This window comes from Natator depressus, chromosome 11 (genome assembly GCF_965152275.1).
Source record: "Natator depressus isolate rNatDep1 chromosome 11, rNatDep2.hap1, whole genome shotgun sequence".
NCBI classification, from domain to species: Eukaryota; Metazoa; Chordata; order Testudines; family Cheloniidae; genus Natator; species Natator depressus.
Window position 1 is genome coordinate 48021308 of NC_134244.1, and position 1131592 is coordinate 49152899.

At 40.2% G+C, this 1131592-nt stretch overlaps 1 protein-coding gene and 2 long non-coding RNA genes across 4 annotated transcripts; 2 read left to right on the forward strand and 1 right to left on the reverse strand.

Moving 5' to 3' along the window:
• The first annotated feature begins 20475 nt into the window (after positions 1-20475).
• Positions 20476-252166, forward strand: ZNF804A (zinc finger protein 804A). 2 transcript variants are annotated; one of them, XM_074967734.1, is made up of 5 exons: positions 20897-21010; positions 83553-83708; positions 188541-188684; positions 243121-243251; positions 247497-252166. In XM_074967734.1, exons 2-5 carry the CDS (start codon positions 83673-83675, stop codon positions 250771-250773), a joined length of 3588 nt encoding a protein of 1195 aa, XP_074823835.1. In that variant the 5' UTR covers positions 20897-21010; positions 83553-83672; the 3' UTR covers positions 250774-252166. The 2 variants fall into 2 exon arrangements, with proteins under 2 accessions (XP_074823834.1, XP_074823835.1); XM_074967733.1 differs by lacking the exon at positions 83553-83708 and having other exon boundaries at positions 20476-21010.
• Positions 237242-605169, reverse strand: LOC141996050 (uncharacterized). Its single transcript, XR_012641471.1, has 4 exons — positions 605057-605169; positions 488909-489015; positions 390443-390527; positions 237242-237286 (listed from the first exon to the last, which is right to left on the reverse strand). It is a non-coding gene; the product is annotated as an uncharacterized LOC141996050 (long non-coding RNA).
• Positions 605170-699370: 94201 nt separating this feature from the next.
• LOC141995609 (uncharacterized) lies at positions 699371-743918 on the forward strand. The gene is made up of 4 exons (XR_012641370.1): positions 699371-699507; positions 705670-705808; positions 736221-736374; positions 743584-743918. It is a non-coding gene; the product is annotated as an uncharacterized LOC141995609 (long non-coding RNA).
• Positions 743919-1131592: the final 387674 nt, after the last annotated feature.

The window sequence follows — 1131592 nt, forward strand, 5'->3', positions numbered from 1 at the left end:
ACACTGCTAGAAGAAGAAGTTTACTCATCCTGTGCAGTAACTGCAGTCTTTGAGATGTGTGTCCCTGTGGGTGCTCTACTACCCACCCTTCCTTCCCCTCTGCTTCAGACTGTTCTCTGTGGAGATGTTGTTTGGGTGGAGAAGGAACTGAGGGTGTTTCACTTGTACATCTCTGTATTGCCTTGGTATTCATCACGAGGAAATATAGGGTTCATATGAGGGCCAAACACTCACTGCTAGTGGAAAAATCTGACTGAAGGCTCAAGAGGCTTATGTGCACCTGGAAGTGGAGCACCCATAGAGAGAGAGACGTCTCAAAGAACTTTTAATTACTGCACAAGGTGAGTAATGTTGTCTGTGGGTGGGATGGTGGTTCCCAGGTCTGTATGTGGAGGTGGGAGGAGAAAGTGGGGCTCCAGACTCCATGTTATAATGTTAAAGAACAGTGTTCTGTTACATAGGTTAGGTGAGATAAGGAAATTTCTGGTCTACAGGTAAAGGCCGAGAAGGAGATGTAGGGGCAGAGTTACAAAACTTAACTTGAAAAATTTTAATAACATTACATCTTGTGTGTTTTTGCAACACAATTTATTTCTGAGTAAATTACAGGAGATATCTTTTTTACTGGTGCCTAAAGCACGACTTGAAAGGCTATTCACATGCAAAGATGCTGTTCATTTTAATTGCACTATGCACTTTAAACTCAAACTTAACATTTCCCAGTGACTGTAGTGTCTGTATGTTAAACTAAAGCAAAATCTTAGGTATTTATCTGGTTTCCTACCAGTGTGGCAAATAAAATATATGCTCTTATTGGCAGACTGCCTTTGAATTAGAATTTCAGCATATAAACCTAAAGAGAATGCTTATCTCTGTCTCTAAAGCCCTGACTTTGGCACATGCTCAACTTTACACACATCAGTAGTTCCTTTGACTTCAATAAGAGTACTCACTCGTATAAATATAAGCACGTGCAAAAGTGTGTGCAGGACCAGGGCCTAAATACCCTTCGCAGACCATTAAAAATACAGTCCAGTGAAGACAAAAACAGCAGTAGCAAAGCAACAACCGCTATGCACCCAAAATGTGCTTTGAGACCTGTAGAAGACACAGTCCCTGTCCCAAAGAGCATATTGGTCTACAAAGAAACATGAAGCATGGTAAGGGAATACAAGAAAAACATGGTGGAAGAGCAGTGAGGAAGGGAGAACGAGGATTGGAACAAGAGGAACACGTTACCTAGGGTCAGATTGTGATATTCCTGCTATTGTTTAATAGTACTTTAACCCTTGAGTGGACATAGTGACCACTCCCATTAATGGGACTATTCGGGGAGTACTTGCCAATGTGAGTAAGGATATCACAATCTGGCCTTTAGAAAATTATGCATGCAAACCTTTTTATTTTAACTCTTTGTATTGTAATTTAGTCTCCCATTTGGCACCGAAAAGCTCCATGGCCATCCTTTTGAAAGAATGTTGTTACAAGGTAGAATTTGACAATGGCAATGCAACTAATAATAGTAATAAAAAAGTAAATAATATATTCTACCCTCTGCTTGTTGTTCTGAATATTAAGACATGCTTGTGAGGCTGTGTAAGATGAAGGTCTCATTGGACATGTTAGGGCATAAATAACTTTTTTACTTCTTATTATTTTTAATTTAGCAGCCATTTGAACTTTACTTAACCGCTTTCACCTGGCTGTTCCTTGGGGAAATGAAATATATTTACCATAGCTTAAGTGTAGCAGACTTAACTTAGGTACACAATAAGCTAATGATCTCTTGGGAAACCACTGTTATTATAAGAAGCTTACAAACAGAATGACGTTAAATAGTCACATAGACCCCAGATATTTATGACCTGCAATGAGACCTTCTGACATTAAGAACCTACTGTTTTTTTTAATCTGACGCTTCATTAATCCAGGGCTGACTGTGACTCTTGGTGTTTAAAGCATCCTATGTTTCTAATATATATGATCTCTTTTCTTCTTGTAGTCAAAAAGGCAGCATTCATTTTCTCTCTAATATATTATCTATCTATCTTGCTAGTTAGCTATCCACAAGAGATCTCTAGTTCAAGTATTTGTAGCTGTCAGGCCAGCTGACAGGCATAGGTAAGGATTTTAGTTTGCTTACTTTTAATTTTCAGTTCAAAACTAGGACTGGTTTATGATACCCTTATTCAAGCTTAGTGGCAATATACCCTTCAAACAGTCTCATTTACTTTAATGGCAAAAGGCACTATTCCACATCACTTAAGGGTAAGCACCTGATCCTTAGAAAATTTAATAGTCAGCAGCGACTAGCGACTACATCACATAATGCTATGTATGCGTGTGTGTGTATATTATATATATATAATATAACCATTGACTTCATTGGAGTTTTGAACAAGTGCATGTTTACAGTCGTCAGCTCCTTCTTTTATTCTCCAGTGTTGAAACCCACCTCCAATCCAGAGTTGGGGCGAAGAACTGGAACCATATAGGGCTTCCTGCATAAGACCTCCTGGGTCCACATGTCAGTTCCCCAGCACTAACGATCAGGGGGATTATTCCATATTTCACATCTTAAATAACCCTATTTTGAAAGTGTTATAAAGATCCAGCAGTCTTTATCCCTGTAATACTGAAGGTGAGCAAAGAATACCATATTGTTGACTTTTTATTCTGAATGAACCACACTGATTCAGATCAGTGTTAGAGGATTCATGGCCAGGATTGAGGATAGAGGATTGAACAACCCCTAAGCGAAAAGCCTTCCACACTTAGGTGAATTTCACCTACTGTGTAGAGCTGTGTTCTAGGAAAGTCCCTTCAATGTAAAAGATAGTGTTCTGACTATAGCTAACATAATGATAACATAAATATAATACAAAGACAATAAAAACAAGAGCATGCTGGCAGTTAAGAATCAAATAACAATAAACTAAAAAACTGAATATTGATAAAATCCAACAATTATAAGGGGCCATATGTCATGATATAGTTTTTATAGCAGAACGAATAATACAGATAATGAAAGAGGCACTGTTTACTGTTTACCTTCAAGGAGCGAAATGAGCAGTGTGATATCCACATTTGCTCTTCTCTTTTCCTCCCACAAAAAAGAAAGAGAAACCCTAACCATCATTTTGTCTTCCATCCTAACATTGCTCCCACCCAGACTTAGATGAATTCTAGTTGTACATAATATATGCATCATATAGGGCAGGGGAAAACGGTACAAAGGTAAAAGTTTGTGAAAAATTTCCACAGTATCCTTCTTGCTCTTCCTCTCCCACACCCCATCCCTCCGGCAAAAAATTCCAAATGCTTTGTAAAAATCAGACTTGATTTTGCTCACTTCTTTTCCATGATGACTGTAGCTCTGGATGTTCTTAATAAAAGCATAGTTAGGCAAAGTCTAGCTAGCTAACTGAAGTCTTTGAAGTATTAATACATTGAGTTACATTTGTTAAGGCAATAAAAGCTTTATACTGTGTTCTGAAATACTGGAATTCAATTCACGTAGTTTATCAAGCTCTATTTTTATTTTGTCTTAAGTCTGATGTTATCAAGGTTGTTTGTGTTCCAAAATTGGATGAGTTTTAGCAGTAGTTAGCAGTTGGTAATAGGAGTCAAGAAGAGAGATTTTTAACACATTCAGAATGTTTAATTTCCCCTCCATCTGATGATAATAATTTAACATGTAAAAAAATAACACAAAATTATGTGGATTTAAAAAAGCCTCCCACACACCTTATGGAATTCAAATACTGTGTGGGACTGGAACCACGAGTATGTTCAGTAAGCATGATCTCCAGAAGAATATTTTCATTTAAGAAAAAATGTTAAATTAAAAATTAATGGTAGTCGATTTAGTCAAACACTCTGCTTTCCTAACATTCAGATTATACTCATTAAGATACCGCGTCATTTAAATTAAACAAAAAATTTTGCTGAGGGTGAAAACTGTAAAACTAAATATTTGTTTATTCATTGTATGAATTTCCATAGTAGGAACACAGTAACATAGTAAATTCTAGAGTGAAAAGGAGCAAGGGAAACTATTTTTAGTGCATTCTTTTTGAATATTCCCTTAATTGAGACTTTTAAGTCTAGAAAAAGTATTGAACTGCAGGAAGTGATACATAATCTCATAAAGACTGCAAATTTTCATTGTGCTGCAGAGAGCTGGTTTAGCTCCTGATTCAGAAATAGACTTGGCACCACACAACCAAGATATCTAGTGTGCTTTACACATTCACATAAGAGACTGATGCAGATGACATACCATAGATAAATGTGGGGAATCCTAACCCCATCACCATCCAATAAATAAGAAACTCTGTACTTGCACTATACCAATCTGAGCCATTTTTAGGAACCTATTTGAGACTCATATACTCAATGTGTGTTAGGTATTTTTAAAAAGGAAAAAAATGATAGAAACTTCCATCTTATAAACGTATACTATGTTAATTATTATTATGAGCTGGGTAAAACCTTGTTATGTGCTGGGTTAAAACCCTGTTGAGCTTGATAGGTATGAAAGCCCCAACAAAGACAAAAGGTGTGTGTACTTGCTGAGGAGCTTTTGGGGCTGAGTATTGTTTTCGGTAAGTATGTGGGGGAATGTGAGAGAACACACACATACTGACAAGACAAGAACAGAGAGGCAAAGGCAAGAAAAGGCCAACCAGCAACCTGTAAGCCACAGGGTGACCCTGGAAAAAGCTAGAGAGGAGTGGGGGTTTTTTTGGGTCTGGTGTTGGCTAAAGGGCTTAATGTGCTGGTAAACTAAGAGACTGCTCCTTTTTGTTCTTGGGTCCTTCTCAGAGACACAGGACTTTGTACATTCCTTGTAAATAGCAAGACTGCATCAAAGAGATAACTGACTACCACCAAGTTCTACTTGTATTAGCAATTTAACTCTCTCTAGTCTCCCTTGCCCGGGGGGGAAGAAGGGACAAAAAATAATAAAAGAATAAAAGTATGGATAACTATTCCCCTTAAGATGCCTCATGGAGGTTTAAATTAAGAATGTCAAAGGAATATTGGGGTAGTTGCTACTGCCCATTATTGTTGTTGTAATAATCTCTACCTTTTCCCCCACCATATTTTAAATACAAAGCATGAGACAGCTGTAATGCCTACTTAAAAGGGATTTGTTTCACAAGAAAAAAAAAGTGAAATAGAGGAATAGGGCCCTCAGTCCCAACAATCAAACCTTCCTGCAAATCTGGAAAGAGGCCAGCAATACAGGCCATGGGAAGCATTTGAAAGATGGAGACAACTGCACCTGACTATTTGTCTGCATTGTTTAGACTGTGTACTATGTCTTCACTGCCACTGCTGCCCCATTTGCACCCACTAAACTGTTTTTGGGGCCTCCCTTGGGTACTGTAACAGGGTGGCTTGGTCCATGGCATGGACCACCTGTGGCTAAGCCAACCCTGATTAAGAGGGTGAGTCATATCTGGTATGAATCAAGTATTCCCAGGATCAAAAGGATAGGAAGTTGCAGTGGTGGGGACGGGGTTGGTGGGGGAGAACAGAAATTGCTAGGAGTGAGCAGGCTGCAGAAGAGTCCTGGGATTTGGGAGGTAAGACTCCAGCCAGGAAGGTGCTGGGAGCAGCCTGCTAATGCAGGAGAGACTCTGATCAGGCCATGGAAAGATTGCACAAGCTTCCAGGCAGGGAAGCCTGGGAGTAAGAAGAATAATGTCTGTTTGTGGGACTTTGAATTTTATGTTGAGTTATTTTCTGTGAATCAACCCAGATCCCAAAGAGGGGCGTTTTGACCTTAGAAAAAGTGTGTGGAGTCTGTAAGAAGCCCTTTGAGGGAGAAATTATTAGCAAAGAACTGCAGAGGCTTCCCCTGGCCGTGAGGGGGTGCATGGGAGATGGCCAACTGTGCTACATCTACAAAGACACTCCAGAATTTGGCCTTTTGGTAAGTAGAGTTTTGCTTATGCTAACATAGGCTTTCAGAGGTTTTGGTTCATTCTGAAACATATTGCTCCTAGAAAAGCTCACAAGTGAAATAAAATATAGAGAGAAATCTTTTCTATTCTAGGATGTTACAGTCAGTAGCAACATATGGAATGACATAGGAGAGAGGAAAAAGATGCACATACTAATCTGAATTGTAGCTAGATATGCACTTCTCCCTCTACAGCCCCTTTGTGTTGCTCATAGAATATATTAAGTAATTATACTACCAAGAAATTTATCAATGGCTCATTTTTATACTATGCATCTACTGATGGTTTTCATTCATAAATCTAAGGTATATGTTTTTATGAGATGGCACTAATTGAAGCACTGAAAAGTTACCAGGGATATTGTCAGCATACTTAGCCAAACATGTTCCTTCCTGTAGAAGGTAATCGTGTGCTGCCGGGCACAGGAAAATACAGTAATAAAAAAAAGTTTATACAAAAGGCAGCCTCAGAAACACTGCATTGAATTTATCTTCCTTAGACTTATGATGGTTGAAAGTGTCTTAACCCATATAGCATTTACAGTATTAGTAGATCACTTAAGAATGGTTTATACATTCCTTTTTTCTTTCTGCTACAAAAGGAAATCTTCTAGATAAGATTCTTTCATTACACTCTTATCCCCTTCCGGAATGGATGGTTTAAGAGATATAAAATGAAAGAGTCTTTGACCTTTATGGTCCAAATTTTACCCTAAATCGCGCCCATGCAATTGAAGTGATTAACTGATATGATACAGGGCCTGATCCAAAGCTCACTGAAGTCAGATGCAATCTTTCTATTGACTTCAGTGGGCTTTGGATTGGACCCAAAGTGCATGGAGTTAGATGGGTTGCATGGTTGTTACACGAGGCCCAACTGGTTCCTTGCCCAAACTTAAAATTAGGGTGTTGGTATTTGCCCTTCCCTCACAAATTGTCTTCCTCATTGGTTCTCATCCCTGTTACAACAAATTATGACTGGTGAGTAAACTAGGGATGAGAAGTGAGAACAAATTTTGCAGGATCCAATGCCAATTACAGCCTGAAACCTACTAGACTAAAGATGAGACATTCCTCTGAAATTGTGAAGGAAAGCATTATGTGCTACTATTATGGATTTTAACCTGGGTGATTTAGAAGTGCGTGAGGCTATGTCTCATTCTCAGCTTAGTCCAGCAGACTTGATATTGCAATGAGTTTCTCTGAACCCTCACAGTTCTGCTTTCATCAGTGACACAGATGTGATGCGTTAGAAGCATCTGATCTGGGAGAAGGGTCGTGGTCACTTGATCCAAGAACTAAGCAAAACTGTGAGCAAGAGGGACAAGCTGTGTGGAATGGTCCTGAAGTACTTTATTCCTATCAGGATCTCCATGTGGAAAATGGGTGACTGGCTAGTAAGCAAAGACCTGCATGTAAGCTGTTTACTGATTTTTGTGTTCTTTTTAAAGATATGTTTTCTCCAATGCTTTTAGCCTGTATACCTGTATAAGTAGTACTTTGCTTTATGACAGCTGGCTGGTCACTGGTTAACCCAGTCATTGCCCCTGAGATGACAGGACTACAGGTGTTGAAGTGAAGTAAGACCTGCTGAGATAATCACCGTGAACTATAGGAGTCTGCAGCTAAGTTCCTGGTTTGGAGAGATTGGCTTGGGGGATCTTGCACTGACAAAATTATGGCCCTGAAAGAGTTAGAGGTGCAGTTACTTTGGGAACTGTGACATTCAGTTTTTATTGTAAAAAATAAAATCCTTGTATTAGTCCTTTCTCTGAAAAGAACGTAGAGGAGAAAATGAAAACATTCATGCCAAAAAATCTTAAAACAAACTCTAATAGTTTATTAGAAGAACAAAACTCTAATACTTGATTATAAGACATTAAATACGGTCTGCCTACCAATATAACATACTCACTCGTAAACAACTGGATTAATAAGTACATTAATAAGTAAATGTTGTGGTCTTGAAAAGTTCTGGACTGACAGCACTGGAGATTGAAGTCCTGTTTATCCACAAAACATTAATATTAATTATATCAACATTTCTGACACTTCAAATTAGTATATTATGAAAAAGACTAAAATATTTGTTCTTCAAATGATATTTACAACACAAAATAAAAGAAACATTAGCAAAATAATGTATCCTAGTATGTAGTGGTAACATTCTCTTAACCTTAAACATAGGCCTGTATGAGTCGTCAAGTAACCACCTCAGAGTACATTAATCTTGACTAAAGATTGAATAAACATTAACTAAATAACAAGCCCCTGTCCATTTTTCTGGTTTAATCCTTACATTCCATAAAAGTCTGACTTCATTACCTCACTGGCTTTTCCTCTAGTTACTAAGAGCTGTTGTGAAATGGGCATCAAGTTAATGCTGAATAAGAGCTCTGTGTAAGCCTGAAGCCATGTCTTTCTCAAACAGAAGTTGGTCCAATAAAAAAATATTATCTCCTCCACCTTGTCTCTCTAATGTAATCCTGGTATATGTCATGTAAAGAAAGTCTGTCCATTATCATGATGTACAACCCTGCTAGGAAGCTATCTGGCCCCTAAGGACTGGATGTTTCATTTCAAGAATCAGGGCATCTCACATTTTCCTGTTTAAATTAAATTGCTAGAGATTTTTGTAATAGCTCATAAGCAGGATTTCAGGTTACAAACCCAGAAGCTAACTTGTAGGATCTGTTGGCTTCAGCGGTGAAAAGTCATTGATTTCTCATGTATTTCTGAATACTTTTCCAGCAGTGTACACAACCCCACCAAACATGCCTAACCGAACCACAAAAACTAGAAGTGCAGACAGAGAGTAGGACTCTCTAGCTCAGGTGCAACTGTGCTTGGAATATGGCATTCAGTTCCTGGCACCAAATTATCAACAAAATATTGACATATTGGGAAGGAGTTCAGAAAAGAGCAACAAAAATGATCAGTGGGCTGCAGGGATTAATTTATGACCCAGTATTAAAAGAGCTAAACAAGTGTGTAGTCTTTCTGAAAGACAACAAAGGGGCATAACAATCTACAAGTATTTGAAGAACCTGTAGAGCCAGGGTTCCCTCTTGGGAACCATCTTGTGTGTATTTGCTTTGAGGATCAGCTTCCAAAAATGGTGACAAATTCAGGATGCTAAACAAGAGTGCAAAACAGTGTGAGGATAAAACTGGAGAGCAAGGAAGACTTGCAGGAAGGTTCCCCCACCCTCCACAAAATACACAGTTCAGAACTCCCATAATAACAAAGCTATCGTTCAAGAAATGAATGCCTCATCCCTGGAGGTGTGTGTGACATAAGAACATCCTCCTCTGCCAGCTTGGGACATGAGGGACTGATCTCAATTCAGAGATCAGCAGTGCAATAAAAGCAAAATAGCTCAAAAGCAAAGATTACATGCTATTGTATGAGATAAAAGCTATTTGAGAGCATCATATTTCTACTTGAGTCAAATTTCTGTATGTGGACCCTTTAATATGGCTCTATGTAATACCAAAGCCAGTTGTTTTGGTATTAACATTTTAAAACACTATCTATTTCAAGCTCCTGGTTACATGGGTTTCAGATGTACCCATACAAATATACTTTTGGATAAAAATTAAAATATTCTACAAGGTTTCAGCCAGGGAGAGATTATTTTGACAATTCAAAGTTGTCCATATATATTTTTTTTTACTTAAACTGCTAAAAAGGAAATACTGGCTTTTAGAAACTATCTTTATTTTTAGAACAGAAATTGACTTTGTTTCTTATAATGATATTCTACAGGCCAGAAATCCATAATGTGCTCAAGGCCACTTTGAGATGGCTATTTTAAATTAAACACTTAAGTTATTAATGTTTTGAAAATTGGCTTCTGTTCCCAATAAATTCTTTTTATAGTATTTTAAATATGCCTATTTGTAATGAATATTCCTTCTGTATGGTAGACAAATATAGTACATTGTGAGGTATTAAGGGAAAGATTTAAGTAACTGTTCTAATCAGTAAATAGGGCGTCTCCCCAAATATGTTACAGGTACTGACCACCACTCAGGATTATGACCATAATGAATACTTTAAAAACTATTTGAAATACAGCACATGTCTACATGTATTTAAATCACAGGCCATGTCAGCTCCTTTGCTTCTGGTTTATAATGTAACTCATATATTTTCATGTAAGGAGTTTTACTGCCTTCTAAAAGTTGTATGGTAATAAAAAGGGTAAATTAACTATAAAAATATGTTCAAATAAAGTCAAGAGACTAATTTAAATCCAGAACTGAAAACAAATATAGATTTAGGACTCAAACTGCAGCTGGTAGGCACTTCAGTTTCCACAAAAAAAAAAAACAACCCAGAAGTAATTGATGTAAATATGTGACATGCTCTAATGCTTAGGTATAACCGGGTAAATTATGACTGTGATAGTCTAATATATGAATGTCCTGGCTTTTGAAGGTTTAAATCAAACTCTTAATATCTGTACAAAACTGTATTAGCTGTTCTTTGTGTAGGCTACCGTGTTAAGGGTACAATTTAATTGTACTTGGCAATGTGTCATGATATTTAACAATATCCTTATGCAGTATATATCTAATATACTGTGTTCATATCAATAGTACAAAAAAATTACATTCTGAAAGTGACCAATGTGATGGGGAAATGGCCAAGATTTTCAAAAGTGACTAGTGATGTTTGGTGTCTCAGTTTTTTGGGGCCCAACTATCAGCACCTCAAATGGCCCTGATTTTCAGAAAAGGCTGAGCATCCAGTCTCTGAAAATAAGACCCCTTTAAAGTGTCTCACATTGGGCACCGAAAGCCAATGGTCCTTGTATTTCCTTTCCCCTTCTTTTCTATGATCTTTACAAACAACAAGAAATGAGTTCTTATAATGTGTAGTTGAGTCTCATATTAGATACTATGAATTTTAATCAAATATAATTTATTTTCCTCCATTTGATCTCCTATTTTTACTGAAACATTCAAGAGTAATGTATCCCTACTTTCTGACCTATTAACACTGTCATTTCTGGTTAAATTCAGCTGTTTCCACTGAAAATTATATTATTGAACTGAAAATGATGACGTGAAATAGTGGTTTGGGAGAGGTTATAATTATTACTCTGTCCTTGCAAGAATGATTTCAAGGTTTTCATTTGTCTTTTTTATAAGTGTAAATAGAAGTTCAGTGAAGATAGAAACGATTTTTACACATCCTTTCACTACTCTTGCGCTAATATATAATTCTGTTAATATTGAGATTTGAGTTGAGAGCTGAACCCCTCTGATCTGAATACCATGCAACTGGGGAAAGTTTGGACCCAGATCCAGGTCCTGATCTGAGTTTTGTGGCTGATTCCTACATTTATAATGGGCTTCCCCTAAGGGCACTCTGTGCCTGTGCTGCCTTTGAAATAGTCAGCACCATTCTAGAATAAATTGTAATCTTAGAAATGGCAGTGGCCTCATTGGCTCATTATTTAGTTAACTCCCTTTCATAGAGGTGCAAAGCATTGAAAGGGCTGCTTGGTGCCTGCTAGTTCATGGTTTACAGGCTCAGTGGCCCACTGCTTCTGGAAAGACTGAAGGTCCTGATTTGGGTATTGTGCTAGCTTGTGAGTCAGGTCTTTCAGAAGTTCTCTGGCTTTATTGCATTTGCCTGTAAAGTCATTGTGGCAGGACGCACCTTGTGCTGAGTTTTATGAAACACAGCTGGGATCACACACTGTCATCACTGTATCCAGTTCATTATGGAGATCAGGGAGAATTTAGACATTTACCTGGGAATACATAGTAGGCATTTCTGAAATATGTCAGCCTGACAATAATTAATGGCATAGTGTAAAATTAAACAGTAATAAGGCACCAACCCAACATTGTATTCACTCAAGGGTTCTAAAGGAACTCAAATATGAAATTGCAGAACTACTAACTGTGGTATGTAACCTATCACTTAAATCAACCTCTGTACCAGATGGTTGGACGGTAGCTAATGTAATGCTGACTTTTTTTTAAAAAAGCTCCAGAGGAATTGCATGATGGTAAGTCTAACTTCAATACCAGCCGAATTGGTTGAAACCATAGTAAAGAACAGAATTATCAGACGCAAAGATGATCACAATGTGTTGGGGAAGAGTAAACATGGCTTTTGTAAAAGGAAATCATACCTCACCAATCTATTAAAATTCTTTGAGGGCATCAACAAGCATGTGGACAAGGATAATCTAATCAATATACTTTCAGAAAGTCTTTGGCAAGGTCCCTCACCAAAGTCTTTTAATCAAACTAAGCATGCCTGGGACAAGAGAGAAGGTCCTCTCATGGATCAGTAATGGTTAAAAGGGAGGAAAGAAAAGATAGGAATAAATGGTCAGTTTTCACAATAGAAACTGGTTCATCAGGGCAGATGCCTTTTATCTAGAGCAATTATGTTTCAGTGGTTAAGCACGTAAATCAACAACCATCTTTTGTTAGCCCTTGCTACCCACCTTTGGACTTTCAGTCCAAGCTGGATGCAAAAGCACAACAGAGGAGACAAATAGCCCCCACATTTAAAATGGAGTTTACAGTTTGGTAAAGTCACATACAGAAAGTTCAAAATCTCATACAGAATTTATAAATCGTCACTGCGTGTAAACTGGTCATAATATATGTCACATGGGGACAAGGTTTAAAGAAGCAATTTATTGACATTTAAATGACTGCTCATTGGAGCAGTTAGTTCTAAAGCATGTGAGAGGTTAGGCTCTTCTCAGCTTAGTCTTGAACAAACAAACCAGAGCTGGTTCAAGAGGTAACTATAATTGAACGTCTGAGTAATAGTATCTACTTACTACAGAAAGACTGAGGGAGAATTGTTGAATAAGCTGGACTATTAAGGGATTAAAGAGTCAATGAAGGAGGATAAAGACTATATAGAGAAGCTAAATGATTTCTGTGAATAAGACTTTATTGTAGAGGATGTTAGAAAGCTACCTGCCCCATATTCTTCTTAAATAATGAAGTTCAAGCACTGTCCGAGATTTGAGGTATCAAAAAAGCAAGAGTTGGAACAAAATAACTAAAGGTATGAATTTCAACAAATGTAATTATTGCAGTTCCATTTACTTCCACTTACTGTGCAGACAAGCCCTAACTAGTCTCAGGATAAGAGGTAAAATATTAAACTGGCTAAAAGAACAGGAGTACTTGTGGCACCTTAGAGACTAACAAATTTATTTGAGCATAAGCTTTCGTGGGCTACACGAAACTGGCTAAGAGACAGAAAACAAAGAGCCAAATCCTGCAAAGATTTATCCATGTAACTACTTATATGAGCAGTCACATTGAAGTCAAGTAGAATTACTCACATGGATAAATCTTTGCAGGACTGGGCCCAAAAAAGTAATAGGAAATTATCAATATTTTACATGGCAAAACATCATCAACAGGGTGCCCCAAGAATCTGTTCTTGAGCTGGTATAGTTGAATATATTTGTTAATGATCTGGAAAACACAGTGAGCAGTGATATGGCAAATTTCATAGATTACACAAAATTGTTTAAATTAGCCAAGTCTAGGGAAGACTTTGAAGAACTCCATACACGGCTAATAAAGCTACATAAATGCAGAGCATGCAAGGCAAAATTCATTGCTGATGAATGCCAGGTGATGAAGCAGTAATTTGAACGGATCTTACATATAGTGGGTTCTAAATCTCACTGTGTCAACTCAGGAAAAAAAGCCTTTGTGTTTGATTGGGATTGATTTTTTTAGAGAGAAAATAACTAATGGGAGAAGTGAGAGGTATAAAATAATGAATAGTATAGATAATAGTGTAGAACTGAGCATGCCTCTTTAACCTTTCCCTTAGCACAAGGAAAAGGGACATGAAATGAACTCAAAAAAAAATGGAAGGCCTAATGGAAGAAGTTTGTTGTGAGAAGGGACTGCGAACTAGGATAGCCCAATGGAAAGAGGCTGTTTTAAATATATGGGGTGGCTTAAAAAAGGCATAAAGTTGTGAATGGGACAAACAGATCCCTAGAAAGACTTTGCTGTATCCTTGGGCTGGTTCAACTCCCACTGAAATCAATAAGAGCTTTAATGGGAGCTGGATTGGGATTCTTGTGAGTGTTGAACAGTTGCTAATTTCTACCACCATTAGGTGCATTTCAGTGGTGGGTGAAATGATTTCTTCACATAAAGCTATTTGGTATTCTGTAGTTTGTAATATGCTTTGAGAACTATTAAGCAAAATGAAGAATATGTTTTTACTGAAGAACAAATTGTACTAAATTATGCTTGGATTATTTATTAAATGAAGAATGTTGTTAAATATTAAATGGCAGAATATTGAGCACTATATCTGTCACAGATAGAAAAACTACCCACTGTGTGTTGATTAATACAACTCATTCATTGTGTTATGGTCCCAAAGCCTTCCAGCGATTGTCACAAATCCATCTCCTGTATCTGGGTGCTAGGGTTTGCATTTGCAGTTTTGCTTTTTATATATATAAATATATATAGTCCCACAACTCCTTGCAGGCTATTCAAATGAGGAATAGGGAGAATATAATGGGGCATTGGATGGCTAGTATCAGGTTTGATACTCTCATGAAGAGGTGAAGGATTGCAGATTGAACAAGGCAGAATGAACTAGAGTATCCAAGACCGTAAATTTTAGAGGAAGAGTAGAACAATGAGAGTGGGGAAAAGGACAGAAAGGGAGAAGCTTTATGGTCTGTAGGAATCATAGACTGATAGAAGGTTAAGGGCTGAAGAAAGGGGAGGGAAAGAGCTAAAAAGTGTATGGTCAATAATTGAGGAGATGGCAGACGCTTAGGAAGATGAGTGAAACCAGGGGTGGGAAGACAGATATGTGGGGGAGGGGAAAAGAGATAAATTGGGCAAGAGAACATGAGGAAGGAGAGTCTGACTACTGAGTCAATTATTACAATGCGTAGTTCAGTCTGGGGAGGAGCAGAGTTTGACAAGAGAGGCGACTGTGGAATTGAATAAAATTTTGTCCGAGACAAGGTGGCAACCTTACCTTCATCACCAGCAAGAAGTGTCATAGCCTTCCAGATATTCTTCTTTGTTACAGATCACAATATAAATTGTTCACAGACTTGGGTGTATGGAGTAGGCCAGTCATTCACAACCATGATGAAAAGTTTACAATACTTTCTGGAACTAACTCTTGTACACAAGGAACATGGGTATGTCTGCCAGAAATCTGAAAACATTACATGCTACTGAAAATGGATATGTAGTAGGAACATAAGAATTACTATACCTGATCAAATAGTGGTCTGTCTAATCAGGTACCCTGCATCCAACAGTGGACAGTGTCAGATACTTCAGAGGAAGGTACAAGATTCCCTGAAGTGGGCAATTATGGAAATAACTTGTCCATAAGGAAATTTTCTTCATAACCCCAGAAGTTGGTTGGCCCACTATTAACATTGTATTTAGAAGTCCAAAACAATTTTTGTTCTGCTCAGTCCCTGCAAATATTTTTCTTTGTCTTATTTCAAGGAAGGTGATTCCTAGTTCTTTTCATTTTTGTTGTTCTCCTCTCTCTGTCTATTCATTGTTATCTTCTTAAATTTATGGAACTTTTTAAAAAACAATTATGTAGGAGTTGTTGATATGAATTGATAGAAAGTACTACTGAAAGTTAAAATTTCTATGAAAGGAATAATAAAAGAATGTTGTCACCATATGATAGATAATTATATAACCCTAAGGTGTGTCAGTGTGGCTACAAAACAACCTTCCCCAGTCACTGCTGAAGACAGCAGAGTTTGGCTTAAAATGTTAAGATACTGTAGAACCATTAAATGAACGAGTTGAAATTGGCTTAAGGGAAATCAGTTTTGTCTCAGTGATTCCTATTTTACTTACATGCTCCACAATTCAAGATATAATTAGATCTAATCTTTTATCCAGTCGTTATACTAGGATAACTACATTTTTAAGAGTTTGCACAAAACCTCAAGACTATTTATTTGGGAACCAGAGAAATATAATATTAGTGCTGTGATTGTGTATGTTTTATATCTGGGGTTCCCTCCCCAGACTGTCCATTTTGTACATTATGTCTAGTTTTAATTCCCTCGCAAAAAAAACATTTCACACCTGGAAACTTTAATTCACTTTTGCATGCACTGGAGGGAAGTATTAACAAATGGTAAGAGCAGATGCTTGGAGTCAGAATAATTTGGTTCCCAGCTCTGCCATTGACTTGCTCTGTGAGCATAACGCTTGACTTTTCAGTGTCAGTATACCCATCAGTACTATGGGAATCCTGTAATTCCTTCCTTCCATAGAGCTGTTGTGTGGTCCGAATAATTGATATTTTCAAGATATTCTAACATCTACTCATAAAAGGCACTATATGAGTGCAAAGTATTATAAGATATTGTATCTGTACGTAGTATGCACTTTGAATCACAGGTCAGGTGGCTTTTGAATATTACTTTATCCTTGGATTTTTACTTCAGTGGAGTATCTGGTTTTATTATGGATGGATTTTTATAAATCAGTAAATGTTTGCTCACTGCCTATTCTAAATGGCCAGTTCTTAATCATTTTACTGCTTTTTCAAAAAAAAGGAAATAGACAGTACTTTATTATTATTTGATCCCACCATCAACATTGTGGTCACATAAATATTACTATAATATGTGCATTCTAAATTTATTAACAATTGCTAGGAGCAATGAAATCACAGAAAGCCAGGCATTTATTTTCTTCCTGGACTTGTTTTACCTGCTTAATATTTTGTCATCCCCCTAAACTAGTCCCAATCCAACTGTATTGATTTGTCTGTTAGAGTACTTGACATTTGCCCTATGTACTGTCCATGTGCATTGTCAGCTGGTTTCATTTATTTGGTTCCCAAGCAGTCTGATGATTATGGGAAAGAAACTGAAAAAGCTATTGCTGACAGCTGCTATTAATGTGCTTGGGTCAGGTACTTAGCAGTAGTGTGACAAAGGCCCAGGATCATAATTTCTACCATCAATAACATATTAGTTGACACAAAGGATAAAGCATGAAGAACACACAGATTCCGTGGAACATCATAGCCAGCATGGCAGCCAGAGAGAAAAGCTATGAAGATCATGACAATTTGGGAAGGTAGAGTTACAGTGGTAACACAATTATTTTAAGTGTTGTGTTTATTGCCATACAACTGACATACTTTACTGCTGTAAACTATTGCTTCCAGAAGTTTTAAATGGACAGTTGATATTAGCACATCAATATTTTATATCAGAGTCAGTGCACTCGGTAAAAGTAACTAAAACAAAACTACACATCTTTCGGATGCCTGGACATGATACAGAATTCCCATACCACTTCTACATAGGAAATACCCCTGTAAGGATTCACACACAATCTTCTAACATCATCTCTTCTCCTGTGATGTTCTCTTTTCCTGCCTCCTGCCACTTCCTATGATTTATTAATATTTATTTTTTATTTTGTAGTAGTTCCCATAGGCCTCAGTCATGGTCAGAGCTCTATTGTGCTATGCGCTGTATAAACAGATAAGAAGACATGGCCCTTGCCTTAAAAAACTTGCAGTCTAAACTTCACAATTGGCATTCTGTCTTCATAACAAGGAAATAAATGTATCTTGCCACAGTAGATTGTTTGCATTAAGGGACCAATCCTGCACACCTTATTCACATCAGTAGTCCTACCAAAGACTAGGTTTGGGCCAGTGTGTTGTGATACTAAATCTACCAACCATTGATGATGGTGAGGTGGCTCAAAACCCATATTATTTTGTAATAATCTCGCTACTTGCTTTTTGGGGGGGGTTGGGGGGGAGCAGTGCATGCACACGCATAGATAGATTTTACTGTCTATTTTCTGAAACATTCCTGTAACAGTTAGTAGCAAATTCTGACAAATGTCTCACCTGTCACAATGTCCTACTTTCATCATTTGATTCATTGGTGCAACAGCTAGCAAATTCTGATGGATGACTGACACCTGCCAAAATTTACTACCTACTGCAAGATGAGAACTAGAGAAGATAGCAAATTCTAATAGGAGGAAGGCTCCTATCATAAATTGTTGCCTTCTGTATCAAGGATACAAATGGTAAAGATAGGAAATTCTGACAGGAAAGTGACACCCATCAGAATTTCCTAGAAGCAGCTTCCTTATTTCCCAACACAAACTGATAGGATCATCATATTTTGCTTGCCAGGAGCAAATGCTGGCTGAGAGGCATTTTGTGATGTTACATCATGGTTCTGAGTTAATTCTTTTTGCTGCAGTTCCCATTTTTAGCAATGGAATCAATCTTATGCCACAAAACCTGACTCCTAGCACTAAACAATGAATGTAAAGTGGACTGGAGGGGGGAAAGGGGCACCTAGGAACATCTTAATGTTATGTGTAATAAAAGTGCAGGTGGCTGAATCCACAGGAAAAACAAGGTTTTGTTTTGTGACAATGTTGAGTTGTTTGCATGCAAGATCTGTTTTATTGGTATTGAAAGGAACGAAGCACTAGTTCTTACCATTTATTAACTGTTGGTAGGTTTTAAATATTGGCTAGATTTGGGGAAAGTAAATAATAGTGTCTCTTATTTAGTGTTTTTCATCCATAGATTTTTCCAAGTACTTTATAAGGGGAGGGTAAGAATCGTACACATTTTAAAGTTGAGGAAGGTGACTTGATGGTGATGACACGGATCTGCCACAAACTAGGAATAGAACACAGGTGTCTTCATTTCCATCCTCATTCCGTAGCAAGGGGACCACAGTGCCTCGAAGTCAGAGAAAACCACATAATTAGGTTCACAGCTCAGTGGGGTATAATAATATCTGCAGTTAGAAAAATAAAAACAACACTGTGAAGTGCTAGAAGAGTGTTTCAATGTAATTTGAAGTGTTCAAGGAAACTGTAATCAACAACGTGATGTAGTTTTACTAGATTTTTTTAATAAAACACTGCATCACCCATGTCCAACCCTAACTAAACAGTCTGTGATGTGGAAGTTTTGTAACATGGTCTTTATTTTAAAGATTCCCAGACTCCCCCAAGCGGATACACTAGAAAATATATCAGCTGAGTGTATTGAAAGACTCCTGTCCCTTATCAGTAGTAATAAACAAGCAATACCCCCTCCAAAAAAGCTGAACTCCGATCTATGACAAGTTTTCCCATTACCTGCGCTGTAACGAGTGTTCTTTTCAAGAAAGCAAGATTGTTTTCCTCACCCAACGTATTTTCTGGCCCTGCCCTTATTCAGTTTCCCCTTAACACGGGGGCGGCTGATCGGTCGACGAAGCCTGGATCCGTTTGTAGCCGGATAAAAGGTAACACTTTGCTAGTACGTAGCATGGTCTCAGTTTTATGAAGCGAGATGCCTGGTACCTATTGTGTCTTTAGGAAGTGATTGGCATGGGAGTAGTAGGAGCATGGACCCAGGTTTTGTCCAACTTCAGTAATGCCGTGAGTGACTTGAAGTGTACAGGGATTTCCCCAGTTCTACCCCACTGGAGGGCACAGGAGAACCCAGAGTGACATTTGCCCTATGCCTAGGCACAGCCCATGGTTCTGAAATCCTATTAACCAATTAAGACTGCCCGGAGAGAGAGGGGAATAAAACTCTCAGTCCATCCACTAAAGGACTGGTCCCCAGGCTGCCCGCTGGCTGCTATTGATCCCTTTAAGTGCCTGCTAATGAATCCCGTATGCACTCCCAAGGAGCCACGCTCAGAGGAGCTAGAGGGGAGAAGAGCAGCACGCGGACCGCCCCCGCCCCGCGCAGAGCCCGAGCCGGGGAAGTGCCGGGCGTTGTGCCCTGATCACCTGCCCAGGACCAGCGGTCGCGGCCGCAGCAAAGGCCAGCACTGCACCAGGGCTCGCTGGGCTCGGGGAGCCCTGCCCCTCGGCCGCGGTGCTAGAGCTGCACGGTGCTGGGGGGCAGCCTAGGGAAGAGGACGGGGCAGCGGCGGCGAGCTCCCTTGTCTCCAGCAGCTGGCCTGCCAGTGCCAGACCCCTCCTAGAGTGGCGGGGGGGGGGCTGATCCCTGCTCCCTCCTCTGGCTGGCTGTCCCCGTCCACAAATCCCAGAGTAACCCGAGGCTACACTAGAAAGCGCCCCCCCAGGTTGCGAGCCCTGCCCGGCGGCGAGCGGCGGCCGGGGACGCTGTCTCGGGCTGGGCTGCTGTTGGGCTCTAGGAATTTGCTGCAGTTGAAGCGAAGGGCTCCCAGCCAGCCAGGGCCGGGGGCCGCCTCTTCTGCTTCCACTTTCCCGTTGCCCCCGGCCTGGTTTCCTTCGCTCCTTCTCCTTTACCTGCGCGGCGGCGGCGGCTTGGGTCCCCTGCCCGCCTCCCGCTGCGGCTGGCGAAGTGGCTGGGGCCGAGACAATAGCCCGCGCCCGGGGAGGGGAAGCGGGGGGGAAGGGCTGGGGGGGAGGGGGCGGGAAGGCGGCGTGTGACAGCTGTACTCCTCTGACAGCTCCCGGGATCAGCCCAGTGGCTCTCTGCCATTGGCTCAGTGCAATGGACCGGCAACGCTGCGCGGTATAACAACACTATGCCTGTGAGAGGCAGCAGCTCAGACTCCTTCAGCCAAGCCACGGAGATGCTGCTGCCGCTCCCGCCGCTGCGCCGCCGCCGCCTTCGCCGCCTCCTCCCGCCAGCGCTGCCCTGAGACCGCGGGAGACTCCGGCCCGTGCCCCCGGGCGCCTGCAATTCCCGTGCGTGTCTCGGAGGGGCACCGAGCTCTGCCAGGCGGAGGGGTTGGGCGGCTGGGTTAATTTTCGAGATTAGCCGGAGCTGGTCGGTGTACATGCCGGCGGGGCTCTGCTTCCTCCGGTCCCCTCAGCGCAGCACAGTCCCTCCGCCCGCCCGGGGTCCGCCTGAGCTGCCGGCACGGGGGTGCATGGAAGCGGCTGCAGTGGAGGCGGCGGCTGCCCCATGGAGTGTTACTACATTGTCATCAGCTCCACGCACCTCAGCAATGGGCACTTCCGCAACATCAAGGGAGTTTTCCGAGGGCCCCTCAGCAAGAACGGGAACAAAACTCTGGTAATGTCTCCTTTTCTACCTCCCCCCCACCCCCCCGCATCCCTCCCCAGCAGCGGCTCGACGTGCAGGTTGCTGGGGGTGCACTGCCATTGATGCAGCCCGCTGTAGTGCTGGACGGTTCTGGGTAGTGTGTCGCTGGTGCTTACGGTGTAACGGGGACCTGGTCCCATCTCTAGTGGCACGGCTGGTTGAATGACTCTCTTTCTAGAGCACTGAGACTCCCTTCTTGGGATAGGAGTTCCCACTAATTTTACATATTCACTCGGACTCCCCGTGGACAGGACTTTAGCCACCCCAAAGAGCTCCCTGCATGTTCTTTTAGCTTTCTCCGATTTGGGGGTCTGTGAATAGGGATCCCAGAAACCCAGCTTGGAAAGGGCATGCAGGCTGCATGGCTGGGTGAGGTGTCACTTTCAGTCCTTTAACCTAGGATTGCAGAGTCTTTAACAAGCTGGCAACTTACCTGGTGATGCTCCCAACACACACAACTCAGTAAAATGGTGTGGATCTCCAGTTTGGAATCGAGTATGATGGGTGATTTCATCTATCCAAGATGTCTATGCCAATTAGAAAGTCTTTGGTTTTTAGAAAGTAAGGGAAGAGACAGAAAGAATCAGTTGTTTGAGGCCTAAACTTCCTGAGCCGGGAGAGTCAGTTGTTCAGGAATGACTTCAGAATCCATCTCATTGGTAGTATAGACAGTTTTAACACAGAATTGCTTAGGAGTCTTGGTTAGATACACTGGAAAGGCTTGGTTCATAGCCTGCGCATTAAGATTATATTTGTATAAAATGTGCAGTACTTCATGTATTGGTTCGGCATCTCTTCAGATTCCAGTAGTTTTGTTTACTTGTTTGTGCTCAGAGCGTTTTGGTTTCTGGATTTACTGGATATGAAGTCTTATAGTGTGAGGAGACTGGAAGGATGACGTCCATGCTTACAAGTGCCACACTGCCCATGAAAATATAGGTAATGCAGGAACACTACAAACTGAGTGAGTTACTTCATGTAACAGCTCAATGAAAATGAAACAAAGTATAAGCAGATATCTGCAGGATACCACAGAACTGGAAGTAGGACTTAAACAATACCGTTTATCACTCTCCTTCATCACCTTATTCTAAATTTCCTTTTGTTAAAATGGAATAGCACTTGTTCACTGTATATTTCCCTGGAATGCATGACCTGTATTAACATTTGCTAAAGTTGGCAAGCTTGCAGTTTCTCCCTAAATAAAGAGATTAAGGCAAGCTTTTGAGCCAAGTCGTAAAAATAGTAACTACTACAAGAGTATCTGAAACGGTCTTTGGTTTGTCCCAAACTGAAGGGCTACTGATGTTGGAAAATTGATGCAAGAGGTATTTCAGTGGCATATACTTTACAGTCTTCTTATTAGGGAAGTATCCTATTCCCTGAAATTAAACAGATAATGGTAGAATTCTTGCAATTATAGTCAATACATGTATTTAGTGGCTAGGTTGCAAAATCAAAAATCCAGTATAGAAATGTTTGACAAATTGAAAATTTGGTACAAAATAGTGCCTATATTAAACTGACTATTGAACTACTGGAGGAAATATGAGTCAGGCAAGATTAATTGATGAAAAGTCTGATACAACTTTTGAACTGTGTGTTTATGAAGTAATACCTATAATTTATACAACCTCAGCTGTACTATTGTCTCTTCTCTTAAATATCTGACAACCTTCTTTTTAATGCTTATGTAATAAAATAGCTTATAAAATCAACAATTCTGTTTATCTTAAATTCAAGTAATTAGTACCTAAAATAATGTTGGAAAGAAAGCATATGTGTTTAATTTAGTAATTTCAAATGAAGTGAATTGCACAGGGTTTCAAACATTTAGTTATTTTCATTCTGAAAGTAAATGTAAAGTTACACCGATATTTGGCAAGATATTCACACACAAGAGAACTAAGTACCAAATATGCTATTTATTAAATGAATTGCTATTGAAGAGTTTAATGTAAAACTTTAAACCTAATATATCCCCTTTGTCATATTCAACTTGGAATATAACTGTAAAATAATTATCCAGTAAAAAGGTTCCTAGTTTTTTTAAAAAGGAAAATTAAATTCTTGATTTCAGCTTCTATATTCTTCAAATAAATTCCTTAACATACAAAACAAATGACATAAAGTAGAGATACCAGGAGTAATATTTTCTCTATGAGTAATTTCAAATTAAAATAATATTTAGCTGTGATCTAATCTGGTTTGTCTATATAAGAAGGATTTTTAAAGTTCATTTATATTATGAAGGAGTTAAATCACTATAAATAATAAGGAAAAGCTGCAATAACTCTACCTCATGCGCTAAACAATAATTCACATTTTACTCAGTTTCTGTTTGTAAATCAAACATTAAATCATTTCACAGAGAATCAATCACTTTGAATATAAATGGACTTCATTAACATGTTTTAAAGATGTAAATGTTTGTTTTAAGGCAAATTCTATATTATGGCCTTGGGAGTTTTCATAAGAATACACTGTATTCTCTTGTAGTCTGATGTCCTCCGTCCTTCGACTCCTTGCCCATCCTCCTGAAATGTGATGGGATGGACATAATCCATTCTTAAAATATAAAGGATACAAACAGTGTAAGAAGAGCTGAAGCATGTGCCTTTCTCTTTTGCTCTAAGTCATTCAGTTCATTGTCATTTACACCTCTAACCCAAAAGCTGAGGTTGCCAACCCTCCAGGATTGTCCTGGAGTCTCCAGGAATTAAAGATTAATCTTTTAAATTAACGATTATGTCATGTAATGAAACCTCTAGGAATACATCCAACCAAAATTGGCAACCCTACCAAAAGCAGATTGTCAAAGTGACGGTTTTCTTGTGAGTTGGGGAGAACACTAAAGCAACTGTCTATATAGTGTTGAATCATTTCTGTGAAAAAGTTAGCATATATTAAGACTTACTTTGCCTATGCCCTGAAGGGATTAATTATAATATTCTGCAAGGAAACAGGAGACTATATTTGCTAAAGTTATCAAAGACATCTCCCAAAAAGCAGGAAAGGGAGGCACATACACAAAAGAGGGAGTGGGAATGGCTTTTTATCCATATTTTTGTGACATTGAAATAAACAGTCTGAGTTGGATGGAAACAACTTACTGATTTTAGCCCACCTACCAAGCTACAGTAGCACTCTGGGGGTAGGAGTGGAAGGGCCCCAGAACTGCTGCTGGAAGCTGTTTTTATTTTGGAGTAATTTGTACCACTGGCCAATAGGGGTCACTGCTGTGCAGAATGTCTTCCTGCCTGCCCACTGCTCTAGCTGCCCCTTGCAGATTCATCTATTTCCTTCTGTACTCTGCTGAACTGCATGGCAGAGTGAGAAGCCTGCCCAGAGAGCTGCGTTCACTAGTGAGCGTCCCCCCTGCTCCCTTGGGTGAAAGGGAGAGGCAGAGAGACTGCTCTGTGGACTTCCACTTTGTGTGCAGCACAGGCAGAAAATCTCCCCAGGGCTTCCCCTGGTCTTCTGGTGGGACAGGATGGAAAAGCAAGGCAGAGCCTCAGAGCTTCTCTCTGCTTCTTGGTTAGGGAGAAGCAGAGGGGCCCTCCAGGGCTTCCTATAAGGGTTAGATGGGGAGGAGAGATGAGGCTAAGAGTTCCTCTCCCCTCTAGGAGTAGGGGAGGAAAACCTCACCCTCCCACGTCTCCTCTGGTGTGGAGAAGAGGCAGAGACACACCCCTTTGAGACTTTTGGTGGGGAAAAGGGGAAAGTATAGTCCCCACTTTCCTCAGTGAGATGGAGGAAGAACAAGTTCCTTGTGTGCCCACAGATGGGGAAGAGAAGAAAATCAGTTGCTTCCACTGACACCTCTGGAGGATAACCTTTCCCCAGCCCCCAGGACATCAGTAATTCTTTTTGACAGATATGGCAATTTCCCCAATATCAGTGAAAAATCATACTGAATTAAGTTTAAGTAACAGTGGAGTCGATTGCATTAAAAATGCAAAGTTTATGTGTTATTGTGGAATTGTATGCAACTTGTATAGGGGGAGACGTGACCAGCGTAAACCCTGGGAAGCGTTATGATCTTCAAAGGACTATTTGAAACAATTGTGCCAAATAAGAATGAACTTATGGGACAAATAAACATAGATGGGTTTCCCAGGAAATCTCTAGGGGGAAATGTATACCAGTGTACCCAGACTGCAAGAACTCAGACGTAAGAAGTTTTGTCCTGAGGAGGGGACTTTTGTCGTCTGATTACTTGTTCCCAAAGTCGCAATATCAAAGACCAAACTGTATAAAGGAAGGACTCTCAGATTCATGGGTGCGCTTGTTCTGAGCGAACAGCTATTATAAACATGTAATCACAGAAAACCCCTTGGTGAGGCTTGAAGTACTGATCATCTGTCAGCATCTTTCTTGGAGTTAGGGTCGTCTTTGGTAAGCTTATTAGCATGTGTTCTTTACTTTTTTTAATATGTTTTCTCTGTAAAGCTTTCATCTTAAGAATAAATGTGCTTGCTTAGATAGAGCTTTGTGGTAACTTCTAACTGTGGGCAATTATGGTGTTTATAGCCTCTCTCAGGCCTGTTTAGTTGTCTGACTTGCTGGGGAACTCACAGTGTAGGCAAGGAACTGTACAGCCTGAAAAAACCTTGGTTATTAGAAAGAGAGTCTCTGCCTAAGAGGGTGATGGTTGAGGAGCCGGGAGATGCAGATGGAATTGCCCTGAACTGTGACACTTATATTGGAATTTTAGGAGAGGATGATGTGGAAGTGGAAGAGAAAGAGAGAAGGAGCACATATAAAGGGAGAGAAAGAAAGAAAGGCTGCAGAAAAGAGGGTGTGATGGAGTAAACACTGAGAAGGGCTGCAGGGAAAGTCAGAACATGGAGAAAGGGGATGGTAAGAAGGAACTAAGACAAGTGAAAGAAGGGAGTGAAAGAAGAATGGATTTAATCAAACCAGAAACTATTATAAAAAATGAAATAGAAAAGGAAGCCCCAAGAGAATGTGTACAGGGAAAAGTGAGGCGGGGGAAAGTGAAGAAGGGATAGTGAAATGAAGAACATAACCAAAAGAGACCTAATTGGTTGATTTTTAGATGCAAATATGTTACCCACACATTACTGTAGGTTTTATGTTATGTGTATATGATATATATGCGTAGGCATCTTTGTATATTAACACCACTATGAGTGCCTGAGTAATATATTAACATATTTGGAGCAATCTAGTTTTGGTGAATCTTAGCCTCATTTAGTCTTCATCTGTGCCACTTGCCACTGACATACATTGAAGGTAGGAGTTTGGTGGAAGAGGGACTCAAACTCATTGTCTGGCTATACTGAAAGAAGAACAGGAGACATTTGACATGGGTTTAATCAGGTCACAACTTTATTATTAGATGTCTGGGACTACCTGGCAGATAAAAGTGTACAGTGCAGGTAACCCCATGTTTATTCCATAATTACCCGGGGTGCTTTTACTAGCTCCCCGTCTTTTTCCATCCAGGTCCCTCCAGCACATCCCTTGCCGGGACCTAACCATCCATCCTCCCTCCTCATAGGAGGGTTCAGGGGGGCTATAATAATGGGGGTTGGCTCCCTGCCTTACCAATCATAGGAGTCCCCAACCGCTCCCTGTTCGCTCCTTTACCGAACACCTCTTTTTAAGTCCTTTTCCAAGCCATTCATCCGGCCACTGTATACCTTTCCTATAGAATACCGGCACTGGACATCTGCCACAAGGGAGACACCAGCCATTAGCTTGGCTGCCTCCTCCCCAAACGCAGTCAGGTTCCCAGACATCTCCTACTGCTCTCTTTTATATCAGTCAAAAACATGACAGCCTCTAAGTCTGAAAGATGAACCCCATTCTCCCAAAACAATTCTGGTGCCCCATATACTATACCACGATGTGAAATTACTGCCCCTCCTAGGGTCCCAAGGAATTTTGGCCACCTCCCTGTTCACATACCTCCTTGCCTTGTCCACCCTGGGGCGGGGGGGGGGGGGGAATCATGGCTCCCCGCCAGATCCTGTGCTGAAGCATGTCTGACCATACAGTGTTAACTCCTGGAAAAATTTCAGGGATCAGCCTCAAGTCCCTTCTTGCTTTAAGCATTAGTTCTACCCCTTTAAGCATTCCCAAATAGTTTTTCCCAAGGTGTACCACAATTATATCTGGTGGCCGCTGACTGGCCCGCCTCAGCCTGTTCCGTGCAAAAGGGAGGGTTAAGGCACAGGGCTGCCCCTTTTAAGCCCCTCATTCCCAGGGGATGAGTCAGTGACCACGCTGTCCTTTTTGCAGCAGTTATCACTTCCCCCCCACGTCATAAAGCACAGTTCCCTTCATTTGGCCATCCAGCCGAATTACCTCTCCTCCACCGCTTAAAGGGGCAGGGTGGTCATTCTTTGGAGCATAGCCTCTAAAATCCTAAAATTGCCTCAGATTGTTAATATAGCAAGTTCATTGAAAAAGGTTGGGGATGGAGTCTCTGGACTCTTCGTTAGAGTTTATCCTTCCACACCATACATCCTACCATCTGAAGCATTTGTTTTCGGACTATGTAGAATCTCTTTTTGATATTTATTCTACTATCTATTATGTTATAAACCTGTTCAAAGGACTGAAACAGTAGTTAGTTTTGAGGTGAAAAAGGAGAATTAATTGATTGCTCTTTGCTGTTTGTGGGGCACAGGAGCTGTTTGAAGAGACAAACTTAAAAATGAAGAAAACCATACATGTGAATGTAATTAATCAAGGAAAAAAATGTCTGTTTTGGGCCACCGAAGTTTCTTGTTATAAAACACATTTAGTTGTGTTTTGCAAGAACCAAAACTTTTGTCCTAATGAGTTTGCTTTGTAAACCATTCCACTTGAGAAAAGTGTGCTATACAAAACACAGAAACATGACACATTTATACAAGGAAAACATTTCAGATGCATCTCAAAATATATTAATTAATCTTTCTGATGGTTTTCCAAATTTGTCTTCCTATATTTACTCATTACCCAAATTATTTGTTTAAAACAAAGGCTTAATATTTTATTCCCATTTTTCCTCTTTTTAATCTTTGATTGAAGTCCTAATGTTAAATCACAGTTATATTACTAAAATAGACTAATGTACTAATCATAGAATATTAGGGTTGGAAGAGACCTCAGGAGGTCATCTAGTCCAACCCCCTGCTCAAAGCAGGACCAACACCAACTAAATCATCCCATCCAGAGCTTTGTCAAGCTGGCCTTAAAGGCCTAAGGATGGAGATTCCACCACCTCACTAAGTAACCCATTCCAGTACTTCATGCGCCTCTCCCCCTCAGTAGAACAGTTTTTTCCTAATATCCAACCTAGACCTCCCCAGCTGCGGCTAGAGACCATTGCTCCTTGTTCTGTCATCTGCTACCACAGAGAACAGCCTAGCTCCATTCTCTTTGGAACCCCCCTTCACGTAGTTGAAGGCTGCTATCAAATCCCGCCTCACTCTTCTCTTCTATAGACTAAATAAGACCAGTTCCCTCAGCCACTCCTCATAAGTCATGTGCCCCAGCCCCCTAATCATTTTTGTTGCCCTCCGCTGGACTCTCTCCAATTTGTCCACATCCTTTCTGTCGTGGGAGGCCAAAAACTGGACTCAGTACTCCAGATGTGGCCTCACCAGTGCCAAATAGAGGGGAATAATCATTTCCCTCGATCTGCTGGCAATGCTCCTACTAATGCAGCCCAATATGCCGTTAGCCTTCTTGGCAACAAGGGCACGCTATTGACTCATATCCAGCTTCTCGTCCACTGTAATACCCAGGTCCTTTTCTACAGAACTGCTGCTTAGCCAGTCAGTCCCCAGCCTGTAGCAGTGCATGGGATTCTTCCATCCTAAGTGCAGGACTTTGCACTTGTCTTTGCTGAACCTCATCAGATATCTTTTGGCCCAATCCTCCAATTTGTCTAGGTCATTCTGGACCCTATCCCTATGCTCCAGCATATCTACCTCTCCCCCCAGTTTAGTGTCATCTGTGAACTTGCTGAGGGTTCAGTCCATCCCATCATCCAGATCATTAATAATCACAAGAGTTTGATTTCATTCAAGGAGAGGAGAAGCTGGGTTATGAAAGCTCATATTAAAACACAAATACAAAAGAGAAAACAGAAAAATACAAGCTTCTTTCTCTTCCTCTCGAGATGGCTCCAGAATATCAATCCAACTTTAACAGTCAAAGCAATAGATCTAACTTTGATGTAACTCATTTTAATGTCAACAATTTTATATATAAGTGATAATTAAAGCAGACATCTTTTGTTTGGTCATCTGTTCCATATATTACCATTCATTATGTATATAATAATATTTATTTTAAATAAATCCAAAGAAACTTTCTGCTGCCCTCGATTCAATTTTAATTCATGATCTTTTTGTTTTTTAAGTATTAGCTAGCTGTGGGCTGCAACCACTTGCCACCATTAATGACTTTGACGGAATTTTCCTCAGTAACTATTGTTTGCAGGATAGGGTCTGAATTTAGAACTCATTGTAACATTACGGAAGTCCAGTAGAAGTCTTTGCATTGACTTAAATGATATTTGGATTGGGGCCTAATAAAAAATTTGCAACAAGCTGTTCACTTTCTTTTTGGATCTTCTAAACTTACATACAATCACCATTTAGTAACCTCTTTGTATGCTCTAGAGGTCAGGTCTAACTAATCTGTCTTCACAATTCATATTCCCAAACTGTGGCTGCTCTCTTGCAATTTTTTAATCTCATCAGGGGTTGACAAGTTGTGTGAAGGGATACCTATCTGGACAAATAAATCAGTTGTTTGGAGTTAAGGACAGGCTGATTTGTTAAGCCCCCTCAGAAATGTCCTTCAGAATTGCAAACAATATTTTAAGGGATTTATTCTAGTTACACATGCAATTCCCTACTAGATCAGAGGGAGAATTGACCTTTAAAAGTGGTCCTCTAAGTAGCTAGTCTGCTAATTTTCAATTGGAGGGCTAGATCCTCAGCTGGTATCAGTCTTTGGAGCTCAGTTCATTACAGTAAAGCTAAGATGATTTATAGCACCATTATAAGAGTTCAGAGTAGAAGCCGTGTTAGTCTGTATCTGCAAAAAAAAAAAGGAGTACTTGTGGCACCTTAGAGACTAACAAATTTATTTGAGCATAAGCTTTCGTGAGCTACAGCTCACCACTGAATGCATCAGATTAAGTGAGCTGTAGCTCACGAAAGCTTATGCTCAAATAAATTTGTTAGTCTCTAAGGTGCCACAAGTACTCCTTTTCTTTTTTCTAAGAGTTCGTTAGTCTTTTGTTTTATTTTTATTGTTATGTGACATTTTGCATTATTTTCTAAGTTTCTAATGACTATCTTTAAGGACCTGCTCCTAATTCCAGTGAAGTCAATGGCAGAAGTCACTGGCCCCAATCTTCTGCTAGTATAAATTGCTAATCAAATTTATGCCATTTGAGAATCTGGCTCATTTGACTTTAGGACTCAATCCACTTCCTACTGAAGTCAAAGTTTCATGGCTTAGGCATCTAAATAAGTGGTCATATTTTCAAAGATACATAACACATGCAGCTTTCATTAAGGATGGACAACTTATTTAAATACTTTAATATGTATTTGAGTGCCCAACTTTTAGTCACTCACGAAAATTTTGGCTTAAGTGTTGACTACAGCTTCTGTGATTATTGGTATGAGATATCAAAATAAGTATCTTGTATATCTTTAAATGTCTGTCTGTTTACTGAATAAGTCTTTTATGAATTTAAAAAAATAAATTGTAAGTCTCCGATTCCCAGGGTCTATTGATGTTTTTATAAAAACTCCATGGGGTTGAAAATAATGATATACTAGTGCATTCTGAGAATGCCATCTGTTGCTCAGGCTGTTTGTTGTCTTTGTCTCTTCTACATTTTTAGAATACTGCTGTATTCACAGCTCAGCTAAAGTAAATAGGTTTTCATGTCCACCACAACATATTTTATGATCAATTTTATTACAAATATTTTCAGTTCAGTACATTTAAAAAGTAATTTTTAAAATCACTTTCCTGTAGTAAAGTAATGGAGTTAGCATAGTTCAACAAATAGCCATGTAAGTGACAAATTCGTTGGAAATACATGTATAATACAAACAAGTAACTAAATCTGCCATAAATTTGTGTTAATTATTAAAGAAAAAAATCTCAGTAGACTGCTTGCCATATAGTGTAGATTCCATTGTTGAAAATAAAATAAAATAATTAAAAAGTTCACTAAACTTGTGTTCTCTGTCATTCTCTGCTATAACTAAATGTATTATAATCTACATTTCCTATCCTACATTTTGATATAATTTATTCTAATACCTCATTTCAATTATTAGAGTAAAATTGGCTACCTATAGACTGAATCCTTCAAACATTTACTGCTGCATGTAGTGTTTACTACTGTGAGTAGCCCCATTGTTTTCAAAATAAGACACGTGCTTCTGGTTGGAGAATCATGGATACTGACCAGCTAAAGCCTCAATTTGGCAAAGTACTTAAGCATAAGCTTAAGTCCCAGTGACTTCAATGAGACTATTTGGATGCTTAAAGTTACCCACTCACTTAAGTGCTTTGTTGAATCAGACCATACTCTTTGTTATATTTACCATTGTCTTCTATGAGATACTTCATGGTAGTAAATACTAGATCTGTAGTGCACATTTGAAGAATTGGGTCTTTGATCTGTAGCATGAGTGTATTTTACAATGGCTTAAGCAGAATTTTACAGAATTTGATATACCATATGATTTTCAAGTTGCACAACATCAAATTGGATGTTTAAACCTGCATTCTTCTGTTGTTTCTAATCCATCATCTGGACTTTTTAATGCCATTTAGTATTTTAATATGCTTAGGTAATCTGGGTTTAAAAAAGTTCAAATCTCATCTATATGACAGTTCATGTGAATGTCCTAATTCAATAAAGTATTAAAACAATGCAAAAAGATAATTATCCTACTCAGTTCAGCTCTAATAGCTAATCACACTTACATGTACAATAATTGTAGAAAACTAGTCAGTCATTAAATAAACAGAATGTTTTTATAAAATGAAAATAAGTTAAGATCTAAAATCTGTTCTTGTCTATTTTTAGAATGCTGACTAAAATCTTTGATAAGAATTTTAGTTGTGTAATATGTTTTAGTGATGTTCATAAGTTTTATTGAAAAAAGGACATTTTGAAACTGTTCTATCCACAGGAAGGTTATAGTACATTGACTTCATAGGAGGCTGTTTTACTGTGAAACCAGTACCTTTCTGAAGCTCCTGTGGGTAATAATAGGAACCAAAGGTTCCTTGTAGCCACACCCACATTAGTCCGTTCCCTTGTCTCTGCCCCAATGGTGACACACAGATGCATTGTTATTCCTGAAATGATTGTCCTTTCACTAGTGCTTGGGGAATTTGAAGAGTACAAGAAGGGTAAAAAAAGCTCTCAGTTGGCTATATGTGAAAATAGTCAAGAGGAGTGCTTAAGACAAATGCTGAACAAGGCCTCAATGCTGCAGTTAGCTCCATTATCCAAATGGAGGCCCATTGATTTTAGTTTCAGAGTAGCAGCCATGTTAGTCTGTATCCGCAAAAAGAAAAGGAGTACTTGTGGCACTTTAGAGACTAACAAATTTATTTGAGCGTAAGCTTTCATGAGCTACAGCTCACTTCATCGGATTCATGCAGTGGAAAATCAGTGGGGAGATTTTATATACACAGAGAACGTGAAACAATGGGTGTTACCATACACACTGTAATGAGAGTGATCAGGTAAGGTGAACTATTGCACTTCCTGGGGCGGGGGCTGATTGGGCAAAGCTCATTACACTGTCAGGGTCTAAATCTATAAAGGAAAATGGATCTCTGAAAAAAACTCTGAGTTCTATGCCATAGGCACTGTAAAATTCTCAAAGCCCACAGCAGTGGAATTCCCACATAATTGCCTACAAAGTGACCCTGGCACTCTCCTCACAACCACTGGCTTCAGACAGTGTCTCTGCTTTACAAGCCTATAATCTTTTCAGGTGCTCTGCTGTTTTTTCTCCTGTATCTCCTGTTTGCACAAGTCTATTCCCATGCAAATATGTTCTGTGAGGTGATCCTCTGTTATTCAAAGGCAAATAGATTGCAATTTCTATGGTCTAACATTAAAAGGCATCAAAAAGAAGGCAGAATAAAGGAGATGTGTCTCACTAGAGGACATCAGCAGAGGGACAGTCATGGAGCATGGCATTATTAGATGCAGTTACTGAGCTGGGTGCCAGTGCATTGGCATTTAGGTTTAGCCTCCTGGCTGTTGTAGTTTATGCAGACCACTTATACCAACTTTATTTAGGCACTAGCTGGCAAATAAGTGCAGTGTAATTTTTGCCAACCATATCCCTTTCTGGATCAGCCACGTCACTTAGAGAGTTTACACATGAACTCACAGAGCCAGTTTGTGAAACTGCAACTTAAACCTATTGTGCAGAAGAGGAGAATCTCTTCAGACATATAGAAGGGGTAAGGTTCAGACTTACAGAAGGGGTAAGGAGTAAGGTTGCCAGTGGTAAGGTTTAAAAGTAATTTTACACAGGTACAGTTGGCTCTGTGTGTTGCAACACACTGGACAATCAAGTCCACCGTCGATGAATATCTTTCTAACTCGGGATATTCTTGCTCTTGTAGCTAAATTAGATCTTCTGTAGTTTAATAACTGCAGTCAAAATGCCTACATAGTCAGATCTTGTCTTATGAAGAATTATTTTAAACTAATTATTTTTTGTTTGCTTGCTTGTTTCTAAGTGATTTAGTGGTCATGACAAGTACCAGACTGACAGCTCTGGAGACCTGTCTTTTATCCACAGAACCAGTACAGCAAGGATAGCCAAAGTGCAAGTGTCTCTATAAAATGATTCATCTGTGTGCCTCCACCTGATCTGGAGGGACTACTTCTAAGGGTTGGAAAGATAGTTCTCTATGCATACCTAGCCGATCCTTAGCTTTTATTTGCTGAGTTTCCAACAAGAGTGCTAGATACTGAAAAATCTATGAACACTAATTAATCTGGTCATTTAAACATTCACAATCATTTTACCTCATAATTCATCAGCCTGAAATTAAATAATATTCCCTAAATAAGAAGATTATTTGGATAAAATATTTTGTTAGACCATGTCCATTATACAGTATAGGATTTGTCATAAAAGAGAAAAATGGGTAAAGATGTTCATTTTCCAATCTTATGACTGTCCAGCTCTGTCTTTCAAAGTCTTAATGTTAGGCAGTTCATAATTTGCAGGTTTACCTTCCATCCATCTTCATAAAACTACTTTTCAGTGGTAAAAGAAAATTAAATGATCTGCAGTTTTTAAATATCATGTCTGGTTAGATTCAGTTGCTTCTAAATTTATTCTCCACTAATTGCTGGCTGTGCTGCAGAGGAGTGGAAGGGTGAAAATGAAGAGCACCTTATGATGTGTGAACAGGGAATGATCAGGAAGAAGTCTGAACAGCACATTGGTAGCAGCTGCAAAGGAACATTCCTCCTTTTCATTTAATGTAGTCCAGGAGTAAATTTATCATCATCTGCAAAGGCAGAGATTCTGTAAAGGTAGTTACCAGCTTTGATAACAAACTTCTTTAGACCGGCAGACTTGTCAGTCACTTGACTTAATCAATTCAGATGTCTCATAGCCTCAACTTAAAAGTTATCATTTTGTATCTAGGAATTTAATATTTGGACTACATATGCTCTAACATAATTTGCTCTTAACACAGTATTAATACAGATGGTGGAAAGCGAAACTGACAGAATTCATTAAAAACATCTTTTAATGAATTAAGTCAGAGAAGACTTAAAATAAAACCTTTGGACATAGTAAATTATAACACCCTGAATGATTAATGCAAAGTTTTTATATTTTTTTTAGTCTTAAAATTATAGCATGTAAAGGTATTAATTGAGAGAATGATATGTACAGAATGTGACATTACAAATACTGTGGCTTGCTTCCTGGGCCAAACAATGTAAAGCAAAGAACATATTTTAAATGCTATTGTAAATAACTTCATATTGTGCCACAGACCAATAATTCAATATATTTGTTACTGTGGTCTGGAGAAACTTTTTCAAATGTGCTTTTTAATGTTTTTACAGTGATAAGTTGATTGAAATAATGAATTTTGTAACTTCACTTATTAAATCTGCTGTGGAAATTAACAATGCAAATAAATATTTCATAAAAATTATTCAGAAATAATTTACAAAACTAAGGAAGCTTCTGTTTTTGTTTGAACAATGAACTGTAATGATTTAGCAGAAAATAGTTCTGACACAATCCAATAACTATTAAAAAGCAGCAATTCATTATACTGCATATTTAATTTAAATTATTAGTTCTTTTAAACAAATTATGGTAGCTGTCATGGTGGGCTTAATATGCTACCAAGTTAGTGATGGAATATATTGCTCAGTAGTTCAGGATTCTGCCTTTTTCATATTGATCTGTCAACAGCAGCTGTAATTTTGGGAACAGTTCTCCCTAGAAGGAAGAAAAATGCAGAGAATATTTGGCTGTTCTTTTGCTGCAGAATTGGCACACTAAATAATTTGACAGCCATTTAGCTGTGGGGCAGCCAAAAGTTATATTGCTCCTTCTCTCTCCCCCACACACATGGACTCTGCAGAGCACTTAACAAGGCTTCTGGTGAATGTCTGGTGTTGGGGTGTGTGGAGGGATGAGGAAAACATTAGCAAACACATATTGCCAGATAAACAAATGACAGTTTCAGAGAGTCAGCAAACAGACTTAAAGGGAATGACAAAGGTATTGCAGCAAGTTTAATTTAAAGAGACCCTGCCAAGGTTATCTCAAGTTTCACTGGCATAGTAGTGTTTTGTAGCTTATTGAATGGTGCAGAGATAAGGACTTGCTACCAACAGGGTAACTGTTTAGCATTTTGAAATCCTATGAAAACACCTATGTTTTCTCTGGGGTATAAAGTGTCAAGACAAAATAAGTAGGAATAGTCCTCTGAAGTGTGCTGATTCTATTGTTATGGTGGCAATTGCTGATGAAGGTACAGTGCAGGTAGACTGGACCTGCTCTATGAACAGATTAGAAGTATATGCACAAAACAATTTATGATGAACTCATAACTGATAAGAAACAGACACAGGGTGGTGAAAGGAAGCATTTAAAAATACTTTGTAAAGAACTCAGAATTGCATGGTATTGACAGAGTATTAAAACTATAGCTGCTGATTAAACTGTCCCCTCGATGTTCTTCCTGTCCCAAGAACATTACCTCCCTGCCCTTATACAAGTGTGAGGGGCAGCTGGCATAGCTGGCAAAGGAGACATCTCACCAGCTTTCCATGAGTGGAAAGTTCCCCTGCACAATGGGAATTCTCCACTAGCTTTCTCTGCCCACTCTAAGGTCATTTTTGTTCCACTTACACTTAGACTGTGCAAAGTGACCCGAGTTTACCAGTAAATCTAGCCCTAACTGTAATTGTTGAAGCTCTGACTCAAAGATCAGTCAGATCACTAAAGAATGCCCAGTTAATTGTCTTGTTTGTGAACGGTTTCATTTTGGGGATCCACTAGCTGAGTTAGAAGGATCTGAGTAATTGAGTCTCTGTCTATGGAAAGACAGTGTTGCACTTTTCACAAATGTGATGTAGTGCTGAGAATTTCTTCAAAATTAATTCCAATTTGATTTTTATGCATATCTCCAGAATTAACAATAGCATTTTACTGCCTAAATTCTTCACATGAAAATGAGAAAACGGAACATAATCTTGATGTTGGTGAGGCTCTTAAAATATATTTAAAGAAAACTGACAATATACACTTTTTTTGGAGGGGGTGGGGGGTGCACGCCGCTACATGGGGTAAGAAAGCATCAAAGGCAACATTGTCTAGATGGATCCAATTCTGCATTTCAGAAACCTTCAAAGATGAGGGAATTTGATTTCATTCAACTAGATCAACTACTTCATCCTGTGCAGAGGGACTCAGGGTATCAGCAGAAAGATATGTGTAAAGAGCCCTGGTCTAACTCTGATATGTTTTCCATACCCTACTACAAAGATCTGTCCTCTTGAATGGCTGCTTTGAAAGAAGGATTCTCTATGCTGTGTTAGGAATAAGGAACATAAAGAAAAGAGAATGTTCTAATTCTTTTTGTTTATCTATTTATCTTGTTCCTCCCCTAACTAGGCCGTTCCTTTACTGAACTGGTGCAAGAACCAGGGGCAATTGTAGTCCTCATATTTGGGGGTGCTCAAAACTGCTCCCTTTGAATATCACTGGGGGTGCAAATTACCAGAAAGAGGTGGAATGCCATAGCCCTGTCTGCTCTGCTTTGGCCCTCAGAGCTTGCCTGCCATGGAAAGGAGAGCATTGTCTCCTGGCAAGGGATGGTGCATGAGCATGCTTCCACTGTGCACTCAGGAGATCTGAGAGAGATTTTGTCTTCTGAGGTAGAGGTACATTGTGCCTTTAAGGTCGTGTGGTTTTGCACTACACACTATTTTACATGTGAGGAATCTGAGACAAATTGTGACTTTACCAAGGTCACAGAAGAAGTCTGGTGGTAGAGATGGAAATAGAACCCAGGTTTCCTGATTCCCAGTCATGTACCTGAACTGTGAGACCATGCTTCCTCTCCTCCTTTTTCCAAACTAACAGATTTTTAGTAAATGAAAAATTCACCTCCGGAATAGTATCAGTTCCTGGGTACATCCAACATAAAAAGGCCCACTGGAGCACAATGCTTTATAAGTACATTGAAGCCATATGGTCTATCATACTTGTAATATCACCTCAGTGGTTTAGAAATAACATGTTTATTAGCTATAATTACTTTGAAATTTTCATGCAGATGAATAGCCATAAGTGCTAAGTATGGTTTGGAGTTCCATGCAAAGCTTGTCACTGCTTTGCAATGTAGTTTAGAAACAAGACAGGGTGATTAAAAATTAAACATTGTAAAGGCTCTTAAGTCGGCTCCTTTGTGTTATCAGAGTTCTACTCTGATCATTACTTACAAATGCTGCGTCTTCTAACCTGTGATATCTGCATAGGAAAAATATGTTTTGGAAAGGCCATAAACACCTTCCTATTCATTCAAGGTTTCCCTTAAAGTAAGGAGAGGGATAAGAAATAAGGGAGGAAAGCATAGTTCACCATGAAATAAATACTGATACTTGAATATGTATTATGTGCTGCATATTTATAAAATTATAATAGAGCTGAAGTGTTGCACTTGTTATCATAGATTTGAGATTGATATCCTGACAGTATTTCCCCCTACATGCTGCACTGCTGAGTGTCCATAAACCTGGCTCTGGTAACATGCAGGCTCTTTAGGTGCAGTAGCATCTTCTCCCACTGACTCATTCGTAAGTAGCAATGTTGGGATTAGCCAAATTACTTGCCTTGGAACTTTGGCTACTATGGCCTTGGTAAATTGTGAATTACAGTCCTGATGCCTAAAATGTTTGTCTTAATTGTTGTTCACATTCAGAACGTAGAGCATGCTTTATCAGGATCCAATAGAAAGGAGCAGGAACTGTATTTACTGTTTAACTACTCACCAATCACTTATATTTCTTGGCTACAAAGTTAGAAATAGAAACAACCTCTTAGGTTAACCTGTCCATCTCCTGGCCAAAGCAGGATTGTTTCCTATAGTATATTGTCTACTATTTTGTCCAGTCTACTTTTAAATGTTCCCTTCCTTGAAGAAAGTGGAATAGTCCACAAGATGTTCCATCCCACTATTAGGAAGCATTTCCTGATACTCATCCCAGATTTCTCCATTTTTAGTTCCACTTTGTTACTCCTAGTTATGCCCACTTCTGTGTCCTCTGTTTAAGCTGTTTGTATCCCCAACACTTACTAACATCTTTGCTGAGCTACGTGTATTTAGCTATTTCAGTTTTTCTTTATATGTCAATCCCTCTAACTCTAATTATATTTATTACTGTTCCTTGAGCTTGCTCCAGTATTTCCAGTATATATGTGTTAAAGTGATACCTTCAGCTCATTACAATACTCCAGGTACAGTGACCCTAGAATTCTGTGTGTATTGCTAATGATTGCATTTCCATCTAGATGTCAAGTATCAGGGGGTAGCCGTGTTAGTCTGTATCCACAAAAACAACAAGGAGTCCAGTGGCACCTTAAAGACTAGCAGATTTATTTGGGCTTAAGCTTTTGTGGGTAAAAAATGCACTTGTTGGTTTTTTACCCACAAAAGTTTATGCCCAAATAAATCTGTTAGTCTTTAAGGTGCCACTGGACTCCTTATTACCATCTAGATGTTTTTGGCCTAGATTGTATAACCTTTACTTATGTTGGTAAGCACTTATTCATGTAAGTAGTTTCACTGACATCAGTGGGACTACTTAGGTGAATAAGTGCCCACCAACATGAGTAAGGGTTTCACAATCCAGGTTTTAGTATGTGTCTTGGTGGTGGTTCTCTAGAATTTTTTCCATTATTTCATTAGGAATAGATGTAAGACTCTAGTTTTTCCTTAAGCTCCCAGGCTGAGATTTTGAAAATAAATAGTTTTTCACTAGCTCAGTAAAGCTATTAGATAGTCTCCTTACTATCCTAGAATATGTGTCATTCAGACTGGCTAATATGTGATTATTTGTATAGTAGAACCTCAGAGTTATGAACACCTTGGGAATCGAGTTTGTTTGTAACTCTGAAATGTTCGTAACTGAACAAAATGTTATGGTTGTTCTTTCAAAAGTTTACAACTGAACATTGACTTTATACAGCTTTGAAACTATGCAGAAGAAAAATGCTGCTTTCCCTTTTATTTTTTAGTAGTTTACGTTTAACACAGAACTGTACTGTATTTGCTGCCTTTTTTTTTTTTTTTTGAGTCTCTGCTGCTGCTGCCTGATTGCGTACTTCTGGTTCCAAATGAGGTGTGTGCTTGACTGGTCAGTTCGTAACTCTGGTGTTCATAACTCTGAGGTTATACTGTATGTTTAAGGTATTGTTTGATGTGATTTTTAGCAAGAATTATTGTATAGGGTCTTTTTCCATATTAAATGCTCAGATTTCCTTTCCATATTTTTTTGTGTGGAAGACCAATTAAAAACAAACAAACCAAATATTAACTACCATTTGTGAGTCATCAGTTTCATCCCCCTCTTCATTTATTAGTGAACATACTGTCTCATATTTCTTTCCCCTTGCTCTACTTGCAAAAGCCCTTTTTATTTCCCTTAACAGCTTGGCTAGCATTAGCTAATTTTGCAGTCTTCTTATTTTTCCCCTGCAAGCGTTAACTGACTCTGAATATTCCTGTTGATTAGCTCTTCTCTTTCCTATTTTTAGAAGAGATTTTCTTTATCCTTAGATCTTTGATTAGTTCCTCAGTCCACATTAACTGTCTACATTACCCGCAGGATCGACGGGCAGCGATCGATTCAGTGGGGGTCAATTTATTGCGTCTAGTCTAGATGCTATAAATTGACCGCCGAGCGCTCTCCCATTGACTCCAGTGTTCCACCAGAGTGAGAGGCACAGGCGGAGTCGATGGGGGAGCATCAGCTGTCGACTCACCGCGGTGAAGACACCACGGTGAGTAGATCTAAGTATGTCGACTTCAGATACGTTATTTACGAAGCTGAAGTTGCATAATTTAGATCAATCCCCCACCCCAGTGTAGGCCAGAACTAATTCTTGTTTCATGCATTCTCCTGTTTAGAGAACCAGATATAGTGTGTTAGGTGTAAGTGAAATGTTAGCTCTTCAGCACTGTAACTTTTGAAACATCTCTTCTGTATAGATTTGAACCCTCTCTACTGATATTCTGACTGCAAGAATTATTTTACTAAATTCCACTGGGCCCAATATATCATAAACTTCATCACTTATTATTTACTATTGCTTCTTCTTTTTCTAGCATTTTCCCCATGATTAGAACAGATCTATTAAAACTATACAAAAATACTCTTCTTCTAATACGCACACAGTCTCTAAGTCTATATTTTTTATCTTATATCTTCCTTATTTTTTTATCTAAAAGAAAAACTTAGAACTACCAAGATGTGCACATGCTTAATCTGAGTAATCATATTGCTTTAACACTCGACCTTCACTGCCCAATCCTCTCAGTACAGATTGGCACACTTACTTGTGCCACCGCTGATATTTAGATTGTAAAGTCCTTGGGACAGAGTTTGTGTCTTTCTGTGTCCCATATGTAGCACCTTTCACACTATGGGGTGCCACAGAATAATAAATAATGTCAGCTTCCTGTTCTTCATTATTTTTGTTTTGGGTCAACTTCACTGCCTTTTATGTCACCTTCTAGCCTAGATGCAGAGGAAAGAAAGCCTCAGAGATCATAAGAAACTGCATTTCAAAAGTGTTATTGACTAATACAATATATTCCCAGACCGTTTTGTATTTAGGCTACATTGTATAACTATAAACTGTATTCCCAGAGTACCTTGTACTCATGCTAATCTTTGTTGAGGAAATCTACTAAAAGTTAAATTGTTGTAACCTTTGTTCTTCTGTAAGAAACAAGATGTATGTTCTGTTAACACTTGCCAAAAATGAATAGTGTGCTAGGTACAGCTGGTGCTAGGGATGGTTGGGACAGATGTCTTTGTACCTTGTAAAATATGTATGAAACTAGATAAGAGAAGGGGAGTAAAGTGTGCAATAATATAGTGATATTTGTGGAATCTTCTAGCTGCTGTAAACAAGGGGAGTATAAATATGAGCCAAATTGACCTAATAATGTAATTGCTGCAAGCCTGTTCTCCAGATAGGTAACTGAGAAGAGAGAAGTTCAAATTTTACCAATCTTTAATAAACTGAGTGAGCTGAATTATCTGATGTCTATCAGTAAGAAGAGTTGAACCCTCAATAGTGTGCAAGGCAAAAAGCCTAGTTACACTATGTAACAGGACAGTTTGTCCTATGGGCTGGAGAACGTGGGGCTGAGCTAATCTGATTACCGAATAAACCCCAATTGAAGGGAATCAGGCAATTCCCCATAAAGAGCAGGAGGAGTCTGTAGCAAAGCGGGAGAGCTAAATTTAAGTGATGATAAAGTCTAGCAGGGGAAAAAGCTGGAGTAAGCTCCAGGCAGGCAGACAGAGACCCTGACAAAAGTAGGGAAGAGATGGAGCGACTCAGATGGAGAGACTCAGTTCTCAGAGGAGAACTTAGAAGGCTGGGTAAGAAGTAACCCTGGGAAAATTGCAGCAAAGGTACTGGAACAGACCTAACTGTTCAGTGGAGGGCCCTGGGCTAGAACCCAGAGAAGAGGATGGGACGGAGTTCCCTTACTGGCCCCAAGAAGGGGGCATATAAACCCCTCACAACGATTGTTGTGCCCATCAGGGAGGCTTAAGGCTAAGGAATAGCCCCAGAAAAGGCAGAAGGATTTTGTTTGTGTTAAAGATATTTTGTGACTTTTATGTTTAGACAAATTTGACCCCAGCAGTGCTGAGTTACTGACAGAGAAACTGCTATAACACTGCAGCAATCATCTGCTGGTGGCACTAGCCCAGTGAGAGAGCTGCTATGTAATGCCTGGCATACGGGGGTGAACAATGTTGATCAGTAATCAAAGCACGTACAACCAGATAGCCTCATTATTCTGGACTGAATGATCAGGGGCGGTCAAACGAAATCTATAACGCTGCCATCTGCTCTCACAACCAAATGATGGAAACTGCACATAATCTCTTCTTCGGAATACTCCAAAATCTGTTAGTGAAATATTTTAACTGAATGGATTTTTTCCTTCTGTACTGGGTATATCCCTACTTCTATGCCCCCTGTCTTTGGATTTCCCCACTTGCCACTTCTCTGCTATAAAGCTTGCCATACATATCATTTCTGGAGAGAAATTTCTTTGCCTATGAATATCTTTCCTCTCAGCAAGTCTGGATATCACTCTTTTGTGTAAGGTGTTCTCAGTTACCTTCCGTGCTTGTGATGAGTACTGTTTTAGGTGCTCCACATGTGGAGTTTACATCTTTCTCCTTAAATGTTCCCAGTTCGAGAGTCATCTAGTGTATACTGCTTTGGAAGTATGTGTCTGGAAAGGGAGCACAGGGAATTTTCATGACTGGTAGTTCTGAAGACTATTTCAGTAGCTGCCAGGTGGGATGCAATCTGTTTTGTTACGAAAGAGGGCAATTCTTCCCAACAGATGCTAATCCCATCTCTCTGGCTTTTTATTCCATGAGGAATGGAGATTAGCAACAACGCCTGTTACTGCTGTCACGACTGCTGCCTAAGAGCTGCAGTAGCCTCACCAACCTTAAATGAGGATGAATAGCCTGCAGATTTATCTCATGTTGCATCATCAGCCTGTCCTCTGACCCTGACATCCACTTCCCCAAGACATATGCAGACATGCATAGTGCAGATATGGTGTACTGGGAGTGGGGGAAGGTCCTAAAGGAAAGGGAGCTGCTAAACTCTTCTCTGCTATGTAGCAGAACTTCTCTGGTTTTGATGTGGCCAAAGCTCTTTGGCCACAAAGGTGGAGTGCCTCTTAAAGAAAATAAACTTCTAAAGACATTTTTCTTTAACTTCACTGTATATATCAGGATTCTATTCATTTCATCTTCTCTTTGCCTTTTTCTCAGTTTCCATTGTAGTGTTCTGTTCATGGTATGCCTTCTGCTTCTTTTTATTTGTTCATGCTGCATTTCTTTCCTCTTATTGAAAAGGAACTTTGTTTGTTTATTATTATTTTTTTTTCTACAGCACATATCCTTGTATTATATTCCCTCTCCCATTGTCCTCTCTGGTAGTCTTTCTTTGTGTCTTCCCTTTTTCTATTTCTCCCTTGCCTCTTCTCTTTCCCTTTCAGTTCTTTTCATGGCCTCTCCTTCTGCTTGCCTTGATTTTTTTTTTTTTTTTTTCATTTTCCTTCCTTTCCTTTCCATCCTACTCACGCTGTACTTCGGGTTTCTTTTCAAAAACAGGTGCCTTTTTAAAAATAGATTATCTGCTTTAGGTCAATCAGTTAATGAGAAATTCAGGCTCTGGGTTTTTGTTATGGTATTTTTTCTTAAAAATAATAGGAAAAGAAGCATTTTTGATTATTCAGTGAGAATAAAGGTCTCTAATATTGTCTTAATTGCACTGCTCATTAATTTGTTAGATCTGATATAGACTTAATGATATTGCAGCTGGTACTCAGCTGATTAAAAAACTTAAGTCTTTTTATATTTTAGTTCTTGCAGTGGAGAGAATGGGAAAACTAGATTAAAGTTCTCTTTAATTGTTGTTTTTAAAAAGTTTTTTGCATTTTGTTCTTGTGACTCCCTAGTGTACCCTTTAAATGGGAAAAATCTTCCAAAATACTTATGTAAGTTAATATGTATGTATGCTAGAGTATGTTAATGGGAATGGGAATTTCTTATTCAAGAACAGGGTTATTTTCCTGTGCCCTGCCCATTTAAAGGACTGGAACTCTGCTGACAAGGTTTGGAGGTAAGGCTTAGGTGAGCAGCGTGTGATCAGACCAGAACGTGGGACTTTTGCCATTTAAAACAAACAAACAAACAAAAACCCATCCAAAACAAAACAAAAAAACCCCACCCTTAATAAAATGTTCCTGTTTTAAACTGTCCTCTGTAAAGGAATGTAACGTTTGGTGAGCCAACCCCAACAGGTTGAACTTCAACGATCTAAGCTCTTTTCGAAAAGAAACCTACCACTGAAGTTGCTGAGATTGTTCCAAGAAAAGCTGCCAGAAGGTAATGCAAACGGGAAAGTGATTTTGCAAAAAGAGAGGTTTTTTCTTTTTCTTTTTTTCTTTCTCGTAACAGAGACACAAAAGACAATGGGGATTAGAAACAAGTGACCCAGGGACATAGCTGAGTACCGTCAGTGTTTAACTTCCAAAATCTCTGAGGTGTATTAGCCGGGGAAGATTTAATTGCTTGCAAGCACTGAAGCTGTCAGAGAATTAGATGAGCCTCATGGAAGAAGGAGGACTCTTACACCAGGAAAAGGATGAACATTTAAGAGAAGTCTATGCCTCTTTGGCCATTTGTGATTTAATCTGATAAAGGAAGAAAATATTTAAATAGTATAGTGAGCAGGAAGAGTTAGAAGTTCAGGGATTGTCTACATTGCTGGAACTAAAAGATCAGATCATATAGCCCACTAGTATCCCCGAGGAGGAGCAAACTGAAAAAATCAAGTAGACAATTCAGAAGAGTACGCTGAGAAAATTAAAGTTGCTTGAAATACATTGACAGGTTTCAGAGTAGCAGTTGTGTTAGTCTGTATTCGCAAAAAGAAAAGGAGTACTTGTGGCACCTAAGAGACTAACAAATTTATTTGAGCATAAGCTTTCGTGAGCTACAGCTTACTTTATTGGATGCATTCAGTGGAAAATACAGTGGGGATATTTATATACACAGAGAATATGAAACAATGGGTGTTATCATACACACTGTAAGGAGAGTGATCACTTAAGATGAGCTAATACCAGCAGGACGGGGGTGGGGTGGGGGGAGAAAACCTTTTGTAGTGATAATCAAGGTGGGCCATTTCCAGCAGTTGACAAGAACCTCTGAGGAACAGTGGGGGGTGGTTTGGGGAAATAAACATGGGGAAATAGTTTTACTTTGTGTAATGACCCACCCACTCCCAGTCTCTATTCAAACCTAAGTTAATTGTATCCAGTTTGGAAATTAATTCCAATTCAGCAGTCTCTGGTTGGAGTCTATTTTTGAAGTTTTTTTGTTGAAGAATTGTCACTTTGAGATCAGAAATCGAGTGACCAGAGAGATTGAAGTGTTCTCCGACTGGTTTTTGAATGTTATAATTCTTGACGTCTGATTTGTGTCCATTTATTCTTTTACATAGAAAGATCACTCTTCTTATACTGTGTATGGTAACACCCATTGTTTCATGTTCTCTGTGTATATAAATCTCCCCACTGTATTTTCCACTGAATGCATCCGATGAAGTGAGCTGTAGCTCACGAAAGCTTACGCTCAAATAAATTTGTTAGTCTCTAAGGTGCCACAAGTACTCCTTTTCTTTTTGAAATACGTTATTTTTCAGGAAAGCATGAAGGAAATTAAAAGCAAAGAGAAATGAGTCATCCCCACTCCAGAAAATAAAACTAGTTTTATTAAAATTCATATTAAAATACTCTAACAGACATGAAACTTATGCTGCATATATAGGTATGTACATGTAGGTGAGTATAAAAGATAATGAGCTTGCACAATGGTCAGTTTTAATGAGGTAGGCAGTTAAATACCCATTCATCAAAATGAAGTCCTGATTGTGTAGAGGAACTAAATGTCTGGAAAACAGCTATTGTGTTAGAAAAAGGCACTTAATGAGACATTCAGCAACTGAGGTAACATCTTTAAAAAATATTTAGTGCTGCTCAGAGCCTGAGAAAGCACCTTTTTAAAATATTTAAAGATTAGAATCACTTAGTGGATAGATGGCCAACTTCTTATGGAATATACTGTATTTAATGTTACATTCACTCAAATGATAGAAAAGCAACTCTTAATATTTTATATTTAGAGCCACTCAGAAGCACAACTTATAAAATATGTTAAATGTTTAAAGGCATTCAGAGGTCAGAAAAGAAGCCTTTTCTTTCTATTGCATTAAACATGTAGAATGGCTTAACAGTGAGAATAACGTTTAAAATATATAACATTCAAACCCTTTTATATGCTAGAAAGAAAACAAGCTCTCACACTGTTGACTACTTTTGGTCAGTATTGACCTTCTAGTACTCTTGACAAGAGGTACGAGTGTCAGCCCTGGAATTTTGACAGAATTCTTGTTTGGATGTAACTATATTATGCCTAATTCAACTCCCCTTACGGTTTTAATTAAAATAGATATTCTTCGTGTCTACATTTCACTTCCTAATGTGTTGGATAGTTTGGCTGTCTTTCCCTGTAGAGATGATTACATTTCAGTGGTAAGATGTGTTCTTGTGCAGTAAATATAGGGCTAAATCTATAAATACTTGCTTATCGCACATAGGTTCCAATCCTGCATTTGCTCACTGGCTCAACTTACACTTAACTTCCCCTGAAGTGAAAGTATATACTCAGTAGTAGTTTAGATAGCAATAGTTTCATATAAGATAGAACATTTCATTCACTAGCTACTACTAATCACAGCGCCTACTATTATGAATAAGTCCCATAGTAATTGTTTGCAGAATTGGGTCCCTAATTTGTAAAACCCTTTGAAATCCTTCTTGATGAAAAGGGTGAGATAGTTGATCAATTTGTGTGCGTATGTGATTGTTACACCGAGTATTAGGAACCATTATGGCATATTAATCAATATATGCTATAGTTTGCAGCACAGTTTGTGTGGCCAATTGAGTGATTCTGCCCTGTATTTTAAACATTGGGATTGCAAAAGGCAGATCAAGCCTCAACTAATAGGAGATTTTCATAAGGTTCTAAATTTGGTAATTTTCTTCAAAAGTAGACATTTCCAAATATAAAGTCTACAAGGGCCTTTATTCAGCGTACACAGACAGTTCTTAGGTAATCACATAATTAAAGGAATGCCGCATTCTATGCAGTGCATCAAAATCAAACCCACCTTTGCAAATAGAAAAGGAGGACTTGTGGCACCTTAGAGACTAACAAATTTATTTGAGCATAAGCTTTCGTGAGCTACAGCTCACTTCATCGGATGCATTCAGTGGAAAATACAGTGGGGAGATTTATATACACAGAGAACATGAAACAATGGGTGTTACCATACACACTATAAGAAGAGTGATCACTTAAGATGAGCTAAATACCAGCAGGAGAGCGGCGGGGAGGGGCGGGAGAAAACCTTTTGTAGTGATAATCAAGGTGGGCCATTTCCAGCAGTTGACAAGAACCTCTGAGGAACAGCGGGGGAGGGGTGGGGGGGAGATAGCTTTACTTTCTGTAATGACCCATCCTCTCCCAGTCTTTATTCAAGCCTAAGTTAATTGTATCCAATTTGCAAATTAATTCCAATTCAGTAGTCTCTCGTTGGAGTCTGTTTTTGAAGTTTTTTTGTTGAATAATTGTGACTTTTAGGTCTGTAATCGAGTGACCAAAGAGATCGAAGTGTTCTCCGACTGGTTTTTGAATGTTATAATTCTTGACATCTGATTTGTGTCCATTTATTCTTTTACGTAGAGACTGTCCGGTTTGGCCAATGTACATGGCAGAGGGGTATTGCTGGCACATGGTGGCATATATCACATTGGTAGATGTGCAGGTGAATGAGCCTCTGATAGTGTGGCTGATGTGATTAGGCCCTACGATCGTGTCCCCTGAATAGATATGTGGACACAGTTGGCAACGGGCTTTGTTGCAAGGATAGGTTCCTGGGTTAGTGGTTCTGTTGTGTGGTGTGTGGTTGCTGGTGAGTATTTGCTTCAGGTTGGGGGGCTGTCTGTAAGCAAGGACTGGTCTGTCTCCCAAGATCTGTGAGAGTGATGGGTCGTCCTTCAGGATAGGTTGTAGATCCTTGATGATGCGTTGGAGAGGTTTTAGTTGGGGGCTGAAGATGATGGCTAGTGGCATTCTGTTATTTTCTTTGTTGGGCCTATCCTGTAGTAGGTGACTTCTGGGTACTCTTCTGGCTCTGTCAATCTGTTTCTTCACTTCAGCAGGTGGGTATTGTAGTTGTAAGAATGCTTGATAGAGATCTTGTAGGTGTTTGTCTCTGTCTGAGGGGTTGGAGCAAATGCGGTTGTATCGTAGAGCTTGGCTGTAGACAATGGATTGTGTGGTGTTCTCTGGGTGAAAGCTGGAGGCATGTAGGTAGGAATAGCGGTCAGTAGGTTTCCGGTATAGGGTGGTGTTTATGTGATCATCGCTTATTAGCACCGTAGTGTCCAGAGAGTGGATCTCTTGTGTGGACTGGTCCAGGCTGAGGTTGATGTTGGGATGGAAATTGTTGAAATCATGGTGGAATTCCTCAAGGGCTTCTTTTCCATGGGTCCAGATGATGAAGATGTCATCAATGTAGCGCAAGTAGAGTAGGGGCATTAGGGGACGAGAGCTGAGGAAGCGTTCTAAGTCTGAAACCTTTGCAGATGTATTTGTCTAGCAATATTGGGGTAATTGCCAAATACAAGTTTCTGAATCAGTGAGTAAAGTGTGTATGTATTATAGCACATTAGATATTATATTACATACAATGTGTACTTTAAAATGTTTATATTATTGCTTGTATTGCCATATGACACATTGTGGAGCGAAGTGTTTCATATTTTATATGAACAATGATTGAATGAATGGTTCTCTTGTTTGCTGAGGGCTCAACACAGGACCAGAGTGGAGAGGAGCAAAGATGACTTTAAGCCACTTTTATGTGCTCCTGATCCCTGGATTGGTTTGAAGCTACTCTCACTTATTTCAGGCTGCCCATTGCCCCAGGAGGGCAATTCCAGCAGCTGGGGATCAGCTGGCACTCACATGGAAGCTGTAGCTCCAAAGGATTCCTCTAGGTAAGAGGAATCCTCTGGCCTACCAAGTTATGGCTGCTTTGTGCCAATGGACTAGCTCAAGCCAGCTGCAGCACATCTGTAAATCTGGGCCAGTATTTATATCTATACTGCTGTAGTGTATATTCTTTCATCAGGAATGAGTTAAAAACCTCCCCCTGCAACCAAAATATATAACTCATGTATGCATAATGAATCTCAGGACCAATCTTGTAAGCTCTTATGCATATGCTTAACTTTACTCACACAAATAGTAACACTGAAGTCAGAGGAACTACTCCCATAGTTAACTATGTGCATGAGTGTTTATGGGATCAGGGCCCAAAATTGCTAAACTGGGTAAAGTGCACATACATTAGATGTTATGTTTACTTTAATATTAATATCTATTATAATATTATTTTAATTTGGTTTGTAATGTATTTGATAAAGCAAGAGTGGAATAAAGTAACTTTATTTAAACCCAGTATTTCAATTTAAGGAAGTATAGTATGTTTCTGTTCTATCAATTTTCAGTAACTCCGGGCTCAATTCTGACCTCAGATATATACCAGGAACTCCTTTTTGAAGTCAGTCAGCTTTCTCCAGCCACTAAAATCCATGGGAGTAGTGTTGGAGTAAGCACTCCAGAACTGGACACAGTGGAAATTGTTCATGCATGTATGAAGGCAGAATCTAGCCCATAAGTGCCTGTCATTTATCCAGATGCCCACTTCATCACAAACTGGGGACCAAATCCTGCTGTTCCTGTGACTTCAATAGGAATAATTGTTTAAGTGAGGTGAACAGGATTTGACTTTTGATTGCATCTTCCATTTTTCCAGCATTGTTCTGATTCTTTTGTTCAATGATTATATTTAAGCTATTTAGAGATATAATCATCGAAATATCTAACTTTCTAGATATTGTACTATTAAGCATAATTAAAATTCCTAAGAATGAGCTGGATATGTTACTTGCTTTTATTAAGCAGTCATTAAGCACTGTAGCAAAGTAACCTAGTACTTTTGTTCAAAGCATTGTAGAGAGAGTCAGAGAGTCAAGCATCCAAAATAACATGGCAAAAATTAATTTAAAGCAGAGATTCCTCCCACACCTACCAATGTAGGGGGACAGAGGGAAAAAGATTCTAGAGATGTCTAGAGATTCTACTCACTTTCTCCTCTCTAACCCTAAATATCCTTCAGGGCCCCCTCTGCTGCAGTCACACTCTTTTCACCCTAAAGAACTGGCCAAGACGCCTTTTGGAACCATGTAAATGTAGCTCCTTATTTGGCCAAAGTGGTCACTGACTGAATACTATAAGGCACTCTGTCCTTCTAGGAGCTGGGTATCATTGCCAGGCCTTAAGAAATATATCACTGGTGGAATCCTGGTCCTACTGAAGTCGGAGGCAAAATTCCCTCTGAATTTAACCGTGCCAGGATTTCTCCTCCTATGTTTAGTAGTTGCTATTAACCCATGACTGTGTCTTTCTGTTTGCTCCATAAAATGCTTTTCAAACACTTGCAAGCTATAATTAATAATGCAGTATGCAGTACAACTTTTTTGTAAGTATTTTTTCTGTGTTGCCGGAACAGAATATTATTTATATATGTGCAGAACCTTATAATAACTGAAAGCATTCTGAGACTTTTGTGCAGCAGAAATGTTATACATGTGAGGATACAAAAGGCTAATGTTTTTGTACCCTCCCAATTCTTTTGGAGAAAATCAGCCAGCGAAGAAAACAGTTTTGGCAGATTATATTAGTGTTTGCACAGAAATTGAAAACTTAATTATAATACCACCTTCTTGTATAGCATTACATCCTGTATCACTGTCATGGGCAGTACACTTTTAACTTTCTACTCTAATCAGCAGCAGGATTGGTGATACATTCTTCTTTAACCACTGATTTATTCCTTGAGAGGACAGCTCTCCTCAGCAACTAGACTTAATAATCACAAATGATATGATTTTTTGTTAATGGCCTGAATTGTGCCCTTCTGTGCATCTGGAATATTGCCCACTTATAAATTGTTCAATAACATTTGAGTAAAATGTATAGGCATGTACAGATAATTTCTAAAATTCCTTCCTATATGATGATGCTGCCACCTGACTTGTCTCTAATATTAGAAATTCACAGGCCAAATAATATTATCTATATAGTTAAAAACAGGAAAAATATAATTAATGGACACCCTTAATTGCTGAATAAAAAATGTATTTCCTATGCAAGTACAGATAATGTGGGTTTTTAAGGTTAGCCTATGGAAGAGCAAGGATACACTCAGCCACAAACCAAGGAAGCTGATTGTGCACACTTGTGTCTTATTCTCCTTGTCTAAGGAGTCAAAGCCAGCTGATGTGTACTTGTCAGTCTTGTCCATCATAAAAGCAGGAAATTCCTCTTGGTTTCAGTTGAGATTGTGTGTACCACTGAGCAGTGATGTTGCCATGTGTGCTGACTTCTGTGCCAATAAAACTCTGTAAAACCCATGAACAGCTTGTCTTTCACTTTGTCTATATCCAAAAGTTAATCTCCAAATTGAGAGAGTGGCTTGATCAGATAGGAGTCAGGAGTTCTGCAAGCAAACCAGAGTCTGCCCCATCTATTGAGGGCAGTTGGCCAGTGAACCAAAGTCAAATAACAAGAACTGGCTGAACCATTTGATGCAGCAGAACATTGGGGGTAGGAATTGGATTTGCATATGTAGGACTCTTGGCTTACTTTTGCCATATGTAGTCAATACAGGCGAGATTAACTGGCTCCTACCCAGACCCAGCATAAGGACAAGAGTAGTTCAGCACAGCTAGGTACAACAGTGGGATGCCAAAGCCTGGAAATGACCATTAGCAAAACCCTGGCAGGCATAAGTGAAAAACACATGACTGCCTTGCAGGGTGGTGGACTACAGGGACATGTTTGTTGTCTGACATCGGAGAAATCTTGTACTGATCTGATTTGCTTTGGCTAAATGCATAGTCAATAGCTTGTTAAAGATATTCTGCTTTGGGGGTGTTGGGGGTGCCTGAAGTGCCACTCATGTGGAAATAATTTTGGACTGCATATCTTCGCAATTAAACTAAAAAAGCCCCATAACTGAAATTAATTAACTTCAGATTACTTTTCTGAAGAATTCCTTTTGACGCTACTTTTCAGAGAGAGTTGCTAATTAAGTAGAAGATATTTTAATAATCAGTTATTTGGTGAATGAAGAAAAGTGTATTTTTCAATCCATATGTTGAGACAATATTCTCCCTCCCCTCACACATTATTTCAGAATGTTTCCAAAATGTTATGAAAAGTTTTGCTCCAGAGAATGTCGGATGCCACATAATTGCACATAGTAGCTGTCTCCTGCTCCACCTGTGTGTGTGTGTGTGTGTGTGTCTTTCTCAAGTCACTCTGGATCAGGACATATAGCTGAATGAAAGACAGACACAGGGATAGATTTAAGTGGCAGGCCTCAGTTAATTTAGTACCTCTCCCCGTTATCTGACTGCTCCCTCTCTCATATTGGGTGTTTAACTGGGTTCAGTACCCCACCATATAACAAGTACCTTGGAGGAGACTATTTTCAGCCTAACCCCGGGGCTGGGCTCACTTCTGAATATTCCTGCCCTCCCATCCATGAAAAAGGTAGGATGTACCAAGGGAGACTTCTGTCTGTGAAGACTCTGATCTACCTTCCCTTCTCCTTGCAGGCAAAAGATCTCTCTTACCTCTTAGCCTTTGTCTGCACTGGACACTGAGCACAATATTTGAAGAACTACAGATTACAACATTATCTCCTAGCATTCCTAGTAGTATTCTTACTACTTTTAAACCTAAAGTTTGCCTCTATGATGCTGCAAGGATGATGAAGGCCATTCCAGACTCCTGCCAATGGTAGAAAAAATTCCTTCCTGATCCCCAAAACAGGTACTTGGTCAGATCCACAGCATCCTGGAAACCCAGCTCATGAAGGAATGAGGGTTGCGTGGCAAGATGGCTCCTAGATACCTGAGAAGGCTTTAAATGAGAGCAGGGGCTGTGAGAGCGTCTTGGGTTCCCTAATCCCCCATGGCAGGCCAGTGGGAGGCAGAAAAAACCTGAGGCACAAGTCAGCTCCAGCATGTCTGGGAAAGAGCTCTCCCCCCCCCCCCCTAAAAAATTTGGCAATCCCCTCTCTGGTTTGACCAAACTCTCCACACTGAGAAGGGGAGGGGTATTTGTTTGTTTGGCCTGGATACCATGACCCCCTTGTTTCTGTGTTTCTCTCTCAGCTGCAGTGGAAACGAGTTAATGGACAGAACCATCTCTGGGTGTGTATATATATTTTTCCCTACCCCCAACAAGTGGGCAGCAGCATTTTGGTACAGACTAATCATGCTATCCTAAGTTGTTTCAAATTGCTGCTACTAGAACAAAGCCATTTTGCATACGTACAGGCACAGTTCTGTTGACTGATGATTTTCTAGTTTGGGTGATTGGAAACAATAGGCAGGTAAATACAAATATCACCAAAATAGTTTAAACTATTGCCTTTTTAATATTAAATTTTCTGTGGGAAATGGTGCCTAACAATGAAGTTTGGATTATTTAAAAAAACTTTATTATGTAATTGTGGTGTTTAGATGTTGCTTGTAATTATTAGAATTGGGAGCACTGGCTGTTGGGAGTCTGAAAGAACAGGAAACAGGAAGGAGCGGGGAAGAGTTGAGAGGCTGGGAGAGAGGTACAGAGGGTGCAGCAGCAGCTTGGTAAAGAGGTTTCCACTTTGAAAATAAAGTCCTGTTGCAGCTTGTTAGTACCTTGCCTGGGTGATACAATAGTAATAGAGATGTGCCATATATAATCTCTGTGTTGTCTGAAATGTTTGTTTCATTCATTTTTCTTTCATTGCAATGCATAAAAGATTTAAAACAAAATCTAGTTTCAGAACTTAGGATGTTTGACATTCTAGTGGCTAATTTCCACCTATGGTAGGTGCGTCTTTCAGAACCCGCTGAAATTAAAGGAAGAACAGATAGGCTGTGAATTATTTTACATAGGGTTTTTCCTCAGGTGATAATTTAGTCAGAAGGGCCAGCACTTTACACTTAAATGCATACCATTTTTTTTTTTTTTTACTTTAAACCACTTGTACGGTCCCTTGGGAATTAGCCTAATAAGAAAACTACACATAAAATGTGAATAGTTTCATGTAGGACCATTCCTTTACAAAGGAAAGACAATTGTAGTAAATTAATTATTTGCAAAATAGTACTGAGTATTATTTTACAATTTAGAATTTCTGATATTTATTAAATTGAAGTGACAATCTATTAGTATTAAATAGTTTATCTAGGTGTACAGTACATCCTGTCCAATGCTTGTAGAAGCCAAGGACTTTTAGCAAGAGATCAGATGCAGTAATGAAGTAATGAACATTGTAGTTAAGAGTGTCCTTTATGTTGTAGAACATATCCAGGGCTCTTTTCGTTAATATTTTACTTGCATACTCATGCCTTCATTTTAATACAGGGGTTTTTTTGGCCGGAGGCGGGGGACGGACGGACGGGGACGGGGGAACATGGAGAGGATGTATCTGGAAAATGGCCTGCAGCCCTATGGAGGAAAAATAGAAACCATAGCATAAACCAAACACTTACCAGTAGAGTTAGGCTGAAACTACCCCTAGGGGCAGTTATTCCATAGTTGTCCACTGCTGGGTTATTTGCACTTTCCTCTGAAGTATCTGATACTAGTTGTTGTCAAAAACACAATACTGTATTAGATGAATCATTAGTGTGATGTGGTATGGCAGCTCCCATGGCTCTGACAGAAGTCAGGCACCGGCAACAGGGCCGTATCAATGTATTTTAAATAAGCTGTCCAAACCCTAAAATTCTGTTATAAGTTAATGCAATGCCATCTCTGTGCAAAGACAAACTCGACATTTCAATAAGCATTACTTTAAGCCCTAAAGAGGGATGCGTTGTCTTCAAACAGACCCTTTGAAAAGTTTCTACTTCAAACAGCAATGGTGATACTTTCTATTAGCTCCTAAATATATCTAAGCAATCTCCAAGGGGCTGATTTTTGTGAATCACTGCATATTAGGTACATCTACATTTTTACATATATGGAATCATTTCGGTCTCTGAAGTGATACTCTGGTGTGAAGAGATATGCAAACCTGATACTGGGCCATGGCAGAAAGGGGTTAGTGATATGGCTGGATTCAGGAACTTAGATGATGCAGGCAAGACCAGTTTATCTGGTGCATCAAGCCTTGAGCTAATAATCAGGAAGGAACAGAAGAAAAAGGAGGTAGTAGACTTAAGTGGCAACTGCCCTAACATACATAGATGCGTAGAAGAAGCTTGGTTTACAGACCTGGGGCAACGACCAGCTGCTGAGACAATGGGATTCCTTTGGAAATAAACAGACTCACCATGTGGTGAGTGAGGGAGGTAGACCAGGACTCTCCCAGACAAGGGACAGTCTGAACACAAACTCTATTTGAGTATTTGTTTCCTTTAAGAAAAGACTCATTTGGCTACTGTACTTGGGGGAGAGTGGCCATGTTTCCCTGAGGAAAGGGAAGGCATAGACTAGATGTGAACTAGTTTCCTTCCCTGTCCTACGCGCCCCCGTCCCTCCTCCTGGAACTGACTGTACACCAAGCTCAACTCAGGCAGGGGTACATTATTGTTTTTTGGTTGTTTTGAGTCAAGAGGGTTTTTTGTTTTCCCTCAACTCCACCCCACCCAGAGGTGTATCTTCCTTTTTGACCCTCACTGTGATCAGTTGTCACGCAATCAGCATGACATCTTTACATCTGAGTATGCACTCTTGACATTTTTCCCCCTCCCCATCAGTTTCTAGAAACTTCCATCCACAAATAGCCCATCCCCAAAGGGTTCACTAGAAGAACCTACTCACATTACATGCCTTACAGTGAAAATGAACCTGTTGTTCAATGCTAATCGTGCATCCTTCTATGTCATGTGGGGTCTCCGTAAGCTGCCTATCACATGGTATCTAAGTGATCTGTTAGTATTAGACATTAGAACTATAGCTGATAACCAATTTTCAAAAGTGCAAATGGGAAAAAGTGGAGAAGAGAAGCAAAAAGAGAAAGGGAAAAAATAGTGAGATGTTGGCTTGTGAGCAGTAGGGGAAGAATGGAAATGGCTGGGATGAAAAGAGAGTATCAAAGAAAATAATGGGGATGGGATGGGATAGGAGATCAGAGACAACAAGGAATGAAGAGAGAAAGGTATAGAGAAAGGAAAAAGAAAATATGTCTTATGAGAAACTGTCTCATATCAGAAACAAAGAAAAAAATCACTATCAAGAAAAAAGAAAAGTACTCCTTTTCTTTTTGCGAATACAGACTAACACGGCTGCTACTCTGAAACTATCAAGAAAAGCAGCAGGATGTGACAAGTGATAGCGGAGGGCTGAATCATCTGAAAAATATGGAGCATGACCTTCACTTCTAAAACTATTATTCCTGTTTTTTGTGATTGCTGGACACTGAGACTGTGGCATATTTGTGAAACAAATCGGACATACCATTGAATTGACTTTTTACGTAGGGCTGTGTATGTATTTATTGTAGCAAGATAGTCCGTAACATTTATTTGTACAATGTGTGCATTTTTTTAAACTACAGCTGATAAGTTAATAAGAGTTTGAGAGATGGAGAAATATTTTATCTTAAAGATAGGATCCACAATTATTGTGATTTTTGTTCATGTACCCTTCTCAGTTTTTAATCTGAATTTCAGTTGCTTCCTTCTTGTGGGCTGTATGGCAGAAGTGAGGGCATTTTGTTTGTTAGTTTGTTTTTAGGTGGGTTTTGAATGGAGTGAGGCTGTTGGCTTGGTGACTAGATTTGGAGAGCGCATGTCAAGTGTAGAGGAAAGCATGAAAGAAGTAGGCACAGGAATGGTTGGGTGAGGAGATTTAATCATGATCTGACTTAAATCAATGCAACCCACAGTGGACTCATTAGAATCCCTTCCCCCCTCTTCCTCACAGAGGAGAAGTTGAGGGGATTAAATGTAGTTATATATATTTTTGTTGTGATTGATATTCTGACTTGGGGGCAGCTTAGAGAGTGTTCATTTTAGTGTCTATTGTACAATATTGACAAGGGCATCCAGAACATGGGACCAGTGATTTTTTTTGTGCATGGTAGAAATCATAGCAGTGAGTTATTTTTCTTGATTAAAGAAGGATTCATGGACCATGATCCTGCAAACACTTATGCACTTGAGTAGTCCCACTCAGGGGGGAATAAAGTTGCTCACATGCATAGCTGCAAGTTTTAGACACTGAAAAGGAATCCTGTTTTGGCTTTTTACCATAGGCATTTGTTCCCCTTTCCTCTCCACTGTTAATCCATTCCCTTTGAACAGTCAGCTTTCCAAACCACTTCTTACCTCTGCTGTGTAACTTGCAGGTTTTCGCCAGGTTCTGTGAGGGAGACTGCTGACTATGGACTTCATCTCCCAAACCGCTCTATTCATATTGTGGGTAATCTGATTGTGGTTGTAAGTAAAGGCAGGATAGTGTCAACTGCTGAGCTCTAGCAAATACCTCTCTCTCAATATACAACAGTTTATATCTTTAAGGGATTTATTAATTTCTTTAAAAAAATTAAGGGACAACGAAATGGGAAACAAACATATTAATCAGTTTTTGTTTGGTTTTGAGTAATCCAAGTACTTATGATTGTTAAAATACACACCACAATGGGGCAGCAGTTAGCAAGCCTAGGTTGCCTGAGCTCCAGTATAATGTCACAGGTGTTGTATTTGCCTTTCTTGTAGAGGATGCTAATTATTTTATTGTATTTGTGGTTACTTCTGAAGTAGACTAAATTGTATCTGTGTTTTGCAAACTGTGCTCATCCTGGTGTTGGTTATGCATTTAGCAGCCGTAATTTAGGTGGATATCTCTGATCTAAAAATGGGCAAATAGGATTGAGGGAGGGAAATCCAGAGATTTCTCTGATACTGATGTTTGTGTTTGTATATTGTTTTATATGTACATTTTTAAAAGCCTTGTGTGTGTGTGTGTGTGTGTGTGTGTGTGTGTGTGTGTGTGTGTGTGTGTGTGTGAAGTGCACATTTAGGTATATTTATTTTAGCTATTTTGAAATCATAATGCACACTTTAATTTGCAATTAGAGAGAAGGGATTATATAGCATGTGCATTGATGACTACAAGGCACCCTTTGTAATCTCTCTCTAAATGCAGATTAAAACAGTACAGAATAATTACTCTTTTCTTTTTAATAACATTTTCTTACTTCCGTTAATTTTACAATGAGTTATTTCTTTTCTGTTAAAGACTAGAATATTGCAGTATGGACTTTTCATTTTCATGGAGAGAAATACTACATTTTAAAAAAATTAAGAATACCTTTGGAAAGCAAGAAACGTTTATTCCAATAAAACAGTGTTACTCTCCTTGGTTCCTATTTTGTGCTCTGATCCTGAAAACAACTACACACACACGGATCTTTACGGGGTGTGTAGTCGTATTAACTCTAGTGGAACTATGTGTTCGTCTAAATGTTTGCAGAATCCCAAGTTTACTGATAACTGTAGTATCTGCAAAAGGTGAAGAATTTTAAATATTGAACACAACTCATTATTCTGCATTTTTTTTACAATATCCATATCACTTAGAAAAATGCAATTATCCATTTTATAATGATGACAGCAATAACATAATGGGGTTTGCCATGGTCTATAATTTGATAACAGATGGAGTAGTGGGTCTGGTATAATGCTAATGCATTAGAGACTTATTCTCTGCTTCTTGGGATGCTTGTTCCATGCTTTCTTTTACTCATGAAGTCACAAACATCACTGAAAACAGATAAAGGGCAGTGCATTATGGGGGTGGAGAGGGAAGAAGGCTTTGCTAATTGACCTTAAAGTACCCATTTATCTATCAGATTTATTTTTTATCTTTGTAGAACTGATTTTAAAGGAATAAGAATTCCTTAATGGAGGGAGGGAGAAGTAAACAAACCCAAATTTATTCTTACAGGGTAGAGATTTCTCCAATTTTATTGTAAATCTTAATAAACATAAATGTGAAAAAGTAAACAGAAAACGTTCAGTTGAAGCATTTTTCTCAAAATGTGGTGGCTTTATGGCTCAATTCAGCAGATACTTAGGCCTATGAGTAGATATACACACATGAAAAGTCCCATGAAAGGCAAAAGGATTACTTATGTGTGTAGCATTTGGGAGATTGGGTCATTATAATATAAAGTAAGCATTATAAAATCTATCCCAAAGTATCTAACATGTTTATTTTGAGATGATGAATAACCAATCCAAATAAGGTTGCAACTTTGTTATAATTTGTGACAATTCCCCACAGGGTCCTTGTCCTTACCCTAACACATTCTCAGCTGGTAGTCTTGATTGTGCAACAGAAGCAAATAAAATACAGGCGAGGAGGGAAATAAAAAGCCCCCAAAACAAAAACTGGTGATTAAAGTGAAAATGTACAATATTTCCTGATTTTTAGAGGTGCTGACGCCCCCTCCCTCAGTGGGGCTGCAGCTATTTAGCCTTATTGAAAATCAGGGTGACATTGCGCAATGGGTTTGCAATGTGGTTCTTCATTCTAAAGCAGTAAAATGCTACATTTATACATGCGACTCCTTAGAGGAATTACAATCATCTTAACTGGGAGTATCTGTTAATCATTCACATATAGGGGAATGTGCATGTCATATAGCTGATCACAAATAATCCAAATTTGAATATATTCCCTTGTAGGTTCATCTGTATTGTTTATTTAAAAGCCTTCTCCCTCCCCACTCCGAAGGCACATTTGCTGTTTCCCACTAATTAAGGATCCAGAAAAAATGCAGAAAAATAATTTGTACTGGGACAAATCCTAGCTCTGCCATGCCAAACAGAATGGAGCTGTGTGGCTCCTACTGAAACCCTTTGCGTCAGCTGGTCAGCACTTAGATGGCTGCCCCTCTGTCTTGCTGGGGTGTGGAGGGTAACTTCAGCATAAGGCAGACAGGTTGCAGTGCTTCTCCATTGCATCCATCTGAGGGAGGAGGGAAGGCTATCCCAGGCCAAATGACACCTGAAGAGCAGACGCTGAATTCCAATATTGGGCTGTATGACCCAGAGCTGGTGGAGGACAGATCAGGGAGGTGTGTCAGGGAATGGGTGAATTGCCACTCTTTTAACCAGCTGGAAACAGGGAGGTGGGGAGCGAGAAGCTTCACCTCCATGCACCCAGACCTATCTGGCTGTCAGCACTGGATAAGGGTTTTGACCCCGTGAAAACAAATTTTCTGCATTTTCCCTGGATCTTTAATTGACAGAAAACAGCATTTGTGTCTGAAAGAGAGGCTTGTATTTGTTACAGATTTTGATGCAATTACAAGCAAATATTTTTAGCTTAATTAATTGAAATGGCCTGTTGAGTTGGCAGCTAGGGAGCAGTTTGGGCCCACTGGCAACTGGTAAGAACAGCGGAAACTATCCATTTTCAAAAACAACCCCCAAGCCATCTAAAATAATCCTTTAATTTTTTAAAAGGGGGACACACCTCATATATGTGGGGAGAACAGGAGTGGAATTTCTTGATGGTCACGCCATTTGGATTAGATTCCTACCTCTTCCCTCTCCCTCATTTGCTCCTCGCCCTGCTTCCTTACTGAGCTCAGGAACGATGGGCATTGATCAGGCCAGTGTAGAACCTGGTTACGTGGCAGTTAGTTTCTAACAAGCTCAGGATTAGACTCACAATTATTTAAGTGAAACTAAACATGTTTTGCTTCCAAGTACATGAAAATTTGTGAGCACATACAATAAGTTTTCTTCCTTTGAAACAGGAACAAATCAAACTTAGGGAAGTGATGTGTGAAAGATGTTTCTGTTGCTTCTTCTTTTTTTTTTATTGGGATCATTTTTATTTAAAGTCTTTCTTTATAAAGCAATCACTTTATTCACAGAGTATTGTCACATTGAATCAAATCTAAAAGGAGCTATGTGACGGAGGGTTGCTTTGGAGAGTTAAGCAATAAGGCATGGCAGATTGTGTGGTAGTATTGATTAAAGAACGCCTGAGGTATATTTCTGCAAGTGCTTCCAGCGACCTCATGAGGTGTGGTGTACTCAGCACAGCCATCTGGTCTTGCTGTGGTAATAGTATTAATATTAAAGATTTTTTTTCAAATACTCTGACAAAAGGTTAATCCAAGATTTATTTATAATTGTGAAAATATAAAAATCTGTTAGCAAATGCAATAGTTAATACATGTTTCACGTTATGGGTATTGCTGTTCTCCCAGGCTCTTCCCCAAACAGATGTTCCAATCTTTTTTCCTCTTTTTGTAAAAGTCCTTCTCCTCTGTCCTATACTAATTATTGTTATTACAGTAGTGCCTAAGTGCTCCAGTCATGGGCCATGACCCCATTGTGCTAGATACTGTACAAAGAGAACAAAGAGATGGTCCCGGCCCCAGAACTTACATTTTCCAATCCCTCTTCTCTGCTTCGCTGTGGGTGGGCCTGTCAAGGTAGCTTCGTGAAGGCATAGAGATCTGTCTCTCTCACCAGCCGAAGTTGGTCCAGTAAAAGATATTGCCTAACCCATCATGTGCAGTTGGACCAAATCTGCTTCCCCCAGTCAGCAGAGGCCAGGCAGTGCATGTGCCATTGGGAATAGAGCCCTGCTGGTTGCAGGACAGCATGTTTTTTTATGGGCTGTGGGATGTATCCATTCAAGTAGGGAAGCTGCCGATAGGGAAGTGAGGGGAACTTCTCTGCCACATACTTACTGTATGTATATTAATCTTATTTCTCTTGTGCTTAGTTTTCTCATTGCCGAACACTCTACCACAGTCTGCCATAAGAGTCTTGTGCTGCAGCATTACCTTCTCACTAGATATCAGGCTAGTTCATAAAACAACTTGTGCTCTTTAATTTGGACTTGTATTGTTATCAATCGCCATCTTCCTCAACTCACTTCTCACTACCACCAAGGGTTGCCAAACCTCCAGGATTGTCCTGAGTCTCCAGGATTAAAGATGTCATGTGATAAAACCCCCAGGAATACATCCAACCAAACTTAGCAACCCTACTACCACCTCGACTCCATCCCTTTTATCACACATGTAGAAGAGTTTACAATCTAAGCCAAACTCCTTTGCTGCGTTCCCCATCCATCATGTTTCCTGCTGTCAGCACAGAACATCGAATTTTTTTCTTACCATCATGTAAGCTACTTCCACATCTCTACCATTCAAACATTCAGTGTTGCTACTTTTATAATATGGGTCTTCTTTGGCTGTGAAGGTCATTGCTTTTTCTCTCACTCTTCATTCTGGCCACTAATTCCCTTGACCCTCTAGAGACAGGTCTGATGCTGACCACCAGAAATCCTACTATCCTGTGGCTGCCAGATTTGAAGTGGTAAAAATTCTGGCATAGGCATTCTGGCATACTTCCACAGTTAGCAGTGATCCCTCGCAAAGAGGCATACAGGCCAGTCTCACCTCTCCTTATAACTGGTATCTACTACTATGCTTTGGTAACTCACCAAAAAAAAATAAACTGTTTGCACTGAATTAATCACTTTTGCACCAAAAAAACTATAGTGTATTGGTTGGCATCCCTGACATCCACCACAGTGAGAGGGCCTTTCCCCAGCTAAACTAAGTATAGGCCCACTCTCTTCCCGCCATGTTGCCCCAGCCCTAGTAGATCCAGAATTTTCCTTTTCCTAGTTAAACTGTCCTCCTGGACTGGAGAGCCCCATCTGCCATGAGCTGTCTAGTCATTTTTAAAAGGCACCAGATACCCACCTTTTACACCTCCATTTTTGGATTAAAACAAACAACCCTGCCACATGAAGATATGTGATCAGGAGTTTGGCTATCATAGGCTATCAGAGACGTTGGTCTTTTATAGGCATTTTATAGATGTTGGGAGCTCATTCCCACAACCTCATCCCAACCATATCAGCCCTTTTTGGAAGCTGATCCTTTATATTAGGGGAGGGAAAAACCTGTTTCAGTGGGTTTTTTTACAGGTACCATGTGTGCCGGTGTGCACGCATTGTGGGGTTTCACTTTCCTTTTATGCATTTAGGTAGGGTATCACTTTGGTAGATGACTCAATTAGCAAGGTCAATGTTTCTTTGTAAAGTCAGAACTTTATGTATATATATACTTTGTATATATGGCAGGGAGCCAAAAAATATACTTACCCGATAACTGAAGCAGCTGATGACAATATTACTCTCTTGAGCACAAAAATGCAAATAAAAGTTACTAATATAGACAGACAATCCATATAATCTCTCTATGACTTAATAATAGGGCCAGGGAATTATTAGAAATAAATCACTGGATCTTGTCCACAGGGAAGTGAGTTTAAACTACTAGACTCTCTATCTATCCAGGAAAGCCTTTACATTAGACCAAAAGGGCATCAGGTTTGTAAAAAGGTTTAAATCTCAACATACTGAAAATTCATAGTGTCTTAACTGGCTTTGTGCTCTGAAGATGGAAACCTGGCCCTGTTGAAGTCAATGGCAAAGCTCCCATTGATTTCAGTAGGCCCACCATGTCACTCATAATAAATATTTAAAACTAGTTATCAGGTGCCAGTCAGTGCTTTGTGTGGCACAGCTAATCCATTTGATTTAATTTCTCCAAATAAAATGTGAACCTTAAAGAACAGAAATATTTGTTTAATCATTAGGAATAGGTTATCCAGTTATGAATGTGGTGTGCCATTATTTTTTACTTGTATGACTGAGGTTTCAAACCATCATTTTTCACCCTGTGGCTATGTGTTGGCTATTGATTATCATTCAGATTTGTAATGACAGTTTCCATATATATTAAACTATTTTTGTCACTGAACTTTATACTTGATCATCTGAGTTGACACAGTTATAGGTTTAGTATCTAATGTTCTATACAGTAACTTATGTGTGAAGGCCTCAAAGAATATGCTAAAATGAAACTGTAGGAAACCCTGCATATGAGATTCTTGTTTGCTGCAGCGATGATGAAAACCTTTCTAGAAATGATTCCAGTCACCTGTTCACATTTCACTCTGAGCGTTTCTCAGCATTTTAGTAGCTTGCACAGAGATACTCTTTGTAACACACAGACATTACAAGTGGTAAACAGTGACATCCAAGACGGCCAAGATATTCTTTATTTTCAAAATATTTTGGCCAGTTGATTGAAAAGCAACAAAATATTTGTGCAAAATTTTTTGAAAAATATTTGAAAACAAATTCACTAACATTTTCAAAGTTATCAAGTAGGCACTATACTGGGATAATATATTAGACAATGATATCCAAGGAGTGTAATTTAACTATGTTTTATATAATTGGAGGGGTGAGTGTACACATAGTCAACGTAAGCTTCCATCCTTCTATCTGTTGTTTTAGTCCTATGAATGATCTTAAAGGCTTTATTATCTGAGGTTAGGTGGCAGGTTTCTAGTTTTTATGGGGTCCATTTAATAGATGTCTATGATATTTTGTGGGAGAGGATCAAAATTCTCACTTTTCCAATTGTATTTCTTATGAATATGACTATTTGTAATACACATAAAATATCAATAAAAATAAATTTGATAGACTGAGAGAAGACTATTTTAGTTCAAAATTAAACAGTCATTCCCTAAAATAGCTATTTAAAACATAATGTAGGATAGATATTGCTATATGCTTTTTCTAGCTGCTCTTCAGGGTTATTCTTGTTGCTACAACTAGCTGAAAGGCAAACTTCAGTGCAGAGCTTTTAGTCTCTGCAATATTAAAACAATCATCATAATCTAACATTTCAAAATACATATAGTTTTAGGATATTCTGCTATGTAAATACTCAGCACAACTATACTCTGATAGGATACTTCTGCAGGTTAAAGGAACTTGTCGTCAATGAACACGTCTTTTTTTAAAGCACAATCATCATTTCTAGCTGTACTTTTTCTGTTCTGTCCCTACCTTTCATATATATTTTAGAGAAGGAAGAAACAGTGCTTTCATTTGTTATATAAGAAATCAGAAACTAGTTATTTGCTGTATTATCTACAGAGAGTCTCTTACCGCTATTCAAACACTTTGCTATCTCAGAACTGAACTGAAGGTGGCTGGGAATATGAGATAAGTAACCTCTTTCTTTTCCTCCCATCCCTGTTCTTCTGTCTCTAGTAATGGTTGCTGTTTTCTTGTAGACATTTTCTTTTGTTTTTTTTACAGAAGCGATCCCTTGAATAGGCATTTTTGTATAATGTATGACTTTATTTTAAGGATATTAACATTGCTTCTGCAACAAAAATAAAATAAAGCCAGGAATTGGAATAGCAATCTAGGAAGTCAACAAAGTTTACTGGGCAAAATTATATAGTACTGTATGTTGTATATTGAACCTTTCAAGATCCTTTCATATCAGAGGATCGTCATGAGCCATTTTGGCAAAACTAACAATCTTGTAGCACAAAGAAAATGTACAGAAACTTAAAACAGTGCAGCATCTTTTAGTTTGCTAAAAAGGCATGTCCATGTACATTGCTGAAGTGCATGTGTACAATATCTATGGATATTGCTTGATTCCAATGGAATACAGCAAGACTAAGTCTGAATGGGAAAAAGTTGGGAGGAAATCCAGAAGTAGACTACATTTCTTAATAATTATTGAATTGAAACCTTGAGAATTCTGAATAGACAAGTGAAGCGACACATATGGAAATAAGGGGCCCATGGCATACTGGGCTGAAATCCTGCACCAAAGTCCATTGGTTTCTACTGCACATCAGCACTGCATTCTTCTGGAAGCTGGACATTCTGTAGAAGCAGGGGATGCACAGAGAAACATTGCCTAAGTCCAGGTTGAAAGTGAATGATATGAACAACAAAGCCAGGGGTGTACTATTTAATTCAGTAAAAACCTCCATTTGCAAATGTCCCTTCTTTCATTCTTGTGCTTCCGGAAACTGCCACAGAAATCAAAGTTTTGTTGCTGGGCTGAGTTGAGTTCCTGCCGGCTAGCTGAGAGCCTTCTTCATCTCAACTTTCCTTTCTCCTACTGTCTCCTCCTCTAATCCTTCCTTCCTCATGACCTCTTGTCTGTTCACATGGCCTGGCAGCTTTATGGATGGGCTTGGGGATGTTTTCAGAGGTTTTTTCCTGTTGGGTAGCTTGACTGACTGTGAGAATCCATAAGAACCTTCATCCTTGTCAACTGTTTTTTTTGTTTCTCTCCACGACATAACACAGCTTACAGGGTCATTTGGCTCAATATTATTGTTTATTATACAAGCAATAGGTGTGTATGTGTGTACCTTCCTCTGAGTAGTTCCATTGAAGTTAGAGAGAAGTCAGAGTTAGGAATAAGGTTCTTTTCAATGCGAGTAAAGGTTACCAGAATAGTAGTCAGCTTTTTCCCAGACAGAGATGATCCCACCCCTACCTGAATTTTGCTCCATTTATTGTATTGTCCCTTCAGCATTCTGACTGAATATTTACTTTGCTTGGAGAGAAGGAGGGAGCATATCAGCAAAAGCTGGGCTGTTCTTGAAGAAAGCTATTTGTTCATGCAGCTGATATCAAGAGAGTGTTTACAAAATTGTAATCTCAGTTTGAACGTGACGTTTCTTTTCTGTGGTTTTGGTCCCGTCAGTGTTAATGGTTTGCTCCTCTAAAGACGAACAGAGGAAAATTACTGAGTGTCAATCAGGACTTCTTTTTGCCCTGGAACCAAAACATTTGTAAAACATAAATGTGAGAATATTCTTCGCGCATGGTTACTAGTTCAGGGTATCACTGTAAATGCTCAGTAATGCCAGACCTGTAGGAGAGCTCTGTGTAAACTTGAAAGTTTGTCTTTCTCTGCAACCGCAACTGGTCCAGTAAAAGATATTACATCTTGAGATCCACCTTGCCTCTCTAATGCTCAAAAAAGACATATAACATTGTAGGGTATATAGATACATATTAAGTATTCAGTAGTAGCAGTTGGGGGTGTAATGGGAGTGGGGAATGAAGTCCTCAGTGATTACCTTCAAGTAATTATCTTCAGAGCCAGTTTGAGACAGTGAGCAGAATTCAGAGGATTGTATTCTGCCACCTTTGCACATTCTAAATCATACTTTAATTCCTGAGGAGTCCCACTGATTTTAGTGACGCTACTTGTGGAGTAAGGTACTATTCACTGTAAGTAAGGGTGGCAGAATCTGGTCCTAACTGAAGGAGAAAAGTGGGGGTATGGTACTTTTGGTGTTTTGTTTTAGCTGGATTTCCCCTATTTAATCAGCAGTTATATGCAGAGTGGTTATGTGATAAATCCCCTAAACACACACACACACACACACACACACACACACACACACACACACACACACACACACACACACACACACACACACCCCTTGTGCACTGATTTGAAAAAAATAAACAGGCAGATTGGCCCCATGCAATTTTAACTAGATTTGTACTTTTTAACCATCAACTTACACAGTCTGGCCATGAAGCATTTTGAAACAGAAACTGCATCACCATCTACAGGGATTCTGAGGAAGGTTCTTCAAGCATTCGCCAATAAAAGAGAGCAGGTGGCTCCGAATTGGTTTTATCCAGAAAAAGCATTCTAATACATTCATTCCTGTTTTACATCCCTGATATTTAACATAGATTTTTCATAGTGCATTCAAACTGATTGGTATATTTAGAAGGTTTATAGCATATGTTGGCTCTTTCAGCAAGACATTGATATGTTTACTTATGTAACTCTGGATTTATCTTCTCTTTAATCCCATTGTGTTTTGCTAAACACCTGTTTGTATTATCTGACATGCAGAAATATGCTAATCTGTCCAAGTGGTGAGCTTTTGAGTCCTATATTGCTTAAACTCGGGCATGTCTAAGTGGTGGGGTAGTGGGGTGTGCTCTATGGGGGTGTGATTTCTAAAGCACACTAATATGTTGTGGATTAATTAGTCTGCAGTAAAGGTTCCTAAATGCACTTTACCATAGTACTGTTTCAAATAGCATTACTTTAAAGCACACCAGCAGGGTCTTCACACACCAATTAATACACATCATGTTAGTGCTCTTTAGAAATGACACCCCCATAGAGCACATGATCTCACAAAGTAGACAAACCCTCAGAGGCTTGCTTATCCAGAAGAAATATTGGTAACAGTTAAAATATCCTGTTCTTTTGAATAATGTATGTATCACAAGTATAGTGACTGGCTTTACAGGGCATGTAGAGCTGTAGACTTGTAAATGTTGAAACAGGAATAATCTCTAAAGAGTCTGTCTTCATTTGTTAGTTAGCCTGGTATTTTACATTAAGTATCCATGAACATGGTTGCCTGATATCAAAGGGGAAAAGTTTCAATTGTTGATCAGTGAAAATACAGAAAAGTATTACATGACTGAGACAATATTTACTGATTAATTTTATGTTTTCATATACAGTCTTTCATATCTTGCATTGTACCAGAACATATTGCATCTCTGAGGATAGCTGATATTTCCACTGTATACGATTGAAATGGTAAATATTCAAGAATTCAGTTAAAGAAAACGTTATTAAATTGCAGGCATCGGTGATGGCATTTTGAAAGGCTAAATTTCTATAAGGTTTTAGTTTTTTTCCCTTTTACTCTCCTCTCCTCATCCTCACCTGTATTAGTAAGTACAGAAGCTACATTATCGTGAGTTTTTCCTACTGTGTAAATACTTGCAGCTTTTTAAAGATCAATTTAAGTCATGGAAGGCTTTAATTTGCTTTCTCCAAAATAGGTCCTCTGTTGTCCTATTTTTCAAAGCAGTGGTGCTCAGACTTTTCTACATCAAGAGCTGCATTGACAACACATTAGAAGACCCAGAACCACACACAATTTGCATAATACATATTTACATGTATTTTACTTTTAAAAATAAGTGCATTAAATTATTCCTGCTTGGCTGAAATAAACTTGTCTGAGATCACCAGCAGTAAAAATTTGCAGTTGGACAGCTTTGTCCTCTACTTGAAATCACAGGGAGAAGGCAGCCACGGGCTATATTCCAGGATTCCCTGGATCATATCTGACCCTCAGAGTGCACTTCATAAAGCAAAATTGTTGGCTCTTGTTGTTAAACAGGCTGCCCTGTCCTGATTTTCAAATTGAAAGGCAGCAGACCTATGCTATAAACAAATCAGATTCAGCTGTGGTGGAACCGGTATAGAATCATAGAATCATAGAATATCAGGGTTGGAAGGGACCTCAGGAGGTCATCTAGTCCAACCCCCTGCTCAAAGCAGGACCAATCCCCAATTAAATCATCCCAGCCAGGGCTTTGTCAAGCCTGACCTTAAAAACTTCTAAGGAAGGAGATTCTACCACCTCCCTAGGTAACGCATTCCAGTGTTTCACCACCCTCCTAGTGAAAAAGTTTTTCCTAATATCCAACCGAAATCTCCCCAACTGCAACTTGAGACCATTACTCCTTGTCCTGTCATCTTCTACCACTGAGAATAGTCTAGAACCATCCTCTTTGGAACCACCTCTCAGGTAGTTGAAAGCAGCTATCAAATCCCCCCTCATTCTTCTCTTCTGCAGACTAAACAATCCCAGTTCCCTCAGCCTCTCCTCAAAAGTCATGTGTTCCAGACCCCTAATCATTTTTGTTGCCCTTCGCTGGACTCTCTCCAATTTATCCACATCCTTCTTGTAGTGTGGGGCCCAAAACTGGACACAGTACTCCAGATGAGGCCTCACCAATGTCGAATAGAGGGGAACGATCACGTCCCTCGATCTGCTCGCTATGCCCCTACTTATACATCCCAAAATGCCATTGGCCTTCTTGGCAACAAGCGCACACTGCTGACTCATATCCAGCTTCTCGTCCACTGTAACCCCTAGGTCCTTTTCCGCAGAACTGCTGCCTAGCCATTCGGTCCCTAGTCTGTAGCTGTGCATTGGGTTCTTCCGTCCTAAGTGCAGGACCCTGCACTTATCCTTATTGAACCTCATCAGGTTTCTTTTGGCCCAGTCCTCCAATTTGTCCAGGTCCCTCTGTATCCTATCTCTGCCCTCCAACGTATCTACCACTCCTCCCAGTTTAGTATCATCCGCAAATTTGCTAAGAGTGCAATCCACACCATCCTCCAGATCATTTTATGAAGATATTGAACAAAACCGGCCCCAGGACCGACCCCTGGGGCACTCCACTTGACACCGGCTGCCACCTAGACATGGAGCCATTGATCACTACCCGTTGAGCCCGACAATCTAGCCAACTTTCTACCCACCTTATAGTACATTCATCCAGCCCATACTTCTTTAACTTGCTGACAAGAATACTGTGGGAGACAGTGTCAAAAGCTTTGCTAAAGTCAAGAAACAATACATCCACTGCTTTCCCTTCATCCACAGAATCAGTAATCTCATCATAGAAGGCGATTAGATTAGTCAGGCATGACCTTCCCTTGGTGAATCCATGCTGACTGTTCCTGATCACTTTCCTCTCGTGTAAGTGCTTCAGGATTGATTCCTTGAGGACCTGCTCCATGATTTTTCCGGGGACTGAGGTGAGGCTGACCGGCCTGTAGTTACCAGGATCCTCCTTCTTCCCTTTTTTAAAGATTGGCACTACATTAGCCTTTTTCCAGTCATCCGGGACTTCCCCCGTTCGCCACGAGTTTTCAAAGATAATGGCCAATGGCTCTGCAATCACATCCGCCAATTCCTTTAGCACTCTCGGATGCAACTCGTCCGGCCCCATGGACTTGTGCACGTCCAGCTTTTCTAAATAGTCCTTAACCACCTCTTTCTCCACAGAGGGCTGGCCATCTACTCCCCATGTTGCGATGCCCAGCGCAGCAGTCTGGGAGCTGTCCTTGTTAGTGAAGACAGAGGCAAAAAAAGCATTGAGCACATTAGCTTTTTCCACATCCTCTGTCACTAGGTTGCCTCCCTCATTCAGTAAGGGGCCCACACTTTCCTTGGCTTTCTTCTTGTTGCCAACATACCTGAAGAAACCCTTCTTGTTACTCTTGACATCTCTTGCTAGCTGCAGCTCCAGGTGCGATTTGGCCCTCCTGATTTCATTCCTACATGCCCAAGCAATATTTTTATACTCTTCCCTGGTCATATGTCCAACCTTCCACTTCTTGTAAGCTTCTTTTTTATGTTTAAGATCCGCTAGGATTTCACCGTTAAGCCAAGCTGGTCGCCTGCCATATTTACTATTCTTTCGACTCCTCGGGATGGTTTGTCCCTGTAACCTCAACAGGGATTCCTTGAAATACAGCCAGCTCTCCTGGACTCCTTTCCCCTTCATGTTAGTCCCCCAGGGGATCTTACCCATCTGCTCCCTGAGGGAGTCAAAGTCTGCTTTCCTGAAGTCCAGGGTCCGTATCCTGCTGTTTACCTTTCTTCCCTGTGTCAGGATCCTGAACTCGACCATCTCATGGTCACTGCCTCCCAGATTCCCATCCACTTTTGCTTCCCCCACTAATTCTTCCCTGTTTGTGAGCAGGAGGTCAAGAAAAGCTCCCCCCCTAGTTGGCTCGTCTAGCACTTGCACCAGGAAATTGTCCCCTACGCTTTCCAAAAACTTCCTGGATTGTCTATGCACCGCTGTATTGCTCTCCCAGCAAATATCAGGAAAATTAAAGTCACCCATGAGAACCAGGGCGTGCGATCTAGTAGCTTCTGCGAGTTGCCGGAAGAAAGCCTCATCCACCTCATCCCCCTGATCCGGTGGTCTATAGCAGACTCCCACCACTACATCACTCTTGTTGCTCACACTTCTAAACTTAATCCAGAGACACTCAGGTTTTTCTGCAGTTTCGTACCGGAGCTCTGAGCATTCATACTGCTCCCTTACATACAGTGCTACTCCCCCACCTTTTCTGCCCTGCCTGTCCTTCCTGAACAGTTTATAACCATCCATGACAGTACTCCAGTCATGTGAGTTATCCCACGAAGTCTCTGTTATTCCAATCACGTCATAATTCCCTGACATCACCAGGACCTCCAGTTCTCCCTGCTTGTTTCCAAGGCTTTGTGCATTCGTATATAAGCACTTGAGATAACCTGCTGATCGCCCCTCATTCTCAGTATGAGGCAGGAGCCCTCCCCTCACAGACGTTCCTGCCTGTCCTTCCTCCCGGTATCCCGTTTTCCCACTTACCTCAGGGCTTTGGTCTCCTTCCCCCGGTGAACCTAGTTTAAAGCCCTCCTTACTAGGTTAGCCAGCCTGCTCGCAAAGATGCTCTTCCCTCTCTTCGTAAGATGGAGCCCGTCTCTGCCCAGCACTCCTCCTTCATGGAACACCATCCCATGGTCAAAGAATCCAAGGCCTTCTCTCCGACACCACCTGAATACCATAAATACTGCTTCTGAGAGCAACTAGTTTTCTGAGGCCTATGAGATGTGACAGTATTCTGTTTAGCTGATAAATTGCAGTGTAGTAGGAAGGATGCTACAATGAGTATTGATTTCTTTTCTGCATAGAACTCATTTTGCTACAGCTTGTGAATTGCCTTCATGAGCTGACAATCCATTAAGGATCACTTTGTGTGTCTCTTCCTTCATTATTGCTTCTTTTACTGCTTTCTGCTTTACTGCCTTTAAAATACATTGTCAAAGCAAAATAAAATAGGTAAGAGGGGAAACTGTAATAGTAGCAAAACAAGTTGGTCCCTGGTAAATGACTTTATTGAAAAAAGTATTTTACTGGGCAACTATGTGCAAAGATGACTTTCTTTTGAAGGTGCTAAACATATTATATTAAAATTCTTTTATAGTAGTATAACTCATCTAAAAATTGTAATTCTGTATCATACAACAGTCATTTTATTATATAATTTTCAAGTCAAAACAGCTAAAACTTCTGTGGATATTATTATAGTCTTACCGATTCTTACTTGCCAAATCAGAATGACCTAGAATGAATAGACTCCAATAATTTCTTAACAGATCTTACATTTCTCTTCCTATATGCCCAGCATTTCTATTTCTTATTTGGAATGAGTGGACAATTTATATCTGTCAGTATTATTAGCCTTATTGCCTTTTCAAGTAAACTGTATAACTCTGGTGGTTTGAATGTCTAATGGCACAAAAGCTGTGATGTAGCTAAGAAGGAAAATGAAGTTTAGGAAATCTGCAAGATGTGTGTTTTTTTTCTTAATCAAGCTATTATATTAATTAACTGTGGATATTTATGTGGAGGGAAGGGGCTGATTGAAATCATGTAATTTATTGTTTTTTTCTTTAGAACAATTGCCCCCTAGGTTGTAATATTGACCAAACAATGGGCCAAGAGCATTATATTATGCAGATGAGGTCTTTGTTCTTTTTACTCTAGTGGGTAATTGATTACTTCATTTACTAAAAAAATCTTGCCTGTATATGTTTTATTATACCCTTTAAAATGTCTTTTTTATTTTCTTAAATAACTGTGGGAAAATCATGTCGCATGTCTCTGCCTCAGTTTCCCCAAATGATACTGACCTGCTTTGTAGAACACTTTGAAATCTACTGCGGAAAAGTGCTATATAACAGCTGGCTGTTGGTGGTGGTATTTATCATTCATTATTAAATATGCTGTTTATCTCTGAGGTTTGATTTTTTTTTAATTTAATTTTAGACAAAGAGCCCTGTAACTATAGCTGTGTGAAACCTGCCAGTTGGGTTTCAGTGAACCCAAACTGGGTGATTTCAGGGTGTTCTTCATCCTGTGAAGTTTGTGTGGAGTTTTGGGTTCAGGTGAAGCCCACAACTCCAGGCGATCCTCTGAGATTCCAACTTCTCTCAATACCCACTGACCTCAGTCGTGCGGGCTTCTGCTTCCATCTCTGAATCAGTCCAAATCACCATCTCTGAACCAGTCCCCCAGGTCTCCTCCTCCTTGTGACCCTTCTCCTGCCCCAGCACGCTCCTCCAACACACAATTCATGATCTTTTGTACAAGCTGATGTTCCACTTCTGGATATTTTCCTTCCCTCCCCCCCACCCCCTTACCCTTCTGATTTCAGAGTCATTTCCAAATCCCTATCATTTACCTCCCTTGCTTCTCTTCAGCTGGATCTGCCTAACAGCCTAGAGGAGTTAAGTTCTGGTGTCTGTTTATAAAACTGAATTGGGAGCGTGAAACAGCTTTTGGAAACTTGAATATTTCTTGGCTGCTGTGGAGTACCATGGGAAGGCCAGATGCCCTGAAACTAATGTGTCTTCCTTTGAAAAGCATGGCGCCAGCTGGTGCACTTAATGGCATTTTGTTCGCTTCCAGGCCCCTTTCTGAAGTTCTAGTTTTATATGAGGGATGAGGAATGGATAGTGCTAAACAGCTCCCGATTTTCCTCTTAGCAACTAAAACTATGAGCAACTAAAACCTTAAAAGGTAACCCAAGAAATTATGGCTGGGCGTAGACACCAACTAAACGTAAGAAAACCAAAGAAACGACAGTGCGCGTCTGTGTGTGTGCGCGCGTGGGGGCGTGTGTGCTTCAGCTGCTTTTCCCTCCAAACCAGCTTCTTTGCTTTTAACTCATTTTATTTCCCTACCAGGGATTATAGAGACATAATCGACCAGTCAGACTATGTCCTAGAACAGTCTCAGTCCATAGTTGTGTTTATAACACCTCTGGATAACAATCCACCTTTGGTGTAATTTGTTTAAAAGAAAGAGATCAGAAAGAAATACAATAAAGCCCAAGAAGAAGAAGGGATCACATGTGTGGCATGAATACACAATAGCTGATTTTTCTCAGGTTTACAGTGATGTGCAGCACAAGGCATTGGTCAGACTACAGCTCTCTTATAAACAATGTTAAGGTTTTTCCTTTGAGTTTCCTGGCTTTTGTGAGCATGTACTATAGCGTTCACTCTTCTAAATTTGATTAAAGTCAAATCCTTGACTGTGTTCGTGGAACAGCAAGAAACACAGAAGTAAGAGGCATGTGCCATTACTGCTTATCATTGAACCAGCTGTGGCTTCAACACCCGCTACATGCTTAGGAGTGTGGCCAGTAACCTTGTAAATTAATTTGTATTAAACATAAAGATGCTTGAAATGGCACTGAAATAAATCAATCTCTGGGTCCTTGTGAACTTGTGTTGTCTTGATTGTCTTAGTGAAGGTTTCAGTCCATTAGCCCAGTGAAATGTTAATTCCCAGTTTTCCTGCTGGAGCGGCAAATCTGTCAAAGATAGTTGGAAAGACTGAATTTTCTCTTTAAAGGCAGTCCCCTGCAGAGTGCAGATAGTTTGAATTTCACATACATTGAGCAAAACTTTTTTTTTTTAAATTTAGGTATTTTATTATGTATTTTATCATAGCAGTTACTAATTTATCCCGATATAGGTAAACTAACTGAAAACTAACTTACTTGGCTTGCCTTTAAGATCATACCAGTGCATTTGCTGTTCTGCTTCCTCCTGTTACCATAGTACTGAAGTCCTAGTGATTGGGATATTTGAATAGTATTATAAAACTGCGAATTCAATATGTTTGCCAAAAATGTAACAAACACGCACAGAGAAGAATATCCATATAGATATGTCTTGCAAAATCGTCATGAGAATTTAGCAGCCCAGACAAAAAATACACATACCAATGCTTTATTACAGTGATTGTTAATGAGAAAAATAACAGCATTTCACTCCCCCATAATAAATTACTCACCCTCAACAAGAATCAAGCAGAATTTTCCAAGCCCTGGCTCTTGCAGACAACACCTGGAAACTAAAATTAGGGGGTAGGGGAGTGTACTGAGGTTGTCTGTAAAGTTTTTGTTTTAAATTAAAAATAATTTCTGCTTTTAGATATGCCCTTTGCACGATGTTAGAGTGGTTGCCAATATTCACCTTCATCTTCTTTACGCAGTATGCTAGATGCCAGAGTTTCTCTATGCATACAACTGGAAATATCTGTAATATCTCAGATGCCACTATGCTGTAATTAAATGTGAACTGTTTAATATCAGCTATTATATATTCTGGACCAGTAATTACATTATTTCCCATTTGGGCAAATTCTGTGCCAATTTATGACTTGTGCAATTCAAGGTCATAGTTGGTGTCCTGGTATTCTCTTCCTATTGACAAAGAAATATTTACTGAAGCCCTGATCTTACACCAATGAGGACATTGGAAGTTATGCCTTTGATCTCAGAAGGGGGAGGATCAGGATATTATTTTGATTTTTTGTTTATTTTTTGTTAAGTTCATCAGTCTGAATTTTAGTGGGAAGTGTGCTGTATAGAACACACACTCTTTAGACACATGCTTATGTATTTAATAACAGTTAATCATATTGCTAAGAATTACCTTATAATAGGCAACAGCTTTACTAATGGCTTTTCTTTTAGAGCATTTTAAATGTTCTTTAGAATCTGTTTTTATGCAAAGTGGGTCTGAATCACTCATTGTGATCTTAATTTCACCAGCCACACGTTTCCAGGTGATGATATGTAATTAATAGCAGAGCATCTGACAATGTATTTTTCATTTAGTAATTAAAGACACTGAAAATTTTGCACTGCAAGCTTTTATTTTTTAATTTATCCTTGGTCAGTGTAAAAGCACCAGAAACTTCCAGGACTGCATGAAGATGAAAGGGAATATTTTTAGTGTGTGTGTGTATGTTTAGCTGCCCAAAGACCTGTACATTGTCAGATCCCTTGCAAAATATTTATTACTCCATCCAAAGTGGAGCTGATTTTGTCTGGCAAGGAATTTAGTTATATGTACGAGCTGATGGAGAGAAGGGAGTTGCATTTTGTAGATAAGGATTAGGAGGAAACACTGTAGAGGTTTTCCTGCAGGTGGATAATATTGGGCCAAGTACAAAGCACTGTCTCCACTTCTGCTGGTCACTATGCAAAATACTCTACAAATACCCTCCATACAGTTCAAACTGAATGAGAGAATTGAAAGATCAAGGACAAAAAGAAAGGGAGGTTCTTGGGAGAGAGAAGTAATACCTGTGAGGAGCCAGCAGAGGCTTTATTAAAACTAACTTTGTGAGGAGAAAATAATATTATGACATTTCATTAAAATTCATGTGAGATGGACTGAGACAGCTGTCAGGGAGGGCTATTTACGCATCCTGGGGCTTATGTGCTGTAGTCCTGCTGAGCCAGCAGGTCTCGGGCAAGACAGCCAGCTGCCTAGAACGAGGGGAACCAAGTGTCTTTGCATTTGGCATATAGGGGACCCTGGCTAGCCAGCTCCCCTCATTATTCCAGTCCTCAGTGCTCTGAAGTTTGAGTGATACATTCTATCTTTTGGATAATCAGAGTTCTAATGTACAGTATGTGTGATCATTCCTTTGTAGTCATCTGAGTTTAATGTCGCATTGGTACGTTTTGCTAATTTTAACACATTTTAAAAATCAAATTATATTTGTGCACTTATCTCAGTATGATTGGTATATATTAGTTCATGGTTCTTAATACCAATAAGTAAAACATGTACGGTAAGTAAATTAAAAAGGTGTATTAGCAGCTAAAGATGTAGCTAGGTGTTATGAATAAATAAAATCACCCATGTAAAATACACTTTTTTCAAATCAATTAGTTTCAATTACTTTCATCTAATGTAAATTAGCCTAAGGTTGTTACGATTTCAGAATTCTCTTTTGTACTGTAACAAATGGCTTGATTTCCTTTTTAAAATATATATACTAGTGGTATAAAATACTTTGAAGTATTAGATCTATCACTTTAAAGGCACAGAAGAGCTTGAAAAAGAATAAAATAAAATAACCTCCTCTCCCCCTACAAAATCAAGCAAAACTTTCAAAGGAAACTATCTGAAAAAAATAGGGGAGGGGAGAGAAAGGTCAGTAAATTGATTTTTATCCCTTCAATAACTTCCAATAACAGCACATTTAAAATAATTAAACTAGTCTAAAGCAGCATAGTTATAAAAATGAATATTGACCGTGAAATAAAAAAAGGAAATTGAAATAGTAATATCTTACATTTATATAGTTTATTTCATCTTGAACCTGAAGGATCTGAAAGCATTTTATAAACATAGGCATTATCATTTAAGGCCAAGTTCTGATAACCTTAATCAGGAGAAGTAGTATTGCTGACTTGTGGTAAGGTGCTGCTCAACATCAGTCTGGGAATCAGTCTGGCCTTTTGTTTTTTATTACTTTGTTATGCTATTTCTCAAATAATTCAACCCGTACAGTATGATACTCTACAATTATTTTTCCAAACTTTAGAAACATATTTGTCATATCTTGCATACTAAGATCTATTACTACAATATAGGATTATGTGGTCACAGGTTATTTCTCATATTATCCATTAAATATTTGTTTCACATAATAGACATATATGGGTAGCATGTTATAATATTTACTTTTTTATTGAAATAACTTTCCTGTAATAGAGATTGTACATCCAAATCAGAGTGGAAGCACGTTGGCAATGTTCAAACTAGTCTGTGCTTTGTGGATTAATAGAGGACTACAGTCTGGAAAGGAAATTGCTCCTTTTTGTTAAGACATGAGCCTGGAACTCAGGAGATCCAGGTTCAGTTCCTAGGTTTGCTACAAACTTCCTCTGTGACCTTGGGATGAAAACATTAATAGGAGTTGGAGGCCTGACTCCATTAAGATAATTTGAATGTCCCAGCCTTTATCTTTTTCTACCTCAGTTCCACCATCTGTGAAATGGATTATGATAATATTTTGCTTCTGTCATCCTTTGTCTATCTTGTCTGTTTAGACTGTATACTATTTGAAAGCGGGACTGTTTTTGAATACGTTTGTATAGGGCCTAGCAGAATGAGGCTTCTGATCTTGATTGAGGCCTGCAGGTGCTAATGTAATATTAATAATAGTATATTCTCTCAGACTTGCAATTATGCTCCTTTCCAGAATACTCAATATACTAGAAAAGCCTAAAAGGGAAAAAGAAACAGAAACAATAATAACAAGTTTTCATCAAACAATCAAAAGATATATCTACAAATTAGGGGCTCTATCCATGCTAATTCTCAAGTTTTGAATATCTATAGCGAAGGAGATCAGCTGTTAAACAGCTTGCAAAGTATATGCATATATTATTGGAGAAAGAGAGAAAGAGTCTGTCTGTCCATCTAAAGTGTATTATTCAACCAGTTTAGAGGATAATGATAGTGGAATCATTTTTTTGTTTCAAAACTTAAAAAAATAAAATAAAAAACACACATCCCCCAAATCTAGCCCAAAAGGTAAAAGAGTGAAAGAGTTATGTGACTAGTAATGGTGATTTAGAGTGGAAACTCAATTTTATCTACAGTTAGCTGTATAGATTCATTTTAAATTATTTATTTCCATGGGAAGGTCCTTTAGAATTTTTCCCAGGCTGAAACTTATCCAAACTGGATTTTCAGGCTGAGAGTTCTTAAGAAGAATACATTTCTAGAATCCTTTTGGTTGTCAAACAGAAGTCCTCTTTTTTGTAAACCCTTCATAATGGCTCAGCTGAGATGTTGGGGGCCACTAATCCTGCTGTTGCAAAGAAGGCCTCCCTTCTTTAGTGCTGATGGTTCTCTTCACTTCTGCCTTGCTAGCTTTCATTTCTGAGGTATTAGCCAAGGAGAGCATTTCAGCCCATATGGCCTCCTTAAAAATTCTTCATGAGCCTGACTCTTGTGGGATTTGGGTGAGAGGAAAGGACAGATTTGCATCACCACAAAGGCCAAAATCAATTTTATCTGGCCATATCCCAGTGGGAAGTATCCCATCACAACAAGGAGTAGCCTGTATGATGGCTTCTGCAGACTATGCAGTAGAACCAAGCAAAATTTGGAATTTCCCACAGGAAAACCCAGAGCGGGATGAAAACTTGAAACTTTCATGTAATAGAAATTTCAAAACATTTGGATTAGGTAATATTTCAATGTTTTCATTGTGATATTTTCAATTAAAGCTAAACATTCTGGTATTTCCAAACCTAAATCTTTCAGTTTATTGAACTGACCCAAAATGCATCATTTTGGGTCAGTTCAATATTAAACTGCATTTTTCCACAGTGGTGTGTTGCTTCATGGGAGGTGTAGTTCATAAACCTGATGTACCCATTATTCTCTATGTGCTAGGCTCCCTGGCTGGATTATATCTCCCTTAATGCACTGTTGCAGGACTTCCATGATGTACCCTGCAGCTCCATCAGAGGTTCAATCTGCATTGCCTTATGGGATGTGTATAGTACTCCAGTACTTATTCCAGTTTGGGATCATTTGAGCCAGGGAGTTTGGAGATATAAACCCAGAATAAATAGCCATTTTTTCCCAAAAAATTCTAGGTAGGTGATTTGTTTGTTTTTGGCGCAGAACTAAAGTTCAAACTTTTGCTGTTCTGCAGGTAAATATGGTCTCAGCTGGTCTATTTTTATCCATGGTAGAGCCTGGCACCCATTAAGTCTCTGGGGGACCCAAGCTGTAAACAGTGTTTAAGGACACTTCAATTCTTTGTGTGAAGAGAGGTAGAGTCTGGAAGTGTGCATGCACTAATAAAGAAAAAAATATGGGAGGGGCTTTGTATGCAGCCACTGTACGCTTGTCTGGATAGTTTAAGGGAATGTGACAATGGCATTGCTCCTGGTGAACACCCTGCCACTGACATTTTTAGTACAAACTTTTGTACACCTCTGCAGTAAAGATTTAATAACTTGTGTTGCTTGTTGTAAGTTGTCTCTGTTATAATGTGTTTTTATTTTATGGGGAGGTTTACTGAATACAGTAGAATGGTCAGCAGCCAGTCTACCAATTTTTTTTTTTTGTTATGACTGGTGGGAAGAAGCCAGAGACAAGGGACTTTGTGTGCGGTGTAGGGAATGGGGTACTGGGACAGGGATAGGGGTTTTGGCTATGTAAGGATTAGGCAATGAGCACTGATCGTAGGTAAGCCTTGGATTGATTGATTGAGAAAATCTGTATTTTACTCATCCCTGGGGGTATAAGTGGTGTGTGGGGGCAAGTGGCTACTTCTTGATCTCAGGGTAGATTAATGCACAGTTTCCAAAGACAAACAGAGCGGAGGTACTGACAACACAGGTACTTGACTGCTGACGGAAAAGAAATGTGTGCTGCCAGGGTTGCAAACATGTAGATTCTGGATGATTCCTGGATCTTAAGGTTGCAGGAGTTTTGTGGGAGAACAAGGAGTACACCATGATATGGGGATTGCTGACTACAGGCTGATGTGGTCCATTGCATGTTAATTGCAGGACATGATGTGTACAACCGCCTGAATAACAATTATCTCCTACCAGCCACATATCTCTTCCTGTTAAAAAAAACTAGGACATTCAATGGCAAAAACTATGTCAATACAAAGTTAAGGTTGCTTGGTGGTGTATCATTCACTGTCAAAATGTTGAGTTGAGCAAAACTCAGGAAATGCACAATTAAAGATTACTTTGGGGGGGGCAGTATCAGAGGGGTAGCCGTGTTAGTCTGAATCTGTAAAAGTGGCAAAGAGTCCTGTGGCACCTTATAGACTAACAGACGTATTGGAGCATAAGCTTTCGTGGGTGACTACCCACTTCGTCGGATCCATGTGAGGGGGATGACACAGTTGTGCATATGATAGGAGGAGATCTATGTTTTGCGCCCTTTGACGTGTGTGACCAAAAGGAAGAGCTGCATGTGTACCTTCAGGATATGTATGCATCATTTCAGTGCATAATTGTATAGGTTTTGTCAGTAGGAGGGCACAAGCCTTTTATTCAAAGGCTATTGTCAGCAGAGAAGTGAAAGGGTTCCAATTCTTTAATGTTGGTTAAGAGAAAATGTAGGTTGAGATGGCATCCTGTAAATGCAAGGGAGTTGTAAAAGGCTTTTAAATGCTTCTTAAATTTTCTTAAATTGTATATGTTGGGCATTCTTTATTGGGGGGGGGTTGACTAAGTGTGAGTGTGTATGTATGCTAGCATCTGGAACCTGCTGAATCCTATAGTGCCAGGGCCCAGTGTGAGTATGTGCTATGTACACATTGAGGCATTCCTCAAAGAGGAAAGTGAAAAAGTGGTGTGGGCAACTCCTCCCTTCACCCTTTTTTGTCCTTTAATAATATTAGAAGGAATTCTGTGAGTGAATAGGTTGTAAAAGGAGGTGAAGACCTTATACACTTCAGCAACTGTGGCATTGACAGAATAAATGTATATGTATTAAAGGCGTATATTGGGACATTGCTGAAAGAGGGCAGAGTTAAGGTTGAATGGGGAACCCTAAACTATGCATTTTCTGGTTTTCAGAAGTTTGAGTTTTGCTCAACTCAACGTTCTGCAAAGGAATGACATGCTACCAAGCAACCTTAACTCTGTGTTAATATATTTTTTGCCATTGAACATAACAGCCTTCTGTGTTAAAGATCTTATTAAGGCAGAAATTCAAGGATATTGCATCTGAGTGTGAAGATAATACGAAGACACTACACAAATTACAAACCTATCCTATATAGTTAGTGTAACAATATAATTAGTAGTTAGAATAGTATAGTATAACCTATATAGTTAGTAGACACACAACAGGCTCAGTTAAGGATAGAGGAGTGCTGTGTGTGTAATGGCCATCATACAGTAGACCAGTGGTTCCCAAACTTGTTCCGCCACTTGTGCAGGGAAAGCCCCTGGCAGGCTGGGCCAGTTTGTTTACCTGCCACGTCCGCAGATTCGGCTGATCGCGGCTCCAGGCAAATGGGGGCTGCAGGAAGCGGCGGCCAGTACGTCCCTCGGCCCGCGCCACTTCCAGCAGCTCCCATTGGCCTGGAGCAGTGAACCACGGCCACTGGGAGCCGCGATCGGCTGAACCTGCGGATGCAGCAGGTAAACAGCCCGGCCTGGCCCACCAGGGGCTTTCCCTGCACAAGCAGCAGAACAAGTTTGGGAACCACTGCAGTAGATAATTCAACACAATGATAAGTATTGTTATGGACTAGTATAACATACAGTAGAAAGAATAAATATTCCCAAATTGGAAATACCTAAAGCAGGGCTTAATTTTAATACAAATTATAATGAATGTTTTACAGATTTGCATGAATTGTTTGCAATCTCATACTCAAACCAAGATAATGAAATCTGAACACATGGATTTAAGCTTTGGCATAAATAACATGAGGACTCTAAATACATCAGACTGCCTGTAATGTATGGAGATGTTTTACATTTTACAGCTACAATCCCTGGTAAGTGAGATTTTAAAAAATATATAAAGAGTCTATCATAAAAGTAAGAACTCTTAATTTATTGTAGTAGTGTATGGAGTTCTTTAGAGGAGATTAATCCATCAATAAAACAAAGTGTGCACAGCACTCTTGTGGCACAGACATCTGTCATTCAAACAGATGTCACCCCATAAACCTGCAAATATAACCCTGTTCTCCATTCTTTATGGATAATAGAATTCTTTAGGTAGATTTACTTGGTGGCATTTGTTTAAGTGACAGATGTTCATGTCATAGTGCTATTCAGTGGAGAGTTGACCTTATTTTTTCGGGGTAGTGGTTCCAGCTCAAGCATTTTAATTATATGTATGGAATGTATGTATACCTTCATTAAAATTAAACTCTATGCATGTTCTTATGCACAAATTGTAGTGTATGTAAGTGATGCTCTGAAAAATAAATTCAACAATTTGGTCTCAGGGCTGGATTCTGGCCTCCATTTTCTGCTTGTATACATCAGGAGTAACTCTGTGAAATCAGTGAAGACACATAGTTGTAAAACCAGTGAGAGATCAGAATCAGGCCCCAGCTACTCCAGGTAGATACTTGGCAGTCATGTAGATACTGTTTGCTGTAGCAGAGACCTGTCACAGCCAGAGGAGAGTCTGGAAGTGTTCTCTCACCAGCTACATTCAGCCCTATCATATCTTTTAAATTGAGGCTATGGCTACCGTACAGTTTAAATCAATATATGTGGATGAATTAGCCACCCCTCTGAGAGACATAATTTATGCCAGTTTAAGCACTGGTGTAGACAGTGCTATGTCGGCGGGAGAGCTTCTCCCACCAGCATGGCGACCACTGCTTGCTGGGGCTGGAGTAGTTAAGCCAACAGGAGAGCTGTCGCCCATCAGCTTAGAGCAGCTACACTAGAGAGCTTACAGTGGTGCACTGATGCAGCTGTGCCGCTGTAAGCTCTCTAGTGTATCCATAGCCTGAGTCTTTAAGGAAGCCTTGTCAAGCGGATACGCTTGAGTGCAGGTTCTCGTTCTTTGCCCCAGATGAGTCTCTTCCTTCCCATTCATCTTACCAGCTCCCAGGCTTGTGTGTTTCAAGTGGACTCCATGCTCCCCTTAATTTGCCCTCACTGAGTACTCTCTGCTGCTAGGACTGAGATTTCAGAAGCAACCCAGCTGAGCAGTGACTTGCATTCAGCAGATCCCTGCACAAAACAGTGACACCCAAGAAGACTCAAGAGCTGGAATTTTTTCTTCATTTTTCAAAATATCACACACAATCCAAATGGAGACGATATTTAGGAATAACCTAGATGGTTATATAATTAAATGTTTTAAGACTACAAGGTTAGTTCACTAACACGCTTATTATATGGCACTGGTTTGACTGCTGGTTGAATACTATGTCCAGTTCTGGTGCCCACAATTCAAGAAAGGTGTTGATAAATTGGAAAGGACTCAGAGAAGAGCTGCCAGCATGATTAAAAGGATTAGAAAACATCCCTGATAGTGATAGACTCAAGGAGCTCACTCTATTTGGTTAACAAAGGGAAGGTTAAGGAGTGATTTAATTACAGTCTGAGTATCTACGATGGGGAACAAATATTAAATAATGGGCTTTTCAGTCTAGCAGATAAAGGTATACCATGATCCAATGGCTGAAAGTTAAAGTTAGACAAATTCAGACTGGAAATAAGGAATAAAATTTTTAACAGAGAAAGTTAATTAAGCAGTGGAGCAATTTACCAATGGTAATGGTGGATTCTCCATCACTGATCATTTTAAAATCAAGATTGGATGTTTTTCTAAAAGGTCTGCTTTAGGAATTATTTTAGGGAAGTTCTGTGGCCTGTGTTTTGTACAGGAGGTCAGACGAGATGATCACAATGTGTCCCTTCTGGCCTTGGAATCTCTGAATATGTGAACCTTCTATAGATTTTATTGGAAACTGCCTTTGTTCAGTAAATCAAACAAGGAAATATCCAAAACCCTCCTCCACAATACAGTGATGTCCTTGATTTCATTAGGCCCACTGCAGTATGAACTGTATCTTGTCAATTACTTTTTTTTTTTTAAATGCTGAACTCCCAGTTGATTTCCATGGGGAGTTCTGCACCTAGATCAATGGCACAATATGCCCCATTATGCCCAGAAACCTATAGCAGGTTTATTTTGCTCATTATACAATCTTTGGTTCATGGTTCTCTCTAGTTACATTGTGGTAGAAAGCACTTTCCATGTGGTACTTCAGAACTACTCCACATTGTACAAGGAGCTGCATTGACTTACTATTTGTATATTAAGGGAAAGCAGTTTATTATTGTTATTTAACTTGAAAGCAAACACATTTTCAAAAGGAGTGCACTTTTGACTGCTTCACTTTGCAACTTTAATAGTCTTTTAATGTATGTTTTTGGGTGGGTTGGTATTAATATGGTGGTGCCCCTAAGGTATGCATTCAACAAACCTAGAAAACAGCATGACATTACTTTTGTAATCAATTTCTTCCTACTCACTATTTTCACCTTATTGTTTGTTGCTGTTATTTGTCACACCTTACCTTAAATATAGATTGCTATCACTTGAAAGCACTTGACAGGTTTTACTTCCATAAGTAATTCCATGAAATTTAATAGAACTTCTTCCATGGGTAAAGTTACTCCCTTGTGCAAGTGTTTACACGGTCAGGCTCTTAGTTTGTAAACACTTAGGTAATCAGAACATTCATTTTTTCAGTGCTTAATTAAATGCCTATTGTAGTTTTGGGTGCTACATTAATAATGATAAGAAAACAGCTCACATGGCCAACAGTTTAGCTCTTGTGCATTGATTTCAGAATTCAAACTCTTTTGTTGTTAGATAAAAATATGGTGCAAAGCACATTTAACAATAGCATGTTTTGCATTACATAGTGAATGTGCCGTCTCTGAGACGTCATGAATTTTCATAAATAATTTTAATAAACTTCAATTATTTTTACATTTTGTTAACACCATCACATCCATATATATAATATATAATTTTCTCTGTTTCACAGTGCCCATCCATAAGACTTGATTCACTTTTAGTAGCACAGAGATCTAATACACTGTCTAAAAAAAATTCAGGACTAGATTATGCCTGTAATCAATCTCTGTGTAAAGGATAGCAGGTAATCCACCTGTGTTTCTGGGAGAAATAATCTACAGCTTGCCCTCACCAGAAGCAGATAACAGCCACTACTGCCCCATCCCAGCTCAGTTATGCTGGCCTTTGTCCATCTTAGCCTACTCCTTGCCCTCATGCCTGGGGATAGCGAAGTAAAGGGTGTATAGCCCTCCCCTTCCTGCATGCAACTGCATTGGGTTTATGGGGAGTCTGCTGGATGCATCCAAGGCCCCAAATATGTTTCTGGCACAGTATTAACAATTAACCAGGTTTGAAAATTGAATTAATATTTTGTCCATTGTATGTAATTTATTTCTGTTCTATGTTTGTTTTTTCTAATGTTTTACTTTCCCATTTATGTTTACTTCAATACAAAATGTCTCAAGAGTTTAAAAATTGTTCATTTGCTTCAGGCCGTAAACTTTCTTTTTAGTACTCTGGAGAAACTCATTATGATGGATAAAGCATTATGAACAAATTGATAAAATAATGATTGTCAACTGACTGTTTATGATTTTTTTTTAATTAAAAAATTTTGTTGAATAAGTTTCCTTGCAATTCTGTGAAATAATTTAACTTAAAGTGAAAGAACGCTTGGCTCATTTTATTGAATTCAAGAAGGCAATTACTGGTACAGGTCAGAAATTGGTAAGTACTTCGGATAAAAAATTTCCAATTACACAGCTTTTTGAAAATGTTTGCAAATTTCTGGATTTTAAAAATGAAGTCTGTTTTCAAAAATAAAGTTGGTTTTGAAAAGCAAACTTTTTTATTGAAAACAAATGTGTTGGTTTCTTTTTTTTTTTTTTCATTTAAAAACACAGAGAGAGAGAACACTTTGAATCAAACAAATGGTTCCACAAAATATTTTATTCAGGAAATGTTGTCAAAAATGATTTTGTTGTCAAAAAAATTTCCATGCAGCTGTAATAGTTTTGCATCTACATAAGGTAAATGTATCCTGTTGTAAATTTGGGGCTTTGTCATTATATGGATTATGAATGTGAAAAAAGTTACACACATGCATAAGTTTCAGAGTAACAGCCGTGTTAGTCTGTATTCTTGTTAAACCCTGGATTTGTGCTGGAAATGGCCCACCTTGATTATCATACACAATGTAAGGAGAGTGGTCACTTTGGATAAGCTATTACCAGCAGGAGAGTGGGGTGGGAGGAGGTATTTTTTCATGCTTTGTGTGTATATAATAAGATCTTCTAAACTTTCCACAGTATGCATCCGATGAAGTGAGCTGTAGCTCACGAAAGCTTATGCTCAAATAAATTGGTTAGTCTCTAAGGTGCCCCAAGTACTCCTTTTCTTCTTACACATGCATAAGTGTGTGTCAGATTTTTATTGCCAGGTGTTTTGGGAAAGGAAAGAGAATGTGCCTTTTTCTTTACACACCATGGTCTAGCTTATCTCCAACATACAAGCACCATCCTTCCCTGCCCTGATATACTCCCCTTATGCTGGGGGCTATAAGTCATTTGGGCTTTTGGCTCATGGAGAGTTTCCCTGCAGCTTCACCACCTTAATTCTTCCCCTTCTTTTTGCCTTTCTGCCCACACCCCTTCCCAAGTTATATCTCCTCTTCCCTCCACACCCCAGCCAAAATTATTAGTTGTGCATGTTTGGTGTTGTGTTGGAAAAGTAGTTTGGTAAAGGGTTGCGTGCAGAATGGCAGTTAATGTTAGTGATGGAAAGCAAACATCCCTAGGGGATAGGAGTGGATGTAGTGGTACATGTCCTGTGATGTATAGTGGTGGGGTAATACTAAGGTGTATGCTAATGGGTGGAGGAGCAGAAGGTCTGAACTCGTAAGTGACTTAATATTTCATTTCCTTATTTTTACAGGTTTGTTAGGGTTCATACACACTTTAAAAAAACCTACCCACTTCACAACAGAATTTTGTATGCATTACTCTCTCCTAGGGTTTTTTAATCCTTAATTGTGGGTTAAAATTGGATAAACTGGGAGAATGTGAACTTATACAGAGTGGTGCAGCTACTGACAGAATATTTTATCTGTTGGAAGCAGCTTATGAACCCCTCACCAGTCAGCAGCTGCACGTGAACCTTCTCTGAGGTAGGATAAAATCTGACAGAAAAGTGTAGCTCCTGACAGGGAAGGCTTTATGTATTCCTGGCCCTCCCAAACAGACTTGTGTGCGCCGAGTCCCAAACAGCCAATCAGGTCTGTATGCACTGAACTTTCATCAAACATGTTTGTGTGCACAGCACATAAACATCAAGCTATAATGTGAATAACTTTTAACAATTACGCTAAATCAAATTTTTTAAAAAATATCCCTGTTGCACCAGTTCTCCACAGGATACACCTGTCTACCAAGTTTTGTGTTGATAGACCATATTATCTAGAGATAGCAGTCAACAATGAAAAGCAGGACTGCCAAGGAAAAAGTTCAGCTAGAGTCCAAATACAAGAATTCCTATAAAAAAAAATTGAGAAAGGAACCAAAAATACACTTACATTTCAAAGGGCTTAAAAACTAATCCTGCAGGAAATTTCACACCAGTTGGCCACCCACATTTGAAACAAAATAAAACAGGGATATATCATAGAATCATAGAATATCAGGGTTGGAAGGGACCTCAGGAGGTCATCTAGTCCAACCCCCTGCTCAAAGCTGGACCAATCCCCAATAAAAACATCCCAGCCAGGGCTTTCTCAAGCCTAACCTTAAAAACCTCTAAGGATGGAGATTCCACCACCTCCCTAGGTAACACATTCCAGTGTTTCACCACCCTCCTAGTGAAAAAGTTTTTCCTAATATCCAACCTAAACCTCCCCCACTGCAACTTGAGACTATTTCTCCTTGTTCTGTCATTTGCTACCACTGAGAACAGTTTAGATCCATCCTCTTTGGAACCCCCTTTCAGGTAGTTGAAAGCAGCTATCAAATCCCCCCCTCATTCTTCTCTTCCGCAGACTAGACAATCCCAGTTCCCTCAGCCTCTCCTCATAAGTCATGTGTTCCAGTCCCCTAATCATTTTTGTTGCCCTCTGCTGGACTCTTTCCAATTTTCCCACATCCTTCTTGTAGTGTGGGGCCCAAAACTGGACACAGTATGCCAGATGAAGCCTCACCAATGTCGAATAGAGGGGAACGATCACGTCCCTCAATCCGCTGGCAGTGCCCCTACTTATACATCCCAAAATGCCATTGGCCTTCTTGGCAACAAGGGCACACTGTTGACTCAGATCCAGCTTCTCGTCCACTGTAACCCCGAGGTCCTTTTCTGCAGAATTGCTGCCCAAGCCCGTTCAGTCCCTAGTCTGTAGCGGTGCATGGGATTCTTCCGTCCTAAGTGCAGGACTCTGCACTTGTCCTTGTTGAACCTCATCAGATTTCTTTTGGCCCAATCCTCTAATTTGTCTAGGGCCCTCTGTATCCTATCCCTACCCTCCAGTGTATCTACCTCTCCTCCCAGTTTAGTGTCATCTGCAAACTTGCTGAGGGTGCAATCCACACCATCCTCCAGATCATTTATGAAGATACCGAACAAAACCAGCCCGAGGACCGACCCTTGGGGCACTCCACTTGATACCGGCTGCCAACTAGACATGGAGCCATTGATCACTACCCTTTGAGCCTGACAATCTAGCCAACTTTCTATCCACCTTATAGTCCATTCATCCAGCCCATACTTCTTTAACTTGCTGGCAAGAATACTGTGGGAGACCATGTCAAAAACTTTGCTAAAGTCAAGGAACAACACGTCCATTGCTTTCCCCTTATCCACAGAGCCAGTTATCTCGTCATAGAAGGCAGTTAGATTAGACAGGCATGACTTGCCCTTGGTGAATCCATGCTGACTGTTCCTGATCACTTTCCTATGTTCTATTTTAAGCTGATTTTGGAATGCTACCCTAACTATTGAGTCACTCACTACCAGGTGCCTCCATAGCACTCAGACCATCTCTCTTTCCACATTTAGGGCCTGAATCTGTGAAATTCCAAGAACATTTAGTAAGGTATTAAGCACCCTCAACTCCCACAAACTCAGTGCCTTGGAAAAGATGTCTTGCCAGATTGAGCCCTTAGTGCTTTCATCTGTTTCCTCCAAAATCAGACCTAATTTAAGAAAGGAGCAGTATCTTCATGAATGATCCTGTAAAAGCTGCTTTACAGAGCCCTGCTAGTTTGTGGCAGTAAGGCTAGGATTTTTAAAACTGCTCAGTATTGGCTTCACTCTGCTCCCAGTGGCCTCTGTTGACTTCAGAAGAAGCGGAATGATACCAGTGCTGAGCACTTCTGAAGATCTCAATGTAAATATAGAGTAAATATCTCTGTATTTCTGGGAATTTATATCAGATTGGGAGTGGGAAGTGTGGTTGTACCTATGTAAATAAATAAATAAAAAGGTTCATCCTTGAAATACATTATAATATGAAAATCGCAAGGAATTCTCCAGGACAACACTGCAAAATGTTGTCATGTTGCAGCTGTATCATTATGGATGGGGGAGGTATTGTTTTTGCTCACAGGGCTCAATTCACAGAGGGCTGGCACAAGTCTTATGCATCACTTAAACTCCACATTCAGCCTTGTATAGCTAACTGCACAGGGATGAATTTCACTCATGGTGTATATTGAAAGTAATATCCATTGCAAATATTTCCTGATTCCTGCCCTTAGCCTAATAACTATTATGGTGCCAAAAATCTTGATTTATATTAACAGCAGTAGAAATCCAGACTATGTAATGTATGAAGTATAGTTGTAGACATGTTGGTCCCAGGATATTGGAGAGACAAGGTGGGTGAGGTAATATCTTTTCTTGGACCAACTTCTATTGGTGAGAGAGACAAGCTTTTGAGCCATACAGAGCTAAGAAGAGCTCTGTGTAAACTCAAAAGCTTGTCTCTCTCACCAGCAGAAGTTGGTCCAAGAAAAGATATTACCTCAATCATCTTGTCAGACTGTGTAATAACATTCTTATATACTCTGGGCCCCAACAGCTGGTTTCCTCTTCCTACCTCCCTTAGTATCCCTAATCCTTCTGTAAAGAATCATGCTTTGGAATGATCCCTCTCATAGCTTCTGCTATCTATGCCAAGAAGTTCTCTGGAATGATCATCTCTCTGTTCTTAAAACAAACACTATGGTCCAACTCCACTTCCCTCATTCCCCTCCATCTTTGCTTCTTTTCCAAATTATGCTATTGAGAGATGCTTAATCTATATCCCCCCTACCAAAAAACAAACAAACAAAAAACCAAACAAACCACCCTTCAATCTCTGATTCTTACACACTCATACTCTTATGGTTTCCCTTGAATATAGCACAACCCCAAACAACCAGTATATTAAAATTCTTTTATAACTCCTTCCCACAAAAATGAAGTCTGAGGAACACCCTAGATCTGAATTTTTATCTCTTATAAATAGCAGACCCTTACTAGACTCTCCCCAGTTCCTCAGTTAAAACCAGTTGTGTTCCCTAACATGTCTTCCTAATTTCATGTATTGAGATAAGGAGCTCCTTTTAGCTACCAGTTACATAAAAAAAAAAATGCAAGCTGATTTTCATGGCAGATGAGTACCCAGAACCAAAAGAATTTGCTAAGCTTATCAGCTTCTGTGAATGTTAAATGCTAAGACCCAACTGCTGGTGGAAATGATGGCAAGAAGTCTCATAAAAGGGAAAGAGGGAGAGATTTATAAATGTGTCTTTCAGAGGTTTGAGTCTTCTTTTAAAACACGCAATTACTTAGGTATATATTGGTGCTTGATTTGGGCTGTTTCCTCCCCCCCCCCTTCCATCTTAACATGATGAAATTCTGTAGTTTATGTAAGATTATTCAACATAGGTATACGGTGAATGTATTCCTTTATTTAATGTGGATATTGAAAAATAAATCCTCATCAGAGTATTGTACAGCAGAATAATCTATTCCAAGGCAATGCTTAAAATGATAAAATCTGGTGGGTTAAAATGGGTAACAACTCTGAATGATAGTTTTCACAGGAAATAATGAATACTGACACTTTTACTTAATAATTACACTACAGTAACAGTTTGGCTTTCTCAGAACAAAAGGTTAGGAAGGAGAATGTGGAAAATTAATGATAAATGTATCTAAATTAGATGTGAAGCCAAAATTCATCATCTCCATTTAGAGAATGACGCTTCCACAAATAACAGAATTTTAGTATAATTTGGGGTCAGAGAGAAGAATTAATTGTAGCTTGCTTTCAAAATTAAACCCATTTGTATATGCATATTCCCCAACCACTCCTCCTGTGCATATGTTTAAAAGCAAGGAAATACAGAAAACAAGGAAATATGGAATCTATCCAAAAATTAATTCCTCAATTTTTCATAATGATTTTTACACAGTTCCAAAGAAAGACATAAAAATATAGAAAAAGCATCTTTTAAAATGCAACCTAATTAGTGTCATGAATAACACTTGCTGTGCTCCCTCATCACTGCTTCACTTCCTCCAGTACTAGCCCATCTGGATCTCCAGCATATTGTGGTTGCAGAATAAAAGCTAACTGGATTATGTATCAAATAACATGCACAGCTATGCCATGGAAAAGGGATATATACTAATGCTGACATTTATGTATCGGGCATTCAGAATAAGAATCCTTGAATGGATTTAGTTCCTCAAAATTACTTTTTCCCTTTAATGAAATATGAAATATTTGTATTTGGACTATTTTAAAAATATTATTTTAAATTATTTATGAAAGAAATAAAGTGAAAAGTTTAAAGCCATTTGCTCACTCTGTCACTTTTTCTTTCTTTCTTTCCTTCCTACCTTTCCCCCACTCCTAATATGATAGGGAAAGGACCAGTTCCTACTCTCCTCCCCCAGCTGTTAGCAGATCTGAAAGATAGTTTTTCCAACAGCAATATCTAGCTTTTGGCAGACCTCTTGCACAGATACTGTGTACTGGTTCCTGAGGGTCTTGCTTCTACATCTGTCATGGGATTATCCTGTTGATAATATATGTGGGCTGTTAACTCTTTGGGTTTTGTTTTCCTTCAAGTACTAAAACAGTTTTTTGTTTAATATTTCTGAAGGTGAGTTTGGGCTTCAACAATATATATGGCTTTACAGTGCTCATCTCTGAATGAGACAGGAGTAACTATTCTCAGCAGTTTACTAGGACATTTTCTGATGAACAGAAGCACATTAAATGAGGCCCATTAATGCAGCCGACTGTATTGTGAAGCCTTCATGAATACCACCTCTGTTAGGTAACCTCCTATCTTAAGTAGACATGGGAGGGTATCCTCAAGGTTAGCATTATAATTTGGTGTGAACCCTTGGGTGATTCACTATAATGTGCAGCTTTTTGTTGTTTTACAACTTCACGATACTTTAGCTGATAAAACGTAGAGATGTTTTTGGTTCCTCAGTCTGAGAAACAAAGAATATGCCCTCTTCAGTGAATCATCTGGTATCATTTAACCATGTCAAACTGAAGCAAGCATAATGTCAAAAACTTACGATTTTAAGTTATCACCCATATGGCAGCAAAAACCCTGTGTTTATGCTGAAGATGCCAAGTAGCATATTTAAATTAATTACCAGTCCTCTTTGTGTAGTTGCCAGTAACTCTATTTTAAAACAACACTGAAGTTCAAACACATTTTGCTTATTGAGTCACATAAAAGGACACCTCAGAATGAAGGTGTTCATTTCCCTACCCTATTTCAGCTCCCCAGCCAGTGCAAGCCCCCACCTTTCAGCTGGGAGAAGAAAGGATCTGTGTTGAATATAAGGCATTTCCTAGCTGCACTAATTGATGTTTCTGTGTATTAAAATAAAAAAGTGAATGTTTATAAATGAATGTTTCAGAGAGTCCAAGAATCTCCAAATTATCTGCCCACCAGGAAGGTTCATTTAAATGGATGTTGTTTTTTAAAGGACTAAGTAATTACATTAAGGTCATATTCAATTTTTTGTTCCATACTAAACAAGCAAAACTCCTACATTTAAAAAAAAAAAAAAAAAAGCAATACACAAAGCAAAGCATTCCAAATCAGGAAGTGACAATAAGGTTGTCTCTGCATTAGGAATTACACTGATCAGAATCTCTGTCTATGTTTGTAATCTACATTTAAGATTATAGTCAGTCACTACCCCAAAGTGGGCAGACATTTAGCTCTTTCTGCTGAACACTTTATAGGAGTCCTGCCACTAAAGAAAACTTCTTTGTGAAATGAAGTAAAAACAATATTGAAAAGCTACAGCAGAGCCGCTCATTGGAGGCAGCACAAACTATATAGCTATTTAGTGGGCCCTTTCAGAATAGGGAGAGACACAGAAGGTTCTTTATAATAGTGGATACTCCATCCATCTCCCTTCCCCTTGCACACAGCTCATTAAAGCGTATGGTGCCTTCCTTCAACCCCACTCAAAAAAAAAAAAAGAAAAGTAAAAAAAAAATTCTTCTCTGCTGTCCACAGAAAAACAAATCATTCATTGTCTATACTGAAGAATGTGTCTTCTTCTTAAACTGCTTTTAAGCAGCCCAACACTAGTAACCCTAGGCATGGCTAGCTGAGGATATAATATTTGAAAAGTATTGTGAGTGTGGCATAACATTTGAAAAATATTATCTCGAGTTATGAAAACTAGTTTAAGAGCCTGGGCATTTTCAGCTCTGAGAACCAGGGACTCTTTCAGGCTGAGAGATGAAGATTACATATGGAAAGGGACTCTGAGCTTTGATGTGACAGAGACTGTCTGAGTGCATGTAGTGAGAGAAATCTTTGCTGTCAGCCTCTGCATTCAAACACAAATTATCTTGCTTTACTGTTAAATCCCACTCTGTTAAAAACCTCTGTGCAGGAATGATTCATTTATAAATGAAAGTAGATTAGGATAAGTATTAACCATGAGTCTTCTGTCCACTCATTTCTCTCCTGAAGAAATTATCCACTACTTGAGTTCAAGTGCGCTAGCTGCTCTGCACCATAACAATCCATTAATCTTCAAACTTCCAAAAGTGTCCTTATGTGCCTTCATATTTCCATCATCTTCAGGCTGCTTAGTCTGTAAGTCTCACTAGGAACTGTAAACACTTGCAGCGTATTCATATTAAGGCTTCAGGAGAACGTTACAGGCCTGTAGCAGGTGTTTTATTAAATAAATATTTGGGGGTTGTTCCAATTAATGAGTTGTAAATGTTACCTTGCAAATTCCTAATTGGATCAACATGTATTACTGTGCTTTCTCAGATAATGTGAGGTACCCTGGTGTGAGTCTCCTTTCTCAAATATTTAGTGTTCGAAAACATCAAACTCATATTTTTACAGATGTGTGCACTTTTTTTTTTGTGCACACCAATTCACCCAATGTGTATATACAAGTCAGAGCTTTGGTACACGCAAATGTGTACACACAGTTTGAAAAACTTGGTCTCTGAATTTAACAGCTGCAATAATAGAACAATTCCTTGAATATACAGATTTCATTATGTATCTGATTAAAGATCACTTTTATATAAAAGGAAATAAATTGTATTCTTGGCACATGTATCCATGTTATACATGTATAACAGTAAGAACATCATAAAGGCAAATTTGAAGCTTAAAGTTTCAAAAGTTATTGGGAGAAATCTATTCAGAATTGTTTTGCTTTGTATTTAATCCCTGTGTTTATATGAAGTGTGCCATATTTTACACAGTTGTGTATCTTGTGCAATCCCACATCATTCCTTTTCTGTTTTTAATGCAAATCTGTGCCATTGGATTCTTCAGTATACTTTTTAAAATAAAGGGAACTATATATATTAGTCCATGCTACTCAGAATTCAGATACCCTCCCCCACCCCCCCCAGTCTATTGTGTCAGGCTTTTATGTAATTGACAAGATGATTATTCTCAACGGGGTCAGTAGGATGTGTTTTTAAAATCCCTAGATTAGGATAGATTGTAACCAATGACTGCAAGCAGCCATTGGGTCAGATCCTCTAATACAGTCAAATGCACAGATTGCAACAGGTCAGGGTTGGTATGCAAAGGAGGCTAAAAGCTTACCTTTTCACTTCCTTGATCCTCCTGCTTCTCTATGCATTACTAATCTCTTGGGCTGCTCCAGCATGTGCCAGGGTATACTGACAAGGGATCACAACCTGCCTGGCATTCAGCGTAGCACAGGGGCAATCCAGCCACGCCACCGTCTCCTTGTTATATCAGCAGCAGGGAGGGCAGTGGCAAAAGATAATCCTATACTGATGTGACAGCTTGGAAAAAATACCCTAATATTGGGCTGCTTCTCCTTGGAATGGTTAATTGACTTTACATCTGGATTACTCTGGCAGTGCGGTACAAGGCATCTCACCTCAAGGGAGGATTTGGCACATTAGGTTTAATGTTCTGACAATTCCATAGTAAATGGTTTGTTTTTTAATATTACTATACAAAGAGTGAATAAGCCAGTCTATGTTCAAAATTAGTATTTCTGTACATATATGCAATCCAGGAAACTGATAATTCAACATGGCACTTCATCTCCTTCCTGTCTAGCATACTGGGCCAAATTCCTCTTGGTGTATTGGATTGAGATACTTTACTGGAATTTATGCTTGGGACAAATTTGACCTTTTACATTTAGGCTCTACATTGGAATGATCTATAAAGAATGCTATCAGCATTTCTGTGTGCTCTGTTATTGTGTGTCAGGGTGCAATGGGATATGTTAAAGGAGATTAAGAGTTAAATTTAAATATGTATATGTTTGTTAGACCCTTTGTTAATCAGACAATATTTCGGTAATCATATAAATTAAAGAATGAAGTGGATTATTTTGTGGGTGGGTGGGTGGGAGATTAAAAGAGGTAACAACTGAATTTTGCTTTCAGAATCATGTCTGTGTCCTGTTGAAGTAAATGGGAGTCTTTTATGCATCTGAGGACAGCATGAAAACCGACATAGAAACACTTGAATAGCCATGGGAGCAGGAGGACTGGAACCTGGGTCTTCTTCCAGGAGAGTGTCCTGACCACTAAGCTATAGAGTCCCGGTCACTCTCTCTGGAACAATGAGTATTTAATTATTTCATACAAAGTGGAACAGTTTCAAAAGGCAAGATGGAGGCCCCTTCTTCACCCTGTAAATACCCTATAGCCCAGTGGTTAGGGCACTACTGTGGGAAACCTGGGTTCACGGTCCTCCTTCACATCAGGCAAAGTGGGGATTTGAATCCAGGTCCCCCACATCCTACATAACTGTTCCAACCACTGGGATATGGGATATATATGGGGAGTAGCAGCTGCACCAGCATTACTGTTTGTGAAAAAGGGCTGATCGGGCTTAGGTGCCTAACTCCAAGAGAGCAGTCATGGCTAAGCATCCCAAGCAGAGATAGACGCCTCCCTCTGGCCCAGAGTTAGGCACTTCAGTCTCTTTGAGCCACACCCCTCTCCTTGGCACATCCTCCTAGCTAATTTAGGCAGTGCCCACTCAGCTCACTTGCTTTTGTGAATCCCATTTTTAGGGGCTGGAGACTCCCCATTCCTTGTATAGATACCCTGGGCCCCTAACTCAGGGTTGAGGATTCCTCTAGGTGGCAGGGTGCCTAAAGTCAGGCATTGCAATGCTGAGCCTAAGTCTCCTTTGGGAGCCTTCACCATTTATATGTAATTAATTTCCTAGTTCTTTACAAATAAAATTGGGTAGAAAATGGTAATTTAAAAGCCAGATAATGTGTGTGAAAGATTAAATGTTATAACGCAGTACCAGCGCAAAACGCAGGGTTAAATGATTTTATCTAGTGCATGGCAATTAGTGGTAGCATTATTTTACAGGTACCAAGTCAGCACTCATTTTTATGTTTTGAGAAACATCATAGTCTTCTATTTTGGCGAGGCATCTGCTGCCCTCAGGACTAGCACCATGTGTTTGAATTTACAGCAGACTTGCAGAGGATCCCTGGAGAGCTTCATCACAGATGCAAGCCTACTGTTGGTACCCACAAGAATCTGTTCAGTCATCATGGTGTGCGCAAGGAGACAAAACTACACAGCAGAAATAATTCATGACGATGCACCAAAAAACATTAGTCTGAGGCGCCGTCTCTGGAAGTTTATAGGTTCTGACATCTGACTCTGGTTTTGTGGCAGCCCTGAGGATTTATCAGCAGTACCTTATCTCCTCCCTATATCTTCCAAAAAGTTCAGAAAATTTACAGCTTCAGACTACAGTCTGCAATGTTATTGAATTTCCCAGAAGTGTATTTAATTACTCACCAAAAAATCCACTAAACAATCACATCTATTTTGACCAACTAAGAGCGCATTCAATACTAATGAATATCTTTTTCATAACAAGAGGTGCTACATTGCCTTTATGCATTCCCAAAGCATCTTCAGGTTCTAGTTTAGATCTGTGCTGAATACAGCCTAAAAATTTTGATCTTTGCACTATCCCTCCTCAGACTCTGTGCACTAGATTTTCTCCTGCACCACAGCTCAACTCTATACCAGGGAGAATAAGCGTGTCTGGGATTCAATTCTGGGGGCCACCCCTGAGATTCACTTATTACAGCGATGGGATGTATATAATTACTTAGATAACATGGCAGTTATTTAATGGCATAGTTAAATGGTGCTTGTGTATGTAGTGGCAACATTCATAATTGATGCCTTGGACCATCTATGCCAATTCCATGTATCCTTTCTGCTTCGATGTAAGTAGAGGGGATGGTGATTGGTTTCATTCTACTTTTACAACTGGGATGGAGAGTGACAAAGATTAGCAGTATCAGCTCTGCAGCATGGTCTTTCCTATCCTACTGACCTGCTTAAGCCTCCCTCTGTGCACACTGCTCTGTGGGTCTGCAGGAATGAGATCAGGAGATGGTTACTCATTGTGGCCTGATTTCCCTCCTAAAATTAGGCTATCCTCACCAGCATAATCCTAGACAGCGAGCCCCATCTCCTGGGTGACTTCCACCAGCAAGGAGTAGTGATGCCATCAAGGCAGGGAAGAAATACAGAATTGCTAAGGCCTGTATACATATAGCACATGTATGGTGCTGAAGGTCCAGACTATTCTATGGAAGAAGGAGGTTTATGGTTTGTAAACCATTTTTCCCAGGCTCCCCCATCCTGAAATGGAACAGTGAAACTGGAACTATGCCAATCAAAACGTTCAGGAAATGTGCAGAGATTCCTGCTCCATGCAGATTTTTCCTGCATAAGGGAAGACTTGACTTCACGGACTGGAAATGAGTCTTGCTTATTTTTGGATGATCTGTTTTTACCTAATTGCCTGCAAGATAAGTTGGAACATTAATGTAGAGGCATGTGTTAAGCAGTGGCAAACCTTGGTCCAAGTTGCTTAAAACTGTAAATAAAGTGTAAGTAGCTTCTAATGGGATATTCATCCTTGCCGGTTACACTCATAAATACAGAACCAACAACTTAACTACAGTGGCACAAGAAAAACACCTGGTTTTCAAGGCTTGGGCAGTCCATGATGGGCCACTTGGGTGACAGAGACAGAAGTGATTCTTCTTTTTTTCCCCCTACTCTGTCCTTTCTTTATTTTTTTTCCAAGAGCATTTCATTTGTGAATGTTTAGTGACACTAATATTGATACTGAAAAAATACTTGGATACCTCAGGCCAAATTTTTTAAGCATTATGCCCCCTAAAATTGAAAATACTTGATATATGCACTGGGGTAGATCGTTTGGACAGTGTATTCTTTGGGAGAAGGCCTGTATCTTTGTCTGCATTTGCAAAATACTTTTTTAACAATGCTGCCTCTGATGGGACACAACTGAGGGTATCAATTCAGGACAAATCCTTACAGTAGGGCAGTTACAGCCGAAGGCTGGGTTTCCTTTACTATTAAGGCACACCAAACCAGCCAAACAGAGAGGACTTCAGTCTCACCCCACTGGCTAACCAGAAGTCATACCAGCAATTCCCTTAGACACTCCAGTTTCTCAGTATCACCACCAGTGCCTCTTGTTATGGGGATGAATGATTATGAAAACCAATACCCCAGTAAAAGAAGAAAGGTTCTCGCGATCCCAAAGGACCAATCCCCAATCCCACGTCAATTTACAAGCCAGATCTTACCCACAAATCACGCTGTTGCCAATCCTTCAGAATCTAAAATCTAAAGGTTTGTTCATAAAAAGAAAGAAATATAGATGAGAGCTAAAATTGGGTAAATGGAATCAATCACATACAGTAATGGCAAAGTTCTTGGTTCAGGCTTGTAGCAGTGTTGGAATAAACTGCAGGTTCAAATCAAGTCTCTGGAGTACATCCACAGCTTGGATGGGTCATTCAGTCCTTTGTTCAGAGCTTCAGTTTGTAGCAAAGTTCCTCCAGAGGTCAGAAGCAGGATTGAAGACAAAATGGAGGGGTTTCCAGGGCCTTTTATATCCTCTGCCATGTGGAAGGACACCCCTTTGTTCTTACTGTAGAAAATCACAGCAGCAAGATGGAGTTTGGAGTCACATGGGCAAGTCATATGTCCATGCATGATTCAGTTCTTTACAGGGAGAACGGCCATTGCTCCCATGCTACCTTGAACATTCCCAGGAAGACTTCTCATGTGGATTGGAGTTTCCCAAAGTCCATTGTCAGTTAAGTGTTTCTTGATTGGGCACTTACTCTGCAAATTCCTTTCTCAAGAAGCTGACCAAATGCTTCACTAATGCTACTTAGAATCAAACACATTGATATACAAGTACATAGCCAATATTCATAATTTCAACTACAAAATTGATACATGCATCCAGATAGCATAATCATAACCAGCAGATCATAACCTTTCCATAGACACCTTACTGGACCTCCTTTGTACAAGATTTGGTGCAATTATGGGACCTTGTTTGCAACAATGATCTATACGGTCACAGTTCATGTCAATAACATCACAACATTGTACAACAGAAGTGCTAACACAGTCCAAGTAATACACAATAAATGCTAGTGAACAGAAAATGAGGCCCCATGACTCCCGTTTTTACAAACTGCTTTTGCAAATGGTAGCACTCTTAGTTTTTCTGGCAAATTAGCCAACTGATATTTTCTCAAAGTTTTCTTAATTTATCGAATGAAGAAAATATGTTTGATCTTGGGTGTCTGTACCTCTGGCCAGTTCAACATAGATCTGGTCAAATTTCTTTCACAAGTAAAGTTTGCAAAGAAAAGTTTTCACAAGAAAAGTTTGCAAAGAACTTTTAAAAATATGAAAATTCTGACTTTTTGGACTAGATTTATTATCATTATTATGTCTGAAAAATGTAGTTTCCTTTTAGTATTGGGATTTAGTTTTCTGAATTTTGAGGTGCTTTTTAAAATGAAATGTTCTTCCCTTCATCTTAAACTTTCTGAATATGGCTCTCTCTTGGGATCTAATAATGGGATTTTAATATTTATACCCATTATGAATATGTTGTGTTTTATAGAATTCAGCGTATAATAGGGTTTAGTCATTTGGGAAGAGCTAACGAACGATTCATGGGAGTATGCCAAAAATAGCCTGTATGCTGTCTTTAGGACCTGGTCCAACTTTTATTAAAGGCAATGGAAGTACTCCTTATGACAGGGTGTCAAATGCTAGCTTGGAAGATATAGGAGATGCAGAGCCATTTTGTTGACTCCTCCCAGCAGCCAGAAGAGGTGAGTAGTATTATATCTGTCTCAAGAAAATAAAAGGGTTGAGAGTTTCTCTGGGGCAGAGATCACTAGCAGCAGAGTCAGAAGTCCTTCAGGCAGAAACTAAAAACATGGACGTTCAGGCTGAGATTTGTTTGTTATTTAAGTTAACAATTAAGGAAAGCCCTCTGGAAGAGCTAAGTTTGGGTAATATCCAGTGTGTGCATACCATGCTAGGAGCATAATGGGAACACCACCTGCTTACCCTACCGTTATTCGTAATAGGAGTTGGACTGGGCCCTTATTCAGGATTCATTATAATCTGCTTATTTTAATGATGTGTGAGTATTTTACAGCATTTGATTGGAACTGCCAAGTGTTAGTTAAACATTTATATTTCAGGACTAGTGTGATGAGGTTTGTAAGGGCTTATTTCCATGTTGTATATAAATGAATTAACTTTACTTTCTTTTCTCTAGTGATTTTTTTTCTTGTGTTACACATAAAGGACTCTCTATATTAAAATACTGAAATATTTGTATCACTAAGATATGCTTCTTTGTTATAGTATATGGTAATCTGTTTATACGACATACACACACTACATTAAAAGAATATTATTGTTGCAAAGTCAAAAGCTGTCAAAAGTTAGGAAAAGCCACAATTAATGTTGCCTGTACAATCTTAGTTCACCCCTCCACCTTGTGTGTATGCATTATGATACAGTCTTTAATTAGGTGATCAGATAATATTTTTTCCACAGGACCCCTGCCTTAGTTCTAATGCCCAGCATCACAGTGGCCTGCAGCAGCTGGGAGCAGCAATTGCAGAGAGAGTCCTACTCAGTCCCTACATCCCTAGACTGGCGCATGCTCAGTACAGACAGAATATTGAGAGATTTTAGTTGCTAAATTCTAACCAGCCACTACTGAGCATGTACAAACCATTTATTTTTTTTTTCAGGGGCTTCTAACTTGTCCAGATTTAGGCAGTTTCTCTTGGGGATGGCAAAAGGCACATCTCTGACACCAGGGCAGCCTCCCTGGCAAACTTAATGTCCTGCTCCAAAGCATGGAGGTGCTAGAACTTCTCAGTGAAAATGTTGGAAGAATTTTTTAAAATGGCCCAAACAAGGTATTTCCCCCTAACCTTGTTCTCAGAATCATTTTTGCTAAATCTTTCCAAAAAATAATTCAGGCTGAGTCAGAAACTCAGTATGGAAAATTTCGGACTGAATATTTAAAGTTTGGCAAAGTTGTAAACAACAAAACACGGGGCCTAATAATGAAACAGGTCAGGCAACCTTAAGTATAAGTGTTCAACCAGCTCCACATATAATATACTTTGGTATTTCTCAGTAATCTAGCTCCTTCATTTGCTTATGCTCTTGTACACAATGCCAGTGGTACATCAGTGCGAATGGAAATCAGTTGCTACCACTGTCCCTAAGTATCCTGTTCAAGAGTAATTGGATTTTGAGTAGGAAATATCTTTTCTTCTGGAAAAGAATTTACCTTGAGGTAAGTGTTCTGCCATGTGCCAATGGAGATACATTACTAGAGTTGTGTACCAATACTCCTTCTCCTCAATGTGTTCCGCTCTCAGATTTCGTGTTACAGCTTACACTGATCCCATTCTCTCTCATTAAATCATATTGTTTTTATTAATGTTTATGCTGCTGTTCACACCTACTGAAAACAAGTTATTCAAAAACTACAAGTTGTTAGAATAAAGCAAAGTTAGTCTCCAGTGTTTTGACTCAGCTTGTTTTAACTGCCACTATGTATAGTTTGCTTCCTCTAAAAATAAAATAAAATGAAAACCTGAGATAAAGCTTTAAAAAGTGATGAAGGAAAAAAATCATAAAATACCACACGGTGTTAAATGCTACAAAAAGCACTTTCTTTGTAATTTAGTTCTTCATTGTCTCCTGGGCCCACTCCAACAGAATGATAAAAGGAAAAGGTGTAAATTCAACAACACTGTTCCTTCCCCAAATTTATATTTCAAAATCATTCCATATACAATGTGGAATGGTAAAATATGAGCATGAGAATTTTTAGTGGGATTACTTAAAATTGCAATCACTTTTTTTCTGATGGTTAAATAAAATCCAGTCATAGGAGCAATTTTACCAGTATTCTAAATCAATATTTCAAAGTCCTGGGACTAGTTTAAAATCTTGTATAGCAAATATTTATTCTCTGGGAAACAAACACAGTAAATATTTCCTCTCTAAGTAAAGTCATTTGCAAATGGTTGTTTTGTTGTATAATTACAGTAGACAATTGAATACTATTAAGAAATATAAACTATTTGCAGTAACTGATATAGTCTTACCAACTAGATTTTTGCTTTTAGTAACTAAAGTTAAATAGACCTTTCTTACTGCTACAATTATTGCATATTTTGATTTATTAAACATTATTTTAAGCACTTGTTTAGATTGGAATAAAACATGAGAGGCGGGGCAGATGGGGGAGCTATTTTGGTCAAGTAGTGATGATTCAGACTTCACAAATCTCCCAATACTTAGCTTTTAGTAATTATGATATGTAAATTATTAAAGTAAATATGCAGTGGCTTCAATTATATCTGTAGGCAGCTGTTACAATTAAGGCCCTGATGTTTCAACCGACTGCAAAGCTCCATTGACTTCAGGGGGCGTCTCATTGCATAGCAGTCTGCTTGCATGTAACAAGTGGTGGAATCGGGGCCTCTGAGCACAATTTTGGTGTCTTTACTAAGGCAAACTCCCATTAGCTCTGAGACTGACTACAGAATTGGGCCCTCTATCTTGTTCTCCCATGTCATGCTGTAATAAAACACCTAGGGGTAAACATTCAAAGTGATGCATGAAATCGTCATGCACAATATTTGTGAACAAATAATATTCCTGTGTATATTGAGTGTTCACGTAATTAGGACATCATATCCTAAAAGCTCAAAGGAGTTTAAAGAAGAGCAAGCATTTGATACTGGTCTAGTAGTAAACTTGCATGTATGGAAGTGCCTGACATGGAGTAATGGACAAGGAGTAATGGTCTCAAGTTGCAGTGGGGGAGGTTTAGGTTGGATATTAGGAAAAACTTTTTCACCAAGAGGGTGGTGAAACACTGGAATGTGTTACCTAGGGAGGTGGTAGAATCTCCTTCCTTAGAAGTTTTTAAGGTCAGGCTTGACAAAGCCCTGGCTGGGATGATTTAATTGGGGATTGGTCCTGCTTTGAGCAGGGGGTTGGACTAGATGACCTCCTGAGGTCCCTTCCAACCCTGATATTCTATGATTCTATGATTCTAGCATGGTTGACTCTGCACCCCTGTTTCCCCTCACACACATTGTCTCAACACTACCATTGCAGTGTTTCTTGCTCCTCCATAACCTAGGAAAGGCAAAATTACTGGTACTAATGTACTGCTGGTATTAGCCATTAGGCGTATAGTGCTTTTTTTCCAGAATGAATTATCTGCGGCAATCACCCCACCCAGAACAGATTTTATTTTTCAATTTCAGTTCTGTTAAATAATGATACTAGTGGTTTTATTTCCCTTTCTATCACTTTAAAATGAAAAAAAAAAAGACTAATAGAATAGAGCATTAATCTCAAAACAATGTAAAGATAAAACTAAAATAAAAATTAATCAGAGGTTATTAAATTGTCCATCTTCCACTGTTCATGCTAGTATGTATTGTCTGCATATGAATAATATGTCTTGGAATGCTAAATTTTGTTGTTTTTTGTTTTGTTTTGTTGCCAGAAATCCACATATATATAGGGATTTGGTATTAAAAAGCAAGTATGTTTTTGGACTAGGGACAACAGTAGGGGTTTGATACTCAGTTTCTCTTGACTCCTTGATACTGTGGAACCATTGATACAGTATTGCTTACATAACTGATTAACCAGAAAAGATATTTTAATGCAGTATCTTGTCTGTTCACCTGCCTTACCAGAAGTTGTAATACATAACAACAGATGAAAGACAGTCTCACTCTTTCCGGGAGAACTGTCATCCCCCTCCTTTCGTCTGCAATGCCTCTTTAGAGGTGTTGGCTATGGGAATTCATCAATTATTTTCTAACTAGATCAAGCTGTAGTTAATTTTGTGTTTGAATGCAGACATCTGTAGTACAGTGACAAACTAAAACTAATAAGGGAGGACAGCATCTCAGTGAAGAAAGTATTTTAAGTATTTAGAATGTAATGCAAGGTAACCATGTATCGCATCATAAACTGTTTATAATATAATCATTGCTAATTTACATACACCAACGTGATCATAGTGCAAATAAGGTAAGTTAGCATAAAGGAAATGTATGATTCCTACCCTGGTTATTGCATATTTTTTTAAATAGATATGAGAATTTTACTAAAGCCAACTTAATGGATATTTTTTAGCTGTGAACAGATGTTTTATTGTGGTCTAAGTTCAAGCAACCATCCTTAATATTGAAATTCTGGGACACAACTGAAGCAAGAGTTCTGTATTTCAAACATAGACAGTAAATCACTGTATTTTGTGGTAAGATTACTAAATCAATGTTCCTATGCATTAGAGTTAGCTCCAGATACATTGTACACCCTAGGGCATTTTTATTTATTGTCAAATAAATTTTCCAAAAGAGTTGAAAGTTCTGAACCACATAACCCCCTTCATTTTGATCTTTCTATCAGATGTAAGAAGATGTGGATTTGTTGTATAATCAAATGCAATACTCAATATCATTCCCTCTCACACATACGTAGAACATGCCCACCTCTTCAAGTACACATAATTTTCCTTCTCCATTTTTTGTAGTGTGCCCTGTAAAATTTGTGGAATGAAGCTCGTAACTTTATTTCATTTAATTTTAATACAAAGTGTCTTGGGACAAATTCAATGGCTAAATTAGTAGTTTAAGTAAATAGATTTATTTTGGATATAATATCTGGCACTGCCGTCAGAATCTGTCCCAGTGGAATTGAGTGGGAGTGCAAATCAGCACTGAACTTGCTCCTTTCTTTCTTAGATAATGCCCTTCACCTGGAAGGACCCCAAAGCATTATTACAAATGTAACAAAATCATACACAAGAGGGATCGCGGTAGTCATGGAAATTTAGATCCCTCTAAATGTAGTAGCACTTTAAGGGTCATATCCTGCACAATTTTAAGCCAAAGTGCATTTGCTGCTTACCTCAGTGGGAGCAGGATCAGATCCTAAAAGCATGCTGAGTACTATCCACTCTTCTAAAGAGGAAGTGAGGAATAACATAACAAACTCTAAGGGGCAGGAGGTAAGAAAGCAGAATGTAATTACCCAACCTGGAATTTCTCCAGGAAACTGAAGCTAGCATAGAGTGTTATTTACAATTCTGAATGGCTGTGCATCAGGCTAAATCCTTTTACCTATAAGATATTTGTACACTCCTTTGGAGTCAGTAGATGTAAATAGTCAAGGATTTTCCTGTGTGGCTAATATGCAGACATGTTTGCAGAATCACATGGCTTTGTTGAAGCTCTGGCTATGTCTACACTGCTGCAGTAAGTTGACTTACGCTACCCAACTCGACGTACGTTAGATCGAGTTACCGCGGGGTCTACACCATGGGGGGGCAACAGGAGAACTCTCCCATCGACTTTCCTTACTCTTTTTGTCAGTGGGGTGGAGTACAGGGGTCGACTGGACAGTGATCTGCTGTCGACTTGGTGGGTCTTCACTAGACCCGCTATATCGACCGCCGGTGGATCAATCTCAGAGTGTCAATCCCATCTGCAGTTTAGACCTGCACTGTGATCATTAACAAAGTGTTAAAATGATCAGCTTTCCACTGATAAAAATTTATTATTGCTGCTAATGGGAATTACCGTGGTCATCGGGTGGGTAAATAAGCTAGCTGCAAATAATGTAAAATTTTATTTAATTTTGATAAATTGTTTATTATTATTCAGCTGTTCAAACAAGTTTGCTTGTGTATATCAGCAAGCACCATAAACCCATTTCATTGTCCAAAAGAAATCTACTATTAATCATTGATCAGCTGAATTGTAAAATACTATGAAAATATGGACAGATAGTCAATTTTGTTAGTTGGTTGGCTGGGTTTTGGAGGGGTTTGGAGCTTATTTTATTGTTCCAATTTCAAAGAACTGTACTATGAAAGAAAACACTCACCTTGGCAAATAAAAACCTCATTGAAATCTCAGCCATGCATAGTTTCCTTGCTTCTCAAAACAAGGCTTTTTCTGTATTTGATTTTTATGGATTTTTTTTTCAAAAAACAAATAGATTATATAGTACAAAGCATTTTACAACTTTAAATATAACTCTCTCTTCCCCACACATGCACCTTTTCATAAATTCAAATGAAAGCTTCCAGTCATCTAAGTAATGTACCCCACACCCTAGAAATAGTTAATGAACATTGAATTAAAATCTACAAAGACAATAGAGTTTGTCTATCTTTGAAATACTTTCTAAATTTTGAATAGCCCTGTTCTTTAGTAGAAGTTATGCACCAGTCAAGCATGTTAGAGTGTCTTCTTGTTAATCACAAAAGCTGGTCTAAAAACTCCTCAGGATTGGGACCAGTTATCACATGTCTGCTTTAAAGTGCATTGTTTCACCATGTTAACCTACTGAATATCCTTTAGTGCTCATCTTGCATCAGGGAAGGTAGGCAAGCCAGCTCTTGTAAGGACATCACTGTCATTCTTTGGCTGGCCAAAAAGACACATTTGTAGCGTGAGTAGCCATCACCTTTACTGTGCAATCTAAGGGTTGTTTGTACTATCTCTGTTCTGGCAAAATTCCTACGAACTACAATAGGAGTTTTGCCTCACTAATGAGTACAGGTTCAGTCATCTCCACAAGGCCCCCAAGTGCCTGGGAGCAATGGATGGGTAGGCATGTGTTAAATCTGGTACTCCCTCAATGTTCTCACAGCAAGCCACTGGGCTGGTTCTTGACATTTCCTTTGCAAAAGTGTAAATGTGTTTTCCAAGAGGAAGCAGGAAGTAAACTTTGAAAAATGTTTTGCCATTGTTGACTGACCATCCTCACAGTGACCTTTTGTAATCACTGCTGAGGTAGAAAATGGAACAGTGTACACAACAAGAAAGGTGGGAGGATTAATAGCAGCTAGAAGAAATTAACTGTTTGGCTGTGTAGGAAACAAAAGAATAATAATCTCCACATTAAAACATGCTGGCACAAGAAAGTGTGGGAAAATGTTCCAGCATACAGGCTGGAACAGGAGCTGCAGATGGCCTTCAGTAGAGCCCTGAGACCTTGCCATGTGTGTGTTTGGAGTGAGGGGCTACTGAAGGTAGTTCCGACTCCCCAGAATCCTGTGAAGTTCTTTCCACAAAGTCAAATTCCATGGGATTTTTGGAAGCGTGGTGTACGGATTTCATCGTTCATGGTCAGTGTATTTAGTCCCTCAACTCTCTGATGTTTCTGTAACAATCTGCCAGAGGCTGTCAGCAGACCCAAGGGCCAGGTTCAGATAGCTAGAGGTCTTTATTAAAATTAACAAACACCACCAGCTCGAGCCCCCGTGCAGAATATCTGAGATCACTAAATATCTTACTTGGGTGCTCTGAATAGACAATATTTTCTACTCACAAGCACAGAATCTGTATGAAACAAGGAGAACTTTATTCGGGGGAAAGGGAACACAACAATAACATGACTAAAAGAATAAGTAAAACACCCCCTTGGTAACTTAGGCAGTAGTCTGTTAACTCTGTTCCTCATTCACCTGTGTGAACGTCCAATAGGCTGATGTTGCTTTACCATGTCATTTCCCCATCTGCTAAACCCCACTCAGAATTCTGTATCAGTGGATAGCATAGTCTCAGAGTTCAGAAATACACTCAGGCACAGATGTCTCCAGTCCCTTGGAAAGCTCTGCCTAGTCCTGTCCTGAGGCTGCACCACCTGACCCAGCAGTAATGATTTCAGCTTTATTTCGTGGCTGAGTAGGAGGGGCCTCAGCAAAGTTAACTCAAGTCTGCTGCTGTCCTCTGTGGTTTCAGCAAAGAGTCCTCTCTCCATTGTACCCCCTCGAGGCACCACTTCTGCCTCACCTCTTGTTGTGAAGCCCTCTGCAACAGCTCTTGCAGAGAAGACCTCAGTCTGTTATCTGTTGTTGTGATGATTTCTCAACAGCACAGGGGCCTCAGCAGAGGGGAACCAGTAGCAAGTAAAACCCTTGATCAGACTCCTTGCCATATATTAAGGCCCCTTTTTCCCCCTCTCTATGTTTAGTTCCACTACTGCACCAATTCTGCATTTGTGTACAGTTATGGTGCCTCCCAAAGTGTCACTGAGGAATTCTGGCTAGAAAGTTTATGCAAATACAGCTCTCTCTTTAGCTATACGTCCTCCCGTTCACCAACAGATGGATGCTGAGAGCTTTTACTCTGTAGAGCTTCAGACCACAGGGCTTACGTTTCTACTTGAATATTTGATTAAACTATTTCTGGCTTCAGATAAATTATAGGTTAATATTAACAAAGTCGCTGTCTATTCACCTATCTATCTAAAAATGATTCTTAAAGCTGCATAAATATTGTAGTAAGCTGTGTCTTGAAATTCCACTTTAGTACTAATTTTGAAACAATAGAGAGTGTTAGAAACTGTATATTTTTCACCTCTGCAACTGGAGAGAATCAGAGGTCCTGTTTATGCTACTTACTATTAATAGTATCTGTTTTAAAGGCAGTTTATACTTCAAAGCACTGTGCAGCCATTTAGAACTGCAGTTCTTGGCTAGGTTATTAAATCAATCATCTAATTCAAGAGCATATTGCTGTGAGAAAACCAGCTGGCATAGTGCAAAGCTAGTAGGAAAACAATGGAATACAATTTTAGAGGGCAGAGTTGGTTTTACTACAATAGTTCTTTGGCAGGAAAGATAGAAAAGTGTTGGTTTTCTATTAATTAGAATAATAAGAACTGTGTTGTGGCTGTTAATCCATTACATGCACTCACTGGTGAGTAGGACATAGAAGGTCTCTGACTCACAAAGAATTCTTCCAGAATTCTTTTCATTGGGAAAGCACATGCCAGAGCAGGTTTTAACAGATACAGTGTGTGTTCTCCATCAGTTGATTCATATTCAGTGGAAGGCATGGAATGGCCATGACTCCAACTCTCTCCAAAATCCTTTCCGGGAATCTTATACTAGGCTAGAATTTCCCTTCCTGCTGCTTAAAGAATACAAGGACTCGGACAGTGTGTAGCCACCTCACTGTAACAAAAGGGTGGCACATGTGCATAGTCAGCCACAACCTAGCACAAAGCCTATTACCCCTGCAGGAGTGAGTCCAGTACACTAGGTGTGGATCTTACAGGCAATGAAGGCTGCAAAGACTTAAGTTTTATAACACTGATCAAAAAGACTATATCATGTATATTTTTTCTGTATTATAGTAACATATTTACTTTATTGGGGGTTGAGAGAATGTGTTGAGAATCAGTTCTTACCTGACTGAGCCCCAAAACATACATGCACACGGAATTTTTCTGCTGTTTAAAACAGACTCCAACAAGAGACTGCTGAATTGGAATTAATTCGCAAACTGGATACAATTAACTTAGGCTTGAATAGAGACTGGGAGTGGATGGGTCATTACACAAAGTAAAACTATTTCCCCTTGTTTATTCCCCCTCCCGTTCCCCCCCGCCACTGTTCCTCAGACGTTCTTGTCAACTGCTGGAAATGGCCCACCTTGATTATCACTACAAAAGGTTTTCTCTCCTCCCCCCCCCACTCTCTTGCTGGTATTAGCTCACCTTACCTGATCACTCTCGTTACAGTGTGTATGGTAACACCCATTGTTTCATGTTCTCTGTGTATATAAATCTCCCCACTGTATTTTCCACTGAATGCATCTGATGAAGCCTCACAAAAGCTTATGCTCAAATAAATTTGTTAGTCTCTAAGGTGCCACAAGTCCTCCTTTTCTTTTTGTTTAAAAAAGAATAATTCTCAAAAAAAATGCTACATGGGTTCAGTTATTGCACCTAAAATTTCTGGGCCTAATTCTAAACTGCTAACCTGTATTGATTAGTTAGTACGTACTCCACATTGATTTCTGTAAGACTGTTTGTGGAGTAAACTACTATTCTACATATGAAAGTGAGAAGAGCCACTGCCACCTGCCATGCATACAGTCACAAACCACTACCTACTGGAAGTAAAATTTTATTCTGCTTTTTTAGGGACACATTCATCTATCCTAATGAACGCTGAGAGACAGTCTCAATGGACATTTTCACTCCGTTTGTAGGAATAGACATATGCATATTCAGTGTTAATGGAACAATGGCAGATTGCTAGTGTTATCCAATAACAGGATTCAGTGTGCATGCACAAAGTACACTTAAAACCATTTTAAATTTACCAGATCTAATCCAGTCTTCTTTGAATCACAGATAAGTACATCTGTGCTCTCATGAAGACATCCATACCAATTTTTAAGTTTTCCTCAGCACTCATAGATAGAGCTGGGCAAATTTACTTAATTGTTTGTTTATTTAGGCAAATAGTAAATGTGCCAAAAATGTGTTTTCTGGGAAACCAAAACAATTCACAGATTTGGGTCAAAGTTGGGGAATAGTTTAAGCTGGAAGAAAAAGGGAAAATTGTTTCAGAAAAAGTCAAAATGGTTCATTTTAGTCATTTCAAAATGATGATTTCTCATTTTGAAACAGTTTCATTTTTTAAATGTAGCTATGCTTATTTTAAAAAAACAAGACAGAAAATGAAATGAAAAAATATTTGTTTCAAGTTGAACAAACTATTTCCATTGGATGTAAATAATATTTTGTGGGGTTTTCCTTCTTGGTTAGAAAAAGCCAAAAAAAAAAAAGTTTTGCTTTGAACGGAGCAGATTTTTTTAAATTTTTCCCAGTTTGGCCTCTGAAAAATCAATTATTTGTTCAGCTTTATTCATAGGTGCTAGAGCTGCTCCAGAAAGAGTCACACTTTTCTTTATTTAGAAGAAAGACTGCATTTCTATTCTTCACATTCACTAATGGCCATATGCACCACATCTGCTAGTTTCTCTGTAGATTCCATTCTCCCAGCCATTTACTTGGGCTTTTTGTGGGTTGGGGCAGTTGGAGGTCCCCCTGAGAAAGTGCCTGGGTAAACAGCCTTATCATGAAAATCTGAAACTAATAAAATAGCTAGATATGAGCAGCCACTGAAATAATGATCTCCCTGGCTGCCAGCCAGTCTCCCTTTTCCAGTATATGACCTATTCAGCACTAAAGTGTGTGATTTAAAGGTTGTCACAATGTCTGTCAATGCTGTTGTACCATATCTCAGTTAACAAATTTCTGAGGGATCAAGTAAGAATGCTACTCTGCGGAATTGTATTATTCAACACCAGGGCATTGATTGGAAAATAGTCTGGATTAAAACATTCCTCTTACACGTGGATCTGTGAAGACATTGTATTTGTAAATATCCATACTCTTTCAGATTGATTCTGTCTACCTCTAAAAATACTTTCATAAGCAATATTTATCTTACAGAAATGAAATGTCCTCTAATGTCCAATCCTATGAAAAAAATCAATGAAATATCTTAGGATGGATTTTTCTCTTAAATGTTTTCTCATAATTTCCCATTAAAATGACTAGACAAGCTCATCATTTGTCATCTTTTTCCTTCTCTACCGCCATTTCTGTCACTTAATGAAAAACATATCCATGCTCATTATTAGAGACCTGAAATGGACAAGCAAGTATGAATTTCAAGTAGAGCACTTCTAGAGTTAGGTAGATGGGGCTTTATTAACTGATCTGTTCTATTTGGCTGAGATTTTGTTTTGCTTAGATTAAAGTCACAGAGGAAGAGGGCCAAATTGGTTTCAACATTTCCTGAAAGTCTGCTAGGAAGACAGTCATTCTAGTGCTATGATTATAGTGTAAAAGAACATATTTTCCACATTCCATAGTAACTGAATTGAAACAATGTAGAATGCATTCTTATTATTTGTCATGTGGAAAGCTGAAGTTAAAAGTATAGTTCCTCACAGAATACAAATCTTAAAGTAACCAGCTTCCTTAGTTAGACTGATCGCCTAGAGGACTCCCATACAAAACATCTGATATATAGTAAAAAAAAAAAAAAAGTCCTTAATGTGACTTATTAACTACTACAGTACTACTCTTCTGTGCATGTAGTTCAAAGCTGGCATCCAAAACAGTGGCAAAGGGCATCAGCACTACATGCCATTAAAACTATGTTTGCAAATTCAATCTGGCAGCAATTACTGTTTTCCTGTTACTCAGATCACTGATAAGAGCTCCATAGATGACAACTTGATCCCTCTGAGACACTGTACGGAGCCAATGGTGAAACTATACTGTAGGTCACATCAGCATCCAAGTTCTTTGTTTCTAGAGAGTTATTCTGTGCTTTTTTATTTGAAAGAATTTGGGCTAAATTCCTTATATCTTAACTTATGCAAAATTGCTATTGATTTGAATGGAGCTTTTGCAAAATGTTGCCCACTTATTTAAAATTTCCATCATTTCAGCACAGCCATGGCATTTGGCTGTATTCTTATCAGGTCACACATCCGAACAGGATTGGGTTCAGTCACTATTCAGTTGAGAAGTACTGAGTGAAATTTTAAGGTGCTTCAGAAAGTGGTGCTGGTAATTCAGGAGGTGACCTGTTTTAGAAGCAGCACTGAATCAATGCCTCATCATTACAATAGGGCAAACTGTGTTATTCAGCTCCCTTCTTATGGATGTGACAGAAAACTGAGATCTTCCTAACCATGTGTGATTATTATCAAACCCTTAGCCACATTTTTGTAACATGTAGACTTAACTCTCAACGTCCACAGATGAGTCAGGTGAGGTGTTTGAAGCTTTGTAAAAATTGGCTAGGTAAGTGAAACCGGGATTCACCATGAGGCTAGGGGAATTTAACAACTTTCCTCATTTCATGTTTTATTGTGACTTTTGCTCAGCTCATTAAGATGCTGTGATGTGTGACTTTTTGAAAGTGGTGATTGCTATTTTGGGACAAGCACAACTTACCACTCCAACACAGAAAGGAGACCAATTTCCTGTGCCCCTCCCTAAACAGACCTCTTGTTTTCTTGGAGGCATCTTAAGAGATCAGGATTACATCAAGCAAACTTAATTTGAGTACTACCTCCTGTGTGTATAAAGTTATATATTGTCTCACTGGCAATTTGATAGTTTTTTAAATTAAATATAAAACATATGTTAATTTAGTATCAATGCTGAGACTTAACATGCTGTGAAGTTGGGGAATTGAAAGTCATGATGTTCTCATCCAAAAAGGCCATACTGCTGATTAAGGTCCAATCCTGCACAAGGATGTAGAAACACAGAGCCTAGCTCCTGCATGGAGTTCCACCAAAGTAATTGGAGAAATGGTCAGCTTTTGTAGATCTCTTTGCATTTTGGGCCCTATTATTAAAATTAATGCTATGAACAGTCAAATACAGTAAAGTAGAAATTTCTACACATAACTGGGGAATAGAGGAGTTTAACAGCTTTAACATTTCATTCTGTGTCATTTTGTGTATTGTTAGAGATGTGTTGACATTTCTGCTTGTCGGAATAGCTTTTTTACTTTCCATCATAGCCTGAGTGTTATAAAATGCTGCATTAACCTTTCTAACAGGCTTAGGTGTGACACAGAAGATCTATTTTACAGGAGAATGTATTATTCATTAAGTAAATAGTAGATGCAGTAAGAAAGAATTGTCTGAACACTAGAACTTAATCAAGGCAATTACAGTTAGAGATATTAATACATTACTAGGCACAACCATATAATCATTAAATATACTTGGACATTTCCTTCAGGAATTAAAATGACTTAAGTTCCAAACAGTCATTTGAACTGAGCAGGCAATGTCGGTTCCTCCTCCCTTTTAAAGGTTTTGTAAAAACTTAAATATTGGTTGGAAATAAGCTACCAGCATTTGAAGAACAATTTCTTGAAAAAATAAAAGGAAAGAAAAAACTTTTCATGTTCAAAACTTCCAGCTCTTTGGAAAGACTCTCAGCTAGAGGTCTAGGTCAATTCTAAATACTTACAAGGAGGGAATTCTGCCACCATTTAAACCTGTGGACATCAGTAGGGTAGCTGGGGTTTAAATGACAGCAGAATTTGTCCGAAGTGTGTGTAATATTGACTACTATGGAAAATATGTAAAATTCATAATTGTTCATTAAAGTAAAGAAAAGGATTTAGCATGTATATCAGAACATGAATTTGTTGTGTAACTTAATTTACTTCTACAACAGTTTTTTAATTAATAACCGTGTTTTTTACAACCTTGTCATTATTTCCCTACTTGAAAGATACTATTCATTATGGGCTAGATTTCAATTCTAGGCACAGCCCTAATTGAGTCCCATTGATTTTTTTCATTGAAATCACTTAGGCTTTTTTGAAAATTCTCCTTCGGTGTGAAATCCTGAAGTCAGTGGTAGTTCTGCCATTGATTTCAACGGGGCTAGAATTTCACCTCAGATCTCTACATTGTTGCCTTAAAAAATAAATTTCCCCATGTTTGTTTATTCCCCCCCCCCACTCCCGTTCCTCACATGTTCTTGTCAACTGCTGGAAATGGCCCACCTTGATTATCACTACAAAAGGTTCCCCGCCCCCCGTTCTCCTGCTGGTAATAGCTCACCTTACCTGATCACTCTCGTTACAGTGTGTATGGTAACACCCATTGTTTCATGTTCTCTGTGTATATAAATCTCCCCACTGTATTTTCCACTGAATGCATCTGATGAAGCCTCACAAAAGCTTATGCTCAAATAAATTTGTTAGTCTCTAAGGTGCCACAAGTACTCCTTTTCTTTTTATGAGAACAAAGGCTTTTTCTCCAGTAGAGACCATGCTGTTTTTGTAGCATGGTTTCTATAAAAATTCTATCTGTATACATTGTGGGTTTTAAATTTGTCATACTCTGTTTAAAATTCCAGTTAAACAGTCCAATTAGTCAACTGGAATTGAAGAGATTACTTTGTTTTTGTTTGTAGATATTTCATCAAAGAGTAAATAATTTATGTATGAAATCTGCACTTCCAAATACACAGGCATTCGGTTTGCTGTACAACTAATAGGCTAATGTATCGGTACAATAAGAACATAACAAGTGAACCCAAATCTTAGACTCTCAATTTATCTTACTGAGTTTTAACATGGAGGAAAAGAGACAAGAGGAGACAGTGACTGCGAGGCCAATAGTTGTCATATTAAGAATGTAAGTGTGTGTGTGTGGGGGGGAATTTTTGGGGATTTTTCATTAAAAAGTGTAAAGAAATTTTAATGAGATGCAGTTCAAGGGAAGTGAACTCCACAACTTAAGTCCATCACAAGAAAAGCATGATGAGCTGATGACCCAAAAATTTACAATGGGATTCTTAATAGGCAGATGATGCATGAGAATGGAAACTCCTCAAAACATATTCTGTCAAATAAATCATTGCTACGTCCTGAAATAGCTGTAAGTGATAGAGAAGAATTCCTCAGAGCCATTCAAGAGGGAGTTAAAATAATGAGGTGATGTTGTGAAGTTCACTAGGGAAAAGTATGGCACAGCATGTGAGAACTGCACAAGTTAAAAGAACATTTTCCAATAATCCAACATTTCCAATATGCAGCTTTCAGTGGAAAAAAGTGTGGTCAAAGGTAATGACAAGTGTCTTAACCTGAATAACTACCTCCTAACAAATGCCTTCAGTAAACAGGGATACAAGTGAAGAGAGAGCACCCTTGTACCAATGATCTATAGTTTCCTGGGGATGAAAACCAGAGTAACTCAGAGGTGGCATTCAACAGAACGCAACTAACCGTCACCTTCAGCCCCCAACTAAAACCTCTCCAGCGCATCATCAAGGATCTACAACCTATCCTGAAGGACGATCCCTCACTCTCACAGATCTTGGGAGACAGGCCAGTCCTCGCTTACAGACAGCCCCCCAACCTGAAGCAAACCATGCACCATACCAACAAAAACACTAACCCAGGAACCGATCCTTGCAACAAAGCCCGTTGCCAACTCTGTTCACATATCTTTCAAGGGACACCATCATAGGACCTAATCACATCAGCCACACTATCAGAGGCTCATTCACCTGCACATCTACCAATGTGATATATGCCATCATGTGCCAGCAATGCCCCTCTGCCATGTACATTGGCCAAACCGGACAGTCTCTATGCAAAAGAATAAATGCACACAAATCAGACGTCAATAATTATAACATTCAAAAACCAGTCAGAGAACACTTCAACCTCCCTGGACACTCGATTACAGACTTAAAAGTCGCAATTGTTCAACAAAAAAACTTCAAAAACAGACTCCAACAAGAAACAGCAGAACTGGAATTAATCTGCAAACTGGACACCATTATATTAGGCTTGAATAAAGACTGGGAGTGGATGAGTCATTACACTAACTAAAAACTATTTCCCCATGCTAATTTCCCCCCTACTGTTACTCACACCTTCTTGTCAACTGTTTGAAATGGGCCATCCTGATTATTACTACAGAAGATTTTTGGTTTTTTTTCTCCTGCTGATAATAGCCCATGTTAATCGATTGGTCTCGTTAAGAGTTGGTATGGCAACATCTATCTATCTATCTATCTATCTATCTATCTATCTATCTATCTATCTATCTACTGTATTTTCCACTGCATGCATCTGATGAAGTGGGCTTTAGCCCACGAAAGCTTATGCTCAAATAAAATTGTTAGTCTCTAAGGTGCCACAAGTACTCCTCATTCTTTCTGCTGATACAGACTAACACTGCTACCACTCTGAAACCTGTCACCCAAGTGTTTCTTTAGGACAGAGACCAGACTCGCAGGGTAAAAGTGATACAGTTCCATCTCATCAGCACACATACTTATGATACTCTATTCCTTGTTTAGAAATGATCTTGCCAGGAGCTTCTCTCATATGCTGAACAACATGATAGACAGGACAGGTTATTGAGGGACTCTTTATGCTCATGCTGACAAGATATCAAACTTCAGTTCCTGGCCCCAGTTCCAGCCCAGGTTCTAAAAAGCAAACATCCCAGTCACATCACAGAAGTCAGTATTAGAGCTGATCGGAAAAGGGGAGGTATTTTTACAGAAAATTTTGAAAAAATCAAAAACTGAAATATTTTAGCTGAAAACCAAAATATTTTGATTTGGCAATGCCACTGTGGTAGCTCATGGGCCTTATCGTTCAGGTGCCCCATGTTCCCATTCCATATAAGCCAGGGTCTCTGAATGGATTACCTCTCCTTTGGGTGCACAACTGTCCTCTTTCTTGGTGAGGGGAGGTGGCACATCATGGGAGATGAAGTTCTGGTGAGGAGCCAAGCACCTGGAGGAGAAGGGAGACATAAAACAACTAAATGATAATGGCCATGAGGCACCCTCGTGGCAGATCTGAACCAAAACTTTTCAGTTTGAAGGTATTTGCTTTTTCAATTAAAAGAAAAATCTAAATTTTCTTGGGAAATTTTTTTCTTTGCAAAAAGAATTTGTTTAATCAAAAACTCAACATTATGTCACAAAACAATTTCAATGGAAAAATTTCAACCAGCCTTAGTCAGCATCCACTGATTCCAGTAGTTATTGTTACATCTTTCCTTTAAAAATATCAAATGCAACTAAAATATGCCAGCTGAGGATGATAACTAATATAACCAATCAATAACTATCGTCTGAACCTCAATGGCTTTCTGATCAATCGCATAGGTCTTGTTCTCACTATAGTTCCTTCTGCAGTAGCTTATTCAGCTTCTGAGCTATATCTGAAATCAGAATCCTGTGTCTCTGTTCCTAGTGATTTTCATTACCGGTGAATAGGTAGGCATCTGTTACTTCTGTGAGCAGTTTTCTGTATGTCCTTGAGAAACAGAGAGAGAGAGAGAGCAAGTATCCTCTTCGGTTTTGTTTAGATGTCCTTTGTTCCAGGAGATACTGTTACAGCTAGGAATGTGGATAACTTCTTGCTGTGGCTGGCAACCACACGGAGCATCCTATTAATACTAAATAAGATCTGGGACTAATAACTGTACATGGTGCTACTAATTCTACACCTATGTGTTTACTTTTTTATATTAAAGGGTCATTGCATCAGTGATTTGGGACAAGACAAAAAAGAACACATGGCATTAATATGCAAAGGGAGAAAATGAAGTAATATCTTCAGAAACCACTTGCACAGTGTTTCAAATTTGTAAATTTGTGGGAAGGAGAGTACAAGTGAGGAAATGTTTTTACTGTAGTTAAACAAAATTGAGTAAAAATGAAGCAGATTTAGTCCTTGAGTGATGGATTAGCTTAACACCAATTATTGCTCTATAGAAGATATCTAGTCACCAAATTTTGTCTTCACTGTATTAATCATTCAAAAATATTAGTTTAAAAGATAGAAATGACTGTAAAACATCAAATATCAACACTGATTTACTTTAACCCCAACCACCAATAAAATAGATATTTGATAATGTTTCATACTTCGGTTGACTGTAAATGACCGAAAGACAGTGTGACAAAAGTCAGATTCAAACTTTTTGCGCCAGACCTATGCCCATTTTACAACAGCTGAGGATCTGGCTCTTCATATCAAAACTGTGCTTGCAATGTTTCCATCCACTAAATCTCATTGTAAAGAAAGCTTTTCCTGTCTTTTGTCCACCTTGTGTACTCACAAATATTTCAATGACTGTGCTCTTCATACAGAACATCTAAAAACTGTAATAACTTTTAAAAGTAAATAAATACATTTATTAGGTGTAGAGGATAAAGAATGAAGAAATCATACATATTTCAAAAAATGCTGGAAAACAAAGTAGACAGAAGAAGCGAGTTTACATTATATGAAGCAGATTACATATTGTTTTCCAATCACACTTATTCAACGATCAGTGCTATTTAGTTCTGATTATATAAACAAAAGTCCATTATTAGTGTTCAGGGGAAAAAAAATTTTATTGAAGAATTATAATAATTATCTTTCTTACTTTATCTTGCAGATGCTTAAAAGGGACAGAGAGATTTTGCTCCCTAGTCTGAATCAGGATTATGGGGACAAACTCCCAAAGGGGGAATGAATAAATAAATAAATGAACTCAACATCGTTTCCACTGTTCACTGTCACAGAGCACAACAAGGCAGGTGAGCCTTAGTACTTGGTTCTCATGCATTGCAGCATGACAAATCAATGCAGAAAGGCTAGGCAATAGACATGCTAGTTCCTCTGAGAATGCATACATCCTCCCCTCCCCACCCCCACCCCCCCAAAGGAATTCTTCCTCTTTTGAGGAGGAGAGCCAGTCGTCCAAATCAAAGTTAGACAATCAAAGAGTAAAATATATCTTTTTTTTTTTTTAAAAGAGGCTAGCCCTCTTCTGGTGTGAGTGTACTGATGGTTTTGAAAATACGTTTAGGAGGACTGTGGACACTATACACAAGCTAAAGTGATCTATCCCTCCTCATTCATTCTGGGAAGGTATAAGAGGGGGATAATCATTTGCTGCCACACCTAAAAGGCTTTTGTCCTTAGCTGCTATCAGTCACCATACCCTAATTAATAGGCCTTCATTCCTATCGGTCCATGTGCCTTAATGTCCAAGATATTGTTCCCAGCTACTGTACAGGTTGTGGTGCCTCAGCACCGCCAGCTCCTCCTCCAGAGCACCTTAGCTTGGCTTCCTTTGACCAGCTGTACTGAGAGTGTCCAAAATGGGGGCTTGAATACTGCCCTGATGCACTGTAATAACAAATTATAACAAAACAAATTGAGGATGAAATGTTCTTGTTTTCGCATACCAGGCTTATGTCAGGCACATATTATTCCCTTATTGGTGTTTTCTGTAGTTTAATATGTCATTCGGGTTTATTCTTAAATGGATAAACATGCTCAGATGACTCAGAATCAAAACCAGACTGGGGTGGGGGACAGCGTTTAGAAAGAAAAGGCAACACATCAGCAGCCTGTGGCACAATACATCTGGAGGGAACTTCCAAGTCACCAGCAAACTGACAGCCACTTGCTGGGTATGAAGCCTGCCAAGGAGACAGATGGCAATGTTGAAATAATCTCTGTTGTGCCTAGCATCTAGGTTTTGTGAGGAGAAGAGGAACTTAGGGCAGCAACATGTTGTAGAAGAATAAATAGTATCCGCTACTACCTTTTTATTTTTTAAATTTTGTTGATACGAAACTGAGCAGAAATCTTTCAAATGTTGCATTACAAATATAAGTTAGAAAGGCAAGAATTGTGTATCTCCTTGGAGTGGATAAAACTACAAGAACTGGAGGTAGTTTAAACTAGATTTATCCCCAGTAGACACTATGCAAGGAAATTATAAAATAATAATATCATCTCTGGTTGAAAAAAATACATTGTATGAATTTCTTCTACAGAACTACCAGACAGTGTGAACCTAGTGGAGACTAGGTTAGAGAGAGGAAATGATCCAGCATATTCTCCAGAGAATTGGCAGGATCTATGTGCTCACCATTATCAGGAATGAACGATTCTTCTCACGGAGAGAACAAATGTGGAAGATTATGATTAGGTGTTTTGTACCCCAGGCTTGCACAATGAAGTAGACACAACGTTCACAGCAAAATGTTAGGGGGAATGCCACGCTATAGAGAATTGTCTAATCTGTGCTGAGATTAAGTTGATTCAGGATAATTTGCACATGCTAACCTAAGAATTTAAAAGAAATTAAGCCAACTTGGTGTCCCTGTGCTGCAGTGCTTATTTGTAATACATTGCTTGCAATTTTGATTGAAACCTTTAATTTTTGCTGAAATGTGTGACGGGCTGAGGCAGGAGCAAGGAGCCCTGGGGCACATGTGGATACATCAGCGAGAAGAAAGACAGGAGGCAATGAATGTGGTTTAGGTTGCAACTATATTCACTTAAAATATCTGGGAGAACCTGGCAACAAATTGATGCAGTGCAGGTCTTTATCATTCCTTAATCATTTCCACAGAGTCTCCAACCTGCGACCCTGACCCATTTCTGGGACCCTGTTGCCCTCTCCTCATGTAAAGTCAAATGGGGCTAGACAGGGAGAGGTTGGCCCCATGCTGTACCTGTGATAGGAGCTCTGAAGTCCCCCTTCCACAGCTCCCTAAAAGGGAGAGGGTCAACTCACCACTGTAACAGATGTAGGAGCCCCAACTGTCCCGCCCCCCACCTTACTCAGCTCCCTTAGGGATGCTTTACTTCAAATCCTTTTAAAATCCATTTTATCTGATAACTTCATCCCTTCCTTACTGAGTACCTCCACTGGACATCTGCCACAAATTTTACATAGAAGATTGCAACGCTATAATCTAACCTGCCTACTCCACCTGACTGGGTCCCAGACCTACTGTGGGGAAGGCAAAAAAAAAAACCCACCCTGCTTTGGTCAATCTGAAGGTAAGGGACAAATTGCTTTCCAGTCCCACAGAAAAAAAAGGGCAACTAGTATACTGCCCACAGTGGGTCCTGAGGAAGCAGAGTCCTTTTGGAAATGTAAAGGGTGGGTGGGTGCTGTCATCCCAATCCAGGTAAAAGAGGGCTTTGCTAGGGCGACATGGGGTATAAATATCTCTAATCTTCCTATAAGGAGGAAGAGCAGCACCCTCTCCTGACCTGGTCCAGCTCCTACTTGCTCTGTACAGGTAAACATTCCACTTTCCTCCACCTCTGCTACTAGTTGTGGGGTGAGGTGTGGGGGGGAGGGGGAGGGGAAGAGGGCTTAAAGGGGAAACCACCCTTTTCCAGCCAAATGGACAAGGACCCACCCCATTGAGCTGCAGTGAGCAGAATGAGCCAGCATTACTTCTGAGTGTAGTGAGATCAACAGTATTAATTCTCAAAGTAACTTACGGCATATCTTCACTCTTTTAGATTCAGAAACATTTATTAATACTGAAAATTAGTACTAACTTTTAAGTGCAGTGAATGACATGGTGGGTTGAACTCCTGAACCTCAGAGAAGATTTTTCTGCTTCATACTCATCTATTACTCCAACATTTTTCCCAGGGAGTAAAAGAGACTGAAGAAAGGTGGTGGAGAGGGAGGCAAGAAAAGAGAGTGAAGAGGAAAGTACAGCAGGCCTCAAGTGCTAAATGTGCACTGGCTTCCACAGATAACACCTCTGTAATGGCATTCTGAATACATTCTGAATTATAAAAGGCAAATTTCTATTATTAGTAACAAGGCTATCACAAGAAGTAGTGAGACTTCAGTCACAGAGTTCTTGATATGTACTTATGAAATTCCTTATATGTGAAAAAGATTTTTAATCAAGAAAGCTTTTCAAGTCTCCTTCAGAATAGCTTCTTCATGGGCTGTTAGGCAGAACAGGAAAGGCATCTACTGTCCTTAAAATGATGTATGCCTGATTGAGAATCATGGCACTGATTCTAGCCAAGCTAGCAAAGACTATTAATGTCATCTGTACAGAGCAGAACTTTAAACAAATCTAAGGCATTGCCATGAGAGTTTAAATGGTGTATCCCTTTAGGGTGAAATTGAACCAGTGTAGAGGGCTAGTGCAAGGCCGTCAACATCAATTGAAACTGGGTATATGCTGGTGTGGAAAAGTCAGTCACACAGTAGGGAGCCTCCGTATCCCTTGTGTGTCATGGAGGTGGGCTGTAAACTGACTTATCAAAGGTTTCAGACTATCATGGAGGAATCCACTGCAGGTGGCTCTGTTGATTCACTGGCTGCGATCTCCATGTAGCTGAAGTGTCATTGGTGATAAGGATGAGCTAAAGTCTGCCTGATAGGGAGAAGTGGTGAATTCAGTTTTCCTGAACACACCATGAATATTTGGTCTTCGTGTGGAGAGAGGTGAATTTTACCCTTAGTGTTTGGATAGGCTTATATTTTCTTTTAGGCCAGACCACACATGGCTGTGCAAATGAAGGGGATGTACAGCTGCAGAGTTATAAAACAGACTGAGCTGATGTTTTAAAAAACAGTCTAGTATATTTTGCAGACACAGACTAAGCGATGGTGTATTCTGGTTAGCAAAGTTTTACAAATATTTATTTTGGTATAGTTTACGTAACTCCCATGTGGCTCTGCCAATTGTGCCTATCCCACATCTAGGGTGATAAAACCTTTTTTGGCATTTCACAACATCCTGGATGTTCTCTCTATACATTGTGTAGAACTGGGCAGGATTAAGGTTGCCTGGCTCATAACCACAACAACAGGTTCCCAGAGATTCTGGAACCCACATTGCTGATCAAAATAAATGCTCAATACGTAAGTCAACTTTCCCTCAAAAACCAATAGCGTTCCAATTCAGACACCAGTGGTGGGAGGACTATAAAGACAGTTCTATGGATTGCCACTAAGTGGGGTCTCAGTGTTGCCTCTTGTTTACTCCAGGGAGTCCTGAGGTTTGGAACCCTGACATCTTTAGAGAAACTTCCAAACCACTCAAGTTGTAACTGACATCATAGAAATGCACCAGTCATACATTCACTCAAAAGGGACAGATCATGTTTTACAAACAGGCTTATAACTTCCCCTTTATATTTGGCACTCAGCAGCTCAACTTTGAACACCATTATTTTGTCACACAATATCTGGGAGTAAGGTTAAACTCTAACTCAGAGTAAAAAGTTGTCTTCTCCTAAAATCACAATCCTGGGGTTCCATTTTTATATGCAGGTCTATCTTTCTCACACCATATACTTTATACACCAAAGAAAAAACAGCCGCATATTTTCATTTTTTATTTAATATTTCATCAACTATGTTTTTCTCAGCTGCACCATAGGAAATAAAAGTTATAGAAAGGAATAGTTGGCACACCCAAGAGTATTTATAAGTAAAAATGAATCTGAATGGACAGATCATAGCAATGGAGAAAATGTTTCAATTACAGTGGGGGACACTTAACAATGTTTACTGTTTTGAAAGCGTCTATGGATTCCAGTGATATTCCTGCTCTTTATAATGAGGAATTCCACTAGGAATAGTAGAATATATCAAAATAGAACATATTGTGAAGAGAAACCAATGTATATTTATCTAAGATCCTAAGATGGAAGCTATTTATTACAGTTGAAGTCAGTGGTAAAAGTAGATTGAAAAATGAAGGGAAGGTCTCATTGAACCAGCCAAAAGAGAGAAGGAGCGCTACTTACAGAAGTCAGGGAGAGGACAGAAAGCTCTCCTTGCTTTTAGCAGAGGAGGAGGGATTTGCACTTCTTTACAAGCTTACTTCCTCCCCACTTTCACTTACCTTAACCCTTGACTGTAGCTATATATATATATATATCACAGCTACAAGTCCTCATAAATTTACACTGTCCCACTTATCTTCATGATTTTGTTCTTTAGAAAAAAGCAAAGGTATCATGGCTCTTTCTGGCTGAGTAACTTAGGTTGGCTTACCACACATCACAGTAAAGTCTGAATGGTATCTTCTAGATGCATAAAGATTTTTTTTCCTTCTACAACCAATTTAATTTTTATTTCATTAGGGAATGTGGATGGCAAATTCTGCACTGACTTGTATTTGACCCTTAGGATGGGATTTTCTGACACTGAAATGGTTATGTTTGAACTTCCACTGACTGCGGTGGGAGGAACATTAGGCCAAAGGTCAGAGCTTTTTAAAAATCCCACATTTAATGTAGATTGTAAATAAGTTAACATTGTCCATTTATAGCGGCATTTTCAGAGCTGTTGAGGAGCCACAAATCCCATTGAAGGCAATGGGCACTGCACAAGCTTAGGACTTTTGGAAATTTGCCTACTGACCTCTTAACCAAATTGATTATGCTGCCTCAATCAAATATTTACATGAATTCTCTCTGAGCACTAAGTATTATGTCACAGTAGGATCACCCCACATTGACAGTACATAAAAGAAATGCACAGCACATTGAACATTAGATTAACGATAAATAGGCCATTATAGATTGGATGATGTGCAGAATTATGGAAACAAAGTTTATCCAGATATAACGTTGACTTAAAAATCATTGATAGATTTAAATCAATGACAGTAAAATCTTATTTCATTTTTCGCAAGATGAAGAATAATATATTCTAACGGCATATATTATTTTTCTGCTTTTTAAAAGTGGTAGCAACAGTGTAGTAACTGCATTCTCGTTTTAGTTGAATATGTCTTCCAGGACCTGGGCTGGAGGGACAGATAATGTTCTGCAATACAACAAGCACATTATTAAAATGACAGATGACCAGGAAATTAAATCTTCTCATCCCACAGGACATTTTCAAATGTTAAATGAAAGCATCTGCAACAGAGTTGTTTGTTCCTATTAAGGGCACAAAGACCAGAAACTTGAGTTATCAAATCCAAGTTCAGTTATTATGCTGTGTATCTGTGGAGAAAGACATATCAGAAAAGTACAGTGTGTGTTCTCCACAATGGGTGGACCTCACACGATATTGGCAGATTGGTTGTGATTTGTGTCTGTGGGTTTTGTTGTTCCTCTGAAAATTACCTGAATGCACCCATATTTCTTTGATCTTGAGACTGGGCTGGAAATCTCATGCAAACAGGCTGTCTCATGAGATCTCCATGTTTCCTTTTTGATCTGGGCCAGAAATCTTGAGAGAACATACCATTTTCATGGTTTCCCTTATTTTGTGCTTATAGTGCTCACTAAAGGCACAAGTTGTAAGAAAATGTAAACAGAAACAATGTGACATCTTTAGCTCTCTTAGAAACACAGGAAACATTCAGTGTTTTCAGGACAACAAAGCCAAACACTGATACAGAAATTAAGCCAATTTTGGGAATCCTCAAAACATGTGCTAAGGTAGGCACTTGCAGAACGTGACTATCATCAATCATCCTGGCATTGTCTTCATGGCAGTCTGCCTTTTAGGTCCCTATCACCTTCTTTCTTACAGACATGCACACCCTGTGATAAGAAAAGGAGTACTTGTGGCACCTTAGAGACTAACAAATTTATTTGAGCATAAGCTTTCGTGAACTACAGCTCACTAAGTGAGCTTGAGCTGTAGCTCATGAAAGCTTATGCTCAAATAAATTGGTTAGTCTCTAAGGTGCCACAAGTACTCCTTTTCTTTTTGCGAATACAGACTAACACGGCTGCTACTCTGAACCCTGTGATAGTGTGACTGCTTCTGGATTTCCACAGGATTAAAGTGCCAGTCCAAAGCCTCAGGATCTGTTATGTTTCCTAAGTATCACTGTGTTAATCTGAGTGTGTGTGTGTGTGTGTGTGTGTGTGTGTGTGTGTGTGTGTGAGAGAGAGAGAGAGATGACAGCTGGTAATCCATTAGGATGTACATGAGATGAGCAAGCATGCTTCCTCTTCCAAAATATTCCAGCTGGGGGAATAAAGGTTCTAGCAACACCTGGAAGAGCTATGGGGTGGGGAAGAGGACTGGCAAGTAGCTTCTTCGACAATGGATTTATTGGAAACATATATTCTTTTTCAAGAATTTGAAACACAATCCATAACATTCTATAGAAAGAGAATGATATTCTTGTAAATTATATAGAACTCTGCTGGTTTGATCCTTGTTAAATCATGTAGGACTTTCCCATGGGAAATCCCACAGGGGCAATGCTAGGTTGTTCTAGATTTGGGGAACCTAATTGTTCATATTCATCACATCACTTTGCTTTTTGACCTTTGGGTTTGTCAGCAGTAGCTTGCATGATGATTGTGAGGTACTGGCTACCCACCAGTGACTGACAAGTTTTCTCTCTCCTTGTCCATGATAGTAGTGGGAGACAGAGTTTTTGGGTCCTCTATAGCATCAGTACTTGTATAGAATCAATGGGTGTTAAAGACTGTTAAAAGCTTATAATTCTCAACTATAGTATGTTCAATAATCCTTTTCAAAATAAACTACATGGGAAATGACGAGACTTATTAATAAATCAAACTTTCAGTGTTTTAGAGCCAAATAAGCTTTGTCACAATTTTTGATGTTTTATATAGATCTATTTGATTTTTGATGTCCTTTGATGTTTTATATAGATCTATTTTAGTGAGGAGCACTATTAAATGTCACTCAGAGAAACTTTGAAACAAGTACCTTAGGGGCTCAGTCCTGCTCACATTGAAGTCAATGGGGGTAAGTGCATGACCGGTTGAATTTTTGTTTTGGTTATAAACACATTCAACATTTTATTATCTCATTAACAAATAACTGAAATCCGATTTGGGCAGGATCAGATCCTCAGTTAGTATAAAGAAAAAAGAAAAGGAGTACTTGTGGCACCTTAGAGACTAACCAGTTTATTTGAGCATGAGCTTTCGTGAGCTACAGCTCACTTCATCGGATGCATAGCATTGTCACACTGCATTGACTTCAGAGAGCTATAACAATTTATACAAGTTGAGGATCTGACCCTAAGTATCTGCATTTCTGGGTTTCAGAGGGACTAGCTAAGGACTGTAGTTAAAAACGGTTTGAAATACCCGACCAGGGGTATTCTATCTGCTACCCAAGATCCATAAACCTGGAAACCCTGGATGCCCCATCATCTCAGGTATTGGCACTCTTACAGCAGGATTATCTGGCTATTTGGACTCTCTCCTCAGACCCTACGCTACCAGCACTCCTAGCTATCTTCAAGACACCACCAACTTTCTGAGGAAACTACAAATGCACTGGTGATCTTCCTGAAAACACCATCCTGGCCACCATGGATGTAGAAGCTCTTTATACCAATATTCCACATGAGGATGGACTACAAGCTGTCAAGAACAGTATCCCTGATGAGGCCATGGCACACCTGGTGGCTGAGCTTTGTGACTTTGTCCTCATCCACAACCATTTCAGATATGGGGACAATTTATACCCTCAAGTCAGTGACACTGCTATGGGTACCCGCATGACCCCACAGTATGCCAACATCTTTACGGCTGACTTAGAGCAACACTTCCTCAGCTCTCATCCCCCAGAGCCCCTCCTCTACTTGCGCTACATTAATGACATCTTCATCATATGGACCCACAGGAAGGAGACCCTTGAAGAATTCCACCAGGATTTCAACAATTTCCACCCCACCATCAACCTCAGCCTGGACCAGTCCACACAAGAGATCCACTTCCTGGACACTAAAGTGCAAATAAGTGATGGTCGCATAAACACCACCCTATACCAGAAACCTACTGACCGCTATACTTACCTACATGCCTCCAGCTTCCATCCAGGACACATTACACGATCCATTGTCTACAGCCAAGCCCTAAGATACAACCGAATTTGCTCCAATCCCTCAGACAGAGACAAACACCAACAAGATCTTTATCAAGCATTCTTAAAACTACAATACCCACCTGGGGAAGTGAGGAAACAGATTGACAGAGCGAGACGGGTACCCAGAAATCACCTACTACAGGACAGGCCCCACAAGGAAAATAACAGAACACCACTGGCCATCACGTACAGCTCACAGCTAAAACCTCTCCAGCACATTATCAATGATCTACAACCAACCCTGGAAAACGATCCCTCACTCTCACAGACCTTGGGAGATAGGCCAGACCTCACTTACAGACAGCCCCCCAACCTGAAGCAAATACTCACCAGCAACTACGCACCACACCACAGAAACACTAACCCAGGAACCAATCCCTGTAGCAAACCTCGTTGCCTACTCTGTCCCCATATCTACTCTAGTGACACCATCAGAGGACCCAACCACATCAGCCACACCATCAGAAGCTCATTCACCTGCATGTCTACTAATGTGATATATGCCATCATGTGCCAGCAATGCCCCTCTGCCATGTACACTGGACAAACCAGACAGTCCCTACGTAAAAGAATAAATGGACACAAATCGGACATCAGGAATGGCAACACACAAAAGCCAGTGGGAGAACACTTCAGTCTTCCTGGGCATTCTATAACAGATTTGAAAGTAGCTATACTTGAACAAAAAAACTTCAGAAACAGACTTCAGAGACAAACAGCAGAACTAAAATTCACTTGCAAATTTAACACCATTAATTTGGGCTTGAATAGGGCCTGGGAGTGGCTGGCTCATTACAGAAGCAGATTTCCTCTCTTGGAATTGACACCTCCTCATCTATTGTTGGGAGTGGACTACATCCACCCTGATCGAATTGTCCCTGTCAACACTGGTTCTCCACTTGTGAGGTAACTCCCTTCTCTTCAGGTGTCAGTATATTTATGTCTGCATCTGTAACTTTCACTCCATGCATCTGAAGAAGTGAAGTTTTTACCCACGAAAGCTTATGCTCAAATAAATCTGTTAGTCTTTAAGGTGCCACTGGACTCCTTGTTGTTTTTGTTTGAAATACTCACTCAACACCCCCATATACTTTTTTCTTAGTTGTTCTTAATTTTCTCAGAGTAATTCTTTCAAGGTATGAAATTTCCCATGCTTAGGCTCAACCCAAAGATGTATTATTTTGGAAAGTCTGGACAAAATTGTAATTTCCTGATATGATTCCTGTACAGTCCACACTACTGGGAACTTGCCAAATATCTCTGTGTAATATAGTTTAAAACCAGTGAATACTAGGTTTCTCTATATCTTGGCTGTTTCACTTCAATGATCCTTAATATGCAATGTTTCACTTTTCAAAACTGTCAACTTTTAATTTTAAGAGGGAGGAAAATAGCAAAAACATCTTAAACTAATCAATATTTGGCTTTTATACCTGTGTAAATACTAAAGTTATACACTGTTTAAAATAGAAAGATGAACAAATCACATGTAGTGTGCTGATGCTATCTTCACCATATGATTTTATTACACAATCCACTGTAAGAAGAGCAGCCAATAACTACAAAATGAAAATGTGCTAACAGCGATTGTATGTCTACATACAACACATATGTATGTCTACATACAACACACTTGAATGTACAATCAATTGAGTTTTATAGTAGGTTAACATTCTGTAAATACCTGCATTTTAAAAGAGCTTGATTGGGTATTCACATAGTGTGTATTTAGAGCAATGGAATGGTAGTCAGAATTGGGATCTTAATACAAGCTGAACCAATAGCTGTGTCTTTGACTGCTTAAGATCAATTGACTACATTGAGCCTTAAACAATTTGTGTGGAACAAACTTAAAGGTGGGTTGGGAAAAACCAGTTGCTTACAAGAGGCTGTATTTGACCAAAAATAGGTAATTTTTAAAACTGTGTGTATGTATTTATATACATGCTGCTATTTACACATGTTGCTATTAAATTAATAAAATTATAATATATGAGAGATGGCTTTATGAAAACTGCAAACACTGTTGACACAGAAATGTTTTTCCCTTTGTAGTATCATTAAGCTATCTAGTGGAATAATGTTTATTATTGTTACTTACCTTTCTTTGAGTTAAATTACGAACAAGTTTGCTACAGAAATGACTTCAGACTACCCACATCTAGAAGTGATCACATAAAGCTGAGGCTATAAATTCTGACAACTTGACCATTTGCTGCCATTTTATTTACTGTAAAATAGTTATTATGAAGAAAAGCATACCAGCAGGCAGTCCTGACATCAGTGTTTTCTTGCAAACTCAGATAATCTGTACATCTGAGGGCTATTATTTTCTTATTTTATAGTCACCTTAAAGAGATGTGTACCTGCAAAAACAGCAACTATATGCAATCAATTGGTTGCTAGAAGTTGTTATCCCACTAGGATGTTTTCTTTTATATATGAGGTGGAACATTAAATTTAAAAATTAGCCCTGCTGTGAAACTAATGACAATCTTCACTGAAAAGTGTCAATCCACTTCTGACAATTTTTATTTTGCTCTTCACATAAAGAAAGATTGTTTGAAACAGCTATGTAGCACATACTAACTATAGACCTAATCCTGGTTGTCTTACTTATGCACATGAATAAGTAAAGCAAATTTGGCCCTTTATCTTCTGATTTATGCATCTGTGAAAAGGTTGGGAGAGAAATAGAGGTTTCCCTGATTCTCCTTGGAAGATTATAAGAACTTCAAAACTTTTTGAAGTGTACTCCTGCTGTGCTGCTTCTTTCCTTCATGTTGATTGGCAATTTACATGTCAGACACTGGTGAGGCTAGGCAGATTTTTGGAACTTCAGTGAGCCAGCATGAGAAAAAGGTGTACTGTGGGAGTAACATTGATAACCCTTTAACATCATGACAAGAAAAAGAAATGTTGGCACACTGGGCCCGTGCTCTGAAAGCTAGGTCTGTGCTAGGAAATTGAGAGTCTCTAGGCATCCTAAGGTATAACAGTGTCAAAACGAGTATAAAAGAGCAAAGAGACCAAGACTGAAAGAAAAGAAAGGGAGAGTCACTAACAAGAAAAATAGAAGGCAAGAGACAAACATGGAAATTATAGTTGCTCAGGTACTAGGTGATGAGGGACACAAATATGTAGATGGGAAGGAAAAACAGGAATGAGAAGATGAGGTAAAGTTGTGTTGGGTATTTTGGGGGGAGAGAGAGACAGGGAGATAACAGTGTTCCAAAAACATATTCTGCTGCTTCTCCCTTAAAGTCAATGTTGTTGCACTGATGAAAAATTATGATAGAATACTTATCTTTTTAAACTTTGGATTCCCTATCATTTTGTACCCAACTTTTCATTTTTCTTCATGTGTTTTGTCTGCCGTCTTCTTCTTCGTCTTCTTCTTCTTTCTTCAATATAGGTTCAGTTTGACAGACAGAGAACTATTTAATCACAGCCAGTGTCTTCATGCACTACTTATTCTCAGCATTGGTTAGCACTAGTTGTCTGGCAAATGTAAGACTGGCGAAAGTGATCAATTCTGGGTAACCCTGCCACCCTTTCTGGTCACATGGACTAGCATTTGTTCATTCCAGAACACGTATGCCTTCATGTGTTCATCCATTAGGACATTGGCAGTGACAGGGAGGAGGGAGGGAGGGACCCGGAGAAGAGAGTGAGTGACAGTGAGAAAAATGGAAGCCTATATGAAAACTGAGCCTAAAAGAGGGAAGAGTCAAGCACCAAAAAAAGGAAGAGTAATACACAATAAAAAGAGAATGGAGCGAGGCAGCTACAGACATAAGAGGAACCACAAAGACAAGCAAAACTGACACAGAGGAAAAGAGTGAGCTAACTATGATAATCAAAAAATATTGTCTCATAGGTTTAGTATTCCACATAGATTTTGCACTTATGTTATATGGGCTCCCAAAATTTGGAGGTTGGTTGTCAAAATGTGCCTTTTAGTAGCTCATTATTCTATTAAAATGTGTTACAAATCAGTTTACTAATCCCTGAACCACATATAAAACTAACATTGTTAATAATACCAATTGGCATTTATAGACTGCTTTCCAACCAAGGACCACAAAGAATCTCACAAATAGTCTGAGCGTAAGGTGCTGAGTGTCCTTGGCTACCATTAACATCAATGGATGTTTAGGGAGCTCATCACCTTGCAAAATGGCTTTCACAATGCCAATGTGAGGTAGGCAAGCAGTAATATCCCCTTACAGGCAAGAGTGGAATTAGTTCCTTCATATTGTGTCCTTTAGTTGCTTTCTATCTGAGAGACTTCCTGATCAGATACTCATTCTTTGAATTATAGTGAGCCTGAGTCTGATCTCACGCTGTTTTTTCCTCTAGATTGGTATTATTCCACATTTTATGTCAAGATGTTGACCACGCAGCTGAAGTGATACATGATTAACATTTAGATTTTCCCTCAGTCTTATTCTTTGCCCTGAATATGAATGATGGCATTCCTTTTCTTTTTGCTTGATTTTTTGTTTGTTTGTTTGTTTCCCTGTGCAAGTGCTGTAAGTGAAAGCTGGTTCAGGTTTATTTTGTCAGAGAATATTAATGTGGGAAAGCTTTTGAAAGTTTCCAAATGAGTTTGAAAGTCAAACAATAATGTCTTCCCTGTGATTATACTAAAGTAGCATTAAGGACAACGTAAAAGTAGCATAGCAGAAAGCACCATTGCAATATTTGCAGTCTTTCAAGCTTGCGACAGCGGAGGAGAGGTAAGGTTTATTAGAAATTTGCTTCCCAATGGTTTTGCCTTCTCTCCTGTTGAATGTCACTTCATTTTCAAAATGTACTCTGTCAGACCATTACTCTGTTGGGGTATTTGCATACATTAGCACTGACGGATGAGAAATGATTGAAGAATGGTAGCGTAATGAGTTTCCAAAGAAGCATATGAAATGAAATTCACTACTGCTGTGGAAGACGCAGTATGATAAAAATCTACTCAGAAAGGTGCTCTCTCGAAGCCAGGGACACTTGCTTTCCAAAGTGAACACTGCAGCACATCTTTTAAAAAGTTCAAATTAATCTGTTGCTTATTTTAAAAATAGCTCTTGTAGTGTTTTTTTTTAACTAATGTTACACTGTTTTCATTCATAGGATAGTTGGTGCATGATAAAAGATGCCGCTGTGCATACTTCAGTGTGATAAACTACCTGATAGTTTGAATTTATGTGTTTCAGCTTGGCACTCAGGCTAATGATCGGACTATATTAAGTTTAAGGGCAATATTAGTTGCCTCTAATGAGCACAAAAGAACAAGGAGTTGATGGTTTCTGGCTAGTGTCAAGATTGGTTAGGTAAAATGTATTTGTGGATGATCACGTATGGTAACTGATCTCTGCCAGTCTCTTAAGACCCACACCTGCTCTCATTGAAGTCAATGGGAATTTTGCATGTCTTGTAAAATCATCTATTATCTATGTATATCTTTTCCAAGGCCCAAAATGATGCATTCCATACATCAGAGAGCCTTAGGACTTTTTGCAAGTTATATGCAATTTTTGGAGCATGATGTTACACGGATTATTTGGTATGGGTTGTTTAAAGTGATACTATTTACCACTCTTTGTTTAAATAATAATAATAAAATATATTATCAAATAAAAGTAACACTTTGTTCTGACATTGTCATTTTTATCTGAAGAGTTCAGAACACTTTGCAAATATCATTACCCCAGTTTTACAAATGGAAAACCAAAGCTCAGAGAGGTAGGACGCATGTCTCTTAACTCCCTGTTCCATGTTCTAAACACTTGGCAATGCTGCTTTATAAAGTTTGTGAGAGACAAGACGTGTGAGGCAATATCTTTTATTAGACTATCTTCTGTTGGTGAAAAAGACAAGCTTTCGAGCTTCACAGTTGAAGCTTGAAAGTCTGTCTCTTCTACCAACAGAAGTTGGTCCAGTAAAAGATATTACTTTACCCACCTTGTCTCGCTCATATCCTGAGACCCCACGTGGCTAACAACACTGCAAACAACTGTTATAAAGTTTGTTATACTTCCTAATAGTTCCTAAACTAAGGGAGCAGACCCGGTTTCCTTTGTTCATGCTGAGTCTTCAGAATGACTTCAAATGCATACTTACCTAATACAATATTCATCAATAGGAGTAAGGGTGGCAGAATTAAGAGCTAAGTGAGCAATATACGTACAGCTTTCAAATTTTATTAATTTACCTTTCCAACTGGGGGGAAAATGAAGTACAAATACATTTAGGTTGACGTGGCAAAACTAAACCAATTTACCATAAATAATAGTATAGAATTCAAGGTAGCTTGCTCCTTTGGAATGAGAAATAGCAGAGTTCATGGCATCTGCAAATATATTTCGCGTCTAGGCAATATAAATAGCCAGGCAACTAATATAAAGAAACTGAAGGCTGAACAGGTTATTCTTGCAGTTGAATAGCATGATTGGTTTTCATAATCTGTTCACCTAATGCTGAAAGGAGAATGCAAGTATATGAAGACTGTAACTATAAATCCTATCCTGCATATGGATTGGTATTCTATCCTTATGCATCAGAACATGTTTACTAAGATGGCTAGAAGAGATATAATTCACAAACTTGCATTGCTCTTCTGGGTTGGTGGGAAGCCCAGGATGTACTGCAAACCTTAGTAAACCAACAAATGATACTGTAGTATTATAGAATGGCTCAAAGGCTTTCTTAAGTATCAGGTCACTGAAAGATTTTAATAGGAGCTGATCCCAGTCATACGCAAGTAGAATCTGGGGCCTGATTCTTCAATTCTTATATGATTTCACTGTTGTCCATGGGACAAATCACATGAGAAAGGATTATGCATATGAATAAGGGTTACAGGATTGCACCATTTAAGTGCGTTAGTTTTTGTCTAAAAATTTCATAGTTGTGTTACATCAAAAGGGAGACAATAAGGACATTGTTTTAATTGCTCACTTTGTAAAATACTATGTTTTAAGACAATTGGAGACTTTATTTTATAACAAATGAATGTTATGAAGAAATAATGGAAAAGAAAGAAAAAAAGTTCACATTTGCAACCAATATGGACTGAATATTTTTCTAAGCTGTTAAGTTAATTTGGTGTCTATGAAAGGTGTTGGATAGACCTTAGAAACTATGTATATCCCGAAAACATGGTATAGCATGGTTGGTTGAAGAACAAACTTTCCTGTATTTTCCCACAGCTGTGTTCCAAATGGAACCATTTCCAGAGAGGCAGAAGTATAGCTTCCATACCTATTCAGGCTTTGGGCTCTCTGCTGACACTGCTATCAACATGACCTAGTCAGGCCCAACATGATATTAGTTTGGTGATGTACACAGCTCTTCCCTAAGTAATGAACCAAAACCAAATAGCATCATGAGGGATTTAGTTAACAGGTTGGGAAAGATAGTAATGTTGACAAGGCATCCGTTGAAAGTCCAAATTCAAATTACCCAGTAATAATGATACAAATAGTTTCAGCACATTGATATGCTGACAAGGTAAGATGGGATGTGGTACGGAAGTGCTGCTTACAGGAAGGAATGGATAATTTAGTTAGGGATTGATCCTGCTTTGAGCAGGGGGGTTGGACTAGATGACCTCCTGAGGTCCCTTCCAACCCTGATATTCTATGATTCTAGTAGCTCAAGAAATAACATAAAACAAACAGTGTTTGCAATGCTGCCGTGTCTTTTTTACAGGTGTAGTACTGCATTTCTGGGACCTGGCTCAAAAACCATTATTAACCATTATTTTTAGAAGGGGCACAGGTAGTAAATTACCTGCCCCACTGATGGGCCTCTTAGTATCTCTTTATTCAACTCTACATTATTTTCATAAACCTGTTTGGGCCGTTACAGCTCTCTTAAAAAATATAATACAGTGAACTTGTTCTTTCTTTTTAAAAAGCTCCTTTTATTATTTAGTCATAAAGTTGTTGTAAACCCTTTGCTTAGATATGGATCAATGTCATATTCTGAGACTTAATGTGTACAAGGCGTTAAATTCACTGAAGTAGAGTATGCCAGAAAATAGTATTAGAGCCTTATTCAAAGGCTTACTTTATAACAGTATGCATACAGGCTTTTGTCAGTGTAATTGCTTTCTTTGTGGCCTATTTTACAGAGGATCATGAACTTTTTGTTACCAGGGCTAGACAATGTGGTCTGTTACCCTAATGGCATATTAATTACCACTTTTGCTGAACCAGCACGCCTACAGAAATTGGAACATGTTGTTAAGCGTCATGGCAGTAGTTACAGCTGAGACTAGAAGTCAATTCTTTCAGTCCTGTTTCTTTTGTGGGGTGCTATGGAGACATTTAAGATATTCCCCATGAGAAATACAAACTAAGAGCTTTTGTGGATTTATCAGTCTCGACCCTCATATTGTGCAGCTGAGGTATTTTTCGGGTATTGTAGCCCTATTATGGGAAGTTCAGACCCTGCTTAAAAACGCTAATCATTCACCTGAGTGAACTGTCAAAACAGAAGTCTTGGGAATGGACTGACAATGTCAGCATGTCTTTGGATTAGCTAAGAGAAATTTATTATTTTCAAAGGTTTGACAATATTTAAATATATTGTGTACAAACTTAAGGTGACATCATAAAACACAGTGTTGGATACATATCCTGAGCCAGAGCTTGTTCTGTAAACCTGTTCTACTCCGTTGGCATTAGTAGATTCTGCCCTGGACTGTGTAGGTATGTGAGAGTGTAAGTGGGAGTGAGACCCACACATTTACTCTCTTGCATGACCTCTACAACCCTTTAGTCTAGTTGCACAGGAGTAAAGGGACCCTGTGTTCCCATTACACTTCCAGGCAGTTATCTTGTGAATTAAGATTCAGATCAGTTCATTTTGGAATGAACAAAATTACTAATATGTGCTCAACATAAGGCACCTGATAAATAAACACAAAGGCAAGTTAGCCTCACAGATTTCCATGCTTTCAGTTATAGAGCTTACTGAAGAAAAATGGGGAAACAATTTCTTCCTATTTTCCCTATTTTTTTTAAATTAAAAATGTTCTTCAAATTTTGAAATTTGAGAAATGTTGACCAACTCTATTGATTGAGTCTATCCCAAGTCTTTAATTGTATAGCTATTTATTTTATGTAGCTTGGTAAATGGCAGAAGATATTAATCAAATTTAATATCCCTCCCTCTTGTCTGCTCCCTCTTCTCCCTCTGTGCAGGATCTTGGTGATTTCTTTAAAGAAAAAGTTGTTAAAATCTTGAGCAACCTCCTCTTTGCCCCTCATTCTCCCTATCTCCCTGCTCACCGTGCCTTTTCCACTGCCACCGAACACTGCGTCTCTCCCCTGCATTCCTTCCTTAGCACTTTCACTTACCCCAGTAATCCTGTTCCTTCCTGTCTTCTGACCTCCGTCACACTCATACTCACCTCGGTCTTCAGCGTCTTACTTTTCTCAGGTTCCTTCCTGAGCAAAGAAAAGAAGCCTTGACCCGACTTTCCTGTAAAATTCCCATCTCCTCTTTTCTTCCACACCCATTGAGCATGCCACCCACAAGCACCAGTATTGTTCCCTGCAACACCATTCTTGCCCCTCTCCAATATGGCATCCACCCCTTTACTCTACCACTCTCACCAAAATGTCTAATGATCTCATGGCCAGACATCAGGGCCTCTATTTTATCCTCATCCATCTTGACCCATCAGCATCTGTCAGCACTGTTGGCCATACTCTTCTTCTTGAAATCCTGTCCTCCCTTGGCTTTTGCAAGGGAGGTGGGGAGCTGTCATTGCTGGTACCAGTTACATCTATGAGTTATGCACACAGCTACTCTGCACTAACCATCCTGTCACACTGTTACTTCATCTGTCTTTCCCCTGCCCACTTGTTTGTGTAATTCATCTTGTCCTGTCATTTAGACTGTAAGCTGTTTGGGTCAGGGCCTGTAATTTACTATATGTTTGTGTAGCACCTAGCACAATAGGGCACTGACCTGGGTGAGGCACCTAGGTGATGGTACAATAAAATAATAATAATTAATAATATCCTGATTAGCACTATACCACAATGAAAGACAATATAATCTTTGAAAGCTATAGACACCTGCTACCATTTGGTTTACAGGTCAGAACATCCATTAACCTCTCTCACATATAAAATAGGTCAATTTTACATGACATATGATCCCCTGAATTGTCAGTTTGAGTTTTTGTTCCATGCAATGGCTTTTGGCAGTTGTGTGAAGAGCAGTATATGCAGCATAATATTATTAAGTAAATCTCAAGAGTCTCAAGATCCCCAAAACAAAGACTGCGAAAGCATAGTTCTAGGCACAACTGCATAGTATTCCCCATAGATCCCATAATTGGGATCTTCATAATTTTTTTGACAGGCATGATAAAGGTAATAATCTTCACGCAGCCTCTGCTATCAGAGAAAACAGAACAAAGGCTAAATGAAAGGGTTTGGGGTAAGCAGATCTTGAGACAAAGTTAAAAAACAAACACTTGTTAATTGATATTTCAATTCTTTTTCCTTGTTATATGAATTATCTTTTGGGGGCTTCTAAAGATTGATTTCATGGAAATGAACTAGTCATTTCTTCAAAACCTATTGCTCACTAGAGCTGGCCAGAACCTGGAATTCCCATTCCACAGGAAATTCCAATATTTCCAAGCATCCTGAATTGGGCCAAAAAATGAAATTTACAAATTTACAAAGGGAATGGGAATACCAAACTTTTGTTTAGAAAAAAGTTGAAATGTCACATTTCATTTTGACCTTTTCAAAGCATTTCCAAGGCTCGCCGAGCTGTCTGGAGCCCTGACAGACCATTAGATGGGGAGCTGGACAGGCCTGGGAGCCTGGCAGCTTGGAGGGGGAACTGCCTGGCAGGCTGCTGGGGAACTGGGCAGACAAGCTGGCAGGAAAGCACACTCAGAAACCTTCCTGGCTCACAGGGTTCCCCAGGAAACCTACCTGATTTTTCCTCAGAAGGTTGTTGAAATCATCACATTCCCATGGAACAAGTCAACAAAACTAAAGGACAATAAATTTAAATCTGATACAAGGAAAGACATTTTTACCCAACAATTAATTCACTTGAAGAATTCACTGTCACATGATATCACTGAGTCCAAGATCTTAGCAAGTTTTAAAAAAAAAAGGTCTTAAACATTTATATGGAGAAATAGAAAAGCCACAGTTAAATTAGATAAGATTAAAAAATGAGAGAATAAACCTCATGCTTCAGGGCAAAAGTCAACCTCTGTGGTGTGAGGAAGAAATGTCCCATATGGGCAGGTTATTTCATAACTGTCAATTATGGGATAGCTTGACCTTCCTTTGAAGTGCTGGATACTGTCAGTGACAAGATATTGGACTAGATGAACTATCAGTTTGAGGTTATGTAGTTATTCCTGTGTTCCTATAATTCAAGTATTTGGCAAATGTTGAGATTTTCAGATGGTCTCTAAAAGCCCACACAGTTGTCAGCTGTATCTGTCTGGGTGTGAAAAACCACTTTTGTGAGCACAAACTAGGTAATTATGTACATCTAACTTTGCACATGCAAATGACCAGATTTGCAATATGTATTTGCACATGCAAATATAGGTTTGTGGCAGGTAAACCACAAATAACAATTGTGTAGCGTTACAGAGGCTTTATTAAAACATTGGACTTGAAACAGAATCCAGAAATGTGGCTCTAAATAAACACTATATTGCCATATATCCCAGTGTTTGATACAATCATAATATCACACTGAGTCCATTATATTCGAAGTCTAATGTCTCATCAGTGAATGTAACATAATTATGACTGACATTTGTTTAGCTAGTTTTGCTGTTGCTTATAGAATTTAAAACAATCAGATCAGGAAAGAATCTAAAATGGTTAGAAAAGGGATAAAATAGCCTTCAGAAACTCAGAAGAGTATTTTCATATAGGTTTCAAAAATAAAAATATCTGGGGTATTTGTAATACTAATAATAAGTGATGTCCTTGAGTGCATTATACCCCAAATGGATACATTATTAAATACAGTTCTCACAATTTTTAACTTTGATTTAATTTTTTTTATTTTTTCTTTCTGTTTTATCATGAGATTTATATAGCTGGTTAGAAAAAAAGAGAAAACCAGGAACTGTACATTTGGGATCTGCTTTACTAGAGCAAATGGAAAGCTGTGCGTGTGTGCCTGGGTGTGGGTGAGGTCATGCACATGCGCACGCCTACTGAAATCAGATGTCTAGGCGCTAAGGGAACATCCTGTTTTGGCAATCAAAATAAAGTAGTACATTCTTAATGATATGGGCACAGGAGAGGAAGGAGTTGGAAGTTTTGCTGAAGTCAGTTATCTAGAGGTGTTAAACTCATTGAACTGTTTATATTAAATAAGGATTTAAGTCTTCTCAGAAAATTCCTTAGTGTTTTTATGGTGAAATACAGAGACTCCTTTGTCAGTCTTTCAATCTAATCATGGTGGAATGAACTGAAAGTGCTAAGATGCCTTAACTGACTATATGGACCAAGGTGGAAAGACTTTTTTCTTTTAACTTTAAGTTAAAATGAAGAGGGAGGAGTGAAAACATTACAGGAGGAATGAGTCCTTTTGAAAATTACGCTCAGGAAGCAAAACATAGTATATAGGGTTCCATTTTTAAAATGTGTGTCAGGGGATTTAAACCTTTAGGTTAGCCCATGAGTCTCACCTTGAGGACGTTGATGATGTGACTATTCACATAAGTAGGCTGTTGCCTCCGCTTCCCTCTGGTCCCACCAGATATTTCATTTACAACACTTAGATAACCAGAATGATAGGCGCTTCAGAAGGTAGCTCAAATACATTTGTAGACAGAAAGAATCATCCACTCTGTGTACCCTGCCTAAAAGACACAGCTAGCTCAGGGAGCCAATGATCAGAGGAATACTAGCAATGTGTTAAGGTGAGCAAGGAGCCTTTCTTTGATCTGTGCTAATCTTCCAGCTCTGGCCATATCTTTTATGGAGAAATGATGATCAAGAGAGAGGAATGAACTGGCTGTTTACAGTGCTGTTGCCTTTGCCCTCACTTTTCTTTCCCCTCTGCTTCTTTCATCCTCAGTTTCTCTTCTTTCTTGCCCCATCCAGTCCCCATTCCAGCTCTTCTTTGCTTTTTTTTTCACTCCTCTTCACCCAACTTCTTCTTTGCCTCTTTCATCTTTTTTCCTGTTCTTAATCCTCTCCATAGTTGTCCCTCAGTCATATGCTCTATGTGAAGAAGAGAAGACTTCAAAGTGAAATTTACCATCTTTGGTAAGGTTCACTTTGCTACTCTATTCTCTTCGTTGTGTAAGTTTCAAAATGAAACTTGCCAAAGCTGGTAGATGCATCTTTGAAATTTGCTGTACTACAGACACAGCACCCTGGATAGGGTTTCCAATTTTGGTTGGACATATTCCTGGAGGTTTCATCACATGACATAATCTTTAATTTAAGAGTAATCTTTAATTCCTGGAGACTCCAGGACAATCCTGGAGGGTTGGCAACATACAGGACTCTGATATAACTACAAGATGAGGGCTTAATTTTGCTGTATAAGCACTTAAAAGCAACCAAATTGGTAAACATCTTTGTTTTTAAAATTAGTATTGAACAGGCAAACAAAAACAAAACCCTCTGGTCTGATTTTTACAGCCAGTTTCTAAGTCCCTGAAATATAGCATACCCCGGCATAGAAAATATTAATTGTTCATCTCTCTTAACATTTTTAATCTTTGCAAAAGTGATGGGTCATCGCTTACTGTCCTATTGTTTTAGTCAACATTAAATTCTTTGAAAACTAAGCCCAGTATTTAATTGCAGCACATATGAGAGGAAATTTTGATAGTAATCAACATGAACAGCAAATAAAAATTCACATTAAAGGAAATTTTGCTAGTAATGAACATAAACAGCAAATAAAATGTAAATGAATGTGATATAGTGTTTAATAGCCTGAAACATGACAGATGAGGGCTTCTGAGGATGAGCTAGCTGTAGCCATTAACCAACGTACAGACAGCAACATGAACTAAAGTAATTAAAAATTGCAATATATTTTAAAAAGATGAATTTCTCTCACTTAAGTCTAAGCAGATTCAATCAAAATTTAATTCAGCAAGACCACAGAATTTCATGCTTCTTGTACACAACAGTATGCAGTTGAGTGGGTCAGTAAAATAAAGGCAGATGGCAATGGATTAACTCTGTTTATTGCAATGCAGCCATTACAAGCTTCAGTCAAATAGCGAAACATAGTTTGAACAGTAAACAAATACATTAGAAATTTATGGAATTACAAGCAGCAAGATTATGCCTAATTGCAATATACTGGTTTATGTGTGAAGCAGTACAAGCCCCAGCAGTGTTGGGGTGTCACAGAAACTGTTTTTAGTTTTGGGTCACACACCTGGCATTTCACTTTGGGTTTCAGGTCAGAACAAAAGCAAAACTGATACATTTTGTATTGTTTTGTGTGGAGGCCAGAGTTTCACATGATTTCTATCCAAAATCATAAATGATCCATTCTATTTTGATTGCAGTTGGGCCCTGGATCACAGTAAATTCCTCTTAGGATTGTTTGAAATTTCAGGTTTGTAAAGTTTCATTCATCCTGTAAATTGTCCTCAGCTCTAAGTGTGTGTGAATGTGCATGCATGCACTACTCCTCTGTACTGGATTGTAACAGACCTACTCAGGTGTTTGGTTTGATTTCTCCCTCCAGTGACTGGAGTATAAACGGGATGAAAACTCTGTTACTACTGAGAATAATGAAAATATTTTCCATTAACCCTTTTAGTTAAGTGACAAAAGCCTGCACTCTTGGATTGAAAAGATCATAAATTGTATTCTTTATGTGAATCTGGCAATCAGGGTGCCTGTGTATGTATGTGACAACAGATCCATTACAAAACCAAGTTATTTCCAGCATAGCAAAGATACAGAAATCAAATCTGAACAGATGTTGCAAAGCTACTCTTCAAGTAATAATACAAGCATATCATGATACTGTATGGTATATACTTAGTAAATCACTGATTTCAGTTAAAAACAGTTCAATGTCATTGTGGGAGGGGGGAGGAATGGATATGGGAATGCTTTAAAGCTGGAGATTCAGAAAGCTGGAGGTTTCATGCAGATGTTGCAATAAACTAATTTTTATATCTGATGAATATGCATTACCTCATTTTAATTCCCCTTACTGTCAAATCCTTCAGTTCTTTGTTCTTGGCTTCCCTCCTCCCCCGAGCCCATGAAATCCATTATTATTACGCCATGCATTCTCTATCCCCTTCTTCCCTTACTTGAATGTTCCCATCCCTCCTCCCCAGTTTAGCTACATCTTCCCTTTCAACTTTCCTACTCACTGCTACCCAAATCCTCTTTCAACTTGCCCCCTGTCCCCTGTATGGCTACTCACATCTATGCCCCTTTCAGATTCCTCCAATCTCCCCCCACCCGCACCGCTCCCTATACTTCTCAATTTTGCCTTTTCCATTCCCACAGCTATAGTGATGATGCCCCACCTCACAGCACCCAGTTTCGCTGTAATCGTAATTCTGTGGCAGTGAGCAAGTTGAGACTATCCTGTAGGCCCATGGTGGTCTCTCTACCATAGAGTCACTGCCTAGATTCCCTTCCACACAGCTGAGGTCTCCCAGTTCATCTGAGAGAGTAAATAGGCTTGACTTGCCAAAGGTTTGACTTGTGTTTTTTTCTATTCCCTAAGTGTCTCCTGTTGATTTAGAATATATTGACTCAGCCCCTTGTGAAGGTGCACATGGCTCACATGAGATGTGCCAGCACAATAGTATTTTATTGAAAAATCTTTGTGCTTCTTGCAAGACAACTGCAATTCCTAAAGATGATGCTATTAAATGTAACATTGCATTTGTTCTGTGAACGACCTTTTTCCTCCTCCACACTGACTGAACATTGAAGCATAACTATCAGCTTCTTAGGGCAACCTAATCTGCAAATTTCCAGACTGGAAATAGTTTGAATGTGGGCCATATACTTTTTAAGTGGTGCTGTGAGAAGGACATACTGCATGATAAATGGTGCATTTTCTATCTACCATTTTCTGTCATGCAGATTTTGACTGTCCTTGCCCTTTTGATGCCCTTTCCACATGTCTTGCAATAATTCAATCTTTTTTGTTTATGTTACATGACATACATATGTTATACATGAAATATAAGCCAAAAAATTTGACATTAACATAAAATATTTAACCATTCCACTGATGCATGCTGCTGCTGCAGTTGAATAGGGCACTGTTATTTTAAGTACAATAGGTACCATTCCAGGTACACCAACTGACACAGGAGGTTAATTTTATACTACACACCTGATACATTAGGCTTTCCTGAAGTTGTTTGTCATATATGGCAGGAATAGGAAAGACCTTGCACTTCAACTTGTCTAACTACATGTCTGAGGAAGGATTTTTCTTTGCGTTGATCCTTCAAAACTATAATCTACCCCCACTGTAACCACCTCTGGTGATGGGGTCTCAACCACTTCTCAATATGGTTAATTCAGTTGCTTTTACTACTCATGTCAATTTTCTAACATCAGACCTCAATACTTTATTAATTTCAATCCATTATCATTTTTGTGTCATTTTGGGGTGTAAACATGATTCAAATAATAATAAAAAAGACCGGAGTTCTGTGGGATGATACCATGGGGAAAGGTCATGAAATTGAGGAAGCGCTGCTTGTTGATGTGGTTGTTGAAGGTGTATAGATTGGGTGTTTTGTGGGCAGTAGGTAGTGAGAATGTGGAAAAGAGATTTCAGTAATAAGTATAAAGTAGACAGTGCTTCCATTAACTTGGTAAAAAGCATAGCCTGGGGGCTAAGCAAAAGCTGGGCTTTTTCCCTGATAGCTTATTTAGCTCCAGTTACAGTTCCTGCCCCACAAACACGTAGCAGCTCAAAGTCATCATCTAAATATTCACATTTTAAAAGGTTCAAAATGATCATTTCCTTGGAAAAGCATTGTAATGGAAGAGTTCAACACGTACATAAATGCACTGCTTTTGCTGCATACCGTTCTTGCATGAAGCTGGCTTTTTAATCAACTTTCCCAAGAAAAAGCAAACAGAATTTCTTTTCTTGACTTCCTTGCACATTTTTAAATAAACTGAGTCGGGAGATTGTGGAGGAGGGACCTTAGCTAGTGTTGATGGGTTAATTTAGTTTCTGGATAATTCCAAATCCATGAGATTGATATTTCTTGGTCTGTTAGATTTTTCATAGTGAAAAACGTTTTCAGCTTTTCTTTATGAGCCTGTGCTGAAGTAGTACATCCAAAAAGATTACATTAGTTGTTCTGGTTTGGAGTTTTATTTTCTACATAGACAAACATAAATTAAAATGAAAAGTGTGCAACCATTGCTTCTGGTTGATTTTTTTGGCCCTGTATTCTCTGAGCAGCTGATGCTTAATTCTCCGTGACTCACAGCCGTTTCCTTGTGTTGCATGCAGAAAAACAAGGTTTTACCAATGGACAAAATTAATTGGTGAGCCCTTTCCCTCATAATGATTTATTTCCTCTATATTGTAATTTCTTTTACTTGCACAACATCTGAAGCACTGGGGCCATTTTTCAGGCTGATCTGGTGGACAATGGCATGCAGATGTGCTGAACAACATATTCACTTATAGCAGTAAGTTGAAGATGATGGACTGTATGCTAACTCCCATGCAGTGCAATATGTATATATTTGGGTAGATTTTTAAAATATATTAAATTGCAACCTATCAATATCTTACTTTTTTCTTTTTTAGATAGATGTAGTCATTATTGATTCTGATAGGGTGTATGGGTCTGAGCATCCAGATGCTTAAACATTTAAGTAATTTTACTCACATGAATAGTGTCTTTGAATTTAGTGCTCAAGGGTTTGCAGGACTGTGCCCCATATGTCTTGAAATCCTTGCTAAACAGATGCTGATCCATGCTACTGTGTTAACTACTGTCTCTTGCAATTGAACTGAAGAGTCTGAGTCTGAATAGGGTGCAATTAATTCAAAGTACTGCAGCTAGATTACTTAATCAGATGAAATTCAGACATCACATTATTTCTAAACTCCTATTTTTACCCTGGATGCCTGTAACATTTTACATGGGCATCAAAATTTTGCACCTGAATTACATAGCCAAAAAGTGCTAAGATTTTCTGTGTCATCTTTTAGATTTAGATCACTCTTTGCCCTTTTTCACTGTTAGTTCAGATATGCTGACTCACCTATCATTTGTACCTCCTACTGTATCATTCATCTCCAGCAATTCATGATTGTGCTCTAATGCTATGGTAATGGGTGTGGTATACAAACAAAGGTCTATGATTCCTGTTAAAGGTATCTTACTGGTCCTCCAACCAATTTAAACAAAACACAGGTGAAAGCACAGCTTTCATTGAGAGAGCAAAGGGAGAGACTGCTTTCCTAGTAAACTTTCAAACCCCTAGAAGGGAAAGGGGTGACTCATGCTCTTCTTCCCAGGCCATGAAAGAGGAATGAGAAATAGGGTTGCCAACTTTCTACTTGCACAAAACCGAACACCCCTGCTCCACCCTCTGCCCCACCCCTTCTCTGAGGCCCCTGCCCCCTGCTCACTCCACCTCCCCGCCTCTGTCACTCACTCTCCCCAGCCTCACTTACTCACTCATTTTCACTGAGCTGGCTTAACGGGTTGGGGTGCGGGAGAGAGTGAGGGCTCCAGCTGGAGGTGCGGGCTCTGGGGTGGGCTGGGGCTGAGGGGGTTTGGGTACAGGAGGGGGCTCTGGGCTGAGGCAGGGGATTGGGGTGTGGGTGTGGGAGGGTGTGGGTTCTGGGCTGGGGCAAGAAATTAGGGGTTGGGACGTGGGAGGGGGTCAGGGATGCAGCCTCTAGGTGGCTCTTACCTCAGGTAGCTCCCAGAAGCAGTGGCATGTCCCCTCTCTGGCACCTACACAGTGGCATGGCCAGCCAGCTTGGCACACTGTCCCATCCGCAAGCACCACCCCCGCATCTTCCATTGGCGGCGGTTCCTTGCCAATGGGAGCTGTGGAGTTGGCTCTTGGGACGGGGGCAGCGTGCAGAGCCCCCTGGCTGCCCCTGTGCCTAGGAGCCAGAGGGGGGACATGCCACTGCTTCCCGGAGCCACGCAGATTAGCCACGCAGGGAGCCTGCCTTAGCCCCACTGTGCTACTGTCTGGACTTTTAACAGCAGCCCAGTCAGCAGTGCCAACCGGATCCTCCAGGGTCCCTTTTTGGCCGGGCATTCCAGTCGAAAACCAGACACCTGGCAACCCTAGTGAGAAACCATCCCACCCAGAAAGAACACCAGGAGGAAGGACTTTTGTTATCATGGTTTGAGTTTAAAGACATTTTTGATTTTGCAAGACTTTGGCAGGTGGATCCAATGGAACTGGTGCCAGAAAATTTAAAGGGACCACCAAGAAATAGATTGGGTTCAGGCAACCCACCACAGTTACACTTTTATAATTGAAAGGGCTTTTTCCTAATTGTGCTTTCTTCTTGAGAATGGGAAGTAAAATAGTTTTCAAATGGGGCAGCCAGATACAACCTTTTCTTACAGGGACAGAAGGGATTCTGAGGTGATAACTATAAAAATAATTTTATAGTCAGATGACACTGTGAAATAATAAAATGACACTTGTCTATGTTGTCTGACTGAACTATCTATTACACATTTTATTGTTCCTCTCCAAATCCCCTGTCTCTGTATTCTGGTACTGCACCGTATAGATTCCTACTAGGTCTGCAAGTGTCCACCATATGGGAGAAATAGCCTGATTGAATAAGAAGTTGATTGGTCATTTTGATTTCTTTAGTCAGCATACAAACGTAATAGTGAGTTCCATTTTAGATAATATGGATGTGGACCAACTTCAGCATTCAGATACATGCAAGAATCTCCCATTCAAATTCACACCATGACTTTATGTCTTCAGAGAGAATTCAGCCCTACACATTTAGTTTACCCATTTGTGCAAACAATTTTTTAAATTGAATTTGGTAGTTCTAGAATGAAACTGAAAAAGTACTTGAAAGTTACATTGGACTAAAAGTATGGGTTTGAAATGCAAATGTTATCTCATCCTTAAATTCTGGATTGCGGAACGGATAGTCTTTTGGGTAAATCAGGAACTCCTGATTCGAATCTTGGCTCTGCTGTAAACTACACAGTATCCTTGGATTAATCACTTCTCTTTGCCTCATTTTCTCCAGATATAAAATGTAGATGGTAATTCTTATTCTTGTGGAGCTAAATTAATAGTTTGTAAAGCACTTTGAGATTTGTAGAGGGAAGGGCTTTATAGAAGTGCAATATTATATTGTTATTGTGACACTATATTGCTGGGCAAATCTCTCACTGTTTCATTAATGGCCCATGAATGTTAAGTGTTTGGCATGCCTCTAATAATGTTAACTTGTGTCTGTACACCCTTTGCTGAAGCAAGTATCAGCAGCCTCTGCAGAAAGCTCTCCATCTGAACTTCCAGGGCAGTGGTTCTGTTCTGTAAATAGTACTGTACACTTTGAGGAAACAAACCCTCCAAAATTAGTGCCAAATGAAGGACCTTTGTACCTTGCGTGTCTGTGAAGCTTAAACTGAAAAAAGAAAAGCTGAGTAAAAACCAAGAAGCAGTAGCATGGACTGACTTTTAAATGTATTCCTAATCATATTGCTATTCCTCTGGCATAACAATAGAATGCTTGAAAAATAAAATTGCAGGACACAAACCTCAGATGTCAACTTGTCACCATGTTACATTTAAAGTAGTTATTAAAATCATTATGCTATCAACTTGTGAAGTTTAGCTATACCAAATATAGCAACCTGGTTTAATTGCTCACCATTTTACAGTGAGTGAAAGAAAGAGAGGGGGAGGAGAGAGTGGAGAAAACTGTATGTTTGCAAGTTACCGTCCAAGGCCTTTTTTCTCATTAGAATATAAAAAGTCCAGTAGAATAAATTAAGAATAATATGTACCATCAGTTCTGTCTTTGAATATAGAATATAATATTATAGATGAAGCTGTCTAGCTGTCTACATAGTTTCGAATAAAGGGTCTTACTGAGATCTTTCAGTAATACAAGCACAATACATGTTGACATGACACTGTAGTTCCAATACTATAACAGTGCTTTTCTCTTGGGGAATTAAATGAAATTAAAATGAATGGCTGTATCCTGAAAGAAGAGCCAGGGACCAGGTTCTAACCTCCCACTGATGTAAAGCTGGAGTAACTCCACTGAAGTTATTCCAGGTTTACACAAGTGTAAGAGGGATCAGAATTTGTTCTTAGATTACTTCAATAACTGCCTATAGAAAAGATTGAGAGACAAGTTTAACACAATATAAAAGATGGAAAATAATTAGTAATTTAGAAGGGGAACTAGTTGGAAGAATAATCCCTCCACCAAAACACTTCTTCTACTATTCCCATAAAACATGAGTTTATTATAATTTGAAGGAACTGGGGAAAAAAATAAACAAATGAACACCTCCACCAATTTGTGGAATTCCCAGTACATCATTGCTTCTGTGTATCTGTCTCTTAGGAGATGAGCTGTCTTTAATTATTCAAATAACAAATAATCATAATTCATAAATCCTATTTTTTTCAGTCTTTCACAGTGGATCAAACTCATAGTTTTACTAGCTTTGAATAGAGCTGGTCAAATACTAGAAAACAGCGTTTGCAAACAGTCATTTGAATTCAAAATAGCTGGTCATTCAATTGTGTATGTGCTCCTTTTTATTCTTTATTTGTAAACATTTGCATTAATGAGCTTTTAGTCACACAAATGGTTGGAGAATGACTTATTTTTGCATGGACTCCCATATTTGCCTGTAAACAATAATATTTGCTATTCATTATTCTGGTTAATAACAAATAGAAACAAAACCATGTGATTTAGGTGACAAATCTGCAGTAATTAATAGTAATGGTGAATAGTCTATGCAACAAATTTCAGCCTATGAGTGTTCATGAGCTGTTTGAAGCTTCACAACAGATTTGTAAAAAAAAAAAAAGTTTCCAAACAGAAAAATGGCATGAAATAGTCCAACAATTTTTTTATGAAGATGTCAACAAGCTGTAGGGCCTGTTGCAAATTCTGCAAAAACTTGGGGGAAATCATCGGACTCAAGTCTCCCTTACTGCCAAAAGTAAAACTAATGTCAGTGTAATTGGAACATCAGAGAAATCTCATTGAAGGAGCAACCCTAGTTTGGCATTCTGTGTGTTTTCACTTACTAGTAAAATATGGTAATGTGACACATCACAGGCTGATTCATTAGCCTATATGCATCCATTGTTTGAGGTCAAGGTGCATTAAAGAATATTTAAAATTCACTGCTTTGCACATCTTATCAGCTTCCGATAGGAAGTCTTTTGAGGTGAAGCTGTGGATAAGTGTCTTTTTGTTCTTTTTGGCCAGTAAAGTTACCTCTGTCTATTGGTTGTTTCTTTGCACAAATGAGTCAGCAAAACTCCATGCCATAGATACATCGGTAAAAGTTCTTTCCCTTTATGATCCTGTTTGCAGGAATGGAATTTGACACTGAGCTCATTGACACAAATATAATGGTGCAATGCCAAAAATACTTAGTGAATTATAGGTGTATGAACCAATGTTCTTTCCTCCCACTGTGTAGTTATTATTCTATAGCTACTTTAAATGTCTTTTAATTTAACATCTCCCTCTTTGACTGCTAGTGGGTAGAGCTCTGAGTAGATTTAAGATGGAGGATTTTACCACGAGAGAGAAATTTCTCTCTTATGGAGACTTTATATTTCTTTTTTGTTTTCCTTGAGCTAAGATCATCTAGACTAAAAGTACAGTACATGTTTTGTTCCATATGTATGAAAAAGAACATGCTATAGTGTAGTAGCTGCAGTTTTATCCATCTCTTAAAGCTAAATATAGAGTACCTATACTCATCCCTTCTTGGTCAGAAGAAATGCCATGTCTGTGAAGCCTGTGATATGTTAGAATTTTCAGAAGTCTGTTTATAACTATTTGAAATATATGGATGGAAGTGATGAATATAGCAGCCATTCCAAACAAATTTTACTGGAAATCCTGCCTTCTGTGGTATGCTATCATATTCAACGTATATATCCATAACAAAATCATTTGTACTCAAAGTACGGAAGCTAATTCTGTATAATACTATAGCTGGGTCTCTTCTATACTAAACTCAACTACATTGTAGAAGGACAACACTATTACAGCCTGAAGTTTACAGTCTGTTCAATGACTAATTAGTGTATGTCCTCATTCAGATACATCTTTAGGTGCTATAATACTTTGGCTTTTTCCATGTTAGGTGTTGTGATTATCTGTGCTTCATTCATCATTGATTACAATCTCAGAGATGCATAGGGAAGTGATGGACTATCCATACACGGAAGGCTCAATCCACATGCACCTGGGCTCAGTATAGGTGAGGGTTTGGGGGGATAGAAATGGCATTAGTTCACTTTTCTGCGTCCACCAATCCTGGGGCCCAGCTGAGCTAATTTACACAGGCAGGAATGGCTCCCTCTGAGCCTTTCCAAGCCAGGCTCACCCCTTCTATTCCTTGATATGCCTCCTAGATTAGTCTGCGTCTGGCAGGAGGGCAGGGGCTGACACGGGCAGAGGGGTGATATAGAGTTGAATACATTGACTTTATGCTATCTGAGGAATCCCTCATGCTGGAGCAATCCTCGACTGCTATAGGTTCCCTTGCACTTTGCAAAGCAGGATTAATCCCTGAATATTGAAATATATTTAATTATTATTTTTTGAATGTTTGCATTGTTGGTAGTGTCTGAAGGGCATAACTCAGATCAGGGCCCATTTTGTACAAACACACAGTCGGAGATAGTCCCTACCCCAAAGAGTTTACAGTCTAAATAGACAAGGCAGACAAAGATTGGGAGATGAAGCAGAGGCTTTTGCCCAAGGTCACACAGCAGGTCAGTGGCAGAGCTGGTACTAGAACCTTGTCACCTAACTCCTAGTCCACTGCTGCATTCACCAGACCATACTGCCTCAGTGACATAGAGCACTTGAATATTTCACAGTACTCACTCAGGTTACTCTGGCATTTAGACTGTCTATGGGCTAAAGTCTGGGTTTGAGGGACAGTCATTCTTGGGTAGCGGCAATATCTAATAAACGTGTCAGAACAACTTCAGGGGTGCAGGAGAAAGCATGCCCCAAAGAGACACTTACTGCACACTCAGAGAACTTACTCCTCTTTCACAAGTCCCCAACTTGCTTGCTTAGTTCCTTGGGGATGTTGAATGTCATTGGCTGCACAAGCCAGCCCACAGTTGTGTTCAGGGAGTCCTACTTTCTGCATGAGAATGCTATGTGGGAAGAGGATCTTGACACTGCCTCTCTACTCTGCTATCTATTAATGTGCTACCAAAAGCTATCTGTATAGACAAAGATCCTCTAGAGTTTGTAAAATATAAAATGTAATTATGGTATTACACCTGTAATATATTAGTATAAGGATAGTTTAAATTGAAAACAGGCAGGGCGTTCAAACATCTTAATGGGTCCTCCCTAACCTTGACCACAAATAAAGCAATCATAGACATATTTCAACTCCTTTGCAGTACAAATCCATGGAAAACTATTCCAAAGAACAAACCAATTTCATCAAACTGCAAAACTAGGGACTGGTTGAAAAGTATTTAACAATGGAGAGGAGACCTCACATGGCTGACACTAATTTCTCTGTTTATTTTGAACCTGAAAGATGCTCAGATACCACCATTTGAGGGCACAGAATAAGAACTTGAAAGGACAAAATTGATACTGAGAGCTGAATTTTGTTAGCCAAGGATAGGGTGACCAGATGTAAGGGACAAAATATCAGGACACATGGGGGAAAAAAAAAAAAAAAAAAAAAAGCAGCCGGAGTTGCCGAAGCAAAAAAAAACCAAGAACACCCTCCCCACCACACCGCCCCCCCGCCGGAGCGGCCAAAGCTGCAATATCGGGACAAATGGCGTCCCGACCGTGCATCGGTCGGGACGCAGGACAAACAACTAAAAATTGGGACAGTCCTGATTTTATCTGGATGTCTGGTCACCCTAGCCAAGGACTGCCCTGTCTGTCTGAGCCCTTACTGTTCCAGCGTATACAGCCAAATTAACTAAACCATCTATGAGACGCAGGAAGCACTGACGGCTGGTCATAGGATGGACACAGTTCTATAAACCTCAGTCATCAAGGGCTCCTCTGCCATCCTTTGAGGAATTATCTAAAGAAAGCTTTAATAACTAATTATTTTGGAGATCTCATCTTTGATCTCCTGGAAGCTCAAAAAATTCATTGCATTTACAGTCCTGAGGAGAGAAAGAGACCAGATTGCAATCATGTTCACACTTCCTGATCATGTAGGTTAATGCTGGCTGCATCTCCTGCCAGCTACCCTGGTCAGCTGGTTTAATATCACATCATCTTGAGATCTAAGAATTATGTTCTGTGTGCATCTGAAATTTTATGACTTGCTCTTTGGGGCATGGGCTGTCATGTCTGTATGTTTTGTACAGTGCCTAGCACAATGGCGTCCTAATTGTATTTGCCTCTAGGTGTTACTGCATGTGACAAAATACACCCCTGTATCCAGACCCTACACACTATTTAATAATCTTCATACAACGTATGCCTTGTAAGGTATCATTTGAAAACTCAATTTGCTGATCAATATTGTCCTGATAAAATATGTGTGTTAACGTTGTATGTGACATTATAAGATTCCCCTGCATGATGTTATTAACACATGTTCCAAAGCCCACAGCCCTGCCCAGGCAGAAGTCAGGTCTGGCCTAAACAAAGAAAGAAATGTGTGCTTGCCTTAATTTACATTTAAGCAGTAAACAGAGTCATAAAGCAGAGAGGGAAAACAAAGGAAGTTCAAACAAAAGGAAAAAACCAGCAGGGAACATTCTTCCATGTAGACTCTTTGTCTCTTGGGTCTCAGCTGAAAATGTTTTTTCAAGAGGGGGACAGTTACCCCAAGTCACTCTTTCCCTGCCCATTGCATTCACTGCACCTGAAGAGACAAAGGAAGCCACCACTGGATTATGGGGGAGAGGGTGCTGACCTAAGAAGTTTGGTCAGTAAGACTGCTGAAAGCAGAGGGTAAGAAAACTTTGCTTTGAATCTAATATGGTTTATTAAGTTAGAACATAAGAACGGCCATACTGGGTCAGACCAAAGGTCCATCTAGCCCAGTATCCTGTCTTCCGACAGTGGCCAATGCCAAGTGCCCCAGAGGGAATGAACAGAACAGATAATCACCAAGTGATCCATCCCCTGCCGCCCATTCCCAGCTTCTGGCAAACAGATGCTAGGGACACCATCCCTGTTCATTCTGGCTAATAGCCATTGATGGACCTATCCTCCATGAACTTATCTAGTTCTTAGTTAGGCACCAGTAGTCACTTTATCTTTATTTTTCTCGTAAGCCTCATTTCTTGTAATCAGGTAAAATCTGTCTCTTTGTAGTTAATAAACTCGTCTTATTGTTTTATCTAGTCCAGTGCATTCAAGTTGAAGTATATGGGTAACTCCATTTGGGGTAACAAGTTTTGAACATATTATTCCTTTCAAGGAATAATGGACTGAATGTATTTGTCATGTCCAGGAGAGGGTGGGGCAGTACAGGACATACATTTCTGGGAAATGGGAGTGTGTTGGGGTCACTTGGTGGTAGTCTTTAAGGCTGCTAACAGCTAAGGTGTGTCTGGCTGCCTGCAGCACACACAGAGACGTAGCTGGAAGAGACGTACATGCTAGAGACTGTTTGTAAACAGTTCAGGCTGGAAGCTACAGCAGCAAGGCAGTGTAAAGGGCACCCCAAGTTAGAGGTCAGGGGTGACACAGTTACTCATTAGTCTGCATTATACCCTGGTATGTCACAGTGTACGATAGAGACATATATTAAATAATATAGCTAATAAACTTTTCCCTCTTATGAGTATACTGTAATTCAGATCGCACCTATTTGTTTGTAAAACTGTGAGGGTAATTGCTTCTTATAGATACTGAGATAATGTATGTTCTTTGCTATCTGACATCAGTTTAAGAAGGCAAATTTGCACAAGTAGCTGCCATAGATGAAATTTTGCCCTTTATCTTTCAGTTGAAAATGCAACTTTCATTCTTATAAGAAATAACATGAAGATTATCATTACAGGAAACAATAGAAAAATCTTGCACATCCTCTGTCTCCACAACTATAAAGAGATTCAGAGGTTTGAAGATGTCAGAGGTCATTTAATGAGACAAAATATGTGTGTGTGAGGGAGAAAGTTGACATTTTTATTAGTTGAAGTGACATTAAAACATGTTAGTTATGGGGAGTAAACTGGATGTATTTTTATAATTCAACTAGAAGCACAGTGTCACTCCATCATTACAATGCTACATTACACCTTCTATAAGTTACACAGCGACAGACCAACATATTGTGTAAATTCCGATGTTTAATTCATATAAACAAATTCCTTCAGTAGACATTCTGATGACAGCACTTGTCAGATCACATAGACATTCAGAAGCCGGGGGCGGGAGAGAGTAACTTTCATTATGTGATAAAAGGGGGCACAGTAGATAAATATGTTTAAATTGAGGCAGATATTGAGTAGGCTGTTGATAAAAATGACCGCTGAGAGCTTTGCTCACATTGGGTCACTGTTGTTCTTTGTAGATATGCAAATTTTTCAAAAGTTACTAAGTGATTTAGGGCCTAGTAGGCTTTTCAAAAAGTGCTTAGGCACGTTAGGTGTCTGACTCCCATTGCTACAGACTAGGAACCAAATGGCTAGGCAGCCATTCTTCAGAAAAGGACCTAGGGGTTACAGTGGACGAGAAGCTGGATATGAGTCAACAGTGTGCCCCTGTTCCAAGAAGGCGAACAGCAGTTTGGGCTCTATAAGTAGGAGCATTGCCAGCAGATCAAGGGACGTGATCATTCCCCTCTATTCGGCATTGGTGAGGCCTCATGTGGAATACTGTGTCCAGTTTTGGACCCCATACTACAAGAAGGATGTGGAAAAATTGGAAAAAGTCCAGCGGAGGGCAACAAAAATGATTAGGGGACTGGAACACATGATTTATGAGGAGAGGCTGAGGGAACTTGGATTATTTAGTCTGCAGAAGAGAAGCATGAGGGGGAATTTGATAGCTGCTCTCAACTACCTGAAAGGGCGTTCCAAAGAGGATGGATCTAGACTGTTCTCAGTGGTAGCAGATGACAGAACAAGGAGTAATGGTCTCAAGTTGCAGTGGGGGAAGTTTAGGTTGGATATTAGGAAAAACTTTTTCACTAGGAGGGTGGTGAAGCACTGGAATGGTTTACCTAGGGAAGTGGTGGTATCTTCTTCCTTAGAGGTTTTTAAGGTCAGGCTTGACAAAGCCGTGGCTGGGATGATTTCGTTGGGGATTGGCCCTGCTTTGATCAGGGGGTTGGACTAGATGACTTTCTGAGGTCCCTTCCAACTCCGATATTCTATGAGTCTATGATTTCAATGCTGGTCAGATGCCTAACCTGCATAAGTGTTTTGAAAATTCCACTAGACACCTAGCTGCATCTTTATTGCCTAACCATGTGTCACACGGTACACACAGGTTCCCTGCCTCGCGTCCCCATGCTCTTGTGCTTAGGCTGGTCAAAGAAGGTGTCCCAACGCCTCTTTCAGTTGTTTCACCTGTGTCTTTTTATTTACAGTGCTTAGTGCAGCCCCAATTCCCCCAACGCTGATCCCCACACAGACCCTTTTCTGGGTCTTCTGGCCCCTGAGGCTCCCTGCAGTCGGTAGAGACAGAGCTGCAGTCCCCTGTCTTCTCCCCTGGCTAGCCCCTTTACTGAGCCTTTCCCTGGGCCTATATCCTCCCAGGCACCAGCCCAGCTGGCTCCACTTGGCTCAGCTGATTCCCCTGAGCCTGCCCTCGTTAGGGTCTGCAGCTGAGCTCCTTGCTGGTGTCTGGGCCCCTGCACCTGGCTGCTCTGCCGGGAAGCAGAGGAGGAGCCACCCCGTTAGCAGCGCATCCAAGGGGTTTATACCTCTGTCCTGCCACACCATGTTTGAAAATCTAGCCTTAAAGGTACGTTTACACGGCAGCTGGGAGGTGTGAGCAGAACTAGCAGAACGTGCCCTAGTTCTGCTCCAGCTAGTGCACTAAAAACAGCAGTGTGGATAGTGCAGCGTAGGCAGTGGCTTGGGCTAGCCACCTGAATCCAAGCTGCACAATCCCCTGGGCCTAAACGTGGGTGGCTAGCCTGAATCGCAGCAGACTCCACGGTGTCCACCCTGCTGTTTTTAGCAGGCTGGCTCAAGCAGCGCTAGTGTGAATCAGTCTACCCATGCTGGGAATCACACCTCCCTGCTGTAGTGTTAACGTCCCCTAGGAGCCTAAACCCATTTTCAAAAGTGACTTAGGAGACTAAATCTCACAGATTGTCAATGAAATTTGAGCTCCTAAGTTCTTAAGTCACTTTTGAAAATGGGACTTAGGCACTTTGAAAATGTTACCCTTCTCATTGGCACACTTTAGAAATGTGAAGTAAAAAAAATGCATATGAATATTCTTAATTTCATTTTGCCAATTAATTTGCAATGAAAGTAGCAGTCTCTGATTTGACATACATAGCTAATGTATGTAATGTGAGATTGATGAAAGGTGTCACAAAACATGTTTGCTTTAGAGTAAAAAAAAGTGTTCTCCTTAAATGAAATTATCCACTCTGAGAGTCCCAGTAATGTTTCAAGTTGCTTGTCCTTTTTTTCCATAGGAATCATTGGTTAGGAATGGCTATGAATAAACGAGTAGAGTTGAACAGTCGTTTCTGAAGCATGAGTGTGGCTGTGTAAGGCAAACAACAAACGTTGATTATGTGCTACAGCCTTCTTCACATCACCTGACCCCTGTACATCTCGCAACAGGCAGCTCCTCCTCATCTCATTACTGCCATTGTTAAAGACAATGGCTTCCCCACTCAGCTCCTACTAAGGTCAGACACATCAAATAGATAGGTGCTCTGCATTATCAGCTCTGAATTGGATGCTGTACCAATCCTGAGCTCCATTATAGTCTGATAACAAAACGGTTGGTATATTTGTGACTGGCTAAAAAGACATAAACAGTATAAAACAAATGCTTACAAAGGAGAATTATTCAGCCAGAATGTTGATAATCAAACATTCCAGAGTGCTGAAGGACCCATGGAGTCATGAGCATGGATTGCAAAACTGCACTCTTTGTTGTGTTTGTTTACTGGTTTTTTTTATACACAGTTGTCGTCACTAAATGGTTGATGCTCAACTGATAATAAAATGCCAACACAAAATGGTATTGGTAATCACAGAGATTTTAACCTCTAGCCCTTTTATACTTCCAACATGTACGAGCATTGGAAGATAGAAATAGTAACATATTATTTTACAATAGACCATTGCTCGGGCTGCAGCATCACCTTTGATCTTACAAAGAAATGTGCCCCAAAATCAGTCTCTGCTCTTGAAAGGAAGCAACCTGATATTGTATTCATACGTAATTTTTAAGAGCCTGATTCCAGCAGCCATTTATTTAAGAGAGTAGGTACCATATGTTTAGCAGTGGAAGGACAAGGGTCTTGGTTAGCAATGGTGAATGTCACCTCCAGTGGGCTTAAATCATGTTAGTTTTTTAACCTGCTTACCACTGTTAGCCAGCACTGTGTGGCAGTGGAATAGTCCTGCACTGAGATGCAGTTGATAGTTAAGTACCAGAGGGGTAGCCATGTTAGTCTGGATCTGTAAAAGCGGCAAAGAGTCCTGTGGCACCTTATAGACTAACAGATGTATTGGAGCATAAGCTTTTGTGGATGAATACCCACTTTGTCAGATGCAAGTGATGCTAATTTACAGTAGTTAAAATTAAATCTATGTTTGCACATTCCTATAGGTGAAAGCAAGGAATCCCTTTACTATGTCAGACCAAAATAAAAAGGAGAGGGAATGAAACAAAAAAAATGGGAATTTTAACATAAGAAAACCTGCATGACTATTTGTATTCTCTCACATTGTAGTGGTGGAGGCCGTAGCAGTACCTAGAGATGGCAGATGGCATTGGGTTGGCAGTAGTACATTGTGTTTTTTCCCATTTGAATCAGGTCCAAGTTAGTTGTGACTAGAGCTGGATGAAATGTGTCCAACATTTTTCTCCACTTTTTTTTTTTTTTTACAGCACTGCTAACTGAACGTATTTTTTAGTGGTGAATGCAAAAACTTTAGTTAGCCTAGTCTCAGCAAGGTAGGTCCAACTGAGAAGTACATGCTAGTTCTCTGTAAGCATACGACTTCAAATGGTATGGTTTAATCCTGAAAAAAAAATCGACAACTTACAAAGTAAGGCGATAGTTCCACAAGAGTGTATTTGACTAAGGTGCTGGTGAGCTGACAGTGGTGGAAGTGAAATTGTATTTAAACAGTCATGTGGTCAATGTCTGTTGTTAATATTATACACAATGAAGAGACAGTAAATTGTCCTAACAGTCTGTGATGCTAGCCATCTATGAAAAGTGTTAATTTATTACTTTGATTCAGTGGACTATAATGTAATTTTATATAACACATTGTCTACTCTTGAGGGGTGTGATGTTTAGTCACATCAACAGGAGGCAAAGTTAAAAAATAATCAATAACACAAAGAAAACATCTCCAAAGCATTTGCTGTCTGGTTGTGCGGTGGTTTAATACTGTGCATTTCTAGTTACATTAGGTCACTGTTCTAGTGCTTAGCCTTTTTCGTGGCTGTTTGCACACTGGCCATGCCATCATCATTCTGTTCACGTAAAATTAGTACATTCAGCAATCTAGATATGTCAACTACATTCTAACTGGAAAAGCAGGGCTTGATTCCTCATTGCCATTTGGCCCTCATTAAGCCAGCTACACTGATAAAAAGTGTATGCTAATGGAGATATTAGGTTTTAAAGGAGGTGTAAGGCCAAACCATGCACCAGTAAATAAATGTTCTGCTAAGAATTTCAGGACCTGTCTGCAAGGTGAGTTACTGGACATAGTGCGAGTTGGTGTGCTGTAGATTTGCACCCTGGCTTGGCACATGCTAACTGGCTTCATGGTAATTAATTGATCTGTAAATATTCATGGTAAATAGACCTAATGGCCTGTGATGGAATGTTGGATGGGGTGGGATCTGAGTTACCCAGGAAAGAATTTTCTGTAGTATCTGGTTGGTGAATCTTGCCCATATGCTCAGGGTTTAGCTGATCGCCATATTTGGGGTCGGGGAGGAATTTTCCTCCAGGGCAGATTGGAAGAGGCCCTGGAGGTTTTTCACCTTCCTCTGCAGCATGGGGCCTGGGTCACTTGCTGGAGGATTCTCTGCTCCTTGAAGTCTTATACCACGATCTGAGGACTTCAATAGCTCAGACAAAGGTGAGAGGTTTTTCGCAGGATTGGGTGGGTGAGATTCTGTGGCCTGCGTTGTGCAGGAGGTCAGACTAGATGATCATAATGGTCCCTTCTGACCTTAGTATCTATGAATCTATGGACCCTGCTGCTGTGCACTAAATGTTCTATCGTGCAATTTGGCATTTCAAACGGGAATACATCAAAGCAATTTATGGGACTCTTAGTGTGTGGTAACAGGGTCCACACAGCTAGTTAGTGTGCTGTGGATTCATACCCTGGCTTGCTGCTCACTAACTCAATATATAGAGCCTTTAGTCTGAACAGAACTAACTGAGAACCAAAGTGAAGCTTGAAAAAGGCAAGACTATTTGGTAAAGACTATGAGAGGTTATAAAGAAATAAAATAATCAGGTGAGAAGCAAATCCTCAGAAATCTGTGAAACCCTCAGCCTTTTCCAGAAAGCAGATATTTGAATATTAAGAGAGCTGGAATACAAAAGAAAAGTTCCAGTCCTATATAGAAGAAACAGAAATTGCAACTGTAGGGCTCCAAAGTTCCAGTCTCACATTGCTACATAACAAGAGAAGTTGTTTTTACGTCTGTTTTAATGTTCCTGTGCTAAGGCTCTGAAAATCATTCAGAACTTATTGATTGGTAGTTTAATACTTCTGATGTTTGCCAGTAACTTCAGTGATTTTTCTCCTTGAACATCCCAAGTCAGTCTATTGAATTAACAAGTAAATGAGTAACCAAGATGCAGAATATTCAGTTTGAAACTGGGAAAGGGCGGGGTGGGGGGAGAGGAAGGAGTGAGGGGAGGAGTGTGGATGATAGTGAAGTTGTGTTTTATTGAATAACACACATTAGCCAAGTCTTCACTCTGGAACATGTCTTTGTAGGGCTTATTACGTGACTCTTAGGAACCTAGTTCATTATGTTTGAAATGTAGCTTATAAATTGAGGAGATTTGGAAGAAAATGTAGAAAAACTACATTATTAAAGTCCTGCCGTGCTTGTTCATTCTTGCCCTCTGTCATGCTATAACGTGTCTTTCTATTTAAAAGCAACATTATGGCAAAATCTGCTGACGTGATAAATGACAATGTCAAAGAAACAATTGAATACGCATTGTCAGCCCAAAAGGAGAGTAACTGAACTTGTTAATATAGGTTTTGTTTTTAGACTTAAACGCGCACTCATAAACAATTTGGTTTCATACTGTGACCAACTTCAGAGCTTAGAAACAGGATTGGCCAAAGAGATGAAATGTGTGCAAGCTACTGGATTTTACCTCAGTGAAAATGGACCCATTTTAGTTTATTCTCTGCACTTCAATAACCAAGAGTGTACATTGGAAATTTACATGTTGGTGTAGACATGTCTTGAAGCATAAAGTACAAAGCAAAAAACATGTGGTCCTGTGAGGTGCTGAGTACCCCAGTTCCCATGATTTCCACCATGATTTCAACAATTTCCATCCCACCATCAACCTCAGCCTGGACCAGTCCACACAAGAGATCCACTCTCTGGACACTATGGTGCTAATAAGCGATGGTCACATAAACACCACCCTATACCGGAAACCTACTGACCGCTATTCCTACCTACATGCCTCCAGCTTTCATCCAGACCACATCACACGATCCATTGTCTACAGCCAAGCTCTACGATACAACCGCATTTGCTCCAACCCCTCAGACAGAGACAAACACCTACAAGATCTCTATCAAGTATTCTTACAACTACAATACCCACCTGATGAAGTGAAGAAACAGATTGACAGAGCCAGAAGAGTACCCAGAAGTCACCTACTACAGGACAGGCCCAACAAAGAAAATAACAGAACACCACTAGCCATCACCTTCAGCCCCAACTAAAACCCTTCCAATGCATTATTAAGGATCTACAACCTATCCTGAAGGATGACCCATCACTCTCACAGATCTTGGGAGACAGGCCAGTCCTTGCTTACAGACAGCCCTCCAACCTGAAGCAAATACTCACCAGCAACCACACACCACACAACAGAACCCTAACCCAGGAACCTATCCTTGCAACAAAGCCCGTTGCCAACTGTGTCCGCATATCTATTCAGGGGACACCATCATAGGGCCTAATCACATCAGCCACACTATCAGAGGCTCGTTCACTTGCACATCTGCCAATGTGATATATGCCATCAAGTGCCAGAAATGCCCCTCTGCCATGTATATTGGTCAAACTGGACAGTCTCTACGTAAAAGAATAAATGGACACAAATCAGACGTCAAGAATTATAACATTCAAAAACCAGTTGGAGAACACTTCGATCTCTTTGGTCACTCGATTACAGACCTAAAAGTGGCAATTCTTCAACAAAAAAACTTCAAAAACAGACTCCAACCAGAGACTGCTGAATTGGAATTAATTTGCAACCTGGATACAATTAACTTAGGCTTGAATAGAGACTGGGAGTGGATGGGTCATTACACAAAGTAAAACTATTTCCCCATGTTTATTCCCCCAAACCACCCCCCATTGTTTCTCAGAGGTTCTTGTCAACTGCTGAAAATGGCCCACCTTGATTATCACTACAAAAGGTCCCCCCCACCCCCCGCTGTCCTGCTGGTATTAGCTCACCTTAAGTGATTACTCTGGTTACAGTGTGTATGGTAACACCCATTGTTTCATGTTCTTTATGTGTATAAATCTCCCCACTGTATTTTCCACTGAATGCATCTGATGAAGTGAGCTGTAGCTCACGAAAGCTTATGCTCAAATAAATTTGTTAGTCTCTAAGGTGCCACAAGTCCTCCTTTTCTTTTTGCCAGTTCCCAATGAGAGCTAAAGTGTGGCATTTATAACACGGTCCTGAGTAGAGGGTACTGATCAGTCACAATGCTGTGGGAGAGCGCTGGAAAGACTGACCCTCAGACAGGCAAAGTCTTGTTCCTTGAACAGTTGGCTCCGCCTGTGATAGGTCAGCCTGGCTCCTGTGGGTTGATACTGAATGGGTGGCTTATCCTTTTACAGTGTTTTGCTACCAAAAATGGGGGCAGGAGGCACTCCCAGGTTTACGGAACTTAAGGTATGTCTATACTAAAATAGTAGTAGGCACTTACTACAGTGGCCGGTGGGCTTTTCCCATCACTGTAGTAAATCCTCCTTTCCAAGAGGTGGTAGCTAGGTTGATGGACGAATTCTTCTGACCAAGAGGTGTCTACACCAGGGCTTACATCAGCTTAATTACATCACACAGGGCCTGCAATTTTAATTATATCACACAGCCTTGAGTGATGCAGTGAAGCCGACCTAACTGTGTAATGTAGTGCAGACCAGCCCGTAGAGACTGCTGTTGTGAATAGTCCTTGTGCAACTCTACAAGAATTGGGGCGAAGTCAGTTCAGTGGGAATAGAGAGCATTCAACACCACTCAGGAGTAGGCTTGAGCTACATAGAACATTGTTATATAACAGGTTTCAAGTTGAATTTGTAAAGTAAATTCAGTATATGTTTGTTTAAATAGAAACATTCATCTATAGGAGGATTAATTTAAAATCCTACTTTCCTGTGTTCCTATCTTCTTTTCAAATTAATTTTGTAGAAATGCGAGATTATGTTTCATTTTTAGAGAATGCTTCCATATTTCAGATAATGGTTTTAGGGCTGTAAAGCAATTTAAAAAAAGAATCACAATTAATTGTGTGATTAAAATAATTAATTGCAATTAATTGTGCGATTAATCGTGCTGTTAAACGATAAGAGAATACCATTTATTTAAATATTTTTGGATGTTTTCTACATTTTCAAATACAACACAGAATACAGGGTGCACAGTGTTCACTTTATATTTATTTTATTACAAATATTTTCACTGTAAAAAACAAAAGAAAATAGTATTTTTTAATTCACCTCATACAAGTACTGTTGTGCAATCTCTTTATCATGAAAGCTGAACTTACAAATGTAGAATTGATGTACAAAAAACAGCAGCATTTAAAAATAAAACAGTGTAAAACTTTAGAGCCTACAGGTCCACTCAGTCCTACTTCATGTTCAGCCAATCACTCAGACAAACAAGTTTGTTTACATTTGCAGGAGATAATGATGCCTGCCTCTCATTTACAATGTCACCTGAAAGTGAGAACAGGCGTTCTCATGGCACGGTTGTAGCTGGCATCGCAAGATATTTACGTTATATGCGCTAACGATTCATATGTCCCTTCATGCTTCAACCACCATTCCAGAGGACATGTGTCCATGTTGATGATGGTTCTGCTCGATAATGATCCAAAGCAGTGTGGACCGATGCATGTTCATTTTCATCATCTGAGTGAGATGCCACCAGCAGAAGGTTGATTTTCTTTTTTGGTGATTCGGGTTCTGTAGTTCTGCACTGGAATGTTGCTTTTTTAAACCTTCTGAAAGCATGCTCTATGCCTCATCACTCTCAGATTTTGGAAGGCACTTCAGATTCTTAAACCTTGGTTCGAGTGATGTAGCTATCTTTAGCAATCTCACATTGGTACCTTCTTTGTGTTTTGTCAAATTGGAAATGAAAGTGTTCTTAAAATGAACAACATGTGCTGGGTCATCATCCAAGACTGCTGTAACATGAAATATATGGGAGAATGTGGGTAAAACAGCAGGAGACATACAATTCTCCTGCAAGGAGTTCAGTCACAAATTTAATTAATAAATTATTTTTTTAACAAGCGTCATCAGCATGGAAGCATGTCCTCTGGAATGGCGGCCGAAGCATGAAGGGGCATACGGATGTTTAGCATATCTGGCACATAAATATCTTGCAATGCCAGCTACAAAAGTGCCATGTGAACACCTGTTCTCACTTTCAGGTGACTTTGTAAATAAGAAGCAGGCAGCATTATCTCCCATAAATGTAAACAAACTTGTTTTTTTTAGTGATTGGCTGAACAAGAAGTAGGATTGAGTGAACTTGTAGTCTCTACAGTTTTACACTGTTTTGTTTTTGAGTGCACTTACGTAACAAAAAAATCTACATTTGTAAGCTGCACTTTCATGATAAAGAGATTGCACTACAGTACTGTATGAGGTGAATTGGAAAATACGATTTCTTTTATCATTTTTACAGTGCAAATATTTGTAATAAAATAACAATATAAAGTGAGCACTGTACACTTTGTATTCTGTGTTGTAATTGAAATCAATATATTTGAAAATGTAGAAAAAATCCTAAATATTTAATAAATTTAAATTGGTATTCTATTGTTTAACAGTGCGATTAAAACTGCGATTAATTGCAATTAATTTTTTTAATCACGATTGATTTTTGAGTTAAAATTGTGAGTTAACTGCGATTAGTTGACAGCCCTAGTTTTCATAGCATGCCTTATATTACTCTGCTTGTTTTGAGGGAGATGCTTTTTAGCTTCAAATAAGTATTTAAACATATATTAAAACAATTTACATCTTCATGTGTACTATCTCTCTCGGGGATATTTTTTAAATTGCCTCACACTTCTACTCCAGACTCCTCCTCTCTCTCATTTCATTATTTTGAAAGGGAAATGTTTCACATTTTTATGTCATAATTATGCGATTATGATGTCATAAACAATGAGATTATGACTAGGATTGAATAGGCAGGAGAAGAAGACTGTTGTTCCTACGTGCAAATATTTAACTAATTTGTGAGAGGAAATACTGCAGGAGAGCTTCCTGAAAGGTAATGAATTTCCATTCAACTGTTCTGGTCTCATTATCTTTAAGACTGAGCATGAAAGGCCAGCAATAAAAACATTGTATTTTCTGATTTTCAGGCTGTGGAATGCAATTTAAAGTTAACACAGATTTTAAAGTTAACACAATCTCTAATAAATAGAAAGAACTACAAACTTTGAAATACTCATATCTCCTCTGCAATGCTGCTGCTATAAGTGTTAATCTTTAATTCAAATGTTTTTAAAAGAATTCCAAAAAGGAAATATTCCATTCATAGAGAAGGCAATTATCATACAACATCTAAGCACGCTTCTGGAAGCAAGTCACTGCTTCTTTAAAAATGGAAACCGAATCATAAACAGGGTATGTGAATAATTATAGGGTCAGGTCCTGAAAAATCTCATGCAGGTTATTCTGCTGATTTCAGTGGCAGTTTTCTATGCAAAGAGACTAGGCCAACAAAGAGAAATTTAATAAGCCTGCAGTGACAAGCTGATGTCTTTGTTTTTCATTATAGTAAATTGTGTATCAGTTAAGAGTTGCAGCCCTCTTTCGTTCAGCAGCATCACATACACTGCTCAGCCATACATATTCAGGACAAAATTATCCACCATGACCACTGATTTAGTATACTTCGAATTTCTGGGTGCCCAAAGTACCTCAAATTGGACACTCAAAACTAGAATATGTTTTTTGCAAATGTTGACAAAGGGGACTCCTGGAATACTCTCCATGGGACTACACCTTGGCTGTTCAGATGCTGAATCGAGCACAAAATGCTGCTACCTGTTTATTGAGGTGCTAATTTGGCACGGTGTGCCTCTCTTTCGGCAAGTGAGTAATCCCACTGAAGTGAATACGTGGAGTTTTACATAGAGAGCACAGAACTGTGGTGCCTCATAACTGACTTTAAGGTAGAGTTCAAGATGCTGTTTTTGGCCTGTGAAGCTCTAAATAGGTCCTAATCAACACTGGGAAAGGAGGATCAGGAGAGAGATTACATTAGTCATAGAATCATAGAATATCAGGGTTGGAAGGGACCTTAGGAGGTCATCTAGTCCAACCCCCTGCTCAAAGCAGGACCAATCCCCAACTAAATCATCCCAGCCACGGCTTTGTCAAGCCTGACCTTAAAAACCTCTAAGGAAGGAGATTCCACCACCTCCCTAGGTAACCCATTCCAGTGCTTCACCACCCTTCTAGTGATTTTTCCCCCTAGTATCCAACCTAAACCTGCAACTTGAGACCATTACTCCTTGTTCTGTCATCTGCAACCACTGAGAACAGTCTAGATCCATCCTCTTTGGAATGCCCTTTCAGGTAGTTGAGAGCAGCTATCAAATTCCCCCTCATGCTTCTCTTCTGCAGACTAAATAATCCAAGTTCCCTCAGCCTCTCCTCATGTCATGTGCTCCAGCCCCCTAATCATTTTTGTTGCCCTCCACTGGACTCTTTCCAATTTTTCCACATCCTTCTTGTAGTGTTGGGCCCAAAACTGAACACAGTACTCTAGATGAGGTCTCACTAATGCCGAATAGAGGGGAATGATCATGTCCCTTGATCTGCTGGCAATGCTCCTACTTATACAGCCGAAAATGCTGTTAGCCTTCTTGGCAACAAGGGCATACTCTTGACTCATATCCAGCTTCTCATCCACTGAAACCCCTAGGTCCTTTTCTGCAGAACTGCTGCCTAGCCACTCGGTTCCTAGTCTATAGCAATGCATAGGATTCTTCCATTCTAAGTGCAGGACTCTGCACTTGTCCTTGTTGAAACTCATCAGATTTCTTTTGGCCCAATCCTCTAATTTGTCTAGGTACCTCTGTTATCCTATCCCTACCCCCCAGCGTATCTACCTCTCCTCCCAGTTTAGTGTCAACTGCAAACTTGCTGAGGGTGCAATCCACGCCATCCTTCAGATCATTAATGAAGATATTGAACAAAACCGGCCCCAGGAACAACCCTTGGGGCACTCTGCTTGATACCGGCTGCCAACTAGACATGGAGCCATTGATCACTACCCGTTGAGCCCGACAATCTAGCCAACTTTCTATCCACCTTATAGTCCATTCATCCAGCCCATACTTCTTTAACTTGCTGGCAAGAACACTGTGGGAGACCGTATCAAAAGCTTTGCTAAAGTCAAGGAATAACATGTCCACTGCTTTCCCCTCATCCACACAGCCAGTTATCTCATCACAGAAGGCAATTAGGTTAGTCAGGCATGACTTGCCCTTGGCAAATCCACACTGACTGTCTTGATCACTTTCTTCTCCTCTAAGTGCTTCAGAATTGATTCCTTGAGGACCTGCTCCATGATTTTTCCAGGGACTGAGGTGAGGCTGACTGGCCTGTAGTTCCCCGGATCCTCCTCCTTCCCTTTTTAAAAGATGGGCGATACATTAGCCTTTTTTGAGTCATCTGGGACCTCCCCCAATTGCCATGAGTTTTCAAAGATAATGGCCAATGGCTCTGCAATCACATCCGCCAACTCCTTTAGCACTCTCGGATGCAGCGCATCTGGCCCCATGGACTTATGCTTGTCCAGCTTTTCAAAATAGTCCGGAACCACTTCTTTCTCCACAGAGGGCTGGTCACCTCCTCCCCATACTGTGCTGCCCAGTGCAGTAGTCTGGGAGCTGACCTTGTCTGTGAAGACAGAGGCAAAAAAAGCATTGAGTACATTAGCTTTTTCCACATCCTCTGTCACTAGGTTGCCTCCCCCATTCAGTAAGGGGCCCACACTTTCCTTGACCTTCTTCTTGTTGCTAACGTACCTGTAGAAATCCTTCTTGTTACTCTTAACATCCCTTGCTAGCTGCAACTCCAGGTGTGATTTGGCCTTCCTAATTTCACTCCTGCATGCCTGAGCAATATTTTTATACTCCTCCCTCATCATTTGTCCAATCTTCCACTTCTTGTAAGCTTCTTTTTTGTGTTTAAGATCAGCAAGGATTTCACTGTTAAGTCAAGCTGGTCGCCTGCCATATTTACTAATCTTTCTACACACCAGGATGGTTTGTTCCTGCAACCTCAGTAAGGATTCTTTAAAATACAGCCAGCTCTCCTGGACTCCTTTCCCCCTCATGTTATTCTCCCAAGGGATCCTGCCCATAAGTTCCCTGAGGGAGTCAAAGTCTGCTTTTCTGAAGTACAGGGTCTGTATTCTGCTGCTCTCCTTTCTTCCTTGTGTCAGGATCCTGAACTCAACCATCTCATGGTCACTGCTTCCCAGCTGCATGGGAGTGGACATTAACAGAACTGTTAACAGTCTGGAGGAAAATGGGGATGCTCCCTCATCCTCATTTTCCCTCAGCACCTATGTGTTGGATACTCGAGAAATCTCTCTTCCCCTCCCTATGTGACACTAGCAAACTTGGATCAGCAGAGGCACTGAAGTGTCCTTAATTTAAGTGACATAAGACTGGCTACAGTGCATCTAAAACTCACTCCTTGCCTCATCCAGAGTCTAGATTTGTTAACTTTCCATGCATATTGAAAAGTTATCATTTTTATCTTGAACATTAATTTATAGATTAAGCGTGGGCTGCAGGCCAGTGATTAATGGCTGTTGGTGGACTAAGATTATCTGCAAATATTATCAGTCCTTTGGCTGGGCAGTGTATTTGTGTTTGCTTAGTTGTTGGTATTATTATGATTGTTTACTATAATTATTTTAATTATTTGAGGGTACCTACCTCTCTCTATGAATAGGTACTATATGAATTGGAATGTATAAATAAGTAATTGTATAGCCTGCTGAAATAATAAACAAAGTATTTGGATAGTTGATGGAAAAAATAGGTTAATTTGAAAATATTTTTACAAAACAATCACACCTAAAACAAGACCTAATAGGGTCTGCCCAGAAACAAGCATTCCATGGACAGAGGGTTCGACTGGGTATTGTGATCAGGTGCGTGTGTGTGCATGTGAGAGACAACAGACCAGATAAAACTGGAGAGACAGCTGGAAGGAGAAGCTGAAAACACACAGTCTGACCTTAGAAGAAACCTGGGAAGAGGTTTTTTTTGTGTCAGGGTTGCAGGCTGAAAAGAGTGTTCTTGGTGACTGTGAGCAAAAGAAATGGTTTCCTGCTACTGGATTCCTTCTGCTCTCCCAACTGAAACATCCTCAGGCCCTCAAACTTTGACTAGCTGCTTGAGTGAAAAAAGGGTCAACAATATGAATAGAATCAGTTACTTCGCAGTCGCTATTGATGTCCTTCCAAAAAAACCTGTGACTTTGGTTCTGGAGAATCTATTCAAATGGCAATATCACTGTTTTACTTTTTTCTTTTCTATGTAGTAAATCTGATGCTAAAAGTAACAACTTTCTCATGCAGCATGTTCGTACAAATATTTTTAATACTGTATTTTATATACACAGTGGACTCAACCAATCATATGTGAGACTGGTTTTGAGAGGATAAGAATTATGAATATACAAGAACAACATGGCTCTGTAGGACGACAGGACGTGTCAGCATTGATTTTTCTGCCACTTTTATGTCTGACCTTTTGAATTCTAGTTGCTCATCTTTAAAGGATTTAGTTTGTAACGAATTAAAGATGCCACAGGACAACTGCTGACTCAGAATCCTAACACAAGAACTGATTGATGAACTTGTGCTTCATAATAATACAGACTTAAAAGTGTTCAGAAATATTGTCCATAGATGGACAAAAATACCCATTTTATTGATAAACTTAATCGAAAAGCTGGCCATGAAAAGGAAGCCATTTATTTGATAAAGACAGAAGTAAACTCATTAATTTTAATTTACATTTTACACCATTTGGGAATTGCTTTGGTGCAGTTCACAACTGAAAGCAGAAACAAAATACATCAAGATACTAGATAAATCAGTGCTGGCAAAGCCAATTACTAAAATACCTCTAAAACCTTTAGAAGTTCACTACCTCTGTTGTGGATTAAATAGGGAAAAATATGTGTGCATTAGTTAGCACCTCCTGGCAACTTTAATATCAACATTCACTATTGACAGGTTCCAGAGTAGCAGCCAGGTTAGTCTGTATCCGCAAAAAGAAAAGGAGGACTTGTGGCACCTTAGAGACCAACAAATTTATTTGAGCATAAGCTTTCGTGAGCTACAGCTCACTTCATCGGATGCATTCAGTGGAAAATACAGTGGGGAGATATATAAATCTGTATTTTCCACTGAATGCATCCGATGAAGTGAGCTGTAGCTCACGAAAGCTTATGCTCAAATAAATTTGTTGGTCTCTAAGGTGCCACAAGTCCTCCTTTTCTATTCACTATTGAGTAACCTTCCACCTTTTAAAGAAGTAAATTCGCTGTGTGAAGCAGTGAAAAGCCTTCCATCAGCGTGACGCATTTTACCACATGATGGAATCCAGTTTGGGTAGACAAATGCTATAATTTTTTCACTGGAAGCCCTGCACAGACACATCTACCATAGTAAAATTTAAATTCCTTGTGTTAATTCAGTTTGTATCAGATACAAAGAAGTAGAAATATACAGTTATTCAGTATAGTAATAAATTTTGAAAAAGTAGCATATTTTATAACCACTAAGAAATACTGACACAAACCAGCAATCAACATCTGAACTTTTAAGAGGCACTGAAGGAATAAAAACTGAGGATGGGAGAGGGAATGCTTGTTATATTACTGCCCAGTATTCCCGCCTAAGAAACCTTATACTTGATCACAGACATGCCCTCCTTCCACAGCAAGTAGGCAATGGGGAGGTTCCTCCCACACTCAAGAGACGTAATCACATGCACAGTGGCTAAGTATGCTGTTTTTATAAAGTCCTTCTTTTGAATGTGTGCTAATTGGCAGTCAGAAATAAAACTCTATGGATTTTAGCCTACAGTCTGAGTCAGCTGGCTGCACTGACATGTTTTTCTAACACAAGACACCTGGCCACTAGGAACTTGATTAGGACCCCAGATCATTTCACAGTCACCAGATGTTTTGGTCACTAATGTTTTGGTCACCAAACCAAAGCCCTGAATCCAAAAGACCTTCAAGTTTCAGGAAAGCGAGATGTAAACTTTGCAGTTTGACCCTACACTACAAAACTCAGTCGATATACAGCCACCACAGTAATTAAATCGCTTTTGCATGTCCACCCTATGCTCCTTGTGTTGTTGGTGTGTGTCTGCACCAGAAGCACTTGCACTGATTTAACTGTCAGCGTGGGGCACTGTGGGACAGCTTCTGAAAGGCAGCAACAGTTGATGTAAGCAACACAGTGTCCACACTGACACTGTGTTGACCTAACTAAATTGACTTAAGTGCTACACCTCTCGTAGATGTGGAGTTATTAAGTAGGTGTAGTGGGCAAGTTACATCGGTGGGAGTGACATTTTAGTGTAGACGCTTACAGAATTGGGTCAATGTAAGACTGCCTTATGTCGACTTAACTCTATAGTGTAGACCATGCCTGTCTGCAGTCACTGCTGCTGTGGGATAGATTTGAACTGATAAAGTACAGGTGCTGGGCTCCATAACCTCTTACCAATTCTCTGAACCATCCAGTCTGCTTAAATAAGCTTTGTTTTAAAAGTAGGCCTTTTAAATTAATTATTAGAGCTTAACTTCTGATGATTAAACTGTAATACATTGCAGTCCTGCAAACCTTACTCATGGCTCCTGCACAGCCAGAATCAAGAATTTGGCTTCCTTTTTAACAAAATGGCTGCTGTAAGTAGTGGGTTTGGAAATGCTAATTTCACAAACATTTCATGGTTGGCTCATGCTGAGAAGGAGAGTTTCTTTGTGCACGATTAGTTTCCATAGTGCTGAGCATGCTGCCTTTTTTTTTTTCAACAATTGTTTGGTGCTGTGCTGGGCTTATTTCTTCAGTGCTGCTGTAGTTCTTTCAGCTTGAAGATGAAGAAATCTTTTTCCTGTGCAGAGATGGCTTAAGGCGAAACAGGGACTGGATAAACCAAAAATGTGGGGCCCTCAGGAATATCAACTCCTGTGGAGGATATGCCTCCCTCACTCCACACATTGATCTCCTGCCATTAGCCCTGCCCTCCCAACGGACTTATCTTGACTTTTACTCTCTTTATCATTTCTGCTGTTTGGGCTTCTGTTTTCTCCCCCCCCCCCCCAACTCCCCAGGACAGGCACTTCTTTTTCTAGGTATGTCGCTGATTCTTTGGGCCCCTCAGATTGCTAAATCCAAATCCCAGGGATCATGCCTTATTTTATTCTTTTTTGTGGGCCACATCCATGGGAGTTTTGCCTTTATAAGGATTGAGTACAGACCTCAGGAGTCTGTCCGAAATCATGAAGCAGACGTTCATGCTGATAGGGCACTGGACTGAAACTGCATTGTACCTGGCTTCTATTCCTGGCTCTGTCACTTATCTGCTTTTTGACCTTTGGCAAGTCACATTATTTCTGACTCCTCCTTCACTCTTTTCTGTCTTTCTTACTTAAATGGTAAGCATTTGGGAGTGGTACTGTCTCTTCAATCTGTACATATAGTGCCTAGCAAATGGGATCCAAATCTCAGGCCTCTAGAAATGCTAAATAATAAATTACTATGAATATCTATGAAATATTTTTATAATGAAATTTCAAACTGGAACTTGTTCTTGGTGTTTGGGTGTTACTAAGAGAACTATGGCCAGCTGGCATGAGTGTTGCTCACCATAGTTTTGTGTTTCAGTATAACACGGCTATTATTCTGGAACTGCAGATGTGTGGTTCTTCGGTGGAAAAACTTAGAACTCCAATCTGATCTTATTTTCTGTCATGTCATGGATTTATTGCACATTGTTAATGCAGCCTCACTCCCTCCCTCATTTTCACCCACCTTTAGTTTCAGTGACAATTTGACACTCCCTCTTGGAATTTCCCTGAAATCTTGCAGGTTTTTGACAGATCCACATTTTCAGAAAGGGGTGCAAAAAGTAGAAAATATGGAGAAGCTGGCCCAAGGGAACCATTCTACATGTATTATCTCCTAAAAAATGTGGATTAAAGTCTGAATGAACTCTTGGATGAATATTGAGTATATATATATTTTTCCTCTTGGAGTACAAGAGAGAGACAGGTCTTGCTTTCCATGTCATCTTTTAGACACAACTAACATCTATGGACAATGCAAAGCAAATTCTGCCTTGTTGCATGTTTGGCGCTGTCCCTCGGATAATACCCAAGGCAGTAAAACAAAATAAAATATTGCCACATTTCTGCCTCCCTTTTTAAGAGCCTCCCTGAAAAATCTATCATTATACAGTAACCAGCAATTTATAGCTGTTTTCCAGCAATGTTCCTGGTGTGATGTGTGAGGAACTTCAGCTTGTAGTAAAACCTGAGAGCAGTGTCCGTGTCTTTTGCACAGTTATGATCCTTTTGTTCATAGTCACCCATTTAGTGTAGGTTAACAGTTAGTTAGGTTAGAATAGCTTTTTTATTAAGTTTCTGTATGAGTAAATTCTTTCTCTCTCTTTGTCTCTTCTAAAGTTACTCAGTACTTGGCTTTAGGGCTGACCAAGCATCTCCCAGTTTTCAGTATTGCCCTTCATGTGAGGTGGCTGTACCCCACAGGATATGTCTGCACTGCAGTCGGAGGTGTAGACATACCAGAGCTTTAATTTAGCTACTGTGAGTATCAAGAGCAGTGAAGCCATGGCAGCATGGGCTTCAGCACAGGTTGTACAAGCCCGCCTAGGACCCTGGGTATTTATCTAGCCCATACTGAAGACCGTGCTGGCATTGCTTCACTGCTGTTGTTACTCATGCTAGCTAGATTAAAGCTGTCTTACGTAGTTCTACACATGCAGTGACAGACATTCAAAATATTTCTTTTGCCTTGGTGAGAGACATATCACCAAGAAATGCTCAGATTGCCATTCATTCTCAAAAAAACTCTAAATGCAAGAGGAGTTTGCTTAAAACCTTTTCTTTTGTACATATCCATGAGACCTGCTTTGGAGCTAGACAAACAAGACGATCCTGGATCTGAGCAGTCTTCCTCCAAAAGTGCCCCAGTGAGATCTACATTGCGCTTAATTCCCTTCTTCCTCAAAGCATTCTTCAGCTGCTCCTGCTCACAAGTCTTCATTCATGAATGAAGGGGATAGGATGCTGCCCCACTTTTCTAAAGAGTATAAATGTAGATCACTGTCTGAGGGACAAAGAAAGAAAGAAAGAAACAAAAAAAATTCCTTCCAGTTGTCTTATGTGGAACTGATACAGATACAGGTTTCTGATGAAGAGCAACACCAGTATATCCAGTGCCATCTCTTCATCATTGCTGAATGAAGTGGTGGTCACAGTTCCACCCTCTCCTCCCAATGACTGAGACCATTCAATAACTGTTTCACAGGATGGAAGAAGCACTAGAAAAACCCATGGAGGTAGTGTAAGAAAAATCACACAACTGTTAGAGATACTGCACACCTCTTTGCCAGCAAGCATCCTAACTTTGGCTCCGGGGCCCTCTATCTGGGATCACACTGCTGCATTTGTCATTTTCAAATATCAGAATAACTAATTTAAGCTGTCATCTTTGTTCCTCCAGATATTTTCTTTTACCTCACTTCTGGTAGCAATGGAAAACTGAAGGAGAAGATTAGGGTGGTAAATACAGTAGGTACTCTAGAGCTATCAGGTTTAAATCACTATTGTTGGAATGTAGGCACAGGATCCAGGTTAATAAAATCATAGATTTTGAGGCCAGAATGGACCATTATTTTTTATTAATTATTTTATTTTATTAATATTTGTACTACCATAGGACCTTGGAGTCTTAGTCATGGATCATCATCTAGTCTGACCTCCTGCATCACACAAGCCAAAGAACCTAACTCAATAATTTAAGCATCAAGCCTATACCTTCTGGTTGAGCCATCGCACACGTTCATAATTACTTGATTTTTCAGTTGGGTTTTGGAGCTAGTTGGTTTTGGCTGAGTATTGGAATTTTAGTTTTTAACATCAGATACAGTTCCTGAACTTAACACTCCTCCTATCTGGCCTTTCAGGATGAATTTTATTGAATAATACTGGGTTCTGTTGGAAGAAAGATTCTCCTTCCCTGCAGGATAAGTGGAAAGCTCCAGGACTGTAAACTAGAATCTCTCTCTTGATTAATGTTCAGGCTGGAGCTTTTTCCTATCTACTTCAAGTAGAATTGAAGGCAGACACATGCAAGCCTGCATATGATTGTTTTAGACCTGCCCAGTGCTAAGGTATCCTTTCAATGACTTGATATTGAAGTACTTGTGGCACATAACTTCATAACACATAAAGTAAGGCTAGTACTGATGGGTCCCTGAAGCTATAAACAGATAGAAGAAAGATGGTAAATTTCCATGAAAAGGTTTAATGGTCTAGAAAGCCATTGTAAAACGGAATCGGAAAAAAGGTCTAAAGAAAAATCACTGAGCCTTCTGTTGGGATTTCATCCAGCATTTACTTGAATAGGCATCATTTTAAATTCTGAAGTGCTCTCTGCATAACAAACAAATGGATTGTGAAAACTCAGTGGACATATTTACTTTAATTCAAAATACAATTCCTCAGTAGGTCAAATGTATAATATTCACACTTTGAAGTCATTGATTTGTGTTTAAATAACAAAAGGCTTAGGGTTATTTATTTGAAAGGAAAATGGTTTGTAAATTGTAACCAATCAAAGATAAATTTAAAAAGGGGGTTAAGAGGAACATATGAACTATGTCTGATTTTTAATTAAAGAGACTACTATATTGCCATTTTTCTTTTATTTTAGAAAAATCTTTTAAAGGTGGAAACAGGAATAGTCAAGAGTAAAATTAAAAATGATTTTTTTCCCAAATCCTAGAAAAAGAGAGGAATATGGAACACTGAGATAAAAATCTATGGCCCCAGAAAAATATGATTAAAACATTGCACAGTCGCCACAGGAAGGTGTGAGTTTGATTGATAAGAAGAATGGACCCTGATCCTGCAAACAATTTCATACCTGCTAAGTTTTACACAGGAATAGTCCCATTGACCAGTCATGTGCATAAAGTGAAGGGCATGCATATTTGTCTGCATTATCAGGGCCCGTTTTTTTGTTTTGTGCCCATCCTTTTCCTTTTCTTTTCCCTTTTCTGTCTCTTGTGTCTTGTCTTGTTCTTGTTATTTAGATTCAATCTGTGACTAATAAAAACATTGGTTTTATGGAATATGCACCTTTCCCCCCCTAAAATTTCATATGCTGGTGTGTGATGTCTCCCTGAATACTACCTGATAATGTCTATTTAACAAGGAGGTAGCTCAACATTCAGCAGAAATGGCCTGAGTTTAAGGGGCCAATTGTAACTTATGGAATTTTAAAGTGTACATCGGAGCTGTCATCCTCTTTAATGAAGTGGACTCTGGTGGGGCAGCTATTTAGTAAAGATGTGGCCTATTACTTGGAACAAGATGGAGTACTGGTTGCAGGAACCAGTGGTCTCAGAGGGTTTGTCTTCACTAGGGTGTTTTCCCCTCAAGTTAATTGACTGCCAGTTAACTGGGGGGTAGTTAATCATTTTTAAAGACTAGTCTGGACACTCCCAAAATGTATTTTTCAGGGCTAAAACCATTTGCAGTTTACCTAGACTGTTCCCACAGTTTTTTTTTAGCTTGGAACAAATGTTTGGAGAGTGTCCAGATTAATTTTTACAAACAACTTAACCACCTCCAATTAATTGGCAATCAGTTTACTTGAGGTAAAAAAGCTTGCATAGACCTACTCTCTTTGGTCTCCAGCCTGTAATGAAGATGACAAAAATTGTAATCTGCTTCATTTTAGGCAAACTAGATTCACCCTTTGTGCTCAGTATTACCGTTCAATCCCATCCTCATTTGGACAAAGTTAGGACATTTTATTAGGGACTAGGTTCAAAGTTATTTAGGCACCTAGTATGTTGATAGGTGCTTTGTGGGATTTTCAGCAGAGCCAAAGCGGGTTATGTGCCTGACTCTTATTGAAATACCACTAGGTGCCTATCATCCTCATTAGGCACCTGAATATCTTTGTATATCTGGCATTAGATGCTGCCTTGGTCTCAGTGGCTGAAAAAAAGATGGGGAAGACATAGAAAAAAAACTTTCCTCTCCTCTGCATCTGTGCAGAGTGTCAAGCAACAATGGTAAAGAATCACAGAAAGAGGTACTTTCTCCTGACACTGAGCCAAGAACTTTTTTAGAATAAGGAAACTGCTATTAAGCCCATAGAGTTAATCTCACTCTTTCTGTTTTACTTCAGAGCATCTGCTTAGAACCTTTCCCAGCCCTGTTCTGCATGGACCGTATGAAGCTAGTGCAAGCAAAGTAGAACAGCAGATATGCGCTCCCACTTCACTATCCTGTCCATCACCCCCACGACAGCCCCAATTTCGCTAATAGTAACTATTTAAAAAAAATTGTGACAAGTAATGTTATATTTTTTGATACAGTTCCTGACTTAAAAAAAAGATTTTAAAGGACCAGAACTTCATAAATAATAACTACGGCTGAGCTATATGTACAACTGTTAGCTGTAGTGGTGAAATGTTAATCAGGTTATTTTATAAGAAGATCCATTATAAGGTTTTGCAGATGAAAGTACTGTTAATGAGACAGGCAAGACTGGTAACAAATTGCTGTCGCATCACAAGCCTGCCAGAAATTTAGTTTAGCTTTAATATTGTGGACCAAATTCTGCATTGATTCACATGTTATTGAGACTAATTCTGGCCCCAGATTGAGCTCCATTGACTTCAATGAGATAGAATGGGGTGTGGAAGTTGGCCCTACGTTTTTAATTTTCCATCACTCGGGAATTTGGTCTTCCAGAATGACAGCATGGCACTGGTACATGGCTCATTAATAGAATGTTTTAAAAACTGCTTCTAATTTCACTCCCATAGCTTTTCTTTCCACCTGCAGATGAACCCCTATATAAATGTCTATTTGGAGCTTTTATACTGTATATTAATATCTTAGCAGAGGGAAAAGATTTTAATAGGAGCTGAGTGCTCAACAGCTCTCAGTATCAGGCCCATTATTTTAATTACAGTAGCCTATATAAATGTACACAAAGTTTTACAAAACACAGTAAGGTTCAGTAGGTTCAATTCCCGATGGCTTAAGTAAGAACAATTCCAATTACTTACATATTGCATAATCAAGATCTGGTTGGATAAGCCAGTAGGATCACTATTAGCCCAACAAATCTGACTGGGTATACAGTCCAGCATGAATCAAGAGGAGATTATGGAATGGTTTTGCTTTGTGTATCAAATCTCAAAAGCAGAAGGTTACTCATAAACTGGAGCAAATGATGTGCCTGTGTGATATAAGAGTCCTAGGATGGCACACTGTGTAGGTCTGCTGCACTGTGGAAATCCTGGATGAGTTTTGTAGGTTCCTCTTTATGATGACATTGGAGGTCCCCAGGCTCAGAATGATCAGAAATTTCAATGTCCATGATTTGTCCATGATTCTTCTGACTCATAACTGACTTGACAAATATGGTCTATCCCAGGTAGTTTTTGGTTTTACATTTAAAGTGAGTCACACTCCGGATCTAGTGTTTGGAATGGGTCTGATGCTGAAGAGGCTATAATTATATAACTATAGTATTGTCATGGACTGATCATTATCTCTTCCTGTTTACTGTTCTCTATTTGTTTTAATGGTCTTCCAGAGAAGGCCAATGGAATTTCCCTTCAGAATGCTATATGAAAAATGCACTGTCACACAGACTGACTCTTGGTGCTTTGTTAAAAGTGGCAGATGTCAATTCTAGTCTGACCAGTTACAACACCAGAATTTCAAGAACATTTGCCATGGGTATGTGGGAAATAAAGAAATGATCTTTTGCCTCCTCCATAGTGTCTGAACACAGCAGAACAGTTCTAGGTGGTGGATAGGTTGGTTAATTTGAGCCTCCACCATTTGGAAATTGCTGCTTTCATATAAAATTGTTCTGATTTGGATGGAAGGTACAGGACAAAATCTTGAGGAAACAGACAAACAGACTTTTCTGCTTAGATTTCAGCTAGTGATGCTTTTCAGGACAATGCCTCCTCACTGGTCCCATGTCCCTGTTGGATAATAAAGTCATGAGATAGTGGGTCCCTTGCTGTTTGAGATTATCAGTGCCGCTTTGTCTAAGAGTAGGATGCCAGATAGTGTGAAAAAGTCAGGGTGAGGCTCCATTCAAGAAAATATCACATGACTATAATTACATCCTCCATTTTATGGGCAAAATCAAGAGTATGATAGCCAAGCAGCTATGGCAATATCTGCAGTCTTCAGGTTTCCTTGATCCTGGTCAGTCTGGTTAAACTTGGGTATGACACTGAAACTAAGTAATGACCATGGTCAGTGATCTCCTTAAGATGTGGAGCTGACCATGTTAAAATCAATGAATAATGTAATTAATATATTTAATTGTGAAATTACTTTGCATTGCTCATTGCCTGATAGAGAGGGGGGAGCTTTAAAAATAATTAATCTTATTATAATTAATTTGGATTGTGTTAGTTCTACTTCTTACTTTATTCCTTTAAGTCCATCATATAGATGACACATTGCTTACTTTCAGATCCATCAGTCAGAATGATATGTGCAGATATTTAGACAAAAACATTAAATTCACACATAGATATCAATACAGACAGTAAGAATTGCATTACTAAATTGTACTTTTTATGCAGTGAAAGCTGCTTCTACACTCTTTCTTCATAAAGTACCTAAATGAATCTAACAGAAATGAAAGAATTACTGTATTAATTGTGCCCACAGGTATTCCAGTTAATTGACTTTAGACAAAAGTCTACAATTTTTTCCTCTCTCCATTTTCCTTTGCAAAAGAATATTTTAAGCAGTATAACATTCCCTCATGTCAACATACATATTGTAAAGAACACACACTTTTCTAAATATAACAGAGATGGCTGGCGAATGACAATTCCATTTTGTGACAACTTTTGAGGTTTCAAAATTTGTTTTATTCTACATTGGAATGAAAACAAAACATTTCTAATGCTTTTGCAAAACAGAATTGTGTCAAAATGTCCATTATCAGATCAAAAATGTCAGGCCTTTGATTCAGGTGACAAGAGATTCCATCCTGGACTTCAGAAACCTTCTCTTTTGAAAACTTAATTGAAATTGGTATGTCTACACAATACATTTTGGCTTTGAAAAAACAGCATATCTTACATTTAGTTGAAAATGTTCCAATCAGCTTGTGACGGGTTGGGCCACCTGATGTACTGGGATTTCACTGAGCCTGCCTGCTCCACTTGCATGGGCTCCCTCTTCCTGTTTTGCTGAATTAGGCTCTCCGGCCTCTGGCAGCACACACACAGAGTCTGCAAACAGCTCTCTAGGAGAAGACTCAGCTAGGAAATTGCCCAGCACTCAAGTGTAGCTCCCCTCTGGAAAGTACACCGAAAATAATATTATCTTGCACTGTAGAGATATCTATACAACGTACGCTCATAAATTCACCCCCTCCCTCAGTGTGGAGAAAGATATGCACAACTTCTTGCCCCCTCCCTGGAGTTACAAATTGCACAAACTGGGTTTTATAATAAACAAAAACAAGTTTATTAATTATAAAAGGCAGATTGTAAGTGATTATAAGGGCTAGCAAACAGAACAAAGCAGATTACCAAGCAAATAAAACAAAACACACATACTAAGCTTAAAATCGTAAGGAGACTGGTAACAAGAAGTAATTCTCACCCTAAATGTTGTTTTGGGCAAGTTGCAGAGTTTCTGTAGCTTAGAGTTCCAGTTATTTCTCTTTACAGACTAGACTCCTGTCTTAGTCTGGACTCAGCCCTTGCCTTTCCCACCGCTCAGTTCCTTTGTCTCTTCAGGTAATTTCAGCAGTCTTTCTTCTTGGGCAGGAAGACAATGGAGAAGAGTCCTGTTTGCCTTACTCCCCAGCCTTAAATAGAATTTACATAAGGCAGGAAGCCTTTGGTTACAGTAGAAAAGTACCAGCAGTGTCCAAGGTGGTACTTTTTAACCAGGTGACATTATCACCTGAACTTGCAGTGTCAAAGCAACCATGAAACCAGGTTTATTTGCAATGACCACAGGAAGGAACTCCTGGAAGATGGGGGCTCCACATCTTGGAAGACTCATTGTCTTTTTCCTAATGGCCAATTAAGGCTGATTGCTTACTGTCTGGTGGACGTTTCCAAGTATAACCACAGTCGTAATGGTTACATAGTCAATATTCCTAACTCCAGATACAGAAATGATACATGCATACAAATTGGATAATCACATTCAGTAAATCATAAGCTTTCCAATTATATCTTACACGAGCCATCCTGCATAAAATATGTCTTAGTTATGCCATATTCATATCATAAGCATATTTCTATAAAGAATATGGAACATCACATCACTCAGCTCTCTACTAACAATCTTATATGGCTAATTAAGAAATATTAAGAAATGTTAAGAATTAGCCTTTGCCTACTGTAGGCCTTTATTCTGCAAGATGCTGAGAACAGGGCACCCGACACCTTGCAAGAGGTGCTCGGCACTTTCTAGGATCTACGTACCAAGTGCACAAAGTACATTTTAGGTGTAGGCACATAAAGGACACTGAAGGCCTGTTCTTGAAAGGTGCTGAAACCACATTCCTTTACCTTTTTGCCATCTTTGGAGCTGGGCCAGGGGACAAAGTAACCTAAAATGTACACCCTCACCATGTACGCTTCCAATCTGTGATAACTTTGGGGCAGTTAGCTTCCACCCCCCCCCCACAAGCTGGTGGCCTACTTGCTCTCTCACTTATCTTGTTTCTTTGGGGATGCTAACAAAGTGAGTCAATTCCCCACTCCTTTAATGCACAGAAAAATACCAAGCTCCTTGCCTTTTCCCATCAACTGACCACCTCCAAATCAACAGCAATAGGTCTCCAAACTTGGCTACTAGACACACTGCAGTGCTAGTGTTTATCTCATACTAAGGCCAAGAGAAATCCCCAAATGTACCATGAAACCAGAAAATCCAGGCAGAATACCAGCAAAGCAATTCCATGCCCAGGTTAGTTACAGTTAGTATGCCGGCTGATCGAGTCTGTTCTTCATGAAAAATGGGAAAGGTTTGCAATAGTATTTGCACTGAGACATAAAACCAAGGGTTTTGACCATTTGAGGTCTTTCCAGACTTCTGAAGCTTTTCTTTAAAAGTAGTGATGTTTCCCTAGTGTTCTGGACAGGTTTCATCTCTGGTTATTACATTCTGCCACCTTGGTTCCACTTGCAGTCTCAATGAGATGTAGCTGCATCTTTACTTTTGCAATATATTGTTGTTTAGAATTGCTGTGTATTTTTAAAAATTCCATAGCATATTTCAATGGTAGTGATCCCTGTATAATGACTGGTGTGAGTCTAAACACTAAGGCTGTGTTAGAGTTGTGGTGGCATGGTTACCATGGCCCAAGGAACTGCTATTTCTGTTATGATGCATTGGCTCTGCCAAGTGTAAATTGCCAAGTAAACTTCATTTCAGTTATAGTAGCCCCAATTGTCTCACTCTTATGATAAGTAGTACTTTATTCCAGAAGCAGAAATTAGGTGCTATTCCATGTGAGTAAAAGTAACAGAATCTGGCTCACTGTTTGATTTGTAAAGGGCTTTGCGATCCTCAAATGGAGTGTTACAGAAATGAAAAATATCATTGTCATGGTGTGTCACTGTTCCTATCTTGCATATTCTTGTACTTGCACGTTTCCCTCTAAATGGTCTTATACAACATTCTAGAGCTGTAATAATGCTCTGATTTCACAAATCTCTCCACCCCTTAATTTTGCACCTCCCCTCCTAATCAAGCAAAACCGGATGTGAATCCCTTTGGAGACCACCACCGCAGCTCCAGACCAGTTTCTGCAGAGTGTTGCAAGACATTCCATCCCCTCGGGGATTGACTGTGCTGCCCCCACTTCTACCCCAAGCTCATCCAACCTAAGCAACTATAGAAGTGATTTGAAATAGAGAGTTTCAGACATGCTAGTAACTGCAGGACTTCCAGGCTAGGCCCCCATACACTATAAATATATTTCTAAGTATAAAGTAGCACCTTTCTTTCCTGGAACTGATAGCTCACTTGGTTTTTATATGAAACTTAGTTTTTTATAAAATGTAAAAAATGTGTGATTTCCCCTTCCCTCATTAGAAACATGGCGCCATTTAGCTTCCATTCAAGACAAAATTCTGAGCTGATTTTGTTATTCTTTTCATGACTCTAACCCCCTAGTGCTATCTACTGTATCCTAACAGCAAATACTCAATCTGATTTTATTGTAAGAAATGAAAGTAGATGATAAAATAGCTATGATTATGCTACTTGTGAATGAATCAACATTTGCCAGCTGCTCTGCCACTTTGAATTATATTGAAATAAGTACCATTTTAAGATGCAACTCTAAAACTGAAGTCACTATGATTGTTACTCCCATTATTTATTTTAAAAAAACACCTCTGCTGAACTCCGGAAAGTGTTGCAAATTTATACAAGCTGTTTTAAAAACAGACTTTGTATGACATGCTTTTACAGTTGTTTATAAATAATTATAATAGGGAACTTTTTAGTTCATTTTTCAGAGGTAAGGTCAAGAATTATAAAATAAATATTCATAGTATATTTTTTCTTATTTTACTCCTTGAAAAAGCAGGTTGTTGGGAGAAACAGACTGATAGAAACTAAAGTTGGTTTAAGAAGCCTCATATTGATGGAAATTTCCAAATATTTAACCAGACAAATGTATTCTTTCCTCAGTGTACGCACTTGGAGTAATTAATGTTTATACCAATTGGAATGTTAGGGCCCGATTCTGATCTCACACACAGTGCTACAAATTGGGAGTAATACCACTGAAGTCAATGGAGTTACCCTGATGTCAAACTGATCTGAGATCAGAATCAGACACTGACTATGGTCTTCAAGAAAAAGCCATACTATTGTCAATGTATCTAGGAAAGAAAACATCAAGTAGGGATTTATAGAATTTATTCTCCAATAATAAACAAGATTATTTTTAACCCTGATTCTTTGCACGAGATTAATATATGAATGACAAGCAAGAGCTGTATTTCTTTTTTTACAAATGACAAATAACAAATTGAGGGGAAAAAATCATTAAACCTCTAACACAGAAATGATCCTTTAATTTATCTATCTGTGTATATTTTCAGATAGGTCATTCTAAGGGTGTTTTTATTATTTTCCATTTTGTATCATCATAATTCTTTGGAACTGTCCTGTAACCAGAGTAGATTAGTGGTTTTTTTTGGTCTTCATGCTTATTCTGGTTAGGTACACTATACGCTGAACATTTTAAGCATTGGTTATTTGACAGAAATTAACATTAACGTGATCTTAGGCATGATAAATATTTGGCCTTTTGGGGCAGAACTTTAAACAAATTGCTTCTCTAGACTTGTATGTGTCAGATACCCAAGAGTAGCCTTCATTTGTGCAGCAAATTGGAATGTGCACAACTGTGTGCCTCTCACCTGATATAGAAAAATATGTGCAGTGTGAACTGGTAAATATGTGCAAGCTTTTAGTTATGGCAGTATCAGTGTTGACAAATAGGATTAAAATGAAGAGCACAAATCCAGTTTCTAGCATCAGAGGGACAACTAAAGTTCTGCTGTTTTTGGGGTTTTTTTTTCAGGATTATGCTGAAAAGGAGAACACAATAGCAAAAGCCCTGGAAGACCTCAAGGCCAACTTCTACTGTGAACTCTGTGACAAACAGTACTACAAACACCAGGAGTTTGACAATCACATCAACTCATATGACCATGCTCACAAACAGGTAAGAGGAATCTGGTAGATATGTAGTCAGTCCAGGTGGCATTTTCAAAGCCACCTACAGGATTTGGACACGAGGATGATTCCCTGGCCCTGCAGAAGTCAATGGGAGTTTTACCATTTACTTCAGTAGGCAGGATTTCACCACTAATTTTCATAAAAATTAATGAGGAACTGGGTGTACAAATCCCTGAGGTGATTGAAAATCGCAGGCTTCAACTATGTCCATAGTTAGTAATCCCTAGAACTGAGAAATGAAATGTGCAGTTTGCTCAGAAATAAATCTTAAAAGATGTTTTGATGAGAGAACCTCCAAGATGACCTGACTGTGAGAGAAAATACCCAGGTCTATGGGAACTGTGTGCATTCTAAAAGGGAATGGAAGCATGGAATTATGAAACGTACCCAGGAAAAACATGAGTGGTTCTCAGTTTCTCAGTAGTTTGGCATATAAATAAATATTGTAGTCTATTAGTTAAATGTGCTCTGGGAAACAGTTCTTCCCAAAGATGCAGATAGGAAATTCTCATAAGAGTGGATTCTGCAGGATTGGGTAATTTATTGCTAAGTTTTCTTTTACCCCAGTTACATTTCTCAAATGAATTATAACATGTTTTTTTTAATGGATCAGTGATAAAAATATAAATAAGAAGAATACACAGGTTTTGACTCACAGCTAACTATGAGCTAAGTGTGAACTCTGAAATGCACATATTTGTGTTTTCAATACTAACCTTCTCTAAAATACTGCATGCCACTTTGATTATTTATGTTGCTACAGAGAATACTGAAATCATAGTGAGAAGCAAGGCAGTGGTGTCACCGGACCACAGGAACTGTGTTACAGGATAGGACCATTAGTCTATCAAATCAAGTATCCTGTCTCTGACAGTGATCAGAACTGTATGCTTCAGAGTAAGGTGTAAAACAATATTTTAGATATTATTTCCTTATTCGTAGTTTCAGTTGGATAGTTTTATTTGATGACTTTGATTCCTTGAGCTAGAAAGTACATAAAGAGTGAAGTGTAGGTATCACTACACCAAATGTAGTGCTGAGTCTCCTATGTTGCTTGCAAGTTTACAAAACATTTGTCTGTATTGTATTCTCATGGACCTCTCTGTGCCACTTGCACCAACATCTAACACCACCACAGTCTCCAGAATGATAGTTGCCCTGCCTTTTTTTCCCTCCAAAGCATCTTCCTAGGACACATCATTTCTCTCTTTCTCATCACTAGCAGGCATAAACACTACATTTTTAATTAGGTAGTACACAAATTACTCTATCAGCCCTTAAATGGTTTATAATTAGAGTTTATATAGAAGCCTACAGAGATCCAGCATCTTATTCACAAAACCCTCCTGTTAAAGGCAGGAGACATTTCTTTAAATGAGAACTAATTTTGTTTTTTGTAACACCATCCTGTAGTCATTTGTTGGCAGAGTTTCAAAAATTGGGTTTCAACTAACTGTTCTGCATTTTTATTTGGGCAACTCAGATGTGCAGAATACCTGGAAACTCATAAGAATGATGGTGGGCACACGAAAATAACTGTAAAAGCTTTGGCTATGTGCAATGAATTTCCCTTTTGGAATTTAGCGTCGCCTACTTAAATCCCATGTATATTCTTTCATTATGAGCAACATGAATCAAGCCATTCCAGTAGAACAATATATAGTATTAAAAGTAATCTATACATGTGTGATTTTTTTAAAATAAAAAGAAAATGTATTAAAAGACAATGGGTTAAATCTCCTGTGAACTTTAGATAAGACACAAAAATAATGAATATAGATCTTCCTCTTACGGCAGGATTTTCTAAGTCTCTCCTTCATAGGATTTACATCTTCATTGGCCTCTGCCAGACAGGGTTCTAAGGTGGACAGAGCATTGAGCCAAACTTTATGGTAGTGTTTATGTTCCTATGATCCTAAATTTAACTCGTCGGGTTTTTTAAAACAGTTTTCATAAAATAAGCTGATCCTAACTTCAGGGAAAAAGCAAGACTGAGACTCAGTAGGAACTGTCACTGACACCAAAGCAAGTTCTCTGTCCCCAGCAGGGACAGAACAAGCCAATTCACAGCACTCTCAGTCTCTGCCAAATTTTTAAAGCAAAGAGGACTCAGCAAAGACTGCAGCATTTGGTCTTTTCTCTATTAGTTGAAGATGGGATGAAAAGACAGTGTTTTAGATCCCAGAGGTCAGGAGTGAAGCTGAATAAAGACAAGTGTTCAGTGGTTAATATTTATATGTATTTATTTGTTTTGCAGTAGTGTTCAAAATGTGCTAGGCACTATACCTATATATGGGAAGGCATAGTCCTCATGAAATTTCAGCCCAAAACGGGGGATATTTTGTAAGGCCAGCTGATTATATGAGATTTCTGTCTGCATCCAAATAACAACCAGAAACTAGTCCCCCTCACATTTTGGATCAACTGTGAATACAATACCCTACTCGTAGGGATTCAGATGCATATTTGCAGTCTGAGTCCATCTGTAGAACAAAGTGCGTCCAAACAAAGTGATAATTCTCTGTACTAACACTGGCAAATTAGGATATTGTTCCTGAAATAATAGTAATAAATAATATTCACCCCTTATATCATGATTTTCATCTGTTGATGTCAAATTGTCTTACAAAGTTGGGTAAGCATCACAATCCCCTTGAAGTCAGAAGTTGTCTGTGCTCAGCACCGCTGAAATTCAGACCACTTATACACATGCCTAACTATAGCATCGCTAACTTGGGAATCTCGGAATATGGTGAGTTTTCTGATTTCTTCCCAAGTTTTTGAAAGAGACAAGATTCTTTTTGCATTTTTTAGTACATTCTGCCTGTCAGTGCCCTCTTCAGACATACCTAGTGAACTGCACTGACTTTGCCCCCCACAATCTTCCATCTTCATGCTAAGAGTCAGAGATATTTTTTGCCCCTGGATTTTTTTTCCAACCCTCTCCCCTCTACCTTCCTTTCTATCTGTCAAGGACAGAACATTCTGGGGAGAAGGTTGATACAGCCTGGGAATTCTCCTTCTCTAACAATAGAGCCTTAGCTGTGCCAGTGCTTCAGCAGGTGAATTAAGCCTAACTGGAAAATCAAAGAACTCCCATGCCTGTGTTCTGGCAGGCAGGTCTTTCCTCCCTCAGCTTCCATGAAGTCATTTTTTGTGGATTCCACTCAGCAGGCACCTAACAGTCATTTCACCAGGCCAGTTCTTGCTCCCTCTCTTCTCTTTCTGCTCCAACAGCCTGGGAACCACTTGTCTAACTATTCTCTCATTGCCTCTCCCACAAGACAAAGTTTCTGGACTTTATTATGTTCGTCATCCATATGGAGAAGTTAGATAAAAACATAAATACTCCTGGTTGCTACATAACACTACTTTATTTCTCAGTCCAGAATGATAACCCACAAGAACCCCAAAACAGACATAAAGCAGGCTGTTCCCTAAAAACAGAGAGGCCCAACTCACCCCACCCTATTCTAAACTGGCTGCAGAACTGACTCAGCTGACCCAGATCACATGAATTCCTTCAGAGACCCCTGTCCTGCAAGCTGGACCAGGAAATCTCGCACATGTAAAGTGGTAGCTTGTCATTTTTTTTAACCAGTTTCCAATATACCACAGACTGCAGAGCAACTATCTATAACCCCAGTGCCATCAAGATCGAATGCTATCTGGATGATCTACTGGTGATAGCACGATGCTACAAAGTGATAGCTTCCCAAACCATCAAATTCCTAGGGTATGGTGGTCTCATGGTGAACCATGAGAAGATTGCCCTTATCCCATCTCAGGAACTGTTACAGTCGGACGTTACTGAAGGAGGATGTTCTTTAAGACTTGCTACTTTCCAGCAGTTTATAGCCGGATGGAGCAGCATGATAGAGAATAATAAAACTATTTCCTTATCTGTAATTTTGTCCTCTTTGAATGCGAGCCTTACTGCTTTGTCAAGACCTGCCCTGATTTCTTGTGTGTGACAAGTCTGAATATCTGGCTTCATGATCATGGTAAGGGATCTTTCTCTTCAGGTGAGAGAGACATCAGAGCTTACTTTATTTCACACCTTTTTTTCTTGAGGTTCAGGCTGTTGCCTCAAGATCTAATTTATTTTAGTGTTTTCTTATTCTTAGCTTTGACCACAAGACCTGGGGAGTAACATCAGTACAGTTCACCAGTGCATCTGTAAAGGGTGCTTACAAGAAGTGTGGCCGGGGAAACAAAGACCCTGCCTCAGGAACTTGAAAAAGAAAAAAAAAAAACCACCGAGCAGTTCCAAGCACAAGGGAACAGCATCAGATTCCCATTCAGAGATGACAAAATCAGAGCTAAGGACGCTAAGCATTATCATTTAGCTCACTGTTTGACAGTGTGGGCCTAAATAGCTTGCCCAAGGTCCATGTCACTCTTCAAACTCCTGGTCTACTACTCAAACCATAGGATCCCTCTGTCTCTCATCTGTTGATAAAGAAGCATAGGATGAATACAGTGTTTGTCAATGAATCTTTCTGTTGATAAAGAAGCATAGGATGAATACAGTGTTTGTCACTGAATCTTTTCTTTTTTGGTCACATCAATTAAAACTACAGTAAAGGTGATCCTCGATTTACACATATTAAAAAAAATACTTGCTTCAAGTATAGGGATATCTGCCTTATCTCTTCTGACATAGAAAACAGTGATTACATTCATTTAGTGGATTGTGGAGACTCTGGAGGTATTTCTGTCTGGGCAACTGTCAACAATGTTACCTATAACTTTCTGACATGAGGAAAAAATGGGAATTCCTGTCGGTTCCTCAGAACACTTCAGTGTTGGGAGCAGCAGATGAATATACAGTATATGGCAATAAATGACCTTCATCTAACAGCCCGTGAGAGTCAGCACAGTGCAGTGTTTTGTTTTGTTGATGAGGAAAGCCAGATCACACAAGGTCTCCTGCATCAGTTGTTCCTTGAGGGACTTTTGTTTCTACAAGAACAAAGTGATTTTATATCTGAATTTGAAAGCCTGCAGCTCTGTCCTGGAACCTCTGACTAACCACCTGACACCACAGAAGCTTATCTGATCTTAGTTTTCCTCTGCCTCCAGAAATGCTCTTTCAGTATCAGGACAACACAAAACAAATAAAAAAGAACCACACCAAGATGTGGATGAAAAGTAAAATAACAGAGCTAATGCCAAAGAGAGTTTAATCATGCAGCTAGAGACATTCAACTACAGTCATGTGAGAGCAACTCAGGCACAAAATGGTCCCATTAAAGTCAGAGGCCATTCCTCAACATATGGCTCACTGAATGAAGATCACCCCTCCTTATATAATTAAACTACTTGTGCGCAAGGACCTAAGCAGGAATTATAGGGCGAGAAATGCCTGTGGGCTGCAGTAGCAGGTGTTGCACCCCACTCCACATGTGTGAAGATTTGTGGCCATTAGCTCTTCATAACCATGGATCCTCTGGCTTCTCTCTTCCTCTCAACATTATCTTCTCTGCACTGGCCTTCTGAGATACTGCTTTCTGATTATAGAGAATACCTGTAATATAGCCAATCAGAAAGCAGTCTTTGCTCATATTTGGGTGTTTATAACACCACAAACTTCTTCTGAACTAACACATAACAAGTAAGTGAAGAAGAAGGATGAAAATGAGATCAGTTTTACAAAACCACAATTTTACTAAGGTTTGAGATGACCCCCCAACACATTTTAAACTTAAGGTTATGTGCACCGACATAGGAAACAAATGTAGGGCAGCATATAATACAGTGGTGAAGGTTAACATGGTGACCACTGTTAGCATCTATGCGGTCAATTGTCTAATTCCTTAGACAATGTAAAAACAAAAAACACCAAACCTTGCAGTCATCTTTTAAGCTTCTTTTAAAAAAAAATCACAATGTGTGGATATTTTGTCTCTTTCTGAAAATAAATAAATATCCTCATCCATCATAGTGGATTCTTTCCTCTGCCAACTTCCATTCACAACATCCAAATATCATTGTTCTGAGAAGAAACTATGCTGTTTGAAAGGGATAACGAACAGCACAGCCCAAATTAACTCTTCACTTGAAACAAAACATGCTGTGTGTCTCCACTTTTCCATAACCAAAGGTTTCTTTAAAAAAAAAGAAAGAACACTTTTCAACAAAGAGGGTGATGAACAAAATGTCCGTCACAGGATGCATACCCATTAAGGATACATATGAGATTAAAGGTATTCCCCTGTTCTACGTAAGTTAACCAGAGCTATTGTGACCTTGCAGGCTTTCCGAAGGGAAATTCCCCATCAAGATCTATGCAAGAGAATGACTTGGCGCTCAGACTATATCTATTATATATCAGAAAATGCAAATGGATGTGTGGTTGTCAGCAGAGACAGCATTTGGGGCAAAACAGCCATAAGCAGTGGTGTGTTGGAATCTGATCTTTCTGTTATGATACCTCTCTGCTTTTTAATCCCTGTAACCTCAAAAAGACAGAGGCAACATATCAGAAATAGGAATTTTGCTTTGAATTTGACAATATTTTTTTTCTGTTACCTTTGCTGTAAAAGATTAAAAACCAAACAACCTCACAGTATATTTAGGGGTGATAAAACAAACCTCCATAAAATGTATTGTAATGAATCTACTGAGCATGAATAGGGCATTGCAATCAATCTGCTGACCGTGAATTTGCTGCTGTTCTTCTGGGTCCTGACTGGAGGATGATAGTAGGGTGACCCGATGTCTCGATTTTATAGGGACAGAACTGATATTCAGGGCTTTTTCTTATATAGGCGCCTATTGCCCCTCACCCCCATCCTGATCTTTCACATTTGCTATCTGGTCACCCTAGATGACAGACATGGACAAAGATCCTATGTCAATGGGGAGGGAAATTTGAGATCTAGCGGGACAGTGACAAAGGCAGCTGTACCTGATGGTTGCTCCAGGTGATGGGGCTGGGTCTCTGGGGCAGTGTACAGTTGAGTTAATCTTGGATTAAGAATAATGGGATTTATGTACATCGTATAGGTAAAAACATGTATGTAGTGTAAATAAACATACCAGACTAGCTTCCATAGCATAAATGTCTAACAATAGAAACTGACCTGCTGCAAAGCCCTAAAATCAACCACTTCTTGTCCGAAGACTAACAATATTTTATATTACTTTTTTCATGTCTGTCTATTCAAGATATGTCACATTCACATTACTGTCATAGGATCAGTCGAAGGCATAGGCAGCAAACTGTCTTGAGAGTGTTGTCACTGCCACAAAATACTGACTAGCTATTACTCACAACACCTTGGAACACTTGGCTTTTAAAATGTTGTCCTGTATTATAGCAGCATACTGGAACTGGGCCCTGTTCAAAGTGAAAACTTAAAAGCTTCAGAAGACTCCCAAGATCTCTTCCACATACAAAACAAATCCAAGGCTGTAGACACAAGATAGCAGACCAGAGTTCAGCAACCCCATAAAGGTGGGGTTCCATTTGGCCACCTTTTTTATAAAGTGAGGATGTTGAACTTCTTTCACTTCACTTTTATATCTTGCTCCTCCTGGTTCTGTTACATACATCCTGCCTTACCTTCACCCTGTGGAGATCCAGGTCTCCTATAACTCGGTGAGGGAGCAGGCTGGAGGCAGAGCCCAAGGATGGCTATTGTCTGCAGCATCATTCTCTTAAAGACACAGACAATCCCAATGCACTTGAATTCTGACTTATTCATCATTAGCTTTTGCTGGGCCACTACTGAACTCTGAAATCTGCTTAAAAAGGAGGAGTGGAATCAGAAGACACAGAGGATATGGCAAGAGTTGGGCTGCTGTTGAAGACTCTGTGGGCCATGAAGCAGATCAGTGGCACATAGCTTCTGCACGGATGGCTTTTGGCCCAGTAGGTTCTCTAAGAAATGAGAATTTCAGTGCCAAAGTCCCTGCCCCTTCTGCAGCAGGTGGGGAAAAACCCTATCTCCCAGTGGAATTATCAGGCAGAAACCACACAAATGGAGTGGAAACACCGATTTTTCCATTCTCCTACATGGAAATAACATAACTCCTGTCTCTTGGTAGATTTGGCTTACAGAAATCAGGGATGGAAAATATCTTTGGCATCATCCCGTCCCGTCCATTTCCTGCCAATGCAAAATACTTCTCTGCAGCTTATTCTGGTTTTAAATTACTTAAGTCTCCTCTAGTTTTAAATTACTTAAGTGATGGGGCTTCCACTACTTCCCTTGAGTTCCTGCAATCAAACAAGCAGAAAACTAGTTTTCAGATAGGGAGCAAATTTATATTGCTCCTTTCAGTTTGCTAATCACATTAGAGCACAGAGATATTTCTCATTTCTGTGTCTCCTGATGTGCAAGCAATCTTGACTCTCTTGAATGTTAATTAAACATGGACTGGGATTTAAAAGCTTTTATTTAAATTGAACCATAGGTAGCTCTCTCTCACTGTTGAAAATCACTTTGGCAGTTTTTCCTATATATTTTTTCCACAGAAGGAGCTGTTTTTCTTTATTGCCCATGGTAATGTTAAATTCAAATGGCAGCCACTATATATATATATATATATATATATATAGGGCAGCACAGCATGGGGAGGAGGTGACGAGCCCTCTGTGGAGAAAGAAGTGGTTCCGGACTATTTTGAAAAGCTGGACGAGCACAAGTCCATGGGGCCAGATACGCTGCATCTGAGAGCGCTAAAGGAGTTGGTGGATGTGATTGCAGAGCCATTGGCCATTATCTTTGAAAACTCATGGCGATCGGGGGAGGTCCCGGACGACTGGAAAAAGGCTAATGTAGTGCCCATCTTTAAAAAGGGAAGAAGGAGGATCCGGGGAACTACAGGCCAGTCAGCCTCACCTCAGTCCCTGGAAAAATCATGGAGCAGGTTCTCAAGGAATCAATTCTGAAGCACTTAGAGGAGAGGAAAGTGATCAGGAACAGTCAGTATGGAATCACCAAGGGCAACTCATGCCTGACTAACCTAATTGCCTTCTATGATGAGATAACTGGCTCTGTAGATGAGGGGAAAGCAGTGGATGTGTTATTCCTTGACTTTAGCAAAGCTTTTGATACAGTCTCCCACAGTATTCTTGCCAGCAAGTAAAAGAAGTATGGGCTGGATGAATGGACTATAAGGTGGATAGAAAGCTGGCTAGATTGTTGGGCTCAACGGGTAGTGATTCATGGCTCCATGTCTAGTTGGCAGCCGGTATTAAGTGGAGTGCCCCAAGGGTCGGTCCTGGGGCAGGTTTTGTTCAATATCTTCATTAATGATCTGGAGGATGGCGTGGATTGCACCCTCAGCAAGTTTGCAGATGACACTAAACTGGGAGGAGTGGAGGATACACTGGAGGGTAGGGATAGGATACAGAGGGCCCTAGACAAATTAGAGGATTGGGCCAAAAGAAATCTGATGAGGTTCAACAAAGACAAGTGCAGAGTCCTGCACTTAGGATGGAAGAATCCCATGCACCGCTACAGACTAGGGACCAAATGGCTAGGCAGCAGTTCTGCAGAAAAGGACCTAGGGGTTACAGTGGACGAGAAGCTGGATATGAGTCAACCTACCTGAAAGGGGGTTCCAAAGAGGATGGATCTAGACTGTTGTCAGTGATAGCAGATGACAGAACAAGGGGTAATGGTCTCAAGTTTCAGTGGGGGATGTTTAGGTTGGATATTAGGAAAAACTTTTTCACTAGGAGGGTGGTGAAGCACTGGAATGCCAGGTTTCAGAGTAGCAGCCATGTTAGTCTGTATCCGCAAAAAGAAAAGGAGTATTTGGGGCACCTTAGAGACTAACAAATTTATTTGAGCATAAGCTTTCGTGAGCTACAGCTCACTTCATCGGATTCATGCAGTGGAAAATACAGTAGGGGGATTTTATGTACACAGAGAACATGAAACAATGGATGTTACCATACACACTGTAATGAGAGTGATCAGGTAAGGTGAGCTATTACCAGCAGGAGAGAAAAAAAAACCTTTTGTAGTGATAATCAAGGTGGGCCATTTCCAGCAGTTGACAAGAACATGTGAGGAACAGTAGTGGGGAAAAATAAACATGGGGAAATAGTTTTACTTTGTGTAATGACCCATCCACTCCCAGTCTTTATTCAAGCCTAATTTAATGGTGTCCAGTTTGCAAATTAATTCCAATTCAGCAGTCTCTCATTGGAGTCTGTTTTTGAAGTTTCTTTGTTGTAATATTGTGACTCTTAGGTCTGTAATCGAGTGACCAGAGAGTTTGAAGTGCTCTCCGACTGGTTTTTGAATGTTATAATTCTTGACATCTGATTTGTGTCCATTTATTCTTTTATGTAGAGACTGTCCGGTTTGGCCAATGTACATGGCAAAGGGGCATTGCTGGCACATGATGGCATGACGGCATATATCACATTGGTAGATGTGCAGGTGAACGAGCCTCTGATAGTGTGGCTGATGTGATTAGGCCCTATGATGGCGTCCCCTGAATAGATATGTGGACACAGTTGGCAATGGGCTTTGTTGCCCTGGAATGGGTTATCTAGGGAGGTGGTGGAATCTCCTTCCTTTGAGGTTTTTAAGGTCAGGCTTGACAAAGCCTGGCTGGGATGATTTAGTTGGGGATTGGTCCTGCTTTGAGCAGGGGGTTGGACTAGATGACCTCCTGAGGTCCCTTCCAACCCTGATATTCTGTGATTCTATTATATATATATATATTATGATTTATAAGTCTTTATGATTTTTTAAATATAGCTTTTGATATATTAACATCAGTAGTTACAATTATAAGGAGTATTATCAAGTTTGAGCATGTTCATTATGTACTTCCACCACACAATGTCTGATTTGTAGTGTTTGAAAGGGATAAAGAAAAGGAGGACTTGTGGCACCTTAGAGACTAACCAATTTATTTGAGCTTAAGCTTTCGTGAGCTACACCTCACTTCATCGGATGCATTCGACGCTCATGAAAACTTATGCTCAAATAAATTGGTTAGTCTCTAAGGTGCCACAAGTCCTCCTTTTCTTTTTGCGAATACAGACTAACACGGCTGCTACTCTGAAACCTGAAAGGGATAGAAATGTTTCAGTAGAACTCTGTTATTTCTTCCTTCCACTCCATTTAAAAAAATGCTGACATTGCTGTTCCCGGAAGAAAAGCAAGATTGCCAAACGACAGCACAGCACTGAACCATGACGAAGGTGAGGCACAGAAATCAAGATTACCACTCTGCTAAAATGTAAGGATGTGACCAGAGCACAAAGGCAGAAAGAGAATTCCAAGTATGAGTTTATTTTAGAGATACTAGGCTAACAGACATGGCTTTTTTTGGAAATTGGCCTTGCCTCCCTGGTGCATAGGAGTTGCTCTATAAATAAAATTAAAGTCTAAATTATGTCTTTTGAAAGACAAGGTAATGCAGCAGGTTGCACTTTTAATGCTCTATAGGACATAATGCTTCCTGGGTGCAGAAGGAAATACACTTCTTACATTTAAAATAAATGATACAGGCAGCGCTCTCCACAGCACTACTGCTCTGCGCTAATCTGCCCCTGTGCAGGGGTGGAGACATAGTAACACCAGCATCCTGACATGCCCCCTCTGAAGTGCTGCTGAAATCTAAGTGCAAATATGAGACCCGGAGTGCTGCAGGGGGGAGAGAGAAGGGGTCCAATGGATTTACACCAGGATTGAATTTGGTCTGTCATTTTTTCAAATCACATGAAAAAGAAAGGAAATATCATTACATTTAGCAATTGACTCTTCTGCTTTACAGCCAAAATTCTAAATTGTATCAACTCTAAAAGGACTGTAAAAAGTGATGGTAATATTTTCCCTCTTTGTAATTATTAGCATCCACCCATAGAATGGACTAATATTGATTGATCAATCTAGATACACAACATTTATTTCAGGTCTTCTTTATATATCACACAGGCAAAAAAGCACAAAACCAATTATAAAAAAAATGTTTTGTTCTGCTGGTTCTCCTTTAATAACATGCCGGCATTGAACATTTGTAAATGACTGATGTTGCACTGCTTTATTAGAAATAAAATGAAAAAAGAAAAGGAATACTTGTGGCACCCTAAAGACTAACAAATTTATTAGTATCTAAGGTGCCACAAGTACTCCTTTTCTTTTTTGTAGATACAGACTAACACAGCTGCTACTCTGAAACTTGTAAAATGAAGTGAATCAATTTGTATTAGTTATTAACATACTTTATTTTCCAGTTTCAGAGTAGCAGCCGTGTTAGTCTGTATTCACAAAAAGAAAAGGAGTACTTGTGGCACCTTAGAGACTAACAATTAGGGGGAGAAATCATGCAATGTTTTCTGAAATGGCAAGAGTTGTAATTTAGTTTCCTTTTAGTACTCATATTACTCATAAGGTACATGCCAAGCAATGATTTGCTATTTGGTAGGAGCTGTCCCAGGGAATTTAGACTCCTTAAATTCAGGACTTCAATTTGTCAGTTTAGGTTGGGATATTATTGAGTAAAATATAATACTACACATGCAATTTTCTTGCAATTCTAGCCACTTTTATTTTCTCATTACCAAAGAAGCCATAAAAATGCATTTTTTAGTAATTATAGATTACTGGAAAGATATTGTATATAATTTCTTATCAATTTCCTAGCCAATGAAGGTTTGTTCTTGTCTAATATATACTGTTTTTCTAACTGGATTATTGGCTGTAATGAGGTGTGTTTAGAATAAACGTGGACATACTGGAAAAGTATATAGAATATTTAGTTCTATTGGAATCAAGGTGAATGCAAATAGAATATTAAACCTGTATACCAACGTTTCCACTTTCACTCAGCAGCCTGTAATTTTCTGAAGAGGTAGAAATAGTCTGTTTACTTACAAATCTTCTTTAATATGAAAGTTTCAACCTCATACTTCCACCCTGGCTATTAGCATTTCCTGTCTTATGTACAGCAATCTTTTCTTTGCAGCCCTTCCTGACATTCACATGTCTTGGGTCCATTCAAATCACTTCTGCTATCATATTTTACTTCCATTACTATAATCATGCCAGTCCCCACACCCTTTGTTACAGTATCAAATACAAGTTATTGACCTTACTTCAAAGCCTTTCATAACTTAGCCCTTCCTGAATTGTTTACTCATATTTTATTGTCTCTCTGATTCCTCTCTGCCAATAATGCAATATTTTATTACCCAATTGTCAATTTCTCCCATGATCACCACTGTGCTTTCTTCCATGGTGCACATTTGACAAGCAGTCTCCCTAAACTAATCTGTAAAGCAGAAACCCTTCAAATGCTTCCTCCAAATTCACTTCCACTGTATCACATAGGGTAAACTGACAATGAATAATAGTTAGGTATAGAACAGCTAAGATAATTAATGTCTCCTGTTTGTTTATATATATTTCTTAAAAAGAGAGAACCTGAATCTAACTGTGCCAGCATGCCTTCTGCTCACTGTTACCCTTCTCTTTCCTCTGCTTGTGTGTTATACCACCTTGCTGCATCTTGTCATAAATTAGATCTGACTGAGTCCTCTGGGCGTTACTGTAATATAAATAATAAATAATATTAATTCAAATTCATTAATGATTAATGCAGCTACTTTTAAATGCCCAGCTGCTCTGGTATAGCTTCGTCTTGTCATCATGATATGCTAACACTACCAAACATTAACATTAAAAGCTGATATTATAAACTTAGCCAACCTTCCTCTTCCAACTGCTGAAAACCTTATAACCCTTCTATGACATGAAATGAAGAGAAGACTTTCTTCTTAGATGCAGATTTTTCCCTAATTCCTTTTTGTTTGTTGCTATTATCAATAACTATTTGTATTGCAGTAGCACCCAGAGGTCCCAGTCTAGATCAGTGACTCCTTATGCTATATTGCATACAAACATATGGGTAGATACAGTGCCTACTCCCAAATTGCTTAAAATTAAAGTTAAGGACAGGCAAAATGTCACAGGCAAAAGGAGAGAAGGATAAGATAGGGCTTGTCTACACTGCCGCTTAAGTTGATGCAAGTTACGTTGCTCAGGGATATGAATAGGGTGACCAGATGTCCCGTTTTTAAAGGACAGTCCCGTTTTTTGGGACTTTTTCTTATGTAGGTGCCTATTATCACCCACCCCCATCCCGTTTTTTCACAGTTGCTATCTGGTAACTCTAGATACGAACAAACCTCCCCCCCAAATGACATAACTTACATCGACTTAATGTGGTATATACACCATGCTATGTCTATGGGAAATGCTCTTCCACTGACGCAGCCGGATTAATTACATAGATGGGAGAGCGTGCTCCCGTTGATTTTAGCGCATCTTCACCAGATGCGCTAAACTGACATCACTGCATCAATTGCAGCAGCGCTGATTTAGCACAGTACTGAAGACAAGCCATAGCAAATGGTAAATGTTTGCTTTGTCTGTACAGGGTGTAACACATACAAAAACACATTACAAGCATCATTAAGATTCGAAAGTCAAGCACTCTAAATTTAGGTTTCCTGTGCTACCTTGTGCATATGCATTATGCTACAGCCTTTAATTACATAATCACATACTATTTTTTCTACAGTGCGCAGGATGGCCAGTGTTCACTTAATGAGCAGCTAGTCAGTATTTTGTTTTCAGCGTGTACCCCATGCCTTGTTTACTACAGACTGCTCAACCCCTGCTCTGAAGTCAGAATTATTAAGTTCCTCCTGGGCTTTTCTGGGGTGTTGAGTGATTCACAAATATTCATGTATTTTCACGCCACCCAAATAAGGAACTGAGAGCATAAGGCCAAAAGTATACGCTAATTGTGGGTGCCCAATTTGGGAAACCTAAGACTTGATTTTTCAGGGTAGTCAGCATTACATAACACTTTATATGTTCAAAGCATAGTTCACATTGACTTCAGTTGCAACTGAGGGTGGTCGGCACTTTTGCAGAGCAGACCACAGGATTTCAAGTGTGTCACCCAGAAGAGTCAGTGTACACAATTAGTGTCCACCTATGAAAAGTTTGGTTTACCTGACTTGACTAGCATCACACAGGAACTCTGTGGCAAAGGCAGGAAGAGAATGCAGTTCCCCCGGGCAGCATTTAAGTGACTCTACCATGACATCATCCTTTCTCCTTGTGAAAGCCTCTACCTCATTAACTGCACAGGGTGGTCTAGTAGATTGGGTGTCAGCTGACCTGCATCCTAGTCCTGCTTTGTGATCTGGTGCCAGTTACTTCACCTTTCTGTGCCTAGGACATCCCTTCCAACTTCTGCAACAAATGAAGCAGGGGTCCTACTGTCAACAGTCTCTGTCATTACCCAGTCCTCCAGAGCAGGTTCATCCTGTACATTTCATGAGAGTGTGATTTCCTAGATTTTAAAATAATTAACAGAAATTCCCATCATGTGGGATCATGTTGACACCCACATACATTATCAGCAGGGTTGGAACCTTTGGATCCACTGCATGGACCTCCACCTCGTGAGCTAATAGAGTACCATGTTATCCTCTGTGTGGGCCAGCACTAGAAGGGAATAGAACACTTTGCCAGTGGGGTTCACAGAGGGGGGGTGACAGCAGAGGAATGGTGAGGTTCAAGTTCCATACTTCAGTTCCATACTATCCTCTGAAAGGGGGTGTTACAGTGCGCACGGAGTCTTCTGCCCATTCCCCCCAAGTATGACCCTCTTGTGCCCCATCCCCTCCAATCTGTTGCCATCCATGTCCTGTCTCTTTCTCATCCCTGGCTCCTTGTGCCAATCTTCTCACCCTCGGCAGTCACAGTCTCCACTTCTCAGGCTCCTCCTCCCAGGCTCCTTGCCCCAAGTCCTCTCTCCCCCTCTGCACTCCTAGTCTGTTTCCTTTCCCACTGCCAGTCTTCTTGCCCGGCCATTCCCAGTTCTCCCAGCCTCTTGATCCTTGTTCCGAAAGTCAGAACTCCACCCCTTCCTGGCTCCTCATCTGATCTGTCTCTCTCCTCCTGCTCCCAGACCCCAATTTCCCTCCCTAGGCTTCTCATCCAGACTCTCAGTGTCACCCCCTCAGAGGGCTGTCTCTTTGCTCAGCCTGTCCCAGTTCTCCCCTCACACCCTGGCTTCTTGTCAGATCTGTCTTCCCTCCCCCTTCACTTCATTTCCTCACCCCACTGGTTCTCATTCCCAGTGTCTCTCAGGCTCCCAGCCTTCCTCCCTCCCCTCCCCCTTCTCCCTCTGCAGTGCAACTCCCCGTCCCAGTTTTCCTTGCCTTCCTGTCAGCCTCTGGGCCCAGTCTCCCTCGGCCCAGTCTATTCCCCCAAGATCGCTGGAGGTCAGGTTCTTGTCCCCTCTGCATTTGAATCAGGAACCTTCATCCTTCACACTTCCTGAGCCCAGAAAAGACAGGCTCTCTGCTCCCAGTTCAGGTGATTGGACCTGGCACAGCCCAGAGAAACCCAGAGCTGCAATTGCAGGGAAGTCCTGCTCGTCCACAGGCTGAAGAAGGCTCAGTACAGACAGAATCTTCAGTGAATTTAGCTGCTCAAATCTAAGAAATCTCTATTGAGCATGTGCAAATTGCCGTTTTTCAAAGGATTATAACATGGGCAAATTTGGCAACAAGGCAACCACACATCCAAATTTCAGACCTGGTCCAAAACACAAGGGCACTAGAACTTTTCAAAGGAAAGATCACCAAAACGGTTTATTATGGGCACAACGATGCAGTTTTCCACCCTCACCTCATTCTCAGAAATTACTGATTTGGTTTTGCTGAAATTTTCTAAAACAGTTCAGCCTGAGGTAGACACCCAGCATGTAAAATCTCAGTCAAAGAGTTGAAGTTTAGCAAAGTTATAAGCTACTGAAAGCAAGATCTGATAAAGAGACGTGTCAGGCAACCAATAATAGGCAGTGGTACCAAACCCTCCGATAATAACATGATGGTTCCAAATATTTTTTACTTTTAGTAACAGGCAGCAATTATAATTTGATTGGCATTACTCTGAAAATTCTAATTATCTGACACATTTACATCCACAACTCTGTTGCTAAGGTATTTGCTTTTAAAGTAGCCACTTCTTATTATGAAGTACCCTTTGCTTTGGTTCTGCATAACTAGACAGCTAACAGCAGAAGAAAGATGAATCTGCTGACAAACCTGACCTGATTAACAAGAAAGTAAGCAAAGCAAAGTCATGTCAAATTATCTTCCATAAGAAAGAGATGGCAAGAAGGGAAGAGCCAAAGAGTGGCCAAACAGAAAAAGAAAAGGACCAGTGTTGAATGAAATAGAATGTTCAGGTTTTGAGAAGAACACCATAAATAACAGCATGAGAAAAGTATAAGACCTCTTGTAAAACTCCTAGGAAAGGGTTACTTTGAGTACAGTAAGGCTATGTCTACATTGCCAACTTGGGATGTGATTTCCTCTGATCGTGTAGATCAGGGGTTCTCTACCTTTTCTTTTTGAGCCTCCCGCCCCCCACCCCAACATGATATACAAACTCCATGGCCCACCAGTGCCATAACAGCTGTTTTTCTGTATATAAAAAGCCAGGACCAGTGTTAGGGAGTAGCAAGCAGGACAGTTGCCCAGGGTCCCACACCGTGAGTCGCTCAGGCTTTGGCTTCAGCCCCAGGTGGCAGGGCTTTGGCTTTCTGCCCTGGGCTCCAGCGAGTCTAACACTGGCCCTTCTTGGTGGACACTCTGAAACCTGTTTTCGACCCCCCAGGAGGCTCCAGACCCCTTGTTGAGAACCGTTGGTCTAGATCAAGCTCATCAAGCTAGCACGTATAAATAGCAGTGGAGCCAGGCTAGCACGGACAGTGGTCGCAGAGGCATGACTGAGCTGTACCAAGTACATACCCACCAGTTTCTGGCAGGTTTGTACTCAGTACAGCTCAGCCATGCCCCTGTGCTGCTACAAGTGCCACCACGGCTACACAACGACTTATACATGTGCTAGCTCGATGAGCCCCTGTATGAGTACGTATACATGAGCTGTAGAATCAAACACTCCGAGCATCTAGTGTAGACATAGCTTATAGTAACGTGGGATCAAATACTGCTCACAAAGGAACTTCAGTGGGATTTCATGTGACTATCAAAAGTTCAGTTTCCTTCGAAGGTTTGGGCTCTTGAGAGGGTCCTATTGACTTAAATCTAATGATCACGTGAAGAAGTGAGAGTTAGCAGGATTTGGACCTTGGGATAAAACTCACCCATGTGCAGAGGCCAGTATAAAAATAGGGCTTCAGCTGAACTTAGGTGGTGCATATGCCTTTTGCTGATCCACTGCACAGCCGTGAACTTCATTGTTGGTGAAGAATTAAATAGGTATTCTGTGATATTGTTCTGTGTGTGTCTGTCTATCTTCTGGAAAAAAGTGTACACTGGCAATAGTGCAAAATTAAAATAATGGTCGCCTGTGGGTTATTGTCAGAATGCAGCACAAATAATCTCGGTGGAGCAAACGGTTTGGTACTGCTGAGGAAAACATTTTCTTGCACGTTTACAACTGCTATCATTGACAATAAAATTACTTGAAATATGAAATAATGATAGTGTGCGCCCTAATATGCCAGAGACTTTCAGAGGTTTTGGCCTTTAGTACATTTTAATGGGTGCTTTAGAAATAACTATACAGAAACTGACACTTCCATTTATTAATCTGTAATTGTCCAAAAACAAATTCTGCTTTTTTCCCTCCCAATAGATTATGTTAATTATGCTGGCTTTTCTCCTGTCTTGACACCTTGGCAGCTCTTTTCAGCTTTTAAAAGTTGTGCATTTGTGACTGTCGTGCTTTGACTGGTTGTTCTTCCATAATGGCTTTGTCAGTTTAATTCTTACATCAAAGGTTACAATTTTATCCTCTGTCACAAGTATGTTTTCTATTAATAATGGTAGCTCAATACTCGCTGTTGCAGAGAGAGAGCAAAAATTAAATAATGCGTTTCAGTTTCCAAGCATAAGCATAAGGCTCTTATTTATTAAGACCTGTGTATTTGCCGTTCATTAAAGAAATGGGACTCTACAGTAAAGCTATTAGCTGTACCACCCCGTGTTCTGCTCTCATCAGCTCTCACCAGCTGAGCAGGGTTGGGGCAGCTCAGAACTCTGATAAGAGACATCCAATTAGCATCTGTTGTCTACAAGAAGAGCTGATTCTTCAATAGATGGCACTTTCCCCTGCATTGTGCTGCTGGAGTTGCTGTCTTTGCAGCATAAAACCAAGACGTTAACCGTTGTGCTAATTAAAGTTCTATACCACTTTTCTTAAGTACAAGGGTGTTAACTCTGGTGTATAGGCCAAATTCCAAGTCAGGTAATTAGATTCTGTTACATTAATCTCCCCTGCAGCTTCACTAGTTACAATGTTCTTCTTCACTTCCTGTTCTAAACAGTTGTATAGAACTGGTGTGCACTCTTAAACAGCTGCCATCTTCTACTCCAACAGTGGTTACATTTAATTGGTGAAAGGAGTGACCCTGATGTATCACTTATTTCCAGTACCTTCTACTGATTTCTGTAAGGGTAACCTAATGCCTAATAGGGAGCTATCTCTTTAAGATATGTTGAGAGGAGAACGGGGAGAGGAATGAGTTGTGTCTGGGTCATTGTTGGTAGGCAGATACGCAATTAGCATTCCATGCCCAGAAGTTTCTGGAACTAGATGTGGTCGTCTTGGACATGCTCAATAGGCTCCCTGTAGCTGAACTAATGGAATCCACTGAGGGCAAGTAGTTGGGACAGCTGCTTTACAAGAAAATATGTGACCTGTGTGGGTTAGGAGAAGCTCAGCCACAGGAGCAGAAGCAGGCTGGTTTCCCTCTGAAGCATTTTTCAGATTAGTGATATTGTTAACTTTCCAGCAGAGAGGCCCTGGCAGTTCTAGCTACAGAAATGAGAAATTGGGAGGGAAAACTAATTTCTTTCATTTTAATCGTATACCTTGAATGTTATTTGATTTTGGTCAAATTGCCTTAACCTGTAGTGTTTATCAACTGTTATTTAAATGTGATGATGGAGAAAAAGTCATCTATATTTTCTTAGTTTTGTATTTTTCTTGTAACAGGGTTAGTAATTTATATACTTAATACTGATTGGTTGGTTAATTTATTAACTGACTAGCTAACTGAACTATTCCAGCAGAGGAGGGGACTGAGTCTAGCTGGGTTCCAGTTGGAGATTTCCGCAAGCAAGAAGAAGGAAGATATTGCAGAGCTTTTGACTCAGCAGACTGTGTAGAACTGATGAACAAAGACTCTAACTGAGACCCAGGGGAACTCAACCTAAGCTTTTGGAACTCAGAGTTACTTTTCACTGTGTTTCTGTAGGGACTAACTTGTTTAGGGACTATTTTTTTCTTTTCTTTTTATTTATGTATAACTGTATATGGATTATGAAATACCCTTGCTATGTAGTAGAAATTAAGCTATTATTATGTTTTTGTATCATTATAAGGTTTTATAAAGTTTGTACTTCAGAATTAAGTTCATTCTTTGGGGTTTTTTTTTACTTGATTTTGGGGAGGTTTACCCTCTGCAATCCTTGCTGAAAATCCTCAGTGACTGAAATCTGGGTCTCCATGTGCTTTTCCGTAGGAGATGTGTTGCACTAGGAGAGAAGTGGTGAAGCAAATGCTGTATCACCCAAAAGTTACATAAAATTCTTTGATGTGTGTAAGTGCAAAGTTTTATTTTTGCACTAAAAAGCAGTATTATTTTCACTGTCATACAAAATCACTTATTTCTGGATTGTGGTTATGTCTAAGACTGAATTGTGTGAAAATAAATTTGCACTAATCAGCCTTAGATGAGTAGAATGCAAAATAATGGATTGTCTTAATTTCATGTTTTACAATGTTAAAAACTAATCTAGCAGGAGAATATTTAGGACAGCTTGCAGTGGGTTGGTAAAGTGGTTCTTTTTCTGGAGGCTGTGATCTTCTGCTCCAGAATCTAACCTTTCATTTAAAAAAAAAATCTTTAGAAGATATAATGGCAAAGATAACCTTAAAATGTAACACAAGTGTATCCAATTCAGTTCTTTCTTCCTGAGTCCGCAGTGAGTTTGAAACAACATCCATTAGAGACATCTGAATTACCTCTCCATTTCAAGGGGTTGATACTTCTGAAATATAAGAGCAGAAGTTTGTGTCAATATTATTGACTATTTCATGCTGATAAAAGCATGTAAGAATATGGAGGGATGAACATAAAAATCTACCGTGACTCGTTTTCGTGTTTCAAGAAGGTGGAGGTTGCTTTGTAGATGGAATTTAGGACAGTAATGCTATTTTTTCCAGTATGGTCCCTGGTGTATAATACAAAATAATGTGGTTGTGTGAATAACTGTCCCTATCTGTGCTGCAGAAATGACAGACCCAGAGACCTTGTGGGATGGTGGAGAGAGGACCACACAATGGTTAACGAAGCCAAAGAAAATGCAGGCAGCAGGGGGGAGGCTTTTGGAGAAGGTGCCTGACCTTCTCTTTTCTTTTTCTGACCAACTTTGAGAGCACTGCTAGACAGGTGCTTTCTTCAGCTGCTACCTTCCTATGGTGGGCAGAAGAGAGACTCCCTCCTGCATGCCTTGAGAGTTCCACTATAAGATAGTAGGGGCACCTGCCATGACTGCCCCTGCTGTGCACCTTGGAAGTTCTGCAGATTGGGATGTCCCTGCCCTGCAGTATTCCAAAATGTCCGCTCAGTTTAGGAATTCTGAAGGACAAGTGTATATAGCCCTTCCCCCTGCCCATTTTTAACTCCAGCAGCTCCCTAGCCACAATCCATTTCTCCCACAACTCCCCAGACTTGGCTCTGAAGAGTCCTCGCTCCCTTCCAGAAGATGCAGTAAGCCCTTCAGGGAGGGAAGGGAGCTAGAGCTAAATTGTAACAGCTGTCTCGGGGTTAATTTAGGACTGCAGGCAAGGCTGTTGTAGGCCATCTCTGAAAGGGAGGGAGTTGTGGCAGCAGGCGGCTGATGGTGTAGCGTTCCTCGCCATGATAGGCCTGGTCATATAATTCCAGTGGCCTTGTCATATAATTTAGATCTACTGTATTGCACAGTACAAGGGGCTTTGAGTATTATATTCTTCTTGTACTGTACAACTCAAGCCTCTTCTACAAATCAAAATGTTGCTAGTACTAAAAGAATGGCTGAAAGCTCTTAATGTGCTTGAGCATGACGTTAAGACTGAGGTAGCTGAAGTCACTTCCCCTGCAATCACATTCAGAGAGTCATTGTTAAAGAGCAAAACATAGTTAAATTGTACAAATGCAGTATCAAGTTGTTTAAATGAATACAAACCTATATTATTTATACTATACTTTATTTATAGTAGCTTTTCTCACACCATGGTGTCTGGGTCCCCTGAGAAGCATTGGTCATTTATTTTCTGGTAGTCTATGGACTCCCCTTTGTTTCCAGCCATTAAATCAAAGTAATAGAAACTGAATACATTAAATATTTGCCTAATATTACTTTTCATGGAAGCAAGGGTTGCTACAGTGATGTCAATTAAGTGATTGTAGGATGGGAGAGGAGATTGTGAACAGGAGAGGAACCATCCAGGAGAAACCGTCTATTACCATGTGTCCTACACTGTGTAATTTGTTTATAGTGGAAGTAAAAACCGCAGTGCCATCACTGGTACTAGACTGAGAGATCTGGATGCAAGTTGCAGATGTTCTCAATGTAGGACACCAGCTGGTATATTAAGAGTCAGCAGGAATCTCAGAGAACGTTACATATATTTAGTGATATTGCCACAGGCAGAAGATAGAGTTCAAATCATCATTGTGATGTGTTTCTGGGTAAGGAGACCTGATTTGTTCTGTAACATCTGGGTTTTTTTACGGAACTATTCACTGTTCTAATGTGTCTGCTTGTTTAGGAACATCAATACTTTTATATCACTTAATCTGTCATACAACACTGTCTCTGAAATGCCAAATTATATGGCTAAAATGTTCATCAGCACGGCAAAAGGATGCATTTCTGAAGTTTACTCCACCTTTATCATCACATTTCTCTTTTGTCATTACAACTACTCTAGCTTTGCAGAACTATTTCTTCCTGTGAGTTGATTGACAGTGTTACCAGCTATGTAACACCTAGGCATTCCACAGAACAGATCATCCTCAAACTGCAAAGATTGTCTAACCAGAAAAGCTGACACTTCAACAGTTATTTAAAGGACATAAAACTGCTATGCACAATCTCACCTGAAATATTGCTCTTATGGAAAATATTAGATGAAATCATAATTATGCAGCTTCTATTTTCGATAGTGAAAAATGCTGGGACTTGCAATCCTTAACTGGGCAGAGTTATGAACAATAAACCTACCTCATATCTGTGTTACACACACTTAACTACATATAATGCATCAGGCATTGAATTTTAGTCAATAAGTCATTCAGTGCAGCAGGGGAACAGTGATGCATCTAAACCTAGATTTTTATATCAGCTTTCTTTCTTTTCAGCTATTAAATGGCACTTGAAATTGTTAAGCAAATGTTTGTATTTGCTAGACAAGCTAAAACAATAAAGTATTGGTAGCTTTCTCAAAAAGCACTGAAAATCAGAGGTAGAGTGCATTTTGAAAACAGTGAAGGAAGGCTGTTCTGCACATGTGCTGTTTTCTGAATGGTATAGGATATGAGGTTTTTTAACGTGAAGAGTACAAGTACAGAAAGTAATTTTTCTTCAACTCCATTTTAAGCATTTGCCCAAAGCTATCAATAACACCTTCAACTTTTAGCGTAGAAAAATAACAAATAAGTTCCCAGCCCTCTTCCACCTATTTAAAATATTGGTACAGGATAGGATTCTATCCATTATAATACATTATTGAACAGCAAAGGACTGGAAGTCAGTACAGATTGGAAAGACCATAGAAAACACAAATTCCTGCAATTCAGTAGAACTAAGTACAGTAGGTTCTATATAAGTTATTGCCCAGTGACATTACATCAAAAGATGGCTTTTAATTCAGCTACTTTAAGACACTCAATAACACCAGTGTCAACTGTTAGCGAAACATAGTATTTAAGCCCGTAATCCTTCACTATGTTGCATATCAGAGTACTAGTGTACAAATATAGAACCCCATTAAAGTCAGTGGGACTCTGCATAAGTGCATGCATCTCCCTGCATGGAATCAAGTGGAGAATCACATCCTAAGCAGAACGTATCCTGGCTGAAGATTGAAACATAGAACTTGCTATATAAGTTATAATCATTGGAGTGTTTGTCTATAACTAAGTTTGAAAAGTTGATTGAATAATCAAGTTATGAATAATTCTCCCTTAGTTCAAGTGGTAGAGGCCTATGGCTTTGAGGCTGAAGATTGTGTGTTCAATCCCTGCTGACAACTGTGATGTCTGTATATTTATGCAGCTACTCTTAACTACATAAAGCTGAAATTTAAACATGAATGATCACCCACAAACTGGGAGCATGGACCTTCTCCCAAAGGTACAAAAAGCAGACTAAAAATCAATGTTATTTAATATTAGTGGTGAATTAACTCCATTTTACAGGTAAAGAATCTGAAGCATAGAGAGATTGTTAAACGCCCAAGGTCACAGATTAAGTCTGTGGCAGAACCAGCAAAGGAACATGGATGTCCTGATTCTCCATCCTCTATTATGCCCACTACAGCATGCTTTCACTTAGGGTATGTGTACACTGCACATTCCTTACAGTGTGTAAAGTACACACACTTCACACACCCCTGCCACAGATATAAATAGCAGTGCAGATGGTGAGGCACTGCTTAGGCAAGTAAAGACACACCCAAATCTTTAGGGTATGTACCCTACATGGCTCTCTGCATGCTCAAGCGGTGCCTCTCCCATCTACGCTGCTACTTATATCTGTGGCAGGGGTGTGTGAAGTGTGTGTACTTTACACACTGTAAGGAATGTTTAGCTGCCTCCCTGCTGCTGGAGTCTTTCCCTGCTGCCAGGAAATACTCTGGCAGTGGAGAAAGGCTCCGGAAGGGGGCAAGCAGCAGGGAGATACAAACTGCAGTGTGGGCATGCAGCCTGCTTCTCACTGCAGCATGTAGCTACACACAACCTACATGCCACCACCAGTGGTGTGCAGTGTAGACACAGCCATAGTTACAGATGCCCTATCACAGTAACTACCTGCTACAGGTTGTGTGACACGCATTCACTGGTTTGTGCTGCCTACTTTTGTAGTAGATTTTTATGGGTTTTAGCTCTTTCTGTATGTTTCCTACAAAGGGGAACATATGGCTCTTTGTCACTGTATGTGTTTTGTACCATAAGTGGCATATCCTTCTAGGAGGACTGGGGGGTGGGGGGGGGGTGGGGAGGAAAGGGGGAATTTGTGGAACAATTGACGCATTTCAAACGAGTCTTTCTTGTAGTACACATTTCTCTCTGTTAAGTCCAGAAACTTTCTGAACAGCCAGAGTGGAAGGATCACTATGCCCCATGCCGAGGAAAGAGTGCAATGAGTAAGAGTTATGATGAAAAAAATGAAATGGTGAGAAATTTCAGCAAAGGACTACACACTTTTCTCTGCTTCCACAAACAGGGAAAGCTCAAGCCCAAGAACCTGGCCAGGAGCTGCAGAAGAAGAAAATTGTCACTTGTGTTGCATGCTTCCTCCTTTTGCCGAACCCTATGGATTCCCAATAGTAGTTCTCTGATGCTGGAATTCTAGAGATAGGCATGGGGCTAGAGGTGGCAGGTCTCTGATGGATTCTCCTCCCACCCCCACTTGCAGAGCACAACAATATAATTCACTGTACCCTCAAATATTAAGTGCACCAGAAGTCCTGAAGCAGCAGATGAATGATCCCCCAACACCCTGGGCTTCTTCAGGAATTGTATTCACAGACTACATCATGGGTGGCTGTGTGAAGGCAGGGTGCCTCGGAACAGCTCTTTGAAATCTAAAGGCTTCCAAGTGATAGGGCACGGGGAGAATAGAGGAACAACACACACCTACAATAGAGGAAACTTCATGGATTGGTTCTTGTGGAGTTTGTACGGCGCCACATGAGAATAAACTGCATAATAACTAAATTGTTTTATTCTTTTCTCCCTTATGGATGTTTTCACCATAAGACTATCAAAAAATTGCATAGCTGAGAACGGAAGAGCGGGAGTGTCAAAAGAACACAGCTCATATGATTGAAGGATGAGCTGAAGAGCTCTTCTGCCAAATTATATTCAACAGTGGTAGCTGCTTCAGTTTAATAGTGTAAACCACGTGTGTGAGGAACCACATGCCTGTTTTGCAAAAATATATTAATGACAGAGTCCTGAGGTAAGGCTTGTTTAAGTGTCTGAAAATGCCAAGAGTTGCATTTGCACAGGGTGGTTGTTGGGAGATGGAATATTTTTGTGGTGTTTGAAAAGCTTGAACAAGGTTTTTGCTGTCATGGTTTTAAGACATTATTTCAGGGCTAGCTAATATTTTTCTTTGTTTCCATATGTGTCCTATAGAATAGTCGGGAGAGGGGCTTAAAGCACTTCCCCCCCCCAAAGAAGTAACAATTTTGATTAATAAAATGGTGAGATATTTGTTGTTGTTCTTATTTTCTGCTTTACAGTGTAGTATTTTAACCATGGCTGTCTTCAGGCTATCGTGTTGAGTGTAGACATTTTAAATCCATCTTCTGTATGGTTGAATTACAGAGTAAGTCCACCTGGTTAATTTCAGCACTTATTTATGTGTCATGTGGATAGCTTTTTATGTGCTTCTCTGTCTATTTTCAAAGATTTGGACATATGAACAGCTTAGATTTAGGAGCATAATGTGCTAGATGTTGCTTTATGGGGTTTTTTTAAATGTGAACCTCACCTTTTTATTGGAGAAATTTGTATTTAGAACAGGAAATTAGTTTCTTATATAAGCAACATAGCTTTTGTGGGCAGGGAAATTACATTATGTATCTTAGAAACTGTCCTCTGCATTTAAGAATGAAATGAGGTTAGGGTGACCTTTTAATTGAATGAAGAACTCAATATTTTTTTCATAACATATCCTAGTGATCTGTAGTTAAGGGCACATTTACCCTGGGCTTACAGAGTCATATTCAGTCCTTAGTTCTTCTGGGGTGCATTAAAGAGGAAAGTCTGTCCTGATATATTAATTGACATTGCTACCACTCAGTCATATAGCGAAAAACAAGTTCTGAATTAAAATATAGTTCTGGTTCATACAATTCATCTTATAAGATATGGTCTTAATTATTAGTCTTACTTTTTTCCATTTTTTTAAATCATAGGTGGGTTTTTTTTTTATATAACAACAGTTATGCAATGGATTATTTGGATTTGATTATTGAAGATAATATATGGTAAAACAAAAGAAAATAACCAATATCTAATTTCCTTGGGAAATTCTTTAGTGAAGTATAGTAAACATAAAATAGCACTGTGTGAAGAATGTAGAAGTTATCTATTAATTTTAGAACATAAGAACATAAGAATGGACATGCTGGGTCAGACCAAAGGTCCATCTAGCCCAGTATCCTGTCTACTGACAGTGGCCAATGCCAGATGCCCCAGAGGGAGTGAACCTAACAGGTAATGATCAAGTGGTCTCTTTCCTGCCATCCGTCTCCACCCTCTGACAAACAGAGGCTAGGGACACCATTCCCTACCCATCCTGGCTAATAGCCATTAATGGACTTAACCTCCATGAATTTATCCAGTTCCCTTTTAAACCCTGTTGTGGTCCTAGCCTTCACTGATCACAGAGCCTCCTCAGGCAAGGAGTTCCACAGGTTGACTTTACTGGGGCCATAGTTAAATACAGGAAATTGCAATTTGTTTTGAAAAAGAGATGCACAGAAGCAACAACCACTATGTTTTTAAAGGGGCTTGGTCAAAATGCTGAGTATAAAGAACCTGTACTAGGAAATGGAAAATGGAGAAAGAATCAAATTACTATGTATACAGTCAATTCACATTTGCAGACTAATGCTCATGGCAGCAAAATTTAGAAAGAGTTAATGACCCAGCGAGGTTAAATTAAAAAAAATGTATTTAAAAATAAATACTAGAGGAAAACTTTGGTCTGTTATAACTGGGGTCAGATATTAAATTAATTATTCTAAAATGTTTGTTAGTAAATCACTCCTTAAATCAGAACTATAAGGGAAAGTCGTATGGCCATCCTGACACCCTAGGGCTACTTTTGCTTTCATGCTGGTGAGCATTTACCCATATGAGAAACTCCAGCCTGTTTTACCTCTGCAGTCCCTGACATGCTATGTAGATGTCAAAGACATGCACACACCCTCAGCCACACAGTGTAGGCAGGAGCATGTTAAACGAGTAGCAAAAGGGAGAGGGAAAAAGAGGGAATATCTGAACCCTCAGCACAAAACTGAGATGTTGAGAAACAAACTTAATCAAGGAACCAAACGTGAAAAGAAGAAATTCTTTAATTGTCTATACACCAATGCTAGAATATTGGTACCAAACAAGAGGAATTGGAATCACTCATTAATGAGCATAGATTATATCTAGTTGGTATTACTGAAATCTGGTGGGATGATTCCCATGATTGGAATGTTAACACCATTGATTTTAGGAAATATCGAGGGGGGTAAATGGTGAGGGGAATGGCACTCTGTCAGAATGACGTGACCTGTTTCTGAGTCACTGATGACTCAGAAGAAAATGATCACGAATACTTATGAATCATGTCCTAACACATAAAGCACAAGATGGAGTATTAGTATTAGGTGTCTGCTGCAGACCACCAAATCACACTAGGGAACAGGAGGACCTTTTCTTTATGAACCTATCTATAATGTGTAGGGAAAAAAGGCGATCATGGGGGACTTCAATTTGAGTGACTTATGTGGGAATTCTCATGCTGCCAGTACTAAAACATCCCTGGAATTTCTAAATAATATAGATGGCAATTTCATAACTCATAAATTGAGTTGCATCTATTATGGGGGGAATTCTATATTAGCCCTCATATTGACAGATAAAGAGGAACTGATCACAGAGCTAAAATTAATGGTAACTTAGAAACAGGTGATCATGACTAGATCACATTTATAATGTGCAAACAGAATAAAGCCTAAACCAAAGATATATATAGTTGACTGTTTTAAAGGGCCAGTTTCAGAAAGCAATTAAGCAAATCAGCTGGGAGGAAGATTTTAAATAAAAAAATGTGATGATAATTGGGAATTATTTAAGAACACTTTGCTACATGCCCCAAAAGTCACAATCCCACAATCAAGTTAGAAGGCTGTGTTGGCTAAAAAGCCAACCTGGTTTAGAGGGGAAGTGAAGGCAGCTCTCAGAGCCTGAATGCCACCAAGACTTGGGAGAAAGTCTGTGTAATGCAGTATGGAAGCATCAGCACAGCTGTGAGACCTGGGACCAGTAATCACAGGTTTATAATGCAGTCTGGATGCCCAAGCACAGGCTTGAAATCACTGTCCTTGACTTAGTGTGCAGTGTAGACACCCTCAGTCTGACATCAGTCCTGGGAATGGGTGATATGGGACTCAATTAATAAAGAATTAAAAGAGGGTAATATAATTAATGTCAATCAACACAGGTTTATGGAAAGTAGATGCTGTCTAAATAATTGGGTATCTTTTTTCTGCTGAAATTACCAGTTTGGCTGATAAAGATAATAGAGCTTATGTAATATGTTTAGACTTCTACAAGACATTTGACTTAGTACCGCACAATATCATCGTTAAAAAAGTAGAAAGATATAAAATTAACATGGCACACATTAAGTGGATTAAAAGCTGGCTAACTGATAGATCTCAAAATGTAAACAGGAAGTCAAGTCACCATTTAACTGGTGTGTTTCGAGTGGAGTCCTGCAAGTATTGGTTCTTGACCTTACGCTATTTAACATTTTGATTAACAACCTGGAATAAAACATAAAATCATCACTGATACGGTTTACAGATGACGCAAAAATTGGGAGAGTGGTAAATAATGAAGAAGACACTTACTGACACAAAGCAATGTGGATCACTTGATAAACTGGTACAAACAAACGGTGTGTTTTATATGGCTCAACGAAAATGTATACATCTAGGAACAAAGACTGTAGGCCATACTTACATGATGGAGGGCTCTGTATCCTGGGAAGCAATGACTTTGAAAAAGATGTGGGTGTTATAATGGATAATCAGCTGAACATGAGCTCCTACTGCTGCGCTATGGCCAAAAGGAATAATGAGAATTTTGGATGCATAAACAGGGGAACCTCGAGTTGGTGTAGAAAGGTTATTTTACCTCTGTATTTGAAACTGGTGTGACCGTTGCTGGAATGCTGTGTCCTGCTCTGGTGCTCACAATTCAAGAAGGATGTTGATAAATTGGAGAAGATTCAGAGAAGAGCTACAAGAATGGCTAAAGGAATAAAAAACATGCCCTTATAGTGATCGACTCAAGGAGCTCAAGCTTAACAAAGATAAGATTAAGGGGAGAGTTGATTGCAACCTGTAAGTTCCTACATCGGGAACAAATATTTAATAATAGGCTTTTCAGTCCATCAGAGAAAGGTATAACATGATCCAAGTGCTGGAACGTGAAGTTAGACAAATTCAGACTGGAGATAAGACATACATTTATAAAAGTGAGAGTAATTAGCCACTGCAATAATTTACCAAGGGTCATGGTGGATTCTCCATCACTGACAACTTTTCAATCAAGATTTTATAGTTTTTTTTTCCCTAAAAGATCTGCTCTAATGAGTTGAGTTGAGGAAGTTCTGTGGCCTGTGACATGCAGGAGGCCAGATTAGATTATCATAATGGCCCCTTCTGGCTTGGGAATCTGTGAATTTGCATAACAGAAATTTGAAAAACTTGGGTGCCAGTAAAGCAGGACCCAGATCACACATTATAATATTACAATCATACATTCAAATATACATATTGGCCCTATAAATGGGAAATTGCCCATTAGAAAGACTGACAACCTACAGCAACATGCTATTCCATGGCTGAATGTGCTTTTGGTGCTATTGCAAGCACCTAGATAGGAAGCAATCTCAAAAGAAAGCCCAGCTCTCTCTCTCCCCTGTGAAGTGGTGACATTTCTCATCACGGAATTGCATTTGCTCTAGATTCTGTGGGACCATTCCTACAAGATGAACGCTGCTCAGAAGGAGAGGCTGGTGAGAAGAAATAGCTGCCAGTCCAATGCTGTGTGCAGTTCTGGCCATCCCATATAAAAAACGATCTATTATAAATGGAAAAGGTACAGAGAAGGGCAACAAAAATTGTTAAGGGTATGGAACGGCTTCCATATGAGGAGAGGTTAAAAAGACTAGCTTCAAAAAAAGATATGACTAAGGGTGGATATGATAGAGATCTATAAACTCATGAAGGGTAAGGAGAAAGTGAATAAGGAAGTGTTATTTACCCCTTCATATAACTCAAAAACCAGGGGTCACCCAAATAATTTAATAGGCAGCAGGTTTAAAACAAACAAACAAAAGAAAGTACAGTACTTCTTCACACAATGCACAGTCAACTTGTGGAACTTGTTGCTGGGGAATGCTGTGAAGGCCAAAACTATAACTGGGTTCAAAAAATAATTAGATAAGTTCATGGAGGATACATCCATCAACGGCTATTAGCCAATATGGTCAGGGATGCAATCCCATGCTCTGGGTGCCCCTGAGCCTCTGACTGCCAGATGCTGGGATTGGATGATAGGGCATGGATCACTTGATAACCTCCCTGTTCTTTTCATTCCCTTTGAAACATCTGGAATTGGCCACTGTCGGAAGACAGAATACTGGGCTAGATGGACCATTGATCTGACCCAGTATGGCTGTTCTTCTGTTTTTATGTGGAGTCACAGCAAGACTGTGGAGAAGATCAACGTGTGGAAAATATTCAGGTAACCTACAAATAACTAGTGAAGGGCTATTAAGCCAAGGTGAAGTAGAAGAGGGGATAATTCAATGGCATTCCAGGATAACCCAAACCATCACACATGAAATGATCCATGGGATTGGTGAACTGAGCTTGCTATTAATTAGACACAAGTAAGTAAACAATTTTGCATCTATGTGACCCAGCTGCTGCTCTCTGAAGTGCATCCCAGCAACACTTTTTGCACCATCTAGCTTACACCTGCCTTAGCCTCGATTGCCTTGTACAGACCTCCACACATGGGGAGCACAAGAGCAATTCTGAAAATAGCCTTTGGACGTCTATCCCCTAAACCAAGCCCCTCTTTTTCAGAATGGCCACAGTGCCTAGTTCCTGATTGTGCCTAGAACGAGCTCTTAGGTAGGTAGTGATGTTTACAGGGAACAGAGGACACCATACCCAAATTAGCTTTAATCTTCTTTATTGAAGAACATCTTTCAATGTTATTCAAAATTTTCATTTGATAATTAAAGAGCCTGCTCCTGCTCCCACTGAACTCAATAGGAGTTGTGCCATTGGCTTAATAGGAGCAAGATGGGGGCTCAAAGTTGTTAAAATAAATACCTTTAAACCAAGAGATCTAGCATATGCAACCACTTTCCAGATGTACAAATGTGTCTCAGCTTTATAATCTTTTCATTATCTAGTAAAATTAATTTGATAGGCAAGATGCTACTTCCATTTTTATACTGTTTTCTTTGGTTCCAGCCTTTATATTTATGAAGTGCTCTGCAGAGTTTTGCTGAAGCTAACAAAAAAAATATCCTAAAGCTTGCGGTTTGACCAGACTGCTTTTATACACATGGTTACTTACCAGCTATCATGATGAAATATTCAGTATGCAATACTCAGCAATTTTGCACCTTTTAAAAGTTGAATGTTATGGTCATTTAGTCAATCTTATATAACATATGTTATAAAAAAATCCTTCATTAATGCACCAGAAATTATTATTTGTAAAAGTACAGGGACCCTACTCTGATGCAGGATATGATGTTACTTGTACCCTGAGGATGACACATAGGGTAGGGGAGAAGAGGAGAATTGGGTAGAAGAGTGATATGAATTAGATTGACATAAGCCTCATGATGTTGGAAAATGCATGGATCTTTAAATGTTTAAAGTTTGCTTTTGTTTCTCAGAAACAAGTTACCTTGGGAAAAGCATGAAAAAGGAGAGAAAGTAGAGTAAGGAATCATTTCTTTTTCTTTTGTTAAATACACATGTGTATTATTGTATGACCTATTTAGTACAAATTCATATAACTTAACAATAAGTATCATTCTTTTGTGATAATTAAACATTATTCAGACATTTAACAGTGATGCCTGATTTTGTTCAGGGTTTTGGAAACAGTCTTTTTTTCCATTTAACTCAAATTTCATTTGTTTTCATTGAATTTACGTACGATCATCCAGATAATTTAACAAGAGAGGTACTTATGAGGAAAACAGACATTCCATATGAGGAAACAAACATTAAATATATCTAGTCATAAAATATGCTTGGGATCAGTGTGGTATTTTGTATACCTGCCCTACCAGTGCAAAGTCAGTAATTGCCCCCACCCCCGGCCCCCGTAAACAATAGATGTGCTATGACTAAAAAGTGAATTCTGAGCTGAATATTCAGGGGCATCACAAGTAACAAAAGGTGCTATTGATAGGAATATGTAAGATGAAAACAGAAATTCTGGGTGAATTCTTTTTTTCACAAATTATAGAGCAAATTAAAGTATTGAGTTTTTCTTGACCATGTTTATGAATGTATTATTTGTTTTGCTTACAACAATTTGTACAAGCTGAATTTTATTCCCAAACAAAATGAGTTGGAACAAAAATCCAAAATTTGTTTTGTGACCAAACAGTGTTTGTTTTCTGATTAAATAAAATTTGTGCCAGGAAGTAATGAAATTTGTTTGGGGGCAGAAGGAGAAGTATCATGTGACATCAAGTGACCTGAAATGTCCTGTAATGCCAAGGGATCAATCATAAAATAAACAGTGGCAATTAGAAATAGCAAACATGAAGCACATTGAAAATGGTTCACAAAACAAACCATAACCTAGCAGGTTTCATTAAAGGTTTTGGGCAAGTACTTTAAAAAGCAAAATGAATCGTAAATATCAAAATTGTTCATAAACAGAATCAAGGAAATGAAACAAGTTGTTAAGAATAGCTCCTCCAATCCTAACAATCCCCAAGGGTGAAATTCTGACCCTGTGGAATTTGGTGGGAATTTTGGCATTTTCTTCACTGGGGCCAGGATTTTACCTCAAAGAGGGAGAAGATTTGTATAAGGTGATCTTAGGAGGTATTACTAGGAGTAATGACATCAAACTGAGCAAAGGAACAGTTAGACTGAAAGCCAGGAAATATTTCCTACTTATGGCTGCTTATGACTGCATCCGAGGGCAAACATGAGGGAGGGAAGAGAAGGGGAGAACAACATCAGTATAAGAACAAATGGGTATAAATGGACTATGAATACATTTAGGCTGGAAATTAGATGTTTTCTAGCCATCAGAGGGTTCTAGAATAGCCGTCCATTAGGACTAGGGAGCAAACAACTTATCCAATTTTAAGTTGGGGCTTGATAAGATTTTTTGACAAGGTTGCCAGTGGTAGCAGGGGACCGGACTCAGTGACCCAGGAGGTCCTTTACAGGTCTATGCCTTATGTTTCTATGATGAAATCTATAAGGCTGTGGAATAGTCTCCTAAAGGGAAGAGCAAAAGCACCATCACTTGAATAGGTTGAGTAAGTCATTGTAGAATATATTGTAGGAAACAATTCCATATTGGCAGCATGATAAATTAGATGACCTAATAGTTTCCCACAGCCCCCCACTCTAATTCCTATTTCTGTGACTAAATCATTCTTGCTTCACTGGAGATAGTGCTCTTTTTCTCTCAAAATTTTCCAAAGCAATTTCTAGTTTAGTCTTCATGTGGAATCATTAAGTCCAACAATAATCAAGATTACTTATGTAAAGTTTTTTTTTTTGGTTTTTGTTTTAATATAGTGCTTACAGAAAGAGCTATCTTCTCTACTTTATATAATATGAAAGCTACATTTACAAAATGTTTAGAACTGCAGGTCATACTACAAAGTGATGACACTGCCATATTATACTCACCAAAGTAGGGCTAGGTCTCCAGCTGCACGATGAACTGAAACATATATACATGTAAACCAAGGGCATACTTTACTAAACATCTTAGGAAGCAATGATTTTTATTTTAAAAGGCACATGTTATTCTCAGTTTAAGTGGTTACAGGTGCCATGAAAATCCTGAGCTATTCAATTATTATTTGTAAGTGATTAAATCAGACCCTGTTTGAGAAAGGATACTAATCAAGCTTTATATCACAAGTGTGTATGTAACAAGTGGTTTGTCATTCTATTTCCCGTTATTAATAAATAAAAACCAATAAGGCATCCCAGTTAATAATGAATTTGAATAGCTCCATAGGCCCCATATTAATTAATTCAGTAATTATTGACTAGGCCCCATATTTATGAGTAACTGAGAAACATATTTTTGAAATGCTGAATCAAAGCACACAAAAAATCAGCAAGAAAATCGTAACAATGATTTATAAAATATACAAGATTACAAGTAAATTGTATTATATTTAATTTGTTCTATGTCTGCATTGCTTTTCTATAGCTCAGTATACATCCATTTCCTAAAGGAAACTTAAAGGTAGAGCAGGTGTGTTACTTGAGTATCATGGTCATTCATCAGGATTATAAATTATTAACATAATGTTTTCTGATTATTTTAGATCTCATGTTTTTCAAAAACATTAAGTAAAGTTCTTGCTTCTCTAGGAGGATACTGTATATGCAAAATTACTGTCAGATGCAATATTAATATAGCATATTAATTTTTGTGCTCCCTTCAGTTTCTGTTCTCTTCTTATCATGCTCATCACCATGGTATGTGAACACCTTCACGCTGTGCATTAAGTAACATCACAGTATGCAGTTCAGCACAAAATTTAAATTATGCTAACCAGTTCAAATAACTATTGTGCAATGTGTAAATCCCTTATTTCCACTAAATGCAGTATCTACACATTTGTGCAATGCAGGGATATGAAACATGGCTTCAGCAAAACATTGAGAGAGAAAAAAAATCCAAATGAGTTGCAAATACAATAACTCCTCACTTAACGTTGTAGTTCTGTTCCTGAAAAATGCGACTTTAAGCAAAACCATGTTAAGCGAATCCAGTTTCCCCATAAGAATTAATGTAAATGGGGGGGTTAGGTTCCAGGGAAAATTTTTTTTGCCAAACAAAAAACTATATATATATATATATACACACACACACACACACACGTAGAGTGTAAGTTTTAAACAAACAATTTAATACTGTACACAGCAATGATGATTGTGAAGCTTGGTTGAGGTGGTGAAGTTAGAGGGTGGGATATTTCCTGGGGAATGCCTTACTGCTAAATAATGAACTAGCATTTGACTGACCCTCAAGGGTTAACATGTTGTTAATGTAGCCTCACACTCTACAAGGCAGCAGGAATGGAGGGAGGGGAGACAGCATGGCAGGCACAGACAGACACACACACCCTGTGTGTGGGAGAGAGATAGAGATGAACATTGCCCCTTTAATAATGACAGGTTTCAGAGTAGCCGCCCTGTTAGTCTGTATTCGCAAAAAGAAAAGGAGTACTTGTGGCACCTTAGAGACTAACCAATTTATTTGAGCATAAGCTTTCGTGAGCTACAGCTCACTTCATCGGATGCATTCAGTGTGCATCCGATGAAGTGAGCTGTAGCTCACGAAAGCTCATGCTCAAATAAATTGGTTAGTCTCTAAGGTGCCACAAGTACTCCTTTTCTTATTGCCCCTTTAAGTACGCTAAGTACATTGCCTTTAAAAAAGATCAGGAAGTTGAGACAGCAGCTGCAGCCAGCGAGCTCTCTCCATCCTGAGCCCTGTCCTGTCCCCATCCTGCTCTATATGGAGAAGGGGTAAGCGGGAGGCAGGAATAGGGGGGAGGGGGACACCCTGACATTAGCCCCCAACTTCCCCCCTCCCCTGCACAGCAAGCAGGAGGCTCCTGGGAGCAGCTCCAAGGCCGAGGGCAGGAGCAGCACAAGGCAGTGGTGGGAGGGACAGCTGAACTGCCCGGCAATTGACAGCCTGCTGGGCGGCTGCTGCACAGGGAGTTTAGGAAAGCTGATAGAGGGGCTGCTGGTCCACCCTGGTTCCAAGCCCCCACCAGCTAGCTGCCACGGGCTGCTCTTCCTGCAAGCAGTGGACAAAGCAGACGGCTGCCAAACAACTTATAAGGGACCATTGCGCAACTTTAAACGAGCATCTTCCCTAATTGATCAGCAACGTAACAACGAAACAACTTTAACCGGGACTACTTTAAGTGAGGAGTTCCTGTCGAGCAGAACTGTTCAGCTGACAGAAGTAGGCTTGCACATTCTATACTGGATAGGACAAAGGTACAGGACTGGCTCTAGGCACCAGCAAAGCAAGCACATGCTTGGGGCAGCACAATTCCAAGGGCGGCATTCCGCCCCCCCCCCCTTTTTTTTTTTGGCTTGGGCAGTTGCGCTCTCGCAGTGGCAAATTTTTTGCTTGGGGTGGCAAAAAGCCTAGGGCTGGCCCTGCACAGGTAGGTAGACATGGAAAGTAAAGATTCTTGTTCGTATTGACTTAGCATCTAGCAGTCCTAACTGCAATAGCCAGTGCTTGGTGCTGCAATAGCCAGTCCCTGCCTCAAATTGCTTACAGTCTAAGTACAAGAGGAGGGAGAACAGTTGGATACAGCAAGCAGCCAGGGGGCGAAGGGGTGGGAATCACAAGGCAAAGATGAGAAAGTTGTGATGTTTGTGACAAGTGGCAGTCACTGCACACCAGCTGAGCTTTTTGGTTCACCACTTTAAGATTTAGAAGATAATATGCAGGAGATGGAGATTTTATACAACTGAAATGTTTCCATCTCACTTCCTAGAATGTGTGAGCAGGGTTAACTAGGGCTATGTCTATACTATGGACCTTATAGTGGCACAGCTTAAAGGATGAAATACATGAATTTAGAAAGTGTGCCGTTCATATCAGCAATAGCTTTTCCGGGGTGATATGGTTTCAAATTTGCCAGAGTGAAAAGTCCAGACAATACACATCCATGTCAGAGAAGGAAAGGCAATAGGAAATAGACTTCCTGAAGTTCACTCAGCTGGAGAGAGACGCCCAAGAAATAGAAAGTAACAATCATAATACCAATAATTAAATAAGACCTAAACACAATCTACGAGGAAATTATACACAGCAAAACTGATTACCAGCTGTGGGAAACATTGCAGAACCTACTTTAAAGGATCAACTTAGTTAACACTCAGACAACAAACAGACTATACCAACAAAGCTAAAAGTGGGTCAGGCAATAGATATGATGACTAAATTGTAATTTTTTCAGCATACCACTTCCATGGCATATCTGGATTTTCAGGAAAACATTAATGAAGTCCTACAACAAAGAATATCTAATGTAGAAAGAAATATTTAAACATTTATATACATAGTAAAATTAATATTAGATTGAATTTAAATTTATTGAAATAGAGGAAACTAGGGTCAAGTACGTAGAATTTTACAGGTAGGAGAACTGGGACAAAAAAAGTCCGAGTACCATATTCTACAAGAGCAAAGATTAAAAATCAGATATTCTTGGCTCCTGGTCATATGTTCAGACCACTAATCTAAATCATATCTGAACCCTTCTTTCCTCGCAAGATGGACTTTTGGTTTAGGCACTAGACAGACTCATGATTCATACCCAGATCAGCCACAGACTTCCTGAGCCTTGGGCAAAGCATGAGGTCAGATGTGCTATGGCTTGTATCACCAGATAGCTTGGTGCAAAGGGGACTTACGGCAGGCAAAAATCCCTCCCAGGGAATATGTCTGATTGCTACCTCTCTGTCACTTCCACAACAACCCCAGGTACAGAGCCTATTCCAGGGTGGAAGCAGGTACAAGCCCCATGAAGAAAGCGGAGTCAGGGCAGACCTGTGTCCTGGCAATTCTTGGGGCTGCTCTAGCTTGGGTGAGGGACTGCACAGACACACTGCAGTCCAAGAACAGGGGAAGCAAAAGGTGTTCAAATGCTAAGGTGATGACAGCCATATAATTACCTAAATAGAATCTTTTGAATCTGAAATTTGGGGACGGAATTCTCATGTGTCTCCCAAAATTTCCAATACTTTATGCTTCCAGTTAGGACAGAATTAAAGAAAAGCTTAAATCATGTCATTCATAGCCTTTGTTTCTAGTTACTTTAACAACCTACATTATAGATGAAATTGTATCTCATTGCTAATCCTCTAAACCATTCAATAAGTCCTCCACTCACTCAATGGACTTCCTACAAAAGTTCCCTAACATTCACTGACTTGGGCACCACTCCTCCTAGTAACATTGTTTTGCTAGAATATTCACACAGGGCAGAAATGAGACACAGATCAAGTAAATGTGTCTAAATATTCGAACACAAAATCTATTTAACCAGATCTAGTGAAAATAATCTTGTTTTACTGTGAAATTACTGCAATACAAAAACCTGAAAGTTTAACCATTTTAACCAGAAATTTAAACCATTTTAAAATGTAGTTAAAAAGACACTATTCTTAAATTGATTCTAGGTCAGATTAGTAAAATAAAATAAAGGACATAGAATAACAGTAGCCCATCACCCGGCTGTCTCATCTGACTGTCCCCCCAGTGCCATCCCTCCCCATCAAATGCTATAAGTCACCAGGGACAACTCAGCATCTTGCAGTCCCTAACGTCTTGCAGATTTTGCACTAAGCCCATTTGGCTTCCCCAGCTTCCACACTGCAGTTCGCAGTCCCTCTCTCAGCTCTTCTGCATCCTTTCAACTATTGGCAATTTAGCAATTAAACTCCTCATTATTTAGTCAGTGTGTAGCTTAGTCCACATGGAGGAAACCTCTGTTTACAATTTCACAAATCTCAGTGCTGCTTAGACAGTGCTTGTTTTTTTGTGCCTGTATGTAGGTGCAACCATGACAACATATTAGTTTAATTAATTTACCATAAAATAGCTAGGACTAAAAAAGTTATGAACTTCTCCCTTACCACTCACCTGCTTGCTCAATGCTTTACAACTAGCAGTTCAACATAGAGAAGGTTGGAAATAGTTCACTAAAACACTTTTCCCATCTGAATGTGATGATTTGACAAAAACATTTTTTTTTGTGGAAATGTATCCATTTCACCCACAGAATACAAAGTTGTTGAGTGGTTAGGTAACTCCTTGGGCTGCAGGAATCCCAGATTCAAGTCCTTGCTGCAATTCAGGCAGATCAGGGTCTCCTGCACCCCAATGGCTTATTGGCTGTTCTGGTACAGGTCTGTCTCAAATCTCTCCTGTTGGAGCTGTTCCATTTCGTATAAAAAATTCAATATTCATTGGGGGGTTGGTGTCTCTCTGTTTTTATCACCAAAAAAAAAGTTTCAAAAGGTCTCAGTTTTTGTCCCGAAGTGGAATGAATCCAAACACTTAAACCTCTAAATTTTTCATGAAATAGAATTCTTGGTTTCCAGCTAGCCCTAGTGCAAAGAGCATTATAAATATGCCACTACTATACTTGATCATTTAGAAACAAACAATTCTACAAACAGCTACAGTGGGAGTTTCAAGCAGTAATGGATATACCTTGTTCTTTATTACACAGTATATGAAGAATTTATGTAAAGTTGCTGGCAGAATGTGAGGGGAGTAGTAGAGCGCCCCAATACGGGCTCATCCCACATGGGAGACTGGAAATTCCCTACATTAAAATTCCCCTTAAAGGATTGCTTCTTCAGCAATGTCCACAAGAGGTAAACCCAATGAATGTTCACCTCACTAGCTAGGGTGTGACTTTGATGATGTGGAGGCAATGGACACACCTCCATACTATGGATGGGGGAGGACAGGGGTAGACCCAAAGCAGAAGAGTCTGGGCCATGATCTTCCCTGTTCCCTCTCCTTCTTCCTGAAACATGTATATATGGGGGAAAGGGGAGGACACTCTTCTTTCTCATTCCCTCCCTTCCCAGGTCAGTAGGTAGGTCAACTCACATGGCATCCAAGTAAAGGACCCTGACCCTGACCCAGAGAGGTCAGCTGATTGGGTCTTGTCTGACAGGGCAAGGGGAGAGGGGTGGCTTTTCCTTGCTCCTACTTGTGGGAATAGCCATTTTTGACTCTGCTTGCTTGTTGCTAGCAAGTAGTTATTTTGAGCTCTGTTCCAGTCCACCTTTCCCCGTGCATGGCTAATTACTGGATCTCCTACGATGCTGGGGGCTAGGCTAATCACCAAATTTTGTTTGGGGTGTAGCATCTAGTGAAACTGACAAACTTCTTTGTGGGGTTTTCACATTCCATCTGGTATCTCAGAGATCCAGTTTTGGGGGGCTAAATGACATTGTCACAACTTTAGTGGGTTGCAGGATGGTTGGTGGGGAAAAGGGGTCCTATGTGAGGTCCCTGTAACTCAGTGGGCTGCTTGGGCATGGGCCCAGAGCACAACAGTCCACAGTAGGGAGAGATGTCTCGTGCAGCATGTGGCTCTCCTAGTATAATCTCTCCTACCTCGTCTGTGGAGGAGTGGAGTGGGACAGGACTTTAGCTTCCAGCCAGGATCCTAGCAAGCGTCCATCACCCTCATCCCCATCCTCAGGTTAGTAGAACCCAGGGCTATTGGTGACCAGTTCAAATCCGCATTGGAACATCCATGCCAGGTAGTTGGGGGTGGGGAATGGGCCTATTGGTTTTAGGGATTTTAATAAAGTTGCAGCATCTACATTTAACCAGATTATGTTATTTCAAATATTTATAAAGTACCATAATATTATTCCTTCTCTCAGCTTCCTGGTGCATCTTGTTTCCTATAACTGTAAGCTTCCTGTGGCAGGGATTGTCTTCATTTAGCTTCTCACCCACGGCTGAGTGAGCACAAATAATGATGTGCTGAGTGTAAATTAACAAATAACAATATGCTATGTGAAGTGTCTTCTTTGTTCCGCTATTGGGAGGAGAGTTTGATCCCTCTGAAAGCGTGGAGGAGTTTGGGCCCCTAAACTAAAATGATGACAGATTTCAGAGTGGTAGCCGAGTTAGTCTGTATCAGCAGAAAGAACGAGGAGTACTTGTGGCACATTAGAGACTAACACATTTATTTGAGCATAAACTTTCATGAGCTAAAGCCCACTTCATGAGATGCATGCAGTGGAAAATACAGTAGGAAGATATATATATATATACATACAGAGAACATGAAAAAATGGGGGTTGCCATACCAACTCTAACAAGACTCATCAATTAAGGTGGGCTATTATCAGCAGGAAAAAAAAATTACCATTGCCAACTGTGTCCACAGATCTATTCAAGGGACACCCTCATAGGACCTAATCACATCAGCCACACTGTCAGAGGCTCATTTACCTGCACATCTACCAATGTGATATACGTCATCATGTGCCAGCAATGCCCCTCTGCCATGTACATTGGCCAAACTGGACAGTCTCTATGCAAAAGAATAAATGGACACAAATCAGACGTCAAGAATTATAACATTCAAAAACCAGTCGGAGAACAATTCAACCTCCCTGGACATTCAATTACAGACCTAAAAGTCGCAATTATTCAACCAAAAAACTTCAAAAACAGACTCCAAGAAGAAACTGCAGGACTGGAATTAATTTGCAAACTGGACACCATTAAATTAGGCTTGAATAAAGACTGGGAGTGGATGAGTCATTACACTAACTAAAAGCTATTTCCCCATGCTAATTTTCCTGTTACTCACACCTTCTTGTCAACTGTTTGAAATGGGCCATCCTGATTATCACTACAAGTTTTTTTTCTCCTGTTGATAATAGCCCACTTTAATTGATAAGTCTCATTAGAGTTGGTATGGCAACCTGCATTTTTCATGTTCTCTGTATATATATAATCTTCCTACTGTATTTTCCATTGCATGCATCTGATGAAGTGGGCTTTAGCCCATGAAAGCTTATGCTCAAATAAATTTGTTAGTCTCTAAGGTGCCACAAGTACTCCTCATTCTTTAAACTAAAATGAGCATTCAAGTCATGAATGTGCTATAACAAATTGAGAAACTGGACTTCTCTTCCCCAAACCTTTACTAGTTCAAGATGAGATGAAGAATGATGTTGCAGCAAAGGCACAGAATTGGGATTCTGGAGGTGAGAGTTCAATTCTTGGCTTTGCCAGACTTCCCAAGTGATCTTGGCCATGACGCAATCTCTCAATGTTTTTAATTCCCATCTGTACAATGGGGATAATTTTAACCCACATGGGTGTTAATAAAATGATCAATGGTGCTTAGATACTACAGAGATGGGAACCATTTAAGAACTAAACAGATGCAGAGAGAAGCATTGGTAAGCACACAAATAGGAATATACTGATAGACTTGAAGCACTGAACATTAAATTATTTTCGACTATTCTGATCTTCAGTTTTACTAATGTTCATTCAGGAATGAACTGTTACAAGTTAATGCTTTTTAAAGGTCTAATGCTCACTTTGATCACCTCGGTTGTGTGACACCTGTTCTGTACCCCTTCTGTGACTGCTTCTCCTTTAATACTTTCCAGGGTGTTGCCAGTCTCTCCACTTGGTTGGCTATCCTCTTTTCAAGTCAGAACATTTTTATGCTGATTAATGTCCTCAATCCGACTTCCTTGGTTGCCAAGTTAGGGAACTAGGTCAGAAAATGTATCACGAGTTATAGAGGCCATCCCAAATGACTTGCTCCTAAAACCTTTATGATGCACCTTTTTTATGGAAATGCTGTTTTACTGCTCTGAGCTTGAATCTAGTCTATGGAGGGCCTAAAGCAGGTGTAATCTAGAGTGGGTAAATTCCACATTTGGGGGAAGGAGGAGGAAATATTTCACTGATGGGTTGATTTTAAAATAAAATGACAACTGTCTGAAGCTACTTCGTAGTGTATTAATTGGGTGAAACCTAGTTGTGGGTTGAGTTCAAACCTCATTCAAACTTATGTTTGAAAGCACCCTTCACAGTAAGACATTTGGAAGAAACATTTATGTTACCACATCTAAAACAAGGCCTAATAGAATTTGCCCAGAAACTATCACTATGTGGGTGGTAAATTCCACTGGATATTGTGACCTGGTGTGTGAGGGAAGGAGGGAAAGCAAAACACAGAGAATGGCTGAGACAAAAAGCAAGAAAACCAAGTAGGAACTAGTGATCACAGTGTGACCCTGGAAAAAGCTGGAGAGAGCACTTGTCCTGTAGATGCATTGGCTAGGGACTTGGGGCTGTAAGCTAAGAAACTGCTCCTTTTGTTCTTGCTTGCTCCTGCATTTGGAGAAACAGGACTCTGTAAGTTCCTTGTAAATAAACAAGATTGCATCAATAAAAATATAAGACTCCATCAATTTCTACTTCCAACTGGAAAAATCCATCCCCAGGACTCTGAAATTTGACTAGCAGCTTGGGTTAAAAAGGGGCAACAATAGTATAAATCCCAGAGAGATGTATCATTGAGCAGAGGGTGGTATTGACTCTACTCCTAATATTACTCTAAAGGTCAAGCAAGAAGCAAATTTTGGTGTCACAGTAGTTTACTATGGTAGCTTTATGCCTCTATTGACCTGAAAATTAGTTCAGTGGCCTGGATATTTGTCAAAGTCAGAAAAATTCCACATAATTTGGTACAATTGTTAGTCTATGCTCAAGAGAAAAAAGGATTATAATAGCAGGGGTGTTATAAACCAGGAGAGCACGCTTAGTAGAGCAGAGAGCCCCCGCTATACCTGGCACGTACAACAGTTTTCCCCCACGTTCATACACTTCATGTAAGTTTCACTATTTTCCAATGAACTTATCTGAATTTCCTTTTGTTAAACACAGTCAACTCTCTTAACATTGGATTTATTATAGTTTTTAAAGTATCAAACATTTTAAAGTTTTTGGGATACCTTTGCTCATTTCTCCTTCTGTTACTACTGTTATCACAGTATTCAAATGCATTGTGTTCCACGTTTCAGTCTTTAAGTGTTGTTGCTAGCTTGAGTGTGTTTATTAATTTATGGCTTCTCCATGTTTTTAAGCCTATTAGTCTGAAGTGCTATTGTTACAAGTGCTTATATCTTGAATTTTTTAAAAAAGTATCACTTTGCAAGTTAGTAGAAGGCTTGTAGAGGTGATGTAAGAAATGCTCTTAATGCAGTTATGTGCTTTTGTTTCAGTAGGAACCTACTACTTGGATTAAATTAGACTTTCCAGCAGTAGAAAAATAGTATGTCTACTAGAAAATCTACTACAATTCTTTGAGGGGGTCAACAAGCATGTGGACAAGGGAGATCCAGTGTATATAGTATACTTAGATTTTCAGAAAGCCTTTGAGAAGGCCCCTCTTAAGCAAAGTAAGCTGTCATGGGATATGAGGGAAGATCCTCTCATGGATTGGTAACTAGTTAAAAGATAGGAAACAAAGGGTAGGAATAAATGGTCAGTTTTCAGAATGGAGAGACGTAAATAGTGGTGTCCCCCAGAGGTCTGTACTGGGCCCAGTCATATTCATAAATGAAATGGAAAAGGGGGTAAAAAGTGAGGTGGCAAATTTTGCAGATGATAAAAATTTGCTCAAGATAGTTAAGTCCCAGGCAGACTGCGAAGAGCTACAAAAGGATCTCTCAAAACTGGGCAACAACTGGACTGGACAACAAAATGGCAGATGAAATTCAGCGTTGATAAATGCAAAGAAATGCACATTGGAAAACATAATCCCAACTATACATATAAAATGATGGGGTCTAAATTAACTGTTACCACTCAAGAAAGAGATCTTGGAGTCATTGTGGATAGTTCTCTGAAAACATCCACTCAATGTGCAGCGGCAGTCAAAAAAGCAAACAGAATGTTGGGAATCATTAAGAAAGGGATAGATAATAAGACAGAAAATATCATATTGCCTCTATATAAATCCATGGTATGCCCACACCTTGAATACTGCATGCAGATGTGGTCATCCCATCTCAAAAAAGATATATTGGAATTGGAAAAGGTTCAAAAAAGGGCAACAAAAATGATTAGGGGTATGGAATGGGTGCCATATGAGGGGCAACAAAAATGATTAGGGATATGGAATGGGTGCCATATGAGGAGAGATTAATAAGACTGGGACTTTTCACCTTGGAAAAGAGATGACTAAGGGAGGATATGATAGAGGTCTATAAAATCATGACTGGTGTGGAGAAAGTAAATAAGGAAGCGTTATTTACTCCTTCTCATAACATAGTAACTAGGGGTCACCAAATGAAATTAATAAACAGCAGGTTTAAAACAAACAAAAGGAAGTATTTTTTCACACAACACATGGTCAACCTGTGGAACTCCTTGCCAGAGGATGTTGTGAAGGCCAAGACTATAACTGGGTTAAAAAAAGAACTAGATAAGTTAAGGAAGGATAGGTCCAATAATGGCTATTAGCCAGGATGGACAGGGATGGTGTTCCTAGCCTATATTGCCAGAAGCTGGGAATGGGCGACAGGGGATGGATCATTTGGTGATTACCTGTTCTGTTCATTCCCTCTGGGGCACCAGGCATTGGCCACTGTCGAAAGACAGGATACCGGGCTAGATGGACTTTTGGTCTGACCCAGTATGGCTGTTCTTAAGTTCTTTCATGTGTATGCAAATATTTGCTATGCACTACAAGTCCCAGCTTTTAAACTGCTAGTTATGACTGTATTGGCAAATACACAGTAAATACTAAGAGATGGATTGTAACTCTACAGCCCCAGTGAGTTCCCCAGGAACAGGGCAAGAACCAGATTGGGATGCTGATATTCCCAATGGTGTTGCAGCTTTCCTTTTGCTTCAGAGGAAAGCAGTCCATACTAACCCTTCTGATGGTCCAGGTTTTTACTTTCCTCCCCTGCGGAAGCTGAGGTGTATGTACATGGCCAGGGCTCTACCACCTTCCCAACCTCCTGAGCCAAAGAAGGAATAGAAGTCTGGGGCCAGATGCTCTCCCCCAGTGCACAGGCTCTGGTGATGTAGGTAACCCAGGCATGGGATAAAGGGCTCCTTATGCCTCCTTTCTACCCTGTGTGGGTGTACAGAAGGACAATCAATTGAGGTCTATATAAGTAGTAAAACATTGCTATGTTATGTCTTGATCTTTCAGCTGGATTCACGTGGTTGGAGTCTCAGTAAAATTAACGGGGTTCAACATGAATATAAGAGTCTTTTCATGGATCCAATGGCAGTACTGGAGTCTCAGAGTCAGCTTTCCCATTGCTCTGCACCATGTGATGTCATTCACCAAGTGAATTCAAAATGGATGTAGAAGAACACCTAGTCATAATGGTAGTATTTTACCCTCACTTTTCATCATTGTAAATGACTACACAAGGCACAGAGCAATGGAGAAACAGTCCTTTAGTTCTCTCAGTGAAATTTCTTACTTAAATTATCACTATTTGCTGAGCTCTCTACTTGCTAGGATGCCACATCTTTTGCTCTGGCTTTCAAAAAGAGAGGGAAAACATACATTTGGAGACTACATAAAGGTAACTCAGGACTTAGACCTGCTAACACCTACTGCAAAGTATATTTGTTATGACCATTACTATGACCACAGTTCCATTGACTATGCATACTAATATGTGTTTGCTGAATTAAGCCTTGCAACATCATGTAGAAAATGTATCAAATACACAGTGAAGATTAGATAGTAAGGGACCCTTTTTTAACCACTTACACTTCCTGTACAGGGAGTTGGCATGTCAGTTATAAAATACAAATCACATAGTGTAAGTTGTTAATATAACACTTATAATGATTATATCCATCACCATTGCTTATCATACGAAGGACCATCCAGGACTAGAGGAGAGGAGAGCAAGTCTGAAACAAAAAGTTCGATGGAGGAAAAACAAACATTCCCTGAAAAGTTAGCTATGAAAATTAAAGCTGCCTCCAGGCACCTGACACAACTGGCACCTACTTACATGCAACAATCAAACAGAATAATTTGATTACTTACCAACATTTAATGTTTCATCTCTGCTTAAACTTACATGTACTGAACAAATAGTACCTGATTAAGCTGATAAGAGGCTCAGATGGGCATCATGATATTTGCTTTGCAGTTCTGTGCTGCCTGAAAGAAATACTGAGTAGTAAGGACTCATTTGCATACAAGAGCCAGATATGCAGCTGTGTGCATCTGCCCTTTATCCAGCTCTGAATACAGCTGTCCAAGGAAACGTTTAACATCCTTTTTCGTGCTCATTATGTTCCTGATCCTGCACCATGCAAGGATCAAGATATCACATTGTGCAGTAAATACAAACATACAACATTGACAATTTAGGGCAGATTTTGAACCCTCTACTCACATTGGCGAGCAGTCTCTCAAAGAAGTAGCCCCATTAATTTCAATGGAAACCAAATCACAATATTTTAGTCATTACAATAATTGAAATGAAGTGCTATTAAAGGATGTTTTCTAATTTCTGTATAGCTTTGGCTCAGCTTCCTTGTGAAAGTTAACAAACAAACAAACCTTTTATCTTCAACAATACTGTATCTTCTCTTGTCCTATTGCATGCGTCTTTTCTTATTCACTGCATAAATTTCTCACTGGAGGAAAAACAAACATTTACAGTCAAAAATTACTGAGCTCTGCAATATGCAGTGAAGTCCCCACGTTTGTAATGCCAATGTGTTTTTTCTCCCTTTTATACATTTTTAACATCCATCACCATGCTAAGTGCGCAGAATGAATCTATGAAATGAACTACTATAAGTTTGAAAAGAGAGACATGAGTGCAAAGTGGGCACTCATCATATTAGCATCATATTATCTATTGGAAGACAAGAATACACAGAGTTAAGAAATCTTATGAAAAGAGGTCTCAAATGTTTGGTCTTTTGCTTTGGAGTACAGCTATCATACACCCAAAAGTCTTGCTTGAATTGTTTAACCTTGCACTTTTTTAGCAGAGTAACAGACACTCACTTTTTTGTTGACTATCTAGGGGAGCACACAATGGAGTAATATATGATTATTTACCTTTCAAATAACTTCATTGGACTCATCATGGTTTCTCTCAAAGGCATACACAGCTACCAGAAATATAATATGGAACTTGTAGAAAAAAAGTAGGACCCATCCATCTGTGAGCATATTTCACTTATCTGTTTCTCAACATGTTTTTTGGTATCTGAAAACATCTGAATAGACAGATGGAATAGCAGCAGCATCACCCACTATGGCAAAGACAGGCACAGAGCATAGCTAAATAAGTTGCATTTTTTTACAACTCAGTGAAAAAGAGCAAAATATTAGAGAGAGGAAATAGCAAAAGAAATATAACACACATTTTATTGGGCACTTCCGCAAACTTCATTAAATGCACTTCTGGTATGGGCCAGTCATGTAAGGAAAGACCTGAATGCACCTTGAATGACATGAAGTCAGAAAACCTGGCACTGTCACTTCTCTATGTCCAAATGGCTAGTGATCTTTGGCAGTGCCCTCATGTGCCAAGATCCACAAAAACGATGGCATAACAACTGGCTCAAAACTGGCCTGAGGCATTGCTTCATAGTCTATTTACCTTGAAACAAGAGAAAATATTGGCAGTGTTGTTATCGATTCCAAAGGTGACCAAGCAGTAGCATAAACATGTATATAAGCTGCTTGATTTAAAGCAACCTGCCCAACACCTGTTGATAATATGGACTGCAGTTAGGTTATCTGACCAAGAAAGAACCCATTTATTCCTGAATCTTTCGACACATAATTACCACCAAAATTAGCAGAAATTCTAAGAAAATAATATCCCTTTATTGACCAACAGAACTCGCAGTGAAAATCCCCCACTGAAATACACATCAATCCCCCACTGAAAACACTGAACTGAGCCAGCAGAGATATCTGAGCGAACCTTAATATCTGCCTTCAAAATCTATTCTGTCTGCCAGAATGAAATGCCACTGAAAGCAGAAGCCAAGAATTGCTGCTTGCCCAGTAGATAATCCTGCAGCCTCCTTGTCAATCAAATAGAATAGTGTGGCCATCTGATACCAGGTGTGGCTGCTGCCAAGTGAGAACAGAAGATACATCCTGGGTCAATGACACAACACATACCATTCAAACATCCATTTAAAAACTAGCTGTTTCAGGAGCCCAAGACACTCATCATTAAGCACCAAAGGTTTTTTGTTTTAAGGGCTGTTCTTCACTGCAACAGGTAGCTGAAGTTAGTACACTTGAGTTACTCCACTTGAGCTAGCCTAGTTTAAGTGAGAACAGAGTGAGAGTGACCACATTGTGAAACAACATTCTTGCTACACAAAGTGGTAGGATTAAAGCTGAAAAATTGTAACTCCAGCTGCTGCATGCCCATTGCATTTCTAGGGTGCATCAGCCCTAGCACCAGACAGGCTAGCTGGCCCAAGCATAAAGCACCACTTAATTCAAGCTAGAGATTTTTGTGCATGGATGGGAGTTGGACTATGGGGCAAACCTTGAGTTATAGCTCAAGCAGCAATGTAGTGAAGACAAGACCTTAAAGTAATACATTGTCTGCCATACCCAATTAATTCTCAAGGTAAGCAAGACAGTCTTCTTTTCACTCAGTGACTTCCAAAGTCTAGTGTAAGCCAGGGTGTCAAAGCCCAAGTTGCCAGCTGGCCATCCCAGCCAGGCCCTGCAGAAGGATGAAGAAAGCAGGGAAGAGGAAAAGTGGCTTCCTATATCAGAAATAGTTGTTATCCAGAAGTAGAGAAGGGAGACACTAGGTCCAGAGGAAATAACAGCTCTCCAGGTGATCACAACAGCAACACACACTTATGGGGCTCACTTATGAGGCTAGAGCTGACTCACTCTAGACTCAGTCTCATCCCCACATGTGAGGAACAAGGGTTGCTTTCCCATTTTACGTTCCCCCATCCAGCAGATACCCACCAGGCAGTGAAATAGGGCCAGAGACAGATTCCACTCATCCTGCTGGATTCAGAACTATTGCAGCTGCCCCTATTTCATTCCCTACAAGAGGGTCATGGCTGCAGGATCTGGAGCACAAAGTACCTGAGACTGGTGGATACCTCCAGGACTGTGCTAGGGTGGCTGCAACCTGTCCCATTGGGAAGCTCCTAGAATTACTGTGGCTTCCACTTCTGAGGCCACCTTCCTCAGGGCCTCCATTAGGGAAGCACTGACAGACCTAGGGCCTGAACTGGCTGGCTGGCTGAGGAGATCCAAGGGAATTCCTTGGGATTTGGTCCAAGTCAGCACGACCATGTCTACCCACTGAAGCGTAGCAAGGCATCCTGCACCGGAGGGCAGGAACAGAATGACTTCTTCCCTCCAGCCAGGATATGATGACCGTCACCCACTATGTGGCAAAGGGAGAGGGAGATTCAGAAGGCAAGGAGGAGCTGGCCTACTGGAAGAGGGTGATGGGACATTGACTGAAAACCTCCCTTTCAGGCTAGCTGAAGCCCCAATGAGGCAGGATAGGCTTTCTGAGGAGACAGGAGGGAAATCTGGTTACTGTTGTGAGCCACACTGTAAATGTTTGTTTTAATGTTTAATTTAAATAAGGTAGCATTGTGTTTGGTTAGCTCATGTATTTGTTTGAGTTGCAGTGGCAGCATGTGTTTGTCTTTCGGGATTAAAAGTGTAATTGGTTTGACTGTTTGCAGTTTGCTTAAAGTACAGTTAGATTTGAAAGTCTGTTCCATTTACATTTCAAGTGCTGTGTGTGGGTACATGAGGGTGTGTGGGTATGTCTGTGAATGTAGGTTTTCACTGGGCCTATAGTGCAACTTTTCTCCTCCCATTCTTGCTGCCGTTGCGTGTGTGTGTGTTGTTGGGTTTTTTGCCCTTGTCTATTCATTTATCCACCTGGTACTTTTATTCCATATCTGAGGGAAAATTGCTGATTTTGTTTGGCCTCCGGCATACACTCTGTACAATATCTTTATTTCTTTCGCTATCTAGTACAGTTTAGAACACTGTGGCAGTTGTGACTGAAGATTCAAGGCAAAAAGACAGCTGGAGATGTGTGGGCAATATGATGGGCTACATTTTCAAGTGTTATATGGGATTTTTAGTTGCAGGATTCCCATTGATTTTAATGGGAGCGCACAGCTAAAATACTATTCAATATTTTGAAATTTTTTGGTGTTGCATATCCTTGAACTTCTATTTTTCATGACAAACACACTGAAAAGCAGGACCTTGGATGTGGAGTTCATGTTAGAACAAAATCTGTATCACTGAAAGAATAAGAGTGCATTAAGGCAAATAGCTGAAATGAGATAGTGTGTGGTGTATGAGCTGGAAGAAAGGAGAACAATTTAATAAGGAAGAAGCCTCTCATGAACTATAAAAAGTATTAAACTGGCTATGTACAGAGCCAAATTTAGCAGGTATGGTTTTGGCTCACATTACGTGCAGCTGCAAGGTACATTATAGTACAAAAGGTCAGTGTGTGACTGTGGATCTTTGTGCAATTTTATAATACAGAAAAAACAATGAAAAAGGGGGAAAAAAACATTTATCAGAAAGTGGAGTATAGCAGATTTATCAGACCTGCACAAATGTTTTTGGGTAAAAGGTTTCCTACAACTTACACCTCACTTATAAACAAAGTCATGGCTCTTGATTGTTATATGCATATATGAAACTCATTTGCATTAACGGCTAGTCTCATTATTTATTACTACAGCAAAAGGAAAGTGGGTTGTGTGGAGAATTTAAAATGTTATGGGAAGGAAGGAATGGACACTAGCAGTCATGATGGAAGATATTTTTATAACAGACTCCTGGATGGATAGGGTATAAGATGTAGTGAGGCTGGTTTATATTAATATTGAAAATTTGAAGGGATTATAGAGACAGTCATCTAGGTCAGATACTGGGAAATTTGCTAAAAGCAAAGAACATAAGAATGGCTATACTAGATCAGACCAATGGTTCATCTAGCCCACTATCCTATCTTTTGACAATGACCAATATCAGATGCTTCAAATAGAATGAAAAGTACAACACAATTATCAAGTAATCCATGCCCTGTCATCCAGTCCCAGCATCTGGCTGTCAGAGGCTTAGGGACACGTAGAGTATGGGGTTGTGTCCTTGATGATCTTGGCTAATAGCCATTGATGGACTTATCCTCCATGAACTTATTTAATTATTTTTTAAACCCAGTTATAGTTTTGGCCTTCATAACATCCCCTGGCAACAAGTTCCACAGGTGGACTGTGCGTTGTGTGAAGAAATACTTCCTTTAGTTTGATTTAAACCCACTGCCTATTAATTTCATTGGGTGACCCCTGGAAGAAGATCTAAAAGATCCTTTGAAATCAAAATCTCTGGTTGCTCAAAGTCCTTTACTGCAGCCATGTTCTTCAAATTAAAAAAAAACTGGTAGATCTGAGACAAAAATGGTTTCACTGGAAGACCTGATTAAACTTTAATCTGAAACAAATTGCTTGTTTGCATGATTCATCTGGAGCAAAGTTTGTGTAGGGTGAAGAGAGGCACACCCAAACAAATAGATTTACTTGATGAATGGCAGTGAGACAAAGCTGTGTTAATTACAAGGCAATCTCAGATGGATGAATTGAGATGGTGTTGGAGAATCAGGTCAGAAACAAAAATATCTGGTGAGTTGGCATCCACTTCCAACTGGAGAGGAAAGCTCCTGATCCCATTGCATACATGGAATAAGTGATTACCTCATTGTTGGGAACAGAAGTGTAAGATGACCACGTCAATGATCTGTAGTAGAAATCAGCAAAATTTCTGTGAGAGGTATGGTTTTGAACTCAACTGGAGCACAAATTTTGCCATGATCTGGAAGCTGACAGTAACCAAGAAAAAGAGACTTATCATTTGAAGGAAACAACATTCTAAACTTTCCTTTTCTCAGGCTAGTAACACAGAAGATAACGGGTGTGGGTGAAACCTGCTTTCACAAAGAAAATGTGGAGGCAGCAGTTATGATTCTGAGCGGAGGCAAATTAAGGCATAGGTGCTCTAAGTCTGTACGTAAGGGAAAGTTTAGCTATTCACCAAGTCAGATACAGTACATTTCTGGATTGTTTTGGCCAGTGCATCAAAAATGTTTTTCACACAGAGCTGTTGTTTTTCCTTTCAACATAGCAGACAAAATTAATACCTGATGTAACTCCATTGTACTCCATGGAATTACACCAGGGATGAACTTGGTCTAAATTGTTTAAGTAAAAAGATAGAGCAACATACCATTACTCAGTAAATAGATTTCAGGAAAGGTCCATGCAGTAATCTGATGTAATATTTTGAATATTGCTGAACTACCTAAATGTGTGATTTCGAACATGAAACCAACAAAAGTGCAACTGAACTTTTTTAGTTGTTTCCCAGGGCTGTCAGGGGTTCTCTTTATATTAAATATTTTTATTATTATTTTTAACAGAGACTCAAGGAACTGAAACAGAGGGAGTTTGCTCGAAATGTAGCTTCCAAGTCAAGAAAAGATGAAAGGAAACAGGAAAAGGCCCTCCAACGTTTGCACAAGTTAGCTGAACTGAGGAAAGAGGCAGCATGGTGAGAGAATAACTACTAAAATGGAAAAAGCACTGGAAAAATAATCCCCAAACTATTAGTTGGGGTTGTGGGACACATGACTGTTAAGATCCTGAGCCCAGAACAGGGTGCACATATTTTTATGGCAAGCTCTAAGCTGTATGTATGCAGTAATTTGATCTGGCGCTTTGTGAAGAAATAAATGTTTAACGTTATTTTTTTAGTGGAGCTAAAATGACATGTATTTTTAGTTAAAAATATGTTCCATATATATTTCATAAAGCCAGGCACAGTGTTGAAAGCATTAGTGAACTAGGTCAAGCATTTGAAGCTTGGCATTATTTTATTGATGAGGAAAGGATACACTCTATCTTTCCTGGATGTAACAAATCTGTGTGACTTAGAGTTTGAACTGCTCACCTGGGAATGCATCAGGAAATCTAGTTTTAAATTTAAATAGCTAGAGAAACTATATATGGGAATACCTTAAAAGAAAATGTTCCTTTTCCTGAACACATCAGGGTAGATAGTCGAACCATAACAATCACGTCTCACGAGATGTATATTCTCTATTGAATCTGGAAATATATTCCTAGTTGATACTGATATTTCTTAGTTTGAAGTGATGGCCTTTTTACCAAAAAAGTACGTACTTACGAAACAGACAACTCAGTGTAAGAGAATTTGAACCACTTTCAGTTTGCTCCAACATAGATCTAACAATCACAGGAAAAAATTGGCAGTGGTTACTGTGTAAACGGAATGCTTATTCAGATGTTGTCTATGGTGGGACCTGCATCTCACGCGGTGAACTGCCACATTGTTCAGTCGAACGTGAGGTCTATAGTGTTCTGCTGAAAATTGGTAACATCTGTGTGTTGTACGACATATTGAAACAAAGTCCATCTAAACAAGTGGGCATGTCCTGGATGCAGGTAGGTGTGTATGGAATGAACAGTACAGTCACACAGTTTGTCATTTCTTTGCGGCAACATATATATATTAACGAGAAGTGGCAGGTTTTTCACTACTGTACTGTATCGAGGCTTTGCAACCGTCAAACAACACACAGCTAAATCCTTCTCTCTAACTCCCCATGCTGTGTTAGTGATAATACAGAATGGCATAGCTATTAATGGTATGCAGCAGATAGGATGAAAGACAATGGAACATTTAGTGATTTATATACTGAGTTGAAATTGCTAGCTGGACTCCTGGGATAGTGTATGCATCTAGATATGGCTATAAGTGCTTAAGAAGCACAATTCAGGAGCGTTACTTGCTACTTCAGAAAAAAGGCAAACGTATCTGTTAAAGTCTAACTATACTGTGAAAAGTGACTGTTTAAAATGACACTGAGATTCCATATTTATTCTATCTCAATGACTTGCATATTGAACTTGATTTGTTTACAAGCAAAAAATCTAATTAGTAGCTTTATAAACTCGTGTGATCTGAAAATCCTCTACAATTCATGTCCAGTAATATGAATTTTGCAATCAGAAATTAGCTTTTTATGTTTTTATTTATGGTACGTAAGTCCAGCTTGCACTCCCATACTGTGTTGACTCTTCAATGCTAACATAGTAAGTACCTCATTTTGTCAGTAAGCTAATATACGTGTGTTGGAATAAAGATATGTAGGTCCAAACTCCTTAATTGTGCCTAAAATATTTGGAAGTGTATACATGTTGTGAGCACACAAAACATGTTTGCTAGGAAAATTGGCATGTGTGTAAAATGTATGTAAGTACAAACTTTACTGACAGAATTAAAGAAGCTCATTGAAAATGTAGATGAAAAGAAAAAAATATAGTGAAGAGGTTGATGTCATTTTTGCAGTTACTTTTCTGATAGATAGATAGATAGATAGATAGATAGATAGATAGATAGATAGATAGATCTGTTGATTCCCATATATTGTTCTAAATAACTGAGAATAGGTTCAAAAGCAGCATTAACATTAGTATAATTTCAACTAAATGAAAACCTTATTAAAATATTTAATTGACAAAATAGAATGCAATGTACATTTTAGGACTAGGAGAGTCAAGAATCTGATCTAGCCTTATGGATTAATACAACTGGATCATGATGGGGGTGATCCTGTGTGTCAGGAATAGAGCAGTGAGCTGCCAATTATCTGTTTTTAAATTAGTATCCAAAACTATAGCAAACACTTTTCATTTAAAAAAAAATGTGGAAAACCCAATTTTGTGTCTAAAACAGAACACTTTCAAACAGCCCTAACTGCTCTAATGTGTTCTACTTCAGGTGGGCTTTGAGGAATTTTCAAAATATTCAGCTAGTGCAGAAGCCAGGTCAATCCTTCCCAGGAGGGTAGATTGACATGAACATGTAATCCCTGAGTTCCGTGTTCTGCAATGGCACACCCTATTGATTTCTGCTTGTAGTTCAGATATTAGTGACAATCTGTAAAGCCATATATGGTTTGGGATACAGTTAGTCTGCTGTGATGTCTTAGTTGTTAGTCTTAATTTGGCAGCTAGCCAGCCATTCTCAGATGAGTGCTCCCATCTCTTGAAACTGTTCCCCTGAAATGTTCATCAAATGCTGAATTTGGCAAACTTCAGGCAGTAGCACCAATTCAGATTTTTTTGGAGGGAGGAGAAATTCTGGTCCCTGCCACCCCTCCCCGCTGCAAGGCCCCTGCTTATTGCCGGCTCTCCCACAGGGACCCAGGCCTCCCTCAGCCAGTTGCCGCCAGGAGTCAAGTTCTTTGCTGACTCCCCTGTGCTCCACTGTAGAAGAACAGACTCTCCACGCTCCACATCACAACATAATTTGGCCTGCTTGCCCCTCCATCTAGGCAGAGGAGTGGCCAGGCCAAATTTGAGTTGTCCAATCCCATGCACCAGGTTGCAAACACCACTCACTGAAAGGTGGTCAAGTTGCTTTTCTGTCTGATTTAGCACAGAACCGCTGCTTAAAAGTGGTTGACTCATGGCCGCTCCACCCCTGGGCTTTGCAGCCTATGGACCTTTGAGCAAGTGCAAAACTCTTTGAGGAAGGGTGTTTGCCTCCTTCCCTTACCTCCCTAACTGTTGCCACTGAAGTTAGATCATATTGTAAAGCCACTTTTTTCAGTTAGATTGGTAACAAACATATTTTTGGCTTTCTTTCCATTCTGTTTTTTGTCAAATGCTTTTTTGGTTTTGAGGGGATGATGTTTATATGAAGGGTAAGACTGCATCTGAATGTTGTGTTCTGGCTGTATTTAATAATTATTGTATTATTGTTCTTATAGGAGCTATGCAAGGCAGTAAATAAACAGAGACAAAAACATTTTTGATAATATTAGCTAGATTAGGCTGGTAAAAGAAGTCAAAACTTAGTTCTCTGAAAGAGCTAGTCTAAAGGTATTTTCAGCCTATCTGGAGTTAGTTAACACAGGAACTCTCTCAGGTGAAACCCTTTTTTTTGTGAGATACCCACCCCAATTTCCAGCCAAAATAGATTAAACACAGATAGGCATACATGCTTCTGGATGATTACCTGTACTGAATTTTCAGGTTTTTCCATCATTACTTCAAATATCTTAGGTTTTCAGGTTTTTCCATCATTACTTCAAATATGTCAGTTTGATTATTCAGTTAAAAAAAAACAAGTGTTGTACTGCATTGTGAAAGATAGACGTTTACTGGCTGAGTTTCAAAAGTAACATGACTTATGGTAATGCAGAAATTCCCAAATTGTGGTCTGTAGACTACTGGTGCTCTGTTGGCTCTTCTCCTTCCTTCTTGTTGAGTCATACAGAACAGCTGGGATGAGGAGATGAAATCAAGAACAATAGTAGACAGTGTGATTAATTTTTGTTCATGAAGGATAAATCACTTATTGTACTAGGTCAGCTGAAAATACATAAATACTTACCTAATCTTATTTTTTTGCATGTAAGAATTTGATAAGGTTTTCACTATTATGTTTGTGGTCGCAAATAGGAGGAGAGGTTGACTGCGTGGTCACATATGGATGGGGAGGCAGTCTCTGTGAGAGGGAGGCGATTTATGAGACATCCTCTGTCCTACTATATTTTGCAGTAGGAAGAAGTTTGAAAGCCCCTGCTGGAATGTAGTCTTGTTTTGGAGCTATTGATTTAGAATAGTTAACCTGTCCCCCTAGAAATCTTTGGGGAAACAAATGTAACACAATGTTATGGAAATAATAGTACAGTGGGAAGGCAGTAACTCTGAACATCTAATTTCTTTGAAGTGTACTCATGGAAGGTTTTGTTTTGTTTTTTAGTGCTCCTGGGAGTGGTCCCATGTTCAAGTCCACTACAGTTACTGTGAGAGATAATTTCCATGAAATCCCACAAAGTACTATCATAGATGCTTCTAACAAACAACAAAATGTCAATTGTACTTTAATGCACAATGCACAGAATGCGAAAGATGTTACTTCTAGTGCTTTTTCTGCTTCGGAAAGCGCAAGTAATAACAAATCTGACACTCTCAAACTTGGGGATCAAGTACAAGGAGTCCATGGACATAAAATAGGATTCTCTTTTGCTTTTCCTAAGAAAGCATCAGTGAAGTTGGAGTCCTCAGCTGCTGTATTCTATGAATACAATGATGAAACATCCAGTGAACATGGAATTAGCAGAAAAAGTAGATTTGTTCCAGGAGCTTGTAATCTTCAGTTTCCATCAGCAACAGAAATAGTTTTATGCTCTGAGGAGAAACAAAACTACAGTCACCCACTGATGGAAAAATGTACTGACACAGCAGAAGCTTCTGAAGTTCAGGAGTCAAAACAACTATCCAGTAAGGAGAAAAATATAATACTAGAGAATACAGTATTAGTTCCAGCCGATTCTCATTTGAAACAACCTGTGTCTTGCGATTTGGATGACTATTGTGTTGATGTCAATTCACCAGCATTACAAGATCAATCACTGTCCACAGTTGCCATTAGTAATCAGGCACTACCTGTAGAAAGTCACAGTTCTGAGAGGTTGGGGAAAAAATCCCCAGCTCGTGATATCACTGATGATTGCTTACCTTTGCAAGACATCACAGAGGAAAACAATAAATACATTAATAGTGATTCATCCACAACTGAAGCAGAAATTAAAAAACTTGGCTCTGACCTACATATGTCATCAAATCCTGAAGGGGAGAGTACAGCCTTACAAAACAAACAAGAGACACATAAAAGACCTTGTGAACCATTTGTTCCTGTTCTGAGCAAACATGGATTGTCTGTTCTTCAGTGGCCATCCGAAATGTTAATTTACACAAATACAGAACCATCCATTTCATATAGCTGTAATCCTTTATGTTTTGACTTCAGGTCATCACGAGCAAGTGACTGCATGGAGAAAACTAAACATCAGTCAAATGTACATCATTCTCATCACAAAACTGAGTCCAACCAGAGTCTTGTTTTAGATGACACAGATAAATCTATTTCAGAATGTGCTGATTACAAAACAGAAATTAATAAAAATGTGTGCGACCAAGCAACATCACTTATAACAGATGTTTTGTTAGCTAAAAGCTGTGAACCTGCAACAAATCAAGATAAAATGTGCTTGGATGCCTCTTTCAGGACTGGAAAAACAGAAAAATACCACATTTCCAAAAGCCATTTACAACAGGACACCAGGATAGATGATAAACACAGCAAAGTCTGGAACAAAGAAACTCACAAAAGATGGTTTCACAAAAATAGGAAAAGGAAAAGGAGAAAATTATGTCATCACCATTATGAGGAAATAGCAAAAGCAGACACTGAAATTTCGTCAACAGCTGAACAGAAAATTAATTATGTCAATGAAGATAAACATCAGCACCTTCAAAATACTTCAGGGAAGTGCAGAGATGAAATTGGAAGCATATGGTTAGCTACAGAGCAGTTACAACAGTCATGTCAAAAACTTGGCATTGAAAACAGTGATCACAAAAGAACCATGTCCACATCAACAAACATACATGGTGACAAAGGCCAATGTGGGACCTGGAACACAAAAAATAGCTATGACCACTGCACTGACTCTGAACCTCTGCACAGAAAGTACAAAGCAAGCTCTCATAGGCAGTCAAAACAACTGACTTTGAATTCTGGAAGACATAACTTAATGTATTCTAGAACATTATGTAGCTGTAAAGTCAGAAGATCTAGCTGTAGCCCAGATCATAAATGTTTGGAAAAATGTACAAGTCAAAGCCAGTCCATCAAGAGAGCTTACAACTTTCTGACTGATGAACCTGAAAGATCCCATCGAAAGCGAAGACAACATACATATTCTTGTTCATCAGATGAAAGTTCATGTAGACAGGCATTTTTATCAGAAGCGTATCTCAGGCAAACAAGTAATTTAGCTGCACATTGTAAGCCTAAAAGGAAAAGGAGGAGAAAAAGATCTAGAACCCATCACATATTTGTCAACAAAGAACTAAGAAGAAATGAAAATCATAGACCTTCCAAAGGAAATTCTACATTAAATATTTTGGGGGAATTGTTAACACAAGAAAATATACAACAAACAAAAACTCAACCCATAAAAGATTATACAAAAAATATGGCGGAAACAACACAGCTGGTAGAAAACAAGTTGACTCTACAATCTGATGGTTTACTTTTATCAGAAAATAACAAGTCAACAGAGTGTTCAACAATGCAGAGCTCTCCAAGTATATTTTTGGAGCACTTCACGCATTCCTCTGCTTCTGTTATTGAACAGAGTGTTCTGACAACTGCAACACCAGAGAACAAGCTAGAAGAAGAAAAGAAACATGAAAGTGTAAGGGCTCGTGAAAGTCAAGCTCCCTATAAAGTGCCCAGTATTGATAGAAATGTGGAACAAACTACTCGAAAACCATATCTATGCCAACATGAAGTAGCAGAGACCATACCACAAGAAAAAATAAATGAGGCAACCAGTGAATGGCTGCGGTATAATTCAGGCATAATTAACAGCCCTCCACCTTTGTCATTCAAAGAAGCACATATAAATAGTCATGCCTTTTTAACCACTGAACAGATACTTGCCCCATTTACATTGCCTGATCAGACATTGATATTTCCCCCAGAAAACCATGGAAAATTCAAAGACTTGCAATGTGAGGCCTATCAGCAGCTCATGCAGCAAAACATGCTGGCTAACAAGGTGAAGTTTGCCTTTCCGCCCACTGCAATCCAACCTAATCCTCCTCTACAGCCTTTGCCCTTGCAGCAGCCCTTATGTTCTACCTCTGTAACCACAATCCATCACACGGTTTTACAGCAGCATGCTGCCGCTGCTGCCGCTGCAAGTACATTTAAGGTTCTCCAGCCTCACCAACCGTTTCTTTCACAGGTCCCAACCCTTTCAAGAACACCTTTACCTCATCTCGCAGTAGGACCTAGACTTTGCCCAGGAACCCACACAACTTTTGTTGCTCCGCCACAACTGCCACTAATTCCAACTTCTGTCCTTCATCCGAGTCACCTGGCTTTCCCCCCATTACCTCATGCATTGTTTCCTTCGCTGCTTTCACCGCACCCAGCTGTCATTCCATTGCAGCCCCTCTTCTAGGTCAAGTTTTCAACAATCAAAATGGAAAGAGCTGTCTCTAAATTAACATACTGCTATATGTAAGCACTCGTCAGTTTTGACAAATGGTTCTTTAAGTGACTGGAATAAACTGGTTAAAATGCCTCATTAATTTGGAATCATTTACTATAAGTGTAACAATGCAAATATGTATGTAAAGTTCAGCTCCATAATATAACTAAAGCACTGAATAGTCTGATCTAATATGAACTATATATATATATATGTATGAAAATCATGTCTTAGAATATGTATAATGTACATAAAATATATTTATAGTATTGCAATCTATGTTGTAAAGTATGCTCCTTTTGTTTTTTTATCTTTGTGAACCTGCACCTATTTAATGTTTAGACAAAGCTGATGCACTGTTTTGTACTATGTTTCTTGAAACTGTAAATCTAGTGACAAACTATCTCTTGCAATAAATTTTTGTTAACTATTTAAGTATATCAAAAATCATTCATTACAAGCCTCACGGATGAATAACATAGTCTATTCCTGCTGTGTTTGGATAATCAGGTTTCCTATCCTTCAATGATTTATCACCAAGCTCAGAGGCTAATGCCTTAAGGGTAACTGTCTTACCGAGCAAGGGACAAAGGGTAATAGATCTATTTGTGTTAGCAGTTTGATGTCACTGAGACAAATTTTGTCTACTTGTAGTATGCGGACAAACTGCTGACTGTTTGAGCCACTCTCTTTTCTATTAAACGAAAACCAGCTCTTTTAAAGTAACATAAATGGCACAGGGGAAAAAAAAGCAAGGACATTTGGAGTAAACTGTAAACCATATCTGCATTTAGCTTCTTCAGCATTAATAGCACTACATTTCCTGCCAGATGTCATCCACGTCTGCACATATGCGTGACTGAAACGACCAGAGTTGTTTTGCCATTTTGCTTCTGCAAAACCCCCATTTCCACATGGAAATGGAATAGCTGGTCATGCAACCGGCAGTGTGTGCACACAAACCATTTGTGTGTCTGTGGGGGTGCCCCTTTTGTGAGTGCAATTCATTTTATGTCTAAAAATAGGCACACTGAAATGATGATCAGTTCAGAAACTTCAGCCAAATAATTACATTGTTCCCTTGGTGGACACATAGCTCATGTTTACCTCATTGGGAGACGAACAAGCATATCAGAAGGGAGAATGTTTCCACCTGTGTATCATTTCATGTGATAGGTGGAAATGGCAAGGATATTTGGGCATATTTGAACTGAGGAAAGTCACAACCCTGACTGGAAATTTCCAGTCTTTTAAGGGGTTGAATCAAACTCTTACTATCAAATTAACAATTTTGTCTATTTTCATATTGTATGGTTCTAGAGCGTTTTGTCAAATATATATACACATACATACGTACACACACACACACACACATATATATTTAGTCCTTCAGACATTCCTTTCTACTACCCCAACCCCCTTATTTAGGTCTGATCTAATCCAGCTCTCATATAAGACAATGGGAATCTTTCTGTTGGCTTTACTGGAGTTGGGTTACGTCCATAATGATGACACAGCCTTAAATGTATATAGCCCTAGCCCGGCAACAGTTTTTTCATATTACCAGTCCCATTCACTTTAAAGGGGACTAGTCACATGGATAAAGAGGAGGGTTTGCAAAATGACCTATAGTGGCAGTAGCATACCCTCTTGTAATAAAATATAAGGGATAATTTAGAAATTTTGGTGGTTTCCTTTCTTCATTTATATGATTATGATAAAATTAAGTATAAGAGAAGCTCAAGGAAAGATAATTTTTGAAGAATATATTAAATAATTAATACCAACTTCACTCTTAAACGAGAGTAAAATGGCATAAATATATTGTTATATTTGCCATCTATAATACTAAAACTTACCTCTGTCAATAAAGCAAATTTTAATTTTATATTACACTCAAAAGCTATCTCAATCACTTTCAAATACAATTTTAAAGCTCTGGGGTCCACATATTTTACTTGGTGCAACATCTTGCAGGTACAGTACCATTGTAAAGAGGAAAATTACATTGCTGTGCTAAAGGCTAGTACATAGGAGCACTTTGATGGCCTGGTTTTCCAAGATGCTGAGAGGTCACTAATGGGTTGGTGGTAACGGGTGCTGCAGGTACTGAGCAACTTTGAAAATCTGACTAAAAGATTTTTTGGGTTTTTTTTTGTTTTCATCCCTCCAGTTTGTGGTTTCATGCCTAATTTTGTTTAATCTGGTATATGGAAAATGTAGCTTAACGGCTATTTCTGTCTTTTTATTTTGTGTGTGTGAAATGCATTTTTCATGCTTTAACAGTTTTAGACTAATTTCTGATTTAAGTAACAATTTATATTTAACACATTCTTTCGGGAAGGTTGGGGCAAAATAGGAATTTTATAACATTACAATTAGAAAATAAGAAGATACTGTGGGAAACAATTATGCACAGTTTATCATATTAACAAGTTTTATGCTGCAGCTAGTCAAAATTTCCCCAATTTCAAATTTTCAACAAACATTTTCATCCAAAAATCATTTTTTGTTTTAAAAAATCCCCAAAATTTGTAAGAAATTTTTCTACTAGTTCTATTTTATACTTTGGATTTTACACTTCCACTGGAATTTAGCTTAAATGTATTGTCTATTAAGGAATTTAACAGTTTTAAGATATTGCAAAATGATATATTATGTAGCGTAACTGCATTACCATCATGTATAAAGTTAATGGATATAAGTAAAATACCAATAACGAGAAGGTGTAAGTAGTCTTTAAACATTAATACCTTAAGCACTAGCACTGTTTTTTATATGTGACTTCAAATATAGACATACAGAAACGTTTTCTAATAACAAAGACTGAATTTCAAATTGAACAAGCGAAATTAAATGATTTAATAAATATTTCATCTGAGTTGCTCTTGTATTACTAAATAATCTTACTGGATACATAATCTAAGTGTAGTTCTGTATACTTGTATTTTCTGATTTTACAATCTCATTCATAAGTTTGGAAATCTTTGCAAGTGCTGAATAACTGAAGACACTACGATTCCTAGATACACAACCTGCCAAGTTTCTTAAATCTAATTAATTTCTTTAGAATGTTCAAATCTAATCAAAAAGAAAAGGAGGACTTGTGGCACCTTAGGGACTAACCAATTTATTTGAGCATGAGCTTTCGTGAGCTACAGCTCACTTCATCGGATGCATACTGTGGAAATTGCAGAAGACATTATATACACAGACACCATGAAACAATACCTCCTCCCACCCCACTCTCCTGCTGGTAATAGCTTATCTAAAGTGATCATCAAGTTGGGCCATTTCCAGCACAAATCCAGGTTTAAGAATAAATGGACACAAATCAGATGTCAAGAATTATAACATTCATAAACCAGTCGGAGAACACTTCAATCTCTCTGGTCACGCAATCAGAGACATGAAGGTCGCTATCTTACAACAAAAAAACTTCAAATCCAGAGTCCAGCGAGAAACTGCTGAATTGGAATTCATTTGCAAATTGGATACTATTAATTTAGGCTTAAATAGAGACTGGGAGTGGCTAAGTCATTATGCAAGGTAGCCTATTTCCTCCCCCCCCCCAGACATTCTGGTTAAACTTGGATTTATGCTGGAAGTGGCCCACCTTGATTGTCATGCACAGCGTGGGGAGAGTGGTCAGTTTGGATGAGCTATTGCCAGCAGGAGAGTGAGTTTGTGTGTGTATGGGGGTGGGGGAGTGAGAAAACCTGGATTTGTGCTGGAAATGGCCCACTTTGATTTTCATGCAGGTTGTAAGGAGAGTGGTCACTTTGGATAGGCTATTACCAGCAGGAGAGTGAGTTTGTGTGTGTGGTTTTTGGAGGGGGGTGAGGGGGTGAGAGAACCTGGATTTCTGCAGGAAATGGCCCACCTTGATTATCGTACACATTGTGAAGACAGTGGTCACTTTTGATGGGCTATTACCAACAAGAGAGTGAGTTTGTCTGTGGGGGGGCGGAGGGTGAGAAAACCTGGATTTGTGCTGGAAATGGCCCAACTTGATGATCACTTTAGATAAGCTATTACCAGCAGGAGAGTAGGGTGGGAGGAGGTATTGTTTCATGGTGTCTGTGTATATAATGTCTTCTGCAATTTCCACAGTATGCATCCAATGAAGTGAGCTGTAGCTCACGAAAGCTCATGCTCAAATAAATTGGTTAGTCTCTAAGGTGCCACAAGTCCTCCTTTTCTTTTTGCGAATACAGACTAACACGGCTGTTACTCTGAAACAAATCTAATCAGAAATGTTGCCTTTTAATGTTTTGCAGTTCCAACTCATATTGTCAATTTATATAATGTTTGGAATCTGATTCCAAGGTAAAGAAATAAAAATAAGTTACTGTTCCTTTAAATCACCAGAGTTGTTGGAATTAATTTATCTTCAGATTGCAATGATAAACCTAAATTAGGTTATAGATTTTGTTAAATGGCTTCCCATTCCCAGAACAGCTACACAAAGAAATGATTGAAAAGTTAATATGTTCCACTGAGATGAGAAATGTGTTTTTTTCCTGTCCTTGGAAAGCAGCAATTTGTCCAGACCATGACCTTCCTGGAGGCATACCATTTCTCAGGTAATATGTACCATAAAATAATGTTCTAAATAGGATTTTTCAAGCATTAAGAATCATAATCATCTTGCATTGTTATAGGCAGTTTGGACTAATTGTACACTTTCCTTTCTAATCTGTAAGTACACAGAACAGTTAAAATGCTATAATACATACAGAAAGCAGAAGAATCCGATTGTTCATTTTACTGAATTTAACCACAGATTATCCTAAATTTTAACTCTGCCTGAAAGGAATAAACTCACATGGGATTTCTGCAGGAATGAGCAAAATGATTTACAGATTGAGACATCTGATCCCCAGACAGTTGTAAAAAGCACACATTTTAGAGCCTGATCCTGCACAATGCTGAACAACTGTAAGCTGCTGAGCACCCACAAACGCAAACTGAAGTCACTGGGAGTTGTGGACACATCACCGCACAGTCTTGTGTGCCTAGTGTATTAGAGGAAGATGAATGTACTGTGTGCATGCTTAAAAGCTCTTCAGTTTAGAAAGCATAAAATTTAGGTTCACCTCATTATATTGGCATTTCAGAGATAAAAGGCAAATGCTTAAAATATAAAATTATACAAGGCCTCAACTATTGATGCTGCCCCAGCATTCTGAACATAGACTAACTTTATTCCAAACTTTCTTCACTCATCTTCATTCTTAAGGCTCTGGTTCACCAAATTTCTTAAATACATGCCTAACTTGGAGCACATTAATAGTCACATTGATTTCAATAGAAGTACTCGTGTGCTTTAAGGTTGGCACATACTTAATTACTGTGCTGAACTGGGGCCTACAGGAGAGATCTACAAATTAGCATCTATGAGAAATGCCAAAGTACATTTCTTTTCCTTTGTACGTGCAATGGAGAAAGCAAGTTTATCTTCAGCTATTAAAATCCAGCATCTCCAGCACCGTCTTGTTTCTCTTTGCATTCACATTTAACTCAATTTAACTCAAATATAACTGAACATCAGAACGATTACATTTTAGGGTTTTAAATATGCTCATTCTACTGCTCAGTTTAACTTCTCCATTGTCAGTACTGTAAAGAGAAGTTAAACAAATTGCCCTGGTCCAAATCAGTGGACATCTTTGACTTTACTGCAAAATGTTAGATAATGTTGCTTGGAACAATTTACCTTTTTTTTCTGCAGCCCTCATTTTTGACTCCAACAGTCCTAATTTTGAGACTCTTTTAGGGATTCATAATACTGGTAGTCCCACAACCATGGGAGATTTCTCTCAAAGGAGCTCTCATACTCTAACAGTGTGCAACAAAGCATCATTTATCATTCTTCTTTTTAGCTCTTGGTATAGGGCTGGAATCATGATACTAAAAAGTGGTTTCTGTTGAAATATGAATATTCTGTTAATTCCTGTATCAAAACTAGACTTTTTAAAATTATGTTTTCTCTTCTTGGGAGAGTTTCTCATACAGAGTGCTGGTCCCAGCATCTATTTCCCATATATATTTCAGTTTACTATATTGTGCTTGCTTTTATAAAAGTGCATAACTTCCCAAACTGCTACACTTTGTCTTCAGTATATTTTCTACAGTGTCTTTCCCCAATGTACATATTTTAGCAATCTAGTAATATGTATCTGAGAGCTCACTGTATTTAACGTATTGCTTTAAACATATTGGGCCAGCTCCTCAGCTGGCGTAGATCAGTGCAGCTCTGTTGACTTCAGTGGAGCCACACTGATTTGCTTGAGCTGAGGATTTGGATCACTGCGTTTTACAAATCTCCTAAAACATCCCAAATAAAAACTGAATCTAAGCAGTAAATCTGTAAAATATACATTTCTAGAAGCTGCTTGTTTGTAATGAGGGCTTATAAACTTTAACCTGTCAGTTATTTTGTTCTAAAGTTCATGAGCTGTACAGAATATACTGATTTGCATTGTTGTATACTGCCAAGTAATTTTACATATGCAAACTGTACCACTTCACATGTATATGCAATATGTTGTCTTATTGTAAAATTGTACCATGTTGTTTTAACTCTTTTTCTATTGAAATTAGATTTTGTTTTATAAAATAGAATATACAGTACTGTACAAATGTCACTAATTGCATAAATTACCATGACTTATTATATACTATGTACACAGAAATTTTGTAGATCATTTGGGTTTAATGTTTACAGTAACTATATACTTAAATATTATTTTATTTACACTATTCCTTCTCCTCCTTACTTTGAATATTTTATAAAGGTTTGTTCATTTCCTTTCTTTGTCATTTAGTGACATCAAAGTTTCTTAGAAATTATATTTGCAAATAAAATCTCAGCCTCCGCCCCCCCACATTTAATTGAAAAAATAAATATACCCGCTGTAACAATTCAAAGACTTCTCATTTTAGTTTCAAGCTTTTAAGTTTATAGATGTCCCATGTGCTCATATCCCAGATGGAGTTTTACTATTGACTTCTACAATGGAGTGGCACCATTGGCTTCAATGGGGATGAAATTTCAGCTTGGTGCTTAAAGAGGGGTCTTTATTTACTAAAACTCCACTAACATATTCAGTTTTCAATTTAATTCCAATTTGATATGAAATAAATAAGAGCACAAATCAGTAAAATGGTTAGATACATTTCTACATTATTATTTTACCTCTGTTGGTGCAAAGAATGGGTCTGGAGTTAACTGTCAAAACCCTTTTAATTTGTCTGTGTTATACATCATTGCAGTTTCAAACACTGTCTATCCTGAGTCACAAAGAGTTAAGTGCTCGTGCAGTTAATAAATGGCTTTCTCTCCATCCCACATGTTACTCAGCATGACAAGATTCATACAGTATTAAGGTGGTGTGAGACAGAGGGCACTTTACAGTGACACGATCACAGTATTTAAATGTTTCATTGGTGTCGGGTCAGGGGCCTGGAGCCCAAATCCAGAAAGAAGAGCATACTCACTAAGTTGCAAATTTTAGTAATGTGCAATAGATCTTCCATTACTTGTGTGAATTAGAAGATCAATTTTAAATTAAAATGGTTGTTGCTGCACTGCATGTCTGATAGCTTTAAAAGGGGAGGACACTGGTTTCAATTTTTAAAAAAGAATACAGAATGGATAGAAAAAAATCAATTTTCAGAAATGCTTTTCTATTTTGAAATAATAAGCACCCCTTCATGGAAAGATCACTGAAGCAGGCAAAGTTTTGGACCTTCTAATCATCCGTTATATTTTACACACACATTCCTTGCAGTTCCAAAGCAGTCATATGAGGAAGGTTCGAGAATAAAACCTAGAAGAAGAAAGTTCTGTTCTAAATGGGCCTGATCACCCTCTCAAGCTGGAATACATCAGAGGAGTAACTCAGTTTAAGTTAATGGGGTTACACTGGTGTGAAATTGGTGTCAATGAAAACTGAATCAGATAGGTAGTTTCACTTGAAAAAATAAAAAAACCCAGCAACATGAGGGAATGTGACCCCAAAAATCCTACATATAATGGATTCTTAGAATCTGTGATTATTAGGTCATTTCAGCTCTGGCAAGAATAGTACTATATGTCAACCTTTATTCCTTTTTCATAAAGGGCATTAATGGTGGTGACGGAAGGGAATGTTGGTAGAAGAAATGAAACCATAAGAGACATACAGGATGTGTGGCTCTGAAAGGAAAAGACCAGAAAAATCCACATCCCCAAATGTATTTGCTTCCGGTGGAAATATCACTGTGACTAGCAAGGTGGGTTTTAAATATATATTCTCACATGCACATAGGGATAGATTATCGCGGCATCACTTGCAAGTGATGTGGTTGAAACCCTTCGTTGGCTGCCTGTCTTCAAGTATGTGAAGGGTGTTGACGTGGTCGGAATAACGAAAGGGAGGTGACAATATTGTGTGATATATATCTCTATCTCAGTGGGCTGAGGGGAGATAGTTTCAGATAGCTTTTGGTGCTTTTCTGTATTTTGTACATTTTTCTCTTTCACATTAACAGTGCTATTTCGTTCACCAGCTGTGCTTTCTGCTAAAATGTCCTCCAACCAATTCTTGTCAAGAAGAGATAGGTTAATGAGAGAAGACCTGCATACAGTTTGCTTCAGTTTTATCTCCGGAGAAATAATTCAATAGAACTAGATTTCAGTGTACAACTTCTCTGTCATCTTTCTATTCCGTAAGTTGTTATTCTCTACAAGCAGAACAAAAAAAGAAAAGAAAAAACAGCCTTTTCATCTGGCACCAACAGTATACATCTGTTCTGGGGCCTCGGTGCAAAGGAAATTCTCAAATAATTAACTGTATTTTTCACAAAGGTGTTATTGATAGGTGGAAGCAATCTCACTATCACTGCACATTTCTGTATTCTTATCTACGTAAGAAGAAAGTACAGCCACTTTAAAAGTAGCATATGAGTAAAAGTAACATGAAAAAATGGCATTAGGTAGTTGAATAGGACATTTCATTGGTAAGTTACTGTATGGTTATGATTTTAAAACAATTATTTGTTTTAGTCAGATGCTTTACCATCTTATTAGACACAGTGCCTGGCATGCAGAGTTTTCTATGTAAAAAGGTTTTCCATGTTGGAAACATTTTTTTTAAAAAAAGGGTTAAGTAACTGGATGGGCATGGAGATGAATTACACTCTCACTTTGAGAGGAGTTTGTATCTCATGCACATTAGCTGAGATACTTTGGTGGAGCAGTTTGCAGAAGTTTAATCTTGATGTTGATCTGTTGCTGGAAACCCAGATGATATATGGAAATACAGGGACTAATATGCTGTGGCTGAGTACGGTTACATCAAAATGAGATCATACAAATGAACAGTCCAAATATGTGCATTAGAGATTCATGATTGTTGCAGCATTTCTACCAAATGTTTGACTTATGTAGGTAGAGGAATTCTATGAAGTCAGGATGATGTCCAATTGGCAGTAAGATGTTCTTGAACCAGATCACTTAGGCATTGAGGTCCACTGCTCCAGTCTGACTCTGACCAGGGTTAATTGGAATCTGTTTTCCATGTTAGCATTAGGCCTAGTTTGGAGTCTGCAGGTAGGAAGGGAGGAAATGCAAACTAAATAGTAGCCATTTGGATGGTTTGAGCCTTATGACTACTCAGCAATAATAACAAATTGTAACAAGACTTTACCTGGCATTTTACTTATTCAGAATACTGTATAGAGATTAACTAATGTACAGAGTTGCAAGTACTGTCATGGAAGTGCAGTGGAGGTGAGACAGAAGTCGGGTAAGACATGGACAGATATGATAATTTGTAAATATTGTGTTCCGTTGAAATCAGATTCCTGATTTTAAAGGAATAATAATTGCTACCCAGACTTGTATCTTGAAGGAAGACAGGGTGGTGGTTATACAAACTAGTTTGTTGAGGGCATTTGCTCTGTAAAAGACACCATGGACAAAAGCATGATGATGCTTGTGGATAAAGTGGACAAATAAGTGTTGAGGCTGTTATCGTTCACAGAGCTAAGAGGGCAATTTAATGAGCGAGAAGAAAAGATAAGAATGGAGGGATGGAGTTATGAAGGTCTTTAAAGATGAGGACAAGAAGCTTGACTAAACTGTACTGGGTCCTATAAAAAGTAATAATAGTTAATCTCCGGAAACCCACTACGTCCTTTTATCCATTTATTATTTCTTTTACTTTTTAACTCCTGGATGCTGAAGGGATGGGATTTCCTGACACAATGAAACGTGGTATTAGCATAAATAACAGGACCGCTGGATCTTTAGGCACCAAAGGGACTAATTACCTGAAAAGATTTCAGTAGCAAACACCTAGTAGAATTTTTTTGCGGAGAGCAGAGGTGTGTTAAAACATGAATGCAGCCTTTCTGCAGCTGCAGGGCTGAGGGGTTTTATTTGCTATTTAAATGTTTTAAAATCTCTGTGCGTCTATGTTATAGTGTGATGTACTGTATCAAAACTAAATTCTTTCCATCTGTTTTTCATTATCATGCAGCATTATGATGCTTAAGATGGCTGATAGATTTGATTTGATATCTCACAAGCAGATGTGTCAGCAGGAACACCTAAAAACTACACATTTTTGCAAAAACTGCAGTGACAATAAAAAATGTCTTACAAGATATTTTTAAATAAAAATTGATTTATATTTGATTACCAGCTTCTTTGGTCTTCTGATGAGTTACCAGCTGTCATATGCAATCACCTGCATAATCAGAAGGGAGGAACAGGGAGGAACAGGGAGGATTAAGCAGATATTACCACAGACCAAGATAAGAATTTCTGAGACACACTTTTGTATAATTCTAGCAGTAGAACCAATAAGTTATCTATAGGATTGGAAGGATTAGATTTTTATCGGTAAATGTCAGTAAAAATCAATTTCACCATGCACACACAAGCAGGCAAAAATATATTTCTATCCATAATAATAAAAATTTAAAGAGCAACAAAGCAAGAAAAATGCTGCTTGAGAACTTCTTAGAGTCAAAATCCAGAGATAAAGACTTCTGAATTAGTCGTTACAACTGGAATAGCAAATGAATCGTTAAAAAAAAACCCAGGTATGATTTGTTGATTTAAGGATATTTACTTTGCATAGTTTGATATGTGATATTGACAATTTTTGTTTAAATGGTTTATAAAGCTTTAACTTTTTGCATCTCAATGTCTACTATCATTAAATAATTGTCTCACCCCCCATAATTTCCTGAAACTGTGAAAAATTAAATTAATAAAAATCTAAAAAAAAATCTCACAAATAGACATTGATATTATATGTTAAAATTATAAAAAGATAAAAATGATGCCAAGCTTACTTATCTCTGGTCACCTTGGACAGTTCTGATTTTATCCAATAGAGGGCAGTGGTGTGTACATGCACTCTCTCTCTCTCTCTCTCTCTCTCACACACACACACACCAGTTTATTAAACATGCAAAAAAAGTGTTAAAATAAGGGAGTAATTTAAGGCTGAGTACACTTATTCTCAGTAAATTACACTGAGGTCCTGAAGAGAGTAAACTTTCCTGAGCATCTTAGGCCAACTGCACACTTCCTACTGTAGCGCTCAGTATAGCCTCACAACACAAAGGTCAGTGAGCTTCCCCTCCCTACACCTATCTTGTCAGTTGTCACCTGTGGTTTCAACGTCATACCACCTGAGTCATTACGTCTTCAACTCCTGACCATGAAGTTCAGATACTGCCTTACCCTGTTTCTTTTTGTTTTGAGGAATGGGGTGGCATCCACTAGGGGCAGGCAGGGAAAGGTGGGATTTATTCATGGATGGTGCAATGGTGGAAGAATAATGTTCCCTGTAGTATGTGACTGAAATTTTGCTGCGTAGGACTGTTAGATCTGGTACATCTGGACCCAGGAATTCACCACTTATCACAGAGCGCTAAGTAACATGCTGCTGAGTTGTTTCTTGTTCTGCCCATTCTACTGCTCCACTACTAGGGATTTTGACACATACAGATGCCCTCTAGTGGATAGACATGGAACATGCACAATTACATCACATACATTACAAGGACCCAGCTGCAGAACTCTTCCTCCTAATGATGAGCACTAATTCAACTGACCTCAGGGGTTCAGCTTGGGGGTGTTCTAGTGCAATGCATCTCTGTGTCCTTACAAAAGGACATGTCAAAATGACAGATGAATGAAACACTGTTATACATGTTTTCCATCTTTCCTATAGTCATTCATATTTCCACAATAAACATGGAACACTTCAGTTCATTGTTGTGTTGAACATTTTTATAAATCTGTAATTATTTTCCACCATGAAATAGTTACCAAATATTTGTATTCACTACATGATAGTAAAGTTCAGGATTATGTCTGCATTATTCATGAAATGATTAATCCATTTTCTTCAACAGAAAACTACAAGTTTTATGTACTCATGGCTGTGAAAATAAATTTATGATTCTGAAACTGACTGTTGATAAATTCATGGTGACTAGAGATACTCCTGATCTGAAATCTTGGATCCAAATACCCCCAAACGCTGGCAGTAAGAGATTATTGATTTCAAAAATCCAATAAACATGTGAATATGAATTTATTCTGAATCTGAGAAGAAACTGTTGTTTATGAATCTGATGCCACGTGGTAATGATTTCATGATTCTGTTACAAAATGTCAAGATCATGAATCTGATAATGAATAATTAATCTGAACCAAAGCCCTGTATTTTGAACTCTGGGGAAATTCATATTCAAATCCCAGCGTGTGGGTCTATTTCTGTCAACTTCATGCATCTAATTACAAATTCCTGAATCCAATAATAGATTCTGAATTTAATGTATTGTGTCAATGTGAGAAGGATTTTAACTATTTTAAAAAAATCGATAGTAGTTTACTTGTCTGATGAAACTGTTAATTTTCCTACCAGTTGCATGAACCTATAAATTTATTGAGAGTAGCATACTAAGAATACTGTGCATTTCTACATTAGGAATTGTATTGGAAATTCCAGCAAATAAACTATTTTCCCAGTCATTTTGTCAGTCATTGTGCCAAATTTTGTGTATAACATATAATATGCACTGCATTATAAAAATAAGAGTTGTAGGAGTTTGACAGCTGAAGTCTCACTCGATTATTTAAAATTTGCCCCCCCCCACATGAAAAGAGGGAGGTTTCAATGAGTTGTTGGGTTTTTGCTGTTTGTAATGAAAAGCTAATCATCCTTGGAGGAGCTTGATTTTGACTGCTGCTGAATTGGATTGTGATTTTCATTAAAAATCTGTGCAGTTTTTTATTGTATGGATGAATTTCCATTGTTTCAAGTGGGCCCTGTATTTTTATAAGTGGAAGAAAATGAATTGTCTGGGGGAAATATATGGAAAATAATAACCTTAAATAACAGATTACTGTGAATAATAAACTTGCAATAGTTCAGAACCCTATACGCGGGAACTTCATCTGAAGCTTTATGAAGTCAATAGGGATCTTTCCATTGACATCACCGGGTTTTAGACAAGGGTGTCAGAGGGATAAGGGTTGCAGTGTAACTCTTTGAGTTTAATAGGTGCATTTAGAAGGCTCAATCTCTTTTCTACTTTAGCTGTTTAATTGTAGATGCCACATCTTTATGTAGCCAAACTTCTTATTCTCTAACGTGGCTGTTCAGATACATTATATTTTTAAAGCAAATTTTGCCCTCTATAATTCATCATATTTTCTGACTATCCAAGTTTAGGTAGTAGAGAGACTATGAAGAAAACACACGAGGGGCACCAAATGAGCTATATTCACTACCTAAAAAATACATAAGCCTTGCCTTTCTGAATTTTTTTTTGTGTAGATAGAGAATCTTGCACTTTAGTGTTAGGGATTTCTGGTTTATATGTTGAAAATATAAATGTGGCTTGCCCATAGCTTCCACCAACAGACAGCATTTGGTGTACCTATTTGTGAAAAAACTGCTTCCCGCACTGCCTCCATGTTTATTTGGTAACTATTAAACGATGTGGCTAAGTGTCCAATACAATTCAAATGTTGGTTAGTTAAAAAAAAAAGACAACAAAACAAACTAGAGTATACTGTAGCAGAGAACTCTGCTTTGCTGGATAGAGATGTTACACGTCAATAATTCCTCTGAGGGTAACAAAGCAGAATTCCAGAAAGCTGTTCATGACTCACTGTATCCAGCTGACATTAAGAAAGTCAAATTTGGGAGAAGGATCAAAGCAGTAAAACAATAAATCACACCAAGTTCCCTGTTGGTTTGGGACTGTAATGCATTGAGACTCGGAATATCTTGGACCTTACGCTGTGGTGAAACAGATACTCAGTGGTCTAATTACTTCTCACCAAAACAGCAAAAGAAGAAGCAATAAACTCAAAAACTGGTCAAAGTTCAGTCAGTGCTCAGGGACATGAACTCCTATTATTTGACCTTATGTGCCAACTTGAGATTTTCAGAGGTTCTGTGCTAAGTATTTCTGATAATCAAGCCACAAATATTCCCTGATGTTTAATTGAAAAATAGATTTGGACCCAACACCCTGGTTCCAACAGCTCAAACTTGGGGAAGTTTGGATACAGATGCTAATTTTGCAGCTAGCTTTTCTCTCTCTGTAATCAAGGGGTGGGCAGACTTTTTGGCCACATCTGGGTGGGGTAATTGTATGCAGGGCCAGGAATGAAGGGCTGGGGCAGGGGTTTGAGGTGCGGGAGGGAGTGTGGGATGTGGGAGGGGGTGCGGTGTGCAGGAAGAGGCTCAGGGCACGGGGTTGGGTGCAGGAGGGGTGCGGCAGGGGGCCGGGTGCAGGAGAGGTGTGGCAGGGAGCTTAGGTCAGGGGGTCAGGGTGCAGAAGGGGGTGTGGGAGGGGGCTCAGGGTGGGGGCTGGGGTGCAGAAGGGGGCTCAAGGCAGGGGGTTGGGGTGCAGGAGGGGTGTGGCAGGGGGCTCAAGGCAGGGGGTTGGGGACTCAGGACAGGGGGTTAGGGTGCAGGAGAGGTTCAGGGTGTGGGCTCCAGCCCCGCGCCGCTTACCTCGAGCAGCTCCGGGGTGGCAGCGGTGCTCAGCAGGGCTAAGACAGGCTCCCTGCCTGCCCTGGCCCCACGCTGCTCCCAGCAGTGGCCAGCAGGTCCAGCATTGGCTCCTGGCGGGCGGAGGGGGCAGAGGGCTCCGCCGTGTGCTGCCCTTGCCTGTGGGTACCACCCTCAAAGCTCCCATTGGCCGCAGTTCCCCGTTCCTGGCCAATGGGATCTGCGGGGGGCAGTGCCTACAGGTGAGGGCAGCACACAGAGCCCTCTGCACACCCCTCCGCAGGGGCTGCAGGGACGTGGTGCCGGCCGCTTCCAAGAGCGGTGCGGGGCCAGGGCAGCCAGGCAGCCTGCCTTAGCCCCGCTGTGCCACGGGGCTGGCAATCCCGCGCACAGGACTGAAAGCCCTGATGGGCTGGATCCGGCAGTTTGCCCTCTCCTGCTGTAATGGGATGAATCAAAATCCAAGAATATCTCAACTTTGGCAACCAGCTCTAAATATTGTAACTTTGGCCTTTATCTCCCCAGGCATATGAAGTTTTAAAAGCAGAGATGTAGAGTGATCTGATTCTAACAAATCTCTGGTTTATTTTGGGGGTGTTTTTCTCGAACGCAATTCAATCTACAGTGAAATAACATATCAAACTTACTTTTTCAAAACCAAACATAAGCCCCCTACACATTCTTGATAACCAATCCCTTTTGCTTGTACAGACAGTAAAACCTGGCCAAATGGAAGTCATTTTCTGACTAAAAATCTTCAATATCAGTAGAAAATCACTAGAAATGGAAATGCAACATGCACATTACACTGAAGTAATATGAAACTTTCTTTCAACTCTACTATACATAGTTTCATCATATCTGAGTTCACCATAGGTAGGGACCACAGTATGGTACACCTATATCACTCATGTAATAATCCAAACAATGTAGATTCCAACAAACAGATGGTATCTAACTGAATAACTTTTGGGCCCCAAATTAAATGACATTCACCTCTAGTATTTGAAACCGGGTAGCTGGAAAAAAAGGGTTATGCACAAAAGTTATGGCAACCTTAGTATATGGCTAAATAAAGGACATGGAGTTGGTAAACTAACAGTTATGATAACTTGTAACACCACTATGCTGGTTTGTACCAGATACTCAGTTTTCCTGCCAAAAAGCTCCACTGTGAAATGCTCATGCATACCCGGTATTAGAAATTTCTAATGAGAGACTCAAACAGGCTTTTTTATGCCTGTTGCATTACACTCTTCATCAGTTTTTCTCTGTCATGATTAATGTTTTTCCTTGCAGCTACCTTAATTGTTTTTGGGGCTTGCAAGAGTGATCATGGTTACAGATGTTATGAATTTAAATCCAATCTGCACATAGACTATACTACAAGCAAACATTTCCATGTTGACATTTTAATCAACGGTTTTCAATTGTAAATAGATATCCTGCTAGAGTGAAATATTCCTGACCCAGGAGTGCCTGGGGGCAACTTCTACACCTTTTATTTATCCATTCTACCTATTAGTCAAATATCTGCTGTTAAAAGATGAGGCCCTCAGAAATACCAGGTATGGTATCTGCAGGATATCCTCCAAATGTTTGGCTTAGAGATGCTACCCTACTGGATATATAGTGTTTACCCTTGGAAGCCTCACCTTCACAAGACAGTATTCCCACCTATAAACTGATTAGATGTCCTGATTTATCTCAATCTTTCTTAGTTTGACTTCTGCTTTCCAAGTTTCTTGCTGCTTCTTGTCTGGACTCAGTTGTCTTATGTCATGACTGCATTTCACAGTAAATTGCCACCTGCCCTCATGCCGGTTTCTGAATATTTTCCTATCTGTCTTTAGTCTGTTGTCCCACTCATCTCCCCACTTACATCAGCATGCAATTCTTTAGCATTTACATCATGCTGATGCAACAGATGAAACAAACAGCCAGGCAGGAGTGGTTGCTGGATAATGATAGTTTATGAGGCAAAGCAATCCAATTAAATTAAAAAATGCTACTAACACAGCAATACCTGTCTCTCCATTACAAATACCCATTGTGAAATTCATAGCAATGCAGTAAAGATCAGCAAAAAAAAAAAAAGATGGAAATCTTACACATGAAATACCCCATAGGAGTGAAATTCACCCTGGGCAAAAGACTAGCACAAGGCCAAAGCCCCCACTAAAACTCCATGAAAGTTCTTATGCTGAGAGAACGTAAGTGGTGCATACTATTCTGTATAGGAGTGAAAGATGCTGTATGGGATATCCTCAATGTAGCATGACACAGTTATTTTGGGCCACACTCACTTGGAGAAGCAACTTACTCCATTAACAGCCCCACTGACTTAAATGTGACTTGTCTTGGAATTAAGTATTACCCAGCAATGAATAAGGTTATCTGACTCGGGCCCTTTATTAGAATTACAGATAATGACATAACACAACTGGCATGTTCCACCGACAATCAAGGTTGTCATGTAACCGGAACTAGGATGATAGAACACTGGGGCATTAAAATAAATTTATCCTAAAAATGTAGTAAGTCAAACTATGGAACTACTAAAGGATAAAGTGCCTGGGCTTCATATGATCTCATGCTATTTGACTTCAGTGAAGGAATAAAACACTGAAATAAAATGAAATGAACAATATGATTTTATAAGTATACAATGCACTCATTATAACCCTAATCTCATTCCACAGATCATCATAAAAGCCTATTAAATTTTCTGCCTCTATAAATTTGCCTCAAAAATATATAACATTAAAAAAACTAGAAAGATAGTTGTGGATATAATTTTCTTGTAAGTAAGCTCTTGGAGTATTATTACACAGTATCTGCAGTCCACTTTAACATCATCTGTTCATTTGGGAATTATGAAAAATAACTATACTACACTGGAGGAGAGAGACTGAGTTGACACACTTATGCCCTACCATGTTATATATACATATATATTAATTTTCTGTTAAGACTTTAGATGATAACATCTTTTTGTAAAATACGGTTATCCAATATTAAACTACATCATAAAATTGGAAATTAATATGTACATTCATATGTAAGAATAATTAAATGGTCTGTATTTAATCCTGTTTTAGTTTATACTATATAAGATTATGATTTATAGAATAAGATTAGCACAGTTACAACTGAATTCTGAAGATGTAAGAAATCTTTGTAGATAACTCATCCTTTATTATAATAAAGTGTTGACTAATGAACATTAATGATCCTGTATGTGCCTTCCATCCCAAAGGATCCTGAAACACTTCGAAAATTGTTAACATATTACTACCATAGTGCATCCCTATCTGGCATGATATGCAGCTGCTGTTCAAGAACAAGATACAGCAACATTATGCAACAACATAGTTCTCCGGCTATACCGAATGAAGGACAGGAGACACTTGATATGAATTTAATTAGGCCACAACTTTATTATTCAATGTGTGGAACTACCCTGCAGATAAAAGTGTGCAGGGCAGGCAACTCCATGTTCATTCAATAACTACCTGGGGGCTTCTGCCAGTCCCCCTTCATTTTCCATCCAGGTCCCCCAGCCAACCCATGGCTTGGACCTTACCACCCATCCCACCCCTTCACAGCAGGGTTAAAGTGAGCTATAAGAAAGGGGGGTTGGCTCCCTGCTGTACCAATCATATGAGCCCTGAACCACCCCCACCCTCCTTCCATTCCTTTATCCAGCATCTCCTTTTTAAATCCTTTACCAAGCCATTTATCTGGCCATTGGATGCCTTTCCTACAGACTATCTATACCAGACACACCCCTCAAATTACATAATAAAGCTGCGACATACAGCCCAACCCCTTTCCTCCTCACCATAATAAATCCTCCCTGAAACCCGTTGTGGGGAAAATGAGAAAAAAACCACTCCACCTAGGCCAATCTGGTGATGAGGGGGAAATTCCTTCCCAGCCCCCCTAAAAAGGGGTTTGGTCCTACCCAAACCTGGTATTTGCCACCTCAAGGGTAGGGAGACTGGATGATACTTTGCCTGCTGCATGGAGTAAGGGAGGCATGTCCCTTTTAACTCTTCCGCACTTATGTTCCCTTGGGACGAGTCAATTTGTTTCCACATGCAAATTCCCATGGAAAATCCGCAATTTTCTGGTCAAGAGAGTTTGGAAAGGGTTGTGTTTTTTTTTTTCACCCCAGAATGTTCATGGGAGAAAAACTGGATTTTCTGACCACATCTTCAGAACAAACAAACAAAGCATTTTATGAATGAGCCAGCACTATTGCAGTCCTGATATGCTAGTAGCGCTAATCACCTGAAATGGGCAGGGGTTGCGGGGGGTTGACCATGGCTGTGGAAGGGATTGGCCCCTTAAGGGAAGCATCAATGAGTGCTCTTCTCTGTATTCCAGCAAAGCTCAGAGAGCATTATGAATTACTAGGGCACAATGCCTCCTAGAGCTCCCATTGAAGTGATGTATCTCTGTATCACACCAAACACAGGCTTATGTCTTCAAAGCACAACTAAGTCTCAAGCTTGGAGAAGAGTCAGCTTTCAAAAGAAAAGAGTGACACTGCTTGAATCATAAATGACTTCCCAAATTTTAGAATGGCATTTCAAAACACTTCTCCACTATCTTCACTGTTCTTTGCAAAAATGACTTTTAAAATGGTTAAATGGAAAAGGGGAAGAGGGTTCCCTTTAGTTTAGAGGCAAATAGTTTGTGGTGTCAGGGACAAGTGAAGAACCCAAAACATGTCAAAAGAGGGTCCCAGATCCTACATAAATTTCCGGTACATGTTTGCAACTATTGGTATCTTTATTGTGATATACATTTTGAGGCACATCTGTAGCTGGTGTCAATTGTTAAAACTCCCTTGCCTGCAAGGATCTGCCTCTTGGTGTTTTAGGGCCTGATCAAAATCCCACTGAAGTCAACATAGAGATGCTAATTCACTCCAATGAGGTTTGGGTTTGGTCTTTATTGTATAACATATTTTGAGTCTTCAGTCTGCTCCCATTGAAGTCAATAGTAAAACTTCCATTGCCCTCAACTGGAGCAAAATCAGACCCTTGATTTAAAAAGTACATTAATGTACACCTAGAACTTCTGTTGACATCTGCAGGAGTTCCAAGTGAGGAATCACAGCAGATTGACTAATATGTTGTCATTTGTTTTTATAAGATCATGATACAGCTAATAGCACTTTTCTTAAAAGGCTTAATCCAGTTCACATAAAAGTTATTGGTAGTTTAAAGTCTACATGGGACTGACTCCCTTTAAAGCCAATGGGAGATGCATACAGAATTGACATGGAGAAATGCAATCCTGAAATGTGCCAGTCCAACTTCCATGAAGATGCCACTCGCCAACATTGGGGCTGAATTATTGGGCCACGATTTGTAACAATTTTAAAAATTGTTGTGGTATCATAACTTTTTCGTTTCTGATCAAGGTATAATATTATTTTATCCACTAGGGGCTGAATCCTGAACATCTTAGCCAGGAAAAACTCTCATTGACTTCAGTGTAATAGCCTGCTCAAGTCACGGCCTTCAGCAGCCTTACCTAAGTAAGTAGTTCAAGTCTGTTCCTCAGACTGCCAACTTAGATATTCTGTACTTTAGACTTGGAAGCAGAAGTTTACTTTCACTCCTAAGACTTGTTTTAAAAGTTTCCATTCCTTACACAGAGAGAAATAGATAATTTTGATCTTTCATGGCTTCATTCTTTTGGAATGGACCAAATTTTAATTCACAGTCTGTTTCTACAATTTAGTTTATAATTTTGACAACTGACATTTTCTGATCTTTGCAGATTTATTTTTAACAGCAACAATTATGCCAAATATTTATGCACTACATCAAGTAAAACCTTTTCACTTGTAGACGTTAAGGGAATTATTACTTGTATTGACTATTTTACAGTTGAATTGCACCTACTCTATCAAATAGAATGTGTCACAGATTTTCAAAACTCTTTTGTTTCTTCAAATTTAAGATATAGTTCAGTTACATTGGCAGATCTGTTCCAGACCTTGATTCAACATCTAGAGTTTCAAGTTGTTCTCATGGCCCCATTAGATTATCTTATTGATTTGCCTGGCATTGATTTACAGGCTGCTCTGCCAGCAGCTATAAGACCACAGACTTTGTCTTCCAGCCGCAAAATATATTTCAGTGTAGTTCTTTTCATATGCAAGGTTTTTCTCCTTTAACCAGCTCTGCGGTTTTAAGTCAGGTTTTCTTTTAAAAAAATCATTTCTTCAGAGAAATAAAAAAAAAATGCACTTAAGGTAGGTGCTTTTCCCACTGATAAACAGCTTATACAGTGCCACTAAAATTAACCAATTAATCTTAGAGAACAATAATTTCTTACTTATTTATTTGCAAATGCATCACTTTTTCAAAAGAAATAATTATATTCAGCCTTTTGAGTTTATTATAGAGCTAATGTATTCATCCTTTTGTCTGCACTTATGAACATTACTTCTTGAAATAAGTTTCTGCAGCAGTAAAATGTGAAAGTGGAAGTACACAAATGCGAAGAAGGCAGCTTTCTTTGTTACAGGATTACTGATTCTTGCACAGAAGCTAGCACCCTGTGTTCCTCTCTGAAGAAATAACCTGCACCAGCAACTGGAAACGCCATTAAACTGTGCTCACTGAATTTTCTCCTAATTCTTCCATCAGCTGAAAAGGGTGGATGCCTGTACTTATACACTGAAGTGACAGAAAGTGGTATAGAAAAGCCACAAATACCCCCAGATCTGTTGGAGGCTCGTGTCTAGATTTGTTGGGGTTAATCTGTCCCATGTTAGCACAGCTGCTGCTGAAGTCAGGCTTATGTATGTTTTTTCACCAGCAGATGGGAGGGAAAGGACATATTTCAATCTTCAATAGAGGAAAACATGCAGACAGATTATTGTCAACATTAACTTGCCCCATGAGGGTTTTTTTGGGGAGAAGGGACACAATATGGCAGATGATAATCTTCTCCTAAAGCTCAGAATTTAGACCCTACAGAGCACCTGCAGAGGGGCTTCAGCAGAGTGCTTCGAAGTCATTTTTCCTCACTTCACATCTTCCCTCACCAGCAACTGCAGGGAAGCAGTGTGGGCCACAGAAAGGAATGCAGACAAAATAGCTGTAATATCATTTGACAGATAAGCTCTCATTGACAGAAGTTGGTCCAATAAATGATATTACCTCACCTCACCCCACCCCACTTTTTGTCTCTAATATCCAGGGACCAGCATGGCTATTACAACACTGCATATATTATCTGACAGTAAACTCAAAGTACTGTTAGTTAAGATCCCACGGGAAGAAAATCTAAGCGAAAAAGGAGTTCAGGAGAACTAGCAGTTTCTCAAAGAGACAATATTAAAGGCACAACAGCTAACTATCCTGATGCAAAAAAAGACGAGAAGAACAGCGAGAGGTTAATAACCCCAAAATCAAAAAGGAATCCTTCCAAAAAATGGAAACATGGACAAATTGCTAAGGATGAGTACAAAAGAATAGCACATACATATAGAATGAGTTACACCTAAAAAAGGACAAAAACAAGAAGAAGTAGGTCTATAAATACATTAGGAGCAAGAGAAATATGAAGGGAAGTGGCAAAGGAGAATTTAGTGGCAAAGAAGAACTAATAACAGATGACATCAAGAATGCTGAAGTGCTTACTGTCTATTTTACTTCAGTCTTCAGTGAAAATGTTAATTGTGACCAGATGCTTAACACAATTAATATTGGCAAAGAGTCATGTGGCACCTTATAGACTAACAGACATATTGGAGCATAAGCTTTCCTGGGTGAATACCCACTTCGTCAGATGCATGTAGTGGACATTAATATTAACACTAAGGGGGAAGGAATACAAGACAGAATAGGAAAAGAACAGGCTAACAAATATCTAGATAAGTTACATACATTCAAATCAGCAGGGCTGGAAGAATTTCATCTTAGCATACTTAGGAAACTAGCTGATACAATCTTGGAACCATTAGCAATTACCTTAGAGAACGCAGGGAGGATGAGTGAGGTACCAGAAGACTGGAGAAGAACAAACTAAGTACCTATCTTTTAAAAGAGGAACAAGGAGGACCTGAGGAATTCTAAACCAGTTATTGTAACTTTGATACATGGAAAGATACTGAAACAAATTATTAAACAATCAATTTGTATGCACCTAAAGGATAATGGGGTTATAAGTAATAGCCAACACAAATTTGTTTTAAAAAATCATGTTAAACCAATCTAATTATCTTATTTGAGAGGGAGACTGGCATCCTAGATAGGGAGACGCTATAGATATTACATATCTCAATTTTACTAAGTCTTTTGATATAATCCCACATGACATTCTCATAAGCAAATTAGGGAACTGGTTGAAAAAACATACTCCAAGAGTAATCATCAATGGTTCACTGCCAAATGGGGAGGACATCTAGTGGGGTCCCATAGGGTCTGTCCTGGATCTGGAATTATTCAAAATTTTCATTAATAACTTAAAATTGAATGCTTATAAAATTTGAGGATGACACCAAGCTCTGAGGGGTTGCAAGCACTTTGGAGGACAGGATTAGCATTCAAAATGCCTATGAGAAATGCCCCCACCTATGACCCAGCCTCAGCTCCCTTACCCCTGTTTGTGTCCCCCTGTCCTGGAGTCATGGCCCAGCTCCTGGGGGTATGTGGGAGGCAGTGCTGACAAGGGTAAGGGAGGGCACCATGTAAAAGGCTTGGGGACCACTGCCCTACACACACACAGCCCACTGCTGCACTCCCAGCAAAGAACTGACATAAGCAATTACCATCAAAGTGGAATGCAAGTTGGATGCCAAAATTTAAACTCAGTACCACATGGAGAGAGAGGATGACAAACAATTAACTAAATGAAGTATAGAAACCTCCCTCCTAAAGACTAAAAGGTGTTATGGGTGGGCAATACCAGAAGAAGAGATCAAATATGCCAGTGAATGGTAGGCACACTAATATGAACTGATTGTAGAACCCACATGGTCATGCTTGGCCCAGGCATGTTAACTTTTGTATTGTGATGCTGACGTCTTTGTCTAGTAATGAACAGAATGTTCCTTTGATAGCGATTATCTGATCTACTACAGAACATTATTTACCATCTGTCATCTTAGTACATTGTGTCTTACAAGTTATGTTTATAATGTTTCTTTTCTTAGGGTATGTCTACACAGCAAAGAAAAACCCGTGGCTAGCCTGTGCCAACTGACTTGGGCTTGCGGACCTCTGGCTGCTGGGCTGTTTCAGTGCTGTGTAGACACTGCAGCTCAGGCTGGAGCCTGAGTTCTGGGACCCTCCCACCTTTCAGGGTCCTAGAGACTGGGCTCCAGCCTGAACCCAGAAGTTTACAAAGAAATGAAACAGCCCCACAGCCTGAGCCCAGCAAGCCCAACTCAGCTGGCATGGGCCAGCTGTGGTTTGTTCTTTGCTGTGTAGACATATCCTTAGTGTATTCTGCGCATATATATCTACTTCAATTACCTTTCTTCTGCATGCTTACTTTTTTCAATCAAAATCATTTATCAGAGGATTATCATATATATATTCTTCCAGTAGGTAGGTTATGCGCAGGTCAAAGAATACATTATTTATCTGATCCCAGATAAAAAAATAGAAGACTTAATTTGGAAGGTTAAAGGTATGTGGCAGTGAATAGGATAAGAATGTCTTTTGTTCTTAGATTCAGCTGTAGACAAGGGAACACCTGTTTTTCATCAGAGAGTAACTACATGCACCATTCCATGTATTGTGTGTTGCCTTATTCAAAAGAATGATTATTTTGTTTGAAACACAGGATGACAGATCTGAGATGAATATTCCCAGCAGTAATTCAGCTTGGACATGAAGCTTTTTCTGTTAAAGCAAACTTTCTTTGGGAAAATGCTATGCCTGCCTCCTTTTAAAGCTGCAAATCTACAGGGAGCAATTCTTAATGTAAAAGACTGACCAACCAACCAACCTGTTTAACCACCCCACAATATGTACCTATACCTTCTACAGTGCTCACTACTTTCACTCATGTTGAACCTATCTTCACCCCACTCCTCTGAAACCTCTCCATGACCCCTCTGTCTCTTTGTGGCTCTGTGCTCTCAGCAGCAATCTGAAATAAATAGTCTAGTCACACCACTTTCTCCTGTTCTGGACTTTTCGCTCTGCCTCCCTGCAGAGAGGATGGAGAAAGTCAGATGCTTTTTGTCTGCTGGTCATTAGGAGTTAATGATCCAATCATTGGGTTGCTCATTCACATGGGTTGGTGCTTGATGGCATATCTATCTCAGACATTCCCATAGGGGAGGTGCCATTCAGCAATGCTTCAGTCCTCCTATTCTGAGCACTCAGTGGGCAAACTGAGTCACACATCTTATTCATAAAAGTATTACCAAAATTCCCACATTCTCCACACCACCCTAGTTCCATAGTCCTTCATGAACACTCCCCTCCACAGGCTATGAACCAGGACTGTCATCTGCTTCAGCCTCCAAAGAGAGCCAACAGCCTCTTGCTCCTCATTTTCCTTACAGGTGGAGGCAAATAACAAGAAAATTGGAGGGTTCCCAGTGTGGCAAGATGGAGCCAGTCAGAACCTGTTCCTTTTCCTAGTGGCATAAACCTTTCCTCTTCCCTATCATTGTGCCACTGACACATACTCGGAATTAGTTATCTAATCGTTGCCTATTGAAGTTAACACTGGAGCTAAGGTAACCATGTGACTTTGCACCTTTCACTACATTAAAAAAAAAGCATAGGGTTATTAGAGTCCTCAAAATGAAATGTAGTAACTTCTTTGTGTTTACCACAGTTAATTAGATATCAGTTATCTAATGGACTGTGATATAGCTGAAAAGGGGAAGTGTTCCTTGGTGCCAAGGGAATCTGACTCTAGATAGCTCTTTATATTCAAGTTCAAGTTTACCTATTAAAGCTAGCCTGCTTAAATGAAACCTCCCACATTTTCAGTGCTTTCTAAAAATACTTTCTGTCTGTTCTGTTCTATAAAGGAGCATTTTTACTTATCTTTATTTGTCTTTTGCAATGGTCCCTGCATTGTGTTCCATTGCAAGTAAGAAGCTTCATTTGAAACTAATTCAATATAGCACTGTATCTTAGAGCCTTCCCAACAAGCGTGAAATTGTTTTATCTTCTGTGTTCTTGGTGCTCTGTGCTGATGAGGATAGTATATAGACCATCTGCTGCTGTGGTAACTCTTGGGATACTTGTCAAATTGATCGTGCTCCAAAACAACGGAGACATAGGAAAAAGGGAGCTTCTAATTACATTTTACTCAGAATCTTGTTTAAATCTAGGAAGTGGTAATTCAGAAATAAATAGCTTTGGTGGACATTTTAGAATTTTTAATTAACAAATTACTCTGTTAACACACACATTGTTTTCCAGGTGAGTGAGATTGTTTGCCCCTGGGGATTTTATTCCATATGTCCGGTATTCCTCCAGCTAAATATGTAACAAATTGATGTATTCATTTTGATTATATAAAGCACATGGGTACATAATTAAAAGAAAAGATGACATCTATTCCTACTTTTTCGTTAGCCCCTGTGGGCCCAACCCTCCATCAAAAATGAAGTACAAAATTGCCAGGATACATTTCTTTGGCTGTAAATAACTTCCACTTTTTCCTCAGATTAAATATTGTGCAGGTTTCTTCAAACAACAAAGTCATCAATAAAATAATTATAATATTTACTATTTGCAAAACACAGTTCAAATTCTAACTCCCTAGCCCCTCAGTGCTCCATAGTATGACTATTGCAAGGAGGTATGTGAAGAGTTCTATGAATTTTACACATTAGTTTAACTAATCTTCTGAAAATAAAATTCTGCTAATTGTTTAGTCAATATTTGACTTTCTTCTTTAAATATTTTTAAAGGTAGAAGTTCTCAAATAAAGGATACTTGGAAATTAATGCCACAACATTTATTCAACTGACATGTCTGTTATTTCATTGACATCTTAATATGTGATAGTAGCAGTAGAACGGGTGGAAAGCAAGTAACTGGTGCAAAGAAGGTAATAAACTTAAAGAAAATTAGCATAAAACTCTAAATAAATTTGAGGGGCACCTTTCATTTCACAGGCGTGAGGGAGAACGACAGAAACACGTTTCAATGTAGTTGTTCAAATAGTCTGGGAGTCACTATCTCCCACGGGGTCTGGATGGCCCTTGTAGGGATAGGGTTCCCCTTCTCTTTCTATAACCCTTCTCTAGGTGATCTTTTCAACTCATGTGGCTTCAACTACCCTCTTTATGCTGATGATGCCTACATTTTCTTCTTTATACTGACCTGTCTCTCCATTTCCATCCCATACTTCAGTCTCTTTCTCTATAACTTCTCCATCTTATTTTCACATTAACTTTAACATTGCAAAACCTCAAAACTTCATGAGCCAGATCCTGGGCAACTCTAATGATTCCTCGGCATCGCTACTGCTGTGTTGACTGTGCAATGCTATGGAAGAAGGAGCCAGATTCTACTATGACTAACACAGTTTCAACAGAATAGTAAGTTAAACTCCTACACTAGAGTATTTCTTGCTGCTGGTTAAAAATGGGCTTGAGATTCATTGCTCACAGCCAAATGCATATCTGGATGCATATTTCACATGTGCTCTGGTCTGGAATTTTGGTTTGGCCCAACTCTACTGATGAGCCAGAACAAATGCAGCTTATTTTGCAGCTCTCAGAGTTATCTGTAGGGCTAATAAATAGAAGAAAAGACTATTTACTTATAACTAAGCAAAACTGAGATGGAAGTGACTAAAGAACAATACACATTGAACTGCACAATGCCATTTTGGGAGTCACTTTTCCGAATCTAAACATACTCTGATATTCCTGTTATAATTACATACCAGTCTTTGTTTCCTACTGAAAGTAATAAGTAAGTACGAATTCATAAACAATTTTCTCAATTTGCTGACATCACAATCCAAGACTTGTGCTATATATATTCTTCATCATGTTAGAGTACATATTTTATTAGAGTTTCTCCTCACAATAGTTATGATGTGTACTATCTGTAATGTTTTGGTAAAGCATATTCTGGTATGTCATTCTGACAAACAATGACTTGGAAACTTCCCAGGAAACTTCATATACAGCTTATTGCTGGTTGAGAAAATAATACACATCGCCACTGTAGTTCCAGTCGTTTTACTTATCACGCAAGAGTTTCCCCTTTATTACCTCTGCATTTTCTGTGTTGCCAGGTGTGAAATGAACAGAATCATAAAATCAGACTTGTTTGGCAAATAAAAACAGCAGTACATCTGTAATAGTGGAATGCGAATAAAAGGAAAAGAAAAAAAATCTAGCAATAATTGACAGTTCAGATCTTTCATACAAATTACTGCATAAAAGATACGTTTTGTAAACATTCTAACTAAAAAAAATGATCAGTTATCTTGATTTGACAAAATACTTCTGTATTCTTAATTTTAAATACATGCTGGAGTCCCACTGAAGATAATGGAACTGCAGCACATCCTTAAAATTAATCATATGTTAAGTGCTTTCTTGAATATGGATGGCCTTGAGTACATGCGTAAATGCTTTCCTGAACTGCGGACTATGCTATTTATGATAAGTGTTATGACAGTTATGATGCTATAGACCTGATCTAGCTCCCAATGACTTTTTTGACATCAATGAGGGTTGGCTAAGGCTTTGTGTGATCAAGGGAGCAGGCCCTGCACTTGAACTCATGAGCTATTTGCAGAATGTCAGGTACCATTAACACAAGTGGGCTGGTGTCGAGACTGAATTCAAACTGAATTACATCTTGACAAGGGACGATAATTTTGTGGGAGATAAAATCCCCAGATGTAAATACCTGGAGATCCTATTTCATATTTTATGAACTAGAATTACAATGTAAAGACAAAAAGAAAAGGAGTACTTGTGGCACCTTAGAGACTAACCAATTTATTTGAGCATAAGCTTTCGTGAGCTACAGCATCCGATGAAGCGAGCTGTAGCTCATGAAAGCTTATGCTCAAATAAATTGGTTAGTCTCTAGTATAAGGACATTGACAGGAAAAATAAAACCAACCAACCAACCTAAGAACAGTCAGCTCTCTATCCTTCTTTTTTGGTTTGTTATATTTATTGCCCAATGCTCTCTAGTCATGTTTTGTTCAGAGTCTCATCTAGGTTGCCCTTGAACTCCTTGAAGCTCATTTTTTGCAGTAGCTACATACTACAATAATGACATTATAAACAAAAATGCATTAAATCCCCACATAAAAGATTAAATAGATAAAGCTGGGCTATTCAGAGTAAGGAGTAAAAAGGTTATTCTCCTGCTGTGCCTATGTAACTCAATGGTTCAACATGTGTTGCATGTTTCCCTTTACTAGTTCCACATAAGAAGATAAAAGCTTACTACTGCTACATAAAATGTCAAGTGGTAGAGGCCTGTGCTTTGGAAAGTGTTTCTAGCCCTGCCACAGTTAGGTGAAACTTTGGTGCCTAAAGACAGGCCCAAGCAAATCCACAGTTAGTTATCTAAATAAGCAGCTTGATTTTTTAGCTGCTGAGTACTGGCCTCTTTCATTGAGTTCAATGGGAGCTTCTCTTGCACAAGGAGAATTGAATTGAACCCTTCTACCGACACCTGAAATATTAAAATCAGGTCAATGGATATTTTTTTCCCTAAAAAGCTTTGTTAAGAAATACTTGGAGTCAATGGAGAGAAGAGAAGAGAATTAGGCTTGAAATATCTATGTTGTGGTTCATTTATAGGAATACATGATTTTTTGAAGGAAGAGGTATCATTATCTACAGTGGCACTGACAGCAAGGTGCTAGCAACAGGCTCATTCCTGAGGACCCTTGCTTATGTGAACAGTCCCACTGAAATCAAAGGGCCTTCCTGGTATGTGTAAGGACTACTCATAGGAGTAAGGGTTTTCAGGATCAGCCTGCAATTCATACAATGGTTAGGCTGGGCTCTGTGAATTACCAAAGAAAGGGCTGTAAAACCATAGGAAAATCTAGAAAATGAGAGGAAAATTAGCCCCCAATTTTAGACTCATAAATGATGGAAACACTCCATGTCAGTTGAGCAGAAAGCACAACAAAAGGAGACAGGAAGATGGAATAAAAGCAATTCTTTTGTAGATCCCTTCCCCTCACTAGGCACGTTTCTTTCGTTAGCAATTTAGGTGAGAGAACACTGAGTGATGTGATGCAGTGTGGTCCTGTCACCTAATCTGTGAATCAGATAACACTCCCATCAGACAAGATGCAAGCACATTAAAATGTATTACAGCCACGTTAGGGTGAAATAAGATACTTTATCAAGGATTCTTTAAATAAAAAGTGTTAACAAATAATCGATGGAATACCCTATGTGTACGTTACCGTGAAAGCTGTTTGTAGCATCTTAACCAAAGATAAACTGGATTGAAATGTCAAACTCAAAAAAGTTCAAGCTGAGATTTTCAAATACTTCTAAAGGATTTGGACCTTCAGTTCCCTTTAAGGAGATTTGGGCATCCATGCCCTTTTGAATTGGGGGCTTAAAATATCTCAGCCTCAGGATGTAAAACTATGTGTGAAAGGGGGGGACCCTGGAGTGGAACAAGGAGATAAAAGACATAATTTAGACAAGACAGTGAGAATAATAAAGAACCTGATACAGATTAGCCAATCCAGAGGATTACAGCCAAAGACAGATTGTAATAAAATTGCAGCACCTTATTGTGTTTGTACAAAAACAGCACAGTGCTCTCCAGAACCAATTTTACTCAGATAAACTACAAGCTAGAGGCATTATCTCTGTATGTGGCAGAGCAGGAAGAATGAAGACGGAAACTGTGGTACCCTGGGTAAGCCACTTCACAGCTGTTTGTTTTTTGTTTCAGCTCACACCCTTTGTCTCTCTTATCTATTTAGATTCAGCTCTAAATGTAGATTTGCCCCTCAGCACAGGGTCTGTCTTATGTGTGTGTACAGTGCATAGCATAATGAAGACTTGATCTTAGTTTGGGCCTCCAGACACTATGGTATTGCAAATAAATAAGTAAATAAAAGACTGAGCAGTGAAATTGAGCAACTCAAGGAGGGGGAATAGATTGTTTTTAAGAGTCATAGGTCAGACAGAAGTGGTTCTTCAGATGGAATTGGGAAAGGGGGCTGGGTGGCTGTAACTGAGGGGAAAATTGCCCCAGGTTAGATCCAGAGAAACAGGGAGAGGAAATGAAGAAAACATAGAAGTGGGCTCTAACAGCTACAATTTAGAGGCAGGAATAGGGGAGAAGGACATAGGAACATAAGAGCGGCTATACTGGGTCAGACCAAAGGTCCATCAAGCCCAGTATCCTATCTTCCAACAGTGGCCAGTGCCAGGTGCCCCAGAGGGAATTAACAGAACAAGTAATCATCAAGTGATCCATCCCCTGTTGCCCATTTCCAGCTTCTGGCAAACAGAGGTCAGGGACACCATCCCTGCCCAACTTAGCTAGCAGCCATTGACTGACCTATCCTCCATGAGCTTTTTTGAGCCCTATTATAGTCTTGGCCTTCACAACATCCTCTGGCAAGGAGTTCCACAGGTTGACTGTGTGTTGTGTTCATCTGCCATTTTGTTGCCCAGTCACCTAGTTTTGTGAGATCCTTTTGTAGCTCTTCACCCCTTTTTCCAGATCAGTTATGCATATGTTGAATAGGACTGGTCCCAGTATAGACCCATGGGGGGGGTGTCTATTTATCTGTCTCCATTTTTAAACTGACCATTTATTCCTACCCTTTGTTTCCTACCTCTTAACCAGTTTCCAATCCATGAGAGGACCTTCCCTCTTATCCCTTGACTGCTTACTTTGCATAAGAGCCTTTGGTGAAGGACCTTGTCAAAGGCTTTCTGAAACTCTAAGTACATCCACTTGATCCCCCTTGTCCACATGCTTGTTGACCCTGTCAAAGAATTCCAGTAGGTTGGTGAGGCATGATTTCCCTTTACAAAAAACATGTTGACTCTTCCCCCACAAATTATGTTCATCTATGTGTCTGACAATTTTATTCTTTACTATATTTTCAACCAGTTTGACCGGTACTGAAGTCAGGCTTATCAGACTGTAATTGCTGGTATCACCCCTGGAGCCCTTTTAAAAATTGATGACATGTTAGCTATCCTTCAGTCATTTGGTACAGAAGCTGATTTAAATGATAGGTTACAAACTACAGTAAGAAGTACTGCAATTTCACATTTGAGTTCCGTCAGAACTCTTGGGTGAACACCTTCTGGTCCTGGTGACTTATTACTGTTTAGTTTATCAATTTGTAGCTGCTAAAATGCCTAAGTGATTTAGCAGTATAAATATTATTTTCAAAGGAATTTAGGCACACAGGACTTTTGATGGGATTGAGGCTACCAAGTGTCTAAATCCCTTTTGAAAATGTTATTTAGGCTCTTAAATCAGAACACAGCAACACCTAAATACCTTTACAAATCTGGACCTAGGTCAGAAAAATTGAGGATAGTAAATCCATAGATAGTCATGAAGACAAAGAGAGAGGGGTTTTGTACTGATTCCTGAAACACCATGGGATGTCAATGAGGATTTTGAGAATAGCTCACACTAGGAATTCTCCATAACTTTCAAAAATACTGGTCAGTGGTTTGAGATCAGAGTGGACATATCACAAGAGCAAATTATAGGCTATGGAGCTACACTGATATATATCATCTGAGGATCTACCCCAATGCTTTTTAGAAGAGTATATTGGTTAATATCAGGTGACTGTAAAGAGTGCTAGAACCATGTTAGAAGCAGAGGGCAGAGAAAAAGGGGGTCAGATTAAAAGTTATTTTCTGAGACAATGTCTATTGCCTTTGAAGGACTTTTCTACATGACTGCAATGTTTTGACAAATAGGGACCAACTGTTTCAAAGGATATTAAGGATTTCTGATGAGTTCTGGAGTAGGAAATTCTTTAGTATATTTACTCTTTGAATATATAATGAGCTCAGCCACCACAGTGACGAGCAGAGTATAAACATATGCATAGACAGGCAGGCAGGCTTAGGGATTTTTATTGGGACCAACACTATGAAACCTAGATTTTATGTACACTTTTGAATGCAGAGAGGAAGAGTTGGGTTAGCTTCAGCTAACCCTGAACTTCTTCAATTTTACTCAGTACAAACTAAAGTGAGAGCACCTGCAGGGGTGATATGCCTGCAGGGGCTTTCACCCTCCTTAGGGTGCATGCAAAACTGTGTCCTGTCTCTACTACCCTTTTTCCTTATCTCCTGGTGTCATCAACTTGTGAATTTGCCTTAACAGACTCTTTTGGGGCTGTGCTCTTTTTTAGATTTTGATATCCTATGTCAGCTTAATGGGTTTATGTTTGAACACAGCCGGTCATTTGGCAGCCATAACTACCCAGGATTCTTGTCTTCCTTTCCCCCTCTGTTTAGGTATTCCTTTCTTGGCACAATAGTGGCAACAGATGTGATCAAATATAAAGAGGCATTTGGCATCAGCGTGTCAGTGCTGTCACAGAGGAGGGACTTCCTATAGATGAGATGCTGCTTGCAAACTGCCCATCTAAACTCACTTTGCTTGGCACCCTGTGTGAGCAGGCACAATGCCACTCTAGCAGCTGGGTCTGATCGTAGGCATCCAAGAGACCATGTGTGAGCATCAAGTGTGTGTGTCTGAGGGCAAGATTCCAAGACAAGAGTGTTACAACAGTTCTAGGGCCTGAGCTCCTGTGTCTAATTGAAGGGGATAGGTGATCCACTTTAAGGAGTCAGCTGTAATTGAAGAGAAAAAGAGAATAGTTATGTTCCTCTTAAGCCCAGGTTCTATGGTCATGGGAGTTTTACAGCTGCAAACAATCAAATAGTGTACTCTTAACATAGTACCATATTAATATAATTACAGTTAATTACATGCACTTCTTATGCCACTTTGGAGCTGAATTAACTTCTCTGGATTAGGAAGATCCTAATGAAATCTGCATCTCTACTTTGTTCTCCTTGGAAGACCTTTGTGAAATTATTGTATAATCCTGCTATAGAATGTCATGTTTGTACTGCATAGATCAAAACAGTGAGAACCCTTGCTTTAGGCTGATAAAAGAGAAAGAATCTTTAAACCAAAAACTAATGCCAAGGGTTTTGCTCCCCCTGCCTCAAAACACACACAAACACATGCACACCTGGGACTCACTCTGAAAAGCAGACAAACCGGCAGCAACAAAATGAAAAATTAACCAGACAGCCAGGCAATACCCCAGAAGTATAATCAGATATCTTCCTATGAGGCAAAATAGTAAGGGGTACATTTTCAAAGCAGAGCAGAAGGGATAGCATATTTTATGAATCATTTCATTTTAAGTACACAAATAGCAACTCTCCTAAATGCCCTTTTCTGTTAGCAAACAAAAGCTATGACACGTTGTGCTATGCCTGCGTCTATGTTGTCTATCTAAAGAGGTGAGTAGAGGCAGTTCAGGTACTCTTAAAATGTCACTGTCCATTCCAACAACTGCACTGTTGTAGTTCATGATTAGGAAACAGAAAGGTTAGCACTCATAACTATAGCTTTTTGAATCACACCCTCAGCACCTCCTTTTAAACTCTCTGCAATACCACAGCACGTTCAAAAGTCTTTCAGCTTATCCCGTGTATTTAACCTGAATTGCCCTGGCATCAGTTCAATTTGTACACCATGGCCGCAATGGCGTACTCCATGCAGACTGCAATGTGCGAACGATTCTCCCTCCTGACTTTCGCTCAGTAAAATGGCTCTTTATGGCTGGGCCTGTCTGTGACGTTCCAATCTGGTGTTGTCTGCACCAGTGATCTGCTAGGCCACTCCAGTCCTTGACTCTGGGAGCCAGCCTTACCCTGCTCTGCTGTGAGAACCCCCACTCCTGGGCTGTTCACACACAGCCTCTGGCATGTAAACTGCTCCCAGCTATTTGCAAGCAAATATAGATACATCTTAAGTGCTTATAAGTCAAAGCATAACAAGTCAGATTTGGTCAAATGAAATAAAAGAAAAACACATTCTTAGCTGATCTTAACACTTTCAATGTCCTTACAAACTTAGATGCTTCTCACCACAGGCTGGCTGGTTACTTTTCAGCCAGGCTCTCCTCTTTGATCAGTGGTTCAGTCGCTTGGTGGTGGTGGCATTTGTAGATGTAGGCGGAAGAGAGAGAGTGTGGCAAAGTCTCTCCCTTTTATCATGTCCTTTCTTTCCTCTTGGCTTTGCCCTCCCCCCCTTCAGAATCAGGTGAGCATTACCTCATCGCAGTCCCAAACTGCCCAAAGGAAGGGGGTGACTCCCTCGAGGGTCTAACAAGATTCTTTTGTTGCTGCCTAAGCCAGTGTCGACTGTTCCTGTGAGGCTGGGCTGGGTTTGTCTCATCCATGCCCTGATGAGGTGTGAACTGCCTCTCTGTTCTTGGAGAGTTTTTGCATGGGCTTGCTTTAAGCCATGAGGACACATTTTCAGCCTAATAACTAATACATGAAATTATAACCTACAACTTTACTAAAACATTATTGTAACAATTATGATAACATTACTATAACAGCCATGCTCAGTGCATTATGAGCCTTCCGAAGACACCCAACATGACAAACTTTGCATTGGATACCACACAATCATTTTATAGAGATGAACTTTGGGGTGTAGGGAGTTCCCCTGAGCTACAGAGCGTCACACTGTCCACTTGCAAGTATTTTGTTTTTGGAATGTTGCTGGCAATGGTGTCATAGTTCTGGTTAATTTACCCAGAGCAAGCCTGGGCTTAACTGGCTCATGAGACAAAAACCAGAGAATGAATTACACAGTTAAAAAACAACAAAGAAACACATATACACACATGTACACACACACACACACACAAAAACAAAAACAAGGAGCTGTGACATTCTTTGTCTCTTCTCTACAATAACTCTTTACTCTCAGCAACAGCATAAGAGAGTACTGTTTTCTAGGTTGGTGTTCTTCAATCAGTTAAAGAAAAGTATTTTTCCCCTAATAAGTGAAATAAGAAAACACTCCTGGCTTTTATCTTATCTTTCTTATACCATCAGTGCTGCGAATAGGAAACACTCATGTGTCCCCGATTTTGATCTGACTTATATCAGGGCAAAACAGGACTCAATAGAGTTACACCAGTGTAAAACTAGTGTGAGAAGAGAATTGAGCCTGGAATCTTGTTCTCATCAAATATATATTACCATTTACTGAAATTATAATATACAGTTAATTGTGCATATTGTTGGCACAGCATGCTGAAGATATAAAATGCTACTTAAGGCTAAATAATATTATCATACTATAGAATCATAGGAGTTAGAGATGGAAAATACTCTTTGGTCAGCTAGTCCATCTCTAGCCAGTGCACAAGAACATAAGAATGGCCACTCTGGGTCAGACCAATGGTTCATCTAGCCCAGTATCCTGTCTTCTGACAGTGGCCAGTGTCAGGTGCTTCAGAGGGAATGAACAGAACAGAGCAATTATCAAGTGATCCATCCCCTTCTCCCCATTTCCAACTTCTGGCAAACAGAGGTCAGGGACACCATCCCTGTCCAACCTGCCTAGCAGCCATTGATTGACCTTTCCTCCATGAACTCTGAGTTAGGCACCCAGATTTGGTACAGAATGCAAGGGGAGAGTTAAGCACCTAAGAATGGGATTCACAAAAGCCATCATGCTGGGGGGGGGGGGGGTGGAGGGGCTGCCTAAACTGGCCAGTAGAAATGGATGAAGAGAGGGGTGTGGCCTAAACCCCACTTAAAAGAATTAAGAGGCATCTCTCTCCACTTGGAATTCACAGCCATGAACCCTCTCCTGGAGTTAGGGGCCTAAAACAGGTCAGCCATTTTTCAAGGAAAAAAACCAAGGTGGAGGAATCTAAGGAATAGTTAAATATCCATTGGGCCAGAGAGAGAAATGGCTCTATAGCATGTGGTTAAGGCTCTTACCCTCATCCAGTGACTATTTAATTATTAATCCTCTTTGGAACAGTCCAATAGGAAAGACTGAGAAAGCCCAGCCCCCAGAATACCTCACAGCAAGGGGTTAGGGCACTCTGGTAGGAGGTGGGAGACTCAAGTTCAAGTCCCTTCTCTACATTAGGCTGCGATGAACCCAGGTCTCCCACTTAAAGGGTGAGTGTTCTAAGCATACGCTAAAGGTTATGAGGGAGAGACAGCTGTACCACTACCACCACCTCCTTGAACAGGTTTAGGCACTCTCAGAGCACGCCTACTGCATCGGCCCTTGAGGGCAAGAAAGATGAGGAATGCCTACTTTATTAATCCCACTGGGTTTAGGCGTGAGCTAAATGCCAGGCTGCTGGGATGTATCAGGATTTGGGTGACTGTGTGCATGCCCAGCCACTGAAATATAGGTACCCCAGCTTTTAACAGTCGAATCATAGGCACTTAGGGACCTTAGGCACCTGTAGGGTTTGGTGGCAGCTGAACAGAGTTATGTGAATGCCAGTCGTGCCTAAATACTGGGCTTAGATGCCTCTGAGGATCTGGTCTTAAGGCCTTACAGCACTGAGCGGAGCAACATCTAAATACTTTTAAAAATCTGGGCCTCTCCTATTCAAGTGAATGTGAATAAAAATCATATCCTAAAGCGCCGACTAACTGCCAGCAGCTACCTATTGCCTCTGAACAGAAACTAACAACTATGTTTCTTATACTTCCAGCAGCAGCATTCACTTCACCAGCCTTTCAATTGACTTGCAGTAATTCTGGTATATATCACTATACACGCATCAGCAGTAGCAACAAAGAATTCCCAGAGGATCTTCTCTGTACTTCACCAGTAGAAAGAAAATATATTTAACATTTTTACCTTTTCTTATAAATATTTTAGAGTAGAAACCAAGAAGGAAGTTGATGATTTCTTTTTGTGTTTAAGAAAATAATGCTACTTAAAAGTGGGTTTTTTTAAAAAAATAGTATTTGTATTTAATTACACTGAAAGGCAACATGATTTCATATCACTGGAAAGAATCAACACACTTTCAGTTGCGTAGCTCTTGCAGATTTAATGGATAATTAACAACCCTGCTTATAAAAATAGCTTGATATGTTTAACTTTCTCAGCAAGAGACAGGCTTATTTTAGGGTGTTTTTTTCCCTTGGGAGCACTGCTGCATATTAACATTTTCTCCCCAGTCATTGCACTACCGGAGTGAAATGCCAACAGTGGTAATATGATAGTAGAGTAAATGTCACACGTTAAAAGGACCACAAGAATACATAGTTGCCACCTGTAGAAATTGTTCTTTTTCACAGTGCAATGTAAAATTTATGAATGTTGTTATAATATTCTAGATGTGTCTGTCTGGTAATATCAGGCATGTAGTCAGGGTCCTGCGATATCAACTCCAGTCTATTTATTGTACCTTTTCTATTGTGCTGTGGAACTGTACAGTTACACTAATGCACTGTCACCTAGAGCAAAAAAACCTAGCCTCTGAATATTATTTATTGGCCTGGGAATGCAGATTACTTATGCAATTTATTACCTACTAATTTACCATCTGCTGGCTGAAGGATGGTAAAAGTTCACTATTTGTTTTATAGGAATTCATTATGCCATTAACCTTTCACTCCTATGGGCCATGAGGAAGAATTTCTTCAGTTAAATCACTCTTGTAATAATGCTCTCCAAATGAAAACAATGATTTATAGCATCCTCACAGAAAGTCTAATAAAGGTAAATTATTTCCTAATGCCCTATACATTGCAAATGTTTGCATAAACAAGTTGGTGGAATGCAAACACAGTTTCTAAAGGCTGTTTTATTCTTCTTTATAACATGGACATCAAAATAATTCTCACAATGTCTCACAAAATAATTCTCCTAAAATGTCTAGTTTTTGCATTTGAAAAACCAGGACATAGTTATGTGTTGTGTATTTTATATTGCTCTGTATTGTGTGTGGAGGGGGGAGGGGGGGTAAGAAAACTATTCTCATCTTTAGTTTACAACTAAAATGAGATTAAATCTCCTTTGATTTTTATTGTGAGAAGTGCCTAAAACAAAGCTGATGTAATTTAAAAAGCAATCAATAGTTGCTGACTTATAAAGTAATTCTGATTTGGGTAATAACTATAGTGGCTGCGTTAATATTGCTGATAGTTGGGTGGTATAGAACACAAGCTTGTTGAGCTGCGCTACTTGCTATTCTCCAGAGATTTTAAGGTTTAGATGAAAACTAAGCAAATTATGAAGATTCTTCCTGCCCAGCCTAGGTTCTTCTGGCAGTGGGAGTGGTTTTCACAAATATCCAGGCTTCAGCAGAGCCAACAATATTTGAATTTGTTATTGAAAAGCCTATAGGGTCAGATCCTCAGCTAGTGTAAATCATCATAACTCCGTGGGCTTCAGTTCAAAGTGCAAATTACTTTGCTCTATCAGTTTTAGAAGAAAATAAAATTATCTTTAGAAAGTACAGCTGATGTTTACATTCCATTCACCGAAGCCATATAAATTTATAGCAGCTGAGGAACTGGCCCTCTAAGTTGTGTCAGTTTCAAAAAGAATAATTTTAGGAGATTCCATTTTGCCCATGTTTTAGAGACCCTTATTTCTTCATCTTTCAGTTTTGGTCAAAAGCTTAAATGAAGCCATTTCTGCACTCATTACTCAGACAAATCTCCCAGTTAAATCTGGGAGACAGGAAGACAGAGTGTGAGGCAGTGGCGGGCAACGTGTGGCCTGCAGGCCGCATGTGGCCCATCAGGGTAATCCACTCGCGGGCCGCGAGACAGTTTGTTTACATTGACTTCCACAGGCACGGCCGCCCGCAGATCCCAGTGGCCGCAGTTCGCCATTCCCGGCCAATGGGAGCTGCAGGAAGTGGCCTGGGCCACAGGGACAGGCTGGCCACCACTTCCTGTAGCTCCAATTGGCCGGGAACGGCGAACCACAGCCACTGTGAGCTGCAGGCAGCCATGCCTGCAGATGGTCAATGTAAACAAACTACCTTGTGGCCTGCCAGTGGATTACCCTGACGGGCCGCATGCGGACCACTGGCCGCAGGTTGCCCACCACTGGTCTGAGACGTTCTGGTTGGCAATGCTCTTCTTCTGAGTGACATGACTAACACTTTGGATATACTGAGTTGAAGGAAGTTATAGAAGAGCCAGTGGCTGTGAAGGTTGAGGTAGACAAAAGGGTCCAAACCAGTGAAGGTGATATAGATTTGGGTATTGTAACCCCCCTTTCCTCCCTGGGTTATTTGGGAGCAGGCAACACACACCTGTGTGCCTGGGCGCCTGATGTTGTTGACATTAAAGAAGATCCTGAGTATACCAGTGGTGATGTTGGATAGGTGGTGTTGGTGACACTGGGCACTACTCTAGGTAACTCGGGAGGGTGGAAGACCACGAGTGTCAATGAAGCCCTCCTGCTCTAGGCCCAGGCAAACTGAAGCCCCTCCGTTCCTTGAGCTTTCTGTAACCCTGCAAAACTATGAGGAAGCTAGCACACAAACAGACATGTTTGCACACGGCTCGCTAGCCAAAACCAGCTTCGGCCGGGTAAACGTATAGATAAGGAAGAAATGTTTAACAACATTTACATTTACATATACATTTAGCAACAAGTATAACCAAATAAGGCAAGGCTTGAACAATGCTAATGAGGAAAAATGTAACTGGCTGCTTTAGATGATTGGCTGTGCTATTGTACGGGCCAACAGGTAATTGGTTGTATATGCTTATGTAGTTAAGTAGGAAAAAGGTATAAATTGTATGATGTAACCTGCATTTGGGGCCGCAGGATTTGAGACAGCTCAGTCTCCCTGTGTCCCTATTTGAAGCTTCAAATAAACTCTCTGCTTCTCCACCCCGTTGTGGTCACTGGCACGACGCATACCAGGCAATGAACCCCAACTGTTGCTTGCCTCGGGCACTCCGTGCCGGCAACAGTGGGAATTTCTCATTCACCCTTTACTCCTCAAGGAATTTGAATTTGGTGGTGCTTCCACCTGGCTGGCCCCTGTACACATGCAATGGCGTGGCTTGGGAACCTCGAGGAATAAACCTATTCTAATAATTAATAATATAATCTGTGGCATGGGAGTAACTCAAAAATACCAATTATAAATAATATACATCCCATATACTTAAATTAGAGTTAACACACCTTTACTTAACAACTTAAAAAAATCAAGGTATAACAGACTAAGATTAAATGTCACTACTAATTTAAATCCACAGGGGGAAGTTGAATAAAATCAATTAACGAATATAGCATACAATAATAAATGAAACTTATCTAACTGGCATTTTACACTGCCACCGTTTACCCCACCCCGGAGTGTACACTGCTCTGGTTTTCAGAGTCCTAGACACTTGCACGCGAGGGCGCGTCTGAAGATCTGCAGCTGGAGACAGCACTCTGTTGGTTCAGTCCAGCCAAGGCAACAAGCTACACAACCCCTCTGATGATTGGAGCTGGCCCCACCAAATGCCAGCAGCTCTGGGTCCTGGTTCGGTGAGAAGATCACTCTGGCTCTCCTCAGACTCAGACTCTCTACGGTGCCCCTTCCCTTGCAAGTACTTTCCCAAACAACAGTGTGGGGTTACTCACAGTTCCTTCACTGCAGGCCCACCTCAGTCAGCTCTAGGCACAGCAATAGTCTCTGCCTGGCTCCAGTGAAGCCACCAACAGCCTCTGAGGCTCCTTGCTTGATCAAAGACCCTGCAGGGTCTCAGCAGCAGCTCTTGGTATGGACAGAGCTCCACAGCAGCAGTCTCACTCCTTTTCCCAAAATGGAGTCCACTCCCACTCTCTCTGGATGTCAAAGTCGCTCCCTCTTTTCCCAAGGCATCATGGGAATAAAACTTTGCACACTAGGTAGAGGTGTCCCTAGGACAGCAACAAGAGTTTATACTCCTTTCAGAGTGTACCAGTTACTAACTAATGATTTAATTTACGATCTCTCTCTTCCTCCTATCATACTTCTTTACTATTGGCTCTTTATCCTGGTGTTTTTCTTATACCATGGTTATTAAGTGGCTTCTCAATCATAGAATCATAAGGTTAGAAGGGACCCAAGGGTCATCTAGTCTAACCCCTCAATGAAGCTGTTGTGGTGCATATTCCTTCTGTCCCTCAGTTTAGAATTAGTTCACAGACTGAAATTAAATAAACAAATAAACCACTTTCCTTTAATGGTATTTCCATCTATCTTCAAGGGATGCAAAGATTTCCTGCGGCTGTGAACAGATATTTTAAATTCAAGGCATGAACAAGTTAATTTTGGAACCAAGTCAAAAAAGTGTTAAATGATTAGAGTCCAAGTAGATAATTTATAAACAAGTAGAACAAACTTAATAAATGTTGCATTACATGGGGGAGAAAAAAAAGTAATGCCAGAGTCTTTTTTTTTTTAAAATGAGAAGGGCCCGATACCCCACTGCCTTGCACTTTGAATAGTTGTTTACACTTATACAAAGTAAGTGCAAAATGATACCAGATCAGAATGGCAGCATTTTAGGTAGTAGACAGTGGAAAATCAGAACCAATGAATTTCCTCTGCTTAAACTGGATTTATACCCTGCAGGATCTCTGACAATCAGACCATTTATTTTGGGGCCTACATATGGATTATGTGCCTAATTTTAGGGATGAAAATTAGAAAATAATGGCATATATCCTTATAGTGTTTTATATCAGTCAAAAAAGGTGAAGCATGTGGTAAACAGAATTATCTTAATCCGGTTGTTAGTTTAGGAAATAGGATTTAAATTGATTCCCAACATATTAGCAATTTTATGCTCTTTTTAACCTTTTTTATATTGTTGTTGGACTTAATAAAAATAACAATGCAAGACAGAATGAACATTGTTACAAGCATCAACAATCACAAATTACAGCAATTTGTAAGAAAACAGTTGACTGAAGATAAACAGTCATCTCTGATAAGACTACTCTACAACAGACCTGAGCTCAGTAATTTGCAAAACAAAAGCTCCATTTCCTACAATTGTGGGAAGCTTTTTAGGGCTAAATCCAAATCCCACCTAAATCAATGAATTTTTTTGTATTTTGGTGAGAGTTGGATTAGGCCTCAAGATAAAATGTCTGATGGGGGGATAGTCCAGTCGCTCACTCTCTCTCTCTCTTTTAAATGGCAAAAAGAGAAAAGTTTACCAGCTCCATCCACCTGCAATACAAATCAGTCAGCCTATCCCTGCTGTTTTCATCGTTTTAATCAGTGCAGTTATAATGGATCATTATGCAGACCAATCTGTGTACAACCTGATTACTGCCCATGTCTGACCAGTGGTACACATACCACAATTTGAGAATGGCTGTCCTCACCATTTCCTGGACACTCCTATAAACAGCCCTACTAACGCAGGAGGGCACTGCTCATAGAGACTGCCTCTCTCCTTACGTTAAGGCCAGCTGAACTAAGAACCTCCAGATATAAATGTGGATGGTGGCAGGATATTTTTGGTGAGAGCCCCTCAACTCCGGAGTATCATCCCTTAGCTCAGCATATCCCAAAGTGTAGGGTGGCACAGAAGGACTAGATGGAGAAAGGATCACAAAGGATATCTAAATAGCTGTATCGACCTTTAACACCATATAGCTTAAGGGAGTGGAGTTTATTTCATTTTTGTGGAGGCATGTGCCAGGTTGGGTAGGGCAGGGAGAAGAGCACACCTGTTTTTTTAAACGTTTGGTGAATGCAGCCAAAGCTGGTCCTACAGAGCCAAGACATTTTAATCTTTATTGCACTTTCCAAACTTTAAGTGACTATATAGGTTTTTGCTTTATGGGTTGGTTGGGAGGGGCTCCAGGTTCTGTTCCAGAGGTAGCGTTTGGGTCACTGTGTGAGTGTGTTAATCAATAATATTGTGATTTAATTAATTCATATTTGCCTAGAGCTTTTGATTGGTGTTTATAAATCCACATGACTATCAATGCACATCTCTACAAATGTGGTAAGATTTTGCAGTGGGAAACTTTCCTTAATAAATGTCCTCCAGGAATTACTATACTGTATGCTCCCAGAACTCTCAGTGGGGCATAATTCAGCATAATTCAGGAGCCAGTGGTCTTTTGAGATTTACCATGGACTTCAATGGCAGGTGGATTGGACCCTTAGGTGCAGATTTGTAAAAGTACTTAGGTGTGGCTGCACTCAATACTGCAATGCCTAACTGAATAAGGCTCCTCAATCTCATTTTCAAAAGGTATTTTGAGATTTAGTCTCCTCAATCAGGTAGGCATTGCAACACTCAGGACAGTAATATCTAAATCACTTTAAAAATCTGGACCTAAGTGATTTAAACATCCGAGTCCCCTTTCAAAGGGGACTTAAAAGCCCAAGTCCTATGGACTTTCAATAGGACTTAGGCTTGCAAGGGTTAGATTCGCAAGGAGGTCGTGGGTGGTGCAATGCTGAGCAGTGCCCTCCTGCCTAGTAGAATTCACAACCCCAACTTAGATGCCCAGACTCCCTGTGCAATTCACGGGGAGAGGTAGATGCCTAAAAAGTGACTCTGAGAAGCCAGTACACTGAGTGGGCAGCCTAAGCTACCCAATAGAAATGTCAAGCCCTACCCCTCAGAGGAAGTTAGGCACCTGACTCTGGGCTGGAGGGAGGCACCTGTCTCCACCTGTGATTCACAGCTGTGAACTGTCTGCTGGAGTAAGATGCCTACAGGAGGTTAGCCCTTTCTTAAGAAAAATTAAACAGGAGGTGGTGGTGGTAGGCCCAATAGCTTCAACAGGAGAGACAGAATACCCTGTAGCCCAGTGGTTAAGGCACACTCTTGACATGTGGGAGACATTGTATAACCTGCTCCAAAATAGGTAGAGTGGGAATTTGAATCTTTCTCTTCCACAGCCCAGGTGAGGGCACCCTCACCATCTTTTGTGAAGGCTAAATGGGCTTAGAATGTGCCTAAGGGGAATGCTAATAGAGTAAGATTGGCACGGGAACACTTTGTTTGTGAATTCCACTGGGGTTTAGGCATGAACTAGACAACCAAGTAGATTGTCAGTCTCAAGGATTAGGCAGTTTTGCATGTGCCCACCAGCAAAAATTTAGGTATCTAGGGGACTTTACTATTGGAAACATAGGTGTCTATGGATTAGGTGACAGGTGACTAGTGGTTTTGTGAATGCCAATGATCACCTTTGTGAATCTAGCCCTAAGTACCTAACTCAGTTTTTAAAGTTGTACTTGGTCCTTGCAACACTGAGCAAAGCAGCATCTGAATACCTTTAAAAAGCTGGGCCTTAGTGTCTGATGGAGTGATCAACGGATTATTCCATACAGGCCATATCACATTTGGCAGAGCTTTTATACTGTGATCTCACGCATGCACCCAGCCACGTCAATGGGAACAGGAATGGACCCGATAGCTCATGTTTCAGGCTGGGCTTTTCAAAGGGAACTAGGCTGTGAGCTCCCATTATCTTTCAATGTTAGGGCCTCTTTTAAAATACCAGCCTTCTGCCATCTTAAGGAGCATAATTTCCTTAAGGGATGGGCAGTTTGTACTAACAGTGGCCCAGTATTTTAAGAAGGAAGCTATATCATGAGCTCTTCAGAACTCTTTGTATCTGGTTTTTTTTTTGAGGGGGGGACCATTCATAATTCATACTTTTTACATAGTTTAGAATATTTATACAATATTTTCCAATAGCTAGTTCCATTATCCAAGAATATGATCCAGAACTAATAGCTTCCTGCTACCAGTTTTGTTAAAGATGCAATATGTCCTTAAAATAGTTTGAGGCAAAATTTTCTCCCCTACATTTTTATATAAATTTACATCAACATATGCCCGCATTAAGCCATTTACAAAGCTACAATGAAGCTGTTCATATGAATAATACAGGTAATGCCACATGGTTATGCAGTGGTTGGCTAACACCGATAGACTCACTTGACTACACCTCTGCAGCTATTTAACAAGTGAAAGGATACTCTTATTAAATCATGTTCCAAGTCTAGAGGAACTGCTATCCTTATTAGAAACCATCCCGCTTCTTACTGCCTGATTGCGGAGGCTTGTTCTGAACAGGAGAGTGTCTTTGATGCTGCTGGTTCAAACTCTGAATTGAACTCTTTTAAGATGAGCAATGCTGAAACAGCAAAAATCAGCTTTTAAGGAAATGGAAATCCTTCTCCATGGAATAAAGGAGTGGGTATGGCCAGGAATTAGAAATGGGAAGTCTACATTCCACATTCAGTACTCTCTGGGAGAGAGCCAAGTTGCCTGCAGGACAGTGGAGAAATTACTCAAGGATTTTTATTGGAGGAGGAGGAGAGAGCTAAGTAGCCACATGGAGGAGTAAGAGGATAAGCTGACATTATGTGTGGTTAATGACTGTTCCCAGGTCCACAGATGGAGAACTCAAGGAGCAGCAGTCTAATAAACCAAGACCAGATACTCAGCCATGTTGCACAATATTAGGTTCAATAGGGTGGTGAGGTTTCTTTAGTTTCTAAAACATTTTGAACCAATGTATATACATTTTATTTTCCCTTTGCGGGGAGGGGCAATTGGACAGTTAAACTCATTAATATACAAAGGAATTTTGCATCAGGGATTCATGTTACCTTTATAATTTGATAGAAATTGCTATATTTTCATAGGAGGAATAGTGCATATTTCTGGCCTTGTTCCCTCCCTCACCCCACCTCTATCACCCCAGCTCCTGGTCAAAACTGGGCTAATTCCTCCCACCTTACTCAACTATTCTTTTTGTTGTTATACTGCCCATGGAGCAGTACTTGTAGTTTTATAGTCTACAATAGAATGTTAACATGAGCGTAGGTATCCCAGAGAGGATGGATACTCCAACGATTAGGGGAATAGCCTAGGACTTAGGAGACCAAGGTTCAATTCCCTGCTCCACCACAGACTTCCTGTGGGCAACTTGGTTAGCAGATGAACCAAAGTCCCATAATGATCTGTATCTATAATCCTTTGTTATCAGGCTAAATCTTAATGTGGTGTTGATTAATAGATTGTGACCACTTTCTCTGACCCATAGACCCTTAGAAAATGGGTCTAAATGTCCAGGAAACCAAGAAAGGGAATACTTGTTACAGGTGTCTTCTGTGATTGATGAGATAATGACTTTTTGACAGCTGTGTTTAGCTTATCAGTTATATAAATTGAGATGCAGCACTTACAGGAGAGGAAAGTGATCAGGAACAGTCAGCATGGATTCACCAAGGGCAAGTCATGCCTGACTAATCTAATTGCCTTCTATAACGAGATAACTGGCTCTGTGGATGAGGGGAAAGCAATGGACGTGTTGTTCCTTGACTTTAGCAAAGCTTTTGACACGGTCTCCCACAGTATTCTTGCCAGCAAGTTAAAGAAGTATGGGCTGGATGAATGGACTATAAGGTGGATAGAAAGTTGGCTACATTATCGGGCTCAACGGGTAGTGATCAATGGCTCCATGTCTAGTTGGCAGCCGGTATCAAGTGGAGTGCCGCAAGGGTCGGTCCTCGGGCCGGTTTTGTTCAATATCTTCATAAATGATCTGGAGGATGGTGTGGATTGCACCCTCAGCAAGTTTGCAGATGATACTAAACTGGGAGGAGAGGTAGATACGCTGGAGGGTAGGAATAGGATACAGAGGGCTCTAGACAAATTAGAGGATTGGGCCAAAAGAAATCTGATGAGGTTCAACAAGGATAAGTGCAGAGTCCTGCATTTAGGACGGAAGAATCCCATGCACCGCTACAGACTAGGGACCGAATGGCTAGGCAGCAGTTCTGCAGAAAAGGACCTAGGGGTTACAGTGGACGAGAAGCTGGATATGAGTCAGCAGTGTGCCCTTGTTGCCAAGAAGGCCAATGGCATTTTGGGATGTATAAGTAGGGGCATAGTGAGCAGATCGAGGGACGTGATCGTTCCCGTCTATTCGACATTGGTGAGGCCTCATCTGGAGTACTGTGCCCAGTTTTGGGCCCCACACTACAAGAAGGATGTGGAAAAATTGGAGAGAGTCCAGTGAAGGGCAACAAAAATGATTAGGGGTCTGGAACACTTGACTTATGAGGAGAGGCTGAGGGAACTGGGAATGTTTAGTCTACAGAAGAGAAGAATGAGGGGGGATTTGATAGCTGCTTTCAACTACCTGAGACGTGGTTCCAGAGAGGATGGTTCTAGACTATTCTCAGTGGTAGAAGAGGACAGGACAAGGAGTAATGGTCTCAAGTTGCAGTGGGGGAGGTTTAGGTTGGATATTAGGAAAAACTTTTTCACTAGGAGGATGGTGAAACACTGGAATGCGTTACCTAGGGAGGTGGTTGAATCTCTTTCCTTTGAGGTTTTTAAGGTCAGGCTTGACAAAGCCCTGGCTGGGATGATTTAGTTGGGGATTGGTCCTGCTTTGAGCAGGGGGTTGGACTAGATGACCTCCTGAGGTCCCTTCCAACCCTGATATTCTATGATTCTATGATTCTATGCTGCAAAAGGAACTCCATGGGTCAATAGGTCACGAGAAAATAATTTTATTTGTCTCTTTTTCATAAACAAGTATGGTATATAAAGGGGTGAGTTTCTGAAGGATAGTTGGAGTGGATTGGACTGTCGGACTGCTTTCCTGCATTGCTAATGTATTTCCCTTTCTCTAGCATTCTCCCTAATCTCTGACTAATAATATTTGATTAATAACCTGACTGAGTCTGGGTTATCTGTAGTCTTACCAGTAATCTAAATTTAACCCGAACAGGCTAGATTCACGAAGGGACATAGGAACCCAACTGCCACTTTAGGCACCTAAATCCCAGAATAAGGCCAACTGCTATTCACAAAACCCCCTCCTCAGTTACCACCAAACCCTGTAAAGCGCTTGAACTCATTTGGCACCTATGTTTTTGGAGTGAATGTTCCCTATCACTCCAGGGGTCCAGATACCTAAACCCCAGAGCAATGCACAAACCAGGGGAAAATAAGTGTTCTTTCACCCAACAAATTTGCAGGATCTGATCAGAATCAGAGCTCAGCTAGTGGATTGGGTCCCTGTCGGTGAGCTCACACAAAACAGCCAGCAGGGGAGGGGAGGGAGGAGGAACTCCCTCCTAACCTTTAGTCCAGTGGTTGGGGCACTCACATCAGATGTGGGAACTCCCTCCCTCCCCCTGTTCAAGTCCCCCCTCTGCCTAAGGGTGCCCTAACCACTGGGCCATGCTGGGATATTCTTTGGAAAACTAATGAAAGTCATTGGAGCTGGGGGACTGGATGCTGCTTGTGCTCTCTCCTTGCCCCGATGACACATTATTTATCCACAGTGCAACATGTTCAACAGGAGAGACTGAGGGAGCCCCATATCAGAATACCCCATAGCCCTGGGGTTAGGGCACTCACCTGAGAGATATAAGATCCCTATTCAAATCCCTTTTCCTCCTGAGGAGGGTGAGGGACTTCAACCACAGGTCTCCCACATCCCACTAGGCTAAAAGTTATGAGGGAATTCCCCCTCCCCCTCTCCCAGCTTCTTAAAAAACAGCATCGGCATCTAACTCCAGAAGAGGGTTTGCAGCTGGGAATCCCAAGGAAAAGGTGCTACTTCCCTCCAGCCTGGATTCAGGTGCTGGACTTCCTGAGATGGGTGGGGCTTCACACGTTCCCTTCCTCAACATCTCCCATTGGCTAGCTTAGGCAGGGAGCTTTTGTGAATCCAATTCTCAGGCACCTATCTCCCTCCATTCATTGTGCAGAAAGCCTGTGGTGAGTCCCTAATTCAGGCTTTGTGAATCCCAGCCATTTTCTAGGCCACTAAGTTCCTTTGTGACTGTAGCCCTTAGCCTTCCTGGGTATGTATATACTGCAATTAAATGCCCACAGCTGGCCTGTGGCAGTTGACTCAGGCTCATGGGGCTCAGCCTATGGGACTGTTTTATTGGGGTATAGACATTTGGGCTTGGTCTGGTGCTTGGGCTCTGGGACCTGTGAACCTGAATGTCTACATCCCAGTGAGCCCAAGTCAGCTGACAACAGCCAGCAATGAGTGTTTTATTGCAGTGTAGACACACCCTCTGTGTCTCAGTTCCCCATCTGTAAAATGGGAATAATAGGACTTCCCTACCTGACAGGAATGTTCTGAGGAAAAATACATTAACGACTGTGACGTGCTCAGATACTATGGAGATGGGTACCATATAAGTACCTACAGCACAGCATGATTTATAAATCTCATGATAAAAGGTTTATTGGATATTTATAAGAATAATGAGAACACGCATAGATACCATACATAGGATTAAAATGTTTGTAAGGGCTATACGTTTGCATGTTTCAAGACATAAGCTAATCACTGAGAGCTTAGGAAGATACTTCCCCTATGCTATACTTGCCTATTTCAGTTCTCTTGCGCCACTCTCTGTAGTATCTGTTGCAAACTCCTCTCCTAGACAGAATATTGAACTCGATGAGCCACTGTTCTGATGCAGTGTGGCAATCCTTGTGTTCCTGTTCCTCATGCATAGATACCATTACCCCCAGACAACATGCACGATAGTAACTGTTTGTTCTGTAAGCGGCTTCAATGGGGCAGATTTGAACTAAACCAACAAAATGTGGGTGATACCATGTACATCTCTCACTATATTGAGTGAGATATTTTTGGGTTAAGGGATGGACTTGAGCATTAAGTACCAAACATCAGACTTGCACTTCTCGGAGTGCCATGCGGGATAAATTGCTTGCCAAAAGATGTGGTAACTGGAGTGATTGTGCAGACATATCTGTGCTAAGACAAATTGCTGGTATGCTGGTATTAATTTGCCATTACATTCTGATGCCAATACACCCATTGTAACAAAATAGAGTTATAATGGTGTTTAGATTTCTGGCACTAGAAGATCCTGATGATATGGGAGTATGAACCAAACCCAGACTGCAGAGGAGAAGCAGACAAAGAAAAGAAATTAAGGAAGATTAGTTACTGGAATTCTTATTTTGCAGAAAACTCAGAAAGGCATTAAAACAGACAAGTACATTAACAAATTTAAAATAAGCTTTTTATTACTTAATATTTTCTCACTGAAATTCAAAGCTTGGCAGTCTAAGTTCCATTGAAAGTGGAAATCTCAGCAGCACTGCATTAATTTTTCAAGCTTTAATGTGCCAGTCAGGGAATAAGTTATTACATCTGTTGCCCTCTGGGAGGAAGAATGAAAAGAACAAAAATGATTCTCCACCGTTAAGACGGAATAACTGAATAATAGCTGATTTAAGCAGCGGAATCGCAAAAGAAAAGCTTACAGCAGCTTTTGTGTCATCATTAGGAGTGAACGTTGCTCTGTACAACTAGTGTAGTGAGATTAGGAAACATGGCAGGTCTTATTTGTTCTTCTCAAGGGGCCCTTTACAATTATGGGAGAATTTCAAATGAGTCTCTTATGCGCTGCTGATGATAATCTATGTGAGAGATACTCTTTCTTCATGTTGAAATTACAGCCTGTATGCATTTCTTGTAAGATTCACAAGAGAAAAACAAGAGCTTCCCTGCAAGCTCCTGAGAACAATATGGTAGTTCAAATTGTAGGGCTTCAGGGCAGGTTAGCACATTGTGCCTGTCACTGTGTAGGGAAAGTCTGGCTCTTGGATAGCTTCCTGGGGCAAAGGAAATCAGCCCATGAAATTCTTGTCATTCTGAAAGGGAGAACATCTGCTGAATTCTTGAGTGACTAGTTAGCTGAAACCAGAGCCAGGGGTGCCTTTTGTTAATGATCATCTTCTCCAGTAGATGAAGTTATTGCTATATGAAGCTTCACAACATGGCAAGTGAAGAAAAACCAATCCTCAATGGAATAAACAAAGGTGGGGGAACCATATGTGTAATCACATATTCATGTGGAAGGGGAAAGAACATACACATTCACCTCACTCAGGAGCTACCGTAAGTTCCCTTATTGCCACTTATGCAGCACAGCCACCATATAGCACAAAAAGGTGTGTACAGCCTTGCTGCTGTGGAGAGGAGTTGGAAAATAGCCATATGATATTCCCTTCTCCAGATAGTAGTAACTCTCCCTCTGCCGGTTCCACAGACAGAGTGGGGAGGAGTGGTGGAAAGGGAGAAAGACATGACAGTACAGCAAGGATAACTACGCTGACTCTGGAAGGAGGGAAAGGAGTGCAAATGTCCAAAGAACCATGAGAAATGGCACTATTCTGTTACACAGCGTTTTCAGAACCCAAAGTAGTGGTAACTTAACTGTTTCAGTCCAGGCAGCATCAAGAATAAATCAGTGGAAACCCAGCACTTCCAGGTGATGATAGATTGATGCAAGTAAGTGTGCTCTTATCTAAAACTTAAATTTATTAGATTTAAGCACACACAGACAGAAGCAATAGGTTTAGAAATCCAAAATAAGTATCTATAATCTGAGATGGTATTGAGTAGTTTAGCAGCAGGTCAGCGATGGCTAGTTGCTCCCCTGCTGGGGAGTATGGTGTCAGGAAAGTCTCTCAGGATAGTTTCAGAGAACTGCTTCAAAGTAGACTCTATTACCTAGTCTTTTTATAATTAATGTTTACAAAACACACAGCTCATAGTGACCCCTACTTGGTCATCACCTTCCTAATTTCAATAAACTACTTATCAACAAAGCATTCCTAACAACCTTAATCTTAATAAGGTTCTATGTCACAGGCACCCAAATTCAACGTCTTCATCCATGTATTTTCTTTCAGTCTCAATTTATTTACTCTTTTCTCCCGTTGTCCCATTGTGATTAGCAAAAACTGCAAGCCTGTAGCTTGTATTTTACCTTGCCCCCAGAAACCCTGTTTTTTTAAATTAACCCTTAACTAGGTGGTGTTCTAGTTTATTAATTCATGATGGTTGAATGCACACAATATGGCTGCAGTTAGCTTAATCACATTCTGAGGTAACACACCCCTCCATTCCAGGGCAACAGCTCCTCCTGCAGATCCCTGGACTCAATGTTTTCAGGAGGCTCTGTCCCCTGCCATGTGCGACATAAGCACCAAGTACTATTATTGTCAGGTGAGTGAAGGGAGACATCATGGCTTCAGTAAAACTCATGTTTGGGACTCTTCAAATTCGTGTTTCACTTTTGTTTAAAAGAAAAATGGGAGAAGGCCTTCCATAGACTCATTTTCATCTGTATATTTTTTCCAGTCAGTCTTAGTTCAGAGGTTATGTCTATAGCATATTTGAATTTTTTATGGGTTGTCATTAGCCTGGGATCCAAAAGAAACTAATTTTATCTTAATGGGATGGTTGGACGACATCAGATTTTTCACATACACCAATGTTATCTCATTGGAATGACCATGCCATGTCAGGCATTCCATTCAGATTCACTCTTGGTGAAGCACTAATAACATAAGCTCAACAGTGCACAGATTTAAAAAACAAACAAACAAGGAAGTGTTAAAGCCAACATTTATTTTAGAGTAATGTTATGGGGCTAATGTGCTCCAATAAAAGTATGCAAATTAAAATTAAAGCTAATATAACAGTTTGATAAATGATTCCTTACAAACACACTAATCTAAGTGTAGCACTCTACCAAGGCTCAGAAGGGCCCATTAAAGATGGGATTTTAGCTTTTAATATCGCTGTTGTTTTAAAATGTACAATTCTTGGTAGCTTTCTGAGACTCATATTGATAATTTTCATACCAGCCCATCTGAGACAACAGGGGATGAAGACTTCATTAGATTCCTTTTTTCACTTTACACCACTCCACCTAATTCAAATGGATTAGAAAGAGACTGTGTCATATTTCAGGTTTCAGAATAGCAGCCGTGTTAGTCTGTATCCACAAAAGGAACAGGAGTACTTGTGGCACTTTAGCGACTTAAAAAATTTATTAGAGCATAAGCTTTCGTGGGCTACAGCCCACTTCATTGGATGCATAGACTGGAACATATAGTAAGAAGATATATTTATACATATATACAGAGAACATGAAAAGGTGGAGTAAGAGGCTAATTGAATCATAAAAGATTAGGGTTAGAAGAGACCTCAGGAGGTCATCTAGTCCAACTTCCTGCTCAAAGCAGGACCAACCCCAACTAAATCTATATAATATATGCAACCCAGTGCATGTTTTAATACTTACCTAACTAATTTAACAGTTCAGCACTAAGTCCCCATAGGTCAGATGCTCAGCTGGTGTAAATCAACACAGCTATTTCTAATGTCAATGGAGCTATGTTGATATAAACCATCCCCATTATCTATTTATGTATAAAAATTCTACACCAACTATTTATGGACCTATCAGTGTATAACAATAATACATCAAGTACATTTGTATTTGTACATAAGCATGGCAAATTGAATATCTGTCTATAGTCTTATGTATAACACTACACCAAGTACCTATATTCTTAAGTATAACCATACCACACCCAAACACTAAATATCTCTTCTTAATTGTCTGTATACTCACCTGTAAAAACCCCTATAAATTGAAACCATTGAAGAATCTCTGAAATATTGATATGTGAATTAATCTCCCACTGCGGACATACAGAGACCTCTGGGGTGACCTATGGCTGCTTCTTAACAATGTCCAGAAACACAACACAATAGTTCAGGAAAGCAAAATCTTTAAGTAGTGCTCATAGTAAACCAATTTATGAAGAAGCAGAAGATCTTCTGTACTGAAAGTTTAATCTCTCTCGGAGGTGGATTAAGAGTGACATATCCCCTTAAGAAGATAAGCTCAGGACAGAGCCATTTGGATTTTATGTCTGGAAATCCAGTCAGCACCCACACTTCATGAACAAACATGGTCTCTTGGCTGCCTATGGTTACAGCCATCTGTTTGGATGGCAGTATTCCTGCTCATAAATTTGACTGGAGTATTTCGCCTGGGCTTATAGGTGCCAAATAGCAAGAGCTTTAAAAGAGCAGATTGTATAACTTGACAAGTACTATATCTTCTATAGGAACCAGCTCGCATTGTGTCTGACAGCATTTGCACCATAAACATCCTTGCATTTGATGACATCTGTTGATACTAAAGTGTTAAAATAAAGGAGTAAAGACGAGTAAAACAGACATGTGGAGCACTCATAGCTGCCAAGTTACATTGTAATGGACACCTTAAAATATCAGTAAAGTCCAAATATCTGTAAAATAAGTCCAAATTCCATAAGCATTCTGAATGGAGAAAATCCCATGATAGAACCAGGTTCTATACCAGTGGTCGGCAACCTGCGGCCCGTCAGGGTTATCCGCTGGAGGGCCACTTGACAGTTTGTTCATATTGATCATCCACAGGCACAGCTCCCCACAGCTCCCAGTGGCTGCGGTTCACCGTTCCCGCAGCTCCCATTGGCTGCTTCCTGCAGCCGCTTCCCACAGCTCCCATTGGCCACTTCCTGCAGCCGCTTCCCACAGCTCCCATTGGCCGCCTCCTGCAGCCGCTTCCCACAGCTCCCATTGGCCAGGAATGGCGAACCTCGGCCACTGGGAGCTGTGGGGGGCCATGCCTGTGGATGGTCAATGTAAACAAAATGTCTCGTGGCCCGCCAGTGGATTACCCTGATGGGCCGCGTGCCAAAGATTGCTGAACCCTGACCTACGCCAAAAGGAGAAGCTTTCCCGTCAGTGCAGGAGCATCTTCCTAAGTGCCATAACAGCGGAACTGCACTGGTACAGCTGTGCTGATGCAGCACTGTAAGTGTAGACAAGCCCTCTGAGGGTTTTAGCTAGCACAAGGTGGAACAGATTGTTTCGCATAAGTCGTTACATATTTCAAGGGACCATTCAAGGTGAAGCGCCCGTTAACACCTCTCTAGTCACAGGGAGGAAAGCAAGGGGGGGTGAGAGATAGATTGTTGTAATAAACTTTAAATCTGGTGTCTCTATTCAGTCCGTGATTTTTAGTGTCTAGAAAAATTGTGAATCCTGTAGACTATCCTGTCGGATGTATCCTGAAGACTACTGGTTGATCCTCAGTTTTGGCATTTCTAGCTATTGTAAACTTGTCTTCCAAAACAGCCACTCCCATTTGCATCCTGTACCATAGATTATTGTATACTTAGTGTACTAATGAGTGTCATTAAATTAGACGACAACTAGGCAGTGTGGTAGATTAAAAACAAATCCCCAAACTGCTTTTACAAGTGTAGATCTCTAAAGCACAATACATTGCAAATCTAACAAACGCTAATGGGATGTTCCATATGGTGAATTAGAAGGTTCAGCTATGCATTATTGGATCTCATGGCAATAAGCCACAATGAAAGTGCTCAACTATCAGTGTCCCTTTCAACATCAGTCCAATGCAGTATACTACACATTTCTCATGAAACAGCAATTTATGGGGATTCTTAATATGCAGAGGGATAAGGTGCATCCTCTTACTGGAGTAAGCAGAATAATGAGTGGCAGGGTCTTTTAAAAGTGAAATCAAGATTGCGCCTTGAACAGCCCTGGAGGTCCCCATTTAATAAAATAGTTACCACTCAAGCTGATACTATGAAGGACAATTTTATTTCATTTTTCATACTCATTTTTCTACTAGTGCACAACATTTGGAGTAAATGAAAATATAAAGCATTTGATACCTACAGGTCTTTAAAGATTAGGGACTGACGGCATGGATTGCTGAAGACACATACTTAGTGCCTTAGTAGAGCAGACACATGCTCTTAATAGGCAATGAGTTTGGTACACTGTAGCTCAAACAGACAAAAAAATGTCCAGTGTCACATACCAGTGTTTGACTTTTAAAAAATAACCTGTTTTTTAACATAATACAAAAGAACTGTTCTATATTTTATACAATGTTCCTGTCACACAGAGGCTAAAATCAGATCTCTGCCCTCATTTAAAAAGGAATTTCATTAATTGGCCTTTTCTCTGGCAAATCCAGTTATTTTTCACTCCTACATAACTAAGCTCACTTGAATATCCCTTTCTGACATTCCTAATGAAAATGCTTTAATGATAGAGTGGTCTATTGTCATTTTATTAAACGTTGTAAAGGGCAGAATAAAAGCTATATGACATTAATTTGTAAGCACCTAGAGGATAATAGTGTTGTAAGTAATAGCCAACATGAATTGGTCAAGAACAAATCATGCCAGACCAAACTAATTTCCCTCTTCAACAGGATTACTGGCCTAGGGAATGGGGACAAGCAGTAGATATGATATATCTTGATTGTAGTAAGGCTTTTGACACAGTCTCACATGACATTCATAGAATCATAGAATATCAGGGTTGAAAGGGACCTCAGGAGGTCATCTAGTCCAACCCCCTGCTCAAAGCAGGACCAAACCCCAGTTTTGGCCCCAGATCCCTAAATGGCCCCCTTAAGGATTGAACTCACAACCCTGGGTTTAGCAGGCCAACGTTCAAACCACTGAGTTATCCCTCCCCCCTTACGACAGTCTCATAAGCAAACTTGGGAAATAGGGTCAATAAAATTACTACAAGGTGGGTGTAAAATTGGTTGAAAGACTTTACTCAAAGTGTAGTTATCAATGGTTTACACAAACTAGGAGGACCTACCTAGAGGGGCTACCATAGGAGTCATAGAATCATAGAATCATAGAATCATAGAATATCAGGGTTGGAAGGGACCCCAGAAGGTCATCTAGTCCAACCCCCTGCTCGAAGCAGGACCAATTCCCAGTTAAATCATCCCAGCCAGGGCTTTGTCAAGCCTGACCTTAAAAACCTCTAAGGAAGGAGATTCTACCACCTCCCTAGGTAACGCATTCCAGTGTTTCACCACCCTCTTAGTGAAAAAGTTTTTCCTAATATCCAATCTAAACCTCCCCCATTGCAACTTGAGACCATTACTCCTCGTTCTGTCATCTGCTACCATTGAGAACAGTCTAGAGCCATCCTCTTTGGAACCCCCTTTCAGGTAGTTGAAAGCAGCTATCAAATCCCCCCTCATTCTTCTCTTCTGCAGACTAAACAATCCCAGCTCACTCAGCCTCTCCTCATAAGTCATGTGCTCTAGACCCCTAATCATTTTTGTTGCCCTTCGCTGGACTCTCTCCAATTTATCCACATCCTTCTTGTAGTGTGGGGCCCAAAACTGGACACAGTACTCCAGATGAGGCCTCACCAGTGTCGAATAGAGGGGAACGATCACGTCCCTCGATCTGCTCGCTATGCCCCTACTTATACATCCCAAAATGCCATTGGCCTTCTTGGCAACAAGGGCACACTGTTGACTCATATCCAGCTTCTCGTCCACCGTCACCCCTAGGTCCTTTTCCGCAGAACTGCTGCCTAGCCATTCGGTCCCTAGTCTGTAGCGGTGCATTGGATTCTTCCATCCTAAGTGCAGGACCCTGCACTTATCCTTATTGAACCTCATCAGATTTCTTTTGGCCCAATCCTCCAATTTGTCTAGGTCCTTCTGTATCCTATCCCTCCCCTCCAGCGTATCTACCACTCCTCCCAGTTTAGTATCATCTGCAAATTTGCTGAGAGTGCAATCCACACCATCCTCCAGATCATTTATGAAGATATTGAACAAAACCGGCCCCAGGACCGACCCCTGGGGCACTCCACTTGACACCGGCTGCCAACTAGACATGGAGCCATTTATCACTACCCGTTGAGCCCGACAATCTAGCCAGCTTTCTACCCACCTTATAGTGCATTCATCTAGCCCATACTTCCTTAACTTGCTGACAAGAATACTGTGGGAGAGAGTGTCAAAAGCTTTGCTAAAGTCAAGAAACAATACATCCACTGCTTTCCCTTCATCCACAGAACCAGTAATCTCATCATAAAAGGCGATTAGATTAGTCAGGCATGACCTTCCCTTGGTGAATCCATGCTGACTGTTCCTGATCACTTTCCTCTCATGTAAGTGCTTCAGGATTGATTCTTTGAGGACCTGCTCCATGATTTTTCCAGGGACTGAGGTGAGGCTGACTGGCCTGTAGTTCCCAGGATCCTCCTTCTTCCCTTTTTTAAAGATTGGCACTACATTAGCCTTTTTCCAGTCATCCGGGACTTCCCCCGTTCGCCACGAGTTTTCAAAGATAATGGCCAAGGGCTCTGCAATCACAGCCGCCAATTCCTTCAGCACTCTCGGATGTAACTCGTCCGGCCCCATGGACTTGTGCACGTCCAGCTTTTCTAAATAGTCCCTAACCACCTCTATCTCCACAGAGGGCTGGCCATCTCTTCCCCATTCTGTGATGCCCAGCGCAGCAGTCTGGGAGCTGACCTTGTTAGTGAAAACAGAGGCAAAAAAAGCATTGAGTACATTAGCTTTTTCCACATCCTCTGTCACTAGGTTGCCTCCCTCATTCAGTAAGGGGCCCACACTTTCCTTGGCTTTCTTCTTGTTGCCAACATACCTGAAGAAACCCTTCTTGTTACTCTTGACATCTCTTGCTAGCTGCAGCTCCAGGTGCGATTTGGCCCTCCTGATATCTTTCCTACATGCCCGAGCAATATTTTTATACTCTTCCCTGGTCATATGTCCAACCTTCCACTTCTTGTAAGCTTCTTTTTTATGTTTAAGATCCGCTAGGATTTCACCATTAAGCCAAACTGGTCGCTTGCCATGTTTACTATTCTTTCGACTCATCGGGATGAGTCTGTCCAGGATCCAGTACTATTCAACATTTTCATTAATGACTTGGATAATGGAGTGGAAAGTTCAGTTATAAAATCTGCAGATGACATCAAGAAGGCTTGCAATTGAAATGACTTTTGACAAACAGGAAAATTAGTCTGAAATCAGCAGGATGAAATTCAATAGTGGAAACTACTACACTTAGGAAGGAAAAAAACAAATGCACAACTACAGAATGGGTAATAAACGGTTATGCAGTAGTACTGCTGAAAACCATTTGGGGGTTAGAGTGGATCACAAATTGAATATGACTCAGGAATGTAATGCAGCTGGAAAAAAGGCTAATAGCCTAGCATGTATTAATAGGAATGTTGCATGTGTGACATGGAAGGCAACTACCCTTCTCTGCTCAGCACTAGTGATCCCTCAGGTGGAGTACTGTGTCCAATTCTGGGTATCACACTTTAAGAAATATGTGGACAAAATGGAGAGTCCAGAGGAGAGCAACAAAAATTAAAAAAAAGTTTTAGAAACCCTGACCTCTGAAGAAAGGTTAAAAAACCTGGGCATATTCAGTCTTAAGAGGAGAAAACTGGTAGGGAGGGAACTAATAACAGTCTTCAACAGTTAAGGGTTGTTATAACGAGGACTGCGATCAATTGTTCTCCATGTCCTTCCTTCAGTGAACAAGAAATAATTGGCTTAATCTGCAACAAGAAAGATTTAGATTAGATATTAAGAAAACCTTTTAAGTATAAGGTTAGTTAAGAATTTAAATGGGATTCCAAGAGAGGTTGTGGAAAGCCATAGGAAGTTTTTAAGAACAGGTTAGACAAACACCTGTCAGGGTTGATCTAGGTTTACTAGGTCCTGCCTCAATGCAGGGGTTTGCACTACTTGAACTTTTGAGGTCCCTTTCAGCCCTACATTTCTCTGATTCTGTGATTAATACTTTTTCTCTATTTGTTTACATTTATTTGGAGAAAAAAATCCTCCAGCAGGGGGATATCCTTCCCTGCCGTGCCACAGATTTCCTGTAATGTTGGGCAAGTCACTTAGCCTATCTATGCCTAAATTCCCCATCTGTAAAATAAGGATAATAGTACTTAATCCTGCCTCAGCATCAGGAATGGACAAGATGACCTTCCAGCCCTACACTTCTATGGTACTTCCCTACCACACAAAGGTTAGGAGGATGATTACATTAAAGATTGTGAGGTGCTCTAGAGTACAGGAATATAATGGGAGTCATATGAGTACCTAAAACAGACAGAAAACATTCTAATTTTTGACTTAATTACAATATATAGTAATAGTCTGCAGCATTATAGAGCTTTTCGAAGCCAAAGTCACAAGGTGCTTTGCAATCCACATACCGACTGCAACAGTGAAATGCATCTTCATCTGGTGTGGAGAGCAGATACCTGTACATAGCACACGGTGCAATATTAATATAATAGACATTTTGACAAAGACCCTATTTTGAAAAAAAGGGACACTGTGTATTTCAAGTCTGTGCACAAACACTACCATGGTACTGTATTAAGATCTCATCCAAAAGACTCATGTATACTGAACTCAATGTGTGTGTCTCAGCCAATGACCTGACCTCACAAGAGTCTGAGGCTTTGGTTCTTAGGATTCTAGCTCTAATGCTTAAACTACGAAGCTCAGCCATTGCCTCTATTTCACAGAGAAAATAACTGAGGAGACACGTATTGTACATGTGTATATTCAGCATAAGAAAGGTGAAACTACAGGGTGATGTATTGAGTGTCCATAATTCCCATTGTGTCCATTCAGCATCTTGGCTTTGTGAAGGAGTAAAAATTATGCATATATGTAAGTGTTTTCAGAATGGGAGTCCACCTCTGTGGCTTTCTTTTCCAGCACATTTCAAACTTTTCTGAGATTATTAATTGAAGAGAATCTTCTCTGTTATACAGTTTCCAAGAACCTTTTGCCCTTGACCAGACAAAAGTGTTGTTGCTAATCTCGCAGATTTTCACAATGTTTGATAAACGCTTTGGAGCAGATTTCATCACATTCAGGTTTACTCTTTCTTCAACTAAGGCAACATCTCTCTAAGTGTAACATTTTTCTGAGTCAATTCCACTAAAACTAAAAACTGTAACATTTTCTGTCTGCATATTGTGTGTGATTATAGGATTAAACCTGAAGCAAAAACTTGGTTTTGCAAATTGCTAAAATCTCTTGCAAAAGCTTCTCTTGGTCTCCTTTAGTGAAAAAGATGTTCACACTCCACCAACTTGATTTCAGTTAAGACAATCTACTGTAACCAATTAGTTCTTTATTAAAGGTCACCATCAATTTGAAATTTAATTAGTTTTGATTAAAAAGTTAAATATGCTTTTAGGTACTATACTTGCTCCTAGTCTTCTTGCAAGTTTCTGTGGCTTTATGTCCACACTTTCCTATTAATTTTTTTCTCTCTCTTCTGCTTTGGGGAAATCTCTCTCTCTCTCTCTTTCACACACACACACACAAGGTAAAACTGATCACACAAATTTATGCCAAATGCACTAAGTAAATGATCTTGAAAACAATGATTCCCCTGCCCCTTTTAATCTCTTTCAATAGTATTTCTAGTTAACTTAGGTGTTATCTGTAACTTTTCAAACAGAAGTATGATTTTTAAGTTAGCATTCCTTTAAGTAGAAGTTGCTTCTTTGTGCATATCTATGGATGTGTCTACACTGCATGCTTCTTTTGGAGATAAGAGCATGCATACACACGTAGCCCCCCTAGTGCAGGTATGTGACAGGGTGTGCATATCCTGCACTAGCCAAGACCAGGTTAAACCCACATTATAGACAGCAGACTGCTCCATATGCTACAGCAGTATAAAGGGAGGAAGCCCAGATCATTTGGGGCTGGATACTGGAGAGAAAGAACCTGTACTGGGAGCTCCCCCTGAGGATTGGCTACGGGCCCCAAGAGCAGGGTTGGACCCCTGCGACCAACTGAGCCCCAGGAAGTGACCTGTGCGGCAGAGCCTGAAGAACCTGAAACCTCATGGACTGCCACACCTGAGACAACAGTAGGAAGTGACCCCGGGAGGGTGGGGGTGCCGGAGTGGTATCTCCCACCTGGGTAAGCTCAGCGTGTTTCAGTGGGATTCCCCATTGAGTCGGTGGTGGACTGCTCTGCCACCGCTAGGGCCCTGGCCCGGAGAAGTTGGGTGGGCCTGTCCCCCCACCCCCTCCGGCCTGGGCTGCCTGCTCCCCCCTTTGCTGGCGGCCCCTCGGGTACCAGCTATTAGGCCACAGTGCCCTGCGCCAAAGGGCCACCCTATTGGCTCGGGCCACCAGGCCACGCTGCCCTGCACCAAAGACACTAAAAAAGCAATTTTCCCTCTCTTGGTATTGACACCTCCTCATCAATTATTGGGAGTGGACCACATCCAGCCTGACTGTATTGGCCTTCAAATTGGTTCTCCATCTGTAAGTTAACTCCCTTCTCTTCATGTGCCAGTATATTTATGCCTGTATCTGTAATTTTCACTCCATGCATCTGAAGGAGTGGATTTTTTACCCACGAAAGCTTTATGCCCAAATAAATCTGTTAGTGTTTAAGGTGCCACCAGATTCCTTGTTGTTTCTGCACCAAAGGGCCACGCTATTGGCTCTGGCTACTAGGCCATGCTATCCTGGGCACCAGGGCTATTACCTTTGATCTGGTCCTTAGATCCTGGGGTGGTGAGATTGGAGACGGACAAGCAGACTTAACGGCACTGTCCACCTGCTCTCGGGACGGGGTGTACACACACCGCCACAAAGGTATGAATAGCAGAGTGGAACATGAGGCATGGCTTACATGAACAGAGTAAAGACATGCCTTAAGTACCAGAGTACATATCATATATGCACTGCTTGCCCAAGGTGTGCTCTCCGTCTGCACCACGTTTTGTTAGCAGCGTAGCATCCCACTGCTGGAGCCTTTCTTACTGCATCCCCTCTGCTAGAGACTTTCACCGACATGAAAAGATCCCACTTGCTTTTCACTACAGCATGGAGCGACACATACACTACCCACTGCCATCAGTGGTGTGCAGTGTAGTCATAGCCTACTAGTAACTGCTGACTATGATCAAATGATCAAAAAATGACTACCGTGGTGTGACTACAAAAATCTCTAAGACTATCAGAACAAACAGTGAGAAGATATGCTAGATTCCTCTGGGAATATCAAGACTTCATCCTGGGAGTTGAGTATTCTCAACATCTGTTATTTACTCAGCAATTTACAAGATGGGACCCTGTCATGGGGTACACCCACTGCTAGGGGGCCTCCTCCTGGGAATTAGCTCTTTCCAGGTCCATAGGCCCCTTCTTCTGCTTGTTCACATGCCCTGCTTCTTTCCTCTCTCTCTCTCTCTGAAACTCAGGGTGCTCTCTTTTTGTGGCTTGGCCCTCTGGACAGATCACTATAACCCTCCCAATCCAGGGTACCAAAGTCCCACTAGACGACTTTCCTATGCAGTATTCTTCTCCACTGCTGCGTCTGTGCCACTTCCCTGGTGGATGGCAGGAGAACCCATGCCCAGCCTGTGCTCCAGATTCCCGCTCAGAGACCCTCTAACAGAAGCCAAGATCTGTACTATCTTAAACCTTGTCGCCATTTCCCTGAGCCTTTCCCTACACCGTCTTCTCTATGGTTCTCTCCTTCACTTGCTAATGTCCAGACAGTAGCTACTGGCTCCTTCACTGCAGACCTCTTCTGAGGCCAGCTTCCTGGTTTTATATTAGCCCTGTCTGTTCCTTCTCAGCTGAGCTCCATCATCATTCAGGAGCTACTTAAGCCACCTAATTGCCCTCTGCTGTGGCCTGTTTGCTTAACTGGCCCCTTCTCAGCTTCATTAACCCCTTGTAAGCTAGTGTGGGATGAACAACATATCACAGGCCCTTTGAAAATGAGCACTTACTTCCATGTTTTCTCCATGTTATTGCTGTCTGCTCACTTCAACACTGCACAGAAACACCCAAATATTCAGTCATTCATTATTGTTAAGCCCAAGCATTCAAAATCATGAGCTGGGGTCTCAAATCATAAGATTGGCTTAAAAATCATGAGATGTCAAAAAAAAAGTTTGGTATTTGTCCTTTGTCTTCCGAGCCTTTAGGGTGCACCTGGGTTGTTTTTTCAGGCTTTTCTCCACCATTACAAGGGCGAGGAAATTAAAACAATAACAAAAAACGAAGGCTAAGATTACGACCTAATCACTTGCCTTCCGAATCACCAAATATCGTAAGATTGAAGAGCAAATAGCAAGAGTTGGTAATGCTGTTTACTGAGGCAAAGATGGGCTCCAGGCTGCAGGGGGGCTAGGGGGGCAAGGGATTCAGAGTGCGGAAGGGGGCTCCGGGTTGAGGCAAGGGGTTGGGGTGTGGGAGGGGGTGAGGGCTCTGGGCTATGGATGGGGTGCAGGAGTGGGCTCCAGGCTGGGGGGATGGGGCTGAGGGATTCAGAGGCTGTGAGGGGGCTGCCGGTTGAGGCATGGGGTTGGGGTGCAGGAGGGGATGAGGGCTCTGGGCTGGGGACAGGGATGAGGGGTTTGGGGTGCAGGAGGGGGGTCTGAGTTTGGGGGGGGCTCAGGGCTGGGCCAGGCTGTTGGGACGTGAGCTGACCTCAGGTGGCTCCTGGTCAGTGGTTCAGTGGGGGGGGCCTAAGGCAGGCTGCCTGCCTGTCCTGGCACCGCACCGCACATGTCCCAGAAGCAGCCAGCAGGTCCAGGTCCTAGGCAGGGGAGCCAGGAGGTTCCACGTGCTGCTCTCACCCACAGCCACCCCCCACCCCAGCTCCCATTGGCTGGGAACTGGCCAATGGGAGTGCGAAGCCAGTGCCCCTCCTCCCCCGGGCTAGGAGCCAGACCTGCTGCCGCTTCTGGGGTGCAGCATGGTGCCAGCCAGGACAGGTAGGGACTAGCATGCCTTAGCACCGCCAACCAGACTTTTAATGGCCTGGTCAGCGGTGCTGACCGGATCAGCCAGGATCCCCTTTCGACCAGGTGTTCTGGTCGAAAACCGGACATCTGGTCAATCTACTCATGCGACTAATTTACACAAGTGCTTAAAGGCTAGATTGTTGCAGCCTTCACTCAACAGAGGAATAAGGGAAATAAAACTTTCCTTACAATCCAGCTCTGTGCTGCTCAGATTACTAGTCCAAAGATGCTAGCAAGTGGGCAGGAAGGAAGTAGAAAAATGCAAAGTATGGGAGGAGATCTGGCTTCACCCTCCCACTTACTTGCCAAGTGCACTCTGGGGAATAACTGCTCCACAAAAGGAGCTGAAGGATCTTACTCCACTCCTCAGAGCATAAGGGGAGTGGAGAAGGAATTCTGTCTAACTCAGTTAATACTTTGTTCCCAGGGCAATGCAACTGCAAACTGACCCTTATTCATGGCAGACTCTAATCCTACAGTCCATCCCTAAGTGCTTTACTGGATTACAGCCTTAGAATCTTAACTCTTGACTGATTGCACAGATTTTATTTGTAGGAAGGTGAAACATTGAGAGACACAGGTAGGTCAGAGTTAAGATGCTGTTTCTTACTTAAAATATTTTCATCATGCAGAATAAAGACAATGGACTTCACAAAGGGGAACTTTAGCAAACTCAGAGAATTAATAGGTAGGATCCTGTGGGAAATAAGTCTAAGGGAAAAAAGAGTTCAAGAGAGCTGGCAGTTTTTTAAAGAAATGTTATTAAGGGCACAAGAGCAAACTATCCCAACGCACAGGAAAGATAGTAAATACAGTATGAGACCACCTTGGCTTAACCTGGAGTTCTTCAGGGACCTGAAACTCAAAAAGTGGAAACTAGGTCAAATTATGAAGGATGAATATAAAAAACCCAACACAAGAATGCAGGGACAAAATTAGAAAGGCCAAGGCACAGAACAAGATTAAATTAGCTAAGGACATAAAGGGTAACAAGAAAACATTTTAGAAATACATTAGAAGAAACAGGAAGATCAAGGACAAGGTAGGCCCATTACTCAATGAGAGGGAAAGACAACAACAGAAAACACAACAATGGCTGAAATGTTAAATGTCTTTTTGTTTGAGTTTTCACCAAAAAGTTTAGTGATTGGACAACTAACAGAGTGAACATCAGTGTAAATGGGATAGGATCTGAGGCTAAAATAGGGAAAGAACAAGTTAAGAATTACTCAGACAAGTTTGATGTCTTCAAGTCACCAGGGCGTCATGAAGTACATCCTAGTATACTTGAGGAACTGGCTGAAGAGATTAGCGATTATCTCTGAGAACGTGTGGAGAACAGGAGAGATCCCAGAGGACTGGAAAAGGGCTAATATAGTACCTATCTATAAAAAGGGGAATAAGGACAACCCAGGGGATTATAGACGAGTCAGCTTAACTTCAGTACTCAAAAAGATAATGTAGCAAATAATCAAACAATCAGTTTGCAAGTACCTAGATGATGATAAGGGATAAGTAACAGTCAACATGGATTTGTCAAGAACAAATCATGTCAAACCAACTTATCCTTCTTTGACAGGGTAACAAGCCTTGTAGATAGAGGGAAGCAGATGATGTGATGTATCTCAACTTTAGTAAGGCTTTCATACTGTCTCATATTACCATCTCATAAGTAAACGAGAGAAATATAGCCCAGACAAGCCTACTATAAAGTGGGTGCACAACTTGTTGGAAAACCATACTCATAGTTGTTATCAGTGGTTCACGGTCAAACTGGAAGGGCATATGAAGTGGGGATCAGTCCTGGGTTTAATTCTATTCAATATTTTCATAAATGATTTTGATAATGGCATAGAGAGTACACCAATAAAGTTTGTGGACGATACCAAGCTGGGAGTGGGTACAAGCACTTGAGGATGGGATTAGAATGCAAAATGATTTTAACAAACTGGAGAAATAGGATGAAGTAAATGGGATGAAATACAGTAAGGACCAATAAAAAGTGCTATACTTAGGAAAGAATAATCAATTGCACAAATATAAAATGGAAATGATTGCTTAGGAAAGAATACTGCAGGAAAGGATTTGGGGGTTATAATGGATCACAAACTAAATGAGTCAACAACATAGCACTGTTGCAAAAAAAAAGGGTGGTGGGAGAGGGGAAACATCATTCTGAGATGTATTAGCAGGAGTGTTATAAGCAAGACATGCGAAGTAATTCTTCCGCTCTATTCAGCCTCAGCTGAAATATTGTGTTCAGTTTGGGGCACCACATTTCAGGAAAGATGTGGACAAACTGGAGAAAGTCTAGAAGAGAACAACAAAAATAATTCCAGGAAACCTGACCTAGGAGGGAAGTTTGGAAAATTGTTGGGGTTGTTTAGTCTGGAGAAGAGAAGACTGAGGGCTTGTCTACACGTAAAATGCTGCAGCAGTGCCTTCACATGACTGTAACTTCAGTGAATATGCTACCTACACCAATGGGAGGGCTTTGGTGCACTGTCAACCTAGCACTGTCTACAACAAGGGTTAGGTCAGATAAGCGCATTGTTCAGAGGTGTGGATGTAGCTATACCAACTCAATTTCCTAGGGTAGACCAGGCCTGAGAAGGGACATGATAACAGTTTTCAAGTATGCAAAAGGTTGTTATAAAGAGGATGGTGATAAACTGTTCTCTTTATCCATTGACAGGACAAGAAGTAATGGTCTTCAATTGCAGCAAGGGAGATTTAGGTTACACATTAGCAAAAGATTCTTAACTGTAAGAGTAGTTAAACACTGGAACAAATTACCTTGGAATATTGTGGAATCTCTGTCATTAGAGGTTTTTAAGAACAGTTAGATGAACACCTATCAAGGATGACCTAGATAATACTTTGTCATGCTTCAGTGCAAGGGACTGGACTAGTTGACCTATTAAGGTCCCTTCCCTTTATGATTCTATGCCCTTCAATATATTTTTCCACTAGTAATTGTTGTTTTACTTTACTGACTGTAACTTTTAACAAATCTTCTGAGAAGACCATTATTCTTCTTCCTCATAGAGTTTTTTGCTATAACTTTACTTCCTGTATCAGTCTACAGGGTGATTACAATTTTACATGAAGTACTAGTGTACCATGCTATTGCAGTAGTTTCCCTTTTGATATTGCAATCTGAACTTCTTAATTCATGTTTTATCCTGCTGCAGGGAACCTGACTTGGAAAGGAAGGCCACAAATTGAAGGAGACATAAAACATTAAGATGTTTATCTTTAGCAACCACATATTCTTTTATTATTCTTTCCTTTCTGCCCAGTGCCACGATTCCTATCAAAAACTAAAGGTGAACTTTAAAGAAGAGCTACTTCAAGGGGAGAGCAATAAGTTCAGTGCATTCCTCCTAAAGGAGGGTGACAGTCTTTTTAATGGAGCCAACGATCCCAGCCATTCATCTTGTCCATGACTTCTATGACCCTTTTCCACTTTGAATTTTGTCAGTGAATGTAGTGTTATTGAGAGGCCAGACTGGCCTCTGGTAGAAAAATTAAGTCCCCAATTTTTCTACCAGATAGTGGGGAGTCAATGTTATCTAGTGGTAAGATCAGTGTACTGGGAGACTCAAGACTCTTGGGTTCTGTTACTGACTATGAAACTCACTTGCCCAGCTCTGTCACTCATCTTCTGCATAACCTTAAGCAAGTTACATGGCTAACATTTTGAGGAGTGGCCTCTGATATTGGGTGCTCATGTTTTTGAGATTCTCAACTTTATACAATGTGGGCCTCATATTTAGAAGTGCTCAGAGTCCAGTTGATGTCAGTAGGAAGTGCTGGTGCTCAGCACTGCAGGCTTCGGCACTCAGTATGAGCCAGGCCTTAGGAGATTCATTGGTGGCATTACTCTGTTCTTCTCTTTGGCCTTTAAAAGTGGTTTTCTGTGGCAGACAGAATTTGATGGCTTAGTTTTTTACTTGCAAACTCCCCTCCAACCCCCACCCTGCTCCTTGAAACTCTTCTTTGTTCCTGCACTGTGAAAAGCCCTGTTTGTCACTGCACTAAAACATAAAAAAAAGGAAGGACTGAGGTCCACCAAAACTTTTAGACCCCTGGCATTGTAGGAAATTGATCTGCTGGGTATGCCCACCTGATCCTCCTAATATGATATCCCCGTATCGAGAGGAAAGCATAGCTAGAGTCAAGTAGCGACAGACAATGTCTGCTGTATCTGGCCAGCAGCAGGCTGTGATGACTGACGAAACAGGCAAGGAATTTCTGTTTGGGAATGGCAGCAGGTCCTGTCAGCAAATAATAGATCTAATGTAAGCACTAGCAGTAGGGACAACAAACAGACAAGCTCTGGAGCATCAAGCAGTTATTTCATTATGAGAACTTTGAGGTCAGATATAGTGTGATCACTTTGTGCCCACAGATGATGTGGTGTTTTTGCCTTATTTTTCTGTGAGTTAATTCCAGAGCGTAGAGACAGACATTCTAGGAGCTGTGGGTGTTGTTTAAAAGTGAATCCATTCTACAACATGTAACCCAAGTTACAGCTTGATCTCACGTGTGCCAGAGCCAACATGGCATGATTTTTAGAATAACTGAGCACCTGCAACTCCCGCTGAAGTCAACCAATGCCAGCAGTGAATTTATCCCACAGGATGCAACAAAACCAACCACCAAACTAAAATAGAAACAACTTTTGTTTGATACTTCAATCTGAGCCATGGCTTGTCATCATTACTACGCAGCCTTAAAATTCAACATTTTACACATGCCTTCTTCACCTTTTTAGAGTGCTCTCCATTTCCTGCTAGCCCAGGCAGTGGTCCCAGCAGTCTTACTGGCCACCTGACCACCTGAGCCTATATTCTGCACTTACTCTCAATAAAATGTGTTTCCACCGTGTGCAGCCAGAAAAGGGTTTCACACGTGCTATTGCATCCCACCAAGCCAGGTGTGAAAGTAGCAGATCACAAAAGGATCCTATGATGCTGTTCACGTTGAGACAGCAAAGATTGTATAGACACTGACAGCAGAAGCGAGGAACCAAAAACTGTTTATTGGAAAAAGCCTATACTAAATATGGAAGGAGAGGTGGGATTAGTTGACTGGATCTTAAACAAACCATGAACCAAAAGAGCAAGGTTTGTTCATCTTTACTCAGAAGGTGACATTCTGGGCCCTGTGGCATAGAAATGATTAAAGCAATTCCATTATGCTGCTTAGCTAAGTATTAATATCTGTAAAGGTCTCCAATCTAATTTGTCTGGTTCCATCCCTAAGGAAATGTTTTTTTTCTATGCTGATCAGTATTTTCAGATGTGGGAAAAACTTAAAAATGGGCTGTCATTTTAAACTAACAACAGTTAAATAAACAACACTGCGTTCAAACCTTATGATGCCTATATTTTAGCTGCACCAAATGATAAATCTTTTCCTCTCTCTCTTTTTAGGGCTATAAGACCTAAAGACATCTCAGAGGGATATTTTCATCTGACAGACTGTTGAAAGTTTTCTATTCACTGCAGAGGAAGTATTTTCTAGTGGTAAGAGCTAGGCAGCCAGAAGTTGGGAGACTTGACTTCTGTCCCCATCTTTGTTACTGACTTGTGTAAATCACTTAAACTCATTGGGTGAAACCCTGACTTCACTGGGAGTTTTTCATTAACTTTAACAGGACAAGGATTTCACCTTCTGAGTCTTAATTTCCTTTCTGTAAAATGGGAATAAAGTAACTTTTGTAGTGTGTTCAGAAATTCTGGGATGAACATCGTATGAATACAAAGCATTGTGATAATTGTTATTTTTATTATATTATAATCAGATTTCACTTCAGTTATATGGTACCTTGGTATATTACACTATTCTTAACAGGAAGCATGAAACAGAGAAGTTTTCTTCATCTCTTTGTTCCTCACAAATATTTCCCTATGTCTTATACACCATGAAATTGTGCAGTATTTAATGAGCAGTTGAGAAGCATTTATCTCTTGACAAGAAGGAAGCTACCATAGTTCTTAGGCAACTACCATCACATTTTGCTATGTAAGCTTCACTTCTACTATAAATAAAAATAACAGAGGTGTATTGCCCTGGAATTCAATCAAGGATCCTGGGATTGAAAATCCTAAAGTTCTGTGGTACTAAAGTCTACCAAGCCCTGGTCTACACTATGGGGTTAGGCCGAATGTAGCTGCATTAGGTCGGTTTTAAAATTAATGCGTCTACACAACCAACCCCATTCCGTTGACCTAAAGGGCTTTTAAAATCAACTTCTGTACTCCTCCCCGGTGAGGGGAGTAGCACTAAAATCGACCTTGCTGGGTCGAATTTGGGGTAGTGCGGACGCAATTCAACGGTATTGGCCTCCGGGAGCTATCCCAGAGTGCTCCAATGTGACCGCTCTAGATAGCACTTTGAAGTCCGATGCACTAGCCAGGTACATAGGAAAAGCCCCGGGAAATTTTGAATTTAATTTCCTGTTTGATCAGCGTGGCGAACTCAGTAGCACAGGTGACCATGCAGTCCCCCCCAGAATCGCAAATGAGCTCCAGCATGGACCGAAAGGGAGACACTGGATCTGATCGCTGTAGGGGGAGAAGAATCTGTGTAGGCCGAACTCCGATCAAAGAGAAGAAATGCTAATATATATGCCAAAATCGCTCAGGTCATGGTGGAGAGAGGCTACAACAGGGTCACACAGCACTGCCACGTGAAAGTTAAGGAGCTCAGGCAAGCCTACCAAAAGACAAAGGAGGCAAATGGTTGCTCTGGGTCAGAGCACCATACATGCCGCTTCTATGATCAGCTGCATAGCATTCTAGGGGGGGACCCTACCACTACCCCACCACTGTCCATGGACGCCTGCAAGGGGGGAGTCTCACACAACAAGGAGGAGGATTTTGTGGATGAAGAAGAGGAGGAGGAGGAGGAGAATGCGCAGCAGGCAAGTGGAGAATCTGTTCTCTCCGGCAGCCAGGACCTTTTCATCACCCTGGAGCCAATACCGTCCCAAGGCGGGATCCCCGACCCTGAAGCCAGAGAAGGCACCTCTGGTGCATGCACATTTGTAACTATGGTACAGGGTTTAAAAGCAATTGTGTTTAATGTTTGATTTGCCCTGAAGAATTGGGATGCATTCGCGGTCAGTACAGCTACTGGAAAAGTGTGTTAACGTGTCTGGGAATGGAGCAGGAATCCTCCAGGGACATCTCCATGAAGCTCTCCTGGAGGTACTCTGAAAGCCTTTGCAGAAGGTTTCTGGGGAGGGCTGCTTTATTTCATCCTCCACAGTAGGACGCTTTACCATGCCAAGCCAGTAGCAAGTAGTCTGGAATCACTGCAGCACAAAGCATGGCAGCGAGTGGTCCTGGGTTTTGGTCGCATTCAAGCAACATTTGGTCTATATCTTTCTGTGTTAGCCTCAGGAGAGTAATATCATTCATGGTCACCTGGTTGAAATAGGGGAATTTTTGTAAGGGAACAGTAAAAGGACCCCGTTCACGCTGGGCTGTTTGCGCTTGGCTAAAAGGAATCATCCTGGAGAATAGCCACACGGTGTAGGGAGGGGTGAAGGGATCATCCCTGAGAATAGCCATGCAGTGGGGTGGGGGGAGGTGTGTGCTGCACATCCACCCAAAAACTGCAACCCCTCCTTTTAAATGTGAAACCCAACCGGCATTGCTTGCTATGGGAAAGGAGGGCGCTGCAGTTTGAAGGCGTAAGAAGCCAACCCCGCGTACCCTTTGGCTTACCATGGCTGACTGGAAACCAAATTCTGTTGCCCAGCCGTGTGTGATGTGTCACCATACCGGCAGGCGCTCAATATAAAAGGCAAAATGTGACCTTGCACCTAAACCACATGTGCTGTCTTCTGTGAATTGCCTGATTCACTGTGAAAGAGTGTCCCTTTTGTTCTCAGAAATGTATCATCTTCAATTTTACTCTCCCTTTTTATTCCCCCGCAGGTGCAAATGTTTCTATGCTCCCCTTATCATCTCCGTCCCTGAGGTTATCGCAGATTAGAAGGCAAAAAAACCACATGCGAAGACATGTTTTCTGAGCTCATGCAATCCTCCTGCACTGATAGGGCACAGCTGAATGCATGGAGGCATTCAGTAACAGAGGCAAGGAAAGCATTTGGTGAGCATGATCAGAAGATGCAGGAGGCGATGCTGAGGCTAATGGGGGAGCAAACGGACATGATGAGGCATCTGGTGAAGCTGCAGGAAAGCCAACAAGAGCACAGACCCCCGCTGCATGCACTGTATAACTGCCTGCCCTTCTCCCCAAGTTCCATATCTTCCTCACCCGGACGCCCAAGAACACGGGGGGAGGGGGGGGTTGAGGCTCCGGGCACCCAGCCTCTCCACTCCAGAGGATGGCCCAAGCAACAGAAGGCTGTCATTCAAACAGTTTTGATTTGTAGTGGGGCTACAATAAGCAATGTGGTTTTGTCCTTCCCTCCTCTCCCACCCCACCCCACCTGGACTACCTTGTCAGTTATCTCAGTTTTTTTAATTAATAAAGAAAGAATGCATGGTTTCAAAACAATAGTTACTTTATTTCCTTTGCCAGCTGTGATTGAAGAGGGGAGGGTGGTTGGCTTACATGGAATTAAAATGAACAAAGGGGGGGGGGGTTTGCAGCAAGGAGAAACACACACAACTGTCACACCGTAGCCTGGCCAGTCATGAAATTGGTTTTTAAAGCCTCTCTGATGCGCAGCACATCTAGCTGTGCTCTTCTAATTGCCCTGGTGTCTGGCTGCTCAAAATCGGCCGCCAGGCAATTTGCCTCAACCTCCCATCCCACCATAAATGTCTCCGCCTTACTTTCGCAGATATTATGGAGCATACAGCAAGCAGCAATAACAATGGGAATATTGGTTGTGCCGAGGTCTAACCTAATCAGCAAACAGCACCAGCGTGCTTTTAAACGTCCAAAGGCACATTCTACCACCATTCTGCACTTGCTCACCCTATAGTTGAACTGCTCCTTACTACTGTCCAGGCTGCCTGTGTACGGCTTCATGAGCCATGGGAGCAAGGGGTAGGCTGGGTCCCCAAGGATAACTATTGGCATTTCAACATCCCCAGTGGTAATTTTCTGGTCTGGGAAGTAAGTCTCTTCTTGCAGCTGCTTGAACAGCCTGGAGTTCCTAAAGATGAGAGCGTCATGCACCTTTCCCAGCCATCCCACGTTGATGTTGGTGAAACGTCCCTTATGATCCACCAGTGCTTGCAGCACCTTTGAGAATAACCTCTTGTGGTTTATGTACTGGTTGGCAAGGTGGTCCGGTGCCAAGATAGGGATATGCATTCCGTCTATCGCCCCACCACAGTTAGGCAAACCCATTGCAGCAAAGCCATCCAGTATGACCTGCACATTTCCCAGAGTCACTACCCTTGATAACAGAACGTCAGTGATTGCATTGCCTACTTGGATCACAGCAGTTCCCACAGTAGATTTTCCCACTCCAAATTGATTCCTGACTGACTGGTAGCAGTCAGGTGTTGCAAGCTTCCACAGGGCTATCGCCACTCGCTTCTCAACTGTAAGGGCAGCTCTCATCTTGGTATTCCTGCACTTCAGGGCAGGGGAAAGCAACTCACAAAGTTCAAGGAAAGTGGCCTTACGCATGCGAAAGTTTCGCAGCCACTGTGAATCATCCCATACCTGCAACACTATGCAGTCCCACCAGTCGTGCTTCTTTGCTGGGCCCAGAATTAGTGTTCCACTGTATCAGCCAGCCCCACTGCCGCCATGATGTCCCAATTGCCACAGCCCATGCTTTCAGGAACATCTGTGTCCATGTCTCCTCACAATCGTCCTTGTGCTGGCGTCTCTTAGCCAGGTTCTGCACATACTGCAGGATAATGTGCAAGGTGTTTACAATGCTCACAACAGCAGCGGTGAGCTGAGTGGGCTCCATGCTTGCTGTGCTATGGCATCTGCATGGGTAACCCAGGAAAAAAGGCACGAAACAATTGTCTGTCGTTGCTTTCATAGAGGGAGGGAGGGGAGACTGATGACATGTACCCAAAACCACCCGCGACAATGTTTTTTCCCCTATCAGGCATTGGGAGCTTAACCCAGAATTCCAATGGGCAGCGGAGACTGCGGGAACTGTGGGATAGCTACCCGCAGTGCACCGCTCCGTGAGTCGATGCTAGCCATGGTATTGAGGACGCACTCCGCCGACTTAATGCGCTTAGTGGGGACATACACAATCGACTGTATAAAATCAATTTCTAAAGGTCAAGTTCTATAAAATCGACCTAATTTCGTAGTGTAGACATACCCCAAGTGTCATCAGCTCAGAAAAATTATCTTTATTACTGTACACAAGTCAGAAATAAATTTCACAGACAGAGAAAAGTTTCATTAACTTTGCTATTCCTCAAAAGCACTGAAACTTATTTCTCAGGAGCAAAAGATTAAAGAGCAGCTAAAGGAAGATGGATATGTAAATACCAAGATTATTTTAATAAATGTTCATCTTTTAATCTTGCTGAATTTAGCTTTGATAGGTCAAGCCTACTCCTGAGGGTGATTATCCAATTTCCTTATCTGAACTAATTGTTTTATTTTATTTAATAAAATAAATTACATGGAAATTCATTAGAATGTGAAAATACAATAGATAAGGTCAAAGTAGCAGATGAACCAAAGACAAAATTGAAGATTGGATGAATTTTGATTCATTGAGAAAAAGTGCAGGATAAATAAAATCATGATTTGAAGAATAAAAATAGGAATTCAAAGCTCATATTGGGTTGGCAATATTGATGGTAGGTTGTTTTAATTAATATAGTATTTTATATGGACAAATGAAGAGCAATAAGAAAAAGGATTTTCAGGATATGTCTATAGTGAGTTAGGAAAGATTTTCTTGAACTGTATTGTAACTTACGTGTGTTTATGCTATCAATACATGGTTTAACCTCACTGACACTGGTCAGTCAAATTATATTTAGTCTGAATTAGTTTTAAACTGGGCTTACCATTCCCCCTTGACCTCAAAGTACAAAAGAATGTGATTTAATATGAGAAGTGTTTAAACCTTTCACAATTTTCCCAAATATCACATTTTAAGTTACCTGTAATGTATAATTCTTGTACAGGTTTCTCAATTTATTTGCCAGAAAGTGGAAAAGATATAAAAACAGGCTTAGCTGAAAGAGAATCCATATCATTTTCAAAGGGAAGAAAAGGTGAAAGAGAAGATAAAAGCCAGGCAGAATTAAAGTCTATACTAAAAAAGAAAACAGTGGAACAGAAGTGTTAAATGAGTGTTTCAGACCTTATTATTTATTACTTTAAATATGTGTACCCTTTTAGCTTCTTGATAAGTGGTTTAACTGGTCAGTTAATATTAAGTCAGGCTCTTGCAGTAGCTCCATAAAATTACTCACCTCCTCCCTGCCCCGCTTTTCAAGATTTGACATTTACAAAAGATTGCCACACAAAGCTCTGAGTGTCATAACAATAATTAAACTTACAATCATGAAGTAGAATACACACATACAAATTAACTCCTTCAGCGAGCAGCCTTCAGTAAACAAGGAGAGGTAATAACTTACTTCAGCAAGCAGACAAAAATGGAAAGACTCCAAAAAAATGCCACATTCCCAAACCATACCTCTCATTCCTTTCCAAAAACCCTATCAAACAAATTGAAAATGTTAGGCAACAGTAAAACAGTGGGGGAAACCCACTTTTAATACATTCTAAGGCTTAGTCTACACTAAAATATTTGATCAACAAAGGTTTGCGTCTACACACAAATTTGTCTCTGGCCAACATAAGTGCCCTGTTACAGTGATACAGGAAAATTGCCTCCCTGAACAAGATGGTGCTATGGTCAACCTACAGAGGTGGATGCAGTGCTTGTGTTGATACTGCATTACTTATGTCAATCCTAACAGTTGTCCACAGCTGTCTCACAATGCCCCACAATGACCTCTCAGCTCCCAATTGTGAATGTCACAGAGGCCCAAGGGACACAGAGACCAGAAGCTGCTCCCCACAACTCCCCCCTTTAAAATGCCTTTTCCTGAATGCCCAGCTTGGCGAGCACACCTAGTGTCTCTCACTCATTGTGTGCAACTGCCCAACTGACCATATTGGCTCCACACATTAGATGTGCTCCTGCCTGGAGTAGACAGGAGGCAATGAATTTGCTGGGCCCGTGGGGAGAAGAGGCTGTGCAGACACATCAACGGACCAATTGTAGACACACAGACACATACAAAAAGATTGACAGTGATGATCAGGACAGTGATCAGCAGCAGTGCTGCATGATCTGGTGCTGAGCCACAGACCTGCCACTTTTAGCTGTATGCCATTTGCGGCAGAGACCCCACCGGCACCATGGATACCTCTGAGGAGCCAAAGACACAGACCCCTGCAATAAAAAATGAGGAGAAAGAGGAGGGGTGGGGACACACAGCAGGGGGATCCAACTACGCATTAAGCCAGGATCTTTTCAAGACACCACCCCAGTCTAGCCAGTCTCTGCTTGTAGCTTTCTGAACATCCCTGTGTTCTCAAAGATGTGAGAGTCATGCACTTTCACTGACCAGCCAATATTGATAACAGCAGGCATCCCTGGTGATCCATCATGCTTGCATTACCATAATAAAGTAGTCCTTTTCTGTTGATGTACTCTGTGACAAAGTAGGCTGGTGATAAAATAGGTATTATTGTGGCCTATCACCCCACCACAGTTTGGGAATGCCATTGCTGAAAATCTATCCATTATGTCCTGCACATTGCCAAGAGTCACAGCAGGAGATGACTAATGGCCCTGCACACTTGCATGACAATGGTTCCCACCGTGGATTTCCCAGCTGCAAGCTGATTTCCCATTGACCACTTGTAATCTGGTGTTGCAAGATTCCACAGTGCAATTGTCCCTTGTTTCTCAACTATCAGTGTCACTCTCATTCCGGTGTGCCAGAGGGCTGAAGTGAGCTCGGCACACAGATCCGGGAATGTGGCCTTTTGCATATGAAAGTTCTGCAGCCACTGCTCATAGTCCCTGCCTGCATTACGATGTGATCCCACCAGTCAGTGCTCATTTCTCGGGCCCAGCATAAGCACTCCACACTCAGCACTGTTCACGCAGCAGCTGCAAACAACCTTGTTTTTTGCTATGTCCCTTAATCTGTCCTCAAAGAAGTTGCCAAGCCCTCCCTTGTTGTGGTTCTCCCTGTGACTCTACATTTTGATTTTATTGAAATTAAATGTTTAAAAACAACCCCAAACCAAAAAAAACCCCCAAACAACAACAAAAAACAAAAAAACCCTCCTGTTTTGTAGAAAATTTTGAAATGTTTGTTTTCATTCTGCTCTGGAATGGGAAAAAAATATTTAACCTCATGGAATTTCCCCAAAAGAGGACATCTGGTATCTGCCCAGTTCTATTTGTAATACTCTGCTGTACATGCATAGAAATGCACACTCCCACGTGGCACTCTTCATTGCCTATATCTACAGTAGCATATGGAAAAAAAACCCATATGATCTGAAAAATCTTTCTGCCTGATGAAGTAAAGTAGATGCATCAGCTCAGTTGGTTCATAAATATATGAATATTTGAACAGAGCTAGTTTCCAAAAGGGGCAATAGTGTATATACAGTTACATCATCACACACTCTTGCTAATAAAATCTTCCATGATAAGTAAAGATATTCGGTTGTTCTGAGATAGGCAGACCCCACAGATTTACACTAGGGAAGTGAGGGCAGGAGGATTGTAGAAGGCCACAACCCACTTTCTTGACAGAGAAAGCATTTATGACTGTCAAATCAAGTGGAAACTCCAATTCTGCCTCACTGGGGATAGCTGAGAAACTTCTATACATTGTCAGCCACAAACCCATATTTTGATGAAACAAACACTTTGGAGCATCTGTGGAAGTTGCATCTGTAGATGGAGTAGTATATAGCCCTTACTGACTGAAATAAATCTATTACAAATAAAGGCTATAATAGAAATTACTATTCTTCACTATTTGTTAAACACTGTCAGAGCTACATAATAGAGAGAAAGGCATGGTCTCTATCCTAAGGTACTCAGTCTACAAGGCAGATATAAAAGACGCATTAAGACATTTAGTCTAACCCATTACCCAATGCAGTGTTGTCTTCTACATGATATTCCTAAAATACTTTGAAATGACTGTAGAGATGAAACTACCACCTGCCCCATAGTCTTATTGACCATACCATAAAGCACTTTTCCTCTATATTCAGCCTACACTTCCCTTGCTTGGTTTTCTTTCATTAACCCCAGTTATAGTCCAATAGACCACCTTAAACAATATTTTACTGTCCTTGGTGTTTAAGTCCTCCAAATATTTAGAGATTGTTATATTCTCCCTTCACAAACATTTGGCTAAACTATACATATTTAGCTCTTTCATAGATTAATCCCTCCAGCCTTTTATAACATTATATACAACTGAAAGTGAAGAAAAATGCATTACAAGCGCTCCAATTAGTAATCCAAGCAGAACACAATTTTACCAAAGTACAGCAATCTAAATTTAAACAGAAGATTAATTTTCACTAAGAAAGATTACACTATCCAGTTGAAACACACAAGTATCAAAGCAAAATAAAATTCCCTCAGTGTGCCCATCAGTTTGGCTATATTTCAATTTTGTTAGAGCCCTGACTACTGACTTGAAACTGATTTGCACAGATGGGTTACTGTGTGGTGCCCAGGAGCATTTTAATCAAAAGATCTCCTAAATCTATTCAGCTGTAGATCAGGGCCCAAACAATATCTGTGTGAAGGTAAATACAAGAGGCAACAGAGATGTGCCAAACAAGTCAATGGCACTTTGAGCATGAGCTGTAAACCTAGTGGTACCCTACTTCTGCCTGAGGGCAGGCTAGGTATTTGCCTGTCTGTCTGTATATGCCCTTGTATGCATGAGGGGGTGGGAAATTGCAGTAATAAACAGATTATTCTGGCATTCCACATTTTTAAGAGTCTGTAAACATATTTAAAACATTTAGAAAGTATTTAGAACCCTTTATAATATTTTTATTTCAATTTTTAGGTGGTTTGATACTCTATTTAATCCTTTATTGGGGATAAAAGTAAATGTAACTTGAGGTATTTGAGGTTTGGAAGGTTTGTATTAGAAATCCTGTCAACATATAGATGGATCTGAAAACAGTTTTTCTATTTAAACTGATTTCCTGAAGAAAAAAAAAACACCTTGTTGAAGCCTATGAATATCAGCTTTACATTTGGAGATGGTCCCCTCTTGTAGTATTTGAGCATAACTGGATTCTCATTTCTATCAGTTTTTCCGTGAGGTAAGGTAAAGACAATCAAGCCTACTGCCTCTTCCTGATAGCTAAGAGCAAAGGAGGGAGGTCACGGTTTGGTAATACCATCCCTAGTCCAAACTATGGGCCTGTTTCACAACCCATTGAATTGAACAGCAAGGTTCTCACTGACTGCCCTGGGTTTTGGATTAAACCTTATTACCATATGTTGTAGTAATTAAAATCTTCACAAAATTTGTCACAAAACCATGCACACATTCCGTCTAAATAAAACAAAGTCAAGTTTTCTGTAATTATTCTGGAAAAATTTGCACAAACATGGTTTTTTGCATATGTGCACATCAGCAACGGTTTTCACAAGCAACCGTGGATTTTTTGAGTACACAAGTTTTAATAAGTGTATTAGAAGGTGGTTCCTTTAAAAATGTGACCTATAGAGTCTCCTGCTTCATTGCTGTTATTAGTGAAGAATACTGGAATTGCTGAAAAATTGTCGATGAAAAAATATCCCTTGAAAATGTGCATTTGAAAGCTCAATATCTAAATGCTCATATCTGGAGAGGAATAAGATTATATTAAAGATGTTAGTTATGTACAATGGATCAACAATAAACATTCTGTGGTTTTAGAATTCAATGGCTCCAAGGGAGTGTATTACGTATTTCTATCCAGACTTGCTTTTCTAGAAAACTTCTTATAAATGAGCATACATTGCCATATCAGAATAGAATGAAACATCTTCTATCTCCTAGAATATCAATGATAAAAAAGCATTAATCTTTTCTAAGTCAGTGAAAGAAACAGGGGACATGTTAACCCAAACTGGCGCAGAGAGGTGAACATTCCATCTCCCTCCATCAATAATGGGATTCATCCTAACCCCAGGCAGCTGGCAATACCCTCTCCTCTCCGCCCAGAAGATTTCTGCTGAGTGAGGGCAATTTGAATTCCCACTGAAGTCCTACCCATGGAGCCTGTTGAACACTAATCACATACCCCCGATCAACACAGCCATAATCCTCCCAGGCCAGCACCATTCACTTTTTGGGTGAACTTTTTACTCTGCAGGTTCTTCACCTGGCTTTCAACTGAGGGAAAACAGCAGAAATCCATTCTGAATCTGGCCCAAGATGTGGTTAATATGTGGTTAGAAGAATCTGGAACCAGAGGTGCTTTGGGGAAATGCTTGCCATTCTATAAGCCATGCTTCATCCCCGACGATGGTCCATAAGGAAAACAAAAATAGCCTGGGAAAGTTTCCGGAAAAAAGGAGAAGAAAGTATGAGTGGCAAACTGCTGGCTTGATACATTTCCTGGTTTCCTTTCCCCCTTTGAAATGAAAAATTGAAAAAAAGCCTTTCAGAAATAGGTTTTAAAGAGACAGAATTTTGAAAAAACACACAATATTCCCTTTTATTGAGATGAAAAAGTGTTGGCGATCCATTACTATGGCCACCAGGCAGCAAGACTGTGAGAGACAGGGAATAGTTTCAGGATCCAAGTTTCTCCTTATTAGAAGGTATCACATCTGATCCAGAAGCAGCATGATTACAGCATGTTTAGAACTACAGAGTCAAGACGTGTCTTATCTTTCCTCAGTCTGAATCACAGTACTCAGATTGGAAAACCTTCAGTTAGGAATCCTGGGTGGCCTTGCTGGATGCGGGTAAAGTTTGCCATATGTAGCATTGCCTTCCCCTTTCAGAGTCAGAAGCTCTGAACCATGGACAAACAAGGAATAGAGGCAGAGAACTTATATACTTAATAAGGTCTAACTTTCCCATTCCCCTCAATTATAGTATAAAAAGCTAAGGCTTGCAAAGGTAAATATGGTAGAGGATTTTGTTGTTGTACAGGAACATCTCATTATAGACTTGGATGGTCAATGGGTTTTTCTAAGGGTTAGGCTGTGCCTTTAAGCCCAGCCCTGGGCAAGCTGGATTACCACCAGGAAGCATTTTGACCCCTTTGAGGCACAGTTTCTTCCCTAAAAAGAAAAGGAGTACTTGTGGCACCTTAGAGACTAACCAATTTATTTGAGCATAAGCTTTCGTGAGCTACAGCTCACTTCATTGGATGCATACTGTGGAAAGTACAGAAGATCTTTTTATGCACACAAACCACGAAAAAATGGGTGTTTACCACTACAAAAGGTTTTCTCTCCCCCCACCCCACTCTCCTGCTGGTAATAGCTTATCTAAAGTGATCACTCTCCTTACAATGTGTATGATAATCAAGGTGGGCCATTTCCAGCACAAATCCAGGGTTTAACAAGAACGTCTGGGGGGGGAAGGGGGTAGGAAAAAACAAGGGGAAATAGGTTACCTTGCATAATGACTTAGCCACTCCCAGTCTCTATTCAAGCCTAAGTTAATTGTATCCAATTTGCAAATGAATTCCAATTCAACAGTCTCTCGCTGGAGTCTGGATTTGAAGTTTTTCTGTTGTAATATCGCAACTTTCATGTCTGTAATCGCATGACCAGAGAGATTGAAGTGTTCTCCGACTGGTTTATGAATGTTATAATTCTTGACATCTGATTTGTGTCCATTTATTCTTTTACGTAGAGACTGTCCAGTTTGACCAATGTACATGGCAGAGGGGCATTGCTGGCACATGATGGCATATATCACATTGGTGGATGTGCAGGTGAACGAGCCTCTGATAGTGTGGCTGATGTTATTAGGCCCTGTGATGGTGTCCCCTGAATAGATATGTGGGCACAGTTGGCAACGGGCTTTGTTGCAAGGATAGGTTCCTGGGTTAGTGGTTCTGTTGTGTGGTATGTGGTTGCTGGTGAGTATTTGCTTCAGGTTGGGGGGCTGTCTGTAGGCAAGGACTGGCCTGTCTCCCAAGATTTGTGAGAGTGTTGGGTCATCCTTCCGGATAGGTTGTAGATCCTTAATAATGCGTTGGAGGGGTTTTAGTTGGGGGCTGAAGGTGACGGCTAGTGGCGTTCTGTTATTTTCTTTGTTAGGCCTGTCCTGTAGTAGGTGACTTCTGGGAACTCTTCTGGCTCTATCAATCTGTTTCTTCACTTCCACAGGTGGGTATTGTAGTTGTAAGAATGCTTGATAGAGATCTTGTAGGTGTTTGTCTCTGTCTGAGGGGTTGGAGCAAATGCGGTTGTATCGCAGAGCTTGGCTGTAGACAATGGATCGTGTGGTGTGGTCAGGGTGAAAGCTGGAGGCATGTAGGTAGGAATAGCGGTCAGTAGGTTTCCGGTAAAGGGTGGTGTTTATGTGACCATCATTTATTAGCACTGTAGTGTCCAGGAAGTGGATCTCTTGTGTGGACTGGACCAGGCTGAGGTTGATGGTGGGATGGAAATTGTTGAAATCAGGGTGGAATTCCTCAAGGGCTTCTTTTCCATGGGTCCAGATGATGAAGATGTCATCAATATAGCGCAAGTAGAGTAGGGGCGTTACGGGACGAGGGCTGAGGAAGCGTTGTTCTAAATCAGCCATAAAAATGTTGGCATACTGTGGGGCCATGCGGGTACCCATAGCAGTGCCGCTGATTTGAAGGTATACATTGTCCCCAAATGTAAAATAGTTATGGGTAAGGACAAAGTCACAAAGTTCAACCACCAGGTTAGCCGTGACATTATCGGGGATAGTGTTCTTGATGGCTTGTAGTCCATCTTTGTGTGGAATGTTGGTGTAGAGGGCTTCTACATCCATAGTGGCCAGGATGGTGTTATCAGGATGATCACTGATGGATTGTAGTTTCCTCAGGAAGTCAGTGGTGTCTCGAAGATAGGTGGGAGTGCTGGTAGCGTAGGGCCTGAGGAGAGAGTCTACATAGCCAGACAATCCTGCTGTCAGGGTGCCAATGCCTGAGATGATGGGGTGCCCAGGATTTCCAGGTTTATGGATCTTGGGTAGTAGATAGAATATCCCAGGTCGGGGTTCCAGGGGTGTGTCTGTGCGGATTTGATCTTGTGCTTTTTCAGGAAGTTTCTTGTAGAAAGTGGTGTTGGAGAGCTGCCGAGCAACCTCTTGTTCATATTCCGACCTATTCATGATGACAACAGCACCTCCTTTGTCAGCCTTTTTGATTATGATGTCAGAGTTGTTTCTGAGGCTGTGGTTGGCATTGTGTTCTGCACGGCTGAGGTTGTGGGGCAAGTGATGCTGCTTTTCCACAATTTCAGCCCGTGCACGTCGGCGGAAGCACTCTATGTAGAAGTCCAGTCTGCTGTCTCGACCTTCAGGAGGAGTCCACCTAGAATCCTTCTTTTTGTAGTGTTGGTAGGGAGGTCTCTGTGGATTAGTATGTTGTTCAGAGGTGTGTTGGAAATATTCCTTGAGTCGGAGACGTTGAAAATAGGATTTAAGGTCACCACAGAACTGTATCATGTTCGTGGGGGTGGAGGGGCAGAAGGAGAGGCCCCAGAAGTCACCTACAAAGTCATACACATTGTAAGGAGAGTGATCACTTTAGATAAGCTATTACCAACAGGAGAGTGGGTTTGTGGCGGGGGGTGGGGAGAAAACCTGGATTTGTGCTGGAAATGGTCCAACTTGATTATCATACACATTGTAAGGAGAGTGATCACTTTAGATAAGCTATAACCAGCAGGAGAGTGGGGTGGGGGGAGAGAAAACCTTTTGTAGTGGTAAACAGCCATTTTTTCATGGTTTGTGTGCATAAAAAGATCTTCTGTACTTTCCACAGTATGCATCCAATGAAGTGAGCTGTAGCTCACGAAAGCTTATGCTCAAATAAATTGGTTAGTCTCTAAGGTGCCACAAGTACTCCTTTTCTTTTTGCGAATACAGACTAACACGGCTGTTACTCTGAAACCTGTCAGTTTCTTCCTTGTTTCCCCCTTACTCTAAGGAGGCAGCAGCAAATTATGACACCCTCCCTGTCTTGCTCCCAACCTTGCTGGTTCAGGGGGCCGCCTTGTTGGGTGATAGAGAGGGAGTCGAGGCTGCTCTGATGCTGGGAGCGTGCAGCACCTGTGTACTGCTGCATGCCCAGACTCAGACAAGCTGTGTAAGGGGAGGCCAAGTCATAGTCGAGCCCGAAGGATTTTAAAATACATTTTGACTGGACCAAGAAGCCAAAAAAAAAAAAAGGCATTTGTTTCTGAAACAGCTCTCAGTTGAGGTAGTTAAACATCTCACAATCAGGATGAGGCTTGATATTTTTCTTTAGATACATTACACTTTCTATCAATGAATCAGAGTGGAGAGGGGGGCAGATGACTATGTGGCTCACACTCTCTCTTATTTGCAGGAAGCACAAAGGCTGCTTTTGTTAGATGGGCTGTCGGAAAGCATACAGAAACAGGTATTCCTTGTTGCATGCTGACATATGCCTGCTGACAGAATCCAAGAAAAATCTCCAGACTGCTCCAATCCATTGCACTAGCTGTGTTTTGCATTTAATGACATGGTTGTGCAATTTTGCTTTGTTATGTACATAGGAGGAGGATGCTCGATTTGAGAAAATTTAGAGTGAATGCCTATTTCTTTTTAACTCTTCCCCTCAGGGACATATCATGAATCCCTTACTCCCATTTTGTGAGCATTTACTTGAACTAGTAGTTCCATTGAATTCAATGTGACTATTTAGGGGCATTATGCACCACTGTGAGCAAGGTTCATAGAACAAAGCCTACACAGATAAAGGCCCAGTTCCCTTAGTGAGACTGAAATGCACTCAGTGAAAGACGAGAGTGGGCAGAAGCAGCATTGCCAACCCCAAGCCTTCAAAAATCAGGAGTCTGGCCCCCTAAAAATCATGAGATTGCCTTAAAAATTGTAACATTTTTTAAAATGCATTGGGGGTTCTTTTCATTTGCCTTCTGGATATTGAGGCTTTGGTGTACACTCTGTTCACATTTTCAGGCTTTTCTCTGCAATCATGAAGTTCGGTAGCTTTGTTTGTTTGTTTTTGTTTGTTTGTTTGTTTGGAAAGAAAAGTTAAGATTCTCATGTAACCCATTGCCTTCAGGAACTGGGGATTTAAGAAAAAAATACCAAAGATCGTTAGACTCACAGTAACATTGTGAGACTTAATACTGTGAAAAGACAAAGGCAGCTTTAAGTCACCTTTATGTCCCTTGCTTTACAGGCCAGGACAGTCCTCTGATGTAAATTAAACACACCAAATCTTGCACACTAAGGGAATATATTTAAATGAATCCAGTGTTAGAGTGTTACCCCATGTGAAATCAGCACAGCTATACAAATCATAGAATATCAGGGTTGGAAGGGACCTCAGGAGGTCATCTAGTCCAACCCTCTGCTCAAAGCAGGACCAATCCCCAATTTTTGCCCCAGATCCCTAAATGGCCCCCTCAAGGATTGAACTCACAACCCTGGGTTTAGCAGGCCAATGCTCAAACCACTGAGCTATGAATATAGACATACTGTTCTACTAATCTACTCTTCATCCGTAACAACACACTTTGATTTTGAGGGCAGGAAAACATTCTAAATGTTGGAAGGAAAACATGTTGGAAGCAAAATACCCAGACACCAAGACTAAACTCCTCAGGTCAGGGAATGCTCTCTACTATGTGTTTGCACAGTGAGTAACACTATTCCAATCCTGGGACCTTTGATTGCTGCTGCACTACAATTCTAACTCATAATTAGTTAATTAGATCTGACTGAAAGTTTTCTGTAAACTTTTTTGAAGAGGGAGAAGAGGCAGAAAATGGGGGTTTTGACTGAAAGAAAGTCTTCACTTAAACTGTCTGCTTTCCTCAAAAAATTTCGACTTTTTGTTGGAAAACTGAAAATCCAAACTTAGAAGAGGTTTTGGAGGTTTCTGATGACAAAAAAAAAGTCTAAATTTTCCATTAAGAAACAGACAAAAACAATCCCCCAACTGGCTGTAATAATAATGAAATATATTAAAAAGGCTAAAAAAGAATAGCGGAAAAGTGAGATTCCCTTAGCTGCAATGGCATTACACCAGTGGTGAATTTGGCCTACATTAAGTATTAGGAAACTTCTTTTGGCACTAAGTTCAATAAGTGAAAACAATGATAATCATGTAGGAACCAGCACCTTCCCTAGAAGAATTTTATATAAAATTCAATCCATTTTTGGGTGAAGTATGACTCCTACCTTTTATCAGGGGCTGGGCTACAGACGGCAAGATATTTCTTTTAATCCTAGCAACTCTGATTTCAAAGGAAATGTCATAGGGCTTTCTATTTGACTCAGTTTTAGGCTGGAAACAGAAATTTCTTAAGGCAAGATCTTTCCACTCACCTGACAGGCTCGTGAAGAGAGCTGGGAAGAAAATTGCTCCTGTGAAAGACGGTACTGACACAACTACATGTTTGTGCTTGTATTTTTTCCTCTCCCTTAACATCTATATTATTCATGTACCTATTGTCTTGTCTGAGTTGTTCTCATCCCACAGGAGCATCGTAAATAAATGGCACAGTTTTACGTTAGACGTGATTGCAATGCTAGGAGTGTTTTTGCTCTTCTTGAAGAGCCTATAACCCACCACTCATTACTTGGAATGTGTGACAAACTCAAGCATAACACATTCCAGCTGTGATTGATTGTGGGACAAAGTCTGATCTCTGTGTACACGTACACACATAATATGAGTGGTTGCACATTGTGGTTACACCATACAGAGACAGATTTTTTTATTCACTTACACTGTCTTAAATCTGTACTAACTCCATTTATTTTGAAGGAACTATTTTCCCATTAGATCAGTATAAAGAATCAGGACCTGACACTGCCTGGGTATTTAGAATTAGTCATGTTATCTGGTCTAAACACTGGTTTTTATTTGTTTCTTATAATTGTACAGGGAAGGGTAGAGAGTTAGAAGCAAGAAATGTTTAAAACACAATCACCAATAGAATGGAGAAAGTGTACAGCTGAGAATGGGTTACTGTGAAAAATACACCCAATGAGAGGAAGTAATGCTGGTAATTCAGTAGGTGACACTCTATTCTCCAAGTCAGAAGATAGTGCTCCAACTATCAGTGCTCCAACTTCAGATTTTTGGTGAAATGGTTCCATCCATAATTTTTTCTGCTCTTTGTCAAAATTTACATGTTGGTGAAAACTTTCCAACTAGTCAGAAAATAGAATAAACATTCTGCTGATATTTTCAAAACAGCCCTAGTGGTGATAAATCAATCCCCATATTTATCACTAACTTACCCTATCAAGGCTGCGTGGCTGAAGATGAATTAATATTTGTTCATAACATTTCATCTCTAATATAGTGTTTTTCACCCACAGACCGCAAAATACCTTTACCAAGCAGACATGTATCCTTATCCCCATATTACAGATGGGGAAACTGAAGCACTGATAGGGAAAATGACTTGCCCCAAAGGTCTCACAGCAAGCTAATAGCAGAGCCAGGACTAGAATACAGTTCTCCTGAGTCTCAGGCCACTATGCTGCTCTCTGGGCCATGTCAATAAAATCACTTGTAAAGCCTCAGATACAAAACGCTACGGCAGGGCAAATTCTGAACCTACTCCTGCAAACCCTAGCTCACACGAATGAATCACCTAGAGGAATATCAAAATGTTAATAAAAATGAGCCCACTGTTTGCACAATTATATCCATCTTATTATGTTTCCTAATGTTTGATTCCTTTCAGAGTCCTGTACATTTCTATATTATGGAACTTTATACCATCTGAAGAAACAAATAAAAGAAACCAGAGGGAGCTGCTAATATGATACATCAAGTGCCCCTATAATATGACAGCTACTAACACAAAATGAAAGTCACTAATATAATATAAAAACCTCAGGTATGATATGCTGCCTGTATTGTACTGCAAACATTCATCTTATCTGTCCTTGACTTTCAAGAGCATCCTGGAATTAAGCTCAAAATCTCCCCTTCTCCTCCCCCCACTTCCCTCCCACCCCCATCTTTCCTGGTTGTTTCTCACTGAACACTGACATTTTCCAACTTCTCACGTACACCACATAGTTGACATTCTGAAAGTGCTAAGAATTTAGTGATAAAAATCTTGCCCATTACTCGTTCGAAGTTGTATCTAAAATGTTTGCCACAGTGCAAATAATAAACTATACTTAACTTGTGTGGGATTTATGGTGTGATGATGACAATAAGAGCTTCGGAGGGAATAATGATTTCACATCAGGAAGCTCAAGCATCTCAAATTGCTCAGCCCCTGGACTTTATAATAGAGATGCTTGTGAGTTAATGCTTGGAACACAATAGTACCAACAACAACAACAACAAACAGGGATTGACAGAAACCATTTTATACTCATGTAGCATGTTAATATTGTGAATGCAATTAAGGAAGACCTCATCAAATGTTATGAGAAATAAAAATGACAACATTATAACTGGTGCATTATTATTTGCATGACCATGATTCCTTGGAAGAGTGAGATAAAAAGCTTAGCATTTTAGCTTGTACTAATTTTTCCTGTTTTACTGCTATTTTGAATTCTCAAAGTAAAGAAAAAAACAACCTCCTGTGATTAAATGCCGTTGTGTCTATTATGGAATGGACAGGCGCATGCATGTTTGTATTCACAGTACCACATCCTACAATATATAAGTATTTAGCATCTTTTCCCTCTTGAAACTTAGAGTGGCAAGTCTCATTAGACAATATGATTTAAACAGAATAATTCAACTGGCTATCTGCAGAACTGTAATGTGTGTGCTTTGTTACCACTGGGAATTGCTATTTATTGTGAAGGAGGAATAATTCTTTAAATGGCTCATGTAAGGGATGATTCATATAGTATATCAGCACCTACTGGGAAGGTTAAAATTAAGGCTCTCTTTCTTTCTCACAGTATTTCCCTCATGAACTACCAGTATTTTCCTCATGAACTACCCTATTTATAATGTTTTATAATACACATATTTTAAACTTTGCATAGTAGATTGCAATTTCAAGGTATTTTTCTTACATATTTTCCTGTTTAAAGAATATATTATTTTTAAAAATAGCTAGTAAACAACGCTTGAAATAAAGCCACGATTCTGGAAGTGGTGGTGTTTAGTCCAATACCATCACTTTGTTTTTGTCAGATGACCAAAGAAATATGGACTATTTCCCAGTATATACAATATTGTCTGGGAAATAGTCCATTTCTGGATTTGTAGACTTAGCTTCCATCTAAACAATCAGGGTTTTAGTTTCAGATGATATATCTCAGTCTTGGGGAGGGGGATCTGCTTTGGCAATAATTTACTACCATTGCTCTCAGAGCCAGTCAATACTTGTAATTATATTTTTATGTCTATGTATAAATATTTTGCCCTGATCCTGCAAACATTTATGCAGATGAGTAATGCTTGGGGAGTGTTTATGCCGTGTGATATGGGAAGTTGTGTATGTAAGACCTTCTTTAGAGCCCTTGCCTCACTGTGTGCATATGAGGCATAGAACAGAGCATTCTACTGCTGTCTGGCAAATGGACAGAAGAACATTAAGATAGCAAAGTGAAGCATTCAAAAGGATGGCAACCCCAACATTAATGTTGCCTTGTTTGTATGCATTATGCATACAACTTTGCAGTCAGATTATCCAGTGTTGTTGGGCTCTGTTTAGCCCAATACCGCTGGAGTCAAAAGTGGCTTACAGTTATTTTTGTGTCCCTCATCCCCTGGCTGGCTCAGTCTTGGTTTATCTCCATTGGCTTCAGTAGGGTTGCACATATTTACACCTGGGCTAGTTTAGCTTCAGATACAGAATACCACCAAATGTCATAAGCCCTTGTTCAGCTGCACAGCAACAATGCACAAAGGTTTAACAGGACCACCACAAATAAAATTCAGTGTAAATGGACTGTAATTATTCAAAATGGAATCTGGGTTGCAGCTTGAGGAGAAACCTTTATCTTCACAGTTGCAAAAGCGTATAGAGTGCATTGAGTACATAAGTTGTCAGGATTTTGGTTTTACATCTTACCTGAAGATGCCATCCTCCAAAATACAGTTAATTAATAAGTATTTGTATTGCAGGAGCAATAATGAGCTGCAGTCAAGGGCCAAGGCACTGTTGTGCCAGAGTGTGTATAAATACATAATAAAAAAGACAGTCCCAGCCCCAGTGATCTTACAAGCTAAGTCAAGAAACAATAGGTGAATGCAGTCAACAGATGGTGGGAGCACAAGGTAACAGTGAGACAAAGCAGAGGGTACAGGGTCTCCTGGTGCCTTCATTCCTTTATTGTATTGCTCTGCATAGAATATTTATACTAAAATGAAGAGGATTCCATTAAAAGGGAATCTTTGAAATGTAAACTTTTGAAACCTCACTGTTGTTTGATTAAATCTAATTAATATGATTCACCTCAGGATGGCTGTAAGGAAAAAAAGAAAAAAAATCTTGCCCCAAAGTAACAAGAAATTGTACTTGAAACTTCTTAATGAACTTACTAAGTCAATGCCACTACAAGTCATTCAGTGTAACTTGACTTATATGCTTAGTTAATAACATAAAATAGTGCATATTTGCTACATAAATAGTGGTACCATTAGCTCAAGGGAGGAACATTATATTTAGCATAGGCTGTTCAAATAAAATTTGAACAAAGAAAAGTGTCCAAATAAAATTTTAAATAAATGCCGTTTGTTAGCTTCACTGTATGTGGGAGACAGCTGAAATAAATTGAAATTGGAACAATATCCTAGGGAGGATATTTGTTTTAATCCGCTCACCCTTCCCTAGGGTGATAAAGATATCTGTGACTAAATATAGTGTTCTGCACTACGTTTTTTTTAAATAACTGAGGGCTGTCAAATATTAGTGACATCGATGATCATTTTGACTCCTTGACAGCAGACAAATGGGTGGCCCTTTAGCTGGAGTCCAGCATGGTATAAATTTTTATGAAGTATTTTTGTAGACCTGAATCTGAATTTGTAAATGGCCTCCATTTTTACAGTTGGCTGAACTAACATCTCAGATATGAACAGCCCCAAACAGGTTTCAGGTTGTGTTTTGAAAGTCTGCATAAGTGCTAGAACCAAAAGTAAAAATGAAATAATGCCCACATTTACACCTTATTATTTATAGTTAGCACCTAGAAGCTCCAATCAGGGGTCAGGTCTCTAATGTTCTAGGCACTGTACAAACCATTGATTTTCCCCAAATCTACTGATTTTTCCAGTGACATCTGTTGTTTAGACGCTGATAGGACATACCTTTTAATGTCACTTCTTAATCTGATAGGAATTCCCAACAGTTTGAATGTAATTACTTGTGAGCGTGCATATTTTTCAAACTGTTTTTTATATTAGCAAAGTAGGGAGTTTTTAAAGGGCAATGAGAATACCATAAAATAAACTATTGCCATTTGGACTGCTGGCTCCATGCAGTTTTCATGAGAACACTCCCTCTCTTCATCTTAGAAATGCCCACTTTGAAATTGACAGCACTGTATGCCAGAGAAAATACAGCAGAGGTGTGGCTGGCATTCCTGAATAACCTTCAAATGAACTTGCTATAAAGAGAAATGGGAAATAACTGGCTAGTTTTTGAAAACAGCTTAGGGAGTTTTGTTCCATTGAGAGAATGTGCTTTCTACGTCTGTTAGAGTGAAAAATCTACTGGACATAGAATATGAAATTTCACTAGGTGAATCTTTAGTTTAAACATTAATGATGTGATTTAAGGCCAAATTTTGAGCCCCACATTAAACCAGAGAGCAGAGTTAGGATCTTAACATTTCAGACAATGGAAGTATTTTCACAAAAGCATAAAACATTGTGCTTTCTAATTCCACATTGGAAATAAGAATACAACTATTTGGTGAATTAAGAGTTAAACTTTCTAAATGCTATGGAATAATACAATAATACAGATTTAATTAGCGTTATATTGAAACAAAATGGGCAAGCTGAACTGTCCCTGAACCATAAATCTACACTCATTTTTCATTCTACAGTTTCTGTACTTTGATTGACTGAGAGAATCTGATTTATAAGAGCAACAATGCAGTTATTTCTCAATAACCAACCAGCAATTATACAAGGCAGTGCTCTTATTGCCTACTGCTGACCGACCTCTTCCCAGACACCTACAAACACATCTATCTCATCTTCTGAGCTTCAGGGATTAAAATATGAGAAAACCTTGTTTTGATCTTGAAAAACAGATTTAGCCAAATTTCAGACCAAGACTTGTATTCCATTTTATGTGAGTGGCTTAAGTTTGCATGGTTGGAATTGATTCTTAATTCAGATATTTGCATAAAAAGGAATTAGTTTTTGTGGTGAGCAATATTAAAGTTTCAACAGTGACAAATAGGAGGAGTCTGGGGTAGAAAACGTGACTTGGGTGGAATGACACTGTGAAGAAGGGTCAGAAATTGAGGCAACCATAACATTGTCTGGCTATACCGAAAGGCGGACAGGAGACATTTGACATGGGTTTAATTAGGCTGCAACTTTATTATTAGATGTTCGGGACTACCTGGCAGATAAAAGTGTACAGTGCAGCTAACCCCATGTTTATTCTGTAATTACCCGGGGTGCTTTTACCAGCTCCCCATCTTTTTCCACCCAAGTCCCTCCTGCAAATTTATTTTTGGGACCTTACCATACCTGGGGTGGGGGGGTAGAGAGGAGGTGGTAGACCCTCCCCCCAGCTCCCCTTTTTTTTCCATTCAGGTCCCTCCAGCAAATCCATTGCTGGGACCTTACCCCCCCGCACCTCATAGGAGGGTTAAGGTGGGCTATAAGAATGGGGGGTTGGCTCCCTGCCGTACCAGTCATAGGAGTCCCCAAGTGCCCCCCGTTCATTCATTTAATGAACATCTCTTTTTAAGTCCTTTTCCAAACCATTCATCCGGTCACTGTATACCTTTCCTATGGAGTACCTGCACTGGACATCCACCCCACACTTAAATAATGAGTTGCGATGTATAGCCTACCGCCCTTCATAGAATCATCGAATATCAGGGTTGGAAGGGACTTCAGGTGGTCATCTAGTCCAACCCCCTGCTCAAAGCAGGACCAATCCCCAACTAAATCATCCCAGCCAGGGCTTTGTCAAGCCTGACCTTAAAAACTTCTCAGGAAGGAGATTCCACCACCTCCCTAAGTAACGCATTCCAGTGTTTCACCACCCTCCTAGTGAAAAAGTTTTTCCTAATATCCAACCTAAACCTCCCCCACTGCAACTTGAGACTATTTCTCCTTGTTCTGTCATCTGCTACCACTGAGAACGGTCTAGATCCATCCTCTTTGGAACCCCCTTTCAGGTAGTTGAAAGCAGCTATCAAATCCCCCCTCATTCTTCTCTTCCGCAGATTAAACAATCCCAGTTCCCTCAGCCTCTCCTCATAAGTCATGTGTTCCAGTCCCCTAATCATTTTTGTTGCCCTCCGCTGGACGTTTTCCAATTTTTCCACATCCTTCTTGTAGTGTGGGGCCCAAAACTGACACAGTACTCCAGAAGAGGCCTCACCAATGCTGAATAGAGGGGAATGATGACGTCCTTCGATCTGCTGGCAATGCCCCTACTTATATAGCCCAAAATGCCATTAGCCTTCTTGACAACAAGGGCACACTGTTGACTCATATCCAGTTTCTCATCCACTGTAACCCCTAGGTCCTTTTCTGCCGAATTGCTGCCTAGCCATTCAGTCCCTAGGCTGTAGCGGTGCATGGGATTCTTCCAGGGGTGAAAGTAAGTCGAGTGACTTACCGGTACTCTGGGGCCAGCTCTGGCCCCCAGAAGGGGCGGGGCCTAGGGTGGAAGGGGCGGGGTTGAGGGGGTCAGAGCCAGTCCCAGCCCACCCTGTAAGGTAAGTGCCCCCCCCACCGGGGTAGCAGCAGCAGCCCGGGGTTCCAGCGGCTATTGGGGCGGCAGAGGCAGCTGGAGCCCCAGCCCTTTAAATAGCCCCTGGAGCCCCCGCTACCCCAGGGCTCCGGGGGCTATTTAGAGGGCCCGCGCTCCCCTGCTTCTACTGCCCCAGTCCTTTAAATAGCCACTGGAACCCTGGAATAGCAGCCATGGGGCTCCAGTGGCTATTTAAAGGGCCCGGGCGGTAGAAGCAGGGGAGCCCCGGGCCCTTTAAATAGCTGCCGGAGCCCTGCAGCCGCTACCCCAGGGCTCCAGCAGCGGGACTCTGAAGGCAATTTAAAGGGCCTGGGACTCCAGCCACTGCTGGGAGCCCCAGGCCCTTTAAACAGCCCCTTGGGGAAGCCGGGCTGCCCCAGTACGGTGCACTGGCTCTTGCTGATATGCTGTACCGGGGCGTACCGGCTTACTTTCACCTCTGGATTCTTCCCTCCTAAGTGCAGAACTCTGCACTTGTCTTTGTTGAACCCCATCAGATTTCTTTTGGCCCAATCCTCCAATTTGTGTAGGTCCCTCTGTATCCTATCCATACCCTCCAATGTATCTACCACTCCTCCCAGTTTAGTGTCATCTGCAAACTTGCTGAGGGTGCAGTCCACGCCATCCTCCAGATCATTAATGAAGATATTGAACAAAAACCAGCCCCAGGACCGACCCCTGGGGCACTCCGCTTGATACCGGCTGCCATTAGACATGGAAACATTGATCACTACCATTGAGCCAGCTTTCTACCCACCTTATAGTGCATTCATCCAGCCCACACTACTTTAACTTGCTGGCAAAAATACTGTGGGAGACCCTCTCAAAAGCTTTGCTTAAGTAAAGGAATAACACATCCACTGCTTTCCCCTCATCCACAGAGCCAGTTATCTTGTCATAGAAGGCAATTAGATTAGTCAGGCATGACTTGCCATGCATTAACAGAGCCCTTCCTGAACTCGCTCTGGGGAAGGCAAAAAAATGCCCAGCCAATATATTGGCAAGGGGAAAATTCCTTTCCAGCCCCCCTAAAAAAGGGGAGGCTAGCATAATGGCCACCGCAGGTCTTGACCAAACCTGGTATTTTACCACATAGATGGGGGAGAGAGTGGGTCCTGGGTCAGCCTGCTCCATGTAAAAGGAAGATTCAGGCACAAGGCTGCCCCTTTTAAACCCTGCATTCCTAGGGGATGAGCCAGTGACCACGCTGTCCCCTTTTGCAACAGCCATAAAGCACTGTTCCCTTCATTCAGCTAGCCAGCCAAACATACTCTATCACCACTTAAAGGTGCAGGGCGGTCATTTGAGGATATATCAATAAGGTGATCTAAAGAAGCCTTTGGAAGGATTCAAAGTAACTAATTAGCTTGCAAGTGAGGGAAAAAAAAACAAACACAAAAAACAATTACTTCTAATAGAAAAACCCAATATGCCAAAAGTTAAAACAAAGTACTCACATGGAATATTTTTCCCCCATCACTTACAGAATTTCAGCTAAGATCTCAGGGAAGCACCCCTCAAACTCTTCTTATAAATCTAATCACACCACACATATAAATTACCCCTATCAGTAGGGAAATTATAACACAGTCATTCTATATTAAATTGTAATATTTAGGGCTAAGTTTTAGTATCAGATAGTATAGGGCTGAGCCAGGGATAATGGCACAAGCTGCACCACCCAGAAGGCACTGTGTTTCAGACACTGTAACCTTAAGAGCACCCTAATGCCAGACGGCAAAGGTCTCCCTGGTTATGTAATCATGAAACTCAGCTGGCCTGACCAGCTTAATACACCTCACACACCATTGCCATGAAATGAATTTAAAAGGTGTCTTGTAATATATTATTTGAACACTCATAAAACACCAGCCATTAGTATCATGGTGAAATGTATGTAACAATGCTATTTGTTGTGAAATTAGTGATACTCGCTGATATTACGGTTTGGAGGCTAAACAGACAAAGAAGGCAAAGCAGGATTTTTCCAAACAAATGGAAAGGCAAACACTTCTTCTGCTCAATGGCAAACCAAGTGGCAAACCAAGCCAGGTGTCACCAGGGACAAGCACAAAGGGCTATTCATTTGCATTGGAGATTGCAGGAGGAGGGCATTTTAAAGACATAACAAGATCCAGGGCTTGGGAAGTTGAAGCTAGACAAATTGAGACTAGAAATTAGGTGATTTTTTTAAAACAGAGTAATTTGTCATTGGAACAATTTACCTAGGGACATGGTGGATTCTCCATCACTTTAAATCAGATACCTTTCTAAAATATCTGCTCTAGCTCAACAAAAAGTTGTGACTTGATGCAGGAGCCACTTGGTGAAATTCTAACGGTCTAATGTTATGCAAGAAGTCAGCCTAGCCCATCTGGCTTTAAAACCTATGAATTTATGACAAAGCGTAGAGGTGTCATACTCTTAACTTAATCCCTTGCATGGGTCTGTATCTAAATCTCTACCTAGCACTGCAAAATTTTTAAGTTGATAGGAAATGGAAATACTTATTAGCAGATTACAGGCAGCCAAGCAAAAAAGTGTCTCTGCCTTACTGTGCAAAAACATCCTGCACTTGAACATTAAAAAAACCCAAAAAACGATGACTGGCACATTCTATTTTACCACACCCTTCTCTAAGCCGAAGGTTTCTGAACTGTAAAAGTAGATCCAAGAGATGGAGACAAATTAGATTTTTCTTTCAGCAAAAGATAAACATCTGTTCCAAATATATTAAGATATCTACATTTTACTTCTAACTGGAGTGTTTTTCAAGGCAGAGCAATATCTGGTGCCAAAAGGAGAAGGGATTTAGTATAAGTGGATTACATACTTGTATGAAAGCAACTTACTCAGCAAGATCATTTCAACAAAGAGAAATTTGTTTTGACTCAGTTGAAAGATGCAGGTGCAAACTGTGAAAGGAGAGTGGCACAGGAAGATTATAAATTACCTAGGGTGGATTTAGACCAAATTGGAACCAAGTTAAAGCTCTGTATGCTATTCAAAGAAAACTGTCTTCTAATTATTCTTGTTAGATCATTGAGGACTACTGTGTACAATCCATTGACTAAACTTCTAATTAATAAAAAAAGCTTGAGTGAATCTGTATATGGGGTTGCCAGTTAGGTGGCAGGCTCACAGCTGGACTTCAAGCATCTTTACAGCCATTGTCAGGAAAAGGGTGTCTCAGAATTACCTTATATCAACACCTCTCCCACCATAAACAATGAGGAGTCCTTCTGGTACCTTAGAGACTAACAAATTTATTTGGGCATAAGCTTTTGTTGGCTATAACCCACTTCATCAGATGCATGGGGTGAAAAATACAGTAGGCAGGTATAAATATACAGCACATGAAAAGGTGGGAGTTTCCTTACCAAGGTGGGGTGGGGTTAGTGCTAACAAGGCCAATTCAATCAGGGGAATGGGCCACATCCACCAACAGTTGACAAGAAGGTGTGCCACAAGGACTCCTTGTTGTTTTTGCTGATACAGACTAACACGGCTACCCCTCTGATACCTCTCCCACCATAGGGGAACTAGGCATAATGCAGGTTAGCCAAGCATTGAATATAAAATCATCCCTTCCTTTGGGCAAGCATCTTTCTTCCAATTAATATATTTAAAGTTTCAAAACGATCTTGGGGATGGGTGGAAAATAGCCCACTATGTTGTGCTTAAGGAAGATTTCCTAAGTGACCAAAGATATTTACATATTTAATTAGGGAGAGAGAAGTTGGCACTGGCAATGGCCCAAATGTGCTGTGTCATTCTGCACAGCAGAAAAGATCAGAAGTCTGGAGTTTTTGATCTAAATAGGATCTCTTTCCCTCCCCATCTGAGTACCAAGAGGGCTAAGTGTTCTAAACACTTGTCAGAGGCAGAAACAAAGCAGAGGAGGGGGAAAATAACCATTTACATGAAGCAAGCTGATTACAGGTGAAAAAGGGAAAGGAAGGGTCTGTTAGCAAGGAATATGTTTGTGCAGACCCAAAAGCAAAAGGGAGTTAATTGGAGAAAGGAGCAGAGTTCACTGAGTTGACCACAGTTCCTGAAGGACAAAGTGAGTGGATCTTGCCCTACCGTAAGTGGGAATAGAGGGAGCCATAGTATCCAGTCTTGCTGAAGAGAAAAATAAAGAGTTCTGTGTTCAGAACAAGCAGTAGTCCAGGTTTATACAAAACCTTGAGTGTTAATAATGCTTTGATCACTGCAGATGGATCATCCAACGCAGGAATTTACCAGCAAGAAACTTCCACCACAGGCTTGTTTCAGTTCATGTCACTGAGTGATAAACAATGGCAGTTTTGCTATTGACTTCAGTGAGGCCAGAATTTCACTCTAAAAATACTGTCAGTTTGTTTACATTGACCAGCCACAGGCAAGGCTGCCTGCAGCTCCTAGTGGCCGTGGTTTGCCGTTCCTGGCCAATGGGAGCAGCAGGAAGCAGTGGCCAACAAGTCCCTGCAGCCCACGCCACTTCCCGCAGCTCCCATTGGCCGGGAACGGTGAACCGCAGCCACTGGGAGCTGCGGGCAGCCGTGCCTGCAGATGGTCAATGCAAACAAACTGTCTCACAGCCTGCCAGTGGATTACCCTGACAGGCCACAGGTTGCCCACCACTGCTCTAGAGTGAAGGATGTCATTCTGTCCTTATACATCCACCTTCCCCCTCCTGGTCTCTGGCCTCATCACATCCTTCCTTTTGTCCCCGAGTCTTCCTTCCAAATCATGTTTCCCTCTGTGACTCTATTTGTGCTTCCCCAGGACTAAGGGAACCCCAATCTTTATTGGGCCTTTTGGACCTTATATTTATGTTTGTATAAGACAGTAGAGAAACAAGTTTTGATTCTTGACTTGAAACTAGAAAATCTTCATCAAAGAAAGATTTCAGATGGCAACTGTCCTCTGCAATTTATTTATGAGTGATTTAATGATCCACAACAGAGCTCCTGCCTCCTTTGTTGACACACTGTCAGAGTTGGTTCCGTTCTTGTGCAGGACATTCATGCACTCCATATGGGAAAACTCCGGAGGATATTTGTGTTTACTACATTTTCCTGGTGCAGATATACATGAACAGTCTTTATTCAAAGGTCCCCTTTGTTTTTATTCAGTTGTACAGCTACAGTGCCCCAAAAAAGTTAAAAAAAAATAGATAGGCCCACTTCAACCATTTTAATTTGAAAATATGGCAGGCAAAGGGTCAGCTGGTATAAATCAGCATAGCTTAATAGCTTTCATAGAGCGATACAAGTTTTATACCAGCTGAGCTTTTGGCCCAAAGACAATACCTTGTTTTTAATATTACTTAAATAATGGTAATATTTAACATTTTTTTCATAAACTTTATTTGATAGCTTCTCAAGAAACAACACAAAAAAATCCCAAACAAACCAGGGTTTGATACTTCCCTTCTGGCATGGTGGTAATGGTGCTGTTGCTGTATTAAAAATCTCATTCACATGGGGACAGCTGTACTCCAGTGGGAAATCACCCCTGCAGGACAGTTAGGGTGTAAAGTACTGTATTCCCCACAAGGTCCTGAAGATGGAACCATCTTCAAAATATAGCTGTTGCTGCTGCATAGCAGCTGCAACTCCCACAGACAGGGATAGCTTGTGGGATGTACTGAATCAGTCCATCTCAGGTGCTCTGGCTGTGCCTGTTTCCTCGCCAGTGCTGACCAGCAAAGTAATACTTAAAATGAACTATCCTCTCTTTTTCCAGATCTTGCTCAGGACACTGCAGAAATGAGTCCCCACTCCTCCCTCTGCCCCCAAGAACTACCTCAAGTCCAACCTATCAATTCCAGACCCTTCTCTAACAGTATTTGTGGGTTGGCTCACCAAAATACAACCCATTCACATTTGTCCCACCAGGCTCATTCTGGTGGATGGAGTTCCTGGCCTCCTCCAACACTGGATTTAGTATGCCTGCCCTCTGTTGTCCATCTCCCATTATAAACTACTGGGAGATTACCTCATTTGGTGATGCCTGGTGCATCACCAGGCAATATGCATATCCCAGAGAGGCTTATACACTGTGTATAGAACCTCAAGGAAGTCCTTCTATCCTGTGGTAATGTGCTATGATATTCCAATAAGGAAGCAAAAAGGTGAAAGTATCTAGTATTACTTAGTCTACTGTCATCTGCTTATTTGGTCTCTGCACACTAGACTCATATCACCACAAGAAACATCATGTATAAATGATCATTAACAAACTCATGATTAACAGCAATCCTCCCTAATTACAGAGCTGGGTGAGCTAGGCAATGAACAATTTATTTAGCAAATGTAACTGTTTTCCCTGGTCTTGAATTATCCACAATCCAATCATGATTTCCCTGAATTACTTTGTTATTCATAATTGTTTGTCAAACCATTTGTCTGAAGAAATTACAGCCTGTGGATTTTTTCCACAAATTGAGTTCTATGAGTATTTGCTATCTATGATTCATCTCCTAAGTCACAAAGTGTTGTTTCCCATCCCTGATTGGATGGCTGAATCTTTTTAAACAAGAGACTAATGAACAATGAATAGCAAATAACAAATAACGAATACTTTTGTCTATGCATGAATACCCTTGTTCTCGTGAAAATACAGGTATTTGTATGAGTTACAGCACTTCCACAAACATTTGCATAAACCAAAAGGAGTCATCCAAACACCAAGAGGGGAAAAAAAATAACCCAGAAGGTGCAAAGATACAGAAGAATCAAATTGCTAACATGTTTCCCCACTGTTCAGCGAGTGCTAACTAGAAGTAGCACCAAATCTTCACAGTACCATGATGATAGCAAAAACCAGAGAGCCACCAGCTTTCTTTACCTTTTGAATTTAATTTGAATGAACTTGGGCCCAGTTTCTTTATGGGATTTAGGCACCTAAAAGCATTTGAGGATCCGGGCCTTGATGCTAATAAAGGTTAGGGAATAAGAGCAGACTTTCCCAATGGCCAGACTCCAAAAGCCTCATTCGTGCTGGCAACACCTTACTGTATAATTAGTCCACTGCACTTCAGTTGGGCTATGCAAAAAGTGAGATACTATCATCCAGAGTGAGCATGGGTGTCAAGTCTGGCTCATGGTAATTAATGGCCACATTGTGAGCTCCTTGCTTACATTCATGACCAGGTATAACACTGATATAGCTCCATCGACACGAATGTCATGTAAGTAACTATTCATTGATGTAGATAAGGTGTTCACAGTCTAGCCCTAATTAAGAAATCTGTTACGTTACACCACTGAAAATATCTAAGATTCATTTACCTTTGTGACTCAATGCCAGATCATCAGCCGGTGAAAATCAGCACAGCTCCTTTGACATCTGTGGATCTCTGCTAATTTACACCAGCTGAAGATCTGGCCCATTTTTATTCAACATTTTGGGTCAAATTCTCATCCCTTTATGTATGTTGAATAGCACCTTCCCTCTACGAAAAGTTCATTTGAAATCTATGGGACTGCTACCCAACAAGAATCAGCATCTTGGCCCTTCATGGTTGCCTGTTTTAGGCTTCCATTTCACCAACCCCCTTAAGGTGCCATTGCACTCCCATTCTTTACATAACATTCATGTAAAAGATTGTTCTCTCTTCACTCAATATATACCTATACCTACCTTTCTTTCTTCCCTTCTTTAATATAACATTGTTTATTTCAAAAGTTACTCTTAAGATCTCTGCTGTTGCTCTTCAGTGGAACAATCTGGGAAACTAATTGATTGTCACACTGTGCAATCAAAATACAGTAGATGGAAGCAGACCATAGCAAAGAAATAATGTTTGCATGACAGCATCTTAGAGGACCACCTGATGCATGGCAAGGCTTGGATTTTAAGAAGATTAACAGTGTCAACTTAGCATTTAGCTTTCAGCACAATAACAATCAATCTCCTTCAATTACTATCCAATATTATGCCTTTGGACTAATAGTTCTGAAAAATCCTCAAGGTAACACATTTCTGTGATTTTTTTTTCTCCTTAAAGGCACAATATTCACTTCCATTTATCACAGGATAATTTTGCCTTCGATATCCAAGTTAGACTTGCACATAGCTCCTATAAGAGCTATATTCATGAATTGTTTATACTTTTGTAAAATTGATTTGTGTAAGTTACATGGGAATATCATGCAACCTTTCTCTCTTCCTTAGCCTGAACAAACTGGTAGTCAAAAATACAATGAGAATAGTCTAAAACCACGTCTGGCCCCAAACTCAGAGGGTAGCAAGTAGAGCTGGTCAAAAATTTTGAAATTTTTCCATACCAACAAAAAAAACAATTTTTTCCACAAAGATTTTCACAAAAACCTTTCCACTTTTCAACCATTTCTAATAGCAAGAAAGTACCAAATCAGTGCCTTTGTTCTTTAATTGGCACAGTACTCCTGCAGCACAGAGTGAATGGCAGTATGTACTGATCTTCTGTGCTAAGTAAATAGCTCTGGGTTTTTATTTTATTTGGGGGTGGGGACTGGGAATTTCGATGGTTCCTCATGTTAACATACAGTACAAAAATACAAATTATCTTTTTATCTACTCTGAGATACTGAACTCTACAAGGTATGGAGGCTACAGTCCTTAGGGTTTCAGCGGGCTGCCAGAATCATTTAGAACTGGCAGCAACAGATCCAGACTGTGTTGAGCCCTCCCACACTATTGGTATGCTAAGAAACCAATCTGTTTCTCTCCACTATGCACTGATGGAGATTGTTTCTGTGTTGATAAATAAAGGGTAAGGTTTAGAGTGTGCATTAAGTCATGCCTGGTCAAAGTTAGGGAATTCCCTAAGCCAATATTTGAAATCTGTGCTTCTGTAGATGTTCTGTCCACATGCTAGTGTATTTCTGCATTTCATATGGATAAATGCTATATTCCCAACACCCTTTTCTGCCTGAGCAGAGATTAAGATACACTGGTGTAATTAAAACGGTAATGGTTTGAATTGACGCACGTGGGTTGTAAGCAAGATTGGACAGTTTGTAATATTTCCCATTTTCATTACAGTTTTTGTCATCATGAGAAAGGATACATGTTGTGTCATTTTCTCTCCTCATTACAAACTTTCACATAAAGATGATGTATCAGTAGTTTAATGCCTGGTTTTAATCACAGCACTGTGGTATATTACCTTGACCTTTCAATATTTTTTTAATTTATTCTTTTCATTTGCTATTCTATTTTTTCTTACAGGTTAATTGTGTTATTATAAACAATAGCGCAGTGAAATACCATACCATTCAAAGGGGAGAACATTGGAAAGATTAACAGTACAGCCTGCCATTAATTCACTGAAAACAAACATACATCAAAAGGAAAAAACATGAATCCATTTTTGTGACTGAGCTCTGTAAAGAAAGACCATCTCAGTGGCTAATTCACAGTGTCATGGAAAACCAGGTTCAGATACCATCTTCAATTTCTTATCCCCATGCTGTCAGGGGACAGTAATACTGCAGTATTACTTCCATAGCTAAACAGCATCCTCTCTGGTCAGTTAAGGAATGATGTTGATCAATTTCACTTTTTACCATAGTCTTTTCAATCTGAAGGACAGTGGGCATTAAAATAGAGGAAAATGAGTGCTTCCTCAGGTCTGTTAGATATGGAAAGAACTGTGGGGTGAGGGTGAAATATTATGAAAATTATAATTTAGTTCAATAAAAAAGCAGAGTTGAAAGTGATTTAAGTTTCTAAACAATGCATCACTTGTACTGCAAAAGTTTCTGTGATCCCAGAGCCAAGAAATGAAGTCCACTTAAGAATATACTCCGTGCCCTCACACACTGGCGTCCAAGATTACAGAATGCAATCATTTGCACTGCCAAATACATAAGATCTTCACTGATTAGGGCTTAAGTATACCAGGACCACCTGAGACATCTGCACTTATCTGAGATGATATAGCTACCAGTCTTCAAGGCAAAACACAAGAACTGAAGAGACCCAGAGAGTAGAATAGATGACATCCACTACAGACAACTCTCTGGAGATACAACAACAATGGATGATCTAGAAATAGAGATAAAATGTGGGCTTATCTATTTCTAATAGACTAGAACTTCGAGTCCCCTCTGATTCTAGATGGGCTCTGGATTCCAATACAAGCTCTTGCAATACTGCTGCTACTGCAAGCACAGTACTGCTTTCAGAAAATTATAGTTCTGGGAATTATGATGATGACGCAGACAGTCACCATCTTCTGGTGCTGGCAAGTTACTCCCTGATGTGCTTTTATGGGCAGATGTTTAATTCTGGGAATGATGGCATTACAGCATCTGGTACAACAGGAACCGATGGGTTTTAGAGGTAGAATACTGCAAAATAACTATCAACTTATCTAACAATGGGCTCACTGACAAACTGGTGCTTGTAGATATCTGCAGTTTGTGGCACCTATTCAGCACATCTAGTGAGGACTATTGATGTCTAAGGACCCTTTGCAGAATTCCAAAATGATTTAAAGCAACTGATAAAAATATTGGCACCTTCAGTCTGGTTCTTTTAATAAAATTAATGATTGCAACATGTAACTCCTTTCTACAGTCCACACAATCACACTGAGGAAAATCTATATTGCTGGTTTGTATATTATTAAAAAAATCAGACTAATGGACAAGAACATCTGCCCTTTGAACTATATTCACTGCCAAGGGGTATGAATTTACCAAGCCATTTCTATTTCACACTGTACAAATTGATGGCTCAAACAGAAACCACATAACTTTGCTTAGCTATAAAGTAAGCTGACAATTGAAAACCTAATCTCTGTACATTATTCACAAATCAGATTAATGGACATCTTATTTACCCCATGTGTATAGAGCCAAACGGAATGAGTCCACCAAGGTGTGAGGGTTTCTATTTGATGCCATACAAATTGATGGATCAAAAAGAAATTGCATGCAGTAACTCTGCTTATTACACTGACAACAGAAAGCAATACAAATGTTTATAGTTTCAGAAGCCCACAGTACACTATGTGGTTGAGAAAAACCCCAAACTCTTGATCTACTATGAAGACTCAAGTGGCTTTTAAGCATGTTAGCAAAGTTAAATCCTAAGTAGATTTCCTTTAACATTAACTATTCCAAAGGCGAGAATAGATTTATTCCAGTTGGGTTGCATGGGAAGTGTGCTGAATCAATGCTTCTCCTAACCAGACTAGTCATCCCCCACTTCCATCCATCTCCACCTACACCCAGGCCCCTCAGTGGAACAGGTATTAAGATGCTGAGTTTTGCTGAGATCCAGCTCCAGCCAGACTTTTCATCACTGGGGATTTCCCAACAAGCCTCTGCTGGAGAAGTCAGGAAATGAACTGTCTCCACCCAGTTATTATTTATATTACCAGTGTTCCAGAGCTCAAATTGAGATTTGGGCTTTGATGTGCTGTATACACACATAATGACAGGCTTTGCCCAAAGCCACTTACGATATGCATAAACAAAAAGCTCCAAGCCTTTAAATAAATATATAGGACATTCCAAGCCTTTATCCCCAGTTGTCCTATGGTGGGGGAGGAACAGCATTTTCTGCCTCCTAACACAACACATGAGGCCTAGCAGATCTCCTGGGACCAGACAAAGGCCATCCACATGAAAGGCCTATGACACTGCCAGCTCTGAGCTCTCACTAGCCCCCACCACCTAGTCCTTTGCAGATGAGTTCATTCTGTTTGTTTTCTCAGCCAGTGACTGCATCAGGGACTCCCCTTAAAGGGGAATCTCTACCATCAGGGACATTGAAATTTTACACAAGAAAATGGCTAGATATTGTGGTGGGATGCTCACCCACCCAATCCCTTCCTTCCATTTGCAGATCCCCAGGTCTGTGGAAAATCCCTGTTTGGCAGGAAGAGGATGCACCCGGGGAGGGTAGCTGAAACTTCCCTGGATTCTTTCTGGACAGTAAAGAGTGATCTGATTCTGAACATGGAAAGCTTGATTGGGTCAAAGCAATCAGAAACCAAGACTGTGTGACTCTTTGGGTAGCCTTGTTTGATCATTCATGCACATTTTGTGCAATTGCAACTGCACTGTGGGTGAAAATCAGCGTTAGGGGAAAAATTATCAACATTCATACTGACATTTTTTCACTGAAAGAGCAAATATTGTATTGACTCTCTGCAACCACAGCCCCTTCTGTCTGGGTGAGGGGTAGCCTCTAAGTCCTCTATAGCACCTTCTGCCAACTGTTGCCTGGAGAAGTGGTGGTCTCTCTTCTCACTACTCAGCTCTCAGGCAGATCTTGTTTTCTTTCCACCTCTTTCAGGATCACAGAAAGTCCAGCTTCCAGAGATCAGATTTTCAGCCCCTGACTCTGGGCCCCATAGTCCTTGCACACTTATGTCACAAAGGCGTTCAAGAGTCCTTATCCCCTTTTTATCATGGAGGGGAGGAGGAGGGTGTTCATACCATTTTCCCCAGTGGCTGGAAGAGGAACCAAGGCCCTCCCTCTCCTCTGGGTTCCAGCTCATGGACTCTATAGTGAGCAGACAAGGTCTGTCTATTCAGACCCACCCCTTCCTTTCCCCTCAACCTGTCAGCAGGGCATTTCCCACAGCCCCTTCCTGGCCCCACTCCATACCTATATTCTGCTCAGGATGTCCAAGGTTTCAGACTTCACCCCCCTCCTTCAGAGCCGTAACTCAGAGGATTCCTCCCTGGTGTTATGCAACAAATCCCAAACCTAAAATACAAACTTTAGCCACTTCTGCCCTTTCCAGACTTAAAATTTAGTCCTTCTGGGATCTTCCTGTCAGGCAGTTCTCAGAGAGCATGATTTTCCTCTCTCTTGGGTCATTCCCTACCTGAGTAGTCTCAGATCTTTTAAGGAAACCTGAATCCTTTCCAGGTGGTCCTGCCACTCAACCTACTTAACACAACCTCCAGGGGCCAACAGATAGGTTAATTGAGTTTTGAAGGTTGGGATAACCCTCTCAATACCAGTGCCCTCACAGAACTGAAAATATACACAGTATGCCTTTTATGGATTCTCTTGGAAGCACATTCTTCTCACATAAAGATGTGCTATACACCTAAGAGATAATAAAGGTAATATAATAATAAATACTTTCTGTTAGTAGTACAGTTGTATTACTTAGTGCTATTTGTGGTTTACTATAATTGAAATAGCAAATACTTAGGGGAAGAATTTTCTCTAAGAAAGCGGAGGCAGGTGGTACCAACAAGTAATTCTCAATAGAGTAATGTTGGAATACTTTGAATATTGAGCTATTCTGTCATTTTCTGCAAGGTCTGAATAGATCATAGAACCATAGAATCATAGAATATCAGGGTTGGAAGGGACCTCAGGAGGTCATCTAGTCCAACCCCCTGCTCAGGACCAATCCCCAATCAAATCATCCCAGCCAGGGCTTTGTCAAGCCTGACCTTAAAAACTTCCAAGGAAGGAGATTCTACCACCTCCCTAGGTAACGCATTCCAGTGTTTCACCACCCTCCTAGTGAAAAATTTTTTCCTAATATCCAACCTAAACCTCCCCCACTGCAACTTGAGACCATTACTCCTTGTCCTGTCCTCTTCTACCACTGAGAATAGTCTAGAACCATCCTCTCTGGAACCACCTCTCAGGTAGTTGAAAGCAGCTATCAAATCCCCCCTCATTCTTCTCTTCTGTAGACTAAACATTCCCAGTTCCCTCAGCCTCTCCTCATAAGTCAAGTGTTCCAGACCCCTAATCATTTTTGTTGCCCTTCACTGGACTCTCTCCAATTTTTCCACATCCTTCTTGTAGTGTGGGGCCCAAAACTGGGCACAGTACTCCAGATGAGGCCTCACCAATGTCGAATAGACGGGAACGATCACGTCCCTCGATCTGCTCACTATGCCCCTACTTATACATCCCAAAATGCCATTGGCCTTCTTGGCAACAAGGGCACACTGCTGACTCATATCCAGCTTCTCGTCCACTGTAACCCCTAGGTCCTTTTCCGCAGAACTGCTGCCTAGCCATTCGGTCCCTAGTCTGTAGCTGTGCATTGGGTTCTTCCGTCCTAAGTGCAGGACCCTGCACTTATCCTTATTGAACCTCATCAGGATTCTTTTGGCCCAATCCTCCAATTTGTCTAGGTCCCTCTGTATCCTATCCCTGCCCTCCAGTGTATCTAGCACTCCTCCCAGTTTAGTATCATCCGCAAATTTGCTGAGAGTGCAATCCACACCATCCTCCAGATCATTTATGAAGATATTGAACAAAACCGGCCCCAGGACCGACCCCTGGGGCACTCCACTTGACACCGGCTGCCAACTAGACATGGAGCCATTGATCACTACCCGTTGAGCCCGACAATCTAGCCAACTTTCTACCCACCTTATAGTGCATTCATCCAGCCCATACTTCTTTAACTTGCTGACAAGAATACTGTGGGAGACCGTGTCAAAAGCTTTGCTAAAGTCAAGAAACAATACATCCACTGCTTTCCCTTCATCCACAGAATCAGTAATCTCATCATAGAAGGCGATTAGATTAGTCAGGCATGACCTACCCTTGGGTGAATCCATGCTGACTGTTCCTGATCACTTTCCTCTCGTGTAAGTGCTTCAGGATCGATTCCTTGAGGACCTGCTCCATGATTTTTCCAGGGACTGAGGAGAGGCTGACTGGCCTGTAGTTCCCAGGATCCTCCTTCTTCCCTTTTTTAAGATTGGCACTACATTAGCCTTTTTCCAGTCATCTGGGACTTCCCCCGTTCGCCACGAGTTTTCAAAGATAATGGCCAATGGCTCTGCAATCACATCCGCCAATTCCTTTAGCACTCTCGGATGCAACTCGTCCGGCCCCATGGACTTGTGCAGGTCCAGCTTTTCTAAATAGTCCCTAACCACCTCTTTCTCCACTGAGGGCTGGCCATCTACTCCCCATGCCGTGACGCCCAGCGCAGCAGTCTGGGAGCTGACCTTGTTCGTGAAGACAGAGGCAAAAAAAGCATTGAGTACATTAGCTTTTTCCACATCCTCTGTCACTAGGTTGCCTCCCTCATTCAGTAAGGGGCCCACGCTTTCCTTGGCTTTCTTCTTGTTGCCAACATACCTGAAGAAACCCTTCTTGTTACTCCCGACATCTCTTGCTAGCTGCAGCTCCAGGTGCGATTTGGCCCTCCTGATTTCATTCCTACATGCCCGAGCAATATTTTTATACTCATCCCTGGTCATATGTCCAACCTTCCACTTCTTGTAAGCTTCTTTTTTATGTTTAAGATCTGCTAGGATTTCACCGTTAAGCCAAGCTGGTCGCCTGCCATATTTACTATTCTTTCGACTCATCGGGATGGTTTGTCCCTGTAACCTCAACAGGGATTCCTTGAAATACAGCCAGCTCTCCTGGACTCCTTTCCCCTTCATGTTAGTCCCCCAGGGGATCCTACCCATCCGTTCCCTGAGGGAGTCGAAGTCTGCTTTCCTGAAGTCCAGGGTCCGTATCCTGGTGCTTACCTTTCTTCCCCGCGTCAGGATCCTGAACTCGACCAACTCATGGTCACTGCCCCCCAGATTCCCATCCACTTTTGCTTCCCCCACTAATTCTTCCCAGTTTGTGAGCAGCAGGTCAAGAAAAGCTCCCCCCCAGTTGGCTCCTCTAGCACTTGCACCAGGAAATTGTCCCCTACGCTTTCCAAAAACTTCCTGGATTGTCTATGCACCGCTGTTTTGCTCTCCCAGCAGATATCAGGAAAATTAAAGTCACCCATGAGAATCAGGGCGTGCGATCTAGTAGCTTCTGCGAGTTGCTGGAAGAAAGCCTCATCCATCTCATCCCCCTGGTCCGGTGGTCTATAGCAGACTCCCACCACTACATCACTCTTGTTGCTCACACTTCTAAACCTAATCCATAGACACTCAGGTTTTTCTGCAGTTTCGTACCGGAGCTCTGAGCATTCATACTGCTCCCTTACATACAGTGCTACCCCCCCACCTTTTCTGCCCTGCCTGTCCTTCCTGAACAGTTTATAACCATCCATGACAATACTCCAGTCATGTGAGTTATCCCACCAAGTCTCTGTTATTCCAATCACGTCATAATTCCTTGACATCACCAGGACCTCCAGTTCTCCCTGCTTGTTTCCAAGGCTTTGTGCATTCGTATATAAGCACTTGAGATAACCTGCTGATCGCCCCTCATTCTCAGTATGAGGCAGGAACCCTCCCCTCACAGACGTTCCTGCCTGTGTTTCCTCCCGGTATCCCGCTTTCCCACATACCTCAGGGCTTTGGTCTCCTTCCCCCAGTGAACCTAGTTTAAAGCCCTCCTCACTAGGTTAGCCAGCCTGCTCGCAAAGATGCTCTTCCCTCTCTTCGTAAGGTGGAGCCCATCTCTGCCCAGCACTCCTCCTTCATGGAACACCATCCCATGGTCAAAAAATCCAAATCCAAAAAATCCGACACCACCTGCGTAGCCATTCATTGACTTCCACGATTCGACGGTCCCTACCCAGGCCTTTTCCTTCCACGGATAATGGATGCAGTGCTCCACAAATTGTATGCAGATAATGGAGACTCATTATTTGCATACAATTTGTGGAGCACTATTTATAAATATGGACTCTAAATACTGATATAATTGACATACACAAATTACAATAAACATTTTATGCCATGTTTGTGCATATACATTGAACACAGTAATAAAATGTGTATTTCTGCAAACTTTTATGACATTTAAAACTTTCTCTATGGTATGAAGAACACGAGAATTGGCATGCAAAAACAGACCAATGATCCACATAGGGCAATATCCTGCTTCAGATGGACCCTACTGCACACATTGTTTGGGACTAACTCCTTGTTCTGCAGAACAGAAGGGAGACTGTGATGCTGGGATAGGGGCTGCTGGCTGGCTGCAATGTGGAATATCCTGTAGAATGTGAGAGCAGCTCTCAGAAAGCTGATTAGATGCATGGCATGAAGGGATGCCCCAGACACAGGAGGAACATTACCAAAAAAGGGAGTGAAAGAAATTATGGAAGGAGGAAGAAGAAGAAGAAGAAACAAGGGAGTCAGAAAAACAGATAAAAGAATTTAAAAGACAAAAATGTTTGATACATTGCAGAATTTTGCTGTCTTATCCAGGCTGGATATCTACAAACATCTGATGTTTGTCCATTGTTAATAAGTCCATCCAGCTACCGTACTCTAAAACCACACAAAGGCCTGCATGTGCTACAGTATCAGATTGGGGAGAATTGCTATTAGTAGTTCTAACCCTGGGTAATTAGGATATCAAGTTCACAGTGAATGAACAAACGGTATCATTTCCAACTGTTTATCTCAGGTATTTCTAATGCAGGCTTATCTCTAGGTCGATCTAACAGGGACTGGAACCAGTTGCACAGGTTTATCATGTTGGTATAAAAGCAAAGTGATATCAAATAGATATGTGTACAGTGCACATTATATGTCATATTTCAGACTTCTTTGTTTGTTTCAGTTATTCCAGATAAACTTATAATTAACTGTTATTTCTATGTGTAATTGCAAAGGCTTCATAAATCTAACCCTTTAAAATTCAGAAAGATCCCTATTTTATCTTATTCCTGTCAATTAATGACATTAAACAGGACAAAAACTGTGAGACATCACAGAGTATGGAACGAAAATGAAGGAAGTTTTTACTTGCACACGAGTTGCCAGACATTGCTGTCTGCTTCCTTTCCTTTCGCTTTAATGCTGCATTGCTGTTCAAACAAAACTGTTGATAAATCATAATCCATATTTAATAGTGCTATGAAATATTCATACAGACTTACGTGGCTGCTATCATCAATGAAATGCCGAAATAATCTTATTTCTATTTCTTTAACACTTCTGTAGACGCACATAGAAGTGACACTTTTTTAAAAATCCATTAAAAATGGAATGATAAAAACTGCAGCAACATATTTCCAAACAAAGCAAAACCAAAGAAGAAAACTTCGAATTAAATGCAATAGAATGTTACAAGAAACGCTGAAATAATTAAATGACATAATTTATTATTGGTATGTTGCCATCGCTGTGCATGGCACTTTATAGACCTGTGGCATCATTCTGCTCCCGGCTGACTTCACTGAGCCAGGATCCAGCCCAGCATTACGCACGAGGAGTCTCATTGAATTCTCTTCCTGGACCCTTCCTGCTCAAGAGACATGTAGCCCCTTGCCTTATCTGACCAAGCTGTGAGAGACTGTCGGCCTGATCCAAAATTCACTGAAGTATCTCCATTCACTTTAATGGGTTTGGAATCGGGACCTATGGGCCCAATCACACCTATGATTACTCACGTGACTTCAATGAGATTACTTTCATAATTAAGGGTTAACAGGATTGGGCTTATTACACACTGAGTCTCTATATCATAGAAGCAAATGACGTATTAACGAAATCACACTTTTTTGGACATATTATATGCACACCTCAGGCCAGGTTCTGTACTGGAAAAAAATGGGGAAGATATGCATGTTCGCAAAGGTAAGATACATGTCTGAACAAGTGGCAGCCTTCTCATCACTGGTGCCTCGTCCACACCTATTGGTACTGTTGAAAGTGTACAAGAATACCTTAATATTCACTGACATGACCACTGCTGACATGAGAATTGCACCCAAATTTGGGCATAAGAAGTTCTCCCTAGCCAGATTTAAGCAATTAAGCAAAAAAAACCAAACTCTCCTCTCCTCTCACCCATATGTAAGAGAGATGTGGCGCTTGAGGCATGACTAAAGAGCTTAAATGGAAAAGAAACTTAATATTGCATATACAAGTGCTGAAGCTTTGGGCCTGATCTAGTTCCCGCTGAAGCCAGTGGAAAACTCCCAGTGATTTTTATGGAAAAGTTGGATCAGGTACTTTGAGAAGACTGATAAAGGGGGACAGTTTGAACAAAAGAGTATCCCTTGAGAAATCATATGTGATACCGAAGTACAAGGCAATTAGATTAGAATTTACTCAAGACCTTTAGAAGCAGGGTAAAAAAAATTTGAACAAAGTTTCATGGTCTGATGAAAAAAATTAACATGTTGTATTATACAGAGGAGGAAAAAAGAAGCCTAACAGCATGATGGAATTAATGTCATGGAGTGGACTGTAACTCTTCTAAAGGTGTAACCAAGCTGAATTTCACTGATGACACAACAGAGAGTGCAAGTGCAATAAATGAAGGGATGTCAACACCAAAACCAGTCCCACTGGGAAGGGAAGTTGGAAGGGAATTGATTTTTTAAACTATGGGAATGACCCAAAGCACACATCAAAACATGCACAAAACATACTGAAGAAATGAAAGCTCAAGTGTTCAGTGCCATCAGAAGCACCTGATTTGAATCAAATCGAAGGAATCTGAAGTGATTTGAAGAAAATCTAGCTGAGAAAACCTAGAGTAACAAAGAACAATGAAAGCACTGCACTGTATGGACACGAGGAAAGAGCTACCTTCAGCAGAAGAATATCAGAGTTACAAACTGAGCAGTCAACCACACACCTCATTTGGTACTGGAAGTACGCAATCAGGCAGCAGCAGAGCTAAAACAGAAAAAAAAAAACCAAAACAGTACAGTATTGTGTTAAGTGTAAACTACTAAAAAATGGGAAAATTAAAAAAAAAGTTTTGACAAGGTAAGAAAACTGTTTTTATGTGCTTATTTCATTTAAATTAAGATGGTTAAAAGCAGCATTTTTCTTCTCCAGGGCTAACTACAGTTTCAAAGCTGTATTAAGTCAATATTCAGTTGTAAACTTTGAAAAGAACAATCATAAAGTTTTGTTCAGAGTTATGAACATTTCAGTTACAGACAACTTATGTTCCCCAGGTGCTCATAACACTGAGGTTCTACTGTATTAATAAGAAATATATAGACTAGTGATTTTCAATCTTTTTTTCATTTGCGGACCCCTAAAAATTTTCAAACAGAGGTGCATACCCCTTTGGAAATCTTAGATGTAGTCTCCAGACCTCAGGAGACTGTGGACCACACACTGAAAACCACTGATATAGACAGTGTCGCAAGGAGATTTCAATGTGATAGAAGTAAATGGTGGGCAGCACACCAAATATTGAATAAAATGTCTGAGGAAAGAACACACACACATTGCAAAGGTGTGTTTGTGTGCATGCAAAACATACAGGTACACACTTTTGCAATAGGTATCTTTAAATGATAGACCTGGGTGATTAAATTTATGGATTCTTTGAAACTTTATACACACACACATGCTCATGTGTGTGCCTGTGTGTATATTATATATATGCATGCTGTGCATGCATACACACATCTTTTCAATAGGCATCTTTAAATGGTAGACTTGGGTGATATATGGTTTCTTTGATACTTTATTTTAAATAAAAATATTGTTGTCTAGGTATATAGAAAAGAGAGAAAAATTCTTGGCAACAGTAAAGTGTAGCAGTAATGTATCATTTGCAGATCATTTTCTATAAACTTGTGCATTACTCATAACATACAATAGAGGATTTTTATTAATTATATTTCTCAGCCGAGTTAGATGAATTGTGAAGATGGAATCTGAAAATATCAAGAATACTATAGAAGCTGGATGTTGTAAAGAAAAGCAATAAAAACAAATTGGTTACCCTAGGTGTAGTCTCTTTTTATTATGTTACTGATTATGAAGATTAAATCTGGTGGTTTTGTTTGGTTCTGTTTCATCTGGGAATGCAGCCAACTATGGCTAACTTCCTATGACAGGAAAACAACAAAACTTTACACATGTTAATAAAGGATGAAGGAAAAGACCCTTTCTAAGAACCAACATATTTTTTTCAAAAATACAGAGAGCATACTACATTACTACTCACACACAGAACATTAAGCTACATGAGGAAGCATACTGAGTAGGCCAAAGGCCAGAAGTGGGGCTAGTCAGAAAAAAAGAATTCCATTTCACACAAAAACCTGAGGTTTTAGCATCTGGACAAAATACAGACTCTTTCAACAATTTTCATGAAAAATGAGGGAGTGACCCAGCCTCAAATCTGCCCCAGAATAGCCAATAGCCCAGCAGTCAGGGGACTCACTTGGCATGTGGGAGACCCAATGTGAAAAAACTCAGTTTCAATGAACTAGAATTTTTTGACACACACACAAAAAAAGTTTTGTGAAAAAATTCCTGACTAGCTTTAGCCAGAATTTACAGCTTAATCAAGCCAAATCCCATGAGTTTTACCCTTTTTGGGGGGGAGGCGCAGGGGGAGAGAGAGGGAAAGAGCGTGGAGCGCTGTAGTCAAATTGAGATCATGAACAGAATCCACACTCCAATGAGTTTATGTTTGACACAGTTTAAGAGGAGAAAGTGGCTCTAGGCCACCTTTCTTCTCCCTTGATTCTGGGGCAACTATGGGACAAAACTGCTGTCACCATAAATGAGAGCAGCCTAGAGTTATGCCTAAACTATGAAAGCTGGAGTGATTCCACAGGAATGGCTCTTCCAGTGATATCTCCTTCCCAGTCCAACATACCATGCCCAGTGTGGTGGGAAGGAGAGAAGAAGCGAATGAGCTAAATGCACACAACAAGGGACTTTTGTTCCAAGAAAATAAGTTACAAAATTAAAAACCAAAATCAAGCATAAGATACAATTGAAAGGAAATAGGAGTATGAGTCTATGCTGTACCGAGTAACTGCATGATGTTGCTATTGTTATCCTGTCCTTCCTCTCTCCATTTTTATCTTTTTGTGGTGTTCACATGTTACAAGTCCTTCTAGCAGGGGCCATTTTTTTACTGCATTCTGTGAGACACCCAGTAGGTTTTTGGACATTCAAAAATAAATACTAAGCATGATGAGGTATAAAGCAGTTTTCAGTCACTTAGACATCTCTAATTTTAATCCAGTATGTCTAAGCGGCCTACTGCCAGAGCAGAGAGGCAAATAAATACCTAATGTCTTCTGCCATTAATCCAAGCTAGCTCAACTCAAAATGCACCATGAAAACCTGCCTCAGAAATTTTCACAGACATCAAGATAGTGCCAAAACAAAAACAAAAAAAATAAAGGTCATGTCCCACTTTGATAAACCTGTGTGGATGCTAAAGGATTTCTAATGAAACACTGCGTGTTAGTGGAAGCTGCATGAAACATAAATGGGGAATAACATAAAAGTTGATTTCAAGCACTTTTCACTCTGAAGTCAGATTTCACACAGCTCTGATTGTAAACACCAAGGACTAGCTTCTGGCATCCTTGCTCCCATGGAGTACAGCTTTATTTCATAAGCAATTTAACTGACTTCCCTAGGAAGTAATTGTATCAGAATCTGCATCCGGTAGTTTGCATAGTAATAGTCCTATTATATAGATCATGTCACTCTTACATTAAATAGTAACTTCCCCTGCAAACAGTCTCACTGAAATCAAGGGGGCCACATATGCAGTAAGGTACAAAGTATAAAAATTTGCCCCTCGGAAATGGGCCTGAGCCACAGAGCTTAGATTTGGATCCAAACTGTGCCAAAGATTGGAGGATGCTCAGATCTGGGGTCTTACGTGGGAGTTATCTATCTATCCATCTACCCCATGGTTTTTCTATATTGCTCAGCAATAACCTAAGCCAGATAAAGCTTTCTATACACCCCCACTCCAGCCTCAGTAATATCTTACTTAGGGGGCTGTGTCATGGGATTCACTCACTGCTATGGCACCTCCTCCTGGCTGCTCTGGGGATTAGCTCCTTCCAGATCCATTGCCCCCTTCCATAAGTCATTCGCTTTCACTGCAGCCCCTCTCATTCCCTCGGGCACTTAGCCCACTCCTTCTTTGTGACTTGGCCTTCTAGCTAGGTCACTATATGGGTTTCCCCTTCCAGGATATCAAAGTCTCTTTGGACCAACTGTCCAGACGCCTTTCCAGACCATCCTCTAATCTATGACTATGCCACTTTTGCAGTGGTGAGTTAGGAGTCCCAGGCCTGCCCACTATTCCAGGTTCCAGCACAGGGATCCTCTAATTCAGCAATCTCGGTCTGCTCACTCTCAGACCCCGCTGCTGCTGCCCTGTGCTCCTTCCCACTTCCCTTCTCCCTCAGTGTTCTGGCCCACCCATGGGGTCCAACTCAAGCTTTCTACTCCCAAGGAATGACTGCAGCCTCCTTCCCCTGCTGCCCCTTCTCTTCTCAGCTTCCTAGCTTTGTCCCAATCCAGCCTATACCTGCCCAGCTGAGCTTCCTTTTTCATTAGGTCTTGTCTAGTCAGCCTAATTCTCCCCCATGTGAGGCCTACTAGGTTAATTAGCCCCTTCCAAACTACCTTGACCACTTCAGGAAGGTGTGGTATGAACACACCATCATAGGTCAAAAAATAGGAATGATTTTCCACTGAAAATTTAGAACAAAATGAAAACACATAATTAATGTCAAATATTTTACAGAACTTTTCTGCAAAAAATAACTGAAGCAAAATATTTGCATTTTGAACTGAATGGAATGGAAATGAAATATCTTGGTTATCTGGCTTTGTTCTCCCTCCCCTGACTTCTCTCTTTTCTTTCCTTTTATCTCCTTTTTTCCCCCATTGGAAAGGGGGAATGACAGGTGCATTTGTACGGTCAAGGATACATTGGGCTTGCCCTCCCTCAAAACCTGGGAAGTACAGCTCCATGGTGTGCAGACAGTTGGACTATTTCCTGCTTGGGTTTCTGGTATCTTTCTACCATTCTGCAACAGAGCTTCTTCAGTCTCCATAACCTTCAAGACGAAAAGGGACCATTAGATCAATGTTGCCTAAACGGTGGGTCCAGACTTCATAGAATCATAGAATCATAGAATATCAGGGTTGGAAGGGACCCCAGAAGGTCATCTAGTCCAACCCCCTGCTCGAAGCAGGACCAATTCCCAGTTAAATCATCCCAGCCAGGGCTTTGTCAAGCCTGACCTTAAAAACCTCTAAGGAAGGAGATTCTACCACCTCCCTAGGTAACACATTCCAGTGTTTCACCACCCTCTTAGTGAAAAAGTTTTTCCTAATATCCAATCTAAACCTCCCCCATTGCAACTTGAGACCATTACTCCTCGTTCTGTCATCTGCTACCATTGAGAACAGTCTAGAGCCATCCTCTTTGGAACCCCCTTTCAGGTAGTTGAAAGCAGCTATCAAATCCCCCCTCATTCTTCTCTTCTGCAGACTAAACAATCCCAGCTCCCTCAGCCTCTCTTCATAAGTCATGTGCTCTAGACCCCTAATCATTTTTGTTGCCCTTCGCTGGACTCTCTCCAATTTATCCACATCCTTCTTGTAGTGGGGGGGCCCAAAACTGGACACAGTACTCCAGATGAGGCCTCACCAGTGTCGAATAGAGGGGAACGATCACATCCCTCGATCTGCTCGCTATGCCCCTACTTATACATCCCAAAATGCCATTGGCCTTCTTGGCAACTTACCTATGAGCTGCATGAAAACTCAATCTGGTTATGGGTAAATAATGCATCAGTTTAACGTTACAAAAATGTAACTGATATCATTATTGTTTTACACATAATATCAATCCTTAACCATGGAGGAACAAAGCCTCATGGCAGTGCGCACTCCTGTTAGCTGAGTTGGGCATGGGCAAATGTGTGAGCAGGAGGAGGACTCCTTCCCCACAAAGCTGACGTAGCCATTTGTGTCCCTTCACTATGGGGAGCGGACAAGAGAATCTATACTGAGGACGGCTCCTCAGGCTCCACCCCCACGTGCCACCGATTTCTCTGCCCTTTGCAAGGTGTCAGGCAGGAGTCCCCTGCACTGCCCTCCAGTTCCATTACAGGGAACCTTCCACTGCTGAGGGGCAGCCACAGGGCGAACAAGATTGATGGGTGGCATATTTTGAAGTCCTACCAATCTCTGATGAGAATTATAGCCTCACACGCTGTTAAAAGTGACACATGCATTATTTACTACTTATCTTTCAGATAACTTTGTAAATGTTTTAAAGTTATTTTTCTTCAATGCTATACGAAATGGCCACTGAATATTATATTTTGTGCAGCTGAGCGGTTTAGAATCCTTTTGCTACCTGGGAAAAACCTTTGTATGAGATGCTAAATCAGTAATTGTCCTTTAACAGAGACAGAAAGAAGAAATATGTTTCTCAAATACAGTGTGAATATAATTACAGTTATTAATTATAATTCTCTTTGCCAGTTGTCTCTGCCTGCAAATAAGATGATTCACAGCTTCCAGTTTGCACACACTGAGTTTACACTTGTTACATCTAAATGCAAAAGTTTGCTGCATCTGTGAAAGAACCTTTGTTCTTAATCTTCACAGAAATGAGGAGGGATAACAAACAGAGCCAGCTGGATAATGACAATGCCATTTTACAACAACTTGCAAGATTTTGAAATTTTGTTTTCATTGCACACAGAACAAACACAAAACCTTCTGAATATTTTTTGCAAAATGAAACTGCATTGAGACATCCATTTTGGATCAAAAATGTCTGATTTTCAATTTGAGGGTCTGTCTCTGGAAGCGACCGGATTGTGTCCACTCAACCTCAAAAACCACCCCATGGGAAACTTCAGTGAAATATTTTGGCTTCTACAAAACTGCATATTAAAAAAAGTAAAAAATATTCAGACCCTTTTTAGGAAATACTTTTAGGAAAAAATATATATGTCAGAAACCATGAGGGGGGTGGCCATGCCTATTGGTTGGAACTGCGGCAGCCAGGTCTAGTGGTTGGAGCCAGCAGTCAGGGTCAGAATCAGGAATCCAGAGAGGGGTTGGAGAAAAAGCTGGAGCAGGACTAGGAAGAGGGCAGGAGCAAGATCAAGGCCGGAGCAGGAGAGCCACAGTCAGGCAGGAGAAAGTTTCGAGCCCTGGAGTGATGTTGAGCAGACTGAGCTGCTGTTCCTAATGTGGAGCTTATACACCTGCCCTGAGAGTCACCAGACCAGTTCCTGACTTGTGGAGCCTAGCACAGGAGTGACTCGTTGCCTTACAATATATCTATGTGTATCTGTATTTAAGGTGTGTATGGAGTGCACAAGATCAAACCTTCTCTGTGAAGGGATTAAATTTAGGTTTGTAAATGCATATATATGGAAAGTTTATTTGTCTGTCCATAGTTAAGATGCCATTATAAAATGCCTCTATCCCCATATCTTTAGTTTGGCTTGCGTATTTTCAAAATTTCCTCCAAAAGCAAAGATTAAGGATAATTAATAAAGCCACTGCTGCATTCCAGGTCATTAAAAATATACCCATGTTTCATATTTTGATTTTTCTCTCGAGTTTGTTTATCACCCTCTAGCTTTAAAAAACAAACAAAACAAAACAAAAACCAACCTCACAAACACCAGACCTTTTACTGCTCCTTCAAACTTTCAAAGTAGCAAAATCTCCTCACAAACTTATGCACTCGCTGTATTTTCAGAAAATAGGCTGCTATTCATTAAAGTTATTTATCACATTTGCCAGAGTCAGGCCACTCCTGCTCCAATTAATGTCAACGGGGATTTTTTTGTCATTGATGTTACTGGAAGCAGAACAAAGTACTACAGGACAGATTCTGCTCTTAGTGACACCCATGTCAACCCACAGTATCTCTTAGTCTCTAAGGTGCCACAAATACTCCTTTTCTTTTTGAGTATCTCTACTGACATCTATGTTAATAGTCCAGGCTGGCATGGGTACGAATTTGGCGGTAAAGGCAAGCCTTTGTGAACATGTTGTCCTCTGTTGGATAATTATAGCTCAGAAAGAATGTAATTACTCTTGTTTAACTGATACTTAGCGTTAGTTTTCTTTTAGCTCAGTTGGTAGAGGCCTGTATTTTTGGACCAGATTATATTTCATTTTTGCAAGTTTATGAGATTTATTATGACAAGTTGGTTGGTTGGTGAGAGATAAGGCAGATTCATGCCACAGGAAATTTCTAGGACAAAAACGGTAAAATGATTTTAAAAGTTACCTGTATTTGAAAGCTAAATATAATTCTCTCTTGTGGAAGCTAATTTTGAAAATGTAAAGACAATGAAGAATGTGTTCAAATTCTTTAAACAAAATCACCACACAGATACTGCTGTCCTGTTCTTCTTGTAGACAGATTCTTTTCCCAATAATTTCAAAGTTATCACAGGAGAATGGACGTTGGTTTCAAGCCATTTTAAGCGTGGCCAGTACTGTTTACCCTTTAATTTAATCTGATGATCCCATTTCTTAAAAATTTTAAAATGGTGTCTTTATTCACCTACACTGACGGGAAAAAATAGTGTTACAAAACCCTGAGAAATTCCAGAACTCAGCCACATTTGCTTCTCTTCCCAAGGAGCCATTCTAGAAGCTTGAGTTCAGTCAGACACAGTGGCTCCAAGGCTGCTCAACCATTTCCATTCCAGATCTCATACATAGGGGAAGATGTGGGGGGACGGCTGGAGGAATTTCCTCCAGCAGGGGATTTCCTCCATTGTGCAGATCTGATGGGCAAGTGGCCACTTGGAACTACTAGTGGCACAAAGTGGGCCACCGCAGAGCTGTGAATTTGGACCACATTTCCTTGATTTTAAGGAACTAGGATTTGAAATTTATGCATCAGATAAGAAAACTGGTACTCTACTTAGCAACCATAATTGTTTTCGAAATAAAGATGTTTTTTAAAGAAATCTGTCTATCTACCTATGACTCAACAAAGCAAGCACTGCCAGTGAAGTTTTACCTCCCTTGATTTAATCACTTCACTTACAGGGTTTGATTTAATAAAGTCCACTACAGTTTAAATTCACATTTTTAATTATTTAATTGAGTGTGTATCAGAGCCAAGATGACTAATTTCTATGAATATTTAGTATCACACTTGATACTAGCATAAGTTAATAGTTTATAACTCAGGAGGAGGTAAATAGAGACAAGGGATAGAGGAGAATTTTGGTTTGCTTTCTGCCAAAAAGTATTGTCAACATCTTGTTGGCATCTTCTTTAGGTCACAGAGTGGGAAATGTATCCAATTGTTTGCATCCCTTATTACAATTATAAAAAATGAAGAAAAAAAGAAAAAAAATCATCTTCTTCTTTTAAATCTGTCATTGTTGAGAATAGGATCTGAAAGTCTTTTTTGACCTTGGGGGAAGGAAGGAACCCCCACACTTTGAAAACCACTATTCTCACTTTATATCAATGACACAATATTAAAAGCCTTCCCTCACTGATATTTCCAGCATCCTATTCAAAATTCATACTATATGCTGCAGATGTTTTTGCCAGTTTGAGTGATGCAATCACAGACCAAAAATCAATATCTGTGGAAGATTTGTGAAAACATACAAACCGTCTGGCTGCAAATATACTTGAGGTCCTGAAAAACTCAAAATCTTTTCCAGTTATAGAGAATTTATTTTATAAAATGATTAATTTGCCTAATTATGTTAAGCACTTTCCCCAAAAGTAATGTTTCAGACCAAAATACAAGTTTTTTTAAAAGGGATTTTGCACCCAGAAGTGGACTTTTTACAGAACTGGGATGGGGATGCTATGAGAATGTGTTAAATTGAGTTGGCTACTCTCCAGCAAGAAGAAAAGTTATTTTGGGGCAGCACATCTAATAATACAAGTGAAAACGTTAAGAGGAGGCATTACAATTTGGAGGACCCTTTTCTCCAGTGCTGTAATGTAAATGACCAGAATGCCATACCCTGTGATATGAAATCAGTGAAGGGAGAAAAATCTTCTAATGACCAGTAATCTCAGAAGAAACATGGCCATGGGAATGCCATGAGCTTTATAATTAGAGGAAAATTGTGAAAACTTCTTGTACAAAGTTCTGATACCTTTACTCATGATGAACAGTGTCTTATATCATAAGTAATGCCATTAAAACCAGCTCATGAAGTCGTGTACTATTCAGGGAGAGTAAGGATGGCAAAATCTGGCCCCTTGTTTGTACTTGGCATACATATTCACAGTAAAAATGTTTCACAACATTAATTAATTTTTTTGCTTCATCTAGATATGACATTTTCTCAAAGTTTGGTTGAATAAACTCCAAAATGTTGAGTGAACCCACTCCATCCAATACACATATGTTTTTATACCACTCTCAAACCAGAGTATCTTAGCACCTCCAAACCTAATAATGGTTCGCTCCTCCTACAAACTGAAGAGTGACCTCAACTGACTATTTGCTTAATGAGTACAATCCAGGCCCACGGATCCACAACTATGTTCATCTTTTTTTTTTCAATTCAGGTCTCTCTTGCAACCCTTTTATGCCATCCTTAACTTAGTAGTGGCCGACTCAGTTGTCACAGGCTACCTACAACCATCCATAGCTATGCTAGCTACAGCATCTATTATGTGATGTATTTGCAGTTCTGCTGCATTAAGATCTTACTATCAGTCAAGTTACATCATTTTTTCTTCACCATTTTATGATACTTTATTTCTGAAATATGTTGCCTAGTCCTGCCTATTTTATAGATGGGTAAATCATCTCTGTTCCACTTCATTGGGTAGATTTATCCTGGCCTCAGCCCAAACAGCTGATGGGGTATCAGAAAAATCAATAAACTCAATATTTCTGCAGTCTGTTCCACTCAGCTAAACCGTTATCACCCCATGTCTTTAAGACCAACTCAGATTGCTTTTGGGAAAACACCAAGCTATCTGCAGAAGCAGCCACAATTGACAGAAATGGTGACATTAGCACCAGAAACAGAATATTTGTGCAGACATCTTATACAATACATAATATAAGTGTCCTCTGCAATACAGATTTTTTTGGTGATTTATTTAAATGATATCACAGTTTATCCTCTGGTTGATTTGTTTTGGTAACAATACCTAAAAAAACACACAAAACCACACGTAGCTTCCCCTTTCTGGCTTCTCTTCATATTCAGTCAGCAAAATGATGTATTGTGCAGCTTTGATAGGTTTGACATGAATGAACTCTGACAAGGGACAGACTTTGTGAAAGACTGAAGTTAGTCATATAACAAATTGATAAGTGACTCTTTGCATCATGAAAAAGCCCTTATTACAACTATATCAGTGAACCACTAAAGAAAGCCTCTAAGTTGTCTAATATATATATATATATATATAATGTGTATATATATATATATATATATATATATATATATATATATTAGACAACTTAGAAAACAATATATATATATATTTATTTCAAAATGGAGCATTTAGGAGCTACATATTGTAGCCTAAGTCACCCAATCATTGTCTATAAATAAAGCCAAGGCACTGACCCGTGATTATTGTTATTTGTGTGTACTAAATATCACGTGAATTGGGGGGGGGGAAGCAAGCTTTGAGACATTCTCCCCGTTTGTGCTTCTATGTATTCTGTATTAAACCTGCATTTACTTCAGTGCATTAGTGATGAAACTGTATCATCAATGATATAGAGAAACCAATCCATCAGGTACACAGGAGTCCAGATAACCTGCTTATCTGGAACGAAGATATCTCTACCAATATTGACCACTGAAGAAAATCTTCAATCGCTACTTCATTGAACTGAGGGATATCACATTGTTTCATTTAATTTGTCAGAAATTGTTTCAGGCTGAGCTGAACTTTAGTCAATTAAAAAGCACATTCCCAGCAGAAGAATGAATGGTTTACATTTCAGATATGTACAGTGACAGAATTAATAGTGTGCAGTCCAGAGATATAAATATAATTAAGGGTAATTTCATTTTCCTAATGAGATTCCTTCTAAAAGAAACAGGCAGAAGCACTGATGATAGATCTGGGGCCTAGCCCTGTTTCCATTAACATAAGTGGGAGTTCTGCCGTTGATTTAAAAAGAAGCAGGATCCAACCCCTGGTTATAGAGTTATAACTTGCATGCAGAATGTCATCAATTAATGCTGCCGTAGGCACTTTGTACAGAAGTGCAAAAGAAATAATGGCTGCTGTTTAACAAGTGTCTGAGAGTTGTGTGATTTAGCACAACTTGTCAATTATCCATTATTATTAGTATCTAGTTGATGGAAATTTCTCCTGCTTGGGTAAAATGCATTAAATATCCTCTGAGTAAAGAGAGCAGAAGGAGGTCAAAGTATGTGCTAAACTGTGAAGGAAAAGAAACTGTTGAACTTCTGGTCCAGGAGAAAGAGTGGCAGCAGGAAATGTATCTGCTGCATCACAACACAGCTCTCCCAATTCCTGCACAGAACTCTATATGAACACATAGAAAGGGAGAAAAGAGGCTGCAAACACCACCAAACAAATCTGTGATTTTTTTTTCAAATGGGTGTTCACATACATTTTATAGCATTCGCCTATCTTGAATCATAACTTTCCTTGCTAATAACATGTTGCTGTCATAGATCTGTATTGTGTATCAGTAACTACCCCTGGATTAGTAAAGGAGTGGAACTGCACCACTTCAACTGAAGCTCTTAAAGAGACTGTGACCAAGTGAGCCTATAACTGACAAATGGGGTGTGGCCTGTGGTGGAATAAATTTACATGGGTTTGGATCCAATCTGATCAAACTGCTCATTGCATCCCTACTTCCAGCTCCTTAGCCTCCATGGAAGACTTCATTGTTCATGGGCTCCACCATTGATCCTTGGATGCAAATGTTGTGGGTACACAGGTTTCCACTTAATCCAGATCTGTTAATCTGCGGATCCTTAATCCATCCTTGTTACGAGGATTTTTTTAAAAAAATTCTTGTCTGTTTACAGTATATACCCTTAAACAATAGTATTGGTTTACATACAAATAAGATAATACATCAAAAATTGCCAACAACCTAAAATATTTAAATATTGTAACATGAATTCCTCCTGTCTTTGATGTTGGGGCAGGAATTTTTAAATAAAATTTTCCTCTGTGTGTTTCAATGAAAAATTTCTATCAGATCACTTTTGCCAGGTTTTTTTCCCACCTACCCAGAGGCCATTTCATTTTTGGTGCTGCTGTTTCAACATAAAGGATCCATGGAAAACTGGAAGAGAGCCTTTGAGTGTATCTGCATTAGAGGAGGCATGATGGATACAAAACCTACAGTCTGGGATGGGGAAGGCCTCATATTATTTCGTTTTTTGTTTCAGTTTGCTGCATAATGACAACATACAACATCTGAGGGGGCGAATTTTCCAAGGAAAGTATTGCACAAACTTGCCAATTATCCATTATTATTTCTATTTGTGACACTGGGAAAGGGCACACTTGAAATGGTATGAAACACACCAGGTTTCATGCTTCGCTGCAAACTCAAATTTTGGACAAGCTTTGGAAAAAAGAATACCTGTAGAACAGCTAACTTTTTAAGTGCACTTTGGCACAGTTGAGCAAACTGGAATTCAGTTTTGAACAGACCTGTGGCCCAAAGAGCTAATGTGATTCTGGGATGCATGAATATGGGAATCTTGAGAGTAGGAGTAGAGACGTTATTTTACCTTTATATTTGGCACGGGTGCAACTACCGCTGGAATATTGTGTCCAGTTCTAGTGCCAACAATTCAAGAAAAACGTTGATAAGTTGGAGAAGGTTCAGAGAAGAGCCACGAGAATGATGAAAGGATTAGAAAACATGTCTTATAGTGATAGACTAAAAGATCTCCATCTATTTAGTTTATTTAAGAGATGGTTAAGGGGTGACTTGACTTTGGTCTGTAAGTAACTACAAACGAAACAAATATTTAATATTCAATCTAGCAGAGAAAGTATAACAAGATCCAATGTCTGGAAGTTGAAGCTAAACAATGTAAGACTGGAAAGAACATCTACATTTTTAATCGTGAGGGTAATTAACCTTTGGAACAATTTATCAAGGGCTGTGGTGGATTCTCCATCACTGACAATTTTCAAATCAAGATTGGATTTTTTTTAATATATGTGCTCTAGGAATTCTTTTGAGGAAGTTCTATCACCCGTGGTATAGAGGAGGTCAGATAGGATGATGAGAGTGTCCCCTTCTGGCCTCAGAAGCTCTGAATTATAGTTTAAAATAAAACCCAGGCATTTTTGTTTCATGGTACAACCATGCTAAATTCACAAGATCTAAAAAACGAAGCCAAGTGAAACCCAACACATTTGGCTGAGCTTCACTTGGAGTACCTGGATCCAAAAATCCAAGGGTGTGAGCCCATGTGAATCAAAACAAAACAAATGTGTTTTTTTTAAAATCCCTGAAAAGCCAGTTTCGCGCAGCTGTATGTGCAGAGAATTCTCCATGCCAATCCCAGTTAATATATAGCTGGATGAAAATTCTTTCACTGGCATAAGTGAAAGGAGAATTTTGCCTTCTATCACTAACAAAATATTAAATTTACTTAATCCTTTTTGACAGTTGATAAAAGCACTCAGAAACACTGATGCGGTTTATATTAATCCTGACATTCTGCTGTGTTTGCCCAGCCCTACTTTTATCCTGAAAAATTCAGAGCAGGTTCTCAGAGATGTTCAAAGCAGATTTTCTATACGTAAATAGCAGGTGCTTGAACATCTTTATCATTTTTTTCATGCAACTAATGACCTTTATTGATCTCATTGATTTTTGGTGGGTATTTTGTTGTGTATGGTTTTTTTGGTGTTATATTATACGATATTGCTGCTCAACTCCTGCTCCTTTATGCTTTTTAGTATTCTCTCCATTAAGTGACATTTAAAATATGTTTTTCTCATGTCTACCTATTCTGCATGGCAATTACTTTAGAATTGCACTTACACTTTCATTTATTTTTTCCTAGAGAGAGGATATTTTGACAATGATTGTTAAAATATCAGTATTGTGACTCTTTACTTTCTGGACCTTTATCCTCTGTGACCCTCTTCAACATGAGTCAAGCAGTAGATCTCAGCCATATGTTATTTTTTTAAAACTTTATAGCATTTTCATAATTTATTTAAATATTGTCTAGTTTTCCTAAAAATGTTCAGTAAAATTTAATAGGGTTTTTTTCTTTATTTTTACTACTCTCATCTTAGTTTAGTTTAATTAACACATATGGCCAAATTCTGCAGTATTTATTCAGGCAAAAATTCCTTTGAAATCAATGGGGGAAATACATAATAATGCTGAAGGAATCACGCTAAATTATACATCACTAAATAGTACCACAACATTTTGTACAACCCATGTGTGGAGAAGACAATTCCAAAGTACTATGTGTGAAATCATGGTCCTATTAAAGTCTTTGGCAAAACTCACATCAACATCGATAAGTCCAGGATTTTCACTCCATGTTTCAAATCACTGTGGGCCAGATTCTACCACCTTATTCACATTGAGTAGTACCTCTGACTTTTTTATTATCTCCACTGAAATCATTACAGAATCACTGAGCAGCTGGGCACAACTTGGCCCATAGTGATTTGTCATTTTATTTCGGATTGCCCAATGTAAGATATAAATTCATGTAAGCCTTAAGCTGTGAAGTCATAAATATGATAAACTAGTAGGGAAAATAAGATTTATGATTTGTGGGACACACCTAAGGTATAAATATGCATAAATAACCGCACAATGTACAGAGAGTAAAACTCTGCCCTAATACATATACATAAAATTCCCACTGAGTGAGCGGTCTGATTTATGGTTTGGTATCAAAACCATGTGAAAATTTACAGCTTTGCATAGGATTTTAATTGAAGCTTGGTTAAACTCAGCATCTCCCTACCCCTTTTTTAATAAATAAGTTTGCTATGAGCTTTTGTGCTTGTTCAAACCAAAAACTTAAAAAGTAGAATGGAACTCCCAGGAATTGTAACCAAATTAAAGGTTTGCATGGATCCTAAAGATCTGCTCTCTGATATTAGTGCATTGAAATTTGCATACACACATCTAATGGAAAAACTGTAACAAGGCAGAATTTGGCTAGGCATTAAACAGGGGTACATGTACTATATAAGATCAGAAAAGATAAGCTTAGCTTTCTAAAGGCTGAATTGCGCCTTTAACTACACTCCCGCGGAAGGAATTAAGGGGGTTTAAGAACTCCCCCATATGCTATCCCAGGCCACCTGGCCCTTGAGTTTTGGTGTGCAGGAGTAAGAAAAGCTACTTCTCTGCTTCATCTCCAGAACAGGTGGGCAAGGAGGGTTAGTGAATGGATGATGCCTGGGCTCCATTCCCACTACTTGCAGGCCTAGGAACATGAGGCTGGCTGAGCATGTGCTTATCCATCCCTAAGAGTGAGTTTCTCAATGTCACTATCACGGAACTGTTCCTATGCAGGACCGAAAACAAGCCCCGTGGTGCCTAATTGCCTAGTGGTGCTTTGTCAGGGAAAGATGAGGAGACCAAAGTGCACTTTAGAGAAGCTTAAGGTTTTGAAGAAATTCTTCATTTGCAGCTTGATTCTACAATGAGTTCTGCATGGAATCGGAGTCCCCCCGCCCATAGAACTCCTTTGCACAGGGTAGTTGATGCTCAAAATAACTGAAGTGGCTGCAAGTAGCGCAGTCATCCCACCCCCTGGGAGGGTTATTCATAGTTTCCAAATGAAAAACAAGGGTGTGCCTGGGAGTTGGGGGATAAAGGAGGTTGGTGGGAAAATGGGAAGATAAAGACCCCTTTCAGAACAAAGCACAGAGATGCGTTACAATAAAAGGCAGTGTGGGAGAAGATAGTATTTATCCTTCTGCCACTCCTTCATTGTTCCCTGCCAGTGCCAATCTATCCCCTTCAGATCTAACTTTTACTTATCATCTGAACCTTCTGCCTCTTTCCCGCACAGCACTAGTTCATCCATACTATCAATTTACTCCATCCCTTCTGCACACAGCACTGGAAAATCCTACACGTCCATCAGCTCCAACCCAATCATCACCTGCTCAGGAACACCCACACATCCAACTCCCCACCCTCTTCTTACTTTGTGTCTTCACAGCTCAGAACCACCCATTCAGCTCTGAATCCTCTCCCATCTGACTTGTTACAGGAGAGCCCTACAAAAGAGAGATGTTTGTATCCACATAAACAATTGGCTGATAGATATGGTCCCAGCAGATGAAACTCAAGAACATGCAGCATAATTCTTGGGTTTTGTAGAATCAATAAAATGTATCATTGTGCACTGCAAATGGCTTCTTTTGTGCAGCTGTTTATGTGCAACCCTTAATATGACCGAACCACAGGAAATAAGGAAAAATAAGGGATAATTGCCCTACTATGTTTAATTCACTGCATTATTCCTGAGTGTTGGAGCTTTAAAGATGTGTCAGATAACTTGATTGAACCTGAGAAATCTTTACTGTCAGAGTCAGAACTCTATAAAATGTAATATGTACATAGAACGTAAGATATAGGATAGATTTGAGTGAATTTAGTGGCTTATTTCAATTTGTATCTCCACATATAGACCCTTCATTATTTTCCTGCACATTCTTTTAGTAAAAATTCAAGTTACTATTTCATATGTTGAGTCTTTATAAATATTCCTTTACTCCCCAGTGATATAGCAGAACTGCAGATTAATTAGGGAAGGTAGTGCTCAGTTTTATTCGGGTAACAATCATAGCAAATACTTGAAAAGTATTCATTAAGTCTTCAGACTAAAATGGTGTTGCCTTTGCCTGTTTAAATGAGCCAGTAACTTAGATAACTAAATATTTTGGCTTTACGACACACTATCTAATCATTAGAGCAATATTTCTCTGAGTATTAAGGGAAGGCAAGGTGGAACATTAATGAAAACTCGAAGATTAAGGTAAAATCCTGGCCTAGCTTCCTTCATAGCTCCTTTATACCTCAATCTACTTACTTCATAAATACATTCTTCACAATGAGGACTGTAACATATTGAACACACAGCATCCAAATTTAGCTTAATATTATTTGTACACACATTTCCCTCACACCTGCTCTTGTCCCACCTTTTAGGGAAATATATTGGGGCAAATAGGTCATGGAGTTGGAAAGACAAGTTGGTCTTAAGATTGGGGGAACATACATTTGCTGTAAAGCCACCAATACCTTCCTTCAAGTCTTGCACCTGATCACTGCTTCTCCAGACTCAAGGGTTGTGCTGACTGAATTTCTACTGATGCCAGTGTGGTACTTTTGATTATCATTAAGTGCATTTAAGAATTTTTGCAGAGTAACAAAGATAAGAAGGGTATACAAACAAGTCATCATGAGAAATATGCAATGATGTGTGTCTCAATTGTAGGAATGCAGATCTATAGAAAGAGAAGGCTGTGCCAAGAAAAGGAGACAGATCATCAATAGCACAGAAGCAAAGATGATTAAAAGATGTGTGTGTTGGGAGCAGAGGGGAAGCACAGATCTAGGTGTTATAAAAATATGATGATCCAGAAAATATGGTGTAAAACAATACAGCCTCTTTCTACTATCCATTTATAGGGTATTGTGAGTGGTGTATGATACCAATCCCAAACCTTTTTAAAAAAATATTTAGCTTCCTAAGCTATCCATGGAGCGTCCCTGGAGCTATCTATCAGTTTTATTGCATGCAGACTTTAGGATATTCCCCACACAATAAACTAAATCATGATTTTCTGATCATCAATTATTAATTCTATCTTTATCCACTGGACCAAGGAGGCCCTGGATTCTGTCTTGGACTTGGATAAGTAACTTGCCTATTATTATGGGACACCACAGGCTTACAGTAATTTGTCCAGTGACTTTAAGTGATTAGTTCAAGCAGTTTCTTTATTTTTGCTATATATCAATTTTACATGAAGTAAGCATTTTTCTTCCTCTCTGTGCAAATGGAGTGTTCCAGGAACAATTGGGAAATAAGTACTTTCTTGATTAACATACTTTAAAAAAAAAGTCACTCCAATACTCACAGTTTAGATTATGGGATAACTAAAAGAAAATAACACAAAACCCCTTACTTATCTGTAAAATGATGTTCTTTATAACAGGTTGGTGGCAGAATGGTGAACACAATGGAGACCAGAAAGAAAGTAAATTGTGTGGCAACTGTGGGTGAATACAGATTTACTTGTGTCACTTATTTTTCCACCCTTCTCCTTTCAAAACGCTACAACATTGGGACATCAAACTCATATACTTTATTTCCATAAAGAGCCTGCTTCTGTATTAACTTAAGCACGACTCATTAAGTGAAACAGGTCGTAGGCTGTCTAAGTACTACAGTATCAAGTAAATATTTTAGACATAAATTAGATACTTATATCCTGTTTCTTTTCTCATTTATATCTAAGCAAATTAACCCTGCTGAAATCAATGGAGTCACAACTACTTAAAAATGGCATACACAAGAGAAGAATTATATTTATATGTCTACTAAATGTCTCAGATGAACAACACCGTCTGATTACTATTCCATAATGAACCTCCATAAATCTATATAAGGTAACAATATCTAGCATACAGTGTACTCAATTCTTTGCCCTGCACTTTTCACTCAGATATTTCCTCAGCATTCTTTCCATAATGTTTCATTACATAGCAATGCTTTAGCGCTTTTCTCTTCAATACTGTTAAAAGAACTTGTTCGGTTTTTGTACCCCTCCCTGAGATAAGAGCAGTTTTTAAGTCAAATAGAGGCCCAACTTAAATGTATACCCCAAATTAAAAAACACAGTAAAAGAACTAAAAAAGAGCCACCGTGGCTTAACAACCATGTAAAAGAAGCAGTGAGAGATAAAAAGGCATCTTTTAAAAAGTGGAAGTCAAATCCTAGTGAGGTAAATAGAAAGGAGCATAAACACTGCCAAATTAAGTGTAAAAATGTAATAAGAAAAGCCAAAAAGGAGTTTGAAGAACAGCTAGCCCCAAAAACTCAATAGGTAATAACAAAACGTTTTTTTTAAGTACATCAGAAGCCTGCTAAGCAACCAGTGGGGCCCCTGGACGATCGAGATACAAAAGGAGCACTTAAAGACGATAAAGTCATTGCAGAGAAACTAAATGAATTCTTTGGTTCAGTCTTCACGGCTGAGGATGTTAGGGAGATTCCCAAACCTGAGCCATCTTTTGTAGGTGACAAATCTGAGGAATTGTCACAGATTGTAGTGTCACTAGAGGAGGTTTTGGAATGAATGGATAAATTTAAAGTAACAAGTCACTGGGACCAGATGGCATTCACCCAAGAGTTCTGAAAGAACTCAAATGTGAGATTGCGGAACTATTAACTATGGTTTGTAACCTGTCCTTTAAATCAGCTTCTGTACCCAATGACTTGAAGATAGCTAATGTAACGCCAATATTTAAAAAGGGCTCTAGAGGTAATCCCGGCAATTACAGACCGGCAAGTTTAATGTCAGTACCGGGCAAATTAGTTGAAACAATAGTAAAGAATAAAATTGTCAGACACATAGAACATAAATTGTTGGGCAAAAGTAAATATGGTTTCTGTAAAGGGAAATCATGTCTTATTAACCTATTACAAAAAAAAAAAAAAAAAACGAGGAGTCCTTGTGGCACCTTAGAGACTAACACATTTATTTGGGCATAAGCTTTCATGGGCTAGAACCCACTTCATCAGATGTATGAAGTAAAAGATACAGGTGCAGGTATAAATACATGAAAGGATGTGGGTTGCTTTACCAAGTGTTAGATCAGTCTAACGAGACAAATCAATTAACAGCAGGATACCAAGGGAGGAGAAATAACTTCTGAAGTGGTAAGAGAGTGGCCCATTACAGACAGTTGACAAGAAGGTGTGAGTAACAGTAGGGTGAAATTAGTATTGGGGAAATTAAGTTTAGGTTTTGTAATGACCCAACCACTCTCAGTCTTTATTTGGGCCTAATCTGATGGTATCTAGTTTACAAATTAATTCCAGTTCTGCAGCTTCATGTTGGAGTCTGTTTTTGAAGTTTTTTGTCTTTGAAGGGGTCAACAAACATGTGGACAAGGGGGATCCAGGGGACATAGTGTACTTAGATTTCCAGAAAGCCTTTGACAAGGTCCCTCACCAAAGGCTCTTACATAAATTAAGTTGTCATGGGATAAGAGGGAATCCTTTCATGGATTGAGAACTGGTTAAAAGATAGGGAAAAAGGGTAGGAATAAATGGTAAATTTTCAGAAGAGGGGTAACTAGTGGTGTTCCCCCAAGGGTCAGTCCTAGGACCAATCCTATTCGACCTATTCATAAATGATCTGGAGAAAGGGTAAACAGTGAAGTGGGAAAGATTGCAGATGACACTAAACTGCTCAAGATAGTTAAGACCAAAGCAGACTGTGAAGAACTTCAAAAAGATCTCACAAAACTAAATGATTGGGCAACAAAATGGCAAATGAAATTTAATGTGGATAAATGTAAAGTAATGCACATTGGAAAAAATAACCCCAACTATAAATACAATATGATGGGGACTAATTTAGCTACAACTAATCAGGAGAAAGATCTTGGAGTCATCATGGATAGTTTTCTGAAGATGTCCACGCAGTGTGCAGTGGCAAGCAAAAAGGCAGATGGGATGTTAGGAATCATTAAAAAAGGGATGGAGAATATCTTATTGCCCTTAAATAAATCTATGGTATGCCCTCATCTTGAATACTGCGTAAAGATGTGGTCTCCTCATCTCAAAAAAGATATACTGGCATTAGAAAAGGTTCAGAGAAGGGCAACTAAAATGATTAGGGGTTTGGAATGGGTCCCATATACAGAGAGATTAAAGAGGCTAGGACTTTTCAGCTTGGAAAAGAGGAGACTAAGGGGGATATATGATAGAGGTATATAAAATCATGAGTGGTGAGGAGAAAGTGAATAAGGAAAAGTCATTTACTTGTTCCCATAATATAAGAACTAGGGGCCAACAAATGAAATTAATGGGTAGCAGGTTTAAAACAAATAAAAGGAAGTTCTTCTTCACACAGCGCACAGTCAACCTGTGGAGCTCCTCGCCTGAGGAGGTTGTTAAGGCTAGGAATATAACAGCGTTTAAAAAGAGAACTAGATACATTCATGGAGTTTAAGTCCATTAATGGCTATTAGCCAGAATGGGTAAGGAATGGTGTCCCTAGCCTCTGTTTGTCAGAGGGTGGAGATGGGTGGCAGGAGAGAGATCACATGATCATTACCTTTTAGGTTCACTCCCTCTGGGGCACCTGGCATTGGCCACTGTCGGTAGACAGGATACTAGGCTGGATGGACCTTTGGTCTGAACCAGTATGGCCATTCTTATGTTCAAACTTACCTGAAATACAGGACTAATGGCAGGTCAGATAAATTGAACTTCTTTCTTAATTTGGATAATGTCATGAAGCTCTCAGTGTAATCTACAAGATTGGCCTCACTCAGCATTGCTCCTCACCTTTTATATATGGCTAATATGGGTTCACAATTTGCTGCTATTTTAAGTAGCAGCAGATGTTCCTTCCCAGAGACATTTTTAATCTTAATTGAGTTTCACCCCTTTGAAGTGAAGGCTGAGCAAGGTCTCACTCTCTTCTTTTTCTTCCGTTAAAGAACAAACTGTGTAAGGATTATAGAATCATAGAATATCAGGGTTGGAAGGGACCTCAAGAGGTCATCTAGTCCAACCCCCTACTCAAAGTAGGACCAATCCCCAATTTTTGCCCCAGATCCCTAAATGGCCCCTCAAGGATTGAACTCACAACCCTGGGTTTAGCAGGCCAATGCTCAAACCACAGACTCAGTGATCATCTCATTTCAATCATGTTTGCAAATTCATCCCAATGATTCCTCCCTACACAACAACAGACCAGGTCCAAATGGCAAACAGTGCCACTATTACAACACTAGTACATGTTAGAGCTAAACAGAGATTGAGGGGGAGGGAAATTGCAGACATTTTCAACCAAATGTCTCCCATAGAGAGGCAATCTATTCCTGGGTTAACACAAATGGTTATTTGCCAACCTGGTGTGTACAGTGTTCTGAGACAAAATAATATTTAAACGTGTTATTCTTTGTCATATGCCATGGAGAAAGTTTTAGATGCATTCATAACTACAGTGACTAGAATCATGATAGAAACACATTAACAAGTATGGCTTTATTGGGGCAGATTTGGTTCTCAGTTACTCTGGGGTCAATCAAGAGTAATTTAACTGAAGCCGATCAGATTACTCTGGTGTGTGTAACAGCAGTATTTGGCTGATTGTTCTGTAAAACTCCATGTGGCCGTTCTATAACGAGCTGTGGAACTGAGGAATCCTTATGGCTTTTCAGTTGTATGTAGACCACTTTTTGGAACTCCAAGTTAGCACTAAGTCAAATTATGTTCCTTTCTGTTCTGTCCAGATGACTATGTGAAACTCTGGTTCCACCAATAGGTTATAGAATCATTCTTCTGTAAAACATTTAGCTGGACTCAAATTTCATTCTGCATTTCCTCAAACTAGTGTTGGAAAACCTTGTTCTATTATGCCTGAAAATGCTCAATTACTTAGAGGTGATGTTGCTAGGTAACCATTTCACCTTCCCATTTTGCTGTTTAAGATGTGTAGTTAACCCACTGTCTTCCCAAGTTTTTACTCAAACTTTCAAATTGCCACAAAAAATGAAATATAAAGCTGTTTTGTTGCTCTTTAAATAGCTATTCGAGTTTACTAGTTTTGAGTTGAAAAACTGACTTTAAGACCTTTTGGAGAAAAAAAGGAATGAAGTTGTTTGAAACATTTAAAACCATTTTTTATAAAAATGCCATTACTTCAAAAAACAACCTGGGATGGAATATAGGAGAGTACAAAAGGTTACCAGAAAAAGAGCAAAGGAGACAGAGAGAAAAGAGCTTTACCTTTGATTCAGCAGAGCACTTAAATGTGTGAGACTTTCAGCACATGCTTAGCTGCTTTGCTGAACTGGGAGCTTTGAACAAAATATCTGAAAGGCTCTCTCTCTACATATATATGTATTGCATTTTGTAGGCTATACGAGATTCAAAACTGTATTGTATTGAAGACAAAGGTGATCTTTATTTTGCCACCTGAACTAATTGGTAGTTTCCCCAGACCCTAATTCCTAGACCAGCTGTGCTATCTATTGTCACCACATGAAATCTATTAAATTTTTACCTGGACTAGGTAGCTGAGCCTCATACAACTGAATGTTTGGGTACACTGGAAATACCTGTAGTTGTAAATTGGTTGTAAGTACTGACTGTCCTATCCCTGCTAAATTGTCAGGAAAGAGTTTCAGCTGATGTTTAAAACATTGTAAAATATTATTTTCTGGTTCCTCACTCCTCAGAAATGACACAGTGCCACATTAATTAGCATTTCAGTAGGGTTTTTTTAATGTTGAAATGAGGGGAAAATTCAGCAGAAATATGTCTCTCAAATTCCAAAAATAGCATATTATCATTGTTCTCTAAAAGGAGAATATAAATCTGTGTGGGTTTTTTTCCTGCAGATTTTCTATTTATTCAGATCCTGAAAATGTGATGTAAAGTTCTTGCCAGCATCGAGTTCTATATGCAGGACATAACTACCAATTTTATCACATAATTCATATACTTAATCCAAAAATTGGCATATGTTTTGTTTGGTCTGCACTATCAATGTTTGTATTTTATTACTAGTCACTGATAGATATTCCCAAGTATGCCACTAGATATGTGTGCACCATATTTGTCATTGCAATTTAAAGAAAAACCCGGTACTGGACATGTCAGACAGCACAAGTCATCTTTTCTTCTTTGTGGCTTTACAATATATTCTAGATGAGTCTTTTTGGCTCTGGTGTCAAGGACTAGAAGTGACAGGAAAATGCTAGTCTTTCATAGATCTTGGGAAAGTTTATTGCAGAACAAGGATGACTGACATTTTGTCATCCATTATGCTATGGAATTATTGGTTCATGGCTTCTAGTGATGCTCTTCCTTTTTTAGAATTTGGTGATTTTAGTTTTTGTGTTATGAGCATGTAGATAACATGTTGCATTTTCTTTTATATTGTATTAATGTATTCCACTGCTATTGCTAGTAAACAATCCATCTATACTGCCATTTCATTCAGTTCACTAATACCCTGTTGCCAAATTAATTTTCCTGTCCTCCTGCCTCCTCTTACGACTCCCTTCCCTCTTGTCAGTTCTCTCGCTACTCACCATCACTCCAGCCCTGTGTTCCTCCATTTGACAACCTCATGTATCGTCTTCACATACCAGCTCTTATGCCACTTTCACTTTGGTTCTGTAAGGAAAGGAATGAAAGAAACAAAGAGGCGAGGGAAGAGAAGGAGAGGAGATGGGTGAAAATAATTATTGTAACTACCAATGAATTTTTCTCTTCAAAAGACCAAATAAAATTGATAAAACAAAATATACCAGAGCCATCAAGAAACATACTAAATAAACACAAGCAACTGAAGAACCTTTGTTAGCCTTAGATTCTCTTTTACAGTACTTGTCTGGTTTTTGGCCTATTTTAAAATTGTTCATTAAGATTTTGTTTAAATTTATGATCCTGTATACATATTGGGATGTGAATAAGTTTATGCCTGGGAATTATCCATTTAACTCAACATGAGACCTCACAGGCATATATAGTTACTCAAGCGTGAAAGTGTTTGGATGATCAGGGCCTCAGACAGAGGATATCTTAGTTTTCCTGTAATGTACTATGCAGTTTATGGTGCTGTATAAGTAACAGAGCTGGCTGGAACATTACTGATGAAATTTCATTTTATAACGTGTTATTTTGTTGAGGCTGAAATGTTTTGCTGAGATGTATCAGTTTTGATGAAGTTTTCCTCGGGAATATTTGTTTGGTCAAGGACTTTCTGGTCACTTGACGCCAGAGAAAGAGAGAAAAGACCCAAATTGAAAAGCTCTGGCTTTTGATCCAAAATCAGATGATTTAGCACAATTCCATTTTGCAAAAATCATTTCAAAGGATTTGTTTTTATTGTACATTGGAATGAAAACAAATTTTGAAACCTCAAAAGTCACCAAAAAAGGAAATTGTTGTCCTCCAGACAGATCTAATAAGTGATGTTAAAATATTTTTTTTAATCATTGAATATATTGGTAATATGGACCTTGATACCATGGTGAAAGGACCACAGATTCAGGATGGTAATATAAAGCCTATGTTTTACACATTAGAAACATTAGAAATCTCTCTACAGTAATGAATGTTATTTACACAGCTTCTTAAATTGGCATGGTGCTTCATGGAAAAAATGAGACATGGCCCTTGTCCTGAATAGCTTTCAGCCTCCATAAATGGATCCATGCAAGCAGACCCTTACTTTCACATGTAGTCTTGCTGTAGTCAATACCCATGCATAAGTTCTGCCTGCCTAGCTCTAATAGGAAGATCACAACCTAATTTTTTATCATTTGTCATGTTTACATCTAAAACAGACCAAAAATGAGGGCAAGCTGTTAAGGGAAGAGTGGACAAAATTAGTATTAATAAGATTATGCATCCTTCTGCATTGTTTATTACTTTGTATAATACAGTGAACCTGAACTTTTCTTCTTTTCTTTGGAATTATTTTCCATCAGGTAAGAAATTTTTAACCTTCTCATCACGTGTATGAGTAATGATTGCTACATCATCTTCTGGTACCAGTAGTAGTTCACATTGTTTTCAAATGATCCATAATAAGTGAGAATTCCAGTTACTTTTTATATATGAGTTGCAATGATTTCTCCACCCGTCTTTCAATATAGCCTCAAATGGAAATATATGCATGATCCAAACAAAAAAGCAGCTTTGCTAAAACATTCTTTGTAGAACTGGTCAGTCTCTTAATATGTTATAACGAATGTAATGTGACACAAAGTGTGCAATACACACCCTATCCCTTTGCAACCTTTATGATGTTCTTTCATCATAGTTTTTTGTTTTATGTATATTTGTACACACACACACAATTATTTTGATAGTTTGTGATAGTATAATGAATCTGGACCCTCATTAGTAAATAAATAATGTTGTGATTTTTTTTCTGGTTCACAGAATTATTTAGTTAGAGTTCTGGATGCTACTTGAAGTTTGGAATTCATTTTCTGAGTACAGGTTCCCAGTGGTGTGTTACAGTGGCGGTATCCCAGATCACCAAAAGTAACAGCACTGATATTGAATACGCCTTCCTGTTTAAGTCAGCAATACATAGTAAGCTTTATTTCTTTGAGGTTGAATAGATTGTTTGGAGAGGTAGCTTAACAGGGCTTTAATCTTGTTGCTGTGTGCCTGTTTACTAGACTAACGAGCAGCTTAGTGCCTGTCTAAAGAGATTTTCAGTGAAATACAGAAATCTTTCAACTGGTCTTTCCTCAAACAAAAGGGGTGTATCTAGCAACTTCAAAAGGGTTATTATTTATGAGACTCTATGAATTTACAGAATGAAAAGAAGAGGAAGCTACTGCTACTAGATGTTCTGTGCCATCTCTCTGCAAAGTTCTGCCAAAAACTAAGGAACATCTGGGGGACTGAAATCAGTGCTTAATTTGTGCCAGGGGCTTGCCAGGACTGAGCCCCGGTACCTATAGGTTTGGCAGTTCATAGCCCTGGCACCTCTGGGCTCGCCGCATCAGTTATGAAAGAAAAAAATTGCTTGAGCCCTGGCACCTAATTGCTTGAGCCCTGGTACCTTTTTCATTACAAATTAAGCACTGACTGAAATTATTTTCTTCTAGATTATACGGCACCGAAACTATTTTTTGGAAAATTTCAGAAACATTTCTGACTGCTAGGAGACAGTACTTTGTGGCTTATATGTCACTTGTATTACCTTATGGTTGTTACTTTAATTAATTGTGCTGGATGTTAATAGTCATTTAATCCTACGTTGTACAATCCAGCAACCACTATTTTGTAAAGGTTAATGAAGCCTTTCAGCAATTATGATCTTTACAATACTCTCTGACCTTTGTAAAATGGCTTGTTCCCTTAAAAATTGCTATTGACAGTAAGTGATTCTTCGAGGGCAAAAAATGCATTTATAAATGTTGGAAGCAGAGACAAAGGATTATAGAGGAAGAAAAACTAAACAGAAGTAACATTTATTATCAAACCTTGTACGATACAGTACAATGAATTAAGAAAATGTGTGTATAAAAATTAATCTGAAATTCATCCAGATGGTGTACATAATTGCACTGAATAAACCTCCTTTATTCAGATTTATACTATGCCTTTCATTTCTCGGTGTCTCTGCTCTCAACAGTGCATCAATATCATTTAACACCCCAATGCTGCAAACATTTAGGCACATGAATAGTCCTCAGTGACATCCATAGTACTTTTCACATGCAAAGTGTCAAACGTACTTAAGTGTTTGCAGGATCAGGGACTAACTCCTTATAGCTTTTTGAGATAGCCTTTATTTGAAAGACACGAAAACAAAATAAAGATGGAACCATAATCCCCAAATCCAAATTCTGAAGATGCTTAAAATCTATGAATTCTTGTAATGAGCCAAAGCAAAAATCCAGATCAAAACTACCCCAAATTTTGAGGTGTTAGAAACCAGGATGGAATTCCTGATCTGGAATTTGCATCTTGAGCTTTTCTCAAATTGATTATTCTGTACATTAATATTAATATTTAAACAAACCTATTTTATTAAGCATTTTTTACTCTATAAACAGTTAAAACAACACCCTGATCTTCTTTATTCAAGAAAGAGAGAAATAATTATGGTGAAATGTTACTCATCACGAACTTTTAGATGGGACCCAGATCAGCCTTGAGAGTCAAGGTCAGCGTTAGGGGATTGTTGGTCCCAAAAAGTTTGTGGAAATGGCCCTGGAACGACCCTACCCAGTGGACATGCACCTTTCTGGACATCTTGAATATTCCAGGCAGTTCCTGAGTGAGTGAAAAATAATAGGCACCCATCACCAAAACCATTAAGGCTGAAAAATCATGCACCAAAGGCAAAAGCAATAGCTTTCCTATGAAGATAAAGCACCAGTGAAAATATAACTTCTTCACACATTAAAGAGGAGGTGGCTGGATATCCTGCAAGATATTATTTTCATGGAAGCAGAATTATGGGTAAGTGATTCTCATTCTAAAGATTCTGGGTGAAATCCTGAGTCCACTGAAGTCAGTGGCAAAACTTCCATTGATTTCAAAGGGGTTAGGGTTTCACCCTCTGTTAGTGCAGGAATTTCACAACTGGAGAGTAAGTAGCTCAGAAGTGCCAAAGGAAAAAAGTAGTGATATAAAATGAAGGCAAACACCAATTGGGAATTGCTCATCGTCTCTCACATAACATCAGAGAGCCAACATACATTTTTTTTCCTTGGCCTACTGAGGGAACAAACTGGTATTCTTCTTTCTTCACTTTTTTATCTCCTTTTTTTGGGTGTGTGTTTCACTATTTCCTTATTTTCTTCCTGCTAGGACCATATTAATGATGCACGCTGATGAGACAATACTGAGCCCAATCCCAGACAGTCTTGGATCACTGAAAGTATGTTCTTATAAACAAACAGCTGAGGGGCTACCCATATCCTGCTTTTTCATAAATGATTCATTGCAGCAGAAATTGTATGTAATCTTAAGTGCCTCAACAGTCTACACAACATTATAAATGTTGAACCCCTGGGACTTAGCTAAACTGAATAGAAAGCAGGTCTAAGGTGAGTCCACAAAGATGGCTTGCAGCTCACCCTCTTCCACTCCCCTGAGCCTGCTGCAGTTCTGTGCAGGCTGGTCTTCCTGTGCTGTGTCAGAGCATCTTGCAGGCAGCTTTAACTCATGCTGGACTGCAAAAGTCATAGGCTGGGAGAGAGGGTGTTGAACAGGCAGTCGAATATAAGTGTAGTGCACAGATATCTGTTTTCCTCAGGCCACACTGCCTTTCCCCCTTCCACTGGCAGCAGGGATGGTGAATGTAGTTTCCTACTGATGAGGAGAGTGATATCAAGATAAACCCTTTATTATGAACAGAAACTATGTACAAAAATGAGGAAATCCACTTTCTATTACTCTGTAGCTGAGGCTGTGACTGCCCTGTCCTGGGCTTCTTTGTTTCTGCGTATCTGTCCCAGGAAACCAAAGATTTTGAGTGTATTGGAGGTGTGGCATCTCTATATTTCGCAGAGGACTTACTCTATAGTATATCTTCCCCTTTTAAGATCCCTTTCTAAATTTCTTTACTGAATTAAAACAATATTAAACTATCAAACTATTACATGCACAATAACTAATGTTAGCAACCCTTCAGGTAGCTCTAAGACAACAATAGCATGTCTCAGTCAGTCTCTTTGGGCATTTCAGCAATCTTCCTGTATTGCAAACCATTTTTTAGGCAAAGCCTTGTCTGTAACAGACTGTTCAGCCTCATGGTTGATAACAGGGTCAGTTTGTGAATAGTTTTCAACATGTATGTCTCTTCTCATTTATGTTTCTCAGCCAAGTTGTCCAGTATCTTGAGAAGATGCTTATGATTCCTTCTTAATATGTTTGCCTTTTTCTGATCACTGAGTATGAGCGGGGTGGCTCCACTTTTATAACTGTAGCTTTGACAGGCCAGTGCTCATCTTGCCAAATTCTCACCAAGTTTTTGTTTTTTTAACTGAGGAAGAGGTCTTTCTCCTTTATAGTACTATTTTATCTGACTGTACTTTCCTCGTCTTTCCCTCACTATCACAGACTCCTTAGTCATCCTTTGTTTTTGTCCCATGTCTGGTAAGCAAGTATTTATAAGTCTGTTCTAAAGAAGCTCAGCAGCTCACTTCCCACATTGTAGCAGAGTACTGATAAATGTGGATCTTCTCTTGCATCCATTGCTTTTTTGAGCAAGTTCATCGCTACTTGTACCTGAGAATATCTGGGACTAGATGTCTCATGATGAAAGTTATATATTGTAGCAGAGCCCAGGTATTCCCTATTCTTGAACTGTGGTCCACTGTCAGTTGTTGGTATTCTTGGAATTCCATTATGTGTAAATACAGATAGGATGTGCCTGACAATTGTTGCTGCTGTGGTATCTTCAAGTGTGACCAGTTCTGGGGAAATGGCAAAGGAGACTATTATAACCAGGTGATCATCTCTTCTTAGGCTGAACTTTGTCCCATGGAACTGTGAACTGTTTATGTGGTTATGCCATCCCCCAGGGTGCAACCTAAACTGCTGAGCTCCTGCCTCCCCTTAACTGGGATACTTTTCTACACTGCTTTGCCAGTGAACAACAAACCTCTCCATAAAGTCACTCCCAGCTGAGTACATGAATGCTATGCCCAGCCAACCGTGAATAGGTACTGGCACACCCCTCAGTCCCAGACTTGCACCCCAGAAATGTGCATCTTGCTCTGTCCAGCACACGACTGAACAGAGCAAGCTCATTGATAGTTCATCATTTTATTTTAAAAAAAAGATTATGACTCAGCCTTTGTTAACCTTAGTAGAGATTCCCCAAACACTTCAACCAAACACACTGGCTTAAATAAAAGAATAAAACAGTTTATTTGCTATAGAAAGATAGATTTTAAGTGAGTATAAGTGTTTAAGACATAAAAGTCTGAATTGGTTACCAAAGAAATAAAAGACAAAACCACAATCTAACTCCTAAACTTTCCCAGGCTAAATAAGATTTGAAAGCAAAAAGGTGACTCTCACCCAGAAACTTTCAGCAGTTCATGCTAACTGGAAAGCCTTCCACTTAGGACCACTCCCTACAGTTCAATTACGTTTCTTTGTCTTTCACACAATCTTGCTGCTCTCGGTAGACATGAAGGAGGAGAGGTAAATGTGTGTTGGTTGTTCTCTAGTCTTATACACGCCTCCTCTCTTTGAGAATTATCCCTCCGCTGGGATGTAGACAAAACAGTCCCCTGTGTACATGAGATCAGGTGAATTGTACATTTCTTATTCACACCGTCTCTGTACATAAATATTGAGCTATCTCGGGTATGACATGCAAATCTTTTGTTTACAGTCCCCCTTGATGATGGATGGTTGCTTCAACAGCTAATAGTTTTCTAACACCTTTTGTCAGTCCTTTGTTGACATTGAGGAACTAGTCTGTGGTGGTTCCCCAGAATTACGTTTCAGTAACAAACCTATAGCAAAATCTCATAACTCAATATACAACAGGACAATGATGTTTAGCAGATTATGACTTTTCAAATGATAGCTCAGAAGGCATACTTTGTACAAAATTTACTATAACCATAACAGTAGTGAATATGGGGGTACAGGGTGTTACATGGGGTACAATGAGTCACAATGGTATCATTTGTTCTTTCTTCTGGGAATCGCTGTACTACTGACAGGAATTCACTTTTCCCTCTAAGCTGTGCACACACACACAGATCCTAAACCCCGCGCACATGGCAAAACACCGCACGCACAAAAATTTGCACAGAAGCACAAAAATTTGCACAGAATTAATTTTTTGCACACGCAGCCTGTCAAAAATTAGAGGGAACATTGGACATGGTCCACAACTGCTCATCATTTCTTCATATCACAATTCATCTCTGGCCAGAATATAAACTTCTCTAGCTCTCCTTTTTGATTTGGTCATTCGCAGGTACCCTTTGAGTATTTATTCCAATAGTTTCCTTCTCATCAGTGTGGGCACTATGATTTGTGTCTTTTTCAAAGGCATTCCTGAAATCATTGAAAGCTTATTTTTATAGTGAGAACATATAGGTGGGAAGTGCTGATTTTTTTCTTTCCTTTACTTACAGCTTGTATTATTGCTTGCAGCATTTTACCTTTAGCTATTTTTCGTTCAGTTCATCCCATATGCCTGGAGATACATTTGAACATGATGAAAGTGTCATGCTGTATGTTTACTTCTTATTTCAGATCACCAGGCTGTGTGTTGTCAGATGGAGCATATGCTCTTAAAAGCGTGTCTGCCATTACTGAATGGCATCCAGGTTGGATCTCCAGGGTCATATCATACTTCTGTATTCTCACAAGTAGTTACTGTGTCTAGATCAACTATGCACGTAGAACTTCTCCAAGTCTCTTTCTGTGTTTTGCAGTCGGTGGTTTATGATCATTTCTGCTTTGAAACTAAAACCATATTGAAAGTCATGAAACCTTGAACATCCAATGCCAGACCTGTGCATAGATCTTCATTGCAGCTGTAATAGCCCTAGATGCATACAAGACTGACAACCAATCAGTTCCATGACACTGAAACAACTCCAGGCCTTCCTTTCAAGGCATCTATGAAGATTTTGATGTCTTCCAATGGGTCACAAAATTGAAGCACTGAAGCTGATGTAAGGATGTGCTTTAAATCACTGAATTCTCTTTCGTGCTCTGGCTTCCATGCTCATTCAATGACCTTGTGGATGTCTTAGACTAGTTGTGCAAGCTGTATAGTTAGGTATGAACTTGCTGATATAGTTCAACATGCCTAGCTGTCTTTGAATTCCCTTTTTTATCTTTAGATCTGGGGATGTTCACTATTGCTTGAATCTTTGTTTCATCAGGCAAGATTCTCTTAGAAATCAGTCTCTCTCTCTCTCTCCCAAGTATGTTATTTCTGTTGTTTGAAATTGACATTTAGCCTTATTCGGTTTAAGGTTATTAGCTCTCTTTCCAGCGCTCTCCACAGTCATTTCTGATCATCCGTGACAGTGCTGCCACAAATCATTATGTCCTCAATGTATACTTTTCACAGCGGCTAGACCCTCTAGCATTCACTCACTGTATGGTGAAATACTTCAGGAGTGGAGCATATTCCAAAAGGCAGTCTTAGGAAGCAGTATCTGCCAAATGCTGTGCTGAACGTGCAGATGTTAGAGCTCTCAGTGTCCAAGAAAAATCCTGTCAACACATCTCCTTTGCTGAAGAATTTGGCTCCTGCCACCTCCGACAATATTTCCCTTCTTGTGGGCAAATGGCAGTGTTCTCTTTATGTGCTTTTGTTCAGCATCTTATTGTCCATACCCCACCATAGCTCTCCTCCTTTTATTTTTTTCTATAATTTCTAAGGAGTTAACCCTATCTGCTGGTTCTTCCAACCTCCAAATGAAACCATTTACTGTCAGGTTTTGCAGCTCTTCTTCTAGACTCTTTCTTAAAGCTTATGGATTTTTTTCATGCAGCACAGCATCTTCCCTTAATTGTATTTTCTGTGCTACTTTCTGGCACCCATTTCTTGTGAATACATCTTCATATGCTATTAATATTTTCATAACTGGCTCTGTGTTGTGTTTCTGTCTTTCTATGACAAACATCCTCTTAATGAAACAAAGCACCTCACATATTTGTAGGCCCAAAACTGGTTGCTTGCCTATGTGTATCACCACAAACTTATTTTATCATTTCCCAGTAGTATTTAAGTGTCAGCATGCATTCCCCCAACACTGAAATTGTTCCTCCATTATAGTATTTTACAGACACTTTTGATTCTTCCATCTCTATGTGCTCCTTGTATCTCTCTATTTCAGTTTCTGTTATTACATTTAGTTGTGCTCCAATGTCTATCCTGTATGTCACATAAGTGTCATTTGTCCACATTTTAATTAACCATCTGTTGACTTTTCAGCCTCCTCCATTATTGTGCTTAAGAACAAGATCTTCTTATTCACTCGAGGAATCCCTTTACCTATTTAATACATGCACTTTCCTGCTTTCTCTGTATATTTTGCCATACTAGTTTATTAAAGTTTCTACATATTTGCCTGAACGCTGGGGATTTCCTACATGCATGCTGGTTGCCACATTGCTGGCATTGTTTCCTACTTTTCATGTTTCTGTCCCTGGCCAATTTAATTTCTGTGAACTTTATCCCTTGCATGTTTAGCTGTGGTACTCGGAGTCATATGCTCTGTGCCTTTCTCTACACACTTAATTGTCTGGCTATACCAGGAGGAGGACAGGAGATACTTGATATGGATTTTAATCAGGCCCCAACTTTATTAGATATCTGGGACTACTCGGTGGATAAAAGCGTACAGTGCAGGCAACTCCACATTCATTCAATAACTACCCGGAGCTTCCATCAGCCCCCTTCATTTTCCATCCAGGTCTCCCAGCCAACCCATGGCTTGGACCTACATACACCTCCCATACACCTCCCCCCTCATAAGAGGGTTAAGGTGGGCTACAGAAAAGGGGGTTTGGCTCCCTGCCGTACCAATCACAGGAGCCTCTAACTCCCTGCCCCATTCCATTAACCAGCATCTCCTTTTCAAGTCCATTACCAGGCCATTTATTTGGTCACTGGATGCCTTCCTTCTGGAGTACCTGCACGAGACATCCACCCCACACTTACAAAATACATTGCACCATACAGCCTACTCCCTTTTCTCCTCATAATAGGTTCCCCCTGACACCATCTGTGGTGAAGGCAAAAAACTCACCATTCTACTGAAGCCAATATGGTGGTGAGGGAAGAATTCCTTCCCATCCCCCCTATAAAGGAGCCACTAGCACAAAGTCCACAGCAGGTCCTAACCCAACTGGATATTAGCAACTCCAGGGGAGAGACAGTGGGTGCTGTTTTGACTGCTGTATGGAGAAAGGGCTTCCAATGCCTGGGGTTACATCTTGTATGGTGAAATACTTAAAGCCTTCCACCCTCACATTCCCAGGGGGTTAGTCAGCGCTGCAAAGCTGACCACCATCCACCTTTTTGCAGCAGTTTCTGACCTCCTCCATGATCCCTGCCATAAAGCACTACTCTCTTCCTCCAGCAAGCCAGGACTTAAGGTGTGGTGTATTCATTTGTGTTTCTGTTTGTTTTGTTGCTTGGTATATACATATTGCCCTTTCTAGTGTCAGTTCTATGTCCCTTAGTGATTGTTCACAGACTTTTTATTGTTACATCCCAGGACAATCTAGTCTTTAATGAGTGTCTTTTAATATTCCCTAATCACATGACTGACTTTTTAGTTTTAGTCTGTGACAAACTCCTCTATTGTTTCCCCTTCATTCTGTGTTCTTTTCCTGAATATCTCTCTCTCTCTCTCTCTCTCTCTCTCATAAGTAACATTTTTGTCTAGGGACATGATGATTCTCAAACATTTTAATTATTTCTGCAGAGCTTTCTTCTTCTCCTTACCACCATCTTTATGGAATATGTTATATATTTCCAGGACTTCTGTGCCTACCACTGTTAAGAGCAGAGGAATCTTTTCCCCATCATCCAATTTATTTGCCCGATTGTTTCCATATACAGTTCAAATTGCTGTTTGAAGCTTTTCCAGGCACATCCAGCATTTCCCATGAGTCTCAGGGCTGGTGGGAGGTTTACTTGCAGTTGTACAGGCTCTGTAGGAACCATGTCAACCTTACCTTTCACTAGGTAATCCCACATGCTGTGCCTTCCATTCCTGGAAATATTTGACTGCCAAGCTGAGACCAGTGTCAAGATACTCCTTTTATTAGGAGCTGGAACTATGTACAGAAATGAGGTAACCAACTTTCTACTCCTCTGTGGCTGCAGCCTGAGACGGCCCTTTCCTGGGCTGCTTTGTTTCTGCCCCAGCAGGAAGTGTGACACCAGCAACCAAAGCCGACATCTAGAGTGTACAGCAGGTGTGGTATCTCCACACTACCTGGAGCACTTCCTCTATAGCACAGTCAATAGCATAAGAGCACCTATGTTTTGCCTTATACCACAGGAGGACCCCCTTATAAAAGCATGATCCTCTCTGACCCTATTAAGGTGGCTTAAGAGCTAGGTTCTGTCGGTGATACAGTACAAAGGTCAAATAAAAGTCACAGTTCATGCTGTTTTGGTTAGTTAAGCAAAAGTCATGCAGTCAGGAAACAGTGAGAATACCACATGGCTCATCAAAATAACAAACAGCGCAAATTTTAACTTGTGCATTTGATGGAATCCTGACAATGGTATAGGTCCATAACTAGATAGAAATTATAAAATTATAATAATAATGCAGCAAAGGCAGAAGTGTTCAGTAAATATTTCTGTTCTGTATTTGGGGAAAAACAGATAATATTGTCTTATCTATATATCTACTCTCTTTGGCTCACATGGGAAAACTTAATATTGCCATTCCAGAAATGCAATGCCTTTGTAATATTTAATGCTGTAAGAAGAAGTTCCATCAAATAAGTCAACTTGCGCATCAAGCTCAATTGAAACTTAGTTTCACAAATTAAAAAAAGCAAAATGTTATGAGTATATTGCTGTGTTATTAATAAGTGTGGTTATGTCCTTATACAGATGTATAGCCTTATATATTTCTCAGACATGGACAGTGCAATTGGAATGGGATTGCATAAATACAATATATTTACTTATCTCATTCCCAACTGGGTTTCATTGGCAGTATCTGAAAAATATGTAAGGCCATTATTGTATTTTTTAAGAATATTTGTGGACATTAGCATTGATTGGACATGATTTGTTCAATTTACTGACAATTTATTCATTACATATACTCTCTACATGCAGAAGCACTCTACTACCAGAGCTGTACTACTTATGTGTGTCTGTGGCTACTAGTTTCTTCACTATCAGGGTAATTTGACCTAAGTTATGCTACTCCAGCTACGTGAATAATGTAGCTGGAGTTGACGTAGCTTAGGTCATTGCAGTGTCTTCACTGCGCTGCATCAACGGGAGATGCTCTCTGCTGGTGGCAGACACGTGGAAAATGGATACTAATTTTCAGTGCTCTGAAGGATTTGTTGGTTGGTGTATGTGTGTGTTTGCGTGTGTTTGATTCTAAATGCTACTGATTCAGAATTAAGACTCTACTAGCACTGAGCTACTGCATCCTGTGGAGCTTTTGTGGTTTGGCATCTGCAGAGCCTAATTTCTGCTGAACAGAGCTTAGAGCATACGGCTCGTAGCCTTTGTGGTCAGCATTCTAGGCACGTACTCTAATGTACACACTGTACTGGTTTCTTTCTTTTAAACAATCAATGGCACTCAAGAAAATATACTTCTGAAACCTGTGGGATTTTAATTTTCTTTTTGTATAATTATTCTTTGTTCCAGGTAATTATATTTGTTAATAATACTGAAACAAGATTTTATGTCTTACACTACTCTTATAAAACTGTCATTTCAAATAAATTAAATCCGCTTTGAGAATAACAACAACATATTAATTCATCGAGCTCTGATAATGGCAAACTGATGTATTGTAAACTGATTAGGCAAGCCAACATTCTTAGACCTTATAGGCTTGACATTTACACTTGTTATCTGTCATATGATCATACATTTTATTTAGTATCAGAAGTATCTTAACTCCAGAGTCATCACTGTAATTATGTATGCATGGGACTGTTTATATATATATATATATATATATATATATATATAGTGACAAAGTTCCTCCTCTGCCTTGGTGGGTCCTGCACTTATTGGCGGATTTGCTCACCTCAGAGGTTCACAGCAGCCCTCAGTTTGGCCACTTTCATGGCTCAAATCTGCCATTCTCTCAGTTAGCCTCATCACTGGCCAGCATGGGGAAAAAGAAGAACAATCCCCGCAGTCTCTGGTGATCCACCTAGTGGATTGGGGAACAGGCCAGAGACCTTTCCCTCTGGTGGAACCCACAGTCCAGATCAACTCCTCTGGTATCAAATAGGGAGTTGGGGGGATGGAGGGAACCCAGGCCCACCCTCTACTCCAGATTCCAGCCCAGGGCCCTGTGGATTGCAGCTGTCTACAGTGGCTCCTGTCACAGCTGCGTGACAGCTACAACTCCCTGGGCTACTTCCCCATGGCCTCCTCCCAACACCTTCTTTATTCTCACCGCAGGACCTTTCTTCTGATGTCTGATAATGCTTGTACTTCTCAATCTTCCAGTAGTACGCCTTCTCACTCTCCGCTTCTTGCGCCTCTTGCTCCCAGCTCCTCGCACGCACACCACAAACTGAAGTGAGCTCCTTTTTTAAAAACCCAGGTGCCCTGATTAGCCTGCCTGTCTTAATTGATTCTGGTAGCTTCTTGATTGCCCACTGGTGTTCTAATCAGCCTGTCTGCTTTAATTGTTTCCAGAAAGTTCCTGATTGTTCTGGAACCTTCCCTGTTGCCTTACCCGGGGAAAAGGGACCAACTTAACCTGGGGCTAATATATCTGCCTTCTAGCACTCTCTTGTAGCCATCTGGCCTGACCCTTTCACTATATATATATATATATAGAGAGAGAGAGAGAGAGAGAGATTGATTGATTATATATATATCATCTATATATATATATATATATATATATATGAGATTACAAGGAACTAGTGGACATCCTATATTTAGGTTGCCCAACACATTCCATTTTAAAGGATTCTTGTAAACTTTTCTTTGAGAAGCTCTCACACCTCCATTGTTTCCTTTAAAATTTGACAAGTGGAATGCCTTCAGGCTAGGAAAGTGCCTTTTCATTGTCCCATGAAATTGCCAGGTTCCTTCCCTCCCTTATTTCCTGAGGAACACAACTGGCAGCTTACCATAATAACAATAATTAAATACACAAACATTCTCAAACCAGACTGCCAACGCAGCAGGCTTCCCTCTACTGGCCATCACTCTACTGGGAATGACTTGGAAGTACTAGAACAGATGTAGCTGGGAAATTGGGGGACAAGATGGGTTGGGTTCCTTCTTCCTGAGCCCAACACATGGTCCGGGTGTACTACATAGAGCAGGAGCTCCAGAAACTCCCAAATAGAGAGGGGAAAGAGTGCTCCAGGCTGGGCAGCTCCTGTCCCAACAACCAACCCCAGGACCCAGTGTTCCATCTCCACTCTGGGGCAACAGACATCCCTTGCTGTCAGCTAGTGTAGTTAAACCTATAGCTCAAGTAGTTGCTGTCTGTACTGCAGTGCTGAAAGTTCATTTGATTTTTAATTTGTTGTATGGGTTTATTTTTCTATTATTTTGGTTATTTTTTGCATTTCATTTATTTAATGACATATCTGTAGCATGAAGTGTATTTTTATTTTATTTAAAAAAAACTGTTAGGAAATTCCATTTTCCTTGAAATTCAAACATATTTGTTCTTCTTCCACTTCAGAATGAAAACAAATGTAAAAACATCAAAGTCTCCCATGAAACAATAATTCTGAGTTTTTGAGCAGCTTCTCAAAAGCTTGTGCGTATGGTTAAGTATTAGCAGAATCCGTTCCAATATGATGAAATAGGTTGTCCTACTATTAAGTCCTGTGACCCCATGTTAACTCACTATATTGTGGGCAGATTAATACATAAAAATGAATTTATACATAGTATTGTGTGTAGAAAGGTAATTCCATTTCACAGACGATTTCAATGATTTCAAATCTGGTTTCATTCCAATTTGGAATGAAACCCCCAAATGTATAATTTTTCATGAAAGAGAATTCCTGGACTCTATGACTCTGAGGCAAACTGCTGATGGGTTGCCTCACAGCCACAGGCCCTGAAAGCCCAGGCTTCCAAGGATCTGCAAACCTGGGAGGTTGGGAGCCAGTGCTCCGAGCTCCTTGCCCACTCACCAGGTGCTGAAGGAGAACTGGACCCTTGGAACCCCTGGCTAAACCAGAAGCCTCACAATTTGGGAGCAAGAGCTGTCAGGGTTTTCAGGCTCTCAGCTTCCTGTCTGCCTTCAGGCAAGGTGTGAAGGAGTCTGGGAGCTTAGGAGTTGGTGATTCCAGGCTCTTGGCCCCCATCAGCCCTCCAGGCAGGCTGCCAAAGAGCCAGGTTGGGGAGTTGCCTGGAAAGCAGACAGGTTTCTGAAGGAATACCTGCTTACAGTTTAGCAGAGCTTAATCCACATTGAATTGTCTCCATGGAATGTTTTGATTGAGATGACTAAGCATTCTCCAACAGAAAAAAATGTCTGTTAAAGATTTCCAACCAGCTGTGTTAATGAACAGCTAGAAAGTGAAATAAAGTGTCCAAAGCTGGAAAAATTCAAATTAAAATAGGCCATATTGTTTTTGGTGAGGGTTTTTTGTTTGTTTATTTTTAAATTGTCCTAGCCTGAAACCCCATGTTACTTTCAGAGCAACTTCATAAATATGTATGGTGTAAATCGTTATGGCCCCCAGCAGGACAGTTATATTAGCCTAGTGCAGTAATCTACCTCTGGAGATCTGTTTTCAAATCTTAGCCTAGTTACATGCATTCTCCCCCTCTGCCATCCCCCACACTCCCCTCCCCATCTTCATTTCTTTACTCCACAGGGCCAGAACATGGTGTGATAAGACTAGCAGTCACTGTTTAAGGATTTAGCCTGTATGTGGTATGGAAGTACCCAGAAGGTGACCCTAGTCAAAGAACTGCTAAGTGTGCTAAGGATGGTGCTTGACTGCTCCTAATCCAATCCACTGCTGTAAAGCTAAGATACCTTACTCAGCAGCTAGGACCATCTCTAGGCACCAGCAAAGCAAGCATGTGCTTGGGGCTGCACAATTCTGACCACCCTTTTTTTTTTGCCCGCGCTTGGGCAGTTGCGCTCTCGGAGCTTGGGGTGGCAAATTTTTTGCTTGGGGTGGCAAAAAACCTAGAGCCGGCCCTGTCAGCAGCTAAGCAGATAAACATTCTCTTGCTATTTTCTGCTCAGCATCTCCCCCTGCTCTACCTCTTTTTCCTGGCTGTTTTGAAAGCTGTCTCCAGACCTTTATTGTCAAACTACTACCTTTGCTGCTGCTGCTGTTTTCCTTTCCATATGAATGTGTGAAGAAATGAAATGACTGATCCTACAAATCCACTTGAGATATTTTACTCACATGAGTAATCTAATTGATCACTGTGGGCCTGATCCTGACAATGTGAATAATTTTACTCATGTGAGTAGTCCCTCTGAAGACAGTGGAGCTAGTCACAAGTGGAAAGTTGTTCACGTTAAGTAATTGCATGTTCCAGACCTCAACTGGTAGTCAAAGTTATCATTAACCTGGCACTTGATAGAGAAATGCTGAAAGGCAGATTAATATTTAATGAAGTCTCTTCTTTCAAATCTCTCCTTAAAATGCTGTGATACTGTGATGCCTACAGAACACTTGACTGTGGTTAGGCAACTGGAATGCTGTGACCCCGGCTTGTTAGTCCTCTCATAAATTGTCTCACTGTTACTTTGTGTTCCCCTCATTGTTGGTTCGTTGTATCCACCAGTTGTCTTCTATATAGACTTTAAGCTTTTTGGACTGGGAAATGTCATTTTACTATGTGTGTGTTTTTACAGTGTCTATTACAACAGGGCTCTGATCTCTGATTGGAGTCTCTAGGAATTTCCACAATGCAAATAGTAAATTATAAATTGTAATTTAAGTATCTAGACTGTCAATCACAAGTCTTCCTACACTATGCATGCACATTCCATCATAAGAGAAAGAAAACCTGCATGGCAACTAATGATGATAAACAGCTAGAAGTTCAGATACAAATTTATAATTTCAGAAGTTTACCCAGACTTCTTTGCTCTATAAATTGTACTAAAATCTTTATATTCTGCAAGATTTCCAATAAACTGTTGATTTAGTCACGTCCATAAGCATACCCTTTTTCTGAAGGATTTTAGCATATCTGCAGTTCTTTCAATGCTAGACAAAAGAATGACATACAAACATGTGCCACAATAACTGAAATAAATATTTGATTCAGTTGAAGTTTTAGGAGAAAGTTGATTTTAATTCTTATTTCATTCAACATGGACAAAACCACTAACTGGTGATTTTAACATTTCATTGGGTTTAAGGTACAATACAGTGCAGCATAATATAGGCTTTTGACACAGTCTAACATGACATTCTCACAAAAATACTAGGGAAATGTGGTCTAGATGAAATTACTATAAAGTGGATCCACAACCGGTTGAAAAACTTTACTCAAAGAGTAGTTATCAATGGTTTGCTGTCAAAGTGGGAGGACATACTGGCTCCAGTACTATTCAATATTTTCATTAATGACTTGGATAGTGGAATGAAGAGCATGCTTATACAATCTGTACGTTACACCAAGTTAGGAGGGGTTGCAAGCACTTTGGTGGATAGCATTAGAATTCAAAACAACCTTGACAAATTGGAAAGTTAGTCTGATTTCAACAAAATGAAATTTAATAAAAACAAGAGTAAATGGGGGATAACTGGCTAGGCAGTAGGACTGGAGAAAAGGATCTTGGGAGGGGGGTTATAGAATACGAAACAACAACATGATTCAGTTGCAAAAAAAGGCTAGTACTATTCTGGGTTCATTTTAGAAGAGTGTTGTATATAAGACATGGGAAGTAGTTGTCCTGCTCTATGGAACACTAATGAGGCCTCAGTTAGAATATTGTGTCCAGTTTGGGGCACCACATTTTGAGAAAGATGTGGACAAATTAGAGAGAGTCCAGATGAGAGCAACAACAATGATGAAAGGTTTAAGGTTAAAAATAAACATGCATGTTTAGCCTTGAGAAAAGAAGACTGAAAAGGGACCTGATAACAGTCTTCAAATATGTTGAGGGCTGTTACAAAGAGAATGGTGATCAACTGTTCTCCATGTCCACAGAAGGTAGGACAAGAAGGGTAAGGAAGATTTAGGTTGAATATTAGGAAAAACTATAATGATAGTTAAGTGCTGGAATGTAGGTTGTGAGCTCCCTATTATTGGAGGTTTTTAAGAAGAAGTGGGAAAAATGCTTGGCAAGGATAGTATAGGTTTACTTGGTCCTACTTTAGTGTGGAGGAGTGGACTAGATGACCTTCTGAGGTCCTGTCAAACACTACATTTCTATGATTCTATTACCATAAAACTAACCACCAGGTTACCTGCTTCATGAAGATCCAAACCTCTCACTGTCTCAAAATTAGCAATAAATAAATAAAATAAATAACTAAATAAACACATTTTCCAAACAACAACAAAACAAAAAACTGAAATCAACTGCAGCAGGAAAACAATTGACCATCAAATCCACTAAACTAGTAGTTAAGTTCCATTTTCTTGAAACTCTAATTACAGTTTTCAGAGTAACAGCCGTGTTAGTCTGTATTCGCAAAAAGAAAAGGAGTACTTGTGTACTTTCGTAATAAAAGCTCATACTCAAATAAATTGGTTAGTCTCTAAGGTGCCACAAGTACTCTAATTACAGTATGTTTCTCTTGGACAGCAGAGAGCTATAATTCAGAAGAACATTCAAAGGTGAGTACAGATGAAAAAGAGAGGGACAATTAGGCTGTGTGAAAAATGTAAAGACAAACTAGGGAGACTCATCTGTTTACTGATTTTGCAGCATGGTGATTTAAAAACAAAACAAAACATAACTATACACACACACACACAATTACACTTTTCACCTAATTAATTTTACACAAGTTACAACTGGCAAAATCAAAAGAAGATCTAATCAAAATGCCGATGAAAGGTATATTCACAAAGTTTTGATCTGAATCTTACTTTTGCCTTCAGCAGTCTTATTGTCCCAAATGAAAGATCTTAGCAGTGGAGGTGAATTGTACAAGTGTTAAATTTAAATTTAGAAAGTGCTAGATTGTGACACTGACTATTCACTAGGGAGTTAGAGGGAAGAGCTTCCAGGATACCTACACACTGGCTTCTTAGACTTTGGGTCCACACATGTAGAAGTGAGTGGGACTTTTCATCAGCTTACCCCTTCCCAGAGTAAGCAGGTGAGAAACAGGCAGAATCTTCGCTTGACTTCGCAACTTTCTGGCGGGAGTAGCTGAGACACCATGGGGGTTAGTAATCTATTGCTGCCATAGACCCTCAGTAAATTACTAGCACCCAGGAAGAAGGGAAGGAATTGCAATTCAGATGTGTCTCTGGTACTTCTAAAGTGCAATAAAAGACCCATTGCATGGCTGTGGCTGGCCCAGGCTTGTGGGGCTTGGATTGAGGGGCTAAAAATAGCAGTGAAAATCTATGGTTCCTAAGCTGTAGGGTGCACCCCCCTATGAAGGTATGGAGGAACATTTGAGGAGGCATGGTGGGGCCTGGGCCAGTCCCCAGGCCCCCAGCCTCGGCCCCAGCTCCACTCCCAACACCAGCCCTGGTCACAGCCCCAGACCTGCCCCCAGCTGCGGCCCTGGCCTTGGCCCCAGGATCCTGGCCCAGCCATAGCTTCAGCCCCAGCCTTATGCCCCAACCACAGCCTTGCTCCTGGTCCCGGCATCCAACCACAACTGTATGGAGTGGGGGAGATGCACAGGAGTAAGGGGAGGCACAAGGTAAAAGGTTTGTGTGCCACTGGTGTAGATGTTCAGGCTTGGTCTGGATCCCAGGCTCTGAAACCCTGCAAAGGGGGCTGGGTCTGAGACGTTCAGGCTCAGGCTGGAGCCCAGGTTCTATCCTGCTTTTTTAGCCCTGTAGCCTGAGCCAATTGCCTTGGGTTCTGAGATTCGGTGCCAGGGGTTTTTCTTGCAGTGTAGACATACCCTCTGGGTCAGTGCCTGCTGGGGCTACCGCTGGAGCGATACAGTTTACACACCATCCCTGGTCAGGGCTGTGCCTAATATCACAATCTAGTTCTGAGAACAAGTCACACGTTTATTTGGAAAACATCCATTCATTTCTATTGTTTGTGGATTCATAGATACACTTGCAGTTGTATGCTGCACAGAAGCACTTACTAGCTCCGTAAAGACACATTGTTTTTGTTGTTGCAGTGACAGAGACACGATGAGTGGAGATTTTTAAAAGAAATGCTTCAAACAAATGTTTTTTTTATGTGGAAAGTAAAAGAAAGATGTAAGAAAATATCAAAACAAACAAATCTCAGCGAAAAGGTGGTTGGTTTGGGCAAGGGGAGCAACAAAAAAGGCAGGAGTAGAAGATACAGATTGTTTTATACAGCTCAACTTCACAGTTCTCTTACTGTATGACTTTATCATCCTCTACTATCTTCTCCAAGTTAGCCCTTGCACTCACTAGAGCCCCAAACTGTGAACCTGCTGTACGCTATATTCACTATTCTGCCGAGGAGTTATTTTAAGAGTTTTAGTTAAAAGCTGAAGAACAGAACAGTGTTTTTTTCATATACTCTAGTTGTTCACAAAGGTCAACACAGCTCATCTTAGTACAAATGTTAAAGACTAAAACTGTTCCTATACAAACCTCCTGCTGTTCAAATGCACATCGGATTCCCATGCCGGGGGAGCTGCCTGTGCCAGCTCTCTGTCATTTTTCACACATGCATCTCTTTGCTGTGTACCAATTAATACTGGCTAATAACATGAGGTATGTAATATTTTTCCCAGGATGTCTGGGTTTTCACCATTGGATTGTGTCATGTTGCAATTTACATAACCCATCAAATTTATTACATGACATGACTAAAGGGCACACCACTCACTGCTTTTTCATGCACACACTTTCAGCTAGAATATAAAAAAACTGGACCCAGAGAATTCTTTAACAAAAGATTACTTTTTATGCATGTTATACATGATCCATGCATTCGAAAGCATCCTTATACAAAATATGGCAACATCAAAAAATATTTCAAATGTTAAGAAACCAAACAATGCTCTTGATATTTCTGATATATTAACTTTTTTTCTTCTATTGCACCTTCTATCAAGGATTTCAACAGGCATGAGAAATATTCATAAATTAAATGGATTTGGTTATTATTTCCTTTGATTTATCACATGCCAATCCTAAAACACTAGGATCAAGATTTTCAGAATGGAGTGCTGAAGGTCCAGAATTAAATACCTAAGAAGTGGCCTGATTTCTCATAGTGCTGCGTGCACGGCTTTAGCCTCTGTGAGCGCTGGGTTGCATTCTACTTCTCAGTGGCTCTCTGTGGGGGAGAATACAGTTCTGCACTAGCCTCAACACAAGTTTAAAATTGGCTATCAAGCTTTACGCATCAACTCAGCTATTTCCAACATGGTCGCAACAGCCACTATCTATATCAGTGATTCTCAAACTTTTGTACTGGTGATCCCTTTCACATAGCAAGCCTCTGAGTGTGACCCCCTCATATCAATTTAAAACACTTTTAAATATATTTAACATCATTATAAATGGTGGAGGCTGACAGCTCACAACCCCCATGTAAGAACCTTGTGACCCCCTGAGCAGTCACGAGCCCCAGTTTGAGAATCCCTGATCTATATTATCTATATAATAAGATACCACGAATGTCATTGTGTGTCACCCTGAAACTTAAAATGTCTCTAGTAAGTTTGAAGCAATGGAAGCAGCTACAAACATGGCTGAGAGATCTTTTCATTCAGAATATCACTAAATTGACTCATCACTCACAGTCTGTTACCATCCAGTTTTTAAGTTCTTAGACATTTTGACTTTACAGATTACACCTGGGTGCTGATACAGCTACAGTAAGGCATGCATCTATGCCATGCCAAAAGTCCTAGGCCTTTGTGATATCAGAAGTAACTCAATAAAATCCCTCATTACTAATTTACATGCAACAATTTCATTGGTTGTATGAGACTTCACAGCCCGTGTATTATTTGGCTCAACAACCACATTCATGCACCCAACCGTCACCTACACAAATCAAAAGAAATCTCTTAGCACAAGCCACCCCAATTCAAATCAACACAACCACTCACAAAACACAACCAGTACACACATTAACCCCCAAACATCACTCTGAAGCCTAGAATGTCTGTTGAGTCAGTGTAAAGTGAGGGAAACAGCTATAAGCATAGTTGTGAGCTCTTTTGTTTAGAATATCACCAGGTTCTATCATCATTGGGATTCACAGTCTATTACAATCCATTTTTAAGTTCAGTCATTTTCTCTGTGTGTGTGTGTGTGTGTTAGTTAAACACACATGATTTTATAACTACACTTGTTCAACAGACTGGTCTTTCAGCTACTGGTTTCCAAACATACCTCCAAGGAAACTGTTTCCCAGAAATTACAACACAGGTTCATCCAGATCAGTTTGTCTGGTCTCTTATGATATAATCTCTAAAACTGATCACTTTTTGGAGGCATAGGGCCAAATTTTCAGCCAGCCACAAGTGATCTCTGGTTTTGCACATACAATTGACTGAGCCTTCAAAAATGTGCTTACTTCCATTATTATTTGTATTACAGCGATGCCAATGAAGTACAGACCACATCAAGTTAGGCATCATACATACCCAGAAGAAGAGGTTTACAGTGTAAATGTACAAGACAGACAAAGGATGGGAAAAAACAAATATTAACATCATATAGCCTATAAAGAATTAAGGCAGAGTTGGCCCCAACCAAAGCCCCTAGCATTAAAGTCCATAGAAACTCTCCCATTGACATGAATAGTCTTTGGATCAGGTCCATTGAGATTACCTGACATGTTCAAGATCACACAGGAAGTCATTTACACAGTAGGGAAATGAAACCAGATTTCCCAAATCCCAGTTTTATACCTAAAGTACAAGACCAACCTTCCAGCTATGTGCCAAACCTACACCTGTCTACACAATTTGTGAAGCAAGTTCTCCAGCTTCATGGTTGGCATGAACAAACAGGCGATTGTGTGCACAAAATTGGTGTATGTCCAATTTCATAGACATGGAATCAATCCATCCAATTTCAATCAGACATGGAAGGAAATCTGAGTGTGCAAAATGAGATGGCAGAGAGCCAAGTATATCTGGATATGGAATAAGATTTTAAAATACCGGGTCTTATAACAGTGTTACTACACAGACTTAGACCATCAGTGCAAAATGTTGTGGGTTTTATTTTACTTTTGGTTAAATTCAGGTATTTAGTCAATACTACTGAGGCCCCAGAATAGAAATTTTAGCTCATTCAGATCCCACCCATTTCCAATAAACAGTGGATAAATAATACTACCCAGCTTTGGTGGCATTACTTCCAGCACTATGATCAACAAGCCCAGAGATTAAAGAAAGCACAGCATGCAACGCTGAAATGAATCAATAAGATCGAAAAGGAAAGTGGTACATGCTTGTTTTTGGCTTAGAAAGGCACTATTGATGAAAACAATATCTGCTTTGAGCAAAACAATGTAGCGGACAGGGGCAGCACCCACAGAGATAAATGGCCATGGCAATGTCTCCAAATGATAGGCCAGCTGTTCTCTACAAAAGATTAAAACGGTACGTTGGAAGGGATCAGTGAGAAATCAAACCGTAAATCTTGAAAGCACGCCACTAACTGTTCACACGACCCTGTCTGTTGAAAAACCTCTTTGAAATGCCGCATGGGGATTCAACAAAGAAACATGTAGAGACTCCCCACATTTTTTAAAACCCTTTGTTTTCTAGAGGCTGGAGGGGTCTTGGAATTTATACTCATGGAGCTGTGTGATGGGGTGTTCATCGCACACATGCCCTGGCAGGGTTAACCACAGGCTAATACGGGAGCCAATTAACCAGGCAGGCCACAGCTGAGGGGAATCCGGAGGTTTAAGAAATCCCCTGACTGAATGAGGGATCCCAGACGAGGAGGAACGAGCTGGTCAGAGTTTATAAAAGGAAGGAAGCTGATGGCGGGTGGGGGGGGGTGCAGGAAAGGAGTCCGCAGTCACTCCCTTGGAGAAGGGACGTATGTTTGGGGACTATAGAGACAAGTCCAGGAGGAGGGAGTTGTGAGGCTGGCAAACACAGAGACGTGGGGAGTCTCCGAAGGTATGGGAGAGGCTCAGGGGAAAGGCAGTAAGGTTCAGGAAGGAATAGTCTTTGGCGGCTGACTAGAGGGTCCCTGAGCTGGAACCCAGAGTATAGGGCAGGCCCAGGCTCCCCTACCAGCCACTGGGGAAGTGGCACTGGCTGGGCAGTGAATGGGCCCATTTGTAAGAAGAGACTTTGATAACCCAGAAAGAGGAAACACATATAGCGACCTGGCTGGAAAGCCAAGTCATGTAGAAGGAGTGCCCAGAGTCACAGAGACTAAGAGAGAGAGTGGCAGTAGGGTGTGCAGCAAGCAACAGAAGGGGGGCCTGCACCTGGAAGGAGTTAATTCTCAGAGAGGCCTGGAGGAGGCGCCCCTAGCGGTGAGTGGACCCTGTGGCAGCCTGACAATTTTTTTTTGTTATCTGCATTTATGTTTAGAAATAAAAGCAAATCCATGAAAATAATAAGAGGATAGCAGCCTAGTAATTTATGTAATGGTTGACATAGCTCATGCATCCAGGTTTACCCATTTTCCATTGACAACATCAAAATTGAGGACAGGTCTTGCACAGCAGTCAGAGAGTGGGAGGCACAGTAAGCAGTCTGACCTCAGGAGCACAATCATCGCTCCTTCTCCCAATAGCCATGCTTCAGTAGAGGTTTTGTGTTTTTTTTCTCCTCCATAATTGTAAATCTCCCAGTTGCTACTCAAGTCTAGTCCATAGAAAACATGCTATCTCATGCTGAAAAATTCAGATCAACATCTGGATCCAGATTTCAGATCCCCTAAATCTGAGATTTTGATACAGTCTGTTATAAAGATAAGTCGGTGTTTCCAAGGTTTGGATCTAGATTTCAAACTCTTCCCAAATTCAAGGATGTTCAAAGTCAGAACTTTCAGTTGAGCTTATATAATGTTAAATTAAATTAAAGTACATGACGGATAGTTCAAAATTCTCAAGAGCAAGGTAGAGTCTTTGCAGGGATTTTTTTTAAGTCAAGTGATCAAGTCTAGCAGGCTAGGAAGTCTGGGTGGTGGTTATAAGGCGGAGTGTTGAATCCAAAGCCTTTCTACTTGGCCTACTCCCGTAGGTTTAAAAGATGCTAGTGGGCATCCTCAAAACCAGCCTGCCTCAGAGGTTGTTCTCTGGGATCCCCAGTGTCAAAACACAATCAAGGGAAGGTTAGCTGGCTATTCAGAATGGCCAGCTTTAAAGAGGGTTTTGTTAGCTGGTTCTTAGGCTAGGTCTACACAAAATGTTACTAGCATAGCCATGTAAGTTAGAATTGTGATCTTTCTATGGCATAGCTTTGTCTATTTGGCTATGTTGCTTCCAGGGTAACTCCCCGTGTTCCCTGTTCTGATGGTGTCCCCTCAATAACAGTCCCTTAAGGAAAATTGGGCCTTCTGCTCCAGATCCACTGATGATGATACATCTTCCCTGTATAATGAACACTTAATACAAAAATTAAAAACAAATAATTGATGCCCAGATCCCCACCTCATGTCCCTTTGGCCAGAGGTTGCTATCACAATGCCAAGTTGTAGTCTTGTCTTTACCACAGACTCATCTTCTCTATACTCTTTGAGATAGTTGGGTCTCCTCAATAGGCAACCACACAGGGAGTAACATATCTCTGTTTCCATGTCACCTGTCTCTGAGATGAGCAAACTATTTTTCTTTGGAGCCTTCTCCCTTCCTCTGGTTTTGTCCTCCAGGTGGTTCTTTGTCTCTCTGTAGGGTCTCTCTGGGTGTTGTGTCTGCGAGCTCCTAAGTGTCTCCTATTCCTTTGTATCACTTGTCCCTATTGCACGGTCACTTTATGTGATTTGGGTGTCACTATACCCTTCATGACTCCATTAGTTCACACCTTCTGGCTGGATCCTCACAGGACTCCCTGTCTCCAGGGCTGATAGGTCCTTAACTGACCTTTCATACTCTAGTCCCTGCTTTCTCTAATTGTTGGCAATCTGCTTTCAGAGTTATCTCCATCCTTCTGACCTCAACAGGTCTCCCCTCATAGGCTTTTGGTTCTTCATTCCATCAGTTTCTGCGCTGGACTGTTTTGGCACCAGTGTACCAAAAATGCTAACAATGGGTCTGAACCACAAGAAACATCCTTGTTTTAACAAACTCTTGGATGTTTCCACAGCTGATTCCACCTTACGTGCGCAGTGGAGGAGGTGTGGTGGTCAAACACGCATTTGTATGTAAATTCCTTGAATCCTTCTGAGGTAAATTGGGATCTATTGTTGATTAATAGTGTCCAGAATGCCATATCTCACAAAATGGGCTTCAGTCTGCCAGTCACGTATGTTCTTCTTGCATCAGGCAAAGCATCGACATCCAAAAAATTGGAATAGTCCATTGTAATCAAGTACTACATTTCCTTGAAGAAAAATAAATCCGCTCCCACCTATTCCCATGGTCGGATGGGCAGCTCATGCGGTAACAGAATCTCTTTATGCTGATAATTATCACATGACCAGAATGTGCCACACTCTTCGATCTAGGAGCAGAATTGTATGTTCATTCCCACCCAGTAAACACACACCTGAGTTTGCCTAGGGCAGCTATTAATGCCCAGGTGAGAGGCATGTATTTTTTGCATGGCATCCTTAGAGAATGAGGTGGGCATAACAGTTCTCTGTCCTCAAAATATGATTCCTCCTTTGCCATCAGCTAATCTGTAATTTGAAAATATGGTTATGTTCCTACTGACACTTGCTATCTTGACTGAGGAGCTCTGTGTGGCTCTAAGGCTTGTCTCTCTCACCAACAGAAGCTGGTCCAATAAAAGATATCACCTCACCCACCTTGTGTCTAATATCCTGGGACAGACATGCTACAACTACACTGCATGTAGAAAATCTTGTCATTTTCTGTCATGGTCTCATTCATCTGCTGTATCATTTCTTCTTTCTCATACAATGTAAATGTTATCTTCAATTATTTTTACCCCATGCAGTCCTCCAGCATCCAACACTTGGATGAGTCTTCTCTGAAACATCTCTTGTGCTGGGGTAATGCCCATTGGCATACATACCCATCTGCAGGAACCAAATGTGTTGCAAAGTTTGTCTGCACGCTGGATTCTCTTTATCCAGGCTTATGTTCCCAAACCCAGTCACGGACCATGAAGATTCTGGCTTTGGAAAGTTCTGGCATGATGTCATCAATTGTGGGCAAGTGGATAGTGAGTGGTATCTTTTCAGTGCCTGGTTCAGTGGCTTTGAGTCTATACAGATGTGTAATTTGCCTGGTTGCTTCTTTACAACAACCATGGTGCTTGCCCAGGCTGTACAGACATCTGCAGGTGATGTGATGCTCCTGGTCTGCTGACTTTTGAACTTCTTGAGTACCAAATTACGTAGCATCACTGGAATTTTCCTTCACAGTAAGCTGACACAAGTTCCAGTCACAGATTTCCTTTAAAGCACCTGTCATCTTTGAAAACATCCCCAATAAGTTAAAGTAACAGTTTTACTTTCTTGCTGTTGTTGTCCTCCTACATGGCCAGGTTCGTGTACAGCTCAAACTCCTCCTTCCACCAGGTCCATCACTGGGCTAGGTTTGTGTCTGCAAAATCCAGGGCTCCGGGAAGCTTCAGACCAAGTTCCATGGCTCATGCTGCCAGGTTGTTCACTGCAGAGAACTCACAGCTCAGCCACTGCCACCACATTACATTAGCAAAGAATGATGCTAATGCAGGGTAAACTAAACAAGTGGAACTGTGGACTGCTCTGGCCCTGAGGCCAAGCTGCTTCTGTCCTAAATCCCCCTGTTTCTCTGGTGTCCCTTCAACAACAGTCCCTCCAGGGACCATGGGCCCTCTGACTCTATTTCCACTAATAATGATTTAGCATCCACCTCACTGCACTACAGATTTTGGGAACCAGATGTGCTGTGAAGAGCTAAGTATAATCCTGAGGGACATTACTAGACTTCATTTAATGTTGAGTTGTGGTTACAGGGTTGTACTGTATTTCTCTGACATCAGAGCAGTCCAGGACAGTTGAGATTCCTGGAGTGAAGAGAGAAACAATTGGAAACTGACTCAGACTAGGTGTTTCTATTCTGTTTTCAACATGCATGCAGTTCTGGATATTAATATGAAGCTGGATTAATGGCAAAAGCAGAAACAGAGTTTACATTACAGGCGTAGCTCTGCTTGCAGAATTCCAGCTAAAGCAGCTGGGTTGAACACCATCAGTCAGCCCCACTAGGTTTCCTAATCTGTGTGATTTAGTGTGCTAATGCCCACCCCAAAGAGAATAAAAATTATTTTGTAAGAATATTTGCTGGGGCTGTGGCACAAGAAAGCCATTGATTCTGAGTCCCTCTTGGCCCAATTCTGCTCCCACTGAAACCAATGGGAACAACAGAAGAAAAAATAGACTTCAAATAGAGCAAGGATCTAGGCCTATTTCTTAATCTTAACCTCAACTCTTTTATTTTTAAACTTGTTGTTCTAAAGGAACTTCATCTTTGAGATCAGCTATAAACCCGGCTAATAAACGATGGTCACATAAACACCACCCTATACCAGAAACCTACTGACCGCTATTCCTACCTACATGCCTCCAGCTTTCACTCTGACCACACCACATGATCCATCGTCTACAGCCAAGCTCTGCGATACAACCGCATTTGCTCCAACCCCTCAGACAGAGACAAACACCTACAAGATCTCTATCAAGCATTCTTACAACTACAATACCCACCTGCGGAAGTGAAGAAACAGATTGATAGAGCCAGAAGAATTCCCAGAAGTCACCTACTACAGGAGAGGCCTAACAAAGAAAATAACAGAACGCCACTAGCCGTCACCTTCAGCCCCCAACTAAAACCCCTCCAACACATTATTAAGGATCTACAACCTATCCTGAAGGATGACCCAACACTCTCACAAATCCTGGGAGACAGGCCAGTCCTTGCCTACAGACAGCCCCCCAACCTGAAGCAAATACTCACCAGCAACCACATACCACACAACAGAACCACTAACCCAGGAACCTATCCTTGCAACAAAGCCCGTTGCCAACTGTGCCCACATATCTATTCAGGGGACACCATCACAGGGCCTAATAACATCAGCCACACTATCAGAGGCTCGTTCACCTGCACATCCACCAATGTGATATATGCCATCATGTGCCAGCAATGCCCCTCTGCCATGTACATTGGTCAAACTGGACAGTCTCTATGTAAAAGAATAAATGGACACAAATCAGATGTCAAGAATTATAACATTCATAAACCAGTCGGAGAACACTTCAATCTCTTTGGTCACGCGATTACAGACATGAAAGTTGCAATTCTTCAACAAAAAAACTTCAAATCCAGACTCCAGCGAGAGACTGTTGAATTGGAATTCATTTGCAAATTGGATACAATTAACTTAGGCTTGAATAGAGACTGGGAGTGGCTAAGTCATTATGCAAGGTAACCTATTTCCCCTTGTTTTTTCCTACCCCCCCCCCCAGACGTTCTTGTTAAACCCTGGATTTGTGCTGGAAATGGCCCACCTTGATTATCATACACATTGTAAGGAGAGTGGTCACTTTAGATAAGCTATTACCAGCAGAAGAGTGGGTGTGGCGGGGGGGTGAGAAAACCTGGATTTACGCTGGAAATGGCCCAACTTGATTATCATACACATTGTAAGGAGAGTGATCACTTTAGATAAGCTATTGCCAGCCGGAGAGTGGGGTGGGGGGAGGTATTTTTTCATGCTTTGTGTGTATAAAAGATCTTCTACACTTTCCACAGTATGCATCCGATGAAGTGAGCTGTAGCTCACGAAAGCTTATGCTCAAATAAATTGGTTAGTCTCTAAGGTGCCACAAGTACTCCTTTTCTTTTAATAATTTTCTAGTACTCCATTTGCATGTATAGAATAATTATATTTATTACTTTTGTTTCAACATTTTATCATTTTAAGCACTTTAAAAAGTAATCTTTTTGTGCCAACAGAATCTTTCTTCTTAACTCCCACCCCTCAACTCAAAGGTGATATTCACCAGCAGTGCAAGACCTCTGCACTGCTGACATCCCAATAAAGCCCTTAAAACAGATCTTATGAGGGATTTCAGTGGTGCATAGACTTTGTGCTGGCTCTCTGCACCGGACTAAAGGTAGCAGCCAGCAGTAAATTTACAGACCTGGGGCCCTTTCCTACTATTAACTATCAATACTGACTGGCTAATACTATGTCTGTCATAACCCAATTCACATGCAGTCATTTTAGTGCTCCTAAGGTAATAAATATATTTCACCCAAATGTTCATAATGTTCAAGTTCGCAAGCAGATTTCTGAAAGCGACCACAATTTTTGTGCCAGGCAATATTTATGCATCCTCCTATTGTGTATTCCTGGCTCATGAATCACATTTTAATATTCAGAAAACAATTGATTATGGCATAAACAAACAAATTATAATTTATATTGTTTGCGTGAAGAAGAAATTATGTGTGTTAGTAGTATTTTCCAATAATTGGATTGTGGCTGGAAAGTGTGTGTGGGGGCAGTTGTTTGTTTGTGGTTATTTTGTTTTTTTGAAGACCTCACCATTACTCCTGGGTAAGGATCCCTGTCATGCTCCCTTGCATCCTGTAGCTGTACGAGATCTGAGAGGTATGTGGACAGTCAGCTTAGAGCTCAGCATTCCATAGTACTATCAGCCAAAACTTGGGCAAAGAAAAGCGTCTTGTTGTAGCACTTAAAATGTAGTTAGCTCTTCTCTTTCTATATGTTGTTAGGTAAATATACTTCCTGAGGTAGGGATGGGTAAAGAGGAAAAAGATTTTGCATCTTCTAACCATGGGCCAGATACTTAGCTGCTATAAATTGAATGAGGTCCAAAAAAATGTAACTATACTAATTTACTGAGGATCCGGTCCTATGTTTTCAATTATTTTCTACTTACAGCAGTGACATGAATACACCAGGTCCGAGCAAAGATGTGGTTGACTCTGGAGTAAAAAAAAACTAGCCCGTCACAGAACTTTAATGAATTTTATCATCCAGTGTGATGAAAATTCCTGCATAAATAGGTGACCGAACCATGGTCAGAAAAAGAGGTTGTGGTTCACACAGACCCCATCACAAATAGGGAATTTGAGATGTATCAAGTTATAATTCACACCTCTGGCATCACTTTGCAGTGATTCAATAAAGATTAAAGATAAAAAGTAAATAAATAAATAAACCAAGCCCAAACTGCTCCCACAACTCACTTTCAAGTCAATACTGCCTAGATGAATCTTTGCAACTGCTAAATATCCACCTGTGATCAGCACTTTGTGACTACCATATAATTTAAAATGACATTGTTTAAAATAGTGACAAAATGACAGAGTAAGTGCCTGATGTGTCCAAATGATGAACCACCAATCCCTGCCAAAAACGATAAAGTGGCACGCACTTATCAGCTGGGTAAACCACTTCACTTACGTATTGCAGAGTAGCTTTTTCATAGCTGAAAAATGGCAGAGTACCAGCAGAGAAACATTTGCAATCTTGAAATTTTCTCCCACTCTTCACAAATTGAATGGGAGTGGGAACAGTTGGAGGCTTCTAATCTCTATATTTTTCCAACATTTTCTCCTCGTGCTTTTACAACAGTTTCAGTCGTCATTCATGGCTCCTTAAAATGCACCTCTAAGAGAACTGTGTACTGCACCATCTGCAAAAATGTTACAAATTATACAGACTGAAGAAACAAACAGGTGTTTGATCATTTCACTGAACATTTGAGAGATGTTCAGAACAGCAGCAGCCTGTCATCTGTGAAAAAGCACATAATTACAAATGAACTCAGCACCAATGCCGTTATAATGTGTAGCATGGGTAACTGCCGTGAAATACATGCTCCACGGATATGCAGCAAGCAGGATTTTATCCCAAGGAACAAGAACTGAGGGGACATCCCTTTGGGCCTGGTGGAATAAACTGAGAATGGAAAAATTTAAGTTTTCCCCAGCATAAGTGAAAACACTAACACGGCCAAAGTATTTTTCAGGGCATCTTCCTCATTTCATTCAAGATGATATTTTATTGTCTGGAGATGCCATGCTTGCCTGAATTACTTTAACCACATTTATACAATTATGGCAAATTATTATTATTATTATTACATGCATTTATAAGTCATTGTGCACTGCAATGTGTGTGTGGCACTTTACATGTACTAAACTGGATCATTAACATTTCCAATTAAGTGTAGCAAAATGTCATGCTCCCTTGCATCCTGTAGCTGTAAGAGATCTGAAAGGGATGTGGACAGTCAGCTTAGAATTCAGGTCAGCTTAGAGCTCAGCATTCCATAGTACAATCAGCCAAAACTTGGGCAAAGAAAAGCATCTTGTTGTAGCATGCAAAACGTAGTTAGCTCTTCTCTTTCTTTATGTTGTTAGGTAAATATACTTCCTGAGGTAGCAAATTACAGCCATACAGCCCACCACCAAGAGTGCCTTTCCTCAGGTGCTGTGCACTTCTTTCTCCCTTGGGATAGTTAGTTCCAGGGTTTCAGAAAAAATATTGTTCAAATGGCAGGTTGGAGATGGAGAGGAATTTTTAAGTAACTTGGGCCCAGGCCATTGATGTCAGGACATAGAATTTCACACAACAGTCAACAGCGCAGAGTGAATGTGTTCTAGAATTTTTGTTATGATTGCACAGGATAATGGTCTAGTAATTGGCTAACCAGGTTTTGAACACAGGGATAATTAGAGCCCCACAAATAAATGTTTGCCTACTAAGACACTATCACTTCAGTCTCCATTGCTTTGGATGGTAATTTCTTTAAGTGGAACAGAAATAATTCAAAACAATGATAGCAATGATTAGTATGAGAGCCTGGATCCCTTCTCTGTCTCTATCAACTCAAATGTATACAATTTATTTAGATACAAAATATCACTTTACAAAATCCTAAAAAAGGCCCTAACAATTCTCAAAAGATATTGATTTGTGAAATCAAAGTTTTAAGGAATGACATAAACATGACACCTTGATCTTCAATATAATACAAAGAGTGGTTACTTGCCAGCCGGGCTGCTGGTCAGTCCTACAGAAGGGACCCAAAGAAGATCCCACTGTGAGTGTGGCTTGTTACTAAGCTTCTGCAAGATACAGGATATCTTAGCTTGGGAGGGGGACACTGGGTAAACCGGACCTCAGGCTGTGGAATAGGGGGGCTGAGTTGAACTAATTATGGATTGCTAAGAGACTATTTCCTCTATTAGAAAATAATATTTTCACTCTCCTTATGTTAAAAATCTTATTTAATGTTGCTTAGTGGATGCCAAGAAGAAGATTTCATCACCTCTTACTAAGACATATTGTTACCACTTGTCTCTATGACTTTTCATCTCGCCATCTATGAAGATAACAGTCTTCCATTCCAGTACATCAACCAACCTCTCTTTCCTCCCTCAAGTGCCTCTTTCAGCTACCCTTTCACTAAAAACCACTACTACTCTTAAAACTTAACCTCATATTTCATTCATGTAACTTACATTATAATTTAAATGCAAGATGTATTAGAAAACTAAGTGAGCTGGTCACTCCCTTTGCTTTCACATTATATCCCTTCCCCATCCCTTCTAATACTTTTATATTTTTGTCCATACAGATTGTATACATACTGGGGCAGAGACTATGTTCTTGCTGGTCTGTGAAGTTAATAAGTAGATTGAGCTCTTTAAGTATCTCACTGTAAGGCATATTCTCCAGCACCTGGATCATTTTTAGGGCTCTTTTATACACCATAATTTTTCAGATTCCTTTTTAAAATGTGGCCCCCAAAATTGGACACAGTATTCCAGGATCAGTCTCACCAATGTTGTATAGAGCAGTTAAATTACCTCCCTACTACTACTCATTAATCCCTGGTTTATACATCTAAGTATCAGGAAAGCCCATTTTTCCCCACAGAACCACATTTAGACTCGAGCTCATGTTGAGTTGCTTGTTCACTATAAGAACATAAGAATGGCAACACTGGGTCTATCAATGGTCCATTTAGTCCATTCTCTCTTGCAACAGTGACCAGTGCCAGATGCTTCAGAGCAAATGAACAGAACAATCACCCCTAAAATATTTTCAGATTCACTTCATCTAGGATACAGTTCCCAGTTCTGTACGTGTGGCTTGAATTCCTCGTTCTTAGATGTATAACTTTGTATTTGATATTAAAACACATTTTGTTTAAAAGCACACAGCTTAGCAAGTGATTCAGATCTCTCTGTATGACTATTCTGTCCTCATCATTATTTATCACTCTGCCACTCTTTGGGTCATCTGCAAATTCTAGCAACAGTGATTTTATATTTATGTCTAGATCATAGATAAAAATGTTGAATAGTATCAAGACTAGTACCAATCCCTGTGGAACCCCACTGGAAACATCGTCATTTGATGATGAGTCCTCAATGAAAACTACTTTTTCAGAACTGTCAGTTAGCCAGTTCTTAATCCCTTTAAAGTCTGATTTATTGATATTGTGACAAAGCTCTGTCCTTGTCTCCATGGGTTCCATGTTTCCTGGCAGATTTCGCTAGCCTCAGAGGCTCACTGTGACCCTCCACGTAGCCCTTCTCTCTCTAGAGGCAAGGGTCACAGCCACTGAGCCATTTTCATCATAAGCCAGCGAGGGAAGTGAGGAGAAGCTATCCTCCCTTGCACAATCTCTGTTGTCTCCCAGTCTCGGGGGGACAAAGAGAGGAGCCCAGGGACCCTAATAGTATCAGCTATGGTAGCTGACCTTTAAGAAACATGACACGTACAATTCCCTGGGCTACTTCCCCACAGCAGCCCCCACTTCCTCAAGCTCCACTTCACCCTTACCTCAGGGCCAATTTCCTTGTGCCTGACATGGTGTGTACTACTCAGTCTCTCCAACAGCGCAACTTCCTCCCACAGCTCCTGACATGTGCACCCACCTGACTAACTGGGAGGTTTTTAACTAGTTTCAGCCAGCCCCTGATTGGCTTCAGGTGTCCCAATCAACCTAACTGTCTCTACTGCTTCCTGGAAGGATCTTAATTGGCCCCAGGTGTCTTGATTAACCTTGAGCAACTGCCATTTGGTTACCATGGTAACAGGGATTTGTTTAGCCTGGGGCTAACATACCTGTTTCTCACTACTTTTCTATAGCCATCTGGCCTTGCCCCGCCACTATATGTATATCATTATACTCCCATGTTTGTAAATGTTTAATAAAACAATGTTCCCAAATGCAGCACCTATATATTATTGGGTATAATTTTTCTCAGGTTAAACGTTGAAGAAAATCTTTAAAAATTCATTCCAGACATTTTCAGTTGCTTCACATTCCCATAAGTGGATATAAGCTCCCAACTCATCACTGCATCAACAACACTCTTTTAAGCCTCTCAGGCGTATTCTACAGTTCATTAACTATGTAAAATAATGGATCAGGCAATACTGAGATCTTATGGCTAAAGAACTGATCATCTTACAATTATTCAAACACTCGTCTGAAGAAATCTGCATCCTGTGAGTACTCTTCCTCAGAACAGTCAGGTGAAGGTCTATTGGTATAATGTTTTCAATTAATTTAGTATACACAAAGGAGATAAAGTCTGTCAAAATAAATGGCTTGTGCAAATCTGCTTCAGTGGAATGAACCATTGTACCCTTCACATCTCTAAAAAAGATGAGTACAGGAACTAATAAAATTGTTTGAAATTTTAAGCATCTCTAGGGACTTATCAAAGGACACAGGAAAAAAACCTGCATCTGCTATTAAATTTCCCAGTAACCCAACATTATAGTTAGAACCTGTGGCATACCAGGGTACAAGCCAGACCAGTGGGGAGTTGTGTCACCTCTTCCCTCTAATGTGGGGTGCCTTGCAATGCCTTGCTGTTGTAGCTCCCAACCTGGACTGTTCACAACCAGCCACCTGCATGCAGGTCACTCCCAGATGTTTGCATAACTGCAGCCTGCAAGTCACATCCTGGCTCTCACCAGCCTTGGTTATACTGGAGGGTGTTCAGCGCTCTCCTGGACAGTCCAATTATATTAAGTCTATTATTCCTTTAAAGGAATAAAATACACGAGCTTGCTATCTTAAATTGAGTTACCCAGACACTTCAACTTAAACACACTGGATTAGATAAAACAATAAAACAAGTGTATTAATTACAAAGAGAGAGATTTTCAGTATGAGTAATGAGGCATAACAGTCAGAATTAGTTACAAGAAAAAAATAAAGATAAAACTCTTACTAGTGCCTAATTTAACAAACTATATTCTCACCACATGCTTCCAGCAAGATTACTGATCAAACACTTCAGGTCAGGACTCCCCCTCCCCAGAGTCCAACAGTTATTTCATTCAGTACAGAAGTTTCCAGGATTTCTGAGCAGAAGAGAAAAAGAGAGCAAAATGCACCGCCAACTGAAGCCACACAAGGCTGGTGGTAATCAGATCCACCTTTTTTTTCCCCCTTTAAGTGTCCTTTTCTTCATAACAAACTTTGTCTAGGTGCCTTCACTACCACTGAATATTTTACCAGTCTCTATCATTACCTTTCATTTTTTATCCCAGCTCCATGTTCTGTCCAGAACTTGGTCTGGTTTGCTACCTGATTTGTGCAAGCAGCTCAAGTCGGGAGAGAACTGATGAACCAAGCCATATGAAATTTAGTTTCAAACTCAAACCTCAGTTAGGGTTTGTCAAGTGATTCATTAAAATTGGCAAATCTAGCCAGGGAACTACATCCATTTTTGAGCAGATCTGGGTTGATTTATAGCTTTCAATACATTTTGATTTGAGTTTCTGAGTGCCTTCAAAACTCAAATGGAAACAAGTCAGTGGGTTTAAACAAGGATCAGTACTGTACACAGGGTTGGCATGTCAGATCCACTATCTGCAGGTGAAAATGGAGAGTAACTATTTTGCTATTGGCATAGCCCTATTTTTGATGGTAACTGAATGCATTTTGTTGACGCTAAGAATACTGGAATGCTTGTATATGGTCAAGTACTGCTGCTTTTGATGAATTAATATGTCTGTATAGAAAACAGAACACTGAGCTGTCCTTAGTATTGAAATAATAATTGACTGACCTTAATAATGGCACTGTTTGGAAACAGAATACCATAAAAACTTCAAAGCTATAAATATGAAGAGAGATTAAAAGAGGAATGTGTCTGGGCCCATTAGTTAAGGTTAATTTAGGTTGGACGATCAATGCTACAGGGTCAGCATATCAGTACAATTTGTTCTTCCTGTCCCCTTCGTAAACTGTAGGGTAAGCCTTTTCCTGTTATAAATTGCTACTAGGTGTTTACTAACCATTAACTTAAAAATGGCTTTAATTTCTCAGGTTGTAATTAGTTATGGTGACTGCTTCAGATCAGGCATCAGCCTGTCAGCTGTCTCAGATTATGAATGCAAGTCATCGTTCCCTCTCTTCCAGTCATGGCAATTCATTAGTTCTGCTGTTTGAGAGCAGCTGTACCATTTGAGATGTAATTTATTCAGATTCCCTCAATATTATTGCTGAAGCATGGGAAGATAAGTGATTTGATTAGGCTATGTATTTACTGTCAGATAACATTATAGGTTGGATATGTGGTCAGAAGCGATCGGAGTTTATGTTTTGTCACAAATGTTGCCCTTTCTAAGGGAAAAGATTAAGTTATATGAGGCAAAGGACAAAATCCTCTGACACGTCAGTCATGTCACATGCAGTTATCCATAAAACACTCCAAAGGAAACCTTGTTGACATGATTAAAATTTTACCTCGCTGTCCCTGTTTACTGATACATTTTGTAAAAGCAGCTGCTCTAGTTAAACAAAAGTGTTAAAAGGAAAGGAAAATATAACACATTTTGCCTGGTTAGTGGGCAGCATAGGGTGTATCAAACCCAAATCCACTTTAAATGCTAAACTGTCATTGAGAAATGTGGAGATTCAAGGTATAACTCACACTCAGAAGGTTATTCTCTGTGGAGAACATCACTGAATGTTTTTTGAGCAGGGCTGGAGAAAAACTAAAACTCCTTGGACCTCACTGCATCTTTTACTCACACAAGTGCTCCATTAGTTTCATTGGGAATACTCTCAGAAACACTCACCAGTGTTAGTGAGGATTGCAAAGTCAGGTCCATAACACCCACCTCTGGTTCGGCAAGCAAGTAGAGCTGTTCTCTTCTCTAGCACATGTCTGTGAGTTTTCAGTCTTTTAATATTACAGTGGTATCAATGAGAGCTACTGCTTTTGATCATTAGCCTCTCTGGGCCTATAATACATCCATCTTTCTAATACCAAGAACAAAGAGATCTCAACACAATTGTTCATGATACAGTGCTATGGAAGGGGCTGATTTTCTAACCTGTATTCATTCTGAGGTGTATGTTACTCCAAAAATAGAAACTCAGAGCCGGATCCAAAGTCCACTGAAGCAAAAGGATGTCTTTCTATTGACTTATATGGGCTTTATATAAGGTCGTAAGTGATAATGTTCTAAAAACAACAGCAAATTAAATATTTTGAGAATTCTAGCCATATTTAATGTTATTTCTTCCCCTAAAATTAATTTAGTTTAGAGGAAAATATGTATTTCCATAAAACAGAGTTCTTTACTACATCCCAACAAGCTGATACTTATTCAAAATGGTTCTTATTTGGGTGACTACATTTATAAACTTTAAGAGGCCCTTTTTCATGGGGGAAAAGACAAGAGGAAAAAAAGAGATCCCTCCCCCCAAAAAAGTACTTTACCTCACTAGTAACTATCTGAATTCTAATTTCCACTTTTAAAATTAGGTGTGGTTGACTACAAGCTCATAAGTCACCTCCTCCTTCTGTTATAAAAAAGTGATGGGTGAACCTCAGAAGATTCCGTTTGGATAAGCATACAAAAAGTCTAGAAAATTCAGACAGGTTTTGCATATCTCCTCCCCCTCCTGACTTGTGCCATGATGCCTTCAATGGTTTTTAACTCATCTCCCTCTCGGTGTCCAAAACCAATAATTTGACTTGCTTCTTATCATGTTATCAGCCCTCACTTCCTCAAATAATCAGATATGGTACATCCACCTATTAAGAGGGAGTCCCAAGCCCAAAGAATTTATATCTAAATTGACAAAGCAGCTTAAAGGAAGTAGTAGTATCTCAATTTTGCAGAAGGAACTGAGCCACAGAGATTAAGTCACTTGTTCAAACCACACAGGAATTCTGTGGGAATACTGGGAATTGAACCCAGATCTCCAGGGTCCCCAGCCATTGCATTAACCATGAGACCATGCTTCCCTTTTCTGTATTCTGTCTATCTATGTTATGTTAAAATAATTTCCTTTTGTTATCATGGTAGCCCTAAACATAACAGGCTGGTTAGCTTTCTATATTATCCAATGAGGATTTGACTAAAAAATTGTGTAGCTCACCAAGAACTTAATTTCTTTCATTAATTGTTCTGGTTCAGCTGACAGAACTGTAAAGAAAGCAAAGATTGAATGGCTGTATCTGGGACAAAGCATAAATGAAGTAATTCAAGGGGCACGATACAAATTCATTATAAAATGCTGAAATAAGAAATAAACATTTTCCCCTTCCTTAATAAAATTAGGATGGTCTCCTCCTCGCTGTAATGAAAGAGCCCCAGGAGTTATAATGGAACAATCCAAGAGTTATTATAGTTCAACAGTCAAGGGTATTCTCTATACAAAATTATACAGGGTCTAAATGAAATCTTGCATTCTCCTTTATGATTCATCCAAGGAATGGTGCTATTCCTACATGGTAAACACAGTCATATCTTAATCCTTGCATACAATCATGCACATACAGCCAATTCAGCAGTGAGACTGACGGAAAATCAAGGATCATTAACATGTATTCATATGATTTTACTCAACCTTTTTATTTACTTCAGTGAGCTTTGATTCAGGCCCCTTGTAGTATAACTATAGCACCTTGTAGTATAACTAATGCAGCCGATGAAGTGAGCTGTAGCTTACGAAAGCTTATGCTCAAATAAATTCGTTAGTCTCTAAGGTGCCACAAGTACTCCTTTTCTTATAGCACCTATAGGAGCCCGAATTATGGGCCAGGACCTCATTGTGCAAGGTGATGTACAAACATCAAAGAAAAAGACTATCCCAGTGAGCTGTTTAGCATATGTACCCCCCTGGAAAGCACACAATAAATTTTCAGTGTTACCACCAGCAAATAACAACAATTGTAATAGGAGAAATTCAGTTTGGTTTGTACAAATATATTTGGCCATGACCTTACAGTCCTACAGATCAGGACATGTCAGTAAATCTAGCAAGCTCAGCTGTAATCATTCATTAGTACTGCATAGTAAATGGGGAGGGGGAAAGTCCGTCTTTATTAAAAAAAAATAAAAGTTATCACTAAAGTAGTGGCAGGGCTTAGCTAAATATTTCAGTAAAGCATTGTTAAATAGTGTAGCATGCACTAAGTATTTAATGTCAAATGACAACCTGATGCCTTTTTCATTTTGCAGAAAGAATGGTTTTGCATAAGGTTAGACAGACTGGGGAAAATGTTATTACAGAAAATCACTGGAGGATTAATTATTTACAGTGAGGTTGGGATTCATTGCCTTCCCTCATTTAAGATGATGCATTGACTGCTAACATCAGGTATTGTAGAACACAGCTTTCTTTCACTTGGGAGCATTTTTTTTTTTTTTGTGGAACAGTGAAAATGATGGACACTTGGCAGACACACCTTAAATGTGCCTCTTTTCTTGACATTGGAATTGTCTTTGGTAACTGAAAGAAAAACTCATCTTAGCAATTTTTTCCACTGGGAGTATTTGTCATCTCTTTGGACTTCATGTTTATTGTGTTTGGAGAACTCAGAGTAAAGAGTCTGATTGACATTCAGGTTGCTTCCCGGTAAGAATCTCATAACTAATTTGTAATGCCTGTCATTCTGGAAAAAGCTGGTTGTGCTGAAATCAGGATTTTTTTTCCTGGATGCGGCAGGGAATCAACCTGTTAAATAAATCTCTGGAGGATTAAAAAAAGAGAGGTAAATGAATGACAGGTCTTAGGAAAAGCTATTAACACATAACACCATAAAGGAGCACTAGAAGAAACTTGCTCATTAGAATGGTCCAGGATTTGGATGCACCACTTGAAATAAAGAGATTGGTACCGTTCTCTGCTTCCCACCTCATGTACTAAAAACCAGAATAAATATATTGTAGATATAAGGAGAGTTTCTTCAGTATGAATATCTTGATTCTTTAATACCTAGTTCTCGCCTTCCTTTGCACTGAAACCTTAGTGAGTATTCTCTGCATTTGTGTTTTCTAATCTACCATTAACATTGCAAAGGCAAATGAGTAAGTAGTTCTCTGTATTGATGCCTGGCCATGCAATAATTTCAGAAGCAGTTTTACATCACAGGAAAGGTTCATTCTAGTGAATGGGACATTAGGTCAAAACACTTGCTGTTTTTCTTTTTAAAAAATCAATGAAATTAAATGCAAAAATTCAGGCAAAGGTCACACAGTTAACAACATGGGAATACAAATGATCATATTCCCACATTAATGTTCACTTGGTCACGTTGTACACTTTGGGACACTATGTATTTCAAAATATAAAGTATTTTAGTAAGCCAAATGTTGAGTTTTATTTTGTGGCTTGGAAAAGAAGGAGAGTAAAGAATCTCTCCAGCTCTTTGCTCTGCCAGCCCAGATTCTGGGTCTGTGTTGGGCACACTCTTCTCTCCTCACTTTGGAACAGTGGGGAAGAAGAATAGGGAGTGGAAGAAGCCCTCATGCTATTCACATTACTGTTGCCAGAATAGGTGACTAGCCACAACAGAGGAAATAAACTGTATCCTTTTACAGGTCACAGCAACTTGTTCTTCCCTCCTCTTTGGGCAAGAGGGGAGCAAGGAAGGAATTGTACCTCTGAGGGACAAGGCCTCCTGGGGTGGTACAACTTGTTCATCACTCCTTGATCAGGGCTCTGCCTAAAGACAATTATTAACAAACATTAATATTCCACAAATATATTTGTATTGTGGTAGTGCCTAAGGATCATAACCAACTTGGATAGCGCTGTGTTAGTTAATTATATGAAATATAGTTGGCTTAGTGTTGTTTAACGTTTGCATTCCTGGGCTTTTTTTAAATGTTAAAAGCACCAACTCTGGCTGCTTTAGGAGGGGTGTTCCCAGAAAGAGAGGATACAAAGAACCTCTTCCATTTTCCTAGCACTGCTACAGAACAGAAAGCAATACTTTGGCTACACACACTCCGGGAATGCAATGGGGCATGAAAGCTGGCCAGTGCTACCCGGAGCTTATTCTGCACCCAAGAGGGTGTGTTTAGGCAAGGTCTCAGGGTAGCCATGTCCAGTCAAATCTCCTCACCTTCCTATCAGCCAGATGTTGTGGAGTTGCCCTAGGTAAGTTCATGCTTCACAGGTTGCTATAGCCACCAGTGAGCGTATACCTACAAACAGCCCTGAGGCATGATGCCCCCCCCCCCCCCCCGGGCTGGCTTAAAGAGGCATCATTCTTCTAGGGGCTCCTGCTCGGCTGTTATCTCTCTTCATCCTGCCTAACTGCAAGATGCTTAATTTGTCCCCAAATGCACAGTTTTAATATTGCATTGGGAAAGTTCTCTTAATAAATTGCACTTTTATTTTGCCTGACAATAAAATAGTATGCTGCATTTTGTGTGTTAATTTCCTGGAATTTGTCAAAGGTTAATACTTTAACCTTTGAAACTTGGAAAGGATGGGGACGTTATCGTAGCTTACAGAGCTATTTCCTGCAACCACTGAGTTCTCTGAAAAGTGGTTCATTTCCCCCCTGCCCACTGCTCTTCTGGCTACCATCAATACCTAATTGCTGTTCTGCCATTAGCCTACTCTTTGTTGCTGAGAGCAACCACATCATGCTGGATCTGCTATCCCTCAAGCAACACAGCTAAAACAGACCTAAGACCTGGAGCTTTTTGATGGTCCTTGGTGTGACTGCTGTTAGCCGTCAATACAATTGGAAACAATTTTTTTTAATTTTAACTAAAATGAAGTACTACTCTTATCACAGAAGCCCCAGAGGACTGCAACAAATATACACATTTTACCAGTTTCATTGGGAGATCACAGCTTTTTCGCACAATCCACTGGGTACAGTTAACTGTTCTTTTGATAATCAAGTCTACACTTGTGAAACTGGGGCTGAGTTTTGACTCATATGCTGCTATTGCTGCTGACATCTGCCAAGATTCTGAAAAACTTTATCTTCAGACACTCTGTCCCCTATTGTGTGACCAATGGTGAATTTTAAGGAAAAAATCATAATTTATAGTCAATCTGAGGATGAGTTGCCACAGTGCATTTAAAAGTCCACTATTTCAGAACATGCTACAAAATCCTATAATCTCTACAATGTTTGAGTTTTAGAGTCTATCCGAATTTTCACTGTTCTGGAAGAGTAAAATCAAAATACAAACTGTGTGTCACTGATTGTTCTTCATGGCCTTTAATATTGGCCATACCCCTACACTCTCATGTCCTTCTACCCATCTGGTTCAGTTAATTGGGTCTTCTGATAACACCCACTGCCTCAACATATAGAAAGAAACACAAAAAATATATAGAAATAAATGTCTGCAGCTGTGTTGGTCCCAGGATATGACAGAGACAAGGTGGGTGAGACAATATCTTTTAATAGACCAACTTCTGTTGGTGGAAAATACAAGCTTTCAAGCTGCATGGAGCTCTTCTTCAGGTGAAGTTGGTGCATTACAAGATATCATTAAAAGACTCCCAGAGAGAGTCCTTTAAAGTCTTGTGATACCTCCAATTAATAATCATTTTTACATTGTCCTTCATCTAAGGATCCCAAAGTATGTCAAAAGGAAGCATTTCTTCACACAACACATAGTCAATCTGTGGAAATCTTTGCCAGAGGATGTTGTAAAGGCCAAGGTTATAATAGGGTTCTAAAAGGAACTGGATGTTAATAGGTTCATCAATGGCCAGAATGGGCAGGGATGGTGTCCCTAGTCTCTGTTTGCCAGAAGCTGGGAATGGGCGACAGGGGATGGATCACTTGATGATTACCTGTTCTGTTCATTCCCTCTGAAGAACCTGGCATTGGCCACTGTAGGAAGATAGGACACTGGGCTAGATGTACCATTGGTCAACCCAGAATGGCCGTTCTTATTTTCTAACAAACAATTCACTTCTAAAGGAAGTGAGAAAGGATGGTCTCGTGGCTAACTCAAAAGACTGATATTCAGAAGATCTGAGGGCAGTTACCAGCTCTGCCACAGACTTCCTGGGCGACCCTGAGCAAGTCACTTAATCTTTCTGTGCCTTGGTTCTCCATGTGTAAAATGGAGATAAAACTTCCTTTTCTCCGACCCTTTGTCTATCTGGAATATCAATTCTGCTGGGCAGGTACTATCTCTTATAATGTGTATTTACAGTGCGTATCACAATAGGGCCTTTATTTCTATGTGCTATGTAATGGAAATAATAGTAATAACCTGGAAAAAGTGAACATTCATACATTTCAAGTGGAAAAACTTGGAAGTAGTTTACAAAATAAAACAAAACCTATCCCTCTACCACAGATGTTTAAGACCAGATGTATTCTAATATGATACTTCATCTTGTAATGTCACCTCATCTTGTAGCCACCCAACAGTATATGTGGAAATCTTTTCCTGTATATAACATATTACATCTCACGGCCAAACTAGCATTGATTAACTCATATATTCTGTTTGAACCCTTACAAATGTATAGAATATACAAATTACTTTTAGATTTAAGTTGGATGAAAGAGATGCTGGGATGTATGAATAGCACTGAGACTACAGAACAAAGCCCATAGACAATGAATATTTATTAAAGATGTGACTTACTGTGCTACCAGGATTAATTTGCTAAAATAAAATGATGAGGTCATAGGCGGAAGCAGCCACTATTAAATCCAGACACACACATTCAAATGGCAATTTAGAAATGAAAGTGCTGATCCCTGACTCCAATTGCGATATACATTTGGGGAATAGAAGAATGTGTGTAAAAGGGTGGTTAAGCCACCTTTGTGATCCCCCATTACAATGTGATCCCCCATTCTCTAATGTAAATTAGAGCAACCTGAGGGTTGCTGTATGGCCCCAAGAGACCAATATGTTAGTAAGAGTGCACTTAATCCCTGGACTCCCCTTCTTTCTTTTGGTCACACCTCCTACACGGGTCACAGACAGGGAGGTGCTGAGAGACCCAGAACATCAGTTCTACACCACTAGAGGATCCTCCCATGCTAAAGTGAGCCTACTTTATTGAGTTAAGCTGCCTTCACTACTGCAAAGTGGTCCCTGTGAAAATAAGTATCAAGGTCAAATTCTGAAGGCTTGATTCTGATCTCATTTGCAGTGGCGTAAATCACAGAACTCCACCATATCGGCAAAGTTATCCTATGTAGAACTGGTGTAAAGCAGAATCAGGGCCAGTATACTTCTTTGCATGGTATCCCAAACTCAGTTAGTTTAATAAACAGAAGTGTTTCTAGGGAATGTCTTGTACATTGAACAAACAAAATAAGACAGAACAGTAATGACATGCATCCCACAGTCCAGAAACGCAGGAGGCCAGATTACCAACCCTAATACAGCCCTTTTGTACCTCTCCACCAATCCAAAAGAGCCATAAAACTGTTTTTAACCATTTGACTAGGAACTCCCCTTGCAAATGGGGTGATGGTATTGGTCCAGTATACTGTGACATGATCACAGCATGTCGCGTGCATCTGTCTGGGAGAAGGTGTGTGTGCCTGGAGGACTTTCACTGTCCAGCGACCCCCAACCGTCCCTTAGTGTGTAATTTAGAGCAGCCCAGGATTGGTGTGGAATGCAGGGAGGGAGGAAGGGTGGTTTTAAAGGTGATGTAATGACAGGTACAGCTGAGAAATGAACCAAGTCAGCTTGCATTCAATGAGGTGATTTAGTCAGTTGTGGAAAATTTATTTTGAAGGGTGTTGTCCAATATGCAAATAATGGAATACTATAAATTCTTTCCTGTGCCCAGAAAGCTTTTGGTGGTTTCGTTTTTTTAACAAAAACCCCGAGAAGAAATTTGACATTTTTTCCTCTAAAGATTTTACAAGGGGAAAAGAAACATTTTCTGAGCATCTCCACTCAAAACAAGTGTGATTTAATGCCTTCTATCCTTCTTCTATCAGATCTGTAGCTTGCAGTTTAAAACTGCCTTACAAAATGTACTCTAGCACTTTGGTAAGATAAAATGCATTTAGGTAATGCTTAGTAGGGTGTATCACCTAACTTCATTGAACTAATTAATGACTACATTAGTGATCTCCAAGAGGAAACAAACAACTCATTAAAGAAATTCACAAATTGGAAGGACTTGCAAACACCAGTCAAGAAAGAAGAATATCACAGAGGTAAGGTTGCCAACTCTGTAATATTTAAAAACTGGACACTCCAGCAAGAGTGCCAAAACCTCTCCCTCCCGACCTCTTCGCCCTGAGGACCACCTCTGCCCCACCCACTAGGCCCCGCCCCTTTCCTGAGGCCCCACCCCCAGTTCGCTCCTCTTCCCCTCTCTCTGTGTCGCTCATTGCTTTTCCCCGCCCATCCACCCGAGTTGCACCTTCGGAGCCAGGGCTAAGAGCTTCAGTCACCTGATGCAGGTAGGAGGTGGCTCTGGCTAAGTAGGGGCTGATGTGGGTGATGACCTGGCACCTTCCTACCTCCCCCGTCCGCAGTTACCGGACTTTCGATATCTGGTCAATTGATCTAACTGGACACTGTCAGATCACTTTTTCGACTTGACTTTCCGGTTGAAAAACTGGGCACCTGGGCACCCTACAGAGGGTTTTAGAAAGAGTAGAAACATGGGTAGAAAATAAGATTCCACTTGGAAAAGGGCAGGCTAATAATGCATCTAGATAGTATTGACCCTTTTCAACCCGAGCAGCTAGTCAAATTTCGGGGCTCTGTGGGTGTTGGAGCTGGGAGAAATTGGTGGTTGCCAGGTAGTTCTTTAGTGAAGCCTTATTTACAAGAAACATACAAAGTCCTGTGTCTCTGAACATAGATAGAACCACCAACAAAAAGGAGCAGTTTCTTAGCTTACCAGTCCTTACAAGTCTCTTTAGCCAACATCAGACCCAAAAGCTCTCTCTCTAGCTTTTTTTCCAGGGTCACACTGTGCTTACAGGCTCCTGCTTAGTTTTTCTTTCTTTTTTCCTTTCTCTCTCTCTCTCTCTCTGTTCTTGTCTGTGACCTATGTATCTCTCACACTCCCACACACACCTACCCAAAACAATATTCAGCTCCAAAGCTCCTAGGCAGCTTGACACACACTATCTTAGGTGGGGCTTATATTTATGGTTATGCTAATTGAGGGGTGAGTTCACATCTATCAACCTCAATAGGGTTTTGATTCACCCCATAACAAAGTTTCACCCAGCTCATTATCAATATAAAAGAAACATTCAAAGGGAAAGAGAAACCTGAGATATTTATTTTCTATGCACACAAACCCCTTTTGATAATTAATTATAAAAATAGTTTCTAGCAAATTGAGTTCAAAGATCTTAATCATACAGAAATTATAAAACTGAAATGACAATTAAAAAAAGGCAATCCAATCCATACCATCATAGCAAAGGATCAGACAAGTATCTCCTAATCCAATTCTTCCCTGGTCTGGCCACTCAGATATCTGGGAAGTAGATGGGCTTTGCAGAGTTCCCTAAAATCAGCACATCCACGCTGTGGATCAGTTGTACAGTTTGGGGCCAAGCCATGATAAATGTTTTCCCACTGAAACCAAGGAAGTGCCAGCTTGTGAATTTCTAGAAGAAACAGCATATTTAACATATGCTGCAGATATGATGATGCCAAGCTGAAGATTGTTGCAAGCACCACCAGTCAGGGCAGAAAAAGGTGAGACCTAAGGTTTGATTTAAAGTTCCCTGAAGTCATTGGGAGTCTCTTCTAATGGGCTTTGGATCCAGACCCCAAGAGAAATGTGGAAAATTAAATTCAACCTGCAGAAAAGCTAGTTAATACATCAAGGAATTGGAAGGTGAGAAGAAAGGAAATGCTCTGAAAGTTATTTAGCAGGAGGGAAATAATTTGAAAATGTACAGAAAAAGGCCTAAGGCTGCAAGTGGACAGCTAATTAGATATGAACTTTTAATTTGATAAGGCAGCAAAGAATGCTAATGTGATTTTACACTACATTCACAGAGGTATCATGTTATGGACCACAGAGCTAATTAAACATCCTCCCATAGAGAACTGAAGGAACCAAATTTAGAATACTGCACAAAGTTCTGGATGTCACACCAGAAAGATATACAGACAAACTGGAAGGAATTCAGAGAAGAACTCAAATGATTAAGGGACGAGACAAACTGATTTCTGAAGATTAAAACAATACCTGAATTATACAAATGTTATATAAATGACAATGAAGGAAGGGTGTTGACAACATAAGAGAGGAATTGTTTAGGTGTTTGAGATGCTATAGTTATGGGATGAAACTGAGCAAGGTGAAATTAGGCTAGAGGCGAGAAAATACTTTCTAATAACGAACCAGGCAGGACAAAGCAGTCATTAATATACTGTAATGAAGAGTGCTGCATTGGCAGGGGAACGGACAATGCAGTATTGTCAGGAAAATAGATGCAGCACTTCACAGATAGTCTCCCCTCCAGTTTCTAATCATATTATCACATAGCTCTTTTTAGGTCACATAGATTTCACTCCAATATAAATCACTTAAAATTGGAAACATCTATTAAAAGAAGTGATTGGGCACACTGTTGTGAATACCACAGGTCTTATAGAGAAAGCTTCATATTTACTTTGATTCCTTTCCATTCCCTGAGGCCACCACTTTATAACATATGGCAACAACAGAACCCAGGTACTATAATATACAAGTCCCTAATGAATGAGGGCACTAACAAATTATATGGTAGGAAAGAAATCAAATACATTCACCCACAATATATGACTTTGCTGCTTAAGAGGGGAACTAAGGGAGGTCTTGGATTGTTAGAAAAAAGGGAAGGAGCAGTGGTTAGTTGTAATACTTCTGCTTTTGTATTTGATCTAACAATCAAATATTTACTCTTAAGAAATATTATACGTTGAACAGATCTTCTAGCTAAAAGACTGGGAAACAACGGAAAGTATCTCCTCTTCAGTTTTCAGAGAAGTTCCAATTCATTATACTCTTCCTATCTGTTGTACATTTATCAGTAATATCACTATAATCAATGAAATTATCAGCGTATGTGATCATTAGCCTCCTACTCCCTCAACTAGATGTATAGCTTTGAGAGATCAAAAAGCTTTGAAGTTCAAGAAAACATTTCCAACTTCAGTTTTTTCATCTGCTGGTGGAACATCCTTGGCAAAAATGCAGAAAGTTTTCTTAAGCTTTTATGAAGGGCACTCAACCTAACTTAGCTGGGCATGGATGAGAGAATGAGGTATCTGCAGAAAGGGAGCTGGACATACATGTGTGTTCCTTGAAAAGGCTGTCAGAAAGTTCTTAATTGTTCAGTGAATATTAAAATGTTTCAAATAGATCTGTTTTGATCTTGACAGATTGTTTTGTGAGGGAGAACTATTGTAATCTTTATGAGATTTAAGTAATTGATATATATATAATTAAACCAATATCATATGCCAATCTAATTTATAATGATGGATGTAGAATCAAGTCAATATTAAGAAACTAATTTTTCACTCTATTTCCCTCCTGGGTTTAACTGATCAGTCCTCAGCTATAATTTTGAGCTCCGTTGAACTGTTGGGGATGTTCCATTCTAAAGAAAAGAACATGTATGAACTGAAGTCTTCCTTCTGCAGCTGAATGATGCCACTGATTGTGTTCTAAACTCACAAATGGTCCTCCAGGGATGAACTAATAACTTTGATTATTTGGGTAAAACTAAGACTCTGGTACCAAGCCCGTTCTTTTGGTTGGAAAGCTGTCAATCCATAATGCCAGTTTGTTACTTTAGTTAATCATGCAATTTAAAAATATAAGTATAGAATCCATATAGTTTTAATATTACAATGCATATAATAATAATAAATAATATAATCATAAATGATAATACTTAGCTCTTATATAGGGCTTTTCATCACTAGATTTCAAAGGACTTTACAAAGGAGGTCAGATGGGGGAAACTGAGGCACAGAGCGACAAAAAAGTTGTCAACATTTCAATTAAAAAAAACTTGACCAACTATACTTGAAATATTGTAACAAAAGTTCCTATATTTCCATTGTATTAATAGTAATAGTTTTGGGGTATTGCAAAGCACAAACTTGTCAACACTTATGCATGCAGTAACTTTCTGCACGTGAGTAGTCCCCATGCAGCCTATGAACCAGATTTGGATTCCCTCACTCACACTGGTAAGTACTCACCAAGCAGTCCCTCTGAATTTCCAACCAGCTCTAACAGTAACTAGAATCTATTGCCAGAGGATGAGAAATGGACTTGTGGTTAAATAATAAAATTTGGAGACAGGAAATATGAATTATAAACTCAGCTCTGCCATAAACTTCATGTGCAATCTTAGACAGGACACTTAATATCCCTGTGCCCTACTTTCCCAGACTGAGAAAGCAGGATAATATTACATTCTTCACTGGGGTGATATAGAGCCAAAATCCACTGAAGCTTGTAAATTTCTTTGTGATCCTCCAATATAAAGTATATTATAATCATCTGGTGATTGTTCATCGCACATGTGAAATGAGTTTAGTACTTGTTGGACAGGTGGCCATTATAATATAACACAAACCAATTTAGCTATTGTTTTAGATCGTTCTTTAACTATTTGTGCATTAAATATGTGTAATTAATGAACGAGACTGTAAAGGGGATGAAAAATACAAACAGTTTTGCACTGATGAGTGACCCATTTAACCTTCCTTTATATTAAGGGCCAGATTCTGATGAGCTTATCATACGAATATAACTGACTTCAATACAAGGCTACCTTAATCTGGCCTTAAAAGACCCTGCAGTGTTTCTGTGGGGATCTCACAACAGGTTACATTAATCTCAAACCATATATTTCCGCAAAATCAATCATTTGTGTTTATCCATGTTGGCGGCATCAGATGATCTTGTAATAAACATGCTATTCAATGCATGTTACCATTGTGTTTGCATGTGCTCAAAATTACTTCATATCTCAGAAGGGGTGAAACAAACTGAAGGGCTGGTAAGTAGTTTTTAATAAATGCTAATATAGGACCAGACGGCAAACCCCTTTCTCACATTGGTGAGCAGCTACTCAAAATTCAGTGGGTGATCTTATGAGATATAAACAGCAAACTACATGGAAAGGCTCTATATCATATTACCAATCTCACTGATGATCCTGTGCCCCCGAAGATCACTATCACAACGGATATTAGCTTGTAATCTCACTGGAGAGGAGAAAGTATGGATATGGAGCCCCTAGCTAATCTTTATTTGGTCCCATAGAAGGGTTTGGTCACACTGGTATGACAGTGCAGAGAAGCTTGCGCTCCTTTTCCTGAGTTTGTACCCTTCTTTGGATAACTAGGTTGTTTCACTTTCCAGGGCTGTCAGTCCAGCAGCTTTCCCAAGCATTAAATTCCCATGAACAAGTTTTTAAAATCAATAATTGGTTAGGCAAGTGGAGAGCTGAGACTGTTTTCCTCCAGTGCTCGGTCCACTTTTCATCTTGTCCTCCCACTGCACTATGCTGTTGGTGCTACTAGATGGTATGTGTCACCAGGGGGCAATAAATGAGGTAACACAGTGACATATTTAACTTGCTCAAGTGTAGCTTGGAATTGCCATATAAGAAAGAATGGAATTCACTATTTCTTGTTTTATGATGTATTTTACAGATTTATATGTGGTGAAGTAAAGCCTTTGAAAAACTTTGGTTCCTGCATTTTCTCATCTGAAAGTCCTGAATATATAAATATTTAGATTCAATCTACTATTGTTTAACACAACTGCCTTTTGATTTTCAATTTTAAAAATACCTTAACACAAAATAAAAGCACTTTTAGAGGGATTTCTACTGTAATTAATATGAGAATTTGTACACACTTGCTAAAGTTAAAGGGTGAGGAATTTTACTAATATGCAAAAAAGATTATGCTGGACTATTGCATAAATCATTTACTTTGCAGAACAGTATATATTTTCCAGTGTGTAAATCTGCCTCTCTGCCACAAATAATGGGTTGAACCAATATATTATTTTTCAAAGTAATGTATTTTTGGTTCCTTTAAATATAAGGAAAAATGTATCTATTGTTTATAGTTAATTGGTTTTGGGAGGTTAACAACATTTTAAATGTAGATAGCACATGTTGCAGTTGTTCTCAGCAAAAGGTGTATTCCCTGTTATATGCCTGCAACACTGTAATTTAATTATTGTCAAAATCCCATACACACATGCTACATTAATTAATTAATACAAATTGAAATGCTTAATGTAAGATATTACATATATGGCTATGTAAAATTATCTCCACTTTTCTGTATAGGTCTCCATACAAAACAATTTTGGTTTAAACAATAAATCTGTCTGGCATTATTTGGCATATTGTAGATGTCAGTAGGGCATGGTCATACATATATATGGTAGCTTTTAAATATGTTTTCTTAAAACAAGTTTAATCTATCTTTGACACAAACTCATGTACTTGCATTCATTGAGGAAAGTTTAGCTCAGATTACAGTGATTTTTCCACCTTTTGCATTGAAATAGCAAATTTTCAGAAGTGAAAGAGTAAAGGGCAAAATAGTTTTTCTTTTCAATTAACCTTTAAAATATCTCAAAATACAAAATAAATTATTTGCGATGAGTGCATCTGAGGATGAATGCACTATGGATTCAGAACTATTAACACAAGCCTCAGCATTAGCCTATTATTTTGTTACATGGTCTCTGGCCAACAAGCCATATGCTTGGTTGAAAGACTTCCAGATCATTTTAAAACTGATCTTGTCCCTTTTTAAAATGTGCTTCTTTTAGAAGCCTGGAGGGCATGGATGGCTGTGAAGATGGATACTATATGGAGACTAGAGATATTGGTAGTACAGAGGATTGAGATTCAGTGGCAGAGATTTGAAATGGCATGGAGTCTAAAATGATTCTTGCTCCTTAATTGTGGTCTCTACTGAACAGGGCTGGCTCAAACACATTGGCAGGGCAGTATAGGTGTAGGAGGAAAGCTTGCATTGCTACTGCCCATGCTGCATCTTTTCTTCACATCAGATAGTCACATACATATCCCAGGACTGCCAATCATACATCATTCACAAGCATTAAAGTTGCTTTTCTAAGAAATATAATATCCAATAGCATGTGTCTATGTTTATGTTTGCCATTGTGGATCCATTTGTTTCATACACAACCTGCTATTTGCTTCAGCTAATTTGGCTGGGTGAGGATAAAACAATGAGAGAAAGTCCAAATCACATTTGCAGAAAGGCATTGTTTCTTTCCTTAGTGCATTTATGTATCATCTCCTTTAAGTTTCTGTTTCATTCTCTTTAGTTTGGTCCAAATCCTTCAGTCCTTTCGCACTGATGTCAATGAAAGCTATGGCTGAAAAGATTAATTGCCTGATTTAAGATTAATTTAGCCTAATTTAAGACTAATTTACGAATAGTGTGTTTTAGGTCAGGTTATCCAAAAGGAGAGAGATTACAAACCCAGAAGCAGTGGTTTTAAAACTGTTTTCAACCCTTTGTGTCTGTGTCATTCATGGGTATGTCTATCCATGTCTGTGTCTGAATATGTCTATCCATGATCAAAATGAAAGAATATTTAGGATTTTGGCACCTCAGCTATATATATATATATATATAGCTGAGGTGCCAAAATCCTAAATGAAATGACTAAGACGTGTATGTATATATATATATATATATATATATATATATATACATACACGTCTTAGTCATTTCATCCTAGTGGTTATAAACACTTGACAAATCTAGAAGTAATGATCAGATTATGAGAGTGCTATCAAGACACAAGTGTGGAAGAATGAATTTAAATAAAGTTATATGGAACACCATGATGATGAACATAGTACAAAAACACAGATATCATAGTTAGCCAGAGTTTTAAGTACTGAACTGGGCTTCCAAGTTATGCACCAAGTTCAGGCAAGAGAAGGAAGCCACTAGAAAACCTACCTTGTAAAAGATTTCTTTCCCCAATCCTTGTTCTCTTAAAATTTACAGAGGTATTTTTTAAGTCCTTCCAAACAAGTAGCCACAAAAAGTCCCCAGATGAAGCCTAGGAATCAAAGCGCACAGTCCATGTGTATATAGCTGTATATTATCCTGGCAATAGACCTGTCTGTACACATTATGTGAAGATTATTCATGCTAATCAGTATAGAGGAGTCTCTATATGGATGCTGTTGGTCAGAATACATGGTGTATATGTTCTTTTCATTCTTTAGCACATTAGATCCATTGCTCTGCAAATGAAAGGCTTATTTAGTCGATATAAACATTCCAATGAAAGTTTCCTATGTTAATTTTAACTTCTGAAAACATCTATCTAGACTATGTATATCTAAAATTAATCTAGCTAACCAGATCGCCATATTGGCATCAGGAAGGAATTTTCCTCCAGGGCAGACTGGAAGAAGCCCTGGGGGTTTTTCACCTTCCTCTGTAGCATGGGGCACGGGTAACTTGCTGGAGGATTCTCTGTACCTTGAAGTCTTTAAACCATGATTTGAGGACTTCAATAGCTCAGACATAGGTGAGAGGTTTATCGCAGGAGTGGGTGGGTGAGATTCTGTGGCCTGTATTGTGCAGGAGGTCAGACTAGATGATCATAATGGTCCCTTCTGACCTTAATATCCATGAATCTATGAATATCTCTCAAGGATATTTATGGACTATCAGTGCCTGTAGTATCTAGCCCTTATTGAACATATATTACTGGGAAAAACCTATATCACTCTTAGTGCAATCTTGAAGTACAATATAGTGTGACAAAGCTCTGTCCTTGTCTCCATGGGTCCCGTGTTTCCTGGTGGATTTTTGCTAGCCTCAGAGGCTCACTGTGACCCTCCACATAGCCCTTCTCTCTCTAGAGGCAAGGATCACAGCCTACTGAGCCATTTTCATCATAAGCCAGTGAGGGAGGTGAGGAGAAGCTATGGTAGCCAACTTTTTAGAAACAGTATGCGTACAATTCCCTGGGCTACTTCCCCACAGCAGCCCCCACTTCCTCAAGATTCACTTCACCCTTACCTCACGGCCTCCTTCCTTGTGCCTGATATGGTGTGTACGGCTCAGTCTCTCCAACAGCGCAACTTCCTCCTACAGCTACTGACATGCACCCCCCACCTGACTGACTGGGAGGTTTTAAACTAGTTTCAGCCAGCTCCTGATTGGCTTCAGGTGTCCCAATCAACCTAGCTGTCTCCACTGCTTTCTGGAAGGATCTTAATAGGCCCCAAGTGTCTTGATTAACCTGGAGCAACTGCCATCTGGTTACCATGGTAACAGGGATTTGTTTAGCCTGGGGCTAACATACTTGTTTCTCACTACTTTCCTATAGCCATCTGGCCTTGCTCCATCACAATAGTTATTAGAATTTGTGTTTGAGATTCAGATTACAGGTAAATATGTGTATCTTTAAGACATAATTTAGTTTTACATATTGTACAAGTACCTGCATTTCAGTTTTTGTGTTTTATTGGAAAACAATATTTGATAGTAATACCATTAATTTGTGTAAAACATTGACATAGTGCAAATACATTTTTACAGACAGTGGCATAGTACAATTCTCTGAATATATTTATTACATTCTATGTAAATATTTTAAGAGAAAAAAACTTGATATGAAACATAAAAGCTAAATCTATGTTGTTTCTAGGCTAATATATTTTTGCATTTTACGTCCGCATCCTATTTAAGTTCAAAGCCAAAGAAGAATTTAATAACTTTAATATATTTTGACTAATAATTTTCAGTCTTTGTCATGTTGCTTGAAAAACATTAGGTTCTCTTTACTTATAGAAAATATGATTGGACTAAAAGGACCACTTAATCTTAAAGGGGCTGGGAGAATACATTTCTGAGCACATTCCAAAGTGGAGCCACTAGCAAGGCATATAGCAAGGCATAGAGTGCCTTCTGGTGATCAGAGCATGATTCTCCCTAGAGAATGAGAGACAGATTTTCAAGGGAATGTTGGTGCCTACAGATGCAGATAGGCATCTAATGGAAATTTCAAAAATGCAAAGCAGGTTTGGCATGTAACTCCCAATGGAAAGTAGTTGTTTCCCATACCCCATTAAAATCAATTGGATTTAGGCACCTAACCTGCTTAGGTTCTTTTGAAATTTCCATTAGGTGCCTATCTGCATCTTTAGAAACCTAAATACCCCTGAAAATCTGAAATCCTCAGAAATCCCTCCACCTCACCCCACCCCACCTCGCCAAGTAGTATATTTGGGTCTTATTTTACCTCTCTTGGTTAATAAAGCCCAGTCCCATTCTTCCCAGTCTCCCAACCACAGCATTATTTGTAGTGCATACCAGAGGATGGATGAATGTCACAGTACAAATGCATCATCATCAAGCATTACGATACAATTGTATCCATGGGAGTTAGTACGGCTTCAGTTTTCTCCTCTCTTTAGGCTTTTAGAGGGAGGAAGGGAGGGATGTGGTAAGGGATGACTTTTTACTATTTATTTCAGTGAGAACAGTAGGTTGTTAGATAGTCGGTAGCCAGTTCAAAATATTAGCCTCATATTCACTACAGAATGTATCTGCTATGTACAGTAGCCCTGATATATAGCTGAGTCCCAGAAAAGAAGGGATTTTTATTTAATGACAAGTCATTTTAAATTACAATTTAAAATTTTAAGTTTGACAAGTATAGACCTGATCCTATAGCATTGAAGTCACCATTAAAGATCCCATTTGCTTCAGCATTGTAGGACAAAGGCCCATTTGACTAGCAGCACTTTTTCTAGAATTTCAGACTGTACCTCGGGTTAGTACTTTGATACTTCTAGGGTGACTAGATAGCAAGTGTGAAAAATCAGGAAGGGGGTAGGGCAAGAAAGATGCCTATATAAGACAAAGTCCCAAATATAGGGACTGTCTCTATAAAATCGGGACATCTGGTCACCATAGATATTTCCAAACATGGCATTACATTTTTTCCTGACTCCTATATTAGCTATTTACTTACTGTTGTGAAGAGTGTGTGCGGGGGGAGAGAACTGGTGCTGAAGAGAAACAATAATGCAAAGTGTCACTGGTGATACAGTGTGATTCAGCATATAGCCTTGCTATCGTTTACTTCATCTTTTTAATGAACTTGTGTAGTTGAATTTACTATTCAGATAAATAAGTTTACATACACACACACTATCAATTTGGCACATCAGATGTTTGAGGGTATGCATATGCATGCTAGCTACAATTTAAAGATTAACTCTGTTTACTTATGCTGAGAAAGTACAGGGTTTCCAAATCTACCACTAGTATCACATCTTACAGCTGACTCATTGATCCTAGGCATATGAAGCTCCTATCAACTTACAAATAAAGAACATTTTAATTAATAAAGAGATAATTCAGATTACACCTTATAACAACACGGTTGTGTGTCTACGTCCTGTTAGAAAACTTTGTGTAACTATATACTGTACAAATGCTATATTTTTTGTGTCTTCTCTTTTCCTGTCTTCCTTAAAAAATACCACACATTTGTTCTAATGCTTTACAAGCTGTGTCCTTTTCCCACTGAAATCTATCGGCATTTGCTATTGACCTCAGTGGAAACAAAAATGGGGTGGCCGTGAGCAAAATGGAAAACGCTAATTAATTTAATTTTCTCATCTTCACATCCTACTTTTAAGAGCAAAGTTTTCCAATCACTGAGGTTGAAATTCACCCTTCCCTGCACTGGGCTTCAGATTGTGTGGAAGAGGGTTTAGGAGTAAGGGAAAAATATAAATTCACCCTCCAACAGATGAGGATCCTGTTCAGTTCCTTTCGCAACTCGAATTCCAGCCTATAGATTATAATAGTGAGTCACTGTCTATCTTTGTCCCTATGCAGATGTTTGGGGCACTGCATGTGCACAGGGATAGGTTGCTCTCAATTTTACCGGCTACACTGGCCTATTTGGAGCAGCCCAAACACTATCTCCACAGCATTCCAGGGGTGTGGAGGCTATCCTGTGTAGCAACTCTTCCTGCATCCCACCATTCATTTCGGAAAGCTAAGGCTGGACTAAATGATATAGAGAGGGATATGCATGGGCCCTTCACACTTGAATGCAGTCTTTTTTAATGAAATTAAAAAATTGTTTTGACATAAGAGATGGTTGTGGCAAGGAGAAGTTACTGTGTAGCTGTTGTTTAGGCTGTGACAAAGAAGGCTCCTGTGAGGAAGAATACTGTTTTTTTCAATACACCATTCTATTAATGGTTTTGTATGACATTACAATGCTGTTATCCATAGCCATCAATATAAATGCTCCTGAGAGCAAGAGTTGTGCTGCTGAATCTTTAACCAGAGTCTCTCTCATTGTCTTCCTGGCATGGCAGCAATACACATGACATTACTTGGGTAAGACATTCTCCCCACCCCCAAATCCATCAGTTCTATAAACTTCCACCCCTCTCTTCTAAAAAGCCTTCTATCCCCATCCAAAACCACCACCTCCTTCCCAACCCCCACCAGTCCTGGGGCCCAGTACCTCCTGACCCAACATGATTCAAATTTTCCAGCACCTCATGATAGCTCCCCAACCTGAGAACTTTTACTTACAGTAATAGTGGTGGAGAAGCTGGATCAGTCAAAAACCTGTGAGGTTGGCAGGCAGATTGTCTTGAAAATACTAGATGTGGGGCAGCTAGTGGGGTATTCTGGTGGGGGGAGCAGCTCCTTTCTGATGGTGGACTTGACATTAAATTTGATCTTTGAAGTCAGACACCAGAGTGATCAGCTACCACCTCAGTCCTAGCCTTAGAGAGGGACAAAATTTTAATTTAATTTTAATTCTGTTTAATATTTAATTTAATTCACCCCTGACCTGGTTCACTTTGCATTCAACCATTTCAAACTGAGCTCTAGATTGTTAGCTAGTTGGATAATAATTAACACTTCAAACTGAGGTCAGCTAAAGAAGAAAAGGACCACTGCTCACAAAATGCTAGATAAACTCTGTAGGACTTTTGTTTCCAAAGTTAACAAAGAACTATTCTCTACCAGGATTCCTTAATAGCATCTACCCTTAGTTTTATCAGACCAGTGGTGCAGAAGGCCACATTAGCATTTTCATATGTTTGTTCAGATATAACTCTTGAGGAAGTAGAACGTCTTTTTCCGTCAATCCCTTTATTCAGTGTCACAAGGAGCAATGTGACCTTTCTTCATGTGAGTAACCTGAGTTTTTATTTCCCATCCCTCAACGTGTTTTACATTCAAAATGGTCTTCCGAAGGTGTATCCACAGAGTTGTATGCAGTGTGGTTGTAGCCATGTCAGTCCCAGGATATTAGAGAGACAAAGGACATGAGGCAATACACCAGACAGAAGTTGGTCCAATAAGAGTTATTGCCCCTTGCCGGATGACTGGAAAAAGGCTAATGTAGTGCCAATCTTTAAAAAAGGGAAGAAGGAGGATCCTGGGAACTACAGGCCAGTCAGCCTCACCTCAGTCCCTGGAAAAATCATGGAGCAGGTCCTCAAAGAATCAATCCTGAAGCACTTACATGAGAGGAAAGTGATCAGGAACAGTCAGCATGGATTCACCAAGGGAAGGTCATGCCTGACTAATCTAATCGCCTTTTATGATGAGATTACTGGTTCTGTGGATGAAGGGAAAGCAGTGGATGTATTGTTTCTTGACTTTAGCAAAGCTTTTGACACGGTCTCCCACAGTATTCTTGTCAGCAAGTTAAGGAAGTATGGGCTGGATGAATGCACTATAAGGTGGGTAGAAAGCTGGCTAGATTGTCGGGCTCAACGGGTAGTGGTCAATGGCTCCATGTCTAGTTGGCAGCCGGTGTCAAGTGGAGTGCCCCAGGGGTCGGTCCTGGGGCCGGTTTTGTTCAATATCTTCATAAATGATCTGGAGGATGGTGTGGATTGCACTCTCAGCAAATTTGCAGATGATACTAAACTGGGAGGAGTGGTAGATACGCTGGAGGGGAGGGATAGGATACAGAAGGACCTAGACAAATTGGAGGATTGGGCCAAAAGAAATCTGATGAGGTTCAATAAGGATAAGTGCAGGGTCCTACACTTAGGATGGAAGAATCCAATGCACCGCTACAGACTAGGGACCGAATGGCTAGGCAGCAGTTCTGCGGAAAAGGACCTAGGGGTTACAGTGGACGAGAAGCTGGATATGAGTCAGCAGTGTGCCCTTGTTGCCAAGAAGGCCAATGGCATTTTGGGATGTATAAGTAGGGGCATAGCGAGCAGATCGAGGGACGTGATCGTTCCCCTCTATTCGACACTGGTGAGGCCTCATCTGGAGTACTGTGTCCAGTTTTGGGCCCCACACTACAAGAAGGATGTGGATAAATTGGAGAGAGTCCAGCGAAGGGCAACAAAAATGATTAGGGGTCTAGAGCACATGACTTATGAGGATAGGCTGAGGAAGCTGGGATTGTTTAGTCTGCAGAAGAGAAGAATGAGGGGGGATTTGATAGCTGCTTTCAACTACCTGAAAGGGGGTTCCAAAGAGGATGGCTCTAGACTGTTCTCAATGGTAGCAGATGACAGAACGAGGAGTAATGGTCTCAAGTTGCAATGGGGGAGGTTTAGATTGGATATTAGGAAAAACTTTTTCACTAAGAGGGTGGTGAAACACTGGAATGCGTTACCTAGGGAGGTGGTAGAATCTCCTTCCTTAGAGGTTTTTAAGGTCAGGCTTGACAAAGCCCTGGCTGGGATGATTTAACTGGGAATTGGTCCTGCTTCAAGCAGGGGGTTGGACTAGATGACCTTCTGGGGTCCCTTCCAACCCTGATATTCTATGATTCTATGATTGTCCCTCTAATATCCACAGAGTGGTTGTTTCTCAGCACAAATCACATCCCTTCTACCCCTCCCCTCACCCACCAGGATCATTGACAAATATCTGCAATACTCAGGGATGCACATTAACATTCTTTCCAAGTGTTGACTCCCCCTAGAAGATGTTGACTTGAAACATGTTCTTTAAAGAGACAGGATCCATATTTTCTATTATTCCCTTTGAACTATAATTTCTAGCCTATATCAAATTTAAGGTTTTAGCAGATGAAGTATGATCTGTCACAGCTATTTAATGAGCTAATGAATCCAGTCTGTTTGCATCTGATGACATAAGTGTTTCTCACTGTGAAGATTACTCAGATCCACACTAAGCTGTCTGCCTCTGTGGCAGTAGAGCGTTCTCACACAGCTTGAGTTTTAGTCTGTATCATTCATTGAGGCTGTGGCTGTGCTAAGAGTTACAGCCATGCCCCCCTTAACCTATGAACACCAGCAGGGATATCCTCCTGAGGCTATTGTTAGGATTGACTGTCAATGCCTGGCAGAGGGAGGGCAAAATGCCAGCTTCTCTTAAAGAAACAAACCCTCCTCAGAAATGTGTCTGCATTTAAGAGATGATTCTCTAAGTACTGCCCCATTTTGAATCTTCCTGTTTTAGGGAATATTCTGAGGCTCCAGCACTAACAGACCCCTGCTTTCAATGGGCAGTTTTGCTTAAAAAGAGATGGCACAACATGTAGTGATTACAATACCCTGCTCAAGGGATGTGGGGAGGAGGAAGAGGAGAGTGACAGTGATGGGAACATGAGGTTGCGTGTATCGATCCAGCTAATTAGTCTGGTTTTGAGGGAAGAGGGGTGAGTGAGTATGTATTTAATAACTACAATGTAAGTGCAGAAGAGATATTGATGCTTTTCCTTAACTTTCTCCTCCTCTCTCTTCATTACGCTCCCTGGCCCTGATTCAGCAAGGTAATTAAGCACATGATTAAAATTCCTTGCTGAATCAGTGATCCTGCCTCTCTCATCCTTTGTTTTGCTTTTTTGGAAGATGCTTGAAATATTTTAGTAAATGGGACGAAAGGACAGGGAAGTTTAAAACAAGATATCTTTAAAAAATCCACTACCTTCCCACTTTGAGATACCCACGGCAGGCAACATTTCAACCTTTACAATAAGTACTTACAAAAGCTTAACTGGGAGTTTTTAAAGCTGCAAATTCAACTTTTAAAATAAAAGTTTTAAACAGCTCAGAGTATTATTAAAGTCCATACCCAACACAACTTTTTAATTTAAAATGGAATTCAGATATCATAATTCAGCCTTATACTGATGTAACAATGCTAAAATAGGCTTTAAAAATATACCCCCATGAGTTTTAAGAAACAATGTAGTCTTATCCAGAGCTGTCATCAAACGTTCTTAGCTACCACCATTGCAACCCCAGTGAAATGGTCTGATCCAGCTCCCATTAGAGTGAATGTCCAACATCAGTGGGAGTTGGATCAGGTTGTAAATGAGCTGGATGTGGCCCAGTGGAACATTTTAAAAAGTAACATTAAAAAAAGAAAGAAAGATTAACTGTTTAAATTTTCAAGTTAAACAAGACAAAAATAGAGCTAAAATGGTCCCATTCCATGGGTTCATAAACCCACGAATGGGAGCTATGAACAAGGCAGGGTGAAGCCCAGTCATCCTTTACTGCATTGTATTTAATGTGAGCATTCGACTGGCTATTTTTAAAAAAATGTGGCTTAATGTCACCATAGGACTGTACTGTGTTCTTTCTAACTTGGCCTTAAAAAACAAAATAAAAAAGTAGTTTTCAAAAAAGTTATCAGGTTCTGATAATAATTCACATGTATTCCCTGTCAGGAAAAGTCACAAACTTTGTCACAATATTTTCAGAACTTTCTGCTTTTGGTTCAAAGTTTAGGCAATATTTCAGATTAGTTCTTATTCATAGATATTTTTTATTTTATTTAGGTCAGAAGGGGCCATTATGATCATCTAGTCTGACCTCCTGCACAACGCAGGCCACAGAATTTCACCCACCACTCCTCCAAAAAACCTCTCACCTGTGTCTGAGCTATTGAAGTCCTCAAATCGTGGTTTAAAGACTTCAAGGAGCAGAGAATCCTCCAGCAAGTGACCCGTGCCCCATGCTACAGAGGAAGGCGAAAAACCTCCAGCGCCTCTTCCAATCTGCCCTGGAGGAAAATTCCTTCCCGATCCCAAATATGGCAATCAGCTAAACCCTCAGCATATGGGCAAGATTCACCAGCCAGATACTACAGAAAATTCTTTCCTGGGTAACTCAGATCCCACCCCATCTAATATCCCATCACAGGCCACTGGGCCTATTTACCATGAATATTTAATTACTAAAACAATGTTATCCCATCATACCATCTCCTCCATAAACTTATCGAGTTTAATCTTAAATCCAGATAGATCTTTTGCCCCCACTGCTTCCCTTGGAAGGCTATTTCAAAACGTCACTCCTCGGATAGAAACCTTCGTCTAATTTCAAGTCTAAACTTCCTGGTGGCCAGTTTACATCCATTTGTTCTTGTGTCCACATTGGTACTGAGCTTAAATAATTCCTCTCCCTCTCCGGTATTTATCCCTCTGATATATTTATAGAGAGCAATCATATCTCCCCTTAACCTTCTTTTAGTTAGGCTAAACAATCCAAGCTCCTTGAGTCTCCTTTCATAAGACAAGTTTTCCATTCCTCGGATCATCCTAGTAGCCCTTCTCTGTACCTGTTCCAGTTTGAATTCATCCTTATTAAACATGGGACACCAGAACTGCACACAGTATTCCAGGTGAGGTCTCACCAGTGCCTTGTATAATGGTACTAAAACCTCCTTATCTCTACTGGAAATACCTCTCCTGATGCATCCCAAGACCGCATTAGCTTTTTTCACGGCCATATCACATTGGCGGCTCATAGTCATCCTATGATCAACCAATACTCCAAGGTCCTTCTCCTCCTCTGTTACTTCTAATTGATGCGTCCCCAGCTTATAACTAAAATTCTTGTTATTAATCCCTAAATGCATGACCTTACACTTCTCACTATTAAATTTCATCCTATTACTATTACTCCAGTTTACAAGGTCATCCAGATCCTCCTGTATGATATCCCGGTCCTTCTCTAAATTGGCAATACCTCCCAGCTTTGTATCATCCGCAAACTTTATTAGCACACTTTTACTTTTTGTGCCGAGGTCAGTAATAAAAAGATTAAATAAGATTGGTCCCAAAACTGATCCTTGAGGAACTCCACTGGTAACCTCCCTCCAGCCTGACAGTTCACCTTTCAGTAGGACCCGTTGTAGTCTCCCCTTTAACCAATTCCTTATCCACCTTTCAATTTTCCTACTGATTCTTCATAACTTACCTAAAATTGTTCATTCCCCAATTTATTATAGGTGCGTCATTCCACTGAAAAACCTCAATCTTTCCTCTTATCAGTTTTGAATTTGAATTCATTATTTTAAATCTTCTGAGGCTGCTATAGCAGTCCAGTGTGAATATATTTTCAGTTAATTTTTGTTAAAGTACTAATGTCAAAATCCATTTTGGTAAGGCACTAATCAGATTACATTTTACGCTTTTGTATCTAAGCAAGGCAGTTCATTCAAGAACAAGGATTCCTAAAAGGATACAGTATGTAAGTATCAATCTGGTTTAATCAATGACCAATACAAACCCTAACTAATATCTTATCAAGATAGAGAGAAGTTAACATTAAAGCCTGTTTCAGTGTGATCCTGCACCATCACTGTTAAAAATTTAGAATACTTTCCAATAAAATAAGGTGAAACTTTAGGAATAAACAGTTTAATGAAATCATCCAGATGCTGAAGTGATGAACAAACATTATGTAACTCTTTATCACAATTTTGTAAGCAAAATTCTATAAATAATCATGTCTCAGTACCTGTGACACTGTATTTTCAACTGGGTCAGGTTCTGTAGACTACATAAAATCACACTGAGATGATTTACAAGTTGTAAATTCAATTGCCGAATGATTCACTCTGTATAATGTACAGTATTACTGGAATTACATTAGCATACAGTGGTCTGAGAGGCAATAAAAAGACCCTACAGCCCTGCATCAAAAACGGCTCTAGGCCGACAGGTTCAATAACAAAGCACTATCAATAGAAATTACCTCATTGATGGTTAGGGTTTTCAGTAGACTTTTAAAAATGGAATATAGTGATACACAATGCACAAAACAACCTCAAAAAGATGGAGGGATTATACTGTAGGCCATTATTGCTCTTAAAAAGTGATTTATAGCTAACAATTTTCATCTCTCACTCTTTCTAAACATTTTTGATAATTAATTGACTGATACTTACAGCAGCTACTCAGTAAGGGCTAGATTTTCAGAAGAGTTCAGCCCCCATTTAATCAGAAAAATAGATGATCTAATTTTCAAAAGAGCATCTCATGTTGGGTACCAAACACTTTTGAAAAGATAGCCTGAAATGGTGCTATGGTGTTTCCACTGGTGCTCCACAAAGCACTTCCATGTGGGAAGTCACACAGACTTGAGAGGACACGATAAAAAAGCCTGGATCTATGAGCAATATTATTTTTTGTTTATTCAATAGCATATGAATGGATATTCCAATCTATGACATTACATTAGCATTGTACTTCTGACCAACAATTCTGGAAAACAAGCCTTACTGAAGTATAAGTTGATAGATTCTTTAATATGTTAACATTATTCTGCTACAAAGTCAGAAAAGTAAAGCCATTTTTCTATAGTTATTTAACATTCTTTCTTGCTCTTTTAAAGTATATAAAAATTATGTTGGTAAAGCCTAGCTTTGATGTTCTTAGCTTTTGTAAATTGAATTTCTCACAAGGACTCTAATAACAGAGCTCTCAAAAACAGAGTGCTGTGGCTGTTTTCAAGAACGTTGAAAGTATATGCTGAAGAACTAACAATATGCTTTTAAGCTGAGAAAACCCATCAGGTATTACACATAATAATTCCATTTAATTCTCTTTTTTATTTCATGTAAACTTCCTGAGTATTGTTTACAGCATGAGGAAGGTACATTTTTCTATGCTTGCAATTCACTTTCAAAAGTAGTTATAATAATTCCAAACTGTAGATTTTTTCAGGCAAAAGTATTTATGTTGGAAAAAAATTCTAGCATTAGAGTTTTGAGAGAAATATTTTTAGTCAATTACAGCATATATAAAAGCAAAAGAAAAAAAATCTTCTCTGTTTAGCTTAATCCCCTCATCCCCACCCCCATGAGAGCAAATGAAATTTGTGCAACAGGGCACATTTTGTATCTTGTCACATACTCTCACTGGCTGTATCAATATTAATGTGTTCAACATTGCTGAAACTCAAGGAGAACTTGAAGAGGGAGGGAGCACATGCTGTCAAGATAATGAACATTGTACAAAATCAAAATCTGCAGTTAAGTGATAAAAATTGGCAGGATGGTGGGTTTATCTGTGTTTGGAAGGAGAATTAAAACAGGAGAGAGGGGGTTGTGTCAGACAACAACAACATGATTGAAGAAGTCAAAGCAGTGATAGGAAGAGAAAGTTTTTGCTACCAAAGCTAAATTAAACCAGGGTTTTTCAATTAAAAATAGGCAGAAGTGACTAAGTGAGGCCCAGATACCATTAGTGCTTGCATATCAAGCACTCACCAATATAAGAATTAGGACTGGTCTTTGAGACAAATCCCAGTTAGGGTAATTATAGTCTCTCTACCTAAATTTCCCTTTTCGTTTTAATTGGCTAAGGTTCTCTGTTTCTATGCTGAATTGTTTTATAGTACTTGTGACAGTTTGGGGAATAGGTCTGCATCCAAATATGGATTCCATTTGGTTTTATGAACACTATTTGTAACTGTTACAGTCATTGTGAATTAGATCATCCATTTTGTACAGAAGCTTGACATGTAGGAGGAAGTTATATCTGGAAAGCCATGACAAAGCAATCAAAGGGCCATCAGCATTGAATGGCTCTCTTGAACAATAGGGTTTCTGCTAGCAGGTGCTTTGCATGGATTATCTCTTCACAGAAACCTGTTTGGGGCAAAGGGGGTAGGGCTGGAAAGTAAGAAAATCTGTTGCTAAGCCAGTGTTTCATTGCTTTTCCTGCCACATAGCCTCGAAGAGTGTAACTAGGAAACCACAGCTCCCACAGCCAGATGGACTCCAAAAGGAAATAAGCAACTGGGAGGCTTTGGAGGGATAAGTCACTGGTTCCAGGGTGTAGGCAGCTAGACTGCAGGCCCCACTGCTAAGAGGGGTGTCCGACATGGGGCGTGCACCTGAAAGTGCCATTGAGAGACCCAAAGCTAAGAATGGTGATCAGTCACTAACCAAGAGGCAGGGGGCTTAGCGGCACATTGGCTTCAGCATTTGGATCCTTGCACAACAGCCCGGTGTCTGCTCAGAAAGCGGGACAGGTTGTGACAGTACTGCTGTGCTGTGCACTTCTAAATAGGACACACATTTTTTGCCCCCAAGGTGGCTTTATTTCAGTGAGCAATCAAGTGAACCTGTGTACACTAATTTTATAAAGCACTTCAGCAGGATGGATACCATATAAGTATTTTTAATATTCTGATTTCTATACTTATTTGGCAGCACTGATCTAGTATATTATATACATATTAATAAGTTACTTCAAACCTACTTGGAAGCGCATATCACAAATTCATAATAATTTATATTCTACCCACAGGAAAAGAAATTCATTAATTAACCCTGATATCGTGTTACAGCACAGCCACCAAGTTACTCATGCCAAATACCAGGAGTAAAGTCAAAGTGAGTATCTAAGTACTTCATATGTATGCCAAGGAGCACACCTCAACTGATCATAGAATTATAGAATCATAGAATATCAGGGTTGGAAGGGACCTCAGGAGGTCATCTAGTCCAACCCCGTGCTCAAAGAAAGACCAGTCCCCAACTAAATCATCCCAGCCAGGGATTTGTCAAGCCTGACCTTAAAAAATTCTAAGGAAGGAGATTCCACCACCTCCCTAGATAACGCATTCCAGTATTTCACCACCCTCCTAGTAAAAAAGTTTTTCCTAATATCCAACCTAAACCTCCCCCACTGCAACTTGAGACCATTACTCCTTGTTCTGTCATCTGCTACCACTGAGAGCAGTCTAGATCCATCCTCTTTGGAACCCCCTTTCAGGTACAAAGAAAAGGAGTACTTGTGGCACCTTAGAGACTAACCAATTTATTTGAGCATAAGCTTTCGTGAGCTACAGCTCACTTCATGGTTAGTCTCTAAGGTGCCACAAGTACTCCTTTTCTTTTTGCAAATACAGACTAACACGGCTGTTACTCTGAACTCTTTCAGGTAGTTGACAGCAGCTATCAAATCCCCCCTCATTTTTCTCTTCCGCAGACTAAACAATCCAAGTTCCCTCAGCCTCTCCTCTAATTTGTCTAGGTCCCTCTGTATCCTATCCCTACCCTCCAGCGTATCTACCTCTCCTCCCAGTTTAGTGTCATCTGCAAACTTGCTGAGGGTGCAATCCACACCATCCTCCAGATCATTTATGAAGATATTGAACAAAACTGGCCCCAGGACCGACCCTAGGGGCACTCCACTTGATTCCGGCTGCCAACTAGACATGGAGCCATTGATCACTACCAATTGAGCCCGATGATCTAGCCAGCTTTCTATCCACTTTATAGTCCATTCATCCAGCCCATACTTCTTTAACTTGCTGGCAAGAATACTGTGGGAGACTGTGTCAAAAGCTTTGCTAAAGTCAAGGAACAACAAGTCCACTGCTTTCCCCTCATCCACAGAGCCAGTTATCTCATCATAGAAGGCAATTAGATTAGTCAGGCATGACTTGCCCTCGGTGAATCCATGCTGATCACTTTCCTCTCCTCTACGTGGTTCAGAATTGATTCCTTGAGGACCTGCTCCATGATTTTTCCAGGGACTGAGGTGAGGCTGACTGGCCTGTAGTTCCCAGGATCCTCCTTCTTCCCTTTTTTAAAGATGGGCACTACATTAGCCTTTTTCCAGTCGACCGGGACTTCCCCCGATCGCCATGAGTTTTCAAAGATAATGGCCAATGGCTCTGGAATCACATCTGCCAACTCCTTTTGCACTCTCGGATGCAGCTCATCTGGCCCCATGGATTTGTGCTCGTCCAGCTTTTCTAAATAGTCCCGAACCACTTCTTTCTCCACAAAGGGCTGGTCACCTCCTCCCCATGCTGTTGTTTCCTCAGACATGCCCATTATCTGCTGATATCCTGGTGTCAACGGAATAAGGAAGCAGTGCATAAGGGACATAAAACTTTTGCTTTACCTGTGCACACAGTGGCCTTACACTTTCCACTGAAACAATCTTATGCTTCATTGCTATGCACTATGCAGAATCAATATCTGGGCCTGAATTTGGCCCTCTCTCACTAATTTATAGCATTATGATTCTAGGCCTATGCTGTAGCAAAGCAGGGTCTGACCAAAAATCTGAGGGGGGTGGGGGACACCTCTTAATACTGAGAGCATTCAGAATCCAAGCTCAAATCCAGATCTTCATCTCCTAGCTGCTTTCTATCCCTAAACTTAGGGCTGAATCCAATCCCCGATCTGCAACCCTCCAAACTGGGATAGTTTGGAAACAAGACACATGTTTTGCAGTTTCGGCACACCTCTGTCTGCAGACCAAGGTATTAAAGCCTGATCTACTGTATGGCCCAAATGGTTAAGCACAATACCATCATACTTTGATGATACAGACAATGTGGACTGAGGCAATTAGGTAGCATACCAGCCTGCTTTATTGCCAGCTAGGCAGGGAACAACACTGTTCAATAACAAGAAACGGAAACACTGAAATCTAAACTTTTTAAAAAATATAATTTTATCAACATTGATTGAAGGAGTGAGAACAAATTGCTGTCTTTAGTCTAGTCCAGTGGTTCCCAAACTTGTTCCACCGCTTATGCAGGGAAAGCCCCTGGCGGGCCGGGCCGTTTGTTCACCTGCCGCGTCCGCAGGTTCGGCCAATGGGAGCTGCTGGAAGCGGTGGCCAGTATGTCCCTTGGCCCATGCCGCTTCCATTAGCTCCCATTGGGCTGGAGCAGCGAACCGCAATCGGCTGAACCTGCAGATGCGGCAGGTAAAGAAACCGGCCTGGCCCGCCAGGGGCTTTCCCTGCACAAGCGGCAGAACAAGTTTTGGAACCACTGGTCTAGTCACTTGGTGTCTGGGAAATAACTTACTTTTAACTTGGGCAGCAACCATGATCATATTAAAAAGCATCAGTAAAAATCTCAACATTCAGTATTGTTTATAAGATTAAAATTGGAACAATATTCATCCTTATACCACATGTGTATCTCTTTAATTGTATGGGTTAGCAATGGGTCTCTGATAAATCATTATTTTAATATTCCATTATAGATAATTTATTCTATTTTTTATTTCAAAGTTAGTTATTTTAATTGATCCTAAAAGTATACAGTAAAGTTATGCATGTCATATATGCAGAGACTTTATAAGTTCATATTCCAAAATTAATTAGAAAAAATGGAAAAAATCTATCTGCTTCTTAAACTGAGCCTATTTTAAGCTTTGAAAGGTTGAGCTCAATGAAATTTGACTGGATAAAAAATTACTTATTTTCTGTTTTTAGAGGATTTTTTAAAATAACGAATGCTTCCCACATGCTTATTTCAACTATGCTGCTGGATTCCTACCATGGAGGGGAAAAATCCAAGAACAACATTATTTTATTTTACAGACCACACATATATACTTGTTTTGCATTAAGTAGATATAATATATAGTAGTTATTGTAAGAAATAGGGTAAAACAGTTCAGAAAACCCTTTGGATAGTTCTGAACATGTGTATCTCTAGAATCTTTTGCAAGTCTTTGCATGTGAAACCTGATATTTCCACAAGCAATTGTGAAAATTAGCAACTCGCACCATGAGTGAAATTTACACACTTATGCTTTGCATTGGTGTAAATTATTGGAATATCTCTACTAAAGCAATGGAATAACAGCAGTTTAAAGCTGGTGTAAACTAGGAGAATAAAGCCCCCAGGGTTTTCCAGTTATGTTATGTTATGTTTTTCAAGTGCCTGAAGCAAGGTACCCAACCACTACCAGATAGAAATGCTTCCTTCTTTTAATATTTAATTTAAATCACTCCAGACCTGGTTCACTCCACATCAAACTGAGCTTTAGGTTGTCAGTTAGTTGGATAAAAACTACAAAAGTTCAGCTTAGTGCTTCAAACTGAAGAGACAAGGGGGTGGGATAAAATATTTTATTTGACCAACTTCTGCGGTTGAACAATACAAGCTTTCGAGATACACAGAGCTCTTCTGCTTGCAAAGGTATGCAAAGTGTCACACCTAAATACAAGGTGGAAGAGATTGCTTAGCACTAGTAGTTAACACATATTCATAGAATCATAGAACTGGAAGGGACCTTGAGAGGTCATCTCGTCCAGTCCCCTGCACTCAAGGCAGGACTAAATATTTTCTAGACCACCCCTGACAGGTGTTTGTCCAACCTGCTCTTAAAAATCCCCAGTGATGGAGATTCCACAATTTGTTCCAGTGCTTAACCACTTTGACAGTTAGGAAGTTTTTCCTAATGTCCAGCCTAAACCACCCTTGGTGCAATTTAAGCCCATTGCCTCTTGTCCTATCCTCAGAGGTTAAGAATAACAATTTTTCTCCCTCCTCCTTGTAACAACCTTTTATGTTCTTGAAAACGGTTATCATGTCCCCTCTCTGTCTTCTCTTCTCCAAACTAAACAAACACAATTTTTTCAATCTTTCCTCATAGCTCATGTTTTCTAGGCCTTTAATCATTTTTTGTGGCTTTTCTCGGGACCTTCTCCAATTTGTCCATATCTTTCCTGAAATGTGGTGCCCAGAACTGGACACACTACTCCAGTTGAGGCCTAATCAGCACGGAGTAGAGCAGAAGAATGACTTCTCATGTCTTGCTTACAACACGCCTGCTAATACATCCCAGAATGATGTTTGCTTTATTTGCAACAGTGTTATATTGTTGACTCATATTTAGCTTGTGATCCACTATGACCGCCAGATCCCTTTCCGTAGTCCTCCTTAGTAGGCAGTCATTTCCCATTTTGTATGTGTGCAACTGATTTTTCCTTCCTAAGTGGAGTACTTTGCATTTGTCCTTATTGAATTTCATCCTATTTACTTCAGGCCATTTCTCCAGTTTGTCAGGATCATTTTGGATTTTAATCCTATCCTCCAAAGCACTTGCAACCCCGCCCAGCTTGATATCATCCACAAACTTTATAAGTATACTCTCTATGCCATTATCTAAATCATTGATGAAGATATTGAACAGAACCGGACCCAGAACTGATCCCTGCGGGACCCCACTCATTATGCCCTTCCAGCATGACTGTGAACCACTGATGATTACTCTCTGGGAATGGTTTTCCAACCAGTTATGCACCCACCTTATAGTAGTTCCATCTAGGTTGTATTTCCCAGTTTGTTTATGAGAAGGTCATGCAAGACAGTATCAAAAGCTTTACTAAAATCAAGATATACCACTTCCCCTCTATCCACAAGGCTTGTTACCCTGTCAAAGAAAGCTATCAAGTTGGTTTGACATGATTTGTACTTGACAAATCCATGCTGACTGTTATTTATCACCTTATTATCTTCTAGGTGTTTGCAAATTGATTGCTTAATTATTTGCTCCATTATCTTTCCAGGTACAGAAGTTCTAAGGGACCATTCCCAGGTAAAGTGGTGAAGTAGTTAGCAGGCCCAGGTGAAGTGGCTGGTTAACACCAATGCAGTTGTTGGACGAAGAAGGGCGTGGAGGGGCTAGAGGGTTACAGATTGTTGTAATAAAACATAAATCCAGCATCTTTATTGAGACCATAATTTTTAGTGTCTAATGAAGTTACAAGGCTTGTCTTTTGAAGGTGTTGTTCATGTTTCCTTTGAGGATGCAGACTGAGAGGTCAGATATGGAGTGATCATTTTATGGAAAGTGTTCACCCAGGGGTGATATTGTGTTTTTGTCTTTTATCATTTTTCTGTGTGAGTTCATTCGAAACCATATTGATTGTTTCATTTTTGCCACTTAGCTGTCACTGGTGCATGTAGTGCATTAGATGAGGTAGACCACATGTTATGGTAGGCATGTGTAGAACACATGGATCTTGAAAGGTGTGTTGTGGCGGGTATTGATCATCATAGAAGTTTAGATATATCTGCAGGTTTTGCATCTGTTGTTATGGCAGGTTTTAGTGTCACTTTGAGTTGGTGCGTGGCCCTTTCCCTGATGCAGTCTACTTCTCTGGTGGAGTGTCCTTGTTTGGTGAAGGCAGTTTTAAGTGTGTTAAGCACATTCTGTGGTATCTGAGGGTCTGGCTGTAAATACCAGATTTCTTGGTGGGTTACTGTATTTGGGGAGGTAAACGTGGTGGTCCATAGGTTTCTTGTATATAGTTGCCTATAGGGTCCCACTGTTGAAGCTGATTGTGGTGCAATAACAGAATTAAAAGTAGCCATACTTCAACAAAAAAACTTCAAAAACAGACTTCAAAGAGAAAATGCTGAGCTACAATTCATTTGCAGACTTAATACCATCAATCTGGGCTTGAATAGGGACTGGGAGTAGGTGGCTCACTATAAAAGTAATTTTCCGTCTGTTGGTATTGACACCTCCTCATCAATTATTGGGAGTGGACTACATCCACCCTGATTGAATTGGCCTTCAACATTGGTTCTCCACTTGTAAGGTAACTCCCTTCTCTTCATGTGCCAATATATATTTATTCCTGTATCTGTAATTTTCTCTCCATGCATCTGAAGAAGTGGGTTTTTTACCTACGAAAGCTTATGCCCAAATAAATCTGTTAGTCTTTAAGGTGCCACCAGACTCCTCGTTGTTAAACTGGAGATATGTAATTGGCAACAGGTAATCTGGGCAGCTTTAGACCAATCAGCTGCTCCCGAATCCCTTGAAAAGAGGCTGGTGAGGCAAGGCAAGGCAAGGCTGGGAAAAGACAATATGATATGGGCTTTGTGTTTAAGCCATGGGAAATCTTTCTCCTCATCTCCTTTCCTTTACTTGTCTCAAGCTGTACTTTCTTAGCATGCAATCCACAAACAGAATCATACAACTCAAGACGTACTCTCCTGCCTTCCCCACTCCGTTTTTGCTAGTTTCCTGCCCAGCCCTTGACACAAAACTCCATAACGTGTGCTTGCCTGGGTGATTTCTGAATACCACAGACATTGATATGTCATGAATATGAGTTCACAGCTCAAACCTTTCCCTACAATGGGAAGAACAGTCTGAACTTCAGGTAAGCCAGAGTCAGTTTCAAATCCCCATGTTCAGCAGCAATATATCCAAGATATTGGTTCTGGCTGTCTCACCAATTTCCTCCAATAGGAAACTGACGTACAAGTCACATGGCAAAGACACAACATATAAATATAGTCCATTTTTTGATATTGCATAGCTCTAGTTTTTTCCTGTCTTCAAAAATCCCCACTCTTGACTCACTTGCCTCCCCAAATACTAACGCATTCCTCTTCTTCCTTTCATCTTTAAGTTTATTGAAATATGCTGTTTACAACTGATGTCAGAAATTCCTCTCCTCAAATTCCATTCTAGATCTTCTCCAGTCTGGTTCCCCACTTGCAGGCTATTAAAACTACTCTTGCCAAATTCTTCAATGACCTCCTCCTAGCAAATCTCAGAACCACTACTCAATCCTCATTCTCCTTGACCTGGTAGCTACTTTCAACACTGTCCAACAGACTCTTCTTTTTGAAATCTTGTCCTCCCCTGGCTTCTGAGACTCGTTCCTCTCCTGGTTCTCCTCCTACTTCTCTAATCACTCCTTCAATATGTCCTTAAGAGGGTCCCCTTCGTCTGCCCCCCAACGTTCTGTAAGGGCTCCATGTGGCTCTGTCCTTGGACTCCTTCTCTTCCCCCTCTATACCTAATCATTGGGTAATTTCATCTGCAAACACAAATTCAACTACCATCTCTATGCTGATGACTCCCAAGTCTCTTTCTCTACCTCCAGACCCTTATTGGCCTGCCTCTGGCATCTCCTCATAGATGTCAGCCATCAGTTCAAGATCAACATAGCTAAAACAGAGCTCCTAATTTCCCCACCTACAAGCTCTACCCCCAACTTATTTCTTGATTACTGTGGACACCACCACCAGGCCTATAACTTGGGTGTCATCTTCAACTCGGACATCTTTCTAGGTCCTCATATGCAGGCTATGTCTAGAACTTGTTACTTCTTTCTGCTTAACCTCTCTAATTTATGGCCTTTCCTGTCCATCTGCATAGCTAAAACTCTCATCCAGGGTCTCATCATCTGGCGTCTTGACTTCTGCAACATCGTTTTCTCTGGCCTTGAGAACTGCAGTCTTGCTCTGCTCATATCCATTCAGAATGCTGCTGCAAAGATTACTTTTGTAGCTTATCACTTGGACCAAATCATCCCTCTTTGTGCATCCCATCATTCATGCTTCTTCTCCAATGTACCAAAAATAAGCTCTTTGTCTCTATTTTTAAGGCCCGGCCCTTCAAAAACTATCCTCACCCTACCTATCATCTACCTATCACTATTGACAGGTCAACTCCACCTGTAATCAGCCCTTAATGCTAGCCTCCATCGCCTATTTGTTAAATTTGCAGACAAACACCTTCATACTTTCACTCATGTTGCCCCTCACACCTGGGAGCAGCTCCCTCTAAACATCTGCAAAGCTCCCTCATTATTCTCCTTAAAATCCTTCCTTAAAACCCTCCCTTTGTTGTGATGCCTACAAAAATTTGACAATAATTAGGCCACCGGTGTGCTGAGACCACTGCCTGTCATTTTGACCATTACTGTCACATTGTTTCCTGTACCCCCCTGACAGTCTGTCTGTATCTGTCTATTGTCTCTTGTCTTATACTTAGACTGTAAGCTCTCCAAGGCAGAGACCATCTGTGCTTATACAGCGCCTCGCACTATGGGGTGCTGATCCATGCCTAGGTCTCCTAGGCACTACAGTAATACCAACAATATCAACAGAGGAGCTTTGCTGTCAACCTACATAAAACCAAACCAAACAGTTATATGAAGAGAGAACTTTCATGTCATAATTAACAGAATTTGAGATATCAAATTATTACAATAACCTTAGACATTAGCAAAAGAAGCTTTTTTTTTTTTTTGGTCTTTACATATATTGTCAGACAGATTAATGGTATTGGAAGGCTGTGTGTAATCAGAAGTCCAACTGAATCAGCCCCAGGAATTGTGTAAACCAATAGCTTAGCTTGCTCATTGGCTTGTAATAATTATTATTGGAGTTTATCACTTCCAGGAATCACATCCTACTAGCTGTGTCTGAGCACATAAAAGTATTGCAACTTCAGTGTTTTCTAATATGTGTTATATCAATTAAAAAGCAACGTGTAATTTCTCTGCAAAAACTTAAGTGGAATCAAAAATCATCAAGTAGCAGAATAATACTTATTTATGAATACATTCCTAGTATTTTGAGATCAGGGTCAAAATACACCACTGTAAATCCTTGGTAACTCCACTGAATAGTTATATAGGATTTATGATTGTGTAAAGGAAAGCAGGATTTGGCCCAATGGATTTAGATCTCATAATGGTTGAATAATCAGTAAAATATTATATGATGGCTTTCATTTAAGGAAAACAAAAATTATCCTCCTTTCTAGCCTATGAGGATGACCTGCTTCTCCCTGGGAAACCAAAGTCACTTAGACTCCTAAGCCTCTTAGACACTTTTGATAATGTTACCCTAGTGCACCATCAGTTTGCTAGTGGTTGCATTGGTGATAATCTTTAGTGAGGTAATTAGCCTACAAGAATGGGAAGGCAGAGAGCAAAAGTTATAGGGCCAGAAGCTCAGTTGGTGTAAATGGGCTGTACCATTTACATCAGCTGAGGTTCTGGCCTCCTGGTTTATTTATTCTGTTTTCCTATTACATTGACACAGGAGATATTTTCATTTAGAAATCACCTGCAGCTAGAAGCTGTTCTTGTTTAGTAGCAGATTTTTACTAGGCAATTTTTTATAGAGCTGTCCTTGTTTACGCCCCCCAACTAATAGATGTACCTTTTCCATGCAAGCTGCAGAGGGAAGCAATTAAATATAAGAGAAGTCACATTTTCTAAATGAGGATAAAAGTATAGTTTATTCATAATCAGTGTAGAGGAAATAAAAATGAAATATTACCACATGCAGACTGTCAGCACACATCAAAGTGACACCTGCATTCTCTACCAATGATACTGGAGCACCAGCATGCGGAGGGCCTGTGGTTTCCCCCTTTTCAATATATAGGGGGTTTATATCCCTCTCCCGTCATGCACAAAATTCCAATTAAAGTTAAGCATTTGTGGTATTTAAAGGAAAAATTTCTCCACAAAGCATGGGTCAAGCTACTTGTCTTTGATTCACTCTCAATCTTTACAAGTAATTTAATTGATTTCCCCATTCTGGGAATGAGCAGCTAGCTTTTTTCCCCTCTCGTGGTCATTTTTACCAAGCGTCATTTCTTTTGGCCATCCCACTGAGAACTCATTTTTGACTCACATCAAGCTTGAGATGAATTCCCAGAATGATTTATCACTGAACTCACTGGGTTTCAGTCGAAAAGCATGGCTTGCTAAGTTTGAGCCACTTAGGCTAGGGCTGATAGGAAATAGAAAAGAGTATTTCAGAGAGTATCATCACTCTCAGCCATACATATTTTCTTTTGTCATAATACAAAGGGACCAGAAATCAGTTGAACATTTACAGGGATTCCATTAAAAGGGTACTCCATCCCATCATGTATATCTTCATTGTCTCTGGTGGATTATGCCACTTTGAGCCTTTCTGGCATCACAAAGAGGCCAAAAAGCAAGCACAGAGATTCCCATTTGAAAGGAGTTATTAACCAGTAGAATACCCAGGTTCTCTTCCCTCCTGCCCTCTGTTCAGCCCAGGTGTAAGGACAAAGAAGGGGCAAGGCCAGAGGGCCCTCTGTTCTGTCTATCTGTCAGCTGATGTATGGGCTCCCAGGGAACACAGTCATCTGGCACACTTTACAATAGCCTCCAGGATGGAGGGATGGATGCCCTGAAAATGAGTGAGCTAGAAGAGGTTTCCTGATGGCCCTCTCTCTGATGTTGTGTTTGCTTTCCTTCCCTATGTTGTGTTTGCTTTCTTTTTGCATCTCACTAAGCTTGGACTCTGAAACAACACTGGGCACTTTTACTTTTATGTTTAGCTTCTTTCACTTTTTTCTCATGCCAGCTACAAAAATTTGAATTGTGCCATCAGCAGCAGACTGGTCAGATACAAAACCACATGTGGACTGCTCCATCTTGCCCTGCAAAGCCAAAGGCTTCTTATGCCAGACAGTACTGGCAATATGCTCCAGGTGCCTCAGGTAGGACCAGAATGTAGCTCTTAAACTTAAAAACTTAAAAACTCTCTTTTGACCTTTATGCCCCAAATTACAGCAAGAAATTGTAAAACATCTGATCCAATATGATCCCTCTGCTTCTCTAATTATTTGAGAATATTGGTCCCTGAATACGCCAGACATGGATGGCAGCAGATCTCCTGTTCTTCTCTCCTTTCCAACAGAAGTTCAGCCACTATACCTAGAAGGGTAGGGAGGAAGAAGGAGATGGAGGTCTTATATGAACACATTGGATCTATATTTTAAAAAACGGTTTGGTTCAGTCTGATTTTCAGATTTTTAATTGTTTCCAATACTTTTAATGGCACAGGAAGAACTTTCCCTTGGCAGGTGGGTCTGCAAGTGCAGAATTTTGCACCTGGAACGCAGTGTTCAACAGCAGGGGATTCTGGGTCAGGAATCCTAGGTTCCATTTCAAATTCTGGCTTTTTATGGGGATTATCTTAATCTTTCCATCTAGGCAATTATTTGGCCATAATCATAATGTGATATATTAATACAACTCATTGAGGGAGTTTGAGTGAGTCATTTACTGTAACCATTCTGTTTCCAGTTTTCCCAATATATAAAAATGTGAGAAAAAACTACTGCCCAAGGGTGTTGAGAGACTTAAAGTTTGGTTAGAAAGTGTTTTGTGATCAACAGATGAAAGATGCTATAGAAGTAAAAAGTGAAAACATAGCCTTGCTGCTTGTTGTTAAACTGATCTGCAAAGAAGTGGGGTATTTATAGAGTAGAGATTGTTAAAGTTTTGTATAAATTTGTTAAGTTTACTCTCATAAAATCTGCAGCCTATCCTCACAGACCCACCCACTATATTGTCATTTCCTTGGGGGTGCCAATGTATGTGTAGATTAAAATGATTAAAAATACTGTGCACAATTTACATTTGATACATTTATTGTTTACAGATATGCTGCATGTGAAACATGTTAGGCTTTTTTAAATTATTCGGTCAGGATTGGAGATCCCATCATAAAGCCTTATTAAAAAAAAGTCTCCAAAAATGTAATAAAATTGTCAGCTGCATTTTTAAAGATATATACTATCTTTATATATCTATATATATCCCTATACTTCACCCTCCATCTCTAACACTTACATAATTAGTTAGGTATAGCAGATATTCATCAGGGCTGATATTTGAGGTGAGGAAAAGTTGACTATGAAGCACTGTGATGGTGTACAGGCCCTGAGGTCCCCTTCTGGAGGCCTCGCAGTCCTACCACACCCTGCCTCAGAAAGAGCAGTAGAGGTGAGTCCTCCAGGCTGCCTAGATTGGCTGCAGGGAAAACAGCCAGAGAGAAGCTGCAGGGAGCAGTCAATCAGAACACAGCAGACCCAGCTAAAAGGAGCTGCGGGGTGGAGCAGAGACTGTTGCTGCCTGGAGCTAGAGGAGCAAGCAAGTGCTCCCGACTGGCTGAAGGAGCTGCAGTACCAGGGACAAAGCAGATGCTAAATGGGACCAGTAGATGACTGCTGGGGCGCAAGCCAGAAGAGCCCTGATGTAAGGGTGAAGCTGAAGGGGCTGCATGTGAAGTGGCCCAGGGAACAGTAGTCACCGCAAATAATTAAAAGGTCATAGCACGTGGCTGCTATTTATAGGATTCCTGGGTCACGACCTGGAGTAGTGGGAGGGCCCGTGTCTCCCACCCCCATAAACTGCAGGCGAGGTGGCTGAGTCCCAGAAAAGGGAATTTACATATGCCCGGGAAGGGGCTGAAGAACTCAAAGAGGTCAGTATACACTGAATTTTAATACCCTGGAGAGGGAATGAACTGAATTGAAACAACAATTCAGCTGGAGAGCTGTGGTCAGTTGAGGCTCACTACAGAGTGAAGAGTCCCTTGGAAGGAAGCCCTGGGGGCACGGCTCCATTCCAGAACAGGGACTATTTGAGAATTAGCCCAGTAGTTTTCCTTGACTTTTGCTTTCCAAGCCACAGAAGATGTGAACTCATGCAAAATAAAACAATTTATTTTGGCAATTGAAACTGGCAAGTGTTGCACTGCTCCAGATATCATATGGCTGCTCCACAGTGACCTCTTTGAAATGAGTTAGCTCAATCTAGCTCTTCTGGGATATGTAGCCACATTTGATCCAAATGCTAAAGATGAAAACTGGCCTTCCATCTCAGCTGCCTTGTAAACGCCAAGAAGAAAGTCAAGAAAAGTGTGGGCCCCTTACTGAATGAGGGAGGCAACCTAGTGACAGCAGATGTGGAAAAAGCTACTGTACTCAGTGCTTTTTTTGCCTCTGTCTTCAAGAACAAGGTCAGCTCCCAGACTACTGCACTGGGCAGCACGGCATGGGGAGGAAGTGACCAGCCCTCTGTGGAAAAAGAAGGAGTTCGGGACTATTTAGAAAAGTTGGACGAGCACAAGTCCATGGGGCCAGATGCGCTGCATCCGAGAGTGCAAAAGGAGTTGGCGGATGTGATTCCAGAGCCATTGGCCATTATCTTTGAAAACTCATGGCAATTGGGGGAGATCCCAGACGACTGGAAAAAGGCTAATGTAGTGCCCATCTTTAAAAAAGGGAAGGAGGAGACTCCGGGGAACTACAAGCCAGTCAGCCTCACCTCAGTCCCTGGAAAAATCATGGAGCAGGTCCTCAAAGAATCAATTCTAAAGCACTTAGAGGAGAGGAAAGTGATCAGGAACCGTCAGCATGGATTCACCAACGGCAAGTCATGCCTGACTAATCTAATTGCCTTCTATGATGAGATAACTGGCTCTGTGGATGAGGGGAAATCAGTGGACTTGTTGTTCCTTGACTTTAGCAAAGCTTTTGATACAGACTCCCACAGTATTCTTGCCAGCAAGTTAAAGAAGTATGGGCTGGATGAATGGACTATAAAGTGGACAGAAAACTGGCTAGATTGTTGGGCTCAACAGGTAGCGATCAATGGCTCCATGTCTAGTTGGCAGCCGGTATCAAGCGGAGTGCACCAAGGGTCTGTCCTGGGGCTGGTTTTGTTCAATATCTTCATTAATGATCTGGAGGATGGTGTGGATTGCACCCTCAGCAAGTTTGCAGATGACACGAAACTGGGAGGCATGGTAGATACCCTGGAGGGTAGAGATAGGATACAGAGGGACCTAGACAAATTAGAGGATTGGGCCAAAAGAAATCTGATGAGGTTCAACAAGGACAAGTGCAGAGTCCTGCACTTAGGACGGAAAAACTCCATGTACTGCTACAGACTAGGGATTGAATGGCTCGGCAGCAGTCATGCAGAAAAGGACCTAGGAGTTACAGTGGACAAGAAGCTGGATATGAGTCAACAGTGTGTCCTTGTTGTCAAGAAGACTAATGGCATTTTGGGCTGTATAAGTAGGGGCATTGCCAGCAGATCAAGGGGCATGATCATTCCCCTCTATTCAACTTTGGTGAGACCTCATCTGGAGTACTGCGTCCAGTTTTGGGCTCCACACTACAAGAAAGATGTGGAAAAATTGGAAAGCATCCAGCAGAGGGCAACAAAAATGATTAGGGGACTGGAACACATGACTTCTGAGAAGAGGCTGAGAGAACTGGGATTGTTTAGTCTGCAGAAGAGAAGAATGAGGGGGAATTTGATAGCTGCTTTCAACTACCTGAAAGGGGGTTCCAAAGAGGATGGATCTAGACTGCTCTCAGTGGTAGCAGATGACAGAACAAGGAGTAATAGTCTCAAGTTGCAGTGGGGGAGGTTTAGGTTGGATATTAGGAAAAACTTTTTCACTTGGAGGGTGGTGAAACACTGGAATGCGTTACCTAGGGAGGTGGTGGAATCTCCTTCCTTAGAGGTTTTTAAGGTCAGGCTTGACAAAGCCCTGGCTGGGATGACTTAGTTGGGGATTGGTCCTGCTTTGAGCAGGGAGTTGAACTAGATGACCTCCTGAGGTCCCATCCAACCCTGATATTCTATGATTCTATGAAATCATAAAAGAAATGACTAAATTGCTCACTAATGTGCTCAGTTCTTCCTTTAACAGTGCTCAGTTAATGCACCCAGGATTTATAAGTGCAGATCAGATTAGAAGTTTATGCTCAAGAAAGGGCCATACAACATACTAAATTTTTAATATTTTTTTAAAGAAAGTTGCCAACAAAAATACTGAGACAGCCAGATTTTCTTGCGAGCCGTATCTAATTTGACATGCAGGCTGCCTTATGGAAAATTTCTGTAGAATTTAAGAGAGGATGACAACCTTTCTAAAGGATTTTTAAACCAGCATATTGAATGTACAGCAAAGATACAAGCTGATTTAAAAATTCTGTATCGTCACAGGGTTGCTGGCCCCTTTAAGGGGAATCTGGATCCAGGCTAGCAGTGACCATGATAAGCAGTTAATTGAATATCAAGCACCTGGAAGTGATAATAGGCCATTCAAGTCCAATTGTAGGTAGGGACTCAGACAGAGAAGCTCTTCTAAGGCAGAGGAGCTCCCAGAGACCCCCAACCCTAAGAAAGGGGGCCTTAAGGGGGGCTGAGAGAAGTCATACTGAGTCAGGAGTGCCTGCAGCACCACACTAGGTCGGGGAGGGGGCGGGCGAGGAGGGCGGGGGGAACGAGACGGTTACAGGGCAGACACACCCTGTGACACCACTCTATTACATTCCATAGGTTCTTAGAATAATTTCTATATAGCACCATTGGTTTTATCTTTATTACATTTTCCATAAAGATTGTCCTAGACAAGTTATCTTAAGATAACCCGAGCCTGGGTGCAACAGCTGTATTTGCTTCTTGCAAAGTTTTAGACCCTGCTCTGGCAAATGTGGGCCGGGAGAGGGAAGCTGGGAAGCTGAAAGGGAAAATACAGCTTGGGTGACTGCCAGTTTTATTACTCACTGATCACTGAGTGGAAGATAAACCACACTATTATTTTTAATAGCCTTTGCTGCTATTTCACATCCAATCACTGTTCTAATTGATGGCAGGAATGAAGCACTGAACTGTGAAGTATTGAAGGCCAGGGTTTTTGGTTTGCTGTTGTACTCTGGGGGACAGGAAGGGAATGCCTGATCTCAGTTCACTAAAAAGGCCAGATGAATAGGAGGCAACATTAGCAAGACCTTTGCTTGCTATGATTTTTTATCCTGAGGGATATCCTAGCCTAAGGTGCTATCAAGCACACAGCTCCCACTGCCTTGTTACTTGGGGAGAGGCACCCTAGCCACAAACATCAGAATCGTCTATTAACCATAATCCTGAATGACAAACAACATGGAAAACCTGAAAAGCAATAAGTGTCATTTCTTTTCACGCTTAATTTTCTAAATATAAAGAAATGGAGAAAAATACGTTTGGCAATAGGAAAGGATAAACCTGACAAGAAAGTGGTTTTATGCAACTCTAAGAATGTGTCTACTGTATCAATCACTTAACCTCTTCACTTGTAAATCCTACCAAGCTTCTTTTAGTGCTGCCTTTTATCTTGTTAATTGTCGGTCATTGCGATGAAGAAAACTGTCCACACACACACACTCACATTTATGTAGACTGTACGTGGTTACATCCATTGTCTTTCTACAGCACTTCTCAATGTAACAGGAGCTGAATGTGGCTCTGTTTAGGAGCTCAGGTGAATGCCATTCATTTGGTGAACCTGCTTTTCATTACAGGCCTGCAAATGTCTTTTAATCTCATGATACAAAGTGAGCCTGGAGGAAATGTTTAAATTGTTGCCACTGAGCAGATGGCACAATCGAATCAATATAGATTTAAACACTAGCTCAAACCACCAGCACCAAGCCTTTAGGGAACTTCACCTATGAACAGGGCTTTTCTGGCTGGGTTTTCATTGCGCCAAACTACATAAAGACAGCAGGTGCTGTGACAGGTGAAAAGCATCTCGTACCTTGGCAAGGTTTGATGAGGGGGGCTGTTGAATGTTGGACTGTGGCCCTACAAGTCAAAAACCGGAATGACAGTACTCTTCCCTGCAGTCACCCAAGTCCCAATTATGAGGAACCTTGCACAAAGGAGTCTCCGCTGGCTGAATTTCCCTCCCAGATGGTGAGTCCTCAGTGCCTGCCCATTTCACATACTGCATTTCCAACCCACTGCCATGGTGGCAGAATACCATATCCTCAAGCAACAGGAGCTTTCTATCTGGGTGAACAGACAGATTTCTTTTTTTAAGCTCTATCTGCACGCATCCTTAGCTTTGAAAATTCCACAGATTTTAAGTGCTCACTTTTCATACCAAGTGCCTTCCCTCAAGCTCTTGAAAATCCCCCTGTAAACGTGTTTGCCAATCCACAGCCTAAATGTTTGCAGGAATGTTTTATCAGTAAGTCACAAAGAAAAATTTACTCTGTACTCTGTCTTCCAGCTGTTTTGCTAAATCTCTGTAATAATATTAAGTAACAATATCTACCGGTCCCCGGTAAGGCATGGCATCGTGATCTTGGGAAAATTTCAATACCATTGTTTTATTTGATTTTCATATCCATCCTGTCAGGCTTCCACAACACGGAACACAACCATGAATTAGCATTAAATTCAGAGTTGGTCTAATCCCTAGAGTGCTTCTTTTCATAGCATGCAACATGAACTACTAGTTAACAGCCCTGAGATTTCCCAGCTCCTGGGTGTGTGTCTGCCTGGAAACCCCACTGGAGATGGTCTGACAGATAGACTGCTCTGTACACTGACTGCTCAATGAACCCATCAGCAGTCACGGCTGTGGTATTATAATTCAAGTTGGCTGCCAAGCATCATTATTAGAACAATATCAAGACTAAAGCTGTTTTTTCTCAAGTCATAGGAGACCAGTGATTCCCAAATTCATCTCAAAGCAGGTGCTAAAACACCTGTAATCAATGCCTATCTTCCTAATAGACTAGTAATGGGGCCAAAGAAGTGCTTACTTTGGAAAAATATATAAACGCACATGACAGTTTGCATTTATTGCTTATAAAAACTCCCTGCCCAGCCCAATATGAGTACTATTATGTTGATTAATATGTGGGTAATTGCCGTTCAATGGATAGGAGTCACTTAGGGTGATGGCCCTCCAGTACTAAATCTCAAAGTACCGAAAGAAAATGGCTTTGTTGAGATAGTCAACATTTTACTTTTATGGACACCCCTACAATATTTTGGTTTGTCCATTGCTAAACTAAGGCTTTGTCTATGCTACAAGCTAGGGGTATGATTCCCCTGCTCATGTATACATACTCACGCTAGCTCTTATTGCGTATAAATAGCAGTGCAGCCACAGGAGCACTGGTAGCAGCAACAGAAGCATGGCTGAGCTATGCAGAGTACAAACCTGCCTGAAACCCCTGGCTATGTACTTCAGCCAGCTCAGCCATGCCTCTACTGCCGGTAAGGTTGCTGCCACGGTTACACCGCTATCTATGCTCAATGGGAGTTAGCTTGAGTGAATGTACATGAGCAGGAGAATAATCACATCTCTAGCCTGTAGTGCAGTCACAGTCGTACAGGCTGAAGATAATGTGTCTTAGGAGTTTTTGAAGTATGGTGATGTTTTCATTCCTCACAATCAGACAGTCAGATTTTTTCATCTATTTATCTGTTTATATGGTCCTAATAACCATACTAGGACTATCCAGTGATTAAAAAAATTAATTGTGATTAATCACGCTGTTAAAACAATAATAGAATATCATTTATTTAAATATTTTGGATGTTTTCTACATTTTCAAATATATTGATTTCAATTACAACACAGAATCCAAAGTGTACAGTGCTCACTTCGTATTTATTTTTATTACAAGTTTTTGGACTGTAAAAAACAAAAGAAATGTATTAGGTAAATTGAAAAATACTAAGTACTGTAGTGCAATCTCTTTATAATGAAAGTTGAACTTACAAATGTAGAATTATGTTAAAAAAAACCCATGCATTCAAAAATTAAACACTGTAAAATTTTAGAGCCTGCAAGTCCACTCAGTCCTACTTCTTTTTCAGACAATCACTCAGACAAACTACTTTGTTTACATTTGCAGTAGATAATGCTGCCCACTTCTGGTTTACAGTGTTACCTGAAAGTGAGAACAGGCATTCTCATGGCACTGTTGTAGCTGGCATTGCAAGATATTTAGTGCCAGATGTGCCAAAGATTGCTATGTCCCTTCATGCTTCAACCACCATTCCATGGAACATGCATCCATGCTGATGACGGGTTCTGCTTGATAACAATCCAAAGCAGTGCAGACCAACATATGTTCATTTTCATTATCTGAGTCAGATGCCACCAGCAGAAGGTTGATTTTCTGTAGTTTCCGCATTGGAGTGTTGCTCTTTTAAGACTTCTGAAAGCATGCTCCACACCTCATCCCGCTCAGATTTTGGAAAGCTCTTCAGATTCTTAAACCTTGGGTCGAGTGCTGTAGCTATCTTTAGAAATCTCACATTGGTACCTTCTTTGTGTTTTGTCAAATCTGCTGTGAAAGTGTTCTTAAAATGAACAACATGTGCTGGGTCATCCTCAGAGCCTGCTATAACATGAATATATATGGCAGATTGTGGGTAAAACAGAGCAGGGGCATACAATTCTCCCCCAAGGAGTTCAATTACAAATTTCATTAACACATTTTTTTTAACAAGCGTCATCAGCATGGAAGCATGTCCTCTGCTGGTCAATGGTGGCCGAAGCATGAAGGGGCACACGAATGTTTAGCATATCTGGCATGTAAATACCTTCCAATGCTGGCTACAAAAGTGCCTTGCAAATGCTTGTTCTCACTTTCTGGTGACATTGTAAATAAGAAGAGGGCAGCATTATCTCCTGCAAATGTAAACAAATTTGTTTGTCTTAGGGATCAAGAAGTAGGACTGAGTGGACTTGTAGGCTCTGAAGTTTTACATTATTTTGTTTTTGAGTGCAGTTATGTAACAAACAAAAATCTACATTTGTAAGTTTCACTTTCATGACAAAGAGATTGCACTACAGTACTTGTATGAGGTGAGTTGAAAAATACTTTCTTTTGTTTATCATTTTTACAGTGCAAATATTTGTAATAAAAAATAACATACACTTTGATTTCAATTACAACACAGGATACAATATATATGAAAATGTAGAAAAATATCCAAAATATGTAATAAATTTCAATTGGTATTTCTGTTGTTTAGCAGTTTTTTAAACCATGATTAATTTTTTTTTTAGTTAATTGTGTGACTTAACTGTGATTAATTGACAGCCCTAAACCATACCCAAGTGTTTTAAGATAGAAATAACCATGGCAGTGATAACCATATAAAGCACTTGCACATAACTATGATTTATATAAAGTAGGGGGGAAATAAACCCTGCAGCCTGATTTTAGAGAAAGAGTAAACATTTTGGTGGATATATTCCACCACACTTACTCTTGTTGAAGAACTCTTCCCACTGCAAGTTGTTTTGTCAACTTCAGTGGGACTGTTTGCCAAGAAACTGAGTTATCATGGGTAAGGGTAGGAAAATTTGGCCCTGAATCATTAAGAACCAGATTCTGATCACCTCTCTCACAATGAGCGGCATATTTCTCTACAAGCAGATCAATCAAAGACAATGGGGACTAGGTGTGGAGTAAGGTATTAGTCAATGTAAGGCAATCAGAATCTGGCTGTAAGTTAGCTGATGGTAAAGTAAAAAATCATTTTTTTTAGAAAGTGAACCCTTGCCAAGGCATTTGGAGGAACTGTACAACATAACATGAACAAATTACTAAACAATATGAACATAGTATAAAAACACCCTTTTAATACTCACACATATAAAGCAAACAAAGGGTGGGGGGCAATCTTATAAATAAAAGTGGGGAAGAAAAGGAAGGGAAAGGTAATCAATATTGGAGCCAACAATTTTATATATATATATATATATATATATATATATATATATATAGTTTTAGATGCTTTTTAAAAGTGGAGCAAGATGAACCAAGACACATGTCAGAGGGGAGATGAGTTTCAAACCCCAGTGCACATCACAGCAAAGATGAAGGGCGAAATCCTAGCTTCATTGAAGTTAAGGGCAAAACTTCCACTGACTTCAATAAAGGCCAGCATTTCACCTGAGATCTCCTGCTGATTTTGAGATATGAAGATTGGAGATGTGCAAGCACAGATACCCAGAAGTACAAGGAATATAGACATGACACACTACAAGCTTTAAAACCAGTAGTGCCAACTTACTCCACTTTATAGGCAGCTGCTTACATGAATGCAGGGAGAGCATAATATGCTCACAATTGTTCAAACCAGAGAATAGTTATTTGGCTATGTTCTTGAACATACTATAACCATCGGAACAGCACTGCCGGAAGCCCCACTAAGAGGGAATTACAATAAGCAAGCGTTGTGAGCTCCAGAGCATGTCTCACTGTTATGATACAGTTATGGGATAATTAAGTGGATAGCCTGAACACATTGTGCAATTAGAAAAGTCACCTGTTTACCATGTCCAACACCTGGGAGATTTTCATGGAAAAGGTATATTCAAAATGCTTTCCTTCTATTAAAAACATTCAGAAAATGTATTTTAAAATTACCAGCATTCCTGCCTGTGCCAAAAGAAACCCACAAAAGCTTAAAAATTTTCACTGATTTCTGGTCACTGGTATTTTACTGATGAATACCATTACCTAGTGATGGAAAAAACAGCATGAATCTTTGGCCAAGCCTTGGGATGATATTTCTATCAAGTGTGATTACATGGATGCTTTGCCCCCCCTACAAGTAGGAAGTCCTGGGAATCTCATGAGAGAGTTGTTTCAGTTATTTTTTCCAGCGCAGTTGTGCATATAAAAGAGATTAGGAAAAATGGGTTATGGATCATCTACATGTTTTACCCGGAGTATGGCCCGGGTCCTGCAAGGAGACCTTTAGTCTCACATGTGTTGATTTCAGTGGGTCACCATGCCAGCACAGGGGGTCTCCCTTTGCAGAGCCCCTTGCAGGACTGGTGCCGGGGTGCCCTAAACTTCCACTGCTCTTGAAGTTTGCCACTTGTTGCTGTAGCATTAGCCACATGCCCAATAAACAATGGCAGTGTATGCTGGACTTGTGCTTCACACCGATAAGTGTGCATGCACCCCTTGTAACAGAGGAGTCTATTACATTTGTTTCTGAAGAGAGGGGTGGCACTTTCTAAAACACTTAGAGCCAAACCCTCCTGTCCTTATTCTATCTTTCCTCTGGCAAAACTCCCACTGATTCCAGGAGCAGGTTTACTTGAATGAGGTTTATAGAATTTGGCTCACAGAAATTAGATATGGTTTACGTTCGAATTATAAACCAAACAAAGCAACAGCACTCAGAACTGTATATAAAGTATTGCGTATTTTGGGCCAAAATTTACCTCGTTTATGTGGCTTCTGTCACCATGCACCATGGTGAAAACACCACAAATATATGCTTACTGTGTCATCTTTTGCTGGAGACACTGAGAACTAATGTTGCCCCCAAAATAGCGGCACTCATCAGGAATGGGGTGAGACAATGACAGCCAGAAATCAGCTGGCTCAGCACATCCCTGCAGGAATCATTTTTGTTTGGATTCCTTTGCAGCTCAGAACTTAATCTAAATTTGCTCCCCCCCCCCCACACACACACAGCAGAAAACCTCAAGAGGGGGTGAGGTTAACAGCAATCCTGCCTGCTCTCCCTATGGGTAATTGATCTCTGTGGCACCAGGGGAGAGCCTAGCACAGGGGACTGTCAATTACACAGAGAAATAAAAAGGAAAATCAGAAGTTCTTTTAGGTGCATGGTGACTAAATACCACATTAGGCATTTCACTGGCAATTAATGAGCAGCTGGGTGAAGAGCCTTGAGCCCTCATATGCTCCAGCCAGTCATTAACTGCCAGGAAAAGCTTTTTCCTTTCCCCACATTGGTTATTATTTTAAAAATAATGTATACAAAGAACACAACGATTATTATTTTTAAATTACCTAGTGATTATATATATTAATCATGAGGTCTCTGTTGTTACCGCCTCTACTATTGTTAGTGGTACATCTAGGGAGAGCGTGCGGGAATAGCAAGACAAAGAAGCAGGATTAGATGTTGAAACCAAAGAGCCACAGAAGGGCTTGCAGGAAAATAAGCATTTTGAGTAAAACACAATATACTGCCCAACATAATGCAATAAGGAAAGTTCACTTGAAATGTGTTTATCACTAACACCTGTGAGAAGGTGGAGAGAGAGCAGGGGAGTGCGCACACAGGCCATTACCTGTAGCCCTGTTTTTCATCCAGAGCTGGTAAAGTTCATGTTTGTGTAACTCTACTACACAGAAACCGCAACTCACTCAACAGTTAGTTGTCTTCTCATGCTTATCATTTTTTTCTTCTATAAATGGTTCCCTATCTCTGACTTGAGAAGATAGCGCTATGTAGGTTGTTCTGGTAAAAAGAATATCTGTTTCTCTAAGGAATTAAAGGTACTGCTATATATAAAAATGTCTCTTTTCAGCCAATTCAGCTGCTCTTTTAACTCAATAATGGAGCACTCATCTGGGAATAGTAGAGAACTTTTAAAACAGGGAAGCTTACATCTATTCATTAGTGCCACCTTCCCTCCAGCTGTAATGTGCTCACCCCCCCCCCCCGATGATCCAGTTCATTTAAAATGAGTCCCAGTTGTCATGGAACCTGTCCTCTCATCTGATGTGCTACAATATGACTGTAGCCCGTCTTCAAAAGGACTCCTTTTCATTCCCAGGGTGTTTCTGTAGGGTGATGAAGAGTCATCAGTTTCTTTCCGCTCCCTCTTGCAAGGCAGATTCTTCCACTCCATTAACATGGTAGAATAGGATGACAGACTGGCATCAAAGTCACAGTGAATCAAAACTGAGACTTCATCATCATCGTACAGTTCCTCTCACAGTCTCCATTTCCCCTCTATATTTGTCTTCAAAGTTCTAGAGGAGGTTATGCAAATTGTAGAAGAAATACTTAATACAGTTTTCCATTTCTAGTCTTTTGCTGAAGCCACTGTAAATAAATGCATATGAAAAAGTGTATGATACTTCAGATAACAAAATGACTGTATGCGCAGGGATAAATTAGCAAAGATTTAAAGAAGTATACAGAGAATTGTGTGAATATTTTACAAAAGCTGCGGTAGGCACTGCTTTAGTAAAAGGTAAAAGGCAACTTCCATGGTAACACCCCTCTTTTTTTCAGTGGCTCACATCCTTCTCCATTTTATATTTTTCAGGCTGAATCTTTCCATGTTCCAAATTATCTCCCGGATATAATCTACAGAAGAGTACTCTGGAGGAAGACATCTCAGAGTTTCCGCTCATGAATTTCCCTCTTATTGTTTCTTCAAGGAGAGTAGAGGCAGGGTTTTTCCTAGTGCAGGCCTCACCCTAAACCCGGTGGATTTCCAGGGCTCCTTTGGAAGTTCAGACCATTTGTGTGGTGACCTCATGCCTATGCACCAGCTTGGGCTCCTGGCTGCTTCCCTGGTTCCTGCCATCACAGCATTAAAGGACTGGAAGATGTATAATGTCCATCCTTCTAGGTCTATTCACTTCTCCCACCAGGATTCTCAGTCTCCATTCCCTCCCATTGTGAATGGGGCACTGTTTGGATCTGGACAATGAGGGGGGTGGTGCTGCAGAGATGGCAGATCACCTTGTTGAAGACAGCAATCAGATGGGGATGAAGAGGGAGAGGAATCCACACAGATGAACTCTTCTTTGCATGAACTTCCAATTAGACAAGTGCTTGGTCTCTGCTCAAAGACTTCTTTTTTTTAAGTTTCATCAAAATCCATTCAGATGTTTTTGAATTCTTCATGGGTAAAATAAAATTTACACTTGTCCCATTTGTTCCAGTCAGAAATGTTGTGAATTTACAACTCAACAATGGCTGAATGATTTTGTTCTTACATGGCTTGTTTTGCAGTTCATGGAGATCTGAGAAATTGTTTTAATAGTTTAAGTTATGAGCACAGACAGGGTCCCCCCTTCCCACCCAATATGTGGAACAGAATTTTCTACTGGGTTTCTTTGTTCAATCTACAATTTGAAATGGTATGGACACACATGCAGAGCTGTCTTTGCTCTTTGCATTTTTTAATCAATCTAAAGAAGCTTCAACACTTTTGGAGGTGCTGCAAAACACTTCAATTTCATTTAAAAAGCAACAGTTTTACTGTTCCATGAACCTTTAGGAAGTTTGGGACATTGTAAAATCTTCCTTATAGTCACCATATGCTACAAGTCCATTTCAAAGCAGTAGGGAGGGAAAACCAAGACAGGTTTTAGTCCAAAATGTAGGCCAAATTCACTTTTCAACACTTCAAAGTTTACCCTTCTCATGATAAATATAAACTGAATATTTTCTTGCTTTGTTTTGTGAATATCACTCAGTCAACAGAATGAAACTTGCTGTGATTTCAATTAAACACTAACAGCTCTCCCCTGTCTATTTTACAATGTAACATACATTAAAAAAAAAAAAAAGATGGACACCAAGACTGTCCCTAATTGTGAAAGATAACCAAAATATTTAGCCCAAATTCCTCTGTCCAACATGAACCTGATATCCAGTCATCATTATTGTAAATTATGTACAGCACAGCTGCTGAATCAGCAAACTAAGCTTATAGGAACTGCTACTATATATTGCTCCCTCCCTATTTGTTGTATACCTATTACTTCATATTTCAAGTATAAATAAATATGTCCAATGTGGAAAATATTGTCCACTGCTGTGGGACCTAATGATTTAAAGTGAAGTGTGCTACTGGTTTGAATCAGACATGCAGAAGGGACTGTAATGTACAATGTCATTGTCATATGCCATTTTCCTAAGAAAAACATGATTAAAAGCCCATTTTTGCATGTATAATTTCCCTTGGTTTTTTAAAGACTAATTCATATTAACATTGTAGTGTTTCTTCTTCAGTAATTTGCATTGCTATTTTGATTCACTTCACTTTGACATCATCATGGTGTCCCAATAGACTTTCCAAATATAGCCTTATGAACTTCTTACTAAATACAGAATTATCAGAAATAATATGCAACACATGAGAAAGTAATTACTCATGTTTTTGTTAATTATCACATTTAAAAGTCTTTGTTCGGTCATGTTTCACTTTGATAAATATAATATCCTCTACAAAATAAAAACTTAGTTTTCTCAAACATTTTTGTTTCCAGCAGCACAAACATTAAAAACATGCAGGTATCTTCTAATCCCATCTCTTATTCCTTGCCCACTGCTCACCTTCCACTATCTAGTAATAGTTTTCTTCTTGTAAACAATATGTGCTTAAGTTTTCTAATTCTACATACATAAAATATTAAATAGGAGACTTTCCAGTGAATTCAACCAGCTTTGGATAAAACAATGTACACATATATCAAAACGTATGTGTTTATAGTTTAAAAGTAGAAAATTAGACAGGACAGTGAAGAGGTGACAGAAATATGGGGGAAGGACAGTAAAGTGGGAGGGACATTGGTCTGCGGGGGCTGTTAGTGGAAAAGGGGTCTATGGGAAGTCCAGGAAAGTATCACCTCATATATACCTTAAGATGATGTATTGGAAAGGAGTTCTCCCAAAAGTCTTACAAAGTTAACAGGAGAGCAATTCCCTTCCCGCAGATTAGGGAAGTTCAGAAGAGACACACTGAAAGTGGGTCCTTGTGACAGCTCAACCATTGAATTATTCAATCAAGAGACTGGCTGAGCTGTAGGGTAGTCCTTTTGATGAGGGATGTTTTCATTGTCAACTTCCCCACAAGCAACTTATCCTGCAAAAATCCATGCAGAACCCATTCTACAACAAAGAAAATTGATGCCAAAGTGTTTGCAAAAACTAAAAGTTTTGCAGATTTTAGCATGAATGATTGTTCTTCCAAAAATTCACATCAGAAATGCATTCTTTGGTATTTCTTGAGTGCACTATGAGTCACTGCTTAAGATAACAGCAGAACAGAGCAGAACCCAGAAGAGGAATTTTTGGGGGCGCACTAGTAATGAAGGATAAGATGAACTGGCTTGGTTGCACAAAGTAGGATTGGGGGTGAGTTAGCCTAACAGCTGGACCTTAAGAACACTTGAGTCAGAGAGCAACCATCCAGTCACCCCCTAAAATCCAAGCGGGAGGGGGGTCAGTCAGGCCTAGACACCTCTCCCCCATGCCGAGGAGATCTGCAACCAGATAAAGAGGAGACAGGGCCTGTGGAGGAAACAGAGCTTTGAATTGCAACTATGCAATTTTAAATAACTGTTGATCGGATCACCACTCTGACATGGTAATACTGTACTCACACAGGAGTAGGGAAAGAAAGCAAAAGAAAGTCAATGAAGTTTTTTCCGTCAAGCATGTGGGTGAAACCCAGTAAATCCCAAGGGATGTGGGGGAAGGGGCACTGCAGCATTGCAGTGGTAGCACTGTCTCCCTGCAGCAGCTCTGCCGAGGGTCTTTGGCAATTCAGTCCCATTGGAGCTCCACCGCAAAGAACTCCTCTGACCACAGCTGCTATTGGAACCCTGCATCAGGAGAGTGAGGCCACAAGGACACAACATAGCCCCTATGCTATTGAAATTCAAAAGTGAAAGTCAATTCAGTCTTAGACTGCAGCCCTGCTAATATGATTTAAGCGCTGCAGAGTTGTGAAATACAGACAGTGCTACTCTTAAGCATACTTGATGTCCTGCTCCCATCTCAAACCCCAGCACCACCCTGGTGCAGGGACCCTTCACAGTGGGTGTGCAGCAGCTCTTTCTACACAGCCCCAGTGCAGGACCTCAGTGGTGTGGAGGGCTTTAATTTCATAATTAAAATGAAATTAAAAGGTTAATTTCAGCCTAGGTTTGGAAATATTCTCTTCCTGTTTTCACATACTGTAATCCTGTTATGTAACAAAATGAGTCTGTTTTCACCCTTTCCCCTCCCCCATGTGAGCCATATGGCCATTTGCTGAGCATCACAAGACAATAAGTGATGACAGCTGAGGGGTTTTTCTTGTTGTGCTATACACAATAAATCACTAAGGGATTTAGAGAACACTCAGGTAACAAATATATAGAAATTCATTCAGCCAGACTTTTTGATCAAATTGTTAACACCATTTAACTTTACAGTTCATTTTAAAATATGTTTTTGCCCTAGTAGCAATATATATTTAATGGTATTTTTATGACTATTTTTATAAATTCATAAAATTATGCCATTCAACTAAAGACACCAATAAATAAAGTAGCAATTTCTTAGTGAGCAGAATAAGACCTCCATTAACCAAATATTGGAGAGATTGTTATACATGCTTTAAAATGAATAAAAACTTATCCACCACTTAGCTGACAAAATAAAAAACCTACTGTCACAGATCTGGTTGGGCTCCTCCTGCTGGCAGTTTACCACATTGCTGTGAAGGCATTCAGACACTGAATTCCGGTGTGCTATGTTTCCCTGCATTTCAGTAGGCTACAGCACTGTTTCCTGCTTTGGCCTCTCTGGCACATTTCCTGGGCATCACCTTTCAGTCTGTTACCCCTTCATGGAAATGGGGTCCCAGAAACCCACTTGCCTTAAGCCCCCAGGACAAGATGCCCCAATAGCTTAAAAACACCTGCCCCCAAATCGTCACCTGAAGATGTGGACTTTATTTCCCTCTTCAAGAGGCCATGTGGTAGGTATAGCATATACCAACAATGAAATTTTCGGAAATAGTTTGGCAAAAAAAATTGCAATTTCTTTGAACCCAAAACTATCTGAGAGTTTGTTTTGGTCAATTATTATTATTATTATTATTTGAAACTTAGCTGCCATTCACAAAATGGATAGATGAGGAAGCAGACAACCTTCCTCATAACCTTAGAACCTGTGGTCCAGGCACTCGCCTGGGATGTGGGGCTCTCAGGATCAATTCCCTCCTCTGTCTGATGTGGAGAAGGGATTGGAACTTGGGTCATGCACATTGCAGGAGAGTGCCTTGAGCATTGGGTTGTAGGGTATTCTGTGGTGGGTGTCTCTCAATCTCTTCGATTGAAGCCACTGTGTGGTATATTAATAATGTATTATGCATTGAGGAATTTGACCTTGGGTCTCCCACATCCTAGGTGAGTGCCCTAACCACTAAGTTATAGGGCCATATTCTCTCTCTCTCTGGTCCAATGACTATTCATCAACATTCATAGTGGCAGAATAGCAACACACAGACACTTTGCATAGAAGTCTAGCACATTATTGCTCTTCACTTAAATCACATTTGAAACACAAATCTATACAAAAAGAATAAACCTTTCATGCACTTCCTGCAGTTTTCTCACCACTCCAAAGCATTCTCTGGGCTGGGGTAAGGGTCTTTTGTGGGATCCAGGGTCCATCCCCCTGCAGCTGCATTACTTGAGTTTTGAAACACCTCTCTCCTTGGGTCAGCTTGCTTCCCCTGATTTTGTCTAGTTTGTCCCCTTCTTTCCTCCTGCCTCAACTTCCTGAGTGTCTCTATGAGTCTTCTCCTGGAAGTCCTTTTATAATCTTTTGTTTTTGTCACCCGTGTCTTTTTCCTGATTTGGTATCTTTCCACTTCCCCCTTCCCTTCAGTCAGGAGGAGGAAATATATTCTCCCAGCTCATGCAAACTCATTGACCTGAGGTACTTTCCCTTGGATAGATGGTCATTGAGTTCTAATGACCCACTTTTGTCTCTGATCATTCATGACACAGCAATTTTCATAGTAACAACTTTGTAACAACAACCAGGATTCATAAGTTGTACAGACAGATTCACAAAATCACCATGTCTACCATATTTGCACAAGAGGCCTATGTGTCAGTTAATTATGTTCTGTTTATTTTCCTACAAAATGATTGTACTTGTTCTGATTTGTAGGGTTGACTTTGATATATACAAGTGTATATTTACTGAGCTGTTCAAAGGTACATATAGGCTATATAATGAACTTTATCATTGGAACGTCTGTGTTTTTTATTTTACTTTTACATCTGCATACATCTGGAACCTCAGTATTATGTACTGTAATTGCCATGAAAATACTGATATTGACATTTGAAAGTAATAAACTACAGATAAATAAAGCAAACCAATATTATCTTGGTATTATTTAGGACAGGAAATGTGTGTATTGAGGTGATAATACTAATGGGTCTCACACAGTAAATGTCAATGTTATCATGGCAACCACTCTATGTAATTCTGAAGTTGAATAGTGTAATGTTAAAATGCTATAGTTTGGGCCTGATCCAGCTTTCAGTCAAGACATGGAACTCTTCCACTGACTTTAATGGGAACTGAATTGTGTACTTTAAGAGCAAGCACTGCAATGGAGCACAACGTACAATATAGAGGAACCTGCAGAAATGACCCCTCACTTTTATTTTTCATTCTTTGTTCCATTTTCTCCAACATTCTAATTGCTTGTTAGACAATTCAAGATTTCACGGTGACAAGACAGGAACATAAAGCATCTGTCATTTCTTCATAGACCATAACATAGTTCCAAGCTGATTATCCAATGCCAAACTATGCAGACCAGATTTTTACTGACCTTAGTTCTATCCCAGTGAACTTCTGTTTGTCTAGTTGCTATTCATGCTGTTACTCACTTTAGGTCACAAAGCAGCAATAACTCTGCAGAATCCAAATACATTCTCCCTGTTATAAAGAAAGAGAAAAGGACAGTTTTGTTAGGACATCAAAATGTACTACTTATCATAGGAGGTACAGCACGGTGCTCAATAGGCAACATGAACCATTTAAATAAAGACAAAAGAATAAACAAGACATACCTTTTCACATATCCAACATTTTGCATAAATCAACTCTCTGCCCAACTTTTCACCTCTAATATAAGGGTGAAACAAAACAAAAAACCCTTTTTTTTTTACTTGACAAAGGTAACTATGAACATTAATATTCACTGACCTAGGGAGACAATAGGTATTTCATGGAGGTATGTCAGTCTCTCATCAGTGGGCCCTTGACTGGCATACCCGAAAAGAAAGGTGTCTCAGGTCCAAACCCTCAAAGTTCAAGGGTATCTCCTAAATACAACATTGCTGTTTTGGTTCAGCTCCAGTATTTCTGCTAGGGATGGGAAATAATTTTAGACATTATGCAATAATTAAATTGCTGCTGTCTCTTGGGAAGAATATTTTATATGCTTTAAAAAAAAAACCCAGATAGCCAATTTGGTTTTCTCTTGCACTTTCTGGTTCACACCAACAGTCAAATTGCTCAAAAAAGACATAAAAACTTAAGAAAGGAAGTTCACTAATGCCTTATTAAAAGTCATGGAGAATTGAATAGCTAAGAAACCATTAGAGTCTTACAGAAATTGCTCTAGAATCCTAGAGCTACCTTTGTACTCCCTCATGTCCAAGGGGAGCCAGAGGCCAATTTGTCCCTCCCCCGCAGGTAATTTAATTTTCCTAGGAGCATTCGATCTGCACAGGAGAGCCAGAGTACATTATACTCCATGCTTATGTCCTCACAACCCTGACACACCATGAACACCATCCGGGGACTCCTTCATGCAAGGTGAATCCCTACCTGCTTTCCAGCCCCCTAGTTTTTGATAAAGAAATATATCCTTTCTATAGAAATTTCAACCCATTCTATAAATTTTGAGAGAATAATATCCCTGCTATGGAATTCTACAGTTTGTTTTAAAGGTCATCATCATTCTCTATTAACTTCCCCAGAACTTAACTGTGGTAAATGAAGAGAGGGGGTAGCTCCCTTTTATGGACACCCAGCCAGCCAGTAGCTATCGAATCCCTCTTAGTAGCTGTTCTCTACTTGCTCTACCTGTAAGGGGTTAAAAAGTCTCACTGTGATGCACAGGTAAAAAGAAGTGAGTGGGCACCTGGCCAAAAGAGCAAATGGGAAGGCTAGAACTTTTTAAAATTGAACAAAGACTCCCTTTTGTCTGTTTGCTGTTGTTCTTGGGGAGAGGCAGACAGGGAGCAGTTATGCTGTGAGAAGCTTAGGCCAGATACGAAAAATCATTGCACAGACAATCCAGGAAGATTTTGGAAAGTGTAGGGGACAATTTCCTGGTGCAAGTGCTGGAGGAACCAACTAGGGGCAGAGCTCTTCTTGACCTGCTGCTCACAAACTGGGAAGAATTAGTAAGAGAAGCAAAAGTGGATGGGAACCTGGGAGGCAGTGACCATGAGATGGTCAAGTTAAGGATCCTGACACAGGGAAGAAAGGAAAGCCGCAGAATACGGACCCTGGACTTCAGAAAAGCAGACTTTGACTTCCTCAGGGAACTGATAGGCAGGATCCCATGGGAGAATAACATGAGGGGGAAAGGAGTCCAGGAGAGTTGGCTGTATTTTAAAGAATCCTTATTGAGGTTACAGGGACAAACCATCCCGATGTGTAGAAAGAATAGTAAATATGGCAGGCGACCAGCTTGGCTTAACAGTGAAATCCTTGCTGATCTTAAACACAAAAAAGAAGCTTACAAGAAGTGGAAGATTGGACAAATGACCAGGGAAGAGTATAAAAATATTTCTTGGGCATGTAGGAGTGAAATCAGGAAGGCCAAATCACACCCGGAGTTGCAGCTAGCAAGAGATGTTAAGAGTAACAAGAAGGGTTTCTTCAGGTATGTTAGCAACAAGAAGAAAGTCAAGGAAAGTGTGGGCCCCTTACTGAATGACGGAGGCAACCTAGTGACCGTGGATGTGGAAAAAGCTAATGTACTCAATGCTTTTTTTGCCTCTGTCTTCACGAACAAGGTCAGCTCCCAGACTACTGCACTGGGCAACAAGCATGGGGAGGAGGTGACCAGCCCTCTGTGGAGAAAGAAGTGGTTTGGGACTATTTAGAAAAGCTGGACGAGCACAAATCCATGGGGCCGGATGCGCTGCATCCGAGAGTGCTAAAGGAGTTGGCGGATGTGATTGCAGAGCCATTGGCCATTACGTTTGAAAACTAATGGCGATCGGGGGAAGTCCCGGATGACTGGAAAAAGGCTAATGTAGTGCCCATCTTTAAAAAAGGGAAGAAGGAGGATCCTGGGAACTACAGGCCAGTCAGCCTCACCTCAGTCCCTGGAAAAATCATGGAGCAGGTCCTCAAGGAATCAATTCTGAAGCACTTAGAGGAGAGGAAAGTGATCAGGAACAGTCAGCATGGATTCACCAAGGGCAAGTCATGCCTGACTAATCTAATTGCCTTCTATGACGAGATAACTGGCTCTGTGGATGAGGGGAAAGCAGTGGACTTGTTGTTCCTTGACTTTAGCAAAGCTTTCGACGCAGTCTCCCACAGTATTCTTGCCAGCAAGTTAAAGAAGTATGGACTGGATGAATGGACTATAAGGTGGATAGAAAGTTGGCTAGATTGTCGGGCTCAACGGGTAGTGATTACTGGCTCCATGTCTAGTTGGCAGCTGGTATCAAGTGGAGTGCCCCAAAGGGTCGGTCCTCGGGCCGGTTTTGTTCAATAGCTTCATAAATGATCTGGAGGATGGTGTGGATTGCACCCTCAGCAAGTTTGCAGATGACACTAAACTGGGAGGAGAGGTAGATACACTGGAGGGTAGGGATAGGATACAGAAGGCCCTAGACAAATTAGTGGATTGGGCCAAAAGAAATCTGATGAGGTTCAACAAGGACAAGTTCAGAGTCCTGCACTTAGGACGGAAAAATCCCATGCACCGCTACAGACTAGGGAACGAATGGCTAGGCAGCAGTTCTGCAGAAAAGGACCTAGGGGTGACAGTGGACGAGAAGCTGGATATGAGTCAACAGTGTGCCCTTGTTGCCAAGAAGGCCAATGGCATTTTGGGATGTATAAGTAGGGGCATTGCCAGCAGATCGAGGGACGTGATCGTTCCCCTCTATTCGACATTGTTGAGGCCTCATCTGGAGTATTGTGTCCAGTTTTGGGCCCCACACTACAAGAAGGATGTGGAAAAATTGGAGAACTTTCAGCGGAGGGCAACAAAAATTATTAGGGGTCTGGAACACAGGATTTATGAGGAGAGGCTGAGGGAACTTGGATTGTTTAGTCTACGGAAGAGAAGAATGAGGGGGGATTTGATAGCTGCTTTCAACTACCTTAAAAGGGGTTTCAAAGAGGATGGATCTAGACTGTTCTCAGTGGTAGCAGATGACAGAACAAGGAGTAATGGTCTCAAGTTGCAGTGGGGGAGGTTTAGGTTGGATATTAGGAAAAACTTTTTCACTAGGAGGGTGGTGAAACACTGGAATGCGTTACCTAGGGAGGTGGTGGAATCTCCTTCCTTAGAAGTTTTTAAGGTCAGGCTTGACAAAGCCCTGGCTGGGATGATTTAGTTGGGGATTGGTCCTGCTTTGAGCATGGGGTTGGACTAGATGACCTCCTGAGGTCCCTTCCAACCCTGATATTCTATGATTCTATGATTAGTATCATACCTAGAAACTACTCATTTAAAACCCCAGATATGTAAGATCAGGAAATGTCTAGGATGACGCGATTGGGTTTCTCTCTTTGTATTTCTTTATGGCTTGTGGACTCCTCTGTGCTAACCCCAGGTGCTTTTGTTTTGCTTGTAACCTTTAAGCTGGACCTCAAGGAAGCTATTCTTAATGCTTAATCCTTATTTTTTTTTTAATTAAAAGCCTATGTTCCCAGATGTTTTTTGTCTTTTTTTTAATTAATAACATTTACCTTTCAGAATAGAATTGGATTTTTGTGCTTTAAGAGGTTTGTGCACATGGTGTTTAATTAGCCTGTGGCAACAGCTGATTTCCTTTGTTTTTGTTTCTCTGCTCTTCCCCAGAGGGGGGTTGAAAGGGCTTCAAGGTCCCGCACAGGAAGGAATTCCCAAGTGAGCCTTCCTGGGTTCTCAAAAGGGTTTTGCACTTGGGTGGTGGCAGCATCTACCCATCCAAGGTCAGAGAGAAGGTGTAACCTTGGAAGTTTAATACAAGCCTGGAGTGGCCAGTATTAATTTTTAGAATCCTTGTGTGCCCCCACCTTCTGCACTCAAAGTACCAGAGTGGGGAATCAGCCTTGACATTAACTGTTAGGGAACTGTGTGAGAGCTGGTTCTTGCTGGATATCCCCACCAACACCCAATTTTCCAGAGCATCCAAACCAAACAGAACCTCTGAATTTTTTTCCATTCATCTATCACTAATGGCAACCTACTGTAGTTAGTAGCTATACTTAAAGGGGAAGGATGAGTTCCACTTTACATTTGAAAAGCACTTAATCAGTGCAGAAATAGTGTATCAAGAAGTGATGCTTCTTTTTAGAAGCATGTAGAAGTGGATAATTCTCCATATATGTAGACAGAAAGCAGGCTGATGTCCTAATGAAAGTGTGAAGACCGCAGATCCCTATTTATACCTTAATGAAGAATTTAGTCATTTGGTCACTTGAATGCCACAGTAAAAAAGATCTTTATCAGACACAGCCTCATATCTGAGTTTTAATGAGACTGTTTCCTATTAGAAATCAATTTAACTTAAATTCCTTTCCCCAACTTTATCCTTTGCTAACTGGGAACAGCCAAGAGTAAACACAGCTTCTAGATCTAATTCAACATTCTGAACTGATTAACTAAAATCTTTCTGAGCAAACATAATATTGTTACATATTTTCACAAGATTACTGAAGGATTACTAAATGCTGTAGGATTTTCTCACTAGAGGAGCAGGATACACTAGGACATGTCCAAGCCTACATTAGTGGGATTTTTCAACATTTGCCTTATCAACTAGATTATCAGAATAAGTAAAATAATTTCAAGTGTCAGATCAGTTTAAGAGGTTGCAACAACCACCACAGCAAAGAGCAACTAAAAAAATGTCCCATATTATGGAACACTTGACAATAATCAGTAGCCTATACTTTCCTTACTGAAACAGTCAGATAATTGTTTTCTAAGTGTAAGAGAAGAAAAAATGTTCTAAAGGAGAAAAACATGCCAGCCAAAGGTGCTTTGGGAAAAGTGTAGTATAAGCAAGATTAAGATTTTGTCATGGGTAGTTTTAGTAAAATATCCATGGACAGGTCACAGTTAATTAACAAAGATTCAGGGAAGCCCAAACCTGTCCCTGACTTTTACTAAAAATAGAGGTGGTCAGGGAAGGGATACCCAGCCCCAGCTGCTGCTCCCAACAGCGGCTCTGGCGTCTGTGTGTGGGCGTGGACAGATTACATTACAGGTAGGCTGTGACATAAAAAGTTTGGGGACCACTGCTCTATGCAATTTAGATGCAACATATAACCAACTAAATATAAGGTTGGAGTACATGCAGTTAAGCTGTCTCTTGTGCTGAAATAAAATCTCATTTCCTTAGGGAAACACCAACTTGCCAGGTATTTAAAGAAATACCATTCTTGCTTTAACAAATCCACTAATTATCTGTGAAATTCTCAGTTATTTTCCTGTGGCCTGTAAACCTAAAAATGCAAAGTGTTAATTGGAAAGTGTTAGTTCATTTGTTTTAAATGGATTCTTCCAACAACAAATAATAAATTGTTATTTTATTATTCTCTTAGCATTTGTTGAAAAGACTGGCTCATAGAATAAGGATCTGGTTCTCTCTCTCTCTCTCTCTCGCTATGCTTTTACTATTCTGGGCAGAAGTAAAAGAAAAGCCACATCATAACAGTCAGACAGCACAGAGGGCTAGTCAAGATACATTCGAGTGGTTTGCGATCATCATATTGGCAGATTGCTTAAAAAGAACATCATGTTAGTGGCAGCCTGGCATCATGGCAGCACAGGTGGAGAGAGTTCAATGCTGCCTCACTGCAGGTGGGAGGACTAGCGATCGATATTGGAAGTGAAGGTGGAGAACGAACATGTCTCAGAAGTGATGTGCAATATGTGGACACTGACTGGAGTAACTGGAGCAGCACTGCAGTTCTAGCCTTGCTCCCTGATAACATGGCCACCCCAGGACTGCCTCTTAACAAAGGAGGATTCCCATCACAGGGAGCCATGGAGAGGCAGTGGAAGAATAATATAAAACAGGATATTAACCAATGGATTTTTCACTGGGTATGGGGATGCCTATGCAGCCTGTTCACTCCTTCCCTAGCCAATCCACTACCCATGCCAGCCCCAGATTCCCAGAACCACTGTGCATCCTCTGTGGCAGGCACAGAGGCAGCCTGCTGCATGAGGAAAGGAGATTCACATGCAGAGGGAACCATTCACATGTGGGTCACAAATTCTCTGTAGTAGATAGGGTCTCCTGAGGTATATTATAGGTCTACCTCCCAACATGTGTCTATGGCCACTTCATAAACATGACAGGGAGGCCACTTGTGTGTTAATATCCTGTCTGTTTATTCAGTGCTTCCCTCAACTCCCTCAGGTCTAGTTTTATGGTACATATTACATTGAATAGTAACTCCTTCTCAAAGGCAATGGCATCTCTTAGTTCTTATTAGGACTGGTTGAAAACCAAAATTCCATTTTCATTAAAAACATTGAAAGGAACAAAAATATATATTTTTGTCTAAAGCATTTAAGGTGAAATCAAACAAATGAAAAGAAAATGTTTGTTTTGGTTGAAAAGTGATCCTTCATTGTACAGTTTTCAGATGCCTCTTGTTCTTATATAAACCATCGAAGACAATGTATAAACCAGCTAAGACAGTGTATTTGCCAAGTAATCCAAAGTTATTTCTGTTGTTGTAGAAGTCTTGTTTTCCAGTGATAACTGCCCCCAGTATGGCTTCTGATAAGGATTTCTATCCAGTCCTGTATCAATTCTGCCACAGCACAGACTGATGCTATAGAAAGGAACAGTGACCTACAGAAACCAACGATAGCTATTTACAATACTTTATTCTGCTGGGCAGACCTTAAACCTTGCCCTTTTGCAAGTTCTTTTTTTTTTTTTTTTTTTTGGCAGGCGCAAGAAAGAAGGCAACTATGTTTCTGTTGTATGCTTATTCTGAGCTCTTTTTAATACATCTAAAATGTATGCCTGCAAGGTAACCCTCTGCTGATATGAAGACAATTTTGGTGACCCATAAAATTTAGAATTTAATTCATTTATTTTTGTTAACTTTAATTCCTACTGTGACCATCACTGCTCACTGCAATTTAACACATACTGCACACTTTAATATAGCTGAAGCAATGGGCTCTGGATCCTTTGAACAAATGACCATATTGAACGATCTGTTCAAGTGACTGACTTTTCCTATTTTTTTCTTAGTCACAGAGGGTACTGTATGTGAAAAGCTGTTTGAAGATTGTCCTTGGAGTCATGAAACTAAGATGATGCAGTTTTCAAAGCAATGATACTTAGAATTTCTGTTTTCCTTCCAAAAAGATTACAGAGCTACAAGAAGGTAAAGTTGAAACATCTGGTTTATATTGGTCAGTCTTTAAAAACATAGGTATTCATATGCACACACATACTAAATTAAATAAGAGAACTATTATGTTCATATAGAAGAGGGATGTCTTTTCGGGTGAAATTCCAGCCCCACTGAAGTGATTGGGAATTTTACCACTGACTTCTGTTATACACTTTGAAAACTTGTTAAACAAGTATTTGATTTGTTATAATTTTCTGCTTATTTCATTTAGAATATATGTACAGCCATATATCTAAAACTATGAAGGATAAAATTGGAAAAAGTGCAGGGAAGGGCAACAAAAATGATGAGGGGTATGGGACAGCTTCCATCTGATAGGGAATCAAAAAGACTGGGACTGCTCAGCTTAGAAAAGAAACGAGTAAGAGGGGGATATGATAGGAGGTTTATAAAGTCATGAATGGTGTGGAAAAAGTGAATAGGGGAGTGTTATTTACCCCTTCACATAACACAAGAATCGGGGGTCACCCAATGAAATTAATAGGCAGCAGGTTTAAAACAAACAAAAGGAAATACTTCTTCACACAACACACACTCAACCTGCGAAACTCCTTGCCAGGGGATGTTGTGAAGGCCAAAAGTATAACTGGGTTCATGAAAGAATTAGATAAGTCCATGGGTGGTAGGTTCATAAATGGGTATTAGTCAAGATGATCAGGGATGCAACCCCATGCTTTGGGTGCCCCATAACCTCTAATTGCCAGAAGCTGGGACTGGATGACAGGGGATGGATTACTCGATAAGTTGCCCTGTTCTGTTCATTTCTTCTGAAGCATCTGGCATCAGCTACTGTCAGAAGACAGGTTACTGGGCTCGATAGACCATTGGTCTGACCCAGTATGGCCGTTCTTATGTTCTTATATTTATACAAGTACAGACACAACTCATATCAGATAATGAAAGGAATGCTAATTTTATTTATAGGAGAACAATGAGTAAAATAAACTAATCCAGCATCTTTATGGCTTAAAAATAATTATTTGTGAATGCATACTAAAAAAAGTTTTCACAGTTAGCCCTATTTTTAAATTCCTGCTTCGTAAATTTTAATAAAGTTTGTGTTAAAAAGGTCTGAATTTTAAGTTGTTTGCTACAGGTGCATCCAGTATTTCATGTTACATTTTAGCACTGGGGGGCAAAACATGTTCTGTCTATATAAGAATTGCCAGCATAACCTGCATTGAGTGATAATGAAAAAAAATTTAGTATGATTCCCAGTGCTGGACTGCTTTTGCTGCCAGTACATTTGAAAACCAGAAACATATTAGTGACCTTATTGCAAACAATTCTTTTCTGAGTTTTGGGTTCTTTCTGCAGCGTTGAGCACTGTGGGTAAAACACAGTCCTACCCCAATGATGTCAGGTCTTCCAGAGCAGATGGGACCAAATAATGTTTTAACAGTGCTCTTGAATTTGTGTTAGAGTATGTCGACACTGGCAAGTTTCTGCGTCACAAGCTCTACCACTTTTATTAAAACGCTGGAATTAAAACGCTGTTGCGTGTCCACATCGTGCTCCTTGTGACGCTGGAGCACATCCACATTAGCAGCTCTTGCAACACCAAAGACAGCAGTGCACAGTGGTAGCTCTCCCACTGCACAACTGGCCACAGGGTGCTTTGGGAAGGGTTTGCAATGCCTCCTGGGGCAGGCACAGCGTCCACATGATGCAGGTTTCCAAACCCCATTGTTCCATGGGCATCCTACTACATTGCCATTGCTTTTCAACTGCGGGGTGGGGGGGGAGGGAAGAGTGTGTGTCACTGGGAGTGTGTGTGTGGGGGGGGAGACAGTGTGTTCTGGGGGAAAGAGAGTATGTCAGCATGCTGTCTTGTAAGTTCAGACAGTGGCAGGAAGCAACCAGTCCTGAGGCAGGGGTGGGGGATACCCCGACATCAGCCCCCACCTCCCTCCCTGCACTCTCTGCACAGCAATCTCTCTCTCTCTCACACACACACACACACACACACACACACACCTCTGTGTTCAACAACACAAGCATTCCACATTAATGGTTTGCATTGTGTCCCAGAGCAGATCAGCACAGCACACAACAGCTGTCAGAAATGGTGCTTTGAAAGGGGAGGGGCGCATGTCTCCAGGGCAGCCAAGTTCAAAACAATGAGCAGAGCAGTCACTTGAGGCACTATGGGACAGCTCCCGAGGCCAATTATAGCGCAGAAAGCAATCAAGTGTTCACACTGGCAACGCTGTGCCAGAGTCTTTGTGCAAATAGCCTTACGACTCTTGCCGACGTGGTTTTTTTTGCAGAGCTGCAACTGAGGAGTTTCTGCGCAGAAAGTGGCTTGGCAGCGTGTCCACTTCTGCAGTTTGAGCACAAAAAGCTGCTTTACTGCAGAGAAACTTGCCAGTGTAGACAAACCGTTAACCTTTTAAAGTCCAAGGGTGCATCTTATTTTACTTCAGAAAAGAACCATATGGCTCTCTCTATATATGAAATACTACCACTAAACCTACTGAAACACAAGCATTGCTTTCTTTATTGGTCTAGTTTCCTTGTACAAGCAACTAACCAGACAGAACCCTAGGTGGCTTATGAAATGTCACAAGATCACAGCCAGAGGTAGCATACACCACACAGTGTGCAGTAAATCCAGGTGTAGTATCTAAAAGATTAGCAGTAAAATGTGATTACATCTAAATTTACTTTCATATTGCTTTGTTAGTTTTCAAATAATGCTTGTGCATTTAAATGGTATTTAACAAGAGAGCAGGAAACGTATTCTGCCATTTGTAAATGGCAGTCACTTTTGAGGACAAGATCTACTCTAACTTACACTGACCTGCCAATGACTCAAAGTCAGTCAAAAGTAGTGGGAGAGTAACCGAGCTCTGGCTACTCCCATTTCTCCCCAGTGCAAGCCCCAGCACACACTGCACACTGAGGATTCCTGAGAGACAGTGAAGAACCCCAGGAATTCTGCTTCTCCAGCAGTATTCCCTGGCACTACCAGAACAGCACAAAGGCCCAGAACACAATGGAGAATTTGGCCCTCAGTGTTTGTTTTGTGCACGGCGCTCACTGTTTGAAAGAGCAAGTCATGCCTCATGGAACACGGGGAAAGCATCCCATGCAGGAACAAATTCTACTAGTATATCAGGTCTGTGTATTTTTCCACCTTTGAGCCGTATCATTAAAAAATATTTGCATAAATACAGAATACTTTTTGTTGTTCGATTCAATGCCCAGCTCTTTATCCTGGAGCCCATGAACAGACATCGCTTGTGACATTCTCGCATTTCCAAAGAAGTCACCTGGCTGACATCACAACTAGAAAATAAGAAGACAGACCAAATTCAGCCTTCGTGTAGGAAAGTGCAACTTTCTTTGAGTTCAAGCTAGTCACGCCTTCTCATGCCACAACTAAATTGGTGCTCTGATTTGAAATGAAGAATAAGTAGCAGAAGCAAACAAGATTTATTGGGAAACATTTATTTTTACACAATAGGAGTAAAATAGCAAATTTGTAACAGTACTACAATGTCAAATGGCTAGGGTTTAATCAGATACTAAGGGCCAAATTCTCTGCTATGTCCAATCTCCACTCAGCTTAGAGATATAAAGGAGCTGGCTGTGGCTCCCTGATAATCAGGCCAGCTCTACATCTTGGTCTCTGCCCCACCATTCGTTGGAACAGCCTCAGATCTGCACTCAACTACACCCACCGGTAATGGTCCCTGAAGAACTCTCTGTCAGCTGAAAATGGCCAGAGTTCAACAGCACTCCATTCATACTCCTTACCACACCAGTCTGTCCCCAGCAGCAAGGCCAGGAGGGAGTGAGATATGATGGCTGTACTCTGGCTGAGGACTCCTCTATGCTGTGGAGATCTGTCCATCAGTTTCTTAGCCCTTGCAAACTGCAAGAGTACTGAATGCTTTCAACTCACTGAGTGCCACCAACATATTGAACTCACTAGTGGTTGAGTGTAGTTAGGATTGGATCCAAATCGAAAGTGATCAAAAGTCTGTACCAACTATCATGTAGTTGGTGAACTATATGAAGTGAATTTATAGTATCAGTTCAGATATGTCCACATCACAAAAATTAGCATAAAATTCTATCTTCATAGACAGATGCTCTTATCCAAAGACACTGGGAGTCTTTCGACTGGATCAGGTCCAGATTCAGCAGAGAAGCCAAATATGGAATTAATTTTCCTCCCATTCCTTGACACTGTCTCTAAAGAATAAGATTTAATATGATAATATTTGGGCAGTTTGCATCACTGCCTAAGTTGTATCTGCTTTCATAGAGGATTTCATTCTCTAGCATTTTCAGTCCAACAACTTTTATTAGTTTTAAACTCACTTTTGGGGGTGGAGGGGAAACCATCGTTGAATTAAAATGAAAGCCAGCATTCTACTCAAATATGTAATATAGAGTAATTGAATTTTAACAAGACTGATCTTATTTCAAGATCAAAACCAAAATCACCTTACAGAGATATCACAGATTTTGATCAGTTCTTGACATAATGTAAAATCAATGAAACATTGAAACTAAAGCATCCACAGATGTGTTTTACCAAGCTCCTAATTGGTTAGTCAGGCTTCAAAGTCACACTTTTTGATTTGTTGTGAACTTTTGTGCTCCTATCTAGGATAATTGGGCTACTAACTATGAATTTTGGTAGCCTATAAAGACAGCCTTGATCTGCAATTGTTTAATTTCCTTTTGCTAAAATTTTAAAGCAATGCTTAGATACAGCCTACATTTCATACCAGTGCAATAACATTATGAAGTACCTAAATACCACAACGTTCTCATCAACCCTGACATTTAAAGTGAATTACAACAGCTGTTCTATGTTAAAGGGACATTTTAATCAAATCCACCTTTGATAAGCAGGAAAGGTAAACATGACCAGGCTGCTAATGTACATGCTGTCCCATTAACTTTAACTCAGTGGGTTACGATGGCAATTTATTTCTGGTCATCAGATACCTTGTGTATACTCTGCCTTCAAAACAGTATACCCAGCAGTCAGTCTCTTCCTGTCATCTTACTAAGGCATAACCTCAATCAGTCTTACATTTGTTAGGGAAAAAACATAGGGCTAATCAACCTCATTTGTATGGGAAAGTGTGTGGGGGGGGGGGTAGGGGGACTCAGAAGGGAAAAAAGGGGGTCAACCATACTTTGCTGAACATAGTGGTATCTTTGCCTTGACTTCAGTGGGAACAGAATCAAACTCTGGGAGGGGAGTGCAACTGACATGCAGCCAGATAATTGTGGCTAGAGTCATTTAGATAATTATCAAAAATTTTTAATTTTAATTTAAAATAATTTTGCGAATACAGACTAACACGGCTGTTACTCTGAAACCTTAGATAATTAGGAAACCACTAGCTGGTTGGCAATAAAGAGACATTCCTGCCATCCTATTTTAATGAAACCTCGTCTTTCAGTTATAGGCAGTCCTCCTTTAAGGAAAGCTGTGAAGTACCAGGATGTATTTCAATAACTACATCTGACTACAAAGAATAGTTTTCTCAATATTTTTATATTTAATCCTTAATAGATATTAACAGCCAGACCGAAAGTTGCCATCTTGATAGTCTGAGTATGTAAAGTAGAACCCAGAGAATGTAGCCCTAGTGGAATGTACAACAAAGTTGTTTGCAAGTTATATGATATTGCATTGCAAGGTATATTGCATTTTTGTAAAATAATAATCATCATCATTGCACCAAAGTATAGCTACTTCTGGGAAACATTTCAAGGGCAGCTTATACTGATAGACTAATGCAGTTATAAAGCTGGTCTTTACCTATATGTAAAAGACTTTTAATATTGTATATTATAGATTTAAATACAATTACTATTTAAATCATCCACGTGCCTGATGCTGCAAACTCATATGGGTGGGCAGATTCCTGTGCTTATATGGAGCCCCTCACCTTAAATTAAAGTTTTCAATGAGATTCCACATGAGCTTCAGTTATCATAACTAGGGTCTGATCTTGCATTCCTTGTGCATCCAAACTCCTGTTGAGTTCAGTGATTTGTAAAGAATTCAAGGTCAGGACTTTCATCAATGCAATTTCCCCTTTATCACTGAATTTCTAGGACCTGGTTCCACACATCTGCCTGGCACTAATGTGCAGTGCTCATGGAATCTAAGAACAGCAGCCATGATAGGAAAAATGGAACAGATTACAAATTTGTTAAGATGAGGCGGTCATTTGACTGCTTAACATTGCTTCATTAGTATATCTTTAATTGGTGTACAAAAGCAGGCTCTAGATAACTGCTTTAATCAGGGTCATAGAAAAACATGTTTCTGTCTCCTCCCTAACATCTGGTTTAAGAGAAATATTTAGTAGGGAGGCCTTAAAGGCATTTCTAAGCTATTAAATTTGTATAGTTGGTTTTGCAAAAAATGATCTGGGAGTCATACAAAGCACTGCAAGTTTCCAGTTTGTGAACTCAGGCACAAAATCTATTTACCTGTCCTTTATCATGATAATGATAATAATGAAATAACAAACAATATTTTATTCGCCCACCAAAAAATGTTATTTACCTTGTGAGAGTGAATGAGCAGAGCTTCTCAATGCTGATGTGTTCTATATTATTCTAAAGGGACCATCAATTTAAAATAATTAAAAAACAAAACAGAAGTAGTTTTAGGCAGTAGCTACAAATTCTCCAGCCAAATTTTGAAGTTTCACAATCACATTTTCTTATTTCCAAACATGCTTCTCTCTCTCTTTTTGCTGTGTGAAAGAGGCATACAAACAGAGGAAACTGACTAAGGCTCTAATCATGCAAGGAAATCTGCCTGAGTTTGAAATGGGCACAGGAGTCTGCCTACATCAAGCTCATTGCCATATTAGGTCTTAAGTGACTATGCAGGGGAAATTAAGTTTGACTGTACACAAAATGTAGGATTTCCAAAAGCCCACTATGCTAGCCTAAGTCTACTCCTATTGAAAACAACGATACATGCCATATTGATAACATTAAAAATCCCACCCAAGTACTGTCAGAGGCACAAAATAAGTCAACAGGAAAAAATAGACAAAAATACATTTTCTCTAATCTTTCACTTATTGTATTTTATGTGTGGGTGTATTATTTTATACAATAACATGTTAAAAATAAATCAGACAGTAGTGAGATATTAAGTTGAAGATGTCTCTTTTACTGAAAATTTATTGGCTATCATCTTCTTATCCAAGTTTGAAGCAGAGTGAATGTCCGTGGATATTAGTGATGCATTCCTCATTATGACAGGTTTCAAATGTTGATGGTACCAGAGAAGGGAGTAAAGCCTATCTCAGCACTGCATTCTTTTTAAATTACTCAGATTTCATCCTGACATTTATGTTTCAGATTGCTGTTCCCTTCTGCTGGCCAGTATGTGCCAAACTAACCTTGACCTCCCTTTGAAAGAATTGTTGGCTGTCACTCAGGTGTAAAGAACTCATTAAACTTGACAGAGATGCTGTCTATCTGTTTTGTCCAAGTCCCTGCTGTACGAAATTGCCCCTGAAATTTTAAAAAATGACATTTTAACTAATTAAAAGTAACCTATTGAATCACAGGCATGACAACTACCCGCCCAAACAGCAGCTTGCTAAGGCTTTTAATATTGTTTCCTATGGATGAGAATCAAGAAGTTGGTCCTCAGATCTCTGAACTCTAGCAAATGAGAGCACACCAAGTGTTGAAGCTCATTGCCAATCCTCCAGTAAGCTCACTATGGCAAAAATGTGGTATACACCCCACAACGACAAAGAGACATCCAAAACTTTCTGCCTGCTCCAGCCATAGATCTCAGAAGTGCTGAAAACATATGGAAAAGTTCACATGCGGAGCAAGGTCACTGACTCACATTTGCATCTTGAATATAATTTTATTTTTGTTGGTTTGAATAACATGAAGCAACAGAAAATGAAGGTGGGAAGAGTATATGGATTTGAACATCAACGAATAATTTAAATTGATTTTTCTCTCTTGTGGATAATAGAAGTGAATGGGGATTAAAATTGGCCACCGTTAATCTATGTGTTCCTAAAAATCAATAGTAACCCCAAGAGATTCTCAGTTACCAATACTATCAGAGGATGAAGAAGAAAAATTCTTTAACACCTGAAATCACCTTCTCAGACTAGAGAACAATGTCCCTTCTGGTCTTAAAGTCTGTGTAAAACCTAAATCTTTAATATCTCATCTAATTAGATGAGATGTATTTTGTGTTATCCTTCTCTGTTAAACAGACTCACAATTTCTTAAATGCCCATGCTTTTACCAACATTTCAACTTACTAAAATTTTATTTTTCAGCTCATTTTATTTTGATACATTTGTCATCTGAAGTGTCTGATCAAAGAAAGTACTTAAAGACATTTATTAGTAAACTGAAAAATCTTGAGAGAAGTGTTAAAACATTCAGATAGGATACTTTTTATTTCAGTGTCTTAAAAGTTTTGCCTTTTTAAAAATTCCTATTTAGATTTGAAGCTAAAATGTACTCTTTCAAATACGAGTGGGTGTAGAGATAGTTATATATTTGAATTTGAAGTTTTAGAACAAAATAATTGTGCTTGAAAAAAAGTCAGAAAGAAATGCTAAAAACTAAAAACTTACTGGTCTAAATATATTGAAATAGTGACAAAACCCAGTGGATAGGGCACCAGACTGGGAATAGAGACCTGAATTCTATAGCTGGCTCTGCCACTTATTTCTCAAATACTCTTATTGATTTCAGTGGTACTGCTCAAAGTAAGTAAAGGCATCAGAATCTGGTTGTTAGTAAAGCACTTTGAGATCTAGTCCCTAATGCAGCAAAGCACTTCAGCACATGAGCAGAGCCACTGAAGTTAATTGGACTACATTTGTGCTTAAAACTAAACATGTTACCCCTGAGGGAATTCTTTGCCAAAAAATTAAAAATTCTGTGCACAATATTTTAAAATTCAGCATATTTTATTTGTCAAAACACTATATAATCACACAAATTTCAATTTTGGTAATTTATTTCAAAATACCTGTCAGCAACGGTCTGTAACAATACAGACACAAAACATTTCTCCCAGGAGTAGAGTGTTAAAGAAACCCCTACAACAATCCAGTTCCTGTTTCTTTGCCTCCTCCCCTCTAGAGCCCAGCCAGGGGGGGTGAGACACCTGCACCTCCTATCACCCCAGAGCCCAGCTATACCCCCCCTCTTGCCCCCCTGAGACACCCGCATCCCTTACACCCCAGAGCCTAGGGCAGAGGTGGGCAAACTACTGTCCACAGGCCGGATCTGGCCCCTCAGGGCTTCGGATCCGGCTCACGGCTTTGCCACCCCCGTGGCGTGCGGGCCCTGCACTGCTCCGGGAAGCATCCGGCACCATGTCCCTGCGGCCCCTGGGGGAAAACGGGCTGAGGGCTCTGCGCGCTGGTGTTGCCTGTGGATACCTCCCCCGAAGCTCCCATTAGCAAGGAACAGGGAACCGCCGCCAATGGGATCTTCTAGGGAGGTACTCACAGACGCACGGGGGCCGCAGGGACGTGGTGCCGGCCACTTCCTGGAGCGGCCTCGGTGTGCATCGCTATCACCCTGGAGCTACTCCAGGAAAGCAGTGCCAGGCCAGAGCCCATACCCCAAACCCCTCCTGCACCCCAACTCCCTGCCCGGAGCCCCCACCACACCCTGCACCCCAACCCCGGCCACACCCCTCCTGCATCCCAACCCTCCGCCCTGAGCCCCCTGCTGCACCCCGCACTCCTCCCTGAATCACTGCCCTGAGCCCCCTCCCACACTGTGCATCCCCTCCTGCACCCCAACCCCCTTCCCTGAACTGCCTTGTACACCCCGCACCCCTCCTGTGCCCCAACCCCTTTACCTGAGCCCCTTCCTGCACACCGCACCCCTCCCCATACCCCACACTCCCTCCCACACCCCAACCCTCTGCTCCAGCCCTACATTCATGGCCCTGCAAGCAATTTCCCCACCCCGATGTGGCCCTCAGTCCAAAAAGTTTGCCCACCCCTGGCCTAGGGTCTACAGGGAGAAACAGGCTGCAAGCTCCCTCCTGCCTTCAGGGTGTGCTGGGAACTGCAGCTCCCTGGAACCTTTCCCAGCTCCCCCTCCCCTTCTCCCTCCCTCCTTCTATTTGTGAGCTGCGGAGCTGGGCTCTGCTGGGTCTAGCTGCCCCTAGTGGCAGCCAGTAGCTCTGCAGCCCATTTCTGGGGTGGAGAGGAGAGGGGTGTGTGGAAATTCTGGACATTAATTTTGCACAAATTCTCCATTGCCCAGTGGTGCAGAATTCCCCTGACAGTAACGTGCTTAAGTGCTTTGCTGGATTAAGGCGTACATTGAGTACATTCAAAAATGTGCCACTTGAGTGCCTAAATGGGAGTCAGACTCTTTTGAAAAATCTGATCTTTAATGTAGTTGATACCTGGAAAGTTGTTTTAATCATTTGACTAAACAGAATGCTAGAGATGGCAAAAGCTTGATTCAAATCAGAAAGCAGTGACTAAACTGGAACATAATATTAGGGAAAGGAAAATCTTAACATGTTGGCACACAAGGCTCAGATATGAGTACATATCATTTTAACCTGTTACCAGAGGTATTTCAGTGGAGACAGTGATCATGCCCCACTATGATATCTGTTCTGGGATCCTGGTGTTGTTATATATGGAATCACAGTCTGCTTTAAACAGGGGGCATTTTTAAAGAAAACAATAGAGCTCCTAAGTGCTACAGTAATGCAAATAATAAATAATAATGATAATAAATTACAGACACAAACAGGCTTCTGCACAGCTTTAATTACAGCTATATCTGTTTTGTTTCTGAGGAACCACACTTTGTCTGGAACTTTTCACAGCATATTTTGAAATCTAGCAACCAAACAACATTTCATTACAGCAGATACCTACTTAAAAAAAGCCTGGGATCTCTTAGATTGGTAGATTCCTATTTCTCCCAGCAATTCCCCAGTGTAAAATACATCCCATAAGATTTCGTGCTCATTGGAAGACCTAGGTTCAGGCTGAAAGCAAAACGCTGCAGGCAGGGGTAGCAGAGACTCAGGATCAGTTGGATCATAACATTAGTTAGGTGCAGGAAGGCAGAAAAAATGAGACTGAATTTTAGGAAGATCATTGTGTGCCTTGATAGTGGTAAACAGATGATAAATCAGACTGAGCTCAAGATGTTCCCATGGAATATCATGGAAATACCCATGACAAGGGATTTTTGGAGGAGGAAGCCTCTGTACGGATTCTCTTGCAGAGTTTTGTTAGGATCATTCAGAAAAAATGATGAATGAGTGTTAATTCTTCCCCAAGAACCTGTGGACCAAAAGGAATTGAAGGAGGCCAGGGACAACCACACAGAGGACCCTTGCCTCTTGCTTAGCTTTGCTTCCTACCAAAGACCTTCAACTCATAGACCAGTCCTATGTCTCCATCCAGCAAAAACAGCAGAATGGGACACACACAACTGAGGAATATTCCCCAGCAATATGAGGAAACTGTACACCCAGCCACATAGATGATATCTGCATGCATCTAAGAGCAGATTGTTAGTTGAGCAGAATACCATCGGCTGGATGGCTAGCTACCCCTGCCGTAGCAAAACAAGACAGAATAGGTTCCTACATTTACATACAATAAAATAAGAAGTGTCATGATCTGTTATTTTGCAACAGAGTCTCTGATGTGAAGAAGAAAATGCATATTGAGGAGCTGGATGAGAGTAGTTTTAGGGCATGTCGTTTTTTTGACTTGACTTTAAACCATATATAAGCAAAATAGTTCCCATAGAACAGATAATTTCATCCCATTAGAATGAATTATAATAGACTTGTTTTAGATTGTCAGACTGCAAAGGAGTAGGAAAAAATGTGAAGGTATCTTTCTAGAAGAGAAGTACAACTTTTATTTCTGTTTGGCTTTTAACCCTTCATTTCATCAGTGTATTTACAAGTTTCTTTTTGGTCTCAAACAAACAACACAAAACAAAAAAGAACCCACAACTCGAACTGTCAAATAACAGTAAATGTATTGCTATGTCTGTCAAGGTTCCTTCCCCACTCTGAACTCTAGGGTACAGATGTGGGGACCTGCATGAAAACCCCCCTAAGCTTATTTTTACCAGCTTAGCTTAAAACTTCCCCAAGGTACAAACTATTTTACCTTTTGCCCTCGGACTTTATTGCTGCCACCACCAAGCGTCTAACAAATATATAACAGGGAAAGAGCCCGCTTGGAAACGTCTTTCCCCAAAAAATCCCCCCCAAACCCTACACCCTCTTTCCTGGGGAAGGCTTGATAAAAATCCTCACCAATTTGCATAGGTGAACACACAGACCCAAACCGCTGGATCCTAAGAACAATGAAAAAGCAATCAGGTTCTTAAAAGAAGAATTTTAATTGAAGTAAAAGAATCACCTCTGTAAAATCAGGATGGTAAATACCTTACAGGGTAATCAGATTCAAAACACAGAGAATCCCTCTAGGCAAAACCTTAAGTTACAAAAAGACACAAAAAACAGGAATATACATTCCATTCAGCACAGCTTATTTTATCAACCATTTAAACAAATCAGAATCTAATGCATATCTAGCTAGATTACTTACTAAGTTCTAAGACTCCATTCCTTTTCTGTTCCTGGCAAAAGCATCACACAGACAGACAGACCCTTTGTTCCCTCCTGCCCCCAGCTTTGAAAGTATCTTGTCTCCTCATTGGTCATTTTGGTCAGGTGCCAGCGAGGTTATCCTAGCTTCTTAACCCTTTACAGGTGAAAGGGTTTTTCCTCTGGCCAGGAGGGATTTTAAAGGTGTTTACCCTTCCCTTTATGTTTATGACAATGTCTTAAATAGGTTTTATACCCTGAACAAACTTGGGAAGCAGAGTGTTCTTTCTGTGTTGACTGTGAAGGGTGATGAGATGGCAAAAGAGGATCTATTCAATTTTATTGTTGGGACTAGTAACAGATTAAATGCTGTTCTCCCCTACCCCTCGGAACATGAATCTCCAGTTTCCATTTGGAATGTCACAGTAAAGCCCCCAGGTTCCACAAATAACAAGGTGAGTTTTCTAAACATACTTAAGAATATAGAAAGTGAGCTGATTTTTTTTTTTTAATATTAGAGTGTACTCAGGAAATTAACTGCCCCTGAGCTAACAGGAATCAGTTATTACTTTACTACCCAGGAAATCTTTGTAATTTCAAGAACTGGAGACCTGTGGCTTTAGCCTGCTTGAGTTATAGGCATCTGCCCTGCACTCTCACAAATCACTTGAACACATAGATTTATTACTATAGTTTAATTAATCCTGTCATACTGTCTCAGAGCCAAATTTTGCTCCCTCCCACTGTAAGTGCCTAAGGTCTAATAGGCAGTGGAACCAGGAAGGTTCAGCTATGTGTCTGTGTTAGCAGACAGGAGGACAGGAGAAACCTGCAGTGGAGTGTCTAGACCCCTCTTTTCTGCAGAGCTGTACTCTGCAGGGTGCCATCTGCTACAGCATAGGAAATGACTCTGCTGTATAGGGTGGAACCCCTATACCAAGTCTAATTACTGGTATTAAAGTTTGAAGCAGGAGAAAGGTATTTGGTCCTATAGATTTTAGCTGGGATTTTGGGATTCTGAAAGAGTTTCGTGCACAAGTCCTGTTGAAATTCCCAACCTTAATTCTGCAGGAAATTCCAGTATCTTATCATAGAATCATAGAATCATAGAATATCAGGGTTGGAAGGGACCCCAGAAGGTCATCTAGTCCAACCCCCTGCTCGAAGCAGGACCAATTCCCAGTTAAATCATCCCAGCCAGGGCTTTGTCAAGCCTGACCTTAAAAACCTCTAAGGAAGGAGATTCTACCACCTCCCTAGGTAACGCATTCCAGTGTTTCACCACCCTCTTAGTGAAAAAGTTTTTCCTAATATCCAATCTAAACCTCCCCCATTGCAACTTGAGACCATTACTCCTCGTTCTGTCATCTGCTACCATTGAGAACAGTCTAGAGCCATCCTCTTTGGAACCCCCTTTCAGGTAGTTGAAAGCAGCTATCAAATCCCCCCTCATTCTTCTCTTCTGCAGACTAAACAATCCCAGCTCCCTCAGCCTCTCTTCATAAGTCATGTGCTCTAGACCCCTAATCATTTTTGTTGCCCTTCGCTGGACTCTCTCCAATTTATCCACATCCTTCTTGTAGTGTGGGGCCCAAAACTGGACACAGTACTCCAGATGAGGCCTCACCAGTGTCGAATAGAGGGGAACGATCACGTCCCTCGATCTGCTCACTATGCCCCTACTTATACATCCCAAAATGCCATTGGCCTTCTTGGCAACAAGGGCACACTGTTGACTCATATCCAGCTTCTCGTCCACTGTCACCCCTAGGTCCTTTTCCGCAGAACTGCTGCCTAGCCATTCGGTCCCTAGTCTGTAGCGGTGCATTGGATTCTTCCATCCTAAGTGCAGGACCCTGCACTTATCCTTATTGAACCTCATCAGATTTCTTTTGGCCCAATCCTCCAATTTGTCTAGGTCCTTCTGTATCCTATCCCTCCCCTCCAGCGTATCTACCACTCCTCCCAGTTTAGTATCATCTGCAAATTTGCTGAGAGTGCAATCCACACCATCCTCCAGATCATTTATGAAGATATTGAACAAAACCGGCCCCAGGACCGACCCCTGGGGCACTCCACTTGACACCGGCTGCCAACTAGACATGGAGCCATTGATCACTACCTGTTGAGCCCGACAATCTAGCCAGCTTTCTACCCACCTTATAGTGCATTCATCCAGCCCATACTTCCTTAACTTGCTGACAAGAATACTGTGGGAGACCGTGTCAAAAGCTTTGCTAAAGTCAAGAAACAATACATCCACTGCTTTCCCTTCATCCACAGAACCAGTAATCTCATCATAAAAGGCGATTAGATTAGTCAGGCATGACCTTCCCTTGGTGAATCCATGCTGACTGTTCCTCATCACTTTCCTCTCATGTAAGTGCTTCAGGATTGATTCTTTGAGGACCTGCTCCATGATTTTTCCAGGGACTGAGGTGAGGCTGACTGGCCTGTAGTTCCCAGGATCCTCCTTCTTCCCTTTTTTAAAGATTGGCACTACATTAGCCTTTTTCCAGTCATCCGGGACTTCCCCCGTTCGCCACGAGTTTTCAAAGATAATGGCCAAGGGCTCTGCAATCACAGCCGCCAATTCCTTCAGCACTCTCGGATGTAACTCGTCCGGCCCCATGGACTTGTGCACGTCCAGCTTTTCTAAATAGTCCCTAACCACCTCTATCTCCACAGAGGGCTGGCCATCTCTTCCCCATTCTGTGATGCCCAGCGCAGCAGTCTGGGAGCTGACCTTTTTAGTGAAAACAGAGGCAAAAAAAGCATTGAGTACATTAGCTTTTTCCACATCCTCTGTCACTAGGTTGCCTCCCTCATTCAGTAAGGGGCCCACACTTTCCTTGGCTTTCTTCTTGTTGCCAACATACCTGAAGAAACCCTTCTTGTTACTCTTGACATCTCTTGCTAGCTGCAGCTCCAGGTGCGATTTGGCTCTCCTGATATCTTTCCTACATGCCCGAGCAATATTTTTATACTCTTCCCTGGTCATATGTCCAACCTTCCACTTCTTGTAAGCTTCTTTTTTATGTTTAAGATCCGCTAGGATTTCACCATTAAGCCAAGCTGGTCGCCTGCCATATTTACTATTCTTTCGACTCATCAGGATGGTTTGTCCCTGTAACCTCAACAGGGATTCCTTGAAATACAGCCAGCTCTCCTGGACTCCCTTCCCCTTCATGTTAGTCCCCATGGGGATCCTGGCCATCTGTTCCCTGAGGGAGTCGAAGTCTGCTTTCCTGAAGTCCAGGGTCCGTATCTTGACACATGCTGTCACCTTGCAATGGGATGAAATATCAAAAATGCTTTGAAATGAGGCCTTCTAAAAACGTTTTGTTTGGGAATGTCAAAATGAAAAATTTCAATCAAAACCTACTTCATTTCTAGGTGTCAGTTCAAATTGAAATATTTTGTTTTGATTTTTCCCATTGAAAATCCAATAATGTACTTGAAATAGGCATTTTCCCATGACAATTTCTGATTTTGATTATACTGCATATTTTATCAGGAAAATTTTTGTTGGTAATATGGCTCCCAGCAGGGTAAAAAAAGACTGGAGTATCTATAGAGGTGGTGATCCTCTGGCTCTGGCCAACCTCTACTCTAGCCAAAAGACCCCCTTCCAGCCCTCTGAACAACCACCCTTGTGCTGGGAGCCATTGAGCAGGGAGCTGGATCTGACTCTAACTGCAGTCACTTTATAATTACTTTTTAAAAATGTTAGCCCCCACCCCTTAAGGTTGCAAAAGTTAGGAAAAGCATAAATTAAGGTTGCATTTGCAACCTTGATTCATCCCCCTTGCACATACGCATTATGATACATTCTTTACTTACATGATCACATACTATTTTTCGAAAGGCCTCCTGCCTCATTAAGTGCTGAGGATATTTCATTTTATCCTCTTTGGTCAACGAGTGGCCTATATATATTATTTGCTGCCCACCATCCAATTCTGCACTGAATACAGAATTATTAATTTCCTCATGGGTTTTTCTATGGCAATCTCTTTGTAATATCTTGCTTCTTTACAAATACCTCTGTCCAGTATCTTACCATGTTGTAATCTTACACTGAGAAGTACCATCTTCAGTGGAATGTGTGAATAGTATATGAAACATATTTAACTCTTATCTTTGGTAACAAGAATATGCCAACTTGCTGCATCTCCAAATGCTTCCATGTGCTATAGAAATAGTAATCGTCCTGCCTATTGGGCAAAATCCAGTCAGTCCCACAGCTGAGATACTGCAGCTGACTTTGAGGAAAATTACTTCCGACAAAAGCCCTGACAGAGCCTAGTTTTCCGTTGTACAGGACAACTAGTCCTAAAATAGGAACTATACTACTGCATCCCTGGAACAGAACACTTCGGGGAAGGACTATGCTATGCCAGCCAAACAGGAGGCCTGCTAGTGTTATTTAGAGGGAAGAAGTCAGAAATAGCTACAAGAAGCAACTGGGCAACTCTTATATCGTGACAGACAAACAAACAGTATTAACCAGGAGTAACTTGACATTAAAGGTGAAAGTGGGCAGGGTACCAAAATCAAATTGGGGTAGCTTTGCACTCACTTGTACAGGTGTAAATAGCTGCACCATAGCAAGGCATCTTCGCCGGAGCAAGGCAATGGGGAATCAGGCCCTTTGCTTCATTCAGCAAATTGCTGCTTCTTTTTTAAAAGCGTTCTGCATAGTGTCTAAAATAAATCAATCTTCCTTTTTAAAAATTCTGCAATATTGTCACACACACACAGCTAGAACAAAGTAATATACGGGCCAAATAAAAGGCAGTGTATTAAGTTACATAAAATTTGTAAAATGTGCTCCCCCACATATGGGGGGAAAATGAACATCTGATTAAACTAATAGGATTATGCAAAAGAATCTTCTAATGATAGGCCTGTAATTAATCTTTTTTAGTCTTGGGGCTTCCTTATAATCATTCTTTATGTGCATAATTTAATTTGAACAGAAACTAATTCTATTCAACGGACATGCCTTACAACAACCCTCCAATTTGTGGAGACTACTGTTCCTAATCTAGTTATGCTTAGACAGATGCTACAGTCCCTCACTCCTGTTCATTTCTGCTGCTAATCATGTTTCCTTTACTGAAGGAGTAAGAATAAAACCAAACAAGTTTTACTGGGATCATATAAATATAGCTCCTTTTTATGCTCAACTGCAATAGGTCATATATAACTGAAGGCACATCCCTCCAAACATTTATGCCTACGAATGACTTTATATTTACTCGTGCATATTTTTTTGCAGGATCAGTCCCTAAACATGTGAAGGATGCATGTTATCTGTGGGCTAGTGACTTCTCCTCTGATCATCTCAGATTCCTGCTGTTATTAAGGAGTGATTTATGTAGAACAAAAAAATATTTCAAAACAAAGAATATCCTGTCATAGGCAATGTTATGAATAGCATGAAATGGACTCTGTAATATCTAAGTTAGTTAATTAAAAAAAATCTAAAATGTGTGGTCAAATATGGAAAAAAGTTTTTATTCAATATTGATCTAACTTAAGACAGTCAGCTTTCAACAAATATATTTTAAAAAGTTAAAATGATGAGAATGAAAAAAATAAATGGAAAAAAATGAAAAATGCAAAAATGGGGGGGGGGGAAGCCAAGCATTTTTGCTTCAGAAACTTCAGAAACTTCAGAACAGAATTTTTTTTATTTGAAATATTTCATGACACTTTTACTGATTTTTTGTATTTGCTTTTAACATTTTCCCCCTTTTCCTTCCTTTTTTCCTTCCCTCACACTCCCTCCTTTTCTTTTTCAGTTTTGGCCCTGAAAACATGGGAGGGGGGGAGAGGCTGGAAAAAGGAGAGAAATGGGGAAAATAATCAAACAAAACCTGACAGAATTTTTTAAAAAATGACTACATTTTCTATTTTTCAGTTTTGTTGGAAAAGCAAACAAAAATTCATGAAAATTTGGGATTTATAAAAAAGGCTATTTTTCAACCAAAAATCATGATTTATTAATTAGAGCTGGTTGTAATTTTTATTCAATGCAATTTACCAAACTCTGGTTAAGCAAAACACCTATGAACCTGGAAATTGGTTATGTTCCTGGGGACTGCATTGAGTGAAGCTCAGTTCCTATGGCTCTCCTAGGCTTTACAATAGCCAAGCTCCTCAGTTCCACTACTGCAGAGCTGAGGAGTTCCCCAAAAGCTCACCTTCAGAGCTAACAATTGAGCCACAGTTCACAACAATTGAGCTACACAATTAGCGGGCCTTACATAAACCAGACATATCTCTAAACTGTAACTGGAGACATCTAATTACCTGAACCCCAATTTTAGAAAGAGAGTCTCGGTGTCTTCAAAGACCTTCATAAAATGAGGTTTGCTCTGTGCTGATAAATGACAACTTTGGCATGTTACACTACAAAATGAGATGTCCTATTACTTCTCATGGAAGTAGAGTCCTGACTTAGATGGCAGGTATAAGCTAAAATTAGACAAACTAAATATTAATGTAACCAAATATCTTGATATCTATCTGCTATATTGTCATTTTCCCACCTCTTAATCTATACTACTGCATCTATCGAGGTGGCAGCTGTGGCCCAAATCTCTCTTTTGTGCTTGAAAAGGAAGTTGTAGCCTATTTGTTTTGGGTGTGAACCACACCACAGTCATGCATGTTTTTGTCACCCCCAGAATTGCCTTCTACAACATGCTGTACTGGGACTTGAACTGAGTTCCACTGAACTGCGAACACGTACACCTGTGTAAATTTATTCACATTTCAGGGAGGGTTAGTAACATGCATAAGTGTTAACAGGATTGGTCCCTTACTTAGCACTGGTTTCTAATTTACTTCCAGGTTTAATTGAAAGTACTGGTTTTGATTTACAAACCCACTGATTTATGGTTTGGGTCCTGTGCATCTTTGAGACTGCCTCTCCATGCTACAAAACACAGCTAGACCCTGCAGCTGACAGTCTCTACATGCATACATCTGAGATCACACCATTCTCAATAGCCTCTCAACTCCTGAATTTACTCCCCCTCTTTGTGCTCTCATGGAGCCTGAGTAGATCCATCGCTATGCAGATTCACTGACCAACCCCTGCTTTTTTGGGAGTACAGACGCTACTACACCCCATGGAGGATTCTAAAAACAAGGATTTTGAATTCTAAAGGAGGATTCTAAAAACGAAACTTTGAAATGAATGAGACAGTAAAATTTTGGGGGTGGGAGGGACATAGGGGTGATGTGACCACACTTGTTTGTCCATGCAAGAATGCTGGCATTTTGCATGCTGTGCAGAACTGAGACTGGTAGAGGCCGTAAAGAAGGAAGTTAGTTGTAATAATCAAGGTTAGAGAGCCATTAGATTATCTAATCCCCATCACTGGCATATGAAGATGGAGGGCAAAGCTGTGGCATATCCCACACTGGAAGAGATCAGAGAGGCCTTTTGAAGAAGGATCTTCATGGAGGAATTCTAGATAAATCAGTTTTACTTAAGTGTTCTAGGAAGCGCACTCTTCCACCTTGAGATAGGGTGCAAAATGGACTCCTGTTCATAACCAGCCTACCAGATGGGGAGGCTCACACCAAAGACAGACCCAGGCATGCACAATGCCTGTGCTCCCTAGCCATATTGTGGCTGTGTCCTGTTCTGGGCCACAGGGCTATTTGTGCTCTTTCCAACCCAGTTACATAGGGGCAGACAATCAACCAGTCCAAGTATTTATACCACACCGATCACCTTCATAATTTGAGCTGGGGTGACATAGTGATATGAGTGACAAAACATGGTTGTGTGTTGCTTTCTGTTATTCCGATACTTACTACAGCTATTCACTTTTCTTTATAGATAGATCACCCTCCTCCCCCATCACCACTGGTTCCCAGGAATTTTCTTTCCCAGTGTGCCACTGCAAAATCATAGACAGAAGTTTGTTTCTGAAGATTTAATAAGACTGCTCATAATGTCTTACAAATTTCAGTGACTCTGGGGATTAGATGTATTTATTTAGAAATGCCATGTAATCTTCTATGTTCTGCAAGTAACCGTGGTTTGGGATTAAAATGTATAAAGACTTGTTTTAGCTCTGATAGTCCAGAGATTTAACATCTGCTTGGTGACATCTCATTTAGAAAAGGGATTCATTAGCATCAAAATGCAATTGTTTATTTTAGTAGCAGTACTAGAGTTAAGGTGGAGTTGGTGTTTCCATTATAAAACCAGATTTTCAGGGTTTACTATCTCAGTGGTTTCAAATCTCAATAGTTTAAAATTTGGCTTTATGAGATATCAGCAGGGATGCATAATTTTTAAACAAAAAAAGTTTGAAATCCATTAAGCTCTTTTGAGTACTGGAGCTTCACAAAACATGATTGGGACCTGATTTCAGCAGGGTCCTTGCCATGCGTTAGTTTAGAATAAAAATGGCCTAATTAAAAATAAATAAATACATTTTGTTGGTTGATTGTACTTAAAATGGAGCAAACCTTTAGGTGTTTTAGGGAAAACATTTGAAATGAGCTAGATATTTCTGGGCAAGAGCGAATATTAACTACTGAGCAGGTGCAGTAGTTAATTTTCATAATGTTCTTGGTTATGCAGCAAATATAGCATTGCAAATCTCATTACAAGGTGAAACAGATTCTAACAAATTTTGTTTTGACATTAACTGCCATTCAAATGAATGGAAAAGTACCACCATTTATTTTAATGAAAGCTGACTTTAAAAACAATATTAAAAAGAAAAAATACATTAAAGTTATTATAAGGATGAGAAACTATCATACAGCAGCAAAGACACTGTGTTAATGTTGCCAATGTCACCATAGTGTCCACATATTGTAAAGCATATTTACATGTATGGAAACACCCTCAATGGGTACATGTTTATGTCCATAAATATGTGTTGTAAGTGCATTTCCACTGTGCAAGGAAGAGGAGCATGTGCGGGCAGAGGCTGAAGAAGGGAGGCAGTGATGGTGTCAGGAAATCCACGAAGCAGGTCCATCCCCCTCAACATTCCATACGAAGCTGTGTAAGAGACCTCTGTAGGCTACTGCAGCTAGGGACCAGCAGTAGCCTTCATTGAGCAGTTGGAGGAGCTGTGGGATTGCACCCCATTCGTCAGCCCAGCACTTGTCCCTTCTGCCTTAGCTATCACTTCCAAAGTATACCAGTATGTATAAGCTAAAGTACTGTGTCTAGTTCCCACAATGCCTGGCCTGGGTTTTGGGTACAGTACTTTAAGCAATTCCTAATGCCCAGGCCAGATACTGGCTTTCGATTCATCTGATTAAAAGTACCTTGCTCCTCTTACTATCCCTGGTCTTCATCTCTTCTACCTTTGCACACCTCCATTGTTATTTGTGCAAGCAGTCAACACGTTGGGGACAAAGCTGAGTCACAGATGAAGACCCTAGGTTAAACATGTTATTAGATCACAGAACAGCATTCTTGTCTCATTTTCTACCTATCAATTTCCAAGCACACTAGTTATGTTATAGACATAATCAAAGGTCACACTTTATACTGTAGCTGTATTGTATAATACAATGTAATTATTCTATGGCAGTGGTTCTCAATCCAGGGTACACATACCCTGGGTAGTGCATAAAGATCTTCCAAGAGGTACATCAACCCATCTAGATAGTTGCCTAGTTGTACAACTGGCTACATGAAAAGCACTAGTAAAAAGTCAGTACAAACTAAAATTTCATACAGACAATTACTTGTTTATATTGCTCTATATACTATATCAGTGTTTCTCAACCTGAGTGGGTCACGATTTATTTTATAATTATATGGTAAAAATGAGAAAGTAAGCAATTTTTCAGTAGTAGAGTGCTGTGACACTTTTGTATTTTTATGGCTGATTTTCCAAGCAAGTAGTTTTTAAGTGAGGTGTAAACTTGAGGTACCCAAGACAAATCAGCCTCCTGAAAGGGGTACAGTAGTCTGGAAAAGATGAGAATTGCTGCTCTATGGCTATGCTTTTTTGGATCTTGCTGTGACAGACTTAAAATATTCTGTAATACCATGGACAAACCTTATGGAATTAAGATAAAATGTATTGAATTAAGTTAAACCTTACTGAATTGGGTTCACTAGCTTTGGCTCCATTTGATTACAAATGCAATTGTGTGTGTGTGTTATTATGGAATTATATGTACCTTCTCTAGTAGAAGGATACTTATGTTTTTCCTCCATTATCAGCCCTTTGAAGCCACCCCCTGAAGAGGTGTGCTCAAACTGGATTCTCCAGGGACCAAGAGACAAAGAAAGGATTTTTTGATAAATAGCCCGGTTTTAAACTCACTCAGGGCCTTCTTCCTGATCTAGCAAACAGACAGGACTCCTCGTCCATAGAGGGCCCCAACTCTTAGAGAAGGGTTGGGGAACTTGCCCTACTGAGGGCCATAAGGCTGGGTGTTAGTTCTGACCTGAGGCTGTTGTGAACTTGGGACCACAGAAAAGAACCCCTTCATGGAATTTTGAAGGGCTGCTCCTGCTAGCGCCAGGTTAGGGTTTGGATTGTGTCTGGTAATCTTAATAGCATGTCTGTAGATTCTTTTATTGGTTTTAGTATGTTTTCTCTGAAGTGTTTTTACCTTAAATAAACAATAGGCTTGCATCATTTGGATTGCATCTATAAACTGTGGGCAGTCACACTGTTAACCTTGCTTAAGAGAAAGCAAGCAGGTGTGCTTGGGCAGCCTGTCTGTGCTGGGAGTAACACAGTGAAGACAGGGAATTGTATGGCATGAAAATACCCCAGTCAGATGGCCATGAAACACTGGTCTTCACTCCAAAAGGCAATTGCTGGGGAGCTGGAAGCCTGAGAGTGAGTGTCCTAGCTAAACCATAGAGGGGGAATACAGGTGCAGTTGCCCTGAACTGGGTCATCCGTCACCACCACGTTTTCCTGTAACCGGAGAGCTAAACACAACTGAATTATCATCAAAGAACCCTGCCAAATTTCATATTTAAACACATTTCACAGGAACAGCCCAGAAATTATGTAGCTAACTAGTAGAACACCTTGTCAGTGAGAAAGTTAACTATCTGGGTTACACTTTAAAAAATGACATCATCATTAGAGATGGTCACCAATGATAAAAAATAAAAAACTCAGAAAAAGGGCTGAATTGTTTTGCCATTTTTCACTGCAATTTCAGTTTGCCAACCAGCTCTGATTATAACTACACTACAACTATACTTGCTGCACTGAAAAGAAATAATAATTTATAAATCTCTCTACTTCTGCTGTGTTGTTTATACTGACATGGTTCCATGAGAACAGCAAAGTAGAATTTTAATATATCTAAAAATCTGTAAAGTCATACACACAGGCAGAGCCTCATTGACATGAGCATGGCTCTGGATGAACAGAGGCTATATAAACTTGCAGGATTACGTCTTCAGCTATTTAGAATGGTCCTGCTGTGCTCTAAATGCCCGATCTCCATTACACCAGTCTAAATGGAAGAACTTTGACCTAAGTTACGTCAGTCTAAATCCTGGGCATCACTACTGACCATAGTGGAGTTACTCCAGATTCAAACTGTTGTAACGAAGATCAGAATCTAACCCTTATTTTTAAAAAGGGTGGTTTTATCTTCAGTTGAGATACATCAGCCACTGGCATCTCAAGTCAGGATAAAAGCAGCATTTAATTTCTGCTTCCCCAAAAAGTATAGGCTGGTAGATAGGATACTAGGGGCTGTTGGTTGGCAAAACAAGAGCCCTGGAAGTATGCAGAGTTAGACGTCTAGGCTGTAAGTAATCCTAGACACCAACAGGATAGTCCCACAGTCTTATTCCACTCCTTTCATGGTGTAGCAGCATCAAGAGTCCTTGCAGTTAGAAAGAAAAACAAGAGCTGGAAAAAAGTTATTTTTAAATACCAATAAATAATTTAACATCATTAAATATATTTGAAGTGAACCCTATAATATAATATGGCCTTTCAAAGTCATTTAATTTGTGGAGTGATGTAGCACTACCATGGACTTTACAGTTCTGGCTCATACGTCTACTGGGGTGCTAATGAAAGATTCAGAATGTTCTTTCATTCAACCCACTTTATAAATATAGTCTAAAATTACCCCCAAATAGAGACATCCATGCACTGTAACTACTATGAATACGGCAGTGTAACTTGAACATGGTCAAACTGGCTGCAGAACAGTGGGGTACATCATTTAGCATCTGTGCTTAACATTGATCTAAATCACTCAATTTAGTTATTCATGTAAAAAACTTTCCTATGTTATGCCGATATATGTTTTTATCGACATAACTAGCAATCATGCTGAAGATCACAGTAATATCACTCTGAACTGTCACAACAGTCCAAACTGCATTAATATATTTGTCAGGCATGTGAACAAACAGTATAATTTTGCCCCTTCTGCTCATGATCAGAACAAATAATTAAAACCAAGCTATGGACCCATCTGGAAATTCAGGCCAGATCCTCAGTTAGTGTAAATCACCATAGCTACATTAACTTCACCAGCTGAGGATCTGAGCCTCACAGTGCTCCAAACACATGACCCAACTGTTCTACTGGAACCTAAGGGAATTTTTAGAATGAAATTAAGTCATGTGATCTTTTTCAGAGTGTCATTGTGTGCATGATTGTATGCCCGAACCTAGATTTTACAATCATGGACAGCAGGAAAGGAAAACAAGTATGACGTTCTGCAAATAACCACACAGGAGAGGAAAAGATATGATTACATACAAAAAAAAAAAACCCTTTAATTTGTGTTAAGGATGAAGAGTCAACCATGCAAAAAAATTAGAAAAAGCCAGTGAGAAAGTTGCACAGGCAACCTTAATTCAGCACCCATGTGTTTATGCATTATGATAGTCTTGTTCCAAGGCAGACACAGGAATACAATCCATCTCTCCTGTGTCCTCATTCAGTGTCTATTTAACCACAAGAGAACATCCCTTCTCTTCTTAGAACTCTGTTTCATTAACTGTCCATCCTGTGCACTGAGCGAAGCATGTGTTTTGCTGAACTAGTAATGCACGTATCATGTAATTTAAAACTATATAATAACAGAGGCACCATCTGCAATACAGAGTATTAACTTTTGCTGAAATAAATAACACAAATTGTTCTGTATTTGATTGTATAATGTATGTATCAGTGTCCCTGTTGAGTTTATGGTTTTTAGCATCTAGATGTATTACAAATTTAAGTTCCCAGGCTCACCTTTGAAAGTGTTCAGATTTCCTTTGAAGATGAAGCCTGAGAGATCAGATATGAAGTGATCGTCTTGTGAAAAGTGTTCACCCATGAGTGATATGGTGTATGAATTCATTTGAGAGTATGATGTTTGTCTAGAGCAGTGGTTCTCAAACTTTTGTAGTGGTGACCCCTTTCACATAGCTAGCCTCTGAGTGCGACCCCCTCACTTATAAATTAAAAACTCTTTTTTACATATTTAACACCATTATAAATGCTGGAGGCAAAGCGAGGTTTGGGGTGGAGGCTGACAGCTCACGACCCCCCATGTAATAACCTCACAACCCCCTGGGGGGGGGGTCCCAACCCCCAGTTTGAGAACTCCTGGTCTAGTGTTGCCCAAATAGCTGTTACTGGGGCATTTGATGCACTACATGAGATACACCATGTTGTGATAGACATGTGTGGGACCCATGAATCTTGAAAGGATGTGGGGAGGGGCGGGGGACATTCTTCAACATAGTAGTGAAGATATGTCTGTAGGTTTTGCATCTGTTGTTCTGGTGGGAGTTGGTGGGTCCTGGTCTGTGGGAAGCTTGCTTCTGATGATGAGCTTGAGGGGTTGTTTGAAGACCAGAAGAGGGGATTCAGGAAAGATTTATTTCAGAATGTGGTGCCCACTGAGTATCGGTTGTAACTGTTTGATGATACCCCATATGGGTTCCTATGTGGAGTGGTAGGTGACAACTCGGAATGTATGGTCAATGGGGTTTTTCTTTTCTGCACTGAAGCAGGTTCTCCCAGGGTAGTTAGTAGCCTTTTCCATGATGTGGTCTTCTCTGGTGGAGTGTCCTTGTTTAGTGAAGGCAGTTTTAAAGTGTGCTTTGGTGTGTATCTCAGACTTCCCCTTGAGAGCAAATTCTATGGTATCTGGCTGTAGATGACAAATTGCTTCGTGTGTCTGGAGTAGTTGCTGGATCCGTGGAGGCAAGTATACAAAAAGCTCACAGATCACCATATCGTCACTTGTAGGGTTCGATTTTTTAAACTAATCATGGTGTTCTGGAAGTTGATGCTGGTATGGGAGTGTTCTATAGAGAGTTTAATGGATGGGTGGAGGTGGGTCAAATTTTGGTGGAAATCTCTGAGGGGGTTTAGGTCTTCTGTCCAGATGATGAAAATATCATCACTTTATCTCAGGTATATTGGTTTCATGGTGCACTTTTCTATAAATTCTTCCTTGAGGTGGCCCAAGAAGAGGCTGGCATGTAGGGGAGCCATCCTAATATCCATGGCTGTTCTTATGGGTTGGACAAAGTATTTGTTGTCAAAAGTGAAGTTGTGTGGGATAGGATGAAATGGATTAGTTTGGCTATGTTTTGGGTGGATTTCTGAGTGTCGTACATTATCTTGTAGGTATTTGAGGCAAGAATTGTGAGGGATGTTGGTTTATAGGAAGGTGACCTCTATGGTGGCAAGAATGGTGTTCTGGGGGAGGTTGCTAATGTTTCAGAGTTTCTGTAGGAAGTTTGTAGTGTCTTGAGGACGCTGGCCATTTGTGTGATGAATGGTCTGAGGATGATGTCTATATTCCTTCAGTGAGAGAGCTGTGGGCAGATATGGTGGGTCTGCCTGTATTCTCTTGTTTGTGTCATTTGGAAAGCATGTAGAAGGTCCCTGGGGTGGGTTCATGGGGGCGAGGGGGAGATTGTAGAGTTTTTCTTTGAGTTTGGAAAAGGATTCAATGGTTTTCTATCTTCAAATTCCTGTGTGAATTGTGGTCGTGGTGGTGGGGTCTTCTTTTAATTCTTCATAGAAGGTAGCGTTAGAGTTGTCTATTGGTCTCATTGTCAACATAGTTGTGATGACTTCGTCATCGACTTGAACTTTCAAATTTATGACTTTGGGAGGTTTTAAATCTCAGTCTTGATGTTGCACATATGATTTTGTTTGTTTGCATTGTTTATTTTCTTTTTCCTTAGGGTCCCATTATATATTAAAAGCCATGGGAAGGCCAAAATTAAATGAAGAACCTTTCAGCACTGAAGCTACAGCTTTCCATCATGTAATCCTCTCCTGTGGGGAGAGTTTGGTGGCCCTCCAATCCACCACATGTCCTGAAATCTATGGTGTAATCCCACAGATTTCAGCACATCCATCAAGAAATGGGTCATTTGAACCAGGAGCCAATTACTCCACAATATTACCTTAGTCAGCTCATGCCCCATTGCGGTATGCCTCCATTTGGATCCAAATCAACACATTCTGGATTATGGATTTTCATTCCAGTAGGAGTAACTGGACTCTGTTTAGAGGAATAATCCTGGACTGAGAATGGGAGCAGAGAAGAACTGGCCGCTCTCAACGCACCTGCAGGCTGTGGGGCTACATCAATTTCACCTTTATAATTACACAAGCCACCCAAATTATGTTAATATAGAGAGAACCCAGTAAGAAGTTCACAGGAAGGAACAATGATAAATTGCAGAACCTGGGTACTTTCCAGAATCAACCAAATGCGCTAGCACATGAGTAAGTGAGAAGTTAATTACCATTTGCTTTAGCACTCTGATGGCCTGTGCTGTAGTGAACATTTCTGTTATCTTCCTATTGTTCGATTGTGTAATTATAGTTACTTGTTTCTTCAGGGATGCTCATTTAAAAGCGACATTTTATCTCACGAGTAATTTGCGGGTTGACAAAGTTTAAATAAATACAAATGACGTGATTATTGCTGATGTCAATTAGATCAAACACAGTGAGCATAAACTTGAGGAGTTTGCATGCGGTCGGTATCATCTTCCCATGCAGCTCAGCTTTCTGGGAACTCTCAGTTGGCGTAGCTGCCTGTTTTTAATCTGCTATCCTCAGCTATAAGACAACAATGGCTATTACAGAACAGGGGAACAAATTATATGGATGCCACATGTGGGTTGTAGCTGCTGTGAGTATAATATCCATTACAAGAGGAGACATTGTCCATAATATACTATTCACCTAAACAAACCCTATACAGGACTTTCATGAGAAAATATGAGGTCAGAAAACAGGCTTCCACTTTAAAATGAAAACACCAACAGGTATCTAGAAGTTTTTATCTTGTCTCATTCACTGGGTACCTTCATTGCATTTTTCCATTGTGCAGTGTGTGGTGTTTTTATGCAAAATGCAATTGCATTGATAGAGTGCAATTTTCAGTAGGCCACAGCACAAGTCAAACCAAAATCAGTGTTCACCAGAATTCTCAATGCCAAATTTCTGTCTCCTCCAACTGTTTAAGTACTTGAGCTGTTCATAAAAGGTATATTGAGGAACATATTTTTCCCCATGCCCCATACTACTTAGTGGCTGAACTGATTTTTCTCAGGCTTTATCCAGTTTGGGGCAGCAAAAATCATGAGTGGAAGATTTCACTTCAAAAGGTGCAAATGCTGGAAAACTCTAAGTGACTGAATACAGGGAGTCTGAAATTGTTAGGCAAACTATAATACTGCAATATATGACTCAAATTCTCTCATTTACATCACTTGAAAGGTGATTTTTTCATCTTCCTAAGTATTAAATATCTGTAAATAATCATCTAATTGTAAAATAATCATGAATAAACCCAGGCATTTTATATAAAGTCTCAAATTATCTTAAGGCACATTTAACCAATAAACAACATACGGTTTATTTAGGCATTTACAAATTTTTCTTCCATTAAGTAATTTTGTGTTTGTGAAATTTTTCATTTCAAGCAGTTATTTTATTGTTCATTTGAACTATGGTTGTGCCCAAAGTCCACAAACATGGTTAAGGATCTTATGGTGTTAAGTACTGCATTACCACAACAACGTATGGTTCCTGCCCCAAGGAATTTATAATTTAGTTTAAGGCAAGATGAACAAGGAGAAGTAGGATGAAGGTTAACAGTTGTAAGTTTATATAGTTACATTGCTCAGATAGGTGTCTACCTTGGCAGTCCTGAATCATTAAAATGATTAGTTTGTTCTTTCTCGCTGCCCTAGCTATTGTTTGTTAGCTATTTCTTGCAGGAGTCTTATCAGACATGGGTTTTGAGAAGGGAGAGAAAAGGATATTGGACTTTCAGCAACTAGTGAAGGAAGGTATTCCATGCACAAACATAACATGGAAGAAAGCACAAAGAAAAGTGTCAGAGAAATGGACAAATGGGAGGTAGAGGCTGGTGTTGACATGAATTTGACATAATTTGAAGTCACAGGGTGGGAGGGAGATATAAAGGGATTGGAAGGTGAGAACAAAAATCTTGAACTTGATGGGGTAAAACGCTGGGTAAAACGCCACTGAAGGATTTCAATGAGGTGAGCAAGAGTGATGGGTAAAGACGACACAATTGCATTTCATATGGATGGAAGGGGAAATACATGGCTGTCCAGAAAGGCCAAGAAGGAGGAGGTTATAGTAATCAAGACATGAGGGGATGATTGAGAATTTAAGTATATGGGCACAAAATAGAGGTCAAAATTTAGAAATGTTATGGAAAAGAAAGAGGCAGGATTTGGCCACAGCCTGGATATGTGAGGCAAAGAGTGGGAGGAATTGTGTTTAGAATATGCCAATTTTCTAAACTTTGCTCTGTTTTGCAATTGTAAAATAAGGTACCAATCATGTAAACACTTAGGCCTGCTGAACTTTAAGCACACTAGTTCTACTGACTACAATGGGACAAAACACATGCTTAAATATCAGCATGTAGCCTAGGAAACTAAGCACTACAGTGTGTATTTCCAAACTGAACATTGAAATGTAGTATTTTCAGGTTATTTAGTTACAAGAAGATGTAAGGAAATGGCAGCCATCTTGACTGAGACCAGCTAGTGGGTTCAGTCATACTAAAAACAATGGGAGATGGTGGCTATCATTAATAAGAACAAAAAAAAATATGAGACAATCTTTTCTTTCATCATGAGCAGCTCTAAAAACAACATTTAAAATCACAACTTTCACAACAAAAGTCACAAGATTTGGTCACTCAGCTATATGAAGAAGATACAATTCACAGGCACAGGAGCCATAGCTTGTGAAAATCAGTCTAGAAGTCAAAAACACTATGGAATTCCCCTTTTCTATGGTTTGCCATTGGCAATCTTACTATAATCTTTCCAAAGCACGAGCACCCAAGGAGCAGACTGCTGGACAGAGCATCACATGATCCACTCCAAACTGTTATTGGTAATATGACTTGTGCATCACAAGTCATCATTCAAACCAAACAGATGTCTGAACAAAAAGTGAGTACAAGATGAAGCTACACAAGCACAGCTCTGCAACATCACAGCAGACTACTGTTGTTAATGTAAATAGCAAGTGGTGACTCTTCACTATACTGTATATCAAGCCACACTCACCAGCTTGGTTACAGCAAAATGACATCACCAGGATCAGTTTGATGAGAATGACCCAGAAATCCAACAGCTACTTGCTAAAAAACATGAGATGCACCATCAAAATATGCAACCTATATGTTTCTCTAGGCACAGGAATAACATACAGGGATCTGTCTCATGACATCAAATCTAAGCTTAGACACATGCTGGATCAATGGTGGAATGCCAAGACAGATGAAATCCAGAGCAATGCCGACCATCATGAGACCAAAGACTTCTGTGATGCTTTGAAAGTTGTATATGGTCCTACACACATCACTACAGTGCCTTTGAAGAATGTGGACAGTATAACCCGGATGACTTCAAAGATACCACCAACATCATCACATAGTAGAGGAAAAGTGAAAAGTCTGACTGTGGCAACCATCACAGTATCTCATTACTCTGCATTGCTGGAAAGGTTGTGTCCAGAGTACCCTTTGATTGTCTGCTACCCAACATTGCTAATCACATGCTATCAGAGTTGCAGTGCAGTTTCAGGCTAACACAAGAAACGGCAAACATGATATTTGTAGCTGTTCAGGTGCAGGAGAAATGCAGATAACAGCAACAGGACCATTACACTGTCTTCGCTGACCTAGCTAAAGCATTGAGACCATCAGTAGACCTGGATTTTGACAACTATTACTTAAGTTTGGTTGTCCAGAAAAATTCTCCAACATTCTGAATTTCATAATGGAATGTTTGGATGAGTCTGTGTAGACGGTCTTCTGTCTGACCCATTTCCTATTACTAATGGTATTAAGCAGGGCTGCATAATTGGTCCAGTCCTGTTCAATCTCTTCTAGGCATCAATGCTCAATGACACTAAAAGAGACCTGGATGCCAACATCAGGATATTTTTCTGATTATCTAGAATACTCAGCCTGAATAGGCTACAATGTTCTACAAAGGCAAATCTTTGAGGCAATTGTTCATGAACTGCTGTATGCTGATGACTGTGTTCTAGAGCTACATAGTCAATTGATTATAGACAGATTTGCAGAGTTTGCAAAAAGGTATGAGCAGACAATCAACCTGAAAAGGACAGAAGACATATCAACCTGCGCTAGGGAAATTCTACACAACACCAAAAGTCACCATTGGCAATAAACAGCTGAATGCTGTTACAGACTTCTGCTATCTTGGCAACACGTTGTCAAATGATGCAACTATAGGCAAGGAGCTGACACGCTGCATCAACAAAAACCAGTTCATCGTTTGGCAGACTATTCGGTGGAGTCTGGCAGCAACATGGTATTAAGCTTTAAACCAAGTTAAAAGTCTATAAAGCAGTAGTGCTATCCAATTTTTTGTATGGGTGCAAGACCTGGCCCTGCTACAGTTATCACATCAAGCTTCTAGATAAGTTCCATTTATATCATCTGTATGCCATGCTCCACATCAAATGGCAGGATAAAGTTACCAATAACGAAATTCTGGAAGGCAGCCATGCCACAGGGATTGAGGCCATGCTCATCACAGTCACACTAGGCTGGTCATGTGTTAAGGATGGATGACACCAGAGTGCCAAAGCAGTTGCTGTATGGGAAACTGAAGGTGGGTAACTGCACATGAGGCTGCCAAAAGAAATGCTTCAAGGACACACTGAAGCATAAATTGAAGCCATGCAATATTGACGTTGACAGCTAGGAGTCATCAGCAACAGATAGATCATGCTGGCAAGCAGCAGTCAATGATGGGTTTACTCAGTTCAAGATTAATCACCATATGGAACTTGAGGCAAAGAGGCTGCATCGTAAATAATATGAGATTCAGCAGGCACAGACTGTAATCCCTTCCTCAGTATCAAGCTACATATGTATTCAATGAGGAAAGGATTGCCCATTCATGCATACGCCTGTTTAGTCAGTATTGTACTCACAAAACATAATACGGTCATCAGCGTCATCTTTGGTAACAAAGGAAAACAACAAAGCACCATCTACTGTAAACAGGCAACCTCACAACACATTAACTGCCCTAAATTGCAGGGGACACTGTGGCGTTCAATGACAAGACAGAACACAGGTTTTAGCAAGCAAGCAGGCTGGTCTCTGCTAACAGGCTTCTCCCTGTCAGCTTTCCACCTTCCCCTTTATTCTCTCTCTCCCCCCGCGCATTACATTCTCCAACAGATAAAAGGAATACACTGGCTTTGTTTAACATTCTTATTTACCAATTTCTATCTACCGCATTCCTTGCTCTCGGGCCTTGAGCCCAGTCCTGAGAGGCTTCCCACGGTTCATATCATCTTGGCGAGATTCCAAGGTTGATGCCCTTGGATGGAGCAGTGTGTGCACTACTCCTACACAACACTCCGGGTGTGCCCTGAATGTTGCCAAGCGCATAAACCTTTATGAATCCTACAGGACACATCTCCTCTTCTATAGTAAAAACTGTGTTTTCAGGGAAAGGAAATCTCTGAAAGGATCCTACTTCATACTGTCCAGACAGAAGCACTGTTCCACTTGTGCAGGAAAAACTATGAAGCCTGCCCCCATATTTGAGGGATCCTAAGTCAGAGCCTCCACACAAGGACCCTGTGCTTCTGCCCCGTGGTTGCCCCCCACCCTTCAAACTCTCTGGCATCACCACTTACTTTGAGCTATAACTCCCAGTGGTCACAGCTGCCCTGGTACTCTGGTGGAAGGTGTGGGGAAGTATTACAGAATCATAGATTGTAGGTCTGGAAAGGACCCCAAAAGGTTATCTAATCCAGCCCCCTGTGCTGAGACAAGATCATATATACTTACGCCATCTCTGACAGGGGTTTGTCTAACTTGTTCTTTAAAACCTCCAATGATGGGGATTCCACAACCTTCCTTGGCAACATATTCTAATATTTACCTACCCTTACAATTAGAAAGTTTTCCCTAATATGTAACTTAAATCTCCCTTGCTGCAGATTAAGCCCACTACTTCTTGTTCTGTCTTCCGAGGACAATTGTTCACTGTCTTCCTAACAAAAGTGTGACACTCCCCAGGAGCACCCAGAGCTGTGAGGCACTTCACCACAACCTGCCCTTATTGTGAACCAGTCTTGTCTGTACCTGCTTTGGCTCTGCTCCCTGAAACCAGCAGCCTCTAGCAACACAAGCACTAACTTCCAGATCTCTACAGACCTCTTCCTCTCTGTGCAGGCCAGTAATAGGCTCACACCAACACCTCTGAGTCCTCTGAGTGCTCCCTGCAGTATCCAACCCATCACTGAACACACAGAAATTACCAGGTAAACTGTCTATGAAGGAACAGTGTGTACACAGCTTGACTGGCCTTTCTGGCCACAGCTCTCCAGCTGGGCCACTACAGTTCAGTTCCCCTTCTGGGGTGCCTTGAAGTCCAGCCCGCTTTCCCAGTGGCGGGTGGGGAGGGAGGGGCCACCCTCTACTCCGGGTCCCAGATCAGGGACCCTATATATAGCAGCCATCCACCATGTCCCTTTAATTAAACTGCGTTGCTGCTACAATTCCCTGGGCCACTTCCCCATGGCTCCAGCACATTCTTCACCCTTATCTCAGGGCCTTATCCTGATGGAGTCCCAGCAGCCAGCCCAGAGCACCATCCACTCTCCTCCAGCTCTAGCAAGGAACTGATCTCAGTCTGGCCCTGCAGCTCTTCTTAGACTAGCCTGCTGGGCTCTGATTGGTTGCTTCCCACACAGCCACTCTAGACAGTTTGAAGGACCTCTCTGCTGCCCTTTTCTGGGGTGGGGTGTGGCAGGACCACAAGGTCTCCAGCAGGGGGACTAGGCTAGGCCACCCCATCACACCTGGATATATTACATCTACTGCTTCCTCCCCTATCCACTGGGCCAGAAATCAGAGGGTGACTCCATGGAAGGGGTAATGCAGCCTGGAAGTGTATTCCCCTTGTGGCCAGAAATGCGGGGTGTGGCGGCAGACACAACCATGTGCATTCCCCTAGTCTTGCCCCAACTCTGCCCACTTTGCCCCCCAGCTCACCCAACCACATCATCCAAGATGCAGCAGAGAGTTCTCCATAAGGTCTGACGGAGGGAGAGAATTGTTACAGAGCTGTCCTAACATTCCTTCCACATGACAGAGGAAAAACCCCTTAGTCAGTGGACACATTAGCTGTGATGTTGCTTTCATGCATATTTTTTAATCAAGGTATTAATGACAATTATGCATGACCATTTATAGTGATAAGAGAAGTGACCCAAATAACTTACTGTAGTCATTCCTGTTTAACTCTCCATCTTGATTTTAGCCTCAGTTTTCAGCTAGTGTGACAATATGCAAGGGTTTCACAAAAGACTGATAATATAATATAATATATAAATAGGATACACAAAAGACTATGGTCTTCATCAAAATGGAAACAAGTGCAGACAGTGTAGATAGAACAGCTCCCACTGTGAATTAGCGGATTAAATACCTACATTACAGGTATTAACTATAATTTCTGACATCATATCAAGCATCCCAAATGTGCAAACTAAAATGTGGGTGCTTCAAGGAGTTAAATTAGGTCCATCAGCCACACTACATTACATGGTGCAATGGTGTTATGCAGGAACAATTAAAATATAAAATATGTTTTTCCTGAGAAATATGCTTTCAAAGATACATTTATAAAAAGCTCCCTATCCATTAAGGAACTCAAGTTATATGTTCAAAACCTAAAAACTAAAATAAATCAATCAATCCAGAGATTTGCGCGAGCTGCAAAATTCCATCCTGATTTAGAACATAGATTCAGTCTAAAGTAAAGCTGGAGGCTAGTCATTACGTTCATGTGCAGGGTGAAATCCTGGCTCCATGGGGTCATCTGGGCTGTGACTTTCGCAATCTCTCCTGTTGTAGCTATAAAAGAGAATGACTCTATGGCTTAGTGGGTAGGTCATTCTCCTGCAATTTGGGAGTCTCAAGTTCAAAGCTCTGCTCCACCTCAGGCAGAGGTGTGGGGGGACTCAACCCAAGCTTCCCATGTCTCAGGGGAGTCTTCTATCCATGGGGTTAATGTTTATAAATTGGGCACCATCTTCTCCGGTTTTGTGAATCCCCCCATTCACGTCTTTTGCTTTTCTTGTAAAGAGTATCCCAAAACAAAATAAAACATTTAATCTGAGGTTGAATGAAACATTTTGTTCAATCCTAAACAAATGTTTTGTTTTGTTTTTTGATTTTCTGAACTTTTCTGAATTTTCAATTTTGGTTTGAGTCAAACAAATATTTTGTTCAAAATTTTTGGAACTGCCAGTGAACAAAAAAAATCAGTTATTCGCCAAGCTCCAGCAGGTACCTTGTCCCTTGGCAGAAATCCAACAGACTTCATTGGGCCATAGGCTGGATTAGAGACACAACAGATTAAAAAAAAATCCTTAGATGGAGGTGGTACTGAATAATGACTGATGTGCCAAAACATCCCCAACAGTAACAAGACCCCTTATCCACTCCACAAGCAGTTTAATTTGACCTCTCTCACTATCAAATTCTGCTATTCGAATGACAAATGGTATTAGCTACCAAACTTTCCCCCACAAGGGTCCTGACTCCCTCACAGCTACCAAATCCTCTGGACTCTCCCTGAAAGTTATTCTTTATTTGTTTCAATTAATAAAACATAACAGGCTAGAGTGCAGTCCTGCATATTTTTAATAAATTCAGCAATACATTGACATTTCAGTCATGGCCTCAAAAATGGAAACATTCAGAAAACAAAGTGGGGGTTGGGTGGTTCTTAAAAGGACTATTGTAATGCATAATAACAATACCATATTGAACACTTTCCCTCCAGTTTCAAGTTACCTCAGAATTTACAGTTTACCAAAGAATTTTGTCTGGATACACTTCAGAAATCAGTGAGTTTCTGCAGAAGAAACTAGGTCAAACATGTCAGAACCTAAGCATAAGCAGCAGGTTAAAGTGTGACAGGTAAAGATTCCCTCAGTTTAGCTTCTTTGCTAACAAAAATAACAACAGTTTTCACGGATTTCTCTGCTTCTCAATAGTCAAAATTTCTATTTTCTCTAGTAAATGGCAATATGTATGAATTTTTTCTTCTGCTCTTCATATAAACTACTGCTCTTCACATAAAGAATTGCTGATTTCTGGCAATTTTCTTTTGTAAGTTGTGGCTAGACAGAGCCAGATCCTCAACTTGTATCATAGCTTCATTGAAGTCAATGGAGCTATGACATTTTACACTAACTGAGGATCTGGCCCAGACAACTTAACAGTAATGCTGAAAACACACTGTTTACTTGGCAGTCTGTTTTTGAGTAGTTACAGTAGCTGGTATACTCTAATATTAATGGATGCTCCACATTCTGTCTCAGAATTTCATACATGCCACCACAACCACGATAAAAAAGGGGGTTCAAGAAAGGTATATACAGGGTATTGTTTCAAAGGTACAATACAGAAGGTTGGTATCATACAAGCTGTTCCTTCTTTCCCCCGGTCACTGAACCACAGGGGCAGTATTGACACAGAGGAGATTCACTCCAGCTTGACGGTAGTTCGCAACTTCCTCCCAGGGTTTTGCCAGAGGAGAGCTGCTTTAATTTGTGACTGTAGGCTTTTTGAAACCACTAGCAGAAGATATCCTAGATGCACTGCAGGTGGGATAGAGAATGTCAGGAGACCACAAAGAGCACTGCAATTGTATTAAACCAGTCTGCCCTGATAGCATGGCCTTCACCAGATACAAAATTATGAACTACTATGTCATAAATATAAAGGGAAGGGTAACCACCTTTCTATATACAGAACTATAAAATCCCTCCTGGCCAGAGGCAAAACCCTTTCACCTGTAAAGGGTTAAGAAACTAAGATAACTGCGCTGGCACCTGACCAAAATGACCAATGAGGAGACAAGATACTTTCAAAGCTGGAGGGGCGGGAGGGAACAAAGGGTCTGTCTGTCTGTGTGATGCTTTTGCCAGGAACAGAGCAGGAATGATCTTCAGAACTTCTGTTAAGTTAGTAAGAAATCTAGCTAGAAATGCGTTAGATTTCCTTTTGTTAAATGGCTGGTAAAATAGGTTGTGCTGAATGGAATGTATATTCCTGTTTTTGAGACTTTTTGTAACTTAAGGTTTTGCCTAGAGGGATTCTCTGTGTTTTGAATCTGATTACCCTGTAAGGTATTTACCACCCTGATTTTACAGAGGTGATTCTTTTACTTTTTCTTTAACTAAAATTCTTCTTTTAAGATCCTGATTGCTTTTTCATTGTTCTTAAGATCCAAGGGTTTGAGTCTGTGTTCACCTACGCAAATTGGTGAGGATTTTTATCAAGCCTTCCCTAGGAAAGGGGGTGTAGGGCTTGAGGGGATATTTTGGGGGGGGTAGACGTCTCCAAGTGAGCTCTTTCCCTGTTCTTTATTTAACACGCTTGGTGGTGGCAGCATAGGGTTCAAGGACAAGGCAAAGTTTGTACCTTGAGGAAGTTTTTAACCTAAGCTGGTAAGAATAAGCTTAGGGGTCTTTCCTGCAGGTCCCCACTTCTGTACCCTAGAGTTCAGAGTGGGGAAGGAACCTTGACACTACTTCTCTTTTTCTATTGGACCTCGACCTGGTCTGAGAGTCACCGCAGTTCCTGCTAAGTAATTTCTTTCCTTCAGCCTGAAAATGGTTAGTTGTTATTGATAAATTGTAATACTTTGCCCTTCTGCAATGAGTCACAGGAAAGGGATTATTCTTTAATATACTTTCAGTAAAAGACTTTGGAAGTTTACTGAGAGATACAGAATATACTCTAAAAAGCCCTAGGAGCATCTGCTTTGGTTTAATTAAGATTTAGTGATGTGCCCCTGAACAAATAAAAGCACTGTCAAAAGCTATACAGTAGATTACTCTTATACAACATAATATACAGTAAAGAAAGGATAGAGCAGACATATTACGTATGGTGCACATATTCTTATATATACTTTTTTGTAAATTAATTCATTTCTTGCCATTTGACATATCACAGCAACTATTTAGAGGACACCTGTTTTCCAGCATGACTCCAGCATTCCTGTATGAAATGTTTGCAATGACATCCCAACTCTTGTGGGTTAGGGTTTCATTGTTAATTCAAAATCAATCCATGTTTGTCTAAAGCAAGGATGGGGAACTTATGGCCTGCAGGCCAGATTCGGCCTGCTGCTTAATTCAATCCAGCCCACAGCAAATCTCCACACCGTGAGCCAGAAGCCCTGAGCCTTGGTGCCGCCCCACTGCCGGGGGAAGGTAGGGTTGCCAGGCTGCTAAAAGTCCAGTTAGCTCCACGCAGCTCTCAGAAGTGACCGGCATGTCACTGCAGCCCCTAGGAGCAGAGGCAATCAGGGAAGTTCCGTGTGTTGCCCCCACTCGCAGTGCCCACTCCGCCGCTCCCATTGGCCAAGAACCACGACTAATGGGAGCTGCGGGGGAAGCACCTGCAGGGATGGCACCATGCAGAGCCACCTGGCCACACCTCCACCTAGGGGCTGGACATGCTGGCCACTTCCAAGAGCAGAGCAGAGCCAGGGCAGGCAGGTAACCTGCCCTAGCCCTGCTGCGCCGCCGATCGGGAGCTACCAGAGGTAAGCACTGCCCTGCTGGAGCCCGCAACCCCTGCCCCAGATCGGAACCCTCTCCTGCATCCTAATTCCCTCCCAGACCCCTCACCCCAACCTGCACCCCAACCCCTTGCCCCAGTTTGGAACCCCCCCCCCAAACACACCCTAACTCCCTCCCTGACCCTGCAACCTCTCCCATACTCCAACCCCCTTCCCCAGCCTGGAGCCCCCTCCGGCACTCTGAACCCTTCATTTCTGGCCCCGCCCTGGAGCCTAGGGGAAACCCGGAGCTGCCACACCCCTCTCCGCCATGGGTCTGAGTGTGGAGAATGACTGATTTTTTCTGTGGCTCAATGGCCCCTGATAGAAAAAAGGTTCCCAACCCCTGGTCTAAAGGTTTGCGAAAATGATTCAGGAAAACTGGAGCCCAGTTTTTGTTAGCCTATAGTCACAGAGTTTAAGTCCAGAAGAGATGATAAGATCATCTAGTCTGACCTCCTGCATATTACAGGCCACCACCAGCACCTGCACACTAAACCTAGCCACCAAAATAAGACCTAAGTACATAAGAGACACAGGAGATGAGACTATGTGCCACTGGCAAAGAGTAAGAGGAACCAAGATGCACCAGTGCTTGAGGTCCCCGCAGTGGCTGGGAAATGATTAAATGAGATATACCCAGAGAAATCTGGCAAGTGACCTGCACCAACACACTGAAGAGGAAGGCAAAAAAAAAAAAGACTATGGTCACTGACAATCTGGCTTTGGGGGAAATTCCCCACCTATGGCTATCAGTTAGACCCTGAGCATGTGAGCAAGAACCAGCAGGCAACCACCTGAGAGATAGAACGCTTAGTGCCACCTCAGAGCCCTGGGCAATCCCACCCAGTGTTCCATCTTCAACTGTGGCCATCCATGATGCTTCAGAGGAAAGAGATTAAAGGGAACAGGAAGATTTAAAGGGCCTGATTTATAAAAGTACCTCTCAGATTCAGAGGGTGAAAATGGTAGAACTGTATCATCCAGCTATCTGATTGTATATCCAGGTCCTAATACAGTCTGTGGTCTCATCTCAGGATCCACAATAAGTGAATTTAGCTCATCTATTGAACTGAACAGGAGACTCCACCACCACCACCATCTCATTGTACAATGGGCTATGGATTCAGAAGTGTGCCCACAAAAATGGAAGCAGACCCTAAAGAAGGCTCAAAGGTCTGAAAGCAGCTGGATAGCATATGGAGTAAGATCTATATAGGCACTGAAGACAGGGTTAAGGATGACATAATATCAGGGGCATGGGAGAATAGATGAATGAGAGGTCAGAAGTAGTGAGAGCCATATGTAATTTCAAAATCTACACAGACTGCTTGAAATTGGATGGGAAGTAAGTGAAATGAAAGAAAGAGAATGCTTTCTCTGAACATAATTTCTATAATCTTTTAGTATCTCCTGCGTGTCTAAAGAGATTCTAAACACACGTTAGAGTCTTGAATACAAGGTCTTTATTCTCTATTTTTCTAATTCCCTCATGAATCCTGGTACTGATTTAATCAAGCCTTGAAAATGTACCCCCAACAGACAAGAATTCCCTTTCTAATAACAAACATTTTATCATATTGGGGTTTTTGTCATTTTATTGTAATAACATTAATTTTGATTAGTACAGTGAATGTTTGTGTTTCTTCTATTGCTCAGGGGCAGCTGCTGTCCTTGGTATATACTTTAAGATGTAAAAATACCCTAACTCTGTGGTCAGATGGTTTAAGCCAAGAAAAAAAATAACAGCAAAATGTTATGAAAAAATAAATATAAAACTGAAACAGTGGATTGAAAGACCACCATTATCTCTTGTTTGAGTATACAAGTTTGTAGATGGAGCTACTAGAAAGAAAATAATATGTTGTGGGATTGTGCCCAGTAGCTAGAGACATAAAGGGTAACAAGAAAACGTTCTACAAATACATTAGAAGCAAGAGGAAGACCAAGGACAGGGTAGGCCTGTTACTCAATAAGAGGGGAGGGAAATAATAGCAGAAAATGTGGAAGTGCTTAAGAGGTGCTTAATGACTTCTTTGTTTCGGTTTTCAACAAGTTTGGTGGTGATTGGACATCTAACATAGTGAATGCCAGTGAAAATGAGGTAGGATCAGAAGCTAAAATAGGGAAAGAACAAGTTAAAAATTACTTAGACAAATTAGATGTCTTCAGGTCACCAGGCCCTGATTAAATGCATCCTAGAATACTCAAGGAGATGACTGTGGAGACATCTAAGCCATTAGCAATTATCTGAACATAAGGACAACCTCGGGAATTACAGACCAATCAGCTTAACTTCTGTACACAGAAAGATAATGGAGCAAATAATTAGCAATCAATTTGCAAACATCTAGAAGATAATAATGGAATGAGTTACAGTCAGCATGGATTTGTCAAAAACAAATTTTGTCAAAACAACCTAATAGCTTTCTTTGACAGGGTAACAAGCCTTGTGGATAGAGGGGAAGTGGTAGACGTGGTATATCTTGATTTTAGTAAAGCTTTTGATACTCTCTTGCGTGACCTTCTCAAAAACAAACTAGGGAAATGCAACCTAGATGGAGCTACGAAAAGGTGGGTGCAAAACTGGTTGGAAAACAATTCCCATAGAGTAATTATGAGTGGTTCACAGTCATGCTGGAAGGGCATAATGAGTGGGGTCCTGCAGGGATCAGTTCTGGGTCCGGTTCTGTTCAATATCTTCATCAGTGATTTAGATAATGGCATAGAGAGTACACTTATAAAGTTTGCAGATGACACCAAGCTGGGAGGGGTTACAAGTGCTTTGGAGGATAGGACTAAAATTCAAAATGATCTGGACAGACTGGAGAAATGGTCTGAAGTAAATAGGATTAAATTCAATAAGGACAAATGCAAAGTACTTCATTTAGGAAGAAACAATCAGTTGCACACATACAAAATGGGAAATGACTACTTAGGAAGGAGTACTGTGGAAGGGGATCTGGGGGTCCTAGTGGACCACAAGCTTAATATGAGTCAACAGCATAATACTGCTGCAAAAAAAGCAAACATCACTCTGGGATGTATTAACAGGGGTGTTGTAAGCAAGACAAGAAAAGTAATTCTTCTGCTCTACTCCACGCTGATTAAGCCTCAACTGGAGTAGTGTGCCAGTTCTGGGCACCACATTTCAAGAAAGATATGGACAAACTGGAGTAAGTCCAGAGAACAGCCACAAAAATGATTAAAGGTCTAGAAAACATGACCTATGAGGGAAGATTGAAAAAATTGTGTTTGTTTAGTCTGGAAAAGAGATGACAGAGGGGACATGATAACAGTTTTCAAGTACATAAAAGATTGTTACAAGGAGGAGAGAGAAAAAGAGAGAGGACAAGAAGCAATGGGCTTAAATTGCAGCAAAGGAGGAAAAACTTCCTAACTGTCAGGGTGGTTAAGCACAGCAATAAATTGGCTTGGGAGGTTGTGGTATCTCCATCATTGGAGATTTTTAAGAGCAGGTTAAACACCAGTCAGGAATGGTCTAGATAATACTTAGTCCTGCCCTGAGTGCAGCGGACTGGACTAGATGACCTCTCGAGGTCCCTTCCAGTCCTAGGATTCTGTGTGTATTTTAGATTGAATCCACAAATGTGGTAATGGCTGACAAGCTGAGATAAGTCTAATAGGCTTCTCATGAAAAATTCTAGTTATTCCATTAAAACAAGCTGCAGGACAGTAATTACTGTTAGAACTGAGTAATCAGCATTCTCAGATGGTTTATTTTTGGTAATACAAACTTTTTACTCTATGGTCTGATGAAAACGTGCTGCTACTACACTGCTTTGTTACATTTTTTTAAACTACTTCATTTCTTTTAAAAACTCACTGTTTCATCCAGAAACATTACCATAGCTAGAGAGATGAAAACAAAAGGCTTTTCAGACGTTGTATCTAATTTTACAGGAGTACTTTTGTGTTTATGCCGTTCATTGCAATTAGAGAGTTGAAGGAAAGAAACAAGGACCTGACCCAAGGCCTGCTGAAGTCAGTTGGAGTCTTTCTATTGATGTCATTAGGATTCAGATCAGGCCCCATATCTGCAAGATTATGCACAGCAATTCACAATGCTAGACTTTTTTTTTGTAAATGACAAGAACTACTGTATGTACTTCCTCCTAAGAGCCAAATCCTCTCCCCAACACCCAGCCCAATTAACCTCTCACTGAGAGCTAAATATTTCCCACACCCCAGAAAGAGCTGTTTCACAGTCAGTCTTCCATCCAAAAGGCTGGAGTAGGTTCCACAGCTGTAGCACTCTCTATTTATGGGAAAGGACCAATGACAGACCAGGACAGATACCCTGGTCCCACTCTTGGATCACCCTACTCCCACCAGTGCACAGGGAGCTTGGCTCTGTGCCATGCCTCTTGAGAGATGTGCTCTATCAGTACAGTCCCCCCACACCTTACATCACCTGCATGTCAGAATTACACTTGTTCTTCTACCCGTGGGCCCTTTGCACTTGTACAGATGTAAGCAGAATTGTATCTGCTTAGTGAGTGCACCCTGACTTATCAATATACAGAATACATAATGGTGTGTATTTGCCATTCATAAGTAAGTCTTTATGCCATACCACATCATTACTCATTTTGTATGTATGTGTGACATAGACAGAGAGAGGAGAAGAAGGAAACAATTAAGAAACAAAAAACGAAATGTCATGTCAATGACATTTCTCCCAAAATATTAATTCAACTAAGAAAGAAACCAAGGAAGAGAGGACTTTTGGTCTAAGTCCCAGAGAAGGAGATCATAGGGAATAATGAAAAAAAGGTTTTAGTAATACAAGAGGAAGACAAATTGGTATTTGTATTTAGAGACAAATGACAAAATGATTCCCCTAACAGTGACAGAAACCTTGGTAAGAAGATAGGCACAAAAATGAAGGAAGACCTCTGTGAAAATTGATGACTAGCTTTCTATTGATTTCTTTCCATTTCCTTAGAAATAAAATGATAGTAAGACTTAGTTAAGAGCTTCAAGGTTTTTGCTCAATAATTTTAACTTTGATTCAGTAGCCCTACTGGCACTTCTGTTTCTATTTATTACATGCCTAGTCTAATATGAAATTTATGTTTCCTTCAGGTCCTCATATTGATTTGTTTCTCGCTAAGCTAAGGGAAGTGTCACTGGGTTTTTTGATGTAGGTTGTCAGAATGCAGACTGTTTTTGTAAGTTAATGTAATGCAAAGTGATATTTAGATGTCAAAAAAAAAACCCACAATATAGACAGTCAAAATATAGTTAAATATTTTTCTAAGAGAAGGAATAAAAATAGTACACATGGAGTGAAACGCTGGCACATTCTGTTAACCACAATAGTCATAGTTGAATGCATAAAAGTTTGTTTGCCAAGACAAGTAGAGGAAAACACAGGCCCTACAGGCAGTAGTGGAATCATCATCTTCTGCCAATATGGTCTCAAAATTTGCACTCACTGTAGGCCCAAATCTGCAATTGGTAAATTGGAGCAGACACAAGCCCATTCCAGTAGAACTGGATCTATAGAACCTTGTCTTAATAAATCAATCTCTAGTTTCTGTTACCACCTTCAAGTCAGATTCTTTGGCTGAACATTGCAGTAATGTTACCACTCAGTCAGAGGAGTGTTTAGATTAGTATTTGACTGGCATCTGAGCCTTATCTTTTGTAATGATTGCGGTACAGCAAGTTTTTTAAATGTAGGAGCTTTTGGGTATGCCTACACTGCAATTAGACACCCGCAACTGGTCCATGCCAGCTGACTCGGGCGGTTGGGCTGTTTAATTGCAGTGCAGATGTTCCAGCTCAGGCTGCAGCCCAAGCTCTAGGACCCTCCCATTTTTCAGGATCGTAAAGCCTTGACCCCAGCTCGAGTCCAGATGTCTACACGGCAATTAAAAAGCCCCGCAGTCTGAGGCCTGTGAGCCTGAGTCAGCTGGCACAGGCCAGCTGTGGTTTTTTATTGCAGTATAGACATAGCTGTAGTCCTGCTTTTCTGTCTGAAGTTCAACTACCTAAATCCTGTAGTTTTAGTTGTAAAAGATTTTTTTCTATCTTTAGCTGTCACATAAAAGGGTAAACCTGCTGCTGTGCACATTTAAAGGCAGCCTTCTTCTATGCCACAGCTGACTGCATTTCAGCAAAGGGCAAAGTGATCCCTGAATACACAATTTATAATCACATTGTAAAATTTGCGAAGCACTTTGGCACCTTTAGATAAAAAGAGTTCTATGAATTCTAGGTGTTATAATTATTATTTTAAGGATGATGATCACTTTGCTCCATGAGAGGAACAATCAGACCATGTTAAGTCACTTCAAGTCTAAAAGCCATATAGTGAAAGAATGTGTGCACTCTGCACTTGTGAGGTCTCTTTCTCTCTCTCTCTCTGATACACACACCAGTAACCAGCAGCCTCAATTCAAATATGCTATAAGAATTCTCGTTACCAGGAACAACAGAAACAAAGGAATTAAAAAGGAAATAAGGACAGTGCTACCCATTAATTTACGAATGACAAATTGTTAATAAAGAGATTCTGAAATAACTCAATTTGTGCTCGGTATGGACACAATTCCTCTGGTAGTGCAAAGAGGCCACAGAATCAACTTAACCTACTTCATAAGAATTCCCAAATGATGTGGATGGGGCAGAGCAAATGGGCATTGCCAGTGCACAGGAAAGATATCTGAGTAAGGTACCGAACTGGGACTCAGGATAGCCAGTTGCTTATAGAGCAGGGTGAATATTATTCAGTGAACAGTAAATTCACTGAAAAATACATTTTCCCGGGCATTGGAACTATTCAGGAATTCAAGTCAAATTCGATGAATACTTTGAGCAGTAAAAAATTGAAAAAGTCAAAATGGTTTGTTTCAACTTTTTCATTTTGACTGTTTTATTTCAACCATTTTGAAACAAAACATTATGATTTTTTGTTTCAAAATTGTTAAAAACACCAAAAGGGCCAAGACACCCCAAAACAACCCAAAATGAAATAGCAAACTGAAATTCATTTCAGGTAGACCTGAAAAAATGCAGTTTTGGTTCAAAACAAGTTTTGTTTTTTTTTTCTCCCCCCCCCCCCTTTTCCTTTTTTTTTTTTCCCAGTCAGGCCCCCAAACCAAAATATCAATGATTCACTCAGCTCTAGTTTCTAGTTCTAGATCTCTGGCATTGGGCAAGTCCCTTAATCTCTCTGTACTTAGTTTCTGATCTGTAAAATGGGGATAATATTTTTCCCTACCAGACAGGAGTATTGTGAGGTGAAATAAATATGTGTGAGGAGCCCAGCCACTACGGTAAGTACATGTAAATAATACCACATAAATCCACAGCTAGAGACAGAGATATTGGTGTAATGTTCCTGTGAACCCTCAATTCTAAAATGGTCTTTTGGGGCCACAGACAGCTGAGTGCAATTTAGAGAAGCCATGAAGCTGCTCTAAATTGCATGGGAGGGGACCAAATCATACCCTTCACTGTTCCAAGAATTAAGGAGCTGCAAAAGTGTCTGCTAGTACATCAAGTCTTGGACTAAGTGCATTTTGGCAGTGTTGAGCTGTCTGGAGTTACTCAAGAGTGTGAATACTAACCTCCCGCCTGGTTGGGAGGGCGCCAATCCCTGATACCACAGTGGAGATTACCTTTGCACAGCCTATGTACACAGCCTGTGAAAAAGGATCAGGATTTGTCCCTATGAAACCAAGATAATTCTTCTTTTATTATTATGTCATCTTCCACCGTTTACTTTATTTTATTGGGGTGGTGGGAGCACCATTTAGTCTTTGCAGGGAACAGGTATAGTAAAGGCTTTTGAAATCACTTCTAGTAAGGGCAGAGTGGATGATTTACCAAGAAAAGTTTTAAACACCCATTCAGTAAGGTTCTTAAGCGCAAAGCCTAACTTCAAGCACAAGACTACTCATGTGCTTCAAGTTAGCATGTGCTTTAGTACTTTGCTGATTTAGGGCTTCCATTGCCAAAGACTCCACTATTGTCATTTTTTCCTTAGAAATATACATTTTCTTGTTTGGGAGTACGAGTGATATAAAGCTGCCCTGCTTTACACTAGGGATTAGCGTGGTACTGAACAGCACCCAAGGTTGGAGAGAGGGCACAAAAGTGGCTCTATGTCACCTCTGCACTATCTCTGTTTTCTGAACTTTATCAAGCCATCTTGGATGCACGTCAGGGTCTGGGCTTTTATTTGACAAAGTAAATATGTTTCTTCATAATGGAATGGACTCAAATCAGACAATAGAAGGCAGCTCCGACTATCCAAGCTCTCCACCATTCAAAACAAATTCACCGATTGAGACTTTGCAGACACTAGTGGGAGCAAAAAAGACTTCCCTTGGTAGAGGGAGCAAAAAGGCCTCCACTGGTTTTCTGCACACAAGAACTCAAAACATTGTTGATGCAATTGGTCAAATTCAGCCTGAGATTTCTATCATCAGGGCTCTAGCTATCTTCCCTCCCATTTCATCTATTGCATTCACATATCAACATGAAGATGAAACAAAAGGAGATAGCAGCTAAAGGCCATCCTATGAATAGTTGAGGATAAAAGATTATAAAATGATATACTTGATGGAGTTAGACCTATCAGAGAAACAGAAGTTTCCCTTCTTAGCCCTCCGGAAACATGATTCTGTTGACCTTAGATGGTGGACTCTCAGAACAGTTCCTTTTTCCTGGAAGGAGAGAGATGTCCCAACATCACACTGGAGGAGGTTGTAGTTAATAAAGACATGGGCAAAATTTCCAATTACTCATTCTTCAGTGAAAAATCATTTGGGGCTTAGGTTTGTTATAAATGCAAGTCGTGTTCCCTCTAATATTATGTTAAGGTTTACAGTTCTCACAGCTAACTTGGACAAAGGCTGGATCAACTCCACAGCAATTTATGTTCTTAGAAGGAAACTTGGAGAAATCTGACATTTTCAGATATGTTTCATTTACTAAAAGCAAAATTGAGGAGACATGAAACCAGTATGAACCAAACCTATCTGAGTCCAAAACTCAATGTAAACATTAGGAGGTGGAAATCCAGAGTACGACATCACTGCTAACCAAAACTACTACGTTTTACACAGTTGTAGTTTTCCAGCACTCTGTGTTTTCCACTGAGTTCTAAAGAGGTAGTCATATCTCAGATAAACAAGGCATCTTACACCATCCACCCTACACCTGTACTAGTGGCACCAGAACTGATTATGGGACACAAGTTATCCTAAATCACACAGAACACACTGAGCTCGATTCCAATCTCTCTTATACTGGTGTAACACCATTGTCTGCAGGGGAATGACGTCTGTCTGGAGCCGGTCATAATTATTTTCCCCCTTACAGAAGATTTCAACAAAAAAATAAATTAAAAAACGTCAAAGGAAAAGTTTCCATTGACCTGATAAAGACTCGTACTGGTGTAAGTGATATTAGAAACAAGCCCACTGATCGCTTTCTTTATACAGTTTCTTTGCACAGCTAAAATAAATATTTCATTCCAATTCATACCCTTTATCACAAATGGCTTCATTTATTTTTAATCCCCCTTTAAGCAGCCATTCTAGTGTACTACTACCATACAGATGAGGATGCCCTTCTTTTATACTCAGCACTGTTACCGCCCCATGTGCATACCTACTAGCAAGGGAGGTGTGCTAAGAGGACCTCCAGCATTTAGTCATTGTAAAGTAAACCTTCTGGTTAAATAGATAAATCATTAATTGGAGCCTGATATGTTCTTCAAGCAGTAAATTAGGTGCAAAGGTTAATTTATCTGTGATTTTATATATTGTAGTTTTGTGACACTGTTCTATTATTATTGTAATCTCACCAATGCATATAAATTTCTAGCAGTCTCAAGAATATCTAGGCCTACCAGCTTCATCTGATCATCATAATTCCTGTCTACCACCACAAACATAAGATCACTGAAAATGAAATGTTCCACTTCATTTGACCTTTTCTTGTAGAAATATATTAAACATGTATAAAAATTGTACATGTTCTTTCATTGATTTCAGAATGTATTCAACCTGAAAGCAACAGAACATGGATTTCAAGAGCTGTCAGACACTCAATTTACTGCAGTTCTGGGTACTAAAATGTGCAGGGCTCAAAGAACATCAAAAACAAAGCTACAGTTACATGCTCAGAATACAGAGGACCCACAGGAGAATTGCAGTGTTTGCCAGCAGGTTTCCCAAGTCTGAACTTTTCTTTATTTGTGCATTTGCTATGCATCCTACTGGAGAAGAAAATATTGTTCCTTTCTTTCTCCCCTAAATACTAGAGTATCTATCCATATGTTGAACTTATTCTATATATTAATATAGCTCTTCCCATAGTTAAACCAGCATTTGTTTTGTTCATCTGTCTCTCTCTGTATATACATACACACTCACACACACATGCATATATCAATATCAATATTTATATTCACAAACAAGCACACAGGCAATCATTATGGTATTGATTTTGCAAACATTTAGCTATAAGGTTAACTTTAAATACACAAGTAGACTTACTGACTTCAATACTCAGATGTTTAAAATTAAGTGTGTGTGCTGTGTTTTCCCTTCTTCTCATACCAGTATCTCTTTCTGACAGCAGCATCACCCCTTTTCCAACCAGTAGCAGATGTCTGGGCCTTGCAGATCAGGTTCTCAGTGGAGGTAAAATCAATTATAAGCAGCCTGGCTATATTCTACATGTAACTTGTTTTATTTGTACCTAAACATCAGACCTGGAACAGAGGTGGTCAAACAGCATGCAGACCATCATTTCTTTCAAGAATCTCAGCCCAACATTAATGCCCAGTTCCCACGAAACAACTCTGCCACCAGAATTTACTCTAATCAGAGACCAAGGCAGAAAGCAAAGTCTCCTGCTGCTTGCTCATCTGCCTCTCCAAAAGCTGCTTCTACACAAATCCTTGCATTAAAAAACCAAAAACTTACATCACAGCACATCTCCCTAAGAATGAACAATTTTTGCACTAAAGAAAAAGAACTTGGAAGACTGCATAACAGTGCTACTTGGTAACACCTGCTGTAACCTGTGTTTACAGGATTGTGGCCCTAAATAAATGGGCATTCAAAATGCCGTTTGAAAGATACTTTTCCCAATAGGCTTAATGATTTATCATTATAATCATCATTTATTTTATTGCAGTAGCACCTATAATCCCCAATCAGCACTTAGACACACAATTCTTATTGATGTTAATGAATCAGGTAGTTAAACCCTCATATGCTTTTGCAAAGGTTCTGTACCTTTTACTAAAGAATATTGATTAAACTTATATTTTAACCATGCTTTTCGTAAACTGGATCTTTTAAATATCCTGAATCTAACTTGGTGTGCTATCCAGATGAAGTGTCAGATATATTAACAAGCATGCAACTTTAATTTCTTACACTTGAGACATTTCTCTTACATTCTATGACCATGATTCTGCCCTGTTATAAATGCTTAGTCCTATTGACTCCAGTGAAGTGCTCCCTTAGTAAGTTTGCAGACTCTGTCCCTGACTATAGTAGCTTGCAATAAGGCTTTTTTTATGCAGAACATGCCAGACTTTCTTGTTGGAGCAGTTTCATTGACTTCTTTACTGATTTATTTAAGGGGATATGGACAATGAATGAAAGAAATATCAAATACTCCAGGTGTTCAGTAATAAATAAAGCTTTCATGAAGAATACATGGTTTTACACTTTAACATTAATAACATACAGAGCTCTTGCTTATATTAAATTAAGTAAACTGTGTGCTTGCTCTGAAACGAGAGAAAAAATAAACGGTCCTAAAGAAAGGGCCTTTGACACCCAAAAAACCCAATGATCACTGCCACTCTCCTTCCCACTCCCATGCCAAATCAGTTTTTGATTAAGCATCTAAATGAATCCCAGCTTTCACTAACAAAGAAAGGAAAAGTGAGTGTGCAATCCTTTTTCATTGCGGAGCAGTAGATAGCCTCCATAATGAAAGCTGATTGCTAGCCTTGAAACATATCACATTGATTTTTCTTAAAAGTCTTTGACTAAATATAGTTCCCCCTGTAACCGCCCAGAATCAATCTTTAGGAACCTGAAGGCCTGTGGGACCCCAGATTTTGCAAAAACGTGTCTGATTCTTCAATCATGGCACCAGGGGAGCTTGCTACTTCTTTGAGTACTGAAAAAAGCTAAAAGCTCCTCTTCAGTTTCCCGCATCAGAAACTGATTCTCTTCTAAACCACCAGTGAATCTCCTGACCCCAAATGGGAACTGCTCATCTGCTGATGCCAGGAAACAGTGGGCATAGAGAAGGGGAGGAAAACTAGAGGGCTTGGCATCCCCCCTTTGGTAGCAGCAATGTTCCTCAGAAAGGAGGTGGCTAGAGGAAGGTTTACGCTTCAGTGATGACAAAGACCAAGGAGGAATCATTGTGGGGAGGAACAGGAAATGAGAGAGGAAGGTGGGAGAGAATAATGGAATGCAGCAATGGTTTAAGTAGACCGAAACAGGATAGGGACCTTAGTGCACACCAGGGATAGGCATTCTGCTCCATCTGTTAGGAGATGCAGATTGGTTCCCCCCAGCAGGATGGCTCTGCTGCCCATTTCAGATTTCAATGATAGAATTTGATCTTAGAAACAGAAAGAACCCAATCATAATAGTCACTGGGATGCCCTCTGAGACCTCTTTCCATCAGCAATCCAAGAACTCAGTTCTATAGGGCATAACACACATCCCTAGTTACACAGCAAACCTCTTTCTTCATATATATGTAGACAATATGTTGCTATACATTGCATCACATGTTTTGGGATTGGCTTGTTACTTTGTAGAAACCAATCCCTATACAGGGCACACTGTCCATGCACGACTTACTCTTTACCTCTTAGCTAGTACAGACATTTTGTTTCCATCCCACTGAACCATTTACCTCCCTAATTCTGTCTCCCAAGAAATGAGGCCTCACCCACATCCATTTACTCATGTCCAGGGCCCTACCAAATTCATGGCCATGAAAAATGTGTCACGGACCGTGAAATCTGATCTCCTCCTATGACATTTGGTCTGTGGTGTGCTTTTACACCTTATACTATACAGATTTCACAGAGGGAGACCAGCGTTTCTCAAATTAGGAATTGCAGGGGGGACACAAGGTTATTTTAGGGGTGGTCACAGTATTGCCACCCTTACTTCTAAGCTGCCTTCAGAGCTGGGTAGCTGGAAATCGATGGCTAATGGCCAGGTGCCCAGAGCTGAAGGCAGCACCCACCCAGCAGCAGAAGTAAGGGTGGCAATACCATACCATACCACCCTTGCTTCTGCACTGCTGCCTTCAGAGCTGGGCAGCCAGAGAGTGGCGGCTGCTGAGGGCCCAGCTCTGCAGACAGCAGTGCAGAAATAAGGGAGGCAATGCCATACCACGCCATCCTTACTTCTGCGCTGCTGCTGGCAGCGGGTCTGCCTTCAGAGCTGGGATCCCGGCCAGCAGCCTCTGCTCTCCAGCTGCCCAGCTCTGGAGGGTAGCAGAACCACAACCCCCCCCTACAATAATTTTGTGACCACCCCACAACTCCTTTTCAGATCAGGACCCCTACAATTACAACACCGTGAAATTTCAGATTCAAATAGCTGAAATCATGATATTTACAATTTTTAAAACCATATGACCATGAAATTGACCAAAATGAACCATGAATTCGGTAGGGCCCTACTCATGTCAAACCAGGATACCAAGACCGCAAAATTTTGGCCTGATCCAAATCATGTTAAAGTTGATGGAAAGACTGCGGTTGACCTCACTGGACTTTGGATCAGTTCTTTTAGGAGTATCAATCTAAAGTATTAGTGAGAGGCCTCAGAAACACTCCTCTTTCTCATCCAAGCGTGTAACTGAGTTTTAAAATGCTTTACAATACAACAGCTGAGGGTTGGGATCTGTTGGGGGTAACTGTATTCCATGGGGAATACTTGTCACTAAAATGCTTTGTGTTCTATTTTCAAAGCTATTCACCATAATCCATTGATTTCATCTTATTCATAATAAGTGTGTGTGTGTGTGTGTGTGTGTGTGTGCGTGCGCACACTAGCATGTGTAAGAGAAAGAGAAATCATTACTGAGTGGTTTGGATAGGGTTCAGAATAATCTGAATAGTTAAAAAGAGTGCCTGGCTATCCTATGTCTAATTTCCATAATTACTCCCAGTATTTTAAATTTTTGATGAAGAAAAAAAGCCATTATCTCATTTAAATCAGTATTTACCATTAAATTTACCAGTAACTTAATTTGTACTGACAGGCCTCAGATGAAATTAGAAATTATGAATTATTCATGACGAGGTCTAGTAGTTACATTATTATTTCTTGTGTGAAGCTTCAGTGTGTCAGACCAAAAGTTTTTCTGGCAGGGAGTAAATGCTTCAAACCTCTCTCTAGAGAACAAAATGTAGCTGTCACATTGAAGATAATGCATTTAATCTCTTTGTTACATTACAGCAATTTTAATAAGCTTTATTGTGCAGTGTCTCTGTATAGCAAACCTGCAAAAAAGCCTATTCATTTACTAAGCAAGTAGCATGATGGTCTGCACATTTTTTGTCCACTTCACAATTTGGGTAGAATATTTGAAATATTCAAAGGCAGCAATAAATTCCTTTCATAAAAGTAGGCATAAACACACCAAGCACATCAGTCATTTCTCAAAGGGAAGATGACAGCTACTGTCTAATCTTAACTGATTTAAACTTGAATTTTGGAATAAAATGAAATATGGGTTTTATCTTCCCATTGTAAATCTTTCTTTACTAAAGAGTTGTCATGGTGGCATCTTGGCTCACCATATTTTGTTGTGCCCACCTTACAGTGTGATATCATATTGCAAACACGTAACCCTCCAGAAGAGAGCCGCTCTTTTCTGAAAATGTGTTCCTTCCTTTGGGGATGCTAAGTGACCCTTTAAAATATGTACATGTGTTTTGGAGTTCACAACTGAATCGCAGTTGCAACACCAGGTACAGTATTTAAAACATGTATATTTCAACTAAATGAAGAACCTCTCTGACCTCTCCTTTCTCCTCTAACTACCGATTGCAAGTACAAGTCTTACTGGGCTACATGCTACCTTTGCTCACACTTATTAGTACTTTACACCATGAGTTATCCCATAATGGGACCACTTGATTAGCAAGATGCTACTCAATAGGAGTATGAATATAAGAACCTGGCCCAAAATTAGCAAGTATTCCGATTTATATCAACCAATTATTTTGTAGGTGAAAAAGTTCAAATTGCACCTCCAAAGGGGGAGAACAATGTTCTTCCAAAAAAAAATATATATAACCCCCAAAACATGGGACTGAACTGAGAAATCATGCAGCTGGATTCCTGTTTTATTTAACTTCTAAACTTTTTTTTCGGCTACGTGACCAAATATTGGATTAATTGTAACAAGATACTATAAGGTCTACATGGTACACAGCACTTTTCATGGAATATTCCCTCTATTAGAAGTGCAAATATAGCTGGAGTCACAATGTGTCTGAGACATACTGGAGAGCTTCTGTTTTGTGAAGGAGAGTATGCAAGGTTCAGACATTTCCGTCAATGAACTGCTGCTATTGTCTATTCTTATTTTAGATGGATGGGAAAATGTAATTCTATATCAACTCTAAAAGCACCATATTATAACAACATTCAACCTCTCATCACAAAGTAGATGTTCTGGATCTCAATAAATTGCACTATCTCAAGCATTTTTAGTCTCAGGGTGGGGGGTGACACATCTGGGACAAAACACTAGAATTTAATAATAGCCTGACAAGATGAAATGGGGCACGATATTGTTGAGACCTGAGGTCTAGCAGCAAAATCTCCATGACAAACTGATATCAGCTCCATGTATGTTCTAAAATTACAGCTAATTAATGGAGTACAGGAGTAGAACGATTGTGGGAGCAATCTGAAAAATACCATCCAACAAACAGCACGGAGAATAGCTCTGTTTGCTTAGCTCAAAATAAAGATGGAAAATAGCTAGTCAATAACTATACCAGAATACCTGACTATTTCAAAATCATTTGGCATATTTTGGAGTTTTCCTGTGTTTTCAGTTTTTGATTACAATATTATGTGAGTACTTCACTTCTTCCTTCCTCTACTTTCAAAATATGCTGAATAGCAGCCTCTGAGCACATGGACAAAAAACAACAATTAAAGCTAAAAACAGTTACACAGAGGTTTTGCTAACAGAAGCCTCTCCTCAGTCATCAGCCCCAGGCCCCCATTCAGCATCTACCACCTCCCCTGGAACAGCCTGGGTAGACAGATGAGCCTTGCAGTATTCCCTAATTAGCAGCAAATCTGGGTTCTGGTAAATTAAAGGGGAAAGTAAATTCAGGATATACGGACCTTGAATATCCTGCTGGCAGCGTCTCTCTAATATAGGCCCAAGTAAGGACACCACTTAAGTGTGTGCTTAAATCCATTCCAATTTAGGAAATTCATGATGTGTGCACTCAAATCCTATGTCCTGAATAGGGATGCTTTGCTGAATCAGGGCCTTAAAATAAATAATGAATAATAATTATTAATTATTATTAACACCTAGCTCATGTATAGCACCCGTTATCAGTAAATCTCAAATCACTTTACAAAGGAAGTCAGTATCATTATTCCTATTTTAAAGATGGAGAAACTGGCACCAAGGGGTGAAGTGACTTGTTGAAGGTCACCCAGCAATCCCAGTCCCAGTCTAGTGGTCTAGCTACTAGGCAACACTGCCTCCCCAAGGGGACACTAGGTTGAGTGTTCCTGTTGCTCACAGTTATTTTCCTACCTTTATCTCTAACACAAAAATATAACAGCATAAAAATAACCCACTAATACATCCATTGTAGATATCCAAGTGATTGCGAAGGGAGAAAAATATATCAAATAATTGAGAACATAAATCTTCCAATGTCCAGTGACTTACATAAATCTACAGCAAATCTAGTCCAGTCCAATAAAGAATTGATTTGATCATTAATCCTTACATGCTATCTGCAAGATTATTACTAAAAATCATCAAGAAAGACCACATGAGGCTAGGGATTGAGGCTTCCCAATTGTATTCATAGTCTCCGAATGGCTAATAAACTGTGCCCAGTTAAAGATAATCCAGTCTCTGTCCTGCAGAAGTAGTTTTCATTGTGAGACTATCCCAAAAATTTGTAAAGCATTTTTGACAGGAACAAGCTGTGGTGCTTCTATTAAAATCTTAGCCCCGAGTAATAAAAAAGCCTGCAGGTTTAATGGGTACAGTGCAGATGCATTAACTAAAACAATACTATCCAACTCCAAGCATGCAAACCTAGGAATATGATTTTGGGGAGAGCTACACCTGTAATTCAAAGAATAGGGGCCTGATTCTGATCAATATTACACCAATGTGTCCAGGAGTAATATTCAGTTAAATCAGTGGAAAACAAGTGCAAGTGAGATCAGGATCAAGTCTTATGTCTATTTACCTCTGTCTAAACACTGGGATTTTTTTGTACAGCCTTATCCCTTACATTGCAAAGAGATCTAAGAAATCGCTCTCTAAAGGTCTATTGGGGCTTTTAAGCTTCAGTGTGTGTGTTTGACATTTTGTGTGTCTTGCTGAGGAGGAAAAGGGCCCAGGAGGCAGCTCCCCGGGCATTGTGCCTGTGTCATGAGTGCGCTAAGGGAGCACACACAGAACAGCAGCCATGGGTTCTCCTTGAACCTATTGCGCCATGCATTGCCACCCCCAATCCAGTGTCTGACCTGCAGCAGGTACAGAAAGTTGAAAGGGCCCTGGCACTTCTCCTGGCCCCCTTACAGATTCTAGCCTTTGTCCACCAGGAGCATTAGGGGCAGGGCTGGGGTCAGCACTCACATTTACACAAGGCGGAAGAACTCTTCATGCCCCTTAGGTGCAAAGCACAATCTGGCCTTAGATTCAGTATACGGACAATTACAAACACCGTTTTTCCTGTATTTGCCAAAAGAATCTGGCAATTAATTTACTATTTTATAAGTAGAGTGGAATCTGCTAGCTGGATGAAATTCACCCTTCCCCTTCTCTCACCTCTGCAAAACTCGAATAAAAGGACCCTGTGCAAAGCAGTTGAGAGAGCAGGAATTCAGCCCACACCCATGGGTAGCACAACCACTCCACAGTCACTGCTCCCATCGCTGTGCTAGATTACAGATTATCCCCACACTGCACTGCGGTCATGGAGGTACCCAGGCACAGGATACACATACAGACAGATCCATTGGAAGGAGAAGGAGCAGCTTCATTCTCCAAAAGTTCAGAGCACTGCTGATTTGAAATCATTGCCATTTGTGTGTGTAAATTATCTGCATACTCTGAAATTCTTCTATTACACTTCTGGAAAACTCTGTCTGATACACTTTTGGATAGTGTTCCCCAACATTTTGAAAGCTGAACTCCTCTTCAGGAAAGTGAAAACAATCCCTCCTCTCCCCCCTCCCACCCCGCCACACACACAAGCTTGTCCCCTCCTTTCTCAGGGTATGTCTACACTTAAAACACTACAGCTGTGGTGCTTCAGCATAGACACTACATATACCAATGGGAGAGGTTCTTGTGTCAGCATAGGTAATCCACCTCCCCGAGAAGCAGGAGCTAGGTCACGGAAGAATTCTTCCATTGACCTAGCACTGCCTACACCGGGGGTTAGTTGGCTTGACTACGCCACTCAATGATGTGGATTTTTCACCCCTCTGAGCAACAGAGTTAAGCCAACTAAATTTTCTAGCATAAATCGCATATGCTTTAATGAGTGCTGAAATAGTTATCAATGTTGATATTGAAAGTATTATCGGTGTCTGCGTTAATACCTATTAAAACGAATTGCTCATTGACAGAGCTATTGTTTCAGATTCTCTGAGAACTCATTGCTGCATTGGTTACACTAACCTCAGAAAGTATGCTTCACACCATAACAGTAGTAACTTACTTATCAAAAATAATGCTGAGATTTGGGAGAGCAATCAAGAGGTTTGTTTGTACCCCAACAGCGAGCCCTTCACACCCTCACGGTCCCCTATCAGTCCCATCAGTGGGGGTAAACTCCCACAGCAAGAAACAGCATTATATTTCCTTATCTTCTGCTTTCTTGCTGTGTTATATGAATAATATATGAATAATATGAAGCAATATGCTCACAAACTTCTTTTGCAGTTATCAAAGCATTTAATCAACTGCCAAAATTATTCATTGCTTGTATGCTCTTCCACCACAAATTTTGTCTGTTAATCTAACTTGCCATTGAAAGAGAGATTGTGGCAGGTTTACTCAGTACCAAAAGAACTAGTTAAATAAGGATGGCATTTGATTATTATGCTTGTCAATAAAGGGTGGTATGGAGAAGCTTTAGACACTAAAGGTGCAAAACAATTTTTAACAGACCCAGCTGATCACTAAACAGAGATTTTTGTATTCTGTACCTGTCTGTTTTAAAGCAAAAAACAGTAATTTTTCAACACCATTTACTATCATCTTGGAAACACCATGTTAACAAGATTCTGTTAATGATCATGTTTTGAAAATCTGGCCCTTAGTGTTCCATTACTTACTTTACTACTATTGTAACTATTCCCTCAACAAGAGTATTTTTGCTTACTTCTTTAGATTTCATAGTTTATGTACAGGAAGCCTCATTTAACAGCTTTTCTCTTGGGCTCCCCCAATCTAATTCAGTAGAAAACTGTATATAACTAATGCGCCATCTGGTAACTTCTGCAGTGTAATTTCCCTGAAAAATGTATGCATGATATTAGACATTTTCTATTATAGAGGTGACTATTCCTGCTGCTCTATTTAGGGGTCTGTCTGCATTTCTATTACAATCCCCATTTTTAAGGCACTTATAACTTGTTCATTTAAATTGTACTAAAACTTGACACAGATTCTTTTTTTGCAAAATATTATTTAAATTATGAATTGGAGTAGGAGGTTCAGAAGGGCCAGCACAGTTATCAAACTTTATGATCTTACTAGTCTTTGAACCATAAACCATACTACTGCATATAGTCTGGGGATACACAAGATGTTACCACTAACTGTCATAGGATCACACTATGAGATCACTCTACTCGGGGCCAGCATCTGCCATTCTTATTCTCAGCCAATAGTAGTCCCTTACTTCACTGATATTCTTACTGACTTAATAGGTACCACTGAGACGTATGCCACTGGCTTGAATGGGCTCAGGGTCAAACAATATGAGTAAGGATTGCAGAACAACCTTAATGTACAAAAACAGTGCCAGATCTCGAGGGGATTTTGAGGGCAGAGGCGCATGTGGGAGGTGCCCAATCCTGCTCCCATTGGAATCAATAAGTAGTATCATTTATTTCAAATGGTGTGAGAAAAGATTCTAAATCCTGCAGAATTTCTTGTTTGAATTGTGCATATCAAAATGATACTATGAATACCATGCAAAAATCACATCACCACCCATCTCTCTGCTCACCTCTCTAACCACCATCTCATGCACCGTCTCAGTACCTGTACTCTCCAGCCAGTACTCATGTGGGTGCCAATCAACCCAAAGGAGCTGAGAAGAATCAGGACCACATTCTCCTTCCCTGCTCAACACTAGCCAGCCTCAGAGGAGAGCATGGTTGTTACTACCCTCAGGAAGTGGACTGGGGAAATTACAACCAAAGGTGTTTGTAGATGCATGCAAGGAAGGGGTCCCAGAAGGCACAGGAACCTCTGTATTCATATATTTGGCAGATGTCAAGGTCTAGCCCTGGTTATAGGAACAATTCCACAAAATTTTGAATATCTGCACCTGATTTTTCAATCAAGCCTTGTTTCCCCACTAGTTTAGCATTACATTACTTCCAATTAAATATCCAAATAAGAGTCATACCTACATACACTAGACCACAACCTAAGCAACCAGATATTTTATTAATTTTGGAGATCACCATTTCAAGCCTATCCTCAAGTGAGGAGTGTGTGTCCTGGAATGTTTCCATTTTGAATCTGAGAGGTGCTTTTAACTTTTGTTTTGAGTATACTTGTTTAAAAACAGGGAGTATCAGAATCTCCATTCATAGTTAGCACCAGAAGCAACTGAGTGGTTAAAGTACATAAAATCATTTCTCTCTTCTTTTATTTGCCAACATGTTACATCACATCAGAAACCAGTAAACACAGTAGAAGATCATCCTCCCTGATACTTTTAAGAGATCACAAAACACTTGGGGACAGATGCTCAGCTGCTTTATAGCCATTCATCTGCATGGCTTTATGGTTATAATATGCCATGGTTACCTACTTCCTTTTCTCTGTAGTCCATATAACCTTCTTTTAGCATACTAGGTTCTATATGAATCGCTTTGGTCCCTGAGTGTGCCCCAGGGCTGGCCTTAACAGTTAAAGTTACTATTTCTTCCCATCCCCACTAATTTCTAAGTGATATGCTGAAACATACAAAGTCAAATAAAGGGATTACACCAAGTGTTGCCTAATTGCTACTGGTTTCTGCATTTGCTTCTTGTTAACGGAACTTTTTAGATACACGGTCAGGTTTTCATGTTATACTCATATAAAAAGGTGAAAAACGACAAAAAAGCCACCCTCACAAAAATATCTGGCAGTAAAGACCATTTTATTTGCCCCTTGTGCTTTGCCTGAAATGAAAGCAACATATTTTTTCCCCTCAACACACACACACACACACACACAATACTTTGTGGGTTTGTTTTTCTAACATTTGTAATACTGAGCAAAAAGGAATTTCTGAGAAATGCTTCCTGCACTCTTTATAGTTATATAGTGAGTCATTATATTACTTAATTAAAGTTAATACCTTTCCTTAACCTCATCTTTCCAAGAGAGACAAATATTGTAATGCTTGCAGAGCAATCTAATTGGCTTCAAAACTGCCTCAAAGCAGCCACTCAATGCACTTATGAATCATATCTAAGCTCTTAAAATATTTAGGCTTTTTCAAGTCTTTGAAATATAATCACTTATGTAAATAGAATACATCTCAAGATATTTCCCCAATATATTACATTCCATTATACTGAAAAATTACTTTTTGTAAAATAGATAACACAAAATATGTACACAGCCATATATGTGATTCCTATTATAGTGAAATTTAAGGACTGTAGAGAGAACTATATCAATATATAATCATCATATTGAAACACTGTTCTCATTCATTCTTGGGTCCACAGCTTCTTTTGCCAGCTTCAGTGCCTCTTCCTCATTACAGTGGCACATAAGGACTTTGGCCAACATTTTCATACTAAGGTGCCTATAGTTAGGTACCTACAGGAAAGTGGTATTCAGTCATTTAGAGAAGAGTGGCCTGCCGGTCATGAAATGCTGATTTCTCCCAATGACATCAGTGGAAGGAATGGATGCTCAGAGCCTCTGAAAAAAAGGCCATTTTTAGTCAGAGGTCTACATATTGATTTAGGAGCCTAATATTAGGTACTCAGATTTAAAATGCTGGCCCCAGTGCTACTATATAAAGAGATGGATCACCCTGAGGCTGTTCTAATGAATAAACTGAACATCTGCTGGGAGAACACTAGGCTAAAACTTAGAAGATGAGCTTCAATGCAGAAATGCACTAGTGAGTTAATTATCTATGTCTGATTTTTACATTGCTCTCCACTAAAGTAGGAGACCTTTAAATTGAACAGTAGGTTAAATTAGACCAATTAATGACCCAAACTTAACACTTTGTATTAAATCAGGCACTCTTATCCTTGTTCAATTCAGGAACTGCTATTGGTGTTTTGCTAGTAAGTGGTGTCAGGCTGGCTCAGCACTAATTAATTCACACCTTATGGTTATAAACCAGGCATAATTAACCTGAACAATGCTGAGTCTTTTGTACTTATTTCCACTACCATTTGCTCACAGGAAAACTGTTCTTCCTTTTTATCTAAAGAGCAAACACATCAAAATAAAAAGGGATCCTACTGCTGAGAAAGCAACAACCCTCCAGTACTCTTAGCTGAACCACACCGATACTGGGATGTAGTCAATTTACAGGTTGCGGCTGTCTGCCAACTTGTTGAAAGTAAATGAGCCAGGAGAGGATTCTGAAGGGCCTGAAAAGAACCCTGGAGAGTTGACTCCTAGCTGTCTGTTGACTGCCGATGATGTTCAGGAGGCACTGCTGACAATATACAAAGCTAAGGAACAGCATTCAGACCATCCATAAGATTGCAAACAATGCAAAAACTGTGGTTCTCCTCTCTTCTGCTGTAGCAAAATCTTATATTGGGGTCTTTATTCAACCTGATAAGTACAATAGGACATAGATTATTTGAATTAATAGTCATATTACATTATATTTAAATTAATTTTATTAAGCAGATTGGATAGAAGAGATACAATTCCATATTTTAAATATTCTCTCTTCTGAAATAGTATTACTTTGAAAAATATTAGTACAGAGAAATACTGGAACATCTTAAGAGGCAAGGTGACTTTCCCTAATATGTCTCTATGCCTACGCACTGCAACCTGTGAGTATTATGTTATGTTCCAAAAACCGTATGTGAAAGTCTCAGTCCTGGAAACAACTATGTAAGTGCTTAACATTAAATCCATGAGCACTCCTACTGATTGCATAAAATTTATGTGCCTAAAAGTTAAACATACAAGTAAGATTGAGGCCTAAGATGGCCTACTGTATGATGACATTGACAATATAAAATCAGAGATGAGAAAGTCTGCCAATAGGCCAGGTGGTTGGACAATAGCTATTAGTGAACGCTATGATGTACTCAGGCTTGAAAGTCCCCTGTTCCCCTCAACCCAAACACACTCTCCTTCCCCTCATTTTCATGCAACCACATGAAATAAGAAAAGATTCATAAAGTCTTGGTATGAGCTTACTGTATACTACAGACAGTAGATGGGGGTAAAACTAGAATCTTAGGATGGGATTTTCAAAAATGTTTACTTAAGTTAGGCACCTTACTCTCATTGACTTTTGAAAACCCCACCATTGAAAAGAAGTGTTTTTGAGATCTGAATCCTTTCAAATTTGGGGGTTGAGTATGGGGGAAGACTCCAATCCCATGCTACAAACACAGTGCTACAGTTTAGGTTCTGGGTCAGTCCAAAATCAAAAAGGTTTATTTTCCAGTTTGGAAATGGTTTCAAACTGGCAAGAATAGTTTTCAACTTAAAGAACAGTATTTAGAGTAAACCTTAACCCAGCAAATATGAGCAAAACATGAAACCATCACTAACATACGTCTGGTGGAGTCTGATACTCCATTATTACTTCAGTACTGATATTCAGATATACACATAGTTCAAGCTCCACAATGTTTATTAGTGAAAAGATAGCTTATCTTTTAAGGAAAACTAAACAAAAGCAAAGCAAAATGGGAATTTCCAACAGCAGAAAATCATAGTTCTCAGATACCACCATGATGGATGAGTTATAAAGACTTAGGTAGATAAATCATAGCACTCCACAGAAAAATAGGGGTTTTGTACATGCTTTTAGAAACATGAAGAGATATCCTAGGCATTCTTTCCCCTGGACTACACATAGCTAATTTGATTAATCTTTTAGGTTGTATGTGTCACTTACTCACTTTTACCTTTCAGATTATTTTTGTGTCTAATTAACAAAATTACATACATGTCAAACAATACATGGAACCCTTCACACAATAATTTATCACTTACAGAGTTATTAATAACTGTTTTATTTCAGAAAGGATGAAGTGTATACAACAGAAGGGAGGCTTTGGTAATATCTACAGAGATATTCCCATGGGGCATTTGTTTGGCATGGGAAGCAAAAGCGGGCCCAAACGTGGATCCAAAGAGAACCAAATGTTGTTTTATGTTCATTTAAGTGTGTGCTTTTCCGAACCACAAGAGCTGTTATATTTTGGTCAGAGCTCCTGAATGGAATGAAACAATAACTAGCAGAATTAGATGGTAAGAAGAACAGCATCTAAACCTTAATGAGGACCATGCTGACAGAATACAGACCATGAAGTTTCCTTCCTGTGGATCTGGGAGAACAACAGGGAGTTAGTTCATCTTCAGGTTTACACAACTCTGCCTACCACAGCATCCCAACAGCATTAATACTGTCCTAATTACAGGCTTCTCATTTTTGAGGATATCCTACAGATCCAATGCAGAGTCTCAGCAGGACTGACAAAAAGAAAAGGAGTACTAGTGGCACCTTAGAGACTAACCAATTTATTTGAGCATAAGCTTTCGTGAGCTACAGCTCACTTCATCAGATGCATTCAGTGAAAAATACAGTGGGGAGATTTATATACACACAGAACATGAAAAAATGGGTGTTATCATACACACTGTAAGGAGAGTGATCACTTAAGATGAGCTATTACCAGCAGGAGAGCGGGGGGGTGGGGGGGGAAGAAAACCTTTTGTAGTGATAATCAAGGTGGGCCATTTCCAGCAGTTAACAGGAATATCCGAGGAGCAGTGAGGGGTGCGGGACAGCCTCTTCTGGGCTCAGTGTTTTCTTCAAATCGGTCTTCAGTATTCTCAGTTTTTTGGGGGGACCAGAAATGTGCAGGGCATTCTGGGATAGTTCAAATGCAGAGAAGCTCCAGAACATATGAGATTTGAAGCCCTCATCTGATTACCTGCTAAAGCCGCACAGTATAGTCAGTGAAGGTGGGATTCCTTTGTAGGTTTGGAAGAGGGATGTTGGAGGCAGATGCCTATTGTGTGGCAGCAGGGAGGCACAGTGTGTGGGAATCCATGCAATACTGGAAGTGAAGGGGTTTGATTTGGTTTTTGGTAAAGTGCTTTGAGACAGCTAGATAATTCTTTTCTAATAAAGAGCTATAGTAATTTATTATTTAAGTGGTTTGGTCTACCACGGTTTCAGTTGGGGGTGGTTATAAATTGGTATAGTTCATTTTACTTCCCGTTCAGAAATAAGATCTAGTGGTATAAGGCATACCACTATAGAAGTGTAACTGTACCAACTCCTCCTAGTGTGGCACTGCTTTAACTATACAGTAGATCACATCACATCACACATGAAAATCCAACATCTATATGGAAATATGGAAGTGTTTGGAATATATGGAAAGCATAGTGTTAACAAGAAGCAACCAAAAGATGGGGACTATAGTGAACTTCTCAATGATTTGTGCACTGGGAATTGTACACTTTCCTCATTAGATTAATTGATTAGCAGCCTAGGTAGGAATTGTGCATATGTCACTACGAATGCTGCACAGACATGCACAGCTGTCAGCATCAGGTATGATGCCATCATGTTTAATGCCTACAGTATCTGCATATGATACCTTCAATAATGATATGTTAGTTAGGGATGGAAAAGTAATACTGAAATATATCTAAATAAATTAGATTGATTCCAGATTACCGAGAAGCAGCAGCCAGAAAATGGTCTGGGTTATGCAACATAAGATTTCCAGAGCAACATGGATAGATAACATGCTGGAGTTCAGAAAAACAGTTGAGTAATGCCACAGGGATCTGAGCTAGATGTAGTGAATGGTCCAGTGGGATGTAGGAAGGCCTTTAGAAAAATGCACTATAGTTTGTGAAAAGTAATTTCAGTAAAATATTATTAATAGCGAGAAACCAATATTGATTTGGCCTTTCCCGTGACTTTTTAAAAATGTGATAGGAGAAATTGGCATCTTCCTATTGGAAGACCAGATGTAGCCTGGAGGATGGTTTGGGTTAAGAAATAAGAAGAAATTAGGTTAACTTAGACTCCAAACCTAAGTGTAGAGGAATATGGGAAATTGAACTTGACAGTGTGAGAAAAGTCAAAGATAAATCGGAGACAGTGTCTTATGGGAAAGTAAGAGCTAGCAAGGATGTGATCCAGGGTTAGGTTACAGTTAGGTTTTGGTTATAAATGGCTTAAGCAAGGTTTATAATAAGTGTTTTTGAGATATGTGAATGTTCTATTCAAATGCTATCTATATTGATAATTATGGGAAGGACATGGAGACAAATGTTAATTTAAATAGTGTGTAATGTAAAGAGCCAATAAGAAGGTGGTGGAAATATAATTGTGGTCAAGGAAAGTTTAATATTAATTAATATTATAATGGATTATAAAAGGAGTAGTTTTGCTAAATTGCAGGAGAACTCCAATTAACATCCAAAGGTAGGTTCCAGGGTTATAAGGCTGTACTTCACTCTCATCATAGACTGATCACCCGTTGATGCATTATTTCATCTTTGAGTGTAAGTATAATTGTGTACGTGGAAATTGCAAGCCTGTTTGCTAAATTAATCCTTTTTCTTTTTAATAAAATTTGGTTCTATTATTCAAAATGTCACCGAGTGGTCCTCTACTACATAAGTTTTCTGTAACCAACCTAGAGGCACAAACCTGAAAACTTAGTTGGGTTTTATTATACCCTTATCTTTAAAACTTTAATATTAATTGGGAACATTTCAGCATAAAGGTTACAAGAAGTTAAACAGATGACCACCTTTAAAAGTCTAGTTTCCAGTTAGATAGTGTGATGAATCAATTGTCCATACATAACAGTGTATTGGAATTGTACACCTCCCGCATTACGCTATAGAAGTGGTGAATTGTAGACACAATCATTTGTCATACCACGTGTCACAATTCTTGAATTATTTTATGAATTGGTAATAATTTCCATCACTCATTTTTTATGCGACAGAGAAAAGTTTCCACTTTTTGTGGCACAAAGCAAACTGTACATGTTTAAAACCAGTCTCCACCTGCCAAACTGTGTAGAATCATAGAACTACAGGAATGACTGACCTAGCATTATAGTTTCATCTTCAACAAGTCACTTTACTAAATACTCAAAAAACATCTCTTCATTTCATTTCACTTCACAGCATAACTCAGAGGTGGGAGTCAGAGAGAGAGAGAGACAAAGAATAAGAATGTGTGCGACTGAACAGGGCAAGAAGGAGACTGTGCAGTGCTTGCCTCTTTTAAATCAACCTTTACTCTCAGTGGCATCTAAGATGATGCCATTATTTCTTATTCTACAAATAGGTAAATAACTATGGTACATCGGACCCCACTGTGTGATTACCCACATCTGTTTTTCAGTCTCATTAGGTGACAGACAGACAGGAGCTTAGAGGAAAGCAGGGCATTCATAGAAACGTTTGGGGGTGACAAGCAAATCAATACACCTGGATGCAAAAGGGGAGTGTGTGAAAAATAATGCAACATTTATCACCACTGTAGCAAACCACAAATGAAGCAGCAGTCCTTGCTCATGTATGGTATCTCTATAAGAATCATGGTCTTCACAAATTTCTGTACCACATAAAGTACATGAATGGATACCACTGGTGGGTGAGGGAAGCAACATGCCACATTTCCATACTCAAATGCATTCTTTCATCCATCCCATATGTTCACATGTATTGTTTCCCCAGATATAATTATTGTATTCCCCTGTAACTTTCTTAAATACTTTGTTGAATTTTGTCATTAACTGTTCAAATGAGTCAAATAAAACAGTTTATTCATTCAGGATCCACAATAGCTTCCACTCAAGAGTTTCTAAAATAAAACTCCTAGGTGGCATGGGGACTTATAACCACACATGGATCCTGCCTCAGACTTCTCCTACATCATGCATATGAAAATAGCTTTGCAAGTACTAAATCCTTGCTAACCCCATTAGAGTTATAATCCTAGCATCATTTTAGCGACCAGAGCCAGGACATCCTAGAATTCTGGAAAAGCCACTGTATAACTCTTTGCTAAACAGCTCTCCAAGATAGTTTAAGTTATTACATAATTTAGCCCCCCTCCTTTTTTTTTAAAGAAAAAACCCATGCTTTAATATGGAGTTTCTGAGGGGAAAGCTGAACTTGGTGAACACATTTCCCTATTTAGTTAAGTAAAAAAGTATAAGAGAATGGTTTATGGCTTTATGATGACTAAAAGAGGAAGTGGCAGGAAAAATTGAGGGAAGCAGAATAAAGTTATAGCAGCATAAATCATATACTATCCATAACTTGATGCTTGTTTCTATTCTACAAAGAGTTCTTAACTTGGCAAGTAAAATGACAAGTTAGCTCCAATTCCCTTGTTCTTGCAGACAGCGGCAGGGAAGATTAGAAAGTGGGAACACCACTTTGTTCTGTTCTCAAGCAGTCAATTCAACCTGCTGCACAGAATATTTTCAGGTTTGAGAGTAAGGCTAGAGGAGAAAAAGGGATCCTAGAGCAGTGGTTCTCAACCAGGGGTACGCGTATCCCTCGGGGCATGCAGTGGTCTTCTAGGGGGTAGAAGATCAACTCATCTAGATGTTTGTCTAGTTTTACAACAGGCTATATAAAAGCAGTGCAAACTATAATTTCATACGGACAATGACTTGTTTATACTGCTCTATATACTATACACCGAAATGTAAGTACAGTATTTATATTCCAATTGATTTATTTTATAATGATACATAAAAATGAGAAAGTAAGCAATTTGTCAGTAATAGTGTGCTGTGACACTTTTGTATTTTTATGTCTGATTTTGCAAGCAAATAGTTTTTAAGTGAGGCGAAACTTGGGGTATGCAAGACAAATCAGACTCCTGAAAGTGGTACAGTAGTCTGGAAAGGTTGAGAGCCACTGTCCTAGAGTCTCCCCAGAGGGAACTAGAAGGGAAGAAGTTGTGGAAAGAATATCTGACAGTGATGATGTAAATGTTATCTTAACTATTACACTTCTATAACATATAATCAAGCCATACATTTTTTAATGGGTGGGGTAAATAAAGCCCCACCACTGATGATGGTGTTATTGCAGTTATGCTCTGAAGGCTTTTTGTTGCAATACACCTGGTTCTGCTCTCCCTTATACCAGTGTAATTCCATTGAGACCAGGGTAGGACTTGTGCAAGATCAAAATTAGGCCAAATTGTGATCACGCTGATCTACGCAGGTGGATCTTTATGCCCACATGGAGCACCAATGAAATATTTAGTCTACAGGGAATGCAGAGGAAAGGTAAAACAAAGGGCCTGATACTCCTGACTTCCACCTTATATGGCCATTTATTGAATCAGAATGGTATTACTCTGCACCAAATTTGCACAGCAGTAAAGGACTATACAGTGCATAAGACAATGGAGAATCAGGCCTAGTCTTTTGGAACACTTGTTGAATACACAGGAGTGATAAACAGCCAGCTAAAATATTTTAACTTAACACTTTTGAGATAGCATTGTCTAGTGTTATAAAGGAAAATAGTTTGGGCCAGATCTGCCTCCCTGAAGATTGCTCCAATGTAGGAGAACCCCTGAGTGTGGGAACACTGCTGTCATGCCAATACTATTCCCATTCTTGTCCCCCTCAGTATCTAGTGATTCCCAGTGACTTCCCCAGTGGGAAACTAAATTGAAGTTAGAACAGCCCAAAGGCTGCTTTTATTTAAATTGGCGACTGGATCGGGGAGCAAAAAAATGCTTTACCTCTACCTTGTCCATGTACCACTCCTCCAAATCCTGCAAGAAGCATAGCTCAGTTGGAATGAAGGATCTAGATCTAGATTTCATGTAAAGATCCTGTTTCCGGAAATGAGCTTCTAAATCAATGATATTCTTAGAATCTCTATAAACAATCCATTAGGTGAGTTAGATTTTTATAAGTTTATAAAAATGCTTCTTGATTGCTGAATCAAAAACTTGGTGATTTGGGCCAACATTCAGGAAAGCACTTAAGCACGTGCTTAAATTTAATCATGTTTAAAATCCATTGATTTCACTAGGACTGGAACATGTGCTTAAACACTTTCCTGAATAAAGAATGGCCTCCAGAATCAGGGCCTTGATTTGACTTACAAATATCTTTGAAATATAGAATCCTGATTTTTTTTAATTTGATACAATGTATTATTTGTTTATCATTTCATTTTTATTTAATGTAAAACCAAACAATTGACATTCTATAGGCTCATAAAACATCCAGCAGCTGTCAGCATAATAGCCCCTTTAACCTCCTGCTGTGATTACCCTGCAAGCAAGCACTTTAAAACTCACCAGGCTTGGGTGGAAGTCATTTTTCATAACAAAGCTGACAGCTGAGGTGGTGGCTGGGGGTGGGGGTAGGATGTTTCATCCTAATTAGATTGTATCCCGCCGTATGGAATTTTTCCTATCAACCACAATAAAATTTTAAACTCTCCCCTAAACTTAACACTGTTCAGCTTTTCATGGATATCAATTAAGTTTCTCCTCTGAGCCCTAGTGCCAATTCTGTTCTTTCCCTTCTTTTCCACTTTGAGTACTTCTCACCTCCAAACTCTAAGTACGAATCCAGATTCACCAGTTGCTTTTCTTTCCCTAATGGCTGATTTCTCCTCACTTTCTCTCTCATGAAGGCAATACTCTACTTGCCAGTCTTAAATCACGCTGCTTATTTTTGATTACTTTTTTATTGGCAACCATTATGGCTTCACAGCTGATTCTTGACTGTTCATTTGTTGGTTATTTCGTTATCAGCAAAAGAACAAATGCCAGGAAGAGTTACAGTTAGCAAGTTCTATTATTATGCCAATTACTTAATTTTATTTTACATAATTTAAACAATGACAATATGTTGACAACACTGTTTTATTTTAGCAATAGGACTAGTTGTATCTTGATTTATGTCAATGTTAACATTGCTTCCAATGGTAACTTTGCATTATTAAAAACTCAGTAATAAAATGATTCTATTTGAGTGCTAATATATACACATAGACTTAGATTAATTGAGTTGCAGCAATGGAAAAAAATAACCCTGGGAAGCAAATACATTTCCTTTAATCAATTCAGATAAAATACTCCAATTTGTGTGCTGGCTCAGTGAATTTGCTTAAATAATTCTCTTAAATTTTATTGACAGTATACCACTGGTTATATGTTATTCTCTCCTTCAGTTTATTAACAAAGCTCATAAAGGACTATAAAATATTAAGGAAGGTTGGCATTTTTTATTGTTAAAAAGAAAACTGGGTGCACTGAATTCCAATGAGGTCGTCACTAACTCTTCCACTGCCAGCATGATCCACTTATGTGTTCATGATCTACATACGTAAATGGATTACATTCTGTACATGCATGACTCAATACAGATAGGTTTAATAATTGTAATAGACGTATTGCAAAATAAAATCTATTACATAATTATCCCTACTCACTTCTTTTTAAATCAAATGGTATTTAAACATATGTAGTCACTTTCCTGTGACAATTCACCCTTTGGACCAGACCCTTAATTGATGTAAATTAGCACAGCTCCATGACGTTAGCTGGCGGTTTGGATTTAATAATCAGTAGGGTTTATTTAATATACAGTTTATGAAAACCAAAAATGATGGTTTATGGGAAGTTCGCACAACGCTTAGAAATGATTCTGCCTATTGTTACATGCAAAACTACTGTGAAAATACAGATTCAGATCGGAAAAGCTGTTTTGACCCATTTGTTTACTGGAAGAGAAAAAAAAATGTTAGAGTAAGCAGAGTGGTGACAGGGTTCTGTGAAAATATTCACCATGTCATTTCAAGCATTTTAACACCCTAAAATGTTGCTTTCCTGTGAACTTTCAGGGTAATGTCACTTTTTTCCTTTCAAATGTGCAAATATGCATGAAAAGGCTTGACATGTTGTGCTTGTGAAATCCCAAGCAGAGGTGGCATAGCAGCCCACCTTTGATATTTTCAGTGCATTCTACTGATAGGCAAAGAGGGACAAGAAGCAAATTTATTTTCCCAGTTTACTGACCGCCTTCTCCCTAAGTTTGCTTCCTCAAAGCTAACCAAATAGGCACGCAAACACAAAGCCAGTGACCTCACCACGGGTTTCCTTGTGAGCAGTGGTGCGGGAACAATTTTTATAACAGGGGTGCTGAAGGCAGAAACCATGTTTTTGGATTATTGTTGCACCCCCAGCATCTGTGCTTATGAGAAGAACTCTAACCATAAGAACATGGAAATTGCAATACCATATGATACCAGTGGGTTATCCAGTCCAGTATTCTACTAACAAGAGTGGCCAAAATCAGATGTTGTGGAGAGTAAAACCTCCATACAGGAGACTTACACAATCACATGCTCACAGGAGCAATGAATTCCTAACTGTAGGCAGTCAGCTTATACTCTGAAGGTTTATAGCCTCTATTTTTAGTTTACCTGATGTGGATGCTATGATCCATATCATAATCTGTTTCTGAATCTGCTAGTCATAAGAACATAAGAACGGCACTACTGGGTCAGACCAAAGGTCCATCTAGCCCAGTATCCTGTCTTCCAACAGTGGCCAGTGCCAGGTGCTCCAGAGGGAATAAACAAGAACAGGTAATAATCAAGTGATCCATCGCCTGTCGCTCATTCCCAGCTTCCGGCAAACAAAGGCTAGGGACACCATCCCTGCCCATCCTGGCTAATAGCCATTGGGCGACCGATCCTCCATGAGTTTATCTAGCTCTTTTTTGAACCCTGTTGTAGTCTTGGCCTTCACAAAATCCTCTGGAAAGGAGTTCCACAGGTTGACTGTGCGTTGTGTGAAGAAATACTTCCTTTGTTTGTTTTAAACCTGCTGTTTATTAATTTCATTTGGTGACCCCTAGTTCTTGTATTATGAGAAGTAGTAAACAAAACTTCCTTATCTACTTTCTCTACACCAGTCATGATTTTATAGACCTCAATCATATCTCCCCTTAGCCATCTCTTTTCCAAACTGAAAAGTCCCAGTCTTATTAGTCTCTCCCCATTCGGAAGCCGTTCCATACTCCTAATTTTTCTTGCCCTTTTCTGAACCTTTTCCAATTCCAATATATATATTTTTGAGATGCACACAATATTCAAGATGTGGGCGGACTATGGATTTATATAGAGGCAGCATAATATTTTCTGTAATATTATCTATCACTTTCTTAATTATTCCCAGCATTCTGTTTGCTTTTTTGACTGCCGCTGCACATTGAGTGGATGTTTTCAGAGAACTATCCACAATGACGCCAAGATCTCTTTCTTGCATGGTAACAGCTAATTTAGACGAGCAGGACAGTGGGGTGGGAGGAAGTTTTGTTTCATGGTCTCTGTGTGTATATAATGTCTTCTGCAGTTTCCACAATATGCTATGCATCCGATGAAGTGAGCTGTAGCTCACGAAAGCTCATGCTCAAATAAACTGGTTAGTCTCTAAGGTGCCACAAGTACTCCTTTTCTTTTTTCTTTTTTCTTTTTACATCATTTTATATGTATAGTTGGGATTATGCCTTCCAATGTGCATTACTTTGCATTTATCAACATTAAATTTCATCTGCCATTTTGTTGCCCAGTCTGTCAGTTTTGAGAGATCCTTTTGTAGCTCTTTGCAGTCTGCCTGGATCTTTACTATCTTTAGTCACTTGTTTTTACTGACAAATTGGGGTAGTGAGTTCTACACGCTATGACACATTGTGTAAAAGAAAAACAATATTTTATCAAGTAGATATCTGCTTTTTTTGTTTGTTTGTTTGTCTGTTTGCATTGTGGAACTCAGTAAATGGAACCCTACTGACAATTCGTGAAGTAAAAAAATGAGAGACGCAATCAATTGAGCCCCAGCGTTTTTGTCAGATTTGAATTAAGCAAAAGGGCCACAGGACACATGCAATGGAATTTAAGCCAGGCAGGCAGGACAAAGATCGACAGCACTCAGCAACAGCCAACAGCAAGAGCAAAGAACAGGCACTGTTCAGCCAAGAAAGAACATGCACAATTTCACAAACAACTGCAATTTCAGCAGCCACACAACTATCCTCTTCCTCTCATTGTACCTTGAGCATTACTTACTCTTATGATGTCCACACTACACACAAAGATCAATATTAATGAGCCATAAAAAACACAGCAACAAACTCAGGTTGGTACAGACGAAGCAGTACAGCTCCAACAGAACTCCAGCCGGAATCTCTTCCTGCTAGGGAACATAATACCCCATTGAAGTCAATGGGTCTTTTACCACTGACTTCAATGGAGCCAGGATTTTAACCTTCATTTTTCATGTGTAGACAGAGCTGTGCTGAGTATACATACAGTCATGGTAAGAAGATGAGCAAGTATGTACAATAGCACCTATGCTACAACAGAATTGTCTCAGGCACGCAGAAAGCAAGGATACCATAGTTACTGAAAAAGAAAAGGAGTACTTGTGGCACCTTAGAGACTAACAAATTTATTTGAGCATAAGCTTTCGTGAGCTACAGCTCACTTCATCGGATGCATTCCCACAGCAACCATACACTGACCTCAGGCCAGGTCTGCACTGGGAACTTTTGCAGTTAATGGTTTATTTTTTTCTATAATTTTTGAATAAACAACAATCTTTCTTGACAAGAAAATTAGACCAGCGTAGGCCAGATCCTCAGCTGGTGTAAATCAACACAGCAGTACTACTGCAATCACTGGAGCTACACTGATTTACACCAGATGAGGATCTGGCCCCAATTTGTAATTACAAAGAGTAAGTAAATGGCAACCAAATTAACCAAAATTACTTCCCGCAATTATGTAGTTGTATATATCTAAAGAAAGATGCGGGGCCCAACTCTGTACCACTTATGGTGTCAATGGCAAAACTAACATTAATATCAATGAGTGCAGTATGAGAATTACTCTCTGTAATCCTGTCCTGGTTTCTTGTCATTAAAGGAAAGTGGGAAGAACACAGAAGGAATTTGGATTTTGAGACGCCTTCACACTGTTATTTAGGTTTAGAAAACAGCTTGAGTTTGTAAACTAGTTTCCCCTGTAATTTAAGACAATAGATGCTTTCTTTGTTTTCCCCCAAGGGTGATTCAGTGTTTCAAAAATAAAGGAAGCTTGTGCTGTTTATTACTTATAGAAGAAAAGCTAGACAGTCACACATGGGCAGTATATTGACAGAATATAGATTGGGTAAAATTTTTGAACCACACAGGTGACTTAGGACCTAACTGACTTTCAATGAGAGTAGGGTTCTTGAAGTGATTAAATCATTTTGAAAATGGGACTTAGGTGCTTTTGAACATTTTACCCCAGGTCTGTTTGAAAGTCAACGGGGCAGATCCTCAGCTGGTGGAAATTGTCATAGCTGAAGATCTGTCCCAATGGGGCTTAGTAGCTTAAGTGCATACTTTAGTCCTATTACGTGTGTATATTTTTTGCACATTCTTAGAGTTAAGAGGCAGAAGAGGCAGGATTTGTGTGCAATATATCTAAAAGGAATTTTCTATTCAGATCACTGTACACAGACAGACCCTGTCATTCTCTTTAAAGCTCTTGCTTCAAGACATCGAACATTATTAGGCTGTCCTGCCTTACTTCAGTGGGTCTAGTACTCTACTGCCTCATATCTTGTGAAGTCATTTGCATCAGAGCAAAATGAGTACAAAGTGGTTCATAATGTTACTAAATCAGAAAGGTAGCATTTATACTCACCTTGCACTGGCAAAAACAACTAGAGGAGGTGGAAAACAATGGAGAACGAGACCCAAGTCTCTCAAAGCCAATGCGATAACTCAGGCAATCCTGAATGGTACTGCTGGCTAATCTACATTGTTCAAGCAGGTGTCAAATAATTAATCAAAACGAGTTAGCCAACACTTCTTTGAAGCTATGTAGTATTCAGTTAGATGTTGTTGGTTCATTTACGTTTGATTTCTGTAAATACAGTATTGATCTCCATAATACAGTATCATGTAGCTGGACAATGCAAAGTAACAACATTCAGGAAAGTGCACCTCTTTTGGGGCTATTTGGTGCCATTCACAAATTAAACCAAGCTCCTTCTCTTTGTACTGAGTTTCACCATAAAAAAAACACATTAGTAGTAGTAATGGGGCATGATATCCCAAGTCTAGCATGAAAATGAACAAATGAGAACCGAGTACAGCTTTGTGCTTAGATTTTGATGTGTTCTCTTTCTTTAGTTTGTAAGCAATATTTTAAAAGTTGTGTCTTTTCCACCTATTTCTGTATAAATTATAGTCCAAATAACAAACAACAAAAAAGGCAGCAGCATCTTAGAGTTATTCATGTGCCAGTTAAAGGACACTCACCAAACAAAAGCTTGTATTTTTGTGTAAAATCATTCTGTTAATGTAACTTTAGTTATTTCTTCTGTTATCAAGACACAAAAACTCAAGTAACATTGGCCAATGCTTTTAAACTCCCCTCTACATCCCATTCCTCTCACCTATAGGTAGGTACTATTCTTTCAAATCCAGCAGTCTGGATTTGAACAACCTGTCTGACTTCTCTCTGATATTTTCCTGAGAGCAAAACTATTGATTTTTCTAGAAGTATTCAACCAATGTGTATCAGTGAGGAGCGAGATGGGGCTCCATCTTGATGCTCAGAAATAACCGTTAAGGTTCCCCTAATACTGTAAAGATTTGCACATTTGATTAAACTGCAAAGCAGTGTGCAAGCAGTCCCATTGATTTTAATGGGAGTATTCACATACAAGGTTAAGCATATGCAAAAAATCATTGCCAGCGCCATAGAGTGGAAGCCTTTGACAGTGAAACTTCGCTAGGGCACAAATTCAGCCCTCTCCTCTGCTGTCTTGGAGGGACCCTTAGCAGCAGAACTGGCATGGTTCTGGAACTAGGGGATGTTGTGGGTATGTATGAGGAAGAGACAAGAATGGGTATTGTATGGAACCCTGCTCCAAATTAGCTCCCTTCACAGCAGGGCACCTGGGAAGAGGTGGCTGGGACATGGGTTGCCCAATAATCAGGAGAAATCTTATGTAAGCTTAATTTATCTTTTTATAGTGGTGTTTCATTTAGAAAATGAAGATCTTTTCAAGAAAAGTCAACTAAATATATACCCTTAACATATACTTTAGTATCTTTAGCATGCCATGTGCAATTTACATCTATATTTCAGTTATCTACATATATTTTCATTTGTATATATTTCCTCCCTGTGCCTAGATATCTTGAACATCATCTTAGTGGACTCAGTTATCAGTACGTAACAATGTATTTTTGACTGTTGGGAAAAATCTGGATGAATCATGAACATGATTATACAGAATGCCCTTACCTTGATGCCTGATGGTAACTGTTCTGTTCCTAATACGAACAAAACATTTTTCATCTTACTGGGGAAAAAAAAGCAGCTTCTATCAGTGGGCACTGAACCCAGACAAGTCACTTGCTTTCATAACATAATACAGGCTTTCTTCTCTGCTTTTATTTTTTTTCCGTACCCTTTCTGCCAAGTCATCTCGTATTGTCCTGTCTCCCTCTCAGGCCTGATCGGAAGCCCTCTGCAATCAAAGGGTTTCTTTCCAATTACTTCCAAGGACCTTGGATCAGGCCCTCTTGTACCACAGAACTCTTGTGTTTCAAAGGAGAATACAATGGGATCATAAACAGGAAAGAGATGTCAACGATTGTTAATGCACACTAGCATGTGCACCCAGTCACCAATAGTTACTTTATTGAACTGGATCTTTGAAGGAAGGATCCAAACTGAGTTAATTCTGCCAAACAAGTAGCAGCTGCATAAAGTTAAACCTGTCATTAGGTCTAGTTATTTTCAGAAATTTCTGAGTTACTTTGGCATGAATGAAATATTTTGGAAAACTACTAACCTTAAAAAATGTTATTCCAATTAAAGTCTCTGGTGTTTGCAATTATGGAGTGTTGAGAAGTCTGAGTAATAACTTGTATTCATTAATTTATGCTGCAATAACAATTTTGGCATGAGGTTACCACTGCAGGCTGATAAAGCAGATGAGCGGGCAAAAATCTCTCTGGCTAAAATAACAATAGGCCTCAGTGGGCTTCATAGCAAAGTCCATAACTAATAAGTATTTGCACAGAGTGACTTTGATTGGAAGTTCTTCACCCGACCTTTCGGGAGATGTGTACGTGTGAGGCAAGATTCCAGGAACAGGATGAGAAAAATCTACATGTTACACACACATCTCTTTCGCTTGGACTGCATTTAAAGCGATGCAGATTAACTGAAAGGAAATCAAAACTACTGTTCATGCAAACAAGATAATCAAGGATTTCCATTCTGTAGTTCCTTAATCTGAGACTATTCAATTATTTGGCTACCACATTTCAGTTTTACTGAAATAAAAAGTTTAATAAAAAAATCACAAAAACACTAAGCCTGCAAATAATTCAGTGTAATATACTCTCTCTCTCTCTCTCTCGATGTCACAAGTCAACAGTACTTTTTTAAAATTGTGAACAAAGTTTAAATATGAAATCTTCTAGAAACTATTCTATTTGATACAGAAGTTATAAAGGGTGAATAAAAGGAAAGGAATAAAGGGTGTTAAGGTGCAGAAATGCATCGTCCTCCCCAAAGATCCAAACAAATTCTAATTTAATCTGCCAGGAGACAAAGGACGTGTCACCATTGCATTTAAAGGATGTATAATCTTTATTTTATTGCCATATAAACTCTGCAGAATAAAGACCTCCAAAATCATAACCTTCCACTGGTCATCTCTACAGTGTCACCCACCAGTGCAGTTCCCCTATTTTTTATAATCACAGAAGAAGTATGCAAACACATTTTAATTAGTAAAAAAATCCCAAATATTTTGCAATATACAGCAGATCTACAAGCCACAGTGAACAAAATGATTTCAGAATAATTGGTATAAAAGTCATTCATATTTCCTTATAAATCAAGAATCTGTTTACTGTACAGTATTTAATTGCAGTGGCTTTAAGTATTATTTCCTGGATTTGTGGTGTTTATGTTTTTTGACATTTACAGTTAGTCTCTCTTTAGCAACAAGAGATCTTGTTTAATCCTTGTTTAAGGGAGCCTGATCCTCTTTAAGGGAGAAAGGCTATACTTGCTATTGAACTTAATTTCTGAGTCAATAAGTATATATTTTGTCTTAATTTCAAAAGAATATAAGGTACCCACTCAACTTTGTTTTAACATGTGGCCTAAACCCATGGCATTTAAGCTGTAAATCCAATCCTGCAGCCCTGTCTGAATGAATTTAATAGACATTCTTGGGTATTAAAGGCCACTTGCATGAGTAAAGATTTCCAGATCAGTCATCTATGAAAAGAGGAGGAGAATGCATGTGTTTAATGTTCTGTTTTCATCCTCGCTTTGTTCGACACATCAATTTTCTGTAAGATGTCTTTTTGTTTAATTCATTATCACTATTTCTTTTAAAGATATTCTAGTTTCTTAGCAATTTCTGCCATGGCCTCTCTTTCTCCTTTTATTTAATATACGTGGGGAGAAAAAGTACCTCTCTCTCTCTCTCTCTCTGGTGCCATACAATGGACAAAATTGCCATAATGGCCAGGGTAGAATGCCCCCAGCACAGGCACCCTGTAGTCTCACTGCAAGTATCCTGATACTAGCCCATATGCAAACCCCGGTGCAGGGATGTTAGAGAGTCTCCACATTGCTCACCACTACGGAGATTCTTGACTGCTCCAGACTATGGCACAGCTATAGCGACCCTTGGATGGCTGCTCCAGATTTATCCTAAGGGCCACTTCAGCTCTCAGAGCAGCCCAGAATCTGAAAAGTGCAAAGGTGGCTTAAGGGCCCAAATGCCCACTCTTTGCCTCCCAGCTCCACCTCCTGGAGGTGCAGCACAGAACATCAGCTAAAATGATGATAATGTCTGCCTTTTGGACCACTGACTCAAAGTAACATGCAGCATGATTAATGCAATTACCTGTACCATTCACTTAACAAAATATCCCTAATTAAACATGGGCAGAAAGAAAAATACACATCTCTGCTTTTATGTTGTATGCAGAACTGCCACTGCCATCAATAGAAGTTTCTCATGTACAACATGAAGGTAACAGTACTCTGCAACATGGACTGACGTGATTAATTTTGCTTAACATCCTGACCACCGCTGTCTCTCTTCCTGCCCATCCAGCCAGCATGTGTTTCATCTTCCATTGGCATCCAGCAGCGTTGGTATGGGGTATGTGTAGTACTAGGATTTTGTGTTTTATGTATTTTGTATAATTTAGAATGAAGGATAAAGAATAATAATGTAGCATGTATTAAATGTATTGATGTATGATACGATTTGACCATATTCTGGCAGCCACCCTTTCTTAAAGCAGAAAGGAATGGCCTAGTGTGCCATTGATAAAGATGCATCAGCCAGAATCTTGTGTCTGAAGCTGATTTCAAGGCAGTAATAGACCTTTAGGGTCACCACTTTGTTGTAGGTTGAAAATTAGTGTTTTGAAATAAATAAAAGAATGCAATGATTGCTTTCTCCTGCATTTCAATTTGATGTTCCTATTCAAATCTTCTGTGTAAATCAATCCTGTTTTGTGTATGAATGAGGAATGTGTGTGTTAGAAGATAAGTGTGAAGGCCATCACAGGACCAGATGTTCTAGGGAGGAAACAAGGACAGACATAAAGACACCAGGTGATTGCAACACCCCTCCGCCCCCCATTGAGATGTTAGAGGAGGGCAGATTATTGACTCTAAAAGATGGGACAGGCACCTATTAATGGGGACAAGATAGCTGTGATCAAAACCAGCATGGAATAACTCCCTGACAGACTGATGACAGAAGAAGATAAAGAATTAGAAGAACAATTTACGAAAACAAGCACTCGTCGAACAGTGATTGATTACAACATGATGGTACAAAGCTTACCGACCTGTAATTGCCATGATCACCTCTGGAGTCTTTTTTAAAAATTGGTGTCATGTTAGCTATCACTAGTCACCTGATACAGAAGTTGATTTAAGCAATAGGATACATACCACAGTTAGTAGTTCTGTGATTTCACATTTGAGTTTCTTCTGAACTTTTGGGTGAATACCATCTGGTTCTGGTGACTTATTACTATCAATTTGTTCCTTTCTGTTTCCTCGATAGTATTTGACTTCCAAATTTTAAAGAATGCCTTTTTGCCTCTAACTGCTTCTTTTAGTTTGTTGTTTAGCCAGGGTGGCACATTTTTGTTGTTATGTTTTTAATGTGGGGTAATACATTTAATTTGAGCCTCTATTACAGTGTTTTTAAAAGTTTCCATGCAGCTTGCAGGCATTTCACTTTTGTGACTGTATCTTTTAATTTCTGTTTAACTAGTTTCCTCATTTTTGTGCAGTTCCCCTTTCTGAAGTTAAGCGGTGGGTTTCTTTGATATCTCCCTCCCCCCCAGCAAAGGATGTTAAATTTCATTATATTATGGTGGCTATTACTGAGTGCCAACAATTAGCACAGTGATATCAGAGAGATCACATTTCTCTCCTAGCCTATCCTTAAAATAGGGGAAGTTGTGCTCATCTGAGAAGCAATAACTGTCAGCAAATGCTGGCTATTTTAAAACATGCTTTTATTTAATAGGTGGCAGATACAAACTAAGCACCTTTCCATGGTGACGATTGCTATACTTGAAACAACAGTTTTCATGCCTCACCATACAGAATGCGCAGAGTGGAGGAGCCCAACCAAGTGGGGCTGATACTGTGGTATGTGTAACCCACAGAGACTAGCAATTGCTTTTTCCAACTGACCTAGCAATGATGAGAAGAAATATTCAAGTCAAGGGGAGTTTTATCATTTACTTCATTGGAGGAGCTAGGCCAGTGTGGAGGGCTTTTGAAAATCCCACCCTATATTTCTTAATTTGGATAAATACAGTTGGTCAATGGACAGGTTGAGTATGATGTTTGTGATGCTTAGTGGGTGACTGTTAGGGTAACACACGATGCAACCTCCTTTCAACCAGTCCCTGGTTCAGACCTTCTATATATCAATTATTTAGATCCACATCATCTTTTTTATAACTTTTCTAAAAAAAAAAAAAAATGTGTCTGGTCCCATTCTGCAGCGTCTGTCATAGCAAGGTGTTTCTTTTTACCTTCAGCACCATTGCCAGATGTTTTTCTCAGGGTTAATTAGTCAAAGGTACTTGTTAATTAGGTAGCTTCATAGTGTATAGATAACCATATGAAGTTGGCATTGTCCCCCCCCTCATCTTGACAGGGCTTATAATTGCTTTAAAATGATAAAACCTGTGCAATGCAGCCAAAATGTGTGACGGAGACAGCGGGAGTCTACTCTGATGCTACCTCATCCATCTGTCACACCAAACACTTCAGCATGCATTCTGAAGTCAGATTTCCCATTACAAAGTGAGTTTGCTTCACCTCCTCAAGTATTTTCCACAGTTTGTCAACTTTTGTCAGGCATAGCTAGAGTTCAAACCCCAACTTCAAATTAGACTGAAGTTCTCTTTAAAAAAAAGTATACATTCTTTTAACTGACATTGTTGTGGCTTCTCTTTTCCAAGCCATTGATCCTACTGCTGGGCCCAGGAGCAGTCTGTGTGATGCTGCTATGCATGGATGGATAAAGTAGCAGGTTATGGCTGATTAAGAGGAACAAGAAGTTGAGTACAGAGAAACTCTGGGTTCCAGCCATAAAGCTTTTCATAAGAGTTTAGATTTTGTCTGTGCTTAAATATTACGTTGTTCCTCCCAAAACTGAACAAAAGACTAGAAAAGAACATTTGATTAGATGCTTGTGCAATCTGACAGAAAATCACTGTATATGAATAGAAAATGAATGGTAAATTTCTAAAAATATATACTGTACAAAACCAATCAGCATTCATATTATTTAGGCGTGATTTTGGAAAGCAGACCAGGTAACCTCTTTAAGAACAGAAGAAAAGGTCATCCTGCCCATCACCTATGACTTTTTTGAAAAATCTTAATCTTACTTTCTTTGTTTTACCATTCCTCTTAATCCTCCTTCTTCCCATAAACTAATGTAGGTATCCATTGAAGGTATATATAATATTGTTTGCTTCAATAGCCTTATGAAGTAACATATGTCATATATTTATTGTTTTTGGCATGAAATGGTTTCACTTCTGTTCCTTATTTACTTCAAGTTTCCTAATTATTTTAATCATGTCACCTGGCTTTTGACCCTCTCACTCAACTATTTTTTCTGTTGCTTTTATCGATAACTTTCATTAACTGATCCAAAGACAACATTTTTCTTTAAACATGGTAGTTGCCGATAGAGTACATAACATATGTAACACTCTAGGTGGAGTCTAACAATTGAGTTAGATCATTTTCTTATTGTGTATTCTCTCACTTTGCTGCACAACCTAGTACCTTTTTGTTTGTTTTTGTTTAAGTGCAGATTTGCACTAGATTGATGTTTCTGATACTTTTTGACACACAGCCCCCAGTGACCAATGCTGGTTTCTATCCTGGGAGAGAAATGTGTTTTTCATCTTTGACAGAAGTACCATCAAAAATAACGTTCAGCAGAGGTCTCAGTCAACTGCATGTCGAAGTAATTAAACTCAGCATCCTACACTACATCTTAATAAACTATAACCTTAAAGCTTGTACTCCAGGGACTTTTCAGAAGCTTACTGATTTTATATATATATATTATATTATATATATATATAAGGGCTGTCTAGAAGAGATGGGAAAAGGCAAGAAAAAAAGAATACAACCTTGTAAATGAAATTTGATCCGTGACACTGATTCTTTTTCCACCCTGGGATGGGTTTTGCTGTAGGAAGCTTTTTTATCATGTGAGAAAATCATTACAGTTATTTATCTATGGTATTTGTAGTACCTAAGCACTGAAATACAGTAAAACAACAATGGTAAGATTCCAAATCTAAGTGGGCTTGGGTCTCATGTCCCTAGGGCTTGATTCCTTTTATTTTATTTAAAAGTATACATATACCAAGTTGTGTCAAATGTAAAGGTTTAAGGCTAATTCAAAATAAAGGTTTATTTATGCACAAACTACAGTATAATGCAGAGACTACTTTATTTTTATTGGGAATATAGAGATGGACATGCATGATATCCCATAATTTCATATTAATAATGGACAAACTTCAGATTATTCAGAGTTCTGAATTGGTTTAACTAAATTTGCAAAAATGTGAATATTTATTAAGGATAGATTGAAACACTAGAAATAAAGCCACCCATGTATACCCAACCCCAGAACTTGGATATGAATTCTCTTCCTTGGGCCCTACTCAAATGCTTATCGAACCAACCTGACTGGAAGTTTAAACTAGAATCCTCATCTGCAGTAGCATAGCAAGTGAAGAGAGTCAGACTCAGACAGACAGGTCCTAAGACAGTTAGGGCTTTATAAGTCAAAGCAAACACTTTAAATTTGACTCAGAAAGCAATAGGCAATCATTACAGATATCATGGAGCTCTGGAGTCATGTGTTCAGAGCAGGATAACCCTATTCAAAAGCAAGCAATCACCTTCTTCAGTGGCTTCAGTTTCTTTAAGGATTTAAGGGGTAGCCCATATATAAAGCACATTGCCGTCACCTAATTTTGAGATGACAAAGCATGAATCTCAGTGGTGAGGTCTGTTACCAAGAGGAAGATTCAGAAATTTCCTAGCTAAATGAAGAGAGTAAAAAGCTGTTTTGGTCACAGCCCCTGTTTGATCATTTAATAAGAGACCGCTACAATATGAACCCCGGGTATGAAGGGCTGATGTACACCCTTCCGCAAAGGGGGCGATAAACTCTTTACCATACCTGGAAATTGCTTTCCCCAATCTGCCAGCATGACTTTCATCTTGTTCAGACTAAGCCTCATATAGCGGTCCCCCAGCTATGTGCCCCAATCACTATCAGACAGAAAGTAAAGTGCTCAACTACCTCAGCTAGTTCCAAAGAAGCATATTCAGAGAGCTTCGTGTCATAAGCATACTGGCAGCACCTTAACCTATGTCTCCTTACTACTCTGCACAGATGATACAACTGACCTCTGGTCTGTGGGACCTACAGACCAGTATTCCAAGAGATGGGTGAGAAAAGAGAGGACTAGAAAATTCTTTCCAGGTTCTAGGCCAGGGGAGAGAGCATCACTGGACCCCCTTCTATTGAACTACTGAGTTGAAAATAATTGTATTCATCTTGAATTACAGCTGTTTAAAGTCACTGTGCTTAGAATATTTGTAGATTTTACTTTCTTCCACCTGGAGTTAAGAATCCTTTTTACTTCATTTCTAAACAATGTTTCTCTTCTCCCCTATGACTTCCCTTCAGTCTGAGGCACGTAGTGTGTTCTTGGGCTTCCCAGAATGTGTAATATAGCAGCCAGCACAGCAGAGAATATCAAACCTCTGACACATTGTAAAGGATATTATGAAGCATATTAGGAAAGGTAGGCAGAATGCATTAAAGTGGAGTAGACAAAGGTAGAAGTCAGGTGTACTGTTCTGAACAAATAAAGAAAAAATGTTTGGGGTTCAGTATGTTTGCTTTGAGGTTTCAGATTATACGTTACCTCTAGAGATTTTTCTGTGATATATACTATCAGAGTGGGAAAAATCTTAAAAATATGCCCCAATTTAGATATTCAGTAATATTCCTAATAAATGCCTAGGACTCCCATACTTTCGATTGTTATGACAGTCACTTTACTTTTAATCCAAACATATACTGAGCTGTATTAGGGTTTCACACATATTCTACACTTGAAAGATTTTGCTCTTTTTCTTAGGATCAAAGCATATTTCTCCCCTTCTAATTCTCATAAATATGATTCATGTTTCCCAGCTTCTAATATGTACCTTTGGAGTGCCATGTCCAAAAGCATGCAGCATAAATGGACTTGCCATCACTTTATTAATGTTAAAATTCACAAATGGGGGGGAGGGGGAACCTATATAGAAAACTCAAGCAAAAGCATACGTGTCCTTTGATTAGTATTCACTTTAGTACATAAACTGGAGCTGCTGTAATGGACTACAGCTCTTAATAACATTTTCTAATTCTTTTTACAATCTTGAAAATAATTAACAGTAAAAGCAAGGCATTTTATTTTCCATAACAAAATACAAATATTATATGCAATTTCTGTTTCTCATATTCAAATACATTTTTAAACATTATAGGAAATCTGAAAAAAAAATTAATCAGATTTCATACACAAGTTCTGGCTGGTTTCAGAGTGGTAGCCGTGTTAGTCTGTGTCAGCAGAAAGAACGAGGAGTACTTGTGGCACCTTAGAGACTAACAAATTCATTTCAGCATAAGCTTTCGTGGGCTAAAGCCCACTTCATCGGATGCATGTAGTGGAAAATACAGTAGAATATGGCTGTATATTTGTCTATTTGAACCCTGACTCCTTTAGCAGAAATATATTTATGCTCCAACCATTCTCTTAGTTTAACTAGTTTAAGTTTAATAAAGTCAGATCAAATCTATTAACTTGATTATAAATGCTCTGAAGAGCTTTTACGAATATGCTTAATTCTATAAATTATTCAGATGTGGGAGACAGATGGATTAGTTGGAGCACCTTGTTTAATTCTGCCACCACATTAAAGGAAGTAATTTCTAGGACTGGTCACAAATTTTCAGTCTAAACTGTTTTTTCTGTGGAAAACTAGATTTTCAACTAACCTATTTTTGTAAGTGAAAACCATCTGCTTTCTACTGAAAATTTTGGTATTTGGTTAAAATAGTCAATGCCTGAAATCCTAAAAGGTTTCTGTTTTCAGTTAAATATGGAAATGTTTTTGGCCAAAAACTGAAGTATTTCAGTTCTTAATGCCACTGCAGTTCAGGTGCCTTATACTCCCATTCTCCTTTGTGAGCCAGATTGTTTGGCTGGCCTACATCTCCTATGATGCTTCATGGCCAGTGACACCTATGACACACACTCTCCCCATGCTGAGAGAAGGAGAAAGTGGGGCATCATGGGAGATGTAGTCTGGCCAGAAAGCCTGATCCATAGAAAATGGGAGCACCTGAACTACAACTTCCATGAGGCACTGCAGTGCAATTTTGAATCTAAGTATTTCATATTTTGAAATTTATACATAAAGTATTGTCAAAAATGGGGGAAAAGGGAGATATAGTCCATGGAAAAACCCTATTTTATGACCAACTTTAATAACTTCATTTCCCCTGATGGAGTTCACTGCCACACTCTGCTGATACTGCTAAATCATACCTTCATGAGATAATTTACTCCAGAGGCTCAAAAATACTTTTAGATCAAATATTTTATATTTGAAAGGCATCATATTTTACCAAGAGTCACATATTTTCCCTCAGGAGACAGATACTGCTATCTTCTTCTCTTCACCTCCAACCAAGTTTTCATCCCCATCTGCAAATTTAAATGGCACTCAACATTGGTCTAACTTCAGTGGGAACAGAGAGGCCAATGGTGAGCATCATAGAGAATCCCAACAAGTATATTTTGAAGATCAATATATAAAAGTTTCCAGAAAAATGAATCATAGTGTGAATTTGTTTGCAGACCTCCTTAGCTATGAAATATTGTTTAAATGGGAAGACAAAATGAACATTTTCCTCTATGTCAGTACCCCCAAACTGTGGGGGGATTAGAGGAACGTTCGGCGGGCAGGGACTGCAGTGGAGTCCAGGGAGAGAGCGCCACCCAGATCTACTCTACCCCAGCTCCACTCCGGCCCTGCCCCCCAGTCCTGGCCCTGGCTCCCAACTGGGGATCTATTGGATGCATTCTCTTGTGCATCGTTGGTGGATTCTGTCTAAAGAGCTAATGTAGTAATAGCAAATTAGGGAAATATAGAGAGATTCCCTGGTAATGTAGAGCCAGCTAAATGGCTCGTACATCCCTGCCATTCCCCTCTACCCCAGGGCTTGCATAGAGGGACAGATTGGGGTGGGAGGGGGTATCCATGTCCTCCCTCTGCCTCAGTGATCTTAAAAAACTGATGAGGTCAGTTCTAAGTTATCACATTGCTGGCCCAGGACTGGGAGAATGCAAAGCCCACTTACACACATCATCTGTGCTATATACTCTTTGGCTGAGCTGGGGATCCTGGTCAAAAAAATATTTTTCTCTCAGTTTCTTGTAGACAGTTTTGACTAAGACCGTTCATCCACTGCCATGGGACTGTTAGAAGGAGTCCTGCAAGGATTCATATCACTAGAATGAACAAATGAGGGTTTTTTTAAAACAAAAATCCGTAGGATATATTTTAAGTATACTTTTAGCCCCAGACAAAATTCTCAAGAGCAACTGAAATTCAGAACAAGAGAAGTGGCAAGAGGCAAAATGTTACACTTAGCATTCCAAGAATGAAGAGCAGAAGAGAATGAGGGAGTTAGTTTTCACATGAAAGAATTCCAGTGGGTTTATATGAAATTGAGAAAAGAAAGTAGGGAAAAGAGAATCCTTCTTTTTTGTTCATCAGGGAGAGGGCTATCAGGTTGTTTTGGGTGTAATTATTATAGTTTCAGGAAGAACAGGGAGAGGAGATTAAAAATTGAAATACCTAAAGGTAGATAATATTTTCCCCATTTAACTAGAAAGAGTGGAAGGTGGAAAGTGGAGACACAAGGGAAAACCCTTCTTTACAGGGGAAAGGGAGTAGAATTTTTTTTTAGTATAAATTAAGGCAACAAGAGGCAAGGACTAAGGAAACTTATTCTGTAGATCAGAATGGAATTTACTTTAAAATGTGTGTGTGTATATATATATATATATATATACACACACATACACACACACACACACACACACACACATCTCAAAATATAAATATCTTCACAGTAAGACAGTAAGAAAATAAAAATAGCACTTCTGGGCCTTCATGATGTTTTTCATTTCAAAACACTTTACAAACATTAAATAGGTCAGCTTCAAAACATCTTAGTGCGGTGGAGAAGTATTGTTCAAATTTTATAGATGAGGAAATGGAAAAGATGTTAAGTGACTCATTCCTAGCCACAGAAGGGGTCAGTGACAGGAACCAGCAACAGAGCTCTGAAATTCTTGGTTGCCCGTCCAGTGCTCATTCTTACAGTGGGAGATTTTCAAAGGCACAAGTGGGACTTGGTCCCCCATCTGACATATGTACCTGTGCAAATCTCTCCCTTAGATCATCTCTCTCTCTCTCCATATTCAACACCATTTTCCCAAGTTTTAAAAAGATTTTGGAAATAAAAGAAACACAGACAATGGTTGCAGAGTTATTGAAGTTGAAAGATTGTGCCAACTTGTATGGAAAGTTTCTATTATTGGCAATATTACTGACATATAAAAAATTAAACAACCCAATTCAAATTTATATTCCTTGAACTTGGCAGTCAGAGGCTGTTTTCACTGCATTTTATCAAGCATGCCATACTGCTATGTAACATTTACAACATCCTCTTCAGTTTGCCCCTCTCTTTTGACTTCTCAAGTGCAGCAGAACTGTACATATGTTAGGACAATAATTTTTAGAAAGTGTGTATTAAAAATCACTAGAAAGGCCAGAGTATTCCATTGTAGTAAAATGGTCACAACTTGGAACACATTTTTGGCAGAGCTACCTTATGAATTCAACTGAACAAAAGCCTCCATACAGTAGACTTTTTTTTAAGGATAATTTTGTATGAAATGTATTCATACATTAAAACCTTTTTAGAGGTTCCCTCCCACCCCCAAAGTTAAACTCCAACAAGCTTCAGAGAAGTTCAGCTTCGTTTCATTCTTCAGGTACATACTAGCATCTTTTAAAGCATTTGGTTGAAATTGACCATTGAAATATGTTTGTGAAATGTATTATTCCTCCATGAATCTTGCCATTTTGCCACATGAAAAATAACACTTATTTTATAAAACAAAACAATTGTCCTCAATAGCCTTAGATGCAGACACACTAGAATAGTGTTAAGAAACCAGAAATTAATCTTGTGTATTTTTTTCCTTGCCAGCCAGTTCTTTCTACTCATTCAGGAAAATCTCTTTTCATATTCTGTTCTAGTCTCTGACTAAACCTCTATTACATTATTTCCCATTAGGATATGTGATTTATCTCAATGAACTACTTGCTATTTCTGGTTTTTTAAAAATGTATATCATTACCCCAAAAATCAACAGTTATATTAAGTAAAGATTGCATCTTTATTATTTTCTTCCAGTAATTTCACTCCATACTCTCCCTTATTTAAAAACTCTTTCCCTGTTCTTGGTCTCTCATTCTCTGTCTCTCTAGCAAATGTGAAGGTCTTTAATCAAACAAAACTCCAACTGAATTCAATAGGAGTTATGCTCTATTCAGGACAAAGCATCTCATACACTTGAAGTACTATACAAAATAGTAATATATAATAAAATGCAAAAGAGTTAACATGAAAATCTCTTCAAAACTGACTTTAAGAGGCTGGTTGATCAATTCAACATAACTAAGCTTCTGTCTGTTTTTCTAAAGTCTCTTCTGATTGTTAGTTAATTAGTCTGACTGGAACATAGTTTGACTCATTGATTTAGGAAAAATAAGAGAACTCCTTAAATCATTGAAACAAATATGGATGGAAGCTTTGCAGCCTGATCCTGCAATCTAAAACTATACTGACACTCCAGCCCCACTGAAGTCAATGGCAAACTCTTCTGGAGTCAAGACAGGCTGTCACTTAGTCAGAATAAGAGATTTAATTCACCATTAGCTGAAAGACAGTTTATTGCGGGGGGGCAGGGGGGTTCCCCCTCAGATAATTCGTTGTCCTTTTAAAAAGAAACACTGTAAATAGCTATTGTTCTGCATATGAAATCATTTTCATTTGAGGTAATTTTCACTAGATTCAAAGGAGGAATTTCAGTGATAATTTGGCTTTTGCCCCACTTATGAATAAAACGGTCTCCCTTCTGTATCACTCCTTAACCTGATACCTGTGTCCATATTTATGATGGAATTGGCAGGCAGAGACCCAGCAATGTAACTTCAATACATGTTTTTCCTGCAACATTTATATTTATAACTGTCTACACTGTTGATGGCTGGCACCCCCTTGAGTTTGACAGCTATAGTGCTACAGTTACTCTGGAGTCGGTCTTCTCATTTTTTTTCCTGCAAAGATATCACTTTGCACTAAATTTACTCTTGTTATGAATAATATGTTGTTTGTTAACACGTGAGACTAAAGGGCTGCTTTTACAGAAAATAATCTTTGCATTTTGCTACTTTTTTCAGAATAAACTCAGCATTCTGTGCAGCCACAGGCATGTTTCAATCTTTAAGAACACTTTGGGGAGCGGGTGGGGGAGGGGTGTTAGGTTCACAAAGAACAATCGTGGCCACTTACCAAACATTTACATGACTTCACTTATCTAAAAACTACTACCCAGCAGTTTTTAGTCCCAGACACAATGGCAAAGCTCAACAATGGTTCAAGATTGCTTTACAAGCCAATATAAAAATCAATCTGGTGCTGTTACACAAATATTTTTATATTTGGATAAACTAAAGATCAACATCTAGGTCCATATATAGGCACCTAAATAAGTGACCTGATTTTCATATTTATGTATCCACAACTCTCCCAAATTCAACGTTAGGCACCCAAATATAACAGTTGTTGCCCTAGGATACTAAACCTTATAACTTCATTATATTGTAATCAGACCAATTGTGTTTTTTTCACAAAACTAATCTTACATGTTTCGTTCGGGGTTTTTTATCACTGCCCAACACTATAATAGCTGAATACCTCCCAGTAAAATGTGTTTGGTTTATTCATATGCATGTGTGCACACACACATTTCTGTTCCCCTCCCCCCCGTGTGTGTAGGGGGGTATATTTTGCTAGAACTAATGGAGTAAGAGGAGAATGCATAGCTATCCCTTGTTTAGAGATAATTATCCATTTCTCTCACAGAACAGCAAGAGAATTCACGTAGTCACTTTGTAATTACTACTGCTGCAAAGGAGCATTTTTCTTACAATTTAAACATGACACATGGGAATGGTACACTAGCTCAGACAATGCTACAGAAGTTTCATATGACTGCAGACAGTGACATCACGATGACATAATTTGATATCTCTGGAGCAGACTGCCCATCATTATGCTTTGCCTGCAACTACTGTTTGCTGGGAAAGCCTCACTTAGTGCAACCTGTGTATTTCTGCCTTCAGGGCAGATTTTCCCAGCCTGTAAGGGTAGGTCTACCCAGCAATTAAATGCCGGCCAGGCCAGCAGACTCGGACTTGGGCCATGGGGCTGCAAAATTGCTGCACAGACATTGAGGCTCAGGCTGGTGCCCAGGATCTGGGACCCTGTGAAGGGAGAGGGTCCCTGAGCCTGAATGTCTACACAGCAATTTTTCGCCCCACAGCCGGAGCCCAAATCAGCTGATCTGGGCCAGCCTCAGGTCTTTCATTCCAGTGTAGATGTACTCTAACAGCTGCTTCCTCAAGCTTTACCCTGAATGTACAAATTAATGACAATCATGATTTATTGTATTTGTTCAACTTAATAAAAGTTATACACACCAGAATCTCTGCAGCAGCAGCATGATTTAACAAATGTTTAAAGTAAGTATATTTCCCGATTGTTCATTCAGCATATTCTAGCTGAAAGTTGTTTAAATATGGTGAAGTCTTCTGCCTTTGTATAAAGGGGTGCAACTCCAATAGAATCCAATGGAAGTTGCATCTGCTTATGCCAGTGTTCAGATTGACCACTTAACCACTGGTAGGGCATGTAATCTTACAGCCACAGATTATTTTGCCATAGAGTATAATATTTATTACTACTGCAATGACATATTTATCTAATTTAGAACATAATACAGTAATACATGATCTCTCTTTGTCATGCATAGTTTTGCATCCAGAGTACAGCACGTAGTTTACATTTTCCCTGTAAAGCAGGAGATATAGTGAAGGAGCCTTTTCACTGCAATGATAAGACACATGAGCGTTGCCAGCCTTCAGACTACCAGCTGCCTTCAGAATATCTATAACACTTAATGTATACAGTATTGGCTTCATTTTCAATGTTTTATTAGATAAATGTAAGGGAATTACAAAATCAGCATGTAAAATACATATGCATATCCATGAATCATAGAACATCAGGGTTGGAAGGGACCTCAGGAAGTCATCTACTCCAACCCCCTGCCCAAAGCAGGACCAATCCCCAATTTTTTTTGCCCCAGATCCCTAAATGGCTTCCTCAAGGATTGAACTCACAACCCTGGGTTTAGCAGGCCAATGCTCAAACCACTGAGCTATCCCTTCCCTGAAAGAGTGGGGGGGTTCCACAGGCAGCCATAAAAACTCCTTTTTACACAGCATGAAAATATTGGCCCTGTTATTAAGGAGGGTGACTCTAGTCCTTAAATTAGTCATTCACTTGCAATTGTTAATGGAAAATTATGTGAGCATTATGCCTGACCAAATAGTGATGTATAAAATGGCTGACAGGATCATTACTAATAATACTAATGCTACTATGTATTTATATACTGCTTTCCAAAGAATCTCAAAGCTGGTTAAAAACTTGAATTTAGCATCATAACACAATAAGTAATAGTATGCCCGTTTTACGGGAGAGTAAACAGAGGTTACTTTGGACCAGATTTTAAAAAGAACTCAAAACCCACAATCAGGGCCAGATTTTCAGGAGACTTCAGCTCCTATTTAGGTCCCAAAATACATGGCAAGATTTTCAAAAGGGCTCAGCATGTCAGATGTTAAACTCTTTTGAAAATGTGGTCATATGTGTCACTGTGGGAGATGCTAGGTACTAAGCTCTTCTGAGAATCTGGCCCACAGAGATGAAATGACATGGCTAAAGGCCACCAGAAAGGTCAATGGCAGAGCCAGGAGTAGACCCCAGGAGATGACATGTAGACACATACATTAAAGATAGGGGAAAAAACAGTCTTGCATTTCCGAGCTGTGAGAATGTTTTCATTTACTTGGATTAGGAACACTGAGGGGGAAAACTGAATCAGAAGTCAGTGTCACATGTTGCAAAAATAGCAGTATAGGGATTTTCTTTTAGACCAGACAGAGGAACTAATTTCCAGTGCTACATGGTTGATTTGATTAATACACCACCTTGCAAGTCCATGAAGAATTTAAAGAGGATTTTGAAAGGAAAGACCATAGTATAATGGTACTTTAATAGAGAAACCTATGTGATATTAGCCATTAAGATCACTTCAAATAACACTATTTCAGATATGCTGTTCTAAGACCTAAATTAAAAATTAGGCTTATGTGCATAAATAAAAATCTTATTTCAGAGAGAGATTCTGCTCAAACCCAATGAAAAGGATTCCCAAAAGTCATGTGGTAAGCTGGGGCCCCTCACAGGAACTCTGGGAAAGCCAGAACAGTTCCAGAGACTCCCAGGAGGTGTGCATTACCCCTCTGACTCAGTCACTCTTGTAGAGGTCTCTGTTATCTACCTTGCATACCAGTGCAGGTGCTGGGGGATTAGGACCATTTCTCCCTACTCACTGTATGCTTCTTGCCTCAGGCTACTAGGAGGGAGATTCTCACTTGTCTCTACCCAGGGATGCAAGAGGGGTTTGCTTATTGTGCCCAGACCCCCATCTCACCCACACAGGAGCTCAGCAGCATCTGACCCATAGTATTCTATCTATGTTGACATACATTGGACAGGCTAAAACATCTCATCATTTACTAGCTAATGGAAAAGATCCATTGTTTTATCAAAGTGAGACATTTCTGATCATGTTTTCATGTTCTCCGAGGAAATTAGAGACAGTGCAGGCCACCACCATTTTTCCTGTTACCTCATCACTTACTGGCTTACTCACATTGAAGTCAACGGAAAAAGGCCACTGAATTCAATGGGGGAAAGGATTGGATCCCTAAGTAATGATTAAGATGCCATTTTTTCCCGGCCCCACATTAGCGGTATATCTTACAATTTGACATACTTACAACAATTTTGGCAGCACTCGGGGGTGGGGGGAAGGGAGGCTTGAAAAGGAAGATGAAGAACCAAAAACAAGCAGACACACTGGTTTAGGGGAAGAGTAGTGGAAACAGAGGGGGAAAAAAAGAGTGAGCAAAGACAGAAAAGGCAATAGAGAAAGAAAAAGAAAGACAAAAACACGGAGAAAGACTCAGAAAGAGAAGTTTCTAGAAAGCAAGGAAGCAATCACATAGAGGTGGAGGAGGCCAAGATTTTTAGGGACATAAACTCTGTCCTAGAATAAGAGTCAAATCTTTTGAGGGTTGATAACCCAGAGACAATACATACATATTGACATATGTATGGTTTACTTGATGTCAGCCACCCCAAAGGATATAAAAATAATAGCGGGCATCCATGCTATAACCTCAGCAAACCTTTCCTTGGCTCAGACATCCCTCATGCAAACAGAGACAGCATCTATGGACAACAGCTTTTCTTTTAGATATACAGCTACAAAAGCAAGTCATGCATTAATTTTATGACCTTGCTAATTTTCCATCTGCTCTGGGAGCTATTGATTTTATCCATATACAGCTGATGTCTCTGCTCACCTTAAAAAGAACAATTATGAGACTGTACATAACCTGCAAATAACCTGTTTCATTTTATTTTCTTTTTGGCTACATGGGTTTATTTGGTTTCAGAGTTTCACAGAAATACTTTGTAGATGTGCTTACTGAATATATGAAGGGGGTATTCAGCCTATGAGCATGAATCATGCCTCTTGATGATCTCTCAAATACCTAATACTTTTCTTTTCCTTATTTTATTTTAAACTAGCAGCACAAGTAATGATCTTTTGAGGGTTGATCATTGATTTCTAGGTCCAGCAGACTATTCTTTGATTCTTTCACTACTGTAGTCTCAAAAATTTTCTGTCAATCAGCTACACAAAAGTTGCACATTGTTTTTACCCATCCATCAACGATCTCTCTTCTGCAACTGCCAAGGGGGTATGAAACCTCAGGTTCATGTTTGGATGCATTTTTTCTCTTAGTTCCCAGACAACAGCAATGACCAAAAAGAAGTGCCTTCTCCATCTATGTTTGGTTAGGAAACTGCATTCTTTTGCATCAGACAGCGACCTAGCCATGGTGATCCACACATTCACACCTTTCAGACTAAATTAAAGGAATGCACGCACTGTACCATGGACTGATCATGAAAGCTACCTGAAAATTAAACCGGTACATGACCTAATAGCCCACGTAAAAAAAGGCAGACACCATCAAGGACATTTCAAATCAGGGCTCTGCTCTATCTAGTTCCAAATCCAATTCACAGTCCTTGCCTTCATTTGCAGAGCCCTAAATGGACTCAACCCATGCTCGCTTGGTGACAGTCTTTTCTCCTGAACTCTGGAATGACAACTTCATTTAGCTGAGATATATCAGATGACAGAACCCAGATTATGCCCATTAGCAGCCACGGCTTTCTCCAAGGAGGGTTTACAGCCATGGAACCAACTTCTACCAGAAATTAGGCTGAGTTTAAATCTTATCACCTTCAGGGCACATTTCAAGACTCTGCTCTTCTCATTAACAAGCTCAGAGGCTAACCCTTGCAAATAAGAGGTTACAAGGCAGAGATGGGATAGGATGACAATGTAGCCATTAGAAGATATGTCTTGTAAATGAAACAATGTATGTGCAAGTGGCCAGAATGGGTGCTTTAGAAAACTGAGTAATAATGAAATAAGGAAGCTTCACTGCAGGGCACTACCAGTTAAATGGGAAGAAGTGAGAGCAAATTGCTTTGAATCAAGCAACATGATTATTTTACGAAACACCTCCAGACACAACATTCCACTTGCAAGTCCTAATTAAAGAAAAGGGTCTTACTAGAGAGAACGACAGATGAAAAGTAAGATTAGGATCAGAAATGAGAATATAGGGCATCCCTGGACAACCTTCTGAGCCCTCCCAAGCACATACTCCTTTTAATGTCGTTAGCTGATTTTTTGGACCTGCACTTTTCTGTAATTTAATCTACCTAGATGCAGCCAGGTGGTAGTCAGCTAGAAAAGCTACAGGGGATTTATCTTCATCTACTTTCTTGTAGAAATCTCCAACTGTGTAATAAAATATTGAGAATAGTGCTACTAAGATCAAACAAGCACGACTTTTTTGAGGGATAATCATAGCTATTCTGAGCATGTGAACAGGCCGCTTCCTTGATGACAAGCTAAGAAGAGGATTTCAAACACTTTCCAGGACACAGCATGCCAGATGATGTGGATTCTGAGCCTAAAATTACTTTGTTTCTACTCAGTTTCTTTTTTCCTGCCTTTGCCTAGATACATTTTGGTTTTGGCGGGGCCGGGGGGGGGGAGGAGGGGAGTGGGGAGAGAGACTATCTGAAAAGGCATCTGCTTTACAGTATAATACAATAGACTGTATGTTCGTATAGCTTTCTTGGTATATTTTACTACAAAAAAGGTTGATGAATAAAAGACAAGCACAGGTTAAAGAAAAGAGGCAAAATGTTTAAGATGAATGATTGAGCAGCACAGCAAAGAGAAATTCCCAAACATGGAGTCTCATGTAAAGGGAATAGAAGGGAAATCGAGATTGGAGGAGTATGTAGAATGCAGTGGTGTTGGACAGTAATACCAAAAGGTGAGATGGGGCAAATCCATACATAATTTCAAAAAAACAGAGAATTTGAGGAAGCATAATCTGGCTGTAGCATTCAAGATTTGCTGAGATTTAAAGAGTTGGGACATAGAGGACAAGATTTTCAAAAGGAAATGGCCACTCAACAATGTGAGAGCAGTAGAATGCTCTCACATTAGATCTGTATGTAGTGATCCCCCAAGTGGGAAAAAGTTATGGGGTTTTTCTTGATTGAGAAATGATTTTCATTCTGTTGACAGCAGTAGGCTTTGGGAGAAACTTGTGAGAGCTGAGATAGATCTTCAGTTACATTATCTTTCAAGAGCTCTCCATGGCCAAATGGCAGCCTGGGTCAGGATAGGGGATGCAGGTGAATTAACTGATCTTATTACATTATAAAGGGCATGTGTCAGGGTTGCTTATTGGCTCCCTCTCTTTTTAATTTTCATATTAAATGAGGTAGTGGTGGTATTAGAAGGAAAGTAGTATTTTGCTCCTAAAATTCTGCACAAGTAGTGTCTATTCTTCCGTATGCAGATTATTTGGTTTTGTTGACTCAATCCCCTTTGGGTCTAAGCATTTAAGAGACCTTAGGTTTTTTTGTCAGAAGTAATGTATGGCCATAAATTATCAGAAAACAAAAAGTAATTACCTTCAGCCGTAGACCAAAATTGCATAAATGGATAAACAACTATCACTGTACTAAACAGGTTAAATCCTTTTGTTTATCAGGGCTTTTGTTTTGCACACAGTAGTAATGGGATAAACTTACACAGGAGGTTAAATGGTGTGCCTTAAGGTCTATGCAAGCAGCTCTTCATTTTTCTCATGTACATGGGGATACTTTAATTGCTTCTGCCCTCAGAGCGTTCAAGGCTGAAGTTTTTACTCTAATGTGATATGGTGCAGAAATTTGGGGCCGGAAAGATCTAAAATCATTAGAGGTGGCACAAAATATATTTCTGAAGAGTATACTTGATCTTAATTATAATCCAGCTGCTTTACTTAAGACAGTGTGAGTGAATACTCTTTCAATCACAGCACAATTCCTCTTTATCAACTACTGGGTCCACATTAAGAATATGAACAGACATCAGCTACCAAGGTCACATCTGGAAAAACAGCTTAATAAGGCTAATAAGAATTTTCATCTGCTCCCAAGATCACGTTTCGAGAAACAGCTTAATAAGTCAGAAACTTTAAAATTTTCCGGGCTTTTGAAAATCTGCCTCTCTCTGCATTTCTGGGGGTTTTCAGAATTTAGTCTGGTCAGAACTCTAAGTGAGAGTTCAAAAATTCTAATTAACCTTAGATCTGAACAGGGCCAGCTCCAGACACCAGCGAAGGAAGCAGGTGCCTGGGGCGGCCAATAGAAAGGGGTGGCATTCCCTGTGTTATTGGGGCGGCACGTTCGGGTCTTTGGCGGCAATTCCTCCATTCCCTCTCTTCCTCTTTGGCGGCAATTCGGCAGCAGCTCGTTCGGGGTTTTGGATTTTTTCTTCGCCGCTTGGGGTGGCAAAAAAGCTGGAGCCAGCCCTGGAAGATATTTGTAAACAACTTGACATGGCAGATGTTATGGCTCCCTTATTAAAGAGACCACTTGTGGACTGGATGCATTTTGAAATCTGGACTAATAAACTAATTAGGTCCTTAATCTTCATTTTTAAAGAATGTAATCTCATTATTTAAAAGAGAGATACACAGGTTTTGAGAGGCAAATGGTTTATACTCAGGTTTAAGATTTGCCTGTTACTTATTTTGTAACTTTTGTCACCTCCAATTTTGGCTCAGTATTCTTCCACTTCAATAGCTCAACAATTAGAATATTGGTTATGCAGAGATAATGTTTTCATTATTTGGATAGTTGCCATATTTGCTTGGTCAATGGCAAAAGTAAGAAAATAACTGTGACATTCTTTATGCCCTAAATGGATCAATTTATTTTTCATGTTTATGCAATTTTATCCTTGTATGTTGTTTTACTGGATGCTTTGAAAGGCTAAATTGAAGAAGGGCTTAAATTCTGTTCTCTGTTCTTTGTATCATAATGAACTTTTGAATTTGCACCTCTTTTGTTGAGCATTATGGCTAATGGCTAAGATGCTATATTAATACAATTTGAGTTTGAATTCTGAATATGAATTTGACTACATGCTTGAACTCTGAGTGAATTTTGTTTTTTGATTAAGCAAATCTTAGTTCCTCTTTACACAGCTATTCATACAAACAAAACTGATGGAGGGCATGTTGGTGCAAAATGAATAAAAAAGGGATGTGAACATAGCCAAAGTGAAAATTGTATTCAGAGGTCATCAAAACATTTACAAATACATTTTCTCACTATCTATCCAGTTCTAGGTCAGACCAAGGAAAAGACAAATTCTGGCAGTATTCCACAAGTGAAACAGACTTACAGTCCAGGGGATTGTAAAAGCAAACAAAATGAATAGCTGATCTTGGTAATTAAAATTAATGTACGACTTAAAAGGGTATTAGAAATCTCAGATATGGAACAAAGTACAATTTTTGAATGACATTTTAAAACAAAGGAGATGTTTTATACTATTCTCTTTGGTTCCTTTTCCTTATACCACCTCATCTTTTGTATGGAAACATCTTTTGTGATTAATGTACACATGAGAATTGTTAATTGTTGGTTCATTGAGTTGTCTGTAACCATTACAAATTGCACAGATTGCACCTTATCTGCAGGATATAATTACTCATCACTCTGTGCCTGCTTCATGGCATCTGGGAAATGTGGTCTTTAGTGAACCTCTGGGCTAACGGGTGTGGAGGGCCCATCATGACTAAATCCCCAGGAGACAACATTCTGTCAGACTTACCAATAGTTTTTCTTTCATACCAGTGTAATTGGGTTGTTCATTTGTTCTTGAAGGACTACAGATTGGGGAAAAGGGTATTTATTCTGTTTAGTTTTTCTAGCTAGCTTGTTTAACATGTTCTGAAATTTCTCATAGTAACCACAACAATGAATCAACAGCAAAGACCTATATAGCTGTTGTCATTCCTTCCCTTGAAGCGGTTTTCTCATTGTCTTAAACAATTTCCTGATACAATAGGTAAACATATGTCTTTACCAGTAACTTGGTTTTTCCTTTATGCTTCTTCTAAAAACAATGAGAGTTCCTCAAGACTGGAAAAACAGTGTGTTTAAATGAAAATTGGATGCCAAACCTGGATGGATCTTTTGACACCTCAAAATTTTGGGATGTTTAGTTTCTTGTTTCAAATAATTGATATTGAATGCATCTCTGCTTTGCATGTGGAAATGGACATTTAGACACACAAACATACAGAACTAACTCTTCACCTTTGGGTATGCAGGAAAGATAAATATGGTAGTCCCTTCATGTCACATAACCCAGACTGGAACTGATCTAAGTCTTAAGATGGTTAGGCTGATGTGGAAGGAGGCATTAAAAGAATCCAACTTGTTCCACTGGAGCAGCATAAAGAGATATTTTAGAAATTCATGTAAATTAGACCCTTGCCCATTGTGAAGGGGCCCTATAAAAACAGAACCTACTGGAAGAAAAAAATACCATCTTTCTTCAGCTACCCCACCCCTACAATTAAAAATGTCAGCTCCACTCAATAGTTTTAGATTATTGTGTTATAGATCAAATGGATTATTGTGAAACCTACAGCTCAAAAGTTAATATATAGTTTTAACAAGAATAGATTGATCAAACTTGTTATTTTGGATGTGATAACAAAATTACTAAGATCAATCATCCTTGAGTAAGTCTTTTGTCATAGAATTTCTTATTATGAGTTATATGAAGACTTATAACTCAAAAACAGTGTTTAAGAAAATGCAGTCTAAATTCTTCCAATATATCCAACTCCTAAATTACTTTTTTACATTCTATTTTAAAAAGATGTTATGTTCTGATGGGGCTGGATGACTCTGAGCATTAGCAATCAGCCACGAAACATTTCACCTTTTGGTGGTAAGTCTGAATCTAAACCCAGGGGTTAAATTCTTGCCTTTGATGGGATATATCCAGTCACTGGAAGAGTTTCTTTGTGTGGGTGTATTCTCAGGTGCCAGCATGATTCTAGAGCATCCCTTCTCCTCTCAACTGATGCAGGAGGTATGGGGAAAAGATTGTAGTCAGGGCATTCCTGCATTATGGTTATTCTCAATTCCTGGAACAGCTCTTGGGAGCCATGGGCAACTGACTCAGGCATAAATTGTGTCAAGAGCTGCTCTTGTATAGAGTGGCCCCAGGGGAGGAAAAGGTGGCAAAAAGCTACTTTTATGTCCCTCTGCTTAGCTGCAGCTGAAAACTGGGGCCAAGGTTGATGACAACCAAAAGATGTTACCTATCCAATGGCTGTTCAGGGGCCTCTGTGTAATAGATTGGTGATCTCCGTCTACTTCCTAATAAAATGTGTCCTCATAAAAACAATAACCCACAATACCTTTTTCATTGAGGCCAACACATGAATGGGCAAGGAGAATAAACTACTCTCTCTCACTCCTATAAAGGTGATACTTTCTGGGAAAGTGCTTTGAGGAATCTTACACAGCCATTGCCTGTCCTGTATCTGTTTTATGGGACGGGGGAAAAAACTTCAGCACTATCAATGCATTAATCCACTAACTTTAGAAATAGTCAATTATCCGATAAACTGCATGAATCAAAACAACCATACACATCAAAGCACTATAAAAAAGAAGAGTAGCTCTGCAGATGGTCAAAATATTTATCACATAAATAATGCATTAATGTTATCAGTCAGTGAGTAATGGGCCAGATTCTATGGAGTTACACTAATCTATGCCAGATAAATGTCTGGCCCAGTATATTCATTAATATCTTCTTACTATAACACTGATATGAAAGAACAGTGTTCAGAAAAAATTGTTTCCATATATTATGATGTAAATCTGAGAACATGTATAAGTCAAAACAAGAGCTGCATTTTGGGGTCAATCACAAGAGAAAATGAGTGATTAAGAGGAATGCAATAGAAGGCATCCATGAACTATATTAGAGGCAGAGCTGGCAGACAAAATATTTCCATAATTCAAGACCCTATTTTTAATTGCTTATAACTTTGCCAAAATTGCCCTTTACACTGAAAAATTCCTTACCTGGCTTCTGCCTTGTGCTGATTTAAAAAAAAAATTGACAAAAAGTGGTTCAGCCATTTCTGAGAATGAGGTTAGGGAAAAATACTTAAAGAAATTTTTACAATAATTTCTTTGAAAAGCTTGAGCATCTTCATGGTTTTGAGCAGGGACATTTAGTGCCCCCCCCACACACACACACACAAACCTGAAAAATTTCCTTGCATAATACTGTCTACATATATACCTACATACTAAATATAGTGCAATGCATGCTGCAAAATGATTTTTTTGAGAAATTATTCTGTAGGGGTGGAGATGTGTTTGAAGAGACCTCATTCACCATAATAAAACTGTGCACTTCTCTGGTGCCTTCACCCAGGTAGGGATCGCCAAGTACTTTACATAAACTGGAGCAAAGCCACTCAAAACTTGAAGTGAGCTGTAGCTCACGAAAGCTTATGCTCAAATAAATTGGTTAGTCTCTAAGGTGCCACAAGTACTCCTTTTCTTTTTGCCTATGGGGAAGGTAACTGTGGAGAAGCTGGGGCAAAGAGAAGTGACATCACTTGTGCATGATTACACAAGATGCAGAACCAGAAAGAGTACCCTAACCTCCTCAATCCCTCTCCTCTGCTTTAACCAATATAGAAGTCATGTCAACATCTCTAAAGATAGGTCTACCCTTATAGCAGTGTGTAGGGTACAGAGACTGCAAACCCAGCTAACACAAATTGCAATTTAGATAGGGAGGCACTGCTTAGGTGAACAGAGTGCTCTGTACACCTGAACCCTAGGGTATATACCTACACATCTCTCTAATTCCCCAAGCAGCGCCTTCCACATCTACACTACTATTTTTAACACTATACTCTCCTGCTGCTGGAGCCTTTCCCCACCCCAGAGAAAGGTTCCAGCAGCAGGGAAAGGATCTGGCCGGATCCAGCAGTGGGGAGTTCCCAGAGCCTTTCCCCACTGCCTCCCGCCCTGCTGGAGCCTTTCACTGCTGCATTTAGCTACACACCTCAGTGACAAGTGTGGGTGCAGCCTGCTTTCACTGCGGCATGTAGCTACGTGTGTGGTGCCTGTGCGCTACCCGCTGCCCTTAGTGTAGACAAAGAATAACTGTGACAAAATGACAAGTGTTATGCTAACAATTTTGCTTTGTGAAGCTCCAGGAGTGGGCGAGATGCATAGTTGCCATTTAAAAAAATTACTCTAGTGTTTTTGGGGATTTTTAATGGTGCATTTTGTAGATAAGTAAATATATTTTTGCCTACATTATACCTTCAATGACATGGTTTTAACTTTTGAAGCATAATTGCTTTTTGATTTTTTTTGCAGGGAGCTTCCCAGAGGATACTTCCCTGGTCCTACACTGGTCTCTCAGCACATCAACACATGCTGCTCACTGACCTCTGCAAGGACCCAATCTAAGTGACCCTACCTTAGAGGAGCTGCTCCCATTTATCCAATTACAAAAACACAGCTATTAAAAATACAACAAAATATCCCAACACCATGGTTCAAAATTACTAACAAACCTCTTTCTAAAACAGTATTCCACGGCCTTCACACAGCACAAATGTATTTCATCACTTTAAACTCATTTATAATTGCATGCAATTTAAAATTAATCATCTTGGCTTTTGTACGGCTCTTGCCCTTTGTGTCCCTAGGACTCTCTTGAAAAAAAGAGATGCGAAATATCAGGGCCCTTTCTTGGTAAAAACAAATGATAAATAGGGTAAGTAGAATCAAGGGGAAATAAGGACAACTGCTTTTGTCGTGGGATTCTCCCAGAAGTGCTAGTTTGGAGTTTTACTGAATTGAAAGAGCAAAGTTTCTCGACCAATAAAAACATAACTAATTAGCAAATGTTTTACCACTGAATCCATGTAGAATATACAGAGGATGGTGAGGTTGGGGGGCAGGGAGGGAATGGTTTAATTGTTAGTATTACTTGTCTGATTGTTGTTGGCTCTCATTTCCAGCAGTGATAGTCTGAGACATAATTTCTCTCTCATGCATTTAGGAACTGAAGTTTTTGATTTCAATTCCCACTCATCAGGCAGCATCTTATAATTGTGAAATAGAGTACTTTACCCTTTAGGTACTTAAATCATTCCAATTATGAAAATTCTTCCCAGGGAGCAGGTTCTATATGTTAGACTTAGTAGGACATAGGGGATCATCTGCAAGAGGGAGATGGTCTGCTGGGAGTCTGGGGTCCTTACTTGGAGCAGCTATTATCACTGTAATTGGGGGGGGCGGGGAATCAACCCTCAAGACAGAGATTCATCATTATTACAGTGGTGCTGTTTCTGCCTTGAAAGTTAAACCTAATGATCCTGCTAGACATATGATGTAGAAATTCTCAAGTTGGCTACTGTCAGCACCGGTATTTTAGCTTAACAATCAGATGTCTGTGGTCACAGTGCCATTTCTGACGACACTATATCCAGATTTTGAAGGGAACCAGGCAACAGGAGATCTGGATTCTATCCCTTGTTCAGCTTAAGAATTGTTGTGTGACACTGAGCAACTCACTAACCCGCTTTGTATTTCAATTCCTCGTTCCTCAAAATGGGGATATAAACACGTAGCACCTACTTGTGGGAAAGGTAAGAGGTCCAAATAAACACAATTCTGAAGTGCTCACACTCCTTAAAAGGAAGGTGCTACAGAATTGCAAAATCTTTGCATAAAACCAGGTCAGAAATCTCAGCTGCCTTCAACCACAATTCACATTATAGGAAACTGTGCCCAAACTGGCTGGTTCATCTAAGTTTACCCCCACCCACCAGGCTCTTTTCTGAGTTTATGAAAAACAAAACAAAATAAAAAACACTGAATTAGCTTCTAACTTTAGAATAGTTTATCTCAATCATAATCAATTTTAATTTAGTTAGGGTGGGGGAAAGTGATCTCTTACTAGACTGTCTTTATATAACACCTAAGGATTTAAATTTGCCATGTCAAAAGTACTCCACTTTTCTGAAAAGTGGCTGTGAAAGTGATATTGAGAGGTTCTCAATATGTTCCAGATCAATTGTACAAGAAAATTGTGTATTTTTTCCTCACTCCCAGCCCTGCAAACTCAAACTGGGATCTGAAATTAAGTAATATCTATGTAATGCTTAAGTACACATTTATAAATTGTATAAAAATACCATAATTTAACCTCTCTGCTGTCTACAGTAACATCAATTTTTCAGGAAAAGAACATAAACTTAACATAGAAATAAAAATCTACACAAAAGATAAACCAAACAAAATGTGTTTGCTTTTTGCCCTCCACCTTACTGAATTCAGGCTATGAAAATGCAGGATAGAGTCAATCTTAGAGGTGAAGGCCCTCACTAAACTGAGAAAGTTCTTTGTCAACTTCCCAAGAGAACTGGCCCCTCCCCGAGTTTCTTCCCCAGTATTACAATGACATATTTCAGTTTCAGAGTGATAGCCGTGTTAGTTGGTATCAGCAAAAACAATGAGGAATACTTGTGGCACCTTAGAGACTAAAATGTATTTGGGCATAAGCTTTTGTGGGCTAAAACCCACTTCATCAAATGCAGGGAGTGGAAAATACAGTTGGAAGATAAATATAAAAGTACATGAAAAGATATATATATCTTCCTACTGTATTTTTCACTCCCTGCATCTGATGAAGTGGGGTTTAGTCCATGAAAGCTTATGCCCAAATAAATTTGTTAGTCTCTAAGGTGCCACAAGTACCCCTCGATATTTCAGAGTATTTCAGTTGGTCTGGATTTCACCACCAAGGATTAAAAAAAGCTCTCTTTATTTTGGCCACGTGCAAACATTGTTTCTAACACAATAAACTTGTAATTAGTTTTCTGAAGCCTTTCCCCCCTTTCACTTCACCTCTCATTGGTGATCTGTGTAATATACCGAGCTGCAAAGATGGTGTGGGATGGAAGAGGCAACCAGGTGCCATTTTGTCACTGTTCAATCACAACATATGGTTCTGTTTCACTAGATCATCACCAAAGTGGCCCATTAAACAACATTTACATCTCTTTCATGGAAGCTGTGTAAATGAAGTAGTTTTTACTGCTCTAACTACGGCAAACCCAGTATATCACAATGGAGGTTACAGTCCCGTGTACCATTGCCCACAGAACACCAGCTCTGGTGCAGCCTTTGTAGTAAATGAGTTAACATTCCTCCATGTACACAGTTGCACATTCTATCTCTATTGATCTGGCAAAATAATATCAGTTTTGTACAGATTATAGCCCTAAGTTTCCAGCAGCCAGACCTGCAGATTTTGTCTTCATTTTTTATTTTCTAGAAGCTTGCCAGTGAATGCAAAGGTTGACATACACTTTGAATTACCCGGTTGGTCTGTCATCTCATCTCTATTGGTTAAGTTCATCACAAGGGCCAATCCATATTTAACAGCATTTTAGTAAAGTCTTACAGATATCCTATGTACACTCATTTAGAGGAGGTCACAGAGATTTGAAGCCAGAGCAGTATCTACTATATGTGCACGATCGTATTGTTTTAAACAGATTTCCTTAGAATTACACAGGCTGGCAGACTAAGGATATACAGTATAATATATTCAAAGCAACATCGATTTTCTTACACAGCAAGCTTCACAAGGACTCTGATTTCAACGTTTCAGGATTTGGAACTCCTAATTATGCTGCTGTGTCCTAACAGAATACTCAGTATCTTAGGAACCCAAATTTCCTGAGCATCTCGCCAGTCTAAAATATTTTATCTTCACTATGTTTTCAATACAGACCAGTTCATTCTTCTAATTCACCCTCTTAAATTATTTATGGCAGCAGCATATTTTAGCAGTAGTCTCTTAAACTGAAATCTTCCCGTCTATGTAAACGACATGCTGATAGCCTTGTACTTTTTAACTACCAAGGAAATTCTCTCCTGCAGGGAGTCCAGCCATTAAAATCATCTTTGCTGCTGTCTGGAACACGTCTGAAGTTTTCTGCCATCCCAAATCATTAGTGAGCCCAGCAAGTGAGTTAGTCCCAACATCGCTGAGAGTCTTTGTGTTTGAAATTGTTTGAATGGATAATAAGTTTACCTGGGAGTTCTTCCTTCTAGGGTGCTTTTTTCTTTTTAAATCAAAGTTACAACTCAACTGTAGAAAGACAACGGCTGCAGCAAGCTGAGACTAAGTCCCTGATTCTGCAAGCTGAGGTATGCAGGCAGACCTCCTCAGAGCCACATTCACGTCAGTGGGACTGAACGCAGGGATAAGAATCTGCCCACATGACTCAGGCTATGTTTACACTCGCACTTTTGTCAGGCGGGTGTGTGTTTTACCCCTGGCGAACATAAATTTCACTGACATAAGCACCAGTGTGGACAGTGCTATGTCGGCAGGAGACACTCTCCCACGGACAGCTACCGGCACTCATTGGGGGGTGGTTCAATTAAGTCGGCGGGAGAGCTCTCTCTCTCCTTGGTATAGAGTGGCTACATGGGAAACCTTACAGTGGCACAGCTGCAGTGGTACAGGTATGCTACTGTAAAGTCTGCAGTGTAGACAAAACCTCAGACTGCAGGATTGGGGTTAAATTAGACCAAAAAGGACTAAGAATGGTAAAAGTAAACTTAGTTTTTTAAGTTTCCTCTAAACTGTGTAGCCTATTAAGAGCCACTCAGCCTCAGCCCCAGCCCCAGCCCCAACCTAACCCAGCCCAGCCATGGACCTGCTGCAGCCAGGGGAGACGCACCCCTCCTCTGGCCCCACCCAGCCCAGCCCAGACCTGCTGTGGCTGGGAGAGAGGCACCTCTCCCCGCTGGCCCCAGCCTGGACCTGGCATGGCTGGGGGAGAGATGCCTGTCCCGCGGCCCCCACCCCGGAGCTGCCATGGCAGGGAGAGGTGCCCCTCCTCCCCAGCCCAGGTGCTGCTGACAGGAGAGAGAGCTGGGGGGAGTCCTCTCTCCCCGCCATAGCCTAGGGGCAGCCTGCACCCCAAACCCCTCATCCCCAGCCCCACCCCAGAGCCTACACCCTCATCTGGAGCCCTCACCCACCCCCAACCCTCTGCCCCACCCCAGAGCCCCTCATCCCCGGCCCCCCCCACCCCCGCATACCCCAACACTCTGACCCAGTGCTGCGCCCTCTCCCACACTCCGAACCTCTCAGCCCCACCCCCACCACATGAATTTTGTTATGTGCACCAATGTGGAGATGATGTGTCACACATCACCTCCACATTGGTGCACATAACAAAATTCATTCTGCATGTGTGGGGAAATTAGAGGGTTATCCATTTCTAGATACAGCTCAGGTGACCCCAATTTTTATATTCTAACTAGAATCCTCAAATCTATTGATGCTGCATTTAATATGTATGCATTTCTCTGGTTTCATTGCTGTATTAAAGTAGTTCACATAGGTCAGGTGGTAATGTGGTTAAATAAATTAGGAAACAGAGTTCATGTTTTCACTTGTTTTGCATGGAGTTCACTTATTGAGTTTTTGGTATAAAATCTACAAAGAATAGCATCATTTATATATACAGACAGATTCCAGTCCTACTGTGATTTCTTACTATGTATTTGTTATTCAGTCTAATTTCTTTAATCAGTAATGATGGACACTTTTCGTACTAATACTATAATGCAGCTAGGTACCTGTGGAAGAAAAATACACCATTAAAATAATGCTGCATACACATATTAAAACCATTAAGATTATCCACATCTGATGTGACACTTAAGACTAAGTAGAGGTCAGTTAAATGCACATGAAAGACATCAAATTATTCTTTGATCAAGTACACTACATATCTAATTCATTAGAAAAATTACGACTGATTCTGAAAGAATCGATCCAGCTTCCTAACAAAAGGCTACTCTCAGGAGTTAAGGGACCAACGTGACTAGCTCCAGTGACTGGAGTTTCTGTTATGTAGCACCAGGCTACTTTTGTCTACCCATAGCAACTTATTCAAATGGCATCTTCTGTTAAATAAGAAGCTGGAATATCTGCAAAATGAGCTAAGATTCGATCAACAGCACAATACTTTGCTATCTTTCAGATGACTCATTCCAGCATGGCCACGGGTATCCATCCTTCTAGAATATATTTTCTTGTGGCATCTGAACTTGATAGGCCAAATTCATCGTTGGTGTAATTGCACTGGCTTCAAAGAGAGCTTCATGATTAGAGAACTTCAGACCAGCTGGTCTGCAAATGACACCACATAGCTAGTGGAAACTGTCTAGATGAGGGCTTTAAAAAGCACCTTGGATGTGACCCAACAGTCAAAAGGACCTTTCCTTGCCCATTTGTGCTCGAAAAAGAAACAAACACTCTTTCACGAGGGGAGACCAATGGAGACATTGTTTCCTGACTTAATGGGCTGATTCAACAGGCCAATGAATCCATCAATACACATTTTTGACATTGATTCCATGTACCAAAAATGTAGTGGAAAAAAAGACTTTCAATAGCATTCACTGATATATTGAGCTCTACAAACATCTTCTCAGATACAGCCATGTAAAATGACATGAGAGCAATTCATAGCATACTGGGTTAGAAAATGGAAATGAGTGATTCAATAAGTTTTATATACAGAGAACTGAAACCTTATTTAATTTCCTCTGAATGTTACACTTCATCTGCTGTGTCTGCATATGTACTGTATACTATTAACATTTAAAAAAAACAGATTTACTTAAGTGACAGAAATGAAGTCACACAGGCTGTAACAAACCATGAAACTTCTCTCTCAAAGGACACATTTGTGTCCTGTATTGGACAATTAATGTCATTACAGATTGTAGAATTAATAACCCTCATTAAAAGCATCTGGAGAATTTCACTGCCACAACTGTGACCAACCTGTAATGCCCAAGTAGAAATCAAGGTTATATACTTAATTTCTGCCTTTAAATTTTACTAAATTAGCTTTTATTTATCAAAGTATGAAGTACTTGTGCCACACAATTATACAAAGCCCTGAACTCTGCTGCTGGTCAAGGATAATTGGAAACACAAGATTACATTTGAGTATATGATTAGCAGAACTGCTTTAAGGTGATACTAAGTAGCAAAGAAAAAAAATGAGTTTCTTACTTTGACATAATATATTATTATAACATTCACAGTTTAATATTTAGAAAAAATGCTCTTGCTAACACATATATTGCACTTATGGAATCGGAAGTCAGATTTCCATCTGTATTAGCTCTGAATTATTATTATTGCTTATCTATACTATGGTAGCATATAGAGGCTACTAATAAAGGGCCCTGTTGCATTAAGCGGCGTATACATTCCTAACTAGATGTTCCCTGCCCCAAAGAGTTTGCAATCTAAGTAGCGTATCCTCACAAGTAGCCTCATTGGATTTCAATGGGACTGCTCACAGGGTAAAGTATCACCATGAATAACAGTGTCAGAATCTGGCTCTAGCTCATCTTAGGAATTTTTCCAATCAGCTCTAACCAGGATCTCATTGTTCTAAGCATTATGCAACCAGTGGGTCCCTGCCCAAAAGGCTTACAATGTTTAGAGGCTGGTCAAAAGAATCAAGAATGCTTGTAAATTTCAGCAACAGGAAGACCAAATTCTCTACTTGCAAAGTTGTAAAGAGCTGCTATAGCTGGTCAAAATAGATGAAAACTTGTTGGATTTTTTTCATCAAAAGATTTCCTCAAATTTTGAAAAAAGTTGAAAAATTTCAACTAGTGCTAACTGCATCTTCAATTACATGCATTCACGATTTTGCTTAGATCTATATTTGCACCTGTAAAGGTGTCCATGCTTATCTATGGAAATGTTCATGGGAAAAGGAAACCTAGTAATTACAAACATCTGCAGAATTCTCTAGGGACAAACTGTGTGGAAGAAAGATGGGCAAGATAGTTGCTGACTCTGAGAAGTGAGAACAAAAATGTACAAATTTCTTGCTTTCTATTACAGGAGAGGAAGTGGAAATCAATTGTAAGGTGTATTAAAATATTTGTTTCAGAAAAATGAAGATGTTCTCTCATGGATCACATAAAAAGGTTGTCATAAGCCAAATCTACTAAGAGAAAGAAGAGTGACCCATAATGCGATCAGAATAAAAGTGAAAGAAAACAAGAATGGAGAGAATAAAATAAACTCAGAATACAGAAAACAGCAAAAAAAAAAAAACCAACAACAATGCAACAAAGATTAAGAAGTAAGGTTTTTTTATCAGACTGGAAGAGCTCTGGAGAGGATACTTTCTTTGACTATGTCTACATTGGCAGAGTTTTTTTGTTGAGAGTTTGGTCGCTGATAAAAAAGCACTTAAAGAAAATTGCTGTTGTGTGTTCACATTGTCTTCCACTGGTGGCGTAGTGCGTTCACACTTGCGTCACTTGCACAGGCAACGAGAGCAGTGCACGGCGAGTAGCTATCCCACAGTGCATCTCTCCCCCTTCTGCCACTAGGTGTTGAGAAAAGGTGCAGGGGATTGTGACACATCATGGGTCTGGGCTCAATGCCCCATGATGCACTGCTTTCTGCCCCAGCATTCCATCTTCAGTTCATGGCATTTTTCAATGTCCCTTGTTCTCTGCTTGCCCCGCCACACCTATCTGCAGGAATGGATCCCATGCTGATCTCCACTGCTCTGACAGCTGTCACAAGCACGTCGCGAATAGCAGTGGAGTTATTCTTGAAGTTACGAAGGCAACGGTAGCCTTCGTTGCCTGACGCGGTGTCCGCCATGGAAAGCGGCAACATTAGATTGCTTTCGGCATTAACGGAAGAGCCAAACACAGTGAAGTGTCGTTTCTAGGCTCGGGAAACTAGCACAGCGGGGTGGGATCGCATCGTTATGCGGGTCTGGGATGACAAGCAGCGGCTGCAGAACTTTTGGATGCAGAAAGCCACCTCCCTGGGACTGTGTGCTGAGCTCGCCCCAACCCTGCGGCGCAAGGTCACCCAAATGAGAGCTGCCCTCTCGGTGGAAAAGCGTACGGCGATCTCAGTGTGGAAGCTGACAACTCCAGACTGATACCGGTCTGTCGCAGACCAATTTGGAGTGGGAAAGTAAACTGTTTGGGCTGTGTTAACGCACGTGTGCAAGGTATTTAATCACATTCTGCTGTGAAGGACAATGACTCTTGGCAATGGGTGTGAAATGGTGGATGTCATTGCAGAAATGGGTTTCCCTAACTGCAGAGGGGCGATACATGGCACACATATTCCAATTCTGGCACCGGACCACCTTGCAAGAAGTACAACAATTGGAAGGGGTACTTCTCCATGGTTTTGCAGGCACTTGTGGATCACCGTGGGCATTTCACTGACATCAATGCGGGGTGGTCCGGAAAGGTGCATGATGCCCATATGTTTAGGAACACTGGCCTGTTCAGGAAGCTGCAAGCAGGGACTTTCTTTCCAGAGCAGAAGATCACTGTAAGGGAAGTAGAAATGCCCGTAGTGATCCTGTGAAACCAGCATACCCCTTAATGCCATGGCTCATGAAGCTGTACACGGGAAACCTTGAAAGCAGTAAGGAGCAACAGGCGGAGTAGGTACAGAATGACAGCTCAATGTGCATTTGGCCAATTAAAGGCATGCTGGCAATGCCTATATGGCAGGTTAGACCTTAATGAGGAAAATATTCCTATGGTCATAGCCATGTGTTGCACACTGCATAATATTTGTGAAGGGAAGGGCGAAAAGTTTACTCAGGGGTGGACTGCCAAGGTGGAACACCTGGCTGCTGATTTTGAGCAGCCAGATACCAGGCTATTAGAGGGGTGCAATGTGGGGCAATAAGAATCAGAGATGCCTTGAGGCAACACCTCGAAGAAACCAGCAATGTTTGTTGCTATGCTTGGGACTGCAATGGTTAATTAAATTTGGTATGCAGCAGTTGTGATTGTTAAGGCCTAGGATTTAATTTAAAGAACTGATAAAGTGCCTGTTGATTTGCAGGTGCCATCTGCTATCATAACTTACGTGGAAACAAATAAAGAGTTCTTGTAATTCAAATAACTTTGTTTTTATTGCCAAATAAACCACAACACAACACCATATGCACACACACACAGATTCTTGGTGGGGGAGAAGGTACCGGGAAGGCTGACTTTCAGAGCTGAGCATAAGTCCAGTTTTAATTTAAAAAGCTGTCTACGGGGGTGGAATGTAGAGAAAAGTGCAAAGTGCCAGTAAGTGGAAAGGGATGCACAGGGGGAGTTTGTGGAGTGCATGGGAAAGAATTCTGAATGTGCTGAAAGGGAAGGTGGACATGCATCTGCTCAGTGTAGACCATTATTAGAGACTGGATCATGCCGGTTTGACACTCCAAAACTTTTATCAGCCTCTCCATGGCGTCCCTATTGTACGCACCCTTTTCTTTTCTTTGCTGCTTGTCGCTTTCCCTCCACTTCTTACATTCAGTCTTGTCTGCCTTTGACTGCAGTAACACCTCCTGGAACATATCTTCCTTGCTCCATCTTAGGCATTTTCTTATCTGGCGCAGATGCTCTGCTGCTGTTGGGGGGTGGGTTCTCAAGGTCACGTCTGGAGAGGTATAATTAACAACAAACAGAAGTACTATTGGCAGCCACACACAGAGCATTGAAATGCTACATTAAAACACACAGCTGGTAACATACCTATCACTTTCTCAGTGACCCTAGGCAAGCACACATGCAGGAGAACACCCCAAGCATGGTAAGTGAACCCAGGGGCAGGGGAATTGTTCATTGAAAAAAGCAATGTGAAAGGGTCACGGGACACTTATGGGGCGCAACACTCTAAACTTTCCCACTGTTTTCCACATGCAGGTGTCAGTATGGAATATATCTCACTCCTGAGGGTAAGCAAGGAAGCAATGGTGCATCTGTTACACACTTGCGGCTTCCATCCTGGTCCCTGTGCTGCTCTCCTATCTGCAGCTTTGGTCCCTGCCCAAGTAATTGCAGAGTGGCGCAGGAAAGTCCCTGTCAATGGGGGAAGGAACAAAGCTGCTCTGCCAAGGAACCTCCAGCAGAGGATTGCTGAGTACCTCCAGGAAAGTTTCCAAGATATCTCTCTGGGGGATTCTCATGAAATCTCGGAGTGCATCAACTCCCTGTTCTGCCGTACTGCCTAGCTGTGCAGGGAAATGCCCAGCCCACCAAAACACAGCCATCCTTGTACATTTCTCTGCCTTCAACCTGCTTCAACTTCACAAAGCAAAACCACTTATCGGGGATCTGCTCTCCTTCTTCTAGCTCACCAGAGAGCGACTGACGAGACTGGCTAGACACCTCTGGAATGGAGAACAACTCCTGACTGGACACACCACTCGGCAACGCCACTGTGGGCTCCACATCTTCTTCAGTCTTTCAAAATTTCAAAATTCCCACGGCTTTAAAGAGGGAGGAGTGGAGGGTTGTTTAGCTGGCGGCAGGCAGCAGAGTTGAAACTGCTGACCAGAGTGGTCAGGAGAGACATTGTGGGACACCTTCTGGAGGCCAACAACAGCACTAAAATCAAGCACGGTGTCTACACTGGCACTACTGCGATAAAACCTTGATGCAAAAAGCCTTGTGACTCTCCTCGAGGTGTTTTTTTTTTTTACAGTGCTGGAAATGAGGAGTTAGGTCGCAAAAAGTGGCTTTGCAGTGGTTACATCTTGGCTGTTTCACTGCCAAAAGCTGCCTTGTGGCGGAAAAAACCTGGCCGGCCCTTAGTAAGAGCTGGAGACACAAATTACAGACAGAGGTTAAAGTGCTGCTTAAGAAGAGACAATGATCTGCTGATAGCATCAATCATTTCAGCACTATGTTGCCTTTGTGGGGATAAGTCTCCTTGAAGCGCTTTAAAAAATATACCAGACTACAGTATGGAATTGGCAGAAGTCTGTTAGAGCTAAGGTGATAAATTGTTAAAAGGTACTGAAAAGTCTTTTAGGTATTGTAAGAAAACACTTGAGTATGGGGGGAGCAGAGACCAAAGGAGACCTGTAATCCTCAGGTTAAAAGCAGAAGGAGCTAAAGTAGTAGGAAGGAAAGCAGAGATTAAACAGGAGATAATTCCAAGTAGAAATCAACTGAAAAATAAAACGGATTTGTAAAAGAAGCAAATATGAACAGCTCATAAATTAGACAAAGAGAATAAATGACTACTGTTTTTTCCCCCATCAATCTGTCACTAATCCCAATTCTATTCCATTCCATTCTAGCCACAACTGCATTTTGTTTTCCCTAGGCTTAGTTTGGCACTGCAAAGGTAAAGTCGTATTATCCAAGATACATAGTTTATTATTAATATTTATTTCTAATCTCTTAGCCTATGTATCAAAAAAAAACACAACAAAAAAACCCCACTACAACCGCAAAAGGGCAGATTTTTCATGATTTTGCCCTACCAAAATTCACGGAATGTTCATTTTAGTGACAATATGCATTATGCTGAGATGTGTAATTTTGCCTCTACTTTTGTGAATAATCTGCTGCTGTGAAGCTGATGTTTCTCCGTAAGTATATGTTCTGAAAGAAAATAGGTTTAAGAGGGTTCATAGAGTTTCAGTCCATAGAGACCACCAGATCATCTAATCTGCCTACCTGTATGTTACAGGCCACCACCCAGCACCTGCACCCTAACCAACCACCAAAACCCAACCACCAAAATTAGAGCAAGTATTACAGCCCATAAGAGACTAGCCTATAGTATTGCACAGGTAGAGAATGGGGGAACCAGGTGCATCAATGCCTAAGGCCCCTGCAATGGCAGGAAAATAATTAATTGAGATATACACAGATAATCCAGGCAAGTGACCTGTATGCTTCAGAGAAAAGTGTAAAATCCCCAATTTCACAGTCAATCAGACCTGGGGGGAAACCCCTTCCCAACCCCACATATGATGATGAGTTAGACCCTGACCATGTGAGCAAGAACCAGACAGTCAAGCACCTGAGAGAGAGAGAATGTTCAGTGCCACTCAGAGCCCTGGCCCTCCCTGTAAAATGTTTCATCTCCAGCCATGGCCATTCCTGATGCTTTAGAGGAAGGAGATTAGGGGGAAAACCTGCCGTCTCCACTGTGTGTTTTGTGTGGAATCTCTTTCTCACCCCTGCCGGTGGCTGGCTGAAATCCTGAAGCTGTTAGGAACAAAAGACAAACTAGAAGTTGAGCCCTTCCCCCTACCATCACAAGCAAACACATCATACAATTGCAATCAAATTTTCCCACCTCTGTCTGAAAACTAATTAAGTTGTTTGCCCCCACAACTTCTATGGGAAGGCTGCTCCAGAATATCACCTCACTGATAGTTAGAAACCCTTTAAACAGACAAATATACATACATAAAACCTCATTTGTAAAACAAAATGATGCAGTCAAAATGGGTCCAACATCCATCTCCAACCTGCCAGGGCATTCAGATCCAGAGCAGAAACTTGTGGCTTGGACTCACTTTTAGTGTTTAATTTAGGCTGTGGTTAGTGAGATCACAGACTGGATAGGATATGTTTTGTCATATAATTAACTCAATGACTCAGGAATTACCTTTAGCAGTAGATGTCCTGTAATTCAAAGTAATTATCCATAAATGGTTTAGCAGGTCCTAAGTGTAAGGGTGGCAGCTGAAGCGTTGCTTCTGTGTAAGCCCCTCAGTGACGGAGATAATGTACTACTAGGTCAACACTGCAGAGCCAGTTTAAATCTGGAGTGTCTGATAGCTCCAAAAAATACAGTGTGCAGCTTTATCAAGATGATATTTGTCAGCAACTGTAACTTTTAGCTTGGAGTTACACAGGTTTCAGTTAAAATGTGATCATTCTGAGCCATACCAAAAGGTGTACTTTCTTGCGGCTTCACTGTATTATCTGTATGCTAATTTATGCATATAGTCACTTTTTGTTAAGCTTTTAAAACACACATTTTAAGTTACTGAGGTTCAGCCAGTTGCTCTCCGGGTTTCGAACTTGTTTCCTGTTCTGCCAATAAACTCAACAGGAAGTTGCATAAATTGCAATCAGAGTGATGCAGAAAACAAAGCTGTAGTCTGCTCCTGTGTGTGTGTTTACATGCACTATTATAGTTTAATCTACCTCCTAATCTCTAGAACAATGAAATATTTTTCCTTTGTCATTCATTTTGAAAGCATCATGTTCACAGTTGCTGATTACTTTCCGGCTAGGGATTTTAGCCATCTGTGCTACCATAGTTTCTGAGAGTGTCACATACAACAGGAAAAAAAAAAAGACAATAATCATTAACATGAAACAACAATAAAAGATCTAAATTTGTAAGCTTTGACTTTGCCTACATTTTATGATTAATGAAGGCAAGTGCTTACTGAAAGCTGATTATGTGTTTCATTCTATGTGAAGCCTCAGGGCTGCATCTTAAAACTGACTGTACTGGAATCCCTCAAATTCCACATACAAGTGCAATTTGTTGTCCCAGTTTGAATTGACTCTGGGGCCCAGATCACTGAGTCAGCACAAACAATTATGCACATCAGTGCAGCTGAAGCAGTCTGGTTATATTCCCATGGGCCAACCCAAAAACAGTGATACCTGAAGGTCTGAGATGCTGATCAATACAAAATAATGCAAACCTTTCAGCAGCTACATAAATCAAGTCTCTGGTCCATGGAACTGCTTCTGCCATGGTGGTGTCAATATCATCTCCTTTGAGAAGTAGCAAATTGTTAACTCTTATTTTCCAGATGCTACTTTACACACAATTAAAAAATCCCTGAGTCAACTCTGTCCCTGCACAACTGCTTCAGACCTCTGGCATAAATTCAATTCTGATCAAATCTGGACACCAAAAATATAGGTGGAATGAACACAGGAAGACTGAACCAAAATACAAAGTGACAGGGAAAAATTGAAACAAGCAACATGGAGAGATTCAGTACAAAGTCCAGAAGGAGGAAATAACATGCACTGGTATGTTTCAGAGTAGCAGCCATGTTAGTCTGTATTCTCAAAAAGAAAAGGAGTACTAGTGGCACCTTAGAGACTAACCAAACTGGACAGTCTCTACGTAAAAGAATAAATGGACACAAATCAGATATCAAGAATTATAACATTCATAAACTAGTCGGAGAACATTTCAATCTCTCTGGTCACTCGATCTCAGACCCAAAGGTCGCAATATTAAAATAAAGAGACTTCAAAAACAGACTCCAACGAGAGACTGCTGAATTGGAATTAATTTGCAAACTGGATACAATTAACTTAGGCTTGAATAGAGACTGGGAATGGATGTGTCATTACACAAAGCAAAACTATTTCCCCATGTTTATTTCCCCCCTCCGCCTCCCCACTGCTCCTCGGACTGCTGGAAATGGCCCACCTTGATTATCACTACAAAAGGTTTTCTCCCCCCCGCCGGTAATAGCTCATCTTAAGTGATCACTCTCCTTACAGTCTGTATGATAACACCCATTTTTTCATGTTCTGTGTGTATATAAATCTCCTCAGTGTATTTTCCACTGAATGCATCTGATGAAGTGAGCTGTAGCTCACGAAAGCTTATGCTCAAATAAATTGATTAGTCTCTAAGGTGCCACTAGTACTCCTTTTCTTTATGCACTGGTATGTAACTAAGCAGACACACCTTTGACATTCAATAACATATTTTAACTTTATCACATAACTCTAGACTAAAACAGGAATGGTGTTAAATTAGGTTTGAGGAGAATGGTCCATAGAAAGATCACTATTTTAAGCATTAGGACTCAATATGATAAAGATGGAGAACTAAAGCATTCAGTTACCTGACAGAAATTACTCTTAGCCCTTAAATTATTTTTTTCAGTCGGGACCATAATTCACCAAATAGAAGATGCTTTCAAAAGAAATTCCTTTGGGAGGATCATCATGGGCCAAAGTGGTCTTCAGCATCTCTCCACTACATTACTGTTGAGAGTATTTTTTCAGGAGCAATGTATAAACATTTCCAGATAAGTACACTGAATATAAGTTTGTTTTCTCTAGAGTGTTGCTCTTTCTTGATGGTAATAATGAGAAAGTTGCAGGAGGGAGGTTAATAGCTGGACAAAGTTGCAATAAAAAATGCCTTTTCATCAAAATGAAAATTTTTGTGGAAAAATCATTGTTCATTAAGTCTTCTATTTGTCAAAAAATAAAAAAAACAAAAATATTTTGGAAAGAGTTTGATTTTCAAAACCTGAATATTTTAAATGATTTTTAAACTAAACATGGTTTTTAAAAAATGGTTTGCTTTTTGTTGTTGAAGAAAAAAGTAATCTGTGGGAAATGTTAATAAAAAATGAGAAAAGATAATTGTTAAACCATTTTAAAAAAAAACAAAAACACCCAGAGCTGGTTAACAAATAAGTAGATTCTCCAATTTCTCCTTCCCTTCTCCTCTGATCCAATCCTCTCTGACACTTCTTCCCACATCACACAGGTTGAGGGAAATATTTTTGAGGAGACTTTGTTGAAATATTGGCAGAATGTCACTGGAAGTGGGATGTGCATATCCTGAATTTGAAGATACTGGTATTGACCCCTTTGCAGCTAGTCAATGTAATACCCACTAATGTGCTGACATATGCTTTTGTTCCCATGATTTCAGAGTTCTCTATTTTAGCGGTTTTCCCCAGGGTCTCCCATTTCTTCTGTTATTCCAGACAAAGGGCCTGATTCTCCTTTCTCTCACACAAGTTTTGCATCAATGTGACTAACTTGACTTCCATGGAATTCCTCCTGATTTATACCTCTGTGAAAGGAGGAGCTTCAGTTGGTGTAAATTGGCATAGTTTCCTTTGCTTCAATAGCACTATGCCAACTTACATCAGCTAAGGTGGTGGCACAGTATCTTATGACAGCAAGTTTTTATTACACATTTTCCCAAAAATATGACAGTGTAAATTGTTCCACATTATAGAACATGGAAGTGAGGCAATTTCATTTTTATCTGACACCAACAGGGGCACAGGAGTTTAAGCTCTTCCTGTATTGCCAAGACCTTGTGCCTATCCTCTAGAAATCTTTCTACAGGCAGCTGTTGCCCTGGCAACTAGAGGAAAAAATTAAAATGTATGCTACTGAAAAAGCATGTTATTCCATTGTGTTAGCAATGTGCATTATCCAGTCTGGATCTCCACACAAGTGTCAGGAGCAGGGTCTGAATTTAACAGAAAAGCAAATGTCACAGCACAGCAGTGATTACAAAACACTAAATGTGGTGTCCTGGATAGGGCTGGGAGGAGTTCTTATTTCCAGATATCAGGTACAATTTTCTGTTGGAATTAATTCATTAAAGAAAAAAATATATATTTTGAAAGTGGGTGTGTGAAACACTGTTGTTTGTGTTCAAAGTTCTGTAGTTTTGGGGTGTTTGAATGGATTAGGCACCTCCCTTTGTCTATTAGTCCACCTCCCTTTGCCTAATCTCTCTGGGTGTACTGATCACAGATTTCATTTTACTACCACAGTAAGCTGCCATCGTAGCCAAGCTAAAGTTGAGCTTCAAAACAAGCTACCAATATCACCTTGCAATTTCAGTTTTTCATCTGTCAAGGCCACAGTCGTGGAAAAAGAGCTCTGCCTCAAAAGTGTTAAACATAATGAAAAACAGGGGGAAAAAATTGATCCTATTTGTACGAGTTCCATGCGTTTAGGTGCCGCAGATTCTTCTGGGTCATCAACCAAACCCAAATTAGAGGAACTGGCCGCATTCTCCACAGCCTTACATTTTGTGTAGCCATTTGCACCAATGCAAAATGGATGCGTAAAATGCTACCAAAACAAAATGTACCATATTTACATTAGTGGCAACATTTTACACCCATTTTGCCCAGATGCAAATGATGGTAAAAGGTGTAAAGCAGTGGGGGAATTAGGCCCACTGCTACTTTGTTTCTCAATACAATGTTACAAGATTACCATCCTTTTACTTAGATTTCTGAAGAAAAACAGAGTGAATCATGACAGGGTGCTTGGCAACCTGAGAAAAGCTCCCTTTGCTGTATACTGTATCTTCTAAACAATATTTCACTAACCACAGGAAGGCTACTTCAAGAACATTCCTATCCTGGAGAAGAAAAATACCAATCCTAAAAATATTCCAAAGGTAACTTCCCTGATTTAAACAAAAAACAAAACAAAATCTTGGGCATACTCATAGAATAAAGGACTGTTTGAACAAGGAACTAAGTTCTTCAGAAACCATTTAATAAGATTTTTTTCATTTGAAAGGAGATCAGTTAAACAATCCTCAGAACAATCAACAGTGCGAATATGAAACACTATAATAATTCAATAATTAATTAATGTTTTTGGAGGTGAAAACAGAAGAGTAAGGTTACATTTCCAATTACTCGGCTTTCTTTGTTTTGGAATTTTTTTTTTACTTTTTTTCTTTTTTACTTATATACCACATTAGTCTGTTGCGTCATATTCTGCTTCATGAACAACAAAACAGGATTAATGCACTATATAAAAACATTTGTATTTTATTCATACGATGCTGTGCTTTGTTGTATAAAGTTGTGGGATTTATAAATCATTCTACCATGAAAAACCATTTTCCATCCCTCCCTACTATGTGCATGAAGCTAGTTAGCAAGGTTTCTTTCAATGCCTCAGTCATTTATATGGACTAAAAATATCAACAGAGCGAGCTTACTATAATAATGGACATGGGTCTCTGTCACATGGCAAACCAAAAGCATCAGCTCCAATCACCTTCAATTTAAATTGGGACAAAATTAGAAAATAAAGAGTCAAATTATCCCTGTGAATAAACATCTCAAATGTGAAGTCAGTATGTATCCTTCCAGACATTATTTCGAATTGCATTTCTTTTGCCTCTCTATTCTGAAAATTTTGAGAACAATCCTATATTGTATACTCTTCATACAGAATAGTAATAGGTAATAGCCATAATAGGTATTAGCCAACATGGATTTATCAACAACAAATCATGCCAAACTACCCGAATTTCCTTCTTTGACAAGGTTACTGGCCTAGTGGATAGGGGAGAAACAATAGGATGTATTTTAGTAAAGCTTTGACACCGTGCCACAGGACGTAGAATCATAGAAGTGTAGGACTGGAAGGGACCTCAGTAGGTCATCTAGTCCAATATCCTGCACCCAAGGCAGGAGAAAGTAGTAACTAGACCATTCCTGACCGCTGTTTGTCTAACCTGTTCTTAAAAATCTCCAGTGACAAGAGATTCCACAAGCTCCCTAAGCAATTTGTTCCAGTGCTTTTTTCCCTGACAGGAAGTTTTTTCCAACCTAAACTTCCCTTGCTGCAATTTAACCCCATTGCCTCTTGTCCTATCCTCAGTGGTGAAGGGGAACGATTTATAAAAAGGATGGTGATAACAACCCTTTACGTACTTGAAGATTCTGTCCCCCCTCAGTCTTCTCCTCTGCACACTAAACATACCCAGTTTTTTCAATCTTCCCTCCTAGGTCATGTTTTCTAGACTTTAAATCATTTTTGTTGCTCTCCTCTGGACTTTCTCCAATTGTCCACATCTTTTTTGAAGTGTGGTACCGAGAACTGGACACAGTACTCCAGCTGAGGCCTTATCAGTGCTGAGTAGAGCAGAATTACTTCTTCTGTTTTCCTTACAACACTCCTGCAAATACATCCCAGAATGTGGTTTGTTTTTTTGAAACTGTGTTACACTGTTGACACATATTTAGCTTGTGATCCATTAAAACACCCAGATTCCTTTCTGCCGTACTCCTTCCTACGCAGTCATTTCCCATTTTGTATTTGTGACACACCCATAAACAAGCTAAAGAAATGTGATCTACATGAAATTACTATAAGGTGAGTTCATAACTAGTTGAAAGACTGTACTCATAGAGTAGTTAATGGTTCACTGTCAAACTGAGCAGACGTAGCTAGTGGGATCCTGCAGGGATCTGTCCTGAGTCTGGAACTATTCATTTTCATTAGTGAGTAGAACAACAGTGTGGAAAATATGTTCAGAAAATTTATGGATGACAGCAAGATGGGAAGGGTGGAAGTACTTTGGAGGACAGGACTAAAATTCAAATGAGATTCTGAAATAAAACCCCAAACTTTAAATGGCACATGACAGAAAAAAAGCTCTCCCTCTCTGCAATATAGCTTTTCAAATAATCCAGTAAGGACTTTAAATATCTAATAAGGTTTTGACTCCCTGAATTAGTCTCACTCTCAATCTAGTTGCTGGATCTCTGGTGATACTGGGAGCTAGACTGATTGCTGGTTTTAGGGTCTGGAAGGGATTTTTTCCATGATTTTCTCCCCACCTTTTACATGAAATCCAGGTGGTCTGATTTGGGGATTTAAATTAAAACTTCAGCAGGTTCCAGCGCAGTCGGTATGTTAGAAAATGTCCAGCTGAGGTCCCCGTAAGTCAGTGGATTGCCTGGGCATGGGCTCTGGGCAAAGCAATACATGGTGAGGAGGTGTGCCTCTGTTTCACATAGCTTGTGACTCCCCTCATTTTATCCCTCATACATCTGGCATGGAAGAGGGAAGGAGGCAGATTTTCTGGCTTCCGCTCAAGGTCCCTTGGCAGGCCTGAGGGTGCAGAGGGAATAGCCCTCACATTCCTCTTCAGGTCTACAGTACAACAGGGACCATTGGTGCCATTTGCAATCTCAGTAGAACAACCTCACCAGATAGTATGGGCTTTGCTCTGTTTAGTATTAGTTCAAATTAAGTTGGGTCTTCTGCATTTAATCATATTATAGTGTCTGTGTCTCAGTGTTATGCCCACATTGAAACCTCATTAGTTAAACCGGTGTTAATTTGCAAGGTTTAAATGTACAACTTAAAGTTATGGATGTTCAGAGTTAAGAAATAAATTTCAGTGGGCACCTCGACAAAAGGGGATCTGTAAGACTTGTCTCAACAATTAACCACAAGGTTAAGACTCAGTTTTAAAAATCGTGTTCATTTACTGAGTGCCCAACTTAAGACACTTCGGGATCGATTGTTCATAGGTGCAGATAAACTGCAAACAGAACATTGTGTCTCAAAAATAAACTTGTTTAATTAATCTGAAACTTTCAAAAAACATACCAAACCCATACTTTTCTGGCAGGAGACCACATCTGCAACATTTCGGATTTTTACATTGTTTTTTTTGGGGGGGGGGAGGGGGAGAGAGAATAGGGGTAGGAGGGAGATAGGGAAGTTAGAATTGTGTAAAAAATTAGCTTGTTCTGGAAAGGAGTTAACAACTTTAACTACACAGATGTATGTCTTGACCTTAATTATTCATGGATAGCTGGACAGGTCAAGTAATTTAATTCCTCTGTGAAAGATTTTAATGCCACACAAATTGCTTCACAATCCCTGTATGTATATCTACTAATTTAGAAACGATCAGTCCTAAATTGTGCAACATATAATTTGAAGAAAGTCTTAATTTTTGGTCAATTTGTTGTTACAAAGCATTTGTAGCAAGAATTGTTGACAAACTGAACTAATATATATCATATACTATCTAAATCACATAACTCATATAGTATCTAAATCATATAGTGTCTAAATGACTTTCTCTACCACCACAATTTTGTTATTCTATCCATGCTTTGGAATCATCTATCCCACTCTAGATCAAAATCCTTGCATTCAAACAGATGCAATTGTAAGACTATAATAGTCACACCGGACATTTGTTATTTTTATATTTCAGTAACAATATTAGGGCATTATTTTGTGTTGCTTTTGATAGTTTTTATTCTGCTCACAAGTGTACTCCCATTTCAGCTTAACTACGTTCATTATATAACTAATTTTCTTCATAAATATTTCTACAACACAATATTTATGTTTTAATCAACTGTTTATAAGAAAGTGCTAGGATCCTGTGAATACACAGTAATACATTAGTATTTCCATTACTTTTAGTAGTCATATTTAACATACGTAGATGAGCTTTTAAGACTACCTGTAACTTGCTCCTCCAGTTTCAGTGTATTGCTCACTTTAGCCTTCTGCAACACATCTCCCTGGGAGAAGATCATCTATTCTTCTCTCCTCTCCTCGTTCATATGACTATCATCTACCTTCCACCCTCTCCCCATCCACTCAAGGTTTCCTTTCTACTTTCAGCTCCTGATTTTCTCTCCTCTTCTCCCTTCAATCTCCCACACTCATCTTTGGTGACTTCAGCTTCCATGCTGATGATCCACCCTTCCCATCAGCTGAACATTTCCACACCCTCACCTCTTCATTTAAACTGCAGCTCTCGTTCAACTCTCCCTACACCAAAAGGGTCATTCACTCAACTTGGTCCACACCAAGCACTCCTCTTTTTCTCCTGTTGCAGAGTTCTCTCTCTCCAGCCATCATCTGGTCTTTTTCAGCATTGCCCATCAGCCTGCCCCCCAGGCCCTACCATTTGGATTTTCCATGACTTCCAGTCTATCACCATTGATAAACTCTTGTTGGCACTCAGCCCTCTCCTCCTGGCCCTCTCTTCCATCAATATGGTTGTTGACTTTCTCCATGCTTCATTCTCCTCCACCCTTGACTCTTTTGCCACCCTCTCCCAAATGCAAAGTCTGTCCTACACTGGCTCACACCCAACAGCTGCTTCTTCCATTCCTACTCTTGCTCTACAGAGCATCTCTGGAAGAAATCCCATGACCAGGGGGACATCCACTACTACAAATTCATTCTCTCCTCCTCTTCAGTTCTGCCATCTCCCTAGCTAAGTAACTCTACACTTCCAAATTAATTCATCTGCACACCCACAATTCCAGCTGCTATTTCATCACCTTTGACTCTCTGGTCAAACCCTTTCTCTGATGATCAAACTAGCACTGTTTGGACCACCCCACCCCCGCACACACTGCACCCCATACCCCTTCCTTGAAAATTTCCACTTTTCAGAAAAAATAAAAAACTGAAGAGATTCAAACTTCTCTGAATTCAGAGATGCTTCCCCAGGGCTTCATGGGAGTTATGATTTGGGACCTTCATGCCCTCATTTTCTTCTGTAGGCTAGGTTCCCTGACTGAACTGCCTCTCTCATGACACACTACAACCTCCCCATTTTCTGAACTGCTGTGATGTGCTATAGAAGTGCCTGGCCATCATATGTCATGGAGACAGATCAGCTGGGGATCCCAGCCCCTATCCACAAGTCCTCGAATACAATTTTTGAAATGAATAGAAATCCTGATTTGTCACCCTGTGTGTATACACAGAGAGAGACAGAAAGAGAGAGAGATGGATCTGACAAGGATTAATTTATATTTTTGAGGTATAAAAATATAAGGGTGAATGGTTCATTGACAATATGGGTATCCAGATGTTTCAGAGCATCTTTGCAATACAAAACAGATTGCCAAAAGAGGTTCTCTCATGAGATTTGTGTGTTCCCTACTATTGGCACAAATTGCCAAGATAATTTTCTTTCGGTAACTTGGTACTTCAGATCTCAGCCAAAAGAAGTTAACAGCAGCTTTTCAAACCTCAATATGTATACACGTTATTTATTTTAAAAGGTTCAAATTTGAGTTGGGGGTGAAAGGTCAATCAAGTCTGCTATTGAAATCAATGGCAAAACCTTCATTACTTCAATGGAAATAAAACGTGGCCCACTATGTTTGAACTTCCCACAATATTAACCAGTCAATCATTCTGAGTGTAGCATACTTCTCAAATAACTTTGTTCTCACAATGACTAAGATTAGGCCCTAGATTTTTTTTCTCCACTTTTGTTCACAGGACGGAAGAGGCAGAATTTGGTTTGTTTGTTTTCTAGAACTTTTCAAACTCATATACTTGCAGGCAGTGCTAGGACAAAATAAACAGAAATGGGCATATTTAACAGAAACTTAGCAAACATTTATCGTGGGGGTCACTGAATATGTAACAGGAATTATGTACTTACATTTCTATTTAAATTGAGGTCAGAGAAATGTGCAGAAAGATAAAATAGTTAAATGTGCAAATTTTGAAAAGCCAGGGTAATGAAAAATTTAGGAATCTTTTAGAAATGAAGATAAATGTTATACCTGGGGAAATGGTATCTTCATAGATTATGTCAAAGATTAAGACATGCATAAGTGATTTAGCTTGCTAAAGACAAATGAGACACACAGAGAGCCAAGAAGGTAATAGTTTTAAGGCAAAGCTATTAAGTTTAGCTAAGCAAAACAGTTCAGAACATGCAGAGTAACTTCTATAAATTAAACTTAGTCATTCTTATATTTTCATTTAAAATATGTATCGTTAAACTTAGTGAGAAAGGGAAAGATGCAGTTTTTAAACTATTCTACAGATGAAACATACAAGGCCAGATCAATTCAACATTATGAGCTCAGGGACTTGTTCAGGGTACTCTAACAAAACAATATTGTTGATAAATGTAAATCTGATTTGGTGCTGTAAAGCTCAGAACTGTACAATATACCTGAAGGAGATGAGGATTTATAAGCATATAAAACTCTGCTTAGCTACAGACTCACATTTTGCACCGTGCAGTTTATCATTTTATTTTTGATATTTTGGGAAGCATGCCAGATTGTTTTTAAACTTGGGGACCACATAATTTGGGGGGGGGGGACACAACTGAATCATTATTATGCTTTCTAAATAAAGGAGATGACTGTTTATCTACTTAGGAAGTTTGTGATAAGGTGTCCATAATATTCTAGTTAAAAGAAAAATGCACAATAAAGAAGGTATTAGTTGTGGGGAAACAGTTCCATCACCTTTTAAATGACCTACCATTTTGTGCACTCCACTGCAGTGTATTCTCTCCCTTATATAAACCTTATTTTTAATCCTTCTTGTTTTGTTGTTCTCTTCTAAAGATTGTCTTTCTATGGAGGCTATAGAAAGTTGCAAGTGTTCTGTTACTTTATCGTTCTGGCATATTAATGTACATACTATATTATTTCCCTGATCCTTTATTGCTCAGATAATTCAACAAAAATCTAAAAATGAATAAAATTCTAAATGAATAATTCAACATCTTATGGAACATCAAGTTGATTCCATTATTAGTTAAAATTTTTGCATGTAAGTTTTCATGCATATTTAGCTCTTTGGGGTGAATGGGTTGAACTGGTTACTGACATGGATTAGAAAACACCACATAAGGTAAAAAATATGACTAGGGTAGAAAGTATGTTGATTAGAGAACTCTCTCTAATACCAAGAAGAAGAAATTCCAGAGTGATTAAAATTCAGAATCTAAGTGTCTCAGAGCTTGGCCCTGGAAAGGCAGGATGTGAAGGGCATAGTGCTAGTGTTCCCAGCTGAGATTTGGGACTAGAAATTTGATCTTCCCTACTGACTAAAGAAAGCTTTCAGATCAGTTCACATTTTGGGAGATTAGATTTTCAATGAGCCTTCAGTCCCTGAGCTGGGACTGAAACTTAATCACAACTTTGTTTTGGCACTGACAGAGGGAGTATCGATCAGAGAGGATATACATTATCACAATGGAATCAACCTTTTCCCTTTGGGTTCTCACATACCCATCCATATTCCCCAATGAAATCTTTTATTACTATTAAAAGTACATCAGCCAGCGATCCTCAGACTATGGTCCAAAGAGCACCTGGTGGGGGTGTGAAGACAGCCGATCCATCACATGGTGGTGGCCCATCTCTTTATTTCCTGCTGATAAATTGCTTTAAAATACAAGCGACATTATATATTAATTTTCACCTTGAACACCAACTACATAGATGGCCAATAACAACCTGGATGAAAGTGAACCATACAATTGCGATTGACAAGAGAGGTGGCATGCAAGACAATTTTGCTAATAAGATATGGTCCACTCTACGAAGACTTAAGAACCCCCAGACACAGATTGTTTTGCTAGAGTAATGAGTAAAGAATCAGTCCCACTGTGATCTTTATGACGATTATGGATTGATCCACACTATACATGAGAAGATGAGTATGCATTACTAGATGTTCTCCTTACAATTCATTTTGTATGAAAAAATATTTTCAGCTATTTCAGTTCAGGTTATAGGATTGTCAGAAATGACTGCGTTGTGTAAAAAATAAAATATTTTCTCTCTTCAATATTTTCCCACACATAAGAACAAGAGTCAAAAGCCTTTTGTACAAGCAAGTATCGTCAGATACCAAAAATATAATCATTTTGTGATTTAGATATGGAAATATAGAAATAACGTAGATTTGTCCAAAACCACAGGTGTCTTGGTCTTTTCAAAGGTTGCAGGAGATATACTTTAAGATTAATCCCTTTGGAAATCAAACTCGCCCCCTCCTCCCCCATCAAATCTTTTTATCTACATAATATTTAAAAACAAAACAACACAGTGGGCCAAATTCACCCTGGTTTGGTTGTAACTCTTCAGAAGTCAATGTTTTAAGACATTTCAAGGAGACACCATAGAACACATTTCCTTTGATGGCCATAGTCACATTATATTTTGTGTGATTAATGTACCTTGCTATTCCATGGAAGAAAAAGCATAAAATAGAAAGGCACTTACATAACAGACACACTCTGACTCTATGCACCACTCAAAAAGTTAGGAAATCCCTCCCAGCCCCCATGATTGTTCTGAAACAAGCAACTACAAAAACATGCTCTTTATGGAAACAAGATTAAAATATTTTGTGCACAGGCCATAAAACAGTGAGCAAGATGGGAAATGTCAGTTGTATTAAACTTCTGTAGTGACAGGAAAGCGGGTAAAAAAGAAAAGTCAGAGAAAAAAAGGTGCAGCTAGCTGGATGAATTCTCCCTGCCTAGATGTCATTGCAGAGGCAGCAGGATTTTCTAAAGGTGTTACTCAAAATATACCACCAGTGAAGTGTCATTGCCACTAGCTTATCTTGACTATGCTTCCTAATCGCTCCCAAAAGAATCAGATTTCTCCTGCTTTCTCCCATCTACTCCTTCCCTTCAGTCAAAACATAGCACTGGTCTACCTCACAGTAGCATACATTGCAACCTATTGACAAGCGTCTCTCCATCTATTCAAGCTCAACTTCTTCCTTCTCCATTACTGGTGGTTGTTCCACCATCCTCCTTGTCCCTCCCAGGCTCACATCGGAACAATTTTTCATTTCTCTCTCTCATTCAATCCCCAAACTGACTCCAGTTGGAACTCCTAAGGGAAACGCACCCTAACTCCTTTAGGTCCCTTTGAAAATGTCAGCCTCCATTACTAAAACCCATTGATTTTTGCTCTACATCTCAAAAAAAAAAAATCCTTCCTGTCAGCTCCATTTCCATCATACATGTGTGAACCTGTTAAGCCCAATATGCATTTATTATATAATTATTGTCCTCTCTCAGTATCCTTTCATATTATTCTGATGCACACCAGTGCTTTAAGAGGGACTGGTGCATACTGACCAGGTCCCTGGCAATACTCATTTCAAGAAAGGCAGGGCATAAAACTCTATTATGGTCCCAGATGAAAACATTAGCTAACCACCTCTGTGTTGATATATTGTAGATTCAGAATAGGCACGTTAAGTACAATTTGTCAGCTACAAATATGAGGATAGTAATAATATGACATGCCAAGTGCACTGCCCAAATATATTCCCAAGAGTTAGTGAGTGACAGGTACAATCTCCTCTGCTGGACAGAAAATGGCAGCACAGTAGGGAAGAGCAGCTGCAACCTCAAGGGTGGGCATTGCCAACAGTTTCTTCCTGTCGACTCTACCTATTGAAATTAGCAGAAGGAATCTTGGATTGACCAGAGTAAATCTTGTGCACTCCAGAGTCCAAGAAATACATTTCTAACTACTTCTGTTCTCCTTCCCTAAATAGGGAAAGGAGTAAAATGAGTTTGTTCCGACTGTAACAGAAATCAGTGGACCGAGTCAGAGAAACTGAATGGACTTTGACTTTAAAAAAAAGCTGATGCTCTGATTAGGGTACAAGTGTCAAATTAATGCATTAAACACAACTACAATTCCGTATATACTTCTCTAATAATCCTTTTTCAGTTGGTACTTGCTGTAGTTGCCATAGGAATGGTATTTCCAAAGGGATTGGGGGGTGGGGGTGGAGATCTAACAAGATAGACATCATCTTCACAGACTATACTACAACAAGGTTTGCAAACTCCTCATCTATATCACTAGCAATTGTAGTTTTCTGTAACTGTAGATGTGTGGTACGCTGGTATGAACAAATTCTTTTTTTCAGGCCATGCCATCTCTCCAACCTCAGGCTTGAAGTCATCAGTGCTACTTAGGTGGCCACTACACTGCTTGCGGACAGAGGGTGAGAATGGTCAGTGGATCTATACAACAATCCCAAATCTGGTTCTGCTGGAAGACAATCCTCCATGTTTACAAAGAGGAAGGCAGGATTTGCACCAAATACAATCTTTTCTATTGCAATATTTTATTCTTCAGGGGAAAAAAAAAGATTAAGTATGTAAGCAGAGTCAGGATGAGGTCTACCCTGACATCTGGTGGTGAGTTGTAACGGGTTGTGGAAAAGAACTTCAGGGGCTGATCTCATTTGCATAGACACACCCAACCCACCTAGATGGTCACTTTGGCTGCTGTGGGATCCCTAGTTTCTCTGTTATTGGGGCAGGGAGAATAAAGTGTTATTATCCCGATTACGTGAATTGAGGACAGTGGAACTGTACTTGGCTTTTTCGTATGATGGAGGGACTTGCCATCAACTAAGTAGCACTCGCTAGGCAAGGTACATGGGTTCCAAAACTCAGTGAATGGAGAGAGGCTGGGGACAGGCATTTGTACCTTGTGGGATGGTTCCCTTCTGAGGATACTAAATGCCAACTGCATTGCCTCCTCTCGCCACTGTGTAATAGCAGAGCTAGTTTTGATTCTATTAGGAGTCTGGTTACAGATTGCAGAGCTGACTTCACTTTGGGCCAATGGTGCACCAGCACTGGGGCTCCCCTACTATGAGCTGAAATTACTGATTACTGTGTTAAGTAGTAGAGAGTCTGAAGAAATATTGGTGAGCGGCTTGCAGGAGGGCTACCAGGGAGGAGCAGCTGGTGGAGTGGCTTGTAGAATGGTTACTAGAGAGGAGCAGCTGGTGGAGAGGAGCAGCTGGCGGTGAAGGTTGCAGCAGAAACCCATGGAGAGGCGGGGCAGTCGGCCGTTGGAGCACGTAAAGTGCCCCTTTACTCTTCCCCCCCGCCCCGCCCATTTCCACACAGGCTGGGGGGGTTAAAACTCTGTCGATGAACTTTTGAACTCTGGACTCACCAAAGGAGAGAGACAGAGACTTTGGGGTTGTTGGACTTTTGGGACTTTGGGTGACTTTTGGGTTGCTGGACTCAAGAACCAAAGGGAAAGGACACGGCCCAATTTGCTTGGGATGGGTTTTTGCTCATGGTTTGTGTTATGAATCCTGTTGGTGGTGTTTCCCCAACATAATGCCACATTGTTTCTCTCTGTTATTAAAAGGCTTTTGCTACACCCAGACTCTGTGCTTTCGAGAGGGGAAGTATTACCTCTTAGAGGCGCCCAGTGGGGTGGTATGTATTTGTCCCAGGTCACTGGGTGGGGGCTCGAGCTGGTTTTGCATTGTGTTATTGGAATGGAACCCCTAGATACTGAACCCGGCCCTTGTTGCTGCCAACTGTGATGGGCAGAAGGGTTACAAGTACAAACATCATCAGAACAACCACAAACCTGACCCCAAAATGTTTGTTTGCACAATTAATTTCCCTTAGGTTCGATGGTCCACGCACAGCTGATTGAGTACTTGTTAACTTGACAAAGCAAATACTATGTGGTGTGTGTGTGTGAGAGGAAGTGGTAGGGAAACAAACTACTAAAACCACATCTAGTGAATCAGTTCCAATATATGACATTTACTATTCTGTCACTACCATCACTAAGATGAAAATTAAGCATGATCATCCACAAGCTTTTTTTATATTCATCCAATTCAGAAACATGTTATTCTGATAAAATAAGCACTGCTCAAGAATGTTATGATTTTAAGATTGCTGGGTTTTTGTTTCTTTCCCTTTAAGGAAGGGGTGGTTCATTTAATAAATCGCGCAATATTCATTGCTTCTTCCCCGTTACTACAGTTTTGTGTCATGCTGGTCAGGGATACATACGTAAAACAAGTAGTACTTTGTGTATGGAAATTTTCAGTTCTGTAATTCAGTGTCAGCTAATGAGCCAGTCCTCACATCAATCTGACTGATGATCACCAGCACAGAGCAGCCAAGGCAGTTCATCAGAGCCATTTTAGTAGCAACATCTACAGTGTAGACTATTTCGACTTCTTTGTTACCTTAAAGTAAATTCCAGCAGATCAAGGTAGCTTTTTGTTACATTGTAAACTTTGTCTAAGCAAATATCTTCCTGTATATTGCAACATGACAAAAAAATTTGAATGGGTTCCAATTAGCATTTATAATTAGTCATGCCACTGTATAACTGCTGTATTTTAAGATATATTGTACAGCAAGGTTTCATCTTGCCCATGTTATTCTTTTCAATTTTTTAAAAATGGTCTTACATTTAGATGTATTTTGTTTTAAATTGACAGCAAAGTTTGTTACTAAAAAAAATTATGAGATTCAAAATCCTTAGTGTAAGAACAATACGGGGTGTACCTAGGCTTTGTCACAATTCGTCAGGGTACTTTAGAATGCCTAACTCTAAGTGCATAAGTAGTTCTGATGAAGTCATTAGGTTACACAATGAAGGCAATGAGACAATGCCATAGATTAACATTAAGCATGTCCTGAATACCTTGCTGAATAACATAACACTTAAAAACAAGATGATATTGCAGAGGGAGGAAAGTTTTGCTTTCATTTACCCACCAAGACTTAAGCCTTACTGTCTATTTCCCTTCAACAGCGAAAAATCAGAAGCAGGTGAACTAGAGCACTCTGCCGAAATGCCTGTGGGTGCTTGAGATATTAAATTCTTCCAAGGGAAACACAAGGTCTTGAACTGAGGTATTGGCAGATAAAAATCTGAAAGTCACTCCTTCCTCTTAAAACTGTAACTCCAGGTGTTATTTACGGGCTCCTTTTTGAGTTTTGAAAAATGGCCAGGGCTGCTTCCCCAGATGGAAACATCACACATTCTTTCCGACAGCAGACTTATAGTCCTGGAGAGCCCCCACAAGACTCCTGAAAACATGTTTCCTGATTAAAACTTGAAGATTTCTGCCAAGATGATGATACCTTGTATGAGACAAGTAGGTAGAATCCCCATGAGAGAAACAATGCAAATACAAAACTAAGGTTGCTCAAAAAATGTCCTTTTTCCCCCACCAAAAGAAAACAGGGGGCTTTGACAAAATTAAAATTTTCATTGAAAGTGTCTGTTTTCCTTGTAATTTTTTGATTTTTCACTGGAAAACCAGAATTCCAGTTTTTGATAAAATTTCATCAACGTTTTAGCATAAAAAATTGATACAAATAAAATTAATTATTTTAGTTGATATTTTCCAAGGGGAGGGGGAGCTATTTTTCATCCAGTTTCATACAAAAGCTAATGTAAATATAAACAACATGATTAAAGTTAACATTAATTATTATATTCTTGGTACAAGTCTCACAGTACAGGATGGTGTAGCACAGAAATGAAGTAATCTCTCTCGCTTTTAAAGGCTAACAACATAACTTTTGGGCAAATTGTCCAAATTGTAAAAAAGTTTTAGTTGCATTTAAATGTGAAGAGTTAGAAAATACACAAGGGCTTGCTTCCTCTTAAAAACTATCTGTCCTGACAAGAATACTAAAGCTAACTGAATAATTTATTGAGTGATTTTTGCCTCTCTTCTCACAGAATTTCCTCAAATTTTCTTTTTATTCAAACCAGTCATATTTTAGGATGTTTGTTTCTTAAACATATGTTCTATTTATGAATAGTCTGTTGAGAGTATTCAGTTGTTACTCTTTTATAATTTTAGTTTTGGTTAATTATAATTGGCTATATAATCTTGTTTCTGTTCTCTGATTTGATGAGCATAACTCAGAATCTTTTATGAAGTCCCTGGTTCTTTGATTAGCTTTTGGTAGATGGCTAAGTAGAATTTTAGATTTTAAACCTTCTCCTTTGTAGGCCATTCACAAGACATCTCTAGATGTTCATTCCTAGAAAGTTAGTCTATTATAAGACTTTTGGGCTGGGTGCAGAGTTCAAATTTAAATTTTCCTATTCACATTCCACCAGAGTAACAATGTGGGATGTTCAGCCTGCTATGAGAACCTTATTTAAATGCCTGTGCACCATTAAAAGAGGAGCTTCATTCTCTAGGATGTCAAAGCTATCAAATGTAAAACAAGTTGCCAATACAATGTATAAATTGCACAATCTGGTACTATTTGGTAGAGACTAGAATATTCTATCCCAAGCAGTTTAGGAAGGCTGCAGGAGAGAATCCCTTTCCTGTGGACATTAGGGCCTGTGGACCCTTTCTGATTGTGGGGCTTCTTAACGTGCAGCAGAAAGGATTTCCTCTTGTAAGCCTTACAAAACATGCAGAATATCTAATGATTTTAGATCTTCTCTAAGTTAGCCACATGAGTGCACAATCTTCCTTAGAAATTAAAGGCATGCAAAATTTGCTGTACATCCATAGTATCCAATAACTCAGACAATTCCAAACAGAAGCTCAATAGAACATATAAAGGTTCTTCTCAATGAAGACTATTTCCATAACTAATTCCCATTTCCCAGTGTCTACTATACAGCTGGTGGTGGGGTTTGATTTTTTAAAAAAATCATATTTAAATATACATAAAGTGGGGGGAAAATATATTTTCTTCAACTCTTTGTACTGAAAATCAGCAAAATAATCGCCCCAAAAGTTTCCAGAAAATATTTACCTTCACACAGAGACCACTGGCCAGATCCTCATCTGGTATAAATTAGCATAGATTCGTTCACGTCCATGTGGCAATGCTAATTTACACCAACTGAGGGTCTGGCCCAATTGCAGCCTAGTGGATGAAAGAAGTATCCAAACAATAGGAGCAGCTAAAATGTTTAGAATTAACTCCACTATGTGGCATTAAGTATAGCAGTTGCTGAAACTCCTGTTCCAAGTGAAGAGTCAAGAAATACTAGCCATGCTAAAATGAGAATGATGAAAATGGCATATACCAATGTGTATGTGTTATATTTTAGTGTAGAGAAAGGATACAAAATGCTGACAATTTCATGAAAAATGTAAATTTCCCACGTTCCTTGCAATAGCATGCTTTTGGTAGATGGCCCTGTAACACAGATTATTGTGTTGATATCATCATTCACATCAAGAACACTATGGCCTGGTCTACACTTGGGGCGGGGGGGGGGGAAATCGATCTAAGTTACGCAACTACAGCTATGTGAATAATGTAGCTGAAGTTGACATACTTGGATCTACTTACCGTGGTGTCTTCACTGTGGTAGGTCGACTGCTGATGCTTCCACGTCGACTCCGCCTACGCTTCTCGCTCCGGTGGAGTACCAGAGTCGACGGGAAAGTGCTCGGCGGTCAATTTATCACATCTTCGCTAGACGCGATAAATCGACCCCCGCAGGATCAATCGCTCCGGAGGTAAGTATAGACATGTTTAAAGTAAATAATGTAAGTGTAAATAAATAAATGTAATAGTGTAAATAATATGTACGTTTAAGGTAAAATATGTAAGAAACTACTGATACCTGCATAAATGTGTTTAAAAGAGAATGATTAAATATACTTAAAGTAGTAAGAAAGATTAGTAGCTAATAGATAATTTCAAGGATAAACCATTTTCATTTAAATATACTTGTACATTCCATTAAAGTGACCTTTAATATACGTGTGAAAAATAATACAAAAGTGGATCCTCTACGCTTCAGTTAAACTATTCATATTCTTCACTTCATCTTCAAATCTAATCATAATATCAAGGCCAGCCAAGCAAGTAAAGTAATAATTTAGCTTATCCCTATGACCAACAGGAAATGTACTTTTGTAACCATGTGTGTCTGGATAATGTATTTTATACAGGACAACTTCTCATGGGCCTAGCAGATCAATAGATCTGGACAGTTTATCTGTGAAAGTTTTAAATTGATTTCCCAGGGACTAAATTACAAGCAACATTACTGGCTAAAGTCATATAAAATCCTTACTCATACATCATTTCAAGAATCTTTGTTCATACTATACAAAGCACAACTGGGAACACAATTTTAGCTTTATAGTTCTTGGTTCTCTCTATTGGACTTAACCAATACATTTCACACATTGCTCTAATCATTTGACCAGATGATTTTTCTTCTTCTCTCTCTCCCATGATGTTTTCCTTTTCTATCAAGTGCAGACAATTAAAAGATCATTAGGCTTTACTAGTGCTTGTTAATACAAATTCCTTTCAATTTCCTTTTTAATCCCTCTTTCACAGCTCAGGTATTTGGGAATCTGAGTACATATTGCATAGAAGTAAGGAGGTGCTATTGAAAAGTAAACATTACCATGCTACAGTATTAGCACTGTCACAGCCCCATACATATTGTAAGAGACAGTCCCTACCCCAAAGAGCTAATAATCTAATAGAAAGACAGAGGATGTGTAGAACAGAGAGATGAAGTGACTTGCCCAGGCTCACCCAGTAGGCCAGTGGCAGATATAAGAACAGACCCGAGGTCTCTTGACTCCCACTACAGTGCTCTAGGCACTGGCAGGCTCTAAATAACTTCCTGCCATATGCATACCTGTAATAGGAAATACTTAATACTTAACCTTTACTTAAGAATGTACGACAATCGGTGGTGGCAAAGATACTACTAGGGTACTTGATTTATTTTATGTTGCTCACTGCTAACTGGTAAAGTTTCCTTGTACATCTGCTCAGTGTGTTTTAGCACAATATTTTAGATTTCCCTTTCTGAGATCGAGCTGGAAAGTTTTGTTCCAAACTATATTAGAAATGTTTATGAGTTTTAGTCTGATAGGATAATTGGTGATGGAAATGTAGTGCTGAAAACCAGGGGGAGAAAAAGTATGAGAACTTGATGTATAGTACTAAGAGGTCTTTGCTTTATTAAATGTAGCACCATATTGACACCTTCAGCTGATACACTGAACAGCTACAGCGCAGGCAGCAGCAGGAGAACATTCCCTGTGCTCCTAAGCCTTTCCACTGTGACCACCAGCAAAACTACTTAGTAGTAACATGTGAGCAACATCCACCACGTCCTGTGCTGAGACCCGTTTACTACTGGCCATCAAAGAGCAGTAAGTAACTAAGCACTCTCACTGCTCTCGATTCAATCCTGTGTGACTTAAAGGCGACTCATAGGGCTATTCAAACTTTTTTTCAGTAGAAAACTGGGTTTTCAATCAAAGAAGAATTTTCTAGGAAAGAGTCTGCTTTTTAGGGGAAAAATATGAACGTGTCAGAAAACTGAAACCTAAGAACTGAAAAATCAAAACTGCCTAGTTTCTAGGGCCATCTCTGCCCCCTCCAACCTACTACCATAAAATGAAACTTTGGGGGCAATAAAAACAAAAATTGCATTTGGGATTGGATGGGGGGGGTTGGATAAAAAGTCAAATTTTCTAGTTACAATCTTGATAACAACTTATCCTTTTTTGTTAAAATTTCCTGCAGAAAAAAAACATTTTCCAAATGGTTCTAGTGACCCATTACTAATCCACTTTTGCCATCCAGCTTCTCACCCTCAGTATATGTTTATTTCAAAGACACCCTCCATTCACAAACTACTCTTCATTATCATGATGGCAGTGCCTAGAGGTTGGGGGCCATTTCACTAGACACAGTAAACACACACAAAATGACAGTTCCTGCCCCACAGAAGTTACATTCTGAATAGACAAGGAGAAAACAGGCATTTACATATAGATCAAGGTTTGCAGAATCTGATCCAAACAATCCAATTCCACAAAGCCTGGGGTTTTACTAGTGGATGCTTATCCCATGGGTTTTCCCACTGGTAACCTAATACTGGAATTATTTAAATTCAAATTTAGCTATTCATGCATGCAAGTGCTATTTGTTGATAAGAATATGCTGAATTTCTGAGTCATACAGTTAAATCCTTTAATATGGCATTCATACTCTGTCACCCATATAGTCAGCTTGTTCTTTGTTTAGGAGTGTTGTAGCAATTCAGAGTATATTATAAATTTTGCCCTAGGTTAGATAATCTGTTCACTACACAGCATGATTTCATGAAAATTGCAAGTTAGATGCAAATCTATTTAACTATCTTATGTATGATTCCTGGCATAAATACATTTGGACAGTAAAAGAAAAAGGATGGATGTCTTAATAGTTATCTTATTTAAAATTTTCAAAGGAAATTATATAAAACATGTCTTCAATTTATTACACAACATAAAATGCTGGATGACAAAGTAGAATAATTTCAAGTAAATATAACATGTTTATTAATATACCAAACATTCTGGTACATACAGAGCTCATTGATTAAAAAGCAACATTTACAGTACATAGTTACCATAGTGTAAGCTAAAATACAACATCTATTTCCTAGTCTAAAAATACGGAGGTCTCTTTCATACTACTGTATTATTAACAGTGGGTATATGTTGTCTCTTTAATGATAAGCACCATATGCTCTAGCATCCATAGGCAGGATTATAATTTATCCATTTTAGCTCTGAGCAATCTATATGTATTTTATGAATACATGGTCTAGAATATGGCCTAACTCAATAATATGCCTCGGAGTGCAGATCTGGGGGGTGTAAAGATGAAAGAGAACCATTCGCCCAGCCATAATTTTAAAATATGAAGCAGGTAGCTATATACCATCCCTTCAAATTTGAAGTGCTTCTGCTCTAGTTGAAAGCAGACACACTACCATAACACTGCTGCTACTCTGAAACCTACCATATGTTTGAAGCTGGTCTTCAAAGATAACGGGACATTTAAAGATTAGAAGAAACAAGACATTTAAAGAGAAATATATGAGAAAAGACAGACTTTTTCCTGACCAAGCAACAGAAGGAAATAAAGGGCCTGATCTTGCAAACGCTTATGCATGTGCTTAAGCACATAAATAGCTCCACTGAAGACAAAGAGACTACTCGGGTGTTAAAAGTTATACATAAGTGTTTGCCTAAGTTTGTATTTAAAAAAGAAAAGAGTATTTTAGTGGAACTTCTCCCTATATCAAATGCTATTTTTATTTAATTTAGAATTTTCTCTCTTCTTCCTCAATCTCTGCTGCACAGTCTCCTAAAGTGGTGAATAAATACTCTTTATAGCAATGGCAGACACAAACACACAAAAGTAGAACTGAAACTTCCTTGAGGTGGCTAGGAGTCTGGCTGCAGTACGCTTGCCAAAAGCTTGCCAAGGAGATGCATCACCAGTCCTTGGTCTAGTAGAGTTCATCTGTGATTTACCTCACTCAAAGATTTCTGAAAAGGGACTTCTAGTGAGCTGAAAAATATGCTCCTCAGATTTCACACATTACTTAGAAGCATATTGTACTATTCTGACCACATTGCTCAGAGACAAAAAGTGCATGTGTTAGTACAACTGGCATGTATTGATGTCTCTCCTTTAGAACAAGTGGCAGATTTATAATTTTGAGATCCAGAAGTTCCTGATTCATGTCTCAAAAGGCATGGATTTATCACACTGAAAAAAACATTCATTAGATTAGATTTGCTGCTCCAAATGGATTATAATGCCACAAAGGAACCCTCAGAAATAATCTCCAGGATTTGGTCAGTGGGAGTTGAGGGTACTCAGAAGCTCCCAGGAAATGCTGAGCAGCTCACAGCAGCAGACATTAGGCAGAAAATTAAGACCTGCCATACAATAGCCCTATGATCCATCTGGCATAGTATTCTATTTCTAGCAGCAGTCAGCAACAAATGCTTCAGAGGAAGCTGAGACACCACTTTCCCCAGCTTCCATAGTGCAGCTAGAGCTTGATCCAAAGTTCACTGAAGTTTAATCTTAAAGTTTGGCACAGGAACAAATGGATATAAACTGGCCATGAACCAATTTAGGCTTGAAATTAGAAGATGGTTTCTAACCATGAGAAGGGCGGGGTTCTGGAAAAGCATCCCAATAGGAGTTGTAGGGAGCAAACAACTTTGTTAACTTTGAGAGAGATGGACAATTTTATGAGTGTAATGGTATGAGACAGTTGCATGTGATGGTGGGGGCGAAGAACTCTGAGGCTTACTTCCAATTTATATCTTATGTTCCCTAAAGTTCATGCTTCAGGTTTCAGCCAGCCGCTGGCAGGGAGCCAAGAAGAAACTCACACTCTCCCCCCATCTCCATTGTATTTTGTTCTTATTTTTTAATCTCTTTCCTCTAAAGAGTCAGGGATGGCCAGGGCTGGAGATGGAACATTGGAAAGCGAGGACCAGGGCTCTGAGGTGGTACTGGGCATCCTCTCTCTCAGGTGCTTGGCTGGCGGGTTCTTGCTCATAAGCTCAGGGTCTAACTGATCACCATATGTGGGGCTAGGAAGGAATTTTTCCCCCAAATCAGATTGGCAGTGACCTTGGGGTTTTCCACCTTCCTCTGTAGTGTGTGGGTCACTTGCCAGGATTATCTGGTATCTTTCACTTAATTATTCCCTGTTATTGTGAGGGCCCCTACCAGTGGGTGCACTTTAGTCCCTCCTATTCTGTGCCTGGGACACGTAATAGTCTAGTCTCCTGTGGGCTGTATTTGATCTAATTTAGGTTGTTGGGTTTAGGACACAGGTGCTGGTTGGTGTTGGTGGCCTGTAGTATACAGGAAGTCAGATGAGATGAGCTGGTGGTCCCTTCTGGCCTTAAACTCCATGACCAACAGTGATCTTTGGATTAGGTCCCTACATACTTACACAACAACCCCCATGAAAGGAAACTTGTCTTTGCTCAGCCTCTGAATCAGCTTATTTCCTGACACATGAGATTTGATGGTCCTAATGTTATCTTACCTTGTGTGGTTGCAGATATTATATTGATAATTAGCAGTGACTAATACTTTAAAAATATTAAGCTCTTTGCCTCAGTAAATTATCCATTTCTAGTAATATAGTATCTTAGGCCACGTCTACACTACCCACCGTATTGGCGGGTAGTGATCGATCTATCAGGGATCTATTTATCGCATCTAGTGTAGACGCGATAAATTGATCCCTGATCACTCTGCTTTTGACTCCGGAACTCCACCAGGACAAGAGGCAGAAGCGGAGTCAACGGGGGAGCAGCAGCTGTCAATCTCGCGCCGCAAGGACCCAAAGTAAGTGATTCTAAGTCGATCTAAGATACATCGACTTCAGCTACGCTATTCTCGTAGCTGAAGTTGCATATCTTAGATCGTTCCCTCCCTCCCCCCAGTGTAGACCTATACTTAGATTCAGGTCAGGAAGAGTTGAACCTAATACTCTTGACAACATTAGGACTAAACAAAGGAATGAATCTGGCTCATTGTGGTGCTAAATAAGGTAAACCATCTTTAGAAAAAACTAAGTTTTTATTTCTTTTACTTAGCAATAATTCAGTTTGCCTGTAATGATTCCTTAGTGAGGTCCAACAGGGTTTTGGTCCCCCACTACAGACTTCTCTCCATGAGTTGTGAACAGCAGGAAAATACAGTGACAGAACTGGTTGCTTAAAACAAAGTAGCATGTATTTATCCATAGGAAAATAGAGAGGGGAAAAAGCTAAAACCACAGAAGGCTAGAGCATATACCACTTAAACCTTAGCATTTCCTTGCAAACTTGGCTGGTCCTACTTGTCCTAGCCATCACCCAGCGCTGTGCTGGGCAAGACAGTTTGCTCCCTGGCATCTGCAGCCTCTCTCTCAGGCTGACCCTCAGTTTCTGTCTCATCCTAAATTCACTTGCAGTCTTGTCTCTTTCAAATTCCTTTACTTGTCCTGGGACACCTAGACTAGTCAATCTGCATCTCACCAGGTGGGCTGGATGTAGACTTCCAGCAATGGATTGATAGTATTTGCTATGGTGAGCTCCAGCAGAAAATTAACCCTTAGTGTTCCACAGAGCCACACCAAGATACTCAAACTGATACAATATTCATAAAAATCTAGATCTCCCCCAAATTCTCCACATACACTCTTAGGTGTTGAGAGTAGCTGTAAAACTGATTTTCTTAAATGTATGCCACCTTAAGTTTATTGGTGAAAATGAAAGCCTTTTTCTCCCCTCCCCCCACATATTTGATACAGCCTATTAGCAGAGAGAAATTGTTGTCTGTTCTGTCCTGGATACTTCACTTTTGTTCTCTGTTTTGTTTCCTTTAACCTGAAAGGAATGACTGACAAATGCATATGGTTGCTCTTTGTGTATGAAAGACAAAAGAAACTTAACTTAAAATGTTGTGACAGGGTCGGGCCAGACGGCTATAAGAGAGTAATAGAGGGCAGATATATTAGCCCCAGGCTAAGTAGGTCCCTTTTCCCTGGGTAAGGTAACAGGGAAGGTTCCAGAACAATCAGGAACCTTCTGGAGACAATTAAGACAGGCGATTAGAACACCTGCAGCCAATCAAGAAACTGCTAAAATTAATTAAGGAAGGCTAATCAGGGCACCTGGGTTTTAAAAAGGAGCTCACTTCAGTTTGTGGTGTGCGTGTGAGGAGCTAGGAGCAAGAGGCACTAGGAGCTGAGAGTGAGAACGCGGACAGTTGGAGGACTGAGGTGTACAAGCATTATCAGACACCAGGAGGAAGGTCCTATGGTGAGGATAAAGAAGGTGTTGGGAGGAGGCCATGGGGAAGTAGCCCAGGGAGTTGTAGCTGTCGCACAACTGTTCCAGGAGGCACTCTAGACAACTGCATTCCACAGGGTCCTGGGCTGGAACCAGAGTAGAGGGCGGGCCCAGGTTCCCCCCAAATCCTCCCAACTCCTGGTCAGACACAGAAGGAGTTGACCTGGACTGTGGGTTCAGAAAAACGGCCAAGCTGAGGGCTGCCGTGAAGCTCCAAGGCGAGCAAATCCGCCAATAAGCGCAAGATCCACCAAGGTAGAGCAGGAACTTTGTCAAAATGTAATAAAGCCCCAAAGTTACTAATTTAGCTTTTGCCTTACCCTGAATCTCTCCTCTTCTTTTAACATACAATGCAAAATAATTTGAATCCAAACTGCTGTAGGCTATTATTTAAATGAAAGATTTAACAGCTTGTGGCAGCAGAAGGTTCTCATCATCAGAGAACAGAACAGATTACAAAGAAGTTTTACTGCTGCCTGATTAAGTTGCTTGCATTGGCAACGGTGCAGTTATCCTTCCTTTTTTAAACAAAGTTGCTGGTATCTTTTACATACACAAAGAGCAATCATATACTTTCTCAATGATGTATTTTAGGTTAAAGGAAACAAAGCAAAGACGTTTTCAGGAGAACACACAAAATAAGTTGTCTTCCACTAAAAGAAGGAGGCAACAATTCTGCCTAACAAATCAGTAGCTGCCTTTGAAGACAGCAGACTAAGGAACAGCTTTCCAACTGGTGTAAATCTACATAGCTCTACTGAAGTCAACAGAATGACAATCTGACTTATATACAGCATCTGAGGATCGGGCACCTAAAATCACAGTTGGCTTTTCTAAAGCACACATTGTTGGCCTAACTCTACTCTCATTAAAAGTCAATGGTAAAAATGCCCACAGAGAGAAAATGAAAACAAAGTTAGATCAATGGTTGCTTTTATGAAAATCCCACCCTTAGAAATGCACCACACAAAATCCACAAGGGCTTCTAATTATAACCCTATTCACAGATCAAGCGTTTAATTCATGGTTAATGGGGATAATATTCTAGCTTTTTGGTCCATTTGATATTTGGCCACGGAATAAGGACACTGACCATCAGAAATCCAAACTTGGGTGGGTTCCAGCCAGGAGGTGGAATTTCTGTGGGCTTACTGGTAATAGTTATTTGAGTGAGGTTGGTAGGGTTCTTTCCCTTGCTCAGAAGATTCTTTATGACAAATTTAAGGTTAGTGGGATTTCTATTTGGGGGTGGGGGTAAGTGTAATTTCTGTTCAAGAGTGATTGTTATTTAAAAATTGTGCAGAGACTGGAATCCCCAACTCACCAAGGAAAGTATCTCCCTTGCTATTGGTGAGGGGACTTATCAAGATCAAGTATAGTTTAAGAGTTTTTGTTTTATTCTTCAGAAAGAAAGAAATTGGGAGAGTCGAATGAGCTGCCTGCTTGCCTGCCTGCCTGAAGTCAGAAGTTGCCTGATGGAAAGTATGACAAGAATGGGGGAGTATCTTAGATTTTAGCCATACCCCTCAATAGTCACATCCTATACAGTTTGTATATTTTTAAATACTCTGGGATTTCAAACATGGACTCCAATTCTGAGGGGGCTATCAGCTCCTTAGTCTCCTAAAGGGAAATCTGCACTGACCTGGCTATTCTCCATGACTCATGATAATCTCTCCCACCCAATCAGAGGTCATGGAAACTATTGCTGAGGGGAATGACCTTCAAAAGGGACACAGACATTGGAAGAGAGAGGGAAATGGGAGAACGGGGAAATATCTATTATTTTTATGAATATTGTGCATGCCTCTGTGCGTTTACGATAGAGCTAGATCAAAAGTGGGCTATTAAGGGAACTAAACAGGAAAGGCAACACAATGACTTCATTAAGGAACATACCAGCAGATATATATAAATAATATATCTAAATTAACAGCTGTGAAGAGGCAACTCCTCAGCCCCAAGCCTGGTGACATAGCTGTTTTACCAGAGCTGAGAATCTGGAGCTCACCAGGCACTAACGCTCCACCCTGCAGAAAGGGAGGGGGAAGTTGTCAGCTCTTGCAGCTCTTGACAGAGGCTGACGGACAGCCAGGGTCTGCAGCAAGCAGGCTGTACCTGGGTTTCCAGAAGAAAAGGACGAACAAAACGAAGCCATGTCTACATGGGGGATTAAGGGGAATGCCAAGAATAGTAGTCCAATAGATTTTGTGTTGTAAATCCATTTATCTGAGTGTTCTGCACCTTTTGGCAAATAAACGATACTTTGTTTTGAAGAAATTCTGCCTGCATCGCTGCACACTACAGCTTAGTGAATAAGGATTTTTTTTCAAATCACTGGCAATTAAAAACATTGTTTCAGGTGAAACAAAATGTTTTGTTTAGATTGAATATTTAAAAAAAATAGAAGGAAATTTCAAAATGGAAAGTAGTCTTAAATCAAAAATTGAAATGCTTCCTTTCAAAAGTATCCAAATGAAATGTTCAGATTTTTTTCAGAATTTTGCTTTAGGGTTCTTTGTATTGAAACAATTCTGTAAAATCAACATGAATATGCAAAATTTTGATTGACCTGAATCTGCATTTTTGGGTAAAAAAGTATGTTTTAACCAAAAAATTTCACCCAGCTCTTTTGCACACTATTCCTGTCCACAGGTTCCTGAATGGAAACAATAGATTACAAGCCTATTGGGCCTGGTAGATATCACAATTAGCTACCAAGGTGTGAAACCCAGAGCCGTAGTTAGAGACTATCACATTCTGGGGCATAGTCCAGAGCAGCGAGAGGTTGTATCCTGCAATGTTAGATGCCTCGCCATGCTTTGCTGCTGTAGCTCCCAATCTGGACCACTCACAAACAGCATGCAGATCAAACTCTGGTGTCTGTGTATAGCTGCATCCAGCCAACATCACTCCACCCTGTGGCTACCACCAGCCTTGGTTACCACTTGGAAGGTGGGTGACCGCAACACACTTCCAGTCCTGAATTTTCCTAAAAGCGGTGTTCTGCGCTGCCCAGCCCTCTCCTGGAGAGTTCAGATATTACAGGTCTGTTGCCCCTGTAAGGGGTCAATATGCAACAATTTGCTACTTGAACTGGAGTTATCCGAACAATTCAGTTTAAACACAAACACTGGATTAGTTTTGATTAAAAAATAAAAAGTTCATTTAACTACAAATAGATTTTAAGTGACTACAAGTATGAGGCATTAAGTCAGAAATAGTTACGAGAGAAAAAATAAAGTTCTTAGTAGAAAAAATTTAAACTTGACTTTGTTCAAGGTAAATCCTTTCCACATGTTCCCAGCAACAGAGCTGACCAAATTATCCAGCCAGGATACCCTCCATACACAAAGGGTTGGTTCCGTTGCCTTCTTACATAAAAAAGAGAGAGAGAAAAAATAAGATCTTGGTGTGGTTTTGGCCTTCACTTTTATAGTCCAGTCACTATAAAGTTCCCTTATATTTGTCGGACTGCACAAATAAGGTCACAGAGTGGCTTTTATATTGGCTATGGCATCACAGACATAATTGTTGCAGCACGACAAATACCAGAGAAGACTCATGAACAGAACAGTGGCCTGTATAAGGTGTTTGTTGACCTGACCCAGGCCTTTGACACAGGGGCTTATGGAAACTCCTTCGTAAATTTGGTTGCCAGCAGAAGAGGATTACTGTCATCCATTCATTTCATCATGACATCATGGCCAGGGTGATGGAGTGTGGTGGCTCATCAGAAGCCTTTCCCATCACCAAGAGCATTAAATAAGGATCCATAATGGCTCTAGCCCTCTTTGCCATTGTCTTTTCAGCCATGGTCTTGTTTGTATTCCAGGTCTTTGATAGAGGTGTACACATCCAGTTCAGATTGTATCGGTGTCTTTTCAATCTACAGCCTGTATATTATAGATACATTTGTATGTGTGCAGTATATATATATAAAAAATAAACTTATGTGGGAGATATTTTCGCCCATTTTCCATGAGACAAAACCTGAGTCACCATGTCTCTCAGCAGAGATGCAGGCTAGAGCACCATTCCTCTGCTTGCTTCTGTGCTACCAGAGCTGTACCGAGATCCAGATGTGGGAAGCTCTAGAGGGAGTAGCCACAAAGTTGCTCAGCCCCATCAAATACAAAATCTGTGAGACTGACTCCCACTGGCATAGAATATAACTGAAGTGAGAGTGTGGTTGTAGGGCCGGAGAGGGGAGGTTGTCTCCACTGATGGCCTTGCATGGATGTAAGTTTTCCCTGCTCAAGTGACAGAAGAGGACACTCTGAGGGACCGAGACCACTAAAGATAAGCCTGTTGAGGACAACCCATGCAAGGATCTTCCCTGCTCCAGACAGCAGTGAGATTCCATAGTGGTTGCTCTCACTAGATATACTTCCCTTCCTTTTGCATAGTTGGACTAGGAAAGCATCCTTTTATTCTGGGGGCATGGCACCCCATTCCCATATAGTTTTACACACATTTTACATGCACACATTTCAAGATCACATTTTTTAGATATAAAGCATCCATTCTTAAAATGAAGATTATGCAGTAGTCGAGCTTATGGATTTCAAAAATGCAAAGAGATTGTTTGTGAAAGCCTCACAGATATGCCCTCTCTAACAACTGATCCACATTCCCACTCAAACACTACATTCAAAGAATGTTAGAGATGTGCAGAGGGTTGATATCAAAGAAATTCACAAATAGAAAACACAACATAAGGAACGTAAAAGCTTCCTTGAACTTGCTCATCAGCTTTGTGAGAGGCACATCACTGAGATCCTGGAAGAAATTACTGCAGCTCTCTGTTTGAAGCTGAGAGTTATTGACCAAATACATTTGGAGATCTTCCAAGTTGTTAAAGGTGCCAATGATTCATGTATGCAATTTTGGAAGAAAGAAATGAGCTTCAATAGCTTGTTTGATTTTTCTGTCAGAAAGTCAAGTTGCCACTTGAAGTTGTTCAGTACTACTGTCTTTCTGAACATGCTGAGAGGCTTAGGTGAGAGATGACGAAACTATGCCTCCAAACAACCCATCTTCAAAAAATATCTCATGATAATAACACTGTTCCCCATGGCAAATCTAACTTTAACCCAAGAAATTCTGCATGCTTTTTCTGGCATCAGTGTGCTAAAATTGTCCAAACCCACCTCCCCCCCCAATTCAGGTGTGACATGTAACAACCTAGCTTCTATTATTGTCACTTACTTCATCCATGTTCATTCCAGAGGCTTCACACACACACAAACTTTATCAAACTTTTAATCCCCGTACTTAGTAGACATCAGAAATAGATGGGAATAGAATCATAGAAATATAGGACTGGAAGGTACATTGATAAGTCAGCTAGTCTAGTCACCTGAACTGAGGTAGGGCTAAGTATTATCTAGACCATCCTTGATAGGTGTTTGTCTAACCTGTTCTTAAAAACCTCCAATGATGGAGATTCCATAACCTCCCTAGGTAATTATTTCCAGCACTTAACCACCCTTACAGTTATGAATTTTTTTCCCTAATGTCTAAACTAAATCCTAACAATTTTTTAAATCTTTCCTCACTGGTCAAATTTTGTAGACATTTAATAGTTTTTGTTGCTCTCCTCTGGACTTTCGCCAATAGCTCCTCTCAATTGTCTACTGGTACAAAAAAGTGTTCTCAGAAAGGAATGGTTGAATATTATTCTATAAAAGTGGTTATACGGATTATTAGCTCATGCACAGTGGAAAAAATGAAATACATTGACTCAGAATGCAAGATCTGAGAGATCCTATGGGAAATCTTCATTATAATTAAGCATAGACGAATTCGTTTACCAAACAACCACCATCCTGAATCTCAGCCCAAAAAGATAACTGGTACACGTCTCATATTCTCTAGGGTGTAGCCTTTGAGATTTGAAGGCATTCTTGAACAAATAGATGTTAGTGTTGGGGATAATATCAGTAAAGATGGAAGCAAGGATATGGAAGGCTGTTGAAAGTCAAGGGAGGAAAGTGAATGGTGTAATGGATCAGTCGTGTAGTACAAGAAGGAGAAATGAATGTAAGCAAAGTGTTAGCATCAGATGCTAAACAAAACATGGTTATGCTATTGAAATACCCCTGCCTGATGATCTACTTAGCTAAAGTACTCTACTCATTGATGGGGAAGAAAAAAAGGTGCTCCTTCCATGCCCCTGTTCAACATTGTGGTATTTGGAACACCTCACACTGCCTACTTATATTACGAATCATATTTCTGGTTAGCCTGTTCTTCTTGCTTGTCATCCATCCAACACGTTCAGAGTATAGAGTGGCACACTGATCAGCAGGAGATACTCTTGGAGCAGACCCAGCAGTGCTGGAAACATATAGGGGATTTTTACCACTAGGATAGAGGAGAAAAGGAAAAAGAAGTGGGGTACTGAGGTATAATATCTAGGTAGGGTTAGAAAGAGAAAAAGGACCATAATAGTGACAGAGGAAGGGGGCAATAATAATGGAGGGGAGACACCAGAGAGGTATGTAGGGGGATTGGAACAGGTGTGTTGCAGAGGGGAAGGGACACTGAGTATCAGATAAGCAAAGGAGTGTAAGTACCAACTCTCTTTCCATGATCTTCACTTCCCAGAGAATGCATTCCTTGTTCCAGAAGATGAGAACATGCTTCTTATGGGTTGTAAATACTAAGAAACCACCTGCATTCACTCTCTAAAGGGAGAGTGAAGAACTGGACAAAACATCATCCACCCTAGCAAAACGACCAGGAACGTAAACAACCAACTGGAGGAAATGATTGCAGAATGATGGAGTCATTCAACAATGACTTCTAAGGGCTCAGTTCTGCTGCTACCCTCAACCATTTTATGTAGTACCTTATTCTGCAAAGAGTCCCAGTTAAACATGTGGGATTCCTTGCAGAGTAAAACCCCACAGAACATGAGTAACACGGGGGCAGAATCTAGCTCAATAGAAATAAAATTTCCTCCAATAAATAAGTAACAAAGTTCTAGTCATCATCAGAATGGGGAAACATATGCATTAATATCTGATCAACTGAAACCAAATTTGAGAGTGACACACAGATGGGTAACAGGGGCACTAATCTCAGAAATGTATAAAGAAGACATCATAAGGTTTTGATAAATGGTGGATTGCCACAACAGAACACACAGTGAATTAATCCTCTTTGCAGATCACAGCAGTAAAGTACAAGAAACATAAAATTACTCAAAGAAGGATTTTCTAAATGAACAACTGACAATAAGCTAAACTATAAAAAGGCAAAAATAAGCAAGTGTGAGATTTGCTGCATTTCCTTTCAGTTTTTGTTTTATATTGGTTTGTTTAAATGTTCTGTTGCTTTCAAGATGGCAATGATTAAACATGTCATATAGCAAGAAAAGAAGAATTGTGATTACGTTGCTTCTGGAAAGATCAGTCAGTTATGCTGTTACATATAACTGCATCCAAGGACTCAGGAGATGGATTCAAAGCGTAGGACTGACTTTGGGGAGTAAAATGATGCAGTCACAGGAAGTTTTGGTGCTTGAAGAAAGCTTTGAACAAGAGGCAGTGACCAGTCAAACTGATCCTTTCATGAGGGCTGGCAGGTTGAAAAAATATTAATCTAATCAAATAGCAATAGTCAGAGAAAGTGAGATGTCCTGGGATTCTTCTAAACATTGTAAGATACTGTGATAATGGGGGAAGTATCTATCATCTAATAAATGGTGTGTCTACTTGTCTTTCTAGGGAAATGTTAGAAACCCATCATATGAATCAGTGAAGCCGAGACTGGCTGAAGCACTCAAAAATATACCATAGAAAAATCCTTCACTGACTTTGGTATTAGGTAATCTCTAATTTTTTTACTACTATGATTCTATTTATTTTCTTTTTTCCTGAACAGGCCTGAAATCATTTAACATGCATCTATCCCCTAACAAGCCGGTTTTACAAACAAGGGGCTACATTTGGAGCTGGTGGTGCAGGGAGCAACAGAAGCTACAGTGGCAGTAGGAGGATGAAAAATGATAGAGTAGCTGGAAAGGTGCATAACCATGGTTACCAACTTTCACTCGGTAAATAAGCACCCCGACTTCCACAATAAGTCAAAAATCAAGTTAATCTCATTTCAAAACAAGTCAATCCCTAAGAACCCCAACACTCTATGTGGCTAGATCCCCCCGGCATGCAGTCTGGGACTCTGATGGGCCCACTGCACTTCTGACTCTCTTCCCCCCTTTGCCCCTGCTTGCCAGGAGCTGATAAAAAAAAACAGCAGCAGCAACAAGCTGCAACCAGCTACAAGCCAACAAGCAACTCACAAGCCAATTAAGCCAAAAACAAGCCCAATTTCTGCATTTTTTTCACAGGTTTGGCATGTATGTGTATAACATGATGGTAGCATCTGCAAAAGAATTAGAGCTATTCAACATTTTTCAAACCAAAAGTTTTTGTGGAAACAGAGGGCTTATTTTCTAAAATGGGGGGCTTGGCAAGAACTCATTGGCTTTTTCAATTTTGGGGGGGTTTGCATCATCATCAAAATTGTATTGGTAAATGCATGTTTCCTTTAGTATTTTGAGAGTGGCTTTGACAGCATTTTTAATTTTTTAAAAAATTGATATAAAAACATTGGGGGCGGGGGGACTAAAAAATTGGGTCCATTTTCACCCTGGAAATTAACCGAAAACTGAATCAAAATGGAAATAATTTCAATATTTCATGCTGCTGTTTTAAAAATGGTTGGGCTCAGTTTGGAAAGGGACTAGGCTTACTCCAAGGTCAGGGTCAGGAGACCCGCAGAGATGCTGCTTCAAAGAATCGTCACATGACTCAGTCATTTTACTGTAATCAAATCATAAACTCATGAGCAAGCATTGCTGGGCTGGCATATCAACGTATATGAATATAGAAAAGGTGTTATCTACCCAGAACACAGCACCCATGCAAGTCTTAGTTACAGTATAACAGCAGCTGGAGGTTGGCAACCCATCCACACACTAACACATACCCTTAGAAATGCCATAGGATCTGGGGTGTACAGTGAAAGTTACAACATAATTCATTACTGAGCAGCAGTAAAAATGTATATGTCCTAAATTTAGTCACCTGACACTATTTGGAAACTGCTCTTTTTGCTGTCTCTGCACTCCCTCTGACCATGTTAATGAGAGCAGCCATCCTGCTAAGGGAACTGACAACACTGCAGTGGGCAATGACATTACGAGCATGAAGCAGTAGCTGTGAAATGAAAAGCCTGTTGTTTCCACAGTAGTTTTGTGTGATTTGCATTTTAACTCATTCCTATGTAACTGAATGCAGAAGTTACCCTCCAGCTAGCATATTTGAGTGCAAAGTGGCCTGCAAAGAGTCCTATTTTTCTGCAAGGAAGATATAGGAAGATGTAGATTTAGGTGCTCAGTATGATCTTGTCCCCACTCTAACAAAATACACGATTAGGAGGAAGATGAGCTATCATACTACACACCTTCAACACGATCTTATTTCTCAGAACATGGCCTTGCTGTTCCAAATGCATTTTATGTAATGTGTTTCTTCTCTAACCACTCTCTATTCAGCCCAAGAGACTAACCATTTCCATAAACAAAACCAAGGCCAATCTTGATCTTGGCAACTACAGATCTGAGGTGGGGACCTTGGCAGAAAGCCACCCAAGTCTTCCTGATGTGAGTAGCTGAAATCGAGGTTCAGAATATGTGGATATTTATCAACATTCACCACTTTAGAATTGCCATTGCACATGACCTCACATTGGTATTTTGGGGATGCAGAACCAATACACCATTTAGACAGCTGGTTACAGTTCAAAGGATTCCTTCCAGAGCAGCATGCCACAGCATGGCATCTGTGCTAATTTAAATTTCTGTTGAAATCGTTCGCCTCCTTACGCCACTCAACTGATGTTAATTAAATTTACACCTCCTTACACTACTGCATCCTAATCTAGTCTAGGGCCTTGAAGTCTAGAGATCTTGGAATAAATCCATTGCTGGTGTAATTCACTGAGACTTCAGCAGAGTTGAAGCCCTGTACTCCAGCTAAGAATCTGGCCCCAAATTTCTAGACTATTAAAACATAATTTTCTCACTAATTGTGTATGACTTTTTATTTATATTTTCCAGTTGCCTTTGTCAAGTTCTGTGGATGTATTAAAATTTAAAAACACAGAACCCAATACTAAACATATGCAAGCTAAACTTTAAATATTGAAGTATTGCCTTAAAGGTAAGCATGTGTGAGAGTATTTACAAAACTGAGGCCACAGATATGAAACAACCATATCAAAAAACAGAGCTTGGAACAAAAACAGACCAACTGAGAACACCCCTAACTCCAAATGAGCTTTATCACATTATCATCTCAATCCCAATCAATCACCTCACCCCCAGGAAATGCCAGAAGGAAAGGGAGTCTTTTAGGCTGTACTGAACATCACAGAATCCTGTTCTGAGAAGGAAATTCTCTAGCAAAGGATCTCTTACAGAAATTATGCTGCCACCACCCCACTTCCATTTAAACCAGGCAGCTGTTTGCTCATTTAATAGATTTAGCAGCTAGTTTAATAATCTGAGCAGGTGCCCTACTCACAGTAGCAGCTCTTCTTCCCACCAAGAGGCACAATTTGTTCTTCTGGGACTCTGTTAAGCTTCCACGTGGCTGCCACTGACAATTTTGTGCTGGGAGATAAAGAGATTAGAGAACTCTCAGAATCCTTCCTTCCTACTTTTGTTTCCCCCTTAGTCTCCCTCTTCCTTTTTAGATAGTAATCATTTACAAAAAGTCTGAAGTCTATATTTTAGCAAGTAATGCCGGTTGTGCTGGAGACAGCAGCCTGTGGCAAACATGAGTGCTAGTAAGACAATCTTGAACAGATGTGTCCAGCATTTTGTGCCAGCTTCTGAGCCACTGTAAATCACCATAGCGCCACTGAAATCTATAGAGCTATGCTGATTTACACCAGCTGAGCCATTAGTTTCACATCCAAATGCTCTCAGTTTACACAACAGCGCTAACACATTGAAACAAAGAAAGGGATTCTGCTTTGGGTTGTGTGTTTCCTTTTTTTTATTTTTAGGTTACAATCCTCCTCTCTGGGGGAGGTGAGTAAATATCCAGCTACAGAAAGTCAGAAATTCTTACTAGAAGTGTTATAAACTTGTGAAATGACTCAGCAAGAAACAAACACCCCCAGTCAGCAAAAAGTAAAGTGATAACATAAAAAGCAAGGGTTTCTAGTTTGTCATCTATCCCCTCACCCGTAATCTAGTACCTACCTCTCCACAAACACACTCATCTCCTTGCCCAAACAGCCACTCTTTTAGCCTTCCTCCTGAACACCTGTGAAACAGCCAGGGGAGCTACATTGAGTTAACCCTTTATTTACCATGGACCAGGAAATTCCCTATACTCATTCTGAAAGTGTTTTCTCTAGAAAGGCAACAAGATCAGGTGAGTGTCTTGCCCTCTTCCAGATCTTTTAGTTCTTTCAGTTTATAAAGATTTTCACCACCGCCCCCAGCTGCATTTCAAATCAGAATATAAATTTACCTAGCTTTTTGTGCTGAAGGATTATAAGGAATACTCTTTTTTTCCCCCCACAGATAAGTTTTTATTTTAAGGGAAGGTATCTGGTTCTAAGTTCACAAGGTTTCACTTCAAAGGTCATTACTGCTGCAAGTGGCTCATGATCATTACATGATTTAACATGTGCAAATCAGACATGGAGGGGCCATCTATATACATTTTACTTTAGATGAGCATGGAGAGTCTAACAATTGAGAAGAGATGTTTATGTGTGTTGGGCATAGAATCATAGAATATCAGGGTTGGAAGGGACCTCAGGAGGTCATCTAGTCCAACCCCCTGCTCAAAGCAGGACCAATCCCCAATTAAATCAAAAGTGATTTAATATCCCAGAGTAAATAAAATGGATTATTTGAGCAAATAATGTTTCTTTTAAAATAAAAGGGGTGAAAGTAAGTTAGAGGACTTACCGGTATGCCACAGTCCTGAGCAGGGGGCGTGGCCTCAACCAGAAGAGGCAGGGCCTTAAATCCCCGGGCCCTTTATATCTTGATTTAAAGGGCCAGGGCTCCAGCTGTGGTAGTGGCGGCTGGGAGCCTGGGGCCCTTAAAATCACACCTGAGCTACCAGTTGCAGAGGCGGCTGGGACCCCAGGGCTCGGGGGCGATTTAAAGGGCCCAGGGCTCCAGCTGCCGCAGCGGAGCCCCGGGCCTTTAAATCACTGAGGAGCCCTGGGGCTCCCGGCTGCCACCGCTGCCCCGGGGCTCTGGCTCTGGCAAATCTTTAAAAGGCCTGGGGCTCCGCTGTGGTAGCAGCTGCCAGAGCCCCGAGCCCTTTAAATGTCTGTCGGAGCCCTGCCGCCACTACCCCAGGGCTTCGGCAGCAGGGCTCAGGTGGGGATTTAAAGGGCCCCGGGAGAGTAGTGGGGCCTGGAGCTCCGGGGCCCTTTAAGTCCCCGCCACAGCCCCGCCACTGCCGCTACCCCAGGGCTCGGGCAGCAGGACTCAGGTGGGGATTTAAAGGGCCCCAGGAGGGTAGCAGCAGCTGGAGCTCCGGGGCCCTTTAAATCCCCGCCACAGCCCCACCACCGCTACCCCAGGGCATTAAATTGCCCTCTGGAAAAGCCGGTCCTGGTACTGTGCACCGGCTCTTACCGGTACGCCATACCGGGGCGTTCCGGCTTACTTTCACCTCCGGTGTTGGGGAATATTTCATGCTATGGATCAGCTTTAGGGCCTTCCTTAAAGCATCTAGACCACAGTGACAAGGAACCAATAGTGAAAGAGAAAATTCAGTCTTCCCTAAGTATTCAACTCCAACTCCAAGTGGATTGTGGCCCTAGCTTTTAAAGCCCCTTTATTAAACTCCAGTGCTTTCCCTGGGGGCTGAAATAGGGATGAAGAGCTCATCCCATATGTATCCATATACAGATAAACACAGAAAGGTTAATCAGAGGCAACGGGGAACTAAAATCACACTAATGTAATTAAAGGACTAAAAATATTTTAATAAATCTTTTAAATAAATATGTCACTGATGGCCCAAGACCATTTGCCATTGCTCTCCAAACAAATTGTTGAATAATGCACACATTCCTGGCATCATCTGTCAAAAACTTTACAAAGCATCACCAAAAAAAAGTCACATTATTCTAGTGCTAAACAGGAGGATGAGAGAAGACAGCCTGGATTGCAGCATATCATGACAGAACTCAGCAGGGATCTCTACAGGAAATGTTACAAAGCATATTTCATTTGAAGCAATGAACTTTAATAGGAATTTCATTTTACACATGAATGTACACTGTGAGATAATCTTCAGTCTGTTTATTCATCAGCTAGAAATCAGGATTAGAATGTGAAGGTGACATGAACAGTGAAATTTATGTTCCTGGAGTGTAAGAAAAATTGGTATTAACCTTTTAATGATGTTTCATTCAAACCTGATTTTTATTTTAAAAGAAACATCATTATTTGCTCAAATAATCCATTTTATTTACTCTGGGATATTAAGCTGGAGAAGAAATACAAGGGCAAAAATACAGTATCAGTGATTTTGCACTCAATACCTACCCTGTGTGTTCTGAGGCAATACTAAATGACACGAACAGCAAGTTCATCATCCCAGCAAAGCAAAACCTAATCCAGCTTTTGTACATTTACCCCAAAGGTCTATCTGTTGTTCTTGACCCACACACACAGCTTCCATTGCCCCATTTTTCCAAAGCATCTAAAATAGCCTCAGTAAATATACTGTGAATCTTTTAAATATCGCTTAGCAGAGGGAGGGAAAGGGGCAGTTGGCTGACTCAGGGGATTGATAATGGAAGTACAGAGTAGAGCTGTCTGAACTATCTGAAACCAGGGGCAAGGCAGGGATACTGCATGCTACCAGGGGCAAGGTAGGGAATATTCCAACTCAAACTCAGGGTGCGTGAGGCACAGGAGTTGAAACCAGAAGAAAATTCAAATGAACCCATATAAACCAAAACCATTGCATTCTAACAAACATCCCTCTGTCATTAGATCACCATTATGAATATTGAATAGGTCAATAGTAACTGAAAATTATTTCCATGTGATAGTTCTTTGGTGGTTTATATGAAGTTATTATGCAATGTCACTCAGTCCATTTACTAGGTCTTCACATCACAAAAACCATCCTATCTAGCATGTGAGCATCCCCCCTACTCTAAACACAATACAAAAGCTTTAGCAGATCAGAACTTACCCCTTTCCTGGGATTTGGTTTTATTCAAAGAGGGAGCTCAAAATAAAACAAAATCCTTCCCACTCTATTTCCCAAAGCTCCCTGGGCTGTTCTCTAATGTCTACAATACAAAATTAGGTCGATTTTATAGAAGTCAATCTTTAGAAAGTGATTTTATACAGTCGATTGTGTATGTCCCTACTAAGCGCATTAAGTTGATGGAGTGCGTCCTCAACACTGTGGCTAGCATTGATTCACAGAGTGGTGCATTCTGGGTAGCTATCTCACAGTCCCCGCAGTCTCCACTGCCCAGTGGAATTCTGGGTTAAGCGCCTGATGGGGCAAAAACATTGTCGCGGGTGGTTTTGGGTACATGTCATCAGTCTCCCCTCCCTCCGTGAAAGCAATGGCAGACAATTGTTTCACGCCTTTTTTCCTGGTTACCCGTGCAGACGCCATATCATGGTAAGCATGGAGCCCACTCAGCCCAGCACTGCTGTTGTGAACATTGTAAACACCTTATACATTATCCTGCAGTATGTGCAGAACCTGGCTAGGAGATGCCAGCATGAGGAGGATTGTGAGGAGGATATGGACACAGATGTTCCTGAAAGCAATTGTGGGATGAGGCAATTGGGACATCATGGCAGCAGTGGGGCACTGCTTCTGGGCCCGGCAAACAAGCATAGACTAGTGGGATCGCATAGTGTTGCGGGTATGGGACGATTCCCAGTGGCTGGGAAACTGTCGCATGCATAAGGCAACTTTCCTGGAACTTTGTGAATTGCTTTCCCCTGCCCTGAAGCACAGGAATACCAAGATGAGAGCTCCCCTGACAGTTGAGAAGCGAGTGGCGATAGCCCTGTGGAAGCTTGCAACGCCAGACAGCTACCAGTGAGTCGGGAATCAATTTGGAGTGGGCAAATCTACTGTGTGATATGCTGTGATCCAAGTAGCCAGTGCAATCACTCACCTTCCGCTAGCAAGGGTAGTGACTCTGGGAAATGTGCAGGTCATAGTGGATGGCTTTGCTGCAATGGGGTTCCTTAACTGTGGTGGGGCGAAAGACGGAACACATATCCCTATCTTGGCACCGGACCACCTTGCCAACCAGTACGTAAACTGCAAGGAGTACTTCTTAATGGTGCTGAAAGCACTGGTGGATCACAAGGGACATTTCACCGACACAAACGTGAGATGGCTGGGAAAGGTGCATGATGCTTGCATCTTTAGGAACTCTGGGCTGTTCGAACAGCTGCAAGAAGGGACTTACTTCCCAGACCAGAAAATTACCACTGGGGATGTTGAAATGCCAATAATTATCCTTGGGGACCCAGCCTACCCCTTGCTCCCATGGCTCATGAAGCCGTACGCAGGCAGCCTGGACAATAGTAAGGAGCAGTTCAACTATAGGGTGAGCAAGTGCAGAATGGCGGTAGAACGTGCCTTTGGACGTTTAAAAGTTTGCTGGCGCTGTTTGCTGATTAGGTTAGACCTCAGCACAACCAATATTCCCATTGTTATTGCTGCTTGCTGTGTGCTCCATAATATCTGTGAGAGCAAGGGGGAGACGTTTATGGCGGATGGGAGGTTGAGGCATATCACCTGGCGGCCAGTTTTGAGCAGCCAGACACCAGCGTGATTAGAAGAGCACATCTAGGTGCTCTGTGCATCAGAGAGGCTTTGAAAATCAGTTTCATGACTTCCCAAGCCTTGGTGTAACAGTTGTGTGTTTTTCTCCTTGATGCAAACCCACCCCCTTTGTTGAATTTACTTCCCTGTAAGCCAATCCCCCTCCTCCCTTCGACCACAACTGGCAAAGGAAATAAAGTCCCTATTGGTTTGAATCCATGCATTCTTTCTTTATTAAAAAAGGGAGATCACTGACAAGGTAGCCTGGGTGGGGTGGGGGAAGGAGGGAAAGACAAGGCCACTTTGCTTATTGTAGCCACACTACAAATCGAAGCTGTTTGAATAACAGCCTTCTGTTGCTTGGGCCATCCTCTGGAGTGGAGTGGCTGGGTGCCCAGAGCCTCCCCTGGATTCCTGGGCATCTGGGGGAGGAGGATATGGAACTTGGGGAGGAGGGCAGGCAGTTATACAGTGGATGCAGCAGTGGTCTGTGCTCTTTTTGCCTTTCCTGCAGTTCTACCAGATGCCTCATCATGTCCGTTTGCTCCCCCGTTAGCCTCAGCATCGTCTCCTACATCTTCTGATCGTGCTCACTGAATGCTTTCCTTGCCTCTGTCACTGAATGCCTCCATGCATTCAGCTGTGCCCTATCAGTGCGGGAGGACTGCATGAGCTCGGAAAACATGTTATCACAAGTGCGTTTTTTTCGCCTTCTAATCTGCGGTAACCTCAGGGACGGAGATGATAGGGGGAGCATAGAAACATTTGCATCTGCAGGGAGGATAAAAAGGGAGAGTAAATTTTAAGATGATACATTTCTGAGAACAAAAGGAAGACTCTTTCACAGTGAATCAAGCAATTCACAGAAGACAGCACATGTGCTTTAGGTACAAGGTCACATTTTGCCTTTTATATTGAGCGCCTGCCGGTATGGTGACACATCACACACGGCTGGGCAACAGAATTCGGTTTCCAGGCAGCCATGGTAAGCCAAAGGGTACGCAGAGTTGGCTTCTTCCATCTTCATAACATGTGGGAATGGTTTCAAACTGCAGTGCCCTCTTTTCCCATAGCAAGCAATGCCGGTTGGGTTTGCCATTTAAAAGGAGGGGCTGCAGTTTTGGGGTGGATGTGCAGCACACCCCACCCCACTGCGTGGCTATTCTCTGGGATGATCCCTTTTAGCTAGGCGCAAACAGACCAGCATGAACGGGGTCTTTTACTTTTCCCTTACAAAAATTCCCCTATTTCAACCAGGTGACCATGAATGATATCACTCTCCTCAGGCTAACACAGAAAGATAAAGACCGAATGTTGCATGAATGCGACCAAAACCCAGGATCATTCGCTGCCATGCTTTGTGCTGCAATGATTCCAGACTACTTGCTACTGGCTTGGCGTGGTAAAGGGTCCTACTCTGGAGGACGAAATGAGGCAGCCCTCCCCAGAAACCTTCTGCAAAGGCTTTCAGAGTACCTCCAGGAGAGCTTCATGGAGATGTCCCTGGAGGGTTCCCGCTCCATCCCCACACACTTTAACACACTTTTCCAGTAGCTGTACTGGCCGTGAATGCATCCCAATTCTTCAGGGCAAATAACATTAAACACAATTGCTTTTAACCCCTGTAGTGTAGTTACAAATGTGCACTCACCAGAGGTGTCTTCTCTAGCTTCAGGGTCCGGGAACTGGCCTTGGGAGGGTATTGGCTCCAGGGTGATGAAAAGGTCCTGGCTGCCAGGGAGAATGAATTCTCCACTTGCCTGCTGTGCATTCTCCTCCTCCTCCTCCTCCTCTTCCTCATCCACAAAATCCTCCTCCGTGTTGCATGAGACTCCCCCCTTGCAGGTGTCCATGGACAGTAGTGGGGTAGTGGTAGGGTCCCCCCTCGCATGCAGCTGATCATAGAAGCAGCATGTCTGGGGCTCTGACCCAGAGCGACCATTTGCCTCCTTTTTCTTTTGGTAGGCTTGCCTGAGCTCCTTAACTTTCACGTGGCAGTGCTATGTGACCCTGTTGTAGCCTCTCTCGTGTGATTTTGGCATACATATTTGCATTTCTTCTTTTTCATCGGAGTTCTGCCTGCACAGATTCTTCTCCCCGTACAGCAATCAGATCCAGTGTCTCCTGTTCAGTCCATGCTGGAGCTTGTTTGCGATTCTGGGACTGTTTGATCACCTATGCTCCTGAGCTCACCATGCTGACCAAACAGGAAATTAAATTCAAAAGTTCCCAGGGTTTTTCCTGTGTACCTGGCTAGTGTATCAGAGTTGAAAGTGCTGTCCAGAGCGGTCACATTAGAGCACTTTGGGATAGCTCCCGGAGGCCAATTATGTCGAATTGCACAATGCTGCGTCTGCACTACCCCAAATTCGACCCAGCAAGGTCAATTTTAGTACTACGCTCGCCAGGGAGGAGTACAGCAATCGATTTTAAGAGCCCTTTAGGTCGACAGAACGGGGTTAGTTGTGTATTGCTTATAAAATCGACCTAATGCGGCTAAATTCAACCTAACCTCATAGTGTAGACCAGGGCTAAGGGTTCCTTAGTACACACCCTGGGTGCTGTCCCTCTGCAGAGCCATTACCACCTCTCTCATATCCAGGTGGCATAACAGACCATCTAGATGAGTGGGCTAGCAAGACCAACACCTATCACAGTATGTGGCTTTCAGGCAGGCACTGCCATCCTGTTAAGGCACTAGTTAGTAATCTTCTTGGAAGTAGCAGCAAATGTGCTCAAACTTCTCTCATATACTTAAAAATGTTCTGCACGCTCATGTTTGCATCCACCCTTCTTCCCCCCAGTTCCCAGAAGGCAAAAAGAGAATCCTATAGAGGTAAAATTATCTATAAAAATGGGAAGAATATGAAGACAGACATATCTGGCACTGTCCTAGGGAGAAAAAAAAGCACCACCACCACCACGAATTAGCCTTCTTATAAAGCAACTGGCCAAAAAAAAAAAAAAAGTGATCTCACCTTGCCAGATTCGAAGATATAGAATATATCTGCATTATCACACACAGTCTGGGAACTGTATCCATTCAATTCATGACCAAATAGTGGCCCCATTGAACAAGAAACAATACAGTCAATCAAACTACCACCTTACCCACCTGCCTAAAACAAAAATTACCTGCAGTAGCTAAACCTAGCCCAGTTCTAACAGTATCCTTGCAGAACTGGCATCAAGTTGGAGAATCTGTATTGTAGGGATAGAAAATTGTCTGACTCTTCTAATTGTAGGTCTTACACAATTGGAACCAGTCAGAAAATAAATTCTTTAAAGATTGAGGAACTTAAGAGTTTACCGAGATCCAAGCCTGTCTGCAAAACAAATTAATTTCTACTCTGAATGCATTCATCGTAGCAAAGCATTTTTTAAATCTACTATTCTAAGACTTTGCACTTAAGCTTTCTCCATTGTCCTTCTGCCATCTCACCCAGTAGCTAAAAGCCAGTTGTCTCCAATAACTAGTCTCAGTTACTTCAGATTCTACCCTTTACTGCAAATGTTCAAGCAATACCTTGTCTAGAATGGAGAAGAAACTTCAGCACTAAACTAGAAGAAACCAACTGGTTAGCTGCTGAGAAATTGAGGCATTGCTGAGAATGGTTAGGGCTGGTTGTTTGTCGTGTTGTCACAGAATGTGTGATTTTGCCTTTTTTTTTTTTTTTAAGTCACAGATATTTGAGATGAGCTTCTGCAGTATTAGCTATTAGTATTAGGATCACAAGCAGGGCTGAGAAACAGTGTGCAGGTGCAGTGTGGATCCAGTGCAGATTCAGAAGTGAGATGGAGAGCAGCAGTGTGTGGAATTGTACCTTTGAGAGGCCCTGGCAAGAGCTGGTTGGAATAGGTTGTTATGCTATGCGGAGGTTCATGTTATGTATGCAGTGCTCTGACACCACAAGCAGAATCAGCAGAGGACTGAGGGACAGGAGAAATATGTGAGTGCAGACTCAATGCAGTGCAGCAGAGAGCCAATGTATACACAAAGCCTGAGAATGGCCTTTTAAGACAAATGTGCAGTTCCCAGTTCCCATACTTGGCATTGCAATCCTGAGATGGAGCATACTTAGTGTAGCTGGAATCTTTAGAGAATTTGGCTGCCAAACTCTAACGAGTCTCTATAGAGCATGTGAGAGCTGAGATTTTTCCAGAGGCTTATAACTTGGCCAATTTTGGGCACCTTTACTCAGGGATAGCAAAAGGTATATTCCTGACACTAAGCTAACCCCCAACACACATACATTACCAAATTCCAAGCCTCTTCTTCAAAGCATAGAAGCATCAGAACTTTTCAATGGAACAGCTGTAAGATTTTTTTCAACATGGGTAAAACAAAATATTCCCCCTCCCCTCTTACTGTCAGAAATAACCATTTTAGTTGAAACTTCCAAAAAAACGCAGCCTGAGGCCGACATCTGGCATTAAAAAAACCTCATCTGAATGATTAGTTTTGCAAACTTATGAGCAACTGAAAAAATGGTCTTATAATGGGAAGTGTTGGGAAACAAACACCTTAACTATAAGTGGGGATACCTGCATCACCTAAAATATGTCTGTGTGCACAAGCATTACACTTGCTGGCAAAATAAACTGTCATAGTCTGAGAGCTATGAGCCTGACCCAAAGCCTATTGAAATCAATGAGTTTTCCTTGACTTCAAAGGATCATATCCTATACCTCTAATGTCCAGGACCGCTTATCCCCAGGATGTACATATACTTCTCAAGCATCCTAAAAAATCATTTACAACCAATTGTGTGAGTGCAATATTATATGAGTCATACATTATTCTGTTCTCCAACAATTACCATCAAACTACGGACATATGCTTTCTGGACTTAAATCCAGAACTTTTATATTAATCTGATTGGAGGAGATCCGCAGCCTTTGTTACGAATGCTAGTAGGCATTGATTGTACGACTGAATTGCATGAAAGAGATTTGGAGGCAGCTAATTGATTCTTAATTGCCAAGGAAACAAATTTGGAATCTTTCAATATCCAGTGCCAGGCCCACGCTCAGTCATTGGAAATTAACACACAAGAACTGTTTTAAATTGGCAAATCTCATGTGTCCTTTGAATAAATCCTATGCTACGTGATTATGGGTCATATTTAAATGGGGAATAATCTTCAGTGCTTCAACAAGTGATTTAACTAAGCCGCATATATAAATAGGACTCTTTGCAGACATTGGGCCCCTGAAAATCTACATCTCATCAAAAGGAAAATCAGCTCGCTCTCTCTCTGAACCATAGAACCAATTAAGTACACTAGCTAATTCACTTTAAAGTTTTATAAAGTAATGGGCATATCTTAGGCTGCCTCGCATTATAAACATCCAGAATTACATTCCAAAAACTACATAATCTTTATCACAACTACTTGTAAAATACTATACTTTCTATGTTTCTGCTTTCATCAAATATTGCAGTATAATTGGGAGGGAAGGGGGACAATTCAAACCCAAGACATTACCCCAAACTGAACCTGCTGTAGTGAACTCATTTCTTCTTTTCTAATCATTTCATTTTCATGGTACAGCTAGAACAAAAAGGTGATTCACTGCAGAAGGACTCGAGAAGTGTGAGAAGGCTTTTAAGGATTTTTGTTTGCTCCACCAGAAGCAGAAAGTACTGGAAATCTAGTGAAGAAGCTTGTTCTCATGAGATTTCCAGTTCAAATCACAGATTCTCACAGGTCTGGTTAGGGAGGATAAACATCCAAACCTTTTGTGTGTATCTGAAATCAATTTTTGAGTGTTGCCTATCACAAACATGTAATATGTTTTGAACCACTGAAAATGTGCCATCTGCTGCTGATAATCTTGGGCACTAAAGAAGCTTTGGATTTCATGATTTGCTGTGACTTAAGAAAAAAATATTTTGTGAGCATTTTACTACTTTTAGCTGCAGGATAAAAAGAGTATGCATTTCATTGTGTACAAGTGATCTTCCATATCAGCCATTATTTTAGCTATGATCCAGCTTCTCTCTTAATGCAACATCTGGAAGTCTTGGATGACATTCATTACATTTGGATTTTTAAAGGGAAGACTTGTCAAGCCCTTGACATAATAAGCAGTGATGGCAGATGCCAATCATTTGATCTCTGACAGCCTACACACATATTTTGGCTTGGATTTTGCAGCACCCAAGAAATAGCAAGCAGTACCAATAGAGTATAAAGATGATTAAAGTACATAAGCTAAATGCCAATGACAGCAATAAACATCAATAATATAAAATTACTGTTACATGAGAAAAGCAGCATTTGGGAGCAGCAAAGCGAGAGCACTGCTATACAACAAGAGAAATGATGATCGACACTGGAAAAACATGTATAGCAGTTAAAATGGAGGACAAGATTCTACAGCCGGCAACCCTGAACCTGAGAACAGGGATCTGCTCTGTCTTTGACCCTATCAATTCAGTACTCCACTAAGTCATAACTTGTAGACGTCATATCCCATCCACACACCAGGACAAATTGCAGGGCTTAGCCCTTGCCCTTAGGGAAGGCAATGAATTTAAACCTGTCTTAGGGATGTAAGAAATGATCTCTGGAAATGGAATAGATATTTGAAGGGTTGTTGACTATTTCTCTGTTCTGCCATGTGACAGATGCTTTTGCGGATGATCATTTTTAGTGTTAGATAAGCATAGCATGAAACAAATTAAAGATAACATTTAGATGTTATTTGTACTGGGAATATGTTGTCAGTAGCACACTAACATGAGACAATGGACCAGCTAGATTCTGCTCTCACGCTGGAGGAAATCCAGAGTAACCCTACTGAGCTATAACACAAGCTAAAACTATGCAGGGCAAGTCTAAGTTACACTGTCCCCTGAGAAGTTACAGTATGTACGGGCATTGAGGGTATCTCCTAAGTCATGAACTGCTTTTTGTTGTAATCCTCATATTTTGCCCTTTCACATTCATCCCAAGGTCTAGTATGGAGAAAAGGAACAAGGACATGTGAGATAGGGTAGAAGGACTCCCTTTTAGAAGGGAAGACTGGAGAGACAAGAGGGACAGAAAGTAGAGGTGAAGGAGCGTGGAATAAAGAGGGAAAATATGGAATTAACCTGATGTTTGACAAACTGTCTCAGACATTTTGCTTGTTTGTTATATTCCTTTCACCTCTCCAGTTGTGTCTATTTAGGATCAAAATTCTGATTCTTTTACTCGTATTGAGAAGTACTGTACCCTGTGAGCTGACCTGTTGATTTCAGTGGGACCACTCCAGTAGTTAGGTGCTACTTGGTATGGAGTAAAGGTGTCAGAATGTGCTCTTAAACTCTAAGAGGCAGAGATCTGTATTCTGGGTGATGCCCAACATACTTTGGAGTGCTTGATAAATAATAAAAATATAAGCAGAAGTATATGTAACTACTCGGTTGGAGCACTATAAAACATTGCTTATCTTGTTTCCACATCCAGGACTTTCAGTAAAGTTACTACTAACTTATAAGGAGTCCGGTGGCACCTTAAAGACTAACAGATTTATTTGGGCATAAGCTTTCGCGGGTAAAAAACCACTTCTTCAGATGCTTCAGTTGCATCTGAAGAAGTGGTTTTTTATCCATGAAACCTTATGCCCAAATAAATCTGTTAGTCTTTAAGATGCCACTGGACTCCTTGTTGTTTTTGTGGATACAGACTAACACAGCTACCCCCTGATACTAATTTATATTGGTGGCATTTAATAATCACCTACTACGGAGAATAGTCTCTCATTTACTTTTTTGCAGAAGGATGATTCAGAAGAACATCTTCATAAAAGATGATGGAGAGAGTGGTGTGCTGAAGAAGAGATTTCTCTGCCATAAAGCTGGTGATGCTGCCCCTCTTAGGTGTTCTTAGTCTATCCTGCGATTCTGAGAAACTGACATACAAGAAACATGTTTATAGTGTAGAACGTATGTTTTCCATCTTAATATGCCACTGCAGCACAAAAATCAATGGAGTTATTCTAAATGTTAAAAGAAAAGGAGTACTTGTGGCACCTTAGAGACTAACCAATGTATTTGAGCATAAGCTTTCGTGAGCTACAGCTCACTTCATCGGATGCATACTGTGGAAAGCGTAGAAGATCTTTTTATATACACACAAAGCATGAAAAAATACCTCCTCCCACCCCACTCTCCTGCTGGTAATAGCTTATCTAAAGTGATCACTCTCCTTACAATGTGTATGATAATCAAGGTGGGCCATTTCCAGCACAAATCCAGGGTTTAACAAGAACATCGGGGGGGGGGAATAGGAAAAAACAGGGGGAAATAGGTTATCTTGCATAATGACTTAGCCACTCCCAGTCTCTATTCAAGCCTAAGTTAATTGTATCCAATTTGCAAATGAATTCCAATTCAACAGTTTCTCGCTGGAGTCTGGATTTGAAGTTTTTTTGTTGTAATATAGCAATTTTCATGTCTGTAATTGCGTAACCAGAGAGATTGAAGTGTTCTACGACTGGTTTATGAATGTTATAATTCTTGACATCTGATTTGTGTCCATTTATTCTTTTACGTAGAGACTGTCCAGTTTGACCAATGTACATGGCAGAGGGGCATTGCTGGCACATGATGGCTTATATCACATTGGTGGATGTGCAGGTGAACGAGCCTCTGATAGTGTGGCTGATGTTATTAGGCCCTGTGATGGTGTCCCCTGAATAGATATGTGGGCACAGTTGGCAACGGGCTTTGTTGCAAGGATAGGTTCCTGGGTTAGTGGTTCTGTTGTGTGGTATGTGGTTGCTGGTGAGTATTTGCTTCAGGTTGGGGGGCTGTCTGTAGGCAAGGACTGGCCTGTCTCCCAAGATTTGTGAGAGTGTTGGGTCATCCTTCCGGATAGGTTGTAGATCCTTAATAATGCGTTGGAGGGGTTTTAGTTGGGGGCTGAAGGTGACGGCTAGTGGCGTTCTGTTATTTTCTTTGTTAGGCCTGTCCTGTAGTAGGTGACTTCTGGGAACTCTTCTGGCTCTATCAATCTGTTTCTTCACTTCCGCAGGTGGGTATTGTAGTTGTAAGAATGCTTGATAGAGATCTTGTAGGTGTTTGTCTCTGTCTGAGGGGTTGGAGCAAATGCGGTTGTATCGCAGAGCTTGGCTGTAGATGATGGATCGTGTGGTGTGGTCAGGGTGAAAGCTGGAGGCATGTAGGTAGGAATAGCGGTCAGTAGGTTTCCGGTATAGGGTGGAGTTTATGTGACCATCGTTTATTAGCACTGTAGTGTCCAGGAAGTGGATCTCTTGTGTGGACTGGACCAGGCTGAGGTTGATGGTGGGATGGAAATTGTTGAAATCATGGTGGAATTCCTCAAGGGCTTCTTTTCCATGGGTCCAGGTGATGAAGATGTCATCAATATAGCGCAAGTAGAGTACGGGCGTTAGGGGATGAGAGCTGAGGAAGCGTTGTTCTAAGTCAGCCATAAAAATGTTGGCATACTGTGGGGCCATGCGGGTACCCATAGCAATGCCGCTGATCTGAAGGTATACATTGTCCCCAAATGTAAAATAGTTATGGGTAAGGACAAAATCACAAAGTTAGCCATGACATTATCGGGGATAGTGTTCTTGACGGCTTGTAGTCCATCTTTGTGTGGAATGTTGGTGTAGAGGGCTTCTACATCCATAGTGGCCAGGATGGTGTTATCAGGAAGATCACTGATGGATTGTAGTTTCCTCAGGAAGTCAGTGGTGTCTCGAAGGTAGCTGGGAGTGCTGGTAGCGTAGGGCCTGAGGAGGGAGTCTACATAGCCAGACAATCCTGCTGTCAGGGTGCCAATGCCTGAGATGATGGGGCGCCCAGAGTTTCCAGGTTTATGGATCTTGGGTAGTAGATAGAATATCTCAGGTCGGGGTTCCAGGGGTGTGTCTGTGCGGATTTGATCTTGTGCTTTTTCAGGGAGTTTCTTGAGCAAATGCTGTAGTTTCTTTTGGTAACTCTCAGTGGGATCAGAGGGTAATGGCTTGTAGAAAGTGGTGTTGGAGAGCTGCCGAGCAGCCTCTTGTTCATCTTCCGACCTATTCATGATGACAACAGCACCTCCTTTGTCAGCCTTTTTGATTATGATGTCAGAGTTGTTTCTGAGGCTGTGGATGGCATTGTGTTCTGCACGGCTGAGGTTATGGGGCAAGTGATGCTGCTTGATTATCATACACATTGTAAGGAGAGTGATCACTTTAGATAAGCTATTACCAGCAGGAGAGTGGGGTGGGAGGAGGTATTTTTTCATGCTTTGTGTGTATATAAAAAGATCTTCTACACTTTCCACAGTATGCATCCAATGAAGTGAGCTGTAGCTCACGAAAGCTTATGCTCAAATACATTGGTTAGTCTCTAAGGTGCCACAAGTACTCCTTTTCTTTTTGCGAATACAGACTAACACGGCTGTTACTCTGAAACCTCTAAATTTGTTAAGTGTAACTGAGATCAGAATATGGCCCAGTCTGCAACTTTAACAATAAACATTCCCCTATCTGCCACTTTCTCCACTATCCTCTTTTCCAAATGTTCAGTTCTCTGACAAAGGTGCAAACCTATCTTGGTATTTTTAAATGCTATGTAAATGTTAAGTCAGTGAAGTATTGTACATTAGTACGTGATTATTAGTTAGCAATCTGCCTGTGGAAACAAGAACAACCTTTATCCTCAATTACTAAAGCTATAAGTCCCCTCCCCCAAGCTCCCTCCAAAACGTTTTTACACATTATTCATCCATAGCTCCAAAACAAATGCTTGTATGCATTATTTTAAACATACAGTGTATCATAACTGATCCCCACAAAGGTTTAGCTTATATAGCCATTTCCTAGATTCTTTTAATATGCATATTTTGGCCCTTAGAACAGGACAAGCTGGAGGGGAGGGGTTGGATGTCTCGACCATCTGTTTTATGAGTCCTTGAATTTATAATAGAAAGGTCACCATTGTAGCATATGGGGAATGGATTTTCACTAATAGAACAAGAATTGGCAAGAACTAATGGAATATGCATTAGGTTTCTGTCGTTGTTTATTAAAATGTTCTGGACCATTTATTTCACCTGCTTTGAAGTGGGAATTGCAAGCATTTTGATAATTGATTGAAGGTTTGTCCAGATTCACTGTAGCTTCTATGAGGATATTAGTTTTTCCTCACGTACTCTTTTGTAACCCCTTACAGCAGTACTCCTATATGAATCGCAATGGATATCCCTATATTTCATACAGCAATAGTACAGTAGGGGTTGACTATTTTTCCTTTCTCCATTTGTGAACACTACTGTATTAAAAGCTATGCTAAATTGGAGCATTCCGTTTTTCTACAGAGATTCTAAGACGCCCTGAACTAAAATGCGGACCAAAAAAGTATAGTATTTGTTCACCTTTAAATCCTTTGTGAAACTGATCTTTTTCTCTGCACATCAGGCTATCCTGAGTTGGATAAAGGTAATAGTTGCAGTACAACACTGCTTCTAAATGTCCACATGAAATCCTCCAACTGGGGCAGAAGGCAGTTGTTATGAAGCATCTCATATCTGAATATTTGTTAGGGTCACTGTATGGCTATGCAAGTTCTTTGTAAACTTTTTTGGTGCTAAAATAAGCATGACACTTCACTGTAAAGGGTAAATGATAGTCATGAGATGAAACCAGTAGCCTATTCCTGTAGCAGACCATATTCTTAATTAATCACATTAACTGAGATTTGATGTTTCTGGTTCTTTGTAGTCTACAATCTGAATTAACCACAGTATTAGACGTTTGATGTTTCTCATTGTTTTGAATGCAATTTATGACAAGTACTAGTGCTTTGCAGTGCCCTAATGATTTTGTCAGAGTTTTTTGTTTAATTCCCAATGGTTAATTGATTTCTGTATAACATTTTTAGACTGAACATTGTTAACTGCATACAAATATTTTTCTGTTTATATCTTTGATGAATTCTCCAGAATGAGAAATCATCTTTAGGCCAATTTTGACAAGCTTTTAAGAGAGTTTAAGAGTGAAGAAAAAGAAGTGGTGTTATCATATCTGAACAATAAATCCTCCAAGTTTTTTTCTTGACATTATCCTCTAATGTCCTATAGTTCTACTAAAAAAGAATAACCTTCTCGCTACAGTTTCAACTATTTATTCTACGAGAAATGTAATGAGTGAAGTAGACTCGTCATAATATTCATACAATTCTCGGCTCCAGCGCTTATCAGACATACGAAGTGTTGAGTGTCAAGAGAGGAAAAAAATGGGAAACAAAAGCGAGGTAACTTGCATGAACTCAGATGATTTCCATTTCCAATAATGTGAAGCAGCAGGATGTCAAAATTGCTGGTAAAGGATAGCAAAACATTTAAGAAATGGATACTGAAACACAAAAAGAAATGCTTTTTAACATTCAGCAGTGGATTTTTTTTCTTGACAGGAGCAAATACATTTGAGAAGTGGCCAAGGAACTACAGTAACAATCTTTCAACTGTTATGATATGCCACTAGAGATTTCCGGCTTCAGCGTTTAGAACTTTTTTTGTCTGTTCCTTCAGTGGTGAATGCTAAGTATACATTTGTCTTTCCTAACACAAGCTGTAACAATGAATTTAGGAGCAAGCCAAAGAGGAGAAAAAAATTACATGCTATATCACCTTCAAAAATGGACTTTATCAAATATTTTTAGACATGATTATTTTAGGAGGGGAAAAGCAAAGTTTTCACTGCTATATTACTGACTAATATTTCTTGGAAGAAATAAATGATCTTTACATAGCTAATTGGAAAAAAAAGCAGGACAATGTTTAAAATGCAAACTGCATTTGTACTGTGGAGTCCAAACCTCTATATTGTTATCTGAATAATAATTTCAAAGCTTTTCATTTTCCCAGCTCTTCAGACTATATTCATATCAAGCTACATTAAACCAAAGTCTAATTTTATCGTCGGCTATCATGAAACATTGTAACAGTTGGAAATCAATGTGTGTCTCATGTGTTTGCATTAATCTAGTTACTTTAAAATCGTTATCTAAAGTAAAAGACTCTCAGTATAGTTTGAGACAGAACTTTCTTATGATAACCTACCATATAGTCCTCTTGGTTGAAGTACAATAAAACTACAGACAAGAAACCAAATGAGAAAAAGAACAAGGTGCTCAATTAGTTAAGATAAAAGACTGATTAGGTCCAATGCATTTCTGGGCAATGTGAACTTTCTTACCCTAAACTATTTTCTATTTGCAGGTCAGACAAGTTTAACGTACCACTACAGTAGTTGCTCACAACCCGCATTAAGACAAGGACTGCTGCAGTATTGCTGCTGCCCATCATATTGAAGTGACTGGATAAAATCTTGCCTCACTTGGCAGTGATGAGTTAGCAGCAGTGTGCCATTACTCGCCAAGTCTACCTCCCCACTGATTTTCACCACTACACTAGAAAATCCACCGTCGTTGCTGATGGCATCAATCAGAGGCTGTCTGTGAAACTTGTTGCCACTGACCCTCAAATGCTGAGCCAGTACCTCCAGCCTGCTGTTCAGCAGAGTACCAATGTCATGGATACAATATGAACGATGAAGATTCACTGCGTTTCCACTATCACTTCTCAAAAACTGTCAGATCTCTTTAGGAGCCTTTGCCTTTTTTTGTTTTCCAGTATTCCAGAAATTGTTTCAAGATTACAAAATTGTTCACCCAAGTTAATATGATAGAATGACCACAAAACGGTGCCAATTTGGTTTTTTGGTAATATTTGGGGTATTGAAATAAATTCCTTTCAGGTGGTGAACCTTGATTTCAATTGGGAGATTCTGAATTATGAACTATTATCTATCAGTTAGGTCAGCCACTGTCTTTGATTCAGGTGACATCAATGGGAGACCTACTGTGAACAAAGGAGAGTATTTAACTCTTTTAGTAATGCTTCACAGAAAGGAACATTTAAATGCAATGACGGTGTGCTACCTACTCAGTCATTTGCATTAAGGTGGAGTACGTTCACCGCAATTCTTCTACGAGATTTTTTAAAAATAATCTTTTATGATTATTTAGCCAATAATTACACAGATATGTGGGGTCAGTTCCTCCGCTGTTCTAAATAAGTGTTGTTCCATTTATTTCACTGGTGTTACACACTGATTTACACTAGCCAAAGATCTGGCCCACGGTATTTTAAATGTCAATTGTATGATCATATATGATGATTGATCAGTCATTTGCTTTAAAATTGTCAAAATTAGGACTCTGGCTCTGCACCAGAATGAGCATCCAGAGGGGTTGTTCATGTGAATAAGGGCTGTGACAAATATTGCAACCATGTGTATTTTCTTTGGAGACTACTGCATTACATTTATGAAGGTTATATGGAGAAGGGATTATTCTACTCTGTGAGGGGAGGGTTAACACAGTTCCTCCCGGAAATAAAAAAAAGTGAGGGGGTAATTACTGCAGTCCCTGGGACTGGAAACAGGTCCAGAGAGGTATCACCATAGGGGGTGATTTGCATATACTGGTTCAGATTGGTATGAGAGGACTAAGGAGACAAAGAAAGGTCGTTTGGTATTAAAAACAGAGATTAACCTAAGAGAGAAGCCTTCTTTTTGATTCAACAAATGGATATGGGTCTTTTATTAAATCCTCCTGAATGGTTGGAAGGACTTGGACCTGCCAGGCTCCCCTATGAGGACAATGGGTGACTTCTGTTACATGTAGTGTGCATTTAGACCTTTTACTGCATTGTGTGTGTTCTCTGTATGCTTTAGTCCTTAAATAAATGGACTCTGCTTTGGACGAGCTGTGTTGTCATGTGTCACTGCTAGCATTCCGTCGTTATGGCCCTGAGACAGAAAGCAAAGCTCAGGGGCTGGACTTTTTCTCAGACCTGCTTCAGGTAATCACAGTGCAATGGCAGGGAGCTGCCGTCTCAGATCCCATCAGAAAGGGGAGGACTGTGGGCCCTTGCCCAGAGAGAGGAGACGGTCTGACACATGAGAGGACATCCACTGAGCAGACCACAGAAGGGAGTAAGCTGAAATTGTGACAAGAACTACAGGATCTCGTCTTTACATTGATGCTTTCTGTATACCACTGCAGTGGCTGTCTAACTCCATATCAATACTAGAATATAACTGCTATTTAGTTCCTCCACAGATATACACCAACCCTTCATTGAGCACCATCTGGGTGCAGTTTTCAGTGCAGGATTCTTAGAATGCAAACTGGAATTTCTGAACATAACCTTGACAGCTCTCCTTTTGGATAAATGGTTACTTCCCCACTCTGAACTCTAGGGTACAGATATGGGGACCTGCATGAAAGACCCCCTAAGCTTATTCTTACCAGCTTAGGTTAAAACTTCCCCAAGGCAAAGATTTCTTTCTTGCCTTGGGAACCAGTTTAGGTTAAAAACCGGATATGCTGCCACCACCAAGCGATTTAAACAAAGAATAGGGAAAGAGACCACTTGGAGACATCTTCCCCCAAAATATCCCCCCAAGCCCTACACCCCCTTTCCTGGGGAAGGCTTGATAATAATATCCTCACCAATTGGTACAGGTGAACACAGACCCAAACCTTTGGATCTTAAGAACAATGAAATCAGGTTCTTAAAAGAAGAATTTTATTTAAAGAAAAGGTAAAAGAATCACCTCTGTAAAATCAGGATGGTAAATACCTTACAGGGTAATCAGATTCAAAACATAGAGAACCCCTCTAGGCAAAAACCTTAAGTTACAAAAAAGATACACAGACAGAAATAGTTATTCTATTCAGCACAATTCTTTTCTCAGCCATTTACATACCTAATCTAATCATAATCTAACACATACCTAGCTAGATTACTTACTAAAAGTTCTAAGGCTTCATTCCTGGTCTATCCCCGGCAAAGACAAAATGTAGACAGACACACAAACCCTTTGTTTCTCTCCCTCCTCCCAGCTTTTGAAAGTATCTTGTCTCCTCATTGGTCATTTTGGTCAGGTGCCAGCGAGGTTACCTTTAGCTTCTTAACCCTTTACAGGTGAGAGGAGATTTCCTCTGGCCAGGAGGGATTTTAAAGGGGTTTACCCTTCCCTTTCTATTTATGACATCTTCCCACCTTCATTTTCTGTTGCTTCATGTTATTCAAACCAACAAAAATAAAATTATATTCAAGATGCAAATGTGAGTCAGTGACCTTGCTCTGCATGTGAACTTTTCCATATGTTTTCAGCACTTCTGAGATCTATGGCTGGAGCAGGCAGAAAGTTTTGGATGTCTCTTTGTCGTTGTGGGTTGTATACCACATTTTTGCCATAGTGAGCTTACTGGAGGATTGGCAATGAGCTTCAACACTTGGTGTGCTCTCATTTGCTAGAGTTCAGAGATCTGAGGACCAACTTCTTGATTCTCATCCCTCTAGGCAAAACCTTAAGTTACAAAAAGACACAAAAACAGGAATACACATTCCCTCCAGCACAGCGAATTTTACAAGCCAAAAAAACAAACGAAAATCTAATGCATTTTCTAGCTAGATTACTTACTAACTTTACAGGAGTTGGAAGGCTTGCATCCTTGATCTGTTCCAGGCAAAGGTATCACACAGACAGACAGATAAAAGCCTTTTTCCCACCCCCCTCCAGATTTCAAAAAATCTTGTCCCCTCATTGGTCCTTTTGGGTAAGGTGCCAGTGAGGTTACCTTAGCTTCTTAACCTTTTACAGGTGAAAGGATTTTGCCTGTGGCCAGGAGGGATTTTATAGCACTGTATACAGAAAGGTGGTTACCCTTCCCTTTATATTTATGACAGGAACCATTGAAGTGTGGACCATATATTTGTACAGCACCTAGCCAATAGGTCTCTATTCCTTCCCCTCCATGTTATCACGTACAATAACTCCTCACTTAACGTCATCCCGATTAATGTTTTTTTCTTTGTTACCTCACTGATCTATTAGAGAACATACTCATTTAAAGTTGCATAATGTTTGCTTAGAAAATTGTTTGGCCGTGGGGGCTTGGAACCAGAGTGGGCTGGCAGCCCCCCACCCCCCATCACCTCCCCTCCACCCCCGCCAGCGGCCTCACAGATCAGCAACTCCCCCCCGCACTCCCCACACCTCCAGCCTGTAGCAATCACCTATTTTGCGGCGTTCAGGAGGCTTGGGGGTGGGGAAGCAAGAACGCAGCATGGTCCGGGGAAAGAGTGGAGTGGGGGCAGGTTTGGGGCACAGCCAGGGTTTGAGCACCCCCCAGCACTTTGGAAGGAACAGCAAGAGGAGCAGCCGGACGAGCCAACCTCTTTCACCCTCTGACTCCACCATGTCAACCAAGCATCACAATCATCATTGCTGAGTACATTATTAAATTGTGTGTTTAAAACTGTATCTGTATATAATGTCTTGTCTGGCGAAAAACATATTCCTGGAACCTAACCACCACCACCCCTTCCCCCCCACCCTTACATTAATTCTTATTGGGAAATTGGATTCACTTAACACCATTTCACTTAAAGTCGCATTTTTCAAGAACATAACTACGTTAAGCGAGGAGTTACTGTATATGTATGACAGACATGTCTAAATTGATCATACATTTAGACACATCTGTCTAAATGTGGTTCCAGGCCAATGGGAGCTGCAGGGGTGGGAGCAGCGTGTGGAATCCTCTGGTTGCCCCTATGCATATGAGCCTGAGTGGGGACGTGCCACTGCTTCTGGGAGCTGTGCAGAGTGGGGCAAGACCCTTACCCCACTACTTGCCTGGAGTGCCGGAGTGGCCCCCGGGCTGTAGTTTGCCCACCTCTGCTTTACAGACACCACACAAACTCACATTTACTTCAATTAAAGGTTATTTGTTGTAGCAGAACAAAGACAAAACAATATCAATTACTCCATATAAGGATATTCCCAATTTTATCCTTTTCTTGCTGAATGTGTCAGCAGCTGTTGCTTTCCTTGCTGTCTCAAGAATGCAGTTTGGAGCCAGAGCCTCAAAATAAATCTGATCTTCATTCATTTTAACCATCAGGAGAGATTTCAGTGCTTTCCCCATTTACAGACTGGTAGAGATCAGCCCTTTATATCTCACATTACAGGGAATGCTCTCTTGGTTTCAGCATTTTGGTGAACCAAACAAAATAGCAACATGAGCCTCACAAACGTGAGCCTCACTGTCTCTTTCACAACATTATAGTGTCTGTGAGAGCTGGTAAACCCATGAGGGAACTCATCCATGAGGTTGTCAAAGTCTTCTCCTCTGCTGCATGGTTTAAGACACTATGCTAATCCGTCCCACATTTGGCTAGTCAATTGGAATTTTAAGGCTGGGTTAAGCAGGATGTAATGTTTAACAGAAAGCAGGACTTTAAGGAAAATGGCTTTAGCACTGCAGATCAATAAAATAGTTAGAAGTATTACTATAGTTTCTAAAGACCCAAAATGAGGTCAGAGCCCCACCGTGCTATGTGCTGTACAAACACACAGAGACAGAATCTGTTTTAAATAATCTAAATAAATCTAGACAGACAAACGTGGGAGAAAAATTACTTTTGTTCCCCATTTTATGGCTGGAAAACAGATTCACCAAGAAATAAAGTGACTCCCCCAAGATCACACAGGAAGTTTGTTTTAGAATCAAACGCAAGTCTCTACTGACTTAACCATAAAACCATCCATCCTCCCTTCTCCAGTGTTATTCTTTGTAAATGGTAGCCCCTAGAGAAATCTCAGGAACAATGGGAAGGATTCTCCCCTCTGCTACAGCCTTTCTATGATGTTATCAGGGTGACCAGATGTCCTGATTTTATAGGGACAGTCCCAATATTTGGGGCTTTTTCTTATATAGGTTTCTATTATCCCCCACCCCCATCCCAATTTTTCACACTTGCTATCAGAGTTGGGCAAACTACAGCCCGCAGGCCACATCCGGCCCGCGGGACCGTCCTGCCCAGCCCTTGAGTTCTAGGCTGGGGAGGCTAGCCCCAGTCCCTCCCCCCCTACGACAACACCATGCCACCAGCGCTCTGGCCCCCCACTCCTGCTGGGCAGCGCGAGTGGTGTGGCCGGCTTCAACAGGGTTGCGCGCTCCTGCTGCTCTGAGCGGCATGGTAAGCGGGGCTGGGGGTTGGATAAGGGGCAGGGGGTCCCAGGGGTAGTTAGGGGACAGGGGGCGGTTGGATGGGGTGGAGGTTCTGGGGGGAGCAGTCAGGGGACAGGGGCGGTTGGATGGGGGTGGGGGTGTGGATAGGGGTTGAGACACTCAGAGGACTGGGGGGGGGGGTTGGATAGGGAGTGGGGTCCTGGGGGGGCTTTTAGAGCGGGGGATCCCAGGATGGGGGACAAGGAGAAGGGGAGTTGGATGGTTTGGGGGTTTTGAAGGGGGTAGTCAGGGGGTGGAAAGTGGGAGGGGGCAGATAGGGGGGAGGGGACAGGCTGTTTGGGAGGCATAGCCTTCCCTACCCGGCCCTCCATACAGTTTTGCAACCCACCCTAGATGTTTTGGCAACATTAAAGGGCCAATAGAGTCCTAGATCTGCCAGAGAGAATTCCACAAGGTTTTCCAGGTTTTCCACAAGGCAGCTTATGCTGACTTACAAGAGCCTCACCATAAGCCCCAGCAGAGGCCATATCAGGATAGAAGGAGCTTGTTGTGGGTGGGGCAACTACTCTGCAGGTATTCCAGGCAGTGCTGTCAACTGTAACTGCGGGCAGTCTGTCATAACTTAGGCTTTCTAAATTATGCTGGGACTCTCACCAGCACCTCAGGATCAGGAGAATGCAAAGATTGTTTAAAGTGATGTCAGCTCCTATCTCCTTGGACTGCAAGTTTTGTAGTGCATGTCTAAGAGGCCCAACACAAAAATCACACCTCATAACAAATAGCGTTGTGCCAATATTTAAAAAGGGTAAATGGGCTGACCCAATAATTAGAGGCCTGTCAGCCTGACACAGATCCCAGGCAAAATAATAAAATCGCTGATACAGGACTCGATTAATACAGAATTAATGCCAGTCAACATGGGATTATGGAAAAACAGGTTGTGCCAAACCAACTTGGTATCTTTTCATCAATGAGATTACAAATTTGGTTGATAAATATAGTAGTGCTGATGTAATATACTTAGATGTCCATAAGTCATTTGACTTAGTACCACATGACATTTTCATTAACAAATTAGAATGATGCAAAATTAATGATATCTCAAATGGATTAAAAACTGGTTAACTGAGAGGTCTCAAAATCTCATTGTAAACAGTGAATCATCATGCTGATTTGTTTCTAGTGGATTACCAAAGGGATCAGTTCTTGGCCCCACACAATTTTACATTTTTATCAGTGACCTGGAAGAAAATATAAAATAATTACTGATGAAGGCTGCAGATGACTCAAAGAATAGGGGATTGGTAAATAATGAAGATGACAGGTCACTGATACAGAACAATCTGGGTTGCCTGATAGGTGGAGTGCAACCAAACACTGTGTGTTTCAATACTGCTAAATGTAGTCATTTATCTAGGAATAAAGAATGTAGTCCATATTTACAGGCTCTAGCCTGGGAAACTCTGTCTCTGAAAGAGAGTTGAGGGCCATGCTGGATAATCAGCTGTACACAGCTCCCACTGCAACACTGTAAACAAAAATGGTTAATGCAATTCTTGCATGTATAAACAGGAGACTATTGATAGGAATAGAGAAGTTATATTATCTGTATTTGACACTGGTGTAACTGATGTAACACTGTGTCCAGTTGTGGTATCCACAATTCAAGAAACATGTTGATACATTAGAAAGGGTTCAGAGAGGAGGCACAAGAATGATTAAAGAATTGGAAAACATGTCTTATAGGGAAAGAAAGACTCAAGGAGCTCCATCTATTAAGCTTATCAAAGAGACAGTTAAGGGGGGGAGGGAGGACTTGAGCACAGTCTAGACATACCTACATGAAAAACAGAAATTTCATAATAGAGACCTGTTCAAATTTGGCAGACAAAGCAAAGGTATAACAAGATCCAATAGCTGGAAGTTGAAGCTAGACAAATTTAAACTAGAAATAAGGTTGTTGGTTTTTTTTAACAGTGAAAGTAATTAACTACTGCAACAACTTACCAGAGGATGCAATATCTTCTCCATCACTGGCAATTTTAAAAATCAAGACTGGATGTTTTTCTAAAAGAACTTTGTTTTTCTAAAAGAACTAGTTCATATGCAAAGTTAGGAGCTGGCCACTTGCTGATTTAAATTTCCAGTTAAATCGTTACAGAGATTCTGTGACAGATTTGGAATATAACAGCTGCTTGAAAGGGCAATAGATGTCTACTCTCATCTCCTTGAGTGATGCTGATATAATGCCTTTATTCTAAACTTGCTGCAAAGTTCTCCCAAGTGACACAAAGCAGCAAGCACAGACAATCAGAGGGTTCATTGCCTTTAGCCTTCTGATTACAGAATTATCTCTCTGCCTGATAAACTATTTAGCATTGTCCAAGCTGAAAGCTATACATTTGCTCAAAGGTATATCATTTTTTGCTATATTTTTCCAGCATCAAATGTCATATTGCTGTTCCAGCAAAACACTTGTTCTGACTGGTTTCAGAGTAGCAGCTGTGTTAGTCTGTATTCGCAAAAAGAAAAGGAGTACTTGTGGCACCTTAGAGACTAACCAATTTATTTGAGCATAAGCTTTTGTGAGCTACAGCTCACTTCATTGGATGCATTCAGTGGAAAATACAGCGGGGAGATTTATATACATAGAGAACATGAAACAATGGGTGTTACCGTACACACTTTAACCAGAGTGATCACTTAAGGTGAGCTATTACCAGCAGGAGAGCCTGGGGAGGAGGGGGAACCTTTTGTAGTGATAATCAAGGTGGGCCATTTCCAGCAGTTGACAAGAACCTCTGAGGAACAGTGGGAGGTGCAGGCGGGAATAAACATGGGGAAATAGTTTTACTTTGTGTAATGACCCATCCACTCCCAGTCTTTATGCAAGCCGAAATTAACTGTATCCAGTTTGCAAATTAATTCGAATTCAGCAGTCTCTCGTTGGAGTCTGTTTTTGAAGTTTTTTGTTGAAGAATTGCAACTTTTAGGTCTGTAATCTAGTGACCAGAGAGATTGAAGTGTTCTCCGACTGGTTTTTGAATGTTATAATTCTTGACATCTGATTTGTGTCCATTTATTCTTTTATGTAGAGACTGTCCAGTTTGACCAATGTACATGGCAGAGAGGCATTGCTGGCACATGATAGCATATATCACGTTGGTAGATGTGCAGGTGAATGAGCCTCTGATAGTGTGGCTGATGTGATTAGGCCCTATGATGGTGTCCCCTGAATAGATATGCGGACACAGTTGGCAACGGGCTTTGTTGCAAGGATAGGTTCCTTGGTTAGTGGTTCTGTTGTGTGGTGTGTGGTTGCTGGTGAGTATTTGCTTCAGGTTGGAGGGCTGTCTGTAAGCAAGGACTGGCCTGTCTCCCAAGATCTATGAGAGTGATGGGTCGTCCTTCAGGATAGGTAGTAGATCCTTGATGATGTGTTGGAGAGGTTTTAGTTAGGGGCTGAAGGTGATGGCTAGTGGCGTTCTGTTATTTTCTTTGTTGGGCCTGTCCTGTAGTAGGTGACTTCTGGGTACTCTTCTGGCTCTGTCAATCCGTTTCTTCACTGCAGCAGGTGGGTATTGTAGTTGTAAGAACTCTTGATAGAGATCTTGTAGGTGTTTGTCTCTGTCTGAGAGGTTGGAGCAAATGCGTTTGTATCGTAGAGCTTGGCTGTAGACAATGGATCGTGTGGTGTGGTCTGGATGAAAGCTGGAGGCATGTAGGTAGGAACAGCGGTTGATAGTTTTCCAGTATGGAATGGTGTTTATGTGACCATCGCTTATTAGCACCGTACGTAAAAGAATAAATGGACACAAATCAGACATCAAGAATTATAACATTCAAAAACTAGCCGGAGAACACTTCAATCTCTTACAGACCTAAAAGTGGCAATTCTTCAACAAAAAAACTTCAAAAACAGACTCCAACGAGAAACTGCTGAATTCGAATTAATTTGCAAACTGCATACACTTAACTTAGGCTTGAATAAAGACTGGGAGTGGATGGGTCATTACACAAAGTAAAACTATTTCCCTGTGTTTATTCCCCCCCCCCCGCACCCTCCACTGTCCCCCAGACATTCTTGTCAACTGCTGGAAATGGCCTACCTTGATTATCACTACAAAAGGTTCCCCCCCTCCCCCGCTCTCCTGCTGGTAATAGCTCACCTTAAGGGATCACTCTGGTTACAATGTATACGGTAACACCCATTGTTTCATGTTCTCTATGTATATAAATCTCCCCACTGTATTTTCCACTGAATACATCCGATGAAGTGAGCTGTAGCTCACGAAAGCTTATGTTCAAATAAATTTGTTAATCTCTAAGGTGCCACAAGTACTCCTTTTATTTTTGTTCTGACTGTGACTATTGACTTGGCCTATTTTTAAGTCATGTGTTCTCTGCATGTATATGCAGCTATTCTCCTTGTTTCACTCTCTGAACAAAACAAGAATGTCTTTGCTTAGAATGCAGCAGCAAACACTTTTTGAAAGTTTTGACCAAGCACATCAAAAGCAAGTTACATGATTTTAACCAGTCTAGAGCTCATATTGCTGACAGTTTAGAGATCACATAATGAAATGTAAGAAGTGCTGATCTGATCCATGCAGACCTATTGACGTTAGAAGACTTGTCATAGCAGCATTCTGACCAACACCATCTCCCCGTTCAACAACCTGTAAATCAGCAACCTGCTCTTTTCTTCTTGTTTTGTCTGCTACTACACATTGTTAGAGGCCTTGCCTTTCACAAGAGCTGAAAGTAGAATTACTTTCTGGTATGGTGCAAAACATTAGCTGGTTCCTTTCCAGACTGTAAAATAGGAATTGCCAGCTTGAATCAGACTAGCGACCCATCTAGCCATCATGTAATTAGCTAGTACCAGATATTTCAGACAAAAGGTGCACTTTCCCCATTATGGAAGAAGCTGTTCGGATGGGAAATCTCATCACTGAGGCTGTTTCTAGAGCTGATGGGATTGGATTGTCCATCACTGGAACTTCTTAGAAATACAGAGAATTTTTCAGTATTTCCAGATTATGCCTGTCTTTTTCAGATCACAGGGGAAAAAGTTTATTTCCTACAGACCTCCAGAGCACAAAGACAACATTTATTACTAAGAGACCAACTATCACAGCCTCATCATTCTGTGAACATGAACTCTATGTGACATCAATGGAGGGGCTTTGTGGGTAGGAGGGTTGGGTCATGAAGGAAGAATGGGATAGCCTAGAAAATGATCTCCTTCTATCACTCACATGAAGCAGAGCATATGGGGTTCAATGGGAGTTTGTTTGAATAAGGACTCAGAAAAACTGAGTAAGGACCTGAGGATTTGGCCTGTGACTTTATTGAAACCCTTGCTCTCAATACAGTCTCTGTCAGTGAAATGCAGACAGAGTGGAGAAACAAATGAATTATGAATCAGAGATAAAAACCACATTATAATTAGTCCTAATTATACACAATGAATTAAATAGGTCAGACTGCAATGAGCTGGGAGAAAGTCTATTAAAATCATTTCCTCCACTAAATCAGTGCAGCAGGGAACTATGAAATAAAGCTTTTTAAAAACACCAGTTTTCAAGCAGTTGTTGCCAAAGAAAACACCAAGATTGCTCATTTCTCATACCCTCAGCAGTGCTCATATTTTGCAATTATATTTCATGCTTCCCTTATCTTTTTTGTTACTTTAATAAAGTGTCACTCCCACCTGAATAAAGACAATCCACTTTTAAAGTGCTGGTAACTTAGTTGTAGTAAACATCCTGCCCAGGATAACTTCCCTCCCCCTGCCTTTTAATTGCATTAATTGAATAATTTTAGACTGAATTTGACATTTCCTGGATCCTATCTCCATTCCCTGGTGGAAGACAGGTTCAGGACATTGCTCCTATGACTTCTGTATCAAGAGTCAAGAGACCACCATGTGAGCATCTAGCAGGTGGATATTTGGCCTATGGACTCTGTGGGCCAGAACTATGTGTATCGCTACACCTACAAAGCAGTTTGGTCTCAGAGAAATGGAACTAGACACCCCCTTTTCCCCCAAGAATACTGATTACTAGGGAGGAAGGTGAAAACATCTGAAATAAGGGATGAGGGTGCACAACCGTGATGTAGAACTGCATGGGGCTGCAGGGTTACTTCCAAAAAGCAGCTCCAGGACTAGGGATAGTATTTTCCCCTCCTGGACGGCTGTCAGTTTAGCATTAAGACTGTAACTCTTCATCCTTCAGACATTAAGACTATAAACTCCTCCTCTCAAAGAGATACCACTGGCTATCACTTTTTAAATATCCTCCTCATAATCTATTTACTTGTGTGAAGTAGAGCTTGTCGGGACATAAAACACTACAGCAGCATAGCTATGCCACCGCAGCTGCACAGTATAGACATTATCTATGCGAACGGGAGGGATTCTCCTGTCAGCATAGGTAATCCAACTCCCCAACAGGTAATAGCTAGGTCGACAGAATTCCTCCGTTGACCTAGCGCTCTACCCAGGAATTTCGGTGCGGATTTTTCACACCCTTGAGCGATGCAGTTAAACCAACTTAATTTTCTAACATAAACCAGGCTTTGGATTAATGCACAGAAATATATTCCACTGTGGTAGGCTTGTGGTGTATTTGCTTCTATTTTAAGAGCTATGCACTGTAGGATGATGAGACTGTTGTGAATGTGTAGGGATTCACTTTGAAAAAGTATTATTGATTAAACTTAATGTAGCATATGGTCAGAGATGCATGTATTCGTGACTTTGCAGCTGCTGACTTTGTCACAGAACCCACCCTCCTTTTGAACTCTTTGATTTAATATTTCATTTTAAAATTATTGCTGCTATTATCTCTCTCATGGTTGTGAAGGAAAGTTAATCCACTATTCCGCCTTCTGCAGACAAATGCTCGGAGAGATGAGAACATTTCAGTGCATGACAGTTTTTAGTCTGGTACCTAAATGTGACAGTTTAAATGTCAACATTGTTAACTGTTTCACTGTGATCATGTTCTCATTACATATTATTTTATTACTATAATGCCTAAAGGTGTTGCGTGTCTGTGTTGAGGATGTCTCAAAATTGTCACCCAACAGGCTCAACTGGAATTATTTAATCAAAGATTATCAATCAGAGATTAGTTCAGCACTATACAGAATACAGAAAGAAGAGGTACATTACCTCTTTTATGTGATATGCTAAAGAGTTGGCTCTGGCTCTCTTCTCCACTGTAACTGGAAGAACGCAGCAGATTCATTCACCAACTCAGTTCTAGTGTCAGTGTTATTATATAGGGTTTTCAAACAAAGAAACCCTCATTACCAAAAGAAACACATTCTGATGTTATTTTTATACATTCTCAATTTACCTGACTTATGTGTGAAGTCATGATTACTTACAGCTGAGAGAACTAACAAGATAATATATTTCAGTGGGTCTTTCTTCCCCCATAATTCTTCTTTCCTGGTGATTCCCCAACAGAAAACATCCGCTATAACAATAATCTCTTATCAGTTTCTCAGGTTTATATATGCTTAAACGAAAGCATTATAATATATATTTATTTTCAGGGAATGGTTTCCCAAACTATCTGAAGTTCTATGGAGATGGCACCGAGGATTATTAAATATAGCCTAACACAAAGAATTCCTGAATAGTATTACTTATCGGTCAATGATCAGTAGTCTGGGTATTAGAATTCAACACACTAATTAATATCGCAAAGATTCTAAAGAATAGTTAATATACAAATGAATCAAATATACAGAAAGTAAAGGACTAAAAAAAAGTGTTAAATATTTGCTAAAAAATACTAACAGAGGCTCCAACTGAAAGCAGAGCCCCAACTGTTTTAGGCAACATAACGGCCATATTGGGTCAGACCAAAGGTCCATCTAGCCCAGTATCCTGTCTTCCGACAGTAGCCAATACCAGATGCCCCAGAGGGAATGAACAGAACAGGTAATCAAATGATCCACCCGTCGCCCATTCCTAGCTTCTGACAAACAGAGGCTAGGGACACCATCCCTGCCCATTCTGGCTAATAGCCATTGATGGACCTATCCTCCATGAAGTTGTCTAGGTTTTTTTTAACTGTAGTCTTGGCATTCACAACATCCTCTAGCAAGGAGTTCCACAGGTTGACTGTGCACTGAGTGACAAAAAATACTTCCTTCTGTTTGTTTTAAACCTGCTGCCTATTAATTTCATTTGGTGGCCCCTAGTTCTGGTGTTATGAGAAGGAGTAAATAATGCTTCCTTATTTACTTTCTCCACACCAGTCATGATTTTATAGACCTCTATCATATCCCCCCTCAGTTGTCTCTTTTCCAAGCTGAAAAGTCCCAGTCTTATTAAGCTCTCCTCATAGGCAGCCATTCCGTACCCCTAATCATTTTTGTTGCCCTTTTCTCAACCTTTTCCAATTCCAGTGTATCTTTTTTGAGAAGGGGCGACAACATCTGCATGCAGTATTTAAGATGTGGGCATACCACGGATTTATATAGAGGCAATATAATATTTTCTGCCTTATTATCTAAACCTTTCTTAATGATTCCCAACATTCTGTTTGCTTTTTTGACTGCCACTGCACATTGACTGGATGTTTTCAGAGAATTATCCACAATGATGCCAAGATCTCTTTCTTGAGTGGTAACCGCTAATTAGACCCCATCATTTTATATGTATAGCTGGGATTATGTTTTCCAATGTGCATTACTTTGCATTTATCAACATTGAATTTCATCTGCCATTTTGTTGCCCAGTCACCCAGTTTTGTGAGATCCTTTTATAGCTCTTTACAGGCTGCCTGGGACTTAACTATCTTGAGTAGTTTTGTATCATCTGCAAATTTTGCCACCTCATTATTTACCTCCTTGTCCAGATCATTTATAAATATGTTAAAGAAAATTTATGAATACTGTGGTGGGGCAGTGCCCCACCCCCAGGCAAGATTGGGCTGAACCAGGCCACGCAGACTCGCAGCCAATCAGAGCAGGCCTGGGGAGAGCCAATCAGAGCAGGGAAAGAGTCAGTCAATCAGGGCCAGGCTAGGCCCTATAAAAAGGCTGCCCAGGAGAAAAGCTGTGAGTCTCTCCCAGACCTTCAGAGAGGAAGGTCTGTCTCCTGAGCTAAGGACACCAGCACCCGGGACAGCGCAGTGCTGGGCAGGCTCTGGGGAGCACTGAGAGCTCCAGCCCAATACCTGTCAGACTGCAGGCACTGACCAGAAGGGCCTAGAGGGTGCAAGGGGTCAGAGGGGAAGTGACCCAGGGAGGATGGACAGAGGAGAGGAGAGTGGAGAGGCTGCTACTAGAGGGTCCCTGGGTCAGGACCCCGAGCATTGGGTGGGTCTGGGTCCCCCCTTCCCCCTTGTACTGCACCTGGCTGTGGAGGAGCGGCCATGACAGGCTGCAATCGGCCCTTGAGCAGAGGGGCTAGACTTTGGGGGTTATGGTTGGACACTGTGGCGGGGCGAGTTGGAAGACTGCTGTTAACCCCCCCTCTGGAAGGGGGTGAGGATTAACTAAAGGGCACTGTCGGAGGGCAGTGACCAGAAGCAGACATCGCTGAGCGGGGAGCAACGTGGGTCTGGATACCAATGGGGAAGCAGACGATGAACCGGACATCACCGGCAGAGGGCACCCTGCAGAGGACAGAGCGAATTCCCAGATGTGCCAGCAGGAGGTGCTGCGGTGGGGAGTCCCAACCCCGTCACAAATACTAATGAGGGGAACACCAGAAAGGTTCATGATGCCAAGATGTTGAGATCAGGATCGTACTTGGAGAGGGAAGAAGGGACATTATTCCACAGAAATGACAGTGTTATATATGGTGTATCTGAGCCATCTGTTATTTTTGGGGACCCTGCTCCTGCCTTGGCTCACCAAACTATACCCCAAATGTCAGTGGCCATGGAAAAAGGCAATTCAGTTTCAATCTACGTAACTGCAGAATAGTCACGAAATGCACATTTGGTAGGCTGAAAGCTCATTGATGCTGCCTATGCACCTGTCTGGATACCAATGTGGCAAATGCTGTTCCTATGATTGTCACCTTCAGGTGTCCTGCACAACAACTATCCCAGCAGAAAAGAAAATTAGGAACACCATATGTGCACAGATTTGGGTACATCAATGAGGCAGAGCATGACATCTACCTTGTGCTTATGTCAAAGGACACCGTCATATCCTTTCTGTGCAACAGCTTTAAAGGTACACAAGGGAACATACTGTGACACAATGAACACCTATATTTGCATATTATTGTAATAATCTTTGTACAAAGTACTTGTAAGGTATCATTTGAAAACTCAATTTTCTGATCAGTATCATCCTTATAAAATATATATATATGTGAAGTTAAAGACTACCCTGTATAATGTTATTAACGTGTTCCAAGTCACAGCCCTACATAAGCAGAAGTTGGCAAACAGGTCTGACTCAAAACAAAGGACTACAGAAAAATTTATTCAAAGAAAGATTTGCCAGCTGTAAGACATGTTGGGCCAAATTGTGCCCTTAAGAGTATTTTAAATATTAAGTGATCAAAACCAAGAATCCCTCTCACACTGGTCTTTGCACTAGTCTTCTTCCCCGCCTCTTCAGAAGGAATAAACATGGGGAGAATGCCTTTTGGTAAATAAGTCATTGTCTGTGATGGGATTTCAGGGCCCAGTATATGCTGGTGTTCCAGGACTCCTGAAGGCCATAATTGTCCTCCTGACCAACTGGATGGGTACTTGGATGAGGCTCTCCAGATGAAACAGTACCGTGGGTGGCAGCCAAAAGAGGAGCTAGTGATGATGGGGTGGTCCTAGGAGCTCCACAGCTGGTGGACAATGCAATCTGTCAGTCATCAGTCCAATTAGCCTTTTCATTAGGGAATGTTCGCTTTCCCTATGCCAGGTCTCTACCTCCCAGAACCAGTCCAGAAGTCTCTCCTCTGGCTGAAGAGACCACTCCCCTTCACCCGGAGAAACTCAAATTGCTCCAGATTTCTTCATCCCTATAACCAGGTCCTTAGGGCCATTCTTTGCTACCTGTGGCCACTCTGGGGTACTGCTCCTACCTTCTTGGCAGCATGGTTTCCCCCTCAGCATCCAAAGGTCCTGCCAATGCAAAGGGAAAGACAGCATTTTTTTTGCCTTTGAAAAAAGCTGAGAAATCTCTCCACAGGACAGTTTTCTATGGAAGGCCACAGTTTTGATGCTTTTGAGCATTCCAAGAATGTAACTCTCAACATCCTTGGTTCTCAGAACCATTTGGATCCTATGAAGAAGGAGCAGAGGCACATAATGATGAGAAGATTTGTTGTGTTTTTAAGAATTTAAAATGTTCATGGTGTCTCACGTTGTTGGAGGTGTGGGGAGAAATTCCTTTCCAGGACTAGTTACAAGTTTACAATTTCTTTGAGGCAAACCAATGGTTTGAGAATATAGTGGCTTTCAAAGTACTAAATGGAAAAGAAGTGACTTTCCAAAGAGACGTTTATGCTAATGGTCACCCCACTACATATAGTTGAATGGATGGGTTTGGTTAGCTATGAAGGTGAACCAATCAGAATTGCACAGCTAGTGAACCTCAAGAACCAGCAGGAGTTCCTGCTGCATTAGAAATCTGCTGAAATGCTTGCAAGATTGTGAAGAAATTTGAACGGAAATCAACTGCATTCTGAGTAAGGATACAGAGATTTTATGAATAAGGAGATCAGAACTGTGAACATCATGTCGCCCCCCACCCCCACGCTGTACTAGAAAAGTCCTGCTCCTGTGCCTGCCTAACAATAGTGAAATGGTCCAGGAAAGAAACAGACACATCACAAATTAATTTAGGTTTCCTGGTGATACAGCTCAGCACCTCAAGGGGAAAGGAACCAAACTGCACAGCTTTTTCTCTGACCTCACTACCAGACCTTTTCCCCCTGCCCCACCAGCTTATGAGGCATGGTTCTCTGTGGGGAGAGGTCAGAGACAGGTTAGACACCAGAAACGTTCAACTCAGGAAAAATTGAAAGGGACACTGAACTGCTGTTTCTACAACTTCAATGCTAGACCTGTCCCCATCTCCCTTTGGCTCATACAGCATGGTTGACTTTAAGGAGAAGGCGGAGATCAGGGACTAGCACTCTAAGCTTGCAAACTTCCAAGGGAGGAAAGAATGTTCTAACTTTTCCTTAGACAACAAACTAATTTTTCTGCAACTGTGCACCCTTCCCCAAATGGAACCTGTGCCCACCCTGCTCTGTGTGGCCCTGGGACTCTCACTGCCTGACAGGGTACTAAAAATGCACAGACACAGGAGCACACTGATTTTTGCTTTCAAAAATGTTTGGAAAATTAGCTTTAGAAGCCAAGGCAGACACTAATTGCAGTTGATCGTTAATTTCTAACTCTCTCTCTCCCTGACCATTTCAAGATGGAATAGACCAGTGGCTGCATAGAGGAGGAAGGTTGGAGGAGCTGGGTAAGGGGATGGGGCGTGACAATGGGGTGGCTTCAGCACTGCAGTTTGTGCATACAGACACAAAGCAATGCATGGCATATTATCCAGGGAGGAAAAAGTACTTCAAATGAACCCTTGATCTTAAAAATCAGAAATTTACCACCAAAAGAAGAGATATTGGTGGGAGGCATGTCACTTACCAGCCTCAGGTTCTGGTTCCTGCCATGGTGCATGATCCTCCTCAGGTTTATCATCAGGGGCTTGAGTTCCAGTTATTTATTATTTGGCATATGCAACCTGGTCAAGCCAAGCCATAGTGTTTTTATCAACAATGGTCAAGGCATGAAGACCTCCAGGAATGAGAGTCATTTTGCAGTCCTCAGTGTGTCATGGTTTGACACTGACATAGTGGACTCTAAAACACCACTGAAATTCTGCTGCAGCACAAAATCCATGTCTGGTATGAAACTAGTTGAGAAGGCTCTATTGCCTTCATGGTAAATCAAACCTGGGTTGATGTTGAGTGGGGTCCGAGACAAGATAATTGTAATTTTCTCTGTGGACCATGAAGCTCACCATGTGTCCTTTACCATAAATCCCTCATTCGGTAAACTTATCCACAATGACCACGTGGTGGATTAAACAAGTCTTTAATGGTAGATGTGGCATATCATGCAATTTTGTCACAAGCTTTGCTACGCTTTCCTCTCTGTGAACACTGGATGGAACAATACTGCAGAAAACTGCTAAGAGGATGTAGATTTAAGTGTGCTGAAATAATATGCATTGTGGAATTAAGGTGTACATCAATCATCCTTCTGTGAGACGAGCGAGCCCATATCAGAGCACAGTACTCTGCCACCGAACAACAGAGTGCCAAGGCTGAAGTGCATAGCGTTTGGGCATCAGCACCCCATGTTGTTCCAGCCAGTTTTCCAAGCAGGTTGTTGCATGTTTTGACCGTAGTCATTGTCTTTGTAAGATGGTCATAATATGTAAGAGTTCTATCCAGTGTAATGCCTAGATAGACCATCCATTTCTCCAGAAGAGCTGCAGCTGGGTACTTATGGGGGATGCGTCATGAACACCGATCCATTGTCCCCCAGCTCCAGGTTATGGTACAGAATAACCTCCTCCTTGCCCACTTGGTTTTCTGGGAGGTCTGCCAGGGTCCCTGCTGCCCCTGCAGTCTGCCCTCTTCAGTGTTCTGTCGACAATGAAAACATCTGGGTTTATGAGGGGATCATGAACAGCTTCAGACTCAGTACTGGGGGTCCTTGACCGCTCTCGCTAAAGCTCCTTGTAGAAGAGGCTTTCCCTCGTATGACCAGCCCTCCTGGACTGAGTCTTTGGCCATCCTATACAGGCATTTGTGGGAATGGGGGTGGATAACTATTAAAACTTAAGACCCGGTACATGCCCCTTACTCCATCCACACTGCAAACTAACATGGGTACGGGGCAGTGCCACAGCTAATACACGTACTTACCGATATACCTTAGTCATGCTAGCTTTCTCTCCCCCTACTTGCCCTGAGGCATGTGCTCCAGAGGTTTAAGTGTGGTCTATGTGGGGCGGGGGGGCGAGGGGGGAATAGACCTATGTGTTTCTGCAGCTCCTAGCATGATGGGACCCCATTGCTGACTGAAGTACCTATTAATTTTTGTTTGTACTGAGTTAGCACCTAACTCAGTACAAACAAAAATTAATAGGCACCTCAGAAATAGCAACAATAGTCTTTTCTCACCCATGTAGATGGAACAACTTGGGTAAGTAAAGGTTACTCATATGAGTAAGATTTTGTATGATCAGGCCTTATTGTTATAAACATCTTTATGGAACTCTTAGCAGGTGACTACCTCACATGGCTTGTGTACGCTCAATACTCAACTCCTTGATTTTGACAAACAAGCAATATGACAAAAGTCCAGGCCAAACCTGCACCCCAAGGATGGCTGCTTATATGATCCAAGCTCAGTGTTTCTCAGCCAATCTTCTAGGTCCCAGGCCTCAGACCCAAGGTCCCTCTGTCAGGGCAGCCTGCATCCAAAGCCTGCTTCCTCCCTTATTAGTCCCTCCAGCCAGAAGCCTTGCCTCCCCCTGTCTACAGAAAAGACCATTAACCACATATCACTGGAACCTCTTAAAAACCAAGCACTATTTCTGCCTGCTTTTTTTCAAGTCAGTGACAAAAGAGAATAGGTCAAGTCTATGATTAAGTGGCACTTAATTCAAACCTCATCAATGGAATACTTCCTACTATGGCAATTTATCAATATTTAGTCATTTTTTCTAAGGCTAAGGCTCTTTATATATTCTGTTTTCCACCTGCAGTTTTAGATCAGTGGCAGCTCTGTCATTTTGGCTTCTCTAATGTGTTACAAGTTATTGCTATTTTTGGATGCTAGATGTTAAATTAACAGCATTTCCAATATGTTCTTGCAATAAACACAAACAGAATACCATCAACTTCCAGCCGAATCACTTCCTTCCAGCCCACTGAAATATTCCAACTCATCCCAATACTCTCTCTCTTCCTTTGAGGGAGAAATGACTCCTGCAAGTGACACGGGAAGACAGACAGACACACACACACACACACCTGGCATGTACACACAGAGTCTAGTCCAGTGCCCTGCTGCCCCCCTTTCAGACCAATGCCCTGGTATCCTCCTACTGGAGAAAAACTTATCCTCACCCCTTACTTAGATCCCTGTTCATTTCCTCTTTCAGGGGTAAGAGAACACAGATACTAAAAGTTAGAGAATTTAGACATTTTAAAAAAATATACAACAGCTATCACTGTAGTTTTCAAAGCCATTAAGTGTAAAGAAATAACAGGCACTTCTCGACTCAAAACAACACCCCCAGCTGGAAGTCCTGCTCCTCCATAAATCTTAAATGGAAGGGCAAGGTGTTGGAGGGAAAGTGTCAAATGGCCTGATAGATGGGCATGCTCATCACCCTGAGAAGGCAAGATTGAAGCAGGGAAAGCAACCAAGAGGAGGGTGCAAGATAAAGTCGGGTATGGAAGGGGCCATTGACTTTAAAGCAAATTGTGTCTGACTAGGACTGTTCAGATAGAACAGTTTGTTTGCCAAGTTTCTCAAAACAGGGTATGTCTTTGTATTTCAAAGATAGAATACTTTGGTGCTAAGTGTTGGTTTTTCACAGCTGTTTTACTGTCAAGAATATGGGCTAATTCTTCTTGCTGGATCCATCTGAACAACAAGCCCCTGTAGGGGGGTTCAGTGTAGTTGGTACTCATAAGGAGAAAACAGGTGTAGAGGCTTGCTCTTCTTGGAATAGGCTGCCAAAAGTTTAGATGTGGCACTTTGGAAAATCCCACTACGTACCTATCTGCATCTACAGGAGCTTAAATACCTTTGAAAATTAGGCCCAAAACAACAATTGTTGGAAAGTAACAGTTAAATTATACATGGCAAGGTATTTGCCAGGCTTTGACACACTACATGAGCATGTGCTCATATATGGAGTCCTCCAACACACACTGGGGACGGGGGGGCGGAAGAGAAAACTAACCATTTCGCAGCTATGGGTGATTTTTTTTTCCCCCACTGAACTAGACCTACAACTAGCTATAGGTTGTTAAAAGTCAGGGAACAGTGTCAATACCTGTAGTCTATATAATCTGTGATGGTAATATGTTACAGAGACAGCATGGATTAATGTAGGACACTAAAGAGTGATACAATTATGTTAATTTGTTATCTGATAGCCATGGGTGTAAGTAAATCTGGTAACAGACAGGTTCCTGACGGTCATTAAAGGCATTTTTTTCCCTCTTTAAAAATTGGGGGAATTCCTTGTTTTTAATCATAGTGCTGCATAAAATTGACCTTTGTATTATTTTTCCCCCAGTAGCCCCAAGTCTCAGACCTATATATTGGAGTTGAAGCAGTTCACTTACATTACCTTAATTGGGGATGGATTTTGCTTATTGCACCTAAACTCCTCTTTCAGCCTCTTGTTATGGTTATAGATTTTGAGCCACAGCCATTTATTTATAAATAAATAAAATAAAGAAAGAGAGAGAGAACACAGACAGACACACACATTTGTATGAAAGTAGGTTTCCTCACATCCTACCCATTTTCTTTTCCTCTTATTTACTATCATAATTATGATGTCCCACTCTGGTCATCCTCAGCCAGATCTTCAGCTGATGTAAGTCACTGTTCTTCCATTGAAATGAATGGAATGAAACAAATTTACCCCAGCTCCTGCCTCCATTTGTGAAAAGCCGGATGTGTCTTTCCGCAGCTCACGATGGCTGGCTAGTATCTAGGAGAGGCCACCTGAGAGCAATTCCTTCAGCCCTTGACACTTCATAGAATACAATTAAGGTTCTAATATATCCTGAATTGCAATTCCCTGAATGTCAATACAGCATGCTGCTACCAGACTTCTGGGCTAGACAGTACAATGCTATTTTCAACAGGCTTGACTACAAGTCTGAGAACTCTGTTTCAACAAGCTAAATCACATGTCCATGAAAGACAGAGAATGAATCATAATCTTTCATTAAAACTGCCAAAGAATGATTCAACATTCATCAACTCACTTCACTCTCATTAGCAAATTTAAACATCCACTTTGGCAACCTTTTACTTTCCTTTTGAGATGATAGTATGTCGTTAAACTAGTTTTATTCAGAATAATTGGTAATACAGTAGAACCTGAGTTACAAACACCAGAGTTACAAACTGACTGGTCAACCACACACCTCATTTGGAACTGGAAGTAAGCAGTCAGGTGGCAGCAGCAGAGAGAGAGGCAGCAAATACAGTACAGTGCTGTGTTAAACGTAACTATTAAAAAAATGATGTTTAAAAAAGATTTGACAAGTTAAGGAAACTTGTTCTGTGCCGGTTTCATTTAAATGAAGATGGTTAAAAGCAGCATTTTCTTCTGCATTGTAAAGTTTCAAAGCTGTATTAAGTCAATGTTTGGTTGTAAACTTTTGAAAGAACAACCATCGTGTTTTGTTCTGAGTTATGAACAAACTCCATTCCCAAGAACTGTAACACATTCTAATTTACCATGAAGACCTGAGATGATTCATAGAAGACTAGGTTTCAAGCAGAACATTTCAAGCTCTGCAATGCCTGTGGAATCAAACCAATTCCTTGGTTTTTTCCAAAGATCATTACCTTTCCACCACAAACCACCTCTTTAGAACAGATTACTTTCTAAATCCCAACCTCCTAATGGGTCAAATTTAAAAGAACACAGATGATGATTTGTGATGGCACAGACAAGGCAAACTTCTAGATGATACACTTGCTTAGCCTTGACTTTACAGTGTAATCAGATATGAGGTTGTTATTCTATTTTTCATATTACCCCCAAAGTGCCATGGAATTGCAGCAGTCTGAAAACAATATGTAATGTTATGGGCCATGAGTCCAAGCCTGCAGTCTGGCCTCATGCAATACTCTCATTGAAGTCATAATATTAAGGTAATTATTGACTCTCTGATTTTAGACAACATGGAAGTAGCAAGATTTTATAAGGGATATTAAAAAAAGTCACCAAGTTGTGATCTACATGACTGTATTTTAGTTACCCTCAGTCCTCTTCATCCCAAGACAGCAGAGCAAACCTAAGGATTCCATATAAGCAGCCTAATGTTTGGGGACGAGTAGAACTGACCCTTGGATATGCAAATATAAAAATTACACAAAATGGACAGACAGCTATCCAGGTTCTTTCCAGACTCTCACTGTTAAGGTTTGGTTTGAATTTTGGATCGAGGTTCATTTCAGTTCATATATTGTTTGTTTCTATTCCTATTACTTGCTCACAAGTCTACTAATTGGTGATTTTAACTACAATAATGAGTTGTTCTCAATGAAATAAAGTGAACTGAAAATTTCAAAGATGAATGGAATAGAAATGAATTCAACATGGTTACTCATGGTATAAATATGATTCATAATGTCCTTTTGACTTTTCTCTTTTTAAAAAGGGAAAGAGAAACTGACCATTAGCTAAATGGTCTTAACGGTAATAAAGTATTAATATATTATTACATCTGGATTTGGTCTCTGTGTACACACTATCTTGCTACAAATCCATGGACTCATATTTCTTAGAGAGAGTTAGTGGACAGTACACTTGTAAAGCTTTAAAGAAACATTTCAGAAAACGTAAGCATGTTCTATAACTGGCAAATTAAAGAAATTATGTGTATTTCTACAGTGCTTCATCAGGAATGTTACTTATCATATCAAGAGAAAAGAACTAACCAGTGAATACCTAGAGGATGCTTAATTCTAAGCAACGCTTAAGCAAATCTGTTGAAACTTTTGCCCCATCCTATTTCAGGTGAAAATGGGATAATTATTCCATAATGGGAAGATGGCAGAATTTCACTACTCCTCAGTTGTCACTCAAAGACCTTGTTACACATAGATCAAAGTTACATCACTTAAAAGTCAACTGCCTTATCAAGTATTCTGCTACATTTTTTTTTGAACTTGTGTCAGCACCATCTACCAAATGTGCCTGACAACATGGGCAGCTATTCATACTTTTGAAAAAATAATGAAATTCAACTGCATAGTTTACAGCTGCAGTACTATAAAGTAGGGCTGTCAAGCAATTAAAAAGACTAATCATGCGATTAATAGCACTGTTACACAATAATAGAATACCATTTATTTAAATATTCTGGATGCTTCCTACATTTTCAAATATATTGATTTCAATTACAACACAGAATAAAGTGTACAGCACTCACTTTTATATTTATTTTTATCACAAATATTTGCACTGTAAAAACAAAAGTATTTTTCAATTCACCTAATGCAAGTACTGTAGTGCAATATCTTTATCATGAAGGTTTAACTTACAAATGTAGAATTATGTATAAAAAATAACTGCATTCAAAAATAAAACAAGGTAAAGCTTTAGAGCCTACAAGTCCACTCAGTCCTATTTCTTGTTCAGCCAATCGTGGAGACAAAAAAGATTATCTCCTGCAAATGTAAATAATGATGCCTGCTTCTTGTTCACAATATCACCTGAAAGTGAGAACAGGTGTTCACATGGCACTGTTGCAGCTGGTGTCTCAAGATATATACATGCCAGATGTGCTAAAGATTCTTATGTCCTATCATGCTTCAACCACCATTCCAGAGAACATGCGTCCATGCTAATGACAGGTTCTGCTCAATAACAATCCAAAGCAGAGTTGACCAACGCATGTTCATTTTCATAATCTGAGTCAGACGCCACCAGCAGAAGGTGGATTTTCCTTTCTGTGGTTCGGGTTCTGTAGTTTCCACATCAGAGTGTTGCTCTTTTAAGATTTCTGAAAGCACATTCCACACCTCGTCCCTCTCAGATTTTGGAAGGTACTTCAGATTCTGAAACCTTGGGTCGAGTGCTGTAGCTATAGTTAAAAATCTCACATTGGTACCTTCTTTGTGTTTTGTCAAATGTGCAGTGAAAGTATTCTTAAAATGAACATGTACCGAGTCATCATCCGAGACTACTATAACATGAAATATATGGCAGAATGTGGGTAAAACAGAGCCAGAGACATAAAATTCTCCCTCAAGGAGCTCAGCCACAAATTTAATCAACACATTATTCTTTAACGAGCATCATCAGCATGGAAGCATGTACTCTGGAATGGTGGCCGACACATGAAGTGGCATACAAATGTTTAGCATATCTGGCATGTAAATGCCTTGCAATGCCGGCTACAAAAGTCCCATGCAAATACCTGTTCTTACTTTGCGGTGACATTGTAAATAAGAAGCAGGCAGCATTAGCTCCCATAAATGTAAACAAACTTGTTTGTCTTAGCAATTGGCTGAACAAGAAGTAGGACAGAGTGGACTTGTAGGCTCTGAAGTTTTGCATTGTTTTGGTTTTGAGTGCAGTTATGTAACAAAAAAACCCTACATCTGTAAGTTGCATTTTCATGACAGTGAGATCACACTACAGTACTTGTATGAGGTGAACTGAAAAATACTATTTCTTTTGTTTATCATTTTAGCGTGCAAAGATTTGTAATAAAAATAATATAAAGTGAGCAGTGTACACTTTGTATTCTGTGTTGGAACTGAAATCAATATATTTGAAAATGTAGAAAAACATCCAAAAATATTCAATAAATTTCAGTTGGTATTCTATTGTTTTAACAGTGCAGTTAAAACGGTCATGAATTGCAATTAATTTTTTTGAGTTAATCACGTGAGTTAACTGCAATTAATGAACAGCTGTACTATAAAGCAACTTTTAATATCAAGATTAGGAACATTAAGAGTTCAAACTTTAGGTTTTTTTTAATAAAAAGTATAAAAGTTAAGCATTGGCATAGGATAGGAAAGTGGATTTAGTGGATCCAGCACTGAGAACGCTGATTCAGGACACCTGGGTTAATTCCCACCTCAGCAGATGCAGAGGATAGAATTTTCAAAAGCATCTAGGCACAAAACTTTGATTTCAATGGGAGTTAAGTGCCTTAATACCTTTTAAAAATCTGGCCCTAGGTGCCTAAGTGCATTTGAAAATTCCATGAGATGCCCATCTGCATCTTTAGATGCCTAAGCTTCTTCGAAAAATCTGACCCAAAACGTAAAATTTTTAAAAATGCCTAAATGATTAAGAGCTTAAGTTCCATTTTCAAAAGTAATTTTGCAAATAAGAATTAGGCTTCTAAATGACTTAGGAGCCTCCTTTGAAATTTTTAATCTTACGCTACCCCATGCCTCAGTTTCCCCTCTGTAAAATAGAGGACACCACTAATGACCATGATATACTAATGATTGTGATATAATTAGGCCATGGAATTAGATAGATAGGCGAGAATAAGTGCTTTTGAATGTTATTGCTAGGAATGAAAGGAAGAAGCGACAAGGCTGCAGTGGTGACTAAGCAACAGATTATACCCTGAGGGGCCAGATCCTTAGTTGGTGTATGTGAGCATAGCTCCATTGAAAGCATCATTTTCCATTCAGAGCTGGGCAAGATTTTTCAGACATCCACCTCCCCCGAGCCCAAAAATGCAGATTTGGTTTGACAGTAATATTTTACAACACATGTCAAAAGTGCCAAATTGTTTCAGTCAAAAAAGATAACTAAAAAATTCTGGGGAAAAAATTAAACATTTTCCAAAATACCTCAAAAATGAAACAAACAAAAAAAAATTTCAGTTCACCCAGCAACCAAAAAGTCAGGTTGTCACACAGCTCTATTCCCAAACAGCTGGAAAAACCTTATCAAAATGTTGTCCTATTTTACACCAGAAGAGGATCTGTTTGATCTATATCTCTACATTAAATTGTATCAAACAACTATAACCATATGCTCTTTTTTCATATCAGACTTCCCACGACATGACAAACCAATTCCGTGGTTTATGTTGCTAGAATTATCTTACTAGAGCTATAGACATACTGCATATTTTACAAAAAGAACAGGAGTACTTGTGGCACCTTCAAGACTAACAAATTTATTAGAGCATAAGCTTTCATGGGCTACAGCCCACTTCATCGGATGCATAGAATGGAACATATTGTAAGAAGATAGATAGACAGACAGACAGATACACACACACACATACAGATAAGGTGGAAGTTGCCATACAAACTGTGAGAGGCTAATTAATTAAGATGAGCTATTATCAGCAGGAGAAAAAAAACTTTTGTAGTGATAATCAAGATAGCCCATTTAGGCAGTTGACAAGAAAGTGTGAGGATACTTAACTTAGGGAAATAGGTTCAATATGTGTAATGACACAGCCACTCCCAGTCTCTATTCAAACCCAAGTTAATGGTATCTAGTTTGCATATTAATTCAAGCTCAGCAGTTTCTCATTGGAGTCTGTTTTTGAAGCTTTTCTGTTGCAAAATTGCCACTCTTAAAAACAGACTTCAACAAGAAACTAATTAGCCTCTCACAGTTTGTATGGCAACTTCCAATTTATCTGTATGTATATATCTATATCTTCTTACTATATGTTCCATTCTTTGCATCCGATGAAATGGGCTGTAGCCCACAAAAGCTTATGCTCTAATAAATTTGTTAGTCTCTAAGGTGCCACAAGTACTCCTGTTCTTTTTGCGGATACAGACTAACACAGCTGCTATTCTTAAACCTGCATATTTTACAGTGTTGCTTATCAAATGGGCTGAACAAAGAGGATGTTAATCTCCAAGCTCCAACCAGTGCTGCTTTTATTGGGCAACTGTAGCATTGGTTAGCATATTAACCTCCCATTCAAGAAAAGGAAAAAAAAGCTGTAAGAAAAATTATTTAAGATCTTTGCTGAATCTGAAAGCATGAGTGTTTTTGAGCTGCAACAACTGCTGAGTGAAACCATGGAGTTAGCCTCAGCATGGCATGAAACTATATTGAAGAGTTCAAGTTTTAAGGCTCTGAATGCTCATTTTGCTGCCATCTCCTGCTCCAGTTGTGGCTCCTTCAAAGGCTTTGCTCAGCAGATACCACAGCTGGGGCTGAAATTACCAGGTTAGGAACTATTTTCTTATTAATTTTAAAATAATAATAATATATGGAAACAGGACCGAGTTTTAAATTGTGAATTATGAAAGCAAGTCTTTGTTAGAAAACACTTGCAAATTTCCTACTAGACTAGAGTACAAACAGTTAATTAACCAATTCAGTGTCATATTGCATCTGTGTCCTTGTAGCAATAAAGTTTATACAGCTGGTAAATTTTAGAAAAGCAATTACAAGACCATTTTGAAAGTTTGTGAGACTCTAAACAGCATTAAAGACTAAATATTAATTAAAACAAGTATTTAACTGTCTTATAGGACTTTGAGGTACTAATGAACTCAATTAGGAGCAATGATCAAGTTTACAAATTAAACTACTGGATTATATATCATGCAGGCATGAGTTTGTTGGTGTTTTCTGTATAATAAGGTTACTTTGCCTCTGGATAATAAATCTAATTTTCAGATGTTCATTATTTTGTTTAAAATGTTGTTGCATAGCAGGAGCACAAAGACATTTTTGAACTTCTACACATTCTAAATAATTTTTAAAAGAACAAAACTTGTTTTATCTGGTGATTTTTCATTTGAATTTCTTTATTTTAAAAAGAAACATAGGGCTAGATTCTGTTGTTATATTGATGTAAATCCAGTATACATGACAGACGTATCTTCCCATAGGAATACATAGAATCAGTACGTACATTCACTTTTAGTTCTAAAGACATGGAGTTTGGGTTTGGTGTTTAGATTGTTATGTGAATTCTCTGAATTTCTGGAGTCTTTAAAAAATGGCTCAATATGTCATGCACAGACTTTCTGATATGGGCTGGAAATGCCACATGAAAAACCACTTTCACAGTATTTTGGCAATTCTGGTTTCAAATGAAAAAAGGCCGGGGGAGGGGAGGAGAGGAGAAGGGTTAACAGAGAGCGAGATATCTCCAAACATTTGAGTTTGGTTTGAGTAAAATGGGGGAAGGTTGAGGAATACGGGGTCTTATTTTCCTGAACTAATAATCAAACAGAGGCATTCCGAAGAGCCAACTCCACACTTTTCTTTTTTTTTTTTTTTGATGAAACCTCATTCTTCAGGGAAAAAAAAATATTGACCACCCTCACCAGGATGCTCAGGAGTTCTTATATTTAGAATGGCTTAGCACTCAGGCTGAGGATGAGTCGGACACGCAGAACTGTCTCCCAACAATAGGGATACAAGGTGGGTGACCTGAAGAGCTCTGTGTAGCTCAAAAGCTGGTCTCTCTCACCAACAGAAGTTGGTCCAATAAAAGATATTACCTCACCTACTCTGTCTCTCTAATATCTTGTGACCAACATGGCTACCACACTGCATATACCAATAAAAATGTCCTGGGTGGAGTCAGGAAAAACTATATCTTTCTTCTGGATAAAAGAAAAGGAGTACTTGTGGCACCTTAGAGACTAACCAATTTGAGCATAAGCTTTCGTGAGCTACAGCTCACTTCATCGGATGCATACTGTGGAAAGTGTAGAAGATCTTTTTATACACACAAAGCATGAAGAAATACCTCCCCCCCCCCCACTCTCCTGCTGGTAATAGCTTATCTAAAGTGATCACTCTCCTTACAATGTGTATGATTGTAAGGAGAGTGATCACTTTAGATAAGCTATTACCAGCAGGAGAGTGGGGTGAGGGGAGGTATTTTTTCATGCTTTGTGTGTATAAAAAGATCTTCTACACTTTCCACAGTATGCATCCGATGAAGTGAGCTGTAGCTCACGAAAGCTTATGCTCAAATAAATTGGTTAGTCTCTAAGGTGCCACAAGTACTCCTTTTCTTTTTGCAAATACAGACTAACACAGCTGTTACTCTGAAACCTTTCTTCTGGATGTTTCCAGACACTTCTAGCTGGTCAGAGACAGATGATACAGATAAATGATCAGAGAAACAGATTCAAATAAATCCAACTCTCCTCCCCACTCCTGCTTAACAGAAAATGGAGCAGTATAAAAGCATGTGCATTTCACAAACATTTTACAAATTGTTAGGATTTCTTTCTCCACTGTTTTTTTTTTTAACTCAATCAGCAACAGTGCTTATTTGTTCTGTAAGCAACCTGATAGTCACTAGGAGCACCCATGTGTTTAGTTTTTCGTTAATTAATACACCACGTGTCATTTTGAAAATTAATCAAGGCCCCATTAATGCTATGATTCATTTAACACTTCTCAGTTAGGGCCCAATCCTGATCCCATGGAAATCAATTACACAACTCCCTTTGGCTTTAAGGAGAGAAGGATCAGGCTTCTGATCCTGAACGGATTAAGAGGGGCTTTTTTTTCCTCTCTCTTTTTTTGCATGTGATATCCTTATGTATTTTTTGCAAGTTGTCAGTATCTTTTTTCCCCGTTTGTCAAATGGGGAAAGTGAGGCACAGAAATAAAGGAATGTGCCCAAAGTCATACAGCAGGCCAAGAACAGAACCCAGGTCTGCTGAATCCCAGTCCAGTGCTCCATCCACTAGGATACATTGCCCTTTTGTTTCTTACCCTAGCCTTTTCTGTGTTCCAGCTCAGTACACTATGAAATATTCCAACATAAAAGGTATGTCTAGCAGAAGAGGAAGAGAATGGAACCTGGCACAATTTATTTAAAATGAAAAAAGAGAGGACAAACAAAATCTAGATTGTATATGGAATTGCACTCACACCACACCATAAAGTAATGATAATGAGATTATGAAAGTAAGGTTAAAAAGGCTATTTGATTGTACATGTCCGTCTCCAGCTGCTCATAATTTTCTCTGAAACTGTCATTTTGGGCTGAAATTTGTCATGTTTTGATAATATTTTAACACAAATCTATTGCTGATTTGGATGACCAGATCTCGTAGGCAGTTTCATCAAGGCTTTTAAACCATTCGAGGGCTCAGGGACACCATGCTGGTTTGGGATGAGGGAATGCAGCCAAGGACAGGGCTTCTCCCAGGCAGTTTTAGAAGCCCTGATCTTGCCCCCTTGCCCTCCACCACACACAAGCTGCAGGATGTGAAAGAAATCTTCACATTGAAATTCAATTGTCCTGATTCTGTCCCCTGCTATGGCCCCTTTACTCCACTGCTGTGGAATTAAGGGAGAACAGTCTCCTACCGAGTTCCCCCTCACATAAATGAGTGTCCCTACGAATGCAGAGTTTGTAGCACAGATGTTGGCATAGGGGCAAGCCAGAGGATGGACTATGGCTAGCACACGCTGCATGTCGGCTGTTCTGAGCTTTAGAGCAGCACAATGGTGGCAAGCACCACCTTGGCCCACATGCCAGGGAATGAACTGGGGACCTCCAAAGCTAAAAGCATGAGCTGCTACAGTTTGAGAGAAAGCTCTCAAGGTAGGGCTGTTACAGACTCGTATCTTCTGCAAGTCAGCCACAGAGGGAAACCTATAACACATTGCTGATGACTGTATACAGAGGCATAAGTGCTGTATGTCTACAGTGGAGCTGGAGGTGTAGTCTCCAGCTCAAGTAGCCATATCAGTGCTCGCTTTGATCCAACAACATAGTTGCAGCTGCACTGGCAGCAAGACGAGCTCGCTGTCCCAATTACATACCCAGGGTTTCAGGCTGGATTGTACTCAGGGGGCAGGCGCTAATCCACCATGCCTCTCTCACTACTATGGACAGACTACTATTTTTAACACACTGGCTCTATCCAAGCTAGTACTTTTACATCTACCCAAGCTGGAAATTACATCTCCAGCTGCAGTGTTTAGAAAAGCCCCAAAGTGTCTCTCTCAGGTGCCCCTCATTTTCAGGGTTATCACTATCTTTAGTCTCAACGTTACCTATATACATTCCACTCAATTTGATGTCCCCATTTGTATTTGTGAAAGTTATTTTTACATCAGATAAGCAGAATCAAGCAACAAGATTCTAGAAAAAACTATTTGCATTAAAAGAATTAAACCCACAGCATTTTTAGATTCCTGAATGAATAATATTTGTATGTGTCTTGTCCCACATTTGGACCCAGACAGGACATTATGCCCCTTCAGGCCTGCTCTATCATTTGGGAGGTGTGGGCCAGGCCCACAATTCAGAAAGCATGAAGGTGCCTAAACCACTTCTACTCTCCCCCAGTCTGAGTTATGTCTCCTGCACTACATAGCACAGAGTCTGGCCCACAGTTCCTTCAGTAAATCTTTGTACCCTTCCCCTCATAGAAGGTCATAAGAAAGCCCTCAATCTCAGACTTGTCTAGTTAGCCTGCAGCAAGCCATGGTGTGAAGCACAGCACACTAGCCTGCCGCACACCAACTGACTCCATGGACCTTGCTGTTACACACTACAAGTTACATAGCACGCGTACAACTTGTAGAACATGGCCAGAAGGTCTATGTGGTCAGTTAGTGCCTGGCGAGCCAGTGCGCTATACATTTACAGCTTGGCTTGCCACACACTGACCAGCCATGTAGACAAGCACTTGGTGTATATTCTATCTCCAGGCATTGCCTTCAAGTTCAAGCACCCTTTTATCAGTGCGTACAGACTTTTGAAGAGTGATTGAACCAAAGAGTGAAAGATAAAGCTAGTAAAAGATGTAGATCTAGTGTTTCTCACTAACTATATTGAAACTTGCCAGTCTTCAGCTTTCAGTTTCAAACGGAACCTCTTTTTTCTTTCTTCAGGAGCATTTGTGGTCATGTGAATTTCGATAATGCTTACCCGCAATTTTGGTGGCTTTTAACTTTTATTAAAAAAGCTTAATCAGAATCAATAAAAATTCTTGATTGGAGGATTTCTTTTTTAATAAAATGCAAAGAGCCGCCTAGCCAGTATATGAGAACTACAAAAACCTATAGCCAGCAGGCACTTCTAGTTTTTAATAAGGAGCTTTTCCTCATCTCTATGCAAAAGCACATTTCAATAGCATTTTCAATTGCTGCAGCACCTTTTAACTTTTACTTTTCATTAACTAGGGCTTAATAGGAAGTAATGTAGACTTTTCTTATTTTAAAATCTATGATTAAACTGTTGCACTATGGGTATGGAATGTTGGTTTTACTACCCAGATTATGAAAGCACTAAAAATGCAGACAGTGACATTCGGATGAAACTGTACAATACTGTAAAAGCCCTGAGATGACTTCTACAGTGGGCCTCAGAGGCCACTTAAAATCTAGGGACTAAATGAAATATGACTATAAGGTTAACTAGTGACAAATTACATACACTCCAGTGTACGGATAGTTTTATGTGCAACTCTATTTCATTTTTAACATTGGCCTCAAAGAAACAAGCTGTATATTTTGTGTACTGTAAAGAATTCAGTAACAGTCTGCACTAAAAAAGCAACTGTTTTTAAAGGCAAAATTCCGACCTTATGTGATCATCCGTTGCTCCCATTGACTTTAATGGAAACTACAAACCTATATCCAAGTTACATCCATCTGCAGAATTTAACCCAATGTGTTCAAGTTAAGCACTTATAAGTACATTAAAAGAAATCTTAATGATCAATATACATGGGAGCCGGATTACCATACAAGCAGAGTAGGGTCTTTCCAGCTGAAAGCAGAAAGATAGGCACAATAGTATTTGATTCCTCAGAAAACACCACCACATTACAGTAGAATTTTATGTTTTATATATATAAAAAAATTTAAACACACACACACACACCTCTTATTTAAATCCATGTCAGATTATCCCTTATGAAAAAGTTAGAGAGAATTTAAGGTGAAGTGAAGACTTTTTGTAAACTATTTGGACCAACTCTCAAAATTTAAACGAAGATTTTATACCTGCTATAGAATTCTATCGGAGGAAAAAAAAAAACAACACATCCTACAGAAAAGATACATACTCCATTAAACCCCATGGATTTTTACAGTCATTTCAACAGAACCCAATTGGTTTCACCCTTATTTATGCTCTAGAAGACTTTTCCTAATAAGAGTTTGAAGACTATTGGGCCAAAATGCTTGCACTCCCTTAGACTTTATAGTAGATCTTACTTTCTGTGCACAAAAGCCATTTTGCCTGATGCTCCAAGAGAATGAACACATGGAAGTATCACTCTTCTCCCAATCTTTGGTGGCATTTCTGTTCTGGGTCTACCAGCCCCACTAACCTTTTAGAGAAAGTAGATAAAATGCTTAGCATTAACAACTATTTCTCTTTCAACTCAGACTTGTTGTCCCTTTGATGTTAGCCACTCAACAAAGAGGAGTTGTGGAGAGCTGCTGGAAGCAGAAACTCACATTGCTTCATTGACACTTGCACAGCCAATTCTCTCTGTGCCTGGAATGAAGATATATCGAATCACAGGTAAGTAGGAACATCACATTTCAGCACAGTATCTTGACTCCTTTCTCCTTTTCAGCATGATTTTCTGCCATTCATGCATGTTTCAAACTTAAAATGAGTACTGTCCCTAATTTCTCTACCTGAGAAGGGTGTTGCAATGCTAAAATCCATTAGCATTTGCAAGGCATTTTAGATCTTCAAATGGAAGGCATTATAAAATTACAAAGCACTGTTGCACCCTTCCAGACTCTACCTCACCCTGGAAATCCTTACTGCCCACTCAGACTATCCCACCTGTATCCTACAACTGTACATCTCAAGAAGTTCAACCTCTGTCCAACTATGGCTGCAGTTCTATTCCCTGAAGAATGAGCTTTCGAGACTTCCCAAAGATCTTATATGCACTAGGACGAAGCGGTCAGTGGAATATCTAGCTGTAGTAGGGTATTACTTGAATGGGATTCCACTCCAAAGGCTGGGCTTCAATGTGACATAAAGGGGAGCTGGCAAGCTTCATTTTCAAACTATCACTTGACATTTGTCATCTGGTGTTCGAGCTTTTTAATTTGTTTACATTATTTACACCATATTTTAAAAGTTCCTTCCCTCTTCCCATTGAAAACACTCCAGATACATTTTGTTTTGAAAGGTGCCTTAGTTTACATCATTATACCCTACTCAAAGTTGGCTAGTCACAGAGGGTAAGCCATTATGTACATAGTTCTGTGCAGGAAATGCCAGCTTTTTCCCCAATTGAGGAGACTTGATGAGATAATGCCTGCATGTTTAGGTGGAGTTTGAGCACTTCCATGGTCCACTTTACTGTAAAATATAAAGACCTACTCCTTTAAGGACCAAACACAGATACTATGCATCAGGGTTTTCTTCAGCAAAAGTTCAGTGTCTTTAGAAGGTCTGACTTGTTTCAGCCAAGTCTGAAGGTCTCAGATGTGATAAAGTTGAAAGAGGAGTGAGAGGAAAAACCCAGCTCCTACCCTCTTCAAAGAGGTCCTTCTACACTCAGGCCTCAAGCTGTCCACAGCACATACCTGGAAGAATGAACCGGGTGGAATTAACTCCTTAGCCTGGAACAGCCTAATACCCTGAAAATCCCTTTATTTTCAGGCAGGCAGTTATGGGCCTCTCTTTGGTTGAAAACATTTAACCCATTTCCTGACAGCCACTGGACAGGATCTGTACACCCCTCTAGACATTGCTGGAAGTTGATTTAAGGAAAGCATTAACAAAATCTATAAAAATGTGAACCCATTCCGCTTAAAAAGAAAACCCCACACCACAGAATTGCCTGTTCTTAAAATTTTTAGGGCAATTTGTTATCTATGATTCTGGGTTATGAAAAACTAACATCTAGCTGTTTGCCCAGAGCTGCATATAAGATTTTTGTTGTATCTAATGTGTGTTTTCCCAAAGAAAACAGGAAAATGTAAAATAATATGAATGATCTGACCCTTTGGCCCTCCTGGACCCTTTTTGCGGAGGTTGGAGCGGGGAGGGGCTTTAATAAAATCTTGGATACTGCTTGAAATAAGAATGGAGGATTACAAATTTTATAACCTAGAGTGCTTTTGAGAATCTGTTTTTTAAAATACTATTGAAACCTGGAGCCCAGATGAAGTTTCATTTTTAAAATCATATTTCATAGGTGCAGTGCCATGACATACAATCCTTTTGTGAGGTCAGAACCATAAAATATTGCCATTGTTCCTTTTACCTATTTTCAAGTTACAGACTGTGTATATATAGTATATCCTGTACATGTATATAATCCTATACACAAGCTATATAGACACTTCAACCATGAGTAATTAGTTAACAATACTAAATATTAAAAATGTATAAGGACCAAACACAAATGAAACAATCAATGAAGCAACAACATAATACTGCCATCTCATGGCAAAAACGTAAGGTAGTATTGTTCAGATATAACAAGGAGAAGAGTTAGTCTTTAAAACATAAATCGAATTTAGTATTTAGAAAAAGGTAATAACTAAAATAGTTCTATTAAGGGCTTGTCTACCTGAACAATTCGTTCCTGACAAGCTGGGGTATGAGTATCTGGCACTAGCCTGGTGGGGCCTAACGCTCCATGTTCACTCTGATGACATACATTAACAGTTCATTAGATCGCCTTGATCCAGTCCTCTTTAAAATGGAACTGACTAAAAGCGCTCTAATGAACTGTGAGTGTACATGTTGTATGCAGTCTAGTTGTAGGTGTGATGCTCAGAATACCTTTCCCAGACCTGAAGAAGAGCTCTGTGATGCTTGAAAGCTTGCTTCTCTCACCAACAAAAGCTGGTCTAATAAAAGATATTATCTCCCCCACCTTGTCTCTGTTAGTGCACATAGACAGTTAGATTGCTGGTCAGCAGGATTTACAAGGAGAATTAGACCCTGCCAGGCTCATGCAGGGTAGATTCACCCCCAGACTTGCCATGAAGTAATTGTTCATGCAGACAAGCCCTTAGTGTTATAGAAATATTTGACACAGAAGGCAGAACTACCGGAAATCACATTTGCTTTGAGTTTTCACTACATACACACAGAGGTCAGATGAAGAGGAGAGCCATTATCATAACATACTGATGGTTCATTTAGACCAGTATCCCATCTCTGATAGTGATTGGTACCAAATGCTTTAAAGGAAGGTGCATGAGCCCCCATAGTAGAATAAACCACCCATAGGGGACAATTTCTTCTAAACTGTTAGATAACGGTTTACTTATGCTGTGAAACATGAGGGTTCATATTCTTAAAGAAAAAAAAAGTCTCTCTCTTCTGTTGAATGTAACTGGATGTTCTCAGTATCCATACAAATGTCTAATCCTTTTTGAATCTTAATAAACAGTGTTTCAATTATATATAGTGGCTATGAGTTCCATAGGTTAATTATGTGTTGTATTAAAAAGTGTTTTCCTGTATCACATTTTGGGCTTTTGAAATCCATTCTGTCCAATATCAGGGTTTTAGCATATTGAGACAAGCCAATGTGTTAAAACAGTACGTGAAATCTCTCGAGATATAAGGAGGTTATATTTTTAAGTCCTCTTTATTATAATGAAACCTTCCATTTTGTTTTTGTGAAGCCCTTGCAGAGCTGCTGCAACACCAGAACACAGTGTAACAGCACTGATGGTTTTTTACTCTAGAGAGAATGAAAGGGAAAGACATCCAGAAGGGCAAACTAGTCCATCAGAAATCTGTCCTAGAAATCTGTCACTAGAACTGCAGGCTTTTCTACAAGCATCACAGCAGTCAGCAGTGAAGGCAGCCAAGAGATCAAACAAGGTCATGCAAGAAATAGCCAGCACTGCTGGAAAAATACATGAAATGTAACAACTATTTTTGAATAGCATTAAGATCATGGTAAAAGCCAACAGAAGCTACTAAAGAGAAATAGAAGGATGACACTCCATTTTTGCTCAGTTCAGTTTATAAACAAGAAGTTTATAAACAAGTTTATAAGGAGGCCTGTGCATTTGTTTACTTGGGCATGAAGTGGATATGGATTATTAGTATTATGTTGAGTTTCATTTTCGTTTATAATACGTTAGATCAGAGGCCTCATTCGTGGCCTTTTTCCCAGCCCAAAAAAGGAAGGCATGCAGAGAATCTCTCCTCATGATATACTTATGCCACTGGTTGACCCAAGCCATAGCCTCCCCTGGGAGTGAGATAGGAGCCGGAATATAGTAAAGGGAACACTGCTCAAAAGAGAAAAGAAACAAGTGCCTCTCTCTAGGCCAGTAACCATGCAAGAGGTAAAGCAGAACAATGAGGCACATCATGACAATTCCGACTTCACACTGCTGCAATCAAGAACAACGGGCATGGATGTCAGAACTGTTTTTTCCTCCAGGGAATAAACGCTTCAGTGGATGCCCTTTCCAAAGAGGTGCCCATTTTCCACTGCACTGCTGGGGAACTCTGGCCTTAAAGTCAATGGCATAAAGGTAGCATATGGCCTTTTGTGCCACTCTTCCCCAGCTTGTTGCTGACGGAGAGGGGAAAAGGAGGCATGGACAGAATAAAATATTCTACAGTTTATTTGCCATTATTTGCCTGGCTTTACTCTCAAATTACAGGATCCACAGGTCAAGTGACATTCTGCCACAATTCAGATAGTCACCGACAACTTAGCCCAGCCAACTTTGTACCTAAATCACTCAAGCACTGTGATAAGGAAAATAAATGTAAGTTTGTTTCTCTTTTGGTGTTTCCATTACATTTTAAGAGGAAAATATCTGAGGGGAAATGAGGTGGAAATTTAACAAAAAACAAAACAAAAAAAATCAGACAAAAGGCAAGGAAAACAGCATAGAGATGTAAAAGCTCTGAAAGCACAAAGCAGTGCAGATGAAATTCAAAGATATGTAGAGATGGTAGAAAAAAATATAGTGTGAAAAATTTCTAAAGAAATTAACATTTTTCAATTCATTTGAAAAGGTTTCCATTACATTTTTTATGATTTTGTAAACAAATTATTTTTAATTGGAAAACTTTAATTTCATTTTTATGGGAAAATAACCAATCACCTTTTACCTTTTCCGCCACAGAAAAATGGAGTGGGAGGATAAGTAAAAGCATTTGAGAAAGTATTTTCCCCCCTATATTAACAAAACATTTTTTAAATGTTCAAAATTATTCATTTAGATATTATTTTAAAAATGAAAAATTTGACCAAAATGAAAAAAATTCTGCAAATTTTTTTAGTTTAAGTGACAAGACGTTTTCAGTTGAAAAAAAATTTTGTTGGGAAATTTTCAACCATCTCCAAAGATGGAAAAGTTGCAGAACTTTGAGAGCTGCTTTCCTACTTTTTATCCCTAGTAATTCATGTTCACTCACATATACAGTGAAAGAACACTAGTGAAGGGGCATGTTTTTAACTCTAAGAAGCTCTTTTAAATTATTAGAATACTTACCTCAAAAATCTGAGGTTTATTCATGCAAATACTCCTTACTGACATAAGTAATCTTGTTGATTCTGGTGGAACCAGTTACATAAGCGAGAAATACTCACATGAGCAAGGATTGCAGGACTCACCAATAACAGAGCTGGGTGAAAAAATATTTTTCCAAAAAAAAATTTTGAATTAAAAAAATTTTGTTGGAAGGAATTTTTTTAAATAAAACTTTGAAAAAATTTCCAACTTTGGAGAAATTCCAGACTGGCAAAGTTGCCCTTGGTGAGGGGAGGAGGGGCACTAATCTTTGAAAAGATGGAGAAGTTCTGAAAACTTAAACTGTGTGCATTGGGGATGTGGAAGGGGAAGGAGATAAGTGGAAAAAAATGAGACCAGGGAAACACATACAATCCAAAATTTCCCATTAAAAAAAAAATCAAAAATTTTCCCTCAAGAAATGTTGCTTCCAGTTACACACTTTTTTTTTTGGGGGGGGGGGGGGGAAGTTGGTGGCAAAATTTCTGCCAACTTTAGCCAATAACCTGAGGCTACGGCTTCGCTGCCAAAAAGATGTGTCCGGTGAGATACAGACTATGAGTTTCCTATTCCCTGCAAAATCCTAGTGGAGACCAGGCTAAACTTTTTACCTTGATGTAGCTAGGCAAGGTCAGCCTCGGTGAGGGGGTATAGTGTTGAGCTCACCTAGCTACAGTGAAGTAAACAGACATGACTTAGCACAGTTAATTTTTATCTCACCTTTTGGCAATGAAGGCATAGCCCAGCTTTGGATAATGCAAAGGATTTGGACAATAGGAGTATTACTGTAGATTTCTCTGTTAAGTAAAATGTTATCATGAAAAGGTAGTATTTTTAGAAAGAAGGGCCACAGTACTTATCTGGTGGAGCACTTAAGCTATTTTTGGAGGATATGTAAAACCAGTCATAATGAACCCTGGTTATTAAAACCCCAGTGGCACATTTCAAAACAGTGGGTATATACTGGAGTGTTAAAGCCTGCTGCTTCCAACCTCGAAGGGACTGTATTCCAGTGATGGATGAAGTGATTGCTGTAATCCTGCAATCAAACGTTCATGGGCAGACACAGCCCTTGTGGAACCCCACTGAACACTGTAGGCCCCTAAGTGGATGCAGTGGTTTGTACACATGGATGTGATTGCAGGACTGAGCCCAGAGTTTGTAATCACTTGACTAACTGCAAAGCAAATTATGGTGCTGTGTTTAAATGATGCATTGTAAAAATACATTGTTTTGAAAAAAATAGCCTGAAAATACGTTTTAAAAAATAAGTAGCCATGTATCTTCAAAAAGACAAGAGTAGCCAACAGTCTAATGACACCGCACCTTTTCTGTGAGTTGGTAAGCAGCACACTCAGCAGCACAGTTAAGGGTGACGCCCTTGCTCACACCAAGACATACCTTACTTCCATGGGACTACTCATGATATAAGACAGGGGTGGCCAAAATGTGGCTTGTGAGCCGCATGCGGCTCTTTTACAGTTGAAGTACAGCTCATGAAGCCTCACACCTCCCCCACATTCTCTACCTACCTCCCGGCAGCTCACCGCTGCCTCTCCCCAGCTGCCGTGCAGGGAGAGGGCCTGGCAGCACCATGTGGCTGAGCAGGGCCAGCAAACCCTGGCAAAAATCTGTGGGGGGCAGGGACGGGGAGTGGGCTTCAGTCCTGGGCACCAGGACTCAGGTTACAGGCCCCCTGCTTGGGGCTGGAGGCCTTGGGCTTCAGCTTTGGCCTCCTCGCTCAGGGCAGTGGGACTTTGGCTTTGGCCCCACTGACCTGGGGTGGTGGGACTCGGACAGGCTCAGGCTTCGTTCCCCTCTCCTGGGGTAGTGTAGTAATTCTTGTGGTTGGAATGGGGGGGGGGGGTCACAGTACAATGAAGTTTGCGAACCTCTGGACTAGATGATAACAATGGTCCAATCTGGCCTTGGAATCTATAAAATCTATGAGTTCCGGTGATAATGTCAGAATTGCTCAATGTGACACTTGTTCTTCATAACTATAGATTGTGATCACACCTTCATATCTTCCACAACATTTCCATTGAACTATCAATTAAAATTCAAAAGGTAGAAACATAAATAATGAATAATATTGGATTAAGTTGAATAAATACCAATGAAAAATATTTATTTATAATCCCTCTCATGACTCTGGCCCAGAATGCCTTTTAGCAACATGAGGGAGTGCATAAAAACTGACAAATGCATTCTACAAACGCCACAATGTTCTACAGTATTATTAAAAGGTACCCAATCAAATTCAAGTCCTCAAATTAGCTCTCTTGGCAAGCGGGGATCATGAGCCTTTGCAGAGGCAGCAGCCCTTTAAGCAGCTTGAGGGATGGAGAACTGAAACTCTTTAAATTCACTGAAAATTTCTGTTTTCAATCTGACCCAAAATGTTTGTTTTTTCCATTTTTCATCATTACCAATTAACTGAAAAATCTGTTATTTCACTGTATTCTAATTTAAGTGTTGCTTAAGGTTTTCTGGGGGTCAATTTCATTCAAATATGAACGTTAATTGACCTAAACATCATGAATATTAACAACATATATGCTGTTATTTCTGTTAATTCATTTTGTCAAATTCCCTTCAATATTGTAGGTTCAAAAGTTTGTGTGTTCACGTTACACTTAAAGACTAATAAGCATAGGTGTAGTTTGACTTTTATATTGGTTGGGAGGGGAGCAGCTCCAGTCAGGCCAACGGGGCCATGCGTGGGGGGACAAATTCTGCACCTGCCCAAGGCTTGCAGTTGGGGGCGGGGGGGCAACACCTCCCACTCCCCTTCCAAACTATGGGCCATGCTAATAAGGTAAACTGATAAAAAGTTCAATGAAAAAGTAGGGTGCAAAATGTTTCAGGAAGTAGGCAGAGTAGAAAACCAATAAGAGACAACTAGATGGAGGCAAGCCAAGCTGTATGTATTACACAGAGACCTCCCACTGGGGTTAGCCCAGCTTTTGGGAAATGTTATTCTATCCGTACAACCTACCACAACATTTGCAAAATCTCAGTTCTGCAAAGTTCACACATGCCAAGCAACAACCAAAAAAGAAAAGCGGGGGAGGAAGGGGTGCATCTGAACAATGCTACACGTGATAATCACTTTTGGATAAATATATATGGCTAAAGCAGTCCAAGGTATGGGCTGATGGGACAGGACAGAAGATAATAAGCAGCAAGTTAGAGCTAGGGGAAGAGCCCCAGGAAGCTTGAAACTACTTTTGGCAGATTAGTGGAGAACTGGGAAGAAGGATGCTGTGTACAGACACAAAATACTTAGCTAATCTTGCTATTTCTACTACAATTGCTACTTTATACTCAGATAGGCAATCTGAGTACTGGCCTTGGGCAGCTGCTAGGAGCTAAGAATAGGGTGAGACAGAGATGTTGGGAGATAGAAAAGGAGCAAAGAAGAAATTTAATAATTTTATTAAGATGATGTTGAAGTAAAAAGAAAATGGTACAGAGTTTAAGCATAGAAGTTTCTGGTTATCAGGGAATAAGGTACAGATTATCAAGGGGTGCGAAATTCAGTTTAGGAACGGGTGGTGTACGGAATACATAATCTGCAATCTCCCTGATTGGGGGTAAAAGGTTAACAGGTCAAAGTACAGACATTGAGATATGGGGGTATGTTGTTCATATAATGGCTATGTTCAGGTGTGGAGTATAATGAGAGGATAGGATGATGAGGCTGGATTTACCCTCATTTGGTGAGATTTAATGTTCAGTGAGTTTATGTTTCCAGTTCATATGGTCCAATGGAAAAAGTCTCTCAGTCCCTTTCCCATAGTTGATGCACGATGTCGTACCAGCTCACACCTCTTGGTACTGATGGTGGCCAGTGATGTGTAGTAGCAGCCCTGGGGGTCATTCTTGATTTATATATTGTATTCCTAAAAGCTCACGCTTTAGGGCTTCAAGAGGTGCAGTTCATCCAATGGTACATAACAGTTAGCTCCCCCCACCCCCCTGTTCCTTGAAAATGTGGCCCTCATAAGTTCAAATCTACCAATGTGCTCAGACATCTCATATTCCAAGTATAGAATGAGTTTAAATTACATTTCCTTCTTGTTTTCATAGATTCTATAATATTAAAGTTGTATTTATATAGTACATTTCAAAATACAAATAAGTGATATAAATATTAGTTCATGGCTCTAGGTTTTTTGCCACCCCAAGCTCCAAGAGCACAACTGCCCAAGCAAAAATTGTGCTGCCCCAGGCACACGCTTGCTTTGCGGGTGCCTAGAGCCGGTCCTGGCCAGAATACTTCTGCCATGAAGCAGGGTCTTGTCAAAAAGGAGATCCCAGAGAGTCCACTAAAAACAAACAAAACAAACAAAACTTATCAAACAAAAACAATTTCTGTGACATAACTTGAAGCAGCAGCAAGTTTGTCAGAACAATTATATTTCTAAGCACTTTTAAACGTGCCACCTAGGGCCCTGATCCTGCTACTACAATGCCTGGACAGACCCCTGTACCCACAGAAGTCCCCATTGATTGGTGGGGCTCCAAACATTTCATAATGTAGGATCAGAGACTGGAACTGTACTCTGTTTGGATGTGAAATCAGAAGGACAGAGAAAGTTGGCCTACCATATCTGTGACTAGACTTTTCACAATTCTGGGTTTGCAATAGCCATTCTGTGTCATATAGAGGGTACACTTAAAGGTTCTTTTCAGCTTTAAATGTCTTAGTGATTCCAAAAATATTCCCTAAACTTTAAATATGGGATGCTGCTAGGACCAGTAACACCTCAACAAAGAGCACACGTTTTAACAGTGTGAACTGGATTTTAATTTTTAATTATTTTTTTTATATTATTTTTAAATAAAGTTTTAAGATCTGGCTGCTAGCAGATAGTTCACAACTCTTTTGAAAAAAACATATATCCCATCTTAAACATCCTCTTCCCCCCTCATTTACCATGGGGAACAATGCAAAAAATAATGTAGCCAAATATTTGGACATTAATATCCAGCCCACATTTTTTCCAAGCTCCAGACAAATGAGTTATCAGACTCCAAAGAGTGTTTTCATGGTGGCCAGAAAGAATTTTTCTCTGAAGGCATTCCTTTGTCGAGTGTATCTTTCCTTTCATAGTACTAAATGCGTGCCAACAGGCAGGAATAATACACCTCTATTAATCTAACATGAAAGCTTTGCTGTATTATTAATTCTCCACATTAGTATTCATTTTCACTGATATGATCTACAAGATGCTAATATGATTACATATTAGATTGCTTACTAGAAATAGGATTATGCTTATTAACCAATAAAGCACTAGGATACAAGATATGATGGAAGATTACTAAACATGAGCTAGTGGACCAGAAACTATGGCAGTGGTTCTCAACCAGGGGCATGTGTACCACTAGGGGTATGCAGAGGTCTTCTGGGGGTACATCAACTCATCTAGATATTTGACTAGTTTTAAAACAGGCTACATAAAAAGCACTAGCGAAGTCAGCACATGTGAAAGGTACCATGCAAAATTTCATACAATGATTTGTTTATACTGGTCTATATACACTAAAAAGTATATTTTTTATATTCCAATTGATTTATTTTATAGTTATATGGTAAAAATGAGAAAGTAAGCAATTTTTCAGTAGTAGAGTGCTGTGACACTTTTGTATTTTAATGTCTAATTTTGTAAGCAAGTAGTTTTTAAGTGAAGTGAAACTTGAGGATATGCAAGCAAATGAGACTCCTGAAAGGGGGATAGTAGTCTGGAAAGGTTGAGAGCCACTGCTGTACGATGCTTAGTGCTCTAATCTCCCATAGGATGAATAGGAATTCAAGCTTTCAATATCTCACAAGATACACTCAGCATTTTACAGGATTGGCCCCCCATGTTATAACATTTATTAAAATACTGTTGTAATCATACACACACAAAAAGAAGCAACAAGAGAAAAAGTGCAGAATCTGTGCAACCTTCTATCTACCTCTCAACTACCGTTTCTGGAAGGGCTCCATGTACAAAAAGTTTAGAAAGTGCTGCTTTGAGCAGTCCAAAAGTGTCAGTTGGAAGGGAGGCACAAATTAAACTGTTACATGAAAGAGCTCTTCTTCTGTCTTAATATTTTTCACAAATGCAGTGCACATCTGTAAGTATCAAATCAACAGCCTTCAAGACTGAATCCTTTAACCAGCAATGAGCTGCCAAAATCTTAACAATGGGTTCCCTCCTCACCCCACGAGGGGGTCGTTGCCCACCCCCGCCTCCCGGGACTCCTGCCCCATCCAACCCCCTCCCCTGTCCCCTGACTGCCCCCAGAACCGGGCAGGAGGGTCTCGTGGGCCACCATAGTCGGTGCCCACACCACCCCTAAGAGGCAGAGGCAGCTGCCGGGGGGCGAGGTGGGGAGTACCGGTGGTGCTTGCCTAGGGCAGCTCCCAGGAAGCATCCGGCAGGTCCCTCTGGCTCCTAGGGGCGGGAGAGCAGCCGTTCCCCGCACTGATCACATCAAAAGTGGCGCCTTAGGCGCCGACTCCCTGGGTGCTCTGGGACTGGAGCACCCACAGGGAAAATTTGGTGGGTGCAGAGCACCCACTGGCAGCTCCCTGCCCCGTGCCCGGCCCCAGCTCACCTCATCTCCGCTCCGCCTCCTCCCCTGAACACACCGCCCCACTCTGCTTCTCCGCGTCCCCCCCTCCTCCCGCCTTCCCGCGAATCAGCTGTTTGGTGGGAAGCCGGGGAGGACTGAGAAGCAGGCCGCAGCTTCCTACTCAGGCCAAGGGTGGCGGAGGTGAGCTGGGGCAGGGAGCGGTTCCCCTGCGCACCCCCACCACGTGATCAGCTGCGGTGCGGGCGGCCCTCCTCGCGGCCTCCCCGCCACCCCCCCGAGCTCACCTCCGCCTCCCTGGGCCTGAGCAGGAAGCCGCGGCCTGCTTCTCAGCCTGCCCCAGCTTCCCGCGCGAACAGCTGATTCGCGGAAAGCCTGGGGGGGCGGAGAAGTAGAGTGGGGCAGCGCATTCAGGGGAGGAGGCGGAGCTGAGGTGAGGTGAGCTGGGGCCGGGGGTGGGGTGGGGAGCTGCTGGTGGGTGCTCTGCACCCACCAAATTTTCCCCTTGGGTGCTCCAGGCCTGGAGCACCCGTGGAGTCGGCGCCTAAGGCGCCACTTTTGGCCGGTTAAATTTAGAAGCCCTTTTAGAACCTGTTGTCCCTCGCGGAACAACCGGTTCTAAAAGGACTTCTAAATTTAACAACCGGTTCTAGCGAACCAGTGTGAACCGGCTCCAGCTCACCACTGCCTTTAACTATTTGAGTGTCATTCTTTTAACATGCTCAGAAGCAACAAGGTTCATTACCAGAACTCCAATCAAACATGAAAATGTGGCCAATGTTTTGAACTCAAAGTTTAAAGTGAAGTATCGATACGTCATGCTGGAAGACATATTGGAAGAAGTTACTGTGGTATTTTGATACAAGTTGTCACATCAGCTGTTGCGCAAGGAATGTCAACACATATGAGACCAAGTCCAATGCCCAGGAATGTTCATGGTGCACAGCCATTAGGATAGTTGACAAAGACACTTGTACAGATTCTGAAAGAGGCTGCATGGCAAAGAGAAGCTGCAAAGATAACAGCAGCTATTTGCTCCCTAATCCAGCACACCAGCATGCCCATAATTTATTTTATTTTTGGAAATAGATTTTCAATTCACTGAGATAAAAATCAGGCAGTTAGATCCCCTTCCAGAGATGAGACTACAGAACCCACAGATATATGCAGAGTAGCTGCCAAGAAAAACTTTATTATAAAAGTTTACACTAGTCATGGGAGCAGACCCTAAAAATGCCTTTGGGGAACACACTGTTTATCAGAGAGAGAGAGAGAAAGTAAAGCAGGCCAAGTAGGGAGATCAGGGGTCACTGGCTTTTCAGCCATGCTTTGCAAGTGCAAATTACTCCACCAGGCCCTCACATTATTGGCGTCTAAAAGAGAAAGTACACCACAACTTATTTGTAAAGAATATAAAAAACACCTCACCAGTCCTGATCCCAATTTACTTCCTAGGGTGTTTCCTAATTACTTCAAGACTTTTCTGTTCCCAGTGCATTACATTGTTGCCAACTTGACAGGGATGGGTGAACAAGGCTTTACCCCTAACTTAAATCTTTTTGTAAGATTAAAACATTTAAAAAAGAAGATACTAAATATTCTTTTAGTTTTCATATGCCTCTGTATTTACTAGTTTTGGTTGGAGAGGGAAACAAGGCTGAAAGACTGCAAGAAAAGGAGACCCAGCTGGAAGCAGGTTAAAAAATGTTACAACAAAGCTTTTTTCCATGAATTCTCTAGTTCAGTTGTGCATACCTCACAGAGCAATATAATTTGGATAAAGTTCAGACAAGCAGCTAAATGTTGGGTACTTCTCTGATCCTATAGAGATTCACTTACAGTAATAATAGTGCTGCGGGGTCATAGTCCATGATGTGGGCTCCTAACAAGCTACAGTAACAACAACAAAGACTAATTATAATGCATCAATTTCAATTCTTATTTGATTTGGGCTCATTTCTGCAGATATAAACACACTAAATTCCACTGAGTTCCTAGAAATTTTTTTAGTTATTTCTCCTGATCACCACAAATATGAACACCGTATTTCTATTTAATCTAAATCAACATACAATCTTTACAATAAACAAACCCCACTTTTGTACATTGTGTACAATACCAGTTTTAATCTTGAGCTAAACTAAATGAATGGTGTTCAGAATCAAGCTACTTTGTCCTGTCTTGGCTATGCACAACAGTTATTCCAAGTTCAAACCCAACATTTCTTTCCTGATTGCTGGTGGACTACTGAAGCAGTTCTGCGTGTGCTGTACCTACCACAGGCAAGAGTGATTTGTGTATCTGTATTTATGGCTATTTTTCAACATTCTAAAATTACAGATGTGCTATATACAGTTGGACCTCTAACCCTATGGCGGGTGGGGGGTAGAACTTTTAGTGAAGATGGAAAACAGTAAATAAGTTTTATAATCCTGACAAACTAACCTCAAATTCATCCCTCATTCCTGCTATGTAAATAAACCCTTATGGTTTTCACACTTAATCCAACTATTTAGGTTAAGTTCACTGTGCAATATGCTAAAAGTATCTTTGGTGAGATATGGGCAGCTCCCAAGAAGAAATTACACTAAAAACTGCAGTTCATAGACATTCGGAATATTCGTCCAGGGATCTCAATGTGCTTTACAAACATTAATTAATGTATCTGCACTTTAAAGAGCTAGAGAACAGAGAAGTTAAGATCAAAAAGCTCAAAACATACATGAACACAAACAGCTATTTAGATGCCTATTTATGGACTTGCGTAGGAGTTGGGTGCTAGTAAACCTTAGCTTTAAAAATTTCGAGTGCCCCTAAATGGTAGTATTCAAAGGGGTGTTGTGGCCACGCTTTTAGCTACTTATGTAGAATTTTCAGGCATGGTTAAGGGCTATCCAGTTACTCAGAATCAGTCTCATCAGAGGCATGGCTAAGCACAGATCTGTAAACTTAAAGGGCCAGAGTCCAACACCAGTGTTAATCTAGAATGGTAGTTTGTGGCCCAATCAGCACACTGCTAAGGCCTATGTGATGTCCTCAGGGCCATACAGGCAGAGTGTGTGTGTGTGTACATATATCAATATCATGTTATGTGGGCCGCATCCACATACTAGAGAGCTGCATATGCGGCCCACAATGGTATATAGGTTGAGAACCACTGATCTAGAACCACTCCACCAACCTCTGTGAAGTGACTATGAATTTACATTATGTAACACTATGGTAACAGTCTGTCCCACGAGGATGGAATAGGTCAACCACACTTCATGTAAACATCTACAAATTGGGTTCTTATCCTAAGCCACCTTCCAAATCATTTTAGGTTTGCCCTATTAAGAATGCTGCTCCATACATCTATAATTACCTTAGTAAGTGATCGCCAAACACACTTAAGTGAAACACCAAGGAAAGCCGTCCTTTAATTTAACATATCCGTATATCATACACATTTGCTGTGTTGCAAGAACTTTCGAATCTCAAACAGAGTGAAACAAATAAAACATGGGTGCTAGGTTCATTAGCATTTAATGAAAAACAAATTAGCTTGTCTCTGCTAGTAATCGGACCTTGTCTTCCCCCTTACTTTTTCCATTTATATTATCTTCTTTCATGCAAATTAAGGGACTCCACAAACACAATTAGATGTGGCAGCTATCTCTGTAACAAGTAACTGGAAAAGGACTCAACAAAATTAATTACAGAGGTTTCTTTTCCTTACACTAGCAATGACGAAACATCAGTTCAGACAATTGGCAGTCCTCTTTAGATTTCATCTTTTGCAACTTGAATCAGAAGTTAAAGTTTCTGTGAAAATAAACTAAATTATGTTCCCTCCTACCGCTTCATTTTTCTCCACTCCCCCAGCTTCTGAATTTATCTTCTGAAGACTAAGTAGATCCATATTACAGCTTTTCTGACTCACCTAGAATGCACAATATAGAACCCTGGGCAAATCTTTTCTTGTCTATTTTGTGACATCATTTGGAATTTCCATAAGAATTATTATATGGAAAAGACAGATGTATGGGTAGGTCCTTAATGAGACACATACAAAAGTAAGCGTGGATATGGGTCATGATCTAATTCCTACTGAAGTGAGTAGCCATCCATTAGCCACAGTGGGAGTTGGATAGCGGTAATATTATACTGTACTGTAAGTGTTACTAAGAACTGTGGCTAAATGCCAGCTATTATGGTTGATACTGGTGGAATTCAGTAGGAACTAATTTATGGAATGGGAGTGACAGAGGTTCAGATTAGGAGACACAGCTTTGAGTCTGCAGCATTTTTGCAGAGATAAATAGAATCACAGGAAAAAATAGTAATATTTTGCACCCTTAAAGCCTTCCTCATCCACAGATCTCTAAGTACTTTACAGTTATTAATTAAGTGTAACCATCACTGTGATGTTTTATACCTGTTCTGCAGATGGGTAAACTGGAGCCCAGTGATGCTTAGCACTAGATTGTGCCTTTAAAGCACAGCTGTGGCATGGAGATGCACTCATTGGGGGAGCTCAAAGAGACTCAATCCTTTACTGAGCTCCTTGGTGTGCACGTAACACTCCACATGCTTCCACTGAAGTCAGTGGCAGGACTCCAATGGACTCTGATGGTGTGAAAATCATTCCTTAGAAGGAAAGGGAATAGAAACCAGAACCCCTTTCCCAATGCTCTGTTCTAACCACTGAATACTAGGCCCTTAGAAGTGCCAACTTACTCCAACTAAAGTAAACAGAAGCTATAGGTGCTCTGCAGTCCTAAGAATTAGGCCCTCTGAACATCCTGCCTCAGTCATAACATTTCTATGATGATAATCCCACTTTGACATCCCACTCATCATATAGAGAGGCAGACATTAAGTTATAGAAATATGGCACCAAGGTACTGTTTTAAGTCAAACTACTGTCAGAAAACTCAGTGAGTTATGAAGAGACTTTTGCTTTATCTCTGTCAGTGTTACAAATTACAGAGATCCTTCTGCAAACCCTTCCTCACATGAGGAGTCCTTACCACAGTGAGTAATCCCCACTGATTTCTAATATAAATAAGGGTTTGCAAAATTGAGACCCCATCCATCTTTGGAGCAGAAACATATATTGTATTAATTCTCTCAAACTATAAGTAACTGTTGGGGCTGCTTCCTACGATCCTTACTCACTAATCCAATAGGAATTTTCATGATCAAAGCCTGCAACTTCAGGCCCTAGTTCTATAACCTACCAGCACCACCATTTTGAGAGTAAAATTAAGTTTTCCTACTTTAACACTCGGAGTCCCCCACCTTTCTCTTTTCTTCCAAGCTTGCATTAACATCCGCAATGTACTAACAGTAAAGGAAGAGATTTATTTCAATGCCACCGGCATAACATGAGTAACTGAAGACTGGCCCAACCCCTCAAATTTAGATTTTAAACAATCAGATGTTTGGTAGTGGCTGTTGACTTAGACCTCTCTCTAACAAGTGTTGTGATCTTATCATTACACAAGCAATAGAACAGAACTGAATGTTAATTAGTTTCAAACAGCAGAAACCAAACATTTAATATGCTTACCTCACTAGCCTCAGTGTGGCCCTAACAGAGCAGGAACAACGGAGACACCTTCATGCACAGGGAAAACAACTTGACCGGGAGTAACTGAGGCAGAAGTCCACCTGACCCTCTCCTTTCCTTCTATTCCCCTCCCCCTTCATTAGGTGGAGGCTGCTTGTTTCCCCTGCTCTCCCCACCCGTTGTCTGCAGGGGATTATGGACCTAGCGTGGGCCTGTTCCACATAACCCTCCTGCCATTAAGGGTGGTGCTGGGACCCGGTGATTGACTGTCATGTGGGAGGGGGAAGAAGGAAAAGGCAGTTTGCTGCTTGAGCACAGTAGCCACTGTGTGCTTCCTATTTCAGATGCACCCTGTATCTAGTTGCTGGATCACTGCTGATGTCAGTGGCTAGGCTGATTGTTGGCTTTGAGGTCTGAAAAGAATTTTTACCCCATGGCAAAATTCTGTGTGGGTTTTTCCCACTTTTCACCACCAGCCAGCTGCTCTGATGTTAGGGTTTAAGTTACAATGATTGCAACTTGGGTGGGTGAGAAAGCATCTGTCTGATGCCCTTGTACCACTAGGGGCTGCTGAGATATTGGTCCTAAGCATTCATAAAGATGTGGGTAATCCATACCCACACTTTTCTGGCCAGGTGTTATACTACAGGTGAGCAACCCTCTTTATTTTCCCCACTTGGAAATCAATAAGTTCAGTTGAACAGAGCTGGGTAAGGAGAAGCCCACACATCCTAACAAGATAACAGGTCCCCTTTAGTAAGGTTTCAGAAAAAGAGGAATTACAATAAATAGTTCATAAGGCCTCACCTCAGGGCCCTGATTCGGAGCTCACAAAACAAATTCTCTAAGTCCGGTTAGGCTAATCCCCAGGACCCTGAATGGCCTAGATGACTTTTACTTCCCCTCTCTCTTAGCTAGCTTCATGTACCTGTTTAAATAGCTCATCCCCAGGTGAGGCAAAGCCTCCTTGATTGCACTCATTTGTCCCAGCTGTTGGCTCCAACCTGCCCCTAGAAGGGGTAGTACACTTCTTCATAGAGTAGCAACGGGCCCCTGCATCTTGTGCAGCCCCTCCCATTGATAGCACAGAGGAGGGGGAGCATGCTGAGACTCTGGTTTCCAATCTAAAGGGTGATGACACTCACACTCAGCTTAACAGTACCATTGGTGCCAGTTCAGATTTGCATTTGGAAAATCCCTGCTAAATAAGATGGGAGGGGAAGCAACACATTTGCCGCCATTCTGTGATAGTTCCTGTCATTTTAGAAGCCTTGTACCATCACATTTTTTAGAATTGTAAAAAAGTCAAAAAGAAAGAAATAGGGTTTTAATGTAGTATGTTGAAAGATGTTTCTTAATGAATAAGAGGCCAGTTTCTGGTATTTACATCGGCCTTCCAATAATTTAAGGGAAAAAACTGAAATTAACAGTAAGTGTTGTCCCAAAAAACTAGCTTTTTAAAAACAAAATAAAACATACTTTATATATGATGTTTATTTTAGATCTATTGGCATAATTAACCAGGCAACCATTAAAGCAGTTTAGTAAAAGTGTACTATAATTTTCCTTAATTACTAGTGGGGGGAAAAGAACAATCAATACAGTATGTTAAGTACTGTGGCTCAAAGTAAGCATTTTTTAGCATCTGTACTTACCTTAGAAAATTAGGGTATCCCATAGGGTAAACTAGTTGAAAAACAAAACAAAAAACCTAATGCATGGATTAATTGACTTTTAGACAATTACTCACCTTACATTTGAATGTGAAGATGTTATGGGGGAAAATTCAAAATGTTTCTTTGATAGTGACTAAAGGTGATTGCTTTTAAAATACTCCTTTAAACAACAGATGAAATATTTATTATTTCAAATGTCTTTGGAACTTCAGATAAAAGGTATTTTTAAGTGAAATTCTGCTAGTCCCTGGGTGGGGAGGGAAGGGACTTACTCTTCCCCTGCACAGCCATCTTTGCGGGGAGATCAGACCCACCTCTGGGTACCTTCCCCCGGCTGCACGGTGCTCCAAATGCAGGGGAAGAGCAAGTGTACCTCCCCAGTCTGGCCAGAACTAGCAGCTAGGAGCCCTCAGCTGGGGGCTCCAAGCAGCACATGGGAGATCAGATTCACCTCCACCTCTGGCAACTTCTTGCAGCTGCAGGAAGCTCCAGGGCTGCTGCCTAACCCTGGAGCTTCCTGCAGCTGGGGTAGGTACCCGGAGGTGGGTCTGATCTCCCCGCCACAGTGAGTGTGCAGGGGAAGAGTAAGTCTCATCCCTCCCCAGCCCAGAGGGGACTAGAAGCTGGAGCTGGGGACCCAGGAGGAGCCCCTGGCTGGGGCACCCCCAGCCCTGCCCTTTCCCCTACCCTCCAATAGCTAGATTTCACAGGGGTGGTCTGATTTCATGTTCAGTGACACATTTTTCACAGTCATGAATTTGATAGGGCCCTTATTATAATACCATATGCATAGAGTATGACTTCTTCTAGAGGAAGCTTCTGAAGTAATGTTTGTCTTACTTTTTGTGTGAAATTACTGGATGAGAGACTATAATGTAACATATAATCTGAGCAAATAATGTGAAATCTTAAATACTAGCAGGACCGCTATGGAAGGTCAAGCCAGAGTATGTGTTATTCACAAAACACTTGGAAGACTAATTAGTGGCCCTAAAGTTTTTGATGGGCATGAAGATCTGAATACTGCATAACGAATCTGCGTCATGTATTGTAGTGTATATCAGAAAGCACAACAGAAATGAGAAATCATTCTACTTGATCCTAGAACAGAAGAACTCCCCCAACATGAACCTTTCCAAACATGCATGCTATCGGTTTCAGCCCTAGTGAACTTTGTCCTGTCAAAAGATACAGAATGTTTTCCCCATGCAAAGCTGTCTTTAAGTAACTTGAAAATCACTTAGGCTAGCTCGAGAGACTGATGATTATCTGTGTGCTCTTCTGATATTGTCCTGCACTAACAAGCTGCCCCTATGTTCAGAACACATTTGTTGGTATTTTTAGGTAAATAAGTCCACTGCAGGTAATTTGCCCAGGAATTCTAGGAGCGAAAGTCAGTATACTAAATATCTCAAATCCCAACAGCAAGAGCAAGATTGACCTTCCCATGAGGTTGGTGTAAATACCATCAGATGAATTAATATATCTGAGACCTCTATTAACTCTTCATTGTGCCCAAGAACCAGGTGAGATTAATTGATTTGTTTTGCTTCTGCTGCAGAAAGTTCTTGGTAAGTGACAAAGAAGTTAGGTTGCTTTTTACATTGAATTTATCCTTAGATGAAGAGGATTGGAAAGTCTTTTAATGCAATATTTGTCATCTATACTTTTAGTACCAAAACCATTGGTAACCTGGCTATAAACAAGCTCTGACTTCTTCAGAGAAGTATCCTGAGAACACTGTTGACTCATCTAAACAATCCCAAGACAGTTTGCTTGTCCTCAACCTTGCAGTTAAAAACATGATTAGAATCCTCCTTCATATATTAAAATTTCTAAGGCTAAATGGAATGGGATTTCACAGTTGGAGAAAACAATAGAATCAACACTGTCCTGTACCGGCATATTGAGATTTTTGCCCCCCTTCTCCCCCCCCCCATGTCTCATTTTCTTTTATGCTTTTAGGTTGAAAAGAACAGATGTGAGATGTAGTGATCAGACTGCTTTTTCTGCAAGGAGACAAACTTAATGGTTCTCTATTGCAGTCAACAGCTTCCCACGCTTCTTTCTGTGAACTTCTCAAGGTTGCAAATATCTAGGCAAAAGAAGTGTATTTTGAAGTCCAGAGCCTTCTTTTTGAGTCTTCTGTTTAATACTGATTAGCAACAGAAGCAAGGTTTTATTTTGACTTTTAAGTGTAAATTAGAGACCATAGGAAACTCCACCTGGAAGTAAGTAAACCTTTTTGGTTTTTAATATTAATAAAAACACTTGTAAAAACTTGGAAGCCCGAAGGATCTAAAATATGTAGGCACTAAAAAGGTGATAAAAAAATGAGGACAACAATAAAAATTCAAAAACTAAAGAAAAAGAGGAGATAAAGAACAAGTAATCTGCATCTTGTAGGTTTCCCATGTGCTGCTTGGTTTTGGAAAGGAGCTTTTAACCCAAGTGTGACAATCAACATCTATATTCTACATAAAACTATTAAGAGCCCATTCTTAGCACCATTCAGGCCAGTTGGGCTGGTTTGCATTCAGTTTGTGTTTGAGATAACCAGAACCTAATGTGGTGAGTAGATTATCCTGAATTTACCTCTGGGGGGTTATATACCTGGCTCTGAAGCATCTGCTGTGGCCACTGAAGGAGACAGGATGCTGGATTAGATGGACTTTGAATCTGATCTAAATATGGCAATTCCTATGAACTTTCACAGACAACTACCAACTGCACAGTTCTGCTCTCTCCAACCATATCTTTCAGTGAGTTAAGTGACCTGATGCTCTCTTCTCTTGTCCTGTGGTGCATTTGGCCTGGAAGGTATTATTTTCCAGAGTTCACATCTAAAACAGCTAGCTCCATTGTCTCCTGTACTGCAAAATGTTTACATTACACAAACATAAATACAAGGAGCATGACTGTGCATGCTCCTGTTATAGGGTGATTTCCTGTGCCCACTGAAGTCAATGGCAAAACTCTCATTGATTTAAATGGGGCTAGGATTTCATCCTTAGTCTCTGGCTGTGTGAACCTAAAGGCACAATATGAGTTTGTAATTTGATGAAGCAGAACCACAGTAGTCTAGTGCAGTGCTGAAAAAAGCAGTAGAACTACAGTTGATTCTCTATGTTCATGAGATTATTGCCTGCTCACCTACTTTAGTGTATGCAGCATGCTGACTTTCTTGGGGCTCTCCCATTACAACATGCCACCTGCTATGAGAACCAAGGGAAGAATGTGAGTGGTTGACAAATTCAGTGCGGATGTAGTGTAATGGGCGCCAAAGGCTATAGAACTTCTATTTTATTTTTAAATTGTTTCCTTGTTCTCGATATCCAGTCTAAAAATATGAATGAAAACAAAGCTCTTTTGACAACACATTTCAGTTTTCAAATTCAATTCCATTGAAAACATAATTCAAGTGTAATTCGGTTAAGATATGGTTTCATTTCAAATTCTTCTCTGTAACTAAAGTAGTTCTATACCCAATTTGATTGCCAATCCATACTTTCTACTACAGTACTATTCTTTCAATAAACTCTTTGTCCCCTGTCACATCAATTCACTGCTCACAGCATGATGTTACTTCATGAAATGCACATGCTGCCACATTTTGATTGAATTGTGGGCTCAGCATTCTTTGTGCACCGAAAACTCCCATTGGCTTCAGTGGGTGTTTTGAGCATGCCAGGAATGCAGGAATGGGCCTTGTGTTATAAGACATGAGAACAAGAGGAAGAACAGAACTATCTGCTTTACTCTGTATTTGGCTATTTCACATTGTACAGTATCTCACAATTGCTAGTTTAATCTAGACTACTAAGGAAAGATTGTCAAAGGCACAAAGTGCCCATTTACTTTCAATGGGAAAATCTCCCACTTTGCCCTAATTAGATTTTTAGCCCTAATGGGAGGCTGCTAACACAAACAACTGATTACTCTTGGTTCATCTAGAGATATTATTGCTTGTTCATCTAAAGATGCTTTGTTCTTTTGGACTCTGATCCTTCACAGACTTTTTAAGCACATGTGTAACTTTGCACATGTGAGTAGTTTCATTGACTGGTAGCTGGTAGGTGTTCAATTAGTCAACTTATTTAGGTGCCAAAATATTCCTTTAGGACCTGGACATAAAATTGCGTATTTAAAATCTTATCCTGAATTTTTAATTTCTGCTTCACTTAGTTCTCTGGGAAGTGTCCTATCTACCCTATAGTTATTCCTTGGGAATGTACAGCTTTACTTTTTCCTGTTCCAAGTGGATTTATTAACCTTTGTTTTATACACTTTTGTATTTCATTGTCACCTGTACCCCTGCCAACTCAGGTCTCCTCTTTGCTCTTTCTGTTTCTCTCTGAGTTGCCTACCTCAGCCCTTGTTGAGAAGAACACCTCTGTCCATGCTCTATTTGACTGAGACATGACTGAGGGTTAGGTTCCTGACACATCTTGTGCCTTCAGTACCACTCCCGAGAGGTTGAAGGACTGTGGCGGTGTTGCTGCCCTCATACCCAACAACTAGGGAATGTACCTGTTAGAGACCCAGCTTCAGATCCCTGCTCTGCAGAACATCTCTGGTGAACTGCTTCACAAAGCCATGGGGTGTTCCCAACCTCTGCCTCCAGGGAACATGTCCGAATTCCTATATTCATAATATTGTCCCTTATGAAGGAGCATCTTTAAATTATAATTTCTACAAACATCTCTAGTCATTGGACCAGAGAGAGAGAAAAGGTCTCTCCTACTTGGTGATTAGAGCACTCACCTGGGAGTGGGGAAACCTTGGTTCTAGTCCCTGATCTAATGAATATTTAATTTATATAAAGTGGAACAGCTTCAACAGGGGAGATTGAGAGAGCCCTATTCCACAATACCCAATTGTCTTGTAGCTAGGGCACCAATTCCTGGTGAATCTAGCCCTTCATTTTCTGTGCTTGTATTAAAAATTATAATAATGCCCAAAATGAGATTAAACGTAATGCTTGGTTCAGCCCCAAAACACATTTTTTCCAACACTTTCACTTCACCGAAAATTCGAAAAGAGTCAGTTTTGGTTCAACTGGAACCTTTTTTTTTTTTTTTTAATTTCAGAACTTCCAGCATGTCATAAAATCAGTTATTTGCGTAACTCTAGTGTTAGCTCTCTTGTCTTGGTTTAGTTCAGACATTTGTTCAAAGACACTTTCAGCTCATAGAAAACATGTTCCGATCTGGAAAATGTGGAGACAAAAACCCCCCCAAGATATAGTATGTCGAACTTTCATAGAAGCTTAAATAACAACACACACATTGTTCCCACAGCATTCTAAAATGAACTAAAATGACCCCTTCCAGTCTACTTTCCTATTAACTCTTTCTGTTTCATACTTCACAGCATATAGTATATTTTCTATTATCTTATTATGGAATAGTGTCTGTAAAAATAGCTGTCCTTAGGAATATTTTTCTTCTGAAGAATACACTATGGAATTCATATTAAAGTTGACTTAAGTCATGAATAGTATCATTCTGATTCATAAAAGTTTTACCATAAGCTGGAAATGTGAGCATTTGAATTTGTTTTCAAGAGACTACTCTAATGAATTAAAGTATCAACAATTCATACAGCAGATTCTGATACCCCTTATTCATATTATATAATATCTTAGCATGAGTAAGGATATCAGAATCTGGCCTATAGATTTTCAGCCCAAAGCTTTTAAGAATTACAAGCTTTCTTAGAAAGAGTACATTGCAAACCAGGATGAGCTTATCTTTTCATATAAAAAGCTAGGAAAATGTTTTATGTCACTGCCTTTTCTTATAGTTATGTAATCAGTCTAAGTATTACAGGAAAAATTCCAGGAAGGATAAATCTCAAAGGCAAAAGATCAGGCTTACAGAGCTTTTTGATAAGATTTACAAATTTAAGACTTATTAGCAGGGTAGCATAATATACTACCTTCAGGTAGTGCACTAAAAAGCCAAGTTGCACACTGCTAGTTCTGAAGATTTTATTCTACTTCTTCTCATTGTTTCAAAATTTATTTCTCCATTCATTCTATAATGATGAAGGCCTTTTCAAAGTAACAGCAGCAAAATGCTTCTAAATTCACACAGCACTTTACATAAAAAACATCTGGAAAAAAGGCTATATTGAGAATTGCATGTGCATACTCCAGGGACTATAATCTGAAACAAATTGACAATTGATGCTATTCAGGGAGATATGAAATTAGGAGTGAATAACAGATATCAGCGAGACACAGCAAAAATCCACTTTCTATTTCTATCTGCACATCACCAATATATTTCTAGCAATGATAGCACGAAGTCATATGCTGTTTCAGCAATGTAGTGATATTAATTAAAAATAATAAAGTGTATGCTCTGAGTTTATATTCTCTTCTGATGTAAGTGGTGATTCATTTATTGTAAAATCTTTGGGACATTTCTCTGGTAATTTTTGCCACAGTTAATAAATGAAGAGGTCATTGTTTTGAATTTTCCATCAAATTTATTTATTTCAGTTTATGGTGAAGTGAATTTTTGAAATCCTTGAAGGGCGACCAGATGGTACAGCCACTGTCAGCTCAGTTATGCTTTAGTGGACAGTAAGGTTTTCAATTTGCATTTTTGGAGGGATGCAACTATTACCTACTTAGCACCGATTTTTGTGTGTGTACTGATCTACTGTTTATTTACGAAAGCATAAGGCCCCATTAGCAACTCACTCGACCCGTCCCATCAAAATCTATAAGACACTTCATGTTAGCAAGTGTTCACCAATTTAAATAAATGTCACACAATGAGGTCCTGTGTTTTGCAAAAGGGATAATGTAGATTTAAGATGATGAGATCCAATCTTAAACTCCAACTTTGTTTATAGAGGCCCTGATTCAGCACAGGACTTGAACATGAGTTTGTCTAATTAAAGCCTTTGAAGGCAATGGGATTTAATCATGTGCTTAAGTGGTTTGATGAATAAATGGCCACATCCTGCATTTCATTTGCTATCAACAGGTAAGCAGATTTGCAACAACAAATACCACCCACGATGTTTGTTGTAAGAAAAAGCAAAATGGGGAAATGAACATGTTGCCCCTGGTTCCTTGACTTGCAAGGGTAGGATGCCTTAAAAAGGGTAATAAAAATGCCTCCTCAGTTTTAAAAAACAGATGAAAAGAATTTGTCTCAAAAAACCTCATTTCTTTTATTCCTCCTCTGTGATGTATCCAAACAAAAGGTTTCTTATGTCACTCATGCAATATCCTTAATTTTACCTCATCCCAGCCACATATCAATCACAAATCTTCAAGCCTTTTTCTTCCTACAAGTGTATACGATTGATGAGCTCAATTTTTTCCACTTTTCCTGAAAGGTCAGGATAGTTTGGAATGGGGGTGTTGATTTATACATCTCTCTAGTACACAATAGTAAATCTTCCCCCAAAATAAAATATTAAAATTAAAATATTCTATTTTGTCATTAAGATAGGAGACACAAGATAATATATTCAAATAAAAGATATTATACACAACTATGTAGAGATTGACACATTTGACCATTTTGTCTTGAAAACTTTAAAGTTTTATTTTACACAATTAAATCCATATGGGATATCTATTTTAGAGAAGATATGGCTCAAAACTCAGAGTCCTATAATATGTAAGGTGAAGAAGCACTTCAAAATGTTGCTACGTGTCCTACACAGACACAGACACACACACACACACAAGAAAACACCATTAAACAAATGACAATGGTTTGAGTGCAGTTTAATAAAGGTGGAGCGTTGTTGGGATAGGGTGGAAGCTCACTGTCAGAGAATCCCCCCTCTCATGCCAGGATGTGGCATTGTAGAGGTTTTTCTGCTCTAGCACCCCCTTTTGTTGGCCAATCTTGTTCTGCAACAGTCTTCTGGGTGACTCAGCCCTCCCACCAGGTCACATGTAAAGTTCAGTCCCCTTCCGGGATAACAAAAGTCCAATTAAATAACCAAACAAAACATCCAAAACAATGAATCATGTTTCTGCCACTCTCAGGCTATTCTTCAGCCCCACCTTCGGGGCTCAGCTCTCACCCCCTCTAAGTCCTTCCAGCTGTCACAAAGAGCTGACTCTCAGGCACCATTCCCTGGAGTTCAGCTCACAGTTAATGTAGTTCACCGCACTTTGTGGGCCAGCAGAATTCTTCTTTGCTCTCTCTAACTGAGTACATATAAGAACAGCCTCAGGGCAAAACTAAAGTTATCCTCTGGGTGCCCTCCAAAAGAAAAAATAAACCATCAAAACTCAGCACCGCTTACTCCTACTAGGGTCTGCATCAAGATTACCTCATGAGCAACCATATTGAGCAGAGCTAATAGATCTAAAAACAGCAGCACAAACACCTGATCTTTACTGCTCCTCAGGACATTTATGTAATCAGAGTAACAGTCTGAATGCATCATATATATTTTCATTGTTTACAACATGTTAGTAATGGTGTTGCATTTTTCCTGTCTATGACAAAATGGCAGAATATGTACAGTAAATATGAAAATACACTGCAAACTCATAATTTGTTATGATGCTTCCATTGTTACAGATCATTTAATTCATTGTTCTAACTCCATCTTTGGAGCTCATGACATTTGACTCTTATGGTGGTGGCACTTTGGGATTTATCTAATGTGTTGTTGGAACAGTCACAGACAATTTAACTTTCTTAGAATATATTAGTTTATGCTGCTGCTATAAAAGATCCAAATTAAATTCCCCACAGGGATTTTTAACTGCCATATTAGGATGTACAAAGTAATTTTTTTCTAGCAACAGGGACTACAGTAATGACTGCTGAATATCATTCTGATAATGACAGATGTTACAAAGACAAAAGATGAATTCTTAATGAGACTTTCAGTGATTTTATCTTAATTTCATATGCTTATGTTTTGAAATATATATAATAGTGAAACTAGAAAACTACTCTTCCCTACAGAACCCTGTTTTTCTTGTTATTATATATAAATTTACAGTGTTGGATTTAGATGTTGTTCTATTCATTGCTGTTCATGGATGTTTCTAATTGGTAGCAACACCAGAAGATTTTAAAATATCCTTTGCCTTTTGGAATATTACAGATTAACTAAATTCAGTTCCCTTGTGTTGTTCAGTGCAAGTTCAGAAGAAGGGAATCTGTAAGGTTTTATGGATGTACACAGTATATTATCTTATTCCTTTGTTATTTCATACATCATTATGGACACAGAACAGAGCCATATAGCACCTGAATATGACAGAAGAGGTTAACACTTTATATAGATATGTTTCAAAGAAGTGCCTTTTCTTATTGTATAATGTCCATGGTTTTACTACATTTTACAGCTGACACTTTACAAGATGAGTGAATAGACAGACTGAAGAAAAAATTCAGCATACTTAGAACTATTTTTTCAAGAATTTCAGCAATGGAAGAATGGTGAAATCTAAGAATTTTGTTAAAAACAAGACTATTTTGCATTTCTTCTTTTCTTTTTTCTTTTTTTTTTTTTCCAGTTTTATTGGGGAAAAAACCTCAGTTTTCCTCAGAAGTAAAACTTAAGTGACAAATTGCCCTTGCCTCATTTGAAGGAAAATTCTGCTTTTTCCACTGCAAACACATCACCTTGAACAAAGCGGGGGAAATCACTTCGGGAAATTTTCATTGAGGAAAGTTCTTTCAGGGAATTTTTACTTAAGCACAAGTCCTTTTTTCTTTGTGGCCAGGAAGGAAGTGTTGTCACTGGCAAAGTAAACATTAATCTGTGTTTAGGTGAAACTTCATAACTTACTGATTGCTGTGGAATTTATGTGAGTACTCCTAAAAATCTTGATTTACAAATGAAAATAAAGCAAATACTGATAATTCGACACAGCTTTAAATTATAATGTATTTTTGCTGTCCTCCAAGTTCTGCTTGTTTACTTATGCCCATAGGTTCTGCAATAAAAGCATGGCACACTTGCAGCTCCTTCCTGAGTGTGTAACAGGAACTGCAAGACACTTCCATGTTATTAATTCCAAGATGGCAGAGGCATCTCCTCTGATGCAGCAAGGAGCAATTTAAAAAAAAACCTTACCACACGGGAAATGGTTATGTTTATATTCAGTTACAAAAATCTAGAGAAAAGGACAGTGAGCACACTCTAAGCCTCTTATTGCCATTTTGAGTGCATGAGCTACACAGTCCCCTGTGGAGAATGAAAAATCCAGTGCTGTCCACTCTACCTGACTCTTAAAGGGGCAGTACTGAAATAAATGTTGGAGTAAGTCTAGATTCCTAACTGCGCTGAAAGAATACTTTAAATATATGTTAACTATAGTGTCAAATACATACAGTAAGAAAGAAACAGTAAACTCATGATACCAGTTTGAATATAAATGTAGGTAGTTATCTGCCATATTGGTAAATTAAAACCATGGAAGACATTTAGAGAATGACGAATCAGGCAGGCTTACTCCTTTCTTAAGCAAACTGTTAGGGTTTGATTTAGATTATTGATGAGGCATTAGATAGGCTCTACGATCTTTATTAGTCAAAGACATAACTGCACAATACAGAAAGGCAAAGGTCAGTATCTCACCAGTCCAGAGAACAGCTCCTTAGCATCTTCAAACCTGCTACAAAGTATGAACTTAGGAAGCCTGGGTTCAATTCCAGGTTCTGAGAGGAGTGTTCTCTAGTGATTACAGACTCTTCTGCCCTTGTGTTTCCCAAGCCCAACTCCATTTGGCCCCTCCAGCCTATCTTTGTCCCAGGGGCAGTCTTCCCCACCCCTTCAGCTCCATGTCCCAGTCACCCTCACTTTCCCCACAGCTTCTCATCTTCATTCTAGTTCCTCCACTCCACAAATCTCCAGCCCTGTGCCCCAGTCAATCCTTTCACTGCCCCCCAGGCCCAATTCCTCACTCTTCTTCCATCCAGTGAGATTGTTTCCTCCTCTTCCTGGGCTACTTGGACACTTCCTGGGCCCAACAGGGAGAACACTGAGAGCACAGAAGTGTTTTTCTGCTCCCAGTTCTCATGTCCTCCACCAAAACAGCCAGAAGTAATTGCAGGGGAAGTCCTGCTCAGCCCCTACATCCGTGGGCTGGAGTATGGTCAATGGGGATGGCATATGCACAGTCGGGTCACAGCTATGAGCTGTGAGAGGGTAGAATACACTCAGTACAGAGAATCTTCAGAGACTGTAGCTGCCAAATGCTAAAAGCCTCTCTCTGAGCATGTGAAGCAGAGAACAAATACCAGGGTGAGACCCCCCACACACACACCAAATTTTCAGTCTTTGCTTCAAAGGATAGAAACACTAGAGCTTCTCAATGAAATAGTTTCAAGAATTTTTTTAACATGGGTAAAACAACATTTTTTCCTTAATTTTGTTCTGAGAAGTGGCTGAACTGTTTTTTTGCTGAAGTTTCCAAAACACTTCAGCCTGAGGCAGATACCCAGAATAGAAAATTTCAGTCAGAATGGTTAAAGTCTGACAAAGTTGTAAACAACTGAAAACAGGGTCTTATAATGGAAAGCGTTGGGCAACCTTAATAGGAAGCACTACCTGCACTGGCTAGAACTGAATTTTACATATGATGCAGGAACAAAAAGAAGTGACTGGTTTTTAAACAATTATCATATTTGTTACAGTGATCACCTGGCAATAAAGAGACAGATGTTCGGAGGAGTAATTAAAAAACATATTACAAGAATCATTTATGATCACGCCCAACTGGCATCTCCCAAGAATCTAGCAGATCCTACAGAGCCCCGCTTACCTTGTGACAATGCAAGTGGAGATAAGGTACAGGATGGCATACGCATTTTTACCACCATGTTGTCTATATTTCTTCTAAGACCCAATTTGCCAATGTGTATTAAGTCTATCTCCCCAGCTCCTCATTCATCTCAAAAACTATCAACATCAAAGCCTAGTTGGGATTAGTTATGTTAATGCAACATTAAGGTTACATATCAAAGTACAAGATAAAGCCAAGAAACAAAAGTTAAAGGGGTAAATCTTCACACAGTCACCAGAAAACTGCACTAACGCAGCAAGTCAGGAAAGTGTGTACTGGGGTAGGACAGAGCACAATCCTCAGCTGGCACAGCAGCTGGCTGCAGACACAGTACTTTGAAGATGCTCTAAGTTTTGCCAGGGACAGTTACATGTCCCAGTCAGCTCAGGATCATGGGAGCCACCTTTCTAAATCCAGTGCCATTGAGGCTCAACCCCAAGATTCTCACAGTAATGTTAATTCAGCCACATTAAACATTTTTGATTAACAGCTAAGCTACTAAAAATGTACCATGTAAAATTATACAATTTGGCTTGATTCCACTAGTGAACACAGACTGTGGGCCTGGTGATCAAAAGTCCACCTGGATGACAAGTACCCTGGTGAAGCTGCCTACAAACTCTGTTCCACCAAGGGCCTGGAGTTGCCTGCTGTAGCCCAGAAAATGGATCTTCCAGGCAGACTTTGTTAATGGATCTCTCCTTTGGAGCACGGACTGTAAATTAAAGACACTTTCACCTGGTGGAACTCCGAGGGGGAGGGTAACAGCAGTGCCACCACTTCTTGTTCCCCCAGGGTGAAATCAGTGCACAGACATGGGGATACAAATAGCAATTTTTCATGATTTAAACTTAGCATGTTCAATGTGAGAGAATTAATGTGCTGTGGGAATCATTACTTTTTTCATTTCCTGACTTTTTTGTGTTTCCCTGTGTAGCCTCAGCACTGCATGATCAGAACTTTTCTTGTATTTATGTAAAGGTTGTCTCTTTACCCAATTAGAGGAATTCACAGGATATTGTAGCATGCTGAATGAGCTGTTCAAAACCATGTTAATTTCCATTACGCATTTAAATGTAAAATGGCTGAAGAATTAGCCATTTTGTGGTGTATTAGAACTTAAATTAATAATCATTATTTGATTATGCAAAATTAATGCAATTTTAATCAACACATTATTAGTGCAATTACTTTCACCAAGTATTAAATGTAGAGTAAAGCTGACATGGAGGAAAAGCATAAGCACACAAGTTACAATGGTCTGCTTAGGAAAGACATCATGGATTGTTTTGATTTGTGAAAACCTCATTCCTCCAACACTTTACATTATTTTTTTCCCTTTATATGAAGCCTGGTGTGTGCAAGAGCTTGGAATGGGAATACTGGTGTCACAGAAGCACTACATTTCTATAGTGCCATCAACTGAAAAGTATAGCAAATTCTTGCAATATATTGAAATTCACTTTACAGGCTTCTCGACAGTGTCCATGATAATCTTTCAAAACCCTTCCAAATCCTGAGACAACCTGCAAGACCTAGAAAATAACCACCAACAATATTTTGTGGATACTTAATTACTTGACTCTAACACCAACAACCTCTTCAGGGAAAGATGTAGAGTGATATAAAATAATAAATTATGGTTGCACTTTATATTAATATTTTATTTATAAACAGTTTTAAAAGCATTAATAAATGTTAATGGGTGTTTTAATAAATGGCTAATCATTGTTATAGATCATTAACCCTTTATAAATGGAAAGTTAATATCAAGTGTGACCTAAATTATATAGGAAGGCCCAGCCAAGCTTTCCAATCCATCCTCTCTCATAGTGCAAAAACTATGGGAACACAAAATGAAAAAAAAAGGCCTTCTATTCAAAACCTACTACCTTATATAAGGCAGTTTAAAGAACAATCACCTGAAAGTATCAAGCTACATTTTGTAGTTGGTATAACAGATGCATCCCTCTTTCCAGATACTTGAGTATGCTTTGATCAGGCAGAGCAATGGATGCTTCTTCAAAGTATTTGAAAATGTTGATTTTGTAGAGAACACATTGGCCTGGACCAAACTGGTCTATCAGGATTCAATGGGATCAAAGCTAGCTAATGGAGTCTACTCAGAGAATCAATGGTTTTACACAATAAACATAATACATTTTGCTCATCTATCTCATCAGACAATACAAGAAATAAATTAGGGAAGAATTTAGTAAGAAAATGTGACAGAAGGTAGAGAAAGCCCCAGAGCACATCAATAAAGAAGCTATTTTGTGAGTGAGCTAGATCAGTTGATTAAGGACCTGCTCTAGCTCCTTCCAGGGTGGGAGGGCCTGGCCTAGGGTGACCAGACATCCCAATATTATTGGGATCATCCCAATATTAAGGGCTTTGTCTTATATAGGCAACTATTACCCCACCATCCCGATTTTTCACACCTGCTATCTGGTCACCCTAGCTTGATCCTAACTAACTGGAAGTACCAGCATACTTGATATAGGGGACCAGAGGCTGAAACTTCTGTATTAATGGCAGAGGTATTAATGGCAGAGATTATTCCTATGTACCTTTCAAACAGGTCAGGATATAAATACTAAAAATATTCCTATTGTTAAACTACTTTATGGTTAATAATCTGAGAAAAGTTAAGCAGTCCCGTGGATTTAGAATGGGGCTGGGAGTTCTTTCAAATCCTTGCTCTGTCATTGATTTGCAAGTGCTCAGTATAATTATTACTTTTATTGTGTCTTACAAATGTTACTTTCTTTTTCAGCTGATGTTATTTGTAGTATAGCTCTTCAGGGAAGTAGTATAAACAAAACATATGGACCATCAATTCATCCATAATATTTCTATTTCATTTGTATTGTTATGGGGGTTTAGATACTAATACTAAATTTCTCAATAACTGGATAGCGGACTTGTGAGAATAATACAAAGTCATAAAGTCATATGACTTCAAAAATAAAGTGGAAGGAAGGCAAATGGAGAACAGCACAAATCAACTTTTTATTTCTTTAATGAACTACAATTGCATTAAATATGTTTTGCTGACCTTTTTTGGGACATTGTTTGTCATCTATATTAGTTACATATACTGTGAATTTGACACAGTTTTAGACTCATGGGGCCAGATCCCAGCACTTATTCCAATTGCTCTTTATAATTAAGCAATGAAAATCACTACTGCAGAATGCTATTGGGTCAAATAACTTAGCAAGATCCACAAGAGGATTAGACAATAAAAGAAGTAATATTATCTGCTATCTGCTAGAATAAAAATTGCAAGAATTAACAGTCTTCAGTTCATATAAAAAGCTGCTGGCCATGGGTGAAAAGAAATTTCCCTGCACACAACCCACATGAACACTTTCTTAAATATGGCTAATGGAGCTGGTCAAAATATTTCAAATGCATTTTCCCCTAAAAAGCTGCAGACTTTTTCAAACATTTTCATGAATTTCTTCTTAACAAACTTGTTCTTGAAATAGTCAGTGTTTAATTTATAATGAAAGAGGTGCCATGGCTTAAGCAGTTTTTTTACTTTCATAACCAATGCAGCAAGCCCAGAGGTGCCGGGGCTATGAACTGCCAATGCTAGAGGTGCCAGGGCTCAGTCCTGGAAAGCCCTTCCACAAATTAAACACTACTATCAACATTTTTCATTTTAAAAATCCACATTTTTCAGGAAACAAACATTTTGATGATTTTTTTTTTTGGTAAACACAAAATCTAAATTTCTGTTAACGTGTTAAAAAGGAAAAATGGGCCCATTTCACACTTGGTGAAATGGAAGTAACTCTGAAACTTTTCAGAATTTTCCTTTTCATTTTCAAACATCTCTACTATGTAATATTATGAAAGTGACCTGCCACATTATGTTTTTTTCTTGCCTTGATTTGAAGAATCCATAATGGCCATGTTGGAAACTTAACACCTTACAAATTGGCTCATGTCTACTTTGGTGTAGCAAATAGAGCAGGTACGGAACTTTTTAACAAAGCATTTTTTTCATCAAAAATGTTGATTCATTAAAACCAAAACTTCTTGTGAAACAAGGTTAATTTCAATGAGCCTCTTGACTCAAAAGATTTTTGACAAAAAGTTTTGAAATTATTGAAACATTTCACATTACATTTTCTCAACAAGAAGTTTTAGTTTTCCAGTTCAGAATGGCTTTTTGTTTCGAATATTAGCCTGGAAAAGGTTATAAGAGAAAAAAGTCTAAAACCAAAACATTTTTGGTTTTTCTAGTCACAAAAACTTTCTCCATTTTGACTTGTCATCCTGATCTGGGGTATTAAAAGTGTCCAAACTCTCAAAAATATTCACAAACTGGGAAGCCAGTTTCCCACGCTGCTCTAGTGGTAATAGCTGTAATTCTAGGTAGCTGTGGCTTATTTTCACAATAACCAATATGACAGGAAACTTTGTATATTGCAAACAAGTTTATTTTATGTTCTATGTGCTCCTTATAATTAACGTCTGACCCTGTCCCCATTGAAGTCAGTAGCAAAGCTTCCACTGATTTTAGTGGTGCAAGATCAAACCCTTCCTTGAGCAGCATAAGCCATCAGATTTCAGAACATATCTCTTTGCAAACCTTTTTCATACTTTATGAGGAGATCTACTGTTTGTTCACATAAGAACAAACATAACAAGGTGGGTAAGGTAAATCTTTTTATTGGAGCAACTTCTGTTGGTGAGAGAGACAAACTTTTGAGCTACACAGAGGTCTTCTTCAACCATGGCTCAACTCTGCTCACGGAGGTGATGTTACTGTGTCATTGTAATGGGGCACTTACATTGGTGGGAGACAAATTTAACCACAGACAAATGCACATGCACAACTAGGTCAATGCATGGCAGCTTCAGTCGATCTAACTTTGTAGCGTAGACCAGGCCTAATAGCCTGGGACCAGCATGGCTACAACACCACAGCATGCAAATAAATATTGAGGTTAATATTCTGTTTAAGCAGCTGTGCTAACAAGTGGTTTGTTCTAACTAAGACAATGCCCTGGTTTTGATTTTATAAAAAAACTTCTTATTTGTTTGTTTGTCCTTATGTTCCACCATATGTCATTGCCTGCAATGATGTTGAGTAATACTGCTGTCATATTACTTGGCATGGTTGCTGCCTTAATAGATTGAACAGATGTGAACTGATTGTCTTAAATTAAACATGGGCATTTTTAAGCTATAAACAGCTTTGCAAATATATATGTCATGAAATAAATTCATAAGTCAGAAAGGGATATTATGTGTAGCTAAAAACAGGTTTAAATATCCATAAATATGATCTGGGCAGGAGCTGGGGGGAAACTCTGAGCCACAATTAAGTGTTTTTGAGAGACTGCTGAATTGGAATTAATTTGCAAACTGGATACAATTAACTTAGGCTTGAATAGAGACTGGGAGTGGATGGGTCATTACACAAAGTAAAACTATTTCCCCATGTTTATCCTCCTTCCCCCCCCCCCCCCACTCCCCACTGTTCCTCAGATGTTCTTGTCAACTGCTGGAAATGGCCCACCTTGATTATCACTACAAAAGGTCCTCCCCCACCCCCGCTCTCCTGCTGGTAATAGCTCACCTTAAGCGATCCCTCTCCTTACAGTGTGTATGGTAACACCCATTGTTTCATGTTCTCTGTGTATATAAATCTCCCTACTGTATTTTCCACTGAATGCATCCGATGAAGTGAGCTGCAGCTCACGAAAGCTTATGCTTAAATAAATTTGTTAGTCTCTAAGGTGCCAAGTACTCCTTTTCTTTTTTGTGAATACAGACTAACACGGCTGCTACTCTGAAACTTAGAATATTAGTGTTATTCCATTTTGGAGGCTTGACCAGGGTAATGTCTATGCATGAAATGCAGAGAAATCTGCTTTATTATCCAGCTATTCCATTTTCTCCTCCAGAATATGCTTTTTTTTTCTCTTTCAGATATATTCAGTGATATATTTGGGTATTAACATTTGTGTGCTAAAGACCCAAGAGTTCTAGTAAAATACTCCTAGCAAGATTTTTGTAAGAAGCATAAGAGTGCCTCTCAAAACATTTAAATGTATAGTTTGATGGTTAAACATTAGTATGTTTGAGTAAGCTTAAAATAACTTTTTAGTATGTTTAAAAAATGAATATAAACACATTATGCTCCTGAATTACATTAACACTTATTTTCTGTTTCTTAATTTGTTTTGTGAAAGAGAAACATGAAATATAGAGGAAGATATAAATCTCTTCGAAATTCGAAGACAACAAGAGGAAGAGTTGTTTTCATACCTAGCTACTTGGATATCATCTTTATAACAAACAAGTTTCAGTAAATTATGCCCCCTTCTTCTATGACAGGTTTTAAAGTGTAAAGTTAAGTCCATCCATTCTCAGTTAGAGAAGTTAACATCAGTGTTATACAAAGTTAACAGACGAGAGAACATTTGTTCCAGTAGTATACTTTGCAGAGTTTAGTTTACACTGTTTGTTTTGACTTTCCATAACTAAAACCTGTGTTAATCATGGCTTTAGTAGTGTGTTTGTGTACTTTGATAGGGAGGCTTTCATGAATACTCATGTATAAGTTTCGTCATTGCCTTGTACCTTTTTTATTACCTGTGTTAACATTTAAAGTCTCATACTCTTTGTGAGATCCTTTAGCCTTCATTTTTCTTTATTATGAAATAACATGTTTGCAAATAATGATCTTATTTATCATTATATGGAATCTGTTATGTGTGTGTGTGTGTGTGTGTGAGTGTGTGTGTGAGAGAGAGAGAGAGAGAGAGAGAGAGTCTAGTTTTTAAGCAGAACTTTCAAGGATCTGGCAAATATTCTTAATGAGGCTTTGACTGGAAGCATAAACTACAACAAACAACTTTGCCATTTCCTCCTGTCCTGAGTAGAGCTCAAAAAAATTGTTTTTAACTGAAACAAATGCATTTTCAGGTGCACCAAAACTATTCATGAATTCAGCAAATGGTTTCAGCTAAAAAAACCTGAGAATCAAGATTTAAAAAATGTTTTAATGAATCATTTTGTCTTTTTATTTTGAATCAATATTACATTTAGAAAATCATTTCTAATCTATATATGAAACATTTTGTTTGTCCTGTACAATTTTTTTCAGGTTTTCATTTTGTTGAGAAAAAAATCAAAATATTTAGTTTCAGCTTGAAATAAATCATCTTTTAATTATTATTATTTTTCAGGCCTCATCGAGGAAGGATAGAAATGTCTCTTTTTGAGAATCTCTCAAGCCAACATTAAAGGGAACAGACTGCATTTCTTGAGAAAGAAGACTTCAAACAACAGCAATCAATGTTATTCCAGGCCATTAATGACATTTCAGCTTGTGAGACCTGTTCTGTTTAACCATGCCCAAGGGTTAGGTTAATTTTGTTATTGATATTACTTTCGAGCTAAGGCTTTTATTATCAATTACACTTAATAATCCAAGACAGTTAGAAATATGCACCTGGAGGAAAAACAAAACACTAACTCAGCAAAAAGGGACAGAGAGAGAGAGAGAGAGAGAGAGAGAGAGAGAGAGAGAGAGAGAGAGAGAATGTGGGACTTATGTAGAATTTAAGGATTTCATTAATTTAATTAAAATAGCCTGACTGAAACAATTTTACAAATGTGTTTGGAGAGTTAAAAAGCACAATCATATTTTTACGCAAAAACGTCAGTAACTTCTTTAAAATAACTGACTTATCAGCATCACTCTAACAGTCTAACCCTTTGAAGGAGAATGCTACGGTAGCAGCAGAGGTAGCTTCAATGCAACATAGTTTTATAAGAATATTATTTCCCATTCATAAACTAGGACAAACTTTTTCTGTAGAAGAATACACTCACCTGGGGGAGCCTAATGATCAGGCCTGGTGCCGCAATCATCTAGTGCCCCCTGCTGACAGCTCCTCTGTCCCTGAAGCAGTCTCTTTCTCTTCTCGTGACTTAGCTATTTGCCCAGGTCATTTTAAAGTCTCTCCCTTCCTGGGAGCTGCAGGGGTGTCCATACTAGGGTGACCAGATGTCCCAATTTTATAGGGACAGTCCCGATTTTTGGGTCTTTTTCTTATATAGGCTCCTATTATCCCCCACCCCCTGTCCCAATTTTTCACACTTGCTGTCTGGTCACCCTAGTCCACACAGTCTTGTGTACAGCTGCACTTGCCAAAGCTTTCTCTTTGGAGCCTGGTTTCAAACTCAATAGTTCATTTTCTTCTTGGGTAAGGTGTTTCTACACCACCTTTTAGAGTGACCCAGTAGAGGAACTCAGGCCCTCCTGTTAGTTCCTGTCCAGGGACCTTGTGGTGAGCGGTAAAGTCTGTTCCCTTTAATTCCTCACCACTTCCCTGGACTTCCTCCTACTTTGACCTTCCTTCAGGCACTTTCCCACAGCTCCTTCCTGGCTTATGGTACTTCTGGCTCTCTGTAGGTCTTTCCACCACTCTCTAGCAGTTAAAGAGGGATTGCAGTATTCTTCCTCTCTCCCCCTGCAGCGCCCTTCTCACCGGGGCTTCCTTTATGCTCGCCACCCAACTCCTCACCTACCTGGCCTCATCTTCAGTTAAGCCTCGTTCACCCTCCATGTATATCTCAATTGAGCTTTCTAGCTCCTGTTAACCCTTTTAGCACGAGTGTGGGGATTATGCCCCACCACAGTTCCACTTTATTGATCTTTGGGATGCAAAGTCTCTTTTTTTAGCCCCTACTATCCCTACCCCCATCTCCAAAAAAAAAAAAAAAAAAAAAAAAAGAATAAAGTACACAGAGAAATAGGGTATGACTCCCAAAAGACAAAGTAGAATTTCTGTTCAAGGAATGGCCCAGGAGAAAGGTGACATTAGTTTCTGCAATTTAAATAAATTAACCTATAGTTCAATAGATTACATATTCTTATGTATTGCTTTGGAGAGTTGTTTTTTTTTAAAATTCATTTGCACATAATAAAAAAAGGCATAAGCCTAACCGCTTTTTTGCTTTCCACGTCCCTATCAAGATCTGACATGCTTGAAAAAAGTTTCTTTTGTCATCCAGTTTCTAGTCACCATTGTGGAAAAAACATGAGACAGCCTGATGTTTTGGGGAGGTGTCTGACCTGACTCTGCAGCCTCAAATGGTAGAATTTTCAGTCGCACCTAAGAGAATTAGGCTCCCAATTTCCATTGAAACTCAATAGAAGTTAAGTATCTAATTCTCATAGGTGCTTTTAAAAATGCTACCATAATATATTTAAGTTGCCTAGCATTTTCTGTTATAAAAAAAAATCTTAACACACTTTATTTGAGATTCTGTACAACCTCCCTTGTTTCCAGCAATCTACTGAAATTCGTCCAGAACAAAGTCTTGGGGCTACAGACGTACATTTCATGTGTTTCAAGAAATTCCATTCAGGTTAGGCTGAGATACACACTTTCTCTCCTTTCACTTGCATTCCTCAGGAAATTTTAGCAGTCTGCCACAATATCTGAACACAAACATTCATAGAATCATAGACTCATGGAAGATTAGGGTTGGAAGAGACCTCAGGAGGTCATTTAGTCCAACCCCCTTTCAAATCAGGACCAACACCAACTAAATCATCCCAGCCAGGGCTTTGTCAAGCTCAGCCTTAAAAACCTCTAAGGATGGGAATTCCACCACCTCACTAGGTAACCCATTCCAGTGCTTCACCACCCTCCTAGTGAAATAGTGTTTCATAATATCAAACCTAGACCTCCCCAACTGCAACTTGAGACCATTACTCCTTGTTCTCTCATCTGACACCACTGTGAACAGCTGAGCTCCAGCCTCTTTCGAACCCCCCTTCAGGTAGTTTAAGGCTGCTATCAAATCCCCCCTCACTCTTCTTTTCCGCAGACTAAACAAGCCCAGTTCCCTCAGCCTCTCCTCATAAGTCATGTGCCCCAGCCCCCTGATCATTTTCGTTGCCCTCTGCTGGACTCTCTCCAATTTGTCCACATCCTTTCTGTAGCGGGGAGGGGGGGAGGAGGGAAAACTGGACGTAATACTCCAGATGTAGCCTCCCCAGTGCTGAATAGAGGGGAATAATCACTTCCCTCGACCTGCTGACAATGCTCCTACTAATGCAGCCTCATATGCCATTAGCCTTCTTGGTAACAAGGGCACACTGCTGATGCATATCCAGCTTCTCATCCACTGTACTCCCCAGGTCCTTTTCTGCAGAAATGCTGCTTAGCCAGGAGGTACCCAGCTTGTAGCAATGCATGGGATTATTCTGTCCTAAGTGTAGGACCTGCTCCATGATTTTTCCAGGGACTGAGGTGAGGCTGACCAGTCTATAGTTCCACGGGTGCTCCTTCTCTTTTTTAAAGATGAGCACTATATGTGCCTTTTGCCAATCGTCCGGGACCTCCCCTGATCGCCAAGAATTTTCTAAGATAATAGTCAATTGCTCTTCAGTCACATCAGCCAATTATCTCAGCACCCTTGGATGCATTAGATCTGGACCCATGGACTTGTGCACATCCAGCTTTTCTAAATAGTCCTTAACCTGTTCTTTCACCACTTAGGGCTGCTCACCTCCTCCACATACTGTGTTGCCCAGGACAGCAGTGTGGGAGCGGACCTTGTCTGTGAAGACCAATGCAAAAAAAAGCATTGAGTACTTCAGCTTTTTCCACATCATCTGTCACTAGGTTGCCTCCCCCATTCATTAAGGGTCCCGCACGTTCCTTTTCGAAAGAGCTGGACCTGTGACTCCACCAAAGTAGCAGCAGCTGTGTGGAGCATTGGTCAGCAGCTCTGTGGAGCAGCTGTGTAAGGGCATAGGGCCCGAATGCACACCAAAGGGCATCCTCCATTTTAGGAAGCAGGGCCGGCTCCAGGCACCAGCTTTCCAAGCAGGTGCTTGGGGCGGCATTCAGAATGGGGTGGCAGTCCGTGTCCTGCGGCGGCAATTCAGTGGCAACTGCTTGGGGCAGCAAAATTGGTGGAGCCACCCCTGTTAACAGCGTTCTCGAATTCAGGGAGAAGAACAGACTGTTACTGCTGAAGCTTAAGCAATCAGAGTTTGCTGTATATATAACGTTTAACTAAAAATATATTTGTTAAATACAAGATATCTTTGTATTTAAGAAAAGAAGAACCCACCATCAGCAGCAGCAGCCACTGTATTGGGAACACCTGGAACCTTACTGAGCAGCTACAGTGATGGGGAAAGGAGAGGTGAAAAGCCACGTCAGGTCAGAGCAGGCTTCTTGCCACTATCCCAGCTACAGCCCACCCTGCATGTGCTCCACTAAGATGCAACACATGGAACAGGAGCCTATGATCTCAAAAAGGGGGAAACAAAAGTCAAGCCAGGCTATTTTCCCCCACCCCAAACTTCCACTCTAGAACAGCAGCCTTCTTCTGTTGCCAGCTAATGTAATTATTCCAGTACCTCAAGCAGTAGAAGTCTGTGCTGCAATGCTGAACGTTCAGGGTTGCTTGATAGGAGGCTGCATGACAGGAGAGTTGTTACACTGAAATTAATAGAATTTTTGTGGTTTTGTTTTATTAAAGTCTAGGAAATTACATAAAAATGTAAATGAATATTATTTAGCTTGTAAAGTCAAGCACTCAATTGTTATGAAATGCTAACTTACAGTTGCCAGAGCAACCTTAATTTAGCCCCCTTGTGCATATGCATTCCCATATTAGAAAGACAAGGTGCGTGAGGTAACATTTTTTATTGGACCAATTTCTGTTGTCGAGGAAAGAAGAGCTTTTGAGCTATACACAGCCCTTCCTCAGGTCTGAGAAAGGTACTCAGAGTGTTACAGCTAAATACAAGGTTGAACAGACTGTTTAACATAAGTAGTTAGCACAATTTCTAAGGGACCACTCAAAAGGTCACTTCATCTTGAATGGTCCCATAGAACAAAAAGGGCGGGTTAGTGTGTTACAGATAGTTGTAATATGACATAAATCCAATATTGCTATTCAGTCCATGATTTTTAGTTTCTAGCAAAATTTTATGAATTTAAGCTCCCAGGCTTGTCTTTTGAAAGTGTTGTGCAGGTTTCCTTTGAGGATGAGGACTGAGGTGTCAGATATAGAGTGATCACTTTATAAAAAGTGTTCACCCACTGGTGATGTGGCGTTTTTGTCTTTTATCATTTTCCTGTATGAGTTCATTCGAGAGCATAGTGATTGTTTGGTTTCACCCACATAATTGTTATTGGGGCACTTAGTACACTGGATGAGGCACACCACATGTTCTGATATGCATGTGTAGGACCCCTGGATCTTGAAAGGTGTCTTGTGTGGACTGTTGATTATAGTAGCAATGGAGATGTATCTGAAAGTTTTGCATCTGTTGTTCTGGCAGGGTCTGGTGCCACTTTGAGTTGGTGTGTCCTGCCTGGTCTGGGGGGAGCTTGTTTCTGATGATGAGCTTGGAGAGGTTGAGGGGTTGTTTGAAGGCCAGAAGAAGGGGTTCGGGAAAGATTTCTATCAGGATGAGGTCCTCACCGAGTATGGGTTGTAGTTGTTTGATGATAACCCAAATGGGGTCCAGTGAGGGGCATAGGTGACAACTAGGGGTGTTCAGTCATGGGGGGGGGGGTGAGTATTTTTGTATTGAAGCAGGTTCACTACTGGGTATTTGGGTAGCCCAATCCATGATCTACTTCCCTGGTGGAGTGTCCTTGTTTAGTGAAGGTGGCTTTGAGTGTGTCAAGGTGTATATCCTGGACTTTCTCCCCCGAGCATGTTCTGTAGTATCTGCAGTGGTGGATTAGCCACTGGGACAACGGGGCCAGTGCCCAGTATGATAAATTTCACTCCCAAAGGATTTATACCCAAAACATTTAAAGAGAATGAAAAATAGGGGTTAGAATGCAATGGCTCCTGCAGCCGTAAATATGAAGTCACCATCATAACTTTATAATTTGCAGGGGATCAAAAGTTTGTAGGTGATAGAAAGGAGAGTTAATCAGATCAGGGCCACCCTTAGCATTTATGGGGCCCTACGCAGTATTATTAAACTGGTGCCCCTATGCTCCACTGAAGGCGGTCCCCAGCCGGCACCGCTGACCCCCCACGCCCGCGGACCCCCAGAACCTCCCCATTGCTGACACACACCCTGCTTCGTAGGGCGCAGATGCTGCGGCAGTAGCTCAAGGCAGGCTTCGCGCTGTCACAAGGGGGCTGCATCTTGCCAGAGACCACGGCCCTCCTGCAGCCCCTCACCGCTCCTGGCTCACCATGAGCATTTTGACAGGAAGTATCAAGCAGTAATCACAACAAGAATAATACCTGTGTGTGTGTGTGTGACAGAGTGTGTGCATATGTGTGTATGTGTGTGTGTGTATGAGAGAGAGCCTGTGTGTTGGGGGACTGTGTGACAGCGTGTGTGTTGGGGAGCGTGAGACTGTGTGTGTTTGCGACAATCTGTATGAGGGGACTGTGACTCGTGAGAGGCAGAGTGTATGCGGGTGTGAGAGGCAGTCTGTGTGTCTGCTAGGGAACTGTGAGAGACAGTGAGAGCACTGTCCCTTTAAGCCCCCCCCCCCCCCCGCCCCCGCGACTCGTGGAAGTTTCGCTCCTAGTGTCCTGGCTCTGCTCGCGCCCCGACGGAGACCGAGCGGCGCAGGCAGGCAGGCTCCGGGGAGGGACTCCGCTCCGGGCTCCGCGAAGCTGGGGCGGCAGAGCCGGAGGCGAGAACCCTCAGCCGGCCAGCTGAGGCGCGGGGTTGGGGGCAGGGGGAGGCCCGCTGGCCAGCACGGGGGAGGGGCCAGAGAAGAGAGGATTCCCGCCGCGGCCAGCGGGGGGAATGGCGCCCCAAATCTTCCGGTGCCCTCGGCATCCGCGTATGCCTAGGGATGGCCCTGACACCGCTCAGTGTCCAGAAAACTCATCACATGAAAGGAGCGCTCCAAACCCCTTTCCTCACTGACTTTGATTTCTGTTTACTTTACCAGTTGATGGAAAGACTTGCAAGGAGAATTGAATACCTATTGACAGTTCATGTTTGAATTACACAGGTGAACTGAAATGAAATGCCCTTGCTCCGTGCACCAGTGAACAGCCCAAATTTCCCATTGCTTGTATTACTATTAAAACTACTAGCTTATTGTCTCCATTCTACAATTTTCAAAACAGAATTCTTAGTATGGTGTCTTGAATGGGAGTTTAGGACACTTGCCTCATTCTGGCATGAGGCCAAAGCATTTGTTGTGCATGTTCATTTGTACTTCTCTCTTTGCAAACAGGAATCTAGAACCAGTACTTAAATTTGAACAGGGTATCTGTCTTGCTGTGTATATATAGCTGATACAATAAAATAAAAAGTCTCAGGATCTCTCTTCCACAAACCTTAAAAAAATTAGCACGGAGTTAACAATGCAGATGCTTGGATCTAAATCCTGTTATCCCCACTGAAAAATAGCACTGAGTAAACATTTACCATATCAGAAAACCACCACACAAAATTTGACATGATTACCATAGATTCATACTTTAACCCACATACTATTTTGGTATCCTGTATTTAGTTACCTGATGAATTATTGTGGCCTAAACAACACTTTGAAAAAAGGGTTGGGTTTTTTTTTACAGATAGATGTTCTCTTTATATTGTGCTGTGCTGCAAAAAATGGTGTTAACTTGCTTGTCATGTGCCACAAAAACCTGAATGTGCTGACTTGATACAAGGATCTGTTTTAGAAATACTAAATATAGCTGACATGTAAGCAGATCAAGAAGACTATTCATTTTTATTAATGTGATTTTTTAAAGGATTATTCAAAACAAAAAACCATCATAAGCCGGAAAGATTTAAAAAAAGAAAAAAGTATATTATGTTTCTACATTTTTAAAATAGAAAGGTCACAGACAAAAAAGGCAGAAATTTATAAAGTTTAAAAAATCAATGCAATGTTTATTGAAGTTTTTAAATTCAAGCTACAAGCTGCAAAATTGACTTTGGCTTCAGCAATTCTAACTGATGAAATTCATCTTCTGTCCCCTCTTGTTAAGTGCCTCTTGTGTACTCTTCTGATTACATATACAAAACACATATCTTCAATAATTAATTATTCTAATGAGGGCGGGGAGGACAAACATCAATTCATGAATTACAAATGATCTTACCTACCATCCAAATATATTTTAAAATTATAATTACTATCACAGCATCTTATTTGCCCTCTGCTCATATGATTTGTCCCATTCATATATACACCTTAAATTTGGACGTGATATACAAGTGATAAATTGCACAATAATGTAGCAAACAAATCTCACCTCTTCCTCAACCCAGAACTTATTCCTACATTCCAAACCTCTAAGCAAATTCAAACAGATCCTTCCCCTCCCCCACTTTAAAAAAAAAAACAACAGACACGTATTTTTCCTCCCCACCCCCAATTTAAAGCTGTCCAAGGCCAGGGCAGATTAGATTCAGCCTTGCATCAATGACAGGTTTTCTACAAATAAAAATCACATAACTGGAAAGTCTGTTATCAGACTCCGTAAGTGAGGGTTTTAGTGACAGAGGAGCAGTTTCCCCTTCGCTACTGTTTGGGTGTCTGTCTCTAGGAAACACTTTAGCTTTTTAGTGCATTCTTCCACCTCAGTTGGGACAACATGATCAACTGTTTGGAATGCTGCAGAGAGGTCCAGGAGGCTAAGAATGAAAGTGTGACCATCCATTGACAGCTTGAGATCATCCATCAGTGCCATTAAAGCTGTTTCCATTCCATGTCCTGGCCCAAACCCAGATTGTACGTTCAGTTAGATGATCTTGTAGTTGGCCTTTGGCTAGCTTCTGTATGAGTTTGCTCAGGAGTGGAAGGTTTGATACTGGGCAGTAGGGAGTAGCTAGAACCAGTGTATCCAGGGAGCATTTCTTCAGTGCTGGTTGCACTATCTTGTATTTGAATAAGGAAGGGATGATTCTTTTCCCGAATGAGGCATTGGCTATTTCGGTCTTGAGTGGCACCAGCTGCCCGTGACTCTCCTTCATCAGTCAGAAAAGACATAAGTGAGACTCCTTTCGGGCGTCCAGTACTTCTAGAGGAATGAATGTACTGAATTCTGGTCATGCAGGTTGTCTGGTACATGGGGAATAGATCCAGGCTGTTAAAGAAGCCTTCCTGAATATGTGCAATTTTTTTCAGTGAAGTATGCTGATAGTTCCTCACAGCACCTGGGACTGTGCTCTGTTGCAGGGTGTAGCCACCAGGACTAGAGCTGGGGGCAGAAAGGTAATTCCATTTTGCAGAGCATTTCCCTACTTTGAAATTTGGTTTTGTGCTGATTTGGATTTAAACCAAACAAATTTTAAATTATCCATGAAAGGGATAAAGCCGCAGTTCTAGGGCTCTCTGCCTGATGCACTACCCTGAAGCTACAGATCCTGGAAGTCCCTGACTCCAAAGCAGTCAAACTGATGAGCTGTGGAAGCCCTCAGAGCTCTGGGCCAATACAACCCAGCATAGAGGTTCATCAAAATCAAACTTAATTTCAAAAAATCTTTTGATTTAAAAAAAATCAGCAAATTCTGACAAAAACATGTTTCAGCATAATTTTCCAACTGGCTCTGCTCAGGACTGAGAATTCCTTAGGGCAGGATTTAGCAGTTTCACTGGAAGCTGATAGGAAGGTTTCTTTCGGTATGTAGCACAGCCTCAGCATAAGCATGGAGAAATTCTTTATGTTTCAACCTGTGTTACAACTTTCATTTTCTGCCATCAGTGCCCAAGTTTCCGTTCCTTTCTCTTCATCTGCTGAAGGGTGTTAGAAAACCAAGGAGATCAGTGTGGTGGTGGGATGGAAGAGGCGAATTGGAGGCCTCTCTGTCAAAAACCAAGACTAACATACAATTATGATTCTCCAGATCCTCAACTCTAGATTCTGTGGGTGGACTGCTGCTGTCCTTTAGCATGCTTTGGAATTTGGTTGGGCCCATGAATCTTCATGGTTGAGATAGGATCATGGGTCTTTCTTGTTGCCTGGGAGCTAGGAGAGTTCTGACCAGTGCCTAAATGAGGCAATGGCCAGCCCAAGGCAATAGCTGGGTTGTGATGTCCTTGATATTAGAGCTGAGTCAACAATAGATTTTTGGATCCCTGGCAATTGACAATTAAAAAATGTTTTGGGTTGACCCAAAAATATTTAAAAAAACAACATTGAATACAAAAATTAAAAAAAGGTTTCAGATTTAACTATATGTTTTGTTGAGTTCTACCTTTCTAAATATCTCTCTTTTAAAAAAATAAAATTAAAGGAAATTTTAAAATGAAATTTCATTTCAAATGGAAAAATCAAAATGTTTTATTTCAATATTTTCTGATTTTTAAATTTATTTTTAAACAAAAACAATCTATGAATTCATGAAGTGTGTTCGTCACACCAAATTTGCATATTTAGCCAAAAATATTTCAGTCAAAATATTCACCCAGGTCTACCTGATACTGACATAAAATCTGAAGGCCAGGTCCCCGTGGTGACCAGCTGTGTAGGTTGCACCAGAGGTGACCTGAGAAAGTCCTATGGATGTAAGTAAGGAGAAGAATTCCTATGCTTTTGTATCGGAAGCCTTGTCAGCGTGAATACTGAAATCCCCCAGAGTAACATGAATAAGGTATTTTATCACTAGCACTGACAATGTATCAGTAAGTTGCTTTATGAACCCTTTTGTCTTTTGTTGCTCTGTAGATGAACATATAATCTATTTTAGCTTTGGCTCTGGTTTCTATTGATAGATGAATTAATTCAGAGACTCCTCTTTTGGATTTCATATTTGAAGACGGTGAATGTAGTGCCACCTGCCTTCCTGTCATGTCTAGTCTGTTTCTATGTGCCATAGAGTCCAATAGGGTGATCTAGGGAATTGAGTACTTGGATGTGCTGGCTGTTCTTCACCAGATAAGGAGGACACACGGGCTGTAGAAACCTCAGCATAATAGTCTGCAGTGGTAAGTATTCTATTCTCCCCACCCTCATGGGACCACTACTAAGATAGACCCATTTTTTTTAACTGGATATGCAACAGGGAGGGGATTTGCCCTGTAATAACCTTTGTTATTGCCTAAATGTACAAATTAATCTGTTTTAATTCTAATTTTCTGACATCAAGGTTGATCCAATTTATTTACTTAAATTACATTAGTGCACTATACTGACCTGTTAAACTGCTCATATTGTCTTGGCTGACAACTGTGTAATAGTGTATAATATAACTTCCTAACTCTTTCTTCATCAACATATTATTTAGTTAAAATTGAAAAGTGTATGTTTAATAGAAAGCCAAATATACTACCTTATGGAACAGACTTGTAGATATGAATAGAAATTCAAACAATTGTATTTTATAGAAATTAAATAGAATTTTATAGACATTACTGTCAAATCCTACTAAAATTGATAGAGAATTCTAGAGAAATTCTATTTTACATCAACATCTGCAATATAATAGATAATTATATCACTTCTATAGAAGTCTGTTGATTGGTTAAAATTTCACAGAAGTGTCATCATTCTCTATTAAATTGTATAGGACACTCTAATAAAGGTATACGTCTACGTTTTGATGAGAAAAGGGTGATTAGAGGTGAATATTTGGGAAAGTATGGATTCTGATTGCAAAACCCCATATATATCAGGCATATTTGTATCCAGTGTTTTCCTTTTGTCCATTATGGAGTTATCATATTCATATCCTGATCCAGAGTTCAAGCTGGGGTTTTAGTTCAGACCTCTACAAGAAACTTCAAGGGCTTTTTGGAGTATTCTAGATGCTTTGTGAAATCCCCAAAAGCTTAAAAGTCTCCCAGGTCTTGTGATATTATTGTTAAAGTGTCAGGGATGTATGTCCTCCACACTGCACAAGACACAAATAAAGGAACAATCTTTGCTGCAAGGATCATACAGTTTATACATTTGTGCACTTTTTATCGCACTGTTGAGTGCATTGTGTGCAGTATAAGGGTGGCATTTCAGTTGTTGGTGAATTGTTGAATTGGAAAGCGGCTGTTGCGTACAGATGACAGAAAAATTAGTTACCTCCTGTGGTTGGTAGGGTAAGGGAAAGGATTTGCTTATTGTTACTTCCAGAACTGTTTTTCTTTTCATTGCTGCCACAATTGCTCTCATTTTCTCCAGTGCTGCTTCATGAAAGTGGTAGAATGTTGCTTCAGTGTTGAGCAGCCTTCCTTCTCTGCAATTAAGAGATACCTGGCCAGTTCTCTGAAAAAGTTTTTCACCACTGTTTATTACTAGGCTTAGAAGGATTAGATTTTTTAATCAGTAAATGTTGGTAAAAACCAATTTCATTATATATGCACAAATGGCCAAAAAAAATTTATATTGACAATGATAGAAATTTACAGGTAGGCAAAGTAAGAAAAATGTTGTTTGAGAACTTTTTTGAGTTTGATTTAATGATATTTACTTTGTGTATTTTGACATGTGATGATGACAGTTTGTGTTTTAACACTTAAAAAGCTTTAACTTTTTGAATCTCAGTGTCTACTGTTATTAAATAATTGTCTAATCTATTGTCTCCCATAGTTTCCTGCAACTGTGAAAATTAAGAGTGATAAAATTAGAAAAAAAAATACTAAAAAGTAAACATTGATATTATCCATCAAAATTATAAAACATAAAAATCAATTTCTGCCAAGCCTAATTATTACTGACATGTTCAGGAAATGCAGAGGCAAAAGCCTATGTACTCTTTAAAAATGTGTGCCACACTAATCAAACTCCCGTGAGAATACTACATTAATACGGCTAGAAGAAATAGCCTGGGTATGCTTCACATTAGCAGAAAACTTAAGCAATTTGGTTGCTGGTACTGTTATTAAGCTTTTGAGTGGTTTTTTTCCTTTGCCTCTCCCTCCAGAATTTCACTGAGATACCGTTTTTCACTTCGGATTTATCTATATGGCACCGACAAAGCACACTAAAGGAGTGTGATCTGTATAGTGTTTGAACATGTTGAGTTCTAACTTCCCCATGTAAACCCTGCTGGCATGCTCTAGAAGGAACATTAATGTATATAAATGTTTGCAAGATCAGGTCAAAAACTCCAGATCCTAATAACTGTGAGTATGTTTGGATACAGAGGTGAATTTTGCTACTTGAAACTATCTCATATTCAGAACACTTCATGGCCAATTCACTTCACTGAATCAGCTTGCTCTGATTCTGGCTTGCTAATTAATTTGGTTCTGACAGCCTTATGTGAGCAACCATATTGTGAAAAATCAATACATATTTATGGTTAAAATGACTTGAAATAAAGCTTTTAGAAAACAAGGGAAATATCATAACACACGGGAAACAGACATTAAGGAACTTACCTATTATAGCCTTGATCAAAGGAAAAAATGAAAATGTATTCTTGTTTAACAATGAAAGCTACATGATAAAATTTAAGACAAATAAAAATAGTTGTGTGCAATTATTTGTATACAATAGACTAAATAAATGAAACATGTTATATTACTCCATACTAGCTGTAATATGTTCTAAGTGAACACACAAAAATGTGTGGCCTCTTTCTGAACAAGTTGAAGCTTTAATGGTCTTCAAGTGTAACACCACATACAGTATTTTAATATTCCTTTTGAAAAGAACTCCTGAGTGCTGCTGCTTGTTAGACACCAGAAGCAGCTGAAGGTCCAAAAGAACCTAGATTGTGTATCTTATTTACAAAAGACTGCAGGGGACATATGTCATTTGGATATTTCCCCAGACAATCTCACTCTGGATCCACACTGAACTTTAGTCAATCATGCAAGCCTCAATTTTGGCTAAATATTGGGAAAGCCATGAGGCCCTACCAGCCAGGTCTGATAAAATATGAAGCACATACGTAGAGCTGAGTGTAAACAGTGTATTGATGACACAGCATATTGAAGCCACTTGGGAGTGATAAGAGGTTTAGCTACCTAGCTTCCATAATGTATTATATACTTGCTGAGAGGAACAGAATACCGGGGCACCCCCTATGAGAGAGTGCCTGGGGTAGATAAGTGTCATCCACAGGTACAGTCTGGGTCCTTTTCAGGATAAAAGGAAGAGTGAACATTCTGTTGCTTGGAGGATATAACTATTCAGAAGACTGTTTCCATCATTTTCAGAAATTAGCCAAATAATTGTTGACAAAAATATCAGATGTTCATACCAAGACTGCAAGTAACATTTATTTTGGAAACGAAAAGTGTGAGCTAGCACTAAGTGCTGCCATGTTCTCAGAAGCCTTTCCAAGTATCCTGTCACAAATAGCAGAAACACTAAGCACTACCTTCTAGGATTGTCATGCTGAATGGCATTTCTGTATGCCTGAAACACCTGAGTATTTTGGGAAGACGCCTCAGTTGCTGAAGAGAGCTGAAATTTCAATTCCGATCTCTCTCTCTCTAGTTTATCTAAATAAGCTGTGATGGTGTTCACTCAGCACAGTGGAGCCTCCTGCTGGCTATCCCAGGGATTAGCTCTGACATTTGGTGCACCCTCTCCATATGGTGCCTCTCCTGTCATCTCTGCCTGCAGACCCACGTCACTCCAGGAACCACAGCGTCCTATTCATTACTCAACCCTCCAACTGAGTCACCGTCTGTGTTTCCCCCCTTCCAGGGTGCATATCACGGTCTAATAGTTAGGCCACTTCCGCAGTGACTAATGGCAGGGACCCAGGCCCGACCACTACCCGGTGTCCTGACCCAGGGATCCTGTAATAGCAGCCACCTATTGCATCTCTTTAACTTCTCTCAGTGCTGCTATGATTTCCTGAGCCGCTTCCCGACAGCCCCAGCACCTTTTCTACCCTTATCTCAGAGCACTCGGATATCTAGCCCCAGCAGCCATCCAGGCGCATCATCTTGCTCCCCAGGTCCCTGCCAGCAACTGCTCTGTCCAAGGTGCTACAGTTCCTTCAGCCTGCTAGGAACACAGGCCTCACTCCTTGAGCTCCCAGCAGCAGCTGACCCCTGCTCTCCACTGCAACTTCTTATATATGGGCCCGCTTGACCCAGATTGACAGCTCCCTGCAGCCCTTTTCTGACTGGTTGAACCCCATGCGGCCTCTCTATGCCACCTGGAGGACTCAACTCCATTGCCCCTGTTGGGGCAGGGTAGGGTAGGATCATGAGGCCTCTATTAATCCCTTCCACTCTTGTGTGGGGTGGACACCCCATCACAAAGCATTTCTGTGTTAAACAGGTAAATAATTCACTTTTACTTAAAAGGTGAAGTGTAATCATTTGCTAGTAAAAACCTTGTAAAGAGTAATAGGAAAGTTTGAAAATTTTCCTAGTTTTTACATCTAAGATGTACTAGAATATATAATTATATCGCTCAGTGGAGGTTAAATATTAACAATCTAATGTTTTATTTTCCTCATTGTTATCCATGCTGCTAACAATTCATCAACAGGACATTTTCCCCCAGCAGTGTGACAAATTAGAAAGGTGTAAATTTGATATTAAAATTTGCCCATATACTAATATTGTGCAGAGAAACAAGTGAAAAATGAGGGACAACAAAGTATTCATGAGACACTTTCTTTGACAAATCCCCCTGAAAGTGTGCAATGTTTTATTGTCACTTATTATCCATCAGTCAGTCAGAACACCTTTTTCATTTTGGAGCTGTCACATCAAACTGTATTTGACTAAAATAAACCTTTAGAATCAAATGTTGTTATACAGTACAGTAGTTTCTGCTACCCATAAATCATTTGGCAATTTGACTTTTTCATTTGAATGAGCTTTCTGACTTGGCAGTTATAACTCACAGTCATATTTATTTATTACCTCAGGATTTTATTGCAGCAGAATACCAGTAAACATGATTCTAATGGTAACAGATGTTAGAAATGAGATGGACTAATATGCACTGGAAGTATGTACCACCAAAATGCTTATGGTTAATTGAATAACCTCTAAATCATGAGCAGCCAAAGAGATGAAAGGTCAGGGATAAGGATGAATGAATCTATAGAAGAACATCGATCATTTGTACTGGGTAAGAGTCACCACATGCTGAAGTCCAGCATAAAACCCATACCCCACTAAAGTCCCAGATTAAGTCCTATTTGGAGGGCTGAAGTGCTAGATAGGTCTTATGTTGGGCCTCTGCACAAGGGTGAATTACACCCACTGAGAATTACCTGAATGAGCAAACAAAGAAGTGGTTAAGGCATTAAACTGGGGAATCACGAGACCTGGGTGCAATTCCCTGCTGTGTCAAAGACCTGCCACAGTATAGCCTTAGATGAGTCACTTAGTCTCTCTGTGGCTCAGTTCCCTCATCTATAAAATAACAGTACTTCCCTACTTCAGGGAGCAGTTGTGAAGATAAGTACATTGATGACGGTAAAAGAACAAAAAGGATAATTCATTGCAAAAATATTCTTTGTTAATTTTTTATATGTATAGTTTTATTTATTACATTATTTAGGGCATATCAGGTTATATAAGAAATTAATTCCAAGGAATATAAAACCTCACTTGAGCACCTGCTGTTAAAGTTTTGCTGAGAAGTGGGAGAGAAGATTGTTTCTTGTTTATGAATTGCTAGTTGTGCAGATAATTGAAATGGCCATTAGTGATGTTCTGCTCTAATTATTTTTAATTTGATTTGGAATTTACTTTGGATCAGGGAAGCTCTGGAACTCAGGTGTCAACCTTCCAAAAATACCTAAATCAATAATATTGACCTAAAATGATTAGCATCTCCCCATGTTTGTCCTTCCGTGCTAGGTATTATCATCACACCAAGCTGTTTTCAGTCAGACTGAGTGGCACTTGCATAAGGTTGTATCTTTAGGGGTCTACTAGGTTAATTAGTAAAGTAGAGCAGGGCTTCTCAAACTTCACTGCACTGCGACCCCCTTCTGAGAACAAAAATTACTACATGACCCCAGGAGGGAGGACCGAAGCCCCAGCCCTGCTGCCGAAAGGGGTTGGGGAGGGGAGGCAAAGCCCAAGCCTGAGCCACACTGCCCCAGGCCAGGGAGGCAAAGCTGAACGTCAAGGGCTAAGGCCCAGGTGGGGAGCCTGTAACCTAAGCCCCGTTGCCCAGGGCTGAAGCTCTCAGGCTTCAGCCTCGGGGCAGTGGGGCTCAGGCTTTGGCCCCGGACCCCAGCAAGTCTAAGTCAGCCCTGGCAACCCCATTAAAATGGGGTTGCAACGCACTTTGGGGTCCCAACCCATAGTTTGAGAACCGCTGAAGTAGAGCAAACTGGTTTGGATAAAATAAGCAATGTGCAGCATTGCTGATTTCTCAGTGAATTGAGCCTGAATTCAAGGTTAGAAAAAACTTAGCTAAATTCTTCATGTGGGGATGGAGGAATTTATACCCTGCTATATGTCCTGTGTGATCAGTACTAGTTATAGGCACATTCAGTATAAAAAGAGACAGTTAATCCATTTGTCCTGAACAAATTTCAGCTCAAGCAATGACAATCTACCTTTCCAAATTCCTCCTGTGATATTCCTGTCCTAGATGATTGTCTAGTGTTCCCCTTTACTAGTCAATAGTTGCTGTGTTTCATCCCAGAGATGGCTATATCCCTCTGGTGGGAGAAGTGATCTATATATATATATATATGTAGTTTATGCAATCTGTATAGTTCGTAGAGTGCTTTGGGCTCTATCCAAGTGCAAAACAAAATAAAATGTACCTTCATCATTATCCACATACTGTCTTTTGAGGCTCTTCCTTCAGAATTAGTCTGAAAGACTCTAGTAATATTTCTACAACTATGCTGGGTTTATGGAGAGTATCTAGTATCATTTACAACCGTACAAGTAGCTGTGTGCCATCACAATTAATAACTAAATGCCTGCCTTTTGCAGTACCATCCAATTTCTAATCAGAAGTGCAAGAAGTTCAGCTTTCCTTACACTGACCAAGCAAACAGAAAAGGATATGCCCAAAAGAAATGGATTGGGGAAAGGGAGTATCATCACTAAGCATATTTTAAAAAGATTTTCATTCTATAAAGTCTCTCATACCCCTCATTAGAAAGAGATTCCTTATTTTAGACCTCTACTGCCTCAGTCTAGGACTGTGTCACACAAGCTTCTACAAGCACTCTCTAAACAATTTGAGATCACAACTACCTACTTCATGAAAGAGTGGTGATTAAAAATCTTTCTTATAGTGAAGGTATTAATTCCCCTTCCATAGAACAGTAGACTAACCGGGCTAGTGTGCCTCCGTGTGGCTAAGTGTAGCATAGCAGGCTCTCTGCACCTAGTGCCCCCTGCCAGCAGAACTCTCTGGTCCGTTGGTGGTCTGGCTCTTCTCGTGAGGCAGTCCTCCAGCCAGCTCACACTTTAGTCCCACCCTTCTTGGTAATAAAAGTACAACTAAAAGTTCAAAAACATCCCAACATCCTTCTCTCCCTCTTGAACTGTTCCTTGGAACATCCTTGAGCCTCTGCCTTCACCTCCACCGTGGGTTCAACAGTCCTTAGCTCAGGCTTCTTTGCCCTTCCTTAGGGCTTGCAGGGGAACCCAGGCCTGGCTTCTCCCTAGGCCCTCTCATCTCCTTCTTTGTGCTGGAATGCTGACCTCTTAGCACTGCCTCTCTATGCCTTGGCCTGTTTCCAAGGCATACCACAGGGATTAATTCCATCCCTCTGGCCTTCTTTAGCTGGCTTTCCCCAGGCCCTTTGGGGGGGGGCGGTTTAAGGGTCTCCCTACATTCTCTCTCCTGGTTTCTCTGTCCTGGGACCCCCTTACAGCTCTCTCTTCCTTCTTTTATGAAGATGCAGCTCTTCCCCTACTGGGTCTAATAACAAATCAAGCCTATCAGATGCTCCAGGTGATGCAGATGGGTTAATTGAGCTTTCAGATTCTTATTAACCCTTTGATCACCCATATGAGGTAGACACCCCATCACATCATTTCAAGTTGCAGTGGGGGAGGTTTAGGTTGGATATTAGGAAAAACTTTTTCACTAGGAGGGTGGTGAAACACTGGAATGCGTTACCTAGGGAGGTGGTAGAATCTCCTTCCTTAGAAGTTTTTAAGGTCAGGCTTGACAAAGCCCTGGCTGGGATGATTTAATTGGGGATTGGTCCTGCTTTGAGCAGGGGGTTGGACTAGATGACCTCCTGAGGTCCCTTCCAACCCTGATATTCTATGATTCTAAGATTCCTACAGTGTTACTTTCCTGGTTTTCCTAGTGTTTTGTCTTTGTGTCCACTGTGTTCAATAACTGGGCTTTGGCGAGCAAAAACGTATGAATGACAGAAATAATAGCAAGTTCTGGTGATAACAGAGCCCGTACCATATTCATAGCTGGTTCACTTTCACATATGTTAAAGGTTCTCAGACTTCCCCAGAAGCCGACTGTATAGTACAGTATAGCAATGTCTCCAATCAGCCTGAAAATTCACTGTGACTGAACTGAAGTTGGAAGGCATCCTAGGTAAGAATATGCAATATGAGTCACAACAGGTCAAATGATTGATCTATTTAGCTAAATGTTGACTGAAATACGGTTGACATCAGTAACTTTGATTTTGTGAGATAAGCCACAAATACTTGCTTAGTGAAGGTCATAGAGGAAATCATGACTCCAGTTGGCTCCTCCCATATATTCTCTAGCTTCTTGTAAAATGTTATATATAGGACTTTGTGGAGCAGAAGCAGTTTAGGGCTTACCTCTATGACACAAATTTCAAGAATAGATACAGCAGGATAAGAATTAAAGTGGCTGACCAGCAAACCCAAGCACAGGTGCACAGGCAGTGACAGAGAGAAGCAGCTAGTTGTGATAGACAACTCTAAGGGCTGGTCTATATGAAGTGTTAGTGCACCAATAGGGGTGTAAATTCCAGCATGCACTAGCATGTCTCACACTGAAAGTTCTCCAGGATACATTGACATAGTACTGTTTGAAACAGGACTACATCAACACATGCTAAGGAACTTCTAGTGCACACCTGCAGAGTCTACACACGGTGGTGCCAACTAGAATTCACATCCCAGCTGGTGTGCACTAACGCATCGTGTAGACCAGCCCTTAGAGTTGTCTGCCAAAACTACTTTTTCTCTCCCTGTTACTACCTGTGCACCTGTACTTGGGTTTGCTGGTAAGGCAGACTTTTATTCTTTCTAATCCTGCTGTACCTATTCTTGAACTTTTAAGAGTAGAAGCCCCAGTAGGAACCAATTTGTCAATTGGTAGCAATTAAACTTCAGTCTGGAATCTATTGCTGTGAGCAGATTTAAGTGAGAATTCAAGTACATCTTATGCTCAACACTATAAGCACCAGCGGGCAGGCAATGTTCTTTCTACAGCACTGACATGTTGAAAAATAGCCTGGTCTCATAGGGTAAGAGAGCATCTCCATGATGTCTCCCACTGAAATAAATAAAATTTCCAGGACACATGGGAACATGTTCCCTTGCCCTATGGAACCCTCATTACATCACAGTACTGTCAGAAATATAAGAATGACTGGACAGAGTTGTGGAGTCTGCATTAAGGTCATGATCCTGTCCTCAGCACTTAGCCTGGGTAAGTCACAGATGAGTGCTGGGACCAAAGAGAGTTAAAAGGTGTATATATGGAAGATGGGGAAGGGGAGAGAATGGAGCAGGGGAAATAGCAAATCCATATAGCAGTGCGTATGATTCTTTAAGTCAGATATCTTCCCTTCAGTAGTAGTCCCAAAGGTTTAACCAACTAGATTTCCAGGACCACAAGCAAAGGTCAAAACACTGACTAGACAGTGTGGGGAAGCAAACACCAGCCAATACTATACTTATTTTATTGGTATGACAACTGAGCACTTTTCACAAGTACTGCCTTATTTTTAAAATATAGAAAGTAAGAACTTCTCTTTTTTGCCCTTAATAATATAAAATATTTCACAGAAAAAAATGCACAATACTTGGAGTTAATAGCCACTTGTTGCCAACCTAAGTAGGTTTCTCAGGAAAGTGCAGAGCTTAGTATTGTGGATTGGTAAGACTGGTGTTCTGGCTGCCAATTCAAGTCTGCCTGCCACTCACTTTGCCTCACTTTGCTTTGCAGGTTAACAACAGGTGCACCCAAGTCCCTGAGCCTCTTTTATTTAATGATCCCCTGTGATATCCAGCCCCTGTAACTAGCTACTCACAGAAATAGGAGGTTTGCTATTGCCAAGGGGACAGTGTATGCTAGATTTGTTTGATTCAACTGAGGATCAGCTTCTATATAACATCACAGCAATGAGATATATTTAGAGTGAAAACTATCATAGGTTTATTATCAAAGGGCAAGATTTAAGAGACAGCGAGTAAGGATAATGGAAACAGCAAGGTTACATATAAAAGAAAATCAATACATTGCTTTCTAGAGACTAAACATAACTTTAACAGTCTAACCATCTGTCTAAAAGCAGTCTTATCTCTCCTAAATGTCCTTTGCAATGCTTTCAACCAGGGCAGGTTGGGATTCCATTTTCATGAATGTAATCATATTGCTCAATTACTTCCTCAGGTGCAGAATAAAGAGATGTCCTTCTGCCTTCTTCTTCTATCCCTCACCCCAAAAAAACATGGTTTGTCCCTAGAGTCAGGATAATCCCCCAGGGTTTATTCCCTAATGTGCTGACTTCATAACAAAGTCACATCCTCGAGTTGACTTTGTTTGTAAATGGGGCTTTCACTGTGTTGGCTTTCAGAGCTCAATTTACATCTGAACAGAGGCAGGCAGGTTAATATACATCCTTTGTCTGGCAGCAACCTGTTTGTCAGCACTGTCTTGATTCAGACTTTTTATTACATGGTATTTGTACATACATTTCACAATGTTACTAATGACCAGCATGACCCCTGGCTTTTATTGAAGACCTCACATGACATTTCTAATGGATAAATACTGTGAAAGCGGTGAGCTATGTATAGTGAGTTTGTCAGGCCTGTCAGGAGTTACTATTACAGAACAATGAACCCTTTGCCAGTTGGCACTGAGACGTTCTTAGGGCTTACCAGTAACTCTCAGTCCCCTGATGGAGGGAACATCTTTAAGGATGAGAGTAATTCAGTCTTTGCCCATTCAAGCCACCTCTTCTCCTCCCCCAGCCCTCATTGCCATGTGGCCTTGGAGGAAAACTGCAAAGAGGAGCCAGCCAGACTTCATCAAATAGGAGCAGAAGCAGTCAAAGCAGAGACTGCTTCACAGCTGACAAGGGGGCAAACTGGGGCCTAATCAGGGCCACCTCTCCCCCAGCAGCCACTGGATCGAATACTGTGCAGGGGCTGGGCGCACACGCTCTGGGGGACTAGGAGCCAAAGCAAGGACCAGGGATTCCAAAGCAGGGACCTTTTCCAAGTTTGAACATTCCAGTAAAAAAAAAAAAAAAAAACCATAGACACTGCTGACCTTTTCTGCCCTGGGCTGATTGGCTGTTTGCTCCAACCCTTTCCCTTCTTCTCAGTATCTTCAGCTCAGCTGCACTCTTCGCCTGCCCCTCTTACCTTTTTGCTCCTGTCCTATCCCCCTCACCTATTCCCTTCCAGCTCATTCTGTGCTAAGTAACTTCCCCCCTCCCCTCAAAAAAAAAAAAATGTGAGACTTACATGTCGTTTGCTGCCGTCACATAAATCACTCTGCTCGTGTGTTCTACCCCTTCCCTTGCCCTGTGTCTGTCTGGTCTGTTTTGATTGTAAGTTCTTTGAGGCAGAGGCCATCTATTACTCTGTGTATGTACAGTGCCCAGGTTCTTGGCTGGCCCTTAAGCAGTACCACAAAAAACATGATTAATGAGAATACCGACAACACAGTTGCTAATTAACACTATCTGTGATTCTCATATGGGATGTGGATGTGCCTGTCTCCTGGGAACTGGACTGGAAATATCAAATCTTTTTATGCAAGGCAGCAAGTGGCCATGAGACAGCAGCAACTTTCAGCCACGACCAGATGTGAAGTGGTGACCTAGAAGTGAAATGCTCCATAGCCTATTGCCAATTCCCTCAGCTATCCAGCATCTCTAAACTACTAACGCTTGTTTTAATGTCTTCAAGCTCAGGTTTAGTACTTTGCTATTCAAATTATCAAGGTGAATAGTGTATGATCTTTCTCCATTTTTAAACAAACAAAACTAACATAAAGAACCCATAAGAAATATCCTGCCTCACAACTTCAGCCCAAATATCTAGAGGAAAACAAATAGACTATTACAACTATATGTGTTGCCTGTGTTGTACAAGCCAAACAAGCTAGCTAAAAGCTTCCTGTTTATCTGAATTGAAGACATTAATGCATTAATATAACCTGAAAACATGCATTTTAATCATAAGGAGCAGCCAATTGAAGTCAAAGCAGCCTAGTAACTTAGTCTGTCCTCCACAATGTAGGAATTCATACCCATGGTCAGAAAGAAATACTGTTATTAGTAAAAAGAAAAGGAGGACTTGTGGCACCTTAGAGACTAAGCAATTTATTTGAGCATAAGTTTTCGTGAGCTACAGCTCATTTCATCAGATGAACATGCATCCAATGAAGTGAGCTGTAGCTCACGAAAGCTTATGCTCAAATAAATTTGTTTGTCTCTAAGGTGCCACAAGTACTCCTTTTCTTTTTGCGAATACAGACTAACACGGCTGCTACTCTGAAACTGTTATTAGTGCTGTATTTAAATCTATATTGTGTGCAAAGAATAGAATATGAATTGTTCTAAACTTGAATTATTTTGATTTAATCTATTCTAACAAATGGACACTTTTCACTGCTTCTTTTTCTGTTAAAATGAAAATAAATTTAAAATTCTCTCATATTTCGGTTTACTTACTCTGATCAGTGTTAAAAAAACACAGGGCAAGCACAGTACATGGGCTGCAATATATTTCTCTCTGCTCTTAGAATAACTTGCACCCTTTTCTGGAATCACAGTCTTGCTGGACTGGTTATATCTGCCAGTGACATTTCAGAGCCAAAAATGTCAATTCACTGTTTCTGAAATTTCATTTTGAGAATATCTGCATATCAATTTTTCACCAGAGATAAATTTTCAGAGTGGTGGGTAGAGACACAACTGACTGATAGTGGGCATTTTATTACCTGCTTATGTCGAACAACTGTTTAAAGATACTCTGCAAGCGTAGTTTCACATTAGATCGGAGTATTTCATTTAATCTGTCTTTTCAATAAACCAGTAGCATAAAACCATTTTCTGTAGTAATATAAAACAGTGTGCATTTAGCAACACAAGAAGAGTTTTCATGGCACACCTATGTGTCTCCTTATATTTTCCATTTTCTTTTTCCAAAGATCAAAATCAACACAAACACACACACACACACACACCCCACAACAACCAACAGACAGGGAAAAAAAAGCGAAAAAAAGAGCAAAAAGAAGTAATAAACTGCTCAGTGTTTACTGCAGGGAGGCAACTTTCTCAGGCACATCTATTCTCCAAGGGTGCATACCCACTAGGAAAAAAGGGTGTTCTTACCTCATCTTAGTTAACACAAGGCAATTAATGTGAGGAAAAATCCTAATGAATTCAAGGCAGTTTGCGTTTTCACATATGACAGCAGGTTGAGTAAAGACTATGGAGGAGCTTAGGATTTATCTCATCCTAAAACACAAACTGCCTTGTCTTCACTAGGATTTTACTGAATGTTACTTGTCACATGTTGGCTAGCATAAGCTAAGAATTTTTCCTAGTGACGTCAAGGCTGACACATGAACCAAGGCTAAATATGGAGACTGCCAGACAAATCCTCTTCTTAGTCAGGCAATAAATGTGACAAAAGGGTCACAGACAGAGCTGTATTCTAATATCTTTTCTTTGTTTACCTTGTTAAATTCGTGGTCTGTGCTTCTCTAAGACTATCGTATTTTGTATCATATGAATTATCCTATGGCAAAGGGGAAAAGCGTCTTGCAATCTTCCTTCATAGCAGCAACAATTCTATCAACTTTGCCCTCTGGCCAGGGCCTCCAGTCTCTGCAATATCACTTCTGAGGTACTTTTGAGAAAATAAAGTGGTCTAGTACAGTCTGTATCCATGAACATCACTAAGTGACACTGAAAATGCAGAAGAGGGTTAATCTCTTTGTCATGCAATTCCTCCCATGAGAAGTTAACATCCTCACTGTGCTAAGAGGTCAGCTTTCATTTGAAGCATTTCCTTCTAAAGCAGCATAAAGTCTCAAGTGAAACCATGAAATGCCCAAAAAACAACCAGTGCTTCAGCTAAAAATGTTGTGGCTATGTTGAAATTTAGTACAGAAATTACTTTTCAAGGACAATGATATCTTCTAGATTTGCAACCTCATAGTGAGTGGAAATGAATTTCACTCTGAGTAAGGCACTCAACTTTGTCTTACATGTTAATCTAGGATATTTTTCACCTTTGAAATATCTTTCCAGATCAGTTAATGTTCCTTAATAGATTTTGGAAATGCAATAATACTGCCCCAATAAACACAACACTTGCTGTAGGTCATTCCCCTAAGTACCTCATTCATCAAATGCTGAAAAACTATGGGCCCATTTTCCAGGGCAAAGAACATCATAGTGAATTGGAACTGACTCCCTTGCATGATGAATGCTTTTTTTTTTTTTTTTTTGTAGTGGTCTTCAGAGGCCGCTTCAACTTATCAAAAAAAAGTGTCTAGGGAGAACTAAAATAGTATGTGCCCTGTGCAGCCCTTCAAATATTGTCCCCCATGTTGGCTGCAAAGAAACTAAGTTTGTTGACAATAGTACATTTTCAACCTTCTATTGGAAAAAAATCTAAGATACCATCTATTTTTATTAAAACAAAAGGAAAAGTTGTTTACAAGGATACAGTCTTTTTGATTATTTTTGTAGCATTGCATCACCTCAATCTGAGCTCTATCCTCTGTCTTCTTTATCTTTCTTTTTCTTCATAAACAAACCACCACTTGCCTCTACAAGACAAGTGATTCATACAAAAATATGTACAAATACATCTAAAGATCCTAATATGCAGTAGCAGATCCAGAGTAGGTACCTAGAGTAGAAGCTAGAGATTTGTTGAAATTGATATAACTAATTCCTATTCTCTATATCCAGATTTGTGCTACTTTATATGATAGCACTCCTGGCTTATAGGAAAGATCTATTTTAGAATACCTTGGATAGGATTTTCATAAGCATTCGGCACTGACCTAACTCTGCTGCCGATGGAGTCAATAATAGTTTTCCTATTGACTTCAGCTGGACCAAAATTAGGCCAATGTTAACTGCTTTTGAAGATTCTACGCTACATATGACAGGATAAAGTTTGGAAATAAATTATTCTTTAGTTCTGTGGCCCTCTCCATATTTTTCAGTTCTCCTTTTTTCTCTTTTAGAATTTGAGGTTTTAGCTGCACTACAGTGCATTTCATGAGACAAGGTGAGTAAGGTGATATCTTTTATTGGACCAACTTCTGTTTGTGAGAGAGACAATGTTTTGAGCTACACAGAGCTCTTCTTCAGGTCTGGGAAAGGTACTCAGGGCAGGTCTACGCTACAAATTTATATCAGCACAGCCGCACCAATGCAGCTGCGCTGCTGTAGCGCACCTGGTGAAGATGCTGTAAGCCAACGGCTGTCCTGTTGTTTTAATAAGTCCACTTCCGCGAGAGGTAGTAGCTATGTTGGCGGGAGAAACCCTCCCACAGACATAGTGCTGTCTACATAGGGCGTTAAGGTCAGTATAACCACGTCACTCAGGGATGTGGATTTTTCACACCCCTGAGCGACGTACTTATACCGAAGAATGTATGTAGTATAGAACGAGCTTCCGAGTATCACAGCTAAATACAAAGGGGTTATCAGATTGTTTAGAATAAGTAGTTAACACATATCCTGGGACCAACACAAAAGAGATATTTCTGCACAAACATTGAAAGCCCTAGTATATTTTTAGACCATCAAATATATAAAATGTACCCTAGAAATTATCCTGTTTGCGAGAGCTTCCCGATACAGTCCTCCTCACACCAACATATTTTTCAGCATGGGCTACACCAATCTAAAGCAGATTACATTTGGCATATGTCATCTATAAATGTAAACCTGTTTTCACTGGGGATGTGCAATAAAATCAGCTATCTTTTTTAATGACTTCTTAAAAACATGTTAGCTTGCAAATCTCACCATGATGGCACAGAAAGATCTATTATGACCAACCACCTTAAAGCTTCAGAGTATTCGATTGTCTGTGCTTATGTTTAAATGGACTAAGAGTACCTTAATGATATCACAGATGGTATAGAGAAGAGAAATTGGATACTCCTATATATCCTTTTATACCATGAGAACAAAGGGACATTCAAGGGTAAATAATGAGGAGGACAGGACCGTCATACAGTGCAATCTGGATCACTTGGCAAGGTAGGCCCATTAAAACAAAATGTGTTTTCATACAACCAAATGCACACATATACACCAAAGAACAAGGAACATAGACCCACTATATCTACACGGTGGGCAGTTGTTATACCCTGGAAAGTAGTGACTCTGAAAAGGATTTTGGGGTCATAGTGGACAAGCAACTGAACATGAGCTGCCAGTGGGAAGTCATGTCAAAAAAGGCTAATGCAATCCTTGAATTTTTAAACAGGGGAGTAGTGAATAGGGGTAGGAAGGTGATTTTACCTCTGGAATATTGCATCCAGTTCTGGTGACCATATTTTTTAAAGGATATTGAAAAATTGGAGAGGGCGAAAAAAGAGCCATAAAAATAAACAAATGCCTGAAGAAATGTTTTACAGTGAGAGACTTAAGTAGTTCAGTCTTTTAACTTATCAAAAAGAGGACTGAGAGGTGATTGATTATAGTGCATAATGACCTTCATGTGGAGACAATACTGGGCACTAAAGGGCTCTCTAATCTAGAAGAGAAAGACATAACAAGAACAAATGTCGAAAGCTGAAGCCAGACCAATTAGAAATTAGGTACAAAATTTTTTATCCATGAAACAAACTACTCAGGGAAGTGATAGACTTCCCATCTCTTGATGTCTTCAGCTCAAGAGTGGGTGCCTGTCTGAGAGATATGCTTTAGTCAACTATAAGTTATTGGGCTCAGTACAGGGGTAACTGGATGACATTTAATGACCTGTAATATACAGGACTGACTAGATGATTTAATATTCCCTTCTAGCCTTAAACTCCATTAATCTATAAATCTGGTAATTAACTAAATTGAAAGGCAACACATTTTAAACTTTGAATTACATATATTTATTATTATTAACAGAATTGACAATTAAGGTGTGGAACTCTTTGCCACAGCATACTAACGAGGCCAAGAACTGTCTCTGACCCTGGGCTCACAAGTCAGTCCCAACAGTAATCCTAGTCTGGAAGCAAAAGTGGATGTCAAACCTAACCGACTGAACAGTACCAAAAGTAAGCCTGGGCTCCATGAGATGGTTGCCGATGGGACAAAATTGCAAGCCTGGGCTATAGTAAAGGTCTGTGCAAGTTCATGAGGTCAAGGGTTGAAATGATTTTGAGTAAGCAGAGGTTGCAGCCAAACTATGGACATTGGGCTAGGATTAGTCTTCAATATGGTTTGAGGACATGGGATAGGTCTGGGGATGGGACAAGTTAGAAGGCTGAGGCTAAGGTTAGATTTTTGCAGAAGTCTGTGGGATTACACTAAGGTTAGGAAGGGCATCAGCCTATTGAGCAGGGCTGGTTCAGATAATACTACAAACCTGGTTTACAAGCCTGCCCATTCATTAACCATAGCCTCAGTCCTAGGTTAGCAGGGAAAGGCTGAAATGATGCCAGTTTACTGCTTTTGCTCCACTGCCATATGGTGTGTACTATATGTTGCTTTGTGCTCACTGAGTGCTCTGTTGTGATAATAACTTGAGCCTGCTGTGCAATCTGGAATCTTTTTTCATGTCCCTGGCGGAGGCTACCTTCCAAGTTTCTCCTGTCCCTTTTTGTTCAGTGAGAAACCTCCAGTCAGTATCTCAGGGCTCAGTCTCCATCCCCCCTCCAGGCCACAATGCATGGGAATTTAGGGCAATGAAGTGGAGGAGATCACACACTGAATCAGCTCTTGTATTCTGGATGCCCAACCATAAAACTTTTGCTGGAGGCCCCAGATTTGCTTAAACCAGCTCGGACTTTGAGGTTGGTCTCTCTGACCATTGATAGACAAAGTTTTACTAAGAGTTAGGACAAGTACAAATGGAGGCAGGAAGTTTCACAACTTAGGGCCCAACTCAGTAGATATGGGGTCACTTGCTACTTAAAGCATGATGGTGGGATCTTTAAAAATTTATTGGTGCAAGTGTGTAAATTCAGGACAAGACTCAAGGGTATCAGAGGATATTTGCCAATATCATATGGCATTGAAAAAGATAGTTGATATAAAGCTACGGTTTCATAGAGGACATATTTTGTATCATGTACAGTACTAAACCTGTTATGTATTGCATTTCTTCTGTCCAATCTTATTGGGTGGGGGTGAAGAAATATAAGGGAGAAGAACAACCCGGTCTAGAAAAATAAGGATAACTGGGTACTTCTGTGTCTAATCTCTTGGCATTCTGAAGTATTTCATATTAGGGTACCCCTTCATCTCTTACAGGATACATTTTCAAATATACCTGCCAAGAGTTTCTCCTCCAAGTGGAAAATTGAGCTTCTTCATAAATGAATTTGCCAGACTTCCTAGTGATTTCAAGTTAATAGTTACACAAAGGGCATATGAACCCTGAAAAACAAATTTGTTTGGATGCACTAATCTCAATAGAACCTCAAGTGACCCATTACATTTTGATCATTTGACTCACTGAAATAATTTAGAACACTTCATCCAGATAAATTTTATATCAAGCACAATTTGTTTTGTACCCACGTGAAAAGTCCAGTCAGCAGAAATTCACATCAACTAGGATTTAACAGAAAGAGCAAAATATATTAATGAGGAGTAGCTATAAAACCTATAGCAAATATAGTTCTTAATAGAAAAGAGTTCTATTTACTGACGGGAAAACAAACTTCTATAATTATGTTGTGCACGTTTTTGCATTAAAATAAATTATTTTAAAACTAAGTATTCATACATTCATCTGCAAAATCCATTTTAACCTACCTGCACAAGCAGTGCTGCAGGCAGAGCTGCATGGTAAATGCATCTCAGGGTAACAAAGAGTGCTTGAGGGAGGGAAAGGGAAAATATCTGAGAAAAGTGTCTTTTTCTCAAATTGTTCCATAGGTGTTTCTAGATTTTTATATAGGTCTCTTTGTCACTAGCAAAACCTCCAAACAATAAAGATAGAGGGCCAAATCATTAGGTTTTCCTGTTAAAACTGCTTAACAGAGTACAGTATCACCCTACCAAAGTTATTTCTGGTGGTGAGGTTGGTGGGGGTAAGATAGTGCAGCTCCACGGTTCTTTCCTCCCTCCGCCCCCAGTGGAGGACTGTGGCTAAACATTTTAGCCCTTATTTTGTTGCCATGACTAGATAGATACATGTAAGAAAGCTTTGATAGCTCATTGTCCAGACCTAGAAAAAGTATTTCACATACTGAGTCATGCAGAGACATGAGGAATCTCCAAATGCCTCTTGTACACATTTTCAAAGGTAACAATTTCCAAGCTCTCATTGAAATTCAGATTTCAGGCCTGGCAGAAAAATTAGCTTTCCAGTGAGTCTTCATATCAGTCCTTTGAGGTCTAACTAGTCCACACATTTTAGCATGTTTAGCAATTAAATGGCTAGAGATTAATTGGGAAGAGAACATACACTCTCTGAGACCAAGGAATATCTCCTGCTGGAAGAAAATTGGATGCTCAATAATATATTTCCTATACTCTGCCAGTTGGAATCAGTAAAGTACAGTGCATTCCAATTTGCCATTTTTGGCTGAGTGATCATACCCAGGCACATGTAGGACATGGCTGGTTGTCAGTTATGTGCATATGTGCAGTAGGGCTTCAGTATTCCCTCTTCTGATGTTGTCATCTAAATGCAGAATGTGAACTGTCCAAAGATGTCCTGGCATAGCAAACATCAGTCACTTTCACATCAGAATACTTGGTGCAACATTCCTTTACACTCTATGCAAGAGCAGCGGACCTTAGCTCTCCCATGATCATCAGAGAATAAGTGGGCAATCCCATGTAACAGTTTGTACCAAACCCAAAACTTTTAGTCATGAATTTTTATTTACATGACTTCAAAGCTTATTCCTCTTTGTCAAGAGTGTAGGGCTTTTCTGAGGCATTAATGAACAGAAAACCTAGAAATGAAATCAGACCTTTTGCCCTTGAGATAAATTCTTCTTATGTTAACAAACAAATAGAGACAGGATAATCTATGGGAAATACCTATAAATAAGAGCTACAGAAGGCTGTGGAACTAAGCAACTAGGCAACATGACAACAGATGAAACGCACTTCAGATAAGTGCAACATCATTTAAATTAAAAATGAACAATTTACTCAAAATATATTCATAGGTTCTCAAGTAACTGTAATCATCCAGAAAAGAGACCTAAACATCACCACGGACAGTTCAATGAAGATAGTTATACAATGTGTCAGAGTGATGGGTGGGTGTATGCATGTATCTGTGTGTGTACACACACACACACACACACACACACACACAGAGTCATTCTATACATTGATGATTTGCACTTACCTTGAATGCTGTTTTTGGTCCAGGTTACTTCATCTCAAAAAGGACACAAGGGAAATAAGAAGCAGTCAGAAAAGAGTGACAAAAATCGTAAGAGGCTTGGAAATGCTTTCGAAAGAGAAGAAATTGAAAAGTTTAAAATGGTTTGGTTTAGTTTAGAGAGGAGGCACATTGACAGTGATATACAAAATAATAAAATAATGAATGGTATATGGACAGTGTAAACTGGGCATTCCTCTACCCCTTCTCATAATACAAGAACTAGGAGACAACCAGTCAAATCAAAAAGCAAATTTTTTTAATATCCTTCCCAAATTAAGACCTATGCCACAATTAATCTGTGGAATTTAACACAACAAATTGATTTCAACAAAGAGACAAAAAGTGTTTAATGGGATTTAAAAAAAATTATGACACACATAAAAAAGGGAAGAAGGAGAATCTGGGGAACTACAGACCAGTCAACCTTACCTTAGTCCCTGGAAAAATCATGCAGGAATCCATTTTGAAGCACTTGGAGGAGAGGGAGGTAATCAGGAACAGTCAACATGGAATCACCAAGGGCAAGTCATGCCTGACCAACCTGATTGCTTTCTATGATGAGATAACTAGCTCTGTGGATACGGGGGAAGTGGTGGATGTGATATATCTTGACTTTAGCAAAGCTTTTGATATGTATTCTTGCCAGCAAGTTAAAAAAGTATGGATTGGATGAATGGACTATAAGGTGGATAGAAAGCTGGCTAGATCGTCGGGCTCAACGGGCAGTGATCAACAGCTCGATGTCTAGCTGGCAGCCGGTATCAAGCAGAGTGGCCCAGGGGGGTCAGTCCTGGGGCCAGTTTTGTTCAACATCTTTATTAATGATCTGGATGATGGGATAGATTGCACCCTCAGCAAGTTTGTGGATGACACTAAGCTGCGGGGAGAGGTAGATGAACTGGAGGGTAGGTATAGGGTCCAGAGTGACCTAGACAAATTGGAGGAATTGGCCAAAAGATATCTGATGCGGTTCAACAAGGTCAAGTGCAGAGTCCTGCACTTAGGACAGAAGAATACCATGCACTGCTACAAGCTGGGGACCGACTGGCTAAGCAGCAGTTCTGCAGAAAAGTACCTGGGGATTACAGTGGACAAGAAGCTGGATATGCATCAGCAGTGTGTCCTTGTTACCAAGAAGGCTAATGGCATATGGGGCTGCATTAGTAGGAGGGAAGTTATTATTCCCATCTATGCGGCACTGGTGAGGCCACATCTGGAGTACTGCATCCAGTTTTGGGCCCTCCACTACGGAAAGGATGTGGACAAACTGGAGAGAGTCCAGCGGAGGGCAACAAAAATGATTAGGGGTCTGGAGCACATGACTAGTGAGGAGAGGCTGAGGGAACTGGGCTTATTTAGTCTGTAGAAGAGTGAGGGGGGATTTGATGGCAGCCTTCAACTGCTTGAAGTGGGGTTCCAGAGAGGATGAAGCTGGGCTATTCTCAGTGGTGGCAGATGACAGAACAAGAAGCAATGGTCTCAAGTTGCAGTGGGGAAGGTCTAGGTTAGATATTAGGAAAAAGTATTTCACTAGGAGGGTGATGAAGCACTAGAATGGGTTACTTAGGGAGGTGGTGGAATTTCCAGTCTTAGAGGTTTTTAAGGCCCAGCTTGACAAAGCCCTAGCTGGGATGATTTAGTTGGTGTTGGTCCTGCTTTGAGCAGCAGGGTGGACTGGATGACCTCCTGAGGTTTCTTCCAACCCTAATCTTCTATGGTTCTATGATATGCATAACACTGTTAAAACATCTATAGATAGATTAGATTAGATACAGAATTCTAAGGGATATAAACTATCAATACATAGGCTGGCTACTAACTGCTTGTGTTTAGGAAGACACTTCCCCCATGAGAAAATAATTCAATTTTTTCCATTATGAAATTTTATACTTTTATCTGAAGAATCGAGATCTGAGGCTAGATTGGTCACCAGTCTGATCTAGTATGGCAATTCCCATGTTCCCACAGGAAACAATTATAGATTTAACAGAACTTCAGTTTCTAACTCGTTTTATCTAGGTACATTCAAATATGCACTGTCTTAACATAAGAGAGCAGTGTTTCATATAATCAGTTTTGTGTCTAGACAGTTATATTATGTAGATTAAAGATCATCTGCTAGCATTAATCTCTGAACCACTAAACAGCAAGCTACAGTGTGGGCCTTGACATGATAAAACATAATGGCATAAGTGAAGTGAAGTTTCAGAAGCAAAGTGAGAGCATAATGGCAGCAGTTAAAATTATTAGAATGGCGTAAGTGAAATTCTAGTTACTTACAGACATTCAGACACCACAAACGCACCACAAATTAAGGAAAATCTGCAGTTTTTGACACACAAAGGGTATAAATAATGCAAACTGGACAGAACAATTTAAATAACTCATGCATACTGACAGGTTTTGAACTAGTTTTAATCACTATGGTGAAACAGCTAGACATTATCGTGAATATCTCAACAAAGATGTCTGCTCACTGAGCATTGGGGTCAAAAAATGAATGAGAAAATGCTATGCTCTAATATGAAAAGATCGGAGAATATTCTAATGCAATAAAGACATAGTATACAAAATGGTATGTTCTGATTAGAAGTGGGAGAATAGCAGGGAAAAGCATTCATGAACATTCTAATGAATTCTAAATCACATCTGGATTCCACCACCTTCTCACCCTTTTTTGTTCATTTTCCATGCACATTCGTATGAGGGCAACTTTGTTCAGACAAAATGTATGCAGAAGATGAAAATATGGATTCAATGTAAGAGTTATTAAAGAAAGATTACATTTTAAGTTTGAATTCAATTCATTTCAGCTTGAGGCAGAAATAATCCAGTCACCTCAAGCAATCAGGAACAGAAAAAAAATCACAGCAAATTCCAAATATTAAAAAGTGAAATAATGTTTTCCATAAACAATACATAGGCTGGAATTGGCTTACACGTTAATTCATTTTTTAAAAATGTTCAGCATATTCACATATATTCTTATTGGTTCATAAACAACATGCATCAAGTAAAGGGTTACATTTGAATGAAATGTTTGTAATATATCATATTACTTACTCTATTTGGAAGAGTAATACATTCCAGTTCATTATAAAAAAAACATCACTTACTTTATTAAGGTTACCGCTGAGAGACAATGATTCAGCCTTTACAGTCGGATTATTCCTGCCTTTGAAGCAGTTGATGTTATCTATTTTTAGAGCCAGAATATTGTCTTCAATTGATAACAGAAGCTGGAGTCTCACTCCCCCTTTCCTTCACCCTGAATCCCTATCCCCATCATCCTGTGCAAGATCTGGTCCTCAGTCTCTCACAGTACCTAAGGGAGACCTTCTGTAGCCAAGAGACACTTTTCCACCTCAAGAATCATGGGAACCATTTTCAAACTGACCACTTAGCCCACCACTAGAGGGCACCTGCTCCTACCTAATCAACCACCTCAGTCACAATCTGCAGGACAACCCACTTGACACGGCTGCTGTTACTGTGAGGAACAGTCTGCAGAATGGCCAAGGAACACTTTTAGAAGCCTCAGGTAAGATAGTAGAAGGAGAAAGCAATATGGTCAAGAGGTACTGATGTGATATGTGGAAGGATTAAGAGATGAGAGATGGAAGGAAAGAACACATAAGCAATATTCTGAGTGATAAGAACTGAGAATATGGTGGATTGTGGTAGATGAGGGTTAGAGGAGAGAGGGTAGTAGTGGAGAATATTTTACCCAGGGAATGTAGCATACCTCACAGAAGCAGTACTTTTTTGATGGAACCCTATTTTATATTTTGGTAGCACATCACTGGATCTAGCTGGTATTATTTGTCCCTTCCTTTTATGAACTGTAAATTCATAAACAAATTTAAAAAGGAATTAAAAACAAAAACCATGAAAAAGAAGCCTGAATCTGTAAAAAAAAACCCAAACAAATTACAACTACATACAATCTTATATATAAGAGAAATCTGCATAAGGGATGAAATCAAAGGGATGAAATCAAAGTCTTTCTGCATAGTATGGGCTTTTGCACTGTGAAAAACACACATATGTTACACAGAATACTCCACAAATCCCTTTTCAGGCTAACAAGTAAATCATAGAATCATAGGATTGGAAGAGACCTCAAGAAATCATCTAGTCTAGTCCCCTGCACTCATGGCAGGACTAAGTATTATCTAGACCATCCCTGACAGGTGTTTGTCTAACCTGCTCTTAAAAAAATTTCCAATGATGGAAATTCCACAACCTCCCTAGGTATTTTATTCCAGTGCTTAACTATCCTGACAGTTAGAAAGTTTTTCCTAATGTTTAACTTAAACCTCGCTTGCTGCAATTTAAGCCCATTGCTTCTTGTCCTATCCTCAGTGGTTAAGAACAATTTTTCTCCCTCCTCCTTGTAACAACTTTTATGTACTTGAAAACTGTTATCATGCACCCTCTCAGTCTTCTCCTTTCCAAACTAAACAAACCCAATTTTTTCAGTCTTCCCTCATAGGTCATAGACCTTTACTCATTTTTGTTGCTCTTCTCTGGACTTTCTCCAGTTTGTCCACATCTTCCCTGAAATGTGCCGCCCAGAACTGGACACAATACTTCAGTTGAGGCCTAGTCAGTGAGGAGTAGAACGGAAGAATTACTTCTTGTGTCTTGCTTACAACACTTCTGCTAATACATCCCAGAATGATGTTCGGTTTTTTTGAAAGAGTGTTACACTGTTGACTCATACTTAGCTTGTAGTCCACTATGACCCCCAGATCCCTTTCTGCAGTTCTCCTTCCTAGGTAGTCATTTGTCATTTTGTATGCGTGCAACTGTTTCTTCCTAAGTGGAGTACTTTGCATTTGTCCTTATTGAATTTCATCCTATTTACTTCAGACCATTTCTCCAGTTTGTCCAGATTTGAATTAGAATATTATATTATATATGTGAATAATATTCAACACTATGGTCAAAGGCCCAAATTTAGTCCTTAAAGTGTGTGCCACTCCCAAAGATTTCAGTGGGCACTGTGCATGCCAAAGGCAGAATTTGGACCACAATTGCTTACTCTAAATGAGAAAATAATTTTCACATATTGCTTTCACTTCATATATTTGGCCAAATTCTGCTCAGTTATAATCACACTTGCGTCACTAGGGTGCATCGCTAAATATGGCCCATAACGTACAAAATCTGAAGCAAAAAGTTCAGATATTTTTTATAATAAATTCTTGAAATAAACATTGAGACATAATGTTGGATATTCCAATATTATGACTGTTTTCTTTTCTATGGAGACACTGTTCTACAGACTATCATGTTTCCAGGAGAACCACAATCAAAAATACCATCTAAATTGGTTTGGAAAGAAAAAACAACACTGTGTTTTCATTAAAAAAAATAATAATTGGGGATTTCAGCAAGTGATCTTCTTATAGGTTTTACCAGATGAAAGCAGACTATGATGGAACCAGAAGGATTTATCCATTATGTGCTGAATTGCTTATCGCATGATAAATAGCAAGTTTATTTTTAATCTTCATAACTCCAGGAAGTTATTACCCGATATACAGCAGCGGAAAGTTGCTGAAGCCACTACTTAGCTGTGCAACAGTAATTTAGTGACAGGTTTCAGAGTAGCAGCCGTGTTAGTCTGTATTCGCAAAAAGAAAAGGAGTACTTGTGGCACCTTAGAGACGAACCAATTTATTTGAGCATAAGCTTTCGTGAGCTACAGCTCACTTCATCGGATGCATAAAGTGCACTTTATGCATCCGATGAAGTGAGCTGTAGCTCACGAAAGCTTATGCTCAAATAAATTGGTTCGTCTCTAAGGTGCCACAAGTACTCCTTTTCTTTTTAGTAATTTAGTGTTAGCTAAATTAATACAGTTATGTTAAGTTCGCTAAATATAACTGGTTGTTGACCCTCCGGCAAAATTGTCCATATCACACACAGGTTAAAAGACTCGATTTTATAATTTTACTGAAATAAGAGCTGTTCAGTCACTGATCACCAGGATTAGCAATATCAGAAAAAGCAATTTCACATTTCCCTAGTCCATAAAAATAAATAATCTTGAGTATATAGTTCTTTATGTATAACTTCAAGAGAAATGTTGAAAATCTGAATCCTGCATGATTCCAATAAACTAATAATTTCAAGGTTTCATAAAATATAGTTAGTTTGTAGTAGATATTTTCCTCTCCTTTCAAAATTCAGAGACTGGTCCACGAGAGAAAGCACTGATAAAGTGACCTTAGAAAACCTCTGCTAGTAAATAGAAGATAGTACATATAGTGGTGAGTACAGGGCAGTTAAAGTCAAGAATACTAGGTTCAGTCCTGCAGCATGTTAAATTGGCCCACTCAGTGACCTTAGGTACTAGTCATTACCAAATATACCTGTGGCAGCAAATTGTTGTGTAATGTTCTCAAAAGAATTTGCAGAGAACGTCTCATGTACTGGCCAAGAGTCCAGATAAATTAGGATGCTTCTAAATACTGGGTTAGTCCATCTATACAATCCTCCAGTTACACAATGGAACATTATGCGACAGAGTTTACTGCATTTTGTGAAATGTGTAAATAGCATTCCTATGGCATGCATGAGAAGAATCTCAAAACTGTGTGTTTTGGTTAGTCATCTACTACAATAGTCATCTACTTGGTGTCACAATACTTCCAGCGTGAAAAGCATAATACAGATAAGGGGTCACACCACAGCAAAGTCGCAGTATATACCCAAAACCTCAATGATGGGTCTTATTCATATCATTCATATCGTCTGTGTTATGCAGCTTGAATTTATAACAGACTCCCAAAGTATAGTCACAGCCTTATTAAAATCTTCAATGTTTTGCCATTGACTTCAGTGGAGCCAGGATTTTATCCTGGAAGCACAATTCTACTTTGTTAGACTCTGCCTGTCTTCTCTTCAACTATGCTCTGGATTCTGTTTCCAAAATTCTCCTCTCTGCTAAGTTAAAGTTGTCTGAAAAAGCTCCCTCTCTATGATATAGATTTTCTGTTAGGGAACAGGCCTCAAAGAGATGCTGTGAGAATTACACAAAATAGGACTCAAAGGGAAATATAATTAAATAATATTTGTTATTTACCAGACAAAGCATACAGCATAGAGAAAATGAGGCAAATATGAATATACAGAAACCACATTACTAAATCTAGTATGTTCAACCTATGAGACAGTTTTGTAGAGAAAGAGTGAGAAAAATATATTGTAAATATAAAAAAATGAACAGTCGTTCTAAGTGGTCTTCATTTAACCTTTGTTCAGGAGCTTCTGCCTTTAATATAAAATATGATGTGAATGGCTGCCAGAGAATGACTTTATGGGAATAAAGATGGCCGACTCCCTGTGCACCTTTGTTCTCAGTTCAATGTCACAGGCCTCTTCTTCTCAGAGGACTAAGACGAGACTGTGAACCCCTGACTTACCCTCTTGATGGGTTACTTCAAAATTCATTATACGATGTGCATACACAAGTTAATGAGATCTCATAATTGCCTTTCAACAGTATATGCTCAAGAAGATTACATTAATTAGTAATCAAGTTTATAGCTCCATACATCTACACAATGTTTTAACAGGGTATGACATTTCCTGCCTTGAAAGAATTTCAAGTCAATCTAGGATCATTGACTGACCTTTCTGAAGTCCAATTTCAGGGGAGTAGTCATGTAAGTGAGTCTTTGTCCTGGCGTGCAGTTTACATGTTCACTGCCCCACAATAGATTCACACTGGAGAATCAAAGGCATTTTTCTCATCACATCAATAGTGTCATTACGGGCACCCCATTATTGGCCACTTTGAGCCTAACAGACCTGTGCAAAATCTTCTGCAGAAGCATTCATTCCATCAACAAAAATAAACACAAATTTCAGAAATTTACAATATATATCTGAAGGGACCATAAGCCCCTGAGTATTTCAAAATGACAAAGACTTTTGTCCCTTTTCAGATATTGTGGGGTGGGGGAGGGGGAATTACTCAGAGGCCCAGGCCTTTGTTCCAAGTTTCGTCCTGGAGTGACTTTTTATAGCTGAGTTACAAACCCATGAGAAACAGAAATCATGAAGGAAGTGCTGATACATCTTTTAAGTATAGGGGCATGCAAGGTGCTTCCGTAATACAATTCCACTACTTCCTGTACATTTTAAATGTACTTCTTTTGGGGAAGGATCATCAGTTCTTATATAGACTAAGAAAACACAAGGATATTATTTTTTTAATCTAATGCCAAACAGAATTACAATGGATTTTGAACTTTGAGCCCATGTTATTCAGAACTCTCTTAATATTTGACTTTATCCATTGATTTTTCACCTCCACTGCTACAATACCAGACCTGTACATTGCAGAAAAATAAGATAAAGAAACTATTATAAGAATTTAATGGTAGAACTTTTGAAATATTTAAGAGGAAGTTGAATAGATATTATTCATATTAATGGTACAATTTATGATTGCTCGCCAGGAATAGAAATTTTCTCATGACAAATGCTACTATTAGAATTCAGTAATGAATGATTTTTTAATAAGGCAATGATCTTGTTAGCTTTAAAGGTGATTTGCCTTTCTTTAAAGCATTTAAAAGTTGTGTAAACTTCATAAGGTAATTAACCAGCACTAGTTGTTTGCTATTTATATCCACTCTGAAGGTTGGATCTGCAGCTATTTCCTTATTGTTTGGAATCTGATAAATGTTTAATGTTGCAGAATACAGAAGGTATTAACATTTTGCAACATTATAAAGATACCACTTAGTGAACAACAAATAAGGCATCTATGTTTATCAACCATATACAATGTAGCAATTTAATTCTAATCTCTAAGCAACATAGTGGTGATTTTAAAGTGATGATTTTCATTTACTGATTTTTGACTAGAGGCTACTTTCGGTAACTATGGAAAAAGAATACAAAGTATAAATTCTCAATTAGGCTTGCCAATTTTGGCTGGACGTATTCCTGGAGGTTTCATCACATGACATAATCTTTAATTAAAGATTAATCTTTAATTCCTGTGGATTCCAGGACAATCCTGGGGGGTTGGCAACCCCCATCTCAACAGGTATAAATTGGTTTCAAGTCATTGAAGTCAGTAGAGCTATACTGATTTCCACCTGCTGAGAATCTGGCACTAGTTGTTATAGTATGTCCAAAAGATTTCCGACCTTCCCCTCACAGCAACTCCCAAATTGTCAATGTTTTTGTTTGTTTGTTTTGAAATACTGGAGATCTTCTAAATTTGTTTTGAGAAATCCCCAAATTCCCAAGCTAACAGAAATAAGACCTAGCACATATTTTGAAAATTATATGACTGATTTACTGATTCTCTAAATTATGTATTTACTATATGTAAATCAATAATAATAAATATTTTTAAAAGCAACAGATGTCCATATGGGGAGATTTGTGATTCTTTTTCCTGGCAAAGAAGAAAAACAGCGCTATTATGGCGAGTGAAAACTCCAACCTTGGCTTGAACTGGATGAAAGGTATACCAGTGGGAAAAGTAATCTAGATCAGTGGCTCCCTCGGCCCGCGCTGCGTCCAGCAACTCCCACTGGCCTGGAGCAGTGAACCGCGGCCACTGGGAGGGCGATTGGCCGAACTTGCGGATGTGGCAGGTAAGCAAACCGGCCCGGCCCGGCAAGGGCTTTCCCTGCACAAGCGGCAGAACAAGTTTGGGAACCACTGATCTAGATGATACTGGGACAGTGGAGTGATGTGAGTACCACATGATCTGCTTGCATCAAATACCTGAAAAAGACTAGTGGAAAAACACAGTGACTTTGCCGATTTGTTAAATATCGCAGCAAGGCTGATTTTGTTATAAATATAAGTAAATTCTTACTTTGACCTTTGTTGTTAAAACAGTCAGACTAAAAACTTTGAACCTCTATATTTGTATTCTTTCTATAGATTACTAGATATTATTTTATTTATTAATTAAAAAGCAATTGAGAAGGTAAAAAGTAAAAACGTTGAAGAACAAAGTGAGATTTTTCAGGGAGTGTGTAAAAGTTTGGATTTATTACATTTAGGGGGAGATGGTTAAAAACATGAAAATGCTGACTTCTTGGAGGCTTTCAATCGGGATCCACACTCAGGGTTTCAGAATATTATTTATTATGAACGATATTTTCAGAAGTGTACATGCATTTGTCCCTCTAATTTGCTTGAAAATAGGACTTAGGCTCCCAAGTTGCTTAGTTCTAGGGCAACATTTCCAAAAGTTGCTATTAAATGTCCGTCTAGACAACCATTAGAAACACGCCTCATAGAAAATCAGTTGCAAAATTGTAACTTGTTGACCTTTACTCCATTATTTTGTGTAAAATGTATATTGTTTGCCTAACTTTCATAAGAGTAAATAAAACAAGATGAATCAACATTTGCTGAATAATGCAATTCTGCCATTTCTAATCTCTTCTCTTTTCAAAATTACTTATAGTTTACATTTAATATCTAGATCCTATAGAGTTATATTACAGCAAGCATGTCCAATTCCCAGTTTGGATAACTTAAAATTGAAATGGGGATAGGACTTACAAGTGACCTTTTCAGAAAAACAGTGAAGGTGTACACTAAGGTCTCTTCATGAATTTGCTAGAGAAGCTAAATTAAAACTCATATCATACAAGGTTCTACAAGGTACACATTGGTCACCAGCTAGAATCGAAAATGATCACACGAGCCAGAGGTATAAATAAATTAAATGTGATAATGGGCATATAGCTTGGTCCTGTCCAACTGAAGAACATCAAAATACTAGAAAATACAGCAGGAAATGATCTACCAGAGATCTTCAAACACCTTCCAAATTATTTGCTGCATGATTTTAGTAGTATACCAGATGTCAACATTTATCAGGCAACACAAACGAGAGAGCAAAATCAGTATTGTAAGAAAAGTGCACTTTGCTTTGGTGGATATATTCATTGCCTGCTACACTAAAAGAACAAATTTTCTATATAAGGGATACTGCCTATTTTGAAGTACTGACACTGATGCACAGAAAGAATGACATTTTGTAAATAGAGATGTTTGGAGCAAATTATTTCAATTACGTGTTTGAATGTACTGTGTGGATGACAAATAATGATTTGTCTGTAGCAGCTTCTCACATACAATACTTATTTTACATGATATTAGATCAAATTACTGAGTTAGGGCTTGCCCAGCGGAGGGGAAGGATGCTTTACAGTCACTTTACTTATTGTCTGTTCATTTAAATTTTTTAACTTCCTTCTATTATATACATTTCTTTGTTGTGTATTCTGATTTTGTTCTCTTTATTATTCTTTTACTGTGTGTGTTCTGTGGCACAAACTCTCAATTCAATTAAGACAGCTAAACCTAATTATGCTACTCAGCACATCAGAACAATGGTCCATCTAGCCTAGTATCCTGTCTTCTGACTGTGGCCTGTGCTTCAGGCTTCAGAGGGAATGAACTGAACAGGGAAGTTATTGCGTGTTCCATCCCCTGTCATCCAATCCCAGCTTCTGGTAGTCAGAGGTTTAAGACATGCAGAGCATGGGGTTGCATCCTTGACAATCTTGGTTAACAGCCATTCATTGGCCTATCCTCCATGAACTTATCTCATTCTTTTTTGATCCCAGTTATACTTTTGGCCTTAACAATATCCCCTGGCAACAAGTTCCACAGATTGACGGTGTGTTGTGTGAAGTAGTGCATCCTTTTGTTTATTTTAAACAGCCTGCCTATTAATTTCATTCAGTGACCTCTGGTTCTTGTGTTATGTAAAGAGATAAATAACACTTCCCTATTCACTTTCTCCACATCATTCATGATTTTATAGACCTCTATTATACCCCTGCTTAGCCATCTCTATTCTAAACTGAGAAGTCCCTGTCTTTTATTCCCCTCTCTCTCCTCATTTTGAAGCTGCTCCATATCCCTACTCATTTTTGTTGACCTTCTCTGTACTTTTTCCAATTCTAATATATCTTTGTTGACATGAGGCAACCAGAACTCCAGGCAGTATTCCAGGTGTGGGCATACCATGGATTTATATAGTGGCATTATATTTTCTGTCTTACTAGCATCCCTTTCCTAACATTCTGTTAGCTTGTTTGACTGACACTGCACATTGAGATCTTTACAGAGAACAATCCACAATGACTCCAACATTTCTTTATAGAGTGGTAACTGCTAATTTAGACCCATCATTTTGTACATATAATTGGGATTATTTTTTCCAATGTGCATTACTTTGTACTTATCAACCCTGAATTTCATCTGCCATTTTATCATCCAGTTTTGTGAGATTCCTTTGTAACTCTTCTCAGTGAGCTTTGGAGTTGACTATCTTGAGTAATTTTGTGTTGTCTGCAAACTTTGCCACGTCACTATTTAGCCCCTTTTCCAGATCACTTATAAATATGTTGAACAGCACTGATCCCAGATCCTTGGGGGACCCTGCTACCCTCCACTGTGAAAACTAACCATTTATTCCTATCTTTTAACCAAGTATTGATCCATGAGAGGACTTTCCTCTTGTCCCATTTCTGCTTGCTTTGCTTAAGAGCCCTTCATGAGGAACCTTGTCAAAGGCCTTCTGAAAATTCAAGTACACTACAAATATGAGATTTATATTTCATATAGTTGGATTTTTATCCTACAAGGTGATGTGAATGCCATCATACAATTATGAAATTAGTGATCTCAGTTATTGGGTGTTTGTGGTTATTTTGGATGCATATCTGTGTTAATTTATGTTATTGATTAATAAATTATTAAATAAAAAGAGCAAGGCCTTGAATAAAGGAAGGTAAATTGTAAAACATTTAAAAAGCATATAATACATTTAGTCATATGGTTATTATTACCACCATCCTCTCAAACTGTAATGTAAGTGTAAAAATTACCTTTAGCACTTATTTCATACAGCATATTGTTATTGAATATTAACATTAAAAATACTCTACATTTATTCATGATGCACTGGGAGCTAACATTGCTGCGATTTTTCACACATAAGACTTCCCCTTTATGTATGTTCATACAAAAAATATTTGTTCACTGACTCACTTTCCATTTGATAGAAAATAGTAGAGAGAGGAAATGCAAAATTAAGGCACAAACGTACAGTGAGCCAGATACTCAACTTGTATAAATTGTCAAAGCTCATTTGAAGTCAATAGAGCCATGACAATGTACCACACCTGAGGATCTGTCCCAGTATGTCTACAAAAGCGCAGGCTCAACAGGTAGCATTAAGAAAATATTTAAATATCCTGTTCCATTGTTCCTGGATACTAGAAGATGTGATATATTTCAGCCTGAGCTGTCCAAGTGATCCCTGCTTTTTGTTTTCTATCCACACAGAAAAGTATCATTTATCCTTATCTCTTCTTTCTCTCTCAGAACAATACAGGAGATCTTGTTTGTTGCTGAACTCTCTAGTATCTTATTAAATGCCACACTTCCAGCATTTCACACTGGTGTCTCAAATCAGCAAACGTTAGAAGCAATGATGAAAAATCACAAGGCAAGAATGAGATGTTGGCTCAAAAGATAAATGCCTGAGAAATAAAAACACAGGATAGACAGCTGTAAGTTTAGATATGTCAAGCTTCCCATCCCAGAAATATAGCAATAATAAAGTGTGAGTAACTGGTGATACTCTTGGGAAGACATATTCCAGAAAATCTTGAAGAATTTAAGAAACTGTTGGCTAAAGGCTAAAAATACAAAGAAAATAGATGAGCTGTAAGGAAGAAACATATGTCATATCTGAATGGAATGTGTGAAACAAACTGAGAAACATAAGAAAGAGATGATCTTGTGTCTATCTTGTCTACATCTCTCTTTGACAACAAGCAACAGAACAGAAATAAAATGAGCTAATTTAAGCAATTCCATTTTCATAAACAAAAACTTACTATCTGCTTACCAGACAAAATCTGGTGATGGCAAGAAGGAAGACAGATAATAGCTTCCCAGCCACAGAGAAATCTCTGTGCACACTAATTTCTTTAAAGGCTGATTCAAGCAGAAAATCTATAAATAACAACTTTGTGAGGCTCAGGGGCAAAAAAACCGCCATTCCTAAGGCCACACATTTGTTTCAAGCTGGTTTAGCCAGTCCATTGGGGGGGTGAAACTTGATTCTCCTCAGTAGCACAGTAGCTACAAAGCCAGATTTTCAAATGTATGGATTAGCATGCTCACAGCTTTCATGCATAACTCCAAATGCATCTTTTTAATATTTAATAGCTCGTGGAGATATAATTTTTTTCTCAAAATTCTTAAATACTAATATAACCCTTTTTTGCCAGAACCCGTTCTCTTCCCCCAGATCAATACTGTATGTTTTAAAACATGCACACATTGTTCCTTATCAGTGAAATGCCAAATATTAATAGATGCTTACATTTAAACCGTGGAAATGATTTAGCTGGATACAGCTAAAAATCAAGAAATGGAGTATGAGGGCTGATGTTACTGTACAGCACTTGTGCACAAATCATTCCAAAGACATTTCCTTAGCAACATGATTTATGACAGTCAGCCTTGCCAGTATTATCCTTGCATAGGTCAGGCTCCTTAAGATGTTTTTAAACATACATGTTTAAAAATCATTTTTATTGTTACCTCCCATAAGAGATTATTCTCCTGAAGGAATGTTGGTTTGGCCTATCAGGAAATAAAGCCAGTGTCTCTGGCTTGCAGAAAAATGGTTGTCTGAGCATAAAGAATCCGCAGGAAGTATCCTGAGCTTTCCGCTACTGTGGAAGCAGGGAAGATTTTTTTTTTCTTCATAGTGACAGACCTGGAAAAGTGGCAACAAAGAAAATATACATTGCGTGAAATATGGATATCAGTGGCAAAATTCAATGGAGCTAGGATTCACCCATAGCTGGCTGGTTGGATTAACCTGTCAGGGTTTGGATTTCAGGAATTACCATTGGCAGGCAGGGTAATGGGTATTTTTTCTGGGGTTGAAAGTTTTGTGTCTCTCTTTACTTCTTTGGGTATGTTTACACTACACACTGAGCCCAGGCTCTGATGCAGATTTAAGCCCAAGCTCTGTTCCATCCACACACAAATCAATCTGGCTTGGGTAGCAAGCACTAGGGACCTGGATCCTAGGATCCTACTAGTGAGGTGGGTTGTAGCCTGAGTCCCTTAGGTCCAAGCCCTGTCATTTTGCAGTGTGGACACAGCTCAAGCCACAGATCCAAGTCAAAAGGTCTGAATAGTGCCATGTAGACACATTAGCATGGTTGCAAGACCCAGATCCAGCAATTGTAAACCCAGATTAACAATGAGGTGCATGTAGCCTTGGAAACACCAAATCAGAACAGACGTGAAAGTGTAGTATGCAGAGTAAACATACCCCTCCTGTCTCCACAAAGATATCTTCTCTTCCTGCTATTCCCAGAACACTGTAATCAACTTCAAGCTCACTTTCCATACCTCTGATTCTAGATAATATAGTCTTCTATTGCTGGTTTCCCTCTCTTCCAGGCTTCCTTTGCCCACCCAGCCTTACCTGCATTGTGAATCAAGGACATTCTCTCACTTTCCACTTATCTCCTAGTTTTCCTGATTCTTTTCTGACCTTATTGTAGCCATTTGTCTGTACTAAACCTCAACCTTGCACCACTTCTGCTTACCTGCTGAAATAAATTCTTGCTGTCCTATATCCAAGCCATTTGAATTTAATAACGTGAAATGTTTTCCAAGTCCTTTTTGCATTAGCGTAAATGGTTTTAAATTGCCTATATCACAGCAGAGATTGGATAAATAGAGCTTTTAATGGGGGACAGGGGGAACTGAAGGGGAAAAACATCTGAGACGAAAGAGGCTTATAATCGTCATTTCAAATTAAGCACACTGATCAGAAAATGGATATTGGGGTAAATGTGAAAATATTGAAACCATCAGCATAGTACAGAACAGCAGTAAAAAAGGCAACTAGGACACTAAAGTGTATTGTCAGAATGATACAATAGAAAATGAAATATAAAGTAGTACACAAGTATGGTACAAGGCACTTGTTAGACCCCATTACTGGACAACAAGCTATAGGAAGATTTTATTGACTAAGGGCAGTACAAAGCTGGAATGAGACTAAAATATCTGACATTATGTCTACACTGCAATAAAAGACCCATGGCATGGCTACAACTGGCCTGGGACCGCTGGGTCAGGCTGTGGGGCTAAAAATTGCAGTGTAGACTTTTCAGCTTAGGCTGGAGCCTGAAATCCCACGAGCGGGCAGAGTCTCAGAGCTCACAGGTTCCAGCCTAGCCTGAACCTACACTGTAATTTTTAGTGCCGCAGCTTAGCCCAACAAGGTCGAATCAATTGACCGGGGCTCTAATACTCAGTGCTATGGGTTCTTATTGTAGTGTAGATGTACCCTAAGTAACTTTGTCAGGAAAGGAGTTGAATTTATTCTCACTGGAAGGAAAAAGTCAATTAGTTCAGAGTTAGACTTGGGAAAATATTGCAAAATATATTTGGTTGGATTTTTAAATGAATTTGTCCTCTTTCTAACAAGTTTGCTGCAATTATAAAATACTCACAGAAAACAGACGATGAATTTACGAAAACAAGGCCCCAATCCACCAGACACTTACACACATGCTTCACTTTATGCACAAGTATTCCCAATGAAGTCAATAAAATTATCTATGTGTGTGTGTATTTGCTGGATTGAGGCCCAAATATTCACAATGGTAACCTTATTCCAAGACCTTGCATAATGACAGCTTTCAAAGTAGCAGCCATGTTAGTCTGTATGCTGTAGCTCACGAAAGTTTATGCTCAAATAAATTTGTTAGTCTCTAAGGTGCCACAAGTATCCCTTTTCTTTTTGCTTATTCCAAGAGTTATATCAGTCAAGTTAAGGAACAGAAATTACAATATGTGACTAAGATATCAAACCAATGCTGCTTTAAATCTGTGATACCACTCAGAATGTGCTGTGATTTTACAGACAAAATATTATTTACCAAAACTATTTTTTTAAGTCACCAGGACTACTCACATGCTTAAAGCTAATAATATATACAAGTGTTTGCAGGATCCGTGCCATTGTTAGCATGGCCTCTGTTTCTAGACCTCTGTGATTAAAAGGGTAGATTTTGTGCATATAACATGTTTTGCCAAAACCGCTGCAATAACTGATCTGGTACTGCTATGTAAATATACCCAAACTGTTGCACATGGTTGCATCCACATTGCTAATATGTAAAATGAAATATTGTAAACAAAAAAAAATGAAATATTCTAAACATTCATGAAAGCTGTTATAAAATTCTTCTTTAAAAGAATGTTTTCAGTATGATAAAAAGACTTCTATCCAAAAAGCAGTGTCTGAGGGACAGAAAAACAATACTAAAAATAATAGCAAGATATATTTTTTTCCGGAGCAATTTTGCTCTCTTGCCCGCTAAGTTCTCAGGCCAGCCCCATCACCATAGTAATGAAGCTACTCTGATTAAAATATTCCAAATGATTTTCTGTGAATATGTGAACAAGCAGAATAATCAGAATTTACACAGGATTGGGGATGCAACTGAAGTTTAAAGAAGAAAAATTAACAGCCCTACAAAAAATATATACAATCTGCAGATGACTAAGCTATAAAGGGAGAAGTAAAATTTGGCATTTCTTTTCAGCTTGGACATAAATTCTTCTAAGTACAATAACAACAACACACAAAGCTGACCCCACAAGGATAGTGAAACATTTCAAAGCATAAACATGACAAGCAGTCGAATGACAAATGACCTTATTCTGTAAAGTAAAAGCTTCATATAGCCCAGCCAGGTTACAGGCAGCTGGACACCTTTCTTCCTATCCAAACACAGCTGACTGCATTTGGAAGGTCTGGAGGCCCAAGTCACAGGCTAAAAGGTTTGAAAATATCGCTCCAGGAAAATTGACTGAACAAAGTGATACAAAGTCCAGCCCTGGAGGAGTGAGCGAGAACTCAAACATTCTTTCTGATTAGTTTTAACAAACAAAGAAGCAGACTAATGCTATCAATGCTCTTTCATCTCTGATAACAGTGTAAGTATGATGGAACAATAAGTTAGGATCGCTTGGGTGTCTGTTTTTAAACCTCAAATCTCACTGATGTTCAGTGAAAGAAAACAGTTTGATGAAATTGTTGCAAAGCTCACCAAATTCAGAGCACAAGGAAAGGGGAATACAACCAAGTTATACAGCTTAGTGTTGTTATATTCATTTGTAAACAGTCTCTATTATAGAGCAATAAGAAATCAGGCCAAACAGTTTTAGTCATTTTGAAAATGTTAGTTTTATTAATTGTAGCTGAGTAACTGGCAAAGCATTTTTCTCAGATATCATGATAATTTTTTTTTGGAAAATGATAGTGACTCTGTCTCTCACAGTATAAACCAGACAGACATTCGCTGTTGCTTCTATTTGTGAGCCATATGTCTGAAACAGTCTTGCCCTTACTTCTAGAATCTTCTAGACATTCCTGTCTGATTCTCACTTAACTGTGAACAGCAGAGACTAATTTATAACCAGTGCTAATGAGGAACAAATGCTTCATCTGGCAGGAGAGGAAAAAGCCTTACCTCAGTCTTCGGGGACTAACTCATGAAGTTACCCATGCATGTAAGTATCTACAATATTGCGGCCTGGTTCCATATACTCTTCTGGGCAGGGACCATACCTGCGTGTTTTGTTTGTTTTGAAGTGCTAAGCACATTTCAGGGCACTCAAAAAGTGATAATTTTTTTAAAAAAGATTAATTCCCAGGTAAAAATTAAAGTGACAACTAAGGTTATACAGAATTTTTTCCTTTGTTTCTTTAGCTACGTATTTTTCCTTTCCTCCTTTTTCTCATTCTGTGTGTTTATGTCTCTCCTTGAGAACAAAATCTGTTTCAATTGGTATGACTTTCTCTTTGTTCTGTACTGTTTGGAATCCACAATTTAATTTACACCTTTGCATAAGTTTCTATTTAGATCAACTATTGTACTCAGAAATTCATAGGCATTCAAATATCCTCCTAATTTTGTTCATTTTTCTTTCATACTTGCTTGATTTCAGGTGCAAAGCAGAATGGAGCAAGGACAGCAGCAGAATGGAGGCTCTTAAGATGCAGTACAATTGGGGGAAAACAACCCCAGGAGCATTGAAATCTCTTTGTAATTCTTATTTTAGATTTTTTGACACAGTGTTTCTATCAGAGAGTGGGAAAGAAAATGTTAAATGCTGCATTTTTTTCCACTTTAATTTCTATTTATACTTATTTAACTATTTTCTGTTTCCTAAAGGCTGTTAAGAACAGACTTTTATCAGCTTCATTTAAAAATGTATATAGATCTTAGTGATAAACTAAGCTTTGGCTACGGCCCTAAAAGAGCTCACTGATAGTGAGATTTTTATTCTGATACTGATCAGAAATTTTCCTTTCTGGAGTTAATCCAAGGTCACTGGATGAGGGAAACAGCAGAGCCACTTTGGCACCAATGCGAGCAGCTGGACACTCAGCACTTTTTGAAAGAAAGTCAGATTTATTTATTTAGGAGTTTAATTTTGGCAACTATTTTTAAAAACTTTGGTCTTGATGTTATAACTAAGATCTTTGCCCAAAATACTGAACATTACATAGCCTGAATGAATACTTGAAGTAAAACCATACACCATCAGATACTTTTAAATGTCTTTCTGTAAAATCCTTCTGTCAGAATATTTCTACCATAATGTATTTTTCCTTTGGGAAGCTGACACTTTTACTGGGCAATTAAAGAACCAATGTTTGAACAGCTAACTCTGTTGTCAAATTCATGGAACAAGCACTAGGACGCTTAGATGTTACCATTCTTGGTGGAAGCTATGAGTCATTGCTATGACTAACAGAAGCAGCTTTACATTTTGCTATTTGCTAAATTCTCAAATATAGCAAAATATTTAGAAATGGGATGTACCTAGTAGTTTTCAGAGCCAGACTGTATTGGTCTTTATCCTAGGTTTCTAATGAAACAACTGAAATGTGTTTTCTTCTCACTTTCTGAAAATTTAAAGGATTATCCCTAAAAAAATAATCAAGGTGTCAATATCTTCAGATAGTGCTTTGGTTACACTTATACCTCTCAAAGAATGTGCTGAGCATATTTATGTGTCTTTATCAGTCCGTGTGAGCTAGCTCAGTTCAGGGCTTAGTGGTGCTTAGTTTCACAGGATCATTATCCCTTTTAGATTACTTATATAGTTTCCCAGAAATTTTTATACAATTATTTGACGTTCTTATGTAATTTTCTAAACATGAAAGGGCATGCTGACCTTTACCAAAAGTGTATCTCTGATCAGATGGAACAAAGCAGAAATATCATAGTTTGGATTCTTACAGCTGGAATCTAATTCTATGTTCTCATAAACAGATGGAATTTTGTGAAATGCTGGTAAATTGTAACTGATACCCCATTGATCCCAGAATGAATACAAGCTAAGAAAGCCAGGCTTAAAGAAAACAATCTCATGTGATATTAACAATTATTAATTTAAGAAAATTCAGCCTTATAATAAATTCCCTGTATTTTACAATGAACACACCTATCACTCTTGATATGTTGACACCAAGAATTTTCAGAGTATATTTATTATTGGGAATGAAGAAACTAGTTCAAGTGAAAAACAACATCAACAACAATTCTCCTTAAACCTATTAAATATTTTGGAGAGGAGGGAGAATTGGGGGAAGTATAGTTAAGGACTCCTCATTTCCCTTGATGGAAGAGGGAACCTACATTTTACCCATATGTTTCTTACTAGAGCTTGGTGGGGACGGTGCACTGCTTTATAACATTTAAAAATAGCCCAGATAAACTAGAGTTTGCTTTTATTTAAACCTGATTGTTAGAGGAGTCACTGAAGAGATAAAGACACTTATACAAGTAAAAAGAAAATACTTTAATTAACAATCAGGATAGCAAATATACGTACTAATTTTTACCTCTAGATTCATACACAGTACCTAACTTGAACTCCATCAAACCAGATTTCTGTTAGGGACTAATGAATTGATTTGGAATATATAAGACTCCATTTGAACCTAAAGGAGCTTTTGAGGTTCAAATAAGAGTGGGATTTTTATAGGTGGGTTGTTGCTTTTGGTTTTCTAAGTTATGCATTTCCTGGTTTCAGTGCTAAAATATAGCCAAGTGTTGATCTCCTGTCATTTGCAACCAGGAAGAACTGGAAATCATGTAAGAAAAACTTGATCTCGTAAAATTTCCAGCCTAGTTTACAGACCAAAAAAGATAAAATAAGCTTCAATAATAAATATCCAAAATCCAAACCTCTAAATGTTGTTTGCTATTTACCATCCAAGTGAGTAGCAGAAACAATAACTTGTGACTTATGTGACCAAACACCATGTATAGCTGAAGATACAATTCAAGACAATTTTATTTAGTGGGCATCCATAATCCACTAATGGGAATATACAGATCTTAAAGATAAAATTCATGAACAACCCATAGACTGCAATTAACTATAATAAACTATTTGCCAATAATTGTAAACCACAAATACATTTGTATGAGTTGGCATCACCTTGTGAACAGACAAGGAGCTAAATTAATCAAATAACTTATTTGAAACAAGTAATTTGACTAGCTCTAGTTATCACATTTAAATATCCACTGTTTTGCAGACAAATATAACTATTTTCAAACTGTTGGAATGCCAGGTGGAATTTTATATAAAGCTATCTACCGTAGTGTGACAGATTTCAGTTACCAATCTGACTGAGGCATCAGGTGATCAGGCTGAGGCCGCAGGATCATTCGGGGAGGAGATGACGGAGCACACCAAGGGTCTAAGTTTTAAAGCTTTATTGATAAAATAATAAAACAACAGTGGAGAGTGCTGGGGGGTTCCCCACATCACTCAGAGGAAGGAAGAAAGCATTAGTGCCCCAAGCCCTAACCCACTTTCATACTCACACCCGCACTACCTGAGGCTGGCCAAGCCTGGGTGTAATGTAAGAAGAAAAGGGGGAGGGGTGGATGGGAGTTCTTGTCCCATGCACGGGTCGTCCAGGGTCTGCTGTTGATCTCCAACTTGTTTTGGCTCTCAGAAAGGTTTTTAAGTTCTGGGTTCTTTTGGGGGCGTTTCATTCAGCGACCTCTGTTCCCCGTGCTCTTTGTAACAGTCCAAACAGGGTCTCTGTGGCCTCCTCAGCTTTCCCAAAACACACCGGCTCCAGGGACGCAAAACTTTATTTTCCCCCCTCCTTCTGCTGGCCTTCGCCATCTCGTTCATTTTTGCAATCTCTGCAGTCCTGCTCAGCTTAGTTCTCCTTTTCTCATGGCTGGCTGGGGTTGGCTAAGATATGAACACAGCTGCAGACTTCTCATCGGGCGCCGTGACCTTGGACTGGGGCCAGCATCTTATCTTCAGACTGAGCTAGCTGAAGTATTGAGTTAAACAGTTCTCTGCTCCCTTCCTCTCTCTCCCTTTGGCCTCTCGCAGCCTGCAAAGGAACGTTCCACTCCACACTCACACCTTTGACCCTCCCCAAAAGGCTTTATGATGCTTGCAACAGCGTTAGCAACATATTGTGCTGATCTGCCTCCTCAGGGGACCCCGAGGGAGGGGGCCGTGGGGGTGTGACATCAGTGGAGAAAAGCATAGGAGAAAAGCATAGGAGAAGTCATGCTGTAGTATCAAACCTCACACGTTCAAACAGGCACATCCTATGTTGGACATGCACTCTGTCTGGATATTTGGGCCTACAGTAAGTGTGTTACTGTAAACAGAAAATACTCAGGTATGAATTTTAAGACAACTCCCTAAACAAGCTAAAAATCATACTTTTGAGGCTTGCAAAAAACTTCATGAATAATCAAGTAGCTGTCCAAATATCACAAAATAACCATTTCATAAATAAAAAGAGAACATTTATCATGTCTACTCTTCATGCTATACTACACGTTCAGATAAAATATTTGATTACTTTACTTTTCTGATTTTTTCTATGTTATAGTGTTTCTGTATAGTTTACCTTTTACAGCCTTTGCTTGAATACAGTGATTGTCAATGGCATTTTAATTTGCTATCAGTAAACCTCAGTAGATCCTGTTGTGGTTCCACTCTCAGGCACGGAATATGTGTAAAGATCAGAAGAGGAATATCACAAGAACAGGCAATCTCACAGCACTTTCTGTTCTTGCCTGGCTGGCTGAAGCCAGAAGATGCTAAGGCATGCAAATATAAAACAAAGGTTAACTACAAGCACATGGCATCCACATTTTTAAAATCTCAAAGGAAGTTTGGTTCAAATTTTGGATGAAGGTTGAGACAATTTTTAATTTTAATTTGAAGTCTTTTTTAATTTCCTTCAGCAAATTGTCCACAAACATCTTAGTGTATTTCCAGAGAGTTTCCAGGTTAAAGCAATGTCATGTACTTTTGTGTTCAGTGTTACAAGACACAGAGGCTTTTCTTAAAGGGAGATGATTATTCTAAGTATGATTTATTAAAGTTTTTACAGCTTCTTCCCATATTTATATAATCCAAGAGCAGCCAAAATCTCCATAATACTGTCCATGCACAGGAAATTACTTCTGTCTCTCAGTGTTCCTACAGTGGAATATTCCATCATTTCTAGGAACAATAGTAGTTAGCTATAAAAAAAGATACATGTAGTGAATGGGTTTGTCAAGTTCTGCTTTAGCTCACCTGATAAAGCTGTAGCTGTTAGGTGCCTAAGTCCTTGCTTTCAAGACCTGGCTGCTCTGCTTCCTTACTAATTTCTGAATTCTGCCTATTTAGAAGACATCAATTCCAGCTCTTAGAAGCTATTTCTTACCTATCCAATAACATCAGTAAGTCTGAATCTGATGGATCTGGAGGCAATTAAAACTTCTTGCCATGGTGTTTCCCTCAAGTCTGCATTCTGCAATACAGCTTTGATCTCGTTGTTATTCAATCCACCAGACTAGAGTCTCTTTTTCTGTTTTTCACGCAGTTGAGCAATATCTTCTTCAGTCTGCAGACATATATTGCCAATTGCTTAAATCTGAGACGTATTTCTGGGCATGCTGGATTTGCAAGTAGAAGTCTAACACTCCTTGGTATAGTATTTTTATACAATACACTCTAGAAATATCAATGTCATGCTTTTAACAAGGTGTAGTTTCTTTTTGTTTGGAAATCCCCTTTAATGCTTTGAAGATTAGATAGATTAGCCCCTTTCTGCTTCTCAGGTCGCAGACTTGGGTAGTGTAATTTGGTCATATGTCAGGAAAATTCTCTCCTGGGAACATAATTGGAAGTAATGGTTCCACAGAAGTCTGCATGATGTAATTCTCTTAAGAGTATCTGTGCCACAGCTCAGTTTCCACTCTGGTCCTCTCCCATCTTCCTCTTTCTCACCCTAGAATAGGGGGCATGTCAGAACTCTGCTCTGCTATGACAATCCTCCATTGGTACAGGATCCATTAAGGATCCTATATCAGTGGCACAACCAAGGATCTGCCCATCATTATCTGTAACTAACATCTGAACTAGTATGGGCCCTCAGAATAAGGGAGATGGATTTGGCTCCTTGATGTTCTCCACTCTGTCCGGCACCTAGCAGAGTTCTAGCACAGGAGAGAATCTGGATCAATATATTACACATGAATAGAAATAGATATAGTTATTTAAATTTTATTTTATACACATGGAGGTGATAAGTTTCAGAGCTTTGTCATAAATTTATTGTGCACCTCTGACTACTTCACCTCTTTCTGCATTCTCTTTCATCTCCCATGGGACTTAATCTACTATTATTCTCTGTGTGTGTGTGTGTGTGTGTGTGTGTGTGTGTGTGTGTGTGTGTGTGTGTGTGTGTGTGTGTGTGTGTGTGTGTGTGTGTGTGTGAAAGAGAATGAGAGAAGTGACCCCCGTCTCACATAGGAGACTTAAAATATAAAAATGCATAAGATCATAAAAATAGCGTGAATTTTAAGTCTCATATCTTATAGCCCTACAGGATTAGAAATAGGAGCATTATAGAATTGGAAGCTGTGAAAACTTGAGAGATAATAAAAATATCACAACTTTAAATTCTATGTCTAAAAAAAAACTTGTTTAGGTCCTTTTTAGAGATTTACAGCTCCCTTTATGCCCACTGTGTTAGACTGACTGTTAGCAAGACACCTGGCTTTACAGACAAATGAACATGAAAGGTAGAATCTATAGATCTTATAGAGATCTAAAACACTCTTTAAAATTGTTTCTCTTAATGGGGATATATACAGAACACTTGTATTACCGGTAAAGGTATGCTGTTTATGTGTAGGTTAACACAGGGATGAAAGTTACTTAAAGGACTTACCAGTACGCTGGAGTCCTGAGCAGGGGGCGGGGCCTCAACTGGAAGGGGGTGTGACCTTTAAATCCCCAGGCCCTTTAAATCACCTGGGGCTCAGACAGCAATTTAAAGGGCTCGGGCCTCCGGCCGCCGCCACTACCCCAGGGCTCTGGCAGCAATTTAAAGGGCCCGGGACTCCAGCCACTGCTGGGAGCCCAGGTCCTTTAAATCACCAGCCTGTGGAAGCTGCCCCCTGCCAGTACTGTAGGCTGTGTACCAGCTCTTGCCGGTACGCCATACCGTACCGGCTTACTTTCACCTCTGGGTGTGAAATGGAGCGCCAATTCAGTGGGCTTTGGATCCAGTTCTTAACCAACACCATGCTTTCGTGGATTACACGTGAGCATTTGTGCATGCTTGCCACTTCTTCAGCATATACTTGCCTGGCAGTCTCGGAAGTGGACGGTATTCAATTAAAATAGTCATTATCTGATCCAAAACCTAAATAATATAAAAAAGTGTTCTGCAGGAGCCCAGCCTAAATTTATTCAATCGATATAAATTATTACTATATTGTACAATTTATAACAAATGTGGAGGGGACAAAATAAAATACCCTTTGAAACAGCTTCCACTTACAAGATCATAATAATGGCCATACCTGGTCCTTCTAGCACACTATCCTTTCTTCTGACAGTGGCCAATGCCAGATGCTTTAGAGGGAATGAACAGAACAGGGCAATTATTGAGCGATCCATCCCCTGTCATCCAGTCCCAGCTTCTGGCAGTCAGAGGTTTAGGGGCTCCTTTTCCGTCCAACACCTATTTCGTGCTCCAACTTCCTGGTGGTACAGTACCTCTTAAAAAAACAAAACATGTGGCCAGGCCTCAGTTCTAATGCCCCATCACACACCACCAGATGCTCATCTGCAACAACCTAAAGAAAACCATCTTCTGAGAAGGGCCTCACTTACTGCTTTTAAATATCACAAAACATAGTAAGTCAAAGTCAAATGCACTGCCCTGTGACCCTTGGATGACTACTCAAATGAAAGCAGGGTACACAGAGTGTGGAACTTAATTCCTAAATCTGCCCAATCAGAATCCCTACACTACTTGGGCAAATAGAGAGAAAGGCAGACTGCCCCCCACCCCTTCCTTAGCAAATACCAAGTCTTAGTTAGGAAGGCAGCACAGCTGAACTGAGTGAATCAAACTCAAAGAGTTGAAGCGTCCTTTCTCTACCACTTGAGCTAAAGGAGAATGCACCAAGTGTTCTCTTCTTCTGCGTGTTGCAAGAGAAAGCAAAGGAATTCTAAACAGGGTGGAAAAGCCATGCAAACAGATATCTCTATTGCATTCTCCTATCCCTCTGGGAGCAGATCTCATGTAAAGTGATTCTCAATGGTTTTGCACAGCTCTCCGTCATCTGAAAGCTAAACTCATTTTCTTTATGTTCTTTGCAAACAAAGCTAAATATTCTGTTTGTCTGAAAGCTAATGTGTATTTTCATGTCTTTTTATACCCAGTAATTTTATTAAGGGGATTTTATTTTAGAAGCAGATTGAGCAAAGCAATTTAAGTGCACTCAGAGGAGTAATAAGCAATCGTGATTTTTGGTGGATGAACAAGTTGTTTCCTCTTTATTTCTCTATTACAAGTTCAAATCAGGAACATGCCTGTTGACTCTAAATATATATAAATGCAGATTTCCTGCATCCTCTGCAGTTTAACAACAATGGTGATTACGTTGGGTAGCTGCAGGGCAAAAGGGTGTTATTTTCCAGTCACTTCCACTTTATAAAAAGTCGTTGTCAAGTCCATGTGTTTCAAAGCTTATAAAACATGAAACAAATCCATTGTTTCAGTGTTTGTGATTTTAGGGAACCGTCAGGCACATCAACCTTTATTTTAATTTTTCTAACTTTTTATCATTCATAAAGGTGCCCTACATTCATTCTAATGGAATTCAAAGTTGTATTTAGAAAAGATTTTAGAACTTATGCCCCTGATATTTCCTATAAATAACCTACTGAGTTATTTAAAGTTCTTTCTGAAAGAAGTAATGTAGACTTGGAGCATGGGGCTAAGGGATTTTCTTTTTAAAATAGGGGATACCAGCGCTTGCTTGAATAATGAAGGGAAAAGAAAGACAGGGGAAAGGTTTGTGATTATACAAGCTACTGGAGTTAATGAAGCTGGTATATTAGACCAGCTTAGAAGAGATAAGAAGTGAAACACGGCAAGAGGAAATTGAAGTGTAAGATTCAGAAGGAAGCCTCAACAACTTCTTCAACCGAAAGGTAAAAAAGCAAGCACCAAAGGGCAGAAATGAGCCAGGATTCAGGAGTATCAGGCAGGAAATGTGAAATAAGAAGAGCAGCCAGTCTGAGAGGATTTAAAAGGGAGACTGCACATGGAGTTCAGGGAAACAGGGCAGTAGAGGCAGAGTCTCAGGAAGAACACAAGCGGGGAATTCTCACACAAGTAGCAGGCGAACATGGGAGAATGTGAAGAAATGGGGAAGATGAAGAAGCAGAAACAGAGGCAGAATGGTCATAAGAGAAAACGAGGACTAACAGTGACCAACAGAATGAGCTGACTGAGAATGATTAAAACAAAATAGGAGAGACCAAATAACAAATAAAGGAGAATGCAAAAATCAGAGAGGATACTTAATCACACTTGAAATGCTTTCCTGTAGTTAAGGAGATTTTCTGTCTTGGTGGAGAATTCCACTGGCTGGATAATATTGAATTCCTGTCAAATGTGAAGACCTAGTACTACCCAAAAACAAAAAAAAAGGAAGCCCAAATGAATAGGCGAAGAAAGTACTGTAACACAGCTTCATAGACAGGGAAATGGAGACAACACAATATCAAAGACCTAAAAGAAAAGTCAAATGTGGGGTACAAAAATTTGTCTGAAAGAAGAAAATGAATAGGATCCATCCACCAGTACACAAATGGCCTGGGGTGTTGAAGAAACTCAGAGTACGAGAGCTCAGAGCTGCTGGAGAAGCAAGATCACCTGTGGGTACCTAGGTTTCAGGTGAATGCAAAGAAATCAAAACAGTTAGAGATAACATCCATGACAAAAGATTTACAGAAAACACACAAAGGCAATAAGCCCCTCTGGCTTGATATGGCCTTCCATGTAGTCAGATAGAAAATACACACATCCTGCCTTATAAATACCGTACCTCAACTTTGTTTTGGTGCCTGAGTGCAGAACAGATTCTCTCAAAGGAGCCTTCCACAATCTTGTGTCAAACAGACTGAAGGGAATATAGATTAGATTTCTAAGACTCCAATTTAGGGAAGAAGGGGGACTTTGATAAATATTTCTTGTTCAGGTCAATCTCTAGTAAAAACAGAAATTGAGTTACTCAGTAGGAAGTCAGCAGTGGAAGACCATTCAGTAGTGACTTGTTACAAGATTAATATCCCTTGAGACACAGGATCAGTTGAGAGACTCAGAAAATGGAGAGCAAAAAGACAAATTAAGAGAACAAACTACTCATCTGGCAATTTAATAAAACAGAAGCTACTAAATCAAAGGAAAATTATGAAAACCATGAAAAGCATCAGCACTGCATTTTAGAGAAGGAGACATAATTCAGCTTTGCATTAGAACACAAGGAACAAAACTCAAACAATGAAGTTTCACAAGGGATTGCTCAATGACTTAAGGTTAAAAGAAAACCTGCAGTAGGATCAAAAAAGAATACACAGATACACTTAAAACTTGCCAGGAAAAGGTAAGGGTAGCGGAAAAGAGAAGTGAGTCAATGAGAGGTAAAGAAGTTTAAGAAAATAAGAAGGGCTTTTATAACTATCAGAAGGAAAGCCGAACTAGAGAGCTCGCAGTTTTACTTCTCAGAGCCAGATACAGCCATACTTATTTTCCTTCAGCTGTACCTTACTCCATTGGTACTCCCACTGACTTCAATGGGACTATGTAAAGTAGTTGTAAGTAAGGCGGGCAGAATAATGAAGAAAGTGAAACTAAGGACTCAGAAGTAGCTGATACTGATCACAGTTTTAAAATCTGTCTTCAACAAAAAGAACACAGAAAAGATGTTTAACCAGTTAGAAAGTAGAAAAGATCTTATACAAACAGCTTTACACAGCTGTAATTTATAGTAGTTTATAGGTGAGGAAACTCTTGGAAATTATTAGCATATAAAGGTTAGCTGATCTGAGTGATAAGCAACTTTTATCAAGAGAATTAGTAAACAGGATGTCACTGACTATTTTTAAAAACTCAATAAAAACTAGAGAGGTATGAAAATGGAAGAAAAGCAAACGTACTATTATCTTTCTTTTTCTGAAGAAGAGTAATCCTAGCAATTATTACTCTATGAGTTTAACTCTATTCCTAGGAAAGAATGGAATATGTATGAATAGCAATCATTAAACATCTACAGAATAATGAAACCAGAAGAAATATGACGCTTGTTTTTATAGAACATATCTTTTATAGAGCAGTACTTTTTTTCCTTTTTTGATAGAATTGCAAAATTAGTGAATCATGAAAATGTACTAGATATACTTACATCTGGGTTTTATTAAAGCATCTGATACTGTGTCTCAGAAATATCTGATTCTCAAAAATAATTCAAATTCCCTTAAACATGGATGCTGTCACACAGACTGAAAACTGGATTTGAGACAAATGGCAAAGTATTTAGTTATATGGAGATGTCTAATGATGCATTAATGTCTGGTCTTATGATCTAGAAAAGGGAATGAACAAGTCAATGAAATGTACAGATGATACTAAGGGCTTGTCTACAAGGGACATTAGTGTGTGGCAAGCCAGGGTGTGAATCTACAGCACACTACAGAGACATCCCATGTGGACATTACCAGAGCATATTACAAGTTCTGTAGTGTGCTCTGTCAAAATTTAAAGGGGATTTAAGTGGTGTAAAGGCCACAGAGTGGCTCTTTGCAGAGTGGTGAATTTTGAAGATACTGATTTCAGGCTTTTTAAAAGGAAAAAAACCAAGATTCCTGAAATCATTTTTCAATTTTTCATTGCTACTTTGCATTTTTTGCGTAGCAGCACATTATTATTTCCCTTGAATATCCAATTAGAAGGAAGTCCATCCGTGTGTTTAAAAGAAATTTGTGACTCAGCTAGTTATTGAGATTAGTGGAAGCTTCTTTTAAAATGCTGTTCTACACTGCAAATTAGCAGAAGAGGAAATGTATAATGCTTGGATCCTTCTAGAATATGAGAGAAAATGAGGTACTGAAGGGACACACTGATAACACGTACACATTACAATGCTGCACTGCATTCTACAGCAGTTATCTTGTAAAGAAAGAAAAAAAACCACACACACCCCTGCTTACCAGTATGTAAATTAAAATTGCTGAGGTGTAGTCACTCATTATTGTCAACCATTTATAGTTTGAGTCTCTTTAGGACAAAAATGCAGTTTCAGAGGAGGCATATACTTATTCATAGTAAGTTAAAACAGTTATAGATCCATAAACAAGATGTCTCTTTTTGTATTATTTCTCAAGAAAGAATAAAAATCAGGTGGAAAAAAAGAGGTCTAGAAAGACAAAAAATAAATAATAGAGATTCCTTTCTTTTTGGATTTATATTTTCTTTACTGAAGTTTTGTATGGTAACAACAACTTGCAACCAATCATAGCAAAAAACTGAGTGCTGGAGCTGCTAAATTCTAATTTTCTCCATAAGAAGTATACATTCCATGTGCATAACTATGATTACTGCAGTGTTGCATTTGAGAAACCAAGTTCTCATAATCAGGAAACTCTAGGAGTTGTCTCCTTGTGCACAGGCCTTGATATATGGGGACTAATTCTCCATTCCATTACTCTGGAGGCACAAAATTAAGAATTTATTTGAAATGTTGCCCTATACCTTTTGCAACCCTTAACTCAAAGAAATCAATAGGAATAGATAACCTCATCACTACACATATAAGCTCATTTGTTGGTAATACCAATAAAGTAATCATAACCATCACTGACGCATACCAAGGCTCCAGTCAGGATGTCTGCGTCTTCTAGTCTTTTAACTCAGTCAGACACAGGACAAATATTGTGTTCTTGCCAAGAAAATCAGCACCTTTCACCAATTCCTTATCAATCTCACCTTTCTGTTGACAAATTTAACACTTGGGAAGAGGCGAATCAAATCAAGACTTACCAAGGATATCCCCTTAAACCATGACAGATGACTTGACTCGTGTTTTCCCCTCTCTGATAAAGATATAATGCACATGACACCCCACCAGCGCAGTTACAGAATTCTTTGACAGTGAATTATCTGAACTACAAAACCTGCAAGGTTCTACTAAGCATACTGCACTGTTGTTACACAGTTTTGCCTGGTGACACAACTGGTTCCAGAAAACTTTTGAGCAGGCTATTTATGACGAGTTATACATTGAATTATTTGCCTTTTAAGAGAAGAATGCTAACCTGATGAGACTAAGGAGGGAGGAACAAAAGAGAAGACTATATTACAAGACCCAAAATATTGCAACAATTGAGAACCCTTGTTGCCAAGCCTCCAGGATTGTCCTGGAGTCTCCAGGAATTAAAGATTAATCTTTAATTAAATCTTATGTCATGTGATGAAACCTCTCGGAATATATCCAGCCAAGATTGGCCACCCTAAGCACCAGTGCTGGAAGAATATTTTATAGTGGGAGTACTGCGAGCCATTGAACCAAACTGTAAACACTGTATATAATGGAAACCACTTCAAGCCAGGGGATATAGCAGCACCCCCCGCACCTCTAGTTCCAGCACCTATGATCTTAAGTGTAACATTAATGGAAGAATACTTGTTAGGCAATTATAAAGCTTCTTCTAAGGGTCTTTCTTGCCACCAAAGCAGTGAAATGGAGCCCTAAAACAGCCCTAAATAGCTGACGGTGATTTCTCCAGCATGGGAGAATCCTAAATGGTATAAAGCTGGTCGGGCATGACAGTGACCACTCTAGCAGCTTCTAATTACAGCAGCCCTATATCTGTTCTAACTTGCATGAAGAGCCTGCACAGCCAGCCCAGAATTAGGGTGGGATAAAGGTGGCACAGAGCTACCTTTGATTCCCTGAACTCAGTTGCTTTGACTGCAAGTCTTAATGAGACATGACTCTAAATTATGACACTTCCCCCAAATCAGGCTGGCAACCCTAAAATCATAAGCTGCGTTGAAACGGGTTTACTGAGAATTCTTCAGACCCTCATTGTCTTGCTTAGGCAGGTATTCAACCTTAAATGTCATGTTAATATTTGATTTGAATTAGTGTTAAATTAGGATTATTCCCAAGGTTTTAAGTATGAATAAAACAACAAAGATGACATGAATTCAAAGACATGAATTTTAGATATACAGACAAAAATAATAATTGGATTTCTATCTCACTTACATTAGTATAATTCCATTGACTTCAGAAGAGTTTTCCTTGATTTACACCAGTGTGTTCTGAGGCCTATTAGTTGTATATAGATCTTCCCAGCCATAAATCTGACAGACAAGGTTACTTTTGTAACTGTAATTCTCTTTGGCTGCTGCAGCAGGTATTTACAATCCTCCGGATGTGTTTTATGGCAAAAGGCTGTAGTTCTAGAAGTTATTGTATTTTAGTATTTAGTCTATAATTTAATAAAAAATAAAAAAAAAAGCCTAAAGCACTTCACTTTTAGGCCAAGCCTTCAAATAACCGAGGCATGATAATATGCTGCAATGACATGTGCTCTGAAGTGCCTAATACAATTATACAGTACACTTGATCTATTTAAAAGACAAAATTGTTTAAACTGGATTTTTTTCAAAAAATTATATGTATGTATGATTTGGCATCTATTTTCCTGAGGCAAAATTTTCATTTTCAAGTATATGAAATGCTACAAACTCATATTAGAGACCAAAACCTATAGAGATAAGTTATTGGTTGAGATTTTCAAAGCAAGTGGAAGAGATTTAGCCACACACTTTCCATTAAAATTAAGAGAAGATATGTCCACACCCTGCACGGCTTTTAGACCTTCACCACCATTATTATTATGAATTATTTTATATTGTGGTAATGCCATAAGGCCCACTCAGGAATGGGAACCCATTGTGATGGGTTCTGGAAACACACGGTCCCTGATGTAAAATGTTTATCGTCTAAATAGACAAGACAGACACAGAGCAATGGTGAAGACAGATGGTGTGGCCATCCCGGAACTGGTCCCAGTTATTCAGGGCAGTGAGAGAGACTGCAACCAGGATGTGGTGTGGTGTGGCAGGCAGCTCTGTCCAGCACCCACTGCCCCACCCTGCACCCAGTGCTCCACCCCCTGCATAGAATCATAGGACTGCAAGGGACCTCTAGGTCATCTAGTCCAGTCTCCTTCACTCAAGACAGGACTAAGCATTGTCTAGATCATCCCTGACAGGTGTTGTCTAACCTGCTCTTAAAAATCTCCAATGATGGAGATTCCACAACCTCCCTAGGCAATTTATTCCAGTGCTTAACCACTCTGACAGTTAGGAAGTTTTTCCTAATGTCCAACCTAAACCTCCCTTGCTGCAATTTAAGCCCATTGCTTCTTGTCCTATCCTCAGAGGTTAAGAAAAACAATTCTCCCTCCTCCTTGTAACAACCTTTTATATACTTGAAAACTGTTATCATGTCCCCCTCCATCTTCTCTTGTCCAAACTAAACAAACTCATTTTTTTCAATCTTCCCTCATAGGTCATGTTTTTGAGACCTTTAATCATTTTTGTTGCTCTTCCCTGGCCTTTCTCCAGTTTGTCCCCAACTTTCCTGAAATGTGGCACCCAAAACTGGACACAATACTCCAGTTGAGGCTTAATCAGTGCAGAGTATAGAGGAAGAATTACTTCTCATGTCTTGCTTACAACATTCCTGCTAATACGTCCCAGAATGATGTTTGCTTTTTTTGCAACAGTATTACACTGTTGACTCATATTTAGCTTGTGATCCACTATGACTCCCAGATCCCTTTCAGCAGTACTCCTTCCTAGGCAGTCATTTCCCATTTTGTATGTGTGCAACTGATTGTTCCTTCCCAAGAGGAGTACTTTGCATTTGTCCTTATTGAATTTCATCCTGTTTACTTCAGACCATTTCTCCAATTTGTCCAAATCATTTTGAATTTTAATCCTATCCTCCAAAGAACTTGGAAGTCCTCCCAGGTTGGTATCATCCACAAATTTTACAAGTGTACTCTCTATGCCATTATCTAAAGCATTGATGAAGATATTGAATAGAACTGGACCCAGAACTGACCCCTGCAGGACACCACTCATTAGGTCCTTCCAGCTTGACCATGAACCACTGATAACTACTCTATGGGAATGGTTTTCCAACCAGTTATGCACCCACCTTATAGTAACTAGGTTGTATTTCCCTAGTTTCTTTATGAGGAGGTAATGCAAGCCAGTATCAAAAGGCTTACTAAAGTCAAGATATACCAAATTACCACCTCACCCCCCGCCCCCATTCACAAGGCTTGTTACCCTGTCAAAGAAAGCTATTAGGTTGGTTTGATGCAATTTGTTCTTGACAAATGCATGCCAACTGTTACTTATCACCTTATTATCTTGTAGGTGTTTGCAAATCTTTCTGGGTACTGAAGTTGAGCTGACTGGTCTGTAATTGTCCTTATTTCCCTCTTTATAGATGGCAACTATATTTACCCTTTTCCAGTCCTCTGGAATATCTCCCATCTTTCATGACTTTTTGAAGATAAACACTAATGGCTCAGATATCTCCTCAGTCAGCTCCTTGAGTATTCTAGGATATATTTCATCAAGGCCTGGTGACTTGAATACATCTAACTTGGCTAAGTAATTTTTAACTTGTTCTTTTCCTATTTTAGCATCCCTGATGCCTGGACACCGGGACACAAGGCGACAATGGCCCAGTCCTCTTTCTTCCCCGTCAATCTCCCAGTACTCCCTCTGGCAGATTTTGCCCTTCAGACTTCCATAGCAGCATACAACTCTGACATCATCGTGCACTGATATGGCCAGGAGTGGTGCTACCAGGACGTGAGGCCCAAGCTATGGAGGCATATGCAGTTTCTTGTGCACAAGTGAATGCAGTATGCACGTGCACACACACACACACACACACACACACACACACACACACGGTGTTTTGGCATGATTTCATGATTTCAGTGGCCGCAATTGAACCCATGAGCTAAAACAACCTCTGTGTTGGGTTGAGGCACAGGACTGGGACTCAGGAGATCTGAGTTTCATTCTAGTTCTGCCACAGACTTTGTGTGTGACCCTGGGTAAATTCTTTAACTTCTCTGAATCTCTAAATCAGTGATCCTGTTACTTCCTTCACAAGGGCGCATTAGCCCATGCCCAGGGATCCCGACCAACTAGGGAGCCCCCGGAAAAAATCTGCTGCTGGGTGGGGAAGCCCAGAGTCGCAGCCACTGGTGCGGGGGAAGTCCTCGAGCTCCAACCCCACTCCGTGGCAGCAGCCCCTGGAGGGCAGGACGGGGCAATCGCCGCTAGCATCATCCACTCAACCCCATCCTCAACAGAAGCCACAGGATGGGGGAATCCCCTTCACATCCCAGTGGCCCCGGCCCAGGCAGAAGCCGTGGGACGGGGCCCCCACAACTGACCCCGCTCTCCGGCAGAAGCGCCGGGCAAGCGGCGTGGGAGATGCCCCAGTGCCCTGACCCTGGTCCCCCACAGAAGCACAGGGGATGGTGGGAGAAACCCCAGAACCTGGACCACTGCTGTAACCCTGGGATCGGAGGAGCTCTTCCTCCCTGCTGCACCCAGGGGCCGTGGTTCATGGACAGAGCTTCTCCTGACTTGGGGCCATGGGGGAGGTTGCATCTTTTTGCAGGACATCAAGAAACCAGATCGTGATGATTGGGAGAATGGGTTGACAGCAATGGAGTGTGCCTTGCACCTGGAAAAGAATGTGAACCAGTCACTCCTTGATCTGCACAAGCTGGCAACTGACAAGAATGACCCTCATTTGTGTGACTTCATTGAAACTGTGTGTTCCACCCACAGCCCCACCCCTTTCTGCTCCTTCTCTGGGGCCTGCCCCTGTTCCACCTAGGGTTACCCTCATTCTGCCCCCCCCCCCACACTGGAGCCCTGCGGCCTCTTTTACTCCCTTCTACCCAGGTACTCCTGGCACAATGAGGTATTCCAAACCATTCTTCCCAGTCAATCTGCTTCACCCATTGTTGCTCCAAACTGCCCTCCTTCACTTGAACTGCCCTACTATAAAGTCAGGCAGAGCATGGGGAGAAAGAACAAAAAACAAACAAACAATCTAAAATGTTGGAGCACAGAAAACGTCAGGGCCAGGTACTGGTAGTCCAGCTCAATGGTTAGAACTGTGCTGAGGAAGCCAAGAACCAGAGCTGAGGTCCGGGGTCAGAGCTGGAGTCAGGAACCAGAGCCAGGAATCAGAGCTGGAGACAAGAAACAGGAAGGGAAGGCGGGGCTGGAGCAGGTCAGGAACAATGCAGGGACAGGACCAGAGTAAGGCTGGAGCAAGACAGGAACAAGATGGAAACAAGACAGGAAGAGGGCTGGAGCAGGACAGAAGCAATGCAGAGGAAAAAGAGTGCTCACAACTGCAGGCAGAAAGGTTGAGCAGCCCACAACCAGCTGCTTCGGCTGAGCTTAAAAGCAGGCCTGCAGGCTCCCTTCAGCCAATCAGGCAGGTCAGCCAATCAGCAGATCCTACTGCAAACCCAGATAAGATCATTAATCAGCCTACAGGCTAGCCTGGCTCAACTGAAGGTGCCCAGTCCTGACAGGAAGTGTTTCAGAACCCTTATGACTGGTCCCTGTGCCCACATACTTGGCCATCTCCTGTGGCTTTTTCTCCTCCTTCTTCCCATCAGTGATTGTGACTCTTGGCAGGAAAACAGAGGTCCCTCATCACCAGTCCTCTGGAGCTGCTACCACTCCACTTCCATTTCTATTTTATTTAAAAAACTTTCAAGGTTTTGGGGGTTTTTTTGTTTACATCTTATAACGGCATCAAATAGGCTACAGTGTGACAACATGAAATCCTATCTTAAAATAAAACACTACTATAAAAACATAAAGCAAGGAGCACCATGGCCACCTTGGCTAACTTTAATATTCCCTTTTATCATAAACTTAAAGAAGAGGCTGTAAAAATACATTCCATCAAAACATTATTCACAATGAATAATAAATGATCAAATTATAACACAGGATTTTTGCTGCTCCTACCAGACCATACAAAGACTGGAAAATTAAAAGTAGGAAGATTAATGACTTAACCTCAATTATTTCAGAATCTGATCCTGCAGCTTTCACTCTAACTAATCTTTACTCATGCATTTCCTTCGATGGGGCTACTCATGGGCAAGAATTGCAGGGTCAGATCTGAAAAAAGCCAACATCACAATTTTGATCTCAAGAATTCAGCATACTGATAAGTACAGTGTACTGAGACATACACAGAAATTAATGAAATATGCTCCAAAGGATATATTATTTTGCTATTCTTCTCAACAATTATGTCTTTATTAAGCTACTTTGCGTTATATATGTTAAATAGGTTTATAATTTTTTAAAGGTCAGACTCAGAAAATGAAGATGATGAAGGCCAATATCATGATAAAAGAGATGAGAATGCACTTAGAAAATACCAGATAAGGAAGTTGCTACAAGTAGAAAGTAATTAACTTAGCACAGAAAATGCAAATTCAAACTTCATTCTAAATACGTTAAAAATTCTACACAGATTTTTATTTCCAGAATTTAATTCTTGTATTACATGCAAAACTAGAAACATCTTTTAAAGTGTTCATCCCAAGAGATCGCATTCTGCACTTGCATAGCAAATTGATTTTTTTAAAGATCAAAATTTGACCATCTTAAATTTCTTTCTACTTCTCTCGGAGACAGACGGAGACAGACTGAGTACATGCAATGGGACTAGGAACAACTGAGCCATCAACACTCCAGTCTGCTCTACCCCGTCCACTAGCAAGTACTTACTAATGCTTGTGGGGAGAGTAATAGGGAATCCCTCCTCCTGCCCAGTCCAAAAGCAGCAGTGTAGCAGAATGGACTGAAGGCCAGATTCTAGGAGGCACTGAGTGTTTATAACTCCACTAGAAGAGAATGAAGGTTGAAGATTCTCGACACTTGCTAGGAGAAACTCAGAGCACCTTGTAGGATCAGGCATCTAGGCCTCAGTTCTGCTAATAAGCCCATACAGAGCTCATCACTGGACTGAGGCCAATGGTGGGATTTAATGAACCCATGCTACTTTGGATTCCGGGGTTGCTAAAAAGAGGTTTTGATCATTGTTACATAATAGGAACTAGTTGGACACAAAACTATAAAATTGTTGTTCTAACAGAGCAACTTAGAATACAAACTAAAGTCTCTTTGCAATGAAGCCTCAGTCCACTTTTTTCCTCCTCTTGCCAGAATCCCTTGGTATTTCCTCACCAAACCATTCTTAATATAAGGAATCGTTACTTGTTCATATCTAGTAAATGGTAAATTAGCATTCCAATAAGAATTTTAAATTTTAAGTAGATTATCTTTGAATTCTTAAGTGAAAGTATTAATTAGCTCACATTTTACAAACTCTAGAGAAATCAGAAGGAATTATGTGTCTGCAAATATTCATAAAGTGGGCATATTTCTCCCTTTACAGCAGTGACACAAATTATTTACTGTTGGCCTGAAACCCAGTGCATTGTTTGCAGTAATATAACATCACCACTTGCACCATTAGAAATCCTGGTAACTAATTCTTTCGGCCTATTCTCCTGATAGCGCATGAAGTCATAAACTACTATATGACTGTGGTCACCACTAAAAAGAAATTACCAGATAGTGGTATATAAGTAGGTATCACAATTAGGCACTGACTCAGCAAGGTAGTTAAGCACGTGCCCAACTTTACTCATGTGAGCATCCCCATTGATTCTAATGGAGATTACTCCAGGTCTTAAAGTTACCTATATATTTAAGGTATCTTGTTGAATCGGCGCCTTATTTCCTACAGTATGCTTACAGAAACCCTTTGATATGTCAGATATCACTGCATGGTCAGAACTGAGTGAATAATTTGGATTGAATAACTTATTCAATAAAGTTAGCCTCTTTTTCTGCTTGAGGAATATGCATACATTAATTACAGTTCCCAGCACAGTATTCATTATTTAAATTTAACACATTCAGAGCAACAGCAGAGTAGCAATGGGCAGCAGGGTCTACCATAACCTTTCCCATCCTCCCTCACTGAACCATAAGACACCCCGCTGGGTCTCAGTGGCACCCACTACCACCTTGAGGCCCCTCCAGCCGCCTTCCCTCTTGCATCGAGACTCACACTACCACAGAAGCACATTACAATACTCTGCGCTACTCCAGGTCCCCTCATGTAAGTGGCTCAACCATTCCATCAGGTGAGAACCCAGGACTCCGGACTCCCACCACCAACTGACTTTGTTGCCTCTTGTTTTGATGTACTTACCTGTCTTCACATCACTAATTACTTTCACAGTGTATTCCAGCTTCATCCTCCTAGTCCTTTCCCGTACTCTCTCCCTTCCTCTCACCACTTCTCCTCCTTTTACCTTTCTGTTGTGTCCATACTCTCATTAGGCCAGATCTTCAGCCATGCTTCTCTGACAAAACGTATCCCTGTGTTCACACCCTACACACTATTGTAATAGTTTTTGTACAAGGCATGTCTTGTAAGGTGTCATTTGAAAACTCATTTACTGGTCAGTATTGTCCTGATAAAATGTGTGGGAACATTGGATGTAAAGTTATAACATTTCCATGTATGATATTAGTAACAGATGTTCCAAACCCCACAGCCCTACCGTAAGTGAGGCTGGCAAACAGGTCAGCCGTAAACAAAGGAATATGTGCTCTGCTATATTTGCATTTAAGCAATAAACAGACTCATCAAGGAAAGCTCAAACAGGGGAGAAAAAGCATGCAGGGAATATCCTTTCCCATTGATTCTGTCTCCTCGTGCCCAGCTGGAATTGTTTTTCAAGAGGGGGACTGAAACTATAAAAAAGAGGGACAAACATCCCAGGCTCTCCCCCCTTCCCTCCTCCTCCACACACCCATCCTGCCCGTCATCTTCACTGCACCTGAAGCGACGAGGGAAGCAGTTGCTGGACCCTGAGGAAGGGGTCCCGACCTACAGGGTTTGGTCAGTAAGGCTGCTGACAGCATGTGGTGAGAAACTTTGCTTGTAACTATTTCTGACTTTTATGCCTCATTACTTTACTCACTTCAAGTCTCTCTCTTTGTAGTTAATAAGCTTGTTTTATTGTTTTATCTAATCGAGTGTGTTTAAATTGAAGTGTCTGGGCAACTCTATGTGAGGGTAACAAATTGTGTGCATATTATTCTTGTACTGTCTGAGAGAGGGCTAGGCAGAACAAGGCATGCATTTCTGGGGGGGAAATCTAAGACTGGGGGTGTGTTGGAGTCACCCTGCTGTGTAAGCAAGTCTAGTGAGAGCCGGAGTGGATGGCCAACTACAGTTACACACACACACACACACACACACACACGGCTTGCATGCTGGAAGGCTGCCTGTGAACAGCACAGGTGGGAGCTGCTTCCGCAGGGCATTGTAAGGCACCCAAGGCTACAGGGCAGGAGTGACACAGCTGATCATTAGTCTGGATTGTACCCTGCTATTTCACACCTTCCTAAAACGGAAACAAGGAAGTTGATGTAGAGGAATCCTGAGGTGGCATCAAGTCAGTCTTGCTGCCTCTATGAAACCCATTCCCTCCCTTTCCACAAGATGAGAGCATGTCAAGGGTGACACTGAACCTTAGTTGTTAAGAATAGGCCTTATGAGACCACTCCAGCTGCTGTAACTTAGAGCAGTCTAAGGGCTACTCGAAGTTACATCTGGACTGGTTTCAGCCCCAGCATCGGGGGAAAAAGAAAGCTGGCATAGTGGCCTGCACTTCACATGGTTAGATACATAAGTTAGTTCATCTGAGGAGCTACACCCCCTCTCTTGGAGTACATACAGTTTAATAACCTCATATTGACCAACAGTCACATTTGTAAATTATTAACAAAATCAGAACCAGAAGTTCAGTCAGCATTACTTTCCAGATATTACAGACACCCTGCAGTCTTCTTTACACATTTCCAGTGCCATATTTAGAATTAATTCTACAAACTCACAACTATTTTACACCACAATAATAAACAATTCACAGATGTAAAAAAAAAAAAAAAACCCAAAAACAGTATGTGCAAGGATGTCAAGAAACTGAATTACAATTTGCAAAATTACTTTAGATGTATTTTTATTAAGCAATTATAAAGTAGTGGTAGTATGAGTGTTTATTGGTAACTCCTACTCATCCTGCTTCAGTGTTGTCATCTGAGCAAGTTTCATATGCACAAGTTAATAATTAATACAATATGTAGGATGAGAAATGCATCACTATAATGATGCTGATTATATGACAATAAAATAGCAATATTCTGATTTACTATATTAGTTGAGACAGTTACCTCGGTTACACAAAGCTAATTAATTTTGCATTGCAGTTCAGTAACAGTAAGATTAACCATAAATATTTCAACAAAGTAGAATTTGCACATAAGGATAAGAGAACATTGTTAATATTTTATTTATCATCACTGACACATTTTAAACTGTTTCTGGGTGAAAAATGGAGTGAAACCTTCTTCCTGGGCTTGATCCCGCCGGCTGGAAACTGATGAAAGAAGAGCAGGGAGGCAAAGTGCTAATTCTGAGCACTCAGCATTTTCTCAACATCTGCACCTGGAGGCTTCTGCATACTGTTGAGAAACGCATACAGTGTTCAGCAGTGAGAACAGGCTACATCCTCACTGAAAAAAAATGTGTATTATTTGTGGGGCGGATCAGTTGGTGCTGTGCATAACAACAAGAGATTCACTATCCCAGCACTCCACCCAGATTTTATCTCAAAGGCACAGTCCCCAGTACCACAGGTGGAAACAGAGTATAGTCAGGGTAAAGGCATTTAGAGGTGATCTGAAAAGGGGGGGAGGGAATCAGCTAGAAGGTTCCTTTTCTACTTCCTTATGATACATAATGCTTGAAAGATTTCTACCACCACAACCAACTTTTCTTTTTCCTCTTTGCTTTTTACGTAAAAACTTCAGGTCTTCACTTCCCTAATAATCCTGGAAAACTCTATGGACGACTGGAGAACCAGTAACATTCTTACATGTGAAATAGCATTCAAGTGAAACCTGAGTAACTGAGTAGCGATGTAACTTTTATTCAGACTGTTTACAGAGGCAGCTTGTGTTTGTTTTTGCTAATTAACTGTTTAACTCAAGGTGCCTCCAAAACACTTGAGAGAAAAAAAGTCTGAATTTGTAGAGTCCTTGTCCTCCAGTCATCAGAATGGACCAGGATATGTTGTAAGGAGCCCTAATAAGGGGCTTCAGGGTAGGAGGGCATTCTAGTTCTCTGCTTAAGCACATGGGCCCTGATTTATGAGTTGCTGTACTCAAAGTTGCAATGCCTAAGTCTCATTTTCAAAAGGGAGTTAGGCTCTTAAGAGTCTAAATCCCATTGATTCATGGATGCTTAAAGTCCTTTTGAAAATTGGCCTTAGACTTCTAAATAGGATAGTCATTGCAATGCTGAGTGCAGCTACACCAAAATCTGGGGCACGGAATCTGGTGTTTCTCTGCTCAGTGCTCAGCAGCTCTCAGTTCAATGTCTTTGCTGAAGAGCCAGTGCTCCACCCCTTTAATTAAGGTCCAAGAAAACACACGTTCAACGTGAGACCTCCAGTTAGTCCTCTAGACAACCAGGAAAGACTAAAAAGCAGGGAGGGAAATGTGAAAGAAAAATGTAAAGCTTTTGAGGCCCCCCCTTCATACATCATGAAGAAGCGAAAATAGGCACAAACACATTTCGACTTTACAGGTCACCTTTAAGTACAATCTGGCGTATGTCAATACCGCAATATGTACCAGGCATTTCCTCAGTTTCAGGGCACCTCTTCCTGCCACAGTGGAGCACTTCTTTATTTAAATATGCAGAATAGCTAAAAGTGAAAATGCTTCTTATAGTTCCCACAAAACAGTATCTCTCACCACCCATAGTCCTAATGGTGTACATTGGGCACAGTGTTCTTACTGCACATCAACCTACAGTGCCCGCTATCTTCGGCTTAGATCATGTCGTTGGTTCAGGAGTAACCATCAGAGTGCTACGCTCGGTCAGGAGCCTTGCTAAAAAGAATTGGCAGCACTTTCCCATAACCCTCAGCTGCATCTCTGCCAGACTGAGGCTCTAGAAGTTCCACTGCCCTCTCCAAGGGCACATGAAGGTCCAAAATGCAAGGGAACTATTATAGAAGAACATCCACAGAGAGGTCACCAAAGGAGACTGAGAGCAGATCAGGAGGGGTGGAAGTGGACCTGCAAGCTATGTAGTCCCATTAACTAAAGCCCCTGTATAGTACTGTTCCATTATTGTTTAACAGTCCGATTAAAACTGCAATTAATGTTTTTAATCTTGCAATTGTGATTAATTTTTTGAATAATTTGACAGCCCTAATTTCACCACCTTATCTGTTAGTCCATAATTAAGGAATAGACCACGTGACAAAGCCTTAATTTAAAGTGATGTATCTATGAACACTGCTTTTCATGTTGAATGATGGGCAATTTTCAAAGCATCAAGCAAGATCTTTGCTGCAGTACTTTCATTGACTTAAATGGGGCTTTTACTGCAAAAATCTCAGATTTTACCCTTGATTGTACACAGTGAGAATTCACTCAATATAGTACTTCATTCCACTGAAATGTTAAGAAGGGAAAGTGAAATTTCAGTACATGTCACTAGAGATCTTGGTGGCTCCAAAAGCAGTACGCTCTCAGGCACTATATACGGCAACTAGTGATACATAGGGGGGAGGGATAGCTCAGTGGTTTGAGCATTGGCCTGCTAAACCCAGGGTTGTGAGTTTAATCCTTGAGGGGGCCATTTGGGGATCGGGGGCAAAAAATGGGGATTGGTCCTGCTTCAAGCAGGGGGTTGGACTAGACGACCTCCTGAGCTCCCTTCCAACCCTAACCTTCTATGATTCTATAACAAGGCCCAACGTATCATTAAGTAATATTTATGGAAACTGATGTGCGTAAATTAGTTTCATAAAGCATGAGACTTTCATTCTTAAAGAGTGTTTTAAAGTATTAGCAGAGAGTGCTTTGAAAGGAAAAGATCATAAAAGAAAAGGAAAACCCCATTTCAGATGCTAAAAGGTAAGAGACACAATATACTGCAGTGACGGTAAAATATTGCCTGCCACCAGAAAGCTAATGTGACATTCACAGCTTTTTAAAACAATTGTTTTTCTTGTCACACTTCGGAAGGACAACATGGAATTGGCCAAGCATTTGCCTTGCTGCTTGTAGAATGACAAGTGAAAAGATCAGGTAATACTCAAAAATCACTAAATTCTGAATGGCATCTCACTGTGGGAGCTACGCGACTGTAGAAATTTAAGATAAAGAGGGCTAGAATGAAAGTGTGGGTACTGCAGGTTAAGGAGTCTCTAGAAATACAAACAATAACTACTGCCTGGATCTTGCTCCTATTCTGCCCAGAGTTTTTGCCATTGATTTCAGTGGCTCTGGGATCAGGCCTTGTTATTTCATTGTAAAACATAAAAGCATTTTGAAAATATTACATTGTCAGGAGCTTTGAGTCTCTGCTAAGCTACTTTTAAGTTCTTTTATTGATATGTCATTTTTTTAAATTTCAGGTTCAGATACGTAGGCTCCAATTCTCAGTTAATCTGTCCTGTGATTGGTATAGGAATGGAGGGAAGGGGCGGGGGGCGGGGGGGGGGGGGAAGGTGGCATATTCTGGAGCATCCAAAGCCCAGAACCTTGGCCTCAGGGCTGCTTTAATTTATGTTCTGCTTCCCATGGCCCTGAGAAGCAAAAAAATAGCTGTTCCCAGTCTCTGCCAGTTATGCCAACCTTATATCAGCAGGAGAAGCCCCTTGCCCAGGGAGTATTCTCAGGAACGTGTTTCTTCCGCCCTTTAAGGCCTCAGTATGTTGCCAGAATAGCATAAAGGATTCTTAAATGGACTGGGAATAGAGCTATTAATATTGAAGACAAACCGACTACTTTGTTCACCCCTCCATCCAACACACGCACAGACTCTATTTAATTTCTCACTTTCATTGAATTAACATTTCCCTAGCTTTGAAGGACTTTTTATTATAAATGCCACCCACTCACCTCAATGGGTGGGGGAACTTGATGGGGTCAGTGGTGAAAGCGGGACTGTCCCAGTAGTAAGGGAAGGAGACACTCAGCAAGGGACAGTAGGTAGCTCCTCCCCCTGGGAGTCTCTAGCACTCATTGGCCAGCAGGCAGAGAGGGGTGCTGATTGGTCAGCATTCCCCAGCTCCAGGGACTTAGCCCAGTGCAGGGGCCATGTGAAGCCTCTTTTGGCTCCATTCCAGCAGCCCATCCTACTCCACCCGAAATAAGCATAGGAACCCAGCCTGACAGGTGCTGCGGGTCTAGCCAATTGCCAGTTTAGTGGGTTAGGAAGTAATTTTTTTCTCCCATGGGCCAATTGGCAGAGGACCAGAGAGTTTTTTTGCCTACCTCACAGCACCTTCAATTCACAGTGAATTAGTAGGAACATAGGTAATACCTAAATGGGGTAGTGGTGTTTATTCATTACAACTTGTAGCTGGTTTCCAGTCTGGTGAAGACAATAAAATGAACAGTTCCCAGTGGTAGAAGACCTGGGATTTTGATGATGGGATGTGATAGGGTGAGACCTTGTGGGCCAAAGTCCCCACCCTGCTGCGCCCTTTGTCTCCCTCATGGGGGGGAGGGTGCTAGGACTCAGAGAGAGCTGAGTCCTGAGTGGCAGGCTGAGGAGAGCCACCCCACAGTAAGGGTTATAGGGTAAGGAGCCCTGGAACCAGTTAAATCTCTGGTAAAGGAGAGTGTGGGTGATGGACAGATAGCATACCTCCCCTGTTAAATTTCAATAAAAGTTGTGGCCTGCTGCTTAATTCTATGCATGTGTCTGTCCTCATTTTGCCACTGGGGACACATCAAATTATTATTGCATGCCAGGTAGCGTTTTCAGAGTTCTCCTGTTTCTAGTAAAATATCTACATGTAACACTATTGAAGAGGATTATGGCATGTTGTTCCAGTGGGGGAAAAGCGACTATATCGAAATGTTATACCTCCTTTTTAAAATATCATAATCTAAATATCAGTTTGGATTTCAATTTTCTTTTTGTTCATATCCTGTTTCAAAGCCATCTTGACTTGTGCTTTCAAAGTTCTAGTGGACAATAAAAAGCATCCCTACCTATAGCAATTTTTCTTCAACAGCATGGAGGCAATATAGTTTGCAATAAGGACATTTTAGCAAAAACCATTAAGGACAGAAGCCACAGAAAACACAAGGAAGAAAAAAAAGTTGCAGTGAGCAGAAATCTCAACACACAATCCAAGGGGGAAAAAAACAAAAAACACCCCACACACATGCACACACTTTGGTCAGATTCACAGAAACTTTTTACCCTTTTTACCCTTAAGATATAAAACTTAAATGTCACAACTGAAAAAAACCCTGCTATTGTAACAAGTGTAATCCTTCTGCCAGTCAGAGTTGGCAGCAACAAGAGGCAGGTTCAGTATCTGGGGGTTCCTTTCCAACAACGCAACACTGGCTGGAGCTCCCACCCAGTGACCTGGGACAACTATACACCATCCCCTGGGCACCTCAGTGCAGACCCAGAGTTCAGAGGTGCATCTGCAGAGTTCACCTCCCACCCTGGGTGGAGGGTAAGAAGGCACCTTACTCACTCCACTGTCCGGGCACTCACTGCTCCTCTTCACCGGCCACCCTGCTGGCCAATCACCACACCTCTCTGCTAGCCGCCCTGACAGCCAATCACTGCACCTCTCTGCGGGGCTCTGCTCCAGTCCTCTTTGCCAGCTGCCTTGCCGGCCAATCACCACACCTCTCCACCGGCCACCCTGCCAGCCGATCACCGACCCGCCGGGATATCTTCAGGTTGCACCACTCAACACAGCTCTCAGTGATTTCAGTCCTCAGTGATTTCAGCGGTTAGTGGGGGAGCCTCACTGCTGGTGCACCCTGGCCAGTCTCTTGCATCAGAGACACTGTCCCAAAGCAGGTCTAACACTTACACCTAAGTATCAGCGATTTCAGCTCTGAGGTGTGTAACAAGACTCTCCATTGAATCTAAATTAGCTCTGTTGTTACACAGTGGAAAGAGGAAGGGTCAAATGGTGCCTAAGACCCTTAAGCAGGGCCCACACCTGAAGGTACAAGTACCTGTTCCCACCCTTTCTCAACTCACTGGGCTTTGGAACCTATGTCCCCCGCCTCTAACATCATATTATTTATAGTCAGTTTCACTGTTTCCCCTAGTCAGTTCCCTGTGTTGTTTACCAGGCAGCAGGAGGGTTTCTAGTTGGGTGGTATTGTTGCATTGATTAATTGTGGCTATGGAGGTGAGAGTGATATCTCTGTGCCTGGGGTCAGCTAACCAGGGCCCTGCCCTGGGATCGGGTGCTGCAGCATGCCTGAGGAGGGGTGGGTAATTGTAGCTGAGTGAGCAGCCCTGGTCTGGCTGAGAGTTTGCCTCCCACAGACTCTACTCAAAAGAAATAATTGAAAAATATTTAAATTTCATAGAAATCTGTCAGTTTATTTTCCATTCCAACTAACTCTTTCAGAAGCAGCAACTTGTTATAAATGATATTCGGTCCTTCCCTGTTGGTCTTGTTAGATACTACAAGTTTTATTGCCACCATTAAACTCAGTAAAACCCATTTGCCCTTTGTATATGGCATGTCTGATAATAATCCAGCCTGGCTGGATACATCTGTCGTGTTGTAATATTCAATTTTATGATCTTATTAATTATCTCTAGAATATTATTCGACACGGTTTAGATTCTTGGACAGCTCCAAAATGTGTTAACTCTCCTATTTCTTTGAGCAGTTACAGCAGAGAGAGTATTCTCTCTTAATTCTTGTCTATGCAGTAGTGCTCGGACTAGTTTAATTACGGAATACTGTAAACAGTTCCAATATGAGATTCAGGTCCTTAGCAGCCATGTAGCTTTTTATTCATCCATGGATCCAATTCTCATTTGTGCAGCTAAATTTCAAAATGTTCCGCCAATACTTTAAATAAATAAATGGGCTTTTTGTTTCATAATCTGAGAACAAATTATATACAAATTGAATTATATTAGATGTGACCATTTTAAATCTAATTCATTTTTCACTATTTATACTGAAAGAAATGCAAAAAGTAAATAATGAAATCAGACTAGTCAATTTTTCTTTAATTGTTCTCAGTTTCTGGTTAGATTTGATTACGTTGGACTGATTTTCATGCTTTAGCACAAGGCAGTAATGTTTGGCTTTAACACTTCAGAATGAAATTTTAAGAGCTTCCATTAGGATTCGATGCGTGTGTGTTTAATTAAATGCATGGAAATATCTCTATTAGCTTTAGGTTGTGTAAAAGTTCACTTTTACTAAGGTTACAGATAGATTTGGCTTTTTGGTGTCTTTGACTGATTATCCAACACAATGCAGTATGCTGTTGGTTGGAGGGGTGCATGTGTTTTGTGTCCCATAATGCAGTGGTTCTCAACCATGGGTATGCATGCCCCTGAGGATATGCAAAGGTCTTCCAGGGGATATATCAGATCATCTAGATGTTGGCTAATTTTACAACAGGCTACATAAAAAACACTAGCAAAGTCAGTACAAGCTAAAATTTCATACAGACAATGACTTGTTTATACTGCTCTATACACCACACACTGAAAGGTAAGTACAATATTCATATGGCAATTGATTTATTTGATAATGATATATTAAAAATGAGAAAGTAAGCATTTTTCCAGTAATAGTGTGCTGTGACACTTGTATATTTTTATGTCTGATTTTGTAAGCAAGTAGTTTTTAAGTGAGGTGAAACTTGGAGTATGTAAGACAAATCAGACTCCTGAAAGGGGTACAGTAGTGTGGAAAGATTCAGAGCCACTGGCCTGATCAACGATGCATCAGAACTGCTCACGAGTGCATATAATCATGTTGCCCTCAAATTGACATCCTGTATTTCATCATTTTTGAACCATATAGAAAATTAGTTTATTCACACACTTTTCTGGACCTGGTTCAGATTCCTTCCATTCTCCATAAGCTTAATGCCTTTCCCCAAAGTGTCTATCCTTTTAAAGTCCAGAAGTTGGAAGACAGAGAAACATTTACTACTAATAGATGGAGAAGTAGCAGAACCAAAACTTTGAGGATAGAAAGCACGTGTCTGCCTGAATGAGTTTTGTTGACTAAAGTGATGCATCAGCCACTTTAGAAATAACTGAGGAACAGTGAGTAGGCCACAATATGTTTCATTTACTCCCACCTTCAGGCCTCCTTCAAAACTGCTTGAGGGGTGTAAAGAGGTTTTAGTGTAAATGAGAACCTGGTCCAGATTCTGGATTATGATGGGCATCCTCTAAGGTCTGAAAGTTTGATTCAGATAAGCATCTAGCAATTACCTGAGTTTATCCAAACGTCTTTTTGATCTAGAGAGCCTGCTTGAAATCTCATAACAGGCTCTCCTGTGAGATTTGTAGTTCAACTTGCTTCTGTTCAGGCAGATGTAATATGGTAATAGCCTTTGTTGTTATACTTCAGCACGTCCTACCTGTTATAGTAGGGTATAATGACTTGCGATACTGACATCTACTGATGGTTTAATATATAGCCAGTTAGACTTTTTGTGTCTCATTAATCTTCCATAGGGTCAATACATGCATTAAGCCATGCTGTCTTGCTATGTTTTTCCTGACACTTCCTCACTGGCATCAGAAAATACAGAAACATACCAAAATAAGACAGACACATCAAGCTGTTTTGAACCTCTCAATATGCTGGATGGAAGAATTTACATGTCATCATTTTACATTTATCACAGTTTGACTAATGGATTAAGATCTACCACTTTTTAAAAAATGAACTACAAAAATGATACATGATGCCTGTCCAATGGGATCTGTGCGAGATCAGTAACTTTGCTGATATGTTCTGAGACCTAATTAAAAGTAGCCTGATTTTTAAAGCCAAGTTGTCAAAGCAAAGTTTTCAGCATGTAACACATTCTCCTTAGTATGACTGTGCTTATGTGATTTTCCAAAGTTCCATAATAACAAGCCATTACACAAAGTTGCCAACTCATATTAAATGATCTGGAAAAGGAGTAAACAGTGAAGTGGCAAAATTTGCAGATGATACAAAACTACTCAAGATAGTTAAGTCCAAAGCAGATTGTGAAGAGTTACAAAGGGATCTCACAAAATTGGGTGACTGGGCAACAAAATTGCAGATGAAATTCAGTGTTGATAAATGCAAAGTAATGAACATTGGAAAACGAAATCCCAGCTATACATATAAAATGATGGGATCTAAATTAGTGTTACCACTCAAGAAAGAGATCTTGGAGTCGCTCATAGAATCATAGAATATCAGGGTTGGAAGGGACCCCAGAAGGTCATCTAGTCCAACCCCCTGCTCGAAGCAGGACCAATTCCCAGTTAAATCATCCCAGCCAGGGCTTTGTCAAGCCTGACCTTAAAAACCTCTAAGGAAGGAGATTCTACCACCTCCCTAGGTAACGCATTCCAGTGTTTCACCACCCTCTTAGTGAAAAAGTTTTTCCTAATATCCAATCTAAACCTCCCCCATTGCAACTTGAGACCATTACTCCTCGTTCTGTCATCTGCTACCATTGAGAACAGTCTAGAGCCATCCTCTCTGGAACCCCCTTTCAGGTATTTGAAAGCAGCTATCAAATCCCCCCTCATTCTTCTCTTCTGCAGACTAAACAATCCCAGCTTCCTCAGCCTATCCTCATAAGTCATGTGCTCTAGACCCCTAATCATTTTTGTTGCCCTTCGCTGGACTCTCTCCAATTTATCCACATCCTTCTTGTAGTGTGGGGCCCAAAACTGGACACAGTACTCCAGATGAGGCCTCACCAGTGTCGAATAGAGGGGAACGATCACGTCCCTCGATCTGCTCGCTATGCCCCTACTTATACATCCCAAAATGCCATTGGCCTTCTTGGCAACAAGGGCACACTGCTGACTCATATCCAGCTTCTCGTCCACTGTCACCCCTAGGTCCTTTTCCGCAGAACTGCTGCCTAGCCATTCGGTCCCTAGTCTGTAGCGGTGCATTGGATTCTTCCATCCTAAGTGTAGGACCCTGCACTTATCCTTATTGAACCTCATCAGATTTCTTTTGGCCCAATCCTCCAATTTGTCTAGGTCCTTCTGTATCCTATCCCTCCCCTCCAGCATATCTACCACTCCTCCCAGTTTAGTATCATCCGCAAATTTGCTGAGAGTGCAATCCACACCATCCTCCAGATCATTTATGAAGATATTGAACAAAACCGGCCCCAGGACTGACCCCTGGGGCACTCCACTTGACACCGGCTGCCAACTAGACATGGAGCCATTGATCACTACCCGTTGAGCCCGACAATCTAGCCAGCTTTCTACCCACCTTATAGTGCATTCATCCAGCCCATACTTCCTTAACTTGCTGACAAGAATACTGTGGGAGACCGTGTCAAAAGCTTTGCTAAAGTCAAGAAACAATACATCCACTGCTTTCCCTTCATCCACAGAACCAGTAATCTCATCATAAAAGGCGATTAGATTAGTCAGGCATGACCTTCCCTTGGTGAATCCATGCTGACTGTTCCTGATCACTTTCCTCTCATGTAAGTGCTTCAGGATTGATTCTTTGAGGACCTGCTCCATGATTTTTCCAGGGACTGAGGTGAGGCTGACTGGCCTGTAGTTCCCAGGATCCTCCTTCTTCCCTTTTTTAAAGATTGGCACTACATTAGCCTTTTTCCAGTCATCCGGGACTTCCCCCGTTCGCCACGAGTTTTCAAAGATAATGGCCAAGGGCTCTGCAATCACAGCCGCCAATTCCTTCAGCACTCTTGGATGCAACTCGTTGTGGATAGTTCTCTGAAAACATTCACTCAATGTGCAGAGGCAGTCAAAAAAGCTAACAGAACGTTGGGAATCATTAAGAAAGGGATAGATAATATGACAGAAGGTATCATATTGCCTCTACATAAATCCATGGTATGCCCACATCTTGAATACTTTGTGTAGATCTGGTCGCCCCATCTCAAAAAAGTTACATTGAAATTGGAAAAGGTACAGAAAAGTGTAACAAAAATTATTAGGGGTATGGAATAGCTTCCATATGAGGAGAGAGAAATAAGACAGGGACTTTTCAGCACGGAAAAGAGACGACTAAGGGGGGATATGATAGAGGTCTATAAAATCATAACTGGTGTGGAGAAAGTAAATAAGGAAGTATTATTTACTCCTTCTCATAACACAAGAACTAGGGGGTCACCAAATGAAATTAATAGGCAGCAGGTTTAAAACAAACCAGAAGAAATATTTCTTCACACAGTGCATGGTCAACCTGTGGAACTCTTTGCCAGAGGATTTTGGAAGGCCAAAACACTAACAAGGTTAAAAAAAGAACTAGATAAATTCAAGGAGGACAGGTCTATCAATGGCTATTAGCCAGGATGGGCAAGGATAGTGTCCCTAGCCTCTGTTTGCCAGAAGCTGGGAATGGGTGGCAGGGGATGGATCACTTTATGATAATCTGTTCTGTTCATTCCCTCTGAAGCACCTGGCATTGGCCACTGTTGGAAGACAGGATACTGGTCTAGATGGAACTTTGGTCTGACCCAGTATGGCTGTTATTTTATCACATCTCGCAATGTCTGGAGTTTTGTAAAAACCTTAGACCCTGAGTAATGCCTCATTACTTGTAATCACTTAAAATCTATCTTTCTGCAGTTAATAAATGTTTTTATTTTATCTAAACCAGTGTGCTTGGATTGAAGTGTTTGGGAAACTCCATTTGAGATAACAGGATTTGTCCACATCATTTTCTGTTAATAAAATGATGGACTTTATATGAGCTTGTGTTGTCCACGAGAGGGCTGCGCAGTACAAGACACATTTCTAGGGGAAAGTCTGGGACTGGAAATTTGCTGGTGTTACTCTGCACTGTAATTCAAGAGTGACTGGCTACAGCACTCATACAGTACAGCTGGGAGTAATTTACATGCTGGAGGCTGCATGTGAGCAGACCAGAAGCAGTTGTTCTCACAGTGAAGCAGTGTAAAAGGTATTGTGAAGACAGCTGTTCAACAGTCCAGATTGTACCCTGGATAATCCCTTACATTGTTTTCATAGGGAAATATCAAAATTGCAAATTTGATAAGTGGAGGTGATGGAATCTCCTTCCTTAGAGATTTTTAAGGTCAGGCTTGACCAAGTCCTGCTTTGAGCAGGGGTTGGACTAGATGACCTCCTGAGGTCCCTTCCAACCCTGATATTCTATGATTCTATGATTCCCTTTTCCACACTCTTTGCTGAGCTCAGTAAGTTCTGTTGCTTGATTTTGTGTATTTACTGAAATATTGTGGGATGAAAAATGTTGTGAAGAGAATAAAACTATGAAACAAAAGAAAAATAAACACCTTTGATTGCATAAAAATGTCCAGTGGGGCTAGTTTCTCTTGTATGTAGGCCAAATTTGTCATTTCACTGACATTCAGTATTTGATATCATTCAGAAGTGATATTCTATTCAAGGTGAGCCAGGATAACAAAATCTGTCCCACAGATTGGATGTTCTTAGACCTCACCCTATAATCCCTAAAGTTTAGCAACTCCTGAGTTATCTGTATACAAAAGAAGTCATCTATTTTTCAACATGGAAAACATACAGTACACAATTTTTTTGCTGCATAAATCAAACACAGAAAACATATTTTCTTCAATTTTCCTCAACAGTCACCTTCGAGCTGATATCAAACATGACAGATTTCAGCCTAAAAGGAGTTTTTTTCAGTCTGTTATGAACATTTGAAAACAAGGGCTTTAATGATTAATTTATCACCACTGAAAACTGAAACAAAAAACTTGTTTCTAAAAATAATTTCTGCAGATTGGTGTCAGTAATATGCTGGAAAAATAAGATTCAGAATTCAGCTCCTTTATAAATGATCACAGTTATATTAAAGGACACTGTGGTATGATATACTAAACTAATATAATCCCTTCTTTATGTTTGTTGCCTTTTATATATCATTGGAGATGGTTCCTTCTATAGGGAACAGAGAATAAATTGAATAAAGCTTATAATATAGGAAGTGTAATTTGCATTATCCCACTTATAATTAATTTCACCTCTATTTCTTTTGAAATGCTAACAGAATTTGAATAATCCAGTTTGAATGTAACAAGTAAATTAATTAAGGGAAGTTTCTTATTATATTTTTTAACTAACTAAACCAGAGTTGTTAGCTCCCCTAGGTACAATGTTAGAGAACAGATGGTCATCTTTTCACCTTAAAAAGAAAATTGGTGTTTGATAATGAAATCTTGATCACCGACCATCTGCCTGCTAATGATTAGTAGCGGCAGCATCATTTGTCTGTATGTACTCTAGGAGAAGGAGTAATGTCTCTTGGACAACTTTGAGCACTTTAATGGATGTTAGTTCACCTACAAAGTGAAGTAAAACCACGTACTAGGGAACAGACAAAACCAGTGGCCTTTCATTTTATGTATTCTGTATCTCAGCTGAGGTTCCAAGCAAAATAAAGATTATACAGTTCAATTTGCTGCAAACAGTTGTTGCTAGCCGCACAGAGCACTGTACCAAATTGTGGTTGTCTCCAAAAAAGCTGAGGACATAATGTGAAAACTGTATTATGTCTCAACTATAAAAACAAACTGTTCTGAGCAGTCATATCGAAGGTCAAAGATAAAATCTTAACAAAAAAGTCATTACAATTCCTTGAGAGTACCTTTTCAGTGGATAACTATCCAGAATTCCTTTTACAAGCACTCATGGCCACATGATCCTAATACATACAAGTATTTATTTCCCTGTTCCAGATAACGTAAGAAAAAATACAGTAACCAATTCATATATTACACCAAAGAAACATCATAAGACATCACTGGGTACTCTGAACAACCTTACTATTTTGTCACTGTATTCTTTAGCTGAGGGACTTGCAGTTACTAGACGAGTTCGACCAAATGGATTTAGTTGATTTTTTTAGATACAGAAAGGTAGAGATACATAATTCCATTGATCACCAACCAGAGGTTCTAGATATAGTGGTCACAGTTTTTAAATGGCAGCCCGAAAGGGTCACCAGCAAGAAATGCAAGCGTCCACAAGAGCTTCTAGTATACAAACAGGCATTAATACAAAGAGAGAAATTCACCACTCTGCAGAGACAAATCACGGGACCTGCACATCATATAGGTTTATGCACTGGTTTTGAGGATTTAAGCAGCATACAGGCTTTGTGCTGGCTCTCTGCATGGGGATGAATTACACCAGCAATTGATAATTAATTGCTTATGTGCCCATTTGTATGTACATTGTTCTGATGGTTCATACAGTACACCCTCCTTCAAAAATCTGTCCTGTTATTTCTATAATGGCTGCAATATTCTAAAAACTGCTATTCTAATTTTAGTGAAAGGCAAATCATAGAGCTGAGTCTTTGCTTAAGTCTCTTACCCACTAATGGTTAGCCGTATTTATCTGAACCATTTGGGTCTAGAATGAGATTGGAAATCCTGATGAAAAAAACCAGGCTTCTGTTGTGGGAAAAGTGAAAGACGTAGTTCCAGTTGTCTTGGAAGTATTACCAAGTAAATCTCTCTTGCGCTTTTTCAGTGCTGCTATTTGCAGTCTGTGCTGAAACCAGGAAGAAGAGAAACACAGAAAGGAGATTATGAGTGAGTGCAAAAGAGAAAAACTAAAATTTTTCAAAGCTCAAAAGGCTTGAGGATGTAGGTTAAGTTCTGACTTTGAGTCCGTTCTTTTATTTTACTTAAAATACCTTCTCCAGCCACACCATTCCTTTTTAACTTGAGAAGAATTAAGTGCTCATGAATGATACTTGACTGATGTCCCTTAAAACAGAATCCTCTGTTGTACTACAGAATCCATGTGACATGGCAAGTTCCACCATATTACCCCACAAACATGCCAAAACCTGATCTATAGAGGGACCATCATGGGAGACAGTGGCAATACTATTTAAATAGCATGTTTAATTCAAGAAACTTAAAGCACTATACAAATCTGGGCCCCATTTTACATATGGGGAAACAAAGGCTCAGAGTGAAGTGATGTGCTCAAGGTCACACGGAAAATGGTAGAGCACCCTCTTTATAAACTATTGGAAATATTGGCAGCTAAGCGTGCCATTTAATGGTAATGGTGATTTCTGTGATGTGGATATTTTTCTGCCAAGAACATACCAAGACTGCGAATTCATTACACATTAGGTCACTGAACAGCCTTCATGTGCCTAATTATGTAACATAAAATACAGGGAATTCCAGGCAAGTGATCCACATGTGCATTTCAGTACACTTCAGTGCAGTACAGTACAAAATTAATGCCCTTGCCATTTTATCCTAGACTGTGTAAACTGAAGATGATATTCTTATTCATACAAATGTCTACATGGTTAAAAGCGAATAAACAAGCTATTTATGGCTCCCTTCATGCCCTGGTGGTACTTCCTAGAGAGTCTGCATGCTATCTGAGTTTTTAATATCTATTGAAAAATGGAGACGGTTAAATATCTAACCAAATATAGAGAAATATACTGAATTAATAACAAGTCATACAACCCAAAAAACAGGATTAAAACAACATTAGAGACCTGCCACAAGTTTCCCAAAAGACAGACATTTACAATTAAGGATTGAATCTCAAAGATTGAACAGGAAAGCATTGAATTTTTCCCCCTTTAATGTCTTTCTTTGTCCTTTATTCTTGATATCAGTCAGAGGAAGTTTTCATTGTAACTCCTGAATGGCTTTAACTTAATGAGAATGTGTCACTGAGTGTTGTAATTATAACATGGGCTATTTACTTGCAAACATTTAAAACCAATTTAATAAATCTTAGTTTTTTTTTTCATTTACACATTCTCTTCAATTTTGTCATATTCTATACCAATGTTACTAAACAAAGCCACTCGAGGTGCTATTTTGAGCCAAAAGCAGATCCATCTCCATTGGCTTCAGTGGAGTTGAGATTATTTCTGTCAGTTATTAATGTAATCCATGTAATTTTTCATCCTATTTTTAAACAGGTTTAAGATAGGGAGTTATGAAAGTGTTGGCAGATTCTCTGAAACCTCAATATCTGTGCAGAGCTACTTTAATACACTTAATCTCTTCAAATCACTACTATCTGGATGGGTAGCAATTGTCCCTGTGGTTGTGATTTGTTTTACTCTAGATTTAGTCATCTGGGGGAAGAATAATTATAATTTTTTTACAAAATTAATATACTTTAATTGTATAATTTTAATCATGGTGACACAACATATCCTGATTCATCAGAGGATCATATATGATTTCTCAAAAATTGTAGGAGATCTGTTTTATTCAGTGAGGTAAAATGGCCTTCTTGCCAGATTTTATGAGATATTAGAAAGAGAATTCAGAACTCCAACTGAACCATAGTTATTAGCATCTTTGGCCTCCAGCAATTTCTCTGATTGCTTCCCAAGCGCACACATCTGGTGTCTGGACTTCAAAACTTGCTCCAAATAAAAACTAAGAAGCTCTTCTGCAGTCAGGCTGTCTCCCCGAAGGGTGTGCCTCAAGATAAGTCTGACCTATCTGCTCCGCATGTTGAGCAAACTGCCCCGCTTCTCCCCCATCACTTATAAGCCTAGCTGGGTTGGCACAGTCTAACAGAGGAAGCTATTTCAACTGTTTATTACACTTTGAAAGGTTCTTCTCTTCTTCTGACCCAAAAGATGGGCCGATGTTCACTTATACCTAGATATCTTATCTGGTTTATAAATCAGTTCACACACAGTTAGGCTTTCTGCTTAAAGCCTTTATTTTTAACTCGTCTGTGGAAAGTTTCATATAAAAGTATTAACTCACTAACATATTTTGCGTTCTTCTACATAATAGTATAATTGCAAACCTTGTTATATTTAAGCATTTTTAAAAATGAGTACTTCTTGTAATAGTAACTACTGAAGTCAATGGATCAAGACCATTGTTGTTAGGATATAGATATTCAGGCCTGTCTGTAAAGGCCTGTACTCTAAGAATTTAGGTGTATTCTCATCACTTGGCTAGTTCTAGAAGTATAAAAGAAAGAAAGAATCAAAATCACTGTCTGCTGGTGTAAGGGCCTTTTCTTACTGTGACAGTCTGAGGCCCTGTGCTTAGGCTAAGGCCTTTGGCTAAACAGCAGAGGCAGCCATAAGCTAGGAAGCGACAGGTCACATCCTCACATTCCAAACTAGTCACATTGAAAGAAGGTGCTATTGGGCTGTTAGGAATACAATCCTGTCCTGATAATGCCTATCACCTCCAGAGAAAGGGAAGTGCCTAGAAAATGTAAAAGGAAACAGCATCCTGTCTGGCAAGAACTCACTTATCAATACTGGGATGTGAAATCCTCACTTCTGTATTGTTTTGTCATTATAGTTCCCACTTTGCTATTGTTTGTCTGTATAATCTCTGTCTGGTTCTGTGATTGTTCCTGTCTGCTGTATAATTAATTTTGCTGGGTGTAAACTAATTAAGGTGGTGGGATATAATTGGTTACATAATCATGTTACAATATGTTAGGATTGGTTAGTTAAATTTCAGGAAAATGATTGGTTAAGGTATAGCTAAGCAGAACTGAAGTTTTACTATATAATCTATAGTCAATGAGGAAGTGAGGGGGCCTTGGTGGGAGGGGGTGGGTGTGTGTAAAGGGGGAAATGAGAACAGGGAATGAGGGTAAGGAAATTGGAACCATGTTTTGCTAAAGGGGGAAATGGGAACAGGGAATGGGAGTAAGGAAACTGGAATCCTGTTTGGTTAAAGGGAGAAATGGGAACAGGGACACAGGTGTAAGGCTCTGTGGTGTCAGAGCTGGGAAGGAGGATACTAAGGAAGGAAACTGGAATCATGCTTGCTGGAAGTTCACCCCAATAAACATCGAATTGTTTGCACCTTTGGACTTCGGGTATTGTTGCTCTCTGTTCATGCGAGAAGAACCAGGGAAGTAGGTGGGTGAAGGAATAAGCCCCCTAACAATTGTCACGGGACACAGATATTTGGCTTTAAAGCCTTGACCCAGGTCATGTCACTGATCAAAAAAGTTCAGTTTCTTGCCACAGCTCCTGTGTATAGAATCCAATCGGTTGTTTCTGATATTCCAAGTATAAAAACGCATCCACACGTTGTCTGTACAAAAGACAGTACATCTAAAGTCATTTTCCCTCTGGTACTGTGTGGCCCATTGCTGGTTGTGGATAAAAATTTATTTACTCCCTTAATCTAATATTACATTACAATTCAATGTAAAGGGGTCTTCAGGTTATTAGACTAAAATGTGACATACTTTACAGATTATGGAATAGGTGAAAATAATTTAAACTGGATTTATCCCAAACTCAACCTAAACCAATCTGGAAGTTTAGTTCATTTGTGTTTGACTGGCTGTTTGTTGTACAAAGAGATGATTTAGTTCAACAAGGTGTTCAGTAAATTGAAGCTCTTGTTAATAGTTTTTTTCTTCGTTAGAAGAATGGGGGGGGGGAATATCAGTTTGTTAAATGGAAAAAGGCATCTTAAGAGAAAAAAACTATATTTTATAACAGATGAGGGCATATTGCAAACGGTAGGGAAGAAAAACAAAAATAAAAAATTATAATAGTTTGGCAGTATCCTTTACAATTGTAATCAATTATTCATAGTGACAAGGAAGAGGAATGCTCTTCAGTAGCTGTGATGCAAGAAGCCATTGTTCCACGTTCCCGAGCAGCAGCATATTGACTAATCATAGCTGTCTGTAATATTTATGTAGCGTTTCACTTCAAATTGCTGCTTAATAATTTCTAATCTCAACAATGATATAGAAACCACTGTTTCTTACTCATCAAGCCACTGACAAATGTCAAAATCCCTGTTTTGTGTTATTGGTTCATAGGATTCTGAATTTATTAACGACCTTACAACCACTTCCCATTTAAAAAGAAAAATTTATTGAGTTAAAGCCCTATTTAAAAAAACCTAATATACATATTTTAGAGTCAGAGTGGAATTGTTTGAAGACAATTCACTCTTTCAATTCTTACTGTACCAATTTTATCAAGTCCCATGATCACTGCTCCTTTTTCCAGTTAAATGATCTTTTAACAATGTATCTTTCCTCCATCATTGGTGTTGATTAAGTTCCTTGTTTGCTTGTAGTGTGGTTATCTATTTCTTCTCTTCTGCTTCTTAATTTCCAGACTAAGCCAAAAAGCTACAATATTTTTTTTTAAAAGGGGAAGGAGTGTGTGACGGTTCTGGGGGCACCTGGTATAGAGGGTCACCCTGTTAGCCCCTGCCTCCGGTGTGAGGGAGTCTTGCGTGTGCCTGACTGCGTATCAGCTCCCTGACACCATCAGCCTTTCAGCAACTCAAGCTCAGTCTCCTCTGGGCTATGCCAGCCCTCTTTTCGCCTTGCAGGTTAACAATAGGTGCACCCCAGTCTCTTTGAATTGTTCCCTTGTGATTTCCACTCACTGACACGGACTGCTTACAGAAATTCCAGACCCTCTGCCCCAAAAGTGCAGTGTACCCCAGTTGACCAGTTTTGCCTTATATCTCTCCTCCTGTAAACCACACAGCATTTGCAAGCACTTATAGTAAAACAAAAGCAGACTTATTTAAGAAAGAGTAAAGATTTAAATAGAAATGAGAGAAAGTGATGGAATCAATGGTTACAACACAAAACAAAATCTTAAAACACAAACCTGGGTCAGTGATTAATGGTTACCATTCTTATCTAATAAAGTAGGTCGTTCTCCCCCCCCACCCCCAAAAAAAATTGTTTTCATTTTGGTTTTAGAAGAGCCAAGATCCAAATGTTCTGAAATGCCCTGCTCCACAATGGATTTCCTTGGTGAGTGGACAAAGTGCTTCTTCCTTTATGTTACATTGAAAGAGTCTTTTGTTCCTATTCATAGGCAGGGCCAATCCCTGTACTGTTGTAATTTTCCTTTTTCACCTTTATGTGGTCTCCATTATTTGCAGTTGCCTCTGATGGTTTTTCCATTGAAAGTCTTAGCACTGCGCAAGGCTAAACCATCGAGCCTTACACCAGCTAAACAAGGCAGGGTGACAACTCCCTCCTGCCTGAATGGGCCGTCACCAAGAGATATTGTCCGCTGGTGACTAATTTTTACTCAAGTCCATAAATCTTACTTTCAATATAAATATATTATTCCTTACATAGTACCCATCCATATATCTCACAGCAATTATAAAACCTGACAAGTTTCAAGCATTCTCCAGCTCCTTACATGTTACTCTTTATGGATAAGACATGTGTTTGATGTAGTGAGTTTGGCAGGTCTGAGGTGAGAGATGTTTTCAAAGAACACATGATCCTTTGCTAAGGAGCCTCTGTGTCACATAGTGGTTCAGGATGGGAGACCTGAAATCCTAGCCTTATTGAAGCCAGTGGTAAAGATCTCATTGACTTCATATCTCATCTGAATCTGTTCCCCTCCCATGCAAGTATTCTTCACCTCCTGCTCTGCAGTATCAGTGAATATGGGATGCAGTTATGAAAGGGCACCCTCTGCAGCCCTTAGCGGCGGTAGGGCTGGTGGCAGCCCTGCCACATGCTAACTGCATTCTGTCACTGCATAAAGAGAAGTCACATAACACACTGAGGGAATGGATGGTGTCTCAGGCAGCATTAGCTCTTGGATTTCTCCTTCAGCTTGCCTAAAGGTTTACGGGGCGATAATATGCTGCTCACCAAAATTTGATTTGCACACTTCCCAGGGAGTGCTTCAGATATGTCGCAAAGAAACATAGGCTGTTATTTCAGGATAAGAATTAGGGGCAGCCTGACCAAATGCCATTTACTTCAGTAGCCTTTGGATTAGCTACTTTCCTCCTCTGCTAACCACTGCATAGCAACAAAGAGCACATAGGGTTAAGTGTTGTTCTTTTCAGCGTTCACAGCTCCGTTTTATATTTCTGCCCATGGTAACCAGCTGCCCCTTATAATGACCACTGTGGTGTGGGGAACGCTCCTTGGAGTTGGGCAAACGCAACTAAATGCTGCTCATTACGGAGGCTGTACTGACTGTTTTAAGGTTCATGTTGCAGACAGACTTCATGTGACACAGTGAACGAAAAAGATAAAATCCCAATATCTGGTGCTCAAAAGACAACAGTTTACAGCACTAACTCTCTTTTAGATTGTAGGCTTTAATACTGCACTTGTAAGCAATAGAACGAAAGTAAATTACCATAGTAATTAGTCAATATTCTGTAGACACATATTTCTAGTCCCGAATTCACAGCTGGATAATTCTTCCCTTAATGGTGTTTTGGTGATAAATGAAAACAATACTCAACACAGGTTAAGAAAATAAGTGTTGCCATAAAAGAAAACTTTTGAACTAGTGCACAGTTCTGACAGTTTCAGAAGATGGCACTGGCTTCCTGGGGTTGGAAGCAGAATATGGCCAGTAAAAGCCAGGCCCGTCTCTCCTGAATGGGCACTTCATTTAATGTAAGCAGTGACAGAACATCCACCAAAAATACATCTGTAGGGTAGGATGATGGAACGATATGTGTTGTCCATGGGAATCAGCAGTCTGAAAAATACCTGAGGCCTATAATCATAAGGTCAAATTCTGCAGTGCTTATTCAGGCAAAACTCCCATTAGTTTCAATCTTTTTAAGGACTGCAAGATCAGGCCCCTGAAAGATATTGTCCCTCATGTATTAGATAAGCCTGTCCTTAATTACCAGCTTCCCTCCCTCACAGCGGAGGTCCAACTCAAGTTTTACTGGCTTTTGCTGAGGGGTACATATCTGTTTTATTAAATCTCGGACTCTCCATAACAGAGCTCATGTTCTCCTTATAAAACTCAATTAAGCCAATATGCAATATTAAAACAATGCCTCTAAGTTGGGTGAATGCGACCGTGATGCAGCAATTACACAGGCATGATGAATAGCAGTGTATTGTACATGCTCCAGCAGCTCTGTGAGTAAATGGTTGGCAGATAAGTTAACACAGCCCCAAGGCTGAGGCATCTTCCATTTTTAGAAAATGCTCATAAATATACTTTTTTCTTAAAAACCATAGGGCCTTTTCGGGTTCAGCTCAGGCTCCGTTTTATTTGCATACCTCTCCACATAGCTGAAAGACAGATTCTTTTTATGCACTGAGTGAAATAGCTCAATACATTTCAAAGGGGGAAGTATAATATAATGCAGAGTCTCTAGGAAAAAGCACACACAAATTTGTTCATCTTTATAGTGCACATATGGCGTTACATCGCCCCCATCCTCTTCCAGTGGAGCAGCAAAGATTAACCCTTAGGCAGCCATCATTTTTCCACTTTGCCAACCAAATAAATGTGGTGTAAGGTAATAGCATTGTATGCTCCAGCCTGTTCGACTGCCGTTATGCATGAATAAATCATTTAAAATACTGCACTGCAGTTGGAAAATACCAACTGAGAGACAGCCAGCCTCCGCACTCTGTTGCTTTTGTCAAGCAGTGTTGGTGTTGCCATAAAATTGGTGGGGAAAGCAATTCATACTAGCCATGGAGGGCAGAAGTCATAGCACAAGCATGTTTTAGCACTATGGACGTTAAACAATGGCCGCTCAAAAACCAATGTAACTGACATCTATAAGGGAGCTCAATCCGTATGATTGTAAAATAAGTACCAAACTAATTCATTTTGCAGTGATCTTCCCCTTTCAAAGTACATTTCTGTAGCAAATAAACTTTTTAAGAGGAAATAAGAAAAATTAACACCCCGCCCTCTTTTTTAGGTTTCAGAACTGCAGCTACTCAAGCCTATGCTACTCTGGACATTAACTACTTTACAGAACAACACTACCCAATCTCACCCTGCCATATCTTTCAAGACTGATGAAAACACTGAATAAGGTGATAGGTTGAAGAGAGAACACATGTTTTTTCCCCTAAAAATGATGGATTACTGTAGGGTGCATTGAACAACAAAAATAAAAGCTTACTGTCTGCAACTAATGGTTCCAATATATTCAGTTCAAGTAACAGTTTGGGTAGTGAATTCACTTAGCCTTTTTAAACAGATCAAATACAGTGAAATAGTATAAGGTGATGGAGCTAAAAGGATTTCTTGATCATTTTTGTGGGCACACACCAGCATCTTTACCTCCAATAGCATATATATTTTATATAGTGTTATGACCCAGATAGCCCAGATCTGGTCATGAGTATACTTTAGATGCTGTCCACTGTTTGGTGATATACTCCATTCTTCCTACCCTGCACTAAAACCACTATTAAATTCAGCTGTGTTGTTACTCCATGTGATCCATCTTTACTAATTTTCTTATGGTACCTCATTACTTAGCAAGCCAAAATTGTTCCATCATGTTCCACTTATGTCTGACAGCTGCTCCAGCCTGTCTGTTCATTTCTTTGTTTGAAAGTGCTGTTCATGGAGGGGGGAAAAAATCTAATACTGTGCTCAAGTATTCAATTTATGTGCTTATTGTATGTTTCCATGGGGCGGTTTGGCATGTTAAGGAATGCACCAGCCTTTTATCATTGCAGACTTTAAATAACCAAAGAAAATTAGTTTAATTTTATCATCTTAGTTCTAGAGGGACATTTGTCCACATCATAAAACCTAGCACATGACATGGAACAACAACTCTGTATGACTGACAATCTCTGCTTGAGAGGGGCTCAGGACTGGAATAAAAGGGCTGTTCCAAGTTGGAACTGAGATGTATTGACAGTGCTGCGTGGGTTGGGAAGTTTGTACTGCACTTGCTGGCAGTTCTGCATTTTCATGAGCATATTTGCACACATATAAGAGGCAGGATAATTGACCTGTGATATACCAGGAGCGCTCCAGACCCAGTGTCAACAATAAAATGCTACCTGAGGTTAGAGCTACTAGTTTTATTTTCTGTTAGTTATTGCTCTTCTTTAACAGTCTACATAGTCACTGGTTTAAAAAAACTAAATGATCAACCAACCTAAAACAACGGAGAGGTTCATTCTGAATCAGACCTGAAAAGTTCAGGGTTGAAATCCTGGACTCATTTGCCATCCCAACCAATCACTTCCTTCCACTTACCCCAAAAAAGATCATTTCATCTGCCTCCACCCTTCTGATCTTAACTCAGTTCTATTAGGGGAGTTTCAGATCTGACTCCCTCATCGGTGAGCTGGAACCAGTTGCTCTATTGAAATATTTCACATGCTAGGGCTTTCCCAAGTCACGGGTGCTAAAGAATTGATTGCTTCCATCACCATCCAACCTGAGATACTGAGATCCTGCTCTGTCCTTGCATCCCTTGTACATTCCTTTCCATCTCCCACTATTTTCCTCCTGTCCTCTCCCCCTCAGCTTTTCACCCGATACTGAACCACACTGTACTACATGGCATCAGCACAATAAGATGAAATGGCCATCCAACTCCACCCTGCCTGAAAAAGACCAGTTGAGGAGAGGGACATGACCAGACCAGTCAGATGATGTCCCAGCTCCACCCACTTACGCCTCAGGTCTCTGAGGCTAACAAAAGTTTCTCACTGACTTTAATGGGAGCTGAATGAGTATTAGAAGAAATGATTTGCTGTGTTAGTACCCTAAGATGGACTTCAGAAGTGACAATAAGTAAACTGTGTTATTTATCCACATTTGTTAAAAAGATATGGCCTCTAAATGTGCGTTCATTTAAACTCTTTTCTTTTTCCCCAAACAGGGAAAAAACAGTCTGGCTAAAAGAGTGCAATCAGTTCTTTCAAATTATTGTTTCTTTAAGTGTTGACCGTATTTGACTATGGACCTCAAAATTAATGTCACATGTATTTTATTTCTGATCAGACAACAGTACATGAGATAGTCTATTTTTCTCCTAAGCTTTTAGAGTTAGCAATGTTTGTATGTTTCAAGTTTCAACTTTAAAAAAATGATGTATTTAAAGGACGAATAAAGATGTGCAGATATTTGTCACATAGCAATAATATTGAGTCACAGTCACTTTGCTCTGTGGTGAGCTCTATCATTACCATGAGGTAAGTATTCCATGCAATGGAACGTTACAGAATGTATTTATTGACTGTGCAATTTTTATCACTGATTACACAATTTAATCTCTTTCTCTGATTGCCAGGCCACCATACTCTTTATTATGTATGTTCAGACTCACAGTTGAAAGGTTTATGAATTGTTATTTATAACTCTTCTCTGTCCTTTAAAAATGCTGAGAGCAGCATTATAAAGGATAAAGTGCCATTCTAGAGAGGACAAAATTGAACACACTAAAGTAGGAAAAATTAATAAGATAGCAATGTTTAACCAAAGACATTGCCTGTTTATCTGGGTAGACATCTAAATTAATAGTTAGAAAAAAGTATTTGTAAGAAAATGAATGCTTTGCGATTACAAATATACCACAGGAAATATTTAGGTAAAGGAGGAAAAACATTTTTTGGTGTTGAAAGATTCTATCGTATATTGAATAGGGGTGTAAGTGAATGGTGCATCCATATAATGAACCAAAATCTCCCACCTCCTGTAAACTCTGCTGAAAATGAACGGGATTTGAACAGTGCTGCTAAGGGTTTTGGAGAAGTCAATTTATCCTGCCTTATTCTATAAAAATGCACAAGCTCAATGGCTTCCATACTAACAACTATTCTTGGGAGATCTTCTAATAGCTTAAATTAAACATTATGGAACACTATGTACGTTGCATGAAGAGCAGTGAATAAAAAAAAGTCAGTGAAGGAAGAGAAAAGAAAAGAATGTTGGAGAGAAGGGGAAGAGAATGATCGACAGTGTAGCAGGGAAGAAACAAGTTGAAGGGCATCTAAAAGAAAATTAGGGGAGAAGAGAGGGAAAAGCAAAGAGAGAAAAAAGTGAAGAATTTAGAGAGAGTGAAGAATGAAGGAAGGATAAACTCAGCGTGTGTTGAGCAAGAGGGGCGAGAGACACACTATATAAACAAACTTTAACAACTCAGTGGAAAAGAAATGCAAGTGAACTAAATACAGAATTCTAAGAGAAAACAAGAAATAATGTAGCAAAATGGAGAAAACAGTTGGGTGGAAAACAACAGAAATACCAAATGAGTTAGAGGCAGGCATATGAAGGTTTGACAGTATTAAAATCTAGCCATAATAGAAATCAGTTGTATTTAATCTATTGGGCCAAATTAAACCCAGGTGTCATTCCATTGAGATCACGTGGAGTAACAGCACGGATAGATTTGACCCATTGTGACTGTGTGTGTGTGGTTTTATGTATGCAAATTTACAACACTGGCAAAGGTTTACATTTCTCCAAAACAAATCAGGGCAACAGGCTTAATCTTACAAGATGCTTAGTGCTCTGGCCCTTAAAGCATGTGTTTAACTTCATACATGTGTGTAATCCCATTGACTTCAGTGAGACTGTCCATGGAATGTACAGATTTTCAGGACTAAGGCCAGAGCATTCAGCACTCTACAAGATAGCATCTGTAATATTGGCCCAGGTTGAGATTCAAGAAACAATAGCTTGTAATAACAAGAGAAACTTTACAATGGTAGATTATCTCCAAATTACATCTTCATAGTCAGTCAAAAATTAAAGAATATAAGGCTATTACTATGTTAAGACTATTAGTGTTCTAGAATAAACGAAAACAATGTAGGGAACAAACGTGTGCTGGCAGAGGAACGAACTAGGTCTCCTGCTAGGTCTTTTTCATCTAATTTCTATGAAAAATCTACTCTTACTGTTAAGTGTCTGCTACTGCTGAATTATTTCACCTATGTTACTAGGGTCTAATCTGATTTTTATAGTTTACATGACAGTATTTCTGTCTTGCTAGGGAAGTTGAGTTGAATACCATGTCTGTATATTTGGGGAGCCACTGACCCCTCTATTCAAAACCGGTACAGAGACTTCATCACACTATCCCATCCTTTGGTCCATTTCTGGACTGAATCCGGAATCTCCTGTTTCTGTTTCATTAGCTTGCTACTTCAGGAGTAGCTAACAGAACTGTAAGTAATCAAATCACTCCCACACTCCTGTATGAGTGGGAGTGATTGTCAGAGCTAGCAACATCTGATCTACCCCTCCTCTTCAGAGTTGTGCACAAAAAGTGGGAGCAATTCTGTTTATACCTAGGAAAGTTATAATTCCAGTTATGCTCAGAGAAAATTTATGGCAAATATGCTTCCACTAAGTTGGAAAGCACATAACTTAGAAAAAAAATAGGGATTTTATTTTACATTCAATTCAGATCTAGTTATTTGTATGCACTTTTGATGTACAAGTACCTAGTGCCATTAATACAGTGGATATGAATATTAAAACAATGCTGTAAAATATGGCAAAATGTTAATATAAGGCTTTTATGAAAGGTTATAATTTTTTCCAGATCATAAATCTGGAATATGTTTGTATTAAATCCAACTGCTGCATTTGTTCAATTCCAATAATTTACCTCTGGCTAGGTACAAACAGGTTATTTCTTGGAGTATATTTCATTCCGCTATTATATTTAGCTTCAATACTAATAATAAAAGCTTTAAATGAAATGTGTCCCAGGTGATTATTTTTTGAGGATTCATAAATTATTTGTCTCAATGTTTATGTGATCTGAATGACAATTCAAAATAAAAGTGCAGATCTGGGAATATTTTTCTAATCAGATAGCCTAACATTATGAGCACAGGGCATTCCTTTCCACAGTCATGACAATTAATTAGTTCTGCTGTTGGAGAGCAGCTGTATAACAGAAGACAAGATATACTCAGATTCCAGAACCATTTGTTCTAAAGCAATGTGGGAACTGGGAAATTAATTTATACTGGCAGTGTCCAAAATGGTTCATCCGGGACTCAGCTACAGTGGTGAACAACATTGTTTCAGATAAATACCTGCTTGTTGAGCTTTACGAGAGATAGCAAAGGAGAGTAGACAGAGGTTTGGGCTTTCACTCATTTCTTTAGAAGGATTATTTTTTAAAAGTTGAGACACCCACCTTTTATTACTTAGGGCTCAATTCAGTTGTAAATACTAAAGCAGGATTCTCAAACTGAGGGTCGCAACCCCTCAGGGGATTGTGAGGTTATTATGGAGGGTCCCAAACTGTCAGACCCTGCCCATGCCAGAGCTCTAACTGTCAGCCATGCACAGAGCTGACAGCCTGAGCCCTTCAGAGCTGGGCAGCTGGAGAACAGCAGCCGCTGGCCGGATGCCCAGCCCTGAAGGCAGGGCCACCACCAGCAGTAGCACAGAAGTAAGGGTGGCCTGGTATGTGGGGGGTTTCACTTTTGTGGAGGGGTCATCACAGCCTTAAATATTTTCAAAGTGGGTCTCAGCAAAAAAAAGTTTGAGAATAACTGTATTAGAGCATCAGAATCACATGCAAGAGCATACAGAATAAAGCAGATGAGGCCTGTTGGAACTTCCGTGGCTGCAGTTTGGACACCAGATATAAAATATTGCGCTATAAATAAAAAAAGGAATACATAAAAGAAGGAAGTGCTCCTCCATGATTCCTTAGGGATATATTCAACATGTTACACACGATTGTAGAAATTCACTATTCAAGACAATGAAGCTGACGCAGAGCAGAGAGAACAGTTAATAGAATCATAGAAATGGAGGACTGGAAGGGACCTCAATAGATCAACTATTCCAGTCCCCAGCACTGAGGCAGGACTAAGTATTATCTAGAACATCCCTGACAGCTGTTTGTCTAAGCTGTTCTTAAAAACCTCCAATGACAGTGGATAAGAAGAACAATTTATCACCCTTCTCTTTACAACAAACTTTTTCATACTAGAAGTCTTATGTCCCCCTTTCCCCCAGTCTTCTTTGATGCTCTAATTCCTAGGATTTGTGTCACATAGGTTCCCTTTCCATTTACAGATCTGCCTCTTGAAGCAAAAGAGCAGCTAAAGTAAAAAAACACAGGCAGAGTTCTTCACCAAACACTCCTCAACTCGGACCCCTTTCTCTTTCACCTCACCATGACCTTTTGTCTATTGTAACCTCAATGCTGTACAAAAATTTGTAAGTGTTGACATTAGCTGGAATAGGTCTCCATATAAAGGGAAGGGTATATGCATGCAGTTCACTTTGCAGAATCAGGGTTTTAGGACTATAAACTGCCTGGGGCAGGAACCTAATTATATGTCTATACAGTTCCTAATACACCACTGGGCACTATGGACCTGAATCCAAGTACAGCAATGAGAAAATTCTGACTGATTTCAGTGTGCACTGGATCTGAACCTCAGCAGACAATTCAAAATAGGAATTGCATCATCATGCTACTAGCACCACCAAGAACTGCTGTTTCCACCTGTAAGTCTAGAAAACTGCACCCTAGAGACCTTGAACTACAAAAGGAAAGGGCTTCCCACCTAAGTAGTTTCATTTATCTTGCATTGTTTAATGGCATGTAAGCCAAAGAACATGACTATAGATTAGTCAAATACACATAAAAACTGTAACTACTAGCAGGACGAATAGGATGCATGTTAACACTTAGGGCATGGTTTGTATTATAAATATTCATTCAAAATGTTAATTTCTTCTTACCTGCATTGTATCTTACAGTCCCATGGCTGCCATCCACTTCTATTTTCCCTTTCAGAACTAACAACATTTCCAGGTCCCTTCTAGGCCCAAGTCCTTTAATTAATTCTTTGCCAAGGTGGCAACAGAGCTCGTCCAAAACAAAACTCAAGAAGGTCCCAAACCAAACAAAAGCTTTCATCAGTTTCAGGCTCAACACAATTTCTTCCTTGGTTTATTACCAGGCCTCCTGCCTGTGGTATTCCTGACTACTTCTCTCAACCAGAGCACCGTTACAGCTTCCTGCTTTTATATTTGAATTACCTGATTCCCCTCAGGTGGGGCACATCTTGTAATCAGAATTGACTTAGCCTCAGGCTCTTCAGCCCCTGGGCAAGCCACCATGTTACATATCTGCAGAAAATAATATATTCAAAAATCTAAAACATTTACTTAAATACTACAGGCAACTTCTGCACCTCACGATCTTAGATTGACTTTATTGTGTGCTGATGAACAGAGAAATACATGGAATTTTCCCATGTTTTAAAGAAAAAAATGTTTAAGACATTTGCGGTTGCAAGGCCTTTCTGGTCTCACTGACTGCACCCACCTCAGGTCTTGAGCCTCCTGCTCTTACCTGTCTCAGAGTGGAATCTTGTGTTTCTTCCAGGCTTAGATCAGGACTTGGGCCCGGCTACCCCCATCTATTACCAACTGTTATTGCTCTACTGAACAGTCCGGATTTGGGGCACTTGCATGTCCTCCCTTTGGGAATCTGTGACCAGTGCTGTTAACCAACAGCCTTCTGAAAACAAAGTATTTTTATTTAGCAGCTAGAACAAAGCATTAGATAAAAGACATTTTAAACCAACCTCCAACCTACACACACATTTAGTCTAATCTAATTTTACACTTCACTACAAGTTAGATAGGCTTTCCTCTTCAGTTACAAAAGCAAACTGGAACCAACTTACATTCTGTTAGGAAGCCCAAGAGCTGTTGAAACCCAGCCTGATCTCAGTTAGTCTCCAGAGACTGTCACGCCCCGGTCATTGACCCCTCTACTCAGGGAAGCTCTTATTTATTAATGATTATTATTATTAAGAGTCCCTTCATATATTCACAGCATACACACAGAGACATTAGACAAAAAAAAAAACCTCTTGCTGGAAGATTACAACTACATTATTTCTTAGTATTCAGAATGATAACATACAAAAACAGAAAGGCACAACCCATGCAACCTTACTGTAGGCTGTCTGGTTGCAAACTGACTCTGATCATCTGCTTCCCTTCAGAGCTCTCTAGCCTTCAAGCAGGGCCAGGAAACACGTCCTACTCTTACAGCGATAGCTTGTAATTCCAACACAGTCCTCAATACACCACTTCCTTACCCTCCCTGTGCATCTGGGCCCATTTACCATATTGCTCAATGGTCTTTGTTACAGAGCCAAAATGTGACGTCTTCCTTCTGCCCAAATTGTTTTTTCCCCCTCAGCCAGCCAAGCCATCAAAGAAAAAGCAATCTTAATGGTTGCTCCATTATTTGGCAATTAGACCCATTCAGCATTAATGACTTGTAATCACCGGTCTAGTGACAGTATCGACCTGTGGAGGAGTGTGTCCAAACTGTCTGCTTCCTATTGGCAGTCTAACATACCTTAGGACTTATCTAGATGAACAGTTAGTGCACAGCAAACTGGGGTGTCAATCTCAGTGCACTGGCATGCCGTGCACAACTGTCCATGTGGACCCTGCTATCGTGCACTAACAGTTCCTTAGTGCACATTGATCTACTGTGCTTGAAACCGGAGTAGACCAAAGTGCACTAGGGAACTGTTAGTGCATAGTAGCATGGTCTACATGGACAGTTAGGGCATGTCTACACATACAGCATTGCAGCTCCGCAAACGACAGAAGCTATGTCAGCGGGAGAAGCTCTTCCATATACAAATAATTGTACACACGAGTGCTTATGTTAGTTTACGTAGTTTATTCACACCCGAGTGACATCAATTATGCCAGCATAAGCTGTAGTGCAAACATAGCCTTAGTGCACAGCACACTTTACACCCTGGCTTGCAACGCACTTTCATCTAAACAAGCCCTCAGAAATCCAGTACATAAGCCACATTTTAGGATACAAAGCACTCCACGTTTATCACAGCCCCAATAATTCTAGACAATTTCATAACTGTAGTTTATCAGTGTTTGCTAGATTTTTTTTGTTACAGAATGTTTGTTCTCATTTTACTGAGTGGATTTTTCTCTCTCGAAAGGAGCTGGATTGAGAACCCCAAAAGAGGGCGAGGCTGTGATTCCCAACATCATATCAGTAAGCACTTACTCATCTGGGAAGTCCCATAGATTTCAGTTAGTTTACTTGTGTCAGTGGTTCACAATCTGGCCCAGAACAGGTACAGCAGGGCCCATAGCAGTGCAAGATTTCTTATCATTATAATAAATTATTTTTCATACCCATTCAGTCTTTCATGCTTCTTCTGAACCTACCAACAAGATGGTATGACATGAACAATATGACATGAACAATTCACCAAGACTTGGAATGAAACCACAAAGTCATTTCAAGTAAGGCACCAAACAAGGCATCAGATTGAAAGTACTGAAATCTTAATCACCAGTCATTTGACCTGGCTTTCAACAGAGTGTTGGCTTTAGTAAACACCACAAACAAGGACTCCAGCATGACCTTGTCTCTTGCCTAAAAATGCTTGTTTACCATGACAGCATCATGATTTTCATGAGGCATTCTAGCTCTTTGGAAGGACAGAAGATTTATTTCTTTCCATCCATTCACCAACAGAACAATTATGTACAGAGCACTACATGTTATGTAGTGCACACTGCACACAAGGAAGATGGGGCTCAGATTATGGTGGAGTGAGGGGATCAGAACTATCATTAAATACTACAAATTCATTAGTATAAATAGGTACATTTGTTTCTTGAATTTCAGCTTTAAAGCGATCTCACTGGTGATGCATCATCAATGGCCACTAAACAATGAAATATTAAAATTCCATCTATCTTATACCGATAAAGTCCAAAATGGTTACCCAAAATGATTGCCTCTTTTCATGTGATCATGCCCCCACAGCTGAAAACAACAGGAGGTGCTTGACTTATGGTGCATTTGATATATATGATTAATGCCTCCCGCCATGCCATTCCGTGGGAGACTCTTGTCCGTGGAACAAGTTCCCTGGGTCTGCAAGAGCCTAGATTTAGTCATCTTTAAGGCATACTGCAAAGTGCATCATTTTATCAGTAGGTTGTGTAAAGAGTGGACAGAGAGGGCTGATGGATGACGGTAGTCATATAATGCATTACTTCATACTGTAGCCTATAAGATGGGAGCCCACATCATAGGATAGGCATGTATATTTTATTAATTCAAAGAAATAATTTTAGTATATTATACAGTATTCCACCTACAGTATTAAGAAATAATTAAGGTTCCTGTCAGGATGCTTTCTGTAATTCTATTTCAAAGTTTCATTTCCATTCAAGCTAATGCAGAAATACTATATGGTTAGGATTTTCCATAGACAAATTACTATCGAAATATATAGTCTAAGACCGGAATACAATACTAACCTAAGTATGGCAGAAGAGTAAACGCCCAATCATTCCTTCTTCATAGACACCCACTGGAGTGGGGAAACCCCTAGAAACTCCAGAAGATTCACCTTGTAGAGAGTTTCCTTTGCTTCCATAAGGTATGGTCCTACTCAACGAAGTGACTAAAAATGGCTCTCTCTTACACAGTAGCTCTGCTTCTTTTATGTGTTGAGTTATATCTGCTGACTTTAGTGATAAACTAAAGTTTTTACCATTTTTTATTCCTGCTAGCCCTGCCAAGCCAACAGAGCTAAAGTTTCTATTCCATCTACTGTGTCCTTCACACAACTGATTACTACATTGCAACCAATTATATCTCTGCACAGCCACTGAAGTCAATGACTTCAAGATCATTCATGATTTCCACAAATATATTTAATCAGTGTCATTAGAAATTCTACACATATAAGCTTGTCTTTCATTGTTTATTTTAGCGGGTATACACACCAATGTCTTATTTACTGTTGTCCAGATGATTTTGTACTTTCTAGATGTAACCCTTCTGCCAGGCCAAGTTGATAGCAGCAAGGGCCGGGTTCAGTACACAGGGGTTCCCCCTCATCAAAGCAAATACAAAACTGGCTCGAGCCCCCACCCAGTGACCTGGGAAAATCTTACACACCCCCTGGGCGCCTCGAAGAGGCAATACTTCCCCTCTCGCAAGCATGGAGTCTCGGTGTAGTAGAGAATCTTTAATAACATGAGGTAAACGACATCAGCATTAAATTGGGAAAACACCACAACTAGTGTTCATTAACCAAACCATGAGCAAAGACCCACCCCAGAAAATTGGGCCACATCCTTTCCCTCGGGTTCTTGAGTCCCAGAACCCAAATGTCTCTTGAGTCCAGCAATCCTCAAATCACCCAAAATCCAAAAAGTCCAGCCCCAGAGTTCAAAAGTTCATCTGCAGAGTGTTACTCCCCAGTCTGGCTAAAATGTGCCTGTGTGTGGGGGAAAGAGGTAAGAGGTACCTTACGTGTCCTGAAGCTGACTGCCCCACAGGGCTCTGCTCTGCTACGCTGTCTCACGAACGGCTCCGCTCCACCACGACCGGCTCCACTCTGCACAGCTCGCCGTCTCACGAACAGCTCTGCTCAGCTTGCCGTCTCACGAACGGCTCCGCTCCACCACGACCGGCTCCGCTCGGCACAGCTCGCTGTCTCACGAACAGCTCGGCTCAGCTCGCCGTCTCACGAACACACCGCTGTCTCACGAACGGCTCCGCTCCACCACGACCGGCTCCCTCTGCACAGCTCGCCGTCTCACGAACAGCTCGGCTCAGCTCGCCGTCTCACGATCACACCGCTGTCTCACGAACGGCTCCACTCTGCACAGCTCGCCGTCCCACGAACAGCTCTGCTCAGCTCGGCGTCTCGCGAACACACCGCTGTCCCACGAACAGCTCTGCTCAGCTAGCCGTCTCGCGAACGGCTCCGCTCTGCACAGCTCGCCGTCTCACGAACAGCACCACTGCACTCTAGATCTTCCGGCTCCCCACTACTTGACACAGTGCTCAGTGATTTCAGCTCTTAGTGATTTCAGCTCTCAGTAGTGGGGGCCTTAGTGCTGGTGCACCATAAGGCCAAAGTGAATGCAGCACAGTACCTGTAGCAAGACTCTTAATAGACCCAACATTAGCTCTGACATTCCACAGTGGACAGAGACAGAGGTGCAATTGGTGCTTCAGGCCCTCACAAAGGGGCCCACACCACCAGGTACTAATACCTGTCTCAAGTCTCTCTCCCTTCACAGAGTTTTGGAACCCATGTCCCTTGCCTAGCGAGTGCTACTCAGTTGATGGTGAGTCCCTCCATCATAACAAAAGGCCAAGTACAGTTCCAAGCACAGTTCCCATAATCAGGGTAATAACAATTTACTCTTCCCGCCCCAATAACAAAGACACTGGGGATCCCACAACAGCCAAAGTGACCATTTGGGCAGTTATGGCCTCATTCTAGGCGGGGTGGGTGTGCCTATGCAAATTGAGATCAGCCCCTGAAGTTCTTTTCCACTACTTGCCACACCTCACCACCAGATGTCAGGGTGGAGCCCATCCTGACTCTGCTTACATCGAGATAAGGGAAAAAAATCTATGTTTATATTTCCCTGTAATGATAGAGAGAGAGATGTATAAAACACTACACATATTTCCATTTTAAAATGTTGTGTGCTATCATAGTTAATAAACTGTAACCATTTACATATCTAATTTAAATCCTCTTATCATACATTTAAATTACAATAAGTCACATCATCTTGATAGTAAAATGAATTTTTAAAGTTGAAGATGTTAAATATTAAAGTTGCAGTCTTGTTCATATTTGACTTACAATTTTCTTTTCTTTGTTAAGAAACACATAACCAAAGCTAGAATTACAGATATTTGTAGGATTGCTGCTATGACTTTTTTTGGCAAATTGTGGTATCAATAAAAATGATGCATCCAATCTATTCCTAGGTCCTAGTCCATGTGCCTTGGCTGATCTTTACTGAAGGCTGTAGTCTAGATTTCCCCAAGTAATATTTCTAATATATAAATCAAAATTGCAATTCCACAATTCACTTTAGCTGGATTGCTTTTGCACAGCTCCTCACCAAATAACCTGGGGACCTTATACCTAAATAAAAAATATTGGGAAAATCATTAGCTAATACAGTCTGAAATATGGGGTATGGTGGTGGGAGGCTAAGCTTTTATCTGATCATGAACTATAGACTTTCAAAGAAATAATCAAATAGATAATTGCAATAACTAAGCTTAAAAGTGAACAATTTTCTCTTGAACATTGGGTCATATTATCTGTTATAGCCAAGACATGCCCAGCACTGCACAGTGATATGATCATCAGGGACCTGGCTACAAATCACGGATTCTCTACCTCCTGCCTGGGGCCCTGCCCAGGTAAAATCTCTTAGGCAGTCCTCCTGCTCAGCACCTGGCATACCCACCTTCTGCCATGGCCAGAAAGGAGGGGATGGAGGGCAGGAGTCACTACACTGGGGACATTGTTATGGGGGGTGGAATTCTCAGGTGTCCATATCCAGCCCTACTGTGCCAACAGAATGGCACAAAGGGGATGGATCCTGTGAGAATCTAGCTCTTAGAGCTTTGTAATTCATTAAACCTAGAAAAATACTAACTGACAGAAGGGAGAAATTTTATATATATATAATTAAATATGACAAAATAGGTACTTTGCCACAAAAGGTTGATGTGTTTTAAAGCAATGCATGATTACAAGCACTTTTAAGGGCTTTTTGAAGGGAACAACAAGCTGTATAAAAAAAGAAAAAGGAGAGTGATGTGATTTTGTTTGAGTTTTACATATAAAAAAACCAAGATTTCACTATTTCCATCCAGCACTGGTAGGAGAATACAGTTCACATTCCGTTAAGTTAGTTGTTGTTCTAATAAGACAGGTTTCAGAGTAACGGCCGTGTTAGTCTGTATTTGCAAAAAGAAAAGGAGTACTTGTGGCACCTTAGAGACTAACCAATTTATTTGAGCATAAGCTTTCGTGAGCTACAGCTCACTTCATTGGATGAAGTGAGCTGTAGCTTCCGTTCTAATAAGAGAAAACAATGAAATAATAGGCTGGGATTTTATAGCCAAATTGTGTTGGTAAGCATCAAGAAAAGCTTTTATATTTCCTTTAAGCAACATTTACTAGAAGCTTAGCACCTGCGGTAGGGAAAGTGATGTGGGGTCAGCGTGTGCCACTTACAACAAAAAGGAGTCACTGAATCAGTCGCACAGGATATGTCTACACTTCAAAGAACAACCTGCAGCTGCCCCGTATCAGCCGACTCAGGCTCCCACGGCTCAGGCTGCGTGGCTGTTCCATTGCTCTGTAGACTTCTGAGCTCGGGCTCAAGCCCTGGGACCCTCCCACCACGCAGACTCCTCGAGTCAGGGCTCCAGCCTGAGCCTGGAAGTCTACACTGCAATTACACAGCCCCTTAGCCTGAGCCCCACAAGCCCAAGTCAGCTGGCACGGGCCAGCCATGGGCATCTAATCGCTGTGTAGACACTCCCAGAGACTGGGTTTGGAAGTGTAAGGAGGGTATTTTTCATTCTCCAAGTGATGCATGACTAAAAGATATGCCTATTTCTCACACCTGCTGGGAGGGCTTTTCAGTGGGTGTTTTCAAGATGATAAAACTGTAAGGGCTCAGTTTTGTAATTAAGGTGCCCCCGTGAGTAAAGAGTGCTGCTGAGCTGACCTGATTTGGGCAATGGCAGGATATACAGCCCAGCCAACATCAATAGCACATCGAGGGAAAAAGCAGAGGCTGAGGGGTGAGTCATACCACCAGAGGTGCTCAGTTACTATGATGATAAATAATCTAATTAAAATCTAGAAAGATCGTCCTCGCTGCATTTATCATGGTTGGTACCCCAGGGTCATTAGGAACGAGCAGGCCTACGCATGGGGTTCCACAGAGACAGCGAAGGTCACTGGTCCCCGTTCAGGGAATGCGAGGGAGGGAAAGGGTGTGTGTCTCCTATTGCACCTTTGAGAAAGGGCCAGCCACAGCCTGGCCCACAATATCACCAAAACGTACAATATACTTTTGACCTGACTGGTTAGCCAAAATTCAGGGTCTAATGGGTTGTTCCAGTTAGGAGGAAAAATTAGTGATGGAGTCTGTTTCTTTCTCTATTTATTTACAAAGAATATACGAAGTTCTGTTTCCCTGAACATAGCAAGAATCAAACACCAAGACAGCACCTTTGCTCACAATCCCAAGCCCCTTATCTAATAAACACTTAGCCCATAAGCTCCTTGCTTTTTTCAGGGTCATATACCCAGAACTTTTGTGTCCTTCGCTTTTTCTGCTCCTACTTTTCTCATGGTCTCCCAAACTGTCACAAAACAATAGCTGGTGAACCCCTCCACCCACAGGTGCCTTGCATGCACCTTTGTTTTGGGTAGAGACATGCCTGTATTTGGGTAGTACTCCTATTGTTTCAGCTACCTGGTTACATAAAGGAGCTTAATGGCTGCTTTACATTTATCTTTAATGAAAGACAGCTATTACACTTGATAGCTTCAAAGAGGTTTAACCCATCCATAGCAATACCTTGAGCCATTATCACATGGCTTTGCATGGACACTTCCATTCATTTTCCTTTTCATCACATCTGCAGCATCACTAGGGAACACCTAGCAACTGCACTCAGGATCTGGGGCATCTCTGCCTATATACCCAATTGAGAGCCTGCTGACAGAAGAACTTTCTTCTTTATCCTACTGCCTGCAGGCAGCATATGTCCTCCAGTTCACCTACCCCAGATCTAAATGTATGGAGGCAGTAGGATTCCTTAAGTGGTCCCCTTTCAAAGAGGGTAATGGGAGAGAAAGGTCATACAGAACCCCATGGAAGTGGATGGAGTCATTCAGGTGTGGGGATTACATATAGAGCGTGTTAGAATAGCTTTGTTTTCTTACCACCAAAACTTACCAGAATGCTGCTTTTGACATCTCTTGAAGCCAGGCCCATCAAAAGAAATCTGGGGGCCGGTTTCATCACTTTCACTGGGACCCCACTCCCTCCTACTTCACCCCCATTTCATTCCAGTTCCAGATGTTTTTGGGGTGGCCCTGAGCTCGGGGCCTGATACAACTGTCCCTCTCCTTCTACCCCCTTCCCCCACATCTTGTCAGCCATGCTTGCAGCTGCAAGTCACATTAGCTGTGAAGCTAAGAGAGCCTAGAAGGGTATTACACTGTCAGACTCTTTACTCTGCAAATGGCACTGAGTTTGGACAGTATTTCTTGGGAGCCAGTCCTTCATTTACATAAACACACATCTCAACATGGCCCACAGCTCCAGGCTAGCACCTTATGCATGTAAACAGGGAAATTATTAATGATTATTGCCTGGGACGTGCTGTTCTTCAGGAAGCTATGGTAGTGCTGTTGGTTTATTTCAACAGGGAACCCTTTTGTTTTGGATGTTTCCAATAATTTATTGATAATGTTATTTTATTCCATGCAACGAACAACATGTTTCTCGTTACCTGTTTCACACAGGTTATCTGGGGAAAAAAACATAGTAAAGCATTTTCAGTCGGTTGGTTATTTAGACGCACACTGGAAAACAGCCTCGTTTCAACCTGATGGCAGAAGTATTTATTCTCCATTTGCCTGATCCAGCACAGCACTACAGAGTAAGTGTGCTGCTAGCATTTTTGCCTAGGGGACAGAGGCTTTATATTGTAGATAATGGGCCACCTACAAACAAAAAATTAATTTGGCAGGAGCTCACTGATGTTGTGGAAATCAGAAAAGCATGATCCATGGTACAGAGAAATAAAAGTTCAGTTGTCTGTAGGACAAGAAGTTTGGCACACAGAAAGTGAGAGACACGAAGCTATTTTAGAGAATGCGCCTGTGAAAATCTGGAAAGAGTGCACACAATGTAGTAGCTAACATTTTAACTGGGGACCTGGGCTGAGAGGAAAATTTATACCTCTGGACTGTTCAAGAGGGTCATCAACTTCTTTAACATGGATCAGGTGTGGAAAACTGTTTACACGGCCCTAATGTAAAGCTTCTATAGCTGACAACGTTTCATGTCATAGATGAGGGATGTGTTTGTTTGAACTGAGGATAAACCAAAGAATTTGTTTACTGTATAAGATTTGGTTTCAGTGTCTGTAACAGTACATATGAGAATATGGAAGCTTCCCTTTCTTCTGATAGAGAAGTAGCATCATGCTCTTTCTGTGCACATGGTTGGTCTCAGTGGAATAGCAATACTTTCTCAATCCTGAGAAGTTAGTGAATTTGAAGCACTAGACAACAGCACTGTGTAGAATTTCATTGAGAGTGCCTTAGGAAAAAATGGGGGGGGGGGAGCAGAGAAACCTCGGGTCAATTTACAAAGAATCTTTAGTAATGCAAAAGAGATTAATTTTGTAAGCATTCGGACAAATATAGGTTTTAAAGTTTGGTTTCTTGGTCCCAGTTGTGCAGACTACTGGCTGAATTGTAAAACAGCACAATGCTTTAGTGATAAATGGAGGAAAATTTGAACATGTCATGTACATTTCAGAAATAGTTTAGAAAGTAGGACCTAAAATGTTGAGGCCCGAAATCTGCAAATAGATCTGTGGGGTTTGAAGGTTTTTCCTGTATAAATCTGATTGTGACTGCGGCCAAAGACAGCTAAAAACAAGTTGAACATAAATCTGAGAGATAATTTGACCTAGCAAAGCATTGCCTCTCATATTGTCATAAAACAATTTGCCTTTACATAATCCTCATCATATTGGAAAGGAAACTGCAGAATTAGATATACCTATCTGTAAAAACCGATCTTTCATTAATTATGCTAGCCCTATGTTTTTAGCTTTAGTTAGCTTTTATCTAACTATTTTGACATAGTGAGGCAATAGCTTTGCTTAGTTTCTTTAAGCCCTATTAATTTTGACTATAACACACTACTGCAGTTTTTATACCGCCAACTGAAGCATGAAGTCTAAATTCTTTTTAGTACTGTGAAATATTACCTGATCAAAAGCATTTACTAGCAATATCAAAAAGTCAAAGTTAAAAGAGGAAAAATAGATGGCAGAAATAACTATGAAGTAGCAAGGCATTGGATAGTTAAATGGCTAAGTTGAACAATATATGGCCTTCATGCTGACTTTTACTTCCAGGAGCAAATACTTATTACTAAGCATCACGCATGCTACCCTGAGCAGTCCCACTGACTAAGGATATGTCTACCTTTTAAACTGAAAGTATAATTTCCAGTTTGAGGAGACCACTCAGAGTTGCTCTGATGAAGCTAGCATGCCAAACATAGAAGTGTAGCCTAGCCTCATGGCACAAATGGTGGGAGGGGCTAGCCACCTGAGAATATACCTAGGGTCTTGGATGGGATCATACTCAGGGCTACACTTCTATTTTTAGCGTGCTAATTCAATCAGAGCTAAGGTGGGTATGTCTCCTCTACTGGAAATTATACCACCAGCTCAAAGTGTAGATATACTCTCAGCCAATGGGACTACTCATAATAGTGTTTGCAGGTTTGGGCCCAAATGCAACCACTGAGATGGCACAGGAAATAGTCCAAATATACTATTGTACTTTTTCTGGTTTGGTCCACTGAATGGCTAACTTTCCAACTGACAATATTTAGTTGCGTTTTGTAAATATTTCAGCCTTTTCATACAAATTAGAACGAGGGGAAAAAAAACCAATTAGATCATACGATCCATCTTCCTTCTAATGGAAGATTACTCCCAACTGCATAATTTCTAGCATTTCTCCACTCTAGCAATTAATGTCCAAGATAATCTTTATTTTTTAACAACTTGCCTCTCCTTATACAAGTTAATAATTTATAAGTAAATATATAGATATTACAGAAATAAAATAACTGTCAACATCTCCTTTTTCCTGTAATATTCAGACATCGTAGAATAAAACAAATCTAACAGGATTTGAATCTGAAATCTTTTTTGATGAAAGTTCACCACTTTATCCGCTCCAAGCTGAATTATGCCCTCCAATGCTGCTATGGAGCCCTATTATCATATTAGGAGATGCAGGAGAAAAAGAAGGCCAGGGGGGATTACCTCAAATTAGGCTCCTAGGGTAAATATTTCAAAAGGACGTAAGACCCAGATTTTTAAAGGTATTTAGGCATTGCTGAGCTGCGAGTTGCAATGTGAAACTGATGTAGGAGCCAATATCTCATTTTCAAAAGTGATTTAGGAGACTAAACGCCATCAACTGTCAATGGGATTTTGGCTCCTAAAGTGCCGATAATCCTTTTGAAATGAGATTTAGGCTCCTACATCAGTTAGGCGCTGCAGCACACAATGCAACGACTTCTAAATATCTTCCAAAAATCTGAGCCTAAATGACTTAGAAGCCTAAATCCTATTGATTTTCAATAAGACATAAGCACCTAAATGCTTAAGTCACATCTGAAAAGGGGACCTAGATGCTTCTGAAAATTTTACCCCACTGCCCATATTTAGGCTTCTAATTAAATGGACAGATTTCCAAGAATGCCGAGCCCCCACAGACTCCATTGAAGCTCTGAAGTGCACCTGGTGGCCAGGTTTTTTCCTTTACTTTCAGTCAGATGTTCCAAACTGAGTGGGCCAAGGGCTGGCAAACAGGAAACAGGAGTAGAATTTAACATAGGATCATCATCCAAGCTAGACTCCATTTCAAACCAACCGCAAAGTGAGAGAAAAAAGAGGATGGGAGAATTGACCCTCTACTTTAAGGGTAACTAAGGTATTCTCTCAACTACAGGTTTGATTCTGCTAGGTAAAATTACTGTTTTCCACAAGGCCCTTTAATATCTCCCTTTCTTCAACCTCCTCCTATTCCCTGCCAACACACCCCTTCCAAGTCCCTCTCCATCCCAAGGCATCCTGTGCATCATTCCCTCTGCCTGTTCCACCATATGTCCCAGCTAGCTAAGTCAAGGAGGGGCTGGGGCAGATCCTTCTGAGCAGGCAGGGGCCCATCAACTCTATTTGACTCTTCCTCGGCCACCTCTGCATATTTACTTCACAGATAGCAAGGATCATCCATGAGCCCACTCTGCAGCTAGACAATTAGGGTGCGTGGTTTGAAGTGGAGGGGATGTGAGGATGGTCCAGGAGAGAGATCCAATCACTGGCCTTTTGATTACTCAGCCAAGCAGGGGAGCAGCTCCCAGTGGGTGAGAGGTCATCAATGATGTTCTCATGCATCCCAGCTGAGCTGGAAGTTTTGGGGGTGAAAAAGATCCTCTTGCTCCTCCCAAACTGCAGGTGCCTCCACCTTCATCCTTCAAAGAACTACCATATTCAGCACTAATTAGCATCCTCATTGACAAACTTGGAAGGAAATAGGTATGAAAACAAATAATCTTTAAGCTTTCAAGTACCTACAGATAATATCTAAAAACATTATTGGCACAGTACTGGGAAACCTCCACCGCCATAGAGAATTTCTGTTTTGAAAGCTGCCCAGCCAGCACCTATAAAGAGTATTAAATTCAGCTGAGGGACAGTGCTTGTATATCAAGTTGGGGTTTAAATCTCTTATAGGACTCCCTGCAATGTTCACTCTCCCAGTGTGCCAACATTTTTGTTGCAAATGCTTAGAGATAATTTTGCTTCTTCAGCCTTGTCATTAAAACTTCTTCTCCTATACAAATTCCATGAGAAAAACCACAGACTGCTCTCTTCCAGAAGATCTTATCATATATTAATGGAGTCATAGAATCATAGAATATTAGGATTGGAAGAGACCTCAGGAGGTTATCTAGTCCAATCCACTGTTCAAAGCAGGATCAACACCAATTAAATCATCCCAGCCAGGGCTTTGTCAAGCCGGGCCTTAAAATCCTTTAAGGATGGAGATGCCACCACCTCCCTAGGTAACCCATTCCAGTGCTTCATCACCCTCCTAGTGAAATAGTGTTTCCAACAAATGAGACCATTGCTTCTTGTTCTGTCATCTGCCACCACTGAGAACAGCCTAGCTCCATCTTTTTTTGGAACCCCCCCTTCAGGTAGTTGAAGGCTGCTATCGAATTCCCCCCTCACTCTTCTCTTCTGCAGACTAAATAACCCCAGTTCCCTCAGCCTCTCCTCGTAAATCATGTGCCCCAGCCCCCTGATCATTTTCGTTGCCCTCTGCTGGACTCTCTCCAATTTATCCACATCCCTTCTATAGTGGGGGGATCAAAACTGGACACAATACTCCAGGTGCGGCCTCACCAGTGCCCAATAGAGGGGAATAATCACTTCCCTCGATCCTACTAATCCAGCCCAATATGCCATTGGCCTTCTTGGCAACAAGGGCACACTGCTGACGGTCTGTAGTTCCCCAGCTTCTCTTTCTTCCCTTTTTTAAATACAAGCACTATATTTACCTTTTTCCAATCATCCGGGACCTCCCCCGATCGCCACGAATTTTCAGAGATAATGGCCAATGGTTCTGCAATCACATCAGCCAACTCTCTCAGCACCCTTGGATGCATTAGCTCTGGACCCATGGACTTGTGCATGTCCAGCTTTTCTAAATAGTCCTTAACCTGTTCTTTCACCACTGAGGGCTGCTCACCTCCTCCTCATACTGTGTTGCACCCATCTGGGAGCTGACCTTGTCTATGAAGACTGAGGCGAAAAAAGCATTGAGTACTTCATCTTTTTCCACATTATCTGTCACTATGTTGCCTCCCCCTTCAGTAAGGTCCCACACTTTCCCGGACCTTCTTCTTGTTGCTAACATACCTGTAGAAACCCTTCTTGTTATCCTTCACATCCCTTGCTAGCTGCAACTCCAACTGTGCCTTGGCCTTCCTGATTACACTCCTGCATGCTCTAGCAATATTTTTATACTTCTACCTAGTCATCTGTCGAAATTTCCACTTCTTGTAAGCTTCCTTTTTGAGTTTAAGCTTACCAAAGATTTCACTGTTAAGCCAAGCTGGTCGCCTGCCATATTTGCTATTCTTTCTGCACATTGGGATGGTTTGTTCCTGCGCCCTCAATAAGGCTCCTTTAAAATACAGCCAGCTCTCCAGGACTCCTTGCCCCCTCATATTAGCCTCCCAGGAGATCCTGCCCATCAGTTCCCTAAGGGAGTCTAAGTCTACTTTTCTGAAGCCTAGGGTCCGTATTTTGCTACTCTCCTTTCTTCCTTTTGTCAGAACATTAAAATGGAGAACTGCCTTTTTATTAGAATTTGGATTCTAAAAACCTTAAGCTTAGCCTTATTTCTGTGATTAGTCCATCAGGCAAAGAGGAAAGAAATCAGCAACACACTCTGCCAAGTGAATCAATATCTTTAATTAAAATTTTATCAGCTAAAAAAATTGAGTGCTTATTACTGAATGCTAACATGTTTACAGGATGAGGTTTGATTGTTTATGTTAGTCCTTGCTTGGTTGATGAAAGACTGGGTCTAATATAAAATTAAAGTCTTCATTATTATTGTAGTTTTTCCTCCATTCAACATTTCCCTATAATATGACTTATTTCTCCTGTACACCTCAGCGGAAAAATAATGTAAGAAGGAGAAAGTGGTACTTCATCATTAATACACTTTTGGCCTCTTTATCAATACTATGCTGGAGATGGAAGTACAATCTTTTAAAAAGATTTGATGTGGGCAAGTTGCCAGATTTATCAGTGGGATAAGAAGTACTATCTTCTATAGAGATGAACCAAAGAGCCACTGTTCAGATTAGGATGAGGTTTAGAGTTTGTATTTAAGATCAAATCTAGAGCCAGGATTTGAGTACCCAAATACTGTTGGACCCTTTTCATGAGCTTTCAGCCCAGGCTTTATTTCATTTTTTGCCCCAAGCTATTTTATTTATAAAAGATGAATTACATATCTGAAAGTATAGATAGATATTGTAAATCATTTTTTAAATAATGAAAAGAAGCACAGAAGTGTGGCGGGGCGGGAGGGGGGGAAGCAGGGGATTTCTGCCTTATTGACTTGCCATCTTGAATTGTGCTAACTAATTATGCTAAACAATCTGTCCCACCTTGTATTTAGCTGGGACATGGAGTACATTGCCCAGACCTGAAGAAGAGCTCCGTGCGAGCCCCAAAGCTTGTCTCTCTCACCAGCAGAAGTTGATCCAGTAAAAGACATTACCTCACTCACCTTTTATCTCTAATATCCTGGAGCCAACACGGCTGCCATAACAGTGCATATTTTGAATTGTGGAAGTTTCATGTGATCATTTTACTTTACAAAGTTTCCAGTATCCCCATTGAAACTGGAACAGGAAAATAGACCTTACAGTTTTGGACTTGACCTGGAACCAACACCATAAAGTTGAACTTATAACTAACGATTAAAAATTAAACCGATGCTTCCAGCCAAGATTAAATTCAAAGGGGTTCAGATTCAACATTCTGATTTTGGCAGAACAGTATTTACAATGAATCACTCTGGTAACTGAGCATAGTTAACAGCATACCTTCGGTTTCATGTCTCAGAATAGATCCAAAACAAAAAACCATGAACATATTGATGTGTGCACATAGGAAGACAGCATAGTCATGAGTGGGAATCAAACTTTAACACCAAAAGCACATGCCTCTACCACTTGAGCTAGAAGCAAACTCCTTCTGTTCTCCAGCTGTATTGTCATCACAGCCAGTCTCTACAAGGAAAAAATGATCTTACATAAGCACAACACAGCGAGTGCATCACACCTGCTCTTACAGTATGGGCAGGCATACTCCTTATTTTTGAATACCACAGAATCATAGTATATCAGGGTTGGAAGGGATCTCAGGAGGTCATCTAGTCCAACCCCCTGCTCAAAGCAGGACCAATCCCCAACTAAATCATCCCAGCCAGGGCTTTGTCAAGCCTGACCTTAAAAACGTCTAAGGAACGAGATTCCACCACCTCCCTAGGTAACCCATTCCAGTGCTTCACCACCCTCCTAGTGAAAAAGTTTTTCCTAATATCCAACCTAAACCTCCCCCACTGCAACTTGAGACCATTGCTCCTTGTTCTGTCATCTGCCAACATTGAGAACAGTCTAGATCCATCCTCTTTGGAACTCCCTTTCAGGTAGCTGGAAGCAGCTATCAAATCCCCCCTCATTCTTCTCTTCTGCAGACTAAATAATCCCAGTTCCCTCAGCCCCTCCTCATAAATCATGTGCTCCAGCCCCCTAATCACTTTTGTTGCCCTCCACTGGACTCGTTCCAATTTTTCTACATCCTTTTTGTAGTGTGGGGCCCAAAACTGGACACAGTACTCCAGATGAGGCCTCACCAATGCCGAATAGAGGGGAATGATCACATCCCTCGATCTGCTGGCAATGCTCCGATTTATACAGGCCAAAATGCCATTAGCCTTCTTGGCAACAAGGGCACACTGTTGACTCATATCCAGCTTCTTGTCCACTGTAACCCCTAGGTCCTTTTCTGCAGAACTGCTGCCTAGCCGCTCAGCCCGTAGTCTGCAGCAGTGCATGGGATTCTTCCGTCCTAACTGCAGGGCTCTGCACTTGTCCTTGTTGAACCTCATCAGATTTCTTTTGGCCCAATCCTTTAATTTGTCTAGGTCCCTCTGTATCCTATCTAACACTCCTCCCAGTTTAGTGTCATCTGCAAACTTGCTGAGGGTGCAATCCACGCCATCTTCCAGATCATTAATGATATGCAATCCACGCCATCTTCCAGATCATTAATGGGGAGTACTATAACATCACTGTGTCTTAATTAACTTACCAAGCTGCAAGTTTGAAGAAGTTTTTAATGTGCTACACCATAATTATTTTTTTTAAAAGGAAAGAGTCTGACACAAAATCTGTTTCATTATACAAAGGAGGGTCAGATTCTCAGTTGCTGTAAACCAGCATAGCTGCAGAAAAGTCAGTGAAGCTACATCTATTTGCACAAGCTCAGAATACGGCCCTGAATCTCTAAGGCCTGGTCTACACTCCAAGTTTATGTTGGATTTAGCACCCATCCACACAATGAAGCCATTTTTTTTGACATAAAGGGCTCTTAAAACCGATTTCTCTACGCTTACCCAATAAGGGGATGAGAGCTGAAATTGACATTGCCATTTTAAAATTAGGGTTAGTGTGAACACAATTCGAAGGTATTGGCCTCCGGGAGCTATCCCACAGTGCACCATTGTGACCACTCCGGACAGCACTCTGAACTTGGATGCACTGGCCAGGTGTACAGGAAAGGCCGCAGGAACTTTTGAACCTCATTTCCTGTTTGGCCAGGCGAGCTCATCAGCACAGGTGACCATGCAGTCCCAGAATCGAAAAAGAGCTCCAGCATGGACCGAATGGGAGGTACTGGATCTGATCGCTGTGTGGGGAGAGGAATCCGTGCTATCAGAACTACGTTCCAAAAGACGAAATGCCAAAACATTTCAAAAAAATCTCTGAGGCCATGAGGGACAGAGGCTACAGCAGGGACGCAACACAGTGCCGCGTGAAACTTAAGGAGCTCAGACAAGCGTACCAGAAAACCAAAGAATCAAACGGATGCTCCAGGACAGAGCACCAGACATGCTGCTTCTACGCTGAGCTGCATGCAATTCTAGGGGGGGCCGCCACCACTACCCCACCCGTCCGTGGACTCCGATGATGGGGTACTCTCTGCCATGCCTGAGGATTTTGCGGATGGGGAAGATGAGGAGGAGGAAGACGAGCTTGAGAAGAGCACACAACACACCATTCTCCCCGACAGCCAGGATCTTTTTATCACCCTGACTGAAATACCTTCCCAACCCAACGAAGCCAGAGAAGGGACCTCTGGTGAGTGTACCTTTTTAAATATAATACATGTTATAAAAGAAAGCGTTTTTTAATGATTAAGTAGCCCTGAGGACTTGGGATGCATTCATGGCCAGTACAGCTACTGGAAAAGTCTGTTAACGTATCTGGGGATGGAGTGGAAATCTTCCAGGGACATCTCCACGAAGCTCTCCTGGAGGTACTCTAAAATCCTTTGCAGAAGGTTTCTGGGGAAAGCAGCCTTATTCTGTCCTCCATGGTAGGACACTTTACCATGCCATGCTAGTAGCAAGTAATCTGGTATCATTGCATGACAAAGCCTGGCAGCGTGTGATCCCGGTGTTTGCTGGCATTCAAGCAACATCCGTTCTTTATCTCTCTGTGTTATCCTCAGGAGAGTAATATAGTTCATGGTAACCTGGTTGAAATAGGGGAATTTAATTAAGGGAACATTCAGAGGTGGCCATTCCTACTGGACTGTTTGCCTGTGGCTGAAAAGAAATCTTCCCACAGTTAGCCACGCGGTCCGGGGGGCTGGGGGGGGCATAGGCGCTGAGCTGTTTGCGTTTGGCTAGCAGGGATCTTCCCTGATACCAGCCACGCGGTGCGGGGAGGGGTAAAGCGATCATCCAAGAGAATTGGATGGGGCGGGTTAGTTTGTTTCTGCTGCTGCACGTTAACAGGAAAACTGCAGCACTAAATGACCAACCAAACGTGCTTTGCTTGGTATGGGAGAGGAGGGCGCTGCTGTTATGAAGGTTGCAGAAGCTGAAAGACTATGGCTTACCATGGCCACCTGCAAGCCGAATTCTGTTGCCAGGCACTGTGTGTGTGATCTCTAACACCAAAGCCGCAGGCACTCAATATATGATGCAAAATGTGACCCTGTACCAAAATCACATGTATGTAATGCGAATAGCGTTGTTCACCGTGACAGAGTATAGCCATTGTTCTGTAAAATGTATCTTTTAAAATACTTCACTCCTTTTTTTCCTCCAGCAGCTGCAAATGTTTCAAGCCTCCCTCCTCCATCCTAAAGGCTATCTCAGATAAGGTGGCGAAAAAAATGCACGCGCAATGAAATGTTCTCTGAGCTCATGCAGTTGTCCGGCACCGAGAGCTCAGCAGAACGTGTGGAGGGACACAATAGCAGAGTACAGGATGGTGGCCGACGAACGTGAGGAGAGGTGGCGGCAGGAAGTTCAGAGGAGGCATGAGGCAACGCTGGGGCTACTGCGGGATCAAGCGGACATGCTCCGGCGTCTGGTGGAGGTTCACGAACAGCAGCCAGATCACAGACTGCTACTGCAGCCCCTGTTTAACTGCCCTCTCTCCTCCCCAAGTTCCATAGCCTCCCCACCCAAATGCCCAAGAACGCGGGGTGGGAGGCTCCGGGCACCCAACCACTCCACCCCAGTGGACAGCCCAAGCAACAGAAGGCTGTCATTCAACAAGTTTTAAAGTGGCCTTTTCCTTCCCTCCTACCCTCCTCCCACATCCCACCCGGGCTACCTTGTGAGTTATCTCCCTATTTTTATAATCAATTAATAAAGAATATATGTTTTTTAAACGATAGTGGCTTTATTTCCTTTGCAAGCAAGCTGTGATCGAAGGGGAGAGGGGGGGTGGCTTACATGGAATTTAGTGGCAACCAAGGGGGCGGGGTTTCATCAAGGAGAAACAAACAGAAGTGTCACACAGAACCCTGGCCAGTCATGAAACTGGTTTTCAAAGCTTCTCTGATGTGCAGCGCTTCCCGCTTTCTTCTAACTACCCTGGTGTCTGGCTGTGCGTATTCAGCAGCCAGGCGATTTGCCTCAACCTCCCACCCCACCATAAACGTTTCCCCCTTACTCTCACAGAGATTGTGGAGCACACAGCAAGCAGCAATAAACAGTGGGAATATTGGTTTCACTGAGGTCTGAGCGAGTCAGTAAACTGCACCATCGACCATTTAAACGTCCAAATGCACAGTCTACCACCATTCTGCACTTGCTCAGCCAATAGCTGAACAGCTCCTTACTACTGTCCAGGGTGCCTGTGTACGGCTTCATGAGCCAGGGCATTAAGGGGTAGGCTGGGTCCCCAAGGATAACTATAGGCATTTCAACATCCCCAACAGTTATTTTCTGGTCTGGGAAGAAATCCCTTCCTGCAGCCGTTTAAACAGACCAGAGTTCCTGAAGACGCTCGTGTCATGAACCTTTCCCAGACATCCCACGTTGATGTTGGTGAAACGTCCCTTGTGATCCACCAGTGCTTACAGCACCATTGAAAAGTACCCCTTGCGGTTTCTGTATTGGCTGGCCTGGTTGTCCAGTCCCAAGATAGGAATATGCGTTCCGTCTATAGCCCCACCACAGTTAGGGAATTCCATTGCAGCAAAGCCATCTAGTATGACCTGCACATTTCCCAGAGTCATTACCTTTGATAGCAGCAGCTCAATAGTTGCACTGGCTACTTGGATCACAGCATATCACACAGTAGATTTGCCCACTCCAAATTGATTACCGACTGACCGGTAGCTGTCTGGCGTTGCAAGCTTCCATGGGGCTATTGCCACTCACTTGTTTTCTGGGCCCAGAATCGGCATTCCACGGCATAAGCCTGCCCCAGCAACACTATGATCTCCAAATTGCTGGGGACTGCAGTTTTAGAGAAATCTGTATTCATGTCCTGATCACCGTGCCGCTGTCACCTCCTCGCCTGGTTTTTCAGGTGCTGGTTCTGCATAAACTGCACGATAACACGCGAGGTGTTTACAATGCTCATAACTGCTGTGGTGAGCTGAACAGGCTCCATGTTTGCTGTGCTATGACGTCTGCTCGGGCAATCCAGGGAAAAGGGCGCAAAACGATTGTCTGCCATTGCTCTGATGGAGGGAGGGGCGACTGACAACATGGCTTACAGGGTTGGCTTACAGGGAATTAAAATCAACAAAGGGGGTAGCTTTGCATCAAGGAGAAACAGAATGGCCCCCTCAAGGATAAAACTCAAAACCCTGGGTTTCGCACGCCGTTGATTTCACGGAGGGAGGGAGGAAAGAGAAAATGAATACAAAATAAATCTGGTCTGTTTCTTGTTTTGATCCACTTCATCTATCTTTATACATCTTGCTGGCAGAAGACGGTGCAGTATGACTACTGGCCATCATCATCTCCTGGCTGCTCATTAGAAGATGGTGCAGCAGGACTGCCTGCAGGACTGAATCACCATGAGACGAAACTTAAAAGGGAAATGACCTGGCTGAGTCACTCCCATGTTTGCCCAGGCACCCCGACCGACATCACCGAGGTCGGGTACAAGAGCACCCTGGAGTATGGCGACGATGGCTACCAGTCATACTGCACTGTCTGCTGCCAAAAGGCAATGAGCGGCTGCTGTGTAGCAATGCAGTACCACATCTGCCAGCACCCAGGAGACATACGGTGATGGTGAGCTGAGCGGGCTCCATGCTTGCCGTGGTATGGCGTCTGCATGGGTAACCCAGGAAAAAAGGCGCGAAATGATTGTCTGCTGTTGCTTTCACGGAGGGAGGGAGGGAAGAGGGGGCCTGACAATATGTACCCAGAACCACCCGAGACAATGTTTTTGCCCCATCAGGCATTGGGATTTCTACCCAGAATTCAAATGGGCGGCAGAGACTGCAGGAACTGTGGGATAGCTACCCATAGTGCAACGCTCCGGAAGTCAACAGTTGTCTCGGTACTGTGGACGCACTCCACCGACTAAATGCACTTAGAGCATTTGTGGGGGGGGAGACACACAATCGACTGTATAAAAACGCTTTCTACAAAACCGAATTCTATAAATTCGACCTAATTTCATAGCATAGACATGGCCTAAAAGACTGGCTTGGAAAAAATATATACATCCATATGTTAAGATGACACATCAGGGCTTCATTTTCTAAGTATTGTATAATGTTTTAACAGCATCTCTCTCATTGACATTAATGAGAGTCATTTGGCTAAAACCCTGAGCAATACATTGAAATTTTAGGCCTTTGGGTAAAGCTTTTAACAGCTTCATAACTTGATTATACACAAGTTACATAAATATAAGTACAAGACCTCTATAACAAATGCAGACCTTTGTGCCATGATTAAGCTATTAGAGTTGCAGGTCAGATTTTCTGACAACCAGAGCAAGACAATTTCTGAGGGAATGTGGGAGAACACTCAGCTTCCTTCCCTCCATTTAACCTCCCTTTTTAAATGATGAATAGCTTGTTTTCAAAAGCCTCTCTTTGTACATCCTATTTCACTTACTAGCCTCCCATGTAGAGGTAGAATATTTAGCCTGCTGCACTAAATCAGCATCCAGTGAAGCACCACTAGCCCCTGTCAGTGATCCTGGAGCTACTACTCCAGGTAGCGGTTTCACACATTAAAACAAACTCTTAGATGACAGCAGGAGCAGAATGAGTTAACGGATGCTTTAAACAAAACCTCATGCACCATTAGATGGTCAAAAATATCTGGGTTTTTTTTTTATTATTATAGTTTCAGCTAGTCACCCAAGAGTCAGAGACTCCATCTTAGAGCAGGATGTTTGATAAAAATCATGATGTCTGACAAGCATAATAGGACTGCTAGCAGGATCATTAAAACCCATCATGTACAGAAAAAGTAGCTGGGCCAGTGAAATGAGTAACAATTACAGAGGAAATCAAAGCCCATTGTACATAAAGGAGTTACTTTTTTTACTCAGCTTCTATAGCAGTCTAAAGATTGATTATCATCGAAAATAAGATGATGATGAAATTCGCCTTTGCCGACGCCCATAAATCTTGTTCTATGGGGCTATACCATATAGGTCTCTGCTCCTATTGTGTCTTCGGTGATGAGGGGCACACACCAGGAAGAATCACTGCCCTCTTCTCATACGAAAGATTTTTAAGGGAGCAAGAAGCCCTATAGCGCTAGCTGCCCTATATTTAAGTATAAAGGGGAAAGGCTGCAGCCACCAGCTAGAATTCCTTAAAACAGTTCACAAACAATCTGCATGGAAAGTCTCCTTTTCTGAGAATAAATGCACCACACATCTGAAGAGCATACATGTAATTGTGGTTCATGTGTCAGTGGGGAGGTATTGGAGTTGGATTTCATTATAACTGCAGTGTACTTAGTTTCATTTTAAAAATATACAGGGAGCGATTATGCCTGGCAATTATGGTGGGGAGAGAATTAGGATGCAGCATCCCTATGCAGAGCCTGCATAAGTGCCCGGCAAAATTGTAGCTACTTCATTCTAGAGAACACAGGGACTGCTCCCTTGCTACTTCCCCAAGGTCACATGGCACCCCAAAAAGGGAAGGAAGGACGCTTTGCCCCCAGTAAACATTAACCAGAAGAGCTGGCTAGGTGCACAAGGTTAGGTAATAAGCTGACTTGTAGAGAGGGGCCCATCAAGTCACATCAGTAGTGTATGCTCCCACTCCTGGCCTGATTTTCATAACATCAAAAGCGATTTTGGAAAGAAAAGTGTCCAGCTTTAATTATAAAAGATACAAGACACGTTAAATAAACCCACATTGGTTAATATGGATTAATAACTTTATGCACTTCTCTAGTACCCTCCATCCACGCTATTATTTATTATTATTATTCTCTATTATTTACACGGTGTCCAGAAATGTGCTAAGCACCACACCATACCAACAGGCAAGTACCATACCAATAGGCAAGAAGAGAGGTTCCTACCCCATGATCTAGATAGATATCAAGCAAGTGGAAGGACAGACAACAAGACTGAGGAAAAATACAGAACTAAGCCATTTCCCGTTGTTTGTTTTTTCATTAACCGTTGCCTACTTGTCCTATTATTTTTGCTTGTCAACTACAGCCATGTAGAACTTACTGGTTTTACTACATAGGATTTAATGCAAACCTCTTTAATTCTAATTGTGACAGCGACCCCTGTGAATGGCTTAATTTTTCTGCCTTGAGGCTCAGTCTTGCCAAAATTCCAGGTATAGATCATTAAAATCAAAGGGAGGTGTTTTGGTTTACGTTGTTGTTTTTAAAAAAACCCAACATGTAATGTGGGTTAATGACAAAATGTAGCTTTTTGTATTCAATTGGCAAATGTACTATGGACAACTGGGAAAAGCAGTTTGTTAGCTTCTGCCTTTAACCATTTGAAAAAGTCACTAAAAGCAAACCAGCTATTTTTACAATTTAACTGTTAGATTAAAAACTCCAGGTACTTACCAGACTATTAACAATATACTAAAGATCACATGCATTTAGAGTCACATAACCTGTAGTTCCTTATTAGACAGATTCTATCTGCTACAGCACCATTGAAATACTTCAGGAGAACAGGCAATACGAGAAGAATTTATCTCAGACTTCATAATCCCTGCAGCACAGTTGACTAAATGCTGTGCAAATTGAGTTCTCTGCAGCTGGTCATACAAGCAAAGTTCATATAAACCTCTAGCAATTGCATTTTTTCTAGTGACAGCAGTTTCCATACACCTGAGCCAAATACCATAGAAGGCAATGGGATTCTCTCTTTACTTCAGTGGCCTTTGGATCAGCCGCTAGATGAGGTTTTGGGTTTTGTTTTGTTTTTTTTGTTTTGTTTTTTTTACAGGGTTACTTGTACTGACAAAGGCTTCAAATACTAGAGCTTATCCAAGGGGAAATTACTTCATCCTCCCTGAATCCAAGTCAATGGGCAAACTGTGAAACTGTGCCAGTATCTTCTGGTTATTTTGGGGTTTGTTTGTTTTTAATTCGTTAATAATAAATAACACAAACTCTTAAACAACAGGAAAGCACGCTTGCCAGATTTACTCATGATCTATTTTTTGGCTTATTTGAAAGGCAGATGATCAGGATTGATCAGCAGCTATCAGCCTCACAACAGGGAGGCATTGTGAAAGGATGGATTCAGTCACAGCAATGAATGCTAGTTACATCTCTCGATAAGATTGAATACATTAGGTAGATCAATGTGTACAAAATAATCTTTGGTGGAGACTGTCACGTGACACAAGAGGCAATCAGGTGCCTAATTCCCAATGGCTTTCAATGGCAGTAAGGTGTCCGAACCCCGTCCCCACTCCTTTTCTCATTTTTGCTCTCTGCAAAGGAAAGCAAAAAGCTGTGCAAGGCGAAAGACCTGACTGTGCAGAATCCAGGAGGTGAAAGGAGAAATCAAGATAAAATGAAATGACGAGGTAATTAGATTAAGGAGGGTACTTACTAAAAGAGCATACCCCTTCTTAATTAACTCCCTGAATTCTGGCCAGTGGGCAAACTGTAATATAACCACTTTTATTGTTGCAGTGTCAGGAGAAAGGATAATATTATTTATAATCCTGAGCTCCTATGTCCTCATTGTTTTGGCTTAAAAAAGAAACAGGCATTACACATGAGCATCAAATGTTTGGTCCAAGAAAAAAAATGAACTAGCATAGAAATACCAGCCAAAATAGAGACATCCAACTAACAGATTTTATGGTCAACGGTTTACTTCTGAAAAGTGTGATTTCAAATGTTAAGAGCTTCTGTTTCAAAATGTAAAGAGAGTATATAAACAAAAATATAGTTCAATTAAAGTCTATAATATTTGGATGACTTTCTGAGGTTGCTTTATAGCTGTCTAATGATACCCCCACAGCAATCAATAGATTGCTTTCAGAAATATACTAAAGATGTAGTCACAAATTGATTAGGTGATTAGAGGGATTGGTTTACTGCATCAGCTAAGATTCAGTGAACTAGATATATATGTTCTGTTAAGTGACAACTAAGGAACAAGAGGACTGGATAAAAGTATTTGTATATATGGAGGATTTAAATACTACAAGCCCAATTCTGCTACTCTTACCCATGTTGCAAAATTCATTATTCTGAGTAGTGAAATTATTTTCAGCAAGATTACCGAGCATGAGTAAAGATGGCAGAATTAGGCCCTCAGAATATTTTTCAGCATCAAGGGGTGGGGGAAGTCTAGCATGCTGTGGTGGTAGCCATAGTGATGGTGACGTTGCTACTCCTATCTTTCGATCATGCTGAAAGTTTGCTACTATGCTGCACTACCTAATATTCCCCAGACAGAGCCAAATGGGATGGCAACTTTGGCGTGACATACCATGCTACAATCCAGTCGAGTAAGCAACTGTGTCACCCCTGCCCTGCAACCTTGGGTGCCCTACAATGCTTTGCTGAAATAGCTCCTACCTGGGCAGCTCACAGATAGCCTTGCAGAATACAAGCCACATCCTGAGTGTGTTTGTGTAACTGCAGCCTGCAGCCACACTTGGGTTACACCCTGGCTCTCCCCAGCTTGGCAATATTATAGAAAATTAAAACTGTTATTCTAATATTGTATTGTTTTTTAGCCAGCTGAAATACAATAAGCTACTCTGTGAAAGAGGTCTATGGAAAAGCCCTGTCATGTTTCTGACTGAAGTCACAAAATAATGGATTAAGTATTTATCAGTAAGGTTAAAAACAATCACAAATTATTTTTGTGGGATTAATTATGCAAGACAATACTTCAATATTCTTCAATAATCATAGAAGGGGCATTGAGTTTTAAAAAAAGAAGTGGTGCAGATGATCTGTTGGAGATCTTTTATGGATCTTGCACTACTGACATGAAGATGTGCATTGGAGTCCCAGCTTGCGGAGTAGCCCCACACAGAAAGCTCTTCAAAGATAGTCATTGTGGAAGGAACTCTGTGAATTTCTGTGGGAGATTGGGGCGGGGGCAGGGGGAGAACAAGGCATGTGTGCCCTCCACATTAAAACCTAATAAGGACTCGAGAGACAAGGTGATTGGAGAGAAGATACAGCACTTCTATTAAGGGCATGAACACTGAGCTCAGTTTGTCTGCTCAGGCTTCTGGAAATATCTAGATCACGTTAGGCACATGCAGAGGCTTAACATAAATCATTTTAACCTCTAAGCATTATTGATGAACCTGTTGAACAGAGAGGAATCAAAGGATAATGTAAACTGAGTTTGTCTGAACTAAAAGGGGTTTTCAGGGTACTTGGTGAGGTTACAGAACAGTTATAACAGACTAGAACATTATGAAGTGTGCAGATATGGAACACCAGAAACCAAGTGTGACAGAATGTAGCCCTGTGTTCGCACCCTGCATACAACTGTAATAATGTTTATAAAAGGTATGCCTCGTGAGGTATTATTTTACAAACTCATAATTTGCTGATCAGTAATATCATGGCAACATGTATGTAGCAGCGTTATATGTGAAGTTATGAACATAAGCTGAGATCAAGACTAAAAGTATGTTTTCCAGAGAAGTCTGGGGAGTGGTCAAACCAGTTCCTCAGAGACAAAAGACAAACTGACACCTCAGCCAGGTGTAAACGAAGCTGATGGACGATTACCTGCTAAGTAGCCATTCTTTGACAGGAAAGGAGGCGGGGCAAAAAAATCTACATTTTAATGAAGAAACAGCACAGAGTTCCCTTTTATACAGACTGCCTGTCATCTTGCTCCCAGCTGGAAATGGTTCTCAATGGCAGAGTGGGGACAGAACTGTAAAAAGAAGGGCAGACACCCCAAGACACCCCCATCTCTGTCCTGACCCATTGCATTCACTACACCTGAAGTTACAAAGGAAGCATTCGCTAGACTCTGGCAGAAGGGGTCCTGATCTAAGAAGTTTGGTAGGTAAGACTGCTGAAATCATGTGATGAGAGCTTTGAATTTAATATAGCTTGTTAAGTTAGGCACCAGTGGTATTTTATCTTTGTCTCGTAACCATTGCTGACTTTTATGCTTCATTACTTGTATTCACTTCAAATCTCTCTCTGTGTAGTTAATAAACTTGTTTTACTGTTTTATCTAATCCAGTGTGTTTAAATTTTAAGTGGCTGAATAACTTTTTGAAATAATCTGACATATTATTTTTAAAAGAAATAACAGACAATATAATTTGTATTGGCCTGGAGATGGCTGGGCAGTTCAAGACATACATTTCTGGGGAGAAAAATAAGACTGGAGGTGTGTTGGGGTCTCTCTGCAGTCCAAGCTGCCTAAAACTTACAAATGCATCATTTTGGGCTATGTAAATTTAATTGCAGATTTCCTGACATCCATGTCTAATTCTGCATTATGAGTTCCCTGCATACACCAATACATATGTAGCATGCAGGCACAAAAATCAAAATCTCTTTCCTGATGTATGGAAGTCTGAAGAACATATGTACCATCTTAATCAGAAAGAGGTACTGGGGAATTGAGTACACATGTACAAACCAACTTTTACAAGTTATTCTGTGTCTGCTACACTAGGTCTCATCATGCCGCTCAGTGGCCTGTATCTACACCTGATGGCCATGCTGCTTCTACTCAAGGGCAAGCTGCTGCCTGTAACTGCACCTCAAGGAGACTCCCCAGTGGTGAAAGGGAGCTCAATTACAGTCCACAAGAGACTCAAGATAGAAAGCAAAAGATCCAGCTTTGTGTTTGGGATTATAGCCTTCTACTCCTGTTAAAGTAGTATTTCAAAGGAGATCATACCAATTCACCCAGGCATTAAACCCTGAATTTTTATCCACATTCCAGTTCTCCTCTGTATTGTGCCAAGACTAAATTAAATTCAAATTCACCACCCCCTCTCCCTCCAGCCCACATGTAATAGTTCTAAAGGGAAAATCAGCAGCCAAGCACTGCAGCATCTTAAGTTATCAGGAAAGGGAAAATTGGAAAGAGCATAAACAGATATCCATGGGGGACAACAGGTAAAACTATTTGCAATTTCTTATTTGTTGACTTTCCCAAGAGGCCTGGAGCACCTCTATTTGCTGGCACTTACTATTCACTAGAACAATCTGCAATAGAGGTTAGAAAACAGGTGCTGTTGGATTGGTGGTATAGTTTGGGTTATTTTGCAAATCTCTTCAATAACTGGATGTAGAAGAAAATATGTTAACTGCTTTGGTACTTATACTGTAAGTATGTTTATTCCTGAAATTAAAAAGCTACATGTTAATCCATTACTAATAAAGCAAGCTTTCATAAATTTAAACTAACGTAACTCTCACTATTGGGTGGCAGTTTATTTCTTACCACCTCTTCATCTGAAAACAGATTGATGCGGGGCCTGATTGGCACATCTGGAAAACAGCATTTTTATTTTTCACAAAATTTTTGATGCTTTTGGAATCTAAAGAGAATTCTTTCCCCACTCTAAAGACAGCGACAGTTAATGAACGTACAGAGTAGTGTTGTAGCTCCACTATCTATTTTTCCTGTGCAGGAAATACACATCTCAAAATAAGCAGCAGCAGCGTGCTGAATCAAAGCCTTTCGAAATGTCTGTTGTGGAACAACTTAACATGACCAGCTAGCAAAGCCAAGATTCTGACACTCTCTAAATTGATTCACCAGCAGTGATCACATGGAAGGGACATTTTCTGGACTGCAACCCAACAGCAGAAAAGCATTAATTTATTATTTCATGTCTGACATATTGAGATAATATTTATATTTAAAACAAAGATACCTACCCAACATAATAATTCATACAATTACATTTCAAGAGCATTAGAATCAGTTCCACACAAATTGAGCTGGCCAGCATGCTACCTATCATTTTGTCATCTACGACGTATACACTCAGTCTCAGGTATCTTTTGCAGCATGCCTGGAAAGTCACCACATTCAAGCAGTTTTGGATTAAAGGGGAAGAGGAGGGGGAAGCAAGCTTCAGATTCTCTGAGTCCTTGTAGATAATGCTATCTCCTCTTATGAAGAGGGGGTCCCCACTCAAGCAGCCCCTGCTGACCACAGCTATGGCAGAATGGCACAGGAACAGATGCATTGCCTCGTTAGGTTTTAAAAAGTTTGCTTAGATTATACATTCTAGACACAGTGACTGATTTTTTTACATGAATCATTTGAACAAAGCAACAAAACTCTGTGTAGTCTCTTTATATCAGTATCTCCTCCATGTAAGCTAGAAAATATAAATGCCAAACTAACAGAAACTGCAGAGAGCACTGTAATAAGAGAAAATGGCTACTGAATTTAAAAGCTATGGAAAGTATAGTGGTGTTCAGGGTAAACCCTTTGTCAGCCGACCAGGATGAGGACAATCTAGAGTTGTGGCCAGAGCAGGCAGCAGGCCTAGTGGCCAGGGTCAGAGCCATAGTTAGTCAGGAGCCAAAGCCAAGACAGAAACTGGGTACCAGAGCTGAGGGTTGAGCCGGAGGTCAGGAACTGGAGCAATCTGGAGCAGGCAAGGAAGGGTTCCAGGTATGGACAGAGCAGAGATAAGGCAGGGGGCCAGGCAGGAGGAGCAGGAACACGGTAACGCAGAAGCAGGCACAGTGGTGGGCATGAGCGTTGAGAAGCTAGAAAGCTGCTGCTGGCTTAAGAGCCAGCCTGCAGGCCTCTGCAGCTGATCAGTTTGTGTGGCTAATCAGGCAGCCTGCTGCAGGCCAGCTGTTCGGATGAGGCTGTCTGGAGACTTGCTCTGCTGCAGGCCCTGATTCCTGACAGCCTCTAGTGTTTTCTGTGGAGCTTTCTTAGGTAGTTCTATGATTTCTATTATCTTGGTATGTATGTGTCAAACACACCAGACTCCAGGAGAAATACTGTACTTTCTCTTTGTTGCCTGGTGTACAGGGGAGTGAGAATTTGGTTTGTTGCTCTCCTTCTTGTGTTACTAGAGCTGGGCAAATGATTGATTTTTCTGATTGCTGGTGTTATATTTCTGGAGCCAGCAGAGAAGAAGAGATATGAGGAGGGAGCCGGTGGACACAGAACTGTCTGCAGTGCTCATTTTATTGTTCTGGCGGCAAAACTGAAAACAACACAAAACTGAAGCTTTTCACTGGGGCAGGGGAGGCACAGCTCCCCCTCCTGAATGTTTAAAGGGACAGGACATCACAGCTGGCAATTTCAAAACACATCGGAAAATAAATAGTTTCAGGTCAAACTGAAAAGTACATTAAATAAAAATTGGTGAATCAAAAAATAAAAATTGAGTCAAAATGAATTAACATTTTGACATTACCAAGGTGAAAAAAAGTCAAGTCAAAATGTCTCAATAAAGTTGAAATGAAATATTTCGATTTTCAGGCATTTTGACAAAAACAAGCAAACGATTCACAAAATGGGGGGCGGGGGCATTCGCAATATGAGTGGCAATGAACAGTCATTTGGCCAGGGGAAGAAACCGAGAATAACTCTGCAACCAGGTGGTTTAGAGCACTCACCTAGGGTGTGGGAGACTCAAGTTCAAGTCCTTGCTCCGATCACAATTTATTTGTAAAAAGTAGAGCAGAGTTAGGAGGAGCCCAGTGGCTAAGACACTCTCCTACAGGGGAAACCCAAGTTCAAATCCTGGTCAGGCAGAGAGTGGAATTGAACCTACATCTCCTGGGTAAGTGCCCTAAACAGTTGGTTAAAGCATATAGCAGGCGTGGCCAAACTGCGGCTCCCAAGCTCTTTTATATTTAAAGTGAGGCTTGTGGAGCACCTCACACCCCTCCCCCCATTCTAAGCCTACCAGACTGGGAGGGGGGAAGTTTGGGGCTTCCGCTCTGCAACAGGGTGGTGGGGCTTCTGCCCCGTGGGGGGCACCTTCAACAGGAGCGGGGCTTCAGCCCCTAACCCCAGCAGGCTCCTCCTGTGGGGCTGAATCCCTGAGCCCTGGTAGGCGTGCCCCAGGGGGCTAAAGCCCTAAGACCCCCCTTCCGATAGGACAGAAGTCCTGAAGCCCTGGCAGGCACACCCCACAAGGCTGAAGCTCAGAGAACCCCTCTTCCCACAGGGCAGACGCTCCAAGACCCCCCACCCCCCACAGGGCAGAAGACCCGAGCCCCGGCAGGTGTTCCCCACAGTACGGAAGCTCCAACTCCGCTCGCTTCCCCGCAGAGTAGAAGTCCTGAGCCCCACTACTATGCCACAGGGCAATAACCCCGGCAGGCATGTATGGCTCTCAAACTTCTGAAGATTATCATATGCAGCTCGGAGGGTGAGTAAGGCTGGCCACCACTGGCATATAGGGAAAGAAACACTACTACCTCCTGATATGCTTGCCTTTTTCAAAATGCGTGAAAGTGGAAGCAACATTTTTCAAGTTGAAGGAAACCATTTAGTCTTGGCATTAATGGAATACTTCAACTTTTTCAACAAACTCAACACAAATGTATAAATAGTTTCAGGTTGACTCAAACCTGCATTTTTCTGTGAATAAACTATTTGTCTGAAAAATGTAGCCCAATTCTAGTTGTCATTCATGGTAGCCATTCTTGGGGGGGAAAGGCTTTCTCAAGGAGTTTCTTACATGGCTTACACTCAGTCTGATTTCTTCTAGCAAACAGTTCCACAACTTGTCTGGTCACTGAGAAGTCTCTACTCCTCTGTTTCATAGTTAAAACCAGTAGCTTCATGGTCTCTGGGAACATAGCAGTCTTCAGAGAATCACGGAGGAAGAAATGGCTTCTGAGATATCATGATCTCAGACCACTGAGCATTTTGTGAATTAAGACCAGAAATATGTATTCCTCTTCGGCCTATCACCAGTCATGTTCAGGCTCAGGCCAGAAAATACATCTCAGCAGTTAAGCCAGTCCCTGTGAGTCTCCACTCACTTTTGTCTCTTTATTTCAAAAAGGGTTATTTTGTATTATTCCTTTTCTCTAGCATTTTGTTCTGGTTTGCAATGGGTTTTCAATTTCTTTTTGAATAGTGTGCGTGGGGAGGGGTATTAGTGCCTGCAACCCTCATGATCTGAGAAATATTTTGTTTCATACTGAACATCATCATCAAGCTGGGTATTAACTATGCATTGTTGCTTTTGACCCTTGGAACTCAAATTATAGGTGAGTCAATTACCGTTAGACAAGGTATCAAGCACAAACTGAAATCAAATCAAATCAGATAACCTTCTGCATCTTAATTACTAGCTACATTTTCTATTGCTTATGAGAAACTAAATACTCATTAATTCTGAGCAATTAAGAATATTTCATTGAAAGTTTGTGATGCTGGAGCTTGGAATTAAACACATAGAAGGTGCATGAATTAACAGTTTAATGTTTTCTATAGGGAACCCTTCATGATATGCTCGAAGCACCATGGTAAGAAAATATTTACTGCAGAGGTATGCAAATCAGAATGTGGAAGTCTGAAGTACTAAACTGTATGAATGTTTAATTCTAAACCCTTTGATGACCTGACTCTATTTCCTATGGCGCATGTATTACATGCAGTGGTGTGTCCAACTCAAGGTACAGGGATACTCAAACACACACAGAGCGCATCCAGTAATGTTAATGTGGTGTTGTGCACATTTCTTGAGAGGAAAATCTGTATTTTGCATTGCCTAACATACCAGGATGCAGTGGTACATTGTCAAGTAAACAAAAGCAACAAAACATAAGCTATTCATGAAGCCTCGATCATACGGTGACATATTTTGTTTAAGGAGCAAGAGTCCCTAACGCTTGCCTGTATAAGCTTGGACTCTTCACCACCATATTCTATTCCAGTTATAAAGCATATACTTTGAGGGCCCTCACTTATTAAGAATTAACCCAACTCAATCATATTTCATGAAAAATCCTCTCCCGCTTCACGCATTCACTAAGGTTCAACCCAACCTTAAACATACACATGCCATGAAGGCTTTCCCATGAGAGTACTAGTAGTGATGACTCAGGATCACAGACTGGCCTGATTGAGACACGACCCTAAGGCAATATAAAGACAGGAAAGAAACTAGGACAATCAATTTAGGTTCATCTCAAACTCTAAGACTCATCAACCCCTTCTCCATAAACAAATACAATATTCTCTTGAACTCATTTACATTATTTCCTTCAACTACACTAACTCCTTGCTTAACATTGTAGTTATGTTCTTGAAAAATGCGACTTTAAGTGAAAGGATGTTAAGCAAATCCAATTTCCCCATAAGAACTCATGTAAATTGGGGGGGTTAGGTTCCAGGGAAATTTTTTTGCCAGACAAAAGGCATTATATACATGTACAGTATACGTTTTAAACAAGTTCTAATCAGAGGATTGTCTGGGGACCTGCTCATGAGCTCCCTGAGCTTCTCCTAAAGCAACCGTGTTGATATCAGGTGGGATATTTCCCAGGGAATGCCTTGGTGCTAAATGAGGAACTAGCACTCGGCTGAGCCCTTAAGGGTTAACATGTTGTTGTTAGTGTAGCCTCACACTCTCCAAGACAGCACCAAGGGAGGGAGGAGACACAATAGATGCACGGCAGCGACTGCAAACACTTCCCTGTGGAAACCAAATGTGATGATGAACCCACGCTATCCTGCTGGAACACACCACTCCCTCCTCCAGATGGCGCATGCGCGGCTTCACAGGCACCAACTTTCCGAAGTGCTGGGGGGTGCTCAGCCCCCAGCTCTGCCGCAGGCCTGGCCCTACTCCAACCCCACCCCGCTAGCGCACCATGTCCAACCTCCTCCCCCTTTCCCCCAGCCTCCTGAACACCTCAAAACAGCGGGCGGGAGGCACAGGGAGGGAGAGGGGTGTTGCTGATCCACGGGGCCTGCCAGCAGGTGGGAGGTGCTGTGGGGGTGAAGGGGAGCTGATGGGGGGCTGCCGGCCCACTCTGGTTCCAAGCCCCCACCCGCTAGCAGGCAGCGGCCAAACAACATTATAAGCAAATATTGCACAACTTTAAATGAGTATATTCTCTAATAGATCCACAACATAACAATGAAACAACGTTATCGGGGATGACATTAAGTGAGGAGTTACTGTACTTTACTTTCCCTCTCATTCCATGTGTTCATCACTCAACTTTGCCAAAATTTGCACTAGAACCGGCCTGAGAGGTATGTTTGCCCGTGTATAGTACTGGAACACATTACTAGGAAGTTGAGAAACTGGTGGAAAAATTTGAACCAGATGGTTGTGATAATTAAAAAATAAACTTTAGCACAATAATTAGACTCTCTCTCTTTGGAAACTACTAAAAACCCATATGAGACATCCTGAAAACCTTATAAAACTGGGGGAACGTCTACATTACTGCTGCAGCGCTGCCACTATGCTGCTGTAGCCCCGTAGTGAAGACACTTCCTCTATTGACAGAAGGGGTTTCTCTGTCAATGTAAGTAATCCACCTCCCCAAGCAGCAGTAGCTAAGTCGACAGAAGAATTCTTCTGTCAACCTAGCCATGTCTACACTGGGGGTTAGATTGGCTTAACTACAATGCTCAAGATGTGAATTTTTCACAACCCAGAGTGATGTACTTAGGTTGATTTACATTTTAAATGATGGCAGGGCTCAGATATTTGAGCAACATAGATCAGAATATAGTTTACGTACTAATACTTGCAGTTCTTCCTGGTTATTCCCAAACAGGTTATCAAACAGTTAGTTGATGATATATGATGACTTTCAGTCATTAACTGATTTAGACGAGCTTTGAACAGGTAGGAAGACATCCTCTCCTATTACAAACTCCCAAAGTCATTCAGGTCCCTGGATCAGCTCATTTTAAAATCTGGATAAATGGGATGAATTTTACATGTGAATTTTGAAAATATTTTTGCCTGATTCTAGAGCTTCTCTACGTATAGGATTCCCAATGACTTCAGTGGGATTTCTGCATGAGGAGCAGTTATGAGATCGGGCCTTGGGATAGGGTTTGTCCATCACCTGCTAGAGAAGGGGGGGAAATAACCAGTTACTGACACACCTGCAAGGTGATTGACTGACTGCCTTCTGGCCAGAGGCAGGAAAACTAAGTGATGATGCATTAGACACCTGCACCTTATAAGTAGGTTGAGGAAGCTCAGTAAGAGGAGAGACTGCAGAGAAAGCAAGACTCTCCTACTGGGAAAAGAACCACAGGGTGTAATGGGGGACGAGAAGAGGAAGACCTCTGAAATGGAGATCTCACTGATCATTTTAGGCCCTAAGGAAAGCTACCAGAGTCCCCAGGGAGGGGAGGCACTGCAGGGAATACCTGCTGGGAGGAAGCATAACCTGAGAAGCTCTGAAGGGGTCAAGAAGCAGAGAAATTCAGTGGAGCCGGGAAAGGGGCAAAAGAATTAATAGTTTGTGTTTATTGGGACTTATAGTTGGACCTTTTGTTATCCTGGAAGGGGGCTGAGCTTAAGAGATGACCTGGCCAGATGGCCAGGCCATTGCAGCGCTGAGGAAGTGGGCAGCAGGGGGCGCCAGAGGTGAGGATCCCTGGCAAAAGCCCTCACCAGGGATAAAAAGGGTGATGGCACTAAGAACAAAACCTATTACATGGCCCAAGGAAGCTTTTCTTTTGCCAAATAAAGTTTTTCAGTGTTTATATTTGTTCCTCCCCTTCCCCAGTGTTTCAGGGGGAAAAAAACACAAAAAAACACTGGGATTTAGCCAGAGGATAGTTCCCTTTCGCAGCAGTGAGTAAACAAGAGCGTGGGTGTTCACTATGTAGTGCACAAGAGGGAAGTAAAACTTGCCAATATGTGACCCATTACAGCAGTAAATCTGATGGCAGGAATGAGCTGTGCTACTCTGGGAGTTCTTATTTTATTACACAATACTTTATATGCAGAATTTGAGAAGAAATGATCAACAGGAGCCTAACTGAGACCAACTGCCAAAGAGTGAACTGAAAATATATATGTATCCCAGCCATAGCAGTAAGGAATAAGTAGATTTCTTTTGAACTTCCCTTGTCCAAACAAAAGATTTTTATGACACTACCTTGGGACCGGGGAAAACAATTGGGCAGTCACATGACCCACAGGGAATTTAAGGGAAGGATATGTCCTCTTTCTGGGGGAACTGAGAGGCCAAGGAAATACCTCTGGGGAATCACTGTGTTTTGCGTTACTCACTAGTTTTGTGTTTAACCAAGAAATTGGGCCATGAGGCACGGGCCTGAAACTTGGGTGTGTCTCTGGTTCTTTCCTGGGATGGTGAGAGCACCCATATTCATTAATTTGAACATCCATTTTTTCATAATCATTTGGGAGAATTCACAAATTTAATCAAGAGCAACAACAAGAACTATTTTTTTTTGCCACTAGAGACAACTTTTCACTATGCGTACTCTGTTCGACATGCGGAACAATGTGAAAGCTGCACCAGTAGAGAAGCCACTGCAAGTATTCATCTAGATCCAAGTACAATAGCAAACTCATCCTACAGTACAATTACTTCAGAGATGATGGACCTGCCACATATTGAAGGGAAAAATAGTTTAGGTGCAATTTTTCTTTTGTTTGGCTTCACTTTTGTTTCATTTGGTGGCAAGAAGGGATTATTTTTCTTTCCTTCACGTGTAAATAAACATTTACATATTCAAAGAGATTTGATAAGTAACACTATGCAGCCAAAGGCTGCCCTAATTTACAACCCTTGTGATCCTGTTTTTGACGAGGTGGCAGGGATATGCACTGGGGATGAATTTAACTGTAACAGTGCCTTACCTGGTCCACTGTCAGGTGCTGCCACTGCCTCAGTTTCCCCATTCTTGGGTTGTTTTGCTTTAGCCCCTGGGCCAGACCAAGTCTCCTCTCCTTCCAGAGCAATAAGAGTTCAATGCATGAATGTGCATGCACATATGCCAAATCCTCCAGCTCTTTGTTCCTCTTCAGGGTACCATTCAACAGTGCAGCAGTCCACAAGACGGCACTGGTCAGTTCACAAACAAGAGTCTAAAGTCTAAACAAAATATTTTCCTCCCCATCTTTCTAGGCTACAGTCCTCAGACAGTTTGCCCATCTCTAACCCCTTCAGAGGACAACAGCAAGGTTTTTTTCTCCCTTTGTCATAGAGAAGTGGGAGGAAAGCTCTTCTTTAGGCAGCTGTGTGTGTGTGTGTGTGTGTGTGTACCTTCTTCTAGCCACCACTGCCCTAACTCCTTCTAGAGATAGCCAGAGGTCTTGCTCCTTCCCTGTTCTCTTCTTTCCTCACTGGAGAGATTAACCCACAGCCCTTCTTCCTCCAGATACCTCAGTGGAAAAGCCCACAAACAGCCACTTAATACCCCCAGATCTCTTATACCCCTATCCCTCTTTCAGCATGTATAGCTACAAAGCCTACAGGTCACAGGGTCCCTCTAGACTACATTCCCCAGAATGCTTTTGGTTCTGGACTAAGCCTAGGTCTGCTCTGATAAGGCTACTGCAGCGTGTGCCTTTAATACACAAAAGTATATTGTTGTCTATGGGTCACATTCCACATTCAACCTCCAGTAATTTCAAAAAAATCTGAAGATAAAATCTGATCAGACATTTGCATGGATAGTAAGGTTTTAAAAATTAAGAGTGAACTTTTTAAAAGTTGGTTTTGCTATTTTTCAGGAAACATCTGCAGCACTTTATAGCAAGATTCATTTTCAGATCCACTACAGCATTTTTCCTGTGAAAACTGCCTTTTGGTTTCACAGAAACTGGAAGAAAATCTTCAAGGGAAGTTAGCAAAATTGTTTCATGTTTTTGAAAAATGGTCCCAAAAAAGTGATTGCTGGGATAAAGCAATGTTTATCACCGCGTTGTGACTTTACCTTCCATATTCTTTATGAAAATATACTTATGATATGAATATGGCATAACTGAGATATACTTTATGCAAGATGGCTCATGTGAGATATCATTGGAAAGGTTATGATTTACTGAATGTGATTATCCAGTTCGTATGCCTGAATCATTTCTGTATCTGAAGTTATGATATTGACTATGTATCTGTATTTCAGATGTGTTACTTTGGGTGTCACCCCCAACTAGCCCTTCAGGTACAACAATGGAAAAGCCATACAGGGCTAATGGCCCATTAGCAAAGACAATGGACTATGAAAGAGCTTAGTCTTCCTGTGGACACTCTAGACAGCCCACAAGTAATGGCTGCCACAGCCCTGCAGAGACATGGGTTTGAGTCACCTGGTACTGGACCCCACCTTTTGGAATGCCAGTGTTCTTCCACTGGGAGACAAAGGGTTCCCGCAATACACAAGAGGTATATAAGGCAGGGGAGACACATCTTGATAGTTCTCTTCTGCCTCCCCACCCAAAGAGATGCTGAAAAACACCTGGAAGCAAGAACTAAACTGGGGGAGAAGGGTTGAGCCCAAGCTGGAAGGGCATCTAGCTTGTGAGTAATAATATCTGAGATCTCAAGCTGCAGACCAGTGCAGCTGCCTTTCATGACTTTCTGTAATCTGCCTGTAACAATATCTAGGGTGAGAAATTACTATTTGTAACCAATTTCTTTAGTGAAACAAGCTTGTTTGTGTGTTGTGTTTTGTTTTATTTGCTTAGTAATCTGCTTTGTTCTGTTTGCTATCTCTTCAACCACTTAAAATTCACCTGTTGTAGTTAATAATATTTGTTTTGTTTATTATTAAACCCAGTTTGCACAATTCATAATTGGGGGATGGGGTAAAAGGCTGTGCATACCTTCCTCCACATTGAGGGAGGAGGAAGATTTCATGATATACTTTGGGTCTGCACTCCAAGGGAGGTGAACACCTGAGTGTCTGTGTCATTCTGCAGTTGGGTGTGGCCCTGCCTATGTGTGTGCTCGAGGAGGCTTAATAGTCTGGCTCAGCAAGACAAGTAAAAAGGGTGCCCAGGCTGGCAGGACAGGTGGGCTCAGTGGTATCTCAACGCATCAGGTGGCATCTTAAAGGGGAACAACCCGTCATACACGTTATTCATTAATTTGATGAAATGCTAGTAGTACTCTATCGTGGGTTAGTCAACAAATTCATATGCAGTGTGAGCCTCATCCAATGTCCTTTGAAGTTAGTGGGAGTCCTTCCTTTGGTTCTCCTGGGCAGTGAATCAGCCCAATTGTTCTTATACCTACTACAACCCTTACTACATGCCCTAGTCAAAATCCCTGCCAAAAAAAACCAAAAAAGCTTGTCATGTCTTTGAAAGATCGAGACCCTCCTACTATACATACCCGATATATTATAGATACTTGAATGTTCAGGATAATTTTACTACACCTACATAGCATACTTTGCTTCTGAGGATATTTTACTACCTGTAATCTTTTGATATTAATCTCATAGTTTGTAGAGCTTCTCTATGCCCTAATAACTTTACACTTTCCCAAAATTAAATATTGCATGAATTGCAAGTTGGTAAAATGGTATTTTTTGGTTCACTGTTCCTGGTCAAATATTCTCTGGATCAAATCTTTTTCTACCTTGACAATAAAAATGTGTGTTTGTGTGTGTATTGACTTATTGCTATACTCAATACAGGTCACAGAGAACAAAAAACCAAAACAAAAGCTTTTTCTGAAATTGACACCCTCTTCCAGCTGACAAAGTTCAAAATATTTTCAATAGCTCACGTAGGATAGTTACAGGTCATATAATTCAGGTGTCTAAGCTTCATCAAGGTTATTCTGAAACAAGTTTAATCAAATCCACCATTGATTAGTTTAAAGCATAAAACATAAATGAGCCCTTAAATCATCCATTATACTATTCTTCTTCAAGATTTTGCTGGAGGTAAAAAGGAAATTTATGCCAAAGGTCTAGCCAAGATTATTTAGTAAACTCTGATTGTTCCAATTACATAAATTGTTGTCAAGTAGTAGCTAAAGTGCTAGAAGCATAATCAGCTATACCTATGCTTCAGTGGATTTTTAAATTCATCAATCAGTACTGAAGCTTTAAATTAAGAGCATCTAGCAAGCACCTATGAGGGAAAATCAATACTTAAAGACTGCAATCTGTTACCCTTTTGAAAGGAGTACATGAAAATTAGAGCTGATGAAGGAAGGGGGTTTTTTTGTTTGGTTTTTTTGCACCAGAGATTTGGTGAACAAGCCCTTCTGGGTTTATTTGTAAAAGCTCCTGAATTTACAGGGATCTAATCCATTAATACTGAAGATGAAGAGAAATATGAAAATCTGCTGCAGGTTGCACCATTGGCCTGCTTGGAATGTCAAACAGCTTCAAGCACACAGTAGCAGGCAAACAAACTTCTGGAACCATTGCCGTATAAATTCTCTTTCTTTTGGTGAGCATTGTGGAGTAGTGTGTCAGGGTACATCTACCCTGCAAAAAAATACCCACAGCAGCAAGTCTCAGAGCTCAGGTCAGCTGAGTGGGGCTAGCAAGGCTCAAGCTATAGAGGTGAATATCGCTGCATAAACTGCTTGGGCTGGAGCCCTGGCTCAGCTCTGGCTTTCAAAGCCCAGGTTCCAGCCCAGGTAGGAATGTCTGCGTTGCTATTTTTAGCCCCAGAGCATGAGCCTGAGTCAGTTGGGTTTTTTGTTTGTGTTTGTTTTGACAGTGGAGCCTAGAGCCCTACAGGGTTGATCAGTGGAAGGGTTAAATGGATAGTATATCACTATGGATTGAGTTAAACCTTTTTGTTTCAGAGGAGGCATGGCCACCACCTTACATTCAGGATAAATGTAAAGAAGCCATTGTAAGCAGGAGGCTGAAACAATAACAGAAGCACCTCAGATCACAGGCACTTGGAAAAAGCTGAGGAAAAGCTGTCATATGGCCCTTGGGGTTTCAACTCAGGGCCTAGGGCTTTGAACAGGGTTGCCAGGCATCCGGTCGAAAAGTCCTCTAAGCCACAAAGAGAAATAGGAAAGTAGAAACCAAATGTAGGACTTGCTTTACAGGGTGATTTCGCCTTTCCTATTGTTGCTTATCTGTGTCTAAAACCAATAGGTCTTTTACCCAGGGGTGAAAGTAAGTTAGAGGACTTACCGGTACACCGGAGTCCTGAGCACACCCATAAATGTTGGGATGTCCCATTTTTCATAGATTGTTCTCTTAGTTCCCCTTATTTGCACTAACATCTTAACATTAACATAAAAATGTTCCCATAGTAACCTGTGATCAGAGCAGAACTTTTCCTGCTGTTACAATCAGGTGTCTTGCAGTCTGTATCAGTACATTTCAATCTAGATGTGTACATTGTGACATATTTTCTGAGAACATCCCCTACTGGCACATCCTTTACAGTAATTTTGTGATCCATATTTTTCTATGTTCTAGAGATTTCCACAAGCTTCATACCACATCTGCACTGGCACCAAAATATTTTCAAAGTGAGTGGTGGCCAAACCACAAGTTCATAGGTTTGTTTTGGTCTGGATAAGTATCCAGAAGTTGCATTGCTTTTCTGAATTATCCAAACCCTTGGCAGGACACAGGAGGGGCTATCATTGCCCCAACTGCCCCGTTAATAGGTTGGACAAATGGCTGGCTTACCCTTCCCCAGATCATCTGCAAAAGGACCTAGGACATTTTCTCTGGTGGAGAAGGCCTTTTGATCTTCCTATTTTAAGACATAATGGTCTATACAGAAAAATGCCTCTTTTCAAATTGCATCACTTGTTAGTTTAAGCTCCTGTGAAGTAAAGGGATTCTCTAAAGTGTCAACAGTCTATTGGAAAGGTAAGTGATGTGTACAAGCCAGTGCTGAAAGAGTTGTGGAAGGCAGCTTATCAGATATTTTAAAAATATGTATTTCAATAATTTCAATAAAACATTAACAAAATATCCACTTTTCTAATTCCATAATTTTGTGTCTATATTTGATCATGGGTAAAAATTTTAAAAGCATCCCAGTGACTTAAGAGTCTAAGTCCCCTTTTTAAAAGCAAGTTTGGCTCCCAAATGCCTGAAAATTTTACCCCATTATCTTTGCATCATGCTCAAGAGCCAAGAAAGGGGCGAATTTTCTTTCTGGCTGTACCTTTGCTATCAGTACATGCTCACTGAGTGCTTTGCTAAACTCTTTTTTGTAAATTTCCAGAAAAGTTGTAAGTTCAGCTTTGTGTACAATAAGGAGATCAGATGCATAAGTAGTCCCAACAAGGCAGTTCAAGAGGTTACCTTCTGATAAAAATATTCTAGATGTGATGGATAAGGTAACAATTGATCAAGCTTTGCACATAAATAATATGGACAGTTTTACTCCTATCTCTCTACGCATTCTAAAAATGGTTAGAGAACATTTATCTACCTGCCTGAAGGTTTGTAGAATGAAATGCAAACCAAGACTTTTCCGCGCTTGGTTTTAAATTCCACCTTCTTTTTTAAATGCTCAGCAATTAAAATATCCTGTTAAATCAAAATTTACATGCCTCAGAGACCTGTTTTCATGAGTCAAACAGCAGGTATTAGCATGCATGTGCATTGATCCATGTGTCACAGAAGATCTTCTATAAATAAGTTCATTGACATCACACTGAGAAATCAGTTTTCTCTACATTCTGTAAAACCGTAAAACTGTTGGATGAAATCACTAGCTATCAGTAAGCATTTTACTGTCGCCATCACCATCTTATCTGGAAACTGAATATGCCATTCTTCAATCTAACCCAAATTTTGAGATGCCACAGAGTAAAGTAATATGTTGTAGTGTCATAGGCTGCTGTGAGGTTGATAACTAGAAACTTCAATGCTAAACTTTATAGATCATTATAGAAAGTGTTTGGCTGAAGTGTGGGATATGAGAGAGAAAGATTTAGTAGTTGTTTTTTCTGAAAGCTAGGTTTTTCTTCTTTTCTGGGCCTTTACATGTATCACAACCAAAACACTGATGGTACCCAGCACAAAGTGCAAAATTGCAAACTTTCAATGTTTATGGTGGGAAGACAGACCATCTCACTATTGCTCTGTGGGTCTAAGCATTATATACACCCAATGTATATTTCTATTTATTGATATTATATAAATATACATACTATAATTTGTATGCAATCCAGTGGATAATACCCCGTGATAAATAAAATGACACTGACTGATGCAAGCAAGTACAAAACAAATTTCTCTATTTTCTTAACTGTCATTTACAAAATTAGGCTTTTCAGGGCTCTTCTTGAAAATGAATGTCCCCAATATGATTTAGTATACTTGCTGTATTTTCCGTCCAACGTATAACACACTTTATAGGCATAGATCGCATTTCTCCCTCATATTTGTAGTCTCCATAGACCCATTAAATATATAATTCTTCATCTGTCTGTGCAATGGTCCAATATGTGAGACTAACTAGCATAAAATAAATAAAATATCAATTTGTGAAATGGATGTATCCTATTTAAATCTCTAGTTCTTTATTTTTAATCTGCATGTAGAATAGCAGTGATCTTTACTCTTCACTTATTACTAGAAGCCTTAAAATTAACATGGTAATCCTGAAGCTGTACAAGTGTCAGAAGTTAGGATTTTCATGTTGCACAAAGTTGCCTGTAATCTTATACAACGTTTTTGAATATTTAATTCTGGTCCCAAAATAATACATGCTTGCTAAGGTAAATGGAAAAAGGCATGCTGCAGCCAAGCAACATAGTTCAGAACTAAAAAGTGCATATTGCCTCATTCTCCCTCATATAGGAAAGACATAGCTGAGGGGCAGCAGCATGGTTTAATATTGCCAACAAAACCAATCAGTGCAAGAAAACTAAAAGTGAAAATTGAGCATAAATGCTGCAGCTTGTCACAGATCAAGGATCACTCTAGTGACAAGAGCACCACCTATAGACGAATACTTTTTTTCTCTTGCTGGCATAGCTCTGAGCAAAACAGTTTAATTTCCAATTGTCAAAAATGTAAAATATTATGGGCCAGGCCAACAGCCGGTGTAAACTGACGCTTTACACCAGTGCAAGGATTGTAAATGATTTATACCACCGGAGGATCTGACCCCTTTTTAAAATTTTGTATTTTGATGTTTCCAACTTTAGCAAAAAAGTGGTGTAGAGGACTATAGCACTTTGGGTGAAGTGGGTAATTACACATTCTTCTTAACATTAGCTACTAAATGTTTTTTGGATTTTTTTTAAATATAACATTATTCAATGATTTATTATGTAGAGACCCGCACGAGTAGGTAGAAAAGCAATTAAAACATTTATCCCTGTAAGAGTCATTTGGCTCTTTGCACTCTCTCCTCTTTTACCATATGCATATGCCCTTGAAATATAATAAGGAACAGACTGAGCCCCTTACTCACTTAATAAGCAGTTCCTCACCCAAACAGTCTCATAGAGTCAATGAGTCTATTTTGGTGACTAAGTGCTCATTAATATGAACAATAGGTTAAAAAATTTACCCTAATGGTAAATTTACACAGAGATAAAAGCCCTTCAGCACAGCCATGGCTGGCTCAGATCAGCTGACTCAGGCCCAGGGGGTTTGGGTTGCAGGGCTAAAATTTGCTGTGTAAACGTTCAGGTTCAGGCTGGAGCCTGAGCTCTGGGACCCTCCATCATAGAATCACAGAACTGGAAGGGACCTTGAGAGGTCATCTAGTCCAGTCCCCTGCACTCAAGGCAGGACTAAGTATTATCTAGACCAGTGGTTCTCAAAGCCGGTGCATCGCTTGTTCAGGGAAAGCCCCTGGTGGGCCGGACTGGTTTTGCGGGAAGCGGCGCGGGCCAAGGGATATGCTGGCCGCCCTTCCCGCAGCCCCCATTGGCCTGGAGCGGCAAACCGCGGCTAGTGGGAGCAGTGATCGGCCGAACCTGTGGACGCGGCAGGTAAACAAACCGGTCCGGCCCACCAGGGGCTTTCCCTGAGCAAGCGGCGGACCGGCTTTGAGAACCACTGATCTAGACCATTCCTGACAGGTGTTCGTCCAACCTGCTCTTAAAAATCTCCAATTTTCCACAACCTCCCTAGGCAATTTATTCTAGTGCTTAAACACTCTGACAGTTATGTCCTTACAGGTCCCAGAGCTCAGCCTGCAGCCCAAGCCCAAATGTCTACATAGGAATTTTTCAGCCCCGCAGCCCGAGCCCCTTGACCCCAAATCAGCTGTTCCAGGGCAATTGTGGGTTTTTTATCCTTGCATAGACATACCCTGAGTGATTTATTTTAAAGTGCTATAAGACCAATACAAGCTTTGGTCCAATTAAAAATATATATTCATATAGTGATATTGAAGTGTAAAGTAACAGCATGCTAAACTGTCATGTTAATGTTTACGGAGCCTCTCTAAGCTCTTTCTTCAAATCAGTTTCCATATGGCACTATTCATTTGACTTTCTAGAAGTAAACAATTTTTACTGGCACAAAGAACCTAATACAAGTATTGGACTACTTAAATAAAGTGAAAATTATTATAGTACATTTTATAGTACTATATGTACATATAGTACATAGTATATTTAAGCCACATAGCATAAACTTTCCCCATCCTCAGCTACATATTTAACATATAGAACCAGAGAAGCCTGCTGAAACCAGATGCCTTGACAATCAAAAATAATCAGAAACTATTGTTTCTTTTATTCCCTTTTCAATTTTAGCCCTCTTTTCAACAAGGTTTCCATACAACTGTTAAATGGCTCCTTAGTGTACCTTATTTACCCAAGATCAAGACCCTCAGGGTATACGTCTACACTGCAGCTGGGAGTGAGCCTCCCAGCCTGGGTAGACAAAGTCACACTAACGGGGATTGAGCTAGCACACTAAAACTGGCAGTATGAACATTGTGGCCTGGGCTGCATCTCGGGTTCTGCATCTAGATGGTCCACCTGACCATCTAGGCTTGAGACTGACATATCTTGTCAGTAACATGAACCTAGAGTCAAACAGAAAGGGAAGGCAAAATCTTGTACCTTGCACTTTTGCAATGGTATGCGATGTCCCACAAACAAATGCTTCCCTATTCCTATTGAGAACTGTTCCTGCTTGACAACACAAAACACCATTTCTCTAGCAGAACCATCTCTGTGCTTTCCAGAGTCACACTCACACTGAGGGTGGCTATTAGACCTCCCTTTGAAGTGTTTTTCTCATCTATTTAATTAAGGCCCTGATCCTGCAAAAATTTCACTGGAATTACTTACAGTGAGTAAAATTAAGCATATGCATAAGATCCTGCAAGATCTGATCTTGAAACTGAGATAGGAATTATACACAAGCATGATTTCATCTGCTATTAAAGCAGTTACCTCTGGTGCCAACTAAGGCAATATTGACAAAACACAGTTATAAAACCCAAAGTTGGGGTTAGCACGTGACAAATATCAAATTCAGTTGGAAGTGCAGAAAGACTGAGGTAGACAGAAAGTAGTTATCCAGGTCGGAATTTGTCCAGAGCACCAGGCCTACCATTACTCTTAGGCCTGGTCTACACTAGGAAATTAGGTTGGCATAACTATGTCTCTCAGAGGTGTGAAAAATCCACACCCCTGAGACATGTAGTGAAACCAGCCTAACCCCTAGTGTAGACAGCGCTAGGTCAATGGGTGAATTCTCCCATCCACCTAGCTACTGCCTCTCGGGGAGATGGAGTACCCACACCAGTGGTTCTCAACCTATTTATCACAGTGTGTTACCTGGGCTGCAGGTTGAGAACTACAGCGACCCCCCCCCCAAAAAACCCCCACAGACCCCTTATACCCAACGCCCCAGCCCCACACACACAGACCCCTCCACAGAGTGGGGCCAGGAGCGGACCCCCAAACCTGGACTTTGCTAGTCAGCAGGGCGGCCCCCAGCCCAGACCCCGCCACGCAGCAGGGCAGGGCAGACCAGAGCAGCTCCGAGCCTGGATCCTGCCACATGGGGCAAGGCAACCCTGAACCCGGACCCTGCCATGCAGGACAGGAAAGCCCCGGACCCTGCGGCGTGGGGCAGGGCAGCCCTGACGCCGGACACCACCATGCCAGGCAGAGCAGCCAGGGCCTTGGACCCTGCCGCACCAGGTGGTGGGACAGCCCACACTCCCAACCCTTCAAGCCCAGCAGCCTTTAGTGCATGTGGGCCACAGGTTGAGAACCACTGACCTACACCAACACAAGGAGCCCTCCTATCAGTATAGGTAGCGTCTTCACTGAAGCGCTACAGAGGAGCCACTGTAGTGTTTTAAGTGTAGACAAGCCCTTAGTGTCATGAGATTTTCAGTAACCACAAGTAGTCGGGACCACAGTGCCTCTTGTGATGCTGGCAGACCAGGTGCCAGCTCATGCCAAGTCCCCTAGGTCTCAGCTGACAAATACATAGCTGGAACAAATCTGGCTCACCTGTGTGTTAGTACTTTTGAAATAGGTATTAGAGTTATACAAGTGTATTTTGTGTTTAGACTTTAAGAAATGCTTGTAAGTTGCTACATGCCTTAGCTTACCTTTTCCTAGTTAATAAAACTCTAGATAGTTTATTATAGGATTGGCTACAAGCAGCGTCTTTGGTGTGAGATCTAAGGTGCAACTGACCTGGAGTAAGTGACTGGTCCTTTAGGACTCTGAGAAACCTGATTAGTGTTGTGATTTTTGGCGTAAGGGACCCTCTATCACAAAGGCAACAAGAGAGATCGGAGTACCCAAGGGGACTGTCTGTGACTCCATGGCTAGCTTGTTATAGTGCCTAAGGAATTTAAACTTGATTTGAGAAATCTAAGTATAGAACTCTCTATGTGGCGTTCATTCCCTACTTTTTAACAGTCTGCCCTGAGGTTGCTACTCATTCTTTTGAGCCACTGCAAGGCAGCTTAACACCTTCTGGCAGGAGCATCATCTCAGTAAGGACTTAGAGGGAAGAGTACCAGATATCAAATCACCAACATTGCTCCCTGATCATTCTTGAAGTCGCCTTGCCAAGTATTGACCTAGCTTCCCCTGCTTAACCTGTGAGACTGATTGGGATCATAGCACAAGGACAAGAGCTAGCTTATTTTAGGTGTTTCGGATTATGAGTATCAAAAGTACATGGTAGATCATACTTGTTCTTCCTACAAATAAGCATATAAGAATTTGTGATAATTTGGGAAGTCTATGTGTACCTAATGAATTCTGTTTAATACTGGGGACTGTATGTGTATCTGTGTCAAAATGCAGAATCAATTTTGAATGTGGGACTATCTACCTTCTCTACTGTCTTTTTACCACCATATTTGACTGAAATTCCCCAGGGTAGTTATACAGTGCTATCAATGAAAACTCATTTAAACATTGATGGTCCTCTATTCATGTGAAAGCATTGAACAAATAATTGCCCACGAGAACAAGATGGGCTGGTAACAACCAATGGATCACACGGTGGGGGAGTGATCACCTGATGAGGCTGATTGAGGTGGTTACCAGACAAAGGGGACTGGAGGGTTTCTTTCCATCCGTTTTCGGGGAAAGGAAGAGAGAGAGACTCGCTATGATAAGGAGGAAAAGCCATGTGTAGGAGCACAAAGGGTAGGAATAAATGGTCAGTTTTCAGAATGGAGAGAGGTAAACAGTGGTGTCCCCCAGAGGTCTGTCCTAGGGGCCACTACTATTCAACATATTCATAAATGATCTGGAAAAAGGAGTAAACAGTGAGGTGGCAAAATTTGCAGATGATACTAAATACTCAAGATAGTTCAGACCAAAGCAGACTGCAAAGAGCTACAAAGGGATCTCACAAAATGGGTGACTGGGCAACAAAACTACCCCTAATTTGTCCTATACAGTGTTAGAAATTCTGACTGATGTACAGTACCATGAAGAGAAAGATAAAAACAATAATGAATAAAAGCTATAATATAATTCAGAACAATCTGAATATCACAAAATCAATTTTACACTGGGCTGCTTGGGACGTTTACAAAGGAGTTTTACGTACTACAAAACAGAGTGCAATAAAATTATAGTAAAATTAAGTAAAGTCTCAGTGCTTCAAGCAGCAAAGCAAAAGGATAGTTGAAAAGGATATTTCTCAGAAAAAGTAATTTACGGTGGAATGTGAAATGCATAAAGGATATATGAACAGAATTAGTTTAAAATAGGGCTATTGATTAATCACAGTTAATTTGCATGATTAACTCAAAAAAATTAATCGCAGTCTTAATCGCATGGTTAAACAATATAGAACCAACTGAAATTTATTAAATATTTTTTGACGTTTTCTACATTTTTAAATATATTGATTTCAATTAGCACACAGAATAGAAAGTGTATAATGTTCACTTTATATTATTTTTATTACAAATATTTGCACTGTAAAAATGATAAACAAAAGAAATAGTATTTTTCAATTCACCTCATACAAGTACTGTAGTGCAATCTCTTTATCATGAAAATGCAACTTACATAACTGCACTCAAAAACAAAAACAATGTAAAACTTTAGAGCCTACAAGTCCACTCAGTCCTATTTCTTGCTACATTTATTTACATTTATGGGAGATAATGCTGCCAGCTTCTTATTTACAATGTCACCTGAAAATGAAAACAGGCATTCACATGGCACTTTTGTATCAGGCATTGCAAGGTATTTACATGCCAGCTATGCTAAAAATGTATATGCCCTTTTATGCTTTGGCCACCGTTCCAGATGACACGCCTCCATGCTGATGATGCTCGTTAAAAAAAATGTGTTAATTAAATATGTTTAATTATCTGTCTCTTGCTCTGTTTTACCTGTATTCTGCCATATAGTTCATGTTATAGCCGTCGCAGATGATGACCAGCACATGTTGTTTATTTTAAGAACACTTTCACAGCAGGATTTAAGAAAATTCAAAGAAGGTAATGTGAGATTTCTAAAGACTGGTACGGCACTGGACCCAAGTTTTAAGAATCTGAAGTGCCTTCCAAAATCTGAGAGGGATGAGGTGTGCAGCTTGCTTTCAGAAGTCTTAAAAGAGGAACGCTCTGATGCGGAAACTATAGAATCCAAACCACCAAAAAAGAAAATCAACCTTCTGCTGGTGGCATCTCACTCAGATGATGAAAACGAACATGTGTTGATCCGTATTTCTTTGGATTGTTATCGAGCAGAACCCATCATCAGCACAGACACATGTCCTCTGGAATGGTGGTTGAAGCAAGAAGGGATATATGAATCTTTAGCACATCTGGCACATAAATACCTTGCAACGCTGGCTACAACAGTACCATGCGAACTCCTGCTCTCACTTTCAGCTGACATTGTGAACAAGAAGTGGGCAGCATTATCTCCTGTAAATGTAAACAAACTTGTTTGTCTGAGTGATTGGCTGAACAAGAAGTAGGACTGCGTGGACTGGTAGGCTCTAAGTTTTACATTGTTTTATTTTTGAATGCAGGATTTTTGGAAATGATCATACATTTGTAAGTTCAACTTTCATGATAGAGATTGCACTACAGTACTTGTATTAGGTGAATTGAAAAATACTATTTCTTTTGTTTTTTTAGAGTGCAAATATTTGTAATAAAAAATAAATACAAAGTGAGCACTGTATACTTTGTATTCTGTATTGTAAGTGAAATCAATATATTTGAAAATGTAGAAAACATCCAAAAATATTTAAATAAGTGGTATTCTATTATTAACAATGTGATTAATCACAATTATTTTTTTAATCGCTTGACAGCCCTACTTTAAAAATTTTAAATAGCTATTTCTATCCTTGATAGCATGGACAAGTCTGCTGGTTAGAAGTCCTCATTCTGATAAAGAAACTGATGTTTTTTGATAAAATCAGAGAGAAGGAAAAAAAAATAGTTTATAGCTAAAGTATCTCTAGAGGATTGAAAGTCTAATTATTCTGATATATACTGCACTCCAAAGAAAGGTAGCAACAATAAGCCTGATGGAACCTTTATAAGACTTTACATTAGTACTTTAGAGATTGCACAGTTAGATAATAAGTTAAATCAGCTTAGTGGTCTTAGAGTATATAAAACTGCTGGCCTATGCTACATAAAGTTCCATTTAAGTTAAGCTTGGAAATAAAATAAGTATTAACATGTCAGATCTATGTCTAATAATTTTGTATAGATTTTTGTGAACATAGTTCAATATTAGCAATAAATAAATTGTTACAAACATATGGAAACATAAACTTCAGTCAAATCCCATTTGAACTGAATGTTTTAAATGAAACCACTGAATATAAGATTATTTGTGAACCATTGTCAAAAATCAAATACTGTTGATCATAGCTGGATAATGCAATAGCCAGCTGAAAGAACTATTAAAACAAGCATCATAAAAGAGTGTCTTTATTTCGCTGTTGCAAAATACATGCTAATCGAAAACTGAGGCCCCCATAAAGCATCATTCAGGTCAGAGTGCAAAGGGACAGGAGGGTAGTCAAATAAAGCAGCAAGGTCAGGAGATGGAAACAAGCCTACAGTTCATATTACTACTGAATAAAGCGGTATATGCAAAATAAAGATTGAGTGTTAAATTACATTTCTGCAACAAAAATAGTCACATAAAGATATTCACATGACTTTTCAATGCTAAAAGGGCTTTTAGTTCAAGCTGAGAATGAAATGTGTGGGATCATTTCTGAAGAAGTTATCTTATTGCCACCAGAGATTTCTCCACAGCAATATAATAGGTGGAAAAGTGGGGCACAGATGAACCCAAAATAAAGATTATGACCTTTTTTAAAAAAAGAGAGAAAAAATCTTCACTTCAGAAAGACATTCTGCTTATCAAATTACTGCTGCTAATCCTTCCATCTATGTGAATTATATATGTCTTCCAACGACAATGTTCAGTAAATATCTGAACATAAAAGCCCAGAATACCAGAGAAGATGACACATCTAGCTTTATATTACTAATTTAATGTTTCAGTTTACCAAAATGCATTTGATCTCAAACACCAGTGCTACATTGAATAAGGCCAATATTCTTGCCTTGCGTTATCAGCCAATGACAACTATCTCAATAAAAATAAGCCATTTTGTGATACTGATAAATCAGAATGTCATAGCAGTCCCAGTAGTATAAATATAGTGTGAATTTTATGTTTCTTGTTGTACAAGACAGTTCGCATATTATTTTTTTCTTTACAACTATAAACAAGCTAACAGATCAAAAAGGAATGCTGACTATTGAAGGATATCTCATTTGCATTTTATCCCCTGCTTGTGTGCCTATCATACACTTCAGCTAAATTCACATACTTTATTCAGATTTAGCTGCCCTTTGAAATTTATAATGATTTTGGACTATTGAGATGGTAAAGTCTTCATTTCACTAAGCTCAATGACACAATCTTTCAAATAAACAATATGATTGTCATTTAAAATAATTAAGTCTCTTATTTATACCTGGCATATACAAGGTGCAAGATCATCTCAATCTGAATAAATACACATTTTTAAATATAGTAAAATATGTACACAGATATAAATATTGTAATACGATTATATAAAAAGAGAAAAGAACATAGGTGTTAATTTCACATCCAGTCCTAATGCTTACTGAAGATTATGGATTTCCTTTGTGTTCTTAATTTAGACAATAACCTTTTTTAAATGAGCCTTTCAATTGGTGTCAGCTGCTAATGGCACTGATTCCTGGGTAACAAGGTAAGACTACAGTTTGTAAATGCAAGAACATTCAGTATACAAATAAACAAACTGGAAGAGAGATGACAAACGTTACAAGATAAGTTAAACTATTAAAACTTTCCCTTTCACTGTTTGTGTTGCCAGCTGGAAAGAGTTTTAGCACAAATATTTAAGAGGGTATGTGCAAAAGCATATGTGCACATTTTACTTGTCCGATGTATGCATGCACAAATCCCCTGTGCACATACAAGTCGGCTTTGCACACCTATACCTATCCGATCAATCCTGAGAGGACCTAACTGCCCTAAAATCACATTCATTTCACAGTCACATTGAGGACATTACTCAATACCATACAGAATCAAACCCCTTTGTGAACCTGCCACTTTGGCTTATTATAAATCCAGGGATTCGGGCTCAATCTTGCAGGGTGATGAGCACTTTGCCTCTGATGCAGTAAAGCACTTAAACACAGAGATAGCCCCATTGATTGCAGAACTTTAAGCTTTAATTTTAAGCAGGAGTGACCCCATTAATTTCCATTGGGCTACACAGGTGCTTAGATAATGGAGCTGTTGTGTGCCTAAACTGGGTTAATCCAAAATTGAGCATACACTTGTGTGTATATCCATGTGAAAATTTGAGTCGCACTCTTCACTAAGAGTAGTTTCACAATAAAAGACAACTTTCAGAGGTGAAAAACTCATTGATTTTTAAAATCACTGGAATTGTTTCGGCAGGAACTGTTCAAGGGGGTATAACTACCATAGGAGTAAGGGGGTACAATTAACATAGATGAATGTTGATGGCTTATTGAGGAATATTCCTAGCAGTGACTTTGGAATGATCTTCCAATGGAAAAGGTAGAAGTGCCATCACTTGGTGGATTTTAAAATTGGACTGGAAAAAAGAGCTAGAAAAAAAATACTTATTTGGAGGTATAATCCTGCATTGACAATAGAATGAACTAGAGAGCTTCACATTTTTCCATCTATATAGGTTATGGCCTTGATACAACTTCCATTACTGTCATAAAATAATGGACCCCATAAAGTTAATTTGCTATCAGTTAAAAAGGTGCAACTCCTACAGATGTAACTGGGAGCCGTACAATGAATTGTCGTGTCAAACCGGTACCTCCATTCTATGCTATGACTCTCTATTACCTTTCTTCATGGCAGGAACTCCCTGTAAAAATCCATAAAGCCACTACATTGTCCTTCAGATCCCTTCTTGAAAAAACGCCTCTGCCGTGGCACTTACAAAATATTCAGCAATGGGGAGGTGTTTAATATGCTGTGACATAAGTTTTATCACACTTTACCAGGATGATTTCACTGTTACCTTGTCCTTTGCCTCTCTTTGTTGTATCCAACTGTTGTCCATCATATGCTAACACTTGTGGCAGAGACTGTCTTGCTATTACATGTGGGAGCAGTTCCTAGCACAATGAGCCCTTGATCTGTGATTGGAGCCTTCAGGTTCTCCTGTAATTAACCAAAAAAAAAAAAAAAAGAAGAACCCCAAATCCAACACTTTGCATCACTATCACAGCGACTTTCTATTTAAAATATATTCATAAAGACTGAAGAGCAATCATCAGATTAGCAATCAGGTAGCAGTATTGTTAACTTGTGAGCTTGTCTTGATTTACAGGTTAAACAATATTTAGATAAGTTAGCTGTATTCAGGGTAGTTGAGCCTGACCAAATTCACCATAGAGTACTTAAGGAAGTAGCTGAAGCTGCCTTGGAATCATTAGCAATTATTTTCAAGAAAATCCCAGAGCACTGGAGAAGGGCAAACACAGTACCTATTTTTTAAAAAGGAACAAAGAGGACAAAGGGTCTAGAAGGAGAGGCAGACCCCTGTGCAGATTTTGGAAAGCTTGCAAAGACAGCTTAGTATCCTTTGGAATCTCTGTGAATGATTGGGAAAGGAGTGCAGAATGCCGCTCTAGTTGGTGGACTCAGTTTGTAGATGGAGCAAGGTGTTGTGAGGCAGGCTGGATCAAGCTTTGTAATGACCAATGTCAGAGGAGGAAAGAATATGCTGTTTGGACTCAGAGCATTGCTAGTGTGTTGGTGTGCTCTACCTTTGGATGGGACTGTCACTCGCGCATCGGACTCAGCCACTATCCGAAGAACTCTTTGGCGCATACACCATGCTCTGTAAAGAACGACAGTGCCATTGATTGATTGCATGTAGCTAGTGGTATACGGGGCTGTTGCTGTTTTAAATGTATATGCTGTTATGTGTTTATATCAGAGAAGGGAAGGTAGAAGAAGTGAGCTTTGCACTTGAAGTGGACAGTGATGAGGTTTGTGAGGGCCTTAGTTCCTGTGGGAGTTAATTCCACTGTTTCAGGCCAGCCCTTGAGAAAGTTCTGCCTCCCACACAGATGAACTTTGCCCTCGCTTACAGAACTAGAACTGGCATAATACGGAGACATACAGTTCATATACCATGGCAGCTTGCAGTGCTAGTGGAAACATTTTGGTATATTATGTTAATTTGATCAATATCAGATTGTCCTTCCATCATAAATATTGTTTATTGGTTCTGAATTTTAATATAACTATCAAAATGTTCTGTGCTCTACATTACCTATGTAAAAGAAATATTGTAAGGCAAAAGCAGAATAAGAGAGATTAAAACAGTTCTCAAATACTCAAATATAGAATAATCCTATTCCAAGCAATTAAAGTGTCACTAGAGCCACTTATTCCACACTTATTGATGTGTTGTACAGAGTACACAAATAGTTTCATGTGATGAACAGCCCTGGCAGACACAATATTTCCTCAGTACAGTGCTATATATAATGCCTCACTTGTCTATAGAATACTTTAGTTAAACCCTTTTGAATAAACACAGCAATGTAAGTGGGCTTATAATAGACAGGAGTGATTTTATGAAGCACCTTGATATCACAGTAAAGTAAAAGGCCATAAGGAGAGATTGTACTCACACAAGCCTGAGCCCATTTACTAGGCTCATTAGCATTTCTCCCTACAAAACATCCCGCCCCCTTCCCTCTAGCTCTCTCTTGATTCAGAAAAACAACGAGGAGTCTGGTGGCACTTTAAAGACTAACAGATTTATTTGGGCATAAGCTTTCATGGGTAAAAAACCCACTTCTTCAGATGAATGGAGTTAAAATTACAGATACAGGAATAAATATATTGGCACATGAAGAGAAGGGAGTTACTTTACAAATGGAGAACCAGTGTTGACAAGGCCAATTCAGCCAGGGTGGATGTGGTCCACTCCCAATAATTGATGAGGAGGTGTCAATACCAAGAGAGGGAAAATTGCTTTTGTAGTGAGCCAGCCGGTCCCAGTCTCTATATTAACACCTCCTCATCAATTACTGGGAGCAGACCACATCCACCCTGATTGAATTGGCCTTGTCAACACTGGTTCTCCACTTGTAAGGTAACTCCCTTCTCTTCATGTGCCAATATATTTATGCCTGTATCTGTAAGCTTATGCCCAAATAAATCTGTTAGTCTTTAAGGTGCCACTGGACTCCTCATTGTTTTTGTGGATACAGACTAACACGATTACCCCTCCGATTCTTGATTCAGAGACACTCAGCCCGTTATGCTACTGAATGGTTCTAATTGATCATAGAATAGAATATCAGGGTTGGAAGGGACCTCAGGAGGTCATCTAGTCCAACCCCCTGCTCAAAGGACCAATCCCCAATTTTGGCCGCAGATCCCTAAATCCTCAAGGATTGAACTCACAACCCTAGGTTTAGCAGGCCAATGCTCAAACCACTGAGCTATCCCTCCCACACTTGCTAGAGGATTCTCTGCTCCTTGAAGTCTTTAAACCATGATTTGAGGACTTCAATAGCTCAGACGTAGGTGAGAGGTTTATTGCAGGAGTGGGTGGGTGAGATTCTGGGCCTGCATTGTGCAGGAGGTCAGACTAGATTATCATAATGGTCCCTTCTGACCTTAATATCTATGAACCTATGAATCTATGAAAAAACAGCTGTACAGCAATGAGATCAGCTGGGTTCAGCTGACGATTTTGTTTAATCCCCATCCACATCTCTCAGACAAACAACAGAACAGAAAATGGCAAAACAAAAAAAATGTTATTGGCCAGTACTGTAAAGGGATCAAAGCAAACAAGTGTGATAACCACCTTTAATATGTGTCCTTAAATTCAAGGTGCATTGAACAATATATTTTCTAGACAAACCACATAAGAATGTAATTTTTATTAATCTTTCAAGCTTCAGTAAGCTGGTGCATTAGATCGCTCTCCTGACAAAGCAATATTAAGCATTTCATTGTGGTATGCAGGAAGGAACAGGAGATTAATTTTGCAGGAGTTTTCATAATTACATAAAAAGGAGCACAATTTGGTTGAACTTTCTTTGCTTATATTCATAAGGAATAAAAAAACATGTAAAGTGTTTGCAACAGGTATTGTTATTTTGCACATAAGTGTAAAAGTGCACATAAGTGTTACATAAATGTAACGAATGCATGGTACAAAATAATCATTCCCTTGCATTCCACAGTTGAAAAGTACTTTAAGCTTGATGGTAAGACACACACACACACACACACACACCTTTCAGTACAGTAAACCCGAGAACAAGCTTTAATGGCAGAATGCTTTGAAGAGAACACACCAGGAGGTCCCTATAGCTGATGCATAATTAATAGAAAGTAAATCAGTTGCTTTGTATAGAGGATAAGGTAAAAGCCCAGTCAAAATAACCAGCCTCATCATGACATTTTGATTCCAACAGAAATTAATTTTGTGAACTGCAGGAGTTTGAAATAAACATGTGAGTGCTAAAAAGACCTAGTGCAGTCAGCTCAGCATGGAGGAAAGATTGAAAAGCACTGTCAGAATAAAGGTTACAGTCTCATGACTAGTCTATGTACGGACATTCTTTTTTCCTTGTGGTCTTTTGGAAAGGAGGAGGATAAATGGGTACCACAGGCTCTCACAGTGGGAACATCTGTTGTTGAGAAACTGGCCCACATAAGTAATCTTAAATGGCAATCCTAACCTCGAAATACTCGATGAATTTGGAACATGAAGGCCATAATGGCTTCGTTCCATTGATTTCAAATGGAGCTATGTTGATTTACACCAGCTGAGTCTCTAAATATGTAATTATTTAAAAAAAATATGTGATCTCTTGAACATTGGGTGAGAAAAAAAAACTATTCCTTCATTTTACCTTCACACAAAGTAAGATCCATGTTATTTGTAACTAGCTGAAGGTGATAAAAAGATTCATATGTATGGTAATCTAAAATGTAAAGAAAGGGTGTTCATCTAATTCTTTTGGTTTTAACACTATAGCATTTATATTAAACCTACAAAACTGCAAGTCACTTAGAAACATTTGAGCTAAGGAATTGGGTAACAGTTAGTAAAATATCATCAAGTAATCTGCAAGAACATACAATTAATGGGTAAATCACAAAAGGTTCAGATAAATCCCCCAACTGTGAACATTTTATCCAAGTTCGCTCTAACGTAACTTTTTTTAAAAAAAGGAGGACTTGTGGCACCTTAGAGACTAACAAATATATTTGAGTATAAGCTTTTGTGAGCTTCATCGGATGCAGTGAGCTGTAGCTCACGAAAGCGTACACTCAAATAAATGTGTTAGTCTCTAACGTGCCACAAGTCCTCCTTTTCTTTTTGCGGATACAGACTAACATGGCTGCTACTCTGAAACATAACTTTTTAAGGTTCTCATATCCTTTCCTATCACATTCCACCTCTTTCTTTCCCTCAAAAATGTTTTTTTCGTTCTTCAAAAAACATTTTCTGTGAAAAATGGCATTTTTTCAAAATGGGTTTTCATGAAAAAGTATTTCTTTCAAAAATTTGAAAGGTGTTTTTTTTAAAAAAACAAATAAAAAAGAACCATACAAATTTTCACTTTTTACTTGGTGAAAAAAGTGGAAAATTTTCACCCAATTTTTGTTAAATGTTGAATTTCTTTCAAAATTCTTGAAGGAAAATACTATTTTATTGCCATCTCTGCTCAGGAGTAGCCTTGACAGATTCCACACAGTGCTTGCTTGGTCAGAGAATAGTTAGCTTAACTTGAGGGCATCAGGAGGAAAGAAAGGTGTTTATGGGGCTATATCACAGAACTGGAGACATTTTCCTCTGCCTTTTGGGTTCAGTCCTGCCAGGTGCTGAGCACGCTGGCTCCAGGCCAGCAAAGCATTCTATCTATGGATGTCAATGGGACAGTTTATGATCTTAAAGTTAAGCATGTGCTTTCATGCTGGATCAGGACCAGAACATTCAGCACTCTGTAGGACTGAGCTTCCTGGTAACAAAATGCAATATTTTACTGGAAGAATCATCAGTTCAGTTATTTTGTTTCTTTGCTTTATGCTAAAAAATATGACAAAAGTGATGTGACAATTATGACTTCCACACATAAGAATGAGGGAAGCTTTCCTTCTTTATTGTAGCTGATCACAATACCATACAAACTGTAATGCCAAGGCACAAAAGCATGAGCTAAGGATACAGAAAGAAAGAAAGAAAGCCTACATCTGTATTTCCTAGCTTTTGTGCATTTGATTCAGATTCTTAACAATACTTGTAGACACAGTTTTGTGCTTAATACACTTCAGAACTTAATGCTCCTCAGCGCTAAAAACAGCCTCTAAATGATGGTACTACATATTAAATATGCCTTGTCTAACAGTATATCTGATTTATATCTGAGGCACAGGTCACCTAACTGGGGGAAGGTTGTATAAATTTTATGTAGAGAGAGTGAAGAAAGAAAATCCCTATACAAAAGTATTCATTGTGATGAACAAGTCAAGGAAGAGACACTTCAAATATCTGTAAGAAATGAGAATTCAGACAATGACCACAACACACCTTTAAGTGGGGAGGGGTCCTGGTCTGCCTTGCCAAGGGAAGGGGTAAAGCATTTCATGGGTGGCTGCTGCAGAAGGGCAGTGGGTCAGTCTGGTGATGCTGACTCACCCTCCAGGGACCAAAAGGTCTGAGGAGTTGATAAAGGGCAAGCTCAGCAAGAGAAGCCATTTCTTCCTGGACCAGGTGGGGCAAACTCATCCACCTTCCCTACCCTTGGAGGTGGCAAATACCAGGGTTGGTCAAGCTTACTGTGGGCATTGTGCTAGCTGCTCCTTTCTTGCGGGGGCTGGAAGGAATTTTTCCCACACCACCAGATTGACCAAGGTATTTTGTTGAAAAGTTCCCAAACCGGTCAATGGGAGTCTAGCCATTGACTTTTGTGGGAACAGCATCTCGTCCACAATTGATTAAATCGTCAATGGCACAAAAGAACCCTAAAGCTGCCTGAAATGGATATCCTCCTCCAGCAAAGAACCATAAGAGAAAACAGGAACAAAACAACATAGACAAAGATGATGAGCCCCAGTATATGTGTGTCCAAAACCCTTTGTGTTGGTTTTATGAATGCATATCTTATTTCTATGTTATACTGCAGGCTCTGTTTTTGTTCCCGCCCACCTCCCTGTAGACTGAATGTGGAGGACACACCAGAAAATTTTTGCTGCCTAGTAGGAAAACAAGATAAATAAGCATTTTCCTCAATGCTTCACCTAGCAGTGTGTTGCTGTCCGAAATGTCCCTAATACCTTTCTATTAGCCAAAATGTGGACTAAGTCTAGAACTGATTACAGATTAAGTTTTTGTACTCTACCCTTCTGCCTGGTCTGAGGTAAATAACTGTAATGGGGTGGTCACTCGCTCCTGCCCTGAAGGGCTTGAAATCAGCCCTGGGAGAGGGCTGTGGCTGGGAGCAAGCAGTTCCCAGGGTGATTGGGGGAAGCAGGCTCAGCTGGCCCTTATAAGAGGGCAGTGGGCCAGGAATTGAGTCTCCTCTAGCTGTGGAGGGAGATGGGCCTGGCTGCTGGGGAGCGTACCAGAGGTGGAGCAGGACTGGGGGAAGGCCAAGGGAGCTGGGGAGCTCCAGCCTTGAAACCCCACAGGTTGCAGGCCTAGTTTAAGGCCAGATAGGTACTGGAGTTGCAGGGGGCAACCCAAAGGTAGGCAGAGGCAGCAGGTTGAAACCCCCTTGCCTGTGATGATTGGCTTATACACTGCAGTCCGCCCCAGTGTGCAGGGGCTCAATGGTGACTGGCAGTAGCCAAAGACTGAGGCGAGGTGGGGATAGTGGGTGGGGGTTCCCTGGGGAGGGGAAACCCAGAGACTGGGGGGGGGTACTGCCAGGGGGCAGCAGCCTGAGTAAAAGGGGCACTGGGGTCCGGGAAGGACAAGGGGGCCAGCAGCAAGCAGGACATCAGCCTGCAGAGGTTGCTCTGGAGGCTGGAAGAGCTCATTCCCTGAGAGACCAGCAGGAGGCGCCGCAGGCACCGTGACAATAACTAAGAGCAAGTTATCTTTCTAAAACATTTTATTTTGAACTAGCCACATAAACAGCCAGACACTTAAAAATGTCAATAATAACTTAATAAATATTCAAAAAATGCAGTTTGCTTATTTTCTGGGCAAATGGTTTTTGACACACTTTTTTTAGTGAAATAATTATATACGTAACATCACCCAGTTCAGAGGCAAATATCAATCCTTCGATCCCTCAAATCCTCAAAAATTACAGTATAACTCTCGAAGTGCTATCTAGAGGCTTTGCCAGTCATAATACCTTATTGTACCAGAGAGTTCCAATGCTCGGGGCACAACTACATGCAGTAAGGTTACTATCATCATTACAACCTCGTTTGCCGTCCGTCTCAATAGTGTGATACAAAGCATCCTTTCCCAGTGCCCAGCATGACTGTATAAGTCTTTAGTATAGTTAGTTCATCCCTTCATCTTTGCCATTAAAAGACCAGCTATGCCAGTATTTGTCATTTCTGTCACCTCTGTAGTCTATCTTTCATCTTTACTTCTTTTGATATGGTCACATAGCCTATTGCCACTATGGCTCTTTCATTGTAAGATATTTTTCATTGTGGCTTGTTCTTGTGCACATTTGCTTGACCTTTTCACTCTCCATGTGACACCAAGCATAGTTACTCCATTGCTAAGTTACTTGATTGCCATAGTTATTTCGTTGCCAAGACTTCTGCTTTAACTTTCTGGGAATACCACCTAATGGACCTTTAAACATGTCAGACAAGTCAAACTCTCTTCTCAATTTGAAAACTGTGAATAGGAACTGTATTGATCTTCTATAGTTCTTGATGCTGATGAATCAAAATATGTAACTGCAGCACCACTGCCAAGTTAGAAACGTACACGTGCTATGTGTGTCAAGTGAACCTCTTAAAGAAATAAGTGTGATGACTTTTACTAAGATAAACCAACACAGTTTGTTTAACCACTAACCAAAATTATAAGAAAAATATGGAAGCATTCTCTCCCTGCTTCCCCACAGTACTTCCAACAGCACTTAAAATGACTAATGGTGTCTAAATCTATTTTTGTCTTTCCAGGAATAAGTGAACATGAGTGTATTCACTGACTTAGATACTAACTATGTCAATATGGATTTTACCTGCCTGATTCATTTAAATCCCCTTTAGGCACAATAGATTTGCATATCTTTTTCAAAAGGTGTTTCCCTTATTATTCCTGGTACTGCTTTAAAAAAGAAGGGGTAAAGATCCACTTTAGAAGCAGTGGGATCAGACCGAGGTAAAACTGCTTAAACTTGCTGTGAGATCTTAACCAAACTCCTGGCATATGTTATCACTCAATCATTTTATCAAGGTTGTGTTCCTTGAAGTGAAAACTTGTAAAAGTTATTTCAGTTCACAAAATTGGTTTGGCCAGTGATGTGAGCAATTATTGGGCTTATCTGTGTTCATTCTTTTTTGTCAGAAATTATACAAAACTTGCCCATCACCAGCTGTTCAACATTTGGTCATCAAATGACAAACTCATGCCACTAGCTTTTGGCCTGGTTGCTGCACAGACTACCCCATTGCAGGTCACAGCACTGCTCATTTGTGTCAAACTAGAAAATCCAGTTTTCCCGTTTGAAACAAATGAGCAACCTCCATGGGTCCACTAATCCTCTGTCCAGGGCGGATAGGAGCTGATTTGTCATGGAACAGGATAGTTAGGATCACTTCTCATGCATATTTATTCAATGGATCAACTAATCTCATTTAACAATAGCAGTAATATATTGTAAGATCAATGTCAGTATTAGTAACTACACAACAGATTTCCACTTACCACAAAAACTGAGTATTTTCTGTAACTATGCTTAACGACAAATGCAGGAATTATGTCACGTTTCCACAGGGAAACTCGAGAAGATATCATCACATACAATCTCATTACATTCACAAGCTGCCTCAAATACAGATTATTCTCCTGTTGGTCCGAAAAGTGGTAAAGCACATTCTTTTTACAGTTCATCAGGAACTGTTCAATTTTTTTTTTTTAACTCAGAAGATGCTGATTCATCAAAATCAGAACTTTTACAGGAAAGTTAGTTTGACTAATTTCTTGACTTTGGAAATTTTTGAATTGAATTTTGTTTCAAAATTATAAAAATGTTTCATATTGACAGAATTTTTAAACAAAATTCCGTTTTCTGGTTTGAAACAAATAATTTATTTTGAAATTTAAGCAAATTATAGTAAAAAAAAAACCCTTTTAAAAAACAGTGAAAATTGAAACAAAACATTTTGATTGATCTGAACCCAATATTTTTCCAGAATCTTGGTCCACAAAATTTTGAGATTTTTACTTCTTATGCTAATTCAAGACAAAGGTTTTTTTTCAAATCTAAAATTTTCACAGCACAGGAAAACAGTTTCCTGCCCAGCTTTAATCCTGATCAAGTTGAAATATACCGGAGATAGATTGTCCAGTGCAGTTAAAATGGTCACAAGCTAAAAGCACAGGAAAAACTTGGTACAGAAGTAAAATTAAAATAAATCGAATGGAATCATACACTGATACTTCAACTACGCAAATACGATAGTGGGATCACCGTAGGGTTAACCACAACCAACTGAAACTGTGTTAAACATGAAACTCTTTGTCTTCATGAATACGCCTCACGGTTTCCAGCATAGACAAGCCCATCAGAGCCACAAGTGCAAGGCAACCTCCTCCACAGCTGTGCTCTGTAGGGGTAAATAGAATATATGCCATTAACTACAGATCATCTGCTTACTGAAAGACAAGTCACTATGGATAAGAAGAGTGAGTGGGCAGACTAGGGGGCATTCTGTATAAGAGTGTATCATGATCGGGGCACTGAGTCAGAGGGCCCATGTGGCCTGGAGGAACTGTTATTGACGGAACACGAGCGGAACAGGCAACACAAAGAGTTAGGCTAGAAGCAACTCAGCCACAAAGACAGACCAGTCTACAGGGTTTAATGAAGTTCCACTTCTTTCATTTAACCTGCATTCAGCTTCACTTTGTGAATGAAACAATGACCCCACAACATTAGGACATTAGACATACCTAATGGAACTGAGGGAAACAAATATTTCTTAGTCCAAGGATAAACCAATCTATGTGGCAATGATATTTAGGCTTACACCTGGACACCATAATTCATTAGACAAAAAGGATTCAGATAATACCTTTTTACATAGATTTTCGGCCCTCAGAGAGGAAGACTGGATCCTCACTTATTGCAGAAGAGATGAAAGAAATACTGTATAAGAGAACAAATCAGGTTTCTCCCTAGTGCATGGGCAAAAAAAGAAAGATAATGTATCCCAAAATGCTGAGCTATTGTATGTGGATATCTACAAGTCTGCTTTGAGCATGCTGGGTGAAAAATGAATGTGTGTCAGGCTAGGCCTTGAAGTGGAATGCTCCTTAAATAAAATTTAAATTAATGATCTCTTTGCCATTGGTCTAATCTCTCCGCTGGTGATAAAAATTAACCTGTTTTTACACGAACTGCAACCTGCTATAATGTAAGAGCAATTACTGAATAATATTAAAGTAGTAATATTTATTGTACAGTCAGTCAAAAGTTTATGTACTAATGACTGTTTATATTTTTTAAACTCAAATGGCAGTAAAATTCAAAATGAAAAGACATTTGGAATCATAAAATCAAAGTGGTTTATTTCAAAAGTGTCAAAACAAAACATTGATTTTTTTCTGATTATTTTTCCTGTTTGTTTTCCCCAGTGAAACAATTCAGCAAACTCGACCTGACTTCACAAAATGCTTTGGTCAACCCAAATCTGCATTTTTTGCTGAATAAATGTTTTGGCCAATAAATCTCACCCACTCTAGCTGTAAATTCCTAGAAAATATCCAGTGCCACAACCCTAATCAGGAGATGCTAGAAAAGGGAAGTAGAATAATCTGGTTGTTAAAGCAAGGGACTGGGAGTCAGGAGACATGGGCTCTTTGGCCTGCTCTGCTTTAGGCTCCTAAGGCCTGATCCAAAGCTTACTGAAGTCACTTGAAAGATTCCCATTAAGTGATAGATCAGACCTTTAGCAACCAGACCCAAACCAGCAAAGCACTTAATCAAATGCTTAATTTTAACCACATAAATAGTCTTTAAACTCTGCACAACATTTTATTATATGTAAAATGGGGGGAAATAGTACTTATTCCCCTTAGCAACATGTTTTGACAACCTCAGACAGAAAGCACGCGTAACTGCAGCATTTTACTATTTAAAAACATAGAAAAAGAAAAAACTGGGGAATATGATTTGTCTTTTTGATGACGATAGCTTGTATCCTCTCCCCCACTAAAAAAACAAACAAACAAACAAACCCCAAAAGAGATGTGCTATATAAAATGCTTGTTTTCAATTTTTTTCAACTGCTTAATATAATGCTTTTAAAATACCATCTATGTAAAGAGCATTTACAAATCCCAATCCACTCAAGTTCAGCAGACAGAGATATTATGCAAGTTACAATTATTTAACACTTAATGATTGATAAAAATTCTCAGTTTGGCACACGCTTCAGGCTTCTTTGTTTCCAGGTAAGCTTCAAAGAGAGACATCTACAGGAAAACCTTCTCTGGTGAATAAGGCAAAACAGTCCTCATGTGAGGCTAAGATATGAGTTCCATAAACAATTTTAACACTAAATATAGTGTAAAAAAAAAAAAAAAAGAAGGTGGGGTGGTAAACAAAAAGAAAAAGTTTAAATACATAAGAGTCATGCACATGAACAAAACATATTTTGAAGTCATCTTTGTTAAGTAGGATGTATTTTTGTAAGTATTAGATCTGACTACCCACAACAGAAGTGGTAAAACACATGGGTGTTTTGGCAGGGCCTAGAAATACACACTAATACACCTTTACTATAATATGTGAATCCCATAGCCCCATAAATATTAATGACTTAATAATTTATAAAAAGAAAAGGAGGACTTGTGGCACCTTAGAGACGAACCAATTTATTTGAGCATAAGCTTTCGTGAGCTACAGCTCACTTCATCGGAATGCATCCGATGAAGTGAGCTGTAGCTCACGAAAGCTTATGCTCAAATAAATTGGTTCGTCTCTAAGGTGCCACAAGTCCTCCTTTTCTTTTTGCGGATACAGACTAACACGGCTGCTACTCTGAAACCTTAATAATTTATAGTTTTCCAAGCTGGCTCCTAAGATAAATTAATATGACAAAATGATTCCACCACGGTATTAGATTTGTAAATGCAAAGTAATTTACATTTCACTGTAGAATGTATTAGCTGTTCCAAATGCCAATAATTTTTGAGACTGTTGCAGTGCTTCCTATGTCAAAGCTAATAGAAGAATGAAGTCTACTTCAAATAGTGGTCCCAAATGTTTAATAAAGTCATAGTCTTGACAAAATTATATACATATGTACATGTACTTGTGCATGCAGAGTCAACTGACAAATACCCAGAGGTCATAAACCAAATATTACTGAATTTGCATAGTTAAGAATAAGTACAACTTAACTCTACAACAACTATGCCTTGGGTTTATTATTTATTTGATCATTCCCATTGTACAAGATATTGTGTATTAATCTTACTGCAAACCCAATTAGAAATAAATAACTCCAAATGAATATGGTTATGATCCTGCAGTCCTTTCGGAAGCAAAATCCTTCCACGTATAAATGGGAGTTATGCCTGGATAAGAAATGCAGGAATAGCTTCTGTATTTTTGATATAATCCAGTGGTAATAACACTGCTTTCTCCTAACACTACTGGCATCCACATAAAATATAGCCTATAAAACCTACTTTCACCAAAGTAGTTTCTTATTTTCTTCCTTTCACATTTATTATATTTTCTCTGAGCTACAATTCTGTGATTCAGTTTTCTTTGAGGGCAGTTCCATGGGCCAGATCCTCAACTGCTGTTAATTGGCATATGTCTGATTGATATCAGCTAAGGATCTGACCCCAAGGATCTGTTGGTTGCCCAGCATTTACTGCTTTACATTTCTTTACTGTTGACCAGTTTTAGATATATACAGTCTTAAATACTTGTTTAATAGGGGGTATGGAATGGTTTCCATACTCGGAGCGATTAATAAGACTGGGACTTCTCAGCTTGGAAAAGAGACAACTAAGAGGGGATATGATAGAGGTCTATAAAATCATGATTGGTGTGGAGAAAGTAAATAAGGAAGTGTTATTTACTCCTTCTCATAACACAAGAACTAAGAGTCACCAAATGAAATTAATAGGCAGCAGGTTTAAAGCAAACAAAAGGAAGTATTTCTTCACACAGCGCACAGTCAACCTGTGGAACTCCTTGCCAGAGGATGTTGTGACGTCCAAGACTATAACAGGGTTCAAAAAAGAACTAGATAAGTTCATGGAGGATAGGTCCATCAATGGCTATTACCCAGGATGGGCAGGGATGGTGTCTCTAGCCTCTGTTTGCCAGAAGCTGGGAATGGGCAACTGAGGATTGATCAGTTGATGATTACCTATTCTGTTCATTCCCTCTGGGGCACATGGCATTGGCCACAGTTGGAAGACAGGCTACTGGGCTAGATTAGCGGTTTTCAAACTGTGGCTTGAGACCCCAAAGTGGGTCGCAACCTCATTTTAATGGGGTCGCCAGGGCTGGCTTAGACTTGCTGCGGCCCAGGGCCAAAGCCCGAGCCCCACCATCTGAGGCTGAAGCCTGAGGGTTTCAGCCCTGTGTGTTGGGAGTTAGGTTACAGGCCCCCTGCCTGGGGCTGAAGCCCTTGGGCCCCAGGTCAGTGAGGCTTGGGCAGGCCCAGGCTTCGGTCCTCCGTCCTGGGGTCATGTAGTAACTTTTACTATCCGAAGGGATCACGGTGCAATGAAGTTTGAGAACCCCTGGGCTAGATGGGCCTTGTCTGACCCAGTATGGCTGTTCTTATGTTAATGCAATGAATAGTATTTAAACAATATCAATGGGTTGAACACTCTTTTTTCTTTTAAAGTGGCCCCAGTGTAATCACTAGAAGTTTTGACATTGACTTCAGTGGAGTCAGGATTTCACCCAGTGTGCACTTTCTATTAGGCTGCTCTTAAGATATAAGAATTTTGCATAGCTGGAGTGAGGTATTCATATTTGAGGAAGTTTGTTAGGGATTTCAAGCTGCTGGTGGTAGTTAGAATGCAGTGGCCTTGTATCAAGGCTAACCTTTAGTGCCAAATCCTGGTCACACTGAATTCAATAGGCATTTTGTCATTGATTCAATGGCAATCAGTTGGTAGGATTTAGTTGCACTATCTGTTGATTCTACTGTTGAGACATATATGTCAATACTTAAGAACTGCTAAATAGAAAAATTTGGAGACAAATATAAGGGGCCTGATCCAACACCCATTTAGTCAATTTAGAGGTTCCCATTGACTTTGATGCAGATTGGATGAATTGAAATGAATTCAACTTCCAGAATTCTTTGAAATACACAGAATTAAGAACCCACGAAAGTTGCTGATAGACCCTACCTATATTCCCGCTGTAAGCTGAATCCAGAAATTATGCATGTTATGAAGAACATTTTAGAAGAACCCCTGTGGATGGAAGTTATTTAAAACACCTTATCAATTTCTCATTACAGAGTACTTCCACCCTTTGCCCATGACGGATGATGGCACAAGACCTGCCCCCAAGAGACTTGACAGCAACAAACTAAAGCCTGATGGATTTTACTGTTCTGTGACTGGAAGTAATTGAGATCCAGTGCACCACAGCTGCTGCTTCATAACATTGACTTGATCCTTACCTTGACTCTCACAGAAGCTTCTCCATGAGAGGTACATGGCATTGAATTTGGAGGAATTACACAGATTTCCATTTGGAATTTTAAGTGGCAGTCAAACTAAGTCAGTAGAGTTACTGGTTTGGCCTGGTGAATTCTACTTTAAGAGTTGTGGAGTACCCGATGGTAAAATTTATGTTAAATAAAATATCAGAATTTCTAAACAGGCAGTGAGTGCTACTTCTCTGCACATTCCATAATTTTGGTGGCAGACCTTGTAAAATACTAGGCAGGAAATTTTTAGTGTATCAGGCCCTAAGCTTGCAGTTTATATATCTATACCAGTATGAAGCAAAAAGATAAACTTATAAAGTGACTTGTTCACCAGGTTCAATGTGTAACCCTGTAATAATTATGAAGTATTGTTGATACATGCACATACACTTGATTAGCTATGGTTAGCAGAAATATATCTGTGATGAAGAACCCAGAACTGGATATAGACTGCCTGCCTAATTACCCCTGTAGTCCTTTGTTTATCCCCACCTTATTTCACTCCCTTTTATCCTTTTCTCCATCTTTCCACCTCTCTATCACCACTTACTGTGAGTGATCAACTGAGACGTACCAGTGAACTCCAAGAATGCTTATATTCTGATACTCTAAAAAGACTTGATAAATCTGAACCCCCAAGTTCCAAGAAGCATTATTTTAATTCTCTAGAGCTACACATTCATGTCTATTTGCACAAATATATTCAGCATAGCTATATATGCTATTTACTAAGTACTGAATATACACTAGGAAATAACCTGGCAACTTTATTTGTGATATAGGACTGCTTAGTTGGGATAGGGAAAGGAAATAACACAAACTAAATTAGTCTTTGACTAATTTCACAGTGTGCCAAACCAAATTGTGCTTCATATAGTCAGACAAATCTTTTGCATGGTAATAATCTACTTTTTTTTTTCCAGAGTCATAAAGAAAACAAACCTCAAATGGCCAAACACCAGAGCTTGAATTGATCCTGAGTCATGCAGAACATGCCATCAGGTGCTGCATAGTGATAATTGTGCAACAAAAGTTCAAAGCAATGCAAAAAATTAAAAATGGCCATGTCGGAAAGAAAGAGAGAACATAATGGGAGGTTAATGTGATGGGTTCAAAATGTTCAAAATAATGCAAATTGGTTTTAAAGTGAGGTTAGCTCCTCAAATGTTAAGAACATTAAACTGAAGAGTTAGTTTGATTTATTGTCAATTGAACACTGCTAATGTAAATTCCAGGTAACTGCAGTGGGTCATTCTTGTCTGAATTAAATGCAATCCATCAATATAACTTGAATAAAACCTTTTAAAGTTCTGTTGATAAAGGCAATTAATTTTAAATGATACTATGTGTATTCAGTCAGTGCGCTGTTCAATCAGGAGGCCTAAGGTGATTCTGACAATTTATAGTGCTGAAAAGTATAATGATGTGAAATCTAATCAGGTCTGAGTTTGAGCAGTAAGCAAAGTACTGCTATAATCAGCCTTTTCATCCCTTTCTTTCCTCCTTTTGTTTCTGGACATCACTTGTTATATGTTATGTCCGGCTTTAGCTTGGCAGCTTTGTGCAGCAAGGAACAGCTGCCTGTTTTTCATCAACGCTCAACATTTAGGGCCTAATCCAAATCCCATTGAAGCCTATGGAAAGACTCCCACTGATGTCAACTAGCTTAGGTCCACTAGTTACAATAGGAGCACCGGGTGCTCAGCTACTATGAAAATCAGATCAAGAGTTCTTTTAACAATTTCTGTGACACATCCTGCGCATGACGAGGCACTCAAACATCATGAAAAAAGAATCAATGACGACAAATAGGATCCTATGCATGTCAATTACTTTGCACCCAGCTGAGCAACCCCTACTCAGACAAAACTTCCACGGACTCCAATGGGAGTCATAAAAGCTATAAAAAATTGACACAAAATAGGTAGCTGTGGTGAAGATACCATTTATAAAATATCAGGAAAGCAGACTGTGCAATTAATTCACAACTGCCAATTTGTAATTTTTAGGACTGTCAAGCGATTAAAAAAATTAATCGTGATTTAAAAAATTAATCGCAATTAATCGTGCTGTTAAACAATAATGAAATACCATTTATTTAAATATTTTTGGATGCTTTCTACATTTTCAAATATATTGATTTCAATTACAACACAGAATACAAAGCGTACAGTGCTCACTGTAAAAAAACAAAAGGAATAGTATTTTTCAATTCCCCCATTGCAAATACTGTAGTGCAATCACTTTATCATGAAATCTCAATTTACAAATGCAGAATTATGTTTAAAAGAAAACACCACCTGCATTCAAAAATAAAACAATGTAAAACTTTAGAGCCTACAAGTCCACTTAGTCCTACTTCTTGTTTAACCAATCGCTCAGACAAACAAGTTTGGTTACATTTGCAGGAGATAATACTGCCCGCTTCTTGTTTACAATGTCACCTAAAAGTGAGAACAGGCATTCACATGACATTGTTATGGCCAGCGTCACAAGATTTACATGCCAAATGCGCTAAAGATTCATATATCCCTTCATGTTTCAAACCACCATTCTGGAGGACATGCGCCCATGCTGATGATGGGTTCTGCTCAATAACAATCCAAAGCAGTGCGGACCGAAGCATGTTCATTTTCATCATCTGAGTGAGATGCCACCAGCAGAAGGTTGATTTTCTTTTTTGGTGGTTCAGGTTCTGTAGTTTCCACATTGGAGTGTTGCTCTTTTATGACTTTTGAAAGCATGCTCCATACCTCATCCCTCTCAGATTTTGAAAGACACTTCAGATTCTTAAACCGTGGGTCCACTGCTGTAGCTATCTATAGAAATCTCACATTGGTACCTTCTTTGTGTTTTGTCAAATCTGCAGTGAAAGTGTTTTTAAAACAAACAACATGCGCTGAGTCATCATCCAAGACTACCATAACATAAAATATATAGTAGAATGCAGGTAAAACAGAGCAGGAGACATACAATTCTCCCCCAAAGAGTACAGTCATAAATTTAATTAACATATTTTTTTAACGAGCATCATCAGCATGGAAGCATGTCCTCTGCAATGGTGGCCGATGCATGAAGGGGCATATGAATGTTTAGCATATCTGGTGCATAAATATCTTGCAATGCTGGCTACAGAAGTGCCATACAAATGCCTGTTCTCACTTTCAGGTGACATTGTAACTAGTAAGTAGGCAGCATTATGTCCCGTAAATGTAAACAAACTTGTTTGTCTTCATGATTGGCTGCACAAGAAGTAGGACTGAGTGGACTTATAGGCTGTAAAGTTTTACATTGTTTTGTTTTTGAGTACAGTTATGTAACAAAAAAATCTACAGTTGTAAGTTTCACTTTCACAATAAAGAGATTGTACTACAGTACTTGTATGAGGTGAATTGAAAAATACTATTTCTTTTGCTACCAAGAAAAGTAGGAACTTTTATAGGTGTGGTTTAGTATGTTTCTGTTTGCTAAAGGTGAATAATAAAATAGAACAGGTGAACTGAGCTCCTAACACACATTTGCACCTTTGAAAATCTCATCCTTCTTTATTTGTGACAAGGTATCATTTTTTCTTAATAAAAATAAAGATTAGTAGGATGTCCATGGAAGCAACTGAAAAGGTCAAGATAAGCAAATGGAAAAGTTAAGCTAAATACCAGGGAAAACTTGTTCATGGTGAGAGCTATAGGTCTGTGGAGCTGTTTTACCAGAAAAATGATGGCAGTTCACCTCTAGAATCTTTGTTTAAAAACAGACTTGGGGCAAGGTTATACTAGAAGCGGAATGGCCTAGTTTCCCTATCTCTAATTTCTATGAAAAGACCGTTAAAGGAAAGGGCATAGTAAAAATACTTTAGACTCCACCTTCCTTTAGCAATCCGGTCATAAAAAATATTTTCTTTACTGTTTTCAGTGGCTTAGCAAGACAGTGCAGATGCTGGGTTAATCCCCCCTCTGTGGTCATTCAGGGAGCAAAGAACCAATCAGGAGTAAGAAATCCCTATACCAAAGTTAATTCAACAATATTGCTTATTTTATGGTATACATTTAAAAACAGAAATCTATTAAAACTTCAAATTTATCAAGAGAAGCAAGATCAGAAACTACTACATATGTGCAAGATGGCCAAGTTAACATTGCGTTAGGAAACCTAAATGTTGGCTTTTTTTAAAAAGTTTTAACAATGCAACACATTGTTGCATGACTGTCATTTTTGTCTTTAATGCTGGGTAGCGTTGGTGTGGGCACTCCTGACACCTAAGGTCTAAGGCAAAGAAAAACATAAGAAATTTAGAGATGAGAAATGGAGGAGACAGAGATATTAAAGAAAAGGAAGGAGGGATTTAGGGCGTTCTTAATAAGAACTGGTGATGTAAGGTGGAACGCTGAAAAATCTATTCTGTTAAGAGTTCTAGACAATCTACATATTTCTAGTGTGCCTATCACCATATATATTTATATTAAGTTGGAGAAACAAGTTTAACTGAGTAATTCCAATGTTTATTACTGGAATGGAACCAACCAAAACAGATATGACATCATCATCAAGGAAAGTGCACACGGAAAATTTGTCAAGCTGTCTTGATAAGGGTATTAAAGGTGGAATTGTCAGTGAGTAACCACTACTGTTGTTACCATATTTGATGTATTAATAAGGTTGACATTCGTTTTCATCACAAACACTGCATGCAGGGATTCACTGTGTAGCAGCAACTGAATTTCATTCATCAAGAAAATCATTATTGGGGATTTTTTCAATCAACTATTAAACAATGATTAAACTGTTAAAGAATGAGTCCGTCTCTGAGCATAAATGAGCAAGATATGAACTGTGAAACATAATACACATTATGAGGGTCCTATAGGTCATTATCACTGCTTCACCTTATAAACTTGATGACTTGTTTTTTTCACAATTTTTGGCTATCATATGTACCCTAGATCATTAGCAAATATAGGTCTTGGTCTTGTGACTTTGACATCTATGGGACTGTTCATTTGCTTAAAGTTAAGCAAATGCTTAATTGCTTTGATGGATCAAGGCCTGAGTTTTCAATAGCTTGCATAACCTCCAGACTTTAATTTCAAATCAAAATGTCTGCATTTGTCTGCATATACATATACAGATATAGACACTGTATATATAAAATGTTGCATAATTTCCATGGCCATGACTATATTAATTTTATATTAAAATTCATGTGTACATATATGCAAAAAATATACACAGACAGATATATCTATGTAGGTCTGAACGTATGTAGGCAACATATACTTTTAGAATACCTCTAAATTACCCTGAAAATGTGCAAGTTACAAAATCCTGCCAAACTTACAATATTTATGGAACCTTACAAGAATTGAAATTTTTACCTACCTCAAGATAATCTGCGATATCAAAATACAGAGTGACATTGCTCCCAGCAAGAAGAAAATGTGTGTATGTTAGGTTACCACAAAATTGCAAATGTTGCAAGTATATATATTCCCCCAGATGTGAAATGGCTTCCTATCTTGAACAATCTGTGCAGTGTGTCACTTTTCAGATCAGTATCTGGTAATATTTTTGACAGCCTACTAAATAACGTATATAAATCAATGAGTCAGCAATATGGGATTGTTATGGCTTCTGACACTGGACTCTGGTAGAGGCATCCTTTACAATTTAATCAAGAGTAACTAACCTATGTTTCTATTTGACAACAGCTGACATTCAACAGCTCCAATTAAATATATTACTTATGCAACAGCTGACAAATATAATCACCATATTAAATAGGCAAGAATATTAGCTGCTATACAACTCTAAATTCATACAGTCAGAGAAATGTTAATGGTGGAATCCTGGCTATTCCAATTAGAGATCTTAAATAGTTGTTACAGTAATTACTATATACAACGGCAAAGTCTGGAGGTTATGCAGACAAAGACAGATGTTGGGCAAAAATCAATCTTAAAATCTGAGTCAACCAATTGATTATAGGACTTTTGTGAGGCATAATAAGTCAGGAAGTTGTTGAGAAAAGAGAAGCTGTAGTATTCTACTTAAAAAGTCAGGAAAAGAACCTTCAGCATACAGGTTATATTCCCCAATTTAAACAGCTTACATTTGTCAATGAACAAAGCAGCAATAAATAGGGGTTTCTTTCTGTCTATCCATTCATTAATTTTCCGATGGTTTGAGTGCTAAAACTTGGATACATTTTGTTCATTTTTTATTAAAAACTTATTCCAGAATTATCATGTTTAAATCAAAATAACCCATGAGGAAAATGTTTCCTGGCAGTTAATTATTGATTAGAGGTTGGTCTTTGGCTCTTTACACAATCAGAGAACTATAGGTTTAGAAGGGACTGCAAGGGTCATCTATTCTAACCCCCTGCCACAATGCAGGACTTGTAGTTAACCCAGCCACTACTCACTGACATGACATGAAAGGCCTAACTGGAAGCCAGCATTACTGCTATTATCTATCATGAAAATCTAAAAATGTAAAGAAAAGACTGAATTAATGTAATTACAAATTTGAGGGATTGGGGAGGAAGGCAAGCTGGGGAAGAACAAAAGCAGGTCTGATGGATCACCGCTACACAGATCCACCAGACATTGCCTCCTGTGGAATAGCAGTGTACATGAAGTCGATTCACTGGCCCATTGCCCCAAACTGCCCACATGTCCCATCCCACAATCTGCCTAAATAGAGAACTGAAATGACAGCTAGTGCAAACATGTAACTAATGAGTATCCTACACAAGCTTCCCAAGGTCCCCTCCCTACTTCCCCATGCAGTGGAACTGATGGATTTCTGTTGCATTTTTGGGCCTTGGACACTCAGACAGTGGGTAACCATGGATTGGGCCCGCAGATATACATGTATTGAATTACAGTGATTGTCATCCAAAAGCCAACTTCTGTGAACAGTTTGGCATATGGTTACCACAGTTATTTCCTGTGGTAAACATATGGAAAAATTGTGGCAACTGAATGTTAATTATTGGCAAATACTGACTTTTTAATGGCCACTGTACGTCATCTAGACAGACAGAACTATAGACACCCTGGAAGTTTTGCTGTGTATATATTTTGCGAATCCATCCAAACACACCCGGCCAAATCCGGCAGTGTGCCGCCCAAATGGACTAGTCAGAAAGAAGGCCCAAAGAAGCTCCCCATCCCCACCCACCCCCAGCATCAGAGCTGGATTCAAAACCAGTTACCATGCCACTGCCAGCTCATCTCCCCAAAGAGGCAGAGTCTGCCAGCTGAACCCTGAGTCAGCTACATGCTTGCTGAGGGCGCAGGCTGCTCCTATTCAATATGAGCGTGTGTGCGCCCCAACTTCCACTACTTCTACCTTCCCTGAGCCATTCTGCCCTGCACTGAGAGGATGATTTTTGTTATTCGTGCATGGTTGGCACTGTTCGATTCTCCTCCCCTCAAGGCAGCTGTTAATACGAAGGGTGTGATTTTACTCATATTGACTGTCTTTTTCGTTCCTTTTCAAAACTATAATTAATTGTTCATTACACATAAGGAGAATTGTAACTACTCTGAAGTCATACAGACTACATTGTCTCCTCTCTTTGAAACTTTGGGATAGACTAGTATAGTCTGGCTCTTACTACAGTTGATTTCCATTACAAAAATCTATCTTTTCACACACGATCCATGAGAGAAAACAATATCACTGGCTCCAAGCAACAGTTACCATGGAGTGGAAGCATTATGCCAGTCAGTCAAAACATTAAAGAGATAGTGTAGATTAAAAGGGTGCTAGTGACAGTTAAAAGATAATAGCTACCATTCTATAAGAAACTGCTCTGTAGGCATTTTAAATCCTATAATGGCTCACAGGAGGAATTAACAGAACATGAGAATAAGGGTACCACATTATAGGATCTCTGATTTACTGGTATTACAGGACTTTTAAAGTAAAGTTCATACGAAAAAATGTTTTGTGCAGAAGATCACATACAGGAGCTTAAGGCAAGATAAAAGGAGAATCTGATGGAACATTTCCGTTTCAAAGGCAGGCTGCTGTACGTGGGAATTGAGACTGGACATAATGCTATAATCCATATTAACCAGTGTAGTCAGCAGACTTTTCTGAAAGTAACATTTTAAGGAAAATCACCTCAATGTTCCCTAATGTTCTAACACTGGATCTTTAATTTGTACCACCATAATCAATACATAATAATAATTATGGTGCTACTGCAACCGGTAGTAAGGACATAGAAAGGTAAGGACATTACAATAACACCACGGCAATTGTTTTCCAACAGGACACTGTTGTTTATAAGTGATCCAACATAAATACAACATAGTTTATATCCAGTGCATGCATTCACAAGGCATTATACATGTGCAATTCTTAAGCTAAGAAATACTTTATTAGACTAACAACTAGGATTCTAGTAAAATATCGAGTCAGTAATATTAGAAAGTTATACTAATTTTTTGCTTAAGAAGAAACATTGTGATAGACTGTACTAGAGGATTTTCAAAACTGTATTCTTGACTTCCCCATATCCTCTTCCATGTTTAAGCTTGAGCATAAATGGAAATTAGAGCCAGGGAAAGGTTTAGATAGTAAAATAACAACAGGTAAAGTTTCACAGCCAAAGTTAAGACTAGACAGTATCTGGGTCTGGTTGTTAAAAAGACCTATATTGTACTGCATAGGCCTGATTCTAAGAACAATGAAGACTATGAAAATACTTCCAACAATTTCAATGGACTTTGGAACAAGCTGCTTATCAAAAACATACAATAGCTTTCAGTAGATGTATTGCTAATATCTGATCCTCACCTATCACCTCCCTTAGCTGCCTCCAGGAGTCAACGTTCATTCCCTTCCTGAAGCTGGTGCCCTAGCATCATAAAAGGCTCCAGGCCAGCTCTGACATGGACCTCATGACAAGGATACCATGCTCATTCCAGGGTCAGGGGTTCAGATGGAGGAAGGCAGTCCCTCTAGATCAGCACCCCATACAATATCGATCATGCACTTAGATAATTGTTCATCTGTAATTTAAGTGCAATGACAGGAACGTCTTTTGTTGCATATGTTCGAGAAATCTGGCTGTTAAAACTTATGAATGCTATACAGTATACTCTAGACTAACAAGCAATCTCTTAGCATTTTGGTCTACTAAAGATGTACTGCAACAAGTGTCATGTGTACTTTTGAGAATAAAGTGGAATCTGAGGACACTAGTTTAAGGGGTGGGGATTTTTTCAAACCAAATTGGGGGTTTAGGAGCCAACAGATGTACAGAAAAAATTGAGTAGAAAATGTCAGCTCATTAATACACTGAAAATCAGTTTTTAACAGAACACACCCTTTTTCCTTCATTTATTTTAGTGCCCATAACAAGTCTGGAAAAATGTCTTTTGGTCCAAGTATATTTTCTTGTGGCCTATAAAAAAGCTCACTGTCCGTATGACATATCTTAGTATAACACACTTTATGACATGCCAAAGCTGCTATATGTCCTTTTTAAAGTGTAGCACACAACCATGAAAGTATATGGGTATGACATGAGACTATATCCCAAGACTATAGAAATCTTCTATTTGAAAGAGGATTCAAGAACACCAAGATTTTTTGAAATTATTTCTGAATATTTTTCACTCTTGGGTCTTCACTGAATACTTTAGCATGCTTAAACTGCAGTTTCACAAATGGTTTCCCATATTCTCTCTTGCAAGATTCTATTCCCCTGAATCAATAAGCCAATCATTGCACCTTGATTTGTCATTTTTCAACAGCTCGGTTTTGTCCCAGTGATTCCTATTTTACTTTCATGCTCCACAATTCAAGATATAATTAGATTGAATCTTTTATCCAGTCATTATACTAGCACAGTTTTTAAGGAAATGTCTACATTCTGCGTCCTCTATATAGTACTTTGCTGTAGGCTAGAGGGTATTATTCTAATACAAAACTATTGTACCTTACCCTGTTATGATCCCTGTTCTCAGTTTGAAATATTCCTCCTTAGGTATTTCTTTAGTTGTATTTGTTTGTATTTTCTTTAGAAGGATTGAGAAGCAGAAGCTGGGTGGGAAGGAGTTAAGGGAAATGAGGGAAGTATTTTCCCCAGGATCAACCTGCAACAGTCAGCTTTGGTTATTTATGCGTAGAAGCCAATAACACTATTTTATATTATTTATTACAGTAAAGAAAGGAAAACTACATTTTGATGTATTTGTTTAAAATGGGGTTGCCTATCCCTTCCCCATGTGCTTCCTTGGCAACAAATGTTCTCCAAATTGTCACACATACTCTGATATATTTGATATAAATACTTCACCAGCAATAGGTGGGGATAAAGTATGATCATGTTGTACAGATTCAGGCCTCAATCCTGTAACGGAGTTGTGTGGAGGCAGTCTCCCGCGCCCAGATGAGGTCCCATGGCAATTAGTGGGGCTCCAGATCACTGCAAGTATTCACCCATCTGCAGCTCATTGCAGGATTGGGGCTTACATTATTCAACGGTACAACTTGTGGAGGATCCACATCAGCTCTGAAAACGGTGCCCCTATCCATCAGGTTTTAATTCTAAACTAAACAGATGTTTAATTTAACAACAAACTGAACATTAATATTCAGTTCCAACACATTAAATGGATTTTAATTAACATTTAATAATTTGATTTAATGGCCACTTGGGAAAAGAACATGGCTTAATAGAATCTCCCATGGATTTTGACAGGCAATTTCTATATGCTATAAAATCATTCTTTACACAAAACTGGTATTTTACTGACATCAGGAACTTAGATTCATTATGGTCTACTAATCCATACATATATTCCTGCTAATATGTATAATCACAAATTGCGGCAATAATTTTACATTAAAATGATGCAATGACTATACATAATTCACTTTAACTGTAAAGTACTCTATTTCTTTTCAGCAACAATTTTAATTACAGATGGTTTATATTTCATAAAATATTTGCAAGTAGTCAACACACCAGGAAAGCCTGGTCATGATCAGCATGATCATCAAAGGTGTCCTAACAGGAGGACTTTATTTCCAAAGTCATTTGTACAGCCCCCTTTACAAGTACTAAAGTCACTTAATTAATGGGCTAACTTCACTTTGTAAGTGCCAGATCCAAAGCCCACCTGAATCATTAGGAGTTTCCGTTGACTTCAGTAGGCTTTAAATCAGGCCCTTTACTTTAACTTTAAATTCATAGCCAACTTTACAAGTCTTCTCAGTCCATAAGCTTAGATTTGAAATCTTGAGATGCTTTTTTGTGAAACTTCCATCATATTTTCCCCCCTTATGCACCAATAGCTTGCTCACATCTCTGCATATCTGTTTACATTAGTAATCTTTACATCTTTACAAAGTGTGATATATCACCATAACAACAAAAACAAATTATTCTCAAAAGGAATTATTTATAATCTAGTTTACAGATGGGAAAAGGCAGTGGTGTTCACATCCAGACCTGGATGAGGCTTTGGCTAAGGCTTTGGGTACAACTGCAGCAAAACCTCACAAGCTGCTCACGCAAGGTTTCTTTTTCATGTGAACTGGAGCTGGAATGTCTGCCCCTTCCTACACACACAGGCACCTCTTGAACCCATGCACAACCACCAAGGCACCCACAAACATACCGTGTTGTTTCCTCCCCAACCCAAGGACGAGCACAATGACGTTTTTTGCAGCAGTCCTTACTAGGAAAAAAACTCCTCTAGGCCCTGCGGTGGGTTCTAAGCTTGAAGAAGGGAGTTTTGCTGCTCAGAGGCCAAATGTAGCAGCTCCCTTAGCAGGGTAGAAGAGGCCCAGAAAAAGCCAAATGAGTACCTGCTCCTAAACTGTGCAGGGGGCAGATGATACTCACTGCAGCCGCCCAGAAACCAAATGTATTTCCTTATGACAGCCAGAGTGGGAGTTGCTGTGCAATAGTTCAGCACAGAAGCACTCAGGGACAGGGGATGAAGTTGACAGGAAAGCACCACAGACTAAACAGATGTCCCCCCTTGCATCCTTTCTTCAGAACAGAACCAAACCACATGGTGTCTTATAGTCCTGGCCTAGATTATGTGATGTGGACTACAGTAACACACATCCGCTGTTTTGAATTCTGTATCTCCCCACACACGCGCACACACAGTGTAAGAACATCCAAAACACTTCGCTGCCATTTAAACCAAAATTTACATTTGTAGCTGAGGCATGATGTCCTTAGATAAGAATGGTCATACTGGGTCAGACCAAAGGTTAGGGTTAGGATTAGGGTTAGGTTCACCTAACCCAGTATCCTGTCTCTGACAGTGGCCAGTGCCAGAAACTGCAGAGGGAATGAACAGAACAGGTTTGTATCCCTGATCATCTTCGCTAACTACTACTGATGGACCTATCCTCCATGAACTTATCTAATTCTTTTTTTAACCCAGTTATACTTTTGGCCTTCACAACACCCCGTGGCAAGGAGTTCCACAGATTAACTGTATATCGTGTGAAGAAGTACTTCCTTATGTTTGTTTTAAAACTTGCTGCCTATTAATTTCATCTAGTAATCCCTAATTCTTGTGTTACATGAAGGGGTAAACAACACTTCCCTATTCACTTTCTCCATATCAGTCATGATTTTATAAACCTCTATCATATTGCCCCTTACTCACCTCTTTTCTAAACTGAAAAGTCCCAATCTTTTAAAATATCTCCTCATATGTAAGTTATTCCATATCCCTTATCATTTTTGTTGCCTCTCTCTGTACTTTTTCCAATTCTAATATATCTATTTGGAGGCAGGGCAACCAGAGCTGCACACGGTATTCAAAATTTGGGCTTACCAAATTTATTGTTGTGTTATATTTTTTTGTTTTATTATCAGTCCCTTTACTAACTATTCCTGACATCGTCAGGTGTTTGGACTGCTGAAGAGTTTTTCAGAGAACTATCCACAATGACTCCAAGATCTCTTTTTTGAGTGGCTATGGCTAGTTTAGACCTAATTATTTTGTATGTATAGCTGGAATTGGTTTCCAGTGTGCATTACTTTGCCTTATCAACAGTGAATTTCATCTGCCATTTTGTTGCCCAGTCACCCTATTTTGTGAGATCCCTTTGTAAGTCTTCAGTATCTTGAACTAAACTCTCTTGAGTAATTTTGTATCATCTGCAAACTTTACCACCTCACTGTTTACCCCTTTTCCTGGTCATGTATGAATATGTTGAACCCTGCAGGTCTCAATACAGATCCTTGGGAGATGCTACTATTTACATCTCGCCGTTGTGAAAACTGACCATTTATTCCTATCTTTTGTTTCCATGAGAGGAACTTCCTTCTTATTCCATAACTGCTTAGTTTGCTTAGGAGCCTTTAGTGAAGGACCTTGTCAAAGACTTTCTGAAAGTCCAAGTACCTTATATCTACTGGATCACCTTTGTCTGCATGTTTGTTGACCGCTTCAAAGACTTCTAATAGATTGGTGAGGTATAATTTCCCTTTACTGAAGCCATGTTGACTCTTCCCCACGATATCATGTTCATCTAGATGTCTGATAATTCTGTTCTCTACTACAGTTTCAACCAATTTGCCTGGTTCTGAAGTTAGGCTAAATAGCCTGTAAGTGCTAGGATTGCCTCTGGAGCCCTTTTTAAAAATTGGCATTACAATAGCTATCCTCCAGTCATATAGTACAGAGACTGATTTAAGCAATAGATTATATACCAGTTAGTAGTTTTTCAATTTCATATCAGAGTTCCTGCAGGTCCTGGTGACTTATTACTGTTTAATTTATCACTTTGTTCCAAAACCACTTCTATTGACAGCTCAGTCTGGGACAGTTACTCAGTTTTGTCACCAAAGAAAGGCTCAGGTGTGATGATCTCCCCCATATCCTATACAGTGCAGACCCCTGCAAATAATTAATTTACCTGCTCAACAATGCTCTTCTTCCTTGAGTGCTCCTTTAGCAGCTTGACTGGCATGTGGTCCCACTGAATGTTTAGCAGGCTTCCTGCTTCTGATGTACTTTTTACAAATTTTACTAAAGACAAAAAAACCCAACAGCTTGGTGCTCTACAAATTCTTTCATGCCTGCCTTATTGTGCTTTTACACATGACTTCCAAGAGCTTATGCTCCTTTGTATTTTCCGTGCTAGGATTTGACTTCAATTTTTAAAAGATGTCTTTTTGTCTCTAACCACCTCTTTTACTCTGCTGTGAAGCCAGGATATTTTTTTTAAATGGGGTACACATTTAGTTTGAGCCTTTATATTGGTGTTTTTAAATAGCCTCCATGCAGCTTGCAGGCATTCCACCCTTGTGACTGCTCCTTTTAATTTCCATTTTAGGTAGCTCTCTCATTTTTGTATAATTAATGCTTTTTGGAGTTAAATGCTGCTGGGATGGGTTTCTTCAGCATTTTTCCCCAACTACAAGGATGTTTAAATTTAATTACATTATGGTCACTATTACCGAGTAGTTCAACTGAATTCACCTCTTGGACGAGATCCTGTGCTCCACTTAGTACTAAATCAAGAATTGCCTTCCCCTTGTGGATTCCAGGACAAGCTGCTCCAAGAAACAGTCATTCCACAGTGCTGTTAGATCAACACATCCACAAACACTCCATATGCATGTCGGGGTCTTGGAAAGATGATAGAGGGGCTAAGTGGGCAGTAGAAAGGAGATACAGACAGTAATTCATGGCATCCAAATAAGGGCTAAAATTATCTGTTACAGTAATTGGGTACAATTCCCTCTCAAGTCTCTAGGCCAAATCCACAGGTGCCAAAAACTGGTAGTGAAGCTTACTCAGCTGGTGTAATTTTGTCAGAAAATTAAAGTAAAATATTAATAGTTATTAAGCTGATTTACAGTGTAGGGTGACAAAGTGATCTGGCCCAGAGGAAATGCAGAGAATGAGAGGGGAGGAGAATGAGAACATATGGAAAAAAAGTAGCTAATAAGAAACTAAGAGATGAAGCAACATAGCCTCTTCCCCTCTCAAAAGTTGTTATTTTCATTATCACATTAATTAACACAACACAGATAATCTAAGTTCTTTAATAAATAGAAAGCATAGGGAACCAATGAGCAGTTAACTGGAAAAGGATCAGTTCTCATAGAAACAGGTCAGGGCACAAGGCCTATCATTTCCTATGGAATTTATGCCTTGCTGGTGCTCATGCTTTGCCCTCTGTTGTTGACATAGGCCACAGGTTCTCCCTCCCTATGATCTACTTTTTCAGAGTTGAAGTGTGAGTGAGTGTGTATGAGAGAGACTGACTGATTCTGTGGAACTATTTTTGGGACACAGCTCAGATTTTTTTGAAATCTGAATACTCTTTCCAGTGCAGGCTGCCTAGTTGTTCTTTCATCATATCAGTTTGCACAAAGTAATATAAGCAGACAATGTAACACGTCATTGTTTCGATGAACTGAGCTGAAAATTTGGACAGGACACAGTTTGGGAAAACTATGTATTTTATTGTGTTTGTATGTATGTATTTTTGTATATGTGTTTGTATAAAAGTATGTATTTTATTGACTGCAAAGGATTAACAGGAGATTTTAAAATATATTACCTCATTTTGTGATTTCTGAATATCCACAATCAGTGAAAATATTGGGTGCTGTGTCTGCATGAGAGGGATGGGTTAATCCTTCAATTAATCCTAGCTGTTCCCTGCAGATAGGTGAATAAAATAATAAGGCAGTAATAATTTGTACTTTCCTAGTACCTTCTGTAAGAGGATCTCGAAGCAGTTTGTCAATATTACTGAATTGAGCCTCACAACACCCCTCTGAGTCAGGGAGGTGCTATTATCCATATTTCACAGATGTGGGAACTGAGCCACAATTCAGTGACTTGCTCAAGGTCACACAACAAGTCTACAGAACCAGAACCAAATCCTTCATGTCTGGAAGCCCAAACATTTGTTTTAAACACAATGCAATGTTTGCTATTGTTAATATAGAAGGGTGAAGGTGGTAATTTGTGTTTTTCTTTGTAACTCCTAGTTCCAACATAGCATAACATTATCTTTGCGTCAGGATCAGCTACCCTCTTCTGTAGTCCATGCATTTGTTGGACTGTATTTTAACTTCTGAGGCCACACTGGTTTTTTTTACCCTGTACAACTACTGCAGATTTCTTTGCATAGCACTCAGAGGCCCAGGAGGAGCAGATTCTTTTTGTCTCCCCGCTTAGACCTAGCCCCTACTTGTGCAGATGAGTTAGGTTATACATGTGAATAGACTCAGAGTTCACCAGTGTTTGCACAGTTGGGGTGAGACTATACGCTCTAGCTCAGTGATTCTTAACCTGGGGTGCACGCACACCCTGGGGGTGCGAGACGCCTTTTCTGGGGGTGTGAGACATGCCAGATTTTTTTGGAAGGTAAATCATCGAAAACACAAATTAAGCCCAGGGACATAAGTACAACTACTTTGTTTCATCAAACCTATGTATTAATTAACATTATACATTTAACGATTACTGTAATATACAAACAAAAAATATAGCTAGGTTTAAAGAACTGACCTACTTCAACGATTTTTGCAAAGGGGTGCAAAAACATATTTTGGGAACCAAAGGGGTGAAGGATGCAGTACAGGTTAAGAACCACTGCTCTAGCTGATGCCTCAATTTCCTCGAAACTCCTAAGCAGCAGCTCAAGTTAGAAAAGGCCTGAACAACTATTTTTAAAAAAAGACAAGTTTTCAGTCGTAGTATTTCTTTCCAACCAATAGTTCTATCCATTCCTTTCTTAATTCAAATGCAGTTCTCACATTTCTATTAAGCACCTTAAGTTTACCAGTGAACTAAAATCAAGGTAAGACTCTCACTGGATTTGGAGTAATTTATATTAGGGCTGTCAAGAGATTAAAAATATTAATCGTGATTAATCATGCTGTTAAACAATAATAGAATAGCATTTATTTAAATATTTGTGGATTTTTTCTACATTTTCAAATATATTTATTTCAATTACAACACAGAATACAAAGTATACAGTGCTCACTTCATATTTATTTTTTATTACAAATATTTGCCCTGTAAAAAAAACAAAAGGAAGAGTGTTTTTCAATTTACCTAATACAAGTACTGTAGTGCATGAAAGTTTCTCTTTATCATGAAAGTTTAACTTACAAATGTAGAATTATGTACAAAAAATAACGGCATTCAAAAATAAAACAATGTAAAAACTTTAGAGCCTACAAGTCCACTCAGTCCTACTTCAGCCAATTGCTCAGACAAACAAGTTTGGTTACAATTTGCAGTAGATAATGCCGCTCGCTTCTTGTTCACAATATCACCTGAAAGTGAGAACAGGTGTTCGCATGGCACTGTTGTAGCCAGCATTGCAAGATATTTACATGCACGATATTTAGATACACTAAAGATTCATATGTCCCTTCATACTTCGACCACCATTCCATAAGACATGAGTCCATGCTGATGATGGGTTCTGCTTGATAATGATCCAAAGTAGTGCGGACTGACACGTTCATTTTCATCATCTGAGTCAGATGCCACCAGCAGAAGGTTGATTTTCTTTTTTGGTGGTTCGGGTTCTGTAGTTTCCGCATCGGAGTGTTGCTCTTTTAAGACTTCTGAAAGTATGCTCCATACCTCATCCCACTCATATTTTGGATGGCACTTCAGATTCTTAAACCTTTGTGTTTTCGACGATTTACCTTCTAAAAAAATCTCATAATAGTATCTTCTTTGCGCTTTGTCAAATCAGCAGTGAAAGTGTTCTTAAAGCAAACAACTTGTGCTAGGTCATCCTCCGAGACTGCTATAACATGAAATATATGGCAGAATGCAGGTAAAACAGAACAGGAAACATACAGTTCTCCCCCCAAGGTGTTCAGTCACAAATTAAATTAATGCATTCTTTTTTTAATAAGCATCATCAGCATGGACGCATGTCCTCTGGAATGGTGGCGGAAGCATGAAGGGGCATACAAGTGCATAGCATATGTGGCACATAAATACCTTGCAATGCCAGCTACACAAGTGCCATGTGAACGCCTGTTCTCGCTTTCAGGTGACGTTGTATATAAGAAGCAGGCAGCATTATCTCCCGTAAATGTAAACTAACTTGTTTGTCTTAGCGATTGGCTGAACAAGAAGTAAGACTGAGTGGACTTGTAGGCTCTAAAGTTTTCCATTGTTTTGTTTGAGTGCAGTTATGTAACAAAAAAAATCTACATTTGTAAGTTATGCTTTCATGATAAAGAGATTGCATTACAGTACTTGTATGAGGTGAATTGAAAAATACTATTTCTTTTGTTTATCATTTTTACCATGCAAATATTTGTAATAAAAAATTATATAAAGTGGGCACTGTACACTTTGTATTCTGTGTTGTAACAGAAATCAATATATTTTAAAATATAGAAAAACATCCAAAAATATTTAATAAATTTCAATTGGTATTCTATTGTTTAACAGTGCAATTAATCACAATAAATTTTTGTAATTGTGATTAATTTTTTTTAGTTAATCGCTTGAGTTAACCGCAATTAATCAACAACCCTAATTTATATATTATAAATATAATATTATATTTATATATATAATTTATATACTTTTATTCTAATTAAAAATGAAATGTAACTTTCCTTGATGTGTCTGACTTTATTGTTTTAAGTTGCAGAAGGAAAACTCAGACTCTTTACTGCAAGTTTACAACTATTCCCACTTCCTACCTTTATACACCATTTTGCACCTGTTCTTTGCTAACTCTAAAAATGGCAGTTCAGGAACAAGTATAATGAATCTTTGATCTCTTTCAAAACCAACGACCATGAGAAGTCAGGTATTTTGAAGTTAACTCATCACCAAAATAATGACTGCTCTCCATTTTGTACAACCAAAACCACAGTCACTTCAGATGCTATCATCCACCCTCCGGTGTCCCTTACGAGAAGAATGTGAGTGGGGGAGAGGAAGGGGACACAGGGCACCAAAAGGAGTGCCTCTTAGGGCCTCCTCAGAGATGCAAAGCACTTATTTCCTACTAAATTCAGTAGTGGTTGAAGGCACTCTTCTCTGCACAAAATCTCTCTAAACAGTAAGGCATGTTTAGCTTTATTTCCCCTCTATGTTCAGCAAATCTAGGGTGGAAGGAGGGTGTTTTGGGCAGCTCATTTGATTTTTACATCTTTGCTCTTCAAAATCATTTCCTCTCTTACCTATTGCCTGCTGTAATTTATGTTCTTTTGTTGGCTTCACTAGCATCAGATCTCCAAATTTTGAAGGATTTCTGTTAGTCTCTTTCCATTTAGCTGTATTGGTTTGCTCCTTGCCTTCCTAGTTCCCTTTTTGTAAAGTGGCATGCATGTTCTGAGACTATTATTGTTTTTAAGTAGCATCCATTCCATCTCTTTCCTTTCTTTACTTTTAACTTTACAGCTTCTAAGTTTTCATTTTGTCTTTTGTTACAACAAGATTGGGCTTTGGGGTTATGTTATCGGGAAGCAAAAAACCCCAAACAAATCTATATTTATGATTGTCATCTTTTGCTACCAGAAGCAATTTCTGGCAGGGAAGCACATTTTATGATGTTACATCAGCACATTTTACAATGTATACAGTAATGGTTTCCTTGCTATCTATTACAGTGTGTAATTTTGAAAAAAGTCACCACTTATATATTAAAAGAATTCCCCTATGCCTTTAAATGGATATAGGTATGATAAGTGATCACATCATACTTGCGAAAGTTTATTTTAAACTTCACACTGTATTGCCAACTATATGCACAACTCTAGACTTGAAGTCATTGCAAAAAATATTCTGTTGTAAGCAAAATAAACTACACTGAGGTCAGAGAACAGAACCTGTTTCCTCTAAAAAAAACAACAGTTAGTAGTCTTTAGTATGGCTCTTTTTTACAGGAGATAAAGTCATATTATCTAGTGCAATATTTGTGTGGCTTACAATGAGGTTTCCAAGTTGTCAGTCATGGTACGATGCATCTCCAACAGTGCACTCCGAAGATATTACACAAGGTAAATCATTTAATATTTTATCGGCGGCTGTTGATATGAGGCACTTCAGCTTAGTGAGTCTTTTTATTACTTCCTTTCGTTTTATTGTTGAGAAGCTTTTATCTCTGTCCACTGATTGCAATACAGTTTTTCCAAAGTTTTTATCTGCTATTGCTGAGCCAATTAAGTTAAATAAATATGATTATATCCTTGTATTGGAGATTATCTTGAAGGAAATCTGAACAATTGCCTGCAATTTGAAAAGCTGAACGACTGCCAGCGATAGCAATCTTCCCATACGTCTCGTTGCATGTTTGGTTAGAAGTATCTATCTCCACCACTGAGACTATTACTTATAGTCAACTCAAGACAGACATTCTTTCACTAGCAGGGGAGCCACATAACTGCTGGGAAATTCTCTTTAAGCTCCTGCGTAGGGATAGAAATGCACCTGGGAATAGCTGTCAGGCATCATTCACTAATAAGTCACATTCATTAATAAGTAGAACAGGCTACAGATACAGATTGTATTTACTATAAGCATTAGACATGAATTTCCCATAAGCTTCTTATGGAGTCCTCAATTCTGTCCTCCCCAAATGCTGCAAGAGAACTTTTCACATATGATAAACACATTACTTGTCCTTTAATACACTCAAACTCAGAAGGCTGCTGTTCTGAAACTGCCACATTTTAGAAGTTCCTGCAGCTGTATGTGAAGGCCTGATCATGAACAGTTCACTGTGAATATTTGATCATTTGTATTTCAAAAAATCAGCTATGTGGGTTAGCTACAAATGACATGACACTGTTTCTGTTATCTGGTTTCAAAGGATGAAGTCAGATACTTGTTTGTTTTGCTGATCTGTCTGTTTCAGTTCTCTTTAGAGAAAATTTGAAAACATTGTCTCATTACTGTGCAGAGGAGAGTCCCATTGCATATACAACTTCCACTAGAATTGGTACTAGGAAAACTCAGCTTCTGCATAGAAATGTAGTTATTTTTGCTGACATGCTTTGATGCCAGATTATCTGAAGCCTATTAGCTCCAGCCCAGGAGCTGAGGCGAGATCAGCTAGTGTGGGAGATAGAGGGATCATAGGAAGAACCAAATAGTAGCAGAAAGCTGGCTAACTTTTGTTTCTCTTCAAATTAACAATAAAAGAAACCTCCAGGAAGGTGTGTGGCCCTTATTCAAAGGGTATATACTCTTTTTGGACTTGCTTCCATCCACCATAGTCACCATAACAGCAACCAGTCTGAGACCTGCTCTCTACCATTATATGGCTGCTATTGCATTCAAAATGATGAATAAGTAAATTAGCTGGATCTCTCTACCAAAATAAGCAGCAGTGAAATAGTACACAATATTGACACTTAGAGTCACAATTAGGTTTCAGAATTCATAACCAACTGAGATGAATGGAAGCAGTTACCACCACCGTAAAATTATTTCATGCTGTCAGCAGAGTCAGGACAACACAGCTTCAAATTACATTAGGTTCACATTTGGAAAGCTGTTTTCCCAAACATAAGAGTTAGGAACTTTCATTAAAAACAGAAATGTAAGCCTGGAGTCTGCAGCCATATTTTGCAGAAGAGGTGGATTCTGTGCCCAGTTTTAGTGTCCCTTTTGTACAGGATATACTGTAAATGCAAAGTACTGCATTAGTGTTTAGATTCATTTCTAGTTGCACTTCTCTCAGACTTTTCATGCATTTTGAGGTAGATATTGTTAAAGACATTTTACAGATGAGTAAACTGAGATGGAGCATTTAAGGGTTGATCAAAAACCCACTGAAACCAATAGAAGTCTTTCCATTGAATCCAAAGGGCTTTTTACATCAGGCTGTAAGTGACGTGCCCAAGATCATATTCTAATAGTTAATGGCAAAGGCTGGAATAAATGCAGTCCTGAATGTAAACCTCCTCTGCTCTAACCAGCAGATAACACTCTCCCCTTTAGGCAGCTTGATTTCTTTCTTTCAAAGCCACGGCGTGATCGCTTTTGATCCCCAAACAGGCATTCCTCTGTGTACAAACAAGGCCTGTCCTGCAACAGTTATCCATTTTAGATATTTTACTTTCATTTTCACCCAGTGGGAATGGAGAGAGACAAATGGCAAATTTCCATCTTTCTTAAAAGATCTGAGACCCAACTGTGTCACAAGGCAAAAGAAAATTACAAACTATATAATGTCAGCATTAAAATGCTTATCTCCAGATACATTTGTGGGAGATTTTTAAGCTATTAGTGGTAATGAATATTAATCATAATTCACTTTCAGTTTGAATTTAATAAGTTGTTTTTCTCATGCATCGAAAGAGTCATTTCCAAATAAGTGGTTTATCATTACTTAACAGCATAAAGTCTAGAATTTTAATGGCTTCACTTCACAATGTGACGGTACTCTCATTATTATACAAGTGTCTCAGACACCTAGCTATCCGTTTTAGCCTTGACCTCGCCCTTTCTGAATAAGCACGGTATTACACTGGGTAAAGACAACCTTCCTTTATTCATTTGAAATACACTGTCCTTTTATTTTGGATGTTCTTTTATTTTACTATTATGGGGAAACAGATAAGATCATCAATTTAAGCAGACACATTTAAGAATAGTAGGCTCTGTGTCCCATTTACAGAAATGGAGATCATGAGCTGAGGTTTACAAAAAATAAATAAAATAGGTATGTTTTCTTTGAATGAGTCTGATCTTGCATTCCAGCACACAACTCATCTATACTGTACACACGTACCACCATGTACAATAGATACAATAAAATAGACCATGCTGCCATTGTTTGAGACCCAATGCGAACAATTGAAATCAATTTGTTTAATACAATGCATCAAACAGTTGCATCTCAACAGCTCCTAGAACTCTAAGGGCGTGATCCAAAGGCCAGTGAAATCAGTGGAAAGATTCCTATCAGCTTCAGTGAGCTTTGGATCACGCCTTGTCAATGGGCCTGATCCAACAGCAACTGAAATCCATGGGAATTTTTCCACAGATTTCATTAAGTTTTGGATAAGGCCCTTAGATTTTCAGGCTTTGGATAAGAATCATTTAGGCCCATTGTAAGCTTTCAGACATACAAGTCTACTCCCATATATTCAATGTTATTTAAAAGGAAATTATTCTACTTGCTTACACTGGTGTTGTGAGGAACATTAACAGATACTGGCAATTTTACAGTATTTATTAGCAAGTAAATGTTAGAAGTTAGGGGAAAATATACACCAAACCTGCTGTATTTGATGTAATTTTTTCTAATACATTTTATTATTTCTTAGGCCCTATGTTTGTAGCTATTTCAAATACCCCTTTCATCTGAATAAATGAAAGAACACTGGGGACAAAGTGTTACTTAACATAAATAAGGGTACTAGAATCTGACCCATAGATGATATTCAAAATATAAATTGTTGAGATTACAAAATTACTGCAAATTGTTACCAGTTATCATTCCCCTGTCCCCACCCCCCAGCCTCCACCCCACCCCCCATGCCCTTTCCATACTATTTATCTAAAGACTGTTTTTCCTGGAAGGTGTTATAAAAAGTAATTTTAATCTCTCTGTTCATACCTCTCCTGAACAGTGAAGATGATCATAGTCAGCAGTAGTTTTGTGAAGATGTATTTTAATTAACACCAAAGATCTTCCTGGGTCTCTAGACTTAAAGGCTGGGTTTATTGGACACAATCATTTATAGTGTAGATGTGAATCATAACCTGAAAGACTGAAGCAGTTGTTATGTTAATAGTGTAATGGGGGTCACAAAGTAACATAACGCTTGAGCCTTGTGTGAAATAAACCATGGACGACTGCATACCAGAAGACTTATACAAAGGCACTTGACTCCAAAACCTCATCACAACAAAACATTTCCAGTTCCTTAAGCAGAATCATCAGCTTGCACTGTCTACATATATGGCAGAACTGAAGAAATTAAGGCAGCACTATGAATTTGGGGAAATTATGATGATTCTTTGAGGGATCATTTGGCATATGGTCTCATAAAAGCAAACATTTGTTGACAAAGGTTGACCTTATTTCCTAAACTGTGGTCGCTGCTTTCCAACTGGAAATTGAAGTAAGAGAAAAACAGAGGAAGTGATCCAAGATAAAAATCATGTAAACCAAATTAACTCCATGTTAGCTGTGTCAGATTAAGCATCCCAGTTAAGTATTTTCTTTGTGGCCAGACCCTTAGAGAACTTATTTAAAAGGGGAGTTATACTGGAAATACTGTAAGAAAGGACCTATATAATGAGCTATGTGAAAACAAGTACATCAGGGACAAAATCCACAGGGAAGAATAAAGCTGTTCAGGCAGCACATGTGAATGTGTGCAGCACAGTACCCTCCCACGAGCGTCTAAAGATACCACTTTCAGCAGAAGCATCCATGTGCATCAAGTGACCCGACGGCAAGATCAGAAATGAGCTTTACCATATCAGGTACTGAACTGAGTAGAGAGTTTACCCATATTTAGCGCAGGTAAACTAGAGCAAATTTCTTGGGTGCTTCAGCACAGCACAGAGAGGAGATTCATGATCAACGGCAGGCATAGTATGGATATGTAAACTACGCACAAAGCCAGCCCAAAGGCATAAGTATATTAGGCATATGCATTTGTGTAAGCAAAGAGTTTGGTAGGCACTAAGAAGCCCTCAAAGCACTAAGATCCACAGCAGAACAGGATTTGAATATGCAGATCTCTGTGACTAGGAAGTCATTTTACTCTGTGTTATTATTAATTGCCCAGCATGGCTAAGATTCCAGAATTGTGTAATACTAAAGCTGGTTTTTACTTTTCTCTGCCTCTCTTCTTCCTTCTTGTATGTATATTCTTGCTCATTCCAGTGTCTATTTTCACCCTTATTCTTCTAGTGGCAATAGCGTTCACTGATCCACTGCATTTCCTGGCCCTCTTACTGATACTTCCAGGTACAACCTTAGGCTTAAGCTGTCTATGCTTTGCATAAGACACAATGAACCCCTGTACCATTGCACCTGCCCAACCCAAGATTCATTCTTTTGCGCTATGACCACAACCACCACCCTGGCCCCCGCCTATCTTCCACTGTACCAGGAATTTCCACTACTATTTGCTTGGAGGTGGAGGGAAGATGTTATGGTTTTACAGAGTGGTGATGGGGACCTGGATAAAATCCCACATTAACTTCACATATGGCTCCACAAATATAAAAGCAGGCTGTACTTCCTTCTCCCTATTGATTTCAGGTATGTCCCCTCTTTTTCCCATTACTGATGTATGTCTGCAACTCCCCATTCCACTCAGGATTTAACAGTAAGTATTGTTCTGTGAGCTATTGCAACAGAACCCACACGTTCTACATTCCTCAACTGCTGTTCATCAGGATTAAGAGAGGCTCACTAACAACGTGACAAGCTATATTAGGGTTTCTCCCCAAAAGCAATTTTTAATAAGTCTTGCGAAAGACATCCAATTTTACAAACTTGCTATGGCTTTTCCTCCTCAAGTTCTCAGTATTTTCCTATTCTGCCCTCTATCTCCTGGCCTTTACATGTCCCCAGCCCACTCTGATTGCTAATTAATTATTTCAGCTCAGCAGGAGTCAAGTTAGCTTTGTTCACTATGTTAACTAAATGAATGAGCATTTAAAAAAAAAAAACACATTTCATTTTATCAGCCATCATTAAATTAAAGTTTAAGGATTTGACCTATGTACTGTACACAACAATAAGTATACCTAGTTCTCTATTCCAGTAAGTATATCCTTAATATTATTTTGGAATGCTTGTTAACATATCTGTCTTCATTTACAGTATAGCAGTTTTCCTTCTTGGACACCAAAAATTGACATAATGAAGTTATTTTTCCAAAGCCTCTATATAGTATTTATAGTCACAAATGGGACAGATTTTTAACAGCATTCAAAAAAAAGTTTAAATTTAAGAGACAACCCCTACTCTCAATATGATTTGATATTTCAAGAACTGAGGTTGTCGTCTTTGGATTTACTAGCACAACTGCTCAGCAGCTATGCTTTGCTTCCAAATATTCATGCCTTTTAATTGCCTTTATCATTATTGGTCTTAAATGGTTTGCTTCTCAGTCTGTCTCACTTTAGTATGTCTGAAGTGTGACTTTTTGGACACATGACTCAGCATGGATGTGTTTAAATTGTATGAAAAATTTCAAAAACTTGCCAAAGTTCACACTTCTAAATGTCACCTAAAATTCTCTCCCAGAGGGGTCAGAGAAACAGTGTTATACAATAAAAAAGAAAAGGAGTACTTGTGGCACCTTGGAGAAACCAATTTATTTGAGCATAAGCTTTCATGAGCTACAGCTCACTTCATTGGGCATCTATCCTTGCACATCAGAGGTACTCTGGATGAGTTTCAATCTCTACTGTCTGAATCCCGTTTATAAGACTACAAATGCTCTTCAGAGCTACAATAGTGGGAATAAAAAAATACAATGGTAATCAGTCTTAATGCTTGACCACACAAACTGACCAAGTTTCCTCTTGGTAGTGCAACTGGATACATTATGCCTCTATCTAAAGTGTTGGGTACTGCCCAGTTCAGGATACAGGACTAAGTGGGGGTTATTTGCATCTATTCCAGTATGGCAATTCTTATACTTTAACAGCCCAATTAAATGCTCATTGAAGTAAAATGGAGCCTTTCCACGAACAGTGGATCAGGCCTCATATTCCTTTTGGGGAATACTGAAATGACAGATATTGTTGCCCCTTTGACCCAAGTAGTTAGCCAAAATTCAGGGATTTGCAGGGTTATTTCAGTTTGGATGAATCATCAGTGACAGAAGTGAGGCATAGTCTTTGCATACAGTTTCGTAAACAAAAAAGATTACATTAAGCCCCGTTTCCCTGAGCAGAGAGGACGCAAACATCAGGCAGTTTCCTTGCTCAAAAATTCCATAGTTTGCCATTCCAGGAAGCTCGGTGTCGAGCACTTGCTGTCTCTTTTTCTTTTCAGGGTCTTGCTCACAACTCCTTCTGCTGGCTTGTCCTTTCAGCACACACACAGCCTGCTATCAGGTAAACCCCTGTTGCGTCACCTACTTTAGCTCTGGCTTGGTCATGCAGTCTAGTGCCTGGGTATGCAGTGCGCCCATGTCTACAGTTGGTTTTGCTGTATAATGGCTTCATTGCTCCACCCATTGAGGCTTAAAAAAAAAAAAAAAAAAAAAAAAGAGTACTTTGCACATATATTGGCTTTGGATCCAAGAACCCCATAAGGGTAGCCATTAGAACTTTTCATCATAACAGTTTCATCCTACTTGCCTGCATATTTTATTATAGGAAGTTATTAACCGTCACTCACTTGAGTTTGACTCCCTGTTCTTCCCTCAGAATATGCACCTATTTCAACAAGTCGAGTTATACACACCTTCAAAAGAGGAACAGAGACCCAAAACATAATATCTAGTGTAAGAGGAAGAAAATATTACAAGTTTTTGTTGATGTTTTATAGCAGTGGAAAAAGTGAGGTTATTTCTTAGACACTGACTTGCTACTTTCTTCCTTCTTCTACTGGCCTCACAACAGATTCCACCACACTAACCAGAGATGACTTTTCTGGATTATTAGCCTGTACTTTGTTCTTCTTGACATCCAACATACAATGATGTTAAATATAAAGAAGAGCTGTGGGTGCAGTTGTGTGTTTATATATGAAAAGAAATTGTGGATAGATGGAATAAGATGGATAAATGTAAAGTTCTTCTTTAAAAGCAGACATCCGATCCACTAAAGTGTGAACATAAATTAGACAGCAGTGAATGATGAAATTAGGTCAAGTAATTTTCAAAAGAACGATATATTTATCTGATTGGCTTCCCTCTATCGATTTTAGGTTGCAACCTAAACTTTTCTTAGCCGAGGAAAGCTCAATATATCCTACAATGTCAACTGTGCAGTGAATAAACAATTTGAAAAGCACCTGAATTGTTTTCATGCCGTTCAGTGCATCTCTGACCAAATGAAAGATTTATAATCAATGGTGATTTTGTCTGGATAATTATTAGGTTGTTAAAGAGCGAGGAGTGCTTTGAAAATGATGACTGATGTGGTGAAAGCAATTTCTGGTGTCATCACACCACATAAGCTCCTCGCTTTGAAATGTCTTCACTTCAGCTCAGCTGGACTACATATAACTTTTCTAGGCTTACTTAATGCTGCACCTAAAAGCATTTCAGCCCTCAAGTTCAGGCAACCTATATGTCAGGCAGGAAAAAAAATAAAAACAAACCTACACAACTACTCACTTTTGTGTTTCTCTGGGGGGAAGCAAACAGTTTTGTGCAATTTGTCAAAAGCCAGAATAGAATTGTACTTTGATGGACAATTTACATTAAATGGCTGCAGTTATTGCAGAGCAAAGGACCAGAGCCAAGGCTAAAATCATTTCCAATTGGTTTTACTCAGATGGATTTAATTCTGTACAATTAACTAAAAATCAAACCTTTTATATTTCCCCACTATCTAAAAGCAATCAAAGAAGTAGTCAAAAAACTTCTCCTTACTTGCTGGGCTATTTCCCCCCACTATCATTGGTATGTAAAAGCTACCACTTTGCTACACCTGAGGCTTGGAGAATGCACAAGAAACTGGGGGACTGCTTCAACAAGTGTTGGAGGGGGGGAAATTACCTTTGTAATTGTACATTTAAATGTTACTGTTCAAGGGTTGAAAATAAAACTAGAGAGAGTTTTTCTTCCCAAGGCAGTGTGAATACAAAAAATTCACACCACTTCCCTTTCCAAAATGAAAAAAATAAGAATGATTAGTTGTATACAAGCTATGGACCCAATCCAGTGCCTACTGAATTCAGCAAGGATGTCAATATAGTCTCCATCAGCTGGCCCTGTGTCTTATTTTAGGGTGCTGTTGTATGGTAGGAGTATCAAAGAACACATTCAATACCAAACAGACCAGAACTGTCTGGACCCCGGTATGCTTTGGGGGCACTGAAACCCGGGTTATGTCTCCCCTCCCTCCTTGATGAAAAACACCAAGGAATAAGCAAATAGAGGCTCCAGCCACCAGGAGCCGCTGGAGAAGTGGCTAAAGCAGAGAGCTCTGAACATTCAGAGAACTTCCTAGAGTTTTGACTGGACTTTCTCTGCCCTGTACTGACTGTTTGCTCCCCCCTCTACTTCTCCCTCCCACTCCCTCAGTGTCACTCCACACCTGCCCCTTTCACCCCACCTTCCCTTCAGTGTCCCCTTTCCCTTCACCTCTCTTTCCATTTAGCTTATCCCCCAAATATGCCCCCCCAAAATGATATTTGCCATCACATTGTTCACTCTGCTTGTGTGTTATACCCTTTCCACCAGCCTGTGCCTTTCAGATCTGTTTAGATTGTAAGATTTTTCTGGCAGGGATTGTCTGCTACTCTGTGTTTTTACAATGTCTACCACAATGGGGTCCAGTTCCTGGTTGGTCCTTAGGCACTAGTACAACAAACAAACATTTCCAGACCTCAGTGCTTAAAATTAAGCACCCATATGTATATAGAGGAACCTTTAAAAAAAAAAAAAAAAAAAAAAGGTGGAATGATTTTCAGAGGTGCTAAGCAACTACAACTCTCATCGGAAGATGTGGGTGCTCAGCAACTTTGAAAAATCAGGTCACTTACCTAGGAATAGAGGGTACACTTCTGAAAATGAAGCCACTTTTTAGGCATCTAAAATATGGAATTTTGCAGCCAACTTCAGACACTTGGGTGTGAAGGTTTGGGCCTTACTACTTCCATACTACCTCCATACACAGCACAGAAAAATATGAAACAAAAACACAATCATCAGTATGCTCTTTCATGACTCCAATTCCAACCTATTTATAATTTTCACCACTTCCATTTGCGGTGAGCGATCATAAGCTCCTGGGTTTTTTACAGCACTTTATGGTCTCTTTTCAAATTTTTTTCTTCCATTTCTGCTTGAATTAGATGTTTACACACTTACCTCAAGTATAATATACAACTGTCCATTTGCGGCCTGTGCTGAATGCTTGATATTCTGGATCTAGAACCATCCCTCGTTTTTCACAAGTTTGTTTCCAGATGTTCCTGAGGTATGGCCAGCAGTAAGGCCCTGCAGCTGCACCTGCTCAGTACTCCTGACACCCTAACGAGCCAGCAAGGCTGCCTGACGGACCACCCTGCCTGATTGGCTGAGGAAGCCAGCAGGCTGGGTCTTAAGCTCAGAAGCAGCAGCTTGCTGGCTGCTCAACACACACGGACACTCTCTCACCAAACCCTATTACTGCTTTGCTCCTTCACAGCTCCAGCCCAGATCCTGCCCTGCACCCACGCCTTGTTCCCATCCTGTACCAGCCTTGCTCCTGCCTCAGAACCAGCCCTGCTCCTGCCTCCCCTGACTCCTGGCAATCCAGTTCCGACCCTTGGCCCTGATTCCTGACTCCAACTCTGTCTTGAGCCTGGACTCTGACATTTGGTCTCCAACCACTAGACCCAACTCCCACTCTGGCCACTAGGCTGACTGCTTGCAACTCAGTTTCCTAACAGGTGCACACCAGTAGGACTTGGCAATAAGTTGCATTGGAGGGGGCAGAGAGGGGAAAAGGAAAAAGAAAAGTGTGTATGTAATGCTAACCTTACAGTTTTTGTTCTCTAAATGTCACTTTTTCTGCCAGTCTTTCAGGGTTTGTCCCCCTCATGAAGCTAGTTAAGTTGTTTTTGTGGGGGTTTGTTTATTTGCTATTCTTAAAGTGTAATAGCTACAGTGGAACCTTCTTCAACCATATTTTATTAACCCATACACCTTATAATTCACAGAGATAACACAAGAGGCTACATGATTTACCCAAATTGCTGCCAATGTTAGAAATAAATCCAGAGTCCCTGCTCTAAGCATTAGATTGCATTTTAATACTCATGCTGGTCGTGCAACTAAAGAAGGTCACCACTATTTTAAGCTTTTGACAATTTGAATCTATAAAGAAGTGTGTACAGTATCTTTTCCTTTGATCCTCTCAAATACAGAACGAGCTAGCTGAGGCACTGCCTTTATTTATTAACTTTTTATATGAAAATGGTGTACAATACCTTTTCCAAACAAATACAATCGAGCTTGATGAGATATATGACAAAAACACAATAGGCCAGGTCCTCGGCTAGTGTCAATGGGCACAGTTCCATTGAAGTCCATGGAGTTCAGCCAGCTGAGGATCTGGGAAATTTATGGCCACTGGCTTCAGTAGAGCTAGGTCAAATTTACATCCGCTGATGATACAGCCCTCTTCCCCTTTTAGTTTTATGTATGCTCTTAAACTTAAGAGCATAAAAACATTGATACGCAGAAAAATATTCTAAATATAAGAAATATAAAGTGACAGGATATACCAAATGATATAAGACAGTCCTTCAGAGTCCAATTTTGGTTGGATTGAGTGCAGTAACAGTCTGTCATAAGACTGTTGCCGGGTTATTAAGTTTCCTTCTAAAGTATAGCAAAAACTGGGAGTTATGTATCCTCAGATAATTTTCTAGGTCAAGATCTGATCCACTGCGGGAACTATCTTTAACAAAACATTGTTTTTTAAGCTGTAATCCAACCGTTCAAGTTCTTTGTGGCTGACAAGAAAAGTGTGTTTGGCAAGGACCAGACATTTTGCAAAGCTCTCTCCAAAAGCTTTGGATTTTGCGATATTATCACATTGAATGATTTTTAGGAAGGCAGGGTTGATCAGTTTTATTACAAAACTTTGAGCGACAACTTTTGCATATTATTACAAAGCCACATTGCAGTTAAGAACTTGGATAAAATCATGACATGCCATAGTGTCATACACAGCTATGACAGCTCATGAGACTTCATTCCAGCTAAGCATGTTTTTGTACTCTTAGCGGATGGTGTATTTTAGCTTGGAATTTAGAAAAAGTCATAGCAACAAGGGCTCGATAACAGAATGAAACACATTTGTAGAGTGGCCCCCAGTTAATAGCAGTTTCTTCTGTCTGTCTCCCCATTTCTGTACCCTCCCTTTTACTCTCAGCAGGAAATCTGTGATCTATATAAACACCCAAATAGGCTTGCCTAGAATAGAATTATTTAATATTAGAACAAGGAAAGAGAAGAACCATTTCATTCTGTGGAAGATCTTGACAATGGTATCATTCCTTTTTGCAGTCAAAGTTGATGGATTGGCTGTTCACTTATGTTACAACAGATGTTTATTGTCAACAGATTAGCCATACGTTTTGCCTTAACCTTGTTCCACAGACGTATAAAATACCATCATATATGGTATGTGACAGGGTCGGGCTAGATGGCTATAGGAGAGTAATAGAAGGCAGATATATTAGCCCCAGGCTAAGTAGGTTCCTTTTCCCTGGGTAAGGTAACAGGGAAGGTACCAGAACAATCAGGAACCTTCTGGAGACAATTAAGACAGGCTGATTAGAACACCTGCAGCCAATCAAGAAGCTGCTAGAATCAATTAAGGCAGGCTAATCAGGACACCTGGGTTTTAAAAAGGAGCTCACTTCAGTTTGTGGTGTGCGTGTGAGGAGCTGGGAGCAAGAGGTACTAGGAGTTAAGAGTGAGAACGCGGACTGTTGGAGGACTGAGGTGTACAAGCATTATCAGACACCAGGAGGAAGGTCCTATGGTGAGGATAAAGAAGGTGTTGGGAGGAGGACATGGGGAAGTAGCCCAGGGAGTTGTAGCTGTCGCACAGCTGTTCCAGGAAGCACTCTAGACAGCTGCATTCCACAGGGCCCTGGGCTAGAACCCAGAGTAGAGGGCGGGCCCGGGTTCCCCCCAAATCCTCCCAACTCCTGGTCAGACACAGGAGGAGTCGACCTGGACTGTGAATTCAGAAAAACGGCCAAGCTGAGAGCTGCCGTGAAGCTCCAAGGCGAGTAAATCCGCCAATAAGCGCAACGCCCACCAAGGTAGAGCAGGAACTTTGTCACAGGTAGTATATCACACTGAAAGGAGAAAATATATTGTTAGCTAAGTGGCAATATCCTGGAATATGCTATTTGTCTGTACACTAAACTGTAATTTGTTCATCTTAGGCCATTTTACCTTATATACTATAATTACCAGTGAGGCCCGGTAATATATTCCTAGATGTGCAAAAGCTCCCTTCAGCTCAGGGAGTGCATTGGGAAGCTGGTTCCAGCTCCATGATTCTGGGGTGAGACCTAACTCTGGTATCATAGAGCTACTGCCAGTCTCCTCTAAGGTAGTGTCTTCAGTGTGAAAAAAAGTGTTCTGGAGTTACTAACTCGTGGTAAAATTCTAGTGAAAATAAGGCATCTTGTAGTTTTCACTCAAGCTAGAAGGTCTAGGGAAACCCAACGCTCCCTCTTAGTCTTTAACTCTGCCAGCTAACACGTATGGGAACTACAGATTGCCTGGTCTTCACTAGGATTTTAACTGGATTTAGCTGACTAGTTCAGAGCACAACTTTTTCACAGTGAAGATAAGGCCTAAAATTACACCACTAATTGTCATAATAGAGCAGCAGGGTATCAGCATAACAGAGCAGAGCTCCATCCTACTCCCATTCCACTCTGAATTGGGCCTATACTGGGCCAGGGACTAGGGCAGGGCAGCAGAGGTTCCCAGTCATTTCCTATATGCTAGGGGGATTTTCTGCTAGCAATGTGTAACAGAAGTATGGTCCCTTGACCCATAACCAGGCTTGAGAATCAAGCCCTTCATCCCTACAGCTAGGTGAACTGGTTCATTAACAGTCATTGATCCCCAACGTTTTAAAAAAAATGATTAATGAAGTGTTCAGTTTTTAATTTTCTTATGTTTCTAAATTTCCTAATTTAACCTAGGACCAAAAGCACTAATACAATGAGGATAGTGACCATCACAGTATTTCTGGTACAGCTGAAATGAGGCTATATTGAAGATCTCATGACAAAAGCAATATCCAATGAGATTGTCAGCTCAGTCTCCTACCTAAGGTGGTGTTCTGGATATCTTGAGATGAACTTTAGATAAGCATCCTAACTTTGAGGCACTCATGCAAACCAAAACACAGAACTTTTTGGAGATTCATCCATTGAGAGTTTTCTCCAAGAATATTAAAAAAGACCCATAAATGTCATCTTATGAGGAATTTTGCATTTTAATATTTCAACAGGAGGAAAGCAAAATGAGAAATAAGAGAGCCAGGACAAACGCATAACAAACTACCATTGGCGCTATGGAAGTATCATTCGATGACACCTGGTTCTTACAGGATAAAAAATATTGAACATAAATGTATTTCATAAATACACATTTAATCAAATGCAGGATTTTGACCTTGGGCACTGAATTAACATTTTTTCTTGACACAAGTCATGGAAAGTCTTTACTCATAAGACCTTGCATTTCATTTACAAAAGTACTGAAATTTTAAATCAAAGTTTCAGTTCTCCCAAAACGTAGTGGAGAATTGAATAGATACCATCTAAATCCATATTTAAAGTCAATCAAATTGTGTAGAAAACACTCTGAAAACAACTGTAGCTTATTTATTGAATAAATTTACATTATAAATACTATTCCAAAGATCTTAAGCATCAAATCCTGTATGACAAAATATAAAAATTTCCAGGCAGAGTTCTTGTACTTAAGGAAAAATATTCAGTTTCACTATGTTTATTAACTCCTTAGTCTCCCCATTTAAAGTTTATGTTGCCCTTTCAAGAACATAACCAATTGTACCAATGCATCCTCAGATCCAAGGTTTCTGAATCATGTTTACTGGTACTGATTAAATTAAAAGCTCATTCTTTTGCTCTCTCTCCTTCAGAAGGTTCTGTAGATGTTCTGTGGGACCAGTTTCCCAGCAAATAAATTGAGATGGAGGGGAATGAGGATTTCTCAGCAAAAAATAATGTATTTTTCGAAGGAACAAAACTGATCTGAAGATAAAAGGCCTTTAACAGAAAGATTGAGGCCAAAACCTTTAGCATGTAGCAGATACATCTAGAATCAATTTAAGATGTTCTGTAGACTCAGGTAAAAAAATAATTGTTATTTGATCAATGATTGTTTCCCCAACACTATGATTTTCAAGCACTTTCTGTACTGATTCAATATAGAACAACATTTTTAACTTATCTAGCATAACAAACGGCAACAAATTAAATCAAAACTATATGATGAAGGCTAAAGGGTAGAGCACAACATGAATTTTATAATACAAGAACCACATGCTGCACTTAATGTCCATGACTTTCCATTTCACCAGATTGTGACTATAAATTAGTACAGCAGAGATGAGAATCTTATTTAATCCTCCTATCATATGATCTTGAATATGGCAATAGGATCTTTTTTTTTCTTTACAGCATAATTCTGGAAGATGTCACATCATCTGGGTTACAGATCATTTGTGTTACATGGAGACAGTTGGCACTTGCAGGAATGACTGTTGAAGTAGTAACCCTGTCATGCCTATAGCAAGAATTAGGGTTCTGCAGACAGTGTCTGTGCTGTATAACAGGCATTATTATATAATGTATCTCAAATAGTAGCAAAATCTACCTCAACAGAATTTGAAATAATCTGCTGAGGTTTTATAGCATTTTCAGTGTTATCTGATAGGACTCAATCACATAGTCCTTACTCATTCTAATCCTAGTCTTATTAGGACCACTCACATGAGTAAGGGCTGTAGCTTTAGGTTCATTATTCTTGCCTACAGGAGGGTATTTAAAGAAGGGAATTCCCAAGTGGCAACTGGGAACACCAGTTCAGTTCCACCAGTATTGCTGTCTGGCTCTGACATCCATCTTAAGCACCATTTAATTAAATCTGCTCAGAGCAAATCTAATTAAGGCTGTAGTGTAAGCAACAGAGAGCTGTCTACTCCAGGGTTACTAATGTTGCTAATGCCAGTGTAGCTGACCCTTGATTAGCAATAGTAGGAATTTGTTAGAAATATCTATCTAGACAAGACTTTTGTCCAGATGTGTTTTCCAATTCTTTCCCTTTCACCGCCCAAAATGCAGTACAAATTCTTGAACCGGTGCCAAAAAATGTTCCAGTTTAGGTGCCTAAATATAAAGGACCTGATTTTCAGAGCTGCAGCTGTCTTTACCTCTGAAAGTCAGGCCACACACTTGCTTAGATGTTCTGGATCACTGAAGTTACTTAGAAAACTCTGGCCTGAAATAGTAGTTTCTTACAGTATTAAAGGTATTTGGAAACTCAGTTGGATAATCTTTCACAATGGGATCCCATGCTGACAAATAATATCTGTTTTCAGTGGGATGGCCACCTCCAGGAGCCAGGCTCAAATGTTAGCTGTAACTAAAATCTTTTTTAACTCATTTCCAAGTTTATTCCTGCAGGGAAATATATCTTAAATTGTGACCTTTCATGCTATTGAGCCAAGCAGAATGGACACCATCTTCTCTTCTTTTACTACAGTTTTCAAGGAAACCATTTAGTAAGTTAAAATTCCAAAGGGAAAGGCATGTCCCAACAAAGCGACATTACTTATTAGTAAAAGTAAAATGAGAGATATGGAAATAATCTGATGTGTGCATTTAAGTTAAGGCCCTGATCCAATAAAGCACTGAAACCTGTGCTAAACTTTAAGCATAGTGGGAAATCAGTCTAGATCCTCAACTACTGTGATTAATGCAGCTCCAAATTTCAGTAGAGCCACACAAATTTACACTGGCTAAAGATCTGACCTATTCTCAGTTTTCAATCTAGTTGACTATTCATGTATTTAAAGTTCAGCATATGCTTAAGTGCTTTTCTGGAATTGGAGCCTAAAAAATAAAGTCTGGGCCAGACCTCAGGTGGCATAAATTGCCCTAGCCTCATTGAAATCTAAAGCTATACTAATTTACACTAGTTGTGGATCTGGCCCTTAATGTAAATATCTTACGATATCAGCATGCAGATACTGCAACAGATTTAACGAGATAACTTGATGTTGTCGAGAAGATCAATGAACAGGGGAAGTTTACTGATGACCCATGACTGCTTTTAGATTCAGGAGTGACAAAGAATCTGCAGGCACAACAAGGAGAAATAGGATGATGTAGCAGAGGTAGTAAAAGAGGAAGGATGTATAGTAAAAAATGAATGAAATAGAAATACGTACGCACACCCCCAGTAGCTTTCAGAATTGGAGGTCAGTGAGGGTGATTCAGTGGATGGGTTTATATAACACAAGACAATAAATAGAGGTAACTATAGAACTAAGAAAAAAATATTAGGAGGCGGCGGCTCACTGGTGTCAAAAGAGGCAAGCAATCAGACAGTGATTATTCTTTCAGTGGCAAACAATATTACTGGGAGTATTGACAAGCTAGTCAAGAGAACGGGAGGCAAGTATGGTGCATATATAATTGAGTATGTTGGAACAAATGGCAATCAGACATATTCAGAAGTTTAGAGTTTAGGCACCTCAACTGGACAAAGACAGGAATTTAAGACTGCGTTTTCTGTTATGGTACCACTTGCTGGTAAAATTGCTGACTTCAACAGCAGATTGTGCTGGGTCATTTATAGCCAGTGCGAACAACTGGGATTTTTAGACAACTGAATCTTTTTGACCTTTAGCAGCCCTTCTGGTCCAAATGAAGGTTTTTTTATTTGTGGATGCACATGCGTGAGTTTAAGAGCCCATTTTCCCATACAATTCAGGGGAGAAAGAAAGAAAAGCCAGCTATAAAACTGGATTTTTTTTCTGGTTGCCTTATCTTAAAAGTGAAAACGCTAATGTTCAAGAACATTTTTACACATCACTTCTCTTCCAATCCTGTTTTTAGAATTTTTCTATTTTCAGGACAGAGTTTTAAAGGCTAGGAAATGGCAAAAGCATATCATTGCTTAGAAACCAGCCCAAGACACTGCATAGCGCATCCTTTGTTGAGAAAATGCTTAACAATTTGTGAGTCAGTAAAAAAAAAAAAAGCCTACCCGGAAAAGCATAGTTTTATTCCAGACTTGAAAAAATGTGGCATGCTTTACTGTATTTCCCATCTCTGCCACTGAACCATTAAAGCACAAGCCTTTGCAGAAGCATGGCCTAAGTACCCACACTTAAGGTTATTTGCAATATAAAGGGATCGATTATATAGGGTGTGACACTTTGCTGTGTGAAAATGCGGTCTTCAGCCTAGGAAGCTATTATGGTTGCATGCAGCTGATTGTCTGGCTATGCCAAAAGAATGACAGGAGACATTAGATATGGGTTTAATCAGGCCGCAACTTAATTATTAGACAGATGTCTGGGACTAACCCAGCGGATAAAATGTGTGCAGTGCAGGTGCAAATTTATGTCCCTCCAGGAGATTCACTGCTGGGACCTAACCTATTCCAGCCAACTTTAGGGAGGATGTGGGGGGAGTGGGGGGGGGCCTTCCACAGCTCCCACCCCTATTTATCCAGGTCCCTCCAGCAATTCCCTTGCCGGGACCTTACCGACCATCTCCCCTTGGATGAGGGATTAAGGTGAACTATAATGGTGGGGGTTGGCTCCCTGCTGTACCAATCATAGGAGTCCCCAACTGCCCCCGGCTTGCTCAATTACCAAGCACCTCTCCTTAATTCCTTTATCAAACCATTTTTTCATTCTTTTGTGTCTTAATTTATGGAGTACCTGCACTGAACATCCACTGTACACTTAAATAAAGAGTTGCGACATATGGCCTACCGCTCGTCATGCTATGCATGAACTGAGCCTACCTGAACCTGCTGTAAGGAAGGTGAAAAAACCCCCACTGTACCTGGCCAGTATGGTGGTAAGGGAAAAATTCCTTCCCAGCCCCCCTTAGTGGAGCAGCTAGCATAATGCCCACAGCCGATATAGCTAAAAACCTGGCATATTTGTGATTTAATTAGGGAGCGAGGGTGGGTGCCGCCCAGCCTGTTCCAAGGGATGAGGGGAGGGGCCAAAAGACTGACCTTTTTAAACCTGTCATTCCTAGGTGGTGAGTCATCCACCATGCTGACTGTTCTTTCCAGCAGTTTTATGTCTCCCCTCCTCCCCCAAGCCAGAAAGCATTGCCCTCTTCTCCTGGCCGGCCAGCCAGCCAAACCCCTCCCTGCTTAAAGTGCAGGGTGGTGATTGTCTGGCTATGCTGAAAGAATGACAGGAGACATTAGATATGAGTTTAATCAGCCACAACTTTATCATTAGATGTCTGTGACTAACCCGGTGAATAAAATGTGTGCAGTGCAGGTGCAAAATTTATGTCCCTCCAGCAGATTCACTGCCGGGACCTTGCCAATTCCAGCCAATTTGGGGGGTGGGTGGCAGGGGCTTTCACCATCTCTCCTCCCCCGCTCCCCTTTCATCCAGGTCCCTCCAGCAATTTTCTTACCGGGACCAGGTCCCTCCAGCAATTCCCTTGCTGGGACCTTACCGACCACCCGCCCTCGTAGGAGGGGTTAAGGTGAACTATAATGGTGGGGGTTGGCTCCCTGCTGTACCAATCATAGGAGTCCCCAACTGCCCGGGCTTGCTCAGTTACCAAGCACCTCTCCTTAATCCCTTTTCCAAGCCATTTTTTCATTCTTTTGTGCCTTAATTTATGGAGTACCTGTATATCAAATATGACCTAGCAATGTTTTCTGATGATGCCATCATAACAAGGAGTTTTACATCAAAAATACTATTCCAAATCAAACCTTTCTATAACCCCCAAAAAGGAGACAAGCCAAAGACTCGAAGAAGTCTACTGTCTACATAGTAGGCACAGCGATTGTGTGATAGCAGACAGTAAACTCTAAAATGACAATGAGAAGAAGAAAGGAGGAAGACCAAAGAATAAAAATATACTGCAAGCCATTCCAGAAGAGTCTGGATCGTTTAAGAGACTAGACTTGTAAATAAAATGTAGCTGGATTAACATGATTGTAAAACAACATCTACTACGCGCGCACGCACACACACACACACACACACACACCCAAGGCAGAAAACATGCATTTACAGTTTCACAATGATGACAAAGGGCCAAATCCAAAGCCCAAGTCAATGGGAGTTTGTTGGCTTCAACGTGCTTTGGATCAGGCCTGAGGAGGGTGATGTAAGAGCTACAGAAAAGTTATTGGGGAAAAAATCAGTTCACTATATGGCTGCATTGAAAAGAAGAGAGAATATTGGAATTTAGTCCACAAAGAAAGCACCTACAAGACAGTGCAAAGAACACTGCTGAGTATACAAGGCAGTGGTCAGATTTATCAGTGTGCAAGGGAGTCATGTGACACCCGAGTTTCACGCTGAGAGTTGCGCCAACCAGAGATGGATAGAAAAGCGTTCAGTCATAAAAAGTTAGCTCTATTTCACAGTATTTGGCACATAAACGATTCCTATTGAGTAGTTTGTAATGATCTGTTACTGGATACTGAATAAGCCGGAATAAACTCAAGCTTGGCAGTACTAAGAGCATATAGAAGGTTAGGGTACTTAAGACATGTCTACACGAAGGCCAGACGGCATAATTTCCAGTTTGAAGAGACACCCACACTAGCACTTGTGGAGCTAGCACACTAAAAATAGAAGTGCAGTCGCAGTGTCCTGAGCTGCCAGCCACCTGAGTACATACTCATTCAATACACTAGGTATGTACTTGGGTGGCTACCTCAGGCCCCCCTCACCCTTGCCTCTATGCTGCTTGCACTGCTGCACCCACACTGTATGAGTAGCATGCTAGTGTCTCCTTGAGCTGGAAATTACACCTTCCAGTTCAAAGTGTAAACAACCACTAAGGGAATAGCCTTATGACTCTGTGTGACACAGAGGCCCTTTGATGGATAACTACTCTGTGTCAGCAATTCTTATCAGGCATGACAGACTCACTGCACCCAACATACTTATGATATATACCCACAAGAGGTCACATAGTATCAACGGAAAACTAATAACTCACCAATCATTAGAATTGTTGCATGATGTATGTACGTGCTACGCAAAGAGAGTTACACATGTGCTAGAATTACGTTCCTAAAATATGTTTAGCAAGCAATACATAAGCCCAGACTACCTTAGACAAAAGAATATGTATTTGCTTGTTTGACCAGTCTGGTCATCAGGCACCAACAATGAAAGTACATTTACCTAAGAGGTAAACAGACTCAGCAAAACAGTGAGTGAGGGAGATAGTTTCAACCAGAAAGACCAGGGGTCTGAACCACAAATGATAAGCAATTGAATCAACTGATTGTATACACTTTTATAATACAGTAATATGGTAAAATGTATGCATTAACACTACATGACCAATTATGGATACCTAACGATATTATGCTTTAAAGTCTGCGGCCAAACACAGAGAGAAATAAGTTCTCCCCCACACAGGAGGAAAGGTAACTATCTACCTGTCTCCACCATAAATTAAGCAGGGTAGAATCAAAACAATGAAAGCACAGTTTACATACAAATCACTAGGGGAACGGAGACCGCACTTGCAGGAACCTTTCTGCCTCTTGAAGCAGGGTCAATGAACTTTGGGAAGATAGCATGGCATCTATACCCCCTCAGGAGAGGGAAGCTAGGGCTGGGTTTACTTTCCAAAGAATACATTTCAGAGTTTTAGTGGACTATAACAGAGTGGTTCCCCTTTCTTTTTATCTATCACTAAGGGGAACCAAGGGACTGGAGCACTTGAAATTCCAGAATGTTAGGTCCTTCATCCAATGGAACTAAGTTTAGGTAAGAAACTTGCTTAGGAAAAGACTAACTTACTGAAATTAAGTATTAAGTCTTAGAAGCATATTTTTACTTTTTGTTTGCTTGTAAGCCTTTCTATTGTTATTCCTTATACTTGAACTCACTTAAACCCTCTGTCTTTTTAATTAAACAAACTTGTTTTCCTTTTTACCTAAACAACCCCTGTGCTTTGATTGAAATAAGCATGTTTGTCCAGCACCAGTTAAATTAATGAGCTGCACTGTATTGACTCTTTCAAGGAACAACAAATTTAACAACTTCTGTGAGTGTTCCAGCAATGGGCTGGACATGGCAGGGCAGGTAGTTTTGCAGAAATTCAGAACTGGGGGCTCAGGGGGTCACTCTGTAAAAAAATAACTATGCAGTAAAAGCCAGGGTGTGACCTGCATGCTTGTAAAACTGGTTATTGGTGTCAGAGCTATGGAGCATAACATTTAAGAAATCTAGAGTTGCAGGCCAGGTGGTGACAAAACCCCTTACTGGTCTGGGTTGAACGCCAAAGCGTCACACCCCGTAGCGGCCACGTACAATAATAAAGTCAGTAATCATGAGATGAGCCGGCTATTCCCCCTTTACAAGTTTTATTTCTAATCTAAACCAAAAGAGAGAGAGACAGAGACAGATTGAGCTTCAGGGGTCATGTTAAAAATGGCAAAAGCACTCTGGAAAAATATATTCCAACAATGCTTGAAATTCCCTTTGGAAGGGAGGAAAAATAGTTGCCTCTGATCATGGTAGCATTCAAAAAAATACAGTCGACCAGTATTTAAGGTTTGGGAACAAAAACAAAAAACAAAAAACAAAAACAAAAGAGAACTGTTTCTTTTGCTCTTTCACAAACACACTATGAAGAAATCACAGTCACAGCTGGGTCCCAAATAATTATATTTAGTAAATATACACAAGACTAGAAGACCAAGCAACATATTTACACTATTGTTCTGACTGGTTTCTGGTGGCTTCTAAAAACAGAAGACAGTGAGCCCCACTAGAGGGCTCACAAACTATTTAAGAACATACTTCCCAATTCTTATACCCAAAAAAGTAAAATTGGGTGTGTTTTTTTGTATATTAATAAGGATCATATTTATTTAAACATCCCCTGAAGTATTAGAATCCAAAAACATAATAGTTCGTTACTACTGTAGGAGAACCAGAAAGTAAAACTGACCCTAAAGAGTTTAATTAAGCCATCTAGTTTTACTTCCAAGTTGAGCAAAATCCAACACATAGTGACTTTCATCCACGGATCTCACTTCACACTGGATTCAGTATAGAGAAACTATGTGGGACCCTTATCACCATTTCAGCCCCATAGTGAGGCTGAGCAGCTATAGAGGTCAGCCGAGCAACTGCACAGGAAACCTCTGCACTGCTGAAAGGAGGAAGCCTGTACGCTGGCTGCAGTTAGGCACGGAAAGGAACTCAGGCTGAAATATTGTTTATGAGGGTCAGTGTTTAATAGTCAGATAATCCATGTGGCCTTCTCATTGGTCAGGAAGGGATTCCATCCCCTGACCCTTTCAGCATTCCCCTCCCAAACCTTGATTACACCACTTTTTACTTGAAGTGGAGACCATTTGTGAATTTCATCCATAAGCCATGGCACACAAGAGGGTCCAGATAAAGTAATAAAAGAACATACAAATATGAATTGAAGGCCCAGCTAGACTTTCCAGGTTGCATGGCAGATGAGAGATTGAGAGCCGGTGGGCTCTCTCCAGCTCAGGATATTTAGCAGATAATTGCCTTAGTCTCACCCCTGGCTCTGGAAAGACTACCAGCCTTTTCCCAGGAGCTCTCTCAGCTCTCTTTCCTGGATGATACCTGCAGAACTAGACTCCACTAGGCATGTGACTGGGAGTTGAGTTAAAACTGCATTCTCTCAGTCTTCAGCATAGTTAAGTCTCTCTGGTGATTTGCTTCCTGCACCATCTAGTTGCGGAGGCGATTTGGCCCTGAGCTAAGCCCAGAAAGTCTACTCCTTCCACCATAGTCAGAGGACAATGGAAGACACCATTCTTCCATCCTCAGCTCATGCTGGGAACCCAACAGTCCCCATCCTGCCCTGTCTTTTCCCCTTAACATCCAGAGTCACCGCCTCACCTTCCCAGGTGGCACTATGGGGGGGGACCCAAATTCATCCTCTATCGGCTCCCAGCCCTGGGAACCCATAAGAAGTTGAAGAGTCACCATACCCAAACCAAATACAATACAATAAAAGACACTCATTCCCAGGGCCTCTTCCTACAGTACCAGCTTAGCTAGCTGGCCTCCTGCTCTAAGAACAGCTGACTCATTGCCTCCACTGGGAGAGGCAGGCCAAATGTGGCACAGGTTCAGGTAAGCCCTCAACCCTCTTCAAGGACCAGCTCTGAGATACACAGTGGTAAAACATATTGATGGGTTTCAGAACAGAAAGGGGATGAGCCTGTTCCATTAAATTGTCTTTTTTCTAACCATTACATGCTTTTGTCAGAAAAGAGTCAGATGATTTCAAGGCAATTCAGTTTAACAAGGGCAAATCTACATATTTTGCAGTTTTGTATTTTAAGTGATGGCTCTTCTAGATGTTTTGTTGGTCATTCTGTGATTGTGAAAAAGGTGTTGCAAGACACGAGGTTTGTGTGACTGCGGGAAGAATTATCTGCATTGATTTGGAGAACGGCATAAGCATTCCTTTTCTTCACAAAAGTAGTAACCCTTACTTCTGCCGCTTATTCTGGCAAGGAAAAAGGAAGAGTGTGAGTGTGGAAAGAGGAAAAGATGCAACTGGAAATGCATCCATACCCTCAGATGGTAATATATTTCATGAGCAGAAAACAGAATGGAGTGGTTAAAGCGGGAGAGTTCTCTGTTTAACTAGACAACATTTGAAAAATACCCAAAACAGGAAAGGGAAAAAAAACACACTAGAAATTTGTCAAAATTTGTTTTTCTAGAAAATTTGCACCAGAGGCACTTTAACAGACTGGTGACACTGCAGTAAGAATTTACATTCTACTTCTGCGTTCAGAGTCTAAAAGGAAAAGGTTTACCTGTGAGTGTAACATAATGCTATCAACACTCACACTTCATTATTGCCTTTCATTTTGCTTTGTTTTCAAGCACATCTCCCAGAGTGCAATCTTTGTTTGGATTGCTATAGTTCTGGCGCTTGTCTAAAGGAAATTCAGTGAAGTGCCATCATTAATGCTTTTTTAATTAAATATTAAATCTGCTGTGGCAGAAAGTATATGAAATGAACCAGTTTAGCAGCAACCTAAGCAAAAGCTGAGTAAACACATAAATAATTAGAACATCATTTCTCTCGCTTTTCCCTGGGAGACAACTAAGCTGTATCGAAGAAATATAATGTATCTGGGTACTTTAAGACAGATTAGATGAAATTTAAAATGTTTTTCTATACAGTACAAGTGAAGTGCTGATTGTTTTATTTATATTTTCATGTTTTCTGAATGCAAGGCGAAATTATTTCCTCTAAAGTTGCTAGCTAGATCTGAATGTTGCTTAATAGCATTTCATTCTGCAGTTTCTATTCTTACGGTCACCAACCAATACAAATAAATTAATTTTTTCAGTAACTGTTACAAAATTACAATATGACAAAATTTCATATTGATAGAGCTCAGGAAATAATTCATGGTCAATACCACATTTAATAGATTTCAACTCTTTTTCTGTTCATGAGTGGCCTGTGAACAGATTGCAGTTCTCAGATTTATTTGTTATTCATATTTCTGTGAATAATTCTCAGCCTATTTAGTTCAGGAGCAATTTGTGAGAGTATTTACAGTGTGAGTTGTTTTGATTTGACACACAGGTCATGTATGCGTATCAGATTCCTGACTGACTGGGTATAGCTGTTAGAAAGAGGTTTCTGGTACAAATAGTAATGATTATGAAGTCAAAATTCATTTCCATTAACTTGTTTTGCAGTATTTGCTCAACTCTATATACCAAAAACTGGGGCTAAGTGAGCTAAATTGGTATAACGTACATAAACAAAGGTTGGAATAAGATGTAAATTGTATTAGCAGGTAGTTTATTTTTATTTGCATTTCCTACTACATCCCTCTTTGGTCCATTGTGGTGAAAGTTACAACAACTTAGACTCCCCTGAGACCCACTTACACTTCCCTCCTGATGGGTAATTGACGCCACCTTATATAGTGGCAAAATCTGAACCTGTAATTGACCAGTACTGCTCTATCAGTTGGAGCAACAGAGGAGGCTTGAGTGAAGACAAGGTGAGGATAAAATGTTCAAAAGCACCTAAGGTCCACATTTTTAAGGTATTTATGCATTACTGTGCTCAGCCTTGTAATGCCTAACTGATTTAGAAGCCTAAATCTCACTTTCAGAAGTGATTTAGAGCACTTAGAAATTTAAGTACTATTCACTGTCATTGGGATTTTGGCTCTATTTGGGAGTTAGGCATTGCAATGCTGAGTGCAACAACGCCTAAATACCTTTAAAATTCTGGGTCTTAAGACTCAGGATCCTAAATCACCATTTTCGAAAGCGACTTCAAGCCTAAGTCTCACTTGAAACTTGTGTACGCTGCCCCTCAATTCGGACTACGGGGTGTGAATAGCAGTGTGCAGCTCTGTAACTCCTGCATATGGACACTGCGGGCGTAAATGGAAAGGCTCTTACAGTATGTCTACACTTCATTAAAAACACCCATGGTTGGCCTGTGTCAGCTGACTCGGGCTCACAGGGCTAAGGCTGTGGGGCGAAAAATTGCAGTATAGGGTTTTGAGCTCGGGCTGGAGCCCGGGCATTGGGACCCCAAAAGGGGGTCCAGCCCAATCCTGAATGTCTACATTGCAATTTTATAGTGCCACAATCAACTGACCTGGGCCACCTGCAGGTGTTTTACTGGTTGGCAGTGTAGACGTAGTCTTAGAGTACCCCTCTTCAAACAGGATATTAATGCAAACTAAGAACCTTTTCGTTTGCACCTGCAGCATCCACATGTGGGAGTTACAGAGCAGCACTTTGGTGAGCACTGCTATTCACACCCTCTTTAGACTGAGCTGCAGGGCAATGTGGACACAGCCTTTGGCTCATAAGTGCCTAAATCACTTTTGAAATAATTCTACTCACAGGGATTTTTACCACCAGGTTAGCCAAATGTGGTCTACTGCCACTTCAAATTCAGGGTTTTATTCTAACTATTTACTCATCTTTGTAACTAAATATACACAAGCAACAGGCTAATACTGATGTCAGTCATGCTAATAAAGGCAATTCAACTACTCACATGCATGTGCTTAAATACCTTGTAGAATCAATGCCTACATGAGCTAATTAAATAGAAAGATTGACCTTTAGAAATAAAGATGAGGTGACTTTTGCAATACACAATTTTATTTGTTAGACAGATCAGTCATCTGTTGTAACTCATCATACTGTATCTAATACTTTACATCCCGTTCTAGTCATGTAGTACTGTACTTAATGAATTAAATGTTCTTAATCCTTGCTTGTTAAGTACTGCTGGCTACCATACTATGCTGCTTAGTGACTTAATTACGTTAGACAGACTAAATTGTTTCAAATGAATTCTTACAAAAAGGTCCTTACTAAAATGGATTTTATTTTTCCCTTTCTGCTTGCTGCCAGAAACCTCTCCCAGGGCCTTCTACATTTTCCCCCTATTAAGCAGCTAGCTGTATGTCATTGAGCCTATGAACCTTTGCAGTAGCTTGCACTGTTTCTTTCTCCCTTTTAAATGAGGTTTAGGGAGATTTTGGACCTCTAAGCAGTAAGTTTTAGCAGTTTTCTCTCAGGATGAGTGACACCAGTTTGGGGATGGGGCAGAGTGCCATAAATTAGCCCTTTCTGGGGTGCCTTCTAGTGGCTGGCTACAGCATGGCAGGTGCACATGTCTCACTTCCTCTTTTCTTCCAGAGTCCTCAGTAACTCCACACCAGCTTTCCATGTATAAATAGCTCTTGCTGGATTAATTTGTTACAAAAAAGTCCGATGCATATAAATCTTAACAAAAAGTCCCACAACCGAATCCAGAATTCCCCAGCACAGTCTAAATAGTTCACTCAATCTGTCACGTCCCAACAGCCCATTTGACATGCCAAATGCAGCTCCAGCATCTCTATGCCACTCCTCTCTCTGGGGCAGTTCTGGCGTCTCTCACCACACCTTACTTCAGCCTCTCTAGTTGGGTTCTTCTCAGGTATGGTTGTAGCTCTCACCCAGAGATATCAGTGGTCTCACCTCTCCATCATTCTCCAGCCTTCAGCTCTCTCTGGTCTTCTGGCTCGCAGAGTGGGGGAGCTGTCTGGCACACTGGGGCTGGGGGGGGGGCAGCAGCCGCCCAGAGCTGGGGGTGCTCTGGGAAGGCTCCTGCTGGGGAGGGGGTTGGCCGGGACCTTGGGCACAAGGGGAGGGACCAGGGGCTAGCCTCCCACAACGGCCAGGTCACCGGCTGGCCATGGGTGTCTAATTGTAGTGTAGACATACCCACTGAATTTTGTTGGCCCTTCATTATTCTGTCACAGTTTCCCAAATAGTCTCTCCATTAAGTGTCAAGTTTCTGCTATAAAATTAATGCTCAAAGGCCACGCTGAAGGTTACATTCAAAATGGAGGTTAAAAATACAACATGGCATTCACAAAACCAAAGCTGATACAGACATGTGCACCAAGTTATCATATACTCGACTGACTGACCACTATGAATTGAATTAACTGAGATCTTGAAGGCTTATGCAAGTCTTAACTTTAATCCCATTTTGGGTAATCACCTAAAAGTTCAGCAGATTGCAGGCTCAGGACCATAGTGTTAAAGTGAATTTTCAGCCTTGGTTTTGTGGATCTTAATTCAGACTTTCTATGATTCTGTTGACATTACTTGAACAGGCTTGTTTTAGTGCACGTGTAAGTGTCATAAGTGGTACTAAAGTTCTTCCATTATAAACCTCTTGTTTGAGGTGAACTATGGTGAATGTGCCTGGATACTATTCCAATCACAGAATAGGTTAGCTGGACCTGGTTGTACCACCTATTGTTAAGGTTGCCAAATGTTTCCCATTATAGGGGCTTATTTTCAGTTGCTCAAAATTTTTACCAGAGAGTTTGACCTGAAGTTTTCTATGCTGGGTCTCTGCCTTAGGCTGATTTTTAAATAAATAAATAAATAAATAAATAAATAAATAAATGCTTCTGAAAAAACAGTTCAGTCATTTTGAAGAATGAGACCAAAGGAAAACACGTTGTTTGCCCATGTTAAAAAAATAGTTAATTGTATTTAAAAACTAAATAAAAAAAGTAAAGCCACATTTTGCTTTTCATAATTACCCTATATTAGATAATCATTGCTTCATTTTACATTCACTTCATCCAACTGATAAAACAATGTAATACAACATTATCCAACTCAAACCACATAATTATCCAACACTTAAGTAATTACAGGGCAGAACACTTTACTAGCCACTTAAAAGTTTCAGAATTATTTGACAGTAGATAAGTAAGTAGACTGCAATACTGTCATAAAAGCATTGTGAAAATTCATTATGGAGAAAAGTACAAATGAAAGATGGTTATATTTTATCTTTGCCAAATGTCCTCCTATTCGTCTTTACAAATATAAAGACTTCTCTTGAGTATGGGACCCAGAAAGTAATTTCCAGGAAATTATCTTGTAGCATGAGAACAAACAAAGACACTTGACATCCTAATGTGTGTCTGTTTCATGTTACCAAAATAGATACCTTATGAAAAACAGGAAGAAATTAAAATTTTGGTGAGAGAAAAATCAAAATTTAAGGACCAAGAAATCCAAGACTAAGAAAAGCGGAGTCCAAAAAAACAAAAAAAACAAAAAAAAAAAACCCCCAAAAAACCCATAGTATCCAGTTTAAAGGATGGCTGAGAGCGAACACTCAAGCCAAAGACTGCTTTCTGGGGAAGGAAGTGTGCTGGAGCACAAGGTAGATCTAGCCAAAGATTGCTAGAGAGACTGGTTCTTTAGTTCAAGCTGTACAGACTCACGTTTTTAGTACTGGAAGTCCTTGAGTACTGAGATTACTCTAGTATGAGCCAAACTGAAAGCCATCACATAAACATATTGGCTGTTCAGTCTTTCTGATTGGATGTGTAAAAATAGAGATATTTGATTTGGAAGAGGTCAGTAATAGTTGGATAGACACTAATCTGCTCTTTTGCATATGCAGTACTGTACCGCCCATTCAACAGGTACAAGAAGATATGTAAAAGCATGTGCAAGAAACAAAATGCCTGAAGTTCTAAGGAATTGTTTTGCTTTCTGCAATAGTTTGGTGTATAGCATTGTTAGTCTGTATAGCATATGTGGGTCAGATATTTTTATTGAAGATTAGTTTTATTCTTTTTAGTTTCAGGTTTCTTTCACAACACTTAAGAGGCATTTATTGATCCACCTGTCATTTAGAGGCTAGAGACTCATTGGTCTGGGAAGAGAAAAATAAATATAGCTTTCAGAGAGGACTCTATTCTTTTTTTTATGAATACTCTATTATATAAACAAACATTTTCGAGCCTTGAATTGTTCTACAAAGCTTTCATTATTTCTGTTATAATATTGTATCCCTAACTTTAGGGAATGTTCTTTCACAAAAGGTGCTCTCGACATTGGTTGGAAATCTCAATGCTCTCAGACCACAGGGGCAGAAACTAGAAACTTACAAAAATGTTCCGATATTTCCTTTTACCACTCTAACAAAAGGAAGGGGGAAAAGAGAAAATGAAAAAATGAAAAATCACCACCTGGTCATCATTCTATTGCATTCAATTGTTTAAAAATAAATAAGGGAAAGGCGATAAAACATTTCAAATATTTTTCAAAACTATTTCCTTAAAAGTTTCCAATAAAAGTTTTTCCAAAAATGAAACAATCATTCAAAAAAAATTCCATTTTTGACCAGCTCTAATATTTACAAATTGCTTTCATAACATCTGGCAGGAGGTGCTATAGAAGGGTAAATCTAGCAGCCTTGTCTGTCAATAGATAAAACCTTGTGTACCAACTTTTAGTGTTTGTGAACAATTAAAAAAAAGATGCAAGAAACTGCCAGTCTGGAAAATGCTGGTGACTTCTACTTTATTCAGAGCTAATGCGCTGAAAGTTGAGAGCTGTCTGCTGTTGGTCAGATATCGTAAGCATTCCATTTATTATGAGTCTTACTGTACGCATTAGGCTTCCAAGAAAGAGTAAATCCAAAAACTACTACTAATTAAAAAGTACATTTTAAATAGACTTGGCCAAGGAGATGGGATTTATACCCAGGTTTGGTTATCCAAAGGTTTGGCTTTTAGGCTAGGTTATAGCTCATCTCACAAGAATATAGCCCACCATCATGAGTCAAAATATCACGAGTAAAATCCTGGCTTTCTGGAAAGTCAATGGTAAAACTCAGTGGGGTCAGAATTTCACCCCAGAACATGCTCTGGATACATCAACCCATCTGAACTAGAAAATGAGCAGCTTCTTGTCTTTGATGCAACCAAAATGCTAAGGGTGTTACTCAAAGGACATCTCATTCCCACCATTGAAATGTAAGTGAGAATTCAGGAATGGCCCATCTATACTTCCAACTTTCAAACCTAATAAACTCCACAAAAAAGGCAGGCAATACAAAATGCTCCAATTACTGAAACAGAAGACAGAAAAGGCCAAATTGCTATACATCAGAGGAAAAACCCAGAGCAACCAAACAGTGGAAAACCCCAATTTCATGCATTATCCCCTAAAAGCTTTAGAACAAGTTTGAAGAGTATAGACAGCCTGGAAATACTATTTTTGTTCAGTGTGAATTTAATTTCCAAGTGTTGGAAATGGAGAGTGTGGAATGAGCAAAACCAACTCAAAGCAAATGCCTCAGCCATAAATGATTGAATATTCAATGTTGTAGCCGTATTAGTCTGTATCAGCAAAAACAACAAGGAGTTCTTGTGATACCTTGGAGACAAACAAATTTGTTAGTCTCTAAGGTGCCACAAGGACTCCTTGTTGTTTTTGCTGAATATTCAATGTTTTGATTTAGTCATGTTATTGAAATTTGGAAATTTGTCTGCTTCCCTCTGTCAAGGAAGATATGGCCCTTAACACCCCAAGGATCTGAGAGCTTTCCCCATATACATAGATTTATCCTCACGACCCCTTTCTTTAGGGAGGGAACTCTTATTTCCCTTTACAAACAGCATGGAAAGATTAAATGTCACCATTTCTTTACTTTGCTTTCATTGAGTACCACTTTACCCCTCACAAACTGAACATTTGAAAAAGATTTCAGTTTGAATCAAAGTGTTTCATTTCACAACTGTGACCTTTAAAAAAAACTCTCTCTAATTACCTCAAATTTTAAAACAGCCATTTCAAGCAGAAAACTAGAATATTTTGGTTGTGGAAATGTTAAATTAACATTGAAAAATTCTATACTTTTTGAACATTTTTAGAAGTAGAGAAATGTGTCAAAACAGACTTTTCCATAAAAAGTTTCAGTTTTAACAAATCTGCATTTTTTCATGAAAAAATATTTTCTGGAAAAATTCTTGACCAGCTCTAACGACAAATTCAATGGGAGCACTTAAGGAGTAAGTTACTACTCAACATGAGTATGGGTATCAGAATCTGACCCTAAGGGCTTGTCTACATGAACATTTAGTTTGTGGCAAGTGGGGGGTGAATCTACCCTGCACTAACCCTGCATGCCATATGTCTGTGTGGGCTATGGATGCACATTAACATCAGGTAGGGCATAGCAAGCTATTTGGGGGTAGATTTATACCCCAGCTTGCCACAGCCTAAAATCTCATGTAGACAAGGCCTAAGTGACTTACCCATGGCCACACACAGAGTAGCCATGCTTCATCTGAAGAGAGAGAGAGAGAGGTTGAGGTAGTACAAACTCTTTCAAAAAATCTGAGAACAAGAACAAATCAGAGTGGAGGGTTTACAGTAGCCAAGGGGGAGAAGTGTGTATAGTTACAGGACAGTTATCGAGAATCCAGATAATCACAGAGCAATTATGCATATTCCTGCACAGTTTGGCTAATGCCTCTCAGCCAGACTACAAGGATTCTCAAAAATGATACAGTCAAGATATAATGGTTCAATAATTGTATAAATTGGACACTCCAAACCAAAACACAGGGAATTATGTAACTGGAAATAATTGAACAGTTTCAGGTCAGTAACAGCACAGTATCCCTGCCCTCTGACTGTTGGACACAATTCCATGTATGATCACTAATAATTAATACTTTCCAGTTATATGCCACTTCTCTCACCCCACTTCAGAAACTCCAATTTACAGTTCCATTTTAATAAGTTAGAAGCAAGAGATAATTCTGACCCATTGTTCATGGTTACATGTACATGTCAGTACGTATTTCGATATAAAACATTATCAAGTATTTTATTATAGGCAGGGCTGAAGACACCACCTATTATTAAGGTTCCTAACTCTTGTCATTGTAAGACCCTGTTTTCAATTGAAACTGAACCATTCAAGCTGAAATTTTCCAGGCTGGGTATCTACCTCTGGCTGAATTTTTTTGGAAAATTTCCATCAAAATGGTTGTGTCATTCCCAAGAATGAGGCTAGGGAAACAGACATTGTTTTGACCATATTAAAACATTCTGGTGACCTTTTTCTTTTAAATGCTCTAGTCCCATGCTTTGGAGCAAAGACTTCAAATTAGAAAGGGGGTAACAATTCTGTCAAGTATGTGCCTTTTGCCATCCCCATGAAAGCCATCCAAATTTCACCAAATGATAAACCTTGGGGGAAAAAAATCACCATTCATACAACCTCAGTCAGGTATGCTAGAAATTCACAGCTAAAAATCTCTGAAGATTCCATCTGGACTGGTCATGCTCTATCCAAGGACTGAGCAGCACTTTCCCTGCAATTGCATCTCAAGGCTGCTGTGTGCCATCCCAGGTTTCAGCAACTGAACTAAGAGCCTGTTTCTCCTCTGTTCTCAAAGTCCCCCACCTCAACCCCTGCTGGGGCAAGGCAACTTAGAAGAGGAAAATGCCTAATTCAAATGCAGACAGTACAAGGACTAGATTGGAGAGGGTCGATGAAGTAAATTGGAACTGGAAATTGCTTGTGGGGCATGGGAGGGAGAATATGGACTAGGTGTTCAAGGAGACCTGGGATCCAGAGTGGCAGAGGAGACTAGGACTCGCTGGGCAAGGAGTTTGGGAGAAAAAACTAATACAGGATGAGGAAGCTGAAGAGGGAGACTGGGAGCCAGTGAGGTTCAGGAACATGGATCAAGGGGAGAAGGACAAGTGTGACTGAAGGCCAATGTGGGTAACAGACATATCAGATGAGGAAAGGGGAAGGGTGAGGAATGGGACTGGGATGAGGTGCCCGGCATATTTTATATATTATGTGTGTGTGTGTGTGTGTGTGTGTGTGTGTGTGTGAGTGTGAGTGAGAGAGAGAGAGAGAGAGAGAACGAGAGCGAGAGCGAGAGCGAGAACGAGAGAGAACTAGGACAGAGACAAGTTGGAGGGGATGGGGGGAAAAGGGGTCAAGCTTGACTTAAGTGACTTGACTAACATCACATAGAAAGTCTGTAGCAGAGGCAGGGACAGAATTTCAGTTTCCCAGGGCAACACTCAACTGCTTTAACTATAACAGCATCCTCTCTTCCTACAATCCCTGGCCTAATTCATTCAGTATACAGCTTCCAACTTCTACAACAAGCAAGGCAGGGGTCCTATAGACCACAGCCCCCCTTACCATACAACTCTGATTCATCCCCAAATCAGATCCACCCCATGCATTGAGGGACACGGGTCCTATGGAAAAAGTAATACATGATCATGTAATTGAAGACTATAGCATATGCACATGGGGCAGCAAATTATTTAAAGATCTTTTAATATAGTCTGTGTGTGTGTATAATATATACATCTATATGAGGTGCAAGATATAGGCTCCTTGGTAACTTCCCAGATTTGTCTCCACTTTTTGGACATGCCAAGGAGTCAGATTGATCTGTATGTAGCAGTGCCCTTGGAAAAATAGCAAAATGCTTGTATTCCCATGATGCAACATCCACTCACTAAATTAATACAGAAATGTGGCTTAGAGGATGCAGATTTTCCTTTTTCTGTCATTAACTCTAATAGGGAAACAGCCAGGCACTCCATAGGCAGCAGTCATCTGAAGCACCGTGAGCAACTGCAATCTGCTGCTACAGCAGAGATGACAAACCACAAGTGTCTTAGGGATTTCACTTATTTACATGCAGGATAGTTCTCGGGGCTGGCCTTTAGAGGACAAGACAGACTCAAAATTCAAGGTGTTTGGGTTAAGACAGAAGAGAGGGGAGAGAGAACAAAGTTATTTCAGGATTAAAAATAGTTATTGCACCTTTTACAAATGAAAGAAAAGGAGCCTTTACCTGCCCCTGTGACTAGTCAATATTAGCATTTGCAGTCGACTGTAGTGCTCATTGTCGTCTGATGTTTGAACTTGTGTTGTTCTGAAATATGCTGGGAAAAGATGTTGTGATGACTGCCTCCCTGAAGCTCCCAGAGAGGAGACATGCCTCTCATGGGGCTAGCCTAGTGAACAGAAACAGAAAGTAATTTAAAACATTCAGGATGCTTTTCAATATTATTTTTATAATAGTCCTTGAAGTCCCCCTCCGCTCTTTTTTCTATTGTCTCTGGTGGTGTAGGTGCCTATCAGCTTTCAGCACACACACACACACCTCTTGATACGTATGACGTGCTGCATATACAGCAGAAACTACAAGGGGAAACATACATTTATCTCTGGTAAGTAGCAAATGCAGTACAAACTACAGATCTTGAAAATGTAAATGATAATGTGAACTCAAAGTCAGCGACAGAGGAATGTTGTTAAGAGCTCCTTTAGAATATTACCTTCCCTCTTTGTGGAAAGTGGTAGCACTCATGAAAATGAGGGAATAATACCACTGACTAAAGATGTGATGTGGATAAAGATTCTTTAGGATGAGTTTTAGAATTACTAAACTCCTCTCACTTAAGACCTTTTCTAAATTTGAACCTAGGCCTTGGGAGGTGAAAAGGTAAGCAGTGTGTGTGACTTCTGACCAGCAGATATTACCCTCTACAGACACTGAAGTATTCTTGACTCAGTGGTAGGCCCTTATTTACCTGATCCTACAAAACTATTCAAGATTCAGACGCAACAAACTTTGATAAGGTGAAGTAGTCACTGCTCATACTGCTACTGCATTCATGAGACGAGTTTTATGGCATTTTATGGTACAGCTGGTAGGGAAACAAAATTCACCAGAACAGTTTTCTATTGGAAAATGCAGTTAGGTCAAAATCTAAACATTTGTGGGAGTATCCTGATTGAAAATTTATCATCAAAAATGTCATCAATTATTTGTTTCTATTTTATCATTCCATTCCAACTTTAGTAAATTATGATTATGTATTTGATGTGTAAATTTAATATCAAAATGAAATTTAACATTATGGAAATATTGAATATTTCCAAGTCAACTTTCTTTAGAGTTTTGATTCTATGGGAAATTGTGACTTTTTGTCACAAAGCAGGACAATGAAATATTTTAAAGTGTGAAATATTTCCATTTTCCAATCAGCTCTGTTTTACAGCTTGGAAATTTCTCTACTGAGCAGACTTAAGAGAAAAAGGTATCCTGAAATGCTTGCATTTTCCACTGCTTTTAATGTTTATGTATTTATTTATTTATTTATAAGGATGCAGGGATTTGGACTAGGGCATGTGTTTTTTAATTACTCTGAGGCTCCCCTTGTCATTTTAATTAGTTTGGAGTTAAGTTCTATATCGAACAATGTCTTGGAAGTTTTCATATCTTCATTGCAGTACTGTATTGCTTTGAGGATGATTAAGCTTTCAACAAGAAGCCTGTCATCTAGGGAGGAACTAGAGTCACCTGTTCACAGAACATATAGGGCTGAATTTCTAGGATGCGTGGAGGGAATAAGTAGAATCAATAATATTTAAAGACCACCGCTTAGAGGTAGTCTTGATTTACCATGTTTGCAGATTTCATGCTAATCTGTTACTTCCTAAGTTTTTTTCCTCTAAGAATCAAAAGAATGTTAAACTTCCCTAAATTAGTGATTATTGATAATGTTCCCTTTGTGTCTTAAAGAAACATTGCCAAGACTGGTTGACATAAAATTAGACCTGCCAGCTGAATGCATATCATATACCTCCTCTTTAGCTTGTGTACTCCATATGATCTAGTAAGGTGTTGAAATCTTCAGGAGTTTTCTGTCAGGACAATGTATTACTCTCTAAACCCATATATAGAGCTACCACGGACATCAGTGGATGCACAGATCAAGGGCACAATATGTAAGCAGCAGCACTTGTCTGCACAAAACAATGAAGCAGACAAGCACAATAGAGAATGAATGGTGGTGAAAATGTCCCACATATATTGTTTTAGATTTTCAGTCCATTTTCACTTCAGGAGCATCACTAGAAAGGTCAGGAAATTTGGAGATCCCAGACTCACCAGAAAGTGAAAGACATGCCCGGATTGCAGGAGCATGTTTCAGTCCTCATTGTGTGACACAAAGTCCCCAGCCAGAACACACTCCAGCACTGGACTGTAAGGCAAACACAGGTGACCTCACTTTATTGCCCACCACAACTCCAAAAAGCAGCATGGAGAACAAGAAGGTGAGGGGGAATTCAAGTAACAGCCTCTGCAGAGATCTCCACCAACAGCTACTTCCCCCTGCCCTCGGGGAATACCCTGGGACAGTTCTTACTGTGTTCTGGAAAGGTTGGTTGGTTTTTAAAGGGACATTACCTCACACTCATCTCTCTGGAGTGGCCCAGGAGTGCTTCATTCACTGCTCTCCATTTCAGAGAGAGTCATCAAACCAGCCTTCCCATAGGAATGGCCTCCTTCCTCCCAATTCCAAAACACTCACTCTATTGGCCTGGATCATGAGAATATCTTTCCCACAATCAAATAGAGCAAAAAGTTTTATTTTAGCGCAGCTGTGTAAAGCAAACATAGAAATGTATCACAGGCTAATCACAGCATTCTTAGAAATCTGAAAATATCAACAGAAAACTGTTTCACAATTTCCTCAGTTCCTCACTGCTACTGTCAAGCCATTGTGTAGAACGCATATTAAAATTTAAAAATAAAAGTGCTGCACTTATGCTGACTCCATTTTTAAACCATATCATGTAGTACATCCTATAGAAACCTGCGGTTTACTACAAAGAAAACCCATAAAGGGAAATTGAATGACGTTCATTACCAAAAAAAAAAAAAAAAAAAACCCGAGTAAAATTTCCTTTAGAACCCCGAGTCAAGATCATTCTGACTATCTATAACTAAGATCTTCAGATGCTATCTTCTCCCGTTGGAATTTGTCCGAAAGTTTCTCAGTCTGGTTGCCTCCTGTTAATAGTTTCCAAAAATTCTGTCTTTTTGGTCTCATTAAGTTCTATATAGAAAGGAAAGCTTCCTACAGGCTTTGAATATACTAATATTACATAGTATCATAAACATAGGAATATCAAAGAAATTACTTTTAAAACAAAGCTGTGTCAATACTCTTAGCATTCCCTCTAGGCGCTGACGTGCAAATTTTACAGCCTGAGTAGGTTATAGTCTCCTTTTTCATTAAGGGCTATTAAAATCACTTTGGGAGCACAGGAATAGACACTCCTATCAATAATGGACCTTAAATACTTTGTGAATTGACTTATAAAAGGTGATTTCTGTGCCACGTTTATGAATACCGTGGGGATCTAACACAAGGCCAAAGTACATGTAATGCAAGTAGCTGTGCAATTTTAAAAACAGAAGGTGCGTGGGCGATCCTGTGATTGTACATATCAAGCACTCCTCATCAGATCATTCGTGTGACCCACAATCCTAATGTTAACAGATTTGTTCCAGTAGAACGTGCTTACAGAGTGTACAGTCTGGCAGTGTTTGACAGCCACATGCATTCAAAAGTCATGGGTCAAACACTAAAATTGTACAGGTTGGTTGAAGAAGTCATAATATTTTGAAAATATAATTCCTTTTGAGCTGATTTAGCTTCTGATGTTTGTGCCTTTAGGGTTCACTTTTTCAAGCTATCTTACCCCTCATAGTTACAGAAATCTTATTTTTTTTTATTTTAAATGGAAGCAGAGATTCTCACATAGTCACGTGACTCCAGGGCTTTAAGAAAATCTAAGCATTACAGGACTTGTCATGACCTCACAAGAGCTGCCAACAACGCACATCCCATTTTGATAAGTGGTAATCCTCTGAAAAAGGATTGATTGGGTTCTGTGTCTCACTGTGGTACAGAGGCACGGGACTGAATTAACATGCAAGAGAAATGGGGATGCAAGATACAAGACAACTCCATTCTCCAATTTCCGTGGGGGTATTTTTTGATTGCTGGTCACATTGCTGTCTGCATTGTCTGCTCTGCAGTTAGTACATTGGTAGAACTTCCAGCAAGCACTTCTTTTGAGAACAGCCACACAAAATTCCCTCTGGATCAGAGAGAGGGAGATCCTAAGAAACAGGAAAAATCTACTTACAAAACAGCTAGATTTGGACACTGTGGTCTGTCCCCAAGTAAAGGACAGCACATTGCTGTATGGCCCTTGAAGAAGCCTGGAAGTCACAATCTTTTTCCCCATCTCTCTCTAGCTCTGGCGAAAGAGTATGCTTCAAGAGAGCTATATAGTCATACATATGCTCCGAACAGGCCAGCATCGCTATGCAGTTAGCACCACCTCCTCCTGCCCACCTGCACAAGCCTGATAAGCACCATGCTCAGACAGTGGTCATATGATATACCAGCACAAGGTAGCAAAGATTAACGTCATAGTCCCCCCAACTCCTTTGAGTCAGTGTGCAGCATCGGCAGCAGTCTGGCTCAGATATCCTTCAATATTCATTGTGCCGAGAATATGACTCTGTAACCTGGTGATTCGCACCTAGGAGGTAGAAGATGTGGATTCAAATCCCTCATCTGAATGAGACTGAGAGAAGCTTTGACTCCATATTAGCTCCTTCAAGGTGAGTGCCTTTAAAATTCACTTCTCAAATTCTACAGTTTATTCACTGAGCTCTGGATTGAAAATATGATGATGATATCTGAAGTCTGAACTGTATTGATTTTTGATCGAGCAGAACAAACATACCCATGTGACTTGGCTGGATCAGTGTAATTTAGAACCACATTTCCTATCTAAATCCAATTTAAAATTCACTTTCTCTGAAAATTTGCTGAAAAATTGTTGTTTCTGTTAATACTCCTGCCTGTTCCCATTCACCATAACATTCGTGGATTACAAACACAAATGGGGTGAGAAACTAATCAAACCATTTATATATTTGCTGGAGTACCTATGGTATTCATCTTACTCTACAACTAACCATGCAGCATTTAGTAAGTAGCATGTTGTTTCAACTCCTCCCTCCCTCCAACATAACAGGCATAAATGGGATCATCAGGCTAAGATCAAGGACAACGTATGTCCATAACCAATCAACCCACCTGTTACCCCAGGATACTGTGGGCCACCACAATTTTAGTTCCTCTTTAGAGAGAATTCTAAAAGCCAGTTTCTTAAGTGTCCCTTTTAGTCAACAACATGGTACCATTCCCAGAAGTGATGCATTTGGAAACAACAATTACTGAATTACAACTTGTAAGATGTTGACACCTACTAGCATGGAGAGTTGGGGAAAATACTTGATCTGTTGTATTAATTTAGATGGCACATATAGCTCAAAGAGTCAAAGATGTCAACATAACCCAGTCATTGTCCAACATTCAACAGTTTTAAAGAAAGTCCAAGGTTTGATCCATAGAGACCTTAGCCTGCTTGGTACCATGGCAAACATACTATTAAAAATCCTTTTAACATTTTATTAAAAAGATACAAGAAAACAATTAAAGTAAGGCTTTCATTTTAACAGCATCCCTTGTTCCCTGTTTCTTTAACTGGAGAGAGAGAGAGGTTTTAGAACCTTTCCCTGACAGTCTCTTCTATGGAAATAACTATCCTTTTGGAGAAAAGAAAAGAAGTTTGTTGATGCTGGAGCTGCTGTTGTTGAGGTCTGATCCCTTCTCCTAGAAAAAAAAAACCTCACACAAAAGGAGAGAGAACAGAACAGCAAAAATAGAAAATGCAGCTTCTGTCTCTGGTGTTGACTCTTGCCTGCAACCTCACCGCTGGAACACCATAGGCACAGTACCTGAAACCTAGCAAACTTGTACCAGCATTGAGCTGCTTAGGGCTTTACATTTAGCAGTTTCTTTCTGGTCACAGGTTTACAATAGTGTTGCAAAATATACAGTCATGGCTAGCTCAGCAAGCCTCTTATTAAAACAGAAGGAAAAATGAGAGAGAGAGAGGGGGGAAAGAGAAGAAATACAATTGGGAAGGAAGAAGACACAGCAAGGAGACAGCCTCATATCCCATGTGGTTTTTGGGATTCAGCCAGAGCTGGTAGAAGTGTTGATGTCAACTGGGTCCCTGTCTTTGGCCTGGTCTGGTCAGGGCATCTGAGGATCAGAATGACAGAGGCCTGAGGTCACAGGAGATGGTGGGGGTGGTAGCCACGATGGTGAAGCTTGCTCCGTTAGCCAATTTTCGATCAGACAAACTTTTCCAAAGTTTGTTTTTCAGGACGCCAAAAGGGAGCGATAGGTGAATTAGTCCATCCTCTCATTATTTTGTCCACCAATTAGGCCTAATTTCCGACTCACCAGTTTTTGTTCATTGCTTTCTGGTTCCACTTTTCTTGTTTACCAAGCATGATTTTAACATAGTCCTTGAATTTTATCAGTAGGCCTTTTTGTTTGGCTAGTTCAGTCTGTCTCACTTTTGTACCTTTTCACATCAACATTTGTTATTGGTTATTGAATCAATATGAACTTTCACTCCCATTTTGTTGATGATCTCATAATTAGGGTAAATTTGTAGGTCCAATTCACAGCACACCAAACTCAGGACCTTGGCACTCAAGTTTTTGGCCCAGTTCCATTACTGATCAAATATACCAGTTGTCCAAATACCTCTCCATAAGCATAGCACATTCTTGCCATTCTGTATCCTGCTTACCAAGGAATACTCTTTGGTTACGGTTATAGAAATGTGCAGAAGAGGCAGCAGAAGTTCAGAAGCAGTTAACAGGAGCTAATGATTAAGTACGAAACTTAATCCAGCCAAAGCATTTTCTAAGTATCCTCATTAAGATCTAATCTAAGGGTAATTACTAAAATGCTATAGGGGACATCCCCTAGCACCAACACTCCCACCAATGGTCAATAACACAACTGTGACCTATAAAACTCAAAAAATCATTTGAAGTCAAAGTCTTCAGCTCCTTCAGCCCTTCCCCTGATAAAATTAAAAAAGTTTGGCGCTGGCAGTTAAGTTGCTGTGATGTACAGAAACTGATGAAGATGCATAAAATGGTGTGTTTTATTACTGTAATTCCCACATGCTACGGTGAGAGGGTGATGACTCAGAAAACCCAGCACTTTGATTGAGTATGGCTTAGAGGGAAGCCATTCAGGCTAAGATTAAAATTCATGTGGTAATGAGAACTCATACATTAGTTTTTCACAGCCCTATTACACACTTGTTCCCATCATTTCTAAAACATTTTCTTCACTATTTTCCTTCCTCCTGGAAATAATGACCCTTTTTTCAAGCCATATTTATAATTTCTATATCAAACATTTTATCTTTCTTCAAGGTAACTTCGAATGTGCAAGCTGCTAAAGTTGTTGAAATTTGGCGCTCGGAGGAAAAAACAAATTAAACAAATTTGTTTAAACCCAGTAGGCTTATAAATCTTTCCTTCAGCCTTCCACACTCCAACTGAATGCCGATCTCTCCAGCCTCACATACAGATTTAAACTTGACATTATCTACTGAGTCTTGAAAAAAGTCCTGCATACCAAATTGAATTTTTAAAATGGATATGGCTTTCCAGTAAGGAATTAATACATTACATTAACTTGATATGCAATGGAATAACATTATGCTCAAGGAACTCATTTATATTTGTATTCTTTAGCTCACATTTGAACTTTGATAGCTAAGGTTTACATGTTAGAGTTTTGCCAATTTTCAGTTTTATGTTTTTATATAACTAAAACCCTTGTGTATTCATTTGGTTCACAAATAACTATGCTCAACCTAGATACTTTTTAATCTGATTAGGGGTCATTGCTTTGGTGGAAAATAATAAAATCAAAGTGAGGTGAAGCATTAGTATATCTGACTTTTACCTAGGGTTTAGTTTCAATCCAGTTGCTTGCCACTTTAATTCAGCCTTTCTCCCCCACTTCATGGTATGCAAATATTTCTCCTCTGAGCCCCTACGGCCAATCCAGAGTTTGAAAATAATCAAATAGAACAGTGTGCAATTTAAGGTCCTGACAACAAGTACAGAAATGTTGTTTTATGCTTGAGGGAACTGTGCACAAACCATCTGCTGCCTTGGTGATTCCCATGATGCCTGTCAAAGTGAGTATGCATGAAAAGGCAAGGAACGGAAAGGGAGATATTATCACGTTGTTTGGTGCAAGAACCTGAGAAACTTCAGCATCCCTGCTGCACATCATTTTGATAATAATCAGATCCACATGGAATATTGCAAGCTCACCTATTGTATATGGGGCCCAGGGGAGCATCCCCATTGAGTATTTTCATTAGGATGATGTCATTATGTATTACATGCACAGTGATTTAAGATATTAATATGATCAAGTGGCCCTGAATCATGGGAAGTGATGGACAGAACACAAATTATGGTACTGTTTTTGTTATCATCAAAGAAGGTCTATATAAAGATGAGTTTAATTCCCCTATAACCTTACCACACCTTACCCTTTCTCACACACACACACACACACACACCCCACCCACCAAGGGGGGGGAGAGAAAAAAAAACACATCTAGAGAATCAGATGTTTGTATTTTTAAATCACATCACAGAAATCCCCTGAACTGTATCTAAGAGAATCAGATCTGAGAAACTTAAATCAAAGCATAACAGGAGAAAATAATTCCTACAGGATTATATTTTACCTGAAAGAAACATACAGTATATAGATTCCTTCAAGTTATACTACAGAATTGTGGCTATTACATTTATTCTAAATAGAAAACATAGTTGTACTTAAAACTTGGGCTATTTGCAACTAAATGTTGTGTTATTCACATAGAAGGAAAAAAATGTATTTATGTGTACACAGAAAATTACATTAAAAGAACATTGGGGTTGCCAATGTTCAGAGCCAGGAAATGCTTGTATCAAGGTAGCCTATATAATCTTAGTTCAGCCCCCTGATGCATATGTATTATGCTACAGTCTTTCGTTACATGATTCTATGCTATTTTTGCCACAGTACCCTTGCCTCATTCGGTGCACAGGATAGAAGGTGCTTTCCTCCTGAGCAACCTAATTGAATCATGGGAAGAAAGCAAAATACTGATGTGTGCCCACCCCTCCCGGCTTGCTTACTGCACTCTGAAGACAGAATTATTAATTTCCTTCTATGCTTTCCTATGGCACTTATCACTATAGTTTGAGGGCTTCACAAATATTAATTTTATTTTCATAAGATGTCTATGAGGTGAGTGGATGGTATTATCTCCATTTTACAGATGGGAAACTGAGGCAGAGAGATTGAGGCCAGAAGCTTCCACTGATTTTGGGTGCCCAATTTCAGACACCTAGGACCTGATTTTTCAGATTACTGGGCATTACTGGGCATTATATAGCACCATTCCAATTGACTTAGGTTACAGCTGTGAATACTCAGCATTTCTGCTGAGGAACATACAACTAGTAAGCACCTGTGAAAATGTGGTTTAAGTGATTTACCTAGCATCACACAGGAACTCAGTATCGAAGGATTCTCCAGGGTTGCATTCAATTGCCTTGACCATGAGACTACCCTTCCCTCTCCCGCAGTCTCCTGCTTCACTCACTACACTACACCTCCAAACTTCAGGAACAAATGAGGTGGGGGTCTACAGACCACAATCTTCTTTACTGTATAACCTTGATTCATCCCCAGAATAGTTCCATCCTGTCCACTGAATGCGGCACAGGTCTTTTGGGGAAGAATAGTACATTAACATTTAACTGAAGACTATATCATAACACATATACACGGGGGGGGGGGGGGGGGAGAAGGGGCTGACAACATTGCACAGGTATGTCCGAATTTAAATGCTTGATTTTACAGTATTATTGCTCTTTTAATACAGTTTTGCATATGTAATCTCCTAGGTTTTAAAAAAGCAAATTGAAAAGATTTTAGCTACTACTATAGTCAAACAAGTTTCTACTGATCACATGTGAAATGCAATTTTTTAAAGCCTTATAAAGCTGTCATCTTTGGGCAGATTTTCATAGAGATGGCCAAAAGCACATCCCTGACACAAAGGCCATCCTCTTGCCGAATTTCAAGTCCCTACTGCAAGGTATGGGGGCACTAGAGTTGTTCAAAGTAAGCCTTGACAAAAAACCATAAGCAAAACGTATTTTCCTTGGTCCCATTCTCAGAAATGGCCGAATATTTTTTTTCCAAAAAAATTTCATCTTGAGGCAGACACCCAGCTTGGAAAATTTCAGCTTGAACATTGAAAGTTTGGGAAAGCATTAAGGAATTGAAAACAAAGTCTTATAATGGGAAGAGTAAGGCAACCTTAATAATAATACTTTCCTTGCCTATTTTACATATAGTGTATGTGACATACACCATACAATTCATCTACATTCTCTCCTGTCTGCATGTCGATATGTAAATAGATGTAAATGGCAGGGGCTGTAATAGAAACAGTCACAGTAAGAGTTGGTTTTGCATTAAACACTGTATACAAATACAGTGATTGTTTCTTTTTCAAGCCGCAGTAGAATATTGAAATCCTGACACAGGTAGTATCTTCTTGGTAGGTTGCTTCCACATACCAGGCTTTCTGGACATCAGGTTGGAATTAATCTCCAAATTGACCATACCACTCAGTTTGAAATTGTTTCCTTTTCAGGCTGCTCTTGGGCACATGCCTGCCTAACGGTGGGCTCGATGCTGCCAAGTGCTGAACACCTTGGCCCAGATCCCGCAAAACACTAAAGAATGTGCTTAATTCTGTGCTTAAAGAGTTGGGGGCTGTTAATAACGGAAGGTTTTAAACTCTTTCTTCCACCTGGTTGCCACTGTTCTATGTAACAGTGGGAAAAAGCTTAGGAGCGGACATCCTGTCACTACTCTTAGATCTGGTGCCCCGGCACACAATTATTTTCAGCTATTATCATATTTGCCTGCTAATTTCACTCTATTTCAAGAATATTTGTATTTTGCAAAAATTGGCAAGGAGTTTGTTTAAAGTTATCCAATGTACAATCCAACATTTTGGTACCATTTCATGATTAGGGCAGTTCCGTGTCACTCCACTCACTGAAGAGGGGACTGGGATACCAAGGTGGCACCAAGCATCTGTCTAAGATAGACCAGCTGCTGGCATCAAGCCTTGTTCCAAGTTCCAGTGAGTCCTCCTTCCCCAGGGCGGTCGCTGCTTCCTGGCACAGCATAGGGAACCTCCAGCACATGCAATAACTCACCCATAGGAGAGCAAAGGCAGTGACAAACCTAGAGACTACAGTTGGAACATGAAAATTAGAAGGCATATTGAGAATCATTATGGTGCTGTTCACTCAAATTCTCATCTGCCCATTTTGTCCCCAAGAAACCTGCCCCCCCTCAAAAAAAGTAGATATTATACATATAAATGGAGTAATACACAGAACAAAAGTAAGTCGGTTTCCCCCCTTCCCAAGAGCAATATTCCATGACCCATTGCCCCAACCCACCAGCAACTCACATTCTTACTCAGTTATACTGATTGGGATTGTATGCGCCTAAGGACAAGGACCTTGCCTTCTTATGTCTATGTGATTTAAGACACATGATTTATAGTAATATTAATGTAGTAATCAGGAAGTGGGTGGGAAGAAAAAAAGATCTTTGGGGGCTAGAGATATAGTGGATTTAGATCAGAGAAATTGACTGATTGGGGATGGGGTGAAAAAGAAGGTGGACTGGTTCTGGATGAAGGGAGGAAATAAGCAAATGGAGAGAGAGTTAATAAGAACTTCAGCATATGGACAGGGTGGGTGAAAACAAAAAGGATATAGCTTGGTTAAAGGAAGAAGGTTGGATTGTATCACTGAGAAAGAGGAAAGAGAAAGACCTCAAAAGTTTGGACAAAGCATTTAGATATCTGGACTTTCAGACTGCTGAAGTAACTTTTGAGTTGGCTGATATTTACAGCTTAAGACTTTTTCCTTTCAAAACAATCTTTTTATAGACTTGTCAGACCACCATCACAACACTTGATAGAGAACAGATTTTATAATCAAAACCAGAAAACCTCACACAACAGCAAAAAATAAGTTCTCATCATTGCAAATGCCCTTAATCTTTATTATTTACTCAGATGTTCTCTTAACTATACCAAAGCTGTTATCCTGGGGGTAATAAATCATTTTTCATGACAGGGACCATATGGTATTTAATTCACTGATGACTCATTTTTTCAACTGAGCTGTATCACTTTGACAGTAAAATAAATGCTCCACAGTGAAAACAATCCTTCTGAAAATTCATACTATACAATTCTCTGGAGCAACAAGTCTCACATATGAAAAAGGCACAGCTGTAGGTTATGTAATGGAAGGACTGCGACACTTTGGGGTTCAACCCAGACCAGTAAGGTGTGTGCCACCATCTGCTATGCAACTATGGGTGCCTTAAATGCTATGCTGCTGTGGCTCACAGCCCTGACACTAACTGCCAGCATATGAGCATGCAGGTCACACCCTGCCTTCCACTGTCCAGTTACTTTCTGCAGGGTGACCCCAACACACTCCCAGTTCCAAATTTTCCCCAAACTGTCTGCCCTGTAGCATCCAGTCCTCTCCTGGAACACTCTCGGAAGTTGAGAGCATTGCTTTTTTAGAGACCCAATGCATTGCAGCCTGTTAGCTTAACAGGGGTGAACACCTTTCCCTTCAATCAGTGCACTGAACTGATTTATAGTAAAAAAGAGGTTTATGCAACAAAAGGACATAGGATTAAGTGATACCATGTATAAGATATAGAGACAGAAAGGATGACAAGCAAACAAAAGTAAAAACAAGTTTCTAAGACTAAAACCTGATTTAACAAATTAGACTCTCTTGTTCAAAGACGTGTTTCTCACCAAGCCTCTTTTCCAGCATGGGTGACCAGACTATCTGGCCAAGATCCTTCACATATCTCAAGTGCTCAGTTTCTTTGTTTCTTCAGGTGAAGGATGCCCATGGCTTTCTGTCCATGCTTATGTCTTCCAAAGTTCAATGACCTTGCTTCAGGAGGCAGGTCTATTATTTTCTAATTTGCATTTTGGCCCTGTAACTGTACAAAGGTACATATTAAAATGCACAGTTAAAGGGACAAAACCCAAAATAGAAAATGGTTATTTAAAATGGGGTATAACGTATATAATGATACAGTATATAGCTACTTCAGAGATTAAAAGAATCTGCCTCTACAATAAGCATGTATAGAGGGGATAAGTAAGGTACCCTGTTCCTCACAAAGGTACATACTTCCCCCTCTTCTGAGGGACAGCATGGCTACAAACATGGCAAAGACTCTACATTTTCACCTTTCTATAAGTTTTTCCATGGAAAGAAAAAAATTTTAGCCCTGGCTATTTTAAAATGATGCTGCATCTATTAGATACTGTGCTTCCATATGGAAAACCAACAGTCTTACCCTTGTGCTACACTCTGACAGAATTGCAGCATCTGGACTTTTAACCATTTCATTTTTACATAGGCCATTTTACAGCATTTGCATGAAAATCTCTGGTTCTGCGAGTGATTTGTTATTCTCATACCAGTTGAGAAGAACTTTGTGAACCCAATGTAATCTTCCAGTTGCATTTCACATGAGGAATAAATCATGGTCAGTTTACTGCACAAGTTGTACTTTGCTTCAAAATTACAACATGAATGACATTCTAACAGGAACAATACTCAGTTTATCCATATGAAACAAACATTTACGATTTCATTTTTCTTAACAAAAGAGTGAATGTACCATCTCAATTTTGTTAAGCTGATTTATTGCAAAATTGTGGCATGTTGCAATAGTCCAGCGCAATGTATTAATTAACACAACGGTCTTGTAGTAGCAGGTGGAACACGGTGTTCAGGAGAGCAAGCAAATTCATAGTGCAATATCAGTTTAATGCAGTTTGTCTCCAATTTAAAAAAAAGAAAGGAGAGAGAATAGAAATGTGGTATAAATAATAGCAGGAAATACTGCTTTTGAATAGGCCTGGGCAGCCTATGCCCTACTTCAGGAGGCAGAGGGGCTTACATAAAGTTATATGTTAGTCACACTCCAGTTCCTGGTGGATGATTACCAGTGCCTCACAAAACCATGATGGAAATTTACTGTGCTTGAAATCTATTAGGCAGTCTCAGCAGATATGCAGAGTACTGAACAGGTTAAGTGGACTTAAGGCCCCCGTCTGAGACGGGTTCCCTCAGGAACGGGTCAAGATCAAGGTGGGCTGGTGGGAGAGTGCTCAGAACCTTGCATTGCCCCTGCCTTTTGAGCGAACAATGCCCTATAGACAAGACTTGGGAATTCTTAAGGCTTGCGGTGCTGCTGACTCTCGATTTTATTTCAAGACTTGCACTGAAGTCAATGCAGGATCAGGCCCTTTCACGGTATTATTGGTGGTGTTTTTATTCAAATAAAAAGCTTAAAACATTTGTTAAAGAATTTCAAGAGGGCAGATTGATTCATCACCACACCATTTACCGCGGAACAAAGAACCTCTCATTTGAAAGAGAATTCAGTTGTCCCCGCTCAACTGGAGTGACTGGAACGCTGTGATACACTGGATCTTTGGATGCTACATGTCAAAGCCAGGGTCTTTGGCATTGAACTCTCGAGCCATGATTCGGACCAAGGCTCGCAAGCAGCCCTTTAATGCGTCTCCCGTGGTTCTTTGCAGCACATGATATTAGAACATTGCCTGGTTTACTTATTAACCAATCCAAGTTATTAACTAATCAGGGTGCTTTCACTGCGTTATTAACCAACTGTAGTTGATAAAATACTAATACTTGATCAGTCATTTTGCTGTGAGAAAAATTCGAGAGCAAGAGAGTAAATGAAACAATGAATTCGCCCTGCTGTGGCTCTTTTGGGTAATGTTGATCGCTACCCTGGCTCCTGAACCACTGAGGTCTGAGTATTACCGCACTAGACGCTTGATCACATTAGGAGTTCCCATGGACACTGAAGTAGTCAGCTCAAGTGGAAGGATTAAATTACTAGTGCCTGTGCTGGCAAAAAAAGAAAAAAGTATCAATTACTGTAAGGAAATGATGAAACCATACAGTAATTCCCAATTTACCTGTATGGAATGGACCTCATTCTATGGGGCTCATCATACCTAGTTCCTTGAGTGCCCCCTTTAGCCCATATTTCTCTAGTAGAAGATATTTAGATATTGCCTGCAGCTCCTACAAGCCAGAGTTCAGTTCCACAATCTGTTGGCTCAGTTGGGGCTTCTCCATACTCTCATTCAGATGCTGTGATTGACTCACACCAGCTTCCAGGCTCTTTTCCCTATTAAGCTACACACTCCACTCTACAGTGCCTGTTCATATAGGTCCTACATCTGCCCTTTAAGAGAGGACAATAGCTCTGTCAGATCAGGCTAGTCTGGGACACCTTGGCTACAACTATCTATGGTATTTCCCCCTGTAAAACCCTTGGAGAACTGTTGCCTCTGTGCGCCTAAGAACGTTTCTTTCAAGCCACTCTGCATCATCACTGCGTGCAGCACAGTGTCTGTTGTTTTTGTTCACCTCTCACTATCACCTATTTCAAAAGCGGCTGCAAATTCTATTGTCCAATAAACACTAGAACTACTTTGCAGTTTTATGTTGTTCACCTGTCTTACATTTTTTGGTGATTGCTTTTAATATTGGTCTCCACAATGAATGTAACCAAACTAAAAAAAGGTATTCTGAGCTGAAACCCTGTCCTGGACTTTTAAACAACCTGAGCACAGTTGATGCCACTATTGAGAAAGTTAACCCATTCTTCCCTAGTTCTTATTTATTCCATTATTCTGAATGAGGTCTTGTCTTTTGGTATTCACAGTAGTCTCACTCCTTTCTATGGCTCTGTGTGTGTGTTGAATTCTCATTACTTCCCCAATTTTAATCTCATCTGTTCACATTTGTTCTCAAATGCCTTTCTTCTTGTGTGGTTTTTCAGGGGAAAAGGGGGCGGGGGCGATTACTTTCAAGTTGACAGTGTCCCCAGCTCTACCTTAAACAGAACTAATCAGTTTGGTTATCTCAAAGACTTACTGTAATCCAACAAACAGACCTTACACTAAAGTGAAGGTGGGAGAAATTGTACTTTTATAGACAAAGCCAAAGGTTAGAAGCAGTCAAGTAATTTCTCAGATCCTCATGAACACAGCATAAGCTCAGAGATTTGTGTAGGTAATTATGTTAGCACCAACTATCATTTTCAGATCTATTCCAACTTTTAATATGTTTACTTGTATTATGACAAAATATACACACAGCATTAAATATATACATACACACTGTATATATATTATATTACACAAAAAGCTAAGTCAAAATAACTAAGTTTGCAAAATCAGCACTCAAAAGGTAGGAAATGCAGACGCAACCTTAATTCAGCCCCCTTGTGCATGTACATTATGGTAGTCTTTAATTAGATGATCACAAACTACTTTTGCACAAGTCAGACCTGTTCTAGGGATGAACAGGGCTGTGTAGTAAAATTGACGAACGCTTTTGACTTTAGTTTCTCTACCTCAGTTTCCCATTTGTAAAAAAGGGATACCACCCTCCTCACAGGGGTGCTGTGAAAATAAAATTAATATCTGTGGAGCACTCAAGCAGTAGTGGTAAGCACCACAGAATAGTCCACAAGAAAATTCATTCTGCCTTCAGAGCAGGGTTTGAATAATGTGCGGTAAATAAGGCCCACACACTGAGCAACAAGAAAACAAAATTCTGCGTAGTTGCTCATTAAGTGAGCGCCTTCCAGTCTGTGCACCGAATGAGACGAGACACTATGGAAAACCAATATGTGATCATGTAACTAAAGACTTGTATCACAATGCATACACACAAGGAAGCCAATTTAAGGTTGCACAAGCAACCTTAATTCTGGAATTTCTGAACTTCTGAGTGATTGACTTTGCAACCTAAATAACGGTCTCTCAGCTTAGTTTTTTGTATATTATTTCCTGAGCTTTTTAAAAAAAAAAAAGCTGAAAAAACAAATTCTGTTATGTGGCATCATGTTGACACCCAAATGGTCATCAGCAGGGCTGGAACCTTTACAGCCACTGCCACAGCAAATGGAGTAACTGATAGCAGTAGTAGGTTGCCATCCTCTATACAGACTAGCAACCAGCAGTAGAGGGGATGAAAAACAAAATCAAATTTTGCCAGTAAGTTTCACAGTTATTTGTTAACTTGATCTCTTCAGTCCCATTTTCTCCAACCCATACCTGTCCCAGTCTCCCTTCTTCCACACCGCTGGTTCCTCATCCCAGGCCCCATTTCTCAGGTTTCACATCCCAGTTTCCTAGTCTAGTAAATCCTAGTCTCACCTCTCCGTACTCCCCATTCCAGTCTCTCTTCCCCATCCCCCCACTCCCTACCACACACTCTCAGTCTTCTTGCCAACCATTCACAGATCAGGCCCAACCTTGGCTCTTTCTCCCCAGTAGAGCTGGGCAAAACTCAGGGATTTCCAGTTCGGGAGAAATTCCAGCATTTCAGAATCTGGCTTCATTCCAGTTTGGAAACTGGAAATTCTGGAAACAAATTGCTTGACAGGGCTGCCCCAGAGCCACAAACCCTAGAAGCCTGGTGTCCCCAGTCCCAAGGTTGTCCACATAATCGGGCATGGCTGCTGGGAACCTTGCTGAGCTAGCAGGAAGTTAGGTTTACCACAGAATCCTGGCAGGCAGAGTTCAGAGAAAGTTTGTCAAATTTTTGCAAGAAAAAATTCAGCTTTAACAAAGCATCATTTTCTGATGAAAATAACTAGCTCTAGTCCCCAGTCTCCTTACCAAGCCAGACCTAGGCCTCCCCATCTGAGCCCCTCACTCTCTCTGGCCCCCACCAGCCTCTTCCTCCTTCTCTTACCCCTAGTCTCCATCCACAGTGGTTCCTTGTCTCATTCTCCCTGCGGGAACCCTTCATCCAAGCCGATGAATTTCAAGAACCTGCTCCAAAGCATGAGATGGCTAGAATTTATCAAGAAGTCACTAGAAATGTTTTAACATGAGCCAAACAATGTATTTTCTTCTTGGAAATGACTACTGATGTTTTCCAAAATAATTCAGCCAAAGACAGATATCCAGCATAGGAAATTGCAGGCCAAATGGTTAAAGTGTGGCAAAGTTACCAAGCAACTGAAAATAGGTTTTATAATTAAAGTGTTGGGCAACCTTAATAGGTGGTGCTACCAGCCCTAAATCACCTTTCATCCAATCATTTCAAAGCACTTGACTAACCACAGGTATTCTTGTGAGGCTTAACATTATAAAGTGTTATTAGATCCATGTTACAGATATATACAAAACTGAGGCAAAGAGCGCTTTATGGTCAACTGCTAAACAACCAGTGGGGCCCCTGGATGATCGAGATTCAAAAGGAGCACTTAAAGACGATAAAGTCATCGCGGAGAAACTAAATGAATTCTTTGCTTCAGTCTTCACGGCTGAGGATGTTAGGGAGATTCCCAAACCTGAGCCATCTTTTGTAGGTGACAAATCTGAGGAATTGTCACAGATTGAAGTGTCACTAGAGGACGTTTTGGAATTAATTGTGAAACTTAACAGTAACAAGTCACCGAGACCAGAAGGCATTCACCCAAGAGTTCTGAAGGAACTCAAATGTGAAATTGCGGAACTATAGTTTGTAACCTATCATTTAAATCAGCTACTGTACCCAATGACTGGAAGATAGCTAATCTAACGCCAATATTTAAGAAGGGGTCTAGAGGTGATCCTGGCAATTACAGACTGGTAAGTCTAACGTCAGTTCTGGACAAATTAGTTGAAACAGTAGTAAAGAATAAAATTGTCAGACACAAAGAAGAACATAAATTGTTGCGCAAAAGTCAACATGATTTCTGTAAAGGGAGATCATGCCTTACTAATCTACTACAGTTCTCTGAGGGGGTCAACAAACATGTGGACAGGGGGGATCCAGTGGACATAGTGTACTTAGATTTCCAGAAAGCCTTTGACAAGGTCCCTCACCAAAGGCTCTTATGTAAATTAAGTTGTCATGGGATAAGAGAGAAGATCCTTTCATGAATTGAGAACTGGTTAAAAGACAGGGAACAAAGGGTAGGAATAAATGGTAAATTTTCAGAATGGAGAGGGGTAACTAGTGATGTTCCCCAAGGGTCAGTCCTAGGACCAATCCTATTTGACCTATTCATAAATGATCTGGAGAAAGGGGTAAACAGTGAGGTGGCAAAGTTTGCAGATGACACTAAACTGCTCAAGATAGTTAAGACCAAAAGTAGACTGTGAAGAACTTCAAAAAACTCACAAAACTAAGTGATTGGGCAACAAAATGGCAAATGAAATTTAATGTGGATAAATGTAAAGTAATGCACATTGGAAAAAATAACCCCAACTATGCATACAATATGATGGGGACTAATTTAGCTACAACTAATCAGCAAAGAGATCTTGGAGTCATCGTGGATAGTTCTCTGAAGACGTCCATGCAGTGTGCAGCAGCAGTCAAAAAAGCAAACAGGGTGTTAGGAATCATTAAAAAAGGGATAGAGAATAAAACGGAGAATATCTTATTGCCCTCATATAAATCCATGGTATGCCCACATCTTGAATACTGTGTACAGATGTGGTCCCCTCATCTCAAAAAAGATGCATTAGAAAAGGTTCAGAAAAGAGCAACTAAAATTATTAGGGGTTTGGAATGGGTCCCATATGAGGAGAGATTAAAGAGGCCAGGACTTTTCAGCTTGGAAAAGAGGAGACTAAGGGGGGATATGATAGAAGTATATAAAATCATGAGTGGTGTGGAAAAAGTGAATAAGTCATTTACTTGTTCTCATAATATAAGAACCAGGGGCCAACAAATGAAATTAATGGGTAGCAGGTTTAAACCAAATAAAAGGAAGTTCTTCTTCACTCAGCACACAGTCAACCTGTGGAACTCCTTGTGTGAGGAGGTTGTGAAGGCTAGGACTTTAACAGAGTTTAAAAGAGAACTGGATAAATTCATGGAGGTTAAGTCCATTAATGGCTATTAGCCAGGATGGGTAAGGAACAGTGTCCCAAGCCTCTGTTTGTCAGAGGGTGGAGATGGATGCTAGGTTCACTCCCTCTGGGGCACCTGGCATTGGCCACTGTCAGTAGTCAGGATACTGGGCTGGATGGACCTTTGGTCTGACCCAGTGTGGCCGTTCTTATGTTCACTTCCAACCTCCCATCTTCCACTCTCACACACAGATTTCATTCAGAGCTAGGTGTTTAGGTTTCATAAACATGAGATGCTAGTTGTGGTGTGTGTATATTATATATACACATATATAATATACACATATATATACATATATATACAGACAGCACCTCAAAGCTATAACCTGCCCTCTGAACGATAGAGGAAGGGGATTTGTAATCCCTGATAACATGGTACAATTTCCATTAAAGCATTACCACAATCTGATTTCACAACTGCTATGGCAAACATACTAATATCATCTTTGGTACCACTGCCTAAGTAATTATAATGCAGCTCACAGGACTAGTTTGATAAAGGTTTAAATGGAAAACAAAGTTCAGTCAGTGTCTGCTTCCAGACCCTCTTCCCTCTATACTTTCAGACTTTCACTGCTATACTCTCTTCCATCATCCATAGACTCTTCCCTATTCAGAAATCTTTTTCTGTGGCACTAGGCTCATCTATCTCAGTTGTCGGGCCACTTCTTCAATACCTTCTCTTTGATACTACTTAGCCTGCCTTATGATTTCTTCTCCCTCCCCCATCCCCCACTCCGCTTGGATAAGCTCCCTCACTATTTAAATAGAAAAAATGTAAATGCTGTATTTAATACAAATATTCATACACACCTAAGAAATATGCTTCATTGAAGATTCCTTCCATCACATGAATTTAGGAAAAGAGGGGGCCAATTGGAAGCCACCATTTAATTGAAAAGTTGTGTAGAAAATACCCAGCTTGAAATGCTTCTGTAGATATTCCAGTGAACATTGAGCTGCATGAGATGAGACAGTCCTCTAAATATAGAATAGAAGTTATGCACCATAAAAATTTGTAATCTCAGATTTAATTAAAGTATGCTTCTTGCCTTGGATAATCATCATCTGTGCTATTCCAACTATGTGGTATATATCTGATCATTGTTTATATTCAAGTATACAAAAAAATTCTGTCTGATACTGAAAAAAAATCCGGTCCTAGGTCTCTCAAAGTTAGTGAGATCTTTTGACCTTAGTTTGTTAGTATGAGTACATTGCAAGTCACTTTCTGATGATCTCTTAACTGTGAGATAATGTTAACATGAAATAGGGTGGGTTTTTTTATTAATTTAATCTGGTTGTTTATCATCGGCCGTTGAAAATATAAGAAATACGGTCTATTTAACATGCCACTTTTTAAAATCCTTTTTTAAGTCCACTCTGATATAAAACTATGTGTGGAGCAAAGTTACATGGAGTGCAGTCCTACATCAGGGAAAATTCCATATTCCAGGTCCATATTTTAGTTACTACAAGTAGCAAAAAAGACCATTCACTCAAAGTCCTTTAAAGTAATTCACTGGAAGTCTTAGCATTAATGCACCATGAGAAATACCGTAGCAACAACTAGAAGGAAACTTGGTTATAAATCCATTTAATGATAGTAAGGCATGAATACTCATTGTAGAGCAAGAAATGAAATGCTACAGATGAGACAAACTACTATGAATCTTTGGTTTCAGAGTAACAGCCGTGTTAGTCTGTATTCGCAAAAAGAAAAGGAGTACTTGTGGCACCTTTGGTTAGTCTCTAAGGTGCTACAAGTACTCCTTTTCTTCTTACTATGAATCCTTCATTATTCCATTAGAAAATATTGTAATCATGAGAGAAATTCTCGCCGCAGTGAACTCAATGGCAAAATTCCTGTTGACTTCGGTGGGGCCAGGATTTTGCCCCATATTCTTATTTTCCATGCTCAGATACCATGCCAAGGTCTTAAGTGCCTTAGATCTTCTAGTGTGAAAAATAAGGGTATGTAACACATTTTCAGAAAGTCATGGTAACAGTGGCAACTGGGCATTATAACAGTCTATCCAGCTTTTAAAGTTTAATATTGATCAAGGTGGGCGGGGGGAGGGGGAGAGGAAAGGAGGTCTCTCAAGTAATAAAAGCTGCAAACAAGTATTTCCTAGGTAACACCGAGTTTCCACAAACCGTTCCTTCAGATTGATTGCACTTTCGTGGGGAACATGCAACTTGCTGTAGCTTCTACGACTACTGTGGCCGCAGTTTTATGGAGAGGAAAAGTATCCTATGTAACCACTCCAATCCCTACTGCATCCCCAATACAGTCATGCACTACCGGGGAACTTATGGGAACAGTATGCAATGCACACTGTTACATGGCTGCTGCAGTTAAACATCTTAACTCCTCCAAGCAAATGGGAAGAGTGTGTGTAGATGGGTTACACTTACCACAAATAAATTTGGACACTCCTAGTTAAACCAACAGCATTGGACAGAACAATACATAATAGGCAGGGTGCAAGATTTCCCCTCAGATAGGACTGAGTCCACAGTTTTGTCATTACACACCAGAGGCCAAATTTTTGTGCTAATTTATATCCTATACAATCCCACTGATTTTAATGCAATTGCACAGCAGGTAAGTAGGCCCAGAACTTGGACCCTGCTGTTTTCACAGTTTGTCCTTTTCTAAATAAACTGATATGTGAAGGGGTGCTGGAACTAGTGGTGCTTGGGGGCGGGGGGGGGGGGCGTAGCAGAACCCCCTGGCTTAAAATGGTTTCCATCATATACAGGGTTTACAGTTTTGTTCAATGGCTTTCAGCACCCCACATTATAAAAATGCCAGTGCCAATGGGCAAGTGTGCTAAATTATGCAGTGATCCGGTGAATGACATAGGAAAAGATCTACCATGAACAAGGGTGATTCTTCCAAACTAATTTCACTTGACATGAGGAACAGGTTCCAAACCAGGTCTCAAGAAGAAGAGTAGCACATTAACATATGTTACTATGCCACCTGATCCTTAGTGATTATACTGATGATTCTTTTATCACTCACTTGATAAGAAAGCAATTTGAATATTCTTGATAATGTATTGGTAACTTTCACTGTGGAATATTTTTGTGGACATTAAAATAACCTGATAGCAAAAGATCATACAGTCTATTAAAGTCCCAACATTTGAAAATACCTGTGAGGAATCTTGATATTTGTTTTGTTTTAATTTAAATGAATCTCAAAAAGGAAATACTATTAAGACACTGAGAAGAAAGGCCTTATTTTAATTCTCCCCGACCCCCCCAAAAAAATTATTTTTCTAACCTAAATCTAGGTGCCAAAAAAGACAAAAGAAAAGAACTATTCACTCAAAGCATGAAGACATACATAGGATGTCATTTTCATCATATATACAAATCAGACCCCTCTGAAATCTTCCTTCCACCTATAGACTATTCACTTTCCATTAGTTCTGATTATTTGCTCATCTTTACAGACGCAACTTTATTCGTTATCTAGTATATACAAGTTATTACCCCCTCCATTTCTGACTCTACTTTTCTTCATCCATTAGAGTCTGGCTTTTCATCTGGGACCACAGTGCTATTTGATTAGAGTTTTCATCAATTGTCAAACAAACAGGAGGAGGTGGTTCCCCCGCCCCTTAGCAAATTTGTTCATAATCTTCCCTGAACAATAAAACTTCCATCAACAAAAATCTTTCCCCCACCAAATAGTCATCATTATAACAGTGGCAAAATATACACTAGTGAAAGCCAGAATTACAGAAGGACTTAACTTGTCTTTTCATCTTCATACATTACATACTTTATGCTTTCTTCGAAAAATAAATCTGCTCTTGAATTAGGGAATAAGTAAGTGACAATGTCAATGTATTTTATGTGAAAAAGTTAACTAAACCAGTCTCTCCTTGCAAATGACAGTTTGCAGTAATTTATCAAACATCTACAACATAATATCGCCATAATGTTCTGGTATTGGTCAACGATTGCCTACCGGTGATTCATAAAGGTCAGTTGTACATGCTGATATTAATAGCTCTATGAACTAGAGTTGAATGTGAGGTGTTGATTCATTGGTGGACCTTAATGAGTATAGGCCATTCTGCATTTCTATTCTCCGAGAGATCATAAAATACTATAGCTTAGAGCAATCACCATTCTGCCCTGAGGGCTCTCTTTCATGCAGGTCTCCAAAGAGTTCAACTGTCATTCCTCCTGTTCAAAGTGCATGAGAGTCTTTAGGAGGCTTAGTAAAGTGACATGGGTTAAGAGTTTTCAGTAAGCTGAAGCACATGGCCTATCTCCATTTCATCTCACTCAGATGGAACAGTGAAGTGTACGCATGTGTGTCACTTTCTCTCTCCGTAGCAGGGATAGAACAGGCATAGGTGAAATCATCTGTGTTAAAGATCGGTCCAGATCAGGATGAAATGACAGCAGGCTGGAGAAAGCAACCAGAGGACATGGCATAAATTCTATTAGTGCACTTCAGTGTGTTCACTGATGGTCATTCAAGATCGAAATTTAGGAACCTGATGAGATTCCCAGTTAATTTTAGATGATCAGAGAGCAGCAGTGACCTAGGTGACTTTCCATCTGCACTTGGCCCAGGGGATCATGACCTTCTCTCGATATCATCATCCATGCCTTTTTTGTTTCAAGATTAGATTCCTGCAATGATGTGTGCCACATGGGGTTACACCTTAAATCGATTCAGAAATTGAAACTCGTTAAGGATACAACAGCAGCTACAGCTCCTTGCTTGTGAAATGGTGTCTCACCATCAGCTAATACCAGAGCTCCTGGGTCTGCTATGTGTTTTCTGAGTGGTGTTTAAGGTGCTGTGAAGTCCTAAAAGCATGGCATTTGCCTATTAAAAAGGTTACCTCTACCCCATACTCCCATCCACTCCCAACCTGAGTGGTTGTTACCACTAACAACCACCCAGCCTCTGCTTAACTCAGATCTGAAATCTGAGGAATCGTTTTTGACACCTCCCTCTCCCTTGTACCATATACCCAAGAAGTTGTCAAATACCGCCACCTCTTCCTCACAACGCCTCAGAGTGGTCCTTTACCTCAAGTCCTAATCCATATAATGTTTGTTGAAGTCCTCCTCATTTCCTTTCTTAATTCCTGCAAATTCCTCGACACCCAAACTATCCTCCTTCAGTTTGTACAACACCATCGCTAAGATGGCATTGAAGAATGTGAGAAACTGAGAATGATCGTCAAGCAAAGCAATCATAACTTTTCCCCTCCCTGCTTATCTTCTCTTGTATTGTTCACATCACCATCTACACCCTCTGCTCTGCCAATAATGCCTTGCCTTGTCACCTTCTCACACAAATGTCTCCTTGTCTTCTTCCACACCTCTCCTATACACGAGATGCTATTCACAAGACCATTACTACCTCCATATGGAAGAACTTCAAAAAACCCAGTCTGCCATGACAGCTACTTTTCCCAGAGGTAAGTTACAATGGCAAATGTAAGTTTAAGTCAGAATTACTTTATATGGCCTAGTTTAATGTATTAACAACTTTACAGTACCAAAATATGGCTAGTGGTCTTCTTGATCCCTTTTCCCCTTCCTCTGTCTTTAGATGGTGAAATCTTTGGAGCAGAGACTGTGCTTTGTTAGTGTTCAGAAAGTGCCTAGCATATTGTGGTCGTTATCAGAATTAAAATAAATAATACGTCATAATCATCTTAGTGAGCATTTCACTGATTTTTAAAAGTACTGCAGCACAGTATAACGCACACCATACAAATACACTTGATTCTGGGCAAACTAGAGTAATTGACAACACTGCTCATGGAGATTGTAAAACGATACAAATTGCAAGTAAAGTAGGTTCCATAAAGATTTTTGTGATCTATCTGCCTTGTTTTATTTTTTGTGTGTGCTATACTATCCACAGGCCTCCAGTTCCAAGGGACAGACAAAAGTCCCATGCATGGCTCAGATACAGTATACACGGAGAAGCAGGATGATCCCCGGGTGCCCAAGCCATGAGCGTCTTATGTCTGAAGTCTCATTCATATTCTGCACTGCCAGCAGAAAACAACTTCATGGGTTTTAACTTCCCTGGAATCTGGTCTTCTTTGCCTTCCTTGAGAGCCATGGCAGCATCTTTCTAAGGAACAGGAAGCCTTGACTAAAAAAGTTTTGGGGGTATTACTTACCACCTTCAAACACAGTCTCCCAAGCTAACTGTTGCAAGCTGTGCTATGTTTCTTCCTGTCCACGTGGACCAGTGGTTGCTGTACACTTTTCTAAATTAACTGTGGCATGTGGAATGAGGTCATCACTAATTTTGTTACACAGGTGACATGAGTGAATTTCACTGCTATCACGATTTCAGCATAGTACCACACTTCACCTTTGGTCAGCAAACATGATATCCAAGGACAACAGCAACGTAAGCTGATATGAGAAATGACAAACCATCAAGCCTCTGCAGAGGCCTGCCCTATATGACAGCAAAGTGAAACACAGACAATGGAACCCACCATCCTCAACTTCCTGGTTTGCTGAGAGGAGTAAATGATTTGAGAAATAAAGGAACTTTGTACATTAACAACCTTTAAAATACTAGCATTCATTCTTTGCCATACTCCCTTATTTCAGTGGGATTTGGTAGTGTGAGCAGAGCAAGTCAAGGATGCTTTTTTTTAATCACAGGATATTTAGGTGGCACCTGTATGAAGTTAAAGATAAGTATTTGTTTCATCCTAGCTCTAGAAATGAGAACTTTCTCTGCCGGTGAAGAACAAAAAACATATGAACAGTCCATAAAACCTGCTCTCAGTTAGGAATGTAATCACTCATCAGGTCATTACAGAATGATGGCAGTGACTCCATATTTAGGTACAACCATTTCCAATACAAGCCTGATTTTGACACCTACCCAGTTTTGTGAAAAGGCTTATTCCCATGCAACATTTAAGTGAAATCTGTGTCCAGAGAAAACGTTCTGAGGAAGTGAGAGTGGACAAATATTGGGTTTTTCCTTGATCTTGATTCATGACTGCCCAGTGCTGCATAGATTTATATAAAACTGTGATTTAATGTATTGCTATGATGAACCACCTTGAATTTCTTTCCATCACAAGTCATTCAACATTCCCCTAGGCAGTGGTGGATTAATGCACAGACTCATGAGGCCCATGCACAGGAGTCCCAGCCAATTTAGGGGCCCCTGCAGGAGGGCCGGAACCTGGGTAGAAGTGGGGAGGGGGGGGGGCCATTGGCGCCACACCCTTTGCTCCTCCTCTTCCCTCTGGGGCCCTGCCCTCAGCCATAAACTGGAGCCAGGCCGGGATAAGAGCCTAGATCATTGTGGGGAGCCCCCGGCCCTCCACAGCTGCCCTTGACTTTTCCCACTCATCCCTTTCAAGCACTCAGCAGTTCTTCAGGATAAGTGCTGTGGAGGGACCAGATGTTGCTAAGTAGTTCAGTGGATAACACATAGTGAGCTGTTATCTTTTCTCCTTCATGAACCCTGCTACCCACTCCTAAGGCATCTGGGCCCTATGCTGCAAAGTGTTCCTTGATTTCTCAGCAGACAGCACACAGTAACTGTTAGTTCTGGGGAACTTCATCCTCTATTCTTTTCCCAGACAATTCCCCCTGCACTAAGGCAGGTGAGGTGGAACAGGGAGGATAAGAGGCTCTGAAGCTTTGCTAGGGAAGTCCTCCCCTCCAGCTCTTTTCCCAAGCAGGAGCACAAGGAGCATGAAGGCATAACTCATATCGCTTCAGTGGGGGCTTTGGCTGAGTAAAGACTTAAGGGCTGGGCCAAGACATGGATTATCTTCAACATACTTTGCCTTCTGGCACATCTGTCTCATTGACATAACGATACTTTGTACTAAAGTTTGCTTTCTGCACCCACTTCACCTGAATTCAGTCTGTGGCCTGTACATGTCCTCCATTTTGTACTATTATTAACTGCTGCCTCAGTAACAGCACCACTGGAGTGATGCTTGTCCGAGGAGAACAAATATGGCCTTCTGGAGGCTTTCTGATTTACATGCATATAATTGGGGTGCGGGGGGTGGGGAAGAGAGAATAGGACTTTCAATCAGACACACTGTATGTGAGGGGAAGGGGAGATTTCTTTCTGAATGCCCAAAAGGCAGAGAAATTGATGTTAAAAAAAGAAGAGACTCTTGCTATATCTGCTCAGTATACATTTTCTAACATTCCCATCTTAGAGTTAAATACACACTTTGGAAAGACAGAGGGCCAGATCCTCAGCTGGGTAAGTCAGTTTAGCTCCATTAAATTGATAGAACTTTGCCAGTATACAGAAGCTAAGGATCTGGCCCAGAGAGATGGCTCATTATAGGCTGTTCTGGAATCTCTCCCCTTGAATCGTTATTTTCTGTACTCCAGTTATTTATTTATTTTTGCAATACTCTGTACTGGGTATCTCCATTATAAAAATATCAGCTAGACTGTGAAACTAGCACCTTTGTGGGAAGAGCTGAAGAAAAAAGCATCCTGTTCTATTTTAAGTGATACATTTCCACAAAAAATGAAGACAAAAAGGATACCAGCTTCAGCTGTTCCCCACAAAAGGATCAATACTTCCAGACAGGCAGGGCAGATGGTTGCCTAGGGCAGCAAAACTCTAAGGCAGCAAATGGTAAGTGACTGTTTATGGTTTAACTGTGGGCTGTGAAGGTCAAACATCTTCCAGTTTGCCTAAGTCAGTAAAAGCCCTAGAGCTGCCCAAGCTAATGAGAATTTTTGTAGAACTATAGCAAGTCCCTGTGACAGCTCATTTTAAAAAGTCTCAGTAGAAATGCTGTGAAAAGGGGGCATTGCATCCAAAAAAGGCAGGGGGGAAAAAATCTTGCAGATCTTCAATTCATTTGAGCATAATTAAAGTAAAATATTTCTGTGTGTGTCTGGTTCTGGTCTCTAAGCACTTACTACACAGGTGAAATCCTGGAGTCAACAGGAGTTTTGCCAATGGGATTTCAAAGTGGTGAGGGTTTCTCCCCAATGTTTAAGGGACCAACTCCAGCTCACCTTTCTTAAATGAGTACTGTAGTTCTGTTGAAATCAGTGGGACTGTTGACAACAGTAAGACTACGAAGATTTAGCTGCATATAGCATTTATGCTCAGAGATACTAGACTGACCAATGGGCCACTTCTGAAAAAGAAGCTGAATGTATAATGCCAACCTGTGTCTTAACTTCAGATATTCATGAAGTGCATGGCCATTCTGCTCTCAGTTACATTGAGTAAACATGTACTGCTTTCCTTTTTGGAATTCTTATAAAACACGTGTACAAAAATTCCCTACAACTATTGTTTACTCTCCAGATATAGGCTTTGTGATTTTGCACATCTCAAGCTTGGAGCTTTGTGAATCCCAGTTATAAGAAATCTGTGAAATTCTGCCACATGGCCATGGACACATACTGCTCCTTAAATTCAAGTAACGGTTCACATGTCCCCTTTTATCCCTCTGTGTATCTAGATACTTCTATGGCTCCTACCATAATAGTATTTGAGCACTAGTACTAATAAAGTTGATACTCACAGCCCCATTGTGACTTAAAGTTTTATCATATTCTTTTACAGGAGGGGATGAGACAGAGAGAGAGAGGAAGTGACTTGTCCATGGTCACACAGGAAGTCTGTTGCAGAGCTGAGTAATGAATCCAGGTTTCTAGTGTCTATCCAATGCCATAGTCACATGACCATTCTCCCCCACAACACTGAGACGAGCAAAAATGTATGCAATTTATGTTAATTTTAATAAAATAAAGACAGCGGTCAGATACTTCTGGGATCAAGCAATAGGCTCAACTTAAATACTAAAATAGATTTACTTTGAATTATGCCAATAGTTACAAAACTTCGCGTTAAGAAAATCCTCCTATATGTAACCACCAAAATTTTAACTAAAGACAAAACTAATGGCAAAATGAATAACCCCTTGCTCAGCTACACACAACACATTCGATAAATGGCTGACTTGGCTTATATCAAGCTATCTGGTTAGCTTCCCTACAGAATTCTGATTGACAAACCAACCCTAAAGATACCAGTTTTATTTATGGTAACTCTCCATTTCATATGTGAACGTATAAGATAGCTATACCATGCCTTGCCCTCCTGTCTAGATATTGACTGAAGTCAATGTTTGTGTTATCCATTCTAGAACAGTGTGGGACTGTCCCCCTCTAGTGGCAATAACTGGAGCAATAAAAGCTTGGTTTTTAGCACTGCAGGCTCTGGGTTATGACTGTGCTGACAACCCAAAGGGGGTTGCTTATAACTTGGATAACTGTTAATATTTATTTTGACTTCTCAGAAAACCATATGTACTTTTGAAAGTCCTGTTTTAATACTTAGCAATTATACAGTGCTTCACATCTTCTGATCACTATCCAAACTAAATAAGACTCAATACCCTTATGAAGAAGGGACTGTACATAGTTATTCCTCTACCTCATTTTGTTTTGAACAGTTGGAAAAACAGACAGTTTAAATGATTTCTCCATTGCCAGACAGAAAGCACTCAGAAAAAGAATCAATCAGTTCCTGGCTCCCAGTTTCCCATTCAGTTAACTTCAAGTGAAATTCAGCCCTGTACAAAGGGTCAGCACAAGGGTTATGCTCCACTTAGAACCTATTTTGAAGATTTAAGTGGCACAATCTTTGACTGACCCTCACAGCATCTTTTAAGCATCCCTGTAATATTTGTACAATTTCTTTATAAATATTTCATTCTTTACCGTCCTTGCATTAATGCTCTTCTGATGGATTTCCAAGGCTTCAGCAGTGCTATTCACTACAGTGGGATTGATCAGACTAGCTCTCAAATTGGCTGTAGTAACTCTCTGTGAGTATGCTGGGTAATTGGATGAATTAAAAACTACCATATAAGAAAGGCAAAGTTCATCTTTTCTCCTGTTGTCTTCTCTTGAGAAAGAGCCCTTCCTTTCAACCACAAGAAAAATATGTTCCAGCACAATTAAATTTTGAAAAAAATATTATGAGATTGCATCTTTAAGTAGTACTAAACACTACAGGCCAATTAAGACAAAGGGTGTTTTAAGGCATCTAGCAGCTGTATCAATTTGTTTTCATCTACTCTGTTTAAAACATATTCAGATTTCTTACCCAAGCTAGACTTTATTTTGTCGAAGTTCCCTGCTGACATTCTGAGTACAGCTGAATAATTCAGAACACATTAAAGTTTTCTTCAACAAGAACATTGAACGTTTTCTTCTGCACAGATTTGCATTACCTCTGCCTCTAATAGGGCAATTCTCCTTTAACCTAGAGTACACAGGCTTTAGATTATCTAATGTGTCATTCAGACATTTTAATATAGATGTTGATTTTCAGTGCTAAACAATATTGGCTAAAGTTTTTTTTTCAAATCCCATTGGTACAAGTTAATGCCAAGCATTAAAATACTCTTTTTTGATATTGTATATAATACATTTGCTAATGGCTAAGCTAAAAAAAAAAAAGTATTCAGAAACAAAAATTGCATGACATTAAAAGCTAAGTCTTCCCTGACTCAGAGTTGTTTACTCCTGACCTCCCCTTCTTTTTACTAGACAAAATCTTTCCTTTCTGACATCCCTTTTATCTAGATCTAATCAAACTACTAATAAAACATAACCTGCTCTCCCTAATCAATGCAGTACCTCAGAAATTAAACAGATATTCAGTTTGTTTGAGGAACCTCACATTAAAAATGATTGGTATAATTCTATAGCCTTGAATTAAAAGAAAAAAATTAAGGAAAGCAACCTTCATTCAGATCAAGAAAGTGATGACCCTAACACTGCGAAAATCAAGGTTAGAATTCAGATATTTGTGATTCAACATGAATCATTCCTCACTTCTTTTACTCATACTGTAATTGTTTTACAGTCATACTGCACTCTCACCAATATAGGTGCCTGTTAACTACAAGCGACAGAGCTATGTCCCTGTTAAAAATGTAGTTCTTTCACCCCATATCCCCAGGAGTTTTTTTTGTTTGTTTTTGTTGTTATTGTTGTGGCAGTCTGAGATAGAAACAAATACTTATTCTGGATCTATTATATTATATTTGTGTTCTCAGTTTCTTTCCCTTTCATGTTAGATTCTAAACTGGGATTCATAGGAGGATTTCAGTCTGTTGTGGAAAACAAGTCACAACATCTGTTTGGTTCAAACAGTCTGAGGTCCTTTTATTGAATACAAGCATGCAGGGAGGAGGAGACAGAGATGGTCACACACAGGTGCCACCCTGGTCTCTCTCTCTCCTGCCCCTATAATACCAGTCTTATATAGTTTTTTTTACATTCAAGTCAAATGATACATTTCCTTAATTGCTTTATCACTCAAGCATTGTTAATAAAGCCTTAAAAGGAGCCAAAGTAAACAGTTTCATAATTAGCACTGTGCTGACACACTTCATTATTATCAAGTTCTGCGGTTTGCTTGTGGCAGGATTTTGTCTAGGGGCTTTTGCAGGTTGGGGTGGGAGGGGGGGTTGCATATAATGGACAGCTAGGGACTTGAGCTAGGCTAGAGGTTGGCGTAGTTCGTTATCTGGGTCAAAATACCACGGACCAGTATATGCAAATGCTCTTAGCTTAAGCTAAGTCTTACAGGATGCCGGCCTGTAGGCCTCTTGCGTTACCGCTCTTGCCTGTACGGCATGTAGTGCCTAGAACTTGTCACAGCGTGGGATGGGGTCAGGTTCAACAGCAAAGTTAACAGCCATTTCCCCCACAAGTCTTTGTTGCAATATCTTAAACAAGGACATCCATAATGTTTCTTTTGTAACGGTGGGCTTTTGTAAGTTCCAGACCTATGAGAGATTCAGCAGAGAAAGTCTCTATATTATGGACGGCTCCCCATGCAAGAACTTGTAGATTAGAGAAAGAATAAACTCACAGCATTTCCTGACTTCATTCTTCTGCAGTGCATTCAGTGCTTAAACAGAGCCACTGCTTTTAATTTCTCACTTTCCCTTGACCACTCCATCAATTGAATAGAAACTTTGTTTTTAACGAAAATTGAAAGGCACAGGAAGTGCTTTGATCACCAGTGTTAGAACAGGTACACGAGAGTAGCGCATCACTCCAAATGCATTGTTGAGAATGATAGCATAGTGTCATGTCAATACATCTCTCTCTTCTGTTCTCGTCTCTCAACATCTCTCCCCAAAACCACACCGAGAGAAGAGAATCTTTTCTTCAAGTTGAACTTTATCACTGAGTAAAGTTGCCTTTATCTCTGTCAGTAATGATCCCTGGATCCCTGATGGGTAACTTACATTTAACTGGCAACATTCTGGGCTACTTATATTAACTGCAACAGTCTGAACAGCTTGAACTTCAATAAAATGTGCAGTAAATGACTGAGCTAATTTAACCTCATTAATCCTCAGCTCAGTAGAACCATTTGATGTCTGCACAGCAGCTTGTACACAGTCTATAATGTAAACATTCCCCTGTAGGAAATCAACACCCAAAATGTGCTGCAACCCTAGCTACAGTATTGTCACTGTTGAGTAAATAGCTACATAATTGCCATGGTTTAACTCTAGCTGTACCGCATGATTCACACACTTTATTCAATCTTGTTAACAAGGAGAATAGTTCTCTCCAGAATGGATGTATCTTGGTACTTTCTCCCTATAATAGTTCATATAACAGGCATTAATTTATCAAGAAGCATGGTTCCAACTTGCATCACCTGTCTCTAACCACATTATTAGTATAGTCTAACTAATTTGAAAGTTAAATGGTATTTGAGATACCTTAGCTAGCTAAGGTAACATGGATGACTACTGCATCTGTCTCCACAAAAACCATTCATTGCACCAGTATTTGTAACACTTAACTTCTAAGAGACAGTCTTAAAAAACCTCTCAGGGAGGTTAATCTTCAAAAACTATTAATAAGTAGTCTTTGTTAAACTTAATTGGACACACTAAAAAAAAATCTTGAAATAGGCCATACACTCAAAGTTACCACTGAACCAAGATCAGATATCTGATTTTTTTCTTCATTCAATTAATATAATTCAACAACAACTGGACTTCATTACTATGACTCGAGTTACATAGGGACCATATTACTGTGCGGTATAAAAGTTTTTATTGGCCTGGCTTGGGGATGTTTGTGTTACTCACAAGTGGCTTTGCCAAAGATAAGCCTTTCAACCTAACCATTTCATAAAATCATAAAAATGTAGGGCTGGAAGGGACCTTGATAAATCATCAAATCCAGCTCCCTGCACTGTGGCAGGACCAAATAAACCTAGAACATCCCTATCCAGTTCAACTTGTTTTTAAAAGCTTTCAATGATGGTGATTCCACAACCTCTCTTGGAAGCCTATTCCGGAGCTTAACTACTCTTGTAGTTAGAAAGTTTTTCCCTAATATCTAACCTACAGCTCCCTTGCTGCAGATTAAGACTTCCAAGGGAGGTTGTGGAATCCCTCTTTGGGCGTTTTAAAAATAGGTTGGACAAACATCTGTCAGGAATGGTCTAGGTTTACTTGTCCCTGCAATAGCTCAAGGGGCTGGACTTGATTTCAAGGTCCCTTGCAGCCTACATTTCTATAATTCTGTGATGGGTTCAGTCACAGAGACCCCCTGGGGACTGTCACCTGGCGTGCTGAAGTTACCTCTGAGCCCGTTTTTCCCTGCCAGCTTGGGACTCCAGAACCCTGCCTTGTTGAGCCAGACTCGCTAGCCTGCTGCAACACAGATCTAGGTCTGGTCCACGCCCCCAAAGCTGCAGACTTTAACCAAAAAGTTCTCAGCAGGTCACCTATGTCCAGCACCCAGACACTCAGCTCCCAACGGGATCCAAACGCCAAATAAACCCATTTTACTCTTTATAAAGCTTATACAGGGTAAACTCAAACTGTTCACCCACTATATCACTGATAGAGAGATATGCACAGCTGTTTGCTCACCCAGGTATTAATCACTTATTCTGGGTTCAATAATAAACAAAAGTGATTTTATTAAGTATGAAAAGTAGGATTACGTTTTTTCAAGTAACAGACAGAACAAAGTAAGTCACCAAGCAAAATAAAGCAAAAATATGCAAGTCTAAGCCTAATACATTAAGAAACTGATTACAAGTAAAAATCTCACCCTCAGAGATGTTCCAATAAGCTTTTCACAGACTAGACGCCTTCCTAGTCTGGGGCCCATCCTTTCCCCTCTTACAGTCTTGTTAGTTTCAGCAGACATCTTAGGTGGAAACTAGGGGTTTTCTCATGACTGGAAGCCCTTTGCTCTGTTCCACCCCCTTTTATAGCTTTGGCACAAGACGGGAATCTTTTGTCTCTCTGGGTCCCCACCCCTCCTTCTAAATGGAAAAGCACCAGGTTTAAGATGGATTCCAGTAGCAGGTGACACGTTCACATGTCCTGTGAGACCCCAGCCTCCATTCTTCCAGGGCTGACTTACAGGTAAATAAACCATTTACAACCAATTGTCCTAGTCAATGGGAGCCATCAAGATTCTAAACCACCATTAATGGCCCACAATTTTCATAATTACAATAGGACCTCAGAGTTATACTTCACATTTCTAGCTTCTGATACAAGAATGATACATGCATACAAATAGGATGAACACACTCAGTAGATTATAAGCTTTGTAATGATACCTTACAAGAGACCTTTTGCATAAAGCATATTCCAGTTATATTACATTCACATTCAAAGCATATTTTCATAAAGCATAAGGAGTGCAACGTCACAGAGTCTATGAAAATATAAGGGAAAAAACAGTTCATACTAAATCCACCTAGCTACCAAGCATTAGCGTTGAGCCACAGAGATGATCAGTGGAATTAACGAAAACAAATCTTAGACACGAAATAGATTCAGGTTGGCACATTTCTACATATTCCATATTTCTGCAAGGAATGTCTCTGCATAGCTAATCTGCAGTTTACAACTGGCAGCTAACATTGTTCAAATGGAAAAAGATGGCTTCTAATCTTTGTAAAAAAAAAATCCTGAACACATTTATAATAAATGCTCCTGAACCACAACTATTGGCCTTGGAACAGCTTAAAAAGCTAAATGACAGTTACTTATAAACCCTCTAAGGTCTTGGCTTCTTTCCCCAATCAGTGAGTTAAGTGCATTCCCTATAAAAGTAACCAACATGGGGTGAATTACGTGATCAAGTCATCTTTTAAAGTGCTTTAGTACTCTATTTTCTTCTCTTTGCTATATTAGTGTATTTATAGGATACCATTAAAGAGAGTGCAAAATAGTACATTTACTCTCCTTAGACTATCCATTGGGCAGGCATTTCCCAGATCATTAAATCCAGGCTTTCCAGTCCTTATTTTATCACCAAATGCCTGTACTGAAAGAGCGGGTGCTTTAACCACTCTTTTTTCTTCATCAGTACAGTATTTAAAAGGAACAAGAAGTTACATTACCCCTCATACAGTCACCTTGTATCAAAGAAATCAAGTACTTTGAGTCCCTTCAAAATAAGTGACTCGCTATCTTCTGCGAGCAAACCAGGAAATAATTCCCTAGAACACATGAAAGCATTTTAACAATAATCTAAAATAAAGAGACATTCTCACTTCACTAGTTTCATCATCTCTTACCAGGTAAGTTTTCTACTGGCAAGCGGATTTAAAGTTATTTCACTGAAAACTTCCCATGAAACATGATTTTCTTTCAAATGAAACAAGCATTCTTTAAAAAAATATGTAGTGCCAGCATAATTCTCCCTTACTCCGAGCAGGTAGAGTGTGCTAGATTTTAAATTGCTATTTAACAGAATGCTGTTTTATATCAAAAACAATTTGAGAAAGTTACATAATTCAGGAGTGATAGAATCAGCTATAAATATTGTGAATGAGGGTTTCTTGTAGAGATAAGCTTTTCCTTAAAAGAGAAAAGATTGAACAATTTACATTTTCAAACTGCACGGCATGCCATCTTTTCAAGCACGTTCCAGATGCTGAAAATATGAAAAATATAGATACCTGATGGTAAAGCAAAAACGCATCTCACTATTGGTACTTACATTTCAGGGGCTGCATGAAAGATCAAAACTATTTCCTGGTTCTAAAAACATGACACTCTTAGGCCTGGTGTACACTATGAAGTTAGGTTGATGTAAGCTACCTTGTGTCAATCTAGTTGTCCATGTGTCTACACTTAAGTTTGTTTCCCATCACTGTAAGTGCCCTGTTACAGCAGTGCAGTAACGTCACCTCCCCAAGCAGCACTGAGCCCTGGTCGATATACGGAGGTCAACGCAACGCTAATAGAGACACTGTGATACCTATGTTGTCCTTAACAGTCCTCCAGCAGCTGTCCCACGATGCCCAACACTGACCATGCTGGTCTTAATTGTGAACTCCAGTGCCCAGGTGTTATGAAGCGTGGAAGGCCCCCTCCCCTTTAAAGCCTTGTGAAATTTTCCTGATCGTCCAGCTTGGTGAGCTATCCATTGTTATATGCAACTGCCCAGCTGACCAGACGCTCAAGATGCTCTCCAGGTTGGAGTACACAGGAGATAGTGGATCTCCTGGCTCTGTGAAGAGGCTGTGCAAGCACAGCTATAGATTAGCTGTAGAAACATGGACATTTACAAACAGGTTGCACGGGGTTGCAGGAGAAGGGATACGACAAGGACCAGCCACATAAAAGCCAAAGAACTGTTGTAGGCATATCAGTCTGGAGAAGGAAAGAGCAGACAGGAGAAAGGCCCAGGAGTCCCCACAGGAAAAGGAGAGAAAGATGCACCAGGACATAATGGCGCTTCTCCGATAGCAAACACAGATGCTGTAGACTCTTGTGGACCTAAAGGTTAAACAATCACTGTCTCGCCTCCTTTTGCAGTCTGCAGAAAACTCCATTACAGCACATCCCTATATCCTCTGGCCCACCAATGTTCTACACGTCATCAGGAGCCACATCCCTACTACTCTATCCTGCATGACAGTAAGCCCAACCACAGCTTCACATATACAGACCTGTGAAAGCCATGGTTGCTATATGTGTAGGTAAAATGGGCATGAATGTTCTTTCCCCTTGTTAAGTTCTGTTCCATTAATTTATTATGTTTTTAATGTATTAGCTTTTTGGTTGTAGATTTTTTTAAGTGGTTTTGTTACTGAATAAAATTCTATTTGGAAAATAATAATTCTTAGTTCACAACATATGCTGCAGAGTGCCTAGCAGTTCTGAAATCACCCTTTTACTTGTTACTGTATAGACAATTCATAGAATCAGTGACAAACAGTGTAATAATCATAAATGTACAGCAAGCACCACAGAATTGATAGATGCATTGATAGTGTTATATTCATAGGTGTATACCAACCACCACACAATTCATAACAGGCCCCAAAACAGCAAGGCCAGGCAGAGCACCGTACACCACAATGCATTATTGTGGCTCACTGTAAAAGTGCTCTTTCAAAGCCTTCCAGAGCTGCATAGTTCCACGTAGAGCTCTTCTAATAGCCCTTATGTCTGGCTAATAGCCTTTATGTTCAAACTCAGACAGCTGCTTCACCTCCACCCTTAGCAACTCTTCCCTCTTTGCTTCACAGATATTATGCAAGTCACTGCAGGCAGCTATAACCATTGGGATGTGGGGGTTTTTTTCACTAAGATCCAGTTTGTGAGTAAAACACACACCAGCACCCCTTCAATCTACCAAAAGCACATTCAACGGTCATTCTGCACTTGCTTAGTCTGTAGTTGAATCTTTCCTTGCCGCTGTCAAGGTGGCCAGCGTACAGCTTCATGAACCAGGGAAGCAAGAGGTAGACTATTGACATTTCAATATCAGCAATGGTAAACCACCTGTTGGGAAATCAAGTCCTTGCTTGTAGCTTTCTGAACAGTCTTAAAGAGTTGCATATCATGCACCTTCCCTGACCAGACAACCATAGGCACCGAGGCTCTGGGGCTCAAGCACCCACTGGGGAAAATTAGCGGGTGCTCTGCTCCCACTGGCAGCCACGCTCCCCTCACCCCTGCCCCTCTGGGAGATTGGGGGGGGGGGGAGTGGGAACACGGCACCGGGGAGGAGGCAGGGAAGAGGCGGGGCCAGGGCAGGGATTTGGGAAAGGGGTTGGAATGGGGGCAGGGCCCCATGGAAGGAGTGGAGTAGGGGTGGGGCTGGGGGGGAAGGTCCCAGGGGAAAGAGGAGAAGTCGGCGCCTATGCAGCCAACATTTGTATTGCAACCCCAATGATACACCAATGCTTGCATAACCATTGGAAAGTAGCCCTTTCCATTAATGTACTCTTTGGCAAGATGGTCTGGTTCCAAAATAGGGATATGAGTACCATCTATCATTCCACCTCAGTTTGGGAACCCCACTGCTGCAAATCCATCCACATTACTGAGAGTCACAATCCTGCATAGCAAGAGATGATTAAGGGCCCTGTACGCTTGCATGACAATGGATTGTCCCCAAATCTGTAGTGTTTCCCCACTGACAAGTAGCAATCCGGCATTCCAAGTTTCCACAGTGTAATTGCCACTTTTTTCTCCACTGTCAGTGCACCTCTCATTTTGGAGTCCCTGAAGTGGAGACTTGGGGTGAGCTCAGCACACAGATCCATCCAGGAATGTGACCTTTCACATCTGAAAGTTCTGCTCATCATCCCAAGCCTGCATTACAATGTGATCCCACCAGTCAGTGCTCATTTCTCAGGTCCAGACATGGCGCTCAATCATCTGCAGTTGCTTCGGGAACCCCAACAAAAACCTTGAATTGGTTCTCTCTATATCCCACAGCAATCTGTCCTCTAAGAAATTGTTATGTTCACTACTGATTCAGTTCTTCTTATGGCTCTGCAAATACCAGAGCATCATGCATCCTGTACTTGCAATGCTTGTGACAACAGTGCAGAGCTGTGCAAGCTCCATGCTTCCATCAGGGATGATGGACAGCGAGGAGAACTGAATGGGTTCGTTGTATTTTTAAAATGGATGTGAAATTACAGGATGCTGGGAAGTTGACTCTTTGCTACCAGTCACCCTTGTATTACTCATTTCTTCCCCAGAAGACGTTGCCTAAGCTTCCCAAAAGACAGTGCCCTGGATGGTAGAGGGTTGCATATTGGGATACCGAGCAACGATGCACCACACTATGCATGACAACAAGCACTCCTGGTGAGTACATGCAGCTCCAATGCAAGGACCCAAGTACGTACACACACAAGCAATATACTAACCGCGGCAGCTTTATGCCAACATAATTTCTATCAACCAAAGTCTGCAGAGTAGGCCTGGACTTTGTTGCCGTGTGGTAAAAAGTAAAAACAGCGCATAGTTTTCTAACCCATTCTGATCGTATCCTACCTATAACATCTAGAGTTTTCAAATGTCTGATCTTTGCTCACACAGAAAAATAGAGGCCTAGTCATGTGCAACAATAAATTTCACATAGATCAGCCACAGTGCTGATTCCATGCTGGACTGCGTGTGCCAGACTCAGCGGCAGCCTTAAATTACTATTTGTTCCTCCGTCTTCTGCTGTGTCTAATATCTGCTCCCTACTTAGTTTTTTTTTTTTTTTTTTTAAATGGTGGTGTTGAGGTACAGTACCTCCAGCATGGTGTAATGAAAGACTACTTTCCTTGCCACTTCTTATATTAAAGCCCAAATGAGTTATTCCATTTCTGATCTCCTGGGCCTGCTTGTCATCATAAGGGCTATTAACCATCAATATAACTGGAAGATATTAAAAGCCATAGACCCTAGTTATTTATTTTAATAGGCCACTTCACACTGGTTGTTTAAAAGCGATTCAAGAAATGCCTGAAAGGTAAAATACTGCCACTTTTAAGACAAAAGGATAGATATTGTACATCTCTGGCAGACATTATCTCAGCAGGACTGGTATCACAGCCATACATTTTGTTAGTCTAACTAGATGCTAAAAGAAAGTAAACTTGAAAATGGCAGTATTGTCCTCAGCATTGGTGGGTTTATTGAGCTACATTAGAGCACTGTTCAAACAATAACCTCACTCCCGGAAAACAAAATAATTTACTGTACAAACAAAGAGGCAAGAATGTAAGCCTGAGAGGAGGAACCCTTTAAGGATTTAAATAGATTATCAGGAATCAAAAACAAGTGAGTTTAGGCAAGCTTTTATCTTCACTGTCAAATCAGCATTCTCTCAAAGTATTCAGAATTTCACATTACCCAGCTACAAATATTTTGGACACCTGTAAATATAAATTAGATCAAACTGGGACTTTGGGAACTCCCCGCAATAACTGCATAAAAAAAGGTTAGGACCCAATTTAGCAAAATTTGAATGGCTCCTCAAATGCACTTAAGCACATGATTAAGTGCTTTTCTAATACAGGCTTTGGGCATGAGCATGACTTCAATGGGACTAATCATGTGCTTAAATGCCTTGCTGGATTAGATTTAAATTCATATATAAGAACATAAGAAAGGCCATACTGGGTGAGACCAAAGGTCCACCTAGCCCAATATCCTGTCTTCTGACAGTACCCAAAGCCAGGTGCCCCAGAGGGCATGAACAGAACAAGTAATCATCAAGTGATCCATCCCCTGTCGCTCATCCCCAGCTTCTGGCAAACAGAAGCTAGGGACACCATCCCTGTCCATCCTGGCTAATAGCCATTGATGAACCTATCCTCCATTAACTTATCTAGCTCTTTTTTGAACTCTGTTATAGTCTTGGCCTTCACATCATCTTCCGGCAAGGAGTTCCACAAGTTGACTGTGCGTTGTGTGGAAAAAACACTTCCTTCTGTTTTAAACCTGCTGCTTATTAATTTCATTTGGTGACCCCTAGTTCTTGTGTTATGAGAAGGAGTAAACAACACTTCCTTATTTACTTTCTCCACACCAGTCATGATTCCCCATATCGTGTGTTAAAAAGTGCCCCATGTCAAGCAGCAATAAGGTTAAATATTTAGGCAGTTGAAATACCTTCATTGAGATGATCTAGCAGTAATTGACATACCTTCATTGAGATGATCTAGCAGTGGGTGGTAAAAGACCTAATAAAAAGGACCTTGTGAATACACCCATTGCCCTAAAGACCAGCTCCATTGATTATTATTTCCTGCATTTACCTCTAGTCTAAATGCTGTACTTCTGTAAATGACATCTTTTCTACTGGAAAAGCAGAGTCACTTGTACTAAAATACCATTCCCAAAAGCACCAGGCCTTAAACAGAAACCACAATTATAAAGACTCAAAATGTCTTCCAAATCCATTAAAGGGAACATGTATTTAAAGAAATAACCTGCAGCATTTTGCTACAAGCAACAGGAGAGTAAAGCACTTCAGGTGCAGAACCACTAATGTATTTCAAAGGTATAGAATCATTTCTTCAACTGAACACAACTGGCTCTTACTTTTACTGTGGCTAAGTGCAGGTATGCTTTGATACAAACAGCATACAGCTAGCAAAGTGACAGCCATGTCTTCAGAAGTAAATAGACCACACTGCCCTTCCAATTCACTACTAAACGCTTCCTAAATGATGTCACACATGATAACCCAGGGAAACACTAAAGTTTTAGTGATAAATTAAAACTAATGCCAAAGCCTATTGCATTGTGTTGAAGACTAACTCACTTAGTCAATTTTCAGTACATAGCTTATTTTTGGTCTTCCTAACCTTTGGACCAGCTATTTCACACTTCAAGTTAGTTGGTTCCTTAGCAAAAGGGCCAACAGTTAGTTTTATCATTTTTAAATGAAACAATGGATTTATTTTTGTGAATCACCCAAATATCAGATGATTTGCACTGATAAGAAATGGTCCATGGATTAAGTCATCACATACAGACAAGTAGAGTTGTCTTATTGATGTACGTAAAGTTTCTCGGTCAAGGAGACTCCCTGAGGGGGTACTCTGTATGTGCGGGCTTCACACCTTCTTTTGTATTCACATACTACATGTCCTCCAGTAACTTTGAGACCTTTATTACATGGAAGTCATTTGTTCTCTCCAGAAGAGCTGACTGTAATTCTTTATATTATATTAAAGCTGTGGTATGTTTTGAATTTAGGTCACATATTTTAAGGGTATACAGTGGTATAAGGGTATACTGCATGTTTTGCCTAATTTAAAATCACTATGAACTTTCAGTAAGGTTTCATGTTGACTTTCAAGTTACTTTGATTGCTTTTAAAGTAGCAATGAACCAGATGCAAAACCAAAACCTCAGGGGGCCTAATTTGGATTATGAGTTCGGGAAAGTAAATACCCATTCTCTACACCACACCATCATATATCCTGCCAATCTGTCCCTAGCCTTTCTAACTGCTCGACAGCTGCATTCAGCAGTTGATTCTTCTCTGCTGTCAGGTCTTCCTAGCTTATTCTGATCGTTCCCGATTTCTACACTGATATCTTCCATTAGTGCCTGTACTTAGAAATACCACCATTATAATCAGACACTAAATAGAAATTACATATCAAGTAACCTTTCAGGTTAGAGTTTTGTGGGAAGGGCAAGCTCAAATTAATTTGTACAGTTTTGCCAGCTAGCAAATACTAGAGCGGTTCATTCAATAACTGAAAATTCCACTCACATCTAGTAAATGAGCATGTAGTTGTGTAGAAACAAAAAGCATGAAAAATATAACCTTGTTAGGATGAAACACAGAAATCCTTAAAATCCCGTAACAATGGTATTGGATGTGATTTGGTTGCCCATTGGAGGATAGGAGAACACAGGATAAAGAGCATTACTGCTGTAACAACTAAGCCTTAAAGAAATTCTATATAAAGTCTTTATATGTACACTGTACATATAGCAGGTTGGTGAGTACAATGCCATGAGTGAATGCTTGCAGTATTGTTGTAGGCATGCTGGGTACACAAGAGAGACAAGGTAGGTGAGGCAATATCTTTTATCGGCCCAACTTCTGTTGGTGGAAGGCACTAGCTTTCAAGCTACACAGAGCTCTTCTGCAGGACTGGACTGGACAAGGAAGCAGAGTGCCTGAGGCTATGGCTACACGAGACAGCTGCACCGATGCAGCTGCGCCACTGTAAAATCTCTGTGTAGCCACTCTAAGCTGACCGGAAAGAGCTCACCTGCTGGCTTAATTACGCCAGCCCCCGCAAGCAGCAGTAGCTATACTGGCAGGAGAAAATTCCCTGATGACACAAGCGCCAGTGTAGACAGCGCTAAGTCAGCATAAGTTACTGCGCTCAAGGGGGTAGCTAATTCACACCCCTGAGCAACATCATTTATGTTGACTTAAGCTGTAGCATAGCCATATTCCTGAGCTAAATACAAATTGGGACACACTGATAGGCAGAAGGGGTAATATGTTGGAGGTGGTCACTTGAAGTGAAATGGGCAATTGTGGGTTTGATAATTGGTTCTCAACCGGGGTCCAGGGCCCCCAAGCAGGTTTCAAGGGGGCCTCCAAGCAGGGCCAGCATTAGACTCACTGGGGCCCAGGGCAGAAAGCCGAAGCACCACTGTATGGGGCTGAAGCCCCACCACCCAGGGCTGACTCTGAAGTCTGAGCAATGTAGCTTCGTGTGGGGCTCCTGCCACCGGCCCTGGCTTTTATATGCAGAAAACCAGTTATTGTGGCAAAAGGTGAGCCATGAAGTTTTTATAGCTTATTGCATGGGGGGGGTGAGGGGAGGGGGTTCAGAAAGAAAAAAGGTTGAGAACCTCTCGGTTAGATTGGTAGGCATAAAGGATATGAAGTGAGCAGTTAAGGGTAGCAGCCAGTGTGGAGCCATACAGTCAGGGTCCCTGTTAAGTGCATGGCTTTTGGTGTCTAACAGAATTATGAATTTAAGTTTCCAGGCTTGCCTTTTGAAAGTGTTGTGCAGGTGACACACCGTGTACCCAATGTGACACCCTGTACCCCATGTTCACCACCTTTATATGGTTATGATGCATACTTTGTACAAAGTATGCCAAGTGTTATTTGAAAACTCATTCTCCTGAATATTATGGTCCTGTTGAAATGAGTGTTACAACACGGTATGTGAAATTATGAGATTTTGCTGTATGATTGTTACTGAAATATGTTCCAATTCTGGGTAACACCCATAAGCCAGTTCCTCAGAGACAACGACACAATGGCACACCAGCAAAGTGCTGAAGAACTATTACCTGTTTAATCAGAGATTCACCTGCTTAATCAGAGATTCTGTAAACAGGAAATTTACAATTAGTCTGAAAGACAGTTTGGAGCTCATGTACGCAATGCAACTGCCTACCCACATGACCCAGCAAGGATTTTTCCAGCACACAAGGGTTGAGGTATAAGAAGGGAGGAAAAATGCTTTTAGCCATCTCTCCTTTCCACCTAATATCTCTCTGCTCATAACATCAATGAATACCTGGAGAAAAGACTGGACTAAGGGGAGTGGTCCCAGGATGAAAGGAAAGGAAAGGAACTGAGAATTGCCGGCAGCATCTCGTGTGGCGAGAATGATGTTTGCTTCAAACCTTGCTTAGTTTGGTAAAATTTAGGAATTAGCTTGCGGTTTTTTTCTTGTTAGGTCTTTTGTAACCAATTCTGACTTTTATGCATTACCACTTATAATCACTTAAAATCTATCTTTCTCTAGTTAACAAAACCAGTGTGTTTGATTGAAGTGTCTACTTAGGTCAACAGGGCTGGTATGTATTCATTACCCATTGTTGGAATGACAGACTATTTATGAGCTTGTACTGTTCAGTAGCTCACTGGATAGTACAAGACATTTCTGTGGGGTAAGGCTGGGACTGAGAGATATGCGGTATTTAGTAATTTGATAGACTGCTTGATTTGGTGGTTTTGTTTGGAAATCTTTGTTTATTTTTTTTCTTATTTGCTGCCTCCAGTCTTTAGTCATTGTGGTCTTAGGGAAGGTTTGGTTTGCTGTACTTTTTAAAAAGGCAGCTTTTTTTCAAGTGAGAAAAGTATAAATTTTTTTCATCCATCCAGAGCTCAAAAATGATTGAATAGAATTTGTTCAGATCTTTAAAAATAATCTTTAAAATCTTGAGGTTAAAAGGTTAATTTTGTAGAAAATTTTGAGCAAGGCAAAACACAGAACTCATAACTGAAGTTGGTTTTGCACCTTACCTATCGAGAAAAATCCTGAGAACGCAAGGATTTGCATTGCCGTAGAAGTCACATTATCTTAAACTATGCTTTGGAAGTATGGTAGATAACTCACTAATCAATTCTCTCTCATTGCACGGTGCTCAGGCATTGGTGCACTTCAGTCCCTCAATAGTTTAGTCTCTTGAGGGTTTCAATACTTTGATCTAATTCTGGTTGTTGGCTTGGTGTGGAGGTGTCTGGACAGTATTTAGTTGCCTGTGATGTACAGAACATCAGACTAGATGATCTGGTGGTCCCTTCTGGCCCTAAACTATGACTCCCTAAGTTATGAGTGGTGGGGCGGGGAGGGGGGGAAGGTAGGAGTCACCTCATCACTAGCTTATACACTGTTTTTCATGCAGTATAATACTGGTCAAACATTTCTGTCTACAGTTTGAGATGAAGCCCCAAAAACAACGTGAACTGATTACTTGATTCATATTCTGAGTTTAGAATATTCATTAATTCATTAAGTGAGGCCAAATACACTGCACATTACATGTCCAAAGAGACTTCTGGCAAACTCCATTGGATCCAGATGCAAACAAGATGGTTTTTACCACAGATCAAGTATTTTACCAAATTTCATTTATGTTGCAGAGTTTGTGTAAAGAGCCAGTTACCTTTTACCGGTCAATGGAGTAAGTAACATTCATACATGGTATAGTGTAACCTACTTCAGCAAAACAGCAATATATAGAACTTGCTGGCAGGAACAACTTAAGCATCTGGATTCAGCAACTGCAGCTATTTCAAATGCCAGTTTAAATGTCAGCCAGAGAGAGTCCATCCCAGCCTTTCAAGAGACAAACACTTGGGGACATCTGGTAGGTCCAGCAGGCGTTTTAGCAAAATTTGGCATTTGAGAGTTAAAGCAGCTGGAGAGACTGACTCTCTGATCTGTCAAGTATCACTCAGGAAAACATCCTTGTTAATGAAAGGTCTTCAGTGTGTTCCTAAAAGTTAATTATCTGCTGAAGACCCTTCCTGAACAAGGATGGAATCAGTTGAAGTATTTTCCTGAATTAGGGCCTTTGATTATAAACCCCCCAGGACAGGGATTTTTTTATGCATTTACTGGGAAGTGCCAAGATCATCTGGGGGTGCTATAAAATAAAACATCATAATCAATAGACTTTTATTCCATCAACACAAAGGAGCTACAAAAATGTTACAGTATTACTATACAAATATGGTCAGAGCAGTATAGCTATTACCATACTGAAAGAGGAATAGACTGTATTAGGATAAGGCATTTTATACCAATAAAACTACACCCCCACTAGGAGCTGTACCAGTATAACTATATCAGTAAATATAAAAATCACTTCCCTAGCTGAAATAGTTAGAGGTACAAAAGCTGTAGCAGGCCCTACCTGCAGTTGATGCAAATGACATAACTGGGAAAAGCTAGGGGTGGAGTTGAAATGTGCTTACTGCAACAAAGGATTCTGGGAAAATAACTGGCTATAAATAACTAGGTTCAGCTGAAAGCAGGGAAGTTTGAACCTGATTATCAGTGCAAGGGGAGTTCTTCTGCAGTTAGAAAGGGCTTTTGAGGAGTTGTTTTGGAGTGTTGCAGCCAAAGATATCAAAGGCTATAGAATCTCTCCTATGCAAGGTGCTCAAGTGTCCCTATTCAGGTTCTTTGGTTAATGTTTGTTTTTCCTCCTGTTCTTTCGGCACAATTAAACCAACTGAAAGTCTGTTCATTACAATTCTGGAATGAAAAGTTGGGGTTTGTTTGTTTGTTTCAAAGTGTCAATGCTCTACCAAAACACAAGCCCGTCATTGGGGCTCATTGTGTTTGATGGTCAGGTGCAGCTTAGTAGCTCAAGACCCTTTCATTTTCAATCTTGGTTTGTGCTGCAAGTCATTCACCGTGCCCTACAAAAACACACAAGTGTGTTCTTCTCATATTTTCTCTAAATAATAATTAGCAATAAAATGATGAATTACTGTAAGCAACCTATTGAGAAGTACAGAATTTAGCCACCACCTTCTGTGTCTGCACAATTCAGTGGCTCCCTTGTTTTCAGTACTAGCAGTGGCTAATTTAAACTGATTTGTTCAACTGATTTTTTTTTTATGTTTCCTGTGATACTTGAGAAAAGCAGCTAGATCATTCCTCGTGCTACAGCCACTTTGTCACCATACAACTGAAGCAAACAGTCCTAAAGTCAATATAGCCACTTCAGTGTAGGTTGGGTATGTGCATGTGTGCCAGTCCCTCAATGGCAAAAAGCAGATTTTGCAGCTTCTACTCTTCACAGCTAGAACTGGAGAGAACATTACATTGGAACATAGGTGAGTCTAGAATAGTATTGGGTTAACTTCACTAATGGCAAGGGATCTGCCGAATCCTGCTTAACAACAAATATGGCTGCAATTCATTTTCCTTATTGCCTTTCCTTGCCTAGTAGGCAATCAAACCTACTTTGAGCCTTCTTAGTTTACTAAAAAGAAAATTGTTTAGACATTGACTTAACTTTCCCTTTGCCCCATTATTTGCTGTTTGAATTAGTTTAATATGTAAGTCAGCTTTAAATCTATTTCCACTGCAGTGTGGCAAATACCTAGTCCTGCCAAGTTGCTATCACATTTCCATTCATGCCAATGGCAGTAGTAGCAGCTACTCTCTGCATTTTATTGTTAATGTAAATGCCTGGAAGTAGTGGCAAACTGTAACACTTTTGATAGACAGGTTCTGGCCATTAAACCTACTACAGTAGCCAACAGTATCCCAGTGATTTCATTGAACTAATATAGCAGAGTGATGTCAAATTGTCAACACATTGGCTACATATGGCGATGTCATTTTCTATTCATCCTAATGGCAGTACCTCCCTCCTACCCTTGATGTACCTTAACACACAACATTTTATTGTGAGAATTTGGTGAAACGATCAGTTTTATTTTCAGTTGGATAGGTAATTAATATTGCTTATTAAGCCCTAAACTATTGTTAATTTCCTTAGATCTTTAATATAGCCACAAGAGTTTGACAACTTCTAAACATCTATGTATACTGTTGTTAAACATAATTATACTATTCTTTCATTGTCAAATGCGTAAGATTAAAACAGTTGAATCCATATAGTAGAGGATTGATAGGAACACCAAAAAGAATCATTCTACTGAAGACAGAAATCCTGCAGTGAAAAAATGGACAATATCATCTAGCAGAGCTTTTCCATCACTAATTCCGTCACTGAATTTTTTGTTTTTCCAGGGCTAAGAGCTTGAATACAATTTTTGTTTGATACAATGGACGCACAACATACAAGAACAGAATGTTTAACTCAGTTCTGCCAGGATTTTTCAAGATAAAGAGAAGAATAGTAGCTCAAGAACAGTTTTTAACAACGTGCCCATTTAATCTACCTGAAAGGGAACATATCTTTGCCCTCTTACTTTGTTTTAAGTTATTCCAAATAAACATGAGAAGACTGAGGAAAAACTAAACATGTTTTCTTCACAATATCCATCTTCAGGAAATAAATACAATGGATTTGAGTTCATACAAGTTATTCCAAAAATAACTCTGTAGCATTTTGTTGCAGAATTACAGGCCTAAAATTTGTCTGTTAAGTGCTATAATTTAAATTGGGCAAATACTGAAAAAAGTCAGTGAATATTCATTTAAAATTCTAAATGTATTTCATTTGACCTTATTCTCATCTTTTTTTAACAATATATTCTAGGACATCAGTTCAGTAGCCAGAATTATGCTTCAATACTCAGTGTAGCCACCAGTAATGACTGGTCAGAATTTTTCCATCAAAACTGGGGATGGGGCAGGGGCGGTTAAAACAGAAAACTGGATTTTTAACTCAATGACATTTTTGCAAAAGTGTTTGCTTTACATGGAAAATTTTGCTTTTAAAAAATCATACAAAAATAGAATACGTAAATATCAAAGTTTTCAGTTTTAGGCAGAAAATGAAATAACGTCTCTTTGGAAATGTTGCCACAGAGCCTAATGAGACTCGTAGTTCGGGTGCCTCATCCCCACACCTACTCTCTTCTATGAGTTGAGTTCCCCATTCCGACTATATCTCCCATGATGTACAGGACCAGGGAATCTGATCATGCACCACAGTGGCCCTCCAAAAGTGAAGACCATGGTGTATCGTTGGATATGTTGTCTAGCCAGGAAGCTTGGCCCATAGAAGACAATGAGAGCATGAGGCACCTGAACTCCAACTCCCATATGGGATCACAGCACCATTTCCAAACCACAACTTGGAGTTTGGTGTATTTGTCAAGAAGTCAAAATTTCCTTTGTGCATGCTTGGGGCATGCGTGGCAAGATGGGGGAGTAGAGATATGTGGAGATGGGGAACAGTTTCCCAACTATCTGTAACAGACAGTCAATTTCAAATTTGTAATCCTGGGTAATAAATATTCTTAAGTTTGAGTTTGTTTAGTTTCAACTTCCAGCCATTAGATCTTGTTATGTCTTTGTCTGCATGAATAAAGTCCCATCTATCATCAAAAATCTTCTCCCTTTGTAGGTAAGTATAGACTGATCAGTGATGCTTACAGTCAGGTTTCCAGTAAAGTTACATATCAATCAAGGGGGAAAGTGACATACCATGGGGCATTTTAAATTTTAAAGGAACAATTGCAACAAATTGCTCACAGAGGAGCTACAGGCCACAAGTTAGTCACAGAAGTTATCTAACAATTTCAAGGGGTCAAATAAAATTTCTTTAAAGTTGCTTTGTTCATGAACAAATCAAACATAAAAGAGGCAACATAAGTTTGTTACTCTACTAATTATTCACCCAGTTCTAACATGACAAACATGGTCAACACATTTTTCTCTCTTACACTCATGTTGCTAAAATATGGCCAATTGTATTGTGCAGATTTTGGGGCAGATTCCCACCTGGTGGTAATCAATTTAATTAGTTTCACTGAAGTCAATGGAGGTATGATTACACTAGCTAAGAAGCTGATTTAAAGATTGATGTCATACTCCAAAGGTACGTTTTTCTATAGAGTTTGCTCTTTTAAAACTTCATAAGAAGAACAGTAGTCAGTACATTGAAAAAGCATAGTGCAATGAGAACAATTCACATTGTCGCTAATTAAAATTAAAGTGACCTCACATCCCTTCTGTTATGTAGTGCATGCTGGGAAAAGAACAAACCAAAAAAGCAGTGCACAACGTACAATGGAAGGCAGTATGAGAACACAGGGTGTCCCTATGCTTCTCTCATGAGCAGGGACAGGGCCTTACTAGGTGAGGAACCTGCTGTGGAGAAACAAGGTGGTGTTGGAAAATCTAAGGGTATCCTCTACTAGAACAAAATTTTGAAGACATGACAGTTGGGGTAATCTGGTTTTAAAGGACTCAGGTGTTATGGGCCTTGAGCCCTTTCAAACTATGAGCTATAGTTGCAAGTACATGAATGATTAGGAGCAAGCATGTGACTTACAGAAAGCCAGGCTTCCTGCATTTTAGGCAGGAGCAGCAGACGGGAGAGACCCCCAGTTAGGGAAGCTCTAGTGTGGGTCTCTACATAACAACTAGAAAGTGCTGCTAAAGGAGAAGGGCGTGTGGTCTCCCCTGCAACCTTTGGAAGCTGCTAAAACCTTGGGTGGTTAGTACCTAAACTTCTGACTTTTTGTTTGCTCTTGTTTGGGAACTCTTATTTGAAAATAAAACCAGCTCTTAGGAAAGGGTTGGATTATATGGTTGTTGGGGATTTAGAACTTGTCTATATGGACGAAATTTACTGCCACTATTATACTGGTATAGGCATAGCGTAAAAGCTAAGCTGTTAAACTCCCTGTGTGGAAAAGGACTAATTCTGCTTTCCTAGCCAGCAAGTTTGGTCACCAGTTTACATCCCCAAGGGGATGTTTTGGGAGGTCTCTGAAATGAAAGAGAAGAGCTACATAGAGTTGACTCATCACTACAGTGTCTCATCATGGCTGTATATATCAGGCTCTCACCTGCTACCAATGGACACTTTGGTTCTACACCTCTTCTCGTGACTCTGCCCTCCATCCAGGTCATGTTTAGTCCCACCCCTTCTACAGTGAACAAGAAGTCCAATACACTAAACTCAAATACAACTCTTCACCCCTACCCAGGCTCCCTCTTCTACAGAATTTTCACTCTTTTCCACATTCTGTGGGGTTGTCATCCTGCTCTTTGATATATGATGGCTCTCAAGGTTTTCTCCTTGGAGATCTGGCTCCAAATTCAACAGTCCTTCTCCCTACATGTCAGAGGGTTTCCTCACCACATTTCCCAGTGGCTAATAGGAGAACCCAAGCACTCCCTCTACTCTAGATTCCAGTCCAAGGCCTGTAGTGAGCAGCTAAACTCTGTTCCCTAGGCTCCTCACTGCCACCATGGACTTCTTCCTGTCTTTAGATTTCTTCAGCTCCCCTTGGGCTTTATTGTACTCCTACCTCTCTCTAGATGTTCCTTTCACTCTCTAGCAACCAGAAAGGGACTGCAGAATTCTCTGCCTGAAGCCCTCTCTCACCTGGGCTTCCTCCCTTTATGCTCATGACCCAGCTCCTGCCTGAGCTGAGCCTGGCCCACCCTCCAGATGCAACCAGGTACCTTAATTGTGTTCTTTAGCTCCTGTTAATCCTTTTAGTGCCAGTGTGGGGGTATATACCACCCATCATAAGCTATTGAAGTCTTCATCTCTTGGAAGTTGAGGAGGAGAGAAGAGAGCAACCATTGCCCTGGAGGCCCACAGGGGGAAGAGGAGCTGTAGATGGAGCTAGATTGAGCTGTAAAGCACAGGAGCAACACAAACTACAAGCCACATTCCCTACCATAGTTCTTTGGTCATGCCTAGGCTAGCATTAGTCAATGTTAGCTAACAGACTTGAACTACTGCATTTTTAAATCCCTCTAGCAGACAGGAAACTGTATTTTCACGTGTGTTAGCTGGCTGCAAAGAATCCTAGGGGTTCCTTCCCTTCCACTGTGCATGCATGTCGTATTAGACAGGATAGAGGGGGAATGAGCATGCTGAGTAGCTAGCCAAGGAAGGGAGAGGTGACTTATTCAATAAAAGCACTTGAACGCTCACTTTTTCAAGGTGCTTAAAAAAAAGTGTCACAGAAACAGGGATAGCATTCTGTAAATATTTTTTTTAAAATAAAACTGAGTTCAGTGGCAACTTTGACCAGACGGCACCCCTTGAAAGAAAAAAAAAAAAAAAGTATTACGCCATCATCTAACATAGAGCATTTTCCCCCCCCAACGCCCATCCATAAAATAGTTTCCTCATTCTCCTCCAAATGTGTATATGCAACTATTAATATTCATGTGAGCCACAGGACAGTGTATAATATCCCCATCCAAGTATTTAATATTCTAAAGTGCCTCTTCATACCATCATGCATTTTTCAAGCCAATGGCTGCATAGGTCATAAAATATAGTACCCACTCAACTTAGAGGTCAATGGATGCTTTTGTAGCCACATTTTTGGCAAATCATGTTCCATATATCCATTTTGTTCACTCTGCCAGTGATTGTCAGCCATCCCTCTGAATGTCACTACAAGAAACTGTGACGATCAAAGATATGAACCATGCTGCTGTAAAGTGACCTTCAAGTTGCTAGCACATATCACGCTGTGTGACTGAATCAGCATTCTCTAAATACATTATTGCTTTTTTTTTTTTTAATATCCATGTCAGCTCTCTTTTAAGCAATTTTTGGATGACCATTGATTTGACACAATTTACGATAACATGCTGTTTTCAGACACAACATTGTAAAATATTATTGAAGTGTTGAACCCCTACTAGCCCTAAATATCTCTGCAACTCAAAGTTTTCTTTTCTCACACGAATACAAGCTGCTATCTAATCAAATCTGAGAAGGATTCTAAAAAATATTTACCCTCCTTCAACACAAATTTTATTGGCAACAAGAATTTCAGTCTTGGAAAAATAAACTATTTGCTGCTTAGTCCTTTCTTTACTTTTATGAGATATTATTTCCTAACTGCAGGCGTTTGGGGGAAACTGCTTGAATTCCCTTAAATTATGTCTATTAAAAGGCTACTGGTGACTGACAATAGATTGGTGCATGTAAAACAAATCTTTTATCAGATTATTAGCCCACTGTTTGACTGTATGAGGCCACTTATCTAAGTAGATTTTTTTTGTTAATTTATGTGCGGTATTTGAAGTACACAAAAAGAGGTAGCAGCATGAGTGACATGTAGTCCAGTGCCAATCAGCCTAAAGACAAGGTGTTTTCTTTCACAGAGTTCCAGAGGAAATTTAGCAAGATTAGGAGAGGCACAGTGAACCTATGGGAAGGTTATTGCCATTTTATTTCTTGCATTTTTTACATAAACAATGCTGACATCTTCTGGCAAGCTGCAGTTATTGAGTTCTTTCAAGTAATAGCTGTTTTGGGGGCTACACAGGACAGCAGAGCCATACTGGGAATGGCAGAAAAGCAGTGTTCACTATTACAAAGTACACAAAAGGATAACTATTAAGGCGAGTGAAAATGAAAAACAATTCCATGAAAATAATTGCTAGAACAGAGTGGTCGCCAGAGTTATACTAGTTAAAAATGGAAGTGATCTACTTGTATTAGGTTGAGTCCATCCTTCTTCCAGTCGAGGGTTGTTTCACTACAGCAGGGTCACCATTGCTTTGTCTAGTCTGCTTTTTTAAAAAGAGCCAAATGACAGGGGTTACTTTCCCTTGTGAGACTAGTCCACATTCCTGAGAGATCTCATTCTTAGTTCTTGACCCTGCAAAATGATCCGCACAAAAGAAATCCCATCTCCACATGAAGTCCCATTGAAAGCAATAGGCTTCTGAATGATCACAAGTGTCCATCTGATAAGATTCCATTGCAGGATCAGGGCCCTAACTTGGAGGGGCGGGGGACCTAATGAGAGTCACCCTCAGCTGCAAAACAAAATCAAAGACACTGAAAATTATGCTTGATTGGCTTTTAATTTAAGAGTAAGAAAGAGTAATCTGAGAAAAAACAGTATGCAGGTTTCCTTGTGCAGAATTCCCAAAACAAAATGGAAGAAAAATACAAAATAAAAGTGACTGCCTCCACAGAGTCATTTGGAGCCTTAAATACTAAATTACCTCTCCTCCTAGGTTATTCCTTAGTTCTGTAAACAGTACAGTAGCTAAACTTAATGGAAGTTTCATATTGCATATGTGCAAAATCCATTTTTCAAGAGTAAGTATTTTTCTTGCAACCTACCCAGGACATCTATCTGAAAAACTTCAGTGGTGAAGTTCAGCTCTCTTGACTTATTCATGCTCAAAGAAAAAGCTTTAAATGCTTTTGCAAAAGATCCTCATTTGAATTAAGCAAGAGAATAGATTCCCCCCCAGATACTGGTGTTTTGAAAAAATAAAAAGTCAGCTTTGGGCTGGCATCAAAATATGGCAAATGTGAGCTGAAATGATGTATTCTTTAACATAGTGTGAGCATGTGCAACTAGAGACTACCGTGGAAGTATAACCTTAACTAGTTTCACTGAATAAGTCCAACCATTAGCTACAATCTACTCCTGCAAATTGATAACAGAAGCCATTTCTAATGGAAAGATTAGGATAATAGGAGTTGCCTCCAGGTCAAGTTACCCAGATATTTCACAATAGCAGAGCTTCCTCAAAAGCAGGATCCCCAGCATCATGGATAATGTATTTCTCTGTGGTTTCCTAGTTCTAATTCTGACAGCAGAATCTGTAGAACAGTCATCAGTTAAGCTAGGTAGCAAGCATGTTAAGGGCAGATTTCTCATTAAGCCCAAAAATTTAAGTGGTGGAAGAATTCTTCACATTACATCCTGCCTACAAATTCAGATTCCATGCCTGGCACAATGCTTACTTCTCATGCTAATTATGGGAATGCTACTTGTGACTGAACTATACAATAGTTTTAGTTATTTGATCCAGTAGACAAATCCAACCTTAAATATGTAACTATGTCATTTAGGTCTGAAAATTATTCTCTGTAAGTTTATTTAACTCAGCGAGCCTTTTAAATAAAAGCTGGGACTTGGCAGATAGGAAAAGCTAAGCAAAGTAACGTTGGCAAAGCCCTAACCTGGTTTATTGCATTAGCCTTTCACCTTTTGAGATCAGAGTGAAAGAACCTGAAACACAAGTGGAAAAGCATATGATAGTCTGATCCCTGCTTCTGCCAGATGTTTGTACAATGCCAGCAAATGATTTGACATGATCAGAAGTTACGATGAAAAGACTTTGGGATAAAGTGATAGGACAGCATAGCTATATCATCCTTTCAGGTTCTTGCAAAACAGGCTCAATACATGACAGTATTTCCTTTGAGGTCAATGGGGCTATTTATGTGCTTGAATCAAGAGATACGCCTAAGAACCTTGCTAGAACAGGGTCTATAAGTAGCAGTTTCCACAGAGAGACGTAAAATGAATGCTCTCACTCCATGATATAAGCAACAGTTAAGAGGGAGTATCTGAAAACCACACACAGTGTCATACGTAAAACCCAGTTCCACACAGCTTTGTCACTGCAATACCTGTAACATGACTAGCTTTAAGATTCCGGGCCTGGGCCAAAGAATGTTGAGGTCAATGGAAAGACTTCCACTGGATCAAGCTTCAGGTCCTCTCTATTGACTACTATAATTGTATGACTCCCTTTACACACAGTTCCCCTTAGCGCAGGATACCCAACTTACCTCATGCTCAGTGTCCAGTCATATGGGTAAGTAACTTGGGCAATTGGTAATGGAACTTAAGAGTTCTGGGTTCAAACCTCAATCGTACTGATATTGACAAAATGATGGTCTGTATTAAATGAATTGGTGGCCTCAGTCCACATCACATATCCAAAACCTCTTCCCCACCACCACCACACACAGGTACTAATGACACAATTTGCAGATAAACCAAGGCCTAAATGGGCATAGAAACCAAGTTACTTTTTCACCCTTGGAGATGGTCCCTCCAGGTCAGAGCTGACTGGTAAGATGGTAGGAAAACATTGCTGTCCTGAAACTACTCTTTAAATTAGCAGTAGCTGTCAATCAAGCACCTTTCCCTAGCACAAAAACTCACTTTAAAACATCAGGTGCTATAATATCACAAACATCTAAAAATACTCTTGGGCCATTTTTCAGAGCTAGAATAAATGTGGCATAAAGTCATCCATCACCTACAGGCCATATCATTTAGTCAATTAAAAAAAAGAACAGATTGTTGGAAGATTTATAAGTCCATATTTGTAAAAAGAGTGTGTGAAATTCTGAAACATTAATAACAGTGCAAGAATATGAAAGAATTAGAAACCTGTACATTAATCAGAGCAGATAAGCATCCGTTTCTCTCGAAGATAAAAAGTGGAGCAGCCAACAAAACTTACAGTAGCAACAGGCACCCAAGATCAAGGTGAAAAGGAAATACCATTAAACAGTTCATAAAAGAAAATCATATGGCTGTTAAGGAAATTAAGAGTGAGATAATGGCCAGTTAAAAACGTTAAGGCACTTGACTTTGCCTTGACTCCTCTTAACTGGTTATCTACCCAGCAATATCCTTAAACAATCAGATTTATGTAAAATATGTATATTCTAATAAAACAATGTCTTAAATCAGGCACTGGATAATATCTTAGAAGCAAAAACATTTAAAAATGGCTTCTAGAGCACCACAAAGGATCTCCTAGATCATCTCATCCATTTCCTGCACATGCAGGTTTTGCCACTAGAGTATAGTTTCAGGTAATTTATCCAAGCTGGTGTAAGAAGTCCTAAACAACTGGCTTCCAGTATTACTGTGGAAAAACCCCCAACATGCTGTGCTCTTTCAAAACATACCAGAATAAGTGGTCCTTGTCCCCAGAAGCCTACATCACTTCCAATAATCACTGTGGAGACTTTCCCATAGACAGATACGTTACATCAGCAGGGAATATTTTCTGGTATTCAGTCTAAAACTTTTCCTCTCTTAAGTTTTGGGCCTTTACTTCTTATAACTCCTTCTCTCACACAATCATTCAGCTTCTGACTTGGTGTTAGTACCTTTCAAATATTTGTGTGCTATTTGATATTTACCAAGAGATATGAAACATTACTTGCTTTTAAGTATCCAACTGTACCTCTTTTTCCTCCAGGAGTACACACTGAATTTGGAAAGGACTCTCCAGTCGATATGTTAAATGTTTAGCCACCTACAAAATTAAAAATATGTCAGAGGCTCAGGTAATAGAAGCCTGTTTTTCATAGATCTAAATATAAATAAGTCAGGTTGTGGTGAGTAAAAACAGCATCTTTTTACTACTACAGTTATTTTGCAAATGGTGCAAGCATTAACAGTGGTGCTTCCAGAAATAGCAACTCAAGACAGCAGAGACAGTATTGTTCAGCCTATTGAAAATGGGATATAGAGCCTTTAGCCCATAGGTAAGTCAAACACAGACCAGATTAGTACTGACCAAAGTTGCTACCATTAGAAAGGCCTGCAGAAAATAAGCTCCTAGTCTCTTTTCCTGGGAACTGGACTGTGACATCCATTTCACAAAACCCCTGCCACATTTAGAACTAATTACCACCTTTGTTGTCAATCACTGCAGAGAATCCAATGACTGTGTAATCCAGCAAGCTACCACTGCGGGAGAGAGGGCCCAAAACCAAAGAAGCCTCTGAAAGAAACTAACCCAGATAAGCATTCTAACTGTATCAGACCCCTTTCCTGAAAGCCCTGACTGGGATAATTTAGTTGGTGTTGCTGGGGTTGGACTAGATGACCTCCTGAGGTCCCTTCCAACCCTGATATTCTATGAACCCTAATATGAAGCCCAAAAGAAGAATTCAAGAAAAATAATCAGTAGCAGGGTACACACTGGTGTATGTGTCTCCAACCCAGGGCTCTATTGAAATAAAAATATCAGGGAAAAATCACTAGTATTCCTTCGGTATCTAAAAGCACAAGAGCAGCCAACAGCCTGCTTGCTGTTGTGAGCCACCATTTTAAATCATATGAGCCTGCAGTGTCTCTTAATTTATAACCTCCTGCAGCACCAAAGTCCCTCATTCAAAGAAAGGGGAAACTGCAATATCATTTTCAGTTGGTTTTAATTCTTTGTGTGACATGTATGTTTTAGTTTTGCATTCTCTGGTGTTAAATATCCTCTTGCTTCCTTCGGGCTAGGGGAGGCTCAGTAGAAAAATTATTTTAATAGTCTTTTAGAGCAGAAAAACAGCTACCCAGCTGATTGCACAGAGTGTGGAATGTAAGGCTGCTTGTATTGTGGCCAGGTGTTATATATACACAAACTCAGGACTTGGTCTGACCTTCACTGAAGTAAACAAAGACACTCCCGTTGATTTCCATGGGCATTGGTTCGGATCCCCAATGTAAGCAGTTTGTGTTAAGATGTATAATAATTAGTGATACGATAATATAATACATGTACTTTTGTTTAATGACTACTATTCTTCCTCCGAATACTTAGTAGCCACCGAGAATAAAAGGAACACTTCCTTCCCCCACTGAACCATTGTGCCTCTACCACCTAAAGTTCCATGCTACATCATGATGTGCCTGACTAATTTGGTAGGATACTGACATACCCGCTCCCCCCTACAGGGAGTCCCTCTAGTTCGGGGATGTCAAGGTTCCTTCCCCACTCTGAACTCTAGGGTACAGATGTGGGGACCTGCATGAACCCCCCCCCCAAGCTTACTTTTACCAGCTTAGGTTAAAACTTCCCCAAGGTACAAACTATTTTACCCTTTGCCCTTGGACTTCCACTGCCACCACCAAACGTTTATCTAGGTTACTGGGAAAACGTGGTTTGGAAACGTCTTTCCCCCCAACCCTTGCCCCCCACTTCCTGCGGAAGGTTTAAAAAAAAAAAAAAAAACACCTCACCAATTTGCATAGGTGACCACAGACCCAAACCCTTGGATCTTAAGGGCAATGAAAAAACATTCAGTTTTCTTACAAGAAGACTTTTAATAGAAGTAAAAAAGAATCACCTCTGTAAAATCAGGATGGTAAATACCTTACAGGGTAATTAGATTCAAAACATAGAGAATCCCTCTAGGCAAAACTTTAGGTTACAAAAAGACACACAGACAAGAATATTCATTCTATTCAGCACAGCTATTTTCTCAGCCATTTAAAGAAATCATAATCTAACACGTATCTAGCTAGATTACTTACTAAGTTCTAAGACTCCATTCCTGTTCTGTCCCCAGCAAAAGCATCACACAGACAGACTCTTTGTTTCTCCCTCCCCCCAGCTCTTGAAAGTATCTTGTCTCCTCGTTGGTCATTTTGGTCAGGTGCCAGCCAGGTTACCTTTAGCTTCTTAACCCTTTACAGGTGAGAGGGTTTTTCCTCTGGCCAGGAGGGATTTTAAAGGGGTTTCCCGTTCCCTTTACAGTTATGACAGGGGACAAGGCACAATGCTGGGTATTGCAGGAAACGTTGCTCTACTGCTGTCCATAATACACCTGTTCTGCAGATAAACAAAGGGCTTCAGTCTCCAGGCCAGTCATGCCTCTACCCTTCACAATCACCCAGTTAAAAATAAAATTAAAAACCCCAACTCCCAATATTTTAATACATTGCCAAAATATTAGAGTTAATTACCCAGAATTAAATGTCATTTGTTTGATCCATCTACTGAATATAAAAATGTGTCTTTATATAATAAGGGGCCAAAAAGATACCCTGGCATTAACAGTTGTAATTAACACTACTGACAGATATAGAAATTCACCCACTTATGCCACAGTGAATCTGCCCCATAATCTGCAGACAAATTTTAAATTTAGAAAGAGTTCAAAGTATACTTTATATTATATTAAGCAGCTTCAGGCTAGGGGATACACTACTGATGCTAACTCAATATAATTACATTGGTATAGTCTATATCTTTCAGAGTCACAGTTTACCAGTGTGAATATTATTTCAACTATATTTGTTTAATGAGTTACAGAGTTCTTTTGTTCTGTTCTTGACCTTTCTGCCTCAATCAAAAGCAGATGTGCAATCATTAATATTGCTATGCTTTTTCCGTTCTGATTCTAAGGCCTATAACTGCCTCTACTTATTTATCCCTAACGAATTGAAGGTACTGTAGAAGAAAGAAGCCTGATTGATTCTGAGTTTAGATTAACTCATCAGTACCATCTGCATAAATAGCTTGCATGTTTGCTTTTAATGATGAGAAGGAAATATCACTCATTACTTCAAAGGCACATCATGCAATTATCTACATTCCATCTTTAAACTACTTATTAGCTTATTTGTTGCTCTAACCAATTAGTTTTTGTTGCTGAAGTTATTATTCAACATGGAGAAAATGAGTGGCTTTGTGATAACTAGAGCTGATTGGAACATTTATACAGAAATTTCATCAAAATATGCTGTTTAGTCAAAGACAAAACATTTTTCAGAGATCTATTGGTTTGGACCAAGTTTTCAAAGATATTTTTTTGAGAAGGACCCAAAACATGCTCTCATGCTGTGTAGCTTGGTGATTAAGGCACTGGCCTAGGATGTATAGGATCCTGGTGCAAATCTCTGCTCTGCCTGATTCAGTATAGCTTTGAGATGAAAAACTCAGCTGTATATCAGGCCAAACAGAGCCTGGAACCAGCATCTTCTACATCTCCCAAGCCAGAGCTCCAAGCACGAGGCCACAGACACACATGCACCGTCAGGGCTGGCTCTAGGTGCCAGCAAACCAAGCACGTGCTTGGGGCAGCGCTTTTCGAGGGGCAGCACTCCGCCCCCCCCCTTTTTTTTTTTTTTGCACTTCGGCGGCATTCCGCTTGGGGGTGGCAAAACACCTAGAGCCAGCCCTGCATGCGCCTTTCTAAAAGCTCTGGTTTTGATCTCAAAAATGGACATTTCCACACAATTCTGTTCTTGTGGGGGGGAAATTAAAGTTTTGTTTTTGTTGTGGAACAAAAACAAATTTTGAAACCTCACAAAACAGAATTATAGTCCCCTGGCCAATTCTAATATGAACCTTGTTCTTTTTCCCCTCAGTAAATATATATTTTTTAGATTGAAATCCCTCAGGACCATGTAGCTTTCCCCTCCCCCACTCTCTTATATGCACATTATAGCTAGGTGCTTAAAGAACCAGGAATCTAGTTCCGTAGGGTAAGCTGGTGGTCTGTAAAAGCCAACAACTAGAACCCCAACTTGTGCTTTATCTGGTAGATAATTCAACATCATTTTCTTTTCAGTCATCAGTGACTCAGAAACAAGTAATATCATTTTTCACAGAGTGCCACTCCCATTCCCTGTTTGACCATTTGATCCTACCTAAATAGGTTATAACCATTGATTTTAGCATTCCAGTCTTGCGAATCATCCCACCAGGTTTCAGTTACATCAACTAGATCACATCTGTGTTCAAAGGATTCCTCTTGTTTGAAATTAAATAATTTCTTCTCTTAATGTCCTTTGTTTCCTTGATGAATTTTATTCTCAACACCAGGATGTCTTGCTAAATGAGTACTCTCTTCATCCTCCCCTTTTGCTATTAGTTTAATGCCAAACTGATTACAGTAGCCAGCTTGTCCCCATGAAGATCGGTTCCCTGCTAATGGTCACTTTTTATCTTCAGCACTCCCTGATAGCAAAACTAGGAGACAGAGCAACTTTGCCTCATTTCCCTCCTGTTTTGATGGGCCAAATAGTTTCTAGCCCAATTGTTCATTATTGTCTTAATTAGTCAAGGCTTCAATAAACCACTTTTCTGGGTTTGGTAGGGGAACCTAGGCCTACTCATTTCTGTGGGCTCTAGGCCAGAGACCCTGTATGAAGTGTTCTATACTTGTGTGGTGAAAAACTCATGTAATCGCTCACAGTAAGCGGCAACCATGAACTCTTATTTTGTTTCATCGGGCACAGCAAAACTACGGATGACTATCTGCTAGCAAGGAGGAAACTGAGCCCCCCAGAAAATCCCTTCCTCTCTAGGCAAAGGCTGATGGGTAGTAACAACAGCCCCACCAGCAAGTGCGTTCTCCCTACATAAACTACAGTACCCCAATGCATACATAACAAAGTGGTTGGCCCCACTCTCTCCCACCACTTACTCTGTCCATAGCCTACTTCCTACCATGCCTCCCTTTCAGGCTGTTCATCAAAAACATGTCCTGTGAGTCTTTCTTCCGATAGGTTCAGCTTCCTAAATAACTTCTCACAAACAAATTCTAGGGAATAAGTTCCTTAGTATAATTCTCCTCTCTGTTCTTCCTTACTGACCCAGCAGTCCTTCCTTTATAGGAACCACCCAGCCTGGTTATCCCCAGCTGGACCTAATCCTTAATTATCTGCCTGCCCTCCAGGTGCCACAGAACAGGTTAATTAGGGTCACCAGCTCCCATTAACGTTGTCGCTGCCACTATGGGGTATATATACTCCACCACATTCCCCTTCTACTGAGATGGAAGCTGTGATAAATGAAGAGGTATAGCTTCCTTTTATAGACACCGAGCCAGCCAGCCAGTAGCTATAAAATCCCTCTTAGTAGCTGTTGTTTAATTACTCTATCTGTAAAGGGTTAAAAAGTCTCACTACTATGCATAGGTAAAAGGAAGTGAGTGGGGACCTGGCCAAAAGAGCCAATGGGAAGGCTAGAACTTTTTAAAATTGAAACAAGACTCCCCTTTTGTCCGTCTTGTTGTTCTTGGGGAGAGGCAGACAGGGAGAAGTTATGCTGTGAGATGCTTGGGCCAGGTATGAAAAATCATCAGTATTATATCTAGAAACTACTCATCTAAAACCCCAGATATGTAAGTAGATCAGGAAATGTCTAGGAAAATGAGATTAGGTTTATCCCTTTTATTTCTTTATGGCTTGTGGATTCCACTGTGCTAACCCCAAGTGCTTTTGTTTTACTTGTAACCTTTAAGCTAGACCTCCAGAAAGCTATTCTTGATGCTTAATCCTTGTAGGGTTCTGGTTTTTTTTTAATCTAGCAAAAGCTTAAATTCTTAGATGTATTTTCTTCTTTTTTTATTAATAAAATTTACCTTTTTAAAGACCAGAACTGGATTTTTGTGTCTTAAGAGGTTTGTGCACATGTTGTTTAATTAGCTGGTGGCAACAGCTGACTTCTCCCCCCCACACACACACCCTTCTTTCTTTCTCAGCTCTTCCCCATAGGTACCTCCCCCGCAGAAGGAATTCCCAAGTGCGCCTTCCTGGGTTCTCAAAGGGGTTTTGCACTTAGGTGGTGGCAGCATCTACCAGTCCAAGGTCAGAGAAAGCTATAACCTTGGGAATTTAATACAAGCCTGGAATTGTAAGTATTAATTTTTAGAGTCCTTGTGGGCCCACACCTTCTCACTTGAAGTGCCAGAGTGGGGAATCAGCCTTGACAGAAGCCATCCAAACTGTACAGCTCCATCTCTCCACAAATGGACCAATGTGCTACAAAACTAAAACAGTCTACCTTATACTACTGATCTAGCCAGTGGTTCACTTCCAGAATCTTCTGCCTTTCTTTTGCTTGCAGGACCAGAAGAATCTCCAAGAAGATTATTTGGACATTGCTCTGTTTCAGCACCCTTCTGAGTTCAAGTATCCTTCAATACAGTGTCATTAGTAGGGCTCCATGTTTGTCACGGAGCTTGTAGAAGTCACGGATTCCATGACTTTCTACAACCTCTGACTTCTGCAGCGGCCAGTGTGGCTAACCCCAAAGCTGCCCAAGCAGCTGGCTAGGTGGTCCTAGAGCCAGCCACACCAGCCATTACTGGAGTGGCTCTGTTGCCAGCCATACTGGCCACTGCTGGAGCAGCCCCGGACAGCTGGCCTTGGGGACCACCCAAGCAGTGGCCAGTGTGGCTGGTTCCAGGGACCACCTAAGCAGTGGCTGGCCCTGGGGACCACCTGGGCAGCAGTCCCAGGGGCAGTCAGAGCAGCTGCTGTCAGCGGCCCCCAGCAGCTGGTGCCATTGGCCCTACCCCACCCACTGCAGCAGCCCCTCCCCCAGGGTGCCCCCTAACAGCAAACCCCCATCCCCCAAGATTTAGTCAGGGATATTTAAAGTAAAAGTCACGGACAGGTCACAGGCCATTAATTTTTTTTATTGCTTGTGACCTGTCCATGATTTTTCATGAAAATATTCCTGACTGAGTCATAGCCTTAATCATTAGTACCAATCCACACCATCTCCAGTGGATCTTTGTCATAGAATCATAGAATATCAGGGTTGGAAGGGACCTCAGGAGGTCATCTAGTCCAACCCCCTGCTCAAAGCAGGACCAATCCCCAATTAAATCATCCCAGCCAGGGCTTTGTCAAGCCTGACCTTAAAAACTTCTAAGGAAGGAGATTCTACCACCTCCCTAGGTAACGCATTCCAGTGTTTCACCACCCTCCTAGTGAAAAAGTTTTTCCTAATATCCAACCTAAACCTCCCCCACTGCAACTTGAGACCATTACTCCTTGTCCTGTCATCTTCTACCACTGAGAATAGTCTAGAACCATCCTCTTTGGAACCACCTCTCAGGTAGTTGAAAGCAGCTATCAAATCCCCCCTCATTCTTCTCTTCTGCAGACTAAACAATCCCAGTTCCCTCAGCCTCTCCTCATAAGTCATGTGTTCCAGACCCCTAATCATTTTTGTTGCCCTTCGCTGGACTCTCTCCAATTTATCCACATCCTTCTTGTAGTGTGGGGCCCAAAACTGGACGCAGTACTCCAGATGAGGCCTCACCAATGTCGAATAGAGGGGAACGATCACGTCCCTCGATCTGCTCGCTATGCCCCTACTTATACATCCCAAAATGCCATTGGCCTTCTTGGCAACAAGGGCACACTGCTGACTCATATCCAGCTTCTCATCCACTGTAACCCCTAGGTCCTTTTCCGCAGAACTGCTGCCTAGCCATTCGGTCCCTAGTCTGTAGCTGTGCATTGGGTTCTTCCGTCCTAAGTGCAGGACCCTGCACTTATCCTTATTGAACCTCATCAGGTTTCTTTTGGCCCAATCCTCCAATTTGTCTAGGTCCCTCTGTATCCTATCTCTGCCTTCCAACGTATCTACCACTCCTCCCAGTTTAGTATCATCCGCAAATTTGCTAAGAGTGCAATCCACACCATCCTCCAGATCATTTATGAAGATATTGAACAAAACCGGCCCCAGGACCGACCCCTGGGGCACTCCACTTGACACCGGCTGCCAACTAGACATGGAGCCATTGATCACTACCCGTTGAGCCCGACAATCTAGCCAACTTTCTACCCACCTTATAGTACATTCATCCAGCCCATACTTCTTTAACTTGCTGACAACAATACTGTGGGAGACCGTGTCAAAAGCTTTGCTAAAGTCAAGAAACAATACATCCACTGCTTTCCCTTCATCCACAGAACCAGTAATCTCATCATAGAAGGCGATTAGATTAGTCAGGCATGACCTTCCCTTGGTGAATCCATGCTGACTGTTCCTGATCACTTTACTCTCGTGTAAGTGCTTCAGGATTGATTCCTTGAGGACCTGCTCCATGATTTTTCCGGGGACTGAGGTGAGGCTGACTGGCCTGTAGTTCCCAGGATCCTCCTTCTTCCCTTTTTTAAAGATTGGCACTACATTAGCCTTTTTCCAGTCATCTGGGACTTCCCCCGTTCGCCACGAGTTTTCAAAGAGTTTTGTCCCTTGACTTCAGAACCCTCTTCAGTGTTGGAGTGATGGTTAGTGTCTTGGCTCTGAGAAGATGACACACCATCCTGTTGTCTGCCTGTCCTTTGCAGAATGTTCTTTCCATTCTTCTTATTTTATAGCCATCAATAGGGATCATTTGTCTTGGACAGATGAAGATACCTTTGTGGACAAGCTTGATTTTATTAAGGTTGAGCCAATGAGCATCCACAGGTGTGTCCCATACACCTCACTATTACATTTGGCCAGCTGGATGTTCAGATATCTTCCACAGTTGCTATGCTGGAGAACTGGTATCCACTGGAAACATGTAGGTGTGTGCATTTCCTCCTGGTCATCTTCTGTCTGGTGGTCAAAATATACCCATACTTGTCTGCCTCCAGACATGTAAAATGACACCTTGAACTCTTGCCTCTAGTGGTTATGAACTACCCCAATTTGGTCGGTCTCTCTCTCTCTCTCTCTCTCTGATTCCTTGGTGGCCAGTTCCTTTCTTTCATTAATCTGAGTAGAGATACTTCCCAAACCTGGCTGCCCAGGAATTTCTGTTTTTTTTTTTTTGTTGTTGTTGATCCACAGCATCGGTACTTGCCCTTCTAAGCCAATAATTTTTTTTTTCTTCCAGCGCAGCCACCAACTTGTCCTTCATACACAGGAAGTCCCTTCCGGCTTCAAGCAGGAAAGAAAACCAGACATTTCATTGCAGGTCACAGCCACTGTTTCATCACTTGCCAGCACAATATCAAGTATAGAACTGTACCTAGAAGTAAAATCTCGCACGTGCCCTCTCCAAACTCCCTCCAAAATTTTCCTGTTTTCACATCTCACAAGTTCACCAAGAAACTGACTTTTTGTTATAGGCTGCAATAATAGTCGTAATGATCTATTAAAGGAAGAAAACAAAGTTATAGCAGCCACTTTTAAACATTTTCTCCCCTTGGCTAAAATTGATTTACTTGTACTGTATTATTACATTAGTGCAATCTAGCTAGGATCTGCTTTATTTCCTAGTCATCAAAAAAGCCCATAAAGAAATCCAGAGACCTGAAACTGAGACCTGAAACTGAAGTTATCAGTCAAGTGACTAATTGCTCGATATACCTGATTCAGGGTGTTACGTGCACTTTTAAACCTAAACTTAAATCTGGGTAAAAAGGAGTACCAGCAAACACTTAGTGTTCTAAACACTAAGCATTTGTTTCATAGAATTTACTTCAAGAAGGTGGGTAACCTGGAGTCAGGGGAGGGTTCTCTGAGCTGCTGCTGAGTAACATTAAACCCACGGGAAGATAAATCGCATTTAGTGGTTAATTAATAGTTTATTATGTTTGTTAAAACTGGGACTAGGTCAGAAAGAAACCTAATATATTTTGTAAGAGCCATGTCAAAAGAAGTTGTTAAAAACACCTTACACACATAAGGTTCCTGAATACTATCTACAAAATCAATTGAGTCACTGATTAAATGAAAGACTGGCCACAATCATTAAAGAATAACAATCCACACTCAAACCAGCCTGGAAAATAGCAAGTGCTTGCACACCTACAACTTACTTATGATATTTTAATACATATTTTTAACAATAAGTTTCTGTTGCTACAGGGAGCTCTTAGCCAATCAAGCCCTGATCCTGTACTACTGAACAATAAGAGCTTTGCCACTGACCTCAAAGAGTATAGGAGCAGGCCCTCAGAGTGTAGAAATCTATCCTCAGTTTATTCCTTGTGACAGATGAACTTCAGAAGGTTTGGCATTTTAGAACCTGACTCTCATTCGTTTTCAATACCCACATCCCCTATGGATAGATATTATTTCAGCAAAGGTTGGAGGCATATTTCTTGGAACATATGATTTATTATTATTTATTTATGCTTATTTTTTTGGAACTGGGTTGGATGTCCTTAATTATTTCTCAATAAACCACTGCTCCACTGAACACATGATTGAAGTTGCAATAAAATCTCCCCCAAGGGTCCTTCTTCATCCATCTAGCTTCTCCATCCTCATATCAAATTCCATCCCACACTTTTTTTTAATTAACCCATAGAACATTTCCTTGTCCCCAGCTCAACTGAATACTTCTCTCCACTGCCTTTGGTTAGGAAAAATAGTGATTTGTTAACACCATTCAGCATCAGTTAATATCATACCATATTCTGAGCTCTCCAATCCATTTGGAGCTGATGCTGGCAAGTGACATTAACACCTAGGATTGGTTTAACTGTAGTTAGTCAGTTCCATTTGTCGCGCTGAATATGTTGGCATCCCCCAAACTGACAACCAACAAATGCTTTAGGAGAAAGAAGTTGATATTCACACCTACGAGTCCCATCGTACTGTCTAATTTCTTTACTTTCCTCTTACCTTTGATTTTACACTGTGTGTTGTCTGGATTATTGCTAATATTGTACAGCACTCCCATACCTGTGAAGGATCCTAATAGCTGTGAAGGAGGCTTTGTAATTAACTCCCTCTTTCCAGGGTGCCACTGTAGTGTCACGCCACTAACTCATTCACATTACAGGGTGGCAAGAGTACCCTCAGTCAGCACTACAACCCTTTGATAGCAGCCACTCAACTAGCTGCTTCTTAGTTTCCTCTGCACCCTCTTCCATGTCTTGTATTGCCTACCTAGTCCTCACGTGGCCTGCACCTCTCTTTAGACAGTTTCCCACAGCTGCTCCCTATCTATACTTCTGAGGCTCCCACTATACCCAGACCTCCCTCCTACCCGCTACTTCCTTCTTCTAAAACTCTGCCACCCACCAAAAGCAACTTCATGGATTTCATCGATTCCAAGGCCAGAAGGGACCATTGTGAACATCTGGTCTGACCTCCTGCATATCACAGGCCAAAGAACTTCCCCAGAATAATTCTCAGAACAGATCTTTTAGAAAACATCCAATTTTATTTAAAAATTGTCATTGATGGAGAAACCACCACTCTCCTCAATAAGTTGTCCCAACGGTTAATTACTCTCACGGTTAAAAATTGACACATTATTTCCAGTATGAATTTGTCTAGCTTCAACGTCCAGCCATTGGATCGTGTTATAACTTTCTCTGCTGGGTTAAAGAGACCATTATTAAATATTTGTGCCCCATGTAGGTAGTTATAGACTGTAATAAAGTCACCCCTTAACCTTCTCTTTGTTAAGCTGAATAGATTGAATTCCTTAAGTTTATCTCTATATGGCATGTTTTCTAATTCTTTGATCATTCTTGTGGCTCTTCTCTGAACCCTCTCCAATTTATCAATATCCTTCTTGAACTGTGGACACCAGAACTGGACACAGTATTCCAGCAGTGGTCACACCACTGACAAATATAGGGGTTAAATAACCTCTCCACCCCTACTTAAGTTTGCCCTGTTTATGCATCCAAGTATCACATCTACCCTTTTGGGTACTGCACCTCACTGGGAGTTCATTTTCAGCTGATAATCAACTATGACATCCACCACAACCCCCAAATCTTGTTCATAGCCACTGCTTCCCAGGATACAGTCCTACATCCTGTAAGTAGAGTCTACATTCTTTGGTCCTAGATGTATACATTTATTTAACTGTATTAAAACACATATTATTTGCTTGTGCCCAGCTTACCATGCAATTCAAATCACTCTGTATCAATGATGTGTCCTCTTCATTATTTACCACTCCCCAAATGTTTGCGTCGTCTGCAAACTTTTGCAATGATGATTTTCTGGCGGGTCATTAATACAAATGTTAAATAGTTCAGTGCCAAGAACTGATCCCTGTGGGACCACCCCCCTAGAAACACACCCACTTGATGATGATTCCCCATTAACAATCACATTTTAAGACATATGAGTTAGCCAGCTTTTAATAAATTTAATATGTACCTAGTTAATTTTATATACTTCAAGATTTTTAATCAGAAGGACTGTGGTACCAAGTCAAATGTCTTACAGAAGTCAAAGTATATTACATCTGCACTATTACCTTTATCAACCAATCTTGTAACCACATCAAAATAAGATATCAAGTTAGTTTGACAGGAACTATTTTCCCTAAAGTCATCTTGATTGGCATTAATTATATTACCTTCCTTTAATTCTTTATTTATTGAGTCCTATATCAGCCACTCCATTATCTTTCCTGGGATCAGTGTCAGACTGACAGGCCTATAACTGCCCAGGTCATCCCATTTACCCTTTTAAATGTTGGCACAACAGTAGCTTTCTTCCAGTCTTCTGGAACTTCCCCAGTGTTCCAAGATTTATTGAAAATCAACAGCAACCATTCAGTGAGCTCCTCAGCAAGCTTTTAAAATTCTTGCATGCAAGTTATCCAGACCTGCTGATTTTAAAATATTTAACTTTAGCAGCTGCTGTTTAACATCCTTCTGCGATACTAGTGGAATGGAAAGAGTGATATCATAGCATATGACTACATAAACTTTTTTTGCCAAATACAGAACACAAATATTTGAACATCTGCCTTTTCTGCATTATTATTGACAATTATGACATTTCCATCTAGTAAAGGACCAAAACCATTATTATGATTCTTTTTGTCCTTAATATACCTTAAAAACTCTCTCTTATTGTCCTTAATTCTGCTGCCCATAGATGTCTCCTTGTGTTCCTTTGCTTCCTTTATCAGTTTTCTACAATTCCAAGCTTCTTATTCATATTCATTACTATCAGCTTCCTCATCTGCTATTTCTTTTATATATATTATATTTATTTTATGGCCTCCACTCTGAGAGTTCATCCAACTCCCATTTCCCAGTCCACCCAGCTCTGACCCTGCTTCCCAACTACTGATATCCCATCCCTTAATTCCTACTGCTCATCAGTCCCCCTCCTATCACCATCCTGCCACTCCAGACTCTCTTTCCATCACTCCTCCACCTCCGGACTCCAGCTTCCCTCTACATGCTTCCCACCAACCACCTGACTCCTTCCAGTCAGCCAACCACCTTGTTTAATACCTAAATGGACTCTCAAGTCAGACTCCCATCTTGAGTAAATAAACTCTGGAAGGGCTCACTAAGCAATCATCTACAATTAGAGCTGGGAGGTATTGGATTTTCCATCCCAGGAAAACTTTTGAGATTTTGAAATTATTTTTCCCATCCCAATTTGGGATGATGTCTAAAATGTCAAACATTTCAAAGAATCAACAATCCCTCCTCCCCATGTACACACACAAAAATGTGGATTAGTTGCAATGTTTCATTTTGATAATTTTGAAATATTTCATTTTGATTTCAGCCTTTTCAAGTTTTAATTTTTTTAAACTATAAATTACTTTAAATTTCTAAACAATACTCCTTTTGACTGAAAAATCAAGTTTTTCATTTAGAACAGGTTGAAAAAGGATGTTTTGGCAATTTCAAAACTTTTTCTCAACATTTTTAAACAGGAAATTTGTTGAAACTGACCCTTTTCCATGAAAAAATTAGGGTGCGGTAAATCAACATTTTTCAACTGAGAAACATTTAATTTTAAAGTTCCCAACAAGATCTGTCTACAATACTTACTGTAATAGACATATACTGTGTATATATTGTACAATACTGTCAAAAGGTGGCCACCTGCAGTGCACCCCCCTCATGGCATCAGGGTAACCCTCCAATCAGCTCCCTACCTCAATTTCCCTCTTCCAGGCACTCTCAGTTCCCCTCCGTCTAGGGGCTAATCACCTGCCAACATTCTCCACCATATGTGATAAAGCCCCTCCACCAGGAATGCTCTCCGGTGGCAGGCCACAGCACAGCTAGTGCACCAGCCTCAGTTTCCTTCTCCTGGAATCATAGAATCATAGAATATCAGGGTTGGAAGGGACCTCAGGAGGTCATCTAGTCCAACCCCATGCTCAAAGCAGGACCAATCCCCAACTAAATCATCCAGCCAGGGCTGTGTCAAGCCTGACCTTGAAAACCTCTAAGGAAGGAGATTCCACCACCTCCATAGGTAACGCATTCCAGTGTTTCACCACCCTCCTAGTGAAAAAGTTCTTCCTAATATCCAGCCTAAACCTCCCCCACTGCAACCTGAGACCATTACTCCTTGTTCTGTCATCTGCTACCACTGAGAACAGTCTAGAGCCATCCTCTTTGGAACCCCTTTTCAGGTAGTTGAAAGCAGCTATCAAATCCCCCCTCATTCTTCTCTTCTGCAGACTAAACAATCCCAGTTCCCTCAGCCTCTCCTCATAAGTCATGTGTTCCAGTCCCCTAATCATTTTTGTTGCCCTCCACTGGACATTTTCCAATTTTTCCACATCCTTCTTGTAGTGTGGGGCCCAAAACTGGACACACTACTCCAGATGAGGCCTCACCAATGTCGAATAGAGGGGAACGATCACGTCCCTCGATCTGCTGGCAATGCCCCTACTTATACATCCCAAAATGCCATTGGCCTTCTTGGCAACAACAGCACACTGTTGACTCATATCCAGCTTCTCATCCACTGTCACCCCAGGTCCTTTTCTGCAGAACTGCTGCCTAGCCATTCGGTCCCTAGTCTGTAATGGTGCGTGGGATTCTTCCATCCTAAGTGCAGGACTCTGCACTTGTCCTTGTTGAACCTCATCAGATTTCTTTTGGCCCAATCCTCTAATTTGTCTAGGTCCCTCTGTACCCTATCCCTACCCTCCAGCGTATCTACCTCTCCTCCCAGTTTAGTGTCATCTGCAAACTTGCTGAGGGTGCAATCCACACCATCCTCCAGATCATTTATGAAGATATTGAACAAAACCGGCCCAAGAACCGACCCTTGGGGCACTCCACTTGATACCGGCTGCCAACTAGACATGGAGCCATTGATCAATACCCGTTGAGCCTGACAATCTAGCCAACTTTCTATCCACCTTATAATCAAGCCAGCCCATACTTATAAATATCCAGCCCATACTTCTTTAACTTGCTGTGAATACTGTGGGAGACCGTGTCAAAAGCTTTGCTAAAGCCAAGGAACAACACGTCCACTGCTTTCCCCTCATCCACAGAGCCAGTTATCTCGTCACAGAAGGCAATTAGAATAGTCAGGCATGATTTGCCCTTGGTGAATCCATGCTGACTGTTCCTGATCACTTTCCTCTCCTCTAAGTGCTTCAGAATTGATTTCTTGAGGACCTGCTCCATGATTTTTCCAGGGACTGAGGTGAGGCTGACTGGCCTGTAGTTCCCAGGATCCTCCTCCTTCCCTTTTTTAAAGATGGGCACTACATTAGCCTTTTTCCAGTCGTCTGGGACCTCCCCCGATTGCCATGAGTTTTCAAAGATAATGGCCAATGGCTCTGCAATCACATCCGCCAACTCCTTTAGCACTCTCAGATGTAGCGCATCTGGCCCCAGGGACTTGTGCTTGTCCAGCTTTTCTAAATAATCCCGAACCACTTCTTTCTCCACAGAGGGCTGGTCACCTCCTTCCCATGCTGTGCTGCCCAGTGCAGTAGTCTGGGAGCTGACCTTGTTCGTGAAGACAGAGGCAAAAAAAGCATTGAGTACATTAGCTTTTTCCACATCCTCTGTCACTAGGTTGCCTCCCTCATTCAGTAAGGGGCCCACATTTTCCTTGACTTTCTTCTTGTTGCTAACATACCTGAAGAAACCCTTCTTGTTACTCTTAACATTTCTTGCTAGCTGCAACTCCAGGTTTGATTTGGCCTTCCTGATTTCACTCCTGCATGCCTGAGCAATATTTTTATACTCTTCCCTGGTCATTTGTCCAATCTTCCACTTCTTGTAAGCTTCTTTTTTATGTTCAAGATCAGCAAGGATTTCACTGTTAAGCCAAGCTGGTCGCCTGCCATATTTACTATTCTTTGTACACATCGGCATGGTTTGTCCTTGTAACCTAAATAAGGATTCTTTAAAATATAGCCAGCTCTCCTGGACTCCTTTCCCCCTCATGTTATTCTCCCCGGGGATCCTGCCCATCAGTTCCCTGAGGTTGTCAAAGTCTGTTTTCTGAAGTCCAGGGTCCGTATTCTGCTGCTCTCCTTTCTTCCCTGTGTCAGGATCCTGAACTCGACCATCTCATGGTCACTGCCTCCCAGGTTCCCATCCACTTTTGCTTCCCCTACTAATTCTTCCTGGTTTGTGAACAGCAGGTCAAGAAGAGCTCTGCCCCTAGTTGGTTCCTCCAGCACTTGCACCAGGAAATTGTCCCCTACCCTTTCCAAAAACTTCTTGGATTGTCTGTGCACCGCTGTATTGCTCTCCCAGCAGATATCAGGGTGATTGAAGTCTCCTATGAGAACCAGGACCTGCGATCTAGTAACTTCCGTTAGTTGCCGGAAGAAAGCCTCATCCACCTCATCTCCCTGGTCCGGTGGTCTATAGCAGACTCCCACCACGACATCACCCTTGTTGCTCACACGTCTAAACTTAATCCAGAGATTCTCAGGTTCTTCTGCAGTTTCATACCGGAGCTCTGAGCAGTCATACTGCTCTCTTACATACAATGGAGCTCCCCCACCTTTTCTGCCCTGCCTGTCCTTCCTGAACAGTTTATATCCATCCATGACAGTACACCAGTCATGTGAGTTATCCCACCAAGTTTCTGTTATTCCAATCACATCATAATTCCTTGACTGTGCTGGGACTTCCAGTTCTCCCTACTTGTTTCTCAGGCTTCTTGCATTTGTGTATAGGCACTTGAGATAATTTGCTGTTTGTCCTACTTTCTTAGTATGAGGCAGGAGCCCTCCCCTCTCGTGCTCTCCTGCTCGTACTTCCTCCCGGTATCCCACATCCCCACTTACTTCAGGGCTTTGGTCTCCTTCCCCCGGTGAACCTAGTTTAAAGCCCTCCTCACTAGGTTAGCCAGCCTGCTTGAAAAGATGCTCTTCCCTCTCTTCGTTAGGTGGAGCCCGTCTCTGCCTAGCACTCCTTCTTGGAACACCATCCCATGGTCCAAGAATCCAAAGCCTTCTCTCCGACACCACCTGCATAGCCATTCATTGACTTCCACGATTCGACGGTCTCTACCCAGGCCTTTTCCTTCCACGGGGAGGATGGACGAGAACACCACTTGCGCCTCAAACTCCTTTATCTTTCTTCCCAGAGCCACGTAGTCTGCAGTGATCTGCTCAAGGTCATTCTTGGCAGTATCATTGGTGCCCATGTGGAGAAGCAGGAAGGGGTAGCGATCCGAGGATTTGATGAGTCTTGGCAGTCTCTCCATCACATCATGAATCCTAGCTCCTGGCAAGCAGCAGACTTCTTGGTTTTCCCGGTCGGGGCGGCAGATAGATGACTCAGTCCCCCGCAGGAGAGAGTCCCCGACCACCACCACCCCCGCCTCCTTCTCTTGGGAGCAGTGGTTGTGGAACCCCCATCCTTAGGTCAATGCATCTCATGCCTTCCAATCAGCAGAGTCTCCTTCTGTTCCCTTCCCTCAGATGTATCATCTGGTCCACGCTCCGCATTAGTACCTGTGGAGAGAACATGAAAATGGTTGCTTACCTGTATCTGCGTTGCTGGTACATGGACACTCCTCTTTCTTCTTTTGGAGGTCACATGCTGCCAAATTTCTTCACCATCCTCCTGTCCCCGCTGCGCACCCCTTGCAAACTCTCCAAATATAAATAGTTCTGTGGGTTTAATTTATTACAAAGGACCCACAACTATAATCCAGATTTCCCAGCACAGTCCAAACAGTACATTCACACTTTCAAGTTTCAACAGTCCATCAATACACCAAGTACAGCTCCAGAATCTCTCACATGGCTCACCCACTAGGTACAGCTCAGCATTGCTCACCACACCTCACTCCAGACCCTCCAGCTGGAGTTCTTCTCCACCATGTTTCATTCTCAGGCCTGGTTCTAGCTCTCACCCAAAGAAATCAGTGGGCTCATCCATTGATCATTCCCAGCCTTTAGCCCTCTCTGACCCTCCAACTTCCACTCAGAGAACCATCAGGCATCTCCCTCTGCTGATTTCAGCCCTCTCCTGCCCTCTCTGGCCTGGGGAAGTTTGTAATTGTCCCTTTCCCGCAACTACCTTCTTGCCTTCTACTGTCACTGCTTCTGCTCTGGCTCCCTTGCTCACTAGGGAAATCTCACTGCTCCCTCTATCAGTGGCATCTGCTCCCTGAAGTTCTCAGCCTAGCTCTGTTCGTCTTCTGACTCTGGCTTTCTGGACTCTGGGTTGGTTGAGTGACAGATATGACAGTGTCCTGCAATATCCTGGACAAATCTTACTGAATTAAGTTAAACCTTATTGAATTAAGTTTAAGAGTCTTAGGTGTTCAATGTATTAAAAAGACATATGTTTATGTACTGTTGTGGGATAGTGTGTAATGTCTTTTAAGGGGTTTGCAAATGCATTTAATCCCATTATGCAAGAGCTCAGCCTTCTGAAGCTGTACCTTGATGGGGAAACCCATTGTCTGACGGATTACCTATTCATGGGCTCTTACAAGGAGGGACTTACTCACTCATGAGTGTGCTTGTTCTCAGCTGAAGCTGTGATGAACTTGTGATCACAGGAAAAACCCCTATATGAGGTTTGAATGGCTAATCACAAATTGGATCCCTTGTCAGAGTGAAGTGGTGCTTTCTGGTAAGCTTATTAGCATGCATGTAGGTGCTTTTTATGGTTTTTAATATATTTTCTCTGTAATGTTTTTACCTTAACAATACAGGTGCTTGCTTAGAAAGAGCAGCGTGGTCATTTAATTGTGGCAATTACACTGCTTAATTAGACAAGCAAAGCAGGCCTGCTTAGGCAGTCCAACTTTTCTGGGGAGGTCACAGTACGGGCAAGGAACTGTGCAGTCAGACACAGGTCTCTGCCTAAGAGAGGTGTCAGCTGAGAGCTGGGAGCTTAGAGTGGGTGCTTTTGCTGGACCATAAAGGGGGAATATAGGTGCAGTTGCCATGAACTGTGACTGGTTGGTTGGTTGGTTACTTACTTACTAGGTTCTGAACACTCTCTTGCTTTTGAGCTGTCTTCCAAGGACAGCCCCATTCTCCTCATTGCATCAAAGTAGCATGCACCGAGACTGAAGAGCGGGGCCCAGTTTTATTTAAAGAGCCAGCTACCCTGTTATAAATACATGTTCATATGCATTCTCTACATGTACCATAACATACATCTATTGTGCAGATGTTGTACAATACATACTGTAATGTGTATAAATATGTACATACATATGTATATGTTTTTCAACTCAATGGTGCATATAATTTTTTTACTGGCATGAATCTCAGATGCTCACATCTTTTACTGTATATCAAGTCTAGGTAATATATGGAGCTGGGGTGTGGGGACTGATCATTAGATTTAATTCATTTAATTATGTATATGGAAAGAGAAGGGTGAAAAAATCTTTTGGATTATCTTTGATAGGGCTCTTTTGGTTCAGGGAGCCTCCTCCCGAAAAGCAATGCTAAAATGTGCCATCTGTTGTCTTACTATAAAACAAGTGATCAGAAACGGAGAAGTGCCTTTATCTTACATGTTGGCTATACCAGTTAGAATTGTCTCTTACTGATTTAATTTTTAGAGTCATACAACCAGAAGATCATTATTAAAGTCAGAGCAGTAAGATTCATGGATCCACCATCAGCCAGGCCAGTCTGTAAAGCTGTAAATGTTACAGTGGTTCTCATATTTCAGTTTTATCTTCGCTACGTTTTCCCATATAGAAAGTAGCTGTTTCGGCTCCATTATCTGTGTCTGCAGTGCCCTTCTTTCAGAATGTGATCTGAACATTTGTTTCACCCAGAATCTGCTGCAGGCAAAGTTGCTAGTCAGCAGCTTCCTTAAAATTGGTTGCAGATTTATCTTTATTTACCCCGTCTATGCGCTAAATAAAATAAAATTCATAGTATCGGCTCTAATAGTGTGTGAGGTTTGCATCATTTTCATTATGAAAGAACAACACTACTCATTGCCCTCCAGCATAGGCCACTTAACTTACAGTATTATTTTTGGTTTTTTCATTTGGTTACAGCAAGAGCTCCCCCTGCTGATGTAATCAATTACTACACCTTTAAGACCACAATAAATATGGTCCTGAGCTGAAAAATTCAGATCTGGGTCCAGGCTTCAAGTGGGTAGGAAGCTCAGCTTTTGGCTCATGACTTATTTCATTATAATTAATTATTAATGATAAGCTGTCATATTGCTAAACCAATCCCATACGCCGCTGGCTACCTTTAGAGTTCGTTTAAAAAAACTCAGTAATGAACTGTATGTAAGTGGCAGGCAGGCAGACAATCCCCAGATTAATCACCAACCCCCAGCATGATTTAAAAGAAGTCAGAACCACTGGACATGAGTTACCTCCACTCCCAACCCTTCGAAAGCCTAAGGTCTTATAAATAGATGGGCCTGGCACTGTGCCCTGAAAGTCATTAAATGTGGAGCCTAGCACACTCTGGCGGCCAGGCCAGGCCAGGCCATAGGAATAGCTAGTGTGATGGCACCAGGCCGTGTACAGTCTGAACTGGGGCAATCTAGGTAGCTTTTCTGAGTCCAGCAGCCTCATTACTGTTTGTATTTATTATTTGTAAAAACCATAGTGCCTAGGAGCCCCAGTCATAGATCAGGACCCCATTGTCCTAGGCACTGTACAAACACAGAACAAAAACACAGTCCAGGTCTCAAAGAGCATATAATCTAAGCATAAGACAAGAAACAACAGATGGATACACACAGACTGACAGGGGGGGAGTGCAAGGAAACAATGAGACAATATTGGTTTGAATAATAGTCAGTACACAGCAGCCGAGCTGTAGTCAAGCTTTTTATTGGCACCATGTCAAAGGAGAGTTTTAAGGTTAATGAGGTAGCTTTGCGGATGTTTATGTGGAGCTACTCCCAAGCATGAGGGGCAGTGTGAGAGAAAGCACAAAGGTGCTTGTTTGAAAATTTAACGAGAGGGTGACAGAGGGTGGCATCATGGGCCAATCAGAGGTGGGAATCAACCTCTCTGTAGTGAAAGAGAGAAAATAAGTAGAGTGGGGATAGGTCATAAAGGGCCTTGGAAAGTGCAGACAAGTAGCTTATATTTGATGCAACAGAGAACGGGGAGCCAGTTGAGGGATCCACTATGCCATTCCACATCCCTCCCACCAAAGCCATGGAAAGGAAGATGGGTCCCAGGGCCCATGAAGTTGCAGAAGTATGGGAGAAGAGAGGGGCACTGGAACCCAGGTACTTGGGAACCCAATATTTTCCCTATTATTTATTTGATCTCCTATAGAAGAGTGGTTGTTTGGGCAAATCACAACAATTTTTACATTCAGATTCCATATCCCTAGTAAATGTTACTATATTTTAAATAGCTAAAAGAAAAGAAGTACTTGTGGCACCTTAGAGACTAACCAATTTATTTGAGCATAAGCTTTCGTGAGCTACAGCTCATTTCATCGGATGCATACTGTGGAAAATACAGAAGATGTTCTTATACATACAAACCATGAAAAAATGGGTGTTTACCACTACAAAAGGTTTTCTCTCCCCCCACCCCACTCTCCTGCTGGTAATAGCTTATCTAAAGTGATCACTCTCCTTACAATGTGTATGATAATCAAGTTGGGCCATTTCCAGCACAAATCCAGGTTTCCCTCCCCCCCCTTTCCACACACACAAACCCACTCTCCTGTTGGTAATAGCTCATCTAAAGTGATCACTCTCCTTACAATGTGTATGAACACTGGATTTGTGCTGGAAATGGCCCACCTTGATTATCATACACATTGTAAGGAGAGTGATCACTTTAGATAAGCTATTACCCAACAGGAGAGTGGGTTTGTTGGGGGGGGAGGGGGAGAAAACCTGGATTTGTGCTAGAAATGGCCCAACTTGATTATCATACACATTGGAAGGAGAGTGATCACTTTAGATAAGCTATTATCAGCAGGAGAGTGGGGTGGGGGGAGAGAAAACCTTTTGTAGTGGTAAACACCCATTTTTTCATGGTTTGTATGTATAAGAACATCTTCTGTATTTTCCACAGTATGCATCCGATGAAGTGAGCTGTAGCTCACGAAAGCTTATGCTCAGATAAATTGGTTAGTCTCTAAGGTGCCACAAGTACTCCTTTTCTTTTTGCGAATACAGACTAACATGGCTGTTACTCTGAAACCTTAAATAGCTAAAGTATTCAACCTTCAGTTTCTTACAGCTAAATATTTCAAAACTTTCTCCGATCTTTATTGCAATTTAATTTCCTTTGTTTGGAGTAATCTTCAATGACTGGATTTCTGCTTCACTCTCTAGGTTCCTTCTTGCTTGTAGCTGGGTTCTTTCATACTTGATAAATTGTACAGAAGACAAAGTCTGCATCCTTTTAATTTGCAAGTTGCACACAAACTTTAAAGAGGCTATTCACCCCATGACACTACTGGATGTCTTAATTTGCCCTCTTCATATCTGCTTCCTCCTTCAACACCTTCCCCCTAGGCAGGGAAATCATGTAAGTACCCTTCAGAGAAAAGAGCCCAAATCACAAACACTTCATGCAAGGAAGTTTGAATATCTTACGCTGTTCTTTTCAAGTTTTGTTAATGTCAATTCATACAATTCATGCCTCACTTCATCTCTTCTGTAGGCAAAAAAAACAAAGGGCCAGATCTCTAGCTGGAGTAAGTCAGCATCACTCCCCTGGCTTGGATAGAATTCCACCAATTTACAGCTTCAGAGAAGCAGACCCATAAACATTATTTTTAAAATACAGCAAATGGCAAAGCACAAAACATATTTTGTGGTGAATTTTGACCTGGTTGCTCTTAAGGAGCCCTATTTTCCCCTTAGATTATATTAACATTAATGGAAGTTATTTATAGTGTAAATACCTTATATAATGTGTATAGAAAAGTATAGAATGAAGTGTTGGAGTCACCCTGAATACAGAAGCCAATGGAAGTTATTTATATCCTGCAAAGAGAGAGAAGAGCCCAAATAAGCTGAGCCAAGTTTGCCTTTGGACTAGATTGGCATAGTGCAGTCCGCCCTGAGAAAAGGGCAGTTCATAGCAGTTCTACCCCCACAGCAGAGACTGAATTATGGCTCTGAGACCCTTTTCCAAGTGCTGTTTACTTCCAGGCTATGGCCTGCCAGCATAGTTGTTCTGCAGACACTACTCTGGCATCAAAATTATAGCAACACATGCAGCCCATCCCCTCCCACTCCAAGGGTGCACTGGCAGGCTGATCTGTACAGCAGTAGATCCACAGGCCCTATTCCTGTGCTACCAACTTCATGGTGCTAAGAGCCCCAGCTCCTGGAGTTGTAGAATTACGTGAGGCGCTCAGCTTTCATTTTTAAAATGTATCTTTCTAGCCCTTATAACTGCAGAGAAAATTTAAGCCCTGCAGGCTTAAAAATGAAAAGGCAAATAAAGACCTCAAATGTATTATTTTTAACAATCTCATGTTTAAGCCAATCATCTGGTGATTTTGGGGGGGCCTGACTCGTGATTTTTTAAGTGTTAGGGCTGGGCACTGCTACTGCTTCTCCTACCCCACTTCCTGTCCTGATCCCATGATCTACTGCATGCAGCTGGCATATAGACCATTCTCTGGCCTCCATACCTAGTTCTATTGTATCTGTGACCCTCTGTGACGTTGCTTGTGAATGAAGAGGCAGAATTAAGAAAACTAAACTGCGTATGTTGCAAGACATCTAAAAGGATTGTATAGTCTGTGAAATGCTACAGAACCCTGACATTTATAGTTACAGGGTGGTGCTAAAATTATATAGCCATTTAAAATAAATTACCCAAAAGGAAATCTTTTTAGTTTCTCACTATAATAGCCAGACTCCTCTGGGAAATCTTTTTTTGTCATCTCTATTCTGTTGAGGAGTAGCTATAGTTCTACCACAGGTTTCCATTCAACACAGAGCATTCCAGTAACAAGAAAAAAAAATTAACAGATATTTAAACTATCAAAACCCAAGTCTCTTTTCTTCCAGAATAACACTCGCTCCTTTCAAGTGCATATAATACATCTTGTGCTGCTCAGTGTTTTTGCTTTATTTTTAGCAGCCCTAATGGCAGAATTCAAATTGATTGATGCTTTTAAAAACCTTTAACAAAGTAAAGAGATCAAGATTTCTCTACAAAGAAAAGGACAATGGCTCTAATGCCAAATTTTATTTCTTGGTGAACAGATCAATGGAAATCATTTCTGGGTTCGGTTTACTGGATAGTTACAAAAGCACTTGGTGATCCCTGAAGATTGGGGTATAGGTTTATCTGCAGCCAATGGGTCAGTAATTCAGTTTGCTTTCAGAGATAATAAAGTCAGTCACAGTGGAAATAGAGGAACTGAAAGATGCAGAAAGTACAGAGACAGCATTGCTGACAAGTATGAAATGGTAATTATGGGGGTTGTAAATAGCAGTGCTATATCCCTAATGTATGCATCTGTATATAGTAAGGCATGTTTTGCTGGTTGCTTTAAAGGGACTTTTTCAAGTGAACATCTGTTTTGAAAAGACAATAAAAGAGCAAAAGTTAATTACGCCACAAACTGCCAGCAGAAAGGTAGTGAGGGACACTTGATGGTAATAAAGGGCCAGCTCATGCCCTCTGATCCACAGTCCCACTGAAGTCAAGGGGAGCTGAATGTACACATCCAAAGGCAGAATCTAGCTCCAAATTTGGAGATGTATAAAATAATTCTTAGCTTGTCTAGACGTCAGCAAGCTCTCACAGGTGCACAGAATTCAGTGAATTTTGGGGAAGTGTTAGGTTCAGATGCCAAACCACTACACTTTTGGGGTTAGGAAACAGTAGGAATATTGTGAATAAAATGATCAAAACACTAACTGGGAAAATATGCAGCAAAAGTGCAGCAAAGTGCCGCAAAAATGTATGTTCTAACATAATATAGCTATATGCATCCATTATCCAACCCAGCTCCCATTAAAGTTAATGGAAAGACTCCTATTGGGCTTAGTGAGAATTAGATCAGGCAACTATTCATTTTACTATCCAACCCAAAAATATCCATAAAAGTCCTTCTAGTGTGATCGCCAGTTCTGAAATCATCCGAGGCTGTACTATTGTAACATCCCATATCGTTAACTGATGACCGCTTAAAGAATAGTATTTGGGACACAGTCTTTGTTGATGTAGAGACTGGCACAGCCCTATTGATTCCAGTGGAACTGATTCAGTTCACAGCAGCAGAGTATGTATGAAATGGAAAATGTACCTCTTTCTTCCAGGTTTTAGGGCCTGATCCAAAGCCCACTGAATTCAATAGAGATCCTGCCACTGACTTCAAAGTAGTTTAGATCAGGGCCTTAATGATATTACTTCTTTTGATTGCATTAGTAGCAATCATTTGTGATTATGTACACTGTGCCACAAGCATGCCTGGTGTGACTATTGATTTTAATGAAGTAAAAGGCATAAATTTGGCCCATCTTGTCTTACTGTCACCTAAAATAAACCTTATGGTGCTGTAAAAAAAAAGGTTGACATTTTTCTCAAGAAGCAAAATAAAATTTCCCAGATGTCACTATTTCCTGAATGCATTATTTCTACCTCTTGCAGTAGTGGACATCAATTTTGGTAAAGAACAGATAAGGAATATTAACAAGATACACACATGCTTCAAAGTAGCCTTGTATGTATAGGTATAACAGCTTGGAATTATAATGCAACAGCCACAGAAAAAGATGCTGGAAAGCATGTGAATGCCTGTATATAGCAATTACAGAGGCTCAAGAGGAAGCGTTATAATTAATAATCATCTCACAGTTTCCATTTATTAAGTTTATATTGCTGCTGTTTCACCCAATTGCATATAAATATGAATAGGCTCACCTCTCAAGTGCCCTTTGATAGGGACGTAATCATACGTGGTGCTGAATGCCTCTTACAAAGCATTGAGCATCCTCAACTCCCATTGAGCACATTGCTGGATCAGACACTAAGAAAGTTCTTCATTTCAGCTCTACATTTACACTCATTCCACAGTAATCTCTCCAGTTTCCACCTGCCTTCTTTCTCCTTCCAAAAACACAGATGGGGGGTGGGTGGCTAAGTGTGTATAAATATATGGGGGCAAGATGACAACTTTTTTAATATAGTATTGTAAATTATGGATATCGGAAATGTTAAACCAATGTACAATGGCAGTTAGGGCATATGTTGTTTGAAAGGAATTAATCCTCTTTTTAATATTCTGGAGTCTCTCGTGCTAGATCTCTGTGCATTGAACAACCGTTTGAGAGAGCAATAATAAAAGGAAATTGTCTCATTCAAGACATCTCCTCGTCCTCATTTTAATATCAGAACACACTGAGATGGCTACTAGTATTTCATACTGTTTAAGGGAGAGTAAAATGTGGTAACTTCGAAACTACCTATCCATTGGCCTTTGCTTTAAAAGACTAGATCTTTTAAAAAATCATAGTCTTTTAAAGCAAAGGCCAATGAATAGATAGTTCAGATGTTACCATATTTGCTTTCCAATCAACAGTATTTTCCATAGTTAGGAATAAAAAGATGCCTTTTTGTACTTTGCTGGCCTTCAGCTGAAATACACAAGTCATCAAGTTCATGGGAAAAAGCCTTACAAAATGTACTGTAAGGAATAATCTTCCCGGGAGCTGAACTTGATATTCATACATTTCTTTTCTGTCTTTAACTTGAGCAAAAGTCAGATTTGCTGTAAGCAGGCTCAACTCCATTCACTTCAGTAGAGCTACACTCACCAAGCCCTGGTGCGAGCCTGACACGTGGATCATTTACTCCTAATTTACAGCAAGAACAGAATCAAGACCTGCATGTCAACCACAAACATCTATGAATTACCTGACATTATGCATCAAAACTAGGAATATCCTTTGTAACTTTCGCTGCTAGTTAGGGAATTGCACAAAGACGGGGTAGAAGAGGTCCACTTGTGCACTGGCAGTTAATTATGTTCATATTGTGCGTTGGCAGCCATATTTTCCCAAATCTCTCATTTGTTTCACATGAGGCTGCAGAAGAGCAAATAGGGATAATAAAACAAAATATTATGAACAGTGGTTAAACCAATGTTTAAGACTGTCACATACCCATTTTTCCCCAAAAGAAAAGACATGAAAAGAAAAAAAGATTTGTACTGAAGTATCAAGATTTTTCCCATTACCATTTCTGGGGTCCCAGAGATGGACCAAAGGCACCTCAATGAAGTGAAGTACAAAGAGGCCTGGGTGTGCGTAAGGCATATATTGCATCTCTGAGGTAAAAGGTAGGTTTCTATATTGTATGAGCGACATTCATGCATAGTCAAATCATTCATCTGAAACAAGCACAAAAACTAAAGGACAATCCATCCCTAATGCACTGGAATGGTGGAGGGCAGCTCCACAACCCTTCCATGGCGGCCACTCAAGGCTTTGCAAAAGACAGAGATTTGGGCTGGAATCAAGATTGCAAATCCTGCGCACCCTGCTGTGGTTCTATAGATCTCTCATCCTGCACAACAGTACGTACCACTGGGTGAATTTCAGGTCTGGTATAATGCTTAACCATGAACAAGAATTAACTAATGAGTGGAAGTTTCACTGAAACATTTAATTGCCCTTCCTATACCTGTTGGTTTCTTAAAATATATGTTTACCATTTTGGAAAAAATAAAAGAAGACTTGTCTGATCTACTTATGTGCGTATTGCAGTGACAGAGAGCAAAAAGAAGCAGAGGGAAAACTTTATCTATTGAGGTTTAAAACTTTTAATAAATCTAATGAATGTCAGCAAACAATTTATACTGACAGCAAATTAAATCGGAGGAAAGATGAAAGCCTATAAGGTAACACCTTTTCATTTGCAAGTAAAAAAGCACTCTGTTCCGTTCACATCCTTTGCTTTAGAATATAGATCACATTCAAACATTTTTTTTAATTGTGGCTATCTAGTAGTTCTATGAAAAGTATCTAAATGCACATTTCTCTCCTGAAACCAAGTATTTTCTGTGACTAAATTTAATGTGCCCTTAACATGCATAGGAAATGTTGAGAAGTGCTAACATTTTCAAACAAATCTGATGACATTATAGAACATGATTCTACTTTGTTACTTGTGAAAAGAACATGCTCTTGGTGCAATTGATTTCATACATAAAAGGAAATGCTTTGAAAGACCAACACTGCTATTTTGGGCCAGCTAATAGAGACTGATTCCAAGAGCTGATAACAGCTCTGACAATTAATTACAAGCTAAAGATCAAGCATGTCAAATCATTGTAAAATCCCTAGACATGAATCAGAATGCCTTCTGATTACTTCAGTTGGGTTTAAAAGAACTATTATTTTATGCTCATCTTTCAGTGGATTTCCAAGGTGCAAGCACTCTTGAATTTTCCTTCTGCTAAGACAATGCTGGCTAGAACAACTGGTTTATCATCTGGTGTTTTTATATGACAGACTTAACCACTGGTAACTACCTGGTCAGTTAAGTGTTCTTATGTATTAGACCTGGGTGAATTGTGGAGAAAATTGTTCACAAACATTCTTGTAACTTCCAGTTTCAATCTGATCCAGTCATTTTCATACTCTTTGATTGTTTGCTTTTCCATAACCAAACAGATGACCTATTTTGTGTTTGCATGGATGTTTGAGAAGTTTATGTTTGTGCATCTACAGGTACCTGTTTGAAAATTAGTCAATTTGTGCTTGACTACCTGTCTTCATGCCCTAAGTGGGCATCTGGCTGATAGATGTGGGTGGTGGCAGCAGGCTCTGGCCATGTGGTGTTGGGCTCCATTCCTGGACTCACCCTCCGCCATCACCTCAACGCCCACTACCTCCTCCAGCCCCCTATTGCTGCTGGCCCCCCTGCCTCTTTACCAATCTCCTCATCCAGGGCTTAATTTGTCCCCCAGCATGCCTGGGCTGAGTACGTCTGCTGTGAAAAGTGATATTAACAAATATACCTTTTCACAGTAGCAGACTTACGAACTAGCAATCTAAAAAAAAATCAAAACATGCAAAGCACCTTATTTTTGGTTTTATTCTGTTTAGGTCCAGTAAAGAATAGAGACCACTGTGCATTATTTTTATTACTGAGTCTGCAAAAAAACCCTACATAAATAAATTACAATGATCTGGTCATGTATATATACCTAGTTATTTGTTTTTCCTGGAGTTAATTAAGTATTTTAGGAAAAATTCTCAGAGCGGCCACCAGCAACAGTTGTACTCTGAGGCCACCAAAAATATGACGTGAAAAGCCCTGACCTAGGGCATGGGCTGAACAGTCCTGGGGAGAAGGCTTGAACTGCCCTTTGTGTTCTTACTGGTCATATGTCACAACAGTAAAAGGGATGACTGAGGAGTGATGAAAATTCACAGATGTCAAACAGGCAAACAAACAACTTTGATACTGTTTGTAGTACTTTTTCTGAGTCAGACACATATTTAAGCAAGGGCTGTAATAACCTTCTCCTTAATTCTAAAACAAAGCTCTAATATTGACTTTCTGACATTGTGATAATTCAATCAGTATGCAAAACTCCAGAGAAAAAGGAAAATTTTGGTTATGTAGGGACAAGTTCTTACTCAAACACAGGTGCCTTTTTAGTAGCAGGAATGCAGAAAATTAATTCAAAATCAAACCAATGGGTTTGGTGCTCCATAACAGTCTTTACATTTCCTTTCCCCCTCCAAAAAAATATGCCCCAAATAAAAGCACCTCTAATTTCTTATTCACTCTTAGAATTCTGGCATTTGCCATCCCGCCAGCTTAGTGATTGCTTAGCTTATATATTCAACAGTGAGTCAAATTCTCTTGTCTATAACCCCTAATAAAACCCCATGCATTAGGACCCAATGTTTATCGTCTTGACATCAAGAGCTAAGCAGCTTTTCAATAACTAGAGGAGTCTTACTGGCTGTATCGTATTAGTAGGATAAGTAGGCAGACACATTTGTGATCAACGAAGAAGAGAGGAACTGCAGAGTGGGCCAGGTCACACACCATTGATATTTTTCAGGAGCTGCATGGGAATGGTGAGAGAAAAGACTAAAATGCACTGCATCTCAAACATTTCAGACAAAATATTTAAAATAGCAGTGTTGGCATATCAGAGCTAAATTGCTCTGAAAACAAACTGTAAAGGCCTATTACTCCTTCAAGAGGTATTAAGATTACAGTAGGTTAGTTTACATGTCAGGCCAAATTCTGACTTCTGTTACACTAGTGTAAATCCAGAGTAACACCAATGATGGCATGGGCTTCCTTCAGATTTACATCAATGGAAGATCAGAATCCAATGCTAGAGGGTAGATAAATGTAGAAGCTTGGTCCTGAAGTGCAGGAGGGACGGGCACACCTGCGGAGTTGTGCAGAAACGGCCGTGGAAATCACTGGTTACAAGAGGTAGTTAAAAGTATGCCATCCTCAGCATGCTGATTCAGTAATTGAGGCCACCGCCTCTTTTACCTAGGTGCAGGGTACCCAAGAGTTGTCATATTGGAAGGACAACAAGGAGTCCGGTGGCATGGATCATGGAGTAAAAACCCTGCATCTGTAATTTTCACTCCATGCATCCGATGGAGTGCGTTCTAGCCAACGAAAGCTTTTGCCCAAATAAATCTGTTAGTCTTTAAGGTGCTACCGGACTCCTTGTTGTTTTTGTGGAGACAGACAAACACGGCTGCCCCCTGGTACTTGACATATTGGAAGGGACATAGATGGAAGTGTGTCTCTTGGATTGGTGCTGAGCCTTCATCAGAGCGCCAGTGAGTCTCAACCTCGCTACACCATACAACTGCTGCAACTCATGGGCTGGCCCTCCCTCCACTTACAGCAGTTAGATTGGAGATGGGGGGAAAAACACCCATCATCTGATCAAATCGCTCTCACAAGCAACTGGCCAGGAGAAGAGGAGTCTAATTCCTGAAATTTTCTTTCCCTGGCAGCTTCAGGGCCTTGCAAATCATAAAGCCAGCCCTGAAATAACTGATAATTTATGTGGTGAATTGAAAACTGTAAAAACTACAAGCTGTCACGTTAATGTGTAAGGTGTTTCTTGGTCCTGCTTGCAGGCTAGGGGCTCTGTAGGGAAGCAAGCAATCAGTCAGTCAGTCTTCAGTGTGCCAGCCTAGAGCAAGATGGGGTAAATTGTGCCTTTCTGCTGTAGGGAGCAGCCCGCTTTGTCTCTCTTTTGTGGGGGTTGTGTGCGTTATTGTTATGAATACTGAGACATAAAGTAGTGTTACATCGCAATCTTTCAGCAAGAGCATTTTATGTTTTTAATCTAACTTCTCTGTGTGTATACTGCAAACATTATAGTTTGAAGCAATAGTCTTACTTCCTATATTTTAATCTAACTCTTCTGCTAAGTAAATTTTATTAGCAGAAATAGTGAAGTGACAAGCTTTGGTAACGATTCATTTTAAATGCTGGTCCTCTTTGCAACAGCCAGATTCTATAAGAAAATAACTTGGTGGATGTCAGGTGAGGGGAATAAATAAAGGGTTTTTTTTTAATATATCCATGATACTATTTATATCATATTGTGTGAAAAAGTAATAACCCCATAGACATAATACAGATTGAACTATCTCCACTATTCCCTCCTTTATTTACAGTGGCAATGTTGTTGGAAGCAGTACAACAGCAGGAAGTAGACATGTCCAAATTATATCCCTCTCCAGGCAGCTGAAAACACAACTGTCGGCTTCCAGAGGAAACTTCATTTTGGAATCATTTCATGCAAAGATTGCCACAAGAAACTGTCACAGCTGTGCTGAGGAAAAAGCAAATACACCACTCCTGGTTTACATTGTGCTCAGGATAGAGAAAGCAGACAAATTAAAGGATGCAACTACAACAGTTAACATCCAAATGTCATCCTTTGCTTTCATTTTTTATCTGTTATGATAAATGCCCCTCCAGGGGCAAAAAGTTTTCACCATGCCTTTGACTGTATGCAGTTTCCAAATTATCTAAAATAAATGCTCTGTCTCTAACAGGCTGAAATACTCCCACAGCAGGTCAGAAATCATCCTTGTATGAGTTGGAATTCCAAGAAGACACTGCGGGTGAAGAATATGAACAAGGAAAATACAGATGAAAGTAAGACACAAGGCAGGGATGGCACAAGGAACTAGGAATGAGCAAACCAATTCACATACAAGATGAACTGGATAGAAACTTTTCCCATACCTTAACCCAGGGGTTCTCAAACTGTGTGTCAGGATCTCGAAGGGGGTCATGACTTCATTTCAATGGGTTCACCATGGGTAGCGTTAGACTTGCTGGAGCTTGGGGCTGAAGCCTGAGCCCACCTCCCGGGGCTGGGGCTGAAGCCGAAGCCTGGCCAAAGCCCAAGGGCTTCAGCCCTGAGCAGGGGGGCTCAGGCTTTGGCTTCAGCCCTGGGTGGCGGGGCTCAGGTTACAGGTCCCCCTGCTACTGGGCTTTGACTTTGGCTCCCCACCGAGGGGGACTCGACTCGGGCTTCGGCTTTGTCCTCCTCACCGCTGGGGGCAACAGGGCTCGGGTGGGCTCAGGCTTCAGTTCCCCCTCCTGGGGTCATGTAGTAATTTTTGTTGTCAGAAGGGGGTCCGGTGCAATGAAGTTTGAGAACCCCTGACTTAGCCATAGCATTTCTGAGGTTCAGGAATTGTTTCTGAAATCCCTCCATGTTTGGCATTGTGGGGGGGAGGGAGCAGAACAACACTTACTTCTTGTTCAGGTCATCTTCAGGAGCAGCCAGGCAGCCAACTATCAACTCCAGAGAACACAGAGGGCTTAGGGTGGCCCACCGCAATCCTTGTGCTGCAATGTGGCCTTCAGGGGTTTCAGAAGCATGTGGTGAGGTGTGGGTACTACAGAAACCACAGAATCCAGTTCAGCTGTATGTCAGCAGTTGAAGTAGAACCCTCCACTGGACCACTGCCACTGTTGTTACCACCACAGGAGACTGGGGGGCAAGGGAGAGTGTGTCTAGTTCTCACCCTACCTCCACCTTGTCCCAGGCCTATAGAACAAGTTTCCTCATTTTACCAAATTTAACCTGGAGTATCCATGGAAGTGATTCTCCATCACATTCTCCTCTCCGTGGCCGTGCTCCCTTCTTTGAGGGGAGAACTACTTTTATTTTTCCCTCTGTCTCCTCATTCTTACTCTGCCACTCTGGCAAAGATTTACCACTTAGAATGGAAGTAGAATCCAGGCTGCATGGCCTGTATTTTCGTGCTTCCTGACAAAACATGGAGTGAAAAACTGGGTCTGATTTTCAAAAAGGGAGTCATCTTTTCATGGCTACCAGCAGTTTGTGAAATATAGGGGTCACATCTAGCCCTTCTTTTCAGGGAGGGCCTTCCCAGACTTTATCTTAAAAAAAGTAGGGAAATATCTAAAATAAACTCAACTAATCTGGTTCTAGTGGAAAGGGGAGGGAGGAGAGAGAGACAGAGAGATTGGGGGTTAATGATTAAAGGGGCTTTAGATATATTGAAAAACAATTATCTCTGTCCTTTGAACATTTCCCTGCAGTGTTGGAAATCCAAATGCAATAATGTGGCCAAAGTTTCAGAGTGGTAGCCGTGTTAGTCTGTATCAGCAAAAACAACGAGGAGTCCTTGTGGCACCTTAGAGACTAACAAATTTATTTGGGCATAAACTTTCATGGGCTAAAACCCACTTCATCAGATGCATGGAGTGAAAAATACAGTTGTGTGTGTGTGTGTGTGTGTGTGTGTGTGTGTGTGTGTGTGTGTGTGTGTAAAAAGATGAGAGTTGCTAACGAGGCCAATGCAATCAAGATGGATGTCGCCCATTTCCAACAGTTGACAAGAAGGTGTGAGTATCAGCACAGGCCCACAAAGAAAGTAACAGAACGCCACTAGCCATCACGTACAACCCCCGACTAAAACCTCTCCAGCACATCATCAAGGATCTACAACCTATCCTGAAGGACAATCCCTCACTCTCACAGACCTTGGGAGACAGGCCAGTCCTCGCTTACAGACAGCCCTCAAGCCTGAAGCAAATACTCCCCACACAACAAAAACACTAACCCAGAAACCAATCCCTGCAAAAAACCTGTTGCCAGCTCTGTCCGTATATAGGGACAGAGTCATAGGACCTAACCACATCAGCCACACCATCAGGGGCTCATTCACCTGCACATCTACTAATGTGATATATGCCATCATGTGCCAACAATGCCCCTCTGCCATGTACATGGGCCAAACTGGACAATCTCTATGCAAAAGAATAATAGGACACAAATCAGACGTCAAGAATTGTAACATTCAAAAACCCAGTAGGAGAGCATTTCAATCTCCATGGACACTCAATAACAGACTTAAAAGTGGCAATTCTTCAACAAAAAAAACTTAAACTGACTTCAATGAGAAACTGAAGAAGTGGAATTAATGTGCAAACTGGACACCATCAAATTAGGCCTGACTAAAGACTGGGAGTGGGTGGGTCACTACAAAAAGTAATCTTCCCTCTGCTGATACTCACACCTTCTTGTCAACTGTTGAGAATAGGCCACTTCCACCTTAATTGAATTGGCCTCATTAGCACTGGACCCCCCACTCAGCAAGGCAACTCCCATCTTTTTCATGTATAAACTGCTTACTGTATTTTTCTCTCCATGCATCTGATGAAGTGGGTTTTAGCCCACGAAAGCTTATGTCCAAATAAATTTGTTAGTCTCTAATGTGCCACAAGCACTCCTCAATGTGGCCAAGGTATGTGAACCAGCAAATGAAATTGACTAGAAATAGAAAGCCAGATCCTCAGCTGGTGTAAACAGGGAAGCTCCATTGACCATTACACCAGACCAGGGGTAGGCAACCTATGGCACGCGTGCCGACGGCAGCACACAAGCTGATCTTCAGTGGCACTCACACTGCCTGGGTCCTGGCCACTGGCCTGGGGGGCTCTGCATTTTAATTTAATTTTAAATGAAGCTTCTTAAACATTTTAAAAACCTTATTTACTTTACGTACAACAATAGTTTAGTTATATATTAAAGACTTATAGAAAGAGACCTTCTCAAAACGTTAAAATGTATTACTGGCACACAAAACCTTAAATTAGAGTGAATAAATGAAGACTCGGCACACCACTTCTGAAAGGTTGCCAACCTCTGCACCAGACAAAGATCTGGCCCAGAAAGTTAAACCATTTCATTTAGTTTTAGTGTCCAAGCTCAAGAACAAGCAACATAGGAAATCAGCAGCAAAAATGGAGACAAGTCAATTAGATTGTGAAAAGATTTTCTGTTGTAGTCATCTGAGATTTTTTTTCAATATGTGATTTATATCTTGACAGTTTCCCTTTAAATATTATACTGTAGTATCGGTTTTTTAAGTGGCCTAGATTTCTATGTAATCACATTTTTAAAAGTCAATTATTTTGCTGCAGGTTTAATTTAATCAAACCCATTTTAACAAGGTTGAAAACAAGAATACCATTCCACTTTTGATCAGCTGTTTACAGTGAAATATCACAAGAAAAAGAGAAGCCCAATCTATAAGTAGATATTGCAGCTTGATTTTTTTCAGTGTAACATGCTTGGTGTATTTCCCAGTGGACACCTTAATGAAAATCCAAGCATGATTAAATTGTTTAAAACCCTTTTTAAGTTGCAGAGCCACATTTTAATTAGAAGAAATATAGCAACAGTATGCCAGAGAAACCTATTTACAGGTAGATGACTAAAACAGTTCAAAGTTTTTTACATTTTAGAACTTTTTTTTTTCTTATTTACTGTTCTTCATCAAAAATGGCACTTGTTCTATAATTCCAAATAGCCTGAAGATGGTAAAAATGCTTGATCTGATGCTTAAACAGTGGTTTAATGATTGGCAAACAGGATCAGGGGTTCAACATCCCATAGTAACTGTAAGTTTATTGAACCATTTGTAACTGACAGTACATCAACTCTGTAAACTGTACAGTCACATTCTATTTTTTTTAAACAGCACATGTGAAGAATTAATTGTGCATTAGCATTTTGCCACTGTTTCTAATCAATATGTGTCTACTTTTATATCCAAGGCAGATAACATTCTCTACTCCTTCTATTCAATTAAAGAGTGAGAGCACACACTACATATCCTTTGGGACATGCAATAGTTGATGCATGAATTGCTTGTGAGACAAGGGTAGCAAACGTGTGTCCTTCCAAAGTGAATGGCCGATTAGAGCTGGGTGACATTTTCAAACTTATAGTTTCAGTTGACCCAAAGGTATTTGAAAATTTGACGCAAATTTGCCGAATAGTTTCAGCCAAAAAAATAGTAATAATTGTGGGCTAAATTCACAAACCAAGGAGGTGGCAGCAGGAGCAAGTGAGGGCTGGTCTACACTACACGAGGGGGAAATCAATCTAAGTTATGCAACTTCAGCTACATGAATAATGTAGCTGAAGTCAACGTATTTAGATCTAGTTACTGCAGTGTCTTCACTGCAGTGTGTCAATGGGAGACACTCTCCTGTCAATTCCCCTTGCGCTCCTCGTTGAGGTGGAGTACCGGAGTCAACGCTGGAGTGATCGGCTGTTGATTTATTGCGACTATACTAGACATGATAAATCGACCCCTGCTGGATCGATCGCTGCCCCTCAATCCGGCCAGTAGTTTAGACAAGCGCTGAGAATGACTTTGTGGTTAGGGCACTCACCTGGGAGGCGGAGACCCAAATTCAGATAATCTTTTAAATATGCCTGGAAACAAAATACTGCTGTTTCATTTGACCTGAAATAAACTTTTTCAATTCACCAAAAAAAATAAAAAAAATTAAGTTTTCAGATACAGTTTGACTTAAACCTATAGTTGTATTATTATTTTTCAGCACAGCCAGTGAACTGAAAAAGCAGCTATTCACCCAGCTTTGTTGTTGATTCAAGTGCATTTTGGCTAGGTTTCTATTGGTTACGTAAAGGGAAGTCAGTGTTCCTGCTCTTTCATAATATTAGCATGACTATGGAATGGCAGCAGCCACTCCAGAGTTATTACAACAGTGTTTTGCTTATAAGCCTGATTTTGCCTCCCACTCAAATCCACAAAAAGTTGAATATTTATCACTGGTAAAAACAATAAAACCTAATGTAATGGAGTTTCCTACCCGAGATCTAGTTCATAAGGCCAAATTTTAGTTGATTTAAAGTCTAATTAAGTAGGTGTAGGTGGTGGCTGGGGAATAGGGTTGCTCACTCCCTGAGTCTCCTGCATGATGCGAGGTGACTAACATGGAAGGAATGTCCCCTGGATCCACTCTCTCCTCTCACCAAGGCCCTCCTCCCGGTGACCTCCTGTAGATCTTAAGATATCTGCAATGAGGCAACTGATGGCCTTGGGAGCCTACAGTGTCACTTCACTGCTACTACCAAAGCCTCCTGCTCTGCAGTAGCCTCTTATTTCCTTACACATGCCTGTTGAAGGTGTTTTAGGCTGTTGGGTGTACGTAGTGGCAGCTCCCCTGAAAACTTCCCATTGGGCCTTCTACACCTCGCCCTTCTCACTCTGAACTGCAGTGGAATGGAATCCCATGGCTGCATCTCCCTTTGCAGCCTACCCTCAGCTGCTCTGCTGTAGGTAGGGCCCTCCATGTGATGGAGAAGAAGCATTTGGCTAATAGGGAAGCTATTTTTGTACCTTATAAGTTAGGTAAGGAGGCAAAGCTATGCTCTTTAGGAATATATTCTTTTGTTATTGTTTTAGCAAGCTCCCACATACTATATGATGGGGAAACTTTCTAGTCCAGAAGTGAGCTGCTAGCCATCAGAGCATAAAAATGAAACAGTTAATAGATGTAAAAGTCATTCTAGAGGGAAGGGGGCGGAAAATTGTGTCATTATTAAACAAGGCTAAGTTCGAATGCCTTCCTTTTAATAGTTCATTATGCTTGTTTTATTTCTCTCATTCTATAAGAAAGCATACAATACATTTTTCAATTGAGTCATTTGCCAAATGGTAAACAGCAGGAACCAATAAAGTCATCAGAGAGGAAGACATGCAATTGTATTAGCTGAATCTCTGACTTGTTTCAAGTATATTAACAATATGAAAAGACTGCTGCAAGGTTAGATGAACATGCACAATACAAATCAAAGCCCTGGATTTTTTTCTACTTGCTGTTGGCACAGACCCCAAGCAACAAAAGAAAAGCCAATTGTAAAATGTAACATAAAATGTTACATTTGCTGAATGATCTCTGGAGCAAATGTGTCCTGGAAAGAAAGGATTAAAGCAAACAGGATGCTGTTTTCATAGTGCAGTCAGAGTAACACAAAAAAGACATTGCATTGACACGATATTAATATAACAAACAGATACAAAATCTCTGTATAGTGGTATGAATCTTCTGTCAGTGGTTCTCAATTTTTTTATATTATCATCCAGAAAAAGTTCCTAGCATCCCAATATAACACCTGCTACACAGCAACCTGACTGGTTACATGAAAAATCCTGAAGTCCTTATCAGTTTTCACTCAGTTATTGCTCAGGAAAGCTACTATCTCATCAGCTAATTTATTGATTTTACAGAAAAGAAAGAAATACCTGACAGAGAAAGCTGCTTGTTAATAGACTTCACTTACTATGAGGCACAGGCATACAGAGGGGCTGAGCTCGAAGACTGAGGTTCAGCTGAAACTGTTTAGGATGGTAGGCCCACCTGTTGTTTCAGTTGAGTGTGCTTCACCATTATGCAGGAAGCAGCTGCACTGATCACCTTTGATTTCAATGGGAGTTTGCCTGAGCTAGGATTTAGGCCCAGATCCCCACAGACATTTAGGTGCCTACTTCCCATTGAAGTCAATTGAAGCGAGGTGCCTAAATACCTTTGAAGATCTGGCCCTTACTAGAAACTGATAATTACTTCAGATTTTGGCCCTATAGATGTACTCATGAAAATGATCAGAGATGCAGCGGGAGTTTTGTTAGCGTATACACTGAAGAAGAACTCACAGTCCACTGGTGATCTGCAGAGCGCATCCAGACTGCCAGCACAGAGGAGAAACCCACACAAGTGAAACAAACATTCCTAGAACCTTTCTATTGTGCATGCATAAGTCTCCAAGCAGGGCTCCCTTGTACACCAGGACCCAAGGATCTTTTGATGCCAACTGGAGGAGGGCACAGGGATACTTAAGGGTTACAGAAATCCGCTGGGTCTGGCATATCTACCTACTTATCCACCAAAGAATGTCATGTCAGTCGTAATAACTGTGAGATGTAAGCACAGAAAATATGTAAAAAGTTTTATGTGTATATATACTAAAAATTATGTTCTTTAGTCTGTGAGTTAAGAGAAGTCACTAAAACGTGATCCACCTACTCCTGTCAGGCAGGGGGGAAGGCATGATGATCTCTCTCTGGCTGGTCATGTGCAAATTAAGTATTGTATGCTTCACAAGGAGTGTCCATTTACAATCTGAGCAAACTGCAGAGGCTGGAAGGAAAAAACAAAAACCGCAGGAGTTATCCTGTTAAGGAGTAAGACAATGAACTTTTGAAACTATATCAGGGTGCAGATGAACCCCCAGCTGTTATTTCAATCTTGGAGGACAAGCCACCTGCAGGCTTGATCTTGTGAGAAGGGACCTTAGCCAAACTGGTTGAAAACGCTGAGGAAAGGACTCAGGTTATGCTACCTTGTAGAAGATAGGGGAATGCCTAGTTGGTTAAGTTTAGGCCCTAGGAAGCATGTTATGATTCTGTTTTTATGTGTAACCATTTGTTTCCAGTTCCATTCTCTATCACTTCAATCTCTGTCCTTTGAAAATAAACTTGTTCTAGTTTTCACTCTAAAATATATCTAAGTGCTGTGTGTTGAGTGGTGATCCTGAGTTGAATCTTACAAGCTGGTGTGTACTATTCCTTTGAGAACAGCAGATCTAAGAGAATTCTGTGAGTGTTCAGTGGAACAAGAGCTGAGCACTCCATGGGGATGCCTAGAAGACTTGGGGCTTAGTGTGTGTATCTATCGCTAATGTACGCAGAAACCACGAAGCCTGGAAGGTAGCGTTTGTGTTGCCAGAGCACTGATGGTTTCAGGCAGGTGATGGTGAGATGCCTCACAACCCTGAGTAGCATCACATACACCTATGTCCAGTTGTGTAACTGCATAGAATATAATGAAAGAAGGAGCCGAACAGGGTTATGAATAATTTACTTTTTTGGTGTTAGACTGAATGCCAAATACTAGACAATAGTCTTCATCAAAAACTGAATGTGAACATTCAGGGAAGACCCCACTATGTTGTAACGCAATATGAAATTTGTCATAGGATTGTTTAAAAATGTATATGCAATTTAAAATACATTTCTAGCATACAGTATTGTGATAGGCAGCATAGAACCTTTGGAACCCCAAAGGATGGGGAGACCTTGTAATCATGGTATCCCTGTGTGCCAACTTCCCTAATGAATAGGGGAAGCAACATGTGGGAAGTTAGGGTTCAGAGGAGTTCCTTCAAGAGAGGAAGGTAGGACGGCTGCATCTAATTTTCAACAACATATATAATGAGGGCAGCAGCTGAAGAAAGTTATTATGGCTTAGAGCAGATTATTTTCCATTTCTTGATGAGGTACCACAAATGCATCTACCTTAATTTATATGCTTTCTAGATGAACCTTTTTTGAATAAATACCCCCAAACAGAAAAGGGCCTTTATGAAGGGACTTTACTTTCTGTTGGGTTTCTGAAGTAAATAGCTAAGCATCTTTCCCACAAAAGTCTGTTTTTCTTCTAGAAAAACATCTCTGTTTATTGGAAGCTCACCAACTAGAATCTGTAACAACTCCTAGCTAGTTAATCTCTTTTACAAGGACATTAAATCTAAGCTATATTTTCAAATTGCTTAGTACTGTCTGTGTGCAATTTGATTAACTTGCTTTGTGACGAAACAAAGATACGAAAAGTCCTGCTGTGCATATACAACTAAAAAATAAGAACCACGCTCAACCTTTGATCTTTGCACAAAGCTCCCATAGAAGGAACCAGGAGTTCTGTGGTCAAAATGGTAAGAGTATAAGGAACTCCAAGATGAAGTCTCCTTTTTCTTTCTCATATTCTCCTCTGCACAAATTTAAAATTGATGGCTCTTGAGAAATGTCCAGTGACCCAGTTATTTGAATGCTGTAAGCCCACTTGTGCTCTGAAACATGTTACATGACAAGCCACATTGCACCATGACACTCAATAGTGACCTGTGTAAATAACATCTGACTGCTGATCTAGCAATGTAAAATGTGGATCTGTGTTTGACAAATTCTCATAGATGTTTTGTCATATTCTATCTTCCCCACAAAAAGGACTTTTGAAAGTATACAAAGAAAGAATATACATGAATTCACTGTCATTGTCAGTGGATGGGAAGGAAGGCAGGATTTGCCTTTCCTCCTTGTAGAACAGAGAGAAGCTTGACACCAAAGCCCAGGGATTCCAGAGGGCTAGTTAGAGGAATAGGGCTAGCTGCATAGGCAAGGTCCTGTGTATCTGCAACCAGACCCTCTGCTTCCTAGCAGCACAAAGCCTTTGGGGTTAGACTGACAATGCTTCCCCTGCCAGCAGATGGTTCTGAAGCACCATATCAAGGTGGGTCCCCAGCACTGAAGGGGCTCAGTGCAGCCACTAGCTATGTTAACTTTTGGGCAGATTTACGATGATGTACATCCACAAAAGCTCACCCTCCCCGAACATGCTCCCACACAAAGACTCCTGGACCCACAGAAAATTGTCTTTGGGTCTGAGTCCAGAGGGGTAGACATTGCTGTAAAAGGGGCAATTCACCACTTCTTTTGTGTGAGCTGGGAGAAAATCAGTATGTCAGGCTGTGAGGGTTGTCACCCCTGGAGTGCAGTCGGGGAGCTGTGGGAACCACGGTACTCCTCTAAGACACACAACTAGGTTGGGGACAGAGCCCATCTCACCCAGACTCTGTTATCACCCAACATGACAGCAGGTGGCACCACTCACACAAACTGGTCTACCCAAGTGCAAACAGCAGACACGAGCCAGTTTCTCAGCTCCCCAGACATGCACTCCCCTCTGGAGTATAAACCCAAAATTATACTGTCTTGAACTGCACAGGGACCTGTACAGTATAAGCTCATTAATATGTCCACCCCTCCCTCAATGTGAAGAGGAATATGCACAATACACCTGTGTTAAACCAAGATGAGATTTTCCCCAGACACTTCAGTCAAAGGCACAGTGGTTTAGATTAAAACATAAAACAAGTTTATTAACTACATGTAACGGGGTCAGCACCCACCTCTCATGAGCACCCCTTTTCTCTGGCCGATATACCTGCAATTACAGTCTTTTTGGGGGGCAGCACTCACCTCTCATGGGCAGCCCACTTTGGTTGATTGGGTGTGGACCTGCTTTTGGTTTTAGTTCTTATATCAGGGTCGCACCCACCTCTCGCGAGCATTCCCCCGGCTGATGGTTCTTGTTGTACCAATAAATTAAAAACCAGCAGGATCTTATTAAAGGGAAAAAGGCAAAATACCACATTTATTGTGAATACAGAAAGAATCATAGTAAGCAGTTAATTACAGCTATAACATTCCATTCAATCTCATATTTATTCACACAGTCATTCATTCATACACACACACACACACAGGTTCTGCAAAGTTGTTATCATAGTTACCAGCCTTAGAGTTGCTCATGCCAAGCCATTGGCCAGGTGGCCTGGACATGAGGAGGGAGCAGGGCCTTGTCAGATGCTCATCTGATGCTCCTGGAAGTTGGTTTGCAGAATCAGACCCCAAAGTTCTCACTTTTTAGAGTCTCTTTTTATAGGAATTTCTTCCTAGGCCAGTCTGTGGGAATTGCTTCATCATGCTGTTGCTGAATCAATCAGCAGATGGCACATTCCTGACGGCTCCGTGCTGCTAGATGTTATCTTGTTCTTTGGTTCTCCCATTCTTGAGGCTGTTGGGTGGATTCCAGTCTGCCCTCCGGGGGTCCTCTGGTTATTTCCACTTGACGCCTTCTTCAGCCGATGGACACTGGATTCTTAGGCTGGCACCTCCCTGATCATTCAGTTATTATCCACACCAAGCATCCGTCCACATACATCCTCTATCTCTATTTTAATCACAATTGTTAATACAACAAAAGGGCGGGGAGTCTCTGGGTGCTGTTTCTGTTGTTAGAGTATTGCTTTGAGTCTCTGTGAATTGCTTTGAGAACAGACTCTGTCCTAGAATGTACTAACACAATTAGCAGCTTGCAAGTTTCACACATAGAGGGAGAGAAACAGTACCAAAACCCAAGAGACCTCTTAATTAGTAATACCCTGGAATTTAAACTATGGGGAATCAAACTCATTTGTGATTTCAATACAGAACTTCTTTAATATGATCCAACATAATCCCCCTTTTGACACTAAGATTTATAATCGTCAGTGTCACTTTCTATGTAGCCTATTCAAGAGAAGGTACCGTGAGGCAATTTGAGTTTGTGATTCCAATTCATCCCACATACATGATCCTAGTGATGTATCTTTACTACAAGGTTCTGGGGCAATAGGCAAGGTGAGGCACACCCACTTTTGAGGAGTCCATTCGATACAACCTCTAGTGTCCAATAGCTTCCCTCCCTCCCCAGCCCACTGGCTCAAGGTCCAGGGTAGCCAGAAGGATCCCACGTGTAATATGGGGAGTGGGCTAACCTTCAATACCTTTGCCTCCAGGGACTGTTGGTGTGCAATTTTGACAACAATTTCTCCCATTAACAAGTCTGGTTTTACAATACTGGAAACATATTGCATCCATTCATATTGATAAGTGTCAAACAATGATCTCTTTCTTTGTTTTAACAAATGCATCAAACCCTTAATATTTCCCAATATGACCCAGAACATTTTGTGTTCCAAAGTAGCTCGTGCAAGTATCTGCATTTCAGTGCATCCCAGAGCTATGGCTGTGTAGTTTCCTATTTCTAATATTTTTTTTTTCTTATGCATAAGCCATGTGGTAGTATTAAGCCATTACTAAAGATTCCATTGGCCTTGTAGGTTACCCAGACCAATTTGGACCAAGTCTACATTGGCATGTACTTGTTTTTGTATCAGGCTGTCCTGTAGCTGGGACAGAAAGCTTAATTTATTTTTAAGTTCCTGCAGGTCTTCAGTATCTCTTTTTTTTTTTTTTTTTTTTTAAACACACAACAGTGCTAGCAACAAGACAAAACATAGAACACAAAACACAATTTCTATTGTGACAGTAGATTCATGGTATTGGGTTGCTTTTCAGCTGGCATCAGCTTTTCCTGATTTTCTGAAAGACAAAAAGAACATGTTTCTACCCCTTTTTGGGGTGGCAGATTATTGCTTAAAATATTTCTTTTACAAATACCCTTGCTGATTGCAGGCAAAACAGAGGAATTGCCCCCGTATTTTCCTGTTTTTGTTCTATAGGCAGGCCAGGTTTCAATGGCTTTTATCTTTTAAGGGTTATGGGGAAATTATCCCACTGTTTAGTCATTAAATCCCTGAGTTTTCCTTCTTATACAGAAGACCAAGTTTATAATGTTTTTTCCTGCTGTGTTAAGCTTTAAGTTTTATTTACAGGTAATAACTGAGAAGCATCATTACCATACGACCTTAAAGGGTTTTTCCAAAAATCATACACACTATATGTTGTTACAGGGATACTTATTATCATTAAATTTATTAAAATTATCTTGTTATCCCATGTCTTTTATTTAGACAATTTGTTTGCTGACCAGGTGTGTCCTTTATCTGCAGCTCCTTTGTGCTGCTAGTTCTTTCCTTCCTTTATCATTTAGGTAATTTGCATTTTCACAGACACTTCCTGCTTTTGGATTTAAAGCCATCAGCAGCTCAGAGACTCTATCTTAAAAGGGACACAATCAACTTTCACCAGAGTTTTGATTACTTTTAACTTCTGCTTCCAAAACACACAGCAATCTGAAAAAGAAAACCCAACCTATTGTGGCTCCCTTTGGAGCCCTAATAGCATTTTAATTAAGTAGCATGGTACGTTTGCATTTCTTTTGCCCCTTCTACAATATACCCTGCGCATGTTCTGGGGCAAATGCACATTCCTTCCATAGTTTAACTTCTATAACATTATCCATATCAATTTTTACATAAGGTGTAACTATTTCTTTTTTTTGCTTACAGAGTTTTCATGTACCTTTATCAAAGTGACAGTCTGATTACTCAGAGCCATTTTAAGACTCAGTGTTTCTAACATTGCTTCTTTTTGTTTTGTGCACCTCACCCCTGCTGTTGCTTCAGAGGGCCACTGTCTTTTTTAAATTTCGTATTTATTTATTTTTTTTACTACAGCTCTCATCTGCTATTTTGTTACAAAATCAAACAAACAAACAAAAACCAACCAACCAAACAAAAATAATCCAATTTTTTTTCTATTCTCCAGATTTTGACTGCCCTGCTGCAGCCACAACTTAAAAACATTTTAAATTTTGTAAAGCATTGAGTTACCTTTTAAGGGTTAAATGCCAAATCCCAAAGCCAAACAGCACTAATTACCTGTGTCTAGCAAAAAGGTCTGTCAGTTTTGCAACTTTGAATTAAAGAGTCAAATGTAATTATGCCTGGGGGTGCCATACATAGGACCTTCTCCCCCTTTACCTGCCTCCCTCCAGCCTCTGCAGAGTTAACTTTTTCACTCTTTTTGTATTCCTGGAGTGCCTCTTTCACTATTTTCAGCTGGCTTTGGGTATTTGTAGCCAGCACCTTCCAATTGTCTGTTCCCTTTTCCGTTTGTGCCTTTTCCTCTTTACATGAAGACAAGCGGAGGGAAGAATCCTTACATGCCTCCCACAACAACCAAATTGCTGCTGCATCTCTTTTGGCAGCACTAGAAGGTTTGTATATGAGGATATACTGAGCCAATCTATCCTCTAGGTCCGAAATAGTGCAGAGATCAGCTAGGGCTTGTTTAGTCCAAGGACTGTGCCCAAATTTTTGAAGGTTTTGTTTAAAAGGTGTAATTTCTTTAACAAAAGGTGAGGTTGGAGTTCCTTCTGACTCCATTCCTCCCTCTGGTACTGGCTTACCCTGTTTTCTTTTAAACATCTTAACATGGATATATCAATCTCTTTGTCACTGCTGGTATTACTTAGCAAGTGACACAGCCAAGATTCTGAAATCATAGCTTAATCTATGCGTTTTTCCCCTGCTACCTTCCCGGAGGCCAGCAGGTCCCCTGCTACCTTCCCGGAGGCCAGCAGGTCTGGTTAACCTATTTCTCCCCGCTACCTTCTCGGAGGCCAGCAGGTCCGGTTAACCTGATCTTCCCTGCTACCTTCTCGGAGGCCAGCAGGTCCCCTGCTACCTTCTCGGAGGCCAGCAGGTCTGGTTTAATCTGTTTTCCCTGCTACCTTCTCGGAGGCCAGCAGGTCTAGTTTAATCTGTTCTTCCCTGCTACCTTCTCGGAGGCCAGCAGGTCCCCTGCTACCTTCTCGGAGGCCAGCAGGTCTGGTTTAATCTGTTTTCCCTGCTACCTTCTCGGAGGCCAGCAGGTCCCCTGCTACCTTCTCGGAGGCCAGCAGGTCTGGTTAACCTAATAGAAATGCCTAGCTCACTAGAGCTGGCGGTGTGCACACCAATATTTACAATAACTGAGGTTTTTTACCAATATTCCCCCTTTCGCAATTCTCCACCAAAATGTTGTACCAATAAATTAAAAACCAGCAGGATCTTATTAAAGGGAAAAAGGCAAAATACCACATTTATTGTGAATACAGAAAGAATCATAGTAAGCAGTTAATTACAGCTATAACATTCCATTCAATCTCATATTTATTCACACAGTCATTCATTCATACACACACACACACACAGGTTCTGCAAAGTTGTTATCATAGTTACCAGCCTTAGAGTTGCTCATGCCAAGCCATTGGCCAGGTGGCCTGGACATGAGGAGGGAGCAGGGCCTTGTCAGATGCTCATCTGATGCTCCTGGAAGTTGGTTTGCAGAATCAGACCCCAAAGTTCTCACTTTTTAGAGTCTCTTTTTATAGGAATTTCTTCCTAGGCCAGTCTGTGGGAATTGCTTCATCATGCTGTTGCTGAATCAATCAGCAGATGGCACATTCCTGACGGCTCCGTGCTGCTAGATGTTATCTTGTTCTTTGGTTCTCCCATTCTTGAGGCTGTTGGGTGGATTCCAGTCTGCCCTCCGGGGGTCCTCTGGTTATTTCCACTTGACGCCTTCTTCAGCCGATGGACACTGGATTCTTAGGCTGGCACCTCCCTGATCATTCAGTTATTATCCACACCAAGCATCCGTCCACATACATCCTCTATCTCTATTTTAATCACAATTGTTAATACAACAAAAGGGCGGGGAGTCTCTGGGTGCTGTTTCTGTTGTTAGAGTATTGCTTTGAGTCTCTGTGAATTGCTTTGAGAACAGACTCTGTCCTAGAATGTACTAACACAATTAGCAGCTTGCAAGTTTCACACATAGAGGGAGAGAAACAGTACCAAAACCCAAGAGACCTCTTAATTAGTAATACCCTGGAATTTAAACTATGGGGAATCAAATTCATTTGTGATTTCAATACAGAACTTCTTTAATATGATCCAACATTCTCTTAGCAGGTCTTCAGCAACTCAGCCCTCCAGCTGAGCCACATATACCGTTCCCCCCTTCTGGGGTATACCGTCCAAGTTCTTATCTCGGCCCTGGTGTGGGGCCATAGCTCTAAGGTTTCTCCCAGAGACACTGCTTTCTTCAACTACCCAGCCGGGGCCCATCTCGGTACCTGTAGCTGGTGGTGTTTCAGCAGGCCTCCCTGGGCTCAGTCTTCAACCAGACCAGCAGGACCCATCTTGGTACCCTCACTGGCCTGGCCAGGTTCTGGGCTGAGTCTCCCTGGGCTTCAGCCTGCCCGCACTCGCCTTCTGCTGGTCCTGCTGCTCTTCCTGCCAGCCAGCACCCAGTCTTCAGCAGCCTTCCCTGGGTTTCTGTCCTGTCTGCAGTGAGAGCTCCACAGTGACCTGTCCATGGTACTACTGGTCTTCCGGACACCAAGTCTTCACTCCTTGAGCTCCACACAGCAACTGACTTCTCTGCTCTGGCTCTTCTGGCCCCAGATTGGCTGCTCCATCAGCCCCTCTAATTGGCCACTCCTTTGCAGCCACTCTAGGCTTCCTAGAGGACTTCGCTCTATTCCGGGGCAGGGTGATGCAGGGCCACGAGCAGGGGGCCATACTACACTCTGCCATACTACAAAAGATAGATTTTAAGTCAATATAAGTGATAGCAAACAGAATAACTAGTAAATAAACAAAACCGCAAACTAAGTCTAAGATACTAGAAAGACGATATAAATTAGCAATTTCTCACCCTGACTGATGATACAAGCAGGCTTGCAGATTCTCAAGACACAAGCTGCACTTGCTTTTCAGCTTGGGCTCCCCACCCCTGTTCCAAGTCCTTTTCCTTAGGAGCGTCTCTTAGGTGGTGAGTTGTGGGAGAGTGAAGAACAGAGGATGTCACTCCCTGCCTTACATAGCTTTTCCATATGGCGGGAACGCTTTGTTCCAAAAACAGTTCCCAGCCCAGTTTGTGCAAAAATACAGGTACCCAAAATGGAGTCCAAAGTCATGTGGTCTGGTCACATGCCCTTGCAGAGTCATAGCAGCCATTTCTTACAGGCTGTCTGGAGCATTCTCAGGAAAGCTCACCAGGTGTGGGAAGAGTTTCTCCTCAGGCCTATTGTTTTTCCTAATGGCCCTTTATCCTGAATAGGCCCTTCCCCACCAGCTTTCTAGGCTGGAAGTATTTTGCCTAATGAGTGTCACCACATTTGAAATACAGATACATAGCAAATATTCATAACTTTAGATACAAAAAATGATATATGCAAACAAAGAGGATAATCACATTCAGCAAATCATAACTTTTCCAAGGACACCTCACATGACCCATCTTGTACAAATTGCATCATAATTATATCATAATCATACAATTATTAAGAATATGGGGTACAGTGTCACACAGGGGTCCATCCTATTCTCTCACATGGATCCTAATGGAATGCTATCCCCAAGGGCCTGATGTAGGAATCACTTGATGAAATTCTGAGGCTTATGTTATGCAGGAGAGCCGACCACGTGATCCTAATTACTCCTTCTGACCTTAAAAATCTATGTCTCTGTAAACTATTATTCCTGTTTTTTGAATAGCAACACACATTACATCTGTGTATATTGCAGATTATGGTAAAGAATTCAAGCGAGGTAACTACTGAAGTAGTAGTAGCATGGATCTACCTCATGGAGCTCAGTGGCCCATGGGCCCAGTTGAAACCCTGGTGAAGTCAAAGCTTCTAATTTATTTTCTTTACATTAAATGGTGTGTGTGCTTCACTTTTGCCCTGATCCAATGTCCTTTGAAGTCAAGGAAAGGCTCCTGTTGACTTTAGTGGATGTTTAGAGGTCCTTTATTAGGAGTGCCCTGTCCCAACATGTCCTCAAAATGGTGCATAGAGACATGAATGTGTGTGCATATATAGTTCCATGGAGTTCTATGTCAAGAATATCACTAATTTGCTATTATTAATTAAAGGAGTATTTTTGTATTTTAAAAAAAGTCTAACTTGAAGAAGCGAATTAAAATATATCATTGAGTCAGCACCAAGGTGTTTTGGGACTAAATAGAAACAACATCTAGATTAGATAAACACATGTAAATAATTTCCCCCCCAAAATACTGACTTCCTGTTAATGTAATTCCTAATTCAAATATGCTTACAATCAAGAACAACAAAAGCAAAAAAGCAGCAGTAGCAGCTAGAGTTAGCTTGAGTAAGGGGAATGAGTGCTGGAATGTACTTATTTCTATATTTTAAACCTATCTTGCTTTAAAATTATATTTTAAACTTGATATTTAAAAATAATGTTGGGAGGGAGAATTTCCACACACTCTGCTGTCAGCGTTCACTGGTTAATGTGATTTGCCTTGGTGGGGAGTTATTCTTTTCACAACATAAGTCTGAACTTGCTATTCACTTTGACAAGCCTGCTCCTGATTGCACTCCAGATCATGACATTGGTAAGAGAAATGTGCAGAATGAAAATAAGGGCAGAGCTCTCCAATATATGTTGTTTAGCTCAAAGAGATGCTGTCAGACCCCTCAATATTAGCTGATGTGTTCTAGACAATATTATGAGGAAATTAAAGTCTATAAGTATTGGCTGATGGCGGTGAATTATGATAAGTTTCAGGAGCTAGTTGTCTGAACCAGGATATGCTGATTAATTACCCAGTAATTTTCTATTAAGACAGCTAGGTCCACATGTGCTCAGCAAAAGCAGGAGCATTAGACAATAAATTGTGAAAGTACAATTCAGACTACACAGTATTTGTGGCCATAGCCTTAGTAATAAATTATACAGATTCATTTTTAAAAAATCAGATATTTTAAAAAGCAATGATCAAAGTAACTGAGGTGAGCAGGACCATGCTAGATGCTGTATGAACATATGAGGACAGTCCCTGAGTGCATACCTAGAACCAAATTTTGCTCTCATGTATATCCTGCATGTAGTGAACTAGACTGGCCTCCCTCTAGTACAAAGGGGGTTAACTCCTCCTGCCCCACCCCCTCTGCAAGAAGTGCAGAGGCAGGACAGGAAGTATAAAAGCATGGCCCTGCAACTCAGTTGAGGCTGGACCAGGAAAGGAGGCAGATGTCTCTCTGAGGGAGCAGAGCTCTCAGCTAAGCCTGTGACTGGTAGCAGGGAGAAAAGGCAAACCACTATCCCAGGAGCTGGAAGACCCTGAGGACAGAGTAAAGGAAGGGCTCCTGATTGGGAGACTGATTGCCAGGTCCCAGGGATGGTGGAGTAGTGCCACCACAAGCTGATAAGAAGTAGCCCATGGGAACAAGACTTTGATCATGTTGTGCTGCTAGGAGGTTACGCAGCATCAGCATGTTTTTCTGCTGACCCTGTGGGGTGATTGCCCATCACTTCTAGGGCCCGCGGCTGTGATCTGGTGGAGCAGGTGGGCCTGGGTTCCCCAACCCTGCACATGGGGCTCGGTGTGTGCTAGCCCTTAGGCCAGAAAGCTGGCAATATTGACTGTTTATTTACTTGGTCTTTGTGTAGGAGGCCTGAGCCATACACTGTTTCTGTTCACCCCAGCCAGGAGGCCTGGGATACTGGCTGACAAGTTGATTCTTAATCTTCCTCTGGAGGTTTGAATTGCTATTTGTGCGATTGCACAGCCGTTAAGCCAGGCCTCATGACAAAATGTCTGGCAGGCATACTGATTCTCCAGTGCCACCAGAGGAGGGTGTCCTGGCCATGAAATGTAGGAAGCTCACACTGCACAACTCCATTGAAGTGAATGAGCTTTCATGGAACATAAGCGAGGGCAGAATCTGGCCTTAGGTCTGATGCTCAAGGTGTTAATACTGACAATTAATGACAGAACTTAATTCAAAGTGGACTTTAAGTTTCTCTATGTAGTTTATGGCCTCCACATTAAAATACTTTTCAGTCCTACAACAGGACAATTCTCATGCATACCCCCTCTTGATCTCCTCATGATCCCCTCTCTCTTTCTCCCCGCTACACACTTAGTCTCCTAGTCAGCTGAGTAGTAACCATCCTGTTAGGGCTAGATCTTAAGTGGATAGGGCCCTGAAGGATTCATTAACAATTAGAGAAATGGAATACAGCACTGCAAAATGTGAATTGTCGCAAGTACTTCATAAGAGTTATTCAGCATGTTGCAGCTCCTTCAGGAAATAATAACCCTGTTTTTAAATTCCACTGCAGTTTTCTCTATCTAAACAGTTGCGGGGGGGGGTTAGTATTTTTTTTAACGAAAGAGTTGCAATGTAAATCTTTTGCTCTTAGAGCGGGTTTTCTTCTACTTTTTCTTTGAATGGTAACCCTTACAGTATATTTAAAATCCAGAAACTTCATGATGACATGCTCCATATCCCCCAAATAACAAGAATGGTAAAATGTTGGCTTTAAATCTCTTTTCCCAATGGTATCTAGGTTCTAAAGTCCAGACATGCTCTCACACTTCATTGGGGATGATGGTCATGTGGTTAATGGACTGGCTGCCAACTCAGAATAGCTGGGTTCATTTCCTGGCTCAACTACAGACCTCCTATGTAACCTAGGTTAAATAATTTACCCCATCTATATCTCCATTCCTAAGTTATTGCCTGTATCTTGTATTTTTCTCTTACTTTTTGTCTGTCTAGAATTTAAGTTCTTCAGGGCAGGGACAGTCTCCCACCAGGTTTATACAGTGCCTTATAAAATGGGCCCTTGTATCTGAAGCTTCTAAATGCAACTGTCTGACCAAACAGCATGTCTTATGTGGGTGACACACCAACATACTTGAACTGGCAAGGGTAGATTTACACCAGTGGCTCTCAACCTTTCCAGACTATGCACCCCCCGTCTTGCATACCCCAAATTTCACCTCACTTAAATTACCTGCTTACAAAACCAGGCATAAAAATACGAAAGTGTCACAGCACACTATTACTGAAAAATTGCTTACTTTCTCATTTTTACCATATAATTATAAAATAAATCAATAGGAATATAAATATTGTATTTCCTTTCAGTGTATAGTCTATAGAGCAGTATAAGTGAGTCATTGTCTGTATGAAATTTTAGTTTCTACTGACTTCACTAGTGCTTTTTATCTAGCTGTAGTGGGTTGGTGGTCGTCCCTCTCCCTCCAGCTCAGTGAGAGGCCATTCCACCTCACTGGGTCACTATGGGGTCAGCCCATGTGCAGGGATGGGCAGTAAACAGTCTAGGGAGCTAAGGCCCTCAGGCAGGGCTGAACAATAGGTCTTCCGGGTGGGGCAGAGCAACAAGCATTCTTTCACCTGACCTCCTGACTCAGGTAGACGTCAGACAAATGCAGGCCTCTTGACTTAAGGTGGGTAGGCGGCCACCCCGGGGTGGGGGTGGGGGGGCACGGCCGCAGCAGGTAGGGAGACCCAGGCCCATCCTATTCCACCAGGTCCCAGCCCAGAGCCCTGCCAGTAGCAGAAAGTTCCACCACTGGGAGAGCTCCACCAAAACACACCAACCTGAGCACTGACAGGAAAACCAGACTAAAGTCTGATTTCTTTGGGCTACTTCCTACCATGATCCGGGGAAGGTTCCAGCATCCAGGGGTCCTACATCTCCTTGGGGTATTTGGCTTCTGGCAAACTCAGCGGCTCCTCTCCAAACTCTGTTTCCTCTCGGGGTAGAGTGCTGCCCGGTTTGGTACAGGGCCGGAGGCCTGCAGCAGGCAAGAGTCATTTGTCTCCTCCCCTGGCTTCCCTTCAACTGCACTGGAGGCCCTGCCTCTTAATACTTCATGTCACACTTCTCACCTTCAAGCGTGAAGGCCAGGCCTGGTCTGGCTCTGCCCACTCAGGCACAGAGAGTGATACTTAACCCTGGCCTCACTACAGTGTCTGGCCAGTTCCCTCTGCCTCTCCTGCTGGCTGGTGGTCTGCCTGGCCGTTGCTGCTGCTGTTCGGAGGGCTCTGCTGGCCTGCCCTCCAGAGGGGAGTGAAGAACCCTGCTCCTGCTACCATCCATGGGGTCTCTCCTGGCTGGCTTGCTGGCGACTGCTGCTTCAGAGCCTGCTGCTGGTGCTGTCGAGGAGGAAGAGGAGGACTGTTACAGGGCACTGTGGAGGGGGTTTCTAGCTGGACTTTTACATCTTGGTGCTGTTGTGGGGGGGCAGGAGGAGCATGTGGAGCCCTCCCCCAGTTCATCTACTCCCCTACCACCACCACCACCATCCCCTCCACCACCTGCACTTACCATCTGGATCTGCTTTTTGCCCCTCGACACGGCTGTTTGCTTCACCCTTTTTCATCACTGGGACTGATTGCAGCAGGAAGCATAGATTGTGTCATGCCAGGGCACGTGGGCACATGTGCCCTCCCTTCCCCAGCTATGTTTGGCCAGTGGGCTCCCCCATCCTCTGCTTTGCCCACTGGCCTCCCTGCAGCAGTTTGCCCCCTTTCCCCTTCCTGCCTTCCCCGCACGCCCCTTGCTGCCCATTTTGCTTTCCTCCCCTCCTTCCACCTTGATCTTTATGGTGCAGGTAGTCCGGCGTGGATCACGTTGGCGCATGCCTTCCTCCGCCGGGCTCCCATACGACGAGCAGCTCCTCTTTTATCTCCATCTGAGAGGACTTCCGCAAGACTTCTCTGAGCTGATGGTCTTCTACCAGGATCTCCTCCAGACCTGGAAGCTGCTATCAATGACCAGGTCCATGGTTGCCACCAAGGGAGCAGACCTCCTTGTGGAGCCCCTGCTACACAACCCCCATTTTCGTGTGCAGGTGGCAGAGTCCCCCTCGGTGCGCCAGAGGCTGGTCCTGCAAAAACCACCAGAATCGGAGATCTCCTGGACTACAACCAGGGGGACTGGGTAGATCCCCGAGTACTAGGTCAGTGCCTGGGGTTCTCCACCCTTCAGACCCCCCTGCATGTACTCTAGGAGGTGGGGGAAGCCTTATTACTCACCTCCCAGGTTTTCCTTGAGTGGGTCCTGTGAGAGGGTGTTCCCCTCTTACCTCAGGCCCTCTGGACTTTTTCACTGGGCTCCTGCTGCACAACCCCCCTGGCTCCCTCCCTTCCATAACCCGAGCCAGCTGTGCGCCCTGCAGCCAGTTCGCTTCCAAACTGCACCAAGGGAACAACTGTACATGCTCATGCACCATACGTTTCACTTCCTCACCCCCATCTTGCCCCGATACCAAGTGGCAGGACCTACTACCACTTGCGGTAATATTCATTTTGTGTCCATTTAGAAATCTTGCTTCAAATTAATTCAAACAGTTCATGCCAACATTCTCTGCAAGAAACAAATTAAACAGCGGAATGAATGAAACATTACGCTTCCAGCCCTGCGTTCCATGCTCAGGCCACACACCCACTTAACTCCAAGTCAATGGACATTTGGGCAGAGTATGTGCTTCAGAACTAGGCTCTGGATGTCTAAAACCATAAACCAGTTAAAAAGAACAAAGTCAAATAGTACAATAAAATTAAAGCCTCTTCTGATCCAACAATATAACAAGAGAATTCAGAGTTGTGATTAAAAATCCTTGTCCTTGATTTACCCTTTTGTGTCTTGCAGACACCACAGATTGGTGTGCAGTGTTACATACCATATGGGCTAAACTATTTCTGTGGTCTTTCCTTCCCATTTTTCTTCTTTCACATTTTCATTTCTCTCCAGGCTACTTACCCATTTTTTTCTCTCTTTTTTTGTTTTAAATGAGGTGCCCAATGTCATATATTGATTAACATCTGGCAGTCAGCACATCATAACTACACTGGTCAGCAGAAAGCACTCAATGAATCTCTTCTTGGTCTGAATCCCAGATTTTCAGATATGATAGTGTCTCACAGACCTAATGTATTAGAAGTTGGGGAATACAGGAAAAGTAATCTCTTCCAAAAGATTAAAAGGTAGAAAAAAATCTTGGCTAGCAATTTCAGGTTGTTCTGTACATTCCTACATCTTCTAATTCTGATTTTCTCCTCTTTTCCTTCTTTAATCCTCCTGTGCATTTCTTTTCAATTTCATTTCTCCTACCTTGTTTTCTTTTAAAAAAGAGAGGGGGTTTTTTTTGCTAGATCTAAAGACCCAGCCCTTGTCCTTTCTGGAAACAAAAGCAAAACTCCTACTGACTGAGGAGCAGGCCCTATAAAAGTTAAGATAGTAAAACATTTCCCCTCTCTCAGCCTCTTCAAGGTCCCTTACCAACTAAATCCCTGATCCTGCAAATACTCACGTGTGTAACTTTATGGACATAAGAGTTATGCACATAACAGTTAGCGGGCTTGCAGTCTTACTGTCAGGAGTGCACATGTATGTACTGGGGGACAGAAGGGTCTGGACTTGGAGGCTGGTATAGCCTTACTTCCTTTTCCCTTCAATGTCTCACAGTACGTTATTTCAATCATATGACTTAGGACCTTATGACAGGCTCCTAATGACAGTACAACCACAATACAAAAATAAATAATGATGTGTGGCTTGTAAAACACTGCAAGGGTAAATTTTCATTAAAAACCAAAACAACAAAAGCAAACAACCTTCTATTACACTTACTACTGAGTAGTCATATTTCAGTGGTAAGTAATACCTACGGCACATAAGAAGTCAAAGTTAGGTTGAGCACATCACCCAAAAACCTAAGAAAACCAACCAGCAATACAATAGGAAAACCACTGATTTAGCGCCCAAATGAAAGAGTAGACACAGCATTGCACACATCTATAGCCTTGTCTACACTAAAGGGAAAAGTCAATCTAAGCTACGCAATTTGAGTTATGTGAATAGCATAACTCAAATCAACATAGCTTCGATCTACTTACCGCAGGGTTCATACTATGCGATGTGAACGGAAGACGCTTTCCCGTTGACTGCCCTTACTCTTCTCGATCAGTGGAGTACAGGAATCAACTGGAGACGATCGGCGGTCGATTTAGCAGGTCGAGTGAAGACCCACTAAATCGATCGCCGATGCATCGATCACTGCAGCGTCGATCCTTCAGTAAGTGTAGACAAGCCCTTTATTTCTGTCCCATACCTTTCCTATGGAGTCAAAATCACTTTGTGTAGTGCTGTGTCCACCTTACCACTTGATTCATTAAAAGCACATGAATTTCCATAGCACAATCAGATAATTCCCCAAAACCTTTTTTCCTTTAAAAAAATTCTACTCTGTAGAGGTGGAAATAATGAGATTCAAATGTAATTTACTCCCCCACGTTGCACTATTCCTTTTTCTCCTTGTAGGAAGTAACAAGGTAAAGATGTCAGGCTGTTCATGATTTTTCTCCAGCAAGCAGATCCTGCCTCTTGACAGATTCCTGAGGCATTCAGTTAGTAATTTTGAGGCTTCTGCCACTCTACTGCCCCCACCCCCTCCGATTGTGACATACTTTAAGGCTGCTGATAAACAATCCTGGTTACTTTGTCATGAGCATAGCTTCCCTTTGACTTATCCTTGATTCTAAGAGACTGTGAGCATTTTTATCCATTTGAGATTAAGATCCTATGCGAATAGCTAGAAATCTTTAATATATCAATAAAATATTGCCATTCCATATATTGTTTGCTTGTTAGTCTACCTGAGTCAGGGAAGTCAGTGTGCTAACAAGCCAAGTATAGGATAATAGAATAAGTTTACTGCTAGCATTGCTGACTCCTCTTCTTCCCTGCTTATGTTTTCAGGCGTGCGGCAAAGAGGTCAGCATTTCAATAGCTTTTCCTTCAGTCCATTCTTTATCATCCCACTTCTCATCTCAAGGACCTTCAGGGAATGTAGGTTTAGAGTTATCTGATGTTCACCAATTGAAGATATAAAAAATAATCACTTTCATTACCTTTCAAGCTGTTAGCTAAACCTCAGCTGCTTATTCTACATTACAAAATCTACAGCAATAAAATGATAAGACATCCATTTATTTCAGATGACGTTTGCTCTTAAGTTTTTAAAGGGTTGCACATTCTTTCTTTCAGAAAGAGAGTTCCATGGAGAATTGGAAAAAGAAAAACGACTCCTCATTCATCTTCCTTGGGCTCCAAAGGCCAACAAGAGATACAGCTCTAAACACAGGGATGGCAACACTAAAATGTAATACTGATCCCAGAGGTGGCTCTGACTGACTCTGTAATAAAAAGGTTAACACCTGAAACAAGTTCTAGAATTGCTTAAATAGTACATAAATGTATCCTCCAAACATTTGTGATGGGCAAAGGGACGTAGTCTAAAAACTTGCACCAGTGGCCAGGAACAAGCATTAGCTATGGTTGAAAATGACTTTCTATTATAATTCCCCATCCTCAGATCTTTCCAAAACATTCACTTTTGGGGCTAAAATTTTCCAAAATAGGTCTCTGTCTGCAGATGAATGTTTTGGGGAAAGTTGGAGCAAAACCCCTTTTGCCGCTTTTGAATTATGTAGAAAAATTGTTTTCACTCAGTGTTACAATTGCTGCACATATCTTTTTAGAGGATTTCAAAGCTGCTGAAGCCTGAACCTAATAAAGTGACAGAAGAGAGCAGGATGCACTTGGAATAAGTACATGTCTGCCCTAGTATTATATAAAATCCCCCCTCCCTGCCCACTGCTGTGCTATATGTTGTATTGATATAAATAAAACAAAAAGAGGAAGACAATGTTCCATACTCGCTTTGTTTATATTGACAATAATGTATGCATCCTCACCAGTTTGATTTCCAGTTGGCAAACTCATTTATTCTATCTAAAAACAGGACAGGAGTGAATATGAACCAGGAACTGTGCACAGTATAATTAGTAGTATTGACTGATATTTAATTAAAACCAGAATTTGCATTCAATATTCTAGGGGCTTAAAAACAGACTTCCTTAAGGCCAAAAATTGGTGTGCACAGCTGAGACACCTTTAAAAAAAAAAAACACACATAGAAAAGGCAACTGCCCTCTGACAGCACAACTATTTTCTGACGCTAATGTAGGCAAGTTACGCTGCTTTAGGCGTGCTTCACTTAAGAAGTGCCACAAACTAGCTTAATATACCACTTTTTTTAAAAACTCTAGAGTCCAAGTTGACCTTAGTAGGAAGAAGCAGCAACGGGGAAGTATACGATGTATATTGCACTCTGATACAGATACGCTGAGTACAATGTACAGCAATGACAACTGGAAATGGAGAAAAATGCCAGATGTGACAGCCTTCTTAAAGCCTGACTATATCTGAATCTTACCAGATAAGAGTCCTGGAAGCCACTATCCTTCCTTGCAGAGAAAAAGAGCCGTACAAATGATAGCTGATGACACTCTGCTTTCTAGTGTTTCTAGTGGTCACTGTAAACCAAGAGATTCCATATGGTATTGTGAAAATGAATGTGAATAATACTGACCCTCTTCTGTGTGCCACTTGATAACTTTCAATTTTTTTCTTGTTTCAGTGATTGTTTATTTCATATGAGAAATAAAGGAGATTTTTCAAAGACACAAATGGGAGCTAAGTGCCTAAATACCACTGATTTTTTTTCCTTGGGATTTGGACACAATTCCTTAGGCTCCTTGGAAAATTCCACCTAAATATTTCACTTGAAACTGGGAGGCAAAGAATGAAAGATAGATTGTTATTGAGCTACACACAGAAGTCCTGATCCTGCATTGGGATCTGCTAGTACAGATCCTTGACTCTATGCAGGATCCGAGTTAATGTGCCTTTGCAGGAGTAACGGCTAATGGATCCCAATGTTGGATCGGTGCCAAAACAGTTTTGAAAGATTAAACTCAGCTGGATAATGGAAAGGGGTTATATCTTTGTGAGAGAACTGGGTGTAATAAGAGTTGGGATTCAGGGATATTCAGTTGTCTGTAGTGTAATATGTATATCTATGGCACTGTATAAATCATTTAAATAATTAACTGTCAGAATCTCTTCTGGACCTATTACATTTGCATTTTTCACATTAAGTGAGAACACCTTTAGATTTCAAGAACAACAAACGAAAATGGTGCAAGGTTTGCCTAAGAAAAGATGTCAGGCTTTAGCCCAGCACCTGTAATCCTTTAGATATTTCACTGTGTCTAGAATCTCCCTCTTAGCATATTTCCTGCTGAAGATGAGAGGCAGGATCATCCAGTGATTAGGGCACTGTAACAGTCCGTACCATTATATTCACCACTGTTTACAAAACTATGATAAATCTTGTAAAAAGTATGCCTTGTGAGGTATCATTAGAAAGTTCATAATCTGCTGAACATTATTGTCTTGGTAATATATATGTGCCAACATTATATGAAAAGTTATAAGATTCTACTATATGACTTTACTGAGACATGTTCTAAGTCTAGGGAAACAGCTTCAAACCAATTCCCCAGAGACAAAAAGTTAGCCAGCACCTCAGCCAGGTGTCAGCAGAATCAAATGGATTATCATGTGATTAAGCAGCCCTTCTTTGTCAGGAAAAAGGGTGTGAGCAAAAAATTTACATCTTGGCAATGGAAGACTGCAGGTTCCAATGTAAACAGACTGGCTATCACCTGAACCCCAGCTGGAGATGATTATCAAAGAGGAAGAAAAAATATAAAATTGAGAAACAGAGGCCCCAATTCACCTCTCTCCCCTCATCTATACTCACGGCATCAATAACATTTGAAGGACAAAGGAAGCATCATTGAACTGGGAGCGGGTCCTGGCTGAAGGTATCTAGCCAGACTGCTATAAGCATGTGGTGAGAGAGCTTTAAATTAACTTAGCTTGTTAAATTAGGTATTAGCTTGTGTTTTACATTTTATTTCTTTGTAACCAATTCTGACCTTTATGCTTCATTACTTGTAATCACTTAAAATCTATGTTTTTGTTAATAAACGTCTTTAGTTTTATCTGTTTGGACTGAAATGTTTGGGAATCTCCATTTGAGATAACAAGGTTTGTGCATATCATTTTCTATTAATAAAAGGTTGGACTTTCAATGAGCTTATATCGTCCAGGAGGACAGTGGGCAGTACAAGATGCGCATTTCTGGGGACAAGTCTGGGTTTGGGAATTTTCTAGTGTTACTCTGCAATATAATTCAGGAGTGGCTGGCTAAGAGCACTCAGGTAAGTCAGCTGAGAATAGTTTACATGCTAGAGGCTATATGTGAGCATGCTAGCAGTGGTTACTCTCACAGCAAAGCAGCGTAAAAGGCACCTCAGGTTGGAGAACTGAGGGGACACAGCTGTCTAGAGTCCAGATTGTACCTGGGCAATGTCACAGGCAGTGGCAGAGCTAGGTTCAGTTCCCTGTCCTGCTATACTGTGTGACCCTGGACAAGTCATTTAAGGAACATCTACATGCTACCCTTCCCCCCCGACCCAACAAAAAAGAGTGGCTGCAAGCCTCAGAGCCCAGGTCAGCTGACTTGGTCTTACAGGGCTTATGCTATGGGGCTAAAAATAGTAGTGCAGACACTCCTGCCCAGGATCTGAGACCCTCCCCCCTGTGGGGTTTCAGAGTCTAATCTCCAGCCCAAGCAAGAATGTCTACTCTACTATTTTTAGCCCCATAGCATGAGCCCTGCAAGACCAAGTCAGCTGACCCAGACTCTGATATTTGCTGCCTCAGGAGGTTTTTTAATGTAGATGTACCCCCTGTCTCTCTGTGCTCATTGAAGGAATTATACCACTTCCATGCCTCACAGGAATGTTGTAAACATAAATCTATAAGTACTTGGGAAAAACTGAGGTGCCATGGAGGTCACAGTAGTACATAAAGAAGCTTGTTCTTCTATCTGATAGATCTGATTGTTTTATCTTCTCCCACATCTCCAATTGCATTTGAGGAGTATTTAATGAGGTTGTATGTTCTTCTGTCATGTCAAACATCATAATTTGGAACTCAAGATCAAGAAACCTTATTTATAAACAGGAGATGGTTATCATTCAAGGAATATTTGGCCTCATTCTCATTTACACTAAGGTTCATTTGTACTGCTCTGTATATGTAAAATGGCCTTATATTGATTCCCATTTTAAGGCCCCAAATGGCCTTACTGTAAATGAGAATCAGGCCCACTGTAACTCCCTCTAATGGACAAACAACTGTGAAAGATGTTGAGAGGCTTAGCTGATTTTATCCTTGCTTGACCAGATTAGAATATGCCATTTATGTTGCAAATCAATTAATCTAGTGAGAGGATGATTATATGTCCTGGAATTACTTTATGTAATCAATAACATCATCTATATTTTCAGTATCATATAGGAAATGAAAAAAAGCAAAAACAAAAAAGGGGGGGAGCATTCTATTGAATGTGGCAGCCATTCTGCACTGCAAAAACAAAACAAGAGAAAACCGAGGAATAATATTCTGATGATTTGGTGAATCTATTACAATTTATGGATTTTTATTGATGTTATGAGATTGTTGAATCATGGAAGGCCTCAGTGAATGCAGAATCCCCTATTTGCCAAGAAGAGCTGCAGAACATACCTACTGTTTCATTAGCCAAGAGTAAAGATGAATAGCAGTTGAACAAATAGAACTTCATTAAACCCTGTGAACTGCTCTATGTACCCGAGTTCTTCCTAGTTCAACTCTAGTCACCGTCCCTGGTGTTCCATCAATAACAGTCCATCTAGGGAACAGAAGCCCTCTTATTTTAGTTCCACTGATCATGATACATCTTTTCCTATTTTACAAACTTTAATATAGGAATTAAAAACAAATTAATTGATGCCTAGACCTGTATCCCATGTCCCTTTTGCTGGAGGTTGCTAGAACTTAGCTGAGTTAGAGTCTTGTTTTTATCACAGACTCAACTGCTTCATAGTCATTAAGGTAGCTTGGTCTCCTCAACAGATGACCACACCAACAGTGACTGATTTCCGTGCATCTGTCACCTGTCTCCAAGTCTAGTACACTATATCTCTGTGGACTCCCCTGGCTCCCTGTAGGATTGGTCTCCAGATGGTCTCGGTCTCTCCATTCTGTGATTCTCTTTATTTCTGTACTCTCTCTGGGTGTTGTCTGCTGGATGGTAAGTGCCTCCTGTTCCTTCGGATCACTTGTCCCTCTTGTGTAGTCACCTCTTATGACCTTGGTGCCACTGCACCCCTCACAACTCCATTTAGTCCACTCTTTCTGGTGTCTCCCTAATGGCTGGATCCTCACAAGAGTGCCTCTCTCCAGGGCTGACAAGCCCTTGGCTGATCTTTCATACTCTAGTGCCTACTTTCTCTGATTGTTGCAGTCAGAAGGATGGAGATACCACCAAGAAGAGATGGCAACAATGTCTTCTCAGTGGTAGCAGAGATTTGGTCCCTCATCCCGTCAGTGCCTGTGTGGACGGTTTTGGCACCTGTGTGATGGGGTATTCCGGTCAGCCAAATAATGCTAACAAGAGGTCTGAACCACAAGAAACAGCCTTGAGTAACAATTTTAGCTGTTTTCACAGCTGATTCCACCTTACCATTACTCTAGGGATATGTAGGGGAGACAATAGGGTGATCAAACTCCCATTTGCATGCAAATACCTTGTATTCTCCAGAGGCAAATTGGGGTCTGTTCTCAGGGAATACAGTGTCCGGAATGCCATGTATCAGAAACTGGGCCTGAGGTTTCCCAATCACTAACTTGCTTCTTGTATCAGGCAGGGCATTGACCTCCCAAAAAAATGAAAATAGCCCACTGTAATTAAGCCTTGCTTTTCATTGAAGGTAAATAAGTCTTTTCTAGGGCTGTCAAGCTATTAAAAAATTAATCGCGATTAATCGCACTGTTAAACAATAATAGAATACCATTTATTTAAATATTTTTGGATGTTTTCTACATTTTCAAATATATTGATTTCAATTACAACACAGAATACAAAGTGTACAGTGTTCACTTTATATTTTTATTATAAGTATTTGCACTGTAAGAAAAAAAATAGTATTTTTCAATTAATCTAATACAAGTACTGTAGTGCAATCTCTTTATCATGAAAGTTGAACTTACAAATGTAAAATTATGTACAAAAAAACTGCATTCAAAAACAAAACAATGTAAAATTTTAGAGCCTGCAAGTCCACTCAGTCCTACTTCTTGTTCAGCGAATCGCTCAGACAAACAAGTTTGTTTACATTTCCAGGAGATAATGCTGCCCGCTTCTTGTTTACAATGTCACCTGAAAGTGAGAACAGGTGTTCTCATGGCACTGTTGTAGCTGGCATCGCAAGATATTTACATGCCAGATGTGCTAAAGATTCATATGTTCCTTCATGCTTCAACCTCCAGTCCAGGGGACATGTGTCCATGATGATGATGGGTTCTGCTCAACAACAATCTAAAGCAGTGCGGACCGACACATGTTCATTTTCATCATCTGAGTCAGATGCCACCAGCAGAACGTTGATTTTCTTTTTTGGTGGTTTGGGTTCTGTAGTTTCCACATCGGATTTCTGAAAACATTCTCCACACCTCGTCCCTCTCAGATTTTGGAAGGCACTTCAGACTCTTAAACCTTAGGTCGAGTGCTGTAGCTATCTTTAGAAATCTCAGATTGGTACCTTCTTTGTGTTTTGTGAAATCTGCAGTGACAGTGTTCTTAAAATGAACAACATGTGCTAGGTCATCATCAGAGACTTCTATAACATGAAACACATGGCAGAATGTGGGTAAAACAGATCAGGGGACATACAATTCTCCCCCAAGGAGTTCAGTCACAAATAATAATTTTTATGAGCATCATCAGCATGAAAGCATGTCATCTGAAATGGTGGCCAAAGCATGAAGGGGCATACAAACATACAAATGTTTAGCATATCTGGCACGTAAATACCTTGCAATGCCGGCTACAAAAGTGCCATGCAAATGCCTGTTCTCACTTTCTGGTGACATTTTAAATAAGAAGAAGGCAGCATTATCTCTTGTAAATGTAAACAACTTGTTTGTCTTAGTGATTGGCTGAACAAGAAGTAGGACTGAGTGGACTTGAAAGCTCTGAAATTTTACATTGCTTTGTTTGAGTGCAATTATGTCACCAAAACATCTACATTTGTAAGTTGCACTTTCATGACAAAGATATTGCACTACAGTACTTGTATGAGGTGAATGGAAAAATATTATTTCTTTTGTTTATCATTTTTCCAGTGCAAATATTTGTAATAAAAATATACACTGATCTCAATTACAACACAGAATATAATGTATATCAAAATGTCGAAAAACATCCAAAATATTTAATAAATTTCCATTGGTATTCTATTGTTTAACAGTGCGATTAAAACTGCAATTAATCGCGATTAATTTTTTAAATTCCAATTAATTTTTTTGTTAACTGTGATTAATCAACAGCCCTAATCTTTTCCCACCTTTTCTCTTGGTCGGGTGAGCAGCTTATGTGGTAACAGTCTCTTTCTGCTTGTGGTTATCACATGACTGGCAGGTGTAACACCCTTCTGTCAAGGAGTAGAGTTATGTATTCATTCCCAGCCAGTAAAAATAATTCCGAGTCTGTCTAAGGCAGCTGTCAATGTCCAGGCATGAGGCATGTATTTTTTGCATGACATCCCAATGTAATGAAGCAGGAACAACAGCTCATTGTCCTTGAAATATGATTCCATCTTGCACACTTAGCTCATACTTATTTTGAAAATATAGTTCTGCTCCTGTTGGTACTTGGCTTATGTCTTCTGGCCAACCTGCTAGTATCAATCCCTTGGCTGCCTGCAGTTGGACTGAGGCAATGGGGAGCTTCAGAGTTCTGAAGATCTCTCTGCCTTGTTCCCCAGTAAGGTAGAAAAATGGGTTTACTTTCCAGCTTTTGTCATCCTCCTGGGTGGCCAGGTCTGTGTACAGCTCGAACTCCTCTTTCCACCGGGTCTGTCGCTAGGCTACGTTTGTGTCTGCAAAATCCAGGGCTCCTGGGGGCTTCAGACCAACTTCCATGGTTCACGCTGCCAGCTGCTGCTCTGCAGAGAATTCACAGCTCAGATACTGCCACCATGTTTCATTAGCAAAGCTTGAAATGTCATGATACACTTACCAGACCACAGACAATGGAGAATTGTTAATCTTAATGACTGTGCTCTGATCAAACAATAGGTATTCAAAGGAGGTTGCTTGAGCTGGTAAACCATATCAACCAACAGGTTTCAGAGTAGCAGCCATGTTAGTCTGTATCCGCAAAAAGAAAAGGAGTACTTGTGGCACCTTAGAGGCTAACAAATTTATTTGAGCATAAGTTTTTGTGAGCTACAGCTCACTTCATAAGCTTATGCTCAAATAAATTTGTTAGTCTCTAAGGTGCCACAAGTACTCCTTTTCTTTGTGCATATCAAACAAATTTCTCCACAGAGAGGGGGAATTGAAGAGTAGAAAATCTTTAGCAAGAGAACAAAGGATCCAGGTGTTAGTGATGCAACATATCAATGTGAGGAACTGAGACACAGAAAGCTTTGGGCAGGAGAGAGAAAGAGACGGGCATGCTTTTGTAGCAGAGGGTTCTGCAGGACTAATAACTGAGTAAGAAGGAAGCTAGCTGACCTAGAGAGAGTGAGAGACTCCATGATTCAGAGGAGAAGCCATGTGCAAGAGAGGGAATCTGGACTCCCTCAGAGGGTCTGCTCTAGACCCAAAGAATTCCTCAAAGTGGTGAGGAAACAGAGGCTGAGAAATATGTACAGGTGTGTTTATTATTTTGTCTAGATCTGTGTATTCCTCATGCCCTCTAAAGAGTAAATTGTTTTAGACTCTTGCGCAAAGTCTGTCTGTTTCACTAGCACGTGCCTATGGAGAGTGAGCACCTGGCTGGAGTTCTGGGAAAGGATGTCCTTAAGCAACAGAAGAGTCTGAGGGGTCAGTACTGGTCCCAGGGCCTCAGCAGTTGCAACGTGATGTCTTAGCTCTCAGGACGGGGTGCGAGACAGACAATCTGCACCCTGCCTATAGACTGCAGCCAGGGGGCAATGCCTGGTCTCTGTTCAGGCTTGGGAGGCTTAAAGCACACCCAGCCCACTGAAGCCCACATCCAAGCACAACAGCCTGGTGAATATCAAGCTAGAAAGTGTTCTACCCAGACTGTGTGTGTGACAAATACATTCAACTGAAGCTAGTACCAGGGAAGTTTTTGGTACACAAAATGTAACTAGTCTTGGCTAACCTACAAATTCAGGTGATACATCTGGGCAAACACACCAAGTGTAGTAAAACATGCAATGGAGTCTTGAATGACCACAAAGGGTCAGGACCATTTAAAACTCAGCTAATCGATGGTACAGTCAGAAGCACTCAGCCTCTAAGCACTCTGCTGGGTCATTGGTTCAAACAGAGTAATAAGAAGAAATGCCATCTACCGAGTCACTGACACCACTCCTTGCAGCATTCTGGGTGTTATTTAATGATCTCCCGTTGTCAGATCAGGCTTGACCCTGCTTAATTTGAGATCTGACAAGATCATGACCCAAGGTGAGGGTCATATAATTAGAAAAGAATTAGAATAAATACCTTTTCCCTGGGAGCAGCTCACTTTAATTTATCACAGATGTGTAGACAGGTAGATTCTCTTTAGTTGGCCAAACTAAACCTGAGAGCGATGTAGAGGTTTTTTCACTGATTCTTCCAAATAAGAGCACCTTATATAGTGAACATGCTGTTCATCTTCGTGGATAATCTAAAATATGGAATTGTTTACAGCTTCCATGTTCAGTACAGATGCAGGTCTAGAAATTTAATTTCTCCCTCATGCACATTGTCAATTTTCTGGAGGGGAAATTGAAAACTATGTGTTATCAATGCAACAAGAAAATGAAATGAGAAGCAAATTAAAATCAAATTAACCAAAAGCCAAATTATATACATCTATTTGACAATCCTGATGTAACTGAACTTTTCAGTCTTTGACCCTGTCCATGCAAGATCAAGTTGATGGGTTGTTATTATAATTCTCTAATGGTGTTTCTGTATATTAATCCTCAAATGTAGATTATAGCCATTTAATTATGAAATCTGAAAATTATTAGAATATTAGGGTGGGAATTCAAAAAGGTAGTTAGATGTCTAGCTCCCAATAGGCATTTTTCTACATTTGGAATATCTTTGTCCTGCACAGCATTTGTCAGTCCCAGGATGCAGTAATTATGCACCTCAAATCTTTTTAATTATTAGACAAATGGCAAGGTTTCCAAAGGCTTAGATGATAAAAACCATCATGGAATCTTATCACATACAGTGCAGGAGGCTTTAAGACAGCTCTCTATATGCAGAAAAGATTACTTCTAAATATGTGCCCAAAGAAAGTAATCAGCAATCTTACTTTACACATTGAATAAATGGATTGGTTTTTTGCATATATGGAAAATCTCTTTAAATATAGCCTAAGCAAATAGAACAGGTTTCTGATTGGAGCAAATGCAGGGGGAAATGTATGACCTACATGCAAATTTATTTCACAAAGTTATAGCTGTTCATGTGGCAGTTTTAGATTAACTACTGGTTTGATGTACCAACTGGCCAATGTGCATAAATGAGTTCTCTCCCTCATGGTGTTTAGTATGCTCCTTGTCAGTAAAACAGCTCCGCCATCTGTGAAATTCCCTGTAGATTCTCATAGCCGAGAAGGATTGTGGCTCACCAGTGAAGTCTGCCATCTTGTGACAACCCTATTCTATTATAATTCCAATAAAATCATTTTACAGCAGCCCCGATTAATTCTAGAATGTATTAAGTTTGTCTATTGTCTATTCTTGATCCTATGAGCAAGACAAAGTATTTCTTTTTAACTATCATTTGCAAGAGGGAGATGCAGTCCATGCCTCCATCTCAACAATTTCTTTATCGGAAAAAAAAAATGCAGTGATAAATGGCATCTTAATTCAACAGCATCGTAACTCTCAGCAGGTAGTTGCAATTTGCATGAGCACTCCCCTTCAAATTGCTTGGTTTTCAGTGCACAAGATTGTAAAAGGAAAGATCACTGATATAAAAATACTATACAATTTGAAATCAATACATTGTTTCATGCTTCCTGTCTTAAACGTAATGTGGGCAAATTCCTGATGGAGGTAGTATTATTCAATTCAGATACCAATCACCAATTATAATATTATATTTGTGCTGTTTATGCAGGCCACAAACATACCAAATGTATTCAACACATTTCTTTTAGTGGTTTTCATAGAGAGGTTCTGTGGGGCTTAATTGAAGAGCTAACCCTTGTTATTCCCTCAATACAAAATTGTATAATTTGCAAGTAAATAGCGAAAGACATAGTGTTCATTGAAGTCAATGATAAAACTTCCAAACCAGCAGCTTTGGTATAAATTAGATTTCGGCTGTGGCTTTCTGAACTGAAAGGAAAAGAGTTAGATAAAGAAAAATCTGGTGGCTTTTCAGTTAAAATTTCCCAGCAAAAGACTGGGGAAATAGAGATTTTTAAAAGGGTGTAAAACCAGCATAGCTCATTGACATTACCCAGCACAGAATACATGAAACACAATAATAGGCAAAACTATGTATTAGCCTTAGGCCAGTGAGCAAAGACCAGGTGCACAGTTGAGCTCACTGGGGAGCAAACAGAATTATCTAAGTATGTTCTTGTTAATGTGTTTTTGCATCTGTTAATCAAGCTGCAATCTTTGTGTGCAACTTCAGTGTTGACAATATGTTCATCTTGGGGCAAGGTGCTTTTGCAATGTAGACATGCATCATAAAACTGACACTGAATATAATCAGAAAGTGAAACATACAAATCTAATGCTTTATATATGCTTTCCATTATTCAGAGCAGTGGCAGAATAGCCACTGGGCCTATGGGGTCTGTGCCCGGGGCCCCAGCCAACTGGGGGGCCCGGATCCCCGGGTGCTTGGGGAAAGCCCCCGCGCCCTGACCCCACTTCCAGGCAGCAGCGCTGGGTGGGTGGGGCAGCACAGCGGCAGGGGAAGCACCCCACATCCTAAACCCCGTTCCTCAGCGGCTGCACCATGAAATAGCAATGTGGGAAACCACCTCACGCCGACCCCACTCCCCAGGGTCCATGCTGGGCGGGCGTGGTGTGTATAGTGGCAGGGGAAGTCCCCAGCATCTCCCCAGCCCTGGCAGCAGCCAGGTGCAGTTGCAGGAGAAGCCCCCAGTGACCTTGACCCTGTCAGCGGCTGGGCGCAGCAGCAGGGGAAGCCCCCAGTGCCCCCGGACCACGGCAGAAGCCAGGGAGCCACAGGGAAAGCCCCAGCGCCCCACGACCCTGTCCCCAGCAGAAGCTGGGGAAGCCCCAGCACTGCGACCCCCACTGTGGCCCTGGGACTGGAGGAGCTCTTGCTACCTGCTGCGGCCTCAGGGCTGGTGCAGTGGGAGGACAGAGCTTCCCCAGTCTTGGGGGTGGAATGGAAGGGACCTAGGTGGAATATGGGTGAGGCCCCAGGGAAGGGGCAGAAAGGGGTGGGGCAGTGGGCAGGGTCATATGTGGAGGGGCGGAACAGGGGTGGGGCCACAGGTGGAAGGGCTGGGGTGTGCCCCCCCCACTTGCTCTGGCCCAGGAAACCTTAATCCGCCTCTGATTCAGAGTTGCTTACAAGTAGATCTGGAGAGAAACTGAACTATGGAGTAAATGGATGCAAGTCTGTTAAATCAATAGCATCACACCCACTTGCATCAGGTTGGAGTTTGGCCCAGAGATCTATTTATGAAGTTTGTCATCAGCATGACTTCAGCAATATAAAACTGAAGAAAATCTCACAAATAAAGCCTATAGCTAACAAATACAGAGAACATTTTCCTCTGAATGTAAATTTTCGTAGGTTGGTGGGAACACAAAAATTCCATTTTTTTTTAAATCAATGTTTCCAAATTTGTTTTCACTCTGATGCAGAATAAAAATGACACCTCTTTTGAAATTTTTGAGAAAAAGCACAAGAGATACCCCCTTACCCCAGAATAGCCATAGCCCAATGGTTAGGGCACTCAGCTAGGGTATAGAAGACCTAGATTCAAGTCTACTCTGCCTGTTTTAGAACAAGGAACGTAGGGTCTCCCACACCTCATGTGAGTGCCTGCTGGGCTATAAAATGAGGGTTTTTTTCCCCCTCAGTCTTTCCTTTTGCTGATGTTCACTATGTATAAATAGCAAAAAGAGAGACTGATTATATAGCCCAGGGGTTAGGAAACTCTCCACAGATGTGGGCAATCCCAGTTCAAATCTCTGCTCTGAATCAGGCAGAATAGTGCATTGAACCTACATCCCAGATGAATGCCCTAACCACTGAGCTGGAGGGTGGGAGTGGGTGTCTCTCTCTCTCACTAACCAGAAATTCCATCTTGGACCTGAGAAAGTTTAATTGAAACCAACCCTTTCCCATAAAAAGTTTCAACGAACAGGCATTTTCTGATGAAAAAACATTTTGTCAAAAAGTTCCTGATCAGTTCTAGATTTTAACACACGTGTTTAACTCCCTTAAGAAGGCAACAGAGAATAGAGGGTTTTCATTTGTTAATTTTTAGATGCTTCAGTGTGTAACCCTTCTGCCAGGTGGAGCCAGCAGCAACCAGGGCCAGGTTCAATATCTAGGGGTTCCTCTACATCTATACAACACAGAACAGGCTCAAGCCCACACCCTGTAACCTGGGAAAATTACACACCACCCCTGGGCGCCTCTAGAGGCAACATTTCTCTACTCGCAAGCACAGAGTCTGAGTATAGAAAAGAAACATTTTAATAAAAGGAGGGAAGTAACTTGGCATTAATTTGAGAAAACACTGCAAACAGGGTTCATAAACATAAACCATGAGCAAAAGACCCACCCCCAAGTAAGTTGGGCAGTGTGCTTTTCCCCTCAGGTTCTTAAGTCCAGCAACCCAAAAGTCCCTTTCACATGCCTGACCCTTCTCTGCACCCCACTCACAGTTGCTGTCCTTGGTCAGTGCAGACCCAGAGTTGCATCTGCAGAGTTCATCTCCCTCCCTGGGTGCAGGGGGGTAAAAAGGCTCTTTACACACTCTGCTGCTCAAGCACTTGCTTGCCGCCCCTCTCTGCAGGGCTCTGCTCTGGCCCTCTCTGCCAGCCGCCCTGCTGGCGACTCGCCGCCAGCTGCGCCAGCCGCCCTGCTGGCCACTCACCGCAGGCCTCTCTGGCTCACCAGCCACTTGCTCACCAGCCAACTATCGGTCACCTTCTGCTGCCACCTGCCTCTTTGCTGTCTTTCAGCTAGGTACTCATGACAAGCACTTCTCGCTCCATCTTTGCAGGCACTACTAAGGAAGTCATGCCCACATACCTCAATGCTCCCATTGGTAGCTCAAACACCCCCGTTTTAGTGCTCTCAATTCTTCTATAGGCTTCAGCACAAAACATATGGACCGTCAGGGTGTTCAGGTATTGGTCCCCAGCCCGTTGTCTGCAGTAATCCGGGAGTACCTTGAAAAGACCAGAGTTGGACCCTATCAGCACATACACATCAGAAATTACTTTAGAGTCGGGGCATATTAAGGTAGCGGTGTCTCCCTCTTTTCTTACACCAGCAACCTCCTCTGGAAATTCCAGGTGCATTATGACATACCCTTGGTAGGGGTGTTCATCCATGCTGAGGCCACACAGGCCAAGGCCTGTCAGTGGCTGTATACGCAGGTACCTAAGCATCTGGTGGTAGAATGACTGAAATATAATAGTCACTTGAGATCCAGTGTCAAGTACTGCTTTACATTCTGCCCCTTCAATCCTCACCGTGACCTCCGCTCAAGGCCCTATCAATCCTGAGGACATCCCATCTGGACAGTCTTTTCCAGGGAAGCCTTCAAATCTTGCAGCCCTGGGTGGCTGCCGTTCCAGGACCCTTCAGCAGTTCCTCAACCACACCCAACTGGTCGTCAGCTTCCCATACACTAAGGAGGGATTTTCTTCATTATGACACTTGGCAGCACTGTGTCCATCCTGACCACACCAGTGAAAGAAGAATTGTCCTTTCCCCCTTTGGTCAGGTGGGAAGGTGGCTCTAAATGCTGACTTCTCCATCGCCACAGCCAGAGGTTCCTTATGCCTGGAAGTCTTAGTTCGGTCAATGGTGCTTTGCACCTCAGCTATCTGTTCTATTAGGACCTGCACTTGCTGGGCAAGTTCCTCTCCAGCGCTCGCTATCAGTACACTGGCTGCCCACAGGAGTGCTGTGCTGGCTGGCTCAGACGGTTGGGCTTTCCAAAACTCACTGGCAGCCTGCGTTTCTTCCTCCCCTCTGACCTCTTTTATCAGCTGGGAATAACTCGGGGGACGTTCCTGTCAGTCTCTTAAGCAGAGATGAAGTAGAATCGGGTTCTGATATCGAGTTCATCTTACAATTTGAGCAAGTCTGGTCTGATCCATCTGCTCAGCAGTCACTGCTCCCCTCTTGAAAACTCCCTGAAGCAGCCTCTCCAGCCTCTGTACATAGGCTGAAACCTTCTCGCCCCTTTGCTGTCGGGAATTAAGGAACTTTCAATAACTGTCCTCAGAGCCCTCTATGCTCCCCAAGGTGTGCTCAAGGGCCTCTATGCAGTCCTTCACACTGACCCCAGAGTTAGTGAGCTTCAGAGTGTGAATCACGTCTAATGCTGGGCCTCTGAGGCTCTCTGTTAGACATCTTCGCTTCCCGGCATCTGGTCCGGCCCACTCCTGCAGCATTTCAGTAGTATGCTCTAACCAGGGTTCAGACTCCTCTTCCTTAGGTATTGTAATGGGACTCCCAGCAAATAACCTTAACTTACGATAGCAGCTTGATGTAGCATGGGACAACACAACCTTTTCCAATGTTTTCCCCAGTGCTTTTGCCCAATCATCAGCTGAGGCTGCAGCCCCCAAGCTAGGGGCTGCTGAGTCAGAGCCCAACAAACCCGACATATTAGCCATTACACAAACAGTGATTTCCTCAAAATATAAACACAATTGTTTCCCCAATTTAGTGAATCACTCAAGATGTACTTGCGAGGGGTACCGACCCAGGATCCTGGACGAGCCTCCCAAAATGTAACCCTTCTGCCAGATGGATCCTGCAGCAATCAGGGCTGGGTTAAATATCTAGGGGTTCCTTTCCATTGATACAACACAGAACTGGCTCGAGCCCCCACACAGTAATGTGGGAAAATTACACCCCTGGGCACTTCTGAAAGGCAATACTTCCCCACCCACAAGCATAGAGTCCGAGTGTAGAAAATAAACTTTTAATAAAAGGAGAGAAGTAACTCGGAATTAATTTGGAAGAGTTCATAAACCATCACTAAAAGACCCATCCCCAAGTAGGTTGGGCAGTGTACTTTTCCCCTCAGGTTCTATATTCCAGCAACCCAAAAGTCCCTTTCACATGCCTGACCCGTCTCTGCACCCCACTCACTGTTGCTGTCTTGATCAGTGCAAGCCCAGATTCAGAGGTGCATCTGCAGAGTTTACCTCCCACCCTGAGTGGGGAGGGGTAAAGAGGCATCTTCCTTGCTCCACTGGCTGCTCACCAGTCACCTGCTCACCGCTCTCCTTGTGCTCCTCCACCAGCCACCCAGCTGACTGCTCGTCACACGTCTCCATTGCCACCCTGCTGGCCGCCCATTACGCCTCTCCGCCGCCACCCTGCTGGCCATTCATCCTACCTCTCTGCTGCTGCCCTGCTGGTCACTCATTTGTCAGCTGTCAGTCACCTTCTGCCTCTCTGCTGTGACCTCTGCACATCAGTCTCTCAGTAATTTTCAGCTCTTTTGCAGGCTGGCCAGAAATACTGCCCCATCTCAGGTGATTTCAGCTCTCAGTGATTTTAGCTCTTAACAGGCAGGGCACAAACACAGTCCTACCACAACTGGTTTCTGCTCTGATTGAGCAATTAAAATAACAAAAGAGGCTCCTCATTAAGCCTATTTAGCTCTATTCTTTGAACAGTGGGGAAGAACAGGGTAAGCCAGTTTAGAGAGGATGGGGAGAGTTGCAGCCTCCTGACCAGGACTCGACTCGACTCGACTCGACTCGACTCGACTCGACTCGACTCGACTCCTCTCCTCCCCTCCCCTCCCCTCCCCTACTTGCATAAGGCTTTGGCAATCGAACTCCTGGCTCAATGAGGTCCTTCCTGCTAAGGGTGACCCCCCCCCGCCATTTGGAACAGGTTAAGCACAGTCTTCCCAAAATAATTACATTGGTAATGCCATTTCACTATCCCTGCATTCAGTACTAACATAATTTGTGACCCAACACCAACCAAGCTGATTACAATGAACAAAACACCACTCCAGCTGCTGAATATCTAAGCAAATCTAAGCAAAGCAGGAGCAAACTGTATTTACATAACCACACCCAGAGTCTCTCCCTGTTCCAGCTAGCTGTCAGAGTAGCATTCATTCAGCCCCTGCTTACAGGTGTATGCAAATATTCCACCAGCAATGGAAATGGAAGTTTCTTCTCGTGATTAATTCTTTGTGTGTTCTATAAGTTTTAATATGAAAATAAAAATTCATATGGGCTTTGAAAGTTTCTTAAAGTGTTGTTTTATTAGAAGATAACATTTTACAAGATAGTTTTCTTTTATTGGATGTTTTGTTTTATTGATGTATTTTCATTTACCAAGGACATATCAAAGACTGTGAATGTTTGCTGAATTGATTCCATAAAATACCTTTGGTAATTGGAATAGGATACAGAGGCAGAACAAGAATAAAGGCCAAAAGCAACCCACACCATTCCTTGAAAATAGATTGATAAATTAATTGATTTTAAGTCCAGTTAGGACCATTATCCTATAATATGACAGCCTACATAACACAAGCTGTAATACCTCACCTAGTAATTCCTGTATCAAGCCCATAACTTCTCGTTGAACTAGCAAAGGCCTTTGAAATCCTTGCTGATCTTAAACACAAAAAAGAGGCTTACAAGAAGTGGAAGATTGGACAAATGACCAGGGATGAGTATATAAATATTGCTCGGGCATGTAGGAATGGAATCAGGAAGGCTAAATCACACCTGGAGTTGCAGCTAGCGAGGGATGTTAAGAGTAACAAGAAGGGTTTCTTCAGATATGTTGGCAATAAGAAGAAAGCCAAGAAAAGTGTGGGCCCCTTACTGAATGAGGGAGGCAACCTAGTGACAGAGGATGTGGAAAAAGCTAATGTACTCAATGCTTTTTTTGCCTCTGTCTTCACGAACAAGGTCAGCTCCCAGACTACTGCACTGGGCAGCACAGCATGGGGAGGAGGTGGCCAGCCCTCTGTGAAGGAAGAAGTGGTTCGGGACTATTTAGAAAAACTGGACATGCACAAGTCCCTGGGGCCGGATGCGTTGCATCCGAGAGTGCTAAAGGAATTGGCGGATGTGATTGCAGAGCCATTGGCCGTTATCTTTAAAAACTCATGGCGATCGGGGGAAGTCCCGGAAGATTGGAAAAAGGCTAATGTAGTGCCCATCTTTAAAAAAGGGAAGAAGGATGATCCTGGGAACTACAAGCCGGTCATCCTCACCTCAGTCCCTGGAAAAATCATGGAGCATGTCCTGAAGGAATCAATTCTGAAGTACTTAGATGAGAGGAAAGTGACCAGGAACAGTCAGCATGGATTCACCAAGGGAAAGTCATGCCTGACTAATCTAATTGCCTTCTATGATGAGATCACTGGTTCTGTGGATGAAGGGAAAGCAGTGGACGTGTTATTCCTCGACTTTAGCAAAGCTTTTGACACGGTCTCCCACAGTATTCTTGTCAGCAAGTTAAAGAAGTATGGGCTGGATGGATGCACTACAAGGTGGGTAGAAAGTTGGCTAGATTGTCGGGCTCAACGGGTAGTGATCAATGGCTCCATGTCTAGTTGGCAGCCAGTATCTGGCAGAGGGCCCCAGGGGTCGGTCCTGGGGCCGGTTTTGTTCAATATCTTCATTAATGATCTGGAGGATGGTGTGGATTGCACCCTCAGCAAGTTTGCGGATGACACTAAACTGGGAGGAGTGGTAGATACGCTGGAGGGTAGGGATAGGATACAGAGGGACCTAGACAAATTGGAGGATTGGGCCAAAAGAAATCTGATGAGGTTCAACAAGGACAAGTGCAGAGTCCTGCACTTAGGACGGAAGAATCCCATGCACTGCTACAGACTAGGGACCGAATGGCTAGGCAGCAGTTCTGCAGAGAAGGACCTAGGGGTGACAGTGGACAAGAAGCTGGATATGAGTCAACAGTGTGCCCTTGTTGCCAAGAAGGCCAATGGCATTTTGGGATGTATAAGTAGGGGCATAGTGAGCAGATCGAGGGATGTGATCATTCCCCTCTATTCGACATTGGTGAGGCCTCATCTGGAGTACTGTGTCCAGTTTTGGGCCCCACACTACAAGAAGGATGTGGATAAATTGGAGAGAGTCCAGAGAAGGGCAACAAAAATGATTAGGGGACTGGAACACATGAGTTATGAGGAGAGGCTGAGGGAACTGGGATTGTTTAGTCTACGGAAGAGAAGAATGAGGGGGGATTTGATAGCTGCTTTTAACTACCTGAAAGGTGGATCCAAAGAGGATGGATCTAGACTATTCTCAGTGATAGCAGATGACAGGACAAGGAGTAATGGTCTCAAGTTGCAGTGGGGGAGGTTTAGGTTGGATATTAGGAAAAACTTTTTCACTAGGAGGGTGGTGAAACACTGGAATGCGTTACCTATGGAGGTGGTGGAATCCCCTTCCTTAGAAGTTTTTAAGGTCAGGCTTGACAAAGCCCTGGCTGGGATGATTTAGTTGGGATTGGTCCTGCTCTGGGCAGGGGGTTGGACTAGATGGCCTCCAGAGGTCCCTTCCAACTCTGTTATTCTATGATTCTATGATCTAATCTTGATTTTACAACTTCAAGTGATGGAGAATCCATCACTTAACTCACTCTACCCCTGTGGTTACTAAATGGTTGTGTACATGGCTTAAGAAGTTGAGTGAGCTTGATAGATAGTCCTTGTTGGCCTACCAATTAACCCAGGAGAAGCAATACAACCTTTTGGCCTGGCCTGGGTAAGAAGGTGGGAAGTCAAAGCCAACAGGAAAGATTCTGTCCCAAATAGTTGTGGCGGAGAAGTTTTACCTATATTTGAACTTGTTGGCATCTGTTGCTTCCTACAGTTTGACTGGGAAAGGTTAACTGGCCTCAGACCGTAAATAAAAAGGTGCTTTGTTTTCTAGGAAAGATCTTATCCAGGAGTAGATGGGAAACTTTGCTGACTGGAAGAACTCTGCAGTCAGCATTTTCAAGGCACGTTATGTACTGAAATATGCAGGTAGATGCTTAAACAGGTGGGATACAACTGTTGTATGTGAGCCAATAAACTGTAGAGGCCATAGCTCTTCCAGCAAAGAGAAGGCAAGGTTGGATTATTTCCAGGAAGCTGCCTGAGACTTCTGAACAGATTTTATTATTTCTGTCTGTTTTATAGTGGTGACAGCTCTTCTGGACCTGGGTCATTCGGTTTATACGCAGGTACTTTTTGAACTATTTGTCATTTTCTGGGAATTTCAAATCTGCTTACTTTCTGCACTTATACACTTGGCTTTATCTGTGTTTCTTATCCAGCTATCATTTTGTTTTGCCATTTCTGTACATAGTATATGGCATTTTTAATATTACATAGTCATTGATCGGGACACGTACTGCAACTTTCTGAATTCTTGTAGAGACTTAGCTCTATTCTATATTAAACTTTTTGGGCATCAAGCCATTTTTCTCTGTCTTCAGTATTCAAGTGATGGGGATCTTCTCTGTTTTTTATATTTGGTTTGATATAGGGACAGGGTTTCCTAATGAAAATATTGAGTTTAAGATACTTTGTTATATGCTTGTGATTGTATTGGGGTTTCATTTAAGAGGATAAAAATTGAGACTGCAATCTGTATGAGAGACATGAATGAATTGCACCAATCATAGAGAGAAGAGTACTTTAAAATATGGAGCATCTACCTGACTGACGCTGAGGAGTGTTAAACAGAATCTAAACCACCAAATCCTTTTGCCAAACTTAATCAAGCAAAATACACTTTTCCTGAAATTGCTCCTACCTTACCTTTCAGTCTTCAAACTATTTTTTCCATTAGCTGATGTAGATAACTTTTTATCCTGTTCTTTGTGAGAAGGTGCTACGTTAACTTTAAAGTGTTGCATGATATATTTAGCAATTAATCAACTCCAAATATTTTTTTAACCAGTACTTGCTTACTTTAAATTAACTGAAAAAGGTTTGATCACTTTTAAAGCTAAACTTGTGTCCCTGTGCTGGCATGGGAAAAGGTTTCCAAACTAATTTGTAGGTAGCGGAAGGATTTGCCTCCTCTGATTAGATTCTTTAAACTGGATGTGGCGTTAGAAATTTGTACTACCCATTTGTTAAGTTCTCGGGATTCAGTGATCAAGCTGCAGCTTGTGATCACTTGTAAATCAGTCAAAATAAAGGGAGGTCACTTGTATGCAGTGAACTGATACACACATTACAGTGCAATTAATAATGACCAATTCCTTTTACGGAGTCAGTCCTGAATTCTTTGCACAATGAAAAGTCTTATTGCCTTCAGTGGGAGTTTTATGTATTCAAGGATTTCAGGATCAGGCCCTAAAAGAGAACTTTCTAAAATCTCGTGCTTCTTAGCATGGGTGAGCTATCATTCAAGCTCAGGATATTACTAGCTTAGAATCTGATCCAGCACCCACTGAAATCAGTGGGTATCTTTCTGTTGGCTTCAATGGGTGCTCCATCAGGCCCTCAGTGCTTCCTTTATTAAGGGCCAATCCTGTTGCCTCTGAAGTCAATGGCAACAGGATCAGGCCTCCATTCTGGCATATGTTGGGAAGAATTTATGTCATTAGGCCCAGTCCCGAAAGTAAACTAATATACTGCTTTTACTGTAAAATCAGTGGAGCAGAGAGATACAAAACGGAACATAAAGGTGCCAAAGTAGTCTGTTAAGTGCTAAGTATCACACAACACAAAATCCATTTATGGACAAACCCTGGTCCATACCACCGATCGGGGCAGTAGAACTAGGGTTTGGGGAAAGAGGGGAGGACTAGCACGCCTGCAATGGAAATAGTCGGGGGTATGGATCTATGTTCCCCCCACTCCAATTATCTCATGGAAGTGAGAGTGGGACCTGGCTATGTTCTGTGCACGTGCAAGGGGATGGAGACATAAGCGGGACCCGAAGGAGAGGCTGGAGTGGCTACTGCAGTGTACAAGTTCAGGATGGCCACCATGGAGCAGGTAGGACTCCCCAGCCTACCCTGGTCCTGCTTTCTAGCCACTGTGGGTCCCAGCAGAGACCCTCACCCTAGGAGCACATGCAACAGCTGCTGGAGTGAGGTGGGGGACCAGGACAGGACACAAGCACCTGGGTAGGGGATGGAGAGGATTGGCACAAGGGGCACCAGCTGTCAAAGGGGGTGAGGGGAAAGCACTAGGCACCAACCACCAAGAACTGCCTTAGGAATGGCCATAGGAACTACCGACACACCCCTTCCCAACCTTAAGCTGGAAGCCCTTTCCCCGCATCTCCCACCTTGAGTATCAGTAGCTTCCCTCAACCCCCCATTCACAGGGAGATTCCATCCTACCCCCACCCACCACTACGGGGCAGTGCTCTCTGACCTCCACAACACTGGAGGACAAATGAAATGTTGAGGAGGGACTCAGTCTTAGGAGTACCCAGGGATCTCCTACACGGCCACCCAACCCCACTCCTAACTGCCCTGTTTTGGTAAGGTAGTGCTGGAGAGTGTTATGAGAGGAGGCAAAACCCCCTCTCAGTATTCAAGTGGTAGGGTGAGGCTTCCCCTTCTGAGTGGCACTGGCAGCAATGGGGACTCTAAGGCTACCAGTCCAGAAACAGCCCTAAATGAGAGTTCCAAAATGGCATTCTCATGGAAGAGAACAGATCCACTGGAGACCAAGACCAACATTCACTCACCCAAGCAATCCGGATTGGAGGGGAGATGACACCACTCTCCCAAACCAATCTGCAATTTGTACACTTGTACACATATTCCCCTCCCCTTTTGGCTGGTCCACAAGGGTAACTGAAGCCTCAGTTAATATGCAGCCTGCATAAAATTATTTCAGTAGAGAAAGTCAGGATTTGGTCCAAAGCACACAAGTACTGCATTAATCATAATAAAAAATAAAGGGAAGAGCAAAGAATGGAGTCACAAGTTGTACATTCACCAGTGTTTTTTCTAAAGCATGAAATGTATTTAACTTCATGATCAGACAAGATAATACTGTGGGTTCATTATAAATATTCCATTACAATTTAGTTTTTAAAGGAATTCATCATTTCAAAAGTCCTAAATAACCTTAATTATGAGACAGAGAAGATAGCTCACAGGAGCTATCACTTTAAGGTTTCAATCAAGTAGCTCATTGTTTATCATTATGTAACTGAACTATGACTAAGTTTTACTTTAAAGACTATGGATTATTCTGTAACTGACTCCAAAAAACAGGCCTCAAGGGGTAATCATAAATCATGTCCATATGTAACTTTAACACACACACACACACACACAGACACCAGGAGGCATATGTAGAAAACATGCTCATGTTAAATTCTAATTTATTAAAAATCACTTTTCCATGAATTTTTAACATGTTAGTCTAGTGTACTTACCTGCCACATTTTCTGAGAGTCCCCACACAAAACACACTACATTTTAACATAGGCCATCATTATGTATCAATGGAAATATATCTATACATTTTTATTCACTTTGAGACCAAACTTGCAAGCTGCTGAATACCCTCAATTCCTATTACCTTCATTCAATATCTTAAAGTGTCACCATCACTCACCTTCCAGGATTTGGCCCTTAAGACATTATATAGTGTCAGCCAATTATAAGATTTCCACCCTCAGCTTGATAAAGCTTGAATTAAGCGGTGTTCCTTATCCCCGTTTTCTTCCAAGCCATATCATCTTATGCCATCTACAGTGTGCCCCCTTCATTCCCACTAGATCCAAGGAACATTATCTTGCTTGCTTTGTTGTTTTAAATTCACTGGGCACATTTAAAACCACATTTTTGGAAGAAAAAAGCTTTACATTTTTGAAACACTTAAGATTAAAAGTACCAAAAATAAACTAGTAAAATTAAGAGGTTTCTTTGGGTATGTCTACACTATGAAATTAGGTTGATTTTATAGAAGTTGATTTTTAGAAATCAATTTTGTACAGTCGATTGCTTATGTCCACACTAAGCACATTAAGTCAGCAGAGTGCATCCTCACTACCGTGGCTAGCATCGACTTACAGAGCATTGCACTGTGGGTAGCTATCCCACAGTTCCCGCAGTCTCCACTGCCCATTGGAATTCTGGGTTAAGCTCCCAATGCCTGATGGGGCAAAAACATTGTCATAGGTGGTTTTGGATACATGTCGTCAGTCGCCCCTCCCTCCATGAAAGCAACAGCAGACAACCGTTTCACGCCTTTTTTCCATGCAGATGCCATCCCACAGCAAGCATGGAGCCCGCTCAGTTCAGCTCACCATCACTGCTGCTGTTTTGTCCTGGATGCTGCTGTCAGCAGACGATGCAGTACAACTGCTAACCGACATCATGCACCACTTCCGCTGCAACTCTGCTCTCCTGCAGACGCCATACCATGGCAAGCATGGAGCCCGCTCAGCTCACTGCTGCTGTTGTGAGCATTGTAAACACCTCACGCATTATCCTGGAGCATATGCAGAAACGGGCTAAGAGACGACAGCACGAGGATGATTTTGATGAGGACATGGACACAGATGTTCCTGAAAGCACGGGCTGTGGCAATTGGGACATCATGGTGGCAGTGGGGCTGGTTGATAAAGTGGAACACTGATTCTGGGCCCGGCAAACAAGCACAGACTAGTGGGACCGCATAGTGTTGCAGGTATGGGATGATTCACAGTGGCTGCGAAACTTTCGCATGCGTAAGGACACTTTCCTGGAACCCTGAGTTGCTTTCCCCCGCCCTGAAGCGCAAGAATACCAAGATGAGAGCTACCCTGACAGTTGAGAAGCGAGTGGCGATAGCCCTGTGGAAGCTTGCAACACCTGACTGCTACCGGTCAGTCGGGAATCAATTTGGAATGGGCAAATCTACTGTGGGGACTGCTGTGATCCAAGTAGCCAATGCAATCACTGACATTCTGTTATCAAGGGTTGTGACTCTGGAAAATGTGCAGGTCATAGTGGATGGCTTTGCTGCAATGGGTTTCCCTAACTGTGGTGGGGTGATAGATGGAACGCATATCCCTATCTTGGCACTGGACCACCTTGCCAACCAGTACATACACTGCAAGGGGTACTTCTCAATGGTGCTGCAAGCACTGGTGGATCACAAGGGATGTTTCACCGACATCAACATGGGATGGCTGGGAAAGGTGCATGATGCTCGCATCTTTGGGAACTCTGGGCTGTTCGAGCAGCTGCAAGAAGGGACTTACTTCCCAGACCAGAAAATTACCATTGGGGATGCTGAAATGCCAATAGTTATCCTTGCAGACCCAGCCTACCCCTTGATCCCATGGCTCATGAAGCCGTACACAGGCAGCCTGGACAGAAGTAAGGAGCAGTTCACCTACAGGCTGAGCAAGTGCAGAATGGTGGTAGAATGTGCCTCTGGACGTTTAAAAACTTGCTGGTGCTGTTTGCTGACTAGGTCAGATCTCAGCGCAATCAACATTCCCATTGTTATTGCTGCTTGCTGTGTGCTCCATAATATCTGTGAGAGTAAGGGGGAGACGTTTATGGCAGGGTGGGAGGTTGAGGCAAATTGCCTGGTGTCCAATTTTGAGCGGCCAGACACCAGGGTAATTAGAAGAGCACAGCAAGGCATGCTGCGCATCAGAGAGGCTTTGAAAACCAGTTTCATGACTGTCCAGGCTTCAGTGTGACAGTTCTGTGTGTTTCTCCTTGCTGCAAACCCGCCCCCTTTGTTGATTTTAATTCTCTGTAAGCCAACCACCCGCCCCCCTTTGATCACAGCTGGCAAAGGAAATAAAGTAACTATTGTTTTGAAACCATGTGTAAGCAGAGTCAGGATGAGCTCCACCCTGACATCTGGTGTGGCAAGTTGTGGAAAAGAACTTCAGGGGCTGATCTCATTTGCATAGGCATACCCACCCCACCTAGCATGAGCCCATAGCTGCCCAAATGGTCACTTTGGCTGCTGTGGGATCCCCAGTGTCTCTGTTATTGGGGCAGGAAGAATATATTGTTATTACCCTGACTATGGGAACTGTGCTTGGAACTGTACTGGGCCTTTTGTTATGATGGAGGGACTCGCCATCAACTAAGCAGCACTCGCTAGGCAAGGGACATGGGTTCCAAAACTCTGTAAATAGAGAGAGGCTGGGGATAAGTATTAATACTTGGTGGCATAGGCCTCTTGGTGAGGGCCTTACATGGTAATTGCACTTCCTCCTCTCTCCACTGTGGAATATCAGAGCTAATTTTGATTCCATTAGGAGTCTAGTTACAGACTGCTGAGCTCACTTTGGGCTAATGGTGCACCAGCACTGAGGCTCCCTTACTACAAGCTGAATTCACCTAAGAGCTGAAATCACTGAGCGTTGTGTTAAGTAGTGGGGGAGCTTGAAGATATATTGTGGAGCAGTTTGCAAGGAGTGCTAGAGTGCCTTGTGGACAGGCTGGTGGAGCAGTTCCTAGGACGGCGGGAGCTGCTTGTGGGCCGCAGAGCAGAGCCGAACTGAGCGAAGCAGTTCGTGGGGTGGCTGGCGGAGCAGGACGGAGCGGAGCGAAGCGAAGGCCTATGGAGCTGTGGGGCGGTCAGCTTCAGATCATGTAAGGTGCCCCTTACCTCTCTCCCTCTTCCCCCCCCTCATCTCCACCCAGGTTGGGAGGTAAAGCTCTGCAGATAAACTTTCGAACTCTGGGGCTGCCCTGACCAGGGACGGAGACTTTTGGGCCACTGGACTTTTGAGACTTTGGGTGATTTGGGGTTGCTGGACTCAAGAACCAAAGGGAAAGGGCATGCCCCAATTTTTGCTCATGGGTTGTGTTATGAATCCTGTTGGTGGTATTTCCCCAACATAATGCCACATTGTTTCTCTCTGTTATTAAAAGGCTTTTTGCTACACTCAGACTATGTGCTTGCGAGAGGGGAAGTATTGCCTCTTGGAGGCGCCCAGCGGGGGTGGTATATATTTGTCCCAGGTCACTGGGTGGGGGCTCGAGCCGGTTTGCATTGTGTTATTGGAATGGATCCCCTAGATATTGAACCCAGCCCTTGTTGCTGCCAACTCTGACGGGCAGAAGGGTTACACATGCATTCTTTCTTTATTAATTTAAAAAAAAGTGAGATAACTGACAAGGTAGCCCGGGTGGGGTGGGGGAAGGAGGGAAGGACAAGGCCTCATTGCTTATTGTAGCCACGCTACAAATCAAACTCTTTGAATTACAGCCTTCTGTTGCTTGGGCCATCCTCTGGAGTGGAGTGGCTGGGTGCCCGGAGACTCCTCCCCCCGCGTTTGTGGGCATTTGGGTGAGGAGAATATGGTGTTATACCAATAAATTAAAAACTAGCAGGATCTTATTAAAGAGGAAAAAGGCAAAATACCACATTTATTGTGAATACAGAAAGAATCATAGTAAGCAGTGAGTTATAGTTATAACATTCCATTCAATCTCATATTTATTCACACACACACACACACACACACAGGTTCTGCAAGGTTGTTATCATAGTTACCAGCCTTAGAGTTGCTCATGCCAAGCCACTGGCCAGGTGGCCTGGACATGAGGAGAGAGCAGGGCCTTGTCAGATGCTCATCTGATTCTCCTGGAAGTTGGTTTGTAGAATCAGACCCCCCAAAGTTCTCACTTTCTAGAGTCTATTTTTATAGGAATTTATTCCTAGGCCAGTCTGTGGGAATTGCTTCATCATGCTAAAAGAAAAGGAGTACTTGTGGCACCTTAGAGACTAACCAATTTATTTGAGCATGAGCTTTCGTGAGCAATCAGCAGATAGCACATTCCTGACGGCTCCGTGCTGCTAGATGTTATCTTGTTCTTTGGTTCTCCCATTCTTGAGGCTGTTGGGTGGATTTCCACTTGACGCCTTCTTCAGCCGATGGACACTGGATTCTTAAGCTGGCACCTCCCTGATCATTCAGTTATTATCCACACCAAGCATCCATCCACATACATCCTCTATCTCTATTTCAATCACAATTGTTAATACAACAAAAGGGCGGGGAGTCTCTGGGTGCTGTTTCTGTTGTTAGAGAGTATTGCTTTGAGTCTCTCTCTGTGTGAATTGCTTTGAGAACAGACTCTGTCTTAGAATGTACTAACGCAATTAGCAGCTTGCAAGTTTCACACATAGAGGGAGAGAAACAGTACCAAAAACCAAGAGACCTCTTAATTAGTAATACCCTGGAATTTAAACTATGGGGAATCAAACTCATTTGTGATTTTAATACAGAACTTCTTTAATATGATCCAACAATGGAACTTAGGGAGGAGGTCAGGTGGTTGTACAATGGATGCAGCGGGGGTCTGTGCTCTTGTTGGCTTTCCTGCAGCTGCACCAGATGGTTCATCATGTCTGTTTGCTCCCCCATTAGCCTTAGCATCGCCTCCTGCCTCTGCTCTTCATGCTCACTTAATGCTTTCCTAGCTTCTAACACTGAATGCCTCCATGCATTCAGCTGTGCCCTATCAGTGCGGGAGGACTGCATGAGCTCAGAAAACATGTCATCGCAAATGCGTTTTTTCCGCCTTCTAACCTGTGATAACCTCAGGGACGGAGATGATGGGGGAGCATAGAAACATTTGCACCTGGGGGGAGATAAAAAAGGAGAGTAAAATTTAAGATGATACATTTCTGAGAACAAAGGGGAGACTCTTTCACAGTGAATCAAGCAATTCACAGCAGACAGCACATGTGCTTTAGGTACAAGGTCACATTTTGCCTTTTTTATTGTGCGCCTGCCGGTATGGTGACACATCACACACGGCTGGGCAACAGAATTCAGTTTGGCAAAGGGTACACGGGGTTGGCTTCTTACGTATAACATGTGAGAATGGTTTCAAACTGCAGCACCATCCTTTCCCATAGCAAGAAATGGGTTGGGTTTCACATTTAAAAGGAAGGGCTGTGGTTTTCAGGTGGATGGGCAGCACACACCTCCCCCCACCCCATCGCATGCCTATTCTCTGGGATGATCCCTTTTAGCCAAGCGCAAACAGCCCAGCATGAACGGGGTCCTTTTACTGTTCCCTTACAAAAATTCCCCTATTTCAACCAGGTGATCATGAATGATATCACTCTCCTGAGGCTAACACAGAAAGATATAGACCGAATGTTGCTTGACTGCGACCAAAACCCAGGACCGTTTGCTGCCATGCTTTGTGCTGCAATGATTCCAGAATACTTTCAGAGTACCTCCAGGAGAGCTTCATGGAGATGTCCCTGGAGGATTCCCGCTCCATCCCCAGACACATTAACAGACTTTTCCAGTAGCTGTACTGGCCACGAATGCATCCCAATTCTTCAGGGCAAATCGAACATTAGTACAGGGTTTAAAAGCAATAGTGTTTATAGTTACAAATGTGCACTCACCAGAGGTGCCTTTCTCTGGCTTCAGGGTCCGGGAACCGGCCTTGGGAGGGTATTGGCTCCAGGGTGATGAAAAGGTCCTGGCTGCCGGGGAGAACAGATTCACCGCTTGCCTGCTGTGCATTCTCCTCCTCCTCTTCCTCATCCACAAAATCCTCCTCCCTGTTGCATGAGACTCCCCCTTTCAGGAGTTCACGGACAGTGATGGGGTAGTGGTAGGGTCCCCTCCTAGAATGGCATGCAGCTGATCATAGAAGCGGCATGTATAGGGCTCTGACCCAGAGCAACCGTTTGCCTCCTTTGTCTTTTGTAGGCTTGCCTCAGCTCCTTAACTGTCACGTGGCACTGTTGTGTGTCCCTGTTGTAGCCTCTCTCCAACATGCCCTGTGAGATTTTGGCAAATATATTTGCATTTCTTCTTTTTGATCAGAGTTCTGCCTGCACAGATGCTTCTCCCCATACAGAAATCAGATCCAGGGTCTCCCTTTCGGTCCATACTGGAGCTTGTTTGCAATTCTGGGGGGACTGCATGGTCACCTGTGCTGCTGAGTTCACCACGCTGACCAAACAGGAAATTAAATTCAAAAGTTCTCGGGGCTTTTCCTATGTACCTGGCTAGTGCATCGGAGTTCAAAGTGCTGTCCAGAGCGGTCACAATGGAGCACTCTGGGATAGCTCCTGTAGGCCAATACCGTCGATTTGCATCCGCACTAGCCCAAATTTGACCCAGCAAGGTCGATTTTAGCACTACTCCCCTTGCTGGGGAGGAGTACAGAAGTCGATTTTAAGAGCCCTTCAAGTCGATGGAATGGGGTTGGTTGTGTGGACGCATTCATTTTAAAATCGACCTAATGCGGCTACATTTGACCTAACCCCTTAGTGTAGACCAGGCCTTTGAGTTTATTCAGGTCTATTACAATGTCTTAAACAAAACCTTGTTTTATAAATCATAAGAAAGCCTGGTATGTATGAACTGTGATTTATTACTTTACACCTACCGAATAAATGTATTGACAACACTTAGCCAAACAACACACTAAACCACAGCCTGCCACATCTTATTCCTTAAATCAACACATTTTTTGTGCTACTCCATCTGTCTAGAATTCTTTCCCCTGCTTCTCTCTGAGCCTCACTTGCTTTATGTCTTGCTTAGGTCCTGACCAAATTCGGGGAAGAATACTGGTCACATGCTACATCAGGCACATTGCACTGATAGTCTAAGAAGAAAAACTCTTTATGTAAGATGCTATGCAGAAAGATACATTGCTCTCCTTGGTGTCAGTGGTTGAACTCCCAACAGCCTCAGTCAGGCCCAAAAAGGTGTATAGTAAAATCTTTTTCGATAACCTGATAGTTCTGCTGCTCTATCGTCTTTGCACATAGTCTCTTGTCTTTCTCTATCTCAATTTCACTTCTTAATTGATTAATATATTTCTCACTACCTTACATTATTCTACTGTGATTTTCTTCTTCAGAGCTAATTGATCAAGACACTACATGAAGAAAGAGACACCAAGAATATGGTTGAACTAGGCCACAACTTTATTAACTCACACATCTGGGAATTATCTGGCAATAACTCATCCCTTGCAGGTCATCCTTCCTTTTGTAATCTGTACCACCTGGAGGAGTGCCGCTGTCAACTCCTCTCCTCCCGCTGTACCATCTTGGGGTATGCTGCTGTCAACCCCCAACTCCTCATGCCACCTGGGTAGGGCTACTGTCAGCCTCCGCCCCATCCACACCATTAAACTAGTTCCAGCACTGTGGCTGGGACCCATCATACAAGAGTTAAGTAGACAGAGGGTTTTGTCCTCACTGTACCAGTCATTAGGTGCCCCAATCCCATCCTGCACCTTCTTTAGGGGATGCTTCTCCTAATCCACTTTTTCAAGGAACCGGACTCCCTACTGAATGGGTATCTGCCAAATTTTGACTAATTTAATTTTACAGCATAACCTACAGACAGGGTCCCTGGGCAGCTGAGAGGAAGGGGGTGGTGGAAAAATCTATGTCGCCCAGGACAATCCCTCAGTGAGGGAAAAATTATTTCCCAGCCCCACAGCAAGGACTGAAAAACCCTGTTTATACTAATCCCAAGGGGGATGGGGATGGAGCTTTTCCTCAGTGCTCCAGGTACGGGGAAGGATTTATAAGAAGCCCATAGGCTTAATCCACACCCTTATGCCACATGCTTCTGTCTAGCCATGGAGCCCATGAACAGGCTCAGTGCCCACGAAGAAGGGAGAAAAAAGGCAAAGCAGGCAGTAATCCAAATGTTTTCTTTCCCCTGCTGGCCCAGACAAAGCCTTTCCACCTCTGAGGCTACACCGGAGGAGGGGACTTTTTCATTGCTTGACTGAATCATAACATTTTAGTTCAGACTTTTTTTTTTTTAATTTGTTAAATGAGCCTTTTCATAATTGTACACCCGGTTATTCCCATTCGTTGTTTTTATTTGCATTCACTGCTTTTGTTTCATTTCCCCCCTTACCTGTTTTGCAACTTCAGTTTGAGTTGCATATACACTCACAAGAGAGCTCCGTCTAAACAATGAATCCAAAACAATGAATCCAAGCACTTTCAGGTTTGGGGTCTCGATTTGAACTTTGTGGATCAGGTCCCAGGCTACCATCTGTTTCATCATTTGCACATTTGCAGAGGAGAGACTATGTGACTGAGTCAAGAGACAGACCCTTCAATACTACTTATTCTGGTATTGTATAATTTCATTAGAGGGATGAGAAAAAAGCAAGACCGGGCCAGAAAGAGGATATGTTGGTTTGAGGGATATGTTAATACAGTACGTTAATTTCTTTGATGGACAGAAATCAAACTCAGACTGACAAAGCCCTGCTCTCAATTATTCTGTGTCATAACCTATTCTTTCACTTGATCATCTGCAGGTTGATATGCTGGTACAAAATCATGAACGTCCAGTATCCTGCCAAGGGACTTTAGATCTATAGTAACTCATTACATCAGCCTCATGTTGAGTGTACCACTCAGATATCCTTTCCATGGGCATGAGCAGCCAAAGCTTAATGTCTCTCTCCTTCAGCAGTTCCAGAGTCCTGCTGACTAAACCAAGTGAAAAATAAGTGAAAAATAAGTATTTTCATGAAATATTGGTTTGCTGTAAAACAAAATGTGAAAAGGAACTGAGACAGTACGAGATGGGGAAAGGGGATTAAAACTCTCTTGCTTCACTAAAGAAGCTACTATACATCTGCTCAAATCAGTATGTAAACTAGAGCATTTCTATTTTACTTTTTATCTCTGTATTTGTTTCTTTGGATAGAATACGTACACTATGTTTTTCTAATCTGCACGCTATTTTAGTTTGGTGTTCAAGGTGTCCTGCAAAGAAAAGTTGTATTTTGTGTCCTTTTAAAATTACTGTTATTCTTTATGATGTACAAAAAGACTGTTTTTAAGTTCCCTCTTTCTGTTTGTGTGTGGGGTGGGGAGGGGGGGGTTGTTTGTTTTTTGTTTTTAATAAATAAGAAATTCAAGACTCATCTACCCTGTTTTCTTGATAGATTCTATGGAACACTGAAGAACTGATAGGAGTATCACACTAGGGATACCCTGCAAATAAACCTGATTGAAGGGGAAATAACTTGAAAATCACAATTCCATCTGAAAATTGTGGATAGCTACTGCTGTCAAGGGAATAACCCCCAAGTGAGAAAACTGAGATAGTTAAGGTCTCACAGCAAGTCAAAGGTAGAGCCAGAAACACAGCCAAAGTCTTCTAATACCAAGCCCAGTCCTCTCCACTGGATGGTGCTACACATACTCCTTTGTATTGTTTGCATTCCAAGGGACAATATTTGCCACTTGAATTTGGCATAAACAGCACAGCAAGTTTTTACATGTTTTGGGTTATGTATGTTGGAGGAGAAACAGCTTGGCTGGTCTGTTTTCCAGACCCTCAAGATTCCAGGCTAGTTATGAAGGGAGCATCAGTAGGCTATAATCTGCCAGCTAGGGGCATAGTGTTTATGCTACTTGCTGATCACGCATATAGTCTGCTGCTTTTTAAAGGAAAAACAGCTTAGATCTCCACTCTCCTTACCCCCTCCACTACTAGTGGACCTGAGCCATCTGACCTTGCACCAGCAGCATGGTGCTGGAAATGAACTCATGGCCACCACAGCTCTGATTATCCTCAATGCACAGAGTCCTCAAAAGGATCCAAGATATCAAAAATTATTGTATTTTGGGTCCACTAAAGGGCTTCTGAGAATAACTTTCGAACAGAAAAGTTAATCCATATTGAACAAGCAATAAACAAAGTGTATCTACAACACAGGGGTTAGAAATTATTCAACAAAATAACAAGTCCCCATCCTTTGATATTACTTTTAGCTTCATCTCCTTTGATTTTACATATGGAACAATTTAGAACATCAAAATGGTGTGATGCTTTAGAACTTTTTTCTTATAATGCCAGCATTCATAATAGTTGTAATTTGCTTTTCAAACAACCCTTGAAAAACCCATTAAAACAATCATAATAAAGCCACTGGAGGATTATTGTTGCATTGGAATATCAAAGAATTTAGCATGCATTGAAGATTTACTGTCATATGAAATATTCAAATGTTAATGATACCAATCTGCAATACGGTGTTCTTCTTTTGATTAGATGCTATACATCAATGTGACATCCTTAATACTTTTTGTTAGGCTGATAAATGAAATCAATTTTAAATTACTTTCTTCAGTATGCCTGCCAGTTAATTTAGAAATAAAATTATTTCCTTATAAATCTTAAGCAATGAACTATAGAAATGTAAACACACCACAACAAATACTGTTACTATTCTGTTGCCTATAATGTTTATAGTAAATTGCATGCATTTCTACCTCCAATGTCTCATTTGTATCTCTCTTTTTAAACACAGGAAACTGGCAAAATATTTTTTTTTCAGTAGGGTTCTCTCACTGGACCCTTCTCCTCCGGCCTCAATTAATTCTTTTAGGCCACGATTCAGCAAGGCCCCAATTCAGCAAGGTACTTAAGCACAAGTCTAACTTTAAGCACATGAATAGTCTCACTGATGTCAGTAGGATTACTCATGTACTTAAATACCTTACTGAATTGGGATCCAAAGCTTTTAAGCAAGTGCTTAAGTCCATCCCTATTCAGAAAAGCAATTCCCAGATTCTTAAGTCCCATTGACTTATATGGGACTTAAGCACATGCCTAAAGTCAAGCATATGCTTAAGTCCTTTACTGCACTTGGCCCTGGCGCTTGCTCCTGACTTCAGCAGGGGCTGAGGAAGTTCAGTGCCACTTTGCAGTGCTCAGCTCCTTGCAGGATTGAGCCTATATTTATAGTATTATAGAAGCAAGTGTTGTATGTAGCTGAAATATCATTGTAGGAAGTTCACTGGATAATGTAATGATTACTGAACTTTTCAGTGTAGCAGGGAAAGTGCTTGAAAACTTTATTGCAGGGAGCAGAAGGTTTAAAATGAAATCTTAAAGATGAAAACAAAACAAAAAAACCTTCTTCCCAGCCATCTGGTTTTTGTCAGCTAACCTTTTAAAGTTGTACCAAATCATTTTTCTTAGATCTACACAACCCATTAGTCAAGTTTGCTGTAATACACCTCATAATTTGCCCCAATTAAGTCCAACTCAGAGATGTGACTTGTGCAACAAGCATTATGTCATGAAGGAGTTTATGACTACCTGTAGTTACCCCCACCTTCTTTCTGTTTGATTTGCCATTTCATTACTATGTGGATGGCAAGTTGAGGGTGGGAGTTTGATGCAGGTAGAATTTTACTATATAAGAACACAATCCTGCTCCCAAAATTGATGGAAGCATAGCCAGTGACTTCAGTGGGAGCAGGGTATGGTCAAAACAGTACAGCACGTTTTGTTTTAAATGTTTGATAAATGATTTGTATATGCATAGAAAACATTACTGAGTGGGCAAAGCAGAGTTAATTTTAGCTTTGAGGTTGAAATAGGACTTAAAAATAATAACAACAGAACTTTTCATCTAAAGATCTGAAACGCTTTGCGGTAACTATGCATCATTATTCCCATTTTGTAGATGAGAAAACTGAGGCAGCACGAGATCAAATGCTTTGCCCAAGGTCACAGTGAGTCAGGGGCAGAGCTATGTTTCTCTCTTTTATTCAGGTTCTTATACTACATTCTTCCCCATAGCATCTGAGCTCTTGGGGTGAAATCCTGGTCCAACTGAAGTCCATGGCAAAACTCCCACTGACTTCAGCAAGTCCAGAATTGTACCCTTGGTCTTCCGATTGCCTCAACTGCCCTATCCTCTGTAGCACACATGTAACAGGAAAAGCTTTTAGGCTAACATCTATATTTTCAGTGTAGAGTACCAGTGCCTCTACTATCTCAGAACATAAATGGGGGTTTTGATGATTTTTTTCATTGTTTCCATCTAGACAGACAGCCTTTAGTTATCAGTGCTCTGGGTGAGCTACTATCGGGTGTCTCCAAAATTAAAGTAATTAGAGATAAGTGTTCATTTCCAAATAGGGTTGCCAACCCTCCAGGCTTGGCCTGGAGTCTCCAGGAATTAAAGATCAATATTTAATAAAAAATTATGTCATGTGATGAAACCTCCAGGAATACGTCCAACCAAAACTGGCAACCCTGCTTCCAGTGATGCATCCTGTCCTGCATTTTAGCACTCTAGACTCCCACACATATAGACCAAGCCTATCTACCTTCCAAGATTCACTGGATACTGGCCTGTGTTTAAAATAAAGAAGGTAATTTGTTTTTACTAAATGTTATGTTGCAAGTCTTAAAATCAAAAATAAAATGATCCCAAAATAAATTTCCTGAAAAGTTTCATGCATCAGATGCCACAGTTTTATCCCTTCAAAATTATGGAACATGACAATGTACCAGCCTAGGAACAAAACATACTTAGTGATGGTAATGAAATATGATATTTTACTAGTCTGCTGACTAGACATGCAGAACTTTTCAAGGCAAACCTTTCAAGGCAAACCTTTCATTTATTTTAACTCCTTTATATTGGTATTTTTCAGCTCTTCCAAATATAAGCTTTAAACCAATATCAATCAGCAATTCAATATATATATTGCTTAGTTTGCAGGACAATAATTCAACTGATTGCTGCCTCGGAGAGAGGTAGAAGAGCAGTCATAGAAATAGTAACAGGATAATGTAAGCAAAGCTAAAACAGGCATGTAAAGGTTCCCCTTGCTTTTAGTTATGTGGGATCTATTCCTTTCCTCCAATGCACACAGATGGGTCACCAGATAGAATACAGTTCTGAAAAGCTGCTTGTAGACATTTACCCATTGCAAAATAACATGATCTGGTCTATTGGATACTGGCCCGAGTATACATTTTGAAAAATAAATTATAAATAAGTGTAGAAGATGACCACAATATTGATGCAAAAATAGTTATTAATAAAAGTATTAATATTTAGTTTTATAATTTTAGATTATTGCATTCTTCACTTTGCCTTTACTGAATTTTAGGAAATACTTGTAATATTTTCATATGCATTATGCTTAGAGACTAGGATAGCTCATATGCTTATGTTTTGGTTGCTTATATAATGAAATATAATGTTCAAGCTAATTAAGCAAATTCCGAGAAAATCTCTGCTTTCCATCACCAGTAACAGGCATCAAGTGTCAAGGAAGATAACACATTCATTAGCCATAAAACCATGCTTATTACTGCCAAATGTTATTACACAGACTCTGGAATGCAGCTTTATAACTTCTATTTGGCTTTAATATTCTATATCATGTTCTTTTTTTACTGTGTTTTGAAAGATGTGTGTTGGTGTTAGTTATTGTCAAGGCTACGATTAAACCATGGGTTTTTTTAGTAAAAGTCATGGATGGGTCATGGGCAAGAAACAAATAAATCACGGCTTGTGACCTGTCCGTGACTTATACCATAAATACCCCTGACTGAATCTTAGGGGTGGGGGCAAACTTTGCCGTGGGGGAGCAGCCCCCAGCACCAGCCACTGGAGGGGGAGCTCCAGGAGGCCAGCAGCTTCTCCGGCTGCCACTGTGGGGAGAGAAGCCCTGGGGCCAGCCACTGCTCCAGCTGCCCCGGGACTGCTGCCGAGAGCCGCTGAACTGCAGCTGCTTCAGCTGCCCCGGCACCGCTGTTTAGGACGAGGGCCACTCCAGCAGTGGCTTGGGCAGCCCTGCGGTCAGCCACACTGGCCACTGCAGATGTCATGGAGGTTGCAGGAAGTCACGGAATCCGTTACTTCCGCAACCTCTGTGACAAACATGGAGCCCCAGTTATTGTGATTCATGCTTTGTATAGACTATTTGATAGGAGTCTGGTTGCAAACTGTAAGTGATTGTAAATTGTAGCTTGTAAATCTAGAAATCATTTGGCCAAAAGGCAAATCAACAACGCTGTCTTACCAAAGAAAAGGACACATCCCTCTTGAATCAGATAATAGTTGGTATAGATATGATCTTTATCTCAAGAAACAAATTTTATAAGATATTTATGCTTTAGAAAGAGACCTATTTCTGTAAAAGAATGTGAATATTGTTTTTATGCAGGCCATACCAAACAGGGGTGATACTTAGGATGTGTTATCAGAGCTATAAACGCAGATATAAAATTGTGCTTTTTTACCCCTCCACTTTGACAAAAGGAAAATTTTAGTTTCAAACCCACACAAAAAATTCTAGAAATATCCTTATTGAAACTGATTTCTTATATAAACACACTAAAAAGTCTTCCTTCTTCAAACGTTAAGGAGAACATTTATGGTTTGGAAATGTTTTACGGAAGATATTCATTACTATGGATTTAAGTTTCCAAATAAAAGGTGAAAAATTTTGCTTTCCTTCAAATGCTTGAGATGGTATAAATTTCTTTTGAGATGTATATTTGTCGATATTTTCTATCTCAATGCAAGCCTTCATCTAATAATAACTGCCTGATCCCACTGTAATGTGACTAGTAAGATGTTTTATGTACAAACATAGCAAGGTGTGACAAAGTTCCTCCTCTACCTTGGTGGGTCTTCCATTTATTGGCGGATTTGCTCGCCTTGGAGCTTCACGGCAGCCCTCAGCTTGGCCGTTTTCGTGAACCCACAGTCCAGGTCAACTCCTCCTGTGTCTGACCAGGAGTTGGGAGGTTTGGGGGAACCCGGGCCCGCCCTCTACTCCGGGTTCCAGCCCAGGGCCCTGTGGAATGCAGCTGTCTAGAGTGCCTCCTGGAACACCTGTACGACAGCTACAACTCCCTGGGCTACTTCCCCATGGCCTCCTCCCAACACCTTCTTTATCCTCACCATAGGACCTTCCTCCTGGTGTCTGATAATGCTTGTACTCCTCAGTCCTCCAACAGTATGCGTTCTCACTCTCAGCTCCTATTGCCTCTTGCTCCCAGCTCCTTACAAGCACACCACAAACAGAAGTGAGTTCCTATTTAAACCCAGGTGCCCTGATTAGCCTGCCTTAATTGATTCTAGCAGCTTCTTGATTGGCTGCAGGTGTTCTAATCAGCCTGCCTGTCTTAATTGTCTCCAGAAGGTTCCTGATTGTTCTGGTACGTTCCCTGTTACCTTACCCAGGGAAAAGGGACCTACTTAACCTGGGGCTAATATATCTGCCTTCTATTACTCTCCTGTATCCATCTGGCCCGACCCTGTCACAAAGGTCATTTGGTTCGCAATGTAAAAAGCAATTATATTAATAGGGGAATTTAATTGGTTATCTAGCAATGCTTACGCAAGTCTCAAACTCAGGAAGACAAGAAAAAAAAGCCAATATCTACTCTAATGACCACTTAAGTTTAAAGAATCTTTAAGAATCTTTAAGAATCAATTATGTTTTTCTTAAAAAAGCTATTGTGAGAGCTGGAATATTTTTAAATAGAAAACAGGATTGTCTGGACTTATTTGAAACAAAATTTCAACTCCTATTAAACCCTGATGAAACTAAAGGGATATATCAGAAAATAGACTAAATAAAGAGTTAAAACTCTAACTTTGAAGATATTCTTAGACTTTCCTACTACAAAGACAAAAGCAATTACAACTCTGCTGCATATGCTTAGTAGATTGCATAGTCCTCAGCAATGCTACCATGACAATCCCACAACGATGCTGAGCCAATAAAAGGTGACAGCAGCTGATATTTGAATCCAGTAAAATCCCTAAAACAAGGGTGTCTTCCATCATCAATGAGATTATAAAAAGAGAGGATTATAAATCTCTCTGAACTGAAATACCAACACAGCACACCCATCTTAGCACACTTAGTACAGCCTGCTCATTGCATCTCTGCAAGCAGACACCCACCACAACAAAACAGCTAAGAAGAACAAAGAAGCTACAACACAGCATGATGAAGAAGCAATCTCCCAGCCCTGCATTGCTTCTGTTACATGATGAAATCCGTGAGATGACTGCATCATTGATGAGATGGGGTTTTCAAAAGTGCTGCCAAGGGGTTAGATTTAAATTTTTCTTGTAATAATTTTAATAAAATATTAAAACACTGTTGTAACTTAAGATATTAACAGCGTCTCCTTGCAAATGCCAGATAGTTTAAGCTATGTAATCTTGGAGAGGACACATCAGCAAAAGAGAGAAATAGTGAGATTTTATTTGAATGTAAGATTCTTAATATGTATTAATTTCCCGGTCTCAAAACCACTCCTTGAATGGCTTCTTTTAAGTAACTAAGTTTTAAAAAACTTCAGTTTTATAGGACTTAGTTAAGCTCACCTTTGCCATTAATACACTGTTTAAGTTATCTATGATACACTAATACAAGACTCACTCCAAATTTTGGGAATGATATACTTTGGTCTTAACTTACCTAGAGTATCCCCACTCTTGCATATTGCAGGTGATTAAGGTGAATTTCTGTTGAATATGCAGAGAGAGAGAGAGGAATACAGAAGAAACTGAACCTGAAGTAAACACTGTTTATTCATTGTATTCGGTTTCAGTTTTCTTTTCTTTCTTTTTCTCTTTTTAAAAATGAAAGAGATTGTGAATAATTGTGATTATTTTGTTTAACATTAACTGTGGTGTCCCCCAAGGCATTGAAAGAACCCATGTGACTAAAACAGTGGGGGGGGGGCACATCTCTGAATTGGCATTGAGAGAGAGAGAGACTTACTAAGATTGCATTTTCCATTCTTGTGTCTCTAGATTACAATTTTTTAGTAATTTTGGTATAAAATTACTTGATGCTTGACAACTTAAATCACTCCTTTCTCCCCTCACATATTACATCAAATATACACTATCTATTCAGTCACCTGGAATGAACCCAAAGGCAAATTTCCAAAATGTAAAATACACTCTACAAACTTAACTACATATATACCCAGTAGAAAATGAGACATTCAACAGTACTGAGTACATGCAAAAATACATGTTTTAACTATAAATATGTATATATGCAAATACTTCTCCAATAGACTGGCTGGAATCTGAAGTTGCCACTCCATTTTGTAGGGTTAATAATACACATTTTTAAAGGGTATAAATAGATATACTTCCAATATGTGTAAAATTATATAAATACCTATTTACCTCCTACAGTTCCCCAGCACATTACATACTAATTACGTATTTACATTCTTTAGAAAATCATATGTAACTGAAAGATTGTTATAGCTTTGATGTTAGCCATCAGATGCATGTTAGTGAAAAAACTGCCTCAACAAGCTGCTTGAATGCTGGTTTAAAAATCAGGGTAAACTTTACTATTTAGTAGTTAAATACCATGTATGGGGGTAAATTTTCATGTATTCCATATGCAAATTTAAGTGAGAAATCAAGAGAATGTTTTTCTGCATCATGGGAACAAAGTTTGCCCACATCGAGGTTCAGCAGTGGCAAAATTCTGCAACTGGCAAGCCTGCCAGGGAGTGGATGGGAATTTTTGTGCATGCCTGTACCTGTGCTGTCATCCTTCTACTTGATTCTGACAGAAGCTCTTGAGAAGAAGGGCTTGGTGACTAACCACATAACAGGCAACCCTACTTTTCCTTTCCTTTCTGGCCCTTTCTGAGCCCAACCAAGCACCATGGAGTAGTTAGCTATGTACTGTAACTTAAGTCTTTGTTTACTATGTACTGTACCTTTTTACTTCTAAGGCTTCTGCCGTCTGCAGAGATGGGGTAAGAAATTCTGGCCCATTGAAGTCAATGGGAGTTTTGCCACTGATTTCAATGGGGCCAGGGTTTCACCTAGGAAGTCATTTTGTGTTCAGTTAAGCACAATATGTTACAGCGAATGCATCCACTGCAAGTTCTCATGTTGACTTCACTTTTGTTGTTTCTTCTCATACTCTAAACTCTAAACATAGGTCATTCTGACTCAAAAACATACATATACATCTGTTGTTTCTACAGAAGCCCTCTACAGTGCCTCCCTCTCCTCTAACAAACCAGCTTTTAGCAAGAATAAGGGTCAATGCCTCCATCATTCTGGGAGAGCTACATCTTCACAGCTAACTTGTGAGGGTAACTCATGCACTGTTTTTATTGCCTATACTCCTTTTCCCTTGCCTAATCCAAAACTCCTGGGGAGTTAGATGATGTGGGCACAACCTCAGCTGGTATCAACTGTCATAATTCCACTGAAATGTAGTAATGACAATTTACACCAGCTGAGGATCTGCCCATAGGTAGGTCTGTCTGACTAGGACTTCATGTCTAGGCGCCTGCGGTACACCTATTTTTTAGGCTCACCGGTTCTTTTTGTTCTCCAAATGCTGTGGTACAAGAGGGGTCAGAGTTGGCCTTTATTGTTTAATCATTAAACATTTTCTTCATGTTAAACTAATATATGGGGCCTGTGATTGGCTTATGACATTTGATTATTCGGCTCCCATTCTTTCAGCAAGGTATTGGCAACCAGCAAGTGACTCAGAAAAGCACATTTTAATTAACAGCTTGGCAGTTTATTCTCCCACCAAGATGCATATGAGTAATTCCCATTAGCATTAACAGAAGTTACATAAATGCACTGAGGAATGGATATATATTTCCCTTTAATTCTGAAACACAAGTCAGTGTTCGTACGTGCACAAAATGGTGTTACTGTGTGAACTTGTAGAATGCTTGTGGAGAGCTAAACGAGTGATGCTTTGCTTTGGTATTACTCAGTTGTTATAATACTCTGTCAGTAATAATGTTCAGTAACATGGTTCAAAAGTATATTAATGTAAAATATATTCGTGTGTCTACCTCTTTTACTAGCTACAACACATCCAATCACATACTAACTGAAATCCTAAAAGAGACCACAAAGTACTACTGTAATATGAAAGTATGTTGATATATTTCTGTTGGGAATGCTGTCCATGGCTTTTACAGCTCTTTGCAACGTTGTTTGCATATTGTTAAGGCCAAACAAGCAGTTTTATCATATTATCTAGCTTTCTAAGTGTAAAAAAAAAAAGAAAGAGGCTACTCTCCACCCCTGTATATTCTTTCAAATGTAGCTGTTCCTTCCTAAATCTTTTTAACTGTTAAATGAAGAAAATGCTACAGCTGTAAGAATATTGGCCCTAATTCAGATCCCATTTACACCAATGAAACTTCACTGGTTTCAGTGCAGATGCTGTTGTTACGCAGGAGCATCAGGTCTGAATTGGGTCCATTTTAAATTTAAATGATAACGCTGGCCTGAGGTCATATGGGGCCTTCTGAACATTGAATACTATCTAGGAGAAGGGGGAAACTTGACTCACTTTCGACCCTGCTTGAATTCAGGTTCCTCGGAGCATAATGGAACTCCCTGTGGTCACAGGGTTTGCAAATGCTGCGGGCTAGCCCTGTGAATGAACACTAAGAAACCCCAACTTAAAGTGTCCCCATGTGTACACAAAATTGGGTAAGTGCTAAAGGAGAGGCAGTGATGCCTAATGAATAGAGCAATGTACTGGAACTCAAGACCTGGATTCTATTTCCAGTTTTGCTACTAGCCTAGTGGGTGATCTTGAGCAAGTTACTTCATCTCTCTGTGTATCAGTTTCCCTATCTCGATTATAAAGATAATGATAATCACTTTGTTAATCACGTTGAGATCTGCTAATGAAAAGTGGTATATAAGCTCTAGGTATTATTATTATTGTTAATGAAAACTAAAGTTAAAAAAAAAAGATATCTAATC

Coding starts and splice junctions, on each gene's coding strand:
- ZNF804A (XM_074967733.1), top strand. CDS start 20,900: ATGGAGTGTTACTACATTGTCATCAGCTCCACGCACCTCAGCAATGGG. Junction 21,011..188,540: donor AGAACGGGAACAAAACTCTG/GTAATGTCTCCT, acceptor TTTTTTTTTCAG/GATTATGCTGAAAAGGAGAA. Junction 243,252..247,496: donor CTGAGGAAAGAGGCAGCATG/GTGAGAGAATAA, acceptor TTTGTTTTTTAG/TGCTCCTGGGAGTGGTCCCA.